At 36.9% G+C, this 977,447-nt stretch overlaps 68 protein-coding genes, 7 long non-coding RNA genes and 1 other non-coding gene across 127 annotated transcripts; 42 read left to right on the forward strand and 34 right to left on the reverse strand.

The window, feature by feature from the left end:
• Nucleotides 1-11,002: 11,002 nt before the first annotated feature.
• On the reverse strand, nt 11,003-25,962 carry LOC106164283 (ras-related protein Ral-A). 2 transcript variants are annotated; one of them, XM_087012600.1, is made up of 6 exons: nt 25,794-25,962; nt 21,377-21,556; nt 20,633-20,841; nt 16,057-16,231; nt 14,100-14,250; nt 11,003-12,949 (listed from the first exon to the last, which is right to left on the reverse strand). In XM_087012600.1, the coding sequence occupies exons 2-5, from the start codon at nt 21,485-21,487 to the stop codon at nt 14,113-14,115; spliced, it is 633 nt and encodes a 210-aa protein (XP_086868726.1). In that variant the 5' UTR covers nt 21,488-21,556; nt 25,794-25,962; the 3' UTR covers nt 11,003-12,949; nt 14,100-14,112. The 2 variants fall into 2 exon arrangements, with proteins under 2 accessions (XP_086868726.1, XP_013397611.1); XM_013542157.3 differs by lacking the exon at nt 14,100-14,250 and having other exon boundaries at nt 25,794-25,951.
• A 55-nt stretch (nt 25,963-26,017) lies between these two features.
• LOC106164282 (uncharacterized) lies at nt 26,018-44,645 on the forward strand. Of its 2 annotated transcripts, XM_013542154.2 has the most exons (16): nt 26,018-26,218; nt 27,415-27,524; nt 28,468-28,546; nt 29,571-29,752; nt 30,157-30,185; nt 30,432-30,506; nt 30,853-30,927; nt 31,248-31,315; nt 32,031-32,117; nt 32,549-32,660; nt 32,940-33,064; nt 33,338-33,441; nt 34,009-34,195; nt 34,796-34,891; nt 35,259-35,364; nt 35,723-44,645. In XM_013542154.2, the coding sequence occupies exons 1-16, from the start codon at nt 26,161-26,163 to the stop codon at nt 39,966-39,968; spliced, it is 5,739 nt and encodes a 1,912-aa protein (XP_013397608.2). In that variant the 5' UTR covers nt 26,018-26,160; the 3' UTR covers nt 39,969-44,645. The 2 variants fall into 2 exon arrangements, with proteins under 2 accessions (XP_013397608.2, XP_086868725.1); XM_087012599.1 differs by lacking the exon at nt 30,432-30,506.
• Nucleotides 44,646-45,903: 1,258 nt separating this feature from the next.
• On the forward strand, nt 45,904-62,126 carry LOC106164268 (cysteine-rich secretory protein 2). The gene is made up of 9 exons (XM_013542128.2): nt 45,904-46,201; nt 47,528-47,640; nt 51,867-52,109; nt 57,943-58,052; nt 58,565-58,662; nt 59,336-59,374; nt 59,594-59,707; nt 60,005-60,109; nt 61,496-62,126. The coding sequence occupies exons 1-9, from the start codon at nt 46,114-46,116 to the stop codon at nt 61,648-61,650; spliced, it is 1,065 nt and encodes a 354-aa protein (XP_013397582.2). The 5' UTR covers nt 45,904-46,113; the 3' UTR covers nt 61,651-62,126.
• On the reverse strand, nt 51,737-55,707 carry LOC106164267 (uncharacterized). The gene is made up of 4 exons (XM_013542127.2): nt 55,290-55,707; nt 54,416-54,872; nt 53,700-53,783; nt 51,737-53,433 (listed from the first exon to the last, which is right to left on the reverse strand). Exons 2-4 carry the CDS (start codon nt 54,756-54,758, stop codon nt 52,709-52,711), a joined length of 1,152 nt encoding a protein of 383 aa, XP_013397581.2. The 5' UTR covers nt 54,759-54,872; nt 55,290-55,707; the 3' UTR covers nt 51,737-52,708.
• An 8,115-nt stretch (nt 62,127-70,241) lies between the features above and the next one.
• LOC106159441 (apoptosis regulator R1) lies at nt 70,242-96,750 on the reverse strand. Of its 4 annotated transcripts, none has more exons than XM_087012959.1 (3): nt 96,603-96,750; nt 88,823-89,264; nt 70,242-73,425 (listed from the first exon to the last, which is right to left on the reverse strand). In XM_087012959.1, exons 2-3 carry the CDS (start codon nt 89,258-89,260, stop codon nt 73,285-73,287), a joined length of 579 nt encoding a protein of 192 aa, XP_086869085.1. In that variant the 5' UTR covers nt 89,261-89,264; nt 96,603-96,750; the 3' UTR covers nt 70,242-73,284. The 4 variants fall into 4 exon arrangements, with proteins under 4 accessions (XP_086869085.1, XP_086869083.1, XP_086869084.1 ...); XM_087012957.1 differs by lacking the exon at nt 96,603-96,750 and adding an exon at nt 95,634-95,803; XM_087012958.1 differs by lacking the exon at nt 96,603-96,750 and adding an exon at nt 92,769-92,909.
• Nucleotides 96,751-105,798: 9,048 nt separating this feature from the next.
• On the reverse strand, nt 105,799-122,744 carry LOC106159443 (uncharacterized). The gene is made up of 7 exons (XM_087013344.1): nt 122,577-122,744; nt 122,195-122,334; nt 118,957-119,049; nt 118,269-118,303; nt 117,789-117,830; nt 117,272-117,346; nt 105,799-107,087 (listed from the first exon to the last, which is right to left on the reverse strand). Coding segments are annotated over exons 1-7 (810 nt in total). The 5' UTR covers nt 122,578-122,744; the 3' UTR covers nt 105,799-106,663.
• Nucleotides 122,745-126,251: 3,507 nt separating this feature from the next.
• Nucleotides 126,252-131,182, forward strand: LOC106164278 (uncharacterized). The gene is made up of 6 exons (XM_087012435.1): nt 126,252-126,386; nt 128,613-128,826; nt 129,030-129,353; nt 129,757-129,823; nt 130,164-130,498; nt 130,964-131,182. Exons 1-6 carry the CDS (start codon nt 126,286-126,288, stop codon nt 131,090-131,092), a joined length of 1,170 nt encoding a protein of 389 aa, XP_086868561.1. The 5' UTR covers nt 126,252-126,285; the 3' UTR covers nt 131,093-131,182.
• A 2,501-nt stretch (nt 131,183-133,683) lies between these two features.
• Nucleotides 133,684-142,723, forward strand: LOC106164279 (uncharacterized). The gene is made up of 7 exons (XM_024077288.2): nt 133,684-133,840; nt 136,335-136,397; nt 136,794-137,007; nt 137,348-137,671; nt 137,982-138,048; nt 140,501-140,814; nt 141,272-142,723. The coding sequence occupies exons 1-7, from the start codon at nt 133,770-133,772 to the stop codon at nt 141,371-141,373; spliced, it is 1,155 nt and encodes a 384-aa protein (XP_023933056.2). The 5' UTR covers nt 133,684-133,769; the 3' UTR covers nt 141,374-142,723.
• A 24,333-nt stretch (nt 142,724-167,056) lies between these two features.
• On the forward strand, nt 167,057-173,680 carry LOC147761670 (uncharacterized). The gene is made up of 6 exons (XM_087014025.1): nt 167,057-167,138; nt 167,475-167,688; nt 169,527-169,853; nt 170,284-170,350; nt 172,808-173,121; nt 173,579-173,680. The coding sequence occupies exons 1-6, from the start codon at nt 167,083-167,085 to the stop codon at nt 173,678-173,680; spliced, it is 1,080 nt and encodes a 359-aa protein (XP_086870151.1). The 5' UTR covers nt 167,057-167,082.
• Nucleotides 173,681-182,104: 8,424 nt separating this feature from the next.
• Nucleotides 182,105-183,345, forward strand: LOC147761671 (uncharacterized). Its single transcript, XR_015334812.1, has 2 exons — nt 182,105-182,678; nt 183,021-183,345. It is a non-coding gene; the product is annotated as an uncharacterized LOC147761671 (long non-coding RNA).
• A 1,704-nt stretch (nt 183,346-185,049) lies between these two features.
• On the reverse strand, nt 185,050-198,332 carry LOC106160926 (uncharacterized). The gene is made up of 7 exons (XM_013537700.2): nt 198,145-198,332; nt 196,821-197,072; nt 188,837-188,926; nt 188,301-188,417; nt 187,410-187,535; nt 186,804-186,929; nt 185,050-185,880 (listed from the first exon to the last, which is right to left on the reverse strand). Exons 1-7 carry the CDS (start codon nt 198,200-198,202, stop codon nt 185,738-185,740), a joined length of 912 nt encoding a protein of 303 aa, XP_013393154.2. The 5' UTR covers nt 198,203-198,332; the 3' UTR covers nt 185,050-185,737.
• Nucleotides 198,333-198,884: 552 nt separating this feature from the next.
• LOC106164281 (uncharacterized) lies at nt 198,885-203,568 on the reverse strand. Its single transcript, XM_013542151.3, has 4 exons — nt 202,455-203,568; nt 201,379-201,447; nt 200,270-200,359; nt 198,885-199,563 (listed from the first exon to the last, which is right to left on the reverse strand). Exons 1-4 carry the CDS (start codon nt 203,565-203,567, stop codon nt 199,468-199,470), a joined length of 1,368 nt encoding a protein of 455 aa, XP_013397605.3. The 5' UTR covers nt 203,568; the 3' UTR covers nt 198,885-199,467.
• A 945-nt stretch (nt 203,569-204,513) lies between these two features.
• On the reverse strand, nt 204,514-211,784 carry LOC106160919 (uncharacterized). Its single transcript, XM_013537691.2, has 4 exons — nt 210,062-211,784; nt 207,844-207,912; nt 206,527-206,616; nt 204,514-205,823 (listed from the first exon to the last, which is right to left on the reverse strand). Exons 1-4 carry the CDS (start codon nt 211,172-211,174, stop codon nt 205,728-205,730), a joined length of 1,368 nt encoding a protein of 455 aa, XP_013393145.2. The 5' UTR covers nt 211,175-211,784; the 3' UTR covers nt 204,514-205,727.
• Nucleotides 211,785-213,618: 1,834 nt separating this feature from the next.
• On the forward strand, nt 213,619-218,710 carry LOC106160918 (uncharacterized). The gene is made up of 3 exons (XM_087014026.1): nt 213,619-213,753; nt 217,690-218,066; nt 218,269-218,710. The coding sequence occupies exons 1-3, from the start codon at nt 213,619-213,621 to the stop codon at nt 218,708-218,710; spliced, it is 954 nt and encodes a 317-aa protein (XP_086870152.1).
• A 274-nt stretch (nt 218,711-218,984) lies between these two features.
• LOC147761672 (uncharacterized) lies at nt 218,985-221,338 on the forward strand. The gene is made up of 4 exons (XM_087013952.1): nt 218,985-219,252; nt 219,644-219,837; nt 220,320-220,498; nt 221,064-221,338. Exons 1-4 carry the CDS (start codon nt 219,144-219,146, stop codon nt 221,305-221,307), a joined length of 726 nt encoding a protein of 241 aa, XP_086870078.1. The 5' UTR covers nt 218,985-219,143; the 3' UTR covers nt 221,308-221,338.
• A 147-nt stretch (nt 221,339-221,485) lies between these two features.
• On the reverse strand, nt 221,486-225,259 carry LOC147761673 (uncharacterized). Its single transcript, XM_087013951.1, has 4 exons — nt 224,129-225,259; nt 223,944-224,012; nt 222,590-222,679; nt 221,486-222,023 (listed from the first exon to the last, which is right to left on the reverse strand). Exons 1-4 carry the CDS (start codon nt 225,233-225,235, stop codon nt 221,928-221,930), a joined length of 1,362 nt encoding a protein of 453 aa, XP_086870077.1. The 5' UTR covers nt 225,236-225,259; the 3' UTR covers nt 221,486-221,927.
• Nucleotides 225,260-231,443: 6,184 nt separating this feature from the next.
• On the reverse strand, nt 231,444-234,874 carry LOC106162982 (uncharacterized). The gene is made up of 4 exons (XR_002886572.2): nt 233,715-234,874; nt 233,356-233,424; nt 232,250-232,339; nt 231,444-231,570 (listed from the first exon to the last, which is right to left on the reverse strand). It is a non-coding gene; the product is annotated as an uncharacterized LOC106162982 (long non-coding RNA).
• Nucleotides 234,875-237,058: 2,184 nt separating this feature from the next.
• On the reverse strand, nt 237,059-242,263 carry LOC106160930 (uncharacterized). The gene is made up of 4 exons (XM_013537701.3): nt 240,917-242,263; nt 239,292-239,360; nt 238,700-238,789; nt 237,059-237,328 (listed from the first exon to the last, which is right to left on the reverse strand). The coding sequence occupies exons 1-4, from the start codon at nt 242,021-242,023 to the stop codon at nt 237,197-237,199; spliced, it is 1,398 nt and encodes a 465-aa protein (XP_013393155.3). The 5' UTR covers nt 242,024-242,263; the 3' UTR covers nt 237,059-237,196.
• Nucleotides 242,264-244,782: 2,519 nt separating this feature from the next.
• LOC106160925 (beta-microseminoprotein) lies at nt 244,783-247,262 on the reverse strand. The gene is made up of 3 exons (XM_013537698.2): nt 246,975-247,262; nt 245,953-246,073; nt 244,783-245,307 (listed from the first exon to the last, which is right to left on the reverse strand). Exons 1-3 carry the CDS (start codon nt 247,069-247,071, stop codon nt 245,169-245,171), a joined length of 357 nt encoding a protein of 118 aa, XP_013393152.1. The 5' UTR covers nt 247,072-247,262; the 3' UTR covers nt 244,783-245,168.
• A 2,399-nt stretch (nt 247,263-249,661) lies between these two features.
• Nucleotides 249,662-254,240, reverse strand: LOC106160907 (beta-microseminoprotein). Its single transcript, XM_013537679.3, has 3 exons — nt 253,560-254,240; nt 252,055-252,172; nt 249,662-251,040 (listed from the first exon to the last, which is right to left on the reverse strand). Exons 1-3 carry the CDS (start codon nt 253,660-253,662, stop codon nt 250,887-250,889), a joined length of 375 nt encoding a protein of 124 aa, XP_013393133.2. The 5' UTR covers nt 253,663-254,240; the 3' UTR covers nt 249,662-250,886.
• Nucleotides 254,241-270,725: 16,485 nt separating this feature from the next.
• Nucleotides 270,726-282,896, reverse strand: LOC106160941 (aquaporin-12-like). Of its 2 annotated transcripts, none has more exons than XM_013537752.3 (5): nt 282,730-282,896; nt 277,760-278,216; nt 277,374-277,480; nt 274,638-274,776; nt 270,726-274,174 (listed from the first exon to the last, which is right to left on the reverse strand). In XM_013537752.3, the coding sequence occupies exons 2-5, from the start codon at nt 278,130-278,132 to the stop codon at nt 273,918-273,920; spliced, it is 876 nt and encodes a 291-aa protein (XP_013393206.2). In that variant the 5' UTR covers nt 278,133-278,216; nt 282,730-282,896; the 3' UTR covers nt 270,726-273,917. The 2 variants fall into 2 exon arrangements, with proteins under 2 accessions (XP_013393206.2, XP_013393207.2); XM_013537753.2 differs by lacking the exon at nt 282,730-282,896 and adding an exon at nt 279,479-279,612.
• Nucleotides 282,897-282,963: 67 nt separating this feature from the next.
• LOC106160940 (tRNA-dihydrouridine(47) synthase [NAD(P)(+)]-like) lies at nt 282,964-293,729 on the forward strand. The gene is made up of 11 exons (XM_087012991.1): nt 282,964-283,154; nt 283,573-284,479; nt 284,757-284,798; nt 285,265-285,417; nt 285,834-285,950; nt 286,243-286,419; nt 287,106-287,202; nt 287,539-287,617; nt 292,073-292,261; nt 292,804-292,932; nt 293,392-293,729. Exons 1-11 carry the CDS (start codon nt 282,997-282,999, stop codon nt 293,462-293,464), a joined length of 2,121 nt encoding a protein of 706 aa, XP_086869117.1. The 5' UTR covers nt 282,964-282,996; the 3' UTR covers nt 293,465-293,729.
• Nucleotides 293,730-296,741: 3,012 nt separating this feature from the next.
• LOC106160917 (patched domain-containing protein 3) lies at nt 296,742-309,711 on the forward strand. Its single transcript, XM_024077286.2, has 6 exons — nt 296,742-296,985; nt 298,059-298,237; nt 300,234-301,116; nt 304,063-304,263; nt 306,768-306,899; nt 307,134-309,711. Exons 2-6 carry the CDS (start codon nt 298,088-298,090, stop codon nt 308,678-308,680), a joined length of 2,913 nt encoding a protein of 970 aa, XP_023933054.2. The 5' UTR covers nt 296,742-296,985; nt 298,059-298,087; the 3' UTR covers nt 308,681-309,711.
• On the reverse strand, nt 309,709-315,818 carry LOC112042555 (INO80 complex subunit C). The gene is made up of 5 exons (XM_087013353.1): nt 315,665-315,818; nt 312,108-312,302; nt 311,669-311,777; nt 311,151-311,218; nt 309,709-310,931 (listed from the first exon to the last, which is right to left on the reverse strand). The coding sequence occupies exons 1-5, from the start codon at nt 315,761-315,763 to the stop codon at nt 310,800-310,802; spliced, it is 603 nt and encodes a 200-aa protein (XP_086869479.1). The 5' UTR covers nt 315,764-315,818; the 3' UTR covers nt 309,709-310,799.
• On the reverse strand, nt 313,153-315,624 carry LOC106154320 (uncharacterized). The gene is made up of 2 exons (XM_013528639.2): nt 314,867-315,624; nt 313,153-314,605 (listed from the first exon to the last, which is right to left on the reverse strand). The coding sequence occupies exons 1-2, from the start codon at nt 315,084-315,086 to the stop codon at nt 313,272-313,274; spliced, it is 1,554 nt and encodes a 517-aa protein (XP_013384093.2). The 5' UTR covers nt 315,087-315,624; the 3' UTR covers nt 313,153-313,271.
• An 830-nt stretch (nt 315,819-316,648) lies between the features above and the next one.
• On the forward strand, nt 316,649-362,197 carry LOC106154344 (rho GTPase-activating protein 12). 11 transcript variants are annotated; one of them, XM_013528661.2, is made up of 19 exons: nt 316,649-318,065; nt 325,506-325,826; nt 328,154-328,303; nt 328,852-328,941; nt 343,133-343,378; nt 345,911-345,952; nt 348,869-348,930; nt 349,281-349,359; nt 349,733-349,825; nt 350,616-350,723; nt 351,092-351,239; nt 353,295-353,321; nt 355,361-355,510; nt 355,874-355,972; nt 356,168-356,245; nt 356,454-356,480; nt 358,074-358,202; nt 358,603-358,705; nt 359,243-362,197. In XM_013528661.2, the coding sequence occupies exons 1-19, from the start codon at nt 317,433-317,435 to the stop codon at nt 359,412-359,414; spliced, it is 2,757 nt and encodes a 918-aa protein (XP_013384115.2). In that variant the 5' UTR covers nt 316,649-317,432; the 3' UTR covers nt 359,415-362,197. The 11 variants fall into 11 exon arrangements, with proteins under 11 accessions (XP_013384115.2, XP_013384116.2, XP_013384120.2 ...); XM_013528662.2 differs by having other exon boundaries at nt 349,736-349,825; XM_013528666.2 differs by having other exon boundaries at nt 343,133-343,291.
• A 3,188-nt stretch (nt 362,198-365,385) lies between these two features.
• LOC106168623 (uncharacterized) lies at nt 365,386-372,776 on the forward strand. Of its 3 annotated transcripts, none has more exons than XM_087014175.1 (13): nt 365,386-365,905; nt 366,011-366,164; nt 366,254-366,455; nt 366,562-366,715; nt 366,823-367,280; nt 367,388-367,590; nt 367,696-368,155; nt 368,260-368,973; nt 369,371-369,526; nt 369,883-370,025; nt 370,252-370,382; nt 370,764-370,883; nt 371,209-372,776. In XM_087014175.1, the coding sequence occupies exons 7-8, from the start codon at nt 367,965-367,967 to the stop codon at nt 368,495-368,497; spliced, it is 429 nt and encodes a 142-aa protein (XP_086870301.1). In that variant the 5' UTR covers nt 365,386-365,905; nt 366,011-366,164; nt 366,254-366,455; nt 366,562-366,715; nt 366,823-367,280; nt 367,388-367,590; nt 367,696-367,964; the 3' UTR covers nt 368,498-368,973; nt 369,371-369,526; nt 369,883-370,025; nt 370,252-370,382; nt 370,764-370,883; nt 371,209-372,776. The 3 variants fall into 2 exon arrangements, with proteins under 3 accessions (XP_086870301.1, XP_086870303.1, XP_086870302.1); XM_087014176.1 differs by lacking the exons at nt 369,371-369,526; nt 369,883-370,025; nt 370,252-370,382; nt 370,764-370,883; nt 371,209-372,776 and having other exon boundaries at nt 368,260-368,978.
• A 7,168-nt stretch (nt 372,777-379,944) lies between these two features.
• LOC106154337 (zinc metalloproteinase nas-14-like) lies at nt 379,945-392,267 on the reverse strand. The gene is made up of 12 exons (XM_013528655.2): nt 392,049-392,267; nt 391,763-391,823; nt 391,453-391,564; nt 390,883-391,004; nt 390,273-390,390; nt 389,520-389,589; nt 382,924-383,127; nt 382,667-382,793; nt 382,167-382,373; nt 381,843-381,971; nt 381,343-381,465; nt 379,945-381,159 (listed from the first exon to the last, which is right to left on the reverse strand). Exons 1-12 carry the CDS (start codon nt 392,118-392,120, stop codon nt 381,044-381,046), a joined length of 1,461 nt encoding a protein of 486 aa, XP_013384109.2. The 5' UTR covers nt 392,121-392,267; the 3' UTR covers nt 379,945-381,043.
• On the reverse strand, nt 383,334-389,406 carry LOC147761674 (uncharacterized). The gene has a single exon (XM_087013627.1). The coding sequence runs from the start codon at nt 388,969-388,971 to the stop codon at nt 383,890-383,892; it is 5,082 nt and encodes a 1,693-aa protein (XP_086869753.1). The 5' UTR covers nt 388,972-389,406; the 3' UTR covers nt 383,334-383,889.
• Nucleotides 392,268-395,540: 3,273 nt separating the features above from the next.
• LOC147761675 (uncharacterized) lies at nt 395,541-397,173 on the forward strand. 2 transcript variants are annotated; one of them, XM_087013998.1, is made up of 6 exons: nt 395,607-395,748; nt 395,855-396,008; nt 396,119-396,321; nt 396,428-396,633; nt 396,740-396,893; nt 397,000-397,173. In XM_087013998.1, exons 3-6 carry the CDS (start codon nt 396,280-396,282, stop codon nt 397,171-397,173), a joined length of 576 nt encoding a protein of 191 aa, XP_086870124.1. In that variant the 5' UTR covers nt 395,607-395,748; nt 395,855-396,008; nt 396,119-396,279. The 2 variants fall into 2 exon arrangements, with proteins under 2 accessions (XP_086870125.1, XP_086870124.1); XM_087013999.1 differs by lacking the exon at nt 395,855-396,008 and having other exon boundaries at nt 395,541-395,748; nt 397,000-397,169.
• Nucleotides 397,174-397,254: 81 nt separating this feature from the next.
• LOC147761676 (uncharacterized) lies at nt 397,255-398,132 on the forward strand. Its single transcript, XM_087013997.1, has 3 exons — nt 397,255-397,494; nt 397,604-397,806; nt 397,913-398,132. Exons 1-3 carry the CDS (start codon nt 397,255-397,257, stop codon nt 398,130-398,132), a joined length of 663 nt encoding a protein of 220 aa, XP_086870123.1.
• A 121-nt stretch (nt 398,133-398,253) lies between these two features.
• On the forward strand, nt 398,254-402,231 carry LOC106154339 (uncharacterized). The gene is made up of 5 exons (XM_087013996.1): nt 398,254-398,980; nt 399,249-399,398; nt 399,726-399,868; nt 400,248-400,354; nt 400,694-402,231. The coding sequence occupies exons 1-2, from the start codon at nt 398,254-398,256 to the stop codon at nt 399,308-399,310; spliced, it is 789 nt and encodes a 262-aa protein (XP_086870122.1). The 3' UTR covers nt 399,311-399,398; nt 399,726-399,868; nt 400,248-400,354; nt 400,694-402,231.
• Nucleotides 402,232-405,046: 2,815 nt separating this feature from the next.
• Nucleotides 405,047-405,127, reverse strand: Trnal-uag (transfer RNA leucine (anticodon UAG)). The gene has a single exon. It is a non-coding gene; the product is annotated as a tRNA-Leu (tRNA).
• Nucleotides 405,128-406,970: 1,843 nt separating this feature from the next.
• LOC106154327 (reversion-inducing cysteine-rich protein with Kazal motifs) lies at nt 406,971-466,743 on the forward strand. The gene is made up of 22 exons (XM_013528645.2): nt 406,971-407,721; nt 410,735-410,817; nt 412,863-412,921; nt 426,198-426,281; nt 431,584-431,620; nt 442,308-442,390; nt 454,619-454,694; nt 455,109-455,303; nt 455,679-455,812; nt 457,262-457,414; nt 457,582-457,678; nt 458,062-458,244; nt 458,459-458,555; nt 458,980-459,113; nt 459,438-459,578; nt 459,850-460,044; nt 460,787-460,991; nt 461,375-461,526; nt 462,033-462,157; nt 462,499-462,733; nt 463,047-463,249; nt 463,543-466,743. Exons 2-22 carry the CDS (start codon nt 410,763-410,765, stop codon nt 463,765-463,767), a joined length of 2,868 nt encoding a protein of 955 aa, XP_013384099.2. The 5' UTR covers nt 406,971-407,721; nt 410,735-410,762; the 3' UTR covers nt 463,768-466,743.
• Nucleotides 466,744-470,243: 3,500 nt separating this feature from the next.
• LOC106164083 (bile acid-sensitive ion channel-like) lies at nt 470,244-476,851 on the forward strand. Its single transcript, XM_087014028.1, has 9 exons — nt 470,244-470,272; nt 470,717-471,010; nt 471,382-471,567; nt 472,523-472,616; nt 473,209-473,356; nt 473,757-473,813; nt 474,168-474,321; nt 474,669-474,760; nt 475,267-476,851. The coding sequence occupies exons 1-9, from the start codon at nt 470,244-470,246 to the stop codon at nt 475,425-475,427; spliced, it is 1,215 nt and encodes a 404-aa protein (XP_086870154.1). The 3' UTR covers nt 475,428-476,851.
• A 2,894-nt stretch (nt 476,852-479,745) lies between these two features.
• On the forward strand, nt 479,746-485,661 carry LOC106154329 (acid-sensing ion channel 1-like). The gene is made up of 9 exons (XM_087014293.1): nt 479,746-480,040; nt 480,632-480,911; nt 481,286-481,405; nt 481,781-481,933; nt 482,242-482,389; nt 483,239-483,295; nt 483,707-483,860; nt 484,192-484,283; nt 485,027-485,661. Exons 1-9 carry the CDS (start codon nt 479,748-479,750, stop codon nt 485,236-485,238), a joined length of 1,509 nt encoding a protein of 502 aa, XP_086870419.1. The 5' UTR covers nt 479,746-479,747; the 3' UTR covers nt 485,239-485,661.
• Nucleotides 485,662-486,543: 882 nt separating this feature from the next.
• On the forward strand, nt 486,544-491,975 carry LOC106154338 (sulfotransferase 1B1). Of its 4 annotated transcripts, none has more exons than XM_013528656.2 (6): nt 486,555-486,829; nt 488,562-488,736; nt 489,263-489,598; nt 489,940-490,028; nt 490,624-490,795; nt 491,055-491,968. In XM_013528656.2, the coding sequence occupies exons 2-6, from the start codon at nt 488,571-488,573 to the stop codon at nt 491,165-491,167; spliced, it is 876 nt and encodes a 291-aa protein (XP_013384110.2). In that variant the 5' UTR covers nt 486,555-486,829; nt 488,562-488,570; the 3' UTR covers nt 491,168-491,968. The 4 variants fall into 4 exon arrangements, with proteins under 4 accessions (XP_086869891.1, XP_013384110.2, XP_013384112.2 ...); XM_013528658.2 differs by lacking the exon at nt 486,555-486,829 and adding an exon at nt 486,868-487,174 and having other exon boundaries at nt 491,055-491,975; XM_013528657.3 differs by lacking the exon at nt 486,555-486,829 and adding an exon at nt 486,870-487,098 and having other exon boundaries at nt 491,055-491,971.
• Nucleotides 491,976-492,479: 504 nt separating this feature from the next.
• LOC106163472 (uncharacterized) lies at nt 492,480-509,255 on the reverse strand. Its single transcript, XM_013541074.2, has 10 exons — nt 508,483-509,255; nt 506,007-506,081; nt 503,563-503,793; nt 503,208-503,267; nt 502,624-502,788; nt 501,208-501,412; nt 497,274-497,481; nt 496,619-496,736; nt 494,266-494,372; nt 492,480-493,906 (listed from the first exon to the last, which is right to left on the reverse strand). The coding sequence occupies exons 1-10, from the start codon at nt 508,550-508,552 to the stop codon at nt 493,829-493,831; spliced, it is 1,317 nt and encodes a 438-aa protein (XP_013396528.2). The 5' UTR covers nt 508,553-509,255; the 3' UTR covers nt 492,480-493,828.
• Nucleotides 509,256-510,808: 1,553 nt separating this feature from the next.
• Nucleotides 510,809-515,016, forward strand: LOC106163659 (uncharacterized). Its single transcript, XM_013541321.2, has 4 exons — nt 510,809-511,270; nt 513,245-513,381; nt 513,722-513,815; nt 514,104-515,016. The coding sequence occupies exons 1-4, from the start codon at nt 511,218-511,220 to the stop codon at nt 514,261-514,263; spliced, it is 444 nt and encodes a 147-aa protein (XP_013396775.2). The 5' UTR covers nt 510,809-511,217; the 3' UTR covers nt 514,264-515,016.
• Nucleotides 515,017-516,545: 1,529 nt separating this feature from the next.
• Nucleotides 516,546-521,664, forward strand: LOC106163645 (uncharacterized). Its single transcript, XM_013541305.2, has 7 exons — nt 516,546-516,856; nt 517,691-517,805; nt 518,573-518,703; nt 519,186-519,273; nt 519,697-519,770; nt 520,230-520,356; nt 520,865-521,664. The coding sequence occupies exons 1-7, from the start codon at nt 516,582-516,584 to the stop codon at nt 520,925-520,927; spliced, it is 873 nt and encodes a 290-aa protein (XP_013396759.2). The 5' UTR covers nt 516,546-516,581; the 3' UTR covers nt 520,928-521,664.
• On the reverse strand, nt 521,473-529,668 carry LOC106159959 (uncharacterized). 4 transcript variants are annotated; one of them, XM_013536445.2, is made up of 9 exons: nt 529,473-529,668; nt 528,529-528,690; nt 527,806-527,914; nt 526,847-526,990; nt 526,238-526,439; nt 525,132-525,517; nt 524,408-524,540; nt 523,603-523,783; nt 521,473-522,376 (listed from the first exon to the last, which is right to left on the reverse strand). In XM_013536445.2, exons 3-9 carry the CDS (start codon nt 527,867-527,869, stop codon nt 521,717-521,719), a joined length of 1,770 nt encoding a protein of 589 aa, XP_013391899.2. In that variant the 5' UTR covers nt 527,870-527,914; nt 528,529-528,690; nt 529,473-529,668; the 3' UTR covers nt 521,473-521,716. The 4 variants fall into 4 exon arrangements, with proteins under 4 accessions (XP_013391899.2, XP_086869914.1, XP_013391906.2 ...); XM_087013788.1 differs by lacking the exon at nt 527,806-527,914; XM_013536452.2 differs by lacking the exons at nt 528,529-528,690; nt 529,473-529,668 and adding an exon at nt 528,149-528,437.
• A 1,844-nt stretch (nt 529,669-531,512) lies between these two features.
• LOC106160059 (GATOR2 complex protein WDR24) lies at nt 531,513-544,860 on the reverse strand. Its single transcript, XM_087012773.1, has 18 exons — nt 544,726-544,860; nt 542,428-542,535; nt 541,980-542,096; nt 541,432-541,509; nt 540,918-541,024; nt 540,283-540,405; nt 539,508-539,639; nt 538,930-539,131; nt 538,082-538,258; nt 537,642-537,760; nt 537,135-537,251; nt 536,768-536,897; nt 536,109-536,207; nt 535,727-535,881; nt 534,670-534,924; nt 534,138-534,240; nt 533,621-533,813; nt 531,513-532,936 (listed from the first exon to the last, which is right to left on the reverse strand). Exons 1-18 carry the CDS (start codon nt 544,757-544,759, stop codon nt 532,801-532,803), a joined length of 2,385 nt encoding a protein of 794 aa, XP_086868899.1. The 5' UTR covers nt 544,760-544,860; the 3' UTR covers nt 531,513-532,800.
• A 101-nt stretch (nt 544,861-544,961) lies between these two features.
• On the forward strand, nt 544,962-548,734 carry LOC106160048 (uncharacterized). Its single transcript, XM_013536565.2, has 2 exons — nt 544,962-545,348; nt 545,836-548,734. Exons 1-2 carry the CDS (start codon nt 544,962-544,964, stop codon nt 545,965-545,967), a joined length of 519 nt encoding a protein of 172 aa, XP_013392019.2. The 3' UTR covers nt 545,968-548,734.
• Nucleotides 547,777-557,745, reverse strand: LOC106159983 (uncharacterized). Its single transcript, XM_013536474.2, has 10 exons — nt 556,952-557,745; nt 555,962-556,675; nt 555,499-555,675; nt 554,950-555,083; nt 554,453-554,623; nt 553,970-554,159; nt 553,491-553,652; nt 552,983-553,177; nt 550,859-550,990; nt 547,777-550,301 (listed from the first exon to the last, which is right to left on the reverse strand). The coding sequence occupies exons 1-10, from the start codon at nt 557,743-557,745 to the stop codon at nt 548,915-548,917; spliced, it is 4,056 nt and encodes a 1,351-aa protein (XP_013391928.2). The 3' UTR covers nt 547,777-548,914.
• A 402-nt stretch (nt 557,746-558,147) lies between these two features.
• Nucleotides 558,148-565,761, forward strand: LOC106160005 (inositol polyphosphate 1-phosphatase). The gene is made up of 6 exons (XM_013536496.2): nt 558,148-558,298; nt 562,314-562,528; nt 562,741-562,858; nt 563,317-563,463; nt 564,272-564,446; nt 564,975-565,761. Exons 2-6 carry the CDS (start codon nt 562,319-562,321, stop codon nt 565,585-565,587), a joined length of 1,263 nt encoding a protein of 420 aa, XP_013391950.2. The 5' UTR covers nt 558,148-558,298; nt 562,314-562,318; the 3' UTR covers nt 565,588-565,761.
• Nucleotides 558,909-561,727, forward strand: LOC147761677 (uncharacterized). Its single transcript, XR_015334755.1, has 2 exons — nt 558,909-560,268; nt 561,328-561,727. It is a non-coding gene; the product is annotated as an uncharacterized LOC147761677 (long non-coding RNA).
• Nucleotides 565,762-573,702: 7,941 nt separating the features above from the next.
• Nucleotides 573,703-577,577, forward strand: LOC106159956 (inositol polyphosphate 1-phosphatase). The gene is made up of 6 exons (XM_087012774.1): nt 573,703-573,814; nt 574,305-574,519; nt 574,684-574,801; nt 575,345-575,491; nt 576,035-576,209; nt 576,456-577,577. Exons 2-6 carry the CDS (start codon nt 574,310-574,312, stop codon nt 577,060-577,062), a joined length of 1,257 nt encoding a protein of 418 aa, XP_086868900.1. The 5' UTR covers nt 573,703-573,814; nt 574,305-574,309; the 3' UTR covers nt 577,063-577,577.
• A 2,382-nt stretch (nt 577,578-579,959) lies between these two features.
• On the forward strand, nt 579,960-607,316 carry LOC106160028 (solute carrier family 23 member 1). Of its 4 annotated transcripts, none has more exons than XM_087014214.1 (16): nt 579,960-580,126; nt 582,593-582,671; nt 583,461-583,505; nt 598,826-598,951; nt 599,380-599,537; nt 599,905-600,002; nt 600,493-600,590; nt 601,231-601,412; nt 601,923-602,043; nt 602,393-602,561; nt 603,155-603,304; nt 603,620-603,723; nt 604,172-604,301; nt 604,802-604,945; nt 605,325-605,420; nt 605,972-607,316. In XM_087014214.1, the coding sequence occupies exons 2-16, from the start codon at nt 582,636-582,638 to the stop codon at nt 606,283-606,285; spliced, it is 1,971 nt and encodes a 656-aa protein (XP_086870340.1). In that variant the 5' UTR covers nt 579,960-580,126; nt 582,593-582,635; the 3' UTR covers nt 606,286-607,316. The 4 variants fall into 4 exon arrangements, with proteins under 4 accessions (XP_086870340.1, XP_086870341.1, XP_023931887.2 ...); XM_087014215.1 differs by lacking the exon at nt 579,960-580,126 and adding an exon at nt 582,330-582,350; XM_024076119.2 differs by lacking the exons at nt 579,960-580,126; nt 582,593-582,671; nt 583,461-583,505 and adding an exon at nt 589,663-589,719.
• Nucleotides 606,367-652,033, reverse strand: LOC106160080 (coiled-coil domain-containing protein 93-like). 2 transcript variants are annotated; one of them, XM_087014217.1, is made up of 20 exons: nt 651,846-652,033; nt 651,272-651,385; nt 650,243-650,337; nt 649,623-649,734; nt 648,767-648,865; nt 648,456-648,512; nt 648,049-648,146; nt 645,697-645,826; nt 644,780-644,830; nt 640,484-640,570; nt 639,948-640,064; nt 638,380-638,442; nt 615,059-615,132; nt 614,719-614,800; nt 613,807-613,881; nt 613,481-613,552; nt 613,041-613,149; nt 608,575-608,695; nt 608,124-608,322; nt 606,367-607,616 (listed from the first exon to the last, which is right to left on the reverse strand). In XM_087014217.1, exons 1-20 carry the CDS (start codon nt 651,936-651,938, stop codon nt 607,572-607,574), a joined length of 1,893 nt encoding a protein of 630 aa, XP_086870343.1. In that variant the 5' UTR covers nt 651,939-652,033; the 3' UTR covers nt 606,367-607,571. The 2 variants fall into 2 exon arrangements, with proteins under 2 accessions (XP_086870343.1, XP_086870344.1); XM_087014218.1 differs by lacking the exon at nt 644,780-644,830 and adding an exon at nt 645,441-645,479.
• On the forward strand, nt 623,736-626,606 carry LOC147761678 (uncharacterized). Its single transcript, XR_015334838.1, has 2 exons — nt 623,736-624,519; nt 624,779-626,606. It is a non-coding gene; the product is annotated as an uncharacterized LOC147761678 (long non-coding RNA).
• On the reverse strand, nt 631,056-634,288 carry LOC106160069 (UDP-glucuronosyltransferase 2C1). Its single transcript, XM_087014219.1, has 2 exons — nt 633,618-634,288; nt 631,056-633,200 (listed from the first exon to the last, which is right to left on the reverse strand). Exon 2 carries the CDS (start codon nt 633,032-633,034, stop codon nt 631,454-631,456), a length of 1,581 nt encoding a protein of 526 aa, XP_086870345.1. The 5' UTR covers nt 633,035-633,200; nt 633,618-634,288; the 3' UTR covers nt 631,056-631,453.
• Nucleotides 652,034-652,129: 96 nt separating the features above from the next.
• On the forward strand, nt 652,130-663,638 carry LOC106160101 (insulin-induced gene 2 protein). The gene is made up of 6 exons (XM_013536619.3): nt 652,130-652,310; nt 660,817-661,000; nt 661,353-661,477; nt 661,957-662,123; nt 662,909-663,008; nt 663,534-663,638. Exons 2-6 carry the CDS (start codon nt 660,823-660,825, stop codon nt 663,570-663,572), a joined length of 609 nt encoding a protein of 202 aa, XP_013392073.1. The 5' UTR covers nt 652,130-652,310; nt 660,817-660,822; the 3' UTR covers nt 663,573-663,638.
• Nucleotides 663,639-667,797: 4,159 nt separating this feature from the next.
• LOC106155106 (wolframin) lies at nt 667,798-672,981 on the reverse strand. Its single transcript, XM_087013665.1, has 5 exons — nt 672,891-672,981; nt 671,373-671,563; nt 670,838-671,041; nt 670,345-670,499; nt 667,798-669,942 (listed from the first exon to the last, which is right to left on the reverse strand). The coding sequence occupies exons 2-5, from the start codon at nt 671,560-671,562 to the stop codon at nt 668,131-668,133; spliced, it is 2,361 nt and encodes a 786-aa protein (XP_086869791.1). The 5' UTR covers nt 671,563; nt 672,891-672,981; the 3' UTR covers nt 667,798-668,130.
• A 3,335-nt stretch (nt 672,982-676,316) lies between these two features.
• On the reverse strand, nt 676,317-701,746 carry LOC106155117 (secernin-3). Of its 6 annotated transcripts, none has more exons than XM_013529787.2 (7): nt 701,393-701,746; nt 688,386-688,447; nt 680,192-680,360; nt 678,960-679,141; nt 678,450-678,649; nt 677,727-677,948; nt 676,317-677,014 (listed from the first exon to the last, which is right to left on the reverse strand). In XM_013529787.2, the coding sequence occupies exons 3-7, from the start codon at nt 680,351-680,353 to the stop codon at nt 676,497-676,499; spliced, it is 1,284 nt and encodes a 427-aa protein (XP_013385241.2). In that variant the 5' UTR covers nt 680,354-680,360; nt 688,386-688,447; nt 701,393-701,746; the 3' UTR covers nt 676,317-676,496. The 6 variants fall into 6 exon arrangements, with proteins under 6 accessions (XP_013385241.2, XP_086868893.1, XP_086868892.1 ...); XM_087012767.1 differs by lacking the exon at nt 701,393-701,746 and adding an exon at nt 700,250-700,882; XM_087012766.1 differs by lacking the exon at nt 701,393-701,746 and adding an exon at nt 688,754-688,776.
• Nucleotides 685,743-699,909, forward strand: LOC106155118 (uncharacterized). 2 transcript variants are annotated; one of them, XM_013529791.3, is made up of 8 exons: nt 685,743-685,934; nt 694,736-694,787; nt 695,080-695,250; nt 695,528-695,866; nt 696,332-696,475; nt 696,858-697,013; nt 697,626-697,712; nt 698,528-699,909. In XM_013529791.3, the coding sequence occupies exons 1-8, from the start codon at nt 685,929-685,931 to the stop codon at nt 698,602-698,604; spliced, it is 1,032 nt and encodes a 343-aa protein (XP_013385245.2). In that variant the 5' UTR covers nt 685,743-685,928; the 3' UTR covers nt 698,605-699,909. The 2 variants fall into 2 exon arrangements, with proteins under 2 accessions (XP_013385245.2, XP_013385246.2); XM_013529792.3 differs by lacking the exon at nt 685,743-685,934 and adding an exon at nt 690,925-691,083.
• Nucleotides 701,747-702,773: 1,027 nt separating the features above from the next.
• LOC106155115 (uncharacterized) lies at nt 702,774-712,854 on the forward strand. Its single transcript, XM_013529780.2, has 5 exons — nt 702,774-703,149; nt 703,378-703,668; nt 707,690-707,793; nt 710,773-710,950; nt 711,095-712,854. Exons 1-5 carry the CDS (start codon nt 702,946-702,948, stop codon nt 711,347-711,349), a joined length of 1,032 nt encoding a protein of 343 aa, XP_013385234.2. The 5' UTR covers nt 702,774-702,945; the 3' UTR covers nt 711,350-712,854.
• Nucleotides 712,855-715,518: 2,664 nt separating this feature from the next.
• Nucleotides 715,519-720,739, forward strand: LOC106155109 (uncharacterized). 2 transcript variants are annotated; one of them, XM_087012914.1, is made up of 6 exons: nt 715,519-715,644; nt 715,809-715,860; nt 716,323-716,517; nt 717,782-717,888; nt 718,843-718,996; nt 719,837-720,739. In XM_087012914.1, exons 2-6 carry the CDS (start codon nt 715,830-715,832, stop codon nt 720,091-720,093), a joined length of 744 nt encoding a protein of 247 aa, XP_086869040.1. In that variant the 5' UTR covers nt 715,519-715,644; nt 715,809-715,829; the 3' UTR covers nt 720,094-720,739. The 2 variants fall into 2 exon arrangements, with proteins under 2 accessions (XP_086869040.1, XP_086869041.1); XM_087012915.1 differs by having other exon boundaries at nt 715,534-715,634.
• A 2,482-nt stretch (nt 720,740-723,221) lies between these two features.
• On the forward strand, nt 723,222-728,491 carry LOC147761679 (uncharacterized). 2 transcript variants are annotated; one of them, XM_087012911.1, is made up of 6 exons: nt 723,222-723,362; nt 723,542-723,593; nt 724,331-724,531; nt 725,447-725,553; nt 726,575-726,728; nt 727,921-728,491. In XM_087012911.1, exons 2-6 carry the CDS (start codon nt 723,563-723,565, stop codon nt 728,202-728,204), a joined length of 777 nt encoding a protein of 258 aa, XP_086869037.1. In that variant the 5' UTR covers nt 723,222-723,362; nt 723,542-723,562; the 3' UTR covers nt 728,205-728,491. The 2 variants fall into 2 exon arrangements, with proteins under 2 accessions (XP_086869037.1, XP_086869039.1); XM_087012913.1 differs by having other exon boundaries at nt 723,224-723,372.
• Nucleotides 728,492-729,837: 1,346 nt separating this feature from the next.
• Nucleotides 729,838-755,008, reverse strand: LOC106155116 (uncharacterized). Of its 4 annotated transcripts, none has more exons than XM_087012909.1 (22): nt 754,691-755,008; nt 747,670-747,922; nt 747,135-747,300; nt 745,488-745,644; nt 744,720-744,877; nt 744,216-744,386; nt 743,916-744,064; nt 742,967-742,984; nt 742,103-742,141; nt 740,852-740,935; nt 739,016-739,070; nt 738,326-738,456; nt 737,874-738,044; nt 737,532-737,711; nt 736,809-737,107; nt 736,398-736,492; nt 735,631-735,887; nt 734,805-735,007; nt 734,281-734,549; nt 733,194-733,393; nt 732,529-732,762; nt 729,838-731,955 (listed from the first exon to the last, which is right to left on the reverse strand). In XM_087012909.1, exons 2-22 carry the CDS (start codon nt 747,769-747,771, stop codon nt 731,821-731,823), a joined length of 3,273 nt encoding a protein of 1,090 aa, XP_086869035.1. In that variant the 5' UTR covers nt 747,772-747,922; nt 754,691-755,008; the 3' UTR covers nt 729,838-731,820. The 4 variants fall into 4 exon arrangements, with proteins under 4 accessions (XP_086869035.1, XP_086869036.1, XP_013385235.2 ...); XM_087012910.1 differs by lacking the exon at nt 754,691-755,008 and adding an exon at nt 749,359-749,527; XM_013529781.3 differs by lacking the exon at nt 742,103-742,141 and having other exon boundaries at nt 754,691-755,007.
• A 2,709-nt stretch (nt 755,009-757,717) lies between these two features.
• LOC106157857 (uncharacterized) lies at nt 757,718-772,875 on the reverse strand. The gene is made up of 17 exons (XM_087014029.1): nt 772,786-772,875; nt 772,288-772,340; nt 771,953-772,037; nt 771,368-771,546; nt 767,471-767,583; nt 766,993-767,118; nt 766,398-766,536; nt 765,769-765,832; nt 765,352-765,446; nt 763,556-763,678; nt 762,127-762,211; nt 761,719-761,897; nt 761,337-761,449; nt 760,581-760,706; nt 760,059-760,200; nt 759,658-759,721; nt 757,718-758,700 (listed from the first exon to the last, which is right to left on the reverse strand). The coding sequence occupies exons 2-17, from the start codon at nt 772,309-772,311 to the stop codon at nt 758,603-758,605; spliced, it is 1,755 nt and encodes a 584-aa protein (XP_086870155.1). The 5' UTR covers nt 772,312-772,340; nt 772,786-772,875; the 3' UTR covers nt 757,718-758,602.
• On the forward strand, nt 768,421-769,253 carry LOC147761680 (uncharacterized). Its single transcript, XR_015334578.1, has 2 exons — nt 768,421-768,654; nt 769,131-769,253. It is a non-coding gene; the product is annotated as an uncharacterized LOC147761680 (long non-coding RNA).
• Nucleotides 772,876-775,762: 2,887 nt separating the features above from the next.
• On the forward strand, nt 775,763-786,470 carry LOC106157856 (solute carrier family 28 member 3). 3 transcript variants are annotated; one of them, XM_087013895.1, is made up of 13 exons: nt 775,763-775,843; nt 778,780-778,925; nt 779,480-779,627; nt 779,859-780,114; nt 780,409-780,553; nt 781,868-782,056; nt 782,469-782,630; nt 782,983-783,108; nt 783,698-783,828; nt 784,150-784,318; nt 784,515-784,760; nt 785,109-785,289; nt 785,561-786,469. In XM_087013895.1, exons 2-13 carry the CDS (start codon nt 778,797-778,799, stop codon nt 785,596-785,598), a joined length of 1,920 nt encoding a protein of 639 aa, XP_086870021.1. In that variant the 5' UTR covers nt 775,763-775,843; nt 778,780-778,796; the 3' UTR covers nt 785,599-786,469. The 3 variants fall into 3 exon arrangements, with proteins under 3 accessions (XP_086870021.1, XP_086870022.1, XP_086870023.1); XM_087013896.1 differs by lacking the exon at nt 775,763-775,843 and adding an exon at nt 776,441-776,664 and having other exon boundaries at nt 785,561-786,470; XM_087013897.1 differs by lacking the exon at nt 775,763-775,843 and adding an exon at nt 777,134-777,211 and having other exon boundaries at nt 785,561-786,470.
• Nucleotides 786,471-791,198: 4,728 nt separating this feature from the next.
• Nucleotides 791,199-820,747, forward strand: LOC106157855 (uncharacterized). Its single transcript, XM_087013844.1, has 3 exons — nt 791,199-791,467; nt 809,110-809,172; nt 819,155-820,747. The coding sequence occupies exons 1-3, from the start codon at nt 791,303-791,305 to the stop codon at nt 819,539-819,541; spliced, it is 615 nt and encodes a 204-aa protein (XP_086869970.1). The 5' UTR covers nt 791,199-791,302; the 3' UTR covers nt 819,542-820,747.
• Nucleotides 820,748-829,606: 8,859 nt separating this feature from the next.
• LOC112042133 (uncharacterized) lies at nt 829,607-832,125 on the reverse strand. Its single transcript, XM_024076114.2, has 2 exons — nt 831,502-832,125; nt 829,607-830,591 (listed from the first exon to the last, which is right to left on the reverse strand). The coding sequence occupies exons 1-2, from the start codon at nt 832,064-832,066 to the stop codon at nt 830,233-830,235; spliced, it is 924 nt and encodes a 307-aa protein (XP_023931882.2). The 5' UTR covers nt 832,067-832,125; the 3' UTR covers nt 829,607-830,232.
• A 2,122-nt stretch (nt 832,126-834,247) lies between these two features.
• Nucleotides 834,248-836,066, reverse strand: LOC106155889 (uncharacterized). Its single transcript, XM_087013545.1, has 2 exons — nt 835,373-836,066; nt 834,248-834,815 (listed from the first exon to the last, which is right to left on the reverse strand). The coding sequence occupies exons 1-2, from the start codon at nt 835,872-835,874 to the stop codon at nt 834,475-834,477; spliced, it is 843 nt and encodes a 280-aa protein (XP_086869671.1). The 5' UTR covers nt 835,875-836,066; the 3' UTR covers nt 834,248-834,474.
• A 1,544-nt stretch (nt 836,067-837,610) lies between these two features.
• On the forward strand, nt 837,611-839,387 carry LOC106155888 (uncharacterized). The gene is made up of 2 exons (XR_015334586.1): nt 837,611-837,665; nt 838,034-839,387. It is a non-coding gene; the product is annotated as an uncharacterized LOC106155888 (long non-coding RNA).
• Nucleotides 839,388-840,253: 866 nt separating this feature from the next.
• LOC106155881 (uncharacterized) lies at nt 840,254-842,122 on the reverse strand. The gene is made up of 2 exons (XM_013530907.2): nt 841,403-842,122; nt 840,254-840,997 (listed from the first exon to the last, which is right to left on the reverse strand). The coding sequence occupies exons 1-2, from the start codon at nt 841,923-841,925 to the stop codon at nt 840,684-840,686; spliced, it is 837 nt and encodes a 278-aa protein (XP_013386361.2). The 5' UTR covers nt 841,926-842,122; the 3' UTR covers nt 840,254-840,683.
• Nucleotides 842,123-842,997: 875 nt separating this feature from the next.
• Nucleotides 842,998-856,445, forward strand: LOC106155883 (uncharacterized). 2 transcript variants are annotated; one of them, XM_087014206.1, is made up of 4 exons: nt 842,998-843,203; nt 853,954-854,058; nt 854,278-854,550; nt 855,664-856,445. In XM_087014206.1, the coding sequence occupies exons 1-4, from the start codon at nt 843,191-843,193 to the stop codon at nt 855,813-855,815; spliced, it is 543 nt and encodes a 180-aa protein (XP_086870332.1). In that variant the 5' UTR covers nt 842,998-843,190; the 3' UTR covers nt 855,816-856,445. The 2 variants fall into 2 exon arrangements, with proteins under 2 accessions (XP_086870332.1, XP_013386364.1); XM_013530910.2 differs by lacking the exon at nt 842,998-843,203 and having other exon boundaries at nt 852,632-854,058.
• LOC147761681 (uncharacterized) lies at nt 845,117-850,858 on the reverse strand. The gene is made up of 4 exons (XM_087014320.1): nt 850,796-850,858; nt 848,452-848,957; nt 847,569-848,082; nt 845,117-847,310 (listed from the first exon to the last, which is right to left on the reverse strand). The coding sequence occupies exons 2-4, from the start codon at nt 848,833-848,835 to the stop codon at nt 847,000-847,002; spliced, it is 1,209 nt and encodes a 402-aa protein (XP_086870446.1). The 5' UTR covers nt 848,836-848,957; nt 850,796-850,858; the 3' UTR covers nt 845,117-846,999.
• A 3,563-nt stretch (nt 856,446-860,008) lies between the features above and the next one.
• LOC106155885 (uncharacterized) lies at nt 860,009-865,394 on the forward strand. The gene is made up of 2 exons (XM_087014322.1): nt 860,009-861,272; nt 861,567-865,394. Exons 1-2 carry the CDS (start codon nt 860,570-860,572, stop codon nt 861,782-861,784), a joined length of 921 nt encoding a protein of 306 aa, XP_086870448.1. The 5' UTR covers nt 860,009-860,569; the 3' UTR covers nt 861,785-865,394.
• A 7,910-nt stretch (nt 865,395-873,304) lies between these two features.
• Nucleotides 873,305-883,463, forward strand: LOC147761682 (urea transporter 1-like). Its single transcript, XM_087012398.1, has 6 exons — nt 873,305-875,012; nt 880,652-880,826; nt 881,067-881,214; nt 881,657-881,791; nt 882,140-882,189; nt 882,472-883,463. Exons 1-6 carry the CDS (start codon nt 874,405-874,407, stop codon nt 882,646-882,648), a joined length of 1,293 nt encoding a protein of 430 aa, XP_086868524.1. The 5' UTR covers nt 873,305-874,404; the 3' UTR covers nt 882,649-883,463.
• Nucleotides 883,464-884,405: 942 nt separating this feature from the next.
• LOC106181533 (neurexin 1) lies at nt 884,406-923,144 on the forward strand. 7 transcript variants are annotated; one of them, XM_087012887.1, is made up of 5 exons: nt 884,419-884,478; nt 903,413-903,516; nt 915,749-917,780; nt 920,101-920,247; nt 921,569-923,144. In XM_087012887.1, the coding sequence occupies exons 3-5, from the start codon at nt 917,048-917,050 to the stop codon at nt 921,634-921,636; spliced, it is 948 nt and encodes a 315-aa protein (XP_086869013.1). In that variant the 5' UTR covers nt 884,419-884,478; nt 903,413-903,516; nt 915,749-917,047; the 3' UTR covers nt 921,637-923,144. The 7 variants fall into 7 exon arrangements, with proteins under 7 accessions (XP_086869017.1, XP_086869013.1, XP_086869016.1 ...); XM_087012891.1 differs by lacking the exon at nt 903,413-903,516 and having other exon boundaries at nt 884,406-884,478; XM_087012890.1 differs by lacking the exons at nt 884,419-884,478; nt 903,413-903,516 and adding an exon at nt 910,371-910,512.
• Nucleotides 887,385-894,259, reverse strand: LOC147761683 (rhodopsin, G0-coupled-like). The gene is made up of 5 exons (XM_087014030.1): nt 893,970-894,259; nt 891,188-891,435; nt 890,679-890,792; nt 889,057-889,322; nt 887,385-887,868 (listed from the first exon to the last, which is right to left on the reverse strand). The coding sequence occupies exons 1-5, from the start codon at nt 894,166-894,168 to the stop codon at nt 887,385-887,387; spliced, it is 1,311 nt and encodes a 436-aa protein (XP_086870156.1). The 5' UTR covers nt 894,169-894,259.
• Nucleotides 922,788-928,119, reverse strand: LOC106181534 (uncharacterized). Its single transcript, XM_013565951.3, has 4 exons — nt 927,867-928,119; nt 924,498-924,761; nt 924,134-924,268; nt 922,788-923,867 (listed from the first exon to the last, which is right to left on the reverse strand). The coding sequence occupies exons 1-4, from the start codon at nt 927,928-927,930 to the stop codon at nt 923,560-923,562; spliced, it is 771 nt and encodes a 256-aa protein (XP_013421405.1). The 5' UTR covers nt 927,931-928,119; the 3' UTR covers nt 922,788-923,559.
• Nucleotides 928,120-928,716: 597 nt separating this feature from the next.
• LOC106181530 (chondroitin sulfate synthase 1) lies at nt 928,717-935,414 on the forward strand. Of its 3 annotated transcripts, none has more exons than XM_013565944.2 (5): nt 928,717-928,871; nt 929,482-930,773; nt 931,166-931,390; nt 931,992-932,134; nt 932,718-935,414. In XM_013565944.2, the coding sequence occupies exons 2-5, from the start codon at nt 929,969-929,971 to the stop codon at nt 932,895-932,897; spliced, it is 1,353 nt and encodes a 450-aa protein (XP_013421398.2). In that variant the 5' UTR covers nt 928,717-928,871; nt 929,482-929,968; the 3' UTR covers nt 932,898-935,414. The 3 variants fall into 3 exon arrangements, with proteins under 3 accessions (XP_013421398.2, XP_086869009.1, XP_013421399.2); XM_087012883.1 differs by lacking the exon at nt 928,717-928,871 and adding an exon at nt 928,888-929,215; XM_013565945.2 differs by lacking the exon at nt 928,717-928,871 and adding an exon at nt 928,888-929,160.
• Nucleotides 935,415-936,866: 1,452 nt separating this feature from the next.
• LOC147761684 (uncharacterized) lies at nt 936,867-945,120 on the forward strand. Its single transcript, XR_015334775.1, has 2 exons — nt 936,867-937,213; nt 943,873-945,120. It is a non-coding gene; the product is annotated as an uncharacterized LOC147761684 (long non-coding RNA).
• Nucleotides 945,121-977,447: the final 32,327 nt, after the last annotated feature.

The raw sequence follows: 977,447 nt of genomic DNA on the forward strand, positions 1-977,447 counted from the left end.
ATTAGTTCTTTGGCTTTGTGTGTATGTTAAACCATTTCAGCGTCGTCATTTTCAGCATCATGCACATATTGGTTATTTACATCAAAAATAGCATCCATGAGACGTTTCCAAAACAAACGCTGTCCTTCTTGGCTGCCTGTCCACTTTATATAGCCTTTTACCTTGATGAATTTCCGAAGCGATTTCGTCATATCACCAAATGGCACCGTTTCAAACATGACTGGTATCACCGAATTGTAACCACGAGCCAATGACATTTCAAACTCAAATTCACACCACGAGTTTAGCACAAAGTTTTCTGATAGAACGAGAACTGTCTTCCTACAGCTTCGACGATAGCTTCAGCAAGAGATGCTCCAACAATGAAATCCCTCTCATCTATGATGACGTCAAGCTCGTTCTCTTCTAGATGACGTAAAAGTTCATTCATTACCCACTGGTAATTACCGTCATCGTATGAGAGGTACACGTGGCCAGGTGGCGGTTTGACGAACCCGTGTCTTCGTAACCGGCGGCGCAGAAGGTAAAAGCGATATCTAAAAGAATGAAAGAAAGTTATCCAAACAAAAACATAGCCAAACTTTTGAAAATGAAAATTTATGATTCAGCTATATCTGATATAAGAAAAAAAGCCCCAAATGTACTTTAAACTTTCAATACGCGAGAGCGTACTCATTTCGTGGTGTGAGTTGAATAGGAGAATACTGCATCTAATAAAACATCTTTCAAAAATGCTTATATACGTATAGAAATTGCCAAATACTTGCAAAAGAAAATAACAGTGACCTATGCAAATCTATTTCAAATAAATGAGTATTTAAAATGAGTCAACAAATATGATACTCACTGAATTGTCCAGCGATATATATACGCTAGTACAACCCCACAGGCCACGCTGGCCGTAATGGTCAGAGATATCCCAAGAGACAGCCAGTGATTCAGGGTTGTGACCGATTTTGGAATGACGTCACATTCTCTCTCGAGTCTTTGCAATGTCATATTTAGGGTTGCATCGGTGCCATTTGCATGACATGTCGAGTCGTTCGAGAATAATACTGTAATATTTGAATCGATAACCCAGCGAGCGAATTCTTCACTATCGCAACTGGCGCAGTCTACAGGATTGTTCGACATATTAAATACTAAATTGGAGCTTGCGTTTATCCTATCAGTGAATTTCAATTCTGCTGGGGAGAGTGCGTGCAGCTTGTTGTTATCGAGGTTCATGTACTCAATAAATGCAAAGTTCATCCAACTGAAAGATACGGTCGTTATGTCATTGTTGCTCAGGTCAAGCCATTTCAAGGAAACGAGATTGACAAAGAAATGTTTTGGTATCAGTCTGATGGAGTTCTGTGACAAATCAAGGTATTGAAGCCGAGGGAGGTCCAAGGGGTCAAGCCCACCTTCACCTATGAGAGATCCCATTTTATTGTCTTTAAGATAAAGTTCTCTCAGTGCCGGTAAATCGTGAAAAAAATTCTTTGGTACATAAAACAAGTTATTATGAGACAGATCTACAAATTCCAGGCGATGTAGTCCATACGGAGTGTAACAAGCATATGGAAGCCTTAGACCCAGGGCACTCAATGAACGCAGATTGTTTGCGTAGAAGTACGCACTCCCATTTTCAGTACCGCAGTTAAATGGGTCAAATTGAAAATTCGGCCACCAGTTTAATGATAAATATTCCAGGTGTTTCGGTAACGCAATCTTGATTACAGGTAAGGGTACAGTTATGTTTGGAGACAGCTCTTTAGCATTAGGTTTGTCTGATTGATCCGTGGCTTTCGTGGCTGTTTGCCAAATCTCAGGATGTCCGTCCCAGAAGGAACGAGCTATTTCGCTTTTCGGTTTCAGAGATTTATCGTGGATTACATTGTAGTCGATTTTCAAAAATGTCAAATTTGTTAGGCTAATTTTTGTCATAAATGAAACGGCACGAGGATGATTATCCTTGATTTGATACAATATGTTGTTGTAGCTTAGGTCGAGGTACTCTAAGTGTTTGAGATTTTGAAAAATGTTTTCTTTAACTTTAACAATATCATTATTGATAAGCTCCAAACTTCTGACTGTTTTATGTTTTAAACATTCGAATGTAGATGCCGAAATACTGAATTCAAACGGAGATTTTGTGTTCATATCAACCATATCATTCATACGCAGTGTCTCGATCATGGTATTATTCAAGTCACATATGAAATCTTGCAACTTTTCTGTTGAAGTAAAAATACTTCCCTCAACGTCTAGTATTTTGAGATTTGGAAAAGATGACATGACGTCACGCTCCACAGTGCTAAAGGCACAGTTAATAAATGCAAGCCTTTCTATTGGACAGTCTTTCAATGACATAAACGCACGTCCTTTTAACTGCAAGTCGGTAGCAAAGGCAAAGTAAAAAGTTTCGTTAAAAACTAAAGTTTTCAGCGAAGTAAGATTACTGTAACCAGGACCAAGTGAAAGGTCACCAAGTGGAACATATGGAAGAAAAAGCTGTTCCAGCTGCCGTAATGGGGCCATTGTACGGTCTATGTAATCCTGCTGAATGAGCTGAAATCGGTTCATATCATTAAGTTTTAGAATTTTCAAGCTGATCAAGTCCTGGAACAGGCCAGGTGGTAACAGAGTATAATCGAGGTTCACATCATAATGGATAGGGGACAAATCTAAGTATTCCAGGGTCTCCAAACCAGCAAAACTATACTCACTGAACGCCTTAATGTTATTCCCTCCCACATAAAGAACTTTGAGTCTTTTCAGCTGACTTAAGGCGTAAGGTCGTATTTCGTTCAATCCGGCATGCCGTAGATCTAAATTCGTTGTATTTTGTGGCAAAGCAAGAAATGAATTGGCGATCGAGCTACCTGAGCAATTCACAATTAACTGCTTTTCCGGAATATATTGACACCGACAAAGTGATGGGCACGTATTCAGCGTTTGGTTCACAGTCGCAGCCAAAGTGTTGCTCAAGCTCCACCAAAGTCCCACAAGGAACAGAGTTGTTTTTTTCACTGCCTGCATTGTCGTGGTGTCCCTTTCACTTTAAGGAATCGACTCTAATTGATAATTTAGTCGTAACCTCCCTTTGCTTCGATCTACATATATAATTTCTTACATTTGTAAAAATACATCTCTACATTTTCGACAGATAAAACATTTCAGACGCACATGAAGAATGCAGAACCCTAGACGCATGAGAACCTTTTATTTGCATTATTGGTGAAATTTATAGTCTCAAAATTTCCGATGAGTCACTTCCTTATCCATTATAAAAATAATGGAATAATGACACTACCAGTATACTCTTTATTGTGTCTTGGAACGTCTTATTTTTGTGTATCTTGTTGAAAAGTATAGAAAAGAAAGCATTATGTGACCTTGTCAGATTTTTGAAAGAGCTTTGCGTAAACCTTTGTGTGACTGCTTATTTCCTCGGGGCTAACAAACCTGGGGAATTCCCATCTAGCTAGTGGGGTAAGCTTATTGGCTTGAAGTAGGCTGTGGGGAATGTGTCGTGGTACTTTTCTTAACCCAACAATTTTTAGATTTAGGATTTGTTCCCCACACCTTTTTTTTTTTTTTTTGGAGGGGGGGGGAGCGTGGTGGAATGTTCCTATCCATGGTTGTTTGATCAATTTTCATTTGTTTTTCACATGTAGTTTTTATTTCCTCTCAGTGAACAGTCACTTTACAGTTCACTCATTTTCATTGATTCACAGTTTATTTTCAAATGATATGTTTTAAGTCTATAACTTTGCAGGAATGAGATGCTAATAAGTTGAAGACGGCAGTGATACATACCACATATTCTTCTAAATATTTTATTAACGTTATGTCATGCTTTATCTTTTGTAACACTTATTCTCACTGATGAACAACTACTTGACATTTTAGTCAATCTTACTTATGTATTTATTTATTATTTTAATAATGTGATGACTAGCCAGGGCATCCATCCATTGGAAGACGGCAATATGTTCTGAACCAAACGGCTATATAGGGTACCGTTAGAAAGAATGTTAATCGGGTGGGTAGAAAGCATTTTGTAACACCTATAGTAATGGTGTAAGTACCATACTTTATGTGAATCTACCTGTAGCAACAAGGATACCTGAATTGTGATAACTTTGGATTGATTCAACAATTTTAAGGGGGGAGGGAAACAATTACATTTGTACAGTGAAGTGTTTAAATTTGACAGATATTTTTGTTGCTTAGACAGAAATGGAAAAAAGAAGAATATTATAGAAAAGGCTTTCGAGCAGGAGTCTCAATGTCCATGAGAAAAGAAAAAATCATCAAACCTTTACAAACTTATGTTTATAAAAAACATATTTTGCTTTTCAAAGATGAAAAGTATTATTGGAAAGGTGGATAAATCATTATTGTTAACTCGTTATTTTGGCTGGGGAATCAAGATTTTGGTTGTACTCATTGTGATGACTGATTTTTTTAGATAGAACACTAACTGGGCTATTTACCTTGAGATTTTCAAAATGATATCTCTAATCACTACGCAATAAATGGAGGATAAAACGCATATAAAAGAGCTCTACAAACGTCATTGTTTAGTTTTTGTTACCGAACCGTACTGCAAGGTACTTTGGTTATAGTTAAATATGGTGTAAATATATATATTCACAGCAAAGTACAAAGATCATGAAATATCAACGTCGACTCCAGCAATGACCAAATCTTATAATGGAAACAAACCTTCAATTAAAAAACCGTTTTTGAGTCATCAGTTCCTTCAATAGGGGTTCGTGCTGATGGATTAAGTATCTGTAGAGGGTTCAGTTGAACAATGGTTGATGTTGTTTAGGGTTCCCAGTATTATTTGGTTAAAAAAATAGATCCGTTTTCTACCACCATTAAAGCAATAATAACTCTTCGTTTCGGCCAAAAAATGAATTTTTCCTGGAGTAAACAAAAATTTTCCCATACTTACCAATGGTTAATGAATCCAGTTTTACATTCAAAGTTAGTCCCTGGTTTTTTTCTAAAAAGTTTGGTTTTTTGTTAAAATCTCTTAAGAGATTTTAACAGAGTACAGACATCAATGGAGGTCACGTGGTCTAGAGACAAGTTCAGATATCAGAACAATAGCTATAACTGCTGTTTTTGTGGTAAAACAGAATATATTATATTTCTATGAGTTATTCACAAGGTTTTTATTGTGAAATATAGATCTCATACGAAGAGTTATTATCCCTTTACGCAATGTCTCGATCATGGTATTATTCAGATCACATATAAAGTTTTCCAACTTTTTTGCTGAAGTAAAATTACCACGCTCAACGTCTAGTATTTTGAGATTTGGAAAAGATGACATGACGTCAGGCTCCACAGAGCTAAAGGCACAGTTAATAAATGCAAGCCTTTCTACTGGATTGTCTTTCAATGACATAAACGCTTGCCTCTTTAACTGCAAGTCGGAAGTTCTGCGAAACGTATCGCTGAAAACCAAAGTTTTCAGCGAAGTAAGATTACTGTAACCAGGACCAAGTGAAAGGTCACCTAGTGGAATATATGGAAGAAAAAGCTGTTCAAGCTGCCCTAATGGTGCCATTGTACGGTCTATGTAATCTCGCTGAATGAGCTGAGATCGTTCCACATCATAAAGAAGTTTAAGAATTTTCAAGCTGACCAAGTCCTGGGCAGGCCAGGTGGTAACAGAGTATAATCGAGGTTCACATCATAGGGGATAGGGGACAAATCTAAGTATTCCAGGGTCTCCAAACCAGCAAAACTATACTCACTGAACGCTTTTATGTTATTCCCTCCCACATAAAGAACTTTGAGTCTTTTCAGTTGACTGAAGGCGTAAGGGCATAATTCGTTCAATCCGGCATGACGAAGATCCAGGTTCGTTGTATTTCGTGGCAAAGCAAGCGGTGAATCGCCGATCGAGCTACCTGAGCAGTCCACGATTAACTGCGTTTCCGGAATATATTGACACCGACACAGTGATGGGCACGTATTCAGCGCTTGGTTCACAATCACAGTCGCCAAAGTGTTGCTCAAGTTCCACCACAGTCCCACGAGGAACAGAGTTTCTTTTTTCACTGCCTGCATTGTCTTGGTGTCCCTTTCTCTTTATGTAAACGAACGATACTTCGTCTCTCACATGAGTATTTCGACCAAGTTTAGACAAGTTTAGTAATTGAATACACCGTCACATTCATGCACACAAGTCGTTTGTGAACTGATTGATGTGATCAAATACTTGATCTCTCACTTAATTATTTCGAACAAGTTCCGACAGGTTATGTTGCTTCTCTTCGTCTTCACGTACATGCTCTCGTATATGTCGTTTGTGCATAGATTGATTTGACCAAATAAATACCGCAGAGACACTAAAGATCTTGGTATTTAAGAGCTAAAATCTATTTTATAGTTGCAAACTCTCCTTTGAGTCACTTCCTTGACAATTATAAGAAAGATCTCGTGGATTGCTTGAATGATCACCCGATTTGAATACTCGTTCTTTTTTACAGAAAATGTCTTCCGTATGCGCGTTTTGTTGACGAAAGAATGAAAGCTTTGTGTGATTTCGTCGAATGTTTGTAAGGGCTTTGCGTGTAAACTTTGTGTGACTGTGTTTTTCTTTGGGGCTAAAATATAGTGGGGACTCCCCAGCAAGTTTGTTGGGTAAGACCCCATTCTCATACCTAATGCGATAAAGCAGGATCGATCAATCTTCGAGGAGATTCTCGCTAAATTGAATTTAGCTTTAGCAGAACTGATGTCTGGCACACTTACTGAAGCTGCTAAACGACAGTTAATTACCCACTTACAGCTTCAGTAGGCGTGCCAGACATCAGAAGTTGGGCCGATTCTGCGAGATCTATCTAGGAATGGGAATGGGGTCTAAGCTGTAGAGATTTATCTTAAAGTGTGACACACGCTTTGAGGAATACGTCAATGAATTTTAAATACTTAAAGAGACTTTTCGAATATGTAAGTGAAGGTTAATCTTTTATGCAAAAATTTCAATTGATCACGGTGGCGGTAGACCGTAAAACCTTTTTTACAATTAACCCCGTGTGTTTTACTATCCTGGTATCCTTTTCTTGTCTTAGGGAATTTATGCCTTGCACTGCAGTAAAATACCACTACATTGCTGTTAGGTTCGAATACTAAAACAAAGCCATATTTTGATCGTTAATGTTTGCGAAACTTACTGGAGGGTTGAACACGTGCACCAGGACGGACACCTGTTCATTAAGGGCCCCTTTTCACTGGACGGCGTCCTTTCTGCGTCCAGCAGTCCGGCCCCATTTGAGAGTTAAAATTTTTTAATATTTTACGTGCCGACAACTGGCTGATCATTGAGCATTCATTCTGATAAAAAATTAATGCTCGTGCCTCCTTATTAAGACCACAGCGATGCCAAATTTCATGGTCGCAGAAAGGACGCCGTCCAGTGTAAAGGGGGTATAAGAAAGCGGTTAACGGCACTGCATAACACAGAGTAAAGCCCCCTTTACACTGGACGCCGTCCTTTCTGCGTCCAGCATGCGCAGTCCGGCCCCATTTGAGAGTTAAAAAATTATAATACTTTACGTGCCGACAACTGGCTGATCATTGAGCATTCATTCTGATACAAAACCAATGCTCGTGCCTCCTTATTAAGACCACAGCGTTGCCAAATTTCATGGTCGCAGAGAGGAAGCAGAAAGGACGCCGTCCAGTGTAAAGGGGGTATTACCAATAAAGTGGATTGTTGAGCTTGAAGGGGAATTCCCTTTCAGGTAAACTTCATTCAACACTATACTTCCTATTCTCTTGATCAAATCTTATTAGAGTTACAAGCAAAATGCCAGGGGGGGCAGTAAGCGGACACGAGGGGGCGAAGCCCCCGAGGGGGGAGGGGGTGTCCCCCTACCAGTGTGGAAAATTCTAAATCCCAGGGGGGCAGTTGCCCCCCCCCCCCCCCCCCCGGGAGGCTACGGCCCTGGTATAAACGGGTGTAAACATATACATGCACGAGCTTCCTTTAGTAATAGGTATACAGCTTTATGTTAAATTTAAACGAACAAGATTTCTCTGCGTGTAGCTTTCTGCTCTTTTGGAAACAGATAAGAAGCATATTGGTTTATAGAAACCATGGAAAGAAGAAAGTACCCGTGAAAACTAGTTGGTCATAGAGTGTGAGTGGATCGCTGGTGCATCTAATGACCCTATTTCACACAGATCACGAATCCCACGAATCGTCAGGAATTGACAAATTTCAAGATTCGTGAGATTTTGCCCATTTTCTGTTCTAATTCGACACGCTCTAAGATTCAGTTACGATACAGGTGCGATAGTGTTACAAATATTCGTGGGACTCGGCTGGAACCGCACGAATATTGTCCAGAAATTCGCTACGATTTTTTGGAATCGGGAGTTCGTGGCCAAAATTTTGACCAGCTTAAAAATTTTTGGCACGAATTCCCGATTGATCAAAAATTGCAAGAACTGACTACGATTATATGCGAATCTGTTTAGAACTTCACGAACTGATTACGATTCAACCACGAATCCTGAAATTTTCAATTCCTGGCGATTCGTGGGATTCGTGGTCTGTGTGATATATGGGCATGAAAGTTTTTTGCCACTAATTCCTGTTGCTCAAGGAGTGCAAGAAATGACTACATATATAAAGGAATTTGTTAAAGGGATAATAACTCTTCGCCTTGGCAAAAAAATGAATTTTCCTGGTGTAAACAACAATTTTCCCATACTTACCAATGGTTAATGAATCCATTTTTATATTCAAAGTTAGTCCCTGTTTTTTCTAAAAAGTTTGGTTTTTTTGGTAAAATCTCTTAAGAGATTTTAACAGAGTATAGCCATCAATGGAGGTCACGTGGTCTAAAGACAAGCTCAGATATCAGAATAATAGCTATAACTGCCGTTTTGTGGTAAAACAGAATATATTATATTTCTATGAGTTATTCACAATGTTTTTACTGTGAAATATAGATCTCAAAAGAAGAGTTATTATCCCTTTAAGCATCACGAACGGATTACGATTCAACCACGAATCCTGAAATTTGTCAACTCATGGCCATTCGTGGGCTTCGTGGTCTGTGTGAAATAGGGGTATAAGCAGGATGCATGTTCAGTTCGGAAGTAAAATGTCTATATTTTAATTTATTACTGTAAGGTTTTTACTACATAATAAAAAAAATTCGAATATTCGAGAAATTATACTGTTGTCTTGAAGGATATATCTATATATATATCCTTATCTATATACTTTTTAGAAGTAGACGTCTTCGTTGCTGCGTTATATTTAGGAACAATAGAAAAAAAAACTAACATGTCTTTCACTATAATTATTGGTGGAATTCTAGAGTCGCAAACTTTCTGTTCAGTTACTTCCTGGTAAAATGCCTGACACAACCCGATTCAAATATGACCTAAAACGCCCTCTACATTGTGGATATCGGTAAAAACAGATTGAAATTATTGCATGAAATAAAGCAACCAAGACACAATGCACTTTTGTGATAATGGAAAACGATATATTGAAAAAAAAATATATATATATTTGTTCCTCACTAACTTTGTTGATTGAAATTTTGGTAGTCGCAAACTAAACTTTCGGTTTAGTCACTTCCTCATTACAAACACGTGAAACGCTCGACATCCCGATCGTAATGCAATTTTTATGACCTAATATTGTGGTTTTATACCTTAGGCCACACTTTTTTATTTTTATAGATGACATCCTCTGGGGACCCCAAAATCGGTGCGAGCGGGCGAAAAAGAAAACAGTCCAAAAAAAAAAAAAAAAAAAAAAAAAAACTGCTTAAGAAAAGTTATGTTTTCAGTACACAGCTGGAAACACTAATTTACCACAGAAACACATATCAAACTAACAACATGTCTTTATCCATGCTCTCAAAATTAAAGCATTGTGAATAGGGCCTACTTCGTAGAAAGGTAAAAAGTCATGAATATATATGATGCATATTACCAAATCTATTTAAGGTTATTTCATTCATTCTGTTGGTTTAGAAATCAATAAAATAAATATCAAATAAACACCGTGTCTTTATTTGTACTCTCAGAAAATTAAAGCATTGTGAACACTTCACAGAATTGTTAAAAAAAGAAGCAAAGATAGGCCTATGCTTCCTACTACCAAATCTAAAAAAGTTAATTTCGGTCGATGCCATTTTGTCTACTTCGACTCACACGTAGCAGCCAACTATCGGGTGGCCTGTCCGACCTTCAGTCCACCAAAGACCACGAAGCTCTTGTCGACCCTTTTTTCGTAAAAAAAAAAAAAAAAAAAAAAAAAAAAAAAAAAAAAAAAAAAAACTGGTATGTGCTGCTTTGGACAGAATGTCACTGAAATTTTCCGGGCGATGATCGCTGGCCGCGGCCAGCCTTTCGTATAACTGTAAAAAGGTGATATCTCCATGTCCAATATCAATGGCAAACCAATCCAAAACGACGGCCCCCGTTCTCTTTATGGCTTGAATTGTCGTGTATTTTGAAATTTAATTTATATAATGCTAGAGATGAATTTGACGGCAAAGCGGCCATATTTCCACGTGGTGATAATACGCATGCGCAGAAAGCTCATTTTCCGCACTCGGAACTACTCGGACGTCTCCGCAGTCGACAATGACAGTATGGAGCTTGCAGAATTAGCCGAGGATTGCCGATTGCATTTTCCGGCAAATTCAAATAACGACGTTTGCGACAACCGACTTCCTTGGGGGGGGGGGGGGGGGGGGGGGGGGGGGGGGAGAGATTTTTTTTTTTTTTTTGAATACGGACGAAAATCGGTGCGCGCGCAGGATGTCATCCATAAAAATAAAAAAGTGTGGCCTTAGATGAAAAATACGGAGGGAATGCAAGTTCTGTTGAAACTAACAAAGACGCGCAGTCAGGTGAAAATTTAGATCTTAGTTAAATGAAAGCAAAACCATTAGTTACATATGGCATCACATACATATTGCTCGACCTCTCTTTCACTACGGGTATAACAAATTCGTTAAGATTACAAAACATGTCACTTTATTTCTGTCAGGAAGATCCAGGGATCAAAATAGCTACATTTATGATTTTTTCAAAGCAATTTAATAAAAAAAATTGCAAATGTGTTCACATTGTCTTTCCTTATTCCCCTACCTCCCTCCCTACCCAAAAAATACAAGTTCAACTTTAGCTTACAAGTTAGCACACGGGACACATCCAATCTTTGATACTGACTTGACTAAATTAATCAATAAATATACATTTATCAATGCATAAATTAACATATATTTACCTATTTACTCATATGAATAAATCAATAAATAAATGTCAATCTATATATCCATAAATGAATAGTTATCATCTTATTTATTCATTTAAATCAACTCAAAATAAAGCATGGTTCACCTGGTTGTGTGTAATGTAAAAATGATATCACCTCCCGATACCAGAACATCTGCGCGGAAGAAATACATACATCTACCCTTATCAAACCTCAACACATTCAACCAATACAAAGATAAACAAAAAATGAATAATAATAATAATAATAATAATAATTGAACATATCACACTATAATGTAGCCATTGTCTTAAGAGATGGGGAATGGGGGGCAATTCTTCGTATCAAAGCAAACCAAGTCGAGAAATATCACCAGTAAATATCTCAAATTTGCAGTAAAGAAACAATTTTAACGAAAGTTGGGAATAAAGTCTCCCAATATGACATGATGACCAGAAGACCATGAAATTGTTTCCCTTAATTTTTACCATTTTTTTGTCTAGCGACACATCCCCTACACCTTAATAACTGGATCAGTCATTTAAAACAGTCACAACAACAATTCTATATGCTTTGCTTCAAAACTAAAGTGCATTATCAATATGACTTAATTCACTTCAAGACATTGCTGTAATAATTTTATAAGAAATAAGGTTTTTATCAAGCAAGAAAGTCAAAAGGCAGTTGACAGGAAAAAAAATCATCTAGTCAATTTTCACAAATATTCTTGTACAGTATTCTTGAGCAGAATCAAATCAAAGTAACCAATAATTAAATAAAAATAACAAACAAACGAAATAAATCAATTCATTTAAAATAAAATGAACATACAAAAAATAAAAATCCTACGAATTTAAGCAATTTTCCCTTCATAAACAAGGTACATCTCACCCACCGCCACTGACAAAATTATCACCTGTCAGCCCATTCAAGTTTTAAATTTATAATTGTTACCATACATGATCATGATTTAGTCCCCATTCTTTACCTCCATTTGCAGACTTAAAATTAAATAAATAAATAAATAAATAAATAAATAAATAAATAAATAAACCATACACACTCAGAACTCAAAAAATGGCATATATTCATTGGATCATATTTCCGAGAACATGTTACTCGATACCTTGGTGGATAAGGAAAAAAATGTTGAAAATTTTCGGAACCAAGTAACTTTTTTTTCATAAAGATCTAAACCTACTTGTTGCCTTTGAGCATTTCCCCTTGTACAATTAAACAGCACAGGAAGAAACCCCTACGTAAAATTCTTAGGCCAAAGACTGACAGCTTCAATACTCTTACTGTTGCACAATAAAGATGCAACTTCTTTTCTTCCCTCAGTTACCACATTTTACAACACTTGTAAAAATAAAATTAAATGAAAAAAAAAAAATTGTTTGACAGCACTAAAAAAGGCTGCTTAACTGTTAAAAGACTACACGACTATATAAGGTAACAACTTAATTCGTAAATGACCATACATGGTTATAATAGTACTATATACATGACCATATATGGTCGCAGCTTGATAAGCTGTTTGTAAAAGGTGCAAGTCTTGGTGATTTTGCTTAATCAGAGAATAATACATTTCTTTTTCTTGTCCTTTTTGTTTTTCTTGCCATTACTTTGCTTGGCATTTTCCATCTTTCTAGATCGGATTGCACGCATCAAGTCAAAGAACACCTGAAAAAAAAAAAGAGAAAAAGAAGAGGGATTATGGATGATACTTATAAAACAGGTATTGCCATATGAATATACAGTTAGCATGAGAAGCAAAAGGATACATTTATCTCCATTTTTCTTCTTCACTTTATATACTATAACCCATCACTAACTTGAAAACAAATCCCATCCACAAAAAATTAATGTTTACATATTTTATTTCATTATTTTCTTATTTTTTGCCAATTAAATCCCTTCTTTGACTGCGGGGATAATTGACCAAATAAAAAATCATGCACAATGATCCATGGATTAATTTTGAACAGCATTTCGGTTTGTATGGCTGTCACAGATGCATCATTCTGCATACTTCCCTTTTTTTAATAAGGAGAAACAAACGTGCACTCTTCTAATAAAAAAACATATTAATATAAGCTAATGCAATCCATTGTTAAACTGGAACCCAGAAAACAACAAAATAAAAGCATTATTCAAATCTGAATTTGCGTAATGTGTTGACAATTTTACAAATTTGTACCGAATAACCAGTTATGTATGTTTGCATTGAATTTGGTTAGAATCTGAATTTGCGTAATGTGTTGACAATTTTACAAATTAGTACTGAATAACCAGTTATGACTGTTTGCATTGAATTTGGTTAGAAATGGGTTCAACTTTGTTTTTTAATTTTTCATAAGTAAATCTTTGAATTCACTGTTCAGGTTGAAGAGAATATTGTTGGGAAGCCTATTCTGTTGTTTTATGAGTCCTAGTGTTGCAGGAAGGAACTCACATCACAAATTCAAGCATGAAATTAAAACTGCAAAACAAACACCGCTAAGGTAAGGTTTCACTGCTCACTGTACTACATTCAAGGAGGTAATACTACTACCAGACATGAGCAAAATAAAATAAAATAAAATAAAATAAAAAACTCTGAACATTTAAAATGGATCCCAACACCTAGCCTTGACAAATCTCAGGAACCATCAGAATTGAATTAAAAAACGGGGAATTCAGCTTTTCCAAGGAAAAAAGCTCATGTCTGCTGCTACACACTATACTTAGTTACATCACCTTGCACAGAGCACACACAGAGGAATTTTTAGGAAATAAGCCAAGTAAATAAAATTAAATGACAAAGTAAATTAATAAATAAAACAGTAGCTACCATGCACTACCCTTCACATTAAGATGCACTTTTTCTTCTTCTTCTTCTTTTCTCCCGGGACTTTTTTCTTTCCTCCACCTTTCTTAGAGGCCCCCACTGGAGGCTCAGCAAGTTTTTTGTCTCTTGTTATTGCAAGCAGCAAAAAGAATGCCTACGGTTGGGTTAATAGAGAAAACCAAACTGAAAACCTATCTTTAAAGACACACTGAAACAGATAAATGCTGTTTCATGCCAGAAAACTACATTTGCATCTTGAGTTTTTTTTTTTTTTTTTTTGGAAGTATAACAGATTTGGGGTCCCCCTTTCTTGGTATGATTTTCAGATTCTTAATACTGAGAGTTCAATATTTTTCTATGAAAAAAATCAATTTCTTACATTTTTTTTTTTTTTTTGAAATGCTCGTTTCTTTTCCTTCCATGGTATCCTAGATTTTAAAAGCCTATTTGTAAATGATCAACAACAATTTTCTGCAAATATTATGAATTATTTGCCTCATGCCATTTTCCTATACATTTCTCTAATGCACATATTATGTCTTTAAAGGACCTATGACCCAACACTCAAGAAGCTTATAATGTGTTTTCCAATGACTGAATGGGGATCATCCGAGAGAGCTTAGAAGAAGGTTTCTTGGACAGTGAAACCCTACATGACTATAAAATGAATAAGAATACATGAATGGCATTCAACAAGCAAACAAAAGTGACAGGTAATCATGACAGATTCGTGCCATTGTACACTGGACAGAAATTCAACAGAACTGAAGAGATAAACAACCACTGCGCTGCCTAGTTTAAGATACTTTCTGACTCCACTTTCCTGTTAATCATAATTTGAAGATAATTTGCAAGACACTTGGCTAACCCAGAGGATCCCCATTGTCAGGTCTACCCAATTACCAGACTCAGCACCGAATGATCCCAAATTCACCCGTAGATCGGACCACACTATCCGTTTTCAAGGTGTGCGTCAGTACGCATTTCACAGTATCATACCCCAGAACAAATTTTGAGATGAGATGCACTACTTTCCGACCCCGCTCAGAATCATCGAAAACAGGTAGTGTGGTCCGATATACTGGAGAATTCGGGATCATTCGGTGCTGAGTCTGGTAGCTGGGTAGGCCCGACTGTGCATCATTTGTGTTAGATATGTGGGCAATGGTAAATGGAGCCTTGACTATTGTAACCATTCTCAACTCGTTCATATCAAGTAGCCCCCATGACACTTTCCAAATCATTTCAGTTCCAATATTTTAGCAGACTGACTAAACAAGACACATGAAGATCTACGGTGCCCTGTGAGTGTGTGTGTGTCCATGTAGCTTTAGTATTCAAATCCAAATATGAGCAAATCACTCTACATTTTTGAAATTACTTTTTTAAATTGTCAACAAGAGGTTATACAGTGATAATATTGCATATAATCTGCAGGTGCAAAAAGTCAAGACAAAGGCCATCACCATTTCAACACATGCTAACCACAAAGGATAGATGTCACTACCAGCTACAACATATATTACTAAAACAAGACATGCCAAAACCAAGCTGCGCGACTTGGGTTATATGCATACAATAAGGACAAAGCTTTGTTTTGCTTAGTACTGAAACAACAAAATGAAGCCATATGCCTGTAGTGTTAAAAAGCCAAATTTAACATTAAAACATGAAAAAAAAGCAAAAAAAAAAAAAAAAAAAAAAAAAAAAAGTATACTGAAATCGCTGAGATGATATTAGAAATCTGAATTTTTTTCCATAGTTATATTTCACTTTTGATGGCAATGAACTTGCATATATTGATAAGAAAGATGAATGTACAATTAATATTTAATATTTTAAGTTCTATTCAGATAAAAATAAAAAAAATGACTATGGAAAAATATTGATCACAAATATAAACCAGAACAACACAACCGCTGGTACAGGATAAGCTCATCTTTCAGTCAACGCCACCTACCTTATCTACATTTGCTCGTGTTTTGGCAGAGGTCTCGACATACTGCACATTCCACTGTTGGGCTCGTTGTGTTGCCTCTTCGATAGAGACCTGTCTTTTGTCTTCTAAATCTGCTTTGTTTCCGACCAATAAAAATGGGATGTTTTCATCACTTTTCACTCGTAAGATCTGTTCCCTAAAAATTAAAAATAAAAAAACAATTACTACTACTATTGAAGAAAAAAATGTTTGTATCATTACATTTATCATTATGATATTTTTGATATCTTCTAAACTGAGAAAAAGCAATTAAAGCACTGCCATAGATTGGCTTTGGTTTGGTGAAATACTGCAGGCTAAAAAAAATCCCCATCACAAAATTGCTGCAGTAATTGCAATCCTTAATATAGCAAAGCTATGAGAGCTTTTGAACATTAACAACAGCCATCCTGGCCCAGATGTTATTTGAAAACCAGTCTCCAACAAACAGCTCTTATTAGTATCTTTTTTTATGATATCAGCATTACTGCCAGAAATTAACCGTCCACATTAACTGCTGCAATAACAATTACAGATTACTTCACAATTACACATTATGCAAATTAAGTATATTTCCCAATAAGTAAGGTAGCTATTTTAAGATTAACAGTTTATATATAATTAGTACTAGTAAGTTGTTGGTATATTTATTGCAACTTGCACATCAGCTAATAATGGCGCCAGCATAGTTAGGCAAATTATATGAAGAGCTCAATATACCTATTGGCATTATTTTCCAGGTGCAAATGATTTCTGTGGAAGGGCGATTGGAAATTAAGTCATACTAACTTGCCAACAAACATAAGTGATTTGCTCATCAATCACTTACGCACCTTAGAAAGCCCCCCCCCCCACACACACACACTTTTTTAAAATTTTTATCTCCCCCCCCCCCCCCCAACTCTTTCAAAAAATTGACTTTGAAGTGGGCAAGATTTTTAAGTCAAGCACTGATACGGATATACAATATATAATAAAATGAAACTGGAATGCAATGCAATAACATTACACCACAATATTATCACACGAAAGGAATTAATGTTCTGTGAAAATTTTCAGAAAATAATTATATTTTGAGATTTTTGAAAGAAAACTAGGTTTATGCCATAAAAGTACATTTCTGAGGGTACCAAAAATCAACAAACAGTCTAAAATAAATAATTAGCATAAGATTAATAATTCATTAATAAAAAACTGACAATGCATGAGTGGCATCTACACACATTAACCACCATAGATACAACATACATCAGCTCTAAATGGAAGAATCAGCATCCTTTGTTCCCACATGGCATTCAGGATGATTAAGTGGTCACTTACCCCCATAGGATTGACAATACAATATTACAATTCCACAGGCACTTGATTATAAGCAATACTAGGACTACAGGAGTCTGCTTTACAAAATATGTGAAAAAGAACCATATTGCCCTTGAAAATTTTGGTGAAATTTGTACTATAAGACTTATGTTCTTCAAATATGTCAATTACATAACATTTATGTATCGTTTAATCTATTTTCAAGACTTTTGAAGTAATTCAAAGTTGAGTACAGGTCTATACTAATTTTACCAACACCAGTTCAACCTTTTGGTTGCAATTTTCATAAAGATCATGCTATTGTATATTATGTACCAGTCATGTGTAAAATCACAGTCAGCCTTCCCTCCTCATCCCCCCACCCCAATCTTTCATCCTTTCTTTCATTATGCCCCCCTTCCTCCTGATTCACCATTAGCTACAAGTTGCACTCTTCATCTTATCTTTAATACTAAAATATATTCATTTCATAATCTCTTTATTCAGAAGAACATGATCTAAATACAATATCTTTGAAGGATCTGATGTGCTAAAAATAGTGGGCGAGCTTTTTTTCTTATGTGTTAAAAACTATCTATTTAATTATTTATTTTTCTTTCATGGTGGAATAAGGGGCATGATGAAAAGGGGGTTCTATCTCCCTTAACTGGTACCCGTTTTCTGATAGTTAACACTCACAAATGGTGAAACATTTGACATTTCAACAGGCCCCCAGCTCACGCTGCCTCACCGCCTAGGCTGCATATTCCTTTTCTTACATAACTGCTCACAATATTGATTTAAACCACATCTCTCTTCACTGAATAATGCTGTCATCAATCGGCACACTTGTCTAGGTCAAGATATGCAGACTGAGACAGAAAAAAATGTCTGTCTGGAAACACTCACACAGACAAAAAATATTTCTTTTAGTTGAAAAGGATATAATTTTTGACAAATATGTGGATAATTATCTTCAACTTGAAAATTTAAACATTGATGAAAAATGTGGCTTCACCCAGCAAAAGTCCCATGTTCTCCTAGAGGAATTTAGGCATTTGGCTAATATGACTTATGATAGAGAGATCTCAGTATAAATATTCGAAGGACAGGATTTTTGCTTAAATTTTTAAAAACCTGAATGCGTGCTGGTTTTTACAGGTATTTCATATAAGCCATTTACAGTACTAGTAACTACTAGCTTCAGGTAGGTAATGAAAAGAATTGGTCATTGCAAAAATGATTTTTCAAAAGATCAAAAATCTTACATGATGAAAAATGAAAATTTGCTATGAGATTATAGACGGTTAAAAAATGATTTTATAGAACAGGTAATATGTGTTCACAAAATACTGCATAATTCTTCTTGAAAAAGGCCCTACTAAATTTACATTCCATTCCCCTTCCCAACAGGGTATCGATCGCTGTAATCCACAACACCTTCATTCAACCTATGAAAGCTGAACTGAAGTGAAGCCAGGCCTGCCAGCTGAATTATACTGATATCTTTTATCCTCTCTTCCCACAGAGTGTCAGTAAACCTTTCAAATGCCAAATGTCTCATCTCCTCTCGCAACACAGCATACACTGTGAGACAAGATCAATGACTTGACTGTTACACCACTTTCAGATTCACACATCGTACTTGTTCGGTCGGTCCACTCTGCGGGGAATTCGCTAAAGTACAATCAGTGGAATGAGCTTAATTGCCTGGCACGCCTCCTGAATCAGCTTGGGAGGAAATTAACTTTTGCTGATAAGACTGATTCAACTTAACTGAGAATCAGAGTTGGACCGACCCAGCTAGTACAAAGTGTGAATCTGAATCTGATTTTACAGTAATTAGCAAAATTGAATTATAACTTGCACTCCTACCCCCCCCCCCCACCCACTCTCTATCTCTGTTCCTCTCTCTCTCTCTCTCTCTCTCTCTCTTTCTCTCTCTCCCTCTCTCTCTCTCTCCCCCCCTTAGGAGAAATTGGCCAACAGGAAAGAAGAGAGAGAGAGAGAGGGAGAATTCTGATATATTCAACTAAAAAAAAACTTTCGTGCAACTTCTGTTCAATTCAGTTGAGCTGTTCGCCAGATTAAACTGTTAGTTCAGGAAAACTTGACATGATACTTTATCTTAAAAGTTTACATCTTGCAGTCTTTAACACACACTTTAAATCTACAAGTTCCTCTTTTAGTTGTAAACAAAAAATCTTCTGCTAAACCATCTGGGGATTTGGCTCTGCAGACCAAGGTAGTTTGACTTTCTTATCTTCGAGAGAATAGTTTTGGGAGGATTTTAGCATTTCAAGAAGCTTGATTACATTAAGAATCCACAGAGATATATATAAAGACTCAAACAATACTAGTACCAGATATTATCATCAAGAAAAACAGTCCGTGTAATGTATGTAAACCCAGAAAGTTACAAGAAGGAGAAACAACTGGGAGAGCATTTCAATTTTCACATATTCACTTTCAATGTGATAAATAAATAAATAAATAAATAAATAAATAAATAAATAAATAAATAAATAAATAAATAAATAAACTAAAACTAAAGTAAGCAGTATATTCTGACCTCTCTTTTCTTTAGAAAGAAATATATACCCTGAGCCAGCTACTGGTATACGTACTAGTAATTACCTTCACAGTGATACACTTATTATACCTTTTATAAAAACGATACTTTCCACTGCAATCACTATACCACAAAATTTCTTCTACCAGCATAATATAATGAACCTGTCACTCTTTCTCTTGAATACTTGAATTACTAATAAAAAGTTCTTTCATATACAAATGCGCTTCCTGGACGCACTGCAGATATACACAGCTGACTTTTTTAATGGATGAAAATTGTGAATTTACTGATTATGTATTTTTTAAGTCATAAATTCTTAGAATTAGAACATTTTTACAGAGTGGTAGCAGCAAAACTGAAATAAAGGCTACTACACCATACAAGCGCCACAAATGATTTACAGACTTTATTTCAGAATAGGGGACTAGCTAGTCCGAGGGTCAAATATGGCAACCCACTACAAAGCTTGCTGTCTAATCCGCTAATTGACACTGAAGAAATATCCCGTGGTTACTAGTAAGTATTCAAGTGGGTCGGCCATATTTGACCCTCGGACTAGTTAGTGCCCTAGTCTGAATGAGGCCATTGGGTTCTATGACTCCAAATCATGTTTCTGAAGCATTGATTATTTTTCCCCATTGAAAAAATTTAATCATTACTGTTACCATATGTATCATCACCTACCTGAATTCTGCTGTCGCCTGAAAAGACTCTTGCTCAGTTATGGAGAACACACATAAGAAGCCTTCGCCACTACGGAAATAGTTATCTCTAATGGCAGCATAGTCTTCTTGGCCCGCTGTGTCTAAAATGTCTATTTGTACATCTTCACCGTCCAGAACTACTTTCTTCCTATATGAATCTGCTTTTGTTGGTTCATAATCTTCTACAAACTGAAATGGATTAATGAAAGGATTAATGTTCGTATGATTATCAATTAGTAAGTAGCCTGTCTTGCTTTCTTTTTTTCTTCTAATTAAAAATAAGTCAAGAAAAAAACAAATGAACAGTAACAATCTCGAACATTGTTTCTTTTTTTTTTTTCATACATGAAATATCCTAAAATTGCCTACGTTTTTTGTCCTAGTTGCTTATGGTACTCAACAGACTGGAGTTAATATCTAAGTTAACCCATTTAGTCGACTTCAGTCATTTAGTCGACTTCAGCCATTTAGTCAATCAGAACAAGTCCCAGAGGCTCTGCTCACTACAACTTCTCATTAGAGGTGCTTCTTCATCTCTAAATATAGTTGGCACTTAAACCGTGCATTTTATGCAGTTATGTCATTCCTGAGCTGAAGATGGTTTGTGACACAATCATCTCCCAGGTTGAATAAAAAGCAATTTAACATTCTAAATAATCAAATTTGCATAGAGATAGGGAGAGAAGGAGAGAAGGAGATATATGCCTATTACATTATCCCTTACCTCATCATACATAAATTGTAACGTAAGTGCCGACTTTCCAACACCACCGCTCCCCACCATGATGACTTTGTGGATGACGGCCGGCTGCTGCGCCTTTCCTTTGGCTGCCATGATGCTGCTGCTACCGGACTGCAACTGACACCGCTGTCCTTCAGTCCTCGACTCGTCTGCCTTTTTGTTCTTCAAAAATGAGAAACATTTAAACATCTTGTCTAGCTCTCCAGAGGATATTGTTTCTAAAGAGAATATGTTGTCCTCATATAAATTGTATAATTATCAGTTATGGTATTGTTACAACCCTTTAAGCCAATGATGAATTTCTTACACCTGATTACTTGATCACAGGTAGACTGATAAATGCTATTAATTGTCCAGATGATACATCCTTGTCGAACTCTCTGAGAATAAATAACAGCGTATCTGATGGCGACTGCCCCTCCTTTTTTTATACCTACTTATGTGTAGGATCTATTTATAATATTGTGTTACTCATACCTACTTTACCATGCACTACTCCCCTACACAGAGTTCTTCCTAATTTATGGCTCAAAAACAACATAACAGTGTAATTAAAAAAAAAATAGTTTTGTGTATTGAATAGCGAAATGCGTAAAGCCTGACTGCATTCAGTGAGTGTCCCTTGGGCTTAGGCCTAATTCCAGTCTTTTCATGTATTCATTTACTTGTATGGGCATTTCCTTCTTACTATATCTATGCTATTTTAAGATTGGCAGGAAATCTCCAGTCTATAAACTATTTCTCACTCTGATACTTTTCAAATATCAAAAGTAAATCACTTTAAAATAAGGCAGGTGTTTTTACCAGAGACATGATTGATGATCCTACACCATTACCATTTTTACACAAGCAACAACAACAACAAAAAATTTTAATGTATAATGTAATTTTTCACAATATTTGTTATTTTGCTGCTAGTATTTTGCAAATAAATTCATTAAATAGAAGTCTTTTTAATAGACTTAATTCACATTTCATATGACATTTTGACAAAAAATATCAATAAATAAAAGCAGCACCTGAATATAAACAGAAAAGGTCCCTTTAATCTTATCTAAATCCGGTCCAGTTGGCAAACGCTGATTCATTAAAATCCTGTATTACTGATTAATTAATCACTTGGCAAAGAGGACGTGTCCTCTAAATTTTCTTTGGTACAGGTAATACAACAACAGGCAAAGCCCAAAACAAACTGACTCATCCCAATCTCATGAAAAGTACAGAGGGTAGTCCTACATAGTAATCATTTTTTTCAGTGAGGTACAAAATTTAAGTTATTATTATTACCATTTCCACAAAATAAACCCGAGATCATATTGTCTGTAACTCAGGGTTTGTTTCCAATAAAACTATCATTCTACTTAGATCAATCCATCTTTGCAAACTCTCACAGAAAGAATGCTATCAGTTTAACAGATTCACACACCCCTTCCTGATACCTGTTCACTAGAGTACTGAAAAGCTGGTGATTATACAGGTATATTGGAAATAGGAGGCATGTGAATCTGCTAAACTGATTGCATTCAGCCAGAGTCCCTACAGAGTTGGACTGATGTATCTAGAACGATAGCTTCATTGGGAATGAGGCCTTACATTATGGATCTGTTTTCTGGAGCTCACACTGTGCTCTGTTTGATGATAATATTGCACTTTCTTTTGCTGCTACAATCATACATGCTTTGAGATACTTGAGAAGATAGATAGTGTCTTTCATGTCAAAGTATTGATCCACTACTGAAAGCATAATGATTTAGGATACATTCCAACTCTGAAATTAACGTAATGGGATTTTTGTCCTGAAGATATTTAGCCAGTTCTGAAGATTTTTCTTTCCTTTCCTTTTGTTTTTTTTTCATTTTTTTTTTCAAATGATACTTCTCATATATTGATGTTTTGTTTTTTTGATATGTTGAAAATAATAAATTATTTCATTTTTCCCTATCATCAGCATGCCGTCTGATTTTATCTGCCAACCATCTCTTTATAGCTACAAAAGGTGCTTTGTGCCACTTTCATTAAAATTCATTTTTTAATAAAAAAAGTCTCACTTCACAAAAAATGTTAACACAAAGAAATTATACCATCAGATTTTTTTATCCAGCTTATTTTCCTACCACTTCAATGACACATATTTTTTCACAATTCAATTTTTTTAAAAATTTTACACCAGTGACAATGCAAGCACAATTCTACTACTTCATTTCTGATAACACATAACAATAAGAGACCCAGAAAACCGCAAAACCTTGAAGGAGCATTTTAAGATAAATAACAAGTATGGAATGATATAGCCTTATAGGTCAAATACATGGAAGTAGTGGTATGAGGACCATTGTTATGCATTAGTAAACAAGCACTTCCCACAAAATAAATACAACTCTTCCACAGAGCACAAAGACAGGGCACAAAGTTGATTTGTTCCAACAAAATAATTATTTTTTTAATATGAACATTCAAAACATAAATTTGTGTTTTACGTGAAACTGATTGTCAAGAATTTTTTTATGGTTTACAGATGGTAACTGTATCTTCAATACACAAATGTTGAAATATTAAATAATTTCAATCAAACCTTTCTAAATCTACCAAATTATTAAATGAAATTTCAAATAAGAACACATAATCAAAGCTTAGTCATCAGTAATATTTATCTAAGTCTTAAAATTTAACCAACAACCACACACATTATTTTTAAGTGTCTGTAAAATTAGGTCACATTTATAAGCTTGCATATAACTTTAAGATAACCTTAGCTAATACCAAGCTCTCACTGCCAGGTCCCTATGGCTGAGACACCTGATAAAGCCACAGGTAAATCACGACCAAGTAAACAATACAATCTAGAGAGGAAAACTACAACAACTGCGTATGACTCATACTTGTGTACTCAGGTATGGAGACGAGTCACTGCTGGGTGGTTGATACAGGTAATTTTTTCTCTTAGCCAAATCAGTACTTTTTTTATCTCCAAATGGTTTAAATTTGACTAAAACAAGTCAAATCAACCATTTTTATTTAGCCAACTCAAGTCAGTTTTAGCATTTGGCTATATCGGTGAGTGACTACCCCAGCTTATATGTTACAGAACATATTTATAAATACATACACATGTATAAAGGTTTCTGTCTTTCTAGTAACATAGAGGTGCATATACAAAATTGATCAGCCTCTTCTATAAACCCTCTCCTCTGGGTAAGCTTTGCTATTTTTGCCCTTTGGGAATCTTAACATCAGCAAACCTATCCCAATTAAACAAATCAGGTCTTTCATGTCAAAGTATATGATATATATATATATATATATATATGTATATACATGTCCGGGGGGGGGATTGTCCTGATACCGTATGGGGGCGTCTCGATAGTCCGAAGGTTCATTGGTCCGAAAAGTGGTAACATTTTCATCGATTTTTTAATCAAGGGTTCATTGGTCCGAAGGTTCTATAGTGAACATTCGGACCAATGAACCTTCGGACTATCGCTACGGCCCCATACCGTATATATACGAAGTTGATATCATATACTTAATCCTTTAATAAACCATGGAAGATGTCATGATCAAAGACCTTTTGTGTTGGATCTCACAAACATATATCTGATGTGCCTGAATAGGCATAAAAAACAATAATTGCCATTTGAGTCTGATTTGTGATTCGCAACTCCAAATTTATGCTTAAAACTTGGATATTAAGTTGAACTACTAAGCCTAGGTCCTCATATTTTCTAGGAAACTTCAGACCCCCCCCCCCCCTTTGTATCCTCAAGCCATAGATTTTCAGCCTCTCTGAACTGATTAAGCAAGCTCAGATTCTATATCTGACAAGCTCTGATTCTATATATTGTTTCAGTGTAATTATCAAAATGGCCATTTATCTGTTTGCCATAAGCCTAAGCATGTTATCTATGTCCATGAAAGTTTACTGACCCCCCACCCCACACAAACACACCCCCATCATCACATTATACCAGTATAAATACCAGAACAGTGATATTCCCTGCAAAACCCGTGGAAAGAATTCTTGGAATGTGTACTATTTCATCACAACCCAGGGTTCGTTTTATAAACATACTAAAGCTAGCCGCCCAGACATGGGTTTTCCCTTCAACATGAAATTTCCATTCCAATAAATTGGGCAAGATCAACCGAATATTTGTGACAGCACCTGTTTTTACCTAGGCACCTATCAAAAAACATCCCCGGGAGCTTAAGATGGTTTCTATCAAGGCAGGGAAGACACTAACCCTAGCCCGGTTGAATGACCCATTTGCATATCCATTTACTATTTAGAATGTAAATTGCAGACAACATTCTTCGTTTCTAATGCACAAATACAATTGAAAAATCGATCAACGAGTCTAAATGTAGTCGGTTAACGAGCTGGTACACAGAAAAAAATTACCTCGTAATTCTCCTTCTTTTGGGCGGTTACCAGAACGAACAGGAAGCAAGCAAATTGTGATTTACTTGAACTCTTGACAACTTCCCTTTCCTTTCTCGCATAAAAATGGCGGATGCAGCGAATTGCATTGTGGGAAAGCTGTGACCTAATATGATGACCTAATTAAATATTCGATGGAAAATAATCTATGAATTCGACATTGGATTAAGCTTTCTAATCAGAAACTTAAAAATAGAATCTATTCATATTTGGCTATGATGTGACAGGTGATTTAAACAAGATGAACCCAAGGAATTTAAGACAAACAAACAAATATTGAAGTATTAAAATATTCCCGCTAGAGGGCAGTTAGGTAGATCCAGGGAAAATGGCCGCTTTGCTAGGGAGCCTTTCGGCCCCAGCAAAATCAGCTCCCGATTCTGATGGTAAGTGAAATATTTTCTTGGCGATCGCCTCGCCTACAGATGCATTCTAGTCTGTGTCCTCTATACCAGAAATTTCAACGCCTGGAGCGATTTCTTATTGTCGTAGATTGCAGGCCATCCTCCGGATTTCCCCAGAACTCCCCAATGTAAACAGATGCAGCCAGGAGTTACTTGATACTCAGGACCTGGGTTTTCTTGGCATAGGTCATGTTTTGTTCTTTTTCCTCCTATTTTGTCAAAATGTATGTATACATGAGAGGCAGTGTAGTTTAACTATTACAGAATATACCAGGGTTTCAGTTCAAATAGAGAAATCATGCGGTTTTGATAACCCTCCTTTCATTATCAAGGCCATGGAAAGGGCACAGATACTGAAAACATATATTATATAGTCTCTTGTATAATGACTCAACAGTGATACATGAAAAAATATCTATATATGCATTGTGTTTATTATATGCTTTTACAAAAGGAGTGCAATTTTGTGTTGCATGGGATATGTTTTTAGGTGTTTGGAAAATGAATCCTGTGCAGAGGTTTCCAGATATCTTGTGGCACACATTTTAAAGCATAGAAAGTTTGTTAGATTTTTTAGAGCAAAGTGATGTTTTTCCTAGAAATTTTAGTTATTTCCCTAAACCAGTAAGGTCTATTCTACTCAAAACTGTTCACAGAATTACATTTCAATAAAGCCCTTGTTTTTGAGTTTTAATTCCCACTCTCACCATTACACCACCTCTATTACCATGGTGACAAAAAATTATGAAACTTGGAACTCAGCAGATTTTACAGATATTGACTTTTTCATATGTCAGATACTCCTTATGCACCTTAAATGGGTTTTAGGATCTTAAACTGTTTTTTTTTTTTTTTTTTTTTTTTCAAAATCTTAAACTTCTATTAGTACTCATGTAGATAGACATTTTTATATCCATCAAATACTTTTATCAATCTGGTAACATCAAATATCATATTATATCTTGGGTAAAGCTTACCTCTCTAAACCTCCCCCATTGTGCCCCCCCCCCCCCCCTCCCCTTTGGAGTTGAAGTTTAATGTGTTGTCTCTTGATTTGAGTTGGCCCTAGCCGGTGCAGGATTACTGTAGTAGCATGGTTTAGTGTTCCGATTCATGCATTTATAAATATTTTTATTGATGTTCCTTAAATTTAAAAAAACTTGTTTCACAATTTCCAGATTCAGAACCGGGAGAGAAGCTTGGCCTACTGATGGAGAGGTTGCGGCAGAAAAGAAGTCAACTCAAATCTTGGGGAGAGACATCAAAGATGTTAAGAATTGCTATTAATGTAAGTGTCTTAACAGCCAGATCCTAATATTTTATCCAGTACTGGCCCTTTGATACTATACTAGTACTAAGGCTTCATTCATGATGAGCCGCAGGCTAACAGATCTGTAGATCAGGTATGGCCAACCCACTTGAAAGCTACTAATAGCCACATAATGCCCGTGGAGAGTCTATTCAGTGTTTGTTGGGAATTATGCAGCAAGCTTTCATGTGGGTTAGTCATATTTGGTCCGTGTATCTGTTAGTCCACAGATTATCTCTGCTATGGATATGCTCTAATACATGGGTCTGCTCTGATCTACGATCCCAAAGAAGAAATAGGGGGCAGTGTCAGAGCATATTCCAGACATGCTGAAAACTTTTCAGAATGGCGGGACATTTGGACCAGCAGTAATGAAGAATTTGCCGGATCAAATGGATTTTTGTCGGATCGAAAATCACTCTATTCGTTTGAGACAGATACTACCAGTACAATTAGGGTAGCTGACTTTGTTTGTGAATGTGATAGTTTTGAAATGGATGGGAAAAAACGCTTTGGGTTTTATATAATTTTATTAGTGACGAAAGATGTCTGTCAATTCAAAATTGCGGTTCTTAAAACTCTTGTCAGTCCTTTGGACCGTCCAAGTCCAATTTTCTATCGGTCCAGACAAATTTTCCCAGTCATGACCGATCGGACCGACAGTTTCAGCATGTCTGATATTCACACTTTGTTATAAACCCTGGTTTTCTTTTACTAGTATTTAACATTGGACCAATGGCAAATACCACATACTACATCTTAATTTAGGACTTGATGTCTATCATTTTAGAAAATATAAATGTTTTGTATATAAAAACCCTAACACTGGTCATGACTTTTTGATACTGTGGGTAAATGTCATTTTCAAAGGGCTAGATATAGCTTCTGTGTTATTTATTTATTTATAATTTATTTATTTTAGGACAAAAGACAACAGTCTACAGCATTGGAAAAAGTTCAGTTACAGAAGTATATGGAGACACTGCAGAAGGCTTTGAAAGGTTAGTTTTGAAATCTTATTATTTCCTTATTTTTTTGCAACTATAAAGTGCAGACCAGTACATTTAACTAGAGCATTATTAGCTAGGCAACCATCAAACTGTCTTTTGGATTTGCTATTTCAAATTTGATTGTTCTATTTTTTAAATTTTATTTCATTTTATTTTTATTATTATTATTGTTGTTGTTGTTGCTTTTGTTGTTATTAGTAATAATATTGAAACATACAGGGTCTAGACAACCTGAATCAGATACTCATAGATAATTAATTAAGACTCCCCATTTCAAAATTATGATAAAAGCCAATACATTCTGCCAGTAAATGACTGTATGCTTGCAATAAAAGCTTGTTAATAGTATGTATATTTATAAGGCTATAGGAAATAAGAGACATAAGCTTTTTCGTGGAAATGAGGAATTTCGTGTTTTTTTAATTCAATTCTGATGGTTCCTGAGATTCCCTGTGGTGTTGGGTCCCACGATAAATGTTCAGGTTTTTTTTTTTAACCTGGCCTCATGTCTGTTATAAAATATAGCATTATGCACAGCATGTAAATATCATTTGTTGCATCATGTATAGTACTTTGTTGGATAACATTGTTTATTTTAAAGCACAAAATTATTAAGGCAACAAAAGGTATATGCTGCACTAAATGTTATATACATGTACAAATCATGGTTTTAGTACCTTAACCAAAGACCTTTAAGCTATAATGACACATTACTGAACAAATCACTTGGCTTAAGGCATTAAAGATCTTCATAGATAAGAGCACATTCAGAACAGTGGACTAACAGATCCACAGATCAGATATGGCCAATCCACTTAAATAAGCTTGTTGTATAATCCTCGCAGGGTGTCTAATCAGGAATTAAGCAGCAAGCTTTTAAATTTGTCGTCATATTGTATTGGATCCATGGACTAGCCATTTTTTTCCTCTTGTGCGATATCACGCCACCAGTCGATTCACATCTTTCTGTCCCTCATTTTCAAACCTTCACATAAACTAGTGTATATATTTCCAGTGAATACAGTACCAGCCTTGTTAGAGAGACTAGAGACCATGGCAGTACAGACTGGCTTGAAGTACACCCCGAGTGCCATGGGGTGCATCATAGCTTCTGACCTGTTTAAAGTGGAGGTCCTCTTCGATGGCACTGGGGTTTTCAGGGATGTCCGTGTGGCACACTGTGGGAGAGATTCAGAAGTGAGATTTGTATTTTATTTTTAAAGTAAAATAATTTCATATCAGAGTTTTTTTTTTTTCAAGTAAATGGTATACTGATATAAAAAAGTTTTTTGAATTTATGTCACTGTAAGATGGTGGTTGTTAATTTAACTGCTATAAAAGTTTTTTATGTTTTGAGCCATTGCATCAACTTTAATTATAATATGTAAGTTAGATATAGAAATTTTAGACAACAGTGACCAAATGTATTTCCTGTTGAACAAATTTCATTATTTATTGTATTAACAAATAAAGGGAGGGTAACTTTTCTAGAACCAAACTTTAACATTTGAAATGAAATGATGTGTTAGTTACCAGATGATTTTTGAAAAGTAAATGCATTTGTTGACATTTTTGTATATAATTGTTCTTTCTTCTTATAGAGTTGCCCAGAGATTCAAGAAATTCTCAAGTAAGTTGAGATTTTTATTGTTTATATTTTGCATGATAATGCATAGTATGATTTAATTTCAATATATAAAGCAAATATATATATAATATGTATGTTTTGGTCTGGCTAGGCAAATGCTATATATTTGCGTTATTTGGTGTGTTTTGATTAACAGTGAAGATAATACTTTGCACTTTAGTATGATTAAATTTCAATATGTCAAGCAAATTATTGTTATTATTATTATTATTATTCATTTTCCCGTAGGGCTGGAAATCACTCTGAGTTTTTGGAACATTTGAGAGGTCTGGTTTCCATGTATCAAATAGGAGACAAAGACAAGTCAGTATTCCAGCCTTTTTTCAAATAGTTTGCATGGGTAAAGATTAAAACTCACATTTACCCCATCTTATAATTGGTTTGTTTAAAGGGAATCAACAAGTTTCTGTCAAGAGTTTAAAAAGATTGGGTTAATTGAATTATTTATTAATTTAAACTGGAATTCTCTTCAGAGTCAGATAAAATTTCAATAACCTGCAAGCTTCAGAACTCATTTCAGATTCAGTTTTCATTGTTCCTCAACTTTTCTTTAGTATAAAGATTTCCTCTATGATGTAAATATGAATTTGATCTGTATTTCTTTTATTTCGTCTACTTTTATGTTAATATTGCTATTTTTATATTTCAGGAAACTTAGAATCAAGGGTTTTATGGCTTTGACATCCCTGGAGTCAGATCTCAACAGGGTAGCCCAATTCCAGAGGTAATGTCTAAAATGATACGTTATAGATTTAAATTCCCACCTCAGGAAGAAAAGTTCCATTTAGACAGGAACATTGATTTTAGTAAAATTCAGTCTTCAGACTTTTTTCTCCCCTATTATTCAGAAATCTGATTTTTTGCTTGGTGGTTTTTCATATTAAACAGCCTTAGATAGAGGTCATCGGCTTGGTATGCTTCAGTAATAAAAATCTGGAAATATGTCAGTCCAAAGTTGGTATGTGGAATTCAAGAAAGAGCCTGATGGTTGCACCTAACACTTTAAGCAGATCTACATTAAAACTCATTTTCTTTCTTTTGCAGTTCAATTAGTGGGGTTTCAAGTTATATACACAAGTCTCCTTTGGGAATATTACAGCCAAGATGTGGAGGTGGGTAGAGCTACTCAGATCATTGAGTCTTTCCATTCTTGTAAGACCATTCTCTATTTGCTTTGCTTTATCAGTTGGATGTTACTCTCTGTGTATTTTAGATGAGATTTAGATTGTGTGTGTCCTGTTTACGCCAGTATTGACTTGCACCAGAAATGGACCAATTGATTTCACCAGCTGACCAGATTGCACATAAATCCTCTATTTTATTGATTTTATGACTATATGTATTTGATTTTGTTGGGATTGGTGAAAAATATGTAGAAAAATTACATAACATGCTCAAATGTATTTGGTTGATGATGTCAACAATTTTTGCCCCATTCAAATCTATTCTTGTCGAACTCAGTAGACCCTCAGTATGCCATAACAATGAAATATGGGTTGTCTGTACTACAGATATTTCAAACAATGCACCATTTATATATAGATTAAAAGTAGGTCATAGCAGCATATGAAATCAAACTTGAAAAAAATTTGTATCTGGGTTATGTATTTTGTAGTAGCAGACAGCAGGGAAAGTTGAGATGTTCTTCAATTTTGTATGAGTAGCTGAGCAATATGGATTTTTTTGGTAAACTGTAGGAAAATGAGCTTTTTATCTCAACGAGTGGGCATCGTTACTAAAAGCATCCTGCTTTTGATACATACACATTCACCTTAAAGGTTTGAATTTAAGAGCATGCCTTTAAACCTTTTATTAATTTTCTTTCAGGAAAACCGATGAGGTTAACATATTTTGTAGCACCCTATGACCTTTTAGATGGAAAAGCCAAGAAATCATTGCCAATGACTGTAGAAGGTATTTCTTTATTTATTTTTCATAATGAACTTCTTGTGTTATATGTTTTAATTATTAGAATTAAATAAGTGATAACAATTCTTGGTGGTTCAGTTGGTTTCTCTCCTTATTTAATAAATGATTGTGAAATAAATAATCTTTATCAAGGCAGGCTTTTATCTTGGTGTAATATGGATAAACACCATTGCTTCCACTGTAGAAGATGATAATATATGATAGAATGACCCCCCCGCTTGTGTACTTTTAAACAGTAACAAGGTTTGACAACTAATTGGTTTCAGCCAATTTTCTTTCAGCCTATGATTGTGATCAGGCATGTGAATATTGTTGTTAAAGCATAGATATATTTCATGTTCTTTGAAATCTGATCAGGTTATATATAATGCTGCTGTTTATTTATTTATTCATTCATTCATTCATTCATTCACCAGCTATCACTGAGAATAACCTGGGTCATAATGCGGAGGTGTGTATATCACCCAGCAGTGGACACAAACTCCAGACCATGCCACTAATGACCATCAATAAGACAGAGGGGAAAAGGTGAGTGACCACATTGACCCTCCTAAACCGGCCATCCATCCAGCCCATCTCTCTCTCTCTCTCTCTCTCTCTCTCTCTCCTGATTAAAAGAAAATGTTCATTTTAATTCTATAAAAGCAGGAGATAACGTTTGATTGATTTTTATTAGCATTATAGGGAAGTCTTTTCACGAAAGTCACAAAACACTTAATAGTGAGTTTATAGATTAATATTAAACACGAGTCAAATATTGGAATTGCTGCACTTCACTTATTTAAATATATAATGTTGACATTTCAGCCTTCCACACTTTGCGGCACAAACCAGTTTGAACAGTGTCACACTTCCAGCACAATTTATCCTGAAACTTGGCAAGCCTATCCCAGTGGCTGTCTGTATATTGATGAAAATACAGCAAACTACAGGTACATGTGTGTGTGTGTGGGTGGGTGTGTGTGTGGGTGGGTGAGTGTGTGTGTGTGTGTGTTTTGGTTATTTTTTGTAGTCCAATTTGAAAAAATCACATTCTCACATGGTCTTAATATTTGAAAGTCATGTTTAAGTCATTATGAACAAGGTCTTAATATAAAACATCAGTTTCTTATTTATCATCATCAATATCTGGCTCTGTCCACCCCTATATATAATGTGTATTTGATAAAGAAACAGATTGAATAATTTTGGTCCATTGTCTCCAGGTATCCAGTTTGTGAACATGTCCCAAGCACAACCATTGGTGAATCTTCTCATACAGGAGGTGTATGGTACCAAGATGGACACACCCAGGAAAGGAATTTCTGTGGTAAGTTTTTTTTTTTTTTTCTGCTGTATCTAATTGAAATTCTTACAAATAGAATTAACATCTACACTGTACAATACATTGTGTTCCCAAGTCCAAAAACAGAAATACATGTAACAGGTGTGTTTTCATGCAACGTGTGGGTTTTAAACATTGTGTGATTTGTGGTGATTTTCCATCTGTTTTTCTCAATTTTTGTGAAAGTTTGATTTTTTTTTTATGTGAGATTTTTTCTGCTTAATGAGATGCTTAATAAAATGCACTAATTGACATTTACAGGTGTATGTTTAACCCATTTAAAAGAAAGGCCAAGGTCATAGCAAGGGAGCATTCAGCTCATTATTGAATGATTTATATTTTGAAAAATACCAACATGTATTATTCGCAATCTCACCCTAGAGTAGTTGCTGTGACCTCAACCTTATATTTTTTAATATATGATAAACAAGGAAAATGTTGTTTATATTTATTAAAAACATTTGAAAATGGCTCTTCTTCTCATTCTCTGTAACACTTTGATTTAATCTTTGCAACTTGCTTTTTATTTTCACTGACAATCTCCTCTTGCAGAAGTTACCAGGGCAGCAGCATACATATGTGATAAACGATGGCAGCGCGGAGGATATGATGGGCATCGTAGTCGATCAAATCCCCTTCACCCTTCCAACCAATGTCCCCAGCATTCTACAGAGCCTTCGACAGCAACTTCTGTTCAATACTCTCATTGCTAGCTGTGTGAGAGGAAAGAGTGTAGAGGGTAAGTTTGTTGAGTATGTGCCAACGTATGATTTGATGCCTGCTTACCAAGAAGTGTGTGGAGAAAGTTGTAGAAGGTAGGTTTGTCTTTAGAAGAATGGAGAAGTTAGGTATGTCGTGAAGACAAGATGGAGATTGGGTAGGTTTGTCATGGGGAAAAGATGGAAAATGAGTTTTGTCATGGGGAAAAAATGAAAATATGGAAAAGATTGTTTGTCATGGGGAAATACAAAGATGGTAGGTTTGTTGTTGGGAAAAGATGGAGATGGTAGGTTTTGCATGGGAGATAGATGGAGAAATTGGGTTTGTCATGGGAAAAAGATGAAGAATTCAGGTTTTTCATAAAGAAAATATGGAGAAGGTATGTTTCTCATGGGGAGAAGATGAAGACGGTAGGTTTGTTGTTTGGAAAAGATGGATATAGTAGATGTAACTTCAGGTACATAACATTCACTGATATTTTAAATGATGTCAGCACGATGACAATGCATCACAATACAGTATGCTATTGCAATTTCAGGTGCATCACAACACTGATATTTGAAATGATGTCAGTACCATGACATTTTGTTACAATACAATACTGTTATTGTTATTTCAGGTACATCACATTCACTGGTATTTGAAGTGACACCAGTATCCCTACAGTATATAACTGTTGCATTTGAACATCCGCTCCATACTTCCATGGCAACAGGTATGGTATATTATCAGATAATTGGTTGAAATTATTACTCATATTTAGTTCCATTGTAACTTTTTCTGAAATGTACATGCATTATATAAACTAAAAAAACAAAAGATTTATGAATGAAATTAGTTTTTAGTGCTATGTAACCAAAGAGGGGATATAAGATTGGTAATAATTTTTTCTTGCGGAAATAACAGTAACTTGTTTTCTTGAATTATGAAGAAACGTGCTCAGACATTTCTTTGAATTTTAGAAATTATGTGAATATTTCCGTCATTCAAATTTGCTCCAATATTCAACCAAGTATAATGAAATATGCTTGAATATCTTCTTCCATACTGTTCATTTACATTTGCTCGTATTTTGTTTTCAGCGGAGCTAGACTTGAGTGATGTCACTACTGTGAAATGTAAGCTGTACACATTGTCAGGAGATGAGACAATTTGCTCTGATGACTACGTGTGCAGAGTGATTCAAAGGTAACTTGGGTATCGGACCATAGATCTCAGCACTGGAATTTGGTCCTATTCCCACATAAGCTTAGTGTTGCTTTACACAAAAAGTGTTCATTAATGAATTTATGTGTCTTTCATGGCATATGAGTTTGTTTCTTTTGCTCTTTCTATTAGCACTTACAACGTGTCCGCCTGAAACATTGTGTGTGTAGATTTTTTTGTAAGAAATTGACAAATTTCATTTTCCATTTTATTTTGTCAGGCAACTATCTGAGACAGCATCATGATTCAGTAGTAACTGCAATATTTAATTTTAATTTATTATTGTGTATTCATTTACTTACTTTTGTTACTATTTGATATTTGTTTTTCTCCATTCCAGGTGCTTATCCATCCCTGTGACAATGCGTGCCATAATTCGCAAGGTGTCCAGTCAAATAGAAAAGTTGCGCCCGCCACCTGCAGCTCAGCCAACTGCAAACATGCAAAACTTATTAGCCAAACAAATTATGGATAAGAGACTCAGTTATTTTGAGGCAACAATACGAAATCCATTACTTTTAAATGAGTTGAAAATGAATGAATTTTCCACAAGGGAGAATATCATTGGCCCCTTCACTCCTGGTTTGATGCCAAATCATCCAATCGGATCGCAGGGGCCAACGAGCATGTACAGGTTTCCCAATGTGATGGCAGGGGGGGCTCAGTACGGTAACCATTACGATGGTGGTGGACATGGTCAGTCGGGTCTAGTCACACCTGAAATGGAGAGTCTAGAAGAGAAACGGGAACGGGTAAATAAGAATCCCATGCTGGCTAGTCTTCTTGATCAGGACACTCCAAGTCCTGACCCACAAATTCAACAACAGCAAGTGCAACAGCAGCAACAACAGAACTCTATCTTGTCTAGCTTACTTGGAGATCAGCCCCCCACCCCCATGGCAGCACCTACAAAGCAAAGAAAAAAGCGCATGAGACGTTCAACATCCACCACCGACGGCGGTCGAAGTCCAGGTAGCAGCACAGGCAAAAGTCCCAAACGCAAAGTCAGCGAGGCCGAGGAATTTGAAAATCGGCTGAAGGAAATGGAAGTTGACCAGTCAGCGGGAGACCCGTTTGATTCTTCAGTTGGAAGTAGCATCAGCAATCCTGCATTAACAAGTTCCCAAGTTTATGGGGATCAGGTGGATCCGTTCAGTGTCCCAGTGGAATCCCAGATTGATAAGCTGAAAAACAGTGTAGATAACTTTATCAAAAAAGAGTCCAAATCCATCAATTCCTGTCAGGGGTCGTCTGAGTTGTCAATGTTGCTCAGTGATATCGAGACTGACACTCAGGTAGGAGGCAGCATGATCAGGCGACCTAGCTCCGGAGATGCCAGACCGGGTAGTGCACATAGTCTTGCGCGAAGCACCAGTGGTGCCAGTGTTGAAGAAATTCTCACGAATCGTACGACTCCATTAGATCCAGATGCATTTCAGGGTAAAGATGGAGGAACGTTCACACCGACACAGTTTCTAGGGGAGCCTGGAAAAGTAAGCAGGAAATTCAGCAAAGGCTCTACAGAGTCAATGGAGTTCAATGCAGATCTTTTAAATCCAGATTCAAGTTTTGCTGACAGTTTGATAGAGAATGCAACTGATGAGATGGATCTGGACACTTGTGATGCTAATGCCTTTGGTGTGGGGTTTAACCCAGTAGCCATCATGGCTTCCAAGATGGCTGCCAAGGTAGAAACTGCTGACTCTCAGCAGGGGAATGGTGCTAGTAAAAGTCCAAGCAGGAAAACGCCTGTACAGAGATCCAATTCTCGGACAAATCATAACTTTGAGCACTCCAACTCCCTTGAGGAGAAACCTGTGGAAACATCAAGTACCCCTAATAAAAGCCTGGTTATGTCATTAAAACAGTCAGAACTACAATCCAAGGTAGACTCACCACAAGAAGCCCTAGATTTATCCAAATCTTCAAAAGATTTCACTATGAACGATGAGACTTCGGGGTTAAAAAATGACCTTGGGCCATCCCCGTTAGACCTGACCGCGGACATAGAAGTGGCCAAAATAACCGGGTCAGGTGGAGAGATGGCCGCAAGTAAGGGCATGGAACTGGTCAGTCCTCTCAAAATCCCAGCATTTGCAGTCAGCCAAAGAACAGGAACATGTGCGAAAAAGGAAAGGACTTTGTCAAATAAAAGTGGTAAGATTCCAAAAGATGCCAAAAGGCGGAACAGTGATCGTGAGGGTGGGAAACGTAAGAAGGAGGATTCAGGAAAAGAGAAAACTGGCAAACGCAGAAAGACCATTTCGAGTATCGAAGGTCATCCTCAGGGGGATCAGATTTACAGCATTGAGCAGGCAAAGAAGCCAACTGCAATTAAAATCACAACCAGTAAGCTGAAAAGTGTAAAGTCGTCAGTAGATGGCAGTACTAATAAGACAGACTTATCCAAAACATCAGTGTCTGCCAAACCAAAAGTAACAGTCATACCTCCAATGAGCTCAAAGAAACCAGAATCTGGTCAAAAAGGCATGATGTCACCTCCTGTTGTGAACAAATCTGGCCAACCAGTCATGTCGGGTAAGACGCCAACCACACCTTCCCCCACGCATAAGCTTCTGTCATCAAAGATATCCCCCACACAATTTGGGAAGTCACCAACCATAGGAAGGAATTCACCATCTTTAAAAAACTTATCCGGGAAGGCCTCCCCAATGTCACGATCGCCTAGTGTTGGTGGTAAAAGTAGGAAAGCTAATAATCAAGTGACTGTAAGTAAGCAGGACTCAAAACTTATGAACAAGACCCCGACTATTAAACTTAAACCTATTGCCCTTCCTGCCAACCAACCCCCAGGCACAGGAACAACAACATCATCTGCCTCCCCTGGAGCAACTGGGAAGCAGCCATTCACTCCCACAACACCAACAACGCCTGGGAAAATCAAGGCACGGAAGAAGTCACTCTCAGCAGTTATTGACAACCTTACAAAGCAAAGCAATTCTGTAGTTCTTCCGCAGACTGCAGAGCCCGGTGTTGAGAAGAAAGAAGAGGAGAAGAAAAAGGATGACAAAACTGGTTTGGATGTCTTGAAACCAGACACAACTGGTTTCTTGTCTAGTTACAAAATTCCCAAAAAGGTGAAGTCGGAAACGCCTGTGACTACCTCGAGTGCTGTGACAGCCTCTCAGGACAAACCATCCAGTACTGAGAGAATGAACGTTGAATTGAAATCTGCTGACAGAAATACCTCTGATTCGACAAGCAAAACCAAAAGTGAAAAAGTTTTAAATGCAGGCAACCCAAGTACTAAACCTGTTAATATTACCTCCAGTCCAGGAAGAGCTCCACTCCCTCCCAGTCGTGTAGGTGGCAGCACATCCTCATCGCCCAGAGCATTCAAACCAAATTTTGGAACAAGTGGGGCACCTTATAGCACAAACAATGTAAATAGTTCTAAAAACAATGGAGATGAAATAAATAATAGGACAAGTATTGGGGCTAAAACCAACCCTGTCTCAACTGGGGCAGCCACAAGATTAGACTTTACAAAGCCACCAGCAAGCCCACCTCCATCCGAAACTCTGACTCAAAAACCGCAAAAAGAAATTCCATTGAAAAGCATTAGTGAGAAAGACAGTGTGGAAAAGACTCATGTATCTGACTCTGCAGCTAAATCTCTCCAGTCCAAAAACGTGAATGGCTTGAATAACAATAATAATAATAATGGAAAAACTGGCAATGGTGCTTCCCTAAAGAGTGGAGTAGAAAAAAGGCGAGGTCTGTTTGATTCTATAGGATTCGAACCCAAAACTGAATCTACAGATAAGGGAAAAGACTCGGAGAACAGGGTAAATTCAATAGGTGGGTTTACATCTGAAAAGCAAGATTCAAAACAGCAATCCAGCTATGATGGAATAAGTAACCAATTGACATCAAGTTTTGACATGACTTTGAACTCTCAAAAATTGGGGTCATCTCCAAGAGTCTCTTCTTCATCATCGTCATCATCTTCTTCTTCATCACAAACAAGTAGTAGTAATCTTAGAAGCAATCATGTTGTTGGAAATGACAGCACAAATAGTCCCACTTCAACCAGTACTGTCAGGCCTCAACAAAGTGACAAAGACACTGATAACATTTTTAAAGCTCCGACTCCAAAACCTCCTGAGTCCCCAAGTCCTGCTGGCACAGTGTTAGAAAATAATAAAAGAGACGATGGGTCACCTGCACCCAAACGCATAAGAATCGAGTCTCAAAAACCAGTCTTAAGCCCAAGAAGTGACGCTAGTAGTCCTGATAACCTGATTATCGACTATCCATCAACGCCAAAGTCTTCTCAGCAAACTGGCGCTGTCAGATCCCCTACAGCGAAACTCGGTAGTGAGTCCCCTGCTATTGGGGCTATCCCACAATCCCCTGCAGAGGAGGCAGCCATGCATTCTCCCGCTGCCGTAACCTTGAAATCACCAGCTCCAGCAATGCCCATCAAGTCTCCGTTGCCACATGCTCCTTCGCCTTCTCCATCAGCCAATAATAAATCGAGTTCTGCCAGTAGGGGAACGTCACCAGGCGATACAGCTTGTGATCTGGATGATGACTTGATGGATGCAGCATTAATGAACTAAAAGGTGCTCCTTATCAGAATCGTGAAGCTTCAACAAAATGAGGGATGAAAACCAAGCTTGTAGGTACCAAGTGACTGTCTATTCAACCAGGCCTTGTTATAATCAACAGGTGAAAAACCATAAAGTACCAAGAGAGTGTAAGGTCAACCAGGTGATGTAAGTGGACCTTTTCAAGACCAGTCTTTGCATCAGTATAGCCAAAGGCCCTGAAAAGAACACATAATCAGGACTCGCATCACTCTTCAATGAAATGCGTGCAAAATGTATTGCAACCGAACACCACCATTTAGGGCTGAGACCTGAGCGAATAGTTTGGCTTGATGTGGTAACCAATCAAATAGGATGCTGAGCACCATGGAGCAACCACACTTGGTGTACTTGGTGCTGTTAGATCTTTCAAACCAAGATGGCTGGAAGATGTTTCAAAGACGGTCCTTTAGGAAGGGAATGGTTCATGATGAAATGACAAACTAAAGAAGCAAGTTTGCTTTAACCACTTCCGAATATCACCGTTGTTCCTGGTAAAGAGAGGTCATAGCAACAGCATTTTTTAATTTTTTTATTATTTTTTAATTTTTTTAAAATAAAATATATACAATGCACATGTAAATCACAGACATCAAGGTGGCTAGTTCTAATTATTTTTAGAATTAAAACTAATGTAAGGTTGCCAAAGTGAGCATAAGACTAAGGACATTTGGAGTGTATAGTTTGCATTCAGTGGTTTGTAAGAGATGTAATTAAGAGATTATTTCAGTGATTTGACAAGTTTTAAAAGATGTTTGCCACAATGCACCACTTTTGACACAGTGATCTCGTTACTGTGTAGTGGAACGATGCATTTTACCTACTAGTGCATATCCAATGAGTGTAGAAGTCAACCGAAGGAGCAGGATAGCATAGTAACCAAAACTTGTGTAACTTTTAACCAAGCTGAACACTTGAACACAGATAAGTATTCAAGAAATTCAGTTTTTTTTTTTTTTTTTTTTTTTTTTTTTTTTGCACTCTGCAGATTAAATTAAGAAGTTTGGATTTCATAATAGGTTGGGACACATGGTGTGGTGTTGGTGGGTGGATATGTACCTGTCACAGCTGAGACCGAAGGCAAATGTGTTAAGAAGCATTTTTATCTCAGATGAAATGCACTGTCCTTGTAGTGACCAGAAATAATAAGGATTTGACAAGTGAACTGAAATCAGAAATTAGTGCCGAGTTATATGAGCACAACAACAAGATTTGGCTTCAGGTTGGAGTAAGTAGAAAGTTACCATCTTAAGCTAGTTCGACCTTAGATGGTTTAAGATTTGTAATTGGAATTTGTGCCGAAATGATGCCAAAACAATAACAGAAACCTTAAAGTGGAAAGATATCAGTAAATTAAGTGATGTATACAGTCAACTTCTACTTAATCAACAACATTTGGTGTTTAGGATAAACAAAAACAAATTAGTGAATGAAGTGTAAATGTGTTTATAATCAGTGAGGAAGGCAGTGCTTGCATTGGTCATGAGGGCATAAATATGAAATCTGAAAATGTTTGCCTTATGGACCCCCCCCCCCCACACACACACACACACACACACACACACACACACATAGGTAAAAAGGCTTCAGTACTCCCAACTTTTTCATTTACACTGAATCCAGCATTTGCAAGATTTCTCTCACATGCACTTTTCTTGAACTCGGATTACTTTGGTTGGTTTCCTAGAGCTATAGTTTGTTCTGTCATGGCCTTGGCTTGACTTGGTTCCTGTAAGCTGACTAATGTGGTGGCAATTGCCATTGACAGATAAAGCCTTAGGCTTGATGCTAGTGTCTAGCGTGGGGGAAAAGTTGTGCAAGATAAGGATGAAATATCAGTCAATTTTATGTGGAACAATAGGACTTGGCAGTTGGGTTATAAATTGGAAGGACTTGTAGAGTGTCTTAGCAAAAAAAGTGATTTAGTTTGAGGGAAATTCAGTTAGAGCAATGAATGCTGGATATATATATATATATATATATTTGACAGTCTTGGCTAGAGAAGGATTCATTATGGAATATTTTGTGTGATTATGGGATATGTTGTCACACCAACACAACATGTCTCACCAAATACATTTTTATTTTGCAAAGGTAAAAATATGTAAAGGTAAAGTTAGTAAAACCAGCTTTAACATTTAGCACGAACTGTCTGCAGCATTAACTAATTTTGTATTACTTTGTGTTATTTTAACATAATTCCCAAATTAAGAATGCTTTTTAGCATCCTGATTCTCAAAGAATATTGTGAGCCACATGAATACCCCAAGTTTCGAAAAAAACGGTATGCGATTCATCTTACATAATTATATGAGGTTCTTGTTCCTTTGAATATTATAAACGACATCTGCTTCAACTAAAAAAAAAAAAACAGTTATACCAGGTGAAACTGTGTTATTAAAAGAAGCCCATAGCCACCTTGGCTATTGTGCAATTCAGTCCGTGCTATGAGGTTTAAGGTTTTTTAGTTCTGATGCCCAAATGACTTACTCTAATTTCAGAACCAAAATGGGAAATTTTAAATTTATAAAAGTGGGAGTTGAAAGGAATTTATTGTAAATCATGTGAAAAAGACCACCCCTTCATTATTATTATTATTATTATTATTTGTCTGTATCTCTTTCATATTTTTATTTGATGGTTACCCTGAATGAGAGGTTATTTTAACACTCTTTTGAATATCTACACCCTATTCAGTGTATCAATTTCAAACTGTGGAATATTGTCACAGTATAAATCATAAAATAGCGGGCATTTTTAATCAGTTTCATATGACATCACCCCTTAGATTAATCTCAATTTAGAGTCAGTCATTCTTAAGCATACAAGCGATTGAGGCATGACACAGCAGAACTAATCATAATTTCAAAGAGTGTTTCAGAGAAGAATCATCAGTCTGTTAAGGCAAATAGTATCTTTGCTGCTCTTGTGAGATCATGCTTACAACGTTATACAAGGCTACTCGAATATGGGACTGCAGCAGTCATTTGTGGCCTGGAAAATTGGCCAGTAACAATTGGGTAGGAAGTAATTTGTAGCGTATTAACCCCAAGTATGCAAGGTGGGCGAATGTGATATACATGACATTCTGTTTGTTGTGATTGTGTTAGCAAAGATTGTATATTTGACAGAGCAATGCATGTACCATGTAACTGAAATAACAGTTTCAGTCATTTCTAGAATTTTTTTTTTTTGTTTTTAGATAGTTAATGTAAACTAATTTTTCTATTTCATTGTGATACATCAAGAATCAGGCAATCCAAGAAATATCCAAAATCAGCATGTTCATGTTTGTGGGTATTTGGCAACTGGTGTGCCGATACTTGAAAGTCTTCTGACCCGCAACCCTTCTTTGGACATATCCACATCATGAGAATTGGCAAATCTAGTCTAACAGACACTGCCACCTTAGTCTGTATAACAACAGTTAATGCATAAAAATTTTTAATTAAAAAGTTTTGGAAATTTCTGTGGGTTGACTCAGTATGTTCAACTGTATATTAAGTGTCTTTGCACAAATAAATGTAACAATTAACCTTAATGCATGTGATTTTGTATACTATTCATAATTGTTCCTCAAGTAAAATTATGTGCACCCAGTGATTGTATATGTTAATGTATAGGTAAATACTATAGTACAGGGGATGTGCATTATTTATGGCTAGGAGTGCATAATATTGAAATGACCTTGACCCAGAAAATCACCCTTAGGTTCAGAGTGCTTGGGTTGTGACCTTGACCCAGTTAATCACCCTGATGTTCAGAGTGCTGGGGGTAAATGTCTTTCACCCAGAATCACCCTGAGGTTCAGAGTGCTGGCGGTAAATGACCTTGACCCAGCAGGTGCTCTGTGCTACTTTGCAGTGATATACCTATGCTGATAATAAATGTGGGATTTAAAAATACTCTGAAACTCCGGGTGCTGCTGTCAGTTTGTTAACTGTCAGTTTGAAGGGGACTTGTCACCTGAATGTATAGTATTCACAGTGGAGACCTAATGAGGAAAACTACCTGGAAGATGCTACCTTATGGACTTTAACCCTTACAATTAAATAGCTTAAATTGTTATTGTGATGTAATGTCTTCATGATTGGGAATTGGAGGGAGTTTGCATAATTCTTCTTCAGCTTTTTTATCATAAACTTGTGTGTCGACATCTGTACTTCTACCTAGCATGTGTAAGTTTGATATAAGAAAACTTTTGTATCACAAGATCCTTATAATTCACCGGTATCAGTGGTTAATTCGTATTTATATGGATCAATATAATGAGTTGCAATATGACTCTGTCAAAGTTCTTTGCAAAATAACTTTCAGCTTTCATGTCGGTAGGGCAACCATGAGGTCATACACTTGTACATATTGCGTAGTACGCATAAACCAATGACGTCACTAGCCCAAGCCGTCTCAAGGTTGAAATATAATGTTAGAATGTAATTGTTAATTGTTAGCATTGCCAATCGACCCGAAGGTCTAAAGATTGGAATTTATCGGTAATTAATTAATAAATTAATTATGTTTCTGTTGAGTAATTCATTAAAGTCTACCTATGTATATGTGGTAGGTAGTATTTTTACCTCTTTTACCTATTTTGTCTATTATGTCAGTCTCGAATAAAAGACGTAATGGTTGGTTGTCATAGAAACTAAACAGTCGTTCGACTTTTGTTTTTTTGTGTGGAATGGTGTTAACACATTATCTTGGGACAGGTTTTGTTTTACCATTTAACAGGCGTAAATGGATTTTAAAAACATAAATCATAATACAGAATTTAAAGCTGTAAAAATGCTTATATTCTAAACCCTTTCAAGTAACCCAACATTCGAACCATTTTCTAAGAAATCAATATCCCAGAGCCAAGCAAGTGCTTAAACACGAGGGATAAACTAGAAATGATGTCCATTTGGCCACATTATTTTGCAGTGCTCTCAGTCGTTTAATTAAACCCTGGAAGTCATATATCTACTGATTGGAATTCAAGTACCAATTTCGGGTATCAATGAGTTATCGGAGAACGTAAAAATTACGTGGTAGGGGTACGCCTTTGTTGATTGACTGTATTGTGGACCTATTTTAGAGGGGTCACTTCTGCCCAAGTGCCGTACGTCAAGACCCTTATAGTGCGCCTGCCCCACTTGCATAAGTACGATTTTTATGGTATCCGTACGAATCATTTCTTTTTATAACATAAAACACGAATTTTGCAGGAAAAAAACAACACTCAAGACAGCAAAAAAAAAAAAAAGTAGAAATAAAAAAGAATTAATTGGAAATTAGTGTTTTCATTCCTGTCACTGCCTATTTCTCTCTATCCTCTCTCTCTCTCTCTCTCTCTCTCTCTCTCTCTGCCTCAAACGGCCAATTTCTCGGTAATGCAGAAACCAATCTCTATTCTCTGTTCTTGCTCACGCTGGCATCTCGTAGTCCAAAGCAATCGGCCTAATCGACATTTGTAATAAAAATGCATCTGCACATTATTACACAACTAATTCTGGATTGAGTATAAAAAACCAGATAATGGTCTGCTGACAGCGTCAAAGTCCCAGTGAGAACTAAGATCGAATGAACACGGTCCATTAGAGCCTGACACGTTCAGAAGCTAATTCGCCTAAGCGCGTTACTATCCACACGACAAGTGTGGAATCATTAAATGAAGCTGGAAAAGCTCAAAATCGATTGGACTCTTCTTAATTTTGATCAGGGGCCTATAGTCAAATAAATTACGAATGTTTGCACTATTAAATGGGAATTGGGAATAATCCGCACGCCCTTGCGCAAGCTTTGCGCACGTATTCTTGCCTATATGTATCCTTGAAACTACTCGACTTTTATTTAAAATAATAATTTTCAGGTAATATTCTTAATTTCTGATTGTATGAATCGGGCTTTCGACTTGATGGTGTGTATTGATTTAACGATAAATTGGGTTTTCTTTAAAAACTTAAACTCCGCACAAGTGATTCCTCACAATACGCGCATTCGGTATATAAGGAGCAGCATCGCATCCTCGCAGGACATAATTTTCTAGAGGAAGCTAGGAGTTTAAGTTTAGAGCATTTCACACAGTGGCGTCGCTTGTGTTATACATTTACAGTTAGACGTCACTTAAAGAAGAAAGATGCAGAAGAAGGTTGCTGGTGTGCTCTTTGTAATGGCGGCGTTTGGCGTGTTAAAACTGGATGCCGCTGCGAAACTTCCGTGGCAAGGTAAGCTTAATTTGTTGCCTTATGTACATAGTTGCGCACTGACAAAGACGTAGACCTGGGCCGGGTTGATTTGAGTCAAAATGACATCACCATACTACATAGGAAATCATATCAGTTTAGACTCATAAAGGAACCGAATCTGACCGCGCTTTTAACAGCCACAAGTAAGTTGGGCGGCGTCAAGCTGTGTACTCAAAAGCAACGATGTCACCAATGGCACGTTATTCTCTGAAAATACGGTAGAAGAAATAGCCCGACGTGTTAAAACATAGGTGTTGCTTTAAAAAGGCCATTGACTCCGAGCAATTAATCAAGGGCCATTTATTCGGCTAGTGGCTTTTCTATTGAGATCTATGCAGCTTTTATTCACAAGAATCCCATTAGTGAATTTTATGAAGACAGGCGACGGAGAGGGCAGTTGCACTGCCAGACTGAAAGGCAGGGAGAAAAAAATAGCATCAAGAGTTAGGCGGACGGGAAAACGGGTCTTTCAATTAAGACAGACAAAAATCAGATAGTTTAAAGATTTACTGATAGAAGGACGCCTGCAGTAGGCCAGGCAGGCAGACTAACAGACAGACAAACAGGCAAATTAACTGACACACAAGCAGACAGTTAATTTTTTTTCTTATAGCTTTTTCAGTTAGAAGACTACAAGCCCACCTTTTTATTTTCATTTTGTCAGATAGCACGTTAAATTTTACATGGATATAGGAACGCGCTTTTTAAGCGAGCAAGACTCAATTCATTAGAACTGTCGCACCTCCCACTTCATCAACATGCGATTTAGTAAAATATATTACAGCATAACTTGTTATAAACTTACTTTTTTGTTGAGGATAGGTTTGCTTAACTTGGCAAATACATGCATACAATAGTAGACGAAAGAGATTTAACAATAATGGGTAGACCATAAGGATGTAAAAGAAAAAGAGCGCATTCAGAACATGTTGATCCGCGGACTAAACATGGCGGACCTACTTAAAAACGATGCCGCTACATTGCCTGATGGTCTCCCGGCCTCCACAAGTGCCATTAAATATTTTAAATCTCGGCTCCGAGGTTTAATTGCTAGGCCCCTGCAGCGACGTCCATTTTTAGTCGGCACATCAGTTAGTTCGCGGATCATCTCTTCCGAATGTGCTCAAGGTTGCTTGGTTTTGTTTGTTAGTTTGTGTCAGGGTGACCTGTTACTTTTTTATTATCATTTTGTTGGGGGGAGGGGATAAGAGGATCCTCGGAAAATGAAGGAAGGTGATAAAGCTCACTTTGTTTTTTCTTGACCCGACACTGATTTTACCACAGAGTAAAAATAACTATTTACAGTGTACAAGCGAACCTCTTCTGGTTACACGACAAGAGAGGAGGCGGCGATCTTAAAGCGACACAACGAGATGAGAAGAAGCGTTAGTCCGTCAGCTTCAAACATGAGATCTATGGTGAGTTCTGTTAATCTGTTTTACAAGCTACCGTCTAGACCGATGGGCATAGACTTAAATATAAACTGATGACATTAGCGTCGCTGGTTGAATACCGGTGTTACGCAGGCGTACTGTAGACTCTACTAACTAGCGCATACGTCACTTCCGGCCTAGTAGCAAACTTCGAGATGTACCGTTGCCAATAAATGAATAAAGTCGTTTTTTTAAAGGTGATTTTACCCTGACTCCTAAATGTTTGAAAGGGTATACGCTACGAAACATTGGCAGATCAGGAGCTCCTTTTATAGAGGGGCTGTGCTTATTTCTCGAAACTAATGTACATGTGATGTCTCTTTACCTGCCGCTGGGGAAGAGTTGCTCTCTTGCCGTCATATTCATCAATCTAAGACATGTACCAACTGACAATTTTAGGAAGTTTGTTGCTAAAGTTAGTATATGCGATGTTTCATTTTATTTCCGTTTGTAATGCAGAATCAATATGAAAACTATCCGCATCGGAGCTTTTCTACCTCCAGCTTACGGGCGTGACGACACTTCCTATATACGTCATACAGGAACCAGGAGGCACTACACAGCAACAGTTAGTTATGTTTTGGCCGATCTGCGTTCATATTACTTTGAAATGCAGTTTGTCTTTGGATAACGTGCTCTCAGATGCAACTGAATCTTGCAATGGATAAACTTCACGCTTTTCTCGGATTATCTAATGATCCCATTACAATGTACATTCCGTTTTGCCTTATCACTTTACGCCTATGTGCATATAAAGCCTACTGTACGCGAATAATTTGATGAGATATTGTGAGAACCATAACAATAACATATTGTGTTTTCTGCAAAAAAACAAAATTATATTAATTCGAAGATATATTATAAGGGATGTTTGCGCCAAATTTTTTTCCGAGAAAAAAAGAAATTTTCTTCCATTACAGATAATGGCTCGACCCGTCCCCGCATTTAGATTCCTTCTGTCTTGCACCAATTCTAATTACATAACTTACATGTAGTCCTGTAGTCCATGGCATTAAAATCTCAAACTTCTGAAGGAAAAATCGACATCGGGTAAGCTTCAGATTAACTTTTGGTGGGATTTATGGGTTTTAGATTTAAACATAAGTAGCTTTGCAAGACAATAAGGCATAGAAATATGACCTTGTATATAACTTTTGTGTAAACGCATACTTTATTGTCACTTGTTATTTATTTTAAAAAATCATTAGAGAAACATCGCACTGTCAACGAGAACATGTTTTTTTCTTTTGATGATATGAAAAGATAATCTTTCAAAAAGGTGAAAGAACCGCCCGTTTTCTTTACGTCTTTGGGGATTTAACATTGATCATAAGAGCTCGTGACATGATTTTTTAGAACTGCATTTACCATGAATGATGCTCATCTTTATCTTCTTAATCAAAAGTAAACTATAGATTTTATCTGTATATATCCACCATGATGCTGTACATTCGTGGATAACGTCTGCAATAAAACCAATTCTTGTGATGAGCATTATGCCCGAACCTTGTGAAACCGTCTGAGAAGCGATTGGCATTTATTATGATTCGTTTAAGCACATGGAACTTTATTGGAATAAACGGGCGCAGTGGCGGATTTAAAGGGGAGGGGGGGAGGGGTCAGGGGGGTCCTTCGGTTTCTGAAAAATATATCACACCAATATTCCTCTCTTGAAATTAGAATTTTGGCTAGCTAAAATATAGTTATAAACCGCACAGAGGGAACCGTTTGCCCTCCAAAACACCAAAATATTTTCGGGGCCCTTGAGCAGACTCCGAACCCCACGCCAAGGGGGCGATGGTCGGCTTCGCATCCGAGGCCTGTCGTTGTGGACCCCCCTTCAAAAAATCCTGGACCCCCCTGGGGTGGGTGGGTGGATAGGTGGGTGGAAGGCTGAGTGCCATAGCATGGGTGGTGGGGTAAGGACGGAAGGGTTTTCTGCTATTCTAGTCTTGTACGAAGTTTAAAAATCCCCAGTATCATATAATACCATATTCACTTAAAAGTTAAATATTTTGTGCTGTTGTTTCATCCCACAAAAGTCTAGGGGTCGCTGGGGTTATTCCTTCAGTGGAGGTCCGCTTCGAATTTACGAGTACGTTTCTGTTCGTGTGCGACGTGTGATGAAATAGTCTATCTTTCAGAACCCCCCCCCCCCCCTTCTAAATTCCAGTTATCGTCTCACAGTTCAATGTGCTATGACGCATTAACTATACAGAATTACGCTGATACTGGCTCATTCAGACTGAGTTTATCGCTTCTCGACCTGTCTGTATTTGATAAACAGCAATCTTCAAATCAGTTTTGAATTATTGTCTTGGTATGTGCTGAATATGACCCGATATAAAAACGATTTCTAAGTGATTGGCCGTCAAATGACCTTGTCCAGTGTGTGTCGATTATAACTGTTCTGAGATTAGACTAAATATCCCATTAGGAGTTAAATAATATTGAACATAAAATTGCCGTTTTTTATTACTTGATATTGGATTATTATTATTATTATTATCATATTTGTTAAGTTTGGTGGTCTGCTTGGTAAAATTATCTAACTCAGAGGAGTGACTCTTCAGAATTTTCTCTCACGGATGTTAAAAACATCATACGAACTGTTTATTATTTCACAAAAAAAAAGACAGAAAGAAATAGAGAGTGAGAAAAAAATTGATAAATCCTCCTCATGTTTATTCTGCTTTCTTAAGTGGATTGTTCGTCAAATTGCAGACTTATTAAAAAGGGAATTAAGTAAAAAAAATAATAAAACCTCAGACAATTAATTGCATTGCATCCTCACTACACGTCCTTTCTTACTGTTTTGTGTTTGTATAACCGTCAATTAATACCCGTAGCCTTCTCATACTTCGCTGATTTTAATCAACTCCTCGAATCTTGGCTGCGGATTTACGAGGTATTAAAATCAGGGCGCAATGTTTGTTGTAGGATTTCAATTAAGTCCCCAGACGTACTCAGTTGCCTTCTCCGTAGCAATGAACCTGAAGCTTCTCAACGTGTAACGGAAAAACGGGTAAGGCGAAAGGAAACGGGAGGACTGGGATGATATTTTAGCCTTGTTATCATTGTATTTTTTATATTATTTCTTTTTTTTTCTTTAATGTGTGTGCATTGCTAGGTGCTGGAGAAACAAGCCTACGTTGTAAGATCTGTAGATGGCTTCCATATTACCACACATTCTGTTCCCTCAAAAGATCTCCCCTCATGCACCAAAATTTAAAGATTTAGTGCCACTGTCAATAGTCTAATACCATAACTTTCATCTATGTAAAAACTAACCATGTTCTGATGATTATATAGCATAATTTACATATACACAAAATATTCAGCTATATCATTATACACGCTACTTATGTACTTGTTTGGTCATAACTTTTGTAAAAAATATGCTAGAACTAATTAAAATTATTATTATCATTCCTGCCCATCTTGCGCGAGATTTACTGTTAGATCATCGCAACAGTGACTTTATGGTGTAATTAAACAAACAGTTGCAATTAAACAAACAGATTCGCCTGTGAGAGAACTGTGAAACTAAGCACGCCTACGCCGCCCAGATTTCTTCATCATTAAATTGCCCTCAAACATGTAATATTAAAAGAGACATTCTAAACCATCAGCACACCTAACCCCGGCAACCTATGCCCATTAGGTAGGAAGTAAGCATCGGACTCCGCAGTGATTTTTCACCCACGTCTATTGAACCGTCAAAGCCCCAGGTTGACATTGCAAACAATCGTGAGTGGCCTTATGAGAAAATCATGGCCTGTGTTTTAATCTATAAATGTATGTAGGTGGCGATAACGAGCTTTATTATCAGTCTTTTAAACAGTATTATTATATCCAGGGGTGTTGGCACCTTTAAGCCATTTCGCACTTTTGTATGACATGAAAAAGTTATAAAGTATTTTAACTGTGTATTTCATTGAATAACTATAATAAAATATACAAGGAATTATTACAATGAATGTTTCCTTTAAGTATTTTTTTTTTATCTTTTTCGTCATTACGTTTTTGTTTTTATGCTTTCCTATTCCCTCTTAATTCATCATCTTATCATCCATATAGATTTATGCATATTTACTAATGAAATTGTTTTTTTCTTCGTTTGAATGAAAATTCGTTCTTTTCATTTTAATCACTCCATAATGGTACTGTTTCATTTATTTATTTATTTATTTATTTATTTATTTTCACAGGTATGGGACAACGACCTGGCCCTGATAGCCAAACGCTGGGCAAACAAATGCGAATGGCGACACGGGAATATAAAACAGGGGACGCCATACGCCAACGACTACCTCGGCCAAAACCTTTACTCCTCCACCCACCCGCCTTCGACAACCGTGGAGCCCATGAACTCTTGGTTTGCAGAGAAGAAGGACTATTCCTATGCCAGAGACACGTGCAAGCCCGGTGAAATATGCGGGCACTATACTCAGGTATGTGCAATCATATGGGAGATTTAATTGTAACTGTTGTACCGAAAATGCCTATTTTTATTTGCTATATTGTAGGCCTATACGGTCTGTAATTAGGGAGGTCCAAAAAGTCTGTGTAATATTTTGTGAAAGAACGCAAAAGCCTTTGTCCATGTTTTTTTAGTCATTATTTATTCCCACGCTCTATCTTTCCACGTGGACGTTCATTTTGATCCGAGATGTGATTTCCGTTGTCTGTTTCTCTGGGATATCTTCACAGTCATCCTTGGAAAGCCTAGCCAACAGCTTATGATTATAACTAGTTGAATATGAAACCGCATTCATGGTATTTGTCATTGCCATATCTGGCGTAGGCCTAATAGAAAAATCAGTGAAAAGGTAGGCCTACATCTAACTGAAAAGTTGATGGTTGGGTCTATTGTAGACTTTGTTCAAATGCCTCTTTACCAATTGAATAGGTTGCAGTGCGTTTTGTTCATTTGCGACAGTTTCGTTTCTGTTTTTGTCAGAGAACTGTTCTAGCTTTTCCTATGAGAAATCCAAAATGAATATTACACTCAAAACAGTTTCCTCACTCTATCTGCTAAATGTCATAAGTGTCATATATATTGGAATGTTTTCACCCAACCAAAGCGTTCCCCGACCACGAGATGCCCATAATTGTCAATGGCAACGGCTCTCGGATAACGTATCCCATCATCCCTCTGAACCACCATGCACTTGAAATGTCCATCCGCCGTGACGACTTGCACTCTCTGATTTGTGTACTCCGCGATGAAAATGAGACCGAATTTGTCGGTGCAAACGCCAAAGGGACTGTAGAGAACATGCTGTTTCCGCGGAGCGAATGATTTCACCGGTTGTGCCTGGTTCACCTCGCTTCCGTTCACTTTAGGCGCCTCCTCTTTGACAACATTTTTTTGGTCACGTGATTTACCGTTTTGGTGATGCTTCTCGTCGGAATGGGAGTCTTTTCTTTTCTTCCTCCCGAAAAGTCGCTCGCGTAGACTGCTTTGTCTTCTTATATGTTTGGTTTCAACTTTTTCAACGTGTTCAGTTGCCGGGTCTGCCTTCATGTGGACCTTGTCTATGACGTGAGCATTTGACGTCGTATCTTTATGCATCGAAGCCTCTTTTTCGTCCCCGTCGTGATGTGACGTCATCAGCGTTGCTATGTCAACGCCGTAATTATAAAGGAAGTTGCCCTCGGAGTCGAATACGGTAAGGCAGTCTTTGCCGTAATCAGAGACGATAATGCTGTCAGTGAGGCGATTCACCGTGACGTGGAACGGTTGGACGAATAGTGGCCCCTCGTCTTTGGCACCTGAAACAGATCATAAAGACAATATATTGTCACCCTCCTGTTATCTATATAGGCTTACCTCCCTGGCCTAACTGAAGGTATTTCTGATGTTTAATGGTCACTTAACCCCCCCCCCCCCCACACACACACACACACCACCACCACCACCACCACCACCACCGCCACAAGCACCACCACAAGTACACACACACACACACACACACACACACACTTTCTCTTTCTCTGGCCAAAATTCGTTTCGAAGCTAGATGTATGCATCAGTTCACCTTTAATGACATGCTCCAGCTTGCTCCCATCTGCTGAATACACGTACACACACTTCACCTGGGAGTCCGTCACTATAATGTTCCCTGGAAAATAAAATACCGAAAATGAGTCACCACGTTGTGATAGGTGAGGACACGTAGTGATGATCCAGAAATGACCGAGTTGGATTGCTACCATTGTGTTGGTTGAGAACTTAAGACCATACTATTTAAGACCTTGTCGTCTGTTTTGTGATTAACTTTGTTGTTAATAAAACTGGAACAAAAAAGACGTGAGAATATTGACAATTAGGCTATTCAATAAGTTGAGTGTGTATGTGTGTGTGTGCGCGTCAACTGTACACTTTCAGGTTTACAAATAAAGCAGCGCTTAGAAAGCAACTTAAACTTTAAACACTGACTCACTGCCGCAAAAAAAAAAAAAAAAATGTATAAATGCTCCACCCAGTAAATCCTCTAAAAGCTTGGCTCCCAAGATATGTAAAGTGCAAATATACACAACTTTTAAAAGCTGTGGTTTATTTACAGTACTTATTACAATTTAAATCATAGCAAAAAAAAAATTCTTCATTATGCCAACTTAATATTAATAATATTTCTGACAGCTTTATCTGATAAGTTTTATACGGAGATATCAGAAAGGATTCGATATTGGACAATCATCATTTCCTTAAAAAGACCGAAAGGAAAAATGAACAGGTATAGGTTCGCAGTACCTTGACTGTTGACCGCTATTCCTCTTGGGCATTTCAACTCTTGACCATGTATCGTGCTGACCACTTTGCCGTCTGCAGAAAATATTTTCACGCATGCATCGTGGGGCTCCGTGACGGCAAAATTTCCACAAGGCAGGGCCGCCACGTCCCAGGGGGTGAAGAGCTCGTCTGAACAAAGCCCCGGGGTCCGTGAGGCTGGAGAGGTCCCAACTGTCCCCGGCTTGTAAACCTCTATGCAGGGATAAGACTTGTTGACGAGGAGGACGTCATTTTGTGACGTCACACTCATGCCGGTCATCATATCTGACCGGAGGCAATATTCGGACAGCAGGATGCCCCTCATTTTCTTCCTTTTTCAAATTTGGCGATGTGCGTTCACTTCCTTCATTTAGTTGTTCAAGTGACCAGTAAAAGTACAGCTCGCAACTTATTTGAGAGTCAGTCGATTTTGTGCTTCCTGGAAAAATAACAGAATAACTAAAAATTGTGATACACCGTATATGTAAATGTTGCTGGAGTTAACATAGAGATTGTGATGTAAGAAGTCTACTCACAGCACTGACAAGAGACTCATAACGACAGGCTCGTAGCAAGGGTGGTTTGAGGGGGGAGGGGGTAAAACGAACCACCCTTTTGTTAGCAAAGGTCTTCTCTGGGTATAAATTGATCTAGCTATACCAAGGCTTCCATGTAAAAGGTACTCTTTTTCAGAAAACGCCCCCCTCCCTTTGTAATTGTTTTGAAATTGCTGGGTACGGGCCTGTAACGATGATCATCGAATATGCAATGAGAGAGAGAGAGAGAGAGAGAGAGAGAGAGAGCGCATGCACATATACACAAGTACACCCACATCCTAAGTAAGGCATACACTCACCTTGTTTTCATGCGCGCTAGGCCTATATTCAAAAGCTTTACCTGTATATCCAACCCAAACCAGCTGTTGCACACTACAGCGCGCTGATAACGTCCCGTTTATGCAGGCACGCCCCCGTATCAGACAGGTTAACAAGCGTTCACGTGCACGTTTTAACAGTCAGAGCTAAATGTCTCTGCTATCCTTGACGCGGTGAGAAAAGATGCTGAGAAATGCCATTACTTCCTGGATCAAAATATTGACAGTGTCGTGACTGTGACTGAACCCAGGTGTGTGTAGTTGGATACAGAGTCCTTCAGTTAGGGTTAATAAGTGATTTAGAGACTAGTCGCTTAAATGGTGACACGTTATCAGTTGGCTTGTTATCTGTCATCTGAACAGCGGTGAACTAGTAACACTTATACCGCTATACCTGAACAGTGAGGCATCTGATCAACTGCCTGATACCATTCATCGTCACGTGTCTTTGATCCAAGTCCAAAAGTCAAAACCCTTCAATAGGTAGACAGGAGGCCAACGGGGCCTTCATGCATACGCACCATTGTGGACAATTCCGCTCGACTCCACAGAGCCAGATGTATTTTTCAGTCTGGATTAGGTGAAACTCCTAGAAAAGTTCCACGATTTCCGTTACTTCCACCCTCATGTACCCGGAATCCCAGAGATTACTGGAAATCAGTTTCTGCACATGTTCCCAGCGTGTAAATGGTGGATGTTATTTCCCATGTAACTCCCATGCACATATATACCACTTCCTACTATAATTCGTAGAATTGAAATATCTTAACCCAGTTAAGCCAGGTACCTTACAGATAAACACTGACTCTAACTTAGGCTAGATTTGTACTATATACCCTTAATATAATGAATCACCTTTCGTCCCACAGTCGACTAAAATGGCCGTTCACATTCATGTGCCTCTATGTGTTTGCCCCTGTATAGATTGAACCATAGTACTACTTTGTAACGCCCAATATACCCCGCCAGTCAAAAAATAATCGATGCCAATATTTGATGTGTCTTTTAAGTGCCTTTCATAGTTAAAGAACTGTGGTCTTTATTCTGTACGTTTGCGGGTCTATGGCATTATGTCATAGTTTGTCTCTTAACCAAGTATTCAATTTTGCTGTCATTCTAGTAAGGCCCTTTTATTAGTATGATAATCAATTATAAATACTACGTGCCTGCGCATTTTGTTACAATAGGATTTGACCTAATTGTGAGTGACAAAGGTGCGTATACAAAATGTAGGGCGATTGGGTCGATGTTTCTTTATCTGAAAAGGAATGGGGAAGTTGGGAGAGACATAAAAGGATAATTTTGACTAGGGTTCTACCAAGGAGTTATAACTGTTATAACTCCTTGGTTCTACGCACTACCGTTGTCACACATTGAATTTTGTTCCTCGCTTACACACTTTCAAAGTACCGTCTAATTAAATGAAGTATTTTTTAAAGATTAGGTATCATTAGAAATAAGTTATATGTAGAGAAAGAAGACACTTGCACACATTTTCCAGTTTAAATCTTTCCTCTGAAGGAAAACACGAATAAATTTTCAAATAGCTGCCCCTTCGACCCCTCACTTAAAAAAATTAAGACAAAAAAAAAAAAAAAGAAAGAAAGAAAGAAAAGAAAAGAAAACTTGCAAAATGTTATTGAACACAATAAGACTAACTTGTATTGATTATACTTTATGGCCACTGTCCACTCTAGTAACGCTTTATGAGGCGAACAGATTGTTGCACATCAAAAATGATTGATTTAACCTTTAGGTCTTGGTCGTTAAATACGACAATAATTTGGATTAATTGGATTATTAAACCGCACAAAGCAAGCTCAGTTGAAGTACTTAACTGTTGCTGGGCGTCGTTGCTCAAAGCGCAAATACTCCGTGGAAATACCGATCTCAGTGTAAGAACACTGGGATTTCTATCCTTTAAAGTAGATACTATGAGAAAATGTGATAGTCAACGCATGAAATTCATACATTAATGTTAATGAACTTTAAATATTACATCTTAAGGGTGTATTCAGAACAAGATGGTCCGCGTACTAACAGATCCGCGGATCAAATGTGGCCGATCCACTTTAAAGCTTGACGCATAACCCCCAAAAGACACTTAATAGATTCCCCGCTATAACTCCGCGGTAAGCTTTCAAGTGAGTGGGCTTGATTTGTGAATGTGGCCTTATTTTTTGTTATTTATTTATGACAGTGTGTCAAAATCTCAGACAAGCGATCTCAGGTAACAGTGATCGGCAGGGCGATGACGCAGTTGCTGTGCAAAATTCCTCTCCGGACAGAAATGTGCCCAGTTAGTGAATAACTAGACAAATATCCGTGAATATCTAGTGAAAAAAGATTTACTCTGTGACCCTGGTAGAGTGTGCATGGTCACTAACTTGAAAGTAATAGGGATACATTGTTATTGCAAAAATCTAAATGGATCAGATTGTGAATCGGTCTTTCGACATTATTTCCCCACTGTCCAATGTCAATTACATGTCTATTTCATTTATCCATTCAAAGTAAATCATTGCACGGAACAGATAAAATAGAATTAAGACCCTTTCAATTAAAATGTTTTCTTGAGATAAATTATGTACTCGTCAACACTTAATTCTTTTACATTACACTTATTTTGTTTCAGCTTGTATGGGCCAACTCGTACCGCTTAGGCTGCGCTTTCAAGGAATGTCGACGAAATTCTCCGTTTGGAACCTCGAAGTGGTACTACTCGGTGTGCAACTATTATCCTGGGTGAGAGGCTCATTGACAATGGAAGCGACATCCTTTGTGTTTTTTGCTTTTTAAATAGATGTCCCAACGGAAGAGGTCCTGTTTCCATCAGCTTTGGTCTGTCTGTTTGTTCATCTGTCTTAGAATGGATAAGTAACCCCAAAAATTTTTTGAGAATTCTTGAAGAAAAGTTTTCACAACAGACATTCATTTAAGAGATGACAATTTTAATTTAGTTGCCTTTTTATTTTTTGAAGATTTTATTGCTCTTTTCTAAGAGGGAGGCCTGTGCCTTTGGAGTGCTGTTTAGTTTTATTTATTCATTTTAATTTATTGATTAGATACGTATCTTTATTAAGATAATAAAATAATTCAAACCCTACCTTGATGGAACAGGCTGTGAAAGCACAGTTGGCCTGACAGCAGTCTCAGAGCTTCATATCAAAACTTTTCGTGATACGAAATCTGAGATAATAAAACAGCCTCCTAACGTAAAAAATTGTGCAAGAGTACATTTTTATCTATTATTTCAGTGGAAACATCATAGGAAGAAAGCCCTACAAGACTGGAAGACCATGCAGTAAATGCGCAGCACAGGGAAACACGGGAGATTGTGTGCAGGGATTGTGTGGTACTGAGAAGTCATTTTAATATTCTGGATATTCAATGACGGCTCCACGAGTTTGCCATAAGAATTTGGGCAGGGAAGGGGGAAAAGTGGGCGTACATAAATAATAAGCAATTTTGCCCCGATTCATTCCGAAAAGTTTTACCCCTCTAATATATAGGGCACAGGGGTGGAAATAGATACGTGTAGGACTGTGTAGTTTCGTTTTGATCCTTACTTTTTTTTTTTTTTTTTTTTTGGGGGGGGGGGGGGGAGTGGGGCTGGGGGAGGTGGCAAGCGGTGCCTCAAAAGCTAAGGGAACGGAACATGACATATGTGCCCCTCTCCTTATTTCTTATATAGGATATTTGATCTAAATTTCTATTTGATTAAACCACTATTTAAACTGGTGCAATATCAATCAATGCCATGGGGTAAATTAAGGAATCGTTTTATAAAAACACTACCGAGTGACGCTTGGTGGTCTTTATACATGGCAGTTATTGGTAGTTTGTCTCTACTAACGCAATGACCGTGTCTAATATGCTTGTTCTTGGTCTTGCTAAACCAATTATATATCAAATAGTTCCTGTTATTTTGCAGATTGTTTTATTAAATTTATCATTTATTAATTTTTTCTTGAATAGACATTGTTTACACTACTTTACAAGTAATTCATTTTTCAATTCTCTCTCAGCCACTACCTACCAGTGTGATCGTGAACCAGAAAGCTGTGGTATGTTATTTATTTATTTATTTATTGCTACTTTTGAGTTTCTCGGAATGTGTTATATAAATGCGGTTCAGTATTTAAAACTACTTTCATTACTGTGCGAAAACAACTTAGCATAAATTGTCCAGAATAGACACACACACACACACACACGCAGTCATTTTTCGTACCCTGGATTTATCCGTGTACATGTCAAACCATCATTTATAACCTCCTTTCTAGGTCTTGAAAACACCTGCGGCCGTGTCATCGAGTGTGACAACGGCGGAACCCCTGACTACGACACCTGCGGCTGTCGCTGTCCCCCAGCCTTCGGCGGAAGAACGTGCAGAGCAGGTATGATGCGCAATTACCCATTACGAAAAATATCAAATTTGATATTTATGCATCGGATATTGAACGATGGGCCTTTGCTTGTTTTTCGCCATTTAACAAGCCACGACTCAATGCAATTATCCTAGAGTTTGAATTATTCACCTTTCTCTCTTTTTTTTTTAAGTTGTATGCCTTATTTCAAACAATGTGAAGGTTTTAAGTCATTGGTTGTCACTTCGGGAAAGTTCTTTCTTATATCTTTCTTGATTATAAAGTATTTGATTTACATATGAGCTTCCTATATGTTTTCATTTACAGCGAAGTGTTCTGCGGTCTATAAGTGTCAAAATGGCGGGAAGTTTGATTACGATTCCTGCACGTGTCAGTGCACAGAGTTTTTTGCAGGAAGGACGTGCGAGCGAGGTATGAGTTTACACTGATTCATTTTATTACTTTGCTCAAATGAGTTATAAAGACTTGGCTTTAAGACAAACATGAATATCTTAACCGTATTTTGTACTTTGTCATATTGCGCCACATATAAAATTGAACTTGCCGTGTGTGTGTGTGTGTGCGTGTGTGTGTGTGTGTACAAATATACATAGGTATCTTTATTGCAGACGAGATCAATATTACTTTTTTTTTTGGTTTGAACACATTTAGACACATGTACATGTATTCAAAAGCAACCACGCGACCTCAGGTGGGATATACATTTCAGCAACATTCAAATTGATTTTGATAAACGATGTTTAATTACATACTGAGTGCCAACCAATTGCTTCCAGCCGAAAAAGAAAAAAGCGAAGACGACCAAAAACGTGTGTCCTAATATTTTTCTTGTTTCTTTTCTCTGCCCTCCACTCTTTTTCATTTCATTTTCTCTTCACTTAATTCATCTAGTTCCATGGACACAGCGAAATTCTCTCTCGTGACTTGCATGTCGGATTCCACCAATCGCTTTTTTGGAATAAAATCGGCCTATCCATTTTTTCATGTTATCAGTGCTTTACATTTATATGGAAGATAAGTTTTTGCACGATTTTTGCTTTTAGAAGAGAGCGTTGATGACAATGACATTTTATCCTCTAAAATCAGCCCATTTCTTTAAATGGTTGCATTTATTTTTCCTGTCACATCAACAAAACGTATTTTCCCTGTGAAGTGGAAAAGGGGGAAATGCAAGTATCCTTTCGCTTGATTTTAGTTGAAAACGGGAATTCTAAAAACGTATATTATTTATAGGATGCTTTAATTTTTATCTCATTATTGAGGTAAAAGTTAGGATCGAAAAATCTACCAGTTAGGCTGGAAAAATTCTTTTCGTGTTAAAATCTTTTCGACGGACCATCTGCATATGGAAAAAAAGATACTTTGATATGCATGGATAAATCATATGTTTATATGATGTTCTTTATGTATCTTCTAATACCAGGTGCATGTTTTATTATATTTAGACTGTGACATGCATGTTTTTACATATTTTACCCGTTATATCTCTTTTTGGTTGTATAACTTCATACGGCCCTATATTGAATGCTCTTTTTTTAAGAAACGAAACCTGATGCGTTATCATTTATATAAGGGAAAATGGATTTAAGTTTATATAATCATCTCTGTATTTTTAAGTTAATCTAAATTCAGGGGGTTGAAAAATGATGTGCGGATTTTAAAGTGATCGAAATTGACACTAGTAAGTGACTGAAGCTTAGACACTATCAATGGAAATATTTTTAATGCAATTTGATGAATAGTTCTCACGCAGTTTGAATTACATTACCAGTACAGTGAATAACAATCGACTTTCAGCCAAATGCAGCGAACTGGGTCAATCCGGAAAGGACGTGTATTGGTGCTCCACGGTCGGTCCGGAATGGTGCCAGCCAGGATTCCATCTTGTAGGAGAACCCGAAGACCAAGAGATTCGGTATAAGTACTGCCCCAGGAAATGCGGGATATGTTAAAGTATTTGGGGCGTGGTCGAAGCAAGGATCACGATCTGTGAATTATATCAACGTGTGATTATTGTGAAGTTGTTGTGCTAATCTCCAGCTGCAGCGAATCGTAATTACGCTGTATACAATATCCCTGGAAGAACAGTTTCTCTAGACAGTGTCTGGTTATTTCATTTTTATACAATGCTGTTTTGACTGTCGTTGTGAACACATCCTTGTAGCTATAGCGTGATATCAAAATGACAGCTAAATGAACTACTTTTGCCACCACGAATTTTCTGGGATAAGCTAAGGCGTATAAGTAACGCAATATTTGCGCGAGTGTAAAAATATCGACACATAAACTGCCGACATGTGATGCTGTATATCTATGATTCTACCGGTATAATTATAGTTTTGACGTATATATTCATGTGATATTTTATATTGTGTTAATTTTCATTGCTGTTTTGATTAAAATGTGTATTTATTTCTTTGAAAACGTTTCTGTGTCATTTCAAAATACATGTTCTTGACAGACATCGAAATATTGGAGGTAAACAATTTCGTTTATCAACTTGAAGAAAAAAATATTACTTCATATTCATAACATGACACAGCTGATGAAATTCTCTTCTCACATGCTTCTACCATTTTTATATAATCTAGTGCTTGTGAAACGTGCTGAAATTGTGAAATTGAAATTGTGAATTTGATTGATATAGACTGAACTGTAGAATCCTACTATAGGACTATGCATGTATTATCAAGGAAAATATGGATTGACTTTCCCCTTGGCCGAGAACATACCCACATGATACTCGGGTGTTCGGAAAAACAACAAGATATTCATGAAATCACAAAAATAAATAGAGAAAATTTTCTGAATCAACAGCGGAATACTTAGTGTGCCTTTAGCAATATGCAAACTATCCGGGTTACCGCTATACGCAGGCATCTTTTTAAACCACCGACCGCAAAACAGGTAAAATCACAGATTGTGTCTGGCTTATTAGTAAGTATATTGAAATTTAAACCGTGTAATCTCCTAATGACGGGTTTCGTTTACCAAGGCTCACGGAGAGAAAAATGAGAAGACAACGTGCTTTGGTCTATGTCGTCGGGCGTGATCAGTTTGATGATGTATTCACGCTCTTCTATCATATTTTGCTGAAGAGGTGTTTTTCGTTATCATATTTGTCATTTTTTCATCGTCGATAAGGTGAAAAATTGAAGAGATCGTGAACAAGTATACACATTGCATTTTGTGCATAGCATGAAGATTTTAAACTGCTCCAATTGTTTTCAAAACATATTGGTAAATTAGAAGGCAAAGTTTGTCTGAATAATACCAAAACCAGCTTTATTCCCTTATCAGGCATATTTTGAGAGTCAGCTCCGTTCTCTATATGTTATTCAATTGTCCTGTGACGATTTACACATTATTGGTTATAGATCTGATAGTTTTACAACTACATCATACGAATTATCAAACTTTTAAAACTCACAATGTTCGTGAAACTTCTGCATAGTAAGCAGTTATTTTTCTTTGAAATCTCAACTCTTTCCCCTAATGAAATGGACCTTTTTATCTTTTTTCGTAATCACTTTTTTGTTAAAGCCCTCATTAAACTTTGATGTCTGACGCAAATGGGCTTTAATATTTCAAAGCATTATTCCTTTTGTTCTTTTCCACTAATGCAAACAATAAATTTACCTCTGAAAATTAAGCTACGTTTTGTTCAAATCTTTGAAAATCTGAGACGGTAATAGCTTAACAAACTTTGGGTGGATGGGTGGATTTTGAGTCTTTAAAAGCGGCTGTTTAACAGGGTTATACAAATAGCGCATTTTGCACAGCAAAGAGCTTTGTGGTGAAACAGTGCAGACAGAGATCTTGACCGGTGCTTGCCCAAGAGTTGTCACTATGAAGATTGTCTTCCTACACATTGTAGTAACGTTACTGTTTGTTGGCCTTGAAAAAGGTAAGATCCCTTGATTTATGGTTATCAGATTTATTGGTTGATTGGTGATTCATTGATATGTTTATTCATTTTTACTCAGTTATTTGTTCATCCATTTCTTCATTTATTTACTTTTTAAGTCATACTAGCTTGTAAATCTGCTTTTATAGCTTTGTCTAAATCAATTAATACCGATGATGGAGAATTTCCATTTCAATGGAACATTCATACTTCTATTTTTCATTGCTTTTTCCCAACATCTTTTTTCCCCAAAATAGTCTTTAAAAATGATTTATTTTGTGTGCAGGCACATGGCAAGTATATTCGAACCCAATACCGGGCGAGCGGTTCTCTCCCGAGGGTGGTAGATTTCCAGACAGCGGGGATCTCACGGAGAGAGACCCTGGTTACGTTAACGTCGAAAGGCTACTCAGTCGAATTGAGAAGCCCTCTAAGCCAGGTGATGAAGGGAGGGGGATCATACAGGGTGGAGGAGTACCGGCCAAGGGGCTGAACCGGATCCTACTCGATCGACGTGATGGTGGGGTGCTTGATGAGGAAACTCTAAAGAAAAAGCAACTGAATGAAGGCACTCGTGACAATGTCGACTTCAAGAGACTGTGTACGGCTTACGAGAGCGTGATTTGTGCTTTGAGGTACCTTAGCCGCTGAGAAGAAGAATCTTACCGTGATGACAGTAGATATATTTGAATGACATTTTCAATCTCGGTTTCTACATCCGCGTTGGACATTAACTAGTTGGAGACATTGTTTAATACCCAATGCTTAATTAACATAATTCTATATTCATTGCAACTTATGCACCGGTATGCACTGGCAAATATGTACAGTATGACAACAGAATAAGACTAAACTACAAAACAAAGACACCAGGCTATCATAATAATCTCTTTAAAGAAAAGTTTCAGCACTGTTCTATTGAGCTGTCTCTCTTTGACTTCCAAAATAAACGTGGTCATCGCAACGAAAGTGCGCTTTTTTGCACGTCTTACAAATTTGACAAATTTCTTTGTAACTGTCGATATTAAAAAGTGAGTCTTGTTACTTTACCATTGGCACAAATAATTTTCATAATGTAAGCACATTGTGGGGAAGTGACGCATATCAAATTGGCATAATTTGACACTTCCAAAACTAAAATTAAGCTAAGGGTAGCCGAAATAATGGACAAGGAAAAAAAAGACAGATGTAGGTTTATGTATTTTCACCAAATGTAATTAAATGAAAATAAAAAAATGTTCACTGCAAACCAGATGAATCATTAGGTCGGTATGGGATTAAGAAGATAGTTAAGGGATCTAATTGTTATGAGATGCTATGAAAACTAAGTCATTGAAAATGATAAAGCAAGAATGGTAAAGCATCATTGCAATAAAAGGCAAATACATCACTAACAAAAGTACAAATTCATCTACTGTACTTTCTATTTTTTGTTATTTTAGACACAAAAGGCAGTTCATCATTCATAAACGCGTGGCCTAAAAAGCCAATCTATTTCACGCAATCAACAGATGCGTCACTGCACGCTTCGCCATCTTTCGCGTTAGATTATAAGGGTGTGTTCCCGTTGAAACTATCGTACTAGGTAGATCACGAAGATTGTCGCTGAATGCAATCAGATTGACTATATGACGCCTCCTGGAACCGCTAGGGGTAATTAACTTCCGTGCGCGTTCGGTCGCACTCTAAACGAAATGAAAATGCTTCCAAAGGCCAAGAGCTCAAGATAAGGCTAACACTTCTAAAGTCCCCAGAAAATTTATTTCTCAAAAATATCTCGATCAATAGAAATGGCGTCACCGATGTGTGGCGACCCCCATTTCGTGCTTGTGAAACAACACACATCCACAAAACTGAATATATACGATGCTGTGTGAGGTCAACATCAACCCAAGGAAAGTTGAGCAAGAGTTTTAGGTATGTGGGTCCTTCACGCTGATTTGTATCGTACTAATCAATTTATATCGAAAAACATTGCCAATATGATACACCCTTTTACAGACCGGTGTGAAAGGAACTGCAGTCCGCTAGGAACCGTCGTCAAATTCCCAATGCTTCGTACTAGTACCTTTTATAGCTGATATTTGTCCCATATACTGCCCTTAATACTTCCAGTGAAACGTGACACAGAGTCCCCCATTATAGAGAGTCCGCTTCTCATTCATTTGTACAGGTAAGTGTTTGACCCACGTAGGTCAAGCTAACCCTAACCATTACAACTAAATTGAGAGCAGACATCTTGTTTCACGGACCTTTAGTTTCATTACACCGGCTAGCCTTTACCTGTGCTAATCATATTGGAACCAGAAATTCCTAACCAAGGAATACCATTCTTTTCACACTTGTCCGTTTCTAAATTTCTTTAGGTAAAGATCACCGAGAAGTCTGCATTTCTGACTTACATATATATCTGTTGAAACTTCGTCTTATAATCACTAATTTTATATGACTAATATAAAATACAACGAGATACCACACGCACTGAAGATGGAAGGCCTACAGAGACAAGTTTCAAATTCTTGAAAACAGTTTTGCATTTCTTCTCTCGGAGAAATGGTACATTTTACATTCTTTACTCCTTCCCTGCAAATGAAAGTTGTGGCATTTGTTCCACGGCATTATAATAAAGGATTTAATGGATTTAACCAGCAATGCATCTTGATTTGTCAAGTTCAAGTTACGTGAAAGAATCAAAGTCGTCTGGATAAGATTTAGGTATATGTCATGGTATTGGCTCTGCAATCTGATTAAAGTACCACAAACTCAGAAACCAGGGCCTCCTAAAACTGTGAAAATCCATAACCGAAACCGAAACAAATAAAACGATCAAGTGCAATGTCCTGCAGACGACGAGCTATTTCCCTCTTAAATGCTCTAAGCGACAGAATACATTTTCAAAAGCGGTGCAATATGGTTTGTTTGTCTTTTGGCGCTTGTGAAACTCCGAAAGTACATCAATGTCAAGGATGAAGTGGTCACTGCGCTTGCGCCGTGAAGACTTCTGCGTAGGATCGTGGTTATCACGTGCTGTTGTTCCTCGAAAAAATTCGGTGGTAATTTGAGGTGGTTTCTTGCTCACGGTCCATTTCCAAACCGCTCTGTCAATTTTGTGCTTCGATAGGATTTTCGGCATGAGGGTATTTTTAAGCGGTAGTGCTGCAGTCGGCAAAAGTGCTAAGAATTGCCAAAAAAGTACATTATTATTATAAAACATTCATTTCTTCCAAGGGAACATAAACTATCGAAAAAAATACAAAAATATTTGTAGTCAGTGAATTTTGCCAATTATTTTTTTATTAGTTATGCTTTTAATACAACTTTTATAATTGTTCCAAGCCTTATACTTTTTAAACGTGTTATTGAAAACATCAAATAACTGTATAAAGAGCTTCCGGGAGCGCATCCATTCGGCGAAAATTACCTTTTGATACAAAGTTAGTGTATCAAACAATCTTCTGTTAATTTTAAAAGGGTGTGCGATATTCTCTTGATCCGTTAAAAATTTGTCACTGTGAATTTGCTTTCAAGAAATTACTTCTGAACCTAACCATGAAAATTATCATCCAAGCATTTACGTAAAAAGCAAACGCAAGATATTTGTATTGGGTTTCGTTGTCTACTGTCAGTTTTTCTTTACTTTATTTTTTACGTTTCCTGTCGTGTTAAATGTAATATTTTGGGGTTTATATCGTCACGGGACGAAGAGCATTGAATGAATGAATTACAAAACACATCTATTAACCTTCATGTACGTTTACTTACCGCTAAAGTAAATCACGAAGACAAACGCTATTGCAAAACCTGGCAGGACACGCGCTGGCATTCTGACGCGGAATTTCCTTCTTCCTGAGCGGCAAGACAATCACTGTACCTACTTTTTAGTGAACGTGGAATATGGCATCGAAATAAATCATCACTTATATTTGTTATGATATTTCCGGTCTTAATATGATTACGATAGCACGTGAGGTTGGTTTTCTATTACCTTTCTAAAGATTCGTCTCAGTGACGCCAATAGGTATCATGTAAGGTGTATTGTCACATATTGTATTGCTATCACAAGAACTTCACTTACATTGATTAAAATCGCAGCCAAGACACGATTCGACCATAATTCCAGGAGGTTTACTCCCAGTCGTTATCAGGGACAAAAAAAAAAATATATATATATATATATATATATATATATATATATATATATATATATATATCCAGACATACTGATGTCATCTTATGTAAGGCGCACTGAGAGTGTAGTGCGTTTACAAGAACAAAACTCAAGTTTTGTTTCTTTTTTCTTTCTTTCTTTCTTTCTTTAATCGTAGTCACGAAAGTACAGTTAAGAGGGCTTTTTTCGTTTAAATTCATAATAACCTGATAGTCACCACCTCAGTGGGAGTCCACCTCGGCACAGCTTCGACTCAGTCGATGAAATGACATCAAACAGAATGGTTTATAAGCCGGGAAGGCAGGCAGGCGTTCCTTGGACGGAATGTCATGTAGGTTTAAATCCAAAATATCAATGGTTAAGGCAAGGGTTTTGATACGGAGGTGAAGCAATGCACATGTAAAACAGTAGGCCTACATGACTTTTTATATAATACATGTACACTGTATGTAGGTCACAGTAAAGGAAATTGCTTGATTTTGTCTCCTTTCCCCTGATCATATACTGTTTTTGACTTTTATTCACGTTGATTTTATTATATTTTACTTTTCTTTTAATTCATATATCTTAAGTTCAATTGATTGATAGAATCGGAGGAGAGAACAGGAAGATCCTTCGTAGCAGATGGAGAAAACTGTCAGGTGTGCCCACGTTAGAATTTTCCATTGATTCACCCACAGAAAGTAGCCCAAAGTATGACTCACGGGAAAACATTGTTTGAAACGCTTGCATTTGTAGCCATAACACATGAAGTCATGAATGTAAAATTAATATATAGGAATAAATTAACTAACGTTGTTAAAACTGCAAGCAAGATTATCGGACAGGATCTCCCCAAGCTGTATGATATTTTTAAAAACAGAATGGAGAAAAGAACTGGATACACGATGAAAGATTATTCTCACCCAACATCATCACTTTTTACGTATTTACCAAGCAATAGTAGACTGTTAACTTTTAAAGGCAGTAAACGCTTGAAAAAAAAAAACAGATTTTAACCAAGTGCAGTAATTTGATCTCAAAACCAAATTCCAAATTTATCTATTGTATTACTTTTACTCTATATATTATCGAACTCCAAAAGGAAAATTATTTCCGATTTTTATAATTGGCTAAATAAACTCTTATCTCTCTTATCCCTTAGAAATAAAAGTGAAATAAACATACAGAGTAATTTTGATTTTGCTTTATATATCAAGTTCATTAAGTGCCCAGAGAATTTGGAAATGTATGTTTGAACCTTTTTTTATCTGCACACTTATGTCTACCCTCCTTCCGTTTTGAACTTTCCTCTCCAGTTGCTTCTGTTGTCTTTACCCTCAAGTTCTCTTCTTCTTCTCATCAAGAAGGTGTTTATGCCAATGTTAAGCCCATTCAATTTTCTCACATTTATAACCCTCTCTCTCTCTCTCTCTCTCTCTCTCTGAAAACACAATTACCAATAACAGACATTGCGACAGTAGGACAAATGTACATTTTAACTTACATGGACGTTTAGGTAGTGGTTCAAATATTTGATTGTTGTTAGTGAAAGTGATTTCATAAATTGGAAATGTAAGTTGGTGGCCACGTTGTTGCCAATGCAATTAAGGTTTTTGTTCGAATCACTACAAAAATTACGGTAGGCCTAACAGTTTCAATCCATCTTGAAACTGTAATGTTAATTGTCCGTTCCAACTCATTAACATGGACAATTCAAATTAAAATAACGCGATATTCACTTTCACTTATAGTAGTTTGGTTATTTGGGAAGGCAATAACCAACCAATCTCAATTCTATGCATATTTCGAATCGACCCATATTTGTAGTAAAGTTTTGATAAGATTGCGTTAGATGGGATACTTGTGTCGACACTGTCTCAACTAGCACAATGTCGACACAGTCGATCTAATATCCAAGCGGATTTATAAGCGAGATTGTGTGCATATATTTGTACATATAGGGCTGATTCCCAATGAAACAATGGGCCTGCGTGAATCAATCCAACTCTGTGGGGACTCTCGGTAAATGAAATCAGTTAAACAAATTAAAACTTCTCTTACATTCTACTTTTAAGTTAAAACACCAGTAAAATATGTCTGCTGCCAGTTAATCTTGCATTTAGCGAGAGGCACTGCGGAGTTGGATTAAGATTAAGAGGCGCCGCCCATTTCCTTGTCGTTGCAGGACACTCCCAGAGTAGCAGCCTCACAATTGACTCGAATTGTATTTTGTTAATTTATTTACTAGGGCATGATTTGGTATCCTTTTCTGTTTCTTTTAATATTTTATAATTTTTTTTAATATCTGTCGTAGACCAAACAAATAAAAAGCACTGATGAATGAATTTATATAATTACAACGTTCCAAATATATATGTATTCTTCTTTTCCTTTTTGATAGACAAACTTCTTTTTTTTTTTTCTAAACCATTATCGACATTAAATAAATGCAAAGTAAATTAAAACATCAATAACAAACGCTGGTGTTACAATAGCACAAACATGTTATTTCCACTGGACATGCCCATCAAAGGCTACTTCTCTTACAGAAAATTTCGTCTTCTTCACCCTCAGATCATACACAATTGGAGCATTGTGCCTCCATCTTTACTTACAAAGAGTTTACAAAGTTCTTCACTGACCAAACTTAATTTTTAGATCAACTAAACAGTAACACTTCAAATGTCGAGAATCTTGACTCGTTAAATATGCCCATTGCGTGATTCTTTGAGTTACAGTTCAAAAATTATTCCAACAAGCAAGCTTACTTAACTACGCCTATTTTGAAAGAATCTGGCCATCAGAGCAAATACTGCTTTTTTCTTTCTACTATAATTTCCACCGGATAAGCAATTCATATACATGAAATTTATTGACAATGCAGTTGTATAACATACAAAATAACTTGAAGTGATCAAGTTCAAATAAATTTACAGTGATATTACAGATGACGCATATGTAGGCATACTATTCTTTTCTAAATAAACATTTATTTTTGAAAGAATGAATTTGAATCTGAGAATAGCATTAGCTTATTTTACTGTTGGAATACATTAACAAATTTAATCTGCAGTGCTGGGCATCTTCACTTCAAGCAAAGACCAGAACTCCGTACGACAGCCTCTTTTCTAATATTCTAAAGAACTGGAACCCAGACACCACAGAAAAGGGTGGACCATTTTGGTGTAAATAACATCCATTAGTTTTATAAATTTCGATCAAGCCAGTGCATGGGTGGAGTAGCAATGCACATCTGAGTCATAATTTTATAATGTGCAATTATTTCTGAATTGCTGCAGAACTTGCCAAATTGTACTGGCAAAAAAAAATTCTCAACTATCAAATGGAACATTTACAAAAATTTGGGTTGGGCAGATGTAACTACTGGCTGGTTGCTAAAAATAAATATAACACCTAAACAACATGATTTATACACAGAATAATGCTTATGATGTAATACAATGGTGACCGTATTTGTGTAAATCTAATTTATAATATTAAGAGGAAAAAAATAAGATAGTGATAAAATAGACATAATCTTAAATAAGATCCAACAAGTAGACAAATTCATACACATCTACATTTGATAAACTATTGTACTAAAGACTGTGTAATAGCCGATATAGGCTCACCAATAAACAATGACCTTTTTTTTACAATGCAAAAACAGCAGATGCAGTTATCTGGCCCACACACTTTCAATACAGATTTACATACTTGCCCCTGGAGGGCATAAACATATGAGTGAAAATGAACACCGATGGTTCAGCTGCGCAAAAAAACACTGCCCACCTGCTATAACTACCTTCACACTGAATCAATGATGTATCTTCAAACACTGCATCACAGCATAACAAATATTCCTGCACAGCTTCATTGTTTGAAAACACATAAGCCAGTAGCATATCAATCTCTAAGTAATTCACTGTTCACACTTGTGTCACCCTTCGCAAAGCCGATCAGGAAATTTTCACAAATAATGCAAGCACAAGAGCCTATTTCTTTAATATTCAAGATCATCATTACTATTCATATTTTAACGTTGATTTATCTGTGGCAGTTGAATTAATGGTGGGATACTGGACATTTTGTTGACAGTGCGGCAACAAGTAGCCAAAAATGTGACAATAAGAAAGGTGTGACACTTGAGGTTGGTGACACTGTTTTAGTTTTGTGGGCATGGCTGTGTGCTGTGCAGTAGAGTTGGATGTGACAGTGTGTTTGGTGTGACAGTGTGTTGGGTGTGACAGTGTGTTGGGTGTGACATCTGGCTCAATACCACATGCCTACATTAAACAATAAATAGGAAAAAAGAAAATTCCGAGTGCCATTTGAAGTTTTGACATTTGACATCACTTATGCACCCCTCACCGTCCAAGCATAACATGTTATTTTTTACTTTTTTTAAATCATCACTCCCATACAAAGAAATGATGTTTCTTTTAAATAAATAAAGTGTACAACAGTTATATGAAAACAAACTTAAGTTATAAAATCATGTATATTCAGTGGCACAACTGGAGTAACAAGGTGTCTGAGCAGCTCGTCTTGGAAAAATTGTCTCCCTCTACTGAATACATCAAAATAGATGGCAGTTGTGCTTTGCTGTAACCTTGACCCCTGATGTGTTCCAAAATTCCTGTATTTAATTTATAAATCAGTTTATGCAGTCTTTGACATAAAAATCACTTAACATGACTGAGTACTGAAGTGAAATAAAAAAAAAAAAAACATCTCTATCCTTCTCTGACAGTTCTTAAATAGACACCATTTGATACAACTCTTAAACTTTCACAGCAAGCAAACTTATGAGATGTCTTAGACATGTTCTCAGAGTTGCAAGCAAGAAACAGAAAAACGCTTCTGAATAGCCAAGGAAGCAGAATTGGTCCATTCCCTTGCTGTGCTGAACTCTATCCCCATGGCAGAAGTTACACAATGTCAAGTGTGTTGCAGCAATCTTTGGTGTGTAGTGGGCTTCTCGTTTCCTCTTCAAAGATCAAATAAAGATCGCATCAGTGACTCCAGTTTGGTTTTTGGGAACAGAAATGAAGCTAGAAATGTCTTTGGAATATTTCTCTCTGTTCTGTCTTATACATTTATTCCGAAGTATTCCAAGGTATCCTTGGCAAAATGAGTGATAAAATGAAAGCAATTGGCATGATATTAATTGAGACCATGATCTGGTAAATGTCACTTTCTTGCCTGAAGAAAGTCATCAAAACATATAAAAGAGAGCAAGTTACTCCTTTGGTGAGCGCCCATCTCATTATTTATTTTTTTTTTTTTCATTTGAGATACCCATCCTTTTCCATTTTGACACAGAACAAGCTTCAATACCAAATCAAATCTTCTCTGAATAATGTCTTGTCTCTTCCAAGAATCTGTTCCATGTTTCTTCTTTCATTTCCCAGGAATCAACAGTCCAGAAATTAAAATAAAACTCCAGAACATGTCACAGATATTTTGTGAGATAAAAACATGGCATAGCAGCACAATAACGCACACACAAAAACAACAACAAAAATCTTAAGACTTTGACAGAAGAAATCCAAGCGTTAAGCCTGCTCCTGCCACTGCTCCGATTGCAGTCAATGCCATTTTGACATTTGGCCAAAGCTGTTCGTTTCTCATTTCTGCCCCGCCTTCATAAAATTCCACCAACCCATTCTGTAAAGAGAGAAAAAAAAAAAAAATTAAAGTATAAATATGCAGTGCAGGTTTGCTGATGGGGAATTTTAATAGTTTTTATGGTAGTATCACAGCTAAATATACAAATTGCAGCACACCTTGATACATGACTGACGCTTTGACACAAATTATATTTTCAAAATTTTGCTTCAAAATGGATTATTTGTCCCTGAAATTGGGGTGCTTAAATAATTAACAAATAAATTACTTGATTCTATAAATATAATATGCATAAATGCAAGTACACCATATTCCTGTTCACGTATATACGTATTTATAATAAACAAAAGTATATTTAAGCAATTGTATCCTTGGATTTTCAAAGACTGTTTTCGTGTACAGCTTGTTTTAATAAAGACCTTTTTTTTAAATCTAGAAATGAAAAAGCAGAAGGAAAATCTGCAGGTTTCTTAGAATTCTGTGCTGGCCCAAGGTAAGCCCTTTATTTCTGTCAGTCTATTTTCAAATGTGATTTATTTTTATGTATTGTAATTTCACACCACCCTTGCCAGTCCAGAAGACCTGCAATATCATAAATCTTGCAGGTCCTCTGATATTTCAAGGGGCCATGACCTGTCTGTCAGGCAGGCAGTTTTCCCATGTCTGCATGCAACTATACATGGGATGTTAATTTGGGTGCAGGATACCCTCTACCAGGGCCACAGATTGATTTTTCACAAGATACTCACAGATATGTCTTATATATAATAGACGGTCATTTTGACTGACTGACTTTTGGAAAATTTGCCTATAATGTCTGCCACCCTGGTAGAGGGTAGGTGGGAGGAAAGGGAGATGGAAGTAATCAAGTTTGAGAAGCAAGCACAGGCTTGTTAACCTCGACTACATACCAGACAGGTCAGGCAGTTACCAGGTACAGTAGGGCATACAGTACAACATTACCAACAAGCCACGCGAACAGTTAATACTCATTACAAGTTAATCAGTTTAAACTTTTATCTAAAGCCGTGAAACGTGAAATGACCTCACTCCTGATAATACCGTCTTGTGACGGGGGAAATTTTCTCAGCAGATATGGGGATCAAATGAGTTCAGTTTTCAAGTACTCCTGAACTTCAGCAAAGATAGTACCCAGACTCAATAGAACTATCATTATTGTTGTTTCATAGAATTTACTTTGAATTAAACTTGATTTTTCAGCCAAATCATAAATCTCTTCTGATATTGCCATAAAACTCCACCTCCACCGAAAAAGGTCCTCCCATCAGATTTTACAATACTACTGAATTGACATTATCTAAACTGCCCTTACTTCTCCCTTTACTTTATTTTCCTTTTTTTTATCAATCTATTAATTTTAGCATTCTTATCATTTCTTTTCTTCTATTATTATTATCATTATTTTGTTTCTGAAGAATTAATTTTCAAAAAATTAATAACTTCACCCTTGATTATAATAAATACAAAATTTTTGTTATGTTGCACAGCCACGGTTGCTATGAGAGGTTGACTAAGTTTGATTGTCAAACCGAACCTTTTGACCTCTGATCCTGATAAACGTACAAAGCGAAAAAAGTATTAAGTGCAATAGACTTCACATAACTCTGACATTTAAGGACTGGAAATTGTGCTTGAGTAATGAGAAGATTCAAGTTGGACATTGTCCCTACAAGTTTCAGCTGAAATATGTAAATAATGTTATTGTAAGGAAAAATCAATTAATTAAAATAATAATAATTGATCACTATTTATTCCACATAGAAATCAATCGAGTTATACATTTAAGAGTTGTGCTGAATGGAATATATATATATATATATATATATATATATATATATATATATATATATATATATATATATATATATATAATTATTGCATCATACGTGAGCAACTGGGTTATTTATTCTACATGAGGAATGTGTATACATCAGGAGAATAAGATGACTAAGATGCAGCAGACATGAATATGTACATTATTATTGGTAATTTGCAGTAGGCCTGTATATCATTAAGTTAAGAAAGACATTTTAATAAATAAAAAAGATTTAAAAAATCTAATCAGAAAAGTTGTATTGGAGATCTATAAATTTATAAACTGATCCCATCCTGTGAAATCTTGGGGACCATTCCCACAGATAATTGGATCGATCTATCTCCCTGGGGAGTCTCACCAAATGGATCGATCTAGGCATGGGAACCCAGTCCTGGACAAACTTTGAACAATAAAGCCCACATATCATCATGTTCACATTAAGAAGCAACACCTGACTGTGATTTGGTATTCTATTTACACTCCCACTTGAAGCCACACATAATGTAGATCGTGACAAAAATGTCAATGTATATATCATTTCAACTGTTTTTAGCTCATGTTTCCTATTTCTATTATAGCTGTCCTCTATCAGTGTAGTCAGGTGCTACAAGCCATCTAATTCAATTACGCTCGTGGGCGAGATGCCCAACTTGACTTTTGATAAGGACGCTAATTTCAATGTACTGATTTAGTGCACTGGTATTTCTGCTAATGGCCCTATGAACATTATTACAATGTGATGTTAACTGTAAGTACTGCTTCTAAGGATTCTTATTATATTTTGAAACTTCTGTAATTTCTTAATTATTCTCATCAATTGAACACATGCCATTCAACTACAGTATATTTAAAGCCATTCAACTATATTTAAATTCCAATTATAATTAGAATATTATTAATTTTTCAGAATATACAATGTACAATGATATTCCTATCACGATCTTTGGGTACATCACTAACAATCTCCTACTGATAACCTGGAGTGTAAAAGGTCAGCCACATGACTATCATGTGACCTTCACTACCAGGTGACCCATGTTGAAATATAATTTTCTGATCCTGCTGTTACATAATCAAATGACACAAATACACTATTACTGATTTTTCATGTTAGCCTACTATTAATGTCATTTTTTATTTTATTTTAGTATTATTATCATTTATATATTATCTTGCTTTAATTTTACTATTATCATTATAACTATCATTATCTGCAAAGATCAAAGGCTCTATTCCCATAGATTTTAGATCGATCTATCCCCGCGGGGAGTCTCACTAGATTACTTATAGTAACTGGCTCGCGCTGTGGTCTTAATAAGGAGACACGCGCACTGATTTTGTATCAGAATGAATGCTCAATGATCGGCCAGTTGTCGGCACGTAAAGTATTATAATTTTTTCTCAAATGGGTCCGTACTGCTGGACGCTGAAAGGACGCCGTCCAGTGTAAAGGGGCCCTTAATGTTAACACACAGGCACGATCCGTCACTTGCCTACGCATTATTTCATGTGGCCTGTCAATTTTGCCTCACGTCATCCTTGAAATACTTGTGGTAAAAGGAACATCACCACACATACCTCTAACACATACGCATAGGGTCCTACTGCTACTTTTATCTATTTTTATACAGTCTCATTTCCCTAAGTACTTGTCTACCATCAGAAGGTTGGTTCCCCTTGATATTTTACCACATTGCAGTTTACTTCCTTGTTCTACTATGCTCACAAGGATAATTAATGAATCTCAAATAAATTATTCCGTCTAACATGAAAAAGAGGACAAAAAAATGCTCATGTTTATGTTATGGCTATGAAATTAATTATTCCTTTTTAAAAAGGAAGAAAGAAAATATCTGATTTTCTATTGCCAATGTATCACTAAAGTGGCATAAAAGCTAAGCTGAATTTGAGGTAGAAATCGAATTTTCAACTTCACATCTCTTTTGGCAATTTAACAGTTAATTATCTCTATACAATGAAAGTCTGCTTTTCAGCAGTGCTGTTTTGTATATTTGTGAAAGGGCAACATAATATATCAAAAAACTTCCACACAGTTTTGATCAATTTATAGGGTAAGACACTTATTCAGAATTAAAAGAAGTGGTATACCAGTAATAATAGCTTTTACTGATATAAGGGTCTCCAAGGATTTTTTTACAAGAATTGTTTATATTTGATTTTATTTATTTATTTATTTTTCTTGTCTACGGGAGGTCTGAGCTGCTAGGGTAATCTGTAGGGACCATTCCAAAACCCTATCGAACTAACTGTGGATCGATCCTTCACCAAGGGGTTTCTTGCTAAATAGCTTTCAGCTAAAGCGGCTCTGATGTCTGGCATGCCTACTGAAGCTGTCAGGGGGTAATTCACCATAGTTAAGCAGCTTCAGTAGGCATGCCAGACATCTTAGCTACTTTAGCTGAAAGCAATTTAACGAGAAACCCCTTGGAGATGGAAAGAACCTGTTAGATCAATCTAGGTATGGGAATGGGGTCTAAGTCTTCACCGATAAGGAAGACACTATGCCTGCCATCTGCCCTCCACCAGCTGCTGTTGTTGTAACAGATGTGATTTCCTTTGTTCTTGCATAAGTCCTGGCATCAAACTAATAACAAGTTTGAAGAACAAAGCTGTGGAAACAAAGCAAAAGTCACTAACACTGTAGACTGTCATGCTGTTGTCCATTACCCACCCATTGTCCTGTTTAAAGACAGGTCTAAAATGTGTCCCTCCCCCTCCACACCAATCCCCCCCCCCCCCCCCCCCCCCCCCAATACAATCCACATAGGACTGATATTGAAACATTACCAAATCACTGACCAAGGTGTTTAAAGCAATTTGTTTCTGTTAGCCAGAAACTTGGGACATAAAATCACCAAACCAATGACATAAGCTTTCAATATTTAACAATTACTGGCACTTGTAGTCTAAGTCAGTGATGTCGTATCTCTCTCTCTCTCTCTCTCTTTTCTCCCAGCCTGTCCCATCTTCGAAAACACAGGGTCAATCAAGTTTTAAAAAAAAATAATAATAATAGCAAGCATAAATGACAAAAATTAATATACTTCCAGGAAATCAAATAGAAATGAAGGCTGCCATAAGCAATAAAATTGCCACTAACTGCAAATACAATATACTGTCCTTATCCGTCTTTTAGTCATCATCTCTGCAATTATCGTCTGGAATAACATGAACCTTGAAATTCCCCAATAATCATCAGTTTAAGGGATCTTGGATATTAACGAAAAACTCCAAAACTAATGCAGCTAATGAAATTTCCTATTAACTTAAAGATAAGGTCTAGCAAGCCAAACAATTTTTCAAAGTTTGTGGTCACAGTGTAACACGAGTGACGTAATATCAGCGTTTTGAGGCTAAAATTGTCTTTTTTTTAATCAAGAATTTCTCTTAAACAAAAAGCCCTATTAATACGATTGAAATAGCTATCTAAAAGTTAGCACAAACTCCAGTGATCTCTGTCAGGATTTTCTCTTTTTATTTTTGCTTTTGATTTTATTTTGATAAAACGTGAATTTTACGAAATATATATGGACCTTCCAATTTCAGTATTAATAACTTCAAAAATAAAAGGTCAATCCAAAAACCAAGACTCAGTCGACTAGATATTTTACTGAAACAGAGACACATCAAATTTCATGTCAATCTGACAGTTACAGAATGAGATATGGGTATTGAAGTTTAGACTATGTTATCAATCTTCAAAGCTGAGAAATCGCTCCTAAACCATTTTGCTCAGGTAATTGGGCTATTTAAGCAAAATAATTGCACCTCCGCCTTACCTGTTATCATCTTGTTGATCGGGAAGGTCTATACACCATTACGTGTTAAAATTGGGTTGTTTGTTTCTATCTAGATGCCAGAAAATCTTACTTTTGTACGCAAACTTATTCGTACCACGAAAGCCGCTCTTCCCTGAGAAATGATTGACAGCTGAGTAGGTCTACCTTCTCTCGTTTCACTGACGTAATTAATCATAATTGTGCCTGACGCAGTAGGAGTCTGTGCACTGTCTAGGAAGTGTCTAAGGAAGCGCTTACAAACAAAAAGAGGATTACTTGGTGTGCCAGCAGAGGAAATTTGCCACCCGTCGTGCGTGGACGCCGCTCTACACACCAAGACACGAAAATTGAGAAAGCAAAGCAAGATTTACTCCGAGAAATGGCCGAATGTGGGTACGCATATGCCATGATGCCACAGAGTGCCAAGACCGTAATATGCGAATTTGAAAATGTTTTGGGTGGCAATATTACTTAAAAACTTGCTTGCTATTACAATCTTTATTGTGCATAAAATGATTGCCTAACGATTTTTTTCTGACAACCCCAGACGTTGTACGAATACTCAGCAGTTCAAGTGTGATCTCGAGTCTTTACCTAGACGTGATTTAGACGCTATAGTAGAAAATTTAATATATCGTACACTCTCTTTCAAAATTCTCTTGCTTTCCTCGCTCATCCGTTTTCTTACGACTTTCTTTCTTCCCATGACTGTTTATATAACTGTGTTCTGCTTAGCTGACGTAAGACTTATGAGCTGCCAGGGCACGCGTAACAGCTTAAGAAGTTAGACAACCATTCTTGCCCCGCCCCCCATAGTAACGGTGCTTGACAACGGAGGCGGAGCCTAAAGCCTGCCACCCGTACCAGTCAGGACAGGTAGAAAAACTCGTCCAAATGTATATTTTTAGTCCGTGTTTCACAAATATAACTTAATTGAGTATTAGATACAAAATTGATTATTTCTAACGTATAAAAAACTAAAAATCGAGTTTTAGACGTATTTTTAATATCCTAGACCCCTTAATAGTACTCTGGATATGTTTTTTGGGAAAAAGACCCAAACCCAAAATAAACCTTACAGTAAAGTTACTAGTACATATTCCAGTAATTACAGATTATTCATTCCAGTCTGGAAATCAGAAATCCTTATAGATGTTGAACTAATTAGTGTGTGCTCACGACTCCTATCTTCCAATTCAGTAACGGTTAACATAAACTGATCCTGGCATAACCGAGCTATTTCGAACAATAAAGTGTGTTATGAAGCCATCTGTTCTTGCATAATACAGTTCTGTAATACTAGCCCATTACTGATTCAGTAGCAGTACCAGAGAACCCACTAGATGCTGAAACTAGCTCTGATAATTAAAAAAGGCAAAACAAGTAACTGAAACTCTTGGCACAAAACCTATTTACTTTTTATTAGTGCCACAGAATGTAGAATAATGTATTCTTCAAATGTCAGACTACACAAGAGAAGAATTATAATTAAACTTTCAACATGAAAAAGCCCACTTTTCGGAAAATTCCAGCTTAAACCGAAATAAGCTCCAATGAACAGCATGCCTCTGTGAGTTTTAGAACATTGCACAATTCTAATTAGCTGACCAAGGAGTGGTCGTCCATTAAACTGGCCTTGTTTATGACAGCATAATTTGTGAATATTGACTCAGCTCGTAGAACGATGTTCGATGTTAGGCAGAATGCCAAATACAGTACTTTCATTATTTCCGTATTTCAATCAATCTCAGTGCTAGAGATGCACAAGACCCTTTTACAGTTGGTTAAAAACAAGAAAAGGAGAGAAAAATGTTCTCATACCAGTGAACTAAGATACAATACATGCTGGTTTTTGATTAGTATGGCTTCTTTTAGCAAAACATTTTATAAATTACGAAATCCAATTTTAGGTCTATTTCATTTCAAAAGAGGACATAGAACTCTATTTAACTCCCATTTCTGGCACGAAACTTCTCAGAAAAAAATGTTTACATGCATCTATCACATGTCTCCTGACTGGACTCGTATTGGCCATGATCCCATTTGCCAGTGTAAACATTCCTTCACAAACATCTACAAATAGTCTCCATTTTCTTGGAATTTGTCCATATACTCTGACCACAGGTATTACATAAGACACATGTAGTTGTTATGTGAATGTTTGGATATATAGCACCAGAGAAAAATCAATAAAATCTTCTTCAGGAAATGTATGGCTGACTTTGCTATCTATAGACCTAACATCGAGATGCGAGGTTAGAAAAATTTAATCATAAATAAGAAATGGACTGCTGCTATTTAGACTGAGATTTAGCTATTCTTAAAGAGGAAATATAGTGGTTAATACTGCTATTTAGAAATTCTAAATCAAGCAGTTCTGAGGGGAAAAAAAAAAAGAAAATGCAATATTGATTAACAGATGACATTTAGATTGAGTTACATACTAAGAAACGATAATAATGCCAAAGTTTGCATGAAAATATGACAGGTGAAAGTCTTTCTTTGTTTCAAGTTCCAAGAAAAACCTATCATTGTAGGTAATATATGCTGGGTTGAGAAAAAGGGCCAGAGAAAAATCATGAACACACTCTTCTCAGACTCCCTTCACAACATTAAGGGCTACTCTAGATAGGCTTTTCATATGATAACCAAGTTACACAAAGCCGAGGGATTTATGGAAGTATTTCCGTCTTTTCGCTGATGAACCTTTTCCATATTGGAAAAAGGTTGGATCATTCATTCTTCTGAAACAGATTTCTCTGGTGCTATATATATGTAATTTATGACTCTAAATTTCAAGGGAAATTAGCCTGAAGGTTCAGGGGTGCCATCATTTATCACGTCATGTGTCAAATAAAAAAATGTGCAATCACCTGACCTGAAATGTGTCACATCACCGTCAAATGATGCTTTTCTAATGATCCTTCATGATGAAATTGCAAATTATATATGAGTTGGAATTTCATAAAATGTATTTTTATACAAAATTGTACATGTGGAAAGTAACACTTGGGTTAAAATAGATCTAAAAGTTGGCTAGAATCCTGGCCATATGACAAACAGGTAAAAGTAGATTAGATATCTTGTATCTTTTAACATATAAGATAAAATATCTTCATCCACTTACAAAAATATCAATAAAATCAATGGTAATAAAAATAATAACAAATAAACGATGAATCCTGGCCTACTTTTTCAGCCAGAGTATCATGTTTACATGTTGTCAAATAATATGCCATATTTATTAACCAGCGGAAAAATAAACCCGTTTACTAGTATGTATTACAAGTTAAATGCGTCACCAGATTACAAAGACAACAGAAAAGGGGAGTTTTTCAATGCTGAAGGTGTAAAGCTCTCTGACACAGTAAGTGCATGTCCTCTAGATATGACAATCAAAATGACAAGTGCTTCCCTGAACACAAAGGGAAAGGAATGTGGGTTATGTTGACACTGCCATGGGTCACTACCTTGACCAAAATGACCACTGTTATGACTGTGACAGGGCTTGTCATGTCCGGACACATTACTGGGACAGTAGATAATATTTACATTTTGTTTTCTCTTTTTTAAAATAATGGTGACAGTGTGATTCTTGTTTTGAAACTCTTTATAACAGACATGAGCGTGTGTGCACTCACACATTCACACATGGACATGCACATACGTGGACACACAGGATATGTTTTGCTTTTAAAATTTGTTATTCTCTATGTGTTCAATAATTCCCCTCCATGATGATGCACTTAGGTAAAATGAACCATCACTTAATCCATCGATGAGAGTTTCAGACAGTAGGAGAAAAAAACAGGCTGTTAAGACAATAAAGAAGAATCTGTTACCATGGCAACTGGCAGTAATCCAAACAGTCTGATGCAGTTTAACTGTTAATGACCCATGCTATGATTCAGAAGCTGTGATATCAGAGCCCAATGGGCAAAAAGGTTCTCGATCACGATCACATCATGGCAGGAAACCATTGGTCAGCAAATCGACTTCGTTTTATCATGAGACAGAGGAGAAAGAACAAAGATAACAGAGAACCCTGAATCATAGCTTTCATCACTGTCTATGAGGTGTTCAGACCAGGCCCAACTTAAGCCAGAAGTAGTCCAAATGACATCACCACTGGGTATAGGGTAATAGATTAAGTCACTGTGTTTCAGGTTCTTAAATTCATAAAACTCTGTGCCTTCAGAACTAGCAGTTTGGTCATACAGAGACACGGTTTACTTAAGACTGGTTTGTTTTAATTTGAACCATTTCTGAACATGACTCTTCTGAGTTCATTTCCCATGACAAGAAACAAAGCTCTAATGATACAACTTCTATGCATTTTTTATGAATTTCATGAAACAAAACTGGTGTTTTTTTTTTTTTTTTTTTTTTTATCACAGTCAATTCTGAAAGTTTCACCATATCATTATTAAAAATAATTCTTGTGACACATTCATACATGTATATTCATCAACTTTTTGACATCAATAAGCAAATAATTTTATGGCAATAGCTTTTGTTATCTATCCCTATTCTATTGCCACGTCTTACTTCATCATGATTGCTTACTTCATGTTTAGTTCCCTGCGGAGATGGGCAGGTGGCACATCTCTCATTATAATAATTCATTCTACTTCATCAACGCTGGACATGAACCAGAAACACAAAGTGCGGGTTGGAAAATCACCTTCCATGTGTAGGTAGTGTTAATAAGTCTGCGGTTGGTCTATATATCCTGATACTGGCTGACGTAAACATTGGAGTTATCCTTTGTTTAAGATAATGTTTACTAGTAACTAAATTTAAATTATAAGAACAAGAAGAAGGAGAAAATTTTCAGTCTCATCTTTTTCCTTATTCCAAATATTTTTTCTTTCCTGATCAATGTTTCTATAGAGAAGCAAGATTCTGTCATGAAATCCCCCCCCCCCCCCCACCCACCCACTGCCTTACCATGTCACATGATTTCATTTTGATCAAAGGGTTAATTCTTATGTCCAGTTCAAAAGAAAAGGCACACAATGCAAATGATGCCTACTAGTACTAGTACTTACAAATTCACAACAGACTTAGGCCTCATTCCCAATGAAAATTAGTTATTCTACATAGATCAATCAAACTCCAAGGGAAATCATCGCTGAATGCAATCAGATTAACACCCTTCCTCTTGCCGTTGAGTGGAATACAGCAAAGCTGGTGATTCTACAAATACAGTGGAAACAAGAGGAGGCGTGTTGATCTGATTACATTCTGCGAGAGGCCCAGCAGAGTCTGATTGATCTATGTAGAGCAAAAGTTACATTGGGATTAAGCCCTTAGCTTGTTTTAAACAGAAACTGACCCGTCCAGTGGGAACAGTGGACAGCCTGTTTATTTACCTGACCACATGTGGATAGTGAACTCACATATATAACAGAGACCTTGTTCAGACTAAACTGAAACAGAATTTGTTTACTTCCTGCATTTCCTGGTTCTTAAATTTCCACTATATATTTATCTTTGCTACAGAATGAACTCATTGACTCCTAGACTGAAGCAAAACCGATTTTGCTTTCTTGCTGTTTCCTGGTTTGTTTTGCAGTAGAAAGGACTCAGTGTTATACTATCAGTTGAAACTGAATTTGATAAGTGTCTGTATTTCCTCTTTTGTTGTGCACACGTATTTGCAAAAAAAAAAAAAAAAAAAAAGGGTTACTCAACCACACACACAAATGGTATTTAGTAACTTTCAAAACAGACACTGTCTTTCCCCACCCCCACCCTCCCAAAATAGATAATTACACATTCTCCTTTCATCATCCCTGAACCTAACCCTCACTTCTTTTGGACTTTTGTCAAAGAACTGGCAATCTCCAAAGCAATTTCTGTGGGAGGAAAAAAAAGTAGGCATAACTGGGTGTGATGAACAACATGAGCTCACAGTCTATTAATTTGGTGGTTTCAGACATTAATTACATGATCGCGTCTCATGGCGCTATTGTATTTTTAACCTACGATATATCACTGATGTATGCACATGTTCCTCTCTGTATGCACAGAGCATCAAGTGACCTATTGGCATTGACACAGAGTTGGGTGATATTTTTGGATGCATGATACTAAAATTGCATAATTATCATGCAGCAAATGTATTATTTTGCCTTCAGCTCACCATCTTGTGTTTATAATGTGATAGGCTGTATATATTTTTCTTTAATAATTATAATTATTCCAGCATTATTTTAAAACTAACTAAATGCTTATATTTTGAAGTAAATGACCTTAAAGGGATAATAACTCTTCCTTTTGGCCAAAAAATTAATTTTCCTGGAGTAAACAACAATTTTCCCATGCTTACAAATGGTTAATGAATCCATTTTTACATTCAAAGTTAGTCCTTATTTTTTTTCTAAAAAGTTTTTTTCTTTTTTTGTTATAATCTCTTAAGAGATTTTAATTAAGCATAGCCATCAATGGAGGTCACATGGTCTAAAGACAAGCTCAGATATCAGAATAATAGCTATAGCTGTCGTTTTTGTGGTAAAACAATATATTATATTTCTACGAGTTGTTCACAATGTTTTTATTGTGAAATATATATCTCATACAAAGAGTTATTATCCCTTTAAGCACTGTGACCTTTCTCACAATCCTGGTGAATTATCCACAACAAGGAGAAAAAAAAAAATCATATTTATACTGATAAAACAAGTGTACAGGTAATATATATATATATATCTGGGTAGGATGATGAAAAGAACACTTGTTTCTGGATTGCTGCCGGTAGCAAACTGTAGCCATGGGCTTTCATTTCCCATTTTCCCCTCTTCCGTATCATTACTGCATAGACAGCTTTTATCATAACTTGACCTTGGCATTTGTAAGACTGCAGATCCAGTCAATGGGATCAAAAACAAAGATTTTTGCGTCATAAGCAATTTGGGCTAGGATTTAGAGTTGTTTACCAATCCTGTCAAAATTTTATTGTTTTATTTAAATCTAAAGCAGTCATTCATTTTCAGCATAATTGTTTATCAAATTCAAACCGGTCCTTTGGGAACAAGTTTGAGTTTCTTTGTTATCTGAAGAGGAAATGTCCTCCGTGTGACCTTGTTTTGATTATGAGCATAGGCTTGCTTGTTATATTTACTTCAAATTTTCAAATGCCACATTTTTTCTGATATTTCACATCTTAAAGATTTATCAATTTCATACATTCACAAAAAACTTTCAATTTTTTTTCAAATTTTTCGAAAATTTTCTGACGCAAAGCCAACTAACTTTTTGAAAAAATTTTCAAAATCATTTTTAAAACTATAACTAAAACATTTTTGTGGATTATTATCAGTTCACATTGTCAAAAAATCTAATGAATGATCAGTCCACAGATAACTGATTTTTCATCAAAAAAACTCACAGAGACACAAAAACAATTCCACCACAGTAAAGTACGGACAAGAAAATCTTCCTGCCATCCTCTCCCAAGTTCCATCTAAAAAGAACACCACCCCATTACAGATCGAAATACATGTAGCATGCATACACGTTTCTAAAAAACCACAAACATTTTTCGGGGCAGCAAGGGCAGTACCAACCCATCTGGGCGCAAATCTCTGACCTTCACATTTTAACCCCAAACAACCTGGCCTTACGTCACTCAGGCTCCGTAAAACAAGGGTCGCCCCCTTCTCACATCTCTGAACACAATTTATCATATGGCGTAAGCTGCTTTGCTATGTTGACGTGGGTGTTCTGTTAGCTTTTGCTTTGGAAACAGTCAAACACCCAATGATCATCAAACAATACCGAGGCATCTCTTAAAACTAAAAAATTCCCCACTTATTCATACGCTATAATAAAAGGTAAAATAGTAATAAAAAGGTGCCGCAGGTCTAACACCTGAAATACAGGTAAAGGTCCTATGCGACTAGTTAAACTCGATCAATAAAATTAATGCATTTTTTATCATGCAAATACAACACCCCTTTCAAATGGGCCCCGTCATTTGCAAGTGACCTTATGAATGAAATTGTTCCCCTGGCTAATGCATTGTTTGTATGCTTTTACAGTATATTCTGCGACCACAACAAAAGCCTTGAAAATCATTCATAGTGGTATGAGCCCTTTTTCTTCCCTACAACCCCATGGATTTTAAATACTGAATGAGAACATTCTGGCCTGGATCCAAAACAATCAGCCCTCAAGAATGAGTGGAATGTTTTAAAAAGCCCCAAGTAGAGCAAGAGTGGGTGTCCGACGGAGCGAAAGCTTGGAGTATTAAAAATTCTTCAAGCTATGCAGGTGCTTGGATTAGATTTGCACATAAATCAGTTATGACTTAGCATTCACCGAACTGAGACCTACATATTTGTCTGCTACACATTTGATTCATAAAAAATGCACTCCTCGTTCCCCTTTTTCAATTGTGAAAGGTAGTGGTGGACCAATGAACCAAGAGGTTTCTTTTTAAAATTGTTTTCACAACGCTGCAAACACAGACTATATCAACTATTGGGACCAGGTGACCTACACGATTCAAAGATTTAATCGCTTTGTTGACCTACCTTTATCAACAATCAAAAAGCAAACAAAGACCATGAATGGGCACACAGGATTGTAAAGACAGATCTCATTGGCTTCGGCAGCCATTTTTAAAGGGATGCCATTATTCAAAATTTGAAAAAAAAAAAAAAAGATAAATAACCGTAAGTCTGTTGGACTAAGATAACTTGAATCAAATCGCCGTTATCAGTTATAAGTGTATGTAAACAAGACAAGTGAGGATAATAATTTAAATGCTACTATTCAAAATTACTGATTAGCATTCACATGACGAAAGTGAACTCGGCTTTCATTTTTGAACCTGTGAAACAACAGAACAGACCGAGCAAAGCTATGCAGCCGAAATTTGAATTTCCTACAAGAGTATTTCATATTGATCGACTTCCATCGACATTACAAGCAGGCACTCAAACAGGCAGCACTTAAAACCCACAGCAAGAGTAAAACCTCGATGATTTTCCTACGCATCTGTCACACTATCTAGAAGTTTAGGATCAATATTTTAGGATAAAATTAGCTTCGCGCAGACTGGTGTAAGATGTTAGCAGCTGGTACAACATTATAAACAGTAAACCTGGGGCATACAATATCAATTGCGCATGCATGCCCATGACCCCGCACCGAAACCAAAATTATATCAGATAATAAAAAAAAATCCTATTTCCATGATGAAAAAAATATCTTAAAGCTCTCTCTTATCATATTCAGGAACAACATTTTCTTGGGGATAAAAAAAAAAAAAAAGAAAAAGAAAAAGAATGACCCTATATTGACATGATTAAGCAACCCGTGGCCCTTTTTCATCTGATTCAATGACTAAAAGTATTGAACTGTATTTTCCAAACCTGTGGACATTGAACATTTATTGATCAGAGAATTTATAATCTATAGGGTGAAATGTCATATACCACAGGGGCATGAAACATTCCATCTGAATCTGATTTTTTTTTTCTTTTTATAACAGACTTAGAGAACCACTGAACTTGAAAAAACAGGAGCAACATTATGGTAATTTTGATTTCCTTCACAAGCTTAGTGGTGTATTTATCCTAAGCTAAGGTACATATATTTACCTCCAAGATGCTGCATATATTTAGCACACAAATAACGACCCAAATTCCACCCATACCTATTATAATATGATAAATAATTCATCAAGATTGAAGATGTTGTCAATGTCTGGGTTCCATTAGTATAAACACGACTTCGTATAATTTATATATATGGGTATGTATGATATGTATGGGGATATATCACTTACCCATCCTCCGTGCTGTATTATCCACGGCGCTAGCTGTGTGTCTAAATACGTTGTCTCCCATTCTATGATGTTTTCTACGAGTCCTGGCATTTCCTTTTCAACACAGTACACAGAGAGAGCCCCACCGAACGCTATCAAGCCCACTATTCTCCCCCATTTTACTCCGTCTTGAAAAATTTCATCGGCGATTTGGAAAAATGCAGGGTATGCAGTAGTTTGTGTTAAATGTAACTGACCACAGAGGTCCTGAAACACTGTCCTGTAACGCTGCTCGAATTCCTCTCCTAGCAGTCTCATACACTGGTGAAGTCTTGTTGGTTCTTGAGAATCTGCTAACATATTACACCCGGTCTTCTTCAGTCGAGTTGCTATGTAATCCCGTACAAGAGGTCTCGAATTCAGACTAGACATATTGTTGTTGTTGTTGATATTTGTCATAGTGCTGAAAAACGAAAAGAACAGCACACATTTAACCAAACATCACCCTTCTCCCGGTCAACTAGCCATCCTTTCTCACGCTACTCGGCTGCCAGCAACGAGGCTATTATGCATATGTTCCATATTTAAAATAAAATCATTTAAAATTACTAAGCGATCTCGTACTTACGTTTGGTCATACTGTCGGTTCATGTTTGAACTTTATATCCAATATTTTTCATTGAAAACTGAGTTTCTGTCATTGTATTGTGCTTTTGGGAGATGTTTACATTATTCGAAGCGACCTCCTTTATATCTAAGCCGGTCGCAACGTCACAAACACCCGTGATCAGCCTCGATTTTGATTGGCAATATGGGTGACGCATTTCTTTTAAAACGAGGCCGAAAAAGGGGGTTAGGCAGGTTGATTCATATGTGATAGTGAATGGACTTAGGTTGTGAAATAGGTACATATGTACGCTGACGAAATGGACTTGAATTTTAGGACAATCGTATAAAATTTCAAACACATCATTTCTTATTTGCCCACGGCACACTGTAAGTATTTAGAAAAGCAATGTGTGCTCAAGAGAGATCAAGAAACATTTCAATCTTGGATTATATTTAAAATAGTTTGTTTGATTTAAAAAAAAGGACCCAAAGAAGCCTAATTAATTTTATTTGTCAAAATATTTCTTTTTATCTAGCTGGACAGTTTATGTCAGGTAAAAAAGATAGATAGGAAATTGACACTGATTAAGTGATATTTTTATGAGGATCATATATTATACAATTATATTAGTCTCCATTTAGATATATTATATTATATTATATTATATTATATTATATTATATTATATTATATTATATTATATTATATAGTAGTATCTTGCATCATAAAGCATTATATTAAGTCATACTTCGTCTAAAAAAATCTTCATCAGGGTGAGTCACATGTATGTATATACTGGTACTGCCTAGGCCTATATCATCACATTCGTCATTATCAGTGATTTATGATTATATCATCAAAGAGGAAGGCCGATGTCGTGGAAGTCACGACGACCTTTGGCTATCAAAGTAAACAGGCGATCCTTTCCGTGCCCTCTAGAGCGTGACCCTAAAAGGACTAGATTGAACAGGATTAACTGCAAACATGACGTCAGCGTTCATATGTCAACAGGCGGGGGGGGGGGGGGGGGGGGGGGGGGGGGGGGGGGGGGGGGGGGGGGGAGAAAATATTCTTCAATCTGCACAAGTTGTAAAATGAACACATTCCGTTATATTACTCACTGATTTCAAAAAATTTTAAACTATAGTTTATTCACAAGTAACGTAGGCAAAGCACAAGGAAGCATTGTATGCACCCCGTGAAATACGAGAAAATTACAAATTATATATGTACATACATATATAAAAGCAACAACAACAAAAAAGATGATTTTAATAGACAAATAATATAGGGTCAGGTTTTAAAGGTGTCTCTTTAGGACGGATACCCCCCTCTCTCGCCCCCATTTCATATACATTATCCAACAATGACCCGGAATATTTAGACTGGCGCCCTCTGTCGAATTTCCTGTATGATCACAGTGGCAGGAAACCATACATGTACCGGTTACGTAACCCTACCTGATTAATCGTTTATACAAAGTTTAGTTATATGTTTTCATTTCTCAAATTTGTGTATTCATGAAAACAAGGAGAGTGACTCTGAATTTTTCGAACGCGCCGTTCACAATTATTATTGTATTTTATGACTGTGTAAACATCCTGTGAAAAAGAGGATATGAAACAGAAAAATATTTTCCGTGGAAGAGTTTAGACAACTATAGGTTGCATTATTTGAAATGCCCCCGAGTCCCGGACGGTTCCAAGCCGTAGGTGGTGTGTGTGTGTGTGTGTTTGTGTGTGGGTGGGTGGGAGAGAGAGAGAGAGAGAGAGAGAGAGAGAGAGAGAGAGAACTGTGAATATGAAAAACGATACCAATCCGTGAACGCCAGAGTGTGGTCCATGCATATGGCTGTGAAAGGTTCAAAGAATTGTTGTCATTGAAAAAGAATGTTGCTTTTCTTTATATTTGGCAGGTCTGATCTGTGTGTGTGTGTGGGGGGGGGGGGGGTGTATATCGCAACTCATGGTATTTGTAGATTTGTATGTAAGCTCATGCAGTGCTGTCAGACTGCTATCTTGTCTATGTTTCTTGTACATTTTCATCAGTTCTACCTGATGCATAAGGATGAAATAAAGAATAAGCGGAGAGTCATCGACTTCCACTGCATCCTTATCATCCTACCGTTAATTTTAACCTATTCATTTTTCTTCGCTTTTTTTCTGATTAATATATAAAAATGGTATGGTATTTTTATTGATGTTGTTTCAAGATTTGAGGCACCACTCCCGACGCATTCGTATACCAACATGGAGTAGATCTTTTCTTTGATTAAGACATTTTGAGTGAAGTGTTTTTCAACTTAATTTTAATTTAATTTATTTTGCTTTGGTACTAGCTAATCTAGAGCAACAACCAATGAAAAGTTGTTTGCGTAAAAACAAATATGTTTCTTTCCTCTAGATTAAATAAACTGCCTGTTTTTCCTGATGGGCTTTTGATTAAAATGTCTCATTTCTTTCATATTGTATGTACACATGTATATGACAGGACATATCGATGTATGGAAAACTAAGGAAGAAGATACAGGTGAAACAGAACTAACTCCACCCTCTTTATACCCTCTCCAGATATACCTGTGATAAGTTTAATTTGCACGTTAATCCCATTTCGTATTAATCAAGCATATCAATAAAAAAAAATGTGACGAACAAGTAATCGCTCTAAGTCTATTGACGGTTCATTTATCGATTTGAATACCGAGCTGTTGTTCAACTTGTTTACACTTCCGTTTGTTGATTATTTATTTATTTTTTTTTTACCTCAAATGCGCAGTAAGTATGTTTCAAAAGTGACTGCGTAGTTCTGTACATGTATGACAGATGACGGTGTAAACACTTGTATTCATGCAGGTAGTTAACCCTAGGTCTGTGGTAACCCATCTCTCTACTAACTGCCCATATGTCTCCGCAATTTCCGGTATCTGTGTGTGTGTGTGTGTGTGTGTGTGTGTGTGTGTGTGTGTGAGAGAGAGAGAGAAAGAGAGAGAGAGAGAGAGAGACGGGGGGGGGGGGGGGGGAGCGAAGATCCTTCAACTTAGAAATCCTTCCTGAAAGGAGCTGCATATGATAGTTCTGTTGCCGTCAAAATTATCTAATCTCTCTCTCTCTCTCTCTCTCTCGCTTTATATAGTGTGTGTGTGTTTGTGTGTGTGTCAGAGAGAGAGTGATTTATGAGCAGACAGACGAACAGACACACAGACACACACACACAAACATACATACAGACAGACAGACAGACAAACACATATTAACTCAAACGATACCTGGTCTCTCCCACAGTCTCATATCAGCAGACATTCCCTGAAAATATTGAAAATCTTATCAATTTTCTAACTTTGGATTGATAAAAGACAAACCGTTACGTCGTGTGCTAGCCATATGCCTGGAATAACGCCATAGCCATTCCTCTACGATTGTTCACGTATAATGTTGCATTTGTACATCGATTTTTTCCACGGAATATCTTCGCAAACCATCATTGCCTCCGTAACATAGCTCAGAATATTCTGCTGCGTAGAAAAGTAATGCATGCATAGAAGCTAAAACAAACAAATGCCCACGCCGCCTGCGCAACTTGCAAAATGAAAGTACAACTACTGCTGTTGTGTGTGCAAAAAAGAAAGTGCTATGACTACTACTGTGCATGCAAAATGAAAATTAGAAACAAAGAAAAGTAACTAGAATCTAAACAGGGTGCACATGAACAGTTTTTCTCAGAATGGCAAATGAAAATTTCACCAGCGCGTATGACAACATGTTTTTACACCAGTTCAACGCTGTTCATCTAAATCTCAATAAATAGACGATAACAAAAAAAAAAAAAAAATGAATTGATAAGTAAAGAAATTGTGTTTTCTTATGGTTGTGAAGTTCCGATCGTATATCGATGTAAAGATGTACGCAATTATGCTTGTAACTGAGCTGGTGTCAGCACATCATGTCACCATACTGCAGGGGCAATTTCAGTATTCAGTAGTCGGTATTCAGTATTCAGTATTCAGTATTAGTTATTTATTCACTTTCTAAATTTATCTATACAGATTCTAGTTGCGTACACGTTTTGTATATTGCAAGTAGAAGCCGTGGTATAGGGTACTGTTCATCCAGAAACCGAAAATGAGGTTTTTCTGCAGCTAATCATTCAATAATTACCTTTGTGCTGATTGAAAACAGTAAAAATCCCCGCGAATATAAAAAATCGACGTTTATAGACTTCTGGTTGCTAAGCATAAGCATCGGAACTTCAGAGCGTTTTTCATCAATTTAACATCTTTTAATTTTGAGGTAAGATAGCAATCGATAAGGGGCCTTGCTCCATCATATCCCTGAACAAGATCTTATTACAAAAATGGCTTAAGTGACGACAAGAGTATGTTCTTCAAACCGGTTTAAATTGGTATTTTGGTTTAGATGTTTTTTCCTTTGCCATGCAGTTATTCCTCCTAGTAACGCGCCATTGAACAAAAGCTTTATTTTGCCTTATTAACGATAAAATCTGAACTTAAGTTAAGAAAAATGGAACTATCGTAGATCGATCCAACTCCACGTTGACTCTCGCTGAATGCAATCAGATTAACAGGCTTCCTCTTGTCTCCAACGTAGGGCCTACTGGTATAATCACCAGCTCTTCTACATGTATATATTCTCCTCAACGCCAAGGAGAGGCGTGTTTATCTGTTAATTTGAATGCATTCAGCGAAAGTGCCACGGAGTTGGATCGATCTACTTAGAACGATAGTTTTGTTGGGAATGAGTTCTATGATCCAACATAAGATGTTAGGCTTATCTTATATTGGATCCCAAACGAAAACCAGGAAATAGCACGGGTATGTTATTTACAAGGATTATAGATTAACTATGCTCTAATCTGTGCATTCCACTGGTTTTTAATTAAAGGCCCATATATATATTATACACCGTATTACACACATTTGTCGCCATCCAACGCGGGCCCGATGAACAAATAGCGACAGATGATTTTGTTATTGTATAGAAAGACATCTAACATTTATTTCTAGATCGATGTGCATTGAAGGTTTCTAGTCAAATACGCCTACGTATTTTAGACAGTAGGTCGATTCAATGTGTATACCAAATCACATTTGTTTTGTGAGTAGACAAACATGCGCTTTTCCCCATATATTGATGCCATCTATAAAGCACGTGAGTGTAGGCTGCCAGCAATTGCAGATGAAGATCCGTGTGGAAAATTTTGCAAATTTTTTTTTTTTTTTACAAGAAAGTGTTCACTATTGGTGCACCGGTGACTGTTGATTGACTGAACCCTACTGAAAAATACAAATGACTGACTGGTATTGTTGTCCAAAGAGAATCTTACGTAAATGTTCGCCAGTTTATAGGTGACCTCAGATTTTATCTGTTAACTAAGTCACAATTATCTAAAAAGTCACTACATGTAGTAGGTCGCACGTACATGTACGTCGAATACGTGCAGTGCTTAAATTAATGTCCTTTTTTACTTGGTTCTTATTTTTTTACTTTTTTATTGGTGTTTTTATCACCTCTTGCGTATCTCCATAGGATGCCATCCATAAATTAAACCAGTGTGGCTGAATCTCTCAAAGTATACAAGTATGAAATATGCTGCGCGTTGTGTAAGACAGGTAAAAAAAGATGAATACTATAATGATATTTTGCCTGAACTGGGTATCCTTCGGCCATCAGACGATAGAGATATCATTGTTCACTCTTTTCTTTTGAACCAGATAATTGCATTCATGAAAGAGATAAGGTTATTCATAATCTTTATAAATGGCGTTCTTTGTCAGGACTTTAAGGAAAAGCTGATTTTTACATAAAAAGATATATTCTAATGTAACTTGGATCGATGGATTGGTGTTTAAAGAATAAGAATAGATTCTGAAAATGAGACTGGACTTTTTTTTCTTACTACTCTATTTTCTTAATACCATGCCTGACATTCGCCGTGTAAAGAAGGAATATAGACCGCCTTTCCACAGGTACAGTGTGTATTGCGGAAGTACGGTGCTCTATGTGAAAAGGCCATTCTCTTAGCCGGGGGAGTTGGGGGCTGGGGGGGGGGGGGGAGGAGGCGTACCGCCCTTTTTGCCGGAAAATGGTCTGCTTTGCTTCAATTTTGATCTAGGTACACGGAAGTTTCATGGGAAAAGGTTCTCTTTTTAGAAGAAGAATTTCCCTCCTCTATGAAATTGCTGGCCACATGCTTGATTCGCACCTACCGTTTAACGAGCTGAGAATTCACGTTCCCCATGACCGACACTGATTGATAAATGTAAATGTCCTCGTTGATTCTTCTATATCCGTGTTGTATCAGATCATTAAAGAAGACGGCCGTATATCGTCATGAACTGTAAAGGAGTGAGCTGCTGGATTTTACGGAAGGCTAAAATTAGAACTCAAACTTCCACGCTGTTTCTAACTAGCTACACCACTACTTTTGACAAGGAAGTGAAAATGTTAACCGCAATGCCCCTTCACTCAAATCACTGATCCGGGGGCCGTTTAGAATTTTTTTTGCTAAAAAATAAATCTGTTTATTACAGTTGTGTCAGTTCTCTTGTGACAATACCAAAGATTTTGTCAATTTTTAGGACATCTTTACAACATGCATTTCATAACAGGTACCCGTATTTTATATATGAAATGAATGGGTATGTCAGCTAGTGTCAATACATATTTAGTTCCGTGTCGCTTGGAGATATTTTCTTTCTACCAAATCAGGTAAAATATAAAAAAGAGTAAACGAATCAGTATGAAAATGAAAGTGATATTACAGCCTAAGGTTTGCTTATATAATTATTGATTGAGGATTATGTTTGCATTTGATTGGACGAACGTCACGTGTCCAGATTGGAAAACTTGTACGTCTATGTTTCTGTACTGAATTTTAAATGAAGTACAGGCACGGGCTTCTTTCATATTTTCTTTCTTTTCCTGATTTTTATTTTCTACGATGGGTATGCTTTTCGGCAAGGAATAACAGATTAGAATTTGCACGAAATAAAATGAAGTCATGTGTAGATCCAAAATTTGTGAAATTAATATAATATTTAGCACTTTAAATCTTTAAAACTTTAAACAGATTAGATTTTGCATGAAATAATTTTAAGTCATGTGTAGATCCAAAATTTGTGAAATTAATATAATATTTAGCACTTTTTAAAAAACTTTAAAGTAGAATATCTTACCTTTTCCTGCCCAGCTCTTTCTATCTCTTTCCATCAAAGAAAACCCATCTGCTTGACAAGGCGGACCCCAGGTGAGAGATCAAATTGTTTCACAAAAAGAGAAAAAAATAGGCCTTAATGAAAGTTAACTGAATAAATCTAAACATTTTGTTAAAGTGAATGCTTCTTCACGTATGGGCATGTTAAATGCCATTTTAATGCCATTATCCTGTGTCAACCGAACTACACTCACAGTCTCATTTTCATTTTGTTGTCACACAGAACAGGCTTCCCTGTCACTGGATACGAGGCCATGGTTTGGAGAAGACCCGCCATACCTTGCGTACCATCCCGGTGACGCGCCTACCGCAAACACCGTCAATTTTGTCCCGTGCCACCATCCGCTCATCATGTGATTGTTATCTTTATGCCTCCCTTTTTTTAATATTCGTCTGAATGAGCTATCAAAAGAGGACTTTATTGCTAACAGTCCAGGAATGTGTTTTTTTCTCGTGACTCGAATGCGTGGGCGTGCAGACGAATTGTTCGAGGGATTTCAATTAGTGCGCACGTGGTGTTTGCGCGACGCAGGGACCTTTATAAGGAAGAAAAGCATGAAATGGTAATCGCCCCTTCCACCTTTAATATTTTCTTTTCTTTTTTTAAAGAAATTACTGAGTACACTGTTAGGTCACACGCATGTTCATTATAACTTCCCGGTGTCACGAAACTGAAGGTCCGTGTGACAGAGAGTCTGCCCTCCCTATAGTTATAATGTTTAGGGTTAGTCTGACCTAAGTGGGTCAAAGTCTAGGGCGAGGCTCACCTGTACAAAGTAATGGGAAGAGGACTCTCTTTCACGGGGGACTTTCTGGTACATGACACCGGCCTTCCCTTGGTTGCATATCCCTCCCACGTTTTCTGAACATATCACCACACTGATATTTAAGAGAAACTTGAAATAACAGAGTCGTGTGAATGATACTTACTGTCTCCCAATTAATTAACTATGTTCTGGTGTGTTCCCCCGCCCTTTTTTTAGAACGACAGTTAATTATCTGTGCTGCATCAGTTGGCAATCTTGGACGAAGGAAAGCGTGATAATTAACTAACTAACCTGGCTGTTACACTAGAAAGCCATTGAAACGGTCAAATGGTGCTATACAGACCTGGATAATATTATTATATATTATTATTTATAATTCTTTATTGGTTCGAGCGCAGTAAAAATACAAGCTATGACGTAATTAAAATACATGAAATAAGTTGAAACAATAACAATTTCAATATGTACATTACGCAATGGGAATTTCTACGGACAGACTTTTCTATTGTTAAATTTCTTATTTTGCACTAAACACCCTCCCCGGCACCAGTTCGACCGGTTTTCAGGGTTTTCACGTTGTTCAGCAGGATTTCAAGGTTCACGCAACCATTACCTCATTCGTGTTTTGCCTCGTGACTCCACGTGACTTAAAATGTGTTTTAAACAGGAAATATCGAAATAAAAACATCACATGAGTGGGTAGGATGTGTATAACAAATCTTAAAGATAAAGAAAACAAACAGATAAGACGAAAAACTGTTTCTATAAAATTTAGCTGCAAATATCCACCTCTGTATTCCAAACATTTGGATCATAATGATGTCCGTTTATTTTCTAAATTTGGCTTTGAAAACTAGTTTTATTCCCACTGAGGTGTGTTCCCTCACTTGATTAATAATGAATACCCTCTACCAGAACAGCAGTTTTCTGACGCAAGAAAAGCCCCATCATCGAGACATCATAGAGACGTATCCGTGATCATCTGCGTGATTATCTAGTGAAAAATCAGTCTGTGGCCCAGATAGAGTGTAAACAATAAATAGAATCATTGTCTGGAAATTACAGAAATCTTTGCTGAAATTGTCAATATCTTTTGATATCGTGTTGTTGTATAACTACAATTTCATTTTCTTTTGCATATTTCGGTTGGCTGGCATAACTTTTGCAGCATTTGAAGCAAATACTTTACCATACAAACGTCATTTTCATTAAAATTGTATCTTCTATCGTCTCTGAAATTATTATACCACTACAACTGTGCCTAAGCCTGACAGTGTTACGAATGAAAAATCCGAACAAAACCCATTTCATAATACCACCCCCTCTTCCACAAAATAAGATTTTAAATAAAATATACCCTTCATCCTCAATACACTAGACTTTCACCCCACGCGGTAAACATAGGTCTATTCAGTGCATTTACATTCATGAGCCATGCCTTGTCCCACGAGATACAAATACATAAAAAACCGCCCTAGGATTAAAATGAGAACGAAAGGAGGGGCTAGACACACAGGGATTAATATCAAAATAAAAACTTCACAAACAAAAATGTAAGCAGCTAAATGGGAGAATCTCCTCCCCCCAACCCCCCCCCCCCCCCCCCCCCCCCGCTAGGCCCCTTCCGGTCTGCCTTTTAAGCCCTCCTTTGGGAGTCTCGCCCTAGCTGTCCCAGTGATACGTTTCCCACGCATGAACTACCGGTAGTAAAGTAGAAAAAATATGTTTCGTTTCCTGTCAATACATCTACTTTTTAAGTGTTATTAAAGTGTTCATTGACGGCTAGGTGCCCAGCCTTGTGTAAAATCGGATCAATATACTACAGGGTTACACGAAGTATAATCATCTTGAGTAATTGTTTGTGCTATTCAGTTTGCAGAAAAAATATGTCAGATAAAAGTGCTTATCGCCCTTGTTACCTTAAGTATTTTTTCTTTTTCAAGAAAATGCTGCCTACATTGTTTGGTTACATGCATATTGGCCATAAGCGCAACGTGCTTACATCACTCGTTTCATCACTCCACACGTTTTCAGACCATAACCAGCCCTGATATTTCAGCAGAAAAAATGTAAGATGAAAGTGGCAATCGCCCCTGCCACCTTTTATGTTAGATTTGAATAAGATCAACTAAAGGTGAATGGATAGGAGATAAGGTAAAACAAACAAACTGAATAAATAAATAACTATTGAATTTATGAATAAATAACTAATTTACTAACTACCTAACTAATTAGCCAGCTAAATAAATAAATAAACAATTAAATAAATAAATAAATAAATAAATAAATAAATAAATAAATAAATGGATGAAAAAGAAAACGGAATCATTTGGAATTTGAAACGTCGTAATATTTCTTCCCTTCTCACCTTTGGGTATCTTTGAAAAAAACACTAATTTTTGGTGACCTCTGTAACTCTATTGTCAAAACGATATGAAATTTCTGAGATTGTGTTTCCTTTAGGTTGGAATTTTCCCACGCTTCTCGGAGAGCCATTGTTAAAGGTACATTCCCCGTGACGCCGGTGGCTTGGCTGCAGGAGGAGGTTCAAAATGGAAAGACAATATTAATGGAAAGAAAATGGGGAAATGGGAGAAAAACAAGAATAAATTAATTCATCATGTTAACTGTGAGGGATGTGAAATGAGCCTTCTGATGAAATACAGAGGAAAACATGGAACTGTGTTTTTTTTTTCAGCTAAATGCGAACCCCCCCCCCCCCATCTCCCCAGCCCGCGTTTATCTCTCAGATATAGAGTATATCTAAAGAAACAAACACAACAAAAAAATGAAGTTAAAAAATTGAAAAGAAGTAGACAGACATGTCGTTTCATATTTGAACTCTTGGTGCTCAATTTCCTAAGGCCTTCATTTGAGGGAGTTTCTCCCACGCCAATGTGCACGATCCCGTATACAAATTATCTCCCTGCTTGTCCGTCACTGAGTTCGAGCAGGAAGTGGAATAATAGATGAAAATGTTACTCTTTATTTTATGACAACAGCATCGATTACGGATTTTTATGTCATTTAACAGAGGCTATTATCACGAACAAAAAGAATAGATTTCCACTATGATGATGTTTTACAAAAGGAATTGTCCCTTTACGGGGAGAGTAAAATATTTGGACAACACACAATACAGATCAATCAAGATCTCTTCCAGTGATGATATTATATAAAAAAAAAAAAATCTTTCACCCACATTTCTGAGAACAGGGGGTTTTCGTGTTGAACTCATTGTGTCGCACCTGGGAAGCAAATGCATCTACCAGTAATAATAATATATATTAAAAATCTTACACTGATATTTTTGTGAACAGGAGATTTTCGTTTTGAACTCACCGTCTCATTTCTGGGAAGCAAATACAATATTTTTTTAAAATAGGGGATTTTCATGTTAGTCTCATTGCCTCATTCCTGGGAAACAAACACAGTATTTTTATAAACAGGGGATTTTCGTGTTGGACTCATTGCCTCATTCCTGGGAAACAAACACAATATTTTTGTAAACAGGGGATTTTCGTGTTGATCTCATTGTCTCATTCCTGGGAAGCAAATGAAACTACCACACAGGTAGTAGCTTTCTGGCCATGCAATTATTTTCCACAAGGAATGTAAGAACCACACTGTCAATAGCAGAAATTTCTATTCTATTTCTATTGTAATCAGGAAATACAATTGAGTAATTTCATCGGTTTCATAAAGAATACTATACGCGTGGCTTCTCTCTAATACTGTGAAAGGGAATAAAAATGTGCATCTTTTCTCTTTGTGTCTTCAAACAGCATGTTTATATTAATGTGTGAATTTATTTGTTATTTTTCTTTCTTTACGCAACGCGTGTGGTGAATATGTTATAGTGATGGAAACATAACCTATTAGTGAAGAAAACAAACGCTCGGAGTAAGTTTCATCTTCATTGAGTAAACTATCAGTGTTATTTTCCCCCTTTGCTTTCAAAAAAAAAAAAAAATTAATAAAAAGGCATAATTAAAATATGTGTCCCACTCCTTTCATCACAAGTTAATTTTCCTCACACAAAGCGAAACCGAAGTCCCTCGTGCAAAATATCAATATTTAATAAGGAACTCAAAACAATGCACTTTCCGGTGTCATTTTTAAAAACCGGGTCTGTTCACCATTCACTGTAGACGTAAACCACATAAAAAAGAACTTTCATCTGCTATTTCATCACCAAAACGGGAAACATAAAGGCTGTTAATGATGTGAACAAAAACCGAAAGAGAACAACAAAATATTAACAAAAATTATAGACTGTGTGAAGAAAAACAAGAAATTCGCAAGGCAAAAACAAATGGATTAAAAACAATTAACATAATGCCTGTAGAGAACAGAAGGCATTGGATAAATCAGTAGCAATACTACAATAGTAACTAATACTACAGGTAGTACTACTTCGTTACTACAGTAGTAACGAAAGGCAGCGAAAATAAAAATTAGTGAATAGGAAAAGTAAAAATCACGGCTTATAGTAGGCTTGTTAAGAGGTCAAACGCTGCATTTTATAGTACAAATGTCTAACTTGGCATAAATGTTCCTTGGGCCAAAAGAAAATTTTTTATCCAAAGAGACGCCCTCTATCGCTACATTAATTAGCATTAATTATGCAAATTAGGTGCCAAAATATATAATATTTCATATTTCCATTAATTTTTGGCCTAGAAACATTTATAGATTATCAAACCTGACTAAATTAGGGACAAGGAACCCATTTTTGATCATTTGGAAGCAATTGGTGGCCATTTTGTGCCTCAAATCCAAGATGGCCGCCACCCGCCATTTTGAAAGTGGACATAATTTTGCTATTTTATGTTGAATTTTGAAGCGTTTGGTCTATATATACTTGATATATATATCGATTCCTACTATTTTGGGGGTGAAAAAGTCATTTTTGATATTGTTTTGGTGATAGTAGGTGATTTGAAGGGACAAAGAGGGTGTTTTAAGTGCCTACCAAGATATGTGTGAACACTGCAAAACCATGGATATTGATAACCCGTATTCAAATACATCTCAATGCGATTTTTTGTTATATACCATTGCTATTGGACTATATTATGAGCAAAAAAAACACATTTTTACCATTGTGGAGGCCATTGGTGGCCGTTTTATCCCTCAAATCCAAGATGGCCGCCAAAACCATTTTGAACATGAGCATAATTCGCTATTTTGAAACTACATGTACTACATCTTTGTAAATGAGTAATACGTCGTTTTATATTATTTCCTGGTGCAGAATACATTATTTGTTTCTTACAATTTGTGCCTCAAATCCAAGATGGCCCTCATACGCTATTTTCAAATTGAACATTATTCACCATTTTGAAGCTATCACACCTTCATAAGCGTGCCATACGTCATTTTTGATTATTTCCTGGAGCAGAATGCATTTTCGGCTTCATAAAATGTAAATAGAAACTTTTATAAGCCTCCAAATAAATATAGGATTCAGTTGCTACATGGACCTGCAGTTTATATGTACAATGAGTAATCCAATTAGTACAAAAATGCTTTTGCCGATCTATAAAACAAGTGTCAGCAAACAAAATGGCTGAATTAAAGCAAAAGAATACATCTTTGACCGCATGAGGAAAATTGTTAGCCATTATTTTGATCAAAACCAAGTGATGGTTGCTTGCCGCTATTTTAATAATTTGGTGTTATTTATAATCTTTGAACTGTGGGACCCTCATTCGCTTGTATTAGGTAAAATGGCACTATTCTTGGGGCTCAAAAGTAATTTTCCAGTGCTAATTTGGTGACAGAAGATAATAAAAAGGTAATATAAGGTTGTAAAATAAATTCCAAGATGAGTTTCGTTGAGTCTGTTACAAAAATGTGGAACCCAAACCACATGCTCAAATATATCATCTAGATTTATCTTAAGTGACCATCCACTAAAAGATACTGAATACTCAAAGGAAAGCAATAAATATATATACATAGTGGTATTATATTATTAATCTTTTACTGGTCAATGTGAACCAAAAAGCCACATGCACATTTATGTCCCAGTCACTGGGGCTTGCATTCGCTTAAATATAGCCCAGAAGATTTGAAGGGTGAAAAATGTGTCGTCTTATAATACTATGGAACTTGGTTAGTTGTGTTGATGTGTAAATGTCCGTGAAAGACAAGCAAATGGACTTTGCTTTGAAATAGCTCTAGATCTTGTCTGCAAAATCATCCAGCAAGACAGCAAAAAGAAACATGCATGATCAGCTCTGGTAGGCCAATAAGACAACAGCTAGTAAGAATTGAGGTTTTGTCAGTGTCCTATGAGAAACAGCCAAACAATATATTAGAATCCAGTTTCCAGAGAAACATTAATGCATGAGAACATGTCGCATCAGAGGAAAGTGGTATCTTTACACAAAAGAATGAATCTGCAAAACCAACTAGAAAGCAGCAGCTGCGCAGGAAAAGAGGGATAAAGCAAAGAAGTCGAGGAAGCAGCCTCTTTTCCTAGTTGACAGTGCCAGTGATCATTCCTAGCATGATTTGGCCAGACAAGTCATCTCACTACCAATAGAAATCCATAAGGCGACTACATAGTTCTCATTGTTTCCAATGGACGAACAAGCACAAAACATCTACAGTATATGACAACTACAGGAATATTCATCTTGGAATCATCTTAAAACACCTTATGCCTTTTTTATTATCCTCTGTCACCAGAGTAACACCAGAAATTAATTATGTACTTCCAAAATAGTAACAATTGATGTATTACGATCATATGTAAGTCCAACAGCTCAAAAAGGTAAATTATGCCATAATTTTAAAATAGAGACAGGCTCTTGGATATGAACAACAGAATAGCTAAAAGTAGTCACCATAAAGTTGAATCCACTATGCTGGTCTCTTGCACTTAATCTATGTCTGGCAAAACCATTTTAAAATTGTTATATTACATATTTTTGCACAAATTTGACTTCAAGACGTATACAAGCGAAGGTGAAGACGTAAGCCTGTATTGGTGTTGGAGCCTTTTAATATTTTCTTTTTGTATTATATCTCAGAAGAGATAAGACACATGACTTCTACAACCCAAATGATAAGAAATGATGTATAACATGCTAGTGTAAGAGCAATAGCTTCAAATTGATGAGTTATGCCTTATCCGTATTTCAAAATTGTGACTGGCGGCCATTTTGGATTTGAGGATCAAAATGGCTTCCAATTGTCTCCAAAGCACCAAGTATGTGTTCTTTACCTTTAATTAAGCCATTTTGATCTCTTACACTTGTTTCAAGCTCTTTATGATTTTATAAAACATTTTGTACTAATTAGACTACATGGCACATGTAAGTCTATTTGACGACTTAAGCCTACATGCATATTCGTTTTGGAGAATAAAATAGTTTGTACTCACATTTTATGAAACAGATAATGTATTCTGCACCAGAAATAATATAAAACGACGTATTACTCATTTACAAAGATGTAATACATATAGTTTCAAAATAGCGATTTATGCTCAAGTTCAAAATGGTTTTTGGCGGCCATCTTGGATTTGAGGGATAAAACGGCCACCAATAGCCTCCATAATGATAAAAATGTGTTTTTTTTTGCTCATAATATAGTCCAGTAGCGATGGTATATAACAAAAAATCGCATTGAGATGTATTTGAATACGGGTTATCAATATCCATGGTTTTGCAGCGTTCACACATATCTTGGTAGGCACTTAAAACACCCTCTTTGTCCCTTCAAATCACCTACTATCACCAAAACAATATCAAAAATGACTTTTTCACCCCCAAAATAGTAGGAATCGATATATATATCAAGTATATATAGACCAAACGCTTCAAAATTCAACATAAAATAGCAAAATTATGTCCACTTTCAAAATGGCGGGTGGCGGCCATCTTGGATTTGAGGCACAAAATGGCCACCAATTGCTTCCAAATGATCAAAAATGGGTTCCTTGTCCCTAATTTAGTCAGGTTTGATAATCTATACATGTTTCTAAGCCAAAAATTAATGGAAATATGAAATATTATATATTTTGGCACATAATTTGCATAATTTATGCTAATTAATGTATCGATAGAGGGCGTCTCTTTGGATAAAAAATTTTCTTTTGGCCCAAGGAACATTTATGCCAAGTTAGACATTTGTACTACAAAATGCAGCGTTTGGCCATTTTTTGGTTCTTAACAAGCCTACTATTACAGAAGGTAAAAATGAAGACCACATATATTACAAATAACAAAACACAAAGTCACTCAATCAAAATCATGACACCAATTCCTAATGATTTCAAGTCGCAGCCCCAATAAAAACAAATATCTTATTCAAACAAAAAGCTGGCAACTCACCAAATTAAACAACAGCCCCACACAGAGAGAAACAGATAGTCAATTAACAAAAAACTCATTTATTCTATTGACTAAATCTTTAGAAATATAAGAATTCCAAATCAACAAATTGTAATAGCTTTCCCTTAAGGAAAAGTAAATAATTGATAGTATTTTGTTTAAATTGTTCTGCATAAAATTCTGCCAATATAAGATTATTGTATTTTTAATGAATGTTGACAGGAGGTGGTGGTGGTGGAGGTGGATAGTGGCATTTCACTCAACAGAGACCCAAGTTTTAGACTACATGGGGTGGGGGGGGGGGGGGGGGGGAGGGGAGATGGGTGCAGGGTTGTAAGGACAGTCCCCCTGCCCGAGGTTTTTGAAAAATAATTTTGGAGATATTTAATAAGCATTAGCCTTTTCCTTTCTCCCAATCCATTAGAGGTGTTTTAGATATGTATCACTTTTCCTTCAGTAAGCATCAAGAAGAGTCCCACAGACAGTATAAATAACCTGTTTGTATGTTGTGTAGGCCCTCAACAGCTGCCCTCCTCCCCCTCCCCCTCCACTGCATTAGAGCACATTCAGAACACGTTGATACATGGACAAATGGATCTGTGGACTAAGTATGGCCGACTCACTTAAAAGCAGTGCCAACTAATTACCTGATGGTCTCCCCGCCTCCACACATGCAGTCGTTGCAGGGGCCTAGCAATTAAAAGTATCCAAAAAGATCTTCAAAAAGTTTTGATGAAATTTCCAGGAAAGGCAGTTATTCATGAGGGAAAGAAGTAATATATATATATATGATAAAAAGAAATGAGGAACAGCAGTTATTTTGCCCCGACTGGTTTCATTGCATCTTCAGGGGGTTATTTCTTATGCTATACATGTAGTATATCTACACTGTACATATAGTGGTGCTTTTAATTTTCTCCTTCATCTTGGGATTGTTTTATAATGACATGATGCTCATTTTGATTACTTGGATGATGTTGGCTTGGTTTGTGTACAGGCTGTTGATAACGCTGCTGCTGACTTGGTTTTTTCCCCTGATTCTCACTTTTCCTAAACTGGGATTGCTCTTTAAATTTTTGATGTCGATGTTCAATACTTCCTTTTTCATGAGTCTGCTTTGGATTTTGACCTTTATTGTGTTGTAGTTGCATAGCATCTGCCTCCTTATCACCTTCTGACTGTCTTTTTATATGTGATTGATTTTTATTTTTTGCACTTGTCTTCTTCTTTGCATGTTTCTGTATAGATTGTCCACTAGATGGCGATGATGCTGTGTTACTGGCTTGTCTTGAATTGTGCCAGAATGGGCAGTCAAAGCCTGGAGCCTGATAGCTAAAAGATAAAATATAATAAGATAAAATAAAAGGAAATAATAATAATAAGTTAATGATTACTTAAAAGGTCATACAAAAAATGCAGAAATTGACTCAATAATAATAATAATAACTAGAGGATCAGAGAGGCGATACCGCCTCCGGATATTGTACCACCAGCTGGAGTAAGCGCATTCGAATGGAACCACCCCCCCCCCCCCAAAAAAAAAAAAAAAAAAAAAGGGACACCACAACCAGTCTTGTCCTTGACAAGCTCTATGCAATAAACAAGAATTTTCAAAATATGCAAAAAAAAAAAAGAAGAAAAAACATAACATAAAAATGGTCCAATCAAGCGGATTTTCCAATTGGCCTGTATTTTCCTAACATTGATCACTCCTGTGATTTTCTAGACAATAGGCCTATTGGTTTTCCTTGAAATGTGTTATCAGTGTAGCATATATGCTGACAAAAGAGAAAACCTAAGGGCAACACTGAGCATATCTCTGCTAGTTTTGAAGATATGAGGGGCAAGAAAATATGCAAAGGTCAGTTCATGGTCTATGATTTCCCATTCAAGTCAAATAGTAACTATGGGTATCTCCTTGCTAATTTTGGAGATAAAGAAGCCAGAAAACATGCAAAGTACAGTTCATCATAAAAAGTAGGTCAAAGGTCAATTTCAAGGTCACAGTTAGATTGCCAGTATGTGACTTCCTGTTCAGGTTCAATAGTAACTATGGGTATATCTCTGCCAGTTTTCGAGATATAAGGGAGATAATTTTTGCAAAGTTCAGTTCATGGTGAAAAGTAGGTCAAAGGTCAATTTCAAGGTCACAGTTAGATTATCAGTATATGACTTCCTATTCAAGTTCAATAGTAACTAAGGGCTTATCTCTGCTAATTTTTGAGTAATTCACATTTTATTTTCACCACTGAATTTTGGATGTTGAACTTTTTGATATAGTGCAATGCCTAAGCCGTATCAAAAACAAAAAAAATGGACACCACCCCCAGTGTTGCCCTTGACAAGTTCTACAAAATGCAAAAAACAAGAGGTCTCTAGCATTAACGGTTCCAGAATTAGAGAGAATTTTCAGTTTCAGCATCTAAAGGCCGCTACTACCATGAAAATTCACCGATTGACCCCAAACTCACGAAAATGAAAGATGACCCTAAGGGTAACACCTGCTCATAATATTATAGGTAAGATATGTTTCGTTTCTAAATATCGGCTGAAATAAAAATTTTCTAGCAAAAAATTCCCATTTTTAGAAAATTTTGGCCTGTTTGACCTTGAAATAAAGGTCAAAGATCAAATCCAAGGGCATATTTGAAATCCTCACGTATGACTTTTGGTCAGCCATCTGTAGTAATTTTTTCCATAATTCCATCGGTTTGGGAGATATTTAGCATTGAATTTTCAAAATTTTTGACAAGGGTGCATTTCAAAGAGCGTCACGCCCAGGTCAATGCACCAACTGAGACAAAAAAACCTGGGGGTTCAAGTTGAGATTATATGTGACCTAAATCCAAGAGATGGGGACACAGGTCCTTGCGGTCTAGGAGGAGAAGCGGTAACGGTGACTCGTATCCCACGTCATCCTGCGGAGCCGCAGGAGCCGCAGGAGCCGCAGGAGCCGGCAGAGCCGGCGGAGCCGGCGGAGCTGTACGAGACGGGTCGGGACTAAAACCATGAGTACCGCCAGCGTACACGCTGGTGGTACTAATAATGATAATAATAACAAACTGAATAAACATGCATATCTCACGGTTGGAGTAAGAATTATCAGCAAGCATAAACATCATTCTTTTCTTTCTCATTATATCAAATGATGGATACATGTATATCAGTAATTCTAGATGTGTGCTGAGGTCAGAGACACATTATAATTGTTATCAAAATTCTGCAAAATATGGAAAATAAATTATACATGTCTTCATTATTCATACATATGAACCTAGAGAACATGGTATATGTACATGTTTGTGTTATTTACCCAGTCACAGATTATGATGTATGCTAAAAACAAGCTGTAAACATGTATGAGTCACAGGTACCATTTTAAAATTATTTTCCCGAAAAAATGAACTGAAAAGACAAACATTCTCTCTATCCCTGCTTTTTTATACAGTAGCTGTTCTCTACAGCTTTTTTCCCTGAATTTATTTTTTAAATTGATTGAACAGGTCCTCAAATTAGTGATGATCTTAACTGTTTACTATAACTGATAAATACAAGTATATTTAGTTATTTTGAGAATCTTATTTTCATGGAGACATACTTTTTAAAAAATAATGTTTACCTTCACCCTGAAAAAATTAATAAAATAAAATAAAATAAAATAAAATAAAATAAAATAAAATAAAATAAAATAAAATAAATTACTGGGGAACACATTTAATACTGACATTACCTGGGTAATTATATTATCAATAATGCCCTCTGTGTACTTGAGTACCATTTCATAAACCAGTAATACTATTTCAAATAATAGATGTTCCAAGAAATGTGTGATTATCAGATGAAATTTCAAGCGATAAAACGTCAGGATAATCATACCACATACAACAAACAGATAAAAGCTTTCTTCTTTCAAGGCAAAGCTGGGCTCCGTAACTCGAGAGCATCACGAACTGTGGCTGAGCGCAAGCATGGAGATTCACCTCTATTCCATTACTCGGGCTTTACTCGCCCCGTATAACAGCTGCGAAATGAAAGGTGATACCTCTACCGCAATTCGTGATGCTTTCGAGTTACAGAGCCCTGCTCTGCTCTATTTATTTAAAGTGCATGTGAACAAACATCTGGGTTAATAAATTGTACTGTGAAAATTGACAAATGCAAATATCCTTAAGAGATCTTCAGTTTTAAATATCAACAGCAGCACATTATTCAGGTCATCTAATTATACTCTGACTAACGCTCCAGGTTTATTTTAAACATGAACGTTAACACAATATTCAGGCTAAACACATTTAGGACAGACAGGCCACATGCTATAATGTCATTATAAAGCATGCAATCACACACAGGTGACACAGGTAATGATCTTCACACACACTCTTCACCTCTATTTTAATCTTGCCCATAAACAAGTTACTCAGGACACATTGGGGCTGTCCCTGTTATTTTCCTTGTGTAACATATTTACGCTTCTACTCATGTACTTCAAACAACAGTGGCCACAATTTCTATTTACAGAAGTTGCTCAAGCAATTTGATGGTGTGATTAATCCAAACAAATAAATTATTTTCTAAAATTATTTTTTCTTGGTTTGTACCCTTAGATCAAACATAAAAATCATGGGACAGAAATTTTTACTTGTTTCGATCATTCAACCATGTCGTCCGCAAGACTCTGTGATTTTTCAACCCAGTTAGGAGCTTTTTCTGTGGGGGTCCTTTTCTAAAACATGCCTTGGGCTTCTGTTTAAGAAGGAAGCATTATGGTCTGAAATGCAGTAATTTTTTTTCCTTCTCATGAAAAGGGAAATACAACAATCTAATTCAGCATAGAATTTCTCATATTACCTGTACACTGTGTTATGGACAAATAAATACAATAATGGTTTCTTCTTACAACATGTATCTTAACAGAGATACATGCATTTGCACGATTCCTACATCTCAGTGTCACACTACACATCCTATTAGGGGAATGACCTTGTTAGACAATAAGATATTGTCCAGGAGTGCACTATATATTTACAGATAGACATAACTGGTGACAAATTTTTAAGAGGCTACATCATTTCAGAAGGAAAAAAGATTTCACAGAAAGCAAATTACATAGGAATGGCCCATTAAAAAAAAAGAAAAAAAAAAGCCCCGAAAAAATCATTTTAATTTTGAATAAATGTCTGCATCTTTATAAATTGTATTATATAGTAACATAAATAAGAAATGGAGGTGAAAGCTAAATAAATTATGATACAGTAGTGTTTGCCTTGTCCTTTTAAATAATTCATGATGTTATTTATTAAGAACCAGATAATGCACACAACAGTACTAGTAAACAAATATAACTCATATATAATTTTGCCAACATGATGTTATGAAGAGAGAGAAAAAGAGAGAGAGACAGAGAGAGAAAGGAGAGGGGGGCAAGAGGATTGTCTTTCCATGCTTCAATATAAGGAACTCCAAATTCATAACTGACTACTCTCTACCATGGCCGCAAAAATCATGCGCACTTTTCTCCAATGCCAATAAATGTGCCATGAATGTTAGCCAGAGACATATCGCTGAATATCTCATGCAAAAATATTCTGTGGTCCTTGTAGAAGGTATAAATTGACCCCCTCTTCAACTCATTCCGTTCTGCCATACCCCCAGCCACACATAGACCCTTATTTATTATAACAATAATCTTGTCCAAGCCATGTTCTAACAGCCTCTTCTGCACACACGCACACACACACAATTAATGGTATATAAACAAACGAGTACACACACATACATTGCACACTTAGTGTCACACACACAAACAACAATGGTTATTTTTTCCTAAAACTCTATCTTATCAAGATAATAATTACTATTATAGTAGTAAACAAAGCTAATTGGCTATGTGAACAATGACAATTTTATCATTAAAACAAACAATAGTGGATAATCAGGCACTAAATAATAATGTATACTGTGACAAATATTTACATAAACATGTTCAATGTATTTGTGTGTCCTTGATCAACATACGTACGTAATCAAGCAGTGTAATTATCGGTAGTAAACAAGGATAAATGCTCTGTTTGGGAGAGATGTCTGGTTTAATCAATGATGAATCAAGAACCTCACTTAGTCTACTAGGATTCTGGGTTCAATTTCAATAAGGAACTTTTCTAAAAATTTCATAAAAGAACAAAACTTACTATCCCAAAGGATAATTGTTCACAGGTCAATCAACACTCAATAACCCATAAGCTTTCAGACTGATAAAAGATCTTGTGCCAAGAGCAAAACAACGGGCAACAACAAATATATTGGTAGTGAATGCAGGTTGTGTTAGATGAGACCAATGATTGTGTTAGGTGTGATATTGTTAATTGTGTTAGATGAGACCAATGATTGTGTAAGGTGTGGCATTGTTAATTGTGTAAGTTGAGACCAATGATTGTGTAAGGTGTGATATTGTTAATTGTGTTAGATGAGACCAATGATTGTGTTAGGTGTGATAGTGTTAATTGTATAAGTTGAGACCAATGATTGTGTAAGGTGTGATATTGTTAATTGTGTTAGATGAGACCAATGATTGTGTAAGGTGTGATATTGTTAATTGTGTTAGATGAGACCAATGATTGTGTTAGGTGTGATGTTGTTAATTGTACTTCACAGAACTAATAAAAAGTTTTTTCAGCTACATCTGTACATATGTGGTTATAAATAAAAATGATTCAGACACTTTTTTCCAGTTACTAGTAACTATGGGTATAATTTATATGAAATGGCAGAGCATTATCATTTTGGTCCATTGCATAATAAATAACAAGGAACAATAGTAAATGTGTGACTTTGAATAACTGCATGTCTTCATTTACCACTTACCCCTTCATACTACAGCCATTATTGTTAATAAGATGGTGGTGGTGGTGGTGGTGTGGGGGGGTCATTCAATGCATACATGTCAGTGCACAGAAAAGCCAATGTATCCTTGATTTTTGGACAAGTACAGACCCAACCTGTAGCTACAACAACATGCGTCATTATTATCATCCTCAGTACTCTGTTTAAAGTCCAGGGTTATCTAATCAAGGACACTGACGCTTTAATTGATGCAATAACATCAACATGTTTGTTCATTTATCAGTCTAAGGTGAAAGGACATCCGGGGCCTGCTTCATAAAAATTCCCGGAATCAGTTTTTAGTTTCAACCTGACAGATGGACGGGGCAGGGAAAGAAAGGAATTGAAAGAGTTTGCAAATTTGCAAGTTAAGTGAGAGAGTGAATGAGGGAGAGTAATGGAGAGAGAAAAGATGGAGGCAGGGGCCAGAAAGGGAAATACATTCTAATTAGTAATGAGAGAGACCATAATTGAAAAACGGTTATTTTTCACATCAAAATTTATCAATATACAACTAACCATAGTAATCAAATACATCTAAGCTGTCTATATTTATACAAGACGTGATAAAAACACCTACTAGTAACCATGGCTTATCTTAGGACTCATCAGTCTGAGAATCAGATTAAAAATATATTAAAAATCAGTAATTCTGTGGAAAGAGAGTCATGTCTTTAATTATTCCAGTATGCTATATAGATTCTGTTACAGCTGAATGTGAAATACATATCATAGCAACAACAATAATAATCCGCACCTTGACAGTAAACAGTACACTTGTATGGTAGATGTGTCATAATTAAGAACCTTATATGCCTGACAAAAACAAAGCTGATCTCATATATAGAACATGTACCAGCAGCGTGTGCGAGAAACCACACAGCTGTTCCAACTACAAGGTTATTAACACGATTCAAAAACAACAACAACATCAACAACAACCCTGGATCTGGTCTTCAATAACCTTCACCCTATGGCAGATGCGTCTCTGTCTGTTAAACCTATTAGAAAAAAAATCCAATAATGTGCCTGGAATACATGACTCAGGCTTTCAGCTTTTGAAAAATAGACATTAAAATGAAAATATTAATAAAATATGTAACATGACAGTGGCTATGTCTTCATCATTACTGAAAGAGATCTGATGCCTGTGCCTGCAATCATTTTTCCATTATCAAACACAAAGTTCACAGTTATTTGTCACAATGTTTAGAAATGAATCGTTTCATGAGCAATAATTCATGAGAGAGAGAGAGAGAGAGAGAGAAAGAGAGAGAGAGAGATTCTTTGGTTAACTACTTTTACTGTGAATTCTGTTAAACAAGATCAGAGAGCAACTTAAGAAAATCCATTAAGCTGTATGTAAAATCAAGAGCCATGCACAACATTATTTCAGTATATCCCAGATGTCAGCTATCTCATGTTGTTATTATTGGCAGGAATTGAATGGAAGACAATGTTGATATTACCAATTTTTGCCAAAAAAAAAAAAGGGGAGCACAATAGAGATAACACAGTCACTCTTTTTCCAGAAATAAAGACGGCACAAAATGAAACAAAGGAAATTTGTAGAACTGAAATTACAGCTTTAACAGCAGTTTGGTGTCATACTATCTTAAGATCACAGACATGTGAGGTCGCATTCACAACTTTAAGTCGATCCCTGAACTAACAGATCCACATCAAAAAAGCTTGCTGCATAATCCAGGAAGGGGGGGGGGGGGGGGGGGGCTATTCAGTATCTGGTAGGGGATTATGCAGCAAGCATTCAAGTGGATGGGACATATTTGATCCGCGGATCAGTTAGTCCATGGATCAAATTGATCTGAATGCGCTCTGATATTTCCTTGAACATTATTGTTGGTTCTTGACTGCCTTTTTTATCATTTTAATTAAAAGCAGTATACTAATAAATGAAACAACCTGGGGATATTTACAGTTACATGTCCCCCCCCCCCCCCCCCCCCCCCCCCCCCCCCCCCCCCCCCCCCCCAATGTCAAACGTCACTTATGTCTTCGTTACTAGTCTTTTCTTTGAATATTTTAATTATTATTATTTTTTTTAAATCTAATTTTATGACTTGTTTTCTAAGGTGAGCATATAATGCTTTGGCAACTTGCCACCATTATTTATACTGCAACTAATATTTAACCTTTTATGAGAATAAAGATGTTAAAAAAATAGTTACATGTGTATGTGGATGGATGGATGGAGGGAGGGACAAAAGTATGAACTGATGTCACACGGGCAGATACACATCCCAAAGCAACCCAAACTTTGTGCCTAATTTTCACCTAGGTCAATTAATCATGTTTTATGCTATAGAAAATGTGCTTTCATTAAACCTGGTGTGAACTCTTCCTAATGTAAATCCTACTGGTACGTATGGTAATTCTGAGATAAAATGGCATCAGTTGTTTTCTTTGTTTTACATTAATATTTTACAACAACTGAAAACTTGGAATTTTGTTTATGAAAAAAAGACAATTATGAAGAACCATCTATCAACAGCTGAACTAACAACATGCCATTTGCTATTTCTTACCTAGTCTGGCATGGGTCACAGCCAGAAACAGCTGCAACATTGATTTTTGATCTCTGTGAAAAGAATTACTCACCAATAGGTTTGCCAAATTATAGAGCAATTAGAAGTATAGGCATTTCATGTCAAGATATATCTTGACTCTATTAAAAAGAAAAAAGGGAATGTAGCATTGGAAAACAACTTTAAATTTATTTCATCGTTACTTGTTAGGGAAATTTGTTAGCTGGTCAATTTGTGTTTCTTTACATTTGTATGAATTAAAAATATTGATATACAAAGGCATGACATAATGACCTTCAATAATAGTGCATTGTCTTTAGCTACATTAAAAAGATTTGGGAAACTGGGGATTTTACACGCATTTTGTTTCTATTAATTGAAATTCATTTCACAAGATGATGCTGTTAAAACACCTTTCTGATCATGCTTCTAGCATTCTCTGATAGAAATTTTCCTTTGTCCTTTTGCATTTGGAATTTGCCAGCATCTGAACAGCTTTAATGTCATTTATTGACAAAGATCTCAGAACGCTAAAAACACAGGATCAGGTATCACAAGAAAAAATAGGACATTAATTGATTTTTATATTGTGCTAGGACAAAAATAATGGAGGACTCCCTGTAGGCATTTTCAATATTAATTCTTAGTGGAGGGGGAGTACAGAGGAAGTGTGCCAATTAGCTTAATGCATGCATGTCAAATGATGCATTGGTCAAAGTGACACGTATTCAAAGTGCTAATAGAATTGTCAAGGCGAGGAGTGAATCATTTCAAGAAGGTTGGCACGTTCAGAGCCAGACCAACTTAAAACAGTAAATAATGTACTACAACTAACAGCAGTAGAAAGACAGCCAGAGGGCTGTTTTATAAAAAAAGGACCTTTAGACAAGAAAGTGGTCTAAATTTTTAGACCAAATGAAAGTCTACATGTACTTTGAGTGCAGATAATTCAGTATGCGTCCAATTAAATGAAATATTGCACTTGTTTAACAACAGGGAAGAGATTGCAAATGGTCCAAAGCAATTCTTGGTTTATTGAAGTTGACAAGTATAGATTTATTTTTAACTTAAGTAGACCTAACATCTAGTTTTATAGTTTAAATAAGTTTTCCGGCTAAAGTCATTTTTGTGAACTAGTCAAAAGGGCCTCATTACATCAGCCACTATATATGTGTTATTTATTTATTATATATTCTTTTTTATTTCATTTTATTTTTAAATTTATTTACTTATTTTAATTTTTGGTAAAATATTTTAATACTATGAAGTGGCTACTGCAACTAATACAGCAGGGGTGGATTGAGGCCGTCTTCTGGGTCTTCTGGAAGACAGACAGATTTTCAAGTTTACATTGACAGGTATCTACTAGTAACTTTTTCTGTCAGAAGACAGTCAAAAATAGAGAATAGATCAACAAAGATTATTTGGAAGACTATCAAAAAATATCTCTGGATATCTCTGCCACTGTGCACAGTGTACAGAAGTTTGAGTATATACCACATCCATAAGCTGAATGCATTAGAGAAGCCACATAACAATTAACAGTACCTGGAGGTATTCCCATTGCAGTAGATAAACAGGCTGTGACATAAACACTAGCCCCACTAAAATCAAAGACAGACCAAGAATTTTCTAAATTTGCTAAATTGCTGGTCCCTGTTTCTGCTTTAGATCTATAGATTTTTAGACTTTGGTGACTGGAAGGTCAAGTAGGTTTTAAAGTTTTTGGTGCAGATTAGATGTAATGCAAAAATTAATTCACAAACACTTGTTGGTCTCTGATATGGCTACATTGTGCCAAGTGGTTAAGTAATTGCTATCCTCAGGATATCTAATTTTAGCCAATAGATAGTGTTACCCAGCCTTGATTGCCATTTGGTAATTTGGTAAAAGCATTTTTTTATATACTTTTAACAGACCAATGCTGTCAAGTATGAAGAAAGTCATAATGGGATGAATGGTAACAGGAAACCTTTATAAAGTAAAGGGGTGCTTTTTTCCCATTTCTTTAGCAGTTTTACCCTTTTGGACCCTGGACACCCAAAATTCAATAAATATGCTATTTAATTATGAACATTATGTAAAACTTACCCAATTTCTTCTGTATCCAGGGGATCCTTGGACAACAAGATGGTAAGAGCAGGAATGTTCCTATTAACTTTTAACCTAAAACATGATATATGATAATATTAACCAAATATAAAATTCTGAATAAGCATTTTAATGCAAATTAAAATTTTGAAATTAGGCCAAAAATTGGCAAAATGTTTAATTGGTTATATGGGAATATTCCAAATTACTTCAATGAATGTTAACTATGTCATCAGACTGAAAGAAGGTTTCATTTTGTATGGATTCATATAGACAGTCATCAGACAAAGATACTCTAAGAACAGAATGTTTCTTTCAAACAAATTAAATTTCTGGTCAAAATTATTTTACTAGGTGTGTGTAGTCAAATTGAGCCCAACTTGGGATACTTTATCTTTTAACTGACTGTGCACTGCCCCACCCCCCCTCTCTCTCCTCCCCCTAGTCAGTTAAAAGTTAGAATTTTAAAAGAGATCTGAATAAAAAAGTTCAGAATAATGATCATAATATAGAATACCTGTCCAGTCCCTCTAACTTGGGCTCCCAGTATTCTTCTATCCTGAAACCAGAGAAACGGTGTAAATACTCATTCAATTTGAACAACTGTTATTTCTCCCTAATTTGTTCTGCTAGTTTTAATTCAAATTAAAATTCATAATTAAAAAAACTGGAGCTTCTGAAAGTTACTTAGCTTTGTGTTAAAAAGCAAAATGTTGTATTTGAAAATAGTAAATCTTGGGAAAGTGAAATATAAGAAAAATAAAAGATTTGATATTTTCCAGTAATTACAACATTTATACAGCTATAAAACCAAAAATATTTGGACTCAATCAATTTTTATGGTTGATATGGTTTATGGTTCATAATTTTGGGTTTATAACTATATTTGCAATATATATTTTACACATGATGAATTTCTCCAAATAAAATGAGTGTAATTTATTACAGAAAGTAATAAAAATAATAAAAGATGAGTGAGAGTAAACACTCAACTCACCTTTTGTACCTGGCCCTTGTAATTTGATGAAGACCCTGGAAGATATAAATATACATTTCATCCATTTTTGTACATAATAGTTACACCTTAAGCACAAATTAAAGTAAATTAGTCATTTGCAAGTATCTTCTGAGTTTGTATATGACAAGTATAGGGAGATTAAAACCGCTTTACAAACCTTCAACTTTTTTCAATCATACCTCCCCCCACCCACCCACCCCACACATTTTTCAGTGACATCAGTCATAAGTGAACTAGTAGAAACCGAGGTGGGCAGGATGGGTGTGGGTAGGGGGATGACGAAATGGAATCTTCCCATCCCCGCTGCTCACAATATCCCCCAACTGAAAAGATCTGAGTAATAACCCCATATATATATCGCAATGCCTTAAGCCTAAGTCCCAACTACGTTTGGACGCACGTTTTTTGGGTTCCTTGTGTCTGGCTAGGACGTAGCTAGATCGCACGTAGCGGCTGTTGATCATGTCGAAAAGTTTCTACGTGCTGTTTGCATCCTCCAAAAGTGGCACGATGGACGTGCACCTCACACACGAACTCCCAAGTTTTCCCCATTTTTTTTGGCTGTAGACCACACGTAGCAGCACGTACCTTCGGTTGGGACCTAGGCTTTAATCTGTACATTATCATGCAGTACTGCTACAACTAAAAATTTAAGTTGAATACTTACTTTTACTTTTCTCTTCATTATCTCTGCACAAGAGATAACTTTGGTTGTGCCAGTCCCTGCACCATTCCATGTTATCTGCTTCACTTCTGGGTCCTTAAATAGTAAATTTACACATGAATTGTCCAGAACTTGTACAATATATGCACCTGGGTATAATATTATATCTCTTGTACATAGAGTCACTATCATATGTGTATGTCGCCGGAGCAAATATGTACAGACATTTAAAGTGAATTAGCAAATGGCATATTTCAACTAATTGATGGAAGTGAAGTAATACATTTAGTGATATGATTTTCTAGAACTTCTCATGAAAAAATATTAAATTAGGTTAATTGGCACTGATGCTAAATTTTCAAATCTTAATATCAGTTCCTTGAGGTGCTTAACACTTTGTCACAATGAAGATAAATATAATATACTATAATATACAGTAGATATACTGGTAAGCTGTTATGACTGGGAAATAGACAATTGCAATCTATTCCCTGAATGGTAGGGCCTACTGTATTATGCTGTGATATTGCACAACACTTGTGGGTCTAGGACTCTACCATGTATACTGGTATCTGTGTGTGTAGGTGTGCATGTGTGTATATACATGTTGTACATGTATATGTGTATGTTTCGGGTGCATGGTAGAAGCGGGCACAAAAATAAAGAATGACTGGTAAATTAGCTAGGTATAATTTTAAGTGTATGTCTGCATGGGAAATATTGCTTGGTTTTGTGTCATTTTGCTAGTTTCATGTATTCTCTTTTTCTTTGCGGGGTGGACATTGAAGAAGGAACTGGGTTGGGAGGGGGGGCACATGGCCCACGTACTGCATATGCCAATCCCCCTGTATACATATGATCATGTACAGCCCATACCCTTATATATGTACTCTGAAGTGCCGAATAACAGTGCCTACCGGAATAACAGTGCCCCCCGGAAAACTTTCCAAAATTAATAACAGTGCCTAGCGGAATAACTGTGCCCCCTGGAAAAATTCCCGATATTTAATAACAGTGCCTAGCGGAATAACTGTGCCCCCCGGAAAATTTTATCAATTTTAATAATTTCAATGAATAATTGTAATGGCAATTTTAAATTAAATTCCAATCTGGAAAAATTATGTTTTGACTATTAAACATAAAAAACACAATATCTAGACAAATTTACCTTTGATTTTATACACATAGTTTAACATATTTTAACTATTTAGAGTAATCCTTATCACCAAGCTCCCCCGGAAAATTTTTTCAATCGAGGTGCAATTTGGTGCATTTTAGGGTTTTTATGTAATTTTTTACATCTTATGTGGCACTGAATTGTCTTGTTTTAGGTGTTTTGAGGAATTAATTCAGTAATGACATAACAAAGGTTTAGACAAAATTTATTTTCCAGTCTATGCATTCACTCAGTTTAGTCAATCTTGAAGTTTAAGGTTCAGCATCAGCAGTTCCTATAATGCTAATTTAAACTTACAAAAATTATAGAACATACTGTTTCAAAAAAAAAAAAATAATAATAATAATAATAACTACTTTAATACTTATGGGAATCAAGAAAAAGGGCTTCCTACATTGAATTATTTTTGGATTGACCAAAAAGTTGATAAAATATGTTGTTCTTACCATTTTTCACCTTTCTGAAAGTAACTGGTCAATTGAATTTGCGTGTCGTTCAGCGCAAAGCGACTCCCGCTACTAATTATACGTAGTTTGAGATGTAATTTATAATCAACAACTTCAAACACCGTGAAATGAATTTTTCAGAATTAAAGAGATTAAAATTACACTTATCATCAATTTGAGTTCTTCGTTTGTTCATTTATATGATTCTATTCAGTCATGGAAATTCATATTCAATGCACACGAAATAATGACGTGACCCAGTTTTACAACGCTACTGCTTTCACAAAACTAACCCGTAAATCAGTAGAAAATCTTCTCCAAGTTTATAAAATCAACAAAGTGCACTTAATTTTCTCCATTTTTATCAGTGAATAAACGTAAACTATAAAAACACACAACAGGCGGTCTTAATTTCGGAACATGACAAAGTGACAGAGAAAGTGTGTTTGTGACATGCGACTAAATGTTGTCGAGAGTAGTTGCCTCGTTTCGCTCTGTCTCGTATACTTCAAATACAGCACAGAACTGCGAAAACGAGGCTTTCACAGGGAGATGGCATATGCGCATGCGTATTTTCGTTACTACTAAATCAAGTGCTCAGAAGCATACGTACAGTATGTAAATAGAATGCCATAGTTGCTTAGAAATAAATATAAATTTCAGTTAGCATGAGTGAAAATATACTTTGTTGTTCCATTCAGCCCAGCGAGGCGGTGCTTTTGACAAATTTCAGCGAGACGCCTCGCTCTTTATATGCTGGAGAAACGCTGGCTTTTATTTACGCTAAAAACAAGTTCGAGTGTAGTGCTTGCGACAGGTCATTAATAATTATTAACTTGTCCAATGAAACGACCATCAACATTTCCGAAACGATCAACAATATTTCCAACCGGCACGGTGAGTGCCAAATAACCGTGCCGTGTGGAAAATTATTAATCGTGCCGGGGAAAATAAGATCGTGCCGGGTGGAAAATTTCCGGTGTCACGTGTACGGTCCGTTCTGCGTGAACCATCCGTCCTGACCGATTGTACACGCAGCAGCAGCGTGTATGAGGCGTTCCGTGAATGGTCCGTTGTTATTCACCTGTACTGTTATACATGTATTCGGCTAGTTCATTTCCTACCTCATTATACATTTACTATGATGGGGATAAAATGCATGTGTTTATTGATAACTTAATTTGATAGAGAATCAGCATCAAATTACAGATCGACGCATGGATGAACCTAGATAGTATCGTGGACGGGCCGTCGTTTATTCAGCTGCTGGCTACTATTTTAGTATTGATTTTACAAGGCTAGTGTGTTCATATGGCCACCTAAGAGAAATTGCAGTAGAGGTGAACTTCTATAATATATGAATACTTCTAAAGATTATGTTTGAATTTGCAGTATGTTCTCAACAGCGTGTGTTTATTAAAAGCTAAGAGATGTATTGACGACTCTATAGAGACGGACTGTACATGCCGGAAGTCTCTCAGATTTGCCTGCGCTTTGTGCGCATGAGCAGAACGGATGCTTCACGCTCCGGGCGGTACACGCCACACCGGAAAAAAAATAAACGTGCCGGCACGTTTATTTGGCACTTCAGAGTACCTTATATACCTTATATATGTACCTTAAACTTTTTCATTGCAAAGCCCAATAGGTTTTTTATCTTGCTCCCTGGAGATACTTTCATGTGAATGACACTAGGATGGTAGCTGTAATTGTCTGCTTCATCCACCTCAACAACTGACCCTTTCTCATAGTGCTCCACTGGAATTTGAAATGTCACTATTATATTATATCTAATGAAAATGATCATCAATCATGGTTTACAATGTGCTAGTCTGAATATATTGCATATATTATCACATCAGCGACTCTCTGTCTCACTGATATCAGTACATCATAATCATATGCAGGGTGCTACTAGGCACTAGCTGCTGTGTGTGTGTGTGTGTGTGTGTGTGTGAGAGAGAGAGAGAGAGAGAGAGAGAGAGAGCAATGAAACTTACTCCCACAGTTCGTGTCAACGTTGACAGAATCAAAGGAAAATATAATCAGGAAGAAAAGCGGTCAGCGTTAGTAGCACGGTAGTGCATTCAGCCAGCTGTCTCCCTACTAAGCAGGTGCCATCTTGTACCCACAATCCTCTGAGACCCTCAAATTTGAGGATACTTCCGCATACGTCACATAAAAAAAACAGAGGGCAGCACTATGCAGCAATATGATTGCAAGACGCGCATACAGGATAAAAAGTAAATCAAAATTGGACTCTTGGGTTTAAGAAATAATAAACAGGTAAATGAATGAACATGAAGGAAAAAAGAAAAAGGCTGACTTTTGACGAAGTTAACTAGCTCATCCTTGACTCATTGAAAATTATAAGTTCAAGTTTTCAAAAGCTACATGCAGCTGATTAGGCCTATATGTAGGCTACAGGTAGCTCAAATTACAAAAAGTTTTTATACATGGACTCAAGAAAAAAGAGTGAGTTTATATACTGTGCTCCTTAAAGTCCAAAGATCTGCAAACATCAAAGTTTTGATACCAAGGCGACAAAGTAATATATTTTTATAAGTTTAAGGAAATAGCTACCAGACTTAGAATCTCAGGTTGAGTTTGTGCCTGGATGAGAACAGCTTCATTTTATGCTCTGTTTAACACGCACAGGTAAACCAAATAAAAATTCACCCAGAACATTAATTTAACATCCCGGTATATTGTTCACTCAGAGGAAGCAATACTTAAGACAAGGTTCTGAAAATGGCGTCGGGACTCCATGCTGCACTGGCGTTGTGTGTATTGTGGTGTGGGGGAGTACATGGATACCCGTCATGGCCTCGGCAAGTCATCAGTTTTCATTTCATAACAATTTCTTTTATTTCTTCTTTCGTTTTAGTTGTTTAAAGGGATAACAGTTTTTCTTCATTTGAGATTCCACAATAATGCATTGTAAACACCCTGAGCTTCAGAGATAACTTGACACTAACCTCTTCACTAAAGCCTATCTTCATCGTGTCAAGTTACCTCTGACCACATTCGATTGCCTCCGCCACCCGCCAATCAAATTTAAAGCCCGCACTCAATGACTCATTGAACGATCTAGCCAATGAACGCGAACGAGTCAAAGCGCGCTTTGTTCAAATCCGGACCAATCAAAGATAAGGCTGAATATCAGGGACTTGCCGTAACCTGTGGGCAGCACGCAAAATACATCATCCCTCAGTAGATAATTTTTAATTAATTTATTGAGCACAAAGAAATGGTTTACATTTACAGGCTCTCTAACTAATACAAATATTAAAAAGAATAATTTAAGTAAGAAACTATGCTCATCCACGCAGGGATACACGCTTTTTAATTGCACTGTTAACAAATTTACATATGGCAATCACACTCTGCGCAGAGAGTGGATTGAGTAAAATAGATAGTTTATTGTCTGTTGGACCCTGCAAATTCACCTCTGGTATGGAAGCGAACAGTATTTCCCGTTCGACTCTGTGTTCACTGCATTCTAGAAAAAAGTGTGCTTCATCTTCTACTGAGTCGCAGTGGGGGCATTTCCTTTTGTCAATTGGCTTCTTTGGTTTTGTATATCGCCCTCTTTCAATTTCTAATTCATGATCACTGATTCTCATTTTTGCTAATACCCTTTTTTGAGCTAAAGGAACGTTGAGTTTTACATAAGGTTCAGCCTCATAAGTGTGTTTAATTTTTCCATATGTTCTGAGTTTATTGTTTTCTCCTTTTTGCAATTCTTCCCAAAAATTTGACTTTATTTTTTTTATTATTTCTTCCTTTAGGTATTGGTGGTTGTGGATTTTAGTATGTGTGTTGTTATTTGGGTGGTAAACTTCCCAGCATGCCGAAAGATTTGTAGTAGCCCAAAACCAGTTTTTTCCCTTTTCTGTTTGCTCCATGTCGTAAGCTTGTTTGACTAGTCTGTGAGTTGGAAGGTTGTCCAGTCTTGCACTGTATTTGGACACCAAACTTACAATGTCCAAATACAGTGGAAGGCGTCCAAGTTCTGCCCTGCAAGCATTACTGCTGGAAGTTTTTCTTAAACCTAGTGTCCATTTACACATTTTTAAATGTATCTGTTCGAATGGCATCTTATTCAATTTGTGTAGTGTCATTTTTTTGTCTATAAATATCTCTTGTGCCCAAACCTCACAGATAATTATGCAGGGCATCAAACTGCTCTGGTTTCAATTTCGATATACTCCATGCTTTCTTTGTGTACGGTTATGCACTCGGAACTACTCGGATGTCTCCGCACTCGACAATAACTATGTTGTTAGTATGGAGCTTGCGGAATCACCCGAGGATTGCCGATTGACGGTCAACCAATCAGCGTTTTCACCAAACTTTGGTGAAAAATTTTGAAACATGGATTCGATTGGCTTATATAAACTAGGTCAAACTATTTTCGTCAGAGGTAACTTGACACGATGAAGATAGGCTTTAGTGAAGAGGTTAGTGTCAAGTTATCTCTGAAGCTCAGGGTGATTGTAAACAACACATGGGAATATAATTAATTCCATTTTACCACCAAAATAGCGGTTAACGCAATTATTCTGAAATCTATGCTTGCCATCGAACCTCGTGTACCTCCATAGATGGCTTCCCTCCGCAATAAACTCTTAAGAGAATGTTACAAAAACACACTTTAAAAAACATTGACTTACTTCTGATGATGTAGAAATTAATTCATTAACCATCGTTATGAAAAATCGCAGTTCAACCCGGGAAAATTCATTTTATGACACTTTTCCCAATAGAATGAAGAATTGTTATTCCTTTAAAGTTTAAGGATCCATATGGATGAGCCTCGAGGGTCCGTCTATCCTGCCCTTTTCTCTATTAGGACCTTGTTTCACACACATACACACACACACACACATAAAAAATGCGACCGAAACGAGGCTAAACCAACCGAAATTTTTAGTCCCTGTAGAGAGTATTCAGTGGCGGATTTAGAGGGTTCACTTTCCGTCCCAGTCTCAAAAAAGCAAAATGTCCTCATTCTTCCTCTTGTTTACCCCCCCCCCCCCCCCCCCCACACACACACACACACACCTTGGCCAAATCCTGAATTAGCTGTTAAAATGCGCATTTCCAGGGTCACCAGCTTTGAAAGTCTAATAAAATTTTAAACATTCATTTTAAATACACATGTACGTGGGAATGGGATTGCGCAGAATGCCGCGAATAGTTTGTAGCAGATAGACAGGTGAGTAAGGTGTGATGTTAGGCAGGTAGGCAAGAAATGCTAATATTAGCGGAGAAAAAGCCGTTTTGGTTCAATGTTTATACCATACGTGTATAGAGTCTTAAAAGTTGGCATCATAATAAGAGACAAAGCGTAGGATTTTAAACAAATGGGGTTTTGTATTAGTGTACAACTAGGTTGAACTATGTAAGGACATGTAATACTTTTTTTTTATAATTGTAAAGAGATTAATAATTATGCCATGAATAAATGGCGTCAAAATAATTTAATTTGTTGATACCAGCCGAACCTCCCAACCGACAGTAGTCAAACATCTTGATTCGCGCGCAAACCGAAAATCAGTTCCTGAAGCGATGGGGGAATTTTTTTTTAAAGCTCAAGAAATACCCTAGGGAAATTATATAGTGTGAGTTTTTCGCTGGAAAATTTGACTCTATGAACCTGTAAGGGTCAATAGTTGAAACCGCAATGAAACCCTTTTCGTTTTAATGAAGCGTCTCCTTTCAATTTTCAGTTATTCAGTCCGATGGAATGAGACGACGGAATTTGTGACCTTCAATGTAGGTCTGACCGAGACTGATGTCCCAGAGTAAGCTCTCCAATTTTTCTTTAAGGACGCCCTCTCATATTTCAGATTTCATATTTCTGCCCTAGCGATTTTGATTAAAATTGTAAGACAAATTCTTCTTACCATATGAGTAAAAAATATGAAAAAAAAATTGGGGGTCCCCACGCTCGTTTTCGAGAGGTGGCGTCCCGAAAAACGCTACGTTTATTACATTGCGTTATATGGGGATTTTGCCAAAATGCCCTTAATTTTGCTGAAAAATGCAAAAATAAAAAATTCTGCCCTAGCGATTTTAATTTTATGTGGATATGTTATAGATCTTGGTAGACCTCAAAGAAATTTACAAAAAAATACGTACCACACCAGGCTTGTTTTTGAGCCAGGGCTGCTTGAGCATCGATTTTTTTTATCAAATTTACATAGGAATCAACGGGAATTTACTAGCAAATTAAGATAAATATATTTGTATCATTAGGTTTTTAACTCATACACTTATTATGTTTCCATGAAAATTATATTTAAATTTCTCTGCATCAGTTAACCAAATTTCATAAAATTTGCATATCCCATTCATAATAAATAGATAATCAAATGTTGAAAGTATCAGTTGGATTTCAGTATGCCTCATGGAATGCCGCCATATTGGATTTTTCATAGGCTAGGCAGATTGACCAAAAGTATATTATATCAATCTCATGTGACTTATTTTCTTATTCCTTTTTATCTTTATTTCTTTTGTTTCTTTATTTTTCTTACTCAGCACTAAAACATGCACTTTATGGTGAGATAACTGGATAAATTGTTTCCTTTGTACATTAACAATGTATCAATTTCTTACTATGGTAAGTTAGTCATATTTCTTCTCTATATATGGAAGATGGTGACAAAAATATTCATCTACAGACATCTTTGATTATCAGTTTATTTCTGTTTCATATTATGTTTACAACATGCAAACAAATACATATCAATAGCATATAAATATGCATATTAATTTTAAAATAAAAAAATCATACAATTTTTTATTACTTTTATGCATTTTGTTACTCGTTTTTTTTTTTTTTTTTTTTTTTTTTTTTTTTTTTTTTTTTTTTTTTTTTTTGGTGTTTGGATTGATTTGGCTGAGAAGAAAATAAAGACCATCTGGACTTTCTCTTTGAAGAGCAATTACTAATTCTGATATGTTAACCCTGACAGCTTTATTTTTTTTTCCTACACATGGAGAAATTATTTTTTTACAAACAAGGTTTTCTACAGAATTTGGTAAAGGTTTCACACAGGATTGAGTCAGTTGACTGGGATAAAATGAAAAAATCAGAAAAAAGGATTTTCTTCACTTTCATCATTGCAAAAATTAACTAAATTTTGTAACTCAAGACTATCTTTTAATGCATTATGGGCTGAATAATTTCTGTGAAGTAATACATTTACAAACTAAAGTCTCTTGTTTATGATTGGGTAAATTAGGATAAAGTTGGAATATAGTACACTTTATCTTCTAAAATATACTGTTTATTTTCCTAGCATCAAAAAAGTATTACATGTATCTGCATAAAAACCCTTGGTCCTCTGTTGTGTGTTTTATGGTTTTGTCCATTTGCACTTTAACTAAACCAATACAAGGATGACGTCGCAACACGCCAGGCGGGTGCACACCGGTTGCATCTTTCCCGGAGAGCTGAAAATCGCACTGTTTGCAGGTCATATTGTTCAATAACATACTTAATTCAACAACAAAACGTGATTATTTTCCGTGAGATAAGATCTTGTCACTGCTATACAAGCCTTACTAAAACGCTCTTTTCCATCCCTTCTTCGCGTAATTTCTTACATTGCGGCATTTGTAAACAAAGTCGCAAGTGGGTACTTTACGTCGTCAAAGACCAAGCGTTCACAGATACGCAACGCATTGTTGACATATTCGTAGCGCTTCGACCAAAATAACATCAAAGATTTCATACTGATTTCTTAAAAGGGTGAATTACGTATTTTATTGCATGTTATATGTTTATCATTAGCCGCTATCGCAAAAAACTACTCATGCGCGAAATCTGCGCAGATCGCAAAAAAAGCTAATATGAGAGAACTACCTTAAGATAATGGCTAATTTCATGAGGCCTATTGTTATACTTAAAATTGTACACTACGCGTTTGAAAATGTTCTTAAGTTGCAGATCTTTTCTTAATGTATAAATAGCTAACAAAAATTTCGCCTTTCTCATGTGTCATTCATTTTCCATCACTCAGGTATGCAACTCGTCGCGAGGCGTTCCTTTTGAAACTGTCCAACAACGAGATCCCAGGCGATGTCGTCTGCTTGCAAGAGATATGGAAACCAGACGACTTGGCAGCCGTCGTCCAAGCAGCCAAACCAAATTTCCCTCATTCCTTCAGTGCAATGCACGCGGCTGATGGCAAATTTGCTCCAAAACCTACGTCACCTGCTTGTAAAGCTGCGAAGGTAATATGCAATCAGCCTCAGATCCGCGCACCCCTTCAAAACGTTTCTGAAATTTGCATCTGTGTCCAGCACCCTCTGAGGATGACGCAAAGGTCGAGCTTTTTTCCACGAATATTGTTAAGGTCGCTAAATTATGAAGAGGTTAAAACAAACCATTTAAATCTTGTTTTTGACAAATAAAACAAATTACTTCATTTTTTTAGATCTACCCGATGCTCCACTGTATTACGACCCAGTGCCTTAATGACAGTGGTGCTGAAATGGACGATTGCATCTCCAAGAATTGCAAGTCCGTGATAAACGAGGCACATCAGGATTGTCTTAGCTGCATCGCCGACAAGCTGTCAACGAGAGCAGCAACCGACTTAGCAGCCATAGTGGAGCGCTTACAGCAGTGCTTGACAACCTCGTGGCACACGACATTCGGTCTCCTGGTTCTCAGCAAGAGGCCACTGTTTGACCCGGAAGTAATAAATTTCCACTATGGGACTTCTGTTTTAGTTGCGAGAGGATACATTCGGGCGAAGGTGGGCAATGGGTTATTCACTCTTATGTTACGTTATTCTATTTTTTTCCATTTTTTAATTTTATTCTTAATTTCATTATTTATGTATTTTATGACTGTCTTTGTTGAAGTTTTAATTGAATTAATTTAATTGCTCTTTTATCTGTCTATTACTGAGAATTGAATGGGTTTAATCATTATTTCATTTAGGTAAGTATTTTCAAAAAAGGTCGATTATCTATCCTAGAAGGAAAATGCATTTAAGGGGGCACAGCGATCTAAGATCTAAAGTTCATTAAGGAGCTGAGCCTGACATTAAAATCCTTTGAAACAAAATGGATTTTTTTTCTTTTTTTTTTTTTTTTTTTTTTTTTTTGTGAAATATCACCCATTAATCTCCACGTGTATTACTGTTTTCTCTCTAGGTACAAAACTTCCACTATTTTTGTACTCACATCACACCTGGTTTTGGCAACGCAACCTATCGGGAAGGTAAGAATGATTTTTGTCATCAATATTGGTAATCAGTTCTGACCACTAATTGATGACAGCTCATCTAAAAGTCTTCAACCTGGTTTGCTAGTCTTTGTATCGGTATTAGACTACCGGTATGATAACTACCTGTGAACATGGACATAATAAGAGAAGGTCTTATTATGTCCATGCTGTGAACCACCGGTGTGTTACAAAAGCTTACAAACACTTACATAGTACGGAGGCAACCCAAACCGAGCTAATATTGGATCACGGTGTGTAAGGTTTTGAAAATTAAATCTTGATTTTATTCTCTTTTTTTTTTCACTCTATTTATCGAAATCCCTTTATTTTTCAGTTGGGCCTTTCAACACTTACAAGGAACAAGCGTTGTACGAGACCGGCACTTTACTGAACGCTGCCAGTCTCCATCTGCCCAATGTTATACTGGCCGGTGACTTCAACGCTGGACTCTCCATCCCCGAGCGCAACTTGTCCAGTTACAACCCAAATCTGTACAAACTGCTTGCCCAGAATTACCGTTCGCCGTACCTCCGCCGCGGTGACACTTGCACTTATTGCCGGACAACTGGGCTTGAGTCTTACGGGGCGGAAAACATGGCGATCGACCACGTGTTTGTACCCAAGTCCCTGTTATGGTCGACTCAAGGTGCCTTTAGGTTTACAGTTAAGGTAGGTAATTCTTAACAGCAACAATAAAAATAAATAAATAAAATAAAATAAAACTTGGCATTAAGTCATTTTGCCTTCAGCAGGGTATATTACATGTATATTATTAGTAAGATAATAAATTGAATTTATATAGACCACGTGCTACTATTTATTTCATTAATTAATTATTTTACTTAAATGTTGCTATGCCACACTTAATGTGCTGGATATCTTACTATATCAGTGTTTCAATAGTTCCTGCAATGACCCAAATCAGTTCTCACAAGCGCTATTTTAAACCATTCTGCCATGTCATCAGAGTAATGCATCGGCAAGTACACGAATTATCAAGAACAATATTCATCTTCCCAGATCACAGATTTATTTTCCTGATATCTCAAATGTATCAAAACATTGAACTCGCTTCTCCCTACACTCCATTGTTATCATTCTCACAGCTTTTGGTTTTATTTCCCGATATTTCAGAGAGTATCAAGAGTATTGGACTCGCCTCTCCCTGATCGGGACTATCCTCTCTCCGACCACTATGGTGTTTCTGTGATTATCCAGCGATGTGCCTGCTTCTTGTGGTGGTGGCCATGGAGTAGATGCTGAACTACCAGTCATCAAATTGAACGTTCAGCAGAAACCGACTTTGTAAACGGAGCGTCAACTCCTCAAAATTATACTTTTATTTTTGATAATAAAGACTGAAGGGGTGGGGTTGGGGGGGGGGGGGCGTTGACTGAAATCTTTTCATTTTTTATCTAAAATTTCAACATTAATCACCACAAAGACTTTATGTGTTGTTTCTGAGCAACGGGTTTGTTATACTAGCATGTCTCCTATTTGGAATTGCAGTTTTGACGATGTATCTACATGTATAGCGTTTTATTCGGCTGCATTAAACCAAATAATTCTTTTTGAGGAAGGGGTTTAAAATGTGTAATAATATATATATAACTGATTCAGCAACATGGCTGTCGTGTAATTTAAACAATCCAAGAGACACAATAAACAAGAAGGTAAACTTATATGTATATACATGTAAAGTTATTGTAAGAAAGCTTTTGCACAAAATTTTCACTGTTCTGCGGTTCTTTCATCTTACCACATCTTTCTTATCTATAAACAGGACTGGTAGTAACATGTACAAAGCCAAAAGCGGGTGAATTTTAGAAGCAAAATGATCAAATTAATAAATATCGTTCGTACTTTCTATACTTTATTTGGTACTTTCCCTAATGGAAATACCTCCTTACTCATACCAAGGAGTTATAACATAACTCCTTGCTCATACACACATAATTTATTATAATATATTTTATACCGGGATACTCTTTTAACTGATCTTGACAGTTCCGTTATCCCTATTCAGGTCTATGCCAAAAATTGCGTGTTGGGGGTGGTCGGCTCATGTCCTAGTTAGATTCCACTTTACCAAAATTACACGATTCAGAGCTGGCCCTCTGAGGACGTGTGTTTTGACAGCGCCCCTTGCAGAGTTGAGAGCGGCTCTAACACCCCATTTCCATAGATTAGATCGACCTACTTTAGATCGACCTAACTCCCTGGGGGTTCACGCTAAATAGCTGTCAGCCGGGCGGACACGAAAGTTAATTATCCCCTTACAGCTTGTAGTAGGCGGGACGGACATTTAAGTCGGATTATCTGAAAGTAATCTAGTGAGACTCCCCGCGGGGATAGATCGATCTAAAATCTATGGGAATAGAGCCTTAGAGTGTGTTAGGCTGCTCGCCTTTATTACGAGAAAAGAGCGTCTCTGATAGGAAGGTAGGTGTCTCGCCTGCCTAGTATGAGATTTATAGATACCGATATATATAGGGTGCCCTGAAAAGGACATTCTGTGATTGGTACGATAGAGGCGTCTCGTCTGTCGGGGGAAAGGGGAGGGTGGACCCCAGTGTGAATATGGTACCTAAGATATGAACATCTTCAAATTTTAGTGCTCTATTTTTTTCGCAAAAAAAAAACACTAATTTAATGCATCAGACGAGTCATGCCTCGGTCATATACTGGTTATCAATAACAGACTCGTTGTAACTTGATGCTAAAATGTCGCCCCTTTACTTCTACGGATTTTCAGAATTAAACCTCTTATTTAATTACGAGGATACATTTAAGCACGATTTTTAAAATCAGACTTTGCATTTTCTGTCTTGGTGTGAAGTAGTTCATGAATGTTATTCTACGCTTTCTCTTTTAAACAAAATATCGCAGCTGTAACGATACATTTGATCATAGACTTAGGTGAGTTCGTCTCTCCAGGTAAATAATCCAATGTGCTACTTTTTTACTGAGCTTTCAGCTACCACCAGCTCTGCCGACCTATTTCTCTCATTTCTCATCAGGAAACTTTTTGATGACAACTCATCATCTTTATCAGTTATTGTCAGTGTTATAATTATGGTCATATAAGGCAGCAGTGTAGCATTACAAATTTACATGTCCAGAGAAATTAAAGGTAAAAAAAGTCTGATCGTCGTTATATTGGCGAGCGAATTACGAGTGAGGGACATTAGGGAAATACGGCTATTTATGATATCAAATAAATGAAGGAAATTGTTATGGCATCTTGATCGCCCTGGTAAAGCACAAGGTTTTATATATATATATATGTTCTTGGCTTTAACAGCGCCCTGCATATACGTTTTCTTTATTTTACAAAGTGCAGACTTGATCCCCTTTAATTCGGAATTACATATCTCCTAATGCTTATATGTATGATTAGCACTACCTAATGTAGATTTATTTTTTGAAAGAAACAGCATTTGTCTCTGCTCCAAAGTAACCTCAAGTTATAAAAGTGTGTACAGAACTAGTAAAGTGTCCCTTCTTGTCACTGTTTTACCATCCCGAGTCTACTTGGATATTTATTTTGATAACTTTCCTATGAGATTATAGACATAATATTATACACATACGTATAACAGAAGTCTGACTGTGTTCTAAAACTTTACCCACATAACAGCTGATGGCTTAGCTAGAAGTGAAAATGCTTGTTCTTTATTGATACATACTGGCTCTTTTAATGGCATTATCTTTCTGATTGGATTAAAAAGGTACTATATGTTTATCGCATATGTAACGCAGCTAGATTTACTACAGAGGGAATATATTAATATATCAAACGGGATTTTATTATTGCCATCTGCTTGAGCTCTCACGTGAGCTGCGAGATTTTCACGGAGATTTTCTCTGCTGTTTCATTTCCACGAGCTCACAGATTGCCCGGGGTGCGGACAGAACGCATGACAGCTGTGACACAGAGATGAAGATGATTTTCAGATGTTATTTTGTGCTGTTTGCAATATGTTTCGGAGGTGGCGTTCTTTCGGCAAGGTACAGCACATTTGAATTCATTTTGTCTTCTTCTGTTCTTATAAATGAATAGCATTATCATATATTCGAGTTGCATACATATGTTACAGTACATATATGTGTATGTGCACGTCGATGCCATTCATTCTGGTACATGTATTGAGCATAATCGTGCTTTTTTACACGGGCCATAACAAATTAAAACTATTGAAACATTTTATGTCGAGCAATTAAGCTTAGAAATTAGTATTTTTAATTTTACATGGATATATACATGCACGTGTGCCATCTGTCTGTATATATATTGGCACGCTTGCTTTATGCTTACTTATGAAAAATCAACTTTATTTTTAAAACATTAAGTTAACAAATAGTCGCTTTTCATGTTTCTGGGCTTTTATCTGAACTGGGCGTTTCAATCTGAAGATAAGATGAGTAGCTCTGAAGTTACAGTTATGCACAGCGTAGAGTAAGGAGTAAAACCTTTTCCTTTTAACCTTATTTTTAGATCAAATATTCGATGGACATCTTTTAATAAGGGACATTAGAAATAATTACTCAGGAATGGAAATCAGGACCTTTTCGATAGATACTGACGATTGTGCAAGAATGTCGTTCTTAGTATTAACATGATTTATAAATATGTTCCCCCAATGTGTGATCACCTCTCGCTTTCATTTTTATCCTTTATTTAATGGTAGTTAAAACTTATATTCATAAAATGGTAATGTTTTCGCATTTACAACACAAATAGCACACTTGAATCTGTTTTTTTTTTATGTGTGCATCAATTGAGAGGAGTTTCTAGGGCTAGTTTGCTTTCCAAGATTTCGTTTTTACTTAAAAATACAACAGAATCATTTAGTTGTTAGTTGAAAATGTCATTTTAATGACATTTGTACTTTGATTAATACACAGAGTACGAATTTAAAATACTTATAGTTAAATATTGTCATATGAATAATAATCATGTATGGTAAATCATTTACAAATTTACGAGTTACGGATCTTCGTGGACCATTTGCACGGTATTCGCGCGCTTATTCTCGTGTTATTTTTTACTCCTCTTTCCCTTCCTTTTTGGTTTTGGGGGCATAGCATTAGTTAAATGTATTAGAAATTTTTGAGCTTGTGCGTCTTCTTGTTACTACGACGTAATTGGTCAAATACGCAAGGGGGCTGCATCGACCACCTATCCAACAGCAATATAAAAATCGGTAAAAAACGGTGGCCGTGCGAAATCATACCGAATCCTACGTATTCACGGCCTCCGTAGCCTCTACGATTTTGTCAGGCTGAAACTTTTGACAAATTTTAAAAATTGTAAGCCCGTAGGTCGCATCAATATAGGTACGGAATTGCACAATTCCCGCACGAGCACTGTACGGCAGACTTAAGCCTGGGTCCCAACTCCACGCACGATTTTCAGGACGTGCGTTTTTTTAGGTTCCTCTCGTCTGGCTGGGTCGTAGCTAGATCGTAGGGAAGAAATCAAGTAACTGGTGATTGCAATGAATTCGCAAGAAGAAAGTGCGTGGAAAGTCCGTGAGAAGCACAGCCTCCGAACGTCAGAAGTACCTCTGCGCCTGACGGGCTTTCGCACGTGTCCCGCGCGCCCCGTGCATGCAAAGTACAAGGAGTACAGGCAACGCAAAGGCAACGCAAGTAGACGTAAGACAGTCTAGCTGACTTCCTCGTTGCTCGTCCTTTGCACGGGAATCTTACGTGTTGAGATGTTTTGGGGAAGATATATGTAACAGTGCATGTTTGAGGAGATCATTATATATCCGCAGCAGTGTTCAAAGATGATGAGCCCAATCAAACCTGGTTTGTCCCCGATGCCCCTCTCCCCCTCTTGCTCGTTGTTGTCTTTTTAGGCATTTTTAAAACTTGACATCAGAGGCAGATAATGCTTTTTCGTTCATGCCCCTTCTTTTAAACTCACGGTCCGTGCGCATGGAGTGGCCACGAAGCCCGTGAGTTCCACACGGTGGGCGCGCGGAAATGCGAAGTGAGCACGTAGTGAGCAAGAAATAAGTGCGTGTATCAAGCGCCTTAACCACGTGCATCGCAAGCACCGTAGCCACCCAGGCGCAGTGGGGAAAAAAGAGTTTCCTCGGGTGTCCCGTACGACAGGCGCACGACAGGCGAACGCTACACATTCGCATGTAATACTTTTTCCCTTTTTTTTTTTTTTTTTTTTTTGAAAATTCGTAGACCGCACGTAGCGGCTGTTGATCATGTCGAAAAATTTCTGCGTGCTGTCTGCGACCTCCAAAAGTTGCACAATGGACGTGCTCCTCACGCACGAAATCCCACGTTTTCCCCAATTTTTTGGCCGTTTGACCGCACGTTGGGTTGGGACCCAGAATTAACGATGTCAAAAAAACCTTACGGACAATCATATTCGATTTCATTGCACGGCGCGCTTGACAAATGCAATCTAGCCTTAAAGAAACTACATGTAATGCCATGAAAACAGCTCCCCTCCAATACACATTTTTTTTCCTCACAGGAAGAAAATCAAAACGAAGATTTTGACATATAACGCAGGCTTGACAGAAACAGATGTACCACAGTAAGTACACGTTAATGTTGACTGATTGCAGTGAATAGTTTTTTTTTTTTTTTTTTTTTTTTTTTTTTTTTTTTTTTTTTTTGGGGGGGGGGGGGGGGATATATTCTTGTATGTTCATGTAGGATTAGTCGCCGCCAGAAACTTTTCTAACAGTTTAATTCAACAATGAGAGCCTGTTCCTAAGTTACTTCTTTGTTTAAACTCGCTACTAATTATTATTATTATGAATTTTTTTTGCATGACTCTCAGAAGATGATATATACATATTATTACTTTTGTCATTGATTTAAAAGATAAACTGCAACTTCGTTCGCCTAGAGCATGTTTAGTCGAAATCAATTGAAATAATGAAATAGATTTGTTTCTTCAAAATAATTTCACGTAAATTTTTTTCAGCTACCAAATTCGTCGCGAAGAGTTTCTCAGAAAGCTCACCAACAACGAGATCCCGGGACATGTCGTCTGCTTGCAAGAGATATGGAAAGCAGACGACGTGGCAGCCATCGTCCAAGCAACCAATACGACTTTCCCCTATACCTTCAGTGCTATACACGCGGCTGATGGCACACTGGCTCAACCTCCCTCGGTGCCTGCGTGCGAGCCTTCAAAGGTAACAATAGCACAATTTTGTGCCGACTTTTGCTGACTAAAAATTTGCCTCAAGTCCACTTTATATTTTGTGCCTAAACATTACACGATCCATCAAATTTTTGCCCGCATCTTGACATCCACGTTAGTGGATGAATATTTTTTTTTAGATATTATATTTAGATACATAATGCAATCTGCACATTCTCCCTTTTCCGAGATAACTTGAAGGTAGCTTGCTGTATAATCTGTATGTATCTGCCGTTACTGCAGGGCAATTAAAAAAAAAAATCGGGTTCTGCCCACCAAACAAACAGGTAACCAAACAACAAAGAATCACGAGTCAATCGCTTTCATTCCAGATCAACCCGATGCTGCAGTGCATACAGACCAACTGCCTCAACAGCCAGATGCCGCTCCTAGCGTGCGTTGTCATGGCGTGCAGATCAGAGGTCAGCGCTGTTCCCCAGCAGTGTCTTGACTGTCTGGCAGCCGGCATGACATATAGAGCCTCCAGTAACACCACTGCTGCAGTCATAATGGGGCGTGTGCAGGTTTGTCTGAGTACGCCGTGGCAGACGACCTATGGACTGCTAATCCTCAGTAAGATGCCGCTAGATTCAGAAGTAGTTGACTACCATCCCAATTCCTCACTTTTAATTCCAAGGGCTTATCTCCATTCAAAAGTAAGCTTGTTTAATTTTTTCAAACTTTTTTTGTTGTTGTTGCTGTGATGCCCCCCCCCCCCCCAAAAAAAAAAAATAATAATAAAAAAATAAAAATAAAATAAAGAAAGAAAATTAAACCATGAAATTAAGATACCTCGATTCCGACGATATATAATCGGGTTGAAGATACCCTTCCAGTCTGTTGTAAAGCTAGTCGAACAGCCACGGTAATCTCACTATTGACACTATTCATACAATATACAGTGTATGTACGTGTTCTTTTTAACAATTGCATATTAACTGTCGGTATACTTCATTCTCTTTTTAGATTGGATCATGGCACTTTTTCTGCACTCATTTGACCGGCGAACTGAGCGACGCAGCTTATCTTGACGGTAGGACTGAGATTTGTTTTTGTTTAAAGTTATAATAAAATTAATTCCATAATTAATTAGTTAATTTTTTTTACCAGGATGAATGACCAGTTTCGAATACTAGTACTGTTACTTCACACCTTTTGGCCTGTGTCATTATGTCTATGTAATTAGGATTCCCCATAGGGGAATACTATTGTTTTTGCTGTTCTTCTTCTTCTTCTTCTTCTTCTTCTTCTTATTTTTCGTCAAAAAAATTATTTTTAAAATGCTGAAAAAATTCCTGCTGATAGCCTAAAAGTTATTCCGGATTACCCAATTTCATTGACCTTGACCTAATTTTCAAGGTCACAGAGCCTTTTAAAATGAAAACTTTGCAAATTTAAAAATGCAATATCTCCTAGAATTTTCAACATTTTGACAAATCCTTTCATATGTGAGTTTTCAAGGTCACAGGGGCATTTAACGACGAAATTTTTAAATTTTGCAATTGCAATTACGCCTTAAGTGTAAGCTACGTGGTTAAGGACCTTTTGGCAAATAATCCCCAAATATTGACCAACTTTCATACAAGTAGTTCGCTAATGGCCAAACTGCCATAAAACAGTTTATTCCCATATCTCAAAAACCGCGAGGAAGTATAGTCTTATCTATAAAGTTAGCTGAACTTTCGTAGCGATTGCATGATACCTTTTTTAAATACAGATTTTAAAATGTTTATGATGTTGCAGAAATCGTGACTTTGGCAATTTCTCCATGAAATACTGATTTTTTTTTTAAACATGCTATAGTAAACTATCCCAAACCTATACCCAACATCCCCAAATCAAATGTCAAATCTGACCTTGGCCTTCAATTTAGAGGTTATTTGGACATTTCAAGGTGACATATTCACTTGGGCTAAAACTGATGTATTGTTGACCCACCTCCCCTAATCCACATACGCTCTTTCAGAATACGGGATCAGATTTAGCACATGGCCTTTTAATTGACCTTTTTCTTCAAGGTCATTCCACCCCTAGTGTGCAGGGGAATCCTCCGCCACTGGCTTCAGGCAGTTACGGTCTAGTTATATTTAATACTGATTGCCCACAAATATGTACAGGTACACATGTACATATCTTTGTTATTGCATGTATAACGAGCCCGGTAATTATAAACCAATGTGTTTTTTAAAAAAAGGAGTAGGCGTGTGCTATAAACAATTGTAAACGTGCATATTTAGCGATTCTATGTGTATTTCCCCCGTCATAATGGATATCACCACGCGCTGCTCATTGTACACTTTGCACTTGTACCGGTACGAGTTTGTGTTGAAGCATACCCTGTACGTACATGTATAGTATAATTTAAGCGACACACACAACATGTAGTGTCAGTATCACTCCTCTATCACGCCTTTCGTTGGATGGTCGAAGATTGGCAGTGTTTTCTTAAGTTATGGCAGACTATAGTCGAACTCCTTAGCATGATATTTTGATGATTTTGGTGTTGTGAACGGTGCTTCTTTTCATTCGGCAGACATGCTAGATTCAGCACACATGGGGGAGGAGGAGACTATTCAAATTATCGTGGTTCGTCACTGTTTATAGCATGCCCACATAACCGTTATGTTTTCAGAGGGAACATGGAAATTACATTTTCACTCTCTGCAGATGCTGGCATTTTTATTAGATTAGTAATCAGATAATTTCTGGTGCTTTGACTGCTTGAAAATGGCCGATATGTCTCATTTTTTCAACTGGCGGCCATGCAATGGGTACTTTTGAGACAATACCTTAACTGAAATAATAATTACCAAATACACTGTATGTCTATTCACGTATGATAATCCTGTGGCCTATTTTATAGCAAGATAAATCCACACTGGTCCCCTAAAATAAAGAAAACATTTATCCAAAACATTATCCATGTCTTTCTTGCAATAAATGAATGATAAATATTGATCATTGTAAATAAATAATTATAAATAAAGTGGACGTGATGTTTAATATCATTCAACTACTTGTCCATTTTCCCCATTGTGAAATAGGCTCTTGCTTTTCAATTGAAAGTTTATGCCCACATACACACTATTTGGGTAAAAAGGTAGATGGCTTTTCTGCGGGTTAATGGATGCAGCTAAGAGCAGTGTAATTAAATATATATATATATATATATATATATATATATATATATATATATTCATACTGAATTCAGCGTCTCTGATATTCTCTTAACATTATTTATTTAGACTGAAATGAGTTACTGGCTTCTTTTAATTTGACTTGATTCTAAGGTTATTATCATGTTTATGTGGTCATGGCTCTTAGATCCCGCTGCTCCCTGCAATTAAGACTGCTGTGGTTGAAAAAATATGGGTCGGGGTCAGAGAAAGGGCTCGGCTCCTATCCCTCCTCCCTGCTACTATGTTTATTATACGTTATTCAAAATGGGGAGCATATACCATGTCATGTAATATCTTTCTTTTCAGTTGGACCTTTCAGAACCGTAAACAAACAGAATTTGTACCAAACTGGTACTCTGCTGAAAGCTGCCAACCGGTTTTTGCCCCGTGTCGTTTTGGCTGGTGATTTCAACGTCGGGAAAGCCGTTCATGACGACAGTGTATCAAGCATGCTACTAAATTCCTACAAGCTTCTCACCCAGAACTTCGAGACTCGTTACGTGAACTGCACGTATTGTGGCACAAACCAGCTTGCTAACTCACCGAATTACAGTTTTGCTATTGACCACGTGTTTGTACCAATTTCAGATAATCCCAACACAACATTCTTTACGATCGAGGTTGGTATAAATCTCTTGCATCAGCAGAAACAAAATGAACGTATTTGAAGTAGTTATAAGATTTTTCCCGATTTTTTTATTGGTATTGAAAATATTAATATAGTTTTTATCTGCCATAACGTTGGGACCATCCTTAAACTGCCTCGTTGTCCTTAACACCCACCCTCTTGGGATATACATGTATATATAGGCACCTTGTATTTCAGAAGGGAAACCGCACTGGGGATTCTCTCATTTTCTAGCACACTTACGTTCTGGGGCACCCGTGTCTTAACGTCCATAGTTAAAGCTACTAGGACAGAAACAGTCATTGACTGCATTTTTATACCATTTTCCTCATCAAATTAAATGAAACAATATATATATCCGCCTAATAGTTGTCACTCAATTTTCCTTATTAAATGAAACTAACATTTGTTTGTACATGTATGTTAAGGTATGTATGTATTATTTTCAGTCTGCGTCGATAGAATTGGACGCCAAAGTGCCTGACCAAGATTACTGCATGTCCGACCACTTTGCATACCTAATGACTGTTGAGGTTCGTTACACAGGCTAATAAAGCACACCCGCCGAAGATGTATGTGCTACAAGGCCGGGCGACATGGTTCTACACACAAAATTTAAGGCACCACCTAGAGTGTGTAAGCCTATACGCCGGTGATGCAATGAGAACCTTTCCTGTGGGGTATACCATATTATTCAGAGTTATTTTGCGATATGTTGATTTCCTCCTGTAACAATGTTTATTTACGCGGCATAATTTAAACCTAACATACGTGGTGTAAGTTGCATCTTAATATTCGCTGTATTTTCGATTATTTTGGTTTGGATAGGAATGTATCTACTCTAGTCTAGACAGATTTTATGGGTGAACCTAGACAACATTGCAGGATTTTTTTCGCCATGCATTTCCCGGTGCCCCAAAGCGTCATACGAGAGTCCCAAGGAAGTCCTGCATGGGAAACACGAAAAACGACGGCCAACAAGCGTACAAATGTACATATGATATTGCCTCATTCCATTATTTCAGCACAATTATGCATTATAATTTTGTCTGTATGCATCGCTTTATTGTTTAAAAACATACTGATGTCGTTTTGTCAATATCAACTGACCACCAAAAGTCAGAGAAATTACAATTTGCAGCTAGTTGGCTGAAATATTGAATTATTTCACCTTTCAGGCATACTGTTGAGGTCATTACAAATCCAAGATGTTTTTCCTGTTGTAGATACCAAATTTATATGCGACTTTTGAACTTATACAAGTAGATGGTTTCACAAAATGGCCGCCATGCCTGGTAGATAAATAGAACAGCTACGGTATTTTATATGGACATTTTTCACAACATTTTTTTTTTGAAGATTATGAATCTCAATTTAAGGTAAACATTTTGAACTAAATTTTAAAGTGGTAATTCAAAGCCAGAGAATAATATTTTAATCAAATTTGCTCTTAATATTGAGACATACCCCCGTAGTATACTCCATTCTTAGATTGAACGACACACACGGTTTTGTTTTGATATAAAGGCATTTAATGAAGTAAGTTATGCATTTTAACTAAAGGAAATTTACAAAACAATGGTAATTGGCGGCAATTTTGGAATTTTCATGTTTCCTATAGAGGGATTCAACTGGGCTAGGCTTTATTATGTTGATTGGGAGGCTTCAGGGTGATGCAAGGTGAAAAGATATATTCTGTTACAATTTTGTACAGGTCAAACAGTATTTTGGCTGAACTAATCATTGTGGTGGTCATTGTGGATTAATAAATATGGTGATTAGAAAAAAAAGCATTTTATTTGGTCATTTCGACAACAAAAAAGTAATTATGAAAATCAGAATAGCTGGCGCATTTTATGCATTTATCTTTCGGGTGAATAAATCAATTTTCTCAGTTTGAAGATTGATGTTGTCTACTTTAATATTCTTAAAGAAACAAAAAAATGACTTCAGTTGCTTTGATGTCGACGAGATGATGCCATCGTTTGTCCTTTTGCAGATACAGTACATTCCGCTTATGCAATTGGTCGCAGGGAGGATTTATAAATTACTGCAATTTTCTGGCCCAGACATTACCCAAATAATATTATTCAACACTATTCAATAAAATCTACTAAATTCATTTCATTTATAAAAGTGACCTTACAAATTTCGAGGATCATACTTGTATTTAACAAAATGTTCTTTTTTAACGCTTTCGAGTGAGTAAACGAGGAGATAAATATTGGTGTTTGGCCTTGTCCGAAACCTCGCAGACGTTAAATCTTTTAGGTAACAGTAAAATCTGTAAATATTTGGTATCAGGACAATCCCCCCCCCCCCCCCGGACAATCCCCCCCGGACTATTCCTCCCGGACAATTCCCCCCCCCGGACAATTCCCCCCAGGACAATTCCCCCCCTGACGATTCCCCCCCCCCCCCGAAGAATATATATATTCATATACAAATATAAAGTAAAGAGTACAAAGTTCAAATCTTTTCATCTAATTTCTGAATATTTCTTAGTGTGATGATGCAAATCAAGGATAGATAATATTAATTTTATAAACAAATTTTTTTCATGGAGTACAAGTACATAAAATTTTCGAGATGGAAGTACAGAACATTTTATTAAAAATCTGATCAAAGTATATATCTTCAGGTAAAGGAGGGGTAAACATGATCTCACTTATCCAGGTAGCCCTTTGATAAATTAAATGTTACTCTTAATTGCTTTATTTCTCCCCCCCCCCCCCCGAATCAAGGTGCATCTCTATGGAGAGGTGGGGTAAACAGATTTTCTCGCTTATCCATGTATCCCTGTGACTATTTGCCACTTTTAATTGCTTGACCACTACCCACCATCCACCATACTAAAAATATTTATAAAATATCTGTTTACCTGTTCATCCACCCCACCTTTACCCGAGGAATAGGTGGTTATACTTCCATTAGATATTTAATAAATCTTTCTTTACTTGTACTCAATGAAAAGGCAATTTGTTATGAAATAATTTGTTTCATGATGAAGTTGTATAATCACACTAAAAATATTAATAAAGTGGATCAAATGTTTTAAACTTTACACTTTCTACTTTATATTTGTATATAAATATAGGCCTATATTTCTTGGGGGGAATCGTCCGGGGGGGAATTGTCCCGGGGGGGGGGGGGGGAATTGTCCGAGGGGAATAGTCCGGGGGGGGGGGGGGGGAATTGTCCGGGGGGGAATTGTCCTAGAATCAAATATTTCTATTAGTATGAGAAATATAATACTTCTTATAGAAACAAAGTCGTCTTAATTCTGTTCTCAGGTGTGCTTTTTGACAAGTTTAAAGCTGAAATTGGGGGCTTTAAAGAAGAGATCCGGGCGCGTTTCCACATTTTTTATGAATGACAGGTGTGGTAGATTGATTTTAGTCACATTTCGGAAAAATCGGAGACGGGTCGATCCTGGGTGATTTTAAGTGATTTTCATAAGGGTCGGATATGGCAGTTTTCTTCAATATTGGCCAAATAGGGAAGATAATTTTTTTCTTCATTATAGTGATCAGGAGGTTTGTTTGGTCATTTGTAGTGAGAATAAAGTACTGAAAGACTGCCTGTGTCATTAGTAAGGAAGAAATCTAGCAAAAACTCTCCCTACCCCCCCTCTCTCCAAATCCTGTTCTCATGTGTGCTTTTGAGTCATCTTTAAAGCTGAAATTGGGGGCTTTAATGAAGTGATCCGGGCGCGTTTCCGCATCTTTTATGAGTGACAGGTGTGGTAGATTGATTTTCGAGACATTTTGGAAAAATCAGAGACGGGTCAATCCTCGGTGATTTTGAGTTATTATCATACGGGCCGGATATGGTAGTTTTCTTCAATTTTAGCCAAATAGAAAATAATTTTTTCTTCATTATAGTGATCAGGAGGTGTGTTTGGTTATTTGTAGTGAGTGTTAACTACTGAAAGAGTGGTTGTGCCATTATGAAGGAAGAAATAGAGCAAAAACTCTCTCCACCCCCCCTCTCTCCAAATCCTGTTCTCATGTGCGCTTTTTGGCCATCTTTAAAGCTGAAATTGGGGGCTTTAATGAAGTGATCCGGGCGCGTTTCCACATTTTTTATGAATGACAGGTGTGCTAGATTAATTTTCGATACATTTTGGAAAAATCAGAGACGGGTCGATTCAAGGCGATTTTGAGTGATTTTCATAATGGCCGGATACGGCAGTTTTCTTCAATTTTCGTCCAAATAGGGAAGAAAATTGTTTTCTTCATTATAGTGATCAGGAGGTTTGCTTGGTCATTTGTAGTGAGAGTAAAGTACTGGAAGATTGGTTGTGTAATTTTTAAGGAAGAAATTCAGCAAAAACTCTTCCCACCACCCTCTCTCCAAATCCTGTTCCCAGGTGTGCTTTTTGGTCATCTTTAAAGATGGAATTGGGGGCTTTAATGAAGTGATCCGGGCGCGTTTCCACATTTTTATGAATGACAGGTGTGGTAGATTGTTTTATATCACGTTTTGCAGATATCGGAGACGGGTCGGTCCTGGGTGATTTTAAGTGATTTTCATAAGGGCCGGATATGGTAGTTTTCTTCAATTTTGGCCAAATGGAAAATAATTTTTTCTTCATTATAGTGACCAGGAGGTGTGTTTGGTTATTTGTAGTGAGTGTAAACTACTGGAAGAGTGGTTGTGCCATTATGAAGGAAGAAATAGAGCAAAAACTCTCTCCACCCCCCCTCTCTCCAAACCCTGTTCTCAGGAGTACTTTTTGGCAATCTTTAAAGATGGAATTGGGGGCTTTAATGAAGTGATCCGGGCGCGTTTCCAAAATTTTTATGAATGACAGGTGTAGTAGATTGTTTTATATCACGTTTTGCAGAAACCGGAGACGGATCTATTCTGGGTGATTTTGGGTATTTTTGATAAGGACCGTTCATGGTTTAATCGATATTAAAACAAGTTCATTTTTTTCGGGGGGGGGGGGGGATACCTATTAATCGATAAAGTATCAACATTCACCTAATTTCCCTAGTGTGGAGTTTTGTGGCAGTAATATATTAAAAAATATGAAATATGAAAGTATGCATGACAGAAGGGACATGTATAATATTTGTTGATTAAAGCGGTGTATATTAACAACTAGTGGTGTCAAATCTACGTGTACATGTACATCAGGGGTGGATCCAGGATTTCTTAAAGGGGGAGGGGTCCGATTTTGTTACGGGTTCACCCCCTTGGCCTTAGGTTAGGGGCATGCTCTAGGGCCCAGTAAAAATTTGGTGTTTTAGAGGGCAAATTGCACGCATTTAGAACTATTATTCATCTAGACATTTTGGTACGGTTTTTGTAAATCAGAAATCGAAGGGGAGGGTCCAGACACCCCTGACACCCCCCTAAATCCGCCACTGTACATGCATTTGACCGTGAACATTCGTGAACAGTTTCAACCACTGTGGAGGATTTAGGGGGTGTCGGGGGAGTCCGGATCCTCCAGTTCGATTTCTGATTTACAAAAATCGTACCAAGAACGTCTAGCTCAATCATAGGTCTAAAACGCCACGTTTATCGGGGCCCTAGACCGTGCCACTGTACATGCATTTGACCGTGAATATTCGTGAACAGATTCAACCACAATCCCTCACCTAAAATGAGCCATACCTGTCTCTAATTTGCATAACAATAAGTTGCTCACCGTAGTGCGAGCTGTCTTCCGAATGCTCACTAGACAGTAGGACACAGCAGGGTGAAGACGCAATGTTCAGCATGTGTGGTGCAGACGCAAGGGCGAGCTTTTATGAGGTGGAGAAGCAATTTCATGCTTCGTAAGTATTACTTTTTCTTCAGTGATCTATGACATTAGATGGAAAAAGCGTAGAAGAATGCAATAAAAATTTACGACAAGTATTTATGTTACAACTCTTTGTTATACTTTACTGCCGTTTCTGTTACTCAGTATGTATATGCCTATATTAGCTAGCAAATGAGTACATGTAGATGGGCATATATATATTACTTTAAAGATCACGGACTATTTTAGGTGATAATAGTAATACCATTCTTGTCACAGTTCTGAATTTTTGACCCATCAACGTGTACACAAACTTAATGGTCAAAGTTTATCAAAAATTAAACGTCTCCTTTTACGACAATCAGGATAGTTTAAAAAGAAATAAAATACCCCTTTGATTTAAATTATCTTATGGTTACTTTTGTCTCTTTGAAGTTTCATTTCATTTCTTTAATTCAGTTTTTGTAGGTTTGTTTATTTTATTATAAACGTACCTGTAAAAATGTTTGTAAGCTATGTTGAAAAACGGGAAATTTGATAAAGAGGAATATGTCCCCCAAACGTGTGATGCATAGCGATTTTAGATATTACAACATTAAAATAAATCACTGTCCCTAGTTACCTCCACAAGTTAAAGAAATGTGGTCAGTGTTTATTTTTTTTCAAAGCATGATATCTCAAATACCTTTATCATTAACTTGAGGTCTTAATTTTGACGTAACGTAACCTTGATGTCGATTGCTTTTTTTATGTACAGACACAGATGTGTCTGTAAATATTGCCGTCACCTGCGTCTGTCGTCGTCACTTTCACCGATAACACGATAAGTGGAAAACCATTTTACTGTTTGGCTTGAAATTTGAAAGATCTGATGAATATTTATAATCCATAGGTCAAGTTCGAAAATCAGCATGATCGGGGTATTTTTTCAAAAGTTATGCTGTATTTTTTTTTGCTTTCTTCAGCATATATGCAATACTGATAACACAATTCAAGGAAGCTGATAAGCCTATTGTTTTGCAACTCACAGGAGTGATCAATCTTACTAAAATACAGGTTGGGTTTGAAAATCAGCTTGATTGATTCAGTTTTAGTGAAGTTATGACATTTTTTGTATATGGGTGTTTTTTCCTCAGATTTAATTCTAAGGCATGTAAACAGTCTCATTATTGAACTAAAAGATACGTAAAAGTGTTCTTTTGACATTTTCTGCATCTTAACAACATTGTTAGTTGATTATATAAAAATGTCAAAAAAAAAAAAAAATGGAAATAAACTCAGTTTGGCAGATTCAATCATTCACTATGTTCAGAATCTCAGAATAGAGCAAATTGGACATTTAAAATTGTTCTATTGAAATTTTTCCTATGCCAACAATTATCTTAGTTGATCATATAAACATGACAGTAAATTGGTTATTTTGCTTTATGTAAAAAACGTGTTGAAAATGGAAAGAAATGCATTTCAGTAGGGGTCAGTCTATAATTGTCCCCTGGGTAATTATTAGCTATGTTCACTTGCCTAATTAAGTTTCAAGTGGCCATTAAATGAGATTTCATAAAACACATGTTGAGATTTCCCTGTAAACTCCCATCAGTTTAGCTCTATGCCAGATACAGTTTGTGAAAGTCTGAATTGTTTGCGTCGTGTAATTAATTATCGGGGATAATTATGCAGGTAAATATTGTTTAATATTGCAAATAAGTTTGCAGAAGAAAAAAAACTTTTGTGTAATGCCAATATTAACGCTATAGATGAATAACAGTGCTTTATTATCCTCAAACTCAATGGAGTTATTAATGTCATGTTAATACAGCTGGATTCAAAGTTCGAATAGCAGCTTTATTGGTATTTATATATATTTTTTTCTTTTCCAATTTTTTTTAATTATTATTTTTCAAACACTGACATTTTCAAATGTGACTTAACTCCCATCCACCTGGCCCTGGTTTCAGCCAGTTTCCTGGCTTAGTTGACTAGGATTCCAAGAGAGTGCTTTTACACTGCTCCCCGTAGGGTAAGATGTGACCATATAACCTTGGTAATTAAGTTGTTAGCCAAGGAAATTGACAAGTTTATTATTATTTTTTTTATTTATTTTTTTTTGTGAAACATGGGGGCCTGAACCTCTGTACAATTTCTGTATTTCCACATAAGCTATAATATTGGTGTTAATGGAGTTAAATATTATGTAATATTGTTTTGTACTGTCATATTCTTCACATATTGGGATTTTCATTATGTGAATTTGAACTCTCATGATCCTGAAACTGTAATGGTAGTGACCATCTTACCTGTTGTGCACGATTAGAATTTAGCGTTCACTGTGCTGTCATTAGCCTTATTTATTATTACATCAAAATGACAAATTGATCTTTATTCTGCGTCCTCATTTCTGCTTTCTGTCTGTACATTTGACAGCTTTGCTGCCTTTTTTGTGCTATCCGAGCCTGAACATCGGACAAGTCAGTAAACACCCACATCAATTTAAGTGCCCTCTTCTTTTCGATGTAAAAAGTATGTGTCGTATCTTCCGAGCCTGACGTTTAGTTATATATTGTTAAAAAACGGTCCACTCGTTTTAATACTGAGGATGATTTTATTTTAGAACATTCTGTTTTAGAGAAGGGTTGCCTCAAAAGTTATGGAGATCGTGCTTTTATAATTTACGCCCCAAAGGTGTGGAATGGTCTACTAAATTTCATAAGAAAAACAGAAGACTTTGACAATTTTAAATCTATTTTAAAGACCCACATTTTTTAATTCTGTCTATATCTCTTAGATTTGTTAAAATATATATATGTATTTTAATAAGATTGAATTTTAGTAGTGTAAATTTTAAATGGCTTCCAATGAGAGTTTATGATTAAAATATTGTAGTCATTTTAATGATTTTAGTATATTAGCCATTATTGTAAGGCGCCTTGAGATAGAATGTAAGGCGCCATATAAGAATATTATTATTATTATTATTATTATTATTATTATTATTATTAAAATTACCTTCTCATTTCAGGAGTCTACTGAGATACTGAGAACTGTACGACAGCCGCCTGCTAGCAACCAAGTCTTTCGTCCACGTTCTGGGACCCTACGCGCATTCATGCATCTATTTTGATAAAGTTGAATAAATGCGTTTGTAATTCCTTGTTTTTTCTCTTTGATATGAAATAATGATGATAAAAATATAAGAATTAATAAAGGAAAAGGGGTAAAATTATAAATATGTGATTACTGTCTGAGCACTTTTAAGTTTAGTCTGCTAAAACTGATCTGTAAATATTGAGTTTGATTTTTACAGTAACAGAATGTCCTAAATCATGCAGTGTTTTGTAAATAATTGAGTTTGAGTATTTTAAGAAAACTACAAGATTTTACAACAGCCCACATTTATAAATACAATTTGTATGAATTAACGACTCCCTTTTTGAAAATCTATTCTACATTTTGTTCTTTATTTAAAGTTTTTTATATTTCTTGGAATGAATTAGTTCGTCCTCCCTGATGCCATTTTCATAATTTAATACGAGTCCATTTTTAAAGGGTTCTGGTTTTTGCTACAGAAAATTGATTCTAATTTTACGCCCTTCTCATCTGATGAATGCTTCAATTTTAAACAAAAATGAAAAAGTTGACACACTTTTTGAAATGGTAACAGTTGAAATCTGCTTCTCCAACAAAGCATGGGTTCTGTGTATTCCGATATCTTTTAAAGATCTAATTAAATGAATATAAAAAATGTATTGATCCTTTAATTTCATTTTTATATTTATTTCCACATATGCACAGACAAAAAGATAAAACTTTTATTAAGTTGTGGAAAAGCAAATTTTGAGACCAAAAATTTTGTCTATTTCTGCATTATACAAGTTTATGTCATCCTAAAACTTTAGTAACGTTATTAAAATGCGTTCTTTATACACCTAATTGCAGCGGCATTAAAATGTAATTTTGTGATGATTTAACTTGCATGTGCTCCTCAAAGTGGTCTTACCCCACATCGCACACCTCAAGTGGGATAATATTGACCCACCTGCCACCCCTCATTTGGAATTAATTAACCCTACCTGTGACCCCTCAAATCGAATGGACTCGCCCTACCTGTCACCCCTTAAATCAAATGGACTTGCCCCACCCGTCACCCCTCAAATGGAATGGACTCGCCCCACCTGTCACCCCTCAAATGGAATGGATTCACCCTACCTGTCACCCCTCAAATCGAATGGTCTAGCCCCACCTGTCACCCCTTTGAGGGAATGGACTCACCCCACCTGTCACCCCTCTGACGAAATGGACTCGCCCCATCCGTCACCCCTCTGACGAAATTGACTCACCCCACCCGTCACCCCTCAAATGGAATGGACTCGTCCCACCTGTCACCCCTCAAATGGAATGAACTCGCCCCACCTGTCACCCCCTCTGATGGAATGGAATTGCCCCACCTGTCACCCCCTCTGATGGAATGGACTATCCCCACCTGTCACCCCTCAAACGGAATGAACTCGCCCCACCTGTCACCCCTCTGACGGAATGGACTCGCCCCACCTGTCACCCCCTCTGACGGAATGGACTCGCCCCACCTGTCACCCCTCAAATCAAATGGTCTTGACCCATTTGTTACACTTCAAAAAGAATTCTTTTCATGTCACCCACATCTATGCAATCACTCAAACCAGACTCCTATGAAACTATAAAACAGTCATTCCAGTGTGATATTTATTTATTCATTTCGAACATCTTTTGCAACAGAAAATCATGGTGAGGAACTATAATAAATATAAATATATGCACACTTAGATTAACACAGACTCTAGTCAAATAATTTTAAAAAATATGAATTACTCACATTTGGAAAATGTGGTTTGGACTTGCATAGGTATACTTGTTCCTAATACTTTCTCTATTTGTACTGGAATTTCAATACCAGTATTCACGTTTTATACTTAAAGAAACCAATATCGAATTTAAAAAGGGCGTCAAGCTATATTTAAAATTCAAGGAAAAAAATGTCAATTTTTTCCATGGACATTTAAAAGTATCATTAGTACTGTATGTTGTGATTTGAGGGGTGACACATAATGCACTAAACAGTTCTCATTCCACTCAGGGGCGGATTGAGGTGGTCTGCTGGGTCTTCCGGAAGACGGTCAAATTTCTAAGTTTACATTGATGAGTACCTATTTTTTATGTCGGAAGACGGTCAAAAATGTAGGATGGAACAATACAACAAAGATAATGTGGAAGACTGTCAGAAACATCTCTGGATACGCCCCTGCCACTGTATATATACGGCTTCCTCTCTTGCTTCTTTTTCGCTTTAATATCAAGCACAGAACGGGACAGGGAAATTTCTAAAGATATTAGTTCACTTTGTAGGAGGACAAGGTAATCTACTTCAAACGTAAACTTCTTCGACTTTAGGTCCTTGCAACGTTTCTGTCTATCCTTTTACAGCGATATTAGCTCACTCAGTCAGTGGACAAGGTACTGTAGTCTATATTAACGCTTACGGCTTTGGGTCTTCACAGCGTTTCTGTCTATCTTTTTTCTTACACTTTCCTATGTACTTCGTGTAATTTTCAGTTTCATTTTTAGGTTATTTTTCTTGTATTTTCAATTTGTGTCCAGTACTTATACACGTACATTTTACGTTACACTTTTGTTCCTGTTACCGGGAGGCCTACTTATTGTTTAATTTCTTTTCTTTCAGTTTAACGGTTGGTTTTGGGTGAATAAATTGAATAAACCAAATCAATCAGTGTGAGTTTCTTGACCGAGTGCAGCTACAGTACGGTTACCTACAGTGTAACATTTAAGGGCGACAACTTAGGCAACCTGTACATTTACGTATGCACTGTACATGTACTACATTATTGGGTCATTTAATTTCTTTCCACTTGTAAACTCTACTAGACGAATTTTTACTCACAAAACATTTTCTTCAACCGTGGTTCCACCAAACATGTACGCAATGGGTCCGAGCTTCAACCACACATCATCTTGCAAGTCATCTTGTTACAGGGTCTAGCTGTCAAGTGACCAGCCAGGAGCACAGCTCGCACTGCGATGCATGGCTTATTGTTATGCAAATTACAACTGGTACAGTGCATGGCACAAGGGATTTGTGGCAATCTGTCTCAAAGAACGGCGAATCTACAGAATATTATTTTACTGTTGTGACAAGGCTATAACCCCGGCCCAACAGAATTATTTGTCACCATGCATCATATTTCTCAAGGCAACAGTTTATATTAAATCAAAAATTAAAAATAATAATGAAGATAGATATAACAACTCAAATAACATTATTATAATATTATCTATACGTCCCAGGCGTTTTTTCTATGTATCATGAAAAATAAATACAAATACAGTGGTGCTCATTGTATGTAAATGTGCAAATAAAATCTGAGTTAACAATAAAGGGCATGTTTCTTAATAATAACCTTTGTTATGTCACCATAGGTAAAATGGGTTGTTTGCAAATAAGAGCTTTTCTAATTTCTATTTGGAAAATGCTCTACAAAGTGTGAACTGAATTAATGCTTTGACAAACTTCCGTAAAAAAGTGCCTGGGCCATTTATCAGTGTACTATTATAGTTTTATAAGAGCAAATGGGTTCGAATTGGTAAGCTTAGCGTATCTTAAGTACATAACAAAGCTCTGACATGCTGTGGACCGACGTACATCACGTCCGGAAACCGTTTGTGCTCCAATACACCATGACCCCATCCTCCGTTTGGGCTAGTCTTTTTATCAGAGGTGTTGTAAATAAAATATAAACCTGCAGCTGTATATATCAAGCTCTGCAGAGAGTATACAACAGTGAAGCTTCAGTTGTGTTTTGATTTGGTGTAGATGTAGATGTAGATGTAGAAATATGCCAGATTAGTTCAATGCGGCGTATTTAAATGTGTTAGATGTACTAACAGAATGGGCGGAAATTGCCTTCTCTCTCTCTCTCTCTCTCTTTTTTTTTGGGAGGGGTAGTAATGGGTTGTGTGGACAATAATATACTTGGCTAAAAACGCTCTATGTTTGACAATGTTATATGTAAATTTTACCATTTGGTTAATCAGAGATGACAAGTGGAACTGCAGTTCCAGAAGGGGTAGGGAGAGGAGGGTGCACAAAGTAAGAACCATGCGCCCTAAAGTCTGCAGTCCATGCGTTAGCACAATTACTAGACCTACACATATCAGAAAACTTTAATCGATGTGTTAACTGTGAAATATCGTGCTAGCACATACATTCTACCTGTATCAATATGAAAAATATCCAATAAGAAAACTTCATCAAATAAGAATCTCGACCAATGTCCCCTTTAAGCTCGAAGAAAGTGGAGCACGTGTTTAAATCCCACATATTTCTTCTGGTGGGTGTCGGAAACAAAAAATTATGTGGCGACCAGGTTGGGTCGCCATAGCATCATAATAGTTCGGTGTATTCTCATTGCAATACTGCATATTTATTACTTGATCTTCAGTGGAAATAGCACGGGTATGTCACGGGTAAATTACGACGTAATCTGATATATGTACAGGGGGAAATTAGGCTACTCTTGTTCTTCCTTGACATTTCATGTCCAGTAATATCGTCGCACACTTGAAACAAAATAAACATATCTGTGCTCCAGTCGGTGAAATAGTAATCCAAGTGTTATAGTGGTCTATAGGATGTAAATTATATACACATTTGAAGTTGAGGACCAATGCATTACACATGTAGTTGTAATGATAGAGAGTTTATTAAAACACCGAAAATACAATCTGATACATGTACAAGTCCTTGGTTTGAGTAACTACGTATTAAAATAAAGAAAGCCACTTCAAATGTGTGTTTCAGAAAATGACGCAGTTTACACACTGACCCATTTGGTAAATAAATCAATCTTGAAACTTGAAAGTTCGTCTACTTTTATAAGTATTTTACTTAAAGGAAAAATTTATCTGTAAAACAATAGGTCTTTATTCAGCTGGTATGAGGAAGTCTTTTTTGAAAATTCATTCCACTGACCAGTACGATTGGTCGATAAAACAAAGATGTCAACGTAAATTGTAAATCTGTTAAAATAGTAGATGCTGAAACTTTCATGCTTTATGTATTACTCATTATTATATATTACTATGTATTACGTCATGAATTACTCGAACGCTAACGGCCATGTTTTTATTTGGGTTTTAAACTCATGTTGGCAAAGTGAACTCTTTGGTTTTCAAGCTTGTCTCAATTTTTGCATTATTGCATAAAATTAATTATAACTTACTGGATGTAGATTTCAAAAAAACAATCAATATCATGTTAAAACAAAACATGCGCACTGTTGCAAATGTGCGACTTTTCTCCAATCTGGTTGCTGGATGACTAAAGTTATAGACCGGTTTTCCGATCTTAACGGGCCGGGTAGGATCCCTTGATTACATGCCTTGGTAATCTTTTTTGGAAGACGTCGTCTTCACAATAACAACGATAATAATCACGACCACCACTGCGATAACAGCCGCTGTGACTCCAACGATTAAAGGCATGTTGTCCTCCAGTAACTTCTCCACGGTACTCACTGAAAATGTATTGGTTTGTCTATTAGATGTTCCAGTAATTTGAATACAAGCATATAGTGATCAATTTGTTTTTGTGTAAGACTTTATTTCATTCACAGTTTTTTTAGTTTTATTGGTGGTTCGTTTCAGGTTTCAAGGATTTAATGATACTGTTTAAAATGCCATTGTACATACACTACTTGTTTATTAAAGTAGATGTTCTTATATATAGTTCGATCTGAAATACTCTGTCGACCAATCTATGTATTAGTCTGCCTGATCGTAGTAAGAGTTTAGGGATATTCTATTTTCACATTAATCTGTAAGAAGGCGAACTTTACGATAAGGCCACACTTTTTTATTTTTATGGATGGCATCCTCTGGGGACCCCGAAATCGGTGCGAGAGGGCGAAAAAAAAAAACAGAAAAAAAAAAAATTAACCCTTAAGTAAAGGAATGCTGTCAGTACACAGCTGGAAACACAATGTTACCACAGAAACACGTATCAAACAAACAATATATCTTTATCCATGCTCTCAAAACATTAAAGGTACATACGAACCGAGCATCGGTGGAGCATGGATTCCCAGTAACACATGTGAACCACTTCTACTATTTTTTTTATACGACTCTAATAAATTCGACATGCCAAGGGATAAACTGAATAAATCACCCGACTAGCCATAAAAGAGCTTTAGAGAGATCCTTTCTTTAAGTTTTTGGTTGTCAATTTAACCTACTTTCGTGACCTACTTTTCTGCCCCATTGACATACAGCATAGAATGCTAGCAGAAAAATCTGTTCAAATATCACTTTCGGGTAAAATTAAACAATGCCTTTTGGTAATTCTCTTAGTTATACTACTTGAAACGATATGCTGGCATTTGGTTGGTTTTTATGACAAAAAAATTGACTTTTTATGTATCTTTAAAGCATTGTGAATATTTCGTAGAAAGGTAAACAAAATCATGAATAGATATGCTGCACATTACCAAATCTATTTAAAATTATTTTATGCATTTTTTTGGTATAGCAATCAATAAAACAAATATTAAGCAAACAGTGTGTCTTTATTTGTGCTCTCAGAATATTAAAGCATTATGAAAGCTTTACAGAAATGTTAAAAAATCATGCAAAGATAACAAATCTATTAAAGGTAATTTCGGTCGTTACCGTTTTGTCTACTTTGACTCGCACGAAGCAGCCAAACTGTCGGTGACCTGTCCAACCTTTACCCAACCAAATACCTCGCCACCCTTGTCGACCCTGTTTTCGCTACAAAAAAAAAAAAAAAAAAAAAAAAAAAAAAAAAAAAAAAAAAAAAAAAAAACCTGGTATGTGCTGCTTTGGCCAGAATGTCACTGAAATTTTCCGGGCGATAATCGCTGGCCGCCGCCAGCTTTTCGTATAATTGTAGAAAGATGATATCTCCATGCCCTAAAACAACGGCCTCCGTCCTCTTTATGACTTTCATTGTGGTGTGATTTGACAGTAATCCTAGAGATGAATTTGACGGCAAAGCCGCGAATTTCCACGTGGAGATAATAAGCATGCGCAGAAAGCCCATTTTCTGGCAAAATTCAATAACGACGTTTGCGACAACCGACTTTGTTGGGGGTGTTTTTTTTTCGGAGAACGGACGAAAATCGGTGCGCGCGCAGGATGTCATCATTGAGCACTGATTCTGCAACTAAAGCGACGACGACCTTTGTACCCGAGTCCGTTTAAGGCGACTCAAAGTGCCTTTAGGTTTACAGTTAAGGTAGGCAATTCTTGAAAACCAAATAAATAAAATAAAATAGGATAAAATAAAAATTGTCATTAAAAGCCGTTTTGCCTTCAGCAGGGTATATTACATGCATATTATTAGTAAGACAACAAATTGAATATATATTTGCTACGTGCCACTATGAATTCCATCAATTAATTATATTACTTAAATGTTGCTATGCCACATTAGTTTTGTTAGTTATCTTACTATATCATTGTTTTCAATAAGTCATGCAATGCCCGAACCAGTTCTCACAAGTGCTGTTTTACACTATTCTGCCATGTGTAATCAATGAAATACAACACGGCTGCTCGGAATTATCTAGAATTATTTTTATCTTCCTAATTTCTTACTCCTGCTTTCTATCTTTATTACTCTCACAGCTTTTAGTTTCCTGATATTTCAGAAAGTATCAAGAGTATTGGACTCGCCTCTCCCAGATCGGGACTATCCTCTTTCCGACCACTATGGTGTATCTTTGGTAGTTCAGCGCTGTTCCTGCTTCTTGTGGCGGTGGCCATGGAGTAGATGTTGAACTACCTGTCATTAAATAGAACGTTCAACAGAAACCGACTTTGGAACTGGAACGTCAACTCTCCAAGCTTACACTCTAAATTTTGGTTAAAGAGACGGAGGGGGTGGGGGGTGTTAACTGATTTTTTTTATTCTTATCAGAATTTCCACTTTAGTTATCCCAAAGACTGGATGTGCTGTTTATAAACATGGGGTTTATTATATTTAGAATGCAGTTTTAACGATACACATGTACCTATAGCGTTTTATTTGGCTGCATGAAGCCAAATAATTCTTTTCGAGAAAGTGATTTTGAATGTGTAATTATATATAACTGATCCACACCATGACTGTCGTGTAATTTAAACAAATTCAAGAGACACAATACACAGGAAGGTAAACTTATATGTACATGAAAAGTAATTGTAAGAAAGCTTTTGCACAAAATGTTCACAGTTCTGTGGTTCTTTTAATTTCCCGCGTCTTTCTTAGTTATATAAATAGGACTGTTAGTAATATGATACTACAAAGCCAAAAGCGGGTGAATTTAAGTCGCAACATGATGAAATTAACAAATATCATTAGTACTTTCTATACTTTATTTGGTACATTCCCTAATGGAAATACCTCCTTACTCATACACAAAAAAATACTGTATCCCAATTCTTTATGCCAGGATATTCCTTTAACTCATTTTGACAGTTCCGTTATCCCCTATTTAAGCGGAGCGGTGGACCCCAGTATGAATATGGTACTTAAGATATGGACATCTGCAAATTTTAGTGCTTTAAAGGGTTTGCTTCATGCCGTCAGAATGGCCTGAACGGAACATATTCTTCAGAAAACATGTCCAACTAACGATATCTTAATCCAAATACACAAATTAAAAGCTCATTTTGTAAATTTTTGGCTTTAAAAAACGTCCTATTTGCTCGGCCTGGGAGTTAATGAGCTACGTGGTCACGTGGTCCAATGACGACAATCGAGCCACTGGAGAACAGAGCGTGCTTAGCTGTCAAACTGAGCTGCATTGTCTACCTGTAAGATGACTTCTCTGGCTTCTGATAAAAGTTTATACTCATTCAAATCTCTTACCCGAGGGGTCTAAATCCTCGTGAAGCTGTGTAAAACCATTTCCCGTCTAGTCATTTCTTTAACAAGCATTTCATTATGGTTATCCCAAGTTGTATAAAACACTGCATTTGAATGAGTTAAGGGAAATGTTGATTATTGCATATGAGGTCCATGTTATTTGTGAAATTTAATTTATTTTATTAAACCGCTGACACTCCGTCTTGCATACTTTTATTAAACTGAGGTAAACAATGCCCGTTACCTTGACAAGTCCTATCTTAATCATCCATCTAACTGGAACTTCCTTTACCTCTTTATTAGAGGGTTAAATGGCATTCAATTTGTCTTGCTTGTATCGAACGCACTCTCTATCTAAGCTTTACTCCAGTTATCTCAGGTAAAAATCTACCTGTGCGTTAGTTACAAAGCGCAGCTCCCGTAGACCTGGGGGTACTAGATAAAATCTGAACACCAGGTTTATCGAGGAGCTAGAGAAAGAAAGGAAGAATTTTTCCTGCACAACTTCATAGGAATTTTAACACGGACTTGATCCAGCTTAGACCTCCAAACTAACAGGGTGACATGGGCAATTTTCACAAACAAATCATAAAACTATATTTCAGTTAACCGCCTTTAAAATAAATATACCGTTCTGGATAAATTAAAATAGTTATTAAATCGCAAGAATATTTTTGACTTAAATGATGATTTTATTATTAATGGAAATTAAGCTACTATATGAGGTACATTTGCTGTGATTACGCTGTCGTTCATGTTTTGCGTAAGTCTACATTTTGCTGTATGTGCTTGTAATCTTTTCAAATATGTGCGTACAATTTTTGCAGGTCTGGTTACCCCCCTGTTATGTGATGAAAGTATTAATTTGGCAATTAGTTCCTTAGCTTATTTGAATAGAATTGCAGTGTAAAATTTTCAACAAGATGTTGGCCCATTACTCTTTGTAGGTATTTCCCCCGTCAAAGTTTGTCTAAAATTATCTTTCAATCTTTACTCTTTCAAAGACAGTATAAAGTTACCTGACATATTTTCGTGTAAACTTAATGACAAGCCAAGTGTCTCCAGTTCATTCCGTACTCAATTTTACCCAAGCAAATTTTTTTCTTGAGTAGATCTTTATAGCACGGTGTTATAAGCTTACAAATTTGCAAAAAAAAAAAAAAAAATTGCGTACTGACGCAGAATTTGCGTTTCAAGTTATAAAATGATCAATCTTTTAAATTATTTAATATTTCAGATGAAATAATCTTCAGAAACAAATCCTCAAAGCATAAACGAATTAGGATAACGAACCATTTTATTATAGCAGTTCCCATTTTTTCTTTAATATAACGCTCTGTTTCCTGTTTTTCCTCAACACGTTTTCTTCCACGGAAGCTTCAAGATACCCTGAGAGCAATTTCTTTTATTAATGTTCGCGACCGTGTTTGAACTTAATTGTTTAAGTATTGATATTTAACGTCATTTACAAATACCAATAAAATAACCCCATGAAATAAATGAGATATATTGAAAAATATGAAAGCCCACCAAGACGAGTTTCATACCTGTTATTACCTGGCTTGGGAATTGCAGCGGTGCATAATTAACAGGTTTGTTGTAAACGAGCTTTTGGTCAACTACAATGCATTTGAAATGCATCAGCAATCAGTAAGTTTGCCAACTGATGACAGTTAATCTGAAAGACTACCAGCTCTTGATATGATCTAAACCACCTGAGGTGACCATGATCTAGAGCATCGCAACTATTGTCACCGAAGTTAGTAAGTAAGTCACGGAAGACCGTCACAGACAAAGAAAGATTGTCAACGAGAGCTGCAATTTTGCTGAATCCCACGGCAACACACCGAGGCATAACGAAAATTCCTAAACTCCGTTCAACACAACTTTCCTTAACTTCTCCGTCTGTACAGTATGCACCATGCAGCTCAGTTGAGTCTCATAGACCTTTATCGTGATTGTCGTCACAGTACCACGTGACCCAGATCTGTTGCTTCATTTTTGCATATTGAGGTGAGGTTTACTAAAACGCTTTTTTTTCTACTAATGGATTGTTTTTATAATTTTTAAATGGCGGGGATCGATTAAAACATACCTATAGTGTATAGATTGAGTGCTGTATCTTCAAAATTCGAGAAATGGATTTTTACATGAACATTGTCCTTTAAATATTTATTTTTGTGAGATCCGTTAATTTAATGCATCAGACGAGTCATATCTCGGTCATATACTGGTTATCAACAACAGATTTGCCATAACGTGATACTAAAATGCCACCCCTTCACTTCTACGGATTTCAGAATTGAATTTTTGATTCAATTACGCTTATATGTTTAACCAAGGTTTTGTAATCAAACTTTTCCGTCTTGGTGTGAAGTACTACATGTATTAAATTTTATACTACAACCTTTCTCTTTTCGAATGAAATATCGCAGCTGCAGCTGATAGACTTCGCCTCGCCAGGTAAATAATCTAATGTGCTGCTTATTTACCTGTAATTCAACTGAGCTTTCAGCTGCCACCAGCTCTGTCGACCTACATGTATTTCTCTCATTTCTCACCAGGAAACTATTTTGATGACAACTGATCATCATTGTCAGTATTTGTCAGTGTTGTCATTGTGGTCATATAAGGCAACATTGTAGCATTACAAATTTACATGTCCAGAGAAATTAAAGGTAAATAATGTCTGATCGGCGTTATATTGGCCAGCGAATGATGAGTGAGGGAAATACGGCTACTATTTATGATACCAAATAAATGAAGTAAACTGTTATGGTATCTTGTTTGCCCTGGTAAATCACACGGTTTTGTAATATCTATGTTCTTGGCTTTAACAGTCCCCTGTATATATATTTTCTTTACCCACATAACGTTAACGGCTGACGGCTTAGCCAGGAGTGAAAATGCTTGTTCTTTACTTATATATACTGGCGCTTTTGATGGCATTATCTTTTTGATTGGATTAAAAAGGTACTATATGTTTATTGCATATGTAACGCAGCTAGATTTACTACAGAGGGAATATATTAATATATCAAACGGGATTTTATTATTGCCATCTGCTTCAGAAATTGAGCTCTCACGTGAGCTGCGAGATTTTCACGGCGATTTTGTCTGCTGTTTTATTTCCACGAGCTCACAGTTTGCCCGGGGTGCGGACAGAACGCATGACAGCTGTGACACAGAGATGAAGATGATTTTCAGATGTTATTTTGTGCTGATTGCAATATCTTTCAGAGGAGGCGTTCTTTCGGCAAGGTACAGCACATTTGAATTCATTTTGTTTTCTTTTTTTCTTATAAATGAATAGCATTATCATATATTCGAGTTGCATACATATATGTGTATGTGCACGTCGATGCCATTCTTTTCTGGTACATGTATTGAGCATAATCGTGCTTTTTTTACATGGGCCATAACAAATTAAAACTATTGAAGTATTTTATGTCGAGCAATTAAGCTTAGAAATTAGTATTTTAAAATTTACATATATATATATATATATATATATATATATATATATATATATATATATATATACACACACACACTGGACAAAAGAAGTGTCACCCCTACTGAGCCAATACTATGGGGGAGATAAATGACTGTGGAATGATATGCTCCTGGTATCATTTTATTAACATCAAATTTCACAAAAAATCACAAAATGAGAACAAAATATACATTCTACCAAAATATGCAGTTTCAAGTCCAAAATTAGTACTTAGTGGCATAGCCACTTGACCTAATAATAGGTGCCAGTCTACGAAGCAAGGATTCATATAATTGTCTGATGCGTTCAGGGCTTATGCTGGCCCAAGCATGAAACACTGAATATAACAGAGTTTCTCTGCTGGTTAGACGGACATTTGTAAAAAGTTTTGACATATCATTCCACACATTTTCTATTATGTTTGCATCCGGACTCTGGGCAGGCCACATCACCCTGCGAATGTCCTGTTGGTCAAACCAATCATCAACTGCTCTGGGGTTGTGACAAGGAGCATTGTCATCCTGGTGAACAAATGGATAATTCCTGTCACCAAACATGTTAGTAATAGGTGGTAGCAAGCCTGACTCCAAAACATCGATATATTTCTAGTGATTCATGTTTCCATTAACCACTATCAATTCGCCCAAGCCATGGATGCTGATGCAGCCCCACACCATGATGAATATGCTGCTCCGGGTTCGAAAATTCAGTGCATGTGGTTCAAATGCTTAACCAGCAGTTTGCCAGCATAGTACCCGTCTGTCATCAGAGGTCAGACCAAAGCGACACTCATCAGAAAAAATATATAGGACCAATTGTCATGAACTGTCTAGTTCCAGATCCTGTTGACCCTAGTTCACTATAAGTTGCCTGTTTTGTAACGATATAAGAGGTTTCAGACTTGCTACCCTGCTGTACACTCTCTGAGCATGTAACCGACGCCTAGCAATTTTCACAGACACATTCTTATGTGTGAAATTGTTCCACTGTGTTGTCAACTGACAAGCAGTGTCGAACTTTGACAACCTGGACATCAAAATCAGTCGTCGGTCTTCACGGATAGTATTTTTTCTTGGACAACCCATCAGAGGCAATTTGTCTCTTGATCCAGTGTTTCTATACCAAGACCAGACCCTCTGCACGGTTCTGACTGAACAATTCAATTGTATCGATATTCTGACATTGCTTATATTCCGCCTCTTCAGGTTAATAACTTGCACCTATAACTGTTAAATAATTGCCTGTATCTTACCATATTGGAGGAAGACAGGAATAACATTTGCTGTACATGTACAAGACCAACAATACAATGCCATGGTATAGCGGTTTTATACTCATTAGTCACATTATAAGTAGACCAGGCATTATAAGTACCCAAGATCTGCCTACTTTTATTACTCTGAGTTAGGGGGTGACACTTCTTTTGTCCAGTGTATATATATATATATATATATATATATATATATATATATATATATATATATATATATATATATATATATATGCACGTGTGCCATCTGTCTGTATATATATCGGCACGCTTGCTTTATGCTTACTTATGAAAAATCAGCTTTATTTAAAAAAAAAAAAAAGTTAACAAATAGTCGCTTTTCATGTTTCTGGGCTTTTATCTGAACTGAATCTGAAAATAAGTTGAGTAGCTCTGAAGTTACAGTTATTCACAGCGTAGAGTAAGGAATAAAACCTTTTCCTTTTAACCTTATTTTTAGATCAAATATTCGATGGACATCTTTTAATAAGGGACATTAGAAATAATAACTCAAGATTGATATTTGAATGGAAATCAGTTCCTTGTCAATAGATACTGACAATAAAGGGTACCGGAGAAGATCAGCATTGGTCAGAATTGTGCCGGAAGTGACGTGTAGCGGTGTAAGACGTAAAGCTGAGTGGTTATTTTTAGCTGGAGGTGAACGGGAGAGAAGACATGGACTCGGAGAAAAAAGCAGTTTTTCGAACAACATGGTAAGATGACATTTCTTCTTTACGCATTTTGGACAGGGAATACTTGTAGAAATAATAGGCACATGATATGAAAACATGACACGGAACTTGTTTGTGGCGCTGGCGGTTATATTCAGCATGTATTTCAAAACTAGTTGCCTGCAAATTAACCACGATTTTGCACCTTCAAGTTCCGTGTCACGTTTTCATATCATGAATCTGCTTTGAACATTGCGTAAAGAAGAAATGTCATCTTACCATGTTGTTTGAAAAACTGCTTTTTTTCTCCGAGTCCATGTCTTCTCTCCCGTTCACCTCCAGCTAAAAATGATCACTCAGCTTTACGTCTTTCACCACTACACGTCACTTCCGGCACAATTCTGACCAATGCTGATCTTCTCCGGTACCCTTTATTGTGCAAGAATGTAGTTCTTAGTATTAACATGATTTATAAATATGTTTCCCGAATGTGTGATCACCCCTAGCTTTCATTTTTATCCTTTATTTAATGGCAACGCAAACATATATTCATAAAATGGTAATGTTTTCGCATTTACAACACAAATACATGTGGCACACTTGAATCTGCTTTGTTATGTGTGCATGAATTGAGAGAAGTTTCTAGGGCTAGTATGCTTTCAAAGATTTCGTTTTTACTTAAATATACAACTGAATCATTTAGTTGTTAGGTGAAAATGTCATTTTAATGACATTTGTACTTTGATTAATACACAAAGTACGAATTTAAAATACTTTTAGTTAAATATTATCACATGAATAATAATCATGTATGGTAAATCATTTATAAGTTTACGAATTACGGATTCTAGTTAAATATTATCATATCATATGAAGGATAATTATGAATGGTAAATTATTTACAAATTTACAAGTTACGTATTCTCGTGGACCATTTGCACGGTATTCGCGCGCTTATTCTCGTGTTTTTTTTATTTTTTACTCCTCTTTCTCTCCCTTGCTTTTTGGTTTTGGGGGCATAGCATTAGTTAAATGTATTAGAAATTTTTGAGCTTGAAGATGTGCGTCTCCTTGTTACTACGATGTAAGTGGTCAAATACGCAAGGGGGCTGCATCGACCACGTATCAAACAGCAATATAAAAATCGGTAAAAAACGTAGCGAAATCATACCAAATCCTACGGATTCACGGCCTCCGTAGCCTCTACGATTTTGTCAAGCTGAAACTTTTGACAAATTGTAAAAATTGTAAGCCCGCACGAGCATTGTACGGCAGACTTAAGCCTGGGTCCCAACTCCACGCACGATTTTCAGGACGTACGTTTTTTAAGCCTCGGTCACAACTGGACGCACGGATTTTGGGTGCAGTGGAGGCTGTGGAGTGCGTAGAGGTAGAGGAAAGTTTCTAATGGAAAGGCACAAGTCTGCCTTGCGAAGTGCAGGCCCCACGTGAGAAGCAGGGACGCTAATTGCAAGGTGCTATATACCTTGAGTTTGTCTTGCTACCTGCATACGTGGCACGCACTCACCATTTATGAAGAGAATACTACGCACGGCGAAGGTAATTTCCTTTTGCTTCACACTTGCCTCACACGCTTGTATTGACGTACTGACCGCGTACGTCATTTTTGCCTCCTGTTCCTCCTTCTTTCTTTTTCCTCCTTCCTTCTTTTCTGTTCTCTTAGCTTCTTCCCCTTGCCATATTAGAAGCTGAATTGAGCAAAATTCGAATTTTTTTAATGTTGTGCACTAGGCACAAGCGACATTATTTGTCGAGACACGAGCGTGCATCGTGAGCACGCCTTTTATACTCCTGGCCTGGGGGCGACGCACTTCCGCTGTGCTTTCAACTTTGTTCGTTAGCTGCGAGGGCGTGCGTCTCGGACCACCGACGACTAGCTTGCATACTTCTCGCAAACTCCTTGCGAGTGGAGCAAGTTGCGTTTGCGGCCTCACTGTTCGCAGATTATTAGTAGAATCTTTTGGACATGGCCAACATCCTACGTACTTGCTTAGGGGCTGTCTGCGAACTCCAAATTTCGTAAGAAGAACTTACGCGGCACGTGAGATTCTGTGCAAAATTTGGACGAAAACAGGCTGTAAGAGCCGAGGCTTTAGGTTCCTCTCGTCTGGCTGGGCCGTGGCTAGATCGTATGGGAGAAATCAAGTAACTGGTGATTGCAATGAGTGCGCAAGAAGAAAGTGCGTGGAAAGTCCGTGAGAAGCACAGCCTCCGCACGTCAGAAGTACCTCTGCGCCTGACGGGATTTCGCACGTGACCCGCGCGCCCCGTGCATGCAAAGTACAAGGAATACAGGCAACGCAAAGGCAACGCAAGTAGACGTAGGACAGTCTAGCTGACCTCCTCGTTGCTCGTCCTTTGCACGGGAATCGTACGTGTTGAGATGTTTTGGGGAAGGTATATGAAACAGTTCATGTGTGAGGAGATCATTATATCCGCAGCAGTGTTCAAAGATGGTGAGCCCAGTCAAACCTGGCTTGTCCCCGATGCCCCTCTCCTCCTCTTGCTCTTTGCTGTCTTTTAAGGCATTTTTGGGAACTTGTCATCAGAAGCAAAAATAATGCTTTTTCGTTCATGCCCCTTCTTTTAAACTCACGGTCCGTGCGCATGGAGTGACCACTTCTCGCTCAACATGCACGAACCCCGTGAGTTCCACATGTAGTACTTTACACGTCTGCATGTAGTACTTTTTCCATTTTTAGGGAATTTGTAGACCGCACGCAGCGGCTGTTGATCATGTCGAAAATTTTTTTCTACTTGCTGTGTGCGACCTCCAAAAGTTGCACGATGGACGTGCTCCTCACGCACGAAATCCCACGTTTTCCCCAATTTTTGGCCATAGACCAGGCTTTAGGATTATCGTGCAACAATGCAAGGCGATCCTGCGACTCGAATGTGTCAAAATTCCCAAGCCAAGATATCGATTGCATTTGTCACGTATGCAGTGTAGATGCTCGTCGTAGCCAATAAACTGTAACCAATGTCAAAAAAGCTTTTGGACAATCATATTCGATTTCATTGCACGGCGAGCATGACAAATGTAATCTAGCCTTTAGGGAACTAATGCCATAAAAACAGCCCTCCTCCAATACACAAAATGTCTTTTTTTCCTCACAGGAAGATAATGAAAACGAAGATTATGACATATAACGCAGGCTTGACAGAAACACATGTACCACAGTACGTACACGTTAATGTTGACTGTTTGCAGTAAAGGTTTTTTTAATACTGTTTATTCATGCATGTTCATGTAGTCGCCGCAAGAATCTTTTCTAACATCTTAATTCACCAATGAGGGCCTAAGCTACTTCTTTGTTTAAACTCGCTACTTATTATTATTTTATTATTATTATTATTTACATAACTCTCAGAAGATGATATTTACATATTATTACTTTTGTCATTGATTTGAAAGATAAATTGCACCTTTGTTTGCCTAGAGCATTTTAGTCGAAATCAATTGAAATAATGACATAGGTTTGTTTCTTCAAAATAATTTCACGTAAATTTTTTCAGCTACCAAAATCGTCGCGAAGAGTTTCTCAGAAAGCTCACCAACAACGAGATCCCGGGACATGTCGTCTGCTTGCAAGAGATATGGAAACCAGACGACGTGGCAGCCATCGTCCAAGCAACCAATACGACTTTCCCATATACCTTCAGTGCGATACACGCGGCTGATGGCACATTGGTTCCACCGCCCAGGGTTGCTGCGTGCAAAATTTTGCATGTATAAATTGCACAATTTTTTTTTGCTGACTCTAAACTCACCACACGACAACAAGTCCCATTCACTATATATTTTGTGCCCCAAAATAACATTTTTGTCCGCATCTTGGCATTCGCGTACGTGAATGACTAATCTCTTATATGCCCGATATACGGACTTGACATTTTATATGGAATATTTCAGTTTCGAAGGTATGCGTTCTTAAAAAAAAAAAAAATAAATAAAAAAAACACCGATCTCAAATCAGATTTGTGAATGGAGAAGTGTGAAGTCAGGCGTGTCGTTACCAATTAAATGACTTCCATGTCTGTTGTGCTGCTAAAATGCAGTAATTTAATTGAGTGGTGTCACAGCTTGGCTTAGGCAAAGGTTGGTTCTATCAAAAAAGTATCCATATAACGGCAACTACTGAATAGAAGAATTTTAAATTTTCCATGCAAGTGGTCAGTTTTGCAGTGCGTAAAAAAAGCTATGCAGTGCTTTACAAATTTGTTAATCTGTGGCAGAATGGCGCGAAATAGACAGACATTACCAGACATTTTATAGCGCCAAACGGAACGGTCCGCACAGTTTTATAGAGTAATGCCCAGGCTAATGTACCCACACAGAGGTCACAACCAATCTATCGAAATCCTACCTCTAGGGTACATGACCCACTGTCTTTCGGGGCACGCTGCTGCAACTAAACAAAACCACCCAGTCCGTTCAGAACGAGGGGTAAATTGACACAAAAATGCGTTTTTCAAGGCCCTTGGCGAACACCAAACTGGCTTTAGCAGGTTAGAATACCAGTCGACCTCCGTGGTACCCACTGTAAACAGCAAAACATCGTCGTCTGTTTCTCTAATGAACCATGGCCGTTTCTGGGTAGAACACTGAAACCGCGTGGCATTCTTTATTGAGGTCAGTTTTCACCTGTACCGCCCAACTAGTCAAAACAGAGTTTACAGACATCCAGAAGAGGCCTACGACAAAACAGCAATGGTAGTCATCGACGAAAACCTGAACCAGATCAAATAAAAGAATTATCTGGGAACCACACATGAATACCATTTGATAGGGGGCACATTAGGAACAATTTTAGGTTGCACGGTGAGATTACCGGTTCACACAGGGCACTTTTAATAGCAGATAACCGCATACACAATATTTGGGTAGGCCATTACTCGTCGAATATACGGCCAACATGTCCGACAACAAAACAGGGCCAAAATGGACAATTTTTGACCGATGCCTGGAATGTTATTCCAGATTGAACTTTAAAAACCTATCCCAAGGAATGCCTTGTCGCTTGAGAGCGCTGTTTACAGCCAGAAGAGACCATGCGTAACAGCGACCATTACTATGACTACACGCTGTCATGAGGGTCCTTTGTGGAGCGTGTTACTCTTTTACAGACCATAATTAGGATAATATGGAGATCCAAAATATTTATTTTAATGCATGTCGTATGACATAGAAAAGGCAATGTACATGTATTTGTGTTTGCTTCACTGTCGAATTCAGTCAATGAACTGATGTCAACATGACATCAAAGAGATAATTTAAAGTTATTAAAACACGATTTTAATCCTTATTTTCATTTATCAGCCAGAAAAATAGGAATAAACTGATGAAAAATGATTTGGAAAAAAAAAACATTCCATATTAAATGTCAAGTCTGTAAATCATGCAATCTGCACATTCTCCCTTTTCAGAGATAACTTGAAGGTAGCTTGCAGTGTAATATGTATGTTTCTGCCGTCACTGCAGGGCAATTAAAAAAACTCGGATTCTGTCCACTGAACGAACAGCTAACCAAACAACAATGAATCACGAGTCAATCGCTTGCATTCCAGATGAATCTTTTGTGGCACTGCATAAAGAGACACCGTATCCATATCCATAAGTTCCTCCTCCTCTCCGCTGCCATTACGTGCAGGTTCGTGCTCAGCGCTGTTCCCCATCGGTGTCGTGACTGTGTGACAGCCGGCATGGAATACAGCGCCTCCAGTAACACCACTGCTGAAACCTTGAAGGAGCGCATGAGGGTTTGTCTGAGTACGCCGTGGCAGACGACCTATGGACTGCTGATCCTAAGTAAGATGCCGCTTCTAGATTCGATAGTAGTTGACTACCACCCTGATACCCCACTTTTCATTCCAAGGGCTTATCTCCATTCAAAAGTAAGCTTGTTTAATTTTATCAGTCGTTTTTTGTTTGTTGTTGTTGTGCAAAAATAAACACACACACACACACACACACACACACATATATGCGTACCACGAAAAATAAATTTAAACTCTGCACAAATTAGGATTAGGTTCTAGTTTTGATATGTTATGATCATTCTTACCACATCTAGGTTTTGGTAATCAATGTCAAGTTGTGATGAATAGCAGTCATATTCATTAAGAAAATTAAACTGCGAAATTATGATACCTCGATTCCGACGATATATAATCGGGTTGAAGAAACCTTTCCAATCTGTTGTAAAGTTAGTCGAACAGCCACGGTAATCTCACTATTGACACTATTCATACAATATACAGTGTATGTACGTGTTCTTTTTAACAATTGCATATTAACTGTCGGTATACTTCATTCTCTTTTTAGATTGGATCATGGCACTTTTTCTGCACTCATTTGACCGGCGAACTGAGCGACGCAGCTTATGTAGACGGTATGACTGAGATTTGTTTTTGTTTAAAGTTATAATAAAATCAATTCCATAATTAATTAGTTGATTTTTTTTACCAGGATGAATGACCAGTTTCGAATACTAGTACTGTTACTTCAGACCTTTTGGCCTGTGTCATTATGTCTATGTAATTAGGATTCCCCATAGGGGAATATTATTGTTTTTGCTGTTCTTCTTCTTCTTCTTTTTCTTCTTATTTTTCGTCAAAAAAATTATTTTTAAAATGCTGAAAAAATTCCTGCTGATAGCCTAAAAGTTATTCCGGATTACCCAATTTCATTGACCTTGACCTAATTTTCAAGGTCACAGAGCCTTTTAAAATGAAAACTTTGCAAATTTAAAAATGCAATATCTCCTAGAATTTTCAATATTTTAACAAATCCTTTCATATGTGAGTTTTCAAGGTCACAGGGGCATTTAACGACGAAATTTTTAAAATTTGAAATTGCAATTACGCCTTAAGTGTAAGCTATGTGGCTAAGGACCTTTTGGCAAATAATCCCCAAATATTGACCAACTTTCATACAAGTAGTTCGCTAATGGCCAAACTGCCATAAAACAGTTTTTTCCCATATCTCAAAAACCGCGAGGAAGTATAGTCTTATCTATAAAGTTAGCTGAACTTTCGTAGCGATTGCATGATACCTTTTTTAAATACAGATTTTAAAATATTTATGATGTTGCAGAAATCGTGACTTTGGCAATTTCTCCATGAAATACTGATTTTTTTTAAACATGCTATAGTAAACTATCCCAAACCTATACCCAACATCCCCAAATCAAATGTCAAATCTGACCTTGGCCTTCAATTTAGAGGTTATTTGGACATTTCAAGGTGACATATTCACTTGGGCTAAAACTGATGTATTGTTGACCCACCTCCCCTAATCCACATACGCTCTTTCAGAATACGGGATCAGATTTAGCACATGGCCTTTTAATTGACCTTTTTCTTCAAGGTCATTCCACCCCTAGTGTGCAGGGGAATCCTCCGCCACTGGCTTCAGGCAGTTACGGTCTAGTTATATTTAATACTGATTGCTCACAAATATGTACAGGTACACATGTACATATCTTTGTTATTGCATGTATAACGAGCCCGGTAATTATAAACCAATGTGTTTTTTAAAAAAAGGAGTAGGCGTGTGCTATAAACAATTGTAAACGTGCATATTTAGCGATTCTATGTGTATTTCCCCCGTCATAATGGATATCACCACGCGCTGCTCAATGTACACTTTGCACTTGTACCGGTACGAGTTTGTGGTGAAGCATACCTTGTACGTACATGTATAGTATAATTTAAGCGACACACACAACATGTAGTGTCAGTATCACTCCTCTATCACGCCTTTCGTTGGATGGTCGAAGATTGGCAGTGTTTTCTTAAGTTATGGCAGACTATAGTCGAACTCCTTAGCATGATATTTTGATGATTTTGGTGTTGTGAACGGTGCTTCTTTTCATTCGGCAGACATGCTAGATTCAGCACACATGGAGGAGGAGGAGACTATTCAAATTATCGTGGTTCGTCACTGTTTATAGCATGCCCACATAACCGTTATGTTTTCAGAGGGAACATGGAAATTACATTTTCACTCTCTGCAGATGCTGGCATTTTTATTAGATTAGTAATCAGATAATTTCTGGTGCTTTGACTGCTTGAAAATGGCCGATATGTCTCATTTTTTCAACTGGCGGCCATGCAATGGGTACTTTTGAGACAATACCTTAACTGAAATAATAATTACCAAATACACTGTATGTCTATTCACGTATGATAATCCTGTGGCCTATTTTATAGCAAGATAAATCCACACTGGTCCCCTAAAATAAAGAAAGCATTTATCCAAAACATTATCCATGTCTTTCTTGCAATAAATGAATGATAAATATTGATCATTGTAAATAAATAATTATAAATAAAGTGGACGTGATGTTTAATATCATTCAACTACTTGTCCATTTTCCCCATTGTGAAATAGGCTCTTGCTTTTCAATTGAAAGTTTATGCCCACATACACACTATTTGGGTAAAAAGGTAGATGGCTTTTCTGCGGGTTAATGGATGCAGCTAAGAGCAGTGTAATTATATATATATATATATATATATATATATATATATATATATATATATATATATATATATATTCATACTGAATTCAGTGTCTCTGATATTCTCTTAACATTATTTATTTAGACTGAAATGAGTTACTGGCTTCTTTTAATTTGACTTGATTCTAAGGTTATTATCATGTTTATGTGGTCATGGCTCTTAGATCCCGCTGCTCCCTGCAATTAAGACTGCTGTGATTGAAAAAATATGGGTCGGGGTCAGAGAAAGGGCTCGGCTCCTATCCCTCCTCCCTGCTACTATGTTTATTATACGTTATTCAAAATGGGGAGCATATACCATGTCATGTAATTCTTTCTTTTCAGTTGGACCTTTCAGAACCGTAAACAAACAGAATTTGTACCAAACTGGTACTCTGCTGAAAGCTGCCAACCGGTTTTTGCCCCGTGTCGTTTTGGCTGGTGATTTCAACGTCGGGAAAGCCGTTCATGACGACAGTGTATCAAGCATGCTACTAAATTCCTACAAGCTTCTCACCCAGAACTTCGAGACTCGTTACGTGAACTGCACGTATTGTGGCACAAACCAGCTTGCTAACTCACCGAATTACAGTTTTGCTATTGACCACGTGTTTGTACCAATTTCAGATAATCCCAACACAACATTCTTTACGATCGAGGTTGGTATAAATCTCTTGCATCAGCAGAAACAAAATGAACGTATTTGAAGTAGTTATAAGATTTTTCCCGATTTTTATATTGGTATTGAAAATATTAATATAGTTTTTATCTGCCATAACGTTGGGACCATCCTTAAACTGCCTCGTTTTCCTTAACACCCACCCTCTTGGGATATACATGTATATATAGGCACCTTGTATTTCAGAAGGGAAACCGCACTGGTAATTCTCTCATTTTCTAGCACACTTACGTTCTGGGGCACCCGTGTCTTAACGTCCATAGTTAAAGCTACTAGGACAGAAACAATCATTGACTGCATTTTTATACCATTTTCCTCATCAAATTAAATGAAACAATATATATATCCGCCTAATAGTTGTCACTTAATTTTCCTTATTAAATGAAACTAACATTTGTTTGTACATGTATGTTAAGGTATGTATGTATTATTTTCAGACTGCGTCGATAGAATTGGACGGCAAAGTGCCTGGCCAAGATTACTGCATGTCAGACCACTCTGCATACCTAATGACTTTTGAGGTTCGTTACACAGGCTAATACAGCATACCCGCCGAAGATGTATGTGCTACTGTACAAGGCCGGGCGACATGGTTCTACACACAAAATTTCAGGCACCACCTAGAGTGTGTAAGCCTATAAGCCGGTGATGCAATGAGAACCTTTCCTGTGGGGTATACCATATTATTCAGAATTATTTTGCGATATGTTGATTTCCTCCTGTAACAATGTTTATTTACACGGCATAATTTAAACCTAACATACGTGGTGTAAGTTGCATCTTAATATTCGCTGTATTTTCGATTATTTTGGTTTGGATAGGAATGTATCTACTCTAGTCTAGAAAGATTTTATGGGTGAACCTAGACAACATTGCAGGATTTTTTTCGCCATGCATTTCCCGGTGCCCCAAAGCGTCATACGAGAGTCCCAAGGAAGTCCTGCATGGGAAACACGAAAAACGACGGCCAACAAGCGTACAAATGTACATATGATATTGCCTCATTCCATTACTTCAGCACAATTATGCACTAGGATTGTGTCTGTATGTATCCCCTTGTTGTTTAAAATCATACTGATGTCGTTTTATCAATATCAACTGACCACCAGAAAAATCACATTTCCAGCAATTTGGCTTAAATATAGAATTATTTCACCTTTCAGACATACTGTTGAGGTCATTAAAAATCCCAGATGTTTTTGCTGGTGTAGATACCAACAATGCATTTATATGCGTCTTTTGAACTTATACAAGTAGATGGTTTAACAAGATGGGCACCGTGCCTGGTAGATAAATAGAACAGCTATCGAATATTGAGATATAGTATACTCCATTCAATTTTGGAATTTTCATGTTTCCTATAGAGGGATTCAACTGGGCTAGGCTTTATTATGTTGATTGGGAGGCTTCAGGGTGATGCAAGGTGAAAAGATATATTCTGTTACAATTTTGTACAGGTCAAACAGTATTTTGGCTGAACTAATCATTGTGGTGGTCATTGTGGATTTATAAATATGGTGATTAGAAAAAAAGCATTTTATTTCATTTCGACAACAAAAAAGTAATTATGGAAATCAGAATAGCTGGCGCATTTTATGCAATAATCTTTCGGGTGAATAAATCAATATTCCCAGCTTGAAGATTGGTGTTGTGTATTTTTATATTCTTAAAGAAACAAAAAATTACTTCAGTTGCTACATGTATGATGTAGACGAGATGATTCCATCGTTTGTCCTTTTGCAGATACATTCCGCTGATGCAATTGGTCGCAGGGAGGATTTATAAAATACTGCAATTTTCTGGCCCAGACATTACCCAAATAATATTATTCAACACGATTCAATGTAATCTACTAAATTCATTTCTTTTATAAAAGTGACCTTACAAATTTCGAGGATCATACTTGTATTTAACAAAATGTCCTTTTTTTAACGCTTTCGAGTGAGTAAACGAGGAGATAAATATTGGTGTTTGACCTTGTCCGAAACCTCGCAGACGTTAAATCTTTCAGGTAACAGTAAAATCCGTAAATATTTCAATTAGTATGAGAAATATAATACTTTTTATAGAAACAAAGTCGTCTTAATTCTGTTCTCAGGTGTGCTTTTTGACAATCTTTAAAGCAGAAATTGGGGGCTTTAAAGAAGTGATCCGGGTGCGTTTCCACATTTTTATGAATGACAGGTGTGGTAGATTGATTTTAGTCACATTTCGGAAAAATCGGAGACGGGTCGATCCTGGGTGGTTTTGATTGATTTTCATAGGGGCTAGATATGGCAGTTTTCGTCAAATTTGACCAAATAGGGAAGAAAAAAAATTGTTCTTCATTATAGTGATCAGGAGGTTTGTTTGGTCATTTGTAGTGAGAGTAAAGTACTGGAAGACTGGCTGTGTCATTATTAAGGCAGAAATTTAGCAAAAACTCTTCCTACCCCCCCCCCCCCTCTTCAAATCCTGTTCTCAGGTGTGTTTTTGAGCCATCTTAAAAGCTGAAATTGTTGGCTTTAATGAAGTGACCCGGGTGCGTTTCCACATTTTTTATGAATGACAGGTGTGGTAGATTGATTTTCGACACCTTTTTGGAAAAATCGGAGACGGGTCGATCCTGGGTGATTTTAGGTGATTTTCATAAAGGTCGGATAGGGCAGTTTTCTTCAAATTTGGCCAAATAGGGAAGAACATTTTTTTCTTCATTATGGTGATCAGGAGATTTGTTTGGTCATTTGTAGTGAGAGTAAAGTACTGGAAGACTGGTTGTGTAATTTTAAAGGAAGAAATTTAGCAAAAACTCTCCCCACCCCTCCCCTCTCCAAATCCTGTTCTCAGGTGTGCTTTTGAGTCATCTTTAAAGCTGAAATTGGGGGCTTTAATGAAGCGATCAGGGCGCGTTTCCACGTTTTTTATGAATGACTGGTGTGGTAGATTGATTTTCGACACATTTTGGAAAAATCAGAGACGGGTCGATTCAAGGTGATTTTGAGTGATTTTCATAATGGCCGGATATGGCAGTTTTCTTCAAAAAATTGTTTTCTTCATTATAGTGATAAAGATGTGTGTTTGGTTATTTTAGTGAGTGCAAAGTACTGGAAGAGTGGTTGTGTCATTATTAAAGAAGAAATAGAGCAAAAACTCTCTCCACCCCCCTCTCTCCAAATCCTGTTCCCAGGTGTGCTTTTTGGTCATCTTTAAAGCTGGAATTGGGGGCTTTAATGAAGTGATCCGGGCGTCACGTTTTGCAGAAATCGGAGACGGATCTATTCTGGGTGATTTTGGGTATTTTTGACAAGGGCCGTTCATAGTTTAATCGATATTAAAACAAGTTCATTTTTTCGGGAGGGGGGATACCTATTAATCGATAAAATATCAACAATCACATAATTTCTCTGGTGTTGAGTTTTGTGGCAGTAATATATTAAAAAATATGAAATATGAAAGTATGCATGACAGAAGGGACATGTATAATATTTGTTGATTAAAGCGGTGTATTTTAACAACTAGTGGTGTCAAATCTACGTGTACATGTACACCAGGGGTGGATCCAGGATTTCTTAAAGGGGGAGGGGTCCGGTTTTGTTACGTGTTAACCCCTTTGGCGTTAGGTTAGGGGCATGCTCTAGGGCCCAGTAAAAATTTGGTGTTTTAGAGGGCAAATTGCACGCATTTAGAACTATTATTCAGCTAGACATTTTGGTACGGTTTTTGTAAATCAGAAATCGAAGGGGAGGGTCCAGACCCCCCCTGCCACCCCCCTAAATCCGCCAATGTACATGTATTTGACCGGGAACATTCGTGAACAGTTTCAACCACAGTAGCGGATTTAGGGGGTGTCAGGGGACCCTCCCCTTCGACTTCTGATTTACAAAAATCGTACCAAAAACGTCTAGCTGAATCATAGGTCTAAAACACCAAATTTTTTCGGGACCCTACTAGAGCGTGCCACTGTACATGCATTTGACCGTGAACATTCGTCTACAGTTTCAACCACAGTCCCTCACCTAAAATGAGCCATACCTGTCTTTAATTTGCATAACAATAACTTGCTCATTGTAGTGAGAGCTGTCTTCCCGAATGCTCACTAGACAGTAGGACACAGCAGGATGCAGACGCAACAGCATGTGTGGTGCAGTCGCAAGGGCGAGCATTTATGAGGTGTAGAAGCAAGTGCATGCTTCGTAAGTATTACTTTTTCTTCAGTGATCTATGACATTAGATGGAAAAAGCGTAGAAGAATGCAAGAAAAATTTACGACAAGTATTTATGTTACAACTCTTTGTTATACTTTGCCTGCCGTTTCTGTTACTCAGTATGTATATGCCTATATTAGCTAGCAAATGAGTACATGTAGATGGGCATATATATATTACTTTAAAGATCACGGACTATTTTAGGTGATAATAGTAATACCATTCTTGTCACAGTTCTGAATTTTTGACCCATCAACGTGTACACAAACTTAATGGTCAAAGTTTATCAAAAATTAAACGTCTCCTTTTACGACAATCAGGATAGTTTAAAAAGAAATAAAATACCCCTTTGATTTAAATTATCTTATGGTTACTTTTGTCTCTTTGAAGTTTCATTTCATTTCTTTAATTCAGTTTTTGTAGGTTTGTTTATTTTATTATAAACGTACCCGTAAAAATGTTTGTAAGCTATGTTGAAAAACGGGAAATTTGATAAAGAGGAATATGTCCCCCAAACGTGTGATGCATAGCGATTTTAGATATTACAACATTAAAATAAATCACTGTCCCTAGTTACCTCCACAAGTTAAAGAAATGTGGTCAGTGTTTATTTTTTTTCAAAGCATGATATCTCAAATACCTTTATCATTAACTTGAGGTCTTAATTTTGACGTAACGTAACCTTGATGTCGATTGCTTTTTTTATGTACAGACACAGATGTGTCTGTAAATATTGCCGTCACCTGCGTCTGTCGTCGTCACTTCCACCGATAACACGATAAGTGGAAAACCATTTTACTGTTTGGCTTGAAATTTGAAAGATCTGATGAATATTTATAATCCATAGGTCAAGTTCGAAAATCAGCATGATCGGGGTATTTTTTCAAAAGTTATGCTGTTTTTTTTTTTTTTTTTGCTTTCTTCAGCATATATGCAATACTGATAACACAATTCAAGGAAGCTGATAAGCCTATTGTTTTGCAACTCACAGGAGTGATCAATCTTACTAAAATACAGGTTGGGTTTGAAAATCAGCTTGATTGATTCAGTTTTAGTGAAGTTATGACATTTTTTGTATATGGGTGTTTTTTCCTCAGATTTAATTCTAAGGCATGTTAACAGTCTCATTATTGAACTAAAAGATACGTAAAAGTGTTCTTTTGACATTTTCTGCATCTTAACAACATTGTTAGTTGATTATATAAAAATGTCAAAAAATGTCAAAAAATGGAAATAAACTCAGTTTGGCAGATTCAATCATTCACTATGTTCAGAATCTCAGAATAGAGCAAATTGGACATTTAAAATTGTTCTATTGAAATTTTTCCTATGCCAACAATTATCTTAGTTGATCATATAAACATGACAGTAAATTGGTCATTTTGCTTTATGTAAAAAACGTGTTGAAAATGGAAAGAAATGCATTTCAGTAGGGGTCAGTCTATAATTGTCCCCTGGGTAATTATTAGCTATGTTCACTTGCCTAATTAAGTTTCAAGTGGCCATTAAATGAGATTTCATAAAACACATGTTGAGATTTCCCTGTAAACTCCCATCAGTTTAGCTCTCTGCCAGATACAGTTTGTGAAAGTCTGAATTGTTTGCGTCGTGTAATTAATTATCGGGGATAATTATGCAGGTAAATATTGTTTAATATTGCAAATAAGTTTGCAGAAGAAAAAAAACTTTTGTAATGTAATGCCAATATTAACGCTATAGATGAATAACAGTGCTTTATTATCCTCAAACTCAATGGAGTTATTAATGTCATGTTAATACAGCTGGATTCAAAGTTCGAATAGCAGCTTTATTGGTATTTATATATTTTTTTTCTTTTCTAATTTTTTTAATTATTATTTTTCAAACACTGACATTTTCAAATGTGACTTAACTCCAATCCACCTGGCCCTGGTTTCAGAAAAAAACTTCAGTTTCCTGGCTTAGTTGACTAGGATTTCAAGAGAGTGCTTTTACACTGCTCCCCGTAGGGTAAGATGTGACCATATAACCTTGGTAATTAAGTTGTTAACCAAGGAAATTGACAAGTTTATTATTATTTTATTTATTTATTTTTTTTTTTTTTGTGAAACATGGGGGCCTGAACCTCTGTACAATTTCTGTATTTCCACATAAGCTATAATATTGGTGTTAATGGAGTTAAATATTATGTAATATTGTTTTGTACTGTCATATTTTTCACATATTGGGATTTTCATTATGTGAATTTGAACTCTCATGATCCTGAAACTGTAATGGTAGTGACCATCTCACCTGTTGTGCACGATTAGAATTTAGCGTTCACTGTGCTGTCATTAGCCTTATTTATTATTACATCAAAATTGACAAATTGATCTTTATTCTGCGTCCTCATTTCTGCTTTCTGTCTGTACATTTGACAGCTTTGCTGCCTTTTTTGTGCTATCCGAGCCTGAACATCGGACAAGTCAGTAAACACCCACATCAATTTAAGTGCCCTCTTCTTTTCGATGTAAAAAGTATGTGTCGTATCTTCCGAGCCTGACGTTTAGTTATATATTGTTAAAAAACGGTCCACTCGTTTTAATACTGAGGATGATTTTATTTTAGAACATTCTGTTTTAGAGAAGGGGTGCCTCAAAAGTTATGGAGATCGTGCTTTTATAATTTACGCCCCAAAGGTGTGGAATGGTCTACTAAATTTCATAAGAAAAACAGAAGACTTTGACAATTTTAAATCTATTTTAAAGACCCACATTTTTTAATTCTGTCTATATCTCTTAGATTTGTTAAAATATATATATGTATTTTAATAAGATTGAATTTTAGTAGTGTAAATTTTAAATGGCTTCCAATGAGAGTTTATGATTAAAATATTGTAGTCATTTTAATGATTTTAGTATATTAGCCATTATTGTAAGGCGCCTTGAGATAGAATGTAAGGCGCCATATAAGAATATTATTATTATTATTATTATTATTATTATTATTATTATTATTATTATTATTAAAATTACCTTCTCATTTCAGGAGTCTACTGAGATACTGAGAACTGTACGACAGCCGCCTGCTAGCAACCAAGTCTTTCGTCCACGTTCTGGGACCCTACGCGCATTCATGCATCTATTTTGATAAAGTTGAATAAATGCGTTTGTAATTCCTTGTTTTTTCTCTTTGATATGAAATAATGATGATAAAAATATAAGAATTAATAAAGGAAAAGGGGTATAATTATAAATATGTGATTACTGTCTGAGCACTTTTAAGTTTAGTCTGCTAAAACTGATCTGTAAATATTGAGTTTGATTTTTACAGTAACAGAATGTCCTAAATCATGCAGTGTTTTGTAAATAATTGAGTTTGAGTATTTTAAGAAAACTACAAGATTTTACAACAGCCCACATTTATAAATACAATTTGTATGAATTAACGACTCCCTTTTTGAAAATCTATTCTACATTTTGTTCTATATTTAAAGTTTTTTATATTTCTTGGAATGAATTAGTTCGTCCTCCCTGATGCCATTTTCATTATTTAATACGAGTCCATTTTTAAAGGGTTCTGGTTTTTGCTACAGAAAATTGATTCTAATTTTACGCCCTTCTCATCTGATGAATGCTTCAATTTTAAACAAAAATGAAAAAGTTGACACACTTTTTGAAATGGTAACAGTTGAAATCTGCTTCTCCAACAAAGCATGGGTTCTGTGTATTCCGATATCTTTTAAAGATCTAATTTAATGAATATAAAAAATGTATTGATCCTTTAATTTCATTTTTATATTTATTTCCACATATGCACAGACAAAAAGATAAAACTTTTATTAAGTTGTGGAAAAGCAAATTTTGAGACCAAAAATTTTGTCTATTTCTGCATTATACAAGTGCATGTCATCCTAAAACTTTAGTAACGGCATTAAAATGTAATTTTGTGATGCTCCTCAAAGTGGTCTTACCCCACATCGCACACCTCAAGTGGGATAATATTGACCCACCTGCCACCCCTCATTTGGAATTAATTAACCCTACCTGTGACCCCTCAAATCGAATGGACTCGCCCTACCTGTCACCCCTTAAATCAAATGGACTTGCCCCACCCGTCACCCCTCAAATGGAATGGACTCGCCCCACCTGTCACCCCTCTGACGGAATGAACTCGCCCCACCTGTCACCCCTCAAATGGAATGGACTCGCCCCACCTGTCACCCCTCAAATGGAATGGATTCACCCTACCTGTCACCCCTCAAATCGAATGGACTAGCCCCACCTGTCACCCCTTTGAGGGAATGAACTCGCCCCACCTGTCACCCCTCTGACGAAATGGACTCGCCCCATCCGTCACCCCTCTGACGAAATTGACTCACCCCACCCATCACCCCTCAAATGGAATGGACTCGTCCCACCTGTCACCCCTCTGACGGAATTGACTCGCCCCACCTGTCACCCCTCAAATGGAATGAACTCGCCCCACCTCTCACCCCCTCTGATGGAATGAAATTGCCCCACCTGTCACCCCCTCTGATGGAATGGACTATCCCCACCTGTCACCCCTCAAACGGAATGAACTCGCCCCACCTGTCACCCCTCAAATCAAATGGACTTGACCCATTTGTTACACTTCAAAAAGAATTCTTTTCATGTCACCCACATCTATGCAATCACTCAAACCAGACTCCTATGAAACTATAAAACAGTCATTCCAGTGTGATATTTATTTATTCATTTCGAACATCTTTTGCAACAGAAAATCATGGTGAGGAACTATAATAAATATAAATATATGCACACTTAGATTAACACAGACTCTAGTCAAATAATTTTAAAAAATATGAATTACTCACATTTGGAAAATGTGGTTTGGACTTGCATAGGTGCTTGTTCCTAATACTTTCTCTATTTGTACTGGAATTTCAATACCAGTATTCACGTTTTATACTTAAAGAAACCAATATCGAATTTAAAAAGGGCGTCGAGCTATATTTAAAATTCAAGGAAAAAAATGTCAATTTTTTCCATGGACATTTAAAAGTATCATTAGTACTGTATGTTGTGATTTGAGGGGTGACACATAATGCACTAAACAGTTCTCATTCCACTCAGGGGCGGATTGAGGTGGTCTGCTGGGTCTTCCGGAAGACGGTCAAATTTCTAAGTTTACATTGATGAGTACCTATTTTTTATGTCGGAAGACGGTCAAAAATGTAGGATGGAACAATACAACAAAGATAATGTGGAAGACTGTCAGAAACATCTCTGGATACGCCCCTGCCACTGTATATATACGGCTTCCTCTCTTGCTTCTTTTTCGCTTTAATATCAAGCACAGAACGGGACAGGGAAATTTCTAAAGATATTAGTTCACTTTGTAGGAGGACAAGGTAATCTACTTCAAACGTAAACTTCTTCGACTTTAGGTCCTTGCAACGTTTCTGTCTATCCTTTTACAACGATATTAGCTCACTCAGTCAGTGGACAGGGTACTGTAGTCTATTTTAACGCTGATGTAAACTTCTTTGGCTTTGGGTCTTTACAGCGTTTCTGTCTTTTGTATCTTTTTTCTTACACTTTCCTATGTACTTCGTGTAATTTTCAGTTTCATTTTTAGGTTATTTTTCTTGTATTTTCAATTTGTGTCCAGTACTTATACACGTACATTTTACGTTACACTTTTGTTCCTGTTACCGGGAAGCCTACTTATTGTTTAATTTCTTTTCTTTCAGTTTAACGGTTGGTTTTGGGTGAATAAATTGAATAAACCAAATCAATCAGTGTGAGTTTCTTGACCGAGTGCAGCTACAGTACGGCTACCTACAGTGTAACATTTAAGGGCGACAACTTAGGCAACCTGTACATTTACGTATGCACTGTACATGTACTACATTATTGGGTCATTTAATTTCTTTCCACTTGTTAACTCTACTAGACGATATTTTACTCAAAAAACATTTTCTTCAACCGTGGTTCCACCAAACATGTACGCAATGGGTCCAAGCTTCAACCACACATCATCTTGCAGGTCATCTTGATACAGGGTCTAGCTGTCAAGTGACCAGCCAGGAGCACAGCTCGCACTGCAATTCATGACTTATTGTTATGCAAATTACAACTGGTACAGTGCATGGCAAAAGGGGTTGTGGAAATCTGTCTCAAAGAACGGCGAATCTACAGAATATTATTTTACTATTGTGACAAGGCTATAACCCCGGCCCAACAGACCTATTTGTCACAATTCATCATATTTCTCAAGGCAACAGTTTATATTAAATCAAAAATTAAAAATAATAATGAAGATAGATATAACAACTCAAATAATATTATTATAATATTATCTATACGTCCCAGGCGTTTTTTCTATGTATCATGAAAAATAAATACAAATACAGTGGTGCTCATTGTATGTAAATGTGCAAATAAAATCTGAGTTAACAATAAAGGGCATGTTTCTTAATAATAACCTTTGTTATGTCACCATAGGTAAAATGGGTTGTTTGCAAATAAGAGCTTTTCTAATTTCTATTTGGAAAATGCTCTACAAAGTGTGAACTGAATTAATGCTTTGACAAACTTCCGTAAAAAAGTGCCTGGGCCATTTATCAGTGTACTATTATAGTTTTATAAGAGCAAATGGGTTCGAATTGGTAAGCTTAGCGTATCTTACGTACATAACAAAGCTCTGACATGCTGTGGACCGACGTACATCACGTCCGAAACCGTTTGTGCTCCAATACACCATGACCCCATCCTCCGTTTGGGCTAGTCTTTTTATCAGAGGTGTTGTAAATAAAATATAAACCTGCAGCTGTATATATCAAGTTCTGCAGAGAGTATACAACAGTGAAGCTTCAGTTGTGTTTTGATTTGGTGTAGATGTAGATGTAGATGTAGAAATATGCCAGATTAGTTCAATGCGGCGTATTTAAATGTGTTAGATGTACTAACAGATTGGGCGGAAATTGCCTTCTCTCTCTCTCTCTCTTTTTTGTTTTTGTTTTTTTTTTTTTTTTGGGGGGGGGGGAGTAATGGGTTGTGTGGACAATAATGTACTTGGCTAAAAACGCTCTATGTTTGACAATGTTATATGTAAATTTTACCATTTGGTTAATCAGAGATGACAAGTGGAACTGCAGATCCAGAAAGGGTAGGGAGAGGAGGGTCCACAAAGTAAGAACCATGCGCCCTAAAGTCTGCAGTCCATGCGTTAGCACAATTACTAGACCTACACATATCAGAAAACTTTAATCGATGTGTTAACTGTGAAATATCGTGCTAGCACATACATTCTATCAATATGAAAAATGTCCAATAAGAAAACTTCATCAAATAAGAATCTCGACCAATGTCCCCTTTAAGCTCGAAGAAAGTGGAGCACGTGTTTAAATCCCACATATTTCTTCTGGTGGGTGTCGGAAACAAAAAATTATGTGGCGACCAGGTTGGGTCGCCATAGCATCATAATAGTTCGGTGTATTCTCATTGCAATACTGCATATTTATTACTTGATCTTCAGTGGAAATAGCACGGGTATGTCACGGGTAAATTACGACGTAATCTGATATATGTACAGGGGGAAATTAGGCTACTCTTGTTCTACCTTGACATTTCATGTCCAGTAATATCGTCGCACACTTGAAACAAAATAAACATATCTGTGCTCCAGTCGGTGAAATAGTAATCCAAGTGTTATAGTGGTCTATAGGATGTAAATTATATACACATTTGAAGTTGAGGACCAATGCATTACACATGTAGTTGTAATGATAGAGAGTTTATTAAAACACCGAAAATACAATCTGATACATGTACAAGTCCTTGGTTTGAGTAACTACGTATTAAAATAAAGAAAGCCACTTCAAATGTGTGTTTCAGAAAATGACGCAGTTTACACACTGACCCATTTGGTAAATAAATCAATCTTGAAACTTGAAAGTTCGTCTACTTTTATAAGTATTTTACTTAAAGGAAAAATTTATCTGTAAAACAATAGGTCTTTATTCAGCTGGTATGAGGAAGTCTGTTTTGAAAATTCATTCCACTGACCAGTACGATTGGTCGATAAAACAAAGATGTCAACGTAAATTGTAAATCTGTTAAAATAGTAGATGCTGAAACTTTCATGCTTTATGTATTACTCATTATTATATATTACTATGTATTACGTCATGAATTACTCGAACGCTAACGGCCATGTTTTTATTTGGGTTTTAAACTCATGTTGGCAAAGAGAACTCTTTGGTTTTCAAGCTTGTCTCAATTTTTGCATTATTGCATAAAATTAATTATAACTTGCTGGATGTAAATTTCAAAAAACAATCAATATCATATTAAAACAAAACATGCGCACTGTTGCAAATGTGCGACTTTTCTCCAATCTGGTTGCTGGATGACTAAAGTTATAGACCGGTTTTCCGATCTTAACGGGCCGGGTAGGATCCCTTGATTACATGCCTTGGTAATCTTTTTTGGAAGACGTCGTCTTCACAATAACAACGATAATAATCACGACCACCACTGCGATAACAGCCGCTGTGACTCCAACGATTAAAGGCATGTTGTCCTCCAGTAACTTCTCCACGGTACTCACTGAAAATGTATTGGTTTGTCTATTAGATGTTCCAGTAATTTGATAACAAGCATATAGTGATCAATTTGTTTTTGTGTAAGACTTTATTTCATTCACAGTTTTTTTAGTTTTATTGTTGGTTCGTTTCAGGTTTCAAGGATTTAATGATACTGTTTAAAATGCTACTTGTACATATGCTACTTGTTTATTAAAGTAGATGTTCTTATATATAGTTCGATCTGAAATACTCTGTCGACCAATCCATGTATTGGTCTGACTGATCGTAGTAAGAGTTAAGGGGCATTCTATTTTCACATTAATCTGTAAGAAGGCGAACTTTACGAAGATTAGCATTCCAAACAGGGCCGTAGCCTCCGGGGGGGGGGGGGGGGGGGGGGGGGGGCAGGGGGGGCAGCTGCCCCCCCCCCCTCGGGATTTGAGGTGCAAATAATAATAATAATAATAATAATCGCAAAGGTGAAAAAAATACTTGCAAAGTTGGTATCAATTCTGTGAGAAAATGCACTCATGGCCACTAGACAATCATTCAATCTGTTTATAAAGACAAGACAATCTACGAAATAAAGTCCAATTGGCGTGTTGTGTTGAAAAAGTGACTGTAGGCCTATTAATGACAAAATAAACCCACAATATCTGACTTCTGATTGAGCAATAAATAACAGTTCAAATGCACCAGAATGCAGTATTATATATACAGTTTTTTAAAAATGTTCCACACCGTGGGAAGGGGACACCCCTCCCCCCTCTGGGGCTTGGCCCCCTCGTGTACGCTTACTGCCCCCCCCCCCCCCTGGCATTTTGCTCAGGCTACGGGCCTGCCAAACCTAATCTATCGTGACTAAGAGCATATAATTTAATTTGGGTAATAATAATAATAATAATAATAATAATAATAATAATAATAATAATTAGTACAAATTACCTTCACAAAAAGTACCGTTTCCCGAGAACCCGAATGCGCATGTGCATTCAAAGCCTGGTTCTGAGTTGGTGCAGGTAGCGTTTTCCGAACATTTCGACAACTCGGGGTTTTGGCATTCATCAATGTCTGAAATATTGAAAAAGTAATATGATAATAGTCGTCTGTTTAATGATTGCATTCAGCGAGAGTCCCTTCAGAGTTAGATCGATCAACGTAGATCGACAGCTTCAATGGGTACTATGAGCCATTATATTGTTCGTGAGGCGTAAATTGGTTTTAAATCCTAAGCCCCCTTTATACTAGACAGGGTCCTCTCTGCGTCCATTAGTACGGTCCCATTTGAGAGTAAAAAAAAAACACTTAAATGGCCAACAACTGGCCGATCATTGAGCATTGATTCTGCAACCAAGGCGATGCTTGTGCCTCTTTTCTACGACCACAGCGATACCTGCAGTATCTTGGTTGCACAAAGGACGCAGAAAGGACGCCGTCCAGTGTAAAGCGGTTTTTAGGAACCTGGGGTTAAAACCCGAAAATTGATTTTACACTCTATATATGTGACAATCGCCCAGAATTTAAAAACACCCGTAATCAAATCTTCCTCACCGACACAACTCTCTCCAGTGTCATTGAACCCTTGTAAACAAACACACTGGTATCCTCCTATGGTATTCACACAGGCAGCATTCACCGTGCAGTTGTTGAGATTGACGTCGGAGCATTCATCAATATCTAAATGAATAGCAGTAAAGATCGGCAAATACAAACGTTTAAAGGGATAATGACTCTTCGTATGAGATCTATTTTTAACAATAAAAACATTGTGAACAACTCACAGAAATATATAATCTGTTGTACCACAATAACGACAGTTATAGCAAATATTCTAATATATGAGCTTGTCTTTAGACCGCGTAATCTCCATTGCTGGCTAAACTTTGTTATAATCTGTTAAGAGATTATTACAAAAAAAAACTTTTTAGAAAAAAAAACTTTTAAGAAAAAAAAGGGGCAAATTTTGAATGTAAAAATTGATTCATTTACCAGTGGTATGGGAAAGTATGGGAAAATTGTTGTTTACTCCAGGAAAATTCATTTTTGGCCAAAACGAAGAGTTATTATCCCTTTAATTTAAACATTTACATTAAGTAGTGAATTATCTATGCTACATTAAAATTAGAAAAATAATAACACGTTAGCGCATACTATTTGCGTATTTAATGTAATGTGCCTTGTACATGTGGTAATGTATATGAAAAAAATTAAGGCTTTATATTAAATATATATGTACATTTCCAGATTCCAATTAGCAAGAGACATATCTGTGAACATCTAGTGTAAAAAACAATCTGCGGCCCTGGGAGATGGCACAGCAACTATATGAAGCTACTCTTAATTCAATGTGAATATTTAACCCAGTCGCTTATGATCAGTTAAAAGAAACACGGTCGTACAATGTTACATAAACCTGTAAAGGTGAGAAAGTATAAGGTCTACCTGTACAAGTGGTTCCGTCCCCTGTGAACCCGTCAAAACAGGTACACGTGTACCCAGTACTGGTGGCGACGCAAGTGGCATTCTCAGAGCAGTTGTTACTCTCGCAGGCGTCAAAGTCTGATCATAGAAATTAGGTGATTGTGATTATTGTATTCCCACCTGTTGCATCCATAAAAGAGGTGTATTGCCATGCAACGTTTTGATACATCTACATGTACCAATAACTAGTGACCAACCAAAAAGACACAATGCTATTTTTAAAAAATTACAGATCACTTTTAATTAAGCCTCTTTGTAACCCCATAAATGAAAATATTTGTTTGGATATTTATTATTTATGCTATACTATTATACAATTTTAATTTACTCAACATTATCTAATTCTACATAAAACTTCGCGCTATTCATTTATCAGAGGGACTTTTCAATAAAAGCGGCTGTCACCGGCCAAATTTCGTACACCATATATGTGTTTGTCCTTTACCTATACTTTTGCTTTGTTTAATTAGGGAACAAAAGAACCAAAGCTGCCCTACCAACAACCACGCGGGATGACGCCGTCTGCTGGACGCCATTATTCGTGGAGAACAGGCAGTTGTATTGTCCCGTGTCATTCTTCTCAAGCGCTGGAACAAATCATATTGTATTATTTTATCTCACTGTATTTGATGGTGACTCGACATTCATTTACAGTGTTCCCTCTACCACGGCCACAGATAGATTTTTCATGACGGGACTTTTCTGTCTGCATCAGAGAAATGTGTACATAATATTTGACCATGGCAGAGGATAGCATATGTTCATCCTAGGCGATTTTCGGCTACCATATTTATGTTTAAGCATCAAATGCAGACAGTTCTGTAGATTAAACAAAACTTCAAAAATTATAAGTTTCTTTGGAGCTGGTCATTTGTGCTGCCCTGCCAGCTGAAAAATCATATGTAAAAACCAAAACAATTGGTGTATTGTTTATATATTTCGATCCAGATTCGCTTTGTCAACATTTCCCCCTTACATTGTCGATACTGCACCGCGACCGTTTTTAACTCATCGCAACATATTGTCCACCAGTTTCTTGTACACTCAGCAAAGTATTAGGTGCGTGTATTTGCAACATTCAGTTGTATTATTTGTTAATACTTCATGCTGTTTACCTTCAGCCCCGCATATAGAAAGCTCACTCACTCTCGAGTGTTTATATACCAAGGGCTTTTAATGACTTCTCTTATCTGGTTGGAAAGTGACATTTCCCAGATATGACTACTTAAATTATGATTGTTTCCTCTTATTCCTCATTTCGTCTCAAACCCGTTGGTTAATTACCTTAAAGTTGCATGGTTCATTGTATTAATTAAGATTAAAGAATATGAGGTTACCTTAATTTCTCATGCACCGAGCCAACGTAACTGGTAAAGTAATTTCAGTTTTCCATGGATCAGTTTCACATTAGCTCAGCCCGTTGTATAATAACTGGGGCGGAGCCTACTGACATCATTTGTTGTGCTAAGCAACGGGAAATATAAGCCCATCTTGGAAATTAGAATGTTTGTTTTGTTTTACTCATGATATCACGTGCGCGAGAGTGTGTGTGCTCTTGTGCACGCATTCTAACCGAGGACACACACCCGCCCGAAACCCACTAACCGAGGACACACCTCCAACCGAGGACGTCCTCGGTTGACATAAGCAGTGGAATGCATAAAGGGGCCCATTTCAAGTTAGGTGGTGAAATTTGACGCTATTCTGAGCCAGTCCTCGGTTATGCTGTATAGCGCGGGCCAAATTCCCGCCACGAGTGTATCAGAAATACTGTCCAACTTTTTGTCTGAAATCGGGCTATACACACGCGTCCTCGGTTGTGCTGTAAAGGGCGGACCAAATTCCGCGTCCTCGGTTGTGCTGTGAAGGGCAGACTAAACTGAAACTAATGTTATATCTCAGATGTCTATATATTCAGTAAGTTCATATTTTTAAACTAAAGGTCTTTTTTATCAAATTAAGCTCTCCTAGGCCGTTACGTAACTACATAACTATCATCGCACTGTACATATTACGGCACGCTTCTTTATTAGTACAACTGACTTGGAGTGGTTTAAATAAAGAAGAACTGTCTGAATTTGTGGCTCACTCGGTAGATCTTAGGACCGACAATCTTTTGAGGGTGCAAGAATTAAATGAAAAGGGTAAATGGATCGTCCGTAAACCCCCTTTACACTGGGCTCGACATTAGCGCCTGTCCGGGACAGGTAAAAAATCAGTTCGGACAGGTGAAGTTGTAGGGTTGGCTGTCCGACGGACAGGTCATGTTTTGTGAGAAATTTGGAGCAAAAATCTTTAAAAAAAATATTTTGTTGCATACTTACGTCTTTTATTCCCTTCCTAGACGGCATTGAAAAGAGTGACCTACTTTTGGCACAAAACACATGCAGTCGCAAAACGAAGTCTGAGTAAACTTACCGCCAAATTATGAAAGAGAACACCCTCCAGAACTTCATCAGACAAAATTTATTCACATATCAGGTTCTTTACTTTATATTTATTTAGTTCAAAATCTACGTGCTCTAGTTGTAAAGACCGTTCCAAAAACAGAAACTACACAACTACTGTGCTGCCTGGGTACAAAGCCAGATTGAACTGGATGAACTGGCTATATCTAGTTCGTTGTCAAGGCAACATACTGCCTGTCAATCAAATACGTTGTATGCTATCTACTCACTATAGAAAGTGAAATCTTTTGGACTGAAGATCTTGTTGAAATGTTGTTTATTTGCCAAAATATAACCTGAAATTTTGTATGGTGTTTTCTTTAATAATTCTAGTATCACCTTTGTTATTTACAGTTAAAAAATAGTGCTCAGCTGGAATATGATAAATTAACATTGCTGTCATATACCAGTATGATATTGATGTAAGGAAGAAATTAGTAATAAAAAATATGAGAATTTTAATAAAAAGAAGGGGAACATTTTATACTGATTTTATTTAATTCATATATTTAAAAAAATCAAACACATGATAACCCAAAAAAGAAGTTAAATTGTTAACATAGATATAAGTATTATAAAATGAATATTATTGAACTTTTCATTGAACTATATTCAAATATTATTAATTTTGAATATTTTAATAAAATTAATTTAACAGTACCCCCTCCCCACTTCCCGCTCAGGGTATTTTTTTTTTTCTTTTTTTTTTTTTTAAGCTGTGGTTAAACTTCATGTAATCTGTTATCAAATTGCATATTTACAATTAGTAGACCCTGTACCCCAAATCCTAGGAGAAGCCCTGATTGGAACTATGTTAAATCAGACTTAGACCCCATTTCCAGAGATTAGATCGATCTACTTTAGATCAACCTAACTCCCTGGGGGTTCATGCTAAATAGATGTCAGCCGAGCGGACACGAAAGTTAATTACCCCCTTACAGCTTGTAGTAGGTGGGACGGACATTTAAGCCGGATTATCTGACAGTAATCTAGTGAGACTCCCCGCGGGGATAGATCGATCTAAAAGCTCTTGGAATACAGCCTTATATGCAAGATTTAATCTTCAGGAGTTCACAAGTATGAAAAAACAACTTTTTACCTGAAAATAAATTCACTTTAAGGTGCATTTTCCCAGCTCATTTGATTGAGTATTTTGGTAATAAATACATTAAATGTATGACTACACTTATTAATTTACAAAGTTTTGGGTATGAATAGAAAAAAAAATATTGGTTTTGTTGGACAGGTTGGTTTGAAAATCGGACAGGTCAAATTTGTGACCACCTGTCCGCAGGACAGGTGCTCATAAAAGTTAGTGTCTAGCCCTGCCAGTGGGGCGGCGTCCTTTGTGCGACCAAAGAACTGGCATCATTGTGGTCGTAGAAAGGAGGTACAAGCATTGCTTTGGTTGAAAAAATGAATATTTGGTGATTGGCCAGTTGTCAGAAAGTTAAGTATTTTAATTTTGTACTCTCAAATGGATCCGTACTACAGGACACAGAAAGGACGCCGTCCAGTGTAAAGGGCCCCTTAGCTAACTATGAATTAATCTACCCCTGACAGTTTGAAGAAGGCTATGACATTATGAAAGTTTCAAAATCTTCATAATGGGCTGCTTTTTTTTTTTTTTTTTTTTTCAGAAAATTTGCTGTTGTTTTTGCTTTTTTCAGCATACATGCAACACTGTAAACACAGTTCAAGGAGAAGCAATAGGTCTATTGTCATGAAACTCACAGAACTGATGATTATTAGTAAAAGGGTTGTCAAGATCAAAAATCGGCATATCCGGGCCATTTTTTGTCAAAAGTTATGCTGTTTTTTTTCTGCCATTTTCAGCATATAAGTAACACTGTAAGCACATTTCAGGGAGAACCGATAAGCCTGTTGTCATTAAACTCACAGGAGTGATCAATGTTACCAATATACAAATCAAGTTTGAAAATAGGATTGATTGGTTGAGTTTTGTGGAAGTTGTGCCTTGTTTTGATATATATAAGTGGTTTTCCTCAGATTTGATTGTCAGGCATGTTGACAGTTTCGTTATTGAACTAACTAGATATGTAAATATGTTAGTGTTTGTCTGAAATTTTCTGCATCTTTACAACATTGCTAGTTGATTATATAAATATGACGGTAAACATGTTATCATGTACTGTGTAATACAGTGTCTCAAAATGGAGGCAATGGGGTGATTATTTTCAAAAGTTTTGCATTTTTTCTCCTTTTTTCATTGTACATGCAACACTGTAAACACATTTCAAGGAGAACCAATAGGCCTCTTTTCATAAAACTCACAGAACTGATGATTGTAAGTAAAAGAATGGTCAAGATTGAAAATCAGCATGACCAGGCCCTTTTCTTTCAAATGTTATGCTGTTTTTTTTCAGCATATAAGTAACACTGTAAGCACATTTCAGGGAGAACCAATAAGCCTGTTTTCAAGAAACTCACATGAGTAATCAATGTTATCTATATACAAATCAAGTTTAAAAATAAGATTGATTGGTTGAGTTTTGAGGGACTTCAGCTTTTATTTGTATATAAATGGTTTTCCTCAGATTTGATTGTCAGGCATGTTGACAGTTTCGTTATTGAACTAACTAGATATGTAAATATGTTAGTGTTTGTCTGAAATTTTCTGCATCTTTACAACATTGCTAGTTGATTATATAAATATGACGGTAAACATGTTATCATGTACTGTGTAATACAGTGTCTCAAAATGGAGGCAATGGGGTGATTATTTTCAAAAGTTTTGCATTTTTTCTCCTTTTTTCATTGTACATGCAACACTGTAAACACATTTCAAGGAGAACCAATAGGCCTCTTTTCATAAAACTCACAGAACTGATGATTGTAAGTAAAAGAATGGTCAAGATTGAAAATCAGCATGACCAGGCCCTTTTCTTTCAAATGTTATGCTGTTTTTTTTTTCAGCATATAAGTAACACTGTAAGCACATTTCAGGGAGAACCAATAAGCCTGTTTTCAAGAAACTCACATGAGTAATCAATGTTATCTATATACAAATCAAGTTTAAAAATAAGATTGATTGGTTGAGTTTTGAGGGACTTCAGCTTTTATTTGTATAAATGGTTTTCCTCAGATTTGATTGTCAGGCATGTTGACAGTTTCGTTATTGAACTAACTAGATATGTAAATATGTTAGTGTTTGTCTGAAATTTTCTGCATCTTTACAACATTGCTAGTTGATTATATAAATATGAAGGTAAACATGTTATCATGTACTGTGTAATACAGTGTCTCAAAATGGAGGAAATGGGGTGATTATTTTCAAAAGTTTTGCATTTTTTTTTCTCCTTTTTTCAGTGTTCATGCAACACTGTAAACACACTTCAAGGAGAACCAATAGGCATGTTTTCATGAAACTCAGAGAACTGATGATTATTAGTAAATTAAAAAGAATGATCAAGATTGAAAATCAGCATGACCAGGCCCTTTTCTTTCAAATGTTATGCTGTTTTTTTTTTTTTTCAGCATATATGTAACACTGTAAGCACATTTCAAGGAGAACCAATAAGCCTGTTTTCATGAAACTCACAGAACTGATGATTATTAGTAAAAGAATGGTCAAGATTGAAAATCAGCATGAACAGGCCCTTTTCTTTCAAATGTTATGCTGTTTTTTTTAAGCATATAAGTAACACTGTAAGCACATTTCAGGAAGAACCAATAACTTAAAGCCTGTTTTCATGAAACTCACAGAACTGATTATTATGAGTTAAAGAATGGTCAAGATTGAAAATCAGCATGACCAGGCCCTTTTCTTTCAAATTTTATGCTGTTTTTTTTTTTCAGCATATAAGAAACACTGTAAGCACATTTCAGGGAGAACCGATAGGCCTGTTGTCATTAAACTCACAAGAGTGATCAATGTTATCTATATACAAATCAAATTTAAAAATAAGATTGATTGGTTGAGTTTTGAGGGACTTCAGCTTTTATTTGTATATAAGTGGTTTTCCTCAGATTTGATTGTCAGGCATGTAAACAGTCTCATTATTGAATTTACTAGATATGTAAAATGGGTTGTTTGACAATTTCTGCATCTTGACAATATTGCTAGTTGATTATATAAAAATGGTGGTAAACCTGTTATCTTGTATTGTGTAAAAAAAGTGCCAAAATGGAAATGAACTCGTATCATTGTAGTTTGTCAGATTCAATCATTCACAATGTTCGGAATGGAGGAAATTGGACATTTAAACTTGTTATATTGATATTTTTGCCATCTCAACAATTTTCTTAGTTGATCATGTGAAATGGCAGTAAACTGTATTATTTTATGTAAAAAAGTTAAAAATGGAAAGAAACCCATTTCAGTACAGTGCTCTCTTGTATACATTTAGCATTTTCAAAGTATGACTTTGGAGTTCCATGAACCTGAAAACCTTTGCTAGTCACATTTTCTGAATATTCATGATACTAATATTTTATTATAAAAAATTGATGATCATTATGCTGTTAAGCATTATATAATATTGCATCAAATTGGAAGAAAGCACAATTTTGGGTGCTGCTGGCATGATGTCCTCAATTGTAAAATTGTGTACTGTGCAAGTCTGTATCCAATGGACGACACTTTGTGTTATCAAAATATAAAATTCATGATAATAAAAGAGTGCTAAATAGAAAATAAGCATTATAGTATGAAAATAAAATGTTTGAAAACGAATTTCTTTGGTCTTTTATTTTATTTCATCAGTATCCTTTCTTTTCCTAAATTAATTGATGTTTTATCTCATAATCTTCAATTCTAAAAAAGTGGCAAAGCCCAGCATTAAATATTGTATAACTGTTCATTTAATCATCACCTCTGGTGTTATTTTGGAATTTACCTTAAATATGAAAGAATTTCATAAAAATGTGAATTGCTGCAAAGTAACGCTATATAAAATTTGCTTTGCATTAAAAGTACAATCATTATTACATGTAGATGCATGCATGTCCTCGGTTGTAATGTGTAGTGTCTGTCCGTGTGTGTGTCCGTGTGTGTCCTCGGTTAGAATGTAAAATTCTTGTCAGCAAAAAATTAGTTTTTATAAAAAATTAATTTATAACATTCATACTCGAATAGATTTTACCCTAAATTGAATGTTTTTATTTTGATTTAACCAAGGAATAAGATGTCCTCGGTTGTATGGTGTTGTGCTGATGTCCTCGGTTGGTACACATAGACAAGTATGTGTGTATGTGTATGTGTGTGATTGAAGCGAATATAAGGCAGCTTAATTTTGGTATCTAAAATTTATCTCCAAAGCTGACTTAAAACGTTTTGTGAAAGATGGTCCAGGCCTCGAACAGTGGCCCAGCCTTTGTTTTAAACCCTTCCAAAGGAATTAGGGAAGCTATATTTGAAGATAGCTACGTCCCAATTTCAACAGGACATACAGTTCTGGGAATGAGTCGGCTTCCCGCATTCGCCGGACTTCATATTCTTTAATCCTCCATTCTTGCTACCTCGACAAACCAAAGGACACATCACATTTATGAAGTATATTGTACAACTGTATATACTAGTATACAGCATGTCAATGTACAAAGTGACTAGTGTGTTATTGCAGTGAGACTACCCGCATCTTAATTACCATAGCGACTGCGCTGATAGTACACAATTACCCGCATCTTCTTTGAGATTTTGGACGATTATGCGTATTGAAAAAAAGTTTGACAGGGTTTGGAATGTTCTGAAATTATAGGGTAATTACTTGATCTATTCCGATGGGGGAAAATTGTGAATTTTACAGATACTGCATTTTTGATTAAGTCTAGTTTCTTAAAATTAGATCATTGTTATTGATTAGAAGCAACAAAATTGAAAAGCAGCCTACTCCATAGTGCTGTACAGAAAAGTATTGCTATATCTATACAGTGAAACACCACACATCGATCTTATATGGAAATAGAATTCTGCGATTATAACATAATGTATCTGAAAGTTTGATAATTTTTGCCCATTTGCCTTAAGCTGTGTCTTACTAACCCAAACCATTTATATATGTATAAACAATACCTGTAATGTTCAGTACATATATTATATCATTTGGTGTCTCCATGGATAGGGAAAATCGACTCGTGCTTGCAAACGGCGCCAAAATGGTCGTGGACGATTTTTCAGCAATGGGAGTGTCCCCTTTTTTCCATTGCAGGTTATACCCTGGCATCCACGCCCCGGAGAATATACATTGTAATTCCACTCTCTCCCCGGAACTTGTTGAAACCGTTCCTGGTGTAACGGTAAGATTAACATTTTGCTGCCCATTGACTGAAACGTAAAAGGAAGACATTTTGCAATGTACGGGAATGGAATTGATTCATGACCATTTTTCTTTGGATTGCTTATATCTAGAAAATTTGTGTTGATTTAAACCACTATATACCACTTCTAAAACAGATGGCAGATTCAGGATATGGATGAGACAATTACTGAATTAATGGATTACTACACAGTTTTGGAAACAACGAGGAGGTAAAAGATATATTACTGGGGGGGGGGGGGGGGGTTATTAGCATGTTCGGACCAAGCACATTGATGTCAATTAAGGTGGATAAGGGGGAGGGGGCGATATAAAATGTTGAAAAGCCTTTTTGTTTCTGCAATGCTTTCTGGGTGATCTGTAATTACACCACTGTAACAGGCTTCGCCCATGTGTATAATTATTACACTGACGGTCTAGCCTTCGTAAGGTCGCCAAAAAGAAGTATAAGCTGATTATACATGTGTAACAGGCCCGAAAGAACCCCCTTATTTGCTGGGAAAAGGTCCCCTCTGGGTAAAATTTTATCTAGGCACACAAAGATGTCATAGTAAAATGTCATTTTTTTTTTCATAGTACCCCCACCCCCTGTGGTTAAAACATGTTTTAGAGTATACTTACATTTGGTAGAAGGTGGTATTAGGGGAGAGAGGTATATTGCCCATGGTTTCAAACTGATTACATTGTTTTTCAAAATGATGTTTATGTAGAACATAATCAAGGAAATTTATGTTAGGAATTACATGATCTCCCAAAGTCACGTAATACTTGGGTAAATGATGGGGAAGCGGTCACATGTCAAGTGGATTGAATATATAATGTAAGTCAAAGTAGGCTGAATGATTTGCGGTACTCGATTTGCTGAGTGATGTAAAAGCAAGCACCTCATAAAATTATTAAGACACAACTGAATACATTACTCAATTACCGACATATTTATATACAATATATAATATCTAATACACGCTAAACTAAACTGCGCATCAGAAAGGCTTATACATTTGCCGTGATACATTTTGTTCTATTAAATATTAACGCAAGAGACAACACTGAACACAGAATGCAATTGTAGCTTCATACCTGTCAATGGGATGCCTCCAAAGTAGACGATAATGCCGAGAAGCCCACGGAAACTCATTGTACTTGTCAAGGTGTGGCCAACACAGGTACATACGAAACCTACTCTTATATTTTGATGTGTGAAGAACTTGAAAAAATATGCCACCTCTTCCTATAGACCTTTATACACAGACAGATGATGATGATGTGGGTTCTATATAAAGATCTCATATGACCTGGAGTACGGCTGAATTATTTAAGTGTGTCGTAGATCGGCAGAGTCGTGCATTGTGTGTGGCGTTGATTAATGCAAACAAATAATGCATTTCTGTCGATGCTTGCGTGTTCCCTGTTGCGTGTGTACATCACAAACTAATTAAGTTTCTGTTTGCGTTTCTTTTTTCTTTCATCCGACCATCCATCTATCTATCCAGGTGTGTGCATTCAATCAAAACACAACATTTCGTTATCTATATTTTAACAGACCCACTTAGCCAGCTAGGTCTGTATAAAAAGGTAATGGCTGGTATATTTTGAATTGATTGCTTATTAATGTACTAAAGTATCGCTGAATCATTTGCTTCTCCATCTGCTTGGCTAAATAATGAGTTTGTTTATTATACTATATCTTTGCAGAAATGTTGGGCAAGTGAATCAGTTCCAAAGCATGAACCTATTGTGTTTCAGAGACTCGTGAGGGTCAAAATTTCAAAGGGAATCAGTCCAATAATAAAGACTCCAATCAACTCCTTTTCTGTTTTCGTATCGTATTTTAATACACGTGCGTACTGGTATACAAATAGACATTCTGATATTGTTTGTGCCATTATATTATTGTTGAAATCATATATACAAACATTGGCTGAAAGGGACTTTGACAGATGGTCATAAATAATCATGATTAGTACACAACTCTTTTCATTTTACCATTAAAACAACCTTAAGCTTAGTCAAACAAGAAAGAAACAACAAGCTTTTCGATATTTTTTCTTTCTGAATTACCATATTTTTCTTTCAAGTAATGTGTAAAAAGCATCTCCCCTCTCATGCTAGACAATTACGTCACTATCCACTTCCTAACCTATTGCATTTTATTAATAATTACATTAATTACCACGTATAGAGAATGATAACTTTCAATATTGTAACCATGTTGGAATGTTATAACAATGTATTCTCCAAAATATATTTCAATTGTTTGTAGCTTGCAATACAACAGAATTACAATTGTGAAGCTAACAAGCATAATTGCATTCCATCTGTTATCATTTATACGTCTCTTGGGTTTCCATTTTTTGTGAGTCTCATTAATATACATGTAGTATTGGTATTTCTTATTTCTGTTCAAGTGACCGTAAAATTCCCAGCACAGGGCACAGTGACATCAGATGGTTTAAACTGGATCATCAGAAAGAAATAAGTCAGGAACATGCCGATTATCTGAAAGAAATGACGGTTTATTAGCCTTACTTAGATTAGATTATTAGCCTTACTTATTTTCAAACACTTAACAAACGCTTCTCTCTTGCACTGAAAATGGTATCAAAATATCATTGTTAAAACCAACAATTTTTAAAATTTATTAAAACATCAATCCAAGCAACCATTGACAAAATGGCGCTATAGACTTCATATATTAATATACCTTTAAACTATTGCAATATATAATGTCAGAAATATTACTTAAAACCAGACAAAATTAATAATTTGGTTAATCCCTGTAAACAATGTCCACGTCTTTTTCTTCTCGTGTTACGTTTAATTAGCAAAGAAAATAATTGTTAAGTCGTTCGATCTTTCCATTATCTTTCTTTTTTTATTTTAATATTTAGATGAGATATTTAAAAGACAGGGTGTAAGCTATTTAAGAGCGTGAAAACAGCTCCGGTGTTTTTTGTCTGTGATCAGTTGTAAATGTTTCCCTCTTACCAATCTAAATTCTAATGCATTTCTTAATTTGAAACAATGTTGCAATAAGAAAAATATGATTTTTTGTCGAAATGAGGGGTCTCACGCTCGATAACAAACTTATCAATTTTGTATTTCTTTACTACATATATTATTGATCCATTTTATAACATTACTGTAACCATTACATTGTAACCATTTAAAGTAACTGAACCTTGTTTCTACATGTTTCACTCACCGTCAAAATAGTAGGTTTATCTATGGTAAACATCCCCAGTGCACTAAATCCTATTGGAGTTACACTTAGCTTGTTCAGGAACATCTGAAACTAAATAATTTGTAATCATTTAATGACGGTGTGAAACGCTTGCATTATTTTGTGTAAAGCATTTTATTACAAAAGTTTTATTGTATTTCACTAATCATAATTGCATGCTGCTCTTTAGTATCCTTATCGCCGATCAATGAGATCAATAGCCATTTGTTCAAATTCACATTACAAAATCCCATTGATATTTTGCAAAACCGGTGTAACGCGACAGAGAGTTCCCCATGATAGAGAGTCAGCTTCCCATTCATGTCTACATGTTAGCCTCGATCGCCCTAGATTTTGACCCATTTAGGTCATGCTTACCATTATAACTAAATAGAGGGCGGACATTACGTTACACGGACCCTCAGTTTCGTTACACCGGCTTTGGTCAAAAAGTGTTAAAAACAATTATTTTTTAAGTTGTGGAATGCTATAGAGAAGACTAAAACTTGTGAACATCGATGGGATTAATTGGTGTTTCCAGACAGTTGCCGTGAGCTTGAGAGAGCAAAATATTATTCCAATCGGCTTTTATAATGTTTTAAAAGCTTAAGTCACGCCTATTGAACTAAAGCATCGATTTCTTCCATACTACTTAAAGAAGGTATTTTATTCCAAACGAGACAATCAATATGAAACTATATGTTGCAATTACTGTTTTATTGGCAAAGCAAATGAGTTTTATCAGTCGATTTCACTCCCATTTGCTGGACGATTAACGTTTCGTTTTTAGAGCAAGGTTGGTCATAGGGGACTGTAATTAACAGATGGTAAACTGGTGGGCCCCAGAAGAATGCAAGTGACATTCAAAATTTCATAAAGGACAAAATAAATTCCTCGATTACATTATTTTTTGACGGTTGTTAATTGAAAAAAATCTTTTTGTATCTCTGGGAGCATACCAGCCGAAGACGTGACTTGTTTGAATCCAGAATATTATCTATAATTTGAAATGTCTATATTTCTATGTGAGACACCACCTTATTTATCTTTAGCCCCTACCTGGTGGTAAATGTTATACCATTTATTCTTACCGGAATCAACTGGCTATCGGGTATGATGTCCAGCTGAGCCTCGTTGAGCTCCAACAGTGGGGAATGTGCCTATAAAGAACATATATAGAACATAATTATTACAAATACACTTTGTTAAAATTAAACATAAATTATATGTATATATGTGTGTGTGTGTGTGTGTTAAAACCTAAGCAACAATAAATTAATTCAATTATCTGTAAAATTATCCTAATTCAACAGTGGTGTATTTTTGTTTCAGCAGTAACGTGTTTGGTTCCATCAACCTCGTATAGGTCCAGTAAACTCATCTCTTTCTCAGTAAGCACGCCTGGTTCCGAAGTAATAAGTAAGCGGCTGGGCCCATTGTATCCCAAGCAATATAACCGTTTCTTCCCACTTGCACAAGCCCAAATCTGCCGGTTCAATACAAGTAGGACATCGTTAGATCGAAAAGCATGCATTGAGTATTTTTACTTGAATGCATTTTAAATATTGGATCAGTTGTCAAAACAGTTCAATAAAAAGGAAATTATCCGTTAGGCATTGGAGGAAGAAATACTGCCAATTCATTGTTTTTTGGTTTCCAATGTAAACAAAATCGGGTGCAAGTACTTTGCGTATTGATCAATGCACTGAAAATTCTCAGGTGAGGAAAACTTCGATTGTTTTTTACACATCCTCGAGCTACAAAAAATCGAGTTCCAGACATGTCTAAATTGTCGTTCAATGTTATACAAAGCACTGGTTTTGAGGGATTTAGCAAGATGATCTCTACATATGTAGAATAAATTACAAAAGCGAAGACGAGACGACATCCCATCTAGCTGATGTCCGATTGTTGATCCAACTCCAATAACGGAAAAAGAAACTGATGCAATTTTGTCCCTGAAAACTTTGTTTTTATCGACACTAGTGGGGTGATTTAATTTAGGTTGAGAGATAGAGAGATGTAGAGATGTACTCCGTTGCGTGCATGTACATACTATCGTAAGGCAAATTGTGTGTGTGTGTGTGTGTGTATGTGTGTGTGTGTGTGTGTGAGAGAGAGAGAGAGAGAGAGAGAGAGAGAGAAAGAGAGAGAGAGAGAGACTGACCTGATCGTGAACTAATGCCCCAATGGAAATGACGCCCAGTTGCATTACGGCCTGTACTGCCCAAGATATCATTGCCAATATGTCCAAGGGTGTACCGGCCACGTCGTCCAAATGATAAATCAACAAGTAGCATATGAGGCAACAAAGTCCTGTATTTAAAACCAAAGTGTAGGCCACGAAGAAACTGAACATCCCGTCGGCAATGTCAAATAATTTACAGAGTTTCAGATGACGGCGTCGGTGAAACTCCACACGGAGAGGCTCACCTGTTACAAGTGCTTGTTGTACTTCCTCTTTAAACTCATCGTTGAATGCCTTAAACAGGTTGTAGAACAGAATGCAGAAGAATGTATAAATGGCATATGGCACAAAAGCAGCAAGACTCGTGTAAAAACCGCCAAATGCCACAAATGCATTCAGTATAGTAACATCGGTGCTGGAAACTGTGACATTCACAACGTAGTGAAACGGAGAATAGAGAAATACCGGCGTTAATTCATTTGACATTAAGTAAACCATGTAAACAAAGTTAAGGACATTATAAAATACCACAAATGCTGCTGCAATTTTTGTCTTTAGATCGAGTTTGATTGCCTCCATCACGCTAGGAAGATCTCTTTCCAACTGGGTGCATTCCCTCCAGATCGCTGGCAACCGGTCGTTGTAATAACAAGCACAGTAACAGAACGTAGCTTGAAGAGCGCAAACCAGGTACCAAACCGCAAACATAATTTTATAGTACAGTGCTGGGTTTGCTACACTCTCATTGCCATCAAATGCAACCAGTCCACGTGCTATGAAATGTACCCACATATAGGACACAGCAATGAAACTATAAACGTGTAAAGCGGACACTTTCTGCTTCCCTGGTTCGTCCCTCTTCGCCGAGACATCGTGAATTTTGGCGCCACTCCTTTTCTCGTGGTAAAGTCCAAATATTGTCATAACAACGCGTAACGGCTTAAAACTTTTATACACCTTGGAATCTTCTATGGCCAACGCCTGACCATTTTGTCTCTTAGATAAAGCCTCGGGTATACACCTCGTATCATGTTGTCTCCCAACCATGTCGAATCCATCAAGAGTTGGTATAGTGACTTGAACGTCGGCCATTTTTTCCAAAGTGAATGGCGATTAGAAACACAGACGTGAGCTGCTGTACATTTATATGAGCGTTATATTGATTTATAAACGTTGACCCATTAGTACATTAAGCACTTTTAGCAAGGAAAAGTTGGGGAGTTGTTTTCATGGAATTGTGGACAAACACCTCCCCAAGAAAAATTCCATATACACCTTGATATAATGCTGGGACACACAATGCGGTTCTGGGAAAATTGATCTCGCAAGCTGGTTGTCCTAAACTAAACAACTTGATGACAATTAATATCCGATGTAATGGGCTCAAACAGCAACTAAATTCAAACGTTTCCCTTTCCTGTGGTAATTGCAGATATAATAGTGGTCAAATGTCCAAACTCTATCGATTAGGTAGGTATGTTCACCAATTAAGTAAAACATTTGATGTCAGAGTTTTGTTTGTGGCTTTTAGGTGTGGATACAGAAAGGATCCCCGTTCATAAATTGCCCATTTGGTTACTTGCTCGAGGGCAAGTGATCAAATAAATTACATAAAATACATAAATTAAAGTAATTGTAAAGCCTATTAGATAAAATTAGTCGTAAATGACCTGGAAGAGTTTGCTGGCCCTAGGGATTTACAGTCGTGAACGCCTTTAAAACTTTAGTCTGGTACATGCATATATTTATGTTGTAAGTTTTGTTTATATTTTCTAAAGGCACATTCTTATTCATGTTGTAAGTTTTGTTTATATTTTCTAAAGGCAGTTTACCAAGTGACCAGGAAGCAAAAATCAACGGAGGTCACAAACGATGGTGCAAGTCTAGCAGGCTTTGCTATTGTAGATGGTGCCTTATCTATAGCACAGATAATTTTTTGCCACAAAAAACGACCAAATGCCTGGCACATGCTGTGCTTTTTTTTTTTCTTTTTTTTTTGGCACCAGTCTAAAGAGCTGAACCAACAAACTCCCTGAAATCTTAAAAATATCTCTTCATTAACCAAATCAGATATCGGAAGCGTGACTGTTCCGATTCATCTCGTTATGTATTATCAAGGAGAAATGATAAATCAAGCGCTCAACTTAAAAAATCTGAGATCATTAAAAAATCGTCATCAGGGAAATGAGTGCCATTGATCTTTTGGGCTTGTCCCGTTACGTAGTTTCTGTATGAGTCCATCAACTACATTAATTTTTTCTCCTAAGATTAGATATATATAGTTTTACGTTGTCAAACTAACATTGTATATTTATGCACTGACAGGATAAACAAAACTCTACAGACATTAAAATCTTGCAGACAAATACATGAACACGTGTGTAAAAAGTGTTGGTCGTGCGCCACTACGAAAATATAATCTTTTATCTTAAAAAGAGTGAAACATTCAAACCTTTTAAAATGGGTCCTGTTCAATATGCAACCAAGAAAGACAAAGCGCGGCACGAGAGGTTGCTTTTAAGGCAAGGGTGCTTTTGAGGTCGGACGTCAGTTTATTTCTTGGCTTATAGAGAACAGGGACAAGGGTATGGAATGTATAACTCATGTAATTATCGAAATTGATACCATCCTTCTATAAGTTCTTTGCCGCCGGCTTAACATTAAAAGATATCGAATAGACTTATAGACGCTCTTCTTTAGAACAGGGGATTATACAAATAGACATTACGATATTGTTTGCGCCATTACGTGGCTGTTGAATCGTATATACAAACATGAGCAGATGTTTTCATAAATAATCATAATAAGTACACAATTCTTTGTATTTTAGCATTAAAACAATTAACCGTCAGCTTAGACAAACAGGAAACAGCAAGTTTTTCGTTTTTTTTTCCTTTTTTTTCTTTTTGAATTACCATATATTTCTTTCAAGTAATAACGTGTCGAAGTCATCTCTCCTCTCATTCTAGACACTATTCATTATCCACTTGCTAAGCTATTGTATTTTATTAATAGTTACATTAATTACAACGAACAGAGAATGGTAACTTATAATATTGTAACCATAATGAAATGTTGTGACAATGAATTCTCCAAAATACATTTCACTAGTTTGTAGCTTGCAATACAACAGAACTACAATTGTAAGGCATTCAAGCATTATTTCATTCCATCTGATATCCTCTAAATGTCTCGTGGGTTTTCAATTTTTGTGAGTCTCATTAATAAAGTATTGCTATTTCTAATTTCCGGTCAAGTGGCCGTAAAATTCCCAGCACAGGGCACAGTGACATCTGATGGTTTAAACTGGATCATCAAAAAGAAATAAGTCAGGAACATGCCGATTATCTGAAAGAGATGACGGTTTATTTGTCTTACTTATACTTGTGAATTTATTTCCAAACACTTAACAATTAAACGCTTCACCCTTGCACTGAAAATGGTGTTAAAATCCACTCACCGTAAAACCAACAATTTTCAAAATTTATTAAAATATCAATCCCAGCAACCATTGACAAAATTGCATTAGACTACATTTGTTAATATACCTTCTTTAAATTCTTGCAATATATAATGTCAGAAAAATTACTTAACACCAGACAAACTTAATAATTTGGTTAATCTCTGTAAACAATGACCACGTCTTTTTCTTCTCGTGCTACGTTTAATAAGCAAAAAAATAATTGTTACGTCGTTCGATCTTACCATTATCTTTCTTTTTTATTATAATATTTAGGTGAAATATTTAAAAGACAGGGTGTAAGCTGTTTAAGACCGTGAAAACAGCACAGGTGTTATTTTTTTCTGTGATCAGCTGTAATTGTCTCCCTCCTACCAATCTAAATCCCAATGCATTTCTTAATTTGAAAAAATGTTGAAATAAGAAAAATATGATTTTTTCGCAATGAGGGGTCTCACGCTCCTTGACAAAATTATCATTTTTGTATTTCTTGACTACAGATATAATTGATCCATTTTATAACATTACTGTGAAAACATTTACAATGTAACCATTTGAAGGAACTGAAGACTGTTTCTAGAATCCACTCACCGTCAAAATGGTAGGTTTATCTATTGTAAACATCCCCAGTGCACTAAATCCTATTGGAGTTACACTAAGCTTGTTCAAGAACATCTGAAACTAAATAATTTGTAATTATTTAATGACAGTGTTAAACGCTTGCTTTTTTTTTTTTTTTTTTTTTTTTTTTTTTTTTTTTTTTTTTTTTGTAAAGTATCTTTTTACAAAAGTTGTCAAATTAGGACTTATTATGCTAGCAGTTTAATTGAATTTTACTGTATTTCACTAATCATAATTGCATGTTGTTCTTTATCACCGATCAATGAGCTCAATAGCCATGTGTTCAAATTCACATTACAATATTCCATTGATATTTTGCAAAACCGGTGTAACACGACAGAGAGTCCTCAATGGCAGAGTCCGCTTCCCATTCATTTGTACAGGTAAGCCTCGCCCTAGATTTTGACCCATTTAGGTCAGGTTTACCATTATATAACTAAATAGAGGGCGGAAACTGTGTTACACGGACCCTCAGTTTCTCTACACCTTCTTTGGTCAAAAAGCTTTAAAACAATTATTTTTAAGTTGTGGAATGCTACAGAGAAGACTAAAACTTGTGAACATCGCTGGGATTAACTGGCGTTTCCAAACAATTGTCGCGGGCATGATGAGAGAGAGCAAAATATGATCCCAGCCGGTTTTTATAATATTTTAAAAGCTTACGTCACGTCTATTGAACTAAAGCATCGATTTCTCCCATACTACTTATGGTAGGTATTTATATTGCAATTACTGTTTTTGAGTTTTATCGATCGATTTTTATCCTATTTGCTGGACGTTTCATTTTAGAGCAGGTTGGTCATATAGGGCGGTAATGAACAGTTGGTAAACATCTAATGTTAAAAAGAGTTAACAATATATTGAACTGATGATAAGGATGATGTCGATCCTTCGGTGTAAAAACCAGTCCAAAGTATTCCGAATGAGGTTCATTCCGTCAAATGTGCAGTTTTTATGAAACATATAAAACTGTGCTTTAATTTCTTGCCGTGGCAACTGGTTGGTTCCATAAATATATAAGTGTCAATCAAAATTTCATAAAGGCCAAAGTAAATTCCTCTATTGTTTTATTTATTTATTTATTTATTTATTTATTTAGTTTTTGATGGCTGTTAATTAAAAAAATTGTTTCTCTGGGAGCATACAAGCCGAAGACGTTATTTATTGAATCCAAAAACATTATCTATAATTTGAAAAGTGTATATTTAATTTTACTTGCAGGACACTACCTCTTCTATAGTCTATTGCCCCGAAGCGTTGGTTAATGCGGAACCATTTTATTCTTACCGAAATCAACTGGTTATCGGGTATGATGTCCAACTGAGCCTCGTTGAGCTCCAAGAGTGGGGAATGTGCCTAAAAGAAAAAAGACATTACAACTAGAAAAGCACTCAGAGAGCGCATACCTCCGCCAAGGCAGCAAAGTCTCCATCCAATGCCGTTTCAATTTTCAATATTTTTGGCAATTGATAATTGATTGATTATTGACCCGGATAACCACCAAAAACTAATCATCTCTTCCGTGGCCCGCTTCTGATAGTTCCTGAAAATTTCATAAAAATCAGTCCATAACTTTTTGAGTTATGTTGATGACAGACGGACAAACAGACAAACAACCAGGGGTGAAAACTTAACCTCCTTGGCGGATTTAAATATACTTTGTTATAATTAAACATTTACATATATATTTAACAGCATATGTGACAACCGAAACAACAATTTAATCACTTCAATAATCGGTAATATTTTCTTAACACAACTGTGATGTATTTTTGTTTGAGCAATAACGTGTTTTATTCCATATCCTCGTATAGTACCAGATCAACAAAACAACTGTCTTTCTCAGTAAACTCTCCTGGTTTCGACCCCCCCCCCAAAAAAAAAAAAAAAAAAAAAAAAAAGGAGGAGGAGACTGGGCCCATTGTATCCCAAGCAATATAGCCGTGTCTTCCCACATGCACTAGCCCAAATCTGTCGGTTCAGCACAAGTAGGACATTACATCGTTAGATCGAAAAGCATACATTGAGTATTTTTACTTGAATGCATTTTAAATATTGGATCAGTTGTCAAAACAATTCAATAAAAAGGAAATTATCCGTCAGACATTGCAGGAAGACATACTGCCAATTCATTGTTTTTTGGTTTCCTATGTAATGGCCCTGTCACACCTTGACGATTTAGCTAGCGAACGCCAACGTATGAAAAATTTGGCCAATACGCTGGCGTACGTCGAATGAGTGGTGGGTAAGTTTTGTATAAGTTAAGAACACGCTGAAGCACGCCGGTAGTCCAAAAATTTTATGCATGCACAAAACTTTTGGACGTATGTCAACGTATGATTCATACGTCCCGCATACGCGAGCAATAAGTTATGCGATCGTTGACACCCCATTCAAACAAACGTTATGTGTTAATTACTCACAAGTCGTAATACGTCAAGATAATATCAAGCTTACCAAGACGTTTGTTCAACCTTTGATTAACGTGTTTCGAACCTATGTGTAACTTATATCGAAATTACCTCTAACGCACATTGACATATTTAGACGTATTTGACGCATTCCGAACAACCCCGGAACTAACTAAACGTGATAACGTTGAGCTACCTTATGATGGCTTGTTGGCAGTGTTTAGGAGAATTGGGGTATAAAAATGGGGTTCGCATAATGGTGATGTTGACACTGCGATGCCTAGTGAGGTTAAGATTTGAGTCATCAAGTGGCAGCCTTTTCAAAGGCTACGGCACGTGATCGTCGGCCATACGCTGCCGTGTGGTATGCATAAGTTAGACTGGCGTTGGGCATAAGTTGTGAACGCCGGCAACACGCTACGCATTCGTTGGTATAAGTTGTCTATAAGAAATAGAAACGTTCTATATAAGTTACTAATACGTCATGCATACGCCGAACTCGTTATGAATACGCTATGTATACGCCAAAATTTGGAAAAAAAACGTCGACATTGCCATCACAATGATCACGTCGGGTATACGCTGGCAAAATCGTCAAGGTGTACGTGACAGGGCCATAAACGAAATTCGGGTCCAGCTACATTACGTGTTGATCAATATACTGAAAATGCTCAGCCGAGGAAAACGTCGATTGTTTTTTTTTTTTAATCCTCGAGCTACAAAAAATCGAGACATGTCAGACATGTCTAAATTGTCATTAAATATTGTACAATTTACAAAGCACTGATTTTGATGAATTTAGCCAGATGATCCGTACATATGTAGAAAAAAAAAAAAAAAGCAGACGGCATCTCATCTAGCTGATCTCCGATTGTTGCTCCAATGGAAATAACTAAAATTACTATAAGAAACTAAAGCTATTTTGTCCCCGAAACCTTTGTTTTTTTTCGACATTCGTGCGGCGTTCAAATAGAGGTTGAGAGAGAGAGATGTTGAGATGAACTTCTATGCGTGCATATGCATGTAATCATAAGGCAAACTGTGTGTGTGTGAGAGAGAGAGAGAGAGAGAGAGAGAGAGAGAGATAGACTGACCTGATCGTTAACTATTGCCCCAATGGAAACGACGCCCAGTTGCATTACGACCTGCACTGCCCAAGATGCCATTACCAATATGTCAAGGGGTGTACCGGCCACCTCGTCCAAATGATAAATCAACATGTAACATATGAGGCAACAAAGTCCTGTATTTAAAACCAAAACGTAGGCCAGAAAAAAGCTGAACATCCCATCGGCAATGTCGAATAATTTACAAAGTTTCAGATGACGGCGACGGTGGAACTCCACACGGAGAGGCTCACCTGAAACAAGTGCTTGTTGTACTTCCTCTTTAAACTCATCGTTGAATGCCTTAAACAGGGTGTAAAACAGAATACAGAATAATATGTAAATGACATATGGCACAAAAGCAGCCAGACTCGTGTAAAATGCACTAAATGCCACAACTACATTCAGTATAGTAACCTCGGTGCTGGGGACTGTGACATTCACAACGTAGTGAAACGGAGGATAGAGAAATACCGGCGTTAATTCATTTGCCATTAAGTAAACCATATAAACAATGTTAATGGCATTATAAAATACCACAAATGCTGCTGCAATTTTTGTCTTTAGATCGAGTTTTATTGCCTCCATGACGCTAGGAAGATCTGTTTCCAACCGGGCGCATTCCCTCCAGATCGCTGGTAACCGGTCGTTGTAATGACAAGCACAGTAACAGAACGTAGCTTGAAGAGCGCAAATCAAGTACCAAACCGCAAGCATAATTTTATAATAAAGTTCTGAGTTTGCTACACTCTCATTGCCATCAAATGCAACCAGTCCACGTGCTATGAAATGTACCCACATATAGGACACAGCAATGAAACTGTAAACTTGTAAAGCGGACACTTTCTGCTTCCCTGGTTCGCCCCTCTTCGCCGAGACATCGTGAATTTGGGTGCCACTCTTTCTCTCGTGGTAAAGTCCAAATATTGCCATAACAACACGTAACGGTTTAAAACTTTTATAAACTTTGGAATCTTCTATGGCCAAAACCTGGCCAGCTTGTCTCTTAGAAAAAGCCTCAGGTATACGCCTCGTATCATGTTGTCTCCCAACCATGTCAAATCCGTCAAGAGTTGATATTGCGTCTTGAACGTTGGCCATTATGTCCAAAATGAATGGCAATTAGAAACACAGGCGTGAGCTGCTGTACACTTATATAAGCGTTATATTGATTACCTATTATCTTTGACCCATTAGTACATTAAGTGTGAGATAATGCACTGTCACCCGAGCGATATATGCCATAACACCTCGAGCGTCATCCTAAAACACCCCTAAAACCGAATAAATTGATCCTATGTCATGCTCTAGAGATGTTATATGGAATAAACTCGTCCACGTGCGCTGGTCACCTCCCGCCAAATTCTTACGTATTGTCTGACCAATTTTTGGATTTTAAATTTGTCTACGTATATAACGCAAGCAAAGTCGCTATTCTCTTGTCAAGAAGGTTACATGTAAACTTCCGTCTTCGGCTTTCAGCATTTTAGAGACCTCGACTGATTTAACCAAGATGTAGTCGTGAAAGTCTACAGTAGGCCTACATCGAGGTTAAATCCGAGTTTTCCGAGAGACGCTACGCAGAAATGTCAAGTGAAGCGAGATATTTCTGGGTAGCGGCTCGAGGTTGCCCTCGATCTTCACTGAAGCTTGGCTAAATGGACAGGCTTCAGTGATCAGCATATCGCCACGGTCACATAACATCCCTAGTTATGTATGCACGTTGAGCAAGGAGAAGTTGGGGAGTTGTTTTCATAGATTTGTGGACAAACACCTCCCTGTGGAAAATTCCATATGCACCTTTACATAATACAGGGACACACAATATATCTGAAAAGTGCGGTTCTGCGAAAATTGATCACACAAAGCGCTGGTTGTGCTAAATTAAACAACTTGATGACAATAAACATCCGATCTAATGGCACTCAAATAGCAACTAAATTCAAATGTTTCCCTTTTCTGTGGTAATTACAGATATAATAATGGTCAGATGTCCAAACTCTATCGATTGTGTAGGTATGTTCACCAATTAAGTAAAACATTTGATGTCAGAGTTTTGTATGTCGCTTTTAGGTGTGGATGCAAAAATGACCCCCCCGTTATAACAGAGTTCCGCTCATACCAAATTGTCCACTTGGTGACTTCCACTTTTTATGTTATTCTATATCACATTAGAAAAATTAAAAAATCTCATATTAGACATTTCTGAACATTTTTGTACACGTTGCACAACGCCGCTAATTGTTGAGATTCGAGCGTCCGTCGTGAGCACTCCTTTTATGCTCCTGGCGTAGGAGTGACTCATGTGCTTTCGACTGTGTTCGTTAGCTGTGAGGGTGTGCGACGTACTCAACACGCAAAGGGCACTTGCTCCTTCATTGCTTGCGACGTGAGTCTTGGACCACGCACGTCTTACTTGCGAACTCCTTGAGAGGAGGGTAAAGTTACCGAATGCTTTAAGAAGTTTAGCATTCATTTTGTGCAGACAGAGAATGTTTAAACTTATGATTATTATCAGTGGATTGCACAGATGATTTTCATTGGAAAAATTCAGGTCATAAATGGAATGTTTTATTTTGGAAGATTCATACATATTAAATGACTTTGATTTATAAAATGCTCCACAGTATAATTTTTGTCTTTTATTTTTGATGAAATAATATTCTATATACATAGCATTTTACCCATGACATTTTCAAGCCAAAAAACCGAATACAAGGTACGCAAAGGCAATTGCGCCTCGGTTGACTCATCGCAAATTATATATTTATAAGCCCGAAGGGCTTGGTGTTCTATACATTTGACACGTTAATAAATGATGATGATCATAGTCTTCAAACAAGCGGCGATATCGCTTTTAGCGCGCAGTCAAAAATTGCGATACCTTCGATTTAGGCAGAAGAGCCGGATCGCAATGTTTGTCTGCGGTCGCAATTTGTCATGCTCTCAAGTTATCGAAACCTGTCCAGTTTCATGGTCGCACTAGGGTTGCCTTCCAGTGTTAAAGGGGGGGGGGGGTAGCTTGCGACGCTATAAAATAATCCTCTATGAACAAAAGGAACAAAACGCCACGGGAGATTGATTACACGAGTTTGATTTTAAAGGTACTTAAAGGGGGCGTGCTTTCCTATTCGTCTGGGTGATTAGGCCAGTCACCTTATTCCGCAACGATCATTATTAGTGAAAGTGTAAAAATCATACCTGTCCTTTGCAGTCAAAACTTCCAATTTCCTGTCTTAGGACTCATTCTCGTTGAAACTATCTGTCTAAGTACTTGGTAGATCGATCCAACCCCGTGGGGACATTCGCTAAATACAATCAGTTTAACAGATCAACACGCCTCCTACTGAGTAGCATACAGAAAAGCTGGTGTTTGTACAAGAACTTTGGGAAAAAGAGACGTGTTAATCTGTTAAACTGACTGCATTCAGCGAGAGTTTGATAGAACTACCCAGTACTTAGACCCATAGAATTCGCGTGGTACGCACAATAAATGCATATAAATATTTTCCTCGACTGTAGAAAGGGAAAAAAGCCATTCAATTATGCCGCCGTATTTGCCTATGCCAGGTCAGATATCAAGAAACCCATCTTCAATAGCAGGACTCCGTGTTTTACTAGTTTCCAACTCTGTCAACAGTTTGACCAATAGAGTTAAGATGACCTTACAAAGATTGAAGGTAAGTAAAATAGTAATTACAAAAACAACTTATTTGTACTGCTTTAAGGCTCCCTTAAACTCTAAAACCCATACAGAATGTTTTGTGCATTTAAATAGCATTGATTAATAAGAGTACAATGCTATTTTTGTGTTCTGACAGTTTATGGGGCCTATTAATCTATTTAATAGCAAAGTCGAATCATTGCACGTTCCCATAGCTCAGGTACATGTACTGCCAAAAAGTCTTGACATTTCATATGGAATAATTTTTCCAAATCATTTTTTTTTTTTGCTTTTTTTTCTGACTGAAAAATGAATTCGAGGATTTATTTCATCTTTTAAAAAACTTTTAATTAAATCTTCAGTGCCACTGTGTTGAATGAGTCATTGTCATGAGTTCTTTATTTGAATTATCCTCATTAAGCAAAGAAATATAAATGGACTATTCTTACTCATACAACAACCACTAAAAAGGTGTTTTGGATCTCCACATATTCGATATCATAATATGTAAATAAGTTTTACATCTGTAAACGAGAGGAGGCTTGATCGTATCAGTGTCTTGTCACAGGCTGCTACCAGGGTTCTCAAGCGGCAAGGCATTCCCTGGGACAAGTTTTGTAAAAGTGTAACCTAGCTGGAATAGTATTCCTGGCATCGGTCAGAACTTGTTCAATTTTGTTCCGGTTTGTTGCAGGACCAGTAGACCGATGGTTTGTCTGAAGTGTTCAAATCTGGTGATCTTGATGGCTGTGGTAGCTCCTCAGTCCTTGGGTTCTGTAAGTAATCTACGCATACAAGCGGTCTGAGCGGACTGGCATTTTCAAATTGTAAAAAAATTCTTCCTGAGGTGTCCTCTAGCAAGTAGTAGGCAGGTGGTCTCCAGAATATTCCTGTATTTGACGTGGTCAGATTTCAAACGATGACTACCATTGCTGTTTTGGCACCATTTTAGGAGTGACGCACACTTCGTTGTAGACCTCTTCAAAGTGTCCCTGAGCTCATATTTGACCACTTTGGTGGTACAAATGAAATCTAACCTCAACAGAAAAAGCCATACGGTTCCAATGTTGTGCCAGGAACAGTTAATGGTTCCTTACATATTACATAGGCGACAAGGTTGTACTTTCCATAGGATTAGTAACCTGCTTAAACCACTGTAGCGTTCGCAAAAGGCCTTGAAAAACACTTTTTTCTGATGGAAATTTGTCCCTCAGTTTGATGGGAAACGGCTGCCGTTGTTTAGTTGTACAGGTAAAAGCCAAACTGTGGTTTTAAGTTGTGGTCACCCTGGGCGTGACATCTGCGAAGGTACACCAATCTGGGCATGCCTCTGGAACACTGTGCCGATCGTTCCTTAACCTTATGACACAATTTATCTGTCTGGTAATTGCACCATTCTAGCGTAGCTATAACTAGAGCAACGGTTCTGTGAAACATTGCTTCGCTCAATCTACGCAAGCTGCTTGCTTTTATGCAAAATTTCAATCACCAGTGAAGGCGTTTCCAAGATATGTATACTTACTGCTAGGACTACCTCAAAGAGTACTGCCCAATGGAATTATCACATATTACGTAATACTGGAGTGCCATAGACAAGGTAGTCAATTTATTGGTACTGACACACCTGGCTACCAAATTCTCTATTCACATAACTTAAACCAGAAGGGAATTTTTTTTAAAATAACAATTCGTCTAAACCTGGAAATGCCTTTTCAAGTGAAATATTCCATACAAAATGTCAACTTAATATTTATTACAGTGCGTTGCCAAAATAGTTACAACCCAGTTATGTATGCTGCTGAAAACTGCCACATAAAATGAGAATTAGTTCAATCTTATTTTAGAAGGGCAACAAAATAATGTTTTTAGGTTCAGAACAAAAATTTGAAACATTCTCATGAAAACAAACCATTATACTTTATTTATTCAGAAAAAAAAGAGAGTTAAGAATATGATTTTTGGATATTTTGATAAATTTCATCATTTTATATTACAAATAGTTAATGCAATTTTGACAGTTTATCCTATAGTCTGTTACACTGTAGATTAATTTATATTTACTGAACTGTAGAGGTAGTTAAGTCCAATTGCCGAAAAACGGGGGTACGGGAAAGGAAACCGTTTATAGTATATGACATAACAGTGCCATGAAAAGACCCACGTTCCACCACCAAAGTAGCCATGCACAGGACACCAGAGGGACATAGAAAAAAGGTAGACCTTACATCACATGGAGAAGGACTGTTGAAGTAGAGTTGAGACAACTGGGAGAAAGCTGGGGAACCATTCAACACCTAGCTGGCTCGTGACAGAGAGCAGTGGAAGTGTTTTGTTGGTGCCTTAGACGCTCGACGGTGTAAAAAGAGATAGTAGTAGTAGTAGTAGTAGTAGTAGTAGTAATTTAACTGAAGGATTGTTCAAAACATATAAATAATTAATGCGTGCAACAGTGAAGCATTTCTTAGGAAAATGTTTAAAAGTTCTGACATAAACCAATAAAGTTAAATTTTCAGTGAATTTTAACCTAGAATACCTGTATAATACTAAAGGGTACTTTTGTTAAAAATCGTCTGCATTTAAATGACTTAATGATTTTTGAAAAAATGGGGGTAAGGAGTAGACGTTGTTCATACACTGTAGTAGGGAAATTAAGTAAGATTTTAAAACTATGTTTTTTATCTACATATTATGGTTAAATACTATTTTGCGTGTACAGTAGGCTTCCCATAGCCCCTTTTGCAAAAGTGTTAAATTTAGTTAAGGGGCGCGAATTTTAGACAACTGCTGTTCAGCTGACTAAGGTGCCTTTTACAATAAATCTAAAAGATCGCTTGTTTAACTGTTTGACCTTAAACCTTTGACAATGATTTATTTGTCCAAGTCATTATTGAGCTCATAGGCAAATTACTTAAGTCTATTAGGATTTTCTTTTCAGAAACAGTGTCAAGATCCGTGTCACAACCGTTAATTGCTCCTTGGCAACGGACGTGTGTTTATTTGCATTGCTGAGCTGATATCGCTCTCAAAACGCCACGGTTTCACTGTCATCGTAGTTTACAAAGTCTCGGCAATTACCCTAACAAGTAAAAACACATGCAAGGTAAAACCAGCTCTACAGGCTCACTTCTACGGTCTGTAGTGTCTTACTTCTAACTACTTGTTAATCATCGGAAGTAAATAAACCAAGTCCTTGTGCACAAGCCAATATTTACAATATATATATATATATATATATATATATTTTTTTTTTTTTTAAGGTATGGGCAGATGATGACGTCGGGTTGGTAAATTGTAGAATATAGTATAGTATTTATTTATTAACGTGACGTGATATAGTTTTACAAATCACCCTACCCCATGGGCCTACAAGTCACCGAAGTTTCTGCATATATCAGAAACAAAAACAAAACAAAAAAATATGATTAAGGTTGAAAGTTATAACTAAGCAAATAGTATAGTTAATGGTAGACTCAACTCTTGAGTATAATAAGAAAAAAATATGAACATTTTTGTCAAAACGACTTGCTCATAGTGTAGTTGGATAAGTCGTATTTTACACACAGTTCGCTGAAAATACGTGTAGAACGTGCACCTTGTCACTACGTGTGAACACATGTATCTTGGCATTTTTTTCGTTTCAAATGTGCGCATAAAATATAGCACAGGTACTGAGCTTACCTGTAGTTATTCCCGGAAATTAGTGTGCATCGAAAGATTGAAGACAGTGAATTACCCATACAATCGGATCCTATTACGGCCTTCAGTATATTAGGTATATAGAGTACTCATACTTGGAGTAACTGTTTGTTAATGGCATATCCCTGCGGTGAGCCTCGGTTAATACTGTTTATTAAAACCACATCGAAGGACCGTCACCCTCTCTGTGCGTGTACATTTACGTCACTACATTGTACTGATAAAAGTATGCATTTTATTCATTTTTATCATCCAGGTGATTACCCATGTCCTGCCGTTCGTTAGTGGAAGCGCCATGGAAAATGCAGTAACACTTTACCAACCCGACGTCATCATCTGCCCATACCTTACAAAATACATCCCAGAAACAATTTGGCAGACGACCAAGCGGCCATGTTTAGTTTTTCATCCGGGTATTGCAGGTGACCGCGGACCTAATTCCATTGATTGGGCCATACGGCAAGACAAGAAGGAATGGGGTGCGACGCTGCTGCAAGCTAGCCCGGTTATGGACGGAGGCGACATCTGGAGTACGGGGACATTCCCATTAAAAGAAAACGCCACGAAAACAGGCGTGTACGGTGGGGAAATCAGTGACTTGGCCGCCGAGCTGGTCGTTGACGGGCTTACGAGGTATTTCAGTCCAATGTGACTGCCCTTCATTTCAGTGATCAATTAATAAATTAATCAATTAATTTTAAATATTCTTTGCTGTCTTTGCCATTGGGGTTTTGTAGCTTCTTTTTATTATTTTTCTTTGTATACTGTTATATAATGCGGCGACACGCTGAGTTTTAATCTCGATTTACTCCATTCCATCTTATTCCTAATTAAGGTATCGACTTGGAGTGATTCCAACGCCACTTGATTACAATCGACCAGAAATAAAAGGCTGTCCGTTACCCCCAATGAAAAAGTCCGACAGGGAGATTGACTTGTCTGCCTCAGCTGATGATATATGCCGAATCATTCGAAGTTCCGACACACATCCAGGCGCCCTTGCAAATATCACATTCCGCGACAACAATACAGAACTAACCGAAACTTATAGGGTATACGGTGCCCACATAGAGCAAGACCGTAGTGGAGCTTTGGAACAAAGGTTGAATGCCCACAAACCTGGTTCTGTAATTGGAAAGAAGCAGGGGGCACTTTTGGTAAAAAGCGGAGACAAGCTGGGAGTTTGGATAACTTGTTTGAAGGTGAGAGTGTTTTATTTTCCAAGCGGTGAAGTGTACAGGTCTGCAGTAATGACACATTCATATTTTACTTGCTAATCCACGATACTGAATAGCAGAAAATTAAAAAAATAAACCCACCTGTTACCACCAGGTGTCACTCCTGAAAGTCTGTTGATCACGGCGGCGCTTTACAGTAGTTTCTACAATAAGAATGCTTTCGTGGATCTCAGATTGATGTTCACTCTGTCTCTTATGGAGAGAGACACTTTTTTGCTTTAAAAATTGGAGGGGGTCGTTTGATTGGAGTTTCTCTTATATCAAACTGGTAACTAGTAGTTTTTGAATAGATTTCTAATTTGCTTTAAAGGACAAAAAGAAGTTGTCCCTCAAGCTTCCAGCAGTGTCTGCAATTTCACCAACTCTGGCCTTGGGAATTGCGGATTTGAGCAATTTGTCTTCATATAATCAAGTCTGGGTGAGTCAATCCGGACAAGCGTGCTACATTCACTTTGATTTTTACAATGGTGCTATGGACAGCAACCAGGCAGATCATTTGACAGAGGTTCTTCGTCAAGTTGCCAAGATGAGCCACATCCGAGTTGTTGTGTTGATGGGCGGAGAGCGTTTCTTTTCGACAGGTGAAATCTTGATTTACACAGATGTTCAGACAATTCTGGCTGAGATTTGTTCACAGTACTGACTGTGTTTTATATTTATTTATTCGGTTCTTTCATATATAATTAATACTGTGGCAATTTGTTTTAGAATAGGCAATCAAATCACTATGTAACACATAAAAATAGATGTTTTAATTTATTTTTGAAAGCAACGGTAATTTATCATTAAGTCTACAAAAGATATAAATAACCCTTTGCAATAGCGATTGGGTCATTAAAAATGTTTTGGTCACGCTCTGTCACAATTATAAAATTATAAACAAATGAAGTGAACTGATCAGAAATGTACTTAAACTGACATGAAAGAAAAATGAGAAATGAAGATAATAATATTGTATTTTCGTAAAATCAGGAATCAATCTCTGCCGAATAGAAGCTAGCAGTGACCCAGTATTGGAAGCTTGGAAGAATATAAACAAAATCGATGACGTCATACTGGAAATGAGCAAGATGACCGATAAGTTGGTGGTTGCTGCTCTTCAGGGGAACGCTGGGGCCGGGGGAGCGATGCTTGCGGCAGCGACCGACGTTGTCGTGGCACATCCGGTATGTATTATGTCATTGCCTTAAGATGTGGTTTTAGATTTGAGCGTTTTATTATTATTATTATTATTATTATTATTATTATTATTATTATATTTTCCATTTATCTGTTAATGAGTTTTATGTTTTTTTTTCATTGTTAGCTTGTTTATATATTTTCATTTATTCATTTATATATTTTTTAGTTTTTGTTTGCTTCATTATATCTTATCATTATATTTGTTAATCTTGGTACTAGAATCAAGTATTTCGCTTTCATTTTAATCAAAAAGTTTGTATTAAAACGATCTTTCCAATGTTGAACTGACCCTAATACAGTATATGAGAACGATTACGCCATAATCACAGTACGGGGAATGCATCGCAGATGTGCCCATACAGTATCTTGATGGCGTAAGTGATAACGCCTGGCTGGCATATACTGTATCTCACACCTTTCTGCAAAATGACCTTGTTTATATTATTATTATCTTTTTTATATTCAGGGTGTATTTCTGGGCCCTTCTTATCAGAACATGAACTTGTATGGCTCGGAATACTGGACGTACTTCTTCCCGAAGAGGGTTGGTAAAGAAAAGACAGATGAAATAATGTATTCTAACCCTGGGCCTATCCTTGCTGAGCATGCGCAAGAGTTGGGCATTGTGGACCACGTGATTGGAAAGTTAGTCAAATTACACGTGATTGGTAACAACAACGCGCATGTGCATTCAATGTGTAGACCCGTTCAGCGGCCCTCTCTTTTCTGCCACGGTACTCTCTTTTTTTCCCCATAAATATAGTTTGTATAAAGAACTAAAAGGGACAAAATCAAATATTTTCCAGTCTGTTTCTATTTATTTACCAGGCGTGGCAAAACATTTTACTCTTATTCTCACCCGTCCCTTGAACAAAATTCTGAATCCATCAGTTCATATGCGTACCGACGCTACCATAGTTGGCTTTCCTTTCTAAATGTCTCTTATCACAAATGGAATCCAATTAAGTATGATATTACGCAATGTTGTAACAGTATTACATGCACAATGTGTTCCGTGATACGAGGAAACGTTTAAAAAAGTAAATTGGACTTTTCGTGAATCATTTTGTTAAATGCTAGTGTGCTTGTATATAAACGTGTACAGTAGGCCTACTTACCGGTAAATGAAGCACATGCACTGTATACAGGTATTATGTGCGTGGCTCCATGTATTAATCGACGAAAATTGCATTCTACTTTCATTTTGCAGAAACAAGATGGACTTTTATAAAAAGCTCCCGATCTTCATCAACGATTTAGCCACGGACAAAGCTACGGGAGAAATCATCACGGTCAAAAAACGCACACGTAACGAAGAGTGGTTCCGAGTTCTTTCTTTCCACCGACACAGAGAGCTTCAGCTGATGTGGGAGTGTTTTAATTCGTCTTTCTTCCACAGGGAGAGAAAAAAGTTTGTATACAAACTTACTGACAAGGAATACGACGAATTATAGATGAAACCACTTTTAACCAGGGAGATCCATTTCAGCGACAATGAAACATTTGTTCACTCGTACAATCGGACGGTGATTGGTTCAGCGGAGAAAGGGCAATCTCTTTCAAATAGAACAGTGCAGTGATTTTATTGTGATCTATACGAGCGAGACAGAGCGTTTAGGTTTGGGTCTGCTATGGTAATAGGCATAGTAAATTTTATTTAAAAAAAGGCTAAAATGTCAAGTGGTGACCATTGCCATGCCAACAACAAAAGCTGACAGCGGAAGTAATTTTCCTTCACTTCTTTGAAATTGTAAACTTTTTTTTTTCATTTTTATTTTTATATATTGTATATTGTTAAACGGTGAATCAGTAGCTAATGAAGAACATTTGAAAGGAGAGGAAACTATGATAGCACATATATTTGGAGAGGTTTTGCAAACGTTCTTGGTACCAGTATGTACAGTTGGTTTGTGATACTGAACAATTTTCTTGCACTAGATTTTTCTTCCTTGCATATGATATGGCAGTCCTCAAAATATGTTTACCGGTACCTTGTACAGTTCAATAATTGACATGGCTTAAAGCATGTCTGTGTTCATCTTGATGTGTCCATACATTATTGCTGCATCTATGTTCACGAGACCGTAACATTCCCGGCAAAGGGCATTGTGGCATCTGATGGTTTAAACTGGATCATCAGAAAGAAATACGTCAGGAACATGCCGATTATCTGAAATAAATAGCTGTTTATTTAGATGTTATTTTTTCATGTAAATTATTGCTTCATCTCGCCCTTGTATTGTGAAAAACATCAATAACATTGGCTAAAGGGCATTGACAGTGACGTTAACACCGCACATCTTTTACGATGGGAGGAGTGATGGCAAAGTCTCGGGGTGGGCTATTCTAGAACGTGAAGCTTATGTATATAATTACATTAGGGTGTTTTTCTAGAGTCGGTTAAATATCTTCTTGTTACCAAAGCAAAACACAACCAGACTATAAACTAAATGGTAAAAATGCATAAAAATAAAATTCTGACTTTCTCAAAATAAAGGGCGTTGTGGTCGTTAACCAAATTTATCATTTTTACCAACTTTATGTTTACCTTTACAACAGTTATGAATATTGTATTTATAACAAAACTGTATAAACATGTACACCGTTGTCTAAGGCTACAACTTAATGTTTTGTTAACTTTAACAAAGATATGTATTTTATTATACGTATTTTTCGCATATAAAGGACCGGAAGCCTAAAATAATACGGAATATACCACCTCAAATTTGTACTGACCGTCAAAATAGTAGGTTTGTCTATGGTAAACATCCCCAATGCACTAAATCCTATAGGATTGACACTTAGCTTGTTCAGGAACATCTGAAACTATATCATTTGCTATCGTAAAATGGTGTAGTGTTAAACCTGTATTATTTTGTAAAATGAATCTTAATAATAGTACAGAAATTGTCAATTAGGAATTGTAGTTTATGAGAGTAAATTTTTCACCTCCTAAACTAACATGACAGATAGGTATACCTAAACAAAGCTTTCGGTCACTCCAGGTCCTTTCTTTGTGTATGTGTGTTACTATGATCGAGAGGGACCCATTCACTAATGTCTCAGTAATAGTGCTGTCCTATATGTGCGGCAATTTGTGTCTCTGCGTATCGGTGCAGGCTCGGGTTGTGGGCAAGGATGTGCCTGTAACCTTAACCCTTCTCTCCGAGACTGGGGAGAGAGAGAGAGAGAGTGAGAGAGAGAGAGAGAGAAACATTAATTGTCGCACTTTACTGAGACATCTGTGAATCGGCTCATTCGCACAGTAACACAAACAGAGGAAGGAATGCTTTGGCATAGCTATAGTTTCAGTGTCGAAAGAGTTTAATCTTATAAGTTATCAACAGACTTAACAGATTAATTTCTATCAGAGTGTGAATTACAGCTAGGCTTTTTAATCTGTTCTCACTACCGTGATCGTGTCTACGGACACGGTTACTCTTCACCGTGACCAAGCCTACCGCCTACTTTTTGAACAATGGAAGTACATGTATAGCACTAGGAATCAGTTGCATTTTTGCACTAATGTAGTTAATCACTTTTAACTGTTATTAACGAATCTTGATTTTCATAATTAACTTTCCCAATTATATTTATAATTGTTCCGTTCTCTTAATCCAAATCCCAATTTATTCATATTGTTTTTTTGTGAAAATTCGAGCTTTCGTCACAAACTGGCCTTTCCAAAGAACTGAGACAAGTGCCAGAGCTAGACCAAAACGTTATATCTCAATTAGCTTTCAGCTAACGTTAAAAGCATTGTTAACGTCAATTGATCTAAGTAACCAATTTGCTATGGACTTTCCTGTATTACTAATGGACGTTTTTTTTTCTTGATGCATTAATCAATTAGACAAAGTAGCATGTTGCAAATACTGTTTTATCAGCACACGAAGAAAATCAATAGGCATCGTCTGTTGATGGTTTTACCCTTTGTTGGATGTTTGTTACAAGTATCTCATTTTAGAAGAAGGAGGACGACAATGAAATGTAATTAGCGGTTTTCACAGCTATGACGCCAACCGTACTCTATAATTAATGCATCCATGACAAATTTCCCATATTTGTTGAACATTTGTTTTATTCTTACCGGAATCAACTGGTTATCGGGTATGGTGTCCAACTGAGCCTCGTTGAGCTCCAAGAGTGGGGAATGTGCCTAAAATTTATCACAAACACATTTTGTTATGATAAAACGTTTGCTCTACAAATTATATGTAGTGAGAGAGAGAGAGAGGGAGAGACAGAGAGGGAGAGAGAAAGAGACGTACTAACCTGATCATTAACTATTGCACCAACTAAAACGATGCCCAGCATTACGATGCCCTGTACTGTCCAAGTTATCATGGACATAATGTCCAGGGGTGTACCAGCCACCTCGTCCAAATGATAAATCAACATATAGCATATGAGGCAACAAAATATTGTGTTAAAAACCAAAGTGTAGGCCACGAAGAAACTGAACATTCCATCGGCAATGTCGACCAATTTACAGAGTCTCAGGTGACGGCGTCGGTGGAACTCCACTTGGAAGGGCTCACCGGTAACAAGGGTTTGGTGAACGGCCTCTTTGAATTCATTGTTGAATGCCTTAAGCATGGAGTAAAACAGACAGCAGAAGAATGTATAAATTGCGTATGTCACAAAAACAGCCAGGCTCGTGTAAAATGCACTAAATGCCACAAATACATTCAGCAGTGTTACCTCGATGCTGGGAACTGTCAAATCCACGAAGTAATGAAAGGGAGAATAAAGAAATGCAGGCATTAAGGCGTTTGACATCAAGTAAACCACAGATATAAAGTTAAAGCCATTATAAATAACCACAATTGCCACTGCAATTTTAGTTCGCAGATCGAGCTTTATTGCGTCCATAACGCTAGGCAGATCTGTTTCCAACTGGGCGCATTCCCTCCAGATCGCTGGCAATTTATACTGACACGCATAGTAACAGAACGTAGCTTGGAAAGCGCAACGCATGTACCAAAAGGTGTACATAATTTTATAGTACAGTACTGGGTTTGCTACACTATCATTGCCATCGAACGCAACCAGTCCACGTCCTATGAAATTTACCCACATGTAGGACACGGCAATAATACTGTAAACTTGCAAAAATGACACATTCCTCTTTCTACGTCCCTTTCCTAGCGCCGATATGTCGTGGATTTTGGCGCCACTTTTTTTCTCGTGGTAAAGTCCGAATAGTTTCATAACAACGCGTAACGGTTTAAAACTTCTAAAAACCTTGGATTTTTCTACAGACAACACTTCGCCATTTTGCCTACTCGGAACAGTCTCAGAAACACCTCCTTTAGCGTTTTGTTTCCCAACTATTTCAAATCCATCAAGGTTTGCAATTGTGACTTTAACGTCAGCCATTTTTCAAACTGTGTGTCAATTTGAATACACAGTTAGGCGTGAGCTTCTGTACTTATATGAGCGTTATATCGATTGATTATTGTTGACCCATTAGTACGCACTTTTTACTGGGGAAAATCGGTACGTTTGTTTTTTTATTTACAAATTCTTCGATCCCCAAGTACAATTCAATTATCACGTTCATATATGCGGTATCTTTCAGATTAAACACACATACTTATTTTTCATAGTTCTCATTATAAACTTTGTAAGCCGTGCATTTTAAAACATTATTTAATAAAGATAGTCGGTGAAGTACAGCTGTATTGATCGCACGTAATTTCCAAGCACTTAATTTTCATTTGTAAAAAAAAAATGAATTTGAGAATGGCAGAGAAATAAAATGGGTTAAAACAACTGTTCATTTTGCCCAAAAATGGAATTTCCTGGGGTAAGCGACTATTTTCCGATATTTAAAATGCGTATTAATGAATATGTTCCGGCAACCACAGATAGTCCATGTATTTTTTAACTCTGGTTTTTTGTAATAATTCCTTAAATGATTATTACAGAGGGTGGCCATATGCCTGTATGATGCTCCACGTGGCCAGATGGCAAGCAAAGATTGCAGAATGATCGCAATAACTGCCGTATTGGTGGTACAAGAGAATTACATTCCTTCGAGCTGTTTACAATGTATTTATTGAAAAATATGAATCTCATACGAACTATTTTTATCCTTTTAAATGCATGAATGTGCTGAATTTGTGTAACTTAATAAGAAATGTCACCGTAGCATTAGTATAGATGCACATTTAAATTAAACCATATTTAGTTGTATATTTGAATAATTACCTTGGGGCCATTTATGCACGAGATTTTCAGTAATCGTCATGGTATATCACTTCTTCTTACCACACAGGGCGCCAAAAACCGTACAATACGGCAATTATCCATGCACAAAGCACCAATTAGTTATTAAACAGTTCTAAGACATTTATCATTCGATTTTTGTCTAATGGCACAGGCGACGAAACCGAATTCAAAAAGTTTCCGTTTTCTTCGGTGGATATGGTCAAATATCCTACCACTAATAGGTATCGATTGTGCATACGTGTCCACTTATTACCTTTTGATGTCAGACTTTTACTTTAAGCTTCTGGGTGTGGAGACGAAGAGGGGCCCTCCATTCACGGCGAAGTTCCGTTCCTGCAGAATTGCCAACTAAACGCCTTGTTTAATGGAGCCTTTGATTACATCATTGATTACATTTAGCCCACCACGTTTTCTGGGCGTGATTTACTTTGACCTCAAATTTCTAGTATGGGTGGTGGTCTAAAAGTAAAAAAAAACTATAATTATATTAATGATTTGCGGCCAAAAACTGTTACATTACAAATAGAATTCTAGAATAAAAATAAATTAATGCAATATTAAAACTACAACAAATTAAATTGGCGTCTATGCGTTTAAACAGATTAAATTGATATTATACGTTCATCAAGGATATGAAAAAGGGGCACAGAGTTATAATGTACTTCAGCTTATGCACAGCTGATGTTTTTTTTTTAATATTGACATTTTATGGCAATATTTCAAATCAGTTAATCACTGTGAAATGCTTTCTTAGAAGTCAATTACGCAGGGGTTTAACAAGAAAAAGCGCTTATATGATCCTTTATTTCTAAATAACATGCAAATATAATATTGATTGGTTAAAAATCAAAATCACAGATTTTTATTCAAAAGCAATCCATTTGGTTTTATCGCATAAAAATAACTATTGTAACTAAATTCGAAAGATATATCATAACCAGTGTTCACCTTATATCTTAACAATAACCTTCTCCATATATTTAAAAAAAATTCTCTATTGGTTCACAATACATAGTTGTACAGTACATATTTACATTGGTAGAAAATTGTAATATGCATCAAAATCATTAAAACCCTTTCAAGTATTGCTTGCACGTATACGATGTACATAAAATTAGTTTGATGTAAATTTATTTTCATTATATGCGATTAAATAGTTTAAATATTTCTAAATATGTTTAATTACTACGAAGTGCCAAGGTTTTTAAAAAATATTTTTGAATATAATAATTGTTAAACAATAATTTCCAATCACATGCACCATAAATAAAATGCAAATTAATCAGGAAAACCAATCGAACGTAATTTTTACTTCACGTCGACCACATGTGACGTTATAAATAAAGGTCGCGTAAATCGCGTATTGACTTGGCCGGATTGACGTCGATTATACATGAAATTTAGGTTGATCAGAGCCATGACCTAATTTCGCCGTCGTTTCTAAGACTCCGTGCCAGTTGTGCTCAGTCATATTGTAGGTCGCTATCTAAACTCACTTGGTCATGTGTGCCTAAGCAAAACGTATTACAAATATTTGTGTTATAATTTAGCCTCATATATTTCAGATATCCGATTCCTTCTAATGGTTGAAAAAATGCCACTATAAATAAAAATATAATACCAAACAGGGTTATCACATATATAAGAAAGAGACAGAATATAGTTTATCTTTTGTCTCTCGGCATGGTTCATTAAACGCAACCTTAATATTCCTCTACATAAGATAGATCGCAGAGCAAATCATAAGTAAAACTAATACTAAATTTGTGTGGTGGCCTTATAAACCACAGCAAGCAAAATATTTGATTCAGCACCCTGAATAAAGAGAAGCAAGCCTTGATGATATGATAAAAAATAATGAAATAAAAAACAATATGGTTAAAATAACATGATAAAAATATGTGGTTAACAGCTAATGTGTTAAATTTGTGATTATTTCTTATAACTATTACACGGTTTATGTTACAAACTGCACATTTTCTGTCTCTCTGTCTCAGATTTAGAAATAACATTAACTGTAATCGGTTTATAATTTTCAAGATAACAAAAAATATTTTATTAAAACACAAAACGGTTTTATATATACAGCGTTTTACCACATTAAAACAATTATTTAATCCGTTGCAATTTTTGTGAGTGCGTCATAGATTGAAACCTTTTTGAAAAACGTCAACTATAAGAGCAATGAAACAAAGGCTTGTCAACATACATTTTTTGCATTTGCTTTTTCTTTTTCATAAGGTTGACAAAACTGACGACCATGTACTTGAAACGGTTTGCCCAAACAGTCTAGTTACGTAATGCACTTTCTAGCTTTAACATCCTTCCGGTAGTCCATGCACCGGAAAAGCATGTTAAGCGAGTAAATATTTGAACAGGAGTTGCCAAAATGCTAGTTCGATAAAAAGGATATCATTTGTTAGGCTTTTAACGATAAAGAGCCTTTTACATTTTGAAAAGGGAAGCCATGTTAACTTAACGCGATGAATGAAGTTGATTTCCAATGCAAACAGCATACTTTGCAAACTGATGGATTTGCAGAAAACACACAGCCAAAGAAAAACGTCGATTGAGTTTTAAAATATTTCCTCTTACCAGAAAAAAAAAGCGATTCCGATTAAGACACGCATGTTGAAATGACGACCAAAAGTACAAAAAAATGTAATGTCAAAGAGATCGAGTGACACAAATTAATTGTGTGATACAGTTTCGCTCATTCGAAGAACAGTCAAATAGATTGAAACTGAGAGAGAGAGAGAGAGAGAGAGAGAGAGACTAACCTGCTCGTTAACTACTGCTCCAGCGGAAATAATGCCCAGTTGCACGACGGACTGAACTGCCCAAGTCATCGTGGCCATTATGTCAATTGGGGAATCGGTCGCCGTGTCAAAATGATAAATCAACAGGTAACATACGAGGCAACAAAGGCCTGTATTCAAAACTAAAACGTAGGCCACAAAGAAGCTGAACATTCCACCAGCAATGTCGAACAATTTACAAAGTTTCAGATGACGGCGTCGGTGGAACTCCACGCGGAGGGGCTCGCCTGTGTCAAGGGCTTGTTTAACTTCCTTTTTAAACTCATCGTTGAATGCCTTAAACATGGTATAAAACAGAATGCAAAAGAATGTGTAAATAGCATATGGGAGTAAAGCAGCAAGAGTCACGTAAAAACCACTCATTGCGGAATATACTATCAGTACTGTCACCTCGACGCTGGGGATTTTGAAATCCACGTAGTAATGAAAGGGAGAATAAAAAAAGACTGGTATTAAGCCACTTGACATTACGTACACGCCGTATGCAATGTAAAAAACGGCATAAACTATGACAAGTACGACCGCAATTTTGGTTCTTAGTTCGAGCTTTATTGCCTCCATGACGCTAGGCAGATCAGATTCTAACCGTGCGCATTCCCTCCAAAAAGACGGCAATCTATAGCGACACGCACAGAAGCAGAATGTAGCTTGAAGAACTGCAGTCATGTCCCAAACCGCAAACATGATTTTATAGTACAGTGCTGGGTTTGCTACACTCTCGTTGCCATCAAATGCCACCAATCCATGTACTATGAAATGTACCCAAATATAAAACACGGCAAAAAAACTGTAAACTTCCAGAAATGACACATTCCTCTTCCTTTGCTCCTTCCCCTTCATCGTGGTGTCGTGAATTTTGTAAGCGGCACCCTTTCTGTCGTGGTAAAGCCCGAATATTGCCATGACAACTCTTATTGGTTTAAAGCTTCTGTAAACCTTCGAATCTTCTATGGCCACTGCTTCGCCATTTTGTCTCTTTGATAAAGTCTCAGATACGCCCTTGGTATCATGTTGTTTTCCAACCAATTCAAATCTATCAAGGTCTATCACTGTGACTCGACCCTCAGCCATTGTTAAAGGTAAATGGTCACTAAAGTACTCGGACGTGAGCTGCTGTACCTTTATATAAGCTTCATATTGATTTTTTATCACTGATCCATGGCCATTTGCAATTGAAGACAGGAAGTCTATGTTGAGAGATTTCATGAGTACACACTCTTCCAAGCACAGATCCCTGTACTTGCATATCAAACAACCAAACATGATATACCTAAAATTCACGGTACTTTTGAAATTCATTATCAAAAAAGCGCTGATAAACAAAAATAGTTTGCATATATTTGATTTTATATACATTTAATAGCTGTTCAATATTTGATTTTATTTATTTCAACTTCCTTCTAATAGTTTTGAACCAATAACTGCGATTAGTATGTTTCCGTTTTCTGTGGTAGATAGGCTAAAATGTCCTACTACTAACATCTATCGATTGTGCATGTATGTTGACTTGTTAACTTTTGATGACAGGCTTTTACTTGGTTTGTTTGCAGATTTTTGGTACAGAATTAAGGAAAACAATCGCCATGCAAGGAGAATTCGTTCCATGCAAGGAGGATCCGTTCCTATCAAACTGCCCATTTACACGCCTTGTTTTTGAAATTGGTCAATGAATGTTTCCGCCCCATCCAGCTGGTTCTGGCGGCACTTACGTAGATCTGAAATCTCCGATCTGAGTATAGTCAAAATAATAATAATAATAATAATAATTTATATATGTTACTTATACAGTAGGATTGGGCAATAAAACAATTAATTCAATTGGTACCTAATTAGTAATTTCATCATAAAATCAAAACAAAGCAGTGACATTTAGCTTCCGCGCATTTTCTCAAAAACAAGAAAAATAATAATAATAATGCAACCGCTGATCGTTATTTATTATAAAATGACAGTTAAACATATTCAAAAGCATTCCATTTAATTTTCTTATGAATATCAATATTACAACTAAACACGGACAATCTCCAGATAAATTCTACTCCGTGCTATCTAAATACATGTAGAAATCTACCATTATATTGATTTACAATATAGTTTTACAGTACATTATGACCTGTTCCCCTCACAAAACTGCTGGCACTTCAGACACACTATACACGTGTAAAAATGGACTAATTGTTTCTATATCCAAATATTAATACATATACACGAGTAAAACACGATTTAGTATATCCAGTTTCTTGTGCCCACTAGCGAATCTAGTGCTTAACATTCACACCCATGACCTCTGATCATGGGTCATAGCTTTACACCCGTTACCAAGTCGTACATTTCCTACCTACAAAATGGCCGAGCTGGTAAATGTTCCGCCTTGATGGCAGTTATAGTATTATAGTTTACACTTTTGGTCACACGTTAATATACTTTTTTGAGGGTGAAAGATAAGAAGGTGATACCACCAAAGGTAAGAAAGTAACACGCCCACCCCCACCCCCACCCCTTTCTCTCCCCCCTCCCCTCCACCCCAGTTCCGTCCTTGCTATTACAGTGGACTTTGTGGCCGTTCTATCCAGTGCTGGTCGCGTTCACTGCAGTTGCGTCCTCTGTTGACGGTTTGAACTGAACCATCAGGAAAAAATACGTCAGGAACATGCCAACAATCTGAAATTACACGAATGCTTTAGTTGGAACGGAATAATATTAAATAAATATGACTTATCGGGGAAATGCAAAAATAGCGATAAAATGGTATGGTTTCTCCTATTTCTTATTCTCTTAAAAGAAATGTGACATCAGTAATTAGGACAAATAACACTGCATTTACATCCCAATTATTTGAAATACACTTTACGTTAACAAGCGCAATCTCAACTACTGCAATCGACTGACAATTTCTATTCTGTTGATATTCTTAAAGACTTCTGTCCTAACTTATTATTACGAATTAAAATACCCAATTTTCCAAAGATGTCTAAGATATAGAGGACCCCCTCCCTTTTGATATGCAAGTGCCCTCATCATTGGTCTAAAAGTTTGTCCCACCTCCAATTCCATGTACTAATTGTTTGACGAGAGCCCCCTCCCCCCCCCCCTCCCCATCTGTTAACGGCAGGGACGATATACAGTATTTTTATTGTTATCATTATAGTTTTTTACATTTCAAGCAGTTTGTTGTTCGTACATGCACCAGCTGGATGTTTAGATTGCCGGCATACGGGGCATTTTAAAACCAATTATTATACTGTATATTATGTACATGAACATATCGTTAGAAGCATTCGCAGCACATAAATTCCAATACTTTTAGAAATGTAATGTTATGCTATGTGAGCTAACTTACCGTCAGAATGGTGGGCTTGTCAATAGTGAACAAACCCATGGCGCTGAAGCCGATCGAAGTTGCGCTTAGTTTATTGAGAAACATCTGAAACTGAATGGAGATTGAGCGTTAATTACCCCATGGCGGATTACGGAAATTGTTCAGAGGTGGGGAGGGGTCACAAGGATTAACAATAAATATTGAAATAAAACATAGTAGACGATGATAGATTTTTTTATAATGTAGAAAGCAAGGATGAAAATGTCATTGGTTTTGTGTTATTTCGTTTGTTAAATTGAAATTTTGGAAGGGGGAAGTGAAAGAGGTGGTACATTTGTACTTCCAAATACTGCAAGGGGGGCGTGACAGATTAACCCACTGCCCCTTCAACAAGCCCCCATTGTTACTTATTAGTGAAATGGATCAATTATTAATGCCAGGTGAAATGGCTTGTTAAGGAGGAGAATTTTAATGGGAGGAGGGTTATGGCTGTGTAGTTTGCATAATAAAATTTGTGCGTATGTGTTTTAATGGCAAATACAACAAATTAAAGCATTGTTACTAGAGTGAAATTGATAATCAACCGTTGATTAAATAAGGAACTAATCCAATTAGCCCCAACGATTTCCTTTTCACTGTATCCTCAGTTCAGCAAGATAAGAAACAATTTTGCTTGCTATGCCCTACATATTTTTGTACATTAAGTATTTTTAATCTTACTTCATTCATGATCGGAAAATAACATATCCTGGACTGTTTGTAAATTTATAATTTCGGCTCATAAAACAGTATATTCCAGAATATATAAAAACGCCATGTGTTGCAAAAAAGAAATACTTCAAGGTCCGATAAATAACATAACAATTATTGTAAGAGCAATGCTATATGACAAATAACATAACAATTATTGTAAGTGCAATGCTATATGACAATCCTGCGCGGATGCAAGGAAGATAATAACTTTTTAAAGAACAAAAATTGCAGATGTGCAAATTAGATCTTTTAAACACACACACACACACAAACACGCATACACACACGCACACACACACGTGTGTGTTTGTGCGTGCGTGCGTGTGTGTATTGGTCCAAGGGAACTGTATCGAACATGATACCTGACTACTTACCGGTATTTGCAGGTCCTGTTGCGAAGTGTGAAATTCTATGTCGTGAAGTTCCGAAAGTGGCGCATGTGCCTAAGATAAAGATAAGAAGAAAATAAAATCATGTTTTTAGCACGTATCAAAAATTACCTTTGTCTTAAACCCGTCGGACTTGATATAGGATTTTCACTGTAAAGTACCAAATATAAGAGATACAAAGACACAAATTTTATGAGTTTGCTCACTGGAAACCTCAAGTTAAAGTAAAACAAGACGCAAGTACACTTTCAGCCAATTAGAAACAGCAAGTTCTTTTCAGGTATCCACTCTCTCACCTGTGAATTTGTGATTAAAAAGAACATTAAAATTTTTCCATTATCTACCTGCTCGTTGACAACAGCGCCATACGCTATCAGCCCCAGCTGCGTGAACGCTTGCATGCTCCAAATCACCATGGCAACGATGGTGGGCACATCCTCCATCACTGCGGCAAAATGGTATATGAAGATATACAGCGTGATGCAAGCGGTGGCTGTACTGCTTACAAGAGCGTAGGCAATAAAAAAGGAGTACAAGTCATCCCCAATTTCCATGATTCGACAAAGTTTTTGATGTCTTCTCCGGAATGTTTCAAGGTCCAGAGGAGTTCTGCTCTCGACCGATTTCTGCACCGCGTTCTTGAAGTGGTCATTGTACGCCCTAAAGGCGTTCTGGAACACGCCGCATACGCATATGTAAAAAGAGAACGGGAAGTAAGCGGCTGCTGATATTACGACCGTTGATATACAAGTGTAAACTGTCACGAATATGTTGCTCGCGTTCATCACTGACATGTCCATGAAACGATGGAACGGGGCGTGTATGAAAGGCACCCGTTGGTTCTGGTACGCAACTGTGATCCACAAAATATAGGTCAGGTTCATGACTATGGAGGACAGGGCCAGGCCGGTGAAGGTGACCACGAGGCAACGCACTTTCACTTCGCCTGCTATCCACGGCATATCTTGTTCCAGTCGAGCACATTCCTTCCAGAAAGCCGGTAATTTGTCTTGGCGGTGGCAAACGTGGAAGCAGAGCGTCCCTAGAATCGCGGCCAACAGGAAGAAAATGCTATACGTTCCTTTGAAGAACAGTACTGGATTAGCAAGCACTTCGGTGCCGTCAAAAGCACCAAGACCTCGCGAGAAGAAATTTATCCATAGAATAAGCACAACGACGAAGCTCCAAATTTTGGCAAAGGTCCATTTGGAGCGTTTGCTTTCAGTGTGCGCTCCTGCTAAGTCATGGATTCTCCCATCGCTGTAATTCTCAAAGTACAACCCAAATACAGTCATTATTCTTAAAATCTGTCTCAAACCTTGGTAAATAGCCGACTCTCTATAAGGTACCGTGTAGCACATAATGGTGGCACGCTCTTTTAAATTCCCAACTTTTTTATGATTCTCTTTATCACGTAGGATGTATTCTTCTATCTCAGCGTCTGGATGCACGTGAGACATGTTGGCAGACGACAGGCTGGAATGCCACTGCTAATTAAGCCTAAAAGGCGACGTCCCTTAAACCTGAAATGTTTATTCAAGTGATCGATACTTTATACGCTTGTACGGCATTGGATCTTGGATGTCTAAATGTGTATCGAGGTTTAAAGGTTTTTAATTTAAGATTGGTAAAATGTATGGTTACTTCAGATCCGCATACTTCTAACGAAATTACCAGTTTTTGTGCCGTCTGTGCGAACCTCAGCTAATCTTGCAGTGCTCCTGACGAAATTCACTACCATATCACGCCGTTACCAATCTTCCATCCGGGTTTCTAATTTCGATTTTATATAAAGAAAGAATTTTTTAAATAATATGTGATGAAGTGCTATAATTGATGATCAATTAAAAACTGGCATAACATCATAGAAAAATCGCCTCTTATGATATGATATTTGATTATCAAAATTCATTCAACTTCGTGGTCAGAAAGAAAAAAACTGCTTATTCAAAATGATGCGGAAACCTCAAGTAAAAAAAATTAATTATGAAGAAATGCAAATGTTCAACTTAAACATGATTTGTGTGGACAACACGAAGGATGAAAAAGCGACTTCCTTCAAACGGAAAAAGTACATAGCTGTTGGTTGATTTTCATTGATCTAAGAGTTAAATGGAATGCATTCACTTTTCCTTGTATTGATCAAATTCGCACATACGTAGTACATTTCCCTTCTATTATCAGCCAAAATATCCGTTGTATTGTGGAAAGTTTCCAGTGAATTAAGGGGGATAGGTCAATCGTCGGGTTTCATAAGCATTCTTACACCGGAGTCAATTTCTGGGTCGGGGTTCCATGACGTTGCTGACGCCGGAGGAGTAAAACACTTCATTGAAAACCATAATTACAGCATTGCTATTGGAAATGATTAATTGTGTACCGACTAAAAGCAATAAGTCAATTAGCCACTTATTAGAAGTTTGAAATATTTAAAAATTCACAGAGAAGGAGTACGTGAGGGGTTTTCCGTTTTTATTGAGACAAATACTACCTTGCTCATTCAAAATGACATAGTGTCAAGTTAACAGTCTTTTAATTAAAGATGCATACAAAGTCAATTTTTGCCACAAAAACCGACCAAATGCCAGCATATAGTTTCAAGTAGTATAACTAAGAGACTTACCAAAAGGCATCATTTAATTTTACCCGAAAATGATGTTTGATTTTTCTGCTTGCATTCTACGCTGTATGTCAATGGGGCAGAAAAGTAGGTCACGATAGTAGGTTAAATTTTCGACCAAAAATTTAAAGAAAGGAGCAGTCTAAAGCTATTTTGGGCTGATCGAGTGATCTATTCAGTTTATCCCTTGGCATATGTCTTATTTATTTGAGTCGTATAAGAAACTTGTTTAATTGGTTTACATGAGCTACCGGGAATCCACGCTCCACCGATGCTCGGTTCGTATGTACCTTAAACGAAGTAATACATTGAACAATTACTGTATCTTACTGTATCTGTGAGGGCAATTACCTATCAAAGATCTAATGAAGATATTTTTTAATTCTTAAAAACTGCTTAACTCATAATCATTCAATCTCTTATCATCCAATATCATTGATTTAAGTGAAAAATATATTTTGTACAAATATTACATACGTAGGCGTAGACGTGTTTCCGCAAATACTACTAACCTATGACGTATATGCACACTTATTATTTATCACGCGCTCTCGTTTGTAATTTCATCTCAAATCACGTGAGTGGCATATGTCACAGACGATGTATCTATGGCACAAATTTCTGCTGAATCAGGTGACGATCATGCAACAATTACTGGTAAATTAGCATTAGGGCATTATATAAGAATGGAATGCACCGACACAGTATTCACTTCCCCCTTTTTTTCCGTATATTGATTATATTCACATATACTTAGTGCATTTCCCTTCTATGATCATTCACTTTGTTACTAAATATCCGTTGTATTGTTCAAAGTTTCCAGTGAATTAAGAGGGGTCTTGTTTCATAAGTATTACGACAGTGTCATTTTCTGAGTAATGGCACTATGACATCAATCATAAGTAAAATAATCGGTAACAAACCGCAATTGCTACACCACTGCTGTTTATTATCTACCTTCTAAATCATAAGTCAATTTGCTGCATTTTTGAAATTTGTAATATGTAAAAATGCAAAAGAGCACTACAGTACATGTAAATGAGAAATCTGCTTTATTAATTTAGACATTCACTACTTTATAGTTCAGAGTTACATAATGTCATAATGTACAAATAACACATACGGAGACGTTTTACATGTACCAGCTACTTATAATATGTATAATGTCCATTTATCACGCGCACCCCTTTGTGATTTCATCTCAGATCACGTGACAGTGGCGTTTGCCGCAGACGACGTATTCGTGGCAGACGACAATCCTGTTGAATCAGATGACGATCCTATTGATGGTTGAAATTGAATCATGAGGAAGAAGTAAGTTAAAACCATACCAATTATCTGAAACGAAAACAACATACATACCTCCGTTAAACAATGTTTTATAAAATATATAATCTATTTCTATGAATTTCTGATTATTCTTCTGAATGTCCTTGTTCACTTATTTTTTTATTCTTCTTAATGTTTTTTTTTTACCTTAATTTGGCATTTCTGAGAGAACTCCCCTTCCTAGCGGACCTTGAGGCATATTGTTCGTTTATTTCTTTGATTGTCTTTTGATTATAATTTTTTTTTATTTACACGGATCAACTACCGATTTATTCATACCAGACCTTGCCCCGTACCCACAGGACATCTAACGATTAGCGAACCCGTAGTCACCACTGCTGCACTATTATATTCTGTTTTCATTCTAAATAATGCATGAAAGGGACTGAAGTAGTTATTATTGGTAATGTTTTACAGCTCAATAAAACTACTTGCATAAACGTTCTAGAAACAAATAAACCGTTTACGGGATATGCTTAGTCAAATTTTGTCAATATCAAATAGAACTTGGTGTTATGTAAACCCAGTCGCTATAGGGCTTAAATGGTCAATGGGGGCCACACACACACAAACACACACGCGCACGCACACACACACACACACACACACATCAATTTACATGTATTTACACCTATTAATGCTTACAAGGTACGTTTACACCATTTTCCTGATTAATTGATGATACATTTTAGCTTAAAAAATACCAATTACATTAGTTACCTTACTAAGCACTTTGGCAGTGATTTAGTGTTGTGACTATAGTTGTAGAAGTATCCTTGTCGTTTTATAGATTATCCTTAATGCTTTAAGTGGACTGAATACAGTAATGCCCCCGGATCAATAAAGTTAATTGGAACTACATTAGGGAAAAACACCAATTACGTGTGTTACTTCAAGTTTGGACTATACGTGAAAGGAAAGTGATTCGGTAACACCAGCTGTGTTTGTTAGATAAAATATTGAGTTCCATCACATTAGAAATAAAAGGATTATAAAGGATTATGTCACTTAATAGAATCTAGTGGTGTACAGGTATGGCTACTTAATGTTTACTTGTACGCGTGCGTGTGTGTGTGTGTGTGTGTATGTGTGTGCACGCGCGCGTGCGTGTGTAACGCGAGAAAACCTGGTTAAAGATCTTAACTGAAACTTCGTTTAGGATAAAACCTAGTAACTATTTCATTCAAATGGCCATTTCGTTCAAAATCAATCTGTTATATAAACATTTAAGAAAATTATAGAATTGCGTGAGGAGTTATGTATTTACAGTCTACAAATTTAGTGTGGCTTGCTTCTCAGGTTTTGGAAATTGATTCTAATTGCAATGTCCGTGGATTTCTAACAAACTTGCAAAATCATCCATTTTCAGAACACACTCACCGTCAAAATGGTTGGTTTGTCTATAGTAAAGAGGCCAAGTGCACTAAACCCTATTGGATTGACACTCAACTTGTTCAAGAACATCTGAAACTAAATCACAGAATATTGGTTTAATATTTTAAGTGTATGCATTCATTATTCATAAGCGTCGAACAAATTTGGAAACAACATGCCAATAATCGCTTTCTGAATATTTGCATTATAACATATTTTTGTGACATCGTTATACAGTGTACAACATAAGTACATTGCTTGTGAAAGAATAAAATAATTTTCTTAGATTTAGACGATAAGAATGCCACTTCTGCTCGGAAAGCATTCGGGCGTAACAAAACTGAGGGCCTGTGTAACAGAAAGTCCATCCTCTATTTAGTTATATTGCTTAGGGTTAGGGTTAGTGGGTCAAAATCTAGGGCGAGGGATCCCTGTACAAATGAATGGAAAGCGGACTCTCTATCATGGGCATTCTCTGTCACGTTACACTGGAGTATATTTACACAAGGTAATTATTTCAGTGGCATTTTTGAAAGTGAACAGTATGTAAATGTTATCCACACGATGGTGTACCGGGGTACACGTATAAATCACTCACTGGAATTAGTTGATCGATCTTGAAGGGGTCCAGTTGAATGTCATGAAGCTCTGAGAGTGGGGAGTGAGCCTGGAAATAGAAGAAAATATATATTTATAAAAATTTCCCCTAAAATTATTTTATTCCGATTTGCTAAAAAAAATGCCACAAATGCTTTTACACTTATTCTGGTATCTGTTTATAAATTTCTCCATTTTTTTCATAGCATCGGCGTTTCCGATGTTGATGTTGCAGTATTCTTTTTATTTCAGGAAGAATATGAAATAAATAAATTCACCCACCGCCCCCCCCCCCCCCCCCCCCCCCATCGTCCTTTGCTGAACTGGTGCTTAACGTACAGCATGCAGCATTTTTCTTTCCTTTTTTTTTCGAGCGAGGAGGAGTAGGCTTTTTTCTTTTTAAAATTACGTTGATCTATTGATAAATTGATTTCTTTCTCATACATACACATGTACAGCCCATGCTGAGGTAAACAATGGCTAACTTTGCCTTTTGTAAAGTCAAAGCTGGTGATTGCCTCAATTTTCGTTTACTGACTCTGTTAACACAGTCTGTTCGTGAAAAAAGATATATTATTCCTTTACTATTGAAATGACATATGACCAATAAGCCATAACTGACTAGCTTCAAGCTGTGGTCACTAGTACTTTCGACGTAATTCGGGAAATATGATACATTTGTTATCGGATAGAGAATTAACTTTTGTACAAAACCCATCCGAATAATGAAAAGGAACAATCTGCATTGGCATTCCTACTCTAGGGGCTCGCTGTGGTCCAGTGTTTGTTTTATGTATTATTTAGCATTATGGAACAAAAGCGTATGACTTAAGGTACACTTCAGGCTTTAAGGACTCACACGCATATAAACAGTGTAGTAAGTGTAACTTTGAGAAGTCAATACTGAAATAACAGGACACCAAAACAGCGTTGTCTCGTGTGTGACAGTGAAAATGGACGTATCGCCCAGATGTTATGTTGGACACATGAGAACGAAAACAATAACATCCCTTATTGATATCTAATTTGTCCATGAATATATGTGTAACTTTGTCTCATTATTCTACACATTTTGATTGCTCTACGCATACATGTACTTGATGATAAAAGACTGCTATTTTTCCAGAATTTTGAACAATTTACATAATAATCTTGCATAATAATTTAGCCTGGCCAATTTTGTTAGAAAGGTATTTTGTGTGAGGTAATACACTGTCGCCTGAGCAATATACATAGCTTGCCAGAACACCTCAAGCTTCAGCGAGATGTGTTCAAGGCATATATCGCAAGAGGGTGGAAGTTTATTATTTGACATACATACTGAGAGAAAAGTGCTCGAATTCCACCGAAAAACACCCCTAAAACCGAATAAAACGTTTAACGCCACGGTCACAAAACATCTCTAGGTACAGTATGTGTTATATTTATAAATATATGGACTAAGTAAACCTTGGTCTGACACATAAACCATGTCTTCCTTGTAATAAAACAGGCGCAATGTTTCATTTAACTGCACATCTACTGAATTTATATTGTGTCTACCTACTAAAGTTTGATAAGTTAAAACCATTTTAGGATCTTAAGTCATTTTGAAAAGTAGCTACAGTAGGCCCATTCCCAACTCACCTGGTGATTGACAAACGCCCCCATAGAAATAAGCGTCAACTGCAATATAAACTGGGATATCCAGATGGTGAAGGCGATGATGTTGATGACACTGCTTGTCACGGCGGAAAAGTGATATATCAAGATATATATAAGGAGGCAGAGAAGTCCCGTACTGAATACTAACGTGAAGGCGACAAACGCAGAGAAGAGATCGTCGGAAATCTCCATCAACCGGCAAATTTTCTGATGCTTCCGGCGGTACGTTTCTAGGTCAATTAACCTCTCGGATTTTATGGAGTGTTTCACCGCCTCTTTGAATTCGGCGTTGAACTCTCGAAAAGAACAGTAGTGGACGTAGCAGACACAGACGAAAAGAGCCACCGAGGCGTAAGCGGCCCCGGACATGATGAGTCCGACGAGACAGGTGAATCCCAGTACGAGGCCGCTTTCAGTGGTCATGACCGTCATGTTCACAAAGCGGTCGAATGGAGTGAAAAAGAACGGGAATTGGGCGCCTATGACGGTCGTGGACACCATGTACACGAAGTTGAAGAGAACGAAGATGATGGCGAAAGCGGCGGATACGCTGATCACGCGACGCAGGCCGTTTGCTTTTACGATCGTCGGGATTTCGTGTTCTAATTGTGCCACCTCTTGCCAGAAGGTTCCTAAGCCATCTTCCTGGTTGCACATGTGGAAGCAGAGCGTGGAAAGTAAGGCACAGTATATGTAGTACGCCACGTACAAAACTTTGAAGAATACAAACGGACTTGAAAGCGACTCATTGCCGTCAAATGCAGTGAATCCACGCACAGCATTCAGCCACAGAACCACAACTGCCACCACCCCGTACACTTTCCACCAGTTCAATTTTGCCGTGCTGTTCTTTTTATCAGACAAAAAAGCATCGTGAACTTTGGCACCACTTCGGCGCTCGTGGTACAGTCCCAAAACCGACATTAAGGCAAGGAATGGTTTGAAGAGTTGATAAATTTCCGACTGCGACTGGGTCACCTCCGTGGCATGTACCACATTGCCGTTGCCGTACCCAACCTCTGGTTTCCCGTGACTGAGAAATTCCTCGACTCTTATGGTCGTGATTGAGCCGCTTCGCTTTCGAGGCATTATTTTTCATGTGTTTTGAACCCACAGGTGCTCGTATCGCTGACTGGTGCAGAACACCCAAAGTGGCCTACTTTATATCCTACTTATCGATCAATGCGCGACGGTCAATCGTGATACGCTTTAACGAATGGCAAGCATCATTTATGCTTTGGAGACGTTAAACAATTCCCGATTTAGTTAATTGGAAAATCGTTATCACTTAACTTTGTTAGAGGAGGAGCTCAGATTGTGTGTATAAAACACAGTATTTTACCTGATGACTTAATTGTATTAAAATGTGTATGACCCATGTAGCGGCATCATTTTTACCAGTCATCGAACACTTCCAAATGACAAGGAACAACAATAATGTTCTTTGATTATTACTATAAGTTTAAAAAATTATTTGGATCCGGATCAGCATCACTGCAAAAAGAGCATATATCTTACGTTAGAGTTTCTTTCAAAAACTTCATTTGCTATAATTTATATTGTTTGCTTCTGTATCATTTCTGCATCTATGTACGTACTTTAAAATGAAGTCGTATTTTAATGGTTAGACCCGGTTATTCTATGACAATTAATTAGCTTTAACATCCAAGTTCACACACGTTGAGTTTGTCACATTCTGAAGAGGTTTACTGTATAATATTCTCTGGTGGATCCAGGATTTTGTTTTGAAAGGGGTTGGGGTGGTCAAGAAGTTTTAAAACTGCCGATTAAGTGATGAAAATATGAGAAGGTAGACCAATTTTTACCGTAATTAGGTGGGGATCGGAATGGCAGAAATGCTTGCTTTTGTCACGTTTCGATTATTATTAATCCGTTTTATTATGATTGTTTTATTTATATTATTTATTTATTCATTTCTGTTTTATTTGGGTTACTATGATTTATTCTATTTTATTTTATTGTGGGTTTGAATGGGGGAAGAGGTACCTCCGAAACCCGATATGCCCATTCCTGAATCCTCCACCGACACCAGATCTAGAGTATCGAGTCATTCAAACATTTCTTTCGGATGTGTTTACTTAGGTGTTGACTTGTAATAATACTGGTATAACTTTGTTGACTTTATTGAGTTACGTTTAAGTCGTAATCTATAAATATTTACCTTACATAACCTGGTTAACAAAGAACCGGTTACAGACGAGGAAGTGTAAAGAATCATTTTGTTCGTTATTAAGGCATTTAATGCCATTTGCGAATGACGTCTGAAGTTTTGTTACAGTGTAATACAAGATATTATCCGATTCATTTCTTTCGTTGTAATTCTGAATGATTTTTGTGACAGGTTGAATCCGTGTGAGATATAATAAAATATTTATTAAGTAATTTATCATTAACTTTCTACATCAATATCCCAGACGATTCTATGTCGTTATGAATCCTGGAAAAATATGTGGCACCTGAACACAAATTGAGATATTGTTTTTGTTTTTGTTTTTGTTTTTCAGCTAGCTCTCCTAAGCTGAAGAGCATGGTCGTGTACATGAGCATTAAGAATACCACCAAGAAGTCAATGAAAATTCAGTAAAAAAACAAAGATTCCGATGTCCAATGATTAAGGTTGAAAGTTCATACACATAATATATTGTAGTAATCGAGCTTGAAAACCATATAAATTCACATACATGGTAAATATTTACATATTTATACGTTTTCTTCTCTTTCTTAATTGTCTTTTAACTTTACCTATTTTCTTTTCTTTTGTTCGTACATTTTATTTGAGGGGGGGGGGGGGGTCAAGATGTTCTCTTCCGTAATTACCATGCAGACTTGCCTGTTGACAATCATATGCTGCTAATTGGTGACGCACCAGAAATGATAATCATTACTTCTGTGCTCTTGCACTTGACTCGAGCCATTAGATATAAGTATATTCCCAAATACTTGCAACTTAACAAAAACTGTTGATAATCTGGACAAGATGACTTGCAGATTTCGACATTGTTTCAGTTTTTGAAAATTAGTCATAACGTCCATTTTGAGAAACAACACGTGCTGACGTAAGCGTGACTTGCAATTTTAGACTTTGACAAAACATCTAACTGGATAATTATGGACGTTATTGCAACTTCCTGAAATCGATGTAATTTATCATTTTGTGAACTCGCTTGCTAAGTACGTTAGAGTCAATACACAAACCATTTTCCTTCACTTTGAAGCAAAAACTTGTTTTACACGACCAGAAAAACAGGCGGAACTAGATCTCTGAGAACTGCCGCTTTCATCTCAAAAGAAAATAATAGGCCAGACGCAAGAACATCGTTGTTCCGGCACAGTGGAAGTTGACCGCGATGCATTAGCTATGCTAATATTGTTAGAACACGCTCGGATCATGCATGCTTTTTATGATATTAGCAAATGGCACTGCCTATATTTTTCAGATCAATAAATCCCCATTGTTTTACCGCGACGGCACTGTCCAAGCAAACACACTTGTAAGAAGAATATGACTTGTTTTTGAAAATATATTGGGGCGAATTTACCAGTTTCCGTTAACCTGAACGTTGGCCTGAATTGCTTTAAAAGAGAGCACGTTTAAGTCGATAGACCTTTCATGTCACTTAATAAAAAAGAAACAAAAAAGCTCATATGACAAGACATGTCCTTAAATTAGATTAAGTTTCAGATTTGAGACGCATTTTCGTGACACGCTTGAAAATATACATTCTATTCGCCACTGAGAAATTGGTTTCCTCAATTTCGGGTCAACGCTGTAACATTTTTATCTGTAATTAATTAGATGTATTTTATCTGTTTGCCATACACTGTACTTCTTGCCTTAAAGCCATTGTTTTATTAATTTTCAATTTCGTTCTGGAAAAACGTGTTTTTTACTTTCCTACGCATGTGGTCACATGTTCATAATGTAAGACAGACAGATATAATCAATATGCAAGCCTTGCAGCCTGAGAGAGCGGTTCTGTGATACTCAGCTCCAATAGGTCTTAGAAAAACACCAAAAATTAAAGAAATAAATTCTGACAACAATTTAAACGTTTGCCATACACTTTGCTCCTTCAGAAGAATTTGTTTTAAGAAGTAATTCAATTCACTGTCTAAATGCAACGTTTTTCACAAATATTGAGAAAAAACATTGGTAAATAGATAAAAGCCCAATGTCTTGTCAATAAATGTTTTATTTGTTTTTTAACTGTATTTAGTTTCCAAATTCCACCGGTTTCTTGGTAAAACAATCCATCCTCTCGTTCTCTTTTAGAACTGCATAAGCCTTACAGTTGTCTTCTACCATCTTGCACTTCGGCGGCAGCCCAAAGGTCCCTGCCTTTAGTCCTTCGCTGCAATAATAATAATAATAATAATAATAATGAAATGATATCATAGAAATGATCAATATTTTATCATGTTTGTGTATACATGTTTTCATGCTTGTAAGGATAAATCTAACGCTTTTGTATGTCTAACATGTTACATGCACAGCATGTATCTGGATAGCATTTGGACCATACATACACAAACACACAACGTTATTATAACGTTACTATAACGTTAATTTTACCAATGACCAGGTTATATGGTAACGTTATAAAACGTCAGATGTATTTGCTGGGTAGGTGCCCATGTAGGCCCTACTGCATGTATAATATGTTATCACCAATTAAATTTCACTGTGTTAAACACTACGTACGAGCTATACGAGCTTCACTTAAGGGAGGGCGAGAGATGTAAGTAAACAGAAAGGGGATCTCAAATATAAGCTCCGGAATGCTGTTTAATGTTATAACACTCTTGAAAATGGCTATCAGACCAGATAATAAAACCTGCTGTCAGTAATATTTAGTAAATAGATGCCTGCATTACTCACAAATTAACAAGTAATATACTGTTGTGCTTGTAAATTAGACGCCTAACAACGTCGATTAGACCAAATTGGTTTAGTTAGATTCAGCTGTTTTTGCACATGCGCATCAAATCTCACTTACCCACAACAACTCATTCCATTCTCTGTGCATGTACAGCGCATGCAGTCCGCTGTTTTAAGCACGCTGCCGGGACGCAGCAGCAGGTCTTTATGCTTGCAGTAAGTAATGCCGGTCCCAAAGTCTGAAATTTAGAGACAAAAAAGCATGCAATGTGTGTCAGACTCGATGGAAGCAATGGATGGATTTTCCGGGAAATTTCAGTTGTCTTCCCTTCATAATCCTTTGTCCGAAACCGTTGAGAAAATTGCGATCTTGCACCTATTTTGTATTTGTGAATTCATGATATTTAAAGTCCAGCGTGATATTTGCCAATCTGTATCTCCATGGCAAGAGTGATGAAAGAAACTAGAACCTTAGAACATCAAACACAGATTCATTGATCTTACCACTGGTGCTGATGTTCATTAATAGTGTACCTTCATGATAAAGGGTTGAAATGTCCAGAAAATATTTTTTGTTATAAAAATGTACAATGCTCATTGTGTGCATGATAGTGACCTTTCGCTAAAGAAGAAAAAGATGACTGTACATGTATTCTTTAAAAGTACAGGTTCATTTTTTACATCTAACGTATTTTTTAGCGTTCCGTTTTTAGTGTTCATTGATATGACGTCCTACTAGGGGACTTCACGAAATTCTGCTTAGATCATATTCTTTTTAAAACGAGTTTAGTTGAAATTCGACACACCGAGCAAAATTGGCAGTGTCTGGCGCGGAAGCTCCATTTTGGCGTTCCTTTTAGACGGCACTATAACTGGACTGATGAGCTGCCAGTCTCTCAAAGAAGAACGCTTAGATAGAACGCTCCATTGGAAAAGAGTTACATTTAATACACTGAAATACCCCTGCAAGAAAATAACTTTAATATGTAGATGTACATACATGTAATTTTGTATAAAATTCGTCTTCCCCTCCCCCTCCCCTCACAAAAAAAAGATGATAATACTAAAAAATAAATAATTAAAATAGATATGCATGAAACAAAGTCTCTATTTAAATGGATATCGACTACATAGACTTACCTGACATTTTCCAGACGGGCATACTGGTATAACAGAAACTCTCAAACCCTCTAATGTAGAAACAAGCAAACAGGAGCGAAAAAAGCCACACATTCATTTTTGACCGAAATCCGATTGCGCACAAAATAGATGAACAAATGTTGAAAATTATATTTTTGGAATTCGATTTGAAAACCTTGAAGACTCACAAGTGCTTCCTAAAAAAACTTCAACACGTTCACTATGCGAATGAGAGCTGAAGACTCACTTGTTTGGAGACCAAGAACACGGACGCTCTGTGCAGATAAAATTCTCGGGTCAGAGTTTTTATAGTCACGACTTTGGTAATTGGGAAGGTAAGCACCCTGTGGGTCAGCGTGTATAAATGCACAATTTTGACCTCTCCACTGTGGCGAACAAACAGAAGATAAAATATCTATTTGTGATTAGGTCTGGCAGAGGATTTGCGGTGGCGGCGATGGTGGTGGTAAGCTCTAATTCACCTCGTTATCCATGGGAAAGGGCACAAATGTCGCTTACTGGCTTCCAATGAACAACATTTTGTCTACCATTTTTCATCCATAGAAGGGACGAGAGGGGTTGCGTAAAAAAGGTTCTGTTGTTGATGGTGGTGGTTATATTGTCTTTGCCAAATAAACCAAGGTACAGGACACATTATAGTCCTCCCGAAAATCAGAAACCCATTTTCCTCTGATCGAGAACAGTACCTGAGAAGAGGAGAATCAGAATTCATCCGATTAGCCCTATTTTGATATAAGGCCTTGACAGAAATGGTTTTTGTCATATTGAAACTAAGGGTGCAGTCAAGCGATATCAATTTGATGAGGAACTTGTACCTTTTAATATTTCTCATTTAAGGAGAAAGGAAATTAAAAGATAACGTTTGCATCCAGGCAATTTGACTATAATTGAAAGTTTATTAAATGTTTACCAGGATCCATGCGTCAAACTGAATGAATGGCACTGTCCGAAATTGGCCAACAATTCCGTGGAGTAAGGCTGACACCCCCTCTCCCAATAAATCAATCGGTTTTATGCATTTTGTGGAATCAATACTGAAAAAGCACCTAGAAAGAACCCACGGAAAATTTTCAATTGTTGATTTTATTTCTTTTTTAATTTATATATCATTTTATCTATCTATTCATCTACCTAAATATATCTATTTATTTATTTATTTTATTTTATTTTATTTTATTTGTGTAGGGGAGATTGTTCTATAACTCGGCGCTTTTCCGGGAAAGCTACACTTTGAAAGAAAATTGTGTCGAGGCATCCTCCACAAATGACGTCACGTCACGACTAGGAAAACCTTTGACCATCTTTTTTTTTATCTTTTGGAGACAGCTTAGATTAGGCACATGAACGGACCTCAAGCTTAACTGGACAATTTCAACATGTGAAGACTCGTTCAAATCCGTACTAACAATTCGCATCCCTGGCAACTTCGGTTAAAGCCTTTTGCTTTAAGTTAGAACTGATCTGATCACGCCTTAAAATCCAATAGGAGAAAAAAAGACCTGGCGAACGTAGATTTTCACATTGTTGAGCAATTTAGTTTGTTCGCTTTGATACCAGTTATTGAAATAAGCGAAAATGATTATGGGTCCTAGGCTAAAATAATGAGGGATTTCGTGGGAATTGTTTTAGCTCGGATCGACAATTTGCTCGTTGTAAATAGTTGTTTCGATTTCATATGATAACGACTTGGCGGAAATGGGTACAAGAAGCGTTTTACTAATGACGCATTATATGTAAATGACTCCATTACTCCCATTTGATCAGGGACTGGTTTTGTTATAAAAATTAAGCAGCAATATTGGTAAAAGAACCTGGTACACTATAAAAGCGTAGTCTGTAGTTCAAGATAAAACCAAGGTAGTGTAGTTAAATAAAGTACGTATTTGTCTTTTCGTATTAAAACAGGCGCAATATTTCACTAGATTGTATTACCACTGACTTTTCACTAACCACTGTAGGCTAAAATGTCGGTCTAGATATTTAGACCAATTTTGGTAACTAAGTTCTTTCGTGAAAGAGGTCCCTGGGTTTGTGTATTTCACATATCGTTAAAAACTTCACCATAGTCAAGCCTCATTTATAAGCCTCGTTTACTGCTGCACTCATTATTTCTTAGTTAATGTGGTCAATTACGCTTATTTTCATCTTAATCACCTTAGATCAAATAGCTCAAAATGCGTTCAAAGTGTAATTTCCGCCAACCAACGTGGCGGCAGTAATCTAGCCACTTTTAGTGCATAGGGCAATTTTGTCCATCTGGTTTAATTCATCTTTTTGGTATATCAAAGAATTGTTATTGTTTATCGCGATTTTTGCATTGAAAGATGGCAACATAAGAAAATATATGACACAAAATTCTTTTTGGGGTATTTGTGTGCATTTAATGAACTTTGACCAGTTTTTGGACCAACTAATTTGAGATTTAAAAAAAAGAACACATCACGTGGTGCAATGGCGTCTCCACGTCGTTATAACAATGTTACAGCATCCGAGTAACGTTATTGCAGTGTGACATTGTTCACGTGGGGGGGGGGGGGGGGCACATGGCACGTTGCATAGGGCTTGTTGGTTACTTTCCATTTAATTTTCCATAGAAATACATATGCCCCGTTATCCTTATTCAAAACGGGCAGGGTTGCCGTCAAGTGTATCAAAAACAGACCACATCATAATACGAAAGCCTTTATTACAAATGATATGTTTATCATTCTATAACGCACTTCTCTGTTCCACTCATATTTACAACACAAAAAAAAAACAAGATTCATCACCACCCTTTTCAAAAATCATGACAGGGGCAACAAAAGAATTTTTTGCGTGACGCAATTGCAAACCTAGATTGAAATACATGATGCACGTACATCAAGAACTGTATTTAATACCATTTTGAAATATTGTCATATAATTAGTAAAGGTGGATACCATCTAGAATGCTATAGGCACACATATCACCATAATGAATGTTGACCAAAGCCTACCCAGGTATCCGGTTTAAGTATATGAAAATATGAATGCACACGTGAATGAGACGGACAGTGGAACACTAAGTGCTTCGATCTCCTCTGTCTTTAACAATATGGATCCTGCGGATGCTAAACATCATAATATTAAATGTACAGTTTTTTATCAAGTCATCATCTTGTCACACATTATAACACCGATTTTTACGTCGGTTTTCTGTGGGAACTTAAAGGCCACCAACACTAAATATATACCCACATTATATGCTTGCAAGACTTTTTTCGAAATAAATAAATGAATTAATTAATAATAGTACCGGTAGATAATAGCAATTCAGCAGTTATTTTAAATAACTATGAAAGTCAATATACACTGTGCACTAAATCTAGGCACGTAGAGAAATGCAGAGTTTGTAACCCCTGGAACGAGTATTTTTCACTTAATGCCAGGAAAAACATGTTTGATAACTCCATCTGTCGCTATAATTAGTTGACAACCATCAAACACGTACTGAAAGAGCCCACGAATTAACGTCCGGCGCACACTACGAGATCCAAGCTCAGTCATCTAACTCAAATCAAATTTGAAACATCATTGAAAGTGTGCGCTGACTTGAGATACAAAACACGCTCGACATTCCCCGAGGAAAAAACGATAACAACCAGTCGAATTGCTAAGCTCACGAGAACATTCGCTCAGCTCGTAACTCATAGCGTGTGCCGGCCGTAATAACACCGGTATTTTATTCATTTGTGGAAATACAGACCAAGAATCCCCATTTTCGAACAAAAATGTTCACTAGTTTATAACCGTGACATTGGACCTGGACGACGACACAGTGATATATAATAGATTCATTCACAGAATAAAAGCGGAAATCAAGTCAAGAGCTGCTACCGCCGCTGTTGCTGCCGCTGCTGCTGTTGCTGATTACCCCACCAACACGGAGGGGATTTCACTGCTTGGTTCTTTCTCCGACAGACCCGCAGTACCGACCTCATCAGGTACCCACTGGATCTTGCAATTCACGCTGACCGCTTTGAGCCCAGGCGGTCCAGCGATCACACCGGCCTTCAAACCCTGCCTGCAAAGATGGAAAAGCTTTTTGATAAGAAAAATCGACCACAAATGAAGGTTGTTTATATTTAAGGCAAACCACACATGATTTCAGCAGAAGTGACACTGCAGACAGGGTTAGATCCATTCATGTGACATTTGAGAGAGAGAGAGAGAGAGAGAGAGAGAAGGACGAAAAGAAACCCAAGGATGGAATGATAAGGAAATGTATATCAGTGAAATATAAATGTGAAGGGTATCTTTCATTTTTTCACAACCAATAAACAAAATGATAATTAGGATAATAAAGATACGACAGCCCATCTTAGTAGGCGATAAGCTAGGGTCATTTATCATTCGAATGAAAATTAAATTGTCGTTTGGTTACCACGGTTCATCTCTTGATGAATTTATTACTCGAAATAACCACAAAATACTCCAAGTATACAAAACAACATTTTTATGCATTATTTCCGCATTCACCACAGCGGGAGCTATGAGCACAGCACCACCGACATATGATGATTTATGGGTCCGATAGAGGGCGGCACTTTTCCATAACTCATTTTCATTTGAACAAAGTGTTTTGTAAGTTCTCTAAACTTTTTTTTTTGCTTTTGAATGCAATCTAGGTGCATGATTGCGTCATAACCCTACCCCGTCAAAATATGAATAAAAAAAGAACAGAATATCAGAAAAAACTTTTTATACAGTTTTAGACTGAGTATTTAGCAAATTGTCTGATCAATTTCGTCCAAATCCGACCACCACCTCTCCTCTGTGTCATATTTAGTACGAACAAAGCGTGATGTAAGGTGTAAACATACACACGGTACCCTTTCACTAATAAAGACAAGATACATGTATCAATCTCAAAACTTTTTTATCTTAAAACAAAAATGCCACTTTCGTTTATCTCCTTTTTTTAGAATTCCGTCAGTCCCCACAATTAATTAATCCCCGTTAACCACTTTCACATTTAATTTTTTTTCTCTTTAAAAATTAGAATGCAAATCATTACATATGTGTATAGTCAACCTACCCGCAACAGGATAGCCCGGTCCTGAAGCACTCACAGCGCATGCAGTCTTTGGTATATATAACAGACCCGGGACGGAGTCCGATCCCTTTGTACTCGCAGTAGGGAAATGCACCATAAGCTGTAAGAAAACAGAACTTTGTAAATCTGTAGGTTTTCGCTGATATTGTTGTAAACTTGTACATGATAATGGGTATCATCTTAGAACGAGGTGTTCGGTATTTGTGACGTCATGTGAAATAATAAAACATGTGGAAATCCGTGTAAAGTGGGATTATATTTTTAGTGATAAAGATGAAACTTGGGGTGAAAGCTCCGGGAAAGTTTTCTTAGCAACCAATACAAAAATGACGCGCAAAGCATGGAGCATTCGCATTGTTTTGCGATAAAGTAGACAGTAATTATACATAATTTAAGCAAAACAACCAGAAAATACCAACGAATAAACTCTATCAGATTATACTTGTTGCCGTAACGAACCCGTTAGTCTGCCATTACTTCTGACCCCAATGTCCTTCAAAACCCATGAAATCTCGCTAAGTCTCGAGGTTAGATATTTCTATCCCTACAGTAAAGTGATACTTTCCGGTTCTTATTAACACAATGTGGAATGGTCTGTTAGTTTTAAATATTAAAAAGGAAATCCTGAATCAGTGAGTCAACGCACCGAAATCCAAATATCGGATTAATGCATTTTTGCAGTCGAAATGCCGTGTTTAAGTAACGTTAGAAGGGTTATAAAAAGCAATATACACTTTTAAGATTACGGCATGGAAACGTTTCCTAAATTGAAACAAGAACTGCACCCATTAACTGGTGGAGATCTATCGGTAAAACTGTCGGTTTAATGCATTCCACAAAGTAACATGTTGTGTTGAAAGGAAGTATTGGTAAGGATTTTATGTCAATCTTTAAATATTTATGTTTCCCATATGGAATACTGAAAATCTGCGGTAGGGTTAAAACACAACCATTAGAGTTTTTTGTGGTGCAGTGATGTTATTTCAGATCCAATGCGGCCAATAAAAAGCGCACTTGTGTGCTCCTGTACTCCTAAATCTGTTTATATATTTCAAAGGTATTACAGTCTTAAAATAGTATCACTGAAGTGGTGGTTATTTAGAGTAGGCTGAAATGACGCCTCATAGAGTGATTTTTCCCTCTTAATTCTCTATGGACAGTACATAGACGCCTAACACCATCTTAACCATATTAACTTCGCAGTTTCAGTTTTATGACAATCTTGATTTTGCGTGCAGACATTCAAATATCATATCCTTTTTTTACATTTTAACCTACAATCGCAGATCTAAATTATAGTTGATGCATACTGTTAAACAATATACTTCACGAAAAGATGTCGGCATTTTTTTTTTTTTTTTTTTTTTTTTTTTTTTTTTTTTTTTTTTGCGTTCGCAGCAAACCTGTAATGCAAACTATAGCAAGTATTAGAAAAAGGCATAAGTGTAAAGAAACGACAGAAAAAAAGGGTAACAAACTATACTTACGTGTCAAGTCGATCTTCGGTCGTGACCTATTGCAGAAAGCATCAACATTAAGAATGAAGCAGCAAACGGCCACAAACGCAAGGGAAGCAACTCTTATCTTCATTTTGTGCCAATGTAAAAGTTACGGGACCTGTCGCTTTTTCCGAAGTTCTTCGGTGCCGGGAAAATCTGGACGGTTCTTGCTTTCGAATGGGTAGAAGTCTGTCTATGATTGATGCCGTAACTTGGCTTATATGCTTATTTTAAAACGAACCCTTGACCACGTGAGTTAGCAGGCACTCCGTTAGCGTCAGCCCTATTTTTATCTGGTTGATATTTTTAAGTTGGCCTTACTGCACTGATGAATTTTGTGCGTGCTTGATCAAAATTACCCACTCTGTAAGGAGAATTACTCAAGATGATATTTGATGAATGCTCCCTTTGAAGAAGTGCGCGAGTGTCCGCCAAATCACCTCTCTGACGGGAAACGGCTCAGAAAGCGTACATAAATACTCTCGCGCACGTGCACAAATCCACTTCCTCTTCGCCCGTGATGAATGTTAGGATTGCTGAAAATGTCTGGAATGGGAAAGAAATTTAAGCGAATTATTTGCTCGTTCCAACCGCACGGAAACGTGAGCGATGTTTCAAGTGTCTCGCAAAGCAGGCTATCTCTAATAGAATTCTCAATGTCAAAATGCCACAGCGCTTTAAGCACCTTTATACTCGTTTTCGGAGGATAAGGTGAGAGTATATTTAGAACTGTGACGTCGCGGGCATCACGCTCCCGCTGACAGGCTGATGAAACATGCGAATTAATTAGTGAAGGCTATAAATAGGTTGATTTCTGTGTGTTTCCTGCTTACGATTTTTGGCAGATTTCTTTAACGAAATAATACATTCATGCAAACTGAATAGATCATGAATTAAAGGAAAACAGGTGCAACGGTTATACAGGTCTTTTGCACTAGGGTGTAAAATGTAAAATGTTTACTGCAACATGTAAAAAAATTGGGAAGGGGAGGTCGACAGAAAAACAAACATCACCTGATAAAATTTTTCACTGCTATTGTGCGAATGAAAAAATGTTCCCATGCAAACCTAAGTTAGGTAAACGAGAGAGAGAGAGAGAGAGAGAGAGAGAGAGAGAGAGCATAAAAAAAGGAAACGAACCGAAATTACAAGATGACATTCACAGTAAGTCAGTACACCGGCACTTGGTTAGCGTATAATTTATATCGTCAAGGTGTCTGGTGCCTCTCAGCACGTAAACAAATTATTTATACTGGACACATGGTACATACGCCTCTTTACCGGCATCATCAATTATATTTTGGCTGTTGCAGCCGCTTGTTTATTCATTTTTATACTTTATTCGTTATTCCCAGCATTCTGCATGATTTTTCATGGTACCAATTTGAAACTGGTTGTCATTGAATTTTCTACATCTCCCAAAGTTCCAGAGCCAGATCCTGTTTCTATAGTATCCAGCCTCGATTTGAGCAAGACAAGACGAAAACTGGATCATTTTCCGAAAAATGCAAAGTACAGTCAATATTGTGGTTCTGTTAGCCTTTAAGTTTAAGTAGATGGATTAAGCGTACCTTAACAGAAGTTTGTAAACAACTTGGCGGCTTTACCTTTTCTTAGTGTGTTGCATAATTAGGTTATGCAATGCTTAAAACGTAAACATTTTGTTCACCAGAAATATATCCTGTTTACTGATATCATCGTGACTTCCGCTGAAGTATTTCCCATGTGCAGCAATGTTGATTTGATTGATATGGTATTCTCCTTGGCACCCATGCTAGACAAAACGGATCCAGTCGAGTCGAGATAGCGTAACCTGGGGCACGCCAACGACACGCGCGTTGAAATTCATGTGGTAATAGGAACAAACCGCAATCATTTTTCTGATTCTTCAGATTGCTCTCGATCACGCCATCGAATCGTTACTGATATGTTTTGTCTACTCTTTGGTTTCAACTCCTAAAATGGCGCCCCACATGTACATAAACATAGTACTCACACAACGGACACAAGGCCTGTTTGTGTCTAGGTGATACTGAATAATTATATTCCTCAGAATTCGAATAGTTCAGGTCCTCAGCAGTTTTAGGACACTCGAATATTAATTTTACAACGGGAATGTATCTAGCTTGCTGCAAAGTTTTGGTTTTTTATTCAGATTCATGGTATATGAAACCTGTAAGAAACAAGAGACCACAGAAATGTGGTATGTATAGAATGTTGTCGAGGAATTGAAAAAAATGTTGAAGGGTTTAAGTGTTCTTAACAATTTGCTAGTGCTTATATATCGATCACCACTTAATCGAGTAGTAAACGCAGAAGTTTAATTCTAATGCACGCTTGTAAGCATCCTTATTCTTTATTAAATAATTCTTTATTAACCATTTTATAATTATTTTGATTTTGCGCAGTCAATGAATAATTTTTTTTTTTGTATAAAAATCCAACGTTTAAACATGAACTACAGTGCATGTAGTAGACGTTTTAATTTTGTTATTTTCAAAAGTTATTTCATGTCTCGGGATAGGGGCTTACATGTACATGTACAAGTAAAAAAAAGTAGAAATAATCTAGTTCAAATTTCCACTGTAAATTAATGTACCTGTTACTCAATATATACGGGTATTGCATTGTACTGAATAACTTCTTACACCTACATGAAGTAGACCACTTGTCTCGGTTAAACGTGATATTTGAAAAACACAAGTACCAAGTACTCAAGAGTCTTAAACTATTGGGGGAGTACGTTTAAACATGAACTTTAAATATTAATTACGTGTCTGATAAAATTCAATTTTCACTCATCCCAACGCCACCACGACATGCTTCAGTGTCATTAACAACCTACCTGATGTATTTGTGGCTAGAAATGTCCCTCCTGCTATAAACGTCACATTTCGAGGGTGCAGATAGGTGGTTAAAATTTGCCTTATAATAAATCTTCGCCTACGCTTAATCTGGAAAGCTCATTTAATTTGTTTACGTGAAAATTGTCTCCTACAGGTAACTGTCACTTTTTGAACTGCCACTTTGTTATGTTTTCCTTACCTTGGATTGGTATGTTAAAGGGAATTCAATCTCGAAGCTTTTAAACTCTTTTTCCTGTTGTGGAAGAATTCAGTTTAGTAGAAATCCCCACATTGTTAAGCTCTGTTCTACAAATGTGGTGTTTCTACCTTAAAACAAGCCCAAAATTTCCTGTCTTTCTGTCACCCTGTCTTTCACTCTGTTTTTTTTTTTTAGAAAGAAATCTTTCTTTCAGTCTGCCAGAAGTCATCTGTCACAGCTATCGCAATGATACAACCAACGATATTAAACTTCGACATTTCTTATATATTTAATAATTTATATATGACAGCGCTGGTACGTGTATGTTCAGTCAGTTATCTTGTGTGTCTAGGGATTATGCCTTTGAAATCAGCCTGTAAACGACTCAAGTAGTGAAAGTTTCATGGCTTATTCTTTACAAGTGAATATTTCTGTTATACATGTAGGCCTACATGTAGCTGTACAGCAACTTACTGAGAGAGAGAGAGAGAGAGAGAGAGAGAGAGCGTGAGAATGCATAATGGTTCATTTTGCCTCCTGATTACCACGTCTAAAAATAACTTGATCATTTTCATTATCATTTAAAGATGTTTTTGCACCAAATACAATAACCTTGGTTGATTACGTTTAAGATTAGATCACTACGGGGGCGAGTGTAGTTCCGTAATTAACCAGATTACACCATTTACATTCCTCCTACAATGATTATCATAATCACCGGTAAATAACTTTTATTGCAGCATCATTTTTATAAATTGCTTTGCTTTCCACGATGATGTGCCTGTAGTGATGTTTAAGATTCTAATCATCTCAGTGCTCGTATAAAGATAAAAATATCATCAAGAGTGCGAGGAGCCTGGCATGCTCATTAGTCTTTTCTCAAAATTAAAAAAAAAGTTTTCTGTGTACCTCACCAAGTATTTCTGTTTTTGGCATAGGCTCTAGACATAGTTGTCTTAGTTTATTTTTACTTAACATTAGCATTTCTATTTATATTGCATATGTCGCCGTAGAGATAATTTATGTGACTCGATCACGGTTGGATGTGAGTACCCCCAAGTGAGTATGTGTGCACGTGTGTGTGTGTGTGTGTGTGCGCGCGCGCACTGATACATATATGACTCTACCTTGGTTTTCTTGGGAGTTTCTGACTATGTCATGACAAGAGAATGAGTTTTGTATCCCCTGCGGTGTAGACAAGCAATAGATTCAAGCTTGCCAACCGAGGCCACTATCACCACGGATCCGATTATATTTGGACCTTAAGGTTACGCCTAAGAAATTCATTTGAAAGGTGTGTGGTTTGGATTTGGGTTTTTGTCGTTATTGTATTGTATTTGAAACGCAATGAAAACCTTTTTCATGGAGGGAGAGCTGTTATCATTGGATGGATGCATTTCTATTAATATTCATCCAATCGACTTGAAAGAAAAAAGAAAGAAAGAATCAATACAATAAAAAAAGAAGAAGAGAGAAAAGAAATAAAATATTCCTTAACAAGTTTTGATAATTTTATTATATTGACTTTTTTGCCAAAACAACAAATTTTATTAGTATTTGGATAAAAATTATCTTTCTCGTACAAATGTAACTAGAAACATTGTGCTTCACGAGACACGTATACCCTGAGCGTTATTAAGCTAGACACTTTGACGATTTAGCAAATTAATCGTGTTGATCTGATATAAAAAATATAAATACATGACATTGAAAACGTATCTGTTAAGATCAACTAAAATAGATAAAATGTACCCGAGCTTTCGGCTTGTGTCTCTTCTTCGGGGTCTAAATTTTCAGTCCTTGAAGAAGACGTTTTCCAGTCCTTGAAGAAGACACTTTTATCTATCTTAATAATTTAATTTATGTAACGTAAAATTATTTAAACTACTATTAATCTTTATACAGTATATGTCACCCTAAGACTTAAGTAACAGCTCTCTGTCCCTTAACCCAGGGAGTAATATATCCTTTGCCACTGGCGGTTCCAGATTTGAGGTCAGTGCCCTTTGTGTTTGACGCCGTTATCGCCATCTGTACAAAGCCGGAACTGCCTACAGTTGCTTGTCCAGATCAAACGGTAGCCATTTGTAAACCATGGCTATCTGCTGAGGTAGAGTGCCTGGAACCTGTTGTCTAACTATGGCTGGAATGGCCTGTACCTCCGTGACCGGATTGTCCACTGTCTACCTGACCCCCGCTCTTCCCGCCACTAGTTTTGGACACTGACATTATTCCAACTAAACCGGGGTAGGGTTTTTGGGGGTATGTGTTCGGGTAGGGCTGAGCATGCGGTTGATGATATGGTTGAGCATGTGGTTGATGATGTGGTTGAGCATGTGGTTGATGATGTTTTTGAGGATGTGGTTGATGATGAGGTTGAGCATACTGTTGAGGATAAGAGTGAGGATTATGCGCAGGTGCCTTGATGGCAGGCTGATGGTTGTATCCGTGGTTTGACACCGTTCTGTACGGGTTATACTGTGGTTTCTGTGCTGGAGGCGGGCTGTATTGTACGGGAATGTACACTGGTTTTTCAACCGGAACGTGGACGACCTGCGGTGGTTGTGGAACAGGAACGTAGTGTGTTTTTGGCGGCGGTGGTGGCGGCGGTTGTGGTGGTGGTTGTGGTGGCGGATGCGGAGGGTGATAGTGCGGTTTCGTTTCTTCTTTGGAACCTTATGAATAGAGGAATAAATACACGTAAATAAATTAATTATTAAACAGATAGGAAGAAGAAGGTAGTGTCAGTCTAACAGCATCACACTAATAAAAGAAGGAAATAGAGCGCGCGCGCGTATGTGTGTGTGTGTGTGCGCGCTCCTGCAGCGGGGAAAACCAATAAGAATTTTGCCAATTTACTCCCCATAATTTCCATAGAAGATATATCCTTAAACTGAAGCAAGATTACATGAATCCCTCCCTTTTACAAAAACAGGTACATGTAAATGATAAATATTCAGATTTGATGTTTACATTGTGCGTCAAGAGAGAGAGAGAGAGTCGATAGAGAGCGTGTGTCGAGAGAGAGAGAGAGTGTGTGCGTCAAGAGAGAGAGAGAGAGAGAGTCGATAGAGAGTTTGTCATCGAGAGATGCACAGAGGGGGTATTTACCTTGATCCATTAATCCCTTTAGTGCGAGCACATTTAAGAAAGCCTCTGCCACAGCGTTGTTGTTGTTGATGACTTTAGTTTCTGTTTTTGGTGCTGGGTGTCCTTCATTGGTAATAAAGATTTTCATTTAATAAATCAATTAATATTTTCACTGCATAGCAAAATGATGATGCTAATAATCCTTTGCTGAATTCTCAATTTTAACCAAACGCTTTCATAAAGATAAGTGGTTTCAAAACAGATGGAAATTGGAATGAACGAATAATACAATACAAAATATAATATAATATAATATAATATAATATAATATAATATAATATAATATAATATAATATAATATAATATAATATAATATAATATAATATTTCACTTACCAGTATATACAGTTTTGATTGGCACTATCGGTTGGGGAGGGGGTTGGTGCACTATAGGGGGTGGGGGTGGCGGTGGTGGAAGTGGGGGTGGTGGTTTTGGTATTGGAGGGGGGTGAAGAATCCGCTTCGGATCTTTGTCCGCTATGAATGTAGAAAACATTGTATATCAGTATTTGTATTGTATTGTATTGTATTGTATTCCATTACATCGGGTTGTATTGTTTCATGTTGCGTTGTTTGTATATGTATTCTATATTACATTGCAAATCACTACTGCAAAAAAAGTAGAAATATACATACACGAATTCACAATTTTTTATATTGAAACGCTGAAAAAGCTGACATTAAGACCAAACTCCCCTTCAAAAACAGAAGAATGTACTTGCATCATCAGACTACCGAAGGAATGGAAAAAATCTCTCTTTGTCATTAAATCGACTGATTAACACATTTATGATATAAAGAGACCATTCTTGCTTGCCGATAGCTGTACATTTTTGGCCAATATCATTACAAAATCTACAGATCACCTTTTTGGCACTGGCTGTTAGTGCATAACCACTGGTAGTTCCGTTTCCTGCTACTGCATATGCTACTAGCCGCCCACCTGAATATGAGGGCTAAAGTGTCCGTTACCTTATAATTAAAAAAATAGTCATGATAATAAAAATATTATTATTATTATTATTATTATTATTATTATTATTATTATTATTATTATTGAATTTAGAAGATTCCATATTCATATCTGTATCTTCTCTAAACAAAATACAAAGTACAACGGGATGAACGTATTAGTAAAGCAGTGAATATGAATGTATATAAACACTGATGAAATTGTGAAAAGCAATCAATAGACTAATTGGTATTTATGTAGACAACATATAAATATTATCAACGGAGTATAGGTAGCCTAGGTTGGGGAAACAAGAGGGTAAATTAACGGAGAGACTTATGGGTAATGCATGTTGATACCTTACTTCCGATTCGTGTAAGGATGGAAGAATAAATGAACGACAAAAAAATTTAGGGGGGGGGGGTAAAATTTGATCAGGGTACACAAGGTTTCATGGTAAAAGGTCCACCATTTCAGAAAAAGAACACCCCTTTGAAATTGCGGGCCACGGGCCTGGTTTTTCACTAGATATTCACAGGTATGTCTCTGGTAAAGTAACGATATTCTCTGCACTGTGCAGGGGCGGATTGAGGCCGTCTTCTGGGTCTTCCGGAAGACGGTCAGATTTTAAAGTTTACATTGACGTGTATAATTTTTCTAACTTTTTGTCTGTCGGAAGATGGTCAAAAATAGATAAAAGATCAACAAAGATAATTGGAAAGACTGTCAGAAATTATCTCTGGATCCGCTCCTGCTGTGTCCATTTCCTAAAGCCCCATTTACACTAGACGGCGTCCTCTCTGCGTCCTGTAGTACGACATAGTTTGAGAGTAAACTGAAAAACTTTGTGCGACAACTGGTCGATCACTGAGCATTCATTCTGCAATAAAGCGAAGCTTGTGCCTCCTTTCTACGACCACAGCGATGCCAGTTGCATGGTCGCAGAAAGGACGCAGAAAGGACGCCGCCCAGTGTACATGGGGGGGGGGGGGGGGTTAAAAAACCGACGTCATCACTTACCCCTGCTGAACCAGTATCTAAGCTGATGGTTGGTAAGCATAGGGCGTCACGGGAATAACAATCTTCTGCAGTGGTGCAGGCAGTGCCGGTGACTGAGAGAAGTGGATGATTTCATACAATAATAATCACAATCACAGTTTAGTAAATAAATGAATAAAGTAATTAATTAATTAATTAATTAATTAATTAATCAGATAATACTCATTCAAACACGTAGGCAAGCAGGCACAACTTTATTCAGTTGTAACTAACTAACTACAATTGTATAAGTACCTACCGAACAACCTATTACAAATTAACTAAATAATGTCGTCGCAATGAGCGCATTCCCAGAGATTTAGATCGATCCAACTAGATCGACCTAACTCCCTGGAGGTTCACGCTAAATTGCTGTCAGCGGGCCGCGGACCGAAGTTAATTATCCCCTTACAGCTTTTAGTAGGCGGGACAGACATTTAAGCCGGCTAGGCTGACAGTAATCTAGTGAAACTCCCCACGGGGATAGATCGATCTAAAATCTCTGTGGGAATGGGGTCAATGACACCATGCCCCTGTAGGTTACTAACTTTGGGAGCAAGACTTGTTCGCCTCGTTCACTCCATTGATGGCTGCAGTGAAGCCTTGCTGGCATACGCAAAATACCAGAGGACTGCCCCGAACTTCTTCCTTGTGATGGTAGGCAGCGGCGGCTGTAATAAATATATAAAGACGAATTTATCCAATTTATTTATCTGATTAAAAGTTTTAAGAAAATCTATTTGAGAAACGGAGATGGATAAGATACCAATTGTTTACGCGCACGCGGGTGTGTGTGTATGTATGTGTAAATGTGTGTGTGTGTGTGTGTGTGTGTGTGTGTGTGTGTGTGTGCACTCGCTGTTAGTGCAATAGTTTCCAAGTTATACATTCTCTTCCCTCTCGCTCCTCTCGAGACGCTTTTTGCAATCTCCCTCTCTATCTCAACCGCCTTAATTGAAGATACATACTGTCCATGTATCAGGCGATATTACAGCTGTGTCTAATCCCTGTAAAGTATGCAACTTAATGCTACAAGTTTCTAACGAAATTCGAATAACATCCAGATGCCAAAAAAAAAAAAAAAACACAAATCAGTCATTATGTCAACCGATAAACAGCTTTAAAACTGCGCCTTCTTCAATTTTCTGGTCTTCATGTACACGTACTTAACCTTTTCTGTAGTTCATAATAAAACCAAAAATGAGAGACATAGAAAGAAATTATGACAAAAATGTCTGCGGTGTTGCCCTAAGTTATACTATTCGAAACAATATAGTGATTTTTGTCGGGCTTAGTGGCAATAATTTGAATCGGAGAAGAGATACAAAGACAGACCTTTCTTGTTCAAATTCCTCCTCTTCAAGCCCGAGAAATTCGGCAGCGGTATTTCCTCGCAGACGGCTCCCACTCCGCAACTGGATCCGGCCTCTGTGACGGGGCAAGTTTCAAATACTGTAAAGACGGATCAAGATTGGATAAAACTCGTTCCCTATCTGGACGATCTGTAGAATTTTCAACCCTAAGTTGTCAATATCCTTGGGGATTCAGATACACAGTGTTCAAACTGATTTATAGGCCTATCTTCTTTTTGTGCGTGGTGTTATCATTTTCATGTTATTATTTTCATCCTCATTGAAAATACAACGTATAACCATGGCCATTTCTGAAGAAAACCATCACCCAAAATACTGACCTTAAAACATTGACCAAAAGATCTTACATGCTAATTATGTAATAAAAGACTTCTAAGTGCAGTAAGTTCTTACGTTCGTCGTTTGGTATGACGGCCAGGGTGACATAAAAGGAGAGGAAAACGACTGCAAGCGTCCCAGCTGTCTTCATCTTCGTTTTTATTGATGTCCAAGAGAAAATCAGATTATTTGAATCTGGAAAACGACAAGTGTGTCGAGAGAGAGAGAGAGTGCGCTTCAATTCATGAACAAAGAGAGATTTTCCTGCTCAATACAAGTGCCAAAACTGTTGACAAATTGAAAAGTAATTTTCAAATACAGTATAACTCTACCCTTCCGGAATGTAACTGAAAACATCAAATGAACACAATGAAAACCAAAAATCAATTCATAATTTATATTTAAAGCACCTTTTTTATACGATGCTAACAAGCGTCGTAGTAATTCAAAGAAAAAAGCTCAAAATGGCATTCATCTTACCATAGCCATGGCCTGCAAGCACACACAAATGGGAGGATTTTCCTTTTATATCGACCTCTGTGAACAAGGGGCGGGTCAAGCTCAGCGTCGAAAAGGAGCAAATTATATGTGTAGATATTTTTTTATTCTTAATGACCCACTGATAATCTGTAGGTCTTGAGGTTTTACCGGACAACATGGTGACACATTGTCATATCTGTATACCTAATCATTACTCGGTAGTTTGAAGAGTGGGACTATGTTTTTTACCACTGCACCATTGTGTCAAGGTGAAAGCCTGTTTCCAATACAGAAAGACCGGCCAAGCTTTGTGCAACGATCCTATGTATGTTGTCTGTTAAGTTTCAGTTCAGAACAGGAAGCAAATATAGCCCTCTCTTTCCATCCCTCTGTCACCTACCTCTACCTCCTCTTCAACTGAGTTGAGCCATGTGCCGTCAGATTGAACTAATACAGTGACGGATTTAGAGTAGGGGTGTCAGGGAGGGTTGACCGCCCTTCGATATCTGAAAACAAGTCACACCAATTGTCCCCTCTTGAAATTAGAATTTTGACTAGCTGAATCATAGTTCTAAACCGTACCAAATGGCACCGTTCGCCCTCTAAAATACCAAAAATTTTCAGGGCCCTTTAGCGGACACCGAACCCCACACCAAAGGGCACGGGGGGGGGGGGGGGGGGGGGGGGGAGGGGCTCGCATCTACAGACCTCCCCCCCCCCCTTCAAATAATCCTGGATCCGCCCCTGAGCTATAATCAGAACACTTTTTAAAAGTCGTCGTGAGGTACGTCGACTCATTCTGACTAGAAATACGACTTCATTGCCAAAGCATATTCTTTGATTTTAATCATTATGCACATATTAACGAACGGTGTTCCTTTTTATCCCCACTTATCCTGGACGTTCACGCCCATTCGATTTTTGTGCTGTTTTAATTTTGAAAATAAAGCATTCTGTGCAAAATTTTTGCATCAAATCTTATTTTCTTCGAGAAAAAAAACAACACTTTTCTCCAACTCAAGAACAATTGCTTGACTTGCTCCTACACTTGGATGCTATGTTATGTGTCATTTATTTTTGAATAAATTAGTTTTAGGCGAATCATAATTCCTTTACACCAAAATTCGATCTTGGCAAAGACTTTTAAAATTCAAGTGAAATTTAAAGGGAAGTTGAGTCTTTTCAAGGTCTTTTAACTGTGTCTTAAGATTAGATAGTGAGTGAGATTAGATCAGTGGTTTTTACTCTCACTGGTGACGATTCCCAATGCAAACAAGATAACCACATCTATTGCGGAATCAATCGCTCAAAAAATCAATAAATAAATTAATTAAAATATTATTTAAAAAGTCCAACATCTCAGTAGCGACTTACTGTGGTCGGCTATTCGACTATTGTGAAACAAGCCCCGGTGAAATGTGAGGTAGAGTCCGAAAGACAACACACTTTAAGACTGAGTGTCCGACTGACATCCAGTTTCAAACTAAAAAGTGATATCATTAACGATGTCCGTCTTTAATGGCAGGCCGACATACATGTATGCGCCCCAAAAGTATAACATGACCAGTTTGCCTTCGGAATGAACTTTTTTTGTAGTTTCCTGGACTCGTTGAAAAAGAAATAAAACAGCTATAACTGCAATTTTGACGAACTACATCGAGTTTGATGTAGATATATATAAGAGTGATGCCAATTGTTTGCTTTATACAAATCAGCATCACGGCTTTAAAGATAAGAGCAAACAGAATTAGTGTTGCTGCACTTGGTTCTTCGGTGAAATATTTTTTCCTTGTCCCTTTTATAAAAAACGATGAAATGTTCTTTAATATTCTTTTGCACATTGTTAAATAGATATTAAAAATATATACATTAGATTAAAATAAAAATAGAAAGGATTCACCTTTTTTGCACAAGATGCCCTATCGTATTACCGATGTTACGAATAAGAAAAAGGTAATAAGAAAACAATGAACCCCCCCTCCCCCCCTCAAATCATAATTCCCTTAGAATTAATTGATTTAACTGGGAAATATATTCCGGATAACAGACCACTTGGCATTATGGCTGACAAGCAACCTTGGAGTGACCGTCTACAAAATTGTTATTAGTTTCATCTGTGTTTTGGTCGGTCAGTGGCTTACACGCACTGTCTCTGGCCAAAAGTGGTCGTTAAAGGAGTCATCGCCAGTCAACATTTGACCGATGGTCAAGGATCATCAGGGTGAAGAGTGTATATGGCGGCAAACGTATAATTTTGCGTCCATTTATTTAAAACAGTTGCCATTAGTACTGAATTACTGCTATATGAAATGCTAAAGAAATTCTAGGTATTCCCCTGTGAAAGTAACTTTTGTTTTGATTAATTTTTTAATCTACAACTGTATTCAGGATATTTTTCCCAAGATATAAAAAAATTAATACAGAAAGACGGAAATAAAACACACTTGTCTATCCTAAACCAAATTAAAGCAAATTATTCGTACAGTAAACAACTCCTCGATACTATCAAAGCGGTAAAACATTTTACAATCGTGTCAGTTGACTATAATCATACTGAGATTGACTGTAATCATAACCTAATTTATATATGTATCAAGGTAGCTTAACATCTTAACACCCGTGCTAGTTCATTGTAAACATAGCTTAAAACGTGTTATGAGTATTCTATAGCTTCCGCCTTTATATCTCAACTCCGATCTGCCCGCCCATGGTAGTTCAATTTTTACATTAATTTAAGGAGATTTAAGGGTGCTGTAGCCGTAAATAATAGATAAGTACCCGCATGGTTCACTTAAACACCAAACTACCAAGGAGCATAATTTAATAAAAAATGATAATTAGATAAAAGATGATTCCGCATTCTAAAAAACATTGATAACTGAGTGTAAGTATGGCTATTAAGACGCCATTAGCATTTTACATATTAGGGCCCATTCCCATTTAAACTAACGTTCTACGTAGATCGATCCAACTCTGTGGGGACTCTAGCTGAATGCAATCAGTTTAACTGGAAGACACGCCTTTTCTTATTTCCAAACGTTTCTTGTTTCTTGTTTTCTGCATTCTACTCAACGCCAGGAGGAGGCGTGTTTTAGTCTGATTGCATTCAGCGAGAGTCCCCACAGAGTTGGATCGATCTACGCAGTACGATAGTTTCATATGGAATGGGCCCTGTGATAGAATACAGTTAACATCAGTTAAGCATTGGCATTAAGATATTAGGTCTGTCCACAGAGATCACGGGTAGACTCCAATCATAGTTGTTACAAATTACAGGCGTGTTAAGTTCGCAAAATACCTTAACACTCATTGCGGTTAATTTTAAAGATGTCTTTAAGCCATTGTAAAAGCGTTCAAGGGAAAAGATAATATTTAAGTTATGACCGCTGATTTTACATCTAAAGCTGGATAATGCGTTGGCGCCATACTTTGTTAACTATGGCTTGGGTATGAACTTCAACAAGCACGTCCCCCTTCTGCGTTTTTTTTTTTTTTTTTTTTTTTCATTATTTTTGAGCAAGTACTTATGCTATTCTCTTCGTTACGTGTGTCTAAGGAAGTTTATGTGTGATGCATAACTCTTTTCTTTCCACTGATCAATACGAGAATGCGTTCAGACATTTTCCCATTTTTCATCGGAGGCAGGAGACAGGAAGTTTCAAATTGCAGAAATAAAAAAATAAAAATAAAAAATAATAATAAATGGGTATCTTTCTGTGACAACTTTCAAAGCCATGCAACAATAGGGAAAATCAGTTTTAGCAAAATCTGATTAGAAATTTTAGATGTATTTCTCTGGGTATCTCAGGTCGGACAATCTTTTTATTTTTTACCGAATCGAACGCACTTTGGTATGGCAATTATGTCCACTGGAGTACTTCGCCCGTTAAGTCCAATGTCGCATAGTTGTCTATACTATACTTAGTCGGCTAAGCAAGCAAAAATTTTACATTTTTTTTTTTGTTGAGTAATGTTAAAACACTTTTTTTTTCTGGAAGAGACGACTCATCGGCACAACAATGAAACTTTTGGAGAGAAGAGAACACAAAAGACCCATTGTATCATCATATTTTATTCATCACATTCAAAAACAAGTATTTTCCGCTAAAATACTTTCCACAAAATCAGTCAATATTACACAAAATACAAATTTCGTCAGTCTTTTTCGGCACCCACAAACATGCAAAGTCAACTGTTGAATACACAAGAGGTTGTAAGTTGTGCCCACTGCATCCAAAATTATTTGTTGTGCATATTAAATCTCTAAGAGTAATGAAAAAACTTGACTACAAGTCAAAAGACATTCAAAATTATTTAAGTTGAAATCCTATATTCAGCAGTAGGTTTGACATAAAAAAACGTGCACTATGTCAAAACAGTGGATACCTATCAAGAGGTATAGCTAGAAAATGTAAATAAATAAAACATACGATAATGACTTGAAAAACTGAATATTACAGATACTGTAATTTTATCAGTCATAAATGCTTAGGGTAAGAACATTCCTACTGAGTGGTAGCAACAAAATGTAAAAGCAAGTCACCCTTTTAGTTCTATTCTGTACAGAAACTATACCAAAAAATGCTGCAAAGAATATAATTTTAATGAATCAAAAATAATGTATCTGAAAGATTGATGATTTTTTTCCCCATGGAAATAGAGTCATTACTGTATTTTAAGTCCAAGAGCCACCGCTAATATATGTTACCACAGCATTCCAATGGGAATGCAGCAAAATTATAATTAAAGAATGAGAGCACAACAGTCATGACGCTGTTACGATAAATTATTTGAAGACAGTCAAGTCTGCAACCACCTGTAAGTAAGTCTATGTTAGATACGTAATGAAATATTAGTTACCTGTTTCCCCCAATGTACCATTGGGCATTCTTTCCCCTTCTAAAATTACTTTATTATCATTTGTTCTGAAAAACTATTAGATAAATATGTAAATTGTGTCTAAAAGAAAATAAATCTTTTACTGAGGAATTTTGTTCATTACATATTCATTCCTAATTATTTAGTTATAAGCAAATGTACATTTTCACTAGTACACACTGAGCAATAGGACAATAAAATATTACTGACATTATTATATATATATCCACAATACTAATGGTTGATCATATTTGGTATATCAGAACAAACCTTTAATAAAGTTGCCTCATTTTAAATTGAGCTATGGAAGTCACATTTCCACTTTGAAACAAGTTAAAAACTTCATAATAATACACAGTAATGGTAGTAGTAGCACTCAAAGAGGTAATGAATCATATGATTAATTTGTTCAGCTATTACTTAAACTAATCACTAAAGTATACTTTCTTCTGATAAATACTTCTAAAAAAACCAGCTAAATCAACTATACAAAAATAAATCATATTTATTTCTAAATTTTAAAAAAAATGTTGAGCTAAAAACTACACAAAAATACATTTCAATCATGCTTTTTTCTATCAAGTTAAAAATTTATTGAAACCCACAGCAAAATTTCAAGTCATATTTCATCATATATAAAAAGACCAACAAGAAAATATACTGAACATCAATATGAAGTGCCATAAATGCTATATTAAAATATTTTCAAAATTGCATTCAATATTGCTTACACAGTCATTAAAGATAATGAAGAATTCATATCTAACCCAAAGAACAAATAAAAAAAGAAAGAAAGAAACAATAAATGAATGTATAGTACTTTTTACTATCAATAATTAATTTCAATTAAATTCTACATGTAAGTCAGACATTCCATAACAAGGCAGCAAAGCTGTCAAATGTACAGACAAAAAGCAGGAAATAACAAAATAGGCTACTGTCAATTCAGATACAAAAGTACATTATGTTAAACGTACTGCAAATTCAACATCAAATTTTAATTATGCTCAACAGGTAATACCAATGTAAGTAAAATGTGAAACAAGCATAAGGCTTCAGGCCCATGGGAGTTCAAGTTCACACTTTGAAAATGTAAAACTTCCAGAAAAAGAAGTCAATTAGACTGCTTTTCCAACTCAGGCTGCATTTTAGTCCTGTATTTCTTTTTTGAAAGTTTGGCAATCATTGGTAACATGGTTTTCCCATAATGGTCATCATGGCAGCAGCACCCAAAATTGTGTTTTCTTCTATTCTGATGCAATATTACATAATGGTTAACAGCATAATGACAATCAATTTTTAATAACAAAATATAAGTATCATGGATTTTCAGAAAATGTGACTGGCCTGGGTCTTCAAGCCTGTGGAACTTCAAAGTCACACCTTGAAAATGCCAATATGTGAAAAATTAAATTTTTACAAAAAAACTGTTTAACTGGCAGATTGCATTGCCTACTGAAGCTGTATTTTAGTCCCATGTTTCTTTCCTGTACGTTTGAGAACAGTAAGTGACATGGTTTTTCTTTTAAAAAGGTAATCATGGGAGCAGTACCCAAAATAGGTTTTTTTCAAATTTTGATGCAATATTACATAATGTTTAACAGCATAATGACCATCAATTTTTAATAATAAAATATTAGTATCATGAATATTCAGAAAATGTGACTAGCAAAGGTCTTCAGGCCCATAAATCACAACTTGTAAATGCCAAAATGTAAACAAGACAGCACTGTTCTGAAATGTTTTTTTCCCCATTTTTAACATTTTTTAACATAAAATAAAATTAACAGTTTACTGCCATTTTTATATGATCAACTAAGAAAATTGATGAGATGAGAAAAATATCAATAGAGCAATGTTAAATGTCCAATTTCTTCCATTCTGAGATTCTGAACATAGTGAATGATTGAATCTGACAAACTGCAATGATATGAATTTATTTCCATTTTTGAAACTTTATAACACAATACACGATAACATGTTTACCATCATTTTTACAAAATCAACTAACAATGTTGTAAAGATGCAGGAAATGTCAAACAAACACTTTCACGTATCTTATTAGTTTAATAATGAGACTGTTAACATGCCTAAAAACTGAATCTGAGGAAATGTGAAAAAACAGCATACCTTCTAAAATAATGGCATGATTATGCTGATTTACGAACTCAACCTGCATTTTAGTAAAATTGACCACTCCTGTGACTTTCATGACAATTGGCCCATCTGTTTTTCTTATATTGTGTTTACAGTGTTGCATATATGCTGAAAAGTGTAAAAAACAGCATAACTAGTAAAATAGTGGCCCGATCATGCCGATTTTCGAACTTGACCTGCGTTTTAGTAAGATTGATTACTCCTGTGAGTTTCATGACAACAGGTCTATCGGTTTTCCTTGAAATGTGTTAACAGTGTTGCATATATGCTGAAAAGTGAAAAAACAGCATAAATACTAAAATAGTGGCCCGATCATGCCGATTTTCGAACTTGATCTGCGTTTTAGTAAGACTGATTACTCCTGTGAGTTTCATGACAACAGGCCTATCGGTTTTCCTTGAAATGTGTTAACAGTGTTGCATATATGCTAACAAGGCAGCAAAGCTGTCAAATGTACAGACAAAAAGCAGACAATAACAATGCACAAAATAGGCTACTGTCAATTCTGATGCAAAAGTACATTATGCTTAACTGCAAATTCAACATCAAATTTTAATTATGCTCAACAGGTAATACCAATGTAAGTGAAATGTGTAACAAGCGTAAGGCTTCAGGCCCATGGAAGTTTAAGTTCACACTTTGAAAATGCCAGAATGAGAAAAATGAAAATTTCACATTAAACTGCTTAAATTCAATAATAAATGATAACCCATTTGAGCTGGCTTTCTTATTTGAACTGCATGCCAATCCTACAAATCATACTTGTAAGTTGAAAATAATAATAAGTAATACAGTCTCTTTTCATAATGTTTGTAGTAGCAGTGCAAAAAGATTTTTGTCAATTTTGATGTAACATTACATAATAAATTACAGAATAATTATCACCAATTTTTGATTATTGACTATAAATAGCATGGGCATGTAGAAAATTTGATTACCATTTGGCTTTATGGCCATGGGAGCTTCGAGTCCCACAATAAATATGCCAACATGATAAAAGTGAATATTTTACTAAAATGTATAACTTCCAGAAAAAGAAGCCAATTAGACTGCTTTTCCAACTCAGGCTGCATTTTAGTCTTTAGTTTCTTTTTTGAAAGTTTGACAATCATAAGTAACATGGTTTTCCCATAATGGTCATCATGGCAGCAGCACCCAAAATTGTGTTTTCTTCTATTTTAATGCAATATTACATAATGCTTGACAGCAGAATGACCCTCAGTTTTTAATATTAAAGATCTGTATCATGGATTTTCAGAAAATGTGATTAGCATGGGTCTTCAAGCTCGTGGAGGTTCTTAAGTCACACCTTGAAAATGCCAATAGATAAAAATTAAATTTTCACAAAAAAAAAAAAAAAAAAAAAAAAAAAAAAAAAAAAAAAAAAAACAGTTTAACTGCCAGAAAAATTTACCAAACAGACTGCATTGGCCACTGAAGCTTTATTCATGTCCCATGTTTCTATCCTGTAAGTTTGAGAACAGTAATGACAGGTTTTCCTTAAATGGTCATCATGGGAGCAGTGCCAAAAATAGGGGTTTCTTCAAATTTTGATGCAATATTACATAATGTTTAACAGGATAATAACCATCAATTTTTAATAATAAAATATTAGTATCATGGATATTCAGAAAATGTGCCTAGCAAAGGTCTTCAGACCCAAGGAACTTCAAAGTCATACCTTCAAAATGCCAAAATGTAGACAAGACAGCACTGTCCTGAAATGTTTTTTTTTCATTTTTAACAATTTTTTAACATATAACAAAATTAACAATTTACTGCCATTTTTATATGATCAACTTAGAAAATTGATGAGATGGGAAAAATATCAATAGAACAGTGTTTAATGTCCAATTTCCTCCATTCTGAGTTTCTGAACATAGTGAATGAATGAATCTGACAAACTGCAATGATATGAGTTTTTTTTTTCCATTTTTGAAACTCTATTTTACAATACATGATGACAAGTTTACCATCATTTTAACATAATCAACTAACAATGTTGTAAAGATGCAGGAAATGTCAAACAAACACTTTTACGAATCTTATTAGTTAAATAATGAGACTGTTAACATGCCTAAGAATTGAATCTGAGGAAATGTTTAAAAACAGCATAACTTATAAAATAATGGCCCGATTATGCTGATTTTCGAACTTGACCTGCATTTTAGTAAGACTGATTACTCCTGTGAGTTTCATGACAACAGGTCTATCGGTTTTCCTTGAAATGTGTTAACAGTGTTGCATATATGCTGAAAAGTGAAAAAACAGCATAACTACTAAAATAGTGGCCCGATCATGCCGATTTTCGAACTTGATCTGTGTTTTAGTAAGATTGATTATTCCTGTGAGTTTCATGACAACAGGCCTATCGGTTTTCCTTGAAATGTGTTAACAGTGTTGCATATATGCTAAAAAGTGAAAAAACAGCATAAATTCTTCAATAATGGCCCGATCATGCTGATTTTCGAACTTGACCTGCGTTTTATGAATATTAGTCAGCTCTGTTAATATAAAACCAAAAAGTAAAACTGTCTTCCACTTATGGTGTTAACGCTGAAAGTGCACGGCGACGGCGACGGCGACGGCGACATGATCGGCGACGGCGACGGCGACGACAGACGCAGGTGATGGCAATATGTACAGACACATCTGTGTCTGTACATAAAAAGTGAAAAAACAGCATAAATTCTACAATAATGGCCCGATCATGCTGATTTTCGAACTTGACCTGCGTTTTATGAATATTAGGTCAGCTCTGTAAATATAAAGCCAAAAAGTAAAACTGTCTTCCACTTATGGTGTTAACGCTGAAAGTGCACGGCGACGGCGACATGATCGGCGACGGCGACGGCGACGACAGACGCAGGTGATGGCAATATGTACAGACACATCTGTGTCTGTACATAAAAATTGCAAATGTAAACAATCCTTCAAATGCATACTTTTTAAAACCCTAATCACTCTTTTTGTGTGACACACCATTTTCATAAACAGACTTTCTGTCTTCCTTTGTATTTTCACAGGAACCATGGACAAAATGAACAATTTCATTGTGGAAGTATCTTTTCTTGATCTGCACAGATAAATAACATCCTATAGATGGCGCTATCCAGTAGACCAAGATGTGCCCAATCAAAGAGCTCCCAGCACAGCCAAAACCCTGAGATGAGGCATTGGCAGGGTTGATATACATCCCTGTCAGTGTCAACCCTGTGAACATAAATATCACATTATTTCATAGATTCAAAACAAACATATTTTTCAATCATATCTGTGAACCAATTTTACTATCTAATTAAAATTCAGATTATTTTTCAGTTATTTTTGTTTTTCCATTTCCCGTCTAGTCATTGAACCCTCTTCCCCCCCCCCCCACACACACACATTAACAAATTTTCAGTTGTTCAAAACATGCTAATCAACAGACATACACAAAATCTTCACACAATACAATAAAATGAAGTTTATTTTGTGGCAGAAAGAATGAAAATATAAACATTAGCTGAGCAGCTATCCACCGATACAAGTCAATTTTGTGTCTTGAGAGAGAGAGAGAGAGAGAGAGAGATAGGGATAGAGAGAGTATGACTTGCAACAGTCTATCTAGAAAAGAAGAGAGAGAGAGAGAAAGAGATCAACATGGAGTACTCCCTTGATGTTAGCATCTACCTACCTGCTCCAGTCAGCAGAGTTCCCAGTAAAGCCTGCAGCACCTGCTCACCCCTCTCTCGCCTTGTCCACTGCTTCAACCCAAACACACGGTCAATAAAGCAACCACCACCTTCTAGAAGCATCCCTTGGAAAACTGTCACCTGAAACAATAATGTTTGTATAATTCAGTTAGTTAGTTGAGCTGACCACTTATTTTTCCCAACTAGAGGATCAGAGAGGCGATACCGCCTCCAAATATTGTACCACCAGCTGGAGCAAACGCATTCGTATAGACCCCCACATACACAAAATAAGGGACACAGCCACCAGTTTTGTGCTTGACAAGCTGTAAAAATGCAATCAACAAGAATTTTTTAACTATTGCAAAAAATATATATGGTACAATCAAATTTAAGTTCTTCGTAAGGTAGGTCAAGGGTCAATTTCAAGGTCACAGTAAATTGCCAGTATATGACTTCCTATTCAAGTTCAAGAGTAACTATGGACCTATCTCTGTCAAGTTTGAAGTTAATGAGAAAGAAATTAGCAGAGTTCAGTTCATGATAAAAAGTAGGTCAAAGGTCAATTTCAAGGTCACACTTAGATTGCCAGTATAGGACTTCCTATTCAACTTCAATAGTAACTATGGACCTATCTCAGCCAGTTTTGGAGATAAAAGGGAAGCAAAATTTGCAAAATTCAGTTCATGGTGAAAAGTAGGTCAAAGGTCAATTTCAAGGTCACATTTAGATTGCCAGTATATGACTTTCTATTCAAGTTCAATAGTAACTATGGACCTATCTCTGCCAGTTTTGGAGATAAAAGGGAAGCAAAATTTGCAAAGTTCAGTTTATGGTGAAAAGTAGGACAAAGGTCAATTTTAATGTCACATTTATAATGCCAGTATATGACTTCCTATTCAAGTTCAATAGTAACTACGGACCTATCTCAGCCAGTTTTGGAGATAAAAAGAAAGCAAAATTTGCAAAATTCAGTTCATGGTGTAAAGTAGGTCAAAGGTCAATTTTAAGGTCACATTTAGATTGCCAGTATATGACTTCCTTTTCAAGTTCAATAGTAACTATGGACCTATCTCTGCCAGTTTTGGAGATAAAAGGGAAGCAAAATTTGCAAAGTTCAGTTTATGGTGAAAAGTAGGTCAAAGGTCAATTTTAAGGTCACATATAGATTGCCAGTATATGACTTCCTATTCAAGTTCAATAGTAACTACGGACCTATCTCTGCCAGTTTTGGAGATAAAAGGGAAGCAAAATTTGCAAAGTTCAGTTCATGGTGAAAAGTAGGTCAAAGGTCAATTTCAAGGTCACAGTAAGATTGCCAGTATATGACTTCCTATTCAACTTCAATAGTAACTATTGACCTATCTCTGCCAGTTTTGGAGATATAAGGGACTAAATGTTATAATTTTGGAGTTACCATAATGTGCCTTAAATTTCGTACAGAAAAAATTAATTAAAATAAAGAAAATGTCATTTTGGTCAAAATTCTTGAAATAGGAGGTGCTCTGAAGTTTCAGAAGTTCAAATTTGATGAAATAATGTCATTTTTGAACACAAGTTGTCTGCTTTGCCAAGCCTTTTGTTTTATTTTTCCAGAGTTCAAAATTTATTATCCATTACCGTACTGCACATTTTGCTTTTACCACCAATATGTACTTTTTGATACAGCATAACTCGAAAACCGTATGGAATACAAAAAAACCGAGACCACCTCCAGTGTTGGGCTTTACATGCTCTACAAAATGAAAAAAAGAATGGGTCTCTAGCATTAACGGTTCCCAAATTAGAGACAGTTTTCAGTTTCGGTATCTTATGGCCGCTACTCCCGTGAAAATGCACCGATTGACCCCAAATTCATGGAGATGAAAGATGACCTGAAGGGTAACATTTTCCAATAATATCATTGGTTATGTCTGTGTGGTGTCTGAATAACAGGGCAAAAAAATTTTTTTTTCGTAAAAAATTTCATTTTTTTGAAAATTTTGGCCCATTTGACCTTGAAGTAGAGGTCAAAGGTCAAATCCAAGGGTATATTTGAAATCTACACATATGACTTTTGGAAAGCCGTCTATAGAAATTTTTCCCATAACTCCTTCCGTAGGGTAGATAATTAGCATTTAATTTTGCCATTTTTAGACAAGGGTGCATTGCAATGAGTGCCACACCCAGACCCCAATACCGACAAAGCCCAAATTTTACGTGGAACGAGTTGAGATTATAGGTGACCTAAATCCATGAGATGGGTACGGGGGCCCTTACCGTCTAGGAGGAGAAGCGGTAACGGTAGCCGTCCGGCGGAGCCGGCGGAGCCGGCGGAACGATCCGGACGGGACCGAAACCATGTGTACCGCCAGCGCTAACGCTGGTGGTACAATTATCTTATGTGAGACCCTCATATTTACATGGGTAGATTTTTTTTAATAAGCATCCTCTGCATGTGCCGTCGCATTTCACAACTGTCATAGCACAACCTACACACTTCCCTTTTTCAATTTGAAAGCCCTTAATTTGTGCAGTGACCAAACAATAAGGCTCAGTCTGTTGAAAAAAATTCCATTCACATATGCTAGAAATCATTGAAATAAGAACTATTTTAAAGGTTTTAACTTTTCCAAACTTTGATTAAAATAATAACTGCAATCATTAAATTTATTAATTTATATAATAAAGAGGATTTGATTGTTTAAACTAAACATCCCTATTATTTCATGTGAAATCTTTTAAGTTAGGACATTTACCGTGAGGTCAGAGACACAAGGTATAGCCAGGTCTGCCCGGCGTATTGTGTAGGCAGGAGAGAGCTCTAACCACCACATACACTGGGCATAATAGAAAGACAGCTGCCCTGAAATAATAGTCAATACTTGTAATAATAATAATAATAATAATAATAATAATAATAATGATAATATAAAATGGTCCAACCACAACATATACTGAGCATATATGAAATAATATTTAACTGAAGTCGACAGAAATACTTCAGTTAGAGTAAAAAATTTTTATGACTCATAGAATATGAGCACAAGTTTTCAGAAAACTTCAGAAACTTTTTTATAATTGCCAATTGTTTTTTTTAAGTCTTTAAAAAAACTCGAACAAAATCACATCCCATTATTCTTACCTGCCAGCATCTGAAGTGTCATGGTAACCAAAACAACCGATAGAGGGCACTCTCCCTGGAAATACTTGGCCAGGTTGGCAATGGGATTTGGCGAAGAATCGTAGAAAAAATACTTATACAAGTTCACCAGACAAAAGATCTGGAACAACAGTGCATAAAATCCGTGTGTTCTAAAAGTGAAGCCATTTTCCCATGTACAGGAACAGAGCTGTAGCGTGGAAATGCAGTCTAATAATACGGAGCGGTAAGGAGCAGGAATGTATCTCCTGGTGACGCCTCGTAGAAGATGTCCCAGCAAAGTTGTGACAGCAAGGTAGAAAAATGTCACACCCAGGTGATGCTGCCGAACCTCTTCCTCCAACGCTGTTGCCATTTTCTGTGTACAGTTTTACCAAAATACCAGCGCGTTTCCAAAACTGCCCAGATGAGATCTCATTCAGTCGGCTCTATCCTGAAACTAAATGTAAAACTACATTTTAATGTACTGGTATAATATAAATGGATCCAACCACGGAAATGAATTTAAAAATCCTTAAGACTTAAAATGGAAATTGTTGTCAAAGAGACAAAACGGGATTTTTTGACCTTTAACTTTGAGCCACTGTGTTTTGTCTCCACATCTAAGAGCCTTAATTGATCACAGAAACAAAGACCCTTTTTCCATATGATCATCACACATTAAAAAGATGATGACAAACCTATTAATTTCACCGCTCTACCTGTACATTACTTTGGATGCTCCTCTTCTTTATCCAAAATAACACACAGCACAACCTTTGTGTTTTTATAAGAATTGATGCACATGACCAAGGTCAAATTCTTTTAAAGACAACAATGGATTAAGTGAGTAAAACACCTGACAGTTGAGACAGCCACATATTTCTACCTACACCTGTATTAAGCAAGCCAGCTGTGCCATTTGTTACAATGATGTATATACTTGTACTTACTGACTACAGTCATTTTGGTTTCATATTTTCATAAAAGATAACATAAAGCCTAAACATAGTGTATTATTCAAAACTCAGCAAGAAAAGACCTGTTTTGTCCAAGTACTTTATATTAGATGTAAGATATGTATTATTAACTACAGATTTTTGAGGAAATAAAAAAAGGATTATGAATTGATTTTTTGCTCTATTTTATGGTTATTTTGTTTGTAATTATAAATGCCTTGTTTCATTAACTTAAGTATTTTTCAAAGTGTAAATTTAAATAAAATGTCAAGCTTAGGAACTTCAATGCTAGTTGTCCCTCACTCACACACTGGACATTTTTGGCCCAAATTCTTTGTTAGCTAAAAAATTATCAAAACCCAAATTAATATGATATATCCAAGATAAGTATATATATATATATATATATATATATATATATATATATATATATATATATATATATATATATATATATCTAAGATTTTAATCCTGTTTACTCACACTGCACTTAATTCCACATCTTTTTAATGAAACTGTTAACTTACCTAATGTACAACACACACAACATACACATGCATTTCTGAGCACACATGTAGCATACACACACACACACACACACACATACAGAATACATACTACATAATACATGTACAGTGTATATTCAAATCTTGGGGAATTAATTCACTGTACTACATTCACTCATCTGGCATCTCCTAATAAAAATTTCATATTAAGTCAGACTGACACAAACTTGAGAGTAGTTATTGACAAAAACTGTTACCTCTGTCAATTATTGGATTTGTGTAGTACATCCACTGCTGACGAGCATATATCCATAAGTAATATCAGTCTAAGCTATACATGTTCTGTAGGTAGTTCAGTATATATGCAGTGTACATATGCAGTACATAAATATATCAGCTCTGTGTAGAATTAGTATGTTGGTTTACCTACATTTGGGGTCAACCTGCACATAATGATTTATAGCATTTATGCTGGTACGCTCCTAATATTAATGTTCTATTTTCAGCATATGTAAGCATTTTCAATATATTAAGATATTTGCATCGATCTCATTCTGGGTGATACATGAAGCTCTTATAGAAAAGCGCCAAATTAAGTTGTATCATTTACTGTCATACAATGTCCTATTATCAGCCATCAATTTCAAAGAAGGTGGCCATGAAGATCTTGTTTTCAAAAAAATATATAATAGTAATAATGATAATAATGATAAAGGGAGGGGGCTTTTTCCACAAAAACTTGCTGAAGTGTGTTCACAGAACATTAAATAAGATCAAACTTTGATTCAGAGCTGATATTTTCTTTTCAAAAAGGATGGTTTGAGTGTACCTTCAACCCCCCCCCCCTTCCCAGCCTATGCCCAACTTCCAATATTGCAGTGTACAATACTAGACATACATGATATTTAAAAAAAACTGGTGATTATACAAGTACATAGGAAACAAAAGGAGGCATTTCATTAAGTTAAGCTGATTGCACTCAGCAAGAGTCCATGCAGAGTTGGATCGATTTATGTGGACTGATGGTGTATAGCAACAGGGTCTTAATTATCACATGAAACAACTACAATTAACTGTAAAGGTTTACTTTGAGTAGTCATAACATTTTGCATTTACTCCCTTTCACAAATTCTCCACAATTTTGTTTTCTGCTGTTTAGTTAATAAATTGCTCTGCGATGTCCAGTGCAGTTCGTTAAAGTGGAGACTTTTTTTTTTTTTTTTTTGGGGGGGGGGAGGGAGGAGTAGGGGCTTTGGGGAAGAGAGCTCTATTTAGTTTAGACTTTTACATAGTAGCTAGGCTATTCAGTTGTCAATCATTCAAAGTGTATCGGTCCAGCTTTAAATGTACAGTACACCTCCATGTGAAAAGGACCCCAGCCTTAAGAGGAAATTCCACAGTAGTGTCCCATTATATAACACATGTAAAAAACAAGGCCTTAAACAAACAGAACCTTATATTATAGCATGAGTGAGAAGTCCATGTTGATGTGTAGTAGAAGAACAAAATTAAAATAGTACAGTTTGCAGTATCTGCATGATAATATATATGTTTCAGACTAAATGTTTGTAATTGTTAATTAGTGGGCCTTGCACTAATTTCTACACCTTCATTTTCTATTAGCATTTTAATTTAAATGCTCTTTCCACTTGGACCAGAGAATGCATGGACATTTATTTCAGTAGCATTTCTATTAAGCATTTTTAAATGCTCTTTCCTCTTGGACCAGAGAATGCATGGGCATTTATTTCAGTAGTCTTTATGTAACTTCATTTTTTCTTTTCTTTTTAGTTGCTCAGGTCCTCCACAAAATGTGTGAATCTGCTGACTTTTTGGTGGGTAATTATGTAACTTGTGGGAAATAACCCTTTGAGCCACCAAAGAGGGTTTCATCAGTAAATCTCAAGTATAATTCTTATTACTGTTATAAGTAAATCCTAATTGTAGGGACAACAGAAACAAAACTGGAACAAAACAGATAAGACTTCTGTCAGTAAGTAAATTTAAATGAACCAAAGACCAACCACATGCATGAAAATTCCTGAAGATATTCCTCACCTCTAGCTAGCTCAAACTTAAACATAGCATCTGTACATGTTGACAAATATCAATTTTAGATAATGTTTTAATATATTGTTTGAAATAGCTCGATTATGCAAGACATCAGTTTATGTTAGCTGCTACTGAATTGAAAGATAGGAGTCGTGAGCTGACCGTGCCTGCAAGACTGCTTGTTTTTGTATATCTTATATATATCTTAAGTAGCTGAAAATAAACTGTTAATCACTATGGCATAAGGTGGGTTCTGCAAAAAAAAAAAAAAAAAAAAAAAAAAAGAAAAAGAAAAAGAAAAAAAAAACATAACAGGTTTTCTGTTCCAATTAAGGTCAAAGTTCACTATATGCTGTTGTTGCATCTGCTCCTCTGAAGTCGCATCAGTTAATTTAAGCTTCTAATAATTAACTCTCACCTGAGGACCACTTTTCAGGACCAAAAATATTTTTTTCCACTATAGACATTCACATATAGTTCTCTGGCTACTTCTGTGCAAATGTCTATACTGTGCAAGCGAGACTTTTAATTTGCACAGAAATGACGTTATCACTAAGCTGACCTCTGGTTTATATATATATTGACTACAGTACATACTGTATATATAGAGAGAGTACAGTAAGCTAGCTTATTTAATGTCTGTCTTTATACAGTACCTAAAGATAATGTTACTTCTCTGACAACACCAGCTAGAATATGAGATAATTTACAAGGGGAAACGTATGAGATTATATAGCACTAGACAGATAATATTAACAGTCCCCCTTGGAGATAATAAATAATTTGACAAAGTAGTATGATTGCGATCAATTCCCTCCACACTACCATATTATTTCCTGGTTAAGTAAGATTATTACTGATACATGATAATAATGGGTCTTGGTTTTTTTGAAAACCATGATTATTTTTGGTACTTTGACAATTTTTTGCTACCTTTTTGGGGAGGGAGGGGGGGGGGTCACGCACCATAACTACTAATATATTAAAATCGCACTCTGAATTTACTGTAAATAAATTCAAAAACAATAATAACAACAAATCAGTCAAGTCTGCTTATAAAAACAAGTAAACATACTGGTTTACTTATAAATCAAATAAGTAGAGACAAAGCAATTAATTACATTTTAAATGATTTTAATTAAAATTAAAAATTTAATAATAAAAGCTAGATGTGTGAGAAAATCTCACAACACCCAATATCAGATCACAAATGTTTTTAGTTTAGATAATTTCACAGCTGGGATATATGCACGTGGATAGTTATATGACTTACGTATAACCTTTGGTATTAGATAGAATTTCCAAGGCTGTAGTGTAGCCTGCAGCGATCATGTTGTCAACGTCGATCCAGTCCAAATGCAGGTCATATTAATTAAAACTTCCTCTCCTTTAGTTCTATAGTGTCTATAAGATTATCTAAACTTTAAAAACATCAGCTACTATATATTTTACTCACCCCTTTTCCACGTGGCGGAAAATAACAACCTCTCGTCCCTACATTTCGATGTTTGACCTACAAAGATAATAAAAACACAAACACGTGCTGTCGTGGACCGGAAACGACACAAGCGACTTTTATTTACACTTCTGGGCATGCGCATTGTAGCTGCATTAACTTCCTGTGCACATGTGTTGCTGCAGCCTGTTGAAATGAAATCACTTTTGTTGTAATGTAACAACATATGGACAACTGATCATACTTGTTTCGTAGAATTTGTCAAAAATGGATCCAACTACTGACTCTGCAAAGTCTGAAGACGTCGGTGAAGGCGCCAGATCTACCGGACAAGAAGAAAACCCCAAAGAAACTGGAGCTGCAGCCCTTCCGAGACTGGTGAAAGATTACGTCTATGAACCAGGGGTAGCGCGAATCAAAGCGGAGTATGTTGTGTTTTCTGAAATATTTGCGAGTTTCGTAAATCAGTCTGTTAACATTGGCCCAGGTTTACTGGTATATGAATTTTACGCCAGTACCCCATGCAGGTTTATGTTTCTGTCTCCTTTTCCGATTGCCTCCCCCCTCCCCCCATCCCCGAAACACCTCTACACCCACCCCTCCTTTATTTAAAATTTTACTCTTTTGATTTATACTGGCACTGACGTGTATCTAATTTATTTGGGGATGTAACATTTTCCTTATTCAAAATGTGGATTATCAAGAAGAAATATTCATTGCTGTTATATATATTATATATATATATAACTACTGTACCGATACAGGGTGTTACAAGAAACAAACATCAGATTTGTCACATTTCCGCAGATTTTTTTGTTGACTCAATTCCTGTTGTACTTTCAGATACTTGAATCTGAACTATAAACCCAAAATTGTCACTGAATACTTGCCCCAGGATGTAAAGGAAGAACTATTATTGGTTGAACAGAGCAGGGAAAAAGCCAAGAAAAATGACGAAGCATCATCACATGATCCTGATGACTCTTCCCAACCTCCACAAAAGAAGATCAAGAAGTTGAAAGGCCAACACAAGAAAAGACCAATTGCCAAGCATTCAGATCCTTCCACCAGGCTTTGTCCAGCCTTTGTCACTGAGACACAGTGCTCTTTTGGAGAGAGGTGTAAATTTAATCACAATGTTGAGGAGTACTTTAAAGCTAAACCAGCTGACCTAGGCTCTCACTGTTATAATTTCGAGACATTCGGTAAATGCCCATATGGCATCACATGCAGATATGCAGGGCAACATATATCAGAAGACTTTAAAAATGTAATGAACGAGGAACTGCACGCACGCACATGTAAAGAGACACAAACGCTGAATACTCTGTCAAAAGATGTCCAAACCAAGTTGAGGAGAAGGCAATATGATTTCACGCTAGCAGAGAGCACTTACAAAAACGTTGGGAAAAAGACGGAGAAGTCAGAGACACAAAGTAACAATGATGTTTTGAAGGCCTCAGTCCCAGAACAGGGTTCTGATTCTTTATCTGAAAATGGTTGCAAAACATCATCAAATAGCAAAGAAAAGGAGGAAATCTCTCCCAGCACAATTGAATCAAGTCTGTCAGAAACATTAGCAGATGGTACGTTGAATGATACAACAGCACTGAAGCAAACAGCGCCCGACAACAGTGACTGTAGTAGCAGCAGTGTTACCGCTGAAAGTGACAAAGGTGCAGAGGCAAAGCCTTTGGCAACAGAGAGTCATGACGGGCCTGTAAAGCTACGCCCCCAGGAGAGAAAGAAGGTAAAAATTTGTTTCAAGTTATGAAACTCTGGTTGTGTTCACTAAGGATATAGGTTGAATATAGGTTGATTGAATAAATGTTATTTTAAAGCAGTGAAATAAAATATTTGCTGTTATGTGAAGATTTAACTCCCACTGATATTTGTGTGCATTTTAATAAGTAGTTAGCTGTGAATAAATAATATAATCAACCCTTTCAGTTGCAATGATCCATTACTTAAAAATGTATTTAATCTTTTTTTTTCTGATTAACACTGTTGAGCTGTTTTCTTTTTAGATTGATTTCAGGGATAAGCTCTACCTAGCCCCCCTGACCACGGTGAGTTTCAAAAGTATGGTTTAAGTTTAAAGGTGCCTTGTCAATAGTCTTTGTAAAGTAGAGTAAATCTGAGTGTTAACACATATTACATTCTGTTATCAATTAAAAGTGTAGTTGTATAGCAGATGAATTTGTTGTCGGAGTTTAAAAAATTCAATTTCTGCTTATACTTCGAAAGCTTTTATCATGTCTGTTAAAACTTCTCATATTAGATTGCTATCTTACTAGGTATAGAAATCAAAAGGCTTCAGGTATTACACATATAGATTACACCTATTTTTCATTCTGCATCCTTTATTATAATTTGTCGTTTTGTATACGTATGTTCATAGAAAAAAGTTTTTAATTGCACACAATGAAAATTAATGCAGTATAATGTTAAAAAAATTCATTCAAGTAGTAGTAAAATCTGCAAGATTTTTGTTGCTGACATGCATAATCAGTGCCATAATGACAATATCTTCAGGTTGGTAACCTCCCATTCCGTAGAATCTGCAAGGTATACGGCGCAGACATTACGTGTGGAGAGATGGCGATGTCAACCAATCTGCTACAGGGTCACCAGTCAGAGTGGGCACTTCTCAAGAGACACGCCAGTGAGGACCTGTTTGGAGTCCAGGTATAGTTGTAGCAGTGAAAGTTTCTGGGTTTATCGGAAAATCCTCGTTGATATTTGGCTGTAGTTCTATTTATGCTTCCCCATACCTCCCCCTCTCTTCCTTTCTCTTATTTGGATGGAGTGTCCTTCTCTTTCTGATAATTTACAAAGAACTGCAAGACCGTCAGAAAATATCTCTGGATCCGCCCCTGTATATAATATGGGAATTTGACATTGTAAACCAGGGCCCCGTAACTCTAAAGCATTGCACATTGCGACCGAGCGCAAGCATCTTGATTCCATAACTCGCCCATACTCGCCTCATATAATACAGTGTAGCCTCTGTGTGATATCACTGTTCGGAATATGCTATGCTTTCAAGTTACGGGGCCCAGTTTGATCTCTCAGTGTTCACCCTGAGTATCCTGTGTTTCCAGGTGTGTGGAGGCTACCCTGATACCATGGCCAGGTGTACCCAGCTTCTGAATGACACCATAGACGTGGACTTCATAGATATTAATGTGGGATGCCCCATTGATATGGTCTTTAAAAAGGTATTGTGTTGGTGATTTTTGTTAAAGATGTAAAAAGGATGCAAGCAAGTGCATGTACTCATGCGTGCACATGCACACACACACTCATGCACACACGCATGCACTGCTTTAAAGGATATGAAAGGGAGGGTATTTTGTTTTCAAATTTGAGGTGGTGATTGTGAAAAAAGGGCAATATAAGCCATTTTTCTCCTGTTATAAAACATTATGTCAGGAATGTTTGATAAATAAGTTGTAAGCCAGGTAAATTGTTGAGACAAAAGAAAAATTGTGGTTTTCCTCTGTTTTTCAGGGTGAGGGCAGTGCACTAATGGGACGACTGAACAGATTTGAGCAAATTGTTAGAAACATGACTGCCATCTCTGATATCCCTGTCACCGTGAAGATGAGAACTGGAATCTATGAGAACAAGCAGATAGCTCACACTGTGATCCCCAGGGTGAAGGAGTGGGGAGTGTCACTGATGACAGTAAGTACCTCACACTGTGATCTCCAGGGTGAAGGAGTCGGGAGTGTCACTGATGACAGTAAGTAACTCACACTGTGATCCCCAGGGTGAAGGAGTGGGGGGGTGTCACTGATGACAGTAAGTAGCTCACACTGTGATCCCCAGGGTGAAGGAGTGGGGGGTGTCACTGATGACAGTAAGTAACTCACACTGTGATCCCCAGGGTGAAGGAGTGGGGGGTGTCACTGATGACAGTAAGTAGGTCACACTGTGATCCCCAGGGTGAAGGAGTGGGGGTGTCACTGATGACAGTAAGTAACTCACACTGTTATCCCCAGGGTGGAGTGGGGGGGGTGTCACTGATGACAGTAAGTAGGTCACACTGTGATCCCCAGGGTGAATTAATGAGTGGTCACTGATTACTTGATTTTCCCAAATGTTTTTCTCAAAAATCTCTGGTTTAGATCTCTGATCTATGGTAGAATTCCTTACAATTTTCTCACTCAAATGTCTGTCCTGCAAAAATCAGCTGACCACCAAGGGTTTAGATTCTATGACACATTTGTAATGAAAGTAATGTAATATTATAATTATTATAGGTTAATGTTATTTTTATTGTATTAATCCCTTTCATTGAGCTAATTTGCACCTCATTGCGTATGAGCATGGCATCTTAATTGGTTCGCTGATACTATTTTGTATTTCAGTTACATGGACGGACTCGTGAGCAGAGATACACAAAGATGGCAGACTGGGACTACATCAACACTTGCTCTAAATTAGCAGATCCAGTGCCTTTCTTTGGTAAGTGAGATATATTTTTATAATTTATTGCACAATAATTTGAAGCCATGCAGGGAAATAAAGTTTGTAAAATTATTCAGCTACTGCCATCTGTATTATCTATTGCTAAAGTCTTATAAAACCCAGTATTTGAAAAAGCAAAAAAAAAAAATGATATTAGTCTCTGTTTATGGTTTAGACTGATAGTTTCTTAGACCTTTGTTGCCTGAAGGGCAAGTTGGCAGAAGATTCTTTTTTTTTTTTGGCACAGTTATTCTGGATCCAAATGTAGTGTTTTAAATAGAATGCAATTGTGGCTCACTGATGCAGAGCTCCTACTTGTATGTGTCTGATCAGGTAATGGAGATGTGCTGTCATTTGAAGACTACAACCAGCACAGAGAGCAGACTGGGGTGTCAGGGATCATGGTAGCAAGGTAAGGTCAAAGGTCATTTAAGAGGTCATATACCATGGGTCAAAGGTCAAGTTGAAGGTCAAAGTCAATAGTCAGAGTTTTTAATGTTTATTGATAGTTTTGTTCACTTGCTTATTTACCATGTACTCATATTTAAGTGGTATATTAACAGGAGAAAAAGGAACATTCTCATCCACTTGTACTGTATGACTCTGTCTCCTGTGGATAATTTCGATTTAACATTTTGGTATTCATAAAGATATATTTCTTTACTCTTCTATATTATTTATTAAAATTTGTATTTCATTTATGTTTCTTGTTTATCTTACTTAATTTACATATTTCTCCAGTAATTGATAAATTAATTGTACCACCAGCGTTAGCGCTGGCGGTACACATGGTTTTAGTCCCGTCCGGTCCGTTCCGCCGGCTCCTGCGGCTCCGCCGGCTCCGCCGCCATGTTACCGTTACCGCTTCTCCTCCTAGACGGTAAGGGCCCCCATACCCATCTCTTGGATTTAGGTCACCTATAATCTCAACTCGTTCCACGTAAAATTTGGGCGATGTCGGTATTGGGGTCTAGGTGTGGCACTCATTGCAATGCACCCTTGTCCAAAAATGGCAAAATTAAATGCTAATTATCTACCCTACGGAAGGAATTATGGGAAAAATTTCTACAGACGGCTTTCCAAAAGTCATATGTGTAGATTTCAAATATGCCCTTGGATTTGACCTTTGACCTTTATTTCAAGGTCAAACGGGCCAAAATTTTCAAAAAAATTAATTTTTTTTCGAAAAAAAATTTATTTGCGCTGTTATTCAGACACCACACAGACTTAACCAATAATATTATTGGAAAATGTTACCCTTCAGGTCATCTTTCATCTGTGTGAATTTGGGGTCAATCGGTGCATTTTCACGGGTGTAGCGGCCATAAGATACCGAAACTGAAAACTGTCTCTAATTCAGGAACCATTAATGCTAGAGACCCATTCTTTTTTGCATTTTGTAGAGCATGTAAAGCCCAACACTGGAAGTGGTCTCCGTTTTTTTGTATTCCATACGGTTTTCGAGTTACACTGTATCAAAAAGTACATATTGGTGGTGAAAGCAAAATGTGCAGTACGGTAATGGATAATAAATTTTGAACTCCGGAAAAATAAAACATAAGGCTTGGCAAAGCAGACAACTTGTGGTCAAAAATGACATTATTTCATCAAATTTGAACTTCTGGAACTTCAGAGCACCTCCCATTTCAAGAATTTTGACCAAAATGACCTTTTCTTTATTTTAATTAATTTTTTCTGTAGGAAATTTATTGCACATTAAGGTAACTCCGAAATTATAACATTTAGTCCCTTATATCTCCAAAACTGGCAGAGATAGGTCCATAGTTACTATTGAAGTTGAATAGGAAGTCATATACTGGCAATCTTACTGTGACCTTGAAATTGACCTTTGACCTACTTTTCACCATGAACTGAACTTTGCAAATTTTGCCTCCTTTTTATCTCCAAAACTGGCAGAGATAGGTCCATAGTTACTATTGAAGTTGAATAGAAAGTCATATACTTGCAATCTAAATGTGACCTTGAAATTGACCTTTGACCTACTTTTCACCATGAACTGAACTTTGCAAATTTTGCCTCCTTTTTATCTCCAAAACTGGCAGAGATAGGTCCATAGTTACTATTGAAGTTGAATAGGAAGTCATATACTGGCAATCTTACTGTGACCTTGAAATTGACCTTTGACCTACTTTACACCATGAATTGAACTTTGCAAATTTTGCTTCCCTTTTATCTCCAAAACTGGCAGAGATAGGTCCATAGTTACTATTGAAGTTGAATAGGAAGTCATATACTGGCAATCTAAATGTGACCTTGAAATTGACCTTTGACCTACTTTTTATCATGAATTGAACTTTGCAAATTTGGTTCCCTTTTATCTCCAAAACTGGCAGACATAGGTCCATAGTTACTATTGAACTTGAATAGGAAGTCATACACTGGCAATCTTTCTGTGACCTTGAAATTGACCTTTGACCTACTTTTCATCATGAACTGAACTTTGCAAATTTTGCTTCCCTTTTATCTCCAAAGTTACGCTGTATCAAAAAGTACATTTTGGTGGTTAAAGCAAAATGTGCAGTACGGTAATGGATAATAAATTTTGAACTCTGGAAAAATAAAACATAAGGCTTGGCAAAGCAGGCAACTTGTGGTCAAAAATGACATTATTTCATCAAATTTGAACATCTGGAACTTCAGAGCACCTCCCATTTCAAGAATTTTGACCAAAATGACCTTTTCTTTATTTTAATTAATTTTTTCCGTAGGAAATTTATTGCACATTATGGTAACTTTAAAATTATAACATTTAGTCCCTTATATCTCCAAAACTGGCAGAGATAAGTCTATAGTTACTATTGAAGTTGAATAGGAAGTCATGTACTGGCAATCTTACTGTGACCTTGAAATTGACCTTTGACCTACTTTTCACCATGAACTGAACTTTGGAAATTTTGCTTCCCTTTTATCTCCAAAACTAGCAGAGATAGGTCCATAGTTACTATTGAAGTTGAATAGGAAGTCATATACTGGCAATCTAAATGTGACCTTTAAATTGACCTTTGACCTACTTTTCACCATGAACTGAACTCTGCTTTATTTCTTTCTCTTTTAACTCCAAAACTGGCAGAGATAGGTCCATAGTTACTATTGAAGTTGAATAGGAAGTCATATACTGGCAATCTAAATGTGACCTTGAAATTGACCTTTGACCTACTTTTTATCATGAATTGAACTTTGCAAATTTTGGTTCCCTTTTATCTCCAAAACTGGCAGAGATAGGTCCATAGTTACTATTGAACTTGAATAGGAAGTCATATACTGGCAATCTTACTGTTACCTTGAAATTGACCTTTGACCTACTTTTCACCATGAACTGAACTTTGCAAATTTTGCCTCCCTTTTATCTCCAAAACTGGCAGAGATAGGTCCATAGTTACTATTGAAGTTGAATAGGAAGTCATATACTGGCAATCTAAATGTGACCTTTAAATTGACCTTTGACCTACTTTTCACCATGAACTGAACTCTGCTTTATTTCTTTCTCTTTTAACTCCAAAACTGGCAGAGATAGGTCCATAGTTACTATTGAAGTTGAATAGGAAGTCATATACTGGCAATCTAAATGTGACCTTGAAATTGACCTTTGACCTACTTTTTATCATGAATTGAACTTTGCAAATTTTGGTTCCCTTTTATCTCCAAAACTGGCAGAGATAGGTCCATAGTTACTATTGAACTTGAATAGGAAGTCATATACTGGCAATCTTACTGTTACCTTGAAATTGACCTTTGACCTACTTTTCACCATGAACTGAACTTTGCAAATTTTGCCTCCCTTTTATCTCCAAAACTGGCAGAGATAGGTCCATAGTTTCTATTGAACTTGAATATGAAGTCATATACTGGCAATCTAAATGTGACCTTGAAATTGACCTTTGACCTACTTTTCACCATGAACTGAACTTTGGAAATTTTGCTTCCCTTTTATCTCCAAAACTAGCAGAGATAGGTCCATAGTTACTATTGAAGTTGAATAGGAAGTCATATACTGGCAATCTAAATGTGACCTTAAAATTGACCTTTGACCTACTTTTCACCATGAACTGAACTCTGCTAATTTCTTTCTCTTTCAACTCCAAACCTGGCAGAGATAGGTCCATAGTTACTATTGAAGTTGAATAGGAAGTCATATACTGGCAATCTAAATGTGACCTTGAAATTGACCTTTGACCTACTTTTTATCATGAATTGAACTTTGCAAATTTTGGTTCCCTTTTATCTCCAAAACTGGCAGAGATAGGTCCATAGTTACTATTGAACTTGAATAGGCAGTCATATACTGGCAATCTAAATGTGACCTTGAAATTGACCTTTGACCTACTTTTTATCATGAATTGAACTTTGCAAATTTTGGTTCCCTTTTATTTCCAAAACTAGCGAGTTAGGTCCATAGTTACTATTGAACTTGAATAGGAAGTCATATACTGGCAATCTTAGTGTGACCTTGAAATTGACGTTTGACCTATTTATAATCATGAACTGAACTCTGCTAATTTCTTTCTCTTTTAACTCCAAACCTGGCAGAGATAGGTCCATAGTTACTATTGAAGTTGAATAGGAAGTCATATACTGGAAATTTACTGTGACCTTGAAATTGACCTTTGACCTACCTTACAATGAACTTAACTTTGATTGTGCCATTTTAAGTTATATATATATTTTTTGCGTATTTTGAAAATTCTTGTTGACTGCATTTTTACAGCTTGTCAAGCATAAGACTGGTGGCTGTGTCCCTTATTTTGCGTATGTGGGTGTCTTTACGAATGCGCTTGCTCCAGCTGGTGGTACAATATTCGGAGGCGGTATCGCCTCTCTGATCCTCTAGTTTTAAAAACATTTTCAGAGGAGCCCTCATTAAGCCATGGTTGTTCACAGAAATCAAGGAACAGAGACACTGGGACATTTCTGCCAGTGAAAGGCTGGACATGCTGCAGTCATTCACCAACTATGGCTTGGAACACTGGGGCTCTGATGACCAGGGGGTGGACACCACCAGGAAGTTTTTACTGGAGTGGTTGTCTTTTCTGTACAGGTAATTTGCATAGTTTAAGCACAAACAGAGAGACATACTTCTAGGATAATGTTAAAACAAGTTTCTTTTCATTTCAAGTTGTTGAATCTACTTGGTAAAATGTTAGAAGAACTTGATGTTTACTTTTTTCCTCAAACATCGACTCACTAGATACCTTCATCAGTCAGACATGACATGTAGATGTTGCTGGGGTCACATAATTTCTCACACCCTAATCTTCAACTTGACCCCCCTTACTGCCATGTCGTCTAAATATGTCCATGTTTATTTTTAGGAAAAATATAATATAAGATCGTACAACAAAACTTATCATAAGGAAATTATTTAATAGCACACAAAGCCAAGTATATAAACACCATGGGTGAACGTTTTCTGGATTATGCCTGATTTCAAGATTTTCAGTCTTCATTTTGTCAAATTGATCATTTTGTTCATGTGGTCTAAATGCAGTGACAAATTGCAAGCTAGGTTTTCAGGTTTTTCAGGTTTTACGACTTAAACCCCATGATAAACACTTAGCCCTGTGTTCCTCTTTGTGTTAGGTATATCCCGGTTGGAGTGCTTGACAGAGTCCCTCAGAAGATTAACGAGAGGCCACAGCCGTTCTTTGGCCGTAATGACCTGGAGACTCTGATGGCCAGTGGAAACAGTGGAGACTGGGTCAAGATAAGGTGACCAATGATAACTATTTATTTATTTATTTTTATTAACATATTTCAATGTGTTTAGATAAAAGGGATAAAATTTCTCCTTAGAAACTTTTTTTATAGATTTGTTTGATTAAATAATTTTGATAAAACAACTTTTAAACCCAGAATATGGAAACCCCAACCTTTGTAATTAGCACTTGGATCATAATGTACAGCTCATGAAATTTGCAGAGCCTTTATTGTATAACTATACAATTAACTAGGAACACTTAGACGCTATGGAACCTCAAATTCCCTTTGGACTATTTGTTGCCTAAGGATAGCAATATATTGCAACATCTTATGAGCTAAATAATTTGTAGTAGATGATAAGTTTGATCCGGGAGGGAACTCACAAACACGGTATTTATTTTATTTTAATAATTCATTAATTTTTTGGCCAATATACAATCTTGAATACTTCCTTTGTTTTTATTCCAGTGAGATGCTTTTGGGACCGGTCAAGCCAGGGTTCACTTTTCTTCCTAAGCACAAGGCAAACGCATACAAATAGAGCAGAGTAAAGAGACAAACATCAAGTCCTTACATAGTGCTAACTCTTTTGAGGCAAGATTCCAGTTATTTATAGAAAAACAGGATTTACTAGATACAAAAGTTTTGATGCAGTGACATTGATTTTAGAGGCGTGTATTTTAATATTATGTGGTTTTAGCTAGATTACGAGGAAGATGTCTCCACATAAGAAAGAAAATGTATAAATATTATTAATATATAGTGATATGGAAGAGAATAAATTTGTCAAATTTTTAAAAAGGAAATATGATTTGTCATCATGGCATTGCCCCTGTAACATTTAGAAAACACATTCACAGGTATCTCAAACACGCGTAAACTGTAACGAAACCAACAAATTTCCAAAGAGGAAAGTTTGTGAAGCTTGTCCAACAAAACTGAGATGATATGTGAACAAAATTGTAACATTTCATGTCATTTTTACAAGTCTACAAAGCGCAGATTTTCTCAAGATTCCATCCCCCTACAGCGTGCACATGGTGAAAAGCTAAAACTCAAGCCCTTTGACAGCAATTAGGATAACTTTTTGTCGAACACGTACAGTGAACAGTAATTGCCCCCCACCCCACCCCCCAGAGTACGGCCTGTGGACTTGTGAAAATAATGACGATAAGATGAATGACCTCTAGGCATGTACAGATGGTGAAACAGAAATCTAACGATTTGTGTGTATGAGCAACGGAGAAAAGTTCAGATCTTGAGTTTGTAAATATTTGGGTGTTGTACGTCCTTGGGTCCTTCGTAGGTTATAAAAAGTTAACTGTAAACTGCGATAACTGGGGTCAGCAAGTGTTCCAGATAAACCCAGTGACACTAAGAAAAAACTACAAAAAAAATCTAATTAAAAAACCTGCTTACTGAACTTTTGCAGTACGTTGCAAAATATGGTTGAAATCACAAAATCCCTGTCGACTTTTGCGCCGCGGCTTTGTTGAAGACATTGGAGGGGGGGGGGGGGGGTAACATTGCCGTACGGAGAGTTTTTATTTATTTCTGTATATTTCATTTAATAAACGATAAAAAATATTTGTCATTAATTTCTTAGACCGAGCGCTTCCTTTCACAAAAAAGTTGATAAAAGGAAAGTTTTTTTCAAAAACAAATAAAACGCTCTTCTAATTAAGTAGGACCAACGTTAACTGAGTGTAAGCAAATATATTTCTGGATAATAATACTGGACACGTGGAAGTTTATTTGTTGAGATCTTGCAAATGTTTATACATCATCGTAGGCCTGGATATAAGGTCGCCTAAATATTGACATATTTATTTGTATTGTACAATGTTGAGTACATTTTATCAACTAATCAGCAGATAATCTGCCTAGTGGTAATATATGCTAATATTTATAGAAAGTCTATATGGATACGCGCACATCATAAACAATACTATCATTTCATAGCCAGCCCTGTCAACCATGCTGTAATAAGTTTGAACTGTCTCTTTTTGTTTGCGTCGATCTTTTCACTTGGGCTGTGCTAGCTATTAATTTACACAACGTACTCCGAGACACCAAACAAAAGGTGGTACTATGAAGCCTGTTCAATAAACAGAATTGCAATAAAGTGTAAAGAAATATGTAATTAATAAAGTAAAAATAAACAGATAAGGGTAAATGTTGGTCATAATTTTCCCTGAGAAAAAAATATCATTTTTAGGGCCACTTTCTGCTCCCATAGTTAATGCTATTACATTTCTTAAATACACACATCTATTACCAAGAAAAACACAAGAAAACCAAGGGAATCGATATTGAAAACGTGAATAATATGCGAATCGTAGCAACCAGGTGCAAGTTCTTGTGACGGAGGTGTCTCGCCTCGTGCATAGCCTCGAACCCTCTCAGTTGTCTAACTTGGTGCGTAGCCTCGACTCCTCTTATCTCCAATGAACTCAATCGGTGCACTAAAACTACTAGTGCACCTTCTGACCCGCCTTTAACCATCCGCAGTGTGCGCAAGGCCTTCTCGATCAGACGCAGGTTGATTTGCAGCCAAACTGCGTTTAAATGGCATGTCAAATAAATGTAAGCTGAAATAATTTTTTGAAAAATTACAAAGCGCACTTAGTGAAATGCACACTTTTTCTGATGCGTTCATGGTATCGAAAATGCTGATTTTGACTCTCCCCCCACCCTTCCCACTACCACTGTTGATAATGGTTTTTATATTAAAATTGGGAGTGGGCAAAGAAAACGACTGACGTAATTTTTTTTAAACTTACTGAATACCCGAACGATATTCCAGTGTCAAAATCTCACTAAAGCACTCCAGCCTACAACTCTCTCTCTCTCTCTCTCTCTCTCTCTCTCTCTCTCTCTCTCTCTCTCTGCAATGTGCCTTTGACCCCTTTTTAACCTTCATAATCTGATGAGCACTAAGCTATCAGACGTGTCAATATCAACCCAGATGTTGGACATCTATGCTATCAAGAATTGGAAAGTAATTTGTAATTTGTAAATATCGAAACTTATAAATATTTACATCGAAATCTTATCCGGCTGAAAATGATTTGACATGTACGATAACACACTACGAGAGACCGGTAGCGTTTAAAGGATTCGATCGAGCTATTTAAATGGTTTTGCATTCTGCAATAAAAACGTTATGTATATATCCATGCATTTCCCGCCAAATAATTCGTAAAGGGTTTTCCAAGAAAGCTGAAAGGTGCTATCTAGAAACACGTATGGATGATTATCATCACAAATGAAGAATACCCTTTAGTTATTGGTCGTTTTCACCGTAGACAGGTGTGAATTCTGTAATCTTTAGATCCTAACGAAACTAGTGTCACGAAACAGCGTTCCAAAATTGCCAGTGACAAATCATTGGATGACCAGTTCTAAAAAGGTGTAGATTTCACGCTTTTATAAGACTTTCATTTAAACCCATAAGGTATTTATTTCGCATACGAGGAAAAATTTTCACAATCATAATTAGATTTCATAGGTAAGAAAATGAATGACAGTTGATAACCTTATCTGAAAAGCCGACATCTTCAAGCCTCCTCTTAAACTTGTTTTATTAGAATTTTAGATAGACAATGGTTTTTCAGCATTTATGCTTTAAACACAATATCACAAATGAAACCAACACTCCAATTTCCGTAGTTTTATCTGTGACGCGTGCTGGATAGTAAAAATTCCCTATGGCTTCATATTACACCGCATCTTGGCTCTAAAACTTACCTAGAGCGCCCTGGACCTGAATACAATTAGAAGTTTGACGTTATACAGTTACCAGGCCCCGATGTATTCCGCGAGGCCGTGTGCTTGCATCCCGTAACGTCACGCGGAGAACGTTATCAGCAAATGTACTAACCAAGTGCAATATACTCGGATCGCTTAAAGTTGCACTGTGCATGTGCATAGATAATTATTAGCCAGAACTTTGCACTAATGACTTCACTGTACAGTATTATACATATACCTTTGTGACAGACTGAGTTGAACTGCAGTGCGACGAAGGCTCGGGAGAGAAGGCATCGACAGAGAAGAAAGGTAGGCAGTTTCGCTGATATTATTAAGTCTTTAATGAAATGTTATATAATTTAAATACACTTCTTAGGGACATGTGTTATTGTGACTCATAAGGTAATTTCAATTCATTTATTTTCTTTCGCGAAAAACGCTAGGCAGTGATAAAGGTTTTGTAATCTATTATTCGGTTATAACTGGACCGGACGGAGTATGTGTGATGGAGGGGCAGCGTTGTCAGCTAGACTAAATTTTAAGTCAAGAAGTAACAGATTAAAAAACTTCATCTATTTAAAGTACGACCAAATGATTACATATATTTTACGCAGTATTACAATACAGTGAGTTCTGTACACCATAAAACGGTACTCACTCTCTTGGTCGGAACTAACTTGCTATTGTGAATTGGGATTGTACTTTTAATTGTTAAAACGACGCAATACCGAAAATCTCTTGACTTCGACTTTTCGAATTGTAAACCTGCGCCACATTTCATTCAAATTTTGTTGTTGCAAATTACTATGCGTCGAAGCAATGATCTGCGTGTATGCAAGAGTTGCAGGTAAACGGCCCAAACAAAGCGAATATTTCAATCAGCATTTAATTAAAGGTTCACCAAGCCTCTAAGTAAAATCAGCACGCAAATGCTTTGTTTGTGTTTTGCCAGTTTTAGACGACCAAACGTCCCGTCACCTTAAACTGAATCAGTACACTGTTATATTACCACTAGTAGTACTGCATCGGTTTTTCTTATTTCCCACACCGAACCGAGAAAGTGGAGTTATTTATTATCGAGTTATTGGTCTATTTTTGAAAGTAAAAGCCTGTTTTAATGAAATACTAGTTTTCCAGTCGTATTTTACATAAGGGAAGTTTTGAAAGTCTCATACTGGACTTTCGACCTTTGTCGTTGCGTCTCCCTCTCGGAAACTTCAACAGGTCTGTTGAGAATATGGGTAAAATATTCTAATTCTTGTTACGCAACTTGCAATAAAGTCAGTTAGACCGAAATGGTAAGTCCAGTATTAGATAAAGAAACGTCATATAAGCATGCTTTATCTGAATTCATGATTTTTAAAAAAATCTTTTTTAAACAGAACTTGAATTAGACGACAACAGAACAAAGATGACACGCCGCTGGAACTGCGTGGAGAGACCCCTGAGTCGGGTTTTCTATCGTCATGGGGCGTTTCTCGCAAGGCACCCCTTCTTTTTCTTCCTGGTACCTCTTCTACTCGCCATTGTGCTGTCTACAGGGATGAATCACTTTACTCAGGTAAAGTAAATAGTAATTGTATTTCATTTTAAATGATAATTTTTTTTCAAAAACTTCAACCCGTGGGTTGAAATTTTTCATGACTATTATAGAGGGATTCTAATAACGAAATTGTACATGTATAATAATTCAGAACGTAAAATAGAGATAGCTGGTTACTCGGAACACAAAATAAACCGACACGATTTTAAAAGCGCACTACAGAATGACATAAACTGTATAATAATACGTTTGTTGAGCACTAAATGATATAATTACATTTGCAGGCTCACTAGACTACATTATTTACACAATATATAAGGATATACATTTATAAATGTTCACATATGCAGTATGCTAAATTACACGTGTTAATGCGTATTATGCTATAAAATAACATATTTATTTGATTTTGGAAATCCAATACACAAAACATTTACTTGATAATGATTACAACGATATATTGCCCAGCTCTTTCACCATCAGCGCCAATCATTACGAAGTGTATGCTATCCGTCCAGACTGTGTGTGAAATCAGCATTTCCTATGACTGTTGGACTTTGTACAGGTTTCATTCAATACTCGCGTCTGGTATATTATTAACATTGATTACACGTCGAGCCCACGATTTTGAGCACTTTCCATCATCAAATGTCAGCATATTATACCCCCCATATCTTTATTTGAACGTTTCTCAGACGTATATCAAAAGAAATTAATATGGCCTTTTGATTATCCCTCTTTTACTAATTTTCTTTATTCAAATTTGAATAACTGTTTTTCTTTCGCTCGTGTTCGAAACAGACTGTTTAACCTCTATTAAATATAATCGTTATGATAAAGCCTGTTGCCCTGTTGCTTTTTAATTTATTCTTTGTATCTGTTTTTTTTTTTTTTTTTTTTTTTTTTTTTTTTTTTTTTTTTTTGGGGGGGGGGGGACTTAATGTGGACAACGTGTCAGGGACCACAGTACTGAAAAAAGTTGTAATTAATATTTTCAAAATTTTCATACTAGGTGTGTTATTAATTTAATCAGTTGAAGTCTGTCTTTGTCTGAGAAAATTCTCACATGGGAAGCTAAGATGTATAAGTAGCTTAGGTAATATTCCACACCCTAGCAGGTCAACTTTTAATGTCCTTTGTTTCAAGCTCGTAATCCGTTAGGGCTTGATTACATGGAGTTATTGGGAGTGCCCGCCATGACGGGTGGACTTGTGTCTGAAGTAACTAATCGGTTTATTAATTGATAAAGTTTAGCATAAAATTCTGTGACCTAAAATTTGGGAGACTAGAGAAAGAGGATTAGATTGAGACTAAGATTGGATCTTTATTGTGCCATGTGTCTTTTAAATTAGCAAAATATATATTGTTAAAGTTACAACATGAGGTCGTTTAATTCTTCGTTTAAGATATGGAACCTGGGAATCTCCGTAATAGTTTTACAGATCGCGTAACGCCGTTATCCAAAGATGTGCGCCCATTCTGCCCAAGTCCTGAGGTTTAATTATAAAGATTATATATATATATATATATATATATATATAATGTATTTTGTGGGCCGGGATAGTCATAATATAGGGCCCTAACAAGCGGATGTATAAAACCTAAGTCAGATAAGTTTGTGTATTTTCATGTATTTATCGCATTGGATCTGTAAAAGTATTGTGAGTTCCCGAAAACCCATTTACACTCGGGAATGGACACTTGCCTACCCCCCCCCCCCCCCACCACCACCACCCTATCTCTTAGCAAATAGCCCCAAAAAGGTATGACAACCGAAACGAGGCAAGGTCAGATTTTTTTTCAACGCCGTCCTACATAATTTAGTTAATTTTCATCGTCTACTGCTTTATTTTTCCCTGGCTTCACTCGCTAAATTTTATCCTATCAACTCTCCCAAGTCAAGCAAAACCCGCCAATGTAAAAATGAGAAATAACAAATGGACTCTAATTAAGAAAAAAGAGGATTTATCAAGTTGATTTGCAGGTACAATTCTTAATTTAATCCATCTTTCAGGTGTATGACATTGAGTATCTCTTCACGCCAGAGAACGGACGCGGTAAGCTCGAGCGCACGACGGTGGAGCACCTCTTTCCGACAAACACCACCAAAAACTTCAACGCCCACCGCCTGAACAGAGAGGGCCGTTACAGTCGTCTAATCATCACCGCCAAAGACGACGGCGATGTCTTGCGTGAGGACATTTTGCGGCAAGTTCTAGAAATTGACAAGACTGTCAATAATATCTCCGTTGATGGTTATAAATTTATTGACATCTGCGGGCGATGGGAAGACGCCTGCGCCGTCACCAACCCCTTTCTCGTCGCCCTGAATTATAACGCTAGTAACATCCGTGGGGTGTCGCTTTCCTACCCAACCTACGATATGCCCATCAGGGTGCCCATCCCAAATACACCGTACCTCAGAACCGTCTTTCTGCCGCTGTTTCTAGGAGGTTCTCTCGGAGGCGCCGACGTAGATGAGGAAAAGAAACTCCAAGAATCCAAAGCAATCCAGCTGGTGTACTACCTAGACGAAACCGGCAATGGCTCCTTAACCGACGAATGGGAACAGGCCTTCATGCACGAGTTCGAAGAATTGGTGACGTCAGACAAGTTTTCTGACGTCAACGTCGCCTACTTTACGTCACAAACCTTGCAGACCGAGCTGGCAAAGAACCGCGAAATGGTGATCCCGCTTTTCACCATCACTATTGCTATACTGGTGTTGTTCTCCGTTCTCTCCTGTCTGATGTCGGATTGGGTTCGCAGCAAGCCGTGGCTGGGGGTACTGGGGGTGGTTACGGCGGCGCTTGCCATCATTTCTTCCTTTGGCTTACTGCTACATATTGGAGTGGAGTACAACGACATCGTGGCCGTCACGCCCTTCTTAATTCTAGGTAAGGGTTATATCACGTTTGAAGTGTGTTTGTGCTTGCGTGTGTGCGCCATTTGTGACATCATCTATTTAAAGCAGTGGCGTAGTCGTCTGTTTCAATTTCATCCTAAACGACGTTTATTGTGGTACGCATAGGGGCCTCTAAAATAGTATACAGAATAACAATAATTTATAACAGACCTTGTGGTCAGAGAGTGTTGTCACTGAAACTAAGACTATGTTCCCATGACTAGATCGATCCATCTGGATCGGTCTAACTCCCTGGGGAGGCTCAGTAAATTGCTATCAACTAACCGGCTTAAATATCTGTCGCGCCTACAGAATCAGCCAGTAGATAAATTATAAAGCTAATTACTAACAGCTTTACAAGGCGTGACAGATATTTAAGACAGATAAGTTGAAAGCAATTTAGTGAGACTCCCCAGGGAGATAGATCGATCCAAATATCTGTGGGAATGGTCCCTAAAACGTGTTAGTACTGTTGGGACAGTAATCTTTAAAGCGATATTCCCTCTAGCCCTTATTTCGTATTTAAAAACTACACCGTTATGCGCGATGTTACAGTAGATACTTGGGAGACGTATATGTGTCAGGGGCAAAATTCAAAGATCAAAAAAGGTGTTTATTTTCTGGATTTCCGTTCACTTCTTCTGTTGTTCATGATTATTTCATTGGACACATATGTCATGTGGCGCTATTAAATGTTTCACTAGCAACTTGCACTATGTGGTAGGGGCAAAAGTCAAAGACCAAAGAAGAAAAAAATATATGTTTTGTAGGTAGTCATACGAAGGGCAAGTATCAGCGATCAAAGTCGCTGTTTTGAATTCTTTATCACGATTACTTTATTGAACGAACAACAATGGTTGCATTGTAGTCTTAAGGGTATAGAGTATTCTTGTACACAGCACAATCGCGAGAAAAGGTAATTTAGAATTTTGTGTGTGTGGGAGGGGGGGGGGATGCTGGCTGGAAAGGTGGGAAGACTCTCCACGTGCCTGTGCTACCTAAAACGTGGGTAAAAAAAAGCCCCCCCCCCCCACCTCTATGTTTTTATGTACAAAAGGTAAGGCGGTATCATAACAAATATATTTTGTTGACGAGTAGGCCACTGATAGTAGCCCGAATGATGACATTTTCCATTAATAGCCTAAATAGTACTCGTTTACAAAAATCATTTTATATAATTATTAAAATATCTCCCCAGTAGTTGGACAATAGGCCTACAAATCAACTTTCTTTCACATGACAAACATATGAAACAAAGTAAGAGAGATAGAACGATAATCTGCTTTCCCCAATGATGAGCATAATAAAAAGAATACCTTCATGTGACGTTCTGGCAGTAGGGACACTTTGAGCAGTACAAAGTTCAAGGCAATGTCGCGTCTAGGCTCTTGCACACTACCCTTAGGCGGTACATCCAGGAGCCTTTAACATTGATATCTGGTATATTGATAAGGTTATAAGTCATATATTAGTACTGGCACCTGGGTGTACTGCTTGACATGTAAGCAATCTTTATATACAGTATATTCGACATTTGTTTGGTTATCGGTCGCGCACTGACTGGCCCTCTGACGGGGTCAGCGGAATCACACGGGTCGTGGACATTACCTTTTCATTTTCGATACTCAATTTGTGGATAGCTTTGACAACTTGGGTTCTATCACAGATTCATGACTGTCTTGATTGAATGAATTTCAGTTTTCTGATCTGCTTTCTCAGCTTCGCCCAAAGGCTTAAATTGTCTGGAAAAAAAAAAAAAAAGAAAAACGGGAGAGCATCTGGGCATTAATTGTGGCTTTTAAATATGTATATTTTTTCTGTGTAGTTTTGGTCCTAAAACTTTATCACAACTTTTTTTCGATTTAATTTATTCACCTGTCTAGATTTTCCAACACTGGTTTCTTTATCTTTAAGAATTGACGTCAATTATCAATACTTAACTGTGCACCGATTGACGTCGCCTCTTGAAATTACGAGCGGGTAACAATTTAGGACTTCCTAAAAGGCATTTCTTTACTGATGAAAAAGGAAACCGTTTCTAAAAGGAATCTAAATGTGTTTTTCCACCAATAAAGTATAACGCTCCCACCCTTCACTCTATTTTTATCATCATCACACAAGACTCAATGTAAAACCTGGTCCATGTCCTCACTGTGTACTTTGATGAACTTACAAGGCACAGTCTGTACACGTGAAAATTAATGTTTTACCTGTAATAAGTAATTTATAAGGCCACATCCTTTAAATATATATGTATGACCCTAACCATCTTCCATCGAAAGAATAGGCATAGTTCACGATAAATCACTTGACTTTTGGCGACAAAAGCACAAGTGGACGTTTTCATTTATCACAGTATATAATACATTATAAATTGACGTATCCGAAAATAGAGTGACAATTATATCTTAAGTATTTACCAAAATGGTTGTCAGATATCAGTTTTCTACATAATTACATTTTACTTGTAATTGCCATTTACTTGTAATTAATTTACTTGTTATTGAATATTGTTAAATTGTTTGAACATGATCTTCAGGAAAACAAATAAAAAAAAAGATTTCTTGGTAGTTTCGAGAGGAACAAAATTGCTCTTATATATTGCATCTTAGAATATTTCAAGCAAGAAAGGCGTGCGAATGGTAAAAAGAAAGCGAACCAATATATTTACAGTCATTAAGTAGTTCACAAACCTATACTTACATATTTTTTATTGAAAGTCATTTTCTTTTTAAAGTTTGACTCGTGTTCCTGTTCTCACACATTTTAGCGTGCACGCACGCACACGCACAAGCACACACACACACACACTGAGAGAGAGAGAGAGAAAGAGAGAGAGAAAGAGAGATCACCTTGGTAAAATCGTCAGATTTCTTATAACAATCAAAAGTAATCAGCCAACACTCTCATGTATGGCGTCAATAAATTATTCTTCCAGGTATTGGTGTGGACAACATGTTTGTGATGTTGGCCTCATGGCGGGAGACAGACCCTAGAGACAGCGTGGAGAAGAGGATGGCGGGAACGTTCTCAGACGCTGGCGTCTCTATCACCATCACGGCCATTACGGACGTCGTTTCCTTCGTCGTCGGCTCCATCACTTTCTACCCGTCTGTCCGGATTTTCTGTCTTTATGCAGGTATGGAAATAGGTACACTTTAAATAAATAAATAAAAACATAACTGTTGCATAAATAAAAGTATTTGATAGAATAAATGTTTTTTCAACGATAAAAATATATTTCTAAAGGACCAAATTGTTTCGTGACGTTCAGTATTAAAAAAAAAAAAAACTCGCAAAAGTAGTGGTTTTGCCGATGTAATAATTGCAGTACATCAATTTAAGTGCAAGTGAACATATGAAAGAACAGATTGATAAGATGAAATGGAGAGAGGGGAGATGAATGAGTAGATTTACGAAGCATAGATAATTATTAATCCCAAAATTATTATTAAAAAGCAACAACACTTTTAGCACAAAAGATGACATAATTTTAAGGGCCACTCGTCTATATTTATCTAACATATTCAAATTGAGTTTTACGGTAGTCCAATTTAGAAGTCCTATGATCGGCGCGTGCTTTATTAGAACGGTTACATGTCACGCTCGAGCTTGACAACAGTCACCAAGGGCAAATCACTACATGTCCCACCACACTGGAGTGCGGAAAGAGAACTTTGGACATTGTGTAATTAGTGGCGACAACGGGGCCTTATCAGGACACGATTGGCCTTCATTGGCGGATGTAGGGTTTTGCTGGGGAAGAGGGGGGGGCACAAGGATGAAAAATAAGATAAGAATTTATTGAGCCAATAAATGTATAAAGATACGAGCATCGGGAAGCGTTTTACTTTAAAAGATAAAACTAATATAAATGAGCATTGGAATGTTTATGACTAAGGCTGAAAGGTGGAATTAAAAGGTCGAATTAAAGGTGGAATTAAAATACTAAAGATTACATACTGCTTAGAGATAAAAATTCATTAAACCCGTTTACTGCCCTTATAGGCAGAAGCGCACTGTTGCTAGGTAATGATTTAAATGAGGATTTGTTAGATTGGTTGGATCCCCAAAATTCGTTCCGTTGTTTTTTCCATTCTAAGTTTCATGTGGCCACCCAATTGAAAAAGATCTCTACCGGTTATTTTACTATGGATACTATTGATATAGTTCTCTTTTTAGAGGTATAACCCAAAGACTGTGCCCCCTCTGGATCAGCTACTGACCTTTTACTGGCTTTACGGAAGGGAGAAGGGGTAGGCCTACATCCGAATCTAAAGGGGGGGGGGGAGGTGTCACGTGGTCCACTGTCTCACCCCCCCCCTCCCCCGGACCCACCACTGCTCCTCTTTCTGGATACGTTTGTCTGTAGATAAAGTGGCCTATCCTTGAACTTACAGCTCTCTTTGCTTCCGAACTTTGATAAATAATTGATAGTGACTGATAAATAATTAACTGTGTCCTTGTTCAGTATCTTATTGTCCTTGTGTAGATGTACTGCGCGACACCGAACTTATCGCTCCTGCAAAGGTTAACAATTTTATTTTTAAATGCCTCTTATAATACAAAAGTGATGTTGATTTTTTATTTCGTTGTATGATACAGTGGTATATTCATTTTAATTCAATATTACGTGATATACGTACTTATAAACAATTCCGTTTAAAGAAAGAATATTTTTTGTTCAAAATAATGTGATTTTTAGATTGATTACTTAATGAACCGGTGAACTTGGCACTAATGTATTGAACTGTACGGGGTCTTATTGAAGCGCACTATTGATCATCTGCTAGAGAAAAGCGTTCTACTGGGTATAACATTTGCAAGATTTGACGAGCATGTGTTACCAAAAACCGCGTGAGTTCTTAAAAAACAAAAAAAGTGGTTCATGTAACCCAAAACACAAAAATCTTGAAAATCCTCAACACTGGCGGCATTATCGTGAGAATTCGGTGAATCCAGAGATTTAGTGTATCTAGGATATATATATATATATATATATATATATATATATATATATATATATATATATAACGGTCTAAAGTACGGCGTCTTTCATGCAAAGCTTAAAACATGAATAAAAGCAATTTAAAAAAATAAAACAAAAAAAAAAATAATAATAACATAAACGCAGAACCTAATACACTGTGATAAATCACGGACAAGTCGACGTATGTCTGATTATCAAATGATATGATTAAAGTGCGGGCAATGACTGATAAGTAAACCATTGAACCAAGTGACCGCCATGCCACCGTCCTGGGTCCTACTTTATCAGTTCAAGTATAGCGTCACAGCGGTGGCACGTGTCACTATTCCATGCACAAGCTACCGTGTGCAAATGGGGGGAGGGGGGGGGTCACCCTGTTTTGTGATAAGAAAATTCATAAGGTAACATGCCTTGTTCTTAAATTAAGCATAATTTGAAATTGTTCAATGTCAGTGCAATACATTTGTAAGATGATAACATTAAAAGCAAAAAATGAAAACAAAAACAAAAACAAACAAACAAACAGCAAGCTACCTCGTTGATTGCTCATTTTCGACCCTAACATTATAATATTTACTCATGTTCCGTGTCAAACTCGTATATTCCTTGAGATAATTTAATTCAATTGCATCTTTTGCTGTTTGTTTTCTTAGGCGTGGCCCTTGTGTTTCACTACTGCTATCAAATCACATTCTTCGGCGCCTGCATGGCTTGGATAGGCCGGAGGGAGAAAGCCAACAGACACTGTATAACTTTATGCAAAGTTATACCCGAGGCTGATGCAGGTAAATATGCTCTATTTTTTAATCGTGGTGGTACACACCCTCTGGTGCTTCAAATATCAGTTTCAAAAAGCGATAAAACACATGTCCATTATTTACTTGTGGCTTCTTTCATTGTCCTAAGTTTTCTTTCTAATTTTTCTAAGCATTTGTTATTAGAGCCTAAAGCATGAGGGAAAGTTGTAAAGATGGATATCTTGTACCTTTCATAATCGTTCTTGCTTTTTTACTTTCTAGATCACAAATCCAAAGCATACCGTATATTCTGCGCCGGTGGTACCCCGGAATCCGTTGAGATCAAAAAGAAAAAGGAACTGAACAAACACCATATTATGATTTTCTTTCGGGATTGCGCCGGACCTTTCCTCTCAAAACGTCCAGTAAAGTTTGTCGTGATTGGGATTTACTTGGCCTATTTAGCCGTTGCCCTGTTTGGCTGCACACGTGTGCGCGAGGGTATCGAATTACGTAACATGCCCGCAGACGACAGTTACGCCGTTACATTCTACGAACTAGAGACCGAATATTTCAAGAAATTTGGACCAAAAGTTGCCGTCGTGTTCGACCAAAAACTGAACTATCTCAACTCTTCTGATCAGGAACTTATTCAAGGAGTTTTGGAAGAATTTGAAAATGATACGGACTTTTTCTACAAACAGGAATTCGAATGCTGGCTGACGGATTTCTTGCTATTCGCCAACGAAAGTAACATAGAGTTGACCGAATCGAACTTCATTCCCACTCTGGAGAACGCTTTTCTAAAAATGCCTGGAAAGGAAAAATACAAATCTGACATCGTTTACAATGAAAACAGGACAGAAATCATTGCCTCTCGCTGTTTCGTGCAGTCAACGAACACCAACGACACAGTGCGCGAGAAGGACATGATGATGCACTCTCGCGCCATCGCGGACAACTCAGAGCTCAATGTCACCGTCTACCACCCTGCCTTTGTCTACTACGACCAGTACGTCACGATTCTCCCTAACATGCTACAGAACGTTGGAATCGCTTGGGGTTCCATGATGCTGGTCGCCTTGTTTCTCATTCCGGACCCGGTCTGCTCCATGTGGGTGGCCCTCTCCGTCGCCTCCATCGAGGTCGGTGTCATTGGCTACATGACGCTTTGGGGAGTTAACCTCGACTACATGTCTATGATCTACGTTATCATTTGTATCGGGTTTTCAGTGGACTTCTCAGCACATATTGCCTACGCGTACGTCACTGCAAAGGGCAAGGCTAAGAAGAGAATCAGAAAAGCCCTCTACGTATTGGGCCTCCCAATTCTTCAAGGTGCCCTGTCCACGATATTGGGCGTCTTGGTGTTGAGCCAATCTTCTGCGTACATGTTCAGAACCTTCTTTAAAATCATCTTCATGGTGATCCTATTTGGTGCTTTCCACGGGCTTGTAATTATCCCTGTGGTGCTTTCTCTTTGCATGAGAGGGAAACCAAAGAAACCCGAAAGCACGACGTATAAGCAACATGACTGCACTGAAGAACAGTGGAGTGAACTTTTAGAAAGGCAAAAACAGAACGGCGGTGCTGGGGATATCACATTGACCAATCTACCTCCTCCCAGCCAGCCATTTCTCACTCGAAAATCCTCTACTTGCCCCGGTGACTTGAACATGGCGTTCAACAATAATTCCATAAGATCTGCAAATCAGCCACAAACAAAAAAGTTATTCATCGGAGGGGCGGGCGCATGCGTACAAGTGGATTGGGACGAGGAATCTGGATATTCAACGTCGACACTCGGAAGCAGTGGAACTGACCAATGACAGACGGACTTAGGATTGCTGCAATTTTGTTGCGGCAAATGAAAGTCAATGATAGGTTTGCTGCAGAAATGAGGCTAAAGAAAGTGTTCGTAAAACAAACGGCATTCAAATGGCCATCAATAAGCCAACATTTCAAGATTATAAAAATGTCGGTAAATTGGAGGAAAATGAAAGCTAAAGTGCCGTTTGTACATAAGTGAGAAAAAAAAGAGCAAATGCTATTGTAGGATCTCCGCGCCTGTGCATAAATTTGGCGTCGGCGGGCTTAATACAGATTGGTCGTTTTTACAATGCGAGTTTTTAAACTAAGCTATGTATTACGGAGATATAAGGATATTTTTTTATCTTTCAAGTTTGCAAGATTTCTTTAACTCCTGCCAAGAACATCCGGGTAACCGTATTTTCACGTTAAAAAGATTTAATGATGCACATACTGTAAGTCTTAACGATTATTTAAGTGTCCAGTAACGCAAAGCGTCAAAAGGCATCGTGGGGAAAAAAGCAAAACAATGCAATTTTAATGTGTGTTTATTTATATTTATTATAGAATTATTCTTATTATATGTTTTAGATAAGACTTAACCATGTCTCAAATTTTCAACAAACATGTAGTCTTTAATCAGTAGTAGTAGTAGATTTTTCTGAAAATGAAGAGTGCCAAATTACTTGTACTTCAGTCCCTGTTGAAAACTTTTTCTGAACAGATTCAGGTGTAGTTTTATCTTCCTCATACTGATACGAGATATCTTTGTTTTGATTGAAACTTTTGAAAAAGAGTTAATAACCGGAAAGTCTAAGCACTTTGAGATGTAGGCCCTATATGAAGTATGAAACTTACAAATATCCTTCAATATTATTCTAATTTCATTTTCACCTTGGTTGATGCTGGGGAATCAAATTAAGAAAAGTGAAATAAAAATTCATAACAAGTGAACTTTTAAGAAAACGAACACTTAATGCTGTATTCAGTTAAGATAAATGTCGAATTTAAAATATTCACATATAAGGAAGAATAAAAACTCATGAAATGATGGAAATTAGTTGTTATTGAATAACAATTACACGGTCAAATTTGTGAAAAGAGAAACTCAGTAGCGAGGATAAAGATATAAGAAGAAGGACATAAGCCTTATTGGAATGATAAAATAAAAATAATCAAAAAACATCTTTCCCAATACCGATTTTTAAAGTTAATAGAAAAGAAGCATAATAGACTACGCGGATTTTATGAAAATAACAAGCAATTAGTTGCTTTACTATACCGGACTTTTATGCAAAAGGTCATTTGCCGTGACCCACGAGAGCCTGTACAAGTACAAGAGGACTTATTTGAGAAGCCAACACGGACCGTTCCTACATAGATTCCTTTTTTACGATGATTTTCTTTGTTTTATGCTAAGATTTACTTTGGCTTCAACAATGACGACAAAGAGCACAATGGGACGGTTTTAGTTGTAGCAACCCCGCTATATTCCGTCCTATTCTGCGCACGCGGTGAAATTCTACATTTTCAGTATTAAATTCTTCCCTCGTAAAATCTCTCAGTACCCATTTGAAGTCCTCGCCCCCTTTTTCTTCTATCCCTTGGAAAATGATATTGTCCCTCTTTGACCTCGCTTGTAAATCAAAGTGCCGGCTATACTGGTTTTTCATCCGATCCCTTTTCAGGTGACGATTCTCCTTTTCAGTTTCCTTAAACTTGCGCTTTATTTCCCCCATTCTTTCGTCATATTCTTCACGTTTGCAACTTGAAAATTTCACGCTTTTGTCCATTTCATTGACAGTTTCAGCAACATTTCAGCTTGTTAAGTATTTGATACTAAAGGCGCCCAAAGTATATGTATCTTTTCAGTTTCGCAGCTAAAATCACACACTTATGATTGAAAAAGGTTTTAAAATATTCACATATAAGGAAGAATAAAAACTCATGAAATGATGGAAATTAGTTGTTATTGAATTGAACTGAACTTCGATTAACCTCGGCCAATTCCAGCGCCAGTTTCACCGAAACTCTCTCATGATGTTGTGAGTGTCATCTCAAATTACGTCTTGTCTCTCAAGACAGCAGATGGTTAAAGTACTGGATATTATATTATCTCTTCTTCATTTTACACGTATTTCAAGGTACAGTTGTGTTAGCTCTCCGCAACGTCAATAATCCTGTAATGATGTCACTTGGCAACATTTTCACACGAGCGTACTCATCTGCATTGGCATACCTTAACTTGGTATGTGGATCTCTGTAGTTAGCCTGTTAAAAATAAATAAATAAATTAATTAATTAATTAATTAATAAATAAACACTTTACCTATATAGTTTCATTTATTGCCTAGTGATTCAGGAACCAATTTCAACAAAATCTGCTCCATACCTTTATAATTGGAGAACATCTATAATTATATACATTCTAGCATTATTTTACAATTTTTAGCTAAGATATAATGGATAATATCTTTAAGCTGTACTTACCATCAACCCTGACAGATCTGAATATTTCTTAACTGGCTTAAAGGTAGGTGGGGCATCTATTGATCCATCTGATATTAAAAAAAAAATAATAATAATAACAACAAATTACATTGACAGAAAAACAACTCTGAAAAAACAGAATGATAAATTTATCTTAGAAGATTTCAAGCGATGGCTTTAAGGTAGGTGGAGCATCTATTGATCCATCTGATATTAACAAAAATAATAAATAAATAAATACATAAAAATAACAAATTACACTGACAGAAAAACAAATCTTAAAAAAAAAAAAAACAAAAGATAAATTAATCTTAGAAGATTTCACACGATTTACCTGTTTTAAAATCTCATCAGCTGTGTTTAACACTGACACTCGAGAAAGTGAACTTCAAAATCATCTCAATTTTAAGTCCATGTATTACTCTTTGCAACATGATAAGATATGTCAAGATTGGGTTTAATATGGATATCTAAAATGAATGGTAAATTGGCAAAAAAAAAAAAAAAATCAAACTCACAAGTGGGGTCATCTGGTTTCCATTGTAACAGTTTCTCGGCAGCTACAATTTGTTTGAGATTTTTCCAAGTTCTACCTTTTTTACTAGCTGCTGCTTCCTGCCTGGCTTGCTGCAAAGTAAAAGTGGAAAACACCTGTAGAATTATGCATTATTATATTTTAATTGTATCTTTAAAATAAATTAAGTAATATATTTATTTATTCCAGGTAATGCAAACAAGCTATGAAATGCTACTTTTACCTTCTTTATATACCAGATGTTAGATCTTTTAATACTGTCAGACAAACATAAAATACTGTATTTCGTAGTTTTCATAAATAAAACAAAACAAAATACACCCCAAAATCAAACAAATACATAAAATGCACATCTTAAGAGTACACAAGAGAAAAGTATTAAGATATTTAACAGAAATACTTCACTCAAGTCTATTACGCACTACAAAGTTAGGATCCTTAAAAACTGGGATCTTCTCAGTGCTGACATCTGGTGGGACTGTGAGAGGGCTAGGTCCTGGAGCTGGCGTGCTACATGCTGATGGAGAAGATGAGTTGGGGTTGGTGGGGATGGGCGTGGCTGGTGCTGTGGGAACTTCGGACTCCTCTGGGGTCTCCTCTGTTGCTGTGGAGGCAGGCTGAAATATATATGTCATCGGTATCTGTTACATGTTACTATGAGGAACCATTCCCATAACCCTATCGTACTAGCAGGATCGATCTATCTCTGAGGGGAGTTAGATCTATCCTGCTTGTATGATAGATTTATGTGAACCCTGTCTAAGATATTTATTGTGTTCAAAAAGATTATCAATCAGTGAGTTGCCCAGTTCAGGAAATTAACATATTTATAGGATTGTTTTAATTTTTTTAATCATTTTCTGATCAAGTAACATTAAACATGTTCAGTAGTTTTAATATTCTGCTTAACCCGTGTCTGGTTTCAAGAATAAGGCCACATTCAGAATCGTGGATTGACTAATCCACGGGTCAAATATGGTGACTCACTAAAAAGTTTGTCGTCTCATCAGCTAATAGACACAATAGATTTCCCGTGGGGAAGTATTCAAGTGGGTCAGCCATATTTGACCCTCTGAGTAGTTACTAGTAGTCCACTGTTTTGAAAGCAGCCAAAGATTTCAATGAAGAGTTAAAAGCCCCACGATTTTCTATTCTTAAAAAGCTTTCCAACTAATATGCACTTAATAAAAGTTTGACGGTGACATGAAGAAACAAGATTGATTCATAACATTAACAATGATGAACAATAGATATGCCAATACTGTAATCTTCGTGTGTCTGTGCACATGTGAAAATCAAGTAATCACATTATTTGAAAGAAATGCATCTCAAGTCTTACAACAGTTAACATTGGCATCCACTTTGCCATTTCTCCAAAAAATAAAATGATGTAGCATACACTTTTCACCTATTTTGTGTAAAAGTGTGTAAATGTCATGTATTCAGAAATGAAACTGAACTGAATGGTAGTATTTATTCATCAGTATTTATTCATCACATTATTAAAAAAAAAAAATAATAAAGAAATAGCAGACATTTTTTCAATTATGTTTTGCATGCATGGTCTTATGACTTTGCCATTTTTTTCAGTCATAGGAAACTGCAGAAGGGCATAAATTTGTAAGGCAACAACAGATTTTCAAAATCTTGTCAATGTTAGGCTCACTCTCTCCACTTCTCACTTTCAAATACTCTGCAGGAATATTGTCAAATATTTTGAATTTGCTACAAATAAGTCCAATGAGACGCCCTGTGCGAATCTTCAAACCAGCAATTTTACGCTTCTTTTTCACATCCAGAGGGCATAACTGTATTTTTCCCGATGTAGTACCTGCCAATTCTGCTTGGTACAAATTAAAAGATTCGGCTGTATCAGTAGAAAACCTCTTGTCGATCATAACAAAGTCGCCTGGTTGGAAATTATCGAGCATTCCCGATTCTTCAGCAATTTGTCTATCTGAGGTTTCAAAGTTACAACTCTCAGAAACGCAAGTAACTGTGCCTTGGGGCGATATCCCTATCAGGTACTTTACTGTATCTGGACATGTGTTACTTGAAAAGCCACACACCTTGCTTATATGGGCATTAGGTTTCTCCACACTGAGCTCAAAGCTATCAAAAACAAAGAGAACCTTATCCCCAAAGTCTTCTTTGAAAGTCGCTGGCATTGAAGCTGTCAGTGTTTCCCTATCTGGCCACTTCACTATGAAACTCAGCCTTTGGTGAAGGAGATTGAGAGTGGAATAGAAATGTCTGTATACTGTAACATGTGACACGTCTAACTGATATGCAATGTCTTGGATGGTGTAATTCATTTTTAGTTTTATTAGGCATAACATGAATTGGGCTTCCTTTGTCAGACTTCTTGTTTCAGTCATGTACGCTTCTACATAGTCAAAAACAAGTTTCAAGGTTTCGAAACTAGGCAAGCCTGTGTAAAAAGAAATTTTATCAGGATTGTTCTCGTATGCCTCAAAACTGTATAAACCATGCCGTCCGAAAGGTGGTTTGCTGCCTGCTTCTGCCACTCTAGCTCTGTTATCATTTTCAATATTCTCAATGTCTTTTGCGGTTAATTCAGTCTGCGTCTCTTTGGTATTACTTGTACAATTGTGTACTTCTAAATTTGCACCTTGCGGTTCCACTTTAACTTCAACTTCTGCAATAAGTGAGGGATCTAAACTATTAATGCCATTGATGTGGCTGTTCTCTGCAAGTGTTCCAGATTTCGAAGCAAGTCTAGGTTTCTTTGGGCTTGACAGTGATGGAGCTGCATCTGATAATTTCTTCCTTTCCTTGCGCTGAACGGCACGCTCGTATCGTCTCATGGCAGATTCTGGGACAGTACATGCTGTGTAGCCCAGGTTAAGTGTTGGTAGCCAGGAAGGATTTAATCTATCGTGCAGATATGCTTTTTCTCCTGAAAAGAGCAGAGTAATGTTTTCTTAAATCAAATGGAATGAAGACCATTAAGGTTAATGAAGGGAACAATTAACTTTGCTTCAGCAGATCTTAGTATTTTCATTGATTAATGGTGAGATAATATGCATTCTGTATTGCACTAGTCTCAAGAAGATCAAAGTGGGTAATAAATAGTTATGACAAAGAGCAACATAATAATTGTACTTTGCAAACGTACCAAACAAAGTTAAAGATTATATCATGATACTAGTACACTTACCATCTACAAAGTGTTTAGCGCAAAGCGTGGTTCGATCCCACTTCTCCTCCGATCTGATGTCCTTCCTATTTACTGCCGCCTTCCATAACCGCCGCCTCTCTTCCGATAGTCTCCGTGTCTCTTCCCCTTGGTTTTTGATAATTCTGGGGATTTTGTAAAATCGAAGACCTTTTTCTTTATTACTGTTACTTGGACAACCAACGATACCACATATTCGCATGATTCTTTGCTAGGATTTAGTGCGGTAAAACGCTGTAACCCCTCTGCTTATCTAAAGTTTTTGCAGTTGCACGCTTCAGTACAGCGTTTTCTCATTGCCTTGCTAAACAAGATGGCGGGTACCGGAAGTGAACTAATTTTGATACTTCCGTGAAAACAAAGGTGTAGTAACTGCTAATTTATAACAAAAGCACGCCGTACAATAAAAAAAAAATTTTAGAACAAATAATATCATTATGATTATATACAATCCAATATCTCGGAGTCTTTCTTGTAACCTTCGGGTAAGGGGGAGGGGAGGGGGTTTAGTAGCATCTTCAGATGTGCCGATAACCCCCTCGATCTGTCTTCATATTTCCTTCCTACATCCAAATTTCGAGGTGAGAAACCACCATATCAAAAGATTCAGTGAGTTTTTCACACGGCCAGTTAAATCCTTATCTAAGAAAATCAGGGACGTCTGGATTTTTGACAGAAGATTTAACGTGTTCAACATTTCAAAGCTATGCATCTCACTCAAAACAGCAATGAAACTATGTTAAAGTGGCTGGGTAGAGTAAAAGATGTCCCTAGACCTACCGTTCCTGGTCGTTTCTTTCTCGTGCTTGGGGTTGATGACCCAGGGCTGACAGAACGTTTGGTGCTTGCAGCGCGTCGCGGTCTTGTAGAAGTTGCCATATTGTAAACAACAACGATTGCGATAGAGAAGACAACGCAACGCAATGAATGTGTAAAAAAAAGTAAGAAATTTTATGAATGAAATATGGCTGAAACGTGTGTCTTGTTATAAAACCATGAAAGGAAAAAAGAAACCCAGGGGCGGATCCAGGATTATTATTAATATTATTATTATTATTATTTTTATTTATTTTTTTTTTTTTTGGGGGGGGGGGGTCCGGTTTTTAGGAATGATCGACAGGCCGCGGATGCGAAGCCGACCGATCGCTCCCCCCCCCCCCAAATGGGGGGGTTCAGGGCACGCACGTTAAAATGCCCTGAAAATTTGGTGTTTTAGGGGAAGAACGGTGCCATTTGATACGGTTTAGAACTACAGTATGATTCAGTTAGTAAAAATTCTAATTTCAAGAAGTGATCATTGGTGTGATATTTTTTCGAAAGGCCTACTATCATTGTCACCAAATCCTTTTTTTAAAGGTAAAAAAAAAAAAAAAACAGAGAATTGTGTAAAGAGTGGATCTTACTGCAAGTGCTGCTTAACCTGCCACACCCACCATGCATTGGATTTGAAGAAAATAAATAATTAAAGTTACCCTTTTACTAACTCGAACATTTTAGAGCAGTTGGTCGTTGCAATTGTATTTGGTGCATTATGTCTGTCTCTTAAACCTCACCAACCTCACAAAAATTGTCAGTGTCGCACAAAAGGACGATATTCAGTTGCAGTAAATCTTTATCATGTAAAATAAACAAAGCCACGTGATAAAAGGGTAATATTTCAACTCGGAATGCTACTGTAATAACATTGTAACACCTACTGTCATTGGTCGCTTTTCGTGACAGCGGAAGAATATTGTCACCTGCGACCAATCACAGCATGACGTTTTGACACACTAGGTTATAGATGTCCGTGCTTCGGCAAGGGGCGATGTAAATTGGGTCATGGGGTTTGTTTCGCTATGAAATCACCTTGTAGACACAGTAAAACGCCCATCGGACGTGTATTACAGGCAATGCAAGCAAATTAGATACACGTTTAACCTCTGAGTTATCACAGGCAGGGAAAAAGATACAGGCGAGCGTACTTCTGAGTGTGGTCAAGTCACATTTAACAGGTGGTTGCCTTGAAATGCAGAACTGAACCTACAACAAGCGACTTATTTCCTGGGTACAGCTATGTAATCAGCTCGTGCAAGTATGTGATTTGTATTCTACAGCTGGTATACTTCATTGCCTGTCGTCAGATTATAGCCATTCCAGGTAGAACATATACTTTTTTCTGTCTGTCGGCTGTCACTCATTTGCTTTAAAGCGGTTTTGTGGAGACACTTTCTGTGGACTTGTAAACCAGCAGACTTCACTAGGATTACACGTTTTAAGTTGTATTCGTTTCCTCAAATCTCTTGATGATTTCAGTGCATAGGACAGTATAAACACTGCACAGATTGTAATACATAGCAAAGAGTTTCTTGTGCCCTTGTTATTTAGATATCAGCGTCATTATTCTGCAGAACAGCTGTTTTTGATTCTGCAAAATTGGACAGTCGATATCTATTTCATACCATGTAATAATGCCTACAATTTAGATCAGTGTTCTTACTGATGCTTGTAGTATTAGTCCATTAGATTCGAGACCCTTTACCAGGGTATATAATACCATTTTTTTAAAATGGCAACTGGGCGTGGGTCTCACACATATGTTCTTGTCCTCTATGATTACGACTATGTCGCTGACGATGGAAGTCCAGTTTCAATAAAGAAAGACGAGGAATATGTTTTGCTCAAGAAAGCTAACAAAGACTGGTGGCATGTCGCTAACCTTCACGCGAAGGCGAACGGGGAGAAGCCTTTTTACGTGCCTGCGGCCTATGTAGAAGAAATATACAAAAACGTGATATCAGTAGGACCAGGTGAAATACGAGAAACGATTGAGGATGTTCAAATGGATGCTACAGTCACAGTTAATGAGGACCAAGTAACAACTATTAAGGTTGGATATGATCAAGAACCAGAGCCAGATTATCCTGGTGACCCCCCTGACTTGCACCCAAAGACCCCAAAACCAAACGAGGATTTAGACAATAACAACATGAAGGATTTCAGTTTTCAGGAAGATTCGGACTCAGTGAGAGTTAAACAATCACCCCAAATCGTGCGGCAGAAATCGGCGCCCCCTGAGGTTCCACAAAAACCCCAACGAAGGTATGAAGACCCGACCTATGCTAATTTAGAGGAAGTGAGAGTGGCGGCGGGGATGGACAGACCATTGTCCCAAGTGTCACAATCGTCAGATTTGTCACAGGTAAGGGTGGTCATCTTAAGAAAGGGACTTTATCATTACTGAGTATGCATTTTTTTTCCAACTTAATTTTTGATTCTTTCTTCTTTCAGAAACTTGATGAGGAATGTGAAAGTGATGCAGTTTGTGTAAACATTTTATTCCTGTTTCTTTGTCCCATTGCAGAAAATGAAAGTACTGTACTTATTACTTGTATCTGCTGCCCTATTTAATACCTGTAGTTATTATTCACTGTAAAAGTGTCAGTTACTCAAGTATTTAACTGGTCAGTTTACAGTTACACATGTATTTGACATGGGGGATAGAGAGGAGGGGAGGAGGTTGAGGCTTGGAGGGGGGATTCACTGTTCATTTTTCAGATTACATGAAGGAGTTTTTTTTCCACTGTTCTGGACCCTGTACTAAGTACTAGTACTGTGACAGTTGTCATGTTTGTAAGTGTACATGTGCTGGATAAAAACACATGTTTAAAGTATAAACTACATGTTTTACAAAATGTCCAGGGTTCTTTTGACAGCTGTTTTGAAAACAGGACTTGTTTACTAGTAGGATTCCAAAGACAAGGGAATTATCCTCTTTTAGACCCCATTCCCCGAGATTAGATCGATCTACTTTAGATCGACCTAACTCCCTGGGGGTTCACACTAAATAGCTGTCAGCCGAGCGGTCACGAAAGTTAATTACCCCCTTACAGATTGTAGTAGGTGGACATTTAAGCCGGATTATCTGACGGTAATCTAGTGAGACTCGGCATGGCGATAGATCGATCCAAAAGCTCTGGGAATACGCCCTTAGTCTTAGGAGGTAAAATTGAAAAAAATATTTGTAAAGCTGCATTTATTTGCAAGCTCATGTACTAGTACAGACACTGGGCAAAAATGTAAATGCCCCTTGTGAATTATTTTTGTAGCTTGTAATGGGCTATGGACATTAATCTCTAGGTACATGTATATAAATAAACATAATGTAACATAATGCTGATATCATTTTTAAAGTTTTGAATGGGGCATTTATATTTTTGCTCAGTGTATATAGCCTGTGCTCAAGTACCAGTTAATGCTTGACTTTGTAGAGATAGTCATTTAAATGGCCACTGTATCACACTAACATAAGACCCTTGTGTATTATAGGGCACTAAGATGAACATAAAAGTACACTTAACATACATGTGGTGTTGTTCAGGTGGAAAAAAACATCAACAACCACACATGCATAATGCCCCATTACCTGAGCAAGAGGCTCATACTTGGAGTTAAGTTGTACATGGTCAGTCACTGGTCAGTGCGTCACATGAAGTCCAGATGGTCATCATGATTAATGGTCACTCACCATGGCATACACTTTATTATAGGCAGTGGGCAATATGGTGGCTAATATATATATATATATATTATAAATGGAAACGTTTTTCCTGTACGAGTAATATTATATATAATAAAAAGAAAAAGAAGAACAGCAACTTTCTTGCCCCGACCGGTTTCTTTCTTTCTTCAGGGGGTTTTGTTTATTTGTTACTAGGTGATGTCATAAAGGCTTAAATGTGACGTCTTTAACAATGAGTGTTTAATTGTTACTTTTACCAATGCTTTTATCTATTCAATGTAGGTTTATACTTATTAATGAATAGATTTTCTTTTATTTCCCTCTATAAAGAGAGAGAGAGAGAGAGAGTTTAATGTATAAAATGATCATGTGTGTTCAGACAGGTTTTATTTCTGATTATTTCTGGTCTAAATTGGACATCCTGATTAGTCACCCTAGTGTGCTTTGGATATGTCTGAATCTAAATGCATTTCTCCATGCCTTCTCCTTTATAATGCGATCCAGCTTTGCTTCAAACTTCACAAATCCTCTTAAGATTATTTCTTGGTATATACTGCTATGTATGTTAGACAGACATTGTCATTCTGAGTTATATTTTGTTTGAACTGACATGAAGTAGGTCAGACTTTGAAAGTTGAAGGTCCAAAGATGATATCAAGTAGAATATTTCTGTCCTTTACACTGGCAAGAATATGCAATATAATATTTGCATCCATTGCCATTGTCTAATGGTCAATGTGACCTTCTCATTAAATTCAATTCTCATTAAGGGTTGAAAAGGTGCAGTGGGGTCCCGGGTAGAGAGGAGACTACAAGATATTTAGGGAAGAGGCATTTTTATGAAACTTAAATAATTATCCTTAAAAGTGACAACCGCCCACTCCATTTATACCCCCTTTACACTGGACGGCTTCCTTTCTGCAACCATGAAATTTGGCATCGCTGTGGTCTTAATAAGGAGGCACGAGCATTGATCTGGTATCAGAATGAATGCTCAATGATCGGCCAGTTGTCGGCACATAAAGTATTATAATTTTTTAACTCTCAAATGGGGCCGAACTGCTGGACGCAGAAGGGACGCCATCCAGTGTAAAGGGGGCTTTAGAGTGCTATAAAAGAGAAAACAGGAAAGGTCAGGAGGGAGAAATCAATATAGTAAAATATGGTGACAGCATTAGTCGCTGTTGTCTTGAAATAGCAGTTCTGATAACAATACAGATGTAGCCATGTTCATGGAATATTAGTGTCAGTCAGTAAACAGTTTGTTCTGTTCAGTAGTCAGGACACAGTTAGCTGTATAATTCTGGGTAAAATTGGTTCCACAAAATACATTCATACTGAAAATTGGTGTTAATTTAAAAGATGAATCATAGCATCAATTCACAATGGGATTTTGCCCTGTTTTATAACTAGTCAAATATGGCTAATGTTTGGAACCAGTGATTTTTTAAGGATGAACATATGGTTCAAGGAACATGTCTATATCTTCTTAGCCCACTGGAAAATATTCCAACATTTTGCTTATCATTATTTCAACAGATATTCATTTCATATCCTTATTTAATTATGTGCCAGTTACATAAGGATATACAATGCTTTTTATTTCTTCTGTATTGATATTTTAGACCTGTTAATTTGTAGATAACATTTCACTTGATTTAATGCCACTATTTTCACAAAAACATGCAAATTTTGGCAGTTTTTTATTGATCGCATCCTAAAATTTGATTGGTATAAAGCTATCTCATGTTGGAGTAGATCAAAATTTTGGTCTAAATGTTCAGACCAATTTTCGGTCCAAAGATTTTTCTTATGAAACCAACACCAGGAACTAAACTTCTACTAGTAACTGCTTGAACTAAGCACTGAACAATTTTGAATGGTTCAACCATAACCTGTTGTAAGAAGTGATAGACTAGTGATTCTCTTCTTTTAATCAGAGATGAAAGTTTCCAACATATTTTATCTGGAAGTCTGGTTAGTTACGGAATAATTATTTTGAAAGTCTGGAGGACATTGGGTGTTAGACCCCCCCCCCATCAAGTAGGTGATGCCATATTTGATCCGCAGATCAGTTAGTCCACAGGTCAACTTGTTCTGAATGGGCCCATAAACTGCTTGTGCAAAAAACCATGATATCGTCTGTGAGCATTTTTTTGAACATGTTTACTGTTATCTGTGGCCATGAAGGTTGAAAGTTATTTTGTCTATAATCTGCTGTGTTTATCTGATCTATGTGCAGTCAGTGGCCACATCTGAGGAACATTTACACACAGGTTTTTGGAGAACATTGCAAACTACGGATTTTAATTAAAACACAATATAGGAATGTTTACACACAGGAGAAGGCTGCAGATGCAGATAAAATCAAGTTATACAAATTGGCATTCTGGAAAGCAAAACACCACAAGTTTGATAAAATCAGCAGTCACATGAGTTTCATTATATAAATCTGTATTAAAACCTGTCTTTGCTGTCAATGGCAGATGGTACCCCTCCCCCACTTCTCAAATAGTTTCATACATGCAAACCTGTGAGCAAAGTGAGGCAATCTTTTGTTACCCCCTCCCCCCCCCCCCCCCCCCCCCTCTGCAACTGTCCAGACCTCTGGAGCAGTGCCTTAACCACAGTGATTAAATGATACAGAGATGACAGCAGATTTAGATTCAGTATATGTGATAAAATCATAACACAACCGCTTGCCAAAACACACGCTACATAGACATGTGATGTAATACCTCCGGCTACAAGTTGAACCATAAAATGTGATGCCGTCTGCCTTATCTTATAGATCACCTCTACCCTGTCCATGCTAGGGTCATTAATCCGGATAAGTTGTGGACTGGATCGGGATGCAAATGAGTGCAGTCGTGTCAATGCATGAGGATATATGTGCTCAATTAATGCATGAGGATATCTGTAAATTGATTTACAGTGAGATGGATTTCTGAGAGCCATTTAGAGAATTCATCGTAACTTGAAATGGTTGAGGGGTTTATTGTGTGTGTGTGTGCGTGCACAAGAATGCCAGAAAATAGTTTTGAGATAGCAAAACTTACAAAGAAAAAGCAAAAAGGTAAAAGAGATGTTGAAAACAGAAGTTGACACCATATTTTTGCATGCACACACGACACATGCCATATTGTTCTCTAATATATGAAGTGGTCACCGGAATTCTTAGCAAAGACAATCAGTTTTGCTTTGTTGTGTGAATTCAAAATTGCAACAATACTTTTTAAAAGAAATAGAAATAAAGAAATTCATGTATCCAAAATGGCAGTGTCAGGGGGATATACAGTGATGATTGATGAAAGATTGTTATGACCATCAAGATGTCTGCCAGTGAACAAACAGCATCTTCACTAACTTTATATAAATGCGTCTCAACTGTCATGCTTCTCCTTTGCATAAAGTAAGCATTAAAAGTAGCCTGTGCATGCAAAAGGCAAATAAAAATACTGCTGTCCACCCTGGACCTTATATATATATATATATATATATATATATATAAAGAGAGAAGCTTCAGGGATCAGTTTTTTCAAAAAGTCTGTAGATGGCAGAGACTAAGTCTTATCGTAAAAAGCAGGGATGAGATTTTTCTGACTAATGGCAGATTTCCAGTTTTTTTTTGGAATGAAAAATGTCATTGGCCTAGCCAGCCCCCCTGGAGCCCCTGCCATATCTACTACTTTTTCACTAAATGGCAGTCTCAACCTTGAAAAAGTTTTAAAATTTGTGCGTCCAAATTACAGATTCATATTTTGGACTTCCTGTGCCCCAAATCCCATTGAAAGCCCTTGCAAGAATGAATTCTAAGTTTTGTCATTTTATTAATCTGTACTAGTACTGATTTTTATAACTTATATGATATTTGATACGGTGTCAAATGTAATATTGATACTTGAAAAACTGCCCTTACTACAATATAAAGCAAGGATGAAATATTGCCATATAAGTGATGTCATCTTTCAAGCAAGGGCTTGCAAAGTACGATAGTATCAGAGAATTTATATGCCCCATTTCTTTAACTCTTGTTGTCATCATGATAAACGATACATAGTCTCATATTTTATAAAGCCAGTTCTTCTTGAACTCCCCCATCCTACATTGTACAAAAGGCTACACCAGGGCGGAGTGTGCATTGTAATAATTTATTCAGGAAGAAAGTTTAGTTTTTATCCCAGTGCCACATTTTGAGCGTGGGCCTACTAGTACAATAATTATAGTCAATACAGAAGAATGATCAGATGCAGATCCACCTCCTTCATTGATGTTGACTTCTAGAAATATTTCATTTTAAAAATCGTAATATATTTGTAAGCTGCCATGATGTAAGGTCCTTTATACATAGATTGTATACCTAAGCGATATAATAGCCTGTACTAGTACACTTTGTGAGATTGCAGTGACAGTCTAATAGTCTTTCTTTTTTGTGAGAGTCACCAAAATGTCCTTCCCCATCGGCATCCCCATCTTTGACAAAACCAATTAAAAACTAGAAACTTCACAACAGGAAAGAGAATTATGGGAAACTAGTATAAGGGATTTAATTGTCAGTTAATTACTTGTTAGGGCCTTTCAGAGTGTACCAGTATATACTAGTACTGTATCCTCTATAGTAAATATATTATGTTATTTGATATGAATGGCACACGGTATGCACAAGGACATCATTGAACAATTTACCAGGGCTGCACGTCTAAGTGGTATATAGACTTAGATAGAAATTAACTTACTAAGTCAATATTAAGTCATTGATTTCTTGGAAATATTAGATTACAGCTGGTTACAGAAATGTTATTGGGTGTCTGTTGTTTATAAACTGATGATAATCATGCTGACATCATTTACTATCTAGACTCAGTTGTCTATATATGGTTTTAATTGTAAGGGCCAGGCCACCGTAGAGTTAACTGTTCCTCACCCATGAGTTTTCCCAGAGAGCAGTCCAGCCATCATTTGGACAGCCTTTGTCCTCAAAAGACTGTTCGTATTTTCCAAGACAGCTGGACAGCTTATAAAATTTTTGGGGAATAATGGTATATTAGTAGTTGGACCCCCTGAAAATAGGTGACCAAATTACAGATCAACATTTTGGACTCCCTGTATTTTAAATAATGGAGAAACCCCAGGCTTCGCTTTATGTTCTATGGGTAGATAAGATGTGTGTGTGTGTGTGTGTGTGTGCATTAGAGAGAGAGAGAGAGAGAGAGAGAGAAAGAGAGTTAGTTTTGTGTCCCTTTTTTTTCAACTTTGTATAACCCATCTTGGCACTAGTAGGTGCATTTCCAGACATTTTTTGCAGACCTTTCCTGATGTCAACAATTTCAGTCATCTACTATACTTGTTTGCTTTGAACAGAAACCATTGCCAGAAAATCTTATCACACTTATTTACTATTTTTAAATTCTTAATCTCTTTTTATTTTGAGGATTTTTAGTTGACTTTTAGCTAGGGAAGTCATCCAGTTTGGCTTTTCTTCAGGGTTGCTGCATGGGAATCTGTCATGTGATAAAAACCTGTTGTCAATGGAATGTCACTTATGGTATATTTTATAATGTGCTGTATTAAAATTATTTTTAAACATTTCTTTAGGAACTCTTCCATTCATTCTTCCAAAAGAAAAATAATATTTAATTAATTTATTCATAATTCAATATTATAATCATTTATTTATACTGATAACCAATCTTAGAACTGATACAGATTGTCTTTTTTAATTTTATCTCTAGTTTCTCTTTCAAATTTCAAACTTTAAATCACCCTAATTAACTTACTACATTTTATCTGATATGTAAAAAAGGCTCAATTTCATTGACTTTTATAACAAATCTCTTCTTTATTAACATGATACATTGTCATGTAAATTTAAATAATATTTCTAGTCATTGTGTTTTTATCTCTGTTATTTAAGAACAGCCAAAACAGAGAATTACCATAAAAACAGAAACCAGATAATTTTTTCATCTTTGTAGTGTGTTTTAGTTTCTGAGTGTGCTTTCTCTGATTTAATCAACAATAACAGAATTTCTGTGAAATTCCTCAGAAAACTTGATCATATTAAAAAGTAACTAATAGTATGTTTTTTTAATCTCTGTGTGCTTTCTCTCCCTTTCACAGGACTCCCCAGATTCTGACCGAGACTATGCGAATTACAGACCAGGTTCTCTCTCTCCCTTTTCCACTTTCGCTATCTCTCCTCCCTCCCCCAGCCTCGTCCCCAATAACCCTAAGAAAAATCTCGACTACGGCTGGGAAGAACATCTGGACGAAACTACAGGACGAACTTACTACTACAACGTGCACACGCGACAAACATCGTGGAACCCACCTCGGGTACGAGCACGTATTCGCTCACACTCGGATGCGGTTTTTACCGCCAGGCAACGGCTTCAACTTAACACCAGTCGGGACTCTGCATTTTCCTCTGATTTTTCACCTGTAGGTGGCGTGTCATGCACATTTCTTTACTTCCTTTTGGAACTTTCTGTGACTCAGAAATTCATTGACAGTTCCACATTATATTTTTTTATTCTGTGTATGCATCATTATCTGTTATATTTCATCTAACTATACTGCATGCCCCATTAACAGCCTTTTTGTTCTAATTATTGCATTTGATGTATTCTGCCTGCTACCACTAATCGCATTTCTAATACTTACATATAATATGTTTTATTGCACTTATTCTCACAAAACAAACATTAAAGAAGGGGGGAGGGGCTGCAACGCCTGCTGCACCTGATGATAAAATTGCAACGTGTTTCAAATTGACAAAAATATTTATCTAGCAAATAATAGCAGATATCTTAAAAGACAGATGCCTATTTTAGGTCATGTTTGCTACTAGACCAGTTGAGTCTGGTGACGTGTCACATAAGACCTTAAGCCTAATTATTAACTGATTCATACTGCTTATAAGTTGTATTTTTGATATTGGTCGAAGAGCATTTTATGAACAATTGGTGCACAAAATATTTAGTTAACATAGAGTCCAAAATAGGCTTTTATTACCATTGAGACGAAAAGTATTTGTCAGGACAGTTAAAATTGAGTCAGGGGCTTGATTGAAAGTCCAAAAACAGATCCTTTTTAAATTCTTTGTAAAAATTTTCAATAGTCTTTGATAAGACAGATTTTTTTATTTTACTCATTTTGTGAAATAGGCCCTTGAATAATCAAAACTGACATCTCAAAATGGCAAAATGTTTGGGATTTGAAAAAGAGACAAATTCTCCTATCCCTGTTGTTTTGGTTGCAAGTAATGTTTCTTTCACATAGTACATTTGTCAAACCATTCATGTGCATATGATTGCGTACACATGCTTGTGTGCATGTCAGTGCAGGCACATTGAATCTGGCGCAAATATACACCAAGCAGGGGGAATGAGAGTAGATGCAAGGGGGGGGGGGCATTTGCATGTTTATTGGTATTAACACTTGCATATTGTGCACTGTGCAGCATGATGACTAACTGGAATATGCATGGCCATATTGATTATATGCTGAATAGGGTTATCTGTTTGGTACATTTGACTAACAATTTTAATAGCTAGCATAATAAGATAATGACATAACACACACACACACACACACACACACACACACACACACACACACACACACACACACACACACACACACACACACACACACACACACACACTACTCTGCCATCTTCTTCATTCCATTTTTAACCTCAGATCTACCAAAATACCTGAAAATATTTCTGTCGATTGTAAAACACTTTGGAACTAGGGAAGCACCCATGATGCCTTTGTTTTAAAGACCAGTATTAAAGCAGCATTAAATACACTTCAGTTTATACACATACGTGAATGTCCAGAGCCAAGTGCAAGATAATCGCACGTGCGTGCACACACACACACACACACACACACACACACACAGCAAGAGAGAGACTGAGAGTTCATGTTGTCAAAATTTTTTTTTTCAGCTATATAATAATGGACAAGAATATCTTAAAATGCATGCACAGTAGCACCTTAGTGATTTTAATATGTTAATCTTACCACTAACTCATAAAACTAATTTAGTCAATAATCTTTGCCTGCCTGATGAAGAAGCATCATTATCTGAAATTTTATATGAATGTTGACGTCAATTCTGCTTCTTCGCTTCAACTAATACTATGTCTAATGAGAATTTAGATTTATTTTCCTGAATTGAGATGTTATGGTAAACTATACTTATTATTATCTTAAAGAGGTTAAGTAAGTTTGGTCTTCATGTCTTATTTTTCCCCAAGTAATATAGCCTTTAGAATTATTGGTTTGTATTTACAGGGTTTAGGGTATTGCAGATTGTTTTGTCTTGATATGTATGGGCAGTGGTTAGGCTTTATTTGTTATTCTACATCTGTTATTAACATTTTTGTTGTGTTATATTTTATGTCATTATATTTTTATGCTTTTGAATATATTGCCACATGTAGTTGTATATTTGTCTGTCACAATACACTTATTATACTATTTTGAAATTTTCTTGTAAACCTCAAATAAATTTGTGTTATGTGTATAAACAGGACACATTGTTTAACTTACATTATGTCAATATATATTCTCATTGTTTCCATTTTTATGTACCATTATCATGAAAAAAGGATGTGAAAAATTTTCTGTGATGTTAATGAGATAATTATTTTTTTGAAAGAAAATTTTAAAGTCAGGTAATTTATATGAGCAAAATGAGCAGATATCATATGAGAAGTTCAAGAATATTATTGTCATGCCTTTAATACTCTACAGGCGAGTCCAGTTTCCCCTCACAGCCCCAGTATTAGTCCACTGAGACCTTCAACTCTCTCCTCTAAAAGTGCCAGTCTTCCGCGAGGTTGGAAACAGGAAGTAAATGATGGCGGAGAGGTGACTTTTGTGAATGACGGTCTTGGGGAAAAGGTATTTGTTTTGGTTTATCAAATTTAAATGATTTTGCAAAAATGAAATCAAAGGAGCTTCTGAGAAATGCAATGGAATTTATATTCAAGAGTTGTTTTTTTTGAGACCATCTGATGCCACTAGCACTTTGGATTCATAATTTTCTACATAGAATCCTGTTTAAAGTGTGCCAAAACTTTCAATTTTTTTCCAAAGTAATTTTCATCAGTGCAAAACTTGTTCTTTGACTTGGATCTGACATTTTGTACCATTTTTGATTAAGTAATGTAGTTCCAAATGCTTCCCACAACTTTAAGACTGCCACGTCCTTCTGGCTGCATTTCATCGGGAAATATTGATACACAGTACCTTTAATTGGGAGGTTGTTTTGTTTTTAGTTTCTGAATTGGGAAAGATAATTAGCTGTTAGCAGGATGTATAGATACAGAAAATATGACTTTGGGACAAGCTGACATTTCGATGTTATACCTTAAATATCCAGATTAATGCTTCAATTTGACATCCAACCAAAGTAAATTGTGTTAAACTGTTAATTTTTATCTTTTTAGTGGCTGTGTTCCCAAGACGACCAAGGGAGGACATATTACTACAAAGAAGATGGCTCCGAGTCGGCATGGGAGTTGCCTGAAATGCCAAAGGTAAGTCCGCGTATTTATCTTCTGTAACAACCCCCACAAATGTTGCTATATGGCAAAAGCTTGAAAATTTTGTCACTTAAAAATTGATTAATATTTTAAAATGCCCAAAGTGTTCAAGTTTGATGAAATTTTCCGACAAAATTTTCAAGACCAACTAAATTTTCAAAATTTTACTCTATCACAGAGAACAAATATATATTAAATATATAACAAATATATACAAAATATATAACAAAAGGAACCAGTACATGGAAATGTAACTCTAAAACCATAGACTTAATGATGGTGTTGTGAAATAGTGACAGAAGGTTTATGGTTACAGAATAGGACTTTTACAGGGAAGTGTGGGAGTACGTGTGATGACAAATTTGTAATGATGCACATGAAATTTGAAGCATGAATTTGCTGTGGCATCATCAACTCTTTTTTTCTTTGTTCAAAAATGGCATATTATCTCATATTCAGGGGACAAAAGAATTTGTCACTGAATATGAAGCTTTAGTGGCTCTGAAAGTAAAATGACTCACTGTCTGTTGAGACTTCTGTTGGGACTTCAGTTGAATAGGATATCATGTTTAGGGTGTAAGTTAAAAGCTCTGTGCAGAATATCAGGCATAGAGAGATAAAGTGAATCCACAGCATGTGTTCTGTCTGCATTTCTGACTGACAATTATAGTCAGAGTTAAGGCATGAACTGATGGTTATAAGATCCAGGTCAAAGATTACTGCTCAGTGAGTCATCTTCATTTGCTTTTGGAAAGGTCAAACATTAACAAAAAAAGTTATTATATACTTTATTAAAATGTAAAAGATGGTGTGCTGTGATTCAAAATGTTCATTTAAAGTGGTTATGTGGATTTTCAAAATAATGAATGAACGTATGATTATTAATAACAGAAAAATATGTAGTTAAAAGTTCACATGTTAATGGGATTCACAGTGCACAGTAAGGCTAAGCATACAAAAGTTACCCAACATCGTAATCTGTTCTATAGATAATTGATATTCAATCTCCAGAATTGTATCATATTTATAGGTGAACTTTGACAAAGCATGATGCTGTCAATGACAAAAAAGAATAATAATCACAGTTTTATTTAGTATTCTGTATTGGAATCGTTCCATGAAATGCACTTCAATAGGGCAACATATGATTAACCACCGATTAAAATTATCTGTGCAAACTTACGTGATAAGATACCTTCGTAGGGGTGGATAAGCCACGTCCTTCTTCTTGACGCTAAATTTGAAGAATTAACTACACATTGCATCTTTAACTGTTTGACAAATTATGACTGTTAGTTTCAGTACATAACAGTCTGTATGACACATTAAAAAAAGTGCCATAATCAGCTAAAACTACAAAAATCCACAGTTTGCAGTATTTACAAATAATTGCTTGGTGTTGGTAATAAAATGTTGTTGGAGGTGCTGGAATGCGTTAGTTGTGCCAGTGCCTGCCATGGTTGTGACTGGATGCAAGCAGCTTTTAGTGCAGTCCCATTTGAGGTTTGGTTCCTAAAAGCACCCGTTAAGTATAAAAAAAAAAATGAGCATTAGTGGTTTAGTAATGAGAACATTATTTTAAATATATCAGTAAGTAAAAAGTTAAGATAAATAGATCAAAGTTTAATAAGTAGCAGTGGAATGCATATTGTGTCTTTGCTGTTGAAACCACCCTTAAAAAAAAAAAACAAACAAACAAAAAAAAAAAACGGATGCTTTACTGAAATGAATATAGGGTACAAATAAGACAAAAGTCTGGATTGAAGCATTGAAATAAAATCCATACTTGGAACTAAAAACAACATTCCAACTAGCCAAGAGAGAAGCATTATTGTTCGTTAATGAAGAACTGAGTAAGGAAAAAGTGAGACATTTTTTGTGAAGGATTCTAGTGAGAATGAAAGATGGTAAGAGTAATATGGAGAACTGATGTAATTTAAGGATTTGATTCCAACAAATCTGTGACTAAAAGTAATCAAAATCTTTTGATGAGATAATTGCGTGTTTGATGAACCCTAATGATTGCTCATTAATAGATGTTAATAGGAAAAAAAATTTGAATTTATAAAGAACTGACCTTGTTAGCTCTTTGTCTTTTTCCAGATAGTCACATCTGTTGCCTTGGTAACATGTGGTAGCGCAGACAAAGGGTTTTCATGATCTTCCTCATTGTAGCTGTTTGTATGCATTTCCAAAAAAGGTGCTTATTTCTATTTGTCCCCTGTTTTTTTATGTTCTCAACATGAATTGGCCACAGCCCTTCACCTACTCACTTAATATGTCAGTTTTTATTATTATTTTTTATTTTTTTTTTATTTATTTATTTATTTTTTTTTTACAATAGAGGAGGAGGGGTGGATTCTTTCTATCTCAGTCATTTAGTAGGCAGTTAAAACAAAAAAATATATTTTATATCAAGTGGATCTCTTAAAAGGTTGGGACATGGTCATCTTGAAAGAATTATATATATAGTGCTTATTGCCTATTTTAACTGTTTTTAAGCTGAATGAAATATCTACCAGCTGTTAGCACTAGTTCATTTTCATTCCTAATTGGAAGAAAAGGCAATTATCATTTCACGGTGACATAATAATTGCTGATAATTTTAACATATGGTAATACACACATCCGATATTGTTACAGGGTAGTTAGGCTAGTGGTATGATTATTTTCTCACAAGGTCATGAGAATCAATTGGATGATCTAAGAAACCAAGGAGGATATAAGTCTTCTATCCCCCCCCTCCCCCCCCCAACTACCTTTCTGCTTGCAAGATTTTTTTTTTCTAAAATATGCGTAGAAGGTGGTCGGAAATACAAAGTCTTCTTGGGGTTAGTCCTAAAATATTTTTAATTTACCTGCTCCTTTTGGGAGCGTATAACAGCCTGACCATAGCAGCACACTCTGTGTAACAGGGTAACATATTGTCCATTAGGTGCAATATGGTGCAATATGTCGCACTGCAGCCATGATGACTAGAATTCTTCAGAGTTCAGGCGATGGATTTTGAGAATAGCTGAAATAATGCGAGTCTGTTACAGTTGTGTTTTCTTAGTAGGTTGAGCATTTTTAATTTTTTCCAGTTGATGATTTGTTTGGATTGGATTTAGGAGGATTTTTATTTTCATTACATTTCTGATCAGCAGTACATGTTATTGACGTTATTTTTCAGAAATATATTACCTTCTGAAAGTTTTGATATTATTTGCCCTGGTCAAGATCGTGTCTTGACTGTTATTTGATAACAGAAGTTGTGGTTGTAGTTCAAAAATGTCACACGAGGCCAGTGACATCTGGACTATGTTTTGAGGAATTCAGGTTGGAATTCTAGGAAAAGTTGCCACGGAGACAAGGTGGAAGTTAGACGTTGGAAAAGCAAAACTCATAGAATGCAGTAGAAAAAAAAAGATGTTTGAAAAGGTGGTTGAGAAGTTTGAGAAGAAATATAGATGAGGAGGAAGACAGCAAGGAGGCAATTAAACATAATATGAAGTGTTGCAGAAGAATATTATCAGTGGAAAATTCCTGGGATTAAAGAAAAGTTATGAAGTGAATGCTGAAAAGTGGACTGAAGGTGATAAAGGAAAGAGCATTGTGTGAAATTTATACAGCAAAGAGACAAATTGATAAATATGGCAGAATAATTGACTTGTACTGAAAGAGACACGAAGAAGAAATTTACTATGTAAACATGGCAGCTGTGATGCCAAAGACAAAGATTGAATTTTCAGTGGACAGCAATTTCAGAGTTGAAAGGAAATAACTACAATATATAGTGACCTAAAATTGTCAATATTTATAAATACACAATGGATAGTGTATTGGTGGAAATAGTTCATACTACTGTCAGGCTGACATCAGTTTTACCTAGGAGGTCACTGAAAAGACTGATAGAACATAAAAATCCTCCCAAGGCAGAGGAGAATGGTGCACAGGTATGTGAAAGCTACCGTACGACCGAGTACCTTTTGTTTCCTATAAACCACTGTTTTTATCAGATTAATTGTATGAACAGTTGGGTTTAAGGCATATGTGTGTTAGATCTTTATATTGAAAAACCCAGCCTTGGAAATTTCAAGTTTCCTTTTTAATCACCCACTTAAAGTATATAGCAAACACTTTTGGGAAATTACAATCTATAAACAGTGGCGTGCAAAAGCGGTCTTTTGGAAGATGGTCAGAATTTTTTAAAGTTTACTTTGATTGGCATCTAATTTTTCAACGTCAAAAATGGAAGATGGATCAACAAAGATAATTTGGAAGACTGTCAGAAAATATCTCTGGGTGGGTTCCTGATAAACTTGATTTTCCGTTTTAAATTTCTTTTTTTTTCCTTTTTTTATGCTGATATGAGATACTAATGAGGAGATCAATATATAATCTGGAAAATGGATCGAGGATTCAAATGAGTTGATTTACAGCAGAAGTATTAAAGAAGTAAAACACTAAAAGAAGTAAAGAAAAAAACTTCAAGTAGATTTTGGCAACATGTTCAATCTTAAAAATTTTAAATAATTTCTAAAAATTAAAAAAAAAATTATTTCCCAGCTGGGAATCAAGAACAGTTAAAATGACTTGTGATGGCTGGAAATGCCTCCCTGTTTGAGCCCCCTCCCAGTATTATTGTTTGTATGCTGAAGCTTATCTGCATATGGCATGTGATTTACCTTAGGGAGCCCCTAATAATAATCACAATATTGCATTACAGAGGCAGGATACCTCTTTATGTTAACCTCACCAATGATTGTAATGTTGCATGATAGGTTTTAATATCTCTCCCCCTCCCCCTGTGAGCCCCTTAGGCAAACGTATGCCCCAGATGATTGACATTAATATTTACAGCTGTCAGCCCCAACCTGCACCCACCTTTGTGAACCTCATATTTTTAGGTCAAAGTCAGATATGTAACCCCCCCCCCCCCTCTTAAGACAACCCTGAGTGGGTCCCTCGTGGAATTTCTATAGATTGTAGTTTGATGGACGAGAGAATAGAAATTAGTTATGGTCTTCATATAACTAAGCCTTTTGAGCATCTCTTGAGTGGCTCCAGGGTGCCCCCTTTGTGACCCTCACTGGTAGTCACTATAGATCTGAACTTCTCTTAATTTATTTCAAATATAACCAATTTTAAAACCTTGAATACATTTGAATACACCTTGGATGACTCCTTTGATCTGTGTTCCCTGAGGTGCCCCAACTAAATTAATTCCTTTCACCTTTAGCCACCCCCCCCCCCCTTTGTGAGCCCCAAAAATTAGTTGTCAGGGATGGCAGATTGGTAGACTGAAAGAATGAAGTCAGGTCTTCAGTTCCTACTACCTGTGTCATGCAATGCAGTGTTTAGTGGCCTTTCACATTAAAACCATTGATCTTCCGGAACGCAGTGAAAGGGATTGGCAATGTTTTTTTGATATTCATTGCAGGATTTCATTATTTATTTTGTCTTCGGGAGAATTCATGTGGCTGTAAGAGCTGTGTTGTCATTATTATTATCAGTGCACTGTTGAGGTAGAGCTTTCTTAAGTAGACTGAATGGGACTCTTTATGCATTATTATTCATGAGGAGCTGCTGATATTGTTATTGTAACTAAAGGAGTTTTTGGCAGTGCATTGCAATTGCTGACATCGTCCGGGCCATCATTAGCAGTCTTGCTTGGTGGCAGTGGACGCTGCTGCGGTCAGACTTTTACAGGTGGCTGTGGATTTGATAACTGACATGGTCACTATTATCAGCAAAGTGGAATTTCGTGTTAAAGTCAACCTTGTGTAGGTGGCAGAGACGAGACCCATGTGACATTTAAACTTGTAAGATTCACAGTTCAGTGCTGCAGAAATAGGAGACAGTCACTGCGGTTAACAGCCAGACACTTCTATAGAAAACTGGCTGAAATAAAAACATATTATTCGGTGTGTCGATAAGATTGTCTGAAAGTGGGACGGATAACATCAGTTGACCAGTACAGAGACCCATGGCCTACACGACAACTTTCTTGTCAGGCATTTGGCAAGCTGTGTGTTTTGCTAAACAGCTTTAGGTTCTATTCGGCAAGCTTAGTGTATGAAAACATTTGGTCCATTATACACATATATATACATATATATTTAACCTGGAAGAAGAAGACTTGGCAGCGAGAATAGTATTTGTAACATCTAAACATCTTGGTATCTTCAACTGAAGTGTTCTGGAAGGTGGATATTTATATATTTTCTGTACAGGTGAACTAAAAGTGGATGTTTTGTGGATTTTTAATATAGAGACTGGCTGGAGGAAGATATTGCCCAAAAATTGAAAAATTGATGTCTGCAGGAGAACTGAATGAGAAGTTTATATTTTTACATATGCAATAGAGGTGGTCTAGAAGTGGATATTTCTGTTATATGTAAAAGAAAAAAAACATCTGTGCAAAAGGATTGTGGGCCTATTTTTATTTGTCATTTTTTTTTGGAGTAGTATGTCCTTTGAGAGGGAAGTGTGACGCGCCTGAGGTTTCACTGACTTTGATCTATACTGCTGCATGATAAGGTAGACAGACAAAAAAGAGACAATTACCTAATTCTTTAGATTCAACTTAAAAGATAAAAAAAAAGTTTTGTAAAGCATTTTCCTGGACTTTTGGAGCAATTTTTCCAGTCTAATATTACAAGCACTCTTTGATGACTGATTTAGAATAATCAACAGGATATTTGGACAACAATACTTGCATCATTCAAGTGGAAATAAAAAGCCTACAGCAGTATTTATAACCAAACCTGCGAAACACTGGATCCTTTTTAAGGAAACAAGTAGGGACTAGTTTTTTATGCCGAGTCTGATAATCCAGCCTGTTAGTGCATTGGATGACTTCATTGTCTATCAGATTTCTTTATACGTGAACTCCCTTTCCTGGCTGTTGCTCAACCACCTGCAATGACGTTCTATTGTGTGGTAATAGGTCACATCATCAGACTGAGATAGGCATGACAGTGCATGACATTATATGTATGCAAATTTAAGATCTGTTTAAACTGAAGAACTGCAGTTGCAGTTAGTCTTGTGTTTAAGGTGCAAAGTTCTCTCGAAATGTTCCAAGATTTACCAATGGAGATAGAGTGACATTGGTAAAAAAGGTCCTGAAGATATTTGATGTTTAAATCCATAAAGCTCTGATGCAGTGAGGTTTCTGAAGAAGGATACAAAGATCCATGAAGTATGCCAATGATACTGCAGAGAGATATCCAAGCTATTTCTTAAAACATCCCAACTCTCATTTGGGTGTTTTTTAATGTCATGATACTGACTTACAGTGAATTAAACACACTGATCTAGTGACATATTTGTTTTCTTCTGAAAATTCTGATCTTCAGATTCCAAATATTACACCAAGGAATCGCTGATATATTATGATACATTGGGATTTTATATTCCATGAATTTTTATCTTGATCTCAAGATTTTAAGATAAAACATCATCGATTGTCCTCATAAGGCTCAGACTGATGCTTTCAACTCAACCTCAGCTGAAGTGCAGCTGCTAGAGACTAATATTAGGTCATTATTTTCCGGGATCAATAATAATAATGATTAAGAAATCACTGATTGGTTAGGTACATTTGTTGTAATTATCACAATCCAGTCAAAATGCAGGGAGGAAAAACTTGTACATATAAAACTGGAGTGGATATTCTATTTACCTGACAAGGACTTGACACCGAGATATTTTTGGACTAAAAGTACTCCATCTGTTATTTTCACATGAAGTGATAGACATATCATAGATGAGATAGACTCTATGTGCTGCTTGTGCATGTTGGGAGGAAAAAGTATCAGAGAAAGTACAATTCACAAGAAGGTCCAGCCATTTTGAGTACAAGGAAGGCTTTTGCATGATGCATGTGCATGCGGAAAGTGAAGAGTGTCAGGTTTAGACTCTGCCATTTTGAGTTCATTCTAGAAAGACTCTGCCAATTCAAGTGCAAGAAAGATTGTTTTATCCAGAAAGCGAAAAATTATCAGAGAAAAGCACAGCTTTCTTAAGTACATTTGAAAAACTTGAACGCAAGAAAGTCAGCTACTTTGAAAACAAGACTATTTGTTGCCTTTGTGAGAAGAAGGTGAAGAATGTCAGAAGGAAACTAAACTGTTTTATCTAAAAGGAAAAACTCAAATGCTCCAAGTATAACAAAAGTCACATTTTGTGACTTATATGTGAATGTAGAAAGATAAAAAAACTGAGAGAATAACTCGGTCACAGTATAAGCCTGCACTCTTTATTGGCAGAGGAAACTAACTACAAAAATGGATTTCGATTTTGATTCTAATAACAACGGAGTCAGGTTGAAAAGAGTGAGAATTCTTTCCTACAGGAGGTGGCTGTCTAATGTGGTATGTATATATGCATTGAGCATTGCTTTAATTGCAAATCAAGAGTTAAGATCACATTTAGTTTTATCTTAATCTTGTTTTCAGAATACTTGAATACCATTAGCCATTAGGGCCTGTTCAGAACCAGTTGGTCCACAGACTAACTAGTCCATGGATCAAATATGGCGCACACTTGACATGTGCTCTGTCTCCCATAGGCGTCGTACCAGCAGGGGCAGAGCAATTAATTCTCAGCATGCTGTCAAGTGGATCATATCGACTTTGATGCGCAGATTAGTTAGTTCGCAGATCAACTTGTTCTAAAGAGACTCTTAGACTTGTATGCAAATACCAGGCTGAGCTCAAGTTGAGCTTTGCTTGTGGGATATATATGTTTCTTCAAGAGGAAAGACAAAATGGCAAATAATATGCTTAAGAAGAGTTGATGGATAAATAATGAATGAAAAATGATGTGTTAGTGAGTAAGTGAATGAATAATTATGTGAATGGATGGATAGGTGGAGGGAGAAAAACTGCCATATGATGCTAAGCCTTGTTATTTGGCATGAGAATAGTTAAGACACATTTTTCTGAAAACCTGTCAAAATAATGAAGAAAACAAACCCAATTAAAGAACCACTCACTAAGGTATATTTCAGAAATAACAAATATAGACCCCTATTTTTAAAAAGATGAAACATTTTTGGTACAGTGTACCTACGAGACTTCACTACACAAGAGACAATGAAAAATCTATTTCTCTGTATTTTTTCCAAGTTGAAGTCCTTGAAAGTAGTTCCTTAACAATAAAGGCTATGTATGTCCAGACGATAGATGGGGTATATGTCTTCCTTCAAAAATGACTGTGCCTGTCTTACAGCTAAATCTGTCTCCTAAGCTGAAATAGAAGTGATAAGGACTTTTGTATGACTAATTCTATTCATTAGTACCTCATCATGAGGACACTTTCACAAAATGGCTATTGCCTGATAATTGGTCTGAACACTTAGACCCCAAATTTAGCCTACTTTAGTTGAATATAAATCCACAGTTACAAGACCATTTACATTAAGTTTTCATTAGTACAGTTTCACAAAATGGCTGTTGCCCAATAATTGGTCTAAATATTTAGACCCCAAATTTAGCCTACTTAAGTTGAATATAAATCCACAGTTACAAGTCCATTTGAATAAAATAAACATTCCCCAAAAAAAATCAAAAGCTGTCTTTGAAAACAGAGGCTTCATATGAGGCCAGTGACTGTCCACATGATGGCTAGACAGTTCTCTTCAGAAAGCCTTGATTTCTTTAAATTTTCTTATTGTATGGCTCTTTTCATCATTTAAAAAAGTTAAGAATAAGGGGAATTGAAAATCACCTGTTAAATTCCAATAAAAAGAAGCTTTAGTGTATATCTGGGCACTGGTGTATGCGTGTTTCCACTCATGCACATGCACAAGTATCATCAACAGCGTAATTAGGATATGAGGCAGAATTAATAAGGAGCAAATGGGGGTCTTAATGGCACTTTGCTTAAATGTGTCTTCCCAAAGCACATGTTGCTCCTCATTAAATGGGGCCTGGAATCTGAGGTGTTCTTTAAAGTGTATCATCACTGAAGCAGTCCATTTTTGAGTTCAAAGAAAGAGATGGGGAGTATTCTACCCCCTCCCTCCCTGCCCCTCTCACCTAACATGCATCTCTCTCTCTCTCTCTCTCTCTCTCTCTCTCTCTCTCTCTCTCTCTCTGGTACTTGGTTTTTGACATCCCTTTCAGTCTTTCTCTCTCTCTCTCTGCAAATCTGATATGTTTTTAGTTTTACTTTGACTGGTAGAATGCCCAAAAAAAAAAAATAATAAATAACAGATCCTAGATGTGGATAGACATGAATTCAAACATTTTTCACCAAGATGCTACAATCCATGCAAAAAGCCATTTTAACGGTGAATACATATGATGCCCATGGCTTTTTACATGTGTTTGTTGGTGGATCATCAGCAATTAATTAACTTTTAACATTCTAGCCTTGTTTTTCTTTGATCTCATAGGTTAATGTCCATGCGACATACAAGATTTGACATCTTTGACTGACACTGAACTCTTTAACCTATGGTTACGGGGGAATTTAATGTTGTGTCCACACTTAAGAACCTAGTGATGGATAATGTTGCAGTAGCCATTTTGTCATTTACAGTATTTCAACTAAAAAATGTTGACAGTGAGTTTAAAAATGTTCATTCTGATAGTGATAGGGAAATATTTTGATGGTAAATATATTGATGTTGTCATATCTGAGGACTGTAATGCAAAAATGTAATGCATCCGTGCACGGTCTTTGGAAAAATTATTTTGAATCATACTTAATATAATTGTGTTTTCACAAATAATTTTAAGACATTAGTGCATTGCTTTTCAAGCACTTACCAGATAATCACTGTGGCATCTTTTAAGATCAAGATAGAAAGTATCACAAGGTCTTACAGCAAATAAGAAAAGTTCATTAGAGAAGGGGTATCTTTAGTAGAGAAAAACAGAATTTTGATAGCCCTTTGGAAATACACTATAAGAATATTCTGAAGATATTATAATGACAATTGCATATTTAAGGGTTTTGTTGACACCATTTTGTTTGCACCAGTTGACCCATGCTTTGGCAGGTTGCCCTGGTGACGGTGGTTATATTTGCTAATGCTGGCAATCAGAAATATATCCTTTGAAAGTATAACATGTACTGATGTTAATTATATGACATAAATGACATGTCTAATACATCAGCACATGTATTTTACTTACATAATGAAATTTGCAGTTGCTATGGTGACAGTGTTGACCAAGGTTAAAAATGTGCCAACTAGCCAGGGGTCAGTTGCAAAAAAAAAAAAAAAAAAGAAAGAAAAAAAAAAAGAACTTAAGACCAACATTCGATAAAAAAAAATCCTGCTACTGTGACCTAGTCTAAATTGGTCATCATTTTTTTTTTTTTTTCATAAAAAGCAGTATCTTTGGACCAGCATTTGTTCCATTAAGTGCACTAAATAGACAACATTTTGACAACAATATCAAGACATATTCTGAAATCACTGTCTAGGGGCTAATGTCATCCCACATGGCTGGTCAGATAAGTACATTTTGTATATCATGTTTTTTTTTTTTGTCTTTCTTTTCGGTTGTTTTTGTTTTTGTTGTTTGGTGACTGATGGAGGTGACATTGGACAGTGACTGTCAGAAATACCAGGGAAATTTCTTGTCAAGTCCAGTATTTTTAAAACAAAACATATGACAGTGACTTGAGCTTTTCAGTGGAAAAATTATAATAGCATTTTTCAAGTCATAAATTCTTAGAATAAGAACATTGTGGTAGCAACAAGATTACAAAACAGACTACCCTGAAGTAATGACAGCAATTGGTGCATTGGTTCAGAATAACAAATTTTCTAAACAAATACTATTATAATGAGGTATAATATAAAGAGATAGAGAGAGATATAAAGAGATCTTTTGCACTAAATTTTTTTTTTCATTCTTTTCTCTTTGTGTGGTACAAGAATCTAATAATAGCACTGTAAAGTTTTCAACTTTCAATTATCAGTTGTTTGCCACCAATTTGAAAAACTTCTGCCGGTAGTACAAGGACTTTTTATGCCAAACACCTGTTTCAAAAACTAAAACAGTATAATTTAGGTTGCAACACCTACACGATAAAGTTTAGATAAGCACAGCATTAAGAGCATGTGTTTCAGTATGTAAAAAAAAAAGATTGGCCACAGAAAGCTGAGTATGGTAATTACTTGGTCTTTTCAATGGGCAAAAATTATCAAACTTTCAGATACATAAAATTATACTTCTGCACGGTAATAATATTTGTGATGCTTTTACTGCATAGAATAGAACTACAGAGTAGCCTATTTTTAATCTTCTTGCTACAGCTCAATAGAAAAATTCTAATTTTATGAAATTATGACATAAAAAATACAGCATCTGTAAATTTCACATTTTTCTCTTGTTGAAAAAATTTAGTATTTACCTTATTAAGATAAGAGCCACAAAGAGTGCCTGGATATTATCTAAAATATATGTATGCTTGTGGTCATTTCCTGCACTTAGGCTGATACCATCTGGTCTTAGTATATATTGGTGGTATGTCTAAGATTTGGTGGTGGTCAGATTAGTATCTGGACAACTCAGCTGACCTCCCACTTTATGTCTGGACATGGCTGACCTTTAATTAAGGAATTAAGCCAGACATGGTACTTGTAGTGATTTTTTAAAAATTTAATTTGTTGGGTTTTTTAATTCATTATTTGTTTTTTGTATGAAGGAATACATGTTGTTTTATCATTTACATTTCAGAATAGTCACAGGTACAAAAATTATCTTTTCTTTAATTTTATTATTTTCTTACAAGTATTTCTACACTTGAAAAAATTTAGCATCAATCCACATTTTTCACACAATGTTTTCAATTGTCATGAACAGACATTTCGGTAGTATGTCTTCATTCTGAACTGTGCACATCCCTTTTCCAAGTTGACTTTCTGTTGTATAGTAGACAGTAGAAGATTATTAATCGACTTTGTCCAATGCGGAGACGCTGCTCAGTTGACTTTCTTACCCAATGGCCAGGCCGTTAAGTTATCAATCTCTCAAAATATACTGATACAGTTGTATCACATTGATATTATGGTTGATGTGAAGAGCCCTGAACCGCAAACAAGCCTGATGTTACACTGTCAAGTACTAATTGATATGTGCCTTGACGATATAAGAGGAAATAGCCATCTTTAGTTAGTAGGAAGCAGGCGGAATACAAATGAGACATTGTATTTAACCTTTTCATGAGGACTGCCTGTTTTTGAATTGTACATCTCAAACGAATGATGTCATTTTAGTGCGGAATTCTTGGCAAACACTTGAGATGCCTAGCACCACTTGTATAGGCTCTCCAGTATGCTAATGAATTTTTGTAAATAATATATAAAAGTTTCAGTCTGATTTCTAAGTAAGCTCAGTGTGAAAACTTGTTATAGGATAGAGTGTAGAGATTAAATCATGTGAAACTGCTCATAGCTTCATAGTGTCTCTAAAATATTTAGGTTTTGTAAATAATTCATGTAGAAGTACTAGTCACATAGAAAAAGGCGATGCTTATCAAATTAGTATAAAAACTTAATTTTGTTTAACTTTAAATTCGTTAGGGACCTTTATTTAATAAAAAGCTAGGCTGAGTACAAAAATCAGATATTTTTTACAAGGGTTATTGAAATTTTTGTTCTAATTTTTTGGTTGTATTTCTGCAACATTTGCCCCACAAGTGCCAAATGGTTCTTTTGTTTCATTTTAAATTTACACATCAAAAGGAACGACTCATGAAACACTATTTTCATTCACAGTCAACAGTGCTATTGTGTGTGATTGCATGTCCGAGAAGAAAGATGTCACTATTTCTATGTCTGTAGAGAAAGATGTCACCATTACTATTTAATGTTTCAGTTTTAGGTTAAAAGGCTGTGCTGTTTTTGTTCTATTTTTAGCTGGTTGAAGTACATGCCAAAGTTACCCGCTAACAATTAACTATTGACTGGTTGTTCTTTAATCTTTCTTAATGCTATTTGAGAAAATGAAATACTGTGAACCTTAAATCTCTTAATATATGCATAGACATGCTCATCTATCAACCCAGTTTTCTTCAATGAAGCTAGGAATCTTTTTATAGATTTACAAGCAATGCATGTAATTGTGTAACCAGCTGTTGCTATAATTGTGATAATCATCTTCAAGAAATATTTAGGTGATATATATCATATTTCTTGTGAAAATTGATTTTAAATAATTTTTTTTTTCTTCAGTTGGATTATGAAAGACAATTTTCCAACGACTCGCAACCTGACGAAAGAGAGTTCAGCGCAGACCTTGATCCCACAGACCAACATGGCGGCAGCGGAGGCGCACGCCGACCTTCTGCCCCAGTTGGACCGGGCGAGGTGTCACAATCACCACGGCAACGGGTATTAATGCGTACCAGTACTTTACCTAACCACTCGCACAGACCTTCCTTTCTGCATCTTGTTAGTTCTAGACTAGAGGAGAGCGATGTAGGTGTACGAAGTGGTGCCGCCGCTTATTTGACAACCGTTGCATGAATCAGTGACCTAGATACTTTATTTAGGTCATTGCATGATTATAGAGAGCATTCGCATTGAGAAGAGCCGAGGTCTAGCAAGGCCGAGACCTAAATATGGTGAACCTACATGAAAGGAAGACCATGTAATCATTGAGAGACCATTAAAGGATTCTGCTGTCTTCCTTTCATGTAGGTCTGCCATATTTGGGTCTCGGCCTTGCTAGACCTCAGCTCTTCTCGATGTGAATGCTCTCATAGTCACCCTGAATTTTCACAGTTTATCGATATGATGGCTCAGCATTTGATAGATGCGAGTATCAGTGTTGATGTTGCGAAACTCAGGGTTAATGTTGTGAAGGCCTTGATGAACTTGGGAGATAATTTTTTTCCTTTCGCGAAATATGACAAAATTTCCAACCAAATACAAAGATTCCAGCAAATTTTTCAAAAGATTTTCTTTTCTCAAAAAAGTATACAGAAATTTGATATAATATCTTCATGACACAAGGTTAGAAAATTGGTCAAGCTTTTTATTTCCAAGATGACAAAAGATCTCCGAGTGTATGTCAGAGCCTGAAGGGATATACATGGTTTATAGTTCTCTACATACAAATCCGTTTTCAAAACAGTTCATGAATAGGATTATTTAAGTTCTTGACATGTGAATTAAAGGATAGTATTGCAAATGGCTCAAATTTATACATGACAACATTTTTGGGAGAAAATAAACATGTATATCCCTTTTATTGTATGAAACTTCTGTGCAGTTACTTACATAGAAACTTGCACAGGATTCAACTGGGCAATTTGGTGATTTAAGAGCTGTATAAACCCAAACACTGAATATTTTCTAAAAATTTTTGACCCAGAAAACCAAATTCAACATTTCATTTTTGACTCAGAAATCCAAACCGAACTTGTCAAATTGTATCATACCAGCTGAAAAATTGTGCAGAAGATTCCCAAGAAATGATACCCACTAAGGCTTCGTTCACATGGAATGTCTATTTTCTAAAAATCTATTTTCTATTCGCGCTATCTTATGATCACGGTCTGTGCCCTGAATATCCTGCCGCGTAATTACTGGCAGCGTGAGCCAGTTACTTATAGTAACTTATAGTAACTGGCTCGCGCTGCCAGTAATTACGCCGCAGGATATTCAGGGCACAGACCGTGATCATAAGACATACCGCAAATAGAAAATAGAATTTAGAAAATAGACATCGCATGTGAATGAAGCCTAAGAAGTAAGCTGCATATGGAACATCTGCCCTGATTACACAAAGTTGTTAATACTAGACAACATAATATGTAAGTTTTCTGGACAGACAGAGGTTTCCATATACAGGACTTCTTTGTGCCTGTTTTGCATCGTCAGTGTCACTATTATGCTGAAGGGTATAATGTTTGATGTATTTTTGCATTTTCTCTCTGTGATGCTTGCAGCTTGAGTATTCGAAGACATATTTCGTATTGCATCTTGGAGGATACTCATATAACAGTGTTCTCGTTACACGTAATCTGTGTTTTGAACATCACTGAACCAGCGTAGTTTGTAACTTAGGTCCTGATGATTAATTATTTTGGGCAAAATGCAATTTCTAAATTCATTCTTTTGCATTTGGCTAAGCTTACAAATTTAATAAAGTCCAAAAATCTGCTTCCCCCTGAAGAAAAGAGAAAAAGGGAGAAACATTTCATTATTTGAAAGACATTTTGGAGAATTTGTGGCACAATTACCTTTCAGCTGTACAACTGAAATGTTAATTTTAGATAGAAAAAATGTAATGTCACGCAATTTTCATCACTAAGCCAACCTATGAATAAGAACACATAATATTTTAGACCTAACATACATTTTCAAGAGTTTGTTGTATGGAAACAATAATTATAATAACATATAACTTAATTACACCATACAGTTGATAAGGATATGAAAAAATGTACATTAAAAATATTATTTCTGTTAACTACTAATTGCTAATGCACAAATTCAGTCATCATCCTTAGCTTCTTACACACTGACTGGTATAACCACAACATGACCAAGAAATATGCCAAAAAAACTGTTATGGATGACACTTATAATAATTTGTTACAAACACACTTTTCTTTTAACTCCATTTTCGAATTGAATTTTATCTTGGCTTAAACATAGGAGTAACACTTCAGCGTGCTTTTGAAGTTAACCTGTTTTGATTTGTGTGAGCTTTGAGTGATGCTTTGGTGTTTTCCAAATTTTAACTTTTATTTGTGTCATTGTTAATTGTTATGTTCTTGATTTCTACGTTTTATTCATAAGTTTGCTTTAGTTTTTGATGAGGTCAATGGTGTATAATTTTATTTATGTTTTTCAGTTTTTTAGCTTATTTGGTGTCCAGATCATTCAATGTAAACACTGCTGAACTTGTTTGTTGCTTCTTTATTTCATTACTTTCTCCTCTGTGGTTTTCTTCCTTCCAGTGGCTATTTGTTATTTTGTTTTATTTCTTTTCGTCGACAGTATAGCCATAGAAAGAAAGGGCCTGCACCACAGCCACCAAAGGTAGTATTGTGTGAGGGGTGATATTAGTGCCACCTATCCTTAGTATTTAGAAAAGGAGGATACTAGTGCCACCTATCTCTAGTGTGTTTTGATGGTGCCACTAGTGCCACCTATGTTGAGTTTTGTTTTAGGGTGATGGGAACTCGCAGCCCATGTAGGGGACCATTTCCACAACCCTATCATACTAACTAGATCGAACTGAATGCAATTTATCGAGAATCCCGTCAGATTTAGATCGATCATTGTAGTATGATAGGTTTGTGGGAACCCAGTGTAATTCTCACTGCACATTGAAGCCCCCACTTGTTTTACAGATATATTTCTAAAATCACTCAATATTGTGGCCATATATCTGTAAACCAAGTGTTTTATTTAGAATATAGGCATCATCTGCTCATATTCTATTAATACTATGATTATATCAGTTTTTGTTTAGATGTGATGGAAGGGGTGCTAGTACTGATTGCTGATTTATAGAGAAATGCTATCCTGATAATTATTAAGTAATACAGGACCTGCTGTGCTGTTATTTGTTTTATAGATAGAAGCTCAATGAGTTCAATTATAGGACTTACTTATAATATAATATAATATTATATAATAAAATATAATATAATATAATATAAAATGTTTAATACTGCATGATGTATGAAAGGGTGTGTTGATTGCTGGTTATATTTTATATGTTCTGAATCATCAGTTGTGAGGATGAAGGCTACATTTTGATTGTGAAATGATCATCAGAAGTGATAATGCTGGTTTTTATGTGACACTGGCGAACAGTAAAAATCATAGTGCCTAGAGCTGGGGAAGTTGTTAGATTTGCCAGGAAGCTAACTGCCAAGCAGGAAACTGTTAATGTATTATAGACCATAGTTTGTTAAGAGTTGTATAGTTGTTTCTTTTAAAAAACGTCCCTGAAGAGCTGATTGAAAGGTAAACTCTATGAAAGGTTTAGGTAAAAGCTGTGTATATTATAAGTTAAGTTCTTGGAAAACTCCGACAATTTTCTTGGTAAACTCTTAGAAAGCTGGTGGTTATTTCTGAAAAGGGTTATACCAAAAGCTGTTGGCAAACATCTAACAAACTTATGGCATCCATAGTATGAGCAGTTTTTGACATCGGAATCCATGTATTGCTCCTAAACTTTCAATTGATGCCATCGGCGTAAGGAAAATTTGTTAGATGTGTTTGGCTATGGCAAATATACATGCAGCTCATAGTTCTGTCATGTTATGGGAATAGATTGCTATAGGGGGGTATGGTGTTATTAGTAAGTGAAGCAGTCATTGTCGTAAAATATCAAGGTTACTCGTATTGTTAAAAAAAGTGAAGGTTGCTCTTGATAGCTTGAGGCTGCCATATGTTTGTTTTTTACTGTCCCGAATTGATGGACAAGAGAAGCTCTAAATTATAATTTAGACTGTTCACAGTTCGTTTGCTTGCAGTCACAGGTATTGTAGCTCTTGGGTGTAACAGCGATAATGCAAAAGAAAAAAAATTGCAGAAAAGTCAGAATGTGTCTGTGTCAGGCCGGCAACTCCATGGTCACTCAGTGGTCAAAATTTGGGAACAAAGCTTGCGCCTCACTGCAATTAAAAAGCCACTAACTGTGATGCTGACTTTAGTAAGCTTTAAGATGTATTTGGGATTCCTGATAGAGCTATGATGATTGCAAATTCTTGTGCCTGTTAGAAAAGGAGATTTAACAGAGCCTGAAGTTTGAGAACTGATTGATAGTCATTGGATTAAAAATGGCATCAACGTTGACGCAGGTTTCATCAGGTTGGATGAAGATTTCAGAGAGATGTATTAATGACTTGTGAGTTAGCTTCGATACTGGAAAATGCTTCCCTCTTTTAAAAAAAGGATGAGACAGAGGAGAGACTGAAGCTCAAAAACTGGCAGATAGACAGTAGAAAACTGGTCTTATATTGTTGGTACCCTACAGAACTGATGTCTGATTCAATACACTTTGGATATGTCATTTCATAGTGGAATAAGGATCCTTGTTATCCTTCCTGTACGTCAGTGATTTTTGTGAACCTGCTTTAAATTTATAAAAATTAGTGTATAATTATTAGGTTGATAGTGAGTTATGGATTTATTACTAACATTCAAATTGCAAGCCCTCTGAGATATTAACAATGTTAGAAGTCAAAAGGTTGCAATGTTAAGTTTAAATTGGCGCTTAAGGTGTTAGTTTACTTATTTTGTTGTAAACAATTTGCAAACTTAACAGAACTAATTTCCTGTGCAGCATTTCAGGCCAGAATACTTTGAAAACCTTAAATTTAATTTAGTAATATATGATGATATACTACGGTTACCATGCATTATGTATGTCATAGCTTATTAGTGTTGGACTTATGAACAAATCAACTTAGAAAAAACCATATTAATATAACATATTTGAACAAATCAGCTTAGAAAACTATATTAATATAACATGTTTGAACAAATCAGCTTAGAAAACTATATTAATATAACATGTTTGAACAAATCAACTTAGAAAAAACCATATTAATATAACCAAACTGAAGCTTTGGGTCAGTCTATATACAAAAAATCCACAATGGCAATTTAAGAAAGCATTGTGAAGGTAAAATATTAGGACACTGTAGTGGTTTGAATTGCTATGCTTATTTGTGTTTGTGTTTGAAATAATTGAAATCCAGATCACAGTGATTTGTGTGGAGTGTTGTTGCTTTTGTCTTTTTCACATTTCCCTCCCTGGAATTTGAATATTTTAAAATATTAACTATAAATAAATGAGAATAATGTCAATTTTTGGTTCACTTGCATGTAAAAATTGTAACGATAATGATGTAATATATAATAAGGCAAATCAAAGGATGTGAGACATGATTAAAATTACAACACCAATTTGAATATTTTTTTTTTATCTTTTTCCAGCCTCCAGAAAAAAGAGGATACCTCAAAGTGACAAAAATTATGGATGGAAATAAAAAGTTGAAGTAAGACCAAGTGTAATTGTTACAATCCATGCTCAATTAGAAATTGATACAAACTGCCTTAGACAAAATCATATATTTTTTTTATTATTTTTTGCATTGGAACCACACTTATTAAAAGTTAAATATTTTTTCACTGATGAAATTTTCAAGTTTCTACCGTATATTAGACAAGAAATTGAGATAACATTAATTTTTTCAAAAGCAATGAGTTTTGCATAGTTTTGATTGTGTACTTGTGGTAAAATTTATAATGCATGTAAATTATTCTTTATATTCCAAATGTCTTTATATACAGAAATAACCATTTGCTTATATTTACAAAAGTATACTTTAATGCTTTTCTGTTGCAGGAAAAATTGGTCACAGATCTTTATCGTTCTCACAGGTCCAAAACTTTTCTTTTATAAGGATACTAAAAGTGCTGTAGGGGTAAGAGTGTATGATTCTGCACGGATATAATATTATATTGAATTTCTTAATCCACACACACGCAAACACACACACACACACACACACATGCACACACACACACACACATTACAGAATAATGAAGAACGGACATAAAACATTTAAAATTCTGCCTTGCTTTAACTGTATCTAATTATTGAATGAAAATTTTATTTCTGTGAATATTAAGAAGTACAGGGTGCCTTATCTAACATCTGGACATTACTCCTGCATGCACACACACACACACGTGCAGGCTGTCTCTCTCTCTGTGGACATACTTCCACTGTAAAATATTTGATTGAAGAATAAATGCTTAATATCTGTAAAAGCCTTTCATTATTTCTACTTTTAGCAGCAAGGTAAACCAGACCAGGAGTTTGAGGTGGGAAAGATGGACGTGGAGTGGGCCGGCAAGGAAGTCTCCAGTAAAAAAAACACCATACAGGTATCATAATGCTTTTAAAAATATGGTGTCTTATTTATGCCAGTAGGGCATTTTTTTCTAAATTATGCCAGTAAAAACTTCTTTTAACCTTTGAGGTATAACATTCCAACTCTTCATCAAAGGGCCTTGACAACATGACTGACTCATTTGATGTGAGCTCTGGAATTTATGATGTAATAACATTTTATAATTTGGGGGCAGGGGGGGGGGAGTCAGTTTACTTAATCATCACCATAATTGTGCAAGAGACAGCAAGACCTATTTTCCTATTTTGGCACAATGCAGGTAATAAAATGATCATCAAATTTTAATTAATGATAATTAGCACTGTAGGCAGAGCTAGGTTATTGAAATTAAAAAAGAAGTAACTTCTGTTTCTTGACTGACAGTTCTATGAATAAGATGTCTTGATGTATTTTTATTATGCTCTTAACAGTGCCTAGAATCAGCTGTTTGCTGATGGTTTACCACATGTCATCCAGAGTCAAGAAATTTGTGAATAATGTTATCTCACCTTGTGTCTAAGATCTTAAATTTGTAAACTAGTCAAACATTTGCGGATATATTCTCTCAGTTGAACACCTAATAGATTAATCTTGAAATCTGATTCAGGTTCATCTATCCAGAATTTAGATCAATTAAATTTTTGTAAAATTTGTTCATACCTTCTTCTCTGTATTACATCTCTGAAAGTACATGTTTATTGCTGTGGTATTTTTCAAATTGGCGTCAACAACAGATATTTAGTAGTTAATGTAATTTTGTCAATAATTCTGTTTTTTTTTTTCAGTTAAGCTGCACAGTGGACTTAGAACTTCAACAATACCTCTTACAGCAAGATGACCAGGGAGTCATGCAAGAATGGCATTCAGACATCTCAAAGGCTATCAAACGATTTGTAAGATTTTTGGTTGAATCCCAGTATTAATATTTTTCTTTCAGATTTTGATTTTTTTCAGTTTAAAGTTGTAAATTGACAGTTGCATTGATTTTTGATAGTTATTTTTAGTTTGAAATTAGAAGTAAAATGAGCACAGAGGAATATTATAAGATTGTTTCCGAGATGAGCATGTTTAGCCAGTTATGAATATAAATGTTTTTTTTTTTTTTTTTTTTTTTTTTTTTTTTTTTTTTTTTTTGATAAAATTACTCTCAAGTCATAAGTCATTAAGAAGGTCTCATTTTAAAGTTGTTATACACTGCTTTCATACCATGTTTCCTACCAATTTTTTTACAATGAAAAACAAAATATTACTGTTTATTCAGAGACCCAGACCAGCAGAAAACCTACAACATAGCACTTCCTTTAAAAAGAGCGCAACATTACCTGCGACACTCCAATCCAACGAGAGTTACGACTCTGTTCAAATGCGACCAATCAGCGCCAGGGGGCGGTTCCAGTCATCATCAAAAAGTGAGTGTGATGTGATCAAGAAATCTCGAAATTCAACAGTAACTGTCGATCAGAGTCTTTTAGATTTTAAAACAGATTGTGAAATTGAAGCCCCTGAAATTGAAGCCCCCAAAGGTCACTCAAAAGAGGTGACGACATGTGACAGTTATTTTGTCCCTGAAGCTGAATCTGATTTGATGGCTGCTCAAAGTGCATGGTATACACCTTACAATTCTGTCCAGCAACAAAATGGTAGAACTGAAATGGAAGCCCTACCAGTTGGGGATTCCTCAAAAGCAAACTCCATTGTGGCTGATGCTAAATCTTCCACAGCTAAAAAGAAGAAAAAGAAAGATAAAACTAGTAAAGGGGCAGCTAAAACTGATGTTCACTTGGCAAACAGTTCGTTCTTTAGATTTGACAGTAATTCCCAGTCTCCTGGTCTGACTCACTCTCAAGGTGTCACGGCTTTCCTTGCTCGAAGCACTCTTCCAAATTTGAGAACTCCTCGAAAAATGAGTGATCCTTTCTTGTTCACTCAAAACATCCCTTCTGTGAAGTCTAAACGCAAAAGTGAAGGAATGCAATTGTCTAAATATGGACTTGGAAATGATCTATCCCAAAATGTTTATATGAAAGACGGAAAGGCTGGTGTGGGGGTTTCCAGTTTTACAACAGGGGAGTACCTTGCCTGCCATAGTGACAACATGTTACAAGGATCATCTGCTAAAAACAAAAAGGGATCAGGTAAAAGTAAGTATAAGTACACCCTGATCCTGAAAAACTTGATCAACTTAAAAATCACCTTAAGAATAAGCTCTCATCCAAATTTTGTCAATTCTAAGATACCTATTCCTAAACCACATAATCCCAGCCCCCCTCTCAAAAATTATTGAAGAAATAAGCTTTGACTGAAAGTCCATCATTTATGAAATTTTCCAGAATAGTCTTTGCCTATTTCATAATCTGTCATATGATATTGTTAAAATCAATCTAAAGCTTTTTTACATCCACCGTGATGATTCTACCCTTAAAACCTGCGATATTGCCACCAATAAACACAAAATATGAATAAGGATTAGGTAGGGGGATGCGGTTGGGGGGGGGGGGGGAGGGGGAGTAGAAGGGAGGTGTTCTTACCATGCTCTTTAGCAGACTGTCAGTTACAGCACTAGGCCGAAACAGAATTTGGCAAAAAAAGACCCGAAGATACTCATCACTGAAAATAATTCTTTATATAAAACAGAATCCATAAGAAACTTAATCAATGCATGCTCATTTCAGTTTAAAGACAAGTTCAGACTAGGTGCAACTTAAACTCGGATAGTTGTTACTGACATCACCATGTTGAGGATGCTATTGCTTAATGCTGAATTGAACAGCCAAGGTGCAAGAGGCTCATCCCTGCTCCAGCACCCCACTCCTATGACCTGTTTTTATTGCTTTTTATGTCAGTTAAACTAAGTGAAAACAGATTTAAGTTTGACCTGGTTTGAACATGCCTTTACATTTAAACATATGGCTTGTGGAATGCATGCATATTACACTGTTGTCGGCCCTCTCCCTAAGGTTGTTGAATTGTAGGATATCACATGATGGAACCATCTGAACTTGACATCATTTAGAAGCCCCATGCCTTGAAATACTGTCCTAATTAACTGTTTTAGGAAATAGAGAGAATTAACTCTTAAAAACCAGCTAGTACTAAAATAAATGTGCATTATGATAAATAGTGTTAGAGACACAGATGAAAGTTTTTCTGTAAAATTCCTCTGTCTATACAATGATGTTTTGACAGAGAATATACTTGAGCATGGGAATTTCATGTTAAATTATTTCTTGCCGTAGATAAAATATTTAAAGTGAAATGCAGATTAAAAGATTATTCTACTCATTTCTCTTTATTAACTTCAATCCAGGCTCAACTTCCAGTGCCTAATACACATTAAACATTTGAAATTTATTGTATTCACAAGAGGGGGAATTGGTCTGCCTTGATGGTACCGACAGAGCTGCTAAAGCTTTTGAAATAGATTATTTATAATTTCATTATCACCCATTTAACCCAACTTTCAGGCAGAAAATCGGAATTGGTTCGAATGGGTAAAAATAATTTCTCATTATAAACCTACCTGTCTCCTTTTCCTTCCCTTATTCTTCCTCTACAGAGTTCATAAACAACATACTTGATTTGTTTTTTCTTTTTATGATATTTGAATCACATACATGTACATATGCACTGCTGGAGAGCTTTCGGCTGCATATAGAGTATTTGTAGCTGCATAGTACTGGTAGCACTTTTAATGACTTTTGTTGTTTGTTTTTAATCACTTTTTATTCTGATAATATAAAACCTCACTCAGAAAGAGAGCAAAATTTTATCTTTGCTTTCTCTTTTTATCTTTTCACAGATTTTGTCCTGTATTTGATACGTTTCCAGCTTGCAGTGTGTTTTGCTTGTATTTAGCTGTTTATGTGGCATAGTGTGATGCATTGATTTATGATAACCTAAATAGAACATTGCACTGTATTGCTTATTTTAAACATGTCAGCTTATGAAATATTAGATGTAAAACAGTTTGTATTTAAGTAAAAGGAACTCGTTCTATAAATTGATGAATTTGGAAAGAATTTTATTTAGACCATGACTTTCACTACCGACTGATTTTAATACTTGTTGAACTCTTAAAATGAAGAAAAAAATGTATGAATTCAAAACTAAGAATCACTATATTTTGTATTACAGCTACAGGGTTTCGCAGAAGTTTAAAGAAATCAAAATTCCGTCAAAGAGCTTCTGTAAAACAAACTTCAGAATTAAAAGTTGAATCTCAGGAAAATGAATCTTCTGAAGGTTGATTGATGTATTACTAGCCACATTTTGCTTATCTGACATAATTACGAAAAAAAATCTTAGAATGTATTTTTATTTATTTTAAAGCCCCAGTGAAAATGAACTGACTGAATATGAAACATTTTAGAATGCAAATATTATCATTCCTGCAACAGTTTCAAAGCTCTGTGCAAATGTGTGGGAACTGATGACTCCTTTTGTTTGAACAATTTTTAACAGCAACTTGTGGCTTTGCATCAAATGTGACAAGTATCTCAACCGATGCATTCTCCAACCCTGCCCTCCTGTCTCAACTAACACAATGTGGCAAAGCCAGTGAAAAATGCCTTTGTCCTCTCCATTTAGAATTATATAGTATTATAGGTAAATGCTACATTTGATTTATAATTCCCTATAATTTGATCGCATTTATTTATTTATTTATATTTGTGGTAGCAAAGTTTTTTAAGAGCCTGCTTAACAGTTATTTAGGATACATGCTCTTTTTGTTATAAACCTGCATTTTGCTTGTCAGTTACCTAAAAAAATTAAAAATAAATTAAAAAACAGACAAAAATTGCAATCTAAATCAAACTTGACTTCCTTCTGTTTGATATTCCCATGCTTTTTACATTCCAATGAACCTAAGAATGAAATCAAGGGACAAATTGAAGAATCATCTGATTTGCTTTATTTTCTTAAATTCATACTCTAGTTCAATCACATGATATGTACATTGAATTATAGAAAGCCAGGGCTTCTGTTTAAAAGCTTCCCTATAATATATTGCCAGTAATTAGGATTTGGAAAATATAGAAAGATTATCAGCAATTTTTTATAGTCAGATATACAGAAGTTCAATAGATTGTATGAATGATTACTGTCAGATTTATTGTTGTGATTATAAATGGAGACTGATTTCTGTCAATTTTTTAAAGTAAAAAAAGAGTATGCTAAGTAATACTAACATACTGTAGATTTTTTATAGACAAACAATATGTGATCACCGAGAGTCAGTATTAATTAGTTGATATTAAATGTAATTAATTGATCAATGTATTGAATTTAATTTGCTGAGATGCAATCATATTAAATATGCAAGAAATATTTGGAAAGCTGTATGCCAGTCATATATGATGACAATTGAATTGCCTGCTGTAAATTTCTCATTTCAATCTGGGCTATTATGAGAATTTATTCTCCATATTACCCATATTTCAAAGAATTACACAAACCGTTTTAATGTTTACAGTATGCCCCTCCTTTCCCATTACATATTACTGAAGTTTTGAATTGATTTTTTTTCCAGCCAGTAGTAAATATATTGTCACCCCAGACCAGGAAACAGTGGACCAGATGAACTTCAGTGACAAAAAGAGCAAAATCCGTGACAGGTTGCTGAAATTCTTAAAGAAGCGGCCAACGATGGAGTCTTTACAGGAGCAGGGAATTTTGCAAGGTTAACAAGTTGCATCCTTGTCCATTTCAATTTTAAAACCAGGAAATTCTTCAGTCTACAACATTAATATGTCTTTGAAATGATATTTAAGTAGTTTTCTTTGTTTCTACTAGAGTTAGAGTAGTGTTTCTTTAAAAAGGCGTAAGAAATAATTTCAATTTGCTTCTGCATAGAACAGTGGAAATTTGTGTTGTTGTAATAAGGGCACACTATCCTTTTACCTAAAATCCAGAGAAGTACATATTTGACATTTTTATTGAAGCCATTGGTTCCTGTACATGAAAATGTTAAGAAATGTATATATATTTTTTCAGTTAAGTTTGTGAAATGGAATTTAAATTTTAAAATGGTGAACTTTTACAGAGAGTGTGTTTGGGTCTCACCTGGATAGGTTATGTGAGAGAGAAAGGACCACAGTGCCCATATTTGTGAAAAGGTGCATACAGGCAATTGAGAACAAAGGTATGAGATAAAAGTTGTATTTATTTATTTATTTATTTTGAATTATTGGAGGACATATCTTTGGAAGGTTCTCTGATGTTTTAGAGACTCAAAGATTCATACTGCTCATTGACATTGTTTCATTTCAGTTATTAATGAGATAAAAGTAGTGAAAATATTGCTATTTGTTATTGATGTGAAATTATAAACTTTCAGGTCTCAGTATAGATGGGATCTACAGAGTGAGTGGAAATCTGGCACAGGTGCAAAAACTCAGGTGTGCTGTTGACCAAGGTGAGGCCGTAATTAAATTTCACACCTGTGTCAACATTTGTATATGTACAATATTCATAAAATAAATGTACATGCATGTAATTGTGTACAAGTTTGTTATTATGTTTTTTTTAGTTTTTGTCTTTTTTTTCTTTACTTCATTGCAGTCAAATTTTCAAGTGTATATATTCTACAGCCTTTGAATTTCTTTAATTGAAAATTTTTGTAGGGATTATGTCCTTACTTGACCAAGAAGGCAAGTTTTTATAGAAGTGTAGAAATGCAGTTTGAGATTCTCCTAACCCTGTTGTGTGGAACTTTATTCAAGCTTCTTTGTCAAGAGTAAAAAGAATTGAAATCAAAATTTAAAAATGAAAACATTAAATAAAGCAGTTGATATTATCCTACATTCTTTATCTAATTTGCCTTGTAGATATTTTCTTCCCCCATTTTATAACAGATTACTTTGTATTTATAAATCTACCAAAATAGATGATATAGCAACAACCTCTTCTATTTTGATCCATGAAAAGATACCTTCCATCTTGCTTTACTTCTGTCCATTTTGTTTATAAAGTGTGCTCACATCTCTGTTAACCAGTTTGTCTAAGAGAGCATTCACAACTAGGTGATCCACACACTAATCAAATATGATGGTCATATATGGTCAACCCACTTGAAAGCATGTGCATAATCCCCACAGGGAATCTGTTCTGTGTCTATGTGGGGATTAAATGGCAACCTTCAAGTTGGTCAGCCATATTTGATCTGCAGACTAGTTTGTTCATGGATCAACTGGTTGTCAATACTCTCTTAAACTAGAAATGACGATAAATATTAATTGACATTGTCACTCGACAGAGGAGATTGCCAATTTCAGAACTTTGGGATTTGTAATGGGTCAAAGTCCAGTCCCAGTTTTGGGCAGATTCTAAATTTACTTAGGCTCAGTCCCAGCAAGCGGATTGAGCATAGGTGGAATTACGATTTGCCTGAATTAGGATTGAGTTTTTGTCTGAATATACATGTATTCACTGTATTGTGCAGTTAATGATTTGGCACATTATTTTTTTAACTGATCTTTTACACACTGTTTGCTGTGTTTTCACGTGTAGACACACATTCCTGTTATAAATAACTTGAGAGACTTAGGCTGCATTCACATGAAAAATCTATTTTCTAAAAATCTATTTGCGGTATCTTGTGATCACAGTCTGTGCCCTGAATACCCTGCGGCGTAATTATTGGCAGTTCGGAGAATTAATTACAGTTTTGGAAGAAACTGGCTTGCGCTGCCCGTAATTACGCTGTGGGATATTCAGGGCACAGATCATGATCACAAGATACTGCAAATAGATTTTTAGAAAACAGATTTTTCATGTAAAGGCAGGCTTAATTGGCTATACTTTCCATCTTACCTTTTTTCAGTGTTGAATTTTCAAAGATAATCATATTTGATAAAACTGAAAAATCATTGTATTTTGCCATTGTTTGTGTGCATGTAAGAGAGAGAGAGAGATCATGTGTGTGTGAATATTACCCTTGTATTTATAACATTGATATTTGTGATGAAAACAGTGATATTTGGGATGAAAATTTTATTTGCATAATTGGTGCACATTTTTATCTTTTCACAGTAATTTAAATAAGGGGAATTTAATGTTGTCTGATAAAGGAAACAGAAAAGAAAATAAATTTCAGATAATTTTTCCATTTTCAAATATAAAACAGCAAAAAAAAAAAGAAAAAAAAATGGCATTTTGTGGTTGCTCACTTCATTTTCATTTCTAAGAAATGCTTAAACTTTTGAAGGTCTTATTATTAATTAATAAGTTTTTTATGTTTTCAGGAGAGTATAACTTCTTTGAGTCAGAGTGGGACATCCACGTGTTGACAGGATCTTTGAAGTTGTTCTTCCGAGAGCTTCAGGAGCCAGTCTTCCCATTTGCGGTATTCGATAGGCTAATAGCAGCAATAAGTGAGTGGATTATAAATGAATATGTACGCAAATAGTTTAAGATAAAAATGTTTAAGTATTTGAAAACTTCTATAACATGAGTGAGCTATTTGTCTCTGGCATTTGTTAGAGTGGACACGTTTTGGAAGTGGCACAATTCACATCTTTTGTTTTCTTTTGTAATTTATTGCAACAAGTTGTGTTTCATTTGTATTGTATTATATTGTTTTCTAAATTTTTTTTTTATTTGGGGGGGGGGAAAGGGGGGTTATATTTTGAAAAAAGTTAACAGTTTTGGTACTTATTCCTGTATTACATTTATTAATGTACTCAGTAAACTGTAATTAAAGCCAGCAAACTGTAATTACAAACAGAGGAATACATGATTTTTAAAACCTACACTTCCGTGTTACCTTTGCAGAAGGAGACCCATCTAAACGAATACCAATGTTACGAGATATTGTAAAGACGCTACCGCGCCCAAACTACGACACCCTCAAAGTATTATTTGAACACCTTAATAGGTAAGTGGATGAACTGGTTGTGAACATAGCCAAAGTTAACTGTCAAGTATATGTCAGGTAGAAAATTCGTTGCAGGTGTCACTTGAAAGGAGCACCATATCAGTTTTTTCAGGGGCGGATTTAGGCCGTCTTCTGGGTCTTCTGGAAGACGGTCAGATTTTCAAGTTTACATTGACGGGTGTCTAATTTTTTCTGTCGGAAGACGGTCAAAAATAGAGGATGAATCAACAAAGATAATTTGCAAGACTGTCAGAAAATTTCTCTGGATCCGCCCCTGTTGTTGGTGACAAACATTTAAACTGGGATGCAGTTTCATTGCTTGCTGTGGACCCTTCAGTGTCCTTCATTAGTGCCCCCTTGAAAGTTTCCATTTTTAAAGAAGTATTTGAAGTAAATGAACAAACAGATGAGTGATTCATGTCGGTTTCTTGTTGAGATTCAATTTGTGTATTGAATTGAATGTAGTGCTTTGTCGTTTTACATACTGATCTTTTTTTACCCAGTGTTAAGATTTCCCTCTTTTTTATATTCTTACAGGGTTATAGGAAGAAGCAATGAAAACAGGATGCAGGTTCAAAACATTGCCATCGTATTCGGTCCCACACTGATGTGGCCGGAAAAAGAAAGCCACAACATGGCCATCAGTATGATGTTCCAAAGCAATATAGTAGAAGTGATGCTAACAGAGTATCAGAATATTTTCAGATAGCAACTTACACTGGATCTTGTAATAGTTTGAGAAGTAAATTGATAAGGACTGCACAGGACAGTACCTGGTATAAGAGTACGGAGAAAAAGAGGCCAACTTGAACAGATTTAGTCATGTTGGAGTTCTTATATAGACAGCAGTCAAGTTGTAAGTCAAGTTGTATTTGTTCCTTCTTTCATTGGAGAACAAGATAAATACAGAAGGCTTCATTGAGATTGCCTTCTTCAACCAATGTGTGTGCTATGTGTCAGACAGCATTGGTGCCTTTTGCATAGAGATTGTGAAAATGAAAGACTTTGAGTGAATTAAGCCCTGTCCACTAAAGCAAAGCAAAGTTTATGCTAAACAATGGAACAGTGAAAAACTGCACCTTAAAAAAATATTTTTTAAAAAAACCACTCTGATGCCAAATACAACAGGAATCCTTTGTATTTCTTCATCTGTCTTGCTCTCATTCAGCCAGGGTGAAAATTGACTCTCTGTTGAAAATCTTAATCCATGGGCAACAAAGTGTTACTACACAGGTAATTTACGGAATCAAATATGGAGTTGAGACAGTTTTCAAAATGAGCCTCACAAATGGATGGTCATTCAATATACATCGCAGGTGTACAGTGTTTATTGCCAGAGATGATATATATGATTCTTTCAATGGCTGAATGGTGAATTGCAACCTGACTTAAAGGCTAAGTTTAGTATTCAGAATGAATAAGTAGAGATAGACACTTGCCATTGAAATGATATTATATGATGGTTTTTTGACTGTAATTTAAGTCATGCCAGTTGGAAAAGTGTGTCCTTGAAAAATCAGACAGAGGAATTGCAACATCACTGGTTATGTTATTCAGTGGTTATTTCGATTGAATTCATTAAGGTAATAGATTGAAAGAAGGGTGTGGTATTTGAAACACTGAATTTGGAACAAATTGAGGCAGTAGATGATTCCAGACATGTGATCAAAACTGATGGAATTTGTGTAGGAGTCACAGCAGTTTTTCTGAAGTTGTAGAGAGATAATTGTACCCTAAACAGAGGTTTTGCCCATAAGTGAACTTTGATTTGCTGGTAAATTTATGAAAAAATTCCCAGTTAAAAAGAAAAGCTCCTTTGGAATTACAAAATAGAAGTAAGGAAGCAACTATGAAGCAGCAGGCACCAAGAAGTCTTTTAATGCTGCCAAAATGGTTCCCCAAACAATTGGAATACTGGTGACTTCAATCACCAAATGTTATATCTCTTAACAATGACTTAATATCAAATTTGATAGGGTATATTTGTGATGGTGCTCATAGTGCACACTAAGGTTGTGAAAAGAGCAAAAACGGTTTAAGTTTAGTGACTTAAGAAGGATCACAAGTGCTAAAAGTATGTTGTTTTTTCTGTGATGGATTTTCCTGCCTTTGACTTGTGTCCTTTCTTTACTGAATGTAAGGAGGTAAATTGGAAGCTAAGCAAGTACAAGAGTTCAAAATATGGGTCCAGTGAATGTATTTGGAAGTCATATAAGGTTATGACTTTGTTCGTTACCCATTTATTATACAATCTGACAGTTCAAAATGTCTAAGTAAGCTTTCCATTAAGTATTTTTAAGACGTTTATGTGAGTTAAATAATCAAATTATGGGTAAGTAGAAGTATTATTGTAAATATTTACATTGAACACAAATAGACGAATTGCAATTCATTCCAAATGAAAATGGTATGGATATTCCACCATTATAAGGAAAGAGTGTTTGTAGAAGATACACATGATTTTTGTTTTTTATGTATATATACAGATGCACAGCTTCAAAAGACATAAATAATTTTTATTACTTAAAAGTTTGAAGCAAAAACTGTGTACAGTGTACACTTAATTTGCATAATTTTATTTAATGTACTATTATATTGATAACAAAAGTAGTAAAACCAATTTACAGGCATTGACTTATTATTTCCAACCAATGCAAGAAATGAATACTTATTATTGTTTGTACCATGTGAAAACATTGATTGTGATTAGTAGAATAAGATTATCATTTTAAAAGATTATTATTTTACAGAATGATTGAAACATAGGTAATATAGTAATTTTGTTCTGTATAAGATATACAGAAGTTGTGGTTATTATGTCACGTATCTCTGATTTAACAATGATGTATAAGTAAACTGTGTAGTGATTAGGTCTAATCAATGAAACCTATGCATTCCTTTGTGTTTGTCAGGTTAATAAAGTCTAAGTTTTCATCAGTATATTAACAAGTAAATATTCGTATATAATTCTTTGTCGGTGTATTTTTTATTTCCAGCAGAAGATATATATATATCCCGGTATATATATTTTCCACTTTGGTTAAATGTAGCATACACAATCTACATTTCAAATTTGAAAAGATTGGTTTTTAAATAAGAACTTCAGCTAGATTTATGGAATGCATGGATATTTTGGATTTAATGCCCTTAAAAGTAGGGTTAACTTCAGTCCATATTAATATGAATTTTTTAAATGTTCTTCAAGTATATATTTCAAGGTTGGAGAAAATAAAAGGGGGTAATGTTGTTTATTGGAATGGCATGTTATTTTGAAGGAGTAACGTTAAATTAATGTTATGGATTAATTGAGTATGGTAGACGAGAGACATGAAGAGATGCAAGTTTTTTCAGTGTTAGTGAATTGTGTTGATATAAAAATGTTCAGAGTTAAGCAAGCTGTTTAACAATCAGTAGGGTCAAATTAAAGCATGTATAAATACAAGTTTTTTAATGTTACTATATTGTGTTAATAAAAAAATTGTTCACAGTTAATTGTGGTGTTTTTTTTATTTGTTTTGATATCAAGTTGATAGTAGGTCCCTGTTGATAGTTTCACCAATGAAAATGAGACTGAAAGTTTGTTTTCACTGTAGGACCACCAATTTGATACTTAAAACGAGGAAGAAAAATCTGTTGTAGTTCCCTATAATACAGTAATCATTAGTCTAAAATACCATCTAACCAGCTTTTCTCCTAATCAGACCCAGCGAGTTTGTGACTTTCAATGCCATCGACCTACTTTCGATCTTTCTTGTATGTGTTAATATATGTACAATTTATGTGTGAAAGGGATAACAACATTTTGGCCAGAAAGTGGATTTCCTGGGGAAAAAGACAATTTCCCATACTTAAAGGCATAATAACTCTTTGTATGAGACCTATATTTCACAATAAAAACCTTGTGAATAACTCATAGAAATATAATATATTCTGTTTTACCACAAAAACAGCAGTTATAGCTTTTATTCTGATATTTGAACTTGTCTTTAGACCACGTGACCTCCATTGATGTCTATACTCTGTTAAAATCTCTTAAGAGATTTTAACAAAAAACCAAACTTTTTAGAAAAAAACCAGGGACTAACTTTGAATGTAAAAATGGATTCATTTACCATTGGTAAGTATGGGAAAATTGTTGTTTACTCCAGGAAAATTCATTTTTTGGCCGAAACGAAGAGTTATTATTGCTTTAACAATGGTTAATGAATTCATTCCAACGTTCAGAGTTGGTCCTTGTTTGTTTTTTCTAAAAAGTTTGATTTTTTGTAATATTCTCTTAAGAGATTATTACTGAGTGGCGCCATCTATGGAGGTCACACGTCATGATGGCAAGTACAAATTCCAGAAATATCGCATTTACTGCTGTTTTGGTGGTAAAACAGAATTGATTATTATAATTATATTTCTATGTTGTTTACAATGTATTTTTTGTTAAATATGGATATTATACGAACAGTTGTTATCCCTTTAATATACTGTAAATGTAAAATTTTATGCCACCGCCAGTAGTATTCATATATATAGGTATACAAAAACTGTGGAAGTTTATTTTCCAATTTCAGAAACGGAGAAATGGAGTAAAATGTAAGGACCATGGGGCAACTATCCATGCTCTTTACTGCTGCTCCCATGGCTAGCAGGGGCGGATCCAGGATTATTTGAAGGGGGGGGGGCTGATTTTTCAGGAATAACAGGCCGACTCTCGGCCCCCTTGGAGTGTTTTTGAGGGCAAACAGTTTGAACGGTAAAGAACTATAAAACAACTAGTCAAATTTCTAATTCCAAAAGGGGAATACCAGTGTGATTCTTTTTTTCAGAAACCGGAGGGGGGGTCAGGGGTCTTTTTAATTGTAAAAAACAAACATTTTGGATAATATTCGCACGTTACAATACTAACAAAAATTAGACTACACTTAAGGGGTTACGAGATGCACACTCATTTTACTGGCACATTTTGTCCTCAACTTCAAGTACATTTTTCACAATGCCTTTTAATGAATATTTGGCAAATAACTGTCAATGAGAATGCAATTTTGTGTAAAACAATTAACTGTGCCCTGTCATCATACCGTCTAACTTATCATGGATATAACTTAAGATTCTGTCAATGGCTGAAATATTACAAAAACATCAAACAACTAAAAATAATGACCTGCGACAAAGGACCTCACTTTTTTTTTTTTTTTTTTTTTTTCAATTTTTAAAAGCCAGGTGACACTGCGAACGTAGCGGCGATCTATTTATTGCGTTATTTAAAATAAGTATTAACATCGGCATTTTCTGAAACATCACATTGATTTTGTACATTAGATTGGAGAGAGTGAGATGGCGCTGCCTACAACAATTATATGGTTTAAATTTTAGATTGATTTTTATGTCAGAACAGGTAAAGATATCTATTTCTTTATTTATTTTTGCAATGATTTTTTAATATTTTTGCAGTGATTTTTAAAAGTTGTAATACTGATGTAAGTAAAATTCCACTTGGACAAACAAATTTTCTCTCGTTAATTCTTAATATTTTTAAAATGAAATGCTAAATGGGCCTATAAATTGAGAATCAGTGAGTATTCTCGTGGCAGGCGAAGCAAGTCCTGAGTTTCAAGCAGTATCGATCACCTTACTTAAAAAACACAAATGGAGCTGTTACGTGCCTGGCCATGAAAACATTGATAACGAGCATTTGATCTATTAGCATGTAAGCTCTAGTGTTAGGTTGTGTGATCGCCAGGGAGATGTGAAAGAAGGCCAGTGACCTCTCAGACTTATAGTAATGTTAAAACGCGTATTAAAAAGTGCAGTTTTCAACTAAAGTTCAAGGGGATAAAATGAACGTATAAATGAAAATATTTAATTTCAATTTTAATCTTATTGTCTTATTTTTTTTTTTTTTTCGTTTTTTTTTCTCTACTCATGCCACTGGCATCAGAGTGCTGATAACCCGAGGTCACGAATGGAGGCGTCCGTTGTTAATTATTACTTATATCTGTAGATCTTTGATGTGCCAAAGTATTCATGTTTCTGCTGCCTGGTCTAATTTTACCAAGATTTTTCATGTGGCCTACTGCTGCTTTCTTTCGTTTCGTAAAATCACAATAACTTGTTTTTCATTTCTCAGAATAACAACCCAGTTGGTTACAAAATATGTTTTATAGTACTGAGATGGCTGTACATGCTAAGTCCAGTGTACTTTCAATTGACTTACAACAATTCACTACAATCAAAACAATCATGCTCCCTCGGGCTGCCTCGAAAATGCAGTCACCCTACGCCCTATTACATAATCCACATTTTGGATCAGTGTTTGAATACACACGTTCTATAGTGGCCTTCAAGAAGTGAGAAGTTCACGGCTACCTGTACCAGTTTAACGGACATCGGGTCTATTATAATTTGGGGGAGAAGGTATGTTGTTCAGAAATTGTCATCAATTTTGGCTGTACATTTCGAAGTCACTGCTTAGTACTTATTACTCTTATTATACTATAAAACGATAAACAGAATAATCAAAATAAGAATAGTTTTTTAAATGTGTATGTCAAAAAGATATTTTTGGGCATCACTATCAAACGCCACCCCCTAAAGACAAGTTGACCAGAAACGCTACCATGTGACTTTACCTCAATGAAGGTATAAAAGCGCGAAATTTTGAAATTGCGTTCATTCAACGCAGACAAATCTGGAGGAACAAGAAGGATGCCATGTACTGCGCCCAGTATCAAGCACAAAGGACACAGGAATCAACTCGCATTTCTCCGAATCTCTTTCTCGTCCCAAGTCATCGCATCGCTCATCGACATGTTTCTTGCACACACAGTCGTCTGGACGGTGGATTCGACGTTTCTCTAAGCTGGCCAGCTAAAACCTTCGCTTCTCTCCACAAGGAATCGTCGCTCGGAATTCTTCGCAGGATACATCGTCGGCTTTCTGTTGTTGAGGACTATGTTGTTGTAGGGTTATTGTATATATTTTCATGCATTCCAGGTTTCTTCTTATTGTATACATAGGTAGGAAAAGTCATTAATCCGTTTTTTTTTCTTTAAACAGAACTCGATTATGGCGATTATCAATAGAGCTCCCACTCAAATAGCAAGGAGAAGAGGGCCGCATCTACGCTTCAGCTACTCCGATCACTCCCTGGTGCCAGCGAGTCCCGCCATGATCCGTCTACGAGGTGGCTGCATTGGGGAAGCGTCCTAGGTATGTGGTGTTTAACTGAAATGGAAAACCCTTAAATGTAAGCCTGACCACAAAGTGCTGACATAGGTTGGAAAATCATTAATCCGTTTTTCTTTCTGTTAACAGAACTCGATCAAGGCGATTTTCGATAGAGCTCCCACTGAAAACAGCAAAGAGAAGAGAGCCACATCTACGCTTCAGCTAATCCGATCACTCCTTGGTGCCAGCGAGTCCTGTCAAAGCCTGTCTACGAGGTGACTGCGATAGGGAAGCATCCAAGGTATGTGTCGTTTAACTGAGATGTAAAAACCTTAAATGAAAGCCTGAGTGCAGAGTGCTGACATAGGTTGTTTTCCTTTCTGTTAACAGAACACGGTTATGGCGATTCTCGAGAGAGCTCTGACTACAGGAAGGAGAAGAGGGCCACATCTACGCTTCAGCTACTTCGATCACTCCTTGGTGCCAGCGAGTCCTGTCAAAGCCCGTCTACGAAGTGGCTGCGTTGGGGGAGCGTACAGTGAGTCCTGCCATGGTCTGTCTACGAGGTGGCTGCATCAGGGAAGCGTCCAAGGTATGTGGATTTTAACTGAGATGGAAAACCCTTAAATGTAAGCCTGACCGCAAAGTGCTGACATAGGTTGGAAAAGTCATTAATCCGTTTTTCTTTCTGTTAACAGGACTCGATCAAGGGGATTCTCGATAGAGCTCCCACTGAAAACAGCAAAGAGAAGAGGACCACATCTACGCTAAAGCTAATCCGATCACTCCTTGGTGCCAGCGAGTCCTGCCATGGTCTGTCTACGAGGTGGCTGCATAGGGGAAGCGTCCAAGGTATGTGGTGTTTAACTGAGATGGAAAAACCCTTAAATGTAAGCCTGACTGCAGAGTGCTGACATAGGTTGGAAAAGTCATTAATTCGTCTTTCTTTCTGTTAACAGAACACGGTTATGGCGATTCTCGAGAGAGCTCTGACTACAGGAAGGAGAAGAGGACCACATCTACGCTTCAGCGACTCCGATCAATCCTTGGTGCCAGAGTGCCCCGCTATGGTCTGTCTACGGCTTGGCTGCATTGGGGAAGCGTCCACGGCATGTGGTTTTTCACTGAGGTGAAAAACCCTTAAAGGTAAGCCTGACTGCAGAGTGCTGACATAGGTAGGAAAAGACATTAATCCGTTTTTCTTTCTGTTAACAAAACTCGGTTATGGCGATTCTTGAGAGAGCTCCGACTACAGGAAGGAGAAGAGGACCACATCTACGCTTCAGCGACTCCGATCAATCATTGGTGCCAGAGAGTCCCGCCATGGCCTGTCTATGAGGTGGCTGCATTCGGGAAGCGTCCAGCGAGTCCCGCCATCGTCTGTCTACGAGATGGCTCCATTGGGGAAGCGTCCAAGGTATGTGGTGTTTAACTAAAAATGGAAAACCCTTAAATGTAAGCCTGACCGTAAAGTGCTGACATAGGTTGGAAAAGTCATTAATTAGTTTTTCTTTCTGTTAACAGAACTCGATCATGGCGATTCGAGAGACAGCTCCGACTACAGTAAGGAGAAGAGGGCCACATCTACGCTTCAGCTACTTCGATCACTCCTTGGTGCCAGCGAGTCCTGTCAAAGCCCGTCTACGAAGTGGCTGCGTTGGGGGGAGCGAACAGTGACTCCTGCCATGGTCTGTCTACGAGGTGGCTGCATCGGGGAAGCGTCCAAGGTATGTGGTGTTTAACTGAGATGGAAAACCTTTAAATGTAAGCCTGACTGCAAAGTGCTCCATAGGTTGGAAAAGTCATTAATCCGTTTTTCTTTCTGTTAACAGGACTCGATCAAGGCGATTCTCGATAGAGCTCCCACTGAAAACAGCAAAGAGAAGAGGACCACATCTACGCTTAAGCTAATCCGATCACTCCTTGGTGCCAGCGAGTCCTGCCATGGTCTGTCTACGAGGTGGCTGCATTGGGGAAGCGTCCACGGCATGTGGTTTTTCACTGAGATGAAAAACCCTTAAAGGTAAGCCTGACTGCAGAGTGCTGACATAGGTAGGAAAAGACATTAATCCGTTTTTCTTTCTGTTAACAGAACTCGGTTATGGCGATTCTTGAGAGAGCTCCGACTACAGGAAGGAGAAGAGGGCACATCTACGTTTCAGCTACTTCGATCACTCCTTGGTGCCAGCGAGTCCTGTCAAAGCCTGTCTACGAGGTGGCTGCGTTGGGGGAGCCTACAGTGAGTCTGTCATGGTCTGTCTACGAGGTGGCCGCATCGGGGAAGCATCCAAGGTATGTTGTTTAACTGAGATGGAAAAACCTTAAATGTAAGCCTGAGTGCAGAGTGCTGACATAGGTTGGAAAAGTCATTAATTCGTTTTTCTTTCTGTTAACAGAACTCGATTATGGCGATTCGAGAGAGAGCTCCGACTACAGGAAGGAGAAGAGGGCCACTTCAACGCTTCAGCGACTCCGATCAATCCTTGGTGCCAGAGAGTCCCGCTATGGTCTGTCTACGAGGTGACTGCAATTGGGGGAGCGTCCAGCGAGTCCTGCCATGGTCTGTCTACAAGGTGGCTGAATTGGGGAAGCGTCCACGGCATGCGGTTTTTCACTGAGATGAAAAACCCTTAAAGGTAAGCCTGACTGCAGAGTACTGACATAGGTTGGAAAAGTTATTAATCCGTTTTTCTTTCTGTTAACAGAACTTGGTTATGGCGATTCTCGAGAGAGCACCGACTACAGGCAGGAAAAGAGGACCACATCTACGCTTCAGCGACTCCGATCAATGCTTGGTGCCAGCGAGTCCCGCCATGGTCCGACTACGCGGTGGTTTTATTTGGGGAGCGTCCAGCGAGTCCAGACACGGCCTGTCTACGAGGTGGCTGCATTAGGGAAGCGTCCAGCGAGTCCCGCCATGGTCCGGCTACGCGGTGGTTTTATTGGGGGAGCGTCCAGCGAGTCCAGACACGGCCTGTCTACGAGGTGGCTGCATTAGGGAAGCGTCCAGCAAGTCCTGCCATGGTCTGTCTACGAGTTGCTACGAGGTGGCTGCACTGGGGAAGCGTCCAAGGAATATAGTGTTTCATTGAGATGGAAAATCCTTTAAGGTAACCCGTGTTATTGGGGAGAGAAATAGACTAAAATGCGTTTTTAGTTGCAGTCTTTGCCATAAACTTTTCACCTTACTGGCCATTCGGACCTCAACTTTCCTGAAAACTACTGGTCTGAGTCAGGATTCGTCGGTCCGAATTTAAATTTTAATAAAACTGGACTGGAATGCATTTTTATATCATTATTAACGAGACCTTCACATTTTTAGAATTATGATGTAACAATTATATTAATATAACTTGGAAAATGTAATTGTCAAATAACCAATTTAAACATTCTGACAAATCTACTTGTCCGAACAATAATTAGTATGTCAGTCATTGATTGTGCAGAAAATAGACGAATGGTTGGTAATTTAATAAACATAATAATTAGAAAGTGTTACCGTTTTAGAGAACAAAAAAGATGAGACCCTGGAAAATCGCAACGTGAAAACAAAGCAGCAGGACGGCAAGAAGTTTAGTATCGTAATAGTGCTGGGTTTGCTTTGGAAGAGCACAGACGATGACCTGAAGGGTTACTTCTCAGTTTGGTGAAATCATGGCACAGGTACTCGTCTCTACTCATTAAGATCACTGATATGGGTTTCATGAAAAGTTTTTTAGTCTTTAATTTTAGATCAAAAGGATTAAAATAGAGTTATTACTTGTATCAAATAATTGCAATTTCGATCTTCTTATAAAACTTATTACTATTTTAAGCAAAATGAAAATGATGTTAGTTGTCAAGGTTCTGGTAGAAAAGCCCTTAGACATGCGCTGTTATGAAACGATCCACTGTCACCGTAAAATGATTTTTCTCGGCCATTAACCACCCTTTTATGATAAACCACTTTTCAAAGTTAGTACGTTGGGGGAGGGAAGTATCGGGGAAAAACTAATGCCATTTTTCCTTTCTATTTACAGAATTCGATTACGGCAAGTCCAGATAGAGCTCTCACTTTTCGTTAGAAGATTCTAGCCATGGTCTGTTTATAAGGTGGCTGCATGGGGGAACATCAGAAGCATAAGGTGTTTCTCGGAAATGGAAATCTTCCAAGCCGTAAAAGGTAACTCGTGTTATTGCGGAGAATAACACTAAAGTCATTTTTCTTACCATACAAAATTCTTGAGATAAAGCCCTTAGCCACATAAATTTTACAGCTCACTTTCACAAGGCAATGTATCTCCCCCTTGACCCACTTCTGAAATAAATAAAAAAAATAAGCTTAGTGGATCGGGTAGGGAGGAGAGGTAAATAGGGAAACTAAAGTCTTCAAAATTTCTGTTTTTAAGTTGAGACAAATGGCATTGGTGAGCGCCTGCCCTGATGATGGTCCACTTTCATAAGGTTAAAATGGAGAAAGCATATAGGATTTCGAGTCCTTACCTAGTCGTGATACCATTGAAATTTAGGACCCTTTGAGGTAAGTTATGGGCAAGGGTAGAGGGTGAACAGGGAACTTGATTGCCATTTATTCTGTAGGCATTACAAATCTTTTGTCAATGCAAATTCAACAAACTGAACATTTTGTGCAACGTCTTAGACAAAATTGTTTTAAATTAGACTGTTCGGAAACTGTAGTCTAGTCACTAAATGTAGATATTTGTTTTCTATTTACATTTTACCCAAGGAAATCATATAGCAGACATTTTAGAATCCAAAAGCTCTTGCAATTAGTCACAAACTTGAAATATACTTATGTAAAAAAAATTAATTTCTGTGGTCAAAAGCTTTTACTTTATCACAAACTTGAAAAAAAATCACTCATTCAAAATATTTTGACACCCTATCGGCCAACTTTCAGATCTTCATCAGTTTCACTGTGACAGACGTGACGTTGTCACTAGTCTAGAATACTAGGAGCTACTACCCCCCAATCTCGCCCTCAGTCCTGAGGTTGTGGTACGAAGAGACCATCGCACAGGTGAGCATGTACTTTCATCTCGTTTCAGATTGTTTTAACAATTAACGCTTAAAAGCGTTTTCGTGATTCATATTTCTTCCTTTTATCCCTCTTATTTTCCTAGTAACTTTCTATTTGCAGAATGCAGAATGTTTTTATTGTATTGTGTTATAGAAATAAAATGATATAAAATAAAATAACCGTATTAAGAACCAAAGCATTATGAAACAATATTTACTATAGTTAATGGTGTGTGAATACCAGTGACATGTTCTTTGTTGCAATTACTGCAAGTTTTCAATTACTTTTCATACTTTTGTGTGAACATTTTACATTTCATTTGTAGGTTACGAAAGGGCACTTTGCCAGAAACAATGCCCGAACGCAGATACCATCAATCCTAGACCAAATGTCCAAGATGCGAAACATTTAATGTTGCTAGCAACGAGCCCCTGTGGACACTTTTTTATTTGATGATCGGACGTCCTGGCAGTATTGGTTTTAAAGGACACAGCTTGTCTGCAAAAAAAAAAAAAAAAAAAAAAAATGTAGAATGGTAATGAAGAGCGTTGTACTGAATGTAAGAGGAATACAATCCAATGTACTCGAGTCTTTTATTTATTGAGGATTTTTGCGCTTCATAGGTCACAGATATGAATCGGGTGTAATTGCATTTAATAAGTTTTTCACTTATGACGGGAAAACATTTTTTCACAATAGCTTAAGAAAAGTTAAGATAAAACTGAAGTTCAGTATGATCAGTCATTATTCCAGTGTTCAATTGAATAAGATGAACTGTGTTTCCGTGTGAAAAACTTAAGCCTGCCTTTACAGTTATTATTAAAATTTCAAATAGAATATCCAGTTGCTTTATCCACATTCTAAATGCAGACAGTTTTTCGCTCGCAAAACAATGGTGGTACCACCACTTATGGTCGTCTGTGTTTTATTTCAATCTTAGTGATGTAGTCATTTTTCAAATTTGTGCTTTTGATGATGTGGAGATATTCGTCAGTATAGCATTTGAGAAGATCATAAGCCGCACACTAACCTCAAGTAACCCGCGCATTACTAATATTACTAATATATTATGATTTTCTCAAGTGTTATAGTTGACAAATATATCCAATTCATCATATATGCACCTTTTTTCTCCGAACCCGAAAAATTCGAATTGAAATTTGCATGGACGGTCATACAGTGTAATGTGAAACCTAAAATATGTAGAAGAAAGCTTGCTTTATTCTTTATTTATATCATACAGATAGTTGCGATGTCAGGGCAAAATTACATTTGAGAAACTTCTGTTTTAAACAGTGATAAGTTAATTTCAATCATTGAGTTGTCTGGGTAATAATAATATTACCTGAACTTTTGTATATTTTATCACGAGAGAGAACTATACCAGGTTTTGATGTATGCTTTCTGTTTTAAAAGGATCGAGTTACTTTATTTATGACTTCATATTCCTAGATGAAGTTAAAATAAGCCCTGGTTTAATTGTGTTAAGACTTAGTAAATGTCTTGTCTTCAGTACCTTTTTCAGTAGGAATTACATGTACTTTGGTAAATTCTTGTACTTCATTTTGTGTACCAGTCTAATGTATACAGAGAATAGTTTGTAGCACGAGCAAAACTTTATTCAGTTGCACCATGCTGTATTATATATGGACAATATTTATGAACTGTAAAGCGCCGGGCCAATAAAAAAAACTGTTTCAAGAAGCATCCGGGCGTGGGCATTTTCCCAGCATTCCCCACGAAGGGTTTAGACGGGTTTTTCCCCACGGCCCGAGGGCATCGGGTACTACCATTTATTGATTCATTGCATGTACATGATTCATTTATGATTACTAAAGTACTTGAAATTGAATGTCACTGTATACAATAGTTGAATAAAACTATATTCTCTAATTTTTCTTTTTGTTTAAAAAAAAAGGCTTATACAGCTGAGGAAAATAATCACCAGACTTGCAAAATTATTTTAGTGGAGTCGCATTGCCTATGCACGTGGCTCCTTTAATAATCAGTCAAAATTCTTTTCAATTGTCCATTCTCACTTAAACTTAATTTAAGATTTGTCGATTTCTGCCACGTAGCTTTTTTTCCTTAAAACTAGTAATGTTGGCAATGCCAAGGTAAAATATTTTTTTGGAAATGAACCTGCGGTGTTGCGTAACTCTTTCGCCGGGCATAACTCGGACCGATACCTAGATTATCCCGAGTTTGATTAGAGCCCCCAAAGTCAACCGTCTTACATAAATATATTCTGATGCAGATGTAAGAAACGAACACCTCTTGATGTTACTGAAGGAGTACTTTATATATAGGGGCGGATCCAGGATTTTAGAAGGGGTCGTTTTTATCTATTCCCCCACGAAAAAAAGCACTTTTTAAGATTCGGTGAGTTGACGGAACGATTCGAATCAAGCATTAAATAATTTAATTATAAATTAATATATTCGCATTAAACTCAATACATTTACGATGCAGGACTCAGATATTTTCGATATGTAAGAGTTTGTCGCATATACGTGACTGACAGACCACATCAAACACCCCATTTCCATAGATTTTTAGATCGATCTATCCCCGCGGGGAGTCTCACTAGATTACTGTCTGCTTGGCCGGCTTAAGCGTCTGTCCCGCCTACTAAAAGCTGTAATGGGGTAATTAACTATGGTGCCCGCTCGGCTGAGTGCAATTTAGCGTGAACCCCCAGGGAGTTAGGTCGATCTAAAACTTAATCCTTAGATCGATCTAAAGCTCTGGGAAAGCACCCTAAGATGATCTTGCGTTATAATCCGCTATGACTTAGTAAACAGAAACACTAATATACAAGACAGTCGAAAGTAAAGGCCGAAAGTAGGTCGATGGCATTGAAAGTCACATACTAACAGAGCCCATTTTTGGGCACTTTTACTTTTAGTAGAGAATTCCTGTTTAAATATAAAATTTCGCATACTTCAATATGACTTATTACCGTTCACAGCTACACAAAGGCAGTCAGTTGGGACATTTGATGCCACTCGCGCTTTACTCGTCTTGGAAACTTTTATTTCATATTCGATTGTTATATGTCAAATGAATGAAGCTGTAGGTTATAAAATTCATCCCTGTGAAATACACCGCTACAATTTCCATTTCAGTGGGCCTAACCATCCTTCTAAAAACATTTGAATTTATATTATCTGTGTTGAGTATAGTCGCATGTTGGCTTCAACAACGCTCTCTCGGTCGGTTAAAATCATTAAACCTAACAAGAATTACTTTTAACGTATATTTCCAGTTAAGAGAGTTAAATTCATATTTCTACTATTCTTGATAATTTTCATCGTAAATATGGCGATAAACGCAGCATAAACTTCCCAAACAATGGCAAATGCAAGATTATAATTTTATAAAGGTAAAAAAGAAATTATAAACATAGCTTTAATGTTTACTGATTTACCAACCATAAATTTACTTTCAAGTTAAACCTAACAATGAGGATTTATTTTGTGTTGAAAAAAGCACTGCATTGCGATTCGCGGTCGCCTCCAGGTGCGTGTTACCAGTGTACACATATTCATTATATATATGTATAAATGGTGATGTGATCAACAAAATGCAAACTCAACTGGTGCTCATTTCGAAATAAAATGTTAGCCAAATTGTCATAATGTCTAGAGCTTTTGTTGCCTGAAAACTTGTTGAAATAAAATCTAGGACAAACGGATCAAACAAAGCACAGTATGGTGGTAGACAGTAGGTGAACGCCAGACCCCAAAATTGAATTTCTATTGAATTGATTTTGAGCAGACTCAGTCGAACGGGCTTGGATAACCATGCAATTTTCACACCCTTTAATTTTCATTTATGTTTGAGGTTAAAGTTTAAGAAAAAGCAATGTCATATTTGTATGACAGAAAAAACGCTTGTACTTACACTATAACATCACTTGATCATAAAAATAAAGTTTGAATATATTTCATTTTTTCAAAAACGATTCTGGCAACCAAAAAGTAGTGTCGATTTTCAGATCCGACCCGATACAGCGCACAGGTCTGTCCCTGAGTTTCTCGCCGTGTTGAATGGTTGACTAAATTTGCTTTTATTCAATAAGAATAAACAATCTTGGCAGCCAGAAACTACTGTCATTTTTCAAAATCGATTCTAGCAACCAGAAACTAGTATCATTTTTCAGATCTGATTCTGACGTTGAGAAACCATTATCGTTTTTGCAGTGGGAGACAAGAGTGGGCGGAGGCAGAGGCGACTGGCGATTAGCGTCTATATTCAGCATCTCATATTGGAGAAAATGGGACATTTAAATTTGTTCTATTGATATTTCCCCATCTCAAAATGTTTGTATATGTTACAGAAATAAAATAAATAAATAGACTAAAGTAAGAAAGATAGCCTAGTCAGAGTTCTGCTTCCTTATCTGAGGTTTTCATAATAGTGCGATGTTGTATATGTGCGCACGCTTGTTTTTACGTCGTTTATTCTTCTTTGTTACGTAAATATGATACATACGTTACCGATACATACGTTACCATGAAGCGTGTAAATAATTAGTCTATTTTCATTGGTTTTCTTCGCTTTGTGGGCCAACACTTATGTCTTTTATTTGTGTTTCATTAAAAAAGTGTTGACGCACAAAAGGAAAGACAACCAATGTAAATAGAATAAAAATTTTTTACACGCTTTATGGTAACGTATGTATCATTTTAACGTAACAAAGAAGAATGAGCGACGTAATGACATGCGTGCGCACATATACAACGTTTCACGCAACCGTAGAGTCGCGACAACAAAGAACAAACAATGAAATCAGAAAACAATACCTTCACATTATTTGGTAACGTATGTATCGGTGACGTATGTATCATATAAACAATTTGAACAAACGGTTTCAAGACAAGTAATCTTTACTTGCCCTGCTTTTCCTTCTTATTGTAATGTAGTATACCGTAAGAATAAGGCGTTTGCTCACAAAAAGGACAACAAACAATAAAGATAAAAGTATTTACACGCTCAATGGTAACTATTTCCCTTGGTTGTCTTTTGTTTTGTGCGCCATCAATTATGTCTTTATGTTACATTACAATAAAAGAAATCGAGAAAAATTACATTTTTTGCCTTCAGCTAGCTATGAAAATTGTACATATGATACATAAATTACTGATACATACGTAAACAAAAATATGAAGATGTTGTTTTCTTATTTCATTGATTGTTCTCTGTTTTCATGACTTTGTGAGTGCGTGTGACTTTGTATATGTGAGCACGCATGGTTTTACGACGCTCATTATTCTTTGTAACGTTAATTGAAAACGTTTATTTACCACGAAGCGTGTAAATATATATTTATTCTATTTTCGTTAGTTCTTTCGTTTTGTGGGACAACACTTATGCCTTAACGTGACATTAAAATGAAAGAAAACGAGACTAAAAAGATTTCTTGCCTTTAACTATCTGTGAAAATTGTCCATTTGATTCATACGGTACCGATATGTACGTGTTGCTTTCTGATTCCATTGATTGTTTTCTGTTGTCACGGCTTTGTAAGTGCGTGTGACTTTGTATATGTGCGCACTACGTTTTACGGCGTTCATTCTTATTTGTTACGTAAATATGATACATACGTTACCAAATAACGTGAAGGTATTGTTTTCTGATTTCATTGTTTGTTCTCTGTTGTCGCGACTCTGTGGTTGCGTGTGACGTTGTATATTTGCGCACGTTTGTTTTTACGTCGCTTATTCTTCTTTGTTACGTTAAAATGATACATACGTTACCGACACATACTTTTCCATGAAGCGTGTAAATAATTAGTCTATTGTCATTGGTTTTCTTCGCTTTGCGGGCCAACACTTATGACTCTTATTTGTGTTTCATTGAAAAAGTGTTGACGCACAAAAGGAAAGACAACCAATGAAAATAGAAAAAAAAATATTAACACGCTTTATGGTAACGTATGTATCATTTTAACGTAACAAAGAAGAATGAGCGACGTAATAACATGCGTGCGCACATATACAACGTTACACGCAACCACAGAGTCGCGACAACAGAGAACAAACAATGAAATCAGAAAACAATACTTTCACATTATTTGGTAACGTATGTATCGGTGACTTATGTATCATATAAACAATTTGAACAATCGGTTTCAAGACAAGTAATCTTAACTTGCCCTGCTTTTCTTTCTTATTGTAATGTAGTATACCGTAAGAATAAGGCGTTTGCTCATAAAACGGACAACAAACAATAAATAAAAATATTGACACGCTCAATGATAACTATTTCCCTTGGTTGTCTTTTATTTTGTGCGCCATCAATTATGTCTTAATGTTACGTTACAAAAGAAATCGAGAAAAATTAGATTTCTTGCCTTCAACTATTTGTGAAAATTGTTCATATGATACATAAGTTACTGATACATACGTAAACAAAAATATGAAGATGTTGTTTTCTTATTTCATTGATTGTTCTCTGTTTTCATGACTTTGTGAGTGCCTGGGACTTTGTATATGTGAGCACGCATGGTTTTACGACGCTCATTATTCTTTGTTACGTTAATTTAAGACATGTGTTACCAATACATACGTTACCACGAAGCGTGTAAATATTTATTTATTCTATTTTCATTAGTTCTTTCGTTCTGTGGGCCAACACTATTGCCTTAATGTGACATTAAAATAAAAGAAAACGAGACAAAAAAGATTTCTTGCCTTCAACTATCTGTGAAAATTGTCCATTTGATTCATACGTTACCGATATGTACGTGACCAAATAATATGAAGTTGTTGTTTTCTGATTCCATTGATTGTTTTCTCTTGTCAGGGCTTTGTGAGTGCGTGTGACTTGGTATATGTGCGAACTACGTTTTACGGCGTTCATTCTTATTTGCTACGTAAATATGATACATACTTAACCAAATAACGTGAAGGTATTGTTTTCTGATTTCATTGTTTGTTCTCTGTTGTCGCGACTCTGTGGTTGCGTGCGACGTTGTATATGTGCGCACGCTTGTTTTTACGTCGCTTATTCTTCTTTGTTACGTTAAAATGATACATACGTTACCGACACATACTTTTCCATGAAGCGTGTAAATTATTAGTCTATTTTCATTGGTTTTCTTCGCTTTGTGGGCCAACACTTATGAGTTTTATTTGTGTTTCATTGAAAAAGTGTTGACACACAAAAGGAAAGACAACCAATGAAAATAGAATAAAAAAATATTGACACGCTTTATGGTAACGTATGTATCATTTTAACGTAACAAAGAAGAATGAGCGACGTAATGACATGCGTGCGCACATATACAACGTCGCACGCAACCACAGAGTCGCGACAACAGAGAACAAACAATGAAATCAGAAAACAATACTTTCACATTATTTAGTAACGTATGTATCGGTGACGTATGTATCATCTAACCAATTTAAACAAATAGTTTCAAGACAAGTAATCTTAACTTGCCCTGCTTTTCCTTCTTATTGTAATGTAGTATAACGTAAGAATAGGCGTTTGCTCATAAAACTGAAACCAAACAATAAAAATAAAAATAAATACACGCTCAATGGTAACTATTTCCCTCGATCGTCTTTTGTTTTGTGCAGCATCACTTATGTCTTAATGTTACGTTACAATAACAGAAATGGAGAAAAATTAGATATCTTGCCTTCAGCTATCTGTGAAAATTGTTCATTTATGACATACGTTACCAATACATACGTTACCACGAAGCGTGTAAATATATATATTTATTCTATTTTCATTAGTGAACAAAAAAATGGAGATGTTGTTTTCTGATTCCATTGATTGTTTTCTGTTTTCCTGACTTTGTGAATGCCTGGGACTTTGTATATGTGAGCACGCATGCTTTTACGGCGCTCATTATTCTTTGTTACGTTAATTTAAGACATACGTTACCATTTCATACGTTACCACGAAGCGTGTAAATATTTATTTATTCTATTTTCATTAGTTCTTTCGTTTTGTGGGCCAACACTATTGCCTTAATGTGACATTAAAATGAAAGAAAACGAGACAAAAATATTTCTTGCCTTTAACTATTTGTGAAAATCGTCCATTTGATTCATACGTTACCGATATGTACGTGACCTAATAATATAAAGGTGTTGTTTTCTGATTCCATTAATTGTTTTATGTTGTCACGGCTTTGTGAGTGAGTGTGACTTTGTATTTGTGAGCACTACGTTTTACGGCGTTCATTCTTATTTGTTACGTAAATATGATACATACGTTACAAAAATAACGTGAAGGTATTGTTTTCTGATTTCATTGTTTGTTCTCTATTGTTGCGACTCTGTGGTTGCGTGCGACGTTGTATATGTGCGCACGCTTGTTTTTACGTCGTTTATTCTTTTTTGTTACGTTAAAATGATACATACGTTACCGACACATACTTTTCCATGAAGCGTGTAAATAATTAGTCTATTTTCATTGGTTTTCTTCGCTTTGTGGGCCAACACTTATGACTTTTATTTGTGTTTCATTGAAAAAGTGTTGGCACACAAAAGGAAAGACAACCAATGAAAATAGAATAAAAAAATATTGACACGCTTTATGGTAACGTATGTATCATTTTAACGTAACAAAGAAGAATGAGCGACGTAATGACATGCGTGCGCACATATACAACGTTTCACGCAACCTCAGAGTCGCGACAACAGAGAACAAACAATGAAATCAGAAAACAATACCTTCACATTATTTGGTAACGTATGTATCGGTGACTTATGTATCATATAAACAATTTGAACAATCGGTTTCAAGACAAGTAATCTTAACTTGCCCTGCTTTTCCTTCTTATTGTAATGCAGTATACCGTAAGAATAAGGCTTTTGCGCACTAAACAGACAACAAACAATAAAAATAAAAGTATTTACACGCTCCATGGTAACTATTTTCATTGGTTGTCTTTCGTTTTGTGCGCCAACACTTATGTCTTAATGTTACATTAAAATAAAACGAGACAAAAAAGATTTCTTGCCTTTAACTAACTGTGAAAATTGTTCATATGATAAAGTTTGAATTCCTAATTCCTAATAAAAAAGAATAAATAACATTGGAAATCAAAAAATTAAATTTTATTTATCAAATTGGCTTGGTGCTTACAGACTTCAACATCATTGGAAATAGGTTATTAGAAATTATTACATTATAATGAGATTGTGACTCGAAATAAAAGGCAGAGGGCTAGTAGTCGAAATATCTGTTTTCAATAAATGGTGACAACTTACTGCATATTTCATATATTTTAATGGAATTATAGCTGTCCTCTCTGATCTAAATTTTTTATTGAAATGGAAAATTAATTACCCTCATATTCTGAGGACCATTTTGGCATCCCTCATATTTTCCAAGTTACACTTTTCTCTGACCTATATAAGTACTTCTTAATTATTATTTCCGCCAAGGAGATTGTGTTTTTTGTCCCGTTTATCCCTTTATAGGTTTGTTACTTAGCAAGGCCATGGAAAAAGTTGTGGACGGATTTGAATGAAATTTTCAAAAACTTTCGAAAGCGGACCAGTAACAAACGATTAGAGTTTGGCGGCGATCGATTTATCAAAGAATGGTTAATCGTTAGTTAATTATTTTTCTGACTGTAAGAAACATTTTGGAAAAAGTTGTGCAAGGATTTTGATGAAATTGTCCGATAGTTTCGGAAGTGGACCATGTAACAAATAAAATGATTTGATGATCCACTCTTTGATTTGTTAATTTATAAAGTCTGTAAGCAGCATAATGCAAAACGTTATGGACGGATTTTGACAAAATGTTGAGGCTTGGGCCAAATTTTTGGAAGTGATTGATTAATTAGTTATTCAGTCAGTGAGTTAATTTACTCGTTGACTGATAAATTTATTAATCAAAAATGAGAATACACCTAATTATTTAGTTATTAAATAAAAATAAAAGTGAGAATTCAGTTACCTTGGCGGAGGTCTGCACTCTCTGAGAGCTCTTGTTAAACAAGAGGTTGGTTCAGAATTTAAAACATCTAATTAAAAAAATAAAATATTCTCTGCTTTGTGTCAGCCTAAGATATTGCGCATATTATTTTAGCCACAAACTAATCGAAGCTATATTAAATTTAATTCTTTCTGTATAAAAATAAAATAACCCATAAAATGGGGTCACGGAGAACTCTGGATCGGCAATTACGAGCACTCGCCACACGCACGTTGACAATTTACGAGCATGTAATTTGGGTTCTTGGCGCACTCCCCCCTCTTCGCCCATTGATCGCAGAGAACGTTCTTGTCAATGCATTTACCTGAAAAAATAATGAAATAAAGTAGAATTCACATACAAAGTTAGACTGCTTAATATTTCACGGACGAGACATCTTTAAGATATAGTAACGCCATCATGGACTTTAAAAAGTACAAGTTCATAAAAAGTAAGCCTGATATGCTTTGCATTATTAACAAACCAAAGAAGAAATCTGTGACTGTACCTCCAGAGCATCTATTGCAGGGTTTTGGACAGTAAGGGATCATATACCGGGGGTTACGAGAGCACTCGCCACGTGCTGCCCAAGTGGCACAGTATGTGTCGTAGTCAACACAACTGCTACTTCCTGGAAAGTAGAAGAAGTAAGAAAAGAGTGACGATGTTTTGGCCGGATTGGACAACAGAACAACAATTCTTGAGGCCACTTGATAAAGAACACATATAATAAGCCTTGTTTTGAGAAGAAGGAGATTACGGGCTGTTTGGCTGCGTGCAGAAATATAATTTAATGCTTTTAACATAATTAGTTTAATTATGGAAATATAATAATGTTTTTCATTAATTCATTCAAATTCCCAAGTCTAAACTCTCCATATAAGACATTCAATTAATAACAAGAGATTACACGACAGAGAAAAGATTAATTTAAGGCAAATATTTCATTATACAATGAGAAAAAAACTTTTTCTTAAAATAACGGTAAGAAAACAAAACGCCTCCTACCTCCTCCTCCTCCTCCGTTACACAAACGACATGACTCTTTACAGTAAACATGCATGTATCCAGGGTTACGTTGACACTCGCCTCTTGACGCCCAGCCTGCACAATTGTTGTTGTTATCCCGACAGTTGTCTGTAACGGACAAATGTAACCATGGAGTTCAAATTCAAACCAATAAAAGATGCATCGCCCATTTCATGTCCCGTTTTTTCATACGAGATATACAAGTGTGCACAAGCGCTTAGAAAACAACAGGTAAATTAATTAAGATTACAATTTTTAGGTAGAAATATGGAAAGCTATCAAATGCAAATTCAAGTAACTTACTATTTCCACCCCCGGTTCCGCCTCCAGTGCCACCGCCAGTGCCTCCCCCGGTTCCACCCCCGGTGCCGCCTCCAGTTCCGCCCCCAGTGCCACCCCCGGTACTGCAGGGTTGCACAGGAACACCCCCGTTAGTTCCTGGACACATACAGCGGCAATTCTTGTCCACGAATCCCGGGGAGGGGCATCTGGGTTTGTTAGTGCAGCCGCCTGCGATATAAAATTAAACACATTTTCAAATGTAACAGAGTTGAGGGAAAAATGTACCTTACTTTATAGCTGTCGGACCGACTGATCTCCAAATAATCATGAAACTATAACATCAAATTAACAATTTCTTCAATGGTCACCAAATTTTAACTTTGCATGCTACGAGCCTGTACAAGGGTAATAAAATATAATTAATTAAGCACACACTAAAAAACTCGAAATAGTATAATCACTACTTGTCGCAAATGACTTTGAATATGCACAAAACGAGAAATTAAATCGAGGAAACTCACGATCGCAACTGTACATGGCGTTTGCCAATTTGACATCGCCGAAGCTGTGTCCGAAGCTATTTCCAATTGTATTCTGCTTGGATTTATCCTTGGTAATGATAGTTGGACGCCCGTTGGTAGAAAATGCCTGAAAATATGACATTTACTTGTAGGGTTACAATATTCTGGAAGGTCTAAGATCAGCAATGAAAAGAAGGACCAGAAGAAAAAGTTGAAGAACTGGATAAGAAACGAAACCGAAAAGAAAAAAAACTTACGTATTGGCCATAATGCATGACGCTGTCGTAATCGTACGGTACGCCATGCGTATTGGTAACAGACTGTGGATATTTTTCGAAATTGTAATAAAGATGTCCTGGAATGTTCCCCCTGACGATGGTGACATAATTATCGCGGTCATATCTCGTCTGCTCGTGGTTGAACCCTATCGCGTGTCCCAATTCATGGATGATGATTCCTTTCTAAAAGACACAATAAAGAACAGTTTGCACATATTTTGGCAAATTTTGAGAGCGCAAATTATGATGTTACGTAAACTGGTTGCAGTTGTTGTCTTTCTGAATATTGTAAATACCGCGTGAGTTTCAACTGCAAAATAATAATAATAATAATAATAATAATAATAATAATAATGCTGATGCTATTTATTGGCAGAATAATAATGTTGCGAATACAAAAACATAATTTTCCGGTGGAGGTATGAACATTTATTTACACACGTCTTGACACAAACTGATGACGGTGAACTGAAATAATTGAAACAAATGAAACAAATGAAAGTAACAGAATAAACAAATATAAATTTCAACTTAATACAAATATCACAATAAAGAAATTACAATAAAACACATAGATAAAATAACTAAATACATACATAACAATGCTGCCTCCACTCATTCGCGTACAGTACTAGGCGTGTTCCAACCATGACAATACATGGTGACGTTTTATTACCACTCAACAGAACACCAATCATCCAACATATGAGGGCGCCACTCACACCAAGACGAGACAACACAAAGTAAACATGACAAACAACACAAACAAACGAAACAAAAATTGCCGACGACACTGTCGGCAACACTCAGCCCACAAAAAAAAAAAAAAGAAAAAAAAAATTACTGCCTTCCAGTTCTTAATAGAATTACCATACTCAATACTTAATTTAAAAGACAGAATCTAGAAAGTGTCCACTTGTTTATCTTAGACAAATCCTTAAACATCTACACATCTCCTTCTAACAACACCAGTTTAGAGATCGGTCTCACAAAAGTTGACGAATTGGTACGCACAGAAGCGCTTCTTACCAAGCCATCTCTGCCGATCTTAACAGATTCAACAATCGCCAAAGGCCACAGTCCTCTGGGCATAGATGCATCTACAATAAGTACGAGATCACCTACTTTCAAATTTTCCTTTGCATACTGCCATTTAGAACGGGATTGCAACAACGGCAGGTACTCATTTGTCCATCTTTTCCAAAACTGAGAAACTATGTATTGCGCGTGTCTCCATAATTTCCTGTACGTGTCAGCTGTATGAAAATCACCCCAGGGAAGAGAATGGATGCCACGGATAGCCAATAAGTGATTTGGAGTCAGTGCATTTAAATCAAATGCATCGTCACTGCTACGTGTTATTGGCCGACCATTTATGATACATTCGCACTCACACATCACTGTTTGCAACACATAATCGGACAACGATCTGCTTGAGGGGGATGCAAGGAGAGCCATGAGAATTTTCCTGATAGTCCTTATCATTCGTTCCCACACGCCTCCAAAGTGTGATGCATGAGGGGGGTTAAATACCCAATCAATACCTTTACGTCTAGCTTCAGATATGACCTTAGCCTTATCCATTTGACGCAAACAGCGCGCCATTTCGGCGTCCGCTCCAACCAGGTTTGTAGCGTTATCACTGTATACCTTGCTAGGATATCCTCTCCTAGCAACAAAACGGATGAAACCGTTAATAAATGAATCAGTCTCTAAACTGTCCAGAACTTCAATATGCACAGCCCTTGTTTTAAAACAAGTAAAGACACAGCCGTACCGTTTTGCCACCGCTCGGCCAACCTTAACCTTAAGGGGGCCAAACAAATCAACACCAACTACGTCAAAGGGGGGACCTCCACTTTGACATCTCACGTCTGGTAAATCTGCCATTTTCTGTATCATAGGTGATGAATACAATCGTTTGCAAACTACACACCTTTTCCCAACTTTTTTAACAATACTTCTGCAACCAACAATCCAGAATTTTCTGCGGATGTTGCTAAGAGTCCACTCGGTGCCCAAATGAGCGTCACCGTGAAATTCACGGACGATAAGATCAGAAACAACATGATCTTTCGGCAAAATCGGAGGTTGCTTGCATTCCATAAAAGAATGCACTAATCGACTGTCTACGACCAAAACGCCGTCACGCATGATTGGAGACAATTTGTAAATCGCGCTCGACTTAGAAACGCGGCCGGTCTTTAGCAAGTCTCTAATTTCGCCGGAGTATGCAGTCTTCTGGACCACTTTAATTATGCAAAGCTCCGCTTCCTTCAATTCAGTTGCTCTGATTTGACCCCTTTTCACGACTTTCGTATGCAAAAAATCACGGAATCGAAGCAGCCACGCTACTGCTTTGCACAATCTGTAGTAGCTTGAAAATTGTTGAAAAAGTCTATCTAAAATAGACTCCCGTATCGCGCCAGCATCAGCCGCGTCATCGACTTCAGACAAGTCAGTAAATTCACATGTTGCGATTAACGCGTCATCAGAGATATCGACCATCTCAAACGCCGGCCAGTTAGACTTGTGGTCTTTCAAAAATTCCGGGCCTTCACGCCAGGTTTTTGGTATATCACATGAGTTACAACCGCGTGACAACACATCGGCCGGGTTGACATTTCCTGGGACATGACGCCATTGACTAGGGTCAGAATTTTCTCTAATCAGAGACACCCTATTTGCTACAAACGTCTTAAAACGCCTAGATTCATTTGAAATATAACCCAGGGCGACCTTACTGTCGCTCCAGTAAGTTGTATGCATTAGGTCTAAGTCGAGCTCGCGACGCACTAATGAATCAAGTTGAACTGCTGTGACACACGCCGACAGTTCCAGTCTGGGAATTGTAACTTGTTTCAATGGAGCGAGACGACCTTTAGAAGCTAATAATGCAACATGGATTTTTCCGTCAGGATTGACTGATCGCACATATGCACAAGCTCCAAAAGCGTGCTGACTTGCATCACAGAATACGTGTAGTTCTGATACTCCAGCTGAACATTCCTCTGGAATGACACATCTCATAAACTTGAGATCTTTCAATTCCTCTAAAGATTGGATCCAGTCAATCCACGCGACTGACAATTCATGAGGAATGGAATCGTCCCAATCTAATTTTAGCCTTGTCGCCTCCTGGAAAAGCAATTTCCCATGTAAAACGACGGGAACAATCAAACCCAGTGGGTCATACATACTGGCCACTACGCTCAGCATATTGCGTCTAGTAATCTCCTGACCTTTGTTAATTTTGAAAGTATAGTGAAAAACATCCAAATCAACTTCCCACATCATACCCAACGCTTTTGCATGCACCCCATGAGTCAGCTCTTTCACCTCAACTGCCCGATCTTCATGGGCAATAACATCTAACAGCTCAGAATCATTGACTACAAATTTGGTAAGTTTGAAACCCCCATCACGAAGAGCCCTTTTCACATCGACAATTACCTCAAGGGCATCTTCTTTTGTCTTCACAGACTTCAACATGTCGTCAATGTAAAAATTCCGCTGAACCGTCCCACGCACCAAATCAGTGACGTCATGATCCTGCACAGTGCGCCTAAGCGCAAAACAACTAGCACTACCTGCCCACTTACCTCCAAACAGGTGGACGCGCATACGATAATGCACGAGTGAGTCATTCTCCCACCATAAGAAGCGTAAAGCATTTCTGTCCTTTTCTGGAACTATGACTTGGTAGTACATACATTCAATATCCGCCATTATGGCATATCTAAATTGACGGAAACGCAAAAGTATGCCAATCAGCGTATTTGTCAAGTCGGGGCCCTGCAAACACTGGTCATTGAGACTGATTCCTTGACACTTACAGGCACAATCAAACACAATGCGCAGTTTGTCAGGCTTAGATGGGTTCGTGACACAATGGTGAGGGATATACCAAACAGATTCGTTGCGCCAATCAATTTCTTTTTCAGGGACCTTCTCAGCGTAACCCTCGCTGAGCAATTTCCTCATGTTCTCATCATACCTGTTGAACATGTCATCTTTTCTAAGTCTACGCTCCAACCCCTTTAGGCGATGGAGAGCAACGGAGAAATTGTCAGGGAAATTAGGCACACCTTCCGTCCAGGGAATAGGGAGGACGTAATGGTCGTTTTCCTTGGAAACTGTGTCTTCCCACAATGAAAGAACCTTACGGTCATCCTGTGAAATTGAAAAATCATCATTTCCCGCTTCCATTTTCCATAGATTTTCAACCTTTTCTTCAATAGACACAAAGTTGGCTGAAACGTCAGCGGTATCTGACATAAGGAAAGAGGGACCGTTAAGACTCCATCCTAAAACACAACGCGCCGCGTACATGTTTGATTTTCCAGTTTCGTCATGACGCACCTCCAACGGCATTATCAAGTGGGCATTATCCATGCCAATGACCAAATCCGCGCTACTCTTATCTGAATAATCGCTAAAAGACAAATCCGCCAAATGAGGATAACGCTCTGTCTCAACAAACCGATTTGCCCGGACGCGTATGCTAGGCACAACTATCGCGTTGTAAATTGGATACGCAACAGAATTGTCATCTTGAGGTGACACATTGAATGAAACTACGGCTGAGTTGATTCCCTTCACATCGTCAATAGTACTTAATTGACATTTCACGTGCCCTGTGCTTCTCAAAGAAAGTTCTGATACCAGTTTCTCAGAAATGAAAGTGGATGTAGAGCCACTATCGAGCAGTGCTAAAGCCGATCTATCGCCATTTATCTTTACAGCCACAATTGGTAAATTCACGCTTCGCGACTCTGTCTGAGTACAGGTATGTGACGCAATGGGGGGAGTGAGATCTGTTTTCACAGAAACGTGTACAAATTTAGAATGTTTCATTCCACAACCCGGCACACTGCATACAGACTTTTTTCTACACTGACTGGCAAAATGTCCCGCCCTCAAACAATTATAACACAACTTGTTGCGTCTAACAATATCCAAGCGCATCTGAGGCTCTTTACTCTTGAACATGTCACACTGAAACAACCCATGTGATTGTTTACACACTACACACGGAGGGACATCCATGTCATCACTCGCACTCGGCCCAGTCATGCTTGCTAATGATACAGAAGGGTTGACTTTCACTCGCCCATACAATGAACATTCACCATACACAGGGTCACATGCATCAGCAGCATACTTCATCATGAAAACAGTAAATTCTTTAAAAGTTGGATATCTGTTATCATCGTTTTTGATTTTAAGAGCATGCTTTCGCCACCTATCACCTACGTGCCCTTTACACCTCTTAACTATGCGTAATATAGAATTCTGGTTGTCAATTTCATTACTCATTTTCAACCTTTCTAATGTTAACTGAGTCATCTGAAGTTCATCAGCTAGACTTTGGAGCTCCGTAGGCGAAGAAATGCTTCCACCACTTGTGAGATTCTCGATCAAATGTCTCGCCACCAAATGGTCATTTCCGAACCTATCTTTCAAAATGGCACGCGCTGCTTGGTATCCAGATTCACCGCCGATGATGATACAGTTTTTGATAGCTTTCTTAGCAGCTCCGCTGGTAAATTGTATCAATCTAGTTAATTTTACCTGACCGCTTTCAATTTTATTCCCAACTAGCTCATCAAAGAGCGCGCAAAAGTTATGATATTCCTTTGGATCACCGTTAAATGGCTCTAAGTCAGCCTTTGGGATAGATAAGTAATTGAACAGTTTTGTTTCAGTGTCAGTTGATAGTTTGTCTTCCTTAGGTACATTAGATGTATTGTTTAAGAATGATTTCCCAAGTTTCATACCTTCGATATATCGTACCTCTACAGCTCGGAACCATTCTTCACTTTCATCTAACTGGTTATCTTCCAATTCAGCATGGTATGCATCATGTGACGCTTCGAATTGTTGAAACGTGTCCGTAAGTCTGTCCAATGCAATTTCTACTGCCCTAGCGTCCTCACACGCGACTGCTCGTTCGATGTGTCCAATAGCCTTTGTGACCGCGCCCTTACGGGCACGACGCACATGTACTAACTCTTCTGATGCCATTGTTATTTCACTGTTGCGAATACAAAAACATAATTTTCCGGTGGAGGTATGAACATTTATTTACACACGTCTTGACACAAACTGATGACGGTGAACTGAAATAATTGAAACAAATGAAACAAATGAAAGTAACAGAATAAACAAATATAAATTTCAACTTAATACAAATATCACAATAAAGAAATTACAATAAAACACATAGATAAAATAACTAAATACATACATAACAATGCTGCCTCCACTCATTCGCGTACAGTACTAGGCGTGTTCCAACCATGACAATACATGGTGACGTTTTATTACCACTCAACAGAACACCAATCATCCAACATATGAGGGCGCCACTCACACCAAGACGAGACAACACAAAGTAAACATGACAAACAACACAAACAAACGAAACAAAAATTGCCGACGACACTGTCGGCAACAATAAGATTATTCAACTAGTGGAAAAAACTAAAGATAATCACCAGAAATAAGATGTAGCATTCATGTTGTCAATAGATTGAGAAATAAACTGATATTTCGAAAACGATTTGACTTACAGATCTGCATCCTTGTCCCAAGGTTACCAGTTGGCGTCCCCGTCCTAACATCCCAACAAAAGAGGAACACCTAAAAATAAAAAGACAGAAACTCATCTAACATTTTCATTAAAGAGTTACAATAACATGCCCCACCACAAGCCAAATTATAGACTTACACCCCATTTCCATAGATTTTTAGATCGATCTATCCCTGTGGGGAGTCTCACTAGATTACTGTCAGCTTGACCGGCTTAAGCGTCTGTCCCGCCTACTAAAAGCTGTAAGGGGGTAATTAACTATGGTGCCCGCTCGGCTGACTGCAATTTAGCGTGAACCCCCAGGGAGTTAGGTCGATCTAAATCTTAATCTTTAGATCGATCTAAATCTCTGGGAAAGCACCCTTAATGAACATACATGTCTGCTGTGTGAAGTGTTATTCAAATCGAATTCCACATGCTTGAAGACACGCTCTAAGTTGAGTCAATTATTTTTCATAAACCCAAGGCCGCAAAAATCTAATCCTTTTTATTTTTACTTTAAAACAACTACAAGAATTCACTTACCAAAAGTAGAAACAAAAGGGATTAATTTCTGTCTCTATTTATTCCACATTGCCTTCAAACAACATCCATGAACTGACGTGAAGCTGTTAAATTATTTCCCCAAATTTAACATGCACCTACCGATATTCCATCGCACTTATAATACGAATGTTAAAACGTTTAAACGTTTTAGAATGAATTTATTATGGGATAAATTCTTTTTTCTTACCCGTTGCCGTTTTCCAAGTGAATGTAGTTCCTTTCATTTCGTCGTGGCCTGAATTGGATACATGTGTATTTGTTCCAGTCATCCACAGCCTGCTGTATGGCTCTGCGATCCGAGGCAGCTGTAAACATGGATGAAAGTTTTTATTTCATTTTGTTGAAAATTTCTTATACTTATTAAATTCACATAATGGCGGATAGAATGGGTGTAGAAAGTTACATGCACCCCCCACCCCCACGCCACTCCCGCCAGTAGCTACGCAGGTACCTTAATATAGAATAACAGTACATACAACATGAGTTACAAAAAAAAAAAAACTTACATTCTTACGGTACGTTCATCCCCTTGTCTTACAAATGTACATATCAAATTGTCCTAAATATCAAACTGAAATTGACCACGTCTACTTTTGCGATCCTTATGCTTCCTCCTGCCCCACCCCAAAATTGGAAAAAAGGCTGTACTCAAACGTAGGGCGATTTCATTTGTATACGCGTTATTATTATTATTATTATTATTATTATTATTATTATTATTATTATTATTATCATCTTTTTTTTTGCGTTTTATGGATTTGAATTATCATTTTCCAAACAAACCAAGATCTTCTTACACATCACCGATGATATGGTGTAAGGAACTACACCATTTGGCCAGCGGCGTCCTAAATCTCTGACTCCTTTCCTTTTCTTGCGGGCACGTTCCCCTTCATAGTTACCGTCCTTGTCCAACAATCTTAAGATATAAAAAAGGACTTAATCAGCGGAGGATATAAAGGCCCTTTGTCTTGCCATTTAATATAGCAATTTGCTGTCAAAAAAGAAAATCGCTTTTTTTGCATGTGAAGCATATCATTTCGATCCTAATGGTAGATAAAACTGCTTTACTCACTTTACAGACAAATTACTTTTTCCATTAATTCACACCACTTTGGTATTTTGATAACGTTTTCCTTGTTTCGTTTTCTTACGGAAAAAAGAAAAAGCTGTAATATCTGCTGGTGTGTAAAGTGGTGGAGAAAGTAATTTAGATATTAATTTCTCCAGTCTGAATATCATGATATGACAGCCCATTCTATGACCATAACTTTGCTTCTGACAAGATATCATAAAAATCACTCCTTATACTATATATACGCGACTTATTAAATTATATTGTCCTCCGGTACGATTAGCTTACTTACCCAAACTCCTCCTCCCTGGCTCTTTCGAGAGCTTGAAAATCCTCTTTAAGCATTAATATATCCAGTTCACGTAGAACAACGCTGTCATCTTGTATGGTCTCCAATGCTCTACCTAGTAAAATGCGAAAACGAAAGTAACAATTAAATCGAAATATTCTTAAGGTTGTAATTGACACCTTGACGGGATACATCTAAGATTTGTACAAAGTAGACAATGTAGAATATACTTTGTTCGTTATTTGAAAAGCACGCTATGAAATTTTACATACTGAAGTTGGTGAAAAATATAGATAAAAAAGTTGATAGTTACTTTTGTTTGCTGCAATCTTGATTAGTTGATCCATTGTCGCTGCGTGTGACACTTCTAAAAGCTGAAATATTTCGCAAAGGTATGTTTGAATAAGCATAATATTGCTCTTAACGATGTAAAAAGATGCACTGTGAGGCAAAATTACACACATCGCATAACTTTTTTGTTTTTTTTCTTTCCTTTTTTCTTTTTGGGCACGTAAGGTAGTGAGAAGCGGTCCGTTAAAGTTTCCATTAACATTTTGGTTCATAAATAAGCTGGAAGTTAAGCCAGTTTCACTACTTACCCATACTGCACAAACTGCCGCTGTCAGTGCTGCTGCTACAAATCTCGACGATACAAACTGCGCGTTTCTCATACTGCTGTTTTTTTACTAACGACTTACCGGTTCTGAAATCTCTTTTATACATTTCGGCTGATAGCCCATTGCGATTTACCGCTTCACTTTATCTAAACTACCGTATTTCCGGGTCTTATTTAGTTCACTGATTATTTAGCTTTTTCACACAGTATCATTTGCTTGATGAGTGATTTAATTGAAATAATCTGGTAGTTTATTGAGTCAGATTTATAGCGCAATTTTTTATACAAAGCTTATAGTGCTCAAACATTGGGATGAACCAACAGGGAAACAAATACGTTTATCGGCCTTGGTCATCGGTTTAGTCATACAGGTAAAGCACACATGTAAACAAAAATTTAGACTGACCATAACGGAATGGTCAAGCTCTGGGGCTTAACTGTGTCACAGTAAATGGGTCATTGTGAGTAAATTCTGACGTCAATCGGGAGCAGACGAGATTCATATCAATGATTTGACAAGGGATGTGGTCTGAGCCAAGGGATGTGGTCCGAACTCTCCCCCAGACAAGGGGTTGTCTGCTTCGTAACACTTCGGCCTCTAATTGATAAAAACACTTACGGAATAAAATGGAATCTGAGACAGACGTGGGCTATTAATATATTACTCAGTTTCATGAACGGGATAAAGTACAAACCCGCTGTAATGACATCAGATACGTCACCGTGGTCAGCGTTCACTTATTAAGTTTATTTTTTTTCCACGGTGTTTTTCCGCATATACTGTGATAAGTTACAGAGTGCATGTTGCCAAACGGGATATACGTAATGTACAGCCTTTTGACACTTGGTCACGGTCAGGTTGTTTAGTTTCAGAAATTTTGTATCTAGGCAGGTACTGTATTTGAGCATTGTTTTCTCTGTGTTAGAATACCTTGACAAAGTTTTGTCTATTACTGAATGACTATCTGAAATCGAAATTGAGAAGGGGTTTAAGGGAGGGATGTAAGGCACATTAGTAAACTGTGTGGCGTACAGCTACCTAAACATTGACAGTGGCGTTTTATTATGAAACGTGTTTCTACAGTGAATGTCGAGTAACGGTAATATGGGGGGGGGTTTCTTCTTTTTCTAAACCTATTGTGAAAAAAAAGTGATACATCTAACTTTTTGTGTAATAATGCAAACATTTTCCGATTCATGCGTTGCTAGTATGGAAAGTTTTCGTATTCAGTAGAGATGGTTAAAAAAAAAACACTTCGGATAATATTTCCACGTTATTCATACTTACAAAAATTAGACTTAGGGGTTACGAGATATACATTTATTTTAATGGCACATTTTGACCTCAACTTCAAGTATATTTTTCACAATGCCTGTTTACGAAAGTTTTGCAAATTACTGTCAATGAGAATGCAGTTACGTCTAAAAAAAATAACTGTGTCCTGTCATCATATCGTCTTAATATTCTTTAAATAGCTAAAACATTAAAAAAAACATCAAACAACTAAAAATAATGGCCTGTGGCAAAAGACCGCACGTTTTTTATTTTATTTTATTTTTATTTTTTTTTTTTTTTACAATTTTTAAGAGCCAGGTGACACCGCGAATGAAGCGGTGATCTATTCATTCTGTTAGTTTTAAACATAAACATGGGCATTTTCTGAAACATCATTCTCGCTTCTTGATTAGTACATTAGATTGGAGAGTGTGAGATGGCGCTGCGAGCAACATTTAAATGGTTTAAATTCTAGTCCGTTTATGTTTTTTTTTTTTTTTTTTTTTTTTTTTTTGTTAGAACAGATAAAGTTATTTATTTTACTTTTATTTATTTATTTATTTATTTTACTTTTATTTATTTATTTATTTATTTATTTGCAGTGGTTTTTAAAAGTTGTAAAACTGATGTAAGTAAAATTCAACTCGAACAAACAAATTTCCGCTTGTTAATTCTTAAAATAATTTTTTTTAAATGCTAAATGGACCTATAAATTGAGAAATAGTGTGAGTTCTCGTGGCATGCGAAGAAGTCCCAAGTTCGATTTTCGAGCAGTGTCGACCACCTCAATTAAAAAAAACACAAATGGAGCTGTTACGTGCCTGGCCATGAAAACATTGATAATGAGAAATTTACCGATTAGCCTGTAAGCTCTAGTGTTCGATAACTTAGGTTGTGTGATCGCCAAGGAGATGTAAAAGTAGGCCAGTGACCACTCACCTTATAACAATGTTAAAACGCATATTAAAAAGGGCAGTTTTCAACTAAGGTTTGAGGAGATAGAGTAAACGTAGAAATGAGAAATATTTAATTTCAATTCTTATTTAATTGTCTTATTCATTATTTTTTCCTTTTTTCTCTCTACTCTGACATTAGAGTACTGATAACCCAAAGCCATGAATAAAGACGTCCGTTGTCAATTATTTACTATAGCAGTAGTATATGCAAAACTATTCTGGTTTCTGCTGCCTGGTATAACTCAATCAGGATTTTTCACATGACACACTGTTTTTTTCTTTCGTTTCGTAAAATCACACAAACTCGCTTTTCATTTATCAGAATAACAACTCAGTTGATTACAAAATATGTTTGAGAGTACTGAGGTGGCTGTATATGCTAAGTCCAGTGTACTTTCAACTGACTCACTACAGTACATTACAATCAAAACAATCATGCTCCCCCAGGCTGCCTCGAAACTGCAGTCACTCTACGCCCTATTATCTATAGTTGCCTTCGAGAAGTGAGTAGTTCACGGCTACCCGTACCAGTTTAACGGACATCGGGCCTATCATAATTTTGGGGAGAAGGTAAGTTGCTTAGAAATTGTCATAAAATTTGGCCGTTTAATTTGGAAATCACTGCTTAGTACTTATTACTCTTATTATAAAATAAAATAATAAACAGAATAATCAAATAAACATTAGTTAATAAAATATGTTTTTTAAAAAGATTTTATAATCAAGTATGGGAATCACTATCAAACGCCCCCCCCCCCCCCCCCCATGAAAACGTTGACCAGGAACGCCACCATGTGACTTTCTATCACTGAAGGTATAAAAGCGCGAAATTTTGAAATTGTGTTCATTCAACGCAGACAGATCAGGAGTAACAAGAAGGATGCCGTGTACTGCGCCCCGTATCAAGCAAAAAGGACAAAGGAGTCGACTCACATTTTTCCAGATCTTTGCAAGTCAACGTATCGCTCATCGACATGTCGATTCTTGCACACGCAGACGTCTGGACGGTGGATTCGACGTTTCTCTAAGCTGGCCAGCTAAAGTCTTCGCTTTTCTCCACGAGGAATCGTCGCACAGGAATCTTCGCAGGAAACTTCGTCGCCTTCTTCTGTTGTGGGCTATTATTGTAGTGTCGTTGCATGTATATTTCTATGCATTTCAGGTTTCTTCTTATTACAGGTCCAGGAAGCAGAGGGCTGACATAGGTAGGAAAAGTCATTAATCCGTTTTTCTTTCTGTTAACAGAACTCGATCATGGCTATTCTCAATAGAGCTTCCAATGACAACTGCAAGGAGAAGAGGACCACATCTACGCTTCAGCGACTACGATCAATCCTTGGTGCCAGAGAGTTCCGCCACGGTCTGTCTACGAGGTGGCTGCATTGTGAGAGCTTCAAGCGATTCCGGCCATGGTCCGTCTACGAGGTGGCTGCATTGGGGAAGCGTCCAAGGTATGTAGTGTTTAACTAAAATGGAAAAACCTAAAATGTAAGCCTGACCGCAAAGTGCTGACATAGGTAGAAAAAGACATTAATCTGTTTTTCTTTCTGTTAACAGAACTCGATCATGGTGATTCTCGATAGAGCTTCCACTGACAACTGCAAGGAGAAGAGGGCCACATCTACGCTTCATCGACTACGATCACTCCTTGGTGCCAGCGAGTCCTGCCATGGTCTGTCTATGAAGTGGCTGCATTGGGGAAGGGTCCATGGTATGTGGTGTTTACCTAAAGTAAAAAAAAAAAAACTAAATGTAAGCCTGACCGCAAAGTGCTGACATAGGTTGGAAAAGTCATTAATCCGTTTTTCTTTCTGTTAACAGAACTCGATCATGGCGATTCTCGATAGAGCTTCCACTGACAACTGCAAGGAGAAGAGGGCCACATCTACGCTTCAGCGACTACGATCCCTTGGTGCCAGAGAGTTGCGCCACGGTCCGTCTACGAGGTGGCTGCATTGGAAGAGCGTCCAGCGCGTCCTGCCATGGTCTGTCTTCGAGGTGGCTGCATTGGGGAAGCGTCCAAGGTATGTAGTGTTTTACTGAAATGGAAAAATCTTAAATGTAAGCCTGACCGCAAAGTGCTGACATAGGTTGGAAAAGACATTAATCCGTTTTTCTTTCTGTTAACAGAACTCGATCATGGCGATTCTCGATAGAGCTTCCACTGACAACTGCAAGGAGAAGAGGACCACATCTACGCTTCAGCGACTACGATCAATCCTTGGTGCCAGAGAGTTCCGCCACGGTCTGTCTACGAGGTGGCTGCATTGTGAGAGCTTCAAGCGATTCCGGCCATGGTCCGTCTACGAGGTGGCTGCATTGGGGAAGCGTCCAAGGTATGTAGTGTTTAACTAAAATGGAAAAACCTAAAATGTAAGCCTGACCGCAAAGTGCTGACATAGGTTGGAAAAGACATTAATCCGTTTTTCTTTCTGTTAACAGAACTCGATCATGGCGATTCTCGATAGAGCTTCCACTGACAACTGCAAGGAGAAGAGGGCCACATCTACGCCTCAGCTACTCCGATCACTCCTTGGTGCCAGCGAGTCCTGCCATGGTCTGTCTACGAGGTGGCTGCATTGGGGAAGCATCCAAAGTATGTGGTGTTTAACCATAATGAAAAAAACTTAAATATAAGCCTGAGTGCAAAGTGCTGACATAGGTTGGAAAAGTCATTAATCCGTTTTTCTTTCTGTTAACAGAACTCGATCATGGCGATTCTCGATAGAGCTTCCACTGACAACTGCAAGGAGAAGAGGGCCACATCTACGCCTCAGCTACTCCGATCCCTTGGTGCCAGAGAGTCCTGCATGGTCTGTCTACGAGGTGGCTGCATTGGGGAAGCGCCCACGGCATGTGGTGTTTCACTGAGATGAGAGGTAAGCCTGGTTGCAGAGTGCTTTCATAGGTTGAATAAGTCATTAATCTGTTTTTCTTTCTGTTAACAGAACTCGGTTATGGCGATTCTCGAGAGAGCTCCGACTACAGGAAGGAGAAGAGGACTACATCTATGCTTCAGCGACTCAATCATTGGTGCCAGAGAGTCCATCCATGGTCCGTCTACGAGATGGCTGCATTCAGGAAGCGTCCAGCGAGTCCCGCCATGGTCCGTCTACGAGTTGGCTGCACAGGAGAAGCGTCCAGCGCGTCCTGCCAAGGTCCGTCTACGAGGTGGCTGCATTGGGGAAGCGACTAAGGTATATAGTGTTTAACTGAAATGGGAAAACCTTAAATGTAAGCCTGACCGCAAAGTGCTGACATAGGTAGAAAAAGACATTAATCCGTTTTTTTTTTTTCTGTTAACAGAACTCGATCATGGCGATTCTCGATAGAGCTTCCACTGACAACTGCAAGGAGAAGAGGGCCACATCTTCGCTTCAGCGACTCCGATCCCTCGGTGCCAGAGAGTTCCGCCACGGTCTGTCTACGAGGTGGCTGAATTGGGAGAGCGTCCAGCAATTCCTACCATGGTCCGTCTACGAGGTGGCTGCATTGGGGAAGCGTCCAAGGTATGTAGTGTTTAACTGAAATGGAAAAATCTTAAAAGTAAGCCTGATCGCAAAGTGCTGACATAGGTAGAAAAAGACATTAATCCGTTTTTCTTTCTGTTAACAGAACTCGATCATGGCGATTCTCGATAGAGCTTCCACTGACAACTGCAAGGAGAAGAGGGCCACATCTACGCTTCAGCGACTCCGATCCCTTGGTACCAGAGTTCCGCCACGGTCCGTCTACGAGGTGGCTGCATTGGAAGAGCGTCCAGCACGTCCTACCATGGTCTGTCTTCGAGGTGGCTGAATTGGGGAAGCGACCATGGCATGTGGTGTTTCACTGAGATGAAAGGTAAGCCTGACTGCAGATTACTTACATAGGTTGGAGAAGTCATTAATCCGTTTTCTTTCTGTTAACAGAACTGTGATTGCGATTCTCTTGAGAGCTCCGACTACAAGAAGGGGATGAGGACCACATCTATGCTTCAGCGACTCCGATCAATCATTGGTGCCAGAGAGTCCCGCCATGGTCCGTCTACGAGGTGGCTGCATTGGAGGAGCATCCAGCGAATCCCGCCACGGTCCGTCTACGAGTTGGCTGCTTTGGAGGAGCGTCCAGCGAATCCCGCCATGGTCCGTCTACGAGGTGGCTGCATTGGAGGAGAGTCCAGCGAATCCCGCCACGGTCCGTCTACGAGTTGGCTGCTTTGGAGGAGCGCTCAGCGAATCCCGCCATGGTCCGTCTTCGAGGTGGCTGCATTGGAGGAGCGTCCAGCGAGTCCCGCCATGGTCCGTCTACGAGGTGGCTGCATTGGAGGAGCGTCCAGGGAGTCTCGGCTTGGTCCGTCTACGAGGTGGCTGCATTGGAGGAGAGTCCAGCGAATCCCGCCACGGTCCGTCTACGAGTTAGCTGCTTTGGAGGAGCGTCCAGCGAATCCCGCCATGGTCCGTCTACGAGGTGGCTGCATTGGAGGAGCGTCCAGCGAATCCCGCCATGGTCCGTCTACGAGGTGGCTGCATTGGAGGAGCGTCCAGCGAGCCTCGGCTTGGTCCGTCTACGAGGTGGCTGCATTGGAGGAGCGTCCAGCGAGTCTCGGCTTGGTCCGTCTACGAGGTGGCTGCATTGGAGGAGCGTCCAGCGAGTCCCGCCATGGTCCCCCTACGAGGTGGGTGCAATGGAGGAACGTCCAAGGTATGTGATGTTTAACTGAGATGGAAAACCCTAAAAGTAATCCGTGTTATTTTGGAGAGAAATAGAGGAAATTAATTTTTTCAGTTGCTGTCTTTTCCCTAAACTTTTCATCTTATTGGCCATTCGGACCTCAACTTTCTCAAAAACTACTGGTCTGAGTCATGATTTAATGGTCCGAATACAAATCTTAAAAAAACTGCACTGGATTGCATTTTATATTATTATTATTAAAAATATGGTTAGTAATTGGAAAGTGTTACCGTTTTAGAGAAAAGAAAAGATGAGACCCTGGAAAATCGCAACGTGAAAACAAAGCAAGAAGTGCTGTGACCTAATAGTGCTGGGTTTGCCTTATAAGAGCACAGACGATGACTTGAAGACTTATTTCTCACAGTTTGGTGAAGTCATCATGGCACAGGTACTCATTCCTACTCATTAAGATCGCTGATATGGGGTCCATTAAAGTTTATTCAAAGTTGCTCTTTAATTTTAGACCAAAATGATTAAAATGGAGCAGTTCAGAGTAATTAATAGTATCAAATGATTGTAATTCCGTTCTTCTAATGAAGCTAATTACTATTTAAGTGAACTGCTTATGCTGCAGACCGCTTTAAACACACTGTTTATGGAAAATGAACGAACTACACAACAGTTCACTTTTGCTCGTACCTTAAAATGTTGAACTCGAGTCAGATTGATAGAAAACAAACCAGGGAAACTAATGTCTTCCAAATTTGTTTTATAGTTGAGGGAGATAGCATTGGTGAGCGCCTAGGCTGGTGGTGGTCCTCTTTCATAAGGTTAAAATGGAGAAAACGACATCAGCAAATGGGATTTATAAGAGCCCTTGCCTAGTTGTGATACCATTGGATCTTGGTACCCTTTAAGGTAAGTTATGGGCCAGGGTAGAGGATGAACAATGAACTTAATTGTCATTTATTCTATGCATATTACAAATCTTTTGTCAATGCAAATTCAAGAAACTGGAAAATTTGTGCAACGCCTTAGACAGAATTGTTTTAAATCAGAACGTGAAGAAACTGTTGACATTTTTATTTTCTATTTACAATTTACTGAAGGAAGTTCATATAGCAGTCATTTTAAAAACCAAAAGCTCTTTCAATTTGTCGCAAACTCACATGCGAGAAACTCATTATAGTGGTAAAAACTTTTTTAATTTGTCAGAAACTTGCAAAATAAAGAATATAATAATAATAATAAATAAATAAATGCAAAATATTTTCACATCCTATCGACCAACTTTCAGATCTCCATCAATGACACACATGGCGTTGTCACTGGTCTGAATACTAGGAGCTACTACCCCCAACCTCACCCTCAGTACTGCGGCTGTGGTACTAAGAGACCGTGACGGTGAGCATGTATTTTCATCTGTTTATATTGTTCAGATCATTAGGTGTTTTTGTGATTTATGTTCCTTCCTTTATCCCTCTTATTTTCTATTTACTTTCTCTTTGTAGAACCTTAGCACTCTCCTAAATCATAATGTGGTTTTCTTGTGTTGTGTTATAGAAATAAAATAAAATAAAAAAAGAAATATTCATATTAAGAACCAAAGCATTATGAAACATCAAAATACTAGAGTTAACGGTATGTAAATACCAGTGGCATAGATGTTCTTTGTTGCAATTGCTGCAAGCTTTCAATTACTTTTCCTACTTTTTGTGTGAACACGTTACAATTCATTTGTAGGCTACGAAAGGGCAGTTTTCCACATATAATGCCCGAATGCAGATACCTTCAACCCTAGCCCATATGCCAAAGATGTGAAACACTTAAAGGCACTAGCAACGAGCCCCTGTTGCCACTTCCATTGATGATCGGAAGTTCTAGCAGTCTCGGTTTTTAAGGACACAGCCTGTCTGCAAAAAATATTTTAGAGAATGTGGAACGGTACTTAATTAAGAGCGATACTCTGAATGTAAGAGGAATGCAATCTAATAATGTACTCAAGTCTTTTATATATTGAAAATCTTTGCGCATCATGGGTCACAGATATGAGTCGGGTGTAATTGTTTTAAGAGAGTGAAACATTTTATTCCAATAGCTTAGGAGAAAACTGATGTTCAGTATGATCATTCATAATTCCATAAATGTCCAATTGAATGGGATATATTGTGGTTCAGTGTGAAAAAATTAATCTGCTTCTATATACAGTTATTATTATTTAAAATGGAATATCCAGTTGCTTTTTCCACATTCTAAATGCAGATAGATGCAAACAAAATCATTGGTACTTGTAGTACCACCACTTATGGTCGTCTGTGTTTTATTTCAATCTTAGTGATGTAGTCATTTTTCAAATTTGTGCTTTTGATGATGTGGAGTTGTTCGTCAGTATAGCGTTTGAGAAGATCATAAGCCGCACACTAACCTCGAGTAACCCGCGCATTACTAATATTACTAATATATTATGATTTTCTCAAGTGTTATAGTTGACAAACATTTCCAATTCATCATATATGCACCTTTTTTCTCCGGACACAAGAATTCATATTGAAATTTGCATGGACGGTCATACAGTGTAATGTGAAATGTGAAATGTGTCATAGCAAGCTTGCTTTTCTTGTATCACATAGCTAGTTGCGATTTCAGGGCAAAATTACATTTGAGAAACTTCTATTTTAAACAGTGATATGTTAAATTCAATCATTAAGGCGTCTGGGTAATAATAACATTACCTGAACTCTTATATATTCATTACGAGGGAGAACTACATCCAAGTTTTGGTGTATGCTTTCAGTTGTAAAACGATCGAGGTACTTTATTTACGACTTCATCCCACTAGATGAACTCGAAATAAGCCTCAGTTTGTGTTACGACTCTAGTAAATGTTTTGTCTTCAGTACCTCTTTCAGTAGGAATTACATGTACTTTGGTAAATTCTTGTACTTCATTTTGTGTACCAGTCTAATGTATACAGAGAATAGTTTGTAGCACGAGCAAAACTTTATTCAGTTGCACCATGCTGTCTAAAACGGGACAATATTTAAGAACTGTAAAGCGCCGGGCTAATAAAAAAACTGTTTCAAGACAGAAGGATCCGGGCGTGGGCATTTTCCCGGCATTCCCCACGAAGGGTTTAGACGGGTTTTTCCCCACGGCCCGAGGGCATCGGGAAATACGATTTATTGATTCATTACGTTTACATGATTTATTGATGATTACTAAAGAACTTTTGAAATTGAATTTTACTGTAGATAAAAGTTGAATAAAACTATATTCTCTAATTATTCTTTTTATTAAAAAAAAAAGCACAAGGCGTGTACAGATGGAAAAATAATCGCCAGACTTGCAAATTAATTTTAATGGAGATTAATGCCTATGCATGCGGCTCGTTTATCAGTCGAAATTCTTTTCAATTGCCCCTTCTCACTTAATTTAAAATTTTACCATTTGTCACGTACATTTCTTTCATAAAACTAGGCAATGCCCAGGTGATAAAATTGATATTTGTTTTTGGAAATAAAACTGCGGAGTTGCGCGGGCATAATTCGAGCCGATACCTAGCGTAAGTGAACGATAGCGAGTGAAAGCTTCCTACGATTTAGTACGTTCAGTACACTAGATTATCCCGTGTCGGATTAGAGCCCCTAGAATCATCTTGCAGATATATATCCCGCTATAGATGTAAGAACCCAACACCTCTTGATGTTAGTGAAAGGGTACCTTATATATAGGGGCGGATCCAGATTTTCCTAAATCGGTTTCGTCTTTATCCATTTCCCCGCCCCACGAAAAAAGCACTTTTTAAAATTCAATGTCCTGACGGAACGTTTCGAATTGAGCATTGAATAAAATAATTATAAATTAATATGTTAAAATTAAACTCACTAAATTCACGATGCAGGACTCGGATCTTTTCATTATTTAAGAATTTTGACGCATGCTCGATTGACAGATCACATCTAAGTTGATCGCTCGTTATAATCAGCTATGTCTGTGTTAAGAGAGGCATTAATATACGAGACAAGATCGTAAATGTAAAAAAAAAAAAAAAATACTGACGATACTGACTTAATTTTTTTTTGGGGGGGGGATAATTCTGCACAAGGCGAATATGTTGCATTAAATAAACTATTGTTCTGTAGTAATATGAGCACGTTTTTTTTCATAAAACGGGCGAAATATTTCATTTGATTGAATGCCAACAGCTTTGGGTGAGAGTAGATCGAGTTAAACTTCGGTCTAAAAGTTTAGAGCATTTTTTCGGGCTAAATACACTTTTGCAGCAGGTCCTCTGAGCGCTATCTATTACAAAATCGCGCACAAGGGTTTGTTTGAAAATGTGAAAGGGAAGAAGCCTTGTGTCATGTTCACGACGGAAGGAGGTCGACAACGAATTTGCCCTATCTTTTGCTTTTTCAATTTAGCTGATTAACAGTGTTAAATGTGTCGCCGACGTTTGAGTAACATGTTGTAACTAAATATAATTAGATGGAGAGGAAATTGACATTCTGTAAATAAAGAAATATATAATATTTAATATCCATTTTGTAATAAAACAAAGTTTGCATAAGTGTTCAATCTGGATTGGACTGTAATTTAGATGTACCATCCAACTTGCACTTGAATTGTGAATTTATGGCTACTGTTATTCAGTCTTCTGTAGTGGTTGAGATCTGATTGCGACAGATAAGATAGATTCTCTTAAACCGCAATTTAATTGATTGCACCACACAGCTAAACTAATGTACGCGCCCAGCCGCTCAAAGTGATGACTCACTCCAATATGCTAGTCGAATGACTCACGAATGGCGCGATCTGTGTGATTTCAATGCAGAATAACATCTTGAAATTTCGATCAGACATAATTCCCGACGAGATGTATGCGTCGGTTTCATAATTATAATAATTATAATAATTTATTCGAGCATTAAATGTGGCAGTTACATTTGTTAGCCCTCTATACTACAAATATATAAATAAATAAATAGTTATACATCACTATGGATTACTACTAATACAGTGTTTAAGATTATTAATTACAGTGTATACGTTGTTTAAAATACTTATTACAATTGTAAATAGTTCAATACACTGAGGGAACACACATTTTCTTTGATAGGCTTATAGCTATATGTATCTAATGTGCCATACTTAAGGTTCATATAATATATAGCAGGATGAGGCTACTTCAGTGTGGCAGATGCTCATTTCTTTTGGAAATTGCCCTCTGAATGTATTTACCAACAGCGTACAATTCTTTCTCATTTTCTGGGCTTAGTATGATTTTAACCTTCTCGTCACTGCTTGCTAGGTGATGCATGTCACATTTAGGGAATTGTTTTAACATGCCCTCCCTCTCTTTTACATGGTGTCTACATTCTAGTAGGAAGTGCACTTCGTCCTCGATTGCAGGACAGTGGGGACAGAATCGTTCCTCGCGTGGTGTTTTAGGTCTGGTGTAGCGTCCTCTTTCCATTTCCAGGATATGATCACTGACTCTAATTTTAGCCACTTCCCTTTTTAATGACTGAGGGGCATTAGTTAGCAGGTACTTTTCAATTTTGTAGGACTTTTTTATCAGACTATAAGTTTTTAACTTGGTGCTTTGAGGATCAGTTAACTCTTCCCAGAACATTTTTTCAATTTTAGCATTGATTTTTTCCTCAACATTGCAATGTGTTTGGATTTGCTGAACCCCTGGGACATTTTCACTGTGAAGATTCCAAGTCGTTAACATAGTATTAGTCGCTCCTGGCCAACCTTTTTCCCCTATTGTCAGTTCTGCATCATGGGTGAGTTTAACTATTCTGTTATTTGGTAGATTTCCAAATCTTTGGCAGTATCGTTGTACCTGTTTAACAATATTAGAATATAAAGGATAACGACCGAGCTCAGCGCGACTGGCATTGTTGCTGGCGTGTTTACTCAAACCCAGTGCCCATTTGCACATTCTCAAATGTGCTTGCTCAAAAGGCATTTGGTTAATTTTGTTCAGGGTCATCTTCTTTTCTTTGAATATTTCTTATATTTCTATAATTGACTATTTTGCTATTTCGATTAATAACATGCCAAAGGTGAAGACAATAAAAAAAATGGTGGCAGCGGTGGGATTCGAACCCACGCCTCATTGAGACTGGTGCCTAAAACCAGCGCCTTAGACCGCTCGGCCACGCTACCGACTACTTCTGTCAATATTTTCCTATTGAACCCATCGTCAATTGGTTTCTAACTCAACATAACATAATTTTTGATAATTGAATTTTTTTATTGAATAGTCCAGTAGGCTCGTTTAATGATGCATCGGTTAAGCTGTCCATTCATACAATATTTCAGCATTAAGCTTACCTGTAAATGTGGGAAATATGTTTTGTTGTAATTATTGTTCTCATTACGTAACGCACCCCCCCCCCCAACAAACACACACACACACACACACACACACACACACACACACACAGGGAGTAAAGTCATTAATATTAACAACAGTTTACATGTGTCATACTGTTACATATGATTAACTGTTTAAAAATGAAGTCTGCCTTATAGTTAGTGTTTTACCCATTGAATCGCAAAGAGAACATTTAAAATATTTCTTTAAAATACATGAACGAGTACTTCAGTCAAATAGGGGTTTCATTGTCTGTTGTGTTGACGTTATAACGAAATTGCAGCGGCTAACAATCAGGTCCATCCTCCTAGTTAAGAAAAATACGTAATATTTTGGGTGGACGGGAAATTGTAGTTTCATATATATCTACAGAAGCACGAAAATTAGTTTTTATATTGTCTACCAATGACTTGCTTGCTTTAACCTTTTGGTTAGCATTTGCAGTCGACATTTTCTATAGCCTTTGAAAATAATAAAAGAAAGTACGCAATACCATGTCTTTAAGCGGCTAGAATCTGGTAAACAAAATAATAAAACAATCGACAGGGAGGATTGCAAATTGAAAAAAAAAACTGCAACATGTTACAATTTCTAAAAATCATCTAATGACATAATTTTTGTAAAAGAAAGGCAGGAGGTAATTCTCTGTACGATTCTTTTAGTAATTCTCGCAGGGACTCTTCGGCTCTTGCGTTTCCATCCCTACGTATCCTTTTTAAGAAACAATGTCCATCCTTCCTCCTACACAGGGAAAATTAGAAAAACTGAATTCAGAATAAAAATGGAAAAGGTCATCATACTTAACCGGAATGCACTACACGTATTTGATGCGGAGGTGGGCCCATTCCATTTCTTTGTGGTGACTACATTTTAGAACATTGATTGAAAAGCGAAGATAGGGTGCATTAGAAATCTGAGCCCTAGTTGTAAACGGAGAAGTTTTTGGTTTAATGTGTTTATTAATAGAAATATACTTTTTTAATTTCAAAAACGAACATGCTTGTAAATGCATCTTCCTCTCTTGTACAAGTATAGGCCAACACTTGTACTAGGTGCCTTGCTGTGATTGTGTTTTCTTTCCACTAATTGTGCCGCCTGTCACCTCTAGCACAATCGTGGTAGCTGCAGACTCGTTTCTAGCAAATGTTTGTAGTGTTTTTATAGCTCTATTAAAAAACTCCTCTCTCTCTCTCTCTCTCTCTCTCTAACACGCATTTACACACACACACTTACCCACACTCACACACATCAGTCATATTTGAATTTGATCTACTCAATAACTTACATCATTAGTGTTTATCTTATCACTAATTTTGTGGATGGGGGGGGGGGGGGGGTATTATTTTCACATAGCATCAAAAACCCATCGGCAATAGATTCTCGATTTCTCGATAGCAAGCAAACCGGTCCAAGCCGAGACTCTAAATGGAGCTCAATGGAGTGAACCTAAAAGTGTTTACTCAGTTCTCCTAATAGCATATTGAGTGCCTCTGTGTTGTTTTACCTCGAGATAGAGTTTAAGGAAGCGATTGTGTTTGCATTAGAGAGCGTTCAGTGTATCGGCTTACAACACAGAATTGTCAGTCTGTTTATTCACGCACGAGCTTCCATCGAACCTCACTAAACACTCTCTCCGTGCCGTTTGAGGTGGATCATTATGGACAGATTTACTAAAAGAGCCGCTGGCAGCGTCGTCGTGAATAAGACCTCTGCTAAAAAGTAACGCTGGCAGCTTGGTTTATATTTAATACCTTATAAATGCAGATTCGTGCGATGGAATTTTAACTGCCGTTGAAAGTGTCGCAATACTTTCGATATTTACAGAATTGAGCTGGGGATTTTTGCTACGGCAATAGAGTAGTCGATGTTTGTTTCGTAAGAAGTCGTGCTTTTACCACTTACTGCTACATCGTGCCTTGATATCATCGACACTGAATGCGTAGGAAATTGAGCAAGTTGGATAACGCCCGATTCATTGAAATATTTCAAGGATTTATCGCCTCAAGTGTCAACGAACCAGACGTGTTTGGTCACATTTCAACCGACGTTTAAACCGAAAGACGATTATTAATTTTCACATTCAAATGGACTCCTGTCCTTACACGGGTATTAGATTGTACTAAAATACAAGCTTATACACACGGGAGCTTAATCGTTGCGCATTTTATCATCAAAATTCACAGCACGGCGTTTGCATCAAGTCACGAATCGAAGTGCCTGTCGGTTGACTGACAGGAGTGTCACATTTATTTAGTTGTCACTAGAGAGAAGCACGTGTACCTTCGTGGAAACCCAATTTTTTAGTAATTTCATCCTCGCACATCGGAGTATGCAGTCATTCCTCTTCGGCTTGCTCTAGGAGATAAATTAATCAACAGATACGGTAAGGCAATTAAAGTTTGGCTTCATTTAACGAGTTTTACAGTAATTAATACTTAGTCATTAAACGGGTTTTGCATTATTTAACTGCAGTTTCATTTAGAGCTGGTGTATTATTTATCTCACATTGTATTTTTTGCAATATATCGTAATGGCATGTTGGTGAAATTTGATGAATAGGTGACGTAGCTTTTGTGGGCTGAATTAAGACCTGTTAAAACGTTTACGTCGACCACCAGTGATGAAGTATATCGTGTTATGTGTCCGGTATTCAACAAGTTAGATGTTGAGATTAATGAATGAACAAGATAGAAAAAAGAATGAAATAAATAAAAACACACTCTTAGAGCTCAGCGGAGACTAATTCCTTAACCCAGTTACGTTATCAAATAGAGTAGGCTAATGCCTTAATCCAATTACGATATCAAATAAACACCGTATTGCATATCTCTTATTCAACAGGTCTAGGTTTTGATGGGTATGGTACAGATAAAGTAATAAATTCGTCGAAATTGCCGCCGATTTACACTAAGTTCATTCATTTAACAGTCGCTAACGGCTTTGTCTTCAAGACGGTATTGGTCAGTTTGCTTGGTTAGCCGACTAAACGAGCAAGCAAAGTGATCAACTAATGTCAGATTAAGACCCTGATTCCGTTAACGGTTAATATTAGACATTGTCTGAGATCGTGTGGCTTTGTTAATGACCTGCCAGACGCTTGATGTATGGCGATGATGTCTTAATTAAGTCAGGGAACGCCGAGACGAGACACTGATGAGCCGTTTATTGATGGGCAACGTATGTGAAGGATTTCTATGTAGAAGCCTGAAGGAATGTTGGCCTCGACAAGATGTTGGAAATGATCTTGTGTCCCCCTAAAATGAATTAATAAAAATGAAAATAAATAAATAATTAATATGTTTGTTTCCTCGTTAGTTCCTCCATTCCTTCATTTAAAATTTAACTTGTTTTCTATGCTATTTATCAATTTATCAACTATAAAATATTGGGAAATTATGAAGTCGTTGTTAATAAAAACAAAAGTGTTTGGCAGAAAGTGACGGCAAGATTTTCCTGCTATAGATGTTAAGATGCCATTTAATTACGTTTTTATATTCCACTTACCGCATTGCCCATGTCAAAGTGGCTCGTTTTTCAATTTCGCCTGAGAAAAGAATCGAAATACATTTTATTTTCGTCGATATATGGATCGGTGCTGTATACTCTAGAGATCAAAGTGCCGACGTTCTCTCTGATCTTGAGTGTCGTTGTCAGATCACGGTGGCAGCTTTATTTCCAACGACCGAGGACAACTGTCTCGACTCCTGAAACAACTTCGTATCTCATGAACATCGTCGCCATGGCTTCTCGTTCTGAGAAGCGCGCTTGTCCCGAATCAACCCCACCCCAAAATTTGAATCGCAGATCGATTTCAGGAAATGGCTGATATTACATCTACCAAACAGGCGAAGGTTTTTTAAACACAAAAACATGATGTAATCTGCTTGAAGCCACAGGAAAAATCTGCATGAGGTAATGCATTGGACCGGACATCGTACGCACAGGCTGCAAAGCAAGTTTGCTTATCATTCCTCACCAACAAGTCTTTTAACTTAACATATATACCCCTTTCTGTCGTGAAATAAAAACAAATGATAATCTTAAAAATGGTCGTGAGAATTTATTTTTGGTAGGGAGAGGGGGGGGGGAAGGAGAACCAGTTATTCAACATGTCTCTCTTGACATTGCGTCCAGTGCGTCCAGATAAAATACATTTCCAAGTCTAAGGTTCACACTGTTGCTCAAACGTTGATCATAAAAATGTCAATCTTGCGAATTTTCTTTTAGAGATGTGGGAAAATAAGGATGTCTATGCGCACGCGTGCGTGTACCTCCTTGTAATTACTTTTAAAGGTGGGCTCAAATTTTGTGGATTATGGTAATTATGAACTAAGTTTGAAATATTCTAAACAGAAAACAGATAATTTTTTATCAGTGAAAAGGAGTCTTAAAAGAACACATTTGATTTGATTTTAGTTTCTTCCCGCGCCTGGATAGCTCATGTAGTGTGTATATTACTGCACAGGCTCGACGCGTCTGTTATGCGTTCATTTGCCATCAAGGCTCTTCCGTGATGTCTTTATAAAGATTTCTGCTTCAGTGCAGGTTTGGATTTTTATCAAACTTGGGTTATTTAACTCGGCGAAAAAACACGTAAAATAATAGGGCCATGTGAGACCTTATATGTGCGCGTCTGATCCCTGGATGAAACCGTCTTCTGCCGTATCACAATAATACCGGCTGTAAAAACTCAGTTTTGTTGTTCCACCTTTCCTGCAACCTCCTCACCAGAAAACACAATCGCCACTTGTGATTACCTTTTATTGACAAGTTAACTTCGGCGCAGAGTGCAATCGAGCGACAGATGAAAGGTCAGAGCACGTGAAAGGCACCTAACCACGTGTCAGAAAGGGAAAATAACATGAAATCGACACCCATTTAAATCGAGGGTTAGGCACGGTGAACGCTCACATTCGATCTGAATTTCTCCCCGTTTTATTTGCTGTTGTTGATCCGCTTTTATTCCCCGTGACATAAAGAAATCAATTACCGCCCAATCACCCGTTGAAATCGTTACACAATGCTTTTTCATTTGACGTGCTACTATTAGTATAATTGTTCATGTCTTATTCAAATAATTATTACAGCTGTTCCGCCAATATGCTTTCCGCCCTGTGCGTGCACGGAAAATGCCAATTTCACCCACCGCCATGCTATTAATCACATTTAAACTGACAGCCTTACTAGAACTATTCGTCGTGTACAGTAATGTATTGAAATGATAATGCTACGTGGTAATTTGGACTGATTTTTATCAATTATTTGTTTAACCTCGGATTTTGCCCTCTTTACCTCCCCAGGGTGTAAACGGGAACAGCCTTTGTATCGCTCAGTACTGCTAAACTACAGTTATGAACTACACTGTTGATTATCCTACTACATGATGTCGATTTCAGGTGGACGCTTTTGGATTAATTTGCCAACATGAGGTGGATTCTACTCCTCCTAGCCTTCGCTCTAGCGTACAGGGAAGGGCAAGGTAAGTCGTCCTCATATAGACCGGAAAACTTAGTTGGAAACTTTTCCCCCCGTTCGCCCCTTGCCGCTCCGCCATCTTGCTGCGGTATGCTTTATGGCGTGTTGTTTACATTGGTTTCCTTTGAGCTCGACCGGTTAGCTTTCTCTCTCTACTTCCAAAATACAGGGGACAGATATGGCTATATCACTAGAAGGATCGTATCTTTTGAAGATGGTTCTTTAACAGTAGAGTCATGTGTGAAGGATAGGTGAAAAGCACTTTGTTCTTTAGTTGTGCCAAAAATGCTCGCATTGCCCCGAGCTTTTGCGGTCAGGCTGGCAGAGCTCGCGCTACCAGCCGCCAAAAATAGGAGACTGGTTCATTTCATGTTGATTACAGGGATGTTCATTTCATGTGGATTTCAGTGATGCTCGTTTCATACTTTCTCTGCCGCTGACATTATTTTGGGGGATTTACTCCTAAGCAATTTCACGCTTGTTTAGTGCTATTAAATGCTGTCAATATAACGTCCCTCCTTTTTAATTCAAGTTTGACTGTTACCCTGATGAAGTCATCAGTGAATGGCAATTTTTTCATAAATCTAATTCCCTAATTGAGACATGTAAAAAAAATGTCAACTAAAGACATAAGTTGGGGTTAATTTAGCTACGCTTCAGTTGTTTACATATCATATATCATGTTATCATCTACCCTGCCATATTCTTGTTAATGTTATCTGTTGAATCTTACATCTCTTCTCCTTGCCACAAATATGCCAGTCTGTAGATAGCTAATGATTGTTATTAGGACAAGAGGTTGATGCTATATTTTGCTCGTTAAAATTGCTTCCAGACCATCGATTAAACATCCATAAAGGACATAATTATGACGAGTTGACATGGCGGTAAAAAGTTATGCACCAAGAAAGGAAAAGATCTTGAGTAATTAGTCTAGCCAGATTTAAGCCTGATGTATATTTTCTTACCAAATTTGAAATGAATTTGATTTAATAAAGCATCCTCCACCGAAGATAAGGATTCAGTTTGTGAATAAGTAAAGAGATATTCATAAGCCAAGAAATTCTACTTCAATATTTCATTACCATACATTTTATAATAAAAAAAGGTTCTGATGCAATAGCCTTCCTCCCCCACATCTCCGCACAGTAATCATTCCTAGAATGCACTTGGAATTTCTATCTTGAGGTGTTCTATAGTCAGTGATAAGTAGACATATTTTCCTTGTCCAGAATAGACTGTTCTTAATCTGTCAGTTTTGCCTGCTTTTGCTGTTTCTTGTCAGGTGTGCTCAGAGGCAATCAAAGGTGAATAACATTCAGGCCCAAAATGCTTCTCCAGATTGAGTAAATTTGCTAGGGATGTAGGTGTTCAAAGCACAGTGGTATAACACCATATTGTAACACCTCAGTGAAGAAAGTTTGTTGTGTATTTAAGACAAATTTCTCTGATACCCAAAAGAAGGCAACAGATGGGGGGACTGACCCCCCCCTCCCCAAGACAGTTTTGATTTAGATCCAGTGTGAACAGGGCTGTAATCTGTCAGCTCTGCCTGTTGCAGTTCTTCTTCATCATCAGAGATAATTAACAGCATATAGTGAGGTTTGATTGCTCTCCTGTCACCCACCTGTGGAACTAATCCAAAGTAAAGGCATTCTTAGGGACCATTTCCAGACCCTATCGTACTAACTGTGGATCGATCTATCTTCAAGGGGATTCTGGCTAAATTGCAATCAACTTAAGCGGTGTTGATGTCTGCTGAAAGCAATTTAACGAGAAACCTCGATCCTGATAGATTGATCTAGGTATGGGAACCCAGTCTTAAAATTCCCCTCCACCTCCCCTCACAAAATTGACTTTAGTCACAAAATATGGTCTACATAATTGGGTTGAATGTTAATTTCTGCATTTTGCAAAATATTGTTATAGATTATGAACCTGGGAGTGCATAAAGATATTAAACAAACATTTTTGTTATTTATGTCTCCAACCCCATCACCTGAATTAGAAGCCACGGTGAAATAAATGACTCTGCCTTATCTTTTTCAGCTTCCCTGTGCTGTGAACATGCCTCATCAAACTACGCATGCCATCGCACATGCCAGCAAGTAAGTAACGAAGAGCTTAAACAGGTGTATTGATGCATGTTTAGGTCTTCACGTGCCTTTGCACACATTTCAGTTTTTTTTTTAGTGCATTTCATGTTTTTTGGCACACTTTTCCTGGGTCTTTTGGAAGGAGAAAGGCAAGAGAAAGACTACATTAGAGGCAGCCACAGCCAAGCCATGAAGGGTGTTATGATAAAAAAGCTGTAAATTGCATCTTAAAACCAGACTGGGTTGTAAATCTGCAATAATACATGATTAGGAAGTCAACAATTTTGCCTTTGATAGCATTTCACGTGTGATAAAATTGTTATCGCCAGACTTCTCGTTGTTTACATTTTAAGATGGCTTTAAGTTTGAAATAATCATTGTTTAGGAATAAAATTATTTACAACTTAGGGAAGTCAGGCAACTGAACAGGCCATGTTTTATTAAGGTGGAGTTATCAAAATGATTACTGTTTGAAAGCCAGAACTTAAAAGGGCATCGACTTAACTTGTCTGATAACGGTGCAATGTTATCAAACACTACGCGCAGATTACACATAGGTTCACAAATAGCAGCGAAGCCTTTCTAGAAATGTGCTTCACAATTTTGGCTGGTAATTAATAGCTAAAGAAAATGCCAAACACATTTTCAATTGTTTTTTTTCTCAGAATGACCATTGCCCTTAAAAAAATTGTAAGGATATGTGTAAAGCTGTCCTTGATTATAAAAGACCTGTCTGTATTTCTGCAGTACTGCTAATAAGTTGGACAGCTTGATTCAGTTGAGTAAACAGTTTTTGAGACAATTTTAGTATCAAATCTGGTAAAAAAGTGTTTGACTGGCATGATGAAGTGGCCATCTTTAACTCAAATTAACTTCTCCTTCAACTTAAAGTAAATGAACAAGAGTTTCCCAAAAGGAATAGGAAATTTAAAAACTTGTGTGAATTGTCATCTCAGGAAACAGTTTAATGAGAGGAGATAGAGAAACTTTTGCATGCTATGATGCCTAGTCTTTGTTAAAGTAAATGTAAAATGGACCTTGTTAAGGTTGGGTTGGTGGGTTAAAAAATAGAAATGCACTTGCTGTTTGATTAACAACAGCATAGCAATATGTATCACAGACTCGAACTTGGTTTTAAAAGAACCTGGTTGGAAATGTATCCCTAACCCCAAAACAGCTGTTGAAAATGAAGTGAAAACTCTCTCCCAGTTGCAGCAAGTTAAAAACTAGGCCATACCATGAAGTAGTCCCAGCGAGTAACATGGGTTTTAATTGATTTGAGTAGACCCTGCGACTTCATTAACTTCACCAGGGCTGAGGTTGGAGGGTCAGGTTACAGCCAACATGGCATGTGAAATTAATTCAAAGAGCCTGTGTTTTTAAGCCTTTGTGGGATAATTTCTTAAAAGTGAACTGCATCCTATTAATCTACCGGCCAGATTGATTACTGATAATTCAAAAGGAAAACAAAATAGTGTGTCGTACCTTGTACGAGATGCCTTATGGAGAGATATGGCTTCATTATTGTCGTAATTATTACACATATTGAAATTTTATTTCAAACTCATCAAGTAATTTATTACGAATACATCAATAACAGAAAACTGTTACACTTTGTTTTGTTGGCAGCAATATCTTTTTAAAAATTAGAATGTTCTGCCCAGTTTATTTTTTTTTTAAATATCAGTTCCAGATTCTAATATGACCATTGATTTTAATTGAAAGTGAAAACCACAAGAAAACAAGAACATGTTCATTCATATCATCTTAAGTGCTTCCTGCAAAATAAGATTACTAACAGCCCATGGGTGAAAACAACTACATCTGATTAAAAAGACAGAATTGGGTTTAAAATCCACATAGGCATGACATATTCATAATTTTGATTTCACCATATTTTCTCTATGTTAGTCAGATTTCTGAGATATTTAGAAATATTGTTTTAAAGACCTTTTTTAATGGGCAAAAGTATTATTTCATTCACAGAGGTTCAGTGAGATATTATTTGATGAGACACCCACTCCAATACTGCAGTCACCATTACCCATCCCACTGACTCCTCCCAATTTGTTTAAAAAATTTTTAATGGTAAAAGCAATTCTTTCCTAGCCCTACAAATGACTTTTCTCTGTGTGAGGTCTCTATTATTTCCTCCATAAAACAGTGTCATCTGATGAATGTTGTTTTCTGTTTAGAGACATCTGTGACATTCTTCATTTTATAGGTTTCTGTTTTGATATATATATATATATATATATATATATATATATATATATATATATATATATATATATATATATATATTTAAGTCTAATTCTAGTAGTAGCGATCATTTTGCAGCTTTTTGCAGCGGATTCATTCATTATGATTTAAGAAAGAAATTTATTGTGAGGAAAATTGATTTAAATGCCATGCACCCATACCCTCCCTTTAATTATAGGAGTCTGTTGTGGTTAAATGATAGCGTTATATAATGGAGGAAGGCGGCAGCCATTTATGTTACCAGTTTTCAATAACTGCAGTCATTGGACAGTTAATTGAGAAAGTACCTTAGGCTTTATGACATAACATCAGCCATTGGTCAGGTAATTGATAAACTCCCTTGAGGACTATTACACAATTGAAGTCATTGGTCAGATAATTGGCAGCTTACCCTCAGTCTTTGATATAACTGTAATCATTGGTCAGATAATTGGCAAAGCACCAGAGGTTGTGTTCTTTCTGTAATTGAATTCTTAAATGTGTTGATTGGGTATATACCTGACTAATGAAATCTTACTATCTGTCCAGTATCAAGTTGTTTAATTGTTATTGTAGTGTTTCAAATATGTGTTATGGTTGTGAATCCAGATGATTTGATTTTTAATAAAGCCTCTTTTTATTGTTCAAAATGTCAAGATAAAATGAAGTCCTTTCTCCAGTAATGATCAGCCCTGAAATTTCACCCTTTATAAAGAGATTTCATATGAGCCCCAATTTAGTCTCTGCTGAAGGTGTATATAAGTTATATGATTGCCCTAACATGGGTTTGAAAAGTGAAGCATTAAGTTGGCATGCAGATGTCAGATTTCTTTAAATAAATCTGTAACTCCCCATTTGCAGTGTAAAGAATTACAGTGTTACACAGATAGGGTGACAGTTATGTCTACTGTGACAAGTAAGTAATTCATGTTAGTCATGCAACCGTGATGATTTTTTCACTTCCTCCACTATGCCTGGGGCATTCGGTTTCAGCCGAGTTATTTGACTATTCCCTTCTGAATGAGATAACTTCTTTCCCACAATAATTGACTCTTCGTGGTCCTCTGTGCCAAACCTTTGCATTAGTCTCCGCTGAAGAGCTGTCCCTGGGTGAGAAGATAATCTGACCATGTTAAAAGTGTTTAGAACTGTATCCCGAGTATCTTGTTAAGATCAAGAATCTTGTTTCCACTCAATAACAGACTCGTATATGTTTCCGTTTTTCTTCTTCTCTTGTTTTGTTGAATAATTTATCTTTAATCATGTATATTTACCATTTATTGTAACCAAGACTCTTTAGGTTGTAAGACATGATGGGATATTTTGAGCCTTGTTCCATATAACATAGGTTCCAAGATGCACAGTGTATGTCATTAATAATCAACTAATATTGACTAATTAATCATTTTGAAACCGTTTTTTTTTTTTTTTTTTTTTTTTTTTTAATGCCTGGTGCAGAGAGTGATGTTAGATAGTAAATGACAAAACATTGGGATTCCAGTATGAGAACAGAAATCGCAGAACACAAAAATTAAAATCCCTACTGAAACCATTGACCATTGGGTCTAGGGGATCTATCAAAGTCATCAAGGTCATTGGCCAGTGGTCAATTTGATCGTTGTCACTGCCAATGGAATACTTGGGGTTATTTTTCCAACACAATCTTGTTGCCTGTAAGGCTGTATGTGCGAGAGCATGCTGTTGTCTTTGCTGTGCCTTTCGTGGGCTCACCAGGTGCGTGTGGATGCATGTCCCGCATCCTTGAACCTGCATTGTTCGGAACAAGGGAGAAATTGCTCCTTTATGTCGGCTGACGGGTAACAAGGTGTAGAAGGCTCCGATTACAAAGATAACTGTTTGTCTGACTGATAATCAGCTATAATGGGGTATCAAGTCCCGGTGTGGGGACTTTATTAAGGGCACTGGGGAGATTTTCTGTTTTAGAATTAAAGGATGAAAATGGTGGATATATTGGAAAGTGAAATAAGATTCTTTAAAATAAAGGATCTAGTTGTGGTGGTTTTGATGCTGTTGTGAAAATGGAATCAGTTAAAATAAAGGATATGATTGTGGTATTGATGTTATTGTGACAGTGTTGAGCTGTCATGAGGAATAAAAGTAACTGTTTGTGCGTCTCGTAAATGGAATGTTGGGGAATAGTGAGCATGTTCAGCAGTAAAAGGTTGAGTGGTTCTCCCAGCTACTTCACAAATAATAACAACGCTACACTAGTTTAAAATGAAAAGAAGATTGTGTTATTTCAAACATGGAGAGCACATTTCATTCACTTTATTTATGCATTATGTATTTTTTTACATAGATGAAGAACTAAATCAATCTCGATACAGGCCCGTAGCCAGGGGGGGTTCGGGGGGTTCGAAAGAACCGCCCTTTTTGCTGGGAAAAGGTCCACTTTGGGTAAAATTTGATCTAGGTACATGACGTTTTTATAGAAAAAGAACCCCCCTTTTGAAATTGCTGGCTACGGGCCTGCGATATATATATTCCCTTGGGGCATTTTTGAGCCATTTTGGGTACATACCTTGTCAAGCAACTGCTAGTATAATACTATTGAATAGTATCAGAGATGAGGACGTGATGAATTCATTCAAAAACGTCTCCTTTTTTTATATTGCTGTCTTAACTGCAATGGGAATTAGTTAAGTATTAGTATTAGTAGAGGCCATGTCAAGATAAATAAGACATGGCAGTTAGAATTGTTCAATTGTTAATTTTGCATATTTTCGTTACGCTTCATATTGTTGAAGAAATAGGTATGGGATTAGTGTACACATTTCTCCAGGTATGCCTGTAGAACTCTAGTTTAGGTACTTTCTCTCAGGTTTGAAAAAAAAAACTTAGGTTCAAGCTCATTGGAAATTTTGAATTAAGATATCATGTTGCTCCAAATGCCTGCCCTAGTGGGTTTGTAATTTCGCCACTCACAACCAGACTGGCTTATGAAAGTCTGCATTGCTTCAGGCAGATCCTGTGTATAAAAATGCCAGCCTGTCATTTTTGTTGATCTGCCAAGTTGTCAGAGGTTTTTACTGGGGAAGATTGGCCCTCAGGTGATGTGGCATTAATATGTGTATGTACAGCATACAGAAAGGATAAGAAAAAAGAAAACGTGTTGGCGTAGCACAGATAGTGTCTGTTGAGTTGACCTGTTTGTGATGCAACGGAAGATATTGTTTTTCTGATGCTCTTGATGGATTCTCTTCAGACAGGGTTTTTCACATTTTTCATTGACTACTTTAACTGAAAACTTACCAACAATTGTTTCATGTTTCCGGATGTATATCATATTTTGTCAATTTTTAGTCAGATGAATATAGATAGGTACTGTACATTAGTCTATAGCTATGAACAGAAACAAGGAGATGGTGTCCCTTGTATGAAAGGTCATGATGCTGTTGGCCATTCTTGATAACACTAAGGCATATTTTGGCTTAGTTACGAGTAATGTGCTCAGTCCCAAAGGTTTGAATTCTGACGTTGACCTGGTATGGTATTCAATAATTGACACCAAGAGTTTGGGGGACATTTGACCTCTATATTAAAATCAATGTGGTAGTATTTGTATTGTCACCAAGGCTTTCCCCAGAGAGCTGTCCTGCTGTCATTTGGGAGGCCATTAGCCTTAAAATTTTTTAGGTAGGTTAGTGGGGTTTGCTTGGGTTGTACTCCCTGTAAATCAATAACCAAACTACAGACTCCCTGTACCCCAAATCCTGGGGAAATCCCCGTTTGTCACCCATGTAAACAGTAAATATTCTCAAACTATGAGTACCTGATTTATTTTGATTTAAGACTCATGATATAACTAAAACAGATTAAAGATTTCTGACTGTTTGGAATTTAAGAATTAAATTTTTTACCAATTAAGAACATTTTTATTTTAGAAATCAAAATTACAATAAGTTGCCACATATCTACATGATAAAGGGAGAGAACAAATAACCCTGAAGAGTAGTATTGTTGTGTAAGGTGAGGAGAGAGAGCTGTGACCCATATTGCCTTGTGATCTGCAGGGTGGAGAGTTTTTGAAAAAAGAAACGGGGAATATATTTTGAAGGAAATACATCTATGTAGTCTAATGATTCTTACAGCTCAAGTTAGAGTAGAAATTGAAATGTTTCAGTTTATAGTATAAACAGTGGATATATTGCCCAGTATCTAGAATTCAACCTGCATAACAAATGAATATTTTTTTATTACATTGGGATAGAGATATCAAAGGGATATGGGTAAACTTCAAACAGATTAATAAATTCTACCTTCAAAGCTACCTCACCTTAATATCTCCCTTTCTTCACTGGAAATCAAAGGCAGAGCCCCTAGCATATGTTAAGAGTGCGACGTCGCACGTAGCCTTTCAAAAAACTGTGGTATGTGATAGTCATTTAGGTGATGAGTTAATTTGCACAATTTTTTTTTTGTTTTGGAGTAAACAGACATAAAATGTGCAAATGATTTTTAAAAAATTTAAAATGTCTGTAAAAGATATAAAATATATTTTGAAAGGAAAGAGCAATTTATAAACCTGGTGAAACTTCTACATGTTAACCTTCTGATAACTATATAGATAAAAATTGAGCCCTTGGATATGTAAAGTGTGTTATACTTCACGAGGACAGTGCACAGGGGATACGCTGCTCAGTGCTGTGCATGGCAGTGGCATGGACAATGTAAAGCGTGGTAGAGTATTTACCCCATTTTCAGTCTCTTTGATGTAGGTTTTCAAAGAGGTGTCTTGCTACCAGCTAAGTGGCACTGAACTGACAACAACCTGAAATGTCACAGAAACAACTTGTTCTCCCTTTATACTCCTTTTAAGGCGTTTTTAAATCAGTTTTAACCAAATTAGCTGTAGGTGTTATTGAGAAAACAGATGCTGTATTGTAACTCCCCTCTCTTTCTTGTCGTTTTAACAACTCTAGTTTACCTTATAATTAAGTGTTTTCCTAGTTACCATTTCAGAGATAATTTTGTTTTAAATTTAAGTTTAAATATTTTTAGTTCATTTTTTTATTATTACGATGTGATCAACCATATCATCCTTGTAGCTGACGTTATTTATGTGTATTACTGTTACAAGTGAGTTGCCCTCTGGTCCGTTCAATTTCTCCAGCATTACGACTTCCTGTTCTGCTTGGAAATAAGTCAAAACACAAGGTAAACTAGACTTCCTCAATTATATAGGTAGTTCAGTTATTTTGCTCATATTTTGGCAGCAAAGTTGCTGCTGACGATTTTTTGTGCAGAAAATAATGATGTGTGTCAGGGTTAGGGTTCGAGCAACCAGGAAAAGTGAAAAGGTTTTATTGTGAGCGACCAGGGATGTAAAATATCATTTCCTCTTGCCAGCGAATTGTGTCATTGCTGTAAGTTGTAATATTGCTACAGTTTAAGATAAAGCCTCAGAACGTCATATGCTGTCAACTTACAGTTTGCTGAGATAGAATCTACTAAGTTGAGCTGTCACAGTGTGGTTGGAAACACGGCCTAATTTACTAACATGTCCCCAACTCAGCATGATGGAAAATACATCTGAGCTACATGTGTTCTTGCTTACTAGTGAATGGAGATCACACTTGGTAAAGTGAAAAACTTGAGCACTTTGAGAGAGCCATATATCAGACACTTTAAAAGAATTTTGGCTGCATGGCAACTAAAAGGACTGAAGTGCCATATTTTGAAAGGAGGTGGAAAGAAGAATGTGTCGAAATAAAAAAGTGCGAAAAGTGTTGCTTGTATAGGATTACTTCTTGTGACGTATTATAACCTACAAAGAAATGAAAAGTAAAGTGGCTGATGTTATTTTTGGGGATTGTGGTTTGGGAGGGAGGAGGTTCATCAGGGCCATCATCCAAAATGAAGAGATGTCATTACCATAATCCTACTAGTATATCAAAATTGTAGTAAAAAAACAAGCTTGTTCTAACTTATACTTCAGTTTGGTTAATGTTTCTGTGTAAGATACAAATTTGAAAATGTCCAAACAGACATGCACATCTTAATCTTAGTCCGTGTGTCTTTGAAATATCTTTGAAATTGATCATTAAATCCTCTGCCAAAATAATTTGAGTGCTGATGAAAATGATGTTAAGGCTTATCCAGTTATTTCAATGACTACCAAATGAAATGATCATTGATGACTTATTAAAAAATTCACAATTTCCTGTTATTAATAGAAGATTAAATGCAAATATGCATCTGGGCATTTCAGGAAGAAACCAATATGAGCAAATTGGTCTTACAAAGATTTTGATGAAGGGAAGCTTATTATTTCTTGTCAGTGTGCTCTGCTGGTGCTGAAAATAAACTGCAGGTAAAGATAGAACTGGGAGATGATATACCATGCTCAGGGCCATAAATATGTTCTCCTTCATAGACTTGCATATTTTTAGTGCATCATAGCTTGTATGATGTACAAGCACCTGTGAACCTTAATACATTTAGCTGACTGATCTGTATACCTGCATATGTGCACACATGCACAGCTGAGGCTCTCTCTCTCTCTCTCTCTCTCTCTCTCTCTCTCTCTCTCTCTCTCTCTCTCTCTCTCTCTCTCTCTCTCTCTCTCTCTCTCTCTCTCTCTCTCTCTCTCTCTCTTGGATTGGTCTATCACTTGTCAAAAGTATGTTTTCAGGTCTTATTGTAAATATGTAAAGACTCTGATGACTGATAACATTTTCCAAAATGTAGGATAATTTGTCCATTAGGCCCCATTCAGAATAGGGGACTAACTGGTCCGAGGGTCAAATATGGCCAGCCACTACAAAGCTTGTCGTCTAATCTGCTTGTAGACACTGAATAGATATCCCATGGGGAAGTATTCAAGTGGGTCAGCCATATTTGACCCTCAGACTAGTTGGTCCCCTATTCTGAATGGGGCCTGAAAGATAAAATGGTCAAGATGACCATATCAGAAGCAGTGTCAAGGCTTGTACTTTCAGTAACAAACATATTTACAAGTGCTTTCCCAAGATCTAACTTCCTGATTAGATTGTTTGTGAGGAAGGAGCTTGTCATGGTCATATGTCTCTCCAAGATAAAATCGTCATATATTTCTACTGAAGAAAATTTAAATACCTAGGTGCTTATAATTTGAAGGTTAATTGTATAAAAAAAGACAATTCATGCAGGGCACCGTATAATATATAGTTCACCGTATAATATTCAGTATTTGATGTGATCAACCATATCATCCTTGTAGCTGACGTTATTTATGTGTATTACTGTTACAAGTGAGTTGTGAGTTGGTTACTTATTTCCTATTTCACAGTTCAAAAGGCTCTTACTGGGATGTTCTTCAAATAATGTCATTGTCAGTGGAAGAGGTGAATGACACTGGTTTTAAAGCAGTTGGGTTCAGAACCAGTCAAGAATGTCTTAGGGCACATTCAGAACAAGGTGATCTGTGGACTAACAGATTCGTGGATCAAATATGGCGCCACCCACTTGAAAGTGTGCCAGGATTTAATTGCTCTGTCCCCACTGGGACGGTGGGCGTGGGAGGTGGGAATCCATTGTCAAATGCGCACCATAAACTCAGCTCCTAAACAAATTGAGTGTGGGATAAACTGAATTTATCTAATTTTCGGTCTTGAATCTGTCTAGTCCGAACAGACCTTTTTACTCCAATATTGAAAAGCTAACTCATGAAGATTCTCTGAAAAAAAAAATTTTGGCTCAGGTTTCATGATTGTGTTTGCTCTGTTGATTTGTTTCATGCCATTTAAAGGGAGTTAGTTTTAATATGATTGTATTTTCCCAATTGATTTGTTTCTTGTCAATTTAGGGAGTTAATTTCCTATTGTTGACAGAGAGTCGATGTATGTTTGCTGTTTAGGATTGCATTTTCTGCAGGCAAAAGACAAAGATACACATGCTTTAGAAGGCTGAATATTTACCTTACGTACTAGTATGTTATCAAACAGTAATGTCTGAAGTCAGTATTTATTTCATTTTTTGCAAACAATTAGAATTAGATCTGCTTTGTTGGGTGGGGTGGGGGTGAGAGAGAGAGGGGTGGGGTAGGGGTGAGGGTAATATACTGTTATTAATATCAGTTTTATTTCATTTCTTCCTGACAGCTGAGCTACTAACGTTATTAACATTTCATAGGCATGGCATACACACATTTTATCATGTTGCGTAATATGCCCATTAAGATCACAAGTCATTAAGAAGATGATAAAGAATAAATGTTTTGGTAATTCTAATATATGATAAGAAGCTTGCCAAATTTGTAACTGTTCAAACATTTCACCATATTGATAACACAAAATTAATTCATCGTCATAAACATTTTTAGATCCCGAGTGTCAATTGTGAGTTATTGTTTGCCCAAGTGGATAATAAAGCAAAGAAATACATCAATATTAGCCATTCATCAGCCACTTGTGTCCATGGATTACATGACAGGAGCAAGGGATTGATTGACCTATACCCCATTCACACTACAGTTGCAAAAATGCGCATTTCTATAATCCGAATTTTTCGTTAGGAATCCGATTCGGTATTGCGTTCACACACGCTAAGCGAATCCGAATCCCACGTTGAAAATTTCAGGTTTAACTTCCTGTTTTGAACACTCGCGCATGCGCCGCACAGAAAATCTTAAAATACCAACAACAATTTGTGACGACAAATGCAACTCTAAAGACATTCCAGCATTCTTGAGAAGTATAAGATGGCAAAATAAGTTTGTTTCCTCATGTTGTAGTGAGTGGCGACCTCCAAATACGTTTGGTGCAATCGCTAAAGTAATAAACAAGCGTTCATAGATACCCGCACTTATCTGCACGCATGTGCAGTTAGATCTGTACAGGTGTCGATTCCGGTAAGTTATCCGGATCGCGCTTAGAAATCCACCTCGCTTGCAGGATTTTGAAAATGCGCATTACAAAAATCCTCTTGCGTTCACACTACTGCATTTATTCGAATTGTGACCTAATTCGCAATTTATCCGGATAACTGAGCGTAGTGTGAACGGGGTACTAGTTAGACAGCAAAAGAGCTTGGCTGGGATTAATATTGAAACTTTAAAAAAATAAATCATTCGAGAGCTATTAAGATATTTGAGTGCTGAGAGCCGTGATAGTGTTAGCTGGTTGTGACCTCCAACTTTCTAAGAGCACATTCACAACAGATGATCCGTGCCATTAAACGGATTAAATCTCGGCCCCGAGGTTTAATTGTTAACTTAGATCCCATTTCCAGAGATTAGATCGATCTACTTTAGATCGACCTAACTCCCTGGGGGTTCACGCTAAATAGCTGTCAGCCGAGCAGACATGAAAGTTAATACCCCCTTACAGCTTGTAGTAGGTGGGACGGACATTTAAGCCGGATTATCTGACAGTAATCTAGTGAGACTCCCTGCGGGGATAGATCGATTTAAAAGCTCTGGGAATACAGCCTTAGGCTCCTTGCAGCGATGGTTTGTGTGGAGGTGGGGAGACCATCAGGGAGACCATCGGCATCTCTTTTTAAGTGGGGTCAGCCATATTATGTAAGCAGATCAGTTAGTCCTCGGATCATCTGTTTTGAATGTGCTCTAAAATGGGCTTTAGAAGGGCGAGACTGGTGAATTTCAGAAATTATCACATAATGTTCTGAATTAATTTAAGTAGTGCGATTGGACATGTTGGATTGATAAAGAAATATGCAAAAGAAGGCCATCCACAATTTTACCAAACATATCTTTTAAGGAAGCTATGAGTTACTCAAGGATGGTTTTTGTTCAACCTTCATCATAGAACAAGAGCTTGTTATGTTTGTTGATAAAAGTTGATGTAAAAAAGAAAGATGTTCAACAAAAAACTCAAAACATCAACTGACAATGAAAAAATTGCTTTTTCCTCAGATTTATTGATCATACATTTCAAGAGCTCTATTCAACTGTATGGATATGTGGTTACTCAAATCTGAGTGTGACACATTCACACTAAGTGGAAAGAGAACCCTTCACAATTGATTCGGGTGACGTTGATGCAGGCAGAGTAAACCTGGGCCCGTAACTCAAAACCATCGCGCATTGCGACCGAATGCAAGCGTCTCCATTCCATAACTCACCCATACTCGCCCCATATGGGGGTTACGGAATCGAGACTCTTGTAATTGGTCGCAATTCGTGATGCTTTCGAGTTACGGGGCCCTGATTGTATTCAAGCTGGTGGTTGTCCAGAATCCTTCCTACTTAAAACTTTTTATTGTAGAGGTATAGAGGGACTTACCTTGTCACCTTTGTGCCAATTTACACAGTACTTTTGAGCCTAGCCATGTGTCATTTTGATTGAAATGAAGTAACCATTCTGGTAAAAAGAACTTAAGTGTGAATTTGCCCAGAGATTTTATTGTTTGCCAGACAATTTCTGATAAAACAACATAGAATAATGACACTGTTATCAAGCCCCTCGACCAACCTTGTTTTTATTGCATTGATTTCAGCTCAAGTTGGCAGTATCGGAAATTGGATCTAGTTCCCTAGCACTGAAAATGTTTGTTCTCTAGATTGGGGGTAGAAACCAACTCCTTTGCTTCAATTTATTGTATTAGGATGAAATACTGTAGCCAATTTAGTTAAAAAGTGTGTGGTCCGTTAGACAGTGAATTAATGATACAGATAAGGTTTCAGTTGGAGAATGTTATAAAGATAAATAATTTGATTTTGTTAATTCATTATGTGAAAAATCTTGATAAGTGGGAATTTTTTTTACAGAAACAGCCATTTTCATTGTGCTTGAAAGATATAGCAGCAGCAGCAAATAGAATTTTGTACTAGTGTTCTTTGTTCAAGACTAAGTTTAAAATGACTAAAATTTGTACCATACTCATAACTGTATGCTGTATTCACCCTTTACAGTTGTTTAAAAGAAAATATTGTTGCTGTGGTTTAATGCAAAAAAAAAAAAAAAAGCAAACAAACTTAATTTTCTTGTATTTTTCACATCACAATTATTGGCAGTTGAGTATGTATCATTATGTATTAAGGTGTATAATCACAATCTATACTCAATTTATTTATCTTTCACAGCTTGCAGACTTGGGACATGGTAACCATCACACACAAGAAATACAGTATCTGGCAGACATAGTGAAGAACTGTCCCAAAGATCTGGTGAGTCCCCCCCCCCCCCCCCCTCTCTCTCTCTCTCTCTCTCCTCTTTTAATTTGCAAATCAAACTGTCTGTTTCTGGAAGTAGAACCTTGAGACCGATTTAGCTTAAGTGGCGTGAGTGTGAAAATATGGTTTTAATTAAATGAGGCCAACAATTTTAGTCTCATTGGCCCAAGTTAGATTGAAGTAGGCCTCTGAAGTAAAAATATTGCACCTGGTTAAAAAAAAAGAACTTATATTGCAGAGGTGCAGCTAGTTTACTTAAGTGGAAAGAACTTGAGTTGACTACTACAGATTGGTTCTGCATCAAACCAAATTAGCTCAGAATTGTCCCTGGGAGGCTGACTGCTCCCCTCCCCAACCCCCCCCCCCTCATCCCATCCCCCCTTTATTGCCCCCCCCCCCCCCCCCCAGGTAAATCTAGGTAAAGATAAAGTACCCTCCTATCAAGCAATGATTATGGAGTCCAGTGCTTTATTTCCTGTCCCAGTGTGACAACACAACTATACATACCCATGACTCCCTCACCACCCCTGTGTTCATAAACAGTCCCACATCAAACATGTTTGATTTGTAATGAGAATGGATTGATGATTGATCTGAAAATCATTGAAGGTTTGAGTCGAAATCTTATGAAGTTTGTTGTGCTTGACCCCCTCGTCGCTTTCACCTTAACAGCAGTGGTTTCTGCTAGAAATCAAAATGATGAAAGGTAATTGAGGTCTTCATGCCAATTGATGTGAGGGAAAGCTAAATGGGAGCATGTTAGTGCAGGGGCGGTGGAGGGGGGAGAGAGAGAGTGAGAGAGAAAGAAAGTAATTAGCATTTTGTACTCTGTTTATCCTAATTTAGTGATTTCCTCTCTTTCTTTTATCATGGTTTTATTTAAAAGAACAATAGGTGCAGCTTGGTTTTGTAGTCTTTGTATCTTAGGTATGATATGCATTTGGGCATGTGCTGCATTGAGATTTTACATAAGCACAATTAACCTTCCACTCCGCCCCCTCCTTTTTCACTCTATATAGCATTCAGTTGTTGAAAGATCAAAGTAGTTCCTTCATCAACAGCACCTCCCCATATGATTCACTAATAATGTCAATATTTTCAAGATGGTGGGGCAATGTTGAAGAATGTTTGGGAAGTTTGTGTGTTCTGTGTGTGTATTTTGCCTCCCCCATGTCGTAAAGTGGTCTGCAGTGCAGTTATTGAGGGTTATACCTGAATGTAAAGGTGACCAGTCTCGTCCTTATAATACTAAATTACTATCTTCCTATGCAGATGGATCTTGTTGTTTGGCTTTTGGTAAGGTGCCTATTTTTGGGGCATGTGCTCGTAAGAAATCTGTCATAGACCATTACATTTTGATCACCGAATATGGTAATTACTTGAAATTTTCGAATGTCACTTATTTCATTACGCCCCCCCCCCCAACACCAAGATTTATTAATTTTGACTACTCTTTGAAATGCACTTCACCCTATGAAGCCAACTAACTTTTCAAAGCTTAAAAATAACACATTTTCCAGTATTACCAAAAAAAAAGGTTGGGTTTTAATTCATTTATTCTTTTTGTGCAAATTTCAAGAATGATTACTGTAAATTTTAAACACCACCATTTTTGGATATTGGTCAGAAATACGGTCTGGTTTTGTTTAGTCCATGGTCTATCATTCAGTAACATTAGATGATATGCTACAGTGTGGCGAAAAAAATCTCACAACTTGATCTTTTGTTGACCGGTCAGTAGAGCAGTGAAATACATGGGCCACTTAGGGACCTGAATCCAACTGCTCACAGGGAATTGGTTTCAGTTGCTATGGCAACCAGAAATAAATGGGCAGTACATTTCATTGGAAGAGGGTTGTGCAGGGGTTTTAGGAATGTTTCTCAGGCCCATTTGGTGGCCATATTTACAATTTCAGTCAATCTTGTGGAATATTTACTTGCTATTATTTATTCTAAGTTGTCAAGAGTGGAATGTCTTCTTGCAGCTGTGACATAGATCTTTGCCCGCAAGGCACCTGCACGGAGAAAACATTTTAGAAAATATAATGGCAAAAACTGGGCATGTTATTTGTTTACACTTGCAAACGTTATTGTTCTTAGGGTTTCCCCAGAGAAGACGTTTATACATATCTTGAGTTTAATGTACCTTAAGTCTGGCAGAATTCAAACAATGAAATTTTGTGGTTGAAATCACTATTTTTATTGTTGTTGCCCACTTGTTTGTCTTTGCTCTCTTGACAGTGTTTCCCCTGCACTTAAATGAGCGAGGCGCCCGCCTCGCTGATATTTGCAAGCGCCTTGCTGAAATTTGTCAAAAGCACCGCCTCGCTGGGCTATATGGAACAACAAAGTATATTTTCACTCATGCTAACTGAAAATTATATTTATTTTTAAGCAAATATGGCATTTTCTGTTTACATACGTAATCCCATGCTTCTGAGCACTTGATTTAGTAGTAACGGAAATACGCATGCGCGTATGCCTAAAAATAACCAGCAGTTACTATCTCCCTGTGAGTGCCTCGTTTTTGCAGTTCTGTGCCTAATTTGAAGTATAAGAGACAAAGCGAAAACGAGGCAACTGTTCTTGACACCATTTAATCACGTGTCCAGAATACACTTTCTCTATCACTTCATGTTCCGAAATTCAGACTGCCTGTTGTTTGTTTTTATAGTTTACGAATATTCACTGATAAAAAAGGAGCAAATAAAGTGGACTTCGTTGATTTTATAAACTTGGAGAAGATTTTCTATTGATTTACGGTGAGTTTTGTGAAAGCAGTAGCGTTGTTAAACTGGGTCACGTCAGTATTTCGCGTGGAAACCTATGCATTGAACACGAATTTCCATGACTGAATAGAACCATATAAATGAATAAACGAAGAACTAAAATTGATGATAAGTGTGATTTTCATCTCTTTAATTCCGAAGAATTCATTTAACGGTGTTTGAAGTTGTTGATTATAAATTACATCTCAAACTATGTATAACTAGTAGCGGGAGTCGCTTTGCGCTGAATGACAAGAGAGAGAACTTTTTGCGGCAGTTTTATATTAGGATGAAGCGCTCCCACACGCAAAGTCAATTGACCAGTTACTTTCACAAGAATGTGAAAACAGTAAAAACAACATATTTTATCAACTTTTTGGTCAATTTAAAAATAATTCAATGTACATTGTAGTAAGCCCTTTTTCTTGTTTCTTGTAAGTATTAAAGTAGTTAACTTCTTTTTTTTTTTTGAAAGTATTAACTTTTCTTTTTTTTTTTTTTTTTGAAAGAGTATGTTCTATAAACTGAAAAGGACTAAATTGAGTGAATGCACAGACTGGAAAATAAATTTTGTCCAAACCTTTAAATTGTTATGTCATTACTGAATTTACTCCTCAAAACATCTAAAACAAGACAATTCAGTGCCACATAAAATGTAAAAAAAATCAGTTCTAAATACCCTAAAATGCACCAAATTGCACCTTGATTTAAAAAATTTTCTGGGGGGGCATGCCCCCCGACCCCCCTAGTATTGCTGGGATCGCGGACTGCCTACCACCTCGCAGAGCTTGAAAGCCAGGGGGAACACTGCTTGAGAAAAAAATGTTCTATAAAAGTTCTATAAATGGCAAGTATCAGTATTTGAATTAAAAATGAAGCTGATTACCAAAATATGAATTTTCAAATTGAGCACAAAAACATGTGAAATTAAGTTTTCATTAAAGGCACAAATTCGAACAATAAAAAATTCATTAGAATTTTTGAATTTGCAAAATTTTGGCGAATCTTTGGATTAAGCTTAAGTGTATGCTTTCAATCTCTCTCTCTTTATCTCTCTCATACACACACACACACACACACACACACACACACACACACACACACACACACAGTAATAAGAGAGATTCAATTTTGAATGCCCGTCATGAATGCATATGGACCTTGGTTCAATAAAGAGAAGAACATAAATCTCCAGTTTAGTAAACAAAGTATTAAAACACAAACATGGCAGTAGACCTCAATCCTCTTGATAATCATAGCATAAATCATGATTCAAGGATTCAGAGTTTTGAAAATACCAACATGACTATGGCCCCCACGTTCTCAATAACGAGAAAATAAATCATCCACCCTTTATACCACTGACACACTGTATATCCTTAGTCTAGACGTAGGTTTACAGAGCTATTAGAGCTATTAGTCTTAATTACTTCCACACAATGATAAGTTTCCATTTTACCCGCCTTGTGTCTCCTAATATAGTTTTGATGGAGTCGTATACCTCTTCTAAAGAGTACATTATTTGTCCATTGAAGTGTTTGGGGGAGGGGGGGGAGTCATAAACTTAATCCATAATTTCAGGTGTGTTCAGACATTGAAGATTCAAAGCTGTTCAGGTCTTAGATTTCTCTCTGTACCAAATTGCTTATCAGTAATTGAACTATCTGGATTGAGACAATACCCTGGTGTGTGTGTGTGCGTGTGCGTGCCTGCGTGTGTGTGTGTGTGTGTATGTGTGTGTGTGTGTGTGTTTGTGTGTGTGTTTGTGTGTGTGTGTTTGTGTGACAGTATGTAATGAGGTAACAGCCATGTGGGTTGCAGGGGAATCGACAATATTTATAGTTTATTGTTCTCGGTTGTGTTAATGTATATGTGTGTGTATGTATGTTTATGTGGGAATGTATAGTGTGTGAGTATTTCTGGGCTCTGGTTTTCAATTTTTAGTGTCTAGATGGCCTGGATATATATGTGTGTCTAGTTTGGGTGAAGTTTGGAGCAGGGCCCCTGAAGGCAGAGTAGGATCTTGTTTTCATGGTGTGGTGCGGTAAATTGCCCTTGTTCACTTTATCTGGCTGCTTTAAGTTTAATGGCACCAAAATCTACTCCTAAACAAGTGTATTATTTACCCATTTAGGTATCAGTGTGTGTTTATCACTGCATTTATATCAATAAACTTGACTTTTGATGTAAATTATCAGTGTGTGACCCTGTCTGTGACATTGTTTTATATCTCTGGGTGGCCTTTTTTTTTTGGGGGGGGGGAGAGAGAAAAATTATTATAAAGTTGTTGTTTTTTTTTTTCAAATTAATTTTTTTAAATGGAAAGAACTGGTGTCTTGTTTATGAGCCAAGGTAGACTTGAGTAAAATTACGATAACAAACACAAGGAAACGAGATGGTAGAATTTTTCGTCAACTCCCTCCTTCACCTTCCAAGTCATACGTATCTAATTATTATTTTTATTTATTTACTTATTTCTATTACATTGTTCCAGTTTAAGTAACTGACTGTTTGTGTTTCTTTTTCAGAGTGACTTCTGGAGGTGTGTTGGAGTGTCTTACACAGGTGGGTAATAAGTTAATTACAGTCTGTTTTGCTGTTTTAATTACAGTCCAGTGCTGTTTTGGATCAGTATCAGGTCCAACTTGCACCATTTTCCAACCAGATTCTAGTTCAGATGAATCACACTGCCTGCCTACAAGCTGTTGGCCTAATACTAATGGTTAAATGTCTCTTAAACAATCCCTGTCTGAACATTGATGATCATCTTTGTTTGACATCACATGGTGCAAACATGTACAGTTTATAGCATAAATGACATTTTTGTTTAGTAGAAGGGGTCAAGAGGAGTTCTTTAGAACAATAAACAATGTAGAATTGTGAATTTTCAGGTACAGGAACATACTTCATGTACCTGTATAAAGTGACTTTGAAAGGCATATTTTTCCAGGCTTATTTCGGCCATTTAGTTTGAACATTCTTAGTGCTACTATTTGGCTATCAGTCATTTTCAAATCCTCTTCTGTACCTTGGTTGGTATTTGGTGTATACTGTGGCAACATGATTCCTTGTGGCATATTTATAAACATCTCAAAACGGCAGACTTTGGGCAGGAAATATTTAACTTGAGACTGCTCAAAAGCCTTTGATTTGTATGGGTGTTGTATAAAAGGGGGAACATACAAGATGGTGACATGTAAACATCTTAAAGAAGTGTGTTTCAAATGAGGTATTTCATGTCACGCAGCAACAAAAAAAAGGATGACTGGTCAAAAACCAGATGTAGTTGCTTTATGATGTAAAACCCCATTCTCATGTTTGCATTCTAAACGTTTGACCCATAGTTTAATTTCTTTTGGGATAAAGTAAGTATCGGGGTGCAGAACGGATGCTTTTGCACCCCTCTCAGGTTCCTTTGAAAATCAGTCTGCTAATTTGGAAGAGGGTGGTTTCTATTCATTCAGAAATATCACCTGAAATTTTTCCTAGCTCAGGGACAACACAGAGTAAATATGGTCGTGTGTGTGTGTGTGTGCATGCATGCACTAGAAAGGTGGGATGGGTATTTCAGTCCCAAAAAATGCCAAACCCAATTTCATATACTTTGGTTGGAGAGCTATTATGACTGAAGGTCCCCTGGTGTAACTCTCAGATGACTCTCCCTTGAGATGAAAGAGGCAACACTTCACAGATATGTTTTGACAGGGAGATGACAGATATGGTATCAACATCAGACATGGTTCTCATAAGAAAGTCTGACGTTTAGATGGATGAGGCTGTTTGTGGAATTGTCCACAGAGAATGTCTCTGTTCTGGAATTAATGTCTTTTTGAACTTCTTATAATTGATTTGTGGAAAAGGCATAAAGAGCATTGCAACTTGAGCAGTCACGTTTGTAAGTTTGTGTCTCCTTCCAATTCATTATGGGGATTTCTGGATATTTGTGAGATATATGCCAAATGGCTTGGGATTTTGTCTCTGGAGAGATTTTTATTTCATAGTAAGAATATATTCTTCAAAACACATGGTTGACTCAGAGATACGAGAGGAAGAGAGAGAGAGAGAGAAGGAGAGAGAATGAGAGAGAGTACTGAGGGTAACCCCTCCATGTACATCTGTACCTTGTGATTACACATCAGACAATAATTTTAACAACCTGCAAAGCAGATGAGAGAAGTTCTCAAAACCAGCTGCAAAAACTTGGAGGCTTGTAAAGAGATTCTCCATATTTGTATGATTGTGGTTGTTTATTTTGTCCGTGAGCCTTGAGATTTTACATTTTTTTCTGGAGGAAGTAGGGAGGTCGATTGTTTAGATGCCACACATGAAAATCAGAATGTTTCCAAAGTGATATACAAAAGAGAGATAGCATAGAATGAATGGATTTTTTTCATGTTTTTCTTTGTTGAGGAATATTTTTCCCCTTGCACATCCTAAAACATCAGTTATAAGCTATTTTTAAAATGTGAAGTTATAACCTTGCAAAAATAAGAGTTTAACCAAATCTGTTTCTTCACAATTTTTTTGCCATTAAGCAATTAACATGTTTTTTCCCCCCAAAGTCTGATATTAAAAATTGCAGACGCTGAATAAATAAAGTTTAAACAAATTCATTTACAGAAACATTTTCCCAATGTCCCCACTTAAGTGCCAGGACGTTCCTAACAATATATTGTAAATACAATGATTTCACACTTTACAAATTTCCATTGTTTTGGCTCCTAATGGAAAGGATGGATCTGTTTTTTTGCCTAAGGCCTCTTCAAGCAAGTTATTGTTAAACACCTATTGTTGGTATTTGTTTGAATTTTGAGTAAAGATGGTGTGTTTTGACACTTAAATGGAGGGCAAAAAACTTTGTTCCGTTTCATTGGGCGTTTTTATAATGTTTAAGGATGTTGTGGGGGTGTCTAAATAGTTATATGTCTAGGAAAGGGGCAAAGTATCATCTAATTTGGTTAATTTATTTGAATTTGAACAAATGTTATGGATGTGGGGGTGTAGGTTAGGTAGAGGGTGAAAACATCTTTCTTTTCCATTTCCAATAGTTGTTTAGTTTGAGTTGTAGGAAAAAAGTTTAAACTGAAAGAAAAATCAATTCTGTCAGTTTGGCAGATGAAAGACATGTTTTTGTCTCTGTAAGATTGTATTCATTTCTCGCAGTCTCAGGTTTGTAATGGCGACAAGAAATACAACAGGACATTAAATGGTGTGATAAAAGGTGACTTAACAATGTCTCACAGACTTTTTACCATCATTTTAAAAAGTCAATATGCTTGAAATATTTATGTATTCCTGGTGTGCCTATGGAAAAATTGGGGGGGGGGGGGGGGGGTCTTATTCAAATGCTACCCTTGATGCTACCCAAATTCTTTTTCATAGGAAAAATCTTCATCAACAAATGAATAAAAAAAAGAGAATACTGCTTGACTCATTACCTATTAATTAATCCAAAACCTGTTTCTGGTTAAGATGTTTGGGACTACAGCCATGAAAACACAACATATGTGGAAAGTAAATATCAGATTGATGCCCTCGTGGCCATTTCAAAAACCTCTTGGTGTGAATCTGATGTCTGAAAATATCAGAAAAACAAAAGTAGTTGGGTGAATCAAGTGTGATAAGAAAGATGTTTGTATTTGATGTAGAGAATGATAACGTAGGTTTTTAGGGGGGCGAAGGTGAAAAAAAATTGATATATAGGTAGTGTGCACTATTTTTGATTCCCTTGTATGAGCTGTGGGCTGGTTAACCAGCATCACTAAATCATATTATTACATGCAGTGACTGGGGAGAGAGAGAGAGAGAGAGTCACCACCAAGCACATCTTATAGAAAATAAAAGTGTGTGTGTGTGTGTGTGTGTGTGTGTGTGTGTGAGAGAGAGAGAGAGAGAGAGAGAGAGAGAGAGAGAGAGAGAGAGAGAGAGAGAGAGAGAGACTATGCTCCCACCAGCAGCATTGAATTACACCACATCATTTGCTTAAATTGCTGGAAATATTTAATGGTGCCTCAAACAGGGCACAGCTTGGAAAACCAGGCTATTTTTACAATTGAGGAAAATCTGCTTGAATGAAAAGGAAAACAGGCAGATTGTTTTTCTGTCCCTAACACCCTGTATTCCACTTCACTTGGGCACCTGAATATAAACATTCATTTCATTTCACCAAATGCTTATTTCAAAATTAATGTGATGCATTTTATAGAAATGACATTATTACAGTCAGGATTCACAGACTGTTCCATTAAGATTTAAAATTTAGTCCATGGGCTCTTTATCAAATAAGGCAGGGAAATAAGAAGCTATTCGGTAATGCATCTCCACATGTACTTTGCGGAGGGTGGAACTGTTCCTTCATTATCACAAAAAAAAGTGAAAGTTGCATGCATTACATTGTGCAAATATTCCATCTGTTTTAAACTTTTGATAGCACAACCAATTTTGATCAAATGGAGCAGTTGTTTTTAAATGCTCTGCCTTTACATTCATCATCATCATCATCATCATCATCATCCTTCAGCCTTGGACAAAATGGGAGCAGCAGCAACATGTTTAGACCATAGTTGTTTCTCTCTCATTATCGAAAGGATCTCATTGTGGACCTGTATCATTCACGTTGGTATCAGAGTAAGTTACATTTAGTCTGCCTCTTTTAGCTTTTCCTTCACATTCAGTTCTTTGAAAATTTATATATTAGTAGTCAGTATCTGAAAGTTAAAACTTTCTGACACTCAGGGTGCATAGGTGCCCACACAGAGCGTTTTCAGGTAGAAAATCTTGCCTTGAAGCTGTTGGAAAAACAGATTTTCAGAAGTGGGATCAACTTCAAATATGCCACTCAAGGGGTCGGTATTCCTTTCACAGGACTCTGAGAGAATAGAACCAGTCAAGCATGTACAAGCTTTTTAATGTGCTTTTTGGGAAGAGAATTATGGTGAAATCGGATTTTGAAATTGATATGTTCTTATGCAACTCTTTCTTTCTCTCTCTCTCTCTCTCTCTCTCTCTCTCTCTCTCTCTCGTGTGTGTGCGCACACACACACACACACACACACACACTGTGTGAGAAGAAAATATGTAAATGAAAGTTCTTGGAGATAAACCTGAAGTGAAAATGCAGTTATAAAAATGTCAAAAATGTAAGATGTTAATCTACAGGAAGTGCCAAAAGAAGTGTTAAGTAAAAACCGCAGAATATGTGCCCTTTTGAAATCTTTTTGAAAGATAGGAACAATTCCACACGTAAGAAAAATGAGAATAAATTTTATATACAAGTTTGATTTTAAGATGCTGTAATAATACAGGTCAAAATATATTTAAATCTTTTAGCTCTGACATTCAACAAAGTAAAACAAGTTTGTAAAAAAGATCAGATGTATCACAATAAGTCTATCCAGTTAATCTTTACCCACAAATGACTCATTAAGAGTGCACCATTTTAATCATTGTGGTAAGAGGTTATGTTATTTGATTTTTAATAGGATTCTCATCTTTGCTTTCATATTAACACAGACAGGATAAATATATATCAAAATGGTGTTTTTAACATTACCTACTACCTATCATTTAAATACCACAGCTTTGATATCAACTTTTAGACAATTGCAATCAATTGTTGAATGCATAGTTATTTTTTCAGTCTCTGCATCATGCAATGAATCCTACTCACTGCCTTCTGACATGGATTATGTAATCCTTATGTTGGACCAATCTCAGTTGTAAGCTGCTAAAGGTAGTAAGATGGGCCCAATGTGAACACGCATGTTGCCACAATTTAGCATAGTACATAACTCAGTCCAAGTGTTCCCAATGTGAACACGCATGCTGCTACATTTTAGCAGACATAAACCCAGTCCAAGTTGGCCCAGTGTGAACACACATGCTGTCACAGTTTAGCAGATGTTAAGTTGGTCCAAGTTATCCCAAGGTGAACACACATAATGTCACAGTTTAGCAGATGTATTCTCGGTCCAAATTATCCCAAGGTGAACACACATAATGTCACAGTTTAGCTGATGTAAACTCGGTCCAAGTTATCCCAAGGTGAACACACATAATGTCACAGTTTAGCTGTACAACTGAGCTAAGTGTAATGGCCATAAGATTGTCATCAGATAAACTTGAAGGGGGTAATTGTGGGGCTTTTATCTCCCCGTCATCTTGGTGTCAGTGTCACACTCCAGCATGGAGTTGTCTTGGAGGGACCAGCCCACTGATGTCAGAGTACTTTATGCTTTATTTTATAACAAGATAAGAATTTTTTTACCTTTTTTGACAACATTGTAATTTGTAGAGTAATGGGAGTGGTTTCCAACTGTACAAATTGTGTGTGTGTGTGTGTGTGTGTGCACGCACACGCATGTGTGCATATGTCTGAGGGGAGGGGGGAGGATAGATAATGGTACATATGGGTGAGGAGAGAGGCCAGGCAAGTTATGGGACACGTGGAAATGCATTATACAAATGAAGAGAAAAAACAACAACAAAAAAGAATCAAGAAGTTTGATGTGCATAGAATATATAATGATTGACAGAAAGAAGGAAAAAGAGAATGACAGATTTAATTTAAGATGGACATTTACTGGATGTACTTGACATTTTGTCTTGAAGCAGTTGTAGTTAAAGATGAGAGGTGATGGATGTATGTGAGATGGAAGACATTTGCAGCCTCCTGCATGTACTGACCACTGGCTACTTTCCCAACTGGACCGTGATGGATGACCCCTCCCAGGTGTTAACTGAACAATGGCTTAGAATTATGTGACAGTTGAAACAATAAACACCTCCATCAGAACTGTTTTGTGTAGGATTTTTTTTCTGATTTGTGAATGCCATGCGTGTTTTGATAGTTTTTTGGTTTGGAGTTAAATATTAAGAATATTGAAAGCTTAAATCAGCAGTGGTGCATTGTAGAAGGAAATTGAAAAAGGACAGAAAAATGTTTAGAATATAATGTTTCTGTTTTATATATTCTTTTTAGCATTTGCATTGGTCAGGCATTATGTAAAAAAAAATTTGCATTTGCATTGGTCCTTTTTGCATTTGCATTGGTCAGGAATTTTGTAAAAAAAATTCTCTTCAGAAACAAGTCTTGAGCATAAAACATCTTCCGTCTTCCAGAATCATTTTATTTATGATATGATAAGTGAAAAAAGTTCCATTACTATAGAAAAAGATTATTTCAGCAATATCCCCAAAAGATGGGTCAACTTTATCTCATTTTTTCATAATATGTCACCTATGTCCGATCAAAAATAATTTTCCTTTTTTCACAAAATGGATTGCTTTTAAATTTTAGTATGGTTATTCACAACCTCTGGGGGAAGGGGTCCAGTCAAGCTCTAGGCATTCTGCTGTATTGTGAATTTTATTTGTTAAATTTTTCACTATTGTGTCTTAACAAGAACGCACATAAAGGCTTCAAGACAACAAGGATAAAATTGGTGAAAGATAATCATCATTTCTATGGGTGCAACATACCACTTCACAATGGCTCAAGGTGATTTGTTTTGTGATTTATTTTTTACAGCTTCCAGGTTGACACTTGTCAAACATACCAGCCTTTTTTCACAGTTTCCTGCCAAAATTCCATGCTTATGGTAATTAGTTCCAGGGATATATACTTAAAAACTGAATAGGGGGTAGAAGAAAATTGAAAATATGTGTGATTTTACTGCTTCCTCTGAAAGCTGTAATTATGATGTTGCTACAGGGTGTCAGACATGAGTCATCATATCTGCTTAATGTGTTCTTTCATCCCTTGAAAAGTTGCTTGATTATGTATAATATTTTTGGAAATGCAATAATATAAAATGATTAAAAAAGCCATTCAGTTTTGAAAAAGGGAAAACAATACTTAAACGTCTGTTAAATTGGTATGTATTGATATCTGTCTATGAGTCACCAAACTAATTCTTTTCATTTCTGGAAGGTAAAGGAACAAGAACAATCGTGTTTTGATACATATTTTGTGTCTCTGCCAAATTTTTTGATATACCAAAGCAGAAGATGTAAAACAGTTCTTTGCCTGCCCCCCCCCCCCCCCCACACACACACACACGCACACACACAAATCATAAATTAGAAGAGGAAAATTAGTTTAAAAGGGATGGGGCATAGTTTCACAAAATGTTATAAGTATGTTAGACAATGTATCTCACTTAGCTCTGTGACAGGTAAAGAACACCAGCAAATAAACCTAATTAAGTCAACAACAGGGTTGTGTATCCAATATGATAGGTAAACATTTACAGGCTATTTTTATGTACGATTTGCCAGCAGAATATTAATGTGGTGATTTGCTTTAATTTTTGGTATTGTTTGCCTGGTACAGCTGTGTTTGAGCTTTCATATGTGCATCGGGAAAGTTGATGATGTTTCTGATTCAGCGTTTGTCTGTCTATCCAAATTAGGTGCATGTATTTGTCTCTCGTTCTGTCTTTACACCTGTCTAAATGTCTGTCTAATAAGTTAGAGTAATAACATGGAGTACTAGTACATTCTTTGTCTACTTGTCTGTCTATCTAAAAAATACATCTAGGCTTAAATTATTTACAATTATCTGGGAGTATAATATTTATGTACAGAAGTTATGTGTGACTTTGAAGGGGGAGGTTGCCAGAACAGCCAACTTTATGGACCGCATGCCGTACTTATGTTACAGCTACACAGATAAGTGTGTAAGACATAGGTTGACACTTCAGATGGTCATTTATCACGATAACACTGTCCCGATAACAAAATGTTTACTTGCCTGGTTACCTGTGATTGTCTGCAATAAAGGTTATTACACTGCTACGCAGATTCATTGGCATTGCTCGTTGTCACACTCGGCATAATGTGACACCTACCACAGTAGAAAAAATTAATCGCAATATATGAGGGCACAAATGAAAAATATTGTGTGGTGTTAGAGTGGTTTTTCATGTTTAACCTGTGAATAGGAATTGTTGTTGGTGCATAGATGCTAATAAAATCTGGTATGCTAAAGATATTGAGACTTAAAGTTATTGCTCCTTAAATTTAATTTCTATAGCTACTGTAACATTTGTGTAATTTCTTCTTATGACTCGGTTCTTGGGTGAGATTTATGGTGATTTGAAGGTAATAATACTTTATGAAAACATTTATAAGTGAAGTGGAAAAAAAAAGAATATATGCATTATGAATATTTAGGGGGTTGATGAGGCATTCACATAGTTGTACTTCTACCTTTACATCTTACTGTGATTGAAACCTTATTTTTTATTATTTATCAGCAAACCTCATCCAATTTTAGCCTCATATTTCTGCAACTTGTTCCAGAACCAGTTACAGAGTAATCACATAGAGAGATAAAATGTTATGAACAAAACAGCAGTTTTTTTCCCAGAATAACCCATTTGATATTTGACATTTACTACCTATGCAGGTATTTTCAGACCCAAAACAAAGAGGTCGTGAATGAAGATAAAATGTTTCAACCCAAACCGCAATTATCACCAGAATAACCCAACGCATCAAATTTTATTCCACCAACAACCACTCTACCCACATGATAACCTCGATAGATAATTACCAGTCAATAAAAACCCTGCTAACAAAAAAGCAAGCACACCGCTTCATTGTAAGGCAGTGCTGGGGGCGTGTACTAAAGACCACTAATGGTAGATTGGTATTATGTGAGCATAAAAATATGGCGGTTTGCCCCTGCATTTAATGGGGTGTGTAATCGCAGTACAGAAAGAAGTCTTTGTGGCATACTCCCCTGTGGAGTTGTGCTTACCCAATAAAGAATAAAACTGTCAGGGGTACGGGCACGGGTGTTATTTTTACAAGTTAAGTCTAGGGATTAGCGATGAAGTTTGAATCTTTTTTTTTCGTCCTGAAATGTCCCGTCAGAGGGACCAGACACGTTTTGGCATAATATGAAAAAGAAAAGTTTTTTTTTTTACTTCATTAGTTGAGGAATAAAAAAGGGGTACTATGTAGGCACCCTTTGCTAATTTTGTGGAAGATGACAATTTTTCAAATGGAGACAGCTTCTCCCTCCCTGTTTGGACATTTAAATAGGCCAGGGTTCCGATTAGAATACTCAGCTTAAAAAATAAACCTTTCTTTCATCCCATACTAATATGGGTGCCAGAAGGAGACAGGATGGCCTGTATTGTATAGGGTAGTTTGTGAGTAATCAGAGTACTATTGGAAAATAAGGGGTTACAGAGTGCAGAGGTCATCTGGTGCTCTGGCACATCATTGCTGAAACATGTGGAGACCATGTGCATTTTTATTATTTCCCTCATTTTAATTAGATGATCTATCATACAAATTTAATTTGGCAGAGGAAGATCTTATCATGGTCATATTCCTTCTTGTTTTTTATGCAGTTCTACTTTTTTATATTTTGCTAATTTCTTTTGCTTTTAATTATTTTTTGGACTACTTTTTCTTCAAGTGTGCCTGTAGAGACTTATGATTAGGCTGCTGCATATGGCAATTTTCTACTATTTCTTGGGATGTTAAGAGTTGACATTTTCATAGAAAAGATGCGTGAAGCAGGGAGATAAAACGCTGGAATAGTTCTTTGTCAGTTTTTTAAAATAAAATTTATTGAAAATATCAAGTCTGGGTTTTTATCATAGAAATACATACAATTAGTGCTTGAAGCAAATATTGAAAATTACATTTGTATGTGGGTGAGCAGGTTTGCATGTGAGACCACGATTACAATGAGGTCACAATTACATGCGTGCATAGCAGTCATTTGCAATAATTACTCCAATTACCTTTTCTGTATTGATATAATTATCAACTGATCACAGTTAATTGCCAATAATTAGCAATTAATTTCAGAACCCAGTAGTATGCAGGTTCCATAATTTCTTCATGTTAACTTGTCATTTACTAAGTGCTTCACCTGCATATGTTTGATGGCAAATATGATGTTAGCACAACATATCATCTTTAAAGATATCATGTAGAATATCTGGTATAGTAATTGTCAGAATTGTTTGCAAAAATATATGTGAACAGTATAGCATAAAAATTGGCTCGAAATGAGTGGCATTCATTTTATCAAAATTCACAGCAAACTACTCAAAGTGAATGCCATTTCTTTAATTTAAACAAAGATGGTATTTTAAACAAATACACAAATATGTGTAATACATATAAAATAAACCGTGCTCCACATGTGGATCTCATTTAAATGTATAGTATAATATGTATAGTTTTAATGTTGGCCTTGCCTAATTCTTCACTCTTTACCTTCCAGCACTACAAGACATAGAGAGGTTCTATGGCCGACCTTGCTGCGACCTTGCCATTATGAACAGCTGCAGGCGGTCCTGTGTCTCGGTAAGAAAACATTGTGTTGGGTGTTATATGATAGTGTGATATTGTGTTAGGTGTTATATGATAGTGTGACATTGTGTTTGGTGTTATATGATAGTATAACATTGTGTTAAGTGTTATATGATAGTGTGACATTGTGTTAGGTATTATATGATAGTGTGATATTGTGTTAGGTGTGACAGTGACGCTGTTGGGTGTGACATTGCATTGGGTGTGAGAATGTTATACTGATGGATATGATGGTATGGTGGTCATTGTGTTGGGTATAACATGCTGGTAGACGTGACAATGTGACATGGTGTTGAAAGTGACAGTTTGACATGGTGTTGGCTATGACTCCACATTCCTTTGACACATGATGTTTATACAGTGCAGTGTCTGGTATGCCCAAGGTGTGACACTGTGTTGGTTATGCTGATATTTTATTGTATCACAATATTCAGAGTAGACAGTTTGTGAAACATTTTTGATGGGTCTTCCATTGAACTGAATTGAACTGAAAGGAGGCAGCCATTATATTAGTTGTGAAGATACAATTAATGGCCCTTATTTCTATCCATTATACAAGAAGCCTCAAAATCATTTTTGGAATCTTGACATTTTCTTGACTGTTCTGCAGCTGCCAGCTAATATTTATAGATTGATCTTAATATTGATAGCAAAATCCACAGTCATAAGTGCATGCCTTTCACTAGAATTCTGAAAATGTTAGAGGAAGATTGTGCACATTCTCAAAGTAAGGATAACAGTTGGCAGTCCAAAGTGACGTGAGTGGGAAGTATGTTAATTGCGTTGCTGATGCCAGTGTCAGCGTGCTGTTGAGGTGTAAGGGAGGATTAAAATGTTAGATATATTGGGTGTTCATTGCTTTAGATGCTAAAAATCTGTCTAAAAGGCAATTTTTAGAAAATTGTTGAAAGTCACCTCAATGCATCAGTCATGCTTAAACTTTCAGTCTCACTGGTTATGGCTGAAAATATTTCTTGGGACTTATAAAAAAGTTGTATGCAGCTGGTCCAAGTGGCCATCAACAATTTTAAGAGCTGACATTTTGAATTTACAGTCAGTTCAGCAAGAATTCCTTAAATCTGGCAAATATTCTAAAACTTTCAGCTGTTTTTACAAGTTGCAGCATGTATGAAATACATGATGCCCTCTTGGGCCATTTTTCAGAGATATGATACTGTGTAAAAAGGTTCTTCATTTGCTCAGAGAGATAATGATATAATAGGGTGACCGTTTTGGCATTTGATTGCAAAATCTGATTAATACCCTGGAGAAAACAAAAGACACTTGGTGCATAGAATTATAGCAACTTTCAAAGCAGACTGTTTAAAATTGGGCATATATATTTATTTAGGATGTCTATTTTTGCTCTCTTTTTCTGTCTGTTATCTCACACAAGAGTCCATTGTGAAGTTCTACTGTAGTAGCTAGATTTCTGCCAGGACATAAAAATAATAACCTCGAGCTAAAGATAATTTGCCTTTGCTAAGGAAAATATGCAATGTTTGATTGTTATTGCAGCAGTGAAAATGTGTAATTTGGTACTTATTGTAAATGTCAACAGATATTTTCAATGATAATCTTTTTAAAAAACTGGAAGAAGTTCTTCAGAAATTCGGAATATCTTGTCCAGTGACAAGCAAACTAACAAGCCAACGGACAAACTGTTTCTGATGGAAACATAACCTTTTTCATTGGTCAAGGCGTGATGGGTTGTGTAGTCTAGTGATTTCCCAAGATCTAAATTTAACCGATGTCAGTTTGCAAAATTAGACTTAAGAATCCCCAGGTGGGCTTCCAACACATTTATCACAGGGTCAAATCCAAAGTCATAGAATGCTCTTATTGAGGTGTCAGATTTGTGTGCTTGCTGGCGGGCATAATTTGAGTAATTTCGTTGCAAGACCGCATGCCGAGAGGGGAAGCAAAAACATCGTTGAATAGGGCAGGTTTGGGAATGCTGTTGTTTCATGGATTTTTTTCCTTTGTTGGCCATAGTGCTAAAAGGCAAAGAAAGTGTTATAGACAGCTTAAATTATTCAGTCAGTATGTTTTAAGGTATAACGTGAGATGTGTTTTAGTCATTTTCTCCAGCTAGAGTGTTTTTTCTTGCTCACAAGAAAATTAACTTGTAAAGTTTAAACCAAGAATCTGAAATTCTTGAGTTCTTAAGTACAAACAAGTGTGATCACCCTTAAATCTTATCATATTTATTTCTTGGACTGAGAATGGAGATACTTCAAGTTATTGGGAATACTAGTGAAAGGAGTCTGGCATTTGAAATAGATACTGAGCTTTTTTCCTTCCAATTTTGTTAAAATCATCTTGAAAATCCAGTTTATAGAAAAATCTGTAAAAAGCATATGGAATCTATTTTGTATTTAAGGTTATCAATAATAATCTCTGAAGGTCGGGTCATTAACTTGGGTCAGTCTCATGAATTATGCTCTAAATTTCTTCCCCTTACCCAGTTTTTAGTAACTGTTTTTGACATATATATATATAATATGACTAAGGTTCCATTAAAATCAGTCATAAATTGGCAAAATTCATTAAAATTTTGATTTTACTTAGCAAAACCAAGCATTCACCATTTGACAAAAATTAAAGTTTGAATATTGGAGAAAAAGATCGGTTTTCTTCTATTTCTTATTTTCCCAGTTCGCTTAAGGCAGTGCCAAGAATGACAAAAGGCAGCATGTACTAGACAGAAGAAGCACTAGTCTGTTTATAAAGTGTCATATTGCCCTGAGATAGAACCTGATAGGAAACAGATTCTGTTTTCTGAGTTGTTGGAGTTCAGACTGATTCTCAGGACACGGGGGCGCGTTCACACTGTTCTGCTTAGATCAGGCATTAGCCCATACCTAGATCGGTTCAAATTTTGCTAAGATTCTAAGGGTTAGAATGGTTTGTACATGGGCTGATTTTGAATCTGTTGAACTTGGTCTGGTTCATGCTGTTGTATTAAGATTGAGCATTAAACTGGGTAAAAAAATTGCAAGGAGTTTGTTTCTGTTTTTGAAGTTTGGTCCAATCCACAGGACATTTTCACATTCACGCAGCTCTTAGTCTGTTTAACAGGGAGAACTCTCAGAATTGGCACAAAAGGCTGATAAGAGACAAGATCTGTTTTTATGTTTGAAACTTCTAACAATTGGGTCAGTTCACAAGGCGCTTTGCTTTTGTTAAAGCTAGTTTCTGATATAAGCCGGTTGTGGTTGTTGAACTTGTAAAATTATGTCCCTTTCCAATTCACAGGAATCGAAATACTGCTGAATATTTCTAGGAAAGAGGTCATGGTTTGAGCTACAATGGGTCCAGGTTTGATGCTCCTGTGAACAGATAAAGGACATGAAAAGAGAGATTAGCTGGCTGCGTAATTTCCACAAAATTTGCGTAATTCCTCATAAGATCCTCACACCCCCTAGAGGTTTGTTGGCAAAGCAGCAACCTATTCATAGTCCACTATGCCAAATGCTTCCAAATTTCATTACATGTCTAGCCTTTTATCTTGTATTATCTGATTAATGTTCTTTAGATTTTTACTCTTCTTCCATTATTTGATACTGAGAAAGTACTTTCTGTGGCCAAATTGCTATAAATTTGGTTATTTTTTGTAAGCTTTTATCTTTAATGAAGTGATCTATGTGTCTGAAATTTTTACAATTCCTTTGCTCTCTGTAGAAACTAATTTCAGTTGCCAAAGAGTTCTAAAACCTTGTTAGACCTAGTCGCTTTGCTCTGCTTTTATCCTTCTTAGGAACTACCTAATTTAATGTTCCTAGACTTGTATGGCTCTTTTTTCCATTATCTCCATAAAAGGGTTCCTTATATGATTAACCTGTGCTAAGTAAGGATATATTTAGGGCTTTTATTCTCACTTAACAAATGTATCCCTGCAGAGATTCTGGCTCTTTGTCCATTAATGAACAATATAACTACTTCTACCTGAGTGAAGTCAGACAATAATGTAAAATTGGCATATCTAGCTGTAACCTAAAGCAAAAAGTGCAGACCAGATAGATAATTTTGAGGAAGCACAATTTGTTCTTATTTTGATTCCTTTGCTTGGACAGAGATCTCGGTTAAATTGAATTTTATGTGCAAAATGCAGTAATTCTCTCAAATGAAAAAAAGACATTGCGGTTTCTTTACTTTCAATAAAACATTATTAGATTTCAGACAGCTTTATTTTCAGGACAAACCCCCCCCCCCCCCTTTTTTCTTCAGAACTGTTTCTTTCCATGTTACATAACTCAATGAGCACCATGCTTTTTTTTCTTCCCAAAACTTCCAACCAAGCAAACTCTTTGCATTTTTCACATGTGAACAAAATACAGGTCTCAGTCTTTCTTCCTGTATCTCATTACAACATTTTATTGTTTAGAATTGGTTTTAAATGCTTCCTTGCAGTAAGATGCTACATGGCCTAAAGCGGTTCAGTACAATGCGGCCCATGTGTTTTTGGCCCCTTGGCCGTGTGCTCTCTGTAGCGAGTCTTTGCTTCTTCACTGTCGATGTAATCGAATACTGTGCCGGTAATACCCTCACCTCTGTTCTCTCTTGTACACCTTTTTTGTGGGGTAATTTAATGCAGAGTTCCAGTTGGAGTGATTGGCAGGTGGGATTGAGCAAGTGCTCTTTTAGCCTACTTCAAGCCGAAGTCAAATTATCAGCGGAGCTTTTTGAGTGTGGTTTCAGCGCCTCTTGAGTTTTGGAGGACGGAAGTATTTGCTGGGAATAGATCACATTGTATTATTTGCTCATTTCCTCTGTTTGTTTTATGTTTTCTGTCCTTTCTGTCTTGCATATGTTATCAACTGTCACTCTTGATATTACCCTTTTTTGATGCTGCTGAATCCTTTAATTTTCTCTCTCTCTCTCTCTCATGGTTACTCACACACAAACACTTACAAGCATGCATGTGATTCACCCTCTGTACACATGTCACACACAATCACATAAACATGGGTAAAAGTTTTCAGGATTATGCCTGATTTCAAGATTTTCAGTCTTTATTGTGATCGTTTTCTTCCTATGGTCTCTGTGCTATGAACAGTTGCAAGCTAAGTTTTCTGGATTGTCAGTTTTAACAACTTTCTTCCATGCATGCATATTCACACTTAAACCATTTCCTTGTTAGTTGATTTCTCACAGTCCCTCCCCCCCCCCCCCCCACCCGCCCCCTCTACCACAACCACCACCACTGTAAATGCCAGTGACATATTACCAGGCCTCTGTATTCAAAGCCAAAGGATTCATAATCATTGGTGACAGCAAGGCAGGAAAGATTAAATCAGGAGTAAAATCCGTGGCCTGTGCGTTTTGACTTCTGGTTGGCTTTTTTTTTTCTCTTGGGAAGGCAGACCACAAAAATTGTTGTGAGATCATTCAAATGGCTGGCTGTCTTTCTCCATTTTAATTTCAAAAATGTTTTTAAAATGTTCATTTTTTAAAAATGAATGAATTTGAATATTCTGTTGTGGGGTTTTTCTCATGACTATTTGCACAGGCTAAGAATTTATCTAATTTGGCCTAAGAATAATGCAGAACCCACCTTATGCCATGCTAATTATCAGTTTATTCAGTTACTTCAGATGTATATGTTAAAACCAAAAAACAAACGCTTAGGCACGGTCAGCTCACGACTCCTATCTTCCAATTCAGTAACGGTTAACATAAACTGATCCTGGCATAACCGAGCTATTTCGAACAATAAATAATGTTATTTATGGTAATTATAATAATAATGAACATGTTCTGAACTGTCAGAGGAGCAAAGTGTGGGTTGCCAAGATGGCAGAACCAATCTTTCGCACCTTGAAGTTTGAAGGTATGGGGCAGACATGATGGGCGTGCTTTCTGACCTTTACTACAGTACAGCAAGGTTGAGTGGGTTTGGTGCAATGAAGAGATAAGACTAAGCAGGAGATATGTGAACCGAAAAGAAAAAAAAAGTAGGAAAAAAAGAAAAGCAAAAACTAGCAAAAGTGACTTATGGACTCTTTTTCACATCGAATGGTCCAGTTTTTGGTATAGCACCAGTTTAACTGGTGATTATGCTATGCTATGCTATTGGAGCGCTACTCCCCAATTTACCAATCAAACTCATTTTGGTAAACTGGCCTTACAGAGCGCGTGGGGGGGGGGTGGACTTTTGGTGACTTTTACGTAACAGTTGGGCTCTTTTGATAGCTTAGATGGGTTCCTTCCAACTGGAGAGATAAGGAAAACTGCACCATTGTATGTGGACACTTTGAAAAATAAGTTTTCTTAAGGTCAGTTTTTAGCCTTAACAAAATGAATGGTTATAAATATTCCATTTTATGTATGCACCTAATGTTAAAAAGCAATGTTTTAGCAGTGGGGGTAATTTCTTTACTTAAAAACATATATAAAGGCCATTTCAAAGGGAAATTGGAAGATTTGAGATGAAAATCCTCCATTAATGGTTCCTTTGAAGTTTGTAAAAACAAGTTCTTTTTTTAAGGACTGTCTCATACCACCAACTCAGTCTCTCTGAAACTTGATTTTTGTAAAGAAGTTTCTCATACTACTGACTCTAAACTAGAGGGAGAGACAAGAGTGCAAAAATAGAAAAGCAACGTCCAGACATTTTAAGCAATCAGCAGTAAGGAAAGTTTTTGAAGAAAATTGCGTGGAAAATTGGATCTGAAACTTAGGGGAAAATAGAGAGAGAACTACAATATTTAGTTACATCTGGCTAGAGATTAAGCTCATTTGGTTGAAGAAGGTGGAAGTGATATTTGGAGAAAATAGAAAAAAAAATCACAGAAATAGAAAAAACTGGAGAAAAAGCAGAAAATAGAAGCCAGTTCACTTGAGTTAAGCTCATTTGATTAAAGCACGAGTATATACCAAAGGAAGGAGAGTTGGAAAAATGTAGCAATACAAGAAGTGGTAAGAAATAAGAAATAAAAAACAGGTGCAAGTCTTAGTATTGGCAAGTTGGCAGACGACAGACAGCCAGACTAATGTCAAGATTCCCATCATTCCAAGCAGGTTATGGCGGATGGGAAAGTCCTGTTTAGGGGTTCACAGAATGTTAGCCAGAGACCAGTGTCTGGGTAACCTCAAGCAAAAATGCCGAAAAAATCTTTGCCAATTGCTTCTGATCTCGTAAAAGTTGAAGAGAGAGATTCATGAAATTGGATGTAAAAATGAAAAGTAACGAAGAATACAAGATGTGTCTCCATACCAGTTATAATTGATAACAAAATATAAATCACCCAAGTATAATTCATTAAATAATCCAGTGCATTAATAATGAATAGTTTCTGTAGGGGAAATTAAAGACATTAAGGACCAATCTTTTTTCTTTTCATTTTTTTTTTCTTCTATTGTTAAAATAGTACTCTTTCACATCTTTCTCCATTCTGTTGCAGCTTGGCTCGTTGTCTCTTAACAAGCTGTAATCTGTCAATCTTTTGACTGCAATTTCATTCCACCCATATTTTTTTACCTTAAAAAAAACTAGTACAGATTTATTAAGTTAAAGAACAAACACATGTTGCTTATTCAGATACAGAGCAAGCACATGCCTGTGAAGTCCTAAGTTATATTTTTTGCTGATACGTTTCTGTGAATTAACTCTGTGTTTGATGCCATTTGGAGATTTCATCAAAGATATAGGGTTTTAAAGAAGAAAAGTTATGTGGGTTCTATTCCTTCAAGTGGTTTAAAACTTCAGCTATCGAATAGAACTGGAGCTGAACGAATGCCTTAAACCACTTGTCCTTAAAACATGAAGGAAATGCAATTGTAAGATGTATAATTGACTGATTGCTATGAGCATACTTGGAATAAATGCTATTTACTCTCAGGACATTACAATGAAATTAGTTTATTAATCTCTGTGTGTCTGTGTGTGTGTGAAGTTTGGAGTTAGCTTCTGTTGCTAGCTTTCAGTTTAGATAATGAATTACAAAGAAGCTCCCTGTGAAGACAGTCTCTCTTTCTCTCTCTCTCTCTCTCTCTCTCTCTCTCTCTCTCTCTTTGTATACAGACTAACACAATTAACAGCAACCAAGTCACCCTTTTTCTTAAAAAAAAAACAAAAATGTAATCAAGGAACATGTTGCAAATGGCCATAACTGTTGACAGGACTTTTTTAAATCTTGTGTTGCATTGTCTTCATACCAAAAGAGGGGGACTTTATATCACGCCTCCCCCTCAAGCCAAACTAAAGACATTCTATATCTTGATTAACAGAGACTTGTGTTGGAAGTGGAGCATGTTGTAAAAGAACAAGGGAAAATAACCCTTGTATTGTACTTACAAAGGAAATGGCAAATACTGGCCTAGACAGTGTTTTAGGTCTAATTCAGAGCAGTTTTGACTTAAACATGTTTAAGTTACCTCTTTAGGAAATAGATACTGAGCTTCAACCTTGTTGCAGCAGTTAATCTAAACCCCATTCACACGAGACACTTTCAACAGGATATACCGTGACTCCCCTAGCGAGCACAGTTGCAATTACCAGATCTAGCAAGGTAAATCGCGATTTCGTTTTTACATGTGTGAACACAAAAAAGTGAATTTAGCTAAGCGCATTAGAATCGCGATTCCCTTAATCTCGATTAACCATGTACGTGTGAATGGGGCTCTAGTTCCCTACCACCAGTAATTTTGCAGATCTTATAACAGGGGATTGTGAAAAATTAACACCATTTAGACTTTCCATAGGCTAGCCTCCTGAAGTTTCACTCGATACGTTATAACCAAAACATTTCTGAGTGCGGCCTTGGAAAAAGCAAGGACTTTAAATGTTTTTGGCATTGCAGTCTCATGGGAAGTAACACATACCAACTCCTTCATGGCTCGTGTATCTTCCTGCCACCTTTCATTGCTTGTATGTCCATTGTTTTTGGCATTGCCACTTCAGTATAAAAAATTAAAAGGAAATAAGATACTGTGCCCATTGTGTTTTGGCATTACCACTTCAGCATAAAAAAAATTAAAGGAAATACATAGTAAGATACATCGAAATGATTTTTTATAATCCTAACATCAGCTTTGATTTATTGTGTAAGAGATAAAGGATAAAAGGAAAAAAATTTTAAGTATCAGATATTTATATTAACTCAATTTTTAATTTTATCCAAAGAAAAATACCTTGGATGCAGAATCCCCCCCCCCCCCCCCCCCCCCGACACACGTTCTGCCATGGTTTTAATTGGGTTCTGACCTTAAACTAGACTTCAGACTGTAACTGACAAATTTTAACTCTTGATTATCAAACTAAATTAAAACCACACTAAACGGGATCTAAACATTTATTATATTGGTCTTTTAAGTTTAGGTGATAGGTAAGGTTGCTCCACCCCTCCTTTAAGGTCGTTCCAAATAGTGATAAAACCACTAATAACCTTCTAAGGGCCCTTTCCCAATGAAACTACCATGCTATGTAGATGGTTCCATCTGCATGGGGACTCTTGCTGAATGCAATCAGATAAACAGAATCATATACCACCACGCCTCCTTGTTTATTCCAGTGTTCTTGTATAATCTCAAGCTGTTCTGTATTCTACCCAAGGCCAGGAAAGGAAAGTTGGTGATTTTTTTAAAACAAATTATTGAAAACAAAGAGGGGACATGTTTATTTGTTAATATGATTGCATTCTGCGAGAGTCCCCATGCATATGGATCCATCTACATTGAAGTCTGAACAAAAGTTTCATTGGGAAAGAGAATTTAAAAACTTCCATTCTTTGAGTCAAATTGGGGTCAGAAAAATAAAAGCATTAGGCTCTGCATGCTAGTGTAGCCTATCTGACTGAGACATCTTATTTTAGTGGGAGATTAGCAATGTGTGACAACTACCACCCATGCCTGCAGTGTCGGCCATAATTAATCACAAATTTCAAACAAGTTGGTTGTGCCCAATGTTTTTTCATTTGATGATTTATGATAAAATGCTTCCTTTTTTCTTCTGAAAATTTATGAAAATCACACCAATTGTTGGAACATTACTTTTTTTTTATAATAAATGTAATGTGATATTTTTTTCTTCTTTGCCAACATAAACAGGAAGATCAACTCAATGGTTATCAGATGGTGAAATTGTTATTTTTTATCACATTATAGTCTGAGAAAAAAAACAGAGAACCAAAGAAAAAGATCTTATATGCACTATTGTGTAGTGCCAATGCCCACTTGCAGAGCAACCTCGAGTTTCATTGATCACTCAAAACCATATTCTATAAGCAGCATGTCTTCGGTTAGTCTCTAGTAATCCCCAAAATTCAGGGTATCACAAAAAGCTCTTCAACTAAAACAAAACAGGTACAAAAAAATAGTAATAACAAAAAGGCAGACCTAATATTGTGTGCAGTTCGATACCAAAGACCTTTAAATCTTATTTTCTCTAAAGCTGCAATGAACCAGCGAGAAGCACTAGTCCAATCTGTAAGTAAGCCAGTGCAGCTAGCCTACAATTGGGTTTCCATACCTAGATTGATCCAGCAGGATCGATCCATTGCCAAGGGGTTTCTCGCTAAATTGCTTTCTGTTTAAGCAGCTTAGATGTCTAGCTGCCATGCCTACTGAAGCTGATAAACAATAATTAATTACCCCCTAGCAGCTTCAGAAGGCGTGACAGTTGATTACAATCTAGCAAGAATCCCCTTGGAGGTAGATCGATCCACAGTTAGTACAATAGGGTCTGGGAATGGTCCCTACCACTAGTCAGTGAAGCACTATCAGCATGACAGGGTATACTGTGTCAAGTGCTATAAGAGATAAAATAAATTTGTCAAAAATGAGAAGTTGTGTCAGTAGGAAGTTGTCTCCAGGTTACAGACAAGTGAGGAAGACAACACTTTTTTAGAGAGAGAGCATACTGTGATAACATGTGAGAGGAACTGTGACATGTGCTTGGTTTAGGGCTATATAGACTGGGTGTTACATGCTCACTCTGTTGTTGTTGTGTGCTGAACATGTGGGTTTCAGTTTGAAGTCCTGTTATAGCTTATTGTCAACATGTTTAGTAATAGTTGTATGAGATAGTTGATTTGAAACATTGATTTTAAATTTTTTTTTATGTATCAATGTTTTTGCAACCACTCCTGCTCTTAACTTGATCATCTTTAACTATCTTCATTACCCTCATAATTACTGTCTGCCTTTTTTACTTATTAAGTTGTTTTTAACAAACAGGCAAGAATAATTTCAAATTGAAATTTTCATCCCTCATAAATATTTTAAATGAAAAGGTTGTCCTTAGAACAGTCCAAGTATGCTGTTCTGTTCATGGGGCCTTTGAGTCAAATTTGGCAAGATCCAGAACATGAATGCAATCCCTCCTGAACCCCTGAGAAAATCTTGGGTCAAAAACTCAAAACCTTTGTTTTGTCTAAAAAGACTGAATTAATACTGCAATGTCTGACATGAAACTCAGTTTCAGAATGCCTCCATTCTTGTTCTGTTTGTGCAGTTTGTTCATTTTACTTTAGGGAAGTAGATCCAGGTGCTGATAGATTTAAGATGTAGGGCAAAAATCATTGTTAATGACCATTAGACATCTTATTACCATCACTGATTACACAACTAATGTATTCATTACAGGGTTTTGACTCTTGTGAATGCATGCTTGCCAGATTTTTTTAGCAGGAAGAGGACCAAAGGCTGATTGATGGAAAATTGCCACAGATCAAAGCAGGGTTCATTAATGATCTTTTTGCAGAGATGATCAAGTTGTAGAGAATTCAATTTGTGAAGATGGCAAATTTCTATCTTTGTTATTTCTTGATGAATAACCTCTTTGGTGGAGTCCATAGGTCCATGAGAGTGAAAATGAACTGAACTTGAATGTAAAAATTTATTGAAAGTGTATGATGTCATGGATCAGTTATGAAATGGCTGGCATTTTGTTGAGATCTATAGGGATTTTGTGGCATGATTTGGAAGCGAGTTTTATGTGTAGAATTTCAAGATATGACTCCATTGCTACGATTATTTTGAACAAAGAACACTGGCAAAGAATTCTACTTTAGTCATACTAGTAGTCAATAAAGGTAATTCAAATTTAAAGTAAAAAAGTCATTTCAAGTGCAAAAAAAATAATTTTTGCTATTAAGGAAAAATCTTCAGTATTTACTGTTCTTGCCTCAGTGCAACAGTGGTGGTAACAATTATGTTGGAGTATTACATATTTTTTAAAACTTAAAAAATATTTTTAAATATTTTTGTTTCTGTTTCTAGGCTGGCTCTATAGCTGACTTGATGTGCAGACAAAGTGATGAGTTGCTGTTTTACAGTTGTATAGAAAGACAGCAGAGTAAGTCATAAATCCATGATTCTGATTGGTTTATTATGTGCACAATTCTGATTGATTTATTATATGCACTATTGTGTTGAAAATTAAGTGTCACCAGTCGGGGTCCTCTTTATGAAATCATATAGTAATATTATAAGCAGCAGCTTTTAGCTTTTGAAAAGGAAGGCCAAATTTTGTTTAACTGTTTTGCCACTAGTGCTAGTGTCTATGAAAAGTGTCGGGTTTCAGGGGTTATTTAATATTGCTGTAAGTACTGGAAACCTTTGACTTGTAAAGACTTGTAGAGAATTATGGAATATAACCCATAAACAAATCAATCAAATAAGGATACATCTCAAAGAGAATCAGATATTGTCAGACTTTTGTATTGAATGGAAATAACTCACATCAATTCATTATTTTCATTTACTATAGAGGGAGACACCTGTTGTGCCTATGCCACAAGTTTGGACTGTAAGCTCACATGCCGTGCATTATTCGTTGGCGAGACCTCACCGTCCAGAGAACAAAAACAGTCTGTCAATGAGCATTGCAGCAACGACAATCCACGTGTCTTAGCATGCGTGACAAATTCAACGCAGCCTACGCAAGTTAATAGACCAGAAGAAAGTGAGTTTTTAGCCCCCTCCCCCCCCCCCCCCTTTACATACCAATGCATATTGTGTGTACATAAATGTACACATAAATTTTCAGTTAATGTATTAATTTAATATCACCAACTTCATTGTGGTGGAAGTTTATGAGATCAGTTTAACTAGATTTCTTCTCAGTGCAGTTTTGCAAATTGCAGGCATTGATTTTGCTAAAAGGTGCTTTGCCTTCCCAAGTCGGATAAATAATTCGTTTATTTTAATTCTGTGTGACATTTAGATAGATGCTAAATTATTTAGTAGATTTTAAATAGATGTTTAATTATTTAGTAGGTTTAAAAAGGTGAGAAAAGAAAAAACACTGTTAGCCATGATTGTATCATTTTTTTTCCAGGTTTACATTGCTGTGATAAAGCGCCAAGCCAAAGCTGCAAAGAAATTTGCAGACGTGTTCTTGTTTCCATGGAAACGGAGCAGGAAATTGTGGAAACACTGATTGACGAGTGCCAAAGTCCAGTGAACCCTATTGTGAGTGATCTTAAATGTTACTTTAGGCATGAAAATAGTAAGAATATGAAAATGAATAAAATCAATGATATTAATTGATACCATACCACTTTTAAAGTCTGAAAATTAGTTACAAGTTGTTTTCTATGTTAGCAGTAGAATGAGGGGGGAAAGGGGCATTTTTTTTACCCTATATTGTTGTTGCACTTCAGCACAGGGAAAGGATTAAGGTGGATTTTGAAGTTGTGAGCCTCAGTTATCAAACTTAGAGGGAGAGCGCTGTTCTGATCATTAAGTTGAAAAACAGGAATAATTAGCCAAAGTTGTAAGATTTAAGACGGAAAGAAGGTCTTCAGAGTTGAGATTTATTTGAAGTTTGAAATAAATGAGTACAAGTTGCTTTCATCTCCATCTAATTGTAGAGAAAGTTAAGATTCATAAATCATGACGGAGTTAGTAATTGCCAAGGCGTCTATTGTTCTAGAAGTGTTCCAAATGTCAAGTTTGATTTAACTTTGGAAGTTCAGGTGTGTCCCAACATTTATAAGGACCCTTAACGATCTCTGGAGCAGGGCAGGGTCAATTTTAATGCACCCCTCGTGCAATAAGCATTAAGGGGTCAAGGACTTCTTCAGATTTAAGTGCACCATTAAACCCAGCAGTTTAGCAAAAAAATATTTGCAGGAAATTAATTTCTTTTTGTGTTCCTGTAAAGGGATTGCCTTAGAATTTCTTGAATGCAGGTTTTGCTAAATAATTAAAGATTTGGCATAAAAATCTAATTTCTCCAGAAATTACTCTTGCTTGGTCTAGGATGTAATAAAAAAGGACTTTACTTCTGGAGCATTATTTTACTATTTAGCACTGTCATTAGTTTTTAGAGATATATATGTTAAATTAACGACTTAAACATTTTTCATGTCAGTCTGCAATGCCAAAGTCCCTATTAGAGTTCATATTCACCATTAGCTAATGTTTGGCATGTTATGATTAATGGAAGTTTCTGTTGATTTCTCTGGTACTGCTGTGTAATGCTTCAGGCATTTGCGTCAAATAACATGCAAGAAAAAATAATAACAGCTATTTTCTCAACTGGAGCATTCATCTGCATCCATGCAGTAAGGAAAACACATATTTGGATGGGGAATAATTTTATTTTTGGAAAACTGTTTATCTCTTCTACAACTGTGTTGCAGTGTACTAGGCAAACTTGTGATTTTTATCCTTTCCAAAAAATGAAAAATTGGAATTGATCTATTATTTGGTTAAGATTGCGCTTTTATTGTGATAGTTGAGAAAATTTTGTTACATGTAGCAGTACACAGTATTTCAAAATTTGTGAACTTATCAGACTAGATTTATGCTTCATACTATACTTAGTTTGTCATGATACAAACTACATTTGTCACCAAACAGGTTTCAAGGATTTCGAGAAATGTTATAAAATATTACATTTCTCTCTCCTCTTAGGATCCAATGTGGCAGTGTTTCCTGTCAAAATCGGTTGACAATGACGTTAAGCAGGTGAAAGAAAGCGTAATAGATGACACAGGCATCGACAGCGCCAAACTTCAGTGTTGTGCCAAGGCAACACTAAAATCATGTAGAGACCTATGCATCGAGGTGAGTTGTTATAAATTCTGGATTTATCTGGAAATTCAGATGTTTTGGTATTGTATTTATGGCCCATGGACTCCATAGATAAAGCTGTGCACCTTAAGTGCTTTATGGTTACATTTTTTCAAATTGGAGGTGTGAGAATTTGTATCACTTATCCCAATTTTTTTCAGTCGTATGGTAAAAGGTGGTCTGACACCTATAATAGTTTCTTCACCCAGTGTCTTAGACAACAAGTAGAACAGGAGATGATGATGTGTATAGCTGAGGGTAAGTACCAGGATGTGGGTCAGAATATTATGGGATGTATCTTTAATATAATAAGTCAACAATTTGAGTAATGTAAAATGCAATTACAAAGGCCTAACAAAAATGCATAAATTTCACATGAATGTAGGTCCTTGATGCATCAAGAGGTTAGAGGTGTTGTGATATTGATAATGTCTCATTAGTGTTGTAGAAAATTTATACAGAAATAGTACTGAGATGTAAGTTTTTGATAAAAGTTCTAGGATGATTTTGGATCAAAATGTTATGAAAGCTGAGGTGGCTATAGGAGTCAGATTTTTATCTCTTGTAAGTAATCAAAATGAGAAATATCGAAATAATTAAGTTTCGAATAAGATTGCATCCTAATTTTTTTGCCTCTGCAGTTGATGAACCTTGCACCCAGGGCTGTAGTGGGCTGGATTACTGCAGCAACTTCAACCACCGTCCCACGGAATTATTCCGCAGCTGCAACAGAAGGGCAGACCAAGTTGCACAGACCAATGTTGACTCATGGAAGACAGGACTGATAACTCTACCTCAAGCCCATCTTAGTATTCCTCTTAAAGGTATGGTATCGGTTCTACTTATGCCTACTATGAAGAAAGCGGGGTGATTTTAAAGGCTTTTAAATGTTGTTCAAGATTTTTAATTGTTACAGAATGTCTACGGAATACCATCATTGATCGTAGTAGGAATTTATCAGGTTTTACTATATTTGACGTCATATTGAAGATTGTTTTAATTATAAGAACACTCATAGCATTATTTTCTTTATCACAGATATAACGAGATGTAAGCCTGATATGTGGAAAGCCATCTCCTGTGCCCTGCAGATTAAACCTTGCAGAAGTGGGTCCCATGCCAGCACAGTGTGCAGGTGAGTGAGTCTCTCTCTCTCTCTCTCTCTCTCTCTCTCTCTCTCTCTCTCTCTCTCTCTCTCTCTCTCTCACACACACACACACACACACACACACACACACACACACATGCAGATTTAAGTATGAGATAATATACTGTCACCTGAGGGACATATGTCAAAATTCAGTGTCACCAAGGCATCCATGGCATATTTTGCAAGAGTGTGGCAGTGTATTATTTGAGATGCATGCTAAGAGAAAGTACTCATATTTAAAAAAAAAAAATGCCCCTAAAACCAAATAAATTGGATATCACCACTGTCACATAACATGTCTAGGTATGTAATTCTTAACTTTTAATGCCATTGTGACATCTCATATGTGAACCACATTTTTGGCCATTCATGTCCATTGTATTGATATGTCTCATTGTCGCCTTTCTAGGTCTGACTGTCTTGAAATGATACATACATGTGTGGACCAATCACGGTTGCGGGGACAGACACCAGAGGGCATCTGTAACATGATCTCGCCTGTCGATAACTCCAGTGAATGCATTTCTTTGGCAAAATATCTAGGTAATATTGAAGGGATTAAGATTTTATTATTGAGAAATGAATATCAGATTTCTTGATAGCTTAAATTTGTTTTTTTTCTGTTTCTGGATTTATAGATAAATAGTGACTATCTGAGTCTTATCATTCAGTCAGTCTCATGCATTAAATGTAATATTTTCAGAACTGTTAAGCAGCAAAACTAATGGGACAAATCAGAAGCATGCAAGTATTCCACAAAATGTGACATTGTTGATGCAGCTCTAACATTTTTTTAGCAGGATAACCCAGTATGAACATAGTTTCCACACATATATATTAAAAAAAACTATTGCTGTTCTCTTTCAGCTCCAAGCCCCCACATCCCTGTACACCAAGAAGTGACGAGCCTGTGTCATCCCAATCCCTGTAACAAGAGCCAGGTGTGCCAAGTGAACAGGCGCAAGTGTAAACATCCTGACAGGTGTAAACCTTACGTGTGTAAACCAGGTGAGCTTATATTTCACTTCTGTTAGTTTGTCAACTTAACAATCAAAATTAGAGTAAAATTATACTCATGGTGAGAGGCATGGGGATCCCTGACAGCCAACCTGCTGAGAGTGGATGGCAGCCAATGATGATGAATTTGTCAACTTGCTGGGTACAGGAAAATAATGATTTATAAGATGTTTCCATAATAGATTCCCCACTTTACAGTGTAAAATTCATGTTGTATAAATGTTGTATGTTAAATGCCGTACTTACTATTCTTCTTTTAAAGCATGCCCAATGGGTGAAGTGTCGACATTATATGTCCCTCGTAACATGTACGTGCATGTGCCAGACCCTAGCAGAAAGACGAACTGCTTCAAAGTCTGTAAATGTGGTCATCGAGGCCTTCTGGACCAGTGTCAGTCATTGCCCTGCACCAAGACTATGATCTGTTTAATGGGAGAACAGAAAAAAGAGATAAAAGGTACATGAACAAGAAGCTGTTTGACTGAGGTCTTAGACTCCGTTCACTACCAAGCTGATCCGTGGACTAACTGGTCTGCAGATCAAATATTGCCGACCCACTCAAAGGCTTCTTGCATAATCTCCTAATAGATTCTACGCTGGGATTATATGGCTACCTTTAAAGTGGCTAAGCCATATTTGATCCCGGGATCAGTTAGTGTGCAGATCAACTTGATTGTGAACAAAGCTGTGAGTACCCAACTGAGGAGATATTGGTTTAAGCACATGATTTGGTGAAAATTTCGTATTGTTGATTATGCACCAAATATACAACAGCTTTGTTTCTTGGAAATCATGGTCATTTACATTGAACAAGCATCTTGATAGGAGAAATTGGTTGTATTGTTGAAAAGTTTAAATGTTTGAGCATTAGCACTGAAGTTGCTTAGAACTCAATTGAAAATTGCAGGACAGAGGTTGCATTTTAGATTAAAATGGCATCTAGTATAGCAAGTAAACAAATTTTTGCTGATGTCATGTCCGTAGCTTGATCGAGAAAGGCACTGTACTTTAGCATCCCAAAATACCCCCTCCCCCTTTTATTATATTTTATAACAATCTGTTACAAAAAGTAAGAATTATGTTTTTAAATGAATATCACATCCTTATAGTTAAATTGATTATTCTATGTAATTAATACAATTTTTTGTCAGTTATTTGAAATCTTACTTATGTTGATTTATACAATTTTATTTTTTCAGAACATGGTAGCATATTTACCTCCGAGTGCAATAAGTGTGCATGTGTGTCTGGTGAAATGGTCTGCACACAAAAACACTGTCTAAGCCCCTGGGCATCCTTGGCCACCAAGCAGAACTACACCGGTTTGCCTTGTAACTGTGACATACAGTATGTCCCTGTGTGTGGTGCAAATGGGAAAACGTATCCAAGTTCTTGTGTGGCAAAGTAAGATTTTGGTTTATTTTTTGTGTGGTGTATAATATTGAAATGTTCAAACTTTGAATTTATATTCTTGTTTTCATGTTGTTATATATTTTAAAGAAATCATTTCAAAGGAAAAAGTACATTAATAATGTTAAACAACTCAAAATAAATGATTAGCATTGTTTGTAAGAAAAGTTAGGCTATGTAAATTAAACAAAACCCATGAAGGAAAGTTCAAATTTGTTAAGTTCAATAGCTTGTGATATTATCAACATAAATGGGGGGAGAAACTTACAATACTTATATCCATACATATTGTCATTTGTTACTTCAGATCGTAAATAATATTTACATTCTTTATATCTTTATGTACAAAACTCATCCATACTGTGCTACATTTTCAGATGTCTAGGCCTCAGGGACAGCCAGATCCAACCAGGGGCATGTAGCAAACAGAATCCGTGTGAAAATAATCCTTGTGCCGAGGAGGAGGTGTGTGTGCCGAGAAAAAAAGAAAGCATGAGCTCCCATCAGGCTGTGGTACAGTATGATTGTGGTAAGTAGTGGAAGTCGCAGCCCGAACAATGGGATTGGCGCACCTAACACAATAAAGATGTCACAACCAGGGCAATTGCAATGTCTCACCTAACACAATGGCACTGTGAGAATGTCACTTCTTGTACAATGATGGTGTTGGTATATCTAAAACTTTGTGGAGCCGACTGGCTATCTTCAAGGAGGTGCAATACAAAGGGAATGAAATATGTATAATTAGTGCACAGGAAACTTGAATAAAAAAAGTAAAAACCTTTACTTATATATATTAAATATTCCCAGATTTTGTTATTAAATGCAGTATAAATGTACATATACACAAATGGAAGTTCATTCAATTGAAAATACATGAAACAGCTTGGTTTTAGCAGACAGATGCAGCTGCAAAAGCCCATCACAGTTTTATAGCACTAAGAACTGCATCCATGTACAGAGAGAGAGAGAGAGAAGCCTTATGTACACAGAGAGATAGAAAAGCAAGTATTGCGATATTCTTCTATGTTTCAGTGTCCACCACAGTCTGTAGTCACCACAAGCATGATCCAGTGTGCGACACAGAAGGCAGAGAACATACAAATCTGTGTCTATTGTTACAACAGGGGAAGAAACTGGCTTACTGGGGTCACTGTACTGTGAGTAGACAACTTGACTGCTTATGATCATAAGTTCAACCTTCTCACTTTCTACATGAAATTGAAGCTCTACCTCACAAAGATTTTGTTCGGTCAGTGACCTTCCTTAGTGTTTGTTATTATGAGATTGAGCACTATTTACCAATGTGTCATTTAATTGTTCTGTCCCATATGTGTGAGGTTTGGAAAGAGATTTTTCACTTTTGTTTCTATCATCGTTGGTTGGTAAACTTCTTTTGGTTTTTGGATTGGCTAATTGACAAGCAGAATTCTTTTTGTTTATTGTTTCCATCAATTATTCATTCTTAAATCAAAATTTAAAAAATGGATCCACTTTCCAGAATTCTTGTGTTGTGCATGGAGAAGTCTGTGGCAGTAATGGGGAGACATATATCCATGAATGTGCCGCTTGGGGAGAAAGGGTCACCGTTGACTATCCAGGACCTTGTATCACAACTGGACACCTAACCACTGAGGCAATGACCTCTGGCCCCTCTTGTGACCTTGTGACTTGCCCTGTGCTGCCCCCTAGGTGTGTGGGGGTGACACCACCAGGAGGGTGTTGTCCACAGTGTGGTAAGTGTTTATCTATTTATTTATAATTTTTGTCAACATCTAAATACTTGCCTTTACATAAAACTGCATCTTCATCAAGAGTTAGTTACATATATATATTTGATTTTTTATTTCCATCTAAGTTTTTTCCTTATGCCAACCATAAGTATATGATGATAACAGGAAAATCCCTCTTTAGACACTTCCCAATCTTCTGTTGGCAGTGATCTCTCATTTCTTATACTGTCTTTCAGTGTAACAAAGATTAGATATGTACTGGATGGTATTGTGTCAAGCATCTGCCAGTCTATAACTGTCCTGTTTTCTGTTCCAGCAAGCGAAATCCGAGTTCTCTACAGCACTGCCATGGTGGACAGGTCAGCTGACCACATTGAGCCAATCACAGTGCAGACAGTCACAGAGCACCTGCGACAACATGTGACCATCCTGGAGTGCGATGTCTTTGGTTACCTCAGCATAGAGGGAGATCTGGTGATTCTTATAAAAGCAATTACAAAGTCCCCTACACCTCTACAGGTTAGTGCAAGATATTAGCAGCAATCTTTATATGAAGACTTGTTTGTTGAAGATAACTTTATAAATTAAATTATTATGTTTGAAAGACTATTCTGTATAATAAAAAAACTGACGAACAGTATGAGAATTGATGAAAGCTGTCAAAACATGAATTGATATTGACACATTTATTGAAATCCTTTTACATTTACAAACACAAATGGGTTTTATTGAATAGATTCAGTGATGTCATCAAAATATAAATTATTCTAAACGTAAACTGTCATTTAAAAATCAACATCTGGATTTTTCAGGTCCAGGCATGCAACACAGAGGCAGAAAAAATAGCATCCCTCATCCAACTTAAAAGTCCCTGCATTATGTCTGACCTAGTTCTTTCACCTCTCATCACAGCAGACATACGGAGTGCTCAAATACAGAACTTGAACAGTGCAGCCAATCAAATCCCTTCATTGCATTTACTGCTGCTTACCTCACTGGTGGTGGCTCTGGTATCCAGGGCAACAGACTGTAGCTAGGAATGCTGGGAAATATATGAATCTCAGGTGGATGTAAGCAGTATATGATTTCTCTTAAAAATAAATGGGCTTTTGAGAAGATGACACTTTGAAAAGTGAATAAGATGAAGAAATTATTGCACCAGCTGCTTTCTCTACTTTATAGTCAGGGTAATCCAAGCCCTATGCATTCCAAAGACTGAAAAAGTGTCATACACATCTTGATAGGTCATCCTCGAAAAACATGGCACTACCATGAATTTTCTTCCATCTTTTGAAAAAGCGTGGGCGTTATAGATGAGAATTTCCTGTTCAAAGACGGAAAACTAATTTTTATGTTCACACAATTCTGAAAAGGGACAGAGGTTCTTTGGATGGATGGAGTTTGTGATGTGATACCTCAATCAAGTGCCTTTACTGATCATTCTCCAGAATGTTCATACTATGCATGTTAATTGGAAATGATTCCAAACTGGACAAGACTGTGCACAGTGCCACTTTTTATCTGTTTATATATTTATTTATTTTATCAATATTATTATCATCTTTATTATTATTATTTACAATTTAGTGCAGTTGTGGAAAGTTTCACGAAGTGTCTAAAGCGAAAATTTCACCCTAATGAGATATATATATATATGAGAAGAACTGTATTGTCACAGAAGCATTGGAAAACGGGAAGAGGATTTCTTCTGTGAATATGATATGCAAGCTGTAAAGAGGTGTATGTCTGCACCGGCTTTCATATCAAGAAAATAAGAAGATAGATGGTTTTGTATGCATAAACTACTTATTCTTCAGTGAGGCAGCAATGAAGTAAAATGAAATTGCAAGTGGAGGGAACACTTGCATCCAGTATCTGATAATCAAAATATCGAGAGGATGAACGTGAGTCAAGATGTTAACTGGTGGATGCTGTTCAAATGAGAAATGTTATTATATAAATCAATCTGTTCAGGAAATGCATTTGGGTAATGTTATTGTTAGGGCTGTCTTGAAATAAGAACCCTTGTAACGTCTGCTGCTGTTATTTGAAAAGATTGATAACGTAGATGCAAACTGACTTTTGGCATTTTTGTAAGCAGTGGCTTTTTTAAGGCATTTAAAGTAGAATCTTGTGTTACAAAGCTTTAAATTAGAACAGTTTTCTCATTAGGTAATACATATGTACATATATGCATTTGATAATCATTTTGTACATAAAAGTCGGTTATATGAAATACAGAGATGACACAAAAGATCTGAAATTAAATAGAGAAAAGAATAATATAAGATGCATCACTTCATTCATGATATAACATATTGTGATTAATATTGTATACATGTTGCATTTTATGATAACTTTTCAGCCAATTATCTCATTCATATTTGTACAGGGAGGCTTTAGTGTTTTAGATGCCATTTTTTATCACCTGTTATATGCACAAATTGTATTATTTTACATAGAGCTGTGAGGACCATGTAGAAGTTTGTAGAAATATTGAGTGGCCTTATTTTCCTGAATGTGGACGAGGAGATTTGTTGTTTATCTTTTAAAAATAGGTATTCAAGAAATGGAAATATTTATTTATTAATTACAACAAACATCTAGAGTTGAGTGCCATCTTTGATCCAAGTGAATTAAAATATTATAATTATCATTGTTATTAACTTTTGGAAACCATGGTTTTAGGGGTCACCTAAAAAAAGCATTGGTTCAGTGAAAATGACACTGATTTTAAATGCAGAATAGAAAACTTATGATTCATCCTTTGATTTTTCTTCTGCAAAACCTAGTTCTACTCTTTTTCTGGTTACATATTTGAAATGATGATTAATTCAAAGGTGGAGATTCTTCAAAATGTGGGTGGTATATTTTTAATTATTTACTTGTATGTATATCTACATTGCATATCAGGTAGAGCTTTTGATATTTGTTGCCAATAGAACAATCATTGTTTATTAGTTTGTAAACCATTTAAAATTACAATGTTTTTGCACAAAGTTCCGTGTAAGTATATATAATGGATTTAGTTTTCAACTGCTTAGGTTTTTAAACTTATACATAAGATGACTGATAAGTATTTGCATATCAGAATCTATTTATTCATAGCTACCCAATATTTTGTTTTTAACATTCAGGATTTGTATAATACAAGAAGGGTAAACAATTTTTATGATCAAACAAATAGAACAAATATTTATGTATTCCTTTCCCGAAAGTGGCAAGGATAGTCACCAAAGGACCTTTTTTTAATTGGCTGAAAGCTTCACAGACCCGCACTGTATATAATTACTGCACGTCATTGGTCACTGTATATAGAAAAGCAGAAAATCAAAACTAGTTTCTCATGTTGTTTAGATGTTTATTACACTGTTTTCTTACTGCACTATTTAATTGAGCTCAATATTGAGGACAATCACAACGAATCATTATGCAAATTGATAAATCACGTGTCAGTCATGTGATATTGGAAAATTGTTCAACTGCCCAGCTAAACCAAAGATCAAGATGATGAATTTGCTTGACAATCAAATGTTTGTTAGTATCGTGTTAGTGTACAAAGTGATATAAAGAATTATAGAGAGTTCATAAGATGAGTTTGCAATCAGTTGTATATACAGTACTATTAAAGTAGATCTAGTCATTTATGTGTCTTTCTGTACTTGGATAATGGAAGTATATTTTCTGTTAAGGATGTTTCCTTTCATATAATAAGCTACAGTTAACCAGTAAGTAATATTATTCGATATTTTTGTCTGGAATTAGTTTTACATTCAGCCTTCTAATAATGTTCACTTGATTGAATAGTGAAATATTATTTATTATTTTGCTACATTATGCTCCAATCAACTACATTGTATTGTAAAACAGACTAATGTCAGTAAGCAATACTACCATTATTTTATACAAAAAGTTCCTCTCTTTTCTGTAACGCCACCTTCGTATGATCTGTGTATATAATCTTGTAAATGCTGGAAACCCAAAGAAACCAAAATAAAGGAATTTAATAAGGACTGTTGTTTCCAGTTATGTGTCTTACACCCAAACCCAATATAGAGTTGCATTTCACATGCTAAGGTATCAAAACATAACAATTGAATGAATTCGAAGTTGTATTCAACATATATTGTGACTGTCAAATTTGTAAATTCTTGCGGCATGAATGGAATAATAGTGGCTTTCAGCGGTCGCTGTTGGAAATAACCATACAAATTATCAAATGCAAGAAAGGATGCCTGCCAAAAGTGAACATGTATGACGTACATGTTTTGGCAACCTTTTTGAACACTTTGATGGAGCCGCATCTATTCATGGCAAGTTTGTCTAAAAACGACAAAAATTTTTCTATAGAGCATACTATTTTCTGTTGAAGTACTTATTATGTAACGTTACTGACATGCGAAAAGAGCTTTATATATGGAAGACGAGACATATCCGGACAAAAAAATTCAAACCCCTACTAGGGCTGTATTCCCAGAGCTTTTAGATCGATCTATCCCCGCGGGGAGTCTCACTAGATTACTGTCAGATAATTCGGCTTAAATGTCCGTCCCGCCTACTACAAGCTGTAAGGGGGCAATTAACTTTTGTGTCCGCTCGGCTGACAGCTATTTAGCGTGAACCCCCAGGTAGTTGGGTCGATCTAAAGTAGATCGATCTAATCTCTGGAAATGGGGTCCTAGACACCTAACTGTAAGCTTGAGCAGATTTGTCCTTTTTTAATGCCTATATTTAACATGAATCAGCAGGTAAATATTACCCCAACATTTAAGAATGATTCCCAGAAATTAATTGGAGAAAAAAATCAATGGCAATTTGGTTCTTGTAAGTTACAGCGAATGATATGACAATGAGTGTATTTTCACTGACCTGAAAAACGTCTGAAAGGTGTTGCATTTGACTTTGAACAATGAATAATACATAGTTTGTTTTAGGGAAGCGCGTATTGTACCACGTGTGAAAAGAGGTTGGTATATATGATGGGAGATATTTCAATTAGAACATACAAAAACCTAGACACCGCAAGCTTGGGCAAGCTTCAGTCGATCAGTAGTAAAATTTGCTGGTTCTTTTTTCAATGCCTGCATTTACCATTGATCGGTAGGTTTATGTCACCTCAACATTAAGTACAGAAAAAATCAATGACATTTTGGTTCCTGTATATTAGAGTGAATTGTAAAACGACGAGTTTATTTTTACTGAAATGAAAAACGTTGGAAATGCAGTATGACCATTGAATAACACAAAGGTTTTATGTAACCAGCCTTTAACCGTCTTTAACTGCTGATTTTAAAATAAAAATATTCAAAGACAACTTGCTTTTTTATCATAAGCTGTTATGATATTATGATGTAATGTTGTTGACCATCCAATAATTTTTAGAAGAGTTGTGTATTCTTACTACTCTTTTATCGTAGTATGGCTTACCTAAAAAATAACTAATTTCTCTATAAATAAAGAATGTGTTTTCCCTGCAAATATCCATTAGTTGTTGCCGGACATTGTATCTTTTTTCATTTAACGCTCTTCAGGAAAGCCATATTAAGGGTATACAATATTGATAAATATTGTTTAAAGAGAGGCGAATCTGAAACAGGGCCTGTAGACAATTTTTTTTTTTTGAAAATTCCTCTGTTACAAGAAGTCAGCCTTTGTGGCTTCTGGTAAACCTCAAGCTGTAAGACTATAATTTTCATGTAGATAAAAAACAAGACAGTAAACCACAACAATTCCTAATTTTGTTATTCATCCCAAGAGAAGTGTAAAAAGACTTACAGTACTCTTTCCAGAGGTCATTTGGATGATGGCATCTTTTATTTTTCAAAATTTTCCGATGGTCTCAAAGCAGAAACAGAAATAGACAGAGTTGTATCTCAGGAGCGGATTGAGGCCGTCTTCTGGGTTTTCTGGAAGACGCTCAGATTTTCAAGTTTACATTGACAAGTATCTGATTTTTTCTGTTGGAAGACGGTCAAAAATGAAGGATGGATCATCAAAGATAATTTGGAAGACTGTCAGAAAATATCTCTGGTTCTGCCCCTGGTATCTGTGGACATATGGCGAAAAACATTTCTTTGCCCCAAGCAGAAGTTAGTAATTCGGTCCTGAATCTCAAGTCTTGCAACTTGTGGGTAAAAAACTTTGAAATACACACCTGTACGTTTTGGATTAAGTGACCAATTTTGATCATTCAGCTAAGTAGAGCGTTAAAATCCAAAGTAAACAATGGAACAAACAATCCGTTGGCGATTTCTATTTGTCTACCACATTACCATGAAGCGTCTACTATTACTTTTTTTCCTAATGTAGAATCAATCCATACCTCGTAGCTAATAGCGCCAACTAACGAATGGGAGTGGTGTGATACATTCCGGTACACATTACAATATGATCGATACGGCATTTAGTAGCGGTAGTTAAGTACCAGAACTGGCTATAGCCTGAAGACTTTGGAGAGGACTTGTCACAGAAGCAACCAGGAATGTACGAGATGAAAAGGTGAGTTTTGCTTTTGCTTAAGATGTGATTTTGGTGGAGGATGCGACACCGATAAGACAACGTGAGACAACGATATATGCCAGAATACCTCGAGCGTCCACGTCTTCAAGACATACATCGCGAGAGGGTGGCAGTGTATTATTTGACAGATATACCGAAAGTACCGCATGTCACAGAACACGCCTCAAACTCGGTATGTAGCACAAGTAGCTCTTGATGTCTTTCTATTTGTTTTGGAGTCAGGAAAAGGCATTTTTATGTAGTTTTCCCGGAAAGCTAAACACTTTTCCTTGAATACCAAGGTACACCAGAAGCTTTGACAAAAAATGACCTAAAAAGACGTTTTTGTTTTCTGGAAGTCTAATTTTAGTCACTTTCGTAAAAGAGACTGTCAAAGTTCATTAATAAATATGAAAGGAAAAAAAAAGGAAATCGAAAAAGAGATTAAATATTCTCAACTGTTTTGCAAAGAACATACGGGGGTGATTGTGGGGAAACCACGTTGAAATTTTCAGGAATTTTCATCTATCTTTGTTTATGTTTTACATTACAAAGATCTGAAACGAGCTGTTTGTTAAACCGGTACGACCATGAAGTAAGCACACTATTTCTTTCTTCTTTTTTGTGCGTTGTAGACCAATTACACGTGAGAAACTTGAAAATAGGATTAAATGGGATGTCGTCAGCATGGCGAAAATATTAAAAAAAATAGGTGTTCTTCCACAAATGGGGTAATTTGAACTCCTTTGTCAATCAATGTTTAACTGATGAATGAATGAAGTAAAATTTTCTCCTATGGCAGATGATGAAATTCTTTTCTGTCCACTGTCAATCGTTTCCATTTATTTGCAGCATTCATTGAAAATCCATTGTGTTGAACCCGAGCGCCTACATCGTCAACTGTTTATTTTCAAAAATGACACAGATATGCAAACCATTGCTTTCAAAGATTTTACAGTTTTCGTTAAAAATTTATCATCTACATAACTGCCATCTTGATCGTGAGTACATCCACATGCCTATTGTATTTAAGAAATGGACCAGGTAAATGGAGAAATCGATATAGGCATTTAAGCCTGTTTATCAAACTTTAGCAAGCAGCTTGTAATTGTGATTCTTTCGTGATTCATCTGAAGCGTATTGATTGTAGTCTCTCTCTCTCTCTCTCTCTCTCTCTCTCTCGCAATGATAATCAAAGATTGGGTTACCCGCATGCCATTTGTGCGGTTTACGGTCATTTTTTGAATGGGACAACAAAGGAGTTTATGGTCTAACTTTTTTCTGTTTGTTTTTTCATGTTTCTTAGTTGACAAGGTATCTCAAAAGTTCTTCACAAAAGTAAAGAAGTTATTCAGACCGGAAAGAAGTTCCTATAATTCTAACCGAATCCAGGTCCCACATTCAAATGGCGTTTCATTGCATGTTTTTTCCTTGCTGAGGGTCTGCGCTCGTGGACCACATTGTATTTTTGGTTGCTTATTATTTCAGTTCCGTGAGCAACGGCGAAAAACACAAAGAAGAGGGCGAAAACGAGACTAAAGTTGCGCTTACTACCTTCGCAACATCAACGTCCGCACACGGATTCGCACGAGCCGCCCAGAGCCGCCATCTGGTGGTGAAAGTATTCTGGATACTGCTGATTTTGACGGGATTCGTAATCGCCACGATTCAGATCAATTACAGGTTTTCGTCTTACTTACGACGCGACACCACTACAAAGATCACCAAGATTTTTGCCAAAAGTCTCAACTTCCCCGCTGTTACCATTTGCAATGCCAACAAGTAAGTAATACATAATTGCACCAGTATGCAGAGGCAAATTTTACAAACGACAGCACTGTAATTTAATTGTCAATTGTAATTCAATTTTTAAAGATCTAAAATACGACTTGTTAAACGCCAGTGGTTGATCTAGAAGTCACAAAGTCGTGTTTTCTCTGACTTTGTACTCGTATTTCTTGTCAATTCATTTAATTAATCTCTTTTAATCGAGATATGATGTTTTTCAAAACATTGTTAAAACATTAAAATACCTTATATTGTGTTTCGTTGTGCATATTAAACACCCATAACTTTACCTGCACACTGGCCTGTATTTTAATACATTAAAATGTAAAAAAAACGATCAAATTTAATGAATGTTGCAATTTAAGGTATATGAGCCACCGACTCACACGGACAGACATTAAATTTCTGGAAACCGCCAAGGCTTACATGTCAACCGATTACGACATGCCTGATGACCAAGATAATGACGGACATTTTACGTCCTCCACCACCAACAATGCTGAAGATGGTGAAATGTCGATGAGTGATATGGATAATATGATGAGGAGCATGTATCCAAGGGGTTTCCAGTTGTCCGAATTCACTCTCGAGAAGGGGTGGTATCTGAATGCTTCCAACGCCATTTGTACTTTCAGAGGACGACCTTGCAATTGGACAACGGTATATTATTATTATTATTATTATTATTATTATTACGTTGATTGCAGTTGCCTCACAGTTTGTGTTGGTACATGTAATTACACTGCCATCCGTCCAATTATTATTATTATTATTATTATTATTATTATTATTATTATTATTATTATTATTACGTTGATTGCAGTTGTCTCACAGTTTGTGTTGGTACATGTAATTACACGGCCATCCGTCCAATTATTATTATTATTATTATTATTATTATTATTATTATTATTATTATGTTGGTGGTGATGATGATGGTGGTGATGATGATGATGGTGGTGATGAGGATGGTAATGGTGATGATGATGATGATGATGGTGGTGATGATGATGATGGTGGTGATGGTGATGGTGATGATGATGATGGTGATGGTGTGAGTGATGGCTGTATAGTGAAATTTTGGGTGGTATGAAACAGCAATACTTTCTACATAGCTGCCAAATGTCCTTCCAGGATTTCAACCACGTTTTTACAGCATTCGGGAACTGCTTCACTTTTAATGCTAACAACGACGCTTTCCAAGATCAACCTGGCGCCAAAAACGGACTCAGTCTCGAAATAAATATTGAACAGGTAAGAGAATATTTTATATGATTGAATCCAAACTGGGAGATGAACATTTGAGATTATAAATTAATGTAAACTATATTTCATGAATTTTGCTTTAGTGAAAGGCAGATTGTTAAAACTTAAGAAAATATTCATTTTTATATTTTAATTCCGGCTGGAATTTTTTTTTTCATTTCTTTTTTTAAATTTTCCTTGGATTATTGACCAAAAGGACCTTCTCAGATAATTTGCTTAATTTTCCTGCATCCATTTCAGCAATACTATAGCAACCGCCTGCAACTCTGTCGAGACGGACGGAAGAGCAGTTCCGCCAGGTTTCCACGCCTACGTTGGGCTTACCAGGACAGACGTGAGTCGTTGCTGTGCACGTGGATCCACTTTTTTAGCAGTTATTTAGACACAAGCTTAATTATGTCCACCTTTGAAACCAACTCCTGTTTCACAAAAAGACGTACAGTGTATGATAGTTTGCAAGCTGAAATCTTAGCCGACTTAGCTGCATGTAAAAATACCTTTGGGGAACGTTTCCATACCCTATATCTTAGGCCTACTGGCTGGATCGATGTAACCCCCGGGAATTCTCGCTAAATTGCATTCAGATTAAGCGGCTTTAAAACTTAAATTAATTTGGTGAAGTTGGTCCATGATGTTCTTTATTTTGCTTTGCAAGGGGGCGTGTCCGACAATTGAGCTGATTACATTGACTCTGGCTGAGCAAGAATCCCCGCTGAGATAAATCGATCCTGCTAGTATGATAAGGCTAAGGGGACGCAGTCTCTTTATTGGTTTTATAATTTAAAGTTTATTGTCAATTTTCTTTTAAACATACTTTGTACAACTTCAACCTAAGGGTTGGAATTTTACCTAATAAACTATTATTATTGTTTTAAAACGACTGGCTTTTGACCATCTCAGCACTTTTTTTTTAAATCATTTTTTAGTCGTATTCGATAGACCCCCCATACGGTCTGTGTAACAAGTCCGCTGAACTGGTCAATTTTCCGGACTATTCCGTGGCCGCCTGTGTACTGGAGTGTAAAGAGCAACACATGCTGAGAGAGTGTGGATGCGAACTCTTTGAATACGAGGGTAATGTCGTTATATTAGTACAGCACCGTTTTGTTTGTTTTGTTGTTAATTTCTCTTCCTTCCGTAAATTATACTGTAAAAATCTCTCTCTCTCTCTCTCTCTCTCTCTCTCTCTCTCTCTCTCTCTCTCTCTCTCTCTCTCTCTCTCTCTGTTTAAGTATCTATTCGTCTGTTTGTTCGTCCGTCTGTCCATCTGTCTGTGTGTTTTCCTGACCGTCCGTATATTTACTTATTACTTTTACTTTTAAAACCTTTTAGAATTGAAAAGATAATTCAGGCGTCGTTGATATTCATTCCAATAGTTGTTCCAATTCATTTTTCACAATGCGTTACCTTGTTTTCATCGATGTATTCTATAAAAAATTACATAAAAGATAATAAATCATTTTATGCATCTCAGGAAGAGGAAGGGAATGTTCGCTGATGGAGGTTACGACATGCGCCAAACCACTATTAGGTGAGATTAAAACCATTTATTACTTTTTATGGAATCATTTATATGTAAAACAACCGGAACTTCGAACTAAAATATGTATAAGATGTTTTATCTCTTATAAATTTTAATGCCTATATCTCTTTTACAATTTAATGCCTGTAAACTAATACAGTGGTAGTAGCTTTGCTTTCTTACAGATCAAAAAATAATTGCTGTTGAATGTGTCTTGTGAGGAAGAGTATCGTCTCATTAATTATTGTGAGTTGAGGTCAAACAAAAACGATAGATTTTCATGCAGTCCCTGATGCGCAAAATACGCCTACCGATAGAAATAAAACGAACTCTTTTCTTATCACGAAAATGATTTTTTTCAAGTGAAAATTAAGCAGGAATTTTCCAACATGTGTGACTGTCCCGTCGCTTGTGAGGACGTGACGTATGCTACGTCAGTGACGTATACGTCAATACCTAGTAACAGTACAGCAAGTGAACTGGCTACGAATCTACGTATGTCCCCCACTGAAGTCAAGTAAGTGATACTGGGGCCGCATTTTTGAAACTATGTAACCTACAACAATTTGTAAATATTTACGTGGTCACGATATTATGAAATTATAGAGAGCAACTTTATGTGTTCATATATATTCATTTATTGGCCAGTTCATTATTTGATAAGTTAATCAATTAATCAATCGATTAATTAATTTTAATTAACTTAAAAGTTAACAATATGCCCATATTGAATGTATTTTATCTTCTATGGCTCCCATACTACAAATTCATCTAGCTACGCATTTTATAAATATTAGCATAAATTTTGATATATTCATGAAAAAAATTATGTTAACTATCATTCATATCATCTCTTTTGAAAAGAGCGAACTACGTCATTATGGATATTTACCTGGAAAACCTGAACTATATCAAGAGCGAGCAGTTACCAGCCGTGGAGCCATCCGCTCTTATAAGTGAGTATTTCATGATCACATTCTTAGTTGGCGTTCCAACATAAAGCTACTGGAGTAGGCCTATATGTATCGTCTGGTGTCCATTTTACAAAACTATCGTACGTTTTATTAAAATGCCACCAGTCAAATAAAAGGGGCATTCGTCAGTTATACTGTTATCTAAATTGCAATTAAAATTAGACAAAAGGAGTTAGGGCAAATTGACACATTCTTGCGACGGTGCTACCATCTAGCGGTCGTTCACAGACATTGATGATAATACACAGTGACCAGAAAACGTCTCCTTAGGTTTAGCTTACGCATGCCCCTTTAATTAGACGTGCTGGTTTTTGTATTTAGTATATTTCCTTTTTAAAGAAAATTTCTTATAAGAAAAGTTATCAAAGTTAGTATCTAAAATATTGGACCTTCTTGTGGGTAAGCCGCCGTAATTTCATCTAAAAATATAATAATCACAGCATAACGCAAATGTATTTGATAAGAGCAATGGCCACTTTTTGTTCAAGGTGACATCGGTGGACAGTTTGGACTCTTTATGGGCTTCAGCCTGCTGACCATTATCGAATTTATCGAGTTTGCGGCGATGACCTTGTACACGTGGATTTTGTCGGCCAAGCTGCAGCCAAAAGTTGACATTGTAATGGTAGAGAGCAAAGTTAAGAAATGAATCCACGACCTAAAGTTAAAATAGCTGTAAAAGTATGAACATCCAATGGCACTAAAAGAAAACATAGTATAGCAAGAGATTTAATAAAAATACTGTTAGTCAAAAGGAAACGGCTATGTTCCCATACCTAGATCGATCTTACAGGATTGCTCCATCTCTCAGGGGTTTCTCGCTAAATTGCTTTCAGCTTAAGCGGCTTAGATGTCTGGCACGCCTACTGAAGTTGCTAAACGATAATAAATATCCCCTGGCAGCCTCAGTAGGGTTGACAGACATCTAAGGCGCTAAAGTTGATTGCAATTTAACGAAAATCCCCTCAGGGATAGATCGACGACTGTAAAGTTAGTACGAATGGGTCTGGGAATGGTCCCAAAAACAGTAACTCATTCGTTTGGTAACAAATAACGCGCATGTTGGCGTCCTTGCCACCTCTCTCCTGTTGAGATGAAGGGTATTTTGCTCAGTTAAAATGTATAAATATGAGACTGTCGGGAACCCAGAGAGCATCAAAATTTTGTCTTATTTTTACAACTCTGAACTATTGTTTAAGTAATCTCCCGTCATTTCTGTATGTATATCATGGCTAGTTTTGACCGAGAGGTCCCGCGCTTTCAAATGAAGTATGATTTAAATCAGCATGTGCACAGAGAGGACATCAAATCGGGTATTTTGGCGTTATGCTTCAAACCTAGCTATTTCAGACTACCCAGGGTCGAAGACTAAAATACTCCTGGAAGGTATAAGTAGTAGACCTACAATGCATGCACGTAAGTTGGTTGATTAAGTTATGTTAACCGTCCAGCGGTACTTCTTCAGACGTTGCTCTGAAGTCAAGGTAAGAGGCTTCTGATGAACTGGGAGAAAGCAAAATAAATTGAAGCCAATGCACAATAAAGCATTTATACGGTATTTAAATGTGTTGAATCGTTGGTATAGTATTTTAAGAGCATTGAGTTAAATAATCTACATATGCTATGTGCAGTAACTCTTAGAGAAAAGGATCAAGTAATATTCAAAATACCCTTTTACTTTATGCTGCGCATAAGAAAAATCTGCAGGGTATGTATTACTGTACATGATACAGTGTCTGCAGCGACTTTAATGTTATGACTGGCATCTTACGTAACTTTTGTTGGGCAATCGATACAGCTTAATGTTTCTTAATGGTGGGCATTGTTTGGTTTTCCCGGAAATTTTACTATTTCACGACAGCAGGCTAACTTTCCCCGTTTCCACAATAAACACAATAAGGGATGTTTTAGAAACATTGGCTTTGATATTCAGAAGTAGATATATCACACAATATGACATGTAAACATATATCGTATGCATTGTACATGTACTGTATGCATTGTAAACTCTCTGGGATCGTTTTGTTGGAATAAAATAAAAATATATGTATATTCAGCAGAGGCGTTACATAAGCTGTCTACTTTGTCGTTCTTTTTAATAAAGGAGACTTGATACGAGAAAAACCAATCGATATTAAAGAAAATATATTTTGGCTACATGAATTTTCCATAAATGTGATACTGACACATCGAACGAACGTCACTTTGTCGTGAAAATAAAATCAAATTCAGGAAATGGAGTGAATTGATCCACTGTACACGTGAGATACTTATGTATCTTAGTACAATGTTTAATCTTACCGAAGTTGACCAGTACCATTTAGCACCACAAAACAAACCAAAACTACTCGGACAACGTGTTACCCTTCAAAAGGGTCGATACGTCCCATTACCACAAGCGTTGCAAAGGAAGCGGAAGGTGGCAGGAGGCTTTGGGAGTGGACCTGGCGCCCTACGGGTCTTATGGTGTTGAATTTAATCAAAAAGTTTAAAAGATATTATGTAACACCAAAAACCTATCTGTGTTATCGCAATAACATTGCAAACAGTTGCAGGAATCAATGCTGCAGGAATCAATAACGCAATTGCGTTTTGAAGCATGTCTAGTTTTTGGTTCTTGTTCCTTAGGGGGGTCAACTGTTTTCAATCTGAAGCCCGGATAAAATACTTCCTATTATTGATTTTAACGACGCTTTTAAAGCAGTTTTAGTTGACCTACTGGCTCAGATGATAATATACCACTTTCACGTGTTCCTTGTCATTCTCTTTATATTTGCTTTGGTTCGTTTTCTGATTCAATGAACTGTTTGATTAAGCGGGACAGTAAACCTGTGTCAGTCACCTTTATCATTCCTATTTTGCCGTCCACGCTGGTCACAGGTAAGTATAGACATAGGCCAATACATATTTTGTTAATTTATTAGCAATTCAGCCTGTTACCGGAAATTACATAATTAGACATTTAGTAAGTATTCAGTTAGCTGGTAGTTAGTAAGTGGGTTATCAAGTAAGTAGTAACAGAAGCAGTAGTCCTCTAGAATGATATCGTAATATGCACGCTCACTTAATACAGATATGACATTTCATATGAAATATTTTTTCCAAATCTTTTTCATCAGGTTTTTACTATTTTGCTGTCTGATAAATGAAAATAAGGATCAAAATCATTTTTTAATAACTTTTAATAATTTTTTGATGCCATTGTGACATCAGTTAATTTACTGCCAGTGAAGCAAACAAAAGAATACTTTGCCTATTCTAAGTCATACGACAACTATTAAGAGCGATATTTTGGAACTCTATATTTTCCAAATTATTATTTGGAAAAGAATTACACGCTCCACAAAGGACCCTCATGTCAGTTTCTTATCATAGCAACGGTCCCTGTTACGTATGCCCTCAGCTGGCTGGCTCAAGCGGCAATGCATACTTGGGATGGTTTTTTAGAGTTAAATCTGGAATGACGTTCCAGACATCGGTCAAAACTTGTCCAATTTGGTTCAGTTCTGTTGTAGGAAATGTAGGCCGTTGATTCGGCGAGTAATAATCTACCCAAATTTTGTCTATGTGGTTCAAAAATGGCGATTTTGCTGACCAAGGTAGCTGCTTATTCCCTTGGTTGTGTAAGTTGTCTTCTATTAAAAGTGTTCTGTGTGAACTGGCGATCTCATCGTGCAACCTAAAATTGTTGACTATCAAATGATAGTCAAGTGGTTCCCAGATTATTCCTTTATTTGACGTGGTTCAGGTGGTTTCAGGATGACTACCATTGGTGTTTTGGCACCGTGTGGTATCCACTCCAAATACTGACGCTGTGAATGACCCTAGTCACTTTAGACGTCGTAGGCTCTTCACGATGCCTGCAAACTTTGTTTTGACTGTTGAGCGGTACAGGTGAAATCTTACCTCAATACATAAAGCCAGGCGGCCATGGTCCCCAATCCATTAGGGAAACAGACAACGATGTTTTACTGTTTACAGTGGCTTCTTCAGCGGTCGCCTGGTATGCTAACCTGCTAAAACCAATTTGGTGTTCGGTTAGGGCCTTGAAAAACGCATCCTGGTAGCAATTTGCCCCTCATTCTGAACGAATTGGATGTTTTTTGTTAAGTTGCAGCATATCCGGAAGGACAGTGAGCCCTGTACCCTGGTAGTAAGATGTCGATACATTGGGTGTGGCCTCTTTGTAGGTACATCAGTCTGGACATAGCTGTATAAAACTGTGCGGACCGTTTCGTGTGACATACCGGGGTAATAATCTGTCTGGAAATGTCTTTTTCGTGTCATTCTGGCACAGATTAACAGTTTGCAAAACAATGCTTAACTCATTTTATGCACTGCAAAACCGACCGCCTGCATGCACAATTTCATATTCTTCTATGTAGTAGTTGCCAACAAATGGATACTTTTTTTGACAGAACCATACTTCGCGATGCCATGCTTTGACCAGCCAAAATGAGCGCTACCCAAATAAATCATTTGAAAAATGATCCCATTTTTACTTATAGGCATACCTTTGAAATTGAAATATTCCATATTAAATGTCAAGTCTGCATATGAGTTTTTGAGTAACTTGATAGGCCTTACTCTGAAGAAAACCTGATGCAGAGAAAGCAATCTAAGGTCTAACTAGAATACTGTAGGTGTCTTTCACTTTTCTTTGGTGATTATTTTGTTTAGTTCCAAATTTCTAAAACCTAATCCCGCTAGCTAGGCTTCTTGAACAGTGAAATACAATTCTGGTACCTATTGCTAGGGTGACAGTGTATTATCACACACAAATTCCACTAGTACCGGCTCTAGTACCGTGTGAATACAACTTATAAATTAAATATACATAAGCCATTTGAAGAAAGGCCTTGGCTTTTTTTTTAAAGTGAAAGGAAACTGGTTTTCCGTCCGTCTTTGTTAAGTTGTAATAGTCGAATTGGAGATTTAGGCGGTTATTTTATACGTAATTCAGGTTAAAATGACCTCGACAAGAAATGAAAAAGAAGACAAAGCAAAGGAGGAGCCGCATGTTTCCATCGAGACCTTTGCGACATCCACTTCTGCGCATGGCTTCGCCCGCGCCTATCAGAGTCGCCATCTTGTGGCGAAAGCAATCTGGACCGCTTTGATCACTGCGGGATTCATTGTCGCTGTGGTGCAGATATACTTCAGGTTTGCCGCCTACTTCAGATACGACACGACGACTAAAATAACCATGGTGTTCGCCAAGGAACTGCAGTTTCCGGCTGTAACTATTTGCAATGCTAACAAGTGAGTGGAGTATATATAGTGTCTGTTTGAGGTAGGCCAACAAATGCGTGTTTTGATGAAATATGAGGATTTTTCTTTTTTGGAAATTTAACACCTGTTTCTTAATCACCAGAGTATACTTTTAAAACTGTTGAGTCACCCTGGAGATTATAGATACATGTATAAAGGATTTCACTCGTTACAGTAAAAAAATTAAAACTGAAAACGGGTCGTTTGTGTAATTGTTTCAAATGTTTTGAATTTGGTATACCTTTCTGATTAAGAGAAAAGTTCCAAGAAAATCAGTCTGCGGTATATTTTTTTCTGGTACGATATCGTGGAAGCAAGATAAATCACCACAGGGTTTATAGGCCAAATTTTGCCATTGAAAACAAGAAAGGTTCATGTGTAGTTCTTTACTGTGGCCTGATTAACACTCAAGATATTGCTAAAATTGAAATATATATATATATATATATATATATATATATATATATATATATATATATATATATATATATATATAGCAGCTGACTGTCAAAATACTCTACCCCAATATTGGGCAAAATTCAATTATCATTTTATCCCATACATTATTGTTATTATTGTCAGGTACATGTTGAACGCGCTGAATGACGCCGACTTACACTTTCTTGACTCTGTGATCCCATATTTGAAACCCCACTTCAGTCGTCGCTCCAAGTTCCACAATCCCCGCGCCCCCTCTGACACAGATATCAACAGCACCAGTCAAGGAGTCAGTTTGGAAGACATGTTTAATTCCATGTACCCCAATGGGTTCCAAATGTCCAATTTCACACGAGAAAAGGGGTGGAAGATTAACTGGCTCAATCTGATTTGTTACTTTCGAGGAACGCTGTGTAACGTGCAGGTGCTTATTTTGTACACGGATGATAGTATTTTTCCTTTTCTTAATTACAAAAACCTAAGACACAATACATTCTGTCTGTCTTATGTTATAGGGCGCATTCAGAGCAAATTGATCCACGGACTAACAGATCAGCGGATCAACTTTGGTTGTGAATGCGGATATAAACAGACAAATGCTTTCTATACAAAAGAACAGCTAATTTTTACAACACATACATGTACATAGCCGTTGATGATAGCACACGTTTGATTCTGCTCCTTTTCAATACATTGTAAATAAGATATTTACATACATTAAGTATATTGTACAAAAGCCGTTTCTTAACTGAGGCTGTTTGCTTATTTTGTAAAAAATACTAACCCTGTTATTTTAAGGACTTTACTCATGCTTTCACGTCTTTTGGGAACTGTTACACGTTCAATGCTAATGGAAGTAAGTACCAAGATCAAGAAGGGATCGGGAATGGACTCCATTTGGAAATAAATATCCAACAGGTAAGGGTACAAAACGCTACATGTACAGTGTATAAGCTAAAACAAAACAAGAAAAAAAAATTACTCTTCCCATCATGCCCCATCACCGTCTTCCTTTTAAATGGTTAAAGACAGATATACTTCAGTTTATTATTAAAAGGTTGGGAAAATACAGCGGACCTAAATATTCTCCATCCATTCTTTTTTATCCGCCGTCTCAAGAATTATACCCTTATATCACCAATCTTGAAGTAGAATGACAATGTTATTCACAACAGTTACAGATGCTGTTGGCATAAACTTCATGGCGCGTCGTACATTTTGTTGGGCGCGGAATGAAACTAAAACGCTTACGAGTCACGTATGGGCACCCCTATTCCCCGTTATACATTTCAGTATTTATACAGCAACAGTTTGCTGCGTGGGGATGATTTGGACGCCGGGATCTTCTTCCATGTGCACAACCAGTCCGAGCCACCGTCTATTGAAACCAAGGGACGCGCTGCCGCCCCAGGATTTCGCACCTACGCAGGACTCTCTAGACTTGACGTGGGCACATTTATATGATACACTTTTGATCGTCAAGATATCTTCTTGCTAACGCTTTAAATAATTATTCTGTAAAAAGAAAAATCTGTGTCATCCCTTTTGAAAATCTGAATCCAACAGAGAGTGACATTTTGAAATATTGGTGACATAAAGTAACATATTATTAATCCAATGCGATACATTCGTCAACTTGAATTAACGACACAAAATGTATCTTCTTATAAACATTTTTGTATTTTGTATAAATATCTGTACACTTTTTTATACCTGTTTTTCAATTTTTTATACTTTCCGCATTTTTTTCTTAGACTGACACACTGGAGCCACCGTACGGGCCATGTAACCAGTCCGCGTCTCTTCAATATTACGAGGTATATACGACCTCTGGGTGCATTATGGAGTGCAAGTTGAATCATATTCTAGAAGCTTGCGGGTGCAAACCGATGCAATACCCTGGTATGTAAGGGGAGGGTCAACGGAAGCTTAGACCCCATTTCCATGGATTTTAGATCGATCTATCCCTGTGGAGAGTCTCACTAGATTACTGTCAGCTTAGCCGGCTTTAGCGTCTGTCCCGCCTACTGAAAGCTGTAAGGGGGTAATTAACTATGGTGCGAGCTCGGCTGACTGCAATTTAGCGTGAACCCCCAGGGAGTTAGGTCGATCTAAATCTTAATCTCTGGATCGATCTAAATCTCTGGGAATACACCCTTAGAGTCAAACAATTAGCATTACATATTCACACAGCCAAAACAATAATTTCATGGAAGTTGTCACATTTCACTTCACAACGAAGGAGTATACTATCCAAAACCGTAAATCTACTCGTACATGTATAGGGTTGTTTGATTTCACAGTTTTCAAGTCATTCTTGTGATACAGATGGTTGATTTATTCTGTAACACTTAAAACAGAGTTTAAATACCAAAAGGAAAAATATATCATGCCTTAAGGACTCGGGGTTATTTATTGAAAATTTAAGAAAAAATCTATTTTTGGTGATTTAAAGACTAATGCGCCTTATATTTCGTTAGCGTACTCACATCAAGTATTTGGGTTCATGTTTACTGTGGAATTTTATTATCGTAATATTAACATTACCGACTGTGTTGTTCCCATTTGGGGGTCAGAAAAATACATGGCAACGCGACCGTTATAATATCAATTACATTATTCTGTAATGCATTACAATTGTGAATTTATTTGTTATTACTGTTTCCGTTTTCATGCAGTATTTTCTTCTTTTTAATGCCTTTTTATTTGACCTTTATCTGATTTAATTTTTTTACTTTAATTCCAATGCAGGAGACGCGAGGGAATGTTCTCTGGTCGAGAAAACGAAATGCGTACTGCCTGTTTTAGGTAAGTACATGCATCGACAAATAATAAGAATTACACATGAATTATTACAGCTCATCTACCTTTATTAAATTCATTAGTATTTTGTTCGAAATATTTTCAAAATCTATTGCACGCTATGGTCTTGATGAATATAGGATAGTCTCTCTCTCTCTCTCTCTCTCTCTCTCTCTCTTAAAATTCCACAAATTATTACCAGCTACAAAACTTACATACATAATCAATCTGAATTGATCTGTTGAAATCTATTTCAAGAACAGGAATGATGCTCATGTGTAGATGGCCTGTTATGTAAGGGTAAACGTTATTCTCATATTCGCCCCTTTATTTTTTCTTTACTTGTTTTAACTTCCACTCTTGTTTTACACAATCACCACATCGTTCTCTTACATTACAATTCTGATTAATTTTTAGCAAATATCAGACAGAATTTCACGCGCATGTGCAAGTGCCCCGTCCCCTGCCAGGTCGTGACGTATCAGACCTCTGTGACGTCAACCGCTGTTCCTAGTTTGAGCACAGTTGGAGAGTTGAACAACATATATAATATTGGCGAGGACAGTTTCAAGTACGAACAACCAAATCCAAGTCTGTCGTTTTTGAATGGGCTTATCCTAATGTCAGACTTCAGTAATACTTTCATGAAGCCTCTCCAAAATTGATTAGTGTGTGTGCGTGTGTGTGTTTATTAAACCTTTTTAAAAACATCCTGACTGTTTTATTATTCGATAAAAAACATAGTTATTCGATCAGCGCTTTTCTATATATTTCATAATATAATTTTTAAACGTGTGTAATGTAGACGCACTGACAGCACTGCTTTCGTCTTTTGTGTTCTTCATTTAGTTAAAATTCGTGTACATCTTTATGTTCATGTATACATTGTATTTTCATTATAGAAAGAACTTCGTGATCCTGGATGTTTATCTTGAGAGCTTGAACTACATCCACAGTGAGCAACAGCCCGCAATAGAGCCTGGCGCCCTCATCGGTGAGTACAATCATTCTGATTATTATAGAGGCGAGTGTGTTTACGTTTTTAAATTCTAAATGAAAAAGGACTAAGCACGTTTCAGTGAGCCATGGGGCTCATTCCCAATACAACTATAGTTCTACGTAGGCGGAACCAACTCCAAGGGGACTCTTGCTGAATGCAATCAGCTAAACAGACTAACACGCGCCTTTTTATATTCTACTCGACGCCGGGAGAAAGCGTGTTAATCAGTTAATCTGATTGTATTCAGCACGATCTCCAGGGAGTTGGATCGATCTACGTAAAACAGTTGATTCTTTGGGAACGAGCACATAGATCAAGTCCATTTTCAAGTTGTGGTACTCGTGTTGGAAAGATATTATTTTAGATGACCAGCTTGAAAAAATATATAAAAAAGGATCTCTTTTCTATTTGATGACAGTCACAAATTTACAACTTTATTTCAATTTGAATGCAAGTTTAATTGATAACGATGGTCGAGTTATTTTTAACCTTGTTGAAACATTGCATTTTTTTATGATAACTGTTAAATTTTGATAGGTCCTAGTTGACATAAAATTTATAATTATCGAAAACGTTCATTGTCCGAGGTCGTTGGTTACAGCAGTGAGTCTGATCTAAAGTGCTGTATTAAAAACTTAAAAGAACAAGATCAAGAATTCTACCGATGCGGTGTTTTTACTTAAAAGTATTAGCCCTATCCCATTCTTTTATTGAATATCTCCTTTTTTCTATTCAAGGTGACATCGGAGGACAGTTTGGGCTTTTTATGGGCTTCAGTTTGCTGACCATTGTCGAATTCATCGAGTTCGCTATTCTGACCGTTTTTGCATTTGTATGCTACCCTAAAACGAAACCAAAAGTGGGCGTTGCTGTCGAAGATGCCCATGAGAAAGAGAAAAATGACAACAATAAAAACCGATCAGTAGATTATAAAGTCTTCTTTAGATGAACCAGAAGCGGTGCCGCCCACGGAAAATGCATTTATTAATAATTGCCAGTAAGACAAATGGTAAATGCATATACGTGTACCAGCAACAAAATTTTCAGGAAAGGAAAAACTAAAAAAACATAAAACATTGCACGATTGTTTAAAATGAACGACAAACAACTCTGAAGATAGAGACAGTTACGGAAAGAGAAATACTCTGAAAAAAGATATAATGTAAATAGAGCGAGTGTGGATTTGACTACGAATGCTAATATTTGCCCAAAGCGTTCGCATTAGTGGCTGTTTTCACTGTGTTATTACAAATACTTCATTATTTCAGTGTTCAGTATCGTACAGTTCTGTAAACGCCAGCATGTGCTAGAGTTCACTTTAGGTACAAGTGCCTTTATGATTTGGCTAAAAAACATTTGGCAATAAATTATTTGCTCTTATTTATGATTATATTTATGTTTTTGAAGTTTGGAGTAATTGGAGGAGTCACTTACATTCATTAGAATAACACATATAACGTAAAAAAAGGTTAATGTAACACAGCAAACTATTACTCGAGGAAGTGGTCAAGCTGTCTACTCGTATACAACTACCACGCCCCTACCCGCCTGTCGATTCAACATTTTTTAAACGGACCAGTGACGACCCCTGTGGTCAGAGAGTATTTATCCCCCCTCCTCCCCCCCCCCCCAGTTCCCCTAACCACAACAGGATTAACCTACTCATGCGATCTGATTAGGATGTGTAAATAGTTCAATGTTGTGTTCAAGATATATGATGCATCACCTCTAAATGAACCTAACCAAACATTCCTATTTCACAAGTTCAACCCTGGCCTCAATACTACCGGGTTAGATAAGAACCTTAAATTTTATCACATGGCAAACAAGGTAACCCTTACAAATGATTTACCTTTGTTGCACCGGCTTGCGCGAAATCCTTTCCTTAAGCAATACGAATTAATGATTCATTAAATAAATTGGGTTCATATATAAGTTCATATTCACAGGCAAAATAAACGGATGGGTTGCAGTTCATAAAACTATCTACTTGATCAGATCTTTAAAATTTATATTTGTTTCTGTACCTTATGCAATTGCATGTACCCATAGTAATGCACAATGCATTGAAATACAAACATGTTAGATACTCAAAGACTGTATACTGCTTTAAATAATGTAGTAAGTATTAACAGCGTGCATGAATTAATGGGACTAGACAAATATAAAATAGCCAAAGAGACGAGTGCATGGTTTAGAATCAATATCGATCAGATCGTAATGACGTATTGTTAATGGGCGCAGCACAGTCCCATATTTTTTCTACATGTGATGAAAGGGATGGCCTAGATACACGCTGAACCTACCTCCACATTGCACTAAATGCATTTTGCATAATGGGGAGAAAAAAGGCGCCGTTGGGATCTATAAATAACTCGATCATTGCTTTGTAAAAGAAACAGCACAGTTATATACAGGTACAATAAACCAGCGGGGGACATTGCCGTGAAAGAAGCCGTCAGCCGAGGTCGTGTCGATACTTCCTCTTAACCGTAGGACCGAAATTGCCGGATAAATCTGTATTCATCATCTGAATTAAGGTAACTACTGATTAACCTTAAACACATTTAAAACAATACGAAACACACAGGTCAAATAGGCCTACTCTCACTTGAGTGGACCACTGCGGGTTATATATAATATTGGGCCAAGTAGACTTATTTCTGGCGTGTGTAGAGTTAAGACCGTTTAAGACCATCTCTCCACTTTATATTATATACGGTATAACAGACCTTGAAGGGACAGGACCTCGGTGTGAACTAGCAGGTGATGAACGATGACTGAAATATTTCCTTAACAGACTGAGCGGGTGAGTGCAAGTTATATCGACTTTACAGAAATCTTGCAGGAGACAGTTAAATTGACTATACGGTGCACCCTGAGACGTGAGTTTCCAGTGATCCCACCCGACACTCAGGGTCAGGGTGCATGGTGGTCTTGGTTTCTGTGATTATCGTGCATCTGATATCACGGTCGACCCTCTACCAGGGCCACTGATTGTGTTTTCACCAGATATTAACAGACGTGGCATGGCGTTATTTATTTTAATTTCTACTGTCAATTAAGCGATGCCTTTAAGCTTGAAATATAAGATGTCAAGCCATCAGTCAGATGACCTCTGTAGTATATATATATGTATAAAATAAAGTAGCCCGAAGCTACAAAATGTCCCCACGCAACATGGCCCAAAGTAGGTCATTGCTCAGTATAAGAGTACAGTGGCATAAAAAATGCCTTTACTTTGCTGCATGCAGGCTTGCCGCAAATAAGATCAATGGTACAATTTTATATGACATGTATTGTACGAAACTGAAAATGACTACTAAGGGTACAGAATGTAGTAGAGAGAGACACGTTATTGAAGGCGGGCCCATGAACAGGGAACATAGGCAACAACCCCAAGAAATCACGATATTAAAAAACCGAATGCCACACATTGTGCTTCACATTAACCTATTTCAAATGGATTCGGTACAACTAAGATCTAATATACGTTTATTAGATCTTAGGGTAGAATAATGAGATGTGGGGGAAAAGGCTGGGGGGATAACTTCCTATGCACTGCGTCCTGCCCCTAGGGGTGAGGGGGTGTCGTGAGGGGGCGTCAAGAGGGGGTGTCGTGAGGGAGCACAATAAGTAAAAAAAACTTTCATCAGGTTGGCACTGATTTCAGTTCCACTGTAAGGCAACAAATGAGGTTCTAAAACGTATTAAATCACTGGCAACTACATTGTTGTGTAGTACATTTTGGAAAAGAGGAACTTTGATACTTGCCGCTTTTTGCGAAACAATTAAGTACACTCAAAAGAGAATTGCTAGTGCGAGACAAGCTTTTGTGAGCTGTGCATTGTTTGGTATTTTACGCGCTGTACCAAGAACAGTACAGCCGGGGCTATAGTGTCTACAGTGCGCGTAGCTAATGCGTACGTACTACATGTAGTAAAATGTCGCATTCAAAAAATGCCCCAGCTTGCTTGTCAGGCGCTCTTGAAGTACAGTATATGTACATTTCACATGTCAATTCACATGAAGAGATTTTTTGTCCTGTGGCAATTTTGCATTTCATATAAACCTTTATTCTATGTTCTCCTTATTTGAATTAAGGCTTAATCGTTTTATTACGAAATGTGAAACTATTAAATATATTTTCAAATTTTCAAAATTGATTGTTATTCAACTGTTTACTTATCATCATCATCACCATCATTAATATCGTTATTATTATTATTATTATTATTATTATTATTATTATTATTATTATTCTACACTCAGAGAATCACCATGGCGGGAGAGAGATTCACTGGAAATAACGGAAAGGGTATGTTGGGGGTGTGTATAGACGGAGAATACTTTCCAGCTTTTCCGAATGTGGCTGAGAATATCAAACAGCTTCGTGGGATGGAGATACACAAGGACGACGTGATTGTGACTGGTTACCCGAAGGCAGGTGAGTGGCCACGTGCCCGCGGTGGAGTGGGTGCATAAGATAATGTTGAAAACAGAGTTTTTTTTCTTGTTATGCAAATAATAAGCACAGCATTCTCGTAGTTGCTTCTTCTGGTGAACGTTTTCTCTCTCTCTCTCTCTCGCACACACACTCACAGGCGTCTCGTTTTTTGTACTTTTTTAAATATTTTGTACTTTTGGCCTATGATTATTAAAGCAGTCTTATACGCACCCACTTCAAATAGGCCTAATATAGGCTACCTGTAGGCCAACAGGTACGTTTACATGTATTGCACAAAGAAACATGTTACCACATTATTTAATATTTCATCAGAAAGAGTTTTCTTATGTGGAAATCCTTTTAAATTGAAGTTTTTTGTAATGTTTCAACAAAACATGTACATGCATTTTACGTTTCAAACATTTGCAAAACGTGTTCTCTTAAGTTTACTAGGTTTAAAACGTAGGCCTATTGCAGTAAGGTACAGTTTTATAAATAGATTGGAGATGAGTATACTGTATTCCAGGTCTACACTGGGTTTGTGAGATCGTTCACATGTTGCTATGCAACACAACACAAGTCAGCAAATTTGTCACTGGCAAGGCACCGGAAGTGGTTCTCCACATGGAAAAAGTCTCGTTACAGGATCTCGATAATCTCGCAGCACCGAGAATAATGTGGTCGCATCTCCATCACGACCGGTTGCCACGCGACATGGTGAACAAACATCCAAAAATAGTGCACATCGTGCGAAATCCAAAAGATTCAGCTGTGTCCATGTATTATTTTTGCAAACGTCTTCCTTTTGTCAAGTTTGATGGAGAGTGGGACGATTTTCTTGAGATGTTCATGGATGGCAAAGGTAAGTACATGTACATGTACACGTGGTCGTACTATAAGATATTCATTAAGACCAAGGATGTCGATTGAATTTCTTGGTAAGACGGAGTAAGATTGTAATTCTAACATAAATACTATACAATACTGTACTTGTTCAAAGAGTTTTAGTTTGTCATAATTTACTAAATTTGTCATAACTTACTAAATATTCTTTACTTAAACAAATTTCTTCAATCAATTCATATATCTAATTGACATGTTGTTTAATGACTTATTTATTTCTGATGTATTCGATATCTCCCTTTTTCTGCTCTATTATTTATTTATTTATTTATTTAAGAGTACATGTATCTATTTTGAAAGTGTTATATGGATCCTGGTTTGACTACGAGGCCGACTGGCAACAGAAAGAAACCAACGTATTTAACATTTCTTATGAACAGCTGCGAGAGGTGAGAAGTTGACATACATGTATGAAAATATCATTTTTTCTAATAATCGGTCTGACCAAATCTGCAAGCGACATATGTTTTTTGTGATGATAGTTTATATGGAACACCTTAATTTTCGTACAATAAGAATAAACACTTTTAGAGCACAAATTCCATTGCTGCATTGCACATTGAGGGCATTGCTCTTGCGTGGGCGTGGAGAAGTTATGGCCAATTGAATTAGTTCTGTTTCTTTTACCCCATTTTACTCCATTTTTTGCTCCTTGACACGGTAAAGTGGAATTTAGCTATACATGTGTGTTTAAGAAGAGGAGGAGAAGACAGACAGCGGAGAAACGAGGAAAGAATTTATTTAGAGGAGTTTAGAAAGAAAATTTTTAAAAATTTAAGACGTTTGTTTAAATTTATCTATGTCTCTTTTAACAATCCATTAAAATTTTTTAAAAATTGAAATACGTCGTGGGTTGAGTCTACCAATGTCGAACTTCAAGTGTATGATTTTCCATCCTCCGGCTCCAAATAAAAGTGTGCGCAGCTCTAAATATATGAACTTTTTAACTGTTGATAGGAAAAAGAAAGATTTTTGTTTCTCCAGGCTCCACTCCAAGTTCTCCCGGGTCTCTCAGCCTTCCTGGGCTGTGACAGAAGTCCCGAGTTCCTGCAGAAAGTTGCAGAAGCCACGTCGTTTGAGAACATGAAGACGGTGAAAGAGGAACAGATGAAGGCTACCCCGCTCCCATACAAGAACGGAGTTTTATACAGAAAAGGTAAAGTTGTTTGCGATCCCACTTTTTCTCATTTTTTACTTTTCCGTGCAACTGGTACAGTTATATTGTGAATATGTCTTATGTATGTAAAACTAGTATATATGTATAATGGTAATCGATACCAAATATTGAAAACCCGCCCGTATAGTTTTAAGCAGTCTAGCCTTCTAGTGTCGTCACTTAGTCTAATTCTGGACTACATGTATGTCAGCCCTGCTAAACAGCTAAAAAAGATAACCGTGTACAACTCTTATTTCAGCAACCGTAGGCGACTGGAAGCACCATTTTACGGTGCATCAAAATGAGCGTTTCGACGCTCTGTGGAACAAAAAGATGCCCGGTGCAGGGTTTTCTTCCGTCATAACGAACTAGTGCGAAACTATAGAGACCATTCCCACAGATATTTAGATCGATCTATCCCCCAGGGGAGTCTCACTAGATTGCTGTCAGCTTAACCGGCTTAAATGTCTGTCCCGCCTACTAAAAGCTGTGAGGGGGTAATTAACCTTTGTGCGTGCTCGGCTCCCGGACGCTGACAGCAATTTAGTGTGAACACACAGGGAGTTAGGTCGATCCAGATGGATCGATCTAAATCTGTGGGAACCCAGTCTAAAGACGTCACCGGCTGTGCACAAGCGAAACGTTATGTCTGTGACGTCACGTACATCCCGTAGCAAGTGGTTTGAGGTCAAAAGACCGTATTCCTATGGCGAAGGTTCAGCGGCAAGATTACTATAAGCCATCGTTCTGGTGGATATTTGCACGGTACTTTTTATCACAGCCAGGTAAAAAAAAACTCTCGTTGGCAGATGTATCAAGTTAGCACCAAGACAAATATAGATATGATAATGTATAAATGTATTAAAATAAAGATGACTTCTTCACAAGCCTTTCGACGTTAAATATCATCAGCTCTTCCTTTACTGGAGCAAATGGTGTACCAACATTGAAAATAACACAGTATTTCTCGAATGTGTCAGCCACATATATTTTGTATATTTTGCACAGTATTTTCATGTTAGATTTGCAGTATAAGGTCAATGTGATTAAACTCCCAAGAACGAGGTACCTTGAGAACATTGATAATTCTGACATCTTGTCTCTTTTCAACAAAGTACACTTCAAATGACACCGAGTAACTACATATCTTGGTTTTCTTCGTCCCAAATGTGCCCATTACATATGGCACAGGTGCCGTGCTTACTTATAATTCCATTTTGGTGATCCTTTCGATGCACACTAAAATGACTAGGCCTACATATAGGAATAGAATGTGCCAAACAAGAAGATGGACCGAACCTGATAATACCAGCTAGAGGCTGTATTGGCCTCAATTTACAAATTGTTAGAAGATTAAGAAGATGGAGAATAACTCTTAGACCTATAGATCTGCTTGGCAGCGCAACAGGCACAATAATAACAAGTAAGAACGGTTCACTTTTGATCATATTGAGAATTCATCATAATCATCGTGTTGATTTGGTTGATAAATAAATTGTTCAATTTGAAACCGCTTCTACAGATACATGTACATAGATCAATTTTAATTGGTTAAAAGTGCCCAAGCTTTCGGCTTGTGTGCTTTCTTCGTGGACCAATTGAGCTGCCAATTATTGTTAATCTTAACGGGTGCGTTTTCAGTTTGATTAATTCTGGTCAAAGACACAAGTAACTGGTATCAACATGGATTTTTGGTACAGTTTTATTTGAGCCAGATCATAGTGCTGTAAATCATTCTTTCAAATCCATATGGTTACCCATGTATATAAAAAAAGAAAAGTAACATTAAGCTAATGAGGCAAATCTAAATGACAATATTGACTTTTATTGTTCCTTAGCCTTTTACTAAATGAATACATAAATTAAAAACGCTCACGAGTGTCGCTTTTAAAATGTGAATTAGTGTTTGTACAGCAAAGACACTAGTTCCAGTTGTATATAAAAACGATCTTAGCCAATATTGTTTAGAAAATAACATCACAGCATCTCATTTCAAGAAGTATTTCATTCAGTGAATGATACTAATACTAGTGAGATGTCGAATTTAGCTGCCTAAAACCTACAGATAAAAAACACTTTTTGGAAGCAAGATTCTTAAGATTGATTACTTACATATGATCCATTCGTGTCATGTTGAAGACATAAGTTATAATAATAATAATAAAATTTATAGTTCACGCAGGTAGGCTTCTCTTGAGAAGAGGTTGTCAAAATGATTTGAAGAATGCGTTTAATATATCACTTTGGAATAATAAATAATTTAATGTTGGCATGTGTGCAGAAAACAATATCGAAAGCGCGGCCAAAGTCTAGCATACATTAACAATTTTAACAGACAATTAATAACTCGGAGTATCTAGCTTTCGCTCGTACAAACTAGTATTATAAAGTATGATGCAGAACACATTTGATGAGATTCTTTGTCGTTTCTAGGAGTATTTTTGCGTCAGTCCTTTGTCCTTTACGACGTATAGGTCTACTAAGTCCTCCAGGGGCCAATGTCACCAATTGGCATTTAGACCAAATCTTGTACAGCATAATTTCTCAGTAATACTCAGAAATAAAAGTTAGTGCTGGTCTGATACATAATTACGCGCTGTTCCATTCATTTAAAATATTTCAAATTTATCCTAGGTCAAGTAGATTTCAATTTCTTCTCTAAAACATTAAAACAATAATTGTTTTCTGTTTCGATTTTAGTTTGTGAAGTCGGCCCCTGCAAACAAATCCACCGCATGATTGTGTCGTATTGATAAAAGTCTTTGTTTCACTAAGTGACAATTCCCAGACCCCATCGTACTAACTACGGATCGATCTATCTCCGAGGGGATTCTCGCAATCAACTTGCAATCAACTTAAGCGGCTTGGATGTCTGCCACGCCTTCTCAAACTGTTAAACGATAATAATTTACCCCTTAACAGCTTCAGTAGGCGAAACAGACATCTAAGCCGCTTAAGCTGAAAGCAATCTAGCGAGAAACACCTCGGAGATGGATCGATTCTCTTAGATCGATCTAGGTATGGGAACCCAGTCTAAGTCCTGATATTGACCTCCCCGGCAAGCACTCTGTCTGTTTCCCAGGATTCCAGAGCTCTTCTGTATATTTGAACCTGTGCAGAGATATGGGATAAAGTAGTTAAAGACTTAAAGCACAGCAGATATCTCATGTAACGGACGCTAAATGATATTAGCACAACTATATCGGTTTACAGATATTGTATGCCTTGCTGATGAAGAGTAAAAAAAGTAAATGTAAGAAATAATACGTTGAAAGCTAGTATACGAACAATGTCTTTCACTGCCATACCAGGTATTTTACCCCGTGATGAGAAGATGTGTTTAAGTGCCCAGGTAAACTATTTTTCCTTTATAAAGGTTAACAGCTTACTGTGTGACCAAAAATTTCGATATAAGTGAGCAGTACTTTAATATCTGACTGGACGATTTAACATCTTAATTGTACAGATACCTGATCTAGTTTTCCTACAAAGTTACCAGCGAGGGAGCGACCATTTTGTTTGATACAGTACAAGTCACGTCCAATGTTCAGAGGAGCTAGAGTCGCCGGAACGGAACCTGGAAACAAATTGAAAAAAATTACCGCTCCCGTAACCGTTTACTTCACAGCCTTTGAGCGCATTCTCAACGAATTAAGCCAGGCTTTACAAAGCCGGTGACCTAAAAATGGCGGACGTACATGAAAGAAAAACCGCCTAATCTTTTAATAGTCTCTCCGCCTCTCAAACGCCTCCCCACAGGTCGTCCCTGCGGGGTACAGTAATTAAATCTCGGCTCCGAACATAAATATTTCCGTGAATATCTCTGGTGATATTATCTCCGTAGATAGTCGAATCATTGCTGCTCTACGAGCCAAATTATTCCTTTTTCGTCTGTTTTCAAAGATAATAGAAGAGAAGAGCTTTTTTCCTTCGATCGCCTTCAGCCGCCATGCTTTCTTCACCACGAGTTTAACTGATGAGCATGCGCACTTAATATTTCTCAGGTAGCTTCCGCATGGCGAACGGAGCCGAGATTTAATTACTGTACCCCGCAGGGACGACGTGTGGGGAGGCGGAGAGACTATTAAAAGATTAGGCGGTTTTTCTTTCATGTACGTCCGCCATTTTTAGGTCACCGGCTTTGTAAAGCCTGGCTTAATTCGTTGAGAATGCGCTCTTTAATGCACATGAACCACTGCTATAAGAATAGACTTGGTTGTGAATGCGGCATTATATGTACATAATGAAGAAAGTGTAAGAAAGTGCCAAGATGACGGTTTTCTTAAGTGGTTGCACTGTTTATTGTTAATGGATGACACTGTTATCTTAGCAACGTCCCGAAAAGCATGCATAGAAAAAGTAAAAATACTAAAACAATTCTGTGCCCAGTCAGGGATGGAGATGAATCAGAGCAAAACCAATATAATGGTTATAAACGGTACCGTTGAAGATAAGGAGGACCTCGAGGTGGAAGGTCTAACAATTAAGACCTGTGACAAGTATTGTTATCTCGGAGCAATGTTCACTCAAGATGGAAAAAGTGATACAGCAGTAAGGGAACAAATGGACATGAAGCAGTGTCATGTTATGAAATATACAGCATTTGTTACAAAGAACGTTGATTTCCCCTTCAGCATAAAGAGGAAGGTGCTCGACGCCGCATTGTTTGCATCCATTCTTTACGCATGCGAGTCATGGATAGGAAACAGTATAGATACGGCAAACCCCATGTACATAAACAGTGTAAAAGCGTTATTAGGTGTACGGGCATCAACGAGAAACGACACCTGTCTCCTCGAATTGGGCTTGCCCACACTAAAGGCACGCGTAATGGACGCTCAACGTAATTTTCTGGAGAAATTGTTGCAAGAACGCAAAGACATGGAGGACGACCCTTTCATATTCATGTGGAAAACTTGTGCAGATGCTAAGACAAAAGCGTCAACGTACTATCAGAAAGTGTTAGCAACATCCGATCATATTTACTTGGACATTGAAAACCTAAAAGATCAACTTAAAAATTCGAATCAAACAAAAGCAACGACTTATTTAGAAATGAACCCCAATCTGGAAGTGTGGGATATGTACGCAAACCGCTTCGATATCCCGGAATATCTACGCATAGCTACTACTAGGTTTAGGCTAAGTTCTCATAGATTGGCAATCGAAACGGGTCGTTGGTGTCGTAAAGAGAGGAACGAACGTGTCTGCAAGTGTGGTGAAATGCAAACAGAGCTACATGTTATAAGCAAATGCGAGCTCACATCAGCGATGCGTTCAGCCTACCCTGGTATATACGTCCTTGGGGGATCTATTTTCAAAGAACAATTTGCACTTAGTCGTTTCATATGTATACAAGGTCTTGAAAATATCAGAAACGTAGCTTTTAAAAACGGTGTACCGAACTATAAGTTTTTGTCATGGTATTGTATTGCGCTACATATTATACTTGTTATGCCTTTATTGATCATTTATCCCTGTATGTAATGTTCTGCTCGCTAGATATTTATTATGTAATCATACGCATACAGTGATGATAATAAACTACTACTACTACTACTGCCTACATATACATATACATATGCACATACATGTACATATACATATAGGCTACATGTAAGGTACTATTTCCTTTTCTGATTTCTCACCCTCAAGGGCGGATTGAGACCGTCTTCTGGGTCTTCTGGAAGACGGTCGGGTTTTAATGTTTACATTGATGGGTATCTATTTTTTCTGTTGGATGGATTAACAAAGATAAATTGGAATACTGTCAGAAAATATCTCTGGATCCGCTCCTGCAGATCACAGGGTCCATACACTTACCTACACATAAGGTACTGTTCCCCTCCCGGATTTCTCCAGTTTTCATTATTTTCACCCTAGTGTGTATCTTAAGTGAGTTAAAGGTTGTCACCACACCCACCCAGCTGTCTTCTGGTAGCTGAAAAGGCGAATAAGATTTATAATGTATTTTCTGGGGTATTAGAAGATTTATTACGTGACTTAGGCCGCATTCAGAGCAGTGAACTAACTAGTCCTAGGGTCAAATACGGCCGACTCACTTGAATACTTCATCACGGGGAATCTATTAAGTGTCTATTAGCGGATTAGACGGCAAGCTTTTTAATGGGTCGCCATGTTTGACCCGCGGACTAGTTAGTCCACTGTTCTGTGTGCGGCATTAAAGCGTTTTATTGGTTTCAGCTTAAATACGTCTTATTTGACTTTAAAAAACAGTTATGACATTATAATATTCTGAATCATGAAGGGTTCCGAAGGAAAAAGAAATAGGTCAACAGATATATTTGTTAATAGTCAGTTAACATGTTTAGATTTATAATTTCATATTCTAACTAACAAACGATATGCCCTACCTACAGCTTTTGGAATTGCAGAAACAGAAAATAACCCCCCAAAAAAGCCAAGCGGGACCTTGCTTTACACATTCTATTCACGCAGAAAAGGGAAAGACTCACACCTGTTCAAATATATCTGAGTATTTGCATAATTTTGGTATCCTCTTTCTAAAAAATGCACCCCGGTCTACAACATCCATTTCGCAATGAAGATCGTTTCCTTGGGTCACAAACAGGAATGTTGGGGGTATGTCGCAGTTTCCGTTGGCAAGGATTGCCCTCAGAACTCGGTCTCTTGCGTCAGTTTTGTAGAAGAATGAAACTGTTAAACTGAAAGGTGTAGGCGAGAAAATGTGAATTATATTTCAAACTTTCAATTGTAATTTGTAATTCAATTGTAATTCAATACAATTTATGGAAAATTCCAAGGAAAAAAAGAGGAAATTACGTTTACAGACTTATGACACCATGTTGAAAATAAAATAACTTACAACAATGTGATCCAAAAATTAACTTTAAGACTAACAATATTGACGCTAACAACAGTCAGGTTTAAGTACATTTTGAATGAAATTTTGGTTTAGATCGGTATACCCCAGTCATCCGTGAGCGAAATAAAAGTTCAATATGTTCATGCTGATAAAATATAGTTGGACACAATGATATTTTGTTATAGTTATGACAAGACATTCAAGAAAGAGAACAGAGCGATTTACCATGAAGACCGACCATCCAAAAATCTCGGTTTCAAACTTCATGACGAAAATTTGCGTCTGAGGGTGCTTTTGATAGGGACATTTATATTATTGGAAAACTGCGATTAAAACGGTCTTTTTAGCACATTTAGAGACACGTGTTCTGCATCCGCTATATGCAGAGTTCACATTTATTTTGAATATCCTTCTTCAATTATCCATATTTATCTAAGAAAGAAGTAAAAAAAATCACGCTGAAATAACATTTAACCATTTATTCAGTGTTATTGTGTCATCATTTTTTACCTAATTCTTCAATCAATTATTACAAAAATACACTTCTGATTTTGACTAATAAGGTTCATACATTTAGGTCTCCATATTTAAGTTTTAGAGAGTGACACACCCCAAACGTGACAGTCATAGCTATAGTATTTCTAGTCACACACGGGGGCAGTAGCGCGTGTGACCTCTTCTTGCTGCTACCAGGGTTCTCTTGTGGCATGCCACTCCTTTGACTGGTTTCTCGGAGATTGGTCAGAAATTGGATTTGGCGAGTAATTGCTGCCCATAGTTTCTCTATAGTGATCGTTATCAAATCGTTATTCAAAAACCATGAGGGAATAACACTAAGCAGGTGTTTCAATGCAGGTGACATATTGATACAGGGAAGTAACGATGTTCGGGAGTAGTGATGCGGCGACGCAATAGGTGACCCTCATTCAAACTATGTCAAAATACAGAGACGATATGAAAATATTATATTATATTTAATTAGTATAAAAAAATCATTATTTCTCAATGAACGTTCATTAAACGGGCCACCTTCTTGTCTGTACGTTATATTCTTTTCTTTCAACAACTGTAGATCTCCAGTGAACGATGCAACAAAAACATATTATGTCCTATAGCATGTAGCATACGGCTCGTTGTTGGGAGCGCAGAATTTATTCAAGTCATATCCATTACTCGCCGCGGCTTGCTCAGCTCTCCTGATTACGTCGGGAGGCAGGTGGAAGAGCCAAGGTCTGATTAGCATAATCACTCCTTCAGTTGGCCAGAAGCCAAAGGTCCCGCAATAATAAGCCAAGACATACCCTGTCGCTGATCCCCAGTAGTAGTAGTCCAAAATACGAAACTCGTCGGAGCGAAAAAGTCCAAATTCAGTCCCAGTGCTTTGAATGATATTCCCTGTCGGTGATTTAACGACGAATAAGGATTTGTAGGTGAAGTTACGCTGCAAGTCGGCTCTAATGTTGACACTGTACTGCTTCTTACCCTGGCACGCCGTCGTATTGTAAAGGTCATAACTAAACGTGTAGCTCTGGCAGTCGTAGCAATCGACCGGAGGCACAGGGATATGGTACCCCGCAGGATAGCCGCGGTATACGAACCAAGTGTCAGCGAGCGTTCGAATGTCAAATTTCGGGTACAGATTGGTAGGTTTCTTGCACTTGTATTCGGGCATCGGTGGGTTGGGCGTGATGCAACCTTCCCTAGTCACAGCACATGCCGCCAAGCGGTACAAAACGTCGTCATTATAGTACTGAAAGCACCTCAAGTCCCACAATGCATCGTACATACACTGCGTTACGCTCTTGTTACAAAAACACTGAAAGGCATCTTCACATAATTTGGTTTTGGCGCAAGAGGTGTATTCTTCGAGGCACTTCTCCTGTATGCATGTGACATTTACGCCACGACCATTCCCAGGCAGTTTTGACCATGAAATGGCACTGGGAAACAGCAACAAAGGTGAAAGGAACAGTGCGACTATGATATAGTGCCTCGCCACCATCTTCTCCCGTCCTCAACCTAAAAGCGTCTACAGTTTGATCTCCCGTCGCCCGTTGAGCTCAAATCACGTTTACAATTTGATTGAAGCCGTCTCCAATACCTAACCTCTTTTTCGGTCCTAGTCTGGTGGCGCATTTGTCCAGCATTTATCAGGCACACAGTCGAATACGAGGTTTGCTTAAGGAGAGCGTTTTATCTTTCATTTCAACTAGATAATTCATACTGGTACGAGGTAAACATTGGTGTATATCGTTATCAAGGCCACATACACTATCGTGCTGGGGGGCACGTTCTGTCGGTATAACGTGACAGTGCCCCCCCCCCCCCCCCCCCCCATGATAGAGAATCCGCTTCCCTTTCACTGGTAAGCCTCGCCCTAGATTTTGACCCACTTAGGTTACGCTTACCCTAACTATTAGAACTAAATGGAGGACGAACTTTCTGTTAATGCCCCTATTTCACACAGACCACGAATCCCACGAATGGCCATGAATCGACAAATTTCACGATTCGTGGTTGAATCGTAATCAGTTCTTGAAGTTCTTAACAGATTCGTATATATTCGTAGTCAGTTCTTGCACTTCTTGACCAACAGGAATGGGTGGCAAAAACTTTGATACCCCTATTTCACACAGACCACGAATCCCACGAATCGCCAGGAATTGAAAATTTGGTTGAATCGTAATCAGTTCGTGAAGTTCTTAACAGATTCGTATATAATCGTGGCAAGTTCTTGGAATTCTTGATCAATCGGGAATTCGTGGCAAAAATTTTGAGCTGTTCATAGTTTTGGCCACGAACTCCCGATTCCAAAAAAATCGTAGTGAATTTCTGGACAATATTTGTGCGATTCCAGCCGAATCCCACGAATATTCGTAACACTATCGCACCTGTATCGTAACTGAATCGTAGAGCGTGTCGAATTAGACCAGAAAATTGGCAAAATCTCACGATTCCAGCCGAATCCCACGAATATTCGTAACACTATCGTACCTGTATCGTAAGTGAATCGTGAGCGTGTCGAATAAGACCAGAAAATTGGCAAAATCTCACGAATCCTCACGAATCCTGAAATTTGTCAATTCCTGGCGATTCGTGGGATTCGTGGTCTGTGTGAAATAGGGGCCTAAACGGACCCTCAATTTCGTTACACCGGGGTTACACTGGTGTCACAGGCGTTAAATTGGGCCTCTCTTTCATAGTGACTTTCAATTCAAATATGCTCACTCTGGCGTTTTTATAATCGTTTTTTTTTTACATTTTTCGGTCAGCATTATAAAAATATGTTACAAAGCGTATTCATATCATTATTCGTGCTACAAGTAGGTGTTCTTTGTCAAGTCAAAACGGGGTAACTTCTTCTTATCCCCACCTCACGCGGATACTGGTACGTTTTTTTTTTTTTTTTTTTTTTTTTTTGTCTTATATGACGTCACGGTCTCGCGTTAAAGGTCGAGAAGTTGCGAGAGAATAAAGACGCATCCTTGCTACATCTAGGCGTATGGTCACTGTGAAACTGTAAAGGTTCAAAAACAATTTAACAGAAATTATATAACGGACTTACCTCGTTCCCCAATCATAACCAGAAAACAAAGGCGCCTCCATGTCGCCGATGCCGTCGAACTGTCCTGAAAATTCGTCGAAACCGTCCTCGCTCCCCGCCGTTGTCGCATGAAGTCCGACTCCTTGCGTATCGGTCATGAAGTTGCCAACCTTGCTATCGAACGGTCGTGGTACCTCGAATGTGTAGAGTGCGACTGGGCCCAGATCTGGAATATGACGTAATTATTTACAAGTCAAAAAATGTTTTCTTTTTGTGATATCATTATTATTTCATATTAGTGTTTTTAATTTTTTAAATAATACCAGGCCTACCCAACTACCAGACTCGGCACCGAATGATCCTGAATTCACCGGTAAATCGGACCACACTACCCGTTTTCAAGGTGTGAGTCAGTACGCATTACAAAGTATCAGACGCGACACCGCTCTTGCCTAGTACGCGATGTGATAGTGACGATTCTCAGCGGGGTTGAAAAGCATTGCATTTCCACTCAAAATTTGTTCAGGGTATGATACTGTGTAATGCGTACTGACTCACACCTTGAAAACGGGTGGTGAGGTCTGATCTACCGGTGAATTCAGGATCATTCGGTGCCGAGTCTGGTAGTTGGATAGGCCTGAATACGACCAGTAAAGAATTGCGAACCCTGTTGCATGGAAAGAATTTGTCGATAGTGAGACAAAAGATTTTTTCAGCAATGACAGAAACTGCATTATGCTCATATGTATAGTATTTGTATCTAAGAATAAGGTGTTGGCGTACATGTTCAGGTATGTACAGCAGCCGGTTTCAAATTTGTTTCAAATTATTATTTTTTTTCAAGGCAATGATGCAGGATCTAAAATATCTTATAAAATGACATCAAAACCATGACAGGAAATTATGGGCATATGATCCATTAAACATGTTTAATTTTACAATTTGACAAAGTATAATTAAACCGAATTCCATGTTTTTTGCATATTACTGCCCTTTGAGCTACTTCTAAAAAAATTTGTCATCTAATTTTTTAGTCATCTAATTTTTTAGGTTCCTTTTTATAGAACAGCCTCAGACGCGCACTTGAACGACCAGTAACTACCAAACAACATTTCCACGATAGGAGGTATATATGTATATAACTATACAGTTTTAAACTTTCCCAAAGTTAGAGGGATATTAACTGTTCTTATGTGTTTCATAAATTATTGCAATATCTCAATGAATATTATTAAATACATAGTAAACAACTCATAGAAATATATAAAATTCCATTTTACCACCAAAACAACGGTTATCACAACAATTCCGCAGTCTGTGCTTGCCTTCAGACCACATTGACCTTCACAGAAGGCTATACCTCCGTTTTTGTCCAAAACGAACAGTTGTAATCTCTTTAAAAGATGTTTGAAAAAATCAAGAAAATAACTCCCATACCCGGTGGCACACACTCGCAGCGGTTCGGATTGACGGAGAAAATCAGATGACCACAACTGACCCTCTGGACAAACCCGTCTACATTGGCCTTTCTGTAGTACACGTGGCTGTTACGTGGCTCCTCACAGTATGTGTAGCCAGTGTCAAACCTTGCCTTACAACACTCTGAAAAGTGAAAAGAATTAATGGAATAAAAATCATTTATTTGTATGGTGTGGCATTAATGGTTTATAATTTCGTCGGACTTTTAATATGTTATATCTGTTTATGTGACCTTAATTTATTCATTTACTTTGTGTCAATCCAAATAAGAAGGATTATTCATAATATTCCCGTGGTGTCAAATAGCTAGAAAACGCAGAGAAAAGTATTCGAAGAAAATGAATATACGTGCCTGTATATTGCGGTGTGAGTGAACGGGAGTATGCAAATTAAATAAATGAATGAATGAATGAGTTTAAGACTTGAAGCATTAATCTATTGTAAAACACATTCGCTTCTTTTGCAAAAATACTAATTATAATCGCCGATGACTTCTTTGCACAAATTTAGTAACAAAATTAAAATAAATTTTATTAACTTACGAGCACCAGCGGCTATGCTTATCACTGGTGGCGGTGGAACCGTCATTGGAACAGGTGGGTCTGTAAGAATGGAGTAAAATTTAAAAATATATAATTCTAAAACATGGAGATTGGCATTTGGTATTTGCATTGCAATTTTGGAACTGAAGCCGATGTATGGAGGACAATGTACGCCACTTTTGTACATGTATGAATCTATAGGTCACCGACAAAATGTTTTAAGTTAAAACTTCGAATAAAGGGCTTAAATACAAATTGCTGTGTCAAAAAAGGCGTGATTTTGGCGAATTTTCCAAATCGATTCAATGCATTCCTGCATAAATAGAACGCAAACTTTAAAATTAGCACAACTTACCCGTGACGGGACATCTTGGTTCCGGTGCTTTGGATCCCACGCAGCTAGCGTTGTTACAGTGTACGCAAGCCGGAATCGCCCTGTCGAACAGCGTGCCGGGGGAACATTCGTACCGCTGGAATATTATTTCATGAAAAGGTCCAAGGTCGCACCGCAGAAAGAATCGGCAATCATCGGGATCCTCAAAGAAGCCGACGCCTTGGCGCTCTTCTATGCATTTCTTACAAAAATCTTTCGTGGAAAAAAGAAAAAATAATAAGTTGTCAATTTGGAATTTTTATACTGTTAAGCAATATACCATATAAACCAAGGGACTGCGTTTTCTGCTATTTTGCTTGATTTTCATTAGTTATGATCGTTTTTTGAGGTCACCAAAACGACCATCAATGTGTTTGACATCCTTTTCCTCACTCTGCCAATTAAAATGCTTATTTACGTTATTCAAAATTCACATGGAACTGTCCATGGTAAATGCTAAACTGTAAGGGTAACAGTGTTAGCCGTCTGTCTTGACACAGCTAGTTTTGAGTATTCAGGTCTTCACACAAATCGCCTATAGTTACGTGCAGATTCATTGAAAGTATTAGGGTATTTTGATTGTAACCCCTACACCTGGAAAGGCCCGTTAGCTGTTGTCGATAGCTAACATTGAAATTTCAGTGTTTGACAACTAAGCTGATGACACTGAATGCACTTTAGCGAAAATCCCCCGCAGAGTTGGATCGCTCCAGCTAGTACGATGAGTTTATCTGAATGTGATCAAGGCGTCCGCTTTACATTAGATTCATGCAAGGTCAAGTTAAGCGTGACGTAAGTGGGTCAGAATTTAGGACGCAGCTTAAATGTGCATATCAGTGGGAACCGTTCATGACACCGGATTCAAGTTGTTACAATTTGGAAAGCATCCTATGAGTTCTTCGTTCAACGTAATGTCACTGAAATCTTCTGTAAGCGATTCAAAACACGCACAGCGGTGACAGAAGGGAGTAAAACATTGACAAATAAATATAAAATGGCTTAATTACTTGAAGCACGGCAAGTAACTCGACATTCAACATTTTAAACCCTGCGTGACAGAAAAAAAAGGGTCATATGGCATCTAAGAATTAATTTATAAGGGACTTGACAATCGCGCTCTGTTTAGGTTTGGTAGACTGATATTGTTCTACGTAAAAAATATTGATGACAAATTGTAGTTTACGTGTATCATCTCACGTTGTACACATATACATACAGACTTTATCAGCCAATGATATTGAGCAAAGAAATGAGAATACTGATACTTCATTTATTTCATATGAGTCATTTCACAAAAAAAGTGAACGTTTGAGTCACGTTTTTTTTTTTTTTGTGGAATATCCACATAACTGATTAATTTCTGTTGATTTCTTTCCACATTGGAGGGAAGTGTATTATAAAGCAGCAAGTTAATCAGGCAAGTCAAAAGTATGCCAGCATTACGCAAGATGTATGCGTCACCGATATGACTCAATTTTTTATTTTTATTTTTTGTGTGTGTGTGTGGAATGGACCCGATCTATTTATTAACTCATTTTTGAAATATTTGCAAATATCAACATTAAAAAATATTCCTACCATGTACACGCCACAAATTAGTCACTGGCTATGGGAGGTAATGCTATATTAATCACTGAAACTCTATTTAGAAACAACTAGACTTCACGGTTTACCACTGAGCTCGTTATTGCATCATTTAAATGCGGAAAAAATAAAAAAAGTATAATAGATAATAATGTCTTCGCATGTTATGTCAATTATGGTTGCATTTATTTCCTCTCCGGGCATGATATCACTCGCATCAAATAAGCATAGTCGACCACAAATGAGAGATTAAGTTGACAAAGGGACCTATTTGGTAAACCTAGCTTGGTATTTGAGTTACCTTGAGTGCCTTTTGTGTATTATTGTGTGTCAGGAAATATACTTTATGGCCATTGTTATAATTTTATTACTTAAGATATCGTGGTTCTGATGAACTTTTTCAAATTCCACTTCCGCAATCAACATCGTAAATTTAAAATTTAAAATTCTGGTTTTTGTTTTTAAAGATGAAAGCTTCTTTAGTCAAGCTATATCGCCATTAAAGAAAACAGTGTGTTTGGAACTCTTTTTAGTTAATTTTTTCACAATCCTCATGTAAAGCAAGCGTGTTCAGTTGTGGATCAAAAGGAACCCCACCTTTTTTCCTCCCCAAAAAAATACAGTATTAACGACCAAAACTAGACAAAACTGAGCAAATTTACATCCCTGTACTATGTCAGACAATTTTGAAAATCTTTGCCCCCCCCCCCCCCCCCCCCCCCCCCAACCCACCTGATAAAGCCCTGGATTCGCCTGTGCATGTTGGACCCATATCATCCACTTACATGGCTTTTGAACTGTCTGGAGTAAAAGTTAACCGGCGGTCAGCAGGGGTCACTTACCTCTGGCCACTAAGTCCCTCCAGTCTGCCTCTGTCCACCGGAAGTGGCCCAGGAGGACCAAGACCATGGCTAAGACTGTAAAAAATAAAGAAGTTTGTTTCTTTCAACAAAAAGTCTTTATCTTCAACATATCATCAATTCAGAAATTACTCTTAATCTTATTTGACGTGTGTTTTAAATTTACTGAAGTGCCTTTGGATTGCAAGCATAACCCCTTGAGTAAAATAAGAAGTTGACAAGGAGGAGAAAAGAAGGTACAAGTTGAACTGGTATATTGAAGACTCCCTCCGAACCTATAGACAACTGATCCATATCCAAATCACTATAACAAAAATATACCAGTATCACTGATAGGCTTATATACACGATTTTTTTAGGGGTTGCGAAATACTAAAAGTTTCGAGGGAGGGTGTTTAATGTATCTAGGATTTCACAAACACACGTAGTTTCAACTCTAATCCATGGATCCAAGTTGGGAGGAGCACTGTAAGTCACGTCCACCCAGACATCTCACCCCCCCCCCCAAAAAAAAGGATAAAAAGTGAAATGAGACAAAAGTTCCCAACATTACAGTAAGTCTGTCAACTCTTTTATAATATATGCCTCATTTAATTATCTAAGCTAGAAAAGAAAAAAATCTAAGTAAAGTCCTGTACATGTATCCGCCAGTTTGTGCATCAAAGACAAGTCACTTTTTGTAAGAAAGCAATCCTCTTAGACGCATTACGCAGTGTTAAGAAATGCAGCCACTCCATTTAGTGGATCTAAACTTAATTTGATGCCAAACGAATGAAAAGAATTCACATCAAGATGAGTAACTGAATACAATTGTAGCATCTATCATGTCTGTCTTATTTATTTCCTCAATTGAAAGTCTCTGATTAAAAACGTCTTAGGGCCAATTCCCAATGATACTATCGTTCTACGTAGGTCGATCCAACTCCACGGGGACTCTCGCTGAATTGGGGTTATCTTCTCTCTATTTTTCCTCCGCCCCCCCCCCCCCCCCCCAAAAAAAAAAGAAAAAAAAACAGGCAGTACAACATAAAAGACAATCCCAAGCAATGTGGGATTTCATTTCTGTGTCCTACTCCGTACATGTTATAGATATGTTATAAATATGTACATGGCCCGACGTGTTAATCCTTGCGCCTACCTGAATGCAAAACCCTGAATGCGTCAGTGACAGTGATGACTGTATTACAAATATTGCATGCCTTGCATTGCCCTCATTGGGGGGGGGGGAGGAGTACGTTGATCTATTTTTCTATCTGCTTATCTCTTCGTACGCGTGCCTGTATGCCTTTTTTTCTTTCAGAATGAGATTAAACATATTCGGGTAAACTTATTCCCTTTGCCCTTACAATTAGACGGCAATGAGACGTTTTTCAAACGGTTTTTGGGGACAGATTTAAAGACAAATGGCTCTAGCGTCCCAACGGAAGACTCGGTGAATGACATATTAATGAAACGATCATTTCGTTTGGCTTATGTTGGTGTCACCCCACTAATGTTCATTACAATTCATGTCACACTGCATTCTGGTGTAATTAGATACGAGTGAGTATACGGACACCCAAAGAGCTCGGCTCATGATTTTTGTTCTCCTCTTCTTTGCTTCTTCGCTGAAAAAATGCATTTATTTATTTGGGCAAGAGGTTTTTTTTACTTGTTTCGGATTAGTTTCAAGTTTTGAATGCAGTTTTGAATAATGTTTGAGCATTATTTAATGGTCAGAACGGGTATACTGCTGATAATAATTTAAGTTACTGTGCTATTTAGATGAACATTTTGTCATATCAAACACGTAGTCTATATTTCTTTTACATATATTCCATTCAGTTCCTTGTTATTTATTTTTAACTGATTTCTTTTGTTTCCTGCATAGTTCTAAAGTTCTATATCAGCTTAAAAACGTGGCATTTGGCGACCACTAGTGCATTCGAACCGTATTACAGTATACTCAACAATACACTCCATATTTGTCGACACACTCTCGTTACTAATCCAGTAACGTGATTTTGTGAAACACTGTATTTACTGGAGGAACATCGCTGATTTATTTCTGCGGATAGACAGCCTTATACCTATCTGCTAGACACGCGCCAGCGCACGAAAACACATAACCAAACAGCTAACAAAACTCTCTCTTTTTCTTTTCATTTCTTCTCTCTCTCTCTCTCTCTCTCTCTCTCTCTGCACAACATTGCATCATTTTTAATCTAAATATTTCATTAATGCAGTCGTTCTCGTGCACATCAAGCTAAACCGTTTGGTTGCAAATATGCCAAATATGCCACGCATATGCACTTAGCGAGCTTTGTATCAGATCAAACGATAACGACACCTAGCGATATATAGATGTTAAATCTTAACATAACTCATGCAGACGACATGCATGCCTTCCTATACAAATGGCTTTTAAAAACAGACAAGATCTATAAAGAAATAATGGTACACAAATCACCTCGCTTACCTTTTAAACCAGTCTGCCCCAATTTTATCATTGTTCCGTCTTTCCCTCCCTCCATCTCAGACATATGCATCTACCCCTACAAATAATAAACTAAAGGCCTCTTCCACAGTCCCTATATGTATTCCCTCTCACTACTTTGACTTGTCCGTAATATTGACGTTTTTCGTATATGTCCCAGTGCTGTCCTTTTCATGACTTTATCCAATAAAACGAAAGGGAACTTTTGACTTGTGTCAGGTATCGATATGCGGTCACCCAGTGATATTCTCCTCCTTGTCTGCAAACGTTTATAAACGATGCCTTGTTATATGGGGACTCCACTCAACTTAGACTCAGCCCTTCCGTTCACCAAACCTCACTTTTCTGGCTAGTGGTTTTTCCACTGTGCCTAAGTGTGAAGATGAAGACAGTTCTTTCTCTCCTCTTTGTGTATTTTTCTCTGCAATACTCGAGGTTATATAGATCTCTATAGACATGTGTGTCAAATGGTAATGAAGGGACTCCCGCGGTCGCTATTTCTTTGGGATATTTCTGTTACTCACTCGATCCTCGATGTGGAAATAAATCACGTTTCTGATTAAAATATAACTATTTAAATTTATCCCCGAGGATACATGGCCAGGACATACGTCGTAGTTCCTTTAAATAAATTCCATTGAATCGTGACCAATGAATGTAGCAATTTAAATTAATATCAAATGCACATTAACCCGTTCACTGCTAAGATGAGATGCACCGTTCCGAAAGCGTTCCCTCTGTCACGCGTTAATGACATTAAGCGTCTGTCGGATGAAGAGGGATGCGTGTAGAGAGCGTTCAGCTGGTTTTAAGTGATGCACGGCTCATTTCCCCGTGACAGTAATCCTGTTTGTATACACCTTTGGTATGAACACATACTAAACACAGCCAAGAGATTCTCTGACTCCGCAAGAGATCTTTCCATATTATCGGTATTTTCTATTTTCCCTCAGTCTGTTTTACCGAGTTTATCATCCATTAATTAATTAATTAGTTATATTTATTTATTTATTTATTTATTTATTTATTTATTTATTTATTTATTCAATTCAGAACATTTGCTTCAGCATGTGTTGATAATGATTTAAAAAGTCAGACAGAGAGTAGAGTAATAAACTTTTTAATTATTTGGAAAAACTGGAAAAAATTCAGACAAAACATGCAGGTGATAATGACAAGCTTTTGGTAAAACATAACATTCATAATAGAAGCAGTTTACCAAAGAATTTCTATTTTAGAGTAAAGCAAAGGCTGCCACCTCGCGGAGGACAAAAAATTAACCCTTACGAAAATTTCCTATTGAGTCCAAAGGGGTGTCCTATAGAAAATTGGCCCCAAATCCTATAAGGTCCTTTGGGAAATATTTCCTGGTTAGGAGTTCTATAGGAACTCCGATGAAATCCTGTAGGGTTCGTATGGAGTCCTGTGTAAGTCCTATACAGTCATATAGAGTCCATAGCATCCCAAAGGACGTCCTTTAGGACATCTTCGTAAGGGAAATATAATCCTGTACACGTAGCCCCCGCTCCCCCCCCCCCCCCCCCCCCTTCCTCATTTTTCCGGAGTATTTATATTGTGACTAAAAAGACCCACAAACGGTACTCTCTGACCACAGGGTTCGCTGTAATCTTGTCGGTGTTAAATTTTGTAACCAACAACGACCCCTGTGGTCAGAGAGTAAGAGGTCGTTTTGTAAGTCACCAATTTCGAGAATAGGCGAGAATTGTCGTGAATATTATGTTGTCATCTTCAAATCGGCACGCAAGTAGTTAAATGTTATATGTAAAAGAAATTGTCACATTGGCTACATGTATATCAAACGCTGGATTTTCCACATGTTGAATATTTTTCTCAATTGTTTTGCCTTTTGGTCGTTCCCTTAAAGGGAGTGAATATGTTATCCCACTGCTATTTCGGTTTTGGTAGTTATATGTTCTTTAGTCCCCCTTTTTCAATTGATTTTGAGATATATTTTGCCTGGCTTTACATGTCGGATTTTACAAGTAATGCGTGGAACATCGCATTTCATATGATATGAGGCATTCCCATCACTGCTTTTATGTACTAATCAACCCCTTTTTTTGTTCCTTTAAGCTAAAATAGCTTTCAAGACTCACGCTAATACATTACTCTCCATGAAACCACCTGATCTTTTTCTTTCTTTCTTTTTTTTTTTTTTTTTTTTTTTTGGTACAAACAACTGTTCTTTTTTTAAACAAGCAATATCCAATCAGATCCATCCACACATGCAACAACAAGTTGTATTAAGTCCAGCGCACATGGTGCCGAACGCGCTGAGCTATCAACTCTCAACGCTTGAGGCCTAATATTTGAGTGCACTCCACCCTCCTACCAAATGGAGCCTTTGACCGAACGTGTAATTTTTTTCGTTAAGTCACAAGGTGCCAATGGAATATTCAACAAAGCGAGATTTGGGAGCTGAAAAGAGAATCTCGTGCGGCCGGTGACTCAGCCTCGTAATCATCGGTGTGCGTCGGGCAGTAGGAACGGTATAAAACTCGCGCTCGCAACAAGTGTCGCACGCATCGCCATTGCCAGCTTTGAAACCACCGGGAAACCCATATCAGACAAAGCGCCAGATATTTTCTTTTGAGCAAAACATATCTATAACCTATAGTTGCATATTTGAAAGCTCGTTACTCAAGAGGCAGGGGCATCAGACGGTTATCTATTTAACTGACTAGCGTTTTCTTTGAATGATGGAAAAGCTGACTATAAATCCAATCGTGCTTCTGGGCATGGTTTTTGCGTAAGTAGCATTTTTTTTCTCTTAATTTGTACAGAATTATGTATTAATAAGGCATGTACCATCTTTTCTGGAGACGACTTATTGCTGGTCTTCTGGGGTTACACCATTTCTTCAGCATGGCGTCAGAGGGCCTAATTTTTAAGTTATTTAACCCAAAAACAAGTGGGTAAGCCTGTAAAGCCTGTAAGCCTGTAAGCCTGTAAAGTAATTTATATCTTGAGCACTGTGAGCTAGCAAAATTATAGCTTCTCTTAAGAAATCTGAATAAAAGAATTAGGAGAGACATTCTTTTTCGGGGGAACAAGAAGAAATAATTTGGTCTTCCCTTTGGAAATATACATGTACGCACCCACAGAGTCGTGACTAAGGACAACAAACAATGAAATCAAAAACACTTTCACGTTATTTGGTAACGTATATATCGGTAACGTATCTATCATATAAACAATTTCAACGAACGGTTTCAAGACAAGTAATCTATACTCGCCCTGCTTTTTCTTTGTGTTGTAATGTAGTATACCGTAAGAAAACAACAAACAATAAAAATAAAAGTATTTATTTATTCTATTTTCATTGGTTGTCTTTCGTTTTGTGGGCCAACACTTATGTCTTAATGTTACATTGAAATAAAAGAAAACGAGACAAAAAATATCTCTTGCCTTCAACTATCTGTGAAAATTGTTCATATGATACATACGTTACCGATACATACGTGACCAAGTAATATGAAGGTGTTGTTTTCTGATTCCATTGATTGTTCTCTGTTGTCACGACTTTGTGAGTGCGTGCGACGTTGTATATGTGCGCACGCATGTTTGTACGTCGCTCATTTTTATTTGTTTCGTAAATATGATAGATTCGTGTTAATTCACCGTATAGATCTTAAGGAAAATAGAAGTATATATATTGATGCATCTTTGAAGATCTATATTACAGTTGTAAAATACAATCTGAGCTTTCGGCCCCTGGGCCTTCTTCGGGGATCTTCAAAGATGCATCAATATATATACATCTAGTAAATATGATACATACGTTACCGATACATACGTTACCATGTAGCGTGTAGGCTACATACTTTTATTTTTATTGTTTGTTGTCCGTTTTTGAGCAAACGCCTTTTTCTTAAGGTATACTACATTGCAATAAAAAAAGGAAAAGCAGGGCAAGTAAAGATTACTTGTCTTGAAACTGTTTGTTGAAATTGTTTATATGATAGATACGTTACCGATTAATAAGTTATCAAATAACGTGAAGGTTTTGTTTTCTGATTTCATTGTTTGTTCGCTGTTGTCGCGACTCTGTGCTTGCATTGTATATATGTGCACACGCTGGTTATTACGTCGCTCATTCTTCTTTGTTACGTTAATATGATACATACGTTACCGATACATACGGTAATGGTAACGTATGTATCGGTAACGTATGTATCATTTTTACGTAACAAAGAAGGATGAGCGACGTAAAAACGCGCGTGCGCACATATACAACGTCGTAGATGTACGTATAAAATGCCAGACGATGATAATCTCACTGTATTGTGTAGGGCGCAGAGAGGCAAAAATCACTTTTTTTTTTTTTTTTTTTTTTGCAAATCGTGCTTTTTTTTTGGGGGGGGGGATACCCAAAAAATGCAAGAACCTAGGGAATATACGAGAATATCACTGTAGCCTCATTGGAACTGCCATAGGGAGAGTTCAGATAAACCAATCGTAGTGCCTGGATCGACCCAACTCTCTGGGGATTGTCGATTCAATGCATTCAATGTAATCAGCTTTATTGTCTGACACCCCTCCTCGACCACAAAGGGGGTAATTAACTATCTTGTGCGTTCTTTCACTCGAGGAGCCGTTTCAGGCAATTAAGATGATGACACTGAATGCACTTGAGCGAGAACCCCCCGCAGAGATGGTTCGATCCAGCTAGTACGATGGGTTTATCTGAACGTGGTCACAGTAATTATTATATCTCACTTAGGTGCGCGGCACTAGTCAACTGCGTGGCGAATAAAGCCGATAAGTACAAACCCCGCTACTTTGGAGCGGAAGATCCTGAGACCAATAAAGTTCGGAAAGAGGCGGCAAGGATATGGATGTCTGAGAATCAAAACAGAGGTAATGCCGATAGATTTCAACGATTTCTCCTTAATTACCAAGGTTCACCTTATTTTAAACCGTTCAAGAGATTACAATCCATAAGGAAACCCACTTAAAGTTCCACGTTTCTCTCCTTTATTAGCTTTACTCGCAACGTAGATTCACCCGTGACTGTAAAAATGGGAATTTTCCACTCGAAAACGGGTTTAAACATTGTAATTTTCGAAACAGTTTTGAACAGGTTATATAAGCTTTGGGAAGCTTATGATAGTATTTTTAAATTTAAATTGAACATATTCAATCAATTCTCTTAATCTTAAATATTAGTTTAATTTCGATATCGCTTTCGTCACTCCAGGCTGCCCTGCAATCATTAAGAAGATAACTAAAGAGTGCAAGGGACGCGTTCCAACAATATCGAAGCCCTCCCTTGATAGGCAAGAATGTGAAAAGTAAAGCATTTCTCTCTCCATCTCTCTTGTACACAGTGTACTTCATTCTCTCTCTCTCTCTCTCTCTCTCTCTCTCTCTCTCTCTCTCTCTGTGTGTGTGTGTGTGTGTGTGTGTGTGTGTGTGTGTACTTAGCTTTGGGGTATTCCACCATAACGAGATTATTTGCAAATGTGCCATGAATGATAATTTAGGAAATATCTGTTCTCACAAAATTCTACTTTTTTAAAGGGTTATTTAAAAAAAGCGTAAACGATACAGAATGTGATAGTTAAATTTAATCATTTCAGAAACCTCGAACATATGTTTGACAATCGCCGGTGCCTGAAGGATACCTCAAAGATATACTTCCTTCGGGAATGTCAAGATGAAATTGAAAAGCTGCTGCAGGATGCTCACCAGATGCATGTTGAAGAACAGCGCCGTTGTCACGAAATGGCCGAATTATAAAAAGTGCCCCACAAATTACCTAATTTACAGGAAATTTATTCGTTTGCTCTTGATTTTTTTATTATTATTATGAAATTTCATTTTATCCTCTTATATTCCAATCGAACATATTCGGCTTCATGTTCCCAAACTCTGCCTTGTGAAATTTTGCTTTAAACTAATGTCATTTGTTCTGAAAAATAAATTCAAAGTAAGGACCGGCACATAAAATAATTTTTTTGAATCGGTGGTTGTTGAGTAGAGACATCGAAAATCAGTTTCACATACTTATTGCTTTCGGTTTCTATTTAGTCGCTTCCAGGTTAGAAAAAAGTTATTACGTATCTCCAGTGTATAACAGGTGACTCTGTTATCCCGTAGGACAAAGTAGTTCAGTCGACATAGTCACGATGTTAAATCTATTAAAGAATGTGTCTGTTGGTCAGATACTGTACTAGTATTCGGACACTGTTGATTTTGTCATGTAAATTCAATTTAGTTAAGATTTTGTGTTATTAATATCATATTAGGTGCTTCGAAATTATAACATTCTTTAACACATGGATATCGATTATTTCAGTACTTGTATGACCATGTAGGATCATCACTTAAATGTTTATTGGAATTTTGCTTTGGGAGATTTTATTCTTTCATATTTATGAATGCTTTTTTGATTAGTCTTAAATGATCGCTCAGTAGATCTATCCGGTCGCAGTCATCTATACAACTGCCTTGTTTTCAATATGAAAAAATCAGAATTGTCAAAGTTGTGAAATCAGAAAATATATAATCAGGATTACAGAATACTGGGATTTCTATTTTTCTTTCATATCTTTTCGCGCGGGATGTAGGTAGGAGTTGGATGAGCTCGGCCAATAATACATGGTTGGTCATTTAATTCATGGCCATCGGCATAACAAAAAAGGGAAATATTATCCAAATTCGTTTTTGCCCGCACACTCACACTGTTCGTCTGTGTACCGGAATTTTCATGTTTTTAAAAAGTATAACGATCTAGATGAACGCATTATCTTGCTTGTTTTTCACTCAGTGTATGCGTCGAATGTGCCGGGAGCAATGCTTTTATACACCAAAATCTTTGGAAAACATCCCATCTTTTTTCGTAGCGTTTTAAGTCCATTATTGATAAAAACAGATCCAACACCTGCGCCCTCCTTGTGTTTTTCAAGCGTTCGTCTGTCGCTTTCTAGAAAAGTCTCTCAGGAAATAAAACACGCAAAGATGTAATAAATATGTAGGCCTTCTGGACGTGTTTTACCCATAAGGCAAGTTCTGTAATTTATTAACTTAGTGAGAGAATACACTTATCCCTAATTTTTCCTATATTTTAATAAATGAATCTAACTATACATATGAGGGTGGGGTGGGGTGAGTTGGGTAGGGTGGGATGAAAGATTATAGCAGGCACAAATAGATTTGCAGGGGAATACAACGGTCTGTTTCACTGAAGAATTTAGGGACCATGCCCAGACCCTATCGTACTATCAGGATCGATCTAACACCGAGGGAATTCTCGCTAAATTGCATTTAGTTTAAGCGGTCTAAATGTCTGTCACGTCCACTGTATCTGCTAGCCGTAGCTAATTAATTTTTCGCGCACGCTTAAACTAAATGCAATTTAACAAGCAACCCCTCGGTCCCTTAATCCCAGATATTAGATTCTAAACTTCCAGACCTTAAATTTGGTAAATCCCAGTTTAACATCAATTCATAGTAATCCAATCGAATAAAGTAAGTATTGCTTTGAATCATTAACCACGCCCGTTTTAGTTATGGACAGAATTGCCTAAAACTTTGGTCTAATTTTTTTTTTTTTTTTTTTTTTTTTGTGGAGAAGGCTCCAGTAATGCATGTGTCACGCCCATTTTAATTTCACGAAAGCTTCTCCATTCTCCCCTCGATTCTTTTTGTAAAACAATTTTGGATCTGCCAATATTATACAACTATTCACTTTCAACACATATGCTTCATAGTAAATAGTCCATTCAACATATGAGATAAGTGGCCAGATACCCTATCTATTCCACACCCTGACACTTAGAGTTTATTGGGGGCCAACTACTATTACCAACATGCCTCTGACGATACTGGCAACCACAGTGAGAGTGTACGTCATCAGTTTCCAGCGATAGTTGAAATTCAGGGTGTTTCAACATTGTGAAATAGCTCCAAACAGAAAATGATTTTTGAGGAAACACGATTCTAAGATCTTCACAGCAAATGAATATTTTCAAGGACTGTGATTTGGGCAATTGGCATTGGCATTGGCAGGATTCGAACCTGTCTCTCTTTCCCTTTGTCCTCACCGTGTTCGCCCCATGATAACCCACTGTCACGGGGGTTTTATCACGTGTCCTTTCAAATCACAAATTCACAGGCAGGACACAAATGGTAACACGTCCAGAAAACCGCCCAAAATGGCTTCCTGCAACTCTGCCAGTACTGCAGGTTTTGTGTTAGTGCCGTACCTGCTACTGCTTTGTTTTGGCGGCGGCGCTACGTTAAAATGTACGAAGACGGGACCGTGCAGTTGTTCCAGTAGTGAAGGCGACATTGATCTTTCGCCTTTGGCTAACTCAGACGGATCACCCAGGTGAGTGCTAGCTACCTAGCTAGGAGGTTCGTGTTTAAAAAGTTCATAGCAAAGTATCCGTATGCGATATATGACTTAAAACATGGACCAGTGGTACCTTCTACAAGGGCGACAGATTGATTTTTCACAGATATTCACAGATGTGTCTCTAGATAAATAGACAGTCATTTGGCTCTGTGTAGATTTTTTCCGTTTTTCCCTATATAATCTGCCACCCTGGTAGAGTGTAGACCAGTGGTAGAGGCTGATCCCATATTGGCATAGGCCTCCAAGATTGGCCATATTTCTGAACTGACTTTCGAATTTTCTCTGTGTCCTGATGTTCGGGAGTAGCCTGCTCGTTTAAATAATTTGGATTCATCGAGCCATTCTATTGATCAATGATCGATATTAGTCCAGATAAATTGACACAAAATTTTGTTGATTTTTCTGTCATTTTACTTTTATTTAATGGTGAAAAATAATTGTCTATCTCTTCTAGACAGAAAAAGATATACATGTAAATACAAAAGGCGGGAGGTTCCTAGAAAGCCTTTAAGAAATAACGGTGTGTACATTTTAGAATTTTTTTTATTTTAGTGAAACAAACTCACAATTACTGTTTGAAGGAGTTGAGGGTGCTGGGGTGGACGGGTGTTATGGAGTATGCATTTCCCCACCATCACGACTTATCTATAACGACAATATCTATAACACGTAGACCATCACACGTTTATAACGTGCTGGTATCTCCCAACATTGTATACTGATACTAGCAACAACTGATAACGCTGTGTTATGAATGTATATCAGATCAAATATCTAATCATATAACGTCAGACCTTCGTGTTTCAGATTCAAGGACGTTGCGCCAACGGCCCCTGCTGATTACGCCGTCTATTCCTGGAACCCATGTACGGATTTCACAGAGCCGGTTCAATCTTCCAATGCTGTTTGCAACAACATCGCGGTAAGCTTGCTTCTATGTATCGTGGCTTTACTTCATTTCAATTTATATTGATTGTAAACATGAAAATGTACCTGAATGGAAGAAAATTGAAGATACTATGTAGTCGCTTTATTTATTAATTTTTTTTTTTTACATTTTTCATAATCATTTATTATTATTATTTCTCGGCAATGCCTCATATATTTTATATACAATAACATTTTTATCAATCATTCAATCTAGACACGGATACTAGTGTATTTTACTGCTGACGATAAAAATTGACATTTTGAACTCAGAAAAAAAATATTTATAGATTGTTACTTCCTTAGTTGTTTTGAGAAAGGATTTGCCTTTTAATTAAAATTCCTAATTAGGAAGTTTTTTTTTTTAATTTTGAAGAATTTATTATTTTAGTTTAATTTGCTGTACGAAGTTGTAACGCATATTGTATCCCTTTATGTAGACAATGTGCGCACACGATAAGATAAGATATGATAAAACACCGGTGTTGTCTTTACAAGCGTGTCCTTACATGTATATCCTCATTGTTATTTTTATTTTAGTTTATAAACTGTTGTTCTTGAGAAATGTGATGTATGGTGAAAAAACGTGTAAGGGTCGGGGTATGGGTCTACCCATATCACAATAAAAATGATATTCTATGCAACAGCGCACTGCACAGTCAGAATTAATAATAATAATAATAATAATAATAATAATAATAATAATAATCTCACCATTTAATCCTAAATATTAAAGTATTCACCTAACCGTTTCCTCCCTAGGTATGTCAAATCTATGGGTCAGGCACATCGTACACTTATGGCTACTCTCTTGGAAAGCAGGAATCTGCAACCTTCACCAATGACGACGCTGGACAGGTGGTTTTAACTTACACTGACACAGGTTCAAACAGGTAAAGTTACTGTTTTCTACCACAATAGATGCGCCACTGGTCGGAGAAATGCTCGTGAAGCACGTGTGGATGTCTCATGCAGCTTGTTGATGAGTGGTGTGTATAGCTTATTCTACAAATGATGTTGAGCACACAAGGCTTAGATGTGGTTGTTTAATTTAATTTTTAATTATTCACGCGTAGTGAGTGTACTGTATATGTGTTAATCTACTCTACGCAAGGAGGAGGTGTGTCAGTTTGTATCTGATTGCATTCAGCGATCAGAGTGCCCGTGGAGTTGGTGTGCATATAAGCTAGGTCGACATAAATCATTCTGAACGGTCCCTTAGCTTTTGGTAAGGCTTACAGATGCCAAAAACAACTTAAGACTTAAAAACGTAAATAAAACCTGAGTAGAATTGCTTGTATAACTGAACAGCCTATTTGTTTCAGATTGCCTTCAATTCAATTTGTTTGTAAAATTATATTTATTTTTTCGATAGGAATGCCAAATTCACGCTGATATGTGACAGAAACGTCGATTCAAAGCTTGACGTCATAGGCGAAGATCAAAATAATATAAATGTCCACGTGAGTTGATGTGGGGCCTAAATTATTATATTATTTCCATTTAATTCCGACTTAAAAAATACTTTAAAAAGACATAACTACGTTACTGAATCAAAGTGCTTTTATTTTGTATATCTTATCATAGATTATTGTCATTCAAAATATTCCCTGAACATGATTTAATCTGTATTCGACGTGGGCACTTGTGGGCCTTGCGTCATAAGCTGTGTGTTGCGTGAAGTGAGCAATATAGTACATGTACATGTATACGGCTAAGTGAACTACTACATAATTATATTGTAGAAAGTTTGATTTTAAAAAAAGAAATAAAGAAGCAATTAGTAATAAGACAATTAAACATAAAGAGACAAAAGACGTTTTATAACTGAAACGGAAAAGGGAAAGAGAAACGTTTTAGCGTGACCATTTTTTTTATCACTGCAGACATTCAAACTTACCACCAAATACGCATGCGTAGGCAAAAGTGGACTGAGCGGGGGAACCATTCTGATTATAATGTGAGAGCTTACTATTTATAATAATAAATATTATTATTATTATTATTATTATTATTATTATTATGTGAATATATTTATGAATTGAAATGGTATCCTTATTACGAGTTTCCAATTCCAACCATACCCCAGTCGTCATTTGTTGGAAGAGAATGTATTATTGGCAGCGGGTAAAACAGTTCTAGAAGTTCTTTGGATCGAAATTTTGGTATTTCGCAAAATTTGTGTCTTCACGTTGATTTGGCGATATGGCGTTAAGAGCTAGTTGGAAACTTGAACAACCGTATATACACATTTATAGAAAGCTGCTTATGAAGCACAAACTTTGCTCTTTTTTTCTTTAATTGCAGACGCAATGGTGAATGGCGTAAGGAAATAAAGAATAAGAAAATCCGTCGCAAACACTTTTAAGTAAAAAGTACTTTCTCTATAAATTTGAAGCCTTTTTTGTTGTACTTTCAGATTTATCGTGGTGGCATTTCTGTATTTTTTCCTTGGCATGTTTGTAATGGTGGCGTACTACAAGGCACGTGGTACTGACATGATCCCCAATAAAAACTTTTGGACGGGATTTCCATTTCTTGTGAAGGTAATGTAGATGTAATAGTAATGTGAGCATCAAACCACACCGTGAACAATTCAATTGAAATTCCCCTTGAGAAGTTTAGTATCATAAGACCCTGTGGGTATGCGATTTTCTTTATCTTTTCCTTGTTAAGTTATGATTGGTATTTCATAGACATTTTATTGGAAACAGTAAGACCCACATTTGCTCATTGAAACAAGCTTCCTAAGAAATATTTTAACGCATTTCTTTTGTAAAAAAATAGTTTTCAAACGTGTAAATATTATATTTACCTTTCCCCCATGACCTCATCCCTGTATTTATCGGTCTATTTATCAAACTATCTATTTTAGTGTTTATTTATTTGTTGATTATTTATTTATCATTTATTAAGTCATCCATCTATTGTTTTCAATAATTTACTTGTTATATTCATTCTATGTTATATCGCCAACATACACCAATTATTAAAAGCAATATTGTCGATAACTGCATTATCTTTGACAACATACTTGTAATTTTTGTTTTGCAGGACGGGTGCTTCTTCTTGTTCCGCGGGTGCAAATCCGGTCAGGGCTCATACCAAAAAGTATAACGTCAACTGCAAAAACTAAGAGCCATTACACGTGTGCCCAGATCTATTTTTGAATTTGAAATTTAGGTTTAACTTATTTGCTTCCGGTACATTCGCTATGGTTATTCGCTGTAATTATCTTGAGGCAGACAGTGCAAGTCCAAAAAAAGATTTAAGAGGAGATGTCATCTGGATGTCTGAAAATCTTTATAAACTGTCCATATGATTGGACGAGAAGACTGTTACTTAGCAACAAAGTAATGTTACCTAGCAACAATGGCCCTGAGTAACAATGGTGCCTAGCAAAGGTTACCAGTAGAGATGGGTCGACGTCATGTATTGATTGATCAACTGCCTGAATAGCACTGTCATGTTTGTACCTTCAAAACAATGATTTTATTCATAATTCGCATGCATATAATTTGACAAAAAAATGATCGCTTTTCAATACAAAAGCAGTATATTTTACGTGCAAAATTCTCCTTGAAACATATTTTGTCGCCCTTTCGTTGGTTTTACGTTAAGTGAACAATTTCAGCTTTGTTATATATATATATATATATATGTATATATATAAATATCGAACTAAACGCTCTCCATTAGCAGTGTGTGTTAAGGTGTATGCAATTAGAATGACGTTTTTCTTGCTTAATGCTTAAATAATCCTTACCAGTGGCAAAATTACCACATTTAGATAAGCTACATATGCTTTTATACAACTGATGACAGATAAGAAGAAATAAACTGCATGTACGGTATGAACGATGATAACTATGAAATAATGTTTGGCTGCTTAAGCCAAAAACGTCCCTATCTTAAGGGAAACCATCTTAAACGCCCCCTACGGGTCATGAAAATAAAGACAGCAAAAATAACTATGGCATCCAAATACATAACGTTATACATAAGTTGCTTAAAACAAGTCTCTGAATTTTGTGAGGCACGTGCTTGTAAGTCACGGTCACTTTGGCTCGCAAGTTTAACAACTGTACCTAGTTTTACTGGTTTGGAGTCACGTGGTTTCATATCCGGCCAGTAGCGATCCCACGTGGTTTTCAACTCGTATATCTCCATGGTTACAATATCCACGTCAGACCCAGAGACGTAGACATCAACACCATCGCTCGTCTCGTTTGGAAAAATCCTACTTGTTATAACTTGGCGCCCGTTGTTGGCAAAGAGTTCCACGGAGGACCAGTCCACGAAGATCCAAAGTTTTACGACGCCATTCTGTAAAACAACTGGCGCGAGATCAACACGACTCATTTTCGGGTGCATGAAGCCAGACGACGTGCGGTCGATGTAAACAGATCTAGAGCTCTTCGTGTGCCTGTATCCGATTCTTGTTTCTTCTTTGGCGCCTTTCATGACAATTATGCCGACGTCTTTTGTTCCAGCTTTGGGTCTTATTTCCGCCTTGATTTCCAGCAGCCGCCCCCGTAACGGCTGCTCGCTGAGCTTCTTTTGTACCTGACAATAGCAAACTTATTAAAACACATCAACATATTGAAGTCCTATGTATATTCGTAACGTGGGGTATAATAATAATGATGGATAGTTTGAGTCATTGAATACATGGATAATACACGCTCAGCTGTCACCTTGATTGGATAGTAAACGGTTGTCGTAAAATCGCTAAATGATATTAAAACCCGGTGCATAAACTTGAAAACCACCTAGGACAACCTTAGACTGCCACATTAATCCAATACAATGCAAAAATAAACTATAACAAGTGGTTAAAGCCTTCAAACCGAATGTCGTAAAGTCCCCATATACCTCCATAGAGACAATAAAATAGAGTAAGCTTGTGAAACAAGAATCCACCAACTTAAACATAATAATCGAAATAAAATACTGCCGGGCAGCGGAGCGGTCTAAAACTTGGCACGCTTACCGCAAATACTGCAGGCTATATCATCCCGTCGCTCGTTTGTAAATTCCGTGCATGGCATACGCACAATCAAACCGTAAATCAAAATTCCACCTCTGATGTTTATTTCGGTCCACTCTAACCTCCAATTAAGAAAAAGAAGCCATGCCATTGGACAATACGACCTCTGCGGTTACGTCATTTCCTGAATTGGATTGTGGAGAGGACCGAAATAAACATCAGAGGTGGAATTTTGATTTACGGTTTGATTGTGCGTACATGTATGCCATGCACGGAATTTACAAACGAGCGACGGGATGATGTAGCCTGCAGTATTTGCGGTAAGCGTGCCAAGTTTTAGGCCGCTCCGATGCCCGACAGTATTTTATTTCGATTATTATGTTTAAGTTGGTGGATTCTTGTTTCACAATGCAATACTGACGATACATGATAGTTTCCTAATTGTATTTTTTACCGGTCTGACTGTCTGTCCAGCTGTGTATCTGTGGGAAGCATAAATTGTATCTGCCTTTTCATCTGTATATCTGTGTTTTTTTGTTTTTGTTTTAAATTATTTTCGCCCTTAAGTCAGGGCACTTGTTTATCCACTCTCTCATCCATACAACCACTCCCCTATCCAACATTCCATCCATTCCATCCAACCATTTTAAGGATTTATGTAATAAAATAAGGACATGAAAAGAAAATATGATGTGATAAGCTATTTCGATATGCAACATAGTGATATATCTTGGCTGGTTTTAAAATAAGATGGGCACGTTCCTGTCACCCCCACACATATCCGCAACCTTAAACAACTTACACTGGCAATATCCGTGTTGGTGACTTCCAACGTTTTCTTCACACGCAGCATCTCCATCTCTTTAATGGGCCTCTGAACCAGCAACACCTCGTTGTTTTCTCTCTCGAGGAAGAGCTCCCTGATCATGCTCTGAGCTCCAATGAAGGGTGTGGTGGGTATGGACGAACAGGTCTCCCAGACACTAAAGATAGGAGTAAGACCTCGTTCACATTCAAATATTATACCAGCTGGATCGATCCAACCCTGCGGGGATTCTCGTTTAATTGCATTTAGTGTAATCAGTTTAAATATCTGACGCGCCTCCTTGAATAGCTAGGGGATAATTAATTGTTGTGTGCGCTAGGCTGAATTACCCCCTAGCAGCTCGAAGAGGCGTGTCAGAAGTTTAAGCCGATCACAGTGATAACACTTACCCTCTACCAGGGTGACAGATTGATTTCCCACAGATATGCACAGATATGTCTCTAGATAAATAGACGGCCATGTTGGTCTGTTGTCAACAACAGGTAGAGGGTAGATAACACTTATGGAGAATCTCCAAAAAGAGTTGGATTACAAGTACAGGTACATTGGTTGGGTCACGCACAAGGATAAAAGATTATGCAAAACATATGACGGTTACAATTTAACTATAACAACAAAATAATATGCAGTGTTTTGTCTCGTTTTTTTTATTTTTTAAAAATTATTTATTCATTTATTTATTTTGGGGGGGGGGTATTTAAAACGTATAGGGAGCGGCTTTCATACCGATAAGCGTCCGCTATGCACTCTCTAGAATTCGCCCATGATATACTGAACCTACCACATCCAGGCAATGTATAGCCGCCTATTGTCTATGTGATTGTTCCAGGTATTGCCGGCTGTAAAGTCTTGACCGTAGTCCATCAACTTTGCTTTAGGCTTGTCGGACTTGTAGCTAGTTCCATCAAATTCACCTATAAATATTATTTGTTTCAATCAAGCAGTGTTATGCAATATGAATTGCAGCCCAAATGCAATACATCACAAAACAATTCACATTTTTGCCCTTAAAATTAATTTTGATTGATTGTAATTATTATTTATGTTTTCTGTGCTATTAATTAACTTATCTGTATGGGAATCTGCCCTTATAAACCTCCATAAGACGAAAACAATATCCGTCAATTAACAGTTCTCATGAACATAAAAAACACTCCATATAAGCTGGCAGTAAATACTAGTATTAAGGTAAATTAAAAAGTTGACGTTAAGGGTGTAATAAGCATTAAGCACACACACGAACTTCAACACATACACACATATAACTGTTCAAAATTATTTTAAAAAAATTTAATATGAACTGATTTTCAAAATAAGATCTTATAATTATTAAAAATTAGTTAAATTTAAAATGCATAAAAGATTAAAGGGTTATATTCTTAGCGTCTACGCTCATTTGATGTGATTTGGATCAATTTCGCTCACCGTTCTTGACTTTCCTGAATCTCGGGAAACTGCTGTCTGCTACTTTCTAAATATTTTACCCTTTTTACAAGTTCACATACCTACAAAATACAGCACAGATCTTCTTGGCACGGATCCAATCCCTGTCACCACTGGCACCACCCACTTTTTAGTATTCTCTCCTTCGATTGGTAGCTGAAACAAGTCAGGACACTCCCACTCCTTATTTGGAATTGTCCCATCTGGTCCCATCTCACTCAAGTGCGTCCAGTTTTTTAGATTTGGCGATGAGTAGAAATGAAAGCGAATTCTTCCTTGCGCTTGGGCTACGGCCATGATCCACCGTTTTGTCGGTTCGTACCAAAATACTTTCGGATCTCGGAAATGGGTGTGGCCGTTGCTAAGCACCGGGTTATTGACATACTTGGTCCATGTCATACCTCCATCTAAACTATAGGATAATCGTTCGTCCGCCGCATGTGTGTACCTAAGATCCGAAAGTATGCATTATGATATCCCTCTGATATAAAGGGCCTCTAAAATACATGTAGTAAAATGTACAAAATTTAAGTACAATGTATTTTGCAGCAGACAACTAGCGCACCCTGTGGTCAGAGAGTAGCATTAAGGGACACAGTACGCCAGAGATCTTGGGGCGGTAAATTTTCCTGGAATATTCATCACTTGCATAGTAAAAAAGAGGTTGTTAACTTTTCTTTATAAATAACTTCTGTATATAAAGGTTTTAAGTGCATTGAATGTATTCAAATGGTTTTACGTACCACTTTTGCCATCTTTGAATTCTGAGCTACATGTACCTGTATACGTAATAATTCTTTTATGCACATCTAAATTGACCATTTATATGCCAGGTTTAAAAGGTGAAATGATACCAAACTATTGTTGTTTATCGTTTTGTTAATTTACTTTGTGTTTGGATCTGGAACCGCAACAGTCAAATTTTTAATTTCAAAATGATAACCTTAAACTAGAGTCTGGTTTTTCTAATTAACAAGTCAAGGAACGTACCAAATAGAAGCTGGTACAGAAATTGCTCATTTGCAAAAAAAAAAAAAAAAAAAAAAAAAGAAAAAAAAAAAAATTGAAAAAAAAAAATTGAAAAAATAAAAATAAAAAAGAAGATAATGAAAATCTGAAGAAAAGAGATCGCGATATTCATGTAATATTTACTTTTCATTTGACCTACCAATTGTCTCCAGCAAAAACAGCCACCAGGGGGACAGCACCATTGCAAGAAAAGCCAGTGGTATTGTGCACATCCACCACCGTACTTCCGCTGTATGCAACCACGCCTACGGTCTCGGGAATGGCCAGCGGCCAGTGATCCCAGTGAATTAAATCATCGCTGACCGCATGACCCCAGCTGGTGTACCTGTTGGGTTTTACCCCTGTAATTAAAGTATATATATATATATATATATATATATATATATATATATATATATATATATATATGCACATTTATACTGTATTTAACCTTTGCTTAGAATTCTACATAGGAGCCTAGTAAATGACTTGTTGGGCCGCTTTATTGGGGAGGTGCATTTTAGAATTTTAAATGCGCAGTTACCGGTTAAACTGATACAATATACGTGTACTGTATGTGTCACGTCTAAATGCACATCAATCTGATTATATTGTCATAACTCATAACGATCTGATCAAGTTGAAGACAACAGCAACGTTATCGAAGGATTATATTATTTATATCATACCGGATTAAACTGAAGATAAATCATATATTATCACATGCAAATGTCACAAACCGGATAACTGGTAAAATGTGAACACTTACCAACCGGATCATATTGATAAAACAAATGCCATTTCCCGCCATACGCTACCAGGCCACACGGATCGTTCATCATATTCACTTCGGCTGTAAAGTGGTACTGAGGACGCCACTGCTCATGATAGAGCTTGGTCTTGACTTTACTTCCTAAATTATAAATAAAATTGCTTATTTTATTTCAGCGGTATTGATGATCGAGTCCGAAATTTTCTGCAGGGCCTGTCACGAATTGGTGAAATAGAAGATAATAGATATTGAACGTTTGGATATATAAAGTGTCGCCTAAGATATAAGAGTGTCGCCTAAAGGTACGACATTTTTTGTATAATATATTATAAAGCCACACACAGTAAAAATCTTTTTAATATTATAGAATTTTTAACTTTGGCTTTGGCCAATATGTTGTTTTGCAGGCCTCAGAAAAATCATATCGCCCGAGGTGCACTTAAAAGTCCAGATTACATATCTTGTATTATAAAGCTTATACGGGTATCTAATATAACATCAACATATAACATTCAATACAGATTTTTCATGGATCCTTTTCCATCCCCCCCCCCCCAAGTAAGATCAAAAGGACTGAAGAACTAGCAAATATCGGGAGGACCAAAAACAATACTAATTTTTAAAATTTGATTACTTTAACAGTTCACACGCATTTGAAATAATTTCATAATTTTTTGAAACATTGGTCAACCATTAAATGTTAAACGGTTTTGATATGATCATTAAAACAAAGACACATGCTGCAGTGTCACAACCTGTCAGGAGTCACATAGGCCTACATGGTATTTTTGACTTGCGTTTTTTTTTTAAATATTTGTGAAATTTTCAGTATTTATTAAAGACATCATTTTCCTATAATATCCCAAATTATCTCAAAAAATGTTGAAGTTTTTGAACTTTTAAATAAGTAACTTTTTTGAACTACCCGATATTCTGTATCAACGTGCAGGACCTACCTTCTGGATAAACATCTTTGAAAAGAACAAAAACCAAAACAAGCAGACGTCTGCGGTAATCCATTTTAATGTTGTGATGGTAACACAGTCACGTAATGTTGCCCTGAGTCTGCAAAATAAGAAATTGAGTAAATTTTCTTCAATCAACAATTAATATTGAAATTGTGTACTTCCAATATTTCACCGTCTGTCTAGAGTATCTTCATCAGAAAATGAGTCTCTTTCTCTCACTCTTTCAATATTCGTTGTTGATGGAAGAAGGAATACTGTACTTTATTCTTATAACATAACCTAGCCGATGAAAGTATCCTCTAAAAAACGAACAATATTTGACGGTACATACCTAGAGATATTATGTGACCATAGTAATATACTCCGCAATCCGCTTTAGAGGTGTGTGTGAGAGAGAAAGAGAGAGAGAGAGAGAGAGAGAGAGGATGATGAGCGTCCATCAAGACATATGCAGATTGCCAAAATAATCGACATGAAAACCGCAGTTATCAAATATTTCTAAACATATGGTCTCACATAAGGAGCACCAGTCTCAAAGCATACGCTTCCACTACATACCTACCCTCTACATGTACCACGGCCGCAGTTATTATTATGTTGACATTTTCGCTACTGCACAGTATAGAAAATAACCGTGAATTTAACCAGAGACATATCTATGAATATCTAGTGAAAAGTTAATCTGTGGCCCTGGTAGAGGGTTTTACATACCTTTAATTAGCAGATTAATTGGATCCCCCTGTACCTACTGTACCCCGGCTGCTCAATCCTGATTTTACCAGGCAAGGCAATGATAGTGCACCAAATACAGGAATGGCGACCCCCGTAATCTCACTTCCCGTGCGTGTGACGGGAAAACCTTACGGCGACACCCTGAGAAACAAAATTAATACATATTGCCTCGCCCGAAGCAGTTGTAAACTCCCATATTAACGCTTAACATAGGGAATATTTTACATTCGTCTTAGTTAAAATGAAGCACTTTGAGACTTGGCGATTTGCTGACAATCGCCTGCTCGTTTTAACCCTTTTAACAGATTTATATCCCAAAAATGGTAGATAAATAGGGATTTACTATCAATACCCGGTAACGTACTCCGGTATGCTCCGGTACTTAATTACTAGACAAAAGTTTACAGGTAACAGTTAAGATCTAAAAATACAAGCGGTCCGCAAGCCTCTGTTACATATGCTTTCTATAAAAAAACGCATTTGTGTTGTGTGAACCACATTATTCAATCAAGTAATGCAAAAAGATTAATGTGATGTCAATATATATTATATTTTCGTCACTCTAAGCAGCGCGCATTTATACTTATAGTCTGAATATGACGACTGCAACGATCCACACAGCTGACATTCCGTCAGCTAATTATTTCCGGTTTGAATTAAGAAACTGCATGGGGAGATCCGTGTAACAGAGACCCACACACACACCCCCTTTAGATTGAAAGGGGCCGTAGCAATAGTCCGAAGGTTCATTGGTCCGAATGTTCACTACAGAACCTTCGGACCAACGAACCCTTGATTAAAAAACCGATAAAAATGTTACCGTTTTTCGGACCAATGAACCTTCGGACTATCGAGACGCCCCCGATTCGAACAGGTTAGGATTAGTGTGACGGACGCGGATCAAAATCTAGGACGCGGCTTACCTTAACTTGTGTCTCAGGAGACTTTCACTCGTACAGAACACTGGGCTAAAGGACGAGACGGTGACTGGCCGATATTTGTACAGTACAGGGGCGGATTTAGGCCGTCTTCTGGGTCTTCCGGAAGACGGTCAGATTTCCAAGTTTACATTGACGGGTATCCAATTTTTCATGTTGGACGACGGTCAAAATTGGAGAATGAATCAACAAAGATAATTTGGAAGGCTGTCAGTAAATAGGTCTGGATCCGCCCCTGCAGTACGTCCCATACCCCGAAGCTACACCTTGGGGGACACTTTGTGACACGAGGGGGGGGGGGGTAAGATTTAGGGCGCATTTAGATTCACATATCGTAAAAGCTGGGTCGGTCCAACTCTGCTGGGGATTCTCGCTGTAGTTCAACAGTAGAATTAAGCTGAACCAGTTCACGATAGTTAATAACCCCCCTAGCTACTCGAGAAGGCGTGTCTTCGCTCTATATCCAAGTACTTTTGCCCAAGGGCAGACGTATGAAAACCAGTCTCTCTTTTTTAAAGGATGAAATACAGGGGCGGATTGAGGCTGTCTTCTGGGTCTTCCGGAAGACGGTCAAATTTCTAAGTTTGCATTGATGAGTAACTAATTTTTTCTGTCGGAAGACGGTCAAAAAATGGAGGATGGATAAACATAGATAATATGGAAGACTGTCAGAAAATATATCTGGATCCGCCCCTGAAATACTGATGAAAAAAACATTCGTGTCTTATTGTTTTCTTTTCTTTTCTGGTTAAATTTTGGCTTGAAGTTTGCAGTATATTGTCTGCCATTTAGAATATGATTTATGCTATTAATACCTTGGCCCACTTTAACCGTGTTAAAAAACAAAGAATGAGTGAGTGAAGAATGATATATAAAAAGTCGAAACTGTATTTCAATGTACCTTAATTGGTGAATTAGTATTAATAATTCAACGCCTTATTTTTAATCTCACATCTTGTGTTAGCCGCTAAAAACAATGTACAACATCTAAATGTTTAACAACAATGTTTAAAGACACTGCATTGGGCGAGATATGGGACATAATATGCGATATGATGACTATGATTCCATCCTTTGACCTGTGCAAAATATAAATAAATAAACGAATTGTTTAAGATAGCAAAAAAAAAAAAAAAAAAAAAAAAAGAAGAAGAAGAAGATTTAGGAATACGCGTGATTGATGATTTATGGTTATACATTAAATATACGCCTAAGTGACAGTGATATATATTTTTATCTGTAAAGCTTTATGTTTCTATAAGGGAGCTATTACACGTTCCCCTTGGATTTACCGATTGCAGCAGAGATCATTTCTGTTCCCCTCCAGATGGCGCTATTGAACGGTCTTATCTTTGATGCATTGTAAAGAATGATGCATGATGAACACTCGTTTGTGATATTTTTCCCACGTGCTATTTTGTCCTTCATGTCTCCTTTATTTCATCACGTACCTCATGACAATGAAAATTGCAATTGTGCCTCACGTTAACTACACAGAATTTGAAACTGATAGTTAAAAAAAATCTTTCATTAATTAGTATTTTTAATTTCTAATTCTTAACCTATTTCAGTGTTTTAGAAAAACATTTAGTTTTAATATTTCAAATCTTATTCAAGTTAATTGAAAGTTCAATATAGACAAAACTGGTATTTCAAGAACACTATTATAAACTAGTCTTTTTAATTTTTATGTCTTTTAAGAGTATCAATAAACAACAGTTCTAGTTATTAGCTCTGTCCCAAGTTAATTTGGATAAAATTGACTTTTAACATTGTACAACTTCAACCTTTGGGTTGCAATTTTACTGAATAAACCATTATAATAATTATTATTATCAAAAAGGGGAGTCCGAATGGGATATATTGCATCAATAAAATAGCATCTTTGTTATTGTTGTGATTGATGTCATTCAACATTTCTTAAGACAATGCATTGGACAAAACTTAATATGGGATATGGATTCTTCCTCTGCAACCCATAACAAACAAACTAATTAAGATAGCAAGAATGTTGATTTATTTTTATGTATGATTGATGATGAGTGATTATAAATATAAATGAAAATGACATACATTAAGGGTGTTATCTGCAACCTGTGGAGCTATGTTTGTGCGCACTCTCTGGAGTTGCTACCGGCTTTTGGTGAATGTAGCAATCATCACATAATGATACTGAATTCATATTCAAAACATTCCCATAGAATTTAGATCGATCTATCCCCGTGGGGAGTCTCACTAGATTACTGTCAGATAATCCGGCTTAAATGTCCATCCTGCCTACTACAAGCTGTAAGGGGGTAATTAATTTTCGTGACCGCTCGGCTGACAGCTATTTAGCGTGAACCCCCAGGGAGTTGGGTCAATCTAATCTCTGGGAATGGGGTCCAAGTGTAATCACAGATATTCATCATCTGTTGGTTACTGTTGACACACAGAGAATTTCACCTAAGAGATGGACTGATCCTTAAAGGCATATATTGCTTGTTAAACGTTTACACAGCAAAAACGATGATTGCCCAACAACTTAACTTTATCAGCATGGCAAATGCTACCCAAAAGTGTAAAGAAAACCAAGACCTAAATATCCATTTCTTTTTCCTTTTTTCATCTTTTTTCCTAAAAGTGGAGTTCCTTAGACTCTTCATCCCAATAACAAAAGTGTCTAAAAATTCTAAACTTACAAAGCAATAACCAATTTATAGATAATGATTTTGTTAATCATTTTGGATATGGTATACATTGGTGTTTCAATGGAAAATATGAACATTTCAGAAATTATTTCAATTGCTATATAAATGTTGAATGCTCAACAAATGACCTCGATATGAAGGTCACAGCACAGCTTAACTATCATAAGTAAATCCACATATGATACAGGAACAACAGGCAGCAGAGGTTTCTTATATGTGATCCTTAAAGACAAAAAAAAATCCAGAAATTTACCATCACTTTACGTTGTCATCCCTGCAACCATTTTGGGTTTTCTCAATTATAATCCTCATAAATGTATAAATAAAAGGCAAGAACAGGCATCAGATGTTTATGGATTTAAAAAAAAAAAAACCAACATGGATAAAAAAACAACAGACCATTCTCAAAGAAGATCCTGTTATATTAAACAGGGACGAGGCTGCCACTTCGTGAAAATGTCTGAAAATATAGCATGGGGCCCAGGGGGCTGCCTGCATTTCCTCAAAAATGATATTTTTGGCTCCCAAAAAGTCAGAAATCCACCAACAGTCAGGAAAATCTTATTACTGATTAAAATCCCCCAGAAACTTGAGATCCCTATAAGCTGTTGTCCCAACAATGGTCACGTGTATTCACATATATGGCCACACCCTGTAGGGCAGTGTTTATGGGTCATCAGCCACTCTCGTAAATGTTCTAAATGACCGCCATGAGAACATCCCTGACACCAGGCAAAGAGACCTTTCACTGGTAAGTGACTGGAAAAGAAAAGAAATATAGAATACTGTGAAAAAGTATGTGAAAAAAAATATTATATAAATGAATATTTATTCCTGTAAATGACCGTTATTAGGGAGTTGATAAATTTGAAAAAATATATACATAGGGAATTTAGTAAAATGTGTTTTAGTTTTGTCAAAATAATTTTCAAAAAAGAAAAAAAAATCTTATAAATACATACGCATACATACGCATACTTTTCTTAAAAGATAGGTCAGATATGGCATACAGTTCTTTTTGTACTAGTTACTCTGGCAAAAGTATTAAGCACCCAAGCCTGTAGCCAGGGGGATCAAAAGAACCCCCTTTTTGTCCCCTCTGGTTAAATGTTTATCCAGGTACGCGACGGTTTCATGCATGGTAAAAGGTCTATTTTTTCAAAAAAAAAAAAAAAAAAAAAAAAAAAGGAATCCCCCTTTTAAAACTGCTGGCTACGGGCCTTCACTCACCACATACATGTATTACCAAGAACTAGTCCCAGTTTCACAAAAAAACTTAAGTCAGTTCTCTGGCTTAGCTGACTAGGATCTCCATGAGAGTGCTGTAACACTGCCCCTGATAGGATGAGATGTGCCCACGTGACCATGTAACCTTGGTAATTAAGTTCTTAGCCAGGGAACCTTACCTAAGTTTTTTTGTGAAACGGGGACCTGATCACTCACCATATACTACACGTGCTGGTTAAGGCCTTACACCGGTCACACAACCAGCCAGCTCTGGTCAGTGGCTTGAAACACTTATTACAGTTGGTGTGGACAGTGGTGGACTGCTGGTTGAGACTGGCCACTGCCCGATGGCTACTGAGCTTGATGACCTGGTTGGCTATACCCCATAACCGGAACCTGGTCAGTAACTCTGGGTGAAAAAAATCAATTTGTTCAAATATATTTAATAATTTGAGGAATGAATAGTTGAAAAAAAACTTGGTTTTAAATTTTGTGCAACTGAGTTTAGAATCTTTGGACGATGTTGATTCTTTGTGGATTTGTAGTTAAAATCAAACCTCAATGAAGATGGCTGCTACTAATTTACATTGAAATATTTGTTGACAACATACTTTCTGACATGAGATACAAGTCTCTTTTCAGAATGTTTAAATAATCTTTATAACATATATCTATTAAAAAAATTAATGGATTTCATTGGAGTTTTGTTATTATCTTAATTCCCAACCTTTACCTAAATAAGCCATAAACCACTGTTCTTGTTTTTGGTCTTCAACTGGAGTTTTCATTTTATTTCCTAGAATGATGAGGACTGATACTGACGTCTGAACATCTCCCTGGAATGTGAAAATAGTCAGGGTTTAAAATTTTTTAAAGGGCTCATTCCCATTAAATCTATTGGACTCTGCAGATCGATCCAACTTCGCAGGGACTTGCAGAATGTAATTGGTTACATAGATTAACGTGCCCCCTACTGGCGTTAAGTAAAATATTGAAAAGCTGGTGATGATATGAGTATGTTAGAAGCAACAGTGTATACTACCCTATTATATACTATATTTATATTATATATAATTGTATACTCACTGGGAGTTGCCAAATAAACCAGTTGATTTGATCAAAAGAAACCAATCAATACACAAAAATAAATTTGACCAAATTTCACGTAAGTTAGTATATTTTCACTCAATAATTTGGGTTCATGGATTTTTATTTTGGATCAGTATATTTTACAAAAAAAAAAGCAAAATAACTGATCCCCCCACCTGTTCAGCAAAGTACTCTAACATATCACAGACAAGATGAGAAAACTCCCATGGAGGATTCTGACTTGCAAAAGGTATGGCTTGGAGATTGTACATTGGGGTTGCGTTTTCTGCATTGCCGAATGCTTGTGAGCTAAATTCACTTTCGTTGGCACTAGAGGGTGAGTCTGTGGCATTTTGTAGGGGGTCTGGCGAGTCCAACCTGTCCTGGATTTCGTGACGAAGTGGGATTGCCTCTGTTGGAAGTGTCCAATCCTGAAAAAAAAAAATTAATAATAAATATTATCATTATTGAAAAAAGACGTGAGTAACTGCTATCCTTTAAAGCCACAACAATGCAGATCAGATCTTTAAATTGCAATTAACTAATCAATTGAATCAGTGTTATTTTACACATTGTAATTTTCAGAACAAATTTGGATAGGGTATATCATAAAGTTGGTGATAAAAAGAAAACTGCTGAAACTACATGACGGTGTACTACTCAGTGAGTGCCTTAAAGGATAAAATTGCAAAATAAAATGTAATTAATCATTATTCAAGTTAGCTTTTAGGTTTATTTTTAAGTCATGGTAGAGAATGAATTTTAATGGTGGCAGAAAAAGTGAAAATTCAGTACTCAAAATCTGTGTACAGATTTTTATTTTTCTGAAATGTTTATATAAAGAGTACACTGGTGAAATTTCAAGGAAATCTGTTTTTGAAAATTAAAAAATTTTGAACCTAAAAATAGGTTTATACATCCCATTTTTCTCAAATTGGATTTTTAGGGTTTAAGCAAGGTATACCTTGGTGTTTACAGGAAAATTATTCAAATTTCATTATGTTCTTTCTTTCATTTAGATTATGCTATATACAGTGATGAGAATGCCCTTAAGAGAAAAAGTTGGAAAATATGGCGTGGAGTTCAGGGGGCCGCCTAGGCCAATGATATTTTTGGCTCCCAAAAAGTCACACATATGCCAATAGTGAGAAAAACCTCATCCCTGTATGTAAAGGTCTAATACACATTGTATGTCTTTTTATGTAATATCAAGGTCACACTGCCTATAGCTACCTGCATACTGTCCATATTGGCCATTGTTACTGGATAGTCAAAAGTTTCCAGTTCCCCGTCACCAAAGAAAAAATCTCCTTGCTGGTTGACCTGTCCACTGGCAATATTTGTTAGACTCAGAGAGGATTCTGCGTCAGATTCATCTTCACTAACAGCTAAAAGAATAATGATTTCATGGGACATCAAAAAAAGGCATTCTTCAAATTAATTTTTTAGGTTATATATCTGCCTCACAATTCAGCAGATCCATTAAAAATTTTATTTAAATTTATCTTAAAATTAATCTTTACTAGCACCTGTGGAATTGTCCCCTGTATAAACATGGATCAATGTGTTTTTGAATAAATTATGCTAATGATGATAAATAAATTATGCTTATCACCTGTGGAGGTGTCCCCAGTGTCTTTATTCTCCCCGTCAGTGTGCGTGCTTCTGTTGTGATCCTGCACAAGGTGGCCGTCCAGTTGCTGCTTCAAGTTCACTGTAATGACATCAGATATGGAGAAATAGTTACCTTGCTGTGTAGTTTGTTATCATCTATCATCATTATATAAATATACTGTTTTTTTTTTGCTTTAGATAAGCTATCAAAATAATAACTTCATGCCTCTCTCTCTCTCTCTCTCTCTCTCTCTCTCTCTCTCTCTCTCTCTCTGTCATCAGCCTTATGACTTACATTTCATTTGGCACAATGCAGAGCCTCACTTCTTGTATGTTTCAACAATGTAGAAAAACTAACTACCATAATTTTTTTATGTTACTGTCACTGTTTCCTGTGACTGTTCAGATTTTGTAAAATCAATTTCCCTGCCTTGTAATCAACAGTTCAACAACACAATCAGGCCCATAGCCAGGGGGTTCGGGGGGTTCAAAAGAACCCCCTTTCTTACCAGGAAAAGCTCCCCTCTGGGTAAAATTTTATCTAGGCACATGAAGGTTTCATGGTAAAAGGTCCACTTTTTCAGTCAAAGAACCCCCCTTTTGAAATTGCTGGCTACGGCTCTGAAAATGATAATGACCAAATGTATGCCTAGATATTACCTTTCTCACTTTCCGCCTTATGTGCCTCCCCCACTGCTGGGGATCCTATGACAGACACCGTCCTTGGGGGACAGGGCGTGGCACTGTTACCGCCATATAATAACTTCAATATACGCCATGTCTGGGCAACCTGGAGGAATATGTTAAATATTGGGGATGTGACATAAACAGGATGGAGAATACTATGATTAACGTATGTTTGTAATCCAGTTGTATTTTACATAAAATCAGTAGTATAATCAATAGCAGAAAAACACATTAGGCCCCTTTTATAGAAATGATTTTCTTTTATAACTGATATTCCTTACAGAGGAGACAACTGAAATCTTTTTCACTAAACTTTGATTTTATCTAATATTACACATACCTGGTGTTTATTCAGACTTCCCGCTACAGCAGCATTATGATCACAAAGGTCTTCCACACTTTTCCCGCTCAGCTGGTATCTAGTGGCGCACTCTATGAACCACTCCAACCCCGTAGACTGAAATGATACCATTCTAAATACAAATATTTTATCTTTTTTCCTGCATATTGTTGATAAAATGTCAGCAACTCTAAAATATGTAATGTCCTAGACTCATAATTTGATTCTGGAAATATACCAAAGTACACTGTAATATCAGCCCCTTTCCCATTATATTTGATAACATCATCAAATATTCACAAAATGAGAAAGCAAATGGAAAAAGAGGAACAATATCCAGATAGGAGGAGGAAGTTACCATGCCTACATAACATGAACTGTCACAACCTGACAGATGGGAGGAGGGGCCTGGCATTAAAAATTTAAAAAAAAGCAGCTGTTTGATGGAAGTAAGAGGGCGGGGTGTATTGACAGGCAGGAGGAGGAGTGGCCTGTTGCCATGCCTACCTTATCAACACTTTCAAAAATGACAGCTGAGCTGCTAGCCATGGTGAACTGCTCACTGCGATCAGGACCCTTGGAACGGAAGAAATGAGGCAACATGGAGGACCCAGTCTGGGATTTACCTGGAATTATTGAGCAGATTTGGGTTAATTAGTTGATCTTCTCATGGGGGAAAAAATTGTGGATTTTACAGATACTGTATATTTAAGTCATAATTTCATTAAATTAGAACACTTCTATTGAATGGTAGCAACAAAACTGAAAAGTAGGTTACTTATATTCCACAAATGCTATATAGAAATATAATTATAATTGTGATTATAAAATCATGTATCTGAAAGTTTTTAATTTTTGCCCAAAGTAATTTTTAAAACATGTTCAGCAGAAACAGTGTTAATCATTCCTGCCAAATACAATCCAAAAATCTCATCAATTGGACTTACCAGCAACTAGCAGTTTATCACTGAAGGCGAGGCCCAAGTCTCCATTGACATTTGTATCTATTCCTATAGGATTGGCGCGGTCAGCTGGTCTGACGGCATCCTTGAACATGTGCTGGTAGACAGTGCAGTCTTTGCTACCACTCAGGAACACATAGGGATCATTCTTCCACATTATTCCTGATCAAAAATGGATATACATTAAATCAAAAATGGATATACATTTCTATACAGGTTCAATATGTGTTATACAACTTAGTAATACTTAAAACAGGGCCTCTCCCCTTATACAGCTTTTTTTCATGTTAGTGGTCTAAATGAACAAGAACAAGTAGTTGGGACAGACTGCAAAGTGAAAAATATTGTCATGATTCAACTGGTTCTCCAAACACTAACATATAACATACTAACCATTCATGGCTGCTCCAAGTGACCTTATCTAAAAGCAGTTAGATTTCCAGGACTGGAGGAGAAAACTGTTACACTCCCCATTCAAAATTATGTTCCTGCAGACATTAAAAGATACTAAAGGTCCAAAGGACCTGCTCTACAAGAAACCTGTGGGTTTTCTTCATTCTGTGCAGGTCCAAACTAAGTATTCAGTCTATGTTTTATTATTATGTATAGTATTTTTTCATAAACCATGCCAACTCAGAGGGACTGCAATATCAAATATCTTGGAGGTCCTCAGGCACTTCAAGCAGTCATGAACAGTCGGACAGGCAGTTTCACCATTACATGTCTGTACCTGAAGTATACCCGTACTGGTCCTCAGAGGAGAGAAATAAGACCGTAATCTATGCTTAACACATATATTATAACATTACACACTTCAGTAACTTCACACCTACCAGTGACCACATCTCTGTGTTCTTCAAAGGAGGCAAAAGGTATGTATGGTCTCCTGATATCCCAGACATTGACATTATGATCCACCAGGAGCGAGCAACTGGATATGTGGTACTTTCTGGAAGGCCTCCACTTGACTCTGGCTACAGATGCAATTGTCTGAACAGTATGCAGCAGTCGGGGTTTGTGGGATATTTCCCAAATCTAGAAATTACAAATTACGTAAAACAAGGCTAATAATATTTTTTTTCCACAAAAAATGTCCGAAATTGAGTGATTAAAAACTTATTTGTCAATTTACAGTAAATGCAGCACCATGTATATAGACTGAGGTTTTTCTATACATTAGTTTTAAATGCTTGCTCTCAACCTGAATAGAACTGCATTTTAATAAGCAGGCCTGTAGCCAGGTGGGGTTGGAACAAACTGCCATGAAAAGGTCCACTCTGGGTAAACTTTGATCTAGGTACATAGAGGTTTCATGCTAAAAGGTCAAGATTTTCCAAAATAGAACCTCCTCTTTGATACTGCTGGTTATATATGGGCCTGATTTATACAGCTGCTTACATTATTTTATTACCTTAATAGATCTATCTCTGCCCGCACTGGCAATCCAGTTTTTATCATCAGGATGCCAGTCCAGAGTAAAAGCTGGGCCACTGTGTGCTGTGAACATCTTTTCCCACTTGTCAGGTCTCCTGAGATCCCATAGCTTTGGTGAAAAAAATATCATAATTACAAATATAAAACAAATCCAAAGCTTCATCTAACAGTGTACAATATAACAAAACAATAACATCAGATATGGAGTAGGAATTAGTAAAAAAAAAAAACAAGGCAGCAAAGCTCTAAGATGTACAGGCAAGGGTGTTTAATGTACAGACAAAAATGGAAAACAATTTAATTGATCAAGCTGGTTTTCAAACCCAACCTGCATCTAAGTTATATTCATCATGCATATACAACATCAGAAAGCTAAACACACTACTTCATTACAGCCCGTAATTTCATCTTTATAGAACTTGAAAGTTGGAAATCTCCTCAGGGGCTTAAGAGGGATGGAGGGAAGTATTCTTTCCCATTTGACAGAAATGTTGACAAAACCGCTATAATACACCTATTGATGACTACAAATGGCTAAAAAAGCTTACCGAAAAAAAAAAAATGCAGTTATGTCGGAAAAATTGGAAAATGAATCTGATGACTGTGTTGTGTCTGAAATCCAAACTACATTAGTACAAATAACAACTCATATGACCTTTACAGAAGTGTTCATTTCCAGTTAATAAATGCAATAATTATTGCCATGCAATTTCAGTAATTTATTTATTGTAAGAATACAAAAATCTACTGACCTGTAAGTTGCCATTCTCATAGGCTGCAGCAAACTGGAAGTAGTGGTGAGGACAAAACTGGACATCTCGGACACTCTCGGACTGACCAGAGAAAGTACAGTTGACCTCCTTCTTTCTTAAATCCTGGAGAAAAAAGTGAGAATGAAATGAATAAAACTGAAAGTGTTTGACAACAAAAAGACATTAAATATAGTTATTCAAAACAAGTTCAAGTACAGTATCATATGAGAAAACAAATGGAAAAAGCATTATAATCATTAAGGTTTCCATGCTTAACATATACAGTAACATATATAGTGGTCAAAAACACTGAAAGTTAACCATATTAATGTTACAGCAGTATTGTATTGTTTAATCACATTTCAAGTTGTTTCAATCACTCACATATTGTTATTAATAAATCATATATGCAACCCTATAATTAATAAATGTCATATCATGCAATACAATTGACTGAAAACCCCTTTAAGAAATAAAATGAAGCAAATAGCACACACTTCTAATAATAAGATGGGTATAAATTGATATATTGTGCAATCCAATCCTCATTTATGATTCAAAATTCTTTTTTTTTAATGAGAAAAACCAGCTTGTAAACAATGTATACGTATACAGTAAAGAAACCAAAACCTTACAAAAAGTTTCATAAAACCATCCTGTGAACCACTAAGTAGTAGGTTGGCCTCCGTGGAGTGAAAACAGACTCTGTTCACTGTCCTCTTGTGTTCATTGAAAACCAACTCTGAAGAAAAAATAGGTCAATATAGCACCGAAACACATTAAAGCACCATGGAAATAACTTTAAATATGAAAAATAAATTTCAGCCTGAATGCATTTTTATAGTGCTTTTGTGTATTGTCAGCCATTCTGCCCAAAGATGGGTAGCCTTTATCAGAAAACTGAATTGTCACTGTAGCCATGTGCCAATCTATTGAACATCCAGTGTAGATTTCATCTTCATTCTTTGTTTGACTGAAGCTAAAACTGGATAAATTAAAATCTACACTGAAATTGGCAAATTTATATAAGAACAGTTAACACAATTTTCTTGTGCTATGTCTTTCTTTCCTTCTTCCTTTCTCTCCTGCATTTTCTTTCTTTCTTTTTTGCAATCGTTTTTCATGTGTGATATAAAGAGCACCTGTTACCTTGTTTTGACCTGCTTGGCTTGTTCAGATTCCAGGTCACCACGGCTCCATTGGTAGCTGCTGAGGCCAGCAGGTGGTCTGGGAAGACAGAAAAACTACTCACTGAATACTATCTATTTTTTAATTTAGAAGAGCTTATCAAAAACAGGTGTACAGATTGTATTTGGAAGATAGATCACATGTGGTGCTAGCTCATTAATTAACTAACTAACTAAATAAATAAATAAATATGCATTAAACTGTTTTACATCTGAATGTTTCTGCATCAAATAAAATTTAAAGTAAAAGGTTTTAAGATTGACACATTGCCAATGGTTTTTGATAGGATGTCCCTTGTTGATTATTTAAAATAATGTTTAAAATGTCAAGAAAAATTTAAGTTTTACTGTATAAAATATATTGTCCATTGCAACCCTTAAAGAGAGAAGGGGTAAGATTTCCAAAAATTTTATAGTTTGCTATATGAAGGTCAAAAATTCATCTGTGTCTTTAAAGGTGCAATTCGACTGAAGATAAGTAGACACGTCCTGTCCAAAATGTAAACACACCTTCCACTGGGTTCCAGGTGACATCAGCAGCACTAAAGTTGAGATTCAAATTCTTTCCAACTCTCAGGTTGCAACGCTCCACAAAGGCATCATCTTCTATGGAGAATACTCGAAAAACTGAAAAAAAAAGTGAATAGAATCTGTTAAGCTGACAAATTATTTCCTTTTGCTTATTTTTCAGTTTCTACATAGATGGTGTAAATGACTGTGTGAACTTTCATGTATCGCATTTGTGGTGACATACGTACAGTCTTATGCTGTTTACTAATAAATTAAAATAAATATTTTTCAACATAATAAATGCATGCCTACTTCTACAAATATGACGCCTATGCTAATAACATGTCTAAAATGCAATAAAAAAAAAAAAAACAAAAGGAACTCACACTTATTCATCATATTCTAATGCCATTCAGAATATTTTTTCAGACTGAAATCTTTTTCTTACCATTCCTGCCTGCAACCACAACCTGGGATGCATCCTTGTTGGTGCTGATAGCATTAATTGGAGCCTCAATCACAGTGTGCATGGTTCTCGCAGGTACATGGTGGGAAACTGCAATGTCAATAACAAAACAATGAGAATTCATTACCCTCTACCAGGGCGACATCGATTTTCCACAGATATGTCTCTAGATAAATAGACAGTCATTTTGGCCTGATCTCAATTCAGCCAAAAATGTCCACAATAATAACTGCGACCCTGGTAGAGTGTAATAATTCATAACTGACAGTGACATTCATCATTGTGAGATACAATAATAACAACATACTACTGTTGAGGAATAGTAACAATAACAATGTGTTACTGCTGGGACAGCAACAATAGCATCTCATGATGATCACTGGGAAAGAACAACTGTTACAATAATACATTATGGGTGAGTGACAATAACAATACATTACTGTTAGGACAGAACAACAATGACAGTGTAACAACTGCAACAACAAAGACTTTCGCACAAAAAAGAAAAATTCTTGTGTTATACCAAGTTCATAACAAATAGAGTTTTTAGGCTAAAAGCAATCATAAAACAATGTATTGTACATACAACTACAGTCACACATACTCATGCACACAATGAGAGAGAGAGAGAGAGAGAGAGAGAGAGAGAGAGAGAGAGAGAGAGAGAGAGAGAGAGAGAGAGAGAGAGAGAGAGAGAGAGAGAGAGAGAGAGAGACTGGACAAACATACTACATACATTTATACATAAATATAGACATGTGCAAGTCACACACACACGCATTCAATTTTTTTTCAACAAATGTGCAAATATTTTATGTGTCTTATTTACCTGTGCAATAACATCTTTTTCTGTAGGCTTGTAAAATCAAATACATTTCACAATTTAGAGAATATGGTGTCATCACATTGTAGGGCTTAAACATTCTAGCTTGTGGCCTAAAAGCCGATGTCCACCATTGCCATTTTTGATTCAACCACTTGATTACTATACATGTTCAATAAAGCTAAACTAGTACTAGTACTCAGTATATTATGGCTTTAGCTTGTGATGACTAAGGCTTCATGCACATGCAATGTCTATTTTCTAAATTCTATTTTCTATTCGCGGCATGTCTTATGCTCACGGCGTAATTACTGGCAGCGCGAACCAGTTACTATAAGTTACTTTAAGTAACTGGCTCGCGCTGTCAGTAATTACGCCGCGGGATATTCAGGGCACAGACCATGATCATAAGATACCGCGAATAGAAAATAGAATTTAGAAAATAGACATTGCATGTGAATGAAGCCTAAGTCTAAGGTGCTGTTCCAACATTTCATTTGCAATAAAATGGTTTGGGAAAATTGCTGAGAACAAACAATATATTACTTCATCAAACAGCAGAGAAGAAATTACAATTTAAATTTCATAACACATAAGGCTGTTGAAGTTTGTTTTTTGAGTGGCACCAACAATTATGTTGGTTGCTATGAAAGATCCACTCTTTAAAAGACTTGGCACAAAATAAAACACATTGACTTCTTTCAATAACAGCACACACTGAGATAGCAATAAGACAGCATCATTCACTTCAGATATCAATTCAGGCAATAATAATAATAATTATAATCAATGCCATATAAATGTTTTTGTTTCTGAAAACTTCTGTGTTGCTCCAAAACATAATCAACAAAATGAAAGCAAACAATGACACAACACTCAAGTCAAAACTTTTTTCAGTAAATGATGGTAACACTGGCCCCACCCATACACCAGTCAGTGTAGAGAACAGCTTGGGTCATGTATCAGTAGTAGTAGTTTATTTCCGTGAATGTGTGGCAACATAAAAAACAAAAAGTAATTCACAATATAACACTACATGTAACAGAGACTGCCCTCCATTACTAGTAGGTTCAAGCAGGTTTGGGTTAGTGTGATGTGGGTGGGTCAAAGAGTATGACGGGGCTTATCTGTGAGAAGCGAACTATCTTGTATGACAGCCCTGACACAGGGATAATATGAGCACTAAGAAAATATGCACAATTACTGCATGATTCCTGCTTTGGGCAAGTACTAGTAGACGCTGAGACTCTGGTGGTTTGATGGGCTAGCAGACTTTATCTAGCACATGATGGATAAACAAAACGTAAGCGAACACAAACCAAGTACAGTATGAATCATAAAGGTGGAGAGAGAGAGATGGAGAGAGAACACAGACACAGGTGCAAACGAAAAAGAAACTTACGATTTTCCAACTTTTGGGACTAAAACTACAAAAATAAAATCAAGTGCAAAATCACCTCGGTCTTGTACCGCCTTGGCAACACTGTGCATGATGACATTCAGTTATTTTCACTTCAAAAACTCGAATATTTTTCTTCTGTTGTCTTTCTTCCCTCCTCCTTCCTGCATACACATGTGTAGTTTACATGACGTCACTGGTTTGTGCGTACACACCTTCGCGGCGGCGGAAGTCGCACATTGGAGGGATTTTAAAAATCAAATACGAATTTGTTAAATTATTTCCAAAGACTAAATGAATAGACCGAATTTTGGGAACCCTTACGAATTCGGGTCGCCGTTTGGAGGGCCGCCACGAGGAGGAGGAGGAGGAGGATACAACCAGCGAGGATCACCCCGTCACGGAAGCGGTGGAGGGGGTTTTCGGACCCCGAGCCCTCACCATCACCCTCACCATAACATGCCCCCTCCGCCGCGGCCGTTCTCTCCGCAGTACGGAGGACCCCCTCCACCTTCTCCAGACTTTAGCCCACGGGGCATGAGGAGCCCCTATAGGCAGAATTACACCCCAAGGCCGCCGTATAGCGGTGGGGGTAATCATAGAGGTGGGGGATGGAGCCCGAGTCGGAGTGGAGGATACAGAGGGCGAGGGAGAGGGGGGTTCTCGCCCTCGCACGGGCATGTGAGTAGATTTTAAGACACTGATATGAGAGCCTTTATTTATGAGAAAATGTATTTAAAGACCGCCACATAAATTTATTGACATTTATCCATGCTTCTTGTCCTTTTCATACATCTTATAATTTTTTAAAATTTTTTGAGGGGATTTTAAAAATTGTAAAGTGGATTGACGTTTTTAAAGAATGCGTCATGGAAGAAACTGTCATAATTTTCATTATGTTTATTGATATAAATTCATTGATGCATTTATCAACATTTGAAGTACAGAGAATACTGATAGTTAATATAGTTTCTTGTTAATAATTTAATAATAATAATATAGGAATTGTTAAATTGTCAAAGTTAAGAAAATTCTCAGTTACCTTAACCATAAACTTATGGTTTATTTTGATCTATTTCTCAGAGTTAATTTTAAGTCTGGTTGGGATTGAATGCATTATGAAGTTAACTATAATAATAATGATTTATTTTCACTGTTTCATGACCAGTTCAAGCACAGAGACAGGAATCCCGGTAGCAGTGATAACATAGAGGATTATTGTAAGGACTCCATGTTAGCAGATCCCTGGGAGGGAATGGTCCCAGTGCCAGTGACACGCCCCTTGGACTTCACCACGTGACACAGGGAATAGGTTGACAATAAAATGACATTGAATTTGACATTCACAGGGTAATAGGTTGACATTGAAATTGACATTGAATTTGACATTCGACTGACATTGAAATGACAAATCTTTCTCTGTCTTTTGGGGGAATGAGAGACATGACACCGGAGATTTTTCTCTTTGTGAAAGGTCTTTATATATGGCTGGGTTGAACATTAAATGCTATGCCATGAAATATTGGTTGAATTTCAATTCACCATTGCCCATAAGTTTGCTTGGTATTTCTCAAGACCTGGACTCTTTTTGACAAGGAGTGGAGATTTCACATGCTGGAGCTTTATAAGCTGATGTGAAGAAATGACACTGGAGATGCACCTTGGACTTAACTTTTAATGGAAGATATATGATTTTTAAGGCCATATTTTCACATGGCAGAAAGAAATTATTTACTTGAACATTAATTTATATAGCAACTTACTAACATGTACAGTAAGGATAATATTCAGTGCCCAATAATTCACTAGATGAAGTGATGGGGGATTTTCAAAACAAACTTCACTGACTGACTATTCTATGTGGAAAATCATGATTTTTACATATCTATTCTGTATTTTTTAAGTCATCAATTCTTAAAATTTACACGTTACATTGGAGTGATAGCAACAAAAATGAAAAGTCAACTTCGCCACAGTTCTAATCTACTAGTATACAGTTGAGGCACCAGAAATGCTATACAGACTGTTCTTTTTTTTACGATTTCAAAATCACGTGTCTGACCTGATATTATACAGCTGAATTCTACATTATAAGATGAACCAGAATGGAATTTTTACAAGAGCAATAAGATGTAATAATATAATTGTAATTTTTAAACCCAAGTTGATTATTTTATTCAAGTAGACTGAAGTGAGAGTGTGTGGATTTCAAGATGAGACCAGAGTGGATGTAACAATTTAAATCAATGAAAAGGGCTTTTACAACGATTAGTTTAGATTTAATTAAAACATTTCTCGTATTCACAAAACGTTCAGAATGCAGCATTCTAAGATATTTCATCAACAAAAGTAGGCTATTTTTATTTCATTTCTTTTCTTAATTTCATCTAAGCACCAGTATCTTGATGGCAGTGTTTTACTGGTCATGAAAATGTAATTTAATGGAATGCTCTTTGACCAAATACCGCAGGCTGTCTAAAGAGGGACTAGAAAATTTGTCCCATTTACAGAGATCAAGTTGGGCAATGATTATACTAATGTCAAAAAGAAAGTTTTTGTCCAAGACAAAGAAGATAAAAGTGTAGTTTCAAGGCATAGCAACAAGTTTAATGTTGAGTTTATGAAAATATAGCACCTAGAGCTCAAGTTTTTTCTACACAAATCCATAAAGTACATTTTAACAAGACAACCGTGAGTCAGGTGGTGATACACCCATTAAAATCTGCCTTAAATATATTTCGACTTGTCATTGGATGGTAACCACAAACACAGCAGGATGGAAATGAACGGCCATTGAAAAATTAGGGGTCTGAGGCTAACCCCAACATATGTATGCACTTAAAATCAAGCAAATTCCATGTACAGAACTAATTAAAAAGTGATTGATCAGATAAAATTGGACCGACATCAAGAGATAGCTACCCCCGAGTGTCAGGGCACAGTAAAGCTAGCGTGTTAACTATTCATATCCCTTGTTAACTAGTCATGGGATCGCCAGTTTTGCTGATACGGGTTATGTATGAAATCAAGATCGAGCTGGCAAAACTGAAACCTAGAACCTAGGGTAGAGATTAGTGATTACATGACCCATAATCATATAATAACAAAGTGACAATTTCCAACTATATTTATTTTTTATATATAATAACAATATCAAGTCCAGTTTATAAAGCCACAAGCAAATTTACTGTAATCTACATACAATTACACCAACTTTCTTTTTTCTCCTATCCGTAATTTGTGACTAATGATCACAGTATTTATATATTTCAACTTTGAACACTGAATAATGATTTAAGTTTTTTTCACTTCCCTTTGCTTAGAAATTCCCTTCAATGCTAGCCCCACATCAGGCTATATTTGGTCAAACTCTTGAATAAAACCTTGGCATTCACACTATTCACACTTTTTAAATGGCTTTGCCAGTGTTACTGTAGTATTGATGAAAATAATCATATTGAAAATCATACGCATATGCTGGTGACACCTGTAAAACTTGTAAACAATGTCATATAATCTTCAGAAATATTCATCATGAAAGATTCCTCATCTATTGTTTTTAAATTATAGCACTTGAAGTCCATTTTAAACTGTGAGGATCACTTATCAAGACTTTGAGCATCCCCACAGCCCTTTTAAAACCCATGGGGAGGGGGGGGAGGTGCTTGCTTCTTACCCTACTCGGTTCAAAAAGACTCTTCCATGTCACACAAGGAATCATCCAGTTAAAGATCCAAGGGTTGGGAGTCGGGCAGGTAAACAATGCTGCAGTTAAAATTTATGATAAGATTGGAGACTAGTAATCCATGTCAGTTGCAACAGGCAACAAAGCAACCAATCTCATTATTCCACAAGTGATCTTTCACCAACACTAATACTCTGGAAAATGCAATTGCAATTTGTCGTCTTTACTTCTTTAGTCCTACTAATTGTCATTTCTATTCCATAGTAAACGTGTATTTTGCTGGTATTTACTTACAACCAACTAATTCTCCTTACAGCAAATTCTGCTTACTGTTCAAGTCATATTGCCATCTGAAATGCCCAATAGTGAAAGTCAACTTTTTTTATAATTTATGAATTGCAAATGGAAAAGTTCATGACCTGAAAACTGGGACAACTCCCCATTCTAAAAAGCATGACCAGATATAAATGTACTGCCACTCTGAGGTTTGATGAAATGAATTGGTAATGTTAAAGCTCCTAACTCTCGCTCTCAAAAAAAAAAAAGGTGTTGAAAATCCATTTTAATTCCATATATTTCTTCCCCTGTTTCCGCTCTGAAAATCACCAACTCTACCACCACCTGCCCTCCGCAAGCCCGGGCTCTGGTCCAGCATGCCCCCTGGTGGTGAACTAGTCACCTGACTCATGCCCCCCACGGAGGGGTAACCTTGGTAACCAGGTCTTTGTGGAGTCGTCTCTCTGTATGAGCCCCCTGGTGGATTATCTCCCAAATAACCTATACTCTGGGGGCCATCACCCCTGTATAATCCCCCAGGAGGAGGATCTCTCCTATAGGTGTCAGCACCATACATATCCCGGTCCATGCCGGAGTTACTATTCTCTCCATGTGCATATTGGTCAAAGAACTGGTTCTCGTTAGAGTCGTTGGGACTTATACTCATTTGTGTCACGTATGTGTTGCTGTCATATCCCCCTGCATTATTAGCTTTCGCGTTGTACTGTGCTGCCCCCTGTTGTGACGAAGAAGTAATTCCCGGTGTACTTATGTCACCACCACTACTACCACCGGAACTATTTCCCATGGTGACTGGAATCCCTCGCTGTGTAAGCAACTGCGCCAGTGCCGCTTTGACTCCTGCATTACCATCTCCACTATGGGGCTTGGCACTCACAATATCTGGTTCGCCTCTCACAGTTCCAAATCCCGCTCCTTGCTGCACACCTCCACTGTACAACGATGAGTTAGTTGCATCACTGATCACGTCTGCTCCCTCTGGTGGTGGTGGTGGTGGCTTTTCCTGGGCCTGCTTGGCAGCCGCAGCCAGTAATAGCTGCATGTTCAAATTCTCCAGCAGTACCGAGGTGGCCCCGTCCAGTGGAACGTTTAATAACTGAGCCAGCTGGGCCACACTTAGTCCCTCCCTAGTTTGCAACAAGGCTGCCAAGCCTGCCAACTTGCTCTGCACGCTCTCACTCGCATTATCCACCGTTGATGCAGGTGCCCCCTGCTGTTGTTTTGCTACTGGGGGCTGTGTAAGAGCCGTAGGGGGTTGCTGGAGCAAAGAGGGTGCAGGGTCTGACCCAGGCTTACTTGTGGTTCCCAAGTCAAAGCCTGGTATCTTTTCATTGTCTTTTCCGATGCCCAGGAAACCTCCACTCGATTTAAGACTTTTAACCACTTTGGATTCAGTCTTATCCAGGTTGTCTTTCTCCTCCGTGGGTGCTGTCCTCTTCTCAGCCTCCTTTCGAGGTTTCTCGGCAGAGTCTTTAAGAATGGGGAACAGATACTTCGACTGGGAAGTTTCATCGGACTTTTGGTCAGACGAGGGTTTGGACTTTGAACCCTGGGAGGCCTGCTCGGCCGCTGCCTGTTTTTGCTGCGCCTCTTTCATGCTCTTTTTCCTCTTCTTGCTCCATAACTCATGACAGTCTTTGTCTTTTGGAAGGCTGGAAACGCAATTTGAATGAGACTTAAAATTATGAACTGTATAAACAACTTCTTGCTTTGAGAAGTCAAAATAAGGTCACTCATAACAAGTAAAAAAACTGCATTACCTCAAGACAACAAATATGAAATTAAAGCACAAGATACAAGCCCTCCTTCCACGTTAAATGACCATTAATCAGAACACAGACAGAAAGAAACAAATATTTTCAGCAACACTAAACTATGCACACATAATTGTATTTAAATATATAAATTCCAACAAAAAGCATAAACAAACATACACGCATATGCACAAAAACGTACATTTACTCTGAAAATGTACACTAACACACACACTTGTACTGTCTCTCAGTCACATGCAAGCACACACATACACATTTACACTGGTACATACACACACACACATGCATGCAAAAGCACACACACTTACTCTGGTGTGGGAATGGAGGCAGTGTCAATGTTCTCCAGTCAGGGGTTCTTCAGTGCCTGCTCAGCACGCACGCCACACGAGCACAAACACACACACACGCACACACACGCACACACACACACTTACTCTGGTGGTGGAATGGAGGCAGTGTCAATGTTCTCCAACCAGGGACTGTTCAGTGCCTGCTCAGCATTAATTCTCCTGGCCGGGTCCAGTTCCAACATCATGTCCATCAGGTCCAGGGCTGGCTTGGGAATGCTGGGAGAGAATTACGGTAATTACTGGATCTTTTCAATGGGCAAAAATTATCAAACGTTCAGATAATATGTAATTTCATAAACACAAATATTATGTTTCTATATTGCAGTTGTAGTGTTTTTTCTGCACTGAATAGCTACAGAGAAACACAAATTTTGATTTTGTTGCTACCACTCCATAGGAATGATTTATGTTGATCAGTTTCGTAAACTTTTATCAGATCTAATTTTCTTTTTCCTTATATGACATTATGTAATGTTTCATCTTAATTTCTCTCAGTACAAAACCTGAAATCATCAGTTTGACTCAGAAAAAGAATACTCGATTATAAAATTCAAAGGCAAAAGGGGGGGAGGGGGCTGCACTCACTGTTGCAGCAAACAAGCCCAAATGACAAGCAAGGGCTTAAGTGTCCAGCACTTTTAAGGGGTCTAGGATATTAACGAAAAAGTCCAAAACTAATGCAGCTAATTAAATTTCCTATTAACTAAAGGATGTGGTCTAGCAAGCAAAACGATTTTCCAAAGTTTGTAGTCACAGTGTAACACGAGTGACGTAATATCAGCGTTTTGGGGCTAAAATTGTCATTTTTCTAATCAAGATTTTCTCTTAAACAAAAAGCCCTATAAATACGATTGAAATAGCTATCTAAAGGTTACCACAAAAACCAGTAAACTCTGTCAGGATTTTCTCTTATTATTTTTACGTTTGATTTTATTTTGATAAAACGTGAATTTTACGAAATATATATGGACCATCCATTTTCAGTACTAATAACTTCAAAAATAAAAAGTCAATCAAGACCCCAAGAAGCAGTCGACTAGATATTATACTGAAACACAGACGCATCAAATTTCATGTCAATCTGACAGGAAAAGAATGAGATATGGGGATTGAAGTTTAGACTATGTTATCAATCTTCAAAGCTGAGAAATCGCTCATAAACCATTTGGCTCAGGTAATTGGGCTAATTTAGCAAACTAATTGCACCTCCACCTTACCTGTTATCATCTTATTGATCGGGAAGGTCTATACACCATTACGTGTTAAAATTGGGTTGTTTGTTTCTATCTAGATGCCAGAAAATCTTACTTTTGTACGCAAACTTATTCGCACCACGAAAGCCGCTCTTCCCTGAGAAATGATTGACAGCTGAGTAGGTCTACCTACTCTCGTTTCACTGACGTAATTAATCATAATTGTGCCTGACGCAGTAGGAGTCTGTGCACTGTCTAGGAAGTGTCTAAGGAAGCGCTAACAAACAAAAAGAAAATTACTTGAGGTGCAAGCAGAGGACAATGCCACCCGTCGTGCGTGGACGCGAAAATGGAGAAAGCAAAGAAAGAATTACTCCGAGAAACGGCCGAATGTGGGTACGTATCAGCCACGATGCCACAGAGTGCCGAGACCGTAATAGGCGAGTTTGAAAATGTTTTGGGTGGCAATATTATTTATAAACTTGCTTGCTGTTACGATCTTTATTGTAAATAAAATGATTGCCTAACGATTTTTTTCTGACAACCCCAGACGTTGTACGAATATTCTCAGCAGCTCAAGTGTGATCTTGACGTGACGTGATTGAGACGCTAAGGGAAAAAAATTTAATATATTGTTAACAATGTAAAAAAAATGGAAACAGTATAATCTCAGTTTAGCTGACGTAAGACTTATGAGCTGCCAGTGCACGCGTTACAGCTTAAGACAAGTTAGACAGCCATTCTTGCCCCGCCCCCCATAGTAACGGTGCTTGACAACGGAGGCCGAGCCTAAAGGCTGCCACGGACAGGTAGAAAAACTCGTCCAAATGTATATTTTTAGTCCGTGTTGCAAAAATATAACTTAATTGAGTATTAGATACAATATTGATTATTTCTAACGTATAAAAAACTGAAAATCGAGTTTAAGACGTATTTTTAATATCCTTGACCCCTTAAGTCATCAGGTATCTCATTTCCTATCCAAAATGGTCAGTTAAGGTCGACATAGACTTACAATGAGAACTCCTCTTTAAGTCTCCTCCTGTACTGTTTCTTAGGTTTGAAAGTGTGGAAGAGGGGCAGTTTGATGACCTCTGGCCACACAGCAGGACATGGTGTCCCACACGTCCGGCTGATCAGCTCAAGCTGGGCCAGCTCATGGTTGGCTTGGAATATCGGTCTCTTGGTGAAGAATTCTCCCAGTATGCACCTGGAAATAGAGCAAGAAATCTTAGTGAATTATGAAGTTTTCAAATCTACTACTGGACTTATAAATTTAGTACACGGTAAGGATGCAATCTTTTCAGTGGGAGGAAAATATCAATATTTCAGATACACAACTTTTTTTAATCAATTGATTACAGGGAGTTTCAAAGGGTTTGAGTGAACCAGCCTTTTTGCCAGTAAAAGGTCAGCTCTGGGTAAAAGTTATCTATGTACAGAAAGATTTCAGGTCCACTTTTTCAGAAAAAGCAGTCCCCCTTTGAGTTTGCTGGCTATGGGCCTGAATTAATGACACTCACCCTACGCTCCACACATCAATAGAAGTCCCATATCTTTCCTCCCCCAGTAGTAGCTCAGGCGGCCTGTACCATAGCGTGATCACCTTGTTAGTGTACGGCCTCTCCTTGTCTTCAGCCTGGTACAGACGAGCCAGGCCAAAATCTGCCAGCTTGATCTGACCCCTGGTGGAGAGAAAAAGGACTAAAGGAGAACTGATACCTTTGGTGCCTCAAAATCATAAATTCCATGTGTAAAGGACCTGGTCATTGAAAGGTGTTCATTCTTATTTTTGGTTCGAGGTAGCCCAGTTGTGAACTCAACAGAAATTAAAAATTTATCCTTTATCTTTCTTTGCTAATTCTTTCTGTATAAAAATGTCATTTACCATTGACAGATTATCCATAACTTTCAAATCTTATAAATGGAGATGAAATTTTGCAAAAAAAAAAAAAAGAAAAAAAAACATTTTCACGCCCAAAACCATCACCACGCCACCCACCTGTTGTTCATGAGAATGTTTGAGCACTTGATGTCCCTGTGGAGGAAATTTCTCTTATGGCAGTAGTTGAGACCATCCAGGAGCTGTTTGAGGCAGGACGCAATGTGAACCTCGTCAAATGTCACCAGGCCAGACTCCAGAAGTCCCATAAGATCGTGGTCCATGTATTCAAACACTAAATAGAAGGCACCTGTGGAAAGATGAAGGTCCCTTTTTAAATAGTGCAACTTTGATAATTTAAATAATTTATGAAAAATTAATATTAATATCCATTTGATCATGGGTAGTGTTTTCAAAAACAAAGTAAAACAAAGTGAAAAATTATTAATTTATCTGATAATTTTACCTGAATTTTAATCTAATTTTTAAAATCCATTCATTCACATAAATCAAGTTATATGTGGACAAAATGGAAAATTTCTCAATATTACAATAGCAAACTCCATCATCCATGTCAATTTGAGGCAAGTACTGCCTCTTTACCTTTGTCCTTTCTAAAATCCAGAGCATCTTTCTTGTCAGTAACAATCTCTTTCAGGTTGACAATGTTTTCGTGGTTCAGCTGCCGTAGGATTTTGATTTCTCTCACTGCAGTTATTGGGAACCCTTCTTTCTCATTCTCCAGCCTCACTTTCTTTAAGGCTACCATAGCACCTAAAATGATAATTTCAATCAAAAAGTTCAATGTAAAAAAACTTGTCATTTAGAAATTCAACCTAGTGTAAGAAATAAAATCAGCTCTTAAACTAGTCACACACAAAAAAATTGATATACTTGATTATAAAATCAGATAAAAAAAACTAACCTTACTCTTGTTTCTCACCATGCTACAAAACAGCTAACCCCCCCCCCCCCCCCCACTTTTTTTGAAGTAATGAACTAAATCAAAATATACACAACATCCTGTTTCACTAAGAGTCACATAACAATGCCCTTCATCATGCATCCTACTCTGACAGATCCGATGCTTTTTTCATTACCTGTGATTTTATCCTTAGCTTTATACACCTGTCCGTATGTCCCCTCTCCCACCTGGCTGACTAGGTCAAACATGTCCACACAGCGCTCGCCCCATTCCTGTTTACGGGCCTGAAGGCGCCGCCTTTCATATAAACTGGAATGAAGAAGTTTACAGTTTTATCTCGAGTTGTGAAAATTCACAAAAAAAAAAAGTTTTATAAATGTTGAAGTGAAGAAAATATTGTCACTTTTAAAGACAATATTTTCGTCTCCAGTCTCACTCAAAATTAAGACAAAATACTAAAAACTTAGCAGTAGAACATAAACTACAATACACCATAAGTACAAAGTGAAAATTTAACAACAATAACAACAACAAAAATATCATTTGACATCCGTTTTCAAAATATTTTTTCAAGTCATTTTCCATATCAGGATTTCCAAATCACAAGACGAATATTCATAGAGATAAGAAATTGTGTACTCTTTTTTCACTTGAAAGCAACAAAATTCAAAATCGAGTTAAAAGCATTTATCTATTTATAAAGATAGTTAGTCCAAAACCATACCTTGATTTGGCAGGCCTGCTGTTTTCTGCACTGTCAGACCTGGGAGAAATGAGCGGTGATTTTGGCGACCCCTTCCCAGGTTCGTCATACATCGGCGGAAGAGGCAGGTCACGCATTATACTGCGTGGACGGTTTTTGCTTGTGTCCTGACCTCGACTTCCCTTCTTGTGACCAGGACTGGGATGAAAAACAAGTTAAACTTTTTAGGAATGGTAGACTGAATTGATGTTGGTCATTATCAAAATTTATGAAAAGTCTTTTCCTGAAAAATTGAACCAGACATTGTTTAGAACCTGTTCCTGATCAGTTTTACTTTGCAAAAGAATCTAACAAAACAGATCTTGTGATCCGTACAAATGCCATCATTTCCACATTTCAAGATTTGGAAAATGTGACCACAAACACAGTGGGCAGGGGGAAAAAAAACAGTTACAGTTTTTCCATCCTACAATATTTAACTTACCTGTACGGACTAAGTTCACTATCACTCTGTTCATCATCTGTCCCCATGGGAGGTAAGGGCAGCCGCGGTAATGTCGATGTTGAACGAGAGGGTGACACTGTAGGGGGTCTTCCTTGGTTATCTCGTCCACCATCGGGCCAATTCTGATCACGTCTGTCTTGACCTGTATTCACAATGTCCCGTCTTCCCTGTCCGTCCAAATTTGACTTCCCATCAATGCGTTTCGTTACAGTTTTGTAATCCGTGACATCGTGACGAACATCGTGCATAATCACCGGTGCACTGGGAGGCTCAGACACTCCACTTGAACCACTAGCGTTTTCAACTTTTGAAGTTAATTTCTCAGTTTTTATCTGGTCCCTCTGAGACCCCTGTCGTGGTGGGTCCTCACAGATTGCACTTGGTTGGTCGGGGGTATTTTTAGCACTGCTCGGCTCCGATTTGATGTCTTTATTTCTGTTTAATAATCCCTCGCGGGCTTTCCTATGTTTACTTAGCTCTGCAGCTAAGCTAGTGGCATATTTTACAGTAGTATGACTGATTTTGGTATTGGAGTATGATGACGTGGAGGCAGAGCCTCCATTTTTGGGAGATCGGCTTCGAGATCTCCTACGTGAATATGACCTTGACCTTGAACGAGATCTTCTCGACTTGGAAGATTTGGATCTGCTCGGGCTTCTTTCCCGGGATCTTCGGCTTCTTTTGGAGGTCGACCTGAAAATATGTGGAGTAATGTGAAAATTTTAGTAATTCACTTTTTGCAGTAACTGAAAATTTGTCATAACAAAAAAATTTTTTTTTAAATGTCACTCATGTAAATGTACATCATCAATATCTGTCAAATTAATCCTATCATCTTAAACGTAATACACAATATGTCCTCGTTGTAACTAGTGAAACTATAATAATCCAATTCAAAAGCTGCAACTTAAAAAAAAAATTCCTTGTGACTCTATTGTGCAGATTCCTTATCTATTCCAAAATGTGTACCTGCTACTGTATGGACTAGGGGACTTGGACTTGTGTTTTCTGGACTTGGAATATGGACTCCTTGAGCGATATCTTTTTCTTGGAGGTGGTGTAGGAGACTTTCGACCTTCATCACTATATAATCGCTCACGGTAAGCCTTGGGAGGGTTGGCATAAGCTTTTGGTGGATCAGCATATGCTTTGGGAGGCTCTGTGTAAGCTTTTGGAGGTTCAGCTTTTGCTCTCTGAGAAGTTGGTTGTGACAGCTTCTCAACATATTTTGCACTAGTAGTACTCGTAGGTTCCACATCCCGTGTCTTTTTCTGCTCTTTAGTCCTTCCAGAACGTTCATCGCGTTCATTTTTATTATTCTTGTCAGATTTTTTCACATACTCATGCTCACTGTCCTTATCCCTTACCACAGGTGAATTGCTGTGGCTTCTTTCTTTAAGATAGTTTTTGATTGCTGTACCTGGGGAGAGGCTTCGCTTTGATCTCCTTTCATCGGAACTCCGCGATTTCACTATATCTGGTGGTGGAGGTGATGGACTGTGGGTTGAAAAATGTTCTGACTCCGAACTTATGTCATCATATCCTATATTTACCAATGACTTGTGAGAGTCCACTTTTTCCTCCTGTCTCTCTTTGCCATGTTTCCCCCTTTTCTTATGTTTCTTCTTGTGTTTTCTGCTATTTCCACTGGATTCGTGCGAGATCGACGAAGCATAGTACCTGGCGTCAAATTCAGGATCTACCTCGACGTCTAACTCGCCAGAGAAGCCTCCTTTTCTTGCAAAGTCCTTGTGCCCTGGCATATTTCGTTTTGATCACCACATGTTGTCTGTAGTTTGTGGAGTTCCCAGTAGATGGCTTCGTGACCTTGACCTTTTTCAAACAGATCGACGTGAAAAAATACAATCCTACTCATGTATATGCCCGCTAATTTGGGCTTTGAGAAGCCCAAGTGTTTCTCTAACTTTCCATAGCTGTAATCCACGTCCGCACACCACAAAATTCACCGAATTTCTAGATATGTTTTGGTACAGAAATGTACATTCCTCATATGCACCCGGGTGAACAGATGCTTCAGAATCTTTAGAATTCCTTTCAAACTCTACGTTATCAGCTGTAAATTCTAGAAACAAATGACTCGTAACTCTTTACGTTTTAAGAATATTTTTTAGATTTTGACGATGCAAAAAGATGAACGGTGATTTCGACGGATTTGTAACAACAAAATATTAGGACAGAATTTCCCCTCCATACAGGAAGTTCGATATCTAATAATGCATTGTGGGTAATGCAAATCTTGATGACGTATTTCGCAAGTGCTAGATTTCAAGCAGACATTCAACAAGTAAAAATCAGGTATAAACAAATATTAACTGGGTAATTAAGAAATTTAAAAGAATAGCTACCAAGTGTCTTAAGTATTTTAACCTTACGTTCTTTCTTCTTACTTCTCTCTTCCCTCCACCTGTGCAAGGTCTACCAAATCTTTTCGCCGGTGACTCCACCTCCTTTCTTCTTTCTCTCCCCCCCCCCCCTCCGCATCTCCCCTCCCTCGATGCAATTTACCTACTCTTAATGCAATGCATCCCGGTCGGTTTAACTTGTATCTTCATGTTGTTATTATTATTATTATTATTATTATTATTATTATTATTATTATTATTAAAATCATTCGTTTTCAGATTTAATTGCCCTTACGAAAATTTCCTATAGGATCCTATAGGATTCCTATAGGATCCTATAGGAAATCTTATAGGATCCTATAGGGCACATTTCCTATAGGATTTCCTATAGGATCCTATAGGAAATTGTTGTAAGTTAAAATCTTGAGAAAAATGCATATCTTATAAACATATATCATTCTAAACAATAGATATTTGATATAGGTCCATTTTATCAGTTGAATTGTCAATTATATATCACTATTAAAGCAAAAATGCTTTTTATTGTTTATAATGCACAATCTTATAGTCTTCTATAGGATTTTATAAAAATTCTTTAATTTCTTTTTTAAAGAATTTTTGAAAAAAATTGATCATTTTAAAGTAATCTTTTATAGAGAAATATTTTATCATTAGGAATGTTTTTGTACCAAATCATTGAAGCTGATTTTTTTTTAATTCATGTTCAGACCATTACAAAAATCTTATAGGAATTTCTATAGGAACCTATAGGAAATCCTATGCTAATATAATTCATTTAGGGAATTTTTATAAGCCAGGTTGAATGAAAAATAATGAATCTGGTTTAAATATCAGTATATGATTTTGATTTTTAATTTATGTTCAGACCATTACAAAAATTCCTATTGGATCCTATAGGAGATCTTATAGGAATTCCTATAGGAAATCCTATGCCAATTCATATAGGTAATTTTTGTAAGGCCAGGTTGAATGAAAAATAATGAATCTGGTTTAAATATCAGTATATGATTTTGATTTTTAATTTATGTTCAGACCATCAAAAAATTCCTAAAGGATGCTATAAGAAATCTTATAGGAATTTCTATAGGAACCTATAGGAAATCCTATGTTAATCCATATTAATTGTGAATTTTTATTAGGCCAGGTTGAATGAAAAATAATGAAACTGGTCTAAATATCAGTATATAATGTATTTTTACTTTTTGTGTGATCATATTCACTTCATATTTCATATTTATTGAAAGTCAACCTTATCTAATCAGACTGTACTTGACCTTGGCTGTTGTGAAAGTGCAATCCTGCCTAATATATAAAATATAATGTAAAAGTAAGTGAACATTTAGGGTATAGTACTAGCTGTCCCTCATAAAGGATGGGAAACAAGGACAAATTAATGTTTATAAAGATAAATTTTATGCTCAATCACTTGTAAGATTTAACAGTCAACTCAGGCCCGTAGCCAGGGGGGGTTCGGGGGTTCGAAAGAACCGCCCCTTTTGCTGGAAAAAGGTCCACTCTGGGTAAAATTTGATCTAGGTACATGAAGTTTTTATGGGAAAAGGTCCACTTTTTCAGAAAAAGAACCCCCCTTTTGAAATTGCTGGCTACGGGCCTGCAACTGATGTTAGCTAGAGAATGCCCTACTCCACCAACCATAACCATAGATTCAACAACTGTGAATTTCTTTTGTTAGCTTGGCACCTATTATTAGGTCACTACTCCTGTAGCTATTGTTACACTAGTAACAGTAACCGCCTATTAGGTGTTATCAGATGTGTGGTATCCTGTCTAAGTCTTTGTTTATATGAGACAAGCAGCAAATGAGTGTACAGCTATCAAGCCAGTTTAAATTCTGGAGCATAGTGGAAGGGTACAGAGTGTAGAAAAATCAGATTGAGGAAGGTATGTATTACAGTAATGCATTGGATCATTTGGGCATCTAATCAAATTGAAAATGAGATGATTGATCTAATTTGTAGTGTACCTTGTAAACATCATATCTATATTACATTAAACAAGTTATAATTTATAAAGTATAGCTTCCCTTTTAGCCAACAAAGAAATACTGTTTATTCTCTTTATTTCTTATAAAACTGTGATCAATTGCCCATCAAAATATTTCTATAAATGCAGTTGAATCTAAAAAAAAAATTACATTTCATATAACTTTTGGTTTGTGATTTATTAAAAATTATCTATTAATGTTATCCACAACTGCCTCAAAGGAACCATCATGATATATAACTGAGAAAGACCTATGCTAATAAATAACATACAATTAACATGTTAGAGAGGCTGTCAGGGCAAATTTCATTACCTCACATGTTCTTCAGGATCGTTTATTTGCCAACTTTTCTTTTCATTTAATTTCTTTTCAACCATAAATGTGAGGTAAACACCATAGTTTGTTTAAAAATATTTTTTGCTTACCTATACATATTGGAAATGAAATGTGCATTGTGAAAATCTGACCATTTTGCTTACACGGAAGCTATAAATTTTAACTTGGAGTTGCTTTTTTTGTGGTTTGGACTGATGATTTAAGTCAAGCAAAGACTGGTCAGAATATAGGGAATTACTGTTTACCCTCGGAAATTAGTTTTCCATGAGTTTTTGAGACTTTTTTTGGCCCTGACAGCTCTGTAATGGCCCAATTGCATATTTAACCAGAGTAGAGTTTTCTCCACTGCTGATTTCTGCATTTTAAAATTCGTTTCTGATTGTTCCTGTGGGCTTGGTTCTATGAAATATGTTCAAGTTCTTAAAAATTTTTTTTTACAAATTATCCAGCTTTAATACCTTGTCTTTGAAAAAAACAGTTAACTAATAAAGGCTATGAAATGCTCAAAATAAAATTGGTGCAACAATTATTATTGATCTCATTAGAAAATCTTTCCTTCATCATTTTGCATTTTTGTAGACATGTACAATTAATTGAAATTCACAATGTTTTTCTTTTAGATTGTGTCTGCAAATGGTTCAACACAACTTAGATGGAGTTTAAGAAGACTATCACAGTAAAGTTGAACAATGTGCAAAAGACTTTTGTCTAAAATTCTTCAATTATTAAGTGACTAAAGCAGTATGCTGACAATGTACACAATCTGGCCAAGGGAGGTTTTAGCCACTCATTCTGGCAGGAGTTCGAACGCACACAAGAAAAAGACAGTGATGCCACAGCTTGACAAGACATATTTGATCCTTGTGATAACTTATAGAACTTATAATTCAAAAGCAGTAGCAGCATCGTTAAATTTGCAAAAATCTATGAAACAATTCTCTAGTAAGCTGGTTGCATAGCATACTGTGGAATATGTACATTTATACATTTTTATATATTGAATAAAGAATGTAAACATGATACTCTCTTTTGTTTTGAGGGACCAGTGCCTATTACCAATTTTGCCTAAGTTCCAACAATATATAAAAAGCTGTAAAAATATTCAAAACAGTTAATATAAATTTTTATAGGATCCTATAAGATTTCCTATAGGATCCTATAGGAAATTGGGCCAATTTCCTATAGGAACCTATAGGAAATTCTATAGGATCCTATAGGATCCTATAGGATATTCTATAGGATCCTATAGGAAATTGGGCCAATTTTCTATAGGAACCTATAGGATCCTATAGGATATTCTATAGGATCCTATAGGAAATTGGGCCAATTTCCTATAGGAACCTATAGGAAATTCTATAGGATCCTATAGGATATTCTATAGGATCCTATAGGAAATTGGGCCAATTTCCTATAGGAACCTATAGGAAATTCTATAGGATCCTATAGGAAATTTCCTATAGGAATCCTATAGGAAATTTTCGTAAGGGTGGTCTTCTCATTCTGTTATACAGTAGCTACTGTAGTACTATATGTTATTATATTTATTTGGGAGATCTGATATCAGATTTCAAATATATATATGCCCCTTTTTCTTAAACTTAAATAGGTGCCATGAAGATTTCAGACTTGACTCATGCTTTAATTAGGGCATCAGAAAAAGGAGCAAGAATTGCCAGGGCCATTAGAGCTGAGGAAGAGCTCTTCTCTTTACTCATTGAAGAAAAACCAGAGATTATAGAACACAATAAAGTTAAACAAGATTTTAAAACTTTAGCAGATGTTCTTATACAGGAGACTATTAAGCATGACCTTGCGAAACAGGTAAAATAAATAAATAAAGAGCAGGCAGATTACCCATATTTTAACACATCAAAATGAGTCACAAGAAGTTTATTTTGACTGATTAATTCAGGAAGGTCAAGTGCATACCTACACCCACTGTCTCAAAAATATTTATAAATAAATAACTTGAAACAAAAAAAGTGAAAAATTTGTCTTTTTTATTTGATAGAGAATATCCTTGTCTCTTTCAGTTTCCAGGCCTTGAGAAATTTGTTTATGGAGAAGAAGAGAGTGAGTTCACCAACACTAATGGAGAGACAATTCATGTCAGAGTTTGTGACACAGAAGAAGAAACATGCAGTCTGCTAGGTATATCTTAGTATACATACACGTGTAGTCATTTTCAATTCTTGAAGAGCTTCTTTCCTGATACCAAAACTGCCATGTGTTTTTCTCTGAAAATGGGACAGGTGATACAAACTGTTGATTGATTGTTAAAAGTTCTTTATAGAGAGCCGTAGCCAGGGGGGTTCGGTGGTTCGAAGGAACTGTCCTTTTTGCTGGAAAAGGTCCACTCTGGGTAAAATTTGATCTAGGTACATCAAGATTTTATGATAAAAGGTCCACTTTTTCAGAAAAGGAAACCCTCATTTGAAATTGCTGACTACGGGCCTGTTTTATTATATTTTGATTCAACTTCATTTTACAATATTAATTACTATCTTTTATAAACTAATGGTGTGATGACAAAGCCACAACAAATGCTCATTTTCATGCCTTTGACCTAAGCATTTTCACTCCAAACACAACTGTTCTTTCTGTTTCAGCCAAAGTATTAGAAGGGAACACCAAAGCCCCTCAACTCCTTGCCAAAGTTGTCCATGAAGATGTTACGCTGCCTGATATTGAGAAGATATCTGCTGTCACGGAGCGGCTCTCCTTGGACTCTGTAGGAATTTGGATAGATCCCATAGGTAAGTAAGTCTACTATTCCAGAAGTAATAGTTTCTCTGTAAACAATACCTTACATCATTTAAAAAGCTGACAGTTTTTTCCCCACAACCTTTGAAATATTGATATGTTATATCTTTAAGAAAAAAATCTGAATTATTTTCCCCACAGTATTTTTATTCACCTTAAAGGGATAATAACTCTTCGTGTGAGATCTATATTTCACAATAAAAACATTGTGAACAACTCATACAAATATAATATATTCTGTTTTACCAAAAAACGGCAGTTCTAGCTATTTTTTCTGATATCTGAGCTTGTCTTTAGACCACGTTACCTCCATTGATGGCTATACTCTGTTATAATCTCTTAAGAGATTTAACAAAAAACCAAACTTTTTAGAAAAAAACCAGGGACTAACTTTGAATGTAAAAATGGAATCATTAACCATTGGTTAGTATGGGAAAATTGTTGTTTACTCCAGGAAAATTCATTTTTTGGCCGAAACGAAGAGTTATTATCCCTTTAAGTCCATTTCTTCTTGAACAAATTTAGAATGAATATGCCTTAAGTGCATCCATTTATTTGCTGTCATATGCATGAATCTTTAAAAGAGTGTACAGCAAAGATATGCTACCTTATATTTTCACTTGATTTGGACAAAATATTTTTAACCTAAATTTTTAAATCCAAAATGGACATTGTTTACTTCTAAGCTGTTTGATGGATAGGAAAAATGAATTCTTGATACTGTAGATAAGCATGTAAATATATGTACTTTTAAAAATTCATTTGTCTGTCCATGAAATGTTATTATTTCTATAATTTTAGATGCCACAGCTCAATACATAGCTGGTATAGAAGATGAATGCCCAGTTCAAGGTCTATATTCGAATGGTTTGCAGTGTGTCACAGTGCTCATAGGAGTATACGACAGAGAATCTGGAATCCCCATTATTGGTGTTATGAACCAGGCTTTTTCAACACGGGATACCAGTACTAAGAGGTATGAGGAGTTCTTCAAGATGACTGTTAACACAAACACACACACACACACACACACACACATTCTTTTGTTTGTTTGTTTGTTTGTTTGTACATGTATAATATTTTTATGTCTTATTTTTAGATTTTGTTGCTTGGTTTTATTTCCTAAAATCAGTGCTGCTTGTACTGTATGTCTTAAACTCTTCTTAAAAGTTTTTCATTACATTTTATGCGTCAAAGTATCTTTATGGAAAAGGTCTTCAAATAAATATATACTATTTAGAATTGATAATTCTAATCACTGCTACAAGTTAAATTATTTTATAGTTGTTTTTCAGTTTGACTGTTAATATTTAATTTTAGGACATTGTTTGTGCAATTTGTGGAATTAATTGATCAGTGCCACATTTTCTGAATAAGTGTTATAGGTATTTTACTTGGCATAGGATATTTAGGTAAATAGTTATAGAAATAATAATCTATATCTGAAAGTGAAAAAGGTCATAACACTTGTCTTAATTAATTTATGTTATAATTTTTCATTTAGATGGCAGAGCAGATTTATTTGGGGCATCTCTTACAAGTCTATCAATATCAACTCCCTTGAAACCTTTGAAACAGATTCAGCATCACATCTGGCAGAGCAGTCGGGTGACTTGGATGAGACAAGTTCAGCGCAATCAAAAAAGGTGAAGATGTCACACCTAGCACAGTCAAACGCAAGTCAGGAAGAACCAGATACCCGGGCAAAAATTATCAGCAGCCCAGGTGAAAATCCAGAGATTTTATCCAAATTTTCTGCAAAATTTCAAGTAGTTCATGCCTGGGGAGCTGGAAACAAATCTCTCTCCATATTGGACAACATCACGGTGGCCTACTTTAACTCTGGTAGCGCCATCTATAGATGGGACACTTGTTGTGGTCATGCAATTCTCCGCACCATGGGCGGGGCAGTGCTGGACTTCCATAAAGCGTGGGAGGTGGTCAAGTCCTGCAAGGACACTGGTCACCTAGAAGATGGCCTTAAAAAGACAGAGTTGACTTACCATTTTAAGAATCTGCAGAAGGAATTAGGGGCAAAACAGTGGGCCAATGCTGGGGGCATTTTAGCCTACAGAGACATAAAATATGTTTCAGATATTCTTAGATGTTTGTGTTAAAATGATTTGACCAATGACTGATTCAGAATATCAAGAAGGGAGTAAATTTTCTCTTTTTAAGTTGCTCTCTCCCTCTTATGCTTCTTGCCCCCTTCCCCTGTTTAACACACCAACCCTACCTCCAGTATAAAAAATTATCTGTGATACTATGCTAAATTAATTTTATTGTCTATGTCATGATTGTTAAATAATGTTAATTGAAGTTGCAGTATGTTATTTGTGGAGGGACTGAAGACTTCTATGGAACAACAATGATAATTGTTTTTGTCAACCTTTGATAATAAACTGCTAAGTAATTAAACTGGGTTTCTCTGGTTTCTCACCATGGTTACATCTTCAGAATGCATCTACATTTGGGAGTGTGCTTTCTAAAGTAAATTTCTGACTTTGCATCCATAATGAAAAAAAATAGGATACACATGCTTTGACTTTGCCAGGTATAGGTGTCTCTGAATTTTTGGGAAAACGGATAAACGCAGTTTCCCTTCTGTCATAGGGACATGTATGCCTGTTGGTAATACATTCTTGTAAATATTATATACTTTTATGAATATTTTTGTACATTGACTAAATATGAAAGTCTAAAAATTTGTATTACAAAAGCATTGATATGTAAACGCAAAAGGAGGATTGGAATCGTTCTGTGGATGACTTGTTTTGCAAACCTCATCGTAGTTGCCAAACACACACACGATCCTGCTAGTAAGATCACTTCCATTGTGAACACAGCCTTCAGTCCCATGACAACATTAACATATAGTGTTCAGGATGCGTTAAAAAGACCCCACTTGGTTTTGTCTTTGGCATTGCCTTCTTATTGTTTACTGCAATCACTACCCCCTATCAACGAAACTGAGAAAGCAACTTAAATTACTGTACTTAATCATTAAATGTTGCTTTTTTTTGTAGAGGTTGTTACCAAGATACTTAGGCCCTACGATGGAAAAAAAAGATTTTATTTTGGACCCAAATCCGGGTCTTAAATATAGTTAAGGTGCGTTTGAAGAAAATTTTAAATGGAAAACTAACCACAGTATATTGAAAACCGTCATTTTTGTTAAGTATGCTAATTTTTATTATTTCATTGGCGAAATTATAATAAAAATATTTATGAAACACGCGCACACACACAAAAGAATTACAGGCCAGAATAATTGTATAAAAGAATACATATAGCGGTCAATTTTTCTAAAACCAAGTATAAGTAATGCGCACTAGTCAATTGAAACCCCGGTCCCCTGCTCCCCGCGACATGGCGGGCATTTAACGCGTCCGAGCGGGAGATTTATTACCGATTAACAGCATGAAAAATTATTTAAATATCAATTATTGTATCAAGACACAGCTAGATATATAAGCATAAAAGATAAAATAAAGCGAATGGAATATTTATTTTATTATCAAAACATTAACATATTTTTGGCTGTAGGCCTATTAACCGATTACAGTGACGTCATATTTGCTCCGTAACACTAGTCCCGCGGCCATGCTGGAGGGAATGAACGACGGGGAATAGTAGCGTAAATATAGGTAAACCAAATAAAATAAAGTAAACTTCATATCACGATCAAGGACACCAAAGGGAAAAGGATATATACAAGCTGAGGCTTCAGCTGATCAGCGGGATCGACCGATATGAACTCAAGACAGTCTAAAAACGTGAAATCCTACTAAATGCTACTTACCCAACATCGTGTTGTCAGAAGATAGTTCAGTTATCTTGTACTTCATTTTTCTTGTTCATTGGGTAATAACAGTTATAGTTTGAGAGAGTTTAATGTGTAATCATAAGTTTAACCATAAATAGAAGCAACTGTTTTCATAAAGGATAGATATAAAAAAATTTGAGCTGATCATTAGGATAAACCCTTGTGGATTCAAGGAAGAATGTATGATTGTCTTATGACATGAAATATTGCTGTTAGTTATGACTTATCTTTACATCGTGAAGCTGTCAGAAATTATTTCAGCATTCTTGTACTTCATATTGGTTCATTAGAAAGTACATGTAACAAGACTGTTGTTCATTCATATAAGCAGCATTGTTAGCATTTTATTATTAGTTCAGTCATTCACAGAAGCATTTGTTAGGCACTACAAATATCCTCAAACCTCAGTTTAAGTTGGACTTAGAGAATGGGAATTTGCCATGGGACTATACACTTGATATCAATGGAGCAATAGAAACTATGTCAATGATGAAAAAGACGTGTCCTTTGTATCAAAATAAAGCTGGTGAGTTGTGTTGTAAATAAGTTTTCAAAATACATCTACTGTCATAAAAAGTATTGTATCAAACTGATTTTATAAAATTTTATATACCATTTGCATTGAGAATATTTTGCTAGGTATTCAGTGAACAAAATTCATGTATTTTAAATTTACTTTAAAACTGCAATATCAGGTATTTGTTGTTCTCTTTTTTTAATGTAAAGCCTAACTATTATTGGGGATTTTCAGATGCTATTGTTTATACAGTACAGAAGTATAGTATGCAGAACATTTGCTCTATACCATCATCAACTTTTTAAATTATTTCAGCATTCTTGTACTTCATTTTGGTTCATTAGAAAGTACATGTAACGAGACTGTTGTTTGAGAGAGTTTAATATTCACCATGAATGCAACCATTCATATAAGCAACATTGTTAGGATTTTATTATTATTCAGTCATTCACAGAAGCATTTTTCACAATCATGTATTTATGATGTCCAATGTAAAATAATAATTCAGTTCATGAATTGATTTCTGCAACCATTTGCTTAAACATATGGGAAAAGTGCACATTTTGTATGAATAAAAGTGAACATGAAATGCTGAGTTCTGAGTGTTGCTTCAATTAAATAACTCCTGTCATGCACTGGATTTCACTCTCCTGATGTTCAGATCCTGTCTCCTCAGCTGGTCACAGAGATCTAGGAATATTTTTGCTGCTTCTACCTTGTGTGTCATCTAGCTGCCTTTTGTATCTGTCATCAAAAGCTTCCGTTTTTTTTTTTTCTTTTTTTTTTTTTAATAATTTACTTGCACCCAATCAGTGTGGCTTGGTGGGAAATGCCTGATCAATTTCCTACATGTAAATCTAAATTAGTAGAAAGATAACAATACAACAATGTAGTGATTTTTATTCATATTATAACTTACAACATTACAGTTGAAAGGAGCAGAATTTAACATTTTTACAGAGGAAAGTGCAAAATTATTTCATGAGGTTATTAAAGTTATATGTCAATTACACCTGAGGTAGAATTTACTTGCAAAATAAAATTACTCTTATCACTACACCAAATCGAAAATTAAGCCACCAACTTCCAAATACACTTCATACAGGTAATTGATTTAATTGGCCCAGCTCAGCTGTGTACAGGACAAATATAGCCTTGACACTAATTGGGAATAATCCCAGCAGGCACACAACGTTGATTCAACGTTGAATCAACGTTGATTCTCAACGTTGAATCAACGTTGAATTTATGTTTGAAAACGGAAGTTTGTGTCAACGTTGAAAAGTCAACGTTGAATCAACGTTGAAAAGTCAACGTTGAATCAACGTTGAAAAGTCAACGTTGAATCAACGTTGGCAATTCAACGTTGTTTCAACGTTGGCAATTCAACGTTGTTTCAACATTAGAAATCTCAATTAACGTTGATTATATGTTGATTTAGCATTGATTATATCTTGAATTAACATTAAAGAAAAGTTGAGACAAATAGCATTTTCAATGTCTTTATTTTGTCACTGCATAAAAGGAAAAATGCTGCTAATTTAAGTAATTAAAATATACATAGTTTACAACATAGCAATAGTAAATAAAAAACTAAGAACAACACTTTTTTTTAAAAAAACAAAGCTGCACATCGAATCTGAACTAACACAAAAATTGTAATTAATTATGCATGTACATAGTGGGGGGGGGGATTTTTGCACACCTTAACCTAAATTATACTATACATTGTGATTTTTAAAGTAAATTATAATTCAAACATATCATTAATAATCATAATCACTAGTTCTGTAATAAATAAATCTTGAATAATGAATGAAAAAACATTGTTTTTTAGATGACAGAGAGTTCATTATAACAAAATTATAAATAACCATGCAGTAACTGTTTCAATTAAACTTGCATGCTGTCTACATACATGCAAACTCTGAAAAAAGAATTATGTATACCCCATAGATATAGATGCACAATAAAAAGACAATTACATGTGCACAAACACAAACCCCAGTATATTGTTGATGCTTTTGAATGAAATTACATCATGAATAAAATCACTCAATGAGTTGAACCAGTTTGGAACACTTGTGCTTTTGTCATATCCATATCACTAAGAAATGATACATCAGACTCCTTGACAAGCTAATAATAATTAAAGGAATTAACAATGTAACAAGTACATCTACCAAATTAACAACAGCTCATTTAAATGTCAGGTAAAAACACAACATCCCTTCCTTTGTTAAAGAGAATTAAACTGTCCTTTCAAATATATGCTAATTGACAGTTCAGTTTTTAAATTGTCTTTTCAAACATTTGCAGAATAACATATGAACTCCAACTATAATTATTCTAACCACATTGAAAATTCTCAAATCTAATCAACTCATATCAAACCCTACCCTCTACCAGGACGACTGATAGATTTTTACGGATATTCACAGATATGTCTCTAGCTAGATTAGTCACTTGGAGCTTAAAATGACAATCTATCTAGCTAGAGACATATCTGTGAATATCCGTAAAAATCTATCAGTCGCCCTGGTAGAGGGTAATCAAACCCCATGTCCCTTTCACTACAATACTACAAATTCCACATGGTCTCTTTCTTTGTCTGCCTTTAAGTCACATTCAAATGCTCCCTTCACTTTAAAGGTTTCTCAGACGTGTCTGAATAATACTGTTTGTTTTGTGGTCCTCCACAAGAGCCTGAGACGCTTTTTTTTTCTTGGATTGCAGCATTCCCCATGTATTTTCATCAATGATATTACAATATGCGCCTGAATCTGGTAATACAGCTAGTACACTGAGATAAATGCCGCCTATCTATATTTCCACCAAGTCTCAGTGTATATTGCATTGGTTACCCCACACCAAATGTATATGCACTCCTGGATTATCATGTTCATAACTGTCATATACATGAATATTAGTTTCAGTTTTGCAGACTTGTTGCACGTTCCATGTTTTCTCAGTCGGGGTGGTTTCTACTTCGTTTTTTCATGTCTGAACTCGTGGTGTTTAGACTGAGTTGGTTTGTCAAATGACTTCGGTTTTTAACATACTCACAGTTTCTGGAGTTGCACTTTCATTTAAAGTGTTAACAGTCTATGTGTATCCATGTTTCACACCTGCAATATGTTTGGGAGAGTCATGAAAATATCTTGTACACGTCCCCCTGAATGCTACATCAGCGCGCGTCTCTTCTGACATGTATTTTTTAATTTTCTGTCTTTGTTCATTATTTCTTTTCGTCCGTTGGTTCTGAAACGATCAAACCTTTTCCGTCAGCAAATGATTTATCTCTCTCTTTCTCATCCTGCAAACTGTCTAGCCAGCGTGGCCCGTATTTCTCCGGACTTCTGTACGCTTCGAATTTCGTAATTTCACGTTTTTCCTCCATTTTCTCAAAGAAAGTTGGCTCGTAGTTTTGCACTAAAGTTAATCCTCGTCTCCAGTGTTGATACCTTTGAATTATATCGCATCACGAATCGAATCAATCAACGAATTGTATCAGTTTCATACGCCTGTGCTTCTTCGTATCCACAACTCTAAAAACGCTACATCCGGGTACTTGACCGGCTTGTCATAAAAAGCGGAATTTAAGAATAACGGAACGAGTACTTAGCTCTAAAAAGTTAACAGTTCATTCAAATGTCAAGTCCAATTTATATCAAATAGTGCAAATATGATGAGGGGACTTTGAAGAAAAGAGAGAAAGAGAGAGATAAATCAAAATTGATCAAATGACGTTAGTTCAATGCATTCAACTCACTTGTCAATAAAAAAAAAATAGACAAAAATTAAATAATTAAAATAATAAAATAAATAAAAAATAAAATAAATGACATCACCAAATATTGGCTTGATGGCATATATATATATATATATATATATATATATATATATATATATATATATATATATATATATATAATTTTTTTTTTTTTTTTTTTTTTTTTTTTTTTTTTTTTTTTTTTTTTTTTTTTACAGACACAGATTTGTCTGTATAGGCTTCAAATAACTGTCACCTGCGGTCTGTCGTCGCGGTCGGCATGCATACTGTCTCAAGTTGAAATGCAAAAACTGAATCCATGTTGAATTAACATCTTTAACTAATTATAAGTTACCTCCTGAATAGTCATTATGTTAACTTGAAATGCCAAAGTTGAATCAATGTTAAAAATTTACTCAAACATCAACATTCAAAAATGCAAGTTGAATAAGGTTGAAATAATGTAGGTTTATCAACTCAATCTTACTTCAAAGTTGAATCAATGTTGATATGCCAACGTTGAATTTGTAGTCGTTGAATCAACGTTGAATCAATGTTGAAATGTCAACGTTGAATTTGTTGTCGTTGAATCAAAGTTGAATCAACGTTGAAATGCCAACGTTGAATTTGTTGTCGTTGAATCAACGTTGAATCAACGTTGAAATGCCAACGTTGAATTTGTTGTCGTTGAATCAACGTTGAATCAACGTTGAAATGCCAACGTTGAATTTGTTGTCGTTGAATCAACGTTGAATCAACGTTGAAATGCCAACGTTGAATTTGTTGACGTTGAATCAAAGTTGAATCAACGTTGAAATGCCAACGTTGAATTTGTTGTCGTTGAATCAACGTTGAATCAACGTTGAAATGCCAACGTTGAATTTGTTGACGTTGAATCAACGTTGAATCAACGTTGAAATGCCAACGTTGAATTTGTTGTCGTTGAATCAACGTTGAATCAACGTTGAAATGCCAACGTTGAATTATGGTCGTTGAATCAACGTTGATTCAACGTTTATCAACGTCTCAACATAAATTCAACGTTGATTCAACGTTGAATCAACGTTGTGTGCCTGCTGGGATGCTAACCAGGTATAAAAGAGGAAGGTGACAGCCGATAAAATCTAGAGAGCACCGTAACTGATAACAAATTACACCCAAGGCAATAGGTGAGTCTTCATTATAAAAGTCGAAACCCTGGGTATTTCCACACGTTTTAACAAATTAACACACTCTCCATCCACACTTTTTGGGCACTACTTTAAATATATACGTGCGCCCCAAACGTACACACCTAGGTCTTTGGTGTTCTACTGTTTTTTCTTTTATGGTAAATCTGCACAGTTGGCTCTTCATTCTTTGCTATTAAATAAATTAGTTTTATCCTTTACTTTTCCGAAGAGTCTTGATTCAAAGCCACCTCGCCGTCTCTCCTCCGTTTATGGTTTTAGTTCCTTCACCATGGATTTTTACCACTGCAGGCAGTCTGTGAACGCTTGTAAAGTAAGTTACCTTCTCTCGATCAAATACCCTGCAGTAATTCATCATTTTGCTCGGTTAAATATGAAAAAAAATACAGAAAACGAAAACTGAACTACAGACATGGCTTGTTCATGCGCAGCAGACGATTCCGGTCTCCCTCCAGTATGGCTGCCGTTTGTTTTGATGACGCAGGCTCTAATGGGTCAATAGGCTATAATTTGAATTGCCTTTAATAACAGCATGTGTTGTATACGATATGTATACATAGGCCTATACATTTGAAAACAAATTAATTTTTATTAACACTTATAGTAAACCGGTCTTTCTTCCTAACGACAGACATAGTGCCTAAACAAAAAAAAAAAAAAAAAAAAAAAAAAAAAAAAAAAAAAATGCCGCATTTCCCTCCCCGCTTCGCCAAGCGTTACCCCCTCCCCCTCCCCCAACACACACACACACACACATACACACCACTCCGGCTCCTACGCAAATGAGTTTGAACTTAAAACCTTACAATCAAGGTGCCATTTTAAATAAAATCATATATACAGGTAAACAAAACGATAAAAGTGTCGATGTAACAGTATCTTTTAAAAAATTATTCATGTACATGTAGTTTCGACATCGGCTCCACTTGTGTACTTTCCTTTCTCACAGGAAGTAAAGTAGCTACTAATGCATTGTGGGGGATGTAAAGCTTGTGTTGTTTGTGAAGCTCAGACGGTCGCAGACAAATAAATGCAACCGGTGAGAAACAGGTTGATGCTTAAATGTGTATATAAATCTTCAGATAAAGCAACCATTGCACTGTTCAATGCTCTCTCTCTCTCTCTCTCTCTCTCTCTCTCTCTCTCTCTCTCTCTCTCTCTCTCTCTCTCTCTCTCTCTCTCTCTCTCTCTCTCTCTCTCTCTCGCAGACCGACCAAAGAAGGGAAATCAGTAATCAGTCAAATGAATTGTATGTGGTAACCTCTCTATTTCTTGTTTTTCTTTGTAATTCAGAGATGAGCTTTTTCCGTAGAAACGCGTAATTCTGCGTTTTTTAATTCAGTCCTGATGGTTTCTGAGATTTGTCGAGACCTACAATAAAATCTGGGGTGGGGGTTGGGGGGGGGGGTAAATATTCAGATGGTTTTTTAACCTAGGCTTATGTCGTTGTATTATGTCATTATATTTATTTGGGAGGTCAGATATCCCATTTTAAATGTATTTATCCTTTTTTTCTAAAATTTAAAAAGGTGCCATGAAGATTTCTGACCTAACTCATGCTTTAATCAGGGCATCGGAAAAAGCAGCAAGAATAGCCAGGACCATCAGAGCAGAAGAGGACCTGTTCTCTTTACTCATTGAAGAAAAACCTGAGATAAAGAGACATGATAAAGTTATTCAAGATTTTAAAACTCTGGCAGATGTTCTTATACAGGAAACCATTAAGCATGACTTAGGAACACAGGTAATAATAATAATAATGAAAAAAAGCTGTATAGAGAGATCGAGAGCTTTTAGCTATAGCTATCACTTTTTGCTGCAGCTTTTATCTTTATTCCATGAATAATATCTAACTAGCTGTAATACACTGTATTAGGGTTGGTGTATTTCTGAAGATGTCTTTTTCAGTTTCCAGGCCTCGAGAAATTTGTTTATGGTGAAGAAGAGAGTGAGTTCACCAACACTAATGGAGAGACAATTCATGTCAGAGTTTGTGACACAGTGGAAGAAACATGCAGCCTGCTAGGTATATATATATATATATATATATAGAGAGAGAGAGAGAGAGAGAGAGAGAGAGAGAGAGAGAGAGAGTCATGAATCACCCTGAGTATACTGAAAATCCTGTGTCCTTCTATGTGGGAAAGCATGTGCTGTTGTAAAGTTAAGTTATCACCCATACTCATAAACTCAGGGTGATGGAGATTTTGCACAGGGTATAGTAATGTTACCATCAAAACTTAGTGTCAAGAAGTGCTAGGCAGAGTTGAGTTACTGTTGGCACTTTTAAACACAACATCAACTGGTTTCTCAACCCCTGAGAAAAAAAGTTTTTTTTAATAAAGATTATTTGTTTAAAACTAATAGAAGTGATGGTTGATGTTGAAGAAAGTTTTCTTTCATTACATAGTAGTGTTAACTTACCCACAATATCTCCTATTGTTAAGCTCAAATATATTTTTATTCACATAAAAGCAATACATTAGTCCTGTATCACAAAATCTCACCCAGCTTTCATCTCAGTTGTGTCCCAGTGTCACACCTAATACATCCGTTATTTCTGTTTCAGCCAAAGTATTAGAAGGGAACACCAAAGCCCCACAACTCCTGGCCAAAGTTGTCCATGAAGATGTTACGCTGCCTGATATTGAGAAGATATCTGCTGTCATGGAGGAGCTGTCCTCGGACTCTGTAGGAATTTGGATAGATCCCATTGGTAAAGACATCTTAAATAGTAAAGTTCTTTTGTAATTATCAGAACATGAGTTTATAAATGGGGCCTCAAACCCCCAAAACCTACTTGGGCTGAATAAGACAAATTCCATTAGTTTCTGATAATAATAGATAAAGAAAATTGTAGCATCACAGGATTTGCACGAGGTGAATGATAATCCAGAGTTATATATGTGGAGTAAGCTGCATGCCCTTTACTTTTGTTCAGCATTAATTTATATTCTTATTTGATTTTACGTCTTTTTTGTTTATGATGATGACTTGATCTTTTCATTGGGCAAAAATGATCAAACTGTCAGATATGTAATTCTAAAATCACAATAATTATATTTCTATATAACATTTGTGGTGCTTTATCTTTATAGAATAGAAATATAGAGTAGACTGCTTTTTAATTTTGTTGCTACCACTCAATAGGAATGTTCTAATTTTGAGAAGTAATGACATAAAAAACATAGTAACTGTGAAATTCATATTTGTTTTTCCATTGAAAAGATCGAGTAATTATCATATATATTTTGTTCAGATTCTACAGCACAGTATATAGCAGGGATAGAGGATGCCTCCCCAGAAAATGGAGTGTATTCCAAAGGTGTGCAATGTGTCACAGTGCTAATAGGAGCATATGACAGAGAATCTGGAATCCCAATCATTGGAGCATTGAACCAACCTTTTTCTAACCAGGATGCCGGTACCAAAAGGTAATCACTTCTTATCTAATTCCAGTGTGTATGTATTGCTTGCCAAGTGACACTGATCTGATTCCAAACCCCTGAAACCATTTAGTATGCATTATGTCTTGTTTGCAGAAATTAGATAAAGAAGTGTGTGTGTGTGTGAAATTTTGCATTTTTTTAATACAGTGTTTTTCAGTACATGTACAGCATGGCAGCCACGACAACTGTATGAAACATTCTAAGCTTAATGTTTAGTTTGCTCGTTTCTAGATGGAATGGCAGAATTGTATGGGGCATCTCTTACAAGTCCACCAATATCAACTCCTATCAGAGTCCTGAATCATCGTCACAACCAGCCCCCCAATCAAATTCTGTGGATGAGACAAGTTCAACGCAATCAAAAAAGATGAAGATGTCACACCTAACACAATCAAACTCAAACCAAGAAGAGCCAGTTTCAAGGGAGAAACTGATCAGCAGCACCAGCGAACTCCCAGATATATTAGCCAAATTTTCAACAAAATTTCAAGTCGTTCATGGCTCAGGGTCTGGGTATAAATCCCTCTCCTTACTGGACAACATTGTGGCAACTTACTCGTGCAGCAGTGGCTCCACCTATAAATGGGACACGTGCTGCTCTCACGCCATTCTCCGCTCCATGGGTGGGTCAGTGCTGGACTTTCATAAAGCGTGGGACGTGATTAAGTCCTGCAAGGACACTGGGCAGCTGGAAGATGACCTTCAGAAGATGGAATTGACCTACCATCACAAGGATGTACAGAAGGAATTAGGCGCAAAACAATGGGCCAATGCTGGAGGCATTGTTGCTTACAGGGACATAAAAATTGTTTTGAAACTTCTTCAGTGTTTGTGTTAGTACTATTTTATTATGGATATTAGTGGATAACTATAATTTGAAATTTCTGTATAAAGAAAGTATAGAAAGATGTAAATATAAAGCACAAAACATAGGTTTGGTCCATTTAAGATTTACTAGATACTTAATTAATAACTGTTAAGGTGCTTTTCTTTCATCAGGAATAGTAATCAAATTGCACTCATATCTGTATAATGATAGATGGAGATATTGAAGGATGAAACGGTGACCTTTTTTCCAGTGCAAAGACTTTTCTATAAGGTTTTATCATGCAGCTTTAACAATGAGAAGAAAAAGAAAAATTGAATCTAAAGAGACAATTGTATCCTACTTATGAGTCATGATATTTATACCCCTATTCAACACATGACTGACAGTGACTTGTACATTAACTTCTTTATCATGATTAAAAGAGAGACAATGAAAACATATTTCACTGATCTGTACCAGCTACCAAGCTACCAGCTATAAAGGTATAATCATAAATATCATGTTAATAAATTATTGAATTTGTATGTAGTACTAATTGAGTTGTGTGATTGGGTGTTTAGTATGTGTAAATCTCATAATTAAGCTCTTGGGAGTGAAAGGGAGATTGTTTTATTAAGGTTGTGAGTCAATTTTGGTTACATTTCGAGTTATTAGTGACAAAGAAGATTTCTGGAATCTTGGTTCTTATTGCCAAATATACCTCTATTAAGATGGCCTTTGGCTTTGACAACTTGGTAGTTGTCTGTAAAGATCTATGTCTTGTATGTCTTAATATGTTTTACAGTGCATAAGTAATATGTTGTCACTTTTGATTAACTGGTGGAAATAAAATCAGCATTTGACAATGAATAAATATTTCAGTAAATAGAAGTATTAATTTATTTGATATTCACTTTGTAATAAAACTATGTAAGAACAAGTGGTTGATCAGAAATAGAGTGTGAAAGTACCACATGTCACAGCTCTTCCTGGCCAATGCAAATTACATGTCAAAAAATTAAAGGGATAATAACTCTTTGTATGAGATCTATATTTCACAATAAACACATTGTGAATGACTCATAAAAATATAATATATTCTGTTTTACCACAAAAACGGCAGTTAACGCTATTATTCTGATATCTGAGCTTGTTTTTAGACCACGTGACCTCCATTGATGGCTATACTCTGTTAAAATCTCTTAAGAGATTTTAACAAAAAAACAAACTTTTTAGAAAAAAAACGGGGACTAACTTTGAATGTAAAAATGGATTCATTAACCATTGGTAAGTATTTGAAAATTGTTGTTTACTCCAGGAAAATTCTTTTTTTTTTTTTTTTTTTTTTTGGCCGAAACGAAGAGTTATTATCCCTTTAAGTACCTCTTTCGTGGAATGGGGTAAAAGTAAAATGTGCCAAATAATCGTGGAATGGCTTCTGATTATGTCTCTGTAAATGTTTTTATTATCGTTTTTATCGGGACGTGTATCCATAGAATCGTTTTTGTATGGAGCGGATCCCAGGGGAAGATGCTCAGATCTATATAGATCTAATTACGCAAAGAGGCAATAAAAAAATATCCGTGAATAAATTCTGCCAAATTTTATTCTTTGTGAATGGCGATCGCTGGCCACCCGTTCTTTCTGACCCCACTCTCTAAACACAACGGGGGATTCCCATCCATCCTGCAAAATCTCATTTTTAAAAGTTTTTACCCAGCAATAGTAGACTTCTGACTTTTAAGGCCAATATACGTTTTTAAAATAGTTTTTATCCCCCCTGCAGTAGCTAACGTTAGTTCCACTTTTAAGCCTAATTCATAAATATATTAATGTCCAGTTCTTTATTTTAATTTTATCCAGCAAGGATAAACAATTTCTGATATTTATATACAGTATATATTATATATAATATATTTTTATATGTTTATTGGCTGAATAAATTCTTTTCTTATCTTATCCAAAGACGAAACGCAATTTGATTTTCTATGCCATATCGTGAGACTAACCTACTTCTACCTTTTTGTTCGTGATTGACGGCATTTTTTGGTAGATATTCTGTCCTTAACACTGCGTGCAACCGGCGTCCTCAAATAGTACTCTACCGTGTCCTGATGTCAGTGAATGGACACCCTGAATCATTCGGGACTTTCAGGAGTTCGAATGAAAGTAAAATTTTAAATTAGCATGTGGAAATTTGGTCTTGTATAAGCCCCAAGCAGGTAATTATGGATCATCAAACATCGACAACTAAAGCGATAAATTACAATTTTTAAGAGGTCATACAGGATATTTCGGGTGTCTTGTAACTAAATATAAATGCTGCATTATGCACCTTATCATTTTACACAATCGTGAGACCAGTTATTATTTAAGTTAAGGGTTTGGGGGAGGTCAGTTTAAACTAAGATCTAATATTAGATCTTAGGTTTAAACAGGGGCGTATACATTAATTTTAGCAGGAGCTTTTATGTTTTCGCAGAGCGATTGAGTTTATTATTTTAATGCTAAGAGCACGTTTCGAGGACGTGCAACGCGGTTAAAGCAGGGCCTTCTGTGTACGCTGTAAGGGTGTTAGCAATATTCAAGTTCTATAAAGGCAGCGGGCACTGGTACATGAAATGCGGAATATCCTCAAAAATGTCACATATGTTATTGAATTCCGATGAACTATTACTGCTCCAATCTGCTTAAGGCCACTAATAGTAAAAGGACCAAAGTCATAGAAACAAAGCCCTGGGCTTATAAGTTTTTATAAAAAATTTAAACAAACTTTCCAAAAGGCCAATTAAAGACGGGAATTAAGTACAGTGTCCCAGTATCTCGAAACGGCAGCGGCATGCTTACATAGTGAGATGGTTTTCCACAGGCTATATATAGCCCTTATATCCGCATACTCAGGGTGTTGACTGGCCTACTTAAACAATGACGCTTGACACACTGAACAAAAATACCCCATTTAAGGTAAACACGCACCTGTACCTGTACGTCCTTAATCGGGGAACCGATATACATAAACACCACTTCCCCAAAAGAACAGTCATATCTCAGACGGAGGTAGGAGTCCTATACTCGGCAGACTGGGTGACTGAAAGTAAGTTATTGAACGCAAGTTTTGGTCAGCGGTGAAATTTTTATATGATGGTAAATTAGTTCAGATTTATTTAATACGCAGGTCTGTAGTTGATTCGAGTGCCACGAACACTTGGCACTGTTGCCTAATACTTTTAAAGGTTGGTTCAGCACGCAAAACGACTTTTTAATGGGATACATTATATCTGAAGGCAGCAAAAGATGTCATCGATAAGAATTCGTATTGTATTTGAACGTACTTTTAGATATGTCACGCACATGATTGTACGGTAGCTTGAAGAAATTCAAGTTCACTCTGCGTTAAGAGAAAGGTCAAAATACTGCGCATGTAGGCGTTCTTTTTTGTCAAGTCAAGTGACGATAACAATCGACTATAAATATATATTCATCATTTTCGTTTGAGCGATGGCTGTACTAATACCAGTAGGTACTGAAAAAGATGTTGATGACCATATCAGTGACCATATGGGCATCTTAACTCAAATCTTAACAACCAGTCCAAAGAAGGGCATTACATGTTCATACACTTTCGCACCGAGGGCTTGGTTTATGACAATACGTTGACTCGAAAATAGGTCGCTTCTTTGGCCAAATTTATGAGCTGCATTCACAACCAAAGGTGATTCCCGGACAAACAGATCCGCAGATTACGTAGGGCCGACCCACTTGAAAGCTTGCCGCGCAATCCCGTGGGAAATCTATTCAGTGTCTATTAGGGGATTATGGAAGCTTTCATGTGGGTCGGTCTTATTTGATCCCCTGATGTGTTAGCCCGCGGACCAGTGTGTTCTGAATGCGCCCATAGTCTATTCATGGTGAAAAATTACTAAGCGTGGACCGATATCCCACTGTTATCTGCGTAGGAAAAAAATACCATATACATCAGTACAAATATTTAAGGCTGTGCGTGGCGAATTTGATCAGTACATCTTTTTAATAATCGCCGCTTTTGTCGCCTATTTCGGATATTTTGCCTTGCTGTTTCAAGGATCATTAAACGTGGTTCATAGATTCAAAATCATTCAACAACCCGTCAAGGCAACGTTCGTAGCGTCATCCGACACGTCATTAAATTATAACTTTCGCAGCATGGACCCATCAGTCTTGTTTCCGAGCAAAGTTATATGGTTAGCGTGCGATAAGTTATTATAATAAGAATGAATAAGGCTCGGTGCCATTTTGCCCGTTTTGTATAGATATAACTTTATAGTATGCGTCCATACTTTACCGAGTATGATTATAGCTGACGCCAGGCTGTCACTTGCCCTTGGGTCATACGTATTTCTTATATAAATAAATAAATAAATAAATAAATAAACAAATAAATAAATAAATAAACACCCGTTCTGTCGCCCTACAGCTGAAGAAACTCCCAACTCCCACAAATATATTGTAAATAAATGTTCTAACAGAACCACCCGACTGTTTGGTGGGCCCTAGCTTAAGTATACCGCGCGATGTGAAAAGGGTCAGAAGATTTTTTCCAGGTGACATGTCTGTATATTACTCTATGAACAGTGATTTTTCTTTTGCTGTTGAATGGTTGCTCGCCGTCATTGAATTTTCTAATTCTGGATATCCCGTCAAATATGAATGTTGCATACTGCTACAACTACTACTACATTGCACTACTACTACTACTACTACTACTACTACTACTACTACTAAAAATAATAAAGAAGAAATAATTAAGTCTCTTGAAAGACAACTGTTCTGAAATGTTAAGCCTTTTAAAGCCCCCTTTACACTGGACGGTGTCCTTTCTGCGTCCCTGATTGAGAGGAAAAAATAATAATTTAACGTGCTGACAACTGGCTAATCATTGAACAATTCATTCTGCACCCAAAGCGATGCTTGTGCCTCCTTTCTACGACCACAGCGATGTCAGTGTCGTGGTCGCACAGAGGACGCAGAAAGGACTCCGTCCAGTGTTAAGAGGGCTTTAAAAGGCTTAACATTAGTAACATTAGTAAGTATTTCGAAATTACAAAAAGGCCTCGTTAACGTGAAACGCTGAAGTTGTTTTGAGGAGATGTCTCACACTGTGTTCTAAGGTGACCTCTACGGTTGATCGCAGATGAATAGACTTGGCACGCCTCTGCGCGCGTATAAGAAAATGTGTAGGTGTCTACTATACGTCCTACACACACTGGACAATAGAAGTGTCACCACCACTGAACTAATACTTTGAGGGAGATAAATGACTGTGGAATGATATGCTCCTGGTATCATTTTATTAACATCAAATTTCACAAAAAAAAAAAAAAAAAAAAAAAAAAAACGGTTCTGACTGAACAATTCAACTGTATCGATCGATATTCTGACATATTGCTCATGTTCCGCCTCTTCGGTCTCCAAGGGCACAAACAAATTTACTATATAAATATCAGGAGGGCCATTACGGCAATGATTCCAAGGTATTGGGATTGAAAAATAATTAAATTTATTTATTATTATTATTATTAAGGTGAGACAAAGCGAAGAAATAGAAAGAAAGGATAAAGGGAAGTATGGCAGAAAATCCAGCATTTGAAAAGGGAGGCAGCGTGAGTATTTCTTAGATAATAATAATAGTAATAATAATAATAATAAGTAAATAAATAAATAAAATAAGTTGAAAATCATAACAGTGTGGACTGTTTTGTTATATAGCTTGCAAATATGGTTCATGAATTTTACATATTTATTGGTATACACTTTCTGAAAATCACTCGCCGGTCCAGGTAAAGCCCCCTGAGTTTTTGAGAAACTTTTATGAGGTCGCGAGAAGGTCACTGGAATCCCCTGTATTATCAAAGCGAATACTTTTCACTCTTGGAATATATAGAGTGAGTTCTCAGTGACCTCTGTAACTCGGGAGTAGGGGTGATGTTAATGATCAAGATCTATAGGAAATTCAGAATTTTTTTTATGTCAACAGAGATTTGTAGTCTTAAAACAAGCTAGTACAGGGGCGGATCCAGGATTCTTTGAAGGGGGGGCGGGCGTTTTTTTAGGGATTGACGGGCTCAGATTGCAAGGCCGACCCTCAATCACTTGGCGTTAGGTTCGGGACAAAAATTTATATAGTATTTTAGAGGACAAAAGTCGTCATTTTGGAACGGCTAATTAGATCTATGATCCAGCTAGACGTTTTTTGGTGCGATCTTTTATCAGAAATCGAAGGGGGGGGGGGGTCAGAACGTCGACCCCCTTGCATTTCGAAATCCGCAACTGTAGTATTTAGCAGTTTCTAATTTGATCTGTCAAAGGCAAAAAACGCACATTGTTGTAAATAAAATGGCTTCGAAATACAATTTATCTCCCTGTTATAACGATTTTATTTTTGTTGGCAGGTACAAGACATACAAATACCACCAGGAGAGCTGCCTGACCGGAATGTAAGTAAAAAGTGTGTGGGTGTTGTTATGGTTCTTAACACTATCGGTCAAGCTTATAGTAACCCCAACCCTCTGTCATCAATTATCATTAAATAGCACTCTCACTAATGTACGTAGTATAAACACACTTGACAGTGATCCCTCTGATCAGTAGACACACAATGTATTTATATCTGCACACTGAGAAATAAAGTCAGTTGTTGCAGTCAAGTCCTTCCTTGGAGTTGTTTCATGGTGTCAGAAGTACGTGACTGTGTTTTATAACAATACAGTGAGCCAACGCTGATAACCAGTTGATAAAAAAGTCTTTCCACATGGAGCTGGGAGCTTTACCAGTACCTGCCATGAACTGGCATGCTACCGATGCAGTTCAGGAGTACAAGAAGTTCAAACAGATGTGCGAGTTATACTTTGATGGTCCACTAAAGAACAAATCTAAGACTGAAAAGATTGCGTACCTCCAGATATGGGCTGGAGAGACTGGACGAGACCTAGTAAGCACATGGAACTTGACTGGGGATGAATCTAAGGAATTAAAAACCTACTTTGACAAATTTGAAGAATTTGTTAAGCCTAAAAGCAATTTTAGACTAGCCAGATTTAAGCTGAGGACCCTTACGCAAGGTAACGGGGAAACTGTAGATCAATTCTTGAAGAGAATTCGTTCTCTGGTCAGCGAGTGCAAGTATACCCAACCAGATGAACAAATACTTGACACGCTCATTTTTGGATGCAAATCAGCCCGCACGCAGTCCAAATTACTGGAATTGGGTGAAACTCTGTCATTGGACAAGGCGATCGACATTGCAAGAACTCAGGAAGCAACCTCGCAGCAACTCACAGACATCAATCGAGACGCCCAGGTCCATGCAGTCAAGCACAACAAACCATTTCGCCCTAAACCTACATTTAAAGGGACACATAAGAAGAGAGAAACTTCTACCATGGCCTCAAAGTGCCACCCCACAATGGAAAATCAGTGCAATAACTGTGGATCAAAACATGATCATAGTAAAAGAGAGCTGTGCCCAGCATACGGGTCCACATGCTTTGGCTGTGGGAAACTTAACCACTGGAGAAAGTGCTGCCGCTCCGAGCACAAGCAGTCCACAATTCATCGTGGAAACAGGCCACACAGACACGCCGTCACTCCCAAGCAGCAAATGCATAGAGTGCATGCCTGCAGCGAAGACGACTGTGAGCCACAAGAGAGCAACGAGCTATATTTTAGCCCAATATACGTGGGCAGCATTGAAAGCAAGCGTGCTTTCATTAACCTGAAAATCAGCTCTGAGCAAAATAGTATCACTTTTCCGTGCAAAGTTGATACTGGTGCCGATGGAAACCTAATCACGAAGAAAGACTATGCCAAATTATGCCCTAATAATACCAATTTGAAACCGTCTGGCGTCAAAATTACAGCCTTTGGTGGTCAACGCATACCTCATTATGGATCATGCACCTTGACACTGACGTATGGAGGTTCAAATACTGAGCATGAATTTCACGTTGTCGAAACCAATGGGCCGACTATCCTAGGCATAGACACCTGCCAGAAACTAGGCTTAGTTACACTTAACTATGCTGTTGATCTGGAGGACAGACAGCACTCCAATGCTAACAATGCACTTCTGGAACAGTACCCCGACTGTTTCCAAGGCATTGGCTGTTTTAAAGGGGAATATCACATTACCCTTGATCCCTCGGTGCCACCAGTGGTGCATCCACCACGCCGTGTACCAGAAGCGTTACGTGAGCCTCTCAAAACGGAGCTCGAGTCTCTTGAAAAGAAAGGCATCATCGCTAAAGTAGAGGAGCCAACAGACTGGGTCAATTCGTTAGTCTGTGTCACAAAGGCTGATGGCAGCATACGCCTGTGCTTAGACCCAAAAGATCTAAATGCCGCGATAAAAAGGCCACATCATCGAATCCCAAGCTTTGACGAAATTTTACCAAGGCTTAGCGGAGCCCGCTATTTCTCAATTCTGGATGCTCGTAGTGGTTACTGGAACATTAAACTTGACCATGAGAGTTCACTCATGGAGCCCAGAGCATCACCTCACCAGAAACATTGCAATATTTTGACAGTAGCAAACCTGTAACGATTCAGGTTGATGCGCCGCAGCGCGGCCTCGGTGCCACTTTGATGCAGAACAATGGCCCTGTCGAATACAGGAGCAAATTACTAACAGAAACCGAGATGCGGTATTCAAACATAGAGCGTGAAATGCTTGCAGTTGTACATGGATTAGAGAAGTTCCATTACTACGCTTATGGCCGTAAAGTCACTGTTGAAAGTGATCATAAGCCTCTCCAATCCATATTCCAGAAACATGTGAACAATGCACCTCCCAGAATCGCAAGGATGATGTTGCGCATTCAGAAATATGATGTAACAATCAAATATGTGCCAGGAAAGAACATTCCAATTGCTGATGCTCTTTCCAGATTGTCAAAATGCGAAGGTGACACCATTCAAGGTGTAGATGTCACAGTGCATGAGATCGACATGCAGCTGAATGCAAGCCCCACCAGACTAAAGCAGATCCGAGAAGAAACGTCCAAGGACGAGACGCTTCACTCTCTTCGAAACTTCATCACAAACGGATGGCCAAACACTAGGTCAGAGTGTCCATCGCACCTCCACGACTATTGGAATTACCGTGATGAATTGTCAGTATTTGATGGCCTTATTCTAAAAGGAACTAGAATCCTGATCCCAACAACGCTTCAAGCAGCAGTGTTAGAACAGTTACACTATGCTCATCAAGGAGCTGAAAAATGCAAACTCCGTGCCAAAGGATCTGTATTCTGGGTCAACATTAATCGAGACATCGAAAACATGGTTAAAGCATGTGCACCATGCCAACACAACCAGAAGGCAAACGTCAAACAACCGCTAATGCCACACGACGTACCACAAAAACCATGGCACACACTGGGAGCAGACTTATTTTTCATTGACAATGACAGTTACTTGCTCATATCTGACTATTACAGCAAATTTCCAGTAGTCAGAAAGCTGAACAATTTGCAGTCCAACACTACCATTGCTCACATGAAATCAATCTTTGAAGAATTCGGAATCCCGAGAAAGCTTATCACTGGAAATGACACTCAGTTTACTTCGGCTGAATTCCAGAAATTTAGCCACGATTATGGCTTCGAGCACGTCCAAACAAGCCCCCACTATTCACAGGCCAATGGATTTATTGAACGAGCTGTTCAAACTGTTAAAAATCTGCTGATTAAATGCAAGGAAGCTAAAACCGATCCTCATATGGCCATGTTGTGCCTTAGATGCACACCATTAGATCACAACATACCATCGCCAGCAGAACTCTTAAATTCTCGTATGATACCAATCTTCCTGCCATCCAACCCCACCTGTCACATGCCTCTTATGACGGTGAAATAAATGCATACATGCAAAGAAAAAAGGATAAAGAAAAGAGCAGATATGATCAGTCAGCCAGAAATCTATCTGACCTACGTCCTGGTCAGCATGTGAGAGTACGACATCCCCAGAGTCACAAATGGGAACCAGCAATTGTAGATTCTACGAGACCAAACAGGAGCTATGTTGTAAAAACTAACAATGGTGGTCAGTATGTACGCAACCGTATACACATACGTCCAACAGGAGAGAAATTCAATCAGTCTGACTTTGAAAACACCCATTTGCAAAATCATTCACCAAGCAATGATCAGGAGTCCCGCTTTGAGAATTCAGAAGCAGCTCAGAACAAACAAGTGCCAAACACTGTGGATAACACTGTACCCCAATCACCAGTGCTATCTCCACGACGATCTACTAGAATAACAAAAGCACCTGATAGACTGAACTTGTAACTTGTACATATGCATGAACAATGTCATATAGCTCTACTAGCTAGGATTTTATTTATCACTGTATTTACTTTATTTTACTCACTTAAACTACATGCTTCACATGTGAGACTTCTCTTGCACAAGGTATTACTCAAGAAATCAAAAAGACATTTATTCTGTGTCAACACTATCAACCTTGTGTTAGCACCGATTATCTTTTCTAAAGGAAGAAGGGGATGTTATGGTTCTTAACACTATCGGTCAAGCTTATAGTAACCCCAACCCTCTGTCATCAATTATCATTAAATAGCACTCTCACTAATGTACGTAGTATAAACACACTTGACAGTGATCCCTCTGATCAGTAGACACACAATGTATTTATATCTGCACACTGAGAAATAAAGTCAGTTGTTGTAGTCAAGTTCTTCCTTGGAGTTGTTTCAGGTGTGGTGGTGGTGGTGGCGGGGGTGGGTACAAGAATAGGGAGGGAGGGGAGGGGGTGATTGAATAACAGACAAGGGCAAATTTACTAAAATATGTAGGGCACAGGATGGAAACACTGCTCGATTTTTTCCCATTTCGCTTTTTTCATACTGCCTCTATTGAGGGGAAAGGGGTTATCACAAAGATCAGGGGAGCGGGTGGGGGCTGTAGGGGAGACCGGGGCTAGTTGGACCCCAGGGTAAATTGGCCCCCCATCAAGTCTCTTTAATAAAGTTACTTTTAGATGCTAAATTATTTCATTTGGACTCACTGCCGACCCTTTCTTAGCACTATTGGATACGGTCACTTTACAAATTGATGTGATCAATTCTTTTACCCCATTGTTACTTTGTCATATATTGATGGGGGGGGGGGGGGGGGGGGCAACTTACCCGGGGTCCAACTAGCCCCAGTCTCCCCTATCAGGAATTGTTTCAGGAATTGTTGTAGAATAGGAATCCCATTTGTTTATTCTCAGATGTGTAAATGTAGCTCATTTATATGATTAAACCAAGTTTGGATAGAGAATGACATGGACTGACAAGAATACATTCAAGATAAGGAAAAAAAATCACACATGTTCAGCCAACCCACTTCTTAAAAATAGAATAGAAAAGAATTGAGTAGAACAGAAAAGAACGAAATAAAATAAAATAAAATAAAATAAATCACAAGTCCCGTGGTTTCACGCAATTATCTCATTCAAAAGCTGATAAAAGATTGAAATGAGAATCAATTCATGTCACCTGGACTAGGTACTTTATCTGAGCTCGCAGGATATTAAAAACAGAAATGGGATAGGAATAATTTCCATATTGCCTTTTTAATTTTCCCTTAGGATTTGGGGTAATAATAGAATCTATGCTGGAGTTCCAGTGAATAGAATGAGAGGATTGTCAGGACAAATATCTGTTCAATTTAATATGTCTTGACATGTAGATCGGCATAGCACAGTTAACTTAAGGACATACCTGTAATTGGCTTGAAAGGGGAAGCCTGTTTAAGCCTGTACTTCTTCATTCAGGTTCTTCATGGCAGAAAAAATTCAGACCTGTGTAAGTATTGTGAATAAATAGTATTTGAGAATTTTCCTCTTAGACCTGCTTTTTTTATTTACTCATTTAGTTGAATGGGGTCAGGTAGTTTGTCAGTCAGTCAGTCAGTCAGTCAGTCCAACCTCCAGTCAGTCAGTCAGTCTGTTAGCCTGTCAGTCAGTAAGTCTTCCAGTCAGTCTTCCAGCCAGTTAGCCAGCCAACCAGTCAGTCAGTCAGTAATTTTTAATCATTTTGAGTCATACATTTAATGAGTTAATAAATCAAATAAATCAGCCAGTCAGTCAGCCAGCCAACGAGTTAGTAATTAAGCCAGCCTGCCTGCCATTGATAAGTATAGTTGTGTAATGCATTAACTGAGATAGAGCGCATTCAGAATGGATAATCCATGGACCAACTGATCTGCTGATTAAATATGGCAGACCCCACTTAAAAGCAAGCTGCTTAATCTCCTCTTGGTCCCTCCACCTCTACACGTGCCATTAAAGGGATTCAATCTTGTCTTCGAGGCCCCTGCACTGATGGCCCATGTGAAGGCATGAAGGCCTTCACAGGATTAGTCAGCACTGCTTTTTAGTGAGTAGCCATATTTAGTCCATGGATATGTTAGTCCATGGATAAAAAAAACAGCTATTATTACAACTTAAAATGGGAAAAAAGCAAGTATTTTTTCCATCCCCCAGTCAAACATATTATAGTAAATTAATTGTCCTTGTCTATTATGTTTTGTTTACAAAAATGAGAGAAAAAAATATTCTCATGCCCCCTTTAGTATAAAGTCCTCCCCTGTGTTAGACACAAACATGGAGGACACAGAGGAGACATCACCTCCTTTACTAGCCAAGGTAAGACTGCAAATTATGTTAACAACAGCCAAAAATTTCATTTAAAATGTGCATGCTAACACTATTAACTTGCAGAAAAAAGTTTTGAATTCAGAAAGCACATACCACATTTAAACATAGAGCAAACTTTGAAAATGTAGCTTTTGAGGGTTAAAATGAACTAAGCCAGAGAGTTCTTCACACATGATGCTCCCCTTTGTAGATTAATTGATATTGACTGTACATGTATAAACTTCACCCTTCTTTCCACTATGAAATTTCTTTGATATTCATTCATTCATTAAAATCATTGATTAATCAAAATAATATATATGGGAAATATATATCCATGATCCATCGTAATGATTTCAAAATAAGTGTTCTCTCTCCTGTACATGTAATCTATCAAAGGTCTAAGAAATCGAGGGTAACATATGAACATATGAACTTGATAACCTGTTGAAAGATGACTTTATCTCACACTATATCTGAGATTGGGTTCCCATATATGTGTATCACCAAGGGTTTTCTCACTAAATTGTTTTCAGCTTAAGCGGCTTAGATGTCTGGCACATCTATACTGAAGCTGCTAAACAAGTAGGTATGCCAGACATCTAAGCTGCCTATAAGTTGATTGCATTTTAGCAAGAATCCTCTTGGAGATAGATTTATCTACACGTTAGTACGATTGACTCTGGGAATGGTCCCTAACGGACTGTTTGTAATGAATTTTGTCAACCTAGCTTATGTAAGCAAACTCCACAGGGACTCTCACTGAATGTAATCAGATGAACAGTCTCCAACATGCTTCCTCATGTTTCCAATGTTCTCGAATAATCACCATTTTTACTATTTTTGCCAATGCCAGGAACAATTAAGTGTGTGTATTATAGTCAGTTAATTAATCTGATTGCATTCAGCAAGACTCGCATAGAAGTTAGGTAGGTCAAGAAAATTCACTGTGCACGTCCCTGTTTGTCCACTGCCTATTTGCTGTGGAGATAATGGTATTGTATATACGTAGAACCACTGGCCAGTGCATGTGAAAGGGTTAACGTACTTTAACATGTTCATGCTGCATTCTTCAGCAGCAAACTGTCCAGCATAATGTTTATTAAACACATTATAAACATAATTTATCAGGTGGATAGGTATACGTTGACATACCTGAAACAGAAGAATCTTTATCAGGATGATGAAAACCCCATTAGAAGAAAATTACATTTATTTCTTTTTTAAGGGGCTTGGGGGGGGGGGAGGGGGGGTTCAACAATATTGAAAACATTTACAGGGTCTCATACAGCAGATAGAAAATTAAATTAAAAAATAAAATAAAATAATAATAATAATTAAAGCACTGAATTTATACAACAAAGGTATATACGTTAAATCCAGTGCAGATCAGTACAGTTATGTAGGCAAGTTAAATTTCCATTGATTGACATATGGGACTCATATGTTTTGATATCCCATGGTTTTAATTGTTTTTTTTTTTTAAGTTGAGCATTTGTTTGGCATTTTGACAGATCCCGGGGGGGGGGGGGGGGGGGGTTTGATTAACAGTTCAAAACACAAATTTGGGATATGTGGTGACTTGTAGGATATGTAATTTTGATTACCTTTTTGGCAGACATAAAATTTTTTAATTTAAAAACCGTTCATTCTCAAACCACCCCATTGATTTTTACTTCCCAGTTTCATTGTTTTCTTAATTTATTTTTATTATTTACATGTGCTTTGAAACAAACATTGCTGCCAATGAACACATATTTCATTGCTTTTCATTCTGACTTGACAATGACTTGACCTTTCACACAATCTCTTATGCACGAGAGTGGTAGACTAGTAACTAACTGCAGGGCCGTAGCCTGAGCAAAATGCCAGGGGGGGCAGTAAGCGGACACGAAGGGGCAAAGCCCCCGATGGGGGAGGGTGTGGGAGGTGGATGATTGTCTAGTGGCCATGAGTGCATTTTCTCACAGACTTGATATCAACTTTGCAATTTTTTTTTCACCTTTCCCCCCCTGCTCCCCTGGAGGCTACGGCCCTGAACTGACCACTCAACTAGCTTCTAGGAGCCTATAGTAGCAAACAGTTCAAAGGAGGGACTATAAATTCTTTTGAAAAGTGGACATTTTACCATGAATTACACCCCCATGTATCTAGATCAAATTTTCCCAGAACGGAACCTTTTCCCGCCATAAAGGGCGGTTCGTTCCATCCCCCCCCCCACCCCCTGTACCTCACCCCCCATCTGGGTCAATATGACCTTTAGTAATGTAAACAGTGCGGTAGTTAAAGAGATGTACCGTTTTTATTATTATTATAGAGGGGCCTGTAATGTGAAGTTAAATAAAGGAAAAACTTTCTTTCTTTCTGTTTTTTTAAATATTTTTCAGCAGAAATGTCTGACCTTCAAAATCTAAAACATTTTTCAGAAATTCATTTTTAACACTCAATATTAATTAAATTGGCTTAAGCCAATTTAAAGTTTCTGTGCATTTCTTCCCTAATTTTTCTAGTTCCTATGAAAATGGAAACATTTGCTCATTGGCATCTTTTAATTAAAATTAAAAGCATGTTATAGGCATTGGGGTTCAGGTAAAGTTTATATAACCAAAAGGATCTTAATTTTGGCAAACAAAGCGACTGTACGTTGCTTTAACACAAGTGCCAGCAGTAGAAGCCCTATCTGAGTTCCCTGTTACTGGTTGCAAACACACAGATTGCACATACCATACTACAATTTGAAAGCAAAGGGGACAGAGCCCTATATAGAGACTTTCAAGGGAACCCTCTCATAAAATGAAGCTGCAGACAAAAGAGGTACGATCACTGGTTTGTTTCTGTATAATTTGCTAATGTTTTCAGATTATTGTTTATCTCTATTAAGAATCAATTTTGATTGGTAGCTATATATATAATTAATTTTTATGACTTTAACAAAGGAACTTAATGTTTCACAATACTTAAAGTAACAGTGCTGAGGAAGTGCCTAAATGTATATATAGGTAGGGTTATTGAAGTTGTTGACATGGAATTTAAGGTTAAATTGATCAAATTTAAAAGAAAAAGAATTATATATATATAATTTCGATATAAATCTAGACAACTATAAATCTGATATAAAAATATATAACAACATTATAAATAAAACCTGGAAATATTGAGGTAAATGGTTCATTATGTAGTTTTTAGAAAAAGGGGAAAAAGTTCAGAAATTGCAATGGAATGTACACGTGTGTAATATTAAAGGAAGGCATAAGGCCTGTGGTGTATTAGCTTAAAGCACAGATGCAAGAAACCTCAAGATAGGTTTACAAGTGCAAATTGAAGCAGCATGCTTTGAATGTGTGTACTTTAAGTGGGGAAATGGTGTGAAAAAATTACTGTTTAGCACATTTTTCTGGAGCTCTGATCCATTTCCAGTTCACTGTATCTAAATGAAAATGGGCAATTAACATCCTCCCTGTCTTTTCCTTGAACTTGCCTTATTAATTATTACTTGATAATACTCTCTCTCTCTCTCTCTCTCTCTCTCTCTCTCTCTCTCTCTCTCTCTCTCTCTCTATATATATATATATATATATATATGCCTTACAATGATTCAAATTTAATAAAAGCACCTATTTCTCAATCTGTGGTGCTGGTATTGAGGGTAAGAAATTGTTACCATGTAGGCATACTGTAATACGTGATAGTATGTACTTAGTGAGGACACATATATTGTTCTTGTTACGAAAATGTGGTCTTAATATAAACAGAGGAAGTGTACATGAAAGGCAGGAGAATTAAGCACATCTCAATTAAAGTAAATTAAGGTTAGCTAAGGCTATAGAGTGGAGCATGCAAAAGTACGGGTGAGAAGCATGGACTATCAGAAATAGAAAAGGGAAAATGATCAACGCCTTTTGAGATGTTCCGTGGAGCACATCAAGTGATGAGTGGAAAATGGAAAGAGAAAGGAAAAAAATGAGTGGGTGCCTGAGAGAACAGGTAGGAATAACTGAAGATCATAGCATGCCGTAAGAAATCCAAAAGCAAAAAATCAGAAAGTTTGGACATTGGAAGAGGAGAGGTGAGACCTTGATGCTAACATATATATTGATATAAACAAAGAAATAAAAAAATAAAACATATAATGATAAAAAGAAGAAAATATAAATAAATAAATAAATAAATAAATAAATAAATAAATAAATAAATAAATAAATAAATAAATCAAATAATGATACTTTAGTCTAAAAATTTTACACCAAAAATTTGTCTGTTATTATTTATATGTTCCATATAAATCCGTAATGATACAGTCAGTTTTTCATTTTGAAAATAATTAAAGAAGCAGTCTGAAATATTACACATGCTTTTCTGTTATAAAACGTGTATTACATTTAATTTTATTGGACTATTACTGATTTATAATATGTCGGGTGAGACTGGGGAGACCAGTTATTTTGTGAAACACTAGGGCCCTGCATGACCAAGGCATGGTTGATTCAGACATTATGTAATAGTAGTAGCTGATAACACCATTCACTGTTCATGTCCCTGTGCAGGACATAAATTAAATCTGATAAGAAAAATCAACTTCTCAATTGGAATGCAATATATCGCAAAGGTCATTATGTCTGGGCTCTGTTGTAAATGTCTATAGACATCATGGAATTACGTAGATATAGCACCCCTGACAATGAAGGCCTTAATTCTGTCGTGGATTTGCTCTAATTTTCTTATCATTTTCTCATTGTGTCAACCCAAGTTACCTGTACATGTAATAAACTCCTGCATGATCAAAACATGGTGCTATGGAGATTATGTAAAAAGACCAGCTGATAGTGCTGTTTCATGCAATGATCAGCTAGTGTGTGTGTGTGTGTGTGTGTGTGTGTGTGAGTGTGTGTTGGGGGGGGGCACATCTTCCTTTCTCTCTCCCCCTCCACCTCCGCTCTTCCCCTCACAAAAAAAAAATAAATAATAAAAAAAAAAAATAATAATAATAAAACAATTTGAAAATAAATAGTAATAATAAAATAAAAATCTATATTAACAAATCAATAAAATATATGAATAAAGAAAATACTACATAAATTAAGACAAATGACATGTCTACCCCTAATATAAAAATAAATAAATTGTCCTCAATGGATATTTACAATAATTGTGTACTCTGTCCCCTCCTCTACAATCGCACAATCCAGAAACCATGTCGCCAGTGTACTGCTCAAGCTGCACAATACTGACAGGAAAAAATAAAAACAACTTCTTCATAAATGCGCAATATATCATGATAAAAAAATATCCCCCAGCGCATCAGTATTTTAAGCTACCTTTGAGTAAAAAAAAAAAACAAAAAAGGAGTTCAAGAGCACCCTGAATTTCAGTTCTGTTAAATAAACTTTCCTCTTTTTTGTATGCTCACTAAAATTTTATCATCCACATTTTTGCAGAAATGGTGTAATAGAATGCTGATATTATAGGCAAAGTCACAGAAGACTTTGACCTCATTCCCACAGGCACCATTGGTCTGTATTGTTCGATCCAACTCCAAAAGGGACTCTCGCTGAATAAAATCAGTTTAACAGATTAGCACGCTTAGCTCTATACTGGCATTAATTATAATACAGAACAGCGGGTGATTATAAGTACGTGGGCGTCTCGATAGTCCGAAGGTTCATGTTGGTCCGAAAAGTGGTAACATTTTCATCGATTTTTTAATCACGGGTTCATTGGTCCGAAGTTTCTATAGTGAACATTCGGACCAATTGAACCTTCGGACTATCGCTACGGTCCCATAAGTACATGAGCACATTGGAAACAAGAATATAGCCATATGTTGCTTAGTTAAGCTGATTGCATTCAGTGAGAGTAACGTACTGCAGAGTTGGATAGATCAACGTAGACCCATGGTGACTATGGCTGTATTCCCAGAGCTTTTAGATTGATCTCACTATATTACTGTCAGATAATCCGGCTTAAATGTCCGTCCCGCCTACTACAAGCTGTAAGGGGGTAATTAACTTTCGTGTCCGCTCTGCTGACAGCTATTTAGCGTGAACACCCAGGGAGTTAGGTCGATCTAAAGTAGATCGATCTAATCTCTGGAAATGGGGTCTATGGGAATGGAGTAATTTGAAACTCAGGATAAGCAGTCCCAGACAGATTTGGATTATGTAACGAATATATAATATGACATTGAAACGTGAGGTTATCTATCGCAGACAGCTTAATAAATAACCTACAAAGAGTTTACAATAAACCTTCTAAAAACTAGACTAATCTGACAGGCAGAGACTGAAATATCTGTAAAAAACCAACTGATAAAGGAAGTTTTGGGCATATAAAGTGCATGAATCAACTCCTGTCAATGTATAGAAGAGACATTTACAGTTCAGTTGTGACAGTAGATCATATAATCATGCAGCCAAAAGCAGCACCCAGTGTCAGGAACCAAAGTATGGAAAAAAGTGTAATTAGTAATTTTAAAACTTTCATACATGTTGTTGTATTAACTCAATCAGAGGAAGCCATTGTTTGATAAAATTCAGACATGGGAAGCCAAGTTCTACAAGTTGTTCAGATAATGCTTCACACCTTGCAGTTCAAATTTTAATGTCCTTTGTTCTGAAGCCAGTAATCTGTTAGAACTAGATTACAGGGTGTTATTGGGAGTGCCCACCTGGAGGAGGTGGCCTTGTGTATGAAGTAACCAATCAGTTTTTAAGTTATGTGATGGACAGTTTAACTGATAAAGTTCTGTATAAAAATCTGTAAACTTAAATCTAGAGAGAGGGGAGAGATAGAAGGAGAGAGAAGTCATACTTGTATCATGTAACTGTTAGTGAAGCAAAATATATTCTGTTGAAGTTACAACATGGTGTCGTTTCATTCTTTTCCGTGTGCAGAATTTAAGACAAGGAATCTGGGAATCTCTGTAGCAGTATTACAGATAGCGTTATCCAAAGATGTGAGCCCATGCATTGAGCCCAAAACCCTAGGGTTATATCATAAAAAGGTATTTTAGGTAATGTGGGGCCCTGGGATGGTTTTAAGGGGGTTCCTCACACCAGATATCTACTGTACATTTCTCAAAGGGTTGGATCTATCTATGTAGACTGATATGGTGTCTATATGGGAATGGGGACTTAAAAACTCAGGGTTCCAGACAGACTAAAATACCTGTAAAGAAATTATTCACTTAGACTTGGAAACTCAAGGCAATTTGTCTCCACAGGCAGATTGAGATATCCCTATAAACAGGTTACATTCTGATAACCAGGCTGGTCTAGCTGTCACGCATTATCTGTAAAAAAACAAACTGATAAAGGTACCGATGGGCATATTGTGTATAAACACCTGTCAATCTCTAGAAGAGACATTTTGATTTTTAATTGTTAAAACAGTTAAGTTGTGGTAGGAGATCAAATGGTCAGCCGATAGCGGCAACTATAAATTTACTGCTCAATATAGTGCTAATTAGACATTTGTAAAAAAAAAAGGCTTTATGATGATGTTCAGTCTGTTGTCACAACTAAGATAAGATAAAATTCAAAGCATAATAACTGGACTGTATTTGGTTTGAACACACCCTCCCTTCAAAAACAAGGCGTAGCAATAGTCTGAAGGTTCAAGTTCCAAAAGTTTCATAATCTGAATATATTAATGAAGTGTATACTGTGCTGGTAAAAAGGAAAGTTTTATCTGATGCATATGTGCATATATAGCCATATTAGACTGAAGTGAAACTTTGGGCGTAGGCCTATGCTCTACCTGAGGCCAGTAAAATGTACCGGTACACTTTTCTGTCATAAATTAGCCAGAGAAACATCTGTGAATATGTAGTGAAAACTGATGAAAATTCTTTGATATTTTTAGGACTTAATTTTCTTTTTAGACTAACGAGAGTCTCCCTTCAAAAGCACCAGCCCTACAATTTCTCAACTGAGTCATTACATAATTTGGGCATCCTGTGCTCCCAAACCTAAGGCTTGTGGTAGCATAGGACAATTTTTGATTCTTAAATCACTTAAAATGAATCTCAGGCCTCATAAACGATAAAAAACTACTCAGTTGCCAGGTTATTACATAAGAGAGTCATCCAAACAGTGCCTTAATTAGCGAGACAACCAACATTATTAGCTTTAAAGCAGTAACTTGTGGAGAATTAGAAAAGAGTGAAGCAGTGCCCCTGTAGCATATTAATTACAAACTAGATGGATCCTAATATGAGCTAGGGTCCTTTGGAGGGGAGGGGGTTGTAGTGATCACAGTTCTCGGAAAATCAAATCAAATCACAAATCACAGTAAATAAAACTTTCATATTTCAAAGAAGATGCAAGTCTGAGTCTGGCAAGTTGAAAATCATGAATCACTGAGTATCATGACTTTGTTTCACTAAGAATGAGGAACAAAAAGCTGTGGGTGCTTCATGGAACATGGTGACTAAAATAAACCTTCCACACATCTCAGACTCAGGAAATAAAAAAGTGGCTTTCACAAATAACCAAAATACCCAATGGAATCCTCTAACATGTTGTAAAAATGTCAATTAACCTCGTATATGTTTGATTGAAATATGATCGAATCAAATATTCATTTACTGACAGTAATATCATATACAAGCCCTTGACTATTTTTGGTAAATGATAAATCTGTTTTTTTTTTCATGTTTTGTTCTAGTAGAATGCATTCAATCCCCTGTCCCCAAAAGAGGACTCTGAAATCATGTTGGGGAGGGTGGGGGTGGGGGTGGGGGGGGGGGGTTACATATTAAATCTATCCCTGGCTGTCTGTAACACTAGCAGTGGAGCCTCTCTCTCTCCCTCTCCCTCTCTCTTTGTAAAATGTCGGACATGAAATTATAAATTATGGAATGTTATTTTTTTTAATTATTAGACACAAATGAATTGAGTCACTAATACAAGTACTGCTTATACATGATATAACATATATATGACAGAAAAAAGTATTTAATATCTTTTGCTGCAAAATTTACTTGGTATAAGCAGTTTGTTTCAATCATAGCACATGATCTTGTTTCAGCACCTATGATAATTTTATGAATGATATCCTCGTGCCGTTTGAAACATTCTACTGGTACATTTAACACTTAATTATTTCTTTATTTCAGCACACTTCTGGTGAAGTTACAATAACAGAATTAACAGAAAATGGGTCTGATAAAGATGACGACAGGCTGCAGTATAGCATTGAAGATGTGCCCCCATGGTACATGTGTATCTTTCTCGGACTACAGGTTAGTTAATTATTTTAATATTGGGGGGGAGGGGGTCTCAATAATCTGAAGGTTCATTGGTCCGAAAAAATCATGCCTCTTATGAACTTCACTTTATTTATGCATTAATTCAGACTTGTTGAACCTTTGGACCAGTGAAGCTTCTGATGACTATTAATTGCTAAGGCCCCATTTTAACATAGAGAGTTAAGGTTCTGATTAACTATACATATGCAGTGGTGTGGTATTAATGTTTTGAACTTAACACTGCTTACTTTATATTTGAATATAAATATATATTCTTTTTTTTTTGGGGGGGGGGGGTGATTGTCCTAGAATCTATATTATATTATATTATATTATATTATATTATATTATATTATATTATATTATATTATATTATATTATATTATATTATATTATATTATATTATATTATATTATATTCAGCATTACTTGACCATGTTTGGAGCCACAGTGGTCATTCCATTCATCCTGTCACCGGCACTGTGTGTGGCTGGGGACAAGATAGTGACCAGTCAACTTATTGGGACCATCTTCTTTGTGTCTGGAGTGGCTACTTTGTTACAGACATTGTTTGGTTGCAGGTAAACATCTTGTTACAATGATACACAGGAAAATATATATATATTTTTTATTTTATAACTTTTTATAACTTTTATAGATAGTCAGATGGCACTGCAAATATGTTATTCTGATTTTTGTCCTTATTTCACACATTTTTTTTTGTGATGTTTTAAAGAAATTTAAAAGTTATTAATACATGAATACAAATTCTGTTGGATACAATTGTTCTTAGACAAAGCTTTTCAAGTAACATTTACATGTAGTTGAAAATTTTTAGACTAATTGATGCAGTTGTTTTTGATTTATCACAAGTAGATTTTCAGAATTTTCAAAAACTTGTAATGAACTCCTGAATATTACTGTATTTTTTTCTTGAATGAATTGCAGGCTCCCAATTGTTCAAGGAGGAACGTTTTCCTTCTTGGTTCCGACCTTTGCCATCCTTAACCTTCCTCGCTGGCAGTGCCCTACCATACTAACTCAAGGTACTCTGTGTGTGTACATGTGTGTGAGGGTGCATGAATGTGTGCAAATGCATGTGTGTATATGTGTTCAGAGCTGTGCATGAGTACATTGTTTGGGGTGTGATTTATGTATATGTATGCATGCAAATTGTGTCTGTGTTTGTGTTTCTGTGTATAAGCATGCCTTTTCTGTTTTTTTTATAGAAAATTCTGATTATGCTAATAAGTAAGATTTTGATGTATATAATGCTGAATTAATTTCAGCAAGCTTTACAAAGTACGCAACTCAAAGAAAAGTGATTTACTGAGTAATTGAAAGTAAACGCTGTTTTCATAAACTTGAAATAATGGTTTCATAGCTTTTAAGATGAAAGAAGAGCTACAAATAACTAAAATAATAAATATAAATTTTTTACTTAAAAAATGACCACTTCTCTGCTAATTTAAAATGTATAGTGCATAGGCTCTAGATATTTAAGTTATGAATTTATTAATATGTATTTTATTTTAGTTCAAGCGGCCAACTACACCCAGTTTAATCAAACTATTCCAAACATAGTGGTAGGGTCGGCAGAGCACACAGAGGTTTGGCAGTCTAGAATAAGGGAGGTAAGACCACAATTTACACACATACAGGCCCATAGCCAGCAATTCAAAGAGGGGATTTTACATCTGACAAGTGGACCTTTAACCATGAAACCTTCATGTACCTATATGAAATTATACCCAGAGGGGACCTCTTTAACAGCAGAAAGGGTGGCTTGTTCAAACTCCCCGAACCCCCCTGGCTATGGGCCTGACACACACACACACACTCTCAGACAGAGGGAGTCAGTTCTTCCACATTGACTGAGTCTCAGAGAGTATTTTTGCCAATCAAATATTTATGACTGCATGCATAGGCATGTGGAAAATAGAGGTTAAAACCTCTATTTTCCACATGCCTATGCAAGCAGTCATTTTTTCCAGACCTCAGTTAAAGACCTTGTATAATAATCATAGTGAAAGTTTTGATTCACCCAAGATTATGAAAAAAAAAAATTATAATACTGGATCTTACATTATAATGGAGATCACAATGTTTTCACCTTATCGAAAAGTCTTCTTCATGTGAACTGATTTTGAGTTGTCACTGGTGTCATGTCAGGTTGAAATGAGTTTTTTGTTGACCTTTTTAAAACCCTCATAATTCTCACATTATTTTTTTCTTGGTATTTCATATCTTTAAACTTTTATATTCATTTTGCAGATACAAGGCGCCATTATGGTTGCCTCTTTATTCCAACTCATCATTGGCTTCAGTGGCGTTATGGGGATTCTCTTGCGTTTCATTGGTCCATTGGCTATCGCGCCCACCATAGCCCTGGTAGGACTGTCATTGTTTAAACCTGCATCTGATTTTTCTTCTACGCACTGGTGGATAGCCATTTTGTGAGTATATTTCTGAATTCTTAACAAAAGTATATATAAATTATTTTTGTACTGTCTGTCCTCCACAGACATAACTGCAGTAACTTGAATTTTCCCTTAAGGTTACTTAATTGAACATTTTCACAATATATTTGCATGCCTATTATTGCATTACTTTGAATATATAAAAGTTTATTCAATAATCACCAAATAATTTTCTCTTAAAGCAAATAAAAAAATTGAACGTGTTCCTCATTTAGATTGCACAGTTTTTTTTCTAATCAAGAATATTCTTTTAAAAATTTTTTTAAAAGAGACATATATTCATGCCGTCTTCCACATTATTACTGTTTGCATGCAGGGAATTGATATTTAAATCTCTTTAAAAAGAGATATGACCCTCATAAAAGGAATTTACATTATAACTGTCATGTGGAGCCCAGACTAGCTGTCATGTGGAGCCCTGATTGGTATTGCTGAATATGAGTCACATCCAGAAAGCCCACAGTGACACCTATCAATATTTTTCAGAACCATAATCCTCATTGCAGTCTTCTCACAGTACATGCGTAGGATAAAGATACCTTGCTGTGGATATTCCAAGAAAGATGCCTGCCATAGAGTCGGCTATCCTATCTTTACCCTTTTCCCTGTAAGTGACAGGCATCAAGTATTATAAACAAACGAATTCAAGATAAAATGTAATATACCGCTCTCTTTGACCATGGCTGTGTACATGTGTGTACAATTGCACACATGCGCATGAACAAATATTCAAGTACCATGCATGCATAATGTGGCAAAGACTTGTGCACAGATGCATGCAAAAAGACTTACATACATACCTATTTATGCACACTTAATGGGCCAAAAGACAACCACAGGTCTATAAAGTACAAAATGCAATGTGTGTGTGTGTGTGTGTGTGTGTGTGTAGAAAAAAAAAAGGACTGAAAATTTGTTCCAAGATTTTTCAGCCCCACTTTTTCCTATACTTTTAGGTGATTTTGTCCATTGTGATAGTGTGGGGCATCTGTGCTATTATCACCTTCACCAGTGATGTTACAGGCTGGTTTCCTGAAGACAAAGACAGCTGGGGTTTTGGTGCCAGGACAGACTCCAGAGGATCAGTTTTGACAGATGCTCCTTGGTTTAGGTTCCCCTATCCAGGTAATACCATTGGCCAAACAAGGGGTTCAGGTTCATTAAGGAACCTATAGATGAACATCTAGCATATGTATTGTAGGGTATTTAAATTTGCACAGATTATGATGGACATAGATCTATGGAGAAGATCTTATAAAGCATCCCCCCCTCACAAATCCTGTATAGTATCAAGAATATAGCATATATGATAATGTTATCATAAAGGCCAATATATATATATATATATATATATATATATATATATATATTATGAAGGGTCCTCTTTTGCAAGCCCCATATCATGCATTGTTATATATTTGATTATAATTATTATATATTATTATCAAGGACATCTCCATGCAGTGTAAGCTAAGCCTGTAGCATATGTTACATAGGAGCCTCTAAGTGAAATGTTCTTTAGTTTGTTTTAAAGGGGTCCTCTAGTCGCAAGGCCTGTAGTATATATCTCATAAAGGGACCTGGCCACTAGTGCAATATGGTTACGGTATACTACTTTGGCCCCCAAGTTCAAGGTCAAGTTCAAGGTCAAGGTCAAGTTCAAGGTCAAGTTCAAGTTCAAGGTGACACAGTGGATCATATGTTTGTTTAATTTCTAGGACAGTGGGGCCTCCCCACAGTGAGTGTCAGCGCTGTATTTGGGATGTTGGCGGGCGTGTTGGCCTCCATGGTGGAGTCAGTGGGCGACTATTACGCCTGTGCCAGACTTTCTGGAGCCCCGCCTCCACCTGTTCACGCAATAAACAGAGGTAAGTGTACAGCTGGTCATTGATATCTTAGGCCGTGTTCAGAAGAGAATGATCATGCTAGCAGGATGCTTAAAGAACTTGGGTGTCCCCCCCCTTTATACGCAATTAACAGAGTTTGGCACTACATGAACTTATTATCATCTTATAGAACTTGTAAAAAAGTATACATGTAGCATACACTATCAATGTACAACAGATAATGTTTTAACATCAAGAATTTTTATGCAATGATTCACTTATCACCATGTAAAACAGATAATGTTTACTGTCAAGGATTATTGTGTTATGAAATTTCCACTCATTTCCCTATTGTAGGTATTGGAGTGGAAGGTTTAGGGTGTATTATAGCTGGGATATGGGGAACAGGCAATGGGACGACATCTTACAGCGAAAACATTGGTGCCATTGGAATCACTAAAGTAAGTGCCATGTTAAAAAAATATGGAAATACCCACAAATTTTGAACAACACATATTTGTTATGTTTTCCAAAGCATCGGCTTACTGGTAATATCTGACAGATATTACAAAATTTATAACAAATGAATTGGGTTTTAGCTGGTTACTCAAAGTACGCTTTTGTGAGAAAATTTACAAACACTGGTCTTGAAATATTGTATAATCAAAGATTTTGAAATTTGTAAGTAATTTTCATAACAGAAATATTGCATGCTGGGATAGAAATTCAAATTGTTTGCCTTAGTTCTTACTTACAGACTAATGAAATAAATTGTCACCTCAGCTAAAAGACTTACATCTTAACAAATTTGATTTCATGTTTTAAGAACATCAAGTTGGTAAACATTAGTTAAATTAAAATGTTGCTGATCCTGAACAGCTCTCTTACCATACATATTTTCACTTTTAGGTTGGCAGCAGGCGTGTCATTCAGTTTGGCGCCATCTTTATGCTGCTTCTTGGGGTGCTTGGCAAGTTTGGTGCTCTGTTTGTTACCATTCCTGACCCAGTGGTCGGTGGCGTCTTCATGGTTATGTTTGGTAAGTTTAGGTGTGACTTGATAAAAATATAATAATAATAATAATGATAATAATAATAATAAAAATTGCTATTTTTATGATAATAGTTTCTTCTACAGTGTATGAATTCTATGTATAAATCCTAGTGGGCCGTACAGTAAATGCTAAAATGATGTCATATTCAATCATATTACTAATTAAGAAATTATAAAAGTTTGCAAATCTGTTTGTAACTTATGTGGACCTCTGTTTTTTTTGTCTCAATTTCTTAAGGTTTTGCAAATAAGACAGTTTTGTATTTGGAAAGACACCAAACTTTCTTTAGTCTGACATTGTTGATGTTTGTTAAATTAAGTATACATGTTTTTTCTAAACATGTTTCTTCTAATTAAAACTTCATTCCATACCTTGTCTTTAATAAAATATTTCTGAAAAAAATGTCTATGAGGCAGCACAAAATTACATTTGTTAACATATCTTTTTTCAGATTTTCCATTTATTATTAAATGTCTCCATTACAGGAATCATTACAGCTGTAGGGATTTCCAACTTACAATTTGTTGACCTGAATTCTCCAAGAAACCTCTTCATATTGGGGTTCTCCTTTTTCTTTGGGTTATCTTTGCCTCAGTGGCTGACAGCCAATCCAAATGCCATTCAGACAGGTACAGCCTTGTCAACTTAATTTAACCAAAGATTAATCAGTTGTAGTATGTTACACACCTCAATTTAAATACTGATGTTTCAGACCAATACCAATTAACTTCATTGTAGTGAACTATTATAATGGGTTTTTTTTTCTTGAACTGAGGTTATAGTAAGCCATCTTTTTAAAACTTTTGAATTTCTGGACAGAAGATTTTTTTAACTTTGTGAAACCAGCTCCAGCAGAATTAGTTATAGTATTCAAAAGCTGGTAGTATTATCAAACCCGAGACCTCACAGGAAGTCTGTTGCAACAGTACAAATTGTTTCAACGCGGTTTCATTTTGAACCAATTTAGTCTACACCTTTAAGTAAACAATTATTCATTTTATTTTACAGGTAGTGAAACCATGAATCAGATCCTCACAGTCCTCTTCAGCACCAGCATGTTTGTAGGTGGCGCTGTTGGCTTTGTTCTGGATAACACAATTCCTGGTGAGCTCCTCAATTTCTTAAATAAAATGTAAAAACTTTTATCGTAACACAAATTTTGTTCACCTGACATTCATCTACATCTAATCTTATTGATTTCTTCTCAGACTTTGTACTTTTCTTATTAGCAATATGAAGTCTCTTGTGATTTTCTGTTCTTATTTTGTATGCTGAAACTCTAATAAAATTTCTTGAATCATGAATCACAATTTACGTACATGTATCAGACACAGAGTGACTTTTAACCTGTGGCATATTGTTGCATTTGGCAAGCACTATTTGAGCCAGCCAATTTGCTTCAGTAAGTGAATATAAGCGGGACCTGTTCAATGCCGTGTTCCTCGAGCAGCTAGGGGGTAATTAACTATAGTTTGCCGATTAAGCTGATTCCTCCACAGAGTTGGGCCAACCCAGCAAGGTTGTGAATCTGAATGCACCCTATGTGAAGAACTGTAGGTAATCCTCAAACAGATGCTAATGAAAACATATTACACTTCTGCACGGGCAGAGGAAACAAGTAGAAAGCAAAGGGTAAAGAACATTCTCTCTTTCAGGTACTGACAAAGAGCGTGGTATTTTACAGTGGCGGAAACAGGTACACGGCGATACATCAGATGCACAAGTTAGCACGGGACTGGAATGTTACGATCTGCCTTTTGGAATGTCCGCCATTGGCAAAACCAGCTGCCTGAAATATGTTCCATTTTGTCCGACATTTTCCAACAAAAGTTGGTCATGTAGGTGCTGCCCCAAAGCTTGTACCTGTTGCCATGGTGAAGATAGTAACCGTGGTGATGACATGGTCATGGTAACCTCTTCTGGAGATCAGGCTGTGACAACTAATGGTTTTTATAACACTAAAATTTAAATTCCAATTTCTGTCATTCATATGGATGCCCATGTATATAAAGTATTCTCTTTGTAAAAGTACTGAAAAGCGAGTTTTATAAAAGCAGCATATTTACTTTCACATTTATATTGATCAATATTATTGTGTAAAACTTGCACAAATCCTTCTCTCAGGAAAAATATGAAGTCGTATTGAACAGTTACTTTTTGCTTGTATCCAAAACTAGTCCTGCCTTTTTTAATAGAAAGTAAACTTAACATGAGAAGTGTTTTACAGTAATAGTTAGCTATGGATATATTGTGATAATGTTTGCAAATTAATATAAGTAAACTAAATACCACATTTAAATGGACCAAAAGTATTGATTTTAAGAATTATGAAGAAGTCAGTGAATAATTACTTATTGTTTGACAGCCTTTAAGCCTTGTCTTCATTTAAATACAAAATAATTTTAAACACTAGGGGTGCTTTATCCATATCAAAAGAGCAATAGATATATTGTCATAGCATAAAATATAAAATTTTCACAATGTTTTATAGATTTTTACAATTTACTGGACAATTTTTATTGTTATGACTGCTTTGTCGGCCCCATTTTTCTGTAAATTTTTTAATGTAATTACTGTTTTCTGGGGCCTATTTTTACAAATAGGTTTTATTGTAATGACTACACAATTTTCAGAGCAAATATTACATCAACACTCCCTAAAAACAGTTTAACAGTTAAATTGTAGGTTTTAGATAGTTACTCCCCATGATTATGATAATGAAATAACATTATAATAAAACATGATGGAAAAAAATTTTTAAATAAAGGACAACTGTTGAGTTTTTTCTTGGCATCATTTTAATTCTACAAATTCTTACAGTAATTGGTGATATGTCTATTTAGACCTATCACATTTTAATTTACAGTTACAGGAACCATCACATGAAGAATCATAAAACTGTCTTTTGTGAAAGTTTTTTTTTAACTAAGGACAATGTCATATGTATGACTTTCTACTGAACATCTCTCATAAAAAACAAATAAATATTATGATTTTCAATGGATTTGCTTTTGTCATTAACCAGGTTTTTCTTTTACAAAGAGTGATACACAAATCAATTTGTAATGAGTATAAAAAGAAAATATCAATAAGAAGATTATGAAGTAGTGACTTCCAATTTACAGAAAAAATTCCTCATTACAATTAATTACTTGTAGTCCATTCAAACAAAGAACGATTACAAAATATCTTTCCTTCAAGTTGGGAATTCTTCTTTCACCTTGATGATTCTAATGTCACCTTTTGGGATTCCTTTTATCTTTTAACCTTTGCCAAAAGAATTTCATTCTTGCGACATTCCTGCAAAAAAGTAATAAAAAATCCATTACACTCAGATTTCTCATTTGAATAGTATCCTATTATCAATTATTTAACTCAAAGCTCTTCCTTTTATGTGCATAACCTTTACACAAGTATCATCCCTTCATCACATTCTTGTAAATTAAACTTGAAACTATGTCTTGCAAATTTTTCATCTAAATATATTATCTTTATCATTTAACCAAAAGTCAACACATGGTCCATATTACCATTCTTACATTAAAAACAATGGAGAGAGGCAAAATCTTGTATCTTATGAACAATTACTTTCCACATGCATGCATGTAGAAAATAGATGAAAATAAAGTACTGTGGCAGAACTGAAGCAGCAGGAAGCAGCAAGAGCAGCCCAGAATACTGATATAAGGATGTCAATGGACTATGCCCATCCACAGGCTATGGTCCTGTTGCGGATGGGCCCAAGAAAGTATATCCGATTCTTAATTCAATGCCCGCCATGGGTAACAAGAGTAACACAATACATACCTCTTTGAAATCTTTGACAGTTTTAAAATACTGTCTCTGCTTTTCAATAAGATCCAAATACTGGTCATTTAACTGGTCCCGCCTCATTTTTTCCTCCTGTTTCTTCTTGTCCATCTTGGCTCGGTTTTGTTTGACACCTTCTACGATCTGTTCAAACTGTTTCAGAAACTGTTCCTTATTGGCCGGGGAAGACATTGCTCTTCAAAAAAATTATGACAGTAAATTTATAAGGTTCCATTTTTGGCATACTTCAATATATACCATGCACTCAAATCAATTGTCACACTTACTGTGAAAAGTTACCAAGACATCAAAACTGATTGTTTGTACTGCAAAACGTCATCAATAAGTCAAACCAATTGTCAGACCGTAAAACGTTCCCAGTAAGTCAAACCAATTGTTATATTTACTGCAAAAAACACCAAGAAGACTAACTGATTGTCATACTTACTGTGAAAAATTATCATGTATGGAATTAAGTAGGTTAAACTCTTTGTTCAGGTAAAGTTTGGTGTCATCCAGGGTGTTGTACAGTGTATAAAACTGTTTGGTTTCTTTGTGGGTAAAAGCAACTGAAAAACATTTATTGCAAAATTATAAATCTAGAGAAGTCTCTTGGACCGGTAGTTCCCAGAAAACAGTTATCACAAAAATATATAACTTGAGAAATCACTTAGACTAGTACAGTAGACCCCAGAAAAAAAGATATGATAGATATATGTATCTTAAGAGTCACTTGCAATGGAATAGTAGACCCTAGAAAACAGTTCTCACATAAATATAAAAAATTTGTATATCTTTAGAAGTTAACTGAACTAGTAGGCCTCATGTAATAAGTCTGAGGGTGAAATTAATAATAACAAGGCAGCAAAGCTGTCAAATGTACAGACAAAAAACAGAAAATAAAGATGCAAAAAAGGTCATTTTGTCAATTTTGATGCAATAATAAATAATGCTTATAATAGCACTGTCAGTCAACACTGAATTTTAATCTTGCACAACAGGTGACATGGTCAATAACAGGAGCGGACCCAGAGATATTTTCTGACAGTATTACAAAGTATCTATGTTGATCCATCCTCCATTTTGATGGTCTTCCAACAGAAAAAAATAGATACCAGTCAATATAAACTTAATAACCTGACTGTCTTCCGGAAGACCCAGAAGATGGTCTCAATCCACCCCTTCAATAAGATTACAGTTTCAGGACCATGAGAGTTCAAATTCACATTATGAAAGTCTCAATATTTGAAAAATGATGACAGTGCATAAAATAATATTACATAATGTCTAAAGACATAAAAAACAATACAACTGCTTATGTAGAAATACAGAAAATGTGTAGAGCTAAAAGTCACAAATGCAAGTGTTTGAGAAAAAATTATAAAGAAAAACAACAAAACTAGAAAAGCACTTTGAGAGTGCAGACCTCTGCCAAGGCAGCAATTGTTGATTATTATTGATAATTGATTGATTATTGATCCGGACCACCACCAAAAATTAATCATTGTCCTCTTTGGCCCACTTCCGACAGTTCCTGAAAATTTCTGCAAAATCAGTCCATAACTTTTTGTGTTATGTGGATGACAGACAAACAGGGGTGAAAATATAACCTCCTTGGCAGAGCTTGAGGTAAATATAATTCCAATGAAGCTGCTATTCAAACTTTTAAACTTCCAGTTTGATATATATATATATATAAAAATATATATATATATATATATTTAAAACTTATTTGCAATATTAAACAAAATTTACCTGCATAATTATCACTGCTTCCTTATTATTAATCTAGCAAAGAGCTTTACCTTTGGGAGTTTACAGGGAAATATCAACAAGTGTGCTTTACGTAATCTCATTTAATGGCCTATAAAGCAAATGACTTTATAACTCTGAAATTAATCTAGTGATACCCAAGGGTAATTTACAGACTGACCCACTCAAAGGTCTTCAGGCCCATAAGTCACACCTTAAGAAAAGCACAAAACCATAATGCCCAAAATAGGAGAATACCAATCCTGATGCAATAATACATTATGTTTAACTGCACAGTCAACATCAACTTATGCACAACAGGTAACACAGACAAAAGTAAAAGCATAAGGCTTCAGGCCCATCAGAGTTCAAGTTTATACTTAGAAAGTGCCAGATTGAGAAAAATGAAAATTTCACAAAAAATGCATAAATACAATAAACATGATAATCCAATAGAGCTGGTTTTCTCATGAGCTGAAGGCCAATCCTAAAAATCGTACTTGTAAGTTTAAAATTATAATAAGTAGCACAGTTTTCTTTTCATAATGTTTGCAGTAGCAGTGCGAAAAGATTGTCAATTTTGATGTAACATTACATAATAAATTAGAGAATAATTATCACCAATTTTTGTTTATTGACTATAAATAGGATGGACATGTAGAAAATATGATTACCATTTGGCTTCATGTCCATGGGAGCTCCGAGTCCCACAATGAATATGCCAAAAAAGATAATGAATATAACACTAAAATGTATAACTTCCAGAAAAAGAAGCCAATTAGACTGCTTTTCTAACTCAGGCTGCATTTTAGTCCTGTGTTTCTTTTTTGAAAGTTTGACAGTCATAAGTAACACGGTTTTTCCATAATGGTCATCAAGGCAGCAGCACCAAAAATTGTGTTTTCTTCTATTTTGATGCAACATTACATAATGCTTAACAGCATAATGACCATCGATTTTTAATAATAAAATATAAGTGTCATGGATTTTCACAAAATGTGACTAGCACGGGTCTTCAAGCCCGTGGAGGTTCTAAGTCGCACCTTGGAAATGTCAATATGTGAAAAATTAAATTTTCACAAAAAACTGTTTAATTGCCAGAAAAATTTACCAAACAGACTGCATTGCCTACTGAAGCTGTATTTTAGACCCATGTTTCTTTCCTGTAAGTTTGAGAACAGTAATTGACATGATTTTTGTTAAATGGTCATCATGGGAGCAGTGCCCAAAATAGGGGTTTCTTCAAATTTTGATGCAACATTACATAATGTTTAACAGCATAATGACCATCAATTTTTAATTATAAAATATTGGTATCACGGATATTCAGGAAATGTGACAAGCAAAGGTCGTCAGGATCATGGAACTTCAAAGTCACACCTTGAAAATGCCAATAAGTGAAAAATTAAATTTTCACAAAAAAATGTTTAATTGCCAGAAAAATTTACCAAACAGACTGCATTGCCTACTGGAGCTGTATTTTAGTCCCATGTTTCTTTCCTGTAAGTTTGAGAACAGTAAGTGACATGATTTTCCTTAAATGGTCATCATGGGAGCAGTGCCCAAAATAGGGGTTTCTTCAAATTTTCATGCAATATTACATAATGTTTTACGGCATAATGACCATCAATTTTTAATTATAAAATATTAGTATCATGGTTATTCAGAAAATGTGACTAGCAAAAGCCTTCAGGCCCATGGAACTTCAAAGTCACATATTGAAAATGCCAAAATGTAAACAATACAGCACTGTTCTGAAATGGGTTTATTTCCATTTTTAACACTTTTTAAACATAAAACAAAATAAACAGTTTACTGCCATTTTTATATGACCAATGAAGAAAATTGATGAGATGGGAAAAGTATCAATAGAACAGTTTTAAATGCCCAACTTCCTCCATTCTGAGATTCTGAACATAGTGGATGAATGCATCTGACAAACTGCAATGATATGAGTTTATTTCCATTTTTGACACTTTATTACACAATACATGATAACAAGTTTACCATCATTTTTACAAAATCAACTAACAATGTTGTAAAGATGCAGGAAATGCCAAACAAACACATTTACGTATCTTATTAGTTCAATAATGAGACTGTTAACATGCCTAAGAATTGAATGTGAGGAAATGTGAAAAAACAGCATTACCTTTTAAAATAATGGACTGATTATGCTGATTTTCAAACTCAACCTGCGTTTTAGTAAGATTGGCCTCTCCTGTGAGTATAATGACAATTGGCCAATCTGTTTTTCTTATATTGTGTTATCAGTGTTGCATATATACTGAAAAAAGTGAAAAAAAAACAGCATAAATTCCCTATAAGTGACCCGATCGTGCTGATTTTCAAACTTGACCTGCGTATTATGAATATTTATCAGTTCTGTAAGTTTCAAGCCAAAGGGTAAAACAGCTCTTCATTTATTGTGTTATCAGTGTTGCAAAAATGCTGAAAAAAAGTGAAAAAATAGCCTAAATTCACTAAAAATGACCCAATCATGCTGATTTTCGAACTTGACATGCGTATTATGAATATTCATCAGTTCTGTAGGTTTCAAGCCAAAAGGTCAAATGGTTTTCCATTTATGGTGTTATCGGTGCTGCATATATGCTGAAAAAAGAGAAAAAATAGCCTAAATTCACTAAAAATGACCCAATCACGCTGATTTTCGAACTTGACCTGCGTATTATGAATATTCATCAGTTCTGTAAGTTTCAAGCCAAAAGGTAAAATGGTTTTCCACTTATCGTGTTATCGGTGCTGCATATATGCTGAAAAAAGTGAAAAAACAGCATAAATTCCCTATAAGTGACCCGATCATGCTGATTTTCGAACTCGACCTGCGTATTATGAATGTTCATCAGTTCTGCAAGTTTCAAATCAAAAGGCAAAATGGTTTTCCACTTATCGTGTTATCGGTAAAAGTGCACGGCGACGGCGACGGCGGCGACGACGGCGACGACAGCGACGACGGCGACGGCGACGACAGACGCAGATGATGGCTATATGTACAGACACATCTGTGTCTGTACATAATAATAATAATAATAAAAAACAGTATCAGAATCTTCTAATGAGATCAACGCTAAATCTGCAAGGCATCTGCTTTTGAGTAATGACTAGCTTAGCAGCCTGTAATGTCAGATCTTTTATGTTCACCTTGGTTGTAAAGTTCCACAAATCTCCTCTGGTACTGGCTCAGCTCTGCCCGGGATGGTACCTCGTCAATCTTTCGCTGCAGCGCTGCTATTTCGCGAGTCTTCCGTGCCTAGTAACATTCCAGACATAATCATAAAATATTTTTTAAAAATTAAAAAATAAAAAAATACATTTTCACAGATATTTTAGTGTGACAACTAGACAATTTCACAATGCTTTTTCTTCCTTTCAAGTGAATAAATTGCCCTTATAATCCTCTATGTCCAATCTGAAAATTCCGACATTTTTTATTACATTTCACGAAGTAACATTACTTGCAGTTGTGGACCTAACTCACAAGTTTGAGTGTTTAAGTCTTATAAAATTGTTATTGACAACAAAAATAACTTTCTTCTGATATATAGTGTCTTATGTCTTAAATGCTGTGCTGTATACTTTACCAGTAGAAGTCGTATCTTATGCAGTTTCTCTTTGTCTGCTTCAAACTGGCGCTCAATCATCTTAGTCCTTTCCTGTATAAAACATGTCGTCAAAAATCAAAATATGTAATTTTATCATTATGCAAAGAGAACTGTATTTCATCAGTAAAAATCTGTACTGCTTAAATTTTACACGCACAAAAAAATATCGAAAATCCAAAATATATATCTTTTTCAAACATACTTATTGCCTGTTTTCAACATTAAAATGTAAATTTTAAATTAATAAATCAATCAATTGTCTCCATCTTTTAATTCCATAAATTTTCACCCTCAGAGACACAAACCTGATCTTCTCCGGCTTCCTCTCCAGCCTCCGCTTTCAGGCTCTCAATATTTCCCTGTAATCTCGCCATCTCTTCCTACAATCAGAATTGGAAGTAGATCGAGCTTTTTCAAAAAAATCCATCAAGTAAACACAAACTACAAAAGTGCCCAGCTCTCTTTGTGTGCATGCGTGGGTGGGGAGGGGATCAACAACCAAATTTCCAGATTAGAATTTCTTCTCTATACAATGAAAAACACAGAATATGTGTTTTATTGAACTGACAAAGCATTTACACTTGATATTGAAATGTATCTGTAATCTGGTGAAAAAATTTCATCTGCCTCTAGTATACAATGATAATGGTGATAAAGCAAACTGTTTCTAAAGGGACAAAAATTGTCCAGTTTTTTATTATTATTATTATCTATGAGGCATGGGCTAACCATTTATATGATCAAGGATTGAAATGTGATGACTCATAGGTGAAATTTAAGTATTTACTTTTTTACTCCTTGAAAGGCATCAAATGTAACGGTCAGAAGAATGTGCAATTCCTACATAACTGTTAGGGCGGGTTCACTATGTAACCACCATGCAAGGTAGATCAATTCAAGGCTGAGGGGTCTCTCGCTGAGTGCGATCAGATTAACGAAATGACACACCTCCAGATTAACAGAATGACACACCTCCTCCAGCAGCTACAGGGTGATAAACTTTCATGTGCACTTGGCATCTTGAAGGTTTTCTCTTTTAATTTTTAATGGGGTAGAATACTGTAACAGGCAAAACTAAATCACCCACTTTCTCCTCAAGAAGATACGTCATTCACTTAATCTGACTGCATTCAATGCGAGGTCCTGTGGAGTTGGATTGATCTACCTAGTGCAATAGTCCCATTATAAACGCACCCTAAAAAACCCTTTCCACCTACCTTACAATGGGCCTTAAACTCCTGTTCCTGTTTCTTAAGATTTTCATTCATGGCAACCAATCCACGTAACTTTTCAAGAATTCTGTGTGAACATGAAATGTAGGTTAATAAATTATTTTACTTTTTGCATAGGTTTTATATATATATATATATATATCAATTTCCTTTTTAATTTTCTGAATCGGTCACACCCATATATTACAGCATCTCATATCTCTGCCCATTAGCATGGGGTTTTGTAAAGAAAAGAGTCATGGAGAATATCTTCAAAAATATTTGTTACAGTAATTAAAAATGCAACTATACCTCTTCAAATTAAAAAAAAAAAAAAAAAACTTACGCTCTATTCTCTCCTGTCTCAATCCCAGTCAATTTCTCCATTTCATCATCCACTCTAGCACTGTAATCTTGAGCCTACAAACAGTAAGATATTTTTTTAGCGTGTGGTATAACAGTTTGTTTGTTTTTTTATCCCTTATGTAGTGATGGTGAAAAAAGTACCAGGCAAGGGGACATAGTTGTCATGTGGGTCTACTGCCTCTCCATTCTAACTTCTGGATATTGAATCAAAGAGTCAGTCCTGTACTCAATGCCCTTACTTAATGAAGGGCCAACACATCACGCTCATAGAAAATACTTGGGTATTTTCAGAGATATTGGAAAATTTTAAGATATTTATAATTGTGCCCATCCTTTCAAACAACCTCCTCTGTTATTTCTTCATACTTCTTTAAAAAACAATTTCGAAAAAATCATCCGAAAAAATTTTCGAAAAAATTCAAAATTTTACAATTTCCCGTTCCACATAAATTGTAAATTGCCCTGGTGTGCAATACCATACAAGTTGTGAGATTGTGTCACATCAAGCAATCTGCTCTGCTCAAAAAATCTCAACTGCTGCAATTTGCTTTCTTTACACACCAGGCAGGCGACAAGTGTGAGACAGAAAATCAATGAACCAATTAATATATATAAATATATAAACAAAAATGAATAAATACTTTACTATGCAAAAACAGGCTTGTAGTCAGGGGTCTGAAAGGGGGGGGGTGAAAGACACCCCCTTTTTGCTGGGAAAAGGTCCACTCTTGGTAATTTTGATCTAGATAAACTAAGGTATCATGACAAAAAGACCATACTTTCAGAAAAAGGACCCCCTTTTTGCAATTGCTGGCTACGGGTCTGCACAATCCAATTTGCAAATAATTAACAAAGACAAGATTATTCTCTTTTAGATGAAAATGAGTAGTAATTATACCTCAAAGGCAAGAATTTTAAAAATAAAAAAAAATAATAAAAAAATGGCACAAGATGGTAAAAAATACCAATTGTATACAGTGATACAAAAATTGATATTTAAAACAGACACATGAAAATTGTCATATACTGTGGGTACAAATGTTCTTTGAAGGGCGTGCATTCATGTGAACTAGTGTCATTCCTGCCAAGATGACTAAGCATAAATCTATGTATTCGATCATCTTCTGTATGTAACCCATATATTCACCTACCACTTACGTTATTAGCAAAATTTTCCATACAATCCAAATTAACAGCAAAATCAGTAGGGGCCCTACCTACTACACAATCTACTTCATAAAATCGGAAATAGCTTGACATGTTGTTTAATATATTTCTGCCAATTTAGTTTTTTGCAAGCCATTAGAGAAAACAGTATTGTGTGTCCAGACTATTATGTATTATATCTACATCAATTTGCAGTGCCTGGTACTCTTTGTCTGGCCTTCCCTCAATGGGTAGACACAGAAATAACAAAAACAACTCTTCAGATGATATAACTCACACCCTTTTATCTCATTGGCTGAAAATTAGGTAAGGCATTTTCTGATTGGTTCAATAAGTAAAATTATCTGATTGGAGGAAAAGAAGGTCAGACTGAGTGACCAAAGTTTCCATTGGCTGTTAAAAGGTTCATCACGGGTGATGTGGCTAAAAGTTTATGTAAACAGCCTCAGAAAGCAGTCTTAAAGGATAGAATGGTTACTGTATTGGGTAATGGGGAAGTATAATACAAAGGCTTATTGTGCATTTTTACAGACTTTTTCGATATCAGAGTTTCACTGCTTACTTTAAATATAACTAATACTTCTAGAGTAGACCAATGCACTTGAGAAAATTCTCTGCGTACATTTTATCTTAATGGGCTAAAACTTAATATATACCTTCTATTTTACATGACTTTGCCTTAAAAACAAATATCATGGAAAATCCAACAGAAATAATTTAAAAAATGCCATTATTTCTATAAAATATATGGCAACCTCTATAGTCCTACGCATGTAATCACCAGATGCTGACAGACACACTCCCCCTCCGCCCAACACAAACACACTCACTACAGTACTGCCATCTGTTATCAGGCAAATACACTAAACTTACAAGTATTAAAATTTCCAAGGACGTTTCCAAGTTTGTCCAGGTGCAGTATTGCTGCCCTGTAAAAACTTGTTTACTCCATTTTTGACTTCAGGCCGTTTCCTCTTTCAATCAAAATTCCCTAACTGTTGCTATCCTTAGCCTAGTACCATGGAGATGAACATGCTGTCAAGGCTATCGTCTAGGTGACAATATGACATCTCCTAGGCAACTGTCATGACACACAGAGACATGCATGCATGTATGATACCTTATTAATAAATCTCTTTTATACAATTTAAAAAAAAAAATTTCCTGTTTTTTTTTTTTTTTCAATTTCCTGTTTACCTTTAGTTAGATAGAGCAAGATGAACTTGCAAATCTAATATGGCAGCGTGACAAAAAAGACGCAGACAAAATGGGATGCTCATTTCAGTCTTATCACTCTCAGCAATCATTTCAGGTTGCTCTAATTAAGCAATATCATATAGCAGTGTGCCCATGTCAGTCCCAATACTAATCAATAAACAAATAGAACAACAACAGGTTGAAATCTGGGTCAAAAACTGGGTTAATTGTCATCTTCCGACTATTAATCAGCAAAAAACCACCACCCACCTGGGTTAATAAAAGTATAGGAACATAAAATAAAACACTGCACCAGGATTTTGTGGTTTTAATATCAAAAACAGATTTGAAACAAAGGGGATGGGGGAGGAGAGAATTTATCATTTTAAAAAACAGAATGAATTTCTAATTCCGTATCCTTACTGCAAAAGAGATATTGTACCCATGTCATGGGCAGTACGTCACAGGTAAGATATTATTCAGGCACTGCGCATGCATAGGAAATATATGTTTTTTTATTTTTATTTTGTCAGCAGATGAATGACTGTGGAATAATACATAAATGAGTTTATATGGCAAAGACTGGGTCTTTTTAATGGGGAAAACTGATAAATTTATTCATAATGTACTTTTCAAGTCAACCTCTTAAAATTAGAATATTCCTACCCAGTGGTAGCAACAAAAAGGCTAACCCTTAAAGCTGTATTCTAAATAGTTTAAGTTAATGATACACAAAAAAATATTTTTAATGACTGAAAATGATTGGACAGATCTAGTCATAACCATACAATTAATTGCAGATATCAACTGCACAATAATTGCACACATCGCTGATATGGTGTCAGAGAAAGAATGAGATTTTCTCGGGGTCAGATGAATTTAATTTCTCTGTTATTTTTCGACTAAATGGGCTAAAAGGATCCATTAAAATGCATCTGTTGTAATAGAATTCACCCTTTTTTGTCGCTTTAAAGCCCAATGAGTTTTAAAGCAAGCACAAAGCAACATTCAAAAAAATTTAAAACAATATCCCAAGGAAGCAAAATTAATGCTAAATCATCTGAAATTCAGGAAAGAAGAACCCTTATATTCACCAGGGAGGAGGGTGTATGAGACATAGGAATAAAACAGAGGTTTTCCAAGGTGACTGCACCCACATTTCAACTGACATCATGTGAACTTTTGACCAGACGCATTTTCATCATCAGAGAACGAGGAGACTATGGGCTGTCCCGCCATGCTGTGTTAATGGGTATCACCATAGTGACAAGTATCTGGGTCATGTAGGATTAACCCATAAATAACCAATCAGAATGATCTCAACTGGGTCACTGTTGCAGTTATGCATTCATGTTATGTCCATGTGTTTGTGTGTTTGTGTGTGTGTGTGTTAGGGGGGGGGGGGTTAGGTCAAAAAGGGACTTCTGCCAAAATAGGTATGTCTAGTGAAAAATATGGAGCAGTAAATTATGAGTCAGCTAATTTTAAAATTACACAAAACTCAGCACTTTTGCAATATCTATTTTGAAAGAAGAAAAAAAAATCTGTTTAAGTTCATTACACTTAAATAAAGGAATTAATTAAATACCCAAACAAAAATACTTCCTTGCAACAAGCTAGTCACAAGCTTGTGGCAAGCTAGTTTTACCCTTCGCAAGCTTGTTACAAGCAAGTTGGAAGCTTGCGCATGCTTGCATGAGGCTAGAAAGGATTTCTGCAAGCTTGCAAGATACTTTTGCAAGTTTGCAGAATTGATCTGCAAGCTTGCGAAATACTCTGCAAGCTTGCAGCGGGCAATGAAGGCTTTCTGCAAGCTTGCATGATATTTTTGCAGGCTTGCAGAACACTCTGCAAGCTTGCAGTTGGTCAGGGAGGTTTTCTGCAAGCATGCAAGATATTTTTGCAAGCTTACAGAACACTATTCAAGCTTGTAATTAATAATTAAGCTTGTGATGACACTTTCTGCAAGCTTGCATGAATTTTTGCAAGCTAGGAAATCTGAACAAGCATCTGGGAATTTTAATTTCTGCAAACTTGGAGGTAAAATGTTAATATGATGAGCCTCTAGAAAGAGGTGAAAGTACTAGAGGATCATATATTCTTTGATTTTCTTATATATATATATATATATATATATATATATATATATATATAAACAGGAAGTTACTGGGCTTTCCTAAAATCTGAACAAATGGCCGGACGAGATATCTGTAATTTTCAGGGGTTTAATGAAACAGAAACAAAAAGATTGTTACAAAGTTTTACGATGCTTAAAATGTCATTTGAAACGTTATGATTTGTGTATAAGGTTTTATCTTAATATTTTCATAGACCAGATAATTTACATATTGCCAGGGATCGTCCTGGGTCAAAATCTGGTTGGGCCATTTTGGCCCACTTGGTCAAAAAAAGTGGGCCATTTTTAAAAAATGTGTGCCGTGAATTATTTGGCGAAAATTCATTATATTTCAATATTTTTATATGATTAAAAACACTTAAAAAAGGCTTGATGCTATTACTCTAGAGTTCTAGATAATTGAAGTGTGTGGAAAAATTTTCCAAATTAACAATTGTACTGTCCAAAAAATCAATCATTGTACTGTGCTGAGTAATAGCACTGCATGGAAAGGTTGACAATTCCCATTTTATTGTGAAAAAGAATCCATTGCTCTGAAAATAATTTTTATTTTTCAAAATATATTTGCATTCTTTTTTAACCTGAAAACAATTAAAGCAATGATCTAAGCTGAGAGAAACCAGTCTTACATATATCTATATTTACATAAAAATCTGGCAAGCAACTACATAACATTACTAAAATTAGTTGGGATATCGATTAATGTACTTATACATTAAGTATGTGATTATTACACTGCTGCAGGGCTTAACGCTTTTTCAGGACACCTGTCCGCTCAGGCTTACTGCTGACAAGTCTCACCTGTCCCCCAGCTAATTTTCACTTGCACAGTCCCTCCAACCCCACCTCAAAAAAGTGCATTTTTTTTCAATATCTAAGCTGGTTCCTTTAGGTGGATATAATATGATGGGCAGTTTTAAATCATGACTGTGCATCCATTGCGCAATTCCCGCATTGAAAACGATGTTGTCCCTCATTTAGAGACATGCAGTGCCACTAAGGGTGAAAAATTACAAAAAAAGTCTGTTAATAATAATAATAACTAGAGGATCAGAGAGGCGATACCGCCTCCGAATATTGTACCACCAGCTGGAGCAAGCGCATTCGTATAGACCCCCACATATACAAAATAAGGAACACAATCAAAGTTAAGTTCATCGTAAGGTAGGTCAAAGGTCAATTCCAAGGTCACAGTAAATTGCCAGTATATGACTTCCTATTCAACTTCAATAGTAACTATGGGCCTATCTCTGCCAGGTTTGGAGTTAAAAGAGAAAGAAATTAGCAGAGTTCAGTTCATGATAATAAGTAGGTCAAAGGTCAATTTCAAGGTCACACTTAGATTGCCAGTATATAACTTCCTATTCAACTTCAATAGTAACTATGGACCTATCTCTGCCAGTTTTGGAGATAAAGGGGAAGCAAAATATGCAAAGTTCAGTTCATGGTGAAAAGTAGGTCAAAGGTCAATTTTAAGGTCACTTTAAGATTGCCAGTATATGACTTCCTATTCAACTTCAATAGAGACTATGGACCTATCTCTGCCAGTTTTGGAGATAAAAGGGAATCAAAATCTGCAAAGTTCAGTTCATGGTGAAAAGTAGGTCAAAGGTCAATTTTAAGGTCACATTTAGATTGCCAGTATATGACTTCCTATTCAAGTTCAATAGAGACTATGGACCTATCTCTGCCAGTTTTGGAGATAAAAGGGAAGCAAAATTTGCAAAGTTCAGTTCATGGTGAAAAGAAGGTCAAAGGTCAATTTTAAGGTCACATTTAGATTGCCAGTATATGACTTCCTATTCAACTTCAATAGAGACTATGGACCTATCTCTGCCAGTTTTGGAGATAAAAGGGAAGCAAAATATGCAAAGTTCAGTTCATGGTGAAAAGTAGGTCAAAGGTCAATTTTAAGGTCACATTTAGATTGCCAGTATATGACTTCCTATTCAACTTCAATAGAGACTATGGACCTATCTCTGCCAGTTTTGGAGATAAAAGGGAAGCAAAATTTGCAAAATTCAGTTCATGGTGAAAAGTAGGTCAAAGGTCAATTTTAAGGTCACATTTAGAGTGCCAGTATATGACTTCCTATTCAACTTCAATAGTAACTATGGACCTATCTCTGCCAGTTTTGGAGATAAAAGGGAAGCAAAATTTGCAAAGTTCAGTTCATGGTGAAAAGTAGGTCAAAGGTCAATTTTAAGGTCACATGTAGATTGCCAGTATATGACTTCCTATTCAAGTTCAATAGAGACTATGGACCTATCTCTGCCAGTTTTGGAGATAAAAGGGAAGCAAAATTTGCAAAGTTCAGTTCATGGTGAAAAGTAGGTCAAAGGTCAATTTTAATGTCACATGTAGATTGCCAGTATATGACTTCCTATTCAAGTTCAATAGAGACTATGGACCTATCTCTGCCAGTTTTGGAGATAAAAGGGAAGCAAAATTTGCAAAGTTCAGTTCATGGTGAAAAGTAGGTCAAAGGTTAATTTTAAGGTCACATGTAGATTGCCAGTATATGACTTCCTATTCAAGTTCAATAGAGACTATGGACCTATCTCTGCCAGTTTTGGAGATAAAAGGGAAGCAAAATTTGCAAAATTCAGTTCATGGTGAAAAGTAGGTCAAAGGTCAATTTTAAGGTCACATTTAGATTGCCAGTATATGACTTCCTATTCAACTTCAATAGTAACTATGGACCTATCTCTGCCAGTTTTGGAGATAAAAGGGAAGCAAAATTTGCAAAGTTCAGTTCATGGTGAAAGGTAGGTCAAAGGTCAATTTTAAGGTCACATTTTGATTGCCAGTATATGACTTCCTATTCAAGTTCAATAGAAACTATGGACCTATCTCTGCCAGTTTTGGAGATAAAAGGGAAGCAAAATTTGCAAAGTTCAGTTCATGGTGAAAAGTAGGTCAAAGGTCAATTTTAAGGTCACATTTAGATTGCCAGTATATGACTTCCTATTCAACTTCAATAGTAACTATGGACCTATCTCTTCCAGTTTTGGAGATATAAGGGACTAAATGTTATAATTTTGGAGTTACCATAATGTACCATAAATTTCCTACAGAAAAAATTAATTAAAATAAAGAAAAGGTCATTTTGGTCAAAATTCTTGAAATGGGAGGTGCTCTGAAGTTCCAGATGTTCAAATTTGATGAAATAATGTCATTTTTGACCACAAGTTGTCTGCTTTGCCAAGCCTTATGTTTTATTTTTCCAGAGTTCAAAATTTATTATCCATTACCGTACTGCACATTTTGCTTTCACCACCAATATGTACTTTTTGATACAGCGTAACTCGAAAACCGTATGGAATACAAAAAAACGGAGACCACCTCCAGTGTTGGGCTTAACATGCTCTACAAAATGCAAAAAAGAATGGGTGTCTAGCATTAACGGTTCCCGAATTAGAGACAGTTTTCAGTTTCGATATCTTATGGCCGCTACTCCCGTGAAAATGCACCGATTGACCCCAAATTCACAGAGATGAAAGATGACCTGAAGGGTAACACTTTCCATTAATATTATTAGTTAAGTCTGTGTGGTGTCTGAATAAGACCGCAAATTATTTTTTTTTTCGGCAAAAATTTTGTTTTTTTGAAAATTTTGGCCAGTTTGACCTTGAAATAAAGGTCAAAGGTCAAATCCAAGGGCATATTTGAAATCTACACATATGACTTTTGGAAAGCTGTCTGTAGAAATTTTTCCCATAATTCCTTCCGTAGGGGAGATAATTAGCATTTAATTTTGCCATTTTTGGACAAGGGTGCATTGCAATGAGTGCCACACCTAGACCCCAATACCGACAAAGCCCAAATTTTACGTGGAACGAGTTGAGATTATAGGTGACCCAAATCCAAGAGATGGGTATGGAGGCCCTTACCGTCTAGGAGGAGAAGCGGTAACGAGGACTTGGCGGCGGAGCCGCAGGAGCCGGCGGAGCCGCAGGAGCCGCAGGAGCCGGCGGAACATACGGGTCGGGACTAAAACCATGTGTACCGCCAGCGCCTACGCTGGTGGTACAATAATAAGATTCTTATATGGCGCCTTACATTCTATCTCAAGGCGCCTTACAATAATGGCTAATATACTAAAATCATTAAAATGACTACAATATTTTAATCATAAACTCTTATTGGAAACCATTTAAAATTTACACTACTAAAAATCAATCTTATTTAAAAAAAAATTTAGTCTGTAAAAAACAGACGAATATTTCTCCTTTTCACTTATCGATTACTCAACATGCGGCCCGACTGAACTGAGAAGCCATAAGTTTGTTTACCTACCTCGTGTAGTTAGGTGTTCTCAGAGGTCCGCGCGCGGCTTGTTTTCAGTGTTTTGAGCATTGCGCGTTTTTCATTGCGTACTTGTTTCAGTTTCGATAAATTTTTGTGAAACGGGTCACATGTCAGCCCTCGCAACATCGCTACGCGCACTTCGAACGACATCATTATGTAGGGAGATCTTTATTATGAAAAAAAGTTTCTGCTATATTTGTACGCGCCAAAATGGCGCAGGTTAGAATTTTACTTGCGCCTTTGAGAAGAGGCTCGCGCATTTGGCGCAATCGCGCGGCCCAGGATTATCCCTGCTCTTTATTACATTACATGTACAGTTCACGGAAGAAATGACCGCAGCGCCACCTATGGCGCGTAGACAAAGCGCTCGTACGCATGTGCGGAAACGTCGTCTGCTCTAATCCGCTGCATCAAATTCAAACTGCGAGCTCGAGAATACGAAAAAATGGAAGAAAACACCGCGAATCTCTTTTGTTGGTTCGACTGGGATGACAATACAACTTGCGTCAACAGTATAAAAATTATCAAAGAACCGAGAAAAGGCTTTCTTGAATACAAAAAAGGTGCCGAAGTTGTAGCAAAGCTACCGAAATTTGGACTGTGGAAAGGTGTCATCGTAGAAATTGGCGGTAAGTTTTCCTTTGTTAAACAACATACATTTTTCTAATTTAATCGTCAGTTGAGAATACACCGATATTTTTTAGAAGTATTTTATGAATGAAGTTCAAAGAATTTTTTTTTTCATGCTGAATTCAGAAACTAGTATTGTCTGTGAGCTTAAAATCGTCATTGAGGTAGAATGTAGGTCTCCTGCAGTCCGTGCCGTCTTGAGAAACTGATAATGTAATTTTGTTACTTATTGTTACTTATTGTTGCTTTCCAACACAGGTCCCAGAGGGTCCTCTTCGTTGGACTCAATAACTTGACTTCCGGTTGTTTTCAAGGTGTGACTTTGAAGTTCCATGGGCCTGAAGACCTTAGCCAGTCACATTTTCTGAATACCTATGATACATATATTTTATCATTAAAAATTGGTAGTCATTATGCTGTCAAGCATTATGAAATATTGCATCAAAATTGAAGAAAAGCCTATTTTAGGCACTGCCGCCATAGTGACCATTAGAGGAAAACCATGCCACTCACTGTTCTCAAACTCTCAAACAAGAAAGAAACGTGATTAAAATACAACTTCAGTTGTAAATGCTGTCTGTTTTGGTATATTTTTCTGTAAGCTACACATTTTTAGTGCAAATTTAATTTCTCACATGTTGGCATTTTCAAGGTGTGATTTTGAATCTCCATGGGCTTGAAGGCCTTTGCTAGTCACATTTTCTGAATATCCATGCTGCTAATATTTTATTAACAATTGATGGTCATTTTGCTGTTAAGCATTATGTAATATTGCATCAAAATAGAATAAAATGCAATTTTGGGTGCTGCTGCCATGATGACCATTATGGGAAAACCATGTTACTTATGATTGTCAAACTTATAAAAAAGAAACACAGGACTAAAATGCAGTCTGAGTTGGTAAAGCAGTCTAATTGGCTTCTTTTCCTGGAAGTTATACATTTTGATGAAATATTCATTTTTATTGTATTGGCATATTTATTGTGGGTCTCAGAGCTCCCAAGGGCATGAAGCGGATTGGTAATCAAATTTTGTACATGTCCATGCTATTTATAGTCAATAATCAAAAATTGGTGATAATTATTTTGTAATTTATTATATAATGTTACATCTTCTTTTTGCACTGCTACCACAAACATTATGAAGAGAAAACTGTGTTACTTATTATTATTTTTAACTTACAAGAATGATTTTTAGGATTAGCATGCAGCTCAAATTAGAAAGCCAACTCAATTGGGTAATATCATTTATTATTGAATTTATGCAATTTTGTGTGAAATTTTAATTTTCCTCATTCTGGCATTTTCAAAGTGTGAACGAGAACTCTTGTTGGCCCTGAAGCCTTCTGCTTGTTACATATTTTACTTACATCGGTATTACCTGCTCAGCATAATTAGAATTTGATGTTGAATTTGCAGTGAAGCATATGTACTTTTGCATCAGAATTTACAGTTACTGAAGCCTATTTTGTGCATTGTTATTTTTTGCTTTTCTGTACATTACACTACTTAATAGATTTACATGCTTGTATATATTATATTACATTTTTTTTTAAATTTTCCTCATTGTTGGTAGATAAAGGGACACTTGCTTGTAATGTTATCCAGAAATTAATCATTACACTACTTAATAGATTTATATGCTTGTATATATATTACATTTTTAAAAAATTTTCCTCATTGTTGGTAGATAAAGGGACACTTGCTTGTTATGTTATCCAGAAATGAATTATTACACTACTTAATAGATTTATATGCTTGTATATATATTACATTTTTAAAAAATTTTCCTCATTGTTGGTAGATAAAGGGACACTGCTTGTTATGTTATCCAGAAATTAATTATTACACTACTTAATAGATGCTTGTATATATATTACATTTTTTTTCAATTTTTGTCATTGATGGTAAATAAAAGGAACACTTGCTTGTAATATTTTCCAGAAATTAATCACTACACTACTTAATAGATTTGTATGCTTGTATATATCAACTTTTTTTTTTCAATTTTCCTTGTTGTTAGTAATTCAAATTACTATTCATTTTCTGTACAATAATCTACGATAATAGATGAGTGAAACCTCCTACTCAGTAGTTATTTGTGTCAATTTTGTATGCAGTTAACCTTTAGAAAATAGTTGCAGTGTGCTTGCAGTTAAGCTTTGTGCAAGCTTGCAGTTTAGTTTGCCACAAGCTTGCAGTTTGGCTTGCTGCAAGCTTGCGGTTTGACCTGTCGCAAGCTTGCAGTTTGGTCTGCTGCAAGCTTGTGGTTTTAGCTTGCCGCGAGGTTTCAATTACTAGCTCGTCGCGAGGTTCCAATTCCGAGCTTGCAAATTAAGCTTGCCGCAAGCTTGCAGTTTGGCTTGCTGCAAGCTTGCGGTTTGGCCTGTCGCAAGCTTGCAGTTTGGCCTGCTGCAAGCTTGCGGTTTTAGCTTGCCGCGAGGTTTCAATTACTAGCTCGTCGCGAGGTTCCAATTCCGAGCTTGCGAATCAAGCTTGCCGCAAGCTTGCAATAGCAATGAATTGCAAGCTTGCCATTTTTGTTTGGGTAAACAGTGCTAAAAATTGTTTTGTCTCAGACAAAGTATCAGCAGAGTTTACATTATAGACTGACAGTGTTAATTAACATGGGACCTTATAATTACAGAATGCTAAAAACTTGAAAAGGAAGAAGTGCAAATTACCAATGTCCTACAAATCACAAACTGCCAAATTATACATCTTGAGATCTCAGTGGCATGTACCTAGCAATCAAGAAGGCCACACTATCACACCATGGACATTTGTGGTTACATTTAAATATCGGGAAGAGTGTTGCCAGACAAAACAAACCCATTAAAATATCGAAAAATAAATACCCCTTTGTCTATGCAAATGAAAAACAAGCTGTTAAGATGAAGAATTCTCTTTTGTTTCAATGAAAATGTATTAAAATGTTTTTCTTGGGCTGGTGATGGAATTTTCCCAAAGGTTACTTTTATATTGCATATTAACATCACTAATAAAAGTGATCTTTTTTTTTTTTACACAATTACAATTATTTTCAGCTCCATTTCAATTCCACAAACCATACAATTTAAATGTTATATAATTTCAAATTTGGCAAACTTCTCAGTCTGAGAATTCAAACTGAGACAGACAGGGTCAAACATACCAGAAAAAATCCAGTCAAAATGAAATTAAAAAAAAAAAAAAAAAAAAAAAAAAAAAATTCTTGAGCCACAGGGGCAGGCACACAGCCCTCGCTTCACACACTTTACTGAGCATTCTCTGCTCATGCACCTGTCTATTTTCCAATGCATGAAAGAAATTGAACTTTGGACTCCGCGTTGTTGTTATTATTTTCTAGCTCTGCTCTTAATCCCAGCATGGACATATGAGAGATTTTGAGCTCCTGAATCCATACCAGTAAAATTAACTCTTGCCAGTGGAAGAAAATATATTACAATAACAAAAAATATTTTTCAAATAGTAAATAATTGTTTTATTTGAATTGGCCAATAAATAACTATAGTCTAGAAAGGAAAATCAAGCCATGTTCTTTTAATTGAACAATTTGGAAGAAATATCACTTCGAGTCAATTCAAAATAAATAAAAAAGAAAAAGATACTAAAAAAATGGTTCATTATTCTAATCAGGTTAAAAATGGTGACTTCTTATCAGTGTCCCAGACAAAGACAACTAGATTTAACACTTGTCAACTATTTACACTGACTTATTTTTCACTGTTCTCTATCCTGCTTTTGAGGAAATTTCAGGAATTTAGTCACTCGTAAACACCATGATAAACTCATGCATGAGTATGCTAGGCCAACAGGAGAGGTCCGTGATACGCTTAGGGTGCTTTTATTCTCATTTCATCAGCCATGGGTTAGATCATAAAAGAAAATAAAAGTTTAGAAATAACAAAAAAATAAATAAATAAATAAATAAATAAATAAATAATAATAATAAAAAATAATAATAATAAAAAATAATAAATAATTTAGAAATAAAATAGGAAAAAAGGAAATTAGTTGCAGTACAGTGTTGCTTTCAAAATTCAAATTGACCTGCTGTTTAATAAATAAATTAATTAATTAATAAATAAATAATGAACTTCATGACCTTTTTTGATATTGATATAATAATGAAAAATGGTGATAAATTTGCAAGAAGCCCTCCCTTCCTTTTATTTTAACATGGATAGCCTTAGTTAAAAAATAAACCAATTCTACATTAAGTTTTGACTTAAATAACAAGCCAATATATTTTCTTTTTAAAATATACCTAGATTATTGCAAAAATAAAGAAAAAACCACATTGTAAATTCCATTTGTTGTGTTGCATACTCATTGTAGATCTTTAATTTATTTACCACAAGGTCAACCAAAAAGGAAAACAAATATGCACCCAATTTACTAACTGGACCAGTACTTGTCTTGCTATTTTTTTATAGAAAATTCTTTGAAAAATGGAAAACTTACTGCCCTAAATTTCAATAGAAAACACCCAAGTTTCTGCAATATTAAGATGCAAACTGTTCTTCATTTGTTTTGACAAGTTCAGGGTGAACGTAATACTTCTGAGAATTTCAGAAAGAAAACCCAAAATTCAAAGAACAGCCAAATTAGATACTGAAACTTGAAAACAATTCTCTGAATTATTTATTAATTTAAAGATCAGCCAATTGTACCACTAGAACTGTTTTGTAGGAAAACAACTCCTTAAATTTTATGATAAGGTCAATTATGGCCTTTCTATAGCTGGAAAATAAGAATATATAACTTCCCTCTCAATTCACATGTAATTTCTGAGTTAAACCAATAAAAATAACAATAAAAATCTTATAGTTCCCTATCTTTTGTTACTTAAGTTTAGGCTAAAAATTCTTTAACCTCTTGGGTGACCAACATTATATACTGGTCTAAAGCAGTCTATATACACAAGTCTAAGACCCCTTTCCCATAAAGATACCATCAGTCTATGTCCATCGACCTAAATCTGCAGAACTCTTGCTGAGTGCAATCAGCTTAATTGAACTACATGTCTCCTATTGTTTCCAACATATTCCTATAATCACCAGTTTTCTGTACTCTACTTAATGCCAGGAGAAGGCATGATAAGCTGATTGCACTCAGCAAGAATCCATGCCAGACTGAGTCATTCGCCTGCTTGTTTACTTCGGTCTAGCGAAGTTAAACGGGAAAGCACCCACTATAGTACACACCTATCCTGAAAATATGTTTTGATTTTGTCATCTTTTTAGAGGGCCGAGTGCACAGAAAAACAACAGATCAATCACTGTCCACACAATTGTAGCCACCTCTCACTTTGCCGATTTAAACCAATGTGATTTGTTTTTGGTTTTCAATTAATTAACATACATTACTAAAAAAATTTTACTTTTAAATTTTCATTTTTTCCCATGCAGCAAAGAAAATATTCTTCTACTGCCTACATATGTAGCTGATAAATTTTCAATTTTTTTCAGTTCCACAACTGCACATGCCTTACACTACCACTTCATTTGTAAATCAAAATTTCAGCATTTAATGCAATTCCTTTTAAGTGGAAATGAAATACAACTACATGCACACAACACGTGAAAAAGGCCAGATTTAACAGTGATACAGTAGTGGCCTTTCTTCAAGTGAATGACCTATGTAGTGGAATGCACCTTGCGTACATCTAAAAAGGAATAGTACACATAACCTGCACCAGTCCCCCTAAGGTATGCCCATTTTGTTGCATTCTGTTCACAGTAAGTAATGACAGAGCTGATGCAACCTATTTCATCGCAGCGTTCCTATCATTAACAACGCTCTGAATAGTACACCAAATTATAAAACTTCTTTTAATTAATGCAAAAACACTGGACTCCTTGTGCAGTCATGCTGTGCAGACACATATTACTTGATTGCAATCAGGACCAATGGTATTTTAATTGACTGAATCCCATTCACTCTATCCCAGGACTCAGGACACAGACTTTCACCTTTTTTTTTGTTAGTTTGTTTGATGGATCTTATCTCTATGTTTAGTGTAGTGCAAAAGAAAAAAAAAGGGGGGGGGAGGGGCAAATGGTTATAATGAGCTGCTTCTGCACGATACTGGCAAAGCCCACACAATGAGATGTGCCACTGTGCGAAATGAGTTCATGCGTGGGAGGCATACCTTTTGTGTGCTTTGCATGACAAGAATTAAGTATCCAAGTACCAAGCCACCTAGCTGAACTTTTACAGGGGGTGTACTGCATTCATTCACACCTTCAGAGATTCATATTTATTTTACTTTTACTTTTTTTAAAATTCTCATTTAGTCTGTTGCAAAAGCGCGGCAATGCACTATTAAAAATTGATGGTTTGAAACTATCATGCTAAATATGGACAAATTGAATTGAATTTAATTTAATTGAAACAGCAAAAGCCAAAAAAAATTCCACCAAATATTTTTCTTAAGTTATGAGAGAGAGAGAGAGAGAGAGAGAGAGAGAGAAAGGAGAGAGAGAGAGAGAGAGAGAGAGAGAGAGAGGGGTTTTAAACACTAACTACTATTTCAGTTACTGAGTTTTTTTTTTATTAGTCACTTTTTCCTTTTTCTTAATACAATCTGTAAGATAATGTTTGTGCTTAAAATACAGCTTTGATCAATATGTTAACATTATGCAAACTTGTAAATACATAAAAATATTTTTATGAGTATCACATTTCAATTTTAGTTCCTTGCATTTAAATTACACTGACACCTTCAAATTTCACTCTTGATAAAAATATACAAAGTCAATTCAACTCACACCAAATTTTCTTCTAACCTGAACCAATGTAGAAAGACATCAAAATACTTTTAACAAACACAAGTTTAAATATGCAATGTAAAAATATTAAAACATGAAATATAAATAAATGAAAATTCAATCATGAATGGTATGTAAAAAATGCAATGTGTTGTCATTCAGTCCATTTTAAATTTAGACAGCTGAATCACACTACTTCTAAAATTACAACTAGGGATTAGAACCCTCCACAAGAACATAAACAAATTGATTACAATCAGGAATAAAAAGATGAAAAAAACTATCACATCCAACATCATTGATTGGTACCACTTTAAATTGATCGCTTGAGACTTAAAGTGATAGGCCCCGTCATGTTTCACCACGTAATCAACCCAGTATAGAATTTTTTCTTTAAAATCCCAAGGTTGGTCTCTCATTAAGTAAGACACCTTCAAAGCACTGGATTTATAGTTGTGATTAGCAATGACTTCCTGTGCTGTGGAGTACAGTTTATCCGCGGTCAAGGAATGAATATCAAGTGCCACGCCCATTCCTGCATGTCCTGTTAATTTGGAGGCCATGCTGGGTTGGTCAGCAAACAGCGGAATGCCAATGACCGGTATCCCATAATACCCTGCTTCCATAGCTCCATTTCTTCCGCAATGAGTAATGAATAATTTTGTTTTTGGATGGGCAAGAAGTTCAGCCTGCGGCAGCCATGGAACTAACTTGGTATTGTTTTTAAGGTTGGATGGAGGTTGACCATCGTAACGCCAAAGAACTTTTTGCGGGAGGCGGCCAAGGGCGCTGGCAAACAGGTTTCCCCAGTGCTCCCCATAGTGCTTCACTTGAGATCCGAAACTGAAAACCACCAAGCCCTCTTCTCCTACAGAGTCCAGAAACTGTTCTACAGTTTCACTCATTTGGGACGTTGGTTGGCTGACGAAAAACCCACCAATCAGAAGCATATCTGGCATCACTGGTTGCGGGTAGTCTAGGGCAAAATCAGCAACAGCGAAACGCAATGATGGGCGCCTCGATGTTTCATGTACAGATGTTGGAATGTCAGTGTATTTATTTTGAAGTTGTTCATACTGGTAAAGCATATAGTAATAGATCAGATTATCTCCCATTTTCATCACAGCATTCATTGCTCTCTCCCCAAAAGTCATTTTATCAGTGAATGTTGCCATCATTGCTGGAACATACGCCATGGGGCTTGGGATATCTGCGTGGTCGCCTATCCCCTCTGTTAGAAGTTTTATATATGGTATTTTTAGATATTGGGCAATGATCAGTCCACATATTTCCATAGAGTCCACGACAATGACATCGAAACGTTGCTGTTTCAGGTAGTGGAGGGTCGCAGTATCCTGTAATAACGCCTCGCAGAATTTCAAGCCAGTTCCAATGAACACGCCAATCATATCGCTAGGTGATTGCGTCACGAGTCTCTCAACAGAGTTTAAGTCACAAAGAGTGGTCACGTTTTTCGGGGCAGAAAAACTGACCTGCTGAACACGGCGCAGGTCCATGCCTGTGCGCGATGTTATAGAGTACTCACTGTTAATCAGCATGCTCACACGATGGTGCTGGGAGAGAAATGATCCTAGTTTCTCCATGAGAAAAAGGTGAGAGTTCAAGCAATGTCCATACGGGTAAAGTAAAATGTTGGCACTGCTGACACTTCTGATATCACAGATAATTTGCACAGATAAATACAGCAAAAAAAGCTTCTGGGTTATTGACTTCCACATACTTGCACTTTTTTTTAAATAGTTCCTTATAGTTAATATCGTTCTCCTATGATAAATTCTGCACAAATTGAAATGTCCTTTTTTAAATGAGCAAGATATAAAAATTAATGTATTTCCATTTTTTGTCTGACTCGGTCTTTATTGCACTTAGCAGAGATGCCGTCTTCTGGAAAGTTAATAAATAAAGTCAATATCATCAGCAGAGCAGTTTGTTAATGTTTTTTTTTAATGCCTCACCATAAATTGGCATAAAAAAATTGTTGTGAGAATTATTTCTCACTTTTAAGTATAGTACGTGCTGCAGCAAGTCAAATATCCATTCATAGATAAATGTTTTTAAAATTCTCAAAGGAAATTTGAATGTTTTAAAGTTTTTTTCACAACTCCACTGTATTTTAGGAATTTTCCACTAAATGTTCAATCCGTTTTTCCTGAATTGTTTTTTTTTCTCCCTTATGAACAAAAGAAACGTCACAGCCTTCTTCGAAAAATTTTCACAAATTTTTCTTCAATAAATTGTCAAAAAACTTTCTTTTTTCTCTTAGTTCTTAAAAAATGACGACAAATCCTCCAAGAAATTCACCTATTAAGAGTCAGTCACAATATCAGTCCTAACATCCCACCTGTGTCGTCTACAAGTGTCAGCCAAAGAAGCCGGTTCCATTAAGCAAGGGGTGGTCTTAAATACTCCCCTGGTACCGGGAGACAAGGCCATTTTTAGCACACACCGGCCAGCCGTTGTCAGCACTTCTACACAACAATATTACAACCTTGAGGTTCAAAATAAAGAAGCAGCCATAAGCCCATGAGGAAAAGTCCCAAACACTATTGAGCATTGTCACATATGTATTGCATGCACTGGCGTACTACATTAATATCCATCTACAGGGCCCATTCATCCACCACAGTAGGACCTGGCTATGGACAGGTATAACAGATGCTGCTTATTCACAGCAAAAGCCCATTAAAAGCCTTATGGGACATGAATATGGATATGTTTAATTACAGTCCACGTGATAAGGGGAGCAAACCCTTTTGTAAACCTAGTGATAATAAACGCCTGAGCAACATGGTGACCCGATTTCCAACCAATCATTTTTGCACCCTGACTTTCCCTTCATTCACTTTTCTCGGGAGTCTTTGGCTGACTATCACGTGAAGCCAGTGACTGGATTCGAATTAAAACAAGAGAAAAATCATGAATGGGATGGGGATGACTTGTTTGATTTTCAGGAAGTGCCGAAAGCTGTGGATTCTAGTTCTATCACTAGAATGGGTGTGTTGTTTACTATTTCACATGTACCTTATTTAAATTTTACAATAATAAAGAAAAAAAAAAAACTGAAGTCTTAGGCACAAGACAATTTTTAAAAAGATTACATCATGAGTGCACAAGAGTGCGGATTTGCTAGCAATGAACAAAATTAATCCCCTGTCAAATTTACTTCTTATGTCATGCAGGCACACTGGGCTGACATTACTTACATTATATGGCATGTTATATAATACCTTTTTACTGGTTCATTATATAACCAGACACGGGGTACCTGACACACATACGAAAACACCAGTTACGTAATGTATCACACATACAATTACTACGCAATAATGCTGGTAATACTACCACTCATGGATCTTTTGTCTCGCCATTCGTCAGTCATAGCACAAGTCAGACACAACAGCCATCAGTGAGACGCGTGTGATATCAAGACGTGTTTTGCATACACTTCTCTCACCCTATTATATAATCAGTAAATAGGTCAATAAGTTTATTAGACATTTCTTATCTATAGACAGTACGCTCTACATAAACAAGCAACCTGGGACCTGCTTACACTATCATTATCATAACCTTATCCCACTATATAGATATATACCGTCATTGTAATTGAATCACTTGCTTTGCACTGCTTTTTCTCCACTCACCCTTTGTATTGCTTATAGTGTTACATTTTGAGTGGTCTTAAACCACAATCTCACCACAAAATTTCACTCACAGCTATTTATATCCCTTCACCAGAAATAAGTGCGGAAAAGAAAAAATTACACGAAAAAGACACACTAACAGCAGGGAGTAAGAACAAATGAAGATTTCTTTATCATATGCAAATTTAGTATGGTCTCTTCCGAACGGTCTGATTGTATTTTTATAATTTCTACTATTTCAAATGGACTAAACTGACCATTGATTTTTATTCCTATTTTATAATGCATTATCTGAAAATGTATTTTACAGCCATTTTCGTTTCTCTAGGGATATTGTCAATTTTTAGCCTTAAGATTAAAAAAACTAAAATATTCTTATTAGATTAAAATACTACCTACTACTATTACTATTACTTTTATTCTTATAAATGTTTGACAGGAAGCCTTGAACTTTTTAGCATTAATTCCCAAAGATAAAAGAAGCAGATAAAAGAAGCAAAACCAACAGCTTTTAAAATTAGGTATGTTTTTAGAATAGGATAATGAATCAAACCTTAATTAGGAACACAATACAAAAATGATATAAATTGCTTCACCTTGCCTTGAAGAGGTAATATCATTTGAACTTATTTACTTTTTGCCAAAATAAATGACCACCCATGGACATCCACCTTGTGGTCAGTGATGCACCTGAATTGACCCCCGCATGCTTGACCCAAGAATGACCCTTTTAACGCACATATTTCATCTCATCGCTGGCACAGATACTGACCAATCAGTGGCAATGTTACTTGTACACACTTGTCTTATTTTGCTCTGGCTTTTAATATATTATCTTCAGTATATATTTATGATGATTTTTTATTAGTAATACATATATATAGTGCATAAAACTGTTCCTTTTCTTGAAATATTTAAATTTAACAGAAGTTGTAGATAAATCAACAAGAAAAATTCAGTGGAAAAGGGTCCATTTTTTATTTATTCCCACACTGTACTACCTATAGTTAAGCCTTATTTTCGACAACAATCTCTTCCAATATCGTCGATTTTAAGTTATCAAACTCAGGGGCATCTCAGATTATCTGCAGTCAAACTCTTTGACATGATTGTTAGCTTTAAGAATAAACCGTGAATAAGGGCAAGTCAATACCACTGTTTCAATACAAGTCTATTCTGGCCATGTCTTTTAATAATCTGCATACTTTCAAGTCTCGTTATTCGCGGCCTGATTGCACGGAGTCATCACATGCTACATGGCACAAATGTAAGACAGCCTGCTACTGAAATATAGTTTCAGTCACCAAAACAAGCCGTAACTTTAAACAAGTGGGGGACAAAAGTATCCCTGGAGTGACATGCCAAAACCCAATTTCAGTAAATTCATGCTTAATCCATAAATAATGTCTACTGACGTCAATGCTCAGTCAATATTATCACTGCTTTGTAGTTTGGGGTATGTAAGAATAAAAAATGCCTATCTTTTCAAACTTTAAATAAAAAAAGATTGAATATACAATAAAGGGATTTGGGTATTTCAGTTTTCAGGAAGAAAAACGTCATTTGAACTCGTTCACCTGTTTTACAATTCAACAGAAGATTTGTCTCAAAGACAAATCAAAACCTTAACAAAGATTCCTGTACTTCAAAGATTAAAAAAAAAAGCCATAAGGTCAGGTGTTTTAAGCAGTGAAAGAGTCATAGTGCAAACAATTAAGAACATATCAAAAGCATGTCAAAAAATAGAAGGGGAGGGGGGAGGAAAGAGACAAGACATAAAGTAACTTGAATATAATCTTAAATCAACCTAACAATGAAACTTGCCGTAAAAAGGGCACATGGTAGCAGTAGCAGATATTTCTGAAAATGATTAATCCATATCAGACATGAAAAATGTCTTTTCCCGGTCAAATCCCAGACTGTGCCACCTTTCCCCTTTAACTTGTTTTGACCCAAGCTAAATAAGGATACTCAGCTCCTCAACCAAGAATATCCAAGTTACCTAAGAAATTGCATTATATAATATTTAATCTATACCTGTTTTCATTTCTGCAGATTTGAGAGCATAAGACCAAAGCTCGCATTTGTTTTTCAATGGCATATATATGTGAAATCAAAAAGGTATTTAGGCAATGCAGTTACAATTTTGCCATTAACAGCTGCAGAATAAAAAGCAAAACCTCCCTCTACCCAACTTTAAACATATGCAAAATCCAGCAAACTTTCTAAATTATCTTTGGCACATAAAAAAAAGTAATCCTCCAAAAATAGGGGAATAAAATCCTACCCCTGTTAAACCACAACAGACAGCTTATTTAAAATGCCCAACTTTTTTTTTCGTTTGACAGGTGCTATTTTTCTAGGTTGGGAAAACAGGGTTACCCATTTAAAAGTCACCCGGTGACCCATTTCCCTCTTTACTCAGGTAGAAATAAGGGATTCCCCAACAATCAGCTGATCTACAGCTGTTTGAAAAGGTCCTGTGAAAATAATCAATTATTTAAAACCATGCTCTAGTTTCAGTCCAGATAAGACGAGTTTGGTTTACAATGTCTACAAAAAAATCAACTATAATACTCTTAGTTCTATCTTCTACAAAACAGAAATGAACACAAAAATTTTGAAAGATATGGGAAAAAATTTGATCCTATATTAACAATTGACTAAGACCTTTTTTCACATGGCGTTCAAGCCAGCCATAAGAAAACTAGGGCAGACGTCACGCAGATTTAGTTTAAGATTATGCGTTAACATAGATGTCAACATTTCAATTCATTTTCTGGACCCCCAAGCAAACAGGGGGGGCATTACATACTGAATCCCAAACATAATATATAGTAGGTAACACAACAGGGCCAGTGAGCGTAATATTGGGACCAGAAATGTGAATATTTATGACCAGCAAAATGTGAAAAACAACCCTAGATTCTGACACAAATGGATTGTCGTTATGTGAACCCTAGCCAGGCAAAAGTTGACCCCGATTCTCATAAAAGGGTCAATGGCCATGGAGTGCAAAGGAGTAACTGGGGCATATGAATTGTATAATTGAACAAGTGAAGCAGTGCAGACTCCCACATCTTCACATATTTTACTCACTGACAGTCTGTTAAACTGGGATGGGACTGCCATTTGGTGAAAATGTCTGAATATATGGCCTGAGGTCCAGACCCTTTGTAATACTTACTTAAATACTGATATTTCTTTAACCATCCATTCGCCTTTTGCTCTGCTATTTATTTTCAACCACTGTTATATAATATATATACTGGCTTCATTTCACTTTCACTTTTTTTTTTTTTCAGGGTGTCTCTTTTTCCTTAACTTCAACCTCTCTCTCTCTCTCTCTCTCTTTCAACTAAAGTTTGTTAGCTGTGTGTGAAACTTTTAGGATGTTATAAAATTCAAATCCACATTACCTCTTTCAATTTCTCCTGTGTGGCAACGTACGAGGCATGTAATTCAGCATGCTTAGTTTGAACCTGCAACGAAATGATTAATAGTATGAAAATTGTGTATTACAAAAATGCATGCAGTAAATACAACTGCAATTGCCAAGTTGGCTAAATTTAAAGTAAGGGATTAAAGATTGTTTAGTAAGGGGGGGGGGGAGATCTCTATGTGCTTGTGGTTACATTGCTATCATGATCTATCCTAAAATATTGTACTTCTCTCTAGATATATACCCCTTTGCATTTACTTTTGGTATTGGTGGACTTAAAATGTAAAAGAGAACCAAATTACTATTCTGATATTCCCAATTTGTCCCTGTATTTGGATTTGACGGGGTTTTTTTTCACTTTTTTAATTCAATGATTTAAACCAAACGACTGATCAGTAATTAAGAATGTCATGTTTTCCTGTACAGTTCAAATGGGACCATCATGGTCAGGTCCTTTTATTTGAGGGGTTATATAGGTTTTAAGGTCTGATTTCAAACAGATCAAAAGTACTGCAGGATACGTAGCCACAGAAAATACGACTTTGGTCAAATTTTCAAATACATTCAAATACCTTTAAAAACATTTTTAAAAGAAAAAAACTGCAATTTTTTGCCTCATCAAATAACTGTCATGGAGTTTGAAACTTGAGATTGCAAAGGGCAGTGTACATTTGTATATGTTTAATACAAAAATTCCTATCAGATATACATATATTATATAACACGTACTCAAGGCACCTCTGACTCACACACAAACACGCATGCATGCACACACGCACACAAGGAATTGTTAGAAACAGGTGAGATGGAAAGTGACTATACACTGTTACAAATTCCAGGGCCACCTGCTCCAAAAGGTCATAAAAACTATAATTAATAATGAATATTGAGAAATAGATGGGACAGATATCACACACCCTTTTCATCATGTTTTGTTGTGCACTCTTAGATCACTGAAAAAAAAAAAAAAAAGACAATTGGACAAAACTGGTCTAATAACATTACTACACACAGTTGGAGCACCCATCATACAAATAAATGTCCAGACAATGCCTTTAAAAGAACTAGGTGAGATGGAAGAAATTGTCCTTGACACTATGCAGTATATTATATGATACACAGTCAAGGCACAGGTGAATAGGGACAAAGATTGCGTCCTTGGGGAAAAGGAGGTTTAAGAGTTTCAGTGACATAGTCAATGGTCAGTTAAATGGTTACTAGTACTGGTATTTATTGACCATGGGCCTATCAACACTAATGGCAGTATACATGTACAACCAAAAAGTGAACTCTCTCTCTCTCTCTCTCTCTCTCTCTCTCTCTCTCACACAGGGCCGAAAAAGGTTTTATTTTTATACCAAATCCCCTAAGTTACAGCAGATCTTACGATGTGCCTAACTTAGGGCTTTTAGCACAACTGCTGTTCAAAATACATAGTGGCAATATGTGTGCATGCACGCAAACACGTATAAAGTAGCATGCATGCGAGCATATGTACGCATCAATGGGCATGCACTTAGTACATGCATCCTACAACAAACCTACCTCATCTAGATGGGACTGAGCATTTTGTATCTGTTTGGTTAAAGAAGCAACTGCCCGTTTGTGGTGCTGGACTCCGCCCACTCTTTCTTGTTTCTCCAGCTGACCAACTTCTGCTTGCTACAATTAAAGAATTTAGTCAATTTATAAATGCACTAAAACTGAAATGATCACACTTGTCTTCTAAAATGAATGTTTATAATTGTGCGACATAAAACAAATTTCATTCTATGGCAAATCTCCACCAAGATGAACAGGGTGAAAACATAATACCTACAGTATTGAATTGATTTTTTCAATGGGGAAAATTTTGAATTTTATAGATATTGTATTTTTTAGTCATAAATTCTTGAAATTAAAATTTCTCTATTGAGTGGTAGCAGCAAAATTGAAAAGCAAGACGTCTTTTACTTCTATATTCTATACAGTAAAAGCTACAAAGCAATATCTTTGTAATGATTTCAAAATAATGTATCTGAAAAATTGATAATTTTTCCCCATTAAAAAAATTAAGAGTCATTACATTTTGGTCAAATTACCTTCTCAGCATATTCAGAAGCCATTTGTTGTATTTCCTCTGCCTGAAGCCCTACAATAGAGCCTACCATACCGGCTGTGAGCCTCCCCTTTAAGAAAAAAAATTAATTATTATGAATACCATTTACAGTACTGTGAAATAATCAGCATATCTTCATGAACAAATGTAACTTGCATGAAACTTGTTAAGTTAAACAACTCTGTTCAACTCTTTTTTTTTTCAACTCTTTTATAAGTTACACATTCAATTGATCATACTTTTTATTAGCTTATTTTTTCTCTTAACATATTCTACATAACATTTAAATCATTTCTAATGTGACTATGCCTCAGGATATGTTCTAATACTACAGACAGTGCTTGTTCCTCAAGTAATTACACATTAGGTGTATTTCAAATAATATTGACTCTGAAAGAAAGTGTTACACCATTATTTAACTACGTTTCTGCCAATGCATCATCACTTTGATGAAAACAATTTTTGCAAAAATATGGATACTTTGCATTCACAAAGATACCAAATTTGCCTATTTAAGTATTTTTGCATTAATTTTTATTCCCAAATTCACATTGTATATATTCATCCATCCAATTATGTATCAATTCTTTTTATTTTTTCATTATTTTTTTAAATAGAACATCATTTTAAAAATGACAAATCTAGTCCCATTTTTACAAAAAAATTCTGTAAAAAATTTGCACTGTTTCAAGTGCCCTGTCTAGATTCCTTGATACAAAAACTAAGTCAATGATCGGCCAGATTTTTCCTGCCAAGGCCAGCTTTAAAGCATCCCAGCACGAAAACCAGTTTGACCCTCCTTTTGACCCTGTCTGGAGATGGTTAAGCCAAATTCTGGTAAACAACTTCACAGATACAGCTTCAGGGCCACAAAGCAAAAGTAATGACTTTACAATGCCATAAGGAGGCAAAAACAAATTCTGCATTCAAATCATGCTAGAGAGTGACAAACCCGTATTCTTTCGAGCAAAACTTATTTGCTGAATACTCTTTATCACAAATATTACCTTTTTTCAAATTAAGTTCATGCTTTAAGATAAATTAATACCAAAGTTTCTCAGAGATTCTGCCTTTAAATCCCACTTTATTCTAGCACTAAGGACTTAACTTGGTGAAAAATACATTTGAGGATGTAATTTTAATGCAGCAATAAGACTACTAAAATACTCAGTACACTACAGAATTTCTTTCAAAATAAAATGCTTTTATCAAATTTATGTAAATATATAGTTCCAAATGAGGAAGGAAATCTTTCAGTTCTAGAAAGCATTATCACATCAATAGAAGGAGGCCATTTTTGATTGCATTAGTTGTAGCTACAATTGGGTACAACAGGTATTCACTAAATGTGTTAGTTGAGAAAGAAACCCTGTGCTCACTGATCAACTGGAACTGGTCCAACTACTGTTTCAAATAGTAGTCCATTGTTTTAGGTGTGTTAACCAAGTTTAAAAGCACTCCAATTGTGCTAGGTATGTAACATAAGGGATGACACTGCCATTTAGAGAAAAAGTCAGAAAATACAGTGTGGAGTCCAGGGGGCCACCTACATGTAGGCCACTGATATTTTTGGCTCCCAAAAAGGTCCAAAATTGGCCAATAGTCAGAAAATCTCAACCCTGATGTACACATTTTTTTCACTTTAGAGAAAAATTCTCCTTTAGAGAAAAATCTTCAGACTAAACTTACTTGGTACACGGTCTGTTATGAACGTGTCTCATGATATTGTTTTACCACCACGCGTAGCAAGCTCAGGTGGAATAAAAAGTTTGATCCAATTTTTTTTTTATGTACAGACACAGATGTGTCTGTACATATTGCCATCACCTGCGTCTGTCGTCGCCGTCGCCGTTCATGTCGCCGTCGATGTCGCCGTCGCCGTCGCCGTGCACTTTCAGCGTTAACACCATAAGTGGAAGACAGTTTTACTTTTTGGCTTTATATTTACAGAGCTGATGAATATTCATAAAACGCAGGTCAAGTTCGAAAATCAGCATGATCGGGCCATTATTGTAGAATTTATGCTGTTTTTTCACTTTTCAGCATATATGCAACACTGTTAACACATTTCAAAGAAAACCGATAGGCCTGTTGTCATGAAACTCACAGGAGTAATCAATCTTACTAAAACGCAGGTTTAGTTCGAAAATCGGCATGATCGGGACACCATTTTAGTAGTTATGCTGTTTTTTCACTTTTCAGCATATATGCAACACTGTTAACACATTTCAAAGAAAACTGATAAGCCTGTTGTCATGAAACTCACAGGAGTAATCAATCTTACTAAAACGCAGGTCAAGTTCGAAAATCGGCATGATCGGGCCACCATTTTAGTAGTTATGCTGTTTTTTCACTTTTCAGCATATATGCAACACTGTTAACACATTTCAAAGAAAACTGATAGGCCTGTTGTCATGAAACTCACAGGAGTAATCAATCTTACTAAAACGCAGGTCAAGTTCGAAAATCAGCATAATCGGGCCATTATTTTATAAGTTATGCTGTTTTTTCACATTTCTTCTTGATTCAATTCTTAGGCATGTTAACAGTCTCATTATTTAATTAATAAGATACGTTAAAGTGTTTGCTTGACATTTCCTGCATCTTTACAACATTGTTAGTTGATTATGTAAAAATGATGGTAAACTTGTTATCATGTATTGTGTAATAAAGTGTCAAAAATGGAAATAAACTCATATTATTGCAGTTTGTAAGATTCAATCATTCATTATGTTCAGAAACTCAGAATGGAGGAAATTGGACATTTGACACTGTTCTATTGATATTTTTCACATCTCATCAACTTTCTTAGTTGAACATATAAAAATGGCAGTAAACTGTTAATTTTGTTTTATGTTAAAAAAGTGTTAAAAATGGAAATAAACGCATTTGATAACAGTACTGTCTTGTTTCACATTTCCTCAGATTCAATTCTTTGGCATGTTAACAGTCTCATCATTTAACTAATAAGATACGTAAAAGTCTTTGTTTAACATTTCCTGCATCTTTACAACATTGTTAGTTGATTATGTAAAAATGATGGTAAGCTTGTTATCATGTATTGTATAATAGAGTTTCAAAAATGGAAATAAACTCTTATCATTGCAGTTTGTCAGATTCATTCATTCATTCACTATGTTCAGAAACTCAGAATGGAGGAAATTGGACATTAAACACTGTTCTATTGATATTTTTCCCATCTCATCAATTTTCTTAGTTGATCATATAAAAATGGCAGTAAAGTGTTAATTTTGTTATATGTTAAAAAATTGTTAAAAATGGAAAAAAATGCATTTCAGGACAGTACTGTCTTGTCTACATTTTGGCATTTTCAAGTTGTGACTTTGAAGTTCCATGGGCCTGAAGACCTTTGCTAGTCACATTTTCTGAATATCCATGATACTAATATTTTATTATTAAAAATTGATGGTTATTATCCTGTTAAACATTATGTAATATTGCATCAAAATTTGAAGAAACCCCTATTTTGGACACTGCTCCCTTAATGACCATTTAAAGAAAACTATGTCACTTACTGTTCTCAAACTTACAGGAAAGAAACATGGGACTAAAATACAGTTTCATTAGGCAGTGCAGTCTATTTGGTAAATTTTTCTGGCAGTTAATCAGTTTTTTGTGAAAATTTAATTTTTCACATATTGGCAATTTCAAGGTGTGACTTAGAACCACCTTGGGCTTGAAGACCCATGCTAGTCACATTTTCTGAAAATCCACGATACGTATATTTTATTATTAAAAACTGATGTTCTTTATGCTGTTAAGCATTATGAAATATTGCATCAAAATAGAAGAAAACACAATATTGGGTATTGCTGCCATGATGACCATCATGGGAAAACCATATTACTTATGATTGTCAAACTTTTAAAAAAGAAACACAGGACTAAAATGCAGCTCGAGTTGGAAAAGCAGTCTAATTGACTTTTTTTTTTGGAAGTTTTACATTTTCAAAGTGTGAACTTGAACTCCCATGGGCCTGAAGCCTTATGCTTGTTACACATTTTACTTACATTGGTATTACCTGTTGAGCATAATTAAAATTTGATGTTGAATTTTCAGTTTAACATAATGTACTTTTACATCAGAATTGACAGTAGCCTATTTTGTTATTTCCTGCTTTTTGTCTGTACATTTGACAGCTTTGCTGCCTTGTTTTTTTTTGCACCCAAAAGTATCAGATCATTTTTTTCTTATCAAATATTTTTTATTATTTTCCAATGGTGCACAATAAAATAATTTTTTTTCCTATAACCCTTACCTCCTGCCCTTCCATTGCTGACATGCCACTCATCAATGCTTTAATACGCCGCTGAAAACACATGCATCGTTAGTACTATCACGAGCAACACCAATATCAATACAGCATGAAAAAAAAACATGCCTCACAAAGTTATGACATAATGAAAACCAAACCAAAAACACTATATATATCATGCAATTTTATCAAAACTTATTAAAACATTTTTTATTTTGGTAAAGTGTTTAAAATTTGGCCAAGAGATGTTATGAAAGAGGATAATAATTGAAATTAAAGAAATTATTTTGGTTAAAATCAGTTTTATTTTTCCAAATTTGTACAAATATTTTCAACTGATTTCAGCAAGTATAAAACACTACATTACAAAGAGAAGACAAATTGAAAATATTTGCTTTTACCAAATTCCCTAAAATAATAATTCAACATTTTCAGTTTCATCACATTTACTATTGCGGCAATTTACAATCTTTTAACAGTTCCCATAATAATAAAAATAACATACAACTACAATGTCTAAAACACTGAACTTCAATTTGCACAATTTTAGGTAATTCAAACTGGTACTGGGGGATCAAAAACAAATCAAATTACAACCATCCAAAATTGGGGCAAACACTGTGAAATTCTCCATAAAATCCAACACAATGCACATATATATTACCTTGGTAGGTGTCACAGGTATATCTGCCTTTTGCCTTGTCTTTATAAACACCAATATATAACGGTTAATCAAATGACAAGGGGTAAATGGGGCGTTATGCAAATTCATATATTGACATGTCACTTTTAGCTTGCCAAATGGCAGATGGCTCAAATTTTATTGAAAAAAAGTTATGAAATGAGAGAGAGAGAGAGAGAGAGAGAAAGAGAGGGAGGGAGGGAGGGGGGGGGGAGGAATGGGGTCAAACAAATAATACCTCTTCTTCAGCCTGAAGTTCCTCAGCTGACGGTTCTTCAGATCCTTTCCCTAATCCTGCAGCTGCAGCTTTCTTCTTGTTGGCTTTTTCTGAGTCATCTGCAATCTGTGTTTTACTCATTCCATATCGCCTACATTGACAATCAATCAACCAATCAATCAATAAATCCATCAATAAACCCAAATCATATAAATCATGACCAAAAGGTCAGGTCATTAAATACTTTATTTACAGGATTGTTTTTTTAATTACTGTCTAAAACATATTATCTTTTTTGAAAAACATAAATAAATGTATAAATATAGATACAAATAAAAACAAAAAACAAAACAAAACAAAAGACAAGGCAGCAAAGCTGTCAAATGTACAGACAAAAAGCAGGAAATAACAAAATAGGCTATTGTCAATTCTGATGCAAAAATACATTATGTTAAACTGCAAATTCAACATCAAATTTTAATTATGCTCAACAGGTAATACCAATGTAAGTAAAATGTGAAACAAGCATAAGGCTTCAGGCCCATGGGAGTTCAAGTTCACACTTTGAAAATGTAAAACTTCCAGAAAAAGAAGTCAATTAGACTGCTTTTCCAACTCAGGCTGCATTTTAGTCCTGTATTTCTTTTTTGAAAGTTTGGCAATCATAAGTAACATGGTTTTCCCATAATGGTCATCATGGCAGCAGCACCCAAAATTGTGTTTTCTTCTATTCTGATGCAATATTACATATAATGGTTAACAGCATAATGACAATCAATTTTTAATAACAAAATATATGTATCATGGATTTTCAGAAAATGTGACTAGCCTGGGTCTTCAAGCCTGTGGAACTTCAAAGTCACACCTTGAAAATGCCAATATGTGAAAAATTAAATTTTCACAAAAAAAGTTTATCTGGCAGATTGCATTGCCTACTGAAGCTGTATTTTAGTCCCATGTTTCTTTCCTGTAAGTTTGAGAACAGTAAGTGACATGGTTTTTCTTAAAAGGTAATCATGGGAGCAGTGCCCAAAATAGGTTTTTTCAAATTTTGATGCAATATTACATAATGTTTAACAGCATAATGACCATCAATTTTTAATAATAAAATATTAGTATCATGGATATTCAGAAAATGTGACTAGCAAAGGTCTTCAGGCCCATGGAACTTCAAAGTCACAACTTGAAAATGCCAAAATGTAAACAAGACAGCACTGTTCTGAAATGTTTTTTCCCCATTTTTAACAATTTTTAACATAAAACAAAATTAACAGTTTACTGCCATTTTTATATGATCAACTAAGAAAATTGATGAGATGAGAAAAGTATCAATAGAGCAGTGTTAAATGTCCAATTTCTTCCATTCTGAGATTCTGAACATAGTGAATGATTGAATCTGACAAATTGCAATGATATGAGTTTATTTCCATTTTTGAAACTTTATTACACAATACACGATAACATGTTTTCCATCATTTTTACAAAATCAACTAACAATGTTGTAAAGATGCAGGAAATGTCAAACAAACACTTTCACGTATCTTATTAGTTTAATAATGAGACTGTTAACATGCCTAAAAACTGAATCTGAGGAAACGTGAAAAAACAGCATACCTTCTAAAATAATGGCACGATTATGCTGATTTACGAACTCAACCTGCATTTTAGTAAAATTGACCACTCCTGTGACTTTCATGACAATTGGCCCATCTGTTTTTCTTATATTGTGTTTACAGTGTTGCATATATGCTGAAAAGTGTAAAAAACAGCATAACTAGTAAAATGGTGGCCCGATCATGCCGATTTTCGAACTTGACCTGCGTTTTAGTAAGATTGATTACTCCTGTGAGTTTCATGACAACAGGTCTATCGGTTTTCCTTGAAATGTGTTAACAGTGTTGCATATATGCTGAAAAGTGAAAAAACAGCATAACTACTAAAATAGTGGCCCGATCATGCCGATTTTCGAACTTGATCTGCGTTTTAGTAAGACTGATTACTCCTGTGAGTTTCATGACAACAGGCCTATCGGTTTTCCTTGAAATGTGTTAACAGTGTTGCATATATGCTAAAAAGTGAAAAAAACAGCATAAATTCTACAATAATGGCCCGATCATGCTGATTTTCGAACTTGACCTGCGTTTTATGAATATTAGTCACCTCTGTAAATATAAAGCCAAAAAGTAAAACTGTCTTCCACTTATGGTGTTAACGCTGAAAGTGCACGGCGACGGCGACATGATCGGCGACGACAGACGCAGGTGATGGCAATATGTACAGACACATCTGTGTCTGTACATAAAAAATCAGAGGAGAGGCCTGAACCATTTCATTTACTTAAGTTTACATGGCAGTGGGTCCAGATTTTCTCACCTTCCATATTCTAGAAGTGTAGAATGGACTCGCATCTCTTCTTCTTTGATCTTGTCTGCGTCGTGTCTTCTGTAGCGGCGCTGTGGCTTATACACATCCTAAATAAACATTTGTATTTCTGTTATAATACTGTGCAAAACTTCTCAATTTCTCTGAAGTCCACAAACTCTACTGGGCCGTCTTTAAGACAGAAAATGCAAGCAAATGCAAATGCCTTTACATTTTAATTTATCAAATAATAATTGTTTTTGAAACTACATTTCTCATAAACAAATCAGGCTCACAGCAATAAAATGAACTCAGTTTTGAAACATTCAGTAATTACCAAGCATCAACTATTCTGAATATTAAGCAGTTGTTTTATCCTTTTTTTATTACACTGAAAATGTTGTAGAGCTGATACATACTTTCACTGCACTAACTGAAGAAACAGCCTTCTCCTTCAACTGTTCAAATAGTTCATCCTGCAAGTAAAAAGAAACATCTACTATGAAATGAGTGAAAAATATGATAAAAAATTTTTAAAACCTGCACTTTTGAGAAATTATTATCTTTCATTAATCAAAGAAAAAACTTACCTTCTGACAGAAACACCACTTACTTTTCAAGACTTTCGTCACATTATTTTCCCCATAGATATACAATAAAAATTATCTTGGGAAATGCAATTTAATTCTCTAATTAAATTTCAATCAAATTCTGTCAGTAAGGACCAAACCTCTGGTGTTTTGTGGTTCTTGTTAAACTGCGACACGGAAAAGGCTCGGATGTAATCCCCCATCTCTTCTCGCGTCTCAATAGCTCTCTTCACCAGCCACTGGAAATATAATACACAGTTGTATAATAGTTGAGTAATTATGACTCCATTTTTTCAATAGGGAAAATAATCAAAATTTCTGATAAATGATTTTGAAATTAATCATCTTTATTAAAGTTTTGTGGTACTTTTGCTGCATAGAATAATACTTAAGGATAGCCTGCTTTTGCTGTTCTAGTTTTAGAATGCATGGCTTGAAAATACAGTATTATTCCGTAAGATTCATAATTTTCCTCACTGAAAAGATGGGGTCATTATTATATTTTGACAATTTCCACAAAAGTGGTGTACATAGTAACAGAAATCATATGTGGGTGATTTTACAAAAAAAAGTTACTAATCTTCAGATTTAAAATAAAATTGTTCATTCTGATTTCAAATTGCTAATAGGTAGTTGAGATCAAAGCACAATTTTGTTTTCACAAACCCTTCACTTTGCAAACCACTCCACTATGTAAACACACCTACACACATCAATGCAATGCAATTTAGATGCTCTAAGAGTGCATTCCCAGAGATTAAGATCGATCTATCTGGATCGACCTAACTCCCTGGGGGTTCACGCTAAATTGCAGTCAGTCAAGCGTGCACGACAGTTAATTACCCCTTTACAGCTTTTAGTAGGCAGGACAGACGCTTAAGCCAGCTAAGCTGACAGTAATCTAGTGAGACTCCCTACAGGGATAGAATGATCTAAAATATGTGGGAATGGGGTCAAAGTATGCATATGCACACACATACATCTATGCAGACATACCTGCACAACTGGGTATATATGTATAAAATCCAGCCCCTGGATCTGATGGGGTTCTATTCTGTGAGGGCACTTCATTTTAGGCAACACAGCAACCAGCTTTTCAGTTAGGGCACTGTAACAATAATCAAACAGAAAAATTTTATGATTATGTATCTTACATATCTACTGTGACCAGAAAATTTTTCTTCAAGATGTTTAAATCATGTTATATATATATAACATGATTACATATATATATATATATATATATATATATATATATATATATATATATATATATATATATATATATATATATATATATATATATATATATATATATATATATCATTATGGCAAATCACATGTATGCATGCCAAAATCATCCATCAATATCAAAACTCAGAAATCACCAATTTTTATGTGTCTTTACTTTTGGTGTTAGCAACAAGAAAATAATTTCATCCAATACATTTTCTTATTCATGTTGTACGTGTCTTTTTCAGGCCCTAAAAGTTATTTCATATTCTGCATCAACATTTACAAATACACCAACAATGTCTGAATATAAGTTCAAAGAACAACAACTCGAATTTAACAATACAGTTTTCTATTATATTAAACAATTTATACATTCTCACATTTTTTGGCCTATTGTAGAGTTCTCTTGGAAGAGCAGATCTACATCAATGTCAAAGTTACATGTAGTTATGCACCAAGTCATGCCACCAACAACCTGGGGAAGACAAAATATGTAAATGTCTCAAATTGAAAACATTTTAGCGTACTCTAAAATTAAAACATAATTTTACTTGACATTTTTTTGCCAAAAACATTGCCTTCAACAATGTAAGGGAGATTTTCAAACTTTTGAGATAAAAATGTGAAGAATTTTAACCAAAGAACAGATATCATAGCATACTTTTGACATGATATATTTAACTTATTTTTAATAATACAACATTATCAAAAAAAAAAAAAAAAAAAAAAAAAAAAAAAAAAAACAGTTGATGAAAGAAGCTTGCTGATCAATATACGTAATTCATCACATTATTCCTCAGAATTCCTGCTAATGACTCATCCACTGCCAACACACATTAAAAGACAATGAAAAATCCAGTCTGTTGTGGGATAAAGGTAAAGAGCAAAAAATAGCAATAAATTATTGACTGTTATCACCACTCCATCAACAAGATCTTGAGTTGTAAGGAAATGGCAGGATGAAGTGGTTGATGACCTTGGCACCCAGGGTCTGGGGGCTGCTGAACGTCAGGACACTGCTAAGAAAAGAATGGGTCTCTGATTTAAATTGGAAGAAAGTCACATATGGTACTTTTCAACTACGGATAGTCATACTTCTAACAAGGAGTAGCCATTAGAGTAGTCCAAAGAATATCAGCAAAATCATACAAGAACCTCTATTACTGATGCATGTAGATCTACTAGGGAAGGGGGGGCACGTTTTTCATTAGGGGGTACAAGGCTTTTTTTAGGGGGGTAAACTTCAGAAATATAAAATAATGCACAAGGAAAACTTCATTGTAATATATATGTAAGGCACAGGGTTGCAAAAATTGATTAGTTTGTTTCTTTTTACTTGTTATCCTGGGAAAAGAAACTGGTAACTCCAATGCAGTTCTCCTAGCCTCCCCTACCTTGAATCTACTTACTTTGTCAAAGGGAGAAAGTCCCTTAATTCTTGCCCTGAAATACCCTGCTGCCAGTAACAGTTCTATTGTCTCATTAAGCTTCTTGTTTTGCTCCTCATCTTCCCTGGTTTCAACCTAAAAAGAAATATGATAAGCCCGTTCTTGATGATACATGTAATAATAATAATAATAATAACATCCAGGTTTACTTACATGCTGCCCAAACGTTACTACCCATTTCTGTCATGTCACTGCAATAATACCCCCCTCCCCTCCTTTACTAGACTCCCCCTCTCAACTTTTCAACATAGCTCATAAAATTATATGTCGTTTTCCTTTTATTCAACGGTGTGATTGATGTCAAACCATTTAAAACGGCTGGCAGAGAAATTTATCAAACACGCTGAAACAAGAATTGAATATAAATCACTGGGACGTGATCTTTAAGCAGTCACTACAGGATATGAATGGAACTAAATTTGAAAAACTGAAAAAACACTAAAACGGGTCCAAGCACAATACAGAAGTTTGCAATCTCGAAAGCTACTTTACCAGTTCTGGTATAGTACACTTGAGACCTCATTTCTTTATATACCTCGATCTCGTTCCCCTCGGCATCATAAACGACGTTTAACTTGGACCCAGCTCTCCCGCGACCAGTAAAAACACTCCCACCTGTGGAAGCCATGTTGGTTAACTCACGTGAGCGGAAGTAGAATCAAAAATGTCAACATCGGAATGAGGCTTCTTTGCGGAAAAACAATAATTTTGTCTTAACTTTTTGTAAAACAAAAATCTAATGATAAATCATATATTGAATTTCTAAAACTGTTGAATACTTCATTTTTATCAACATGCCTTATATGTTTTGAACAACCTATGTAAACATGATACCTGACCCACATTCTTTCATGTTGACAAGCTCAAGGTGATCTGATCGTGTGACCCAATTTCTGATTGGTTGAAATTTCTGGTGTGAGATTGACATGATGCAGTGAATGGGAAGTAGCATATACCTTAGTAGCAATAACGAAACAGATTGAAAGAAGGATAGCTAAAGGTAAGTATTGGATTCCGTAAACAATCTGGATTCTTACGGTACCCAGGTATTTGTGAACCTTATTGAAATGATAAAATAGGTTGAAATGAAGCGTGAATTAGAACTGTTTCAACCGGCGCCAGGTGTAATGTTTTGGATTTCATGATTTGAACTTTTGCCTAGATAAGACCGTAAATGGCTAAAAAAACAGCAACAAAGTTTTCAGCTGTTCTTTTTTAATCAAACCCGGTAGACATCCATATCTTACTTGCAAGCGAATGATATTTGAACGATTAGTTCTTTCGAAAAAGAACAAGAAACCAGAAATGGCAGCTAAACTGACCTGTCTGACAGTAACTAACGAGTTTAACAAGGCAGCAAAGCTGTCAAATGTACAGACAAAAAACAGAAAATAAAGATGCAAAAAAGGTCATTTTGTCAATTTTGATGCAATAATAAATAATGCTTATAATAGCACTGTCACTCAACACTGAATTTTAATCTTGCACAACAGGTAACATGGTCAATAACAGGAGCGGACCCAGAGATATTTTCTGACAGTATTACAAAGTATCTATGTTGATCCATCCTCCATTTTGATGGTGTTCCAACAGAAAAAAATAGATACCAGTCAATATAAACTTAATAACCTGACTGTCTTCCGGAAGACCCAGAAGATGGTCTCAATCCACCCCTTCAATAAGATTACAGTTTCAGGACCATGAGAGTTCAAATTCACATTATGAAAGTCTCAATATTTGAAAAATGATGACAGTGCATAAAATAATATTACATAATGTTTAAAGACATAAAAAACAATACAACTGCTTATGTAGAAATACAGAAAATGTGCAGAGCCCCAGGCAGATGACAGCCTGCCTGGGGCTAAAAGTCACAAATGCAAGTGTTTGAGAAAAAATTATAAAGGAAAACAACAAAACTAGAAAAGCACTTTGAGAGTGCAGACCTCTGCCAAGGCAGCAATTGTTGATTATTATTGATAATTGATTGATTATTGATCCGGACCACCACCAAAAATTAATCATTGTCCTCTTTGGCCCACTTCCGACAGTTCCTGAAAATTTCTGCAAAATCAGTCCATAACTTTTTGTGTTATGTGGATGACAGACAAACAGGGGTGAAAATATAACCTCCTTGGCAGAGCTTGAGGTAAATATAATTCCAATGAAGCTGCTATTCAAACTTTTAATCTTCCAGTTTGATATATATATATATATATATATATATATATATATATATATATATATATATATTTAAAACTTATTTGCAATATTAAACAAAATTTACCTGCATAATTATCACTGCTTCCTTATTATTAATCTAGCAGAGAGCTTTACCTTTGGGAGTTTACAGGGAAATATTAACAAGTGTGCTTTACGTAATCTCATTTAATGGCCTATTAAAGCAAATGACTTTATAACTCTGAAATTAATCTAGTGATACCCAAGGGTAATTTACAGACTGACCCACTCAAAGGTCTTCAGGCCCATAAGTCACACCTTAAGCACAAAACCATAATGCCCAAAATAGGAGACTACCAATCCTGATGCAATAATACATTATGTTTAACTGCACAGTCAACATCAACTTATGCACAACAGGTAACACAGACGAAAGTAAAAGCATAAGGCTTCAGGCCCATCAGAGTTCAAGTTTATACTTAGAAAGTGCCAGAATGAGAAAAATGAAAATTTCACAAAAAATGCATAAATACAATAAACATGATAATCCAATAGAGCTGGTTTTCTCATGAGCTGAAGGCCAATCCTAAAAATCGTACTTGTAAGTTTAAAATTATAATAAGTAGCACAGTTTTCTTTTCATAATGTTTGCAGTAGCAGTGCAAAAAGATTGTCAATTTTGATGTAACATTACATAATAAATTAGAGAATAATTATCACCAAATTTTGTTTATTGACTATAAATAGGATGGACATGTAGAAAATATGATTACCATTTGGCTTCATGTCCATGGGAGCTCCGAGTCCCACAATGAATATGCCAAAAAAGATAATGAATATAACACTAAAATGTATAACTTCCAGAAAAAGGAGCCAATTAGACTGCTTTTCTAACTCAGGCTGCATTTTAGTCCTGTGTTTCTTTTTTGAAAGTTTGACAGTCATAAGTAACACGGTTTTTCCATAATGGTCATCAAGGCAGCAGCACCAAAAATTGTGTTTTCTTCTATTTTGATGCAACATTACAATATGCTTAACAGCATAATGACCATCGATTTTTAATAATAAAATATAAGTGTCATGGATTTTCACAAAATGTGACTAGCACGGGTCTTCAAGCCCGTGGAGGTTCTAAGTCGCACCTTGGAAATGCCAATATGTGAAAAATTAAATTTTCACAAAAAACTGTTTAATTGCCAGAAAAATTTACCAAACAGACTGCATTGCCTACTGAAGCTGTATTTTAGACCCATGTTTCTTTCCTGTAAGTTTGAGAACAGTAATTGACATGATTTTTGTTAAATGGTCATCATGGGAGCAGTGCCCAAAATAGGGGTTTCTTCAAATTTTGATGCAACATTACATAATGTTTAACAGCATAATGACCATCAATTTTTAATTATAAAATATTAGTATCACGGATATTCAGGAAATGTGACAAGCAAAGGTCTTCAGGATCATGGAACTTCAAAGTCACACCTTGAAAATGCCAATAAGTGAAAAATTAAATTTTCACAAAAAACTGTTTAATTGCCAGAAAAATATACCAAACAGACTGCATTGCCTACTGGAGCTGTATTTTAGTTCCATGTTTCTTTCCTGTAAGTTTGAGAACAGTAAGTGACACGATTTTCCTTAAATGGTCATCATGGGAGCAGTGCCCAAAGTAGGGGTTTCTTCAAATTTTCATGCAATATTACATAATGTTTTACAGCATAATGACCATCAATTTTTAATTATAAAATATTAGTATCATGGTTATTCAGAAAATGTGACTAGCAAAAGCCTTCAGGCCCATGGAACTTCAAAGTCACATATTGAAAATGCCAAAATGTAAACAATACAGCACTGTTCTGAAATGGGTTTATTTCCATTTTTAACACTTTTTAAACATAAAACAAAATAAACAGTTTACTGCCATTTTTATATGACCAATGAAGAAAATTGATGAGATGGGAAAAGTATCAATAGAACAGTTTTAAATGCCCAACTTCCTCCATTCTGAGATTCTGAACATAGTGGATGAATGCATCTGACAAACTGCAATGATATGAGTTTATTTCCATTTTTGACACTTTATTACACAATACATGATAACAAGTTTACCATCATTTTTACAAAATCAACTAACAATGTTGTAAAGATGCAGGAAATGCCAAACAAACACATTTACGTATCTTATTAGTTCAATAATGAGACTATTAACATGCCTAAGAATTGAATATGAGGAAATGTGAAAAAACAGCATTACCTTTTAAAATAATGGACTGATTATGCTGATTTTCAAACTCAACCTGCGTTTTAGTAAGATTGGCCCCTCCTGTGAGTATAATGACAATTGGCCAATCTGTTTTTCTTATATTGTGTTATCAGTGTTGCATATATACTGAAAAAAGTGAAAAAAAACAGCATAAATTCCCTATAAGTGACCCGATCGTGCTGATTTTCGAACTTGACCTGCGTATTATGAATATTTATCAGTTCTGTAAGTTTCAAGCCAAAGGGTAAAACAGCTCTTCATTTATTGTGTTATCAGTGTTGCAAAAATGCTGAAAAAAAGTGAAAAAATAGCCTAAATTCACTAAAAATGACCCAATCATGCTGATTTTCGAACTTGACCTGCGTATTATGAATATTCATCAGTTCTGTAGGTTTCAAGCCAAAAGGTCAAATGGTTTTCCATTTATGGTGTTATCGGTGCTGCATATATGCTGAAACAAGACAGCACTGTTCTGAAATGTTTTTTTTTTTTTTCAATTTTTAACAATTTTTAACATAAAATAAAATTAACAGTTTACTGCCATTTTTACATGATCAACTAAGAAAATTGATGAGATGGGAAAAATATCAACAGAGCAGTGTTAAATGTCCAATTTCTTCTATTATGAGATTCTGAACATAGTGGATGATTGAATCTGACAAACTGCAATGATATGTGTTTTTTTTCCATTTTTGACACTTTATTACACAATACACAATAACAAGTTTACCATCATTTTTACAAAATCAACTAACAATGTTGTAAAGATGCAGGAAATGTCAAACAAAAACTTTTACGTATCTTATTAGTTTAATAATGAGACTGTTAACATGCCTAAGAATTGAATCTGAAGAAATGTGAAAAATATGCTGAAAAGTGAAAAAACAGCATAACTTCTACAATAATGGCCCGATCATGCTGATTTTCGAACTTGACCTGCGTTTTATGAATATTCATCAGCTATGTAAATATAAAGCCAAAAAGTAAAACTGCCCTCCACTTATCGTGTTTACAAGGAAAGTGCACGGCGCCGGCATCGGCATCGGCATCGCCATCGCCATCGCCATCGCCATCGCCATCGGCGACGACAGACGCAGGTGATGGCAATATGTACAGACACATCTGTGTCTGTACATAAAAATGAACACCAGTTACACACCGCGTCAGCTGATTTTAATTTTTGAAGACTCAAGAAGACGGTGATTACTTTTGGAAGCTTTTAAAGCATCATGCGGGCCCCAATGGTGTTCATGGGAGGTATTTGAAACCAAAACATCCCTCATTTCAGAGCGCTTTTCTATTTACAAGGTGAAGTTGTTGTTGTTTTTTTTTTTGTAGTTGTGGCTGATTGTGTATGTGTGTTTATCTTGTCAAGTTGAGGTAACAACCCATTACCTGTTTGCAAGTATTTGATATATTTCCCTTCTTAAGGCTTTAATTCTAAGATTTTAAAAGAAGAGGAAAAGAAGTCACAGATTTTTCCTTGACCTGTGACTGACAGTAACTGATGAACTAAAATGTTATCATATAGACCACCAGTTGTGTATCGGGTTAACCAATTTCAGATTTCAAAGCTTCCCAACAGTTATTAGTAAAAAAAGCTTACTAGTGTGAGCTATGCGGGATGCATTAGTATTCCATAGAGGAATGTTAGCAACTGCAACACAGAACAATAATTTCATATTGCTATTTTTGTGTGTGCTTCTTGTCTCGTTAAGAACGGGACATTTTGTTTGTTAGATTTATTTTGGAAAATGTTAAGAGTAGATCTTAATAGCTTATGGCACCTGGCAAGATAATCTCCAGTTTTTAATCTGTTATAACTGAATTACTGTCAGTGGTGAAAATTTTACAAGAAGAAAAAAAAAAGGGGGGAGGGGCATTCTGAGACATCTTTTCCACTGACATGTAGCCATACCAACATTGATGAATACAAGAGGTTGGGGGTGGTAACAACAAAGAAGATAACTAAATATTTCAGTGGTTAATGGTTAACCATTGGATGAGATGATTCTAGGCTATGTCAACATAGTGTACCAAGTAATGCAGTTTGATCGAATGTTCTAAAGTAGGTGCAAGGGTAATTTGCGCTGTTGATGGACTTAACATCAATATCAATCAGAGATAAGTGTCCTAAACTGTTCCTTGTTTTGTATACAGGAGTTACTAGAGGATAGAAACCTCACTAGGCTTGTGCAAGTTGTTTGATTTTGTAGTCTTGTACATGAAATTTTTGGTCAGGTCAAATTATAATTGAATCAAAATGATGAGAGATTGGAAAAGTTGAGCATTCATAGGGTGGTTTTCTTTTCTCTCAGGTCAAACTAATGAGTAAACCCGTTCCACACAAAAAAGGCAAGAACCATTTTAAGATGTTTACTCGGACACGAAGATAAAAAGATTTACAAGTCCCATCAGTTTCATTTGCTTATTTGACCAAGCACTGCTATGACAAACCACTGTGCTAGACACTTTTTTATTGCCATGAATGCAAATATGTTAGATGTTAGTGATGAACTACATCATTAGTACCACCAGCGTCTACGCTGGCGGTACTCATGGTTTTAGTCCCGACCCGTCTCGTACGGCTCCGCCGGCTCCGTAAGCTCCGTTGGCTCCGCAGGGTGTCGTAGGATACAAGTCACCGTTACCGCTTCTTTTCCTAGACTGCATGGGCCTGTGTGCCCATCTCTTGGATTTAAGTCACATATAATCTCAACTTGAACCCCTGGGTATTTTTGTCTCAGTCGGTGCATTGCCCTTGGCATGACACTCGTCGAAAGGCACCCTTGTCAAAATTTTTGGAAATTCAATGCTAAATATCTCCCATACCGAAGGAATTATGGGAAAATTTTCTACAGATGGCTGACCGAAAGTCATATGTGGAGATTTCAAATATGCCCTTGGATTTGACCTTTGACCTTAATTTCAAGGTCAAACGGGCCAAAATTTTCTAAAAATGGGAATTTTTTGCAAAAAATTTGATATTTTATGCCGATTTTCAGAAATTTCACAGATCTAACTTATGATATTATGGACAGGTGTTACCCTGAGGGTCTTCTGTCATCTTCGTGAGTTTGGGGTCAATTGGTGCATTTTCACGGGAGTAGCGGCCATTAGATGCCGACACTGAAAACTCTCTCCAATTCTGGAACTGTTAATGATAGAGACCTCTTGTTTTTTGCATTTTGTAGAGCTTGTCAAGCGCAACACTGGAGGTGGTGTCCGTGTTTTGTTTTCGATACAGCTTAGGCATTGCACTATATATAAAAGTTCAACATCCAATATTTAGTGGTGAAAATAAAATGTGAAATACTTCAAATTTAGCAGAGATACGCCCATAGTTACTATTGAACTTGAATGGGAAGACATATACTTGTAATTTAACTGTGACCTTGAAATTGGCCTCTGGCCTACTTTTCACCATTAACTAAAATTTCCAGCCCTTATATCTCTTAAACTGGCAAAGATACGCCATTAGTTACTATTGAACTTCAATAGGAAGTCATATACTGGCTATCTAACTGTGATCCTGAAATTGGCCTTTGACCTACTTTTTATGATGAACTGTACTTTGCATGTTTTCTGGCCTATATATCTCCAAACTTGGCAAAGAAATGCCCATAGTTACTTTTGAACTTGAATAGGCAGTCATAAACTGTGACCTTGAAATTGACCTTTGACCTACTGTTCACCATGAACTGAACTTTGAATATTTTCTTGCCCCTCATATCTTCAAAACTAGCAGAGATATGCCCAGTGTTGCCCATAGGTTTCCTCTTTTGTCAGCATATATGCAACACTGATAACACATTTCAAGGAAAACCAATAGGCCTATTGTCTAGAAAATCACTACCCATCCGAATGCGCTTACTCCAGCTGGTGGTACAATATCCGGAGGCGGTATCGCCTCTCTGATCCTCTAGTTTTCCATTATGAAGGCATGTGCATGGAGAATTGCACACTCTGTTTCAAGTATGCAGACTTCGTTACCACAGAGTCATTTTGCCACATTCCTTTGACTTGGTTACCCTGATAGTGAATTGCCTAGTTAATTAACTGCATATTTCTCTTTAATTTGCTGCTGACAAACACTAGATATAGTGTTGGTGGTGCTTCTGAGAACCCCTCTAATCTATGCTGATGCATATTTAATGAGTGATTATTATTCATCAAGAACAATGTTCTCTCTGTTCTATGCTCTGTTCTCTCTTTCAATAAAAATAGTCTTATTGTGTGATTCAACAGCTATTTATTATTATTATTTGTTTTTAAATTCTTATTATAATTGGGAGTATGAGAAAATATACTGCTGGTACATCCTAGTTGTTGAACTAGCATATTAAATTAGTTGATTAAAAAAGGGGCTATCTTATCTTGCCTGGACTTTGCTACTGTGTCTGGACAAGTGTTTACTCTTTGTATCTTTGTCATGTCCTTTATTATTTACACAGGAACACAGCCTGCTTGCTCTTTTTTCTCTCAAGAAGGAATAAGAATTATTTGACTAGATGGACAACTTACTAAGTACTGTCCATTGGGGGGGGTCTTTTGTTAGCGTTTCTCTACCACTGGGTGACCATTGGAGTAAACCTGGTGACAAGTTAGATCAGATGGAAAGTGATGTAGATATTTAAATCTATGTAAATCCAGTCTTGTTCAGCCCTTGTCACGTTTTTTGGAGGCACGTGAATGCTGTCTGTTTACTGTCAAGGGTGAGACAGCAGATGTTTGCATAATTTACATTCTTCAGTTTGCCAACGTGTAACAGCTTGGAATTTTCTCCAGTGATCTGCTTTTTTTTTTTTGGGGGGGGGGGGGGGGGGGGGGGATTCACAGGGATGAATACTTGGGCAATAGAATTATACTTTTTTTCTCAGGGTGACACTCCCCCCCCTCACTTTAAAAGAAAAAAAAAAACTTTGCTACAACATTTTAATCTGGAGAAAATGGCCAATCTATACATGGTTTTGAACTTTCTTCATTGTCAGAAGTTCAAATGAGATGCAATTTAAAAGAAAGGGAAAAAAAGACAAATATTTAACCCTTTGTGTATAATTTCCAGGCAACCATGTCTACCTCTGCTGCCAGTCTCCTTACCAGAGGCTGCGTGCTGTTCGTGGTGGGTGTTATCTTTGCTTTGGTGCTGAACTTTCTACAAGTCCAGAGACGAATCACAGCATTCCGCGAGGAGTACCTGCTCCTGTCGTCAGCTTGGTGGGTGCCGCCCAGTTGTGGCACAGCAGCAGGTAAATTGTGTAATATATTTGGTGGTGTTTGTTTGGTGTTGGGGGAGAGGGTTAGAACATTATATGGGTGGGGTTATGAAAGTGATGTAACTAAAGCAAGCAAGGAATCGTTCTTCTTAAGGACATCCAAAATAAGACTGATCATAAGTTTCTAGAAATGGGTTGTGTTAACTCTTTTCCTTAAAAACATTGCACACATTGATATTAACAGAAGGGGGGGGGGGGTAACAGATTTTTTCATGTTTAAATTATATATAACCCCCTTTCTCTCTCTCTCTCTCATTAGAAACATTGCAGCACAAATTGCTATAACCATAACAGTGAACCCCATCTCTCTCTGTCTCTGTTCCAGCCATCATAGGTCTCCTATATCCCTGCCTGGACAAACGTCTGGGAGAGTCTCACAAATACAGACAGGAATGGTCCAGTGTGATGAGATGTATAGCAGTATTTGTAGGAATAAACCACGCCAGTGCTGTATCCTTACCAATATTGTTAGAATATACTCTAGTCTATTGTCACTACAGTTTTGCTCTGAAATTGATATAAAAGTTCAGCCTTAAAAGGAAACCTATGCAAAACTAGTGCTGTACTATCCTTACCAATATTGACTTGATAGAATATACTTTAGTCTATGGCCATTAAAGTTCTTGCTGTGAAGTTGATATAAAACCTGTAAACTGATGTAAGACTTGTGTCACAACTGCAGGTTTAAATTCATGATTCATGGGTGTAAGGAATGCCATATGATACAGTGTTGAATTGAACCAAGTTTGGGCAGGTTCCAATATTTGACTGGGTTGCTTTTATTTCAACCACTTGGCAACAAAGGGGCATAGTGAAGAAGAAAGAGATGTGTTGGAATGAGCACAGATAATGTTTCGTGCTTGGAATTCATTTAGAACAGCATCTAAAGCCATGACTTGATTTTTATTCCTTGACTCGCTACCCTCCAGAAAATAGACTTTGCCAACAACTTCCAGTTGTCTCTTACACTGGCGGCTCTCTCTATAGGCTTGTGGTGGCTATTTGACAGGTCGAGGAGTGGCTTCGGCCTTGGCATCGCAATAGCCGTCCTGGCGACATTTGTGACGCAGTTGCTGGTATATCACGGTGTTTTTAGGTGAGTATTTGCAATAAATATGTCTAGGTTTATTTTGGAAGCGACAGTCTTCTGTGTCATGTGTGCTGAAGTTTTTACAGGCAAAAAAAAGCAAGATTCAGGAGGAATTGTCTCATTGTTTAAGTCATTCATGATAAACATGTTGTAATGAGTTTAATTTTTTGTGTGTAATCATATTTCTTTAAAACTTGAAATTAATACTTACTAGTAGAAAGAAAACTTTTGGGATTAAATCAAGTTGCACAGAAATATACACATACCATTTCCATTCTACTATCCCTTTATTTACTTTTATACCAGGGCAAAACAATATATATCAAGTGTGCAAAAATTTTCAGAATGATTTTGCATGACCTTAATTATAGTTATTAAACTAGGATATTCACCTCAGTAATGTGTGTGATAAAACCATTTACCATTTGTGCACAGTCTGTTGATTACAATTAAGGCATGTCATTTCACTAAACCAGAACCAAATTCACATTTATTTTCATGTAATTGATACATTCAGCGTGGTGTGAAGACATTTTAATGCATTTTATGAACAAAATTATTTCATTTTGACTTGACATTTGTACAATATTCCCCATCCATCCCCCCACCCCCTCCAGAAAAAAGAAAAAAAAAAGGAAGCGATAAATGGACCAAAAGTGTCTCAATGTGTCAAGGTCTACACTTAAGTAACTGATAATGTCTTATGTCTATATTAAAACAAAGATAAATCATCATAGTGTGTGCACTACTTCAGATGTTGAATAATTCACGTTTTTATTTCAACTCCTCAGGTATACAGAGCCAGATTTCCTCTATGTCAGATCATGGCTACCGAGCATATTTTTCTCAGGGGGCGTCACTATGGGAAACATAGGCAGACAGCTGGCTATTGTGAGTAAAAAAGACGAAAATGTCTTATTGTCAGATTAGAGTTGCGTTTTTGATTAATAATTTCAGAGTGCAGTAGGCACTGCTCAACTTAAAAATGTGAGGAACACAAAGATTCCACTTTGGTAATGTCCGTTAACTATCACCTAATAGACACATGCACACATGCACGCACACGTTGTTTAAGATAATAATTTGAAATAAAAGGTGAGTTATATGAAGTCAACTGTATATACTAATTCTTGATAATGTTTCCTCTCAGATGCATAAATTTCTAAACGTAATGGTTGTCCATTGTAAAAAGATTCATCTAACATACTGCTAGCATACTGTACTTGACCACATCTAGTATTAAAGTATTGTTATAGAATTAACATTAATTTCAGATAGCTGAATAATAGATCACTGAAAATGGCAGTTTTCCATATTTTTGGACTAGCTTAATATATTTATGAAGTGCAAGTTGCTCTTTTGCAGATTTTGATAATAGCAAGTATGATTCCTTACAAATATCTTTTTTCTTGACAGGATGATGTTGTCGATGATGAAAAAGAGCACCAAGAGTGAGCTTGAATTTTAAAGATGGCTGGCGGACTAATTTTCCGAATGTGCATCATGACGTGTTTCAAATGTAAAATTGGGACAAGTGTGATAGAAGGCTGATGACTCATGGACCGAAAAACGGCTCACGGGCAGAAAACAAGAAGTGAAAGCAGAACTCCAAGCGGTCCTTCGTGACATTGACATTGTAAATGTGGGTCAAAGTCAAACTTCAAGGTTAAAACCTGCCCCGTTACAAGACTGTGTATATCCATTATGTCTACAGGATTTATTTCCGCTGAAACCCAGGGAAAAACAGCCCAACATTGTTATAAAGAATGGAGTTATTTTATTTTTTTGTTTTGTTCTCCAAGTCTTTAGTGTTGAACAAATAGGCAGCTGTAGAATATTAACCACTGTGCATGTTGTGATTTGTGATCTCCTGTCAGTAGTCTGAACTACTGAGTTTGGGCAAGAGATGACGAGAAGGTACCAAAGATTTCAGATCCACTGAAGAAAAAAAGCTGAAATGTTGAGGACAGTTTTATTGCAGGGAACTGCATGCAAAATTAAGCATCAAGTTTTATCACTCAGCGAAAAGCTTGCATTAAAAAAGCATCAAATAAGATTAAGTTGGGGTAGCAGGAATTTTGATTTGATGCGTCTGTCCTAAATGACGTATGAAAAAAAGTACCTGTTACAGATTTTATTAAGTAGATGGGTAAAGGGAAGTTTTTTCCCCCATTTCTGATACTGCACTGGATGTTGCTGCTGTGCTGCTTTGAGCATTCATGTCTTAGAAAAAAAACTTTTTAGAAGTATTATTGATGCGAGTGAGAGGTATATGAGAAGTATAAATTGGTGTTCACAATTTGGGTGCTTCTTCTAAACATATATTTGTAATATATTCTATATGATGAAAGTCGCTCTGAACCATGCATTTTTCATCTCATTGTAAATATTCTCATCACCATTCAGTTTATTTTCATTCATTTGTTGTTGATATATCTTAAACGGAAAAAGTTAAGTCGCCTTAGAAGAAGTTCATGATTAATAATCAAAAGAGGAATTATGCTCTCTTAAATTTCCTTAACTCTGATTGAAGATTGTTATACCAAAGAACTTGATTAAGTTACAGAGATTACACAATGGTGTAGAATAACTTTTTATTTTGATTGTTACTTGATCTTTGATGTTAATTTATTTTCCCCTTTCTTTCACGTTTTTGGTTATGATACTCGTACTATTACTTTTGGGTGGCTCGCCAGCAGTACGTTTTAAATTGAGAAACTGTATTAATGATAAGATATGTTGAATTATTTTTAGATTTTGTTAAATTCAACCTCATTGTTTACATAGTATAAATTTTCAAGTGTTCGCTGGAAAAAAGGAAGAAGCACTTTGATGCCTAACTGTAATACATGCATTTTGCTGCCTAACTTACAATGCACAATACTGCCTAACTGTGGTATTAACTTTGGTGCTGTGTAGCCTACTCGGGTGTTGGGAGTATCCATGTTGGGATTAAGGCAGAGATTTTTTTTTTCAAACCAGGGGTTGGTGCAACTGATATGTACAAATGTATTATAAAAGACATTATTAAATTAAACTATGAAACATCAGAACGTATGGCTTGTCTCGAAGTCTCATCCTAATAAGCTCCAGGATTTCATATGCAACCATGCCCAGTAAATCTGTTGGAAGTAGAATTTGCTATTGCACACAAACGTGTAGCATCTCTCCACTTTCCGTCTGGAAATTTAATTCTATTGCCCACAAAGGGAAGTTCGTGGTCTGCTTTGTTTGATTTAATAGCTTGTCAATCAGGAATGCAATCTTACAGTATATGTTTCATTAAAAGCCGCTAGTTCGTTCTATAACCATTTTATGACAACGCATCAGCAAACATTTTCAAAAACCTGACACAATCTTTGCGTTGATCGACGGAGAAAGAAAAATGAGAGATTAACTGTATCGAGGACTGCATTCAAGTCATTCAGCTAAATGTTGACGGGAATAGAGCCATTTATAAAATAAGATGAAGGCGCGATTCTTTGGTCACACCGTCTCGTTGTCGATAAGAATTTGAATAATAGCAATTCGATGTCTAAGTTGCATTTAAAAGTCATGGTAAAAGAATTCCACTGCCTCAACCGAAAACGGTTACCGCTTTAGAAAACAAAAATAATTCAAACAGAAACTATGCGTGATAAGTACCATACCTACTTCATTTATGCAAAAGAGCCCCTTTCTCAAGCAAAATCGCGATGAACGGGGAAATTGTAGAGGACAACTGAACCAGAAATGGTTTAATTGGCAGCCATTTAGGTACATATGAACGACGGTAAGAATTTTATTTGAAGCTTTTCGGGCTTTTGCATCGTCCCTTTTTTTACGTAAAAATCCAGGGTGTTATCAATGTGTGAATAAACGTGAACATTCCAAAGGTGATTTTCCCTACGTCCCTTTTTTTTCACTATAATCTCATGTCTCCAGTGTTGAAAAGAAGACACACAGATTTTTAATTTTTAAAAAATTATTTCATTTACAGGATTTTAGAGGAATGGAATAAAAACGCTATTAATTTTTACGAAAAGGAACTGTACACGTTAAAATGGAAACTATACAACCGGGTGTGACATTAAAAGCGTCAAATACGCCTGGCGTCGAACATTCCAGTGAAAACCCAGATAGATTCCTTGGTCTTATCATCACTGCATTAATTATAATCTTCTTGGTCATTGTCGCTATCATATTGATATTGGCGGGGAAAATGGATCGGAGAAAAAGAAAGCAGAGTGGTCGCCAGGCAGAACAGGCTACAACAAGGGATATTTCAGTAACACCGCAAAGCATTGGTAACATTTCCAGCATTGCTGCCGTGTCGTCTCCACAACAACCGGAAGTCTATGGCAGCCTAAACCGAGCAGACGACACTTTGCACCAATCACAATCGTCCCTCGGAGACGAAATTGGCAACAGAAAACCACCAAAGTACGAAAATCCCATCTGGGAGCGGAACGACCAGAAAAATGACAAACGTCCTCGCGCATACTCTGAAGGTCGTCCTTCTAACCGCAACATGCGATCCGTTGGACAATATTCCCAAAGAAGTGAAAAGAGAAAAAGAGCCAAAGAGAGCGTCAGCAGCACGGATGTGACGGACGCATCAGAGGGTAATATCTCCTTGCATCCTTTTCACCGGAGTTCTGCATATTTCTACGTTGAACAACAGAAATCCACTAAATTGTAGTTAAGCAGTAGTTGGTTCCAAAATGTTATATGTTCCGACTTGGAGGCCTCAGTAGCGAATACGCAACCAGCTGACTCGCAGCCAAGTGTGCTAGAAATTCCTCTTAAGCAGGGGCGGATCCAGAGATATTTTCTGACAGTCTTCCAAATTATCTTTGTTGATCCATCCTCATTTTTGACCGTCTTCCGACAGAAAAAGTTAGATACCCGTCTATATAAAATCTTGAAAAGACTTGAAATTCTGACCGTCTTCCGGAAGACCAAGAAGACGGCCTAAATCCGCCCCTGTTAAGTGCATGTACCATTACAGGCAGCTTGGGTAAACTTTCTTCCCACAGCAACCAAAGGAATATTCTAAAAGACCTCCTATAATTAGGAATTTTTTAAGAGCAAGATAAATTTTCATTTAAGTGTTCTTTCATTTGAAAAACTGTACCTGTAAAACTACATTAAAAAGTTCTCTTAATCTCTTTAAGTTTTGACTATATATTCTAGGATGTAAGATTCGCCCTCTAGGTGTAGCAAATACAAATTTAATTATTCAATTTGACAAATAAAATATCAACTAAACCACTTGCTTTTTGTGTCAAACTGCCCTTTCATCTGAGTGCTGTCTTCTCGGTGGGATAATCAGCAAGATATTTTTTCTTAATTTCTCCCTCAAGACGTAGCAATTTTAATTATTTAATTTGAGAATTTTAATATCAACTAAACTACCTGCCTTGCGTGGCCTCACCCATATTGAAGTTACTTCAGAAAAGACAAGGGCACATTCTTCAATACTTTTATACTTTTAACAAATAGCGAATCTAAGACCCACCTAAAAATAAAAAAGAATGATTAAAAAAGAATAACGGTAAAAGAAACCCATTGTGGACTTGCATGATCAACTCCTCAAATAACGCCAAATGCCCAGAATTTTAGATTTTCATCCTTTTCAAAAACTCCTGGATCTACTCGTCTTTATTTTTCTCTTCATAACCATAACGTAAGACAAAAATCACTTTAGTCAAATTTCATTTTTATTCAACAAATGTTCTTCAAATACAAATACACTCATATATAGCAAAATGAAAGAAAAAACGGTCAGGTTCATTAAATGAAGTAAGGAAATTGAACGCTCCATCAACAAGTACGAACCTTGGCTGAAAAGAAGCAACCGGTCGAATCTGTAACCTATAACCTTTGTTTATCACTATTAGCATTCAAATAAAAGAGTAACATATACACTGTTAACCGTAGCTCCCGTATGTAACTATAGTTGCATTTTTTTTATCACTTGTGATCATCATAACCCATTGCAGTTTCGCTTGTTTTAATAATATTAGCTTTTTTATTTAAACTTATACTCAAACAAAGGAGAAAGCAAGAAATTTGCAGTATCATAACCAGATTGCCACACTTTGGCTGCAATCGTCTCTTCCTTCTCAACGCCAATGACAGACGCTTCATCCAATCGTTGGGGACAATCCGTGCACTTTAACTCAGAGACGCTGATCGGCATGCTTTGGGGCTGGACACCCAGTATTCCAGTTAACATACCCTTAAACGACACCTCATTACCGGGTAATAAGGTGCGGACGAAATTTTTAAATTTGTTCCCCGCAACGAGAGAGACATCTGGGGACTGATTTGATGAAGTTGGACTCGCCTGTACTGCGATTTCGAATTGGTAAGTGTTCAGATCATGCAGGTGGCATTCCGATCTACGAAGGTGCTTGTACTCACAGGGATCAAGCTCATCAAAATATGTGGTGCCGTTCCGCGTGTCTCCACAAGTTGGGTATTTCGCTCCGTAGATGCATTTCAGCCAGTCTGCCAAGACTTCGGGGAGGACTTTCAATAAAGCTTCCGCCTGGTTGTCAATTTTGCTCACACGAACACTCTGAACCGTGCCTGACCACTCGACTTTTACATTAGCAAGATTCTGGCACTTCATTTGGATATCTGCGCTGTTGATTCCCTCCTTGCCAGTGTGTCCACAAATACTGACATACTTATCCCACGGCAGGACATCCTGTGGAGCAACCTCCTGAAAGCTCCTTACATCGATAAAAAGCGGAGTACACAAAAGAAGCATTATCCCAGCCAAAACAAACTTGCCCTTTCTTGTTGCAAACAGTGGGTTCTTCCGCAATTGCTTATTATAATCTGGTAGAAAACTAAGAATTGTTGGAACGAGAATGAGCAATAAAGTTACCATCGCCTTCAGCACAGCACCAAAGCTGAACGTTTTCAAAACAAAATAAATTGCACCAAAAATAGCAAAAACGCCAAAAATTGGCAAGAGTGGAAACAGCGCCATAATTAGAGCACCACGGAACAGCCCCTTCCAAGATGAATACATATACAGCAGAACTGCGAGCTGCCACCACAGAAAGGTCACCAAAATTGGAAGAAGCAGACGATATATTCCGCTCCACGACTTGTCTTTGGCAATTTTTATCAAAATGGCGGGGATGGCTACATAGACAACTGAAGGGATGCCAAGATGCAAGATGAAGCCGGGGAACATCTCAAAAGACACAATGGGCGAGGCAAAAAGATTTAAAGCTGGCGTTATCACAGGGATTGTGGGAAATTTTTGAACGATGATTTGCAAAGTTGATGCCACGTTGAAAACCATAGCCAAGACACACGTAGCGTAGTTTCCGCCTGTCCGAAAGGCAAAAAGGCAACCCAATGATAGGAAGGCGCAAAATTCAGCCATTTCAGAACAAGGGATATAGTTTTTATTTGCCAGCAGGAAGGAAACCACGCCCATGAAGAAGGCACCAAAGAAGGCCCAGTATGGCGTCAGAGAGTGCCACGTGTATTCCAACTCGACGGTGGAGTCATCTAGCGACGGGTTGTACTGTCCCAGAATCTCTGTCCACACTTTTACGACACTCCCAATCTTCTTCTTATCATGCATCATCTGAAGCGTGGATATGAACATCGTTAGAAAACACAGCAGGAAGACCAGCAGCGGAAGGATTGCAAAAACTAGATCCGCCGTGATGAGGCTGTACAGGAAGAAAACTGCCAAGAAATAGATTTGGTTGCTAGGGATACAGGAGATGATGAAGGCCCCGCCCTCCTTAGAAGCATACTCCAAGACCTCGTCCAAAGCGATGCTCAGTGATTTCCCGGGGTATTTCAGGATCTGCAATGTAATGGTTATTGTTTTCATAACTATTGCTTAAAATACTGGCCTCCTTATCAGTAAGTTTTATTTCAACTATCAAAAAATGTTGTATGGTTTCTTGATAGGATGATAAGAAAGAGTTATTCTTTAATAAGAAATTAAATAACAAGAGCTGGCGTTTATATCAATGGACTTCGGTAAATGCTGGACTGAAACCTTTTATTTACACGTCGCAAATTAATGTAACCCTACTTTGATACCTCTTATGTTGATAAACATTTTTAGAAATCTGTACATGACAATGAATATGAATAAAATGAACAGACCGACATGGTTTCACAGTTTAATGGAAGCACCCAGCATTCCTCAGTGACAATAAAATATCTGTAAACACTGATTTATTTTTGTATTTGTTCTGACCTTGTCCTTCACGGTGGCGTTCTTGTACTGTTCTGCGTCTACGTCCGAGTCGAACCTCTGATGAAGCGAGTGAAGAGAAGCACTTTGAGTAACTTGTTTAGCTATGGCGTTGACAAAGTCGTCTTCGGTAACGGTGTCTTTCTTTTGGATTTTGTCTAAGTAAACAAAAGCAATTGATCATGAACAAAGTATTAGCTGCATAACGAAAAGCATATTGAGGATGAAGACGGATTACCCAAGAGCGAGCGAGAGAGATGCAAATATATATATATATATATATATATATATATATATATATATATATATATATTTGAAGTTTGAACGCGTGGTCCTTTTATCATGAAAACTTAGTTTATCTAGATCAAATTTACCCAGAGTGGACCTTTTCCGACCTTATGAACCCCCCTATCCCCCTCCCCGGCTACGGGTCTGACACCATTTGTAATTTCTAAAACTTTTTCCAAATCTGTAAGTACCCGCGCTGTTACTGTACCTGTAATTGCAGCAGCAGCCTTCCCCTTTTCGTCAGGAATCAGTTCTTTCATGGCTTGCACAAACTTGGTCTTGGGTATTTGCGTCATATCCAGGCGGGACTGGATGGTCTTAAACAGTCTCTTCGCGGCATGCTTAACGGATTTTTTCGCGTCGCTGTCTTCAAGACAGTGACTTATTTTGGCGATGTTATCTTCCGAAACTCCTACAAGAGAGATAGACTCCTAAAATGTTTCTGCTTAAAAAAAAACGCCTCTGAAGAGCCGATTTCGCACTGTAATATCGCACAAATAGCAAGATTTGATTGAAAACGAATGTTATAAATCATATCAAATTCATTAGGACTTAGTTATAAGCTTTAGTGAAATAAAAAAAAAAAATAACATCAAAATAAGTACATGACAATGCATAGGCCTATTATGATCCTCAACCCATGGCTTAGAATTGCAAATATATAAATAAACCTAAAAATGAAGCATATATCATTTTTTATTATTAATTTAAATTACATCCATCGCACTTTATTTCAATCTTACCAACACTATCATGTACAAATTCCCGGAGGAGTTCGGTAGCTCTCGTGTTTCCTTGCTCGGACAGTATCGTCAACCAATCAACCGTGGTTTTGGCATTTTCTGCGGGTATTTCACCATTCTTCACTTTCACCAAGACACCTCTGGCCTCGTCTAGACGCCCTTCCGTCTCTTTCTCTAGTGCTGATGCCATTCTGTTGGGACGTAATAACATAGAATGAACACAGCTATTTGGTTTTATCTGTTTATGAACTCACAATTTTTCGCTTGCAGAGCCGCATTTTGCAACCAAAGCCTAAGTATTTTGCAACCACGACGCATTATTTAACCATAATGAATTTTCAGTGACCAAAAAAGTGTATAAGGAGAAGAAGAAAAGACAATATTTTGCAATGTTAATTTTTGTTATACATAAACAGTCTATCGGTCTATCCTTATCAGAGCACGACGGACGGTAGGCCTATAGCTACATTGTACCTACATTTGAGTTCCTGCGGTCGGACCACTAGAAATGTTTGACTTTGGAGTGGGCTGCGGCAAGTTTCCAGTCTTATCTGCCCGAAAAGGCAAATGCCTAAAAAGAGTTTATCACGGTCAAGGGGGAAAATAGTCGAACCGATCAAGAGTGCATTTCTTGTCAAGATTATCTGGATTTTAAAGGAGTATCGGGTCAATAACTTTGGTTTAATATTCAGTAGGCCTAAAGCTGATTCTTGCCTTTTAAAAAATTAGGTTGCAAAATGTGTTTGGTTGCCTAATGAGGCTCCACACGCTAACGGATTTATCACGATTATGCTTTATTATTATTATTATTATTATTATTATTATTATTATTATTATTATTATTATCAAATGATGAAAACAATGAAGAGGGCCTACACAAGAGACGTAAGGGACTACGGTTCTTCTTTTCAGTTAAAAAAAATTAAACATAGATCTTTGGAAATCTTTCGAAATTTCTTCAATACTGTTCGTCAACACAGAATTAAAGCGGTGAATATATTTAAAATTAATATTCCATCTTGTTGCGTTCTTTTATTTCTTTTCTTTCTCTCTAATTCATACGGGCCATAGAACTGCATATGCAAGGGCAGAAAGACAAACGAAGACAGATAATTGTTTCAGTTGAGCAGAACGGGTGCATCCCGCGCACCAAGCGCAATTAAAAAAATGCTCCACATCCCCGTCGTCACTCCGTTGTTTATTTCCATTAACTCCCCACGAGAAATAACCAAGGGCACTCGAATACTTAACACGTCATGCTCGCCAAAGTAAGAAGCTTACAAGTGTCACATTCCTCGTGTAAACGCTGGTCAATACCCGGTCAATCGTGATTATCTCTTGGCGTAAATTAATCCCGGAAATGAGTATCGGGAAACGAAACCCAGCTAAGCTTAATTTCTTAACATTGAAGTCTCAAATAAAGCAGTAATTTAAGTATCACATTATTAACTTAATAAAGGTAATTTGTTGTGGGCAGCGAAATATGGATCACTGCTGAGATTTGAGTTGCGTTCTTACCTGGAATGCCGTCAGCTTCCAGTAACGGTATCTTTCATCTGCGTGCACCACACCTGAACACGTTATAGATTGACCTAGTTTCCTAATTATTTTTGCAATGACCCCGGATGACTCAATTTATGATCCAGAAATAACATGTATGTTATAATGTTTTTCTTGCTTTGTCATTTTACTATCTTTTTCTTTTTTTCATCCTCTTTCAATCTCTTGAAGGTGGGTGGGGGCATATGACTGTTTAATGATACAATGTACATATATATTAAAAATTGATAGAATTCTAATTATTTCCAACATAAAAGAGGGCCAAGAAATTTAAAGCAGATTGATTAATATTACACAGTTTATGTCATAGGAAACAGTAACAGATCCATTGGCAAGGGTGGTGGATCTGCACCCTTAGTCTAGAAAAGGTCCACTGTAAATTTAACTGAATTATAATAGGTTCTATTTAATTTTGTAAGTTGGGTCAACTGAGTGTGCGAAAATCAAGGTTCAGTTTTTCAGACCCCACCCCCCCTTTGTAACTTCAGACTTGTGCACCATACAAGTCTTCAACTAAATACCCTTCAGGGGCAGATACAGGATTATTTGAAAGGGGTGAATGGTTTGCAGATCTGAAATCGACCCCCCCCCCCCCCCCTTGGCCTGAGGTTTGGAGCCTGATGATGGGCCTCGAAAAATTTTGGTATATTAGAGGACAAATGGTGCCATTTGGTACAGTTTAGAACTATGATTCTGACAAAATTCAAGAGGGGACTATATTGGTGTTATTTTTTTAGAAATCGAAGGAGGGAGGGTCAGGACCCCCCTGACACCCCCATAAATGCACCACTGCTCCTAATATTTGTCCACACACACACACACACACACACACCCCAAAAAAGGGGGCAAAACTCAAAATATTAATTGACACTTTTTTTATTACATTACATTTATTTAACAACAATAACAGTTACAATATCATCACAGACACAGCATTGTATAAGTACATGTCATTGATCACAACAACCATGAAATGCCTTGGCAGCCAAATGAATTATAAAAGCTTAATATTTAATTGCAAGAAAAATCTCTTGTGTACAGCAACTACACATACATACTAGATTTAGACACTCAACCAAAAAACTTCAGAATTTTTTGGTCTAGTGTACATGTTTAATATGTTTTTCATTGTCTCCAGTGTAATGCTTAACATGTTGATTTAAAAAAGTAAATAGTTTCCTAAGCAAGTGTGAACTGCTCGCTTTTTTCCTGTGAAAGACATTTTGACCCATTTTGCATCACATGACTGTGACTTATATCCATTGGCCTAAGAATATTTTTCCTTAAGTTTTTGTCATAGATGACTGCAGTTGGGAATCAATTCCCTACTTGGAATGGGAGTTAAATATCAAATAATAAAAAGTTATTACTTTGATTAATTATATCATTTGCCTAAGAAAGTTATTTTTCCTTTTTCTGTCATAGGTGACTGGAGATGGATATCAAGTCCCAAACCTGAAATAAACTCAAATAAAAAATATCAAATAATAAAAAAGTTACATATCATAAGTTTTCCCGAAGTATTATATGTACAAATGACAATAAGGTATCATTTATAAGCACCATGATGAAGGCAATTATGCCAACCTAAATTTTTATATAATTAAACACCTCAAATGCAGTCCAACGTTAACGTATTATATTATGTGACCTACTTGATAACACAGTCAGCAGGGCCACAGACATATGACATTCCTTCTATTCTCCTTAAAGGGATAACAACTTTTCAGATGGGATTCAAAATTCCACATTAATTACATTGTAAACATCACACAAAAATATAATAAATTCTGTTTTACAACTAAATTATTGAGGTTACCGCACTTATTCTGAAATCTGTGCTTTCTTAAAAGATTTTTACAAAAACCCTAAAAAATAATTATAATAATAATAAAAATCCACTCACTTAAAATGTCGAAATGGATTAATTAACCATTGGTAAATATGAGCACATCTTTCTTTACATCTGGCAAATCTGTTTCATGGCTCTTTTCCTGCCAAAATTGATGAAGACTTGTTATCCCTTTAATTCTGCCTAAAACAATCCTTTTTTTATCACAAAAGCTACATGTATGGGGGGGGGGGGGGGGCATACATTGTCATGAGCAGCAACTCAACTTAACTGGCCGGGAAAAGTAACCAGAGTGTCAAAAAACAAGTCATTTGACCTTATGGAAATTGGCCATAACCTACTTACGACGTATTTACAGAGGTTCTCTGGTGCACTCCTTTTATTTAATGCTTACTCTGACTAAATAAAACCAGTGGAGTGTACCAGTATAAATTAGAGTGCCTCCTTATAATTTGAATTCAAAATTCAGTCCCGTGGAAGCTGTCCAAGCAAAGCTGAACTGTTTAATACTGACAATAAAACATATTCTGCTGTAAATCCTAGAAACTTAGCACATCAATATTTGTTTGTATGATACTGCTTCACAACATATCCTTTCATGAAACTGTAAGACGAACAAGCTATACAACAAAAAAGGCCAATAAGTCACAAAAAATGATAATTTCTAAAAAAAAAAAAAAAAAAAAGAAAAAAGAATTATGAACAGAATTACAAATTCCTCATATATTATTTTTTGATTGCCTTAAACCTCAGAAATTTTATGACACATTTTTTGCTGCAAAAACTTAATACATAAACAAACCCAAACAGAATATATATTCTAACAAAAATAACAATCTTTATTTGTTCAGACTACTATATTGTACTTTAAATACTCATAATAGCACTTTTTGTATGTAGCAAAAAAGCTTTGTAACTGAATACAAAAATAAAATGAAATTATAATAGAAAAATGGCATCAAATATATATATTACTATTACGTTAATTAACAAATTAAAACATCACAATTTACGTTCTAAATTAAAATAAATAGCATAATTATTGAAAAAAATTAAAGCATTAAATTATTGTAAACATGTACTTAATCCATCAAGCTGACCATGGTGATTAAGCATATATTTGAAAACAAAATTAGGTTAAATTTTTGGTTATTTTAGGGAATATCTGACCTATAAACACCATAATAATTGACATATCTAGCTCACTAATTTACTAAATTATAATTTAAAGAACCACATATCTATTGTATAATTAACACTCTGGTTTGAATAGTTATATTTTGCATATAAACATGCACATGCTGAGCATGCATCTAGCAGTCAACATGTACGACAACAGAAGAGAGCAACTGCAGGGACAATAGTACAGAGATAAATATTGTGGACAATCATTTTTGATTATAACTGTCCTTTTTGTTACCCCAAAAATGCTCTATATGTTAAATTTTCTCATAAAAGATTATCTGAGGGCAAAAAAAGGAGGGTTACAGGTGACTGATAGATGCAGGACAACGCTGGGGGGGGGGGGGGGGGGGGGTATACAGATAGATATTAAAAGTGTCTGTTAAAATATTTTTTCTGCTTAAAAACCAACTTCAAATTTTTCTCATGAAGTATCACAATCGTGAGTAGAAAGGGACACAAACAAACATAACAGAAAAGGCGTCTTGGGGAGAGGGGAGACCACAAAAACCTGATTGCCGTATTAGCAACTACAACATATCATAGAAATTTATTTCTAGCTGGACCATCTTGTTAAACAGCCCGGACAATCTTGCAACACTCTTCTCATCAAAATTATCCAAAATATCTTTAACATCTCCAATGCAGCTCATTTCCAATTCCTTGATATTTTTCGCGAGTTCTATTCCTTTGGGGTCTTCCTTTTCCAAAAGGGCGACAAATTTTTCATGCGATTTATACAGAGGGTGTTTTCGATCCACTTTTGACTGAAATCGAGGCTTGACCCTAACGGGATCCTCTGCACCATAATCCTTCGATGTTGTCATCTCTAATTTGGCGTTTTCCTCACTGAAGACATAAGGCTTATAGATGGATTTCTCCGGATCGGGCGTGGCTGTGAACCAGTGGCAGGCAGGGAGGGGGGACCCCGGGGGAGGGAGAAAAGAGACCTGGCTTCCCGCGCTGACGAAACCTGCTCCCGTGCCCATACAGATGCCGCTGCGCTCGTCTCTTAAAATCGTCATCATATTGACTATATTGAAAGTACCTATGGTTATACAAAAAAATATGCACATTTTAATATATAAACAGCGTAGATTATAGATGATCATAAGGATTCAGTGGAACAAAATGCATTTAGCAGAGGAAAAATTATTCAGTAGAATCTCATTACCTCTAAGTAGTATTAAATTTCATAGATTGGACTGTTAGTCAGTAGAATATCATTGTCTTTCAGTAAAATGTAAATCATCATTCAGTAGAATTTAATTGCAATTCATTAACATCAAATTTCTATTTTATAGATAAAATTGTCAGCCTGCAAAATATCAATATCGTCCAGTAGAATAAATTGATCAATCAGCATATTTATGATATCGCTAAGTCAAATCAGTTTATCTTTCAGCAAAATCAAATCATCATAGATCATATCGACATCATGGATCAAATTATCAGTCAGTGGAATCTCAAGTCATTATCACTCTGTAGAAGTAAATCACCAATCAGAATTCGCTATATGAATCTCATTAAGTACAGAAGAATTTCATATCATGTAATATTTATCTGGCTGACATAATGAATCTTAAGAATCTCATTATATTTCAGTAGAATCCTATATGTTCTAAAACAAAAATTCATTTTAAATCTCTTACATAGTTACAGTGGAACACTTATCAATATCATCATCATAATCATTATCATAGGAAATTCTTTATTATCATTATCTTTAGCATCAAAAAGTTTATTTAAAAAAAATCAACCTTTTTCCGAGTATTTCTGCATCAGCTTCCTTCCCGTTCCGTAGCGTCCTACCCCCAAAACCGGGTCTCTTGGGGTCATGTCTGAATACACCTTGGCAAAGTCTAGCGGACCAGTCTCTGGTTTCCATAGTCCATTCTCCTGCGCATGGGCCTCGACTGAGGAACACTTGGCATCCATTTTGGTTCTTATTGAGAGTTCATTGGAGATGTTTCTAACTCCACCTGGAAGTATAATAATATTATTAGCATTTGGTGACTGTATGAAAAAATTATTCTTTACATTCAAGTAAAAGTAACCAAATATTCAGTGAATTTAGAGACTTAACTCTCAAATTATTCCACTAAATAAAAAAAAAACAAGCAAATATGACAATTTATATTCATATTTTTCATTTTATGTGCGGTACTTCATACTTGTATTTCAATGCTCAATTTATGGTATATCTCTTATTGGCTATTATTATTTTTTAAAAGAGAAATAAAAAAACTTTTTATAAAGAATATTTTGATTAACTTGTGACTACTAGTCTTGATTATTTTTCAATTAATCCGTGTGGATTAAGTATTTATATATGTAAACAGCCCTGAGGTGCATGTGAAGCATGGTTTTAAGAAATAAATAGTTATATCTTGATAATTATAAACTCCTCAACCTTGGTCCCTAACAACTGTATCCCAATAATAGTTTCCCAGTAATGAGGCAGCACTAGACGCACTTCTTACTTGTGATATGTTCAGCCACCCATATACGATCCACTGTCTCCAACACCCAGGCTTCAGAACGGTCAGCAATTATATAACTATTATGATACGTCCAACCATCAGCATCATCAAAGCTAGGACCTCCTTGACCATGCTTTTCTAGCAAGGCGGTCATTATGTCCATTGCTTCCTTGGCCGTCTTGCCTCTCTCTAAGCCTAATCTGAAGTAAAAATGATATTCAATTGTCATAAAGTTTTATTTTGAAATTTACTCAGTAGAAAAAATAAAACAGAAGCTTTTTATTCAAATATTTTTCAGCTCATAAATTTTGAGAATGATCTCTACCTCCAATGTTACAATATCTATCAATATCTATGTGTGCACATGTGTATGTACATGTTTAAACTGTCTAAATATTAAAAATTTAACAAACTGAGACCAACTGCTGAGAGAAATCATGTCTCCCAAGCTACGTTGTCACCAGTTGCTTAGAAATGCACCCATACATCATGTATACTTTCGATCCACACCTAACTAAATCCATCCCTTGCAACCTCTCCTCCGACTCTGAATCTATTTTGGACCAGATGGCCTCGTTGCCGATGCATACGCCGTGCTCGTTGGCTCCCATCTCTGCCCCCCACATCCATGCTGGTTTTGACAGCACGATGGCGTATGTGTGTGGCACCTGCTCGATCTCTATGTAAGTACACTGAAATTCAGGACGAAAAAAAAAAACTTTCATTACTGGCTTTAGCAGTAATCAGGTGTTATGGGCTATATATAGATAGTGTTGAGGTTTTTAAAAAAGACTTAAAAACATTCCTATCTGCACAGTTCTTCTAATAATTTTATTACATGAAATGATATATTTTGTTATTTTACAATAAAAAGTTTTATTATTTAGACTACTACTATTATAAACAGCATTCATCATTTTAATTGTTAATTCACCTCATCTTTTAGTATTTATATAATTACTTGTAATTCTGATATTATTATTAAATGTGCAGAAATAAAATAAATCAAAAAGTGAAAGTGTTGTACTATATGTATGTAGGTCATTATCTAAACCAAAATTGGTCTTTGAGGGAAACCGTAAATGAAACAGTAAAATACTACAAAGATCAGCCACCATTAGAAACCTCTCCTACAAAATCTCACTTGATTTTACCCCAAGTCACGAGACTTTTGACCTACTAGTATCTCAGATTCCCATAGGAGAGTATGTGATAGATACAATACGAGTCGCTGAGCTGTACGTGAAATATTACGAGTGTATTGGCGAGCCGCAAGCGAGACAATACACGAGTAATTTTCACGTACAGCTCAGCGACGAGTGTTGTATCTGGCTTAAACCACGGCCTCTGATTGGCTACAACACGAGTAGTGCAACAGACCGTGGAACGCACTCGTACATGACGTGCTTGTATGTCGTATACAGCACGGCTGAGTCTTTTGTTCTACGTGCTAGCCGTGGTTTAAGTGATATTTGTAAACTACCGTACAGTTACAGTAATGGTTTGTCTGTACATTCCTAATAAGACTTAATCTGACTCAATTAGGAAAAAAGATTTCATATTTACAGGCCTCATAAACAGATAAACCATTTTCTAACTCAAGCCTCAGATTTGGTGAGTAATTCTACATTGTGGTAGTTAATTTGTGGCTGGAGTCATAGATTTGTGCATTTGTGTTCCCAAATCTAAGGCTCATGTCAGAAAATGGCAATTATCATTTATGAGGTCCTACCAGTATCTACCTGTAGTTTGCTTCCTGCTGGGTGGTCAGCTGCCGGCATACTGACCACCTCCTGGACTTCATCCTCAGGCCGGTCAGAGTTCTTCCCAAAGACCACCCCCCCTCCCTCAGTGGCAGGCGGAAGGGCCACAAAGGTATCACAACCTATCAGCACCTTGGCCATTTATGTTCTGAAAAAAAAAAAAAAAAAAAATATATATATATATATATATATATATATATATATATATATATATATATATATATATATATATATATATATATAAACATACATTTCCATACATATTTTTATATTAAATATTAATCAATTAATAAATGAATTAAAAGATACAAAACTTAAAATATAAATAATACATAAATGTACGTTTTTCAGACTCTTTCAACTGTAATAACCCTGAATTTACCAGCAGGTATTGATTAGAGAAACTGTAATATGAATTCTGGGGTACACACACACTCGCCAATTTAGCCAAATGCTAAAACTGACTCAAGTTGCCTAAACAAAAAATGATTGAAATGACTTGTTTCAGTCAAATTTACAGCATTTGGAGAAAAAAGGATGAAAAAGTGGTGATTTGGCTAAGAGAAAAAAATTGCCAGCGCTAACCCAGGAATTGTAACTTTAACCCTGCCCTCCTCCTCTGGATCCCATGTGTCATAGATCTCACCTATGACGCTGTACATTGCGTACAAGTACCATCAACAATCTTGTCATCACAGCATTAATGTACACTGACTATTGTATGTTATTTTAAGCTACATAGACATGGTCAATAAAAGCACATAGCATTGTGTGCATGGATCGATACATTCCATTATGCATCACTGTCTACTTGTATAGAAAAATAGGCTGATGTATTTGCATCTAGACTATATAAAGAACAAGTATCAATTAAGGCATCCATGCTGATTGATGTAGTTGCAACAATTGTTCTGGATCATTCTTCAAATAAGTCATTATGATACTGTATCATGTCTCCAGCATAAAAAAGACAAATGCACTGCATTAATTTTTGTTTTCTCTGACGTAACATGCTGCAAAAGCATTTCCAGACAACATTTCCAGGGGCCTGTAGCTGTTTTATATACTAGTATGTTAGCCCAAAAATGGGCCCAATAACATAAACACCATTTTTTAAATCATTTTGATCCAAGATAAATCAGATGCAGTCCTATTAAATAATAATAATAATAACAATAATAATGAACTGCACGTTTCATTACAATGAATATGTTGCTAATGCATCAGAAATAATACTTGATTTAAGGGGATTACTATGGATTTATTTGGCCTTGAAATACACAGCCATGAGTCTCTGTGATAAAAATATCTCAACATTAATTGTGAGACCACCTTCTTGATTTTTTCTCTCCTCTTAATCCCCTTTAGCAAAACTTATCAGTGAAAATCTATTGAAGGTCAATGAAAAAATGTAGTTTTTCTAAGGCCATATGGATGAAGGAGATGATAGATTTCTTCTATGTTTCATATTACTAGTGCGTGGGTAGTGGGGGAGGGGGGTAATCAATGAACAAGTTTGCTTGCTGCCATGCATTTTCTTCAAAGACGCTAAAAACATTGATCTAAGACTTCATTTATTGACTAAAGCTGCTCTTGTGTAGACGTACCATTATTAACCTTGAGATGTGCTAAAGCAACCTGCTAATATTAGAATCAATCTGATCAATGGAGAATAATTGTCTGTAGACCACACCTTGTACTACATAGTACAGTACTATTAGCACATGTAGTATCTAACAATTTGCAAGAAAGAAAAAAAAAGATTAATGAAACCTTCACACAGCTAAATTCCTAAGGCATTGGATAATTTGAAAAGTGAAACCAGAATATTAAGTCTGACTTGCATATCAACATGGCTTCTTTGCAATTCAAACCAGTGCATGCCACAAATATAGGCATTCAATATTACACATGAATTTTACACTCTGGAATGCAAAATAACATCGAAAATCAATTTACCACTGTCCTGTCCTAAGCCTCTGGAGCCTCTGGGTGGTTCTGTCAGGGTTAAACCCGAAAAATAACGTCCCTATTTTTCTCCCAGAGAGTTGAATATAATTTCCTGGCTAAAAACACAGAATGAGTCAGATCCTCCATGTACTGCAGACCTAGCTACCAGTATGATAATTTTCGTCTGACTCACTGTACAGACCTAGCTTTTCCTCCGCATATATCAAATATATGAAGCACCCTCTTGGAAAATCTTTCATTGAAAATAATGAATAGCAGGACTGGCGAAGGCCAATCAATAGATCTATCATTTCCAAAGGGAAATATTGTGATTTTCATTTGATTCCCAGAAAGGGGGAAGTTCCATTCATTACATTCCATTCACGGATAGTTAATTGTGGGTTACAAACATACATGAGGGAAGAACACAGATGAGAAATGATGAGAAACAGACTGGTGCCTAGATTTGTAATGATGGTATGAAATTAAGGTATCTGAGTAGACTGACAGACAGACAGACAGTCAGACAGGTGACAGACAGCTGACACATAAACAGGAAATGGACAGAAAGACAGACAGGCAGACAAACAGACAGACGGGCAGGCAGACAGACAGACAAACAGTCAGGTGACTGTCAGCTGACACATAAACAGGCAATGGACAGAAAGGCAGACAGACAGACAGACAGACAGGTGACAAAGAGGTGACATACGTACAGACATACATACATACATACAAACATACATACATACAGCACATAGAAACACACATAGAGACATGCGTACATACATGTATCTGACAGAAAGAGAGACAGACAGGCAAGTAAAACAGGCAGATATGGATGAATAAAAAGAGATAGATATATCTATAGAAAGTACTTATAAGAAGGTGGCAAAGCTAGGACATCCAAATAAAAAAATCAGTATCCATATCATAACCATTACAATGAAATTATAATACATGTAGTAATTTTGACATGGGGAATCCATAAGAGAAACATATTTGCCTTCAATATTGCATACATCACGTACGTTGAGTAACCAGAGCATGACCTTTCCCTGGTAATGCAGTCAATAAAAAAATATTCATACTTCATGACGCACAGCACATACTAGCACAGCAGGCCCAAAGCCAGCAATTTCAAATGGGGGGGGTTCTTTTTCTGAAAAAGTGGACCTTTTACCATAAAATTGTCATGTACCTAGATCAAAATTTACCCAAAGGGGACCTTCTATCAGTAGAAAGGGCGTTTTTTTCAACCTACCCTCCCCCATCCCCGAACCCCCCTGGCTGTGGGCCTGTAGAGAAACCTCTCCATCATTGAGTCACTAATATAATTATTTATTTAGATCACCCTCCTAATCTTGAGATAAAACTGAAACACCAATGGATATATATATAATTATAACACATACATTTATTTGGGGGTTACAGCTCCATACACAAACACACACACATTTTTTATATTAACAATTATTTTCTCCACTATTATTATTTTATTATTTGAACTTATTTTGTTTTATTTATCTATTTTTGTGATGAATGAAATGAGTAAATATTTTAAGGCCATTTAACATGCAGAATCAAAAGAAAAACAACAGAAAAACAACAAAGACAGAAAATAAAGTAATAATTAAAATTAAAATAAAATGATTTTAATCTATCATCCTCTGCTAGACAAACCTGTGCAGCCACACACAGAGAGAGAGAGAGAGAGAGAGAGAGAGAGAGAGAGAAGACAATATACCAAACGAGACACAAAGATCATCCAGGCATAATATAACAGACAACGCCCACTGTAATATTCTGGACAAGTGATAGCTTCCAAACAGGAATTTCCAATCAATAGTCTATTACTGATTACAAAGATTAAATGATGAGATATTGAGTGATTTTTCCTATTAATTACATGACAACCACGTCACTGTACTCTGAAAAGGATATTAAATCTGCAGAGACGGAAGAAAAGGATACATCTTGTGAGATACATGTGGCTGATTTAATTTCCCCAGTGTTCTTGTTTTATTGTCCATTAGATGTATTTTCACTATAAATTTGCCTTGAAATTAAATAATATTACACATAACTGCTCATATACTAATATGTACTAATGCTTGGTTTGCCTTTTTATATTCTCTTAATTTTGGCAACGGACAACTTCAAATTATTTTCGCTGTAAGGATTTTAAATCTTCTTATTGTCCAGTAGGTCAGTGTGATTTTTATCTTTTCAGCATATATGTATAATGGAAGTCCAACCTCTGCCCAAACAATTACATAGTTACTGTACATGAAAATACAACAAATCAACATAACAAAAAGCTTAGACAAAACCAAGTTCATTAAAAGGGGACAAAAAACTATTAGGTTACAATATTCCCATTTTGTTCATCTCTGAATCAACAATGACCATAATGGCTATAATAGCTGCAATTGATGAGTGTAAACACTGAATGACTTTTGATAATAGATGGCTTCAAATTTTTTGCCACAACGATTTAAACCCTCATATCTTTCTGTCAGTTGGCCATTGTAATTTATACCTGTTTGGCATACATATATAATGGAAGTCCAACCTCTGCCCAAACAATTGCATAGTTACTGTAAGTGAAAATACAACAAATCAATAGACAAAACATTAGACAAAGGCAAGTTAATTGAAAGTTTTCTAAGAACAAATATAAGGTTACAATATCCCCATTTTGTTCATCTCTGAATGAGCAATGATAATAATGGCTATAATAGCTGCAAGTGGTGAGGGTAAACACTGAACGACTTTTGATCATGGACAGCTTCAAATTTTTTGCTGTACTACATAACAATTTCAGCCTTCATATCTTTCAGTCAGTTGACCAATGTAATTTATACCTGTTTGGCATACATATATAATGGCATATTTACTGTAAGTGAAAATACAACAAATCAATATAACAAAAACCTAAGACAAAACCAAGTTAATTGACAGCGGACTAAGAACAAATATAAGGTTACAGTATTCCCTATTTATTCATCTGTGAATCAAAAGTGATTTAAATGACTTAAAGAGTGGTGTATGTTAAAAATGTTGATTTTTAAGTTTCAGTCTCTGTGAATCATCTTCTCAAGTCACTCTACTTAATATGTATCTTCAAACATTTTGTTTTTTTTTGGGGGGGGGGGGCTAAAAAACTTTTTTAAAAATACTTACAATCAGGGCAGATACATTCCATATAAATCTTCATTTTCAGACTAGAAAATGGATTTGTACTATAATTTGAACATTTGGGTAAAAGTGATGTTCATATCAAGTTCAGTTATTACAAAAAAAAAAAAAAAAAAAAAATGGTGCTGTCTTCTAATGCAATCCCTAACTTATGGGCATATCATATAATAGCACTACTTTTGTCTTGTCCTCCTCATCAAACTTCACAGACTTTTCCCCCATCCAAATGCTCAATTTTTTCACAAATATTTCCCTTCATTTGAACTAAACTGTCTACTCCTCATGAGGGTGTCTGCTCTAAGAGAGTACACTCAAAACGGCCATCTTGTTACTACAACAAGCTGTTGCCACAGTGACTGCTCAGTGGACATTGTGTCACAGTCAAATATTAGCTAGATGAAGTGTGCAAGCTGGACACTTGAGCAGCTGGTAATCTGTTGTTAGAGGACTCCCTCACGATCCAACCAGTTGAGCACTGACTTAGTTCACGTATTCCTTCTGAGAAGACAGATATCATTGCAGTTGTGGGTATATTGGAAAGAAGTCACTTGCTTCAAATTGAAAGATGAAGGTAAGGCACTATTTATCATACTTATTTAAATAGCATTATACCAGAATTGTTTCATTTTGTAAAAAAATAAAAATAAATAAAATAATAAATAAAATAAATAAATGAAAAACAATTAATTGGAAAAAAAATTTGAACTCGATTAAAAGAAATTGTTTCTTCAGCTTGATAGAATTGCCTTGACATTTTTTTTAAACAGAACATAATGATGTGGAAAAAATTCACAGGGTCTTAGGCAAAACTATTACATAAGCATTTGTCTGAAAGTTTTTTAATATAACATTTTTATGTTAATATCAAGAGACAGGCTATTTTCAATAAATACATCATGAATTCACTTGTGTATTAATTGTACATAATTTTGCATGAAGCTTCTGTCTACTACTACTAATTATATTAAGTGTTATATAATTGTCATATAATTGTTATTATAAAGTACAACCAATGCTTACTGTGTTTCTGAGAATGGCTCTTTTGCTTTGTGTCAGCATCATGAATACACTGTTATGCTACTAAGTAACGACACAAAGGAATGAGAGAAAAATTACCAAAAACAAAACACTAACCATTAACAAACTGATAGCAAAAATAGATAAAAAATACTGATTATTAATGCTTGAAACATGTTCAACTATGAAAAATGATGGTTGTATCTAAGAGGTATCAATTAAGTGTCTTCAAGTTACAATTCAAGTACCAAATGCTTGAAAACAATGATTGCTAATTAGCTTGGCTACAGAAAAGTGATTTTTTTATGTATAAGCATCACTTGGTCAATTTAACTGATATAGATAAAACTCACGATTATCTTAAATATATTAATAGACCAGGCGGAATATGCTATTGTTACTAGGCAAAATGTGAAGCAAACTATAAACATAACATAGTATCTGTTTATGGCCCAATGCAAATATATTTATGTATATGATAGAGTAAAAAGGAGGGACCCTGTCTAGCTTGCCCCCATAGATAACCTAAAAATGTCTTTCTTGCTTGATTAATTTCTGACTAAAGTGCGGAGACAAGCAATACGTCCAAACCCCCACCACTCCTCCCCCACCATCCAATTGTTTATATCATCGCCTTGACAGCAGTAAACAAAATATTGACTCTATAGAACTGATTACCCCTGGTGTTCATCCTTACTACAAACACAAAGCAACAGTGTCAATATTATGTATCCAGAAGTCACTTACTTCTGCTGCTTATAATGGAACAGCAGCCAAATATTTAATTAGTTGATTACAATTATAGTGGGGAGGGGAGGGGGGGGGGGGCAGGTAGCTTAGAACACCTGCTATTGATTTCTGAAAAGTGCCTCTCCTACCCCCCTCAAAAATAAATAAATAAATAAATAAGTAGCAAAAAAACGAGAGAGTACATACTCCTCTGAAAACATGTACAGTCCTCTGTAAAAGTGAAAATATAAATAATGTTAAAATCATATAATGTATAATTATCAAAAAAATATATAAATATATTTTGTGGGACCTGGGTTCAGTTAAAAACTGTAATCTATACTTTTTGAATATATCCCTCTACTTGGCATTTTATGAAAATTTATCAGACTTTGGAAAGAACTATATCCAGATACAGGCAAGTAGGAAGCAATTTCTAAAAGGGGGTTCTTTTTCTGAAAAAGTAGACCTTTTACATTAAAACCTCTGTGTACCTTGATCAAATTTTACCCAGAATGGACCTTTTCCTGACCAAAAGGGGTGGTTCTTTTGACCTCCCCCCACCCCCCCAAACCATACCCCCCACTCCCAGCTATGGGCCTGAGATATCTCATCTTATAATCAACAAACAGAAAAACCAACCTCAATGATGAAAAAAAATCCTTCATTGGCAAAGGTACAAAATACATGTTGCAGTACATGAAAATGTAAGAAATACAAGTTCACTATTTTGACAGTAAAACTGAATTCACACTTTTGGGTGGGAAACGGATATTTCGAACCCTATACCTGGAAAGTATTGACTGAATCTTACTAACAATACCACATTGGATCTTATCCAAACACTGGATAGAATGGTATAGTTTTGGGACATATTCAGTGTGCATATATAGTTACATGTATGCCCCTAACAACAGTAAACACAAGACAACAAAGAATGACACAAGTCTCTACTTGTTGCTTTCATATCTATATATGTCTATCCAAAAATGTCAACTGAAAATCATATTTGCCCATCTTATTTGTAAATCAAGTTAATGAAGATGAAGTACTTTTCAATTGTAAAATTTAATATGTACACTAATTATTCTAGTACTTGAGGAAAGAAAAAAAAAAAGAAAACTTAGTATTTAAGATTAAAGGGACATATAATTTCCAACTTTCAATTAAATGCACCTGCTAGAAAAATAAATAGAAGTCACAGAACAGATTGCAGCCTAACATTTTCTTATTTGTTCAACTGTCCAAATACATAGAAAAAAATATATATACATACCAAAGTGAATATTTGCAAAGTGCTCACAGAAATTCATCAAATAATGCTCTTTCTAGGGTGACCTGTGAAAAAAAAATGATAAGACCCAAATTAAGCTACTACTAGTAAATAGAATTGTTACATTAGTAGTGGAAGCCTGAAATGGATGATTTAAGATAAAACATGATTGACCAAATTTATGTGTCTAGTTTGTGAATACCACGTGAGTAAAACGGGTTGTAAGTTTGCCATTTATGGTGTTATCAAGGAAAGTGCGCAGGGATTACAGTGATAGCGAAGACAGACAAGGATTACAACCATGTGTTTACACATGTTAAGTCTGTCTATAAAAACGGTCCATATATTTTGACAAAGCTATAATATTGTACCTTTGTGCAGTGCTCAACAAATTGTTGAAAAACACACTTTGGGATCATAGCTCAGAGGCAACAGTTACTAAATACAAATTTTTTCTACAAATATCTTTTGTCCTTGTGAGTAGAAAATACCCATCAGTACACAATGGCTCACTTGCTCTGCTTTTGTTGAAAAAAAGTAGAAAGAAAACATGTCACTAAATGTGTTTCATACATTTTACCCTCTTGCAAAGATGCCCCGATTCTGACTCAGTGTTCAACTTTCAGAGGTGCGCAGCATATTTTTATATTTTACAGTTGTTTTTTTCCTGTCAGTACCAGTTCAACAGCACTCACTCTTTCAATGCAGTTCCCAACATACTAGTACACTATCAATACTGTTATGATATTTAAATTAATTCCCAAGCCAATAATAACAATAATGTAATCTATGGAGTGTATAAACATATATTTTAAACTGCTTGGCAATGGATCATTTATTCCCTGGAAAATTAACCTCAGGCATTAAATTTATGAATGCCCACCCCTAAAAATCATCTAAAGGGTAAAATTAAAGTAAAATTTACTGACCCCCCCCCCCCCCCCCCCCCCACCCACCGAATCTGCTGGCTTAACAGGCCTACAATGCATGACTTTAGCAGGTAAGGATACCTCCGCCTCCAGTCACATAAAAAAGAAGAACGAGAGATCAACAATTTTACTACCACCCTAAGCTCTTTCTAGAGCCCATCAAATATTGACACATATGTCTAATATCAATGTAATGGATTTATAGTCCGACTGTAAACATTTATCATTAAAAAAAATGTTAACTGTCTGTTGCCTTTGTGGGAAATTACAAGTTAAACATGGTGTCATGGTGGTAATATATATGCCCTTTTTTTATTGCAAGGGATCTTATGGCAAAGGGAAAATAAATCACCACGGAAAGAGTAACAGTTATGAAATAACCCATAATCAAAAAATGTCATGCTTCAAAGTTCATTGCATTGAGTTAGTTGGTACTATATAACAGTCGCATTCTCTTATGTGAGGGGGTGGGGGGTGGGGGGTGGCAGGTGGGGGTAGGGGGCTGGGGGGGGGGTTGGCAATGTCATCCTCACTAAACTGTTACTTTTTTCTGTCTTTCATCTGCCTCTCTCTCTCTCTGCATATAATTTACCATTTTTCAAACCCATCATCTTTCTTTTTTTCCCCACTTACTATATGTTCTTAGCTATGCGCCTGAAGTAACAGATTTAAAAAATACATCTCTCAATAACTATTTACATACATAAAACTATTAACATTGATTTTATCAATAGATTATGCTGAGTTTTTTCCCACTTAACATCGCTAGAGTAAATCCATGATTCTCTTCAAAAGTGTGTGCACTCGGGCTTTTGTTCGTTTTTGTGCGAAAACAACTGTAGCCCCTGTATGTGCTGACATTATGAATTAAACCATCTGAAACTTAAACTTATGCTTAATCCTTAATCGGTAACCAAATAGGTGTGGTGAGAGCAATCACTACCACCCTTCAGATAGACTGCCTTGTTTGTTGTGTTGAAATTTAAAAGGTACACAAGGTGAATTTACTGATTCCAAACATTATCCCATGAGGGATGTCAAAAGGTGTTAAACTTTAAAGGTAGTGAATGTGAATCTTGAATCACTGTCTCACAAAAAAAAAAAAAAAAAAAAAAAAAAAAACTTCAAGACTTGGAGGACCTTACGGCTCGTCCATTAACATCTAATGTCAACCTGTACGAGTTATTTAAAACACATCACCCACACACCTTTAGTTTTCATTCCAGAATGTCTCGGAAATTTTTGTCACATCTACAGGTTCCGTTAACTTGCCATCTGACTCGTAATGCAAGAAGTAAAATTTTTATTCTATAAATGAAGTTCAATAGATTGATGAAAAAAAGAAGGTTTTTTTCTTGCTGCCCCTCCTGGAAATTATGTCTGGAGAGAAATGTCTGGATAGTAAAAGCTCTGTGAAAACGAGCAGCACACTTATTGTAGCAAAGGAGAGTGAATCCATTAATTCTTTTTAGAATAAAGGTATGTACTATTGATCTCAGCTTGACCTGTTCAAGAGGGTAGGGAAAACCTTTAACCTTAAGGAATGGCACTCCAGCCGTAGCTAGGGTTGTTGCTAAAACAAGGCTATCTCCAAGGTACTCAGCACACGTGGTGTGTAAACGTAGCCACCTATCAGCTTCCCCATCCATCCATTCACTCGGTTCTTTGCCACTGTGAAGCAGACATTAAAATATTCTAAAACTATCCAACCTCATAGAAAATCACTGCCTTTGAAGACGGTTTTTACATTGCATCATTAAGACAAGATGAAGGTGAGTAACGATCTCTCAGAAAAAAAGCTTTCACAGTTTTAGTCATGACACTGTATCTTTTTTGATATTTTGAAATGAATACTGATGGAGTTTATTGAATCAGAATATTTTCAAAAGAAATTTGAAAGGTGGAAGTTATCAGATCAATGTTACACTGTTTAAGGTTAACTCGTGCCAAACATTTATAAATGATAAAAAATAAATATATAAATTAATTAATTAATTAAAAGAAAAAGAAAAATATCTTAAACCCAAATTCATAACAAGTTACACTACTGCACAGAAGTGAAAGTGGAGAGGAAGTGGGCACTTGTAAATAATCCCCATCAGAAATGAATCCAAAATCTCCAAATGCTGTGATTTCATGCAAAAAAAGCTCCTGTCTGTAACTACGTTATTCAAAGATGTAAAATGGGATTTATATAAAAGTGGTAACTAGTAACTATGGTTTTAGAATCGACACGATTATTTATGATCATCAACTTTATTTCTGAAATGTGTTCAGTGATAGAATCAATAGTTAAGTACTGGCAATCAGCATTATTGTTCCTATTTTCTTTTTATAGAAGCACTTGTGTACTCTGTGTTTGATACAAAACAATGTAGCCAAGGTACCTTTATGTAAAAAGGGCTTTCTTTGAGGACATTCCCATTCATTGTTAATAACGTCTGGTCTAGGAGGCTTTAGAAAAAAGTGTTCACTCAAGCATGAAATATATCCAGTAACGGTTGTATAAAAAGGGAAGAGTGCACTGATTCTTAACAATTGATCGATAAAATACAAAAGCTGGAAGTAAAATGCAAGAGCAATAACCTTTGTTTTCACTGGGTTTGTATAGCAACCTACAAGAATAGATGCATTGGGAAGGTTGACTGATCAATCAATAAATGTGTAGCTGTGCCTAAATAGCTTAATTAACGGAAGTCTTGGAGAAGTCTGAAAATTTCAGATGCAGTACCCTATAGTCTTTTCTATCAACTTCTGCATACAAATGATGCAGTAATAACTTAAAATATAAGCACATCTTTCTTTTTTTTTTTTTAAATTGAACTTTTTCAATTTTATTTTAGCATTTTTAGGCAATCACAAAAATCCAAATTTCTCAAAGTTGTTGAAACAACACTTTAAGCTTTTGAATTTTTTTCCTTTAATTCTTTTTTTTTTCTTTTTGATGTATTATTTTTTTAATTAAAAATAATTCATAAAAAGTTTTCAAAACATTTTATTTTTGAAGAAATTTTTGGTCATATGGTTCAAATGTATTGAATAACCACCCTATATATTAGTTTTTTCTCTTACAATCCCTTCCTTCCCCACGTTCAGTAAATAATTCTATCTTTTCTATTTTTCCAAACAGTTTGATATGGTTTCAATCAACACTATAATCTTCCAGAAATTTATTAAACTTCCAGAAATTTAACTCAAAGCAACATGATAAGACACGACTTGAGATACGAGTAAACCAATTTTACAGATAGTTTATTGATCCTTTTATTTTTACCAGTTATCTTTGATGAATTGCATGCATTTTTGTAAAACATTACAAACATCTCTTCAAAAAGATTTCAAAAGATAGCAATGCTTTCAGTACTTGAATTAGGGAATTCTGGTTAATGATTGTTTAGTTATGTCTTATCCAGTTCAAACTTTTTTATTTAGTATTTCAAATGTCGTAAGTCCAAAAACAATATTTCACAGTATCTTCATTTTTAGCTTGATATATCCACCCTAAAAAAAACCTTTCTTATAACAATTTCTAAAATACTCATCTTTCTATTTGTACATGCAGTGAGACTGAAAACACCATTTGTTGCCATGTCAACATAACAGCGACACACATAGCAAGGATAATTTCAAAAGCGAAACTGTACAGTCTATCAATTCAACTCGTTACGCTTGCTTTGGCATTAAGGATACCAAGCTTCAGTCTGCAACCAGGTCACACACATGACATTTTCGCACTTGGTTTGAAAGATAATATCCCTGTCTCCGTGGCTTTGATTCAACATTTCCTGATAACAAGTACTGGTAACTCAATCTTTGGGGCCACAGCATGAGTTAGCCAAAGACAAGCAAAATGATTCAATTTACATAGCTTTCACTGAACGCTAACCACAATCAGCTAAATATTATTCCAGATAAAACTGAAAAATGTGGAGTCTCAGACTAACTACTATGCCGATTCAGAACCGACTTCTATTTTGTCAAGTGTGGACTGGGACAAAGGTGTTTTGTATTCATTGTACAACTTTCCATTGCATTCACCTGTCTTGGAAACTGCATCAGAACAAGCTCCACCCTTCCTCTCCTCTATCAATGCTCTAGGTCTAAATTCAGTATAAAATTCACGATGGTGTATAAACATTCTACAGTTCTCAAACTTGAAAATTAAAAAAAGATTGAATTTAGAAAAAAATTAGGAGATTTTTTTTTTCGGACAGACCACATTAATGTTAAAGATATAGACTACGACTATAAAATATGTTTCTTAACTTTTTTAGCACTTTATGTAAATGAATGGCATAAGGCTTAAGTGATTTGTCAGCAATTATAATAATTGTTACTCTTGACTGGTGTTACTGATCCCATAAGTTTAAGGAACAAATAAAATATAGCCAAAAATACTCAAAGGCCCTTTTTGCATCGAGCTTTATACTTTGGCAAAAATACTCTGAGAGTTTGACAACTGTAATGTACCACTGAGTCGCCTAAACTTAACCGAACCTCTCTGTATACTGCAGACTTGTAAAGAATTTGTGAAAGGAGGTTAAATCCCACGTGACATGATTATTCTGTATATATTGAAACCTCTCAATCTGCACAGTAATTTTTTTTATCTTTTCAATGAGGGGAAAATGAAGAATTTTACAGAGACTGTATTTTTTTAGTCATAATATCTTCAAATTATAACATTCTTAGTAAGTGGCAGTAACAAAATTAAAACGTAGGCCACTCTATAGCTCTATTGTATACAGTTAAAGCACCACAAATGCTATACAGAAACATAATTATTGTGATTATAAAATTATGTATCTGAAAGTTTGATCCTTTTTGCCCATTGAGAAGATCGAATCATTATATCATACTTGAACCAGAACAGATTGTATTACTTAAGTATGCCCCTGAATGTAAAAAGCACCAAAGGCAAACATTTGACTTCACTTAGGCTATAAAAAGACAAGGATATGGCTAATGGCATGCCAATATAGATATTCTAAATGAAACTGACAAATCAATAAAAGGCAAACAATCAAAATCTGAAAATCAGGTAGAACTCACAAAGAACATACAAGTATAAATAGATTTCTTTTTCAGGCCTTTAAAGGTTTTCTATGTCCAATTCATAACCGTTGAATGCAAAGCTCATGACAACATAGCAACAGTGCTAATAGTCAATAATTGGGAATGTTTGCCCAAAACATATATATATATATATATATATATATATATATATATATATATATATATATATATATAATTTCAGTTATTCACTTTTTACAACAAGTTTTTAAGATAGGTATTGATGGCATACAACTGAGATTTAGATTGCTGTCACGTTATGGTTTTAAATAAATCTAAATCTAAACTTATCTTTCTATATTTTACTGTATACAGACGATATTGACTGAATTTCTTTTTTGTCATTTTTAGATTCACATCATATTGAGTGCATGCATGCTGGCAGTCAGCATTAGTTTGATTGGTAAGTCATAGCAAATGGTTGCCATATTTATACATTTACAATAATAGCACTTATTAAATGTTAGTATATATGTGTGTCAACTTGTTAACACAAAATACAATATAATCAAAATTGTGATATAAGTGTTTCATTGTGTGATGACAACAGACAAGGTGATGAAATGGGTCGAAACACTATGCCCTTTTGCACTTCAAAACCAACTTACTGAGTACATTTTTTTAAAATCAATAAATGATTAATAAAGATGTTTCAAAAATATAATAGGTATATTATTTATATTTACGTATTTCAGAGGCCAAGAAGTACTGTAAAGCGGATACAGATTGCACGACTTCTGCACAAATTGGAAACACAAACAATGTGAAATGCATTAAAAGCGCCTGTGACTGGGGCGTGTGCGGCTGTTCGCATGGGTTTGTGCTGCGTTATCTGGGATCCGAAAAACTCATGCAGTGTGTGCCATGTAAGTTGTTTTCAAGGAGTCAAAAATGTGTAACCTAGGGATGGTTTTACAAAATGAAAAAAAAAAAAAAAAAGAAAATTGGTTAAAACTTTTACAAAAGTTTTTGGTTTACTTTAACTTAAATTCAAGATAAATCCATAGATACTGTAATCAACTTCATTATTATTAATATTTTTCATGATTCCTTTTCTTCTTCAGCAAATAAATGGAATAAATACTTGTAAATAAATCTATAAATAAAAAAAAATAATAACCAAAACTATAATTTTTTCCTCAGTGAGAAAAATTGACGAATCCTGCTCCTACAATGACGCTACAGGCGTTTGCGGCGCCAAGAACTCTGAGTGCAGTAATGGCGTCTGCAAATGCACTGGCAGCAACCACAAAATGTGGGGTGGTGAGCACTGCGGGACAGGCCTCATGCCATCGGAGGGCCTCACGGCTGGTGACACCTGCGACTCAGGTTCAGCTTCCAACTCAGTCAGTGGACATACCGTTTTAACAGGAGTTCCACACCAATGCATGTGTTCCTCAGCCTCTCAGACGTACCTCTACGGTGTGATGGCAAACACGTACAACTACTTCCTGGGAAGAAAATTCCCCTATTGTTTATCAGGTTGGTTTATTTATATATAATTAATACAAGTGACTGTACAGTGCACAGTGCCTCTCTACTATGAACATAGAGATAATAATTTTATCATTATTATTATTATTATTATTTTTTTTTTTTGCTCTGTTAATGAATTTTTCAAACATCAGATTTTCATTCTTTTCCATTCTTTTTGTTTGTGTGTATGTGTATATACATATTTTTATTCATACGTATACACATATATATACATTTTGTACATGTACAGTGTATATGTATATACATATTTATATAAAGGCCCTCTATGCATGGTATTTTTGTAAAGCAAATGCTTTATCAGCATGCTGCATTACCTTACATAACCCATTTTGAAATGCTCAAGCTAATGTATTATCACCACCCTATGTATGCATAAATATATATCTATGCATGTACTATATATAGTGAGTATATTTTTTTATACTTTGTAAATTATCATTATTTTTTTAGCTAAAATTGGAGATATGTGCATCACAGACTCAGACTGTGGAACTAACATGAAGTGCACGAATGATGCATGTGACTGCGACCGTACCAATGGTTACAATTACTACAATTATGCAAAGACCCAATGCTTCACTGCAGCCCAAACCGGTAAGTTGTGTATGGTAACAGACCACAATAACCCAGATGTTACAAAAACTTCTATCATTCTAAGGCCAATGTAAGTTTCATTTTCATCAAGATTTATTAATTTTAGTTCCTTGTGGACCTTACCATCTGTCATGAACCAAACTTGATATTTTTTGGCAATTTTTGAATGAAAATTGACATTGTTGACATAGACTTGTTTTGTGTTTAAATATGTTCAATGTATCTTGCCCATTCCAAGCATCCCCCCCATCCCATCCATCCAGGCACCCACTCTCCGTAACTCCATTCATCCACCCAACCATCTTTTGTCAGATTAATTCAGTTCTACCTCATGACTTCAAGACAAGGCTTATTAAATAAAAAAATGTTTTTCTATCCCCAGAAACCACCTTGGATCAGTCATGTACAGGCAAAAACTGCGATGGGTCTGCCGGACTGGTATGCGGCGATTACTGCGAGACCAACTCCAGTGCCACTGCCGCCACGACCTGTCAATGTGGAGTGGGCCACACACGGTCTGGTAGCTCTTGCAATGCACGTGAGTATTTTTGCAAGTTCAAAGCAACTCTACAGGAACGTTCTCATAAACCCACTGTACTAGCTGGATCAATCTAACTCTGCAGGGATTCTCGTTAAATTGCATTCACTGTAAGAGACTTAAATGTCTGGCATGCCAACTCAAGGCACTAGGGGGATAATTAACGAAGGCTAATTACCTTCTTGTCACTCAAGGGGCATGTCAGACAATTAAGCTGATTACACTGAAAGCACTTTATTTAGCAAGAAGCCCCGCAGAGTTAGATTGATCTAGCTAGTATGGTGGGTTTATGGGAATGCAGTCTACCACTCCTCTGGCCACTGTCTGTCAATGGGGAATGGACTGCACTAAAACTAGAAGCATGCAAGATGCACAGGAGTAAAACAGTATGTTGCAAATTTAAATCTAGCAGTTATACAATGGCAATTGGTTTATATCCTCATGTCAGCAAAGTAAAGTACAGACTTCTATAATGGCTTGTACACTGATTTTAGACTAGTAAAGGAGTTTAAAATTTCAAAGCCATTAATTCATATGATAAGAGTGTTAGATATTTGTTATATATATTAACATTTCGAAACTGTTTTTTCAATCACGTTGTTAAACTTCTAGGCGGTGTTGGTTCAACCTGCTACGGAGATGCAAACTGTCAAATGATTGGTCCAAATGCACGTTGCGTAGATGGTGCATGCGCCAATGGTGAGTATACATTAAATTACTCATTAACTACTTTTTTTAAAACTTTTTTTGTTTCTTTTTATCATCTGACAACATTTCATTTTGAATTACTTTTTTTAATTACTTTTATGAGTTCTCAACATTTATATGTTTTGTCTTTTCAAAACAATCATGTAAATCTTCCATTTTATTTGTCAGTAAAAAATTATTAATAAAATCGAGTCAATTAAAGGGATAATAACTCTTCGTATGAGAATTTTATTTCACAATAAAAACATTGTGAATAACTCATAGAAATATAATATATTTTGTTTTACCAAAAAAACTGCAGTTATAGCTATTATTCTGATATCTGAGCTCGTCTTTAGACAACGTGACCTCTCTTTAGAGATTTAACAAAAAAAAAACAAACTTTTTTGAAAAAAACTAGGGACTAACTTCGAATGTATAAATGGATTCATTAACCGTTGGTTAGTATGGGAAAATTTTTCTTTACTCCAGGAAAATTCATTTTTTGGCCGAACAAAGAGTTATTATCCCTTTAAAATGAGTTTTTAATAGTTCTCACTTTTTGTCTGTTGTCACTAGAAAAAAAAAAAAAAAAAAAAAAAAAAAAAAAAAAAAAACACCACTTTTCTTGTATTTAAAAAAAATTAATTATGTAATTAATATCCAAGTGTGGATAAATTTAAATTTTGAAACATTACAGTTTCTTATTGTATTCTGATTTACTTTTACATCATATTGAGTATCCTTATGCCTATGACATCCAATGGCATCCAATGTCCTTTTTTAAGGTTCTATAATAATCATTCTTTATTTTTATTTCATTGCAGCTGTCTCTGCTATTGCTGCTGGGGTGATGTCCCTCCTCCTCCCAATTGTGCTAGCTGTCACAACCAAGTACAACTAACACATTCAGGCTAAACTTCCAACTGTACATACTGAGAATGTGAGATTTCTCTAGACAAAGAAGTCTTCGTGCCTTGCTCTCTTAAGCATTTGTGTTGTATCAGACAAACAGCTTAAAGGTATTCTATACATATCTGAAATGACCCAAATTCATATTTTTATTTTTTTTATAAATGTACAAATTAACTAAAGCTATCTCTCCCACATCATTCAGACCTTAAAAATGATAAAACTCAAATAAAATTACGAAGTGTTGATATTTACTGTACTTCTGAAATGTCAAGAGGACATGGCAGTCTAAATGAATTGTGATTCCTTTCGAACTTAATTATTCAATTAGTAAGGGTACAAATAATTGGATCTCAGTGCAGAAATGGACTGCAGAATGGTTTTTGTGAGGAGAAAAAAAAAACATTTTTAGAGGCGAGTTAGATTTGGCATGAAATGATCAAATCCAACATAGAATACCTTTAAGTTTCTTGTTATTTGGTTGAAACAAAACAAATGAAACTTACTCAAACTTTAGGTGGTTGCCTTATATTGCAGTGGTTATGCACCATTTTTCTTTAGAACTTTGACTGCTTGAAACATTTCTATCATTTGAATAATGGTTTAAACCCTTCAGATGATCACAAAAATTAGAAAGCACTTACGTAGATGCAAGTGGAAAAAGTCCACAAGTTTGTTTCGCTGTAAAAGCTTTTGTTTTTGAATCACTTAAATTGGACAAAACTGCTGAAAATGTACAACTATGCCATGATTACAGTAACCTGCTGTAAGACTTAACCATAATAACAATGGGCTTACTTTCAAAGAGTGCAAAATTGTAAATACATATATATATATATATATATATATATATATATATATATATAAGTAAAAGTAATTTTCTTACAAGTATGTGCCCTGTTCAGCTTTTTTTTAATGAATGTTTTATATACCAGGGAAATATTAAGCTGACTGTGATAACATTGTTGTTCTTATTATATGTATGTTTAATACTTAATTTGTGTATTCTTCCCAATGAAATTGTGATTGGCTGTAACTTTAAACTATTTTAGTATATTGCAGTTCAAAAATTTTGTCATTTATTGTTTTTCAAATAACATATTATAAGACATCTAATCAAAGAGACTAAAATGCTGTTTAAGAAAATCAAAGTTTGTAAAGATAATCTTAATTTATAATTTCAAGTTCCAAACCACTTACTTGAGACAAAAATGTGTTATATCTCTATACATGGCAATATTTAGTAAATTTCAGTTTAAGCTATGTTATAATAAATATCTGTTTGTAAGAAATGGGATGATATATTGTTTTATCTGTATATATTACATATTCAACCTGGAAAATCACTCAGAGAGCGCAGATTTCCTCCAAGGTTTTTATTTCTCAAAAAAGTACCAGTGGTGTGCTCAAACAACATATGTTGCATGTGCCTTTTTATATATATATAAAAAGGCACATGCAACATAAAAGTATTTTTTTAGGGAAACTTTGTCTGTAATTACCCTTTTAATCCAATGTGGCAAGTATTTACCCAATTTATATGTGACGTCAAGAAGTAATTATTACAACTTACGTACAAGCTTTGATGCAGAGCACGCAGAGCACACCCTGAGCTTCAGAGCTAACTTGACACTAACCTCTTCACTGTAGCCTATCTTCATCGTGTCAAGTAACCTCTGACCAGATTCGATTGCCTCCGCCGCCCGCCAATCAAATTTAAAAGCCTGCACTCAATGACTCATTAAACGATCTAGCCAATGAACGCGAACGAGTCAAAGCGCGCTTTGTTCAAATCCGGACCAATCAAAGATAAGGCTGAATATCAGGGACTTGCCGTAACCTGTGGGCAGCACGCAAATAACATCGTCTCTCAGTAGATATGATGCAGGGCCTCAAACTGCTTAGACCCTATGGTTTCAATTCCGATTTACTCATATTTTGCAAAGAATCAAGAGATAACTTAACACATTCTTTTTCGTAGTCACTCGCCTTGCTTTCTTTGTGTACGGTAATACACTCGGAACTACTCGGATGTCTCCGCACTCGACAATAACTATGTTGTTAGTATGGAGCTTGCGGAATCAGCCGAGGATTGCCGATTGACGGTCAACCAATCAGCGTTTTCACCAAACTTTGGTGAAAAATTTTGAAACATGGATTTGATTGGCTTATATAAACTAGGTCAAACTATTTTCGTCAGAGGTTACTTGACACGATGGAGATAGGCTACAGTGAAAAGGTTAGTGTCAAGTTAGCTCTGAAGCTCAGGGTGGCAGAGCATGTTCATGATATGCAATGTCAGGTCACAGCATGGGATAAGGTGTGTGACAACGAGAAACTGGAAGGCAGCCAGCCAGGGTGATATAAAATTTACCCCTTCTTGCTTTGTCATGTCTGCTATAAAATGCTTTCAAGGGCAGTCACACAAGTGACAAGCTATTTTTTGGCAATGGCACTACACTGCTCTCATAACACTTTAACAATGTCACCAATCCTACCACTATTCCCAAGAGGGTAGGGGAATGGGGTTGGGTGGGGGTAGGGGGGGAGTAGGGGGGTGGGGGAGGCAAGAGTGGAGCATATAGTGTGTGACCGGGCGTATATGCAGCTACTTGAAATAACTTGACCTTCCAATAGGGACAAGATACAGTGGCGGGGCTTGGTCTGGGATGGGGCGGAGATGGGTTTAAAGAGTTCTCCAAATTTGTGCACTTCGCTCACATATCATGTACTGGTAAGTTACCAAGTGCAGGAACAAATACAAGCACGTCTTTTCTTACCTTGATGAAAAGGAACAAACGTCTTCCCCTATCTCTTGGCTGGGTCGATTGTCATCATAATAATCCCAAACTCCTCTCTATCTGCTGGGTAAGCCTTATCTATTCGAAAAAATCAATAATTGCATCTGCTCTCGAGTTACCATGGGCGCTGCCATTTTGTTTGCCCACAATGCACTAGTATACAAGACAGTCCAAAACAAACAAACAAACAAACACACACACACACACACACACACACACGGTAAAAACGTATATGATAGTATTAATGACTATGCTGAGAAAAAATAATAGAAAATGTTTGAATTTTCATTTTTTTTGTTTCACGATGATTTGCAAGTTCCCTAACGAAAAAGTCTTATGGACGTGGAATTCTGCCCCACACTTCTAAGGCCTAATTTGTCGCATATGGGCCTACTTAGGCCTGCATTTTTATGGATGGGGCATTTAAAGAGAAAAAAAATTAAAATGATATAACTTTTTTGGCCTTTATGAAACACAACGTTGCCTTTAAAACATGCAACAGAGTCTGAGAACAGTGTCACATCTTTTGAATTAATTTTTGTGTGAAGCGGCATCATTGATGTAGTAGTAGCAGCAGCAACAAAATCTGTAGTTGTAGTAGGCCTAATAAAGAATATTAAAAAAAGTCTTAAGTCCGGAATGCACCCTATGTAAGAGGGTGAGGCGGGTGAAATGTGAGGGAGTGAGGGAGATGATATTAATAACATAGCTGGGAAAAATCACCTGGGCATCATTTGCTATCTCAACCCAATGGCACCATGAAATCTGCATAAATAAATAAATAAATAAATAAATAAATAAAAGGAAATATGCATTCACTTAAAGAGGGGAGTCTTTCGTGGGTGGAATTAAATTTGACATATGCTACCTTCGAGGAATAAATCTAAATTAACTTCAGATTTGATATTTTTGACAACGTTATCTTTTCTAAAATAGTTCTTCATAAACAAGAACATGCCCTGAATATTTCAATAGCTAGTAAGGAGAACGGAATGCAAGCCCTCGCCCATGGCTGTTAGACTGTCTATTTGAAAGATAAAAAAAATTTTGGGTTGCAGGGACGGGCTTTAAATATTTATAGATAGGCCTACAACTCAACCGACAACTATGCCTCAGCTCTAAAATGAATATATCCCATGGAAATATGTTCAAAATAAACAAAAACACGTCAACAACAGGTGAAATTCTATAATACGACTCTCTTTAGACGCGCTCACTTTCTTTGTCGTGCAGTCACGAAAAAATGAGTCACCATCAACGCGAAAGCCTGAGTAACAATAGATAGGATCAAGATTTGAGTGAATCAATAACTCGACTCGCTGACGTCACGACGCTATACACTTTATATATAGCACCTTGTTTTGTGAGTCGACTTGACTAAGGGTTGAAGGTTTAAATCAGGTAGCACGACGCAGGTAGAAAGGGGTCCCCGGTCTTCGCGGTATATGCATATTCTATCTTAATAATTGCGACTAAAGGGAAGGAAAGTTTGGAATAGCCCCATCGCCTGAAACAGATTTAGACGCAAGGAGATGAATAAGATTCAGCTTATGATCGGCTTGGGAGCCGTTATGGTCATGTGTGGAATGACCAACGTGGATGGTCAACCGGGGCGTGGACGACCGAAAGTGCCGGCATGGATGGAACGACTCGACACACGCCTGCGGAATGCCCGTCGTATGTTCAAGGAAAAAGTTAATAACAGGACATTCAACACTACAGAAGGAAGTCTGCGGGTAAAGCAACACGATTTTTCTTTGAATTTTCTTACTTTCTTCCTTCATCGCCATCCTCATCCTCATCATAATATTGTTACAACAGGCATGCCAAAAAGGCAGTAGTGTGAAACTGACGAAAATGAGAGTTGAATTTTAAGTTGTAGGCACAGCAAAGAGGAATGCTGATAGACATTTTGTGGCAACATTAATAAATAATAATCTTATACTATTTTTTTCATACTTTAGGCTTCTCGCTGGGGAAATTTCACCATCAGCAAGTCGAAGAAAAACATCGACAACGACCGCAACAGCACTACGTTTTCGGTTTGCCAAATGGCAGAGAAAACCCGCTCGAACAGAGGACTAGGTAGAAAACTGGGATGGGAATTGGGAAGGAGAGGAGGGCCATCTGCGAATTTCAACTCCACGATGCAGATGATGTACAACATGTCTCAACCCGAGCCCACAGTGTATGGGGGCCTGAAAGCCTGGGCATTCGACATGGAAACCACCCTCCCCAGTGGCGCCAACATCACCGTGAGTATTTTGATGGGAAAACATCTGTGTTGTCTTTTGAAGATGTTATGTTATTCTTATACTTTTGGTTATGTTATACGCTTGAACTTTTCAGTTTGAACACTTAGTCTGGGGTCCCATACCTAGATCGATCTAACAGGCCTACTTCTACGTATTTGCTTCAGGTGGTCTTAGACTCACTCTTCTCTTTATATTTTCCTTTCAACAAATAAGTGTATTTCTCAAATTGAAATCTACATAGTCTATACAAATTTAATATATACCACAGTACAGTGTAGATCGTGTTTAGTTTGGGGAAGGTTTCATTTATATACGCTGTGAATTTAAATGCTTTATCACCCGCAGCGACTTCAGGTTACACCTTAAATAATAAAAACGTATAACAGGTACTCTTAGTTGTCATAACAGAAAATACATATCAGTAAATATGAATTGAACAAAAATATATTAACATAACAGCTATATGGATCTGTAGAGCCCATCGAGTCCTGGTGTAACAGGAATGGAAGTCCTAGGAATGGAAGACCAGGGTTTATTATGATAACCCGTGTAGAAATGATGAGGAGCGGACTACTGTTCCGGTATTTACGGACTATTCTCGTTGTATTCTGTCCACATGCCACCTCTTATCTCGTTTTCATTGGTTTTAACTCAAAGTGTTGCGTTCCTTTAGTACTTCATTAAGGAAACCGCTTGGTTGCACCCCACCACAGACGGAAACTGTGTACCTACTCTCTTAAGACGTTCTTTAAGATAACAGATTGATAAGTTAGGTTCAGTCGGAAGCTAGGAATTAAAAAAGAAAACGACAATTTTTTTGTTCAAATTTATGAGAACAAGACCTCTTTCGCTACGAAAATAATCCTGAAACTGGTCTAAAAATTTTAAAACCAAAACTGTGGTCTTCGTGTACTTCAAATTCAAGATAAATTAAAATATTTCACTCAAAGTTAATATATATTCACGCCTCTCTTAAAACTCAACAAGTGCAATGTTTCATTTAATATCATTGGGCCATTGTTTCTTTATCTTGGGTCAAATTAGAATAATTTTCAGATTTTTAAGGGCCTCAACACTAACATTTGCTCTATGGTGAAATGATGAAATTTGCTTTGGTTGTTTTTGTTTTTCATGTATCTGCGTGATAACGTTAACGAGCGCTGCAGGATACATTTAACACCTCATCAACTTCTCTCTCTTTAATAATTCCTCAGTTATAATCTCTCCCAGATTCTTCACACTACCTTGCGTGTCTTTCCTATTCTGAAACAATATCCATACCTTTGTTGCGGTTGTCACGTCTCATCACCCTGCTGCTCAGAGTATACTGAGTAGAACAAGCCGCCTTAACACTGACATGGCATTTACGGTATATGTCAGGAGCGGATTTAGGCCGTCTTCTGGGTCTTCTGGAACACGGTCAGATTTTCAAGTTTACATTGACGGGTATTTAATTTTTCCTGTCGGATGGTCAAAAATGGAGGATGGATCAGTAAAGATAATTTGGAAGCCTGTCAGAAAATATGTCTGGATCCGCCCCTGTTACATGTATAATGTTTTCTCTTAATATGAATAGTGAAGGCTGCCTTCTGAAACCCAGGGTGTTGAGCGCACATGGATTCCGAAAAACGTGATTCTCCAGACAATACAAATTAAAGCAAAGTGTATTTCTCAAATTGAAATCAACATAGTCTATACAAGTTTAATATACACCACAGAAGATTGTGTTTAGTCCGGGGAAGATTTCATTTATATACGCTGTGAAGTTAAATGTTTTTATCACCCGCAGCGACTTCAGGGTATACCTTAAAAAATAAAAACGTTATGACTATATAAGGTAGGCCTACTCTTAGTTGTCATAACAGAAGATACAAATCAGTAAATATAACATGATGTATTATTATCTCCATAACAGCAACAGCGTGTACTGAGATGAGAAGAACCATTTGTCATGAATTCGATCCTAAATAATCCAAAAACCAGTGGATAATTAATGCCTGCTTGACGTCAGTGGTCCGCTTTATATAAGTAATAACAATCGATATTTTTAAAACACCACAGTGTCAACCCGCTGAGCGGGATATAAAATCTTATTGAACAGAGCACCTAATTTGTCTGACTATATAATACCCCGCTTTCACTAAGACCGAGATTGTGAAAAGGCGTTTTCATACAAGGCATATGACTCGTCCCTTAAAGCAGTCAATCATCTTAGGAAGGGTGTGCTAAAAGACGCTCACCTGAGCGTTAATAATTTGTGTGCGGATAGGCATATGCTAAGGTCAACCCAAGGAGGTAAAAATTCCTAGGGTCAACGTACGATGGACTAGTGATGTAGAGGCAGTGGGTGCTCATTGCCCTCTACCATGGCCACAGCCCACACATTGTTTTTTTTTTTTTTTTTTTTCACTTTTAATATTCACAGATATGTCTGTGGCCTATTCATGACAATTTTTCTTCTCTCCAACCAAAGTATTGGTATGACGTAGATTTCATTACTCAATAGGCCTCTTATATGGAGTAGATGGACACCCTTATATAAAATTGACGGATAGTTTAAGAGCCATATTCAGGAAAATAATACTTTGAATCCCTCGCTTTAGAACATTTTTACTTGCGACATGACAACTCCCCTTTCGTATCGAAATTAGTTTGCTTTCGACGGCATCGCCAAGAGCCATATGGATAAATTATAGCTCCTGCGTTTTCCATTAGTATTATTCCAGACTATAAAAGTTATCATATTATTACTAATTTTAAAGCAGTCTTGAGGCTGACAGGTCCACTTTTTCTTTCCACACATATTTATGAGGAACGATTATCTCGAGTGCATCTTTTTATGAATGCATAAATTATGCTAGTTTTCATAACGGAAGCTCTGCTTAATATTAATCATCATCATCATCATAATGACATGGGTGTGAGTTAAGATGTGAAGATCAGGAACGCAATCTTAGATAAACCAAAAGCTCGCGCATTAATCACTGCATATATTACAGTCAAGATTTAATCTCACAAAAAAAAGGTGTGGCTCCACTTAACCTTATTCATTTCATATACGGGTACTCCGAAGAAGGAAAACAATGTTTGAAAAGTCACATTATATTATTATTTAGACTGATCTCGCAAAAACAGTGTATTTCATATTGTTATAATTAGGTGAATACAACAAAGATGATCATATAGATAAATGTGACTTATCAAAAATTCTTTATCTTACTATTCTACCATATCTTTATCAGTACAGAGCTAGCTAGCTACCTACAGGTGTAGCCCTCTCTCTCTCTCTCTCTCTCTCTCTCTCTCTCTCTATATATATATATATATATATATGGCGTCTTATCCCTCACTCAGAAAGTAGACTGTTTGCTTAACAAAGGAAATAAAGGTGGAGAAAATAGTTCTTTCCTTGGTTGCTGTCAATGAAAATGATTTTACCGTGTTCATATACACAATGACTCTTCCTGTCAAAGATGGTCACCTGTGCGTTGCTGACTTGGTAATGGGTAATTTGATACGAGGTCACCGGAGTTGGGTGGACATCAACTTATCAATGGACAACAGCTGAAATACGAAGAGTCCTATTCTAAAAAGAATCCGTGGAATCCCTTGCGTTAAATTGCGCGTTAAATTTCACCGTTTGCGTTTCGAAACTATTTCGGTTTTGTTGTCTGCATCGAATGTCGTAGGTATAATTATGGTGTCCTATCCTTCCTTATGAGTATCAACGGTCCTGTAGGTACATATAGGCTTCTGTTGTCTTGTCCATTCTGTGCGGCTGACCATTACTTTCTCTCTGTCGTCTTCATGTATTTTCCTTGTGTCTCCAAACAATCAAGATGTTGTATTTCCATAGAACGACCTGTGAACTTTGCTTGTCTTATGGACATTTTTGAAAATTCAAGATGTCTTTTGTGTTCAGCTTCTTTCATAACTGTTGTTAATTTTTTTTTCTATATTTGCCCATTTCGCTTTATTTTGACTTCGTTTTATTTTGATCTATTCTCTTATACTTTCACAGGTAAGCGTGTACAGGTTTAACGAAACTGGGAACTTCACAGACGAGGACGGCGTGGTCACGCCCATCACCCAGGGAGACGTCAAATTCAATATGGAGCTGAGTGGGTAAATAGTCACCAGTACCTTTAATAATACCTTTCCCAGGGCTACATACTTATTTTTCAGTAGATATTCACAAATATTTCTCTAACTCTGTTGGAGGAAAGTGCACATTCAGGGTAGTTTACACGATGTTTCCATTCTTAATGGAGTGGCATTTTTATTGAAAGGAAATATCTCATTAAAGCCATCTTTCATCAGCTATATTATGCATTCAAATTACAATTATAGAATCAATGGAAGCCCCCCTCCCCCTCCCCGGACATATTTCTAAAGTTTTTGCTTAAAGGGTTTGCTTCATGCCGTCAGAATGGCCTGAACGGAACATATTCTTCAGAAAACATGCCCAACTAACGATATCTTTATCCAAATACACAAATTAAAAGCTCATTTTGTAAATTTTTGGCTTTAAAAAACGTCCTATTTGCTCGGCCTGGGAGTTAATGAGCTACGTGGTCACGTGGTCCAATGACGACAATCGAACCACTGGAGAACAGAGCGTGCTTAGCTGTCAAACTGAGCTGCATTGTCTACCTGTAAGATGACTTCTCTGGCTTCTGATAAAAGTTTATATTCATTCAAATCTCTTACCCGAGGGGTCTAAATCCTCGTGAAGCTGTGTAAAACCATTTCCCGTCTAGTCATTTCTTTAACAAGCATTTCATTATGGTTATCCCAAATTGTATAAAACACTGCATTTGAATGAGTTAAGGGAAATGTTGATTATTGCATATGAGGTCCATGTTATTTGTGAAATTCAATTTATTTTATTTAACCGCTGACACTCCGTCTTGCATACTTTTATTAAACTGAGGTAAACAATGCCCGTTACCTTTACAAGTCCTATCTTAATCATCCATCTAACTGGAACTTCCTTTACCTCTTAATTAGAGGGTTAAATGGCATTCAATTTGTCTTGCTTGTATCGAACGCACTCTCTATCTAAGCTTTACTCCAGTTATCTCAGGTAAAAATCTACCTGTGCGTTAGTTACAAAGCGCAGCTCCCGTAGACCTGGGGGTACTAGATAAAATCTGAACACCAGGTTTATCGAGGAGCTAGAGAAAGAAAGGAAGAATTTTTCCTGCACAACTTCATAGGAATTTTAACACGGACTTGATCCAGCTTAGACCTCCAAACTAACAGGGTGGCATGGGCAATTTTCACAAACAAATCATAAAACTATATTTCAGTTAACCGCCTTTAAAATAAATATACCGTTCTGGGTAAATTAAAATAGTTATTAAATCGCAAGAATATTTTTGACTTAAATGATGATTTTATTATTAATGGAAATTAAGCTGCTATATGAGGTACATTTGCTGTGATTACGCTGTCCTTCATGTTTTGCTGTATGTGCTTGTAATCTTTTTAAATATGTGCGTACAATTTTTGCAGGTCTGGTTACCCCCCTGTTATGTGATGAGAGTATTAATTTGGCAATTAGTTCCTTAGCTTATTTGAATAGAATTGCAGTGTAAAATTTTCAACAAGATGTTGGCGAAATAGCCCATTACTCTTTGTAGGTATTTCCCCCGTCAAAGTTTGTCTAAAATTATCTTTCAATCTTTACTCTTTCAAAGACAGTATAAAGTTACCTGATATATTTTCGTGTAAACTTAATGACAAGCCAAGTGTCTCCAGTTCATTCCGTACTCAATTTTACCCAAGCAAATTTTTTTCTTGAGTAGATCTTTATAGCACGGTGTTATAAGCTTACAAATTTGCAAAAAAAAAAAAAAAAAAAAAAAATTGCGTATTGACTCAGAATTTGCGTTTCAAGTTATAAAATAATCAATCTTTTAAATTATTTAATATTTCAGATGAAATAATCTTCAGAAACAAATCCTCAAAGCATAAACGAATTAGGATAACGAACCATTTTATTATAGCAGTTCCCATTTTTTCTTTAATATAACGCTCTTTTTCCTGTTTTTCCTCAACACGTTTTCTTCCACGGAAGCTTCAAGATACCCTGAGAGCAATTTCTTTTATTAATGTTCGCGACCGTGTTTGAACTTAATTGTTTAAGTATTGATATTTAACGTCATTTACAAATACCAATAAAATAACCCCATGAAATAAATGAGATATATTGAAAAATATGAAAGCCCACCAAGACGAGTTTCATACCTGTTATTACCTGGCTTGGGAATTGCAGCGGTGCATAATTAACAGGTTTGTTGTAAACGAGCTTTTGGTCAACTACAATGCATTTAAAATGCATCAGCAATCAGTAAGTTTGCCAACTGATGACAGTTAATCTGAAAGACTACCAGCTCTTGATATGATCTAAACCACCTGAGGTGACCATGATCTAGAGCATCGCAACTATTGTCACCGAAGTTAGTAAGTAAGGCACGGAAGACCGTCACAGACAAAGAAAAATTGTCAACGAGAGCTGCAATTTTGGTGAATCCCACGGCAACACACCGAGGCATAACGAAAATGCCTCAACTCCGTTCAACACAACTTTCCTTAACTTCTCCGTTTGTATGCACCATGCAGCTCAGTTGAGTCTCATAGACCTTTATCGTGATTGTCGTCACAGTACCACGTGACCCAGATCTGTTGCTTCATTTTTGCATATTGAGGTGAGGTTTACTAAAACGCTTTTTTTCTACTAATAGATTGTTTTTATAATTTTTAAATGGCGGGGATCGATTAAAACATACCTCTAGTGTATAGATTGAGTGCTGTATCTTCAAAATTCGAGAAATGGATTTTTACATGAACATTGTCCTTTAAGTATGATAGAGAGGTTGTAATGGGTGTTTCATAGTTCAGATGGAATCCATAACACGTATAGCCTCGTCCACGAAAAAAAGGGGTGTCCTGTGAGACACCGACATACTGGACTGCAAATGTCTTCTAATATGGCTGTGTCACTAAATATATTTTCTTCATAGTCGCAAGAAAAAATAGTTAATTTTTACTCTCTCCCTCCACAAAATAATTCACGTTTTTTTTTATTCTGTATTTTAGGTTTGAGCTGTGTAATGGTAATGATACAGCGTGTAACGACACTACGGAGTTTCTTGACGTCGACTTCTGCGTAGGAAGCCGTGAGGAACCAAAGGCAAGGAGGGGCTCCCCAAAGAACGCTGTAGGCCGCGTGAAAGATATAGTGCTTGGAAAAAGTAACATCACAATGGAGGACAAGGTGAGCCGAGGATGTTTTTTTTTGTGCATAATGTTTTTACGGAATAATAATAATAATAATAATAATAATAATAATAATAATAACTGAATGAATGAAACTGACATTTAGTTTTGTATTTTACAAATCAAACTATATTTCTTTTAGGCATACATAGATGGCGCCAAACACGCCATGGCGGCGGGATATCCGAAGATCGTAAGAGTGGGAAACAAGTGGGCGATTAGGGTCCGTTTCCCTCGTTTTAACAGCACCGTGCTCTACGATCCCATCATAAGCCAAGGAGAAGCAGATGAAGTGGCCTCTTTAATTTCTGGAGGAAGACAAGTCGCCCTCAGTTCAATTCTTGTCTGCCTGTGCGCCGCCTTTTTATCGTCTGCCATGTTTTTGATGAAATGGTAATTGGTTCTCTAAAATCATTCATTTTTTAATCTCATGTGAAATGTAAGTTAAGTATATCAAACAATTAATGACTTATCTCAGTTCGAATATCTTTGGAGATTTGTTCAGATTGAAAGAGTAACCTACGAACAGTGGATGTGCATAGGGCCTATATATTTTTTTAAGTAGAATATAAAATGGATTTTCCCTTGAGGTTGATCGTTAGGCAATTTTCTTATAACGAAAGAATTTTTTTGCATGAAGAAATGTGTGAGTAGATTAAATATATATTATAAAATGAGGGAGGGGGTTAATATGAGAAAGCTTTGGCAAAGGACAAGTGAATCCTGTATATCGCAAGTAGGCCTATATCCTGTATAACCCACACAAATCAATGGAAAACTGACGTTTTTTACCAGTTCAATATTTTGTATTGTTTTAATATTAAATGTTGTAATCATTTTATAATAATCGGTTTATAAAGGAAAAGTATAGGAATATATAACACTCTGTCTATTATTGAAATGTGTCTATAAATCAATAGGGAATAAGACATTTATCGCATTGTCACAACATTCAAATTACATTTATAACAGCCTTGGTTTTTCTGGTCATGAAAAACTGCCAAAGTTCATGAAGTAAATGTTGTGAGAAAGTGGGAAAAGCACCAATTAACGCTTATGTAAAAAGGGAGCTTATCGTAAATGACTCGAGAGCAATGTCGTTGAAACCATAGACATTGCACCGATATTGTGAAAACAGTCAAATGGCCTATCAAACGACATACCTTCAAGAATTCTCATCGCAGATTAACTTTTTACTTATCACGTTCTCAGGGTAGTTGGGTAGGCCTGGTTCTGACTCTTGCATAAACATTTATTTGAATAGAAGCAAGGCTTTTTAGTTTGCAAATCCCTGCAGAAGTTATCATTTTGTTTTATACACAAGTTTTTGTTTACATATTTGTTATTTTATCATAAAGTGATGGACTACATATTTATACAAGACTAAGGAATGTTTGGTAGTAATGTTACATGTACAAGCGAAATGAAAGATATAATTATTTTTTGAAGTTGAGCTTATAATTCTTATAATTCCCAAAATAATAAATGACTTTCTTACTTTCCTGTATCTACGTGGGTACTAAATATTGTAATTTGTAGAAATATGTCTGAGTCGTTAATGTGTGCAGTTGAAATTCATATTCTGTATAGGAAATTAATAGGGTTAGATTATTTATAGCATATGCCAAGGAAGAGCTGGTTGGATGACACATTTTTCTATTTTTTGTTGAAAAAATAACTCATTGAACTTTTTTTTTAATTTGACCTTATACCACACACTTGATTGATATTTCATTGGGGTATTCCAGACTTTGTTATTCGTAATCAAGAGCATATAAAAGGTACAAGCTTCTGACACCTGTTCCGCCCTTTTTAAGTGTGACATAGTATATAGTCGCATGTGTTTTATATCGTTTTTTGTTTACTTGATTTTTTTTGTAAATAAAAAAGAATTATCTGGGAGTGTCCGTTTGTTCCTCATTTTATCTGATCGCATTTCGAAAAAAGGAATGATTGACGAGAAATGTTTCGATTTTTGCTTAGTGCATAGAAAAGAAAATGCCGTCAAGTTGGACGTTTTGAACCTATGCAAATCTGATTCAAAGATCAGATTGGTTCTAATATCTACATTTCTTTACTTAAGGGTCAGCACGCGTCTACACAAACACACACACTCACACACAACGTTTGGTATACGGATTTTGCCATTTCAAAATTATGAGTATTTATGGATAATTTATGGTGACTGTTGACCTTATAGCTGTGATAAATAACATTTCAAAGTTGCTCCTCACAAACGACAGTTGCCCGTTGCGACTTGGAGCCACGAATTAGTGACTGTTGACCTTATAGCTGTGATAAATAACATTTCAAAGTTGCTCCTCACAAACGACAGTTGCCCGTTGCGACTTGGAGCCACGAATTAGTGATTGCGATCGCAGATTTAGTGACGACATGCTACATGCATAGCGACGTCCAGATTTGAGTGCTTTTCCCGTTTTTAATGTTCGGGATTCGAGCAAATAAAGTACACAATTAAGTCCGTATTGCAATTTGTAACAGATTTAGATGGAGTACAAGGAGAGCATTTTTGTGATTGAAATTGATCTTGAAAAGAAGGTGAATGGTTTTATTTATTTATTTATTTATTTATTTATTTATTTATTTATTTATTTAGTAATATATATCGCGGCCCGTCTGAATAAAGAAGAGCTATAAAACTATTTTCGAGATCGGGATTCGGGTAAATATACTAAAAAAACCCGGCCTGCTGATGCAAAGTCAAGGTCATGAACAAGGACTGTAATAGAATTTGTTAAAAGAGATTTTGAGGGGGCTCAAGGTGTGCATTATATTGATGGAAATTGGTCGTGCCATTCTAAAAGTTAGGTGGCCTTTTTTCACTTATTTATTTATTTATTTTTTACAATTCTAATTGAAAAAGACTAAGGCATTCCTTTTAAGATGGTTTCTGTATCTTTTTATGTAATGACACTAGAATTCATTGAGATTTGGACGACGATTCCTCTTGACTTTAGGTAATGTAACGCCTTGATTAAAATACCGAAGACAAAAGATTGCTAGTCACGAGTTGGTTAGACATATATCAAGCTGACAAAACCGTGGCCAGCGATTAGCATGTTAAGGGATAAGCTATCTTCACATCTATATGCTGATTGAATTGTGATAAATATAGAGCACATTCTTGGTAGACAGTAATAAAGGACTATCTCCAAACTGCAATTAGCATTAACAAAATATTTCCTGGACTGGAAAATATGATAAAAATACCAAACAAAATCTACGTAGTTTTTGTTTTATTCTTCCTGCAACCAGACTCATTAAATGTTCGCAGCTTATATTAATGACCGCACTTAAATTAAGCACCATTACTGTGAGTATATTTCGTCCACTATTTTACTGGATAAAGATGTCGATCCTTTTAGAATTAAAGGGATAGCGACTGCTCGTTTTGGTAAAAAATATATTTACCTGGAGTAAAGAACAATTTTGCCGATGGTTAATATGAATCCATCCATTCCGACATTCAAACTTACTCCATGCATATTTTTTTCTAAAAAAGTTTTTTTTTTAATAATAAACTCTTGAGAGAATATCACGGAGGAATAACCACCTGTGAAGGTGCATGTCGCCCGCATAACAGTTCCCGAAACAATTTACCAGAAAAATATTTTATTTCATTTTTGCCACTTTTAATTAATTTATTTATTATTGTGGGTAATAGTTTAATAATTTATTGATTCATGCTTATAACAGTAAGAATGATTTTCCTCAGTGTTGATCACCGACATTACAGGGATAACAACTGTTAGTATGAGATTCACATTCACAATAAATACAACTCGTTAACAACTCATACAATTATAATAAATTCCATTTTACCCCCAAACAATTACAATTATTCTGTAATCTGTGCTTACGATTGTCAAGCGTACGCCCTTGGAATACAAGAATATATCTCGGCCCGTCTTAATATACTGTAAGATATCTGTAAAATTGTTTCGAGTAAATATACTGACAAACACTGACTTGCTGATACAATGTTTCTACGATGAACTAGGAACGAAATGGAATTTGTTAAAAACAATTTTGAAGGAGCTCAAGATGTGCATTATATTGATGGAAATTGATCGTACTTCTTTAAAAGTGAGATGACTGTTTTTTCATTTATTTAGTTATTCATTACAATTCTAATTGGAATTCCCTTTAAGGTGGTATCGCTGTCTTTTTTTAATCAATGACACTAGAATTCATTGAGATTTGGACGATGGTTCCTCTTTACATTAGGTAATGTAACGCTTTGATTAAAATACCGAAGACAAAAGATTGCTAGTCACGAGTTAATCAGACATATATCAAGCGGTTTATTACTTACATTACCATGGTCAAGGAGCATAATGCAAATGAGAAGGAGCCTTCATACACGTATCTAGATGCAGATTGATTCGTGATGAACATAGAGCTTAGTTTTGGAAATAATTAAGGGCAATTTCCAAACTGCAGTTAGCATAATTATTAAAAGTCCTGGATCCCGTGTCCATTTACTGTAAGTATGCATACGTTGTAGCCAATCAAATAAAGGGAAACTTACTAGTCGGGAGAGCCGTGCCAGCGGTTTGCTACTTAAACGAGCACTACTCTGCTAAGACGTACAGGAAACGTTTAAAGACTGAAAGTGAAAAGACGTAAAAATTACTCTAGCTGTTTACTCGCTAGCGGAGGTAAGCGCAGGTAAATACAAGAGTATTTTGACAAATCACCAGATTACACGTACTGTAGAAAAATATGAATTTACCAAAACAATGATAGCTTCAGTACCTTTATGTTTTCGATTTGTTGATGGACTTTTTAAATTTTACATGCAACGTAAGTTATTTTCTATTTTTTTTTCTCAGGTCAGCGTTTTACGGTTGGAAATGCCAGCAGTTATTATCCCACCCTTAGTAGGTAAGCTCAGCAGGATAGCAATAGTTTATTCATTTCCCAATCCATTATAACTCATACATACCTCGATATAGAGAAGTGTAAACTTTTGACAACCATATTGTGTCTTGAAATGTTGGGACTGAAGTGAAAAGTATTGTTTTTACATGTACCACCATTCGTTCATGTTTTGTTGAGTGAGCCTTTTTTCGGGGAGCCATTTCAGATAGTTAACTTCGATCTGACTTTATCTCTTGTAGCAAGTTGCAGATGTATGAAAACCAAAAACCAAAATCAATTATCAAGTAAAGAGAAGCAGCACGTGATTTTTTCCTATGTCCTTAGCCGTTGTATTTCTATCGCAACATAACTAACATTGTAGATACCTATTTTAGGTACAATTTTCCCGAAAGGCACATGTAGATACCGTGCAGATAACTGGAACCAAGTCATGAGATTTATTGGACAGTATCGTTATCTTTCCAGGGTATACAGCCGACAACAGTACAAGCCTATTCAGAGCTTGTTCGAGTACGGCAGCGGTTGGAACTTCGCCACTGGCTTGTGGCGATAACACACGATGTGTTACGAACCCAGTGTTTTCCTTCATAACAGGCTCCTCTCAGACCTGTCTCTGCCCGCTTACGTCCTATCCACAGGCGAATGGAACGTGCCAGATAAGTGAGTGGTTATTTTTATCGTGATTTTGAGTCGTAAAATACAATTCTATCTAATTTTGTGTGAAATTCACAAATATGTACCAGTATTCATGGGCGGATCCAGTATTATTCGAAGGGGGGTCCGCGGATACTAGCAAAGGGTTCGAGGCCTGCTGAAGGGTCCCGGAAACTTTTGGCATTTCAGAGGCGAACGGCGCCATTTGGTACAGTTTAGAACTATGGCTCAGCTAGTCAAAATTCTTATTTCAGGTGGGGAATATTGGGGTGATTTTTTTCAGAAATCCCCCCCTGATTATTCTCATTACGACAGTGACTCAACGTAAAGAAACTAAGAACTTTGAAATAGGTTGTAGATCGTAGGTTTAGGCAAGGTAGACCTTGGTGACATAAGAGGATCGAGTTTACCTGATATCTATTTGCTACGTAAAGCCTAGGTCCCAACCGAACGTACGAGCTGCTACGTGTGGTCTACGGCCCAAAAAATGGGGAAAACTTGGGAGTTCGTGCGCGAGGAGCACGTCCATCGTGCGACTTTTGGAGGACGCAAACAGCACGTGCCTTAAATGGTGCGACTGAAATGAAAAGTTTTGTTTCTTCAACGACCATTAAATCAATCAGTAGCTCATGTTTTGTTGAGTGAGCTTTTTTCTTGTGAAAAATCAAGCTGTGGCCCTGGTAGAGAGTACATTGTACGTCTTTAGATGACGTTTGCTTGGTCGTGTCGTCTACACTGGAACGCCATGGAGTTGAAACCCTGTATTAAACAAGTCTTAATTCGGTCCTCAAACGAACATAAATTAAAGATTATCTTATCGCGACTATTCAAATAAGATTCCGGGTATGCATTCGTTATTCTGTATGCTAATTTTATGCCCTGAATCAATTTCAACATAATTTTAATTAAATCTTAAAAGATTTAATCTCGTGCAGTGTATCTTATATGTGCACACAATCAACGACAAAGAAAACGGGGCGCGTCGGAAAGAAAAACGGCGATCGGGAGATCTATTTTACGGTCAAAATGTATAAACATGTCTGAGAAAACTCCGCGTCCAACGAATGTTCGCTTTTCTGTGAAATGTTAACACTGCCCCGTCTTTTCTATATTCCACTTTTTTTTTCTTTTCATGCTTTTATTGCATCTCTACTTATTAGTCAATTATTTTATAGATTATGAAAAACATGGCATTGTGATGGCGCGCAATTTGCTCTGCACATTTGCAAAACTTTGCGGAGTTTTACAGGTTTGCATTATTTCTTTGCAGTTGAGGGTTCGACCTGCCAGGCTGACTTAGACTGCAATACGAAGACATTTGACTGCGTTGGAATAAACGGGATGGGCTTGGACACTGCCTTATTGGACTTCCTGACGGTATGACAGCAGAGTTACAAACACAATGTACATAATTCTCTCTCTCTCTCTCTCACACACACACACACGTGGACAGACATAATCGAACAGCATCTAGCTATTTGTACAATTAAAACAAGACCACGTTTTATTTTGCCTTGTAAGGTGCGCGTGAAGAGTATTACGCGCTTCTTTGGTGACCACAAACATATCCTTTTTTACATTAATGTAGAGATAGATGTTGATCTCTTTGTAACGTACTGGATTATAATTGTCGTTCACTTTGGTCCGCACAAAATTGATAAGTTGGTCGAATTATGAGTCTTTATCCTTTACAATTCCTGGCACTGTTGTGAAAAATTATACTACTTGGTCTGTACGCCTTCGCATATTCATAGTTGGGTTATCAGTCTTTAACATTTTCAATTTAGTCTGTAAACATGTTTTTAACCAAGAATCCAAGTTTTAACAAAGACTAAACGGTTTTAGTAAGGGCAAATTTGCAAGTTGGTAAACAACGGGCGACAACTTTCTGTAAATAGGATTGGTAGACAATAAAGTGGGGATTGCTGCTTGATTTAAGGGTTTTTCGCTTTTTAAGGTGTGTGAGTTGGGAGGTGGGGGAGAAAGCCGCAGGGTAGGAAAAATTGAAATAATTAAATAACATTTAAATTCTTCTCGAAGGTCAGTGTTGAATTTCTCATTTGTCAATGACCGATTTGCTAAAAATGCTCTCTTCAAATCTGTGGCCGATTGATCTTCCTAAGTAACTTAACAGGAAGATCAGTAGCCTTAGAGCAAAGAAAGAAATACTGAAAGACTCGCAACACACCATCACCTTACAATTTAGCAGTTTATTATCAATACAGTCCACCTCATTTGCCTATCTTTTATCCCTTATTAACACGTCGTACACAATCTACTTTGCCTTTTTCATTGTCAACAGAAGTTTCAATTACGCTCTTCTTCTTTCAGCCTATCGTGTTGTTTCTGTGTCAGCTGACGGTGGAATACAACTTCCAAGTCCCGATTTGGGCGTGTACGGAAAGCCAGTGCAATCTCGTGGGGACTGGAACGCCGTCGATAATTCCCGTGACCGTGGCGGCGCCGACCAGACGAAAACGGGAAGGTACGAGTCACGATACTCGAGTACCCCGATAGTAAGGGTACGCTCACAGTGAAACTCTCGTACTAGGTAGTCCCAAGTACGTCTGCAGGAACTCTCGCTGAATGTAATCAGATTAAAAGATAAACACGCCACATTTTGTTTCCAAAGTACTCGTATAATCACCAGGTTTTCCGTATTCTCTCAACACCAGGATTAATCTGATTGCATTCAACGACAGTTCCCGCGGAGTTAATACGAACTACCTGGAATGATAGTTTCATTGTGAACGAACCCTAATACTATTTATCTTTGACAATGTCTTTAAGAGGGCTATATCGTACACAAAACGAATTTACCTCTTCCGATTTTCCGAATCGGTGTTACAATTGCCATTATAGGTGTTTGTATCTTTACGTATTTGTGGTACCAATATTTAACCTAGTAATAGTATTGTTTGATACAGATAGATTCACTGAATGGAATTTTTTAATTGTCAATGACATGATCGACGAGCAATCTTAAACGAAATAGTGGACTTTGTTTTTTTTTCACAATCGAATGTAAACACTCGTACTGAGAACATATGTAGTAGGTGAGTAAAATACGTCATACTGCAAAAGGTTTTGTTGGACATTATTGAAAAGTGTGTGTGAGTGTGTGTGTGTGTGTGTGTGTGTGTGTGTGCGTGAGAGCGTGTGTTTTTGTGTGTGTGTGTGTGTGTGTGTGTGTGTGTGTGTGAGGAGGGGGGTGACAAACTATTTTCACCTCTTGTTTATATCCACTGTATATCCTGCATCCACCGGTAAAGCGTGTTCTTGCTGTCATAGCCACGCAGTCAGTGTGTTGTATCTTATCTTGCAGTCAGCGAACCCCTTGAAGCAGTTGTAGAAGACCTTGGAACCCGATTAATGGCGTCTCTATCTAGGAAAAAGAGAAGCGAAACCGAAAGTGCTGTCGGCTCGGAGTTCTCGTCCGTTGATGACACCAAATCGAGGCAAAAACGTGCACCGGCAACTGTGGCATGCTCACCCAATCTCCTTGTATGGGCTAATGTATTATCCTTTATCGTGGGAAGCCAGACAAGTCCGTTCCAGTTTAACTGTGGACTTCCACCATAAAAAGTTTGAAAAGCCCAAATTGATGGCCGCCAGAACATCAAAGAAAGTTTTAAAAAAATGCAGTAAAATCCAGGTTCAAGTCTATCGATTGGTCCAGCTTTTTTGATATGTTTGTCTTGCTGGCAGGAAAGTTAATATTTTATGTCACACTTGCAATCAGGCAGGAAAATTTTAATTTTAAGTAAAATAAAACTGAATAAAAAAAGAAAAGAAAACGCAGGCATTCTTGTCCCTGAGCTCGACTCTTCTTCTTAACTTTGTACCTTTTCGCTGATTTAAAAAAGTTCGTTATCCGGACCGTTTCAGGGTCTTGTGGTGTGGGTGTGGGTGTCTTTTCCTTCTAGGGCCGTCACGTATCGTAGAACTCGACGCTGATCCAGGGTCGCAGTGTTGGTGACCTTGACGCTGAAAGAGACCCTTGACACCAAAACCCATCCAAAAGATTGCAATAAGGACACAGCGAAAATGTGCAAATGAGGAAATGTTATTTTTATGTTAAGCCGCAAATAATGTTAACAAGACAAACAAAGTCGCGTGAATAATAAAAGATGGGTAATTTCTTAAGTAATTGTTCTATGTGTATGTAAAGTCTTCTGAACATGTAATTTTGGAATTTAGACTCAAAATAAATTTATTTTTACCTGTGCCAAGGAGGTTATGTTTTGAGGTTGTGTTTGTTTGTCTGTCTGTTTGTCAGCAACATAAATCAAAAAGATATGGGTGAATTTTGATGGTATTTTCAGTGTAGGTTAGAAATGGGTTAATTAAGAAGTGATTAGTTTTTGGCGGTGATCTGGATCAATGATCAATCAATAATCAAAAATAAAAAATAATAAAAAACTAAGTTATGGACCGATTTTGATGAAATATTACGGAACTGTCGGAAGTGGGCCTAGGAACAGATGATTAATTTTTGGTGGTGATCCGGATCAATAATCAATCAATAATGTACAGTACATGCAATTTTAGTTTTAGCCATAATAATTGTGATTGGAAATGCAAAATAATTTTTTAACCAACACAAAAACCCAAAATAATTCCTTATCAGCAATATATGATAGAAAGAGACACAATTTTTCTGCATGTGCATGTGAAGTGTGTGTGCTTGCACGTACATGTGAAGTGTGTGCACGTGCACGTGCCATAAAAGAAATGTTCCAGTACGCTCATTTTCTTTCGAAAATACAGAAAAATGATGAGCATTAACATTTTCAGCTATTATCAATGTTATTTCTATTACGAAATAAATCATTTAACATTCATTATTATTGTAATAAGACTGAACGTGAATTCCAAGGAAGTTTATAAAGGATATACAGTGATACCTTTAGTAAATAGATTTATAAATATTGATCAAAATTAAGTCATATTCTTGTTAAATTTGGCCTCGGCCTATGGCCGCGGCAAGTAGATGGTACAAAATAAATGCAGGGGATTTATTTTGCGGTATGAAATCATTTTCAGAATGAACCAGTAGCAAGAAAACAGCTATAATTGTCATCATCATGTGCATTATATTGTTAAAAATTGGCCCTGCCTTTTAAAAGTGCGGTGGTTGTTTTTTTTCTTGACATTAGGTAATGTAACGCTTTGAATAAAATATCGAAGACAAAAGATTGCTAGTCACGAGTTGGTCAGACATATATCAAGCTGACAAAAGCGATTAGCATGTTAAGGATAAGGAATATTCACATCTATATGCTGATTGAATTGTGATAAATATAGAGCACATTCTTGGTAGACAGTAATAAAGGACTATCTCCGAACTGCAATTAGCATTAACAAAATGTTTCCTGAACTGGAAAATATGATAAAAATATCAAACAAAATCTACGTAGTTTTAGTTTTATTCTTCCTGCAACCCGACTCATTAAATGTTCGCGGCTTAATGGCCACACTTAAATTAAGCAACATTACTGTGAGTATATTTCGTCCACTATTTTACTGGATAATGGTGTCGATCCTTTTAGAATTAAAGGGATAGTGACTGTTCGTTTTGGTAAAAATATACTTACTTGGAGTAAATAACCATTTTACCACACTTACCGATGGTTAATATGAATCCATTCCGACATTCAAAGTTAGTCCATGCACATTTTTTTTCTAAAAAAGTTTTTTTAAAATAATAACCTCTTGAGAGAATATCACGGAGGAATAACCACCTGTGAAGGTGCATGTCGCCCGCATAACAGTTCCCGAAACAATATACCAGAAAAATATTTTATTTCATTTTTGCCACTTTTAATTAATTTATTTATTATTGTGGGTAATGGTTTAATAATTTATTGATTCATGCTTATAACAGTAAGAATGATTTTCCTCAGTGTTGATCACCGACATTACAGGGATAACAACTGTTAGTATGAGATTCACATTCACAATAAATACAACTCGTTAACAACTCATACAATTATAATAAATTCCATTTTACCCCCAAACACTTACAATTATTCTGGAATCTGTGCTTACGATTGCCAAGCGTACGCCCTTGGAATACAAGAATATATCTCGGAGCCCGTCTTAATATACTGTAAGATATCTGTAAAATTGTTTCGAGTAAATATACTGACAAACACTGACTTGCTGATACAATGTTTCTACGATGAACTAAGAACGAAATGGAATTTATTAAAAACAATTTTGAAGGAGCTCAAGATGTGCATTATATTGATGGAAATTGATCGTACTTTTTTAAAAGTGAGATGACTGTTTTTTCATTTATTTAGTTATTCATTACAATTCTAATTGGAATTCCCTTTAAGGTGGTATCGCTGTCTTTTTTTAATCAATGACACTGGAATTCATTGAGATTTGGACGATGGTTCCTCTTTACATTAGGTAATGTAACGCTTTGATTAAAATACCGAAGACAAAAGATTGCTAGTCACGAGTTAATCAGACATATATCAAGCGGTTTATTACTTACATTACCATGGTCAAGGAGCATAATGCAAATGATAAGGAGCCTTCATACACGTATCTAGATGCAGATTGATTCGTGATGAACATAGAGCTTAGTTTTGGAAATAATTAAGGGCAATTTCCAAACTGCAATTGGCTTAATTATTAAAAGTCCAGGATCCCCTGTGCATTTACTGCAATTATGCAGACATTGTAGCCAAATAAAGGGAAACTTACTAGTCGGGAGAGCCGTGCCAGCGGTTTGCTACTTAAACGAGCACTTCTCTGCTCAGACGTACAGGAAACGTTTTACGACTCGAAGAGAAAAAGACGTAAAAATTACTCTAGCCGTTTACTCGCCAGGGGAGGTAAGCGCAGGTAAATACAAGAGTATTTTGACAAATCACCAGATTACACGTACTGTAGAAAGATATGAATTTACCAAAACAGTGATGGCTTTAGTACCGTTTAGTTTTCGATTTGTTGACGGACTTTTTTTACACGCAACGTAAGTTATTATTTTTTTATTTCTTTTTATTATTGTCAGATCAGGATTCTACGGTGAGGCATGGCTTTGACAACTATTCCACCCTTTGTAGGTAAGTTCAGCGGGGTAGCAAAAAGTTATTATTTCTACAATCCATCATTACTCGTACATAATTCCATATAGAGAGGTGTGAACTATTGACAACCATATTAATTGTGTCTTGAAATGGTGGGACTGTAATGAAAAGATTTGTTTCTACAACGACCATTAAATGAATCAGTAGTTCGTTTTGTTGAGTGAGCTTTTTTCGTGGAGACATCTTATAGGGTCGACTTTGATCTGACTTTATCTCTTGTAGCAAGTTGCAGATGTTAATTATGAAAACCGAAAGTAATCTATTGTCACGTAAACAGAATATGTGCAGCACTTGGTTTTTGGTATCCTAAACCGTTGTATTTTTATCTAAATATAACTAAGGGACCATTCCCATAACCTTATCGTACTAGCTGGATCGATCTAACTATTCGGGGATTCTCGCTAGATTGCATTCAGTTTAAGCGGCTTAAATGTCTGGCACGTCCCCTCGAAACTTAGAGTACTTTGGTACAGTCGGGAAAACCTTTTTGGTCCACGATGTTTTGATGTTTTTCATATTGCTTTGTGAGGGGGTGGGGTTCTGCGCCTTGGCGAGAAACCCCCCTGAGATAGATCGATTCTGCTAGTACGATCAGGTTATGGAAACGCAGTCTAATAATGCAAATGCAATTTTCAAAAAAGGGACATGTTGAACCGTGCAGAGAATTGGAACCAAGCCATGGGATTTATTGGACAGTATCGTTATCTTTCCAGGGTTTATAGGCGATACCAGTACAAGCCTATTCAGTGCTTGTTCGAGTACGGAAACGGTTGCAAGTGGAAATGCGCCATTGTCTTGTGGAGATAGCACACGATGTATTACGAACCCAGTGTTTTCGTTCATAACCGGCTCCAGTCAGACCTGTCTCTGTCCGCTTACGTCCTATCCACAGGCGAATGGAACGTGCCAGAGCAGTGAGTGTTCCTTTTTGTCGTGATCTTGAGTCGTAAGATACATTTCTATCTAATTTTGTGTGAAATTCACTAATATGTACCAGTTTTCATGGGCGGATCCAGTATTATTCGAAGGGGGGTCCGCGGATAATAGCAAAGGGCTCAAGGCCTGCTGAAGGGTCCCAGGATATTTTGGTATTTTAGAGGGCGAACGGTGCCATTTGGTACGGTTTAAAACTATGATTCAGCTAGTCAAAACTCTAATTTCAGGTGGGGAATATTGGGGTGATTTTTTTTTTCAGAAATCCGCCCCTGATTATTCTCATCACGAGAGTGACTCAACATAAAGAAACTAAGAACTCTAAAATAGGTTGTAGTTCGTAGGTTTAGGCAAAGTAGACCTTGGTGTTTTAAGAGGGGTTCACCTGATATCTATTTAGTACGTAAAGTCTAGGCCCCAACCGAACGTATGGTCTGCTACGTGTGGTCTACGGCAAAAAAAAAAAAAAAAAAAAAAAAAAAAAAAAAAAAAAAAAAAAAAAAATGGGGAAAACGTGGGAGTTCGTGCGCGAGAAGCGTGCGACTTTTTGAGGACGCAAACAGCACGTAGAAACTTTTCACCAATTACTTGATTCCTTCTCTGCGATCTAGCTACGTCCTAGCGGTGATCGGGAGATCTATTTTACGGTCAAAAAGTATAAACATGTATGAAAAAACTCCGCGTCCAACAAATGTTCGCCTTTCTGTGAAATGTTAACACTGCTGCTTCTTTTCTATATTCCACATTTTTTTCCTCTGATGCTTTTATTGCATCTCGGTCTACTTATTTGTCGATAATTTTATAGATTATGAAAAACATGGCATTGTGATGGCGCACAATTTTCTCTGCACATTTGCAAAACTTTGCGGAGTTTTACAGGTTTCATATCTTTGTAGTTTCCGGTTCGACCTGTCAGACTGAGTTAGACTGCAATAAGAAGACATTTGACTGCGTTGGAATAAACGGGATGGGCTTGGACACTGCCTTATTGGACTTCCTGACGGTATGGCAGCAGAGTTACAAACACAATGTACACAATTCTCTCTCTCTCTCTCTCTCTCTCTCACACACACACTCACACGTGGACAGACATAATCGAACAGCGCTTAGCTATTTGCAATTAAAACACAAACACGTTTTATTTTGCCTTGTAAGGTGCGCGAGCAGAGTATTAAGTGCTTCTTAGGAGACCACAAACATCACTTTTTTACATAAATGTAGAGGTAGATATTGATCTCTGGATTATAATATTAACGCACTGGATTATAATAATAAGTCACTTTAGTCCGCACAAAATTGATAAGTTGGTCGGATTTTGAGTCTTTATCATTTACAATCCCTTAGCACTGTTGTGAAAATATCTAATACTTAGTTTCTACGCCTTTGCATATGCATAGTTGGGTTATCAGTCTTTAATATTTTTCATTTAGTCTGTAAACGTATTTTGAACCTAGGATCTAAGTTTTAACAAAGACTAAACGGTTCTAATAAGGGCAAATTGACACTTTTGTGAAACATAGGGCGAAAACTTTTTGTAAATAGGATTGGTAAACAATGTTACGGGGATAGCTGCTTGATATATGGGTTGTTCGCTTTTTAAGGAGTGTTAAGTGGGGGTGGGGAAATGGGGGGAGGATGGGGTTAGTGAAATCCACATGGTTAGAAAAAATGAAGCATTTAGATGAAATTAAATTTTTTTTCGTAGGTCAGTTTTGAATTTCTCAATTGTCAATGACCGATATGCTTTCTATTAAAACGCTCTTTTCAAATCTGTGGCTGATCGAGCTCCCTAAGCAACTTGGCAGGAAATTCAGTAGCCGTAGAGAAGATCAGTAGCCTTACAGCAGAGGAATAAATAAAATATAGACTCGCAACATACCATCTTACCGTTCAGCAATTTATTATCAACACATACTCCATCTCCTTTGCCTACCTTTTATCCATTATTAAAACGTTCTAATACACAATCTACTTTGCATTTTTCACCGTCAACACAGGTTTCAAATTCTCTATTCTACTTTCAGCCTATCGTTTTGTTTCTGTGTCAGCTGACGATGGAATACAACTTCCAAGTCCCGATTTGGGCGTGTACGGAAAGCCAGTGCAATCTCGTGGGGACTGGAACGCCGTCGATAATTCCTGTGGCCGTGGCGGTGCCTCAGAGACGAAAACGGGAAGGTACGAGTCACGGTACTCGAGTACACTAAGACTGGGCTCCCATAGCTAGATCGATCCATCTGGATCGGTCTAAATCTCTGGGGAGTGTCACTAAATTGCTATTACTTTAACCAACTTAAATGTCCTTCATGCGTACCGAATCAGCTAGGGGGTAAAGATAGTTACCCCCTAACAGCTTTCTCAATCTAGTGAGACTCCTTAGGGAGAAATATCGATCCAAATATCTGTGGGGATGGTCCCTAAGGGTCCATTCCCATATCCTAACGTTCTAACTACATGTGGATCGAGCTGTCTCTGAGGATGTCTGACACGCCTACTGAAGCTTCTAGGGGGGTAATTTATCATCGCACAGCTAAGCCGCTTAAGCTGAGAGCAATTTAGCGAGAAACCCCACAGAGATAGATCGATCCTGTTAGATCGATCTAGGTATGGGTACCCAGTCTGATGGTGCGGGTGCGTTCACAATGAAACTATCATACTAAGTAGTCCCAACTCACTCTGCCGGAACTCTCGCTGAATGCAATCCGATTAACAGATAAACACGCCACCTTTTGTTTTCAACGTACTCGTATAATCACCAGGTTTTCCGTATTCTCTCAACACCAGGAAGGGGTGTGTTCATCTATTAATCTGATTGCATTCAACGAGAGTTAGCGCGGAGTTAATACGAACCACCTCGCACGATTGTTTCATTATAAACGAACCCAAGACTACTTATCTTTAATAATGTCTTTAAATGGGCCATAACATACACAGAATGAAATTACCTGTTCCGATTCTACGAATTGGTGTTACAATTGGTGTTGGTAATTTACGTATTTGTGCTACCAGTATTTAACCTAGTATTAAATATTACAGATAAATTCACTAAAATTTTAATGGCGTTGTTATATTATCAATGACATGATCGATAAACAAACTTAAGTTCACAAGTGAATTTTTTTTTTTCACAATCGAACAAAACATTCGCTTTGAGAGCACATGCAGTAGTGGGTCAAATACGTCATACTGCAGAAAGTTTTGTTGGAGATAATGGGAAAGTGTGTGTATATGAGAGAGAGAGAGAGAGAGAGAGAGTGTGTGTGTTGGGGGGGGGGGGGTGACAAACTATTCTGTATATCCTGCATCCACCGGTAAAGCGTGTTCTTGCTGTCATAGCCACGCAGTCAGTGTGTTGTATCTTATCTTGCAGTCAACGAACCACCTGAAGCAGTTGTGGAAGACCTCGGAGCCCGAATTATGGCATCTCTATCTAGGAAAACGAGAAGCGAAACCGAAAGTGCCGTTGGCTCGGAGTTCTCGTCCGTTGATGAGACCAAATCGAGGCAAAAGCGTGCACCGGCAACTGTGGCATGCTCACTCAATCTCTCTTTATGGTCTAATGTGTTATCCTTTTTCTTGGGAAGCCAGACAAGTCCGTTCCAGTTTAACTGTGGGCCTCTGGTTCAGGCAGGATGGCAGCCAGGATGGGCTTAACAAGCATGATATTGTAATAAAATACGGGTAAATCAAGCCTATTGATCGGCCCAGCTTATTTGATATAATATGTTTGTCTTGCTGGCAGGAAAGTTGATATTTTATGTCATGCTTGCAATCAAGCAGGATAACGATAGCAGGTTCCTTTTAATTTAGAAGAAAAGGTTTTGCACATATTCCGGTGGAAGTATATCATTTTAAATAAGAAATATTTTATTGTCAAATTATTGATTGTAATGATCTATGTATTTATTAAAAAATACTTCGTGTAAATAAGTCATGGCATATGGGTCGGATCATAAGTGTTGGTTTATTATAACACGATCATATTGTGGCAAGAATAAGGGGGTTCCAGGAACCCCAGTTCGTTTCTTATTACTTTATACAGGTGATATTCGCCCCCTCCCCCTCCAAACTCAACCCTTTACTTTAGGCTGACCCTACCTGTACTCTAATCATATGGGACTCCGAACTCCGTCTCAAATGAATTACAATTTTTGTCATTCCGGGCTCCACAAAAACAGTGCAACAACAATGTCCGTTGTATTAGTTACCTCCGCCAAGGAGGTTATGTTTTCACCCCTGTTTGTTTGTCTGTCTGTCTTTCTGTCTGTCTGTCATCAACATAACTCAAAAAGTTATGGACCAATTTTGATGAAATTTTCAGGAACTGTCAGAAGTGGGCCAAGGAACAGATGATTGTTTTTTGGTGGTGATCCGGATCAATAATCAAAAATAAAAAACTAAATCATTATAGAATGAAAATTTAGGGGTGAAACGGCACGGAGACTTTGCTGCCTTGGCGGAGGTCTGCACTCTCGGAGTGCTTTTCTAGTTCAATAATACATTCATGTATGACGTTGGTTATTCTCAAGAAAGTGTGCATCGATTTTAATTAAAATAAAACTGAATAAAGAAAAAAGAAAAGAAAAGAAAACGCAGACATTCTGGTCCCTGTGCTGTGTCGTTTAACAGCTGTAATGAATCTTATAAAATGTTGAAGCAACTATGGAAATACTGCATGGTTACAATGAATAAGAGACCGATCTACGAATGAATGGGAAGCGGGCTCACTATCATGGGGGACTCTCTGTTACATTACACTCCGGGTGTAACAGAAAGTTCGCCCTTCATTTAGTTTATAATGGTTAGGGTTAGCCTGACCTAAGTGCGTCAAAATCTAGGACAAGGCTTGCCTGCGCAAATGAATGGGAAGCGGTCTCTCTCTCATGGGGTACTTTCTGTTACGTTACACCGGTGCAATGGCAGGGCTCCATATCATAAAGCCTGTTGCATGCGCTACGTCATTTTTTTTCTGCAATGAACTTTCCAAAATGTGTACTTCAAATTATTTAATCTCTGTTTTGTCTTAATAAAATTTTCTTCGAAATTTAGATACAATTGTATCAATAAATTGCTTTGGATGTTTTTTTTTAGTTCCTGTACGTATACAGATTTGTTATTTAATGCGTAGAATTGAAAATGATTCTCATGGTTTTGTTCCATTGTTCACGTATTTGCATTATAATTAGTGAAATTAGAGAAATGGCGACATATTTCTATAGATCAGTTCGGTTCGAAATGATAATTCTCATTACGTTAATTACAGAGATCAATTAGACAACAACACATGATTCATTTCATGTTTATTTTCATTGGGTACTTTCTTCATATCCCAGTACAATTATAGCTACATATATGATACACATACCGGTATACTAATTTTCTCGCTAATCATATAACCGCTACAGACAGGCCATACCTTTATCACCGAAGTGGTATTTTTAGTCATTTGACGGCTTCATTTAGTAAGCAGTGCTCGTGCTACGTGGTTAGCCTTTTTAACCGTTAGAAACAAATCTACCAACACGCACAACAAAACGCAAGTTACTAATATTATTAGACCTTAATATAGCAATTTCCTACTCAGCAGTTTTTACTCTATCACCCCATTTCCATAGATTTTTAGATCGATCTATCCCTGTGGGGAGTCTCACTAGATTACTGTCAGCTTGGCCGGCTTAAGCGTCTGTCCCGCCTACTAAAAGCTGTAAGGGGGTAATTAACTATGGTGCCCGCTCGGCTGACTGCAATTTAGCGTGAACCCCCAGGGAGTTAAGTCGATCTAAAACTTAATCTTTAGATCGATCTAAATCTTTGGGAAAGCACCTTATCACCCAGGTTTACATAAAACAATGGAAAAGAGAGCACGAAGTTGGCTGACATTCGTCTAGAACGCATAAGCCAATTGACAGAACAGTGGGAATTAACTACAAAGAGCTAGCTCATTAAAAGTTCCAAAGAAGCAGAATTACCAGTAATTTTCGAATGACACCAAAAGTATCGAGGTGGTGCTTCCATAAATATGGCACGACCCACTTGAAGGCGTGTCGAGCTTTAATTGCTCTGCCCTGCTGGAACGGCACACGTGGGAGGCGGGAATCCATTGTCAAGCGTACGCCATATTTGATCCGCAGTCTAGTTAGCCCGAGGATCAACTTAGTTGCGAATGCAGCCAAAGATGACCAGCAATAGATGCAACGATTCTGTGTCCTGTCACTGTAAGTTATGGAGTACCAAAGAGGGTTGAGGATGGGGCAGATTTCAAAAATACTAAAACACATGGCAGCTGAAAGCTAAGTTGATACGTGCACATAAACATCAAGGAAACGCATCTATTCCCGATCACCACACGGGGTTTAACATTTAACGAATAAGGAATACAATTAACGTATAACAAGTTACATAAGTAGCACTAATGCATACTGGTACACACATGGTTCGAATTCCAATGTTCCTCTAAAACTGAGGTATATCCTGCCTTGACATCATTTATATCATGCATATTCTGTGTATGAAATATTAGTACACCATCGTAATACCACATTCAATGAGGAGGTCATCTTTTAACTGCTATAATAAAGTGAAATGCAATATTTGCCCAGAATAGCTGCCAAAACATAAACAAAACGAAATCAAGACAATCGCAAACGGCGATTTATAAATAAATAAATAAATAAATAAATAAATAAATAAATAAATAAATAGATCACTGGAATTCCTCCTTTTCTGTGTAAATAATACACTATCGTAATACCACATTTAACAAAAAGGTCCGCTTTAAACTACTATATTGAAATGAAATGCAATATTTGCCCAGAATAGCTGCCTTTACATAAACATAACGAAATAAAAACAATCGGAAACGTTCGGTAAAGAAAAAATAAATAGATAATCATCATAGTTAAAATGTCTCTATGTAATCATCCTTTCTCGACATCTCAGACACTTTTTCCACCCTATTTAATTGTCAGTTTATTCATATGATGAAAGACTTCGACCCTATAGCGCACAGGGCGGGTGTTATCAAATGCATAAATATGTTCGTGTTAGCAACATCATTATTTTTAACTGAAACAGTCCAACTGACGTCACACCAAGCGCCTTACGTGTCTTTTATTCGCACGTAAACCAATTAAGTCTTCTTTTTAATAAAGATTTAAGCAACTTAGACATTTCATTTGAAGGATTCCGCCGTCTCTCTCCCCTCCTCTCTCTCACTCTAATGTGTGTGTGTGTGTGTGTGTGTGTGTGTGCGCGTGTGTAAATACTGGCTCTATGTGCTTGGGGTCTCTAGGAGGAAATCCCGGCGTTCTACCAGCCACACCCCGCCTTCCTCCCCCATCGCACTGTCAAGGTTGTTACGGCTGAGCAGAGCGTTCTCGAAGCTTTCCAGAGGATTGAGCGAGCCCTGGAAAATAGAAAGGCAGTAAACGTTACTTAACATTTTGAGCATATTGTACATGTACGATTATTTCATTAAATTGCAAACAGTGAAAAAAGAAATTAAAATTGCCTATGATTCTGAACTGTCATTTTCTTTCAGCCGGGCCGTCTGGATAAGATAAGTTCATCACAAATCTTTCAGATTCTACTTATCTTTACATCTTTCTAAACAGTGTGCTATTTTATAAGGAGTGTTTTTGTTTTAAGAACAGAAAGGGCCGAAATGGGGCATTTCGAATAAGGCCGATTCAAGATCACTGGAAATACAACATGGGGCTGTTTTAGGGGGCATTCAGAATGTGCTTGGTCGACCTAACTCTACGGGGACTCTCGCTGAATGCAATCAGAATAACAGACCACCTTCCTGGCGCTGAGAAGAATACATCTAAGATGGTGAGTATATGAATATGTCGGAAACAACAGGAGTGTCAGTCTGTTAATCTGATTGCATTCAGCGAGAGTATAGGTGGGGTTAGTGCGAATTAGCTAGGTCAACATAACACATTGTGAACGGCCCTTGAGTCAGCAATGTACGTACTCGAACTGGGTCCGATCCTCGGCATTTCTCGTAATCTAGCGTTACCCCTTCCTGTAGAAGCGGGGAATAATCGGCCTGCTTTCTTGTCGCAAATAACAACAGAACATCTCTCCCACACTGGGGTTCTTCTTGGTCGGGATCCGGGGCGACAAAATTGCGCAGAGCGCCTTCCGGTATGTACAGTCTGAAGATTTCTTCGTCCGTTTTTCCCGGGCCTATTTCGATTGTTCTTCCCTGTTTTGTTAAAAAGAAGAGAAAATTAATCAGATAGTCCTTGCTTTTAAATTTTTTAAAAATTCCTTCAAAGACCACAGCGAAATTCATTTATGTTTTTATCCAACAGCTTTAAGTACACTCAAAGTGTTCTGTATAAAAATTATAGTCCAAGGGCACTGCCGGAACACCATTCTCCGGCATTTTCTTTTTGTCGCTGAAGAAAGGTAGCGTGTGCCCCTCTCAGGAAAGACTCAAAAATATATACAAACATCATTAAAGTATTTCATATTATTCTCAAACTGAAGTCTCTTCTGTTTACGACAAAAAAGCATATACATGTAACTTTAACAACATATTTTGGATATTCTGTAAAAAAATCGGGTATCTTCTGTCAAAGTTAAATAAATAAATAAATAAATAAATAAATAAATGGATCGCGGTGAACTTGCCTCTCTGTTAGGCAGGAATGGGTCACTGATTGAACCGTCCACACCAAAGAGTAAAACACACACGTGGATAGGGAAATCTTCGCGGTTTTCAACCTGGAAAACAATGGCGTCTCCCGACCCGGGTGTGACCTCTTTCACATTCCCCTTTGCATCGTAAGCTACCTTGTGGGCCTTCAGTCTAGGAGGTTCGGCACATACGCCTTTAATGTAAAATTCACAATACATTAAAATCAAGGTAATACAAATAAAAATGAATCAAAAATAATAACAGTGCGCAATCTTGCATAAGATCAGGTCCCAGTTTCACAAACACACACACACACACACTCAAAAAAAAAAAAAAAAAAAAAAAAAAAAAATTAAGTCTGTTCCATGGCTTAGTTAACTAGGGTCAACATTAGAGTGCTGTAACATTGTTCCTGATAGGGTAAGATGTGCACATGTAACCATGTAACGTTGGTAATTAAGTTCTTAACCGGGGAACCCCTGACTTAAGTGTTGTTTTTTTTGTTGTTTGTTTGTTTTTTGTGAAACCGGGGGCAAACTGCGCATTTCCTTGTTATACCCATATCATATTCATTATTGACTATAGAAGGCAGAGAACAAAATAAGTTTAATCTGGATGATAACTGACAACAATACTAAAATCTTGTGATGAAAATACAGTAATAAAAATGTATTATCTTGGCATAGTTACAAATTGTAAAGCTAAAAGGATTTTTTTAATCACGCAAGAAACGATATAAAACTGTGACTATACAATAGGAGCAATAAAAAACAAAACTGGTCCAGGACCAATAACAAAAAACTGAGATGTAAACCCCTTAAGCCCCCTTTACACTGGACGGCGTCCTTTCTGCGTCCCGCAGTACGACTCAGTTTGAGAGTAAAAGAAATTAATACTTAACGTGCCGACAACTGGCCGGTCATTGAGCTTTTACTCTGCAACCAAGGCGATGCTTGTCCCTACTTTCTACGACCACAGTGATGCCAGTTTCGTGGTCTCACAAAGGACGCAGAAAGGACGGCGTCCAGTGTAAAGGGAATTTCAATAAAAGTCGAGGACAATCGAAGGATCCAGTTTTACCTTGATAAAGCTCAGGCTCTTCAGTCAAAGCTCGCTGAATCTTAGCCGTCTTGTCAGCGGCCCGGTACGGGGTCACACTGGAGATTCTCTTGCAGTGGAAACGCACGTTCAGCATCATACCGCCGTTGCTGTGGTGCTGCTTCAGCGCCATCTCGTACCGGCACACCTTAGCCAGGTTCACGGCAAGGACCGTTCCTGACGTGGTCTCGTCAGCGCTGACGGGAGGAATTAATGACTTGCCAGAACGCCGGGTGAACCAGTGGGGTGAGCTGAATGTTTATTATCAAATGTAAACATAAGTACAAATTCTTAAAAAAAAAAAAAAAAAAAATGTACAAGCACAATGGAGACTGGAGGAATTACTCCAAACTTGGGCATATTATGTCCATGCTCCAAATAACAAAACTTTACAAAATTATTTATAAAATTCTAAAACCTCGATTATGTCAATTAAACTGCAAATGTCTTGCACATTTGAGGAGAAAATCAGAGAGAGAGAGAGAGAGAGAGAGAGGTGGACTTACCCCTTATAGTCCTCTTTGGTTATAACAATGAGGTCTGCAAACTTGTTCGTTTTTGTCTCTTTCTTGTCTTCATATGGTCGCATTTTAAACAGTTTCTGCGCCTCTAGATGCGTCTTTATATCCTTCGATTCGTCGTCTCCTGCTCTGATGGTCACGTGATACCGCGGGTGGCTCCCCTTGTGGAGAACACACAAGCAGGACCTCTGTGAAAAAATACCGCATTTCCATTTGATTTGTATTGATCATTAAATGCATGTTAATTCTGAACATTATGATGATAAGTTCGATAAAAATAGCATTGTGGGGATAAATCTTATACCCAAAGACGTCGAACACGCATTTGCGACCCAACCCTTCTTATGAAGTAAACCAAAACGAAAAATAAGACACAGTTCAAGATACATTTCAACCGAAGCCATGGCCCATTCATAGTGAAAAAGATTTTCAAATATGAAAAAAAGTATGAACTTTAATTTCATGCTTTATGTTCTGATGAGGGCGTTTCATACACTGGAGCCCAAAAGGTTTGCGCACCATTCCATATTTGTAAATTTCGCATAAATCAGAACTACTTCGTATATTTTAGTTTTTGCTTTAAAAATAACAATCAAAAAGTGTATCGACTGCTTAGGACAACAGCGTAGCTAGATATGGTTTACCTCCAAGCCTTATCTCCACTGTAATAGTACATCTACCGGTAAGACCTACCCAAGCATTCAAGTATATCCCAAACAAAGTCTACAAGGCAGCAATGTATAGATATAATACTATTACTATATGATTAGTTAATCTATAAATATACAGATCAAATCACTTCAGTCCTCACCTCAATGGGTTTATGCTCAGAGCGCTCTATAACGTATCCCCGAGTTGTGTCCAAGTCTATATCGTAATCACTGATATCAACACGTCCGCACCAGAGCGGGCTCTCTTTCCCAAGTTTTGTGGCCACGTCCAGGTTTGTAGTTGGTGCAAATATATCGTACTGTCCACTGTGTAGGAGCTGTAACTGACCAGCGCCTATGGTCACTCTGTCGTCGTTGGCGGACATCAATTCGTAGCATTGGGTAGGTGACTGGTCAACTGGCGGGAAGAGAGAACGATATTATAAATTATCTTTTCAAAAATAAAGTAGTATTTTTTTCTTCAATCAACTGCTAATATTAAAATTGTTAACCTCCAATATTTCTATGGCTGGGTACCCATACCTAGATCGATCTAACAGGTTCGATCCATCTCCAAGGGGTTTCTCGCTAAATTGCTTGCAGCTTCAGCAGCTTAGATAACTGAGACGCCTACTGAAGCTGCTAAACGATAATCAATTACCCCCTTGCAGCTTCAGTAGGCGTGACAGACATCTAAACCGCTTAAGTTGATTGTAATTTAGCGAGAATCCCCTTGGAGATAGATCGATCTACAGTTAGTACGATAGGGTCTGGGAATGGTCCCTATGTTTGTCTAGAACGTCTTCAGCAGGGAATGAGGCTACCCAGGTGAATAGCCTCCATCCAGAATATACACCCCATTTACTGCTTTAATAAAAGGCGGGTAAAATAGAGTGATTTGTTGGTACAGAATGAAAATGTCTCTTACCGTGCGTTTTCCCAAAGAGCGTCATGTTCCCAGCGCCCTCTAGCTGTGGCGTTTGATTGGCTCGGTTTGTTCGCTCCAGCTCGCGTAAGACGAGTCTGAATATTATTCATAAATATATCAAAAGGGACTTATTAAGACGAGATATCTTAAACCAGTAATATATGAGAAATTCATAACAGTTACATGAGTAACAAAGATTTTCTTCGTCTGACATGTTTAAGAAAATGTCCATACACAAAACCCTATACCTGAACCGGTAGATACAAAAAAGAACGATAATTAACACGGCACTCCATTTCAACAAAACCATAACATCATAATCTTAATAAAATGTCACAGAAATGAGCAGATACTTTGTAAAAGTTAATGCAAAGACGAGTGCCATTATTTGGCAGGCAAATTTTTAGGTACCTGTACAAAGTCTTCATCGTCAGCTCCTCCGGTCGTTTCACCTCCTTAATCACGCGTCGCATACAACTCGTTAAGAGACCGTGATTCAGCCCGTCCGCTCTATCTTTCACTTCATACGCCACCTCCAGGTGAGACGCTGCCGCCAAGTGGACAAAGTGACTGGCCTTTGAGGGGGACCAGCCCTTCGGACTAATGCGCTTGACCGGGGCGTCGTTTCCCCGATATTTAGGGGTGGTATCCTCCGTGGCGTTGGGGTTGATGTTTGCCTTGGCCGCTGCCATGAGGTCGTCAAATGTTATCTGTGTTGTGAGAGGAAAGAAAGTTATAAAATTAAACGCAAATAAAGAGAGAGAGAGAGAGAGAGAGAGAGAGAAAGAGAGAGAGAATTGAAACGCCACCTTCAATTGTTGATCTGTCTCACTGGCATTCGTCCCTATATACAATTCAATATAACTTCTCAGTGAAAATAATTTTAAACCATAAAAATACGAATAAATAAGATGGTGCAAGGTAGAGAGAAACCCAGAATTTCGCTGCTAGTCACGTAGTAACGGTAACGTACTGCTGAATTTTTAAATTCATTTTAATGAATTTATATTAAAATATAAAGATATAAAAAGTCATCATTTTCAAATTTCTAATGTTAAAATGAAAAAAGGCAATTATCTAGATATCTAGATATACAGATATTCATTTAACAGATGCTACATGTTAAAATCTCACCTGTCTTTCACCAACAGGCTGAAATGGACTATCGCCGTGATCGAACCCTCGGTAAATCCTCCCCGAGTGGCAGCAGTCGAACACCATGAAAACGTACACATTCCGCTCCGACAACGCGTTCAGGAACGGTCTCAGGTCGTCCCCAGTGATGACGAATTTCTCCGGGGAGTTTTGAAGACCCTAAAAATATAAAGAAAAGTTACAAAGTCTCTCTCTCTCTCTCTCTCTCTCTCTCAGGCTATATATATACTTTGGTATACAGAGACAAAGATGTTGGATTTCTTTAAAAATTATCTGCGCCTTTCCAATTTTCATTTCGTAATAAACAAATAATACACCTACATCCACTGTGGGAACATCCGCCGTAACCAAGCCCTCATCCCACTCGCCTTCTACTTGCATCCCGTGGCCGGCGTAGAAGAGGAAAAACACGCTACGTGGCTGAATATTCTGCACTATATCGTGCATCGACTGAAGGATATTTTCTTTGGTGGCTGCATGCTTCTCTAATATCTGAAGATATAGCGTTGGTTTTATAGATTAACACCGTCGAGAAATTTGGAGGTCATGAGAATTTCAATGCCAACAATTTTTACTGTTTAAATTGAACTTAGCTTAAAATTGAAAAACTGAAAGTTTTTCAGACGGCATACATGTATACTGCTTCTCATCCTTTTCTGCCAATTTTAAAGCTAAAAGCATCTTGTTATACGTCACGCTTCTTTTTTAACCACACACAAAAACAAAATATTAAAAGGCTATTCATAAACCAATAGACAAGTCAGAATACGTACATGAATCTTTCTAAAGTTGAACGGGGGCTGCTGTATGATCTCTCTGATAGTATTGATGTCATTCTCTACTCCAGGCAGCTGCTTGTTCACCGGAAGGAAGGGATAAGTCGGCCCTATCAGCAGCGCAGTGCCTGAAAAAAAAAAATTAGCCCAAGCCACTATTGCGTCACATACCACATGACCTAGATTTCTCGTTTCAAGGATATAAAAAGACGATAATGATATATCCATAATATGAGATGATTTATTTCCCAAAAGTACAGGTGCCTTATACAGATGCAAACATGGATAATTAAGGACAATGGCTCATGTATTTTTCAATCAAATCTTTTCTATTTAATTTCTATTTAATCTATTTAATTTTTAAATTAAAATTATATTTTGAGGTTAGCACTTTAATGTTCCCTAGACAAATGGCGCTGTAAGTCTCTGACCCGATTTCATAGAAGAAAAAAAACTTAAGTCAGTTTCCCTGGTTAAGAACTTTTAAAATTACCAACGTTAGTAACTTACATTGTCACATCTTTCCCTATCAGGATCAGTGTAACAGCACTCTCAAGGAAATCCTAGTCAAGTAAACCAGGAAAATAACGTTTTTTTTTTCTTTTTTTTTTTTTGTGCGACTGGGGCTTCGCCGTGCGAAGAAAAATAGTCACATTTTAAAGGTTTGATTAATAAAAATCTACTTACGCCGTACGTCCGGTGGCCGTCGTTCACTTTGGTTTATGGCCTGCATTAGGAGTTGCTAAAAAATAACACGTAAAAAGAAAGACGATTAAAAAGGAAATAAAGACAAAAAATAAAGATAATTTAATTTTTAGGGGATAATCAACATTCTTAGGCCCGCTCGATACATAACGATACCTGCAGCTGAGCCATCATTCAGGTGCATAGGACTCAAAGCATGAAACTAAAATTATGCCATCGCGGCAAAACCTGATGTACATTGGTAGACTTTCGCTGAGAAATCGCCCTCAAATATTCTGCCATACCCAGGGGGGGGGGGGGGTAGGGGGAGGCACAGCCTGTCTCACATCTGGGAGGGTGTAATTGTGAACAGTTCAATACTGATATAGGTCTTCGAGTACAATAACGTCTTGTACACATATCAGATTTGGGACATCAAGTGTGTAGTAGGGAGGAAGCAGTGAGAAAGGAATTTGGGGGGGGGGGGGGGGGGAGTTTACATCGGCCTTGCCATTGCGAAGAAAACGAAACGTGAACCTGTCACCGACCCCGTAGACTTTATAGTCTACTTGAGAGTATGTTTCCTTCATTTGGGAAAGGAACTGGCGGAAGTGTATGTGTGTGTGGGTTCGTGCGTGTGACTTGCATGTTTGTGCGTTTGTGTGTATGTGTGTGTTTTTATTTAATTTTAGGTAGGTGGCTTAAGAACAACACTTGAAGTCCACCAATATCCTCAACAAAAATCTAAGTTAACAACTGCCGATAGTTTATACAATATACAGCACTTCCATCATTTCTACGATCATGATTATGTCACCTTCATCAGCAATTAAAATGAGTCTATGTCAACAGCGTATATAATTTCTACAATAAACTGTGACGTCCACCGCTCGCACCAAACTCTGAACTGAGTCCCTCACATACATTCACTGAGAAGCTCAGAGTTAAATATAGATTTATATATAGATTCATTTTAAAGGGCTCATTCCCATTGAAGTCATCGGTCTACGTACATCGATGGCTTGGTAGGCAAACTCGCTGAAATCAAAGACCAAAATAACCATTAAATGAGGCCATTACGAACCTGATCTTACCACGAAACGCCCGCACATAGAGTTGTATCTAAGCAGTGCTTCTCCCTCCACTTGATACAAGGAAGTGAGGTTAAGTTCCGTCAAAAAATATGCAGGGAATTTTATCAGCAATCCGTGTGTCAGAAGGGGATTCCCCTATTGATTGCTATAAATATCGGGCGTAGATCATCTGACTTCTTTATTTTTGTCTTATATAGGGGTATTCTATCGCTATTATCTTGTCTTTGAAATATATAACAACCAGAAAGACAGGCTCTGTAAGTTTCTTTTTCATATGATCCATTAAACATATGTCATTTTCATGTTTAACAAAACGATCAAAGCTAGGGCATTCTAACAACCAGAGACATTACGACACTGACTCAAGAAATTTCCCCACCTACTTAAGGACTTACGAAAAACTTCCGCATCCAAAAATAACATTATAGGGATTTCCACCGTTTCATATCGATGTATTTATAACCTGTGGGAATTCCCAGCCATGAGAAATATCAGGAATACAATATACGTGTAAAAAAAACCTGGAATGATTCACTTATTCGCCCACAGAGTGAGGGCGTTTCTTATTACTAATATTAAATTGTGCGACATCCTCAGTTAAATAAATAGCATAAAGAGATTGTTAATTAAGGAAATAAAAAGGCAATACAAATCGAAATATCTTGCTCTTTCTGGGTACATGCAAAATCCTCTTCTTTTATGTGATGAAAATTTTGCCAATTTAAATCATAACCAAAATACTCACGAAGTGGTCAACTTCGTCGATCTCTCCCGTAGCAATATCAATTTCCGTAATAGGTGTTTGGGTCCCAGAAATATCCCGCACGGCCTGAATAGAAAAAAAAGGTACGCAAAATTACAGCCTAGTACGCACTGATACGCATAAATACAAATAAATACGCATTAAACAGGAATAACACACATTTAAATTCATAACGTAGAGAAACCGGTACGCATTGATACGCCTTAAGACGCGCATTTCAAATTAATTTTGTGTCACTACCATACATGTAGGGGCGACTACATGTAGGCCTATATTACTACCAATTTGTCTATATAGCCAACTACAGTCATAATCACTGCACCTCATGAAAATGCCACACTGATACTGCAAATATGATATTTTGTCTTGAAGCCAGCATATACTTCCATTTAAACTTTTGGTGAAATTTGCCGCCGTTAATACATACAACAAACGCAAGCAGGAATTTAAATTACAATGAGACGGCTGTAGTTTATTTGAGAAAATTTTACTCCTTTATCATCAAATAAATACAAAATTATCAGATTTTGTTATCAACTTATCAAATATGCAACAAGAGAAAATTACACAGTAACTGTTAAATCTATATTTGATCTTTTTTAAAAACATCAACCCATTCTAGTCATCTCAGCATGCGTGCCACGAAACCCGTGACGTCATGTGACGTAAGCATGATGTCATATTTCGTCATCCACCACCGTAAGTGATTAAAAGGTACGTATGAAGTCAAATATTGTTATACTGTTAGACCACATACAGTACAAGTAAAACACCCCACAACCAACTTCCATAGCCATGAATGAAATCATGAAATCAGTGCAAGTAGTTCACTATTTCCCTTCTTTCTTACTTGTTTTGAGAGTGTGGGAGTATAGTTGCAAAATAGCACAGCAAATAATAAATAAATAAATAATTTTTTTAAAGATCAAAGCCAGAAAGTGAAAAAGAACAGAAGCAAAGGGAATATATCATAATAACACCCAAACCCACAAGGTCTACTAAATCAATAGAGTGTGACTGACAAAGCACATGATCCGTCACCACTCACCAGTTACGTTCGCAACACAGTGTAACACCCATTCCTACTAAAAATGCTCAACCCCTAGTTTGAATAAAAGTATAGCTACAACATCTTATACTTTCTTCAAAAATGGCAAAGGTCTACTGAGACTTTTTTATCATAAAATAATATGTATAAAAATCGAAATGGAATGTCCCAAAAAATCAACTTACACCCGGCCCCGGTATACAAATGCAGTGGTCAGGTAAGTCCTAACAAATATGGAGAAGGTAACATAAACCCACAAGAAAAGGGTATAAAAACATACTGCTATATTTTAATATACTCCAAATACACATGTAGATAATGTTACTGATCTTAAAAAGGGATGGAGGGGGGGGGGGGATATCAGACTCACCTTCTACACAGGTCTGATTATGCATTCTCAGTGTAGTCACGTGACAAAGAGATTACTTCAGTATTGGCCACTACATACAATTACTGACCAATTTCGCCTCCCTTTGATTAAAAATTTCACAACCCTTTCAAAAATGTAGGTGAAACAAGCCAGATAATCCGCGAATATAGAAAAAGGATACCGTTGCAAAGTAGCAGTATAACATATATAGTAGGTTTCGCTTACTCTCTGATAGCACAGGGGCTTCTAGTATCGGTATATTGGTAGTAAACAAAATTGAAGAAGATACAGTAATTTTGCAACAGACCACTAGCGAACCCCGTCGTAAGAGAGTGCTAGTAGGTTTAGCTGTATGTATATAAGAGCACTACCGTACCCGGGATGTGTTATGTGATTCACTTTCAAATGCATAATATTTAGAAGGTGAGTTAAGAACTGGGATTCTGCTGTTCAGCAAAATTATATATGGTAATACATGTTCTATACGTTAGTCTACATGCCATGTTTGAGATATATCGTTAGTGGAATGAGGACTAGTTAATGTATTTACATGCAAACTCAAACCAAAGCATCTTAAAGGGGTGCGGCTTCAGTCGAGCAATAATGAATGCTGGTTAATAAATAAATAAATAAATAAATAAATAAATAAATAAATATTAGCGGAAGATAATGGATTTACCTTGAAACTCAAGGATCGCTACAAAGATAAAATAAAAAACAGTGCTTTGACATAAAAACAATATAAACAGCGCACGTTGACAACACTGGCACTATAAGGACTTAATGAGCGTTTTCTTCGAGTTTGACATCTGTAAGTTTTTCATAGCACAAAACGCATTTGCCCCAGTGGAAATGGCCAGTTGATCAAAATACAACGCAGCCGTCTCAATTTTATATCCACAACTGTATATAAAATAAAGCGCGAGAAAAATAATTTTCCGTCTATACAAACGTATGTCGACAGGTAAAACTGATACCAACAAAACTAAAAAAAATTCTCTACATAAAAAAATGCTGCGAGATGATACATTTTATTGGCGATCGGCTAAAAAGGCCTTATGTACGTAACTTTTACACATTCCGTATTACGAAAAACTTTATTATTCGGAAATAACTATATGAAGGAACAATTTGAACGGAACATATTTATGCAACTACAGTATGAGTAAAGTGTGGGTTGCTACTGCTGCAGGACCGTCACAAAAACATTTTCTAAAAATCTTACTTGTCTAAGTTAAACTAAACACAAGCAACTTTGAATGCAATTAAAATATAGTAATAATGCAAACGAGACTAAGGCGACGGTGGAGGTGTATTTCTTAATCCTATCTCTAAAATCCGACAGGCCGGTGCTCTCTCTCTCTCTCTCTCTCTCACACACACACACACACACGCACGCGCACACACACATATTCACACACAAATATCTAGTGGCGCTCTTTCAGTCGCTTTCTAATCAACATTACAAAACAAGCACGTATATATTAGACCTAAAATCAAAAAGAGACAACACCTTTGTTTCGTAACTCATTTTCTCTCGCTTTCCGAAGCAATTCATTCACTTCAGAATTCCACATCATTTACTGAACCAGTAAGTAAAATGGACCACAGCTTTGGGACACCCTTACCTGCGACAACCTGACGACAGTGTCAAGGAAAGCGTCCGCGTTCTTGGGCAGCAGGAAAACGAGGCTGTGGTCGTTCAGTTTCTCCTCCATCTCTTTATCGAACACCACGTGGACTACAGTGTCGCCTTGCACCGGGATGCACTTGGCACCTTTGTAGAAAAATTAAGATTATTTTAAATAAAAATAATCAGATAGAACAAAATCACAAGAGGCCCGGGAAAATTTTGCAATACCTTTAGTGAACCTAGTGTTAAAAAACAAACACACACAATAAATAAATAAATAGATAGATATACTTACTTTCCGTATGGCAGTTAATTCTAACTCTGGTCAATTCCTCCACGCTGACGGTGGACAGCATGTTGCTGCTGTCAATCAAATGGACGTCGCGTCCCGTCAAAGATAAATACCGATATAGAAGAGTTTCGTGGAGATTCACTGTCTTTGAGTAATAGAGGTCGATTGGTCTCACTGGAATAAAGTAAAGGGCACATTGGAATGATAGGAAATTAGTCGGCAGTGAAAAAAAACACGTAAGGATAAAACTGAGAGAGAGAGAGAGAGAGAGAGAGAGGGAGAGAGAGAGAGAGAGAGAGACTCAAGTTGTAGAAAAACAACATCACGCCTACATAAAGTGGTAACCCTATTGTCCCTCATTTCTACTTCTAGCTTCAATATCTTTGTGTGATATGCTGTTGTTGGTTGATTTTAAAAAGTCGAAATAACTTAATCCTAAATCTCATACATACACTCGAGAACAAAAAAAAAAAAAAAAAAAAAAAAAAAAGATATGTTATTACCCACCATGAAGCCATCCAGAAACTTTCTGCGGATAGACAACTTTCTCGGAATCTTTCAGCCGGATTCGTATTTCCGTTATGAACACACCGTGCACGTTCATCAATTTATTATTATCCACGATCTGGCGGAAAGTAGATAAAGAGCTCATGGGGATAGAATACCTGAAACATTGGACTTAATTTCTAAATTTCGGAATGCTCAAAACCTAGTTTGCCCTACAGAACCAGTAATTCATTTCAAATAATTTTTACGCGTCAGAGTTTACGCTGCAAAATGAGAAATACCATAGAAACATACAGAACAGAAATCAATATCAGAAATTTCATTTTAAATTCTATCGCAAGTCGAAGATTGATGTATAAAAAGACATTACAGGAAACAATGTGCGTACGAACACGCTCATTTACAAAAATAGCAACATACACATACAAACGTTTTGTTTTATGACAAAATAAATTAAAATATATAGAAATAATAAAAAAAATAAATAAATATAATTGAAAGGAAAGAGTAAGGGCCCATTCCGTATTAATCTGTTAATCTGATTGCTTTCAGCGAGAGTCTCCGCGGAGCAGGATCCATCTACGTGGAACGATGGTTTCATTGGGAACAAGCCTTTAACGATCAATTTGTAATTAGTGAGTACTAGCTGTTAAAATTTAAAAGTTTATGCTTCCTGCACCATACTGAGGGGGATATGTATCTTGAATTAGATATGGTTTTAGATAATAAAAACTGATCGAAAAGTGGGCACAAAAATCGATCTTTTACCTGAGTAATAAGGAACCATACTCTATCTGCTCCCAGAGGAAGTCATCCTCGTGAAGACAGAACATGAACCGCAGCGCCCTCTCCAGGTGTTCACGTCTGTCCAGGAAGTTCATCAGGTTACCGCGCATGCGGAATGTGGTCATGAAACGAGGCTGGTCTGTAATTAAAAAAATAATAGTAAATAAATAAACAAATTTAAAAAAACTAAAAAAAACTCATTAACAGTACTTAACTATTTCTTTGAATATGAATATCATTATTACCTTTTGAATAGCCCTTGTATGTTATCTTAATCATATTAAATGTCGGTATCTTATTTAATAACATACATGTATACCAGTAAATATATACAAGTAATTATAAAATCATACATGATTACAAAGAACATATTATAAACAAATCATTTATATCAAAATATGTGCAAAATTGTTTAGGCCACGTATGTAAAGACGAAACTCACGAGAACTGTTTTAAAAATAAAGTATAATCAAATGTAGGTCTTACACTATAGTCTCTTTTCAATAACAGTTGGGTCAAGATCCGTTCAACCTGACACATTCAATTGTGGTATAAATAGAATGAAAAACTAGTATCACGACAACTGGCGATCACAAAAACATCCATTATCGCACAGAAAGGACAGAACTTCTCCAGTTCCCAGCATAAAAGACGTCATTGACATCATACAGTATATTGTACGCCACAGATATCAAAGCCATGAATAACAGTCGTAAGTTCGAATTCTTTAAAAAGAGAGAGAGAGAGAGAGAGAGAGAGAGAGAGAGAGAGAGGGGCGCATAACCGCACCTCTCCCCGATTTTTAACCACGCCAGTCGTGAGCTCAGATTGTTAAAAGAAGGGGGGGGGGACTCATTTAACCTATATGTGTGTACGGCTGAATAAGTCATAAATAATCACGTTGAAGCCCAATGTCAAGTACATATTTTTGCCGTTATCCGTCCAACCCCGTTACTGTTTTTTTTTCCGGATACTCAAATCCCCCACCCACACAACTAAACTTGTTTTCTACTCGATGGGTCAAGCATCTGCCTTAATGTTTCGAAATAGGGGCAAGACACGTATAAAATTAATGCATGAATTCAGAGAACTATGCAAATAATTCTAAAACATCTGGAGGTCACTTCACCTTAATATCGACCCGAACGGTCGGTTTTTCTTTCATACATGTCTGGCATGCATCTCTGAGTGCGGTTAACCTGTTATGAGAGCAAGGGCAAAAGGGGTAAGTTTGAAACCATCAAGGTGAAATGTGAAGGTTCTAAATACATGATTCGTGATGTGTGTAATAGTACGTCAAAGAAAACGCAAAACAAGTTTTGTGGGTATCAGTTTTATCATTTTGCAAAAGAGAACACGGTATGGCTGTGCCACTTTCTATGACAGATCAAAACGGTTCCATTCTCTTGCCCCTCGCCCCCCCCCACTCTTTCTTACATGTTTCTTGTCCTATTGCGGATCGGAAAACGGACGAAATGCTGGTATCTCTCTCTCTCTCTCTCTCTCTCTTGACACACACTCTCTCTCTCACTTACACACACACACACCCAGTCTATCTCTACCCTTTCGCTATTCTTAAAAAATATTTAATTTTTTTATAAATACATTTATCACTGACCACAAACTTACCAGACACGTTCCGATGTTTTCGACGAAACTCCGTCAAGCGAGCGGCAGATGCTTTTTCTTCCACGGACGACAACAGTATCTCCATATTTTCCAGAAGCTTTTTGTGTCCATAGGAAGATTTAACATTCTCCACCAGGGACCGGCCATCTTCTACTTGTGCCGATACCTATATGAGTTGGATTATATTTACACAATTTATCTAATCAATAAGTTCTTGTTTCTTTTTTACTGGTAAAGTGCAACGACAGAAAGCCAAATATTATTATTTTCACTTTATAAGCCGCCTCATAAAGGTGAAAAATGAATGTATATACATAGACAAAACATGCCAAATACCCAAGTAAAAATAAATACCCACATTGAATCAAAGTACAAAGGCATGATCACTTTTATTGCGGCTAAAAAATCAACACATCAGACAACACAATCCAAATATTCATTCTTTGTTTACTTATTCTTCGATGTTTTTCGTTTGAAGGATTGTCTTATAACCATAACACAAAACTTTTAATTTCTGGTTTTAGGCGAGGCGTACCTCTCGAGGGAAGTGGCAGAAAGCTGTCATCCAGTGGACCTCCTCGAGGGTCAGGTCTTTGGTGACATCCTCCAATAGATTTAACTCCTCTTCCTCGGACATTGTCCAAAGAGAAAGGGGGGCAAGTCCACGAAGGTGTCTTAATAGTCTCTTGTGGGGCGAGGTGGTGGTGGTGGGGTGGGGTGGGTTCACGGTCAGTCTCGAGGTCGTGTTCCCGTGCAAAACGGCTCTCAGCTCTGGTGGTCAGCTAAACCTGGATTGTAAAAATTGTGATTGTAAATCGTAAAAGGGCGGGTAACTCAGATATTTTCTCGAGCAAGTGTGTGTGTGTGTGTGTGTGTGTGTGTGTGTGAGAGAGAGAGAGAGAGAGAGAGAGAGAGAGGAAGAGCATGCGTTCACACTGACAAGTGCTAGTACACAGCGGGTATTTACAAGTGTTAGCTACACGGGGCTGATTCCACCATATACATATGCATTCCAAACCATTCTCAGTATCTAAGCTACCTGAAAATGGGGTAGGTAATTTATAGGTACCTAAATACCTGAAAACAAAAGTGCTTAACGCTAACATACTAAACATATACCTATACCGTGTCGGCCATTCGCAAATAGTAATTGACGTCCAGTAAAATTCCCAAATTCTGACTTATTCAACTCAAAGCACGCTACCTTTTAATCCAGCACAGTGTATAACTTGAACGCGATCGGCCAATTTTTTCGATTGACCTCACGAGTTCAATCGATCGATAAAATTCCCCAAAAGAACGAGACTGTTGTTTGATAAACAATGGCTTTTGATATTAATGAATTGGAAACCATCCAAAAAGCGTTGCTCCTAAAATAAGAACTCGTCGCTTTAAAATACCCAACACCGAGTTTTTTTTTTATACCAATACAAATAAAGAAACTAATCGAGCAGTTTGGCCATTCAATTGAAATTTACCAATCGATTACTAGTATGCACGTGTACCACCGTTTGTTTACAAACAATCCACCTCTCTCGCGTTTGGCAAAGGTCCAGTGCATATACTGGCATGTCCCTCTAACACACGCAGTATTACTTAGGCTTCTAACACAAATCACATGCATGTGTGTATTCGATTTTCACTGTCTAAATCTGGGTTATGTACCCTGCATATGCACTGCTAAAGTATATAAATATTCAGAAGATATATAAGCTCGTAATTTATATAATATACTAGAAAAGCACTCCGAGAGCGCAGACCTCCGCCAACGCAGCGATTTTTTTATTATTGATTATTGATTGATTATTGATCCAGATCACCACCAAAAACTAATCATCTCTTCCTTGGCTCACTTTTGACAGTTCCTGAAAATTTTATCAAAATAGGTCCATAACTTTTTGAGTTATGTTGATGGCAAACAAACAGGGGTGAAAACATAACCTCTTTGGCGGAGGTGATGATATTTGATAAATCCAGGTAGACATGACTTCTCTTCTTTCTCTCTCTCTCTCTCTCTCTCTCTCTCTCTCTCTCTCTCACACACACACACACACACACACACACACACACACACCCCTCTGGTGCTCTAACCTTCTAAAACTGCAGTCTCAACGTGAAAGTTCATTCAATTACTTTGTGACTATTCACGAAGTAGGGCATCCGACTGAACAGAGCGTAGATTCATTTAATTTTACACGTAGCACGCACAGATACATGTACCTACACCAAAACATCAATTGTGACTTCAACACGGTGGCGGCTTACTCTTCCCACTGGAAATATGTCACGCAGAACGGTGCTTAACCCTGGTCTACCTGCTTCTGAAACGTGCGGATGCCTTAATGGCACCGTACACTTGTCCGTCCCCTTGAAGTTCAGTGTCACATTGAGGAAGTGGACGTATGCTAAGACCACATTAGTGACGATGTTTGCATAGTGACGTCAGAATATTTTTTACATTATCAGTAATGGTTAGTCTAAACCTTCATTCACCTTACGTGCTTTATATTTGTGTTGCATTTTGAGAGCCATTGATTTTACATATGAAATATCATTATGAAAAATGTTTATTCCATTTTTTTCATTTCTACTTCATCTGCTAAAATGTTCAATTATTATTATAATTATTATCGCAATTTTTAATTTTCATTCCTTATTTTTTTACTGGCGACGCCTTACTAAGTTTTCCTGATATTCCTGACCTAATAGACTTCCAAGTACACACGGGAATGTGGCTTCTTTTCTAACCTCAGCCGATCCCTTATCGGAGACGAAGTAATTCAATTCACATCGTAAGGAATTGAGAGTATTCGTCTTTTAGAACAAACCAGTTCAATAAGGGGGCGTGTCCAGACAAAGCCTGTTCGGACCGAAAATCGGTCTCACTGTCGTCATTACACGCACGACCTAATTACTACTCAAGTCCAAGGTTTGTCAAACTCCGTCCTATTTTTTCGGTCCAAATAAGTTTTTATCTGCACATTGCAATTATATGCGTATTTCCATCGCCATTTAGCAGCCGTGAAAACACAACAAAGCTTACTTGTTGTGGATTAATTCCATCGTTCAAAATATCGGTAGGTGTAAACAGGACAATTGAATCCATACACATCTGTGGCGACAAAAGACCGCTGTTAGAACGGGAATGTCAGTCTAACGTCAGTCTGCATATAAAAGCCCTTTTAACCCTATATTGCTATAACAAACTATCACGATATCGCCCTTCCTTTTGCTTCACCAGCTGTTGGGCCATCAGCTGTCCATACAAACTGTGATGTCCTAGAATTAATATATTCAAATTCCTTGAGCTGTTTTTACACACGTTAAATGTGTCTAGGTTGCAACACACTATGGGTTTTTTAATTGGATGGTGCTTCTTTTTTAAAAGGGGGATTCTTCACGTTGAACAAATATCCCGGTATTTAAAAGGCGTTTCTATATGTGTATGATTCCTTCCCCTTTATTAACAGACTAAACCGTAAAATCAAACAAGCTGCATGAAAAACACGACGTAGTCTGACAACAAGGGAATCCATCAAAATCTGCAGGGAATTTCCACCCTTTCTTCTTTCAACACAAATAACGCCGTTTTTGACCACTATAAATAAATCACTTCTCGCATACATCATTCCTGAACAAAGTCATTGGCATTTATTGATCGGCCTGCTGGATCCAGACAGATATCATTGTAGTGAATAATTTCTGTGGTGCGGGCGAAGCACTAATAAAGCTTGTTCACATAAGTCACATGTTAGATTGGGAGTCCGTCTGAAAACGCGTCGAGACTGAACACTAAGGCCCAGTGGGACTTCTAAATCAGGAAATCGTCTGACGTCGCGAGATAGATCGATAACGAGACCAGTGAATTCAGGATTTTGCCAAGCGGACTGTGTGTGTGTGTGTGTGTGTGTGGGGGGGGGGGGGGGGGGGGGGGGGGGGGGGGGCCGAGAAGGAGGAAGGTAACTTTCCTATAATTTTCCTATAACGCAGGGATAGAAGGTTGCCTGTTTTGTTTCATTTTGCTGCACTTATTTTAACTAAAATATTTCTGCGTTAATTTTATCTAAGGTATTTTAGTATATAGACTTTTTTCTCTCTTTTTCTTGGGGGGGGGGGAGGCATTTACCTCAGAAGCTATGGGGAAGCACGTGACCCTTGCCCCCCCCCCCCCCCCCCCCGCCAACGCCCCTGGGTTGCTTTTCACGCTGCTCTCGCCTCCAATACAAACATACAGGTACCGTAAGTCTAAACTTGAAGATTTGAAGTAAAGATCACATGTACTCTCATCTCTACAAACTTACCCTAGGTAACATCAACATGTATAGGCCTAGTGAAGATGTTTTATCTCCGAACGAGGTACATGTACATGTAAGCATCTACATCCGGTTGCTTTATTCTTAATTTATTGTTATTCTAATGTAAACATTTAGGGGTCAAGAAAGGTGAGGACAATGACTGTTTGGGCGTTGAAAAACAGGGTGCATTATTCTCAATCACTATTCCTGCAATATATTTTAACCACACATGTCTCTAACTGCTATATCTACAGAACTTAATGCTTGTAACAGACGCTATACAGACGCTGTATGTGAGGTCAGAAATGTTCACCCTTGGCTTCAATAAGCTAACTTTCTCATTCTCTCTCTCTCTCTCTGTCTCTCTCTCTCTCTCTCTCCGTTTCTCTTTCCGGCAAACGCTCTCCAACAGCCGAGCACCGTTTTAGTGATATATACAGCCGGTGGTTCTTGAGGTCCATACATCCATACATCTTGAAGATGTGTCAATTATTGACGTACATCTTCATGTTTTGGTTTCCCTCTGTTTCGATTGCACACTGACTCATGGCACAAATTAAAAAGTAAGGTGTATAAAACCTGGTCATTCTGTGTATATGTAGGAGTACCGAGCGTAGCATCAAAAATAGTGTACCGCTATTATCAGTCTTCTGCCCAATCTTCTGGATGAGGTTTTATTACAGGACATGAGCACGTTCAAAACACGTTCATATTGAAGCGTTTTAAATTAATTTTACGCGGGTCCAAACTCTATTATTATGATATTAAGGGCTAAGATCTAAGTGGAACGACGGTTTTAATTAGGAATTTTGATACATGTTAATTGGTACTAAGTGAAGATGGTTACGACATAATATTTATACATTTATCGTAAATGGCGTAAGCCGGAAATGGTCACTTGGATACAAAACTTTGGGACATGAAATATATATTTGCATTAAAGCCAGATGTCGGATTCAAAGTGGTCATGCAAACACAACAAGCTGCTCAATACTGGTACTCTCCAAACTATGATCTCATTTTCGCCAATTTTCAAATACGGTAGATATAGTGCGTATGAAATTATGTTGTGTCTTTTTAACACAAGCCATCGCTAAAGTGAAGCTTATAAAGTCACTCAACAATATTCGCTATTATAATCCGGTATACACATTTTATTAACAGTCCTTAAACACATCAAACGCGTGGCGGTCTATAGGAGTAAATTTTCTTGTTGTTGTACAGGTATGCAATGCCAAAATTCTCCCTCTTCCTTGCACACACACACACACACAACTCTATTTCATTCTTAAAATGGTTTTTCTGTCAGTCTGAATCGAATTGTCGTATTTTTCTCCCGACCTTTCTGCACTCCCATTCATCTCTTCGCACCTGTCTTGTCTGTCTACACCAAAACCCACAGGCATTTTAGCATTGGCAAAAAATTAATGAAAACTTTGTGTAACAGCGCCTGTCAGAATACATGCACATCGTTTTGAAACCAATCACAGTAATGGCACCGTAGTCGGGTTATTGTAGACGTAACTAGCACGATCGAAGTCGATAAATTACTTATCGAAAATGAAAATACTGTGAAGAATTAATATATAAGACCGCACGGACTTATTATTTCGCTATTGTGACGAAAAGTCTATCACCTTCTGTCGTAATTTCAAAAACAATACATTTTTACAATGATATTTTACTATTAAAATGAGTTGAAGAAAAAATGGATCTCATTGAAATGATGTGCTAATGCTCTACCATAAAGTGTTATGTTGTGCAGAAATGCGGTTTATATATACACGTTACCACCGTAGTCACCGTTGTCAGTATAAACTTACCATTGAATAATAATGATGATAATAATATTAAGAGGAAGATAATCAGAAAAGGTCACAGACCAATTGGAATCGGAGTAATTTTCTTCAGTTTAGGCTGTCTAGACGTCTATCGTGTTGCGTGAGTGAACTTTAGAACACAATCCCCTAGTATGTTTTAGGTACGGATGCCATGTACATTGAGGTTATATATACTAAAAGTCTAAATATCTGTCTGATCTATGTGCAAGCATACCTGAGTAACGGAGGCTACAGGGAATTCACCTCTATTGCAGTGTATTGGCAGGCCTCGGAACCTATAACACTACAGCGTTTTCACGATTATCGGAAATACTGGGGTTGCAAATTGGTCAAGTACCTATCTACACTTTGAAAAAAAAAAAAAAAAAAAAAAAAACTAGACCTGACTCTAATCAGTTTTAAATGAATCGTTGAGAAAGGAGACGTTTTTGTTATACGTGTATTTTGTATGTGTAACCACTGTATAACTCCCGGTGTTGAAGGGTCAGCGCTTTTGGGACCGTAGAGTGAGAAAGAGTCACGTTTTATAAATATCTACAATAATAAATAAAATAATAATCTAACTGGGCATTTACCGGCTTACAAGCAAACGCACGCACACATTCACAAACACACGCACATGCGTTATATTTGCCACTGAATATCAATATAGTCCCAAAGTGAAAGGTCACCACCAATTCCCTTTTCAACTCCATCATCGTATACTTCATGGACCGTAATAACGTGCAATATTACAGTTGCATTGCATGGTTAGAAGCATTACGCGTGACCAGATATTACACCCGGTACATGTACATGTAGGCCTATATACTAACTACCTGTACGTTATTCTGCTGCAAACACCCTGATATTGAGATGCCTTTAACAATATTCATAACTAGTAAATTATATAAATGTATGCACGCTGACAATGGAGTTCCCTGGAAAGATTATGAAGACACGCCCACTGCTATGGAGAGAGAGAGAGAGAGAGAGAGAAAACGTGTGTGTGCCCTGAAAATAAGGTGATGAAGAGAGTAAGCTGAGTATTGGAGGGAGCTACCATCAGTGCTCTGACACTCAGGGTGAAAGAGAGAAATATGCAGAGCAGAGGGGGAGAGCCATCGTCAGTAATCGGAAACTTCGGCCCTCCTACTGCACTCTAAGACTATCATAGAACTCCTGTGGGGATTCTTCCATAAGTACATTACTACAATATATGTGTTTTAAATGATCCGTAAATATACCTGTTTTATATGATCAACAATGACCTCCTTAATATCCCCCCTAATTAAACATGTATGCACATCTCTAAACGCTGTGACCTTTTTAAATGTGGGTATTCACATAAATTTTATATAAAGCGAGTATTTCACTATGCCATTAACGCAAACTACAAATAAATACCATACGAGATCGCAGGAAGGGAAAATCATCTTACCAATTTCCACGGTCGATTCAAGAATCAAATGCACTCCTTGGCTGTCTGATCTTTATAAACCAAGGTCACTGAATCCCTTAATACTTCCTCTCTCACACCCCCCACTTCTAGACGATTTCTTCTAAGTGTGTCGCTGTCAACTTTCATCTGCCACGACGTACAACTGAAGCCTTATCATAGCTTACTGGGTTGATGAATAAATGATCGCCGAATTAGTCTAAGTGCAGGTAAACAGTGTGCAAAATGACTGCCTGAGTCAAATTGGTCTGAAGCTTTACCGATCGATATGTTTTCGCCGGCTGCTGCATGCAGCTCGGGTAGTTGTGTATATATGTAATACACAGGTCTATATGTGTGTGTGCCTGCGTCAGCAACTTCTGTGTAGTCGCGTAAATGGCGTAGACGTACATGTTAATGACGAAGTCCTTTTTTTTTAACGTTGTCGTCTCACTGAATCGGTTTGCGGTTTCTGGACGAAAGAACGGTGGCAGTGGTGTTGGGAAGGGAAGGTGGGGGTGCATGTCATGAATACCATTTCATATTCAATTATTGATTCCTTTATGAAAACATTATAATTGCAAAAAATAAAGGATAGGGAGCAACCGATTAGCAACCACATTTATTAATTTTTTCTTAAATGATACATATTAAAAACCGCTGCAAAGGGGCATTTGGCAATGATCAGTAAACATGATACTCTCTCTCTCACTCTCTCTCTCTCTCTCTCTCTCTCTGTGTGTGTGTGTGTGTGTGTGTGTGTGTGTGTGTGTGTACCATTTTGTTTTTTAGAAAGGTTGGGGTGGAGTTACGGAATACATTGAATCTCGCAAGAAGTATAATAAAGTATAAGGCTAAGACCCAGTGTTTATATACAGCTATGTGCATGCGAATAATTTGCAACAATATGTATAATGTTACATTATTTATACATAAAAGGACAGAGCACAGTCACTCAGAAGACGTCGAGTCGAGACAGCATGTTGACAGCACGCCGTGCATGAATGAAAAAAATTATAATAACACGATTCACTGAATCAGGGGCAAATGCATCCGCACATTAGAAGGACTGGGGATATTCTGTTTAAGAGATAAGCACAGATACTCACTTGTTTTACCTTTTACCTTTAGCTAGAACCACACTGATACAGACCACACCGCATGCCTCGTCTGCAGCTTTTTTTCGGGATAATTATGGGATGGAATAGAGTGCTCTTTGTCGCATTTTGGTGTCTCCTCTAACGCAATGACAAACAATCGCGTTAGAAATTCGGCCTGCGGCAATACAGAACTTTTTATGTACAGACACAGATGTGTCTGTACATATAGCCATCATCTGCGTCTGTCGTCGCCGTCGTCGCCGTGCACTTTTACCGATAACACGATAAGTGGAAAACTATTTTACCTTTTGACTTGAAACTTGCAGAACTGATGAATATTCATAATACGCAGGTCAAGTTCGAAAATCAGCATGATCGGGTCACTTTTAGGGATTTTATGCTGTTTTTTCACTTTTTTCAGCATATATGCAGCACCGATAACACGATAAGTGGAAAACCATTTTACCTTTTGACTTGAAACTTACAGAACGGATGAATATTCATAATACGCAGGTCAAGTTCGAAAATCAGCATGATCGGGTCACTTTTAGGGAATTTATGCTGTTTTTTCACTATTTTCAATATAAATGCAACACTGATAACACAATATAAGAAAAACAGATAGGCCAATTGTCATTATACTCACAGGAGTGGTCAATCTTACTAAAACGCAGGTTGAGTTCGAAAATCAGCATAATCGGGCCATTATTTTAGAAGTTATACTGTTTTTTCACATTTCCTCAGATTCAATTATTAGGCATGTTAACAGTCTCATTATTGAACTAATAAGATGCCTAAAAGTTTTTGTTTGATATTTCCTGCATCTTTACAACATTGTTAGTTGATTATGTAAAAAACTTGGTAAACTTGTTATCATGTATTGTGTAATAAAGTGTCAAAAATGGAAATAAACTCATATCATTGCAGTTTGTCAGATTCAATCATCCACTATGTTCAGAATCTCAGAATGGAGGAAATTGGACATTTAACACTGTTCTATTGATACTTTTCCCATCTCATCAATTTTCTTAGTTGGTCATATAAAAATGGCAGTAAAATGTTTATTTTGTTTTATGTTAAAAAAGTGTTAAAAATGGAAATAAACCCATTTCAGAACAGTGCTGTCTTGTTTACATTTTGGCATTTTCAAGGCGTGACTTTGAAGTTCCATGGGCCTGAAGACCTTTGCTAGTCACATTTTCTGAATATCTGTGATACAAATATTTTATAATTAAAAATTGATGGTCATTAAGCTGTTAAACATTATGTAATATTGCATCAAAATTTGAAGAAACCCCTATTTTGGGCACTGCTTCCATGATGACCATTTAAGGAAAATCATGTCACTTACTGTTCTCAAACTTACAGGAAAGAAACATGGGAACATGGGACTAAAATACAGCTTCAGTAGGCAATGCAGTCTGTTTGGTATTTTTTTTTTTTTTTTTTTTGGCAGTTAAACAGTTTTTTGTGAAAATTTAATTTTTCGCATATTGGCATTTTCAAGGTGTGACTTTAAAGTTCCATGATCCTGAAGACTTTTGCTTGTCACATTTTCTGAATGTCCATGTTACTGATATTTTATTAATAACATTTGATTGTCATTATGCTGTTAAACATTATGTAATGTTGCATCAAAATTTGAAGAAACCTAGGCAACCCAGTCTGTTTGGTAAATTTTTCTGGCAATTTAACAGTTTTTTGTGAAAATTTAATTTTTCACTTATTTGCTTCTTTATTTTCTGTTTTTTTTTGTCTGTACATTTGACAGCTTTGCTGCCTTGTTTCGTGTCCAAATCAAAGAGATCTTCTTATCTATCTATCTATCTATCTATCTATCACTTTGTTCAAATCATTCCAGTCTAAGGCTGTTCTTTATGTGACGACAGTAAAAACAGTTACACAGTTTGAGTGAAAATAAATGCACAACTTCCAGTTTCATTATCTTTTTATTTTGTGATACTTTTTTTAAATTTCAATTTATGTTATTTATAATTATAATTTCTTTTCATATTTTAATTATTCTCAGCATTGATAACCTTAAGTGGAAATTTAGCCAATTTCACTTTTATGAAGTGTGGACAACACTCCACATGTGATGTGACAAATATTGTACTAGTAAATTAATATAAAAATTGTTATAATGCACATTGCTATGGGCCTTGCATACAAGTTGCAGAGTGCTCTTTTATTCTGATGAAATTAACTTTTTTTTATAAGAAACAAACAGTTCAAAATAATATTATCATGATATATGTTATAATTACTTTATGCGGTGCAATTTCACATTTTCAAAAGGATATAGCTGCATTCACTTTTACTTTTTTAAGAAATTGAGTTACATTTTCAATAGCCAATAAAACCATGCTTAAATTTAAAAGATTTATTTGATTGTAGATTTAATTTTGTAAAAAAAAAAAATTAAAAGCACCCATAAAAAGAGAAAAAATCACAACTACTTTAAAAAATCTCTATAAAGTTGTTAAATGCCACAACTACAGTCGGATGTTGTACTGATAGGAGCACTATAAGGCTGCTAAATTCAGATGTTAATAAATAAATAAATAAATAAATAAATAAAAATATTCCGCATACTTTGAAATTACATTTTTTTTTTGCTCTTTCAGGACTAGCTTTTAACTTTCCATTTAGCTTTATGCCTTCCACAGAGCTGTACAACATTTAACAAACAGTTTCTTCTAATTCAATGGCACAGTCATACTTTCAGATATGGTTTGTTTTCCTATGAGATTACTTTCACTTCATTCTTTGTTTTCTTCCAGATCTCTTTTCCTTTCAAATAATCCATGCTTGTTTACTGCCAAGGTACAACTTTCCTCTCGTACAGAAACTTGCCTTTTGGTTCCTTCACATTAGGAGGGAGAGTGGCCAGATATACTGGGGTGTCTGCCCCTGTATGGAAATAACATGAAATAAATATAAATATCACAGATGGTAATTATTTAACACAAGCTGAAAATGTTTTCTTCCTACCTTTTAGTTGCTACCAACCTGGTCATAGGCCTTTATCGAGCTAAGGATAGGGAGAAAATGTTCAACTTGTGTTCAAGAATTATCATCTATGATCCAACTACCAAGCTAATGAACATTTTTGCTCATGTATGAAATCAATAGTTGGCTTGATCAGAACCTTTCCCCAGAAGGTGCTGTTTTGCTACCCTTTTCGTGGGTCACAGATTGATTTTTTTTTATCGGGGCCTGCTCAAGGGCTCTGAACTTTTTTTTTTTGGTGTTTTGGAGGGCAAATGGTGTACAGATTAGAACTATTATTCAGCTAGTCAAAATTCTAATTTCAAGAGGGAAATATTGGTGTGATATATTTTTCAGAAACCAAAGGGGCAGGGGGTGGGGTCAGGACACCCCTGATCCCCCCTCTAAATCCGCCACTGTAGTGGGTATGTCTTTGACTAGTTCTTTACACTTTTTTGTTCTGTGAGAAATAATATATGGAATTGTCATTACTAGTGCCCTGAAACTATACTAGTTAGTGGCTGCCAAACACACAAGACATTCTCCTTAACATCATTCCATCAAAATAATTAATGTCAAGTTAAATCTTATGTGAAATGCCATTGCCTAAGTTTGTGACAGATATATTTAATTGTAAAAGAGCTGAATGATAATTACTGTAACAGTTTTGGATTCAACAAAAACCACATTTACTCATAAGATTTACTTTGATTAAAAATATAGAATTTGCATTTTTCCTTCAACTAGTCAACCGATCTATACACACATACAAACATACATGTACAGTACTATCACAAACACATGTAAATATTTCATTTGAAGTGTACATATAGATTTAATATCATAACATTTAAAGTACATTGTATTTGATCACAATACCTTGTTCTGGTGTCTTGGGTCCCTTGTGGCTGGTCATGTCAGTGTCCACATACCCAGGGCAACACTGGAGATATAAGAGACAAGATGCAGAACCTTAGTAAGTCATGATCAGTCTCTGTATACATGTATTTGCATGTGTACAGCTGTCCTTTTCATTTTTTATCAGTAAGGAATACTGCAAATGGGGGTGGATCCAGGATTATTTGAAGGAGGGGGGGGGATCCGCAGATGTAAAGCCGACCCTTGGCCCCCTCTGGCATGGGGTATGGGTAAGCTATATATAATTTTGGTACTTTAGAGGGTGAACTTTAGAGCATGACCCCCCCCCCCCCCCCCCAAATCAGTCACTGTATTTTAACTAAATAATAATTTTCAGAAACATAACACAACACATAACTTACCGTATTAACCACAATATCCTCTCTGGGGTCAGTGTTAAACATGTCCTGCTGGACAATGCCCAAACAGGTGACGCCCACTTTAGATGTCCCGTATGCACTCTCTGGCCAGCCTTTCTCTTTGAAAGTACCATCTTTTGCAGCACTTCAATAAAGTTGAATACACAAGAGACATTTGAAATATTTGATTGTGTTTTGTATTATGTATTTCACTTTCCATAACCCTACCTTTCAAACACTTTTTCACATATTTTTTTTTCAGGACTAAGCTGACAAAAATTACAATGTAAAACCTTTGGCTACTACTTTGGTACACAAAACTGTCTCAAACATTTGAAATCTGCTGTGAAATGCACATGTAGGCTACTCTACAAATTATTTTAAAGATCTTTACTTGCTCCAAAAGATTTTTCATGAATCTCTGAAAAATTGCTCTAAAACCTGATTTCAAATTTTGAATAACTAAATGAACTTTTTCCTGAGGATTTACTTGTTCCACAAAATACTTCATCAGTCACTACTTACTCCACAAACTGCTTCATAAGAGCCGACAGCTCATCCATAGTCAGTTTTGATGTGAAAGTTTTCCTCAGTTGTTCACTGACTCTCCTCAGTGTACCTGTACTGGCCTGACTTGACACATGAACCACCCTAGAATAAAGATAATAAATCTTGATAATAAAATTAAATTAAATGTCAACGTTAAAATGTGAATGTTGAGTCAATGTTGAATCTTTATTTATCAACATCTAAACTTAATTGATTTTACTACAATTTTTTTAAGTCACACTTTAAATAAGATTATTTTTCAACATTTATCATTTTAGCTTCACACAAAATGTTTTATTTATATAGCATTTAACCTATGTCACTTTCAAACTTTTAAATCATATTTGGAAAATCTATTTTTATTAATTTGTTTGATTTTAAAGAGTTACTGCTATATGAGGACTGCAGTACCTCCTGTGTAGGATAACAGTAATGGAAGAGGAGGGCACAAGGAAAAAGTGTACTTTTCTTTCCTCAGCAAATATAAACCAGTAAAAGAGATCAGTTTTTCTATAATAATATGTACTATGGGACACAAGTGTGAAAACTTGATTTTATTTTTTATTTCACTTTCTTTTATTGGATTTTGGGAAGTAGGCCTACATTTCAGAAGATGGTGTGTGTGTGTGTGTGTGTGTGTGTGTGTGTGTGTGGCCATTTACAAGTTAAGGGGATCCACGTTTGCCATGCCCCCCCCCCCCCCCCCCCCCGAAATGGCTGTTGAATACTTACCTGGCATGGGGTCTTAGCAGGGGAAACAAACTGTTGCACACGTTAACAGTTCCCCAGTAGTTTGTGTTAACTGTTACCTCAGCTTGTTCTGAAAATGGAGCTTTTGATGCCATCTGTCAAAAGAAGAAAAACATAATAAGAAAAAACAAACAAACGCACAAATAAATTAACAGTAGACCATAAATGAATGAATGAATGGAATGAAATGTAAAAGGGAAATAAAAAGATATATCATCAGTTTATAATCCAAGTAATCCACAATTAAGCATTGAACTGAGTTATATTTTATCAACATATACATTATATAGTTAGGTTTTTAAAACATTAAAGAAATGAGAAAATAAAAATCGAGAAAAACATGTTAATATTAGCTGAGAATCACCTTGTATGCAATCCCGGCATTATTTATTAATACATCTAGGCCACCGTGAGTTTTCTCAAGGTGTGCCCTGAAAGCCTCAATACTGTCCTTGTTGTCTAAGTCTAACTGATGAAAAAGCGGTTTAACACCTTCTTTTTCAAGTTCTTGAACTGCTTGCTGGCCACGCCCTGTGTCTCGAGCTAAAAAATAAAAATAAAGAAGTCAATAAACAAATCACGTTATATAAAATCATGTTAATATTATCAGGGATGAAGCTTGAAAAGTATCTCCCTAGTCGATGGCATTTGATTATTACAATTTGATAATTACATTTGAGTTTTTATATCTTAAAATAATAATAAAAAAAATACAAATTCATTCGGCATTTATTTTGAGATTTTGGACAAATACATCATTCTACACACGTACCTGTCAAATAAACAATCCACTCGGGGTGTTGCTTGCAAAGTGTCTTCACAATCGCACGTCCTATGCCTTTGTTACTGCCCGTCACCTGCGAAGATTAAAAAATGCTACCCTGTTTTAAACAAACGGACTTAAATTTTCAGTACTCAAGTGGATCGCAGACTTATATCTATAAAAAATTACATACGAAAGGGAAAATAGTAAGGACAAGATTTTAATACATGTAATTAAAAATTTGGAGGGATGAATTAGATGACTACTGGAAGTCTTGGAAGAAGAAACCTTGGCCAAACTGGAAATCTGAGGCTCAGGATAGGAAACAATGGAAAAAGCATGCTGAGGCCTTTGTCCAACAGTGGAACACTAAAGGCTCTAAATGATGATGATGATGATGATGATGAATTAAAAATTATATCCAACTCACGTACGTGAGTTATGCCTTCACATGTGCACGGTGTGATTGTTTGATCGATTTCAGAAATTTGCTGAGTCATTCCACAATTTTCTAGACTCATTGACCATTAAGTGCACTGTGTAGGTATCTAAGGCGGGTCCAGGGCAGAGGCAACTTAAATTATACAATATGTGTGCCCCCTTTCGCACTCCTCCAGCAAAATACTTGAAACGAGTGAGAAAAATGTTTGGGGGTTCATCGATTCGTTGCTTTTAAAAGGTACACTGTAGGCTACGCATTTGAAAACCCCCCAAAGCCATAATGTTTTATGTGTACATACGGTGTTTCCTGCAAAGCTAATGATCTTTCTTAATTCAGACTTACAAGTAAAATACCAGGGGCGGATCCAGAGATATTTTCTGACAGTCTTCCATATTATATTTGTTGATCCATCCTCCACTTTTTGACCGTCTTCCGACAGAAAAAATTAGATACCCGTCAATGTAAACTTGAAAATCTGACCGTCTTCCGGAAGACCCAGAAGACGGCCTAAATCCGCCCCTGAATACTATAAGTCCCTCTAATCACAGTACCTGGCGAAATATACTATAAATACAGGAAGGCATAGCATTTTAAATAACTGGCGTGAATCCATTTATTAAATATATTAAATTTATTAAATGGAATAATACATCGAATCAAATCGCAGGGACGGTCAAGCAGGGGCTGGTGAACAGGAGTAAATTTTCCCTCAGTGTTCGGCCTCACATGCTAGGTAGTTAATTGAGGCAATAAAGTGGAATTCCTAGACACTGTTCAACGGTACCTACAGGTATATAGTCTACCTGGGATCCTAGATTCCAGAGACAAAACCTGCCAATTTACACACGTGCCACAGGGATTCATCCCTGATATTGTTATTTTGATCAGGTGGACTTAACTCGGTTGACTTAGGTATGAGCTTACTCCCCCCCCCCCTCCACACACACACACACACACACACACACACACACACACACACACATGCTATATGCTCACCACTGCAACTCTCGGCGAAGCCATGGTTTTTAGCTGACTATCTAGTGTGTCACGACCGCTACAATACTGGTCACTTGTTGTACAACCGCCGTGTTTGTTCAACACGGCGACCTGGATTTTGACCTAATTCCCGGTATATAGATATTGAGTCTATTATACTAGCCCTTCACAGTAAGCCAGTGCAGTATGCCCTTTAAGTACGAATAATGGCCGGGTTATCTCAAATGACTGGTAATATACTTATTGCGCATTCCCTCAGTCACGTGCCACGTGCGCGTTTTTTGTCTAAGACTGCGATGGTGTTTGTACACTAGTTCTGTATCCTCTAGATTTATAGATTTTTGTTTTTTTTCTACCAATTCCGGACAGAACAGAATATTAAAATACATGTAGCAGCACCGACAAAACAAAAATTACGTTGCACATGCAGTTAATCATTGGGCCTTTCCATCTCCGACTGCCAAAGTGACAGATTGATTTTTCACTAGATATTCACAAATGCTGGGGGCCTGCATCAAGGGGCTTATTCATGACATATGAAATAAATCTTCACAATTTATCACGCTGCGACTTTAGTGTTACAACGATTTTATTTTTGCAGTTTACACTTTCTATGTTCTGTAGTATACCTTTAATATTATGGTTTAGAGCTAGCATGTTCACCTCATGTACTACAGTAGCATGTACACCTGAAAAACTAAATATAGTAAGACTGCACCATCTCCAAGCATACAAAAGATAGACGTTATATAAGAAAGTAAATAATAGGCAAATCTTCCCTAGAACTTGATACACTGCAGTATTTTCCATCGCGAACAACAACAAAACAGTGATGATATTAGTAAAGTTGGGTCCACACATGCATTTTTTGTAATTGCGCTAGAGACTTGAAGTTTACACGCAGACAGACAAATACAGGGTGACAAAAATTTCGTTATTATGTCCGAGAGATAACTGAGAATTTGGGGATCGATCACAGACATACTTTTTTGAAATCTGATGGACCTTTGTAGGATTTGATATTCTATTTATTTATTTATTTATTACTTCATTGAGTCCAATTTTTTTTTAATTTGTGCTTACGGCCAAGATAAAACTTAAACGAAAAATAAATAACAACAATGATAATTGATAAGATATATTTCTCCTATCAAAACCAATGTTAAAAAAGTTAACTGTTTAAAAACAATTGTAACATATCTAGAGTGCCTTGCGATAAAATATGCATGCTTAAAGCACTACGTTGTTTCATTTGAATCTATAAAATCACATGCAATTTATTGCTGATAATTTTTTAAAAAAAGGGAAATAATAAAAATAGAATAAGTCTTCTAATATGAATTCGGTCCCGTCCCATTCAAAAGAGGCATGTTTCATTAATACCACGTTAATGTTATTTAAAAAGACAATAGGAATAATTGCGTTGCGACAAAAATTACACGGTTTACATAAATATGTTATTTGATAAGGAATGTTAAACTGAGGGGCATGTGAATCCCTTCATGAAATGAATATGCACCTTAATGTATCCATACAGGTGAAAGGGATTTTTATGTTTTTCAAGAGCTGAGATTCTACTCAAAATAACTAAAACGTCGAAGAGTACTAGTTTCTGTACATGTTCGTCACTTCTACTCCCTTTTTAAATTCCTGCCATGGCTAATATTCCTGGTCTGTGTACGCATTTTGTTTTCCAAATGTAAACAGCAAATTCCAGATAATTATGAAAAATGTCTCCTTTTTTATTTGTTATTCCTAAAGCTCCTAAGCTAAAGTAAAAATTGTAGATTGTTCTACTGCCATGGTTGAACTTTGCGGTCGCTCACTAATTTCCCGCGTGGCTCTTTCGTATTTGGAGGTAATGTTGCGCAGTAGACAATTGAATCGGCTCCTGGAAAGAAAAAAATTAAATGAAATCAGACGTCCACAGTCAAAAGTCAAAAGTCAAAAAAAAAAAAAAAAAAAAAAAAAAAAAAAAAAAAAAAACATATGTCTCCTCCACTACAAGAGTTAGTCAAAAATTGGGAATTTAGAAATGAAAAATCGGTAAATTAAATCGATCTTGATTTTCCAAAGGATTTCAGATAGGATGCACCTCGGTCGTTAAGCAGAAATCGCTCACATGTCCACTTTAAGTAAGCTTTGACAATATATAGTTCTAAGGCGTATTATAAGCTTTTTAAAGACCAGCGGTTGACTTAATGTACAAGTACCTTCTGCAGGTGTCTTTTTGCCTTTGTTGCCGGTCATGTCGGTCTGTACCCAACCCGGGTCAACCTGGAAATGATAGAACTGCTTCCTTAGACCGTATATCAAGAAAATAAAAAAAAATCCAGACAAATAAATGTTTGACATCCTTCTGTCCCCCTCCGAAACCCTGAATTTGGATTACGCTTCAAAAAGAGCCAGTGTTATAGACCCCATTTCCATAGATTTTAGATCGATCTATCCCTGTGGGGAGTCTCACTAGATTACTGTCAGCTTAGTCGGCTTAAGCGTCTGTCTTGCCTACTGAAAGCTGAAAGGGGGTAATTAACTTTGGTGCGCGCTCGGCTGACTGCAATTTAGCGTGAACCCCCCGGGAGTTAGGTCGATCTAAATTTTAATCCCTGGATCGATCTAAATCTCTGGGAATACACCCTAATTACACATTGCATATCGCGATGTAAACCTGCACCAGTGGCGTCAATATCTGGTTGATTTGTCTCCGTCTAACCTCTAAAGTGATCAAGATGCACATTTAAAATGTCTATACATGGCACGATATCATCATCTAATCACCTCGTATTTAAAGACCCAAGACAGTTGCGTTCCCCAGTAAAACTAAATGCTTATAACTTACGGCGTTAACAATAATGTCCCTTGAGTCCTTGTCGAGAGCCTCCTGTTGGATAATCGTCATGCACGTGACTCCAACCTTAGTGACGCCGTACGCCCAGTCAGGCCAGCCATTCTCTGTGTGCTTTCCAACTTTAGCTAGCCTGGAAAAAGGACAGTTTTTTTCATTTTGACTTACAGACAAGGCAAATCAGACCTATAAAACAAAGGTGGTTCAACAGGGAGCGTTAGAACGAGTTTTAGCGACTTAGCTTAAGCATACCAACTCCAGGACCACGGGGACTCTCGCTGAATGCAATCCGGTTTACAGACTTTACATGCATCCTTCGTTGCCTCCTGACGCTGAGTAGAATACAGAAAAGTTGGTGATTAAACGAGAACGAATTGGAGACAAATGGAGGCTTGTAAGTCTGTTAGTCTGGTTGCATTCAGCGAGAGTCCTCGTGGAGCGTGCATTAGCTATAGCAACCTAACTCATTCTGAACGACTCCATAGTCACAATCGGATTGACCCGCAAGCAGCGGGAATTACCTAGCGTTGTTAAACGCCTATTGGAGCCAATCGTGAGGGCGACCAGTGATTTGAAACTCGTTACTTACTCCACAAAATCTTTCATCAGTGCAGATAGCTGATCCATGGTGAGTTTTGATGTGAATTTTTTCTTTAGTTCAGCGCTCATTTTGCTCAGTGCCATTTGGCTGACGAAGCTGGACACGTTGACCACCCTGGAAATCAAATGGAAATGTGAGATCAAGCTGGGAATCGGCATACTGAAGTGGTGGACATTCTTATCTATTTCAAAACTCAAACAAAATTGGGTTTTAATTCAATTTAGCTGTATCCAAACATATTGCACGGCGCGCTTTGGAAAAAAACTGACACTTTTATTTGTACTTCATCAAGATTTCAATATTTTAATAAAATATTAAAACAGTGCAGTACTGCAACATACTTCAGACGACCACTAGCTTTGATATATGTACAACCCAAAACGAAACTTTGTATACTACAAACTTCTGTGAATTGAAGAGAATGTTAATTTGAATAAGCGCACAACCTCTCTCTCTCTCTCAGTACCTTGCATGGGGCCTCAGAAGAGGAAACAAGCTATCGCAAACATTCAGCATGGCAGTATAGTTCGTTGCCATGGACACTTCTGCTTGCTCGGCGAAAGAAGCCGTGGAACTAGCCTGCAAAAAGAATAAAACGCATCTAATTTCGTTTTTGTTCTTAAGAGTATCATGCACCACTCACATGCACGCACGCACGTGCATACTGGTACACACGCACATACCGGTAAGTAAGTTATAAGATAATTATTTGCATTAATTGGACCAATTGTATTGTCATGGTAGAACAGTAATTGCCAGTCGCCAGTCACACATTTAAGTTAAACTTCGAATGTCACTTGCGTTGACATCGCGAGGTTAGGGTTACATTCTTCTGTTGGTGTGTAACAACTTGTATATATAATGCCTTCTGCGCAAAAATAAATAAATAAATAAATAAATAAATAAATAAATAAATAAATAAATAAATAAATGCTCCTTGGTTAACTCACGATCATATTCAAAAAGCATTTTGTGTTCACCTTAAACATCTTCTACGGGTGTAGAGTACAATGTCGTGCACAGGAGAGGCTTGCTCCGGAACCCTTTAATCAACACACCGGTTGGGTGATGACGTACATATGTAGTTACCGTGCAGAAAATGTGCACACTTTGTGAATAGCTAAAACAACATCGTTGGATGTTTAGTGTAAATAATATATGGTCCCAGAAAGGGGGGGGAGGGGAGGGACAGTGGCGGATTTAGAGGGGGGGGGCAAGAGGGTCCTGATTCCCCCTTCAGTTTCTGAAAAATATATCACACTTATATTCCCCTCTTGAAATTAGAATTTTGACTAGCTAAATCATAGTTCTAAACCGTACCAAAGGGTACAGTTTGCTCTCCAGAAAACCCAAAAAAATTCGGCCTTGTAGAGTATCGTATGTGACATCGAATATTTGCACCACTTTTAGTAATTGAAGGCATCACCACCGCGTTTATTGAACATTCGTGAACAGTTTCAGTAACAACCTCTCACCTAAAATGAGCTATACCTGTTGTTATTTGCATAACAACAAGTTGCTCATCGTAGTGCGGGCTGTCTTCCCGAATGCTCACTTGGCAGTTAGACAGAGTCGGGTGTAGATGCAACAGTATGTGTGGTGCAGTCAGAAGGTCGAGCTTTTATAAGGCGTGGAAGCAAATGCATGTTGGTGAGTACATATATCACTATTTCTTTACATATTTCGATACACGTTTTACACAGCCTGTCGTCTCCATTGCGCCGTGTGTTGTCCATCCATTACACGGTTCACTGTATGAAAACTTATTATATATATTTGTTATAATTTTCGAAGAGAATTTGTAAACGATCTCTTTCTCTGAAATGCGTCAACATGTACTACAACACGTTTTAAAACTTTTAATATCAAGAGGAATATATTAACGGTTGTAGCAATAACCTCACCCACCCTGCAAATGAAACGGCTTGTGCTATCAATGCTACTTTTTTTAACTAGATCATTATTTTGGTTTTGCGGTAGCTCAGTCTGAACATCATACTAGTTAATAAACGTGCACGCCATTCCATTTATATGTGCCCTCTGCCCTGTGATATTACCGGCATCATTAGAATGTAGACAGCCTGTCTATTTAGTTCAAAGTTGTAAACATTATTTTATCTTTTCAGGAGCACAACGAGATTCTGAACAGCATCCGCCTGAAAACAACCTATGAAGTCTATAGCCTTTGCTTCACTCACAGGAACCCACGCTCAATAAAATTCAATAAAACTCAATAAATTTTTTTGTGATTTGGCGTTTTATTTTTCACTTTGTTATGAAATGGAAAATGGGTTATTTTTAGTTTTTGAGGATTTTCAAATTCAAGCTGATCTGTAAATAATGTCAATGTTTTTTTGGTTGACGGTTTTCTGTGGCACCTAAATATTAAATAGTTGTAAAATGACCAGTAATATGACCAGAAATAAAACGTCTAATATGGTTTCCAACAACCTACATTTTATAGTTCAAATTCATAAAAAAATTACAATCCTGGTTTTTAGAAAATTCACATGTGATTTTTGTTCTATAGTATATGGAATCAATTCGTTTGGATGCAATTTTTCCTATATTTCCTCATATTGGGAGGGTCCCATTTTGACGGGTTTTGGCTTTTGCTATCGTGAATTGTTTTAATTTGGCGGCCTATGCTTGGTATAAATACTTAATTTGATATTTGAATGTTATAATGAAAATGTGGGATGATTCAGATGTAAGCTTAAATAAAGTTAGTTTTAATGGATACGACTGAAATTGGCCAAAAATTTTGATTTCTAAAGTAACAGAACAACTTCTTCAGTTCCTGTTCTCTGAACCAAATTGGGATAATTACAAGACTCGTCCCACCTGTCACCCCTTCTTATGCAATGAATTAATCTCACCTGTCATCCCTCTGATGCAATGGACTCGCCACACCTGACACCCCTTCTAGTGCAATGGACCTTCCCCACCTGTCACCCCTCTAATTTAATGGACTCGCCCCACCTGTCATCCCTTCTAATGCAATGGACTAGCCCCACCTCTCACCCCTCTAATGCAGTAGACCTGCCCCACCTGTCACCCCTTCTATTGCAATGGACTCGCCCCACCTGTCACCCCTTCTATTGCAATGGACTCGCCCCACCTGTCACCCCTTCTATTGCAATGGACTCGCCCCACCTGTCACCCCTTCTATTGCAATGGACTCGCCCCACCTGTCACCCCTGTAATGCAATGGACCTGCCCCACCTGCCACCCCTTTTATGCAGTGGACTCGCCCCACCTGCCACCCCCTTTTTTTTTGCAATTGACCCCCACCTGCCACCCGTACAATGAATGGACTCCCCCAACTTGTCTATCAAATGACCGTTGCGTACTTGCCTCAGTCAAGATTTCACTGCTAAACCTTTTCACTACTCCTGTGTTAGCTGACCTTGTAAGCAATTATTAGAATGAATTTTCTAAAAAGAAGCTTAAACAATCCACTAATTCATCAAAAACACCAATCAACTATCAGGATTACCTGAAAACACCTTTTTAATAATTTTGATAAACCTTATTATATAATTAAAGTCTATTTTATAGATTTTAAAAAAGCATTTCATCATGTCTGTAATTCCGGGTAGGTACCGACTGCCCGAGGGTTCTCATCGCTCTAATCGCCGACTAACACAAATCGCAATTTGTAATCAGCCACTAGGTGTAGTTAAGACAACGAATGGCGCAGGTTGATGCCCCTAAAGCGCGATTTCTGCTTACGTTATTGGTAAATATAACCGACACTTATCTATTTATTTTTATAACATTGTTAGAACGTTTTAATACTAGATGTGATGATTAAAGTTATGCAAACTGTAGTGATGCAAAATATGAAACCCTTCATTATTTTGCATGTGTTAAAAACATGTATTAACAAGAGACCTAATATCTATGTAATCAAACTTGATTTTTTAAAAAATCAAACTCAATGGCACAAAATAGATATTTTTGTTAATGATAACAAATAATGAGTTATTGTTTAAAAGTAACTACAAAAATTTCAACCTTAAAGGTACACTCCATGGGTTTGAAAATCCCCCAAACGCCATCCACAGCAGTAGCGAATTTAGGGGGGGTTTCCGGGGGTCCTGATCACACCATTGGTCTCCCTGTTGCAATTTGAATTTTGACTAGCTGAATCATACATGTAGTTCATAACCGTACCAAATGGCACCGTCAAACCCTCTAAATTACCCAAACAATTCGGGACCCTTCAGCAGGCCCCGATCCCCACGCCAAGGGGAGGGGTGGAGGTCGGCTTCGCATCCGGGCACCCTCCCCCCCCCCTTCAATTAAACCTAGATCCGCCCCTGGGGGGGGGGGGGGTAGTAGTGAACGTGCACCTAACCTTGTAAGCAATAGCAGCGTTGTTCACCAGCACGTCCAGCCCTCCGTAAGTTTTCTCAAGGTAACCCCGTAGTGCCGCGATGCTGTCCGCGCTGTTGATATCTAACTGGTGGAATGACGGACTCACGCCCTCCTTCTTTAGGGCATCCACTGCTGCCTGCCCACGTCCGACATCACGGGCTGAGGAAAAATATATATCATTACTGATCAAGATCAATGTGAAATAAAAAAAAGATATGGAAAAGGAATAAATAATAGGAAAATAAATTAAGTTGAAAGTATACAACGACAAATTTATATTCAGGTCACACCGTTTTTCAGTTCTGCAACATTATTATTATTATTATAAATCTTCACTTCATTATTGACAGTTAACTAGATATATATTTTAAAACATATTACCATACAACAAAAATAACAATAATAATAATCATAATAATCATTATTTATATTATTATTGGAATGATGATGATAAAGGGAATTTTTGTTCATTTGCAATGTTCTCAGGCCTCAGAAATACTCGTATCAAACAAATGCATATGTTCCTACCCACTCAAATTTAAAAAAAAAAAAAACAATATCCTACCTGTTAAATATACAATCCAGTCAGGATTTTGTTGACAAAGGGTCTTGACAACAGCGAGGCCTATTCCTTTGTTACCGCCAGTTACCTAAAAAATTTTGAGAAAAAAATGTTTTTATTTTTTTGTATTCAAACTGGTAAGTTAATTGCGTACATGTAGATGTACATGTGCTCAGGCGTGTATGTGTGTGTGTCTGTGTGTGTGTGTGTGTGTGCGTGTGTGTGAGAGAGAGAGAGAGAGAGAGAGAGAGAGAGAGAGTGTGTGTGTGTGTGTGTGTGTTCGTGTGTGTTTGTGTGTGTGTGTGTGTGAGAGAGAGAGAGAGAGAGATTTTACTCACCACCGCTACGCGCTTGCTTGCCATTTTTGTCTGGTTTCAAAGGAGCTCAAGATCTGGAATAAAAAATGATCAAACCATATGAAAACAACTCGAACAATGCGTGGCGTGGGTGATTGTGCGCGCGAGTGTTGTTCAGAGGAAGGGATACACTGTAGGAGGTAGTGGGATGAGGGGGGGGGGGGAGGGGAGAGGGGAGAACTAGTAGTATTCGGGCCTGCGAAGAACACGTCTTAACACCACATTCCATTTTGCCACAGCTTTTTCTATAAACCATGTGCATGCATGTAACCTAGCCATTACGGCGTTCTCATCTTATTCAGTACTTAGGGATATGTAGGCCTGCTATAAAACATAATTGTGACCTATATATTAAAATCCTCTGTATATTAATCCACCCTTTGACGCATTAAGTCCGCAATGTCACTTAGTTGGCCTATTCATGTCCATCTTAAAACTAGCATATATAGTCATAACTAGGAAACATACTATAATGCTTACCTTATTGAACGCAGCATCGACAATGACATTGCAGTATTGCTGGACTATAACAGGTATTTGTTGTGCCTGTAAACCGAGTTGCTATTTATAACCATTACCCTGATTGGCTACCTTTTTCCACCATTTGTGTAATGGTCACATATCTGACAAATGAAGGCAAACGTAGCTTATGCAATATCGAATTATTTACATAGTGTACATGTAGGACTACCTGTACACACATTATTCATATTCCTCCTCGTCGAGGTATACATGTATATAGGGCCTATGCATGATCCGAACTAGGACGGTTTATTCCGAAATAAAAAAAAAAAAAAAACTTTAACCGCTACCTAAATGTTACTATTTTTTTCAAGCACGTCAGCATGATAAGATGCAGTTAAAACGCATCAGTTTCTTGTGAGGCACTTGCACTTGTTTAACAGGCTGAGTATAGTGGTCTTAAAAATACTGTTAATACATGTAGCCAAGTGCACCCCCAAAGAAGGTGTACAAAGGGTGTGGACGGGGATGGACACTGATCTCTATAGTTTACCAGCTACGCTACAATTCAAACTTGAATTGAGTCAATATCCAAACCGGTGTAACAGAAATTACTGCCCTTCCATCTGAGGGTGCTGTCTTCTCGGTGGGATTATCAGCAAGATAATTTTTTCTTTATTTTGTTCAAAAGTCACGTCGCCACTATTGTTTTACCCAATCATTCTTTTTTCTTGTTTTTTTTAATATCTTCCCCTCCTCTCTGGCCTTGCTTATCAAGACTAGTCACATGATCTTACAGTACCCGGGGCAACTCCCCAGTGAAACATTAGAAATTGCAAAGACTACTCGAAACTAAAACCGCCAAATTATGATCCGCTTTGGCTCTCATCGTGCTCTGTAACGTCACAGGTGAAATCAAACGTAGCCCCCCCCTTTGGTTTCTGAAAAAAAAACGTTAATATTCCACTCTTGAAATAAGAATTTTGACCAGCTTATTTCCCTATATTATTGCGATTGTGAGGAAATTCGATTGTGTCTGCAATTCGCACATCTAAAGCACTTCCAACACTCATCTGTTGCCCCGAGCTGGTTTATCCAAGAAGAGACAACGCGAATACAAGCAAATAGCAAAAAGTATAAAAGAAAATAGAAAAATTAATAGAGAATCAGATAATTAAACGAATAGAAAGATAAATATAGATAAACGCGGAACTAAACTCAAAGTTTACATATCATGTTCCTCTCTGGTATTCAGAGAAAAAAAAATATGTCAGCTGTTGATGGAATGGAAGCCAGATGCGGGGCTATTCTTTTTTGCTACTCATATTGGACATATTACCTACTTGGCAGACGACGATGTACTGAGGCTGCTAGCTGTTATTAAGACACTGCGTATTTTAAAATGGTGCTATCGGATGTTTTATATCTATCGAAGAAAGAGTGCAATTTAAATGATTAGCATGATTTTAGCCGACGTCTCAGCAGGACCATGATGTTACGTCGTGGTCTGAGCGATATCTTTACGTCGAGAATGTCGTATTACTAAATAATTTTGATCCATTTATTTCAGCATGTACTGCGAGAGCAATATATTTCATCTAAGGATGCGTAGGGGGGGGGGGGGGGGGGGGCAGGAAAGTGGCTACCTTCTTGACGGACCAAGATATACATGTCTTAACATGTTGCATATCAATAAAAGGCTTATTACCTCCGCCAAGGAAGTTATGTTTTTACCCCTGTTTGTCTGTCTGTTTGTCTGTCATCAACATAACTCAAAAAGTTATGGACCAATTTTGATGTAATTTTCAGGAACTGTCAGAAGGCATCAATAATCAACTAATAATCAATAATAAAAAAATATCGAAAATTTAGGGGTGAAACGGCATTAGATGGAGACTTAGCTGCCTTGGCGGAGGTCTGCGCTCTCTGAGTGCTTTTCTAGTTTCAATAGCTTTTCATTGCATGTCCTTATTTCATTACGTAACGGTTACATAAGGAGATACATCATTCTTGTAGATGTTCAAGGGGACTATCAGACATAATTTTGTCTGCACAAGTGCATTTGTAGTGGAGTTTACGTTAGAGATTTAGAGATGTACGGGAAAGGCGAACACTGAAAAGACTGAAAACTCATCGTCCCCATAAATCTCCCTGCGGGGTGTGACAATTAAGTGATGGATCAAAGTAATTGATTCACACAGAAAATATTCCTGTCTACTCCCCATTACAGTGCTACCCTCTGCTATCAGGGGCTCCTATAATAGTTTACAAAATTACACTGTGCGCCATATAACATTTTTGTAACAGACCAGTAGCGCACCCTGCGGGCAGAGATTACCAAAGAATCAGGGACACCGAGGGGATTGTTTCACTGGCAGATATCCATGTTTCTCTGTCTATTAACTACCCCGGTAGCTGTGCACACTTCTGTTATCTTTCTTTTTTTCTAATTTTTGCTCCATTTTCCCTTTATCGCGCGGCCTGCCTCTGGGAGTAATTTTCGCCCTGTTCGAGGCAATGATTGCTGACTTTTCCATAATGTGTTACAAACGATATGTATAGAGTCTGTTGATTAGTAATGGGTTCTTTATGTTATTATTCGTAACTTCATATTGCCGATGTTAGGTTACTGGGTTCGACTGAATAAATTTTGTGAATAGAGGAAGTGCATGTAGAATGATAAAACAGTTTTGTATAATTTTCTCATAATTTTCACCTTAAATTATTTTGTGACATTCTCGGAATGTTGCACAGTCTTGATCAAAAAGTCGGAGTGAAGTCAGTCACTAGCAGAAGACACACAAATTTTATAAGCCTTGCCCATGTGCAGACATCCTCTGGGACATCGATTTGTTAGTTTCGTAATGTTATTACACAATATGTCTCTATCTCTCTCCTATCGTTCCATCTCCTTCTTCCTGGCACCCCCTTGTTTACCTACCGTTGACCTTAATGTATTACGCAGGCTGGAATCAGGAGTACATCAGTAAGGGCGTAAATCCTCGTTGTGGTCAAATCCTGTTGACCTACATTTGACGTACATGTACTGTGCAGACTGGAACCGGGTGTACACCAGGTAGGTTTGCGGAAAGTAAAGGCACGGGAAAACCGGTGTGTGTTCAACCGCTTTTTTATGTACATGTAGCACCTTTTTAGAGATGTCTTAAACAGGTGTTTACCGGGGGAAGAATGTTAAGGAGAATCATATCAAAGCATACTTGACCTAAAAATTAACAACACTGATTAGGTACTTTATACTATATATGTACAGTAGTGTCAAGGTTGATTGTGCTTGCCTTGCAAATGGGGTCTGGTTTAATAGCTAATATTGAACACTTTGCAATATCTTTGCCAATTACATTCGTGGTATTTAATTGTAATCTATGCATTAATTAGAAGCGCCTTGTCTATACTTTAACTCAAAAGCAGATAGAGGAAGAGGAGGCCGGGCTGAGGGCGGGGACACAGGGACACAGAGGCACGTATATTTCAAGCCAAGTAAAGCTTAATCATATAACTTGCGCCGGGCCCTATCCCTTGACCACGTTTAGTAAATGTCATCCGGGGAAGTGCGGAACAGTAGGTCGCGGAATGTTGTATTCCTCATTATTTATGCGGTGGATGCCCATTAAGAGTGCGTGAACCCTATGAAGGTATAACGGTTTTATATTGGCTGGAATAGCTTGTATCGAGAACTGTACATTAACAGCATTGGAAACTATGTACATGCTATGCGTAGCAAGATTCATCCTTATGTTATCTGGAACTGCTAGTACTTGTCATAACGCGTGAATACTGGCACGTTTTTAGGATACTAGTGGACCTGATTTATCATTGATAAACGAGGCGTAGAAGTATTAGTCTACTACGATCGCTTAATATTTTGGACTGCGTTTCGTGAGTATGGGCTAAGATCTGGGTTTAACATCGCCCGCAATACTAATACAACGGGGCTTACGGCTAGTTTATAATGTATAATCAATGGGAATTGACTTTATATCTACTGTATGTGTGAATGCAAATTTAAATAAGTACTAGCTATATCTTTAAATTGTAAATATATTTGCTTGATATTGATTAGAGACTGTATCCATTCCCTGTCGTTCGTTTCGTGAAATTTCTCGCATCTTTTAATTATGTAAGAATTCTAGCTATTTGGCGGAAGAAATGAATTATGTAACTGTTGGTTTGGGTCGTCAAAGTTTGACTTTGCTGCCTGAACTTTTGGCCCCTTCACTGCTATGGTACCTTTTCTTTCACAAAACTTTCAACTAATTAAACCTGACTGCTGGGTCACTTCCCACGGGCAGCCTCGCTTCCGTTTCATTCAACGCTTAATGATCAATTGAGCTGAAGTAAGAGTTTCCTTTACATTTCACAGTGGGAGGCAATTAAAGAAAAGCAGAGTGGCCGCTCCAATTTTTGAACTGATTTAGTCTCAAAGGTAAGTGGAGTCTCTTCAAGTAATGGAATATCTACATTGGCTAAGGAATTGATTTTCTACGGAAATTGGACTACTAGCTAGCGATGTAAGAAAAATGTATGGAAAATCTACCCCCTCCCGCCAAAAAATTACAAAAAATAAAAATAAAATTAAAAATAACGAAGAGAGAGGTTTTTATGGACAGACACAGATGTGTCTGTACATTAAGACGTCGCCTGCATCTGTTGTCGACGTTGTCGCCGTGCACTTTCAGTGTTATTACGATAAGATTAGTTCATATATCTTCTTATAGTGTTGTTTAGGTTGATATTGAACGCGAGACCCACTTAGAGCTGGTAATTCGAATAGTAAACTTTCATAATTCAATTGCACATGGCAAAACAGCTAAGACACATATTTGCATAAAACCAAATTTCAACCCATTATACGTAGAGTATCAGAGGATAAAGTGTTTCAACGCAATGGAGATTGTTATGGAGCGAGGGTGGGATGGGCAAGAGTGGGGGAGGGGGGTTAGGAACGCTATGTACTTTTCCATCTATAGTACATGGAATGTTCAATAAAAAACCCTCTGGGATTTCTTCTGTTATTCATTTAATTCAAAAGTTCATTTAATTCGTATGCGAGAATTGAGGTCTCAAGCAGCTGGTAAAATGTACGCAATAGCCAATGTTGTTCAGTAGTCAAATGCTCAATGTGAACAGGTACAAATTGCATCGCTCAAGTATACCTTTCGATATGAGCAGGCGTTATTTTGAAACGGTCTTTAACTCTGCGTTCTGCATGTCAGGGGAAATGTTTTATCGATAGGTTAACATCGTCAACATTTTCAGCAGGCGTTTTTATTCTTGTTATCTGTGAAGCTAAAGTGTGTTCCCACGCATACCCAGTAGTTCAAAGGTGAGAGCGTCCGAACCTGCCCCACACATACATGTATTTATAGGGCGGGCTAGGAAATAGCACTGGTGACTAGCTGCATAGAGTGTAGGCTTGATGAAAGTTTTATGCTCTGTGCAAACACACATTTCGAGATTTCATGGTTCCTGTCAAATTTACGTAAAGTCGCTCAAAGAAGACCCGAGGACACGTAACGACTAGTTTAAAGGTTTTTTGACGCTAACATGATCTACGTGCAGTCTCCAACTTCGGAACCCTCTCCTGTAACTCGCTTCCTTCTTCTTAGCACTCCCAAGCGCTACCACAAATATTACTTCTGAACGTCTTATATCCAAATTCCTTATCTAAGGTGGGTTCAATGCTGCACTAATGCGCGGTGCATACGTACACAGCCAAGCGACTCCTTTAAAAATAATTTACAAGTCTGGGGTTTTTTATGCGAACTGAACAACAGATATACCCAACACCGTGGTTTCTAACGTACTTGACGTAACACAACCAACTCTTTTGACATTCTCCACACCCGAATACGTGTAATTACTCCATGTATTTGATGAAAGAACCACCTCCAGTTGTACCCAAGTAATTGTGTAATACGTATAATCCCGAGTCTTAACGCAATCAATGAACATGCACATGTCCTATTCAATGATTCTGTCTTATATATGTAGGTTTGGTATTTGTAAAAATGGATTCCAACTCACCTCCCATTGAACTGAGTGAAAGGAAGCCGAAAGATACGGATGAAGGTCCAAACATTGCCACCCCCGACCACGTAGGTGCCAAGACGGGCCAAAAAGAGGTTCCCGACGAAAAGGTATCGTGCTGATCATGAATACCAAATATGATGTGTGTCACTGCTAATAAACTCACTGTATCTACCAGCGCCGTCTCATATAATTCTAGGAGTGTTAATTATCTCATTGGCGACACAACGTGCAAGTAGCGTGCTACATGTATCAATCTTTAGTTGGTTAAATGAGTTAAGCCTGTACCCTTATGAATCTGTCTAAAATGGGTCCCAAAAACAAATGTGTTCGTTGAACAAGGTGTGGTTCCATGTCGGCAGGGATTTTATCAAAGACGGGAAACGAATTGTACATGTATAGTTGTTCTGGACTTAAAAATATGTCTGTTGCAGGGAACACATTTTAGATTATCGATTGTTAGATACATCAGTCAAATAAGTTCTGAGAGGTATACGGTACCTGCACGACTAACAGTTTATTAAAACATGCGCCGAGTTCCAAATTGAATGGTTACGTGGGCCAAATATACAAATAAGTCCATTATGGGCAGAAAAAGCTTATTACACTTTTCCTGCATGCGTTTGCCTTGTGATTGGTATTTTTCTTCTCAAATGCGTTCTAGATTTCCCAAGTGGTTCCGCATGATGTTCTCTTACGACTTCAAAGTCAGCAACAGGAAGAAATTGAGGAAGTGGAAGAGGAATTATTTGAAGATCTAGACGAGGATGAACCCGACTGCTTCCATAGGAATGCCGCAAAGATCCAGAAAAGTAAGAATTACCCCCAAAACCTTTGTTGTCTTTTTGAATTAAGATAAGTAACACTAACAATTTGGAAGGAAGAGAGTTAAGAATAATCATCGAAAATGTTTATTTTACGCCAAAAGACTGGGGTACCCGTAATTAGCTACGGAAAGTAACGCATTTGACAATGTTGAAATTGAGCGCACGTCTTTGTCTAAAGATTTCATACCTTTTTGTCTTATTTAAACTCTCTTTTAGCCCTGTCCGCATTTTACCAAGATCACAAGAATATTTTCCTGTGGTCGTTTTACGCCGTTCTGATCCTTGGTTACATCGTTTACTTCATCTACGCCATGTGGTACAGCTTTGGCGATGAAGGCTCTATCCGATTGGTGGTTTTGACCGTCTTCTTGGTATTGATGGCTTTGGCGGCCATTTTGAAACCAAGGTTGAAGAACTGCGTATTGCCGTCTGTTAAAAGATTCGACAAATCCAAGTTGAAATACGTGAGATGGTGAGGGTACAACATACAAGGGTATTCTTTTATTTGTTCTCTTTTAATAAAGTTAAAACACGTCATTAAGGGTTGAAAGAGAACATTACTCATTGCTAGATTATATGGGTGAGTTGTACAACATTTTGTATTTTAGGTTTGGTACTTACTCATTTTAATATGCACTTGTATGGGTGTGTTCTTAATAGCGTTGTGTGTAGCATATATTATATTATATTATATTATATTATATTATATTATATTATATTATATTATATTAAATAACTTCTCGTAATATCCTCATTACATTTTCAGGGCATTCTACATCATTGCCACACTAGTTATAGCATCTATAATTATAGCAGAAGTGGCAGTGAAGAAACCGGCAAACCTCATGTCAGGAGTAGGCATCATAGTATATGTGGCAGTGTTCTTCATATTTTCTCATAACCCGGCTAAGGTAAGACCACCCAAGGAGTTCCAACGAACTCCTTGGACCACCTAGTGATATTGCATGTGTTTCATACTGAAGCTTAATTCTTGAAATTCCTATTAGCATTCATTGTCTCCACATTTAGCGTTGAGTTACCTTACGTCATGGGGTGCGGATATTAAGATTTTCAGATGTTGGTTGCGCATTCGCAAATGTTAATTGCGGGTGTCAGCGAAGGCTTACTATCCACGGTAGACCTAAGGCTTCGTTCACATGCAATGTCTATTTTCTAAAAATCTATTTTCTATTTTCTATTCGCGCTATCTTATGATCACGGTCTGTGCACTGAATATCCCGCCGCGTAATTACTGGCAGCGCGAGCCAGTTACTTATAGTAACTTATAGTAACTGGCTCGCGCTGCCAGTAATTACGCGGCGGGATATTCAGGCCACAGACCGTGATCATAAGACATGCCGCAAATAGAAAATAGAATTTAGAAAATAGACATTGCATGTGAACGAAGCCTTAATGTCGAAAAATAATGTATGGAAATCACTTTTCAGATTATATATCCTGTCAAAGGCCGTTCAGTAAACCTCGATCTGTAAACCCGCTTTCGAGATATAAATGTCCATTTTTACCAACCCGGGTGACAGCCACCACTCAATAAATAAATAAATAAATAAATAAATAAATAAGAAAAAATGACTTATATAAAATTGAAATTAAAGACGGACTACAGAAACCAATCTAATATATTGTACATCCCTCCCGTATCACATTTATTGCTTAGAATATCAGCTAGAGATCCGTGTTAAGAAATGTGTTTTTCCTAAACAGACAAAATTAAATCAGATGATAAAGTAAAAAATAGTCTCCTAAGGGGTGTAATAAGTTCATTAATTTAAAAATGAGACCCAATTTTAGGCATTTAGATCAAAGTATTATTTCCTGATTGCATTTCTACATTATTTATTTAACAGAATGAAAAATCAAATCATTGGGTAATTACTAAATAAACAATATTGACGAAGGTTTTTGGCTTTTATAATTGGTGTTCATTTTATATCATTGCATCAGATAGAGCTTTTTATTACGCTGACCATTCCCATAACCCTGTCGTACTAGCAGGATCGATCTATCTCCGAGGGGATTCTCGCTAAATTGCATTCAGTATAAGCGTGCACGAAAGTTAACTACCCAATAGAAGTTTCGGTGAGTGTGACAGACATTTAAGCCGCTTAAAGTGAATGCAATTTAGCGAGAATCCGTTCGGAGTTAGATCAATCCTGCTAGTACGATAGGTTTATAGGAACCCTATTCTTACGTGTATATTACAGGTAAAATGGCGACCTGTCTTCATGGGTCTTCTCCTTCAGTTCATCTTTGCTCTAATTATTCTTCGTACGGAGTCCGGGTTCCATTCCTTCATGTGGCTCGGGGACAGGGTGTCAGAGTTCTTGGACCACACCGACTTTGGCGCTGAATTTGTCCTAGGTGACGCCACGCACCACTTCTTTGCATTTAAGGTGGGTTCCTTGGATTAATTAGCTGAATCAATTGGGTATCGCATTTTGTATTTACCGAATAATAAACAGCGTCAATGTATGCAAATACATTGTACTTTGCTCTTAATGGGTCAATGCTAGATTGTATTTTGTGTCCTTGTAATGGTAATTGATCATGGTGGTGATGATTATAAGGAAATCTTGTTTTTGCTTTCCCACACCGAAGGAGTTCACACAAAAAAGGCTAGAAATGGATATGGGTGCATTTGCTTGACGTAATGTTACTAATTACATCAATGATACACGTGCTTGCACTTATCCTGTGGGGGTCGAGTCGTTGTTTTCACAGCAGGCAATTATTTTGTTGCTCTCCTTAGCATGCAAATAATTTTTTCAGCTAATTGTACACAGTTTCTCCACATATTTTTTTCAGATTCTCCCTATAGTTATATTCTTCAGCACGTGCATTTCCATATTGTACTACTGGGGCGCCATGCAGTGGATAATATTCCGGGTTGCCTGGGTGATGCAGGTCGCCATGGGAACTACTGCAGCAGAATCCGTCAATGCCGCAGCAAATATTTTCATCGGCCAGGTTGGTTGAATACGTGAGCTATGGTCTGAGCAAAGCACATCGACTCAGAAAGATTTCTGTGCATCGGTGTGAAAAATAGTCTTTTTTGAATATTGAATTCTTTATCTTTCAATTCGAAACTGGTATACAATTTGGCGTACACGGCTCCAAAAATAGCCTTCTATCGTCAGCTTGGGTAATACATATACTAAAGTACTAGTATCTCATTAAATGCAACTGAGATGTACAAATCGGCTAAATCTGTACCTCACATGAGTTTGAACACATACCAGACGTATCTGTCATATTTAGTCTGTCGAAACTCTTTTTACTTTCTATCATTTATTTTTTAAATATTTTGTTTTTAATTCAGAGTGAAGCACCCCTCATGATCCGCCCTTTGCTACCAAAGATGACGAATTCCGAGCTCCACGCCGTCATGACAGGTGGATTTGCCACCATTGCTGGCACCGTGCTGGGAGCTTTCATTGGATTTGGGGTAAGGTTCGATTCTCTTTGAAACCGCAATATGTATTTTACCTGTTACAGAGGCGGATTTAGGCCGTCTTCTGGGTCTTCCAGGAGACGGTCAGATTTTCAAGTTTACATTGACGGGTATCTATTTTTTTCTGTTGGAAGGCGGTCAAAATTGTAGGATGGATCAATAAAGATAATTTGGAAGACTGTCAGAAAATAGCTCTGGATCCGCCCCTGCTGTACATATAAAAATTACAACAAATGTTTTATTCTATGTTGAAAAGAAAAGACTCAAATATGCCACGAGAAAATGATGTTTGGGTACCCCTTAGCTACACGATGTTAGAAATACAGTATTGTATTTGTTCTTTTTGCTAAGGTAGCGTAAATCGCGCTGGTGAATTTCAGTGGATATAAGTAGTTCATTAGTTCACAAAAAGACTATTTTTAATACTTAACAAAATTTTATAGAAGTGATATATTTATCAAATATTCTACGTGTATTGCCCTGTCCCTGTCGCTCGCGGCAAAATCGCTTTTAAAGAAACAAGACTAAAGAACAGTTGTTAACGGAATAAATTTTATTATACAATAGTTAATAATTAATATAGGTCCCTGCCAATCATCTCCTATCGGCGTCTGTGATCTCAGCTCCTGCCGCTCTGGCCATGGCGAAACTTTTCTATCCCGAGACCAAGAAATCTAAAACGACCGTGCAAGACATTGAAAACATGGAAAAGGGGTAATATTAAGTTATTTCTGAAAATATTTTGTTATGAAATAATTTAAACACATTTTAAAAATAGAAAAGTGAAAAAAAGATATGGATGAATTTATACATAGGCAAAGTGTATCACTATTGCAAGTAGATAAATGTGTGAAAGTACAGAAACTTACAAGCTTGGAAATATATGTATATGCATCTGTAAGTCAGATGAAAACATCTTTCCTGTCTCACTTCTACCAAACTTTTTGCCACCAAGTCTATGATGGAGTATGCATTAATGAAAGTCCATTCGCAGGATAACGTGCAACGAAACGCTAAGTCTTATATTTGTTTCAGACCCGAACGAAGCGTAATTCAGGCGGCCTCCAATGGCGCCTCCCAGTCCATCAAGCTGGTCGCCAATATCGCCGTCAACCTGGTCGCCTTCCTAGCCTTAATGGACCTGGTGAACGGGACCCTCACCTGGGCTGGAAACAGGGTCGGCCTGGAGAAACTGACGCTACAGGTATGGTACAAGGTAGTGAACATTGTAAACAGGTGAGATTATGATATGTAAACTGACGCTACAGGTATGATAGTCAATATAGTGAGTAGGTGATGTTAAATACGCCATACATACAGAAATAATGTACAAAGTTCTTGTTTGGAACACGATCTTGAAGTATCTTAACTTAATCGCCCCCTGTTGTTGAATTTTTTAGATCATTCTGTCCTACCTTCTTTGGCCGTTTGCGTTCGTCATGGGGGCTGCTATCCCCGATTGCCGCAAGGTGGCAGAGCTGATAGGAGTAAAGACGCTCGTCAATGAATTTGTGGCGTTTGATGAACTTGGAAAATTGATCAGAAATCGAAAGGTCTTGATGGGCTATAATGACACAGTGGTTGCAAGCGGAGAAGATTTATTCCTACCCGGTTTGAACAAGACGCTGGTGGGAGGGGTCTTGACGGTATAAATTTTTTTAAATCTTTTTATTTGAGTTGTTCATTTTGTAATCTTAGTAACCTGCATGTTCCTGTACATTTAGGCTCGGTAAATGGTAGGAGTACTGTTGGCAATATTTTATTAACTGACCGAAGTTTGGTCAAAGGGAAGATATATGTGTACAGAACGCGCCAGTATTTTGTACATGAATGTCAAAAGCAATCACCCCTTACGTACGAAATGTACAGACGAGTCCAAATATCTTATTATGCGATAAATAGATAAAGATATACATATGTAAATGGGTCATAATGCGAAAAAAATGACGGCTACTGAACCCTAGTAAGGTTTACAGTGATAACTGTTTTTATAGGAGCGTTCCGAAGTCCTTTCCACTTACGCCTTATGTGGTTTCTCTAACGTCGGATCCATTGGTGTAATGTTGGGAGCGTTGGGGGCAATGGCACCGAGACGGAAACGAGATCTCGCGAAGATTGTAATCCGGGCCATGATTGCAGGAAACGTCGCAAGCTTCATGACGGCGTGCATTGCAGGTATGTTTTATTAGAGGCTTGGATATTGTTTGAATGCAATCACTTGATGTCCTGGTATTTTTAAACCCCCTTTCTTTCCTTTTTCTTTGCCATGTTTTACAATTTGCGTAAAAACTAGAAAAAGAACCATGAAACAAACAAAACATCATTAATTAACTGTTACAATCAAACACTGACTTAATGATTAATTTTTTCTGTCTTGTTTTCTGTATTTTATCTTACTTTTTAACATGCAATATTGGACGTACTAGTATGTGTATATTACCTTCAGGACTATTCTATGTTGAAATAGACCATTCAGGACACTGAAGTAGACAAACATTGTACCAGTGCTAGCAAACTGCTGTTTCATACTCTGCCGACTGATACATGGATGCGCATTGATTGCATTACATCATAATGCCACCACATACAGTGTAGTCTGGTAAAGTAAATGCGTTCATGTTGATCGATATCAACGACGAGCACCTAGGGCGAGTATGCTGTACCCTCCGCCAAGGGTCTCTGTCGTTTCTTCTAAAACTGATTGAAATACTACTATTCAAATTTGTAACAATTACAGAAGTTTCTGTCGGAGGGTAAGCGTACCATGGTTCTGCTGTGTGACGTCACACGTGCAATTGGCTGACCACTCGATAGGAAAGAGGAAAAGAAAGTAACAGAAGCAGGAATGGGAAATACATGTGCCATGAGATACGCGTTTTAACGAACAGAGAGAACCTCGGGATATTTCTCATTTATCATGTTATTTCTCGTATATTTAGATATTTTTCGTATATTTAGATTTCATTTATTTTAGTCAATTGTGTGTTAACGTGTGTTTGTGTGTATGTGTGTCAGAGAGAGAGAGAGAGAGAGAGAGAGAGAGAGGTACATGTACAATGTATTACTTATGGTAAGTTTTTCTACAGTGCTAGAAACAAAGATGCTTTAACTCATATTATGTATACTTTTACATGTACATGTATCTACATAAGAAGACAAGATCTTTTAGCAGAAAATAAAAATGATTGTGCATAGAGACCGTGCAAGAAAGATAGAATGCTGACACATTTTTTTATAAAGTTTTATATAGCAGGTAGTGTATTTCGTGAATGAAAGTATCAATAACAGAGGTCTTATTTTCATTTTCTCCTGTAACCCGCATAGATAATACATTTTAGATGTGTTGATTATGCAGACGAAGTCGTAGACATCAGATTGTCAAAAACGTTGAGAGATTTGCATTGCATTCTTGTAATTCAAATGAAATAGAATTAAATTTTAAAAAGTGGTGAAATTTACAAAACGCAATCAACTTGGTCTCACCCGGACCAAGACTGTCTCACCTAACGCAATAATTCGGGGCACTGAAAAACTGATTGATTCCACACCAATGAAATTATTCACTCGGCGCCATAGTATCGTGGGAGTAAAATACGAGAACACTTAATTAAGTTCATTCCCTGGTATAATTGGGTTATGAATTGTAAATTGTGCAAACTATATTTTCTACATGCAAGGGAGTGGGCGGTGGAAAGGGGTATTCGGTTACTGATAAATATGCGCATTTAGTAACTTTGCCTTTTGATTGGCATGGCGATGAATATGCTTCAGGTATCCGTTTAACAGTGAAATTCTACTTTTCAGTTATGCTATGCAAAATGCACGAATTAGTTACTAACCATGTCAATTCTGCCGACATATGAACTTAGGAAATGCAAACTGTGCTATTTAATAGGCGGCATTGAGAACTAACGACGCACGACCCAAAACAAATTGACGCAATTGCATGCTAATAATCACCTAAGGGCCCCAGTTTAGTAAATTCTACGGTCTAATTGGATTAATATTATGGTTTGTTCATTGTGGACATTTTATGTTGGTTCTATGCAATATATGATAGATTTGTGCCTGTGATAGATCTCGAGAGATGCTTTTGGTTTTGAAGCCATGTCACTGAAGAAGCTCATCGTTTAGCTCAGTCACTGGTGTTATGTTTCCATCGGCGTCGTTTTGCCTATTGATTAGTGGAAAAGATATCTTAAAAATCCTCACAAATGTTGATGAAATTTTCAGAGTCGACAAAAATTCCAGAGGGTCAATTACAATTTCAACTGCATTAGGATCTTTTCTAAAATGATTTTTATAATTTTCTTTTTACTTGGAGAAGGGCTTCACACTTGGATTGCTGTATCTAATGCGTTTTGGGGATTATTAAATGCAAAGATAAGCATTTTCCTCTCGAAAAAAAGTAGTTCGGGGAACTGCCAGTGATACGTGCTATTCAACCTATTAAGGTTAAAACACGAAAACTCTCAATTTTAGTCAAGTTATCGAATAGGCACCCGCGTGGCCTTAATTTGGTTTATTCTCTGGGTTTATTGGATTACGCCTTGTAAACTGTGAAAAGCGTATGGAACAGACATGAAGAATGGGAATCAATATGAAGAGCTCAAAAGTATGGTGGTGTAAATTTGTCAATACTCATTGACTTTCTCGGCTGAACAAGCTGGTGATTGTCGGATTCTGGGAATAAAGAAAAAAAAAGGGGTTGGTAGGGGATAGGGTAGGTGTAGGGGGAGGAGCAATGTTTTTGGGGCTTCACACCCCTCGGTCCAGCTTTAAATTATTTTAATGGAGTGCATTAATGATACATTTTGGAGGATTTTGCCGCACACAGGTTGGTACCTAAATCAATCTCAAATCTGCATTTTCTTGTTTTGGGAAATGGCAAATCAATATTTTCTCCTGAGGAGGGAGAAGATACGTACAATATCTCTAACCCCCCTCCCCCCTCCTCCTCATACCCCCTTGTTGACACCGCCACAAATTATTTGCTTGAAATTATAATGGTACGATTTCGGGGATATTACTAGCACTTCGGAAGGCCATAAAGCAGTAATTTCCTCTGTTTTGAAAAAGGAATAAAGGCGGAATCCGCCATTCTGTTTATTTTGTTAAAAGGGTGGTGGTGGTGGTGTGGTGGGGTCCTGTATCCGCTTGCGTCGATTCCCATAAACTCTCTGGATATGAGCAAGCTGATACATGTGTAATTTAATTATATTCGGGTCGTTTCACAAAAATGACGATCGCGTTTTGTGTAATATTTACATAATTTTGACTAGCCCCATTGTTATTGCTGTTTTATACTACTCGTAATAGCCTCCAATGTGGAAAGAAATCAACAGTCATCAAACATAGATATCAAGAAAATATTACACAAAATTTGTACGTCACTGACGTGACTCAAGAGCCACTTCTTAAGTAAAATGACCCTTGTACAAAGCTCGCTTCGTTATTGTCACCAAAAACTTAACAGATTGCTTTTAAAACATTGCCTCTGCATTGCTTTATTCGAGAAACGTCAGTATATTGTTTAAATAAGTAACTTTGAAGTACACACATGTATATGCGTGTGCTATCGCCAACTTATTTTATTTTATTATTTTAGATGCTTAGAAAAAGACAATAGCAAAAGCGGCGTTCGTTATTTAGAGTTAAGACAAAATAAAAAATTAATAAAATCAACTAAAAATAAAGAATACGAACTATCCATTTTGCAAATAATTTTAGAAATACCGCGGTATATCTGTAATATGCTCCCTTTCTAAAAATTGTTTTCCTAAATAGTGTTACACAGATGTACTGTAAAGTCATTTAATTCGCTTATTCCAATTATTATATTTCTGGACTAAATGCCAATGGATAATCTAGCTCGATTTCGACCTTACTGACCTTTAGTGTGTACAAGGAAATGTCTTATTCGAAAATAGGCTTTTTTTTAAGGACAGATCGGTAAACACATTTCCGTTAGACATACATATATTGATAAAATCGGATGCATGAAAGATTCCCAATGAAAATATATATTAGTTGGGTAAAGTTATTTTAAGATATAACGTATTTTATTTTACGCCGTTGTGAATAAAACTTCCGGGAAAAGTGTCCCTTACTTTCTCAGTAATTTACTTTCTTAGAAATAATGATGACATTCCGACCAATTTTTAACAGCTTGAGACCTACATGTAACCGCCCAATAAATCTCAATTATTCTCAATACGTTGAAATGGTTTCAAAACAGAGGATATGCTCTTATAAATTAAATGCATTTGCTGTTTGTTTATAGACTGTATACATGCATGTAGTGTTACTGTTACATTTACAAGTGCATGTATGATTTATGTCAAACATATATTGGCTTTACCCTGATTGCTGTTGTACATCGGCTTACCATGAAGCTTACAAAAAACCTAAAACACATATATGAACCTGAAAAGCAAATGTCACGTCCCGAAGACATAAATACTTTTATTAACATCGACATTACTAGGAATGTCTATGAAGTGGCAGTTAAGCACAAGAGAAATACGATTAAAGGGATAATAACTCTTCGTTTCGGCCAAAAAATGAATTTTCCTGGAGTAAACAACAATTTTCCCATACTTACCAATGGTTAATGAATCCATTTTTACATTCAAAGTTAGTCCCTGTTTTTTTTCTCTTAAGAGATTTTAACAGAGTATAGCCATCAGTGGAGGTCACGTGGTCTAAAGACAAGCTCAGATATCAGAATAATAGCTATAGCTGCCGTTTTTGTGGTAAAACAGAATATATTATATTTCAATGAGTTTTTCACAATGTTTTTATTGTGAAATATAGATCTCATACGAAGAGTTATTATCCCTTTAACTTCTACGAAATTGACCTTAGTCCTATCACTACGAGCGCAAAATTTGGACGTGCTTGAAAGTGGCAATTGCAAACCACTGAGGCTTAAAAGCGTCAATAGACGACAACATAAGTCATCGTATGTAGTCGTGACTACATACGATCTTTCCCTAAAAGGAGGGGGAGGGATGTACATGTACAACCTAAAGGGAAAAGATAACACATTATTAGATAACATTGTGAGATTTCATTGTGGGATTAAAAAGTTATCATTCAAATGAAAAAGAGGGAAAAAATTGAAGGTAAATAAGATAAAGGTATATTTTGTCTGCCGAACTCCCTCCTGGACAGACTTTTGCCAAATCTCCATCGTTCTTTGACAATTTAACAGCGCGGACGAGACAATCAAAGTTTACACGTGAAAAACTCGTTTAGGGCTCCGTGGTTTTATGTTAAACCTTTTAAAAATTTATTTATTTATTTATTTATTGACGAACTCGACACTGTGATCTAATTCAAAGCACCTTATACAGAGATGAGATTTTTTTTACTATTGACGTATTTCAGACTTTTTGGGAGCCAAAAATATCATTGGCCTACTACCCTGCTTACAGACCCCCCCCTCCCCTCCCGGACATAATGACCACCAAAATGTTCCCAATTTAAACATCATAGGACATCATACCACAATATATCTCTTTTTTTTTCTGGCTCTTTATTCCTGCTGTACGTGTACTCGTAACATATTGTTTACCACAGGACGTTAGGATACTAAAAATAAAACAGATCGCTTATTAGGTTCTATTGCGTGTACGCACGGGAAAAGATAATGATAAACCCCCTTTCCGACTCACTAGTGATTGAGTTATTTCTGTTTATGGTGTCCCTTGATATCTCTTTAAACGCGACGGGCATACGCATGGAACTCTGCTTTTGCTAGTAATATAAATATATATTCTAAGATAGTCGCTGAATCAACGTAAAAAAAAAAATTAGATAAAAAATTAATATAAGAAGAAAAGTAATCGGTCAGTCAACCAACCAATCAATCAATAAATCAATCAATATAATTTAAATTATTATAATAAATGTACACAGATTTCATTTCAATTTCAAACACATGATGAACAAATTCTTCCGCAAAGTCTGAGAACCATAATACTAGCAAAGCTATCAGGGGAAATAATGTAGCCTACTATTAAACCCATTGCTTGGGAGGTTCAGCCAACGAAATCGGTCAACACTGCCTTGCGGCTTTGAATCATCTGCGGGGCTGACTTTACATGATGTCAAAACACAAGACCATGTGGCCAACTATTATGATAAGAAGTTGAAGCACTGCCGCGTGAGATTATTTAAGAATATGCTAGGAAGCAGACTTAAGATTTGGTTGCTGAAGCCTTTGGTGATTTTTCCAAGTCAAAGAGGAGCCAGTTTGCGAGACAGAATGAGTGAGATTAAAAGACAACAGGAAGAAAATAAACGGCAAGTTACTGAGCGGGAGCTGAAATTACTGAATCAAAAGATAGTAAGTACTGTACATGTTTTATGCGGTGTTTTGTTTGCGTCTCTCTCTCTCTCTCTCTCTCTCTTGTATTTTACCGTACATGCACAACTGTAGAACATATATAACATATCATTTTTACACACTAATATGCAGTGTAACTATATACATCAACACTATATGCAGGCGTGCATGTGTTGTAGAAATGCATGTTTCTCTAAATAAACAGTGCATTTACATGCAAGTCTTAACATGTGTACAGACAGAGAATATTCCCAGTACATGCAACTTAATTGTATTGAACCATGCAGTGTATAAATATAGAAGTCATAATGGTCTGCATGAGTTACGAGAAATTTCATAGAGAGAGCAGACATTAATTGACATCATTTCTCGCGATAATCTTTGGTTATTACTTTAACTGCCATATTGCAAATTCAATTATGACCAGAGCGAAGGAAGTATTTTTTGGCTTGAATAACTTGATAAAGCATTAGTCTTGTAAAAAGAAGATAATAAAAAAGTAATCCATTTGATTATTATTTTTGTACATTTAGTAAATTAAGAAAATATATAAATTAGTTATAGCTTGGTGTCAAACATTTGACTTTTTCTTAAATATAATTCTACGTGGGCCAGTCCATACATATTTCTCAAATTGAAATTATTCCTACAATTAAAAAAAAAAGAAAGTCCAATTTTGCTTAAAACAAGAAAAAGATATTATCAGTTGATTCTTCAAAAGCAGGTGCTATAAATATAACTTATGACTAGATACTCATACATGTACTGGTAAGGCCTTCGCTTTAGCACAGCCAAGACCTTTGCAGCATATTTACCTTGAATGACATTTCCCTAATAGCTTTTTTGTTCTTAAAAGCAAGCACTTTCTTCCCATCAATGTCGGTGGAAGTATGCCCAGTCAGAATAATTAATCTATAAGAAAAACAATCCCGTGGCATACAAATGGGGTTATGTGTTGAGACAGCTTGTGCTGTGTAAATCTACTTGTTTTGCTGTTCGATAAAGGCTGCGGTTGTCTTCATTTGCTGGAATTGATTGTTAACTGGTGGCTTGTGTGTGTGTGTGTGTGTGTGTGCACGTCTTTGTATGTGTGTGTGTGTGTGTGTGACACAGAGAGAAAGAGAGAGAGAGAGAGAGAAAGCCCGAGATGAAGAGGGGAGGGAGAGAGAGAATGTGCCAGAGAATGTAATTGAAATTTAGCTAAATCAATTAATCTTGAAGAATATAAGGATGGGAAATTCTTTTCTTTTGAGAGCCAGAGAAAAAAATTTATAACATAATAAATTTATTTACGTGTAATTATATGCATAATGGTTGTCTCATTTGTTCTGCTTTCTCTCTCTCTCTCTCGCATTCTCTCGTATCTGTTTGTTTCAAATGCAGCTTATGCCCTCATGCATGGGACAAACGTGCATTTGGTTCATCTTATCTTCATTTGCCAACGTTGATTGTTAATTAGTTATTTTTTTCTGTATGCATTTTCACAAATTAGAATTTAAATGCAGGTATACACTATATATGTACCTGTGCATATAGGTACAGGTGTACAGCTGTTATATATATACTTCCGTAATAGTAACTGATTGCATATTCTAAGCACCAGCAGAAATTAAGCCAGAGAAGTGCAGGGCACTACTGGAACTTAAAGCAATAATAACTTCCTTTGAGATTCAAAATTCTGCTAGAAATACATTGTAAACAAGGCATGGAAATATATTCTATTGCAGTTTACCAGTAAAACGGCCGTTTTTATAGTAAAACTAAAATCTGTGCTTGTCAGTAGGGCTTTCTATGCCTTTCTTCCCGGTCGTTAAGGCATCCGTTGCCAATGATGTTAGGGTGTCACGTGGATTCTCGCGTTCATACGAGACCAAAATAACTTCTGGCGCCAAATGCCTGATGTAATATGCAGATGTAAGTTGTGAGTTTTTGTACAATGCATTGGATAACGAAAAGCCCAGAATAGCACACATTGTAGATATAAATGCATTTTGAGCAATAAGATGAATATATCTTATGAATCTTATATTATTGTTATATAATGTTGTTGTTGTCTGCTTTTCCCGTGGTTTTAAGTAGGTCACCAGAAACTATCGCTCGATATCCCGTAACTATGCAATGTCAGAGAGGGCTCCGTCAGTTAAAATCTCTTGAGAGATTTTAACAAAAAAACAAACGTTTAGGAAAAAAATCCTGGACTAACTTTGAATGCAGGAATGGGGTCGTTGACCATTGGTAAGTACGGGAAAATTGCCGTTTACTCCAGGAAAATCCAATTTTTGGCCAAAACGAAGAGCTATTATGACTTTAATCATTTCTGTGCCTCTGAGGGCCTGGGGAGATCACAATATTGGTCCATTGTCCCGTACAATTCTTTATTTTAGCATTGACCGAGGCTGACACACAATTCACCCATAAATGTGCATGTACTGCAACCTCTGTGTTAACGAAATTAAAGGACACGGTGTTAGCTTTAAACATGGTTAATGTCCAAATTAAGGAGCTGAAGAATATGAGAGGCTTAGGTTAATTGGTGAATGATTGGTACATGAGACTATAAATATTGATGTACACAAGGTAAAAGCAGAGTACATTTTCTTATTGGTTTTAACACAAGAAATATGGATGTGTGTTAGAAATGTATATCGCCAGGTGCCAGAATTATATTTTGTTTGGAATTTCAACACTTTTTCTCATTCAGCAAGGTCCTCTGCAGCCATATACCCCTGACTCTTGACAAATGATCTGTAAACATATTTTTGAGTTAGGTTTCTGTAATTCTGAGTCATTTTGATAATGACTGAGATGAAGACCACAGTCTGAAGAATTCCAATTGTGTAATGGTAGAAATGAGAAAAGAACAGTTGGAAAATGGGTTATAATAAAATAATAATAGATTGTAATTTTTACATCAGTTTTGGATAAGGTATACACTGTATTATGATGAAAAATGGAAAGAAATTCGGGAAATTATATATATATATATATATATATATATATATATATACCTTATCCAATATATATATATATATATATATATATATATATATATATATTTTGGATAAGGTATACAGAAATTATTTTTCCTTTTTTTGCAAGCTCACTTCCATTCACATTTGAAGTTTTTAAGTACATAACTAAAAATTTGGATGAAATGATCATTGAAGGCATACTAGTATATAATGCTCATTAGGCCAGTGACAAGTCAAAAAAAAGATGAATAAAAGGAATTCCTAGAAATTTCAGCAGTTAAATCACAAGTCGGGAAGGCATTTATTGGTCTTTCTCAGAAAATAATTGAGTGAAAAAAAGGGAAAAAAGACTGCATGGAACAACCATTAAGAATACATGCTGTTTGACATTTGGTGCATCATTTACTCTCTCCAGTTATGAGTGAATAATGACAAATGTCACTCCATTTCATTCTATGTGTATTCATTGCTGGAATAGAGTTCTTTTTATTCAAGGGATACGAGTACAGAGGGAATAAAAAAGAAAATTGATATGAGTTTATTAATAAAGATGCATGGTTTAGAAAAGTGCCACTGATGGGAAAAACTTCATCCTGGTCTTATTATCAATATACAAAAAAAAAAAAAAAAAAAAAAAATGATACCAAAGTCTCGAAGATTATGGTCTCTGCTGATGGACAAATTTGCTCCACAAACAAACAAACAAACTAGCATGGCAATATACTTGCCAAAATGTTTGTTCTAGTTCTGTTTTTCTGTTAAAAGAGTTTAGGTTTAATATTGCATATAGTTTTGAATTTGGGAAGTATATTTTCAAATTCTGAGACCCAACTGTTTGAATGTTGTTTAAGCTGAAAAGATAAATATTCAAGGCATTAGTCTGTTACAATGGAGGATTTACATGCACAGTGCACTGTAGTATTGCTGAACTGTAACAGTAGCTGTCAAGTCAGGGGCGGATTTAGGCCGTCTTCTGGGTCTTCCGGAAGACGGTCAGATTTTCAAGTTTACATTGACCGGTATCTTATTTTTTCTGTCGGAAGACGGTCAAAAAATGGAGGATGGATCAACAAAGAAAATGTGGAAGACTGTCAGAAAATATTTCTGGATCCGCCCCTGCAAGTGACTTAGATTTCCCAAGCCAGTTCCACGTACTGTATTAAAATTAAGTAACTGTGATCCAGCGTTATCATCTGAAAGTCTCACTTTTCAAATAGAATGCCTGTAATATCCAGCTCTGTCATCTTTGATGTTTTCCAATAGTTCATTAAGTCACGTATCCTATCCTCCTTATTTATCAGTATTTTCACTTAAAGAGACAAGTCATTTTTCATGCTTCATTTTTGGGAATTGATAACATGTAATATCCCCAAAGTGGAAATTTGGATTAACTTGGTAATTTGTCTGAAAGTGACAGTTTTGTCTTCAAACCAGACCTATATTTCATCATTCTGTTGCATTGAAAGGTATTTCTCAAAGGCTCTAAAGGTTTTTTTTTTGACGCCTGTTAGTAAGTACTGCATTTTCAAAATTGGTGATTTGCATTTAATTGATTAATTGCTTATTTTCAAAGCCATAAATTGTTGATTTGTAATGTACTACATGTACTAGTACATGTAGCTCATAACAAATCCAAGAAATTTACCATTAGCAAACCACTAAAAGTCTGGATTGGTTTGAATGGAAAGTACCTGGTATGATTCACTTACTGCAATACCTTTTCTTTTGTTCAGGTCTTTTTCCAAGAAATTTATGAAGAATGGTAGTTTACTTATCTTTTTTTTCTGAAGTAAAACTATCCTTCAAGCGCAGTTTTGTGTGACACAAAGGAGAATCTCAAAATGCAAAAATTTATCTTTTAACTGGCCGTCATTTAGTTGTTTTGTTTTGTTGCACCTGACTCATTGTAGTTGTGTGAATAAAAGTTCATCATCTTTCCCAGAATATTTAAAACCCTCGTTGAATTTTTCTTTCACAGAAATTTGTAAGTGGATGTTTATCTTGCATTTCTGAGTAATCCTGTATCAGCATGTTTGTGCAGTACTGGTAGCATTCAATTGAATTCATTGACCCTGATGTCATTACACAAAACTTATTTGTTTTATCACTAAATTTTTTAAAAGCAAATCTAGATTAAGCATACACAATATACCAGTTTCAATTTCCACAGATTTAAGAAAAAAATAATGCTAGTAAGATGCATATGGTGAATAATGTTTTTGTGTATTATAAGGCTGCTCTTTTAAGTGTTTTGAACATGTTCCTAAAATATAATAAAACATATGATCAAATACAGAACAAAACACAACACACTGAATAATCAATTAATGTAAAATATAAGATAGAGGTTTCTAAAAAATGAATAACTGAAAATTGTTATTGAGAAGTAATTGACTGACCTTTACTAATAAAGTACAGCTTATGAAAGCTTGCAGTAAGGGAGAAAGAAACACATCTGAGGAACACATCTGAAAAATAATTATTGAAATAGTACTATAACTGATCAGCTGATTTGTATTTAGTAAAGGATATGGTGTATTTAAGAAATGAGTGAATGCATTGTGGGAAAACGAAACACATTTGAGAAAGGGAGAAAAATGTACAACCTACTCTCAGAGGCACAAATGCATGTGCATGCTCACAAACACACATCGTAAGGGCATGCTCAGCATATTATCAGCAGAACTTTTGATGTAAATATAACAGAATACGCACATCCCCCTGTTTTTCGCTTACGAGTCCAGAACTTAAATCTTCTGAATGCTACCTGGTTGTGATTGATTGGTGCTTAAACCAGGCTTCCAAGACAACTTCATCTCTCAGCTTTTCTTATATTAGATTGGGATGTGATTTATCCTGCCCTGATATTGCTGAAGTATTAAGGGGAATTTCTTTGATGTTCTTAATGGTTGCTTGAGTGAGCAATTTTTTTATGTGAGAAGTGGGGGGCGGAGGGGGGGGGGGTCAAAAGTAAGGGTAAGCAAGGGAATAATTTTTCATGAAGTATCTCTCCAACAATGCAGCATAACAAGCCTGTTTAAATCTAGCTGAAATTTCAAGTGTGGGCAAACAGAAATGAAAAGAAGACGGAATGGCCATGTTAAGTGCAGGTGCTGCAATTTAAATGTATCTTTGACATAACAGCCAAGAAATTGTCATTCTGTCAAATGTGGGAATGGTCTTTGATACTGACTCTCCTTTGCCAGCATTTAAAGCAGTCAAGATATACAGGGTATATATGATATGAAAAAATAATTTAAAAAATAATCGCGATGACTTATTGCATTTATAAAGCACATGTAAGTTTTGGGGGGGGGGGGGGGGGGGTCCATTTTTATCATCATTTTCACAAGTCTAAAAAGAGTTTTTCTCGACCCCCTAATGTCCTTTCTCCCCCCTGCTAAGAGAACGAGTATAAGCTATAAGTGATGACCTTTGCCAGCACACCCTCAGGGGTAAAGATCATCATTTTACTTATTTTTCCAAAAGTGTACAGAGGGCATCAACCCCCCCCCCCCCACCTCTCTCTCTCTCTCTCTCTCCCCCTCCCCCCCCCTCCCCAGTGCACAGTTTATAGATTTGTGAAAATGATGATGAAAATGGATGATCCCTTAGTACAGACAAGACTGCCGAGTATGTACCTTGAGAAAAAGGATGAACTAACATTTTTTACATTGATGTATGTAAAACAAATCAGCTCTCCCCCCTTCCCCCTCTCCCCAAAGTAGCACTGTCAAGTATGATATGTAAATTGAAGATCCTCCTTTAGTGAAATTGCTCATAAATTCAAAGATAATGTCACCGTAGAGATCAAAACCAGTTTAATCTTTACGTCAACATTTTAGTTTTGACTTGCAATACATAATTGTATTCCCTAACTACATCAATTAATAGCTTGTTTACCCCAAACCCTTAATGATCTGGGCATTTCAGATCTCTGAACTATACTTGGTTGCATTTAAGGCCAATAAATCCTTCTTTAAAAAAAAGGAAAAAAAAAATTAATCCCAGATTGATGTTGTGTATCAAGCCCAAGTTATTAGTTTGATTTAAATGTCAGACATATTAGGAGACTTTCCTATGAATTGAAGTAGCCCCTGGGAGCTAGAGATGTCTGTTGTGGGTTTTATGATTCAGTCTTGATGACAGGAATGAAAAGAGACAAATTTCTTAACAGGTTCCCTGTTCTTCTCTTGCACTGGATGCGAGCTGCGTAGGTTTTGGAAAAGTACTGTACAGAAATGTATGCGCTTTCTTGATTTTAGACAGACAGTCTAGCAGACAGAGAACTAAACAAAGAAAAGTGCTCTGACCAAAACATCAGGCCTGCTGCAAATTTGCAGCAATTTTGTTGCCATGTTGCTGCAAACTGCAATTCCCTTTTGCTGCAATATGGCTGCAAATTAGCAGAAGTAAAATTCTTGTTGCAAACTTGTTGCTGCAAACTAATAGTGTTGCAATATTTAATTATTATTGCTGCAAACCTTTCATTTTTTTAAGGATGTACTTCCAGGGAAAGTTGGGTGATAATTTAGGAAATTAATGTTTGCATCATATTCTTCCCTGCAGACAGGCAGACACAGAGACAGATGGAGAAAAAATATATCACACACGAAAAAAAAAAAAAGTAAAGAAATGCCTCTGCATCACATTCTTCACCTTTGTAACTGCCTATTTAACACCTACAGTTGTATTTAAGCAGATAGTTTAGTCTCTGAAACACGCAACATTTTGTTTCTGAAAAAGACTTCAATACAGGGTATTCATTTTTTGCAGCTGTAGGCCACTGCCCATGTATCTTTTGGACTCCGTTTGTAAAATTTGGGGACATCGTTTTCTTTCATATTTTAATGTTTGAATTTTTAAATTTACTCAGTAAGCAGATATTTGAAGGGTATGGAGCCTTATACTATATAGGGCAATCTCATCTGACTCAGTAACAAAATGAATTTGGACTCCCTATTTCAAAATGTGGGCTAAATATAGGGCCTATTCAGAACCATGTTGATCCCATACTAACTTAGCTAAGGATCAAATATGGCACTACCCACTTCAAAGCATACAGAGATTTAATAGCTCTGCCCCTGCAAGGGTGGCACGCATGGAAAGCAAAGAATCCATAGTCAAGTGTGAGACATGTTCGATTTGTGGATCAGTTAGTTCGTGGTTCAACTTGGTTCTGAACAGGGTCATAATCCCCTGCTTTGGTATTAAGTGGCACATTCACAAAGACAGTGCTCACTGAAGGCAGGCCAACAAGCAACCAGAGTCTGTCATATAATGGAGCATCTTTTTCTGTCCACATGCATGATTTTTTTCTGTTAAGGGACTGTGTCATATGATCATTTTCCGTTGATGAAGTTACTCCTTCAAACTTTAGATTATATTTGGTGAAAAAGGTAAAAGGTGAAAATGTGAATTATTATCCCTTTTACAGCAAAATATCAGGCCTGCCCATAATTTGCAGCAAATTTGTGGCAAATTTGCTTCAAACTGCAATTCCTTATTGCAAATTGGCAGCTAATTTGCTACAAATTTGCTACAAATTAGCAGCAGTTTAAAATTGTGGCGAATTTGCTGCAAACTGCAATTTGTTATTGCAAATTGGCAGCTAATTTGCTACAAATTAGCAACAATTTAAAATTACTGCAAATTTGCTGCAAACTGCAATTCCTTTTGGAAATTGGCAGAAAATTTAAAATTGCTGAAAATTGGCAGCAAATATGCTGCAAATTGGCAGCAATTTAAAATTTTCCTTATTGCTACAAATTTGCTACAAATTAGCAGCAGTTTAAAATTGTGGCGAATTTGCTGCAAACTGCAATTTGTTATTGCAAATTGGCAGCTAATTTGCTACAAATTAGCAACAATTTAAAATTACTGCAAATTTGCTGCAAACTGCAATTCCTTTTGGAAATTGGCAGAAAATTTAAAATTGCTGAAAATTGGCAGCAAATATGCTGCAAATCGGCAGCAATTTAAATTTTTCCTGCAAACTCCTTGCCTCAAACTTTTCATTTTGCTAAGAGATTGCATTGTGAAGATTGCCTGGACGATCTTTAAAGGTGAACTAATGATGCTTTATGTGGGATTTTTTTTTACAATTTGATCTCAGAAAAAGCTAATAATTTTTTTAGGGAAATCCATTAAGCTGTTTTTATAACTCAGTTTTGGACCTCATTTATTATTCCAGGGTTTTGTAAATTGGTCTAAATCATAGCTATTTTTCATTCTAAAGAGAAACAACTGCAAGCTAGGCTAGGCTTATTATAATCCCATCTTTATCTTAGCTTGTATAATTTTGAAGTGTACTGCTCTCTATGTAAATTTTAATTGAAATTAATTGATTCGATCTGGACAGTATTGTTTAATTGATTGATGCATAATTTGCTCCACAATGTCTGCATGGATTAATCAGACTTGGGTAATTAACCTAAGGATGAGTGTGTGTAATTATGTGAATTTGGCAGCTGCAAAAATCATGATCATTATTTGATATGAGTAAATTACTATTAGAAGGCACAGATATCATTAGTGAAATAGAGAAATAATGATAATGATTGCACAAGATACAATTTATTACGAAGTTGCTTCTATTTCTTAGCAGCAGCTGGTTAGGATTCTATTCTGCATGTCTGGTAAATGTTGGGTTGCAGGCCCGTAGCCAGGGGGGTTCCGGGGGTTCGAAAGAACCGCCCTATTTGACAGGAAAAGGTCCATTTTGGGTAAAATTTTATCTAGGTACGCATAAGTTTCATTGTAAAAGGTTGACTTTTTCAGAAAAAGAACCCCCCTTTTTAATTTGCTTGCTACGGGCCTGGGTTGTTTCATGTAACTTTGTCAATGCCATAGTTTATTTACATGTATATGTAAGAAACATGATTAGGATCAGGAAATGTTTTCATTTTTTATATAATTGAAATTCGCCTCAATGAAACTAATTGACAAAATGTGGTAAACTGATGGAAGTTGATCCTTTTTTGTTTTTGAAATAAGAGGTTAACTTGGTATTTAATTTTTAAAGCAAATGGTTGCCATGATTCCTCAGGCTGGTTAAAATGTGGAACACACTTTATAAAAAAGAAAAGAATTAAAACAATCATCCCACGAATTAGGATTGAGTATTTTATCAAAGCTAATCTGCAGTTGTCATTGTAAGAGTCTATAAACCTCAGATTTTAAACTATGCATTTCTGTGTTTGCATTTGTGTGTGTGTGTATACATGAAGAAGCAGGATTAACACTTGATTTGTACTGATGTACCCTCAACAGATCTTTTGTGTAAAAAAATCCCAAGCTTTCTTAAATCCAGTTACACTAGCAGGTCGTCAAATTCGATCCTCTTTATCCATATTTTTCAGAGAAAATTCCTGTTTTTTTTTTTCTTTTTTTTCTTCGTCTAGAAACAATTTTATGTGTCAAATCAAATGTTGTTTATTAGAAAGTAGAATGTGTTGATACCATATATAGTCAATATTGAATTGTTTATGAACATCTGGAGAAATTTATCAGAAAAGTTGACTCAGTGAGCTTGGACCCTACATGCCTTAATTGCTAAAGTACAGTGCAGTATTAGGTGCAAAGATTACTCGAATTTTTTGGTACTACATATTATACATTAAATAACTTGATGTTAAGATGACAACATATGTGGATCACGCTGAAGCTGTTGACTTAGCGTCAGACTCAGACCTGCTATACTTGTCATATTCGTGAGCAGTGGGATGCCATTTGAAAGGTCATTATCCTCACACAAAATCGGGGGATTGAGTTTTCCTGCTGTGCGTGAGTTCATGCATCAGTACGTAGTTAATTTTTGCCATAGATTGAGAAAATCTGACTATTATTTTATAACAACAAATTTATGCATGCATTGGGGCACCATTGTCCCTGGGGGTGGATGAAGACTTAAAGTCAACTGCGGTAAATAGGTTGATTAGTCTTATATAAATAATGATCTCTTGTTAATATGGCAAGGTTCAGTTGTAATAAGGTTGCAAATGCACCTAGAGATTTTGCTTCCGTAAAAGATGTTTATTATTATTATTATTATTGTTATTATTATTATTATTATCAAACTGCAAATTCGCCATATTCTAAGAAACAGTATTTGTTGTCATTCTGGGAAACTGTTACAAAATCTTCTAGTATTTATTTCAGAAGCTATTTTGTCATGTGGTAAAATTTCTGTGTGCATGAATTTCTGGGAAATGGAAGGTGGAACTGTTAATAGTAGATGATTTGACGATGATTAAATTTACTCAGTAAGCATATATTTGTTTGCTTGTTTTCCCCGAATACACAAAAGCCTTTTTTTCTAATGTAGTCATTTTTTAAAGATACCAGTAAGTATGAACATATATTGATGAAAAAATTTATCCTGTGACTGAAGTCGTATTATTTAGACATTTCCTATTAAAAATCAATAACTGAAATCTTGTTATAAAACAGGTACAGTTCTTCTTAGCGCGTCAACACCTCATATTATTGATGCTTTATATTGTAAATAAAGATGATGAATTTATTTAATAGATTATTAATTATTTTTTTAACAATCTAACTCCTGTAGCTTACGTCAACATGTCATCCATATGATGAAGATGCTTTGATGAGTAGTGGAAATGTCTCACCTCATGGGAAAATAAATAAAATAATATAAAGTAAGATTAAAATTAATAAAGGCATTCGAGGCATTCACAGTTTGCTGAAGGAACTTGGTCTTAAAGACTGAAAAAAATGGACACTCTGCCCTTCACTGATAATTCACCAATTCCGTGTCTTTCCTGCATTTAATGTCTGATTATCGCCGGATTGCATGTGGTGCCTGACTTTCATTTTATACTTGTGGCTTGGTCATCAAAAAGATGGAAAAATGAAAAAGTAAGATGAATAATGATATAAGTGTGTTGGTTACTTGGAAAGATGGAGCAGGGGGTGGGTAGGGATCCATCTTTTTTTCTAATTTTTGGTAATTTTATAGGGATTTTTATAATTTTTTAGAGATTGAAAGACTTTGCGTAAGGTCACATGAATGAAAACAACTTTGACTTTTTCATTTGGTATAGCTGTTCAATTTACATTTTCTATATGAGCTGTTTATAATGCAAATCAGAAATGGTATGGCAAAAAAAAAATGGATATTTTGGGGTTTATCTCCATTTTCAGCAGTAATTATTAATTTAAAAAATGAATTTCTATGGCAAAAAATAGTTTGTGACTATGCAGCTACATGACAGTACATATATATTCTTGAGAGGAAAAAATCCAGGATTGTTGAGTAATAAGAAAAGTGCATGTGCCTCGTAATTATCTGTAGGCAATCTAAGTCGGTGAGATGGAATGCATACGTCAGGATTCATGAATTATAGATGACAAAAAGGAAATAGTGTGAAGGCAAAAAAAGAAAAGGAAAATCTTGATGAATGTATCCAGCAGCTCTCGTGCTCTTCCCGCTGATGGCCATGCACAAATGTGTTCTTAACCACATTGCATTGCACATATATGCATGATAATATGTAAATACATGTGCATGCGCATGATAATAAAAAGACATGGGCACATATAGATATATGCATACATACATACACATGCACACACAAATAAGGGATGCACACACCAAAACTTGACTCGCGCATATTCGCATAAAAGCACACACATATTACACACAAGGATACCAGATGCACATGACTGAACACACACACACACACATATGCATGTACGACACACACACACACACACACACACACACGCACCGCACAAAGTCTTTTCCATAAGCTATTATTAACATTCTAAATCAACAAAATTTTGACCGTGTTGATTCAAAAGCTTGATTCTTCTATTTATTGTGATGATAATACACTGTACATGTGATTTATATCCACCAAAATAGCAACTTGATGTGGCATTCATACCAATAAATATTGATATATTTCTCTGATGCTCTTTCTCTTATAGGTAATTTTCACATCTTTATCATCAGTTTATTTCTTGAGAGAAACATGCCAGATGTTGCATGTATACACATGTGTGCCAGTATGCACGTGTGTGTGTGTGTGTGTGTGTGTGTGTGTGTGTGTGTGTGTGTGGTTGGTGTGACTCCCTTCCATATTTGTCTGTTTATGTACACGCGCATGCGTACATGTGCAAATGCATGTACCGGGTACATGTGCATATGCATGTAACTGTGCATCATAAGACTGGGCCAGTTCACACATGGAACAGACTAATTGTTATTGTTGTTGATATAAAATCCAATTAAATGTATGTTTTTTTTAGAATTTTTCATTTCATTTACTATAATTTGGGTTATCCCTGAGACTAAATTCTAACCATATTTTCAGCCATAATAAAGACCACATTATCCTCAACAAGACATGTCTTAAACCTGCTTAATATCCTCCAAGGATACAGCTCCTGAGGCCAGATAGTTATATAAACAACTCTTTTCCTGAAGGCTGTCTCTTCACTTGTTCTTTATTACTCATACCCTTTTAAGTGCCCTTGTGCAAAAACAAGCAAAAAAAAAAATTGACGTAAAAGAAAGATCCTCATTGGATTGACAGCTGCGCAGGTTGGTGTTATCCCAAGGGAATTGTGGGACAGATCTGATTGCAATTTTCCCGACCAGATGGAATGAGCCATTAATCTCCCGTCTGAGACGAAATTGCCTCATTTCTGTATTGCGTTTTATTAATAGTACACCGCAATTATGTTTGTGGGGTTTTTTTTCTATCCAAGGTCAAGCTGGAAAGTTTACTGTTTGGAAAAAGTGCAGTAATCTGGAATTGTTATCCTTGGTATTATTTTTATGTTAACTTTATCAGGTTGATATCAGATGTTAGATACTAAGATTTACTGTGACAGTGTTCTGAATAATGAATGCAATATAATCTTGCAATAGAATGCCTAGTCTACATTGTTCTGTACACAATATTACTATTTAAAAATCACATTTTTAAGTCAAATTTATTTCTTTAAGAAAAAATGGAAGAAAGAAATATACCCAATCAGTGATACATCTGTCAGTCAGTTACTAGTATTTTTCTTTTGCTTCGTAGTCGGATTGATCCAATAGTCTTTTGCTTTTGGGGTATTTTACATAGTTTTTACTGGTTCGAAGTTTTCTACAACTCTCAAACAGAATGATATCCCCATGATAGTAATTGTCCATGTATAGAAGTACTGAAATACGGGGCCGATGTACTTGTGTTGAAGTTCTGCAGTTTGATGATATTTGCCCAATCTGATCAATAGAGGTTGCTGTAATATTTTCTTAATTAATGTACAGCACAGCTCAGTGTGTGTTTGCGTCTGGATCTTCTGAGTCTGAGTGTTTAATGATTGGGTTGGAGTCTTCAGTTTCTCCTATAGATAATCTATACAGGCGCACATTTTTATGGCCTCCCACGCTGTGTGTACAGAGCACATGTACACGTAGATGCTCCATCTTGTCGTGTATTATGGGCAATTCATGCTGAACGACTCCATGCACACACACACACTCAATACACACTCACACACACACAGGTTTGCATGCATTTGTACATGAAAAAGCCCTGGCATACTCTTATGCATGGACACATGCACAAACATACGCATATGCATACTGCAGTCAAAACACCATACTATATGTGTACCTCTTTTTGACAATGCGTGTACCCACAATCAGGGGTCCACGAAACAAATTTACATACTTGAGAACAGCTGCTTAACCTCCCACCCCTCCAGTTCTAGTCAATTAATCTAATTTGCCACACAAATCAGAATCTATTGCCTTTTGCCTGACATTCTGCTATCTGGTAATGGCATCTTTTATCTATAATGCAATGGTTATGAAATGGGTGGTAAGATCTTTGTTAGAGTGTTTTATTTTTTTGGGAGGGTGGGGGGGGGGGGGTGGGAGGGGTCAGTTTAAAAGGATAATAAATTTTTGTATGAGATTCATGAATATATCACAACAAATACCTTGTAAAAAACTCATAGAAATGTAATAAATTCCATTTTACCACCAAAACGATGGTTATCCCAAATTATTGTTGAATCTGTGCTTGCCATCAATCTGTGCTTGCCATCAGACACATGGACCTTCATAGATGGCTATGTTCATAAGATACTAAAAGAAAAAAAAAACTGCACCACTAACTTTGAACAGTGGAATGGATTCATTAACCATTGATGAGCATGGGAAAATAATTCTTTACCTCAGGAAAAAAAAAAAAAAGTGCAACCTCGGCTTTTGATGTACTTGTCCGCTTTATTGGATAAAACCTCCCTAGTCTCAGCTGGTTTGATAATTACCAGTATTGCGACTAATTTCCTGGATTTCAGATTTTCCAAAATTGTCACAGCATGCTTCAAGGCAATTACTTCTCATGTCTGAGCATTAAGACGTCAGTCAAATATTGCCATCATGTGTATTTATTTGTCATGTTTTTTTTAACGTAGTGCATTCTTTGGTTGTGCAATATATAAGACTGCATCATTCTTTGTTTTATTATTTTAATAATATTTAAATTAAAAAAGTGCTTTAAAATATTCTTTTGCTGCTGAATTTCTATATACTTGTTCTTAAACGTAAATTCAGTAACACACAGTTAATTTCGAAAACTGACTCTATAGAGATATATGGGAAGATAGTTTTTGAATTTTTGATCTTTTGAAGTGAATTACTATTATACTGTTTTGTAACCTTGTCAACAGATACATGTATCTTGAAAACTGAACAGATAACATTACCCGTCAGAATTTTTAAAAGTTTGTCAATAATTTTACATATGGTCTGGAGATCTGGAGAATTATGACTATCTTTGTCAGTACATGTACAGGCACAAATTTTACAAAGGTTTTGACCTAACATCATGGGATATTCCATAAGCATAGATTCTTTTATGTAAATGTGAATAATAAAATCAATACAATTTTTAAATATGCTGATTTTTTTTCTTCAAAAATTGAGAAGTCAGAACTTCTGCATTGCCTTTTTAAAAAATCACTTGTTTATCAAGGGTGATGAATCACTGTTGTACTAAATATGTTAATTAACCTTCTGAAACAACATATTTTATATAAGAGTACATAACCGCATTGCTTTCTTATGAGTCCAAGGGGCAACAATACAAAGCAATGCAGTACTTAGTACTCTTTAGAAATTGCTCATAGCACAGTGCAAATGCCATATTCTTTTCTTAGCCATAATTGGCCACAAGGGATACAGTATCGTTGCTCTCGGGAAATACTCGCCATGTGGTGATTAAGATATTGAGTGACATTTACGGGCTATTGGAACTGAAGTCGCCCTTCTGCTCCATTGCGGAGGACCCATCTATTTTTTTTTTCTTTGTACCGAGTGTTTGCTACAGGGAATGTAATTAAAGTGGTTTAGTTTGTGTAGTGGATGAAATAAAACTAAATGACCCGTGATGTAAAATGACTAATATGATGTATGTCTTAGAGGATGATGTGGGTAATTACTTTATTGTGGTTGATGGCATGTCCAGTGATATGTTTTTGTTTGTTTGCTTGCTTGTTTGTTTTTTGGGGGACTGAGTGTTCACTTCAAGGATATAATTTTAATTATAAAGTGACTGCATTAATTAAAAGCGAAGTGATTTACTAGTGCTACATATGACTGCTGAAGAAACTACAGTTTGGTCATAACCTGTATATCAAAAATATCGAGGCCCATTATAAAGTTTTACTACATTTTCAAAGTGAAAAAACTACCAGCAAAATTTTCAAGACGAACTAAATTTTCAAGTGTGTTCATGTATTTTTGTAGGTTATTCAGGGGGTGGTCTTCTTCTGAAAAAGTGAACATGAAACATTCGTGCACCTAGTCTAAGATAAAATTTGATCTGGAGGGGACCTTTTCCTGTCAGAACTTAGGGTAGTTTGTTTGAACCTCACAGACCTCCCTCCCCCCCTTCCCCTTGCTGTGGGTCTACACACATAACTTGTCTGTGTTTGGGGTTAAAGTTCTAACTTCCCTGATTTCATGCTGTTGGAACACAGGTACATGTAATCCAGGTGATAATAAAAGCAATCAAACCACATAATTTGTATTTTGCTTACGTAGATCTGATGTACCTTTGTGGTCAATAATTCGGGTATAATTTCTGGTGTGTACATAAAAGAGAAGTATGGTATGTTTGTGTATACTGCAGGTAGAAATGTGCTTTAGACGAGATTTCAGGACCTGAAGGTGCATTTACTTTTGGGTCTCTTTTGGATAACCCTTTATTCTGTTATATGGCAGATAGATGATTGCTGAAAATAGTTTCACTTAATAAAATATTAAAATAAATAAATGAAAAGTTTGGCAAAAAAAATGCTGAAATAATGATAATAAAATGGGTAAATAAAGCCAAATTTGATTTAACAGCCACATTCCCTTACCAAAAAGTCTTATAGGATCCTATAAGATCCTACAGGATTCTATAAGAAATTGGCCTTATAGGATCCTATAGGACTTTTTCGTTAGGGTTTGTCTTCTGTCTACTTTCTATCACAGCATGGATTCTAGAATATGTTATCCATGGCCATGCAGTATGTTATGGAAACAGTTAAAATTCATTAGACCATACACAACAGGAAATCTTGTTTTGGAAATTAAAAAAGTTAGCACTTAGCAATTCAACATGTAGATTTATTACTTTTATTGGTGTATTTCAGGACCGATTACTTTCGAGGCTAGACCACCATGAACCAGAACCTGCAGAAACAGAAGATGAAGAGGTACAGTATAGTTCACAGTAAAAAAAAAAATACAATGACAAAAATTGAATAATTGTAAATTTAAGTGTTTTATAGCTGAGCAGCTGATAGACAGAGGGACGAAGCAAATGTCAGAGAGATGGACAATAAACAGAAAGATGAGGGTGGCATGTCAAGATATGGTGCCGCTGAATATATACCAGTACAGATGAATAAATGGACAGAGAGGCAGACAGACGGATAGAAAAACGTAAATTAAGCATTTATACACAATGATTTGAAAACTGAACTGTACATGTTCTATATCCGTATGCTTCCTCATGTGCATTTTCGGGTGTGATTTCTTTCAAAAGGGTTTTTTTTTAGTTGCACACAATTTTTGGGGGGAGGGGGGAAGAGGGGGAGGGGGTAATGATGCAATACATCTCAGTTTTCTTTCTGATTTTTCTCATATCTAAGGAAGTGAAACAAAACAATTACAAGAAGGAGTTTCCAGTGTCTGCCAGTGCTCTCTCTCTCTCTCTCTCTCTCTCTCTCTCGCAGTACACTCCTCAAGGGTAAAATGTAAGTACCCTGGTTTCGCATGTGTAATTATGACGTCATTTATGATGTTAGAGAGAACCTTGCTTTCACCGTAATGACATTGTCAAATGAAGTGTACTGCTTAATGCATTTAGCTCGTAAGAAGATGTGATTTGTCCTCATAAATTTTGCAGGACTGCATAACGGCAGTGGCAGTTGCAATTCTCGTCAGTGTAATTGGCAGGGAAGTGGAGCATTGAGATTTGTGCCTGGTTTTTCCAGGGCAAGGCTAACTACACTGTATCATAGAAGAACGCGTTATGTAGCAAATCTACCATGTATAAATGATGATTGTGCACTATGCAGTGCAAATGGAAATAAATAAAAATGATACCAGAAATAATAATAATAATACTAATCAAAATAATAATAGCATAAATAATTTTAACTCTTATACATTAACTACCATATCTATCATCTATAGAATTGTCGTCTCCATTCATTTCTTAAAATAAGTTCTAGTATGTTTGCTGAGATTTATTATGCTCAGTCTGGGTGATGGATCTTTAGCAGTTATTTCAATTGTCCAGAAAACATATATATATATATATATATATATATATATATATATATATATATATATATATATATATAAAGTGTACTCAGTCGAATACCAATTATGGTCATTAAAATGAATATGTCTAAAACGACAGAACCAAAGTAATTTATATTTAAAAATTAGATTTCTGAAAGCGTAACAAATCATACATGCATTTAAAAAAGATGATATGTTTAATATGTTTTGTAGTGATTAAAACAACAAAGTTTGTGGAATGGGGAACGAGTGCTTAAGTATGCATGTGTGCGTTTTAGGAGTAGGTTGGGGGTGGGGGGCATAAAGGGGTATAGACACACAGCACACAGTCTTCATAAGTAACCATCATAGGGTGCGTTCACATTGAGACCATGATACTTGGTAGATACATCCAACTCTGTGGGGACTCTCGCTGAATGCAGTCAGATCAACAAAATGACACACCTCCTCCAGCAGCTAGGGCGTGAATAACTTTTTGCATGATGCTCGAGGTATGTCTTTCATGCAGTTAATGATTGCATTCAGTGAGAGTTCCATGTGGAGTAGGATCGATCTACATAGAGCAAAAGTTTCAATGTGAATGCAGCCACAGAAGCTGCACGGTCCTCTGTGCTACATCTTTCGAAAGCAGTGGATTATAGTGACTGTACTTGCTTTTACTAATTGATTTATAAAGAAATACGTAAAGTAAGCAATTTGGAAGACAGTTTTGTGAATACCATGTTCATACTTCAGATCTGCAATTTTTTAACAAGGATGGTAACTTTTGTCCTCCATTTCAAATGTACCACCCTGTATTGGTGCAAAATCTCTGTTATATTTAATCACCCAAGATGATTATTGTCTAAGAAAATACATGTAGACAAGATGCAAGTTAGTAACACGTATTACCACACCAGATATTTCTTGTTTTCAGTTTAAAGAATGATAAACAAGTTCCAAAAAGCAAGTCAAGATCCACTGAGCAAAAACTGTGTTTTTGTGAATAGCAATGGATAATTCATATGAAAAATGTTGTTAGAAATTTTTAAGTTTAAAATTTTTGAGTCAGCGCCATACTTCCATGGTGGCTGCAGTTCCAAGATTAGTAGAATTCTCAAATGAATTTGTCTTAAAGATTATTGGGTAAGTGGAATTATTAAGCTATCATATTAAGATGACTGCATGGTTAAGTGCAACATGAGCTCGGAGATCTGGGAAGCAATATTTTAATTTGAGTGGGATTAAGAGACTTCCCATTCAGAGAAATACATCTGCACTTTAAAAGTACAGGTTGGGCACGAAGATTGGCCTCGTCAAACTGTTCATATTTCCCCAAAAGTCATACTTTTATATTTCCTATTTTATTTTTTATTAAATATTGTGTATGTGTGTGGGTTAAATAACTTTTTAGCCTTGCTACAGAAATAATTGACATTTAACCAAACCAATTTTGTTTTGCTTTTCTGCATCTTGTTCAAAATTGTCATTACACATGAACCTTATGATAATCTAAAGATTTCAGTAATTGCTGATCAGTATAATTATATTTTCTTCAGGCTAAGATGTTGTCATTGGTATTTGGATATCCTCCACTAAATTTTGACTAAAAAGGGTTGGAAAAAACGTACTGGTATAAATAACCCACTGTGTCAAGTAAAAAGTCTGTCCATCTTGTATTTGGTATTTTTTCATGAGATGAGCCTTGTTCTTGTGGTTATACAATTGCTATTGGTATTGGCATATGAGATGACTGCGTGCTATCTGTTTACACATTGGACTTGACAGGGATTTCAAAACTTTTCAAAAGACCTTCATTGTACTTATTATATTCATTATCGTATTGATTTTGTGAACACAAATTACAAAACAACACAACCATAATAATAAAGTATTCACCATGGAAACAGAATGACATAATAAGCAGAAATCCATTCCCCAAAAATTAAATTATTTGAAGTAATAAATCTAAAATTTCAAATATGACATAAGTTTAATACCATAGTCATTTTTTTTCCAAGTTTCCATTTTTTTAAATCACAGAAGTGAACCCTTGGACGACTCCCCTTTAGAAAGTTTTTTTTTGTTTTCCTTTTTTTAGATGCCAAAATTAAAATAATATTACATATTATAATAAAAAAAAAGACTTTCACATTTGTAAGTGCATGCAATCCACATTATTTTATTTATTAAGCATTGTTGCTTTACAAGATAATTCACAAATTTCTGTTGCTTTTGTTAAATGGCAATTTATTACAGAAAATGAAGTTCTAGTCCAAGTCAGAAAGCCGTTTCCAAGCTCAAACCTTTGCCCCATTTTTCATTATGCCATGACATCTCCTTTTTCATTTCCAAATTCTTTGACATTTCCTAGATAGCCTTAGAATTGGTTTTGGACTCCAGAAGCAGACAAAATCCTAATTTGTGTTTTGAATACAAATCGAGTAATTCCCAATGCGGTGTACATAACACTACGGTACATGCTTTTAGCTTCTGCGATGCCTTCTTGAATTGATTGCAAAAACCAATGAACAAGGAACTAACTACAGGCAGGGTTCACATTTGACAGATTTAGGCCCTAATTCTCACATTGAGGGGTACTGGTATATTTAACTGAACTGTGTATTCCCCTTTGACTGGCCTTGGGGAGTTTATGATCTTTCACAAGTTTTCCAAAAATTCATTATACCAAAAAGTCATTGGCTTATGGCAAGAGATGACTCATAAGTACAACATTTATTGTTTTACCAAGCTTTATCACTAATATAAGGTATTGTCAAATACAAAGATGGCCACAGTGGTTTTGGCAATGGAGTCATATGCATTCCCATTCATGATTGGAAATAATCAAATGAATAAAACTTAAATGTTACCAAATTGAATTCCACAAACCGGTTCTAAACTGATTGGCACCTCATCATAATGCACTGAAAATGGTGTGAATTAACCCAGCAGACATGCATGTATCTTGTATATTATTTCAGATGTTACATTTGTATTGAATGTTATTTGAAAGGTGTCAGACCCATCAGACACATTTCGATTTTATTTTGGTAAATTACGTCTTTTTTTTGCATGAGCTGTCACGTAATTCTTCACAATTTCCAGTTGAGTTACAGCATTGGAGAATGTGATTGATTGATTGTGTCTTTGGAATAAAAGCAGGTGCTGTATATAATGATGTAATGTCAGCCTATAATTCAGGTCGCCAAAAGAACCAGACCATAGTTATGATTGCGTGCCTATCTTGAGCCTTTTCACGCACACACACACACACACACACACACACACACGGCTTTTAGCATTTGGCCCTGGGGCATATAAAATGCCTTTAACTTATGGCATACTTTTATCTTTTCATTTCTAATCAGTGTGCATTACCAATGAAACTATTGTATTAGCTACCGGTAAATCGATTTAACTCTCAGGACTCTCGCTGAATGCATTCAGATTAACTAAATGACGCCTCCTTGAGCAGCAAGGGGTTTATTAACTTTCATGTGTATTTGGTCACACTCTAAATGTAGTGAAAATAGCCTCCAGAAACCAAGTTTCATTGGTAATGCACCCTGAGATATAATTATCTAATCAAGTTTTGATGTGAATGTGACCAGCATGGTACCAGATTAATTAACTCTGAACGTAAATGTGACATTACTGTTTTTAAAACCAACTCTTTTTGAGACCAATTTTTTTTTTCAGTGTAAATGTGACCAATTTTTATACAAATGCAACCATGCACATTTTGCTTAGGCAGACGGCAAGAGTTCTCAACATGTCATGGGTAATTTTGTATGCAAGACAGTGGCTTCAGCACAAATAAATAGCCTCAAAATACAAGTTTTTTCATGCTACGAGTGGGAAATTATTGACAGATCATTCTTGTCTTACACGGGAGACTATTGATCCAACAAGACATGCATGGTCATTTTTCTTCCAAATCTTGCCATGCCCCTTGATTGTTCTCTGGGGAGGGGGGGGGGGGGGGGGGGGGGGCAGGCTCTAGGTATCAGCAGAGTTGCAGAAAAATGATTTGAAATGGGCATTTTCCTTCAAAAATGTCCCAAAAAATTTGTGGCTCATTTTCTAAGGAAATGTAGTTGGTAGAAATAACTGCAGAGCTGCAGAAAAATGGTTTGAAATGGGGCATTTCCCTTCAGAAATGTGCCTTAAAAGTCGTAGCTTATTTTCTGAGGAATTGTTGGCTGATTTAGCTGTAGTTGGTTCCATAACTGCATGTACTGTTATGAGGAATGAAAGGTATCCTGTATATATAACATGTAGGTGGTGAAAAACTTGGGTAATACTGTGAATGAAAGTGATTAATAAGTACAATTAAAATCATTGTGTCATTTAGGGATTTATGTATATTCAATGTTTCAGTTGTTAATTGCCAAAAAGATAATTCTAAAATTATTGAAGAAAAGTGTCATATTAATGAACAAAAAAAATTGTTTAGATTAGTACCATATGGCAGAAAGTAAAATTACAAAATGAATTTACCAGCTTTTATTCTACTGGAGTAATGTACATACCAGTGCATGAAACAGTAAACTTCAGTACCCCTTCTACATTGTACAAGGTAGTCTTTAAAATTGTACTTTTGAGAGTACTGAATGTACATCTATTTTGAATCAGGCCCGTAGCCAGCAATTTTAGAAGGGGGGGGGTCGTTTTCTGAAAAAGTGGACCTTCTACCATAAAATCCTCAAGCACATAGATCAAATTGTACCCAGAGTGGACCTTTTCCCAGCAAAAAGGGCGGTTCTTTCGAAACCCCCGAACCCCCCTGGCTACGGGCCTGTGAATGCACAGTGTTGTACATGTACATGTAACATAATCAGCCATCGCAGTGACTATGATATTGTTCCTGTACTACGTCTGTAGTTGTCACCGCACAAATCAACAAAGACTTAGTAATCCTAGTGATTCAGAGAAAAATAAACATAGCGCCAGGCCATACATGTATATTTCAAAGAAAAGGTATGACTGATCACTACTATCAACATGCAAACATGAAGGCTCTGGAAAAGCCTTGAAAGTGATTTGTGGAAACCCTTGAAGTGATGATCTCATTCATGCAGTGTCATTTTTAGACTATTTTGAGATCCATTTTCTTAATTACTGCCATTACATCCCATCCTAAAGTGGGTTTGAACTGGTCTTAAGTGTTTTGTCGGCAGTTTTATGAGAATATCGATGAATGCTGTGCTTTGTAATAGTAGAGTGGGAGTCTAAAAAATATGGAATTGTGATGGCACATTCACTGTCACAATATATCTTTCAAAATTTGTAGAAAGAAAATGCAATTTTTAGTCAAAATTGTATAAGGATGTATGTTAATTATGCTCTGTTTTGGTGAAGAACCCAAATTGCCTTTTATTTCATTTACATATACTTCATAGTGCACATAATATCAGAGATGAGCTTTATCTGCTGAAATGCAGAATTCCACGTTTTTTTTATTCAATTCTGATGATTCTTGAGAATCGTCTTGTCTGAGAATTGATACATAAATGTTCAGAGGTTTTTTTTATCGAAACCTAGGCTCATGTTTATAATATTTTGATTCGATCAATCCATTGTACTTTCAAACAAATTAAAGAACAAATGTTGAATCATGTCCTGGACACTGGTGTATAATTTAATGGCATGAGATCTAACATTTGGTTCAGGATATGTATATCCCCTAGGTCCTGTTCTCAGAACATACATGTATATCAGGGGTGAAGAAAATGTCAGAACTCATACAGTATGCAATTTTCAGTTTTCATTCCTTAATGACTTTTTCTTCATACGTAACTACTGGTACATGTATGTTGTGGTGGATTGGTGTCTTGTATTGGGGTGAATGACATGTTGACTTTTGACCCCCCCCCCCCCCCCCCCCCACAGCCCTTTTCTGTTAAGCTGGATCAGTCCTTGCATTTACTAGTAGATATTTTCATTTTGTTTTATTTTATCTTACTAAATTTATTTTATTTTATTTTATTGTTTTGGGGAATATAGATCAACTGCCTGCAACAGGTCTTCATATCAGTATCCTCACTTGGTAGTAATTACAACAAGCATTCAAGTGAGTCAGCCATATTTGTTCTGAGGATCTGTTAGGCCCATTTCAGATCGAGAAGAGCCAAGTGCTAGCTAGGTTGCGACATAAATATGGCATACCTACATGAAAGGAAGACCATTTAATCCCGTGATTTAATTATTGTGCTCCTGCAGGGATGGCCCGTGGGAGGTGTGTGAGAGGGGAGAGACCATTACAGGATTAAGCGGTTTTCCTTTCATGTAGGTCCGCCATATTTAGGTTGTGGCCTAGCTAGCCCTCGGCTCTTCTCAATCTGAATGGGGCCTTAGTCTGCTTGTTGTTCTGAATGCACTCTACATGTAAGTCACAAGACTTTCGATGATCTCTGTGAAATCCCATTAGACAGGTGGCTGGATGAACTATGCTGTGTGTGCAAGGCAGATAAACACTGTCTGTAGTATTATATAGTATTAAGCTGTTGATAATAATTGCCCCTGTGTATTCAGATGCGCTTAGGAAAAACTAGTTGTTTAAAAAAGGGGGAATAAAGCAAGAACATACATGTATTAGATGGATCAACAAAAATAATTTGGAAGACTGTCAGAAATATCTCTGGATCTACCCCTTAAACCTCCCTCCTAGCCATGGGCCTGCATGACTATATAGAAATTGTGCAAGAATTTTGCATGAGGTTAAGCTAGGTTTTACAGTGTAGTAATAATGAAAGTTGTAACTCTGTGCACTGTCTGGGGATGTCGTCTCAAAGCATTTACAGAAGTTCCCTGCAAAACATGGTGAATTCCAGGGACGGATCCAGAAATATTTTCTGACAGTCTTCCACATTATAATTGTTGTTCAACCCCCCTTTTTTGACCGTCTTCCGACAGAAAAAATTAGGTACTCATTAATGTAAACTTAGAAATCTGAGTGTCTTCCGGAAGACCCAGAAGACCGCCTCAATCTGCCCCAATCCGCCCCTGAATTCATAATGTGCCATACACTTAGACTGTACATGAAATTTGACAGAACTTGGAAATAGGAAAGAAAACCTAGAAAAATTACTGTCAGTTATGTACTTTTGTTTTATTCAGTACACTTGTCTGCCAATATTTCCACCCCCACTCTCCTCAGATCTTTCAAAATCTGACTTGACTATATACGCCAATTAAGTCACTATAGACTGTGAACTGTCTTGGATGATTCTCACAAAGATGACCAACAGCTACATGTACACCTATGATTGGTGACTGAATGATGATAACCAGATGCCCCAATCAAATGCTGCCTAAATTGATTGGAAACACGTCTTACTAATAATAAACACCCAAAATGTTTTTAAGTTTCAATCAAATCTTAATGTGACTTGTGTACATACATCTTTTGAGTGCAGAGCAAATTTCTCCTAATGGATTTGCACAGTTTGAATGTCAGGGTCTCTTAATTTCACCTACTTGTACTGCAGGAGATGAATATCAGGGTCTCTTTATTCCACCTACTTGTTCTGCAGAAGAGACCTGAACTCACTCAGACATGAGACCTTAATGTCAAAATAAATGAAGTCTGTTTGCTTAGGGAAAAAAATGCTCTGACATTGGGAACTTTTTGTTCGTGCCAGTTACATGCTTTACAAAATAATTAACTGTCCATGTTCAAGTGACTTACATTTTGATATCAATGTTGTTCAAATGTCTTGGACACTGCACAATTAATTAGTTAAATTTGCCTCAAATACTGTAACTGAAACCACAAAAAAAAAAAAAAAAAAAAAAAATGTTGAAGCTGAAAGCCAGCAGTGTTTTAATGGTTGAGAGTTTACAATAAAAGGAAAAAATGTTAATAAAATGTTATAAAATTTAAGTTTAGTATATATATACACAGGTGCTTGGCATTGATGTAATTAAGATTGGTTTTGAACAGAAAATTCTGAAAAAAAAAATGAAAAAAAAAAAAAGCTGAAAATGATTGAGAATATTTGATGAAATATTGATGCTTTGTTTGAATGGATGAGTACTGTAAGTTGAAGTCCACATTCGACATTAAGGAGGAGCATCCAAATTCAGATTAAGATTTGTTTCATGGCACTAAATTGCTGTTATACATTTAGGCAACCATAAATCAATTTAAAGCAAATGCAAATAAGGCTTTTTGATCTTATTCTGTGTAATTTGAATGCTCTCCAAAGGTTTCATTTCTCTAAGCTTATCCAGCCTTCCGCTTTGAAGACTTAATATCCGCTTTGATTTTTTCTTGCTCTTGGGGATTCAGTAACCAAGATGTCAAAACTCATTTGGATCTTTTGTTTTTTTTTTTTTTTTCATTTGAATCTGTGCTGTGGACAACTTAGGGCCCATTGACATTGGATTTATAGACCTAGCTACTGTGCACTAACTCCACAGGGAGTCTTGCTGAATGCAACCAGATTAACACATTGACATGCCTCCTCTTGTTTCCAACATACTTATTATAATAATCACCAGTTTTCTATATTCTACTCAATGCCAACATGTTAATATGGAAATCTGATTGCATTCAGCATGAGTCCCCATGGAGTAAGTGCATATTTTATGTAGCTAGGTTGATATATTCATTGTGAATGGTGTGAAGTGTGAATGGTTGAATATTGATGATGATTTAACAAAGCTATGAGCCACGTTTATAAACTTACTTTGATTCAGTTTAATCAAAGGTTATCAATGTTATATAATATAACAGTTAAATTCCCATAGAATACAGCTGTATCACTGAATTATATAACATTTGATATATAAAGACCTAGCAATTATTTAGTAGAACAAGGAGTCACTGTGTGATCACTGGGTATTGTGTGATTTGATGGTGACTGATGTGTCAATTTTGTTTATTTTTATCTTTTCCAGTGTATCATATGCTTCAGCGGCAAGGCTTCCATAGTAACACAACCTTGCGGACACCGTGTCGTCTGCCGCCGCTGCTTTATCAAGACAATCCAAGCTGCCATAAGTCAACGCAGTCTGCCTTTATGCTGCATCGTTTGTCGAGCGCACGTCCACAAATTGGTGATGACCAATGCATTGACCACCGGGAACTTCATGTCAGCTCCGTTTTCCCAAGTGTCACAGACACCGCCATGTTTGATGATGTCACAGCCACAAGCGTTGTTGCCGAAGTCACAGACTGTCTTGTCTCCAGTTGTGCCAAAGAAGAAGAAAAAGACCACAATACCGTTCTTTTCATTTTTACGAAGGCTAAAAAACAAACATTCAAGAAGAAGGGGGACATCTTGATTTGTGTGTTTATTATGTATAGTTGACTTGAGGTATCTGAGAGAGGAAAGAATTGCTTCTGGTTAGAATGCTACATTGAAAAAAAAAGTTAATGACATTGTTTATGCCAAACAATGTGCATGAGACCTTCAAACTGCAAAGGAGAAAAAAAGATAAAACCCTAAAAATTACAGCAGTATCACTTTCTCACCAATTTCTAATTTTTGCCAACACAAAAAAATTCATCAGTATATAAATACATGTACTGTATAATCTATTAGCATGCTTTTCCAAAATGGAGGGTGACACAGAATTGACAAACTTGGAATTAAAGACAGTTTTATAGATTGTAAGTCTGTGAAAGGTATTGGATATAATATGTCTTGCTGATGAAGGAAAAAGTGTTGACCTCTCTAGAAAAATTAATTCTTGCAACAATTTAAGGTCTTATGCTCGTTGTGCACCTTAAAAAGGAGACTTGCCACAGTTGTTGATTGGGATTGGTAATAGCTTAAAATATTATGTTCTTGTGTCATTCTTTTCTATACTGGAAAATTGTCTATTCACTGTCACTTTTCCAAGGTGAATCTGTATAAAATTGTAAAAATTGTCTGTACTGTGAACTAATTCTAAGTCTTTATTTTTCTTCTTAGCCTATTGTTTTTATGGAAATTATTTATTAATTTTGAGTAGAATGAATTAATAATTTTTCCCAATTTTTTTTTTTTTTTTTTTTTTTTTTTGCAGGTAATGCTTAAAACATGAAATATTTTGAAAAGTAATTTATCACATAAGAGAGTAAATTTGTGTATGACATGTCAAAAAAGGTACAGTTTGAAAATGTAGAATGTAAGAAAAGTGAGGCATTTAAAAATAGCTAAATACAGAACAGTATTTTAAATATCAGATTAGTTTGACTGAAAAGGTGCAAGTCAACTTGCTTTGAAAAGAGGTTTCTAGACAAAGTATTATAAAGAATCATTACATTCACAGGTTCTTTTGTGTGAAACTACCTGACAAGCAATATGATCAACCCTGGATGTTATATTTAATATTGATTTTCTTTCAGTTGTCCCCTTCCCCATTATAATGTTGATTTTTGTTCATTTTTTCAGTGGCAAATAAATGCTTACGCAGCTATTTTAATTAGTATCAAATTAAGTGCACTGAACTGAGGGCATGCAATAAGCCAAAGTTCAATGAAAAATAAAAATTGTCACATTTTAATTAGTTTCACAGTGTCACATTTGATATTGGTTTGAATGCAACAAGGTGTTCCAACAGTTCCAAGTTCTGTTGGAACTCCTTGAATACACCAAATTAGCAGACAACAGTCATGGCGTAAGCATAGCAATTTCAACTAACAAAACTGATTTCGACCCCTGAATAATGAAATTAAACAAGCTAGGCCTATGGTTTATTCAGTGGATGTGAGATGTTGATATGCGAGGCAATATTTCTACTTGTGAATAAAACTAGGGTTATAAGGGCAGAATGTGTTAGGTGAGAAAAAGCACACTTTGGTTGAGACCATGTGTTGAGTATTGTGTCCTTCATTCTGATGTCAATCTAGTTCAAGGAAAAGCAAATGAACTAACCCGCACTTTACAATGTGTATCCTTTACAACACATGATAAGACCCTATTCATTTGAAATTATAACTAGTTGTATTTAAAGAATATGGGGTTTAAAGTGGGGAATAGGGTGTACTTGTGGACAGATGGGGAGCCAGTGAACTCTACACTTCTCATTTAAAAGCGTTTATAATGAGAAAATATTTTTTATCTGCGTATGTAAGTCACGTTCTCTGCAGGAAGCCTAGGAAGTACACGTACCGGGTAAGTCACTTATCCAAGCATCTTACTCATCGCTGCAAAGGGTGTTGTCAAAACACGGTCCAGTTCTGAATCGAGTTATTTTTAGAAAGTGACTTTTTACGCGGGAATGTCCCCCCCCCCCCCCCCCCCCCCCACACACACACACACACACAACTCACACAAACGCTGTTCAAAGCGACGTTTTGTAAATTCTCACACTGATTTCCTACATCTACGAGCTAACCCATCTCATCCTCGGGTCATAACTGATGGTTAATTTGATAATGTATTGCGACTTAAATCCATGGGAGCTATTTGTTAAAAATGACCAAATATCCTCGGATAAATTCAAGAAGAAGCAGTTTATTTACTTAATATGTGTTTTAAAATCCTACATTTTGAAAAGAAAAAATCTTCAGCATTGTTATTGTTAAGCGCAGCTGCAGTTTATTTCTACAGATCAATATATAAAACTTAAATGGCTTTATTAAGGATGTGATTAATGAATTTATAATTTGAAAATGTCTGTTAATTTCTATTTCGATCTGGCCTAGGCCGATTTAAAACTCACCTATGCAAGATTGAAATTTCAATTTCTCTTAGGCGTATTTAAAATCAGCCTGAATTTCAATCCTGCCTGTGACATATATTTACTGATTTCTTTGTAAACTTATATAGGGGAGACCGGGGCTAGTTGGACCCCGGGGTAAGTTGGCCTCCCCATCAAGTCTCTTAAATAAAGTTACTTTAAGATGCTAAATTATTTCATTTGGATTCACTGCCGACAGTTTCTTAGCACAATTGGATACGGTCACTTTACAAAATGATGTGATCAATTCTTTAACCCCAGAGTTACTTTTTTCATAAATTGATGGGGGGCCAACTTACCCCGGGGTCCAACTAGCCCCGGTCTCCGCTAGTGTTCAAATTTGTATAAAAGAAGCTTCCCGCAGCATTACTTCCCCACAGTGCTACTCACCTAACGAAGAGATTTCCCTTGTTGAAATGCGTTCTAAAGAGATATAATTCTTGAACTTTAAATCTTACTCTGAGTTTAGATTCCGAATTTAAGTAATTGTTCATCGCACATATTCTCTAAATACATAGCAAATGATAGCTCCCTTTCCTGGACGCCGCTTTTAAATGTACTGGTATGGTTGGGATCCCTTGGAAAGTGTGTAAACATTCAGTGTTATAATGCTGGTGTGGGCATGGGGGGAGGCGCGCAGGCCACACCAACGTCTTCATGATGGCCACAGTTGTGTTTACCCCAAACACTGTGCGTACAAAAGGCGATTTTATCTTCAGTCCCTGTGCATCCTACATCATCTAGCCATATCTTGCCCGTACCTTGTCCTAATTGGGCTCTTTGGTAAACGATTGGAATGGAGGTCGGGTACCCCAGCTGTCTGCAGACAACCCCAGCATCTCTTTCGTCAAAACTGTCATCGCAGACTGTTCCCCATTCCCCGTTGTAGAAGACCTCCACTCTGCCCTCACGCGAATGACCTCCATTTGCCAAACGTATTGGCCCTGAAACAAAGTGAAATATTTCTTAATTATTAAGATAAGTGAATAAAAACCTTTAATATGATAGGCTTGCACAAGCCCTTCTCATAAATACTTGTATATAACAAATATAATATATACTTATTTCTCTTGAAATATAGATATTTCCATGCAGTATCCAAATACGCAATGAAACCCCTTGTATTGTTCTTGCGTCCGGCCTAATCTGAAATCAATTGACGCTTACAAAATGGTATTAGTTTTCTAAAAGCAAACAAATAAGCAAAAAATACAGAAGAATTAACTCAGCTTCGCAAAGAACAGAATTATATTTTTTTCATCAAAATGCAAACGTACTCAGCGAATGTTGAAATTTAAGAGCAACGCACCTGCGACTATTTGACTTAAACCTTTGGATGTTTGTTTCACCAGTGTGGACTGCTGCTGTAATTGCAGTTCAAGGCTCTGCATTTTGTTCGTCAGTAATGTCCTCTCCCTTTGTGAGGAATCCCTTAACTGTTGCAGCTGCTGCTTCAGTGTTGTCACCTGGTTTGTTAGTGCCACCTTTTCTGCTTGGGTAGAGGCGACGGATTGTATCCCATTTACTTTCTGTTGAACGTCATGAAGAGTTTTATTGAAGCTGTTATCGGATCGCTGTAGCTCTTCAACTTCAGCCGTAAGGTTTTCATCCTTGATTCTGGCAGTGTAAATCTCTTGGCTTAGTACGCCCAGCCAGCTTTTTATCCAAGCCGCTAAGCCATCGGCGCCAATGTAGTTGTTAACTTTCTGCGTTGGGAGAGGATACGTTGAATTCGCCATCACATCTTTCTGGGCGTTTAAAACACCCAACATGGTAACCGCTACCGCAAAAAATAGGTTTCTCGTCATTTTAAATAAGCGGGGCTGGATTAAACTCCAAAGTACTTGACTTTAAAGGTGATTTGCAAAAGTGAAGATATATGATAAAATTGGATATCATGCACCTTTATAGCCTAACCTAAGACGTCATGTACCTGTAGGACCCCGCCTATAAGATTGTGCGCACGGTGTTCTCTTTTATCTGGCAATACACCCTTAATTTCATATATCACTGGACACCTTGCCTACCGAAGCATGTAGGTAATACAGTTTAGTGTCCATTCACCCTTGACACTCTGGGTCATAAAAATGAAATACACCGCGCTCCTTAGCGGCCAAGAAACGGATTTATGTTGTTTGACCTCGATTTGAGAAATATGTACAAAGTATTATATTTTAACTGATAATCCAGAAATTAATTTCATTTGTCTATTCATGTTGTGGTAATTTTTTTAATCTCAAGCTGAAAACACGAGAAAGATCGAAACACAAGCCCAAAATTTAATAACAATCATGATGAATTTGTTTACTTATTGAAATAGCTTACGCAAAGAGAGATGGACAGCTACGAAAATGAATTAAGATAAATTCTATTTAATCATTTTTATTTACTTTAATTGCGGTGTGGGGGGGTCAAATTATTGCCGATGGGTGTCTTTACCTATAAGTTGCCTAGCGCAGATTACACGCGGCTATTACGACTAACGACGGTCACATTAAGCCTGTTTGCTATGGGGCAATGAATCAACGACCTTGTCTGTATTACTTGATGTTAGAACTGGCAGTAATGTGTATAGCCTAGGCCTTGTAAAAGTTTTCGTCATAGATTACTTATTGTAATCAATATTGTAAAAGCATTATTACATGTAGCCCATGCAGGCTTTTTATGTACAGGTACATGTACATGTATGAAGATTATCATTGTTTCCATAAACAAACGTTATTCTTACTTTCTTGTATTTATAACTTTTAAACATCATAGACAACATGGCATCCAATGATTCCAGAATCCTAAATGTACGCTACTTGATCTTCTTGTCAATCAACGTTAATAATGTAATATCAGGCTTTAAATGTGAAAAAAAAACTACTTAGATGAGATGCAGATGAGTAAAAGATAATATAATTGATGATTGTGTGTTAACTGCACAGACTTACTAATTTGAATCTTTTTTTTTCACTTGGATCCGTGCTGCGGATAACTGAGGGACTTAATATCCGCTTTGATTTTTTCTTGCTTAAGGGGATTCAATATAGCCACGATGTCAAAACTCATTGGGATCTTTTTTTTTCATTTGGATCCATGCTGTAGATAACTTAGGGCCCATTGACATTGAATTTATAGACCTAGCTACTGTGCACTAACTCCACAGGGAGTCTTGCTGAATGCAACCAGATTAACACATTGACATGCCTCCTCTTGTTTCCATCATACTTACTATTATAATCACCAGTTTTCTGTATTCTACTCAATGCCAGCATTTTAATGTGTTAATCTGATTGCGTTCAGCATGAGTCCCCATGGAGTAAGTGCTTATTTCATGAAGCTAGGTTGAAAAATCCAGTGTGAATGGGCCTGAAGTTGAATATTGATGATGATGTAACAGAGCCATGAGCCCTGTGTATAAACTTAATATGATTCAAAGGTAACTAGTGTTATATCAATTAAGCTAGGACTCACTCAAGATGGGTGGTTGGATCGAGAGAGAGAGAGAGAGAGAGAGAGAGAGAGAGAATAAATTTCTCCTTTACATTTCGCCTTTCCACGGATACTGACGTGCATGCATGGTTAACATTTCGATTGGTCATACAACATTGGTCAAAAAGGTTGTCCCACCCTCATTTCTATGTACTTTTATTTACAAATGATCACCTCACAGCTGTAAATTGTTAGAAATAGTGCTTTTTATTACAGATACCGTGTCTAACATGATGAATGGTTAAAAAAATACAAAATAGTGGTGAATATATACACATTTTATACCATTTAGTAAAATTTATAAGAGGTACCCCCTCAAATCCACTGTTTCACTGTGACTTCTACAGATTTAAAGCAATGTTTATTAAATTGAAAAGACGCCATCAAATGTCACCAAATTCACACACAATTAGCATTAGGGTGTGCTCGTTAAAGGTCACGTGCCTAACAGCTTGTGCGTCTACCTTATACTGCAATTATCTCCTGTAGACGGCGCGACAAGTCTTCAACACGGGTAACAATTCTGTTTTGTGGGATATTGTCCCATTCTTCTTAACCCTCAAGAGACCAAGCTATTTTACTGACTGAAATGACCAAGTTGGGTCATCTATGACCCCATTGTGCTCTGTACAGAGATCCTTACTATAAAAGGCTGTTGAGGGTTTATCACACCTATACTACTCCCAGGATTTAAGACAAGTATTTTATAATGATCTAATGTAATAAGTATTTGGTAATAATACTTTTATTGCATGGAATAACCAAGCACAGAGCTTAAGAACAACATTACACCGGTATTTAGACAGTCCTTGTCAGTTTCCACTTGCAGAAATATTATCTTTTTATTTGCCGCACTAAATGAAAAAAGTACATTACAAAATTACCTTGAGTAAAAATATTTTAACTTATGTTGTGATAGCATCCTGCTAACTTCAATAAGAATAATTAGCTGACTTGCTAAGTATGGAATACCCTAATGCTGGTAAGGAAGTCATACTACTCAGAACACATTCAATCAACCTACATGTATGTTACTACCACAGCTGTGTATAAGACAAAATTTACACAAACAATTTGTTAATATATGTATAATATGATATCAACAGAATTCTTTAGATTTCCGAAATACCCGAAATTTGTAACCGTCAAGTTATGAGAATAAGTTCCAACAAAGCTACGGAAATTAGATTCAGCGATGCACTATTAGTAACACTTCAAGCATAATCTTCACAAACCACATATTTGAGCCTATGTTTTGGGCACACTGGTTGGTTGCATGAAGCACATGCATGTGACATTTTCCTGTCAGTGTTGCGTGGGCAAAACATTTGAATAAAATTTAAAAACTAATATTTAAAAACCAATGCTTCTCTTTGGGGTCATAAATGACCCCACAAGAGTTTGTGATATATACGCCACACTAATTGGTTGATCCCTACAAAAAACTGTGAAAGTGTGTAGGATTAGTAGACTAACAAACTCATGCAAGGAAAGAAAATTCGAATAAAAAATAAAGAGATGGCACATTAAATCATATGGCTGGGGTCGTAAATGACCCCACTCGGTCACTTGAGGGTTAAACAAGTTGGGGGAGTTGGTCCATGTGTTTATGGGGTTGGTTCTCCTTTTCATTGCACACTCCAATTCATGTCACAGTTGATTAGTAAATTTAATATCAGGGCTCAAAGATGGTGGTTCCATCCTTAGAGCAATGTGTTTCTACAACAAACCACTTGCCAAGCGCGAGGTGTGAGCAAGTGTGCAGTCATGATGAAGTCTGGAGTTAACCCCAAAGTCTGTTCTTGAAGATGGTGTGAGATATCAGCTGAGAATGCTCCGATAAGTGATCCCACAGGCACCTGAACCTGGCCATCCATCACTGTAAGGAAGTCGGTTTTGATGCAGAATCAAATTATTTCTTGTATCCCATCGATGGTCCAATGAGGGTCCATAGACATGTTAAAAAATGCCTCTTGGAAAGGTGTGTGTAGGATAATATCGCCTGAGGTGTTAGATCAGTCCGCATTTGGAGAACATTCGAAGCCCATGGTATTAGTACATTGTTCCTTTTGGAACAAAACGTAACAGGGGCATTTTACTGTAACATTCTCAACAGAAATCTCACTCCATTTGCAAGAAGTGACTTCAGAGATGCTACTGGCTTCATTGTGGCAACGCACTTGCTCACAGCTTTCGTCTGGCAAGTGATTTGTTGAAGAAACACAGGGCTCTGAGGATGGGACAACCGTATATCTCTTAAGAGATTTTAACAGAGTATAGCCATCTTTGGAGGTCACGTGGTATAAAGACAAGCTCAGATATCAGAATTATAGCTTTAACTGCCATTTTTGTGGTAAAACAGAATATATTATATTTCTATGAGTTATTTACAATGTTTTTATTGTGAAATATAGATCTCATACGAAGATGACATGACAAGAAAAGGTAGTTTGAAAATGTAGACTGTAAGAAAAATGAGGCATTTAAAAATAGCTAAATACTAAATACAGAAAAAAGTGTGGTTGAAAAGGTGCAAGCCAACTTGCTTTGAAAAGAGGTTTCTAGACAAAGTATTATCAAGAATCATTACATTCACAACTGCTACTGTGTGAAACTACCTGACAAGCAATATAATTAACCTTGAATTTTCTAATTAATATTTATTTTCTTTCAGTTGTTCCCTTCCCCATTATAATGTTGATTTTTGTTTATTTTTTCAATGGCAAATAAATGCCTGCGCAGCTGTTTTAATTAGTAGCAATTTAAGTGCAGTGAACTGAGTGCATGCAATGAGCCAAAGTTCAATGAAAAATAAAAAAATTGTTACGTTTTAATTAGTTTTACAGTGTCACATTTGTTGTTGGTTTGAATGCAACAAGGAGTTCTATCAGTTCCAAGTTCTGATGGAACTCCTTGAATACACCAAATTACCAGACAACAGTCATGGCGTAAGCATAGCAATTTCAACTTAAAACTGACTTCTGAATAACAACATTAAACGAGCTAGTCCTACGGTTTATTAGGGGCAGATTGTGTTAGGTGAGAAAAAGCACACTTGTGGTTGAGACCACGTACAGGGGTAGTGAGTAATGTGTTCTTCATTTTGATATCTCTCTAGTTCAAAGAAAAGCAAATAAACTAACCCGCACTTTACAATGTGTATCCTTTACATTGTACAACATATGATAAGACCCTATTCATTTGAAATTATAACTAGTTGTATTTAAAGAATATGGGGTTTAAAGTGGGGAATAGGGTGTACTTGTGGACAGATGGGGAGTCAGTGAATGATATCTTGATACGCCACTTTATAATGGCTGCTGAGGAAAACTCACTGCGATAGATGAATTTGCCTAAGTAGGGAATTGTGTCTGCCTGAAAGTCCGAGCCTTGATAATGTGCCAAAGGCAGTGTTGACAACGTCATATATCAGATCCTAAGAATTCAGTTTTTTTAGTTGATTTTTTGTTTTTGTTTTATCAGAAAAGCAAATATGCAAAAAGTTTTCTTATGATACATGTAATACAAAAAATATTTTGAAAAAAATGAATGTAAGAAAATGTCATTTTAGTTACTGGGTATGAAATATTTTCAGAATAGACGGACATATTTTTGAAGATAACAAAACTTAATTAACACAATGCTTAGACGACTGTAGGATAACAAAGGAATTCTGAAGTTCCGCGTTGTTACAGATTTATGAAAACGCCAGGTAAGTGCAAGTTTAATTAAGGGTTGGTTAGTAGGAGAAAAATATTAACCGCAGGAAAATTTGATAAGCATGTGTTATTTGCAAAGGAAAACTCTATACTTCACATTTAATAGAGTTTATAATGAGAAAACATTTTTATCTGCGTATGTAAGTCACGTTCTCTGCGGGAAGTCTAGGAAGTACGCGTACATGTAAGTCACTTATCCGTGCATCTTAGGCATTGCTGCAAACGGTGCTGTCAAAATGCGGTCCAGTTTTGAAACGAGTTTTTTTGTACAAAGTGACTTAATTTTTACACGGGCATGCCCCCCCCCCCCCCCCCCCACACACACACAAGCTGAAGCGACGTTTTGTAAATTCTCACACTGATTTCCTACATCTACGAGCTAACCCATCTCATCCTCGGGTCATAACTGATGGTTAATTTGATAATTTATTGCGACTTAAATCCATGGGAGCTATTTGTTAAAATAGGACCAAATATATTCGGATCAGTTCAAGAAGAAGCAGTTTATTTACTTTATATGTGTTAAAAAATCCTACATTTTGAAAAGAAAAACTCTTCAGCATTGTTATTGTTAAGCGAAGCTGCAGTATATTTCTACAGATCAATATATAAAAGTAAAATGGCTTTATTAAGGATGTAATTAATATATTTAAATTTTGAAAATGTCTGTGAATTTCGATTTCAATCTGGCCTAGATTGATTTAAAACTCACCTAGACAAGATTGTATTTTCAATCTCTCCTAGGCGGATTTAAAATAAGCCTGAATTTCAATCCTGCCTGTGACTATATATTTACCGATTTCTTTGTAAACTTATATAGTGTTCAAATTTGTATAAAAGAAGCTTCCCGCAGAATTACTTCCCCACAGTGCTACTACTCTACCGGGGAGATTTCCCTTGGTGAAATGCGATACAAAAAGCATAATTCTTATACTGCAAATCTTACTGTGAATTTAGATTCCGAACTTATACTAACTGTACGGCGCACATATTCTCTAAATACACAGCAAATGATAACTCCCTTTCCTGGATGTCACTTTTAAATGTATTGTTATAGTTGAGGTCCCTTGGTAAGTGTGTAATCATTCAACGCTATCATGCTGGTGTGGGTTACGCCTTGGGGGGACTCGTCGAGCTGGCAACCGGCCTGGTGGAACCCGTGCAGGCCACACCAACATCTTCATGATGACCACAGTTGTGTTTACCCCAAACACTGTGCCTACAAAATGCAATTTTATCTTCAGTCCCTGCGCATCCTACGTCATCTAGCCATATCTTGCCCGTACCTTGTCCGAATTTGGCTCTTTGGTACACGATTGGTTTGGAGGTCGGGTACCCCAGCTGTCTGCAGACTACCCCAGCATCTCTGTAGTCAAAACTGTCATCGCAGACTGTTCCCCATTCCCCGTTGTAGAAGATTTCCACTCTACCCTCTCGCGAATTAGGTCCATTTGCCAAACGTATGGGCCCTGAAACAAAGTTCTTCTACACTTAATTTTGAGTTAATAAATTGGACTGGTAGCAGCTAATGTAATTTAAATGGGGTTAAATCTATTTTTCATAACTTTTACACAGTTCTTTTCATAAATGCTTTTTTTCAGTAGCAAATTAATATACAATCTTACAATTTTTGGCTTATGAATCACACACAAAAACACACACTCATCCACTTACATACTTGTTCTCTCTCTGAGTATAAAAAGGCCTACAGTATTGCATATTATAAGGGTAGAAATAGAGATTGACAATTTATGTTATTAACCTTAAAATTAAAATACTAAGAGGTATATCCTTAGCTGGTTGCTTTTCATCATGTGTGATCAACATTTTCCCATTTTCTTTTAATAGGTTGTTGTTTTTTTGTCAGTATACATCTATAAAGAATATAAACAAATATTTCTGTAGTATAAAACATACTGTTTACATGTAGTTCCTTCCCACATTGGGATTTCTGTTCTCGTTCTACATATACTAACATATTTTTTAATTATTATGATAAGTAAATAAAAACCTTTTATATTATAGGCTTGCACAAGCCCCTTTCATAAATACTTGTATTTAACATATATATATATATATATATATATATATATATATATATATATATATATATATATATATATATATATATATACTTATTTCTCTTGAAATACAGATATTTCCATGCAGTATTCAAATACACGATGAAAACCCTAGTGTTCTTGCTTTCGACTTAATCTGGAATCAATTGACGCTTACAAAATGGTATTAGTTTTCTAAAAACAAACAAAGAAGAAAAAATACAGGAGAATTAACTCAGCTTTGCAAAGAACAGAATTATATTTTTTTCATCAAAATGCAAACGTACTCAGCGAATGCTGAAATTTAAAAGCAACGCACCTGCGACTATTTGACTTAAACTTTCGGATGTTTGTTTCAACAGTGTGGACTGCTGCTGTAATTGCAGCTCAAGGCTCTGCACTTTGTTCGTCAGCAATGTCCTCTCTCTTTGTGAAGAATCTTTCAACTGTTGCAGCTGCTGCTTCAGTGTTGTCACCTGGTTTGTTAGCGCCACCTTTTCTGCTTGGGTAGAGCCGACGGATTGTATCCCATTCTTTACTTTCTGTTGAACGTCATGAAGAGTTTTATTAAAGCTGTTATCGGATTGCCGTAGCTTTTTAACTTCAGCAGTCAGGCTTGCATCCTTGATTCTGGCAGTGAACATCTCTTTACTTAGTACACCTAACCAGGCTTTTACCCATGCCGCCAAGCCATCGGCGCCAATGTAGTTGTTAACTTTCTGCGTTGGGAGAGGATATGTTGGACTCGGCGTTACAACTTTTTGAGCGTTTAAAACACTCAACATGGTAACCGCTACCGCAAAAATTACGTTCCCCGTCATTTTAAATAACCCAAGCAGAATCAATCTAGAAAATACTAGCTTGACTTCAAAGATGATCCACATACGGTACGTATGGAAATGTAATAAAATACGATATCATGAATCTTTATAACCTAAGACGTCATGTACCCCTAAGACACCAACTGTTGTCTTTTATCTGATAATCCAAAATTAATTTTGTTGTCTATCCAAGGATAAGTCGCGTGTGTATGGAATTTCCACACAGTGCCGACACATTTCAAATACCATGTTTATGTTTTCATAGTTATGCAGTTCGGGCATGACTGGTTCTTGATAAACTACGAACTGCAACATGTCTGTTAGATCGTCTGCCAAACTCACCCTGAGTTTCTTATATCACAGGACACCTTGCCTTCCGAAGCATGTAGGTATTACATTTTAGTGTCCAGCCATCCCCGAAACTCAGGGTGATAAAAACGGGATGCAGCGCACACCCTAGTGACTGAGAAACCGATTTATGTTGTTTGGCCTCGCTTTCAGAAATACGTGCAAGGTATTACATTTTAACTGATAATCCAGAAATTAATTTCATTCGTTTATTTATGTTGGGTTATTCTTTTTTTATCTCAAACTGAAATCGTGAGAAAGATCGAAACACAAGCCCAAATGATCATGATGAATTAGTTGAAATAAGTTGAAATGGCTTACGCACAGAGAGATGGACAGCTACGAATATGTATTCAGATTAATTCTAGTCATTTTGTTATTATTTTTTTTTGGGGGGGGGGGGGGGGGCAAGATTACTCGCTGACTAAACCTGTTTGTTATGGAGTAATAAACATATTACGACCCTATCTGTATTTCTCCATGTTAGAAATGTATAACTGACAGTATTGTGTAGCCCAGGCTGTATACATAACAGGTTTTCATCATAGATTAACCATTGTGATCAATTTTGTAAAAGCATTGAAGATTATGAAGATTATTCAAAAATATTATATGACGACCCGAATTTCTTTGAAATCGCACTAAGATTCCTTTGAAATCGCACTAAGTAATCAGTTCTCAGGGACGGATCCAGGATTATTTGAAGGAGGGGAGGAGGGGGGTCCGCAGATGCGAAGCTAACCCTCCCCCCCCCCTTCCCCCCGCAGCGTTGGGTTCGGGGCCCGCTAAAGGGCATTTTAGAGGGCGAACGGTGCCTTGGGTACGGTTTTACATGTAGAACTATGATTCAACTAGTCAAAATTCTAATTTTAAGAGGGGAATATTAGTGTGATTTTTTTTTTTTTGCAGTATGCGTGCCCGATATGTTTACCTGTATGATTGTAAGTTGACACTGATTCATCAACTTCATATTGTGATTCAATTTTTTTAGGTAAATTTTTTTTGCATTATTCCATAAAATATTAAATTTCATATTTATTAAACCAATATCAGCTTTTAATATTTTTTGCCTGTACAAACACATGTTTATTAACATTTGACGCCCAGAAAAAAAATCAAGAGATGAATAAAAAAACATCTTGTTTAGACAAAGTTTGTAAAATCTGCACGTGTTTATTTATCATTGGCGTTTTTGCATTCTCATGTCTATATCCCCCTCTCCTCTTCACCCTCTGACTGTTTCGAGTGCGGATTTGTTGTAAGGCACGTGTACCAGTAGTTCCCTCACATTTCATACAACATAAAGATGAGTAGCTAGATAATTTATTTCAATCATGAATGTGAGCAGAGACTACAAAATAATTATAAACACGTTTGGCACATGATTCTATTTCCGATCGTGACTCCCGTGTTGGCTTAGCCAAGATAAATAGTACACGTTTAAGTTTCCATTTATCTGTAACGGGGACTTTCTCGCGCATACATTTTGTCTTGGAACAGCTGGCTACACAGCACCGTACCCGCATCGCCCCTCCTCCCCCCCCCCCCGGTCCCCCCGAAACATTGAGGAACCGCAATAAGCATTTTAACCGCGCGCGTATTTGTGTAGCGCAGGCTTACATTTTGAATCATTCTCATGCTCCCTCGCTTTTTTTAAAAACCCTGTCACATTTATTTCGATTATATTATTTAATCATGTTATAAAATAGAACTTTGCTGACCGAGCTCAAATATCGCTGCTTTCCGTTCTCGTTAACAGCAATATCGACATACGAATACCTAGACAAAAATACACCTATGTACACATGGACTGCGGAGTTATGCAACACTGCATGCGGTAGTGAAAATATGGCCAACGGTGGCAATCTCAAAACATTGTCGTTTTGCGCAAAACAACCCTGTCGCTATAAGGAGTACAGTTTTTAATATCTTTTACTTTACAGTACAAATAAGATTTAAAATTTAAACACTCACTGGGAAGTGCACAGTATTTTAAATTCATAAAATATCTTAGTGACTTACATTGAAACAAAAATATTGTCTTTCTCATTCTTCCCTTCTCCCCACAACATTTTTGCTGTACCAGTAGTTGGTCTCTCTTGAATGGTGTGTAAACATTCAGTTTATTTGCCTCGATAGGGTATGGGCCCGGATCCCAAATCAGTGCATGCCACGCCAATATCTTTTCTGTGACTGCAGTTCTCTATGCCCCAACCATTGTGCTTACAGAACCTAATGTGATTTTCGTTCCCAGTGCATTGTAAATCATCAATCCATATTTTGCCAGTACCTGATCCGAATCGTTGCACGCGTATGATGTTGCCATTATACCCTAGTTGCCTGCACACAACCTTAGCATCATTGACGTCAAACATGTCATCGCAGACAGTTCCCCATTCACCGTTGAAGAAAACCTCCAATCTGCCCTGAAGCGGAGATCCACCATTCACCAAACGTATGGGCACTGAAGCAAAATTGGTCAATAATTAATTCTGAGTATAGAAAAAGTACCAGCAGCAGTAACTTTAATGGGGTTTTGGAAAGGTCATTTAAGAGTAAATTTATTTCTCATGACTTAACAGGACCGAAGCCAGCAATTTCAAAAGGGGGGTTCTATTTTTCTGAAAAAGTGGACCTTTTCCCATTAAACCTTATTAATGTACCTAGATAAAATTTTATCCAGAGGGGACCTTTTCCCCCACAAAAAGAGGGGGTCTTTTCGAACCCACGGAACCCCCTGGCTACGGGCCTGCTTAATTTTTTTTACTTTAATTCATTTTTTTAATCATTTTGTGCGTTGTTTATACCAATGTAATTCTCAGAATAATGCGGCAAAGAACAGATTGTTTAAGCTACATGGCAAAGTCCTAAGTTTGTGCTCGCTTCCAAACTGATGTGGAAAGAACACACTTTATTGAAAACTATTTAGAACAATTAAAAAAAAAGCGCGTAAAGCAACGTAATTAATTGCATTTTTCTACAAAAAATAAGCGTGAATGGTGAATTTTAAAAGTAACGCACCTACAAGCATTTGATTCAGACTATTGGATGTTTGTTGCACCAACTTGAGCTGCTGCTGTAATTGCAGCTCAAGGCTCTGCATTTCGCTCCTCATCAGTGCCCTCTCTTTTTGTGAGGAATCCTTCAGCTGTTGCAGCTGCTGCTTCAGTGTTGCTACCTGGTTAGTTAGCGCCACCTTTTCTGCTTGGGTAGAGGCGACGGATTGTATACCATTGTTTACTTTCTGTTGAACGTCATGAAGAGTTTTATTGAAGTTGTTATCGGATCGCTGTAGCTCTTCAACTTCAGCCGTAAGGTTTTCATCCTTGATTCTGGCAGTGTATATCTCTTGGCTTAATACGCCCAGCCAGCTTTTTATCCAAGCCGCTAAGCCATCGGCGCCAATGTAGTTGTTAACTTTCTGCGTTGGGAGAGGATACGTTGAATTCGCCATCACATCTTTCTGGGCGTTTAAAACACCCAGCATGGTAACCGCTACCGCAAAAAATAGGTTTCTTGTCATTTTAAGTAAGCGGAGCTGGATTAAACTCCAAAGTAAGGTGATTCGCACAAGTGCGGAATTATGATAAAATTGGATATCATGCACCTTTATAGCCTAACCTAAGACGTCATGTACCTGTAGGACCCCGCCTATGAGATTATGCGCACGGTGTTCTCTTTAATCTGGCAACCCACAAGCTATTTTGGTGCCTTGTTAAGGATAAGTAGCGTGTGTATGAGATGTCCACACAGTGCTGATGCATTTTAAATGCCATGTTTACAGTTTTATATTTTTCCATGATTGGCTTTTGATAAAATACAAGCTGCATCATGTCTGTGAGTCATCTGTCAAATTCACCCATAATTTCATATATCACAGGACACCTTGTCTTCCGAAGCATGTAGGTATTACATTTTAGTGTCCAGCCGTCCCTGAAACTCAAGGTGATAAAAACTGGATACAGCGCGCACCTTAGTGACTGAGAAATTGATTTATGTTGTTTGGCCTCGGTTTGAAAAATACGTACAAGGTATTATAAATTATCATATAGGATAATCCAGAAATTGATTTCATTCTTCTATTTATAATCTATCTCAAAACTGAAAACGTGAGAAAGATCGAAACACAAGCCCCAATAAACAATCACGATGAATTAGTTTATTTATAGAAATCGCTTACTCACAGTGAGATGGACAGCGACGAAAATGTTTTCAGGTTAATTCAAGGCATTCTGTTTTCTTTATTTCTTTTTTTTTTTTGGTGGGGGGTCAAGTTATTGCCGATGGGTGCCTTAACCTATAAGTTGCCTAGCGCAGATCACACGCGGATATTCCGCCAAGCGACGGTCACATTAAGCCTGTTTGTTATGGGACAATAAACCATAATAACGGCCCTATCTGTATTACTTGAAATTAAAACTGGCAGTATTGTGTAGCCCAGGCCTTGTAAAAGTTGTCGTTATAGATTAATCATTGTAATCAATATTGTAAAAGCATTATTACATGTAGGCCTACAGTGTAGGTCATATAGGCTTTTTAATGTGCTAGAACCCACAAGTAGGCCTACATGTATAAAGATTATCATTGTTTCCATAAACAAACGTTATTCTTACTTTCTTGCATTTACAACTTTTAAACATCATAGAAAACATGGCATCCAATGATTCCAGAATCAAAAATGTTCGCTACTTAATCTCCTTGTAAATAAACGTAGGCCTTCATGTATCTTAGCTATTCTCGCCAATTTTCTTATTTTGATTTTGAAGCATGCCTTCGTATTTTTTTTTTTTTTTATTGTAACGACCACTCGTTACTCGATTAATTAGACAAACCGGTTTTGGCAGTCGTAGGTATAAGGTTCGTCATATGCCTATTTTAAATACATCTATGCATGTCCTAAGTACATGTGCGTCTCAAATGCATGCATTGACACTAGTACTACATGTACATGTACATGTGCGTACTGGGGGAGTAGCTAGGCCTACTGGTGCTACCGGTGCCCCAATTGGTGGGTAAAGTTATCTATACATGGCAATCCAAGCTGATAAGGAGAACTTTATGCAGATTATTCGCTGTAGATTATCTTTTATTTTATGGTTGCTATTGGCATTTCCTCGCTCATTTTAGTTATTTCAGCGTATATACCAACAAAAATACTCTAAACTGAACACAATGCTTTATCTTGTGTGTTCATCTCATCTACAGCAATGTGCAATATTGCGATGTGGCTTGTCTTGCGTGTAGCTCTTTGGTTTTTAGAGAACGATAAATTCTCCATTGAGGACCGTGGGTGCAGGCCGTCTTCTAAAAGCAGGTGTGTTTTAGCTTTAAGTTTGACACCTTAAGGCATATTTTTTTACTTAATAAGCTCCGTCAGTTAATATTGTCTCGTAATACACATTTCTGGTGCGGTGTAACCGTGAAACTTGATTGCACGTTCGGCAGTTGAGTTGCATTCACCACGTGCGCTAATAATACATGTAATTTATATTAGGCTAAAAATGTGAAAAAAATACTTAAGTTAAATTGAACGAACTAAAAGCAGATTAAATGAACTGCAGTTGAGTAAAATATAATATAATTGGTAATTGTTTGTTAACTGCACAAACTTACTGGATCGTATTTTGGTATCCATACTTTCACCTGTACATGTACATGTCTTTTCCTGTCTCCTTTCCACAGTATATTACAGCCGTGTGGCATTCGCCTGGACAACGCATCTGTGCTACCACCAGGACAATGCTTAAATGCCCAAAGCTGCAAAATCTGCATAAAATCAGGCAGGTGGATGGAACTATTTCCTTATGCCAAGGAATAAATTATGTGAGCAATAGGGGCATTTGTACACCCTGGCAGTCACACGGTGTAGCCCTATGCAAAGGCAGAATCATTTACTCATCAGGAACACCAGTTACAGCTTGTGGTCAGGGGAAGACAGAGCCAGTGAATAGCACCAGGAGGATTTGTACAACAGCAGGGTTGCCTTTTCACTTATGGAGAGCAGCGTTTCAGCCTTTTCCAATGACGCCACTCCTTCACAACACAAAGGTCAATATGAGGTCAAGCACATCACACCCTGAAAAGACATCACTGCTTTACCGAGCTCCCCCCATACAAGTGAACAACAGAAGTTTTAATACTACCATAACAAGGACAGAAAGCAAGGAAGATGACGTACCGCCAGTCCCATACGGGGCGAACTTGCAAAACACCATTAGCAACCATAAATGGATCAAGGATGACGGCTTGGACAAGAACAGGCACATTTTAATCTTCCACTCCACTGATTACAGGATGCTTCGTTACTGTGGACCCGTATCTGTAACAACTATGGTATTTTTGGCCTCTGCTTTTACTTATAAGTTCTCGGACTATTTGGTTGGGTTCCCATATAATATTGATGCTCTGGAACATCCAGCTGCCAAAATAATAATGGTATGGGCCATAACTGTGCTTTACTGTGTGCCCATTGTCTTGTTTTCTTATATGCATCCATGGAGGTTATATTATGATCTTATTACTGGGAAGTATACTATCATTGCCCCTGGCATGCTGCTTGTCAATAAGACGAAGGTCGAGTGCTCGCTGAGTGAAATGTTCAGGCCTAAGTATTTAAAGAATATGGGGTTTAAAGTGAGGAATAGGATATACTTGTGGACAGATGGGGCGCCAATGAATGAAGTCATGATACAACAATTGATGATGACTGCCCAGGAAAACTCACTGCGGAAGAAGAATTCACCTAAGTAGGGAATTGATGTCTCTTCATTATGAATGGTGAAAAAATTTGTCTGCCTGAAAGTCTCAGACTTGATAATGTGCTGAAGGCAGTGTTAACAGCGTCATATACCAGATCCTAAGAGTTTGGATTATTGTAGTAAATTTGTGGTTTTGTTTGATCAAAAAAGCAAAATGCAAAAAAAAAATATATATATATTATTATATTAACATATAAAAGATTAAAAAAAATATGTTAAAAATAATGAATGTACAAAAATGTCATTTTAGTTACTGGGTATGAAAATGTGAAAATGAAGCGCCAAGTTTTCTTTTTTTTCCTTGCTGTAAAGAATCATGAGGGAGGCGGAGAGGGGAGTGCAGGTGAGGCAATTTTGGGAATTATTTTAATGTGATGCAAACAAGCAGAATTGATTTTTTTTCTTTTTAATTTTCTAAAACCTTTCAAGTCGAGGCCAGTGCATCCAAAGGCAGGTTATGTTATACCCCAGCCTCTTTCATTGAGCAGTATGTGACAAAAGCGTTTTCAAATTTCGGTCTACTAGCACAGGCCCTTTGAGTGGTAAAAAGTCTGCAGGCATAGACAGTATTCAGTAATTGAACAAGTTCTACTAGCTCTGCTTCAATGGCGCTACCCAAACTATAACGCCACGTACATTTTCAAGAATTTTGATGTAAATTAGCGGCGGTATTGTCTGAAAGTCGGGTAGTAATACTTGGCACAGCAGTCTGCGATTAGACACAATGGTGAAGCAGTGACAAATTGTTTCGAGATTTCTTTTTTTCTGGAAGCTAGCCTTATTCCTTTACCCATGCATCTTGTGTGCTGCAGCAAGGGGCGCTGTCCATACACATATCCTCAGGGGTCCATCTCTGAATCGTGTTATTTTGACAAATCGGATTTAAACTACGGCATGAACTGACCCCCCCCCCCCACACACACACACACAGAGACAGACGGACACAAAAAACGCTGTTTTGTTTTGTTTTTTTTTTTGCCATTCCTTCGAGTTTATACTTCTCAGACTGATTTCGTATTCTGCGCGGTGACCAATCTCTGTCCTAAACATGGGTCCGATAGGAGAGGGTTAATTTGATTATTTCTTTAAAAAATTAATCCATGGTAATAACATTGAAAAAATAACATCAGGAAGTTGTCACTAATTCTCGGATAAGTTCAACAAGAAGTCGTTTATTTATTTTGTCACATTCATCAGAAAATAAGCTCAACGTTATTTTAGTTAACTCGTTACTGCTGAATTATGAAGGCATATTTTTTACTGATCAATATATATTTAATCATTCCGACTCATTCTATTGTAGAGAAATGTAGCGTTCAAAGATATATGAATATTTTTCAAAATCAAATCTTCGAGAAAAGGTCATTTTTTGTAATTACATCATTTTCATCATTACATTACATTATTTTCAAAGAGATTGCCACAACAACGCAACATCACGCTCAATTAAAGATGAAAAATTATTGCGAAAACCACATATTCGATTTCTTCGGGCTGTATAATAATTCAATGATGCTCACAACTTGACTAGTGTTCAGATTACTGCGAGGTTTCATGATAGATGTCTTTTTTTTTCACTCGCATGATACACCGACATCTTCGTGGTGGCCACAGTTGTGTTTTCCCCAACCGTTGTGCTTACACAACCTTATGTCAAGTTCGCTACCCACGCAGTCTAAACCATCTAGCCATATTGGGCCTGTTCCTTGTCCAAATCTGGCTCTTTCGTACACAGTTGGATAGGCGGACGGGTACCCCAGCTGCCTGCAGGCAACCCTAGCATCATTAACGCCAAAGCTGTCATCGCAGACTGTTCCCCATTGCCCGTTGTAGAAGACTTCAATTCTACCCTCGCGCGAATGACTTCCATTTACCAAACGTATGGGCCCTAAAACAGTTCATATAAACTTTATTTTGAGTTAATAAATTACACTGGTGCAATGTGAAAGTGTAAAACGGAAATTATAAAGGGTCATTTAAGAGTAACTGTGTTTATCGTGACTTTTAGAACGTTCTTTTCATAAATGCATTCTTGTAAACTGTGTATACTTATTTCTGTTGAAGTATAGTTATAGTTTTTAAACGTGCACGTTGAAGCCCCTTTAAGTGTGTTCTTGCATCCCTACTAATCTTATAGAACCGCCAACTAATTTCTAATAAAAAACTAGATCTAGTTTTCTAAAAAGAAAAAAAAAGGAAAATAATCAGAATTAACTCATATTTGCGAATTAAAAATGAAAAATATCGAGGTGCAAACGCACTCAGCGAATGATAAAATTTTAAAGTAACGCACCTGCTAGTAATTGATCAAAAGCGTTAGATGTTTGTTGCACCAACATGTGCTGCTGCTGCTCAAGACTCTGAATTTTGTTCGTCAGTAATGTCCTCTCTTTTTGTGAGGAATCCTTCAACTGTTGCAACTGCTGCTTCAGTGTTGCTACCTGGTTTGTTAGCGCCACATTTTCTGCTTGAATAGAAGCGTCAGTAAGTAGACTGTTTTTAACCTTTTGTTCCACGCCCTTGAGGGTTTTATTGAAGGATCGCTGAACCTGTTGCATTTCGGCGACCAAAATGGCGTTGGAACGCTGCAGCCCTTCAACTTCAGCGGTTAGGTTTTCATCCTTGATTCTGGCAGTGTAAATCTCTTGACTTAGCACGCCCAGCCAGCTTTTTACCCATGCCGCCAAGCCGTCGGCGCCAATGTAATTCTTAACGTTCTGCGCTGGAACAGGAAACGTCGGTTTCGTCGTAATATTTTTCTGAGCGTTTAAAACGCTGAACATCATAACTGGTACCACAAAAACTAAACTCTTCATTGTTTAAGAAATCGAACCTGGACCAAGCTCTAAAATGCTTGTTTTAGGGGAGGACTGGCATAAGTATGAAGTTATGACACTGATCGGACTCGTTTAAGATCCCATGCATAAATTCTCATGGTTGTATTGCCAGCCCTTGTTTGCCTTTTGATAAACTATGAGACTAACAGAATTTCTTTGTGTCGTTATTTAAAACCCACCCTGAATTTCAGAAATTATTGGAATGTAATCTCCAGTCTGTCCCTGCCAAAACACGTTGTAATATAGTTTTCAGTCAGCCCTGAAACCCAGGGTGACGAATTCGAGATACTTAATTTTAGTCTAGGCAGCCATGGGCACGGCATAAGACCTCCATTGTATTAATACCGCTGCACGTGCACGGTGTCATCTTTTATCTTATAACCCAGAAATTTTTTTTCGTCTGTTTATTTATCTCAGACTGAAGACGTGGGAAAGACTGAAACGTCACACCAAATAACGATTGTGGCGCATTATTAACAAAACGAATAAATAAATACGTCAGATTAAAATTACATATGCACAATAAGATGAACAGTTACATGATTCATGAGTTCGAATTCACATAAATTATGTTATTTCTTTTTCTATTGCTGGCGCCAAAAATGGCCGATTGGCGTCTTCACATTATACCTAATATGGAAGATAATGTCCGAGTTAGAAGATTCTTAGCTCGGATAGCATCTCACTGTACTTTCTTCCGATCATATTATTGCTGATCTAATTTTACTGGTCGTTAGGCCTATATGTTTGTAACTTTATGTATTCGTATATTTTTGTAATTGCCTATTTCTTAGACTCATATAGCGCACCAATATATGTTTATATCGCTAAAAATTTCATCTTCGGCAAGATGCTTAATTCTGCAATTGCATCAGATGTTTTTTCACAGCAGTTACCGCAAAAAAAAAAAAAAATAATAATAATAATAATAATAAAATAAATAATAATAATAATAATAAATGAAAAATAATAAATAAATAAATGAATAAATAAATAAAAAATACACCGCTCTTTCCAAACTCGAAAATCACATTTGCCACGGATTGTCTGATACTGTTGATATTGCTAGTCTGCTGTCGCTGAAGCGTGGTGTCCATATTGCTGTGATGCAACAGCCATTTCATGATGGTGAAATCTTTTCACTGACGTGTTGCACTTACTTCCCCGCTGTGGTTTGAGTCTTCTGTGCTTCACCTTGGTGTAACAGGAATGGTAGTCCTAGGAATAGAAGTTCAGGCTCCCATATGATTAATACAGGTAAGGATTAGTCGGAGTATTGGGGTAAGTATATGGGGTGAAAGACACCTGTATATTCCCAAACTCCCAAAAGCTCAAATAACCATAAAACAGGGCCAAAAATCCTCGTCTTTTTATTTCTTCAAACATCCTTATCTGATATAAAAAGTATGGGGAGCGGACTACGGTTCCTAGCGGACTGCCGATCCTGTCTCATCGGCCCCCGCGGTAATAGGCCTGCAGCCTTACATTGTATTCGGTCATAGCACACTGTAGATATAAATCATGTACCTTGTCCGATATGTTTTTCATTTACAAAATTTGTCCTAAGAACAACACGCTAGAATTTTAAAGCTAAAATATATAGATTGAATCCATCCACGTGCGTGCTATTTCGGAGCTGAGGTGTGACCATTTTTTTTTCTTACAAAAAAAAAGAAAAAAAAGGACAAGGCTTTTATAGAGAGCATTGGTTGTGTTGAACAACAACCTGTAAGGGTGTCCCACGTTGTACAGGTATTTATAGTAGTTCTCTGTCTTATCCCCGAGACATTGAGAGTTTGGCAACGGCCTGTACTAAACTCGTGACTGCTTTTGTCAGCGATGTCATCCCTATTTCTGATGAATCCTTCAGCTGCTGCAGCTGCTGCTTGAGTGTTGCAACCTGATTTTTAAGATCCACGTTTTCTGCTTGGATAGCGGCGTCGGTTTGTGTCCCTTTGTCTACCTTCTGCTGCACGTTATGGAGAGTTTTACTGAAGTCGATGTTCGCTCGCTGCAATTGATGCATTTCAGAGACTAACAGGGTGTTGGAACTCTGTAGCCCTTCAATTTCAGCGGTTAAGTTATCATCCTTGACTCTGGCAGTGTAAGCCTCACGGCTTAGTACGCTTAGCCAAGCTTTGACCCAAGCCGCCAAGCCATCGGTGCCAATGTAATTCTTAACGTTCTGAGTCGGGAGAGGACGAGCTAATGTCCTCGTTGCAGCACTATGCGTGTTTGAAATAGTCAGCAGAATAATTGCTATTGCGAAAAATGAGTTCTTCATCGTGTTAAGGAAGCAAAACACAGACGAGCGTTTAAAAGCTTGATTTCAGGGATAGTTCTCATAGGTACGGAATTCCCACACAGTGGTGACATTTATTAGATATCATGTATGTTTTCTCATGGTCTTCAAGTTATTGACTTTTGATAAACTACGAACTGTCACATTTTCTTTGACCTGTCAAGTGCAGTAACTCTCGATAATCTTGACATTGACACCCTCAAGTAGCGTGCGGGCACTTTTGAAGAAAGCGAGGGGAAAAACTGTACAAGAGTGGTGTGCCCCCCTCCAAGATCTTAAAGGTGGAAATTGATGTGGGGGATTTCTTTGAAGATTTCTTTGAGAACCACAGGCGGTACAAATAACCTGCTTGCATGTTAAGGGTTTTTTTAGAACTGACCCCCCCCCCTCCTCCACACACACACACACACCCACACACACACGCACACACTTTTAGGACACCCAAGGACCTGGTATTGCACTTATGTTTCACGCATGTTTCCCTTTTGTTCTAACATGAGATCTGAACATTGCGTAAAGCAGTGGCAGAAACCCCTGCAAACTCTGAAGACACAAGATAACCAAATGAGAAACGGGGACATGCAATAATAAATAAATAAATAAATAAATAAATAAATAAATAAATAAATCCTACAGGTTAATATAAATGAATGAATAAAAATATATTGCTGATTTAAATGAGATGAAAAATATATGTAAAAGAACGATGCAAATCGCGCACGTGTATCACAATCAATGACGGCCCATTGGCGTAAACAAACGTATTACTCCAAGGTACATGTACACGGTATATATATATCAAAAGTTGTGTATTTACAAAAAAATAGCCCAATTGTGAAGACGTTTACTATACACAATAAAGTTAATTAATTTATATTATCATTTTTTTTCTATAAACGAATTATTCTACATCTATCACATTTTAAAAATGTCACGGAGAGTAAATATGATTCTAGCAACGTAAGCAAATGAGCAACCAGCTAAGCACAATGTGAAAAGAGATTACAATATGGTGTCGGAAATAGAAAATCTATTGTAATTAAATATTCAATACAAATCTTACTTCAAACCTATTAAAATTGTAAAATACTATTCCAATAAGCAATTAATGTGTCCATTTTAAGTCGTGGAACAATGTGTATCAGTGTGTGAAACGTACATATGATCAGATGATATTGAACACAAATATTGAAAAATGATTAATTTTCAGTAGCAGCAGGTCACAAAAGATATCGACGACTTTTCATGTTAATGTCTACTCAAGGTAGAATGGGGAATTATGGGGGGGGGGGATTAAATAATTATCATTTGAAATTTTGCTCATGTTTTTATTTATTGCCAAATGCTATGTCCCCTCCTTCTTTAAACCAACACAAGGTATCATTTTTTTCACTTTTTTGTGTAATTTATGTCCAATAGGAAATATGATCACATGGCAGACACATTGCGGCATTTCTCAAATTTTGATGTACATTGAAGAACCTTACATGTTAATGCATTCAAACATGGCACAAATAGGACATACACAACACTGGTACAAAGCACAATGCGTTTTGCCTTACTATAATGCCAAAAGATTCGCCTCCGTAGCCTTTAACTGAAAAAAAAATCCACGTATCAAAATCTATGAAGCATATTGAATGGCTTATAATGAGCAAAGGTTGAGCAAATTGATATCAAACGATGCATTTTGATCTTTAATTGAGCAGTCTCCCGCAGCCAACACATCAAAGTTCCACAGATCAATACGCAAGCGCAAGGAGGGGTACAACTGCACGTGCAACGTCGATTAAAGGTCAAGGTCACGTAGCCGACTGTCCTGTTATCGATGATTGCACCACAAATTATTTGTTGCCTTAATGTTTAATGTTAAAGGGCATGGCATATGGTGTGAAAATGTTTAAGAACAAAATCCTATTATGTATGTACCGGTGGAGTGCACCGTAGTCAAACTTGTTGTAGAAACGGTACGAAAATTTCTTCAGTCAGTCAAAAGACATATACACTGTAGGTGTTGTCAAAATAGATCAGCTCACATCAAGTGAAAATATATAGTTTGGCAGTTGTGTATATTTTGATAGCCACTGCGGTAGACACACAAATAAAGTGCGTTTGAGCAAGGATTACAGCACCAACTTTCTAGTCTACATGTATAACTCATAACCGTAGGAAAAAGATTATAATTCCTCGTCTATGAAAATTATCAGCACAGACTTTTATTTCAGTATTTATTCTCATTCACTGCCTCCCTCCTCTTCTACTTTGGATCTCGCGTGCTTTACCTCTTTCTTCCCTCATTCACTTGCTAACTCAGTAACGGACAAACTTGTGGACCGACGAATTGGTACATACTGAGTACTCATTCACCTGCAAAGTCACCCACTCACTCACAATTTCACTTACCCCATCAACCCACCCACTCATTCAAAAATTCACGCATCCGCTCGCTCAATTACAAACACTCACTCACTCACTCATCTACTCTTTTATCTACAAATTCACTAACCCACCCACTCTCCCAATCACAAAATCAGCTACTCATTAACTCACAGATTCACTCACTCACCCACCCTTTCGCTTACTCACAAACTTACTCACTCAAAACCATACTCACCGATCGACTGCCAGACACACAAACTCACTCACTCACTCACCCATCCGCTTACAAACTCTCCCACATCCACCCATTTACATATACTCGCTCACTCACAGACTCACTCAGCTTCTTACTCAACAGACTCAACGACACACTCAAATCAGCCTAGCCTGGTTGTAAGTGTAATAGAGGGTCCATTTGTATAACATATCAGAGATAACCTTATGGTTCTTCCTCAGCGCGTGACAGAATAACACGAAGGCATTTGCACCGGCGGGTGAGTCGTCCAACTTGTCCAGAAGGGCACTGATCCTTTCTAGGTTTCCGCCCTGTGAGTTGATGACCCTAAGGTCTGTATTGTTTAAAGCGCCCCCTGACAATAGTGGCTCCATGTCAACCAGTTCAAAGTCAACGTAGTGAAGGATTAGGTTGCGGTATTCGGTTGACATCTTTGGCTTTACAAAACCTGTTAGAAGACAGTAAGAACAATATGAATAAAGAACAGCAGCAGCGCACACACACACGCACACGTACACATAAACATGCACATACAGGTCTTATAGCCACATATAAGTGCTTCCTTTTAAAATCAAAATGCGGTCATCAATAGGTAAAGAAAACTAGAGTCTGAAAATAGCTCCATTCAATTTTAAAGATAATTATCATAGATTGTGCGTCCTGGAACTTTTCAAAAACGAAAGTGAAAGTAAAACAAAACTCGTACCTTTTCCGTCCAGCATGTTGAGTGGTCCCACTGAGTAATGTTTAGGCTCTGCACCATGTTTCTTCGTTACAATTGGAGCGGATCGAATTCTCCTGTGGTTTGTACTTGGTCGCTGATTGGGGTGAGCCCGGCTCAGACCCGGCATGGCACTTTTTGGTCGACCCGGAAGTGGTCGTGGGCAGTGCGACGCCAACTGAGACGCCTGCATCCGGTTAAAGTCATTTTGCATCCTCAGTTCGAAAATCGTCTTGTTAAGGTCCTCGATTTGTCTTTCGAATTTCTTCGTGTCTTTGCTTCCGCGCTCTTGCACCGTCTCCAGCATGTATTTGACTTTGTCAATAAGAGTCTTTTTCTCTGGACTTTCGATGCGTTTGCTCTCTCGTTTCATGTAAGAGAAATGCTTTGGGGGCTGCTCCTCTTCCTCTTTGGCGTCCTCCTCGGCGGCTTTTTTCTCTGCGCGCTGAAGTTGGCGGTCCAGGTCTTGTAACTCCCTCTCCAAAGAGTTGATCTCCGTCTGGGAAACAATGGGAAAATTGATAAACAACCAACGTTTGTTTTGTTATTATTTTTAAAAAATTATGATGGGAACCACTAATAATTTTGCCTTTTAAAATTGTCTTTGGCGTTTAATTGAACATTTTGATGAAGCAAGAACATATATTTCAACAAAAATAAAGTTGAAAACAATGAAGAGCTTCGAAACTATCTAGTGAAACAGAAATAAGGGGCAGTCCGCCTTGTCCAATTAAAGGCCTAAATTTTAACATGTGCCTTTTTATGGATACAGCTGTAACCACCTGCTTTTAAAAGCAACAAATAAAACAGACTATTTATTAATTTATTTTGAAAAGAATTGGTTCAAACACTCGTTAAAGATACCTACTGCGAGCATCTTTTGTTTCTGTTGACACTTATCATGTACGGGAGTCACCAGCGCGCACATGGACACTTTCAGGGCCCCATTATACTCTCGAAGCAGCGACGCCAGAAGTCTTTCCATTTTTACGTAATATTTCAAGTGGGCTTTGAGGCTAGCCACCTTCAGCACCACCTGGTGGATTTTTTGCTTCACTGCCGTTACTGGGTGGACTTTCTTTGGCGTTATTTTCAAGTTCCTGACGGCTTCCTCCAAATAATCGGCCAGCTCCCAGCGATCTTCCATCTCGTCCAGAAGTTGGGCGTTCAGGTCTTTCAATGTCTTTGTTTCTTGGACGATAACTTCGACCTCAGTCATCGAATCGTTTAGTTTTCTTAAAAATTCCTCCATTTTACTGTCACCTTCTCGGTCAGTTATGAATTATCCAGATTTTCCAAATAGGTGGTTTTGGTATCATTGTAGCCGATCGAAATGATTGTCTTGAATATTTTTCTTCGAAGAATGCATCGCAGCTGTGAAAAAATATCAATGTGAAATGATTATATAGAAATACTAGTAGGCCTACACGCTGAGCATGCACGGTTGTCAACAAAGTGGCTCCACTCATTATTAGATCCAGCTTATGTTTTGAAGACTTCATGCTGATATTTAAGCAAATAATCTAAATAATAATGTTAAGGTAAGTCACAAGTTATAATCAAGAATCGACAAAATATGAAGATATATTTCTATAACTTACAATTGTCGAGACTAAACAGAATCAATTAATTTTACTTTGCAGCTTTATGTTTTAAAATGTTTGATAAATGATGTTGTGCCGTGATTATTCATCTATATTTATTCAAAATGAAATAACCCTGAATAATGTGTCCGTTTTCGTCATAAGCATGGAGGGGATACAGTGTGACATTTTTTTTTCTATTATCATCTTCCTTCTATTCATCTTATGACAAGAAGTATATATTTTTTCATTTTAATTGCGAATTTTATAAATTCTGTAAAGTCTATTGAACATACGTTGGATTTTAGACTATAAATAATAATAATAATTATTAATTTTTTAACTGTTATTATTACTATTATTATTATTATTATCATTATTATTATTATTATTATTATTATTATTATCTCAATATTTTAATCCATAATTATTTGAAACAAGTTAACCCAAAATAAAGGAAAATATTGGATTTCTTTTTGCAAAAGGTCCTTTTTACATCGTGCTGAAGACTTTTTTTTTACTTAGGGCCATTTTGAGATTGAAACTTTTACAACCTCGCAAAAGAGTTATCTAAACACCCCTCTCCTACTCCCCCCATCCCCCACGACCAGCTAACTGGATAAATCTTTGTTACTCGAAAGATCTTTTCAGGCCCTAAGAGTCGTAAGCAAACTAGAAAAAGGCAGTAAAACTCTCACCCATCCCACCCCATCTCTCGCCACCCCCGTAGCGTAATAAAATATTGGGACCGGTGTAACAGGAATGGTGGTCCTGGGAATGGAATTCCGGGTCCTATATGATTAGTACAGGTTAGTGTTATTCGGGGTATTGGGGCTAGAATATGGGACGAACGTCACCTGTATTAAGAAATGGGGAGCGGGCTACGGTTCGATGAGGACAACCATTCCTATTACACCGTCTAAATGGTGCTAAACATGTGAAAATGGCACGTGAAAATATCACAAGATAAAGTACGTTACTGTACATCTTGTTAAAACTTATAAGTGCGTCGCCATAAACTCCAGTAACTGGTCGTCACATCAATAGTTTCTGGTAGGGCCTACATGTACAATACAATCACCTAGCAGGCACATGATGGCTGAATAAACATTAAATCAATGTCGTCTTTCTATTTGGATTCAACTTCCAATTGATGTTTGATTGGACAAAAATAACATTCAACATTGAAATTTCAAGTGTTGAATCAACATTTCGACCATGTAGTATACACATAGGAGAGTTGCTGATAATGTAACTATCATTTCTGTGATCAAATTGTTTCCTTCTTAAAAAATGTATACAGTAAGAAATAATATGGACACTACACCAAATATTGATATTCCAACAATTTACATGATAATTATCAAAACCTTTAAAACGACCTAATGGACACGGTTGGGGATGGTGAACACTAGTTAATATTTCAATCAGGGAAGTACTTATGCCATTAAGTGCCATCTTTTTAAATATTGACATAACACCAAATAGCGATACTGTACATCAGGCCCACAATTAAATTCATTATCAAAACCAGTAAGTTGAACAATTCAAATGACACACCTGTAGACAGCAGAAAGTAGTTGATAACATTAACATACAATAACTAAAATAAAAACAAAAAAACAGTACCTTAGTAAATGTCCCACGTTGTAGTCTCCTATCCGGTTAACAATACCCACTAGTTGTATAAACATAAATGGAACAACGGAACAATCCCAGCAGACGCTAGATCAAGCCATAACTGTTCGATATTCCCCGGGTAACCGATATATTCAGGGTCAGTGATTTATAAAATTAATTGACTAAACCCCTAATTGACTGACATGCACGTGCATCAATAACGGGGCTTCGATTTCCGATTAAGAATAACGAACAGGTTGCGTCTTTGTGTGCTCCTCGCATGAACGCGATTGAAGGTGTGTCTACACACGAAATAAGGGCAAAACCGAAGTCCAACCCATCAGCCGTTAAGCTGTTTTCAAGCCAGCAGTACGACTTACAAAAGGAGTATAAAGTAATGTTTTGTTCTTGTGTACCGGTGTAACGTGACAGAGAGTCCCCATAACAGAAAGTCTGCTTCCCATTCATTTGTACAGTTAGCTAAGCCTTAATTTTGACCCACTTTGTTTAGGCTAACCCTAACCATAATAACTGAATGGAGGGCGTACTTTCTGTTACACGGGCCCTTAGTTTCGTTACACCGTGCCGTACGCTCTCCACATGCGTCGCAGTGCGCTTTACATTATCTGAAAATATGCCTGGATATTCTTGACCCTGATACAAACTGGACATTGTTGTTCTTATTCCCCTGGGAAAGATACAGTCCAGTTGTCCTATGAGGCGCTCCAAGCATTTGCACTACCCCCCTTCCCCCGCCCAGGTTTGATGTTTAGTGAGGCCAACCGACAATAGTGAGCGAGGTTGCTATAGTATGGAATGGTGTATTGTCTGAACGCTCCCGAGGCTGAACGCGTGAATAAGTTGCATATTAATTGTTGAGTTAAAGATAGGACTTGTACTATTGTAAAGCACTTAGATCGATCGTTTTGTTATATCATAATAGTGTTATCAAAGTGAAATGAATTTCCTTTCATTTTGTCTGTCTGACTAAATATCTATTCATTTCAGTTTATTTTGCGGTCACTTCCGACACGAGAGGAACGATATTGCTCAAAATAATCCCACACAGTACAAGAAATTGGCAATGGTAAATTAAATGCTAAAAAAAATAATTAGAAAATAAACAGATAAACCAAGAATAATGGTAGTGAACACCAAAACGCACGCTTCTCTCTTGCTTTTAACACCATTTTCTAAGCTACTTATGCGTATCCATTTAATTAGCACGCCTGAGGTATCTTATGTAATAAACACCAAAATCTCAATCTTATTCTAAATATATTTTCATCATATTCCATTCTGATAAATCCATACATAAAAACGAAGCCCTCTGAGTTGATTATATGTGATAAAACCTGACCATTTTTATCAAATTACGACTGTCCTTCGTCACAGTGAAGAATTATTTCCTCTGTCACACCCTTAAAAAGCTCTTCGCTGTCGCATTTAACAAAGTTTATCTCTGTCGCAATCAAAGATGATTTTCCCTTTGCATTCAACATTGGTTACCTCAGTGGCATTCAGTGAATCTGTTGCCGAAACGGATACAGCTTTGACCTTTTCAATTTTTCAATTCCCGTCAAAATTTCAACTTTGAAATAAAACATTATTTAATATTTAATAAAATATTATGAAATAAAATATATAAAATATACAGCGTCAACAACAACAACAACAACAATAATAATAATAATGATAATAATGATGATGATGATGTTTATAATGATGTTGATGATAATAATAATAATAATAATAATAATAATAATAATAATAATAATAATAATGATGTTTATAATGATTTTGATGATGATGATGATGATTATTATTATAATGATGATGATGATGGTGATGATGGCACTGATTAACGCGTGACATATAGCAGCCCTGTAGCAGCATACACTTGCAATTGATAGATTACGGATGAGCGAAGATACAAATACGTCAAAAGCAAAGATAGATAGATACATACATAGATAGATAGACAGCACGAATAAGTAGACAGATAAGTAGATGAATAGATAAGTCCAAAAAAACGTAATGAATAAAGCAAACCTATTAATAGAAAATTGATGAATTGGATGGATATATGACTTCAGACAGTAAATTTTAGTGCACATCAAATGTTCACTCAGAATATGCAATCAATATTCCTAACAATGTGTCACAGCTGTCAGTAGTGCGTGCATAGCCCAGACACAGTAGGCGTGGTCTTCATTTGTGTCAGTTTATGGAGTCAACGGGGTTCTACAGCTGGTGCTTCTCATTAATGAAGAATATTAATGTAGCGCTCTGTCCTAACTGTGTACTAATGGCAATTCTTATTACGTTCTGATATACTCGTACGTCTTTTTTGGATGTGAGAAGGACTGCCTTTCTTTCTTTCTTTTTTTCTTTACGTGTTCATTCATTCCATTATTTATTTATTCATTTATTGATTTATTGATGGGGAGATTACAAACAACCTTCGTGAGTGTAACATTTCTTTTAAAGAAACACGAAGCTTGAAACTTCTCTTAAAAACAGAAAATTTTAGAATATCTGATTAGTTCTCTAGTAACCGCAGTCAGTTTGTCATAACTAAGTACATATTAGCCCCACACATTGGCCCCGATACAATGGGCGTTACTGGGAAAAAAACCCGTCTTTTTTTCTTTGGTGTGATACCTTGACATCGCTTCTACACCCTTGTATACGATGTTGTCCTATCCCGAGTTGTTTTGTATGCTGAAAGATAGAGATATTTATAGAGGCAGTTCATATAATTATTACAGTTGACCTAATGATAATGAATTTTCAGATCGCCAGCTGTTGTTAAACATTTTGTGACCACAGTTGCTAAACATTTCCGCTTATTCTTTTTTTCAAGAGATAACTTAGACAAGGTGTCGTTCGTAATCTAACGGGCCAGTTTAAAGTCTTCTAGTAAAACTGCGCTTGTTCGCCTGAAAGCGTTCATCACCTTGCCGAAATCACACCGGACTTTAGGTACAAGTGCTTTCCATGTTGTTATGCATGTAAACTTAAAAATACAGACACTTACAAGCGTTAGGAAGAAACTGCACTTAGCGCTCATCATTTAAGCAAAATCGCAGCAAACGTAAGTTAAAAGCATTCTGTTATTATTGGGTTTTAAACAATTATAATGGTATGCACATCGACTGCTCCAGCGATCTTGTTGCTGATTGTTGTCACCGTGACAGGAATGTTAGCTGAAAGGAGTGACAGAGAGCCGAGGCAAGTGTACCGACCACAGACGTCTGGATATCATTATGGTAACGTAATTTTCGATTTGCATGTATTATTTATTTATTTATTTATTTATTTATTTATTTATTTGTTTGTTTGTTTGTTTGTATCTTTCTTTCTTTTTTTTAGTCCGTGCATCAATTTGAGTTGTATTACAACAATATAGCCTATGTGCGATGCAAACAAACAACTCAAAGACAACATACAGAAAATTCATATTATAAAAGATCAACACGTTATTTTAGGTAAAAGCTGCTACCAGTGTTCTTTCGGACCACGCGTCAAATTTCACAAAGAATTTGGCAGAATATACTACGATGAACAAGGGCACGAAGATCCATATTCCCGCCGTAACAACGGTATCCATAGCTATGAGCATCACGTGAGGGGAGGTCTGACGCAATTTCCGGGATGGGTGCCATGTCGGGGGCCATTCTCGCATTACGACGCAGAGGCGTATGGGATCAATGTTTGGGCATGCAGCAGTAACTGTTACATCAGGATGGACAAAAATGGACGTATGTTGGTTTTGTAGTCTCTTAGACTGCGTTCCCGTTACCTTATCGTAGTAGCAGGATCGATCTATCTCAACGGGTATTCTTGCTAAGGCACAGACAATGTAATCAGCTGAATAAATTGTCTAGAAAGCCCCCTCGCAAAAAAACATTGTAGACCACAAAGTAAATTAAGTTACGAGGGGGCGTGCCAGACATTTAATCTGACATTTAATCTGATTACATTTTCTGCGCCTTAACAAGAATCCCCGCTGAGATAGATCGATAGATCGCTGCTAGTACGATATATAGGGTTATGGGAATGGCCCTTTATGCGAACACTAGCGGATCCAGAAATTTGAGATAGCAGGGGGGTGGGGTGGTTTTAAAATGTCGCCTCACTTTCCTTGGTAATTGCAAACAAAAATGTACAACATATAGTAATGGTGTGACAGGAATAGTAGCCTGCTATGAACCGTAGTCCGCTTCCCATTGAGCTTACTTTGTACATGTGACATCCATCCCATATACTTACCCCAATACCCCGTGTTACCCTAACCTGTACTAATCGTATGGGACCCCAGACCGCCATTCCTAGGACTACCATTCCAGTAACAACACCTGCCACATGTATAAAGAAGAGCAAGGCGGCGGAAAAATTGCTTGGTTGCGTCTCGTTTCCCACTATCGATTCTTTTTTATTTTATTTATTTATTTATTTATTTATTTTTTGAGGGGCGGGTGGATAGGTGATTTGATAGGATACCTCAGCAGCTACATTGTAAGTGTGTGTGTGTGTGTGTGTGTGTGTGTGTGTGTGTGTGTGTGTGTGTGTATGGGGGGGGGGGGGGGGTAGCCGTTTTGCCCACATCTGGATCCGCTAGTTTTTTCCTTATACAGAGCTATTCGTTTATACATGCATTTTTCCAACCAACCAGCTTAGCTTCCGTGTCGGCGATGGCGCCGAATCGTTTTGTACATAAAGATGAAAAAATTATTTGGGAAAGCTTATTCATTTATTGAATAATAATTCTTTGGCCCACGAAGGAATATGCAGTGCAGGTACCACGAGAAACCCATCGGAAACTCTTAGTATAATATAACTGGTAGCTCATAGCATATTACTATTTATTCCAGATATTTACCGCGGGTGTTATCAAGGCGAGTGGAAAGTGGATCCGTACCGTCTTGGCTGCCACAAACAAACTGACTCCCTCTGGTGTTTTTGTGAGGGCGACAGATGCAACAATGGACCGCTACCGGGAGTCAGATACGAACCTCGATATTAGTAGAATATTTTTCGTACACATTTACTGGTATTTATAATAATTTGTTTTAACCTCACCAAAGTTCCGTCTTTTGCTCTTAAAGGAATGAAGACTGAAGGCAAATATTGAAATGAATATATCGTCATTTATTGCAAAAAAAAAAAAAAAATGGATTCACTGTACGCACCAGTATACCTGAATTTAAGAATGGTACGAGCGTAATTAAAAAGCGAGGGATATTGAAAGAACGTCGAAACAAGATTAGAACATGTGTACCCCTCATTTTCTATAAGGTACAGCCGAAAATGACTGTGCATAACAGATATCTCTGATGGAGCAAGATTGTTGCATTAAAATGGCCAAAATATCATTTTCCAACAAAAATCAGGACATAATACTTACTTTATCACAATTGTTGCAGTAACAGTATCTTATCTGAGAGACCATTTATGTTCATGGAATTGAAATTATACGTAACCGCATTGTTATAAGCACTGTGTGTTACTTATTAAACTGTTATTCAATTTCTTAGCAAACTGGCGAAATAAAATCCTGTGTTCCTTAGTATTACGAGTGTATCACCATGGCAATATGTTGCCTTGATTCGCCTGGTTCACAATTCTTAAATAGAATAAAATTGAATAAAATAAATCCATTGCTTCGTCACAATGAATCAAGACTGACCACCCCTGCCTCCCAATGTGAAGAAAATACTGGTGAATATGTTGCTAGGTTGGCATGTCGGTCAGTGACCTAAATTACCATGGTAACGCGCGTATCTAAGGGACGTCACCATACACCTTAAATTCACCCTCTCCTGTCACTTGCTGTACTCCGAATCCGTGCCCCAGCAGACAGATCCCACTCTGTTCTTGGTAGGCCAGAATGCGACATTTCTCGCGGAGACATCTCGAAGCACACTCCGTCAAACACGAGACGCCTTGGTAAGCCAGATATGGACTTGGTATGGTTGTGGTGCCTGGCCACTTGTATAACATTCGATCTGGAATTCATTTGATTTAATGTTAGTATTGTTGTTGTCGTGTCCATAGAGTGCATTCGAGTCTGATAAATATTGTCTGGAGAATTAGGTCCATGGTATAAGAGACCTTTAACATACTTATTTAAATAAACAAGTTAAAGAGCTAAATCCGAATTAGTAGATTACAGGCCAAAAATTGACTTCGGGCTCTTTGCAGCAATGCATTAAAAAGTGAGCATTTTCTTAGATTTTTAAATGTGACCGATGGTGTCAGAACTTTATGCTACGTTTGTATGCATTCTCTATTACGGTACTGGATGCATGTTTATCTAGACGACAATCAATGAAACAACTCATAAAATACCATTATGTCACCTTTAATACATAAATCTGCTTCGTTGAACGACGTGCATTAGCCTTTAACACCAAAGGCAAGGAAAACAATAACAAAAGAGTACCTACTTTCCCGACCACTTTCTTGCATCTTGCGAAGGCTTACATTTTGACATAGTCGCACGAACTTCTTAAACAAAGGTGGGAATTGAAGCAACGTAAAATGATAATTCAAGTATATTAGAAATCGTGCGAACAACAAAGTGAGAAATGTGGAAGTTTTGGAAAGAGCAGGGCTACAAGTAGAAAGGATATTGATTAAAGATTCTAAGTTTTCTTTGACATGTAAGTAAATAATGATTGGTGGGAAACAGAGTGCAGCAAACAAAAGTATTAAGGGACAATTGCAGGTCAGATATGTTTTAGTCTAAAAAGTAGAGATTGTGAAGAGGGCTAATGACAGAACATTGTGGCAGAATATGGGTGGGTGTGTCCTTGAGGTATGGCACAGAGAGAGAGAGAGAAAGAGAGAGAGAAGAATTAAAAGCAACAAAAGTATGTCAAAAAGGTCCTCTCAGAGAGTACCTACCGACTGTGTACTCCGGTTTGCACCGTGTCAGGGCAAACTCCGCATCTTGGATGTTGCCTAAAGCTCCTTTCACCAACTGCATACATGCCAGTCTACCGGTGAACATACGCCCGCCTTCTGTGCTCCTCTGACCAAGGGCTATGGAAGTAGCATTGTTAGGGGCGAACCTTCCCAGTGCAGAGGTTTTATTGAAATTCAGGGGGGCATCCAAAGTTGCTATCCCGGTCTTCAAGATCCCCACAGCGGAATCATATACTAAGAGTACCTTATACCAAGTGTTGATTTCCAAAGCGTTTTCCAGTCTCTGACGGTGCCCACCATACGATTCATTGGCTGGTTTTGTAGATACCTGCAACGTGGAGCCCACTGGGAACTGCCTCACGTGAAGACTGATTTGGTCTCCAACTATCTGTAGTACATTACATGTTTCATTTCTTTCTGGGAACAGTAGGAACAGCAGGGTGAAACTGCCCTGGAGGACCAACCCTTCACGGTTCGGTATTTCAATATGTGACTCGTCATCTTGCGAGAATCCCAAAGCGCTAGCATCGCCATATGGGCCTGGTGCCAGACTGATGTTATAAAGAACACCGTGATGACCATTGCCGCTGACGTCATTTCCCAGGTTGGCGTCATCTAAGGGCCAGAAGGCGACGGGTAGTTTAAACATTGTGCCTACAATAAAATGGACAAGTTCTAATGGCGGGTTTGGTAGCTCTGTCTCGCGCGTGCATAGCCGCTAATGTTCTTTATCTTACTTTTTTAGAGGTCTGCTTTTTATCTCGAACTCAATTTGTTCTTAACGTAAAGCCTTTATTTTTATATAAATATTTCTAGTTTAAAAATTTTACTCAAACTTGTTTATCTGTACAACTCCAAACTTTTACTTACAGTGATTTAAATAAACTTCTTATTATCATTAGAACTGTGTGCAACAGTAGACTTATCCTAGTCATTGTGGCACTACATGTAGGAGATTTTGGGAATGGCAACCTTATAATAACGCAAACAACGTCTTTAAGCCGTCTTATACATACTCAAAGTTTGAATAACACTTTTTCTTAAAAAACATTTTGTGAAACACCGAAATCCTTGCTGCAAGCAAATTTGAATTAATATAGTTTTTGTTTAAAGAAACTTTTTTTGCATTCCTGGTGAAAGAACTCTGATCGTACCTTGAATTCCCTTGGCGCACAATGCCAGGGAACATATAAGGACGAAACTGTCGTGGAGTCGCATGTTCTTTGGTTGGCAATCTGTGTATTAGATGCACTGGTAGAAAACGTATCTCTTCACTGCTCTCACATTGAAAGAATGCGTTTTACATGTACATGGGTGAGTACATGTACTCTGAAAAATATGCCCGTTGTCCAAATGCGTGTAGCGTTTCCATAACAGGTGGGAAGTAAATGTGAACGATGTGATGAATGTAATATCCATTAATTCTTTTGTCGGTTACTGTCCATGTAGCACTGCAATAATCTTATGTTCAGCAATATTACATATTCATATTGTGTCCAAATTGAGTTCAGATTGTTTATCGACCTCATGGTCAAGTACTTAATGGCTTGTAAAGAAATTCTCTTCGTGACGTCCTGCAGAAAATTGTTCGAAAATTCTTCATGCGTGCTTCCGTTTTATGTGAATAAGGCAATTACTGGTTCTGTGAAAAAGGAATGGTGGTGTGGAAAATTGATCAAGTTCCTCTTAGTGGAAGGCCTAGTGGGTATGTCTGTGGATGCATTCAGACACAACTGCTGGTCTGATTTAACGTAAGAGGTCAGCAATAAGCCGTTAGGCAGTCAACATGTTACATGGTGACGGGGTACTAAAGCACCACAAATGCTATATAGAAATAAATAAATAAATAAATATATTTAAAAAATTGATAATTTTTGCCCATTGAAAAGATCGATCCATTACCGTACTCTTGTACTGGGGTTGGGAATCGGGAAATTTCTCATATGACGATAAAAATCATAAAAAAGAAATGATTTTTTGAACTCTAAAGCGGGTTGGCTTATAGATGGTTATTTTTTCAACGGATGTGGCTACCTTGAAACAATGGGAAAATTCTTGCAATTCCTGGGAAAATTCATTCTGTCTATGTATATAGGTTTGACACGCATTGTAAGCAAGACAGTTTTACCAATAGAGTTTTTTGGTATTGTTGTATATTGATATTTGAGAGTTAACTAATGGCACACATGAATATTTAATATCTTAAAATGATTCATGATTGACAAGGTGTAACTAGTAGATAAAACAGTATATCAAGTCCATCACAAAGTATCTGAGGCGCTAGATAGTTTTAGACTACATGTTATCTAAAGTGAACAGTGTTTGTCAAATTATCATCTGAATCTATTATAAGTACGCGATAGCCCTTACTGTGGCGAAAGGCTCCTGCCAACAACAGAAATATAGATATTTTTAACGCGTTCCAGAAAAACTAATTGTTCAGGAAATGAAATCGCACATCGCGTTTTTCCTGGAGTTTGTCGCCATCGTGCCTTTCCACGGAATTCAAGGTAAGGCTATTCACCACCTTTCTTCTCTTCATCTTTTATCTTCATTTCTTTTTATCTTTAAGTAATGTATGTTATGTCCTTTGCCTTCATTTTTAAGACATATAGAATCGATTGTTGTTGTTGGTACAGTCTTTTTCCCTTCTTGCTGAAATATGGATTTTTCTTCTTTCTGTTTACATAATTTGCGCTATCACCTCCTCTCTCCCCCTCATTTACCTCTCCTTCTCCCTTTTTCTCATTTTATGTGCAAAATCTGTCGTGAACATGAATTACAAATGATAGGCTTTTTTAGAGTAAAATAGCTTGAATTAAACACCTGTTAATTCCCTTTTGAAAATGTATGACCAATTTTTTCACAAATATTTTAAATTCAGCTTCGATCCCAAAACTACCAGTAGCCTTCTGGCCATTTGATGACGCCAACCTGGGCAATGACGTCAGCGGCAATGGTCACCACGGTGTTCTTTATAACATCAGTCTAGCACCAGGCCCATATGGCGATGACAGAGCTTTGGGGTTCTCAGCAGCCGACGGTTCTTACATTATGATTCCGAACAATGGGGGTTTGGACGTAAGGAACAGATTTACATTAGTTTTCCTTATGTTCCCAGAGAGTAATGCGTTGCAAACTTTATTTGAATACAGAGTGATTCATCGTTATGGGCTTCATGTTATGCAGCACCCAACGGGAACATCGTTTTGGACAAACGTGGTGGAAAATCCATCGCTGAGAGAACATCCTATAGAACTTAAGAATGCGTTCACGTTGAATACTTGGCACAAAGCATTCGTTCGGTATGACTATGACTCGGGAAATCTAGACAAAGGGGTGTCGACGTTAGCCCGCCCGCTGACTGTGGGTAACACCGCAAATATTGGCTCAATTAGTGCTTCGACCAGCGGCACGCTTGATTTAGGTCGGAGGATGATTTATCCTAATCGGTACCAGGGGCGACTTGCGTGCGTGCAGCTGTTCGGTACGCCCTTGAGCTTGAGAGAGGTGGAGGACGCCTTAGCTCGATGTAAACCGGAGTACAAACAAGGTACTATTAGTCTTTGTATATATTTTCTGTTGGATTATTATTATTATTATTATTATTATTATTATTGTGATTTTTTGTTTAGATTGTGCATTCCGTAAAATCTCGTTGATCTTCAAAATAATCAAAATGTACGTTTGCGTACGATAAGACTGCTTTTAAAACTGTCAAAGCACGCAATTATAGTCTTAAACAGTAATGCGATTGGCATTTTCACCTCACATTTGCATCAATTTTTAAACTATCAATGTACAATATACGTACAGAGTCTAAGTATTCCCATTGCTTTTTGGATAGATCGAATGTTGCACAAGTGGCCGACAACATCACTGGTTCCTAGCCCCGCCGTTGTCCACCATGTTGCAAGCCTGATCCATTGCTCTGCCAAGTGCTTGCGAGCAACATGCCGCAATCTGGCTTACAGGAGAGAGAACGGGACGTGTTTGCTGGGACACGGGTTTGGCCTGAAGGAGGTGGAAGATTCTGGGTTTGTGGTGTTTGGGGACGTTCCTTAATTAATGGCATGCAATGGCATTTATATACCCCGGTATAGCTTAATGTAATTTTTAATTTTCCCCTTTTCTCTTTAAGGGGTATATCATTCAAAACTACTGAAAAAGTTACGATGTACAAATCGTTTTCGAATTCTATATTCCTTTTTGAATAAATTGTTTAGACCATGTGATTTTTCGTCAAAACCAAGGGCCTAAAAACAAGGAATATACCCTTATGGCTCAACCGAGCTGTAATTCAATCTGGTAAACACGTAAAGAATGATTTCAATGGCAAAAAATGTTTTATTTTAACTTGCACAAGTTCAGTATAGTTTCCAATGTTAGACACCATATGTTTGCTCATATAATTCTGTAAAAACCTTTTGTAGCATCGAGAGTAAAATAACCAGAGAAGTACCAGTACATGAATAATTTATACAGCAAACAGTGGAAATTTTAGCGGCCCGTAACGGGGTGTAGTTTTCACCATAGCATCTACCATTACCATTGATTTTAATTTCTGGAAATGGATTCCCAAACTTTGTTTCACGTCAAACGACTCAAGTTTGATAAATGATTAGCGCGTCCCATAATGGGGTACATATATAAAGCCATGTCAGTTGTTGTCTGGTCCTGGTACTAATACATTACTACTGAAAACTAGCCTTGGATCATTAGGAAAGCACATGAATATTTAATTGTCATTAAGGCTTTGTAAAACGTATCTGTGCTGTAGAAGCTGGCGACATAGATGCATGGCATTGTTTGCGTTGTTTTCATTCCATTTTAGATTCATCTTGTTCTATTTAATTTGTTTTGTTGATATGAGGGATTGTTCAATGTTGCTTTTGTAATGTTTTCTATTCTTTCAATACGTTAACGATGCGCTGTAAATGGCTTCAAAAGAGCATCTCCTTAATTTCTGTAAAGCCGAGCCTATTGCGTTTTATTACAAAATCGCGAAATCGGCTTCTTTTATTTCAGAAGGTTTATTTATCAGGTATCATGACAAATACAAATATAAAAATGATCTGCAATTGAAAAGCCCTTAATGGCATTAAGGTTACAAACAAACTTATCCAAGTATAGTTCGTAAAATACTTAAGAATTATTTATATTCAAACACCTATTTGTCACAGACGCTTCACTCTACCGTGAAGTAATTATTGTCTACAGCAATCTATTCCATCAATGTGAGGTAAAAACCTTTATACGAGACTTATTTTGTAAATTTAATTGAGAAGTAAGATGGGTAAATGTTCACATGGGTAAATGTTCAATGTTTTCTTTTTTTTTTGAAAAGCAGCTTATACTTTTAGATGGTTCTGTTGTCCTATCCACAGCGAGAGTGACTTTACAGCATTAATAACTACAACATGAAGGTTATATGGTCAGTTGCCAATTTAACTCGCTCTAACTTATACCCAATATGTTTATTCCATAAGAAAAAAATATAGATGCTCCTGCTAGTCTGTTAATCTAATTACATTCAGGGCCCGCGGAGTAGGATCGATCTACGTAGACCGATAGTAAAAGCACATTGATTTTAGTTGCAATGCTCAATTCACAAATATGGATTGACAACATAGTGAACTAGAAAAGCACTCCGAGGGTGCAGGTCTCTGCAGGCAGCAAAGTCTCCATCCAATTCCGTTTCACCCCTTGATTTTCGATATTTTTGATTATTGACTATTGATTGATCATTGATCCGGATCACCACCAAAAACTAATCATCTGTTTCTTGGCCCACTTTTGACAGTTCCTGAAAATTTCATCAAAATCAGTCCATACATTTTTGAGTTATGTTGATGACAAACAAACAAACAAACAAACAAACAAACAGGGGTGCATGAAAACATAACCTCCTTGGCGGAGGTAATTATAATAAACTGCCTCATTTCATGTAATGTATACACAGACTTCGTTATGGACGACTTATATTATAATTTTTCAATCGTAAAGTGATGTATGTATTACGTCTTGTATGAAACGGTGATTGTATAAACACTTGCAATGAAGAAATTATGTCAAAAATTAATAAATTTTTGGTGTCGTTTTATAAAACCGCGGATTAAATTGGGAATAAAAATGTAATATTCTCTCACTGTCACTAAAGGCTACAATGTAGGTAAATAACCCACACAGATATTTTATCACTTACTACTTGCTGGTGCTTGTATATATATAATCAAAGCTGCCTGTTTAAAACATAACGTCCTACAGGGTTTCATAGCGTATTCAAGTAAAGGCACTGTTACACCTTGCGTATAGCATTTAAAGGGATAATAACTCTTTGTATGAGATCTATATTTCACAATAAAAACATTGTGAACAACTCATAGAAATATAATATATTCCGTTTTTCTACAAAAACGGCAGTTATATCTATTATTCTGATATCTGAACTTTGTCATCAGACCACGTGACCTCCATTGATGGCTATACTCTGTTATAGTCTCTTAAGAGATTATAACAAAAAAACTAACTTTTTAGAAAAAAAAACAGGGACCAACTTTGAATGTGAAAATGGATTCATTAACCATTTGTAAGTGTGGGAAAATTGTTGTTTACTCCAGGAAAATTCATTTTTTGGCCAGAACGAAGAGTTATTATCCCTTTTAGTATTAGAAAAAACGCCTCGAGTATGCAGGTTAACGTTTTTGAACGTTACATACCCGAAAGGAGATGAAAAATTTTAAGCATGTTGAAAAGCAATTTCAAACACTGCTTGTATCTTCATTTTAATACCCTGGTAACACTGTGATTCCATACGTTCAATGCTGTGCGTATAATCGAAGTCACATACGGCTCACTGCATAGGTACCTTTTTACGCTTGGTGTGACAAACCCTTTACAGAGATACAATAGCTGGAAATAAGTGTGAAGCAAAATGTATCAGTGGCATAACGAGTGTTTATCAATATTCTGTAAAACAAGCAAAAACGAATGTCTTGGCTTTATGATCATACTGAATGAACAAAATTCAGGCTGAGAATTCCACTATTGACGGAAATCGCTAAAAGAGTTTAGTAACATTTATATCTGTATACTTCGGTCAATGTTTCATATTTTATTATTAATTTTAGAAATGTGTGTTATATTTTAGTTGATTGTATATAATAAGGCAATTGTTTTCATTTAGATTTAACTCGCGCAACCATGTTTTGCACAAGGTATGTTTAAAATGTGTTTTGCTTAATAAGCTTAAGAAAAAAAAAAAGGAAAGTTAGGGCAAATGGATCATGTATCAGCTACATGTATAGATATTTCAAGTTAACTGTGCTGTGGGAGATGCATGTTATCCCGGGGGATAGCTTGAAGTTATTGATCTATGTAAGGTGTGGAAGTAATGGCAATAACATTACTTACCCCTGTAAGAGCTGGAATAACTAGTTAATTTGAAATACGTGAAGTCGGTAAGAGGTCTATGCAACCATATTTTGATTGGCATGAAATAATAAGTAATATGTAGGTGAGAATTAAGAACAATGTTCTCCTTCTTATGGACATTTATCTACAGATGAGTTGAATGGATATAGTGGCGTCCTAAGACAGAGGCATCAAGATGTATACAGAGATATCAACGTGCGTGTTATCATAAAGGTTGTATTGTGTGAATAAATATGATGTTAGAAAGCAAAGATGAATCTGTGTGCAGTCCCTCTCACTAATTGATGAGGATAGTACTCATTATCGTCAAGCAATAATATAATATAATATAATATAATATAATATAATATAATATAATATAATATAATATAATATAATTAGTTGCTTAAAATTCTAGGATCCAAAAGATTGAAGATTCAGGTAAACAAGGAAATAAGTGAGGTAAAACATTTTAAAAAATATTTAAAATGATGTTCTACAAAATACGGAGCTTTGTTAGTATCATATTAACTTTTTTCTATTATCATTTAAGTTTTATTTTATGGTAATTCCTGGCGATCTCGGCCCGGGTGATGAATAGGTAATGAGAACCTTACATTTGCCAGATTCCGTCACTGTGCATGCTATTGTTACATACACACAAGGTTGGTGGATCTGTTCGTGGGGCCACTGCCGTTAACTTAAGTTTCCCATCTATATTTACCACCTATATAATTAAAGTCCCGCTTGCAGTTTTATGCAAAGGGAATCCCATTGTTATTACTAAATACTTAACGTTATTTTTGGACAATGTATTTTTAAATATTTTTGTGATGTGTTTCTTAGATCTTATCTTAATAGATGTAATCTCAGTTTCTTCGGAAAGGTTTCTTTCTACCAATATTCCCAATAATACGCAAGTTATTATAAAGGGAAAAGCCACGTACAACATTGCAGCATTTCGGTAATTTTTAATCTATTCGAATACTGCCCGCTTCTCCAGATTCCTGGGATGATTGGCACATAGACCGGTTAAACCGCGTGCATGTGCATGTGCTTGTCTTGATCAACGTCCTTTCCAGACATCTGGTAAATGTTGGATTCGTATAACCTACATGTATGCATTACCCGGGCCGAGATGGCCAGGAATTACCACCGCGTATTTTCCACCGCGGTGAAAATTATTTTCCACCGCGGTGAAAATTGATTCCCACCGCGGTGTAAATTATTTTTCACCACGTTGAAAATAATTTTCACCGCGGTAGAAATAATTTTCACCGTGGTGAAAATTCCATAACATAAAACTTAAATGAAAATAAAAAAGGTTAATATGATACTAACAAAGCTCCGTAACAAAAGGATATAGAAAAATACTGTATATTTTTAACTCTGGCATTTTTTAGCAGGTTGGTGTACTTTTTCTCTACGTTCATTAGGATTTGGTTGCTAAAAGGCATTTGTTTGGGATCTGCTTAGTCTTCTTCTCTCCTTGCTCTCATTTACATTATGACTTAAACAAGTATTACCCATCAGTAGATCAGTTTCTTAAAGTGCTAAAGTGATTTTTGACAAATTGGAATAGCGTTTTCTGACACCGTGGCAACGTTTCGAGAATAAATTGATTTCACGCACTGTGTGGTGCAAGGGCTTCTTCTGAAACAACGGTGGATCTTGAACTTGACTGAACAAGTATTAGCTGTTATGGTATCATCTTCTCGACATTGCCTTGCTTTTTGGATAATTGAAGTGGATCATTTTGTCTCAGTATAATTACAATGTCCGTTAATCCAGTTTCCTTGGGAAAAAAAAACAGTAGTGGATATACCACGAAGATTAAAGCGATTTATAAATATACATTTACACAGGTGCTGACGAGCGATGTATAAATATCTGACTGATGCTACAATTACTCTCTACCGGAGTTGTTCCAGCTGTAACAAAACTATACAATTACTTAATTACCTAATTTTGTAATAGCTTAAAAGCATGTGGTAGAAAGTACGTTGCGGTGGATAAAAGAAGAAAAAAGACGCACGCGTGGTCTAACAGCTGTCCGTGCTTGGCGTGCTGTATGCGCGAAATACCGCGTTTTGATCTTTAAAATTAGTTTCCGACATTCGTCGTGATAGAAATTGTCTTCCAGGAAAACCGATGATGAAGAAACACACACTGCCCGTTTGACCTTGTCACACCTATAAAGACTGACCGCAAATGAATGCAAATGAAGAAAAAAAGGCCGAGAAAGAGGAAACAGTCGACGAAATGTATCACTTTCTCGTCAAATAACGAAAAGGTTTCCGTGACCTTTATGTTCGAAAGTTTACCAAATCCGAACTGTCGTTATTCCTAATAGATTGATGTCCTAATTGCCCACATCGTTATTTGTCAACGTCAGCTGTAATTGTTTGATAAAGGGGACTTTTAGGGACGTCATCTCAGCACTGCGAAATACTGTCTAATTATGGAAATTTGAGAAGCAGAGATGTTCTGTCCTATGCCTCTCGGTTGGTCACCATTTCACTGTTATGTATACTGAAATGTTTATGAAACATTTCCAAAACTTTCTCCTTAACCAAGTTTTATATTTAAACTTTGACTTGCTCAAAGCTACTTAATGTTTTATATTTACATTTTTGCGAAGTGTCCATAAACGTTTTTTGTGGTAAGAGCAAGAATTAACCACATTTCCATGCAAGATATTTTGTTGATCATACTTGATCATGCTCACAAGTGCATGACAGCTTCACGCGTAGGCAAGTGTCCATAATTTACCACGCCAAACACGCTCACGATACTTAACTTGTTTTGGTGGACGGCTGTATGTATTTTTCGCCTTCTCTTTTTAACATGAACACAAATAAGGAGCGTTTTGGAAGATAAAGATCGTTTTAGACAGTCCCTGACCAAATCTTTTTGCCATGCAAATGCAAACATGTCCTTGCATATGTGGTACTGGAAGTTGTGGAGATGATTGCCTGTAAGTCTTAAGCTATCAATAAACGCAATCTGAGGATAGCAGAAAATCCTACAGTTATTGACGTCAATCAATTAGGTAAAGGATATAGAAATACCCTTCCGATATACAATATTGCTTTAACCCTCTTTTTCTTTCAAAGCCCGTTGTGATGAGGTCTCACCCCAAACAAAATTAGCCTCAGCAACTCTTGCTTCTAAGGGTGCATTCCAGGGCCGTAGCCTGAGCAAAATACCAGGGGGGGCAGTAAGCGGACACGAGGGGGCAAAGCCCCCGATGGGGGAGGGTGTGGGATGGGGTCTCCCCCTCCCATGGTGTGGAAAAATTTTAAAAACTGTATGTAAAATACTGCATTCTGGTGCATTTTAACTGTTATTTATTGCTCAATCAGAAGTCAGAAATTGTAGGTTCATTTTGCCATAAGTACAGTCATATTTTCAACACAACACGCCAATTGGACTTCTTTTCGTAGATTGTCTCAGGATCAGGAATAGGATCAGGATAGCTCCCTAAGGGAGGATGAGCTTTTTGGCATGAACTGAGTTGGCTAAAAACAGTACACATTTGTAAACAGATTGTTGAATGGTTGTCTAGTGGCCATGAGTGCATTTTCTCACAGAAATGATACCAACTTTGCAATTATTTTTTTTTACTTTTGCGATTATTTTTTTTTTTTGCACCTCAAATCCCAGGGGGGCAGCTGCCCCCCCCCCCTGCCCCCCGGAGGCTACGGCCCTGCATTCCCATAGATTTTAGATCGATCTATCCCCGTGGGGAGTCTCACTAGATTACTGTCAGATAATCTGGCTTAAATGTCCGCCCCGCCTACTACGAGCTGTAAGGGGCTAATTAAATTTCGTGCCCGCTCGGCTGACAGCTATTTAGCGTGAACCCCCAGGGAGTTAGGTCGATCTAGTTGGATCGATCTAATCTCTGGGAATGGGGCTAAGGGACCATTCCCACAGATATTTGGATTGATCTATCTCCCTGGGGAGTATCACTAAATTGCTATCAAACTAACCGGCTTAAATGTCTGCCACTTTAGTAAAGCTGTAAGGGGGTAACTACCTTACCCCCTAGCTGATTCGGTAGGCGCGACAGACATTTAAGCCGGTCAAGTTGATAGCAATTTAGTAAGACTCCCCAGGGTGTTAGACCGTTCCAGATGGATTGATCTAGGCGTGGGAACCCAGTCTTATAATAGCGGGGCCATGACACGTTCAATTGATCGATTAAGATCCATTTTGTTTGCATTGTACTTTGAAGTTAAAATGCTATATAATAGTGTTGAGGGAAATCATTGTCTGGGTGACAAATTTGTTAACTTGATTTTAAATTCCCTGATATATTACACCGTGCTCAGAACCGCTTGAATAATGAATTTTTGCCCACTCTCTTGCCCTTCCCATGCAGTCATCATCAAATTCATACACGAGTGTTTATGCATTGTGAAAAATTGCAGATATTTTGTTACGTGTATAGTTGTGAGGGTAGGCCAAATCTGTTGTCAAGGCGGTCGCAAGAACGGTTCAACAGGGGCCTTCATCCTCTGAAGCATTATCCTGCCTAACGGTTTAAAAAGATTTTGAAGAACAAGTAAATATTTTAAGATATGCGAAGCGTTTTTTCTTTTTGCGGTGTAAATTGTAGTTTCGAACCTTCCTAAAAGAGCCTGGGTCATTCGCGGTTTACATGGTCCAACTTCCGGAGCAGGTGCTCGACAAGTCTTTGAGGAAGGGTCTCGTGGGGAGAAAAAAACGTTTCGTCTATTTAAAAGCTAATTTACTTTTCTATACAACCGATAAGGGGAAACCTTGCCAATCGTATTATTGATTTTATACAAGGTGTGTTGGTTATTGTCACCTAAAGTCCATATTTATGACACATGTACGTTATACAAACTCAGTACGCTTTAACAACAGTCTCATTATTTCTAGAGAATTGTCTATGGGCACATTCAAAGCTTGGACATAATAACAAAATTACTTCTAGGAAATTGCTCAGTGCCCCATAACATGTAACTTAACAAACAACATGCACAGAAAAACGAACAAAAATGACACTAGACTTATCAGCAAGTTACTTGATCTAACGAAGCACGTCTTTGGATCTTTTTGAAATCTTTTAATGTAAGGCCGGCGGCAAGGAACATATGTAGGGATAAATAACAGAGGCCTCCCCTCAATTACCATTATTACCGTATAACATGCATTATATACTCCAAACACGTGCCACTGTTCTATGTAAGCCAAGAAATAAACTGAATTCTGGTAAAAAGTACCCTTAGTCCGGGGCTCATTTTAGGTTCAACTTTCTCATTATTTTAACAACAAACTACACATTTATATGGATAATCAGTCATATGTCGTTCTTGCAGTGCTAAAAGCCCCACGTTTTATTAGAAACATCTCCATTTTTTAATCCGCAACGTGAGTAAAAACTTCTAGTTGATTAACTTCTGCAGCAGCAAGGTACATGTAACGGTCAGGCGTTGTGGAACAGCCCACTGGTTCATTTAATCTCATATCGTGATGCCGGTCGCAGATTCATGACACCGTGCATGACAAAGCATAACGCCATTCATCAGTAATGCCTGAGTGACTTAGGTGTCATTTCCTGAAAGGCAGTTAAAAGTTTCCAAATGGTTTTTCTGGAAGCAATCAGGGTGGTCTCATCATCGACATGCTCGTGATCAGCTTGTTACATGTACAATCCAAACAAACAACGGATAATTGGCTTCTCAACAGCTTATCAGCTTTTTATCGTCTTGTCAAAAGATATTTACACTAGCTGCAGACGTCATAATTCATCAGTGGTGATATAATAAGTGACATATTGTAATATCAAGATATCTGAGAAGGAAATGTCGGAAGTATCGTAAAAACTAAATTGTGTTTACCAGATTGTTAGGGGCTGTGCTTCTTTTGATAGGCACCTACATTGGCATGCGCGAGTTTTCTTTGAGTTTCAAAAATAGGAATGATGGCGACTTAATTGCAGTATCTCTTTGCTAAGCAAAATTTTGATTGGAAACGTGCATTCAGTTTGCCATGCTCGACATCTGCAAAAATGTTTTTAGGTTGAGTGTTTTATTTATTGTCCCTCCTTTGTGATATTACAAGAAAGAGAAAGGTGCAAACGCTAGGAAGCTTAAAGAAGTAGACACCGTGTACGAGAGCGAAGAAAAAGTTGTCACACCTGAGCCGGAGGGATACCGTATTTGGCACCACAGTCAGTTGCAACAAAGCGCCAGCGCCCCCTGTGCTTGCCGCAGTTGTCGGGGTGAGGTATGGCTGTCAGAGAATCCTGACAAAGAATCCACAGAACGCTGGTATACCGCTAGGTACAGTTCTGGATATATGTATGCACTTTCAAGGCCGACATGTTTTTGTTTTTTTTCTTCAATAATTATCCCAGAATTTTGTCTGACTCATCCAACTGTAGACATTTCCTCTAACAAGCCCTTCCTGGTTGCATCTACATGTATTACTTGTTTGTGATGGTTAGATCGGCTTCCTGGAAAACGACATGTATTCGTAATCATGTTTCTCTCGACAAATGTAGACAAGACCGCCTGCGATGATGCTATTGTGTGCACATCCTAGAGCGCATTCCTTACACTTGCTCTGACGTCCATCTAGTCATTAGGGCTTACTTGATTGCCTGTCAATCATTCTGACAGTGCTAGTGGTAACTCCTTTGAAGTAACTAACAGGAGGTGAGATTGATACAAAAATAAGATTTTCTGACATCCAAATGCATACAAACAAGTTTTAAATTAAAATTTCAATAGGGCAATAGAGGACCCATCTTTGTGATCGTCAGTACAATAACAGGTAAAGCTGTCAACAATTTAATAAATTTGCTATTTTGAAAGGGTTTTGCTCATTTTCTTCGCTTTCAATATTGACGAGATAGCGTTATCGGTTCCAGCTACAACTGTCTACCTGTTCACCTAAGGAAGACCAAATTCACCATGCTTATTAAGAAAAGTATGCACTAGAAGTGGTTTTTAATTTTTTTTGATTGATCTTCTCTTTTCCATTTTATTGACTTTGAAAGTGAAAATCACTTAATATTTGATGTAATTTCACGTTTTTATAGATAAAATGAACAATAAGTCTTTAAAGAAAAATCCCTGAACCACTTATATACCATTAAAAGCATGTTTATAGCTGTCCAGGTGCCTGAGAAAATCAGGCAAATGAAAATGTTTTTGTCCGAAAAATTCCAATATTACGTCACGCGATGGACTTGGAGCAGTGTTTCAAGCATTACACTGTATTATATGTTTTGATGACACATTAAATGAATGTAACAGGAATATTTTAAGATAAAATCTCCAACCTACATCCCTCCCTTAACTGCCCTCTGATAACAGGGCTCCACTAAAACAAGTACAAAATCTCACTGTGCTCTTCAACATTTTTATAACAGACTACCAACGCGCCCTGTTGTACTATTTAACCATGATGAAGGGAAGTGATTGCAGTCATCATTTTCAGTGTTAAGAGATACTGGTAGTATTAAACTTACCTTTTTCAAACTAGTCGTGTTCACAAAAGGCTGTAATCTTTAAAAAGAGAAACTAAAAATAACCGAGATAGAGAGAAGGAGAGAAAAAGAGAAAGATTGAAGGCACGCAATACGAAAAAAAATGATACTGGGAAGATTGTTCTTTCCTCCATTTTGTATGTAATATATTGATGCTTTTTTTCAACCTTTCTTTCTAGATACTGGGTATTAGATATTTTACATATTCTTTATTCTCATTTCTATTCCGTAATTTAATATATATTACAATAATGAGTTTGTGTTTAATATATAATTCCCTCCTGTTATCGGCCATCATTTTCATTATTGAACAGATTTGCATGATGTAATAAATAATTATAATATGATCAAATAGATAAATATATAAATAAACGGTGTGTTGAAAAATTGTTTTTTGTTACATATAAATATATGAATGTCACTGAATGTCATTGAGAGACCACTTAAGGATTAGGCGATCTTCCATTTATGTAGGTTCGCCATATTTAGGTCTCGGCCTTGCTAGACCTCGGCTCTTTTCGATGTGAATGCTCTCTTTCACTATCCTGTCGCCTCAACAAACAATGGTGAACTGCTGGTTGCTGTATTCTCACAGTCGGAATGACATCCTGAGATACCCCATAGCAACTGCTCCTGCTGTTAATGGCACCTAATTACAGCGGATCGTCGCGCTGGAGCACAGTTAATATTACATGTACAGTACAGCGCGTGCGGACATAAAAAGCTGATCGACCAGACTGGCCGGCCACATAGTTTTGCACGTGTTGAGAGACAAGAAGCAACTCTATAGGTAATGGTGGCTTGGATTTTCATCAATTCTTCACGACACAGCCAACGGCAATTCACTCTCAGCTTTGATACGGGAATAATCCTGTCTGCATATAACCCTACTATAGTAGTATCTTGTAAATCCAAAGATGTATGACAAGAAAAAGGAAGAAATAATCCGTTAAAAGATATCGACGTTTCTCCATTTCTTGTCTACAGTGCACGGACTGCGCAACTCGTTGTCTGCTGCTGAATCCAACCAATCAAAGCCGAAATTGATGCATGCGCCATCCTCACATATATGTATATGATGTATAGGTGTGTTGATGCAAGAGACACCAGTTGCAAAGACATTGCTTGCCCATGAAGTGCGACAAACACGACTGGTTGTATACCTAAATGTTTCATCCACCGTGTATTCGTGAAGATAATAACTATGAAAAGCAGTTCCGCTGAAGTCAGGGAAATAACACTATCGGAGTAAGGAAGCGCTATTAGAATCGAGATACCGAATTGAACAAGACACCATCGTAAGACATATGAAATATTAATATACCTGTACGTGCGAGAAAAACAAGAAGTGAGAATTGACGCTGTAATTAATCAGACGTTTTCTTCGGGAACTATTCATTCATAAGGCTGACCTTTTTATGAGCAACAAATTGGCTTTTGATAACTCTATTGAAGGATTAATAAACCTCATACTACTGAGGGTACAAACAATGCAATGTGCAATAATTTGAATTTCTATGAAACAAGACGTACATGTATTTTCACAAAACCGATTTAGTGAATAAAATGACAAATATTGAACTTAGGGGCCATATCGATGTCAATACACACTAAAACCGTGAACACGCTGCTTTGGAATAGATAAGCTGGATGATTAAAAAGTGGCAATAAAGACCACGTTGTGAGTTGACAGGCGATAAGTAAGGCGCTCATTCGCGTTCGAGAAAGCATCAAATGAAAGAAAATGGCGTCTGGTCAAGGCGGACAGTCCTCTCACGTAGACTCAGGGGATGAGCCAACGGAGAACAGCCCAGGTCGCACAATGTCGGCGCGGCCAAACATCGGGCACACAGGTTCCGTTATTAGAATAGCTGAAGAACCCAGCAACGATGTCGCCGTTCACGTCCAAACATCACACGCAGCCGACAGCGGCCAAGATTTCTCTCACGAAGAAATAGACCGCCATCATGATAAAAACTTCCTCCAAAAGTACGTACTGGGAGACATTCAAATCCTATCGCAGTGGCTCAGTAACAAACACTTCAGTTTACGCTTTCTCAACTGGTTCGCCCGCGCACTCGGAGCGCCGATATTTCTCAATAACCCCATATCTGGGTCTATTATTCTGATATCTATGTTTATTAACAACTCTTGGACTGCAGTGTGCGGTGTATTAGGACTATGTGCCGCAATAGGCACTGCACTCATACGCAGAGAAGATGTAAATAGCATCGAGGCTGGCGGTTGCACGTTTCACGGCCTGCTGGTCGGTATAGCGGTGTCGACATCGGTCGAGAAATACGACTGGTATCCGTGGGTGGTAGTGCCTGTGGTGGTCCTCGCTGTTATCAGGTAGGTTGTTACCTTAAAGGGATAACAACTGTTTATTTTGACCACAAAATGAACTTTCTTGGGGTAAAGGACAATTTTCCCATACTAACCAATTGTAAATGAATCCATTCCCACATTCAAAATTAGTCCCTACTTGTTTTGTAAAATAGTTTTTTTTATGTAATAATCTCTTTGAGTTGCCTTTGCTTATACATTGCAACGAAATAATATAACGCCTATATTTTATATTTTCGAGGGCTTTTTTATTGTTTTAAATCAGCAGAAAGATAGATGCATTTTTGAATAATCACATGCAGGAAAAAACTTATTTTCATTATTGGATGATATTAAAGGGTCACAATAACCTTAAGTGATTGTTTTCACCCTGATGAGTCGAGTTTAATAGACTTTGAACTCACACTTTACTTTTTGATTAGCCTGTCTATTCCCCATCGATATTTTCTGATTGAAAGGACCGTCTTAACAGCTCTCACATGCAGTTTAGTATTCAAGACAACATTGTCATTTCTGTACAGTTAACAAAGATTTATAAGAAAGTCGTTGTTGATTGGCATTAAAGTCTAGGTTATCACATGTTAAGATTCTATTAATATAGGAAAGACGGATTAAATACAGGACAATACTTTAAATCACCAATGGAACCGTGATGTCTTACCGTAAATGACCTCGCTTAAATCGCAGTTTTTATGTAGGAGTAGCTGCACCACGAACACTATTCTATTCACGTCTACAAATATTACGATATCATACCATGCTGGTACAGTGCGCGTAAGTCATTCAAACGTATCAAAATAAACAAATAGTACTGTATGAATAAATGAATAAGTATATAATAAAATGGAAAAAGTGGACATTTGATAAACTAGAATGAAATGCAGCATAAAATGTGCGGAGGTGTTTTTATGGCCGCTTTAGTACGCACGTCACAGCCGAGCAGGTGTGCTAGAAGATTTAGAAGTAGCTGATATTATCTTCTCCTTCTAGCTGGCTGCCACAGCTTCTGTTAAGCCCGGTTTAAGAAACCGAGTGTCCGTGAAACAGCTTTCCTATTTTATTCGTGCAGGATAGAGATAGTGTGACGTAAGTGGGCCAACATCTAGGACGAGGCTTACCTGTACAAATGCACGTGTTAGAGGGGACTCTCTCGTACAAGACACTTCTCTAGCTGAAACAGAATTGTATGAAAGACACCTGACGGGTTTTTTCATTGGTAACAGCTAACGCTAGAAAATTTTTAATAGAGGGTAACGCAGGGCCCTATGCTTATTTTAGTAGACGGACTAGCTTTTTGGCACCGCCACCTCCTTAAATAATGTAACGCAATCTAAAAGTTGAAACGTTTCCTAAGGTCAAATGTTACACGGAGGTTTAGTTAGACTGTTGCATGCGTAACGCTTCAATGAAAAATCAGGACAAAGACAAACGTGCTTAGGTATTATGAAGACTGTACTTCCTTTCCGTACGCATTGACAACGTAATGCGTACAGCATTTCAAAGTACAGCAGCCCGCGAATTTTTGTATCACATTGTATGTGTTTGTGAGTGTGTGTGTGTGTGTGTGTGCGTGTGTGAGTGTGTGTATGTGTGCGTGTTGGGGAGGGGGGGGGCTCGGAAGAATAGGTCTTTTTAACGGAAAAGATCCGCTTTGAATCAAAATTCGATTTAGATTCTATGGCATTACTCAAGCTGAAGCTACAAAGAGGGAAAAGGCGTCAGAAAAAGAAACACTCTCTTAGAAACCGCTTGCTTATGTCTGTCACCCAAGCCTGGTGAGAAAATTTTCTTCCTTCGTGCCAAGTGCTGACCGCCTTAATAACATATTAACCTTCCTGGAATCCAACAAAGGATGTAATTGCTGTGGCGATTGAAGGATATTAAGAATCGATTGTTTTGCTCAGTAGGACGCGAGTTCCAAGTAAATGGTGACAAAGTGATTAGAGTTAATATTGTATGCTTGAATTCACAGGGTTTGGGCGGGCCTTGAAAAGTGCTTGGATTTAGCATTTGCCCTGAAAAGCCCTTGGAATTGGTTTTTTCCTTGAAAAGTGCTTGGATTTGAGTCATGAAAGTCTTTGAAAGTCCTTGAATTTAACAAGATTTTTTTTCCTGTATTAGCCCTGATTCATGATATAAAGTCGGGTTGTTTCCTAGACTTGTTAAAGCACGCGCATACGTTTGTGCGTGTTTGTGTGTGTGTGTTTGTGTGTGTGTGTTTGAGTGATTGGTGGGGGGGGGGGGGTAAGTCTTTAGAAGGGCAATCTTTATAAAAAGCAAAGGCATAACTATAGTAATGATGTTCAAAACTTGTTATTGTATAATATTTTATTGGAGTTGTGTGTTTCCATGTTTTGACCACACTGATACTTAAAACCGTAGGGGTCTGAACCGACAACGTATCGATCTTCAAGGAAGACACACGAATGCAATAAAGACCAACAACAGATTCGACCAGTTTAAAAATTACCGCAAGTCCACCGAACGATAGCCGTACGGGGACCGTGCGATTCCTTCGGCGATAATGCTACGGCCTATTCATGGTTTTCCATGAAGCGCACTAAAGCCTAATGTAGGTCCCAACTACGTTTTGGGCGCACGGTTTTTAGGTTCCTTGCGTCCGGCTAGGACGTAGTTAGATCGCACGTAGCGGCTGTTGATCATGTCGAAAAGTTTCTACGCGCTGTTTCCGTCCTCCAAAAGTCGCACGATGGACGTACTCCTCACGCACAAACTCCCACGTTTTCATTATTTTTTTGGTCGTAGACCACACGTAGCAGCCCGTACGTTCGGTTGCACTTTATGCCGTGTGGTAAGCGGGAAGCTGTGCAGTGCCAAGGAAACGAAAATGAAATGTATACTGTAAAATGAATACTGTAACATGATTATTTCTTTGACGTTATGAAACTGACAAGAGATAGAAAGAGATAGACCAGTGCTGGTTGTTAATACTATAATAGTCGTATAATTGGCATCAGCAAGACAATAAGTATGGATATAGATAGCTAGATACAATCAGATGCAATCAGATGCAATCAGACTAAAAGCTGGTTTTACTTTTTACGCTTGTCCAAATGCATTTGACAATTGGATTTTTATCATTGCCTGCCAATCCAATTTCTTCGAAATTACATTTACATATTTACGTAAATTGGGAGCATCTTTTAATCATCTAGAAGCCAATTTTCTACTTACTAAAGATTCGTGATTTGAGTATGTCGTTTATGAAACTTTAAAACATTTATTAATATCTACAGATTAAGGATCTGAAACCAGGTACAGGGTAACGCCAAGAAGCATTTTTTTTTTTGGTTTTTAAACTCAGTATTGGTGTTTTAGTTATAGAACATACTTAACAAATCTAAATGCTAAATTCATTTTATATTGTACGTTAATTGTACCAACATAAATAACAAATACTTATTCATCAAAATATATAGGAATGACAAAATTAGAAAAAGAAAATGTCTCTTCTCACTTTCGTGTCGGGAAAGTGCGGGTGGGGTTCAATTTACCATTTTGTCTCGGGCAATCGACTCTGAACCCACCTAGTCTTGATACATGTTAGAGACTGTTTTGATTAAGACGACTAAGGGTGCTTTCCCAGAGATTTAGATCGATCTAGAGATTAAGATTTAGATCGACCTAACTCCCTGGGGGTTCACGCTAAATTGCAGTCAACCGAGCGGGCACCATAGTTAATTACCCCCTTACAGTTTTTAGTAGGCGGGACAGACGCTTAAGCCGGCCAAGCTGACAGTAATCTTGTGAGACTCCCCACAGGGATAGATCGATCTAAAAATCCATGGAAATGGGGTGTAAGATTTGTACATGTGCAATGGCGGATCACGTAGCGGGTGAGGGGGTGGGGGTGAGAGGGGCATCCTTTTTCTCTTTGGAGTTTTTATTTCACCTGCAACCATCCCCCACACCCAAAAAAATCAATGAAATAAAACAAAACAATAGAAATGAAGTTTAAAAATGATAACCTGACAAAAAAAGAAATAATAACACTACATCCAGCAACATGATGAAAAACCAATATTTCCATCCCGATGCCGTATGGTCTCGTCTAATTGTTTTAGAAAATGTTTTATCTTTGTATCTCGGCCACCTTTCACAAAACCCTATATACCCGCCCTTCTTTCTGTCTCTCGGGACCTGGCGATGGATACAGATACCTGCAAATCTAAACAGAACACAAGCCAGGTAATTGCTCAAGGACAACATATACAGCACTTTCAATTATTTTTCTCTGCATTCATCTCACTCGCTTTCTTAGCTGGCGTAATGATTGACCAAAAGCGTATTGCTTGTTAATTGGTATTATATCTCTTCCTTTCGGAAACTGAAACCGTTGTTGTTTGCAAGTTGTGACATGCATATGAAACGGGCGTTGTTGTTTGCAAGTTGTGACATGCATATGAAACGGGCTATTCTCAAGCAAATACATGTACATGTAGCACCTACAGGTATATAGCATAAATAAGCAGATGTAACACGAGTGTTTTACCATTACGGTAGCTTCGGCAATACAGAGATACGATACGCAGGCAAGAAAACGGATATTGATATTATCATTTGTTTACGGCCCTTATTGGATTCAGCAGGACAAGCAATTTGGACCAACTATAGTAATATCCGATGCAATGAAAGTCATATAAATATGATTGTTAAGTTACTTAGGAAGGCAAAAAGCAATCTTCTTTTGAAGAGCAATTCTCGATCTATTTGATACAATTAGGACGAAGATATATTCTGGATATTGTTATTGGCTTTATATGGTTAAATATGATAGATTTGGCCGTGGACTAGAATATACGATGTGCTCATGCTATATTCAATTGGCGGATCCACTCCTCAAGAGACGCCGTGTATCTTTTTTTTTTTTTTTTAACCCTTTCAACTTTGTTTTATTGAAATGCAGCAATCACTTTTCCCCACATATCATAATGAGATTGATCACATTTACTGTTTTATATTTGCTTTGAGTTTGTTCTTTAGCCCTTTTAAAACTCATGCCCTCTCTTGGCACAATCTCGGTCCTGTTGTACTCTTGCAGTGTTTTCAAATGTCCTGTAAAATGCTTGCCACGTATGCTTTTTATGACATTTCAATCTTCAAAAAGAACTATTCATGCCCCCCTCCCCTCACAACCGTTTCATCGAAATCCTAGACATGTCACTGAGGTCCAAATGTACAATTTTAGTTTTCGGTTACGATGAACCGAGTGAGTAATGCGTTAGCTGAGAAAGTCGGTTAAATAGCAGAGCACGATCTGAAACAATGGCAGCGCTAGGACAATATGTAAGAGAGGCATGGATTTCTATCACGGGCGGATACAACGTTAGGGGAGAAGAATAAAAGTTAAGACTGATCTTCGGATTTAAAAGTTACATAAATTGTAATGAAAAATTGCGCAATTGAATCACTTCAGTGGGTAACGATAGCAGCAGGGGTTACCAACAGAATTTTGACGTCACTGGTGTTTAATCCGCATTAACAGTGGGGCGCAATCTTCACCATGCCCCTCCCCAACCAAAAAAATGGATTAGTGTATGTACCTTTTCATGTGGAATAATATAGAACATCATTACGTCCAAAATATTTACAACCATTGTACAACCATCACTCTTTGTTTTCAGCGTTTACATAAACAGCGGTTTAAGCAACGTATTTCGGGTTTGGAACCTCCCTGCTCTCAACCTGCCTTTCTGCGTGTCGACTTTCACCTTCCTTGCTGCCTGTGGCTCAGGAAACACAATATTCCCACTGCGGCGGTCGGCACCGAGCGAAACCGATCAAATAGACTTCCTGAAGGTAATATAAGTGACCGAAGTCCGTTCTGGTATACGCACCTTGACCAGGATGCCCTAGATTACTACTGGGTTAATGCCAACTTTTCTTTAGAGTTCTCCTGTGAAATAGACTCGTTTTTGTGTACATGTACAATAAAATAGATTCCGATTTGTTCGTAGTAATTTGCCTCTATGCAGTGTTTGGTATGTGGACATCATTGTCATGCTTTTCAAACTAACCAATAAGCTTTCTTTATTACAGTTGCTAATGGCAATTCCGCGAAGTGTGTCCCAGGTCTACGGCTCTGTTAACCTCATCAGTGGCTGCTTGATACTTTTTTCCCTTTTCCTATCTTCACCGATACTATTCGCACATGCAATTCTAGGGGCAGTGGTCAGCGTCTTAACGGGTACGTAAAAGTCACCAACAGTGAACAATGTCTTAATTGGAAGGTCACCAGCACTGGTCAATTGCAGTATTTTAACGGGTATGTTACCTCAGTGGCAAATATGTATTTTTATGTTTTAACAGAGATGTCACCAGATTACTGGCCAATGTTTTCACAAATAACTAAGTAACAATCATTTAGTGATGGGTTAGTTTGGTATTTTGCAGTACACAGATCCCTTTCTTAACCACAAGGACGTGATGTAGCGTACATGTTGGTGCATTACATTAGAAATAGTTGTTTAAAGTTTGACATTCATGGGTCTTTTTTTCTGGTAAGTAAATCTTTGGATGTGTCTAGTCTACATTAATTGTTTTTCCTGTGATGGAAAAATAAAAGAAAAATTAAAAGTATATGTAAATGCAACAATTGTATAAGAATTGATTTTAATTTGCTATTGTAGCCTTGGGAATTGCAGCGCCACCTATCGAGATATATTCTGGTGCATGGAGTTTTAACGCTATGCTGTGTTCCTGCGCTCTTGGAGGCTTTTTCTACGTTCCGAGCGTCCGATCTCATTTAATTGCTGTGATTGCAGGTATATGATTCAATCATTATTGCCATAAAATCACTATACATTCTTGTTTAAATAAGTAGCAGTTCTGATAGAGGTCATGTCTCATTTTCTTAACTGAACTCGGGAAAGTCATTTCTGCTTTTGAATTGAATGTTACATGAATCATTAAGTCACTCCCATAACAGAAATGAAGATCGGTGACTAATTAACGATAAGCTGTCATTTGGAATCAGAACTAAAAATTTCTTAACAACTTTGAGTGTGGCAAGCCTTAATTTTTACATAAACATTAGAATTTACAAGTTCATTCATTTGTTGATTATTTTGCGGCAAAACTTATGCTGTATACCTTTCAATTATTTTTTACAGCAGCGTTTGGGACGTTAGCATATGGTGCCATGAGGAACCTAGTTCAGAAGGTACCGGTACTCTCTCGCCCTCTCTCACTCTCTCTCTCACTCACTCAAAACCTTTACTGCGACACTTCTTAAATAGTACAGCAGATGCTACTTGCAAAAAAGCGTCCAAAGATACTGCAAAGATGCAAATGTTATAAATATAGAAATACTTCTGATCTACGTTTTTATTTCCTTAGATAAAGCAAGGTCTTTGTGATCCTTTTTAAAAATTTATTACCCTTATAAATTTACTCAGCGAGATAGAAAAGGACTCCTAATCCTAATGCCATTGTTGAACTGTAGGTGGAGGCACCAGTCTTGGCATTCCCCTTCGTGTTTACGGTTTCTGTATTCCTGTCTGTGAATGCGCACAACGCAACTTTGAGGCGAGTACCCTTAGATAAGCTCTCCTACCCCGAGGAGCACTGGAGGACGTACAATCTCAATAGGGTGTCTACACATGCGATTCCGGAGACTTAACGTGCGTTGAAGTCAGTGGACAGGTTATTGTTACCCTAAGGATAAAAGGGGCACACGGTGTTCTCTTGAAGGTCATGGATGTTAATGAACTGGTTAGAAAAGTCAACGACAGAGGACTTAGGAGATCCATTGCAGCCAACGTTCAGGAAAAACAGGACACACACACACACACACACACACACACACAGAGAGAGAGAGAGAGAGAGAGAGAGAGAGAGAGAGAGCTTGAACCCTGAAGATCATAGGATCTAGGATTAAGGTGTGTCCCAGTCGGTCATTGATGGCTATGGACGGATTGGTGTACCCTGGGATCAAATCTACGCCGTCGATGATATCTGGGAACTGAGGCAAAGCCCGATTTCAAGTATGTACTAGTACAGTGCATACTGTTTGCATGTTTTTTCGCCTTGACCTTTTATTTAATTTTTTCTACAAGATAAGCCTCTCCACCTCATCCCAAATTTATTTTCGCTTCCTACGCGCCGACTGACCATAATCAGGTTTCCTAAAGTATTAACTTTATAAGTTAACTGATCTAAGACGTTTGGCAGTGCTTTTGATTCTGTTTTACGAATCAGCATGTCGAGTTCAGGGTTTAACGTTATTATGAAGTCTATAGTTCTGTAGTTCTACTATTCTTAATATACAGTATATATATATCGTGTAGAAAGTAAAATAAAATGATAACTATTTTTCCACTTTTTGCCTTTAAGAAGCACAATTGCGTTCATACATGTATGTGTACATGATATTATGATTTTATTAAACATTACCTTTTAGACAAGTACTACTGTGGTTTACTACTTGCCCCTTTTCTATTCATGAATTAGTTGTGACCGCGGAATAGAATAAATGAGTAAGCATGAATGTGGAATAAGTTGGAATAGTATAGAAATAATGATAAACGCGGGCTGTACATGTACAAACCGTAGATGCCACAAGTCTTATGTTCACTCAAAATAGTCCTTCAACAATTAGTTATACCGCAGCGCAAGTTTAGCTATTGTTTTGATAATAACAATAGTGACTGGCTGGTGCGTCTGGCTCAAAGACTTCAAAACGTTGCCACTGACATTAGAAACGTTTTAATATAGGGTGTCTTAACGATAATAATAATAATAATAATAATAAATTATTTAAAGTCTAAAATCCTTAAAAGTTCAGTAGTTCAATAATAAAATGCTGAAATATTGTAGTAGGCCATTAAAAACAAGCTGTAAAACCAGAGTTAAGACATCAAATTAAAGCTGTAAAACCAGAGTTAAGACATCAAATTACATTAGTTAATAATTTACTTTTATTTATATACACTAGATAGAAAAAAACAGTTTTCAATTTTTCTTTTGTTTTAAAAGATTATTTGTATGTCTAATGGCAAATACAGTGTAGCGGGAGAAGGGAACTGCGGCAAATTACTACGTGTCTTCTCTAACACAATCACTACGTGTTTTCTCTAACACAATCCAGAGCCAATGATTTTATTGGCAACATTGATTCGACCCTCGGAATCCGATTCCTAAGATGATAATTTTATATCAATATATAGATATAAATCATGAAGGTTACAAAACTTGGGGATCGATTGTGCTCTATACAACAAGGACTAAATTTCAAATTAAAAGCTTCCGTAGGGGAAGAGGGTGACCAATATGTACTTATGTATATCAGTTGAGCGGTTTTGTGAGATGTGTTCATACAGACCTAGGGTGAGTAGAAGATGGAGAAGAAAGAAGCCTACAATTCCCACATTTAGGCCTGATATTAACAACAGGAGTGAAGCATTAATAAACCCGACAGGTGGTAGATGGCTGTGACACAGATGTACAGAAGGTACAATGTAAATATTCTATTTTTTCTCTTGAGTTCTGAAGAGAGAGAGAGAGAAAGGGAGAGTGAGAGAGAGAGAGAGACAGATTGACAGAGAGAGAGAGAGAGAGAGAGAGAGAGAGAGAGAAAGGGGGGACTAAGTCTAGAATTCAATTATCAATCCCAAAAATGCCCCCTTTAAAATACCCTAGATCCGCCAGTGCTTTTGTTTTATAAAAATAGCCACAGTATATAAATAATTCAAAAATTAATTTCTTTCTAAAGTTAAGAGCGATTTGAGAGTGAAATAGTTATTGTGAGAAAAAGGGGCACGCTTTATTTTTGTACAAAATTATCATTAGTCGTTCGTGAAATTAAGTTCAACTTTTCGCGAGCATGTAACGTAATCGAATGGCTTACACCCCATTTCCATAGATTAGATCGACCTACTTTAGATCGACCTAACTCCCTGGGGGTTCACGCTAAATAGCTGTCAGCCGCGCGGACACGAAAGTTAATTACCCATTCACAGCTTGTAGTAGGCGGGACGGACATTTAAGTCGGATTATCTGAAAGTAATCTAGTGAGACTCCCCGCGGGGATAGATCGATCTAAAATCTATGGGAATAGAGCCTTAAATGTATTCAAGTTACATTAGAATGAGAAGTGAAATCCCAATAGTCCCTTCAAATTTGAAAGTATCAAGTACATTGCATTCAAAGAGCATATGCAACCTACCGGTATACAGTTCCTATAACTAGCTTAAATCAAAACAAATTGTTTTATTACTAAACTCCCTGCATTCATTTTCAATGCCAAAAGTCTTGTCAGTAAAGTTTTTTTTTTCAGTTTTTCTTTTTTTTCCTTTTTTTTGAAATGTTTTTTTAAATTTTATTTATTCATCTTTTTTAGAATAGATGGTTGTCAATTACAAGACTATTAACATTATTAACATTATTTGCTCTAGTTGGCGAAAAAGGTCAAACGGAACTTGAACATGTGTAAGCAAGCAGTCAGCCGAGCGCGCACTATAGTTAATTACCCCCTTACAGCTTTTAGTTGGCGGGACAGACGCTTAAGCCGGCTAAGCTGACAGTAATCTAGTGAGACTCCCCACAGGGATAGATCGATCTAAAATCTATAGGAATGGGGTCTTAGGTGAATTTGGAGTCTCTTTCTATTCAACACTCATCATTATCTCCCGTCGAGTTAAACTTTATTTACAATTTACTAAAATATAAATACAAAGCACGAATTATGTACATGTACCCTATATATTTCAAACTATATCAGAGGAAAATCAAGCCCTGTGTCTTAATAACCCTAAAAAAGACCAGCATGTTGTCGGTGTAACAGGAATGCAAGGCCTAGGAATGGAAGTCCGGGCTCCCATATGATTTGTACAGGTTAGGGTCAGTTGGAGTTTTGGGGCTAGTATATGGGACAAATGTCGCCTGTACAAAGTAATGCGGAGCGACCTACAGTTCCTAGTGGACAAACATTCCTGTCACACAGGCCGTTGGATATCTTAATATAGTCGGCAGCGCAGTTTTTGCCTTGCTTGATGAAATAGACCGTACTCTAGCGCCAGCCAGAGAAAATAACACAAGGAATGGTCATTTCTGCTGCAATAGTTAGCTTTACACTGGGTTCCCATGCTTAGATCGGTCTAACAAGATCGATCCATCTCCAAGGTTTTTCTCGCTACATTGCTTTTAGCTTAAGCGGCTTAGATGTCTGGCACGCCTACTGAAGCCGCTAAACGATAGTTTATTCCCCCCTAACAGCATCAGTGGGCGTGCGAGACACCTAAGCCGCTTAACTTGATAGCAATTTAGTGAGAATCCCCTTTGAGATAGATCGATACAAAGTCAATACGATAGGCTCTGGGAATGGTCCCTTTAATTATACTTCCTGGACATGCAACCCGTAATAACCCGTTCTGAACAGATGAATATATAGTTTCATTGTAATCCATACACCCCTGCCGCGGTTATTTAGTACAATATTTTACAGAAAAAAATACAATACAAAAGATAATTAAAATATAATAATATAATGTAAGATTTGCTTATACTAATTATAGATCTATATAAAATTGTGTGTTTGACATTTGTATCTTCAATGACATAACTGTTTTTATTTGCATTGCTATAGTACAGTATTTTACAAAAAAAAAAAAAAAAAAAAACATTGCACTATAATAAAATACAAAAGATAATTAAAATATAATAATATAATGTAAGGATTTGCTTATACCAATTATAGATCTATATAAAATTGTGTGTTTGTCATTTGTATCTATAATGAAATAACTGTTTTTATTTGCATTGCTATAATACAATATTTTACAGAAAAAAAATACAATACACTATAATAAAATACAACAGATAATTAAAAAATAATAATATAATGTAAGGACTTGCTTAAACAATTTATATAGATCTATACAAAGTTGTGTGTTTGTCATTTGTATCTTCAATGACATAACTGGTTCGATTTGCATTGCTATACATGTACCCGGTGCGTCATGCGCAAAGGGCTTTACGCGTAATTCACAGATATATACCTGTACAAAGGTGCACCAACCTTTTGGTCAACAGTAATACACACACACACACACACACACACACACACACAGCCATATTGCAACGATTTCCCACTCTTATGGTTATCTACTGAATTCACTGCAACATGGGAGACGTTAAGTAAAACCTTAAAAAATTCTAAGTTGTTTTTTTTTCAAAGATAGATCGATGTTATACATTAGGGTACTGTCATGTCTATTAAATAAATAAATAATAAAAAAGCAGCAGATATACTTGAAAATGACTAAAAAGCACTATAGTTTAAATGGAAAATGTTGCAATATGGTTGCTTTCGTAAATGTATAATATTTGAGTTATCGGATGATTAAGTTTCATTTACATCTATACGGACGTTGTAGCCGTCAGTTTCCTGCCTTGAAAACTGGTTTCGGAGATCTTGGGCATACTTTGCTTCTTCAACTCTTTTAAAACTCTCGAAGAGGACGAAGATTCCATCACGTCTGCATGCACCTCAGATAACGATATGTCCTCCATTTCGCACGACTGGAGCCTTGTTCTTTCTGCTTGTGGCCACGAATAATATCGCGTAAGCGGCCCCGCTTCCTGCTTGGATACTCTAGAACGAATTCCTGACGGACCCGGCACTGCAGGCGCTGCGGTTTCGATAGAGGATTGTCCTTCTGCGAAGTCATCGCTTGGAGAAGATGACACAGACTGCACTGCCATGGTGCTGAAAGAAGGCACTTGTAACTTCTTAGCAACAATGCGAGAATCCTCGGCTGTCGCCCTTTGCTCAGAAATGAAAACCCCATTTTGTGAAAGTTTTATCGAGTAGACGTCTTGCTGTGCGGACCTGCCGATGTAGCTGCGATAAAAGTAATGAAAAATTGGACGACTTGAACATTAAAAAAAAACTTAAAATACAGTTAAATTCTAATAAATAATAGGCAATGGACATCATCCGAGATAACCGTACAAGAGGTAGTGTGTGACGTCATAGGAGTCAAGACTAGAATCGACGAGGGGGAAACGCAATGCCATTAGCAGGCGATGCAATGACACGCAAACCATGATGCCGTGTAGTAGGCTGCAATTTATAAAGGATGCAACCAGAAAAATTATTAGTGACAAATTATGTTGAATTTTAACGTTTTCTCACCGCAAACGTTTTTTTTTCTGCTATTATTTCTGTCTCCAAAAACCCGCCAAATCTCACTTGACGCTAACGTAATTTTTGACTGTCTTGGATGATGTGGGTATATGTGTCAAAAAGTCGGCAGATTAGTAAAAAGCAGGACTAGATTCTTGCTACAAGAAGGGTGAGGCCAAATAGTTAACAGGTCAGTAGTGTTTTCTCTCTTTCTTTTTAAAATCTTTCTTTCTTTCAAACTTTCTTCTTTCTTTCTTTCTTTGTACAGCCGATTTTTTTTATCTACTGATTCTCTATCCTATGTTGTGTAGAAACTAATACTAACAAGACTGGGTTCCCATAGCTGGGTTCCTAAACTATAACTAATTACCCCCTAGCAGCTTCAGTAGGCGTGACAGACATCTAAGCAGCTTAAGTTTATTGCAATTTAACAAGAATCCCCTCGGAGATAGAGCGATCCACAGTTAGTGCGATAGGGTCTGGGAATGGTCCCTAAATAAAATTGCCTCCTTTTCTTTTCTTGGCGAGAAAACGTTGACTAGCAAAGTCTAACTTAATTGTATTTCATTTCATTTTGGTTTTGATTTTGTGCAGTCTTGCTAGTGCTCGTTCTCATAACCTTATCGCACCAGATGGATCGATCTAACTTGGGGATTCTTACTAAATCGCATTCAGTATCACGACTGAAATGTCTGGCACGCCCCCTCGTTACTTAAAGTACTTGGGTAAAGTCTTGAAAGCTTTGTGGTCCATGATGTATTTATGTTGCTTTGCTAGGGGCCGTGCCAGACAATTTAGCTGATTACATTGACTGCGCCTTAGCGAGAATAACTGCTGAGATAGATCGATTCTACAAGTACTATATGGTAATGGGAACGCAGTCCTACATGTAATCCTACTTACGCAACATCAACTACCACTTCCTCGTCAAGGGGTCGTCTACTCTGAAGCACCTTATTGAGGTTGCAACGCAAGACGTAACGCACGTCGAAGCGAAAATCGTCGTTGAACAGGGCGTAGAGGATGGGGTTGAAGACGCAGAAGCTCTTTGCAAACATTGTAGGCATGACATTGTAGATGACGGGCAGTGGCATGAAGATCCCAGCCACTGAGAGTATGGCGTACGGTGCCCAGGACACTACGAAAAATGCCACCATCGCTACGCATAACTGTAAACACAGATAAAACAAACAAAAAAAGTTGAATGTGTAAAGAAGGTTTAATATTTAACCATTTTAAGGGCTTTTCAAGAACACTGCAATGCCCCCCCCCCCCCCCCCCCCATCAACAATGACATCAATATCAGTACTTCCGAAGGGTTAATTAGAGTGCATTCAGAAAAGACGAATCGCAGACTGACTAAATATGGCTGAGTCCACTACAAAGCAAGCCGCTTTTATCCCCTAATGTTCTTCCGGCCTCAATACGCGCCATGATTGAACAGATAAAATATCGGCACCGAGTTTTAAATGCTAGGTCTTTGCACGTTGCAGGAGCGTGTGGAGGCGGGGCGGCCATCATGGGATTAGCGGCATCGCTTTTAAGTGGATCGACCATATTTACTCCGCAGATCTTTTAGTCTGAGTGCGCTCTTAGACGAGTCTCTTTGGCCGCAATCACAACAAAGGTTAATCGTGGACTAACAGATCCGCGGATCAAATATGGCCGATCCACTCGAAAAATTGCCACATTATCCCTTAATAGACACTGAAGAGATTGATCGCGGACTCTTTTAAGGTTTGTCGGCCATATTTGATCCGCGGATCTTTTAGTCCACGGACCAACTTCCCAGTAAACACATAACGTTATTATATATAACGTTACCATAACGTTTTGAAATAACCTAAAAAACGTTATGACCACGTTATGGTAAGGTTATAAAACGTTCTGTGTTTGCCAGGTTGTTTTGAAAACGCACAACTTGACCTTTGATGTGAACAAGGCTATTTATGACGGGTTTATAGGTCATGTCTTATAGGTCAAAAATACGTTTATTCTCTCCAGAAGGGATTGACTTTCGGTACCAAATGCAAATAAAACAACGGTATGGAAATGAAATACACATAAAGTTATGAATCATGGCACTTTTAAAAAACACAGCGTATGTTTAGGGCCATTTTTTTTTACTTACAGATGTTGTAAGCCAAACAAACCAGGTATGTATGCTAAGATTCGCGAGAGAAAGAGAGAGAGAGAGAGAGAGAGAGAGGGGAGAGAAAGAGGAGCGTTTATCGGCTGTAAAAATCTACTTATTTATTTATCTATTATTACTATTTATTTTATATATATATATATATATATATATATATATATATATATATATATATATATATATATATATATATATATATATATTTTTTTTTTTTTTTTTTTAATGAAACTGACAATATGTTTCACGGCCCAATATTTCTAAATTACATACAGTAATATGCACAGAACAGAGTTGTTTGAACAAAACGAGAAAACCAACAAAATGTGTATAAAAAAACCTCAGTGTATGGATGAACAGAGATATATGTACTTACACACGTCATTTTCGTCTCCGCGTTTAAGTGTTTTCGAAGTTGTTGCCTGCTGAAAGTCGTGTTTAAAGCACATGGTGTGACGTTTCTTATCGCCCTTCGCACTTTCCGGAGGACCTTGAGACAGACAAAATGTATATATTGAATTGTTTTCCTGAAACGGAAGTGTTTCTGCACGAGAAATAGACGGATTATAACATGACATTGTTATCTGGAAAACTCGTTGCTATGCCACCAAGTGCATTGTACACTTCGTGGGTAATTTTCATTTGTTTTAAAAAGGCGCCATCCAAGACCCAACTCTCATGTTTTCTATTTAAATAAGTTACACCTTTATCGTTTTGTGACTTAACTTATCATACGGCTAAAACCGGAAACATTAACGAACGCACTAAAAACTGAAACTAATTAAAAGATATGGACGACATAAAGGCAATATACAGTGAAAAAAAAGAGTGGAAGAACCAAATTTCAAATGCAAATGTACATGTACACACAACTGTGCCGTTTACCTTGCAATAACAATATACCATGATCCCAATATGCAGCAAGAACCCAAACACCACAGAGAATGCTATATACGTGATGTCGCTGATGGTATCGCCGTGCCAGTTGAGGCTGCAAGACACCCCGTACGCTTCGTACGTGTAGGACGACCAACCCAAGAATGGAGGAACGGTAACAAGTAGGCTGTATACCCATATGCTGGCTTCTACTGCCTCGACCACTCTCGGTGCTATTTTATGATCCATAGTGTAACCTGCAAAACACACACACACACATATATATATATACATAGATATATACATAGATATATAAATGTACATAGATATATACACAGATTGTAATGTTAAAAGCATGTACTAATTTCTCTTTTGTATTGAAGGCCAGCACGTTGCGTTTCTTTCGAGAGAGTTAATATGAAGCTGTGAAAATAATTTCACTGGATCTCAGTTTTGATAGTCAGAAAGGGAAGAATTTCATCAGCTGTGTTAAGTAAAAGAATGATGTGATTTTTTTCTTCAGACAACAGCTTATACTGAGATAGGTTTTACCTACAATATTTCGATGTCTATCTGAACATCTTCTTCAGGGAATGAAGAAGATGTCCAGATAGACATCGAAATATTGGAGGTAAAACCTATCTCAATATTAGCTGTTGTCTGAAGAAAAAATCACATCATTCTTTGATAGTCAGAAAGTTTTATGACGGATCCAGATATTTGAATTACCTGTTGACTGTTTCGTCTGTTCTCTGACAGACTTGACATATTACAGAGAGAACAGACGAAACAGGCAACAGCTAAATCAGATATCTGGAACTGTCATTAATGAAACCTTTCTGACTCATATGAAGCTAATTTGGAGATTTCAGAGACCCTAGGTTTCAGAGACCAGAGTTCCACAGTGGCCAAATGTGACAACAAAGGCTATCACATAGATAGATGGATTGATCTTAACATCCCCAATACACATATGAGCTTATGAAGATATATAATCCCTGCAATTTTTATCAATATTACTTTTATAAGCAGACAGATGTTCCCGTGGTTCATTAATTCCGCACAATCATATTGAGAATTCATTGTAACATTTCAATACCCTTTTTGTTAAGATTCGTATTATATGAGGGCAAACATCTGCTGTGTATAACGCATGGTGAATATTATTACATACTAAAGGGTCCAATTTTGTATTTTCGTGTCCCGTACGTGATAGACACTTTTTATTTCCCGAGATGCGAGACACGCTCACATTATTTATTTTGATCCGTGTAAAGTTCCCCTTCCCCGGTACTCGTGAATTCGGCTTCTTCGCCCTCTGTGAAAGAAATTAATTACATCCGGTGATTCGTGATTTCCAGGATTTTCGACTAGCATTATCAGTGAGATACATGTATGAGTAAAGTTTTATTTACTGTGCTCTTTGGATTGATGATTTTATTTCTTGTGAACTGTGCCCCCCCCCCCCATGTGACCCATGTGACCCTCATACTACTGTACTATCAGACGAGAAAAAAAGGCAAAATTGAAGTGTATTTGTGTTCTGGTGTTAAAAAAAGAAAAATAATAACAAAGTGCTCCATGCACTTATGACTGGCATTATGAGAGTAACCGAAGAGCTCATTCCCATGGACTCCATCGGCCTACATAGATCGATCCAACTCTGCAGGAACTCTCGCACTTTAACAGATTAACACGCCTCCTCCTGGCATTGAGAAGAATACAGAAAAACTGGTGATTATACAAGTACGCTGGAAACAGTAGGAGGCGTGTTAATCTGTTAAACTGATTGCATTCAACGGAAGCCCCTACGGAGTTGAATTTACCTAGACCGATAGTGCCAATGGGAATGGACCCGTAAGCGTCGACTTACAAATGTATTAGTTTGTGTTTCGAAAACAGCGTCATGTCATTACTGGATAATATTGTGATCAGGGTTTCGGATTAACATTGAAAAAGATAAGCTGGGGGGATTTTTAGATTACCTACTGCAGCAACGAAAAGCGGATTTATGCATATGCTCATACATGTCTATGCTGTTTGTTTTTTTTCATTACCTATTGCAACAATGAAAAGCGGATTTATGCATATGCTCATATTATCCAACGTCTGTCTCGTTGTTAAGCGCTAATGAGCTCCGACAAGTTTAACCAAGCTAATTATTATCATGATACAGCGGAAACAGTGAAACCTGCATAATTATTGACCTTTGGTGAAACAGTAGAAGTTTAAATGATTTCGTACAGAACTCAGTCTCCTTAGTTGTTATCATTCGCAGTGCAGGGATGAAAACTTCAGTCGCAGGAACAGAAGCCTAACAATAAGGGCAATCATTAAAGGGTTAACGTATCAGCGTAGTGCTGGCATTGAAACATGGAATAAACCCCAAGGGCGCAATCAGAACAAATATGGCGTGCATTTGACAATAAATAGGTCCACGCCTCCCGCGTGCGCCTTCCCAGCAGGGGCAGAGCAGTCGCTTGCAAGAGAGTGGCGCCATATTTGATCTTCGGCCTAGTTAGTCCGCTGATCAAGTGGCAATGGCAGATCGAGGGCGGACAGCGTTAACGTGCATCTTCTAAAGCACCTTCTTAAGCGTCACTCCAACTTATTCCACTTTCCCCCTCCCTTCTTACCCTTGTTAACCCCCCCTTGCCAAAACTTTGGGATTGTTTTATTTTTATAAGCCACTATGTAAAAAAAAAAAAAAAAAAAAAAAAAAAAAAAAAAAAAAAAAAAACTGACTGACAGACAAACGGACAGACAAACAGACAGAGCAATACATCCTTACGTAAGTGAGGCTTGTGCATGTGAATGTATCTATACACAGCAATGGCGACGTGGATGTTTTCACAAGCCAGGGCGAAAAAGTAACAGAGGAACGCTGCTGCTTGACAACCCCAATCACCAAAGGCCCACTCTGTCTCAAAGGCAGAGACGGTGAACATTACGTGCCCCGTCACTGTGAGAGCCACCCCTGCCACGCTCATGTGCAAAACGAGGCGGCAATGCGGCTGTTTCCGGAAGTGACGTCCGAACCAACACACAAGGATGACGACTGTGTTTCCGACGAAGGCTGCGACAGCTGGAATAAAGAGAAGTTTTCTTAATTGGATTAGCAAGTAGAAAATCAACCGCGAAAAAGATATAAAATATACGGTAGGAATGACAGGAATTGAAAAAGAGTGATTTAATTCGTATACGGTGATTTAACTTGGGGAAAGGTGTGTGTGTGTGTGTGGGGGGGGGGGGGGGGGGGTGATTGTGGGCTGCAGGCCCACCAGTTCAACAAACAGAGCAAGACAAAATTGTTTTTCTACTCCTGTGCTTTTCATATTACAGTAGAATTGTTTTCGTGTGTTGCGAATAAGGGGCCCTTAACATGCATTTTCGCCATTCTGAGAGCAACATAGACAAGAAAATTAATACATTCGTCAAATTTAGATGCTCATTAGTGACTCAAAAGGTAGAAGCAGCAAGTGAAAGAATAGGATTGCCCTTAAACTGTAGACAGACAAAGTGCATACATGGTTATATGAACATGTAAGGAAACAAGGCAGCAAAGCTGTGAAATGTACAGACAAAAGGCAGAAAATAACAATGCACAAAATAAGCTACTGTCAATTCTGATGCAAAAGTACATTATGCTTCACTGCAAAATCAACATCAAATTTTAATTATGCTCAACAGGTAATACCGATGTAAGAAAAATGTGTAACAAGCATAAGGCTTCAGGCCCATAGGACTTCAAGTTCAATGAAAATTTCACACAAAATTGCATAAATTCAATAATAAATGATAACCCAATTGAGCTGGCTTTCTAATTTGAACTACATGCCAATCCTAAAAATCATATTTCTAAGTTAAAAATAATAATAAGTAACACAGTTTTCTTTTTGTAATATTTGCAGTAGCAGTGCAAAAAGATTTTTGTCAATTTTGATGTAACAGTACATAATAAATTACAGAATAATTATCACCAATTTTTGATTATTGACTATAAATAGCATGGACATGTAGTTGGACATGATATTGTGTTAACAGTGTTGCATATATGCTGAAAAGTGAAAATAACAGCATAACTACTAAAATAGTGGCCCGATCATGGCGATTTTCGAACTTGACCTGCGTTTTAGTAAGATTCATTACTCCTGTGAGTTTTATGACAACAGGTCTATCGGTTTTCCTTGAAATGTGTTAACAGTGTTGCATATATGCTGAAAAGTGAAAAAACAGCATAACTTCTACAATAATGGCCCGATCATGCTGATTTTCGAACTTGACCTGCGTTTTATGAATATTTATCAGCTCTGTAAATATAAAGCCAAAAAGTAAAACTGTTTTCCACTTATCGTGTTAACGATAAAAGTGCACTGCGACGGCGACGGCGACAGCAACGGCGACGACAGACGCAGGTGATGGCAATATGTACATTAAGACACATCTGTGTCTTACATAAAAAAGCAGATATGCCAAACTGTAATTTGAGAGTTGGAAAGAGAACAGTAAAGCAAGGGTATCCAAGTAGTAAAGTTCTGCTACCTAGGCAGTTTGAAAATATCATAAATGTGATAAAGAATTTAAGAATGAAATTGACATACACGGTAGTTAAAACCCACATTTGATAAAAATCGAGATAGGTCTACTTATCAAAAACGGAAACAATTAACTAACATTAACAGAGGTTAAGAATTTGAAAAATCTCCCGACCTTGACATATGGCACAACATAATGAGACCTGGACTTCTAGTATAAATTTTTTTTAAAAATAGAGAAAACAAACTAGGTGCAGCTGAAATGTGGACTTACTGAAGGATGCTGGGAATATTTTGAACAGAACATGTAACATCTCAAACGCTGAAGTACCGGTATACTAAATAAACCAAGTACTAAGAGGAAGATATTACTAACTAAAAGTGAGGCACAAATGAGAAGTCTAGGCCATATCCTGAGAAAGGAAGAGCTGAAACATCTGGCAGTCACGGGCAAAATCGAGGGAGGAAATCGAGCACATATATTTAATCTTTTGTGGTGAATTTATTTCTGCTTGAGCGTAGGTCTACTTTGGTCGCTTTCCTTTCTTATTTTATAACGCTAATCTTCTGTTTCTATACATGTTTCTATACATTGGTCGCTTTCCTTTCTTATTTTATAACGCTAATCTTCTGTTTCTGTACATGTGCGTGTGTAGCTTTCTTATTGAGGTTGAAAATTAAGACTCGGTTTCCATGCCTAGATCGATCTATCTGGATCGACCTAACTCCCTGGGGGTTCACGCTAAATTGCTATCAGCTGAAGAGGCTTAAATGTCTGTCACGTCTACCGAATCAGCTAGGGGGTAATTATCTTTCTTGCTCGCTCGGCCTCGCCGATAGCAGATAGCAATTTAGTGAGACTCCCCGTAGAGATAGATCGATCCAAATATCTGCGGGAACGGTCCCTAAGGCTCAAAATAACTTCAAAAACAGCACGACATTCTGTTTGCAAAACGATCGTGTCAGGCACACTGGTGTGCACTTTATTGTTCTAGTGCTTCTCTCCTTACACCTAAGGACTAAACAAGGAAGTGTTCAGCTTAATTGTCTCTCAAGCCTCTTACAAAGCATCATGAACAACATCATAACCTACTAAGTTTTCCCGACTTTACTCCCAAGTACTTCAGTACTAGTACTTTGAGACAATTTAGCTTATTACTTTAACTGTGCCTTTCCGAAAATCGCCGCTGAGACAGGTCGATCCTGCTGGTGCGATAACTTCTATTCTGAAGGTGCCGCAATACGTGCATCTATGAGAATGAAAAGCACAAAAATTACAGGTTGTTCAGCCAAGGTGGTACATCCTGGTTCAGCCAAGGCTGTACATCCTGGTTCAGCCAAGGTTGTACATCCTGGTTCAGTCAAGGAGATACATTCTGGTTCAGCCAAGGAAGTACATCCTGGTTCAGCCAAGTTTGAATTCAGGGCATGTTTGATTTGAATGATACAAATGAATCTTGAAATAACCAAAATAACGTTATAAAGGCGAAGGGTCGGGTTGGGTCGGTGGTTGTTGGGCAGGCATGAGAATTAGGGACCGTTCACATGAAAAATATATTTTCTAAAAATCTATTTGCGGTATCTTGTGATCACGGTCTGTGCCCTGGATACCCCGCGGCGTAATTACTGGCAGCACCGAGAATTAATTACAGCTTTGGAAGTAACTGGCTCGCGCTGACCGTAATTACGCCGTGGGGTATTCAGGGCACAGACCGTGATCACAAGATACCGCAAATAGATTTTTAGATTTTTAGAAAATAGATTTATCATATGAACGCAGCCTTATTCTTCTGTTTTTCTTGCCAAGTATGTGGCTGTGCACACTCAAAACATCTGCCAAGAAAATAATTACTTCTCAGTCATCACATAATCTCTCAAATCTGTAGTTTAACCTCAAATTAGTCATCTTTTTGTTCCGTAATAAGACAGCTCTGAACAAAGTTTGTATTGTAGTAATCGATAGAACACACATGTGAGAGGTACTACTTATTTTGGCAGCATGCATATTTTGGCGAGATTAAAGGAATGTTCTTAGGCCTGGAAGATGATGCATTGATCTACATAGACTACATTGACTCAATTACCCCCTGCACAATAATGATACACGCAGGGGTATATAGAGACGCTGATTAAGCGCCATAATGTGAATAACGGCGATATACTACAATGCTACTAATGTGGAGCAATTAGAAATAAAGAGAAATGAGTGAACAGGAACTGCTGAGGTTAACCAAGGACAAGCCGTATGCATTAAAAATCATTATCGCCTATTGCCTGAGTGAATAGGGCACCTACAGAAACCTTTGGCAAAATGACAACGTTCGTCAAACACTGCAGAAGAAGTGCTGAGGTATTTATATTTGTGGCAATATAGCACCAGAATTGTAATTTTTCATTTCCAAATTCAGACCCTCCCCCCCCCCCCCCCACACACACACACACACACGCTCATGGACCACAGGGTCCGCTAGTAGTCTGTTACAAAAATTTTGTATTGCCTATACTTTTATTTTGGGTGGTAGAATACACATTTTTAATGTTCTAATTTTTCATGTTTTTTTTTTTTCATTTTTTTTCACCCAATATTTTACCATCAAACTTTTTAAACATTTCCAATATATTCTTTTAAAATTATACTAAAAGGAAAGATGTTGAAATGATCACCAAATATCAAATAAATAGCTTTTTCATAGGGGAGTCATTGGGTGGTAAAATACACATTTTTATTTTTTTATTTTTTTATTTTATTTTCTCATGAAATTTTTTACCTTCAAACTAACAAAAAATGACAATGTATCCTTCATCATGCATACTACAAGATAAAAATCATATACTAAAATAATATAGGATTAGGTTATAGGTTTTATAAAGTTTTTTTTTTTTTTTTTTGGAGGGGGGGGTTCAAATTTCATATGGGGAATCACATTTTCATAATGAAAATCTGACTGGGGAGTCACATTTTAGGGGAGTCAGATGTCCATGGTACATTGGTAGTCAGTTAATTGGTTGTGTCACACCTGACTACACACTTGTCCCTTCACATATTTAATATGAGATTGGAGTTTTTTTTCTTTTCTTTTTTTTTTTTAAGAACGCATATTTACCTAGGCATACCTTTGAAACTGAAATATTCCATATTAAATGTCAAGTCTGTAATTACTGCTAAGGACGTGTCGGCCTAAGCAGGAGCTGAAAACATTAATGAACACAAAGGATAAATACATCCTACCTTGTTTCTACCGCATTGCGTTAATAAGATTAGTGTAACGCTGCTGGAAAATCTTAAATGGTGGGTTTTGCCAGGGAATTATATCGGATGTAATTCCCTGGTTGTACACATACACAGTGCATATCTTGTACGCGTAGTGCTATGATTTCTTCTCAATTTTTTTACTCTGGATAATGACGTGAAATAAACATTCTGATTGATAAAAATGTTTATTATGACTTCTGTCACGAAAGGATGTTGATTTTATAGGAGTTTTTTTCTCTTGTGGGCAACATACGTGTATCTCAAGTAAAGCCTCTGCTCTGTTTATTCCTTTGTTCCTTTATTGATGTTGATGAAATTCTATGATAGACAGTTATTCAGAGACAATTAATAAAAGTTTTTACTTCTTCATTGAGAATGGATCCCTTTATATTTTAAAGGTTTTGTTCTATTTCATTTTGTTATTATTGATATTTTTCTGCCAAGAATCCGCACTATCTTAATGCCCTCTAGTTTTCCAATTGTCACATAATTATTAGTTAATTTCAAGTAATCTACCAGGAATTTTGTAAAACAAATGTCCTGAATTGTTAAACGTATTACATTATTTTATCCCTCTAACAAATCATTTCATGACAACAACAACAACAACAACAACAACGAAAAAAAAACATCTTTATACTTTATACAATGTGCCCTGGTGTGTTTACAAATCACCGCTTAGGTTCGTTTACTTGAACAGATTTGAGAAGACGAGTAACCCTGTATATGTGAATGCGCCTTACTTTGCACCGGTACACGTATTGAATGGATTGACATTAAAGTACTGACTTGTTTTGAGGGGATACTGCATTGTTTTTTGTTTTTGTTTTTTTAAACACGATAATTAATACGTCTGGACAAGATTGAATCCATAATGGTAGCAACTTATCTGTTTGAGTAAGAGCGTACGTGTGTGTGTGAGTGTGCATGTGCAAGTGTGGTCATATACTATCAGTCAAAACATTCATCGCCAAACTCACCTGTTATAGCCAAATATACTCCTATGGCAAAATACCCCCCGGGCGTCAACGGTTTTTCGGTAACATTGGACGCGAATTCCGTCTCGTTCATGTCAACAGTTGCTGTAGCTTTTCGCGAACCTTGGGAAAAACAGAAGCCAAATGCGACGCGAAATGCTCAGTTAGTCAAAAGTGAGACAGCGATATAATGAGCGCAGCGCAGTATTAACATAGATGTCGTGATCAGTACACGTAGTCACGCAACTAGGAATGTGACGTGTTGCTTCATGAGGGTTCTTCACACTCCCGAATGGAGGGTCGGAAGAACTGGCGGACGTTGTTTTCGTAACTTAAGAGTAGGTGTATGACCCTAGTTTTACACTGATATAAAGGAGATGGACGTATCAAAGTATTAACATAAGACGACACTTATGGTCACTCTGATATATTTTCTTTCCAACGTTCCCTTTTGTTTTTGTGAAGGCGAAAGGGAGAAAGAACGGTACTTTGAAGCTAAGGGAAAAGCAGGTGGCCCGATGCGCCCCTCTTCCAAACCCTCACCTCACCCCACCCCCACCCCCTTCCCGGGCAAATCAGCCCTTGACTGCCGCAAATGCTATAGCGACATTAAAAGTATGAATTGTACTATCTTTGAAATCTGCAATGCAAAATAACAAGTGCCAGAGTGAATCCGACAAAGTTATCTGCAATTAAAAATGATATTTCAATTCCGTTCAGCGGAAGGCAAAGAGTTTCCCACGGCGCCCTCTCTTTCTACGAAAATCAAAACAATTTCCTTGGCTAACGTACCCTCCGCCTTATAGTAAACAGTTTTGAGAATTGTAAATGAAAATATATAAAACATGTTATGTGGATTGGATTTCACCTTTACCAATGATGTATTGTGGTAATCAAAATCTAAACTATTGTATGATGAAATAAGAAAAGCACTCTATCTCAGAGATTGCAGTCATCCTCCAAGTATCCTGCACTGATAGGCCGCATTCACAACAAAGTTGTTCCGCGGACTTACATATCCACGAATCAAATATGGCCGACCCACTTGAAAGTTTGCCGCACCATCCCCTAATATACACTGAATGGATTCCCCCACGGGGATTATGTGACGAGCTTTTAAGTGGGTCGGCCATATGTGATCCGTGGAGCTGTTAGTCCGCGGATCAAATTTGTTGTGAATGCGGGTATAGACTGATCCGATATATTTTGATAGTAAAATGCACATCCAACCGATCCACTACCCCAGGTCAAAATCATTGGCCCTAGACTATGTCAAAATAATGATGAATCCTTTAAAAATTCTTGGCTACAGATGGTGACAGGGATGAAGGACCACCACCAAAGTCTTATCGCTTTTAAATAAACCCATTTATGACCTCAAAAATTTCATTAAAATTCATTCGAAGGTTTTTGAGTGAAGCTGGTGAGGAACTGGAGGAAACGGCAAAGCAGAAAGACAAAAGCACCACCACCTTGGCCTCGGTAGAAAATTGAAAATGTTTTGATGACAGTATCATATTACACATGTGCATGCATCTGCTTTTATATCAAATAAAGACCTATGCCACAATTGTGTTGATCTAGTGGAGAGACCTAATATATAGCTCAGAATATAGATCCTAAAAGTAGGCTACACGATACAAAAACGAAGAAGCGTCCATAAATCAAACACTATTCTATCTTTAAATTAGAAATGCAGCGTGGTAGGCTTGATGTTGGTGGACTGAGATTTTAGCCCCGAAACTGACACGGATTAAAAATGTAATGAGTTGTATGTATCGCACTTGTCAAACACGCATTTGTGATAAGACACATGTGTACTGTGTTGCATTATCAATATCTGTAACGGCTGATTAGCAATATTTATGATGAGTATGTCGATTATTATTAAATATGCATTATTGAAATTCTTTGAATTTTCTGTTCCCTTTACCACCAAGTAACGTATATACCATACCCAAACAGTTGAAACTTGCTATCAAAGAGTTCTCTATGGGATTTTAAATTCGTAACATTGCGAGTAAAATTTACTAGTTTCTAAATCCATTACGAGAGTGACTTAAACTATATAAAAACTTATAACTCCCAATCAGGTTTTTAGGTGGCTTATTTGTGAAATTTTATGGAAATTTTATTGTATGAATTTGCGCTTAACTGAAAATGAAGTTGAAATGCATTTCAGAATTTAAGTTTTGATATAAATATTGCAGAGCCGCATTTTGTAACCAAAATTTTTATGAAAACGCATTTTCAAATTAAAGCCATTTTTCTTTTAAACTATTTGAAGAATTACTTCAGAGATATAGATAGTGTGGAGGTGAATAACCTTGTCTTTTCTTCTTCTTCTTCTTGAGGCGTTTTAGTTTGTTCATTTGATTGCATTCAGCGAGAGTCCCCGTGAAGGTAGCGTGCATTAGCTAGGTCGACAAGATGCATTGTGAACGGCCCCTATGGTAATTATTCCCGTCCATTGCGTGACACTCTTTGTAAACATTTAGATCCGTTTCCCACGGAAATGCGCAATTTGAGCTACCTTGACACCATACTCAAAACGCTGTTTTATTTTTCAGACAGCTTGTTCAATGTCAAATGTATCACGCATAGGCTTATGCAAGAAATTAGTCACGAATTAATTGACTGAAATAGTCACTAGAGACTTGCTAGTCTTTGTTATAGCTGTGACCCGCCTACGTTTATCTGTTTGTGATTGTGTTATGAAATACATGTAAATCTACAGTGCACAAGAGCGATGAAAGTTCCAAAAATCTTGTTAAACATGTCCTTGGAACTATTTGTGTTAATTTATCGCCAAAAATGACTTGTACTGCTTCTCATCATTTTACTATATGCAATCTTATGTAGCGAATGCTTAGAAAACATTGTAGCATAGCGTTGGTTAATCATGTAATATTTTTTTCATCGTCATTAAATAATCTGCTTATCGCTATGCGAAATAGCTGGAAAGGGGGCGTGTTTTTTTTTCAAAAAACTTCGTAAATTAAATTTTGGAAGGGAATCAAAATACGAGTGCACAAGATAATCTGGAAAAATATAAAAGGAAGCACTGAAATAGTATGGAGGCTCAGGCATGAAGTAAGCTGAAGTTGATATTTAAACGTTTTATAACCAGTGTAGCTTTCAATTACAAAAACATGTTTTGTGCCACCACGTGCGTCACAGCAGCTTAGATAGACTGGATTAAGTAGTAAACAGCGAGATATGCAGAGCATGCGCGATTAAGTTTTGGAAAATGAAAACCGAGTGTTTTTAAATGTTATTTTCATCCTTTTAAAGGCATTAATTTCTTTGAGCAGATATGTTAGGTTATAATTAAGCATTAAATGTCTTTTCGGTTACAATGGGATGAGTTTTCGTTGACTTTGATATTAAATATAGGCGAAATTCTATGCCACGGTTTTTTACAAGGTTGCATATTATGTCAAATAAACCTGGGTTCTTTTATTTGTAGGCCAGCCTGGAAGAATTGCTGCTCATTACGTCAAGTGCTGCAACCTTGTCAAACAGGGAGGACCCGGAGTACTATCGCAATCCCAACCGTGGTCATTGCGTTAGGTGAGATCGTATGAACGCAACGGATCAGTTTTGTCTTTACAGTCAGGAAAATGACCTTCCAATTTTAAGTACCGGCTGATCCTGGATGTTGTTTTTCAATATTATTTTGTAAAATGGATTGCTATTTTTGGTTTTGCTAGCGGAAAAAATAGAAGCAACCTTTGTGTCTTTCAAAAGTAGGGGTACCCTCAATTTTATTAAATTCTTAATTTCTTAAATTGTTAGTGAACAGAATAAGGAATTCATTGTCAACTTTATAATCAGAGGATATGGTGTAAAAATGCAAGGACTAGCCTTAAGAAAAAAAGTTACCCTGGATTTGTTAAATCGGAAACAAACAGGAAGGGGAACTGCATAGTTCATCTTTATTACATGTGGAAGTGGTGTACAGCGAAATATGATATGCGTATTATCACTTACCCTGCCGCTGACCGCCTCAGCCACCACAAAAAATTAAGCTTTAGAGATAACAGTTTGGACGCTGTGAAGACGGGAGTCTTCTGGAAGCAATGGAGAGTTTTACGGAGGTGAAAGTTAGATGATCACTTTTTGCGCTATGAGAGAGAGAGAGAGAGAGAGAGAGAGAGAGATGGAGAGAGAGAGAGGGTGTAGGTCTTTGTGTGTGTGTGTGTGTGTGTGTGTGTGTGTGTGTGTGTGAGAGAGAGAGAGAGAGAGAGAAGGAGAAAAGGAGAAAAGGAGGGGAAATCGAACACCACTGAAGGGCTGTGTTATCAATTTTGTCATGCTGGGAAATAATGTAAAGAATCCACAGACCCGTAGACTGTTCTCAAATTAATTAAAGTTTAACTGACATTCGATCAGGTGAGTCGGGAATCGCCCCATTCCTTGCTTCACTGCAATATGATAGACAAATCCAGAGAAAGAAAGAGAGAAAGAATTAGAGAATGAAGGAATAAAAAGAAAGAAAGAGGAGAGGAGGATTAGTGTTAGGAAAGAACTGGAGGAAACTATTTGGGTGCTATTTACTCATGAATTGACAACATTACTGAATGACCTGTTTATAGTAATTCATGCTGCGAGTTCACACTGCATTCTTTGAAAGAGTAGTATTTATCTAGAAGGCCATTTGCTGGCAGGGATACACGCGAATCAATACACATAGATAGCTTTATACTTTTCATATAATGTTTGCATAAAACACACGAATGTGTCAATATCTATTGTGAAACATGACCCTATTTTCCATGGAATGTCAGCAAGAAAGTGGCGGCGGTCTGTTGGAAAAATGGGATTTTCGTTCCCAGAATTAAAAAGGCCTGTAAGGGTCGATTTTCTGTTCACCGACTGAAAAGAAGTAAGCAACAAGATTCGTGCATTTCCAAACAGCTTTATTCCCACTGCTTTAAGTTCTCCTCTAATGTACCCACTACCAGTCATATTTTTGCCCCCTCTACATTACATCTCATTAAAACATTGCCTATTAATAATTAACTGAAGATTTTATCCAGTCTCACGAAACAAGTGCCACGAGAGGCGCGCGACATCCTAGGGGTCCTGTGGCCCTAAAGAGGCAACGACCAAAATTTTAAGTCTACATTTTTGACCAAATTTTTTGGCTAAGTTCTTATGTGATACGTGAACCAGCGGTGATACCAAGTCGGTGTCAAATGCGATATACGGATGGGTCCGGTTCCGACTTTGGCCGGGTTAGCCTCGCCCTAGATTCTGACCCACTGACGTCACGTTAACCCTAACCTGTACGAATCTATAATGGAATGATATACAAGGGCCCTCATGCAGTTTCTTAACATTGGTCCCATATATCACGAGTAGAGACTTAACGGGGCAGATTTAGGCCGTCTTCTGGGTCTTCCTGAAGACGATCAGATTTTCAAGTTTACATTAACGGGTATCTATTTTTTTCATAATTTTTCTTAAATTAACCCGTTTTATAGAGGAATTGCGCATCAAATGTATTTATCTATTACGGGAGGAAGATAAACATGCGAGATAGATCCCAGCGCTAACCGAGTTTTAATTGATCGATAAATACATTTATCTTCTTAACATCTCCACCACTTAACTTGCATTATACATATCCAGAAATATCTGTTATAATACGTTCAAACGAATCATGAATAAATGAGTAAAAATATGCTTTGCGGGTGTATATCCACGTGCCCAATGTCCTTAGAAATATTATTCTTGGTTATTATTGTAGACGCCCAAGAGTTACGTGTTACGGCTAAGTTCACACTTGGCAGAATTCAGAGAGGTATGTTTTTATGGATTTATCAGTTATTTGTGCCAATTAAGGTACAGTTTAAGAAATGTCAGCATTTTCTAAATTAAAATGCTTTCATGTTTAATTGTTTGTTTGGATATTTGGCAGAGTGTGTATTAGCCATTCAAGAAACATTATAGCAACATTACCCCGGTAGCTACTGCACTTGCGCACTTCATAGTGAGAACGAACCAAAAATAAATAATGATTCAGAATAGAAAAAATGAATAGAGTAAAGTTAAAAAGAGTATTTATTCCCTTGTTGTTATAAACCAGGTGAAATATTTAAATAATTGGATTATTGATTTAGCTTGGGTCATGGTATAGACTAAAACTTAGGTCTGAAAGTATAGACCAGGGTCTGATTTTATAAATAAAAATAAACAAGTTATTTATTTTTGTCTGTTTTAGTTCAAAATAAATTCTCAGCAGTCCATTTTAATAGAGGAAGTTATCGGTCTTAAACATTTGCCAGGTCTTTCTTGCCATACAACAGGCACAATACTTCAATATTTCATACTACCAACTCATTGGCCTACTTCTGATTTATCTTGGATCAGAAAAGACTTGCGTTTTGGCTAGAAAATAAGACCAGTTTTCGAGCTATAGCTATTTTGTGAAGCCGAGTCCAGGATTGCCCCACAATAATCCCACAAAGGGAGCATTAAACATGCACGCGTCTAGAACCGGCTTAGAGCCCTTCTCGGGTATGGCACGTGTGAATGCCACCCCACCGACAAGGGGTCAGTTACAGCGTTTCTTTAGCTCGCAGGGTGTGTTGATGTTAAAACGGCCAGAGGAGCTGGCACAAGATAAAAACAGATACCGTTTTGCTTTAGCTCAGTTTGGGCATCTGTCGACCAAGTAAGCCCCAAGTTGGGATATACCGGTACTTGGAATTTGCACTTTATGTAAACTAATTAATAATGACTAGCATGTTGCGCTGCGTACAGTAATCGCGTTGTCTTACTTTAAAAATAATTTGATTTGTCAGACCAAATGGAACAAAAAGATGTATTCCGTTGCATCATTGATTGTTATTCGATCAAATGGCACTCCAAGAATAGCGAGGCGACTTAATATTTTGATATCCTAGTCATCTAAGAGCCCATTCCCATAGACAACATCGGTCTACGTAGATTGATCCAGGTCTGAGGGGACTCTCGCTGAGTGCAATCAGCTTAACTGAATGACACGACTCCTCTTGTTTCATATAATCACCAGCTTTCCTGTATTCTTCTTAACCTCAGGAGAAGGCGTGTTAATCTGTTAAACTGATTGCATTCAGCGAGAGTCCCCGTTGTGTTGGGTCGATATTCATATTCGTAGGCTGATGGTGTCTATGGAAATGGGCCCTTACGCTGGTTCTGTACATATAAGAAAAGCTTAATTAAGTGATATTACGGAAAACAAAACAAAACAAAAAAAATAATAATCCATCTTTTTTCCCTTTTTTTAATGACAGTTAATGAAATTCGAGGCTTTTTAAAATAACTTTCCGTCTCGTTTGAAGTGACCAACCACAATAAGCAGTACATACTTTTTTCAATTAATTTTTCTTTTATTAATTAATATATCGACTCAGATATTCATCCACATTCATTTATGTATATAGTTATCTAAAAAGACAATTTCCATTACTGCAAAGATATGACAGAATGCGATTGCAAAATGGAAAAAGACAATTGCAAGCTATCGATTTTTTTCATTTTTCTATCACTATCTTGTCCTTTCATGACATGAATTCTGTATTATTTCGGTACGTAAATGGATAGCAAAGCGTTTTCCATGACCTTTCATATGTATTTGTATAAGACCGCTGCTGTTTTGATAAACAATATGTAAACCTTAGGGAGATCCGCCATTCACATCAAAACTATTTTGAAATACCCTGAACTTCTGGTTCGAAGTGTGCCAGTTTTTATTTTCATTTCCAAATTTCCTTACGGACACTTTTGTCCTCAGACAGGTACTTGCATTGGTATGTGCGGTTTGGCGGAAAAAACTTGTCTGCCTCTCCTCAGAAATTTAAGGCTGGTTTGAACTAAAGAACAATCGTTTTAAACCTGTAGACAAGTGTGTGTGTGTGTGTGGGGGGGGGGGGGGGGGGGGGTTAAAAACGCGCTTATTGTCGGAAAAGGTTCGCTATTAATCGAAATTTGCTATAGATTTTTTTTAGATGGGTCAACAAAGGGGGTTAAAAGTTTCACATTCCAAGTAAAAGGTCTTCAACTTTTAGTCATTTACTTTTAGAACACAGTGTCTTAGAGAAAAAAGCTGGTAAATTTTACGGTGAAAGGGCATTTATGATATATGCACCCAAAGTTTGGAACACTTTACCCTCTGAAATACGAGCAGCAGGTGACATAGATACTTTTAAAAAGCTTTTGAAAACTCATATTTTTAGAATAGCCTATCAGTAGCTATCATATAGTTAATTTTAGTTTTTAATAAGGTGTACTGTAATTTTATGATTAATTTTAAATGTTGTCACTTTAGGTTCTTATCATTTTAGAATATGAATAATTGGTTCTTTAAATTAGTTCTTAGTCCTTTAAAATTGTAATGTGTTCTTATATTAGTATTGTGTTATTTAGCTCTTTTAAGTGGATGTTGTAAGGCGCATTGAGATTTTTAATGGAATGCGCCATAGAAAAATAAATTATTATTATTATTATATTATTATTAAAAGCGCCCTCCCTTTGAATTGCTGGTTACAGGCCCAGCTGCGTTTTGATATTTGATTGGCAGGGTAGTACGAGAATATAATTGTTTCGGATAACGTTGCCCTAAGTCCTTATATTCTAGTGGGACTGAAAAACACAACGGAAAAAAATTTGGCTTTCGTTTTCATCTTCCTGCGAATACAGTTTCAAGGCATCTTCACAGACGGTAATAGTTTTCATCATTCTGTAATGTTGCTTGATATTTTTGAAAAATCCTTTACTGCAGTATGGACAACAGCACAAAAACTAGCGGATCTAAAAACTTTTATATATTTGATACATTATATCCTGGCTTAGTGTTTGTATACATTTTTTGCCCTGGTGAAAAATGGGGACGTTTTATCCAGCGTTCACGCTGTTTTTATCAAAAGCGGTCCAAGGCGTTTATCAATCCATGGCCAGCAAAAGCAAATGGAAAAAAATGCACATTGTCGATTATTTTCAATGCCCTGGAGATTTATTGTTTAGACGCAAAATGCCATAGCAGGTGCTGTGGTTATTAGATGATGTTAGATGATGTTCCAATCAAAAAAGTAGCCAAAGCTTTTTATATTTCTAATGATTGTTTATGTGCTTGCATCTGTATTTATGTGGTTTTTATACACCGCAATTCGACATCATTTAGAATCCTGATATAAATTCGCCACCCTGATTACCATAGCACTAACAGTGGCCCGCCTCTGCCATTAACACGCTTTTGCTACCCTGAGTATGAAGGCTTTGACATTGACTTTTCTCTACACAGTATATATTCTCCTTTACCCTGAGAATGCTGAGTACATGTAAGGGATCATTCCCAGACCCTATCGTATTTACTTTGGATCGATCTATCCCCTAGGGGATTCTCGCTAAATTGCAATCAAATTAAGCGTCTTAGATGTATGTCACGCCTACCTAAGCTGAAAAGGGATAATAAACTATCGTTTAGCAGCTTTAGTAGGCGTGCCAGACATCTAAGCCACTTCAGCTGAAAGCAATTTAGCGAGAAACCCCGTGGAGATGGACCGATCCTGTTAGATCGACCTAGGTATGGGAACCCAGTCTAACACTACTGTATCCATCACATGTTACATGAAGTTATCGCCCTGAGTTTCAGAGCACTGTCGATTATCCTCTTCTTTTAACCACACTCTCACCTATGGTAATGGCACACATACAGCGTACATGTACATATAGGTGCACGGGTTTTGGAAGAAAACGTCATTATAAACTCTATGAAAACCAGGGTGAAATCATGCAGACACAAGCGAAGCAGCCCCCTTGCTCGTCAGTGATCTGCTCAATTATAGAGCTGTCATTGAATTAAACCGGGCAAATGCGGGATCGACCCTTTACTATATCGATCTGGGTAGCGCCAGGCCGGGTGGATAACAACGTCCTCCGGAGGGCCAGTTCACATGTCATTGGTTTGAATTGGCTTTGAACCGGTCTTAGGTCACAATTTGAAGGTTAGTGGCTACTAAGCCGATTCAAACTTTCTTTCTTTTCATTTTTCTTGCCCATATTAAAAAAATGGAAAGATACTTCTAATTTGAGTAAATCCAAACTTATGTATATCAGTCATAGACACTTTCGTCTCTCTGACCAGTTCTCGCTGCTACTGCTGCTATCACTCAAGATGTTCCTTCCTCCCTATTCTCTCTTCAAAGAAAACAATATTAGGAGCAAACGAGAAAAAAATGAGCATTTTTCTAGCCCTGTGCCCTAAGTGTTGCTATAAAATCGTCCCCGGTTGTATGATGCTTAATATTTGCCGAACATTGCCAGTTTTTTCAATCAATAGAGCACAGATACGAGGTTTGAAATTCGCGGGATTCTGCGAGATTTCGTCATTTTCGGGGACGTGTAAGATGATGCCCAAAGTTCGGGCGGTTTAATCAACAGTGACTACAGCTGTCAACATGATTTTCTGCATCGTTTTGGGTGTATTCACCGAAGTGGCAAATGGGAAAGACTGTATCGGTAGATTTGACAAGCATAATAACGAACTTCTAAACAAGATGTCAAGGCTGTCCCCGGAAGTGGGTAGGTTACGCAATAAAGTCGAAATATTCGCAGTATTATCGCGTACGTGCAAACAAGGCTAGCTTCGATGCCTTATTAAGCGCAACCCCTTGGCGCCACCTCATTTCTAGCACTACACATGTACCTGGGTAAACCACTGCATAGAGGGCTACTAGAGCGGCGGCTTAGGTGCACCGTCTCCAACACGAGTGCTGCAGAGTTCACTGAATCAGTCAAGATCCCGAATCGATATCGATAAATAGAATGTGAACGAGGCCGGTAAGCTTCAGGGAAAAAATCAGTGTGCAAATCCTTCTAGCAGAGACTCAGTTGGCCTTGAATCCCTTGCACAGGAACATACAACACCGGTAAGTGTGCTTAGCCCCCTCATAATTATATAGCTTATTTTCCACACTTTTCTTGTTATGAAATACGGTACGATGTTCCGATACAAACCAGAGCGGTCGCCGCCCTGCGTGTGTTCGTTGGCAGATGGCGATTATCTGCTGAAGCCGTTGTGTTTAACGCTTTGTGTGTTAGTACATATAACACAGATTAAAAAGGAAGCCAGCGCGGTCTTTGTTACCAGGGGCGGTCTGACTCTTCCCGCGGTAAGTATTATTATGAAAAAAAATGTCCGTGGTACCATGTAGTACTAGCACGGCCAGTTAGCGCTGGACGATATATTAACATGCGGCTAGCCTCGGCAACCGAAAGTCAGAGGCAACATTTCTGTCGTTAATGACAGTTGCTATGGCAGTCACCGGCTTACACGTTTCTAAGACAATGGGTGTTGTGTTGTGGTAATTAACAGGAGAGACGCTTGATATTTGTGTAAAAGGTAAGGTTGACTGAAGCTTAACGGTGTATATAAGTGCAAGTTGTTGCGTAAATACCTGCGTGCAATGGCAATTTTTCCGAGGTGTAAACGGAGATCACGCTAACGACCACCGACTACGAGTATATAATAGGTGCATAAAAATATCTAAATAAATCCAGGTTTAATTTCTCTTTTCCCTCTGTCCCTCCGCCTGGGGAAAGATGGTAATGATGGTAGACTGAGAGGAGTAACCTTTCGATTTCATTAAAAGCGATATATAGTTGCTTGTTTAATACAGAAATGACCTGATCTCTGCTTTTCTCCTCCTTGCTCTCTTCCTACCCCCTCTCTCCCTCTCTCCCTGTCTTCTGTCACCCTCGTCTCTTTCCCCTCTCTCTCTAACCCTGTCTTTCTCCTTCCTTCTCTCCTCCTACCCACCTCTCTCTCTCTCTCTCTCTCCATCCACCCCTTCCTTCCTATCTCACTCTGCCCTTCACTAAAAAAATGTCCACTGTATCTCTTCATCTCTCTACAAAGCTTGCGCTTAAAGGGAGGTATGACGGGGGTGATGGATCGGTCAGATGTCCGAAAACAATAAATGTCGCATTCCTTACGTTTCAACTTTGAAGCGGGACGTGAAATATCATCCCGTGACCGCTGTACACAGAAAGAACAGAGAATAGTGGATGGGCAGTTGTGCTTAGGATCTAAGAGGTGTGTGTATAGACAGTGCAATATCTACAGATTGTACTTAAACGTCTAAATGGCGTTGACTGACGGTAGATTAAATTTTTCTATTGATTTAGCCAGATCATACTAAATGGGAACTCTACATTTTTCTCCCAAATGTTATACCCCACACCCTTCACTGTGTAGTAGCCCTCTACTAAATAGGTTATCATTTATAATACTGCTGCTCATTATTTTAAATTTTACATTTGTAGCTAGCGCACGCCCTGATGCAGGGCCTTTAACTGTAAAAAAAAAAATTCTATATATATATATATATATATATATATATATATATATATATATATATATATATATATATATATATATATATAATTTTTTTTGAGTGAAAAAATAGTCCGGTGGTGTCTTTCAGACCGATACCAAGTCAGGTCGCTCTCTGTCTGACCACACGGTTAACCCGCAGGACTGGACATCTTCATATTAGCCGGCTAATCGCCAGTTTGCTGGCCTATAAAACACAGAGCCCGATAAAAGATTTTGAAATTCGTTCCGATCAGTGTGAAGGAGTACACAGGGCGTTCACTTACCTGCGCGAGAGGAGTTGTTTTATTAACGGAGCTCGTTTTAGGAGTTAACGTATTGGAGACACTTGAGTTAATATTTTTCTCCTACCAGTGAAAGGTTGAGAGTGCGTGTCAGTGCTTGAAGATATACACGCTCGGCGCGTGCTAGGAGTCTAAGGTATGCACGGTAGGTTCCTTGTGGAGTCTTTTAAGACAAGATAAGATGAGATAAAGTCTGCATGTGTTATTTCATTCGCATTTTTAAAACGGACCATGTCAAATAAGATAAAACGCAGTCTTACTCATTGTCTGTAAAATGTATAACCGAGAGAAGCAAAAATTGGCACCTAGGCAACGAAAAATATATAGAAAAAAAATGCATTAGTATCGAGTGTCTCAGAAATATTTATATTTAAAATACAGACAGGACATGTAGCGTTCATATAGTGAAAAATATAGCTTATATTTGACCTCAAACGGATCAAATTCAGCATTAATAATAGAGGATAAGTACATTTTTTATGCGCATGTGAAATATGAGAAACAAAACACCGGGTATGTCAAAGCTTTTCATGCCCAGTGTAAATCAACGCGCAGGTATGCGTTAAAGAAACAAAGAAGACTACAGTAAGTGCTATCATTTTCTGGAGACTGCAGACGCGGGATTGGAATCTTAACAGATTAAATGACCTCCAACAAAATCACCCCTTTTTTTAGACTACAGGGACAGCTAGCCTGGCCGTAATCAAATATAAATTTCCATGACTATCAAAATGTCTTGCCAAGGATGATTAATATGGTTTAACACGAGAACAATATGTCTCATTTTTTTTACCCCAGGCTCAGTACTGTGTTTTAGTGGTCGAGTTATCAACATTAGGGGATTCAAAATGCGATGATCTATAGCTTGTCATATAATCATAATAATGACAATTTGTTTTAATACTATGCTCTACATTTGCCTCAGAGCTGTACAATACAGATATTTTATGATAAAAACACTGAAATTCTGCAATATTACCGACTACAATTACTAGATTTACACCAAAAATCAATCGAAAAACGGACTAAAGTGCGTAAAATACACAAATGTGTAGGTTCGACAACCCTGTGAGTGTGTTAGACTGGGTTCCCATGCCTAGGTCGATCCATGTGGATCGGTCTAACTCCCTGGTCACGCCTACCGAATCAGCTAGGGTAAAGGTAATTACTCCCTAACAGCTTTACTAGGCGTGACAGACATTTAAGCCGGTTAAGTTGATTGCAATTTAGTGAAACTCCGCAGGGAGATAGATCGATCCAAATATCTGTGGGAATGGTCCCTTAATCCCCGTGCTTCTCCCGTGCCTTCCAACCCTGATTTTCGGAGTCAATTCGAAGCTAATATGCTCCTCCAACGTCAGTGTGTCTCGTTAGTTACTGTTATCGGCTACCAGTGGAATACTTCCAGTGCTATCTGATGCTCAGGGTGATTCTTTCCCGACGTGTTCCGTAAACCGGTGTGACAGGAATGATATAGACCGCTAGGAACCGTAGTCCCTACCCCATTACTTAATACAGGTGACTTTCGTCCCATATACGAACCCCAATACTCTAACCCTGTAGCCTGTACTAATCACATGGGATCCCGGACTCTCATTCCTAAGACTACCATTTCTGAGACACATCGACCCTCTATCAAATTAAACTGTCGCTTCAGACCATTATATAGGCTCCCTACCACAAAAAAGACAGATCGATTAGAGCAAGTTTTCAAAAAGAAAAAAAAATGAGAGGGTTAGAAGATTTTCTGGTTATCGGAAGTTAACGGGAAGTCGTCTTTTTAACCAGCATGCCATTTTAGGTGTACCACAGGTGAGTGTCCAGAGACCTCAGAAATACAGGATGTGAAAAGTTGGCTAATTTCATTATTTGCCTCGTTCCCCTGTGGACAAACGCCAGCAAAAGACGCAATCTTATAGCATTGATTGCTATGTTTCCTTCCAATTTCATGCCAATTTAGATGTACGAGCATTTAATCATTATTTGTGTAACAGTCTGTTCATATCTCTGCAGTTTATCTAAATGTGTTGTTTTAGGTAGCTCTGATACCCATATTACACACCCTGGATAACACATCGTAGTGGCTCTGTCAGTTCTCCGGTCTAATATTTAGGTTTGGCAATGAGACCCACTTGGTTTCTGTGCATGTGGTCCGAAGACCCATGCATTTCACCCATGTCTATGTTACTGTTGTTATTGAGATAAGCAGTTTGGCTGTATAGCAGGTGATCATTAACATTTTACTCTAAGGAGATTTTGATTCCACTAATTGACAGTGCTGAGAAACAGAACAATATCTCGAAACTCGCGGCGATATCCAAAATATGGGAACCCTGAATACATTACAGCATCACCGGAACCCGCCTTTAATAATTATTTTTTTCGTGACAATGAGCAATGACGTCCCTAGTTAGTATGTTAATACAGGATATTGCCGTATTGCATGTACTGAATATTCAAATTTTCTTTTTCGGCTTAATTTATAATAATATTAATAATGGTAATTTTATTGAGCACAGACACGTTTTACATTTAAAGGCTCTCTAAATACTACAAGTAAGAAATACAGTGTTATAAAACATACGTTATAAGGAGATACAGGTAAATACAGGTAAATCTGACGCTAATCATTAGCTTTTTAACATATCCTTAGTAACAAAATTTGCTTTATCAGTCCCATATCTTTATACAGTTAGGACGATTTGCGGATTCGCCAAAATACATATAATCATAGAACAGAACAAAAAAGTATTTATATAATTTTTCCAAATCATATTGGTAATCACAAATTTGTCCTACAATTTCCGTATCGGATCGGCAATGGCTGTGGCTGATTATAACACTGTTCTAGGTTGATTTAGATTGCCTAATAGTAACATGCTCAGAATTCTGTCCAAATGTAATATTAACAAAAAACCAAATGAAATATTAACAAAACACCACTCACGATACCATTACATGTATATAAGTTTCGGGGAAGTTAGTCCGTTTAGAAAATTGATAGGACTACTTTTTTCAACAGCATATTAGCAACGTTTCCAGAATTATATAGAAATCACCTGGGGTAGCAATAACAATATTGGCTGCGAGATAAACGGTTTGATATAAACAACACTGACATTTGAACTTCATCTTTCAGGGTAGCGGGGCAGGAAAATCATCGTGGGGCTTGAAACAGACAATCTGCTCAGCCAGGTCTGGATAACTTCTGAAACCAGAATCCAAGATTGATTGATTTTTGACACAGCGCAGCCTCAACTCTTATTTAACAGCGCAGATAATTTACAGGGAACTGCCCATTAGTATACTATCACGCGGGACTAATACGGGCAAATTTTCCTCAGCGTGCTCTTTCATCCAAGCGTTAAAGTGTGTGTTGGGCATCGAGTGTGAGTTACATGTGGCTTTCCATTTCGTAAACAATTTCTACAAACTACCACTGGGGAATTCAGACTGTTTACTCTCTCTCCCTCTCTCTCTCTATCTCTCTCACTCTCTCTGACACACAAAACCAAGGGTTATTGCTGACACGTTGCAGTTCTGCGATTATTCAACGGCGTATAAAATTGATAAGGACCAGGGCATTTCGTGGGCGAGCAACTAACCAGCACTGGGAATTATCTGCTCCACACTATCTCTCAACCAAGTGAAGTTTGTCGGTTAATCAATGTTGTCAATGACAAATATTACAGTGAAATGCCCATTGCCAAGCGAACCGAGAGTTTCTGAGAATTTTCACGCGATTCCACGGTGTTGGATTAGATTTTACAGAGACCTGACCACTGCTGTACGGTTTTTATATATTTGTGACAGTTGTGATTTACTTTGAGGAGTCCAGTGTTGCTTAATTTCCACATACCATCGAGGCATAAACACCATTCCAGGCGTATTTAACGGTACTAATACACGAGTTGCGTGTACGCAGTCATTTCCGTGGACCGCTTTTAATGCTGATTGGTTTTCGCATACAATTGGATGGTTTCCACAATTAACCAACGGTTGTAGTAAGACAAAGACAGTAGCCGCCTGTCCAGTTAGGTGATTCATAACCACTCGCGTCGCAGAGTATTATTCAATAGTGTCCTTGCAGTGGCCTGGGAACGGCGGGATGATTCTTCAGTTCTTTGGGAGCGGAGAGAAGGGAATGCTGTGACTAAATAAAAGATAACGTGCTCTGGATTTTGTTGCCAAATAAGGCTGTGAAGTGTCGGTGGGGACAGTGTGAATAACTGTCAGCTTTGACTTTGGAGTGCAATTGAATCTACTTTTTTGAGAGACGCTGGAAATAACCAACGGGTTGGCCACACAACAAGCTCGGACTAAGCACAGTCGCAAAGAGATCAAAACAGCACAAAAAAACGCGCTGTGCGGTTATTTCAAGGATATTCCATATCTAAAAAAGTGGGAGAGTCGTAATAGAAAGAAGACATAAAAAACAATGTGGGATGCCATAATCAAAATAACGGCCTTTTTAGTGACCTTTGCCCTTCGTAATGCCCGCGGGTATACCATTGGTATAACATCACAGGCTTCTTATGCCAAATACACTAAGTGGAACCCCTGCCCGGATGGGTCTTTGAAATTTGAATTCAAAACCCAAGAACCGGATGGCCTACTCGTTTATTTGGACGACGGCGGGAGTCTCGACTTCATTGAGGTGAAACTGGTCGATGGAGCGTTACAATTTCGATATAACATGGGCGAAGGCGTGGCCACAGAAATTAACCTGGGCGGAAACCTTAACGACGATGCCTGGCACTCGGTTCAAATAGAGAGACAAGATGGCGCCGTTCAGTTGGTGTTGGACGCTGAGAGAACATCAAAATCGGTTCCTAATGACAAGCCGCAATTTGGTGAATTGGAAGGAAACAGTTTTCTGTACATAGCTGGACTTCCGGTCCATTTTAAAAGTGACTTGAGGTCTCTCGCCCTCCCATCTGCAGCCTTCGAATCGCCCTTTGCAGGAAGCATTAGGAATTTGCTGTATTCAAATTGCTCCAAAGCGTTTGGGAGTCCAATACTTCTTGATTCCGTTGGCATTGAGAAGGACGTTTCTGACCCATGCTCCAGCAAAAACGTGTGTATGAACAATGGGACGTGTCTTGTCACGGATACTGGCGCCATCTGCGACTGTTCAGCGATCAATTTTGAGGGAGAGTTTTGCGAAAAAGGTGAGATTCTGTTGAAATTTTGTTACTGCTTTGCCCTTCCCCCCCTCACCCCCCCCCCCCCCACACACACACATATGCCAAATGCGTATTATCTCTTGTATTAAAACCCTTCTAGCTGCACTTAGTGCAATTTTATATCTTCGACTTTCCTTTTTTTTTACTTTCTTTCTCCTATTAAAAGAAAAATGTAATGGATAGCATACTTTGTACATGTACTTAGATATAAAGTATTTTCCCCAACATATGAAAACACTACAGAAAATCATCATTTCACTGTCGAATCCACGGTTTTGCTAAAGGGAAGGGGCCAGTAAAATATCTTTTTGCCTTGCTCATTTGGCAAGTAAACATTTGGCGAATATAATTTTAGAATAATATGTAAGGTACGGGGAATTCCAAGTTACCTGTTTATTTTTTTGTCTCTCGATACCTTTTTCTTTTGGGATGGAAAAAGGGGGTGACTCAGATTTTTGTTTGCGATGGGGGGGGTGGGGGGCGGAAGGGGGGGGGGCAGATAGCCCGCTCTCCATAGATTCTCCATTTCGCATTTGGACACAGGATTGGATATGACCCAAAAAGCAAACTCCCTAAGCTAAAACATCAAAGGAAATTGATGAGGGTAATCGCTGGTACAAAAAGATCTGCTTGGTTCGGCAAACTGCAATCAAGATGCACTTTGACAATCAATCTTGGTTCAAATAAGTGCAGAAAACGGAGTTTAATGTGAACAATATCCTTACCAGTACGTTCTCAGAGTTACTATTGATTTAGATCTAAAGTGCATTTGCAACAAATTGAAGCACGCAAATGAATGGCAATTCCAATATAAGTTGTGTGCGTTTTCAAGTAAGTCTGTCTTGGATTGTTCAACTTTTTTTTCCATTTTGACGTGCCAATTAATTCAACACAAGGGTTTTAGGAATAGATGCGCATGTAGTAGACTGCATTTTAAAAAGATGCCATTTATCAATGTCAATAAATTCCCAAAGGCATACTGTGCACGGAAGGCCCTTACATAACAAAAAAGAAATGAGTAATATGTCAACAATTTCCTTTATCCCCGCTGAGAAAATTAATATACCTGGAATATTCAGTTTTGCTACATAAGGGAGTAGATTTCAGTGTGTATATTTAAGCAAGCACAGTAGTGCCATAATGAGCACAATTGGGGCTCATTCACAATGAAACTATCGTTCTCTGTAGATCGCAGATACATGTACTGTTAGTCTGTGTGTGCGTTGATAGAAAGAAAGATCGATAGATGGGTCCTTCAGGTTGAAAAGCACCTCCATTTAAGAAGTGGCCTGCCCATTCGATTATAATCACAATTATCACCAAAACATTCGTTGATAAATGCGAGTCGAGACTACTTGTGTCCATCAAGAATTACTGGAAACTCACTTTTATCTTCAGCATCTTAGTGATACTACATGTATTATTACGGCTTCTCTGCTGTTACGGCCAGTTTAGACAGAGAGGTGCGTGATGCAGAGAGAGAGAGACCCGAGTTCCTACTAAATTTGTGAGATTCTCGACTCGCCCTGGGTTTCATAGGTTATTGAAAAATCTCACTGTGCAGAAGTTTACTGGTGAGCTGCTCTCCGAAACTCGTTTTTTTTTTCTTTTTTTTTGTCTCAACCCAGCGATGGTCATGACGACTACCGTTTGCTTGCAAGATCCCCTCAGAAACAATTTGCTCCTTTGCCATGATTCAGATATATGAAGCTCTGGATGTGAAGGTAATACACCAGGCGTATTGATCGAATGCTTACAAAGCGTCAAATTGACTGAAAACAAATACGTTTTGTCATTAAGGAAGGGATGAGGTAATCAAATGAGCGTCTTGTGTTCGTCAAAATTAGCGCAAGGGATAATTGCCGTCTGAGCAAGAACCCATTTTTACGAGAAGATTTTACAGAAGAGTGCAGTCCACTGTATGAAATATAAGCGGCAAAGTAGTTCTGACACTAGCAGTCGTACCTGATAAATAAAGGCTTTATGTATATTTTTCCCTCAATAAATGGGCGTGTACTTTTAAATGGAAAACGAGTGGATATACATGATGATTTGTTAACAATGGCAAATATATTTGAAGTTGCAAAATACCATTATAATTGTTATCATGCTCATTAATAATAACCAATAACCTAAAATTAATACAATTATGATTATCATTATTATTCAATATTAGCGGACTATGTTCTTTATCGTTTTTTGAAGCCCCACCATTGCTGCATTTTGCGTATCTAATTATAAGAGTATAATATGTAAATCCAGCATATCGATATTACTTTTCAATCTTCGTCATTTGTCATTTCAGCTTCACTGCAGTCCTTCACTGTGGTTTTTACCACTCCTATGCCATCCTCATCTACATCCAAGCCAGTGACAGAGGCTCGCGAACTCGTTGACGCAACGACGCCAGTTGGGGGGTCGGGATCCACAAACGGCGCCAACTCTACAATAGGTCAGTCTACCCTTAAGTGTTGTAACCATGGCAACCGAAAGTGATACAAAGTATCGATTATGTTGGTTCGGGGCTATAATGAACAAATACACAAATTTTTAATCAAAATCTGAAAGGGTCATTTGCCATTCTATTCTGAATATTACAGAGAGTGGTATTTTCCTCTTGTGAGACTTTGCATAGGCTTGTCCGACTGGGTTGGGAGGGGATCCTTTATCCAAACTTTAAAAAGGAAAAGGCCAATATAAGACATTATACTACTGCCAGTACTTCTACCACTACTGCTGCTACTACTACTATATCTGCTGCTCCTACTACATGTACTACTGCTATTGCTGCCACTACTGCTACTGCTGCTACCTACCTACTTCTACTACTACTACTACTATACGGTAGGGCCTACTATTACTTTAGTATTATTAGGGAGGGAGTTAAAAAAAGGCCCTCCCGGTTTGTGATTCCCCTCCTTGAACACCGAGAGTTTCTTGTTTTCAGTGCTGTTAAGCTAAAGCCCGTAGAAATCATTTTATTTTTAAGATATGAGTTGAAAACAGCACAAACACATTTCATAGTAAAAACGAGAATCCGTACATGCATTCGTCCAGATATAATATAGTTATCTTTATATGAAAGCTTTGGCTTGTGATTATGCCGTTAAACCCACTCATGTCGTAGCCATTTTCTATTGATCTCAGCGCCTTTTATCTGTTTATTGCAACACAAAGCATGTATCATAATGCTTCAAACGGATTAACTTGCAATAATGTCATGTTGCGCGAGACTGAAGAGCACTTTACAGGCGGGAATATATTACACGAGATCTATACGAATGCAATTTTGTCGCCTTACCTATTGATTAAGTTTTAATTAAAGCTGGTTACCCAATGATTTTTCAGTTCGACTTATGTTGAAAACGCATTACTGAAAGAATAGTTTTATATTATCGAAAAACTGTGTTTTGCTTTGAAGATCTTTTCAAGAAGGTTACTACGTAGGGATATAGATTTGCAATGCATTTTTTTTTTTTTGCCTTGAAGTGCCTTGCAGCATCCCTGTCGGGGAGAAAAGGAGAATGCTCCAAGTAGTACATTCTCCTGCCAAAACTCTCAAGAAATATTCATCAGTGATCATCCTTCACACACACACACTCACGCACGCACTCACGCGCATACGCACACACGCACAGTTTTACGTCGCACAGAACCTGTCGCGAAATCGAATTTCGGTTCTGCTTGGCTGAGCCGGGGGCAAAAAAAAAAAAAAAAAGACCAGTGTAGATTTTTTTGCGCACCAACTTCACAATATTTTTCTTTTCTTCCAGGAAATATCCTCTACTGCATTCTGCTAGCTTCCATTACGTGGAAACTAGAAAGTGGCGACCTCCTTTGAGAAGACGGAAGACTATGGCCTGATAAGCTGTGCAGCACTGATAGCTATTTAAAGTGGTCCAGTAACTTAACTGTGGGTTACACTGACAGACTGAAAAAATAAACTAAAAAGAATTTTTTGAAAAAACTAATAGATATAAAGAATAAGGTAAAGAGGAAAGGGGATTATAAAGAAAGATAAATCCCACCGTAGGTCTGAATTGTAAAGATATCAGTATTACGCATAAATATAGTGGCACCTTGTATGAAAAAGACTGATAATCTCTGTGTAAAATTCTTTTACGTTGTTGTCGTTGAAGTTAGTAGCACAAGTACTATGTCCCTGTGTATGTTTAGGGGGGGGGGATTTTTTCTCAGTTTTCGGCCTTTCAACTTAAGTGGTAGCTTGAATAAAAAGTCTATAACGTCATCAATCTGGTGCGTGTAGCGATGCATTAGCACTTCAAATGCATATTATATACTACAATGTAAAACAGCTAACATGAAAGGCCGAAAACTGAGACAAGGCGGGCTTGTGGTGCTTCGAAAATTGTCTTAAAATTTTTACCAAAGTATCTTTTAACAAGGTGAGTAAAGTGTCATTAAGGCAAAATACTACCACTTTATGCATATTTGTCAGTGGGCCTATTTGCGTCAAAAAATAACGACCCTGATACCTGGGAAAATAGGATGAAAACGGGGAACACATAGTTCGTGAATTAAATAATTAAATGCATTTTTATCACCCGTTCTAGTGTTTACAGCCAAATTTCTTCCCCAAAGAACGTATTGCCACTTTAATTCTGTCATTGCTGTTGTTTACAACTTCCTGGTCGGCCTTAGGCTACCCCCCCCCACCCACCCCCAATAATAAATCCTTGAATCTCTGGACTATGTATAAGAGTCTCTATTAGTATACTTCTGTATCAGAAGTAATCTTTTACAGTCTTATGTTCCGGGTTCCTGCTACCCTCTGGTATCAGGGCCCAACAAAAATACTACATGAAATCACACTGTGGTGCGCTTTCGACAATTTTGTACCAGACAACTAGCGCACCCTGTGGTCAGGCGGTAGGTTCACGTTATATACACAGTTCTTGATGCTAACATATGGCGGCAGGCTGTAACGTGTCTCCTGTTTCACGATATTTGAGCATGTACAATACTAGTATATCAGTTTGAAAACATTTTATTGAGTTTTTTTTACAATTCTTGATTGTTTCTACATGGAGCAACCAGATTACAGAGAACAGGTTATTACACGCATATGAATTGAATATGGCTTATAAGTATGACTTTATAATGTTAAAATATACGTACAATAAGAGTAACGTCAGTAGTACAGTACATGCAATATGTAAGTTTCCATGTACATAGCGACGGTAGACAAATACATTTAGGGTGCACAGCAGAAAAATAGGAATACTTTACATAGCATTTCATTTTGCGCAGTTGAGGAACACTTCCCTTTTTTTTCAGAAGTTTTTATTTACTGTCTATTATCATGAATAAATGGTTATTAATAGTCAATATTAGTCCAGAATATTTGGGATTATGATAATTATTTGCAAAATTATGCATCGCCATAAATCTTACTCTTCTAATTAAAAGCCAGTTAAAAAAATCCAGCAGATAAAATATAAGTGAACACCACAAAAAATATATTATATATATAAATAAATTCATCCATTCACTATCTATCATGACCTATCATGATGAATAAACAAGAAGTACCGAAGGCGTAAGTACTGGAATTGTCATTTGCAAAACATACATCCTCAAAGCCATTTAAAAAGTCTGACTTACAATGAACATCAGCGAAGAGATACAGTTACATACACTGGTACAATGTACATGCGAGGCCCACACTCACGGAGTGTTATTCCGGGAAACTTTTAAGGCCAAAAACATGTCATATTACAGAGTTACGTCATAGAAACACGTTTTAATCTTTATTCTTGAACAGGGCTGAAACTATGACCCCAACTGCAAAACCGGCTGCCCAAATTTTCACTATCGTCTCTCTCGCAAAGCCAAGAACTCCTGCCGACTGAAGTTTAGCTATAATATCTCCCGCCGGCACACCCCCGCCATATTTAATTGCAGTCTTGCTCATCCATTCGGCGGCCCAGGAACCTATACGTATACCATCATGGGTAAACCCAAAGGAATCGAGACCGCACACACATAAAGCAAGGACCACGGCCCCGCCGACTACGCCTCCTATTATATACCTCCGGTAGGCCCGTGCGCCTGCAAATGTTGAAATGGAGAGTTATTCAATGGTCTGAAACCTCTTAAACACTCACAAATGAAACAGAATGCATCACGTTTACAGTTTCAAGTTTTCAGATTCCATGCTGTGCAATGAACTTGAAGTACAGTGGCGATGCTCTATTCGGACTTAGGTGTCTTTCGTTGAAATGCGAATATTTCTCTTTGTATGTATGTCAAATAATGCATTATCACCGTCTCAATATTGGTGGATTTTATTTACTTCACCTTTAATTAATTTTTACCGTTATCTGGTTCCGCGCTTTTCTCTGACACGCCACTGGCATTGTCCTTTGCAATCTCATCACTATCCCTGTACAACAGTGCCTGCAGTATGTTAACGCCGCCGGTTAACACCGAGTGTAAGGGAGCGACTGAAGCTAAAAATAAACATCAACTGCATGGTGTTCTGTTTCCACGTTCAGTCGGCAACACATTTATATATGCAAATAATAACAATAAAGACTACAGTGTATGTTCAAAGAATAAGAGACTAGGAAGGATTAAATTGCACGAGATTTCTGAGGGGACTTTTTTTCTATTCTTCTAGACTCGATCCTGCTAACTGTACTCAGTATTTCATTAAACTGGTCTAAAATACATTTTTACCGCTATCAGGCTTCGTTTCTTTCTCCAGCACGCCAGCAGGACTACTTCTGGCATATCCAATCGCACCGTAAGCCCTGCTCATCAGTGTCTGCGGTGTAGATCCTGGACCAACTTGACTTACGTGCTGATAGGTTTCTGGTCCTTTCTTACTGCCGGTAAACCACGAGGACGGGTGAAAGTATGGGGTAATGGCAATGGCCCCTACCCCAATGCCGGCCACGCCTCCTCTCACATAGGCCCGTGATCTTCGTGCGCCTGCAAAATCTGAAATTAAGGGTCATTTAGTGGTCTGGAATTTATCAGACACTCATTAATGAAGGCAAGGTCTTATAAACAGTGTTGCCGATATGTCAGCGATATGCAAAAAAAAAAAAAAATAATAATAATAATAATAATAAAAATAAAATAAAATAAAATAAAAATAAAATAGAAATAAAAAATAAATAAATAAATAAAGGCATTAATAAAAAAGGGAAAATGACTTGCTTTATACGCTTACCAATTGCCCAATTCAATAAAATGTTAAACAATTCACCTTAAGGTGATATGTTTTCGTAAACGATATATTTTTTTCGAACAAGTAAATGAATGAATAAATAAATTCAAAGAGGTAATTATTTTCCCGCTGTTTTTATGTACAGACACAGATGTGTCTGTACATATAGCCATCATCTGCGTCTGTCGTCGCCGTCGTCGCCGTCGTCGCCGTGCACTTTTACCGATAACACGATAAGTGGAAAACCATTTTACCTTTTGACTTGAAACTTGCAGAACTGATGAATATTCATAATACGCAGGTCAAGTTCGAAAATCAGCATGATCGGGTCACTTTTAGGGAATTTATGCTGTTTTTTCACTTTTTTCAGCATATATGCAACACCGATAACACGATAAGTGGAAAACCATTTTACCTTTTGCCTTGAAACTTACAGAACTGATGAATATTCATAATACGCAGGTCAAGTTCGAAAATCAGCATGATCGGGTCACTTTTAGGGCATTTATGCTGTTTTTTCACTTTTTTCAGCATATATGCAGCACCGATAACATGATAAGTGGAAAACCATTTTACCTTTTGACTTGAAACTTACAGAACTGATGAATATTCATAATACGCAGGTCAAGTTCGAAAATCAGCATGATTGGGCCATTTTTAGGGAATTTATGCTGTTTTTTCACTATTTTCAATATAAATACAACACTGATAACACAATATAAGAAAAACGGATTGGCCAATTGTAATCATACTCACAGGAGTGGTCAATCTTACTAAAACGCAGGTTGAGTTCGAAAATCAGCATAATCAGGCCATTATTTTAGAAGTTATACTGTTTTTCACATTTCCTCAGATTCAATTATTAGGCATGTTAACAGTCTCATTATTTAACTAATAAGATGCCTAAAAGTGTTTGTTTGATATTTCCTGCATCTTTACAACATTGTTAGTTGATTATGTAAAAAACATGGTAAACTTGTTATCATGTATTGTGTAATAAAGTGTCAAAAATGGAAATAAACTCATATCATTGCAGTTTGTCAGATTCAATCATCCACTATGTTCAGAATCTCAGAATGGAGGAAATTGGACATTTAACACTGTTCTATTGATACTTTTCCCATCTCATCAATTTTCTTAGTTGGTCATATAAAATGGCAGTAAAATGTTTATTTTGTTTTATGTTAAAAAAGTGTTAAAAATGGAAATAAACCCATTTCAGAACAGTGCTGTCTTGTTTACATTTTGGCATTTTCAAGGCGTGACTTTGAAGTTCCATGGGCCTGAAGACCTTTGCTAGTCACATTTTCTGAATATCTGTGAAACAAATATTTTATAATTAAAAATTGATGGTCATTTAGCTGTTAAACATTATGTAATATTGCATCAAAATTTGAAGAAACCCCTATTTTGGGCACTGCTTCCATGATGACCATTTAAGGAAAATCATGTCACTTACTGTTCTCAAACTTACAGGAAAGAAACATGGGACTAAAATACAGCTTCAGTAGGCAATGCAGTCTGTTTGGTATTTTTATTTATTTATTTATTTATTTTGGCAGTTAAACAGTTTTTTGTGAAAATTCAATTTTTCACATATTGGCATTTTCAAGGTGTGACTTTAAAGTTCCATGATCTTGAAGACTTTTGCTTGTCACATTTTCTGAATGTCCATGTTACTAATATTTTATTAATAATATTTGATTGTCATTATGCTGTTAAACATTATGTAATGTTGCATCAAAATTTGAAGAAACCCCTATTTTGGGCACTGCTCCTATGATGACCATTTAAGGGAAATCATGTCACTTACTGTTCTCAAACTTACAGGAAAGAAACATGGGTCTAACATACAGCTTCAATAGGCAACGCAGTCTGTTTGGTAAATTTTTCTGGCAATTTAATAGTTTTTTGTGAAAATTTAATTTTTCACTTATTTGCATCTTTATTTTCTGTTCTTTGTCTGTACATTTGACAGCTTTGCTGCCTTGTTTATACTAACTATATACATATATTCACAATCGACCTGGACTAGGGTGAACAACTGTGTACTAGTACATGTATTTTTTCCGTAAAGCATAGGCCTACCATCCGTAAAGCATAGGCCTACCAGATGATGCTGTATATACCTGTATTCGTGGACAGGCCCAGGGGCGGAACCAGAATGTTTTGAAGGAGGGGTGGGGGTGGGGGTTTAGGACTGACAGGCCTCTGATGCGAAGGGACCTTCGTCCCCTTTTCAAGAGCCCCCCCCCCCCCAAAAAAAAAAATATTATTATTTAAAAAATATATATAATAAGAAACACAGGAATTTAAGAGGACAAAAGGTGCACTTTGGCACGGTCTAGAACAACGATCCAGCTCAAAATCCCAATTTCAAGAAGGGAATATTGATTTTTTTTTCAGAAACCAAAGAGGTAGGGGATCAGGACCCCCCTTACAACCCTCTCTAAATCAGTGGTTTAATCTCATCAAATTTCTCTTTAATTTTTATTAAATGATAAAATTGCTGGATCTTTTTAGAGGGCGTCCTCTATGTTCTTTCCTCGGCAGTTCTGCAGTGTAGGCCACTGCAGCACATGGTCGATAAAAAACTCGTCTAAATTTCTCCACCTATTGCGAGGCATCGATCGTTTAATTTTTTTCAATGTGAAGGTCTGTTATGTAGGCTACTATTAATGTCGTTGTTTTGTGTTTTTGTTTCTACGATACATATATACATAATGCAATTTGCGCGCGTGTGCGTGTGAATTTGTGTCAGAAAAAGGAGACAGACAGAGAGAGAGAGAGAGAGAGAGTTCCTGCCCCTGCTCTTTGTTTACTTATATGCCGCACCCGCTGTAGTTGTTTGTGACTTGTATACAAAGGCATACCTGAACTGCCGTCCCTGAACTGTGTTGTCAATACCCTAAACAAAGGAAACGGTCTAATTTTCATCTTTTAGCCTATGCAGCGTACGCAATGTATGCCCACTGGTGCAAATCGTAACTCCTGGAAAAGCTTGCCCGATCCCCGTTATCAAAAGTAGGATGAATATCGCTTCACCCTATTTACGAGTCACCGAAGCGTCCTGACTGCTTGACAACAAGATTAAACCTGTCTCGTTCTCGTTTATGGAGAGATAAAAAAAAAAAAAAAAAGAACAAAACAATATTAGTTCGGACATGCGCACTGGGATTCTTTATTGATACACCTTCACAAATAAGGTACAATCAAAGACAGTACAACTAATTAACTATAACAGAGTACAAACAAGTAAATGAATAAATATACATGATTTTAACGTTTACATAAAGGCGATATAGATAAATACGTGTTAAAAAATAATAATAATGAAAAAAAAATTGGATATCGCAGCAGAAAAGGAATGTTTACCGACCTTTCCTGATCTCGACCTTTACAAAGCACTGGGTGAAATTCAGTAAAATTGTTTTCGGTTTTGAAATGATCTATTTAATTAATATAAACCTAAATGCTATATATATTAATCATTCACCGACCAGTAGGTTTACGAGGATTAGAATAAATTAATTTGAATACATACAGATCGATGTTGGAAAAAGAAAAACTAATTATAATTAATAACAAGAACAATGTATTATCCAAATCAGCCGTCAGAGAGCAGTATCGGCGGCCAGTGCTTCATCTACTTTGAAACTCAGCTTGGGTGAAAAAAATAATAACATAAATATCAAAATATCGTAGTTAACTTCCTTTGAGACAAATCTAGACAAAAGATCGACTGCATAACAAACGTTGTAATTTGTACAGCCAGATTTAGTGCATTTTCCTATCGGCCAGTGTATTCCCGTCAGGTGGCGCTAGAACTGCTGCAAGGAACATGGCGGCGCCCATAGAGACAAAATCAATTTTATGAGGTAGGGGTTGCCTTGACTGTTTTCCATTCAAACCAGTACTCTGTTAATTTCAAGCCAAGTTATATGATGGGCCTGATGTTATTTTTTTTCACACTCACGTGAATATTGTTATGAAGACACTGCTAAGGATTATTTTCATTGAGAGGAAATTCAGCGCAGCGGGACGTACAAGTTCGCCACGTAGCTAGGAGAGTGTGATATCAGTGTATTGTGCATTTTGACAAAGAATGGACGCGTTGTTTATCTTTCCTTACCAGAGTCATTCAGGTTGATGCCAATTCTGCAAATGGTGCTTTAGTTTTTATTTGCTTTGTTGTGTGAAGCGATTATATACATAATTACTGGTAATTTACTTTAATATATAACTGTAACAAATAATTCATGTACCTGTTATTCAATAGTTACATTTACAGTATATCTTGGTATATTAGTATATTAGTATTTACTAACTTACATGCTGGCATATTGTGAAGAGTAATTCAAGAGTTGCATTTATTTTGATAGTATATCTTGATGTTAACTTACATACTGGTATATTGTGAAGAAGAAATTTGTAAACAAAATAGATTTTAACTGTAAATATATTATGAAATTTTCATTTACTTTGCAGGTAGCTGAAGGTATCTGTAATTGTAACGAAAGAAAAGAGGAAAGAAAATAATGATATAAAGAAGCCAATTGCCATACAGAAAAGGTCGTCTTTTTTTAGAATCACTGATCGAAGAAACTCATGGTTTTGATTGGGTACATCTTTAGTGGCAAGCAAGCATTAGAAAGGTTTAGAGAAACACAGTAAACTTGTGATGGGACTTGGATATTTGTGCTGACACATTTATTCATGTAGATGTGATGTACCTGCCACTGTTTTAAAGATTTTTAGGGTGATCAAAAAACCTGTGATACACAAAAAGTGCAAGTAAAGTCTAATTTCCATTGTTTACATTTGGAAATACATGTATATCACTACTGGTAACATATTTACCTCTATACACCATTTTTTGTTAACATTTTACGGGTAAAAGATATTCATTTTGAACAAAAATTTTTAAGTTCTCAATATTTTGCCACAAAATTATGCACTATTTCCACTGACCACTATGTGTAGAAGAAAAATGCCAAGGGACATACTCAAACTATCTGGGGCATTTCTACTGGGATTCCTCACCAGTTATTTCATGAACTATACAGTCCCTTGCCCTGGTGGGGGAGATCTCGCTGACCTTGAATCCAAGCAAGAACCTGAGATAAAACTGTGTCAAAATGAACGAAACAGCGTGCAATTACGTGAGGCCTATAAGCCTTCCACTCTTTTTGATGTAATACGATACGAATACTTCACTGACCGTCACATATATGGAGAGTTTGACAGCGACCCAAGAATCGGTTTTCTAGGTCACCACAAGGGGGACTTGACCCACATTCTAGAGCAACTGTCATCATTGTATCATGGAGCTAAGGGATATGATTGGTTCCTGAAAAAGATAATCGATGGTTATCGACGCTTTGATCCAAATCGAGGAGAAGAGTATGTCTTAAATGTTGAACTGAGGAATACGCATGATCAGTCCAAAAAGGACGTGCAGAGATTCGAGGTGGTTAAACCATTCAGCACGGCTCACTTACTTAACATAAAACCATACCAGAGCTCCGAGACAGTTCACTTTATCCTTCCCATTTCAAAAGTGACAAATCGTCTGAGAACTTTTCTGAAATCTTTCGAGGAAACTTTTTTAAAGCCCAAAGAGGAGGTTCATCTGCTTCTTGTTGTCATGGAGTTCAACTTTCAGGCAAAGGAGGGGGATGGAGTGATTGTACGCAACCTGGTGAAGGATTTGAGAATCCGGTATCCTCAACACAAAGTCACCATGTTGCAGACCAAGCGGCCATTTTCTCGTGCCTTAGGTAATAAGTCATAATAATAACAGTACAAAAGTTGGTTTAAAAAAGTGAATAATTTTTGAGAGCCTTAGCCCTTTTTACATCGGGTAGTATACATAACTGAACTGGTTCACTTTGAGATGCTAACCAATGAGTTGGTAATTATCCAAGTGAGTTATCAAAATGAAATTAAAAACCCTAATGAAAAAGCCCTATAGGATCCTATAGGAAATTGGGCCAAATTGGGCCAATTTCTTATAGAATCCTATAGGATCCAATAGGACTTTTTCATAAGGGAAGGGACACTAGTATTTATGTTCGATTATTTTTTATGATTTTCAGACAAGTTTTAAAATTTTGATTATTTTCTGATGTACACATAGAGACATTTTCAGTTATTTTCCTTTCACGGATAGGTATCGACCTTGGAACAAAGCAACTCCCAGAAGAGGCTCTCATGTTCTTCTGCGATGTTGATGTGACACTGAAGCGGGACTTCCTTGACCGTTGCCGTAGCACTGCCGTACATGGCCGCCAAGTTTACTACCCGATCGTGTTCTCCCAGTATGATCCAGAGCTTGCCAAAGGATATTCTCCCGTCACCAAGGTCAAGGATTTGCTGGATATCAATAAATATACAGGTTTGTGTGTATGTTTGTGTCTGGATGTGAATTGATTTGTGTGCATGTATGCACGCGTGCGTGCGTGTGTGTGTGTGTGTGTGTGTGTGCATGTGTTTTGAAGTGTACTTCATACTATAGGCAATTGTGGACTAATTTGACAATGGCTGTTATAAAATTGTTATCAACCTAAAACAGGCACTATTTAAAAAAAGGGTTTGTTGTGCTTAAGACATCATTTGAATAAATATTTTTAAACGCATGAAATTATTACCTGCATAAATGGTGATTGCTAATTGTAAATACTGATGTTTCTTTGATGTGATAGGATTTGGGAATGTTTAAAATAAGCTAACATATAAGTTTGTGACTTGACTTAGAACTTTGTCTTGTTGACAACATTGCTTCACCCTCTCAGAGACTTGGGCTTGTCTACTGAGAAAACATACTGTTCTGGATGACTAACATACATAATTTTATTTAGGAATGTTGCTAACTTCACATTTGATTGACAGAAGTAGAGTAGGAGGAGTGGCCCTATCAGTCAAAATTTCACGTGATTGACAGAAGTAGAGTAGGAGGGGTGGACCTGTCAGTCAAAACTTCACTGTATATATTTCAGGGCACTGGATAACTTATGGTTTTGGAATGGTGTGTCTCCATCAAGCTGACTACCGCAGAGTGGGCGGGTTTGACCTGTCAATCACTGGTTGGGGTGGGGAAGATGTTGATTTGTATTTGAAACATGTAAAGAGTGATCTGAAGGTAGGTGCTTGTGAATTATGTTAAAGAAAAAAGTAGTTTGTCTGTTTTAATTAGTTCATTTAAGTGTTAGTTATTAGTACAAGCCACAAAACTTTATGTGAAAAACAGGAGGTATTTTGTGAGGTGTAGCTGATACAATAATCTCCTTTATTTTAAATGAAGCTCTGTGATACTGAAGTTCTGTATCTGATTTGAAACATGATTCTTGCAGAAAACAATAGGCTCTTTTCACTTTCCAAAACATTCATGCAATTCATGACAGAAAGGAGCACAGCCTGACATGATATACTGCTCAGATCAAGGTTTCAAATGTTGATGTTGAATCTGAGAATGTGAAACTTGAGTGATTTAATAAAATGAACTTGTGATAATGTGAGAAACCTATCTAAACAATTTCAATTTGATGTGTGATCGTGCATTTTGAATAGTCTCAATCTCCAGGTTTGATTTGATGTTGAACTTGTAACCTTGGGCTGTAGGTTTCCATGAATATATATAATACTTGACTCCATACAGATGGTTATAAATAAATTTAGAATAAAAAGTTATTCTGATTGTGAATTTTGAAAATTTGTTTTCACAGGTCTTCCGTGCTATGGATCCATCCCTAATCCACGTTTATCACAGCAGGTCATGTGACCCAAATCTGACCAAGGAGCAACTGAGGATGTGTATTGATTCGATGGCCGAAGGATATGGCTCCAAGACGCAACTTGCCAAAATGGTTCTTCGGAACAAAATGATGCCTCAGAATGACGAATAAGTGGGTTTTGGGTTTGACCTATTGAGCAGCTCTTATTTCAGTCCCAATAACTGAGATTACATTTGTATGCTAGAGGAAGATGTAAGTCTTCAATTTAAATGTGCTAAATGTCTAATTATTTTCTACACAAAATATTCATTATATATAGTTATTATTAAGTTCCTGTTAGCAGAGGATGTATGTGTACTTTTTTTAGTCATAGTTAAAACTGGAAGTTCGGAGTCCAGCAAAGAATTTTACCAGCTGTGTTATGCATTTAAGATGACAATGATGATTTCTTTAAACAAGAACTAAATCTCAGAGGTATTACTACAGTCCAATATTTCAGAGTCTAGCAAGGCACCATCAGAGAATGCAGCCATAGGGGTTGTAATAGTTACTGTAACAATCCTTCTTTTTAGCACTTGTTTTATGAATCTATAATTAATGCAGCTTCAGAGTTTGGGGGCAGTTTATTCAAATGCTCAAAGTGCCAATGAATTACTATTTGCCTATGTTACCAGTGTTTTCCATTGTTGTCTTCCAGCTTTTTCTAATAGGATAATATACAACAGGGGAGATTTTAGGCCAGTATATCCATGCTTCTTGTAGTTAACATCAGTTGAAAATGGGGAGGGAGGAGCGGGGAGGAATAGGTATAGCGGGCACATACCCTCCAACCCTCTTTTTATCCTCTGCCCTCCCCTGCCCCTGCGAATAAATAAATGTTGGAAAATATGAAAACAGCCTAGCAAGCAAAATGAGACAAAAATCCATCCTTGTGCATTATGTCATTTAGTAAAATTGTCTTTATGAAATATTCATATTTTCAAGGCTTCACGAAACCCGGGTTTGGCCAAAGAACACGTAAAAGCTACAGCTGTAGATATAGTGGTCAGTCTGTAGACTATTTGTCAGCATGTAGTTTATATTTAAGCAATATCTGTTGTTAAAGCATCGCAGTATGTATTTACTTTGTAACAAAGATTCAATAAGTGAACAGTCCAGTCTTAAGTTAGGGCAATATATAACTTATACCCGGGTCTTAGGCAATGTTCATATTAATCTCAGCTAATACTAAGTTATGGGTAAAATTTAAAATGCTTCCCACAAGTTATGTTTTAGATGAGCTTTATAAATCTAGTCACTAGGTGCCAAATAATGGAGTCTACACCTTTAATAAATAATATTATCAGACGATCAGGGTATTAAAAATTTGTTTTTTTTTCTTTTTTTACTTTACACATTTACTCAATGCGACTAGGATCCAACAAATCCTAGATTGTGATAAGAAACGAGGCTAAAAATATTGCATTATTTTATATCTTGTGCAGTAGACAATTATTATTATTACAATCAACAGAGTCACATAGATGTTGCCTACAAATTAAAATACATACATCTACTTTTGTGATATTATTTTCTGTCAAAATGTTTCCATTGTCAGAAATGTGATTCCTTGTAATTTATTTGTGAAGTCATTTTGCACAAAATATACAAAAGTGCCCTCTGGCGTTTAGATTAAGTGTATTTGTTTGTGTGTTTGTTTGTTTACCTCACACACTATTTCTAAATATATTCATTGTCAAGGGCTTGTTTAGAAAGTACCGTGTGATAAACTGCAAACTGTGGAATAAGTATTTGCAGTTGTTCAGCAATCAGAGTTCTACACAAAAAGAAGGCAATCAGATGTTTATCTTTGCTTTAATAATTATTTATACATATTTGTGATACGCAAAAGCTGTAGGCCAAAGATTTATATCAGAATATCATGGCATACTAATAAGAAAATTAAATAGTGCTCACATTTTTTTCAGTGTCAGCTGCTTCATACTATAAAAGAAATTGTCAAAATGCTTATTTAAGTAACAAAGTTAAGAGGAGTAATTGAAAAAAAAATTGAGCCCGACCAAGAAAGAATTTGGAGTGGTTTTCTCCTGAAAAAAAGCAACATTTCTCTCCACTCCAACCCACTAATTATTTCAATGACTTGCTTTATCGGCAACCATGCACACAGTGAGTCCAAATTTCACACAAGCAAGAAAATTTTGTATTTTTCAAAGACAAAAGATGGTAAACTACTCCTTTAACTTTTAGGGATCAGTTATAAACTTTTCAAACACCCCTTGAACATGACATCTCATATCCTACCTCAGAGTCCGTAAAACTAGACTTTTTTCTTTTATGTTTGCCACTGTTGGGCCAGGTTTAGCGACTGTAAATCCTCATAAGTTGCCCACTTTTTTCAGGAATTGACCTTAATAATTTGAAATTTCAAGTCTCTGCTGAGACTTGGTTTTCACTCAGGTAGTTTTTTGCAGCAGGTGCCTAGGTTTAAATTTAGAAAAGGGAAGAATAGAAGGATTGTAAGTGCCAAAATGATCCACAAGCATTGTAATATCAGCTGAAAAACAAACAAGTAATTGCTTAGTACAGTTGATGTTTAGTCCTGCAGCAAGAGGAATTTTCAAAACTCTTGCACTTAGTATGTGTAATTGCTATTTGGTGAAGAAATAAAAAGTGCAGTGTAAAAAAAAAGTGTTATCAATTTTTTTTAGTTTATAAAGTCACAGGCACAGAATTTAAATTATTCCTTTCTTAACCAGTATTTTTCATTCTGAAATTTGATCAGAATTTTGTAACCCTTTCTATCTATCTATCTATCTATCTATCTATCTGTCCCATAGTCTGACGACTGTAGGGGCACAACAGATGATCTGGCAACCAATGCTCTCCATCCATCTTGATCATCGTAATCCTTTAGGCTTTAGCTATTGCAGTGGAGTGAATAGTGTGCACTGTTAAAAAATCACCACCTAAGTTCACCAAAAAATTATCCTTCGCAGTTCACAATTTCTTGCCTATGATCCCATCAAAACACTGCTTTAAATAACATTAATACAGATGTCACCATGGTAATTTATTTAAACATCATTAAGTTTACTTAATGGGTAATTTATTAGATGCTCATTGTAAGCTGGATCATCTTATCAAGTCAAATGCCTAAATAAAAGTTTCAGAAAATACTGAAATACTGACACAACATCAAGAAAAATATAATAATTAGGCACTCAGTACACAGATAGCACATCTTACTTGTATGAATAATAATCAAATACACAAAATCATACTTTAAATTTGCCCTTACAAATTGTCAGTACAAAAAATAGAGTTCTTGAATTTGATGCACCATCACTTGAATTTTCAGGATATTATAGAAAGACCCAATTTTATTTCTGTTGTATTAAAGCTGCATAAAAGGCTTCAAAATTTGGTAGAATAGTGCATGAATTGTGCATACTTCATTTGATATATGAAATAAAAAATATGATTGAGATGTTTTTAGCCCAAAATTTTAGCTTTAAAGCTAGTCAAAAAGCACACCTGAGGTTAGGGGCTGGAGAGTGGGGGTGGCCAGAGTTCTTTCTTTATTTCATCCTTCATGTTGAGAAAACTACCTTCCCGTACTTAAAACTACTACAGATGACCAAACACACCCCCTGCTAAACTTTGACCCCATTCCCATAGATTTTAGATCGATCTATCCCTGTGTAGATTACTGTCAGCTAAGCCGGCTTAAGCGTCTGTCGCGCCTACTAAAAGCTGTAAGGGGGAATTAACTATGGTGCGCGCTCGGCTTACTGCAATTTAGGGTGAACCTCAAGGGAGTTAGGTCGATCTAAATCTTAATCTCTGGATCGATCTAAATCTCTGGGAATGCACCCTTTGTCTCATTTAACGTTCACTTACGGTTCTCAATCTATTCTAGAACATTTGGTGTATTTTTACAGTTCTTATGTTGTTCTGTAATGAATGTAACAGTTGGAGAACTGTTTTTAAGAAGTCCATCAGAATGTCCTAGAACAGATTAAGAACATTTTTCATTAAGAGAGAAAAATATTATGTTCTAGGACACATAATTATATAATAATAACATAATAGAACCATAAGTGAGCGTTAAGAGAGACTAATTTTCGCAGGGGACCTAACTACCGGTCACTGTTATTATCCAAAATAACAACCTTTCATTTCTGGCCAAAATTGAAAAAAATGCCATACGTGGCCCTTGCCAAAAATACTCAAAATCACCCAAATTGACATGTAACAACCTTCCACAGCAACTCCTAAATCAAAATGTGCCATTCACTGTATCAGTTGTAATTTGCATAACAATAAGTCACGCACCGCAGTGAGAGCTATGCTCCTGGCTGGTCACTTGACAGCTAGACCCTGTAACAAGATGACCTGCATGGATAGAAGTGGTGAAATCACTGTGTCGAACATTTTGTTCAGCGTTGAAGCTCGTTGTGTACATGTTTGGTGGAGCCACGGTTGAGGTAAATATGTTTTGTGAGTAAAATATGGTCTAGTAGAGTTTACAAGTGGAAAGAAGTTAAATGATTTGACAATGTGGTACACGTACAGTGCATATGTAAATGCACAGCTTGCCTAAGTTTTCGCCCTTACATGTTACAATGTAGCTAGGTAACCATGCTGTAGCTGCACTGAGTCAAGAAACTCTCACGCTGATTGCTTTGGTTTATTTAATTTATTCCCCAAATCAACCGTAGAACTGAAAGAAAAGAAATCAAAATAAGTAACAGTAACAAAAGTGTAACGTGAAATGTAGAAATACTGAAAACAAATTAAAAATACAAGAAAATAACTTAAAAACTTATACTGAAAATTACACGAAGTACGTACATGTAGGAAAGTGTAAGAAAAAGGATAGGCAGAAACGTTGCAAAGACCCCAAACCGGAGAAGTTTACGTTAGCGTTGATATTTACTATAGTTTACCTCTTCCCCTTGCTAAGTGAGCTAATATCATTATAAAAGATAGACAGAAACGTTGCAAACATCCAAAGCCGAAGTTTACGTTAGTGTTGTCCTCCGACCAAGTGAACCCAAGTGAGCTAATATTTTTTAGACATTTCCCTGTCCCGTTCTGTGTTTGAAAGTAAAGTGAAAAAGAAAAAAAGAGACGGGAAGTCTTGTAAATAAATATACGGTGGAATGAGAACTGTTTTGTGTAGTTTGTGGCATAGGCATGTGACGGTGCGGTTAGGTATGTGCGGTGGCCTGTAACGTTATAATTAGTAGAGCGAGAGAAAGCAAAGGAGGGCAAAAGAGAAAGAATGGGAAATGTACTTATAACTAAATAAAGAACATACTTAAAAAGAAAATAATAATAATAAAATAAATAATTAACCCTCATAAATGAAAACAAAAAGTGTCGTTTAAAATTGATATATATATCCTTTCAATTATCTTATTAGTCTATGGGCCAATGTAGACCCCCCTGCCCCCCCCCCCCCCCCCCCTTTAGTGATTTTCATTCACAATGAATATTCTGATAGCTTAGGTCTTGAGCTTTTATTTTCTTCTTGTTTGCCATTAAACTGATGGTGGGCGTGTGTGCTTCAGCCATTACCATGGTAACGCCTTAGATTAAATATTGAAATTTCTGAGATCAAAAAAGTATTAAATAATTCAAATGTATTAAGTAAATGGAATTCAAAATTATTTCAGATGTATAGGTTAAGAGCTGCACTAAACATTACCATCCTCAAAATTTCTAAGATGGCTGTAAATTTAAGATGGCGACCAATTTTTGCTAATTTTTGAGTAATTTTAATTATTTTTAATATTTGAGTTTTAATTCAATCATTAAGGAAAAAGAATGTGGGATATGTTTTGATGAACCGGAATAGCATACAGTCTCTTCTTGTGACCTACAGTATTTGTTTTAGACACAACCTTTCAATTTTGTTGTAAAATTCTTAAATCCAAAATGACAGCCAAAATACAATTCTGTTAAATTCTGCTGTCCCAACTAGAAAGATCCCAGATTTATCATCAAAGTTACATTCTTCATTACTTGTAATGAACTGAATTCAAACGTAGGACTTGTCAAAACAACTTGCATTAATTCTGATTACATTAGGACTTTCAAAACTCGAAATGGCCGCCAATATGATTATACACACTGGGTAAATATATATATATATATTCCTCCAATAGAATATTAATTTTAATTATCTCCGACCAACTTTGTCCCATTAGTGACTTTTGTTTACTATGATTTTCTGTTAGTTTAAACCCTTAGCTTTTATTTTCTGCTTGTTTGCCATTAAACTGGTGGTGGGTGTGAGTATCAGAGCTGTTGCCATAGTAATGTTTGGGGTTGAAAATTGATATTTTTGAGTCCAAAAATAAAAATTAAATATTTCAAATGCTTTTAAAATCGTGGAATTCAAAATTATACCAATTGTATAAATTAAGAAGTGTGCTGTACTTCACAATCATCAAAATGTTCCAAGATGACAGCAAATCCAAGATGGCTGCCAATTTTTGCTCATTTTGAATAATTTTGGGAATTTTTTTATATTTGAGTTTTTATTAAATTATTCAGAAATTGCAATGCTTCTGCTTTCTGCCTAAAGTGCTTGTTAAAGATGTTACCTTTTAATTTTGATGTAAAATCCTGAAATCCAAGATGTCTGCAACAAAACATATCTTTTACATACGGCTGTCCCAACTGGAAATATGCCACATTAATCATCCCAAATTACATTCTTTATTACTTTTAGGTGTACTGAATATGGACCAAGACCCTTTTCAATAATTTATGTTAATTCAGATTGCATTATTACTTTCAAAATTCAAAATGGCCGCCAATTTGTTTACACCTTAAGTGATATAATACATAATACATTCCAATACAAAATATAAAATCTAATAAACTCAAGCTAGCTCAGCCCTATTAGTAATTTTTATTTACTATGATTTTCTGATAGCTTGGGCCCTAAGTTCAAATATTCTTCTTGTTTGTCATGTAATAGGTGATGGGTGTGACAGATTCAGCAGTTGCCATAGTAACACGGGGTTTTAGGATTATAATTTCTTAGACCTTTAAATTGCCATGTATTTCAAATATATGAAATCGATGTATTGTCAACTTTAAAAAAAAATTAGATTTGGACCTCAGTTATTAATATAATTATTTGAGAAAATAATCATAGTTGAATTGCTAAAATGGCAGCCAATCATAGATGGCAACAGATTTATGTTAATTTTACCTCTTATTATTGAAAGTAGCTTTTTGTAAACTTTGAAAGCAGCATTGGAATTGAAGAGTGTTAGGATTCTGGATATGCTGATATGATGTGAATTGCATAATTACTGTTTTCAGTGATTGTTACTCCTATACCCTCTTTTTTAAGTGTAAAAACCTGGAACCCAAGGTGGACATCACAAAACATAGTTTATACATATTGCTATACCACAAGATAATTTAAATATTTGTAGACCATATTGAGTTATTACAAATGTTCACGATCTTGGCTTCATATTATTCAAATTTCAATACATCAAAATGTAATAACAATAACAAAAGAATAAATACAGATTGAAAGAAGGCAATTTTGGAGAAAAATCTACAATATTTGAAGTTGGGACAGTAATATGTACCAAAGTAAATCACCCGGGATTTGCTGAGGACATTTTGGATTTCAAGTGTTTTTGTTCTTAAAATGATAACTATAGGAGTAAAAACACTATAAGCAATAAGTAAATACTAAATACCATATGGATATCAAAATACTTAACATTTCTCGATCCCATTAAATTTATAAAACTTTCAACATTAATAACTTTAACAGTAGAAACAGGTTAAGAAATCAACTCAAATTGGCCGCCATTTTGATATTGCTGTCATCTTCATATTTTTAATAAGTTTACATTATTGTTAAAGTTGATATATTTGAAATGTATGAGATTTTTCTTAGTCTCAGAAATGTCAATTTCGAACCCCTGTGTTAGTATGGTAATGGCTGGGTCAGTCATCCCACCACCAGTTTAATAGAAAACAAGCAGAAAATGAGATTTTAGGATGTAAGCTATATATAATAGTAAATAAAAGTCGCTAAGAGGGGTGGGGTTCAGCTTAATAGAATAAATCTAAGTAACATTCTTTTGGAATATAATTTTCTATCAATTTTTTAGCCAGAGTGTATCATATTGACTGTAAATATATAGTCCCCTATACTCATTGACTGCCATTTCTTTCAAATGCGACAGAATACATATGCAATAGTATTTAAACTCAAAAGTATTCTTTTCCATGTCAAATGTGAGTGATTACCATGTACATAAAACGGTGTGCGATTTTTTACGTCAAATGTGAGTGATTTGTATTTATTATGGGATATTATGTGTCTTTTATCTAATCTTCGGTTATTGTTGACCATTTGATCTTTCTTTTTATGTACAGACACAGATGAATACATGTAGCCATCACATGCGTCTGTCGTCGCCGTCGTCGTCGCCGTGCACTTTTACCGATAACACGATAAGTGGAAAACCATTTTACCTTTTGGCTTGAAACTTACAGCGCTGATGAATATTCATAATACGCAGGCCAAGTTCGAAAATCATTATGCTCGGGTCATTTTTATGGAAGTTATGCTGTTTTTTTTTTTCACATTTTCAGCATTTTATAACACCAATAACACAATAAGTGAAAAACCGTTGTACTTTTTGGCTTGAAACTTACAGACCTAATGAATATTCACAATACGCAGGTCAAGTTTGAAAATAAGCATGATTGGACTATTTTTACAAAAGTTATGCTGTTTTTTCTTTATTTAGCATATGTGCAACACCGATAACACAATAAGTGGAAAACCGTTTTTTCTTTTGGATTGAAATTTACAGAACTGATTAATATTCATAATACGTAGGTCAGCTTTGAAAATCAGCTTGATTGGACTATTTTTACAAAAGTTATGCTGTTTTTTTTCTTTATTTAGCATTTATGCAACACTGATAATGCATTTTAAGGAAAAACGATCAGCCTTTTGTCTTGCAACTCACAGGAGTGATCAATCTGACTAGTATACAGATCAAGTTTGAAAATAAGCTTGATCAGTTAAGTTTTGATGAAGTTATTAGCCTTTATTATGCAAGTGGTTTTTTCAGATTTAATTCTTAGGCATGTTAACAGTCTAATTATGGAACTAATTAGATATGTAAAAGTGTTTTTTTGACATTTTCTGCTTCTTAACAATATTGATAGTTGCTTATATAAAAATGACAGTAAACCTGTCATCGTGCATTCTGTAATAAAGTATCAAAAATGGAAATGAACTCATATCATTGCAGTTCGTCAGATTCCATCTTTCACTAAGTTAAGAATCTCAGAATGGAGCAAGCTGGACATTTAAAACTGTTCCAGTGATATTTTTCCTTAGACAACATTTTTTTTTAAATTGATCGTATAAAAATGACAGTAAATTAATTATTTTGTTTTACGTTAAGAAGGTGTTGAAAATGGAAAACGACTCTTTTCAATACAGTTATCTCTTGTTTATATTTGGCGATTTTCAAAGTGTGACTCTGAACTCTAGTCACATTTTTTAAATATCCATCATAGTTTTATTTTATTATTAAATAATTGATGGTTATTATGCTGTTAAGCATTGTGTAATATTCCATCCAAATTGAACAAAACCCTATTTTGGGCACTGCCTCCATAGTGACCGTGAAAAGAAAACCATGTCATTTACTCTTCTCACACTAACAGGAAAGAAACATAGGACTGAAATACAGCTTCAGTTTGAATATATATATATATATATATATATATATATATATATATATATATATATATATATATATATATCAAACTCAAAGATTAAAAGTTTGAATAGTAGCTTCATTACCTCGGCCAAGGAGGTTATGTTTTCACCCCTGTCTGTCTGTTTGTCATCAACATAACTGAAAAAGTTATGAACCGATTTTGATGAAATTTTCAGGGTAGGAGGGAAATGGGTTAACTTAGAAGTGATTAGTTTTTGGTGGTGATCCGGATCATTAATCAAACAGTAATAATCAAAAATCGCTGCCTTGGCGGAGGGCTGCGATCTCGGAGTGCTTTTCTAGTTGGAATTATATTTACCTAGGTTATGTTTTCACCCGCGTTTGTCTGTTTGTCTGTTATCAACATAACTCAAAAAGTTATGGACCGATTTTGATGAAATTTTCAGGAACTGTCAGAAGTTGGCCAATGAAGAGATAATTAGATTTTGGTGATGATCCGGATTAATAATCAATCAATAATCAATAATAATAAAAAAATTGCTGCCTGCGCTCTCGGAGTGCTTTTCTAGTTTTGTTATGTTTTCTTTTTAATTTATTCTTAAACACTGGCATTTGTGACCTTTAACTCCCATCCGCCTGAGGCTTTGCACATTTTCTGTGTTTCCACATAAGCAGTTGTATTGGTATTCATGACTTTAAACATTATGTAATATTTTATGCACTGTCATCATTTTCAAATATTGGGACTTTCATCGTGTGAATTTGAACTCTCATGGTCCTGAAACTGTAATCTTATTGAAGGGGTGGATTGAGACCATCTTCTGGATCTTCCGGAAGATGGTCAGGTTTTTAAGTTTATATTGATTATTTCTTTCTGTTGGAAAACCATCAAAATGTAGGATGGATCAACATAGATACTTTGGAATACTGTCATAAAATATTGATATTGCAATTCTTTAATAATTAAAACAAGAATTGAAATATTATAAATTATCAAAATTTCTTAGAAAACAACAAAGTTGGCCGCCATCTTGGATAATTTTGTTAAATGTTAAGTTCAGTGCACCTCTTTGACTACACGTTTTGAATGATTTTGAATTCTATTTAGTTAATGTATTTTAAATATTTTAGATTTTGTTGGTCCAAATGTAAATTTTTAACCCGTGTGTTACCATGGCAACGGCTGAAGCACACACACACCACCAGTTTAATGGTAAACAAGCAGAAAATAAAAGCTAATAAGGACTTAAGCTATCAGAAAAACATAGTGAACAAAAATCACTAAGGGGGAGGGTTTCGGTATTTGGCACACGGACTATATATATAAGTTCAAATTGTATTGCATCGGGATATCATTTCAAAATCGTAATTAACACATTATTTTGATATTTCAGAACTTCCAACTCTGCGGTGATCCTTCAAAATACACGTGGGTCTGACTGCTAGAATCTTCCAAAGCCTTCCAGTCGTATTTTGGAACCTTACACGGGCGCACACTCACGCACTGACGTGCCCAAACGAACACGCAGCGCACATGTTATGTGGCGAAAATGGAACATGCTTTTTTGTGACTTTCAAACATTTTAGGACTACACCATCCACATGTCAGATTTCAACATATTTTAATATCTTAAAAAATGTGGTCGATCATATTCCCTTTTCAAATTATTCTCAGTCATTGAGTATTTTTATTTTCAAATCATATTTTAATTGGGATGCATCTGATTCTATTTGAAACTCATTCAGCTTCTCTCCAATTTTATTATTGTGCAATGGTGTTATTATATTACTTAAGGGTTTAAAATGTCGATATAAATATTTATAGTATCTGTGTATTACAACTTTCAAACTTAAAGGTAAAAGTAACATTTTCACAACGTTGCAGGTTAAAGTTTTAATTAATATACATTGGTTACATTAAATTAACTTGCATTGTAGGAGGCATTTTTATTTTGAAAGTTGTACGTGTTATGTGCCTGATCCAGTGAATGACGATCTAAAATCCAGAAGTCAAAGTAATATTAATTAAAATCTTCTCTAACTTAAATATATTTAAATTGCAGCAAAAAGGAAAAAAAACTTTTTAAATTTGTACAAATATGTGTTCAAAATTAACCATTTTTTTGTGCTGAGATCAAGATACGAAATATGCGGTGTAGTATATCACAATATATATAGGTATTAAAATTCTGGATCTGCCAATTTGAAGATGTATCATGTCTGCTCAAATTAAAAAAAACGTCGCCCCTTGGCCTATCCTGTATACCGCACTAAATGTATACACAATATAAAGTATTAATGACACTTTTAAATACCCATGGAGCACTTACATGTTTTACTTTCCCTGGATTTTAAATTTAGTTCGACACTCTTTTAGATATTGGTTGTTCGACACCTTTTTAGATATTGACTTCTTTTAGTATATAGCGTGAACGCTGGTATTGAAATCCCAGTACAAACAAAGAAAGTATTTGGAACAAGTTCCAATGCAAACCGTAACCACGCTTCCCAAATGTCAATAATTCATATTTTATTAAATTATTTGACTAGAGTCTGTGTCAATCTAAGTGTGCATATATATTTCTTCACCATGAATTTCTGTAGCAAAAAAATGCCCTAAATAAATAAATATCACACTGGAATGACTTTGTTTTATAGTTTGATTTGAGTCTGGTTTGTGTGACTGCATAGATGTGGGAGAAGATTTCTTTTTGAAGGGTGACAAATGGGTCAAGTCCATTTGATTTGAGGGGTGACAGGTGGGGCCAGTCCATTCCATTTGAGGGGTGAAAGGTGGGGCGAGTCCATTCCATTTGAGGGGTGACAGGTGCGGCGAGTCCATTCCATTTGAGGGGTGACAGGTGGGGCGAGTCCATTCCATTTGAGGGGTGACAGGTGGGGCGAGTCCATTCCATTTGAGGGGTGACAGGTGCGGCGAGTCCATTCCATTTGAGGGGTGACAGGTGGGGCGAGTCCATTCCATTTGAGGGGTGACAGGTGGGGCGAGTCCATTCCATTTGAGGGGTGACAGGTGGGGCGAGTCCATTCCAATTGAGGGGTGACAGGTGGGGCGAGTCCATTCCAATTGAGGGGTGACAGGTGGGGTCAGTCCATTCCAATTGAGGGGTGACAGGTGGGGCGAGTCCATTCCATTTGAGGGGTGACAGGTGGGGCGAGTCCATTCCATTTGAGGGGTGACAGGTGGGGCGAGTCCATTCCATTTGAGGGGTGACAGGTGGGGCGAGTCCATTCCAATTGAGGGGTGACAGGTGGGGCGAGTCCATTCCAATTGAGGGGTGACAGGTGGGGCCAGTCCATTCCAATTGAGGGGTGACAGGTGGGGCGATTCCATTCCATTTGAAGGGTGACAGGTGGGGCGATTCCATTCCATTTGAGGGGTGACAGGTGGGGCGAGTCCATTCCATTTGAGGGGTGACAGGTGGGGCGAGTCCATTCCAATTGAGGGGTGACAGGTGGGGCCAGTCCATTCCAATTGAGGGGTGACAGGTGGGGCGATTCCATTCCATTTGAAGGGTGACAGGTGGGGCGATTCCATTCGATATGAGGGGTGACAGGTGGGGCCAGTCCATTTGATATGAGGGGTGACAGGTGGTGCGAGTCCATTCCATTTGGGAGGTGACAGGTGGGGTATAAAGAACACATTTTTAATGGCGTTATCAAAGTTTTAAGGGGATATAAACTTGTATAATGTGGAAATAGACATTTTTTGTCTCAAAATTTGCTTTTCCACAATTTAATAAAAATGTAATCTTTTTGTGTGAGCTTTTAAGACTATGTGGAAATAAATCTAGGTTGCAAAATTAAAGGATCAATATATTTTTATATTACTTTAATTAGACATTTTAAAAGTATCGGAATATGCAGAGCCCATGTTTTGTTGGAGAAGCAGATTTCAACTGTTACCATTTCAAAAAAGTGTGTGAACTTTCTCATTTTGTTTAAAATTGAAGCATTTATCTGTTAGGAAGCGCGTGAAATTTGAATCAATTTTCTGTAGAAAAAAAAAACTGAACTTTTCAAAAATGAACCTTTATTAAATTAAGAAAATGATATCAGGGATGACGAACTAATTCATTTCAAGAGATAAAAAATTAACTATAGAATAAAATGTAGAATAGCTTTTCAAAAAGCAAGATCGTAAATTCATACATATTGAGTATTTTAAGTATACATCTACACGATTTTCCAACAGCCCACATTTATAAATACAAACTCAATTATTTACAAAACACTGCATGTTAAAAAAACCTACGCCATTTTATTTTACACATTCTATTACTGTAAAAATAATTAATTCCAAACTCAGTATTTACAGATCTGTTTTAGCAGACTAAATTTAAAAGTGCTCAGACTGTAATTATATCTTTATAATTTTACCCCTTTATTATTACTAATATTTTTATCATCATTATTGCATATAAAAGTGAAAAAAGCAAGGAATTACAAATGTATTTATTCAACTTTAATACAATAGATGCATGAATGCACGAAGGGTTCCAGAACGTGGATGATAGGCTTGGTTGCTCGCAGGCGGGTGTCGTGCAGTTCTCAGCGGATTTCTGAAAAGAGAAGGTAATGTTAACATTATCGGGGAGGCTCGGAAGATACGACGCATGCTTTTTACACCAAAAAGAAGAGGGCACTTGAAATGATGTGGATGTTTACTGACTTGTCCGATGTTCAGGCTCAGATAGCACAAAAAGGCAGCAAAGCCATCAAATGTACAGACAAATAGCAGAAAATAAAGATGCAGAATATAGGTCACTTTGTCAATTTTGCTGTAATAATAAGTAATGTTTATGACAGCACAGCCAATCAACACTAAATTAGGTAAGATGGTCGGTAAGATTACGGTTTCAGGACCATGAGAGTTCAAATTCACATGATGAAAATCCCAATAAGTGAAAAATTATGACAGTGAGTTGCAAAACAATAGGCTCATTAGTTTTCCTTGAAATGTGTTATCAGTGTTGCATATATGCTGAAGAAAGAAAAAAACAGCATAACTTTTGAAAAAACAAGGCAGCAAAGCTGTAAAATGTACAGACAAAAAGCAGGAAATAACTATGCACAAAATAGGCTACTGTCAATTCTGATGCAAAAGTACATTATGTTTAACTGCAAATTCATCATCAAATTTTAATTATGCTCAACAGGTAATACCAATGTAAGTAAAATGTGTAACAAGCATAAGGCTTCAGGCCCATCGGAGTTCAAGTTCACACTTTGAAAATGTATAACTTTCAGAAAAAGAAGCCAATTAGACTGCTTTTTCAACTCAGGCTGCATTTTAGTCCTGTATTCCTTTTTTGAAAGTTTGGCAATCATAAGTAACATGGTTTTCCCATAATGGTCATCATGGCAGCAGCACCCAAAATTGTGTTTTCTTCTATTCTGATGCAATATTACATAATGGTTAACGGCATAATGACCGTCAATTTTTAATAATAAAATATACGTATCATGGATTTTCAGAAAATGTGACTAGCATGGGTCTTCAAGCCCGTGGAACTTCAAAGTCACAACTTGAAAATGCCAAAATGTAAACAAGGCAGCACTGTTCTGAAAGTTTTTTTTTTCCATTTTTAACAATTTTTAACATAAAACAAATGATCAACTAAGAAAATTGATGAGATGGGAAAAATATCAATAGAGCAGTGTTGATTGTCCATTTTCTTCCATTCTGAGATTATGAACATAGTGAATGATTGAATCTGACAAACTGCAATGATATGAGTTTATTTCCATTTTTGAAACTTAATTACACAAAACACGATAACAAGTTTACCATCATTTTTACAAAATCAACTAACAATGTCGTAAAGAAGCTGGAAATGTCAAACAAACACTTTTATGTATCTTATTATTTAAATAATGAAACTGTTAAAATGCCCAAGAATTGAATCTGAGGAAATGTGAAAAAACAGCGTAACTTCTAAAATAATGGCCCGATTATGCTGATTTTCGAACTTGACCTGTGTTTTAGCAGGATTGACCACTCCTGTGAGTTTAATAACAATAGGCCAATCTGTTTTTCTTATATTGTGTTTACAGTGTTGCATATATGCTGAAAAGTGAAAAAAATCATAACTACTAAAATAGTGGCCCAATCATACCGATTTTAGAACTTGACCTGCGTTTTAGTAAGATCGATTACTCCTGTGAGTTTCATGACAACAGGCCTAAAGGTTTTCCTTGAAATGTGTTTACAGTGTTGCATATATGCTGAAAAGTGAAAAAAAACAGCATAACTTTTACAATAATGACCCGATCATGCTGATTTTCGAACTTGACCTGCATTTTATGAATATTCATCAGCTCTGTAAATATAAAGCCAAAAAGTAAAACTACCTTCCACTTATCGTGTTTACAATGAAAGTGCACGGCGACGGCGACGGCGACGGCGACGACAGACGCAGGTGATGGCAATATGTACAGACACATCTGTGTCTGTACATAAAAATGGTCTAATCATGCCCGATTTTCAAACTTGTCCTGCGTATTATGAATATTCAGCAGTTCTGTAAGTTACAAGCCAAAAAAGTAAAACGGGTTTCTACTTATTTTTTATCGGTGTTGAATATTAACAAAAAAAAAAAAAAAAAAAAAAAAAAAGAAAAAACAGCATAATTTTTGTGAAAATGGACCAATCATGCTGATCTTAGAACTTGACCTGCGTATTATAAATATTCAGCAATTCTGTAAGTTTCAAGCCTAAGTGTAAAACGTTTTTCCACTTATCGTGTTATCAGTGTTGCATATATCCTAAAAAAGTGATAAAAACACAACTTTTATGAAAATGGCTTGATCGTGCTGATTTTCCAACTTGACCTGCGTATTATGAATGTTCATCAGTTCTGTAAGTTTCAAGCCAAAAGGTGAAAGGGTTTTCCGCTTATCATGTTATCGGTGTTGCACACATGCTGAAAAAAAGTGAAAAAAAAACGGCATAACTGAGACAAAATGGTCCGATCATGCTGATTTCCTAACTTGACCTGCGGATTATGAATATTCAATAATTCTGTAAGTTTCAAGCCAAAAAGTAAAATGGTTGTCGACTTATTGTGTTATTGGTGAAAGTGCACGGCGAAGACAGACGCAGGTGACGACAATGTGTACAGACACATTTGTGTCTGTACATAACAAAGCAATCAACATTAAGGTTACCTTACGTCAAAATTAAGACCTCAAGTTAGTGATAAAGGTATTTGAGACACCATGCTTTGAGAAAAAAAAAAACATTTAACATATTTGTTTAATTTGTGGAAGTTATTACAAGGGTCGTTTATTTACTTTACCTCCTATTTATCTTGTAATATCTAAAATAGCTATGCATCACACGTTTGAGGACCATACTGTATTTCTCTATTAATTTACAGGTTTTTCAACATAGCTTACAATCATTTTTACGGATACATGTATGATAAAATAAACAAACCTACAAGAACTGAATTAAAGAAATGAAATGAAACTTCAAAGAGACAAAAGTAACCATAAGATAATTTTAATCAAAATGGTATTTTATTTCTTTCAAACTATCGTGATTGTCGTAAAAGGACACGTTTGATTTTTTGACAAACTTTCTCTATTAAATTTATGTATATGTTGATGGGTCAAAAATGCAGAACTGACAAGAACGGTATTAAGACCTAAAATAGTCCGTGATCTTGGAAGTAATATGCCCATCTACATGTACTAATATGCTAGTTAATATAGACATACTGAGTAACAAAAATGACAAGCAAAGTATAACAAAGAGTTGTAACATATATATACTTGTCGTAAATTTTCCATCTAATGTCATAGATCACTGAAGAAAAAGTAATACTTACGAAGCATGCACTTGCTTCTACACCTCATAAAAGCTCGCCCTTGCGTCTGCACCACACATGCTGTTGCGTGTTCACCCAGCTGTATCCTACTGTCTAGTGAGAATTCGGGAAGACAGCTCGCACTACAATGAGCAAGTTATTGTTATGCAAATTAGAGCCAGGTATGGCTCATTTTAGGTGAGGGACTGTGGTTGAAACTGTAGACGAATGTTCACGGTCAAATGCATGCACGCTCTAGTAGGGTCCCGAAAAAATTGGTGTTTTAGACCTATGATTCAGCTAGACGTTTTTGGTACGATTTTTGTAAATCAAAAGTCGAAGGGGAGGGTCCCCCTGCCACCCCCTAAATCCTCCACTGTGGTTGAAACTGTTCACAAATGTTCACGGTCAAATACATGTAGCCTACAGTGGCGGATTTAGGGGGTGTCGGGGGCGAGGTCCGGACCCTCCTCTTCGATTTCTCTTTACAAAAATTTTACCAAAAACGTCTAGCTGAATCATAGTTCTAAATGCGTGCAATTCCCCCTCTAAAACACCAAATTTTAGAGGGCCCTAGTGCGTGCCCCTAACCTAACGCCAAGGGGGTGAACCCGTAACAAAACCGGACAGATCCACCTTTAATAAATACTGGATCCGCCCCTGATATACATGTACATGTAGATTTGACACCACTAGTTGTTAAAATACACCGCTTTAATCAACAAATATCATGCTTGCACCTTCTATCATGAATACTTTCATATTTCATATTTCTTTGATACTACCACAAAACTCAACACCAAGGAAATAAGGTGAATGCTGATATTTTATCAATTAATAGGTATACTCCCCCCCCCAAAAAAAATGACCTTGTTTTAATATCGATTGAAACATGGCCATTATTAAAAACACCCAAAAATCACACAGAATCAACCCGTCTCCGATTTTTCCGAAATGTGACTAAAATCAATCTACCACACCTGTCACTCATAAAAAATGTGGAAACGCGCCTGGGTCACTTCATTAAAGCCCCCAATTTCAGCTTTAAAGATTGCCAAAAAGCACTCCTGAGAACAGGATTTGGAGAGAGGGCGGGTGGAGAGAGTTTTTGCTCTATTTCTTCCTTAATGTTGACAAAACCACTGTTTTAGTACTTAATACTGACTACAAATGACCAAACACACCTACAGATCACTATAATGAAGAAAAAAAATTTTCAACCCTATCTGGCCAAAATTGAAGAAAACTGCCATATCCAAGCCTTATGAAAATCACTCAAAATCACCAAAAATCGACCTGTCTCCGATTTTTCCAAAAAGTGACGAAAATCAATCTACCACACCTGTCATTCATAAAAAATGTGGAAACGCGCCTGGGTCACTTCATCAAGGCCCCCAATTTCAGCTTTAAAGATTGCCAAAAAGCACTCCTGAGAACAGGATTTGGAGAGAGGGCGGGTGGAGAGAGTTTTTGCTCTATTTCTTCCTTAATGTTGACAAAACCACTGTTTTAGTACTTAATACTGACTACAAATGACCAAACACACCTACAGATCACTATAATGAAGAAAAAAAATTTTCAACCCTATCTGGCCAAAATTGAAGAAAACTGCCATATCCAAGCCTTATGAAAATCACTCAAAATCACCAAAAATCGACCTGTCTCCGATTTTTCCAAAAAGTGACGAAAATCAATCTACCACACCTGTCATTCATAAAAAGTGTGGAAACGCGCCCGGGTCACTTCATCAAGGCCCCCAATTCTAGCTTTAAAGATGATCCAAAAATAAGCTCTGAGAACAGAATCTGAGAGGGGGGGGGGGGAGAAAGAGTTTTTGATCTATTTCTTCCTTAATGTTGACACCACCACTCTTCCAGCACTTTATTCTTACTACAAATGACCGAACACACCTACCTGACACTATAATGAAGAAAAAAAATTTTCATCCCTACCTGGCCAAAATTGAAGAAATCTCACAGTGCCGGTACTGATCAAAATCACTCAAAATCACCAAAAATTGACCCGTCTCCGATTTTTCCAAAAAGTGACGAAAATCAATCTACCACACCTGTCATTCATAAAAATTGTGGAAACGCGCCCGGGTCACTTCATCAAGGCCCCCAATTCTAGCTTTAAAGATGATCCAAAAATAAGCTCTGAGAACAGAATCTGAGAGGGGGGGGGGGGGGGAGAAAGAGTTTTTGATCTATTTCTTCCTTAATGTTGACACCACCACTCTTCCAGCACTTTATTCTTACTACAAATGACCGAACACACCTACCTGACACTATAATGAAGAAAAAAATTTTTCATCCCTACCTGGCCAAAATTGAAGAAATCTCACAGTGCCGGCACTGTTCAAAATCACTCAAAATCACCAAAAATCGACCCGTCTCCGATTTTTCCAAAAAGTGACGAAAATCAATCTACCACACCTGTCATTCATAAAAAATGTGAAAACGCGCCCGGGTCACTTCATCAAGGCCCCCAATTCTAGCTTTAAAGATGATCCAAAAATAAGCTCTGAAAACAGAATCTGAGGGGGGGGGGAGAGACAGAGTTTTTGCTCTATTTCTTCCTTAATGTTGACACCACCACTCTTCCTGCACTTTATTCTTACTACAAATGACCGAACACACCTACCTGACACTATAATGAAGAAAAAAAATGTTCATCCCTACCTGGCCAAAATTGAAGAAATCTCACAGTGCCGGCACTGTTCAAAATCACTCAAAATCACCAAAAATCGACCCGTCTCCGATTTTTCCAAAAAGTGACGAAAATCAATCTACCACACCTGTCATTCATAAAAAATGTGGAAACGCGCCCGGGTCACTTCATCAAGGCAACCAATTCTAGCTTTAAAGATGATCCAAAAATTAGCTCTGAGAAAAGAATCTGAGAGGGGGGGGAGAGACAGAGTTTTTGCTCTATTTCTTCCTTAATGTTGACACCACCACTCTTCCAGCACTTTATTCTTACTACAAATGACCGAACACACCTACCTGACACTATAATGAAGAAAAAAAATTTTCATCCCTACCTGGCCAAAATTGAAGAAATCTCACAGTGCCAGCACTGTTCAAAATCACTCAAAATCACCAAAAATCGACCCGTCTCCGATTTTTCCAAAAAGTGACGAAAATCAATCTACCACACCTGTCATTCATAAAAAATGTGAAAACGCGCCCGGGTCACTTCATCAAGGCCCCCAATTCTAGCTTTAAAGATGATCCAAAAATAAGCTGTGAGAACAGAATCTGAGGGGGGGGGGAGAGACAGAGTTTTTGCTCTATTTCTTCCTTAATGTTGACACCACCACTCTTCCAGCACTTTATTCTTACTACAAATGACCGAACACACCTACCTGACACTATAATGAAGAAAAAAAATGTTCATCCCTACCTGGCCAAAATTGAAGAAATCTCACAGTGCCGGCACTGTTCAAAATCACTCAAAATCACCAAAAATCGACCCGTCTCCGATTTTTCCAAAAAGTGACGAAAATCAATCTACCACACCTGTCATTCATAAAAAATGTGGAAACGCGCCCGGGTCACTTCATCAAGGCCCCCAATTCTAGCTTTAAAGATGATCCAAAAATAAGCTCTGAGAACAGAATCTGAGAGGGGGGGGAGAGACAGAGTTTTTGCTCTATTTCTTCCTTAATGTTGACACCACCACTCTTCCAGCACTTTATTCTTACTACAAATGACCGAACACACCTACCTGACACTATAATGAAGAAAAAAATTTTCATCCCTACCTGGCCAAAATTGAAGAAATCTCACAGTGCCGGCACTGTTCAAAATCACTCAAAATCACCAAAAATCGACCCGTCTCCGATTTTTCCAAAAAGTGACGAAAATCAATCTACCACACCTGTCATTCATAAAAAATGTGGAAACGCGCCCGGGTCACTTCATCAAGGCCCCCAATTCTAGCTTTAAAGATGATCTAAAAATAAGCTCTGAGAACAGAATCTGAGAGGGGGGGGGGGAGAGACAGAGTTTTTGCTCTATTTCTTCCTTAATGTTGACACCACCACTCTTCCAGCACTTTATTCTTACTACAAATGACCGAACACACCTACCTGACACTATAATGAAGAAAAAAAATTTTCATCCCTACCTGGCCAAAATTGAAGAAATCTCACAGTGCCGGCACTGTTCAAAATCACTCAAAATCACCAAAAATGGACCCGTCTCCGATTTTTCCAAAAAGTGACGAAAATCAATCTACCACACCTGTCATTCATAAAAAATGTGGAAACGCGCCCGGGTCACTTCATCAAGGCCCCCAATTCTAGCTTTAAAGATGATCCAAAAATAAGCTCTGAGAACAGAATCTGAGAGGGGGGGGGGAGAGACAGAGTTTTTGCTCTATTTCTTCCTTAATGTTGACACCACCACTCTTCCAGCACTTTATTCTTACTACAAATGACCGAACACACCTACCTGACACTATAATGAAGAAAAAAAATTTTCATCCCTACCTGGCCAAAATTGAAGAAATCTCACAGTGCCGGCACTGTTCAAAATCACTCAAAATCACCAAAAATCGACCCGTCTCCGATTTTTCCAAAAAGTGACGAAAATCAATCTACCACAACTGTCATTCATAAAAATGTGGAAACGCGCCCGGGTCACTTCATCAAGGCCCCCAATTCTAGCTTTAAAGATGATCCAAAAATAAGCTCTGAGAACAGAATCTGAGAGGGGGGGGGGAGAGACAGAGTTTTTGCTCTATTTCTTCCTTAATGTTGACACCACCACTCTTCCAGCACTTTATTCTTACTACAAATGACCGAACACACCTACCTGACACTATAATGAAGAAAAAAAATTTTCATCCCTACCTGGCCAAAATTGAAGAAATCTCACAGTGCCGGCACTGTTCAAAATCACTCAAAATCACCAAAAATCGACACGTCTTCGATTTTTCCAAAAAGTGACGAAAATCAATCTACCACACCTGTCATTCATAAAAAATGTGGAAACGCGCCCGGGTCACTTCATCAAGGCCTCCAATTCTAGCTTTAAAGATGATCCAAAAATAAGCTCTGAGAACAGAATCTGAGAGGGGGGGGGGGAGAGACAGAGTTTTTGCTCTATTTCTTCCTTAATGTTGACACCACCACTCTTCCAGCACTTTATTCTTACTACAAATGACCGAACACACCTACCTGACACTATAATGAAGAAAAAAAATTTTCATCCCTACCTGGCCAAAATTGAAGAAATCTCACAGTGCCGGCACTGTTCAAAATCACTCAAAATCACCAAAAATCGACCCGTCTCCGATTTTTCCAAAAAGTGACGAAAATCAATCTACCACACCTGTCATTCATAAAAAATGTGTAAACGCGCCCGGGTCACTTCATCAAGGCCCCCAATTCTAGCTTTAAAGATGATCCAAAAATAAGCTCTGAGAACAGAATCTGAGAGGGGGGGGGGGGAGAGACAGAGTTTTTGCTCTATTTCTTCCTTAATGTTGACACCACCACTCTTCCAGCACTTTATTCTTACTACAAATGACCGAACACACCTACCTGACACTATAATGAAGAAAAAAAATTTTCATCCCTACCTGGCCAAAATTGAAGAAATCTCACAGTGCTGGCACTGTTCAAAATCACTCAAAATCACCAAAAATCGACCCGTCTCCGATTTTTCCAAAAAGTGACGAAAATCAATCTACCACACCTGTCATTCATAAAAAATGTGGAAACGCGCCCGGGTCACTTCATCAAGGCCCCCAATTCTAGCTTTAAAGATGATCCAAAAATAAGCTCTGAGAACAGAATCTGAGAGGGGGGGCGGAGAGACAGAGTTTTTGCTCTATTTCTTCCTTAATGTTGACACCACCACTCTTCCAGCACTTTATTCTTACTACAAATGACCGAACACACCTACCTGACACTATAATGAAGAAAAAAAATTTTCATCCCTACCTGGCCAAAATTGAAGAAATCTCACAGTGCCGGCACTGTTCAAAATCACTCAAAATCACCAAAAATCGACACGTCTCCGATTTTTCCAAAAAGTGACGAAAATCAATCTACCACACCTGTCATTCATAAAAAATGTGGAAACACGCCCGGGTCACTTCATCAAGGCCCCCAATTCTAGCTTTAAAGATGATCCAAAAATAAGCTCTGAGAACAGAATCTGAGAGGGGGGGGGGGGGGAGAGACAGAGTTTTTGCTCTATTTCTTCCTTAATGTTGACACCACCACTCTTCCAGCACTTTATTCTTACTACAAATGACCGAACACACCTACCTGACACTATAATGAAGAAAAAAAATTTTCATCCCTACCTGGCCAAAATTGAAGAAATCTCACAGTGCCGGCACTGTTCAAACTCACTCAAAATCACCAAAAATCGACCCGTCTCCGATTTTTCCAAAAAGTGACGAAAATCAATCTACCACACCTGTCATTCATAAAAAATGTGGAAACGCGCCCGGGTCACTTCATCAAGGCCCCCAATTCTAGCTTTAAAGATGATCCAAAAATAAGCTCTGAGAACAGAATCTGAGAGGGGGGGGGGGAGAGACAGAGTTTTTGCTCTATTTCTTCCTTAATGTTGACACCATCACTCTTCCAGCACTTTATTCTTACTACAAATGACCGAACACACCTACCTGACACTATAATGAAGAAAAAAAATTTTCATCCCTACCTGGCCAAAATTGAAGAAATCTCACAGTGCCGGCACTGTTCAAAATCACTCAAAATCACCAAAAATCGACCCGTCTCCGATTTTTCCAAAAAGTGACGAAAATCAATCTACCACACCTGTCATTCATAAAAAATGTGGAAACGCGCCCGGGTCACTTCATCAAGGCCCCCAATTCTAGCTTTAAAGATAATCCAAAAATAAGCTCTGAGAACAGAATCTGAGAGGGGGGGGGGGGGGAGAGACAGAGTTTTTGCTCTATTTCTTCCTTAATGTTGACACCACCACTCTTCCAGCACTTTATTCTTACTACAAATGACCGAACACACCTACCTGACACTATAATGAAGAAAAAAAATTTTCATCCCTACCTGGCCAAAATTGAAGAAATCTCACAGTGCCGGCACTGTTCAAAATCACTCAAAATCACCAAAAATCGACACGTCTCCGATTTTTCCAAAAAGTGACGAAAATCAATCTACCACACCTGTCATTCATAAAAAATGTGGAAACGCGCCCGGGTCACTTCATCAAGGCCCCCAATTCTAGCTTTAAAGATGATCCAAAAATAAGCTCTGAGAACAGAATCTGAGAGGGGGGGGGGGGGGAGAGACAGAGTTTTTGCTCTATTTCTTCCTTAATGTTGACACCACCACTCTTCCAGCACTTTATTCTTACTACAAATGACCGAACACACCTACCTGACACTATAATGAAGAAAAATAATTTTCATCCCTACCTGGCCAAAATTGAAGAAATCTCACAGTGCCGGCACTGTTCAAAATCACTCAAAATCACCAAAAATCGACCCGTCTCCGATTTTTCCAAAAAGTGACGAAAATCAATCTACCACACCTGTCATTCATAAAAAATGTGGAAACGCGCCCGGGTCACTTCATTAAGGCCCCCAATTCTAGCTTTAAAGATGATCCAAAAATAAGCTCTGAGAACAGAATCTGAGAGGGGGGGGGGGGAGAGACAGAGTTTTTGCTCTATTTCTTCCTTAATGTTGACACCACCACTCTTCCAGCACTTTATTCTTACTACAAATGACCGAACACACCTACCTGACACTATAATGAAGAAAAATAATTTTCATCCCTACCTGGCCAAAATTGAAGAAATCTCACAGTGCCGGCACTGTTCAAAATCACTCAAAATCACCAAAAATCGACCCGTCTCCGATTTTTCCAAAAAGTGACGAAAATCAATCTACCACACCTGTCATTCATAAAAAATGTGGAAACGCGCCCGGGTCACTTCATTAAGGCCCCCAATTCTAGCTTTAAAGATGATCCAAAAATAAGCTCTGAGAACAGAATCTGAGAGGGGGGGGGGAAAGACAGAGTTTTTGCTCTATTTCTTCCTTAATGTTGACACCACCACTCTTCCAGCACTTTATTCTTACTACAAATGACCGAACACACCTACCTGACACTATAATGAAGAAAAAAAATTTTCATCCCTACCTGGCCAAAATTGAAGAAATCTCACAGTGCCGGCACTGTTCAAAATCACTCAAAATCACCAAAAATCGACACGTCTCCGATTTTTCCAAAAAGTGACGAAAATCAATCTACCACACCTGTCATTCATAAAAAATGTGGAAACGCGCCCGGGTCACTTCATCAAGGCCCCCAATTCTAGCTTTAAAGATGATCGAAAAATAAGCTCTGAGAACAGAATCTGAGAGGGGGGGGAGAGACAGAGTTTTTGCTCTATTTCTTCCTTAATGTTGACACCACCACTCTTCCAGCACTTTATTCTTACTACAAATGACCGAACACACCTACCTGACACTATAATGAAGAAAAAAAATTTTCATCCCTACCTGGCCAAAATTGAAGAAATCTCACAGTGCCGGCACTGTTCAAAATCACTCAAAATCACCAAAAATCGACCCGTCTCCGATTTTTCCAAAAAGTGACGAAAATCAATCTACCACACCTGTCATTCATAAAAAATGTGGAAACGCGCCCGGGTCACTTCATCAAGGCCCCCAATTCTAGCTTTAAAGATGATCCAAAAATAAGCTCTGAGAACAGAATCTGAGAGGGGGGGGGGGAGAGACAGAGTTTTTGCTTTATTTCTTCCTTAATGTTGACACCATCACTCTTCCAGCACTTTATTCTTACTACAAATGACCGAACACACCTACCTGACACTATAATGAAGAAAAAAAATTTTCATCCCTACCTGGCCAAAATTGAAGAAATCTCACAGTGCCGGCACTGTTCAAAATCACTCAAAATCACCAAAAATCGACACGTCTCCGATTTTTCCAAAAAGTGACGAAAATCAATCTACCACACCTGTCATTCATAAAAAATGTGGAAACGCGCCCGGGTCACTTCATCAAGGCCCCCAATTCTAGCTTTAAAGATGATCCAAAAATAAGCTCTGAGAACAGAATCTGAGAGGGGGGGGGGGAGAGACAGAGTTTTTGCTCTATTTCTTCCTTAATGTTGACACCACCACTCTTCCAGCACTTTATTCTTACTACAAATGACCGAACACACCTACCTGACACTATAATGAAGAAAAAAAATTTTCATCCCTACCTGGCCAAAATTGAAGAAATCTCACAGTGCCGGCACTGTTCAAAATCACTCAAAATCACCAAAAATCGACCCGTCTCCGATTTTTCCAAAAAGTGACGAAAATCAATCTACCACACCTGTCATTCATAAAAAATGTGGAAACGCGCCCGGGTCACTTCATCAAGGCCCCCAATTCTAGCTTTAAAGATGATCCAAAAATAAGCTCTGAGAACAGAATCTGAGAGGGGGGGGGGGGGGGGGGGGGGAGAGACAGAGTTTTTGCTCTATTTCTTCCTTAATGTTGACACCACCACTCTTCCAGCACTTTATTCTTACTACAAATGACCGAACACACCTACCTGACACTATAATGAAGAAAAAAAATTTTCATCCCTACCTGGCCAAAATTGAAGAAATCTCACAGTGCCGGCACTGTTCAAAATCACTCAAAATTACCAAAAATCGACCCGTCTCCGATTTTTCCAAAAAGTGACAAAAATCAATCTACCACACCTGTCATTCATAAAAAATGTGGAAACGCGCCCGGGTTACTTCATCAAGGCCCCCAATTCTAGCTTTAAAGATGATCCAAAAATAAGCTCTGAGAACAGAATCTGAGAGGTGGGGGGGGGAGAGACAGAGTTTTTGCTCTATTTCTTCCTTAATGTTGACACCACCACTCTTCCAGCACTTTATTCTTACTACAAATGACTGAACACACCTACCTGACACTATAATGAAGAAAAAAATTTTCATCCCTACCTGGCCAAAATTGAAGAAATCTCACAGTGCCGGCACTGTTCAAAATCACTCAAAATCACCAAAAATCGACCCGTCTCCGATTTTTCCAAAAGTGACGAAAATCAATCTACCACACCTGTCATTCATAAAAAATGTGGAAACGCGCCCGGGTCACTTCATCAAGGCCCCCAATTCTAGCTTTAAAGATGATCCAAAAATAAGCTCTGAGAACAGAATCTGATAGGGGGGGGGGGGAGAGAGAAAGAGTTTTTGCTCTATTTCTTCCTTAATGTTGACACCACCACTCTTCCAGCACTTTATTCTTACTACAAATGACCGAACACACCTACCTGACACTATAATGAAGAAAAAAAATTTTCATCCCTACCTGGCCAAAATTGAAGAAATCTCACAGTGCCGGCACTGTTCAAAATCACTCAAAATCACCAAAAATCGACCCATCTCCGATTTTTCCAAAAAGTGACGAAAATCAATCTACCACACCTGTCATTCATAAAAAATGTGGAAACGCGCCCGGGTCACTTCATCAAGGCCCCCAATTCTATTTTTAAAGATGATCCAAAAATAAGCTCTGAGAACAGAATCTGAGAGGGGGGGGGGGAGAGACAGAGTTTTTGCTCTATTTCTTCCTTAATGTTGACACCACCACTCTTCCAGCACTTTATTCTTACTACAAATGACCGAACACACCTACCTGACACTATAATGAAGAAAAAAAATTTTCATCCCTACCTGGCCAAAATTGAAGAAATCTCACAGTGCCGGCACTGTTCAAAATCACTCAAAATCACCAAAAATCGACCCGTCTCCGATTTTTCCAAAAAGTGACGAAAATCAATCTACCACACCTGTCATTCATAAAAAATGTGGAAACGCGCCCGGGTCACTTCATCAAGGCCCCCAATTCTAGCTTTAAAGATGATCCAAAAATAAGCTCTGAGAACAGAATCTGAGAGGGGGGGGGGGGGGGGGGAGAGACAGAGTTTTTGCTCTATTTCTTCCTTAATGTTGACACCACCACTCTTCCAGCACTTTATTCTTACTACAAATGACCGAACACACCTACCTGACACTATAATGAAGAAAAAAAATTTTCATCCCTACCTGGCCGAAATTGAAGAAATCTCACAGTGCCAGCACTGTTCAAAATCACTCAAAATCACCAAAAATCGACCCGTCTCTGATTTTTCCAAAAAGTGACGAAAATCAATCTACCACACCTGTCATTCAAAAAAAATGTGGAAACGCGCCCGGGTCACTTCATCAAGGCCCCCAATTCTAGCTTTAAAGATGATCCAAAAATAAGCTCTGAGAACAGAATCTGAGAGGGGGGGGGGGAGAGACAGAGTTTTTGCTCTATTTCTTCATTAATGTTGACACCACCACTCTTCCAGCACTTTATTCTTACTACAAATGACCGAACACACCTACCTGACACTATAATGAAGAAAAAAAATTTTCATCCCTACCTGGCCAAAATTGAAGAAATCTCACAGTGCCGGCACTGTTCAAAATCACTCAAAATCACCAAAAATCGACCCGTCTCCGATTTTTCCAAAAAGTGACGAAAATCAATCTACCACACCTGTCATTCATAAAAAATGTGGAAACGCGCCCGGGTCACTTCATCAAGGCCCCCAATTCTAGCTTTAAAGATGATCCAAAAATAAGCTCTGAGAACAGAATCTGAGAGGGGGGGGGGGGAGAGACAGAGTTTTTGCTCTATTTCTTCCTTAATGTTGACACCACCACTCTTCCAGCACTTTATTCTTACTACAAATAACCGAACACACCTACCTGACACTATAATGAAGAAAAAAAATTTTCATCCCTACCTGGCCAAAATTGAAGAAATCTCACAGTGCCGGCACTGTTCAAAATCACTCAAAATTACCAAAAATCGACCCGTCTCCGATTTTTCCAAAAAGTGACGAAAATCAATCTACCACACCTGTCATTCATAAAAAATGTGGAAACGCGCCCGGGTCACTTCATCAAGGCCCCCAATTCTAGCTTTAAAGATGATCCAAAAATAAGCTCTGAGAACAGAATCTGAGAGGGGGGGGGAGAGACAGAGTTTTTGCTCTATTTCTTCCTTAATGTTGACACCACCACTCTTCCAGCACTTTATTCTTACTATAAATGACCGAACACACCTACCTGACACTATAATGAAGAAAAAAAATTTTCATCCCTACCTGGCCAAAATTGAAGAAATCTCACAGTGCCGGCACTGTTCAAAATCACTCAAAATCACCAAAAATCGACCCGTCTCCGATTTTTCCAAAAAGTGACGAAAATCAATCTACCACACCTGTCATTCATAAAAAATGTGGAAACGCGCCCGGGTCACTTCATCAAGGCCCCCAATTCTAGCTTTAAAGATGATCCAAAAATAAGCTCTGAGAACAGAATCTGAGAGGGGGGGGGAGAGACAGAGTTTTTTCTCTATTTCTTCCTTAATGTTGACACCACCACTCTTCCAGCACTTTATTCTTACTACAAATGACCGAACACACCTACCTGACACTATAATGAAGAAAAACAATTTTCATCCCTACCTGGCCAAAATTGAAGAAATCTCACAGTGCCGGCACTGTTCAAAATCACTCAAAATCACCAAAAATCGACCTGTCTCCGATTTTTCCAAAAAGTGACGAAAATCAATCTACCACACCTGTCATTCATAAAAAATGTGGAAACGCGCCCGGGTCACTTCATCAAGGCCCCCAATTCTAGCTTTAAAGATGATCCAAAAATAAGCTCTGAGAACAGAATCTGAGAGGTGGGGGGGGAGAGACAGAGTTTTTGCTCTATTTCTTCTTTAATGTTGACACCACCACTCTTCCAGCACTTTATTCTTACTACAAATGACCGAACACACCTACCTGACACTATAATGAAGAAAAAAAATTTTCATCCCTACCTGGCCAAAATTGAAGAAATCTCACAGTGCCGGCACTGTTCAAAATCACTCAAAATCACCAAAAATCAACCCGTCTCCGATTTTTCCAAAAAGTGACGAAAATCAATCTACCACACCTGTCATTCATAAAAAATGTGGAAACGCGCCTGGGTCACTTCATCAAGGCCCCCAATTCTAGCTTTAAAGATGATCCAAAAATAAGCTCTGAGAACAGAATCTGAGAGGGGGGGGGGGGGGGAGAGACAGAGTTTTTGCTCTATTTCTTCCTTAATGTTGACACCACCACTCTTCCAGCACTTTATTCTTACTACAAATGACCGAACACACCTACCTGACACTATAATGAAGAAAAAAAATTTTCATCCCTACCTGGCCAAAATTGAAGAAATCTCACAGTGCCGGCACTGTTCAAAATCACTCAAAATCACCAAAAATCGACACGTCTCCGATTTTTCCAAAAAGTGACGAAAATCAATCTACCACACCTGTCATTCATAAAAAATGTGGAAACGCGCCCGGGTCACTTCATCAAGGCCCCCAATTCTAGCTTTAAAGATGATCCAAAAATAAGCTCTGAGAACAGAATCTGAGAGGGGGGGGGAGAGACAGAGTTTTTGCTCTATTTCTTCCTTAATGTTGACACCACCACTCTTCCAGCACTTTATTCTTACTACAAATGACCGAACACACCTACCTGACACTATAATGAAGAAAAAAAATTTTCATCCCTACCTGGCCAAAATTGAAGAAATCTCACAGTGCCGGCACTGTTCAAAATCACTCAAAATCACCAAAAATCGACACGTTGTAGTGTGTTAGTCTATGTATTGTTTACGCATCACGCCAGGTGTCGCATGACACCTGGTACCATGTGACTTGACGCGGGAATCTTGATTGTAATAAAGCAGAACTCACAACAATGGCGACGAGGATGGTCACATTTTATTACGTTGAATGATAATTTTACGATTTTAAACAACATGGAGCCTCTATGCTCAAATGAAATTGACAATAGTTGTGAGGAAACACGGATTACACATATGGAAAACGAAATTAGACACTTGAACTCAAAATTTGAAGGACTATGTGAAAACGTTTATAAAATGACAGAAGGACTGCAGAAATTTCAAACAGAATTTATCTCATATATGAGGCGTGACAATCCATCCTTATTGGAAAATTCAGCTGCACCCTTGACTCATGCTCAGCAAGGACACATTGAGATAAATGATCCTCATGATGCCGATGCTCCACCTGTCTCTGTTACTTCAACGGAGTCTTCAACTCATGGTTTAGCTGAGCGAATAAGTTCAAATGCTGATTTTATACCAGACCCGGGGCAACCAGTTGTCAGTGACCCAACCGTTCCAGCGTACCGTTATGGACGTCAGAATTATGATGCGAGAGGGCCACATCTACAATTCTGTGAGGATGTACCCAGATTTACTCCCACGCAAAGATCGCGGCCAGTGGACACTCCCCTGTATACTGACGAAAACCGACAACCACCTCCAACAGGTAGGTCATTTCCCATATACAATGAGTCACACATTACCTGCCCCCAGCCGCCCACCCGTTTTCAATCATATGATGGAAGTACTAACTTCTATTCATATTACGTAAAATTATGTTGCGTTGCTGAGAGCAAGGGATGGGGAGTCAAAGAAATCTATGAAATCATGATCACCTCACTAGAAGGTAAAGCCCTCGACGAGTTTGTAAAACTACCTCCTAACGAAAGAATGCACCTACACAGTGTTGTGGATACCCTTATGAAATGTTTCGGAAAAACTGAAAATTCATCATTGGCGCGAACAGAACTGGCCGCTATAAAACAAAAAGAAAACGAAAGCTACGAAGAATTTGGCTCACGTGTGAGAATATTAGCGTTGTCTGCCTACCGTGGTACTGGCCTATTCAATCAAATGGCCACTGAATCGTTTTTACGTGGGTGTTCAGATAAAGATTTAGTGGGAAAAGTGATGTGCATGAGACCTAGAACATTAGAAGAGGCGGTCGAAAATGCCCGTACGTGTGGAGCAAATATGCAAATTTTGGGGTTACGCAATGAAAATTGTAATAAGCAAGTGCGCAAAGTTATTTTTAAAGAACCCCAGTCTCCATGTACAGATCACATTGAGCGTCAAAATCCACCAAATGTGACTCGCGTTCAGTTTTCACCTCGTAGCTCGAGTCCTAATCGGGCAAAATCATTTCAGTCGAATGATGCAGAGCAGAGGTTGCAAAACATTGAATCCTCGTTGTTAGAATTGATTCAGTTATTCCGTCAGTCCGTGAACCAAACACAAAAGGACAATGACACTCAGTTTGGTACACCCCCTAGGGGCATCACAAGGTGCTATAATTGCCATGAAACGGGTCACATAAGCACAAATTGTCCCCAGAAAAACAGTGATTCGTTAAACCGCAACAGGTCGCCTGTGCGGTCCAACAATCGACCTCAGCTGCAGTAGGACCAAATCTGATCCCACACACCGTTTATTGTAATGGCATGGCCAAAGGCGAAAGTTTAGTGGTCCCCATACATGTCAATGGAATCAAAACTAACGCTGTTATCGACACGGCAGCGCAAGTGACCATAGTAAGTGACAAGCTGTTATCACAAATTACTGGAGAAATTACTTACGGCGGGTACCATGACATAAAAGGTATACCGCAGATTAGCTTACGAGCAAGAGAAATAAAAGGCCTAAAATTGGCAATTGGTTCAGAAGTGTATGAATGGACAGCACTTGCAGCTCCTATCCCAGACAATGTTTTATTGGGTTTAGATTTCTTGAAAATGTTTGAGTGTAACATCTGTCTGGAAAACAATTTCATATCGTTGACCAGACCAGATTCTTCAGATAGAAGACGCAATAAAGTTCATGCCTCTATAAGAAAAGGTAGTGACAATTATTTAGTGGCAAATCGTGTTATTTTATCAAAGAAAGTTGCTGTTCCACCGCATTCTGAGAAGTTTGTTCAGGTTCCCTTTGTGGCGGAAAGGAACAAAACCTTTTTACTCAACGCCCCTAAACATGATCAGAAGGGTCTTTCGGTGCCCTATGGGTTGATAAGCACCGATTTTACGGATGCTTGCCTCAGTTGTTCAATCGCTCTAAGGAATGAGACTGATAAGTCAATTACCTTAAAAGCAGGTCATGTGATGGGTGATTTGGAAGAGATTGAGCGTGTACTGGGATATCCTGAGAGTTTTGACAGTTCGAATGTGCACCAGTCTTTCTCGGTGTTCAAAGTTGATGTGAACTCTAACGATGTGGAGAATAATATTCCTGAACACGTGCGTGATTTGTGGAAACGATCTAGTGAGGATTTGTCTGATGAGCAGTCTCTCAAATTAGGCAATCTTTTGATAAAATATGCCGATGTTTTTTCCAAATCTGAATTTGATATCGGTCATTTTACAAAGATTAAACATAGAATTGATACCAACGAAGCAAAGCCTATTAAACAAAGACTGAGACGCACACCTCTGGGTTTCGAGCAAGAGGAAAAGGCAACATTAGATAAATTGTTAGCCGCTGACATTGTGCAACCCTCTTGTTCCGAATGGGCATCCTCTCCTGTTTTAGTGAGAAAAAAGGACGGCACTTTGAGATATTGCATAGATTTTCGTGCTTTAAATAAAGTGACCGTTAAGGATGTGTATCCACTACCGCAAATAGACGAATGCTTAGATGTTTTAGCGGGCACTCGGTATTTCAGCACTCTTGATATGAACTGTGCTTATTATCAGGTTGAAGTTGAGGAAAGCTCCCGGCCTAAAACCGCTTTTATGACCAAGTACGGTTTGTTTGAGTTTAAGAGACTACCGTTTGGTTTGACTAACAGCCCTGCTACTTTCATGCGAGCAGTCAATTCAGTTCTGCATGGTTTGACGTGGAGACAAGTACTCGCTTACTTGGATGATGTTGTTGTGCTTGGGAACAGTTTTGATGATTCTATAGCCAATATTGCACTGGTGTTGGATAGATTCAAAGAAAATGGATTGAAATTAAAACCATCCAAGTGTTCATTACTCAAAAGGAGTGTTCTCTATTTGGGCAAATTGGTAGATGAGAATGGCATTGCTCCAAATCCTGACAGTATAAAAGCAGTTCAACGTTGGCCACGTCCAAAATGTAAGAAAGATGTGGAAAGATTTCTTGGTCTAGTTAATTACCATAGAAGTCACATAAAATGTTTTGCTGCTATGTCTGGTATACTGTATGATTTGACCAAAAACAAAAGTGTTTTTAATTGGACTAATGAACACGAAGTTGCATTCAATGACTTGAAACAGGCTTTGGTCCATAGTCCCGTGCTGAGCTTTCCAGACAGTGATGGTTTATTTATTTTAGACACGGACGCCAGTGATACTTGTATTGGAGCTGAGCTAATACAGGTGCAAAATGACACTGAAAAGGTCATTAGTTATGGCAGTTTTGCTCTCACTCCTAGTCAACGCCGTTATTGCACGACTAAAAAGGAGCTTTTAGCAGTAGTCCGATTTACTCGGCAGTACAGGCACTATCTACTTGGTAGAAAGTTTGTAATAAGGACAGATCATTGCAGTTTGACTTGGATCATGCGTTTTAAATTGCTCAATGGTGTTTTAGCAAGGTGGATGGAGGAATTGGCCCAGTATGATTTCGAAATTCAGCACAGATCGGGAAAAAACCACAGTAATGCTGATTCATTGTCACGCATTCCTCTTCAGCACAAAGACTGTTATTACTATGAAGACGGTTGTGATGTGACAAAGTTACCTTGTGGAGGCTGTCATCACTGTACCAGGCTTCATGAAGAATGGGACAGATTTAATAAAGATGTCGATTACTTAGGGCCCCTGTCTCTAAGAAGCGTGAAAACTGTTACACCTGCCGTAGACCCACCTAGGGAAAATACTGGGAATGTTGAATTGTTTGCAAAGTATACAGCAAGTCAACTCAGAGAAGCCCAATTAAAAGATCCTCACTTATTAAAGGTGATAGGTTGGATTGAGGAAAATGTAAGTCCTTCTCAAGAGGAGTTGCAACTATGCTCGACAGCTGTGAAATTTTTATGGACAAACTTCAATTTGCTGTCCATGAAAGATGGTGTTTTATATTACAGCAGGTTTGATAAAGGCTCTTTTAACCCTCTTTTGGTATTACCCAAAGAATTTCAACAGGAAGCCTTATCATTGTGTCATGACCCTGTTATTTCAGGTCATCAAGGGATTGCTCGGACTCTTTCTAAGTTGAGACAAAGTGTATTTTGGTATGGAATGACTACCGACTGCAAACTGTATGTCAATTCATGTGTGGCCTGTGAAAAAAATAAAAAGGCAAACAGGAAATTCAGAGCTGAATTGCAAAATTTCCATGCCGGTGCACCTTTAGAGAGAGTTCACATAGATATTTTAGGACCACTTACTCCCAGTAAATCAGGGAATAAGTACATTTTAGTTGTCGTGTGTCAGTTCACTAAATGGGTGGAAGCGTATCCATTAGCGGACCAAACTGCAGATACGGTTAGCAAAACATTGGTAAACAATTTCATTGCTAGGTTTGGTTGTCCAACTATCATACATTCCGACATGGGTGCCAATTTTACAAGTGAATTGTTTAGTAATGTTTGCAGTTTACTGTCCATTAATAAAACTCAAACCAGTCCGTACAGGCCGAGTTCGAATGGCGCCGTCGAGCGTCAGAATAGGACTATCATGCAGTGCATACGGTGTTATTTGGAAGGACAGGACAGTAATTGGGATGAACATTTATCTTTAATTACAAGCGCAATCAGGGCGGTCCCTAACAGACAAACAGGTCTGACCCCAAACATGTTGATGTTTGGAAGGGAAACTAGACAGCCCATTGATTTTACGTTTGGTTTAAAATCTATTAAAGGAGATGTTGAACCAAATAGCTATGTCATGCAATTAAAAGAGAAGCTAGAGAGCGTTCACGAGTTGGCCAGAAAATGTCTCGGCGAAAATTTAAAGACACAAAAAGCGTACTATGACGCAAATGCCAGACAGACACAATATTGTAAAGGTGACCTAGTGTATAGATATAATAACATGTCAAAACCCGGTCGTTCAAAGAAATTACAGCCTGTATGGCTCGGTCCCTTCAAAATTATTGAGGTGCTTTCTCCAATTTTGTATAAGATAAAAACAAAAAGAAAAGTTGTGGTGGTGCATCATGATCACTTAAAGCCCTGTAAGGGAAGGGGGGGGCCCTAAAACCCTCCAAAGCTAAATGTGTGACTCCTCCTAATGTGGGTGATGACCAACCACAAGGTGATAGAACTGTCAAAGATGCTGTTGTTACGAGAAGTGGCAGAACAGTTATACCTCCAATACGTTATTGTTGAGATGAAGACTCAGAACTAATGAGGTTATTATTAACAGATGTGACAGCGATATCCACTATGTACAATACGTTATGCCAAGGACAATTTACTGAGATAATGGGACATTTTCTGTGAACTCTATTGACTTTGAACCAAACATTGACTATGTTTTACATACATATATTGGCTACATTATACTGAGCCTGTATTTGCATTCAATATTCCATTCATACAAGTGACACATTTATATGTCGTTCACTTTATCAAGGCATTCGTAAGTTGTAAATATTTTGAAGCTGTTTGGATGCACAGTACAATCGTATGAGTAAAGTGCATATGTGCCATGTTGATAATGCAGATTTAGCATAATTAGTAAAGTTCATATGTGCCGTTTATGCAGTAATGCATGCACATTTATATTAAAAAAAATATGGGACTTGAAAGTATGCACTGTTTAACACAACATGTGGCCTTAGCTATAAGGAAATAATGTATTTATTTGTGCCGTTAATATGTAATGTATATGCACAATTATTATTTATTATGCACAAAAATAGATCTCATTATCATTAACTGTGCTGATGTAATGCATATTACACATATAACATTGTCATTTAAAGCAACGGCTGTTGATAAAGTGTAATCCGTATATGTCTGTTAAAGTTATTTCAACAATTATAATTAATTCAGACTTTATCTTAATTATCAGTGGTTTATATATAATCATGTTCTGAAAATATGATGGGGAGGAATGTAGTGTGTTAGTCTATGTATTGTTTACGCATCACGCCAGGTGTCGCATGACACCTGGTACCATGTGACTTGACGCGGGAATCTTGATTGTAATAAAGCAGAACTCACAACAACGTCTCCGATTTTTCCAAAAAGTGACGAAAATCAATCTACCACACCTGTCATTCATAAAAAATGTGGAAACGCGCCCGGGTCACTTCATCAAGGCCCCCAATTCTAGCTTTAAAGATGATCCAAAAATAAGCTCTGAGAACAGAATCTGAGAGGGGGGGGGGGAGAGACAGAGTTTTTGCTCTATTTCTTCCTTAATGTTGACACCACCACTCTTCCAGCACTTTATTCTTACTACAAATGACCGAACACACCTACCTGACACTATAATGAAGAAAAAAAATTTTCATCCCTACCTGGCCAAAATTGAAGAAATCTCACAGTGCCGGCACTGTTCAAAATCACTCAAAATCACCAAAAATCGACCCGTCTCCGATTTTTCCAAAAAGTGACGAAAATCAATCTACCACACCTGTCATTCATAAAAAATGTGGAAACGCGCCCGGGTCACTTCATCAAGGCCCCCAATTCTAGCTTTAAAGATGATCCAAAAATAAGCTCTGAGAACAGAATCTGAGAGGGGGGGGGGGAGAGACAGAGTTTTTGCTCTATTTCTTCCTTAATGTTGACACCACCACTCTTCCAGCACTTTATTCTTACTACAAATGACCGAACACACCTACCTGACACTATAATGAAGAAAAAAAATTTTCATCCCTACCTGGCCAAAATTGAAGAAATCTCACAGTGCCGGCACTGTTCAAAATCACTCAAAATCACCAAAAATCGACCCGTCTCCGAATTTTCCAAAAAGTGACAAAAATCAATCTACCACACCTGTCATTCATAAAAAATGTGGAAACGCGCCCGGGTCACTTCATCAAGGCCCCCAATTCTAGCTTTAAAGATGATCCAAAAATAAGCTCTGAGAACAGAATCTGAGAGGTGGGGGGGGGAGAGACAGAGTTTTTGCTCTATTTCTTCCTTAATGTTGACACCACCACTCTTCCAGCACTTTATTCTTACTACAAATGACCGAACACACCTACCTGACACTATAATGAAGAAAAAAAATTTTCATCCCTACCTGGCCAAAATTGAAGAAATCTCACAGTGCCGGCACTGTTCAAAATCACTCAAAATCACCAAAAATCGACCCGTCTCCGATTTTTCCAAAAAGTGACGAAAATCAATCTACCACACCTGTCATTCATAAAAAATGTGGAAACGCGCCCGGGTCACTTCATCAAGGCCCCCAATTCTAGCTTTAAAGATGATCCAAAAATAAGCTCTGAGAACAGAATCTGAGAGGGGGGGGGAGAGACAGAGTTTTTGCTCTATTTCTTCCTTAATGTTGACACCACCACTCTTCCAGCACTTTATTCTTACTACAAATGACCGAACACACCTACCTGACACTATAATGAAGAAAAAAAATTTTCATCCCTACCTGGCCAAAATTGAAGAAATCTCACAGTGCCGGCACTGTTCAAAATCACTCAAAATCACCAAAAATCGACCCGTCTCCGATTTTTACAAAAAGTGACGAAAATCAATCTACCACACCTGTCATTCATAAAAAATGTGGAAACGCGCCCGGGTCACTTCATCAAGGCCCCCAATTCTAGCTTTAAAGATGATCCAAAAATAAGCTCTGAGAACAGAATCTGAGAGGGGGGGGGGGGGGGGAGAGACAGAGTTTTTGCTCTATTTCTTCCTTAATGTTGACACCACCACTCTTCCAGCACTTTATTCTTACTACAAATGACCGAACACACCTACCTGACACTATAATGAAGAAAAAAAATTTTCATCCCTACCTGGCCAAAATTGAAGAAATCTCACAGTGCCGGCACTGTTCAAAATCACTCAAAATCACCAAAAATCGACCCGTCTCCGATTTTTCCAAAAAGTGACAAAAATCAATCTACCACACCTGTCATTCATAAAAAATGTGGAAACGCGCCCGGGTTACTTCATCAAGGCCCCCAATTCTAGCTTTAAAGATGTTCCAAAAATAAGCTCTGAGAACAGAATCTGAGAGGTGGGGGGGGGGGGGGGGAGAGAGAGTTTTTGCTCTATTTCTTCCTTAATGTTGACACCACCACTCTTCCAGCACTTTATTCTTACTACAAATGACCGAACACACCTACCTGACACTATAATGAAGAAAAAAAATTTTCATCCCTACCTGGCCAAAATTGAAGAAATCTCACAGTGCCGGCACTGTTCAAAATCACTCAAAATCACCAAAAATCGACCCGTCTCCGATTTTTCCAAAAAGTGACGAAAATCAATCTACCACACCTGTCATTCATAAAAAATGTGGAAACGCGCCCGGGTTACTTCATCAAGGCCCCCAATTCTAGCTTTAAAGATGTTCCAAAAATAAGCTCTGAGAACAGAATCTGAGAGGTGGGGGGGGGGGGGGGGAGAGACAGAGTTTTTGCTCTATTTCTTCCTTAATGTTGACACCACCACTCTTCCAGCACTTTATTCTTACTACAAATGACCGAACACACCTACCTGACACTATAATGAAGAAAAAAAATTTTCATCCCTACCTGGCCAAAATTGAAGAAATCTCACAGTGCCGGCACTGTTCAAAATCACTCAAAATCACCAAAAATCGACCCGTCTCCGATTTTTCCAAAAAGTGACGAAAATCAATCTACCACACCTGTCATTCATAAAAAATGTGGAAACGCGCCCGGGTCACTTCATCAAGGCCCCCAATTCTAGCTTTAAAGATGATCCAAAAATAAGCTCTGAGAACAGAATCTGAGAGGGGGGGGGGAGAGACAGAGTTTTTGCTCTATTTCTTCCTTAATGTTGACACCACCACTCTTCCAGCACTTTATTCTTACTACAAATGACCGAACACACCTACCTGACACTATAATGAAGAAAAAAATTTTCATCCCTACCTGGCCAAAATTGAAGAAATCTCACAGTGCCGGCACTGTTCAAAATCACTCAAAATCACCAAAAATCGACCCGTCTCCGATTTTTCCAAAAAGTGACGAAAATCAATCTACCACACCTGTCATTCATAAAAAATGTGGAAACGCGCCCGGGTCACTTCATCAAGGCCCCCAATTCTAGCTTTAAAGATGATCCAAAAATAAGCTCTGAGAACAGAATCTGAGAGGGGGGGGGGGGGAGAGACAGAGTTTTTGCTCTATTTCTTCCTTAATGTTGACACCACCACTCTTCCAGCACTTTATTCTTACTACAAATGACCGAACACACCTACCTGACACTATAAAGAAGAAAAAAAATTTTCATCCCTACCTGGCCAAAATTGAAGAAATCTCACAGTGCCGGCACTGTTCAAAATCACTCAAAATCACCAAAAATCGACCCGTCTCCGATTTTTCCAAAAAGTGACGAAAATCAATCTACCACACCTGTCATTCATAAAAAATGTGGAAACGCGCCCGGGTCACTTCATCAAGGCCCCCAATTCTAGCTTTAAAGATGATCCAAAAATAAGCTCTGAGAACAGAATCTGAGAGGGGGGGGGAGAGACAGAGTTTTTGCTCTATTTCTTCCTTAATGTTGACACCACCACTCTTCCAGCACTTTATTCTTACTACAAATGACCGAACACACCTACCTGACACTATAATGAAGAAAAAAAATTTTCATCCCTACCTGGCCAAAATTGAAGAAATCTCACAGTGCCGGCACAGTTCAAAATCACTCAAAATCACCAAAAATCGACCCGTCTCCGATTTTTCCAAAAAGTGACGAAAATCAATCTACCACACCTGTCATTCATAAAAAATGTGGAAACGCGCCCGGGTCACTTCATCAAGGCCCCCAATTCTAGCTTTAAAGATGATCCAAAAATAAGCTCTGAGAACAGAATCTGAGAGGGGGGGGAGAGACAGAGTTTTTGCTCTATTTCTTCCTTAATGTTGACACCACCACTCTTCCAGCACTTTATTCTTACTACAAATGACCGAACACACCTACCTGACACTATAATGAAGAAAAAAAATTTTCATCCCTACCTGGCCAAAATTGAAGAAATCTCACAGTGCCGGCACTGTTCAAAATCACTCAAAATCACCAAAAATCGACCCGTCTCCGATTTTTCCAAAAAGTGACGAAAATCAATCTACCACACCTGTCATTCATAAAAAATGTGGAAACGCGCCCGGGTCACTTCATCAAGGCCCCCAATTCTAGCTTTAAAGATGATCCAAAAATAAGCTCTGAGAACAGAATCTGAGAGGGGGGGGGGGAGAGACAGAGTTTTTGCTCTATTTCTTCCTTAATGTTGACACCACCACTCTTCCAGCACTTTATTCTTACTACAAATGACCGAACACACCTACCTGACACTATAATGAAGAAAAAAAATTTTCATCCCTACCTGGCCAAAATTGAAGAAATCTCACAGTGCCGGCACTGTTCAAAATCACTCAAAATCACCAAAAATCGACCCGTCTCCGATTTTTCCAAAAAGTGACGAAAATCAATCTACCACACCTGTCATTCATAAAAAATGTGGAAACGCGCCCGGGTCACTTCATCAAGGCCCCCAATTCTAGCTTTAAAGATGATCCAAAAATAAGCTCTGAGAACAGAATCTGAGAGGGGGGGGGGGGAGAGACAGAGTTTTTGCTCTATTTCTTCCTTAATGTTGACACCACCACTCTTCCAGCACTTTATTCTTACTACAAATGACCGAACACACCTACCTGACACTATAATGAAGAAAAAAATTTTCATCCCTACCTGGCCAAAATTGAAGAAATCTCACAGTGCCGGCACTGTTCAAAATCACTCAAAATCACCAAAAATCGACCCGTCTCCGATTTTTCCAAAAAGTGACGAAAATCAATCTACCACACCTGTCATTCATAAAAAATGTGGAAACGCGCCCGGGTCACTTCATCAAGGCCCCCAATTCTAGCTTTAAAGATGATCCAAATATAAGCTCTGAGAACAGAATCTGAGAGGGGGGGGGGGAGAGACAGAGTTTTTGCTCTATTTCTTCCTTAATGTTGACACCACCACTCTTCCAGCACTTTATTCTTACTACAAATGACCGAACACACCTACCTGACACTATAATGAAGAAAAAAAAATTTCATCCCTACCTGGCCAAAATTGAAGAAATCTCACAGTGCCGGCACTGTTCAAAATCACTCAAAATCACCAAAAATCGACCCGTCTCCGATTTTTCCAAAAAGTGACGAAAATCAATCTACCACACCTGTCATTCATAAAAAATGTGGAAACGCGCCCGGGTCACTTCATCAAGGCCCCCAATTCTAGCTTTAAAGATGATCCAAAAATAAGCTCTGAGAACAGAATCTGAGAGGGGGGGGGGAGAGACAGAGTTTTTGCTCTATTTCTTCCTTAATGTTGACACCACCACTCTTCCAGCACTTTATTCTTACTACAAATGACCGAACACACCTACCTGACACTATAATGAAGAAAAAAATTTTCATCCCTACCTGGCCAAAATTGAAGAAATCTCACAGTGCCGGCACTGTTCAAAATCACTCAAAATCACCAAAAATCGACCCGTCTCCGATTTTTCCAAAAAGTGACGAAAATCAATCTACCACACCTGTCATTCATAAAAAATGTGGAAACGCGCCCGGGTCACTTCATCAAGGCCCCCAATTCTAGCTTTAAAGATGATCCAAAAATAAGCTCTGAGAACAGAATCTGAGAGGGGGGGGGAGAGACAGAGTTTTTGCTCTATTTCTTCCTTAATGTTGACACCACCACTCTTCCAGCACTTTATTCTTACTACAAATGACCGAACACACCTACCTGACACTATAATGAAGAAAAAAAATTTTCATCCCTACCTGGCCAAAATTGAAGAAATCTCACAGTGCCGGCACTGTTCAAAATCACTCAAAATCACCAAAAATCGACCCGTCTCCGATTTTTCCAAAAAGTGACGAAAATCAATCTACCACACCTGTCATTCATAAAAAATGTGGAAACGCGCCCGGGTCACTTCATCAAGGCCCCCAATTCTAGCTTTAAAGATGATCCAAAAATAAGCTCTGAGAACAGAATCTGAGAGGGGGGGGGGGGGGAGAGACAGAGTTTTTGCTCTATTTCTTCCTTAATGTTGACACCACCACTCTTCCAGCACTTTATTCTTACTACAAATGACTGAACACACCTACCTGACACTATAATGAAGAAAAAAATTTTCATCCCTACCTGGCCAAAATTGAAGAAATCTCACAGTGCCGGCACTGTTCAAAATCACTCAAAATCACCAAAAATCGACCCGTCTCCGATTTTTCCAAAAAGTGACGAAAATCAATCTACCACACCTGTCATTCATAAAAAATGTGGAAACGCGCCCGGGTCACTTCATCAAGGCCCCCAATTCTACCTTTAAAGATGATCCAAAAATAAGCTCTGAGAACAGAATCTGAGAGGGGGGGAGAGACAGAGTTTTTGCTCTATTTCTTCCTTAATGTTGACACCACCACTCTTCCAGCACTTTATTCTTACTACAAATGACCGAACACACCTACCTGACACTATAATGAAGAAAAAAAATTTTCATCCCTACCTGGCCAAAAGTGAAGAAATCTCACAGTGCCGGCACTGTTCAAAATCACTCAAAATCACCAAAAATCGACCCGTCTCCGATTTTTCCAAAAAGTGACGAAAATCAATCTACCACACCTGTCATTCATAAAAAATGTGGAAACGCGCCCGGGTCACTTCATCAAGGCCCCCAATTCTAGCTTTAAAGATGATCCAAAAATAAGCTCTGAGAACAGAATCTGAGAGGGGGGGGGGGGGGGAGAGACAGAGTTTTTGCTCTATTTCTTCCTTAAAGTTGACACCACCACTCTTCCAGCACTTTATTCTTACTACAAATGACCGAACACACCTACCTGACACTATAATGAAGAAAAAAAATTTTCATCCCTACCTGGCCAAAATTGAAGAAATCTCACAGTGCCGGCACTGTTCAAAATCACTCAAAATCACCAAAAATCGACCCGTCTCCGATTTTTCCAAAAAGTGACGAAAATCAATCTACCACACCTGTCATTCATAAAAAATGTGGAAACG

This window comes from Lingula anatina, chromosome 5 (assembly GCF_051362555.1).
Source record: "Lingula anatina isolate TDL-2025a chromosome 5, LinAna3.0, whole genome shotgun sequence".
In the NCBI taxonomy this organism is placed as follows: Eukaryota; Metazoa; Brachiopoda; class Lingulata; order Lingulida; family Lingulidae; genus Lingula; species Lingula anatina.

What these genes read in the sequence shown, in the direction of transcription:
- LOC106164283 (XM_087012600.1), bottom strand. Translation starts at nt 21,487, where the DNA reads ATGGCAGCCAAAGGAAAGGCGCAGCAGCCGGCCGTCATCCACAAAGTC. An exon ending in TACAATTTATGTATGATGAG is followed by an intron (nt 20,842 to 21,376) that starts GTAAGGGATAAT and finishes AATCCATTTCAG; the next exon opens with TTTGTAGAAGATTATGAACC. An exon ending in CACGAGCAAATGTAGATAAG is followed by an intron (nt 14,251 to 16,056) that starts GTAGGTGGCGTT and finishes ACCCAACCGTAG; the next exon opens with GCATTCTTTTTGCTGCTTGC.
- LOC106164282 (XM_013542154.2), top strand. Translation starts at nt 26,161, where the DNA reads ATGGCCGCTTTGCTAGGGAGCCTTTCGGCCCCAGCAAAATCAGCTCCC. An exon ending in TGTTAAGAATTGCTATTAAT is followed by an intron (nt 27,525 to 28,467) that starts GTAAGTGTCTTA and finishes TATTTATTTTAG; the next exon opens with GACAAAAGACAACAGTCTAC. An exon ending in ACTGCAGAAGGCTTTGAAAG is followed by an intron (nt 28,547 to 29,570) that starts GTTAGTTTTGAA and finishes ATATATTTCCAG; the next exon opens with TGAATACAGTACCAGCCTTG.
- LOC106164268 (XM_013542128.2), top strand. Translation starts at nt 46,114, where the DNA reads ATGCAGAAGAAGGTTGCTGGTGTGCTCTTTGTAATGGCGGCGTTTGGC. An exon ending in CTTCAAACATGAGATCTATG is followed by an intron (nt 47,641 to 51,866) that starts GTGAGTTCTGTT and finishes TTATTTTCACAG; the next exon opens with GTATGGGACAACGACCTGGC. An exon ending in AGGAAGGACGTGCGAGCGAG is followed by an intron (nt 60,110 to 61,495) that starts GTATGAGTTTAC and finishes ATCGACTTTCAG; the next exon opens with CCAAATGCAGCGAACTGGGT.
- LOC106164267 (XM_013542127.2), bottom strand. Translation starts at nt 54,758, where the DNA reads ATGAGGGGCATCCTGCTGTCCGAATATTGCCTCCGGTCAGATATGATG. An exon ending in AATAGCGGTCAACAGTCAAG is followed by an intron (nt 53,784 to 54,415) that starts GTACTGCGAACC and finishes TTTATTTTCCAG; the next exon opens with GGAACATTATAGTGACGGAC. An exon ending in GCTGGAGCATGTCATTAAAG is followed by an intron (nt 53,434 to 53,699) that starts GTGAACTGATGC and finishes GATCTGTTTCAG; the next exon opens with GTGCCAAAGACGAGGGGCCA.
- LOC106159441 (XM_087012957.1), bottom strand. Translation starts at nt 95,665, where the DNA reads ATGGGGAACGTGAATTCTCAGCTCGTTAAACG. An exon ending in AATTCTCAGCTCGTTAAACG is followed by an intron (nt 89,265 to 95,633) that starts GTAGGTGCGAAT and finishes TTCGTTTTTCAG; the next exon opens with CACTATGACAAATATCAACA. An exon ending in TAATACAGCACGGAGGATGG is followed by an intron (nt 73,426 to 88,822) that starts GTAAGTGATATA and finishes CTCTCTTTACAG; the next exon opens with AATGGGTTGGTGGAATTTTA.
- LOC106159443 (XM_087013344.1), bottom strand. An exon ending in TTGCAATGAAAAAGTTTAAG is followed by an intron (nt 119,050 to 122,194) that starts GTACATATATAA and finishes TTACTATTTAAG; the next exon opens with GACCCAGAAGTGAAGCAGAT. An exon ending in CTGGATACAGAAGAAATTGG is followed by an intron (nt 107,088 to 117,271) that starts GTAAGTTTTACA and finishes TTTATCTTTTAG; the next exon opens with CTATCAGGCTCCAGGCTTTG.
- LOC106164278 (XM_087012435.1), top strand. Translation starts at nt 126,286, where the DNA reads ATGAAGCGTCTCCTTTCAATTTTCAGTTATTCAGTCCGATGGAATGAG. An exon ending in ACCGAGACTGATGTCCCAGA is followed by an intron (nt 126,387 to 128,612) that starts GTAAGCTCTCCA and finishes TCCATCACTCAG; the next exon opens with GTATGCAACTCGTCGCGAGG. An exon ending in CCTTTAGGTTTACAGTTAAG is followed by an intron (nt 130,499 to 130,963) that starts GTAGGTAATTCT and finishes CCGATATTTCAG; the next exon opens with AGAGTATCAAGAGTATTGGA.
- LOC106164279 (XM_024077288.2), top strand. Translation starts at nt 133,770, where the DNA reads ATGAAGATGATTTTCAGATGTTATTTTGTGCTGTTTGCAATATGTTTC. An exon ending in ACAGAAACAGATGTACCACA is followed by an intron (nt 136,398 to 136,793) that starts GTAAGTACACGT and finishes AATTTTTTTCAG; the next exon opens with CTACCAAATTCGTCGCGAAG. An exon ending in CTGCGTGCGAGCCTTCAAAG is followed by an intron (nt 137,008 to 137,347) that starts GTAACAATAGCA and finishes CTTTCATTCCAG; the next exon opens with ATCAACCCGATGCTGCAGTG.
- LOC147761670 (XM_087014025.1), top strand. Translation starts at nt 167,083, where the DNA reads ATGAAAACGAAGATTATGACATATAACGCAGGCTTGACAGAAACACAT. An exon ending in ACAGAAACACATGTACCACA is followed by an intron (nt 167,139 to 167,474) that starts GTACGTACACGT and finishes AAATTTTTTCAG; the next exon opens with CTACCAAAATCGTCGCGAAG. An exon ending in CGACGCAGCTTATGTAGACG is followed by an intron (nt 170,351 to 172,807) that starts GTATGACTGAGA and finishes CTTTCTTTTCAG; the next exon opens with TTGGACCTTTCAGAACCGTA.
- LOC106160926 (XM_013537700.2), bottom strand. Translation starts at nt 198,202, where the DNA reads ATGAGTTTCCGTGGGCTTCTCGGCATTATCGTCTACTTTGGAGGCATC. An exon ending in TGGAGGCATCCCATTGACAG is followed by an intron (nt 197,073 to 198,144) that starts GTATGAAGCTAC and finishes TTTACGTTTCAG; the next exon opens with TCAATGGGCAGCAAAATGTT. An exon ending in GTCATCCCGCGTGGTTGTTG is followed by an intron (nt 188,418 to 188,836) that starts GTAGGGCAGCTT and finishes TTCTATGATCAG; the next exon opens with ACTTTGACGCCTGCGAGAGT.
- LOC106164281 (XM_013542151.3), bottom strand. Translation starts at nt 203,567, where the DNA reads ATGGCCGACGTTCAAGTCACTATACCAACTCTTGATGGATTCGACATG. An exon ending in GGGCATTAGTTCACGATCAG is followed by an intron (nt 201,448 to 202,454) that starts GTCAGTCTCTCT and finishes TGTTCTTTATAG; the next exon opens with GCACATTCCCCACTGTTGGA. An exon ending in CCGATAGCCAGTTGATTCCG is followed by an intron (nt 200,360 to 201,378) that starts GTAAGAATAAAT and finishes CAAATTATTTAG; the next exon opens with TTTCAGATGTTCCTGAACAA.
- LOC106160919 (XM_013537691.2), bottom strand. Translation starts at nt 211,174, where the DNA reads ATGGCCAACGTTCAAGACGCAATATCAACTCTTGACGGATTTGACATG. An exon ending in CCGATAACCAGTTGATTTCG is followed by an intron (nt 206,617 to 207,843) that starts GTAAGAATAAAA and finishes CAAATTATTTAG; the next exon opens with TTTCAGATGTTCTTGAACAA. An exon ending in ATAAACCTACCATTTTGACG is followed by an intron (nt 205,824 to 206,526) that starts GTGAGTGGATTC and finishes CATCTCTTTCAG; the next exon opens with ATAATCGGCATGTTCCTGAC.
- LOC106160918 (XM_087014026.1), top strand. Translation starts at nt 213,619, where the DNA reads ATGCCGCCGTATTTGCCTATGCCAGGTCAGATATCAAGAAACCCATCT. An exon ending in TGACCTTACAAAGATTGAAG is followed by an intron (nt 213,754 to 217,689) that starts GTAAGTAAAATA and finishes TTTATCATCCAG; the next exon opens with GTGATTACCCATGTCCTGCC. An exon ending in GTCGTTGACGGGCTTACGAG is followed by an intron (nt 218,067 to 218,268) that starts GTATTTCAGTCC and finishes TTCCTAATTAAG; the next exon opens with GTATCGACTTGGAGTGATTC.
- LOC147761672 (XM_087013952.1), top strand. Translation starts at nt 219,144, where the DNA reads ATGGACAGCAACCAGGCAGATCATTTGACAGAGGTTCTTCGTCAAGTT. An exon ending in AGAGCGTTTCTTTTCGACAG is followed by an intron (nt 219,253 to 219,643) that starts GTGAAATCTTGA and finishes TCGTAAAATCAG; the next exon opens with GAATCAATCTCTGCCGAATA. An exon ending in GTGGACCACGTGATTGGAAA is followed by an intron (nt 220,499 to 221,063) that starts GTTAGTCAAATT and finishes TTCATTTTGCAG; the next exon opens with AAACAAGATGGACTTTTATA.
- LOC147761673 (XM_087013951.1), bottom strand. Translation starts at nt 225,235, where the DNA reads ATGGCTGACGTTAAAGTCACAATTGCAAACCTTGATGGATTTGAAATA. An exon ending in GTGCAATAGTTAATGATCAG is followed by an intron (nt 224,013 to 224,128) that starts GTTAGTACGTCT and finishes GATAAATTTTAG; the next exon opens with GCACATTCCCCACTCTTGGA. An exon ending in CCGATAACCAGTTGATTCCG is followed by an intron (nt 222,680 to 223,943) that starts GTAAGAATAAAA and finishes CAAATGATATAG; the next exon opens with TTTCAGATGTTCCTGAACAA.
- LOC106160930 (XM_013537701.3), bottom strand. Translation starts at nt 242,023, where the DNA reads ATGCCTCGAAAGCGAAGCGGCTCAATCACGACCATAAGAGTCGAGGAA. An exon ending in GGGCGTTTGTCAATCACCAG is followed by an intron (nt 239,361 to 240,916) that starts GTGAGTTGGGAA and finishes TTCTATTTCCAG; the next exon opens with GCTCACTCCCCACTCTCAGA. An exon ending in AGATCGATCAACTAATTCCA is followed by an intron (nt 238,790 to 239,291) that starts GTGAGTGATTTA and finishes TCTGTGATTTAG; the next exon opens with TTTCAGATGTTCTTGAACAA.
- LOC106160925 (XM_013537698.2), bottom strand. Translation starts at nt 247,071, where the DNA reads ATGAATGTGTGGCTTTTTTCGCTCCTGTTTGCTTGTTTCTACATTAGA. An exon ending in GCCCGTCTGGAAAATGTCAG is followed by an intron (nt 246,074 to 246,974) that starts GTAAGTCTATGT and finishes TCTAAATTTCAG; the next exon opens with ACTTTGGGACCGGCATTACT. An exon ending in AATGGAATGAGTTGTTGTGG is followed by an intron (nt 245,308 to 245,952) that starts GTAAGTGAGATT and finishes TTATTATTGCAG; the next exon opens with CGAAGGACTAAAGGCAGGGA.
- LOC106160907 (XM_013537679.3), bottom strand. Translation starts at nt 253,662, where the DNA reads ATGAAGATAAGAGTTGCTTCCCTTGCGTTTGTGGCCGTTTGCTGCTTC. An exon ending in ACCGAAGATCGACTTGACAC is followed by an intron (nt 252,173 to 253,559) that starts GTAAGTATAGTT and finishes GTTTTCTTACAG; the next exon opens with CTTATGGTGCATTTCCCTAC. An exon ending in ACCGGGCTATCCTGTTGCGG is followed by an intron (nt 251,041 to 252,054) that starts GTAGGTTGACTA and finishes CCATCTTTGCAG; the next exon opens with GCAGGGTTTGAAGGCCGGTG.
- LOC106160941 (XM_013537752.3), bottom strand. Translation starts at nt 278,132, where the DNA reads ATGGCAACAGCGTTGGAGGAAGAGGTTCGGCAGCATCACCTGGGTGTG. An exon ending in GACACTTCAGATGCTGGCAG is followed by an intron (nt 277,481 to 277,759) that starts GTAAGAATAATG and finishes CTATTATTTCAG; the next exon opens with GGCAGCTGTCTTTCTATTAT. An exon ending in CTTGTGTCTCTGACCTCACG is followed by an intron (nt 274,777 to 277,373) that starts GTAAATGTCCTA and finishes TTATTGTTTCAG; the next exon opens with GTGACAGTTTTCCAAGGGAT.
- LOC106160940 (XM_087012991.1), top strand. Translation starts at nt 282,997, where the DNA reads ATGGATCCAACTACTGACTCTGCAAAGTCTGAAGACGTCGGTGAAGGC. An exon ending in TCAGGGATCATGGTAGCAAG is followed by an intron (nt 287,618 to 292,072) that starts GTAAGGTCAAAG and finishes AAACATTTTCAG; the next exon opens with AGGAGCCCTCATTAAGCCAT. An exon ending in TGGTTGTCTTTTCTGTACAG is followed by an intron (nt 292,262 to 292,803) that starts GTAATTTGCATA and finishes TCTTTGTGTTAG; the next exon opens with GTATATCCCGGTTGGAGTGC.
- LOC106160917 (XM_024077286.2), top strand. Translation starts at nt 298,088, where the DNA reads ATGACACGCCGCTGGAACTGCGTGGAGAGACCCCTGAGTCGGGTTTTC. An exon ending in GGATGAATCACTTTACTCAG is followed by an intron (nt 298,238 to 300,233) that starts GTAAAGTAAATA and finishes TCCATCTTTCAG; the next exon opens with GTGTATGACATTGAGTATCT. An exon ending in CACGCCCTTCTTAATTCTAG is followed by an intron (nt 301,117 to 304,062) that starts GTAAGGGTTATA and finishes TTATTCTTCCAG; the next exon opens with GTATTGGTGTGGACAACATG.
- LOC106154320 (XM_013528639.2), bottom strand. Translation starts at nt 315,086, where the DNA reads ATGCGAATATGTGGTATCGTTGGTTGTCCAAGTAACAGTAATAAAGAA. An exon ending in CGCTAAACACTTTGTAGATG is followed by an intron (nt 314,606 to 314,866) that starts GTAAGTGTACTA and finishes TGCTCTTTTCAG; the next exon opens with GAGAAAAAGCATATCTGCAC.
- LOC112042555 (XM_087013353.1), bottom strand. Translation starts at nt 315,763, where the DNA reads ATGGCAACTTCTACAAGACCGCGACGCGCTGCAAGCACCAAACGTTCT. An exon ending in TTAAGGATCCTAACTTTGTA is followed by an intron (nt 311,778 to 312,107) that starts GTGCGTAATAGA and finishes TTTACTTTGCAG; the next exon opens with CAAGCCAGGCAGGAAGCAGC. An exon ending in GAAACCAGATGACCCCACTT is followed by an intron (nt 311,219 to 311,668) that starts GTGAGTTTGATT and finishes TTTTAATATCAG; the next exon opens with ATGGATCAATAGATGCCCCA.
- LOC106154344 (XM_013528661.2), top strand. Translation starts at nt 317,433, where the DNA reads ATGGCAACTGGGCGTGGGTCTCACACATATGTTCTTGTCCTCTATGAT. An exon ending in ATCGGAATTGGTTCGAATGG is followed by an intron (nt 353,322 to 355,360) that starts GTAAAAATAATT and finishes TTTTTTTTCCAG; the next exon opens with CCAGTAGTAAATATATTGTC. An exon ending in GTCCTTACTTGACCAAGAAG is followed by an intron (nt 356,481 to 358,073) that starts GCAAGTTTTTAT and finishes TTATGTTTTCAG; the next exon opens with GAGAGTATAACTTCTTTGAG.
- LOC106168623 (XM_087014175.1), top strand. Translation starts at nt 367,965, where the DNA reads ATGGCGATTCTTGAGAGAGCTCCGACTACAGGAAGGAGAAGAGGGCAC. An exon ending in GCATCGGGGAAGCATCCAAG is followed by an intron (nt 368,156 to 368,259) that starts GTATGTTGTTTA and finishes TTCTGTTAACAG; the next exon opens with AACTCGATTATGGCGATTCG.
- LOC147761674 (XM_087013627.1), bottom strand. Translation starts at nt 388,971, where the DNA reads ATGGCATCAGAAGAGTTAGTACATGTGCGTCGTGCCCGTAAGGGCGCG.
- LOC106154337 (XM_013528655.2), bottom strand. Translation starts at nt 392,120, where the DNA reads ATGAGAAACGCGCAGTTTGTATCGTCGAGATTTGTAGCAGCAGCACTG. An exon ending in CAAGATTGCAGCAAACAAAA is followed by an intron (nt 391,565 to 391,762) that starts GTAACTATCAAC and finishes GCATTTTACTAG; the next exon opens with GTAGAGCATTGGAGACCATA. An exon ending in CTGCAATAGATGCTCTGGAG is followed by an intron (nt 381,160 to 381,342) that starts GTACAGTCACAG and finishes TTATTTTTTCAG; the next exon opens with GTAAATGCATTGACAAGAAC.
- LOC147761675 (XM_087013998.1), top strand. Translation starts at nt 396,280, where the DNA reads ATGGTCTGTCTTCGAGGTGGCTGCATTGGGGAAGCGTCCAAG. An exon ending in GCATTGGGGAAGCGTCCAAG is followed by an intron (nt 396,634 to 396,739) that starts GTATGTAGTGTT and finishes TTCTGTTAACAG; the next exon opens with AACTCGATCATGGCGATTCT. An exon ending in GCATTGGGGAAGCATCCAAA is followed by an intron (nt 396,894 to 396,999) that starts GTATGTGGTGTT and finishes TTCTGTTAACAG; the next exon opens with AACTCGATCATGGCGATTCT.
- LOC147761676 (XM_087013997.1), top strand. Translation starts at nt 397,255, where the DNA reads ATGGCGATTCTCGAGAGAGCTCCGACTACAGGAAGGAGAAGAGGACTA. An exon ending in GCATTGGGGAAGCGACTAAG is followed by an intron (nt 397,495 to 397,603) that starts GTATATAGTGTT and finishes TTCTGTTAACAG; the next exon opens with AACTCGATCATGGCGATTCT. An exon ending in GCATTGGGGAAGCGTCCAAG is followed by an intron (nt 397,807 to 397,912) that starts GTATGTAGTGTT and finishes TTCTGTTAACAG; the next exon opens with AACTCGATCATGGCGATTCT.
- LOC106154339 (XM_087013996.1), top strand. Translation starts at nt 398,254, where the DNA reads ATGAGGACCACATCTATGCTTCAGCGACTCCGATCAATCATTGGTGCC. An exon ending in GCAATGGAGGAACGTCCAAG is followed by an intron (nt 398,981 to 399,248) that starts GTATGTGATGTT and finishes TTACCGTTTTAG; the next exon opens with AGAAAAGAAAAGATGAGACC.
- LOC106154327 (XM_013528645.2), top strand. Translation starts at nt 410,763, where the DNA reads ATGAGGTGGATTCTACTCCTCCTAGCCTTCGCTCTAGCGTACAGGGAA. An exon ending in AGCGTACAGGGAAGGGCAAG is followed by an intron (nt 410,818 to 412,862) that starts GTAAGTCGTCCT and finishes TATCTTTTTCAG; the next exon opens with CTTCCCTGTGCTGTGAACAT. An exon ending in TGTGGTACAGTATGATTGTG is followed by an intron (nt 461,527 to 462,032) that starts GTAAGTAGTGGA and finishes TCTATGTTTCAG; the next exon opens with TGTCCACCACAGTCTGTAGT.
- LOC106164083 (XM_087014028.1), top strand. Translation starts at nt 470,244, where the DNA reads ATGCCTATTGTATTTAAGAAATGGACCAG. An exon ending in CGAACTCTTTGAATACGAGG is followed by an intron (nt 473,357 to 473,756) that starts GTAATGTCGTTA and finishes TATGCATCTCAG; the next exon opens with GAAGAGGAAGGGAATGTTCG. An exon ending in GGAGCCATCCGCTCTTATAA is followed by an intron (nt 474,761 to 475,266) that starts GTGAGTATTTCA and finishes TTTTTGTTCAAG; the next exon opens with GTGACATCGGTGGACAGTTT.
- LOC106154329 (XM_087014293.1), top strand. Translation starts at nt 479,748, where the DNA reads ATGACCTCGACAAGAAATGAAAAAGAAGACAAAGCAAAGGAGGAGCCG. An exon ending in ATGCGTACTGCCTGTTTTAG is followed by an intron (nt 483,296 to 483,706) that starts GTAAGTACATGC and finishes ATTAATTTTTAG; the next exon opens with CAAATATCAGACAGAATTTC. An exon ending in AGAGCCTGGCGCCCTCATCG is followed by an intron (nt 484,284 to 485,026) that starts GTGAGTACAATC and finishes TTTCTATTCAAG; the next exon opens with GTGACATCGGAGGACAGTTT.
- LOC106154338 (XM_013528656.2), top strand. Translation starts at nt 488,571, where the DNA reads ATGGCGGGAGAGAGATTCACTGGAAATAACGGAAAGGGTATGTTGGGG. An exon ending in GACTGGTTACCCGAAGGCAG is followed by an intron (nt 488,737 to 489,262) that starts GTGAGTGGCCAC and finishes ACTGTATTCCAG; the next exon opens with GTCTACACTGGGTTTGTGAG. An exon ending in CGGAGTTTTATACAGAAAAG is followed by an intron (nt 490,796 to 491,054) that starts GTAAAGTTGTTT and finishes CTCTTATTTCAG; the next exon opens with CAACCGTAGGCGACTGGAAG.
- LOC106163472 (XM_013541074.2), bottom strand. Translation starts at nt 508,552, where the DNA reads ATGCATATGTCTGAGATGGAGGGAGGGAAAGACGGAACAATGATAAAA. An exon ending in GGGGCAGACTGGTTTAAAAG is followed by an intron (nt 506,082 to 508,482) that starts GTAAGCGAGGTG and finishes TATTTTTTACAG; the next exon opens with TCTTAGCCATGGTCTTGGTC. An exon ending in CTGCGAGTGTGTGCCACCGG is followed by an intron (nt 501,413 to 502,623) that starts GTATGGGAGTTA and finishes GTCATATTCCAG; the next exon opens with ATCTGGGCCCAGTCGCACTC.
- LOC106163659 (XM_013541321.2), top strand. Translation starts at nt 511,218, where the DNA reads ATGATGGAAAAGCTGACTATAAATCCAATCGTGCTTCTGGGCATGGTT. An exon ending in CTTCTGGGCATGGTTTTTGC is followed by an intron (nt 511,271 to 513,244) that starts GTAAGTAGCATT and finishes TATCTCACTTAG; the next exon opens with GTGCGCGGCACTAGTCAACT. An exon ending in GATAGGCAAGAATGTGAAAA is followed by an intron (nt 513,816 to 514,103) that starts GTAAAGCATTTC and finishes TAATCATTTCAG; the next exon opens with AAACCTCGAACATATGTTTG.
- LOC106163645 (XM_013541305.2), top strand. Translation starts at nt 516,582, where the DNA reads ATGATAACCCACTGTCACGGGGGTTTTATCACGTGTCCTTTCAAATCA. An exon ending in AACTCAGACGGATCACCCAG is followed by an intron (nt 516,857 to 517,690) that starts GTGAGTGCTAGC and finishes TTCGTGTTTCAG; the next exon opens with ATTCAAGGACGTTGCGCCAA. An exon ending in AAAATAATATAAATGTCCAC is followed by an intron (nt 519,274 to 519,696) that starts GTGAGTTGATGT and finishes TTATCACTGCAG; the next exon opens with ACATTCAAACTTACCACCAA.
- LOC106159959 (XM_013536445.2), bottom strand. Translation starts at nt 527,869, where the DNA reads ATGGATTACCGCAGACGTCTGCTTGTTTTGGTTTTTGTTCTTTTCAAA. An exon ending in TTATCAATATGATCCGGTTG is followed by an intron (nt 526,440 to 526,846) that starts GTAAGTGTTCAC and finishes CTTTAATTACAG; the next exon opens with GGGTAAAACCCAACAGGTAC. An exon ending in GTTTTTGCTGGAGACAATTG is followed by an intron (nt 525,518 to 526,237) that starts GTAGGTCAAATG and finishes TTCGGATCTTAG; the next exon opens with GTACACACATGCGGCGGACG.
- LOC106160059 (XM_087012773.1), bottom strand. Translation starts at nt 544,759, where the DNA reads ATGCACAGTGTTGCCAAGGCGGTACAAGACCGAG. An exon ending in TGTGGTTGCAGGCAGGAATG is followed by an intron (nt 542,097 to 542,427) that starts GTAAGAAAAAGA and finishes TTTTTTTTTCAG; the next exon opens with TTTTTCGAGTATTCTCCATA. An exon ending in TAAGGCGGAAAGTGAGAAAG is followed by an intron (nt 536,208 to 536,767) that starts GTAATATCTAGG and finishes ATGTCATTACAG; the next exon opens with TGAACTTGAAGCAGCAACTG.
- LOC106160048 (XM_013536565.2), top strand. Translation starts at nt 544,962, where the DNA reads ATGAATAGACCGAATTTTGGGAACCCTTACGAATTCGGGTCGCCGTTT. An exon ending in TCTCGCCCTCGCACGGGCAT is followed by an intron (nt 545,349 to 545,835) that starts GTGAGTAGATTT and finishes TTTCATGACCAG; the next exon opens with TTCAAGCACAGAGACAGGAA.
- LOC106159983 (XM_013536474.2), bottom strand. Translation starts at nt 557,745, where the DNA reads ATGCCAGGGCACAAGGACTTTGCAAGAAAAGGAGGCTTCTCTGGCGAG. An exon ending in CTTAAAGAGGAGTTCTCATT is followed by an intron (nt 550,991 to 552,982) that starts GTAAGTCTATGT and finishes ATTCTCTCCCAG; the next exon opens with CATTCCCAAGCCAGCCCTGG. An exon ending in GCCTCCATTCCACCACCAGA is followed by an intron (nt 550,302 to 550,858) that starts GTAAGTGTGTGT and finishes TTGCGTTTCCAG; the next exon opens with CCTTCCAAAAGACAAAGACT.
- LOC106160005 (XM_013536496.2), top strand. Translation starts at nt 562,319, where the DNA reads ATGAAGATTTCAGACTTGACTCATGCTTTAATTAGGGCATCAGAAAAA. An exon ending in AGAAACATGCAGTCTGCTAG is followed by an intron (nt 562,859 to 563,316) that starts GTATATCTTAGT and finishes TTTCTGTTTCAG; the next exon opens with CCAAAGTATTAGAAGGGAAC. An exon ending in AATTTGGATAGATCCCATAG is followed by an intron (nt 563,464 to 564,271) that starts GTAAGTAAGTCT and finishes CTATAATTTTAG; the next exon opens with ATGCCACAGCTCAATACATA.
- LOC106159956 (XM_087012774.1), top strand. Translation starts at nt 574,310, where the DNA reads ATGAAGATTTCTGACCTAACTCATGCTTTAATCAGGGCATCGGAAAAA. An exon ending in AGCATGACTTAGGAACACAG is followed by an intron (nt 574,520 to 574,683) that starts GTAATAATAATA and finishes TGTCTTTTTCAG; the next exon opens with TTTCCAGGCCTCGAGAAATT. An exon ending in AATTTGGATAGATCCCATTG is followed by an intron (nt 575,492 to 576,034) that starts GTAAAGACATCT and finishes TATTTTGTTCAG; the next exon opens with ATTCTACAGCACAGTATATA.
- LOC106160028 (XM_087014214.1), top strand. Translation starts at nt 582,636, where the DNA reads ATGGCAGAAAATCCAGCATTTGAAAAGGGAGGCAGC. An exon ending in GAGAGCTGCCTGACCGGAAT is followed by an intron (nt 583,506 to 598,825) that starts GTAAGTAAAAAG and finishes TCTTTATTTCAG; the next exon opens with CACACTTCTGGTGAAGTTAC. An exon ending in GTGCCATTGGAATCACTAAA is followed by an intron (nt 603,724 to 604,171) that starts GTAAGTGCCATG and finishes TTTCACTTTTAG; the next exon opens with GTTGGCAGCAGGCGTGTCAT.
- LOC106160069 (XM_087014219.1), bottom strand. Translation starts at nt 633,034, where the DNA reads ATGTGGAAGTCAATAACCCAGAAGCTTTTTTTGCTGTATTTATCTGTG.
- LOC106160080 (XM_087014217.1), bottom strand. Translation starts at nt 651,938, where the DNA reads ATGGCTTCCACAGGTGGGAGTGTTTTTACTGGTCGCGGGAGAGCTGGG. An exon ending in GACTTTCTCCCTTTGACAAA is followed by an intron (nt 650,338 to 651,271) that starts GTAAGTAGATTC and finishes TGTCTTCCCCAG; the next exon opens with GTTGTTGGTGGCATGACTTG. An exon ending in CAGCAATGGAAGGGCAGGAG is followed by an intron (nt 640,571 to 644,779) that starts GTAAGGGTTATA and finishes TTTTTCTTAAAG; the next exon opens with GGGAGGCTCACAGCCGGTAT.
- LOC106160101 (XM_013536619.3), top strand. Translation starts at nt 660,823, where the DNA reads ATGTCTACCTCTGCTGCCAGTCTCCTTACCAGAGGCTGCGTGCTGTTC. An exon ending in GTATATCACGGTGTTTTTAG is followed by an intron (nt 662,124 to 662,908) that starts GTGAGTATTTGC and finishes TCAACTCCTCAG; the next exon opens with GTATACAGAGCCAGATTTCC. An exon ending in TAGGCAGACAGCTGGCTATT is followed by an intron (nt 663,009 to 663,533) that starts GTGAGTAAAAAA and finishes TTTTCTTGACAG; the next exon opens with GATGATGTTGTCGATGATGA.
- LOC106155106 (XM_087013665.1), bottom strand. Translation starts at nt 671,562, where the DNA reads ATGGCATCAGCACTAGAGAAAGAGACGGAAGGGCGTCTAGACGAGGCC. An exon ending in ATTTGTACATGATAGTGTTG is followed by an intron (nt 671,042 to 671,372) that starts GTAAGATTGAAA and finishes TCTCTCTTGTAG; the next exon opens with GAGTTTCGGAAGATAACATC. An exon ending in ACGCCACCGTGAAGGACAAG is followed by an intron (nt 669,943 to 670,344) that starts GTCAGAACAAAT and finishes ATTACATTGCAG; the next exon opens with ATCCTGAAATACCCCGGGAA.
- LOC106155117 (XM_013529788.2), bottom strand. Translation starts at nt 680,353, where the DNA reads ATGGCCAAGGTGCTGATAGGTTGTGATACCTTTGTGGCCCTTCCGCCT. An exon ending in CAAGGGATGGATTTAGTTAG is followed by an intron (nt 678,650 to 678,959) that starts GTGTGGATCGAA and finishes TTTTTACTTCAG; the next exon opens with ATTAGGCTTAGAGAGAGGCA. An exon ending in GGTGGCTGAACATATCACAA is followed by an intron (nt 677,949 to 678,449) that starts GTAAGAAGTGCG and finishes TTATACTTCCAG; the next exon opens with GTGGAGTTAGAAACATCTCC.
- LOC106155118 (XM_013529791.3), top strand. An exon ending in ATTCCCCTATTGTTTATCAG is followed by an intron (nt 695,867 to 696,331) that starts GTTGGTTTATTT and finishes TTATTTTTTTAG; the next exon opens with CTAAAATTGGAGATATGTGC. An exon ending in CTTCACTGCAGCCCAAACCG is followed by an intron (nt 696,476 to 696,857) that starts GTAAGTTGTGTA and finishes TTCTATCCCCAG; the next exon opens with AAACCACCTTGGATCAGTCA.
- LOC106155115 (XM_013529780.2), top strand. Translation starts at nt 702,946, where the DNA reads ATGAATAAGATTCAGCTTATGATCGGCTTGGGAGCCGTTATGGTCATG. An exon ending in CCAGTGGCGCCAACATCACC is followed by an intron (nt 703,669 to 707,689) that starts GTGAGTATTTTG and finishes ATACTTTCACAG; the next exon opens with GTAAGCGTGTACAGGTTTAA. An exon ending in TTCAATATGGAGCTGAGTGG is followed by an intron (nt 707,794 to 710,772) that starts GTAAATAGTCAC and finishes TCTGTATTTTAG; the next exon opens with GTTTGAGCTGTGTAATGGTA.
- LOC106155109 (XM_087012914.1), top strand. Translation starts at nt 715,830, where the DNA reads ATGCCAGCAGTTATTATCCCACCCTTAGTAG. An exon ending in TATTATCCCACCCTTAGTAG is followed by an intron (nt 715,861 to 716,322) that starts GTAAGCTCAGCA and finishes TTATCTTTCCAG; the next exon opens with GGTATACAGCCGACAACAGT. An exon ending in GACCAGACGAAAACGGGAAG is followed by an intron (nt 718,997 to 719,836) that starts GTACGAGTCACG and finishes CTTATCTTGCAG; the next exon opens with TCAGCGAACCCCTTGAAGCA.
- LOC147761679 (XM_087012911.1), top strand. Translation starts at nt 723,563, where the DNA reads ATGGCTTTGACAACTATTCCACCCTTTGTAG. An exon ending in GAATGGAACGTGCCAGAGCA is followed by an intron (nt 724,532 to 725,446) that starts GTGAGTGTTCCT and finishes ATATCTTTGTAG; the next exon opens with TTTCCGGTTCGACCTGTCAG. An exon ending in TCAGAGACGAAAACGGGAAG is followed by an intron (nt 726,729 to 727,920) that starts GTACGAGTCACG and finishes CTTATCTTGCAG; the next exon opens with TCAACGAACCACCTGAAGCA.
- LOC106155116 (XM_087012909.1), bottom strand. Translation starts at nt 747,771, where the DNA reads ATGTCCGAGGAAGAGGAGTTAAATCTATTGGAGGATGTCACCAAAGAC. An exon ending in CGGATGTTCCCACAGTGGAT is followed by an intron (nt 737,712 to 737,873) that starts GTAGGTGTATTA and finishes TTATATTTTTAG; the next exon opens with GGTCTTCAAAACTCCCCGGA. An exon ending in AGAGCCTGAGCTTTATCAAG is followed by an intron (nt 733,394 to 734,280) that starts GTAAAACTGGAT and finishes TTTACATTAAAG; the next exon opens with GCGTATGTGCCGAACCTCCT.
- LOC106157857 (XM_087014029.1), bottom strand. Translation starts at nt 772,311, where the DNA reads ATGGCAAGCAAGCGCGTAGCGGTG. An exon ending in CAAAAAGACACCTGCAGAAG is followed by an intron (nt 765,447 to 765,768) that starts GTACTTGTACAT and finishes TTTTCTTTCCAG; the next exon opens with GAGCCGATTCAATTGTCTAC. An exon ending in ACCCAAGACACCAGAACAAG is followed by an intron (nt 758,701 to 759,657) that starts GTATTGTGATCA and finishes ATTTCCATACAG; the next exon opens with GGGCAGACACCCCAGTATAT.
- LOC106157856 (XM_087013895.1), top strand. Translation starts at nt 778,797, where the DNA reads ATGGATTCCAACTCACCTCCCATTGAACTGAGTGAAAGGAAGCCGAAA. An exon ending in CAAATATTTTCATCGGCCAG is followed by an intron (nt 782,631 to 782,982) that starts GTTGGTTGAATA and finishes TTTTTAATTCAG; the next exon opens with AGTGAAGCACCCCTCATGAT. An exon ending in GAGCTTTCATTGGATTTGGG is followed by an intron (nt 783,109 to 783,697) that starts GTAAGGTTCGAT and finishes TAATTAATATAG; the next exon opens with GTCCCTGCCAATCATCTCCT.
- LOC106157855 (XM_087013844.1), top strand. Translation starts at nt 791,303, where the DNA reads ATGCTAGGAAGCAGACTTAAGATTTGGTTGCTGAAGCCTTTGGTGATT. An exon ending in AATTACTGAATCAAAAGATA is followed by an intron (nt 791,468 to 809,109) that starts GTAAGTACTGTA and finishes GGTGTATTTCAG; the next exon opens with GACCGATTACTTTCGAGGCT. An exon ending in CAGAAACAGAAGATGAAGAG is followed by an intron (nt 809,173 to 819,154) that starts GTACAGTATAGT and finishes TATCTTTTCCAG; the next exon opens with TGTATCATATGCTTCAGCGG.
- LOC112042133 (XM_024076114.2), bottom strand. Translation starts at nt 832,066, where the DNA reads ATGTGGATCATCTTTGAAGTCAAGCTAGTATTTTCTAGATTGATTCTG. An exon ending in TTTAAGTCAAATAGTCGCAG is followed by an intron (nt 830,592 to 831,501) that starts GTGCGTTGCTTT and finishes ACTTTGTTTCAG; the next exon opens with GGCCCATACGTTTGGCAAAT.
- LOC106155889 (XM_087013545.1), bottom strand. Translation starts at nt 835,874, where the DNA reads ATGACAAGAAACCTATTTTTTGCGGTAGCGGTTACCATGCTGGGTGTT. An exon ending in TCTGAATCAAATGCTTGTAG is followed by an intron (nt 834,816 to 835,372) that starts GTGCGTTACTTT and finishes ATTTTGCTTCAG; the next exon opens with TGCCCATACGTTTGGTGAAT.
- LOC106155881 (XM_013530907.2), bottom strand. Translation starts at nt 841,925, where the DNA reads ATGAAGAGTTTAGTTTTTGTGGTACCAGTTATGATGTTCAGCGTTTTA. An exon ending in TTTTGATCAATTACTAGCAG is followed by an intron (nt 840,998 to 841,402) that starts GTGCGTTACTTT and finishes GAACTGTTTTAG; the next exon opens with GGCCCATACGTTTGGTAAAT.
- LOC147761681 (XM_087014320.1), bottom strand. Translation starts at nt 848,835, where the DNA reads ATGGAGGAATTTTTAAGAAAACTAAACGATTCGATGACTGAGGTCGAA. An exon ending in AGAAACAAAAGATGCTCGCA is followed by an intron (nt 848,083 to 848,451) that starts GTAGGTATCTTT and finishes ATTGTTTCCCAG; the next exon opens with ACGGAGATCAACTCTTTGGA. An exon ending in CAACATGCTGGACGGAAAAG is followed by an intron (nt 847,311 to 847,568) that starts GTACGAGTTTTG and finishes GTCTTCTAACAG; the next exon opens with GTTTTGTAAAGCCAAAGATG.
- LOC106155883 (XM_013530910.2), top strand. Translation starts at nt 853,929, where the DNA reads ATGGTATGCACATCGACTGCTCCAGCGATCTTGTTGCTGATTGTTGTC. An exon ending in GACGTCTGGATATCATTATG is followed by an intron (nt 854,059 to 854,277) that starts GTAACGTAATTT and finishes ACGTTATTTTAG; the next exon opens with GTAAAAGCTGCTACCAGTGT. An exon ending in CAGGATGGACAAAAATGGAC is followed by an intron (nt 854,551 to 855,663) that starts GTATGTTGGTTT and finishes TATTTATTCCAG; the next exon opens with ATATTTACCGCGGGTGTTAT.
- LOC106155885 (XM_087014322.1), top strand. Translation starts at nt 860,570, where the DNA reads ATGACCAATTTTTTCACAAATATTTTAAATTCAGCTTCGATCCCAAAA. An exon ending in TAAACCGGAGTACAAACAAG is followed by an intron (nt 861,273 to 861,566) that starts GTACTATTAGTC and finishes CTTTTTGGATAG; the next exon opens with ATCGAATGTTGCACAAGTGG.
- LOC147761682 (XM_087012398.1), top strand. Translation starts at nt 874,405, where the DNA reads ATGGCGTCTGGTCAAGGCGGACAGTCCTCTCACGTAGACTCAGGGGAT. An exon ending in GTGGTCCTCGCTGTTATCAG is followed by an intron (nt 875,013 to 880,651) that starts GTAGGTTGTTAC and finishes CTTTGTTTTCAG; the next exon opens with CGTTTACATAAACAGCGGTT. An exon ending in TTTAATTGCTGTGATTGCAG is followed by an intron (nt 881,792 to 882,139) that starts GTATATGATTCA and finishes TATTTTTTACAG; the next exon opens with CAGCGTTTGGGACGTTAGCA.
- LOC147761683 (XM_087014030.1), bottom strand. Translation starts at nt 894,168, where the DNA reads ATGAGCGTGGCAGGGGTGGCTCTCACAGTGACGGGGCACGTAATGTTC. An exon ending in CATGCACAAGCCTCACTTAC is followed by an intron (nt 891,436 to 893,969) that starts GTAAGGATGTAT and finishes TGTGTTTTGCAG; the next exon opens with GTTACACTATGGATCATAAA. An exon ending in GAAGTGGTAGTTGATGTTGC is followed by an intron (nt 887,869 to 889,056) that starts GTAAGTAGGATT and finishes CTTTTATCGCAG; the next exon opens with CTACATCGGCAGGTCCGCAC.
- LOC106181533 (XM_087012891.1), top strand. Translation starts at nt 917,048, where the DNA reads ATGTGGGATGCCATAATCAAAATAACGGCCTTTTTAGTGACCTTTGCC. An exon ending in GGGAGAGTTTTGCGAAAAAG is followed by an intron (nt 917,781 to 920,100) that starts GTGAGATTCTGT and finishes TTGTCATTTCAG; the next exon opens with CTTCACTGCAGTCCTTCACT. An exon ending in CGGCGCCAACTCTACAATAG is followed by an intron (nt 920,248 to 921,568) that starts GTCAGTCTACCC and finishes CTTTTCTTCCAG; the next exon opens with GAAATATCCTCTACTGCATT.
- LOC106181534 (XM_013565951.3), bottom strand. Translation starts at nt 927,930, where the DNA reads ATGAAAATTAGACCGTTTCCTTTGTTTAGGGTATTGACAACACAGTTC. An exon ending in AGAAACGAAGCCTGATAGCG is followed by an intron (nt 924,269 to 924,497) that starts GTAAAAATGTAT and finishes GTTTATTTTTAG; the next exon opens with CTTCAGTCGCTCCCTTACAC. An exon ending in AAGCGCGGAACCAGATAACG is followed by an intron (nt 923,868 to 924,133) that starts GTAAAAATTAAT and finishes CAACATTTGCAG; the next exon opens with GCGCACGGGCCTACCGGAGG.
- LOC106181530 (XM_013565944.2), top strand. Translation starts at nt 929,969, where the DNA reads ATGTGTAGAAGAAAAATGCCAAGGGACATACTCAAACTATCTGGGGCA. An exon ending in GGATATCAATAAATATACAG is followed by an intron (nt 931,391 to 931,991) that starts GTTTGTGTGTAT and finishes TATATATTTCAG; the next exon opens with GGCACTGGATAACTTATGGT. An exon ending in ATGTAAAGAGTGATCTGAAG is followed by an intron (nt 932,135 to 932,717) that starts GTAGGTGCTTGT and finishes TTGTTTTCACAG; the next exon opens with GTCTTCCGTGCTATGGATCC.